Source organism: Pleurodeles waltl, chromosome 12, assembly GCF_031143425.1.
Source record: "Pleurodeles waltl isolate 20211129_DDA chromosome 12, aPleWal1.hap1.20221129, whole genome shotgun sequence".
NCBI classification, from domain to species: domain Eukaryota; kingdom Metazoa; phylum Chordata; class Amphibia; order Caudata; family Salamandridae; genus Pleurodeles; species Pleurodeles waltl.
Genome location: NC_090451.1, coordinates 352,721,309 through 353,874,741, shown reverse-complemented (window position 1 = coordinate 353,874,741; position 1,153,433 = coordinate 352,721,309). Strand labels below are relative to the sequence as shown.

At 47.2% G+C, this 1,153,433-nt stretch overlaps 1 protein-coding gene across 6 annotated transcripts; it reads right to left on the bottom strand.

Annotated features, from left to right (window-relative positions):
* Positions 1-181,967: 181,967 nt before the first annotated feature.
* Positions 181,968-1,153,068, bottom strand: SLC7A9 (solute carrier family 7 member 9). 6 transcript variants are annotated; one of them, XM_069216551.1, is made up of 15 exons: positions 1,152,831-1,153,068; positions 984,490-984,589; positions 847,905-848,001; positions 781,499-781,675; positions 690,380-690,527; positions 656,451-656,693; positions 654,355-654,480; positions 594,455-594,554; positions 579,562-579,606; positions 506,557-506,680; positions 421,926-422,029; positions 359,204-359,300; positions 245,955-246,104; positions 231,655-231,829; positions 181,968-182,200 (listed from the first exon to the last, which is right to left on the bottom strand). In XM_069216551.1, exons 4-15 carry the CDS (start codon positions 781,598-781,600, stop codon positions 182,133-182,135), a joined length of 1,482 nt encoding a protein of 493 aa, XP_069072652.1. In that variant the 5' UTR covers positions 781,601-781,675; positions 847,905-848,001; positions 984,490-984,589; positions 1,152,831-1,153,068; the 3' UTR covers positions 181,968-182,132. The 6 variants fall into 6 exon arrangements, with proteins under 6 accessions (XP_069072652.1, XP_069072658.1, XP_069072656.1 ...); XM_069216557.1 differs by lacking the exon at positions 847,905-848,001; XM_069216555.1 differs by lacking the exon at positions 984,490-984,589.
* Between the last annotated feature and the right edge of the window lie 365 nt (positions 1,153,069-1,153,433).

The following is a 1,153,433-nucleotide window of genomic DNA, read 5'->3' as shown; positions in this document are numbered from 1 at the left end:
GGATCCCAGTGACACAAGGGCAAAAACAAACATACATACAGTCAAAATGGGGGTAACATGCCCCAGGCAAGATGGTACTTTCCTACAGCCGCCCCCCACCCCATGGCCTGCGCCAGGCACAATGTATATAAAGGTTGCAATCCCCCATTAGGAAGGGCCAACAAAATGGCACAAAGAAATCTGATAGATTTCTTTTCGCTGTTTTTTCCCGTCATTTTTAACGCCTGCTCAGAGCAGGCATTAAAAGGAGGCGTCTGTTGGTTACAGTAGGCCTCTGCGTACTTTGCAGGATTAGTGTCAACATTTTTTACGCTAATCCTGCAAAGCGCTGAACTAGCGTCTAAAATTTTGACACTAGTCCCCTAACTACCGCTATGTTGCGCCATATTTTAAATACAGCACACACATGGTGGCGTTAGGGGAGCACTAAGGGGCGCAAGAAAAGTGGTGCAGCACTGTGTGCAGCACCACTTTTTTCAAATATGCCCTTAGGGGCTTATTTAAGAGTCTCTAGTGCCATTCTAACACCACCTTAGTGTAATATTTTTTAAGCTAATGTGGCGTTAGAAGGCCAAAAACGCTGTGCCATATGTACAAAGTGGCGCAATCGATGTATTGCGCCACTTTGTAACCTTTTGCACTACATTATGCTTGTGCCAGGCATAATGTATGCAAAGGGGGCATCCCCGACTTTGGTGAGGGGGGGAGGCAAAAAATGGCACAAAGAAATCTGACCGATTTTTTTGTGTCATTTTTTTCCAGCACTTTTAGTGCCTGCTCACAGCAAGCATTAAATGGAGGCTTCCATTGGTTACAATGGGCCTCTGGGTGTTTTGCAGGATTAGCGTCAAAATTTTTGATGCTAATCCTGCAAAGCTCTGGACTAGCATAAAATAATTCTGACGCTAGTCCCCAAACTACTGCCATAGTGCGCCGTAATTTAACTATGACGCACACATGGTGGCTTTGGGGGGGTGCTAAAGGGTGCAAGAAAAGTGGCGCAGTACTTTGCGCAGCGACACTTTTTAAAAAAACGCGCTATAGGGCAGTGCTTAATTTGTAAATAAAAAGGTGCCGGTGTCCAAGGCTGGCTGCTGCAATTAAATGTGTGAACACGGAATACAGAGACAGCATAATCCTGAAGCCATCTTGGGCCTCTTCAATCCATTTACAGGCACTCCCTGCCCCTTCTGCTCATTCTTGAGGATTTCTGCTTTTTCCCATTGTGACGCTTTTTCGTTTTTCTCTTCTTCCGTCTTTTCCCATATGTCTTTTTTTCGCAGTAAATGCTTGAGGCAGAAAAATAAGCACTGTCCCTCAAAAATAACTGCTGGTGCTCCGCACTGGAAACAACAAGCACTAATTAAGCACTGCCATAGGGGTATATTTAAGAGCCCCTACTGCCACTCTAACACCACATAAGTGTAATTTTCTTTTTTTACTCTAATGGGGCGTTAGAAGACCAAAAATATTTAAGAGCCCCTAGTGCCATTTTAATGCCACATTAGTGTAATTTTTTTAAGCTAATGTGGTGTTAGGAGGCCAAAATCGCTGTGCCACTTTGTAACATTTTGCACTACATTATGCCTGCGGCAGGCATAATGTATGCAAAGGGGGCTTTCCCCTGTTAGGGGGGGCCAAAAAATGGCATAAAGAAATCTGACAGATTTCTTCACGTCATTTTTTTCCAGCACTTTTAACGCCTGCTCAGCTATTCTTGCAAAGCGCCGGACTAGCTTCAGAAATTCTGACGCTAGTCCCCTAACTTCCGCCATGGTACACCGTATTTTAAATATGACGCAAACACAGTGGCGTTAGGAGAGCCCTAAGGGGTGCAAGAAAAGTGGCGCTGTACTGTGTGCAGCGCCACTTTTCTTAAATATGCCCCATAGTTCTGTTTTTTGCAGTAGGAATATTAACCCTCTATACTACTTATTGTTGAGTCAAAGCTGCCACTAGGCAAAACTCCCATCTCTCTCTCTAGCAGAAACATTAATCACAAGAGATATCTTGACATTTTAATTGTTTCTTGAATGCTAAATGCACAAGGAACTTTTCAGCAGGTGCTTTTAAATCGCAAGTTTCAGAAGTTATTGATAAACACAGCACCCCCCCTGAGGTCGGCGCCTGGTGCAGTCGCTCCGCCCAAAAGCCGGCCCTAGACTTCAGAGACCCCTCCTGATAGCTCCTTAGCTGATAAGGTAACCAGTGCCCCTCTCAGGGCTATTTAGGGTCTCTCCTGTGGGTTCTCTTCAAATTCTGCTTGCAAGTTTCCTTCAGGAATCCTCTGCAACTACTACTTCATCCTCTGACCTCGGATCAACCGCAGCCTGCTCCAAGAAACGCTGTAACTGCAACAAAGTGTCTACAAGAGACACTTTTCTTCAGCAAACTCAGATCCAAGTCAGCAACTGCAAGAGTTTCCACGGTGTGCGTGCTCTGGGGACTCCCTGTCTTCATCTTGCACCAGAAGGACCAAAGAAATCTCCAGTGGGGTGATGGTCACTCCCCTGCTCCAAGCAGGCTCCTTCCAAGGTGACGACCTGTACCCTAGGACTCCTCTCATGAGCATGCTCCTAAGGACACAGAGGGTGGACATCATCGACATAGACTGCCCTGAGGTCCTGCTGTCACAATTTGGAGGAGGTAATACCTTGCATTCCACGAGAACGACGGTACCCCTGTGTTTTGTGTCTTCTTCGCCTCCTGAGGCCTCTGTGCACTCTTTGCAAAATTCCTTCATGCACAGCCTGGCCCAGGTCCCCAGCACTCCACCCTGTGACGCTCAACTCGCTGAGTTGTTCTCCGGCAGCATGGGACCTTCTTTTGTTGTGCTGCATCAAACACGTTTTACACTTCCCTGGAACCAAGATGCTGCGGCTTCTGGGGGTGCTGCCTGGCATCCTGAGGGCTCTCTAAGGTGCTGAGAGCCCCCTCTTCCTCCTCACACAGAGTTGAGGCCCCCAGGTCCCTCCTGGGTCCATCCAGTGCCATTTTGATGAAAAACGCACTTTTGCAGTAGCCCAGGCTTATTGGCGCTTTCCAACACGAAATCTCGTCTGCAACAATCTTCATGCCGTAGGACGTCTTTTGCATCACACAGGAACCCGCTGGCATCTTCCTAGGGTGCATTTCTGCAGTCTTTAACTAACCAGGGACTCTTCTTTTGCACCCTCTTCTGGGTTGTCAGGGGCTTCTGTCCTTTCTGGAAATTCTTTCGACTTCTGGACTTGGTCCCCTTCCTTTGCAGGTCTTCAGGTCCAAGAATCCAGCAATTGTTCTTTGCAGACTTGGTTGGCTGCTGCAAAATCCCCACTACGAGGTGTAGTGTGTCCTAAGGAAACTTGCAGTACTTTACTCCTGCTTTTCTGGGCTCTGGGGTGGGGTAATTTACTTACCTTTACTGTATTCTTACTCTCCCAGCGATTCTGCAGACACTACACTTGTCTAGGGGGGAATTCGTGATTCACATTCCACTTTTTTAGTATATGGTTTGTGTTGCCCCTAGACCTATTTCCCCCCATTGCATTCTATAGGATTTCCTACTGTTTGCATTGTTCTATGACTATTTACTTGTCTAATTTTGGTGTCTAGTGTATATATTGTGTATAATACTTACCTCCAGAAGGAGTATTGTCTCTAAGATATTTTTGGTACTGTGTCACCCAAATAAATACCTTTATTTTTGGTAACAGTGAGTATTGTCTTTACTCGTGTATAAGTACTGTGTAGCTATAAGTGGTATTGCATGAGCTTTGCATGTCTCCTAGGTCAGCCTAAGCTGCTCTGCTACAGCTACCTTTATCAGCCTAAGCTGCTAGAACACTACTACATTCACTAACAATGGATAACTGGACCTGGTTTAAGGTGCAAGTACCCAAGGTACCCACTACAAACCAGGCCAGCCTCCTACAAGAGGGTAATGAAAAGCATGTGTTGCACACACACAGATAATAAAGGAAACACACACTCAGTGACTAACTCCAGACCAGTGGTAATTATATAGCAAAAATATAATTTCTTAATTTATTTCTAGAATCACAAGATTCAAGTTGCAGGTAAGTACATGAATAAATAAGTATTCAACATATGTATCAATACTACTTTGGTTAGAATTGGCAAGTTATACAGTTTTTTAATAAGTTTTTTAATGGCGGTAATCTGTTTTAAAAGTTAACAGTGCAATTTTCAGAAACTGTTCCTGGGGGGAAGAAAAGTTAGTACGATTTGAAGGTGGGTACAGGACTTACAGTTCCAGTCTCCACGGGTTGGGATGTCCACAGGTTGGGGTTTAAGTTAACCCCAAACACCCACCACCAGCAACACAGGGTTGGTCAGGCAAATTTAACGTGAGCTCCTATGGAGACTGGGGGCCCTCTGAATCGGGCCTGGCAGGTAAGTATCAGCGTCTTCGGAGGGCAGACCTGCGAGATTTATAGGGAGCACGGGGGTTGGCACAGGTCAGCACCAAACACACACCCTCTTCGTCACGGCGGTAGCCAGGTGCAGGGTGCAAACACAGCATAGAGCTCCTGATGCTTGCCTATGGGGGACCCTGGGGGCCACAAAGATGCCGCAGGTGATGTCTAGGGGGTCAGTTCTGGGAAACCAAAGGTTAGACAAGGAGGGGGGCAGCCTGCTGGAAGTTGCTACACTGAAGGTCGGATTCCCCAAGGCCGTGGGGCTGCAGGGGTAACGTTTGGCATTGGGAATCTTCATCTGGTTCTGCTGCAGTCAGGGTGGTCTGCCAGGGCCCTTGGTACCATGGGTCCTTTTACAACGGACGTAACTGCGTGCCGGGGTTTGCCAATTGTGGAAACACTGGTACAGTGTTTGGGAAAGAACACTGGTGCTTGGGCCTGTTTATCATGATCCCAGCACACAATGTCAGGTTGGCATCAATATCAGGCAAAAAGAGGGGGGGTTTAACCATGCCAACAAGGGCATTTTCCTACACCAAGCCTTCTATACAGGGTGAATTTATTGAAAACATTATACACTTCAAAAATCCTAAAAAAGGAGAGGGAACACACAGGCTAAACTATGCCTTTATTATAATATAGTTTGTTAAAACAATGAGACCTATGCACTGCACTACTCTAAAAAGGTGGTGTGACAGGTGTGACTTGAAGAACTTGTAGTAGCTAGCGTTCACAATATCTTGCCGTCATCTCATTATCCAAGTGTATTCTCACAGTGCATCACATACTCACACACAGAGGAGCGAAAATACATGCAGGTAAGACATCAGGCTCCTAGTGTTTTAGGTGGGGAGCTTGCTGGAATCAAAGGTCACACAGATCACATGGGATTGATAGCCTTATATTACTAGCAAAGAATACATCACCACAAAGTACCCAGCGGTCAAGAGGAGTACTTACTGCACCACTGCTCAGTGTGAGCTTCCCAAACTAGCTCTGTGGACCACACCTCCTGAATGTGGTGCAGTGGTTGTTTATGCGAGACCTTAAATAGGCAGTGTGTGCTCTGATGATCAGTTATACCTTGAATCTTTCAAGAAAAATGGCTCCCAGTGGACATCCTAAAATAAGTTAAAATGCTAAATGTATTCATGTTTCTATCCCTATTCATATGTCCAGACGTGGCAATAATGACTCCTGACAGATAAAGTTCATTGTCTGATACTTTCAGTCTTGACCCAGAGACAGAATCGCTAATAGGGACTCCCAAAATGCTTGTTGAGGCTAGACTGCTGTATTTGCTGGACCCACTTTAGGAGCAGCAATGTGATGGACATCTTGAAATTTTCCGGCAGACCGGTATTGATACATTTTGGAATGGACCGCCTATGTAACTCTTTTTTGCATTTGTTGCCCTGAACTGTGCCCTGAGGCCAGCAGTGGGTGTGGCAGATGCTGGAAGGTCAAATTTGCTATTGTAACTCCATTTCCTAGAATATGGGGAAGGAAGAACTTATATTAGATTTTTTATAATAGAAACAAAATTGTAACATGAGGGCATCTGATAGAGATATCTAGCTGCAGATTCCTTACCTTAGAATTCTTCCCCTGGCACCAGATTGAACCTGATAACTTTTTTTCTCAGTACCTCTGCACGTTGGTACAGGGTGTTGTGCAACTCTTTAGCTACTTCATCCACCAGATGTGATGTCGACAGAGTCCATATAATCCCTTCCCTAACATGCTGACATCAGTTCCTTCTTTTCCACACTACAACGCAGATCCGGAATTCCTCAGGCCAAGTTGACCTATCTTGACAAAGGTTCTTTTTTTGGGGGAACAGAATACCCCTTTTTTCTTCATGTCCTCAAGGTTTATAACTTGTACATTCTGTAGCAGGCAGATGTCAGCAACAGACCCGCATACGGATTGTTTGTGGTGCATCGGAGAACACCACTGCTCCGAGGATTGTCTGTCCTGTCTTTAGCTTCACCTGAGGTCGTTGTGGGAACGACATATGAAGATCTTGCCAGAGCGTTTGGTGGAGGCCCTGAACCGTCATCTGTCTCAGTCCAGATTCACGGAGTGATCACAAGTGCATTCCAGGATCCATCCCCACGTCGTACGCCCCCTTCAACATTGAAGGAGCAGACTGTTAAATTCAGTCTGGTGTTTCTGACGCCCTCTCCCAATCCCCGGTTAAGTCAACACATGAATCCATCCCACGCCTCCCTACTTTCCCCGGAGCCGGCTACTCTGGACCTGATGTGGTATTATCATATTTCCCGTCATGTCATCTTTGTGCAACAAATTTCCTCTGGTGTGCTTCCTATCCCCAAGAAGGTGTCCTATTTGAATCCACACTGACGGGTTCTTTCTCAGTGTCAATTAGGCCGTCTGGATCTGTACCGGTTCCGGTCCACAGCCCTTTGTGATTCCCACCTGTGACACCAGAGTTCAATCAGTTGCCGGTGCTAGTAGACACAAAACCTATTGCCCTATCCGACGCCAATCGGACAGCATCTGGGATGATGCCAGTAATGCCGCCCGGAGCAGATACCCTTTCTCCTTTATCTCATGATTCTCTTGCCATATTCCCTTTGGTGGCACAGTGTTTTTGGAGGTGAAGGAGAGGAGCTGGAGTTTAACAGCCTTATGGACAAGACTGTCCAGCCTCCTCTCAAAGGTAACTGATAGACTTGGGTGAGGTTAGTAGCCTTGAGTCCTCGCTGGCTTCAGACCTCCTTTCCCCTTCCACCCTTGTGAGGGAGGTGAGCTCTTTGTTCACTGAGGTGTTGAAGAGGGCTGCTGTGGTCCTAGAATTGCATTTCCCCTCAGTAGAAATTACCTCTGGCCCCTTGGTAACAGTTTTTCACCAGGGCCAAACATGAATAGAGCCTGTGCTTTCATGTAGTGAAGCACTATGTGATCTTCTCTTAGGGACCTGGGTTAAAGCCCGCTATGGGGGCCACTGTGGACTGATCCACAGCCCATAGACCCCAGCCTGCCCCCAGGGACCCAGTTTGTCTTTTCCGGCACCCGACTTGGAGAAGTTTCATGGTGCAGGCTGCTACAACCTCTTCGGACCTCAGCGTCCTCCTAAGCATTACTCCAGAAAGGGGAGTCCAGATGGCTGGAAACTTGTGGACAAAATATTTTCTCCTCAACCAGCTCGGCCCTTCGTTCGATAAATACCTCTTGTATTCTGGGCCCTCTTACCCATTGTAAAAGGCTGACCCTGTATGTAGTGTGCAATGCTGGGCACACTGTGCAGGGGATCCAGGCAACCACAAGTTGGTTTACAGAGGTAAAAACTAGATCACCTAATACTCTAATCTTACGGTAGCTTGGTCAAGATTATCAAAATTGGTTCAGTACTTTTTGAGTTATGGATTTTTGAAGTTTAAGAAAAATAGTCTTTGTGCGTAATTACAAACCATAGGAATCAGTGGAAAGTCACATTTAAAAATACATATAAAATCACACAGTTGCTTAACCAAGTTCTTCTTTTGCAGGTTGGTCGAGGTCGTCGGTGGGCACACTGTGCCAGCTGGTGAAGTTTAGGCGAATCTCGGTTCCGGCGGGAGCAGCAGTGAAAAGTCTCTTGTGCTGGTGCAAGGACACCGCGGGGGATCACTTGGAAAAGGCTTGTGCAGGTAAGTTTAGAGGTGGTTTCCTGGCGGTCCCCTTGGAGGGTTGCGGTCGCAAGGGGTGAAGGTCCCTTGAGGCACAGCAGGTTCTTTGTTGCAGGGCACAGGGTGGCCGTGTGCAGAGCGAATGGGTGAGCCAGGAACGGTGCGCAAAGATGCCCTTTGGATCTGGAGGTAAGTCACTTCAAGAGTCGTTTACAGGACAACGGGGGCACTCTGGCGGGAGGTCCAGGGTGTTCCTGAACTCCCTGGCCTGGGCTTCCTCTTGGTCCTTTTTCAGCTCTGGGTGGGCTGGTTTTCCTTTGTGCCTGACAACAGCTCACCAGTACCCAGGATATTATTACTGTGAGAAAGTAGCTTGTTTCTAGCCTTGTTACCCCCACTTTTGGCCTGTTTGTGAGTATATGTCAGGGTGTTTTCACTGTCTCACTGGGATTTTGCTAGCCAGGGCCCAGTGCTCATAGTAAAAACCCTATGTTGTCAGTATGTTTGTTATGTGTCACTGGGACCCTTCTAGCCAGGACCCCAGTGCTCATAAGTTTGTGGCCTATATGTGTTCCCTGGGTGATGCCTAACTGTCTCACTGAGGCTCTGCTAATCAGAACCTCACTAGTTATGCTCTCTCTTTACATCCAAATCTGTCACTAACAGGCTAGTGACTAAATTTACCAATTCACATTGGCATACTGGTACACCCATATAATTCCCTAGTATATGGTACTGAGGTACCCAGGGTATTGGGGTTCCAGGAGATCCCAATGGGCTGCAGCATTTATTTTGCCACCCGTAGGGAGCTCTGACAATTCTTACACAGGCCTGCCACTGCAGCCTGAGTGAAATAATGCCCACATTATTTCACAGCCATTTACCACTGCACATAAGTAACTTCTAAGTCACCTATATGTCTAACCTTCACGTGGTGACGGTTGGGTGCAAAGTTACTTAGTGTGTGGGCACCCTGGCACTAGCCAAGGTGCCCCCACATCGTTCAGGGCAAATTTCCTGGACTTTGTGAGTGCGGGGACACCATTACACGCCTGCACTATACATAGGTCACTACCTATGTATGGCGTCACAATGGTAACTCCAAACATGGCCATGTAACATGTCTAAGATCATGGAATTGTCACCCCAATACCATTCTGCCAAGCTCGCTGAGTTCTCCAGAGATGTGGGACCTTCCTTTGTTCTGCTGCGACAACTGCACACTGCACCTTCTTTGTCCCAGTGTCCTGGGACTCCAGTGGGCACTGCCTGGTCTTCTGTGGGCTCCCTACAGTGCTGAGAGCCCCTAATGTCTCCTCAGTCCAAGCTGAGACCCCAGGTCCCTCCCGGGTCCAGGCAGCTCCCTTTTGACGCAAACCACAAACTTGTGTAAACAAAGGCTTGTTGGCGGAATCCAGCAACATAAACAGCCTGCATCCAACAACTCGACATGGGGCATCTCCTGCACCACGCAGGAACCCGCAGCCATCTTCTTTGGTGCCCTTCTGTACTCTTCTTCTTACCAGAGAATTCACTTTTGCACCATCTTCTAGATTTGGCAGGGGCTCCTGTCCTTCCTGGAATCTTCTGCGACTTCTTGGTCTCCTCTCTCCACAGGTCCAAAAATCCACAGGTTGTTCATTGCAGTCTTGCTTGGTTCCTGCAAAATCTCTAACACGACTTGTAGTGTGTCCTGAGGAAACTTGCAGTACTTTCCTAGGCTCTGGGATGGGGTACATTACTTACTTTTGGTGTTTTCCTACACTCCCAGCACCCCTCCACAGATTACACTTGTCTAGGGGGGAGTCTGTGATTCGCATTCCACTTTCTTAGTACATGGTTTGTGTTGGCCCTAGGCCCATTGCATTCTGTTGTATTTTCTGCTGTTTGCACTATTCTATGACTGTTTACTTACCTGATTTTGGTTACAAGTGTATATATTGTGTATAATAATTACCTCCAGAAATACCTTTGTTTTTGGTAACACTGAGTATTGTCTTTTATTGTATATAAGTACTGTGTTACTATAGTGGTATTGCAGGAGCTTTGCATGTCTCCTAGTTCAGCCAAAACTGCTCTGCTACAGCTACCTCTAGACAGCCTAAGCTGCTAGAAAACTGCCTACATTTCACTAATAAGGGATAACTGGACCTGGTATAAGGCGTAAGTACCTTAGGTACCCACTACAATCCATGCCAGCCTCCTACTCCATCTTCAGAGAAAAAGAAAAATCCTGTGTCAACAGGTGCTAAACCCATTTAGGGTCACAAAGAATACAGAACTCCTAGACAGCGTACAACAAAAAGCTGCCATTAACAGAGAAAAATAGGAATACCTGAGAGGCAGGAACACTGTACCAGGAGCCACCAGAAGGTGGAATGGTTCAGACTGAATGAAAAAAGGGAGCATAATCTTGGCTGAACAGGAAGTATAGGACTCCACAATGGAAGGGGTCCATCTGTCATGTCACAGAATAGACATATTTACAAAACTTTTCTACCCTGGCTGTCTCTGAGGCGTTGTCAGACGGAATTGGCATGAGTGGCAAACAGACACGCGCCATCAAAGGGAATGCCTACCAAAGTGTATCGGACAGCATCCAAAAAGCCAGAGTCGGAAAGCAGGCTTGATGGCACAATGCTACAGAGTGGGCCATGGCTCGGCCAACTGAGTCCAAGGTATCCATACCACACCTTACGACAAACCAAGCTGCCTCTCGCCCATCTTGAAGTGTCTCAGCGAGTTCGCTCTGAGTAACCTCTGGAAGCGAAGGTAGGCAAACGTGCCACCAAATCCCACAACATATGGATGTGAGAAACTGGTACTTTGTTGTAGTACCTCTCCCCAACTTTTTGCCTGGCTTCTGGATGCAGCTTGGAATGAAGTGCATTAGGTTCCTGCTAACCAGGTTCCCAATGCCAGTGTTATATCCCTAAAACATTGTAACGGTAATTAGAAACACCTTTAGCTACCACTATAAGTCCCCAGTAAAAGGTACTTAGTTACCCAGGGTAAAGGGTACTAAGGATAAGGCCCTGAGGGCAGCAGCACTGATTGCGCCACCCTCTAGGGCTATGCCTCCATGTGCACCCAGCACTGCCAATGAAGGCTGAGTGTCCTGGTGCAAACCTAAAACACAAACTCGAGGTGGCACACTGCCTGTGTGCCTTGTCCACCATACACTGCATATACTATGGGTAAGACACCCCTAAGGTAGGGGCACCATACCATATGTGAGGGCATAGCTGCATGAACAATATGCCCCATCTGTGTCACTGCCAAACCTGGGACATAGTGAATGAACAGAGCAGCTGTTTTTAATACATGTGCTGGGCACTGGTCAACACGAGTTTCCTAGCTACATAATGGCCACTCTAAACCCTGGATTGTGTGCGATCAAACAACTCAGAATCATAAATCCGAACTGGTACCAGTATTGGATTTATTCCTAAATGTACCCAGGGGTCACCTTAGAGGTGGCCCCTGCAAAAGCTAACTACCCTAGCATGGTTGCTGACTGGTTCAATCCAGCCTGCCACCTCCAGGCAACCAATCTATCTCTCTGGTTTGTAGAACACAGCCCTTCCTGGGTGGAGGTGCTAACACTCCCTCCCTCAGGATTGTGTACTGCCCTGGTGGCAAGCTTCAAAAGGCTTACTGTCTTTGACACTCGACCCCCAGACCTGCTTTTAGCACCAGGCAGTCAACCCGTTTGCAAACCCCCACTTTTGGCAGGAGCAAAGACAGGAAACTACACAAAGGGTAGGAGGAGTGGTCCCACCTGGCATGCACCACCCCCAAGGTGTTGCCTGGGAGGGTGGACACTCCATTTCATCATCCTGCATCTTAGATGGAAGAAAAATAGCCAATCAAGGATAGGGAAGTGACTCGTCCAACAGAAGGTTGTCACTATAGTGCATGTAACCACCCAAAGGTAGGTGTCCCATTAGACACTAGCATGTTCCCCCTAAATTCAGTATTTAGTGGGAATCCCTTGACCAGGTACCAGGTAATCAGATTCGAAGGACACAGAGACGACCAGCACCAAGAAGATCCAAGGCATGAGAACTGTGGACCTGCTGCACACAAAAAGGCACCAAACCCTGCCTGCTGCACCCAGGGCCGACAATCCCCACTGATGAGAAGCTGGACAACTGGACTGACCTCAAAAACCCCAGAGGACCTTCAGGCTTGCCAATCGCCCAAGAATTCTCTCCAGAGTGGAGGTACCACTCTGAAACAAAGAAGAAATCAGCAACCCAATGAGGGTCACTTCACTGACCGGCTGCTAACTCCCAAACCTGAAGTCGCAGCCGGACCCGACGACACACCAACAACCACCAGAACAAACACTTCAAGTATGCTAAGTTTGATGGCACTGCGCCCTCCAGTGGTTGAAGAGTAATTGTAGGAGGCTGGCCTGGCTTGTAGTGGGTACCAGAGGTACTTACACCTTGTGCCAGGTCCAGTTATCCCTTATTAGTGTAGAAGAGGTGTTTCTAGCAGCTTAGGCTGATAGAAGGTAGCTATGGCAAAGCAGCTTAGGCTGAACTAGGAGACATGTAAAGCTCCTACTATACCACTGGTGTCATATGCACAATATCATAAGAAAACACAATACACAGAATTACTAAAAATAAAGGTACTTTATTTTTATGACAATATGCCAAAAGTATATCAGTCAGTACCCTCAGTATGAAGATAAGTTATATACACAAGATATATGTACACAAACCAAACTTAGGTAAGTAATAGCAAGAAAGTAATGCAAACAGTGTAGAATTACAATAGATTGCAATAGGAGCACATAGGTATAGGGGCAACACAAACCATATACTCCAAAAGTGGCATGCGAACCACGAATGGACCCCAAACCTATGTGAGCTTGTAGAGGGTCGCTGGGACAGTAAGAAAACAGTGAGGGTTGGAAAAATAGCCCACCCCAAGACCCTGAAAGGTAGGTGTAAAGTGCACCTACTACCCCCAGAGAGCACAGAAGTCGTGATAGGGGGATTCTGCAGGAAGAACAAACACCAGCAATGCAACAAGAGTGGATTTCCGGACCTGAGTACCTGTAAGACAAGGGGACCAAGTCCAATAGTCGCGACAGTGTTGACAGTGGGCAGGAGCACTTGAGGATGCAAGGAAGCTGCCACCGGATGGAAGAAGCTTGGAGTTCTGCAAGCAAGAAGAGAGCTAGGGACTTCTCCTTTGGAAGACGGATGTCCCACGTCGCGATGAAGCTTGCAGAGGTGTTCCCACGCAGAAAGACCGCAAACAAGCCTTGCTAGCTGCAAGGGTAGCAGTTAAGGTTTTTGGATGCTGCTGTAGCCCAGGAGGGACCAGGATGTCGCCACTTGGAGGAGGAGACAGAGGGGGCGCCCAGCAACTCAGGGAGCCCTCACAGAAGCAGGCAGCACACGCAAAAGTAGCTGAACAGGCACTTGGAAGGAAAGTGAACCAGAGTCCACGCGAAGTCACAAAAGGGAGTCCCATGACGCTGGAGGACAACTCAGAAGGTTGTGCACTGCAGGATAGTGTCGGGGACCCAGGTTTGGCTGTGCACGAAGGAAATCCTGGAAGAGTGCACAGGAGCCGGAGCAGCTGCAAATCACTCGGTACCCAGCAATGCAGTCTAGCGTGGGGAGGCAAGGACTTAACTCCACCAAACTTGGACTGAAGAATCACTGGACTGTGGGAGTCACTTGGACAGAGTTGCTGAGTTACAGGGACCACGCTCGTCAGGCTGAGAGGGGACCCAGAGGACCAGTGATGCAGTCTTTTGGCACCTGCGTTAGCAGGGGGAAGATTCCGTTGACCCACGGGAGATTTCTTCAGAGCTGCTGGTGCAGGGAGGAGGCAGGCTACCCCCAGAGCATGCACCACCTGGAAACATTCGAGAAAGCCGGCAGGATGAGGCGATAAAAGGTTGCTAGTAGTCGTCTTGCTACTTTGTCGCGGTTTTGCAGGCGTCCTGAGCAGTCAGCGGTCGATCCTTTGGCAGAAGGTGAAGAGGGAGATGCAGAGGAACTCTGGTGAGCTCTTGCATTCATTATCTGAAGAATTCCCCAAAGCAGAGACCCTAAATAGGCAGAAAAGGAGGTTTGGCTACCAGGTTAGGAGGACTGGCTACCAAGAGAGGTAAGAGCCTATCAGAAGAAGCCTCTGATGTCACCTGCTGGCACTGGCCACTCAGAGCTGTCCAGTGTGCCCCCAATACCTCTGTTTCAAAGATGGCAGAGGTCAGGGACACACTGGAGGAGCTCTGGGCACCTCCCCTGGGAGGTGCAGGTCAGGGGAGTGGTCACTCCCCTTTCCTTTGTCCAGTTTCGCGCCAGAACAGGGCTGGGGGATCCCTGAACCGGTGTAGACTGGCTTATGCAGGCCCATCAAAGCATTTCCAGAGGCTGGGGGAGGCTACTCCTCCCCAGCCTTCACACCTATTTCCAAAGGGAGAGGGTGTAACACCCTCTCTGAGAAAATCCTTTGTTCTGCCTTCCTGGGCCAGAGCTGCCTGGACTCCAAGAGGGCAGAAACCTGTCTGAGGGGTTGGCAGCAGCTGCAGTGGAGACCCTGGAAAGGCAGTTTGGCAGTACCCGGGTACTGTGCTAGAGATCCGGGGGATCATGGAATTCTCCCCCCCAATACCAGAATGGCAACCTAGAAGATGGTGCAAAAGTGAATTCTCTGGTAAGAAGAAGAGTACAGAAGAGCACCAAAGAAGATGGCTGCGGGTTCCTGCGTGGTGCAGGAGATGTCCCATGTCGAGTTGTTGGATGCAGGCTGTTTATGTCGCTGGATTCCGCCAACAAGCCTTTGTTTACGCAGGTTTGTGGTTTGCGTCAAAAGGGAGCTGTCTGGACCCGGGAGGGACCTGGGGTCTCAACTCGGACTGAGGAGACATTAGGGGCTCTCAGCACTGTAGAGAGCCCACAGAAGAGCAGGCAGTGCCCACTGGAGTCCCAGGACACTGGGACAAAGAAGGTGCAATGTGCGGTCGTCGCAGCAGAACAAAGGAAGATCCCACATCTCTGGAGAACAACTCAGCGAGTTGTGCGTTGCAGGATGGAGTACTGGGGACCAGGGCTACACCGTGCACGAAGGATTCTTGGAAGAAGTGCACCGAAGCCCAAGGAGCTGGAGATGTCGCGGTGCACAGGGGTACTGTCGTAGCACGGGGAGGCAAGCTCTTAGCTCAACCAAATTTGGAAAGCTGGACCTTACGACAGTCTCGGTCACGTCGGTCCACCACCTGTGTTCTAGGGAGCAGGCTCATCGTCAGGAGAGGAGCACCAGATTACCGGTCGTCGTCGCAGAAGGGTGCCTGCAGAAGCAGTGAAGTGACTCAGTCACTCCACAGGAGATTCCTTTGGTTCTTCTGCTGCAGGATGAAGACAGGCAGTCCTCAGAGCATGCACACCTTCAAAACTGTTGCAAGTTGCAGGTCACAGAAGTCATCCTGGATACTTGTTGCAGTTACAGTGGTTCCTGAAACAGTCTGCGGTTGATCTGACGATCAGAAGCTGAAGCAGAGGATTCCTGGAGGATTCTTGCAAACTGAATCTGAGGAAACACCTAGAGGAGATACCCTGAATAGCCCTGAGAGGGGGATGGGCTACCTACCCAGGTATGCACCTATCAGGAGAGGTCCCTGACGTCACCTGCTAACACTGGCCTCTCAGAAGCCTCCAGAGTGTCCCCACGCCTTGGAATCCAAGATGGCTAACGCCAGGGACACACTGAAGGAGCTCTGGGCACCACCCCTGGGGTGGTGATGGACAGGGGAGTGGTCACTCCCCTTTCCTTTGTCCAGTTGCGCGCCAGAGCAGGGTCTGTGGGTCCCTGAACCAGTGTAGTTTGGCTTATGCAAGTAGGACACCATCTGTGCCCTTCAAAGCATTTCCAGAGGCTCTGGGAGGCTTCCCCTCCCAAGCCTGTAACACCTATTTCCAAAGGAAGGGAGTATAACACCCTCCTCCCAAAGGAAATGCACTGTTCTGTTTTCCTGGGATTGAGCTGCTCACACCCTAGTAGGGCAGAACCCTGTCTGTAAGGTGGCAACAGCTGTAGCTGCAGTGAAAACCACAGAGAGCTGGTTTGGCAGTACTGGGGGTCCATGGTGGAGCCCCCAGGATGCATCGAACAGTCTCCCCAATATCAGATTCAGAATGGGGGGGGGACAATTCCATGTTCTTAGACACCTTACATGGCCATATTCGTAGTTAGCATTGTGAAGCCACATATAGGTATTAACCTATATGTAGTGCACTTGTGTAATGGTGTGGACAACGTGGGGGCACCTTTGCTAGGGCAAGGGTGCCCTCAGACGTAGTAACTTTGCACCTAGCCTTCAGTGAATGGAGGTTAGACATATAGGTGACTTATAAGTTACTTAAATACATTGGTGAAAATGGCTGTGAAATAGTGTGTTTACTCTTTGACGCTGGCTGCAGTGGCAGTCCTGTGAAAGGGTTTGTCTGAGCTCCTTATGGGTGACAAATGAAATGCTGGTGCCCATAAGGATCTCCTGGAACCGCAGTTCCCTGGGTACCTAGGTACCATATTCTAGGGACTTATAGGGGGGGTCCAGTGTGCCAATTGAAATTGGTAAATGAAGTCACTAGCCTATAGTGACAAATTTAAAAGAAGAGAGAGCATAAGCACTAGGTTGTGGTTAGCAGAGCCTCAGTGACTGAGTTAAGCACTACTGACAACACACACATTAGGAAACAAACTATGAGCACTGGGGTCCTGGCTAGCCGGATCCCACTGAAACAGCCAAAACACACTGACATATAGGTTTTTCACTATGAGCAATAGGGTCCTGGCTAGCAGGATCCCAGTGAGACAGTAAAAACACACTGACACACACTTACAAACAGGCCAAAAGTGGGAGTAACCATGATAGAAAGAGGCTACATTCCCACCTCCAACCCCCCGCCCCCCCAAAAAAAACGAAGGACAATAAGGCTTACCTTGGCCAGTTAAGACTTTATTGTGTAAGTGGTGATAAGTGGAGAGCAGATCTGCTATAGAGTGGTTAATCCCTTTATCATCTACTGTATGGCTACTTCCCTGTGGGGACGTAAACCACCCTGTTTGGAGATTTTTACTAAACCAACAGTGTAAGTGTAAATTCTCAGAGTTCCTATTAGTATATTTTAAAGTTGGGCAGTGGGATTGGTCCACTGGGCCTATGTCAAATGCAGAAAATGCTAGACAGGGATGCTGTCTGAACAAAACCATAGCTGGGCAAAATTATTTGTCCATATCGCTGTAAGAGAGAAGAGGGTTGCTGTTTCTCTTGAGTTGGAGCAGGGCATGGCTTCTGTCCTATAAGCTCCACACTAGGACAGGGTGCTGTCCTAAGTATCTGATAGAGACTTCTAGTTGCAGATTACTTACCTTAGAAATTTCCCCCAGGTGTCAGACTGGATGCAGAGATTTTTCTTCGAGCAATACTCTTGCACGTCGGTAGGTGGCGTCGGTCGACTCCGTAGGCATCGTGTTCGCCGTGATGAAGTCAGGTGTAGTACATAGACGCCAGTTCTTTTCTTTCGGCGCCACGCGCTGATCCGAGAGAGAGCTACCCTAGGCTATTTATTGGCCGAATTCGACCCTTTTTGTTGATCTTTTTTGGTGCGACACTTGGTGCGTCGAGGATGTCCCCAAAGACCGGGTTCAAGCCGTGCGAGGACTGCCACTGCATGATGTCGGTGACGGACCCTCATCGTGTCTGCCTGTGGTGCCTCGAGCACGACCACGACCTGAAGTCGAGCTCCGAGTGTCGGGCAATGAATCCGAAGGCTTTGAGGGAGCGGTCCCTAAAGCTGATGGCGGCCCGGCACTCGACTCCGCGTAGATCCCAATCTTGTTAGAGAGGAAGGTCTCGAGATTGGTCGCAGAGCCATTACCACTTGTCTTCTTCGAAGTCTTGGGGTCAAGATAAGAAGAAGAAGAAGTCCCATCGTTCTCCGACTTCACCCCGTTGCTCGGCTGACCCGATGCGGGACAAGCGTCCACGCACTAGGTCTCTGTCCTCGGAGCCTGCCTCTGGGTCGACCCCGCGCTTCCCCGAGTTTTCCGTAGCCGGAGCGACCCCCGCCCAACTCGAAAAGTTCTATGAGGCCATGCGCCTCATCTTTGAGCATGCCGACCCTGATACGGTGCCTTCGGGCCCCTGGGGCTTGGCTGAGGGTCCTTCGGGTTCCGCGTCGGAGCAGCGTTGGCCGACGCCATCGGATTTGGTGGGCCCTTTTCGCCCGAGGTCGGATTCTGACCCATTTTCCTATGGGTACAAATACGGGGAGGAATTGGAGGGGTCCCTGGACCCTTATGAATACCAGGAAGACCCTACTATTGACTGGGCACCGGATTTGGGCGAACCCGACGCTCCCGGCTCGACCTGCGGAAAACTAACACTTCAGGGAGGACTCCCCGGCGACTGCGAGCCTGTGAGTAGGCAGAGTTGACCCCCCTGAGCACCCACAGCGACGCCTGCAGAGGAAATCCAGAGGCTCCCCCTGACCTCGACTGCCTGCTTCAAGGAACCAGACGCCTGGAAACGACACTGCACCCACAGCCTCCAGGACCTGAAGGAACCGAACTCCAGTGCAGGAGCAACCCCCAGGCGACCCTCTGCCTAGCCCAGGTGGTGGCTACCCCGAGGAGCACCCCACGTGCCTACCTGCATCGTTGAAGAGACCCCCGGGTCTCCCCATTGATTCCTATTAGAAACCTGACACCTGTTTGCACTCTGCACCCGGCCGCCCCTGTGCCACTGAGGGTGTACTTTCGGTGCCTGCTTGTGTGTCCCCCGGTGCCCTACAAAATCCCCCTGGTCTGCCCCCCGAAGACACTGGTACTTACCTGCTGGCAGACTGGAACCGGGGCACCCCTATTTCCTTTGAAGCCTGTATGTTTTGGGCACCACTTTGACCTCTGCACCTGACCTGCCCTGAGCTGCTGGGTGGTAACTGTTGGGTTGCCTTGAACCCCCAACGGTGGGCTGCCTTGGACCCAACTTTGAACCCGGTTAGTGTTTTACTTACCTGTGAACTTAACAATTACTTACCTCCCCCAGGAACTGTTGATTTTTGCACTGTGTCCACTTTTAAAATAGCTTATTGCCATTTTTGTCAAAACTGTACGTGCAATTGTGATTTTTCAAAGTTCCCAAAATACCTGATTGAAATACCTTTCATTTAAAGTATTGTTTGTAAATCTTGAACCTGTGGTTCTTAAAATAAACTAAGAAAATATATTTTTCAATATAAAAACCTATTGGCCTGGAATTTGTCTTTGAGTGTGTGCCTCATTTATTGCCTGTGTGTGTACAACAAATGCTTAACACTACCCTCTGATAAGCCTACTGCTTGACCACACTACCACAAAATAGAACATTAGAATGATCTCTTCTTACCTCTAAGGGGAACCCTTGGACTCTGTGCACACTATTTCTTACTTTGAAATAGTATATACAGAGCCAACTTCCTACAACAGTTCCATAATGGCTACACTGAAATCTGGGAAGTTTGGTATTAAACTTCTCAGCACAATAAATGCACACTGATGCCAGTGTGGAATTTATTGTAAAATACACCCAGAGGGCATCTTAGAGATGCCCCCTAAATACCAGTTCAACTCCTAGTGCTAGGCTGACCAGTTTCTGGCAGCCTGCCACAACCAGACAGGTTTCTGGCCACATGGGGAAGAGTGCCTTTGTCACCCTGTGGCCAGGAACAAAGCCTGTACTGGGTGGAGGTGCTTCTCACCTCCCCCAGAAGGAACTGTAACACCTGGTGGTAAGCCTCAAAGGCTCATGCCTTTTGTTACAGCACCCCAGGGCATCCCAGATAGTGGAGATGCCCACCCCTCTGGCCACTGCCCCCACTTTTGGCGGCAAGGCTGGAGGAGATAATGAGAAAAACAAGGAGTCGCCGCCGACCAGTCAGGACAGCCCCTAAGGTGTCCTGAGCTAAGGTGACCCCTGCCTTTAGAAATCCTTCATCTTGAGATTGGAGGATTCCAAATCCTCCATCTTGAGATTGGAGGATTCCCCCAATAGGATTAGGGATGTGCCCACCTCCACTCAGGGAGGAGGCACAAAGAGGGTGTAGCCACCCTCCAGGACAGTAGCCATTGGCTACTGCCATCCTGACCTTAACACCCCCCTAAATTCAGTACTTAGGGTTACCCAAGAACCCAGGAAATGAGATTCCTGCAACCTCAAACAAGACCTGAAAGCCCTGCAGAGACGACAACTGCTTTGGCCCCAACCCTACCGGCCTGTCCCCTCACTCAAAGAAAACTGCACAGCGACACATCCAACAGAGACCAGTGACCTCTGAATCCTCAGAGGACTGCCCTGAAACCCGAAGGACCAAGAAACTCCTGAAAACAGCAGCACTGTTCACCCACAGCAACATCTTTGCAACAAAGAAGCAACTTTTAAAGAACTCACTCTTCCCGCCGGAAGCGTGAGACTTCACCCTCTGCACCCGACACCCCTGGCTCGAGCTGCAGAGAACCAACACTACAGGGAGTACTCCAAGGCGACAGCGACCTCGTGAGTAACCCGAGACGACCCCTCTGGAACTCCACAGCGACGCATGCAGAGAGAATCCAGAGGCTCCCTCTGACCGCGACTGCCTGTAACAAGGAACCTGACGCCTGGACCAAGCACTGCACCCGCACCCCCCAGGACCAGAAGGAACCGAACGTCAGTGCAGGAGTGACCATCAGGCGACCTTCTGCCTTTGCCCAGTTGGTGGCTGGCCCGAGAAGCACCCCCTGTGCCCTACCTGCACCGCTAGAGTGACCCCCGGGTCCCTCCATTGATTCCTATACAAAACCCGATGCCTGCTTTGCACACTGCACCTGGCCGCCCCTGTGCCACGGAGGGTGTGTTTTTTTTGTTTTGTGTTTTTGAGGGTGTGTTTAGTGCTCTACAAAACCCCACTGGTCTACCCTCCGAAGACGCAGGTACTTACCTGTGGGCAGACTGGAACCGGAGCACCCCTGTTCTTCATAGGTGCCATGTGTTTTGGGCCCTCCTTTGACCTCTGCACCGGACCAGCCCTGTGTTGCTGGTTGGGTAATTGTGGGGCTGCCGTGAACCCCCAACGGTGGGCTGCCTATGCCCAAGAACTTGAACTTGTAAGTGTCTTACTTACCTGACAATCTAACCAATACTTACCTCCCCCAGGAACTGTTGATTTTTGCACTTTGTTCACTTTTAAAATAGCTTATTGCCTTTTTAACTAAAACTGTGTATGTTACTGCTCTAATTCAAAGTGCCTTACTTACCTATGTGGAGTAACTTGTATTTTATGTATTTACTTCAAACCTTGAACTTGTGGTTCCAAAAATAAATAAATAAACAATATTTTTCTATATAAATACTATTGGCCTGGCGTTAAGTCTTTGAGTGTGTGTTCCTCATTAATTGCCTGTGTGTGAACAAGAAATACTTAACACTACCCTCTGATAAACCTACTGCTGGACCACACTACCACAAAATAGAGCATTAGAATTATCTAATTTTTCCACTATCTTACCTCTAAGGGGAACCCTTGGACTCTGTGGCCGCTATCTCTTACTTTGAGATAGTATATACAGAGCAAACTTCCTACAGTTCCCTATCTAGGGACTGGTCCTCAGGGTTTAGAAGTGTGGGATGCTTCTGAGACAGAAGTAACATGGGAATTGGTAAAAGAAGATCTTTCCCTGACTGGAGCCACCCTAGTGACCTGGCCTCTAGGTGTGAATGGAGCCCTCTAGGTGTGTGATCCCTTCCCACTCCCAGCTACACGATGGGGTTTGTTGACAGAAAGATCAGTGGAAGGACCCTCCCCAGGATTATCAGTATGCTCCTCTGAGCATACCTGGTTGGATTCTTCCTCTATCTCCCCCTCTTCCTGTTCCTGACCAGTGCTAAGTCCCTGGTCATCCTTCAGGAGGAGTTTTAGGAGGAATTCCTGTAGGAGGCTGACCTGGCTTATAGTGGGTACCTTGTGGCACTTAACCCTTGTGCCAGGTCCAGTGATACCTTATTAGTAGATTAGAAGTGTTCTAGCAGCTTAGGCTGATCGAGATAGCCGTAGCAGAGCAGTTTAGGCTGAACTAGGAGACATGCAAAGCTCCTACTATACCACTTATATCACTTAGCACTATATCACAAGAAAACACAATACTCCGAGTTACTAAAAATAAAGGTACTTTATTTTAGTGACAATATGCCAAGAGTATCTCAGAGGATATACTCCCTTGGGAGGTAAGTAATATACACAAAATATACACACAAACCAAAATCAGGTAAGTAAACAGTTAGAAAAGTAGTGCAAACACTGTAGAGCACAATAGAATGCAATAGGAGACGATAGGCCTAGGGGCAACACAAACCATATACTCCAAAAGTGGAATGCGAACCACGAATGGACCCCAGGCCTAGTGTAGTGTGTAGAGGGTCGCTGGGAGTGTAAGACAACACTAACGGTGTCCAAAAACCCTGAAAAGTAGGAGTAAAGTTACCCTACTACCCCAGAAAGACAGTAAAGTCGAGATAGGGGATTCTGCAAGGACAACAAATGACTGCAAAGCACTGAAGACGGATTCCTGGACCTGAGGACCTGTAAAGGAATGGGACCAAGTCCAAGAGTTAGGCAAGTGTCGGGGGGGGGGCAGGAGTTCACTAAACCCCAGACGAAGGTGCAAAAGGGCTGCCTCCGGGTGGAAAAAGCTGAAGATTCTGCAACAACGGAAGGTGCCAGGAACTTCTCCTTTGGTCAGAAGATGTCCCACGGCGTGCTGGAGGATGCAGAGTTGTTTCCACGCAGAAAGACCTCAAATAAGCCTTGCTAGCTGCAGGAGTTGCGGTTGAAGGTTTTGGGTGCTGCCAGGGCCCATGGAGGACCAGGAGATCGCCCCTTGGAGGAAGAGACAGAGGGTCGCTCAGCAACACGGACAGCCAACGCAGAAGCAGGCAGCACCCACAGAAGCACCTGAACAAGCGTTCAGAAGATCTGAGCACGACGGTTGGCTCAGCACGACAAAAGAGGGTCCCACGTAGTCAGAGTCCAACTCAGCGAGTTGGGCATTGCAGGACTTAGTTCTGGGGACCTGGGCTAGGCTGTGCACGATGGAAGTCTTGCAAAAGTGCACAGAAGCCCTAGCAGCTGCAGTTCACGCAGTACACAGGATTACTCTCTGGCGTGGAGAGGCAAGGACTTACCTCCACCGAATTTGTAAGAAGGCCACTGGACTATCGGGGACACTTGGATCTAGCTCCTGTGTTCTAGGGACCACGCTCGTCAGGATGAGAGGGGACCCAGAGGATGGGTGATGCAGAAGTTTGGTGCCTGAGTTGGCAGGTGGAAGATTCTGTTGACCCACAGGAGATTTCTTCTTGGCTTTCAGTGCAGGGTGAAGATAGACAGCCCCCAGAGCATGCACCACCAGGAATCAGTTGAGAAAGCCAGCAGAATGAGACACTACAATGTTGCTGGTAGTTTTCTTGCTACTTTGTTGTGGTTTTGCAGGCATCCTGGGGCAGTCAGCAGTCGATCCTTGGCAGAAGTCGAAGAGGGAAGTGCAGAGGAACTCTGGTGAGCTCTTGCATTCGTTATCTGGTGAGATGCCTATAGGAGAGACCCTAAATAGCCCTCAGAGGAGGATTGGCTACATAGAAAGGTAAGCACCTATCAGGAGGGGTCTCTGATGTCACTTGCTGGCACTGGCCACTCAGAGCTGTCCATTGTGCCCTCACACCTCTGCATCCAAGATGGTAGAGGTCTGGGACACATTGGAGGAGCTCTGGGCACCTCCCCTGGGAGGTACTGGTCAGGGGATTGGTCACTCCCCTTTCCTTTGTCCAGTTTCGCGCCAGAGCAGGGCTGGGGGGGATCCCTGAACTGGTGTAGACTGGCTTATGCAAGGAGTGCACCATCTGTGCCCTTCAAAGCATTTCCAGAGGCTACTCTTCTCAGGACCTTCACACCGATTTCCAAAGGGAGAGGGTGTAAAACCCTCTCTCAGAGGAAATCCTTTGTTCTGCATTCCCAGGCCTGGGCTGCCCAGGCCCCACGGGGGCAGAAACCTGTCTGAGGGTTGGCAGCAGCGGTAGCTGCAGAGAAAACCCCGGAAAGTTAGTTTGACAGTACCCGGGCTCTATGCTGGAGATCCGGGGATGCATGGAATTGTATTGGGGTGACAATTCCATGATCCTAGACATGTTACATGGCCATGTTCGGAGTTACCATGGTGACGTTACATATAGGTATTGACTTATATGTAGTGCACGCGTGTAATGGTGTCCCCGCACCCACAAAGTCCGGGGAAATTGCCCTGAACAATGTGGGGGCACCTTGGCTAGTGCCAGGGTGCCCTCACGCTAAGTAACTTCACACCTAACCTTCACTAAGTGAGGGTTAGACATATAGGTGACTTATAAGTTACTTAAGTGCAGTGTAAAATGGCTGTGAAATAACGTGGATGTTATTTCACTCAGGCTGCAGTGGCAGTCCTGTGTAAGAATTGTCTGAGCTCCCTATGGGTGCCAAAAGAAATGCTGCAGCCCATAGGGATCTCCTGGAACCCCAATACACTGGGTACCTAGGTACCATATACTAGGGAATTATAAGGGTGTTCCAGTGTGCCAATCAGGATTGGTAAAATTGGTCACTAGCCTGCAGTGACAATTTTAAAAGCAGAGAGAGCATAAACACTGAGGTTCTGGTTAGCAGAGCCTCAGTGATACACTTAGGCACCACACAGGGAACACATACAGACCACAAACTTATGAGCACTGGGGTCCTGGCTAACAGGATCCCAGTGACACATATCAAACATACTGACAACATAGGGTTTTCACTATGAGCACTGGGACCTGGCTAGCAGGATCCCAGTGAGACAGTAAAAACACCCTGACATATACTCACAAACAGGCCAAAAGTGGGGTTAACAAGGCTAGAAAGAGGCTACCTTCCTACAATTCCTTATTGGGGTTCTTCCCAATCCCTAAACTTCTTTCAATGCAGAGACTCCTCTAACTTTTAAAGTTTAAACTTTCATATGGTGCCTTCACAACTCTAAGGGTAGCCTCTACACCAGGCATGTTGATGGAGTTTAGGAAAAAGAGTAAAAAGTTAGACTAGTAGGCCTAACGTTTTAGAGAAAAGAAAAACTTTTCAGAAACTTTGAAAAATGTTTGCAAAGTTTTAAAGAACTTTTTAGAAAGTTAGAAATGATTTGTAGGTACAGTTATGTATCGCTATAGGTATTGGAGCAAGCTTTTCTTCTGAAAAGCACTAGTAACAAAGTAGTAAAGCAATTGCAAGTACTGATCCCACCGCTACACCACCACTGTAGGAGGCTGGCATGGTTTGTAGTGGGTACCTTGGGTATTTATACCAGGTCCAGTTATCCCTTATTAGTGAAATGTAGTAATGTTGTAGCAGCTTAGGCTGATAGAGGTAACTGTAGCAGAGCAGCTTAGGCTGAACTAGGAGACATGCGTAGCTCCTGCAGTACCACTATAGTTACAGAATATTTATACACAATAAAAGACAATACTCAGTGCTACCAAAAATAAAGGTACTTCATATCTGATAGAGACTAGTTGCAGATTCCTTGCCTTAGAATTTTCCCCCAGGGGTCAGACTGGATCCGGAGATTTTTCTTCGAGCAATACCCTTGTGCGTCAGTAGGTGGCATTGATTTACTCTGTAGGCGTCGCAGTCGCCGTGATGACGTCGGGAGTAGTACGTGACGACGGCCTTACGCAGTGACGTAAGTTCTTTACTTTCCGCGGCACGTGCTGATCTGGAGAGAGCTACCCTGGCTATTTTTTGGTTGAATTCGACTTTTGTCGAAGTTTATGTGTACAACATTGGCGCGTCAAGATGTCCTGAAGACCGGGCTCAAGCCTTCTGAGGACTGCCATCGGAGGGCGTTTGTCTGTGGTGCCTCGAGCAGGACCACGACCCAAAGTTGTGCTCCGAGTGTCGGGCCATTCACCCGAAGCTTTGAGGTAGCGGTCCCTAAAGCTATTGGCTGCCTGGGACTCAACTCCGCGTAGGTTCCGGTCTCGCTCAAGAGGAAGGTCTCGAGATCGGTCGCAGAGTCATCACCACTCATCTTCTTCAAAATCCTCGGGTCAAGGAAAGAAGAAGAAGTCGAAGTCCCATCGCTCTCCGACTTCACCCCGTCGCTCAGCCGACGCGGGACGAGCGTCCACGCACTAGGCCTCTGTCCTCGGAGCCTGCATCTGGGTCGACTCCACTCTTCCCTGAGTTTCCTGAAGCCGGAGCGACCCCTTCCCAACTTAAGGAGTTTTACAAGGCCATGAGCCTCGTCTTTGGGCGGGCCTACCCCGATAAGGTGTCTTCAGGCCCAAGGGGTTCGGCTGAAAGGCCTTTGGGTTCCGTGCCAGTGGCTTCGGCCCCGTCCACCGAGTTCACCTCCGGATCCGTGCACGAATCCACACCGACGCTGGTCGCATCTTCGAGACCTTCCCTGGCGCCGAGTTGATTTATCGACACTCCAGACGTCGGTAGTGCCCACTATCGACGTCGACCCAATTCTTATCCCCGATGACTCGACCAACGCCGCCATCGACTTCGGTGGGGCCTATTTGCCCGATGTCAGATTCGGACCCTTTTTCCTATGGGTACCTATACGGGGAGGAATTGGAGGGGTCCCTGGACCCTGATGAATACCAGGATGACCCTGCTATGGACTGGGCACAGGATTTGGACGAATCCAGTGGTCTGGATACTTCTCCTGACGCTGGCAAGCTGTCTCCTCCTACCGTGGCTACGGCAGAGGGGGCGACTTACAGTATGGTAGTCAGTAGGGCAGCTGAGGTCGTCGGCCTTGAGCTACCTACTGTAGAAGTCCGGTCTAATCTTCTGACAGAAGTGCTTCAGCCTGGGGCTTCTACTTCAGAACCCCTTTTACCATTCACTGAGGCCCTCACCGATGTCCTTTTGGGTACATGGTCCGAACCCTCCACAGTGGCTCCTGTGAACAGGACTATCGCTTGCCGCCATCGGCCCTCTCCGAACGACCCAAAATTCCTGTCCCAACACCCCACGCCTGAGAGTCTTGTTATACAGGCTTCCTCTTCTTCAGGCGCGTTCCCTTCCGCACCCCCGGATAGGGAATACAAAAGGCTGGAACAATTTGGCAAGTTGATTTCTTCCTCCAGCCTCGCACTGCGGTCTGTGAACACGGCATGTATTTTGGGCCGTTATACCCACTCCCTGTGGGATATGGTTGCGCAAGTCCTGCCGCATATACCAGAGGAGGCCCGTGCTATCGTCTCCCAAGCAGTGAGAGATGCGGCGAAGGTCCCTATCCGATGTGGGCTGGATACGACCGACTCTCTGGGCAGATCAGTAGCAACGACAGTGGCCTTACAGCGCCACGCCTGGTTACGCACTTCTGGCTTCTCGGGAGATGTCCAACAGTCACTCATGGACATGCCCTTTGATGGCACCCGTCTCATCGGAGACAAAGCGGACTTGGCCTTGGAGAGATTCAAGGATTCCCGGGCTACGGCACGGTCCCTTGGTCTTTCCTCCGCCACTCACCTACCAGAGTCCTCTTTTGGTCCCTTTTGTGGACACGGAAGTGGCGCCCTGTCGCGTCCTTTACCCAACCACCGTGCCACGCACACTGGCCAGCCTATGCGTGGCTGAGGATGCGGAATCCTACATGGTCGTGGGACAGGGAACCAGAGGTCTGTCGAGTCCACCTCTACCCCCTCTGCAGTCTCCACACCCTCCTAGTCCATCCCCTCACTCCCACCCAGTTGGTGGCAGGATCTGCCATCACCTGCCCAACTGGGAACATATCACCACGGATGGGTGGGTTTTGCAGATCATTCGGAAGGACTACTTCCTCCCTTTCGAATCTGCACCACTACACATGTCACCATCCTTCCATCATCTTCCGGAGGATCATTTGGTGCTTCTCTGCCAGGAAATCACGGCTATTGGCAAAGGAAGCTATAGAAAGGGTCCCATGCCAGAAGTAGGTCATGGTTGTTATTCCCGCTACTTTCTGATACCGAAGAAGGACAAGGGCTTATGTCCTATCCTAGACCTTCGGGACCTGAACTACTTCCTCAAGAAGGATAAATTCAAAATGCTCACCCTGGCTCAGGTTCTGTCCGCCTTAGACCCAGGAGACTGGATGGTAGCGTTGGACTTGCAGGACGCTTATTTCCACATCCCCATCCTGCCTACCCACAGACGTTACCTACGATTCGTGGTAGGTCATGAGCACTTTCAGTTTACTGTGCTCCCTTTTGGCCTTACCAGCGCCTCTCGGGTGTTTATGAAAGTGATGGCGGTGGTTGCAGCTCATCTGCGCAGGTTTTGAGTCTCAGTCTTCCCCTACCTCGATGACTGGTTGTTGAAGGTGCCTTCGCCCCAGTCATCCATCTACCTCCTTCAGACTACGACAAACCTCCTGCACAAGCTGGGGTTCACTATAAACGTGCTAAAGTCACACCTGTCTCGCTCTCAGACGCTCCCTTTCATTGGAGCTGTACTGGATATACAGTGCAAATACGGGCTTATCCTCCCGACAAGCGAGTCCAAGACATTCAGGCTGTGATTCCAATCTTTCAGCCTCGGTCTTAGGTTTCGGTGAGACTGACTCTGAGGCTGCTTGGCCTCATGGCCTCCTGCTAATATCACATGCCAGATGGCATATGCGGCTCTGCAGTGGGACCTGGAGTTTCAGTGGGCGCAGCATCAGGGAAATCTCTCCGACATGGTCCAGATCTCGGAGGGGATTGCGAAAGACCTGCAGTGGTGGCTTTCGAATCCAAATTGGGTCAATGGCAGATCCCTCTTCCTTCCCAAACCAGATCTCTCTATAGTGACTGATGCGTCAGTTCTGGGTTCGTGCGGCCACATGGGAGAGGCAGATATCAGAGGCCTCTGATCACCGGCGGAGTCAGGGCTCCACATAAATATGCTGGAGCTCCAGGCAATCAGGCTTGCGTTCAAAGCATTCCTTCCCTCTCTCAAAGGGAAAGTGGTGCAGGTGTTCACGGACAACACTATCGCCATGTGGCACTCCAACAAACAGGGTGGGGTAGGGTCCTGGACCCTTTGTCAGGAGGCACTACGCCTCTGGACATGGCTGGAACATTAGGGCATTACCCTGATGGTTCAACATCTGGTGGGCTCTCTCAACTCCAGACCAGATGAACTCAGCCACCAATGCACAGTCGATCACGAATGGCGTCTCCATCCGGAGGTGGCGCAAGGTCTCTTTCTCACTTGGGGAGAGCCTTGGTTAGACCTGTTGCTTCCGCAGAGAACTCACAATGTCAGCTGTTTTGCGCATTGGAGTTTCCAAGGCGGCACTCGCTCGGAGATGCTTTTTGTCTCGAGTGGAGCTCCGGCCTCCTTTACGCCTTCCCACCTATCCCTCTTCTGCCTAGAGTTCTCAAGAAAATCAAGTACGACTGGGCCCAAGTTATCTTGGTGGCTCCCGACTGGGCTCGAAGAGTGTGGTATCCAGAGCTCTTGAGCATGTCCATCGATCCTCCACTCAGACTGCCCCTTCTGGCGGATCTTCTGTTGCAGCAACAGGGGATGGTTCTCCACCAGAACCTGTCCAACCTCCGCCTGTAGGAAAGTACCATCTTGCCTGGCATGTTACCCCCATTTTCACTGTTTGTATGTTTGTTTTTGCCCCTGTGTCACTGGGATCCTGCTAGGCAGGACCCCAGTGCTCATAATGTATGCCCTGTATGGGTTCCCTGTGTGGTGCCTAACTGTATCACTGAGGCTCTGCTAACCAGAACCTCAGTGTTTATGCTCTCTCTGCTTTCTAAAATTGTCACTGCAGACTAGTGACTAATTTTACCAATTATCATTGGCACACTGGAACAGCCATATAATTCCCTTGTATATGGTACCTAGGTACCCAGGGCATTGAGGTTTCAGGAGATCCCTATGGGCTGCAGCATTTCTTTTGCCACCCATTGGTAGCTCAGACAATTCTTACACAGGACTGCCACTGCAGCCTGAGTGAAATAACGTCCACGTTATTTCACAGCCATTTTTCACTGCACATAAGTAACTTATAAGTCACCTATATGTCCAACCCTCACTTTTTGAAGGTTAGGTGCCAAGTTACTTAGTGTGTGGGCACCCTGGCACTAGCCAAGGTGCTCCCACATTGTTCAGGGCAAATTCCCCGAACGTTGTGAGTGCGGGGACACCATTACATGCGTGCACTACATATAGGTCACTAGCTATGTGTAGCGCCACAATGGTAACTCCAAACATGGCCATGTACCATGTCTAAGATCATGGAATTGTCACCCCAATACCATTCTGGTATTGGGGTGACAATTCCATGATCCCCCGGGTCTTCAGCACAGAACCCGGGTACAGCCAAACTGTAGGAGGCTGGACTGGCTTGTAGTGGGTACCAAGGGGTACTTGCACCTTGCACCAGGCCCAGTTATCCCTTATTAGTGTATAGGGTGTCTAGCAGCTTAGGCTGATAGATAATGGTAGCTTAGCAGAGCAGCTTAGGCTGAACTAGGAGACGTGTGAAGCTACTACAGTACCACTTAGTGTCATATGCACAATATCATAAGAAAACACAATACACAGGTATACTAAAAATAAAGGTACTTTATTTTTATGACAATATGCCAAAGTATCTTAGAGTGTACCCTCAGTGAGAGGATAGGAAATATACACAAGATATATATACACAATAGCAAAAATATGCAGTATAGTCTTAGAAAACAGTGCAAACAATGTATAGTTACAATAGGATGCAATTGGGAAACATAGGGATAGGGGCAACACAAACCATATACTCCAGAAGTGGAATGCGAACCACGAATGGACCCCAAACCTATGTGACCTTGTAGGGGGTCGCTGGGACTATTAGAAAATAGTGAGAGTTAGAAAAATAACCCTCCCCAAGACCCTGAAAAGTGAGTGCAAAGTGCACTAAAGTTCCCCTAAGGACAAAATAGTCGTGTTAGAGGGAGAATGCAAGGAAAACACAAATCAGCAATGCAACAACGATGGATTCCTGACTGAGGGTACCTGTGGAACAAGGGGACCAAGTCCAAAAGTCACAAGCAGCTCGGAGATGGGCAGATGCCCAAGAAATGCCAGCGGTTGGTGCAAAGAAGCTCTTACTAGGCTGAAGAACTGTGAATACTGCAGGAACGACAAGGGCTAGAGACTTCCCCTTTGGAGGATGGATCCCCCACGCCTTGGTGAGTCGTGCAGAAGTGTTTTCCCGCCGGATGGACGCCAACAAGCCTTGCTACACGCAAATCGTGCGTTTGGCGTTTTTGGACGCTGCTGGGGCCCAGGAGGGACCAGAAGGTCGCAAATTGGACCTGCAGAGAGAGGGGACGTCGAGCAAGACAAAGAGCCCTCACTAAAGCAGGTAGCACCCGGAGAAGTGCCAGAAACAGGCACTACGAGGATGCGTGAAACGGTGCTCGCCGAAGTTGCACAAAGGAGTCCCACGTCGCCGGAGACCAACTTAGAAAGTCGTGCAATGCAGGTTAGAGTGCCGTGGACCCAGGCTTGGCTGTGCACACAGGATTTCCGCCGGAAGTGCACAGGGGCCGGAGAAGCTTGCAAAGTCGCGGTTCCCAGCAATGCAGCCCAGCGAGGTGAGGCAAGGACTTACCTCCACCAAACTTGGGCTGAAGAGTCACTGGACTGTGGGGGTCACTTGGACGGTGTCGCTGGATTCGAGGGACCTCGCTCGTCGTGCTGAGAGGAGACCCAAGGGACCGGAGATGCAGCTTTTTGGTGCCTGCGGTTGCAGGGGGAAGATTCCGTCGACCCACGGGAGATTTCTTCGGAGCTTCTGGTGCAGAGAGGAGGCAGACTACCCCCACAGCATGCACAAGCAGGAAAACAGTCGAGAAGGCGGCAGGATCAGCGTTACAGAGTTGCAGTAGTCGTCTTTGCTACTATGTTGCAGGTTTGCAGGCTTCCAGCGCGGTCAGCGGTCGATTCCTTATCAGAAGGTGAAGAGGGAGATGCAGAGGAACTCGGCTGAGCTCATGCATTCGTTATCTAAAGTTTCCCCAGAGACAGAGACCCTAAATAGCCAGAAAAGAGGGTTTGGCTACCTAGGAGAGAGGAAAGGCTACTAACACCTGAAGGAGCCTATCAGCAGGAGTCTCTGACGTCACCTGGTGGCACTGGCCACTCAGAGCAGTCCAGTGTGCCAGCAGCACCTCTGTTTCCAAGATGGCAGAGGTCTGGAGCACACTGGAGGAGCTCTGGACACCTCCCAGGGGAGGTGCAGGTCAGGGGAGTGGTCACTCCCCTTTCCTTTGTCCAGTTTCGCGCCAGAGCAGGGGCTAAGGGGTCCCTGAACCGGTGTAGACTGGCTTATGCAGAATTGGGCACATCTGTGCCCAACAAAGCATTTCCAGAGGCTGGGGGAGGCTACTCCTCCCCTGCCTTCACACCATTTTCCAAAGGGAGAGGGTGTCACACCCTCTCTCAGAGGAAGTTCTTTGTTCTGCCATCCTGGGCCAGGCCTGGCTGGACCCCAGGAGGGCAGCTGCCTGTCTGAGGGGTTGGCAGCAGCAGCAGCTGCAGTGAAACCCCAGGAAGGGCAGTCTGGCAGTACCAGGGTCTGTGCTACAGACCACTGGGATCATGGAATTGTACCAACAATGCCAGGATGGCATAGAGGGGGCAATTCCATGATCATAGACATGTTACATGGCCATATTCGGAGTTACCATGGTGAAGCTACATATAGGTAGTGACCTATATGTAGTGCACGCATGTAATGGTGTCCCCGCACTCACAAAGTCCAGTGAATTGGCTCTGAACAATGTGGGGGCACCTTGGCTAGTGCCAGGGTGCCCTCACACTAAGTAACTTTGCACCTAACCTTTACCAGGTAAAGGTTAGACATATAGGTGACTTATAAGTTACTTAAGTGCAGTGTAAAATGGCTGTGAAATAACGTGGACGTTATTTCACTCAGGCTGCAGTGGCAGGCCTGTGTAAGAATTGTCAGAGCTCCCTATGGGTGGCAAAAGAAATGCTGCAGCCCATAGGGATCTCCTGGAACCCCAATACCCTGGGTACCTCAGTACCATATACTAGGGAATTATAAGGGTGTTCCAGTAAGCCAATGTAAATTGGTAAAATTGGTCACTAGCCTGTTAGTGACAATTTGAAAGTAATGAGAGAGCATAACCACTGAGGTTCTGGTTAGCAGAGCCTCAGTGAGACAGTTAGGCACCACACAGGGAACATATACATGCACACCTATGAGCACTGGGGCCCTGTGTGACAGGGTCCCAGTGACACATACATATAGGCCACAAACCTATGAGCACTGGGGTCCTGACCAGCAGGATCCCAGTGACACATAACAAACATACTGAAAACATAGTGTTTTCACTATGAGCACTGAGGCCTGGCTATCAGGATCCCAGTGAGACAGTGAAAACAGTGACAAACACCCTGACATACACTCACAAACAGGCCAAAAGTGGGGGTAACAAGGCTAGAAAGAGGCTACCTTCTCACACAACCCCCCCCCCAAACGAAGGACAATAAGGCTAACCTTGGCCAGTTGAGACTTTATTGTCTAAGTGGTGATAAGTAGAGAGTAGCTCTGCAATAGACTGGTTACTCCCTTTATCATCCACTATATGGTTACTTCCCTGTGGGGATGTAAACCACCCTGTTTGAAGTTTTTTAGCTAAGCAACAATGTGAAGATGTATTTTCAGAGTTTCTATCAGTAAGTTTTAGTTTAGAGCAGTGGGAATTGTCCACTGAACCTATTTGTAGTGATGGAAATGCCAGACAGGGATGCTGTCTCAGAAAAGCCATAGCTGGGCAAAAACTTTGTCCATCTGGCTGGAAGAGAGAACAGGGATGCTGTTTCTCTTGAGTTGGAGCAGGGCAGGGATGCTGTCCTATGAGCTCCACACTAGGGCAGGGATGCTGTCCTAAGTGTTGTGAGGTAGTGCAGGGTTTCTGCACTAAAGTTTCTCTGGGAGGGTTGGAGGGATGCTCCATGTTAACTAAAATGGTGCTGTTTTTCTCACCAATGTTAGTTATCCCACAGAGAGGTACTTCCACCTCAGGGAGTCCAGCTTTGCCAGCTGATGATTCCCTTGGAACAGGTGCCACCCCAGGAGAGGTTTCTCCCACCACAGGAATAGTATCCTGAATGGTAGGGTGGTTAGGGGATACTGTGATACCCTTTTTACCTGTTGATGGAGAGGGATCCTGAGTTTTCAGGCCTTCTCTCCTTTGTTTTTTCATTTCACTTGAAATGAGAGGGAACAATTCCTCAGGGATGCCCAGCATGGCTGCATGGGCATAAAACTCTACATCAGCCCAACCTGAGGCCTCTAGGTCATTACCTAAGAGACAGTCTACAGGTAAGCTAGGTGATACCACCACCTGCTTAGGGCCAGTAACTCCACCCCAACTAAACTGAATTATAGCTAAGGGAAGAAACTTAGTGGAGTTATGGACATCAATAATCTTATACTGTTGTCCAATGATGTGTTGTTCAGGAGGCACTAGGTTTTCAGTCACCAAAGTGAAACTGGCACCTGTGTCCCTGTAGGCCAAGGCCTCAACACCATTTATTGAAACTGTCTGCCTGTACTTATCCATTGTAAGGGGACAAGCAGCCAGTGTGGCAAGGCCAATGCCACTAGGTGTGACAGAAACTGTCTTGGGACTGATTACATCAGTTTCCACTATGGACCCATAAGTGAACCCAACTACACCCTTAGCTTGACTGTTGCCAGCAGTCCCACCACTAGTACCACTACTGCTAGGGGCACTAGAGCTTGATGTATTAGTGGTGGTAGGCTCAGGGGGTTTACCTGGACAGGACTTATCCCCTGGCCTATGGCCTCTGTTTTTACACACAAAGCACCAAGGCTTTTTAATGTGTGCAGGTTGGGAAGAAGAGGAAGAATTTGTTTTATCCCCACCCTCTGAAGAGTGTTTAAGATTTGAAGTGGGATCTTTGGTTTTACCCTTATCCCCATGCTTATCTTGAGATTTTTCACCATCTTTCTTCTTATTGCCATCTTTGTCACCCCCTGTATGAACTTTTCTGTTCACCCTTGTTCTGACCCATTTGTCTGCCTTCTTTCCCAATTCTTGGGGAGAGGTCAGATCAGAGTCTACCAGGTACTGGTGCAACAAATCAGACACACAATTATTAAGTATATGCTCTCTCAGGATTGTGTTATACAGGCTTTCATAATCAGTAACTTTACTGCCATGTAACCACCCCTCCAAGGCCTTCACTGAATGGTCAATGAAATCAACCCAGTCTTGTGAAGACTCCTTTTTGGTCTCTCTGAACTTTATCCTGTACTGTTCAGTGGTTAAGCCATAACCATCCAGGAGTGCATTCTTAAGAACTGTAAAATTATTGGCATCATTTTCTTTCACAGTAAGGAGCCTATCCCTACCTTTTCCACTAAATGATAGCCATAGGATAGCAGCCCACTGCCTTTGAGGGACATCCTGTACAGCACAGGCCCTCTCAAGTGCAGCAAACCACTTGTTAATGTCATCCCCCTCCTTATAAGGGGGAACTATCTTGTGCAGATTCCTGGAATCATGCTCTTTTGCAGGATGACTATGGGGAATACTGCTGCTGCCACCATGGGTATCTAAACCCAACTTCTGTCTTTCCCTCTCTATTTCTAAAGACTGTCTATCCAAATCCAGCTGTTGCTTCTTGAGCTTCAGTCTGGTTTGTTCCACTCTCAATCTATTGAGCTCCCTTTCTAACAATCTGTCATCAGGGTGGGTGGGAGGGACATTTCTAGATACAGAGGTATGATGGGAATGAACAGAAGGAGACCTGTCCCTTACAGAGGGCACCCTAACAGCTTGGCTACCAGCATAATGTGAGATCACATCATCAGTATGGTGTGATTCAACCTCTGTACCAACTATGCTAGACTGTCTAGTAATGGGCAGGCTGAGAAGTTTCTTTCCTGAACCTTTTCCTGGGGGAGTCCCTGGATCAGATTGAGAACCATTAGCTACTTTTTCTACAGATTGGGCACTTATGGCCTTATCCTGTACTCTAAGCATATTAATTAACAGTTCTAAGGAAGGATTCTTCCCTACACTCAAACCTCTCTCTATGCAGAGACTCCTTGCTCCTTTCCAGCTAAGGTGATCATATGCAAGTTTGGACAGTTCAACATTTTTTCCTGTGCCAGACATTTTTTAGAGAGAGTTAAAGTGATAGAAAAAGAGAAAAAAGTTTTCAGAACTTTTTGGAAAGACAGAAAAAAACTTTTTAAACTTTTAAGAACTTTTTGAAAGTTTAGAAGTACTTTTCAGCACTTAGAAAAGAGTGAAAAGAGGAAATGCAAAACTTTTTGGCTATGTGTATATACACTGACCTTGTTTTGTATATTTTTCTCTTATGAAAAGTACAATGACAAGGGTGGTAAGTAGTCTCAAGCACTTATCCCACCACTGCACAACCAATGTAGGAGGCTGGACTGGCTTGTAGTGGGTACCAAGGGGTACTTGCACCTTGCACCAGGCCCAGTTATCCCTTATTAGTGTATAGGGTGTCTAGCAGCTTAGGCTGATAGATAATGGTAGCTTAGCAGAGCAGCTTAGGCTGAACTAGGAGACGTGTGAAGCTACTACAGTACCACTTAGTGTCATATGCACAATATCATAAGAAAACACAATACACAGGTATACTAAAAATAAAGGTACTTTATTTTTATGACAATATGCCAAAGTATCTTAGAGTGTACCCTCAGTGAGAGGATAGGAAATATACACAAGATATATATACACAATAGCAAAAATATGCAGTATAGTCTTAGAAAACAGTGCAAACAATGTATAGTTACAATAGGATGCAATTGGGAAACATAGGGATAGGGGCAACACAAACCATATACTCCAGAAGTGGAATGCGAACCACGAATGGACCCCAAACCTATGTGACCTTGTAGGGGGTCGCTGGGACTATTAGAAAATAGTGAGAGTTAGAAAAATAACCCTCCCCAAGACCCTGAAAAGTGAGTGCAAAGTGCACTAAAGTTCCCCTAAGGACAAAATAGTCGTGTTAGAGGGAGAATGCAAGGAAAACACAAATCAGCAATGCAACAACGATGGATTCCTGACTGAGGGTACCTGTGGAACAAGGGGACCAAGTCCAAAAGTCACAAGCAGCTCGGAGATGGGCAGATGCCCAAGAAATGCCAGCGGTTGGTGCAAAGAAGCTCTTACTAGGCTGAAGAACTGTGAATACTGCAGGAACGACAAGGGCTAGAGACTTCCCCTTTGGAGGATGGATCCCCCACGCCTTGGTGAGTCGTGCAGAAGTGTTTTCCCGCCGGATGGACGCCAACAAGCCTTGCTACACGCAAATCGTGCGTTTGGCGTTTTTGGACGCTGCTGGGGCCCAGGAGGGACCAGAAGGTCGCAAATTGGACCTGCAGAGAGAGGGGACGTCGAGCAAGACAAAGAGCCCTCACTAAAGCAGGTAGCACCCGGAGAAGTGCCAGAAACAGGCACTACGAGGATGCGTGAAACGGTGCTCGCCGAAGTTGCACAAAGGAGTCCCACGTCGCCGGAGACCAACTTAGAAAGTCGTGCAATGCAGGTTAGAGTGCCGTGGACCCAGGCTTGGCTGTGCACACAGGATTTCCGCCGGAAGTGCACAGGGGCCGGAGAAGCTTGCAAAGTCGCGGTTCCCAGCAATGCAGCCCAGCGAGGTGAGGCAAGGACTTACCTCCACCAAACTTGGGCTGAAGAGTCACTGGACTGTGGGGGTCACTTGGACGGTGTCGCTGGATTCGAGGGACCTCGCTCGTCGTGCTGAGAGGAGACCCAAGGGACCGGAGATGCAGCTTTTTGGTGCCTGCGGTTGCAGGGGGAAGATTCCGTCGACCCACGGGAGATTTCTTCGGAGCTTCTGGTGCAGAGAGGAGGCAGACTACCCCCACAGCATGCACAAGCAGGAAAACAGTCGAGAAGGCGGCAGGATCAGCGTTACAGAGTTGCAGTAGTCGTCTTTGCTACTATGTTGCAGGTTTGCAGGCTTCCAGCGCGGTCAGCGGTCGATTCCTTATCAGAAGGTGAAGAGGGAGATGCAGAGGAACTCGGCTGAGCTCATGCATTCGTTATCTAAAGTTTCCCCAGAGACAGAGACCCTAAATAGCCAGAAAAGAGGGTTTGGCTACCTAGGAGAGAGGAAAGGCTACTAACACCTGAAGGAGCCTATCAGCAGGAGTCTCTGACGTCACCTGGTGGCACTGGCCACTCAGAGCAGTCCAGTGTGCCAGCAGCACCTCTGTTTCCAAGATGGCAGAGGTCTGGAGCACACTGGAGGAGCTCTGGACATCTCCCAGGGGAGGTGCAGGTCAGGGGAGTGGTCACTCCCCTTTCCTTTGTCCAGTTTCACGCCAGAGCAGGGGCTAAGGGGTCCCTGAACCGGTGTAGACTGGCTTATGCAGAATTGGGCACATCTGTGCCCAACAAAGCATTTCCAGAGGCTGGGGGAGGCTACTCCTCCCCTGCCTTCACACCATTTTCCAAAGGGAGAGGGTGTCACACCCTCTCTCAGAGGAAGTTCTTTGTTCTGCCATCCTGGGCCAGGCCTGGCTGGACCCCAGGAGGGCAGCTGCCTGTCTGAGGGGTTGGCAGCAGCAGCAGCTGCAGTGAAACCCCAGGAAGGGCAGTCTGGCAGTACCAGGGTCTGTGCTACAGACCACTGGGATCATGGAATTGTACCAACAATGCCAGGATGGCATAGAGGGGGCAATTCCATGATCATAGACATGTTACATGGCCATATTCGGAGTTACCATGGTGAAGCTACATATAGGTAGTGACCTATATGTAGTGCACGCATGTAATGGTGTCCCCGCACTCACAAAGTCCAGTGAATTGGCTCTGAACAATGTGGGGGCACCTTGGCTAGTGCCAGGGTGCCCTCACACTAAGTAACTTTGCACCTAACCTTTACCAGGTAAAGGTTAGACATATAGGTGACTTATAAGTTACTTAAGTGCAGTGTAAAATGGCTGTGAAATAACGTGGACGTTATTTCACTCAGGCTGCAGTGGCAGGCCTGTGTAAGAATTGTCAGAGCTCCCTATGGGTGGCAAAAGAAATGCTGCAGCCCATAGGGATCTCCTGGAACCCCAATACCCTGGGTACCTCAGTACCATATACTAGGGAATTATAAGGGTGTTCCAGTAAGCCAATGTAAATTGGTAAAATTGGTCACTAGCCTGTTAGTGACAATTTGAAAGTAATGAGAGAGCATAACCACTGAGGTTCTGGTTAGCAGAGCCTCAGTGAGACAGTTAGGCACCACACAGGGAACATATACATGCACACCTATGAGCACTGGGGCCCTGTGTGACAGGGTCCCAGTGACACATACATATAGGCCACAAACCTATGAGCACTGGGGTCCTGACCAGCAGGATCCCAGTGACACATAACAACCATACTGAAAACATAGTGTTTTCACTATGAGCACTGAGGCCTGGCTATCAGGATCCCAGTGAGACAGTGAAAACAGTGACAAACACCCTGACATACACTCACAAACAGGCCAAAAGTGGGGGTAACAAGGCTAGAAAGAGGCTACCTTCTCACACAAACTGCCTTTCTGGGTTTTCCACTGCAGCTGCTGCTGCTGCCAACCCTTCAGACAGGTTTCTGCCCCCCTGGGGTCTGGGCAGCCCAGGCCCAGAAGGCAGAACAAAGGATTTCCTCTGAGAGAGGGTGTTACACCCTCTACCTTTGGAAATAGGTGTGAAGGGCTGGGGAGGAGTAGCCTCCCCCAGCCTCTGGAAATGCTTTGATGGGCACAGATGGTGCCCATCTCTGCATAAGCCAGTCTACACCGGTTCAGGGATCCCCCAACCCTGCTCTGGTGCGAAACTGGACAAAGGAAAGGGGAGTGACCACTCCCCTGACCAGTACCTCTCAGGGGAGGTGCCCAGAGCTCCTCCAGTGTGTCCCAGACCTCTGCCATCTTGGATTCAGAGGTGTTGGGGCACAATCGACTGCTCTGAGTGGCCAGTGCCAGCAGGTGACGTCAGAGACCCCTCCTGATAGGTGCTTACCTCTTTCAGTAGCCAAGCCTCCTTTCTTAGTAGCCAAACCTCCTTTTCTGGCTATTTAGGGTCTCTCCTCTGGGCTATTCCTCAGATAACGAATGCAAGAGCTCAGCAGAGTTCCTCTGCACTTCCCTCTTCGACTTCTGCCAAGGATCGACCGCTGACTGCTCCAGGACGCCTGCAATACCGCAACAAAATAGCAAGACGACTATCAGCAACATTGTAGCGCCTCATCCTGCCGGCTTTCTCGACTGTTTCCTGGTGGTGCATGCTCTGAGGGCTGTCTGCCTTCACCCTGCACTGGAAGCCAAGAAGAAATCTCCCGAGGGTCGACAGAATCTTCATCCTGCCAACGCAGGCACCAAAGTTCTGCATCACCGGTCCTCAGGGCCCCCTCTCATCCTGACGAGCGTGGTCCCTGGAACACAGGAGCTGGGTCCAAGTGTCTCCCACAGTCCAGTGGCCTTTCTGTCCAAATTTGGTGGAGGTAAGCCCTCGACTTCCCACACCAGACAGCAAACCTGTATACTGCGTGATTTGCAGCTGCTCCGGCTTCTGTGCACTTCTCCAAGGATTCCTTTGTGCACAGCCTAGCCTGGGTCCCCAGCACTCCGTCCTGCATTGCCCAACTCGCTGAGTTGGACTCCGACGTCGCGCGACCCTCCTTTTGTGAATCTGAGTTCACAGATCTTCTAAGTGCCTGCTCCGGTACTTCTGCGGGTGCTGCCTGCTTCTGTGGGGGCTCTCTGATTTGCTGAGCGCCCCCTCTGTCTCCTCCTCCAAGGGGCGACATCCTGGTTTTTCCTGGTCCCCAGCAGCACCCAAAATCCTCAAGCGCAACACTTGCAGCTAGCAAGGCTTGTTTGCAGTATTTCTGGCTAGAAACACTTCTGCAACCTCCAGCATGCCGTGGGACATCTTCCATCCATAGACGTTCCTAGCCCTTTTCGTTGTTGCAGAATCTTCGGCTTCTTCCACCCAGAGGCAGCCCTTTTGCACCTTTTTCCTGGGTTTGGTGGGCACCTGCCCCCCCCCCCGGACACTATAGTGACTCTTGGACTTGGTCCCCTTCCTTTACAGGTCCTCAGGTCCAGGAATCCGTCTTCAGTGTTTTGATGGTGCTTGTGGTTCTTGCAGAATCCTCTATCACGACTATTGTGTCTTTCTGGGGTAGTAGGGTAACTTTACTCCTACTTTTCAGGGTCTGGGAGTGAGGTATTTTGGACACCCTTACTGTTTTCTCACAGTCCCAGCGACCCTCTACAGTCTCCCATAGGCCTGGGGTCCATTTGCGATTCGCATTCCACTTTTGGAGTATATGGTTTGTGTTGCCCCTAGGCCTATGTCTACCTATTGCATCCTGTTGTGATTCTACATTGTTTGCACTACGTTTCTTACTGTTAATTACTTGTTTTGGGTTTGTGTACATATAATTTGTGTATATTACTTACCTCCTAAGTGTTGGTATCCTCTGAAATACTTTTGGCATATTGTCACTAAAATAAAGTACCTTTATTTTTGATAACTCTGAGTATTGTTGTAGGAAGTTGGCTCTGTATGTACTATTTCAAAGTAAGAAATATTATGCACAGAGTCCAAGGGTTCCCCTTAGAGGTAAGATAGTGGCAAAAAGAGATAATTCTAATGCTCTATTTTGTGGTAGTGTGGTCGAGCAGTAGGCTTATCAGAGGGTAGTGTTAAGCATTTGTTGTACACACACAGGCAATAAATGAGGAACACACACTCAAAGACAATTCCACGCCAATAGGTTTTTATATAGAAAAATATATTTTCTTAGTTTATTTTAAGAACCACAGGTTCAAGATTTACAAGTAATACTTCCAATGAAAGGTATTTCACTCAGGTATCTTAGGAACTTTGAATCAACATAATAACATGTACAGTTTTGGCTAAAATGGCAATAAGCTATTTTAAAACTAGACATAGTGCAATTTTCAACAGATCCTGGTGGAAGTAAGTATTGGTTAGTTTTGCAGGTAAGTAAAACACCTACAGAGTTCAAAGTTAGTTCCAAGGTAGCCCACCATTGGGGGTTCAGGTCAACCCCAAAGTTACCACACCAGCAGCTCATGACTGGTCAGGTGCAGACGTCAAAGTGGTGCCCAAAACGCATAGGCTTCAATGGAGAAGGGGGTGCCCCGGTTCCAGTCTGCCAGCAGGTAAGTACCCGCCACTTCGGAGGGCAGACGATGGGGGTTTTGTAGGGCACCGGGGGGGACACAAGTCAGCACAAAAAGTACACCCTCAGTGGCACAGGGGACGGCCGGGTGCAAACAGGCGTCGGGTTTGCAATTAGTTCCAATGGGAGACCCAGGGGTCTCTTCAGCGAAGCATGCAGGCAAGGGGGGAGGGGCTCCTCGGGGTAGCCACCACCTGGGCAAGGGAGAGGGCCACCTGGGGGTCGCTTCTGCACTGGAGGTTAGACCCTTCAGGTCCTGGGGGCTGCGGGTGCAGTGTCTTTACCAGGCGTCGGGTTCTTGGAAGCAGGCAGTCGCGGTCAGAGGGAGCCTCTGGATTCCCTCTGCAGGCGTCGCTGTGGGGGCTTGGGGGGGTCAACTCTGGCTACTCACAGGCTCGCAGTCGCCGGGGAGTCCTCCCTGTAGTGTTGTTTCTCCGCAGGTCTAGCCGGGGGGGGGGGGGGGCGTCTGGTGCAGAGTGGAAAGTCTCACTCTTCCGGCGGAAAACGTGGACTCCTTTAAAAGTTGTTTCTTTGTTGCAAGTTTCAGTCTTTGTGGAACAGGGCCGCTGTCCTCTGGAGTTCTTGGTCCTTTTAGATGCAGGGTAGTCCTCTGAGGCTTCAGAGGTCGCTGGACCCTGGGGGACACGTCGCTGTTGCAGTTTTTCTTGAAGTGGGGAGACAGGCCGGTAGGGCTGGGGCCAAAGCAGTTGGTGTCTCCGTCTTCTCAGCAGTCCTTCTTCATCTTCAGGTTGCAGGAATCTGCTTTCCTAGGTTCTGGGGGCCCCTAAATACTCAATTTAGGGGTGTGTTTAGGTCTGGGGGTTAGTAGTCAATGGCTACTAGCCCTGAGGGTGGCTACACCCTCTTTGTGCCTCCTCCCTGAGGGGAGGAGGGCACATCCCTAATCCTATTGGGGGAATCCTCCATCTGCAAGATAGAGGTTTTCGAAAAGTCAGAGTCACCGAAGCTCAGGACACCTGAGGGGTTGTCCTGACTGGCCAGTGACTCCTCCTTGTTTTTCTCATTATCTCCTCCGGCCTTGCCGCCAAAAGTGGAGTCGTGGCTGGAGGGGACGGGCATCTCCACTAGCTGGGATGCCCTGTGGCGCTGTAACAAAGGTGGTGAGCCTTTGAGGCTCACCGCCAGGTGTTACAGTTCCTGCAGGGGGAGGTGAGAAGTACCTCCACCCAGTACAGGCCTTGTTACTAGCCACAGAGTGACAAAGGCACTCTCCCCGTGTGGCCAGCAACATGCCTGGTGTGTGGCAGGCTGGCAAAACTAGTCAGCCCACACTGGAAGTCCTGTATGTTTTCAGGGTGTATTTCACAATAAAATGTACACTGGCATCAGTGTGCATTTATTGTGCTGAGAAGTTTGATACCAAACTTCCCAGTTTTCAGTGTAGCCATTATGGTGCTGTGGAGTTCGTGTATGACAGACTCCCAGACCATATACTCTTATGGCTACCCTACACTTACAATGTCTAAGGTTTTGCTTAGACACTGTAGGGGCATAGTGCTCATGCACCTATGCCCTCACCTATGGTATAGTGCACCCTGCCTTAGGGCTGTAAGGCCTGCTAGAGGGGTGACTTATCTACGCCATGGGCAGCGTGAGGTTGGCATGGCACCCTGGGGGGAGTGCCATGTCGACTTAGTAATTTTTTCCCCACCAGCACACACAAGCTGGCAAGCAGTGTGTCTGTGCTGAGTGAGGGGTCCCCAGGGTGCATAAAACAGGTTGCAGCCCTTAGAGACCTTCCCTGGCATCAGGGCCCTTGGTACCAGGGGTACCAGTTACAAGGGACTTACCTGGATGCCAGGGTGTGCCAATTGTGGAGACAAAAGGTACAGGTTAGGGAAAGAACACTGGTGGTGGGGCCTGGTTAGCAGGCTTCAGCACACTTTCAAATCATAACTTGGCATCAGCTAAGGCACATAGTCAGGGGGTAACTATGCCAACGAGGCATTTCCTTACAATTGTGTTTTCTTATGATATTGTGCTATATGATATAAGTGGTATAGTAGGAGCTTTGCATGTCTCCTAGTTCAGCCTAAGTTGCTTCGCCATAGCTACCTCTATCAGCCTAAGCTGCTAGAAACACCTCTATTCTACTAATAAGGGATAACTGGACCTGGCACAAGGTGTAAGCACCACAATGTACCACTATAAGCCTGGCCAGCCTCCTACACCGCCTTCATGCGTGGAGATTGAGCGGCAACAGTTGACTGCATTTGCCCTTCAATCCAAAGTCTGCAGTGTTATCTTGGCAGCCAGGTGTCCATCGACTAAAACTGTATACGCCTGTTGTTGGAATAGATTTGTGGCATGGTGTACCAACAAATCTGTTGATCCCCTTTCTGCCCCTCTGTCAGAGGTCCTTCTGTTCATTCTTCCTTTAGCCCAGCAGGGCTCTGCTTTGGGCACCCTTAAAGGGTTTTTGTCTGACAATTCCACCTTTCTTAGGCTACCTAATCAGCCCTCACTCTTTAAATCTCCTTTTAGGAGTAGGTTCTTAAAAGGGCTCACCCACGTATTTCCTCCACTCCATTTACCATGCCTCAGTGGGATCTTAATCTTGTACTTACTTATTTGATGTGTACCCCTTTCGAGGAAATGCATAATTGTCTCTTGCGGCTCCTCACCTTCAAAACTGCCTTTCTGGTCGCTATCACCTCTGCTCGCAGTGTGTGTGTGAGCTTCAGGCCCTTTCTTCAAAACCTCCATACTTGTCCGTACACCCTGGCAAAGTGGTGTTACGCACCAGAGCTTCCTTCCTTCCTAAAGTGGTTACACCATTTCATGTAGGCCAGTCCATCACTTTGCCTACCTTCTACGCACCCCCACATCCTTCCCATGAGGAGGAGACTTCACCGTCTGGACCAAAAAAGAGCGTTGGCGTTCTACCTCAATCATACTAAAGATTTCCAGGTGGACGTTCAACTCTTTATTAGCTATGTGGGTGCGAAGAAAGGGAAGGCAGTGTAAAAGCGTACCATCTCTCAATGGGTGCTTCTTTGCATCAAAATGTGCTACACTAGGCTAAAAAGCAACCTCCTGAAGGCTTGTGTGCTCATTCCACCGGAGCAACTGCTGCTTCCACTGCGTTAGCACGTGGAGTTCCTGTGCTGGACATCTGTCAGGCAGCTACGTGGACGTCCCTGCACATGTTTGCTAAGCATTACTGCCTGGATAGTCAGGTCCGTTGAGATGGCTACTTTGGTTGTTTGGTCCTGCAGGACTTTCTAGTATGATCTTGGTTCGAAGCCCACCACCGAGGATGGCATTGCTTGGGTATCTGTTCTAAGGTAAGGAATCTGCAACTAGAAGTCTCTATCAGATGTACAAGTTACTTACCTTTGGTAAAGAAATATCTGGTAGAGACATATTCTAGTTGCAGATTCGTTACCGCCCACCCATCTTCCCCGCTTGCAAACTGATTTCTAGGGACAGGGATTCCCCCTTTCAGGTCCTTAGCTCTGGCGCACCAGTCTCAGTGTTCTTAGCGGCTCTGCGCTCTGGCATGGAAAGTCGTTAAAAGAAACTGACGTCACTGCCCGAGGGCGGCGTCTATGTACTACTACTGACGTCATCACGGCTACTACGACGCCTGTGTAGTCGACCAACGCCAGCTACCAATGCGTAAGGGTATTGCTCGAAGAAAAATGTCCGGATCCAGTCTAACACCTGGGGGGAAATTCTAAGGTAAGGAATCTGCAACTAGAATATGTCTCTACCAGATAGTTCGTTACTGAAGGTAAGTAACTTGTACTTTAGTGACACAAGGCCAAAAATATCTTAGAGGCAATACTCCTTCTGGAGGTAAGTATTATACACAATATACAAACAGTAGACACCAAAATCAGGTAAGTAAATTGTCATAGGATAGTGCACACAATAGAAGATACCATGGAATGCGATAGGAAGAAATAGGTCTGGTAGAACACAGACGATATACTAAGAAAGTGGAATGCGAATCACAAATTCCCCCCAAGACAAGTGTAGAGGATCGAGTGTAAGAAAACCACAAAGGTGAATAAAATACCCACCCAGAGCCCAGGAAAGTAGGAGTAAAGTACTGCAAGTTTCCTTAGAAAACACTACAAGTCGTGATTAGAGTTACTGCGAGAACCAAGCAAGACTGCAAGCAACAAATGGTGGATTCCTGGACCTGAAGACCTGTAAAGTTAGGAGACCAAGTCAAGAAGTCACAGAAGATTCCAGGAAGCACAAGAGCCCCTGCCAACCTAGAAGATGGTGCAAAAGAGGATTCTCTGGTTGGAAGAAGTCTGTAGGAGGGCACCAAAAAAGATAGCTGCGGGTTCCTGCATGATGCAAAGGATATCCCATGTGGAGATGTTGGATGCAGGCAAGTTGCAGCGCTGGATGCGTCCAACAAGCCTTGGTTTAAGCAATGTCATGGATTGCGTCCAAATGGCACTGCCTGGACCCATCATGAGGGACCTGGGGACCTCAGCTTGGACTGAGGAGTCCGGGGGGGTTCCCAACACTATAGGTAACCCACAGATGACCAGGCGGCACCCACGGAGGTCCCAGGACACTGGGACAAAGAAGACGCAAATTACAGTTGCTGCAGCACTATAAAAGAAGGTCCTCGCTGCTGGAGAACAACTCTGCGAGTTCAGCGTCGCAGGATAGAGTGCTGGGGACCTGGGCCAGGCTGTGCATGAAGGATTACATTGCAGATAGTGCACAGAGGCCTCAGGAGGTGAAGATGACGTGGTGCACAGGGGTTCTGTCGCAAATGGGGCAGGCAAGCTCTCACCTCATCCAAATTTGGACAGCAGGACCTTAGGACAGTCTGTGTCGAAGGGGTTCACCACCTGTGTTCCAAGGAGCACGCTCGTCGTCAGGAGAGGGGTCCAAGAGACCTGGTCGTTGTCTTAGAAGGTGCCTGCTGGAGCAGGTAAGTGGCTCCTCTCTCCACTGGAGATTTCTTTGGTCCTTCTGGTGCAGGGTGAAGAGAGGGAGTCCCCAGAGGGTGCACTCTGTGGAAACTGTTGCAGTTGCTGGCTGGAGCTGAAGTTGCAGAGTCGAAGTAACCCTTCTGGATACTTTGTTGCAGTTACAGCGGTTCCTGGAGCAGTCTGCGGTTGATCTGAGGTCAGAGGAGGAAGCAGTAGTTGCAGAGAATTCCTGAAGGAAACTTGCAAGCAGGATCTCAAGGGGAACCCACAGGATAGACCCTAAATAGCCCTTTGAGGGGGATTGGTTACCTACCCAGGTATGCACCTTTCAGGAGTGGTTTCTGATGTCACCTGCTGGCCACTCAGAGTCCTCCAGAGTGTCCCCACACCTTGGAAAACATGTTGGCTGATGCCTGGGACACACTGGAGGAGTTCTGGGAACCACCCCTAGGGTGGTGATGGACAGGGTAATGGTCACTCCCCTTTTCTTTGTCCAGTTTTGTGCCAGAGTGTAGGAAAGTACCATCTTTCTTGGCATGTTACCCCCATTTTTACCTGATATAAGTACGTTTTTGCCTGTCTCGCCGGGATCCTGCTGGTCAGGTCCCAAGTGCTCATAGTTTATAGCCTAATGTATGTGTTGTTTATAGTGTTTGACTGTGTCACTGAGGCTCTGCTAACCAGAAGCTCAGTGCTCATGCTATCTCTGCTTTTAAATTTGTCATTATAGGTTAGTGACTTCATTTACCAATTTCAGTTGGCACACTGGACCCCCCTTATAAGTCCCTAGTATATGGTACCTTGGTACCCAGGCATTGGGGTTCCAGAAGATCCTTATGGGCTGCAGCATTTCTTTTGCCACCCATAAGGAGCTCAGATAAGCCCTACCACAGGCCTCCCATTGCAGCCTGCTTGAAATAGTGCACACACTATTTCACAGCCATTTTCACTGCACTTAAGTAACTTATAAGTCACCTATATGTCTAACCCTCACTTGATGAAGGTTAGGTGCAAAGTTACTAATTGTGAGGGCACCCTTGCACTTACAAAGGTGCCCTCACATAGTTCAAGGCCAATTCCCAGGACTTTGTGAGTGCGAGGACACCATTACACATGAGCACTACATATAGTTGAATACCTATATGTAGCTTCGCAATGATAACTCTGAATATGGCCATGTAAGGTATCTAAGATCATGGAATTGTCCCCACATTCCGAATCTGGAATTGGGGAGCCAATTCCATGCATCCTGGGGGCTCCACTATGGACCCTCAGTACTGTCAAACCAGCTCTCTGAGCCTTGCAAGGCAGCTACAGCTGCTGCCACATCTCAAACATGGTTCTGCCCTCCTGGGGTCTGAGCAGCTCAGTCCCAGAAGGCAGAACAAAGCATTTCCTTTGGGAGCAGGGTGTTACACCCTCTCCCTTTGGAAATAAGTGTTACAGGCTGAGGAGGGGTAGCCTCCCCCAGCCTCTGGAAATGCTTTGAAGGGCACAAATGGTGCCCTCCTTGCATAAGCCAGTCTACACCGGTTCAGGGACCCCCAGTCACTGCTCTGGCACCAAACTGGACAAAGGAGGAACTGCTGTAAAAAAACAATTCTGGATCCAGTCTGGCACCTGGGGAAGAGTCTGGCTGCGGCTAGATCCTGTTTCTATGAGATAAGGCGTTACCGAAGGTAAGTAACTTGTTCATCACGCAGTATCATGAAATATGACATGATTATTATACAAGTTCATCATCCAGTACACACTCAGCTAACATTCTGCATGCAATGTACCAATGTTCAATATTCTGCAGGCAATGTTTCATTGTGGAGATCGGGAGGCAGGGGAGGAGGTATTTTCAATAATGTATAGGTAAGTCCGAAATGGGGCCCAAATGTGAGAGGGTTAGGCTGAGCGGTGGAAAGTCTCATTATGTTGTTCTGTCAGGTCTTGGCTGTGCGCTGCATCTCGGAGTCATTGTTTTGGCTGAAGTACCTGCCTTTACATCCAGAACAGTGCCACATGTCTCTTAACCAAAACAAATAGGATGGTAGCAAGCCGTCGACAGGCTGAGGGAATTTCTGAGGTGTTCCGTATTAAAGCCCCCTGGGACAAGGGTTTTGTTTCTACCTCAGTCATCTAGCGTAATCATTAATGAAACCCTGTTTATAGTTCGATGGGCCTCTGACATTGACAGAGTAGTAAGGAGTCGTAATCAGCAAAACTGCATTTTCAATTATGTCTTTTAGTTCAATCATTAAAGAGAATTGGTGTGAATTAATGTGACTTAAAGGGTTTTAATGTCAAACCTTTTAGTTATTCCTCTTTATTCAACAAATATCTACATTCTTTATTCTACAAATATCATTAAAAGTTTATATAATGAATCAATTGAAATTTGATTAGAAGGTAAATCAAAATGTTAGTCAATAATGCACGCAGTACAATAATAATGCAACACACGTGCTCCATAAAGAAACTCCCTATTCTAAATTAAATCAGGATTAAGTGCGAGAAGGCAAAAAGGTCAGTTCAGACACCCATAAAGAGTTCTATTGAGAGAAAGCAAAGCATAAGCATGAGTGTAGGAAGCTGGCTCTCTCTACACTATATCATTATGAGATATAGTGTGCACAGAGTCCGGGGATTCCCCTAGAGGCTTGACAGAGGCATTAATGGATAATACTAATGCTCTATTTCTGGTAGTGTGGTCGAGCAGTTAGGCTTATCAGAGGGTGGTGTGTAGGAAAGTACCATCTTGCTTGGCATGTTACCCCCAGTTTTACTGTATGTATGTTTGTTTTTGCCTATGTGTCACTGGGATCCTGCTAGCCAGGACCCCAGTGCTCATAAAGTATGCCCTGTATGTGTTCCCTGTGTGGTGCCTAACTGTATCACTGAGGCTCTGCTAACCAGAACCTCAGTGTTTATGCTATCTCTGCTTTTAAAATTGTCACTGCAGGCTGGTGACTAATTTTAGCAATTCTCATTGGTACACTGGAACACCCTTATAATTCCCTTGTATATGGTACCTAGGTACCCAGGATATTGGGGTTCCAGGAGATCCCTATGGGCTGCAGCATTTCTTTAGCCACCCATAGGGAGCTCAGACAATTCTTACACAGGACTGCCACTGCAGCCTGAGTGAAATAACGTCCATGTTATTTCACAGCCATTTTACACTGCACTTAGGTAACTTATAAGTCACCTATATGTCTAACCCTCAATTAATGAAGGTTAGGTGCAAAGTTACTTAGGGTGTGGGCACCCTGGCACTAGCCAAGGTGCCCCCACATTGTTCAGGGCAAATTCCCGGACTTTGTGAGTGCAGGAACACCATTACACGCGTGCACTACATATAGGTCTTTCCACTGCGATCCACTTTGGCGGGTCGGGTGCTTTGGACAAAGTGTGGGACAGTTGTGATAGCTGTAGTGCTAATGAATAGTGCTCCACCGACGGAAGTCCCATGCCCCCATGGGAGCGGCGGTTTAGGAGCTTGGCAGGTGATAGATGTGGTCGCATAGGGCCCCATACAAATGATCTGATGAGTGCATCTATGCTTCGTAGCGTGTGAAGGGACACCTGTAAGGGGAGAAGTCCCAGAATATAGGTGAAGCGGGGCACCGTGACCATCCTGACCGCCTGTACTCGACCCCACATGGAAAGTCCCAGTTGGGTCCATTTTGCAAAATCGAGTTTCGTCCATGCAATTAGGGGGTCGATGTTGTCCGCCACCATATGCGCCAGACCCGGGTTGACTAGCACTCCCAGGTATTTAAGGTGTTTCGGCATCCACCGAAATGGAAAACCTAGGAGTGCTGCTTTTGTAGTTAACCGCGAGAGGGGGAGCGCCTCACTCTTGTCCCAGTTGATGCGGTAGCCGGAGAGGGTTGCGAATCCATTGATGACCTTCAGTAGAGCTGGTATGGAGCGTTCTAGGTCCGTGAAAGGTAAGAGGATGTCATTGGCGTATAAGTAAATTTTGGATATACCTTCAGGGAGTGTAAGGCCAATTATGAGGGGGGAGGATCGAATAGCTGCAGCCAGAGGCTCCACTGCCAATAGGAACAAGAGGGGGGAAAGGGGACAGCCCTGTCGTGTATCTCTACGGATAGGGAAGGGGTCAGAGAGGAAACCCCCACAATTGACTCTTGCTACTGGCTGGTCATAAAGTAGCCACACCATTGAGATAAATTTGTCTCCCAGACCAAATCTCTCTAAGGCCGTAAATAGGTCGGGCCATTCTATGCGATCAAACGCCTTTTCGGCGTCTAAGGACAGGGCTAACACCGACTCTGGCGAGTCCCTCGAGGTCCATAGGGTATGGCATAAGGTACGCAAATGGTTCCTAGCGGTGCAGCCCGGTATAACTTTGTGCAGTCTATTTGCCAGGACACTTGCTAGAATTTTTATATCGCCGTTTAGAAGAGATATGGGCCGATAACTGCCACAGAACAGGAGGTCACTCCCGGGTTTTGGTATGATGGCTATCGTGGCGTTATTGGATATGGCACCTAGTGTCTGTGTTGAACAGGCTTCACTTAGGGCCTCGTGTAGAATATCTATCGCCTCTTTCCCTACCCATTTGTAAAATTCTGCTGGTAATCCATCCTCCCCGGGCAATTTGTGGTAGGGGAGGTCAGAGATGACTCTGTCTAATTCCTGTCAGCTTATTTCCCCTTCTAAGAGACTGCGACCCTCATCTGACAGGGATGGTAAATCAAGGCCTTCTAAAAAGGCTGTAGCCTGCGCCGGACTGGATGTTATTTCTGGCGTGTAAAGGTGCTTGTAAAACGACGCAAATTGATTTGCAATAGCTTGCGGGTGTGTTAGTATTTCCCTGGAGGAAGCGCGGATGGCCGGTATAGCAAGAGCAGCTGTTCTTTGGCAGAGCTGGGCTGCCAGCAAGCGCCCCGCTTTCTCCCTTGTTCGTAGTGTCTCCCTTGTAACCTCTGTAGGGCATATTCGGCCTGCGTAGTATATAGCTGATTAAGGGCCATTTGGGCATGCTCTAAATGTCGGCGTCTTGATAGGGAGGGGTTTGCGGTATATTGCCTAGTGAGGCGATGGATATTGAGTTCTAGTGCCGCCTGCTGTTATTTTCTGTCTCTGTTCGCCAGCGCAGCGTCCCGCATGAGTTGTCCCCTTAACAAAGCCTTGGCTGCGGCCCACATGATGCGGCTAGATTCAACAGTACCTAAATTATCTTGGGCAAAGGTGGCTGCGTGGTCTTGCAGTTGTAACTTACCTTGGGGGGATCGGTAGCGGTGGGCTGCAAATCTCCAGGGTTTGCGGCCCGGGGATACTAGGCCTAATTGGATGGCTACACTGATTGGGGAATGGTCTGAGAGGCCTCCTTCTAATATGCTGTTTTCGTTGGTGTGGGCCACGAGGCTGTGGGATAGGAGAAAGTAGTTGAGTCGGGATTTGGTGCCATATACCGGCGAGATGAAGGTAAATTCTCTTTCTGTCAGGTGGGTCAGCCTCCAGTGATCCACTAGGCCGTTGTCCGAAAGGACGTCGGTCTGTAGGGCTCTGTCTGCATTATTACTTAAGTCCAGGGGTCCCGTTCTGTCCAGTACCGCGTCTCTAGCTATGTTCCAGTCACCCATTATTGCATAGCGAGATGCTCCTATCTCAGTCAGAAGCCGATTGATTTGTAGGAAGAAGAGGTGTTTGGGACCCTTTGGTGCGTAAACAGAGCCCAAGCATAGTGAGGAGTCACTTATCTTTAGCTTGGCAAATACGTAGCGGCCCTCGGGGTCAATCAATGATTTGGTGACCGTACGAGGGAGGGTTTTACGCAGCAATAATGCCACCCCGCCTTTTCCCTGGGTGTTCTCCGTACTGGGTAAGGGTGGACTGTAGCTATATAGGACGGTACCGACCCAGTCATGTCATAGTTTATCGGATTCTAGTCTGTCCAGGTGTGTCTCTTGTAAGAGGGCAATGTCGGCCTGTTTGTTGTTAAGATAAGACAGAACTTATTTCCGTTTTATGAAGTGGGTGAGGCCGTTTACATTCCATGATATGATCCGTAGAGGTACTGCTGGTGCTTTGTTCGAATCAGACATCCTGGCTCCTTAAGGAAACCTGCCCGGGGGTGTGGGCACAAAGGGCAGGGGAGGGGAGGACGGGGAGGAGTAGAGGGGGTGGAGGGAGATAGGGACCTGACTAGGACTCTAGAAGTGGGGTAGAAGGAGGAGGGTAAGGTGGGGGGAGGAGGAAGCAATAGATATATAGGGTGAGAAGAGAAGGGAAGGAAAAGGGAAAGGTGTCTGCAGAGAAAGGAGCAAGTGAGCAAGGCTGAAAAAGAGAAGGAAGACTAGAAAAGCGAAAAAGGAAGTAAAGGAAATCAGGACTAGAGTCCCGCGTTCTCGAACTGTAACCTGCGGGTCTAAAACCCAGGCCAATTGAGCCCCAGTGCCCGCCCATGCCCCCCCTGCACTGATTCTTCCATCTGCGCGTGGGTATGGGTGACACAGGAAGGATATGAGAGATACGAGGGTGGGGGGGAATTGTGTGGGAATTGTGTAGAGGGCATATGTGGCTCCCATGGTAGCTTAGGTTCAGGAGCGTGATAATATTGTGCCTTTAGAAAGGGGGGGAGGGGGAAGGGGGAGGTGAGGGAGGGAGCGAGCGAAGTACGTGGATCCGCAAGGTTTGTAGACAATAGGATAGCCGTGGAGACGGTGTTTATTAAGTCGATCTAAAGCGCTACGCTGCTTCTGTTCGCTAGGCAGTTGCGACTATACTCTACTCTACTACCCTCAGTGGGGCTTCCGCAGCACTCATTGAAAACAAACCGAGCCAAGACGAATTGATGGGAAATCGGGACAATGGAACAGTTCTAACCGTACCGGGGGGGGGGGGTGTAACCTCAAGTTACCAGACCAGTCTGGTCGGGGGGTGTGTTACTAATAGAAGGAAGGGGGGGGTCTGAGTCTCCAGGAGAAGACAGAATAAGAAAGGATGCACAAAAACAGGTGAGAATAAGCAAAAACAATAAAAAAAAACAGTCAGAGACAACAGCAACACTAATCGGGCCCGATCAGAGATAAGGACCCGCAGTATTAGAATGTCTTATGAGTTCGCAAGATCAAGTACCCATCTCTCCGTTTGGTCTTCTCCGCCACAGGATCTCTTTGGCATGTCCGTCATAGCCCAAGGTTTATGATGACGAGGACTCCAAGGGGCACTAGTGTTCGATCGACCTCAGGTGAGGGCCACTGTGGGCTTCAGAGGGGATCGGGATTTTTCTCTGTCCGATAACTGAGTGTACATCGCCACCGCCTGAAGTACTTGGCCCCTGTCGTTGTAGCTTTTTGTGAGTCTCTCTAGGTCTCTTCCACTCGTTTGGGGATCCATGGTTGCTCTTCCCTCCGTGTCAGATACGGTTTCTGGATGGCTGGCTCCCGAGGATAGGCCCCGTGTGTCCCGGGGTGTCTGGGTTGTTGTTGTTTCCATGGATTGTGTCTGGTCCTGAAGTCTCTCTAGGAATATTCTCAGGTCCTCCGGGTTGTAAAAGGTCCTTGATTCACCGTTCTTAGTGATCCACATCCTGGGCAGTTCAAACAGAACAAATTTCACATCTAAGTGGCGGAGGCGAGGGCAGAGGGAAAGGAAAGCTCTCCTTCGATCTGCAGTCTCTTTGGAAAAATCAGCTGAGAGTCGGATTACCAGGGTGCCCAGCTGAAGTGGGCTTTGCGTTCGGGCTGCCTGCAGTAGTTGGCGAGCCTGCCCATGGCGCAGTAGACAGCTATGATTGGGCGAGGGCAGCCCTTTCCATTTTGCCTCTTTGGGCCAAGTCTGTGCACCCTTTCAAATTCCAGAGGAGGCTCAAATGTTATATCTTTTAGCTTGGATAGTGTGTCCCGGAGGTAGGAGAGTATGTCCGCGCCCTCTATGCCTTCCGGAAATCCAAGAAGGCGGATATTGTTCCTGCGGCTCCTATCCTCCGAATCAGTCAGTTTGCTAAGGAGGTGCAGGAGTTCTTGGTCTCTGTCGGTCCAGGAAGCTACTTGGGTTTCCACTGTTGTCACCCGTTGATGTAGCCCAGAGATTTGCGACTGGAAACCTGCTATCTCCAGGCGCATAGATCTTGTCTCTGCCGTCAGCGCCATCATGGCACTGTCCATACCCTCCAGTTTGCGTCCCACCGCCGATATCTCCTGCAGTATACGGTCCATTGACGCACCTTGCGTGTCCTCTGCCATGTTGCTGTTGATGTGGGGGTGGGGTGGAGGGTCCTCCGCAGGAGGATGTTTCTGTTGACGCAGGGCTTCAGAAAAGAATAGTTGGCAGGCTGGTTTACTCAATGATTTGCCTGTCGTCTTACCCCTGGGCATTGCAGGTTCCCCTGCGCTGGCATGAATCTGAAGGGTACTCATCCTTGACGTGGCAGATGTAGGTGCATGATAAGTGTTGGAAATGTAGAGGGGGGGCTCCAGGTGGTCGGCAAGTTCAAGTGGATACTTCTTTGTCTCACAGGACGACCTCAGAAGACTGACATTCGGATGCTTGGACAGTGTGTGGAACCGGGTTTTAGGTGCAGTCTCAGGTAGTCCCTGGTAATCTCTCACATTTTTAAGAGAGGGCGAAGGACAGTGTGGTAGTACATCCGGACAGACATTGATGAGAAGGCCACTTGTCGCTCATCGTCCGCAGGGAAGAAGAAGGAGTAGGAGTAGGAGTATAGGTGGGGTGCGCCCCCTAGGTCGAGTCTCCTGGGTGTTCAAATGCCCAGCTGTTGTGTTGCCCCCTTTCTTCCCTCTTTCCCTTGTTCTTTCTTTCTTCTTGACTCTTTTTTTGTTTTCTTTTTTCCTTCTTTAATTTTTTTATTTTTCCTTCTATCTTTTTTCTTGTTTTCTTCTTCCTTTCTTCTCCCAGTAGGCCTCCACTCTGAAAGAAGGTAGAGGAGCAGGTACAGCAAGGGCCACGACTCGGGTCTCTGCGATGCCGTCACTCGACTAGTTACAGCAGCGTGTGTATGTCCGGGGCCCTCAGGGTGGGGGGCTCCGTGGCTCGCAGGTGTTTCCAGGTCCGTCTCCGAAAGTCACCCCGGCCCCACCGGTGCCCCCGCGGATGAAGGAGTTTCAAGGTTCCCAGCCGGGTTGTGAGGGCAGGCGGGAATGTTCCTGGGCGCCCGCCGCCCCGGGAGTTCACAAAAGGAGGAGGCCCGCCTCCAGGACCGGATCTCCCAGCCAATCGAGGCCGTGGCTTGTCAGCTCGCCGCGGGCCTCTGGTGCTTCTTCCGCTCTCCCCCGTCACCACGGGGAGAGCGAGCGTCCTCCGGCCAGGTCCGTGGCTCCTCTGCGCCACTGTCCGCAGCGCACAGCTTGGCAGTAAGTGGGATGAGGGGGCAGAGGTGGGCGGGGAGGGTTTCCGGACGCCCAACGGCCTCAAAGTCCGCTGCTGAGGGAGGTGCACCTCCCGGGTTAGGCCCCCCTCTCACTCGAGGCCGCGGCTTACCTTCTCGCCGCAGGCCTCGATCTTGTCCTCCACTCTCCTCGGCTACTCAGGGGAGAGCATGCGTCCTCCTCTCAAACTTGTGGCTCTCCCGCGCCGCTGATCCCCTGCGCCCGGTCCAGCGATGGTTGGGAGGCCCTCGTTGCGCCCCCGGCACCGCCACCCTCGCCACGCGGCCCACCGCCTAGCGGAGCTAGTCTCTTAGGCGGCCATCGCTGATCATCTCCAGACCATGCCCAGCTCAACCGCGACTCTTGCAGCTACCAAGGCTTGTTTGCGGTCTTTCTGCGTGGAAACAACTCTGCATCCTCGAGCCCGCTGTGGGACATCTTCTGACCAAAGGAGAAGTTCCTGGCACCTTCCGTTGCAGAATCTTCGGCTTCTTCCACCCAGAGGCAGCCGTTTTGCACCTTCATCCGGGGTTTAGTGGGCTCCTGCCCCCCACCCCCGGACACTTGCGTGACTCTTGGGCTTGGTCCCCTTCCTTTACAGGTCCTCAGGTCCAGGAATCCATCTTTAGTGCTTTGCAGTCAGTTGTTATCCTTGCAGAATCCCCTATCTCGACTTTACTGTCTTTCTCAGGTAGTAGGGTAACTTTACTCCTACTTTTCAGGGCCTTGGGGTGGGGTATCTTGGACACCCTTAGTGTTTTCTTACACTCCCAGCGACCCTCTACACACTACACTAGGCCTGGGGTCCATTTGTGGTTCGCATTCCACTTTTGGATTATGGGTTGCCCCTAGGCCTATTTCTCTCCATTGCATTCTTTTATGTTTTACATTGTTTGCACTACCTTTCTAACTGTTAGTTACCTTATTTTGGTTTTGTGTATGTATATTTTGTGTATTTTACTTACCTCCTAAGGGAGAATATCCTCTGAGATACTTTTGGCATATTGTCACTAAAATAAAGTACCTTTATTTTTAGTAACTCTTGAGTATTGTGTTTTCTTATGAAATAGTGCTTAGTTATATAAGTGGTATAGTAGGAGCTTTGCATGTCTCCTAGTTCAGCCTAAGCTGCTCTGCTATAGCTACCTCTATCAGCCTAAGCTGCTAGAACACCTCTATTCTATTAATTATCGATAACTGGACCTGGCACAAGGTGTAAATACCACAAGGTACCCACTATAAGCCAGGCCAGCCTCCTACATAGTGCAAAGCATGTGTGGTACACACACAGACAGTAAGAGAAACACACACTCAATTACTTAACTCCAGACCAATAGGATTTTTATAAAGAAAAATATTCGTTCTTAATTTATTTCTAGAACCACAAGATTCAATTATCAGGTAAGTACATTAAATGAAAGGTACTTTGCATAGGTATAATCAGGACTGTGGATGGAATCAACAATATACACAGGTTTTCTTAAAATCGCAAAAAGATATTTTAAAAGTGGACACTGAGCAATTTTCAACAGTTCTGGGGGAAGAAAGTACAGTACAGTTTTGGAGATAAGTAATCGACTTCAGATTCAGTCTCCGGGGCATAGGTAGCCCAACGTTCAAGATAACCCCAAACACCCAGCAACACAGGGCCGGTTAGGTGCAGAGGTCAAACAGTAGCCAAAATAACATGGGCATCTATGGAGACAGGGGGTACTCCGGTTCCGGTCTGCTTGCAGGTAAGTACCCGCATTGTCAGAGGGCAGACCAGGGGGATTTAATGGAGCACTGGGGGCGGGGGGGGGGCAAGTAGGCACCAAACATGCACCCTCAGCGGCATGGGGCGGCCGGATGTAGGGTGCAAACAGGGCGTCGGGTTCCGAATGGAACTCAATGGGCTGACCCCGGGGGTCACTTAGGTGCTGCAGGGAGGTCACAAGGGGGCTTCTCGGGCAAGCAACCAACTGGACAGGGAGGAGGGCCGCCTGCTGGTCCTGCTGCATCCGTGGTTGGTTCCTCTTGAGTCTGGGGCCTGCGGGTGCAGTGCTTCTCCAGGCGTTGGATATCTTTGTCCTGGACAGTCGCGGTCAGGGGTCCTCTGGATTCCCTCTGCAGGCGTCGTCGTGAGGTGGTGGAGAGGTCAGCCCAGGGTGCACACTTGGTTGGAATCGCCTGGGGGTACACTCTTGCTGGTTGGTTCTTCTGGACACGGGCCAGGGGCGTCAGGTTCAGAGTAGTTTTGAACTCACGCTTCTGGAGTGAGGTGGGAGTCCCAATAAAGATGGTTACCTATTCTTCTTGTTGGACAAGTCCGCTGTCCACAGGAGTTTCTTGGTCCTCGTTGATGCAGGCAGTCCCCTGGAGGCGTTTCAGGGGTTGCTGGTCCTGTAGAACGTGTTGCTTCTTCTTTTGCAGCTTTTTGAAGCAGGAGACGGGCCGGTAGGGCTGAGGCCGAGTCAGTTGCTGTCTCCTTCTCTACTCTGCGGGGTTTTCAGCTCAGCAATCCTCCTTTTCTTGAAGTCGTCAGGAATCTGCTGAGCTGGGTTCAGGTTCGCCCCTAAATACTAAATTTAGAGGTGTGTTAGGGTCAGTAGCCAATGGCTACTGTCACTGAGCGTGGCTACACCCTCCTTGTGCCCACTCCCTCTGGGGAAGGGGCACATCCCTATCCCTATCCCTATCCCTATTGGTCCTAATCCTCCAAAGCAAGATGGAGGATTTCTCAAGGAGGGGGTCACTTCAGCTTTGGACACTTTAGGGGTGGTCCTGACTGAAGGGATGATGACTCCTTGTTTTTCCTCATTATCCCTCTGGACTTGCTGCCAAAAGTGGGGGCTTGTCCGTGGGGCGGGCATCTCCACTAGCTGGAGTGCCCTGGGCCACTGTAACACGAGTGTTGAGCCTTTGAGGCTCACCGCCAGGTGTTACAGCTCCTTCCGGGGGGAGGTGTGAAGCACCTCACCCGGGACAGGCTTTGTTTCTGAACACAGAGTGCACAAAGGTACTCACCCCACGTGGTCAGAAACTCATCTGGAAGTGGCAGGCTGGCACAGACCGGTCAGCCTTACGCTAGCAGTTGGGCTAACATACAGGGGGCATCTCTAAGATGCCCTCTGTGTGCATTTTTCAATAAATCCCACACTGGCATCAGTGTGGGTTTATTGTGCTGAGAAGTTTGATACAAAATGTTCCAGTGTTCAGTGAGGCTGTTATGGAGCTGTGGAGTTTGTGATGACAAATTCCCAGACCATATACTCAGTATGGCTGCACTGCACTTACAATGCCTAAGAATGGACTTCAACACTGTAGGGGCATATTGCTCATGCAGCTATGCCCTCACCTGTGGTATAGTGCACCCTGCATTAGGGCTGTAAGGCCTGATAGAGTGGTGACTGACCTATGCCACTGGCAGTGGTTTGTGGGAAGGGCACCTTGAGGGGAGTGCCATGTCGTCTTTCTTTCCTCCCCACCAGCACACACAAGCTGCAAGGCAGTGTGCATGTACTGAGTGGGGGGTCCCTTAGGGTGGCATAATACATGCTGCAGCCCTTAGAAACCTTCCTTGGCTACAGGGCCCTTGGTACCTAAGGTTCCTTTTACAAGGGTCTTATCTGTATGCCAGGGCTGTGCCAATTGTGGAAGCAAAGGTACAGTTTTAGGGAAAGAACACTGGTGCTGGAGCCTGGTTAGCAGGGCCCCAGCACACTTGCAATGAAATTTGGGATCAACAATAGGCAAAAAGTGGGGGTAACCATGCCAACAGTGGCATTTCCCTACAACTCCCCACTCCATATCTGACAGGGACAAGTTCTTGTCCCATAGCTGTCAGGGAGAGGGAGGTTTGCTCTGCTGGGGGAGAGGGTTTTAAGGAGCCATTGCCAAAGCCTCCATCAATGGGTCTTCATTGCCTGAGCACCCATCAGCGGGTCATCTAAGCAAGGGGCAGCGTCGCTCAGCGTCTACCAAAGGGGACCGGCTTGCCTCCAGAGAGCTGTGAAGACCCCAACAGGCCTCACCCCATCCATGCAAGATCCACAGGCAGACCAGTACAGATGTGCAGCCCCTCAAATCGGGCGCTTTGGACCTCTTCCTCAACTGCAGTAAGTCCTGATATCCTGCTTCATAGGCTGCGTGCTCTACCTCAGACCCCACACTAGCAACTCTTCATAGCCTCCTATGCTTCCACTTGCTGAGGCCCCTTTGATTTTCCGTGCAGTGGCAGGGTTGAGGGCTGTTAACAGGCTCCCGGGGGTGGGGCACTTCAGCCAATAATCCACCTGCAATCCTGTCTCGTTGTAGTGGCAGGCCTCCCCAGGCTCTCACGAAGCACCATGCCCCTCGTACATTGACCAGGCAGCCACATTACATTTGTGGTGTTGCAATTGGTGTGTACCTTCTATAGCTGCTTGAGTCTTATTCCCATTTTCAGTATTGTGCTTTATTTTTGTCAAATGTCAAACACTACACCCACTGCATGGGTGATGTCCCATGACAGGTGGGAGGTGCTACAAGGTTGTATTTCTGTTCATTTCAGTGACTGGTATTTTGTTTGCATGTGTGTACTAAGTCATCACTTAAATTCCTGTTGTGTTTTTTAACATGACAACTGATGCAGGTGAAGCCACATAATGCTACCTTGTGCTCTGTAGCGCTATTAAATGGTGAAAAGGATGCAGGTCCAGCCTGGCACATGGAGGGTATTAATAGGCTGAGCAATCTATTAGTAGGTGTACTGTATCTTTAAAAAATATCCTTATGGAAAGTTAGCAACTTTTTAATGATGAAGTTTAAAACAACTTTTTTCTATTCTTTTTATTGTGAAATAATAGCATTTGTTTTATTTTAGGTTACCAGACACATAAATGCGAAGATAAAAGGAAAAATGCATGATGCAAAAGTAGTTTTTTGCTTGGGAAATACTGTTTTTGTTGATCCATTGGTAAGTTAATTAATATGCTTAATATGTCTGATTCATTGTTTAGTCATGCGTTTTTACTTACAAAGGCTGTTGTTTTCTGGTGGTGATGGCTCTTCTAGGTCTCTTTCAATTAAATATTTTTAAACAATACATCTTGCCAAAGATTTTCAGACTGAGAAATAATACAATCAAGCAAGTTGTTTTCCTGTACTATGCCATCCGTTTTCCTTTGTCAGAGGGAGCACTTCTGGTAGGTACACTCTGTCAGAATGCATTTTGTAAACGCAATAATTTATTGAGTTTTATTAGAAATCATACTTTCTGATACAAAACAGGTATTAGTAGCTGAGGACTTCATTTATCAGCATAATGGTGTCCTTAGTTTTTTATTGAAAAAAAGATAGTTTGTAAACAACTCTTTCCCTTCCCAACTTATTGAGCCATCAACACACATCAAACAGCATCATAAACGTATTTTTCTTAAATCACTAGTGTGTGTCTGTCACCCAGTTGTATGTCTTATAGCATAGGGTCCCTGCTTTCCACATCATTTTGGGTGATTAGTATGCCTCCCACCATTTCACCTCCCCCTAAGATTGAAAATAATTTCAGCACCCTAAGCATCAATGGATTTGAGACAGGAGTGGCTCCTCCCAACAAATATTACACTAGCAGGGCCCGATAATGCTTGAAAGTCTGTATTGTTCTCAGACGTGCCACATACCAGCTTTTTGTAGGAAGCTGGCCTAGTATGTGGTGGGTACCTAAGGTACTCACACCTTATACCAGGTCCAGGTATCACCTATTAATGTAGTGTAGGCAGTGTCTAGAAGCCAGACTCTCTAGCGATAGTTGTGGATGAGCAGCCAAGGCTTATCTAGGAGACACGTAAAGCTCATGCAATACCACTTTAGTCGCACAAATGTGCACACATGAAAGAAAACAGTGTTATGAAAATATAGGGTCTTTATTACAGTAACACAGTAACAAAACACTAGATAGGCAACCCTCCAATAGGAGGTAAGTAAACACACTAATTGTGTATACTAGTTGTCAGAAATAGGCATAAAAAATGAAAAATGATAGAAAACAGTGCAAATAGACAAAGTGACCCTGGGGGAGCCCAAACCATATACTAAAAAATGGAATGCAAATGCAGGACCCCCACCTAGGTAAGTGGAATGTGTAGAGGGGGGCTGGGGGTACTAGGAAACCATACCATAGTGTAGGAGGCTGGCCCTCTATTTAGTGTGCAAACCTAGGCACACTATGCAGGGGGTCCAGCAAACCACACATTGGTTTCCAGAGGTAAAAATTAGATCACCTAATGCTCCAATTTTTATGGTAGCTGGTCAAGCAGTTAGGCTAATCCAGAAGAAGTGCTAAGTATTTGCTGTACTCACAAAGCCAATCATGCACCACACACACTCCATGAATACCTCAAGACTAGAATTTTTAAAAATACTTCAGACTTTTATATAAATTTTAAGACCAAGAGCTTTAAGATACGGTAAGTACTTTTTAGGATGTAACTTTTCAAAGTTTTGATAAAGTTAGTCTTTCGGTGAGTAATTACGTACCATAGGAATCAAATGGCAGTCACTTTTAAAAATGCATTAAAAATCGTACATTTGAGTTACCAGTCTCTTCTTTTGCAGGGTGGTCAAGGTAGTCTGTGGGCACCTTGTGCCAGCTCGAGAGCCTTGGACGGCTCGTGGTTCCGACAGGAGCAGCGTTTAAAAAACCTCTTGGCACAGGGACACCTCAAGGGGCCACTTGGAAAAAGAGCTGGTTTCAAGCTTTAAAGTTGGTGCCAGGGGGTCACCTTGGGCCCAAGAGGTTGGAGACCTGGGGACCAGAGCAATTCCCACGATGCAAGGCTGAGGGCAGCCAGGTGCAGGGTGTTTTGGAGGTCTTAGATGCTGTGCGCAAAGAGACCCTTTGGAGCTGGAGGTAAGTTGTCTTCTTAGGGTCTTGCAAGACGTCGCGGGCACTCTGGCGGGAGGTCCGGGGTATCACTGAAGTCCCTCGACTGGGGCTTTCTCCTGGTCCAGTCGCAGCTCTGGGTCAGCTGTTTTTGGGAGTGTCTGACATGCACTGACCAGTACCTGGGGTATTGGTACAACTTGGCCACAGGAGGGTGCTGTGCCACTAAACTTGGCACACTTGCAGGCTTCATCCGGGATGTCATTGGTGTGTTGTCAGGTCCGGCGGAGACTTCCGGTTGCGAACATATCGTCCGGTTGGTGAAGTGACCCTCACCGTTTTACAGGTTCCTTTGGTTACTTGAGTGGTGCCTCCACTCAGGAGGTAGATCTTGGGCTATTTGCAAAGCCTGGAGGTCCTCAGGGTATTTTGAGGTCCGTCCAGTGGTCACCTCCTCCGCAGCGGCGATTGTTAGGACTCTGGTGCAGCAAGCATGGGTCTTGGAGCCTCTTCTAGTGCAGCAGGTCCTCTGTTCTCGTCTTGGTGGGTTCTTTGGTGCTGTCTTCATTTCTTCCAGATAAATTTAAATTGTTGGTCTAAGGGAGCAGAGTAAATACTGAATTTGTGGGGCGTTTTAGGGGGAACCTTGTAGTGTCCAATGGGGCACCTACCCTTGGTGGCTACACCTACTATAGTGACCACTTCCTGTGGGAAGGGTCACTTCCCTAACCTCATTGGATATTTTCCTGCCATCCAACATGGAGGAAAATGAATTGGAGGGCCCACTTTGCCTGCAAACCCCTAGGGGTGGTGCATGCTCAGTGAGGCCACTCCTCATACCCTTTGTCTGGTTTCCCGCCTTTGCTCCTGCCAAAAGGGGTTTACAAAGGGGGAAGCCATCTGCTGCTAGCAGCAGGACTGGGGCTCGACTTTCAGGGGCAGTACCCATTTGAATCCCACCGCCAGGGTGTTGCACATTCCTGAGGGACTGGTGTAGGAGGCTGGCCTGGCTTATAGTGGGTACCAATGGTACTCACACCTTGTGCCAGGTCCAGTTATCCCTGATTAGTAGATTAGTTGTGTTCTAGCAGCTTAGGCTGATAGAGGTAACTATAGCAGAGCAGCCAAGGCTGATCTAGGAGACATGCAAAGCTCCTACTATACCACTTATATCATATAGGTACTATGTCATAAGAAAGACAATACTCGGGGTTACTATAAATAAAGGTATTTTATTGACAATGTGCCAAAAATATCTAAGACGATATACTCCCGTAGGAGGTAAGTAATATACTCCAAATATACACACAAACCAAAATCAGGTAAGTAAAACAGTCAGAAAATAGTGCAAACACCGTAGAATACAATAGGATGCAATAGGCCTACGGGCAACACAAACCATATACTAAGAAAGTGGAATAGGAAAGGGAAAGATACCCCACCCCAAGACCCTGGAAATTAGGAGTAAAGTACTACTATTTCCCCAGAAACACACCAAAGTAGTGATAAGGGATTTTGCAAAGACCACAACAGACTGCAAAGCACTGTAGACGGATTCCTGGACCTGAGGTCCTGCAAAGGAAGGGGACCAAGTCCAAGAGTCACAAAAGGGTCCTGGGGGGCAGAAGCCCACTAAACCCCGGATGAAGGTGTAAAATGGCTGTCTCTGGGTGGAAGAAGCTGAAGATTCTGCAGCAACGAAAGGTGCTAGGAACTTCTCCTTTATGCAGAAGATGTCCCACAGCGCGCTGGAGGATGCAGAGTGTTGTCTCCTTAGCAAAATACCGCAAACAAGCCTTGCTAGATGCAAGAGTCGCGGTTAGAGAAAAAGGGTGCTTCCCGGGCGCAGGAAGGACTAGGATGTCGCCACTTGGGTGAGGAGACAGAGGGAGCCCTCAGCAACATAGAGAACCCACGCACAAGCAGAAAGCATCCGAAGAAGTCCTTGAACACGGGTTCAAGATGTCTGAACACGGCGGTCGTCTCAACACAGCAGAAGGAGGTCCCATGACAGTGGAGATCAACTCTGAGAGCTGAGCATCGCAGGACAGAGTGCTGGGGACCTAGTGTAGGAGGCTGGCCTGGCTTATAGTTGGTACCTTGTGGTACTTACACTCTTTGCCAGGTCCAGTTATCCCTTATTAGTAGAATAGAGGTGTTTCTAGCAGCTTAGGCTGATAGATGGTAGCTATGGCAAAGCAGCTTAGGCTGAACTAGGAGACATGCAAAGCTTCTACTATACTACTTATAGCATATAGCACAATTTCATAAGAAAACACAATACTCAGAGTTACTAAAAATAAAGGTACTTTATTTTAGTGCCAATATGCCAAAAGTATCTCAGATCCAAGTTGGGGGGGGTCAGGAGCCCAGGAAACCCCGGATGAAGGTGCAAAAGGGCTATCTCCGGGTGGAAGAAGCCGAAGATTCTGCAACAACAAAGAGGACTAGGAACTTCTTCTTTCGATGGAAGATGTCCCACGGAGAGCTGGATGTTGCAGAAGTGTTTCCACGCAGAAATACAGCAAAGAAGCCTTGCTAGTTGCAAGGGTCACGGTAGAGGTTTTTGGGTGCTGCTGGGGACCAGGAAGGACCAGGATGTCGCCCCTTGGAGGAGGAGACTGAGGGGGAGCTCAGCAACTCAGAGAGCCCCCGCAGAAGCAGGCAGCACCCGCAGAAGTACCGGAGCAGGCACTTAGAAGATTTGTGAAACCGGAGTCCCAAAAGGAGGGTCCCACGATGTTGGAGTCCAACTCAGAGGGTTGAGCACTGCAGGCCGCAGTGCTGAGGACCCAGGCTAGGCTGTGCACAAAGGAATCCTTGGAGAAGTGCACAGCAGCCGGAGCAGCTGCAAATCATGCAGTACACAGGTTTGCTGTCTAGTGTGGGGAGGCAAGGAGTTACCTCCACCAAACTTGGACTGAAGGATCACTGGACTGTGGGGGTCACTTGGATCCAGCTCCTGTGTTCCAGGGACCACGCTCGTCAGGATGAGAGGGGACTTAGAGGACCGGTGATGCAGTCTTTTGGTGCCTGCATTAGCAGGGGGAAGATTCCGTCGACCCACAGGAGATTTCTTCTTGGCTTCCAGTGCAGCGTGAAGGCAGACAGCCCTCAGAGCATGCACCACCAGGAAACAGTTGAGAAGGCCGTCAGGATGAGGCGCTACAATGTTGCTGGTAGTCGTCTTGCTACTTTGTTGCGGTTTTGCAGGTGCCCTGGAGCAGTCAGCGGTCGATCCTTGGCAGAAGTCGAAGAGGGAAGTGCAGAGGAACTCTGGTGAGCTCTTGCATTCATTATCTGAAAAATACCCCAGAGGAGAGACCCTAAATTGCCAGAAAAGGAGGTTTGGCTACCAAGAGAGGTAAGAGCCTATCAGAGGGGGTCTCTGACGTCACCTGCTGGCACTGGCCACTCAGAGCAGTCCAGTGTGCCCCCAACACCTCTGAATCCAAGATGGCAGGGACACAATGGAGGAGCTCTGGGCACCTCCCCTGGGAGGTGCTGGTCAGGGAAGTGGTCCCTCCCCTTTCCTTTGTCCAGTTTCGCGCCAGAGCAGGGCTGACGGATCCCTGAACCGGTGTAGACTGGCTTATGCAGAGATGGGCACCATCTGTGCCCATCAAAGCATTTCCAGAGGCTGGGAGAGGCTACTCCTCCCAGCCCTTCACACCTATTTCCAAAGGGAGAGGGTGTAACACCGTCTCTCAGAGGAAATCCTTTGTTCTGCCTTCCTGGGCCGGAGCTGCCCAGACCCCAGGGGGGCAGAATCCTGTCTGAGGGGTTGGCAGCAGCTGCAGTGGAAACTCGGAAAGGCAGTTTGCAGTACCCGGGTTGGTATTGGGGTGACAATTCCATGATCTTAGATCTTACGGAGTTACCATTGTGACGCTACACATAAGTAGTGACCTATGTGCAGTGCACGCGTGCAATGGTGTCCCTGCACTCACAAAGTTTGGGGAATTTGCCCTGAACGATGCGGGGGCACATTGGCTAGTGCCAGGGTGCCCACACACTAAGTAACTTTGCACCCAACCTTCACCAAGTGAGGGTTAGACATATAGGTGACTTATAAGTTACTTATGTGCAGTGAAAAATGGCTGTGAAATAACGTGGACGTTATTTCACTCAGGCTGCAGTGGCAGGCCTGTGTAAGAATTGCCTGAGCTCCCTATGGGTGGCAAAAGAAATGCTGAAGCCCATAGGGATCTCCTGGAGCCCCAATACCCTGGGTACCTAGATACCATATACAAGGGGATTATATGGGTGTACCAGTGTGCCAATGAGAATTGGTAAATTTAGTCACTATCCTGCAGTGACAAATTTAGAAAGTAGAGAGAGCATAAACACTGAGGTTCTGGTTAGGAGAGCCTCAGTGATACAGTTAGGCACCACACAGGGAACACATACCGGGGATACACTATGAGCACTGGGGTCCTACCTAGCAGGATCCAAGTGACACAAGGGCAAAAACAAACTTACATACAGTGAAAATGGGGGTAACATGCCAGGCACGATGGTACTTTCCTACACCTGTTCAAGTGCTTCTGCGGGTGCTGCCTGCTTCTGCGTGGGCTCTCTCTGTTGCTGAGCGCCCGCTCTGTCTCCTCCTCCAAGGGGCGACCTCCTGGGCCCGGGCAGCATCCTTTATCTTTAACTGCGACTCTTGCAGCTAGCAAGGCTTGTTTGTGGTCTTTCTGTGTGGAAACAACTCTGCATCCTCCAGCACGCCTTGGGACATATTTTGACCAAAAGAGAAGTTCCTGGCACCTTCCGTTGTTGCAGAATCCTCGGCTTCTTCCACCTGGGGGCAGCCCTTTTGCACCTTCATCCGGGGTTTAGTGGGCTCCTGCCCCCAAGGACACTTGCATGACTCTTGGACTTGGTCCCCTTCCTTTGCAGGTCCTCCAGTCCAGGAATCCGTCTTCAGTGCTATGCATTCAGTTGTTGACTTTGCAGAATTCCCTATCTTGACTTTGTCTTCATGGGGTAGTAGGGTAATTTACTCCTACTTTTCAGGGTCTTGGGTTAGGGTATCTTAGACATCCTTAGTAGTTTCTTACACTCCCAGCGACCCTCTACACACCACACTAGGTGTGGGGTCCATTCGTGGTTCGCATTCCACTTTTGGAGTATATGGTTTGTGTTGCCCCTAGGCCTATTGTCTCCTATTGTATTCTATTGTGTTCTACAGTGTTTGCACTACTTTTCTACCTGTTTACTTACCTGATTTTGGTATGTGTGTATATTTTGTGTATTTTACTTACCGCCTAAGGGAGAATATCCTCTGAGATACTTTTGGCATATTGTCACTGAAACAAAGTACCTTTATTTTTAGTAACACTGAGTATTGTTTCTTATGATATAGTGCTATATGATGTAAGTGGTATAGTAGGAGCATTGCATGTCCCCTAGTTCAGCCTATGCTGCTCTGCTATAGCTACCTCTATCAGCCTAAGCTGCTAGAACACTACTAATCTACTAATAAGGGATAACTGGACCTGGCACAAAGTGTAAGTACCATCAGGTACCCACTATAAGCCAGGCCAGCCTCCTACAAGCACTGCGTCCCTTAATCTTCGGCCAGGTAGAGCCTGTTGGCTCTGTATTTACTATTTCAAAGTAAGAAATAGTGTGCACAGATTCCAAAGATTCCCCTTAGAGGTAAGATAGTGGCAAAAATAGATAATTCTAATGTTCTATTTTGTCGTAGTGTGGTCGAGCAGTAGGCTTATCAGAGGGTAGTGTTGAGCATTTGTTGTACGCACACAGGCAATAAGTGAGGAACACACACTCAAAGACTTACTCCAGGCCAGTAGGTTTTTATATTGAAAAATATATTTTCTCAGTTTATTTTAAGAACCACAGGTTCAAGATTTACATCAAACACTTTAAATGTAAGGTACTTCACTTAGATAATTTAGGAACTTTGAATGAACACAATATGATGTACAGTCTTTGTAAAAATGGCAATAAGCTATTTCAAAAGTGGATACTTAGAGCAAAAATCAACAGTTCCTGGGGGAGGTAAGTAAAGGTTAGTTTTGAAGGTAAGTAAAACACTTACAAGTCTCAAGTTTAGGGCATAGGTAGCCCACCGTTGGGGGTTCAAGGCAACCCCAAAGTTACCAGACCAGCAGCTCAGGGCCGGTCAGGTGCAGAGGTCAAGTAGGTGCCCAAAACACACAGGCTTCTATGGAGAACAGGGATGCCCCGGTTCCAGTCGGCCAGCAGGTAAGTACCTGCGTCCTCGGGGGGCAGACCAGAGGGGGTTTTGTAGGGCACCGGAGGGGACATAAGAAGGCACAGAAAATACAGCCTCAGCGGCACAGGGGCGGCTGGGTGCAGTGTGCAAACAGACGTCAGGTTTTGTATAGGAAGTAATGGAGGGACCCGGGGGTCACTTCAACGATGCAGGCAGGCACAGGGTGGGGCTCCTTGGGGCAGCCACCACCTGGGCTAGGCAGAGGGTCGCTCTTGCACTGGAGTTCGGTACCTTCAGGTCCTGGGGGCTGCGGGTGCAGTGTTGGTTCCAGGCGCCGGGTCCCTTGTTACAGGCAGTCGCGGTCAGGGGGAGCCTCTGGATTCTCTCTGCAGGCGTCGCTGTGGGGAATCAGGGGCATCATTGCTTGGTTCGCAGTCGCCGGGGAGTCCTCCCTGAGGTGTTGGTTTTCTGTAGGTCGAGCTGGGGGCGTCGGGTGCAGAGTGGGAAGTCTCACGCTTCGGGCGGGAAACGTGAAGTCTTTAAAGTTGCTTCTTTGTTGCACAGAAGTGGCAGGTTTTTGAACACAGCCGCTGTTCACTGGAGTTTCTTGGTCCTTGGGTGCAGGGCAGTCCTCTGAGGCTTCAGAGGTCGCTGGTTTCTGTTGGATGCGTCGCTGTTGCAGTTTTCTTCGAAGTTGGGAGACAGGCCGGTAGGGCTGGGGCCAAGCAAGTTGTCGTTTCCGTCTTCTCTGCAGGGCTTCAGGTCAGCAGTCCTTCTTCTTGTTAAGGTTGCAGGAATCTAGTTTCCTAGGTTCTGGGGTGCTCCTAAATACTGATGTTAGGGGTGTGTTTAGGCCTGGGAGGGCAGTAGCCAATGGCTACTGTCCTGGAGGGCGGCTACACCCTCTTTGTGCCTCCTCCCTGTGGGGAGGGGGGCACATCCCTAATCCTATTGGGGGAAACCTCTACTCTCAAGATGGAGGATTTCTAAAAGCAGGAGTCCCCTCAGCTCAGGACACCTTAGGGGCTGTCCTGACTGGTGGGTGGCTCCTCCTTGTTTTTCTAATTATCTCCTCCAGCCTTGCCGCCAAAAGTGGGGGCAGTGGCCAGAGGTGGGGGGCATCTCCACTAGCTGGGATGCCCTGTGGTGCTGTAACAAAAGGGGTGAGCCTTTAAGGCTCGCCGCCAGGTGTTACAGTTCCTGTATCGGGAGGTGAGAAGCACCTCCACCCAGTACAGGCTTTGTTCCTGGCCACAGAGTGACAAAGGCACTCTCCCCATGTGGCCAGCAATGTCTGGTGTGTGGCAGGCTGGCAGAAACTAGTCAGCCTACACTGGAAGTCGGGTTGGTATTCAGGGGGCACCTCTAAGGTGCCCTCTGGGTGTAAGTTACAATAAATTGCACACTGGCATCAGTGTGCATTTATTGTGCTGATAAGTTTGATACCAAACTTCCCAGTTTGCAGTGTAGCCACTATGGATCTGTGGAGTTTGTGTTTGACAATCTCCCAGACCATATACTCTTATGGCTACCCGGCACTTACAATGTCTAAGGTTTTGCTTAGACACTGTAGGGGCATAGTGCTCATGCACTTATGCCCTCACCTATGGTATAGTGCACCCTGCCTTAGGGCTGTAAGGCCTGCTAGAGGACCGACTTATCTATACCACAGGCAGTGTGAAGTTGGCATGGCACTCTGAGGGGAGTGCCATGTCGACTTACTCATTTTCTCCCTCCCAGCACACACAAGCTGTGAGGCAGTGTGCATGTGCTGAGTGAGGGGTCCCCAGGGTGGCATAAGACATGCTGCAGCCCTTAGAGACCTTCCCTGTCATCAGGGCCCTTGGTACCAGAGGGACCAGTTACAAGTGACTTACCTGTGTGCCAGGGTTGTGCCAATTGTGGAGACAAATGTACAGTTTAGGGAAAGAACACTGGTGCTGGGGCCTGGTTAGCAGGGTCCCAGCACACTTTCAAATCATAACTTAGCATCAGCAAAGGCAAAAAGTCAGGGGTAATCATGCCAAGGAGGCATTTCCTTACAGAGCCTGTATATAGGCAAAATTTTCTGGGTGCCTCCATCCATCCACCCACCAAAGCCTGGGTTGACATTTTACTTTCCAAGTACTTCAGATCTATTTCTCTTGCCCTTTCCTTCACCATTAATCTTAGGTTCTGTTTCGGAATTTGTTCTCCACACCACTGGTTGCTGGGTAAGCCTAAGAGGGCGCAGATCATTTCTAACCGTCCTCCCACTTGTATCGCCCAGCATAACTCGGTTGTTATTTCTTTTTTTACACAATCTCGCAATCTTACAAAGCCCCTCATCTCTTATACTTAACCAAAACTTCAGTGCCGCTTGCAATCCACGATAAGTCCATGACATCATTTGACATTCTGCTCTTATAGCTTGTATCATACTTGAAGGACACAGCAATAACATTTGCTTTACGCATATTCCTTCTTCTGTCTCCCAATTTAATTTCCCGAGAATGTTAAAACTTCTACCCCATATTGAAACTGGGGGCGTTCTATAGCATTAAAAGCAGGTATTACCGGCTGGAGGGTGGGTCCCCCATATTTACTACTAAATTGTCTCAAACCGCAGACCGATGATTGTGCTTTATTTTTTAGGGCTTCAATATTATCTTTCCATCTCAAATCTGAGTCGAACCACATGCCTAAATATTTGTTTTTTTACCTTCTGTATTTTTTCTCCTCCTAGAAGGTGAGTAAAGGCTCTCTTTTTTTCCCTATTGACATTATTTTCGTTTTATCCATATTTACAACCATTTTAAATTTTTGGCAATAGGAATAAAATACCTCCAGTTTCCTTTGTAGCCCTAGCTGCGTCATGTCCATTATCACTAGATCGTCACCGTATAATAAACAGGAAAAATGCATTCCATCCATTTTTGGGAATAGATCTTGAACCTTCAGCAGCTCTGGCAAGTTTGACAGAAATAATGTAAATAGTATTGGGGCCAGCACACAACCTTGGCGAAGTCCATTTTTTATAGGGATCTTTTTTGAGAGTGAACCACTCTTATCTAAAATTACTTGGGCCCAGTTTTGAGAATGCAGACCCTGCAGGAGAAATAATAAGTCTGAACTGATCCCTAACTGTTTTAGCATATCCCACAATAGTTTCCTATCGACCAAATCAAATGTGGCACGACAATCAACTGAACAGCAAAACAGGCTTCCTCGCATTTCAATAGATTTTTTTTTTGCTAATGACCACAGGCTAAAACAGTGGTCAATTGTCGAGTGCCCGTCTTTAAACCCCCCTTGCTCTACTGGTATCAAATCCTTTTCCTCAGCCCATTCCTTGATCAATCCCAGATATATCTTTGTAAATCCCTTTTCTCCTACATCTAATAAGCTTATCAGACATTAATTTTTTGGTTCTGTAGGGTCCTCCTTTTTATGCATCGGTCTTATCATAGCCGCCTTCCAATTCTATGGGAAAAGACTGTGATCAAGAATTTTACAAAATGTAGTGTGACAAAATTTGACCCACCAATCGATGTTTTTTTAAAATTATTATTGCTGGGGGATTGTCTGGGCCAGCCGCTTTAGTTAATTTAAGTGCTACAATAGTTTTTTTTTTTTTTTGTGGGACAAACGCTACTCTCATGTCCTCACCAATCTTCCTAGTAGCTCCATATTCTTCCTCAGCGTCTGAACCTTTATATACGGTAGACAAATATGTATACCAATCCTCTTCCCCAATCAAACACCGCAAAGTACCTAACCTTTTCCCCTCCCTTACTAACTGCCAGAAGCCCCTGATATCCCGTGTGCTTATCACCTCAATCATTGTATCACAGTTCTTCTTAATATGTGCCCGTTTCCTCTGTCTTATAATTAGTTTATAACTTTGTTTTGCCTGACAAAGCTTTTCTTCTATAGCCACAGAAGGTCTTTTCTTATTTTCTCTTCTTAATTTTCGCATCTTTTGCTTTTTTAACCTACACTCACAGTTGAACCAACTACTGCTGTTATTAATCTTATATGCTTCTCCCTTCGTCTGTCTCTCTTGCGACATTTTTAATTTAGTTTTCAAGCAGTCAACCAATCGCATAATGCACCTATTGTAGCCTTTGAATATATCATTTAGATCTCCTTCCATTCTAAAATTTGGATAGTTTACTATCAGTTCATTAAGTGCTTTCAGATTACTTTTCTGTAAGTCGGGTCGTTATCCTGTAAGGGTACTCCACCTTCGCTATCAGCGCCTTTTCCCTTTCTTTTTGGTTTTTATCGGCTGATCGAATTGTTAAGCTGAGTGGCCAATGGTCGCTACCCTCTATATATATATTCAACCCCGAAATCCAACACTTCTCCAAAAAAACAGGTATTTATGTAAGCTTAATCAATAGGGAATGCCTGATTGCCTATACAAAAGGTCTGTTTTGCCAGGCAATCCGTACTCATACGACCGTTTAGAGAGAAGATACCTAGTGAACCTTAAATTCTTACTAAGGACAAGTCACTGGCAGAACATTTTACATTAGGAAAAATGCTATTTGGGATTTGTGCCACTATCAATAGCTCCTTGTACAGCTTATCTCTACTTTTAGGATCAAGTTTCTGATTAAAATCACCCAGTCATATATCCTGCTTTACCAATACATAGTAATTCCAAATCTTCCTCAGTCAGCCCCCGCTGGATCTCATAATCATGCATATACCCCGGCTGTATATACACGTTAATTATCATAAGTTGTTTTGAACCTCCTATTGTATTGTAAAGATCTACATGGCCTGCTAATAACCAGCAGCATTTGGTTTTTATTACTGTGAGCTTATTTGCTATTCTAGTTGAGGCTAAGGTTATTAAGCCCCCGGACGGGCGGCCTAACCCTTGCTGTGTTGCTCCCCTAAATAGCCTCATAAAACCGTCTACTGGTTCTGGTTCTTCGCACAGCCAAGTTTCCTGGCGACACAATATATCATACTTTTCTAACTCTCCTTTAAATAGGTAATGTTTAAAATGTTGTTTATAACCCCCCAAGTTCCAGGAAAAAATCAAATGGCTGCGTGCAGGGCTTAATTCCTAGTCCACATCGTTCAATTCTCCCACACTGTAATTGTTGAGGGGCTCAGAACAATTCCTCCACTGTGGTTCATTACACTCAGTAACTACTGTTACGCTTAAACTGCCATTTTTTTAATCCATACATGCTAGAAAGAGGCTACTTTTTCACAGTAATTTTATGGACACAAGTGGAATCTAAACATCGAGGTGACACTCATCATCTTTACCCTGTAGGGCAACCCTCAGGTGGATCTTTTTGCCACCCGTAAGAATGCTCATTACTCAGTGTTGTGCACTCCAGTTCCATTATAGGAAGCCTTGGTCAAAACATTTAGTTTGAGATGAAGTTTTCCACTTCATTAAGTATTTCCTTTTACACCCTTGTCAAATACCCTTGATTCGTCCGGCCTTGAGGAAGATTCGCCAGGGCTGGTCTAAAGTAATTCTGATTACCCTGGACTGGTGAGAAGGGTATGGTATGCAGCTGTCCTGAGACACTCCATGTCCTCTTCTCCATCTAATTTGCCAGCTGGACCTCTTCACCTAGTTGGACGGATGGGTTCTGCATATCATTCTCCAGATCCTTTCCTTCATATCTGTAGATTTGGTGGGGATACATGTGTACCTTCCAGCTGACATCAGAGGTAGGCAAACTTATATTTTCAGCTCGCCGTCCCTTCACAAAATGGAGCTATACTGGAAGGTGGAATAGGTTTGTTGCATGGTGCGTGAAACAGAATGTAGATCCTTTCAAAGCACTCCTATTGGAGATCTCAGTTTTGTTGTCTCTAGCTCAGCAGTACTGTTAAGTGGGCAATGTGAATGGATACGTTGCTGCTCTGTCAGTATTGATCTGTCTTTCAGATCAGCCGTCCTTATTCAAGTTTCCGATCGTGATATGGTTTTTGAAAAGACTTATGCTCATGTTCCCACCAACACCAAATATTATTCCCCAGTCGGTTTTGAACCTTGTTTTACATTTTTGATGGGGGGTTTGTTTCGTTTGAGCCTCTTTACAGTTAGCAGGTAGAAATCAGAATAGATGCCAACCATTATCCATGTTATTTCCAAGGCATGCTTTGCTTTCAGAATCATTAATTCGGACCCACTCACCTCAGTCTTCATTGTGTTCTTAAGCCCTCAGTGACTAAGGCGTTGGGTAGCATTGCCATTTATACCTGTCTGTATTTTACCATCCAGTGGGTTCTGCATAGTGCCAGTTGACGCTGTAGAATAAAAACAGCACTCAATGAAAGCATTAACAAAGGTTTTTGGTCATAGCCAGGTGACTGGGCTGTTCCTCGGATGTATAATCTGCCAGGGAAGCAAAGCAAAATATTATTTATAAGAACTAAGGAGATTCAAGTTTTCTTTCAAAACCTTAAAGCATCATCACCATACCTGCGATAACAATTCAGCGTTTTTTGTGACTTCGAAATAAATGTATTTCTTTTGTGGGATATGAGTGATATTGTGTCCTTTTGATTAACCTTTCTATAACTTCTCTGCATAGATTTCTTTGCAATGTATTGCAGAAATATACATTTGTTTTACGTATGCAAATTGCTTGTGTCGATTTAGGGAGAAGTGTTTTGTTAATGATTTAAGTTTTCTCTTTTGTTCTCCGCTTTTGTTAACTCTTAGGTCCATGTCGTTAAACTTGTAGACTTGAAAACCTCTTTAAATGAGTACAATGTTAGATCTGAAATCTTGTCCACTGGGATGGGAGTTGATAATCCTGAACATCTCAAGAAGCTGAAAAAACTGTGTAGTGAAGAACAAGAGACAGCCAGCAGTAAGAGGACTGGTCCTGTGGTGTAAGTACTATGGCTTCTATATTTAGTTATTCACTGACTGACTGAATATTTTTAAATATACATTCACATTAAGAACACTTTTATTTATTTTCCTGAGCAAGAGGGGCGATATTTAAGAGCTAATTACCAGAATGGGAGGACTGCCCTAAATCTGCAGTGGTCGAGCTCTAGCTAAGTCACAGTTATTCTTCTCTCCTTGGAGTCACAGATTATATGGGTTTCCTGCTGTGGAGCCTCTGCTGGCGCTCTGTAGGAAAGTACCATCTTTCTTGGCATGTTACCTCCAATTTCTGCCTGTTTGTCAGTGTGTTTTTACTGTCTCACTGGGATCCTGCTAGTCAGGACCCCAGTACTCATAGTTTGTCGCCTATTTGTCATTATGTTTTACTGTTTTGTCAGTATGCTTGACTGTTACTGGAGTCCTGCTAATCAGAACTCCAGTGCTCATGCTCTCTCTGTTTCTAAATTTGTCACTATTGTCTAGTCCCCCCAAATTTCACTCCAAATTGTCATACTGGACGCCGATAATAAGTCCCTAGTATATGGTACCTAGGTACCCAGGGCATTTGGGTTCCAGGGGATCCCTGTGGGCTGCAGCATTTCTTTTGCCACCCATATGGAGCTCATTCAAACTCTTCTTTAGCACTGCCATTGTAGCCTGAGTGAAATAGTACATGCACCATTTCACAGTCATTTTCACTGCACCAGGTAACTTATAGGTCACCTGTATGTCTAACCTTCAGTTCCTGAATGCTAGGTGCAAAGTTACTGTATGTGAGGGCACGCCTGCACTAGCAGAGGTGCTGCCACTCTACGCTGCTCAGGACCAATTTCCCAGACTTTGTGAGTGCGGGGACACCATTATATGTGTGCACTACATATAGGTCAACACATATATCTAGCTTCACAATAGTAACCCCGAATCTGGCCATGTAAGGTGTCTAGGTTTGAGAAATTGTTTCCCCCCAATCTGATATCCAACGGTAGAAGGTGAAGCAGTGATTGGAGAAGAGTCCTGCTGGCGTCTTGCAAGCCCAATCTGAGGAGACACCCAGAGGAGAGACCCTAAATAGCCCTCAGAGGAGGATTGGCCACCTAACCAGGTAAGCACCTATCAGGAGGGGTCTCTGATGTCACCTGCTGGCACTGGCTACTCAGGGCCTCCATTGTGGCGTCACACTTCTGCTTTCAAGATGGCAGAGGTCTGGGACACACTGGAGGAGCTTTGGGCACCACCCCTGGGGTGGTGATGGACAGGGGAGTGGTCACTCCCCTTTCCTTTGTCCAGTTTCGCGCCACAGCAGGGACTGGGGGATCCCTGAACCGGTGTAGACTGGCTTATGCAAGGAGGGCACCATCTGTGCTGTTCAAAGCATTTCCAGAGGCTAGGGGATGCTACTCCTCCCCAGCTCTTGACACCTATTTCCAAAGGGAGAGGGTGTAACACCCTCTCTCAGAGGAAATTCTTTGTTCTGCCTTCCTGGGACTGGGATGCCCACACCCCAGGAGGGCAGAAGCCTGTCTGTGGGTTGGCCTATACGTAGTGCACGCGTGTAATGGTGTCCCCGCACTCACAAAGTCCGGGGAAATTGCCCTGAACTATGTGGGGGCACCTTGGCTAGTGCAAGGTGCCCTCACACTTAGTAACTTTGCACCTAACCTTCACTAAGTGAAGGTTAGACATATAGGTGACTTATAAGTTACTTAAGTGCAGTGCAAAATGGCTGTGAAATAACATGGACGTTATTTCGCTCAGGCTGCAGTGGCAGTCCTGTCTAAGAATTGTCTGAGCTCCCTATGGGTAGGAAAAGAAATGCTGCAGCCCATAGGGATCTCATGGAACCCCAATACCCTGGGCACCTAGGTACCATATAGTAGGGAATTATAAGGGTGTTCCAGTGTGCCAATCAGAATTGGTAAAAATGGTCACTAGCCTGCAGTGACAATTTTAAAGACAGAGCATAAGCACTGAGGTTCTGATTAGCAGAGCCTCAGTGACACAGTTAGGCACCACACAGGGAACACATTCAGGCCACAAACTATGAGCACTGGGGCCCTGGCTAGCAGGGTCCCAGTGAGAGATATATAACACACTGACAAATAGGTTTTTCACTATGAGCACTGGGGTCCTGGCTTGCAGGATCCCAGTGAGACAGTAAAAACACTATGACATATACTCACAAACATGCCACAAGTGGGGGTAACAATGCTAGAAAGAGGCTACCTTCCTACAAGGGGTAGCTGTTGCAGAGCAGCCAAAACTGAACTAGGAGACAACTGTCATTGTATAGTGCAAACAGAGGAAAATACAATAGATTGCAATGGGCCTAGGGGCAACACACACCTTATACTAGAATAGTGGAATGCAAATATCGTTTTCCCCCCTAGGCAAGTGTAGTGTGTAGAGGGGCGCTGGGAGTGTAAGAAAACACCAAAGGTAAGTAAAGTACCCCACCCCAGAGCCCAGGAAAGCAGGAATTAATTACTGCAAGTTTCCTCAGAACACACTACAAGTCGTGATGAAGAATTATGCAAGAACCAAGCAAGTCTGCAAGTAACCAACGGTGGATTCCTGGACCTGAAGACCTGTGGAGAGAGGAGACCAAGTCCAGAAGTCAAAGAAGAGTCCAGGAAGAACAGGAGCCCCTGCCCACCTGGAAGAAGGTGCAAAAGTGGATTCTCCGGTTGGAGGAAAAGTACAGAAATGAACCAAAGAAGATAGCTGCGGGTTCTTGCTTGGTGCAAGAGATGCCCCACGTCAAGTTGTTGGATACAGGCTGTTTGCATCGCTGGATTCCGCCAACAAGCCTTGGTTCACGTAAGTATGCGGTTTGTGTCAAAGAGGAGCTACCTGGACCCAGGAGGTACCTTCGGGTCTCAACTCGGACAGAGGGGTCTCTCAGCACTTCAGAGAGCCCACGTAAGACCAGGCAGAACCCACAGGAGTCCCAGAACACGGGGACAAAGAAGATGCAAAGTGCGGTTTTTGCAGCACTGCACTGGAGGATCCCACGCCGCCGGAGAACAACTTGAGAGCTGTGCATCGGGGAATGGAGTGCTGGGGATCTGGGATACGCTGTGTACGAGGGATTCTTGGAAGAAGTGCACAGAAGCCCAAGGAAGTGCAGAAGATGTGGTGCACAGGGGTGCTTTCGTAGCACATGGAGGCAAGCTCTTACCGCCACCAAATTTGGGCAGCAGGACCTTTGGGCAGTCTGGGTCACTTTGGTCCACCACCTGGTTCCAGGGGTCACGCTCGTTGACAGGAGAGAAGTCCCATTGTACCGGTTGTCATCGCAGAGAGGTGCCTGCTGAAGCAGGGAAGTGACTCAGACACTCCACTGGAGATTCCTTTGGTTCTTCTGGTGCAGGGTGAAGACAGGCAGTCCTCCAAGCGTGCACACCTTGGAAACTGTTGCTGTTGCTGGCTGGAGGTTAAGTTGCAAGTCACAGGAGTCTTCCTGGATACTTTGTTGCAGCGGTTCCTGGAGCAGTCTGCGGTTGATCCGACGGTCAGAAGCTGAAGCAGGGGATACAGAGGAGTCATGGAGGAATCTTGCAAACCAAATCTGAGGAAATACCCAGAGGAGAGACCCTAAATAGCCCTGAGAGGGTATTGGCTACCTACCCAGTTATGCATCTATCTGGAGGGGTCAAGGACGTTACCTGCTGGCACTGGCCACTCAGACGTCTCCAGAGGTCCCCACACCTTGGAATCCAAGATGGCTAACGCCAGGGACACTCCGGAGAAGCTCTGGGCACCACCCCTGGGGTGGTGATGGATAGAGGAGTGGTCTCTACCCTTTCCTTTGTCCAGTTTTGTGACAGAGCAGGGACTTGGGGTTCCTGGACCAGTGTAGACTGGAATTTGCAAGGAGGGCCCCGTTTTGTGCCCTTCAAAGCATTTCCTGAGGCTCTGGGAGGATATCTTTCCCATACCTGTAACACCTATTTCCAATGGAAGAGGGTCTAACACTCCTCTCCTAAAGGAGATGCAGTGTTCTGCCTTCTAAGGGAGTATGGTCTCTGAGGTATTTTTGGCATTTGGGTCACCTAGATAAAGTACCTTTATTTTTGTAACACTGAGTATTTTCTTTCATGTGTGTGAATACTGTGTGACTACAGTGGTTTTGCATGGGCTTTCCATGTCTCATAGTTCAACCTTGGCTGCTCAGCTACACCTACCCCTAGACAGCCTAAGCTGCTAGACACTGCCTTCATTTCACTAATAAGGGATAACCAGGCCAGGCTCCTACATTGGTGGTGCAGCGGTGGGATAAGTACTTGCAATTGCTTTACTACTTTGTTACTAGCGCTTTTCACAAGAAACGTGTACTCCAATACTTAGATATATCTACAATTATACCTAGCAGTCATTTTTTTCCCTTCCAAAAAGTTTTTTCCAAACTTTTTAAAAGTTTTACAAAATTCTGAAATGTTTTTCTTTTCCTCTCAAAAGTTAGGGAAAATAGTTTGCTAACTTCTAACTTTTTCTATCACTATGTGTTCAATAGGGGCTACCCCCAGGGTTGTCCAGACCACTTTTGAAAAGCTTAATTTCAAAAGTCTGAGGGGTTTCTGTTTAGAAAGAGGACTAGGGATTGGGAAGAACCACATTAAGGATTTTCTCTTGAATCTCCTCTTACAAGATGACCAGGAGCATCCTGATGGTCATGTACAATCAGAAGGGGAGGCTGAGGCAGATTCTGACCAGGTAGATTCAGGAGAGGGTCCTGAAGTTGCAGGTGAGGGTCCTTCTACAGATCTTTCCCTTAACAAACCACATAGTGGAGATGGTAGTGGGAAGGGGTCTCACACAAGTCGGGCACCCTTCACACCTGGAGGCCAGCTGACTAGAGTCACACCAGTTAGGGAGGGACCTACGTCTGCCCATTCTGACATCACCTCAGTCTCTGAAGGGTTTAATATATTCAGTCCTGAGGATAAGTCCCTAGGTAGGGAACACAGAAAGCTGAGATTAGAGGAGGCCAGTCTGAGGCTGAAACAGCAACAACTGGCCCTAGACAGGGAAGCCTTAGCTGTAGAAAGAGAAAGACATGGTTTGGGGTTAGATCCCAGTGGTGGCAGCAGCATTTAAAGTTTCAGAACTTATGAGGTCAGGAAGGACCACATTAGCTCCAGAAACTTACACAAAATTGTTCCCCCATACATGGCTGGGGAAAGATATTCAAAAGTGGTTTGCTGCATTTGAGAGGCCCTGTAAGATTCAAAGGGTCCCTCAGAAGCAGTGGGCTGCTATGCTTTGGTTGTCCTCTGACAAAGGGAGGGAGAGACTCCTCACTGTTAGGGAGGAGGATGCAGACAATTACAACATTTTAAAGAATGTACTCATTGATGTTTCGGCCTCACCACAGAGCAATACAGAATCAAGTTCAGGGAAACCAAGAAAGAATCTTAAAAAGATTGGGTTGACTTTGTGGACTGTTCTGTAAAAGCTTTAAAGGTTTGGTTACATGGCAGTAAAGTATCTGATTACCATGGCCTGTATAATTTGATTTTGAGAGAGCATATATTGAAAACTTGTGTGGCTGACTTGTTACACCATTATCTCGTGGACTCAGATCTGACCTCTCCCCAAAAACTGGGAAAGAAGGCAGTTAATGGGTCAGAACAAGGGAGAACAGAAAAGCTCATACAAGTGGTGACAAAGAAAAGAAGAAAGATGATGAAAATTCTCAGGATAAGCATGGGGATAAAAGGAAACACAAAGATCCTTCTTCTGGTCTACAACACTCATCTGGGGGTGGGGATAAATCATCGTCCTATTATTCTCACTCTACACACAATAAAGAGCCCTGGTGCTATGTGTGCAGATGTAAAGGCCATAGGCCAGGGGAAAAGTCCTGCACAGGTAAAGCCCCTGAGCCTACCACCACTAATACATGAAACTCTAGTGCCCCTACAGTAGTGGTAATAGTGATGGGACTGCTGACAATAGTCAAACTAAAGGTGTAGTTGGATTCACTTTTGGGAGCATAATAGAAAGTGGAGTAGACAGTCCCAAGACAGTTTCTGTTACACCTGGTGGCATTGGCCTTGCCACCTTGGCTGCTTGTCCCCTAAACATGTAGAAGCAGTCAATTGTAATAAATGGTGCTGAGGCCCAGGCCTACAGGGACACAGGTGCCAGTGGTGACTGACAACTTGGTGTCACCTGCACAGCACCTCATTGGACAGACGTACCAGGTTACTGATTTCAATAATTCCACTCAGTCTCTCCCCTTAGCTGTAGTGCAACTTAGTTGGGGTGAAGTTACTGCCCAAAGCAGGTGGTGGTCTCACCTAGCTTACCTGTTGTAGGAAAGTACAATCTTTCTTGGCATGTTACCCCCAATTTCTGCCTGATTGTCAATATGTTTTGCCTGTCTCAATGGGATCCTGCTAGCCAGACCCCAGTGCTTATGGGTTGTGGCCTATATGTGCTGTCAGTATGCTTGACTGTGTCACTGAAGATCTGCTAACCAGAACTCCAGTGCTTATGCTCTCTCTGTGTACCAAATGTACCAAATTTGTCACTATAGACTAATGACTCCACATCCATTTTGTCGTAGCCAAGGGTTGTTGGTGACTTCCAACACAAAATCACTTCTGCAACGATCTTCACGTTGTGGAACATCCTTTGCATCACGCAGGAACCCCCTGGCATTCCAGCAGTCTTTGACTAATCGGAGACTCTTCTTTTGCACCCTCTTCTGGGTTGGCAGGGGTTGCTATCCTTCCTGGAACTTCTTTCGACTTCTGGTCTTGGTCCACTTCCTTTGCAGGTCTTCAGGTCCAGGAATCCAGCAGTTGTTGTTTGCAGACTTGGTTGGTTCTTGCAATAATTCAAATCACGAGGTGTAGTGTGTTCTAAGGAAACTTGCAGTTCTTTACTCCTGCTTTTCTGGGGTGGGGTAATTTGCTTACCTTTACTGTACTACCTAAAAAGGTATTATGGACAGCTAGCTGTCAGAAGTCTTTTGAGGAGCTTAAGCGGTCATGTGCTCTGCACCTGTTTTGAAGAGCCCAAACTACTCCAAAAAATTAATTGTCCAAACAGATGCTTCTGAATTAGGGGTAGGGGCTGTGGTATCACAACTTAACTCAGAGGTCCAGGACCAACCTGTAGCTTTTATCAGCAGGAGAATGACCCCTAGAGAAAAGTGTTGGTCTGCCATAGAGAGGGCCGCCTTTGCTGTGGTCTGGGCCCTGAAGAAGCTGAGACCCTACTTGGGACTCACGTCATTGTTCAGACAGACCACAAACCTCTATTATGGTGTAAACAAATGAAAGGTTGTAGGAGGCTGGCCTGGTTTGTTATGGGTACCTTGGGTACTTACACCTTATACCAGGTCCAGTTTATCCCTTATTAGTGAAATGTAGTAGTGTTCTAGCAGCTTAGGCTGATAGAGGTAGCTATAGCAGAGCAGCTTAGGCTGAACTAGGAGACATGCAAAGCTCATGCAAGAACACAGTTCTTATACAGAAGTAAAGACAGTACTCAGTGTTACCAAAAATAAAGGTATTTGGGTGACACAGTACCAAAAATATCTTAGAGACCATACTTCTTCTGGAGGTAAGTACTATACACAATAAATACACTAGGTACCAAAATAATGCAAGTAATTAGACATAGGATAGTGCAAACAATAGGAAATGCTATAGAATGCAATGGGAGAAATAGGTCTAGGGGCAACACAAACCATATACTAAGAAAGTGTAATGCAAATCCCGAATTCTCCCAAAGCCCCCCCCCCCCCAGCCAAGTGTAGTGTGTGCCGAATCGCTACATACAGTAAAGGTAAGTAAATTACCCCACCCCAGAGCCCAGAAAAGCGGGAGTAAAGTACTGCAGGTTTCCTTAGGACACACTACGCCTCGTGATTGGAAGTCAAAGAGGGAAGTGCAGATGAACTCTGGTGAGCTCTTGCATTCATTATCTGAGGAATGGTCCAGAGGAGAGACCCTAAATAGCCCTCAGAGGAGGATTGGCTACTGAGAAAGGTAAGCACCTATCAGGAGGGGTCTCTGTTGTCACCTACTGGCACTGGCCACTCAGAGCTGTCAATTGTGCCCCAACACCTCTGCATGGCAGAGGTCTGGGACACACTGGAGGAGCTCTGGGCACCTCCCCTGGGAGGGGCTGGTCATGGGAGTAGTCACTCCCCTTTCCTTTGTCCAGTTTCGTGCCAGAGCAGGGCTGGGGGATCCCTGAACCGGTGTAGACTGGCTTATGCAGAGAGGGCACCATCTGTGCCCATCAAAGCATTTCCAGAGGCTGGGGGAGGCTACTCCTCCCCAGCCCTTCACACCTATTTCCAAAGGGAGAGGGTGTAACACCCTCACTCAGAGGAAATTCTTTGTTCTGTCTTCCTGGGACCAGGCTGCCCAGGCCCCAGTGGGGCAGAAACCTGTCTGAGGGGTTGGCAGCAGCAGTAGCTGCAGTGTAGACCCCGAAAAGCAAGTTTGGCAGTACCCGGGTTCTGTGCTAGAGACCCCGGGATGCATGGAATTGTCCCCCCAATACCAGAATGGTATTGGAGTGACAATTCCATGATCCTAGACATGTTACATGGCCATGTTTGGAGTTACCATGGTGACGCTACATATAGGTATTGACCTATATGTAGTGCACGCGTGTAATGGTGTCCCCGTACTCACAAAGTCTGGGGAATTTGCCCTGAACAATGTGGGGGCACCTTGGCTAGTGCCTGGGTGCCCTCACACACAGTAACTTTGCAGCTAAACTTCAGTAAATTAAGGTTAAACATATAGTTGACTTATAAGTTACCTTAGTGCAGTGAAAATGACTGTGAAATAGTGTGTGCACTATTTCACTCAGGCTGCAGTGGCAGTTCTGATGAAAGGTTTGTATGAGCTCCTTCTCTTCCAGGGGATCCTCATCAATAGTCATAAACATTGAATATTCCCGCCCTTGTGCAGGGGACCCCGGAGCATATATAAAATACACACACATTATACATGTGTAAAACAGCAATGCAGGCTATAATGTTAAAACAGGCTAAAATGCTTTATTTCTATGAAGTTTTTTTTTTTTTTTTTTTATATTATAAAATTACAATAGAGAATAAATATCTACGCAAGCCCCCAAAACTGGGCTTAGGGAAGCAAACAGCAGTAAACTCTAGAGAAAAAGAGAAAAAACTGCATTGAAAAACAATGGAGCATTCTTAGCCAATAGGCTGCATGCAGGTTAACACAGGAGAACCATAAAAACTTTGGCACCGTGCCTTGAAGACCCTGAGCACCTCCAGTATCCCACCATGCCTCAGGGGTGAAGGAAAGGTGACAGTTGGTTCACAGTTAGGTCAGTTCTTTTTTCCGGCTTCTTCTGAGAGGATCCTGGAGCATTGAGCTCTCAGTTTTTCTGAGTTTTTCTCAGAAAAATCCTTTAAAAAAGCGTTTTTTCCTTTTTCATTCGACAAATAACATCTTTGTCTGAGCTTGGCAGTTTTTTTCCTGACAGAAAAATGCCTTCACTTTTTGTCAAATGCCCTGCTTGTGGGAAGAAGAAGGCCCAGTCAGACCCACACTCTCTGTGTATAGTGTGCCTGCCTCAGAGTCACTGCCCTGACACTTGTAAGCACTGCAAGAATATGTCAAAGAGGACTCTGAAAGACAGAGAAAAGATCAGGCTGCATGGGCTTCAGGAGAGGCAGAAAACATCGTCCTCTTCACTTCCCAGACAACCAGCAGGCCATTCTCAGTAGAGAATGGCTAGGTCGACGTCAGCAGGTAGGAAAGTACCTGTTTGTTCCCCGTCGACGTCGTCGCTACCACCGTCTCACCGGCATAGGTCGACGGCGACAAACCCGATGTCGAAGGAGTCGGCGTCGAGGGAACACCATCGCAGGGGCAGGTCTCCGTCGAGGGCAGCCCGCCGATCGACGTCGAGCCATCGCCGGCGTGCCCGGTCGCCACCAAAGGCTGTGCGCCCCCCGACGTCAAGAGACACGATGTCGAAATCGCCACGACGGCATGAGAGACATCCGCCGTCGGCTTCCCACCGCTCCACGTCTAGGCACACGACGGCGAGCAGGTCGAGGTCCAAAGATCGCCGTTCGACGTCGAGACACTCAGCGTCGAAACACTCAACGTCGAGGCATGAGCAACCGGTGGGGCGCCCTTCGACGTCGACTCAGCCATTGACGTTGACACAGGTTTTACCTGTCCCGCAGGGAGTAGAACATCGCCCCACGCCAGACAAGGCCGCACCATCTCCAGTGGTCTCCATACCGAGCGACTCTTCTTGGTCAAGAGCGGCATCATCTGGGCATGTCTCGCCCATCAATCTATCTCCATGATGGCTGGAGAGCCTTAACAGACCAGCGGCCTCCCCAGATTCGCAATATTCGCGAATGTACTCGCCTACTGCCTCCCTACCAAGAACGCCATCACCGGCAGCAAGGGCAGGACGGGCTCGTTCTGCTCCTCGTCAACCGGCCGCGAGGCCTGGGCGCTCTGCTACAGCGTCTCGCAGCAGGTCTCGTTCTCAACGACGATCCAGGTCTCGTTCAAGAAGAAGATCACCCTCTTGGTCGTCTTCAGGATCATCTGTCGGGTGTTATTCACCCACCCTAACAGATTCACCACCTGCTAGGGTCTCACCGGTGGATGACATTACCACGCTTAACGAGGTGCTGCTAAGAGGAGCGCAGAAACTAAACATAGAAGTTCCAGAGCCATCTACCTCCTCGTCAGTCATCTTTGAGACTCTACAACAGAGATCAGCATCAAAAAAGCTGCTGCCTCTAGTGCCTGGTTTGTTGCAGCCAACCATGGACACTTTTCTGGCCCCAGCCTCGCTCAAATCTGCCCCGGCTAGGATTCTCAAGAAATACAAGGCTCCCGAACAGGACCCTCTGTTCCTAAGGAAGGATCCGCCACCGGACTCGGTAATATAAGCCGCAGCCCGAAAGACCCACTCGGTGGCATCATCATCCACGGTTCCCCCGGATAAAGAGAGCAGGCATCTAGACTCTCTGGGGAGAAAGATATGCGGGACGGCAGCTTCGGCAATGAAAGTCTCCAGTGCTTCTGCACTCCTGGGTAGGTATGATCGTTCTCTGTGGGACTCTCTCAATAGATTCACAGAGAAATTGCCCAGTGAGGACAGACAAGATTTCCAAGAGATCCTGCAAGAAGGATGCCTGGTATCCAAACAGGTTATCAGCGCGGCAGCAGATGGGGCGGATTTAGCTGCACATGGGTACGCGCATGGAATCTGTGCAAGGAGGTCTTCCTGGCTGAGGCTCACTGGTTTAAAGCAGGAAGCACAACAACGCATCCTGAATCTCCCGTTCGCCGGGAACTCTCTATTTGGTGCCCATGCAGACGAGGAAATGGCCTGCATGAAGACCAAGGTGGATACCATGAGGGCAGTGGGCCTGGAAAGAAAGAAAGATTTCAGGCGGAGGTACAGGCCTTATGACAGGCGCCCTTTCCAGCAGAGGGTTCAAACCCCTCACTGGTCCCAAAGGTCACAGCAACGACAGGGACGCCCTCTTTTTCAGCGAAGGAACACAAGGGAGCGAGGGTCAAGTAGACCTCAGCAGTCCACTCCGAAAGCACCCACCAAACAATGAGATCTCGCTTCCCTCGACACTGTACACCACTCTGGTGGGGGGAAGTATTACAGCTTATCTTCACGAGTGGCACTCTATCACAAGAGACAAATGGGTGCTCAATATTGTCGAACATGACTACTCTCTTCTTTTCAAACAGCCTCCACCACACTTGCCGCCAACCAAAGGCAATCCATCTCATCTCAGCCTGCTGGGCAAAGAGGCTCTCGCCCTCCTAAAAAAGAATGTCATAGAAAAGGTTCCACCTGCGCACAGAGGAAAGGGGGTTTACTTCCGTTACTTTCTGGTGGCGAAGAAGGGTCGAGAGGGCGTTTTCAGGCCAATTCTGGACCTACGGCTGCTGAACAAATATATAAGGAAACAGAAGTTCAGGATGCTGGCACTTCACCAGATTTTCCCTCAGCTACATCAGGGAGACTGGATGTGCTCCATCGACCTACAGGATGCGTATTTTCACATCCCAATAGCTCCCAAACATCGAAAATTCCTGCGCTTCCAAGTAGCGTTACAGCATTACCAGTTCAGAGTTCTACCATTTGGCCTGAAATCTGACCCACGCGTCTTCTCGAAATGTATGGCAGTGGTGGCGGCGCATCTTCGAAAACAAAAGATATTCATATATCCATACCTGGACGACTGGTTACTGAAGGCTTCTTCTCCGGAGCAGGCGAGAAGCCATCGGGACATTGTGCTCGGAGTTTGCGAGTCTCTAGGTCTTCAGGTCAATTACCAAAAGTCAACCTTGAGTCCAACATAGAACCTTCACTACCTGGGAGCTATCATAAACACAGAGCTCCAAAGAGTGTATCCTTCGGAGGAACGACTATCCTCAATAGACAGGAAGTGTCAGGACCTGTTGAGAGCCAACGCACCTACGGCACGTCAGGTGACATCGCTGCTGGGCTCCATGGCATCATGCATTTTTATTGTCCCAAATGCCAGACTCCACATGAGGCCCCTCCAAGAGGCATTGGAGAGCAACTGGAGCCAAAGGACAGGACGCTGGAGGACAGAGTGCGACTACCGGCGGTAGCACTTCAATCATTGAGATGGTGGATGTACAGAGCTCACCTGTCAGTGGGTGCTCCGTTTCACCAGGTACTTCCATCCGACACCCTAGTAAAGGATGCATCTCTTCAGGGATGGGGGGCTCATCTGGGTCCCCTTCAAGCTCAGGGCCTGTGGTCAGACAAGGAAAAGCAGTACCACATCAATCTGCTAGAACTCAGAGCGGTCCATCTGGCTCTCAAGTCTTTCATACCACTAATTCAGGGGAAAACTCTCCTTATACAAACGGACAATACAACCACGATTTATTATTTGAACAAACAGGGGGGGAACGAGATCCCTACCCCTATCTCGAGAGTCCCAAGCGATATGGCATTGGCTCCTGGCCAGAGGAATGTCACTTACAGCGGTCCACCTGCCAGGTCAGCAAAACGTGGAAGCAGATTTTCTGAGCAGACACCTAGAGGACGCTCACGATTGGGTCCTACACGGCGAAGTCACAGAATACATCTTCATGCAATGGGATACTAAATATGGGGGTGACTAATGAGTGATATGGCGCTCCTGCTTCTTTAAATATAGCAACAATTCTATTTTTAGTGCACGGTGCCAAATACTGGGGTTGCACCCTCCAACCTCCCCAAAAGAAGTAACAAAATGTCACCTATAATCAAATAAACGGTATTAGCACACATGCAATGATATAAAGAAAAATGTATGATAACCAGTAAATATCATACTAATAAATTGCAAATTTTTTACACATTCCAAATGAAATTTAATATAACAAGATTTTGTACACACTTTAGAAAATTTCATCTAACCGATATGATGCATATAAAGTTCATAATATTATTTTCATCCAATTATCATGATTTCCACATTGAAATAATATTTGTTTCCACACTGAAATGTTCTTGCTTAATGGTTGAACAAATTAATCCCAAAAGTTCATCAAATTCCAAAATAAGTACAATCCAATTAATGGTTGAACGAATTAGTCCCAAAAGTTCATCAAATTCCAAAATTAGTGCAATCCAATTCAAAGATTATCCATGAATGAGTTTCCTTCCCATCGTCCCGTTGTCAACACGTGTTTCATCCTGGGAGTACCCATGGATTTCTTCAGGACCTCCTACAACAGTATTATATATATGATCTTGTAATATTTATAATCACTTTTAATTATTGACATTTCAATCTATATAGGTGTATTGTGAGAACCCAATTGTTACCATTAAATTTCATCAAATTTCATGCTGCGTGTCTTTAATGATTATCAAAAAATTAAGTGAGCATACTCTTATAAGTGACTATAACCACTCCTGTGATCAAGCATATTTTAATTTTATAGTGCTGTCCATACATGACCATTTCCCTCCAATACCTAATATACCAATCATATGAGCTTAATCCATGCTGTGTTCATACCTTTAACTAATTGTTCCAATCGTCAAATTATTGATGTGTCCCTTGACTTCTATTCAATATAAATCGTTCCTCGAATGAAAAAATACAATTTAAAGTACTTTCTCATGTTTTCCACTTATTTGTATATCATGAAATATCTAAAATTCGGCTATACTTATCTGCTTACCGCTATCCTTCGTTAATTTTACGTTTATTTTTCATTTATTTCTCGTTTGTTAGCGTCGTCGCGCGAGTACGCCCGACCAGCTTCCCGTATCTAGCAGCCGCGGCGCCTCGGCTGCCGGCATTAAATACATCAAACGGATATAAAAATAAACAACGGACTACAGCTTAGGAGCGTTTGTGTGTTTCCCTTTGATAAAAATAGATGAGACTCCCGTACTCAGCAGGTTTACATTATATCGGTGTTCAATGTTGCTACTAAAATTAAGAGCTACCATCTTAATTTGCAAATATTATACTATAAACATCCTGAAACTAACCCTATTAATAATATTGAGTTATTTTAACTAATAGCTACCTTTAGCCCCCGATTATTATTATGTCATTATCACTTTATTATGTATGAGACCCTTTATAATCTGTGTCGCAATTTTAATAATACAATGTGTCACTAAATAGAATTAGACTTAATAGGATAATGTTATACATTATATTACTATATATTATAGTATACCCTGACCTTATTCTGATATATAGCATTATCCAACTATTCATTATGTATCACCCAGGAAGTACTCCATTTCATAATCTGTATTCAAACCCTGTTCTACAGCTCTAAGCTTCAAAATCCAATATGACTCCTTTCTCCTTAGGGATAATTCCCTATTCCCACCACGTGGGTTAACTGCACAGTGGTCAAAACCAAAAAAATTTAACATTTTGTATTTAGCCTGTGCTTGGCAGATCTTCATATGTAACGCTATGGGGTAACGTTCATCCTCTAAATTAATTGCCCTCCAGTGTTCGGCAATTCTAACTTTTAGTGGACGTATCGTACTACCTATATGATAATGACATAATAATAATCGGGGGCTAAAGGTAGCTATTAGTTAAAATAACTCAATATTATTAATAGGGTTAGTTTCAGGATGTTTATAGTATAATATTTGCAAATTAAGATGGTAGCTCTTAATTTTAGTAGCAACATTGAACACCGATATAATGTAAACCTGCTGAGTACGGGAGTCTTTCATCTATTTTTATCAAAGGGAAACACACAAACGCTCCTAAGCTGTAGTCCGTTGTTTATTTTTATATCCGTTTGATGTATTTAATGCCGGCAGCCGAGGCGCCGCGGCTGCTAGATACGGGAAGCTGGTCGGGCGTACTCGCGCGACGACGCTAACAAACGAGAAATAAATGAAAAATAAACGTAAAATTAACGAAGGATAGCGGTAAGCAGATAAGTATAGCCGAATTTTAGATATTTCATGATATACAAATAAGTGGAAAACATGAGAAAGTACTTTAAATTGTATTTTTTCATTCGAGGAACGATTTATATTGAATAGAAGTCAAGGGACACATCAATAATTTGACGATTGGAACAATTAGTTAAAGGTATGAACACAGCATGGATTAAGCTCATATGATTGGTATATTAGGTATTGGAGGGAAATGGTCATGTATGGACAGCACTATAAAATTAAAATATGCTTGATCACAGGAGTGGTTATAGTCACTTATAAGAGTATGCTCACTTAATTTTTTGATAATCATTAAAGACACGCAGCATGAAATTTGATGAAATTTAATGGTAACAATTGGGTTCTCACAATACACCTATATAGATTGAAATGTCAATAATTAAAAGTGATTATAAATATTACAAGATCATATATATAATACTGTTGTAGGAGGTCCTGAAGAAATCCATGGGTACTCCCAGGATGAAACACGTGTTGACAACGGGACGATGGGATGGAAACTCATTCATGGATAATCTTTGAATTGGATTGCACTAATTTTGGAATTTGATGAACTTTTGGGACTAATTCGTTCAACCATTAATTGGATTGTACTTATTTTGGAATTTGATGAACTTTTGGGATTAATTTGTTCAACCATTAAGCAAGAACATTTCAGTGTGGAAACAAATATTATTTCAATGTGGAAATCATGATAATTGGATGAAAATAATATTATGAACTTTATATGCATCATATCGGTTAGATGAAATTTTCATGCAATGGGGTCGGCCTCAACTGGATCTCTTCGCAGACGAAGTAAACAAGAAATGCCCAGACTTCGCATCCAGGTTCTACCGTCCGGGATCTCGAGGGAATGCCCTGTTGATCGACTGGTCAGGGATATTTCTCTACGCTTTTCCGCCGATTCCCGTCATACCGGCAGTGATCAACAAACTTTACAGATCCAGAACCAGAATGATTCTCGTAGCGCCACAATGGCCCCGTCAATTCTGGTACACAGATCTCCTCAACCTGTCGGAAAAACCTCACAGGAGGCTGCCGTGCAGACCGGATCTTCTGAGCCGAATGGAGGGCAGAATTCTACATCCCAACCTACCCTCTCTGAGCTTAACAGCATGGCTCCTGAATTCCTGCAGTATGGGCACCTAGGGCTCTCACAGGAGTGCATGAACATCTTGAAAGAGTCCAAAAGGCCTTCCACGCGGCGTTCTTACGCTTATAAGTGGAAGAGATTCTACATATGGTGCTGTCAACAAGGTCAGAATCCCATACGGGCTCAGGAGGATGTCATACTGTCCTATTTGCTTCATCTAGCAAAGTCCGGTCTGCAGGTATCCTCTATTAAGGTACATTTGTCTGCTATTACAGCCTATCGCAAGTCACCTTCTCAGGAATCCTTCTTTACGAAACCTGTAGTCAAGGATTTCTTAGAAGGTTTGAAAAAAGTTTTTCCGCCCCTTCGGAGACCTTCTCCTCCATGGGAACTGAACATAGTATTGGCAAAACTTATGGGCCCTCCTTTTGAACCTATACATAAGGCCTCTTTACAACACCTTACGTGGAAGACGGCTTTTCTAGTGGCCATTACTTCAGCGAGGAGGGTCAGCGAAATCCAGGCTTTGTCTTCCAAAGAACCGTACACGGTTTTTCATGACAATAGAGTGGTTCTGCGAACTCACCCATCTTTCCTTCCGAAGGTGGTGTCCGAATTCCATATCAATCAGACTATATCTTTACCGACTTTCTTTCCCAATCCGGAGACTCCGGCAGAGAAAGCATTGCACTCCTTAGACTTGAAAAGAGTGCTGAAATTTTATCTGGATAAGACAAAATCGATTAGACACTCTAACCGCTTGTTTGTAAATTATGGTCATTTGAGGACAGGAGAGGCAGCATCTAAACGAACGATATCAAGATGGATAGTTTCTTGTATTGTTACTACTTACCAGCTAGCTAATAAACAATTACTAGCGAGGCCTAAAGCGCATTCCACAAGGGGAAAAGCGGCTACTGCTGCCCTCCTTAACAATGTTCCAATATCTGAGATTTGTAAGGCTGCTACATGGAAGTCTGTGCATACGTTTACTAGACATTACTGTTTAGACTCAGATGCAAGAGCGGATGCCCAAGTGGGGCAGGCCTCTCTGAGAAATTTATTTGCATAATACGTATCTATTTCTGTGCTTCTATCGGACAGTCCGCAGGGTTTAGGGATGGGCTTGCTAATCTATTCAATGTTTATGACTATTGAGGATCCCCTGGAAGAGAAGGATAAGTTACTTACCTGTAAATCCTAGTTATCTTCCAGGGGTATCCTCATCAAAGAAATTGGGGGTAACATGCCAAGAAAGATGGTACTTTCCTACAGTAGTGCACGCTTATAGTGGTGGTCCCACATTCACGAAGTCCGGGTGAATTGGCCCTAGAAAACGTTTGGGCACCTTTGCTAGTGCAAGGGTGCCCTCACCCACAGTAATTTTGCACCTAGTCTTCAATAACTGAAGGTTAGACATGTAGGTGACTTATAAGTTACCTGGTACAGTAAAAAATGGATGTGAAATACTATGTCCACTATTTCACTCAGGCTGCAGTGGCAGTCCTGAAGCAGTGTTTGTATGAGCTCCGTATGGGTGGCAAAAGAAATGCTGCAGCCCAGAAGGATCTCCTGGAACCCGAATGCTCTGGGTACCTAGGTACCATATACTAGATACTTATAAGGGGGGGACCAGTGTGCCAATTATAGTTAGTTTTTTGAGTAACTAAACTATAGTGACACATTAGGTACACAGAGAGAGCAGAAGCAGTGGAGTTCTGGTTAGCAGAACTCCAGTGACAGTCAAGCATACTGACAACACATATAGGCCACAAACTATGAGCATTGTGTTCCTGGCTAGCATGATCAGTAAGACAGTGAAAACACACTGACAAAAAGGCAGAAATTGGGGGTAACATACCAAGAAAGATGATACTTTCCTACAATTGTTCCCTGCATAAAGATTTGTTATGCATGGGCAGCCTCTGGAAGGGCTGCATAGTCATTCATCCAGGGCTAAACCTGCTACCATCATGTTGCAACTCGGTGTCCCTGTCTTGGACATTTGCTACATAATTACCTATTTTGTGGGCATCTTGCCTGCTACATCCTGTAGGACTTTTTGGTTTGAGTCCATTCACAGAACCACCTCTAGATAAGTACTGCTTTGGCATCCATTCAACAGTTGAGGAATCTGTGGCTATAAGTCTCTATCAGAAGAAGAAGTTAATTACCTTTGGTAATGCGCTTTCTGTTAGTGACTGTCTATCCACAGATTCCTCAGTGACCCTCCTCTTCTGTGATTGGACTGTATTCATCAATGAGACTGCAAGTCTGGTCTCATCAGTTGGCTTTTGAGGCTTTGTGTCTAAGGGCAGACACTCTCCGAAACAACTGGTGTCAGTGTGCAAGAGTGTTGCCTATATAGGATCTTCACTTCATTTCCAGAGCGGAACGGCATCAGTGTGGAGCCGCACAGCGGCACCTATCGATGTTCAGAGGTATTATTGAAAGGTTTTCACACCCATTTGACACAATGGGAAAATTCAAAAGGTGAGAAATCTCCAGCTAGATGGCCTCTACCACAAAAAGCATTACCTAAAGTAAGTAACTTTTCCCTTGATGGTGGTGCTTTTATGAGACCCCACTCGTCACCACCAGAATGGAATGTAGCTGATGCAGAGTCCCACAGCACTACCTACTGGTTCTGAAGAGCATTGCTTTTTGAATTTCTGCATCCGGTCTGGTGCCTGGGGATAAACACATGATGAGGAATCAGACTGAGTTATATTGAGTATCCACTAGAAATAACAGTGCTGGAGGTAAGTAACTTGTTCATTTTCAGCATTGCCTTTTGAGCCTGTATGAATCTAATCTGTGAGGCTATTTCCCTTAAACCGGTCTAACTCATTGTAATTTCTTCTGCACACCCAGTCAGTGAATAAAAGGTGGCTGTCAGTGTAATTACCTGATATCATCTTCTTTGCGGACTAGCTGGTGCTGCGTACTTGGACAGTACCACTTTAGACAGAAATCATTCTTGTAGAATTATGCATCATACTTCCTGCTTTTTTTTTCTCTGCCACAACCCAGAGGAAGAGAGGCTTCACCAGTAGGGCCCATCAGAAACCTCATTTATAGAGATCAGAACTGAGGAACACCGAGTGGGCTTTTATGGTGCTAAGAAGTCCAGCGCAGTCTAGATGGATCACTCTTTGCATAAAAATGTATGATGAGTTTCCGTAGGGGCTTTAGGTTCATTCTACCAGAGCTGAAGGCAATGGCCAGTGGCATTCCATTGCTTTATGTCTGCAGGTGACTACATAGGCTTTGTGATGTGAAATCCAGTGCTTATATACTCAATGTTTTTAAGATGTACTGCATTGATGTCTGTTCAAAAGGGTGGGAATTGGCATTAGTTTTCATTGGAACAAGTTACTTACCTTTGGTAACACACTTTGTCTGGTGGATATTCTATCTAACCACAGATTCCAACCAACTTTGTGTCGTTCTGCTGACTGGACATCTAGGTAATAATACGTATCTGAGGTTCGGCACACTGCCTTGATTCTCAGTCGGTCTCTGACTCTCCACACGTGAAAGTGTGGAATATTATGTCACAGGTGTGGCAACTTTATAAGGCTCTGGTTTGTCACTTCCAGAGATGAGATGAGACGAGAATGCTGTGGATTTGGATGGCACCGCCATCTTCAGGGGCAGTTCCTTTAGGAAGCTATGATTAGATAGAGTACTAACCAGTAAGGTTACTGAAGGTAAGTTAATTGTTCTTCTTGATTGAGTTGCATACTGTTATTTATCCTGCTAATTGTGCAGACCTCCTTTTATCAACATCAGTGAAAAATCTGTTGTAGAAGAAATACAATCAACCCAATGTTTGTATTTAGATGTACGGAAACATTTTGTTAGGTCAATTTTACATCACAAGGTTCTTTTTGTTGCCTGAGTAGGCCAAAATTGAAGGTGGAAGCCAATTACTATTTGTAGCTTGTGGAAGTGATCTTAAAGTACAGATGTTTTCTTTTTCTTCTGCTGGGTAAATGTTATTTTTCAGATGTAATAGTATAGTTTTCCTTTTTCCATTAGTTAAACTATTTCAATTAAATTTTTTGTTAATTTAGAGATCATTCTTCTACATCAAGTGAGTGTCATAACTCTTCAAGTTTGAAAGAGTGTGTAGCAGTTTCCGAAATTTGTAATGAAACACAAATGGTGCAAAAGGAGAAGTATGGTAAGGACTTAAATGTGTTTTTTAAGCTCACTTGTGTCCTACACAATGACATTTACCCTTGTATCTCAACTTATTTAAATACTCGTAAAATACCCTTCACTCTGGTCTGTTGGATCGGACACTACAATTGTCTTTTTGTTATTGAAGCAAACAAAAGGGTTTTCACATATTTTTCACTATTCTCTTAATCTTTTTCTCTGTTTTTTTCTGTTATTCCTGGTAAGTGTCTTGCCATAAACAGCTCTACTCACATGTAACCAGGTCTACGTGTGAATGAGTACCCAGAAATGGCCAAGAATTACCACTGTGAGGCAAGAAGGTGTTGGTGCCATTATTCTATCAGTGCCTTGGCCAGCACTATGCTACTGGTGTGTACCAATTATCCATGAATGTCCTGTATCAAGAATGTCCATCGGGATGACAAAGCCAGAATTAACCCTAAGTAAATATCGCTGAATAACCGAATATTATATGTAACAGATTACACTGTCCTGTGTTTGGTGCACATCAAGAATGGAGGTCCATCTGAAGTTTGGAGGGGAGGGGGATTAGAACAGTTTTCATAGCAGGGGCACGGTTTAGGAATATAACCTTAACTGGGCAATTTCTATCCATTGCTGGCCAATATCTAGGGGTTTTATTTTGTAGCTGTAGGAAAGTAGCCTCCTTCTAGGATGGTTACTCCCACTTTTGGCCTGTTTCTGAGTGTGTGTCAGTGTGTTTTTACTGTGTCATTGGGATCCTGCTAGCCAGGACCCCAGTGCTCATAGATAAAAACCTATCCGTCAGGTATGTTTTTGCCTGTCTCACTGGGATCCTGCTAGCCAGGACCCCAGTGCTCATAGTTTGTGGCCTAAAATGTATACTTCTGTAGTGCCCTAAGTGTGTCACTGAGGCTCTGCTAACCAGAACCTCAGAGCTTATGCTCTCTCTGCCTTTAAATTTGTCACTGTAGGCCAGTGATTTCATTTACCAATTTCTATTGGCATACTGGACCCCACTTATAAGTCCCTAGTATATGGTACTTAGGTACCCAGGGCATTGGGGTTCCAGGAGATCCATATGGGCTGCAGCATTTCTTTTGCCACCCATAGGGAGCTCAGATAAACCCTTGCACAGGTCTGTCATTGCAGCCTGCGTGAAATAACGTGCATGTTATGTCACAGCCATTTTCACTGCACTTAAGTAAATTATAAGTCACCTATATGTTTAACCTTCACTTGCTGAAGGTTAGGTGCAAAGTTACTAAGTGCGAGGGCACCCTTGCACTAGCAAAGGTGCCCTCACATAATTCAGGGCCATTTTCCCGGACTTGTGGAGTGCGGGTACGCCATTATACGCGTGCACTACACATAGGTCAATACCTATATGTAGCTTCACAATGGTAACTCCGAATATGACCATGTAACATGTCTAAGATCATGGAATTGTCCCCCCATTCCAAATCTGGTATTGGGGAGCCAATTCCATGCATCCTGGGGGCTCCACCATGGAACCCCAGTACTGCCAAAACAGCTCTCTAAGGCTTGCACTGCAGCTGCATCTGCTGCCACCTCACAGATCGTGTTCTGCCCTCCTGGGGTCTGGGTAGCCCAGTCCCAGGAAGGCAGAACAAAGCATTTCCTCTGAGAGCAGGGTGTTACACCCTCTCCCTTTGGAAATAAGTGCTACAGGCTGGGGAGGGGTCGCCTCCCCCAGCCTGGGGAAATGCTTTGAAGGGCACAAACGGTGCCCTCCTTGCCTAAACTAGTCTACACCAGTTCAGGGAACCCGCAGTCCTGCTCTGGTGCGAAACTGGACAAAGGAAAGGGGAGTGACCACTCCCCTGTCCATCACCACCCCAGGGGTGGTGCCCAGAGCTCCTCCAGTGTGTCCCATACATCTGCCATCGTGAATCCAGAGGTGTGAGGGCACAGTGGAGGCCTCGGAGTGGCCAGTGCCAGCAGGCGATGTCAGAGACCCCTCCTGATAGGTGCTTACCTGACTAGGTGGCCAATCCTCCTCTGAGGGCTATTTAGGGTCTCTCCTGTGGGCTTTTCCTCAGATAACGAATGCAAGAGCTCACCAGAGTTCCTCTGCATCTCCCTCTTCGACTTCTGCCAAGGATCGACAGCTGACTGCTCAAGGACGCCTGCAAAACTGCAACAAAGTAGCAAGAAGACTACCAGCGACATTGTAGCACCTAATCCTGCTGGCTTTCTCGACTGTTTCCTGGTGGTGCATGCTCTGAGGGCTGTCTGCCTTCACCCTGCACTGGAAGCCAAGAAGAAATGTCTTGTGGGTTAACGGAATCTTCCCCCTGCTAACGCAGTCACCAAACTTCTGCTTCACCAGTCCTCTGAGTCCCCTCTCATTATGACAAGTGTGGTCCGTGGAACACATGAGTTTGGATCCAAGTGACCCCAACAGTCCAGAGGTCCATGTATCCAAATTTGACAGAGGAAGTCCTTACCTCCCCTCGCCAGACAGTAATCCTGTGTACTGCGTGAACTGCAGCTGCTAGGGCTTCTGTGCACTTTTGCAAGGAATCCTTCGTGCACAGCACAGCCCAGGTCCCCAGCACTCCGTCCTGCATTGCTGAACTTGCTGAGTTGGCCACCGGCTTTGTGGGACCCTCCTTTGTAGTGTTGAGACGACAGTCGTGCTCAGTTTTCTTGAACCTGTGTTCAAATACTTCTGCGGGTGCTGCCTTCTTGAGCGTGGGCTCTCTGTGTTGCTGAGGGGCCCCTCTGTCTCCTCGTTCAAGTGGCCAACTCCTGGTCCTTCCTGGGCACGGACAGCAATCTTTTTCTTCAACCGCAACCTTTGCAGCTGGAAAGGCTTGTTTGCAGTTTTTCTGTATAAAAACAACTCTGCATCCTCCAGCATTCCATAGGGCATCTTCTGTGCAAAGGAGAAGTTCCTGGCATCTTCCGCTGTTGCAGAATCTTCAGCTTCTTCCACCTGGAGGCAGCCATTTTGCACCTTCATCTGGGGTTTAGTGGGCACCCACACCCTTCCACCAGACCTCACCCCAGCACCCCCGGTCGTCCTCCCCTCCCCCTACCCCCCACAACCCCCCCCCCCCCAGCACTTATGTGATTCTTGGACTTGGCCCCCTTTCTTTACAGGTCCTCAGGTCCAGGAATCCGTCTTCCGTGCTTTGTAGTCAGTTGTGGTCTTTACAGAATCTCCTATCACGACTTTAGTGTGTTCCTGGGGAAGTAGGGTCACTTTACTCCTACTTTACAGGGTCTTGGGGTGGGGTATCTTGGACACCCTTAGTGTTTTCTTGCACTCTCAGCAATCCTCTACACACTACACTAGGCCTGGGGTCCCTAAGTGGTTCGCATTCCACTTTCCTAGTATATGGTTTGTGTTGCCCCTAGGCCTGTTGCATCCTACTGTATTCTACAGTGTTTGCACTACTTTCTGACTGTTTTACTTACTTGATTTTGGTTTGTGTGTATATTTTGTGTATTTTACTTACCTCCTGAGGGAGTATATCCTCAGAGATATTTTTGCCACATTGTCACTAAAATAAAGTACCTTTATTTTTAGTAACTCTGAGTATTGTCTTTCTTGGGATATAATACCTATATGATGTAAGTGGTGTAGTAGGAGCTTTGCATGTCTCCTAGTTCAGCCTAAGCTGCTCTACTATACCTACCTCTATCAGCCTAAGCTGCTAGAGCACTACTAATCTACTTACAAGGGATAACTGGACCTGGCACAAGGTGTAAGTACCATTGGTACCCACTATAAGTCAGGCCAGCCTCCTACAGACATCTTTTGCATTACACAGGAACCCGCTGGCATCTTCCTAGGGTGCATTTCTGCAGTCTTCTACTAACCAGGGACTCTTCTTTTGCACCCTCTTCTGGGTTGGCAGGGGCTCCTGTCCTTCCTGAAACTTCTTTCGACTTCTGGACTTGGTCCCCTTCCTTTGCAGATCTTCAGGTCCAGTAATCCAGCAGTTGTTCTTAGTAGACTTGGTTGGCTGCTGCAAAATCACAAAAATGAGGTGTAGCGTGTCCTAAGGAAACTTGCAGTACTTTACTCCTGCATTGCTGGGCTCTGAGGTGGGGTAACTTACTTACCTTTACTGTATTCTTACTCTCCCAGCACACACTACACTTGTATAGGGGCGAATTTGTGATTCACATTCCACCTTTTTAGTATATGGTTTGTGTTGCCACTAGACCTATTTTCTCCCTTTGCATTCTATAGGATTTCCTAGTGTTTGCATTGTTCTATGACTATTTACTGGTCTAATTTTGGTGTCTAGTGTATGTAGGAGGCTGGCCTGGCTTGTAGTGGGTACCAGAGGTACTTACACCTTGTGCCAGGTCCAGTTATCCCTTATTAGTGTAGAAGAGGTGTTTCTAGCAGCTTAGGCTGATAGAAGGTAGCTATGGCGAAGCAGCTTAGGCTGAACTAGGAGACATGCAAAGCTCCTACTATACCACTGGTGTCATATGCACAATATCATAAGAAAACACAATACACAGATATACTAAAAATAAAGGTACTTTATTTTTATGACAATATGCCAAAAGTATCTCAGTGAGTACCCTCAGTATGAGGATAAGAAATATACACAAGATATATGTACACAAACCAAAATTATGCAGATAATAGCAAAAGGAAGTAATGCAAGCAATGTAAAGTTACAGTAGATTGCAATAGGAGCACATAGGTATAGGGGCAACACAAACCATATACCCCAAAAGTGGAATGCGAACCATGAATGGATCCCAAACCTATGTGAGCTTGTAGAGGGTCGCTGGGACTGTAAGAAAACAGTGAGGGTTAGAAAAATAGCCCACCCCAAGACCCTGAAAGGTAGGTGTAAAGTGCACCTACTACCCCCAGAGAGCACAGAAGTCGTGATAGGGGGATTCTGCAGGAAGAACAAACACCAGCAATACAACAACAGTGGATTTCCGGACCTGAGTACCTGTAAGACAAGGGGACCAAGTCCAAGAGTCGCGACAGTGTCGAGAGTGGGCAGGAGCCCCGGAAATGCCAGCTGAGGGTGCAAGGAAGCTGCCACCTGTTGGAAGAAGCTTGGTGTTCTGCAAGAACGAAGAGGACTAGGAACTTCCCCTTTGGAGGATGGATGTCCCACGTCGTGAAGAAGCTTGTAGAGGTGTTCCCACGCAGAAAGACCTGCTAGCTGCAAGGGTCGCGGTTAGGGTTTTTGGATGCTGCTGTGGCCCAGGAGGGACCAGGATGTCGCCACTTGGATGAGGAGACAGAGGGGGCGCCCAGCAAGTCAGGGAGCCCTCACAGAAGCAGGCAGCACCCGCCAAAGTACCTGAACAGGCACTTAGAAGAAAAGTGAACCTGAGTCCTCCCGCTGTTGCAAAAGGGAGTCCCACGACGCCGGAGGACAACTCAGAAGGTTGTGCACTGCAGGTTAGAGTGTCTGGGACCCAGGCTTGGCTGTACACAAAGGAAATCCTGGAAGAGTGCACAGGAGCCGGAGCAGCTGCAAATCAAGCGGTACCCAGCAATGCAGTCTAGCGTGGGGAGGCAAGGACTTACCTCCACCAAACTTGGACTGAAGAGTCACTGGACTGTGGGAGTCACTTGGACAGAGTTGCTGAGTTCCAGGGGCCACGCTCGTCGTGCTGAGAGGGGACCCAGAGGACCAGTGATGCAGTCTTTTGCTGCCTGCGGTTGCAGGGGGAAGATTCCGTCAACCCACAGGAGATTTCTTCAGAGCTCCTGGTGCAGAGAGGAGGCAGGCTACCCCCAGAGCATGCACCACCTGGAAACAGTCGAGAAAGCTGGCAGGATGAAGCGATACAAGGTTGCTAGTAGTCGTTTTGCTACTTTGTTGCGGTTTTGCAGGCGTCCTGAGCAGTCAGCGGTCGATCCTTTGGCAGAAGGTGAAGAGGTAGATGCAGAGGAACTCTGGTGAGCTCTTGCATTCGTTATCTGGTGTGATCCCCAAAGCAGTGACCCTAAATAGCCAGAAAAGGAGGTTTGGCTACCTAGGAAGGAGGATTGGCTACCAAGAGAGGTAAGAGCCTATCAGAAGGAGCCTCTGACGTCACCTGCTGGCACTGGCCACTCAGAGCAGTCCAGTGTGCCACAAACACCTCTGTTTCCAAGATGGCAGAGGTCTGGGACACACTGGAGGAGCTCTGGGCACCTCCTCTGGGAGGTGCACGTCAGGGGAGTGGTCACTCCCCTTTCCTTTGTCCAGTTTTGCGCCAGAGCAGGGCTGGGGGATCCCTGAACCGGTGTAGACTGGCTTATGCAGAGATGGGCAGCATCTGTGCCCATCAAAGCATTTCCAGAGGCTGGGGGAGGCTACTCCTCCCCAGCCCTCACACCTATTTTCAAAGGTAGAGGGTGTTACACCTGCTCTCAGAGGAAGTCCTTTGTTCTGCCTTTCTGGGCCAGGGCTGCCTGGACCCCAGGAGGGCAGAAACCTGTCTGAGGGGTTGGCAGCAGCTGCAGTGGAGACCCCGGAAAGGCAGTTTGGTAGTACCCGGTTTCTGTGCTAGAGACCCGGGGGATCATGGCATTGTCCCCCCAATGCCAGAATGGCATTGGGGTGACCATTCCATGATCTTAGACATGTTACATGGCCATGTTTGGAGTTACCATTGTGATGCTGTACATAGGTAGTGACCTATGTACAGTGCACGCGTGTAATGGTGTTCCCACACTCACAAAGTCCGGGGAATTTGCCCTGAACGATGTGGGGGCACCCTGGCTAGTGTCAGTGTGCCCACACACTAAGTAACTTTGCACCCAACCTTCACCAGGTGAAGGTTAGACATATAGGTGACTTATAAGTTACTTAAGTGCAGTGGTAAATGGCTGTGGATGTTATTTCACTCAGGCTGCAGTGGCAGGCCTGTGTAAGAATTGTCAGAGCTCCCTATGGGTGGCAAAAGAAATGCTGCAGCCCATAGGGATCTCCTGGAACCCCAATACCCTGGGTACCTCAGTACCATATACTAGGGAATTATATGGGTGTACCAGTATGCCAATGTAAATTGGTAAATTTAGTCACTAGACTGTAAGTGACAAATTTGGAAAGCAGAGAGAGCATAACCACTGAGGTTCTGGTTAGCAGAGCCTCAGTGAGACAGTTAGGCATCACACCGGCCTGGTTTGTAGTGGGTACCAATGGTACTTACACCTTATGCCAGGTCCAGTTATCCCTTATTAGTAGAGTGTAGTAGTGTTCTAGCAGCAGTGTGTATATTTTATGTATTTTACTTACTTCCTAAGGGAGTATATCCTCTGAATTATTTTTGGCACATTGTCACTAAAATAAAGTACCTTTATTTTTAGTAACTCTGAGTATTGTGATTCTTATGATATAGGGGGTTATTCTAACTTTGGAGGAGGTGTTAATCCGTCCCAAAAGTGGCGCAAAAGTGACGGATTTACCACCAGCCGTATTACGAGTCCATTATATGCTATGGAACTCGTAATACGGCTGGTGGCATATCCGTCACTTTACCGTCACTTTTGGGACGGATTAACACTCCTCCAAAGTTAGAATAACCCCCATAGTGCTTTATGATATAAGTGGTATAGTAGAAGCTTTGCATGTCTCCTAGTTCAGCCTAAGCTGCTCTGCTATAGCTATCTCTATCAGCCTGAGCTGCTAGGACACTACAAATCTACTAATAAGGGATAACTGGACCTGGCACAAGGTGTAAGTACCATCAGGTACCCACTATAACCAGGGCACCCTCCTACACAAACACTCAGGAACAGGCCAAAAATGGGAGTAACCATGCTAGAAAGAGGCTACTTTCTCACATAATTCCCCGCCCCCCACAACCCCAATGAAGGACAATAAGGCTAACCTTGGCCAGTTGAGACTTTGTCTAAGTGGTGATAAGTTGAGAGTAGATCTGCAATAGAGTGGTTACTCCCTTTATCATCCACTACATGGCTACTTCCCTGTGGGGACGTAAACCACCCTGTTTGGAGATTTTTACCTAGAAAACAGTGTATGTTCTCAGAGACTCTATTTGTAAGTTTTAAAGTTGGGCAGTGGGATTGTTACACAGAGCCTATGTCAACACAGGTTTGCTGTCCTAAGGAAGAGAATCACAGACAGGAATGCTGTCTCAGTATAGCCATAGCTGGTCAAAAAGTTTGTCCATATGGCTGAAAGAGATAACAGGGTTGCTGTTTCTCTTGGGTTGGAGCAGGGCAGGGCTGCTGTCCTATAAGCTCCACACTAGGACAGGGCTGCTGTCCTAAATGTTCAGAGGTAGTGCAGGGCTGCTGCACTAAAGTTTCTCTAGGAGGGCTGGAGGGTTGCTCCAAATTTACTAAAACAGTGCAAGTTTACACATCTGGGTTAGTGGTTCCCCAGAGAGGTACTTTCACCTCTGGGAGCTCAGCTGTGGTAGCTGTAGGCTTCCTTGGTACAGGTTCCACCCCAGGAGATTGTTCTCCCACCACAGGCATGGTATCCTTTGTCGTAGGGTGGGGAAGGAATGATTTTATACCCTTTTTACCTGTTAGTTGAGAGGGATACTGAGATTTCAGGCCTTTTTCATTTCACCTGAAATAAGAGGAAGCAATTCCTCACGGATACCCAGAATGGATGCATGGGTCCTAAACTCTACCTCACCCGAACCTGAGGCCTCTAGGTCATTACCTAAGAGACAGTCTACAGGTAAGCTAGGTGATACCAACACTTGCTTTGGGCCATTAACTCCACCCCAACTAAGTTGCACTACAGCTAAGGAGAGAGACTGAGTGGAGTTGTTGACATCAGTTACCTGGTACTTCTGTCCAAGGAGTTGTGCAGGTGACAACAAGTTTTAGTCACCAAAGTGATACTGGCACCTGTGTCCCTGAAGGCCTTGGCCTGAACACCATTTATTACAATTGAATGCTTGTATTTGTCCATGTTACGGGGACAAGCAGCCAATGTGGCAAAGCCAATGCCAGCTGGTGTGAAAGAAACTTGTGAGTGTCTACCCCACTTTCTATGATGGACCCAAAAGTGAACCCAACTACACCCTTTGCTCGACTATTGCCAGTAGTCTTACCACTATTACCACTACTGCTAGGGGCATGAGAGCTTGATATGTTAATGGTGATAGGTTCAGGAGCTTTACCTGGGCAGAACTTATCCCCTGGCCAGTGGCCTTTACCTCTGCACACATAGCACCAAGGCGTTTTAGTGTGTGTAGAGTGAGAAGAAGAGGAAGATGATGATTTATTCCCCCCCCGAGGAGTGTTTTGGACCTGAAGAAGGATCTTTTGTGTTTACTTTTATCCCCATGCTTATCCTGAGATTTTTCACCATCTTTCTTCCTTTCTTTGTCACCCCCCTGTATGAGCTTTTCTGCTTACCCTTATAGGAGGCTGGCCTGGTTTGTAGTGGGTACATCTTACACCAGGTCCAGTTATCCCTTGTTAGTGAAATGTAGTAGTGTTCTAGCAGCTTAGGTTGATAGAGTTAGCTATAGCAGAGCAGCTTAGACTGAACTAGGAGACATGCATAGCTCCTGCAATACCACTCATAGTTACACAGTACTTATACACAAGTAAAGACAATACTCAGTGTTACCAAAAATAAAGGTATTTATTTGGGTGACACAGTACCAAAATTATCTTAGAGACAGTACTCTTTCTGGAGGTAAGTATTATACACAATATATACACTAGACACCAAAATTAGATCGATACTTAGACAAGTACTTAGACATAGGATAGTGCAAACAATAGGAAATGCTATAGAAAGCAATGGAAGCAAATAGGTCTAGGTGCAACACAAACCATATACTAAGAAAGTGGAATGTGAATCTCGAATTTCCCCTAGACAAGTGTAGTGCGAGCAGAATCGCTCGAAGAGTAAGGATACAGTAAAGGTAAGTAAATTACCCCACCCCAGAGCCCAGAAAAGCAGGAGTAAAGTACTGCAAGTTTCCTTAGGACACACAACACCTTGTGATTGGAATTATTGCAATAACCAACCAAGTCTGCATACAACAACTGCTGGATTCCTGGACCTGAAGACCTGAAAAAGAAGGGGACCAAGTCCAGAAGTCGAAAGAAGTTCCAGGAAGGACAGGAGCCCCTGCCAACCCAGAAGAGGGTTCAAAAGAAGAGTCCCCGGTTGGACGAAGACTGCAGAAATGCACCCTACGAAGATGGCAGCGGGCTCCTGCGTGATGCAAAAGATGCCTCATGACCAGAAGATGGATGCAGACATGATTTCGTGTTGGAAGGTGCAAACAAGCTTTGGTTACGACAAAGTTGCGTTTTGCGTCAAAATGGCATCAGCTGGACCCAGGATGTACGGGGGGCCTCAACTCAGTGTGATCAGGAAGAGGCCGTCTATGTAGTATACAAAAATCGAGTCCACTATACAGAGGGTCCGGGCAACCACACGTTGGTTTCCAGAGGTAAAAATTAGACCACCTAATGCTCCAATTTTTAAAGAAGCTGGTCGAGCAGTTAGGCTAATCCAGGAGATGTGGTAAGTATTTGCTGTTCTCACAAATGCAGTCATGCACCACACACACTCAATGAATAACTCAAGACCAGATATTATAAAAATAGTTCAGACTTTTATTTAAACTTTAAGACCAAGATCTTTAGAATATGTTAAGTACTTTTCAAGTTACGACTTCTTGAAGTTTTAGCAAAGTTAATCTTTCTGTGCGTAATTATGCACCATTGGAATCAATGCACAGTCACCTTTAAAAATGTAGTAAAAATCACAGGGTTGAATTACCAGTCTCTTCTCTTGCAGTGTGGCTGGAGTGGTCGGTGGGCGCACTGTGCCAACTGGAGAGCCTCCGGAAGCTCCCGGTTCTGGCAGGAGCAGTGTTGGAGAGGTTCTTGGCACAGGGCCACCTGGAGGGGCCACTTGGAAAAGGATCTGGTTTGCAGATTTAAAGATGGTGTCTGGGGGTCCCTTGGGCTGTTAAGGTCATAAGGGGTTGGGGACCCGGGGCACACAGCAGATCCTGCGATTCAAGGCCCAGGGTGGCCAGGTGCAGAGTGATCGGGAGGTCTTGAATGCTGTGTGTAGTGGAGTCCGTTGGAGGTGAGTCTCTTTGAGGGCGGCTTGCAGGACAAAGAGGGTGCTCTCTTCAGAGTTCAGGGTGTTACTGAAGTTCTTCGACTGGGGCTTCCTCCTCATCCTTTTGCAGCTCTGGGGGAGGTTGTTTTCAGCTTGTCCGACGCCAGTTGACCAGTACCCAGGGTATTGGCGTAACTCGGCCACTAGAGGGCGCAGTGCCACCAAACGTGGCAGAGTTGTGGGTCACGTACAGGCGGTCATCGGGTCCGGCTGTGGCTTCCAGTAGCAGAGATATCTGCTGGTCAGTGAAGTGACCCCCACCGGTTTGCTGCTGGCCCTTTGTAGGTTTCTTGAGTTTCTTGAGTTCCTTGAGTGGTGCCTCCACTCAGGAGGAAAATTTAGGCTGTTGCGATACTTGGAGGACCCCTGGGGCTTTTTAGAATGGTTCAGTGGTCAGCTTCTCCTCAGCGTCGATTGTTGGGACTCTAGTGCACCAAGTAGGTATCTTGGAGCCTCTTCGGGTGCCGCAGGTCCTCTTTTCTCGTCCTGGAGGGTTCATTGGTGCTGTCGTCTTTCTTCCTGTTCTATCTAATTTCTTGGTCTAGGGGAGCCCAATAAATACTGAATTTAGTGGGCGTTTTAGGGGCGCAATATAGTGACCACTTCCTTTGGGAAGGGTCACTTCCCTAAACCGAAATAGGTTATTTTCGTGACATCCAATATGGAGGAAAATGAAATAAAGGGTCCACTTTCCCTGCAAGCCCCTAGGGGAGGTGCATGCTCAGTGAGACTCCTCCTCTACCCTTTGTGTGGTTTCCTGCCTTTGCTCCCTTCAAAAGTGGGGGTTTGCTAAGGGGGAAGCCCTCTGCTGCTAGCAGCAGGCCTGGGGCTCGAGTTTGAGGGTCAGTAGTCCTTTGAAGCTCACCGCCAGGGTGATGCACATTCCTGTGGGAGGGGGTGTTAGCTCCTCCACCCAGTAAGGACGTAGTCTTACAAAGCAGAGAGCCATGGATTTCCCCCAGGTTTGTATGTTGGCAAGCTGGATGGAACCAGTCAGCAATCATGCCAGTTACGCTTAGCTTTTGCAGGGGGCCCCTCTAAGGTGACCCCTGGGTACATCTAGGGTTAGATCCAACACTGGTACCGGTTTGGATTTAATATTCTGAGTTGCTTGATACCAAAGAACCCGGGGTACAGAGTGGCCATCATGTAGCTGGGGAACCCGTGCTTGACCAGTGTCCAGTACATTAACTCAAAATGGCGTCTCTGTTCACTCACCATGTCCCGGGTTTAGCAAGGACACAGTGGGGGAATATTGCTCATGCAGGTATGCCCTCACAGATAGTATGGTACAACCTGCCTTGGGGCTGTTAGGCCTGCTAGAGGTGTGACTTACCCATAACTTATGCAGAGTAGGGTGGTCAGGGCACACAGAGGGTGTGCCATGTCGAGATTGTATTTTAGGTTTCCACCAGGGCACTCAGCCTACTATGGCAGTGGTGGGTGCAGGGCCCTTGAGGGTAGCACAATCTGTGCTGCTGCCCTCAGGGGTCTACTCTTAATATCTTATGCCCTGGGTACTGGGGTGCCCATTTACTAGGGACTTATAATGATATTTAAGAGTGTATCCAATTGTGCCAAGCATCACAACAGATTTAGGGAAAGAGCTCTGGCCCAGGGAACCTCGTTAGCAGGGGCCCTGGGCACTACCGACTGGTAGAACACATCAACATGAGGCAACAAATAGGGGCTCTAACCATGCCAAAAAGAGGCCTCCTCCCACACATGCATTTTTAAAAGTGGCTGCCTATTGATTTATATGCTGCGTAATTACGCACAGAAAGAGTGACTGTATTATAACTTTGAAAAATCATAACTCAAAAGTACTTAACGTATTTTGACCATCTTGATCCTAAATAGTTATATCAAAATTTTAAGTATTTTTATAAAATTTCTCGAGTTATTCCTTGAGTGTGTGGTGCATGATTGATGCTTTGAGTACAGCAAATGCTATGCACTTCTCCTACATTAGCCTAATTGTTCGACCACACTGCGTCAGAAATTGGAGCATTAGGTGATTGATTTTTGCATCTGGAAACTAGCGTGTGGTTCCCTGGACCCCCTGCCCAGTGTGCCTAATTTTGCACACCACATAGAGGGCCAGCCTCTTACAACTGACACCTACAGGTGTGCAGGAGTACTGCTCATGAACATTTTCTGTATCCTGTCTAATGCTATGACGTTATTCTAAGGTAAGGAATCTGCAGTCAGAGAGTGTCTCTACCCGATAAGCATTCCCGAAGGTAAGTAACTTGTTCACCTAAACATGTTATTTTAGTACCTAAAATTGTTTTCATTTTCTGCTTATCACAAATGTTAGTCTACTATTTTAATGAGATACAGTTGATTTACTTATGTCTAACTCTGATTTTACTTTATTTGTTACTAGATGAACTACATATAATTCATGAACCAAAAACGGATTCGGGGACTTCAACATTAACTCCATTTTCTGAACCTAAAAGGTAATAACTTTATCTTTGCTGTTTATTTTCAATACAGAACTACCAAAGGGCCAGTTTTAGTTTATAAAACAAGTACATGTATTTTGAAGATATTGTTGAGCTAGAAGCAGTAGGCTTTTGTAGGAGACTGGCCTGGCTTATAATGGGTACCTGATGGTACTTAAACTTTGTGCCAGGTCCAATTATCCCTTATTAGTAGATTAGTAGTGTTCTAGCAGCTTAGGCTGATAGAGGTAGCTATAGCAGAGCAGCTTAGGCTGAACTAGGAGACATGCAAAGCTCCTACTATACCACTTATATCATGTAGCACTATATCATAAGAATCACAATACTCAGAATTACTAAAAATAAAGGTGCTTTATTTTAGTGTTAATGTGCCAAAAATATCTCAGAGGATATACTCCCTTAGGCGGTAAGTAAAATACACAAAATATACACACAAACCGAAATCAGGTAAATAAACAGTTAGGAAAAAAAGTGCAAACACAGTAGAATACAACCGGATGTAATAGGCCTAGGGGCAACACAAACCATATACTAAGAAAATGGAATGCGAACCACTTAGGGACCCCAGGCCTAGTGTAGTGTGTAGAGGGTCGCTGTGAGTGTAAGAAAACACGAAGGGTGTGTAGGAAGGTAGCCTCTTTCTAGCATTGTTACCCCCCACTTTTGGCCTGTTTGTGAGTATATGTCAGGGTGTTTTTACTGTCTCACTGGGATCCTGCTAGCCAGGACACCAGTGCTCATAGTGAAGACCCTATCTGTCAGTCTGTTTTATATGTCTTACTGGGACCCTGCTAGCCAAGGCCGCAGTGCTCATAGTTTGTGGCCTATATGTGTATACCTATGTAGTGCCTATCTCTGTCACTGAGGCTCTGCTAATCAGAACCTCAGTGCTTATGCTCTCTCTGCCTTTACAATTGTCACTATAGGCTAGTGACCATTTACACCAATTCTAATTGGCACACTGAAACACCCTTATAATTCCCTAGTATATGGTACCAAGGTACCCAGTATATTGGGGTTCCAGGGGATCCCTATGGGTTGCAGCATTTCTTTTGCCACCTATAGGGAGCTCAGACAATTTTTACACAGGACTGCCACTGCAGCCTGAGTGAAATAACGTCCACGTTATTTCACAGCCATTTTACACTGCACTTAAGTAACTTATAAGTCACCTATATGTCTAACCCTTACTTGGTGAAGGTTAGGTGCAAAGTTACTAAGTGTGAGGGCACCCTGGCACTAGCTAAGGTGCCCCCACATAGTTCAGTGCCATTTCCCCGCACTTTGTAAGTACGGTGACACCATTACACGCGTGCACTACATATAGGTCAATACCTATATGTAGCTTCACAATGGTAACTCCGAATATGGCCATGTAACATGTCTAAGATCATGGAATTGTCCCCCAATGCCAAATCTGGTATTGAGGTGCCAATCCCATGCATCCCTGGGGCTCCAGCAGGGACCCGGGGTATTGCCAAACCAGCTCTCTGGTGTTTTCACTGCAGCTACCGCTGCTGCCAACCCACAGACAGGCTCCTTCCCTCCTGGGGTCTGGGCAGCCCAGTCCTAGGAAGGCAGAACAAAGACTTTCCTCTGAGAGAGGGTGTTACACCCTCTCCCTTTGGAAATAGGTGTTAAGGGCTGTGGAGGAGTAGCCTCTCCCAGCCTCTGGAAATGCTTTGAAGGGCACAGATGGACCCCTCCCGATAGGTGCTTACCTGACTAGGTGGCCAATCCTCCTTTGAGGGCTATTTAGGATCTTTCCTGTGGGCTTCTCTTCAGATAACAAACGCAAGAGCACACCAGAACTCCTCTGCTTCTCCCTCTTCGACTTCTGCCTAGGATCGACCGCTGACTGCTCCAGGACGGCTGCAAAACTGAAAAAAAGTAGCAAAAAGACTACCAGCGACATTGTAGTGCCTAATCCTGACGGCTTTCTCAACTGTTATCTGTTTGTGCATGCTCTGGGGGCTGCCTGCATCGCTGAAGAGACCCCCGGGTCTCCCCATTGAATCCTATTACAAACCCGACACCTGTTTACACTCTGCACCCGGCCGCCCCTGTGCCGCTGAGGGTGTACTTTCTGTGCCTGCTTGTTTATCCCCCTGCCCCCCGTGGTGCCCTACAAAACCCCCCTGGTCTGCCCTCCGAAGTCGCGGGTACTTACCTGCTGGCAGACTGGAACCGGGGCACCCCTATTTCCATTGAAGCCTATGTGTTTTGGGCACCACTTTGACCTCTGCACCTGACCGGACCTAACAAATACTTACCTCCCCCAGGAACTGTTGATTTTTGCACTGTGTCCACTTTTAAAATAGCTTATTGCCATTTTTGTCAAAACTGTACATGCTATTGTGTTTATTCAAAGTTCCCAGACTACCTGAGTGAAATACCTTTCATTTGAAGTATTACTTGTAAAACTTGAACCTGTGGTTCTTAAAATAAACTAAGAAAATATTTTTTTATATATATAAAAACCTATTGGCCTGGAGTAAGTCTTTGAGTATGTGTTCCTCATTTATTGCCTGTGTGTGTACAACAAATGCTTAACACTACCCTCTGATAAGCCTACTGCTCGACCACACTACCACAAAATAGAGCATTAGGATGATCTCTTTTTGCCACTATCTTACCTCTAAGAGGAACCCTTGGACTCTGTGCACACTATTTCTTACTTTGAAATAGTATATACAGAGCCAACTTCCTACACATGGAAAGACTCCCGATATCAAAAGTAGGCAGTGGTTGTTATTCCCGCTACTTTCTGATTCCCAAAGGAACAAAGGCCTTCGCCCTATCTTGGATTTAATGGACGTCAATCTCTTTCTCAAGAAGTAGAAATTCAAGATGCTCACTCTTGCTCAGGTTTTGTCTGCCCTAGACCAAGGAGACTGGATGGTAGCGTTGGATTTGCAGAATGCGTATATCCACATTCCTATTCTGTCAGCCCACAGGCGTTACCTGCGGTTCAAGGTGGGCCACGAGCACTTTCAGTTTACCGTGCTTCCTTTCGGTCTCACCAGTCCCCCTCAGGTGTTCACAAAGGTGATGGCGGTGGTGGCAGCTCATCTGCGCAGGTCAGGGATTTCAGTCTTCCCTACCTGGACGATTGGCTGTTGAAGGCTTCTACGCCCCAGGCTCTCGTCACCCACCTCCAGATGATGGCGGACGTACGCATTCACTGGGGTTCACTTTCAATGTGCCGAAGTCACACCTGACTCACTCTCAGAAGCTCACTTTCATCGGAGCTGTTCTGGACACAGTGCAGTATCGGGCTTATCCTCCCGAACAGCGGGTCCAGGATATTCAGGTTATGATACCGATGTTTCAGCCTCTATCCTGGATTTCGGTGAGACAGACTCTGAGGCTGTTGGGACTCATGGCTTCCTGCATCCTATTGGTCAAGCATGCCAGATGGTGCTTGAGGGCTTTGCAGTGGGACCTGAAGTTCCAATGGGCACAGCATCAGGGAAATCTTACTGATGTGGTTCAGATCTCTGAGGGGACTGCTAAAGATCTGCAGTGGTGGTTAGTGAACTGCGATTGGGTCAAAGGCAGACTCCTCTCCCTTCCCCAACCAGATCTAACGGTAGTGACAGAAGCGTCACTTCTGGGATGGGGCGGCCATCTGGGGTAGGTGGAGATCAGAGGTCACTGGTGTCCGGTGGAGTCTGGGCTCCACATCAACTTGCTGGAGCTTCGGGCGATCCGGCTAGCATTAAAAGCATTTCTTCCTGTTGTTAAAAGGAAGGTGGTGCAGGTGTTCACGGACAACACTACCGCAAAGTGGTACTGCAACAAGCAGGGCGGTGTGGGGTTGTGGACCCTTTGTCAAGAGGCTTTACGTCTCTGGACATGGCTGGAACAGCAGAGCATGACCCTGGTGGTTCAACACCTGGCAGGTTCTCTGAACGCCAGGGCAGACGAGCTCAGCCGAAAATGCTTAGAGGATCAAGAATGGTGTCTCCATCCGGAGGTGGCGCAAGGACTCTTTCAGCAGTGGGGAGAGCCTTGGTTGAATCTGTTCGCCTCCGTAGAGAACCCGCAATGTCAGCAGTTTTACGCGTTGGAGTTTCCAAGGGGGCAATCGCTAGGTGACCCTTTTCGTCGTGAGTGGAGTTCAGGCCTCCTGTACGCCTTTCCGTCTATACCACATCTGCCCAGAGATCTCAAGAAAATCAAGAACGACCGGGCCCAAGTAATCCTAGTGGTTCCGGATTGGGCATGGAGAGTTTGGTATCCAGAGCTTCTCAAAATGTGCATCGGTCCTCCAATCAGGCTGCCTCTTCGGGACGATATTCTGTCGCAGCAGCAGGGGAAGGTTCTTCACCCGAACCTGTCAACTCTGCGCCTTCATGCATGGAGATTGAGTGACGACAGTTGATGGTTTATGACCTCCCTCCCGAGGTCTGTGATGTCATTCTGACAGCTAGGCGTCCCTCTACTAAGTCGATCTATGCCTGCCGTTGGAAACGTTTTGTTTCATATTGTACAAAGAGGTCTATTGATCCTCTTTCTTCTTCTCTGTCTACCGTCCTTTTGTTTATACTGTCTCTCGCCCAGCAGGGTTCCTCCTTAGGGACTCTCAAAGGCTATCTTGCAGCCTTATTGGCTTTTCTTCAGTTGCCCGATCAACCATATCTGTTTAAATCACGTATAGTCCAGAGGTTTTTTAAAGGGCTTGTGCATCTTTTCCCGCCTGTGCCTTTCGTTATGCCCCAGTGGGATCTTAATCTGGTTCTTACCTTCCTTATGTTTGCTCCCTTCGAGCCCTTGCATAACTGTCCTCTCCGGCTGCTCACTATTAAAACAGCCTTTTTGGTGTCAATTACATCTTCCAGGAGAGTGAGTGAGCTGCAGACTTTATCTTCAAAGCCACAGTATCTCACAATATATCCTGACAAGGTAGTATTAAGAACTCGTGCCTCTTTCCTCCCCAAGGTGGTGACCCCTTTCCATCTTGGTCAAAATATCACCCTGCCCACCTTCTTTGCACCACTGCATCCCTCTAAGGAAGAGGAACATCTCCATCGGCTGGACCCAAAAAGAGCGTTATCGTCCTACATTGACCGCACTAAAGAGTTCCGGGTGGACGACCAACGTTGGTGCAAAGAAGGGTCAGGCGGTGCAGAAACAATCCATTTCGCGCTAGGTCGTTCTCTATATAAAGATCTGCTACGCTTTGGCAAAGAAGCAGCCTCCCGAGGGCTTGAGAGCTCATTCTACTAGGGGGAAAGCTGCTACCACTACGTTAGCAGGTGGGGTACCGGTGGTGGACATCTGTCAGGCTGCAATGTGGACTTCTTTGCACACGTTTGCAAAACACTACTGCCTGGATGGCCAGGTGAGAAGAGAGGGGCATTTTGCCCGGTCTGTTTTGCAGGACTTCCTAGTGTAAAAATCTCCTTCAGACCCACCGCCAGGGGTTATAGCTTGGGTATCTATTCTAAGGTAAGGAAGCTGCAGCTAGAAGTCTCTATCAGATGAACAAGTTACTTACCTTCGGTAACGAGGTATCTGGAAGAGACTCTATCTAGGTGCAGATTCCTTAGACCCACCCAAGCCTCCCCGCTCTGCGGAAATTTTTATACAAATATATATATAGGTTTTATATATATATATATATATATATATATATAATCTTGGCATTTTTGCCTTTCTTAAAGGCATGTAACAATTTTTACTTCAAACAGTCAAATAAAGAGATAAAATCCATATCTGTTGGTTCTTCCATGACTCTGGGCTTCTGGCGTGGAAAGTTGTGGGGAAAAAACTGACATATGCGCGCCGAGACGGCGTCTATATAGACAACTGTGACGTCATAGACTGCTCCAATGACGCTGACGATGCACGCGGAGCCGGTCGACGGACGCAGATCCGAACGACAACGCCCGACGGCGTGCGCAGGGTACTGCTCAGCAGAAAAATTCTGGAATCGAAGCTGACGCCAGGGAATTCTAAGGTAAAGATTCTGCAGTTCGTTAGAGTCTCTACCAGATACCTCGTTACCGAAGGTAAATAACTTGTTCTTCACTCCTAGAGGCCAGGTTACTAGAGTCCAGCCAGTTAGGGACAGGTCTCTCTCTCTGCCAATTCCCAGATTTCATTTGTATCTAAACATTCCCAAGCCTCCCACCCTGAGGATAACTTAATGGAAAGGGAACTCAGAAAGCTGAGGTTGGAAGAGGCCAGGCTGAAGCTTAAACAGCAGCAGCTGGCCTTAGGCAGGGAATCTCTGGATGTAGAGAGGGAAAGGCAGAGATTGGGGTTAGTTCCCCATGGTGGCAGCAGCAATGTTTTTGATAGCAATCCTGTTAGAGAGCAATATTCAAGAAACCTGCATAAGATAGTCCCCACTTACAAGTAGGGGGATGACATTAACAAGTGATTTGCTGCACTTGAGAGGGCCTGTATGCTACAGTTGGTCCCTCAAAGGCAGTGGGCTGCTATCTTGTGGCTGTCTTTCACTGGTAAGGGTAGGGATAGGCTCCTTACTGTCAGAGAAAGTGATGCTAAGTTAAGAGACACCAGAAAAGAGTCCTCTCAAGACTGGACAGACTTTGTAGACTGTTCAGTGAAGGCCTTGGAGGGTTGGTTGCTTGGCAGTAAGGTGACTGACTATGAAAGCCTGTATAATCTGATCCTGAGAGAGCATATTCTTAACAATTGTGTGTCTGATTTGTTGCACCAGTACTTGGTAGACTCAGATCTGACCTCTCCCCAAGAATTGGGAAAGAAGGCAGACAAATGGGTCAGAACAAGAGTGAACAGCAAAGTTCATACAGGGGGTGACAAGGATGGCAAGAAGAAGGATGGTAAGTCTCCTGACAAAGGTGGGGACAAAGATAAAAAAACATTCTGTGTCTTCATGAGGCCCACAAAAATCCTCTGGGGGTGGCGGGTCCAAATCCTCTTCTAAGAATCAGAAAACGCCTTGGTGTTATTTATGTAAAGTAAAAGGCCATTGGGCGAGTGATTCCACTTGTCCAAAGAAAAACACCAAACCTCCCACAACCCCAACTGCAACCTCTAGTGCCCCTAGTAATAGCGGTGGTGGTGGGAAGTCTACTACAAATAGCCAATCCAAGGGTGTAGCTGGGCTCACTATTGGCAATGTAGTTGGGGTTGGTCTTGTTAGGGAGACCACAGAGGCTGTTTTAGTCTCTGATGGTGGCATTGACTTTGCAACCTTGGTTGCTTGTCCCCTCAATATGGGTAAGCACAAGCAACTACCCCTAATCAATGGTGTTGAGGTTGAGGCCTACAGGGACACAGGAGCCAGTGTAACTATGGTGATAGAGAAACTGGTTCACCCTGATGAACACCTACTTGGTCAGCAGTACCAAGTGACTGATGCTCACAACATCACTTAGCCACCCCGTGGCTGTTGTGACTCAACTGTGGTGGGGGTGGGGGTTACTGGTCCAAATAAAGTTGTGGTAGCCACTGAATTACCTGTAGATTGCTTACTAGGCAATGATTTGGAGACATCAGCTGGGGCTGAAGTGGAGTTGGAGGCTCATGCAGCAATGCTGGGCATTCCTGGGCATATTTTTGCTTTAACCAGGGCTCAGGCCAAAAATCAAAAAGGACAGGGAACCTTGGATCCTGGAACAACGGACCAAGTACTCCCAAAAGCTAGGGTTAGAAAGGGTAAATCCCTGCCCTCTATCCCTCCCTCTCCAGATGATTTCCCTTTTGAGGAACAGGAATCCTCTCCCTCTGCAGAACCTACACCTGATGAGCTAGCAGCAGACACTGCTGAGCTTTTGGGTGCTAGGGAAGAGCTGAGTGTGGCACAGCAGACCTGTCCCACACTAAAGGGTTTGAGACAGCAAGCTGTAAAATAGCAGAATGGGGATGTCAGTGATAGCCATAAGGTGTATTGGGAAGACAACCTCTTGTATACTGAGTCAAGGGACCCTAAACCTGGAGCTGCCAGGAGATTGGTCATTCCCTTGCAATACAGAGAGTTTCTTCTTACCTTGGCACATGACATTCTTTGGCTGGGCATTTGGGCCAAAGTAAAACTTGGGACAGACTTGTTCCCCTGTTTCACTGGCCTCATATGTCAGAGGACACTAAAGAGTTTTGTCGCTCTTGTGTGACCTGCCAAACCAGTGGCAAGACTGGTGGCACTCCAAAGGCCCCCTTAATTCAACTTCCAGTGGTTGGGGTGCCCTTTGAAAGGGTAGGGGTTGACATAGTTGGCCCCCTTGACCGTCCAACAGCTTCAGGCATTAGGTTTATCCTGTTGGTAGTGGACCATGCCATTAGGTACCCTCAAGCCATCCCCTTAAGGACCACTACAGCTCCTGCAGTGGCAAAGGTGCTCCTGGGAATCTTTTCCAGAGTGGGTTTCCCTAGGAAGTGGTGTCAGACAGAGGTAGTAACTTCATGTCTGCTTACCTCAAAGCAGTTTTGAAGGAATGTGGTGTAACTTACAAGTTCACTACCCCTTATCATCCACAAACAAATGGTCTGGTTGAGAGGTTTAATAAAACTCTCAAAGGTATGATAATGGGACTCCCTGAAAAACTCAAAAGGAGATGGGATGTCCTGTTACCTTGCCTCCTTTTTGCTTACAGGGAGGTACCCCAAAAAGGAGTGGGCTTCAGCCCCTTTGAACTCCTCTGTGGGCACCCTGTGAGAGGTCCCCTTGCACTTGTTAAGGAGGGTTGGCAACAACCTTTAAAAGCTCCTAAACAGGACATTGTGGACTATGTGCTTGGTCTAAGATCAAGAATGGCTGAGTATATGAAAAAGGCCAGTACAAACCTTCAGGCCAGCCAGGAGCTGCAAAAGCAATGGCATGACCAGAAGGCTGTCCTGACTCAGTACCACCCAGGATAGAAGGTGTGGGTATTGAGCCTGTGGCCCCAAGAGCACTCCAGGACAAATGGAGTGGACCCCATCTAATTGTTGAGTAAAAGGGTGAGGTTACCTACTTGGTAGGCCTTGGCACTGCCAGGAGTCCCCTTAGGGTACTCCATGTCAATCACCTGAAACCCTACCATGACAGGGCTGATCTCACCCTGCTCATGGCAACTGATGAGGGACAGGAAGAAGAGAGTGACCCTCTCTCTGATCTCTTCTCCATCACTGAAGCTGATGGCTCAGTGGAGGGAGTAGTACTTGCAGACTGTCTTACTGCAGAGCAGAAAGATAACTGTGTAAATCTTTTATGTCCGTTTTCTGAACTCTTCTCACTTATACCAGGTACCACTACTTGGTGTAAGCATACAATTGATACTGGAGACAGTTTTTCTGTCAAAAGTAAGATTTATAGGCAGCCTGACCATGTCAGGGACTGCATAAAACAAGAGGTTCAGAAAATGTTAGACTTAGGATTGATTGAGCCTTCAGAAAGCCCATGGGCTAGCCCAGTGGTGCTGGTTGCAAAACCTCCCAGTAAGGATGGAAAAAGAGAGATGAGGTTTTGTGTTTACTATAGAGGGCTCAACCAAGTAACCAAGACAGATGCTCACTCTATACCCAGGGCAGATGAGCTCATAGATACCATGGCTTCTGCCAAGTATCTAAGCACTTTTGATCTAACAGCAGGGTATTGGCAGATTAGGTTATCAGAAGATGCAAAACCAAAAACTGCATTTATTGGAGGGTACTATCAATTTACTGTAATGCCCTTTGGTCTGAAAAATGCACCTGCCACTTTTCAAAGGTTGGTGAACACAGTCCTGCAAGGGTTGGAAGCTTTTAGTGCAGCATATCTAGATGATATAGCTGTGTTTAGCTCTACCTGGGATGATCACCAGGTCCACCTGTGGAAAGTTTTAGAGGCCCTGCAGAAGGCAGCCCTCACTATCAAGGCCTCAAAGTACCAGACAGAGCAGGGAAAAGTGGCTTATCTGGGCCACCTGGTAGGTGGGGAACAGATTGCACCACTGCAGGGGAAGATCCAAACCATTATGGAATGGGCTCCCCCTACAACTCACACCCAGGTGAGAGCCTTTTTAGGCCTCACATGGGACTATAGGAGGTTTTTTTAAAATTATGGCTCCATTGCAGCCCCTCTTAATGATCTCACTAGCAAAAAGATGCCTAAAAAGGTATTGTGGATAGCTAGCTGTCAAAAAGCTTTTGATGAGCTCAAACAGGCCATGTGCTCTGCACCTGTCCTAAAAAGTCCTTGCTACTCCAAAAAGTTCATAGTCCAGAAACATACTTCTGAGTTGGGGTTGGGGCAGTGCTATCACAGCCTAATACTGAGGGCCAGGATCAACCTGTTGCTTTTATCAGCAGGAGGTTGACCCCTAGAGAAAAGCGTTGGTCTGCCATAGAGAGGGAGGCCTTTGCTGTGGTCTGGGCACTGAAAAAGTTGAGACCATACCTGTTTGGTACTCACTTTATTGTTTAGACAGACCACAAACCTCTACTTTAGCTAATACAAATGAAAGGAGAAAACTCTAATGTAGGAAAATGCCATCTTGCCTGGCATGTTACCCCCATTTTTACTGTATGTATGTTTTTCTTTTTTGCCTATGTGTCACTGGGATCCTGCCAGGCAGGTCCCCAGTGCTCATAATGTATGCCCTGTATGTGTTCCCTGTGTGGTGCCTAACTGTATCACTGAGGCTCTGCTAACCACAACATCAGTGTTTATGCTTATGGGCTTCTGTAAACAGGACAATCGCACACTGCCATTGGCCCGCCCTGAACAACCCTAAATTCCGGTAACAGCACCCCATGCCTGAGAGCATTGTTATCCAGGCATCTTCATCCTCTGGCGCATTCCCTTCCACACTTTCGGATAGGGAAAGAAAGTGGTTGGAACAATTTGGGAAGAAGATGTTTTCTTCCTCCAGTCTAGCACTGCGATAAATGAACACCACATGCCTTTCGGGCTGTTATACTCACTCTCTGTGGGATATTGTAGGAAAGTACCATCTTGCCTGGCATGTTACCCCTATTTTCACTGTGTGTAATTTTGTTTTTGCCTATGTGCCACTGGGATCCTGCTAGTCAGGACCCCAGTGCTCATAACGTATGCCCTGTATGTGTTCCTTGTGTGGTGTCTAACTGTAACACTGAGCTCTGCTAACCAGAACCTTAGTATTTATGCTTTCTCTGCTTTCAAAATTGTCACTGCAGGCTAGTGACTCATTTTTACCAATTCTCATTGGCACACTGGAACACCCATATAATTCCCTTGTATATGGTACCTAGGTACCCAGGGTATTGGGGTTCCAGGAGATCCCTACGGGCTGCAGCATTCCTTTTGCCACCAATAGGGAGCTCAGACAATTCTTACACAGGACTGGCACTGCAGCCTGAGTGAAATAACGTATACGTTATTTCACAGCCATTTTACACTGCACTTAAGTAACTTATAAGTCACCTATATGTCTAACCCTCACTTGGTGAAGGTTAGGTGCCAAGTTACTTAGTGTGTGGGCACCCTGGCACTAGCCAAGGTGCCGCCACATTGTTCAGGACAAATTTCCAAACTTTGTGAGTGCGGGGACACCATTACACGCGTGCATTACACATAGGTCACTACCTATGTGTAGTGTCACAATGGTAACTCTGAACATGGCCATGTAACATGTCTAAGATCATGGAATTGTTACCCCATTACAATTTTGGTATTGGGGGGACAATTCCATGATCCCCCGGGTCTCTTGCACAGAACCCGGGTACTGCCAAACTGCCTTTCCGAGGTTTCCACTGCAGCTGCTGCCAACCCCTCAGACAGGTTTCTGCCCCCCCTGGGGTCTGGGCAGCCCAGGCCCAGGAAGGCAGAACAAAGGATTTCCTCTGAGAGAGGGTGTTACACCCTCTCCCTTTGAAAATAGGTGTTAAGGGCTGGGGAGGAGTAGCCTTCCCCAGCCTCTGGGAAATGCTTTGAAGGACACAGATGGTGCCCTCCTTGCAAAAGCCAGTCTACACCGGTTCCAGGATCACCCACCCCTTCTCTGGCGCGAAACTGGACAAAGGAAAGGTGAGTGACCACTCCCCTGACCAGCACCTCCCAGAGGAGGTGCCCAGAGCTCCTCCAGTGTGTCCCAGACCTCTGCCCTCTTGGATGCAGAGGTGTGAGGGCACAATGGACAGCTCTGAGTGGCAGGTGCCAGAAGGTGACGTCAGAGACCCCTCCTGATAGGTCCTTACCTTTCTCAGTACCAATCCTCCTCTGAGGGCTATTTAGGGTCTCTCCTCTGGGCTATTCCTCAGATAACGAATGCAAGAGCTCACCAGAGTTCCTCTGCACTTCCCTCTTTGACTTCTGCCAAGGATCGACCGCTGACTGCTCCAGGACGCCTGCAAAACTGCAACAAAGTAGCAAGACAACTACCAGCAACATTGTAGCGACTCATCCTGCCGGCTTTCTCGACTGTTTCCAGGTGGTGCATGCTCTGAGGGCTGTCTGCCTTTCACCCTGCACTGGAAGCCAAGAAGAAATCTCCAGCGGATCAAGGGAATCTTCCCCCTGCCAATGCAGGCACCAAACTTCTGCATCACCGGTCCTCTGTGTCCCCTCTCATCCTGATCCTGGTCCCTGGAGCACAGGAGCTGGGTCCAAGTATTTCCCACAGTCCAGTGGCCCTTCTGTCCAAATTTGGTGGAGGTAAGTCCTTGCCTCCCCACACCAGACGGCAAACCTGTGTACTGCGTGATTTGCAGCTGCTACGGCTTCGGGCACTTTTCCAGGACTTCCTTTGTGCAGAGCCTAGCCTGGGTCCCCAGCACTCCGTCCTGCATTGCCCAACTCGCTGAGTTGGACTCCGAGGTTGTGGGACCCTCCTTTGTTGCTCTGAGTCGACCGCTGTCCTCAGATATTCTAAATGCCTGTTCCGGTACTTCTGCAGGTGCTGCCTGCTTCTGTGGGGGCTCTCCGATTTGCTGAGCGCCCCTCCCCCCCCCCCGTCTCCTCCTCTAAGGGGCGACATCCTGGTCCTTCCTGGTGCCCAGCGGCACCCAAAATCCTGAACCGCGACTCTTGCAGCTAGCAAGGCTTGTTTGCAGTATTTCTGCCAGAAACACTTCTGCAACCTCCAGCATGCCGTGGGACATCTTCCATCCATAGAATTTCCTAGCCCTTTTAGTAGTTGCAGAATCTTCGGCTTCTTCCACCCGGAGGCAGCCCTTTTGCACCTTCATCCTGGGTTTAGTGGGCTCCTGCCCCCCTGGACACGTTTGTGACTCTTGGACTTGGTCCCCTTCCTTTACAGGTCCTCAGGTCCTCAGGTCCGGGAATCCGTCTTCAGTGTTTTCCTGGTGCTTGTGGTTCTTGCAGAATCCCCTATCACGACTATTGTGTCTTTCTGGGGTCGTAGGGTAACTTTACTCCTACTTTTCAGGGTCTTGGGGTGGGGTATTTTGGACACCCTTACTGTTTTCTCACAGTCCCAGCAACCCTCTACAACCTCCCATAGGTCTGGGGTCCATTTGTGATTCTCATTCCACTTTTGGAGTATATGGTTTGTGTTGCCCCTAGACCTATGTCCACCTATTGCATCCTATTGTGATTCTACATTGTTTGCACTACTTTTCTAACTGGTACTTACCTGTTTTGGGTTTGCGTACATATAATTTGTGTATATTACTTGCCTCCTAAGTGAGGGTATCCTCTGAGATACTTTTGACATATTGTCACTAAAATAAAGTACCTTTATTTTTAGTAACTCTGAGTATTGTGTTTTCTTATGATATTGTGCTATATGATATAAGTGGTATAGTAGGAGCTTTGCATGTCTCCTAGTTCAGCCTAAGCTGCTTTGCCATAGTTACCTCTATCAGCCTAAGCTGCTAGAAACACCTATTCTACTAATAAGGGATAACTGGACCTGGCACAGGGTGTAAGTACCACAAGGTACCCACTATAAGCCAGGCCAGCCTCCTACAAATATGGTCACACAAGTCTTGCCACAGATACCAGAGGAGGCCCGTGCTAGCTGTTAACGATGGGAGATACGCAGCAAAGTTCTCTATCTGATGTGGGCTGGGCTGGAGATAACCGCCTCTCTGGGTAGATCGGTTGCGCTGATGGTGGCCTTGTGATGCCACGCCTGGTTACAAGCATCTGGTTTCTCACGGGATGAGCAATAGACCCTTATGGACTTGCCCTCTGATGGCTCCCATCTCTTTGGAGACAAGGCAGACTCAGCGCTGGAGAGGTTCAAGGACTCCCAGGCTACGGTTCGGTCCCTCGGCCTTTCCACTGCGCCTCGTCCCCAGGAGGCCGCCTTTCGCCTTTCACGTGGTTGTTGGACAGGGAACCAGAGGTCTGCCAAGTTCCATCCCTACCCCTGCTGCAGCCTCCAAACCCTCCAAGTCACACATTACAGGATGCATACTTTAACATTCCAATTGCCAGAAACATTGAAAGAACATTATAAATAAAAAGTCCTGCCACATGGGCTGACGTAAATATTTGAATTTCATGGCTCTGACGGTGGCAACCAAGCTTGGTGAAAATATTAATCTACCCCCAACTTGCACAATGGATTGGTAAAAGCTTTATAATTTTTTCTTGCAACAACCTCTCTTCAGCATATCCTAGGAGGACACTTAAATCATTCTAAGGCGTCATTGACATCCGTAGCAATTCTCGTGGCAAATGAAGGAAAGGTCTATCTGTCAGCTGAGCAACTATTTTCTGTAGAAAATAAATTCTTGGATTGTTATTTCTACCAATTCTACTCTACAAGCCGTAGTACATCAGAGCAAATCCAATCTTCTTACCTAATAAAAATAGTTGCTTGTTTGCACATGTCCATCACATAATATTTCTGGCCCTTATTGTTGCTTAAGTTAAAGAAGCACCTTCGTTTCACTCACTGGCCAAAGAACTACAATTTGTGCTACGATTTTGCATGGCATTGCAGATCAGAAATCGTGGCAATTGCTAATCCAGACCTCTGTTTGACGCACATTCAAAATGGTTTTAATTAACCAAACCCATCTGCAAAATATCCTAATATGAAGCAAACCAATTTTAGTCTGTCGGGCATCTTAAACTGAGGGAAAGCCTACTCCAGCCAAGGACAAAATGACAACTGAATGTATAATAACATAAATGCTTTTGTAATTGCATGATGTGAAAGAAATACATATAATTGTAGCTCATTTTCTCTTTTAGTTTGCATCCAGAAGTGAAATGGTTCCAGAAGGAAGACTCTCTCACTTTGGCTATAAAGATTAGAAATGTTGCATACCACAATTGCACATTTTCCTCTAACAGAGTTGTATTTAGGTAAATTCGAACTTATTTTATATTTATTTTTTTAAAGTAACGTTTTTTAAAGCAAAATCATGTATGTAATGTGTATTTTGTAAATAGTGCTCTTGCAGGAGACAAATATTATGTGGCTGATTTAGAGTTGAACGGCGAAATACTGACCGATAAGTCTTTCTGCATGATAAAGAACGAAGAACCAATTATTATTCTATGCAAAACAGATACTGGAGCCTGGAATAGTCTGTTAAAGCACAAGGTAAAAACTATTACTATGACACTAATATGCTAGTGTTTTAATTTATGTGTTAACTAATATTTTTTTTTTTTTTTCTATTTAACAGAAACCAAATGTGTCCTTTGATTTTGATCATTGGGAGTATCATGAGGACAGTGACCGGTTTCCTGTTGGTAAGATGGAATTATGATTACTTAATCACAATTTACTAGGATGGTACCAGTAGGCAAATAATGTACAATGTCTCTTCTGATGGAGACTTCTATGCGCAGATTCCTCACCTTTTGAATATTCCCCTGGTGTCAGACTGGATCAGGCAACTTTTCCGCAGTACCTCTGTGTAGGAGGCTGGCCTGGCTTATAGAGGGTACCAATGGTACTTACACCTTGTGCCAGGTCCAGTTATCCCTTATTAGTATAGTAGTAGTGTTCTAGCAGCTTAGGCTGATAGAGGTAGCTATAGCTGAGCAGCCAAGGCTGAACTAGAAGACATGCAAAACTCATGCAATACCACTTGTATCATATAGGTACTATATCATGAGAAAGACAATACTCGGGGTTACTAAAAATAAAGGTACTTTATTTTAGTGACAATATGCCAAAAATATCTCAGAGGATATACTCCCTTAGGAGGTGAGTAAAATACACAAAATATACACACAAACCAAAATCAGGTAATTAAAACAGTCAGAAAGTAGTGCGAACACTGTAGAATAAAATAGGATGCAATAGGCCTAGGGGCAACACAAACCATGTCCTAAGAAAGTGGAATGCGAACCACGAATGGACCCCTAGGCTAGTGTAGAGGGTCGTTGGGACTGTAAGAAAACACTAAGGGTGTCCAAGATACCCCACCCCAAGACCCTGGAAAGTAGGAGTAAAGTACTACTATTTCCCCAGAAACACACTAAACTCGTGATAAGGGATTTTGCAAAGACCACAACAGACTGCAAAGCACTGAAGACGGATTCCTGGACCTGAGGACCTGCAAAGGAAAGGGACCAAGTCCAAGAGTCGCAAAAGTTTCCAGGGGGGGCAGGAGCCCACTAAACCCCGGATGAAGGTTCAAAAGGGATGCCTCCGGATGGAAGAAGCTGAAGATTCTGCAACAACGAAAGCTATTAGGAACTTCTCCTCTGTGCAGATGTCCCACGGCATACTGGAGGATGCAGAGTTGTTTCTTTGGCAAAATACTGCAAACAAGCCTTACTAGCTGCAAGAGTCGCGGTTAGAGAAAAAGGGTGCTGCCCTGGCCCAGGAAGGATCAGGATGTCGCCACTTGGGAGAGGAGGAAGACAGGGTTCTCAGCAACATAGAGAGGCCATGCACAAGCAGGAAGCACCCGCAGAAGTCCTTGAACACGGGTTCAAGAAGTCTGAACACGGCAGTTGTCTCAACACTGCAAAGGGAGGTCCCACGACACCGGAGATCAACTCAGGGAGCTGAGCATCGCAGGACAGAGTGCTGGGGACCTAGGCTCGGGTGTGCATGCAGGATTTCTTGGAAGTGTGCACAGAAGCCCTTGTAGCTGTAGTTCACGTGGTGCACAGGGCTACTGTCTCGCGAGGGAAGGCAAAGACTTACCTCCTCCAAATTTGGACAGTTGGACCAGTGGACAGTTTGGGTCACTTGGGTCCACCACCTGGGTTCCAGGGGCAACCCTTGTCAGGATGAGGGGTCCCAGAGTATGGGTGACGCTGAAGTTTGGTGCCTGCTGAAGCAGGGGGAACATTCTGTTGACCCACAGGAGATTTCTTTGTGGCTTCCAGTGCCCGATGAAGGCAGGCAGCCCCCAAAGCATGCACCACCAGGAGACAGTCAAGAAAGCCAGCAGGATTAGGCGCTACAATGTCTCTGGTAATCTTCTTGCTACTTTGCTGCAGTTTTGCAGGTGTCCTGGAGCAGACAGTGGTCCATCCTTGGCAGAAGTCGAAGAGAGAGCTGCAGAGGTACTCTGGTGAATTCTTGCAAGTCGTTATCTGAGGAAAAGCCCACTGGAGAGACCCTAAATAGCCCTCAGAGGAGGATTGGCCACCTAGTCAGGTAAGCACCTATCAGGAGGGCTCTCTGACACCGCCTGCTGGCACTGGCCACTCAGTGACCGCCAGAGTGCCCTCAGACCTCTGGAAACAAGATGGCAGAGGTCTGGGACACACTGGAGGAGCTCTGGGCACCACCCCTGGGGTGGTGATGGACAGGGGAGTGGTCACTCCCCTTTCCTTTGTCCAGTTTTGCACCAGAGTAGGGACTGGGGGTTCCCTAAACCGGTGTAGACTGGTTTATGCAAGGAGGGCACCATCTGTGCCCTTCAAAGCATTTCCAGAGGCTGGGAGAGGCTACCCCTCCCCAGCCTTCAACACCTATTTCCAAAGAGAGACAGTGTAGCCCTACTCTCAGAGGAAATGCTTTGTTCTGCCTTCCTGGGACTGGGCTGCCCCAGGAGAGCAGAACCCGGTCTGTGGGTTGGCAGCAGCAGTAGCTGCAGAGAAAACCCCCAGAAAGCTGGTTTGGGAGTACTGGGGGTCAATAGTGGAGCCTCCAGGATGCATGGAGGTAGCTCCCCAATACCATATTTGGAATGGGGGGACAATTCCATGATCTTAGACATGTTACATGGCAATATTCGGAAATACCATTGTGAAGCTACACATAGGTATTGACCTATATGTAGTGCACGCTTGTAATGGTGTCCCCGCACTCAAAGATTTCGGGGAAATGGCCCTGAACTATGCGGGGGTACCTTTGTTGGTGCAAGGGTGCCCTCACACTTACTTACTTTGCACCTAACCTTCAGCAAATGAAGGTTAGACATATAGGTGACTTATAAGTTACTTACGTGCAGTCAAAATGTCTGTGAAATAACGTGTGCGTTATTTCACTCAGGCTGCAATGGCACTCCTGTGAAAAGGTTTGTCTGAGCTCCCTATGGGTGGCAAAAGAAATGCTGCAGCATATGGATCTCCTGGAACCCCAATACCCTGGTTACCTTGGTACCATTTACTAGGGAATTATAAGGGTGTTCCAGTATGCCAATTGACATTGGTAAAAGTGGTCACTAGCCTATAGTAAGAAATTTAAGGGCAGAGAGAGCATGAGCACTGAGGTTCTGGTTAGCAGAACCTCAGTGACACAGTAAGCACTACAGACAACACACACATAGGCCACAAACTATGAGCACTGGATTCCTGGCTAGCAGAATCCCAGTGAGACAGTAAAAACATACTGACATACACTCACAAACAGGCCAAAAGTGGGGGTAACAATGCTAGAAAGACGCTACTTTCTCACAGTTGTTGACATCAGAAACCTGGTACTTCTTGTAGGAGGCTGGCCTGGCTTGTAGTGGGTACCAGAGATACTTACACCTTGTGCCAGATCCAGTTATCCCTTATTAGTGTAGAAGATGTGTTTCTAGCAGCTTAGGCTGATAGAAAGTAGCTATGGCAAAGGAGCTTAGGCTGAACTAGGAGGCATGTAAAGCTCCTACTATACCACTGGTGTCATATGCACAATATCATAAGAAAACACAATACTTTACTTCATTTTTATGACAATATGCCAAAAGTATCTCAGTGAGTACCCTCAGTATGAGGATAAGTTATGTACTCAAGATATATATACACAAACCAAAATTATGCAGATAATAACAAAAGGAAGCAATGTAAAGTTACAGTAGATTGCTATAGGAGCACATAGGTATAGGGGCAACACAAACCATATACTCCAAAAGTGGAATGTGAGCCACAAATGGACCCCAAACCTATTTGAGCTTGTAGAGGGTCGCTGGGACTGTAAGAAAACAGTGAGGGTTAGAAAAATAGCCCATACCAAGACCCTGAAAGGAAGGTGTAAAGTGCACCTACTACCCCCAGAGAGCACAGAAGTCGTGATAGGGGGATTCTGCAGGAAGAACAAACACCAGCAATGCAACAACAGTGGATTTCCAGACCTGAGTACCTGTAAGACAAGGGGACCAAGTCCAATAGTCGCGACAGTGTTGAGAGTGGGCAGGAGCCCAGGAAATGCCAGCTGAGGGTGCAAGGAAGCTGCCACCTGTTGGAAGAAGCTTGGTGTTCTGCAAGAAAGAAGAGGACTAGGAACTTCCCCTATGGAGGAGGGATGTCCCACGTCGTGAAGAAGCTTGCAGAGGTGTTCCCACGCAGAAAGACCGCAAACAAGCCTTGCTAGCTGCATGGGTTGGGGTTAGGGTTTTTGGGTGCTGCTGTGGCCCAGGAGGGACCAGGATGTCGCCACTTGGATGAGGAGACAGAGGGGGCTCCCAGCAACGTATGGAGCCCTCACAGAAGCAGGCAGCACCCGCAGAAGTACCTGAACAGGCACTTGGAAGAAGAGTGAACCAGAGTCCACCCGAAGTCACAAAAGGGAGTCCCACGACGCCGGAGCACAACTCAGAAGGTTGTGCACTGCAGGTTAGAGTGTCGGGACCCAGGCTTGGCTGTGCACGAAGGAAATCCCGGAAGAGTGCACAGGAGCTGGAGCAGCTGCAAATCACGCGGTACCCAGCAATGCAGTCTAGCGTGGGGTAGCAAGGACTTACCCCCACCAAACCTGGACTGAAGAGTCACTGGACTATGGGAGTCATTTGGACAGAGTTGCTGAGTTCCAGGGACCACGCTCGTGCTGAGAGGGGACCCAGAGGACCGGTGATGCAGTCTTTTGTTGCCTGCGGTTGCAGGGGGAAGATTCCGTCGACCCACTGGAGATTTCTTCAGAGCTCCTGGTGCAGAGAGGAGGCAGGCTAACCCCAGAGCATGCACCACCTGGAAACAGTTGAGAAAGCCGGCAGGATGAAGTGATACAAGGTTGCTAGTAGTCGTCTTGCTACTTTGTTGCGGTTTTGCAGGCGTCCTGAGCAGTCAGCAGTCGATCCTTTGGCAGAAGGTGAAGAGGGAGATGCAGAGGAACTCTGGTGAGCTCTTGCATTCCTTATCTGAAGAATTCCCCAAAGCAGAGACCCTATATAGCCAGAAAAGGAGGTTTGGCTACCTAGGAAGGAGGATTAGCTACCAAGAGAGGTAAGAGCCTATCAGAAGGAACCTCTGACATCACCTGCTGGCACTGGCCACTCAGAGCAGTCCAGTGTGCCACAGACACCTCTGTTTCCAAGATGTCAGAGGTCTGGGACACAATGGAGGAGCTCTGGGCACCTCCCCTGGGAGGTGCAGGTCAGGGGAGTGGTCACTCCCCTTTCCTCTGTCCAGTTTTGCGCCAGAGCAGGGCTGGGGGATCCCTGAACCGGTATAGACTGGCTTATGCAGAGATGGGCACCATCTGTGCCCATCAAAGCATTTCCAGAGGCTGGGGGAGGCTACTCCTCCCCAGCCTTCACACCTATTTCCAAAGGGAGAGGGTGTAACACCCTCTCTCAGAGGAAATCCTTTGTTCTGTCTTCCTGGGACCAGGCTGCCCAGGCCCCAGGGGGGCAGAAACCTGTCTGAGGGGTTGGCAGCAGCAGTAGCTGCAGTGGAGACCCCAGAAATTTCGTTTGGCAGTACCCAGCTCTGTGCTGGAGACCCGAGGATGCATGGAATTGTCCCCCCAATACCAGAATGGTATTGGGATGACAGTTCCGTGATCCTAGACATGTTACATGGCCATGTTTGGAGTTACCATGGTGACGCTACATATAGGTATTGACCTATATGTAGTGCACGTGTGCAATGGTGTCTCCACACTCACAAAGTCTGGGAAATTTGCCCTGAACAATGTGGCGGCACCTTGGCTAGTGCCAGGGTGCCCACACACTAAGGCCCATATTTATACTTTTTAGCGCCGTATTTGTGCCTCTTTTTGACGCAAAAGCGATGCAAAACTTACAAAATACAATTGTATTTTGTAAGTTTGCGCCGCTTTTGCGTCAAAAAATGACGCAAATGCGGCACTAAAAAAGTATAAATATGGGCCCAAGTAACTTGGCACCTAACCTTCACCAAGTGAGGGTTAGACATATAGGTGACTTATAAGTTACTTAAGTGTAGTGTAAAATGGCTGTGAAATAACGTGGACGTTATTTCACTCAGGCTGCAGTGGCAGTCCTGTGTAAGAATTGTCTGAGCTCCCTATGGGTGGCAAAAGAAATGCTGCAGCCATAGGGATCTCCTGGAACCCCAACACCCTGGATACCTAGGTACCATATACTAGAGAATAATAAGGGTGTTCCAGTGCGCCAATGAGAATAGGTAAAATTAGTCACTAGCCTATAGTGACAATTTGAAAGCAGAGAGCATAAACACTGAGGTTATGGTTAGCAGAGCCTCAGTGATACAGTTAGGCACCACACAGGGAACACATATAGGCCACGAACTTATGAGCACTGGGGTCCTGGCTAGCAGGGTCCCAGTGACACATAACAAACATACTGACAACATAGGGTTTTCACTATGAGCACTGGGCCCTGGCTAGCAGGATCCCAGTGAGACAGTAAAAACACCCTGACATATACTCACAAACAGGCCAAAGGTGGGGGTAACAAGGCTAGAAAGAGGCTACCTTCCTACACACACTACAAAAGTGGAATGTGAATCAAGAATTCCCCCCTAGACAAGTGTAGTGTGTGCAGAATCGCTGGGTGAGTAAGAATACAGTAAAGGTAAATAAATTACCCCACCCCAGAGCCCAGGAAAGCAGGAGTAAAGTATTGCAAGTTTCCTTAGGACACACTGCACCTCGTGATTGGGATTTTGCAGCAGCCAACCAAGTCTGCAAACAACAACTGCTAGATTCCTGGACCTGAAGACCTGAAAAAAAAGGGGGACCAAGTCCAGAAGTCGAAAGAAGTTCCAGAAAGGACAGGAGCCCCTGCCAACCCAGAAGAGCGTGCAAAAGAAGAGTCCCCGGTTAGTCGAAGACTTTAGGAATGCACCATAGGAAGATGCTACCGGTTTTCGGTGTAATGCAAAAGATGTCTCACGGCGTGAAGATCGTTGTAGACGAGATTACGAGTTGGAAATCACCAACAGGCCTTGGCTACGACAAAAGTGTGTTTTGCGTCAAAATGGCACTGGATGGACCCAGGAGGGACCTGGGGCCTCAACTGTGTGTGAGGAGGAAGAGGGGCCTCTCAGCACTTCAGAGAGCCCTCAGGATGCCAGCCAGCACCCCAGGAGTCGCAGGATCCGGTGACAAAGGAGGTGCAAAGCGTGGTTGATGCAGCACAACAAAAGAAGGTCCCACGCCGTCAGAGAATAACTCAGCGAGTTGGGTGTCGCAGGATGGAGTGCTGGGGACATGGGCCAGGCTGTGCACGAATAAATTTTGCAAAGAAAGCACAGAGGCCTTAGGAGGTAAAGAAGACACAGTACACAGGGGTTCTGTCGCTCTCAGGGAAGGCAAGGTCTTACCTTCTCAAAATTGCATCAGCAGGTCCTCAGGACTTTCTATGTCGATGATGTCCACCCTCTGTGTTCTTAGGAGCACTCTCATCGCTGTGAGAGGAGTCCGAGGGAACCGGTTGTCATCTTGGAAGGTGCCTGCTTGGAGCAGGGGAGTGACTCCGTCACTCCACGGGAGATTTCTTCGGCCCTTCTGGTGCAGGATGAAGGCAGGTAGTCCCCAGAGCATGCACACTGTGGAAATTCTTTCAGTTGCTGACTTGGAGCTGAGGTTGCTGAAGAAAAGTATCCTTTGTGGATACTTTGTTGCAGTTACAGCATTTCTTGGAGAAGGCTGCGGTTGGTCAGAGGAGTCTGAAGTTGTTGCAGAGGATTCCTGAAGGAAACTTGCAAGCAGACTCTGAAAAGAACAGACAAGAGAAACCCTAAATGGCCTTGTAAGGGGGATTGGCTACCTTATCAGGTATGGACCTATCAGGAGGGTCTCTGACGTCACCTGCTGGCACTGGCCACTTAGAGCCCTCCATAGAGCCCCCACACCTTGCAAACTAAGATGGCTGAAGCCTAGGACACACTGGAGGAGTGCTGGGCACCACCCCTGGGGTGGTGATGGACAGGGGTGTGGTCACTCCCCTTTCCTTTGTCCAGTTCCGCACCAGAGCAGGGGAGAAGGGGTCCATGCACCGGTGTAGACTGGTTTTAGCAAGGAGGGCACCATCTGTGCCCTTCAAAGCATTTCCAGAGGCTGGGGGAGGCTACCCTTTCCCCAGCCTGTAACACCTATTTCCAAAGGGAGACCCCAGAAGTGCAGGACCCTGCCTGTAACGTGATAGCAACTGTAGCTGCAGCGCAAGCCTCAGAGAGCTGGTTTGGCAGTACTGGGGGTCCATAGCTCCCTATGGGTGGTAAAAGAAATGCTGCAGCCCTTATGGATGTTCGGGAACCTCAATGCCCTGGGTACCTAGGTACCATTTACTAGGGACTTATAAGGGGGGTGGGGTCCAGTGTGCCAATTGAAATTGGTATATGAAGTTGTAGTAAGTTGGCTCTGTGTATACTATCTCAAAGTGAGAGATAGTGTGCACAGAGTCCAGGGGTTCCCCTTAGAGGTTGATAGTAGCAAAATTAGATAATACTAATGCTCTATTTTGTGGTAGTGTGGTCTAGCAGTAGGCTTATCAGAGGGTAGTGTTAAGCATTTGTTGTACACACACAGGCAATAAATGAGGAACACACACTCAAAGACTTAGCTCCAAGCCAATAGTTTTTATATAGAAAAATATCTTGTCTTAATTTATTTTAGAACCACAAGATTCAAGATTTGAGTAAGTACATGAAATGCAAGGTACTTCACACAGGTAAGCATAGAACGTTGATTTAAAACAGTAGTACACACAGTTTAGGTTAAAAAGGCAAAAAGCTATTTTAAAAGTGGACACAGTGCAAAAATCAACAGTTCCTGGGGGAGGTAAGTTTGGTTAAGTTTCTCAGGTAAGTAAGTAAAGCACTTACACAGTCAAGTCTCCTGGGCATAGGCAGCCCACCATTGGGGGTTCAAGGCAACCCCAAAGCCACAGCAACAGAGGGCCTGCCAGGTGCAGAGGTCTAAGGAGGGCCCAAAACACTTAGGCGCCTATGAAGAATAGGGGAGCTCCAGTTCCAGTCTGCTAGCAGGTAAGTACCTGTGTCCTCGGGGAGCAGACCAGGGGGGGGTTTTAGAGCACTGGGGGGACACAAACAAGCCCACAAAACACACCCTCAGTGGCACAGGGGCAGCCGGGTGCAGTAGGCAAAGTAGGCGTTGGGTTTGCTATAGAACAATGGAGGTACCCTGGGGTCACTCTGGCGATGCAGGCAGGGCACAGAGGGGCATCTCGGGCGAGCCACTAACTGGGCTAGGATGAGGGCCGCCTGCTGGTCACTCCTGCACTGGTAGGTGGTTCCTCTTGGTCCTGGGGGCTGCGGGTGCAGTGCTTGGTCCTGGTGTTGGGTTCCTTGTTACCAGACAGTCGCAGTCAGGGGGAGCCTCTGGAACCTCTCTGCAGGCATCGCTGTGGGGGTGCAGGGCGGGTCGGCTCAGGGTACCCACATCATCTTAGTCGCCTGGGAGTCCTCTCTGCGGTGTTGTTTGCCTGAACTCGAGCCGGGGCGTCGGGTGCAGTGTGTGAAGTCTCACGCTTCGGCGAGAAGAGAGAGTTCTTTAAAAGTTGCTTTAAAGTTGTGGCAGTGTTTGAACAGTGCCGCTGTTCTCTGGAGTTTCTTGGTCCTTTGGGTTCAGGGCAGTCCTCTGAGTCCTTAGAGGTCGCTGGTCCCTGTCAGATGTGTTGCTGTGCAGCTTCTTTGAGTCTGGAGACAGGCCGTTAGGGCTGGGGCCTAATCAGTTGTTGTCTCTGTCATCTCTACAGGGCTTTCAGGTCAACAGTCCTTCTTCTTGTTGTAGGTATCTGATTTCCTGCGTTCAGGGTTGCCCCTAAATACTCAATTTAGGGGTGTGTTTCGGTCTGGGGGGCAGTAGCCAATGGCAATTGTCCTTGAGGGTGGCTACACCTTCCTTGTGCCTCCTCCCTGAGGGGAGGGGAGCACATCCCTATTCCTATTTGGGGAATCCTCCAAAACCAATACGGAGGATTTCTAAAGCCAGGGGTCACCTCAGCTCAGGGCACCTTAGGGCCTGTCCTGACTGGTAGGTGGTGATTCCTTGTTTTTCTCATTATCTCCCCTGGACTTCCTGCCAAAAGTGGGGGCTGTGTCCAGGGGGCGGACATCTCCACTTGCTGTATTGTCCTGGGGCATTGTAACATGAAGCCTGAGCCTTTGAGGCTCACCGCTAGGTGTTACAGTTCCTGCAGGATGGAGGTGTTAAGCATCTCCACCCAGTGCAGACTTTGTTTCTGGCCCCAGAGAGCACAAAGGCGCACCCCAGGGGGTCAAAAACCTGTCTCAGTGGCAGGCTGGCACAGACCAGTCAGTCCTGCACTGATGATTTGGATAAAATACAGGGGGCATCTTCTAAGATGCCCTGTGTGTGCATGTTTTAATAAATCCAGCACAGGCATCAGTCTGGGTTTATTATTCTGAGAAGTTTGATGGCAAACTTCCCAGTATTCACTGTAACCATTATGGAGCTGTGGAGTTCGTTTTGACAAACTCCCAGACCATATACTTAATATGGCCACACTGTACTTACAATGTCTAAGAATAGACTTATACACTGTAGGGGCAAATTGCTCATGCAGCTATACCCTCACCTCTGGTATAGTGCATCCTGCCTTAGGGCTGTAAGGACTACTAGAGGGGTGACTTACCTATGGCACAGGCAGTATTTTGTGTGCATGGCATCCTGAGGGGGATGCCATGTTGACTTTGCCTTTTTATCCCCACCAACACACACAATCTGCAATGGCAGTGTGCATGTGTTAGGTGAGGGGTCCCTTAGGGTGGCACAACACATGCTGCAGCCCTTAGAGACCTTCCCTGGTCACAGGGCCCTTGGTACCACTGGTACTTTTTACAAGGGACTTATCTGTGTGCCAGGGTTGTGCCAGTTGTGGAAACAATGGTACATATTTAGTTAAAGGACATTGTGTAGGAGGCTGGCCTGGCTTATAGTGGGTACCAGTGGTACTTACACCTTGTGCCAGGTCCAGTTATCCTTTATTAGTAGATTAGTAGTGTTTTTGCAGGTTAGGCTGATAGAGGTAGCTATATCAGAGCAGCTTAGGCTGAACTAGGAGACATGCAAAGCTCCTACTATACCACTTATATCATATAGCACTATATCATAAGAAAACACAATACTCAGAGTTAAGGTACTTTATTTTATTGCCAATATGCCAAAAGTATCTCAGAGTATATGCTCCCTTAGAAGGTAAGTAATATACACAAAATATACACACAAACCAAAACCAGGTAAGTAAAACACTTAGAAAAGTAGTGCAAACACTGCAGACCACAATAGAAGGCAATAGTAGACAATAGGCCTAGGAGCAACACAAACCATATACTCCAAAAGTGGAACGTGAACCACAAATGGATCCCAGGCCTAGTGTAGTGTGTAGAGGGTCGCTGGGAGTGTAAGAAAACACTAAGGGTGTCCAAGATACCCCACCCCAAGACCCTGAAAAGTAGGAGTAAAGTTACACTACCACCCCAGAAAGACAGTAAAGTCGAGATAGGGGATTCTGCAAAGGCAACAACTGACTGCAAAGCATGGAAGATGGATTCCTGGATCTGAGGACCTGCAAAGGAAGGGGACCAAGTCCAAGAGTCACGCAAGTGTCCAGCGGGGGCAGGAGCCCACTAATCCCCCGATGAAGGTGCAAAAGGGCTGCCTCCGGGTAGAAGAAGCCGAAGATTCTGCAACAACGGATGGTGCCAGGAACTTCTCCTTTGGTCAGAAGATGTCCCAGGGCGTGCTGGAGGATGCAGAGTTGTTTTCACACAGACAGACTGCAAACAAGCCTTGCTAGCTGCAAGAGTTGCTGTTGAAGATAATGGGTGCTGCCAGGGCCCAGGAAGGACCAGGAGGCTGCCTCTTGGAGGAGGAGACAGAGGGGGCGCTCAGCAACAGAGGGCCCATGCAGAAGCAGGCAGCACCAGTAGAAGCACTTGAACAGGCGTTCAAGAAATCTGAGCACGGCGGTCGTCTCCGCACAAGAGGGTCCCACGAAGTCGGAGGTCAACTCAGCGAGTTGAGCAATGCAGGACGAAGTGCTGGGGAACCTGGGCAAGGCTGTGCACAAAGGAATCCTTGAAAAAGTGCACAGAAGCCCTAGCAGTTGCAGATCATGCAGTACACAGGATTACTGTCTGGAGTGGGGAAGCAAGGACCTACCTCCACCAAATTTGGACAGAAGGGCCACTGGACTGTCGTGGTCACTTGGATCCAGCTCCTGTGTTCCAGGGACCACGCTCGTCAAGATGAGAGGGGACCCAGAGGACCGGTGATGCAGAAATTTGGTGCCTACGTTGGCAGGGGGAAGATTCCGTTGACCCACTGGAGATTTCTTCTTGGCTTCCAGTGCATGGTGAAGGCAGACAGCCCTCAGAGTATGCACCACCACGAAATAGTCGAGAAAGCCAGCAGGATTAGGCGCTACCATGTTGCTGGTAGTCTTCTTGCTACTTTGTTGCGGTTTTGCAGGCGTCCTGGAGCAGTCAGCGGTGGATCCTTGGCAGAAGTTGAAGAGAGAGATGCAGATGATCTCTGGTGAGCTCTTGCATTCGTTATCTGAAGAGGAACCCACAGGAGAGACCCTAAATTGCCGTCAGAGGAGGATTGGCTACCTAACCAGGTAAGAGCCTATCAGGAGTGGTCTCTGGCATCACCTGCTGGCACTGGCCACTCAGAGGTCTCCATTGTGCCCTTATACCCCCACATTCAAAATGACAGAGGTCTGGGACACACTGGAGGAGCTCTGGGCACCACCCCTGGGGTGGTGATGGACCGGGGAGTTGTCACTCTCCTTTTCTTTGTCCAGTTTCACGCCACAGCAGGGGCTGGGGGCTCCCTGAACTGGTGTAGACTGGTTTATGCAAGGAGAGCACCATCTGTGCTGTTCAAAGCATTCCCAGAGGGCAGGGGAGGCTACTCCTCTCAGGCCCTTAACACCTATTTCCAAAAGAAAAGGGTGTAACACCCTCTCTCAGAGGAAATCCTTTGTTCTGCCTTCCTGGGCTGCCCAGGCCCCAGGGTGGCAGAAACCTGTCTGAGGGTTGGCAGCAGCGGAAGCTGCAGAGAAAACCCCAGAGAGTTAGTTTGGCAGTACCCAGGGTCTATGCTGGAGCCACGGGGATGCATGGGATTGTCACCCCAATACCAGATTTGGCTTGGGGGGCAATTCCATGATCTTAGACATGTTACATGGCCATGTTTGGAGTTACCATTGTGAAGCTACACATAGGTATTGACCTATATGTAGTTCATGCGTGTAATGGTGTCCCCGCACTCACAAAGTCCGGGGAAATTGCCCTGAACAATGTGGGGGCACCTTGGCTAGTGCCAGGGTGCCCACACACTTAACTAACTTTGCACCTAAGCTTCACTAAGTGAGGGCTAGACACATTGGTGACTTATAAGTTACATAAGTGCAGTGTAAAATGGCTGTGAAATAACATGGACATTATTTCACTCAGGCTGCAGTGGCAGTCCTGTGTAAGAATTGTCTGAGCCACCTATGGGCGGCAAAAGAAATGCTGCAGCCCATGGGGATCTCCTGGAACCCCAATACCCTGTGTACCTAGGTACCATATACTAGGGAATTATAAGGGTGTTCCAGTGTGCCAATCAGAATTGGTAAAATTAGTCACTAGCCTGCAGTGACAACTTTAAAAGCAGAGAGAGCATAAACACTGAGGTTCTGGTTAGCAGAGCCTCAGTGATACAGTAAGGCACCACACAGGGAACTCATAAAGGGCACAAGTTATGAGCACGGGTGTCCTGGCTAGCAGGATCCCAGTGATACAGGCAAAAACAAACATACACACAAGTAAAAATGGGGGTTACATGCCAGGCAAGATGGCACTTTCCTATACACTGGTGCAGGGGCCTAGTTAGCAGGGTCCTAGCACACTTCTCAAGCAAGTCAGTATCAATATCAGGCAAAAAGTGGGGGGTAACTGCAACAGGGAGCCATTTTCTTATAGAAGTCACTAGCCTACAGTGACCAATTTAAGAGCAGAGAGAGTATAAGCACTGAGGTTCTGGTTAGCAGAGCCTCAGTGACAGTCGAGCACTTCTGACAACACAAACATTAGGCCACACACTTTGAACACTGGGTTCCTGGCTAGCAGGATACCAATGAAACAGGCAAAACACACTGAGATATAGGGTTTCCTCTATGAGCACTGTGGTCCTGGCTAGCAGGATCCCAGTGACATAGTAAAAACACACTGACACACACAAACAGACCAAAAGTGGGGGTAACCATGCTAGAAAGAGGCTAGTTTCTCACAAGGGGAGACCCCTATCGATGGCAGGGAAGGGATTCCCCGTCACTGATAGTGCCTATCGCAGGCTGGAGATAGATACCTCAAGCCCGGCCACTGTTACCGCCATGGCGGTCGGGGAGGTACATTTGTCATAATATGGCGGTAGGTATCGCCAGCCTGTTGGCTGTACTTACCGCCATGTTACCACCGACTGCCGGGGTTATAATAACCCCCTTAGTATTCCTTACCTATCCCTTAACTTTGAAACTCCTTACAACCCTGTACTCTTACCCAATCCATTTAACCTAAACTCCATGTTTATGACACCATTATGTATCATCATTGTCTATCATGATAGTCATTTAAAATAAATATATATAATGTACATATAAACATGCCTGCGTGATAATGTTCCAAACAAAGGCTGCCGGTATTTAACAGTGTTGTAGTGGCTGCATACCTCTGGGGGCAATAAAAGCTCAACAAGGTGAATCTAGGGGTCCAGTTGAAAATGAAACTAGTTTCCCTCAAATGAATCTGTTGCCTTCCTTAACAACATGTTGCTTTGCGGTTCTGCTTACAAAGGTGGAGACACTTTTGTGAAAATGTCCGGACTACCCAATGCTAATCGTAAGAGACCAATATGCTTTTGGGAAATCCAGCGACCCTTTGATGATTGGTTTTGTGGGCGAAGGTTTTACAATATTATTTGGACACTTTGTATCGGGAACTCCACAATCTGTGCTGAATCTACAGATCTTCCCCACTGGATCTCTCTGGTAAATATTCAAATGGGATCTCTTTTGTTTAAAGGTCTGTGTTCACAACTCTCTGTTCTGTCCTGACTTAGGAGAAACAACAATAATAATGCTTTTTTGAAGGAATAACTATTCTGATTGTTTTAGGAGAACCCCTTGATTAAGAGAATGTCTACCTGTAAATATGTGGGTGTTTGGGTGCACTTTTCCTCCTCTTGTGTCAAGAATAAGTTAGTGATTAGGACAAAGACAACTGTAGTTGCATATGATGGGACTGAAATGTAGGAGGAACACTCTTCTTTCTGCTGCTCCAGTCTCACAAGTGATGGCCAAACTTCTAGCCCTATTGCATGGTGCCGCAGGCTCTGCAAGAATTCGAAATTTCCATTTGGTCAGCTCTCACTTTAAAAGCCTTAGGGCCATTTATAAACTTGCTGCTACAGGGCTGTAAACCTTGAAGTGAAGCTCTTAAGGGCTCTTGTTTGGCAAAGATGTTTGCTCAAAATGCCTTGTGGTCTCGGCTGGTTAGTTTTATTCTTGAAGAGTAAATGCGTTTTCTAATCTAATGTCATTTTTTTCCTTTTGTTAGCTACATCGTGCGCCAAAACAGTATACACAGCCTATCACGAGGAAGGGGACTCATCAGAGAAGAGCGAATCTGAAAGCGATTAATTGATGAAGATTTCAACCGATAATTTTCTTCTAATCAAAGTTTGCCACCTCAAAATAGAATGTTTGAACAATTTAATATAGCGAGTGGTAAACTGGTTCTAAGGCGTGTTTGGGACATGTCTTTTAAGAGGTCTCGCTGTTATATATAGTTAATATCACTTTGTATTAGATAGAGTTGCAGCCTCGAACCAATCCGTGATACCTGTATTGTATTGCAGCATTTATATAGCACTTTACGTTAAGGTTTTGTCCATGGAGTTTAAACTGTTACCAACTAACAATCCCAATACAGTGTCACATTCCCCATATATTTGTAACTTTTGAGCACTTTAGCTCTAGTACACAAAGCTTACCGAAAATAATCTGATTCAGTTTGGTTTAGATCAATAATGCCATTGGGTCACCCCAAAAAAACCTCCGTGAAATGAATTGGAGTTCAACACTTAAAATACTCGATATGCAACCATGATGGTAATCTCAGTAAAACGCACAGTCAGAATGTTTATGGGACGTCCATTTCTAGCATTGTAAATCTGCTACTTTTCAGGAGGGTTAAATCCACACTTCTTCAGTGGTTGCCAGATGTCATGTGTGACATCTTTTTTTCTGTCCTCTGAAGGCAACAGCACTTTGCATTCATGAGCTTGTAGTTTCGCGTTCCTGATGAACGTGTATGCTTCTCGGTAGCTTTATGACAATTACTGTTCGCTAAAAAAGCTGCGAATGGCTATGAGGAACGCTCGCTATAATTTGCACCCACACTTTCTTATACCTATCTAAACAGGACTTTCCATATTATGTGTGCAATACTCGCTTCAGAACGGTAGCCCAGGTAGAACATGCTTTTCTTGAAAGTATTAAATACTCATAAGCACATTACCGAATAATTGTCAGAGGTAAGTGGCTTAATGTGAAGCCTTGGGAAAAGCAAACCTCCTCACAAGGTGTGATAACAAAATCATAGTGCCTGAAGGTAGCAATTTGTATCAGTTCGCTCCTTGGCTTGTTATTATGCCACTTCAGTTTTGTAATTAAAGCCTTGCTTGCTTGCTTGTTTGTAAAGTACTATTGCCCCATTCTGTATATATGTAATGTCCTCTTTTGGCAGCACATTGTTAATGCTACGGCACAAGTATGTTGGCAAGTACACACACAAGGTAAAAAGAAAAAGGTAAAAACAGACTACGTATACAGTCCACTGCTGAACGCTAATGTTGCATTTTCCTGGGCATTTGGAGAATTCCAGAAACATATTTTTGGAGATTATGAAAAATATATGCTTACAGTTTTGTTTTACTATTATAATTTTGTTTGTGATAACATGGTTATAATTAACAACGGTTGTCTGGCTGACAGTGAGTTTTCCCAGTTGGAATTGGAGCTGACCCTTCCGCGTCCACTAAACTCTCCATATTTTACCTTGAATATTTTTGCCGTAAATTCTGCGTTTTGTGTTTCTCCTCTCCCCCCCTCCCCGTCTTTAAAGAATAGCGGTGCAGTGGTACTAGTGGCCCAGGGGCCTGAGGGCTTCCGGGGTCCTCTGGTTTCGTATTTATGATTGTATTATGCAACCAAACTGTCTACAGGGCTATTTTTCCTTGCTTGCATGAGGGCCCTTTGCACCATTGCAAACAAACATCTACTCTTTCATTGTATATTGGCCATCAAATCTTGAATTATATTTGATTTAAAAAAGTGAATAAAATGTTGATAAAGTGATACTAGGCAGGGTGATTTTAGCAAAATATTTAGTGGTTTCCTTTTAGGTGTGAACTTCAATTATACACAGACTCGTCATTGGCTTTGCATAGAAAGCCTGTCATCTTCACAGGAGAAGATGTAGTTTTCAGGGATCTTTTGCAGGTTGACACTCTTCTATGGCATACTTTCACAAGGGCATTGCAGGTTTTTTCGATCTTCCTTTTTCCTTTTTCCTCATTATTTGTGTGCAGTGGCACTTGCATATTTGTTTTGCATTCTTGTTTATCCTTAAAAATCATGCACTCCTCTATAGAACTGAGAAACCTTGTATCCGATTTCCTCTTTTATTGTGCAGTTTAGTGTTGCACTTAACGGATGACAAATGAAAATCGTGGGATTAGACAAGCAATTGAAACGTAGGTCTGTGTGCAGTTTGATTGAAGATTTCCAGTTTGAGGTCGCAAGGATAAGAGACTTAAAACTATTACGCTGAAGTATGTCAAGGCTCTACCACCCTTTCCCTAACAGACATTGTCAATGATGATGAGTATAACTAAAGAAGAGTCATCCACTGTAATGTGAAGTAGAAAACGTGTGTTAGATATGCTGCCCTGCACCGCTCAGTAGTGTGTGTGTGTGTGTGGGGGGGGGGGGGGTCTATGCCACAAAAGGAAAAAGGAAATTATATTGGGGTTCAAACTTTAAAATATGAATTGCCAGCTTTTACCTTAAAGGATCGTAAGGAAACGATTATCAAAATGTCACCATTTCAATGGCAAAAGCAGAAGCATGTGTCATCGTTCCGTATAGCCATTTTTAAAAATAAGGCTTGATAGTGAGGTTCTACTCTTTTTTTTTTTTTTTTCTTTTGCCGCCAGATTTTGCCATGCTGTGTAATTGAGGCACAGATGGATGAAGTGATTTGCAGATGATCACACCGTGTGGGTGTCCAGGACTAGAAGTCAGATTGACGTATAGACCATCTAAAATTGAGTCCTTATCCACATCACTTTCTGTTCTGAGTTGAGTTCAACTGAAGTGTGAAAACATGCTTATTGTGGACTTACAGTGCAGACCCTGACTAACTGATCTGGTGACATTGACACCTACAAATGGAACCTAGAACTTGGAAGACTGGAAGTTAGTGGGCACCCACAGCTTTGTAGCTGTGTGGTCATTCACAATTCTTTTCACGAACAGTTGTTTAATACCTACAGTTAATGCAAAAAAGGCTACAGTATTTATGTGAGCCGAATGTTTGAACATATCCAAAATACCCGTACATTTTGGGCGTGCATGGAAAGGTATTTCAGCAACTAAATGTTTTGTAGTACTCTGTCATTATACAAACAGGCTGTGCACCTCCACTTTACTATTCTGTCCTCAAACTCCTTGTGTACCAGTAAAATCACCAGATTCTTTGTGGCTACTGTTTGTTGCTTCTGCCTCAAGATGCCATTCCCTCAGGTCTTTCCACTAGTTTGAGATGGTATTTAGTGTCTGTGTTCCAGACTGTGGAATCCTAAAACCTAAATTCTAATAATTTCTTCTCCACTTGACCGAATTGTGTAATGTCCAGCATTAATCTTTTTTGCACACTTGACATTCGAATTGAGGTGGAAAATTAGCTTAGTGACATTGGCTTAAGTGAAGCTGTGTGTTTAGAAGGTGAATTGACAAATCAGAAAGTTGAGTATTGGCGATAGCTCTTTTTCCTGACTCCTCACTACCTCAAATTTTAACTTTTTTACCTTTGGTGAGTTAAAAGGCAACTTGAAATTGCTTCATTGGAATGCTGATTCTGGTGTCAGTTCCCTGGACCTGCGAAAGCATAAGAGGTCACATGGTGTGTCATGTAGCTAGCTACACTGCCCAAACTGAAGCACATCAAAGTGCTGCTGAAACCGCATTGAAACTAAAAAAAAGAAAAAAAATCAAGTGTTAGTGAGATCTTACAGAAGTCGAATTTTGCTAGGGGGGGGGGGAAACGGGCTAACTTTCCATCGTTCCAGGGTAGAAGCAAAGCTTCGCTGTCTCATACCTAAACACGTTTTTCTTCATCACGTCTTATTAACAGAAAATGTCAGTGTGAATAGAGTGTTCTTTGAGAATAAGTGCGCTTCTTAGGCAAAGGCTACTATTCTCTAAGGAAACAAGATAATACAGGATCAAGTCTTGTATTGCCCTGTTTTTCAGTTCGCCTATGCTAGATCTGTCTGGGCCCAAAGAGTTTATGTAAACAGTTTTGCTAAGCATTTTTCATGTCTGTGTTTGTCTGCTTGCAGAATCAGCAATCCACCTCTTCTTTTGAAAACGTTCTTCCAAAATTCTGAGAGTACAAAGTTTGGGCACACATACACCAATTATCCCACAGACTCCTCATTCATGGTAAAGGACTCAACATTCATGGCTTGACCGGTTGCCTAACAGTGGAAAAGGATTGCATTTTATAGGGCCGTCAGGCATTTATTTCAAGATGTTTAGAAACTTTACTATTACCAAGTATGTGTAGCCTTATTTTCTTATTATAATAATTTTATTGCTTAATAGTCTGTTTACATTACTGAGTCTATCCCCATCGCTGCTGAAATTTAAAAAACAAAAGTAGCTGAGTAGAGGTGTATAGGGACGGCACCATGTTCTATTATTATTCTGGTCTCATAACCGTAACAGGTTCCAGTTTTGCTGTCTGCTTTAAAAAACTTTAAAAGTAGTATTGGGCACTCAAAGGACGATGGGAGGAATGCTTGAAAATATTATAACCACTGGCAATTGCTCGGTTAGTATTCCAACCCACTGTTTTTTGCCCACTGTGCTACTCTAGAAAGAGGCCAGCATTATGTATATCAGTACTGACCCTCCTGCTCATGGGAACCACCCAAACTGTTCGAACGGTGCATTGGAATGGTACGCAGAGCAATCGCCAGTGGCTTAGACTATTTGCAAAGATTCCTCTCATCACCATTTTTTGTTTGATTTCTGGCCAAAAGTGCACCCAGGCGTGGGTCGTTTAGGTGCGTCATAGGATCCATGCTATACTTCACTGATGAGGCCTAACATGGCTGACACTGTTCTTGGTCTGCTTGTGTTCTGTTCGGTAGGTGGCCCTTCCTAGCAGTTCAGGATGGACTATTCTCATTAGAAACACGGCCAGTACTGATTGGTGTAAGATGGTCCCTGTCTAGAGTGGCATAAGCAGAAAAAACACAACAGATTAGAATACTACCTAGAGCGATTGCCAATGGTTTGGACTATTTTCAAGCATTTCTTCCATCACCTTTTGTGTGTTTGTAGTAGTAATAACAGACAAAAAGGGCTTTTTGTGTCCTAAAGTTTTTTTTTTAAATGTGTGCACCATATTATCTTGTTGATAGTAGTCACTTTGACTTGAAGATGAGCTTAGTATTATGATGGAGTGCTGCTTCAGTATAAATCAACTCATAATATTTCCAGTTTTAGTTATGGTATAAAATGCACGGTCTAGAGTTAAACATTTAAAATATTTTCAGTGGTTGCATGTTTTCCAGGAAAGTGCTGTTTTGTTTTAATGTTTGATACTATGGTTTTGAATGTTGTTACTTTACTTATGTCAGTAGCCACCCAATGAGAGAGATGAATGAAATAAAATCAATAGCAATGCTTATGTTTATGAAGGAAAATGCAGTTTTCTTCCTTGTGATTTTGCAAGTATTTTAACACATTACAGTGGCGGTGTGTGTGTGTGTACAATAGTCGCTTCGGCCAGAAGCATATACACACACTCAGGGCCGTGCACACAGTCCTTTATTAGGAGAACCAGGTTCATGCAGTGTGTTTCGGCCTGTCCGCCTTGTTCACACTAGCATGTTCAAAAACTGGGCCACCAATTAACAATGCAAACATAGTGCTAGAAAGAGACTGTGTTTGAAGCAAGTTCTAATAGTAGTGCGAAACAGACGGCCAATGTGGAATTGATTATTTACCAGGACAAGAGTTAAAGTCCAAAATGGTGATAAATTCAATTGCATAGTATGTTTCAGGTGATCTTATACAAATCAAATATTTTTGTATGCACATCGAAGTCTGTAAATGATACACTAGTGTTGAATCCAAAAGTAATGAAAGTATCCCCCATTACCTTTGGATTTATCACTAGTGTATCATTTACAGGCCTCGATATGCATATCAAAAGATTTTATTTGCTAAATGGTGGCTCCGTTTTTGAACATACTATTGTGAACAAGGACAGCAGGCTGAAACGCATCTCATGAACAGGTGTTGTTTCTCCTAATAAATGATTGTGTGCATAACCCTGAGTGTTCGTATTTGCTTCTCGCCGAAGTGACTGTGCTGGATATATTTTAGGTCCGCTCACGATTCTATGTGAAACCAGCTACTGGACAGTGCTATATATCTATATCTATATATCTATCTATCTATATATATATATATTTCTCTTATGAGCATTTGTGTTATTACATAACCATTCTATATGTTAGAATCCTCATATTTCAAGACCGCTTATGGGCATGGCACTTATATTTACCATCCATATAATTGTTATAAGTATCTAAAGAAATGTAACATTTAACATTTGGCAGCCTGGTATGAAGAAAATGTAAAGATTAGTTGGGTACTTAAAAAACCGAGTTGATGATATTGTTCTTACCTTTACACATTTGTTAGAATAACTGCCATTTAATGATTCACCCAGAACTTTGTTTTCCAATTAAGATATAAGTCCAAACCTACAAACATGTATTTTCATTTTTGTTGAATAAATAATTCAGTCACTCTGCGCCATAGTTTGCTACCTTTCATTCCAAAGAAACAAAATTGATAATTAAATATTTGCTTTTCCTGGGGTATATTATCGGTGCTCTTTGTTAATCACTTGTGTAGATATTAGTACATATTGCAAAAAAGCTGATTGTACCTGTGCTCGGGTGAAATGTTCTCGTTGCAGTGGCGGTTAATGCATATTAGCCAAAATAAAGAAACAAAAAAAATTGAAGAAAAAAGTGCAACAGCTTTAACAAAAATTATGTATTCTAAACCCTCCTAAAACCAAGACAATTTATTAGATATTCATTTCTGGATTTATTTCATGAAATATCCCCAACTTGGGTATGAATTGAAATTCAAAGGCATTCTGTCCTATTCAATTTAAGCTTAATGGCTTCGTCATTGTCACTGAAAGTTAACATCCAAGTTGTACAGAAGGTGGCGCACTCACCTTTGGCTTGAATTCTGTTTTGATGCATCAAAACGATTAAATTTTGTAAAAAAAAAAAAATTCTCGGTAGGAATGCTTTCAAGCGTACCTTAGGCGCATGCATCGAATAGCTGGCGAAGGAGCACTTAAAAAAATGTTTACTGCCCCTTTGTGCTTCCATGAGACTTCACCTTTCTGACAAGAAAAAACTATCAGCCCCTCGGAGGAAACCACGCGTCTGGCAGCTTCAGTGCCTGGTGGCTGACCTAGCGTGGAGACTTCAACAGACACGGTTCCTTTTTCAAGAGTTTGAAGGGCGACTTTCTCAATGAAGTGAAAACCCTCGCTTTCTAGGTCTTGCAGTGACACTTGAAGCACCTACTGGCACATCTGCATCAGGTTATGGTTGTTTCTTCATTAAATGAAGCAGAACAGTTGTTGATAATGGAGAAATTACAAGATTTGCATCTAAAACTGAATACACACCACCAGAGGCCCAGACCACTTCACCTCTATCAGGAAACGCCAATAGCCAGAGGGACTCGATGCTGCAATTACACGAGTCTTCTCTTTTAAATAATGGATGGGAAACCCTCCAAGCATTATCAAACAGAATTTGAATTTATCCTTTCGCACAAGAAAAATACATATTTACATAGGCTACCTAAAGCACTATATACAATACAAAAACATGTTAAAAAGTTCCAAATCATACGATTAAATACGTTAAAATGAACTAAAAGACGTTGCCTGTTTGGCCATATATGGCAGGCACTCACCCTAGAATAGTACTCATTGTAATGGAACTGTACAGGAGCAGTCTAATAAAAAGTGTTTTGTGTCTTCTAGGACACCACAGATGCAGTTAACGGAGAATTCTATATTTCTTCTGTTAAAGATTTTGTTTAGCAAAAGACAATTTCCTCTCGCCAGTGCAAAAAGTCTCCTTTCTCTATGGTTTACCAGCAGGGTTAAATATTGCTGTGCACTTGCCAAGGGATCAAAGAGACACGTCTGTAAATAATGTGGGAAAGGTTGTCCAGTGAGTCCATTCTCTGTTCCTTGATCAGATATGCAAACTGCTTAGCAGCTGTAAAGTATTTGTCTCTTTGAAATTATTTTAAGGTTATTCAGGGTTTGGGATTAAGCCAAGTAAGTCTCTTAATTTATTTTAATCTAATGGTTGCGAACGAAGATTTACTCTTCAGTTTAAAATGTTAGTCCTAAGCCTGGTCCACTAAGTTGTTTTGGCATGATTTTATTCTTTTTAGGCCATATTTCATGGGGGCCATCTGACATTATTTATCTATGGATATGGAACCCACATCTGATTCCAAGATAGTATAGCAGTTGGAAATCACTTCGGGAGGATAAGAATGGGTTTATGAATTTCCAAAATTTTCTTTTAGTGCTCCCTACAAGGTCAGTGCTCTTGTCCATGCCCCAAAGTTCGGCACCATAGGTGATTTGTCTTAGTACTTTTATTTAAAAAAAAAAGCAATGTGGTTGGAAAAGCGATGACTGTGTTTCCTGCCCAAATTTACAGTGGCATTTTCTAAAGCCTGTTTTTTCGAGGGTGAATTGTAGTTGTGTGGTCCAAATTACTTTACTGTTTATTTCAACTCACAAATATATAAGGAATTCTCCTACTTCTTATAAGATTGAACCATTTATATGGAAGACACATTTCTTTTATTAATCTTCAATGCCATGATTTTAGTTTTCCCAGTATTGACTTCTAGTTGATTTATTTATTTTACAATACATTTCAATGGCAGTCAGTTGAGCCTGCAGGCCCCTTGCTGTTTTGGTGATCAAGACTGAATCGTCAGCATATAATTAAGTTTAATTTTGAAGCCACTTATCATGCAGATATCCTAAGTGTCTGTAGGAGGCTGGACTGGCTTGTAGTGAGTACCAAGGGGTACTTGCACCAGGCCCAGTTATCCCTTATTAGTGTATAGGGTGTCTAGCAGCTTAGGCTGATAGATAATGGTAGCTTAGCAGAGCAGCTTAGGCTGAACTAGGAGACGGGAGAAGCTATTATAGTACCACTTAGTGTCATATGCACAATATCATAAGAAAACACAATACACAGTTATACTAAAAATAAAGGTACTTTATTTTTATGACAATATGCCAAAGTATCTTAGAGTGTACCCTCAGTGAGAGGATAGAAAATATACACAAGATATATATACACAATAGCAAAAATATGCAGTATAGTCTTAGAAAACAGTGCAAACAATGTATAGTTACAATAGGATGCAATGGGGAAACATAGGGATAGGGGCAACACAAACCATATACTCCAAAAGTGGAATGCGAACCACGAATGGACCCCAAACCTATGTGACCTTGTAGAGGGTCGCTGGGACTATGAGAAAATAGTGAGAGTTAGAAAAATAACCCTCCCCAAGACCCTGAAAAGTGAGTGCAAAGTGCACTAAAGTTCCCCTAAAGACAAAGAAGTCGTGTTAGAGGAATAATGCAGGAAAGACACAAACCAACAATGCAACAACGATGGATTTCCCATCTAGGGTACCTGTGGAACAAGGGGACCAAGTCCAAAAGTCACAAGCAAGTCGGAGATGGGCATATGCCCAGGAAATGCCAGCTGTGGATGCAAAGAAGCTTCTACTGAACAGAAGAAGCTGCGGTTTCTGCAGGAACGAAAAGGGCTAGAGACTTCCCCTTTGGTGGACGGATCCCTCTCGCCGTGGAGAGTCGTGCAGAAGTGTTTTCCCGCCGAAAGAACGCCAACAAGCCTTGCTAGCTGCAAATCGTGCGGTTAGCGTTTTTGGACGCTGCTGTGGCCCTGGAGGGACCAGAAGGTCGCAAATTGGACCAGGAGAGAGAGGGGACGTCGAGCAAGACAAGGAGCCCTCTCAGCAGCAGGTAGCACCCGGAGAAGTGCCAGAAACAGGCACTACAAGGATGCGTGAAACGGTGCTCACCCGAAGTCGCACAAAGGAGTCCCACGTCGCCGGAGACCAACTTAGAACGTCGTGCAATGCAGGTTAGAGTGCCGTGGACCCAGGCTTGGCTGTGCACAAAGGATTTCCGCCGGAAGTGCACAGGGGCCGGAGTAGCTGCAAAAGTCGCGGTTCCCAGCAATGCAGCCCAGCGAGGTGAGGCAAGGACTTACCTCCACCAAACTTGGACTGAAGAGTCACTGGACTGTGGGGGTCACTTGGACAGAGTCGCTGGATTCGAGGGACCTCGCTCGTCGTGCTGAGAGGAGACCCAAGGGACCGGTAATGCAGCTTTTTGGTGCCTGCGGTTGCAGGGGGAAGATTCCGTCGACCCACGGGAGATTTCTTCTGAGCTTCTGGTGCAGAGAGGAGGCAGACTACCCCCACAGCATGCACAAGCAGGAAAACAGTAGAGAAGGCGGCAGGATCAGCGTTACAGAGTTGCAGTAGTCGTCTTTGCTACTATGTTGCAGGTTTGCAGGCTTCCAGCGCGGTCAGCAGTCGATTCCTTGGCAGAAGGTGAAGAGAGAGATGCAGAGGAACTCGGATGAGCTCTTGCATTCGTTATCTAAAGTTTCCCCAGAGACAGAGACCCTAAATAGCCAGAAAAGAGGGTTTGGCTACCTAGGAGAGAGGATAGGCTACTAACACCTGAAGGAGCCTATCACAAGGAGTCTCTGACGTCACCTGGTGGCACTGGCCACTCAGAGCAGTCCAGTGTGCCAGCAGCACCTCTGTTTCCAAGATGGCAGAGGTCTGGAGCACACTGGAGGAGCTCTGGACACCTCCCAGGGGAGGTGCAGGTCAGGGGAGTGGTCACTCCCCTTTCCTTTGTCCAGTTTCGCGCCAGAGCAGGGCTAAGGGGTCCCTGAACCGGTGTAGACTGGCTTATGCAGAATTGGGCACATCTGTGCCCAAGAAAGCATTTCCAGAGGCTGGGGGAGGCTACTCCTCCCCTGCCTTCACACCATTTTCCAAAGGGAGAGGGTGTAACACCCTTTCTCAGAGGAAGTCCTTTGTTCTGCCATCCTGGGCCAGGCCTGGCTGGACCCCAGGAGGGCAGATGCCTGTCTGAGGGGTTGGCAGCAGCTGCAGTGAAACCCCAGGAAGGGCAGTTTGGCAGTACCAGGGTCTGTGCTACAGACCACTGGGATCATGGGATTGTGCCAACTATGCCAGGATGGCATAGAGGGGGCAATTCCATGATCATAGACATGTTACATGGCCATATTCGGAGTTACCTTTGTGAAGCTACATATAGGTAGTGACCTATATGTAGTGCACGCATGTAATGGTGTCCCCGCACTCACAAAGTTCAGGGAATTGGCTCTGAACAAAGTGGGGGCACCTTGGCTAGTGCCAGGGTGCCCACACACTAAGTAACTTTGCACCTAACCTTTACCAGGTAAAGGTTAGACATATAGGTGACTTATAAGTTACTTAAGTGCAGTGTAAAATGGCTGTGAAATAACGTGGACGTTATTTTACTCAGGCTGCAGTGGCAGGCCTGTGTAAGAATTGTCAGAGCTCCCTATGGGTGGCAAAAGAAATGCTGCAGCCCATAGGGATCTCCTGGAACCCCAATACCCTGGGTACCTCAGTACCATATACTAGGGAATTATAAGGGTGTTCCAGTAAGCCAATGTAAATTGGTAAAAATGGTCACTAGCCTGTTAGTGACAATTTGGAAAGAAATGAGAGAGCATAACCACTGAGGTTCTGATTAGCAGAGCCTCAGTGAGACAGTTAGGCACTACACAGGGAACACACACATATAGGCCACAAACTTATGAGCACTGGGGTCCTGACTAGCAGGGTCCCAGTGACACATAACAAACATACTGAAAACATAGGGTTTTCACTATGAGCACTGGGCCCTGGCTGGCAGGCTCCCAGTGAGACAGTGAAAACACCCTGACATACACTCACAAACAGGCCAAAAGTGGGGGTAACAAGGCTAGAAAGAGGCTACTTTCTCACACTTTAGCCTCTGCTCGTTTCTTTTTCTGCCCTTAGCCTGCCTGTTTTGCTCTTATTGTATTCATTGTTTCTTGCCTTTAGCCTCTGCTCGTTTTAATCTCTTTCTGCCTTTAGCTTTCTGCCTTTAGCTTGCCCGTTTTGCTCTTGCTGTTGGTTTCTTTCAGTGCCCTTCTCCCCCTGCCCGCCCCCCGCTCTCCTTTCCCGCCGCTGATCCCCGCTCTCCTTTCCCGCCGCTGCCCCCCCTGCGGCCCCGCCCCCATCCTCTCCCATTCGCCACCCGCCTCCCAGCTGCTGCTCCTCCCTCCCTCCACCCTTCTTAATGCAGGCCGCTGTGCGGCCGTGCCACCGGCGCACCAGCGGCAAGCCCGTCTGCGCCCGTCCGCGCCAGGACCCCTGGCCCCCGATGTTGCCAGCCCACACGACGGACTTACAACGCCGCCACCCTCAACGCACTCAAACCCGATGTGAACCCCGCCTGCTACCGAGCCACCCCGAGGCGCACCCACGGACCCTTCACCTGCCAAGCCTGCAATTTAACCTGCCTCCGGACCTGCACCGCACCTGAAAGGCCAAGCACCAGCAACAACCACCTCAAGTGCATCCTGCTCAACACCCGCTCCGTCCACAGACACGCCATCAAACTCTGGAATTTGCTCGACACAACATCACCAGACGTCGCCTTCCTCACGGAAACCTGGATGAACGCCTCCTCAGCCCCCGCCATCGCCATAGCCATCCCGGACGGATACAAGATCACCCGGAGGGACCGCGTCAACAAGACCGGAGGAGGCATCGCCATCGTCCACAGGAACACCATCCGCATCACGACCAACTCCGACGACACCCTCACCGCCGCCAAGTACCTTCACTTCCAGATACACACCGACCCCAATACCACCCTCAGAGGCACTCTCATCTACAGACCCCGGTGACCACGCACACAATTCAGCGAAGCCATCGCAGACTTCATCAGCCCCCACGCCCTCACCTCCTCTGACTACATCCTCCTAGGGGACCTCAACTTCCACCTGGAGAACAACACTGACATCAACACCACCACCCTGCTGGACAACCTCACCAACCTCGGACTCAAGCAACTGGTGAACACCCCCACCCACTACGCCAGCCATACGCTTGACCCCGTCTTCTCCAGCAAGCACATCTCCTTCAGCCACTCCACCGGACTTCATTGGACTGATCACAGCTGCGTCCACTTCAACTTCGGGAGAACCACGACCCACCACCACCCGCAACAGGCTCCCCGCTGGAGCAAGATCACTGCCGACCAGCTCACCACCTCCCTCAGCCGAAACCCTCCCGCCACCGCAACGAAGCAGCCCGCAACTTCACAAAGTGGCTCACCAACTGCGCCGACGATCTCGCACCTCTGAAGAACCCACCCAGCAGACCCGGCAGCAAGAAAGCCTCGTGGTTCACCAACAAACTCAAAACATCCAAGAAAAACTGCCGCACCCTCGAGAAAGCCTGGCGCCACAACCAGACTACAGAAAACATGACAGCCCTCAAGAACGCCACCCTCATACACCACCAGCTGATCCGCATCACCAAAAGAACAACATTCAAAGAACGACTGGACAACAACACCCACAACAGCAAGGAACTCTTCAGCATCGTCAAAGAGCTCTCCAACCCCAGCGCCGTAAACAACGACATCACACCCTCGCAAGACCTCTGCGATTCACTCGCCTCATTCTTCCACCGCAAGATCGCTGACATACACAACAGCTTCGGCGCACAGACCGCACACCAAACCACCGAACCAACGGCCCCCACCACCACCCTCTGCAACTGGACCCCGGTCAGCACCGAAGACACCACCCACACGATGAACACCATCCACTCCGGATCCCCTGCCGACCCCTGCCCCCACCACGTCTTCAACAAGGCCGACTCCATCATCGCACCCCAACTCCGAGACATCATCAACATCTCCTTCACCACCGCCACCTTCCCGGAGAGCTGGAAGCACGCCGAGCTCAACGCCCTCCTGAAGAAACCGACAGCGGACCCCACTGACCTCAAGAACTTCCGCCCCATCTCGCTCCTCCCTTTTCCTGCCAAAGTCATCAAGAAGACCGTCAACAAACAGCTCGCCGCCTTCCTCAAGACCAACGGATCCCTCGACCCCTCACAGTCCAGTTTCCGAGCCAACCACAGCACCGAGACCGCCCTCATCGCAGCCACCGACAACATCAGATCCCTGCTCGACAACGGGGAAACAGCTGCCCTCATCCTCCTGGACCTCTCTGCAGCGTTCGGCACAGTCTGCCACCGCACACTGATACAGCGCCTCAGCAACACCGGAATCCAAGAAAAGGCATTGGAATGGATCATCTCGTTCCTCGACGGAAGAACCCAGAGAGTCCGCCTCCCCCGTTCCGGTCTGCAGCCACCAAAGTCATCTGCGGCGTACCTCAAGGATCCTCGCTCAGCCCCACCCTCTTCAACGTCTACATGAGCCCCCTCGCGGCCATCGCACGCCAACACAACCTCAACATCATTTCCTACGCCGACGACACCCAGCTGATCCTCTCCCTCACCAACGACCCCGCCACCGCCAGAGCCAGCCTACACGAAGGAATGAAAGACGTCACCGAGTGGATGAAGAACAGCCGTCTGAAACTGAACTCCGACAAGACGGAAGTCCTCATCCTGGGACCATCTCCCTCCGCCTGGGACGACTCCTGGTGGCCCCCTGCCCTGGGCACCACCCCCAAGCGAACGGACCACGCACGAAACCTGGGCTTCATCCTGGACTCCTCCCTCTCGATGACCAAACAAATCAACGCCGTCTCTTCATCCTGTTTCAACACCCTGCGCATGCTCCGAAAGATCTTCCGTTGGATCCCCACCGAAACCAGGAAAACGGTCACCCAGGCGCTCGTCACCAGCCGACTGGAGTACGGGAACGCCCTCTACGCAGGAACCACAGCCAAGCTTCAGAAAGGACTCCAGCGCATACAGAACGCCTCCGCACGGCTCGTCTTGGACATCCCCCGCCACGCCCACATCTCTGCCCACCTGAGAGACCTGCACTGGCTCCCCGTCAACAAGAGAATCACGTTCAGACTCCTCACCCACGCACACAAGGCTCTCCACGACCTGGGCCCCAAGTACCTCAACAACCGCCTTACCTTCTACACGTCCACCCGCCAGCTGCGATCGACCAGCCTCGCCCTCGCCGCCGTACCACGCGTTCGCAGAACCACCGCCGGAGGAAGATCCTTCTCCTACCTGGCGGCCAAGACATGGAACTCCCTCCCCATCCACCTACGGCAGACCCAGGACCATCTCTCCTTCAGGAAGCAACTCAAGACCTGGCTTTCGACCAGTAATGGACCCCCCCCCCCCCTCCCCAGCGCCTTGAGACCCTTGCGGGTGAGTAGCGCGCTATATAAATTGTTGATTGATTGACAGGTACCTTTTACAAGGGACTTATCTGTGTGCCAGGGCTGTGCCAATTGTGGAAACAATGGTACATTTTTAGTGAAAGAATACTGGTGCTGGGGCCTGGTTAGCAGGGTCCTAGTACGCACTCAGTCAAGTCAGCATCAATATCAAGCAAAAAGTGGGGGGCTAACTGCAACAAGGAGCCATTTTCCTACACAAGCCCCCCTTCCCCAGCTTACAGGCCAGGATACTCAGCCAAAGCTGGGAGAGTCTTCCTAGTCTGTCAGGTGAGGAAGAGTAGGGGAAACAGGCTGGTTTGTTGCAGGGCCTACTCTGCCTTACATCCTCCTGTTCAGGTCATTCCCTCTGGAGAACTGACCTACTTCCACAGTGATAGGACCCAGTCTGAATTGCCTCTTGTCTGTTTTTTTTAGTGTCTTCACCCATTCTCTCTGTTTTGAGGTTAGAGGTATCCACCTCTGCTAATCTTATCTTAGCCAGGGTCACCCCTAGCTTACCCAAAGAGGTTACCCATATCTGGAGTAACCCCACCATGACCAACAGGGTCAGGGGGCCTAATGTGCTATTTGGTATAGGGTCAGACCACCATGCCAAGGACAGTGCAGCCATAACGGCTAACACCCAGCCGAGACCACTGACAGCCATCATTGCCCAGAATCACACCTTTAGCTCTTCACCAACAAGGGAAGGGGCCAAGTTACAGGCTTCTTTGGGTTCAGGGTGCCTGTCTGCTGTGTTAGAGTGGGGGGTTACTACATCTTGTAGTAAACACTCTTCTTCCAGTCTTTCATCTGTTATCTGAGGAGCCACCCACTCATGCTTAACAGTTGCCTGACTAGCCAGGACTTCTTGTGGGTCAGGTTGGACTTTACCAGTGCCACTTTTGGAGTTCTCCCCAAATGGAGCAGAATCTCCTTGGCTAAAGGTTGGCCACCTTTCCTGCACTTTTCTTTTTCTTTTGGGGCCTACTTGCAGTTACTATAGGGGCAACACATCCAGAATCCTTGGGAGAGGACTGGCACTGGACTAGTTCCTCTCTTGGGCTCTGGCCAACCTCTGGGTGGTCTTTTCCAAGGGGACAATCAAGGGGAAGGTCTGCACAGGCTACCACCCTTCTCCAGCTAAAATTCCCACCCACTTCTAAGGGCACTAAAGCCACATGCCTATTAGGGACCTTGTCTTGGCTAACCCTTTCTCTGGCAGTCTCACCTGGGATGTACTGGTTTGAGGGCACCAGCCTGTCATGCACAATAGTGTGACTGGAACAAGTGTCTCTCGGGCAGTGGCACTGGGATTCCATTCACCAGTAGGTGGTGAAAGTGTCTTCTTCCCTCTGGGACCTCCAACTCACCTGTTACGACCTTTCTCCAGTTGAAGGCTATGAGGACCTCCTCATCTGAGGAGTCATGCCCAATGGCTCAACTGGTCACCGCTGACGTTTTGATAGGGGTTTGTTTTTGGGACAAGAAGTGTCCTTGGTGTGGTGCCCTGTCTGTCTACAGGTGTGGTACCATGCCTTAGTGGCATCCCAGTCCTTACACTGGTACCCACATTTGTTTTGGGATGTGTCTTGGGGTCCACACTGGTTTTTGGGGGCCTACAGAGGACTATTTTTCTTTACTTCTAGGAGTGTCACCCAATTTTTTCCTGGGGTGGCTTTGTAACCCCTTTCTTTTGGTCACCCTCAGTGGAAGTTTTGGTTACCCTGGTCTTGACCCTGTGATCGGCCTTCTTTCCCAATTCTTGGGGAAGAATTGGACCCACGTCTACCAGATATTGATGTAACTTTTCATTGAAGCAGTTACTTAAAATGTGTTCTTTCATAAACAAATTATAAAGCCCATCATAGTCATGCGTTTCATTTCCAGTTACCCAACCATCCAGTGTTTTCACTGAGTAGTCTACATAATCAACCCAGGTCTGGCTCGAGGTTTTGTGAGCCCCCCTGAACCTAATTCTATACTCCTCAGTGGTGAATCCAAAGCCCTCAATCAGGGTAGTCTTCATGAGGTCATAGGATTCAGCATCTGCACCAGTGAGTGCGAGGAGCCTATCCCTACACTTACCAGTAAACAGTTCCCAAAGGAGAGCTCCCCAATGAGACTTTTTTTTACTTTTCTGGTTCCACAGTCCCTCTCAAAGGCTATGAACCACTTGGTGATGTCATCACCATCCTCATATTTGGGGCCAATCCCTTTAGAGTTTTTAAGGGTGTCAGAATACTCTCTGTCCCTAGTTATTTTGTTGCTGCCACCATTTATGGGTTCTAAACCCATTTCTTTTCTCTCCTTTTCTATAGCTAGGAGCTGTTTCTCCAAAGCTAATCTTTTGGCCATCCTTGCTAAAAGGATGTCCTCCTCATTGAGGCTGCCCTCAATGTTCACAGAGGAACTGGACTCCCTTGAGGAAGAGACAGGGGTCTTGGAACCCTAGTCTCCCTAGTTACGGTGGTGGGGGAGTTCTACCTCCTGATCCTCCAACTTCTTCCTCATCTGAGGGGAGGTCTTCCCCTTCAGTGGGATGGTCCCTTGTGTACTCTGCCAAGAGCTTCTGGAGCTTGTAGGGTTGGAACCAGTTTTCATTTTCTTCAGCTTACAGAGAATCCTTAACTCTGCCATCCCTAGATGGAGGTAAGGGGTGAGGTTGAGCTCCATCACCATCTCGTCTGTGCTGCTCATTATGTCTCTAAAAGTTGGGATTACTTTTTAAGAAACTAAAAACTACTTCTAGTACTTAAATCCTAACTTTTACTAAACTTTTAAACTTAAAAAAGGGATGCTACAAGGGGCTTACACAAGGCCCTAGCAGGACATTTAAAAATGTGGACAAATAGTCAAAATTCAAAAATCTATTTTCTAATGACAATTTTGGAAGTTAGTCGTGTGATCAGGTATTAGCTGAGTAGTCCAGCAAATTCAAAGTCTTAGACCCCACCGCTGATCCACCAATGTAGGAAACTGGCTCTGTACATACTATCTCAAAGTGAGAGATAGTGTGTACAGAGTCCAGTGGTTCCCCAAGAGGCTTGACAGATGCAATAATAGATAATACCAATGCTCTATTTGTGATAGTATGGTTGAACAGTTAGGCTTATCAGAGGGTGGTGTTAAGCATTTGTTGTACACACACAAACAATAAATGAGAACACACACTCAATGACTTAATTCCAGGTCAATAGGTTTATATATAGAAAAATATTATTTTCTTTATTTTAGAACCACAAAGTTTAAATTGCAGGTAAGTACATTAAATATAAGGTACTTTGCATAGGTATAGTTAGGACTTTGAACCAAAACAATAACGTACACAGTTTTTCATAAAATGGCAATAAGCTATTTTAAAAGTGGACACAGTGCAAAATTCAACAGTTCCTAGGGGAGGTAAGTACAAGTTGGTTAATATGGTAATTAAAGCACTTACAAGTTAAGTCTCCGGGGCATAGGCAGCCCACCTTTGGGGGTTGAAGTAAACCACAAACACCCAGCACCAGCAATACAGGGCCGGTCTGGTGCAGCAGTCAAAGAGGGGCCCAAATTACATAGGTGCCTATGGAGACTAGGGGTGCTCCGGTTCCAGTCAGCTAGCAGGTAAGTACCTGTGTCCTCAGGGAGCAGACCAGGGGGGCTTTGTAGCGCACTGGGGGGTCCAGAACAGGCACACAAAATACACCCTCAGTGGCACAGGGGCGGCCAGGTGCAGTGTACAAACAAGGCGTCGGGTATAGTATTTAAATCAATGGAGGGACCGGGGTGTCACTCTGATGATACAGGCAGGACACAGGAGGGCTTCTGAGGCCAGCCACCGACTGGGCAAGGGTGAGGGCCGCCTGCTGGTCACTCCTGCGCCAGTAGTTGGTTCTTCACCGGCCTGGGGGCTGTGGGTGCAGTGTTTCCTCCAGGCGTTGGGTTCTTTGTTACCGGTCAGTCACGGTCAGGGGGGGTCCTCTGGATTCCCTCTGCAGGCGTCGTCGTGGGGGTGCAGGGAGGTTGGCTCAGGGTAAACACATGGTTGGAGTCACCTGGGGGTCCTCTATGGGTTTTGGTTTCTCTGGACAGAGGTTGGAGCGTCGGGTGCAGAGTGGTGGGGACTCACGCTTCTGGAGTGAGGTAAGAGTCGCTTTAAAGATGGTTTCTTCTTGTTGCTTTGGACAGAGCCGCTGTCCATGGGAGTTTCTTGGTCCTTTGGAGTTGCAGGGCAGTCCTCTGGGTTGGCAGAGGTCGCTGGGCCTGCAGGATGCGTCACTGTTGCAGGTTCTTTGAATCAGGAGACAGGCCGGTAGGGCTGGGGCCAAAGCAGTTGTTGTCTTCCTTCTTCTCTGCGGGGTTTTCAGGTCAGCAATCCTCCTTCTTGTTAGGTCATCAGGAATCTAAAGTCTTGGGTTCAGGGTCGCCCCTAATTACTGAATTTAGGGGTGTGTTAGGGTCACAGGGCACTAGTCAATGGCTACTGTCCTTGAGGGTGGCTATACCCTCCTTGTGCTCCCTCCCTTTGGGGAGGTGAGCACATCCCTATCCCTGTTGGACTAAATCCTCCAAAACAAGATGGAGGATTTTCCAAGGAGGGGGTCACTTCATCTCTGGTCACCTTAGGTTTGGACCTGGCTGAGGGGGTGACTCCTCCTTGTCTTTCTCATTATCTAGCCAGACTTGCCACCAAAAGTGGGGGCTGTGTCCGGGGAAGGCGAGCATCTCCACTAGTTGGAGTGCCCTGGGGCATTGTAACATGAAGACTGAGTCTTTGAGGCTCACTGCTAGGTGTTACGGTTCCTGCAGGGGGAGGTGTGAAGCACCTCCACCCAATTCAGGCTTTGTTTCTGACCCCCAGACAGCATAAAGGCTCTCACCCCAGGGCGTAAGAATGGGGGTCAGAAACTCGTCTCTCAGTGGCAGGCTGCCACAGACCAGTTAGTCCTGCACTGAAGGATTGGGTAAAATACAGGGGGCATCTCTAAGATGCCCTCTGTGTGCATTTATTTTTAATAAATCCAGCACTGGCATCAGTGTGGGTTTATCATTCTGAGAAGTTTGATACCAAACTTCCCAGTGTTTAGTGTAGTCATAATTGAACTGTGGAGTTCATTTTGACAAACTCCCAGACATATACTTAATATAGCCACACTGTACTTATAGTGTCTAAGAATAGACTTAGACACTGTAGGGGCATATTGCTCTTGCAGCTATGCACTCACCTGTGGTATGGTGCACCCTGCTTTAGGGCTTTAAGGCCTGCTGGAGGGGTGACTTACCTATGCTATTTTGTGTGCATGGCATCCGGAGGGGGTTGCCATGTCGAGTTTGCCTTTTTCTCCCACCAACATACACAATCTGCAATGGCAGTGTCCATGTGTTAGGTGAGGGGTCCCTTAGGGTGGCACAACACATGCTGCAGCCCTTAGGGACCTTCCCTGGTCACAGGGCCCTTGGTACCCCTGGTACCTTTTACAAGGGACTTATCTGTGTGCCAGGGCTGTGCCAATTCTGGAAACAATGGTACATTTTTTGTGAAAGAAAACTGGTGCTGGGGCCTGGTTAGCAGGGTCCCAGCACACACTCAGTCAAGTCAGCATCAATATCAAGCAAAAAGTGTGTGGGGGGTTAACTGCAACAAGGAGCAATTTTCCTACAACAATGAACTGCTTAGGGTAGTCTGGAGCTTTGAGAACTGGCGCTGAGCACATTGCCTCTTTCAGGCCTTTTGACAACTAACTGCCCAGTTTACTTTCTTGGGCATCTTAGAGGTCAGTTCTGTGAGGGGGTCACAATGGATCCATACCTCTTCACAAACCTCCTATGATAACCAGTCAAGCCAAGGAATTCTCTGACTTGAGTATGGGTGGTAGGAGTTTCCCAGTCTAGAATTGTCAGAATCTTGGGCTGTAAGGGTTGCACTTGGCCTCCGCCTACAAGGTGGCCCAAGTATACAACTGTGCCCTGCCCTATCTGGCATCTGGACTCCTTGATAGTGAGGCCTGCAGATTGCAGAGCCTGTTAAACCTTCCCCAGGTGGACCATGTGATCCTGCCAGGAGGAGCTAAAAACAACCATATCATCTAGATATGCTGCACTGAAGGACTTCAAGCCAGCAAGGACTTGATTCACCAACCTTTGGAAGGTGGCAGGGGCATTCTTTAAACCAAAGGATGTAACAGTGAACTGATAATGCCCATCAGATTTACAGAATGCACACCTAGTGCCCTGTGAATATGCCAGTACCCAGCAGTCAAATCAAAGGTACTGAGGAACTTTGCTGCACCTAATTTGTCTATCCGCTCATTAGCCCTGGGTATGGGGAGAGCATCAGTCTTGGTGCCAGAGTGGAGACCTCTGTAGTCCACACAAAACCTCATTGTTTTCTTTCCATCCTGAGGTTGAGTCTGGGGGACTAAAACCAGTGGGCTAGCCCAGGGGCTGTAAGAGGGTTCAATAAACCCTAAGTCCGGCATCTTGTTGACTTCAACTGTGATGCTCTTCTTATCTTGGTCAGACAGCCAGTAGATCTTGGATTTGACAGGCAAGCTATCTCCAGTATCCACATCATGGGTACACAGGTGTGTCTGTCTGCTGCAAGACTTGCCTGCAGTTAGCCTGCTTTTGGGCAGAGAGGATGTCTGAGTAGACAACTCCATCAACTGACCCATCTGTACGGTTGTGAGAGAGAAGGTCATAGAGAGGTTCACTCTCGTCCTCATCAACATGGTTACATCAGCCGTGTCACAGAAAAGCTTGAGGCGGTTCACATGGGTCACCTTTTGGGTGTCCTGCTACTTGGTGCTACTTGGTGTCTACCAAGTAGGTGACCTCACTTTTCTTTTCTAGGATAGGATAAGGGCCATTCCACCTGCCTGAAGTGCCCTGGGAACCACAGGCCCCAGAACCTACACCTTTTGCCCTGATTTAAACTCCACCAGTGTAACCTTTTGGCCACACAACTCCTTCTTGAGCTGTTGGCTCACCCAAGGTTTTTGGATGCTTTTTCCATGTACTCTGCCATCCTAGAGCAGAGGCCTAGTACATAGTCCACCACTTCTTATTTAGGTTTGTGGAGCGGTCTCGCCCATCCCTCCTTCACATGTGCAAGTGGTCCCCTAACAGGGTGGCCAAACAAAAGTTCAAAGGGGAAAACCCTACTCCCTTCTGAGGTACCTCTCTGTAGGTGAAAAGCAAACATGGCTAAAGGACATCTCCTTTTGAGTTTTTCAGGGAGACCATGATCATGCCTGTCAATGTCTAGTTGAGTCTTTCAACAAGTCCACTGGTTTGTGGATGGTATGGTATGGTGAACTTGTAGGTCATCCCATACTCATTCCACATATGTTTTAGCTAAGCTGACATGAAGTTGGCACCTCTGTCAGAAACTACCTCCTTAGGAAACCCTACTCTGGTAAAGATACCAGTGAGGGTTTTGGCTATTGCAGGGGCTTTAGTAGACCTAGGGGGAATTGCTGCAGGCTACCTGGTAGTATGATCCACTACTGCCAGTATATACTGGTTTCCTGAGGCTGTGGGTGGTTCAAGTGGACCCACTATGTCCACACTAACCCTTTAAAATGGAACCCTAACCACTGGTAGTGAAATTAGGGGGGCCTTTGGGTGACCACCTGTCTTTCCACTGGCTTGGCAGTTGACACAGGAGCTGCAAAACTCCTTCACCTTTTGTGACATATCGGGCCAGTAGAAATGACTGACAAGCCTAATCCAAGTTTTGGTTTGGCCCAGATGCCCAGCTAGCGGGATGTCGTGCTAGAGTGAGGATGAATTCCCTGAACTGCTGAAGCACTACCACTTGCCTAGTGGCACCAGGTTTTGGTTCTCTGGCCTCAGTGTACAAGAGCCCCTCCTCCCATTAGATCCTGTAGGTACCACTGACATCTCCCTTTTCCTGTGCAGCAGCTTGTTGCCTCAGGCCTTCAAGAGTGGGACATGTCCTCTTTCCCTGGCACAGCTGGTCCCCAGAGAGTCCCCCTGGGTACAAGAGCGTAGCCTGATAAGGCTCAAGTTACATGGCCTCAGTTCCCTCAGGAGCTGGTAAGACTTCTTCCTGAAAAGAGGAGTATTGGGCTTTTTGCTGTACATAAGCTGGTCCCTCAGCCTTCTTAAACTTTCTCTTGGAAGGTTGGGCCATTATTCCAGGCCCCAAACCTTCTTTTTCACCCTATGCTCGGCCTTCTGCTCTTGTCTTTACACACATCATCTCAGAGATTCCCAGCATGGTTGCATGGGTTTTGAGTTCTACTTCAGCCCATGCGGAGGACTCCAGGTCATTCCCTAGCAGACATTCAACTGGGATTGCAGGAGACCATTACCTGTTACATGCCAGTAACTTCTCTCCATTCTAAGGTCACCATAGCCATGGGATGGATCTCAGTTACATTATCAGCTTTGATAACTGGATATGTATGTCCAGCCAAACACTGTTCTGGAAAAACAAGTTTTTCTTTCACCATGGTGACACTGGTGTAGGAAAGTACCATCTTGCCTGGCATGTTACCCCCATATTTCACTGTATATATGTTATTTTAGTCTATGTGTCACTGGAAACCTGCCAGACATGGCCCCAGTGCTCATAAGTGTGCCCTGTATGTGTTACCTGTGTAATGACTAACTGTCTCACTGAGGCTCTGCTAACTAGAACCTCAGTGGTTATGCTCTCTCCTCTTTCCAAATTTGTCACTAACAGGCTAGTGACTAAATTTACCAATTCACATTGGCATACTGGTACACCCATATAATTCCCTAGTATGTGGTACTGAGGTACCTAGGGTATTGGGGTTCCAGGAGATACCTATGGGCTGCAGCATTTATTTTGCCACCCATAGGGAGCTCTGACAATTCTTACACAGGCCTGCCAGTGCACCCTGCGTGAAATAACATCCACGTTATTTCACAGCCATTTACCACTGCACTTAAGTAACTTATAAGTCACCTATATGTCTAACCTTCACCTGGTGAAGGTTGGGTGCAAAGTTACTTAGTGTGTGGGCACCCTGGCACTAGCCAAGGTGCCCCCACATTGTTTAGGGAAAATGCCCTGGACTTTGTGAGTGCGGGGACACCATTACACGTGTGCACTATACATAGGTCACTACCTATGTACAGCGTCAGAATGGTAACTCCGAACATGGCCATGTAACATGTCTAAGATCATGGAATTGTCCCCCCAGTGCCATTCTGGCATTGGGTGGACAATTCCATGATCCCCCGGGTCTCTAGCATAGTACCTGGGTACTGCCAAACTGCCTTTCCGGGGTCTCCACTGCAGCTGCTGCTGCTGCCAACCCCTCAGACAGGTTTCTGCCCTCCTGGGGTCCAGCCAGGCTTGGCCCAGGAAGGCAGAACGAAGGATTTCCTCTGAGAGAGGGTGTAACACCCTCTCCCTTTGGAAAAAGGTGTCAGGGCTGGGGAGGGGTAGCCTCCCCTGCCTCTGGAAATGCTTTGATGGGCACAGATGGTGCCCATCTATGCATAAGCCAGTCTACACCGGTTCAGGGATTCCCCCAGCCCTGCTCTGGCGCGAAACTGGACAAAGGAAAGGGGAGTGACCACTCCCCTGACCTGCACCTCCCAGGGGAGGTGCCCAGAGCTCCTCCAGTGTGCTCCAGACCTCTGCCATCTTGGAAACAGCAGGTGACGTCAGAGACCCCTTCTGATAGGCTCTTACCTGTCTTGCTAGCCTATCCTCCTTCCTAAGTAGCCAAACCTCCTTTTCTGGCTATTTAGGGTCTCTGCTTGGGGAATTCTTTAGATAACGAATGCAAGAGCTCATCACAATAAGACTAGCCATGACCTGATGAGTCTTCATTGTCTATGTGGAAATATCTGGAGAGTCCATCTGCATTGGAGTGGGTACTCCCAGGTCTATGTTCCACTGTATAGTCCATTCCCTGTAGAGATATGGACCACCTCAACAATTTAGGATTTTCACCTTTCATTTGTTTTAGCCAAAGTAAAGGTTTGTGGTCTGTCTGAACAATAAAGTGAGTGCCAAACAGGTATGGCCGCAACTTTTTCAGTGCCCAGACCACAGCAAAGGCCTCCCTCTCAATGGCAGACCAAACGCTTTTCTCTAGGGTCAACCTTCTGCTGATAAAGGCAACTGGTTGATCCTGGCCCTCAGAATTCAGTTGTGATAAGACTGCCCCTACCCCTAATTCAGATGCATCAGTTTGAACAATGAATTTCTTGGAGTAACATGGGCTTTTTAGGGCAGGTGCAGAGCACATGGCCTGTTTGAGCTCCTCAAACGCTTTCTGACAGCTAGCTGTCCATAATACCTTTTTAGGCATCTTCTTACTTGTGAGATCATTAAGAGGGGCTGCTATGGAGCCATAGTTTTTATTGAATCTCCTGTAAAAACCAATTGAGGCCTAGGAAGGCTCTCACTTGGGTCTGAGTTGTAGGGGAAACCCAATCCATGATTGTCTGGATTTTCCCCTGCAGTGGTGCAATCTGTTCTCCACCTACCAGGTGTCCCAGATAAACCACCTTTCCCTGCCCTATCTGGCACTTTGAGGCCTTGATACTGAGGCCTGCCTTTTGCAGGGCCTCCCAAACTTTCCAAAGGTGGACCAGGTGCTCATCCCAGCTGGAGCTAAAGACAGCTATATAATCTAGATATGCTGCACTAAAAGCCTCCAACCCTTGCAGGACTGTGTTCACCAATCTCTGAAAAGTGGCAGGTGCATTCTTCAAACCAAAGGGCATCACTGTAAATTGGTAGTGCCCTCCTACAGTTGAAAATGCAGTTTTAGGTTTAGAATCCTCAGCCAATTTGATCTGCCAATACCCTGCAGTCAAAACAAGGGTGCTTAGATACTTGGCAGATGCCAGTGTATCTATGAGCTCATCTGCCCTGGGTATAGGGTGAGCATCAGTTTTTGTTACCTGATTGAGACCTCTGTAGTCTACACAAAACCTCATCTCCCTTTTTCCATCTTTTGAGTGAGGCTTTGGTACAAGCACCACAGGACTCGCCCATGGGCTTTCAGAAGGTTCAACCACTCCTAGATCCAGCGTTTTCTGAAGCTCTTGTTTTATGCAGTCCCTGACATGGTCAGGCTGCCTATGGATTTTACTTTTGACAGGCATGCTGTCTCCAGTATCAATTGTGTGTTCACACCAGGATGTGGTGCCTGGCACAGTTGAAAAGAGTTCAGAGAATTGTCGAAGGAGATTTATGCAGTTGTCTTTCTGTTCTGCAGTCAGACAATCTGCCAAAACTACTCCCTCCACTAAAGCATAATTTTCAGTGGTGGAAAATAGATCAGGGAGAGGGTCACTCTCTTCTTCCTGTCCCTCATCTGTTGCCATGAGCAGGGTGAGATCAGCCCTGTCATAGTAGGGTTTTAGGCGGTTGATATGAATCACCCTAAGGGGACTCCTGGCAGTGCCCAGGTCTACCAGATAGGTAACCTCACCCTTTTTCTCAACAATTAGATGGGGTCCACTCCATTTGTCTTGGAGTGCTCTTGGGGCCACAGGCTCCAATACCCACACCTTCTGTCCTGGTTGGTACTGGATCAGAACAGCCTTCTGGTCATGCCATTGCTTTTGGAGCTCTTGGCTGGCCTGAAGGTTTTTACTGGCCTTTTTCCTGTACTCAGCCATTCTGGATCTTAGGCCAAGTACATAGTCCAATATGTCCTGTTTGGGAGCTTTTAAAGGTTGTTCCCAACACTCCTTCACAAGTGTTAGTGGACCTCTTACAGGGTGTCCAAAGGGGACTCCTGGCAGTGCCCAGGTCTACCAAGTAGGTAACCTCACCCTTTTTTCTACAATTAGATGGGGTCCACTCCATTTGGCTTGAAGGTTTTTACCGGCCTTTTTCATGTGTTCAGCCATTCGTGATCTTAGGCCAAGTACATAATCCACAATGTCCTGTTTAGGAGCTTTTAAACGTTGTTCCCAACCCTCCTTAACAATAGCAAGGGGACCTCTCACAGGGTGCCCAAAGAGGAGTTCAAAGGGGCTAAAGCCCACTCCTTTCTGGGGTACCTCCCTGTAAGCAAAAAAGAGGCAAGGTAACAGGACATCCCATCTCCTCCTGAGTTTTTCAGGGAGTCCCATTATCATACCTTTGAGAGTTTTATTAAACTTCTCTACCAGTCCATTAGTCTGTGGATGATGAGTGGTGAATTTGTAGGTTACACCACATTCCTTCCACATTGCTTTAAAGTATGCAGACATAAAGTTGCTACCCCTGTCTGATACAACCTCTTTAGGGAAATATTCCCAGGAGGGCCTTTGCCACTGCAGGAGCTGTAGTGGTCCTTAGAGGAATTGCTTCAGGATATCTTGTGGCATGGTCCACAACCACCATGATAAACCTATTGCCTAAAGCAGTAGGAGGGTCAAGGGGGCCAACTATGTCAACCCCTCCCTTTCAAAGGGAATCCCAACCACAGGTAGTGGAATAAGGGGAGCCTTTGGTATGCCGCCACTGGCTTGGCAGGTCACACAAGACTTGAAAAAATCTTTAGTGTCCTCTGACATCCTAGGCCAGTGAAACAGGGGGACAAGCCTTTCCCATGTTTTGATCTGGCCCAAATGCCCGGCCAAAGGAATGTCATGTGCAAGAGTTAGGAGGAACTCTCTGTACTGCAGGGGAATGGCCAATCTCCTGGCTGCTCCAGGTTCTGGGTCCCTTGCCTCGGTGTACAAGAGGTTGTCCTCCCAGTAAACTCTCTGTGAGTCACTGACATCCCCATTTTGCTGCTTGACAGCTTGCTGTCTGAGACCCTCTAATGTGGGATAGGTTTGCTGTGCCACACTCAGCTCTTCCCTGGCAGGCCCTCTCCACCCAAAATCTCAGCAGTGTCTGCTGCCAGTTCATCTGGTGAAGGTTCTGCACAGGGAGGAAATTCTTCTTCCTCAGAAGGAGAATCATCTGTAGAGGGAGGGATAGTAGGTAGGGATTTACCCTTGCTACCCCTAGCTTTAGGGAGCACTAGGTCCATTGTTCCAGGATCCAAGTTACCCTGTCCTATTTGCTTTTTGGCCTGAGCCCTTATCAAAACAAAAATATGCCCAGGAATGCCCAGCATTGCTGCATGAGCCTCCAACTCCACTTCTGCCCAAGCTGATGTCTCTACATTGTTCCCTAGTAGACAGTCTACAGGTAAATCTGAGGCAACCACAACTTTCTTTGGACCAGTAAACCCCCCCCCCCCCCCCCCCCCCCCCCCCCCCCCCCCCAGTTGAGATTCACAACAGCCATGGGGTGGCTAAGAGTGTTGTTATGAGCGTCTGTCACTTGGTACTGCTGACCAAGTAGGTGTTGTTCAGAGTGCACCAGTTTATCTATCACCATGGTAACACTGGCACCTGTGTCCCTGTAGGCCTGAACCTCAACACCATTTATTAGGGGAAGTTGCTTATACTTATCCATATTAAGGGGACAAGCAACCAAGGTGGCCAAATCAATGGCACCTTCAGAGACTAACACAGCCTCTGTGGTCTCCCTAACAAGACTAACCCCAACTAAATTACCAAAAGTGAGCCGAGCTACTCCCTTGGATTGGCTATTAGTAGGTTTCCTCCCACCACCACTGCTATTACTAGGGGCACTAGAGGTTGCAGCAGGGGTTGTGGTAGTGGGAGGTTTGGTGCTTTTCTTGGGACAACTGGCATCTGCTTCTGTGAGGGCTCCCTATCTTGCTGGGCACCCCCTCTGTCTCCTCACGCAATTGGCGACATCCTGGTCCCTCCTGGGCCCCAGTGCTCATAAGTATGTGCCCTGTATGTGTTCCCTGTGTGATGCCTAACTGTCTCACTGAGGCTCTGCTAACCAGAACCTCAGTGGTTATGCTCTCTCTGCTTTCCAAGTTTGTCACTAACAGGCTAGTGACTAAATTTACCAATTCACAATGGCATACTGGTACACCCATATAATTCCCTAGTATATGCTATTGAGGTACCCAGGGTATTGGGGTTCCAGGAGATCCCTATGGGCTGCAGCATTTCTTATGCCACCCATAGGGAGCTCTGACAATTCTTACACAGGTCTGCCAGTGCAGCCTGCGTGAAATAACATCCACGTTATTTCACAGCCATTTACCACTGCACATAAGTAACTTATAAGTCACCTATATGTCTAACCTTCACCTGGTGAAGGTTGGGTGCAAAGTTACTTAGTGTGTGGGCACCCTGGCACTAGCCAAGGTGCCCCCACATTGTTCAGGGCAAATTCCCCGGACTTTGTGAGTGCAGGGACACCATTCCACACGTGCAGTATACATAGGTCACTACCTATGTATAGCGTCACAATGGTAACTCCGAACATGGCCATGTAACATGTCTAAGATCATGGAATTGTCACCCCAATGCCCTTCTGGCATTGGGGGGACAATTCCATGATCCCCCGGGTCTCTAGCATAGTACCCGGGTACTGCCAAACTGCCTTTCCAGGGTCTCCACTGCAGCTGCTGCTGCTGCCAACCCCTCAGACAGGTTTCTGCCCTCCTGGGGTCCAGGCAGCCCTGGCCCAGGAAGGCAGAACAAAGGACTTCCTCTGAGAGAGGGTGTAACACCCTCTCCCTTTGGAAATAGGTGTGAGGGCTGGGGAGGAGTAGCCTCCCCAGGCCTCTAGAAATGCTTTGATGGGCACAGATGGTGCTCATCTCTGCATAAGCCAGTCTACACCCGTTTAGGGATCCCCCTACCCTACTCTACTCTGGCGCGAAACTGGACAAAGGAAAGGGGAATGACCACTCCCCTGACCTGCACCTCCCAGGGGAGGTGCCCACAGCTCCTCCAGTGTGTCCCAGACCTCTGCCATCTTGGATTCAGAGGTGTTTGTAGCACACTGGACTGCTCTGAGTGGCCAGTGCCAGCAGGTGACGTCAGAGGCTCCTTCTGATAGGCTCTTACCTCTCTTGGTAGCCAATCCTCCTTTCTTGGTAGCCAAACCTCCTTTTCTTGCTATTTAGGGTCTCTGCTTTGGGGAATTCTTCAGATAACGAATGCAAGAGCTCACCAGAGTTCCTCTGCATCTCCCTCTTCACCTTCTACCAAAGGATCGACCGCTGACTGCTCAGGACGCCTGCAAAACCGCAACAAAGTAGCAAGACGACTACTAGCAACCTTGTATCGCCTCATCCTGCCGGCTTTCTCGACTGTTTCCAGGTGGTGCATGCTCTGGGGGTAGCCTGCCTCCTCCCTGCACCAGGAGCTCTGAAGAAATCTCCCGTGGGTCGATGGAATCTCCCCCCTGCAACCACAGGCACCAAAACACTGCATCACTGTTCCTCTGGGTCCCCTCTCAGCACGACGAGCGTGGTCCCTGGAACTCAGCAACTCTGTCCAAGTGACTCCCACAGTCCAGTGACTCTTCAGTCCAGGTTTGGTGGAGCTAAGTCCTTGCCTCCCCACGCTAGACTGCATTGCTGAGTACCGCGTGACTTGCAGCTGCTCCGGCTCCTGTGCACTCTACCAGGATTTCCTTTGTGCACAGCCAACCCTGGTTCCCCTACACTTCTTCCTGCAGTGCACAACCTTCTGAGTTGTCCTACGGCGTCGTGGGACTCCCTTTTGTGACTTCGGGCGGACTCCGGTTCACTTTCCTTCCAAGTGCCTGTTCAGGTACTTCTTCGGGTGCTGCCTGCTTCTGTGAGGGCTCCCTGACTTGCTGGGTGCCCCCTCTCTCTCCTCCTCCAAGTGGCGACATCCTGGTCCCTCCTGGGCCACAGCAGCACCCCAAAACCTGTACCGTGACCCTTGCAGCTAGCAAGGCTTGTTTGCGGTATTTCTGCGTGGGAACACCCCTGCAAGCTTCATCGCGACGTGGGACATCCATCCTCCAAAGGAGAAGTTCCTAGCTCTCTTCTTTCTTGAAGAACTCCAAGCTTCTTCCAACAGGTGGCAGCTTCCTTGAACCGTCAGCTGGTATTTCCTTGGCTCCTGCCCACTCGCGACACTGTTGTGACTATTGGACTTGGTCCCCTTGTCTTACAGGTACTCAGGTCCGGAAATCCACTGTTGTTGCATTGCTGGTGTTTGTTCTTCCTGCAGAATCCCCTTAGCACAACTTCTGTGCTCTCTGGGGGTAGTAGGTGCACTTTACACCTACCTTTCAGGGTCTTGGGGTGGGCTATTTTTCTAACCCTCACTGTTTTCTTACAGTCCCAGCGACCCTCTACAAGCTCACATAGGTTTGGGGTCCATTCGTGGTTCGCATTCCACTTTTGGAGTATATGGTTTGTGTTTCCCCTATACCTATGTGCGCCTATTGCAATGTACTGTAATTTTACACTGCTTGCATTACTTTTCTTGCTATTACCTGCATAATTCTGGTTTGTGTACATATATCTTGTGTATATAACTTACCTTCTTACTGAGATACTTGTGGCATATTGTCATAAAAATAAAGTACCTTTATTTTTAGTACTTCTGTGTATTGTTTTTTCTTATGATATTTTGCATATGACACCAGTGGTATAGTAGGAGTTTTACATGTCTCCTAGTTCAGGCTAAGCTGCTTTGCCATAGCTACCTTCTAGCAGACTTAGCTGCTAGAAACACCTCTTCTACACTAATAAGGGATAACTGGACCTGGCACAAGGTGTAAGTACCTCTGGTACACACTATAAGCCAGGCCAGCCTCCTACAACTGGCACCTATATCCCTCAGGGCTTCTACTATAGTCTCAATAATCAAGGGGTGCCAACTGTATTTATTCATATTAGGGGGTCAGACAGCAAGAGTGACAACATCTACCCCCACCCTCAGTAACTAAAGTATCTTCAGGGTGAACCCTGATTTGCTCTGGGCACACGTTTTTTCCACTTGGGGACGGGCCATACCAGAGCTAGCTGATGCAGTGCTAGAGGGATTCTTTTTGGGACACGTTGAGTCTCCAGTTTGGTGTCCATTCTGCCTACAGTTGAAACATTAGGCCTTTTTGGGATCAAAGGTTTTACCTTTGTACCCAGAAGAAGATTGTGTAGAGGGTCGGGCCCACCCTCCTGCACAGGTTTTTGCAGACCTTTAGAAGACTCTACTTTTATCCTTAGGTGTCTTACCACCTTTCCCTTGGGGAGGCTTTTAGGAGGCTGGCCTGGTTTATAGTGGGTACCAAAGGTACTTATACCTTATCCAAGGTCAAGTTATCCCTTATTAGTGAAATGTAGTCAGTGTCTAGAAGCCAGGCTGTCTAGAGGTAGCTGTAGGCAGAGCAGCCAAGGCTGAACTAGGGACACAAGCAAAACTCTTGCAATACCACTGTAGTCACACACTAATCACACACATGAAAGACAATACTCAGTGTTACAAAAATAAAGGTACTTTATTTTAGTCACACAATGCCAAAAATACTTTGGAGACTATACTCCCTTCGGAGGTAAGTACATTACACAATATATACACTAGTAACCAAAAACTGGTAAGTAAATAGTCAGAAAATAGTGCAAACAGTAAAAATCACAATAGGTTGCAATGAGCCTAGGGGGAACACAAACCATATACTAAAATACTGGAATGCGAAAGTCGGTTTCCCACCTAGGCAAGTGTGTGTAGAGGGGCACTGGGAGAGAAAACACTAAAGGTAAGTAAAATACCCCCCCTCCCCAGAGCCCAGGAAAGCAGGAGTAAAACACATCAAGATAATGCAAGAACCAAAAGAGACGGAAAGACACCAACGCTGGATTCCTGGACCTGAAGTCCTGTGGAAGAAGGGGACCAAGTCCAAGAAGCACTGAAGAGTCCAGGGAGAACAGGAGCCCCTGCTAACCCGAATAAAGGTGCAACAGGAGAACCTCCGGTGAGAAGACAGTCAGTATTGCACCAAAGAAGACCGGTGCGGGTTCCTGGTTGTCACAGAAGATGTCCCACTCCGGATGGATGAATGCAGTCTGGTTTGCATCGCAGGATTCCGCCAACAAGCCTTGGCTCGCGCAAAACACGCGGTTGGCTGTAAATGGCGCTGCCCAGGACCAGGAGGGACCTGGTCGCCTCTACCTAGGAGGGGGAGACAGAGGGGGCTCTAAGCAACTCAGAGAGCCCTCAGAAGACCAGGCATCGTGCACAGGAGTCCCATAGCACAGGGACAAAGGAGGTGCAAATGGAGGGCCACGCAGCACTACACAAAGGATTCCCACGCTGCCGGAGAACCACTCAGGAAGCTGTGCGTCGCAGGATGGAGTGCTGGGGGCCTAAGCTGTGCTGTGCGCTAAGAACGTCTTGGAAGGACGCACACAAGCCTTGGCAACTGCAAGTCACGCAGTGCATGGGGGTACTGTCTTGCGTGGGGAGGCAAGCTCTTACCTCCACCAAGTTTGGACAGCTGAATGTTAGATCTGTCAGAGTCATTTAAGTCCACCAACTGTGTCACTGAATTCACGCCTGTCATCTGGAGAGGGGATCCAAGCCACCGGTCCTCGCTGCTGAGAAGTGACTACTGAAGCAGGAAAGTGACTCCGTCACTCCATGGGCGATTCCTTCGGTTCTTCTGGTGCAGGCCGAAAACAGACAGTCCTCGTACGATGCATGACCTGGAAACTGTTGCAGTTGCCAGCAGCAGCTGAAGTTACAATGTTGCAGAAGTCGTCTTTGCTTCTTTATTGCAGTTTTGTAGAGTTCCTGGAGCCGTCAGCAGTTGATCCATCGGTAGAAGATGAAGTAAAGGATGCAGAGGACTCCTGCTGGAGTCTTGCAATCCGAATCTGAAGAAAGACCCAGAGGAGACACCCTAAATAGCCCTGATGGGGGGTTAGTCACCTAACCAGGTAAGCACCTGTCAGGAGAGGTCTCTGACGGGAAACAGCACTACTAACGTGGTCAGTGCAACGATATGCATTGACCACACTGCCATTACCGCACATATGCATATACTACACATATGGGTGGTAACGGTAGAGAGAGCAGTTGGCGGAAAGAAGGAAGCAAGCAGGAAGGAGCAGCGACCAGAGGAGAGAGGTAAGTGGGGCCTGGGTTGGGAGGGAGGGTTGTGGTCATTTTTAGAACAGGGTGGGGAATCGGGGTAGGTTCTAGGACAGGGTAGTTTTTGGGATTTAGGATGAAGGCACGAGTTGGGGTAGTATTTAGGACAGAGTGGGGTAGGTTTTAGAGCAGGGGTCGGGTAGTTTTTAGGACACAACGGGGTAGGTTTTAGGGCAGGATAGGTTTTAGAGTGATGGCGGGGTCGGGGTAGTTTTTAGGACAGGGTGTGGTGGGTTTTAGGACAGGGTAGGTTTTAGGATTTAGAGCGGGGTCGGTAGCAGTTAGGACAGAGGGAGGAAGGTTTTAGGACAGGAGAAGGGTAGGTTTTAGGGTTTAGGGTGGGGCGGTGGGATGGGGTAGGTTTTAGGACAGGGTAGGTTTTAGGATTTAGGGTGAAGACGGGGGTCGGGTAGTTTTTAGGACAGAACGGGGTAGGTTTTAGGGCAGGGTAGGTTTTAGGACAGGGTAGGGTAGATTTTAGGGTGAAGACGGGGGCCGGGGGCATAGTTTTTAGGATAGGGTGGGGTCGGTTTTAGGACAGGGTAGGTTTTTGGGTTTAGAGCGGGGGTCGGGTAGTTTTTAGGACAGCAGGGTAGGTTTTAAGCTATGAGAAGGGTAGGTTTTATAGTGAAGGTGGGAGGTCAGGGTAGTTTTCAGGACAGGGTGGGGTAGGTTTTAGGATTCAGGGTGGGGCGGGGGTACAGGGTAGTTTATAGGACAGGGTGGGGTAGGTTTTAGGACTAAGCAGGGTAGGTTTCAGGGCAGGTTAGGGTTTAGGGTGGGGGCGGGACAGTTTTTAGGACAGGACAGTGTAGGTTTTAGGACAGGCTTGGTTTTAGGGTGGGTCAGAGTAGTTTTTAGGACAGCATGGGGTGGGTTTTACCACAGGAGTATGGTAGGTTTTAGGGTGAAGGTGGGAGTCAGGGTAATTTTTAGGACAGGGTGGGGTAGGTTTCAGGACCGGGTTTGTTTTAGGGTTTAGGGGAGGGGGACAGGGTAGTTTTTAGGACAGGGTAGGTTTTAGGGTTTAGAGCAGGGTCGGGTAGTTTTTAGGACAGAGCGGGGTAGGTTTCAGGGTAGGGTTTAGGGTGGGAGGCAGGATAGTTTTTAGGGCATGACAGTGTATGTTTTAGGGTTTAGGACGGGGTCGAGTAGTTTTTAGGAAAGGGCAGGGTAGGTTTTAGGGTTTAGGATGTGGGTCAGAGTAGTTTTTTTAGGACAGCACGGGGTGGGTTTTATGACAGAGGTATGGTAGGATTTAGGGTGAAGGTGGGGGTCAGGGTAATTTTTAGGACATGGTGGGATAGGTTTTAGGACAGGGTATGTTTTAGGGTAGGGGGTCGGGTAGTTTTTAGGACATTTTGGGGTAGGTTTGGGTCAGGGCAAGGTAGGTTTTAGGGTTTAGGGCGAAGGCAGGGGATTGGGGTAGTTTTTAGGACCTGGTAGGGCAGGTTTAGGTATCAGGATGGGGGCTTTGGTAGTTTTTATGAAACGGACAGAGCTTTTAGGGGTTGGGGCGGGTGAGATGTAGCTTTTAAGACGGAAGATTTTAGGGTTTAGGGCAGGAGGTCGGGTAGTTTTTAGGACAGGGCGGGGTAGGTTTTGGGGTGAGGGTGGGAGTAGTTCTTAGGGCAGGGCAGGGTAGTTTTTGGGCCAGGTTAGGTTTTACAGTTTAGGGTGGGGTCGGGGTAGTTTTTAGGACAGGTGGGGTCGTTTTTAGGCCAAGGCTGGTTTTAGACTTTAGGGCAGGGTGGCGGGTCAGGCTAGTTTTTAGGAAAGATTGGGACAGGTTTTAGGACAGGGCAGGATAGGCTGGGGGGTTAGGGCTCTGGGCAGGGGTTGGACGGGGTAGTTTTAAGGGCTTGGGCAGTGGAAGTATGATGTCAGGTTTAGGGGCAGGGCGGGGGAGAATTTACCATGCATATTACTTCACCAAACATGCTTTTACAACTAAATTAGTTGTAAAGGCATGCGTGGTAAAGGCATGCATGATAAAGACGCGGTTGTTGTAAAGTCCCCATTGTAAAGGCATGCGTTATAGACGCATTCATTGTTCCATCATACATGCGTTTCTGATGTCACCTGCTGGCCACTCCGATGCTTCCAGAGTGCCTCACCACCTTGGAATCCAAGATGGCAAAACCCAGGGACACTCTGGAGGAGCTCTGGGCACCACCCCTGGGGTGGTGATGGACAAGGGAGTGGTCACTTTGTCCAGTTTTGTGACAGAGCAGAGGCTGGGGGTCCCTGAACTGGTGTAAACTGTATTATGCAAGGAGGGCACAGATTCAAAGCATTTCCAGAGGCTCTGGGAGGCTACCCCTCCCATGCCTGTAACACCTATTTCCTTTGTTCTGCCCTCCTGGGCTTGAGCTACTCAAGCAGCAGGAGGACAGAAACCTGGCTGTGAGGTGGCAGCAGCTGGGGCTGCCTGGAAAACCTAAGAAGGATGGTATGGCAGTACTGGGGGTCCACTGTGGAGCCACCCCCGAGTGGATGGGATTGTGCAGTATTGGGGTGCAATTCCCAGTTGTTAGACACCACCTTACATCGCCATATTCGGGATTACCATTGTGAAGCTGGATATAGGTATTGACCTATGTCCAGTGCATGCATAAAATGGCGTCCACACACTCACGAAGTCCGGGAAAATGGTCCTGGATGACTTGGGAGCACCTCTGCTAGTGCAGGGATGCCCTCAGACACAGGTACTTTGCACCCAGCCTTCAGAGTTGAAGACTTGACATATAGGTGACTCATAAGTGACCTGGTGGAGTTTAAATGGTGCATGCACAATTTCACACAGGCTGCATTGGCAGTCCTGTAGAAAGAAGCCTTTGCATGGGCTCCCTATGGGTGGCAAAAGTAATGCTGCAGCCCATAGGGATCCCCTGGAACCCCAATGCCCTGGGTACCTAGGTACCATATACTAGGGACGTATAAGGGGTGACCAGTATGCCAATTTGGAGTAAAATACTGGGTTACCATTATGTAGTGATAAATTTGGAAACAGACGGAGCGTAAGCACTGGGGTCCTGGTTAGAAGGACTCCAATGACACAGTCAAGCATACTTTCAAAAACAGTGAAACATAATGACAAGCAGGCCAAAAACCATAAGTACTGGGGTCCTGAGAACCAGGATCCCAGTGAAACAGTCAAAAAACACTGACATCAGGCAGAAATTGGGAGTAACATGCTACTTACTCCTAACTATGGCAACTGTTTAGTCTTAAAAGGAAATGCTAAATGGGGACTAACCAAGGCCCTAGCAGCACTAAAAATGTGGGGAAATTGTAAATTCAAAAATCTATTGAATCTAAGGCAATTTTGAAATTAGTCATGTGATCAGATGTTGGCTGAGTAGTTCAGCAAATGCAAGGTCGTAGACCCTATCACTGTAGGAAGCTGGATCTGTATATACTATACCGAAATGAAGTACAGTGTGCACAGACTCCAGTGGATCCCTCAAGGCTTAACAGAGGCTAAAGTAGAAAGTACTAATGCACTCTTTTGTGGTAGTGTGATTGAGCAGTTAGGCTTATCAGAGGATAGTGCAAAGCATTTGTTTTACACAATTAGTCAATAAATGAGGCACTCAATCAATGTTCTTATATATAAAAAAAATATATACTTTGTTACTTTTTTCTAGAACCAACATGGTCTTTGTTGAGTGTACAGTTGTAAGTTTGTATCAAGTTTATGCATCAAATGCACTTTGTTTAAGTTTTGGAGATAAAACAGTTTCCTAGTAACACCTTTCAATTTCAAAAGTAGGCACAGTGCAATTTCTCATAGGAAGCAATGCAGTTCTAGGGGAGGAAAAGTGTTAGCACAGTTTACAGGTTAAGTACTTGACTTCAGGGCACAGACCTGGGGGGTTTAGAGCAGCACCAGGGGGTGCCACAGGTCAGCACCAAACACACACACTCAGTGGCACAGGGGCAGCTGGTTGCAGGGTGCAAACAGTATTGGGCACACAGTGCTTTTCAGTGGGGACACTAGATTTAGGAGCGTTACAGGGGTCAGCGGGCAGTAGCCAATTGCTACTGTCCCTGAAGGTGGCTTCACCCTTCCTGTGCCCACTCCCTTTGGAGAAGGGGGCACATTCCTATCCCTCTTGGTCACTACTCTCCACTAAAGCAAGATGAGGATTGGACACCCTAGGAATGGTCCAAGCTGAAGTGGTCACTCCTTCTTATTCCTACTTTTTCAGCTGGACCTGTCGCCAAAAGTGGTGATTGGTCCTGGGGGCGGGCATCTCCACTAGCTGGAGTGCCCTGGGGCAGTGTAATAGGAGGCCTGAGCCTTTGAGGCTCACCGCCAAGTGTTACGGGGGAGGTGTGAAGCACCTCCACCCATATCAGGCTTTGTGCCTGACCCCAGAGAGCACAAAGGCTCTCACCCCTTGGGGTCAGAAACTTGTCTGGCACAGACCAGTCAGCCCTACACTAAATACAGGGGACATCTCTAAGATGTTCTCTGTGTGCATTTCACAGTAAATCCAGCACTGGCAATGGTGTGGGTTTATTGTGCTGAGAGGTTTGATACCAAACCTCCCAGTCTTCAGTGGAGCCATCATGGAGCTGTGGAGTTTGTAATGACAGATTCCCAGCCCATGTACTTAATATGGCCATACTGCACTTAGTGTCTAAGAATGGACTTTGAAACTCTGGGGGTATATTGCTCATACAGCTATGCCCTCACCTGTGGTATAGTGCACCCTGCCTTAGCACTGTAAGGCCTAATGGAGGGGTGACGTACCTATGCCACGGACAGTGGTTGGTAGGAAGGGCACCCAGAGAGGGATGCCATGTCAACTTTACCTTTTTCTCCGCACCAGCATACACAAGCTGAAAGGGCAGTGTGCATGTGTATGGTGAGGGGTCCCTTATGGTGGCATAATACATGCTGAAACCCTTAGGGACCCTCTTTCGCCACAGAGCCCTTGGTACCACTGGTACCTTTTATAAGGGACTTATCTGTGTGCCAGGTGCGTGCCAATTGTGAAAACAATGGTACAGTTTAGGGAAAGAACACTAGTGCTGGGGCCCGGTTATCACACTCAGTCAAGTCAGCATCAATATCAGGCAAAACGTGTGTGTGGGGGGGGGGGAGGAGGAACCATGCAAAAAGGTTCACTTTCCTACACAATTACTTCATTTTAAACCTGCGTCCGACATGGATTATATTGTGAGTAAACTACAGCTAAGAAGGTAGTTTGGGGTATCTATAAACTGCAGTTATTATAACAAGAAAGTTGACCATCTACAATGGCTTTGCTCTTTGAAATTATATATATAGGAGTAATTTGTTGACTTTAGGTATGGCTCTTTGATTTGTAACCGTTGAGGTCAAAAGGTGGTTTTCTGACAAGAGGAAAGGGTATCCTTGTTCTTGCTGTGTGTCAAAACACAGTTAATTTTCACAGTGTTAAATGGGAGCCATATGTATATCATATTAGTGAATGTTGCTCAATCGTTGAAAAGGTGTGTTGTCATTAACAGTTTACTGATCTGTTTTATACTGTCATCCCTATTTCCAAATTGAATAAATATAAGCAAATAATTAAGCATATGTTCCAGACACCTTTCCTGATTAGCTATGACACACATCAGCCTGTGGAATTTACATCCACCATCTGGGTTTTATAGTCAGAAGAGCTCAGACGTTTATATAAATAATTGATTGAATTCAAGAAAAGCTTTCTTTGTACGATTTATGTAAATTATATTCCAAAATTGTACCATGCAAACACTGGAAAACTTACTGCAAAAAATGACAACATTAAATTAGAGCTACAGAGATATCATGTTTCATACATATATAAAATAATGCAGACTGTTACTTCACACATAAATTACAAAGGGTTAGGGAAGCACACTTTCATTCCTCGAGTTCTTCTTCTGGCGGAACCACTTCCATGAGCATCTGGAGATACATAGTGATGGGTTCTGAAAGACACAAGAGACACTCTTCATTTTAAATGTACCTACATATTTATTACTATTAATTATTCAATTTTAACGGATTTAAAACTTTTCAGACCAATCAGTTATTAATTTCAATTTAAACACTGCAGATTTATGTGAAATGAGTACTTCCATTAGTTTTTTTCACTTCTAATTTCCATACTTAATATCACTGACCTGTTTTTGTGTGGGAAGGTGCTCCCCCAATTCTGTGACGCATGTTCTGATTTTTCTAGTACAAGGTCAAGCAATGGCTCTTTCAATCCCAGTACCCTTCTGTGATCAGATAGCCTGGGACCATTCCCTTCATATGTAAAACTTCTTTCCAGTATGTTTGAAGTTAGTGCTTGGCCCCAAAAAATGTATACTCCCGCTATACTCCCACATCTCCTTAAGCAATAGTCAGACATATGCATGTATATATTGTGCAAATTAAAGCGTGCATGGTTGTTGCCCACACATTACTCAAGTATGTCTAAACTTTAACGAAACGTTCATATATTTCCATTTCTCATTATTCTTTCTTTAAGCTATTGAGCTCTTGCAGCTGTTTTGTGTTAAGATCAACATTTCAAACTCTATAAAGTTTCTGTTGGTCATACTTCTGTTTATTGGACCTAGTCTTCAATCTACCATTTGATAGTGATATCGTTTTTGTTTAATTAACTTGAAAAGTATTTTTCCAGATTTTGAAGGTGGAGTACTGTTGAAACACGTGCCTAAGTGTCAACCAATTTACTTTCCCCCACATCCTAATTTTCCAGCCCATCCTGCAAGAGCGAAGTCATGGTTAAAATGTACCAGGTAAGTGGTTAAGGGAACGTAGCCCACTTCAATGGTTCTCAAACAATTTCATTTTTTCGATTGTGGCTGGAACTTTGTTGAAAAACCCGGAAGTAATATAGAAGTCTGAGTGCAGTCTTAATTGTTATTACTTCCATATACACATGTAGGTTATATCATATTGATTCCATTCGACCGCATCTGATACAATATTTCTCGTCGGATGGAAGTAGTTTGGTTCGAACAGATGGCCTACATCGTAGTGTTAATATCCTGGTAACTGATAGTTGCGTTTGCCAAATGCAAAGGCAATGCTGCAGCAGTTCTGGCCTCTGTCTACTTTACAGGATTCTTTGGGAGAAATGTGCAATTTCATTAGTTTAATTCTAAACCCGCAAACGTTTTGAACTTTGTTGTAACTACTACAGTAAGATAGGCAATGACGGAGCAAGCTGGACATTCCATAGAAGGGGGTGACTTGGTAAGTTGGTGAAGAGCCACACATACATCTGTGAGTTGGTGTACTCGACAAACTGAGCAGGTCACATTCAAAGCCCTTCGTTGCTTTGGGACCTTTACTCCTGGTAAGTTAGGAATAGATCTCTAGCAGTATCCTGGAAAACTGCAAGCAATGTAGATTTCGATGGGCGCAGGAGGGCATGGAGTCCTTTGTGAATTTTCTGTTAATCAGACATTTACTGCAAATACAGGTGTGCTTTTAGGTGAACAAAGCTCAGAGCAGGTTAACAGCATTTATTGTGAAGGTCAATCTTATTTTCCGGTTAACCATTTTTTCTAAATTTTATGGAGGAATGCTTACAAGAAAACTAAAAGTCGAGTCGATGTGGAACATTTGATAAATTCATACCTGGACCATTCAAAGGTAAAACTAAATTAGTGGCTGATCACTTTTGTAACTTACCAATTTTAAGGGAATGACTATATAGTTGATTCCAGCAAGTTTTCTTGAGCTAAGTTCCTAGGCAACATTATCTTTATAATACTGAGGTACAGATAAAAGGAATTTCCTTTTCTGGGGCATTTACATCTCTTGAATGTTTGCTTCCAATATGGGAGGTTGCCATGTGTTATCCTAACACAACATATCCATCAATCACATGACTGCAACACAATCTATAACTTTACCAATATAGGATTGCATAATTTTCATGGTGCAGGTGATTTATATACTTCACAGATTTAGGTGGCAATCATTATGTTCGTAGCATGTGTTGCTACAGATACACATCTGCATCCTCCTGCCGTCTACTTTTGGGTGCGGATGTATGCAAGTTGTTTTTCCTTTGAAAATGTTTAAAGTCAGAAAATACCCCATGACCCCTCCTTTAGCCCACAATGCCCCTAACAAATACTCCGGCACATAATGTGTTTTTTTACCATTAGTTTTGGACCTTACAGTGCCAATGAATCGAGGACATCTCTGGTAACTTTGGTGGCAGTTAAGAATGTGGCCTCTGCAAGGGAAGAACTCTATACCGAAACAGCAACTGTGATGCTACTTAGAGTGGTGTTGACATGGATTTCTCTAGAAAACTCAAATCATACTGAGGATTATTTGGTAGTGTGTGATGGAGAAAATATATTTCCAGTCCTGTCCTAAATGTAATTTGAAATATCCCTGATCTTACCAACATTGGACCTGCAATTTGTTTGTCTCCTGAGCACGTGGAGTCTACCTGCTCAGCGTGTAAAGCATTTAAGTATTAAAAGACCATCCAGTACTGTTGCAATTGCTGCTGGGCTTACCACAAGATACAGCGTCGGAACTCTGGATCCATTTGAACCTGAGGATATCATCAGTGCTGAAGGTAAGTGCCTTGGCATCCAGGTATCTAGTCAGCACAGGGACAGCAAATCCCAGAGTCTTCGTCTTCCAAAACTTCTGAGCTGACAGGAGAGGAGGGAGCAATGGCCCAGGACAAAAACTACCCTTAGAACCTTCATGCCACTATGCTTGCTCGAAGATTAAGCCCTGGGAATTGACCTCGAAAGTATGACATTGATCTTCGCGTCCAGCTTGAGTTTCTGAGACCTCTCGATCACGAGAGACCTCCTTGGATCCAGAAAAGCCTCTGGCAAAGGAAACTGAGCTATGGCATCCATCTATATCGGCTTGACCTGATCCTCCAGGAAGCCACTGTTGTTACTGAAGTCTGCTTCAAAGCTGACTTGGAGACACATTGTGAGATTGGCTCTCAAACAGGTCTCGATGCACAAGTCAGACTCTAGGAAAGACCTATTCCCCAATGAGCTCCCTGATGTTCAGTACATCAGGAAGGAAAGCATTTTCCTTCATCCCTACATAGTGAACATTATAGCTCGCCCACTCCCTAAAGATCATCTACATGCACCTTATTTACCCAAGAAGACGAAGCTCACCTTTGAGGAGTAAGTGTCTGAGGAGCTACAGGCCTTTCTCGTTCTGAAGAGTGGTAGGGACAAGGCCACCAATTCACCCCTAGAGATTCCTACACCTATGGCTCTCACACCACCATAACCTCCTTAGCCTTGCATACCTCCATCAACACAGTTCCCTGACCTTATGATACTCCAGATCTGTACCATGACCCTGTCAAACCTAAGGACCCTTGGGTGGATTACCATACTGATCCCCAAGACGATCCTGATGTAGAGCTCTACAATCAAGGCCTCCCACAGATGACACCACTGCCTAACCTGCAGTTATGGGAGGCAGAGCACCACAAAGTAAAGCTCCACTTGGTTAAGTAGGACAATGGCTTTTTGGTCAAAACCCTCTCTAAAAGTGAGTGACTGCTCTATTACCTGCTCATACTGAAAAATACAGTAGATGCAGTATGGCCACGCCAAGGACACAGTGAAAGTTAGAGTTGTCACTCTGCAAATTCCAAAAAATAAAATACAAGGCAGCCAAAAAGACCCAGTTTACATCAGGGAGCAGGCCCTGCCTTATCCTCTGGTGGTGCACACAGCCAGAAAGAGAGCCTCAGCTCGGGCAACAGTGGATGCCAGTGGCAGCAGTAATTTTAGGAGGGAGGGGGGCTGGGCGGGAAGCACACTCACACTTATTCATTCACACATGAACATCCATTCACAACACTCATCAACATTCAAACATACATGCACGCACCAAACCTTCATTTATTATTTATATATATATATATATATATACACATATCTCTCTCTCTCTCTCTCTCTCTCTCTCTCTCTCTCTCTCTCTCTCTCTCTCTCTCTCTCTCTCTCTCTCTCTCTCTCTCTCTCTCTCTCCTTCCCCCCCCCCCCCCCCCCACCACCACCACCAGGAGGGTTGGGACTGCTGCCTTCCCTCTCTGGCTGAACTTAGGTCAACCAATGAGGGAAGGCAGCAGTCCCAACTTCGTCACAGAGTGGGATGGGGTCAGTGAGACTTCTGACCTCTCCCCACTCTGGGATGAGGTGTCACTGATTGACACATGCCCTGGGCGCTTCAGGGCTTAAACGTGAAATGCCCAGGTCGCAGTCAATGGGTGACGCTCCCCCTCATCACCGAGGGGAAGGGCCTCCGGCACCTTTGCTGAGCTAAGGAGGTCACGCCCATAGGAGCTGTGACCTCTTCAGCCCAGCAAAGTTCAGCTCAGGCAGCCAGGAGTTTGCGCAAATCATGCATGTCTCGCTCCTGGCTACCTGATCTGAACATGAAGAGTGTCTGTCAGGCTGACCTTTGCTCAACCTGACAGGCACTCTTCATGAGGGGCAAACGGTGTGGGGAAGGGGGTGGTGGGGTGGCTGGTGGATTCACCTCTTCCAGAAAAGGCAAGCAAGAATATTTGTGTAGCTGGTAAGTGGCTGTTGGGACAATCCCTCAGTAGAGGATTGCCAGTTCCTCTGGACCTCTCTCCAGATATGATCAACATCACTGGTAGGCGAGGGAAGAGTTGATGAGGCACCTCACTGAAGCCAGCCTTGAGAAGAGGCATAAACTGCCCACAGATGGAAGGTCATCTCAAAGGCAAATACTTGGTGTGCATTGAACTCCCTTGACACCTCAACCAGGGAAATCAATACCAGCATACAGTTCAGACGCCATGCCTGACTAAGTCTCATGTTTCTGAACCAGCTGTACACTTCATCAGGTACACATTTACCAGCGAACATCTGTTTAGCCCTCAGGTCTACTTGATGCTTGAAAAATTTAAACAAACACAGATTGCTAAGGCCATGGGTGCACTGTAGACCTAAAGCAGATGGGAAGAGGTCCTAAGTCATCCATTTATCAGTGGCAGGAATACCACGAACAGCAGTCCTTTCAGGACACACAGAAACTCAAGTCCTTTTGGCATGGGTGGCTACCGTGGCAAGGGTAAAAGTGGCTCTAACAAGGGCTCCTTCAAGCAGTGACTTGCTTGTCTATTCTCATCACACAACCCCTGCTAGTGGAGGGTTGGGGGTTTGCCTTCTATAGTGCACAGTGGTAGGCAATGACCTTCGACAATTGGGTGCTTTCAAGGTACAGCAGGGGCAATGCCTGAGTTCCATACCACATCAAAGGTACCAACTTCTCTTCATGTAATATGTTGCGACCATCTATGGGAATTACAGAAAGAGGTATTAGCACTCTTGCCAAAGGTGCCACTGAGTTAGTTACCCCTCAACCACTGGGCCAAGGAGTCTACTCCCTGTACCTCCTGATCATCCAGAAACTCTGTGGCCTTTCCTAGACCTTATGCTACTGAAGAGTTATGTCCTGTGACAGCAATTCTGTATGATCACCCCTGAAGACGTTCACCCCACTGCTCTCTACAAGGGATCACATGGCGACATTGATGTCAAGGATGCTTTCTTACATCCCCATACATCTGGTGCATCACAGCTACATGTGCTTTGTTGTAAGTGGCCAACACTACCAATTAAGGGTTCTAACCTTTGGGGTGACAACAACCCCAAGTGTACTTGTTGTCTAGTGGTCATAGAAACGCCATTTGTGTCCTTCTACACCTAGAAGATTGGCTAATAAAAAGTGGCAGCCAAGAGCCGTACCTCACATGCCTTCATACAGCAGTGTCACTGTTAGGCTGTTAGGTTTCAGTGTCAACACTAGAACGTTGCCTCTCCTCCCAGAGTAGATCCATTTCTTCCTAAGGTCTGTGCTCAAGGAAGAAAGAGGAAGCCTACCCAAACCAAGAGAGGGTGATGGCATTCTGTAGGAGGCTGGCCTGGCTTATAGTGGGTACCAATGGTACTTAACCTTGTGCCAGGTCCAGTTATCCCTTATCAGTAGAGTGTTCTAGCAGCTTAGGCTGCTAGAGGTAGCTATAGCAGAGCAGCTTAGGCTGAACTAGGAGACATGCAAAGCTCCTACTATACCACTTATATAATATAGTTACTATATCATAAGAAAGACAATACTCAGAGTTACTAAAAATAAAGGTACTTTATTTTAGTGGCAATGTGCCAAAAATATCTCAGAGGACATACTCCCTTAGGAGGTAAGTAAAATACACAAAATATACACACAAACCAAAAGCAGGTAAGTAAAACAGTCAGAAAGTAGTGAAAACTGTAGAATACAATAGGATGCAATATGCCTAGGCGAAACACAAACCATATACTAAGAAAGTGGAATGCGAACAACAAATGGTCCCTAGGCTAGTGAAGTGTGTAGAGGGTAGCTGGGAGTGTAAGAAAACACTATGGGTGTCCAAGATACCCCACCCCAAGACCCTGGAAATTAGGAGTAAAGTACTATTTCCCCAGAAATACACGAAAGTCGTGATAAAGGATTTTGCAAAGACAGCAAAGCACTGGAGACGGATTCCTGGACCTGAGGACCTGCAAAGGAAGTGGACCAAGCCCAAGAGTCGCGAAAGTGTCCAGGGGGGGCAGGAGCCCCCTAAAGCCCGGATGAAGGTGCAAAATGGTTGCCTCCGGATGGAAGAACCTGAAGATTCTGCAACAACGAAAGGTGCTAGGAACTTCTCATTTGAGCAGAAGATGTCCTACGGAGTGCTGGAGGATGCAGAGTTGTTTCCTTGGCAAAATACTGCAAACAAGCCTTGCTAGCTGCAAGAGTCGCGGTTGAAGAAAAAGGGTGCTGCCCGGGCCCAGGAAGGACCAGGATGTCGCCACCTGGGTGAGGAGACAGAGGGGCCACTCAGCAAAGTAGAGAACCCACGTACAAGCAGGAAGCACCCACAGAAGTCCTTGAACACGGGTTCAAGAATTCTGAACACGGCAGTTGTCTCAACACTGAAAAAGGAGGTCCCACGACACCGGAGACTAACTCAGGGAGCTGAGCATCACAGGACAGAGTGCTGGGGGCCTAGGCTCGGCTGTGCATGCAGGATTTCTTGGAAATGTGCACAGAAGCCCTGGTAGCTGCAGATCACGCGGTGCACAGGATTACTGTCTGGAGAGGGGAGGCAAGGACAGTTGGACCACTGAGCAATCTGGGTCACTTGGGTCCACCACCTGTGTTCAAGGGGCCACGCTCGTCAGGATGAGAGGGGTCCCAGCGTACCGGTGAAGCTGAAGTTTGGTGCCTGCTGAAGCAGGGGGAAGATTCCGTCGACCCACGGGAGATTTCTTCATGGCTTCCAGTGCACGATGAAGGCAGGCAGCCCCCAAAGCATGCACCACCAGGAAACAGTCGAGAAAGCTGGCAGGATTAGGTGCTACAATGTCACTGGTAGTCTTCTTGCTACTTTGTTGCAGTTTTGCAGGCATCCTGGAGCAGACAACGGTCAATCCTTGTCAGAAGTCAAAGAGAGCGGTGCAGAGGAACTCATGAATTCTTGCAAGTCCTTATCTGAGGAAAAGCCCACTGGAGAGACCCTAAATAGCCCTCAGAGGAGGATTGGCAACCTAGTCAGGTAAGCACCTATCAGGAGAGGTCTCTGACGTCACCTGCTGGCACAGGCCACTTAGAGGCCTCCAGAGTGCCCTCACACCCTATGGAAACAAGATGGCAAAGGTCAGGGACACACTGGAGGAGCTCTGGGCACCACCCCTGGGGTAGTGATGGACAGGGGAGTGGTCACTCCCCTTTCCTTTGTCCAGTTCCGTGCCAGAGCAGGGACTGGGGGTTCCCTAAACCGGTGTAGACTGGCTTATGCAAGGAGGCCTTCAAAGCATTTCCAGAGGCTGGGAAAGGCTACCTCTCCCCAGCCTTTAACACCTATTTGCAAAGGGAGAGGAAATTCTTTGTTCTGCCTTCCTGTGACCGGGCTGCCCAGAACCCAGGAGGGCAGAACCCTGTCTGTGGGGTGGCAGCAGCGGTAGCTGCAGAGAAAACCCCAGAGAGCTGGTTTGGCAGTACCCGGGGTCCATAGTGGAGCCCTGGGGATCCATGGAATTGGCTCTTCAATACCAGATTTGGCATGGGGGGGGGGACAATTCTATGATCTTAGACATGTTACATGGCCATATTCAGAGTTATCATTGTGATGCTACATATACGAATTGACCTATATGTAGTGCACACGTGTAACTGTGTCCCCACACTCACAAAGTCCGGGGAAATGTCCGTGAACTATGTGGGGACACCTTTGCTAGTTCAAGGGTGCCCTCACACTTAGTAACTTTGAACCTAACCTTCAGCAAGTGAAGGTTAGACATATAGGTGACTTATAAGTTACTTAAGTGCAGTGAAAATGGCTGTGAAATAACGTGTGCGTTATTTCACTCATGCTGCAGTGGCAGTCCTGTGTAAAGGTTTGTCTGAGCTCCCTATGGGTGGCAAAAGAAATGCTGCATCCCACAGGGATCTCCTGGAACCCCAATATCCTGGGTACCTAGGTACCATATACTATGGAATTATAGGGGTGTTACAGTGTGCCAATTAAAATTGGTAAAAGTGGTCTATAGTGACAAATCTAAAGGCAGAGAGAGCATAAGCACTGAGGTTCTGATTAGCAGAGCCTCAGTGGCGCAGTTAGTCACCACACAGGTACATACATTCAGGCCACAAACTATGAGCACTGGGGACCTGGCTAGCAGGATCCCAGTGAGACAGGCAAAAACAAACTTACATATATGTTAAAATGGGGGTAACATGCCAGGCAAGATGGTACTTTCCTATAAGTGGTATTGCAGGAGCTTTGCATGCTTTGCTAGAACACTGACTACATTTCACTAATAAGGGATAACTGGACCTGGTATAAGGTGTAAGTACCTTAGGTACCCACTACAAACCAGGCCAGCCTCCTAAACATCCGTGTGAGCAGGGGCTCCTGTTCTCCCTGGACTCTTCAGTGCTTCTTGGACTTGGTCCCCTTCTTCCACAGGTCTTCAGGTCCAGGAATCCATTGTTGGGGTCTTGCAAAATCTTCTATCACATGTTCTTGTGTGTTCTATAAAAGTTAATATGATTTACTCCTGCTTTCCAAGGCTCTGGGGTGCGGTACATTACGTCGTCAGAGTCGTCTATGATGTCACAGTTGTCTATATAGATGCCGTCTCGGCGCGCGTACGTCAGTTCTTTTCCTTCCGTGACGCTTTTTTTTTTTTGGACTGTTTGGAGTCATGTCTTCGAGAAAGACAGGATTCAAGCTGTGTGGTGCGTGTCATTGCACCATGTCGGTGACGGATCCCCACTGAGTTTGTCTTTGGTGCTTGGACAAGGACCACGATTCCACCTCGTGCTCCGATTGTCGGGCCATGGCGCCGAAGGCCTTCGAGGGAGAGATCCCTTAAGCTTCTTGCGGCCCGACATTCGTCTTCGGTCGGCGCGACTCCGCGGAGGTCACGGTCCTACCGTAAGAGGAGGTCGCGGCAAAGCTCCCAGAGCCCCAAGTCCTCTTCCTCGCACTCGAGGTCATCGGAAGGTAAGAGGCACAGGAAGAAGAAGAAGTCCAAGCGGACTTTGTCTTCGCCACGTCCGTCGACCGACGAGGCGTCTAGGGAATGTCGACGTTCCAAGCGCGGTTCTGCGGAGCCGTCGCCAGGGTCGACTCCGCGTCTTCCCCCTTTCCGGGGACCGGATCGACCCCCGCTCAAATTAAAGAATTTTACGAGGCCATGCGTCTCATTTTTGAGCGGGCTGTACCCTCGGGTGGGTCTTCGGGCCCCGCGGGGTCAGCAGGGGCCCCTGCGGATTCGACGCCGGTGGCTTCGGCCTCGGCACCGTTGAGGACCTCAGGATCCGATAACGGATCTGGACCGGCGCCGGTTTCTCACAGTCGACCTCCTTCGGCGCCGGGTCCGACGTCGACGATTCCGCCACCGGCGGCAGCCCCATCCTTATTCCGGATGCTCCGGAGCCGGAGCGACGTCGTACGACGTAGACTCCGACTGAGCCGATCTGGCCCAGATCACTGTCTGAGCATTATTTGGAACAGCCAGACGCAGGAGAGGAATGGGAGGGGTCTAAGGACCCTTTAGAATCAGGATTGCAACAGGACTGGTATTTGGATCTAGGGGAGGCCAGTGGACTGGACACATCTCCAGATACTGGTATGCTCTCTCCTCCTAATGTGGGTACGGAGGAGGGGGCTTCTTTCGCTATGGTGGTGGGTAGGGCAGCTGAGGTCTTGGACCTAGATTTGCCTACGGTGCCAGTCAGGACAAATATCTTGACAGAAGTGCTTCAGCCGGGGGTGTCAACATCGGAACCGTTGTTGCCCTTCAATGAGGCTCTTACAGACGTCCTTCTGGGTACGTGGTCCAAACCCAGCACAGGGGCTCCTGTGAATAGGACGGTCAGCCGCCTCCCAGCGACCCTAGTTTCCTAACACAACACCCCACTCCTGAGAGCTTGGTTGTCCAAGCCTCTACTTCACGTGGTGCCTTCCCTTCCGCTCCCCTGGATAGGGAATCCAAGAGGTTGGATCAGCTTGGGAAGAAGATGTTTTCTTCCACCAGCCTGGCATTGAGGTCTGTAAACACCTCTTGCCTATTGGGCCGTTATTCCCATACTTTATAGGATACGGTTGCGCAAGTGCTGCCCCAGGACCCGGAGGGCGTACAGGACACTCTCACCCAGGCTGTAAAGGATGGGAGAGTTGCAGCCAAGTTTACAATCCGGTGTGGCTTGGATACGACCGACTTGCTGGGCAGAGCGATTTCATCGTCAGTGGCCCTTCGTCGCCACGTCTGGCTACGTTCTACTGGTTTTTCAGGGGATGTCCAGTCCAGCTTGATGGACATGCCCTTTGATGGCTCTCGCCTTTTTGGCAAAAAGGCAGACTCCACGCTTGAGAGGTTCAAGGATTCTCGAGCCACGGCCAGATCCTTGGGTCTTTCAACTCCCGCACGACAGCAGTCTGTTTTTCGCCCCTTCCGAGGCTTCGGGAGGGGTGTGGTGCCACGCCAGCCACAATTTAGCCACCGTCCTCAGGCTTCACAGCATTCCGGAAGAGGACGTGGTCATGGTACCATCAGACCCAGAGGGTCTGGCCAGAGGTCGACCGCCACACAGCCCCCCTCCACTGTGCCCAAGCCCTCCTAGTGTGGTTCTGCAGGATCACGTCCGTCCAGTTGGAGGGAGGATTTGTTTTCATCTCCCTCACTGGCTTTCCATCACCACGGGCAAGTGGGTCCTGCAGATCATACGGAAGGGCTACTCCCTTCCCTTCCAGTCTTTCCCTCCTTCTATCCCTCCGACAAAGGAATGGCTGATGGAGGACCATTTAGCTTTGCTCCGCGAGGACGTTTCGGCTCTTTTGGCCAAGGGAGCCATAGAAAGAGTCCCGATATCAGAAGTAGTCAGTGGTTGTTATTCCCGCTACTTTCTGATTCCCAAAAAGAAAAAAGGCCTTCACCCTATTTTGGATTTAAGGGACGTCAATCTCTTCCTCAAGAAGGAGAAATTCAAGATGCTCACTCTTGCTCAGGTTTTGTCTGCCCTAGACCAAGGAGACTGGATGGTAGCGTTGGATTTGCAGGATGCGTCTTTCCATATTCCTATCCTGCCAAGCCACAGACGTTACCTGTGGTTCAAGGTGGGCCACGAGCATTTTCAGTTTATCATGCTTCCTTTCGGTCTCATCAGTACCCCTCGGGTGTTCACAAAGATGATGGCGGTGGTGGCAGCTCATTTGCACAGGTCAGGGATTTCAGTCTTCCCCTACCTGGACGATTGGCTGTTGAAGGCTCCTACGCCCCAGGCTCTCGTCACCCACCTCCAGACGACGGCAGGCCTCCTGCATTTGCTGGGGTTTACTATAAATGTGCCGAAGTCACACCTGACTCCCTCTCAGAAGCTCTCTTTCATCGGAGCTGTTCTGGACACAGTGCAGTATCGGGCTTATCCTCCCGATCAGCGTGTTCAGGATATTCAGGTTATGATTCCGATGTTTCGGCCTCTATCCTGGATCTCAGTGAGACAGACTCTGAGGCTGCTGGGACTCATGGCTTCCTGCATCCTGTTGGTCAAGCATGCCAGATGGCGCATGAGGGCTCTGAAGTTCCAATGGGCACAGCATCAGGGAAATCTTACCGACGTAGTTCAGATCTCGGAGAGGACTGCGGAAGATCTGCAGTGGTGGCTAGTGAACTGCGAGTGGGTCGAGGGCAGACCCCTCTCCCTTCCCCAACCAGATCTAACGGTAGTGACAGATGCGTCACTTCTGGGATGGGGCGGCCATCTGGGGGAGGTGGAGATCAGAGGTCACTGGTCTCCGGTGGAATCCGGGCTCCACATCAACTTGTTGGAGCTTCGAGCGATCCGGCTAGCATTAAAAGCATTTCTTCCTGTTGTGAAAGGGAAGGTGGTGCAGTTGTTCACGGACAACACTACCGCAATGTGGTACTGCAACAAGCAGGGCGGTGTGGGGTCGTGGACCCTTTGTCAAGAGGCTTCACGCCTCTGGACATGGCTGGAACAGCAGGGCATGACCCTGGTGATTCAACACCTGGCAGGTTCTCTGAACGCCAGAGCAGACGAACTCAACCGAAAATGCTTAGAGGATCACGAATGGTGTCTCCATCCGGAGGTGGCACAAGGACTCTTTCAGCAGTGGGGAGAGCCTTGGTTAGATCTGTTCGCCTCCGCAGAGAACGCGTAATGTCAGCAGTTTTGTGCGTTGGAGTTTCCAAGGGGACTATCGCTAGGCGACGCTTTTCGTCACGAGTGGAGTACAGGCCTCCTGTACGCCTTTCCGCCTATACAACTTCTGCCCAGAGTTCTCAAGAAAATCAAGAACGACCGGGCCCAAGTAATCCTTGTGGCTCCGGATTGGGCACGGAGAGTTTGGTATCCAGAGCTTCTCAAAATGAGCATCGGTCCTCCAATCAGGCTGCCTCTTCGGGAGGATCTTCTGTTGCAGCAGCAGGGGAAGGTTCTCCACCCGAACCTGTCAACTCTGCGCCTTCATGCGTGGAGATTGAGCGGTGACAGTTGATGGTTTATGACCTCCCTCCCGAGGTCTGTGATGTCATTCTGGCAGCCAGGCGTCCCTCTACTAAGTCGATCTACGCCTGCCGTGGGAAACGTTTTGTTTCTTATTGTTCAGAGGTCTATTGATCCTCTTTCTTCTTCTCTGTCTAACCTCCTTTTGTTTATTTTGTCTCTCGCCCAGCAGGTTTCCTCCTTGGGGACTCTTAAGGGCTATCTTGCAGCTTTATCGGCTTTTCTTCAGTTGCCTGATCAACCATCTCTGTTTAAATCACCTATAGTACAGAGGTTTTTGAAAGGGCTTGTACATCTGTTCCCGCCTGTGCCTTTCGTTATGCTCCAGTGGGATCTTAATCTGGTTCTTACCTTCCTTATGTGTGCTCCTTTCGAGCCCTTGCATAACTGTCCTCTTCGGCTGCTCACTATTAAGACAGCCTTTTTGGTGGCAATTACATCTGCCAGGAGAATGAGTGAGCTGCAGGCTTTATCTTCTAAACCTCCTTATCTCATGATATATCCTGACAAGGTGGTGTTAAGAACTCGTGCCTCTTTCCTCCCCAAGGTGGTGACCCCTTTCCACCTGGGTCAAAATATCACCCTGCCCACCTTTTTTGCACCACCGCATCCCTCTAAGGAAGAGGAGCATCTCCATCGACTGGACCCAAAATGAGTGTTATCGTTCTACCTTGACCGCACTAAAGAGTTCCGGGTGGACGACCAACTCTTTGTGGGGTACGTTGGTGCAAAGAAGGGTCGGGCAGTACAGAAGCGATCCATTCCGCGCTGGGTCGTTCTCTGTATAAAAATATGCTACGCTTTGGTGAAGAAGCAGCCTCCTGAGGGCTTGAGAGCTCATTCCACTAGGGGGAAAGCTGCTACCACTGCGGTAGCACGTGGCGTACCGGTGGTGGACATTTGTCAGGCCGCAACGTGGGCTTCTTTACACACGTTTGCGAAGTACTACTGCCTGGATAGCCAGGTGAGAAGAGAGGGGCATTTTGCCCGTTCTGTCTTGCAGGACTTCCTTGTATAAAAAAAAAAAAAAAATCTCCTTCAGACCCACCACCATGGGTTATAGCTTGGGTATCTATTCTAAGGTAAGGAAGCTGCAGCTAGAAGTCTCTATCAGATGATCAAGTTACTTACCTTCGGTAACGAAGTATCTGGTAGAGACTCTATCTAGCTGCCGATTCCTTACACCCGCCAGACCCTCCCCGCTCTGGGGAAAATGTTTTCTCATGTACATATGTGTGTGTATGTATATATATATATATATATATATATATATATGTTTCATTTTGGCAACTTTTTGCCTTTCTTACAGGCATGATAGTGTTTTTCTCCAAACAGTCAAAGAGGTTAAAAGTCTATTGGTTGGTTCTTCCATGACTCTGTGCTTCTGGTGCGGGAAGTTGTGGAAAAGAACTGACGTACGCGCGCCGAGACGGCGTCTATATAGACAACCGTGACTTCATAGACGACTCCAACGACGCTGACGACGCACGCGGAGCTGGTCGACGAAAGCGGATCCAAACAACGCCGTCCGACAGCGCGCGTGCAGGGTACTGCTCACAAAAAACTCCGGATTCGAAGCTGACGCCAGGGAATTCTAAGGTAAGGAATCTGCAGCTAGATAGAGTCTCTACCAGATACTTCGTTACCGAAGGTAAGTAACTTGTTCATTACTTACGTCCTAAGACAGTATAGTTTCTATGGTATTTTTGACATTTGTGTCACCAAAATAAAGTACCTCTATGTAGGAAAATGTCCCTTGTTGCAATTACCCCTCCCCCCCCCCACACGTTTTGCCTGATATTGATGCTGACTTGACTGAGTGTGTGCTGGGACCCTGCTAACCAGGCCCCAGCACCAGTGTTGTTTCACAAAAAATGTACAATTGTTTCCACAATCGGCACACCCCTGGCACATAGGTAAGTCCCTTTTAAAAAGTACCCCTGGTACCAGGGGCCCTGGGACAAGGGAAGGTTCCTCAGGGCTGCAGCATGTGTGTGTCAACCTAAGTGACCCCTCACCCTACACATGCACACTGCCATTGCAGATTGTGTGTGTTGGTGGGGAGAAAAAGGCAAAGTCAAAAGGACATCCCCCTCAGGGTGCCATGCACACAAAACACGGCCTGTGGTATAGGTAAGTCACCCCTCTAGCAGGCCTTAAAGCCCTAAGGCAGGGTGCACTATACCACAGGTGAGGGCATAGCTGCATGAGCATTATGCCCCTACAGTATCTAAGTCCATTCTTAGACATTGTAAGTACAGTGTGGCCATATTAAGTATATGGTCTGGGAGTTTGTCAAAACGAACTCCACAGGTCCATAATGGCTACGCTGAATAGTGGGAAGTTTGGTATCAAACTTCTCAGAAAAATAAACCCACACTGATGCCAGTGTTTGAATGATTACAAAATTGCACACAGAGGGCATCTTACAGATGCCCCCTGTATTTTACCCAATCCTCTAGTGTAGGACAGACTGGTCTGTGCCACCCTGCCACTGAGAGACGAGTCTGACCCCCTGGGGTGAAAGCCTTTGTGCTCTTTCGGGCCAGAAACAAAGCCTCACCTTGGTGGAGGTGCTTCACACCTCCCCCTGCAGGAACTGTAACACCTAGCGGTGAGCCTTAACGGCTCAGGCTTCGTGTTAGAATGCTCCAGGGCACTCCAGCTAGTAGAGATGCCCAGCCCCTGGACAAAGCCCCACTTTTGGCGACAAATCCAGAGGGTAATTAGGAAAAACAAGGAGGAGTCACTAACTCAGCCAGGACCACCCATAAGGTGTCCAGGGCTGAAGTGACCCCCTCCTTGCAGAGTCCTCAATCTTGATTTGGAGGACAGGGACCAATACGGTTAGGAATGTGCCCCCTCCCCAAAGGGAGAGGGCACAGGTAGGGTGTAGCCAACTTCAGGGACAGTAGCCATTGGCTACTGCCCTCTAATCCCTAAAAACACCCCTAAATTTAGTATTTAAGGGCTCCCTGAACCAAGCCAGTCAGATTCCTGATGACCTCACAAGAAGGACTGCTTAGCTGAAACCCCAGCAGAGAAGGAAAGGAGACAACAATTGACTTGGCCCCAACCTTACCGGCTTGTTTCCTGTTTCAAAGAACCTGCAGAAGAAATGCTACGTGTCCTTCAGGTCCAGCGACCTCTGAAAAACTTACAGAGCACTACTTGCATCACAGAGCATAAAGAACTCCTATGAACAGCAGCCCTGTCCAAAGAAGAAAAGAAGAAACCTCTACTAAAGGACTCCCACCTCACTCCAGAAGCGTGAGTCCTAACCACTCTGCACCCGATGCCCACGGCCTGAGTCCAAGTGGCCCAACCGACCAGAGAGGACCCTCCCTCACGTGACGGTGACCAAGTGCCCACCCTGGGTTGACCTCTCCACGACGACGCCTGCAGAGGGAATTCCAAAGACCTCCCTGACCACGACTGCCCTGGACGAGGATAACCGACGCCAAAGGACCACTGCACCCGCAGCACCCAGGCCTTGGGGAAATCGACACCCAGTGCAGCGACAATCAACAGGCGGCCCTCTTCCCTGTCTGAATGGTGGTGTGCCTGAGACACCCCCCCGGACCTCGCCTGCAGCACCTGAGTGACCCCAGAGTTTCATTGGAAACCAGACATCCTATTTGCACCCTGCATCTGGCCTCCCGAGTGCCGCTGAGGGTGTGGTACTGGTCCCTACTTGGGGCCTCTCCAGTGCTCCTCTAATCCCCCCTGGTCTGCCCTCCAAGCCGCGAGTACTTACCTGCTGGCAAACCGAATTCCGAGTACCCTGTCTCCATAGGAGCCCACATTAAAATTACTCAACTTTGACCTCTGCACCCACCCGGCCCCATGTTGCTGGTGGTGTGTGTTTGGGGTTGACTTGAACCCCCAATCGTGGACTACCTATACCCAGAGACTGGAACTTTAAGTCGTGTACTTACCTCTAAAACTGTACATTATTTTCTTCCCCCAGGAACTGTTCTGAAAATGCACTGTGTCCACTTTTAAAATAGATATTCTGTTTTCTTAAAAACTGTTTACTTGACTATAGTGAAACAGAGTTACATTGATGTCTATGCTAAGTAGTTACCTGAAACAGTATTTACTTGTTAACTGAGTCTTGTGGTTCTAGTAATAAAGTAACAAAAATATATTTTTCTCTATATAATCCTATTGGTCTGGAGTTCAGTCATTGAGTGCCTGTTTCTTCTATTGCTTGTGTGTGTACAACAAATACTTAACACTACCCTCTGATAAGCCTAACTGCTCGACCACACTATAACAAATACAGCATTAGTATTATCGCCTCTGTCAAGCCTCCTGAGGAACCCCTGGGCTCTGTGCACACTGTATCTCATTTTGATACAGTATGTACAGAGCCAGCTTTCTACACTTTATTTTTGTAACACTGAGTATTTTATTTCATGTGTGTGAGTACGTGTGACTACAGTGGTATTGCATGAGATTTGCACGTCTCCTAGTTAGGCCTTGGCTGCTCATCCACACTACCCCTAGAGAGCCTGGCTTCTAGGCACTGACTACATTTCACTAATAAAGGGTAACTGTACCTGGTATAAGGTGTAAATACCTTTGGTACCCACTACAAACCAGGCCAGCCTCCTACAGCCCTCTTTAAATTCCCTACAAGACCAGAATTTAATAAGGTCCCCAGATAGGAGAAATTATCCACCCTGCTTATTTTCTGTTCCTGGGCTGAAATACTAGACATGTTGGTATTTCTAGTGCCAATCATCACACAATTAGATTTTTTAATATTGGTAGACAGGTCCAAGCTGTCAAGATAAACAACAGATCTAAAAGGCACTGAAGCCTTCTGGCTGTGCTGGCTATCAACAAAGTGTCATCTGCATATAAAAGAGCAGGAATCTGTCTTCCACCTGCTCTGGGGTCATCAAGACCATCACCAGATGACCCCCTCTCCAGCCACTTGATATACATAATAAAACAAAAAGACACAAGGATGCATCCCTGACGAACACCTGTTAAGTTGAAAGGCTGAGTACATTCTCCATCCATTCCATATCTTACTGTGCCTGTGCAGCTATTGTGGAGATCTTTCAAGAAGGTGATGAGGGCCGATTCAACCTCAATGAACCTCTACCCAGAGCTTATCTTTATTAAATTTGTGAAAGACTGAGCTGAGGTCATTGAAGGCCAGATGTACCAAGCCCTACGTGCCTTTGTGTATTTGGAAATTCGGAAATTTACATTCTGCTCCACAGTTCCCCAGCCAAGGTGCCCCCACATTGTTCAGGACAATTTCCTTGGACTTTGTGAGTGCGGGGAAGTTTGTGGAGGAAAGCACAAGACAGCCACCTCCGTTTTGTGAGCCTCAGCATCTTCCCTGTGTCCTAATACAGCCCAGTGTTCAAGGATTGCTAAAAGACCTAGGTCAGGAGCCCCAAGACTTTTCTGGGTAAATAGTATTATTTGTTTAAAAGTGTTTATTTCAGCTACCTGTGGACTCTCTGTGTTTCAGGCAGCTTGGCCTTTTTAAAGTGGTGATTTTTTCAAAGTTAGTTTTTGCCGTGACTGTGTGAATTACCTTGCTAGCTTGTGGCACATTACTTCATAACCCCCCACCCCCCTCTTTTTCTAAGTAAAAAAAGGCTACATACATCTTGCAGAGTGTGTTTTAGGAGACTGTTTTAATCTGTTTCTGTGATTTAAATTGTGTTTAGAAACTGTCTGCTCCCCCTGTTTTTTGCCTTAAAAAAAGCCACATTTCTGAGCGCACGACCAGCAGTATTCCAGTGTTTATTTTTAAACAATCTCTCCCTGACCTGGAAAGTAGACTCTGCTAGCTTGGAAGTGTGGATTCAGCCTGCCTGTATCCAAGGAGATTCTGAATAGAGCAGCAGCTGCATCCTCCCTGGCCACAGGGACTGGACTTCAGTTAACTTGCTCCTTATATAAGTTCCTATTAGTTGTCGCATATGTTGTTGTGATAGGTTGTTGGGAGCTGGTTTTTCCATTGGTTGCTGGCTCCAGGGCTGAGATTCTGATTGGCTGTTGGTTCTAGGGCTGTGATTGGTGGATAGGGCTGAGAATCTGATTGGCTGTTGGTTCTAGGGCTGTGATTGGTGGATAGGGCTGAGAATCTGATTGTCTGGTGGTTCTAGGGCTGTGATTGTTGGACAAGGCTGAGATTCTGATTGGCTGTTGGTTCTAGGGCTGTGATTGGTGGACAGAGCTGAGATTCTGATTGGTTGCTGGTTCTAGGTCTGGGGCTGTGATTGGTGGTCAGGATTAGGGCTATGATTGGTGATTAGGGCTGGGTCTCCCATTAGTTGTTTGAATCAGGGTTAGAAATTGGATTGGTTAGGGTTAGGACCAGGTTCCTAATGACCAGTAGGGCTATTTAAGCCTAGGACTCAGGGCGTCTCAGCCTGGGTGTCAAGGCAAAGGGCGGAGAGGACAAGGGCAGTTGCCTGTTTGGGCCTGGTAGGGACTAGGGCCAGAAATGCTGCACAATTCACTATTGTCCAGGATTGATTTCAGTCCCTACACATCCATCAACATGCAAACACATTATCTGCAAAGACATCCAACTCAAGCATCACAAAATGACTGCAGACTGATTGCAATGTCCCATCACCCAACACAATACCCATTATACAACACATGTACACATATCCTCCACAACAACAACAGTCAAACACCTGCATTCTCACAACAAACACTACTCTGTCCACTCCCACTAATGCAACCTGCCATCACCCACACAAAACAAAACCACACTATACATTTCTATCAGTCTCAGCCTTCCAGATACACACTCCCTGTTCATACTAACCAACAACACTATCCTCTGTTTGCTCCACACAGACCACCTTTCATCATAGCAATGCCCAAACCCAGCCTTCCAACACACCATCTACAAACATCCTTCCTCTCCCTTCACCAATTACACACAACCATACAATCCCCACACTTCACTCCACCACACATATTACCTCTTCCAATCATCACAACTAACACTAACTCCCCTGACACACATCCATCACCTCTTACACACCTCACACATTCATCTACAAAACACAACACCCCATTTAACACTCTAATTCCACTCACCAGCACTATGTCGCATACAAATCCCTTACCAAAAACATCAATATCCCCTCTCACTTTTCCACAAAAACAATACAGCCCACACACACCAGCACATCAAATCAACACAAACCTTCATTACGCTTATCGTCACACCCACTCCGACCCTCAGGACTACACAAAGAATACAAGCCCTGTCCTATCTTTACCCCTACTTTCTCATTCTTCACAAACACCTACCACAAGCCCCCCAACCCAGCAACTTTCATTCACTCCCCTCTCCTCCATTGCACAATTTAGAGTCTTACATTACGATCCACATGCTCCTCCACCACCCCTAAACCATACTCCATCCACACTAAACTGACGCAAACAAAATAAACAACATGCCACTCTCAACAACCTCGCATCCCCTTGTCTATTACATAATAAGACTACCCTACAAAAAACAGTACACTCTTCATGTCTCTCTCTGCCACCAAGTCCACCACCCATACACATAGACCCAACAAAATGCCTCCTTAACCTTCTGGAAGAGGAACACTATTTTGGAAAGACTATGGTGAGCCTCACACAGTTATCACTGTAGGAGGCTGGACTGGCTTGTAGTGAGTACCAAGGGGTACTTGCACCTTGCACCAGGCCCAGTTATCCCTTATTAGTGTATAGGGTGTCTAGCAGCTTAGGCTGATAGATAATGGTAGCTTAGCAGAGCAGCTCAGGCTGAACTAGGAGACGTGTGAAGCTACTACAGTACCACTTAGTGTCATATGCACAATATCATAAGAAAACACAATACACAGTTATACTAAAAATAAAGGTACTTTATTTTTATGACAATATGCCAAAGTATCTTAGAGTGTACCCTCAGTGAGAGGATAGGAAATATACACAAGATATATATACACAATAGCAAAAATATGCAGTATAGTCTTAGAAAACAGTGCAAACAATGTATAGTTACAATAGGATGCAATGGGGAAACATAGGGATAGGGGCAACACAAACCATATACTCCAGAAGTGGAATGCGAACCACGAATGGACCCCAAACCTATGTGACCTTGTAGAGGGTCGCTGGGACTATTAGAAAATAGTGAGAGTTAGCAAAATAACCCTCCCCAAGACCCTGAAAAGTGAGTGCAAAGTGCACTAAAGTTCCCCTAAGGACAAAAGAGTCGTGTTAGAGGAATAATGCAGGAAAGACACAAACCAGCAATGCAACAACTGTGGATTTCCAATCTAGGGTACCTGTGGAACAAGGGGACCAAGTCCAAAAGTCACAAGCAAGTCGGAGATGGGCAGATGCCCAGGAAATGCCAGCTGCGGGTGCAAAGAAGCTTCGACTGGACAGAAGAAGCTGAGGTTTCTGCAGGAACGAAAAGGGCTAGAGACTTCCCCTTTGGTGGACGGATCCCTCTCGCCTTGGAGAGTCATGCAGAAGTGTTTTCCCGCCGGAAGGACGCCAACAAGCCTTGCTACACGCAAATCGTGCGTTTGGCGTTTTTGGACGCTGCTGGGGCCCAGGAGGGACCAGGAGGTCGCAAATTGGACCTGCAGAGAGAGGGGACGTCGAGCAAGACAAGGAGCCCTCACTGAAGCAGGTAGCACCCGGAGAAGTGCCAGAAACAGGCACTACGAGGATGCGTGAAACGGTGCTCGCCGAAGTTGCACAAAGGAGTCCCACGTCGCCGGAGACCAACTTAGAAAGTCGTGCAATGCAGGTTAGAGTGCCGTGGACCCAGGCTTGGCTGTGCACGAAGGATTTCCGCCGGAAGTACACAGGGGCCGGAGTAGCTGCAAAGTCGCGGTTCCCAGCAATGCAGCCCAGCGAGGTGAGGCACGGACTTACCTCCACCAAACTTGGGCTGAAGAGTCACTGGACTGTGGGGGTCACTTGGACAGCGTCGCTGGATTCGAGGGACCTCGCTCGTCGTGCTGAGAGGAGACCCAAGGGACCGGTAATGCAGCTTTTTGGTGCCTGCGGTTGCAGGGGGAAGATTCCGTCGACCCACGGGAGATTTCTTCGGAGCTTCTGGTGCAGAGAGGAGGCAGACTACCCCCACAGCATGCACACGCAGGAAAACAGTCGAGAAGGCGGCAGGATCAGCGTTACAGAGTTGCAGTAGTCGTCTTTGCTACTATGTTGCAGGTTTGCAGGCTTCCAGCGCGGTCAGCGGTCGATTCCTTATCAGAAGGTGAAGAGGGAGATGCAGAGGAACTCGGCTGAGCTCATGCATTCGTTATCTAAAGTTTCCCCAGAGACAGAGATCCTAAATAGCCAGAAAAGAGGGTTTGGCTACCTAGGAGAGAGGAAAGGCTACTAACACCTGAAGGAGCCTATCAGCAGGAGTCTCTGACGTCACCTGGTGGCACTGGCCACTCAGAGCAGTCCAGTGTGCCAGCAGCACCTCTGTTTCCAAGATGGCAGAGGTCTGGAGCACACTGGAGGAGCTCTGGACACCTCCCAGGGGAGGTGCAGGTCAGGGGAGTGGTCACTCCCCTTTCCTTTGTCCAGTTTCGCGCCAGAGCAGGGGCTAAGGGGTCCCTGAACCGGTGTAGACTGGCTTATGCAGAATTGGGCACAGATAGCATTTCCAGAGGCTGGGGGAGGCTACTCCTCCCCTGCCTTCACACCATTTTCCAAAGGGAGAGGGTGTCACACCCTCTCTCAGAGGAAGTTCTTTGTTCTGCCATCCTGGGCCAGGCCTGGCTGGACCCCAGGAGGGCAGCTGCCTGTCTGAGGGGTTGGCAGCAGCAGCAGCTGCAGTGAAACCCCAGGAAGGGCAGTCTGGCAGTACCAGGGTCTGTGCTACAGACCACTGGGATCATGGAATTGTACCAACAATGCCAGGATGGCATAGAGGGGGCAATTCCATGATCATAGACATGTTACATGGCCATATTCGGAGTTACCATGGTGAAGCTACATATAGGTAGTGACCTATATGTAGTGCACGCGTGTAATGGTGTCCCCGCACTCACAAAGTTCAGTGAATTGGCTCTGAACAATGTGGGGGCACCTTGGCTAGTGCCAGGGTGCCCTCACACTAAGTAACTTTGCACCTAACCTTTACCAGGTAAAGGTTAGACATATAGGTGACTTATAAGTTACTTAAGTGCAGTGTAAAATGGCTGTGAAATAACGTGGACGTTATTTCACTCAGGCTGCAGTGGCAGGCCTGTGTAAGAATTGTCAGAGCTCCCTATGGGTGGCAAAAGAAATGCTGCAGCCCATAGGGATCTCCTGGAACCCCAATACCCTGGGTACCTCAGTACCATATACTAGGGAATTATAAGGGTGTTCCAGTAAGCCAATGTAAATTGGTAAAAATGGTCACTAGCCTGTCAGTGACAATTTGGAAGTAATGAGAGAGCATAACCACTGAGGTTCTGGTTAGCAGAGCCTCAGTGAGACAGTTAGGCACCACACAGGTAACATATACATGCACACCAATGAGCACTGGGGCCCTGTGTCACAGGGTCCCAGTGACACATACATATAGGCCACAAACTTATGAGCACTGGGGTCCTGACCAGCAGGATCCCAGTGACACATAACAAACATACTGAAAACATAGTGTTTTCACTATGAGCACTGAGGCCTGGCTATCAGGATCCCAGTGAGACAGTGAAAACAGTGACAAACACCCTGACATACACTCACAAACAGGCCAAAAGTGGGGGTAACAAGGCTAGAAAGAGGCTACCTTCTCACAATCACAACTAACAACATTCCTACTTCAAGCTCATATTATACTACTTACCCTTCTCCTAAACAAAACAACACTACCACTAACAAACCTTTTCTAAACTGCCAGCTCATAAATGCTTGATCACTCTCAACAAACAAGCACCACATCTACGACCTGCTCACAGACACGCAACCTGACTTACTATTCATAACTGAATCCTGGTTGGGAGATGACATGGCCCCAGTGTTGCACGAAGCCCTTCCCCCCCGCTTTCAAACCATCACACAAAACCGTATAGGCAAGAGAGGAGGTGGACTAGCTAGTATATTCAAACAGGCAATAAACCTCAGAAAAAAAGACAACATTTCCATACAAGGTTGTGAAGCCCTCCTCACCAGATGCCACCCTCCTCCAATTTCCTCCTGTAACTTTCTCCTCCTTTACAGACCTCCACCTAACAACTCGACATTCCCTGATGCTTTTCTAGACACAGTCTCAAACCTTATTACACAATACTCCAACCTATGCATTCTTGGGGATCTAAACATTTGGTTTGACAAACCCAATATGCCCCATTCAAAAGCTATTACCACTGGCCTAGTTGCATTGAACGTACATCAGATTGTACACAATCCCACACACATCGCTGGACACATCCTAGATGTCATTTTTGCCGAGCCTGAACTAGTTACCGTTCATAGCATCATGCCAATCACTTGGTCAGATCACCATTTGATAACTTTCCGACACAAAACTCCACAAATCAACACACCCCACAACTACTTACATATATGCACCTATCGACCATGTAGCAAACTCCATTTTGATGACTAAGAAACACAACTAACAGCCAACACAGATCTAGATACAATTAATTCTGTGTCAAAACTTTGAGTGGCTACAGGAAGCTTTTGATACCCTAATACCACTCATAAAAAACTAAACACGACAAAAGAAAACCAACACCTTGGAGAAACACAAAACTAAAAAAGATAAAGCAACAAATCGGAAAGTTGCAGCGGACCTGGCTCAAAACAAACAACAGTCAAGACAAACTGCAGCTACACAAACTTAACAGAATATACAAATCATCAATCAAAAATGCTAAAAAAAGGTACTACTCGGACAGAATTCAAAATGCTAAATCTACAACCAAGGAATTTTATGAAATTCTCGATGAATTTTGAAAACCTACATGCATGGAAGGAAGTCATCCCACTACTCAAGATTTCACAAACAAATTGTCAACTCACTACACAACCAAGGCAGACACATTGGACTCCTATTTAAAACAGAAGAAAACCATCAGCACCAACCCCTTTCCTAAAATACCCTCTCAGAATAAACCAACTCAGCCTCTACAGTCCTTCCAACAAATATCCCAAGGAGACTTTATGGATTTGGTCAAAGCAAGCAGGCCTTCCGGTTGCTCTTCTGACCCTTGCCCACTACAAATCTTCAAGAACATTCTTCTATCTACTTCTGCAGCCACACCTGTAAAAAGAATCATCAACAACTCTTTAACTACAGGAACTTTTTCCTGTATACCTGAAAAAGGTATACATACGACCGTTATTAAAGAAAACAAACCTAGACCCGCAAGACCCCAACAACTACAGACCTATCACAAATGGACCCTTCCTGGGCAAATTGATAGAAAGAGCAGCATTCGCCAAGATGTCACAATTCACTGAAGACAATTCTATACTTTCAGACTTCCAAACTGGATTCCGCCCAGGAAGAGGCACTGAGTCGGCACTCATAGCAATCTGGGATTATCTTAAAAACACAGTTGACCGCAATGGAGTTGTTGCACTACTTCTCTTGGACCTCACGGATGCCTTTGATATGGTTGACCATGACAGCCTAATTCAAAGACTCCACGACGCCGGCATACAAGGGACTGCTCTCGACTGGATTACTTCCTATCTTCAAAAAGGATCTAATATCATCTACTCGCCTCCCTTCTCGTCCAAACCCTAACTCACAAAAGCAGGGATCCCCAAGGATCAATCATCTCACCTTTGCTTTTCAACATCTACATGATATCATTACCAGAACTGATCAATGATTTCCATCTCACATGCTACAACTATGCAGATGACACACAAATACTACTTAAATTAGAATGCCCCAAAAATATTGAAAACTCAGAAATCTTCAGTTGCCTCAGAGCCATTGATCAGTGGATGACCTGGAGCCATCTCAAACTAAATACCTCCAAAACAAGAATACTCATATGTGGTGACTGGAAAAGTTATGATCCTCTGTGCGTCTGGCCTGATGATCTCGGACCACCTCCTCAATTATCCAAGGAAGTTAAAAACCTTGGAATCACCATGGATTCCAAGGTAACTATGAATGTTCAAGTGGACAAATTAGCACAAACAAGCTTCATCAACTTGAAGACTCTACAACTCATCTTCCCCCACCTCGGATTTCCACACAAGGTGCAAGCTACTATCTCGCTTGTACTATCCAAACTGGATTATGCCAATGGCCTCTACCATGAATCATCTCTATCTATTATGAGAAAACTACAACGTATTCAGAACTCCACAGCCAGGCTACTATTACATGTAAAGCCGCAAGCCCACATCTCCCCTGCCATGAGAGCACTACACTGGTTACACGTTGCCAGAAGATGCACTTTAAAGCTGCTTTGTATCACCCACAAAGCTATACGTGGAACAGGACCGCTATTTATCAGAAACAAAATAACCAAATACACCCAACAAAGAAACCTCCGCTCAAGACTGGCACCCCGCCTTAGAACACCACCATACAAGAAAAAGACTATATAAGTGGTGCATCCTTCTCCGTTCAAGCAGCCAAACTATGGAATTCATTACCCCCAACTATAAGAGCCACAGATAACTTTCTTGTCTTCAGAAAACTACTCAAGAGTTGGCTCTTTTCTTTATAACCACCATATTCAAACATCTATGGACTGCATATGCCTATGTTGATAAATATTTTTTCTGATTATGTGTCTATTTCTAGTTATGTATAGTTCTTTAGAAAATATATATCTCTACTATGTCATAACAATAAAATACACACACACTCTAAACCTGTTTGACTAAGTATATTTACCCATGGTTCTAATTATGTATTGTATGTACATGTGTGTGTATTCATGTGTGTATGTATGTGTGTGTGTATGTGTATATATATATGTATATGTATGTTGTTCTGTGCTTGGCATGTTCGTGGGTCATTGCATGGCTCCTGGATGGGTTGTTATACTAGATATCTATGAATCCCTGCTCTCATCTTATCACACTTATGTACCCATCATCATATGTCATGTCTCTATCAATCTATCCTCCATTCCCACTCTGACTCATCCCAAATCCATTCTACTACTTTCATCCCCTAAATAACTCTGCCTAAGCTCTTCCCTCCCCTTCCACATCTAACTCACCAAACCTCACTCTACTACCATGACCTCCCAAACAACCCTACTAAATTCGCCCTCATTTATCTCACCCTGCTACTATGATCTCCCTAACCCTTCCACAGACTCTTCCCTACTCATCCCCCTTTACTCATCCTAAGCATTTGGGATGAGTAAATGGGGGATATACTCCCAATTAACACTTCTGGATCTCTTTCCTCCTCCACCCCTCCATTACTCCAGTCAATCTAACTAACAAACTCTCATATCCACAGCTCAAATAAACTCATAATAATACTAAAACTGTTCTCATATTTCCCGATACTAATCCATCACTAATTCTTGTTGGGTTCGGGAATAGCGTGCTACTCGCCGAAAGGCGCTTTGACGCCTCGTCAGGGGTGGTAAACGCTATATAAATACTATTACAATTACAAGCGTGCACTACATATAGGTCAATACCTATATGTAGCTTCACAATGGTAACTCTGAATATGGCCATGTAACATGTCTAAGATCATGGAAATGCCCCCCCCATTCCAAATCTGGTATTGGGGTGCCAATCCCATGCATCCCCGGGGCTCCAGCATGGACCTCGGGTACTGCCAAACTAGCTCTCTGGGGTTTTCTCTGCAGCTACCGCTGCTGCCAACCCTCAGACAGGTTTCTGCCCTCCTAGGCAGCCCAGTCCCAGGAAAGCAGGACAAAGGATTTCCTCTGAGAGAGGATGTTACACCCTCCCCCTTTGGAAATAGGTGTGAAGGGCTGGGGAGGAGTAGCCTCCCCCAGCCTCTGGAAATGCTTTGAAGGGCAGCTGGGGTGACCCCGCTCAATTTAAAGAATTTTACGAAGTTATGCGCCTTATATTTGAGTGGGCTGCTCTCGCGGGTGGGTCTTCAGGCCCCACGGGATCAGCAGGGACCCCCATCGGGTTCAACACCAGCAGCTTTGGCCTCGGCGTTGTTGGGAACTCCGGGATCCGATATCGGATCCAGACCGATGCAGGTTCTACACAATCGGCCTCCTACGGCGTCGGTCCCGATGTTGATGCTCACCCCACCACTAGCGCCCGCCGGTGGTGCGAGCTCCATCCTCATTCCGGATGATCCGAAACGGCGACGTACGACGCTGATTCTGGTGGCTCCGACACGGCCCAGATTAGTGCCTAAGGCTTATTTTAAACAGCCAGGCACAGGTGGGGAAGGGGAGGCATCTAAGGCCCCTTAAGAGTATGGTTTGGAGCAGGACTGGTATGAGGATCTGGGGGAAGCCAGTGGACTGGATACTTCTCCAGATACTGGCATGCTCTCACCACCTCCTGTGGTTACAAAGGAGAGAGCTTCATATGCCATGGTGGTGCATACAGCAGCTGAGGTCTTGAACCTAGAGCTACCTATGGTGCCGGTCAGGACTAACATCCTGACAGAGGAGCTTCAGCCAGGGGTTGCTACATCGGAGCCAATGTTTCCCTTCAACGAAGCCCTTACTGATGTCCTGCTGGGGACATGGTCCAAACCCAGCACAGGGGCTCCTGTTAATAGGACAATTGGCCGCTGCCATCAACCAGCTCCTGCTGACCCTAATTTCCTCACCTAACACCCCATCCCGGAGAGCTTGGTGGTCCAAGCCTCCACTTCCCTTGGTGCCTTCCCTTCTGCTCCCCTGGATAGAGAGTCCAAGAGGCTGGATAAACGTGGGAAGAAGATGTTTTCTTATTCCAGTCTGGTAATGAGGTCCGTAAACGCCTCATGCCTATTGGGCCTTTGGGATACGGTGGCACAGGTGGCCCTCCAGGTCCCAGAGGACGTCCGGGACACTCTCACTCAAGCTGTCAAAGATAGGAGAGATGCAGCCAAGTTTACGACTCTGTGAGGTTTGGACACGACCGACTCACTGGGCAGGGCGATTTAATCGACAGGGGACCTTCATCGCCAGACCTGGCTTCGTACCACTGGATTTTCGGGGGATGTCCAGGCAAACCTGATTGACATGCCTTTCAATGACTCAGGCCTTTTTGGAGAAAAGGCAGACTCAGTGCTTGACCGGTTCAAAGACTATAGAGCTACAGCCAGATCCTTGGGCCTCGCCATGCCTGCTTGCCAGCAGTCTGCCTTTCGCCCCTTTCGAGGCCTCGGAACGGGCATGGTACAACGCCACCCACAGGTCAGCCATCGTCCTCCATCATCACTGCATCCAGTGCGAGGTCGTGGTATCTTCAGACCCGAAGGGTCTATCCAGAGGCCGGCCACCTCCCAGCACTCCTTTTCCACAGCACCCAAGCCCTCCTAGTATGATTCTGCAAGACCATGTTAGTCCAGTTTGAGGGAGGATTCAATTTCATACCTCTCACTGGCGGTCCATAACATCGGACAAATGGGTCTTGCAGATCATGCAGAAGGGCTATTCCCTGCCCTTCCAGTCTTTCCCCCTCCATCCCTTCATTGAAAGAACGGCTGATGGAGGATCATTTAATCTTGCTCAGATAGGAAGCTACGGCTCTCTTGGCCAAGGGAGCCATAGAAAGGGTCCCAATGTCAGTGGTTCTTATTCCCACAACTTCTGATTCCAAAAAAGAACAAGGCCCTTCGCCCTATCTTGGATTTAAGGGACATCAATCTCTTCATCAAAAGGAGAAATTCAAGATGCTCACTCTTGCTCAGGTCTTGTCTGCCCTAGACCAAGGAGAATGGATGGCAGCGTTGGACTTGCAGGATGCGTATTTTCACATCCCCAAATCTGCCCGCCCAGAGTCGTTACTTGCGGTTTGAGGTGGGCCACGGGCACTTTCATTTTACTGTGCCCCCCTTCGGTCTCACCAGTGCCTTCGGGTGGTCACCAAGGTGATGGCGGTGTGTAGGAAGCTGGCTCTGTATACACTATCTCAAAGTGAGAGATAGTGTGCACACAGTCCAAGAGTTACCCCTTAGAGGTTGATAGTGGCAATAATTGATAATACTAATGCTCTATTTGTGGTAGTGTGGTCGAGCAGTTAGGCTTATCAGAGGGTAGTGTGAAGCATTTGTTGTACGCACACAGGCAATAAATGGAAACACACACTCAGACTTAACTCCAGGCCAATAGGTTTTTATATAGAAAAATATGTTTTTCCTAATTTATTTTAGAACCACAAGATTCAGATTTCAAGTAAGTACATAAATTGTAAGGTACTTGGCATAGGTAAATATAGAACTTTGAAGTAAAACAGCAATGTACACAGTTTGGCATAAAATGGCAATAAGCTATTTTAAAAGTAGGCACTGCAAAATTCAACAGTTCTTGGGGGAGGTAAGGAAAGGTTAGTTTGTCAGGTAAGTAAAGCACTTACAAGTTCAGTCTCTGCATAGGCAGCCCACCGTTGGGAGTTCGTTAACCCCAAACACCCATCACCAGCAACACAGGGCCAGTCAGGTGCAGAGGTCAAAGAGAGGCCCAAATACCATAGGCGCCTATGGAGACTAGGGGTGCTCCGGTTCCAGTCTGCCAGCAGGTAAGTATCTGCGTCCTCGGGGAGCAGACCAGGGGGTTTTTGTAGAGCACTGGGAGGGGTCCCACCAGGCACACAAAATACACCCTCAGAGGCACAGGGGCGGCCGGGTGCAGTGTGCAAACAAGGTGTTGAGTTTTGTATAGGAATCAATGGAGGAACCCTGGGGTCACTCTGGCGATGCAGGCAGGGCACAGGGGAGCTTCTCGGACCAGCCACCGACTGGGCAAAGATGAGGGTCACCTGCTGCTCACTCCTGCACCAGTAGTTGGTTCCTCTCGGGCCTGGGCGCTGCAGGTGCAGTGCTTCTTCCAGCCATTGGGTTCTTTGTTACCGGACAGTTGCAGTCAGGGGGATCCTCTGGATTCTCTCTGCAGGTGTTGCCGTCGGGGTGCAGGGAGGTCGTATCAGGGTGGCCAGGTTGTGGGAGTTGTCTGGGTGTCCTCGCTGCAGTATTGGTTTCTCATGACATGGGCTGGGAGCGTCGGGAGCAGAGTGTCGGGGACTCACGCTTCAGGAGTGAGGTGGGAGTCCCTTTAAAGATGGTTTCTTCTTGGTTGTTTTGGACAGAGCCGCTGTCCACTGGAGTTTCTTGGTCCTTTGGGTTGCCGGGCAGTCCTCTGAGTCGGCAGAGGTCGCTGGGCCCGCTGGATGCGTCGCTGTTGCAGGTACTTTGAATCTGGAGACAGGCCTGTAGAGCTGGGGCCAAAGCAGTTGTCGTCTCCTTCTTCTCTGCTGGGTTTTCAGGTCAGCAGTCCTTCTTCTTGTTAGGTTGTCAGCAATCTGATTTCCTGGGTTCAGGGTCGCCCATAATACTAGATTTATGGGTATGTTTAGGGCTGGAGGGCAGTAGTCAATGGCTATTGTCCCTGAGAGTGGCTACACCCTCCTTCTGCCACCTCCCTTTGGGGAGGGGGGCACATTCCTAATCCTATTGGGCTAAATCCTCCAAAGCAAGGATTTTCTAAGGAAGGGGTCACCTCAACTCAGGACACCTTAGGGGCTGTCCTTGGCTGGAGGGTGACTCCTCCTTGTTTTTCTCATTAACTTGTCATGGACCTGCTGCCAAAAGTAGGGGCTGTGTCCGGGGGGCGGGCATCTCCACTAGCTGAAGTGCCCTGGGGCGTTGTAACACCAGGCTTGAGCCTTTGAGGCTCACCGCTGTAGGAGGCTGGCCTGGTTTGTAGTGGGTACCTTGGGTACTTACACCTTATACCAGGTCCAGTTGTCCCTTATTAGTGAAATGTAGTAGTGTTCTAGCAGCTTAGGCTGATAGAGGTAGCTATACCAGAGCAGTTTAGGCTGAACTAGGAGTCATGCAAACCTCATGCAATACCACTTATAGTTACACGGTACTTATACACAAGTAAAGACAATACTCAGTGTTACCAAAATTAAAGGTATTTATTTGGGTGACATAGTACCAAAAATATCTTAGTGACAAAACTCCTTCTGGAGGGAAGTATTATACACAATATATACACTAGACACCAAAATTAGATAAGTAAATAGTCACAGAACAATGCAAACAATAGGAAATGCTATAGAATGCAATGGGAGAAAATAGGTCTAGGGGCAACACAAACCATATACTAAGAAAGTGGAATGCGAATCACGAATTCCCCCCTAGACAAGTGCAGTGTGTGCAGATTCGCTGGGAGAGTAAGAATACAGGAAAGGTAAGTAAATTACCCCATCCCAGAGCCCAGAAAAGCAGGAGTAAAGTAATGCAAGTTTCCTTAGAACATGCTACACCTCGTCATTGGAATTATTGCAAGAACCAACCAAGTCCACAAACAACAAACAGTGGATTCCTGGACCTGAAGACCTGCAAAAGAAGGAGACCAAGTCCAGAAGTCAAAAGAAGTTCCAGGAAGGACAGGAGCCCCTGCCAACCCAGAAGAGGGTGCAAAAGAAGAGTCCCTGGTTGGACGAAGACTGCAGAAATGCACCCTAGGAAGATGCCAGCGGGTTCCTGCGTGATGCAAAGGATGTCCCACGTCGTGGATGCAGGCGAGTCTTGGTTCCGGCAAAGTCGCGTTTTGAGTCAACTAGCCGCTATCTGGACCCAGGAGGGACGAGGGGCTTCAACTCTGTGTGAGGAGGAATAGGGGGCCTCTCAGCACTTCAGAGAGCCCTCAGAGCACCAGATAGCACCCACAGGAGTCCCAGGACACGGGGACAAAGGAGGCGCAAAATGCGGTTGGTGGAGCACTACACAGGATGGTCCCACGTCGCCGGAGAACAACTCAGCGAGTTAAGCGTCGCAGGATAGAGTGGTGGGGACCTGGGCCAGGTTGTGCATGAAGGAAGTTTGCAAATAGTGCACAGAGGCCTCAGGAGGTCAAGAAGACGCGGTGCACAGGGGTACTGTCGTTCTGGGGGAAGGCAAGGTCTTTCCTCCTCCATATCGCAACAGCAAGACCTCAGGACAGTCTGTGTTGATGGGGTCCACCCTCTGTGTTCCAAGGAGCATGCTCGTCGCCAGGAGAGGAGTCCAAGTGATCCGGTCGTCAACTTAGAAGGTGTAGGAGGCTGGCCTGGCTTATAGTGGGTACCTTGTGGTACTTACACCTTGTGCCAGGGCCATTTATCCCTTATTAGTAGGTTAGAGGTGTTCTACCAGCTTAGGCTGATAGAGGTAGCTATAGCAGAGCAGCCAAGGCTGAACTAGGAGACATGCAAAGCTCCTACTATACAACTTATATCACTTAGCACTATATCACAAGAAAACACAATACTCAGAGTTACTAAAAATAAAGGTACTTTATTTTAGTGATAATATGCCAAAAGTATCTCAGTGAGTACCCTCAGTTAGAAGGTAAGTAATATACACAAGTTATATGTACACAAACCCAAAACAGGTAAGTAACAGTAAGAAAAGTAGTGCAAACAATGTAGAATCACAATAGGATGCAAAAGGTGAACATAGGCCTAGAAGCAACACAAACCATATACTCCAAAACTGGAACGCGAATCACAAATGGACCCCAGACCTATGGGAGCTTGTAGAGAGTCGCTGGGACTGTAAGAAAACAGCCAGGGTGTCCAAGATACCCCACCCCAAGACCCTGAAAAGTAGGAGTAAAGTTCCCCTACTATCCCAAAAGGACACAATAGTCGTGATAGGGGGATTCTGCAAGAAGCACAAACACCAGCAAAGCACTGAAGACGAATTCCTGGATCTGACGACCTGCAAGGCAAGGGGACCAAGTCCAAGATTCGCGATAGTGTGCGGGGGGAGCAGGAGCCCAGGAAACCCCGGATGAAGGTGCAAAAAGGCTGCCTCCAGGTGGAAGAAGCCGAAGATTCTGCAACAACGAGAAGGGCTAGGAACGTCTCCTTTGGCGGGAAGGTGTCCCACGGCGTGCTGGATGTTGCAGAAGTTTCCACACAGAAATACCGCAAACAAGCCTTGCTAGCTGCAAGGGTCGCAGTCGAGGTTTTTGGGTGCTGCTGGGGACCAGAAGGACCATGATGTCGCCCCTTGGAGGAGGAGACAGAGGGGGCGCTCAGCAACTCAGAGACCCCGCAGAAGCAGGCAGCACCCGCAGAAGTACCGGAGCAGGCACTTAGAAGATTGGTGTAACCGGAGTCACAAAAGGAGGGGTCCCACAATGTTGGAGTCCACATCAGAGGGTTGAGCACTGCAGGACGAAGTGCTGGGGACCCAGGCTAGGCTGTGCACGAAGGAATCCTTGGAGAAGTGCACAGAAGCCGGAGCAGCTGCAAATCACGCAGTACACAGGTTTGCAGTCTAGCGTGGGGAGGCAAGGACTTACCTCCACCAAACTTGGACTGAAGGATCACTGGACTGTGGGGATCACTTGGATCTAGCTCCTGTGTTCCAGGGACCACGCTCGTCAGGATGAGAGGGGACCCAGAGGACCGGTGATGCAGTCTTTTGGTGCCTGCGTTAGCAGGGGGAAGAATCCGTCTACATACAGGAGATTTCTTCTTGGCTTCCAATGCAGGGTGAAGGCAGACAGCCCCCAGAGCATGCACCACCACCCTAAGGGGACTCCTGGCAGTGCCCAGGTCTACCAAGTAGGTAACCTCACCCTTTTTTCTACAATTAGATGAGGTCCACTCCATTTGGCTTGAAGGTTTTTACCAGCCTTTTTCATGTGTTCAGCCATTCGTGATCTTAGGCCAAGTACATAATCCACAATGTCCTGTTTAGGAGCTTTTAAAGGTTGTTCCCAACCCTCCTTAACAATAGCAAGGGGACCTCTTACAGGGTGCCCAAAGAGGAGTTCAAAGGGGCTAAAGCCCACTCCTTTTTAGGGTACCTCCCTGTAAGCAAAAAGGAGGCACGGTAACAGGACATCCCATCTCCTTCTGAGTTTTTCAGGGAGTCCCATTATCATACCTTTGACAGTTTTATTAAACCTCTCAATCAGACCATTTGTTTGTGGATGATCAGGAGTAGTGAACATGTACGTTACACCACATTCCTTCCACATTGCTTTGAGGTATGCAGACATGAAGTTACTACCTCTGTCTGACACCACTTCCTTATGGAAGCCTACTCTGGAAAAGATTCCCAGGAGGGCCTTTGCCACTGCAGGAGCTGTAGTGGTCCTTAAGGGGATGGCTTCAGGATACCTAGTGGCATGGTCCACTACCACTAGGATAAACCTATTGCCTGAAGCTGTTGGAGGGTCAAGGGGGCCAGCTATGTCAACCCCTACCCTTTCAAAGGGCACCCCAACCACTGGCAATGGCATTAAGTGGGCCTTTGGGGTGCTACCGGTCTTGCCACTGGCTTGGCAGGTGACACAGGAGCGACAATATTCCTTTGTGTCTTCTGACATATCGGGCCAGTGAAAATGTGGAACAAGTCTGTCCCATGTTTTACTCTGGCCTAAATGCCCAACCAAGGGAATGTCATCAGCAAGAGTTAGGAGGAATTCCCTGTACTGAAGGGGGGTGACCAGTCTCCTGGTGGCACCAGGTTTAGGGTCCCTTGCTTCAGTATAAAGAAGATTGTTCTCCCAGTAAACTCTGCGGCTGTCATTGACATCCCCAATTTGCTGCTTGACCGCTTGCTGTCTGAGACCCTCCAATGTGGGACAGTTTGCTGTGCCACACTCTGCTCTTCCCTGGCAGCCCCCCCTGCACCCAAAAGCACCCAAAAGCTCAGCTGTATCAGCTTCCAGCTCCTCTGGTGTAGGTTCTGCACAGGGAGAGAATTCCTATTCCTCAAAAGGGGAATCATCTGTAGAGTGATAGTGGACAAGGGTTTGCCCTTCCTATCCCTGGTTTTTGGGAACCCTTGGTCCATGGCAACACAAACCATATACTAAAATAGAGGAATGCGAATGCCAAATTTCCCCCTAGGCAAGCGTAGTGTATATAGGGGCGCTGGGAGTGTAAGAGAACACCAAAGGTAAGTAAAATACCCCACCCCAGAGCCCAGGAAAGCAGGAGTAAAGTACAAGTTTCCTCAGAACACACCACAAGTCGTGATAAAGGATTTTGCAAGAACCAAGCAAGACTACAAGCAACAAACTATGGATTCCTGGACCTGAACACCTGTGGAGACAGGAAAACCAAGTCCAAAAGTAGAAGAAGAGTCCAAGAAGGCCATGAGCCCCTGCCAACCTAGAAGAAGGTGCAAAAGTGGATTCTCCGGTCAGAAGAAAAGTACAGAAGAGCACCAAAGAAGATGGCTGCGGGTTCCTGCTTGGTGCAGGTGATGTCCCACGTTGAGTTGTTGGATGCAGGCTGTTTGCGTCGCTGGATTCCGCCAACAAGCCTTGATTCCAGCAAGTACACGGTTTGCGTAAAAAAGGAGCTGCCTCGACCCAGGAGGGACCTGGGGTCTCAACTCAGACTGAGGAGTCACAGCAGGCTCTCAGCACTTCAGAAAGCTCTCAGAAGACCAGGCAGCACCGACGGGAGTCCCAGAACACAGGACAAAGAAGATGAAAAGTGCGGTTGTCACAGCACTACACAGGACAGTCCCACGCCACCGGAGAACAACTCAGGGAGCTGTGCGTCGCAGAATGGAGTGCTGTGGACCTGGGCTATGCTGTGCACAAAGGATTCTTGGAAGAAGTGCACAGAAGCCCAAGGAGCTGCAGAAGAGTGGTCACTCCCCTTTCCTTTGTCCAGTTTCACGCCAGAGCAGGGACTTGGGTCCCCCGAACCGGTGTAGACTGGATTATGCAAGGAGGGCACCGTTTGTGCCCTTCAAAGCATTTCCAGAGGATCTGGGAGGCTACCCCTCCCAAGCCTGTAACACATATTTCCAAAAGGAGAGGATGTAACACCGTCCTCCCAAAGGAAATGTATTGTTCTGCCTTCCTGGGACTGAGCTGCTCAGTCCCAAGGACGGCAGAGACCTGTCTGTGAGGTGGCAGCAGCTGGGCTGCAGTGGAAACCTCAGAGATCTGGTTTAGAAGTACTGGGGATCCATGGTAGAGGCCCCCAGGGTGCATGGGATTGGCCCCTCAATACCAGATTTTGATTGGGGGGGGACAATTCCATGATCTTTAAATGCCCATATTCGGAGTTACCATTGTGAAGCTACATATATGTATTGACATATATGTAGTGCATGCTTATAATGGTATCCTCACACTCACAAAGTCCTGGGAATTGGCCCTGGACAACGTGGGGGCACCTTTGCTAGTGTAAGAGTGCTCTCACACACAGTAACTTTGCACCTAGCCTTCAGTAAATGAAGGTTAGACATATAGGTGACTTATAAGTTACCTTAGTGAAAATGGCTGTGAAATAGTGTGTGCACTATTACACTCAGGCTGCAGTGGCAGTCCTGATGAAAGGGTTGTATGAGCTGCTTATGGGTGGCAAAAGAAATGCTGCAGCCCATAAGGATCTCCTGGACCTCAATGCCCTGGGTACCTAGGTACCATATACTAGGGACGTATAATGGGGGTCCAGTGTGCCAATCATAATTGGAATATGTAGTGACAAATTTGGTAAGTAAAGAGAGCATAAGCACTGGAGTCCTAGTTATCAGAACTTCAGTGACACAGTTAAGCATACTGACAACACACATAGGCCACAAACTATGAGCACTGGGGTCCTGGCTAGCAGGAGCCCAGTGAGACAGGCAAAACACACTAACAGGCAGAAATTTGGGGGTAACATGCCAAGCAAGATGGTACTTTCCTACACCCCCTCCCCCCAAAAACAAAGGACAATAAGGCTAACCTTGCCCAGATGAGTCTTCATTATCTAAGTGGAAATATCTGGAGAGTCCATCTGCACTGTAGTCGTTACTCCAACGTCTATGTTCCACTGTAAACCCCATCCCTTGCAGGGAAATGGACCACCTCAACGATTCAGAGTTTTCTCACTTCGTCTGTTTTAACCATAAGAGAGGTTTGCCGTCTGTCTGAACAATGAAGTGAGTGCCAAATAAGTATGGTCTCAACTTTTTCAGGGCCCAGACCACAGCAAAGGCCTCCCTCTCTATGGCTGGACAACACTTTTCTCTAGGGGGTCAACCTCCTACTGATAAAAGCAACAGGTGAATCCTAGCCCTCTGAGTTCAGTTGTGATAGCACTGCCCCAACCCCCAGTTCAGATGCATGTGTCTGGACAATGCATTTTTCAGAGTAATTTGGGTTTTTTAGGACAGGTGCAGTACACATAGCCTGCTTAAGCTCCTCAAAAGCTTTTTGACAGCTGGCTGTCCACAATACCTCTTTAGGCATCTTGTTAGCGGGGAGGTCATTAAAAGGAACAACAATGGAACCATAGTTCTTAATGAACCTCCTGTAATACCCAGTGAGGCCAAGAAAGGCTCTGACCCGGGTCTGAGTAGAAGGGGGAGCCAGTCTAGAAAAGACTGGATCTTCCCCTGTTGTGGTTCAATCTGTTCTCCAACTACCAGGCGGCCCAGATAAACCACTTTCCCCTGCCCTAACTGGCATTTGGAAGCCTTGATAATGAGGCCTGCCTTTTGAAGGGCCTCCAACACTTTCCACATGTGGACCAGGTGGTCATCCTAGCTGGAGCTAAATACGGCAATATCATCTAAGTATGCTGCACTAAAGGTTTCCAGACCTTGGAGGACTGTGTTTACCAGCCTCTGGAAAGTGGCAGGTGCATTTTTCAAACCAAACTGTAAACTGATAATGCCCTCCTATGGTTGAAAATGCAGTTTTTGGCTTAGCATCCTCTGATAATTTGATCTGCCAATACTCTGCAGTCAAATCAAAGGTGCTTAGATACTTGTCAGAGGCCAGTGTATCTATGAGCTCATCTGCCCTAGGTAGAGAGTGAGCATCTGTTTTAGCTACAGTATTGAACCCTCACACAATACCACATTTCTTTCTTTCCTTCCTTGCTATGATGTTTGGGGACAAGCACCACTGGGCTGGTCCAGGGGCTATCTGAGTCCTCAATAACACCTAGGTCCAACATTTACTGAACCTCAGACCTAATACAGTCTCTGACATGGCCAGGCTGCCTATACAACTTACCTTTGACAGGCAAACTGTCTCCAGTATCAATGGTATGCTCACACCAAGAAGTGGTACCAGGTGTGAGTGAAAAGAGTTCAGAAAACTAGCCTAGTAAATTCTTGCAGTCTTCCCTCTTCTCTGCTGTGAGGCAGTCTGCAAGAACAACTCCTTCCACTAAGCCATCAGCTTCAGTGTTGGAGAAGAGGTCAGCGAGAGGGTCACGCTCTTCCTCCTGCCCCTCATCTGTGGCCATGAGTAGGGTTGAATCTGCCCTATCATAGTAAGGTTTAAGGCGGTTGACATGAAGTTCCCGAAGGGGACTTCTGTCAGTGCCAAGATCTACCAAATAGGTGACCTCACCCTTTTTCTCCACAATAAGATGGGGTCCACTCCATTTGTCCTGGAGTGTTCTTGGTGCCACAGGCTCCAAACCCCACACCTTCTGTCCTGGGTGGTACTCAGTCAGGACAGCCTTCTGGTCATGCCATTGCTTTTGAAGCTCTTGGCTGGCGTGGAGGTTCTTAGTGGCCTTTTTCATATACTCAGCCATCCTTGATTTTAGGCAAAGTACACAAGCAACAATATCTTGCTTAGGGGGCTTCAATGGTTGCTCCTACCCCTCTTTCACAAGAGCAAGGGGACCCCTAACAGGGTGACCAAAGAGGAGTTCAAAGGGGCTGTAGCCCACTCCTTTCTGGGGTACCTCCCTGTAGGTATAAATGAGGCATGGCAGGAGTGCATCCAATCTCCCTCTGGGTTTTTCAGGGAGTCCAATGATCATGCCTTTGAGAGTTTTATTAAATCTCTAAACCAGTCCATTTGTTTGTGGATGACAGGGTTTTGTGATTTTGTAGGTTACACCACACTCCTTACACATAGCTTTCATGTATGCATACATGAAGTTACTAGCCCTGTCTGATACTACCTCTTTAGGAATGCCCACCCAGGAAAATATTCCCAGGAGGGCCTTTGGCACTGCAGGTGCTGTAGTGGTCCTTAAGGGGATGGCCTCTGGACATCTTGTGGCATGGTCCACTACCACCAAGATGAACCTATTACCAGAAGTAGTTGGAGGATAAAGGGGGCCAACAATGTCAACCCCTACCCTTTCAAAGGGCACCCCAACCACTGGCAGTGGGATTAAGGGGGTCTTTGGGGTGCCACCAGTCTTGCCACTGGCTTGGCAAGTCACAGAAGAGCAACACACCTCTTTTGTGCCCTCAGACATGTGAGGCCAGTGAAAGTGAGGGACCAGTCTGTCCCAAGTCTTACTTTGCCCCCAGATGTCCAGCCAGGGAAATGTAATGTGCCAGAGTTAGGAGGAATTCCCTATACTGCAAGGGAATGACCAGTCTCCTGGTAGCACCAGGTTTAGGGTCCCTTGCCTCAGTATAAAGGAGATTGTTCTCCCAGTAAGCTCTATGTGAATCGTGGATATCGTCAGCTTCTTGTTTGACAGCTTGCTGTCTTAGATCTTCTAGTGTGGGACAGGTCTGCTATGCCACACTCAGAGCCAGATTTAAAGAAAAGTGGGGCAGCGCTGTGCTGCGCCAAACTTGACAGCACTGCGCTGCGTCAATTTAGAAATGCAGGGATGCGCCGTTTTTAAGGGAATACGCCGCACCCGTGTCTGTCACCCTGCGCTGGCGCTAAATTTAGCTGCCAACGCAGGCATCCTTGCACCATCGTGCAAGGATGTCTGTGCTGAGGGGTGTGATTATTTATGTGCGGGACTGTGTGTCCCTTCCTGCACATGAAGAATCACTAATGGTGCTTTGGCACTTCTGTGTGTGCTTCACAATGCAGCACACAGAAGTGCCAAAGCATAATTTCCAAATGATTGTTTACGTGCAGGAAGGGACACCTTCCCACACATAAACAATAATTTCTGGCATTTTGCTTTTTCTATGCGTGCGGCAGAATGCAGCAAAAAACGAGGAGGAATAAAAGTATTCCTCCTTGTTGCTCCCTGCTAACACCACCCATGGGGGTGGAGTTAGATTCTGGTGCTGCATCGGGTTTACAATGCAATGGGTGCTGCTGTGGCACGCCCCTTCCACGCACAGTGATGTGTGGGAAGGGGCCGTATTTACAAGGTGGCGTTAAGCCACAAAACGTGGCTTAATGCCACCTTGTAAATACGGTGCTGTACTTAGAGCCAAAGGAGCGTCACTGAAAGTGAAGCTCCTGTGGCACTAGGGGCCTATAAATACAGCCCCTAGTTCCTGCCTGGCAGGCCCCCTTGCACCCAGGAGCACAGCTGTGTTGGCTTGAAGCTCCTCTGGTGTAGGTTCTGCACAGGGAGTTGACTCTTCCTCATAAAAAGGGGAATCTTCTGGAGAGGGAGGGTTAGTGGACAAGGGTTTGCCCTTTCTACCCCTAGTTTTTGGGAGCACTTGGTCGATTGTTCCAGGATCCATGTTTCCCTGTCCTCTTTGCTTCTTGGCCTGAGCCCTAGTAAGAGCAAAAATGTGCCCTGGAATGCCCAGCATGGCTGCATTGGCCTCCAACTCCACTTCAGCCCAAGCTGAAGTTTCCAAATCATTGCCCAATAGACACTCTACAGGTAAGTCAGTGGATACCACAACCTTTTTAGGACCAGTAACCCCACCCCTAGTTGAGATTCACAACAGCCATGGGGTGGCTAATAGTGTTGTTATGGGCATCAGTAACTTAGTACGTACTGATGACCAAGTAGGTGTTACTCAGGGGCAACCAGTTTTTCCATCACAGTAGTGATACTGCCACTTGTGTCACTGTAGGCCTCAACCTGAACACCATTTATTAGGGGTAGTTGCTTATACTTAACTATATTAAGGGGACAGGCAACTACGGTGGCAAGGTCAATGCCACCATCAGAAACTAAAACAACCTCAGTGGTCGCCCTAACTAGACCAACCCCCACTACATTACCAAAAGTGAGCCCGACTACACCCTTTGACTATTTGTAGAGTTTTTCCCACCCCCACTGCTATTACTAGGGGCACTAGTGGAAGCAGTGGGGGTTGTGTTGGTGGGAGGCTTGGTACTTCTCTTGGGACAAGTGGGGTCACTTGCCCAATGGCCTTTGTTCTTACACAAATAACACCAAGGCTTTTTCTTCTGATTTGAAGAGGATTTGGACCCACCACCCTCAGAGGATTTTTGTGAGCCTGATGAAGACTCTGACTTTTTATCTTTGTCCCCACCCTTGTCATATGACTTACCATCCATCTTCTTGCTTTCCTTGTCACCCCCGTACGAGCTTTTCTGCTCACCCTTGTTCTGACCCATTTGTCTGCCTTCTTTCCCAATTCTTGGGGAGAGGTCAGATCTGAGTCCACAAGATATTGGTGCAACAAATCAGACACACAATTGTTAAGAATATGCTCTCTCAAAATCAGATTGTATAAACTTTCATAGTCAGACACCTTGGTGCCATGCAACCAACCTTCTAAGGCCTTCACTGAACAGTCTACAAAGTCCATCCAATCCTGTGAAGACTCTTTTCTGGTTTCTCTGACCTTGATTCTATATTGTTCAATGGTGAAGCCAAACCCACCTACGAGAGCAATTTTCAGAATATTTTAGTTGTCGGAGTCATCTTCCCTAACAGTAAGGAGTCTATCTCTCCCCTTGCCAGAGAAAGACAACCACAGGATAGCAGCTCAGTGTGCCTGAGGGACCCTCTGAACTTTACAGGCCCTCTCAAGTGCAGCAAACCACATATAAATGTCATCCCCCTCCTTGTAAGGGGGGACAATCCTGTGCAGGGTTCTAGAATCAAATGTGTTTTCTCTAGCACTGGAACTTCTGAAACTACTGCTGCTGCTGCTACCATGGGGAATTAACCCCAACCCTTGCCTTTTCCTTTGCACAGCTAGGGATTCCCTATCTCAGGCCAACTGCCGCTGCTGTAGACTAAGGCCCTCATTCTGACCTTGGCGGGCGGCGGAGGCCGCCCGCCAAAGTCCCGCCGTCAGGTTACCGTTCCGCGGTCGAAAGACCGCGGCGGTAATTCTGACTTTCCCGCTGGGCTGGCGGGCGGTCTCCTTCAGACCGCCAGCCAGCCCAGCGGGAAAGAGGCTTCCACGATGAAGCCGGCTCGGAATCGAGCCGGCGGAGTGGAAGCTGTGCGACGGGTGCAGTTGCACCCGTCGCGTATTTCACTGTCTGCGCAGCAGACAGTGAAATACATTTAGGGGCCCTCTTACGGGGGCCCCTGCAATGCCCATGCCAGTGGCATGGGCACTGCAGGGGCCCCCAGGGGCCCCGCGACCCCCCCCTACCGCCATCCGGATCTCGGCGGTCCGACCGCCGGGATCTGGATGGCGGTAGGGGGGGTCAGAATCCCCGCGGCGGTGCAGCAAGCTGCGCCGCCGCGGAGGATTCAATGGGGCCGCGGTACACTGGCGGGACCCCGCCAGTGGTGCCGGTCCGACCGCGGCTTTACCGCCGCGGTCGGAATCCCCATTGAAGCACCGCCGGCTTGTCGGCGGTGCTCCCGCGGTCCTCCGCCCTGGCGGTCAAAGACCGCCAGGGTCAGAATGAGGGCCTAAGTCTGGCCTCCTCCAACCTCGGCTTTCTGAGTTCCCTGTCTAGGAATTGATCCTCAGGGTTGGATGTGTGGGACACTTCTGATACAGAAGTGACATGAGAATGAGCAAAGGTTGAACGTTCCCTAACTTGAGTTACTCTAGTGTCCTGGCCTCTAGGTGTGACGGGTGCCCTACCTGTGTGTGACTCCTTCCCACTACCAGCTGCACTAAGAGGTTTGTTAAGGGAATGATCTGTGGAAAAACCCTCCCCTGGATCTTGAGGGCCCTCTCCTGAATCTACCTGGGTGGAATCTCACTCTACCTCCCCTTCTGATTGTACCTGACCAGTAGGATGCTTCTGGTCATCTTGCAAGAAGAGATTCAAGATAAATTCCTTGTTGGTGTTCTTCCCAATCCCTAAGCTTCTTTCCAAGCAGAGACCTGTCAGACTTTTGAAATTCAGACTTTCGGTGGTTTAGCAACCCTGGGGGTAGCCTCTACAACAGACATAGTGAAAGAAAAGGTTAGGGAGAGGAGTAAAAAGTTAGTAAACTATTTTACCTAACTTTTTAGAGAAAAGAAAAACTTTTCAGAACTTTTGAAAATCTTTAGAAAGTTTGAAAGAACTTTTTGAAAGTAAAAAAATGACTGCTAGGTATGATTGTACTTAGTTCTAAGTATTGGAGTATACTTTTCTTGTGAAAAGCACCAGTAACAAAGTAGTAAAGCAATTGCAAGTACTTATCCTACCGCTGCACCGCCAATGTAGAAGGCTGGCCTGGTTTGTAGTGGGTACCTAAGGTACTTACACCTTATACCAGGACCAGCTATCCCTCATTAGTGAAATGTGGGCAGTGTTCTAGAAGCTTAGGCTATCTAGAGGCAGCTGTAGCAGAGCAGCTTAGGCTGAACTAGGACACATGCACAGCTCTTGCAATACCACTATAGTTACACAGTACCTATACAGAATAAAAGACAATGACCAAAAATAAAGGTACTTTGTTTTAGTGACTGTAGGGAAATGCCACTGTTGGCATGGTTACCCCCTTTGATTGACAGTGTGCTTGGACCCTGCTAACCAGGACCCAGCAACAGTGTTCTTTCCCTAAAACTGTATCTTTGTCCCCACAATTAGCAAAAGGTCCCCCTTGTACAGAGGGCCCTGTTGCCAGGGAAGTTCTCTAAGGGCTTCAGCATGTATTATGCCACCCCGGGGACCCCTCACTCAGCACATGCACACTGCCTTACAGCTTGTGTGTGCTGGTGGGGAGAAAAAGACTAAGTTGACATGGCACTCCCCTCAGAGTGCCATGCCCACAACCAACTGCCTGTGGCATAGGTAAGCCACCCCTCTGGCAGGCCTTAAAGCCGTAAGGCAGGGTGCACTATACCACAGGTGAGGGCATAGCTGCATGAGCACTACGCCCCTACAGTGTCCAAATCAATTCTTAAGCATTGTAAGTGCAGGGTAGCTATATTGAGTATATGGCCTGGGAGTTTGTCAGAAACAAACTCCACAGTTCCATAATGGCTACACTGAATACTGGGACGTTTGGTAGCAAATGTCTCAGCACAATAAACCCACGCTGATGCCAGTGTGGGATTTATTGAGAAATGCACACAGAGGGCATCTTAGAGATGCCCCCTGCATGCCAGCCCAACTGCCAGTGCTAGGCTGACCGGTCTCTGCCAGCCTGCCATGTCCAGACAAGTTTCTGGCCACATGGGGTGAGTGCCTTTGTGCATTCTGGACCAGGAACAAAGCCTGTCCTGGGTGGAGGTGCTTCACACCTCCGCCTGCAGGAACTGTAACACCTGGCGGTGAGCCTCAAAGGCTCGAGTCTGGTGCTACAGCACCCCAGCTAGTGGAGATGCCCGCCCCCCGGACACAGCCCCTACTTTTGGCAGCAAGTCCGGGGAGCTAATGAGAAAAACAAGAAGGAGTCACCCCCTCAACCAGGTCCACCCCTAAGGTGACGCGAGCTGAAGTGACCCTCTCCTTAGAAAATCCTCCATCTCGTTTTGGAGGATTTAGCCCAATAGGGATGTGCCCCCCCTACCCAAACGGAGGAGGCACAAGGAGAGGGTGTAGCCACCCTTAGGGACAGTAGCCATTGGCTACTGCCCTCCAGCCCTAACACACTCCTAAATTTAGTATTTAGGGATGAACCTGAAGGAAATCAGATTCCTTACTACCTACAAAGAAGGAGGACTGCTTAGCTGAAAGTCTCCATAGAGAAGGAGGACGACAACTGCTTTGGCCCCAGCCCTACCGGTCTGTCTCCAACTTCAGCAAACCTGCACCAGCGACGCATCCTGCGGGACCAGCGACCTCTGCTGACTCAGAGGACTGGCCTTCACCTAAGAAGGATCAAGAACTCCTGTGGACAGCAAACCTGTCCAATGAAGAAAGAAGAAACCATCTTTAAAGGGACTCTCACCTCACTCCAGAACCGTGAGTCCCCACCACTCTTCACCCGACGCTCCTGGCCCGTGTCCAGAGAAATCAACGACCCAGAGAGGATCCCAAGGCGACACCGACGATGTGTCTACCCTAGGCTGACCTCCCTGCATCCCCACAATGACGCCTGCAGAGGGAATCCCGAGGACCACCCTGACCACGACAGCCCAGGACAAAGATATTCGACACCTGGAGAAGCACTGCAATCGCAGCCCACAGGCCCATGAGAAACCGACCACTGGTGCAGCCGTGACCAGCAGGCAGCCCTCACCCTTGCCCAGTCTGTAGCTGGCCCGAGAAGCCCCCCTGTGCCCTGCCTGCAACGTCTGAGTGAGCCCAGGGTCCCTCCATTGAATTCTATTGCAAACCCGACACCCTGTTTGCCCACTGCACCCGTCCACCCCTGTGCCACTGAGGGTGTGTTTTGTGTGCCTACTTGGGCCCACCCCACAGTGCTCTACTAAACCTCCCTGGTCTGCTGCCTGAGGACGCGGGTACTTACCTGCCAGCCGCCCGGAACCAGAGCACACCCTGTCTCCATAGGCGCCCATGTTATTTTGGCTCCTCTTCGACCTCTGTACCTGACTGGCCCTGTGTTGCTGGTATTGGGTGTTTGGGGTTGACTTGAACCCCCAATGGTGGGCTACCTATGCCCCGGAGACTGAACTTGCAAGTGCTTTACTTACCGTATTAACCAAACTGTACTTACCTCGCCCAGGAACTGTTGAATTTTGCAGTGTCCACTTTTAAAATAGCTTATTGCCATTTTATGAGAAACTGTGTACATTACTGTTTTGGTTCAAAGTTCTACCTATATCTATGCAAAGTACCTTACATTTACTGTACTTACCTGCAATTTGAATCTTGTGGTTATAAAATAAATTAAGAAAATAATATTTTTCCATATAAAAACCTATTGGCATGGAGTTAAGTTATTGAGTGTGTGTTCTCATTTATTGCTTCAGTGTGTACAACAAATGCTTAACATTACCCTCTGATAAGCTTAGCTGCGCGACCACACTACCACAAATAGAGCATTAGTATTATCTATTATTGCCTCTGTCAAGCCTCTTGGGGAACCCCTGGACTCTGAACACTATAATCTCATTTTGATATAGTATATACAGAGTCAGCTTCCTACAGTGACACAAGGCCAAAAATATCTTAGAGGCAATACTCATTGTGGAGGTAAGCATTATACACAATATATACACTAGTAACCAAAATCAGGTAAGTAAACAGTCATAGAATAGCGCAAACATTAAAAAACACAATAAATTGCAATGGGCCTAGGGGCAACACAAACCATATACTAAAATATTGGAATGCGAATGTCAAATTCCCCCCTAGGCAAGTGTAGTGTGTAGAGGGGCACTGGAAGTGTAAGAGAACACCAAAGGTAAGTAAGGTACCCCACCCCAGAGCCCAGGAAAGCAGGAGTAAAGTACAGTAAGTTTCCTCAGAACACACTACAAGTTGTGATAAAGGATTTTGCATGAACCAAACAAGACTGCAAGCAACAAACAATGGATTTCTGCACTTGAAGACCTGTGGAGAGAGGCGACCAAGTCCAGAAGTAAAAAAAGAGTCCAGGAAGGACAGGAGCCCCTGCCAACCTAGAAGAAGGTGCAAAAGTGGGTTTTCCGGTCAGAAGAAAAGTACAGAACTGCACCAAAGAAAATGGCTGCGGGTTCCTGGTTGGTGCAGGAGATGTCCCACATTGAGTTGTTGGATGCAGGCTGTTTGCGTAGCTGGATTCCACCAGCAAGCCTTGGTTCAAGCAAGTATGCGGTTTGCGTCAGAAAGGAGCTGCCTGGGACCCGTGGGTCTCAACTCAGACTGAGGAGACAGAGGGGGCTTTCAGCACTTCAGAGAGCCCTCAAAAGACCAAGCAGCACCCATGGGAGTCCCAGAACATGGGGACAAAGAAGATGCAAAGTGCGGTCATCGCATCACTATACAGGAAGGTCCCACACCGCCGGAGAACAACTCAGGGAGCTGTGCATCGCAGGACGGAGTGCTGAGGACCTGGGCTACACTGTGCACAAAAGATTCTTGGAAGAACTGCACAGAAGCCCAAGGAGCTGCAGAAGACAAAGTGCACAGGACTACTGTCGCAGCCTGGGGAGGCAAGCTCTTACCTCCACGAAATTTGGACAGCTGGACCTTTGGACAGTCCCGGTCACTTCGGTCCACCACCTGTGTTCCAGGGAGCATGCTCGTCATCAGGAGATGAGTCCCAGAGTGGTATCACACACTATATAGTGTCTTCCTTCATCATATGACCACCTAGCCTCACCCAGGTAGGACAGTGCCACCTGGGTGGACTCAACCTCACTGTTGAAAGAACAGGAGGGAGTGTGGAAATTCAAATTATCTGGAAGTATACGGGATCCAGCTATGCTAGGGAAAATGTAAATACCTAATCAGTCACCTGTGTAATAGTACACTTTTATTCGTGGTGACTGTAGGTGAGGTTAATAACAGAGGATAGGACACTTATATGAGAGTAAAGACTCACTGGGTCACCTATCTAATAATTACTGGCCAACACATTTCTGCCCGCTGCTAAGAGCCAAAGGAGGTCTGGGGGCATTCTTCAGGGCCTGGGATCCCTCATTATCATGCATTACAAAATCAAGAGAAGGACTACTCCACTAGGAGGAGTACAGATTTTATAGAGATAAAGAGCCTACCTGTCAGGAGATACCCTATGGCCCTAATCCTGAAGGGCTCCAACTACCGCTTGTGGTCAAGGAGGGGAACGGAGTAGGTGCTGAGCGAGCAATTCCTTTGGAGTTTGTGTGACTATAAGGGGACACTCCCCCTCCTTTTGACTGGCAGGCAACATCCACGTGAAACCTTTGCTCGTTTTGGGCTTGAGGGTCCAAGAGGACCTCAAACTGAGCCAGTGCCAGGCATCTGGCTTGAGCTGTCAGTGGTTCGCCCTCCTCTTATGAAGGACAGTATGGTGCCCATTTTCTTTCTACGTTGCCGTGGGTCACAAAAGTTGCACCATGCGAGTCGCACAGGCTTTCCTGTATTATTATGCCTTAAGTGCATTGCAACATATTTTTGTGGTCTTAAAGCCTGTGATTTTGCAAATCACACACATTTCAAACTTAAAACAGTTACAGACATCTGGCCCTCTGTTACTTTGGATATCCATAATGAATAATTTTTCTTTGAAATGTTAACATTTTATACGTTATTTAACTTGATTTAGCCGCATGCATTTATATAAAATAAAATATGCTTACTTGTAATTTTCTGAGGCCATTTTATCTTGTAGTGAACAAAAGGAAAATAAAATATTAGACCACTAAAAATAAATATAACACAGTAGAGGTATTCCCACGCAGGTGAACCAACAATTGGTGCCACAACCAGGTAAATTGATATCAGGACCACAATCACAGGAATGAAAATCGGAATCTGAAAAAAGAAGTTAACATTTAGAATCAGAATGCTATTTTTCCTCTTCAGCAGGTAGAATGTTATACATATTAGTTATTTCAAATAATTATTCATTCAATTGTGTTAGTTTTAGATATTGGGTTCCAGGTTGGTAGAGGTATGTACCCTGTCCAAGCAGGAATCACAGCCTTAGTCAGGGTGAGTCAGACACACACCTTAAATTAACATTTGCTCACACTCTGGTAGCTGCGCACAGAGCAGGCACGCTTAACTTGAGAGGCAGAGTGTAAAGTATTTGTGCAACACTTCAAATCATAAAACAGTGAAAACACCACACAAAAATAATCCACACTTTGTTAGACAAATAGGGCTTAATTTAATGAACAAAACAAGACAAAAATATCAAAAATCCAATATGTAGAAGTCAAGATATGAATTCAAAACAATTATCTGCAATTGTTGTGCTTAGAAACCTAAAGTGCCAACCAGGGCTATTTAGTCACTCTAAACTGGGGTAAATCCAAACGTTCAGGCCGACCACGATGGAGTGTGGGCCAGATACAGGGACCAACCTTGTTCACTGAAATAGTACCTTGTGTGGAGGGTTGCGTCATTATTGAAGCTCCTTTGCGTGGAGCAGAGGAGAAGATTCAAAGGTGATGCGCATTGGTTCCACCCTGTGCAGTCAGGGATGCATCTTTGTCGAGCCGCGCAGTCGATGCGATGTCCTCGAGGTGCAACGTTGAATCTTTTAAGATGAAGGCAATGCATTGCCGTCGAGCTGCGCATCTAGCGATGCAAATCTGATGGGTTGCGGCCAAGGGCGATGCATCGATTCTGAGCCGGCAGTTGGTACTGTGATGTCCTTGTCTACAGTGGTGGTGTGTCGGCACCAAGAGAGATGGGGTTGTTCCAATCTGCACAGTGGAGACGATGTGTGGATTTCTGTAGAAGACGGCTGCAGAACCCACTTTCAAGACCCGGAGTGGATTGGTGCCACTTGGTAGGGTAGGACTCACAGTTGGCACAGTCCAGAAGCTGTAGCACAATTGAACGAAATCTTTGATGTCCCTTAGACTTCAGAAAAAGAGTCAAGACATCAAGCCCTTGAATCACTTTGGTTCTAGGGATCCAGGTCAGTCCTTCTCACTCCCAGGCAACAAGGGCAACAGAGAAGGCACAGCAAAGCAGGAGTCCAGCCAAGTCCAACAGAGTGGCAGCCCCTTTCAACAGCACAGCGGTCCTTCTTCCTGGCAGTATGTTCTCAGGCCCAGAAGTGTACTGATCTGGTGGTGTCTGAGGTCCAGTACTTATACCCAATTGTGCCTCTGAAGTGGGGGAGACTTCAAAGAGATGCCTTTGAAGTGTACAGAGTCCATGCTCTTTATTCCCTAACTCCAGACACACTACAGGGGTTATGCAGCCCTTTGTGAGGACTCAGGACCCAGCGTATTCAGGTGTGTCAGCTCCTCCATTCTGTCCTGCCCAGGATGGGCCATCAGCTTGTTGATGGTCCATCAGGCACACCTAAGCTCCCTTTGTGTGTAGCTGTCGGGAAAAAATGCACAAGAGCACAGCTGTCACCCACACAGACGTGTATTCAAAGACAGGATGAGGCACAGAATGGGTTAAGTAAGAAAATGCCAACTTTCTAAAAGTGGCATTTTCAGACTTGCAACTTAAAATCCAGCCTTACCATCAGTTGTGATTTTAAATTGAGTCCAGCGACACCAAATTTGAAATATCTATCTGGTCCCAATTGGAAATTACACTTATAAAATGTAATAATAAGGCAATCCCAATGTTAATCTATGGGAAAGATAGGCCCTGTAGTAGTGAAAAACAAATGTAAGAGTTTTTACTTCCTGGATATGTAAAACGTAAAAAAGTGCATGTCTAACTTTTTCAATACTCCGCATCCTGCCCTTGGGGATGTCTAGGGACTACCTTATAGCTGACGTATATGTATTAAAAAGGAAGGTTTGGACCTCACAAGAGGGTTAACTTGCCAGGTCAACATGGCAGTTTAAAACTGCACACATAAGCTCAGCAATGTTAGGCCTGAGACATGTTTAAAGGGCTACTAAAGAGGATGGCATAGTTAGTGTTATAGGCTAACTGGTAGCCACTAGTGGGCAAATGTAGTGTTCTTTTCTAGGGACTTACAAGTAGATTAAATATGCTTATTGTGGCAAGGCCAATGTTAACCATGTTTTAGGGAAAGAGCACATGCACTTTAGCACTAGTCAGCAGTGGTTAAGTGCCCAGAATCCTAAGGCCAGCAATAATGAAGTCCTCAAAACAGGAGGTCAGAAGGCAAACAAGTCAGGGGAAACCACACCAAGGATGCCCGGTCTAACAGCCAGCAAATAAAATAGTAAGAATGTATTAATAATCTTTTTTTGCACATGATTATACTTAATTCTGGAATTATGCACCCTATTCATTTATTGATCGGACCTTCAATGTACGGTAGCTCTTACTTAGTTTATGTATAGAAACCAGGTCTCATGTGTAGGAAAGTAGCATTTGTCTGGCACTTTTTGCCAAGTGTCAGTATATTTGTTCTATAGTACCCTGGGATCCTCCTAACCATGACCCCAGGGTCAGTGTTCACTCCCCTAAATTTAGTTGTATGCTAACTTTTACACCCCACAATTAGCATACTACTGCACCCATGTAAGCCCCTAGTATATGGTACTTAGCTACCCAGGGCATTGGTACCCTAAGGGTCCCCCATGGGCTGCAGCATGTATTGTGCCATCCATGGGGGCCCATGCAAACTGTGACTACAGGCCTGCCATTGCAGCCTGCATGAAACTGTGCATGCACTTTTCACTCCAGATATACGGTTTGCCTTATATCATGGGCACTGCTCTCTTACCCTGTAAGTCACCCCCTAAGGTAGGCCCTTCAGCCCAAGGGCAGGATGCATGGTTCGAAGTGTGAAGGCACCCCTGCATGATCCATGTCCTGGGTTTTGTAAGTGCGGGGAAGCCATCTTAAGGTATGTAGTGGACACTGGTCAACGCAAGTTGTCCAGCTAAATAATGGCTTCACCGAACACAGGCATGTTTAGAATCAAACATGTTGGAATCATGCAACTGCATCAATTTGAGTGCTACTTGCATGATACCATGTACTGTTGGGATTCCCTAGGAGATCCCCCAAGGTCTTCCTATACAGCCTTGCAGGGCCTGCATGCCAGCCCGTGAAGCTGCCGACCCCAAACACTCTTCTGCCGTCCAGCTGCTGAGCATATGTCAGGGAGGGGAAGGCAGGACAATGGATTTCCTGTAAAACAGAGGTGTGACCACCTCTTCTTTAGAAATAGGTGTCTTTGGGCTAGGGTGGGAGTGCCTCAGAGTGTCACCAGACTCCTTTGAAGGGCACATTTGGTACCCCCCTTGCATAAAACGGTTTACACCAGATCAGGAACCCTTAATTCCTGCTCTGGCGCAAAACCACATAAAGGAAAGGGGAGTGACTGCCCCCTGTCCAGCTCCTCCCCTGGGGAGGTGCACAGAGCTCTTCCAGGTGAGGTCCCTGATCACCTCCACTCTGAGAGGTGGGTGTGAAAAAGTATCCTCTTTCTAGCATAGCTACCCCCACCTTTGACCTGTTTGTGAGTGTGTGTCAGTGTGTTTTTACTGTGTCACTGGGATCCTGGTAGCCAGGACCCCAGTGCTCATAGTTTGTGGCCTAATGTGTATGTTGGCAGTGGTGCTTGCCTGTGTCACTGAGGCTCTTCTAACCAGAACTTCAGTGCTTATGCTCTCTCTGCTTTTAAATTTGTCATTGTAGGCTAGTGACTTAATTTACCAATTTCAATTGGCCCACTGGACCCCCCCCCCTTATAAGTCCCTAGTATATGGTTCCAGGAGATCCTTATGGGCTGCAGCATTTCTTTTGCCACCCATAAGGATAGCAGATAAGCCCTTCCACAGGCCTGCCATTGCAGCCTTCTTGAAATAGTGCACACACTATTTCACAGCCATTTTCACTGCTCTTAAGTAGCTTATAAGTCACCTATATGTCTAACCTTCACTTGCTGAAGGTTAGGTGCAAAGTTACTAATTGTGAGGAAACCCTTGCACTAGCAAAGGTGCCCCCACATAGTTCAGGGCCTTTTCCCGGTACTTTGTGAGTGGGGGGATGCAATTACACGTGTGCACTACATATAGGTCAATACCTATATGTAGCTTCACAATGGTATCTCTGAATATGGCCATGTAAGGTGTCTAAAATCATGGAATTGTCCCCTGATTCCAAATCTGGTATTGGGGACCCAATTCCATGCATCCTAGGGGCTCCACTATGGACCCCCAGTACTGCCAAACCAGCTCTCTGAGGCTTGCACTGCAGCTACTGCTGCTGCCACCTCACAGACAGGGTTCTGCCCTCCTGGGGTCTGAGCAGCTCAGTCCCAGGAACGCAGAACAAAGCATTTCCACTGAGAGCAGGGTGTTACACCCGCTCCCTTTGTAAATAGGTGTTACAGGCTAGGGAGGGGTAGCCTCCCCCAGCCTCTGGAAATGCTTTAAAGGGCACAGATGGTGCCCTCCTTGCATAAGCCAGTCTACTCCGGTTCAGGGACCCCTTGTCCCCTGCTCTGGTGTGAAACTGGACAAAGGAAAGGGGAGTGACCACTCCCCTGTCCATCGCCACCCTAGGGGTGGTGCCCAGAGCTCCTGCAGTGTGTCCCAGACTTCAGCCATCTTGCTTTGCAGGGTGTGGGGCACTCTGGAGGGCTCTCAGTGGCCACTGCCAGCAGGTGACGTCAGAGACCCCTCCTGATAAGTCCTTACCTGATAAGGTAGCCAATCCCCCTCTCAGGGCTATTTAGGATCTCTCCAGGGGGTTCTCTTCAGATTCCACTTGGAAGTTTCCCAGCAGGAATCCTCTGCAACTACTACTTCATCCTCTGACCTCAGATCAACCGCAGCCTTCTCCGGGAACCACTGTAAGAGCAACAAAGTATCCATAAGGGATACTTTTCTTCTGCAACTTCAGCTCCAGCCAGCAACTGCAACAGTTTCCACAGTGCGCACACTCTGAGGACTCCCTGTCTTCATCCTGCACCAGAACGACCAAAGAAATCTCTTGTGGGGTGATGGAGTCGCTCCCCTGCTCATGCAGGCACCTTGCAAGTCGACGAACGGTACTCCTGGACTCCTCTCACAGCAACGAGCATGCTCTTAGAAACACAGAGGGTGGACCTCATGGACACAGACTGTCCTGAGGTCCTGCTGACACAATTTGGAGGAGGTAAGACCTTGCCTTCCCTGAGAGCGACAGTACCCCTGTGCACCGCGTCTTTTTCACCTCCTGAGGCCTCTGTGCACTATTCGCAAAATTCCTTCGTACACAGCCTGGCCCAGGTCCCCAGCTCTCTATCCTGCAACACTCAACTCGCTGAGTTGACCTCCGGCGGCATGGGACCTTTCTTTGTAGTGCTGCTGCCCCCACCACCAAAAAACAGGTAGTTTTGTATTTGATAATTTTGATGTGTCCAGATAGTGTTTTGGGGCATTTCCTTTCGCGGGCACTAGGCCTACCCACACAAGAGAGGTACAATTTTTATCGGGAGACTTGGGGGAACGCTGGGTGGATAAATGTGTGGCTCCTCTCAGATTCCAGAACTTTCTGTCACCGAAATGTGAGGAAAAAGTGTTTTTGGGCCAAATTTTGAGGTTTGCAGAGGATTCTGGGTAACAGAACTTGGTGAGAATCCCATAAGTCACACCCCATCTTGGATTCCCCTAGTTGTCTAGTTTTCAAAAACGCACAGGATTGTTAGGTTTCCCTAAGTGCCAGCTTAGCTAGAGGCCAAAATCCACAGCTAGACACTTTGCAAAAAAACCAGCTCTGTTTTGGGGCATTTCCTTTCGCGGGCACTAGGCCTACCCATACAAGTGAGGTGCCATTTTTATTGGGAGACTAGAGGGAATGCTGGGTAGAAGGAAATTTGTGGCTCCTCTCAGGTTCCAAAATTTTCTGTCACAGAAATATGAGGAAAAACCTGGTGAGAGCCCCACAAATCACCCCATCTTGGATTGCTCTAGGTGTCTAGTTTTCAAAAATGCACAGGTTTGGTAGGTTTTTCCCAGGTGCCGGCCGAGCTAGAGATCAAAATCCACAGCTAGGCACTTTAAAAAAACACATCAGTTTTCAATGTAAAAATGTGATGTGTCCATGTTGTGTTTCCTGTCACGGGCATTAGGTCTACCCATGCAAGTGAGGTACCATTTTTATCAGGAGACTTGGGGGAACACAGAATAGCAGAACAAGTGTTATTGCCTCTTTCTCTACATTTTTTCCTTGCAAATGTAAGACAGTGTGTAAAAAAGACGTCTATTTGAGCAATGCCCTGTAATTCACATGCTAGTATGGGCACCCTGGAATTAAGAGATGTGCAAATAACCACTTCTTCGCAACATCTTATCTTGTGCCCCTTTTGGAAATACAAAGGTTTTCTTCATATCTATTTTTCATTCTTTATATTTCAGCAAATTAATTGCTGTATACCCGGTATAGAATGAAAACCCATTGCAAGGTGCAGCTTCTTTATTGGCTCTGGGTACCTAGGGTTCTTGATGAACCTACAAGCCCTATATATCCCCGCAACCAGTAGAATCCAGCAGACGTAACAGTATATTGCCTTAAAAAATCTGACATTGCAGGAAAAAAGTTACCGATTCAAACGTGGAGAAAAATGGCTGTTTATTCACCTCAATTTCAATATTTTTTTGTTTCAGCTGTTATTTTCTGTAGGAAACCCTTGAAAGATCTACACAAATCACCCATTGCTGAATTCAGAAGTTTGTCTATATTTCAGAAATGCTTAGCTTCCCGGGATACAGCATTGGTTTCACACCCATTTCTGTTGTTAACTGGAAGGAGGCTGAAAGCACAAAAAATAGTAAAAATGGGGTATGTCCCAGTTAAATGCCAAAACTGGGTTTGAAAAATGTGATTTTCTGATTCAAGTCTGACTGTTCCTGAAAGCTAGGAAGATGGTGATTTTAGCACCGCAAACCCTTAGTTGATGCCATTTTCAGGGGAAAAAACACAGCCCTTTTTCTGCAGATCTTTTTTCCCCATTTAAAAAAAAAAACGAGATATTCACTGTGTTTTGGCTTATTTCTTGGTCTCCTTCAGGGGGAACCCACAAACTCTGGGCAGCTCTAGAATCCCTAGGATGTTGGAAAAAAAAGGACACAAATTTGGCGTGGGTAGCTTATGTGGACAAAATGTTTTGAGGGCCTAAGTGCGAACTGCCCCAAATAGCCAAAAAAGGCCTGGCACCTGAGGGGCCTGGCAGCAAAGGGGTTAAATATACACTTTCTTAATCTGTTAATATTATTTAATTTTCTAAGCAGTGGAGGACCCTGTGAGGAGGCTTGTGGACCCCCAGGGGATTGTCTTATAAGACCCATCTCCTTTCTGAGATGTTCCCAGGCCCCTTACTTGTGACCTCTGTCTGAATCAAAGAGCACCCTTTAAGGTGTATTGGGAAACCTGGCTCTCCCGTCCCCATTGTGTACCAGTCAGCTTACAAGAAAGCACCATCTTTAAAATTTCTTTTAATGGGGGGAGGGGTGAGGATGGTGTATTCCTGTACATCCTCTCCTCATCTTCCACCGTGCAGTCCTGGGTCTCCCAAAATGAAACCCATAGTCTGCCATGTATTGGACAACTCACCAACACATATACATCATGTACATATATGTAACATGCATGTACTGCATTATCCCTGTATTGTCCCATTCACAAGCACGCATACACCCACCGCATATATACAGTGTACATACAGTGCATACATGGAACATACACATACTGAATGTTGCTGCACTGTGTCTGTATTGTTTCATTCACAAGCACACATGCACCCAGCAGATATACACAATGTTCATTCACTGCACAGTACTACAACCCTTTATGTATTGTACCACTCACAGGCACACACTGTAGGAAAGTACCATCTTGCCTGGCATGTTACACCCATTTTTACATGTATGTAAGTTTGTTTTTGCCTGTCTCACTGGGATCCTGCTAGCCAGGACCCCAGTGCTCATAGTTTGTGGCCTGAATGTGTGGATCTGTGTAGTGGTTAACTGTGTCACTGAGGCTCTGCTAATCAGAACCTCAGTGCTTATGCTCTCTCTGCCTTTAAAATTGTCATTATAGGCTAGTGACCATTTTTACTAATTCTAATTGGCACACTGGAACACCATTATAAGTCCCTAGTATATGGTACCTAGGTACCCAGAGTATTGGGGTTCCAGGAGATCCCTATGGGCTTCAGCATTTCTTTTGCCACCCATAGGGAGCTCAGACGAATCTTACACAGGACTGCCACTGCAGCCTGAGTGAAATAACGTCCACGTTATTTCACAGCCATTTACACTGCACTTAAGTAACTTATAAGCCTCCTAAATGTCTAACCTTCACTTGCTGAAGGACAGGTGCAAAGTTACTAAGTGTGAGGGCACCCTTGCACTAGCAAAGGTGCCCCCACATAGTTCAGGGCCATTTCCCCGGACTTTGTGAGTGCGGGGACATCATTTCATGCGTGCACTACATATAGGGCAATACCTATATGTAGCTTCCCAATGGTAAGTCTGAATATGGCCATGTAACATGTCTATGATCATGGAATTGTCCCCCCATGCCAAATATGGTATTGGGGTGCCAATTCCATGCATCCCCGGGGCTCCACTATGGACCCCGGGTACTGCCAAACCAGCTCTCTGGGGTTTTCTCTGCAGCTACCGCTGCCGCCACCGCACAGACAGGGTTCTGCCCTCCTGGGGTCTGGGGAGCCCAGTCCCAGGAAGGCAGAACAAAGAATTTCCTCTGAGAGAGGGTGTTACACCCTCTCCCTTTGGAAATAGGTGTGAAGGGCTGGGGAGGGGTAGCCTCTCCCAGCCTCTGGAAATGCTTTGAAATGCTCTGGCGCAAAACTGGACAAAGGAAAAGGGGAGTGACTACTCCTCTGTCCATCACCACCCCAGGGGTGGTGCCCATGGCTCTTCAAGTGTGTCCCGAACCTCTGCCATCTTGGATCCAGAGGTGTGGGGGCACTCTGGAGGCCTCTGAGTAGCCAGTGCCAGCAGGTGACGTCAGAGACCCCTCCTGAGAGGTAGCCAATCCTCCTCTGAGGGCTATTTAGGGTCTCTCCAGTGGGTTTTTCCTCAGATAACGACTTGCAAGAATTCACCAGAGTTCAACTGCACCTCTCTCTTCGACTTCTGCCAAGGATCGACCGCTGACTGCTCCAGGATGCCTGCAAAACTGCAACAAAGTAGCAAGAAGACTACCAGCGACATTGTAGCGCCTAATTCTGCCGGCTTTCTCGACTGTTTCCTGGTGGTGCATGCTTTGCGGGCTGCCTGCCTTCATCTTGCACTGGAAGCCACAAAGAAATCTCCCGTGGGTCGACGGAATCTTCCCCCTGCTTCAGCAGGCACCAAACTGCAGTGTCACCGGAACTCTGGGACCCCTCTCATCCTGACGAGTGTGGCCCCTGGAACACCATTTGGTGGACCCAAGTGACCCAGACCGTCCAGTGGTCCAACTGTCCAAATTTGGAGGAGATAAGTCCTTGCCTCCCCTCTCCAGACAGTAATCCTGTGCACCGCGTGAACTGCAGCTGCTAGGGCTCCTGTGCACATTTCCACCAAATCCTTCGTGCACTGCCAAGCCCAGGTCCCCAGCACTCTGTCCTGCATTTCTCAACTCCCTAAGTTGACCTCCGGCTTTGTGGGACCCTCTTTTGCAGTGTTGAGACGACCGATGTGTTCAGACTTCTTGAACCCTTGTTTAAGTGCTTCTGTGGGTGCTACCTTCTTGTGCGTGGGCTCTCTACTTTGCTGAGGGTCCCCTCTGTCTCCTCTCCCAAGTGGCGACATCCTTGTCCTTCCTGGGCCCGGGCAGCACCCTTTTTCTTCAACCGTGACTCTTACAGCTAGCAAGGCTTGTTTGTGGTCTTTTGCCAAAGAAACAACTCTGCATCCTCCAGCACTCCGTGGGACATCTTCTACACGAAGGAGAAGTTCCTAGCACCTTTTTTTGTTGCAGAATCTTCCGCTTCTTCCATCCCGGGGCAGCCATATTGCACCTTAATCCGGGGTTTAGTGGGCTCCTGCCCCCCTGGACACTTTCACGACTCTTGGACTTGGTCCCCTTCCTTCGCAGGTCCTCAGGTCCAGGAATCCGCCTTAAGTGCTTTGCAGTCTGTTGTGGTCTTTGAAAAATCCTCTATCACGAGTTTAGTGTGTTTCTGGGGAAATAGTAGTACTTTACTCCTACTTTCCAGGGTCTTGGGGTGGGGTATCTTGGGCACCCTTAGTGTTTCCTTACACTCCCAACGACCCTCTACACACTACACTAGCCTAGGGGTCCATTCGTGGTTTGTATTCCACTTTCATAGTATATGGTTTGTGTTGTCCCTAGGCCTATTGCATCCTGTTGTATTCTACAGTGCTTGCACTATTTTTCTAACTGTTTACTTACCTGATTTTGGTTTGTGTGTATATTTTGTGTATTTTACTTACCTCCTAAGGGAGTATATCCTCTGAGATATTTTTGGCACATTGCCACTAAAATAAAGTACCTTTATTTTTAGTAACCCTGCGTATTGATTTCTTATGATATAGAACCTATATGATACAGGTGGTATAGTAGGAGCTTTGCATGTCTCCTAGTTCAGCCTAAGCTGCTCTGCTATAGCTACCTCTATGAGCCTAAGCTGCTAGAACACTACTAATCTACTAATAAGGGATAACTGGACCTGGCATAAGGTGTAAGTACCATCAGGTACCCACTATAAGCCAGGCCAGCCTCCTACACACACACACCCAGAGCATACATAAAATATGCATGCACTGCACAGTATTATCCATGTATTGTACCACTCACAGCACACATACAGGCAGCACATGTACTCCACACGTGCTGTGCAGCACTACACACCAAAACGATGTATGCCAAGGGTGAGTTAAGTACCCAGCAGCAGGACTTTGAACACAGGTTAAAAAAGACCTGTTGACTCCTAATGACCACTATAGAGTATGCTGCCACAACCGCGCTCGTCTTGCCTAACTCCTGGTAAAGGCAGTAGCCTTTCATCACTATAAAGGTAGCACTTTGGTGCTCCTCTCAGTCGAACAAGACCGCAATCCAAGAGACATTCCTATGTCACGGCACACACGCACTGTCAGTGTTTGCCTGTGACGACAAAAATCAACATTAGGGATCCAAATATCAGTACAGATGGATAACTTTGGTATCAAACATGTCGAAATCATACCCCAATATTGTTGCCAGTATTTGTTGTATGATTCCATGCACTCGGGAGGGGCTCCTTAGAGGACCCCCAGCATTGCTCCAACCGGTCTTCTGGGGTTTTCCAGACAGCCTGCGCTGCTGCCACCCCTCAAACAGGCTTCTGCCCTCCTGCTGCTTGACCAGCTCAAGCAGAGGAAGGCAAAACAAAGTATTTCCTCTGGGAGAGGAAGGCAACACCCTCTCTCTTTGGAAATAGGTGTTACATGGCTGGGGAGGGGTAGCCTCCCCAACCCACCTGTGTGCTTTGAAGGGCACATTCGGTGCCCTTCTTGCATAAACTGGTTTGCACCAGTCCAGGAACCCCCAGTCCCTGCTCTGGCACAAAAATGGACATTGGAAAGGGGAGTGACCATTCCCCTGTCCATCACCACCCCAGGGGTGGTGGCTAGAGCTCCTCCAGGTGGCCACTTAATTCTGCCATCTTGGATCCAAGGTGGGCAGAGGCCCCTGGGAGCATCTAAGTGGCCAGGTCTGGCAGGTGACGTCACAGCCTCCTCCTGATAGGTGGTCACCCAACTATGTGACCAATCCCCCTTCCTGGGCTATTTAGGGTTTCCCTCTTGGGTGGCTCCTCAGATTCGACATGCAAGATTCCAGCAGGACTCCTCTGCATCGTTTACTTCATCTTCTGGCCACCGTAACTGCAACTGGACCCTCCAGGAACAGACAATCTGCAACTCCAGCAATGACTCAGCTGTGCAACATTTTTTCTCTGGCTCCTTCCAGCAACTGCAACAATACCCTGGCTGTGCATCCTCTGAGGGTGACAAGTCTTCAGCCTGCACAAGAAGCAAGAAGGAATCTCCCTTGGAGTGAAGGAGCCATTCCACTGCTTCCGCAGGCACCAACTGCAACGACGACCGTCTGCGTGGAACTAAACTCCTCTGAAGCTGAATGGATCCTGCATCAGAGGTCGGGGTCTTGAGTGGTCCTCTTGGAGCTGTCCAACTTGGGAGACAGTAAGCCCTTGCCTCTCCTTGCAGGACAGTACCCCCGTGCACCACGACTCTTGCAGCTACCAAGGCTTGTTTGTTCCTCCTCCAAGGGATCTTCAGGCTCCCTGTAGCTCCAGGCCCCAGCACTCAATCCTGCAAAGCACAGTCCCCTGCCTGCTGCTCCAACGATGTGGGACTCCTTTTCATGTGTGCTACGTGGACCTCACTGCAACTCCTGTGCCTGCTGCCTGTGGGAGCTGCCACCTCTTCTTGTGACTCTCACAGCTGCTGAGGGTCACCTTGGACTCCCCTCCTTGAGTCGAGTCCCCTGGGCCTTACTGGTCCTCTTCAGCCTTGCAAAACTTTCTTCTCAGATTCTTACATTTGCTAAGGCTTGTTGATGGTTTTCCAGCATCACTGACTAACTGCGTCATGATCGCTGATGTGGGGCATCCCTTGCATCACTTCTGGAGCTCCTCTTCTGCTCCTGTGCTACACTGCTGACTTCCTTAATCTACCGTCGACCTGGTCCTGCATCCAAAGAAGGGTGGGTAGTGGCTCCTTCCACAGCCAGACACTCCACCTTGAACTGGACTCGGTCCCTTTCTTTGGCAGGTCCTCTTCTGTCAGAATCCACCTTTGGTTTGTTCCAGCCTTGTCTGGGTCTTGCACAGTCCTTTTCCAAAGCTCTCCTGTGGGTTTGGGTAAAAGCCAGGTGCTTACCTCTTCTCTTCTGGTCGCTGGGGCGCAACATGGTACTTACCTTTTGGGGTTCCCCTCTACTGATTCCACTTCCTTGGGTGGGGACTGCCTTTCACATTCCTCTTACTTAGTATATGGTTTGGTCTCCCCCTAGAACCTTCACGATTTGCTTTTTTTTTTAAACTATTTGCTAATGCTTTCTATGATAATCACCGACTTCTAATGTGTACATCATAGTGTTTACTTACCTCCTAGTTGAGTATTGCCTGTACAGTATTTTAGTATTTGTGTTACTATAATAAAGTATCATTATTTGTTTATAACACTGTGTAGTTCTTTCATGTGTGTAGGTGCTGTGTCACTGTAGTGGTATTGCATAAGCTTTGCATGTCTCCTAGATAAGTCTTGGCTGCTCATCCACAACTACCTTTAGAGAGCCCTGGCTTCCTAGACACTGTCTACACCTCACTAATAGGGGATACCTGGAATAAGGTGATAACCCCATAGGTGCTCACCACACACCCAGGCCAGCTTCCTACACTGTTCACATTCTTTCATTAGAACCGATGACCATTCCCTAGAACTTCATTAGTCAATAAATTGACTGTTGAGGGGCTTGGGATGGAAGCCTATGTTGTCACAGAGGTTGAAAATGTGTGACATCACTTCTTGAATTGATAGCCATGAGGACTCCCCCAGATAGGGTGGATCTTCTCTAGCTAAGGATTTGACTAGTTGAGCTACTTGTTGACATGCAGATCACCTTTGCATCTTGTATCTCTTCAATCTGCCTCTGGACAAATTAAATCCTGAGCTTGATGCAACTGTAATATGCTATCTCAGAAGGCGAGAAAAAAAACAAAGTCCCTCACTTTTCATTCCTGATCCTAAAAGACTGGTTCCTGGAGGACTGACTTTCTACTGTGCAATCTTTGAGACCAAAACAGTCAAATTCAGGTTTTGCTAGTGGCTTTCAAGCGGAGAACACAGTTATTGGGCAAATATGGAGTAACTGTTGCTGGGATTTAAGAAATTATATCAAAGATGCAATACCTTTTATGAAAATATTTTGGGCAAGCCTGATGGCATTTTTGTAGCATACATTGTTTACAGTGCAATATTCAGTTTTTAAACAACCTTTAAAATATGCTTACCTTAATTGGTCTTTTGAGTTCTTTTCGTGTAAATCTCATAACAATGAGACCTAAAATAGCTAAGCCATAAAATATCCATACAGCGAAACTGAAGTAGTTAATGAGAGTATTAATATCAGCCGGGATGATGTAGATCATAGCAACTATGCCCTGAAAAATAAACAACGGGAAATAAATTAATGTCTGTGGGAGGCTATCTAACATTGTTAATAAATAAAATGTGTGTATCCAGCATGAGTTAAGAGAGAAACCATTTTAGCTAGTTTGAGAGTCACTTTCTAGTTATTTAAGATTAGGGCCCATATTTATACTTTTTGACGCAAAACTGCACAAACGCAGTTTTGCATTAAAAGGTTTAGCGCTGACTAGGCCATTTCTCAATGCCACCTGGTTGTCATATTTATACAATGACGCTGGGTGGCGCTAAGAATAGATTAGAGTCATTTTTCCTGATGCTAACCATTGCGCCTTGTTGTAAGGCAAAGTGACGTTAATGCAGGAAAAATTACTCTAATCCGGTTTACGACATGTAAACACGTTGCAAAACGGAAATGCGCCAATTTTTGCCTGCAATAGTGTCATAAAGTGACGCTAACGGAGCACACAGTGCAAAGGAGAGGCAAGATGGACCCACAAAGCCAGAATAGACCCCAGGGAGACCCCACACAACCAGGAACCAGCCAGGAGGACATTGACAAGACCCTGGGGAGAAACAAGAAAAAGAGGAATTGTCTTTTCAGTGAAGAGGAGCATGAAATACTGGTGAGAGAGGTGACAGAGCACCAACATCAACTCTTCAACACCTCTAAATTGCCATCTGGAAGGAGAGAGGCAATTTAGCAGCAGATAGTGGACAAGATCAACAGTGTGGCAGAGATCATGAGAACTGGCACTGAGTGCAAGAAACGCTGGCATGACTGCAAGCAGAGGACAAAGGAAAAATTAGCAGGGAACAGGAAGGCAGCACTGCAGACCGGAGGTGGGAGTCCAGCACCACAATAGGACCTGGACGAGATGGAGGAGATGGTTACAGCGGTCATCCCGGACAAAATCGTCACTGGTATCGCAGGACAGGACAGCGCAGACTACCAGGAAACAACACATATGCAGGGTAAGTAGCATGGGGGACAAATATGCCAAAATGTCAAGTGGAAGAAGAGGGAGGCACATAGCTTCTACACAATGCATGTTAGCCCTGCAAATCAGGTAGTGGAAAGGGCAAAGAGGCAGGGGCATGGGACCCCATGCACTGCCAGTGCTAGGTGCATGGTCTGTGCAGGGGCATCCAGGGGCACAGCACAACACAACACAACACCAACAACCTTTGTATGGGGGTACACCACTATGCCAAGGCTGGTGGAAATGCTGAAGCAGACCAGGAGGGTAGTGTTGAATGTAAAATTGGTCTGGTGTCACAGGATAGCTGGTATTGCCAGAATGTAAACTGCAGGAAACTGCCCAGTGCCAGGCCATTGGCCCAAGTGGCATTCTCCATTGACAACAGTTGCCTTTAACACCTGTGCTGTTGGCACTGTTATTTAGGAAATGGTAATTAGGTGCCCATAGAACAAACACACTCAAAATGGGGGGTCTGTATGACTACATAATCAATCCCCATCAATCCCTATCCAAGTGCAACTCCTGTCAACTGGTCATGTCCATAGACTCAACCATCAGGCACTGTCACATACATAATGACGTACACAGCAGTAACCTCATACCCATGCTGGCCATCCCTGGGTTTACCCCTGTGCCTGTGTCACATTAGCTGCAATGCCACCATGCAGCATCCCAGGTATCATAGTGCAAGGATGACTGCATTGAGGGGGAGGACATATGTGTGTAGGAAGGCAAACACACTTATACAGTCACAAGAGGAAATGGAACTCTGCCAGGTCCATCAGTGCAATGCAATGTAGCACACATACGCAAACATCAACATGAGGAAGTACCAGTGGTAACAAGTGCATTGTCTCTTGGCAATGCCATGCATGGGGTGGTGCTAGGTCTCAGCACCGCATAGGTGTATGTGAAACATGAAAGACTGGGACAGGGCCATATTGTCATGTGTGGTGCTGTGGCATTAGCACAGCAACTCCCATTGCAAGGCCTCACCATGCAAATGGAAGCATAGGGAGGGTTGATGAGGACAAGAAGGTGGCAAGCCACAAATTGGACAGAACCCACACATAGAAGATGTGACGCAGACAATTGCGCAAACTGCCCTTCCCTACATGTGACATGCAGGTGGGGCACAGGGCTGAGAGACTGCAAACATTAAGTACAGGAACAGTGTATGGGGACCAAGATGACAATGTGCCACCAATACGAAGTCAGTGATGTCACATTTCAACTGCCACAACACAGACACACTAATTGTACAATATCTCATTGCTGAGGGCGATGGCTCACCTGTGGATCTGCCTGTCCTGGACTACCATGATGACCAGTTGACAACCGTCAGCCAGGAAACCCTCCAAGATGTCCTGGGAACCCTCCAGACACCACCTCCAGTTGCAAGGAGGAGCATTCATGTAGCAGCCATCCCTGAGGCCCCCCCACCACCCCAATAGTAAGACCTGACAGCTCAAACACAGCTGATGACTCTGAGGACACAGGGACCCCCTTTGAGAGGACAGTAGTGGGAGTCCAGCGAGAGCTGGCCAAGGAGGTGCAAGTGGGGATGCAAAGTATGACAGCCAGCCTTGAGGGTATGAGCAGACGGCCACTGAACAGACAGCAGCCAAACAAGGCACACAATCCCCACTGCATGGAGTCCAACAGTGTGAGAGGGACCTAACTACTGGCGTGAGGGAGTTGACCCAACACCTGCCCTCCCAATCTTGCTGCTGCATGCATGACAACAAGCAGGACTCCATGCTTTGGGAACTGGCCTCCCCCAGGGCAGAAGTGGCTGCCTACCACAGGGATGTTGCTGCCATACTCAATATTCAGCAGCTCCTACTTGCTGCAGTGATGCCATATGTAGGTCCACAGATGGCAGCTGCCATGAATTTGGTGTCTCCTTCTCCAACCACTGAAGTTTGTGTTTCCCTCCTCAAACCCACCACCACAACCATCAAGGGCAGAGGAGACAACACACACATCAGAGAATGAAGATGTGGAACAGATCATCTTCACCCGTAGGAGTACGCTGTAGCACCAGCCAATGCCACATGGCCAGTGATTTCCCTTTGTCATGTGCTTGACAACATGCCAGTGTTGCTACAGTTGGTGACATGCACTCTTCACCAACACACTGTTAACTTTTCCACTATGGACTACAATTGTCTCTCACTTCTCCATTGGCAATTCATGTTCTCCTGCACTGAACACCACTTCACCCCAGCATGTCCAATGACATGTCCCTCAACCCTCGACTTGTGTTGTGTCACAATAGAACGGCTTTCACTAATGGGGTCACAGACATGGACAATGTAAATATTGCACTACAGCACTTTTAAATAAACAGCACCTACACAACCACATTGTCTCTGTGTAATGTGACACATCTACTTTGCTGTTGATTTGTGATGCGCATAACATGTCTATAGCCACAGAATGTCAGTACAAGAGTGCAGAAATATTGTGGGCACATATCTACGCACAACGTACCTACATGATGAACATCAATGCTGGCCACATCCCCTACAAGCAAGTCACTGTGTGTGAGACATTTGTTTAACACATGTATTCCTCACCCAACACACACAGTAGGAATGGCTGTGTAAGAGTGCTTGGGCAATAACGTCAGCTGGGAGTACCAGTGAAACACACTGGTGTGAAATAGTTATAGTTGACCTCATCTGAAATTGGCAGTGCTCAGTTTAGCAGTGTTGACATGAACTTCAGGCTGCAGGCAGACGTCCCACAGTGCCCAACATTCTGACACAGGACCCAAATAATGATAGCTTAAAAACCACACCTACCTGTCCAATACATGGGAACCATAATCACCTTGAGTGGTGGGTACAATGGATGGCAGATGCATTGAGAAGTATATGTGTTGTAGCTGCCAATGTAACAGCTAGTTGGAAGTGGGAATAAACATGTCAAGAGATGGATCTGGATGCAGGATGGAATCCCCAGGTCAACAGACAATTGGCACTATACACTCATATGATGACCCTGAGACCCAAGCATATGACACATGCAGTAAGGGAGTACCCAAAGTTATATTATATATGTAGAAAACTGAACTGAAAACTATGTTAAACACCTAACCTAATCTATCCTACCTAGACATTACCCACAACTGGCCCTAACTACCCTATGCTAAGCTTACTTACCACATTTAACAACACACTAAACATTGGCCCCCCACTCCCTTTATAATGAGACACACACAGGGCGACATATACTAACCTAAACATATACTATCTAATCCTAAACAAATATATATATTTTGGTATATTTTATCATATTTAAAAAAACAAACAAAAAAAACACAAATGCCCTAACATTACCCTACAAACTAACGTGTAATAATATGAAAACCCACCCCCCAAACCTACTTTTCCTATCTAAACAACTAACCTAATCTACTCTATCACTAACCACCCAGTCCTACCTGTACATTACAATACAGGGATGCACCAATTTGTGTGGAAAACTGTTGCATCACTGTGTTGTGAGAATGACGGTATGACACAGTGCCAATATACTGACACTGGTGCACTTCCAAGTCCCATGTGGGCCTACATGTTGCTACTAATCACCTTGTTCACACGCTGCTTCCTATTGCGCATGTAGGAGGCTGGCCTGGTTTGTAGTGGGTACCATGGGTACTTACACCAGGTCCAGTTATCCCTTGTTAATGAATGTAGTAGTGTTCTAGCAGCTTAGGCTAGTAGAGGTAGCTATAGCAGAGCAGCTTAGGCTGAACTAGGAGACATGCAAAGTTCATGCAATACCACTTATAGTTACACAGTACTTATACACAAGTAAAGACAATAGTCAGTGTTAACAAAAATAAAGGTGTTTATTTGGGTGGCACAGTACCAAAAATATTTTAGAGACAATACTCCTTCTGGAGGTAAGTATTATACACAATATATACACTAGACACCAAAATTAGACAAGTAAATAATCATAGAACAATGTAAACAATAGGAAATCCTATAGAATGCAATGGGAGAAAATAGGTCTAGGGGCAACACAAACCATATACTAAAAAAGTGGAATGTGAATCACGAATTCCCCCCTAGACAAGTGTAGTGTGTGCAGAATCGCTGGGAGAGCAAGAATACAGAAAAATGGTAAGTAAATAACCCCACCCCGGAGCCCAGAAAAGCAGGAGTAAAGTACTGCAAGCTTCCCTAGGACACACTACACCTCGTTTTGGGATTCTGCAGCAGCCAACCAAGTGTGCCAAGAACAACTGCTGGATTATTGGACCTGCAAAAGAAGGGGTCCAAGTCCAGAAGTCGAAAGAAGTTCCAGGAAGAACAGGAGCCACTGCCAACCCAGAAGATGGTGCAAAAGAAGAGTCCCTGGTTAGCCGAAGACTGTAGGAATGCACCATATGAAGATGCTAGCGGGTTCCTGCGTGATGAAAGGAATGTCCCATGACGTGAAGATCGTTGCGGACGTGATTTAGTGTTGGAAGTCGCCAACAAGCCTTGGTTACGACAAAAGTGCGTTTTGCGTCAAAATGGCACTGGATGGACCCAGGAGGGACCTGGGGGCCTCAACTCTGTGTGAGGAGGAAGAGGGGGCTCTCAGCACTTTAGAGAGCCCTCAGGATGCCAGCCAGCACCCCCGGGAGTCGCAGGACATGGAGACAAGGGGGGGCGCAAAACACGGATGATGCAGCACAACAAAGGAAGGTCCCACGCTGCCGGAGAACACCTCAGTGAGTTGAGTGTCGCAGGATGGAGTGCTGGGAACCTGGGCCAGGCTTTGCACAAAGGAATTCTGCAAATAGTGCACAGAGGCCTCAGGAGGTGAAGAAGACGCGGTACACAGGGGTACCATCGCTCTCTGGGAAGGCAAGGTCTTACCCCCTCCAAATTGCAACAGAAGGACCTCAGGACAGTGTATGTCGATGATGTTCACCCTCTGTGACATTAGGAGCACGCTTGTTGCTGTGTGAGGAGTCCAAGGGTACCGGCCTTCGTCTTGGAAGGTGCCTGCTGGAGCAGGGGAGTGACTCTGTCACCACCCTGGAGATTTCTTCGGTCCTTCTGGTGCAGGATGAAGATAGGGAGTCCCCAGAGCGTGCATACCGTGGAAACTGTTGCAGTTGCTGACTTGGAGTTGAGGTTCCAGAAGAAAAGTATCACTTGTGGATACTTTGTTGCTGTTACAGCGGTTCCTGGAGCAGGCTGCGGTTGATCCGAGGTCAGAGGATGATGACGTAGTTGCAGAGGATTCCTGAAGGAAACTTGCAAGCAGAATCTGAAGAGAACCCACAGGAGAGACCCTAAATAGCCCTGAGAGGGGGATTGGCTACCTTATCAGGTATGTACCTATCAGGAGGGCTCTCTGATGTCACCTGCTGGCACTGGCCGCTCAGAGCCCTCCAGAGTGCCCCCACACCTTGCAAAGCAAGATGGCTGAAGTCTGGGACACACTGGAGGAGCTCTGGACACCACCCCTGGGGTGGTGATGGACAGGGGAGTGGTCACTCCCCTTTCCTTTGTCCAGTTTCTGCCAGAGCAGGGGACAAGGGGTCCCTGAACCGCTGTAGACTGATTTATGCAAGGAAGGCACCATCTGTGCCCTTCAAAGCATTTCCAGAGGCTGGGGGAGGTTACCCATCCCAAGCCTGTAACACCTATTTCCAAAGGGAGAGGGTGTAACACCCTCCTCCCAAAGGAAATGCTTTGTTCTGCCTTCCTGGCACTGGGTTACCCAGACCCCAGGAGGGCAGAACCCGGTCTGTGAGGTGGCAGCAGCTGTAGCTGCAGTGCAAGCCTCAGAGAGCTGGTTTGGCAGTACTGGGGGTCCATGGTGGAGCCCCCAGGAAGCACAGAATTGGCTCCCCAATTCCAGATTTGAAATAGGGGGACAATTTCATGATCTTAGACATGTTACATGGCCATATTCTGAGTTACCATTGTGAAGCTACATATAGGTATTGACCTATATGTAGTGCACGCGTGTAATGCACTCACAAAGTCCAGGGAAATGGCCCTGAACTATGTGGGGGCACCTTTGCTAGTGCCCTCAAACTTAGTAACTTTGCACCTAACCTTCAGCAATTGAAGGTTAGACATATAGGTGAGTTATAAGTTACTTAAGTGGCTGTGAAATAGTGTGTGCACTATTTCACGCAGGCTGCAGTGGCAGTCCTGTGTAAAGGTTTGTCTGAGCTCCCTATGGGTGGCAAAAGAAATGCTGCAGCCCATAGGGATCTCCTGGAACCCCAATGCCCTGGGCACCTAGGTACCATATACTAGGGAATTATAAGGGGGGTCCAGTGTGCCAATTGAAATTGGTAAATGAAGTCACTGTCCTATAGTGACAAATTTAAAAGTAGAGAGAGCATAAGCACTGAAGTTTTGATTAGCAGAGCCTCAGTGACACAGTTAGGCACTACACAGGCATACATATTATGCCACAAACTGAGCACTGGGGTCCTGGCTAGTAGGATCCCAGTGAGACAGGCAAAACACACTGACATATAGGTTTTTATCTATGAGCACTGGGGTCCTGGCTAGCAGGATCCCAGTGACACAGTAAAAGCACACTGACACACACTCACAAACAGGCCAAAAATGGGGGTAACCATGCTAGAAAGAGGCAACTTTCCTACACTGTGAACATTGCTTGAGGATTGTTGGGGACAATCATGCTATCCATTGTCACAAATGTTGCCCCCCTTGTCACACAAGCTCCTTGCAGACATTGCAAGTGTTAAACTTAGTAATGTCAGGGGTCTGTTCGTACATTCCTGTACTTCTGATATTTCACATCCACTGCCTCATGTATGGAGTCCTTGTTTACCTTATGATTGGAGATGTCATAGTTCTGTGTCACGTGCTACAGTTGAACATGTTGGCAATGTGGATGTGATTCATATGTTGTGGTCCATCGATTGTGTCCTTCATTTGTGACATTCAAGTGATGAGTCCGTTTGTTATGTGTGCAATGGTTGCTGTACAATCATACGCATCACATGTGACAGTGCACCAGAAGTTGTCAGATTTCTATTTGTGACATGCTCCCAGAGGTAATACTCACATTCCTAAGGTACATGTGATGGAGAATGAAGACACCAGAGCAGGATTGTTTGATCAAGTAAGGTGTTTATTTGCATATCTTAACAAGGTGTGTAGAGTGACTATAAAGTAAAAAAGTTGTGCCCGATTTGCTGTCTGCAGTGCATTCCTACAGCTGTGTTCTGCTGTTCCTCCTCCTTTGTTGTTTCCTCTGCCAGTTGCTCATGTGCAACCGTGCACCTACACTACCGACCTTACTCCAGGGAACCTGGATAACTGCGTTGTGGAGGTGGATGTATCTGTGGAGGAAGGGCCATCTTGATGTACATATGCTGTCTCGATGGACAATTGGCTCTTTCAGTGTGTGCAGCAGTGTGCAGTTTGCATTGGTGTCACATCAATATGTGTTCAGAGCACAGTCCACCTCCTTATTGCAACCTGCAAACAGCACCCCAGGAGTGGTGTTTGATGTTGTCACTGCCTCAGTATTTCCGTGTTACCTACATCTGAGTCAGCATCACCATGCTATGTGTCTTGTGGTGTTAGATCTGCTGCAACACACATTGCACACCCACGCTACATACTGCTTGGGAGGGTGGCCGATTGACCATGTGGCCTAGAGCAATTGTAAATAGTGAATCTTCCCTGGTTTTACTTACAGTGCAGGCCTTGACATTCACTGTTTGCTTTAACATTGGTCCCTTGGTGCTCTAGAGTGGCAGCTGGCTAATGTTTGTGGCAGCCGTCAGTTGTCCAGAGGTGGTATCCCATTGTATCAGGGTGTACAACATAACTACCAGTGTCACACCTCAGTGTCACCCTGTCCACATGTCAATGTAGTGGTGTATGTCTTGTGTGTCCTACAGGGTTGTTGTCCTGTGTATATATTGCTAGGTTTGTTTACTTACCGACAAGAAGGCCATTGCCATATTGTCCATCCTGGAAGTGCTCATTGATCTTGCTGTGACAGAATATGAAGGAGTCATGGACACGCCCAGGATACTTGGCCAAGAGGTTTGTGAACAGTCCCTGGTGGTCAACTATGGCCTGCACATTGATAGAATGTGTGTGCTTTCTGTTCCTGAATAGGTGCTCTGTTGCTGCAGGTGGGACGATCCGGACATGGGTGCAGTCGATTGCACCGAGCACATGCGGGAAGCCATGGATTTGATAAAACCCCTGTTTTATCTCCTGCTTCTTCCACTGGGGGTTGGGGAAGCTGATGTGGCGGGGTGTGAGGGAGATTATGGCATCTAACACCTTGGACAGGAAAGTCGAGAATGAAGGCTGTGATACCCCAGCGACCAAGGCACCTGTTGTTTGGAAGGAGCCACTTGCCAACGTATGCAGGACAGCTAGCAGCTCTGTCACAGGTGGTATGTTGTGTGGTGTCTGCAGGATAGTGGTTAGTTGTGGCTCAATATGGCGCAGCAGCTGCTGAATGGCTTGCCAGTTGAGTTGATAGCTCAGAATTGTGTCCTGTTCCCTGAGGCCATGGAGGGTTCTCCTATTTCTGGAAGTCTCTCCTGCCTTCTGCGTTGCCTTTGTGGGCTGCGTTGGGGTGGTGGTGGTTGTTGCCGTTGGTCCCGTGCTCGGCGTTGTCTTGCAAGCTGCATCAGTAGCACCTCCATGTTGTCCTGTTGGTCTTTAATGTTGCTTGTGTGTGTTTTCCTTAGGTAGTGGTGTGTTTGCCTCATTTTAACACCTGCCCTCACCCAGGTGTTAAAATTTGACGCAAATCGGAGTTAGCATAATTTTTGGGGTCCGCGTCTCACCCGTGTGTCATTTTTTCCCTGTTGGATAAATATGACGCTAGGGGATTTGAGTCATTTTTTGGACAGGAACGCCTACCTTGCATCTCAATGACACAAAATGGTCTCACGCATCCTTAAAATGATGTTAACTCCTTATTTTTGACACTAGACGGGTCTAGCATCAAACTATAAATATGGAGCTAAGTTTGCGCTGGATTTGTGTAACAAAATGACGCAAATCCGGCACAGACAGAGTATAAATATGCCCCTAGGTGTGTACAAATGGTGAATAAACTTTGTCAGTATACGTTGAGCAAAAGAGCTAATGGTGGTGTTTTAGATGTATTGCAGTGTGGTAACAATGGTGGCTGTTGATCTCTAACAGTGGTGGGGCATAATACTTTCCCGATATCTATCCAGTTTACTCTAGGAATATAGGATGATTTGTGGGGCAGCTCCCCCTCACCCCTTTAGAAAATTTGGACAAAAATGTGGTCAGAAAGAGCATTTTAAAGCACAGTTTTCACATAAATTTGTCAAACACGTCACATGCTGAAAAGGAGGTCATTAAATAGTCAAGTACTTTCATGGTGTGCCAAGGGAGGGTGATGCTACCGATGAGTTAACCCAATATTTTCAAAAATTAGCTTTTTGTGCCCTCTTTGTTTCAAGAATTGCCTGATAGAGAATTCTAGCCACAGATTCCTTACCAATGAATTCTCTTCAGGTGTCAGACTGAATCTGGAAGATTATTTTAAGAGTACCCCAGCATGCAAGTATGTGGCGTTGATCAGCTCCATGTGGTGTTTTTTGTGCCAAAGTGGCGTCTGCTTCACCTATATAGGTGCCACCTTGGCGCGCTGACCTCAGTTCTTTTCTTTCTATGCCGGCCAGTGCAGATCAGAGAGAAGAGCTATCCCTCTCTCACTTTCTATCAGACCTTTTTATGACTTTTTATCAAAATCTTTTGGGGTTATTCTCCTGGTGTGTTAGAATTTCATAGAGGAAGACGGGTTTTAAACCTGGTGGTTCCTGTCACTGTTTCATGTCGATGACGGCCCACACATCATGTGTCTATGGTTTCTGGAGCGCAACTATGACTCTGTTGTGCTCCTGATGCCAGGCCATTGCACAGAAGGCTTTGAGGGAGTGGTCCCTAAAGCTGCTAGCGGCCAGACAGGCGAGTCCTGAGATGTCTCCGTCTCGGTCGATGGGAAGGTTCCGGGATCAGTCAAGGAGTCCTAAGTCCTCTTGTCCCATTCAAAGTCATCAGGATACTCAAGTGAGAGACACAAAATCACAAAAAGTAGAAGTGGGCCGACTCTGCGCCTTCCCAGTTTTCTGTAAGCTGGAGTGAGCCCTGTAGGAGGCTGGCCTGGCTTATAGTGGGTACCTTTTAGTACTTACACCTTGTGCTAGGTCCAGTTATCCCTTATTAGTAGTGTTCTAGCAGCTTAGGCTGATAGAGGTAGCAATAGCAGAGCAGCTTAGGCTGAATTAGGAGACATGCAAAGCTCCTACTATACCACTTATATCATATAGCACTATATCATAAGAAACACAATACTCAGTTACTAAAAATAAAGGTACTTTATTTTAGGGACAATATGCCAAAAGTATCTCAGAGCATATACTCCCTTAGGAGGTAAGTAAAATACACAAAATATACACACAAACCAAAATCAGGTAAGTAAAACACTTAGAAAAGTAGTGCAAACACTGTAGCACTCAATAGAATGCAATAGGAGACAATAGGCCTAGGGGCAACACAAACCATATACTCCAAAAGTGGAATGCAAACCACAAATGGACCCCAGGCCTAGTGTAGTGTGTAGAGGGTCGCTGGGAGTGTAAGAAAACACCCCAAGACCCTGAAAAGTAGGAGTAAAGTTACCCTACTACCCGAGAAAGACAGTAAAGTCGAGATAGGGGATTCTGTAAAGACAACAACTGACTGCAAAGCACTGAAGATGGATTCCTGGACCTGAGGACCTGTAAAGGAAGGGGACCAAGTCCAAGAGTCACGCAAGTGTCCGGTGGGGCAGAAGCCCACTAAACCCCGGATGAAGGTGCAAAAGGGCTGCCTCCGGGTGGAAGAAGCCAAAGATTCTGCAACAACGGAAGATGCCAGGAATTTCTCCTTTGGTCAGAAGATGTCCCATGGCGTGCTGGAGGATGCAGAGTTGTTTCCATGCAGAAAGACCGCAAGCATGCCTTGCTAGCTGTAAGAGTCGCAACTGAAGGTCTTGGGTGCTGCTAGGGCCCTGGAACGAACCAGGAGGTCGCCCCTCGGAGGTGGAGACAGAGGGGATGTTCAGCAACAGAGGGAGCCCACACAGAAGCAGGCAGCACTCGCAGAAACACCTGAACAGGCATTCAGGAAATCTGAGCATGGCGGTCGTCTCAGCACAACAAAAGAGGGTCCCACGCATTTGGAGGTCAACTCAGCGAGTTGGTCAATGCAGGACAGAGTGCTGGGGACCTGGGCTCTGGTGTGCACGAAGAAAGTCTTGCAAAAGTGCACAGAAGCCCTAGCAGCTGCAGATCACGCAGTACACAGGATTACTGTCTGGCATGGGGAGGTAAGGAATTACCTCCACCAAATTTGGACAGAAGGACCACTGGACTATCGGGGGTCACTTGGATCCAGGTCCTGTGTTCCAGGGACCAGGCTCGTCAAGATGAGAGGGGACCCAGAGGACCGGTGATGCAGAAGTTTGGAGCCTGGGTTAGCCGGGGGAAGATTCCGTTGACCCACGGGAGATTTCTTCTTGGCCTCCAGTGCAGGGTGAAGGCAGGCTGCCCTCAGAGCATGCACCACCAACAAACAGTCAAGAAAGCTGGCAAGATTGGGTGCAACAATGTTGCTGGTAGTCTTCTTGCTACTTTGTTGCAGTTTTGCAGGCGTGCTGGAGCAGTCAGCGGTCGATCCTTGGCAGAAGTCAAAGAGAGAAGTGCAGAGGAACTCTGGTGAGCTCTTGCATTCGTTATCTGAAGAGAAACCCACAGGAGAGAACCTAAACAGCCCTCAGAGGAGGATTGGCTACCTAACCAGGTAAGAGCCTATCAGGAGGGGTCTATGACATCACCTGCTGGCACTGGCCACTCAGAGGTCTCCATTGTGCCCTCACACCTCTGCATTCAAGATGGCAGAGGTCTGGGACACACTGGAGGAGCTCTGGGCACCACCCCTGGGTTGGTGATGGACAGGGGAGTGGTCACTCCCCTTTCCTTTGTCCAGTTTCGCGCCAGAGCAGGGGCTGGGGGATCCCTGAACCGGTGTAGACTGGTTTATGCAAGGAGGACACCATATGTGCCCTTCAAAGCATTTCCAGAGGCCAGGAGAAGCTACTCCACTCAGGACCTTCACACCTATTTCCAAAGGGAGAGGGTGTAACACCCTCTCTCAGAGAAACGCCTTTGTTCTGCCTTCCTGGGACTGGGCTGCCCAGGCCCCAGGGGGGACAGAAACCTGTCTGAAGGTTGGCAGCAGTACCTGCAGAGAAAACCCCAGAGAGCTAGTTTGTCAGTACCCAGGGTCCATGCTGGAGCCCTGGGGATGCATGGGATTGGCACCCCGATACCATCACCCAGTTCCTCACACCAGTCCATATCCTGTTTTTCTGACTGGTATTCTAAAGGGTCCAGTGACCCCCCCCCCATTCTTCCCCGAGGCCTAGCCCTTCAGAATAATGTCTGAGGCACCAACATAGCACACAAGGGTCCTGTCTGCACTGTAATCGGTGTCCGTTTATGCGGCTCCATGACGGATTTGGGGATCACAGTGGGGACGACGGCGGCGGAAGCCTCTGCATTGGGACTGGCACCAGTGAAGGTTGCAGTGGCATAACCAGCGCCAGTCCAGATCCGTGATTGGATCACGGGGCCCATCAGAACCAAAGTCGGAGTCACCGGGGCAGAACCAGATGGGGCCCCCTCCCTCCCTGTGGGGCCCAAAGACACTCCAGAGGGGTCAGTTCTCTCCAAAATTAGGTGCATTGCCTCGTAAAATTCTTTAATTTTGAGCAGGGCTTGTAGGAAAGTACCATCTTGCCTGGCATGCTACCCCCATTTTTTACTTATATGTATGTTTGTTTTTACTGTGTCACTGGGATCCTGATAGCCAGGACCCCAGTGCTCATAAGTTGTGCCATGTATGTGTTCCCTGTGTGGTGCCTAAATGTATCACTGAGGCTCTGCTAACCAGAACCTCAGTGTTTATGCTCTCTCTGCTTTTAAAACTGTCACTGCAGGCTAGTGACTAATTTTGCCAATTCTGATTGGCACACTGGAACACCCTTATAATCCCCTAGTATATGGTGCCTAGGTACCCAGGGTATTGAGGTTCCAGGAGATCCCTGTGGGCTGCAGCATTTCATTTGCCACCAATAGGGAGCTCTGACAATTCTTACACAGGCCTGTCAGTGTAGCCTGAGTGAAATAACGTCCATGTTATTTCACAGCCATTTACCACTGCACTTAAGTAACTTATAAGTCACCTATATGTCTAACCCTCACTTAGTGATGGTTAGGTGCAAAGTTACTTAGTGTGTGGGCACCCTGGCACTAGCCAAGGTGCCCTCACATAATTCAGGGCAAATTCCCCAGGCTTTGTGAGTGCGGGGACAACATTACACGCGTGCACTATACATAGGTCACTACCTATGTATAGCGTCACAATGGTAACTCCGAACATGGCCATGTAACATGTCTAAGATCATGGAATTGTCACCCCAATGCCATTCTGGCATTGGGGGGACAATTCCATGATCCCCCGGCTCTCTAGCATAGAACCCGGGTACTGCCAAACTGCCTTTCCGGGGTCTCCACTGCAGCTGCTGCTGCTGACAACCCCTCAGATGGGTTTCTGCCCTCCTGGGGTCCAGGCAGCCCTGAACCAGGAAGGCAGAACAAAGGACTTCCTCTGAGAGAGGGTGTAACACCCTCTCCCTTTGGAAATAGGTGTGAAGGCTGGGGAGGAGTAGCCTCCCCCCGCCTCTGGAAATGCTTTGATGGGCACAGATGGTGCCCATCTCTGCATAAGCCAGTCCACACCGGTTCAGGGATCCCCCAGCCCTGCTCTGGCGCGAAACTGGACAAAGGAAAGGGGAGAGACCACTCCCCTGACCTGCACCTCCCAGGGGAGGTGCCCAGTGCTCCTCCAGTGTGTCCCAGACCTCTGCCATCTTGGAAACAGAGGTGTTTGTGGCACACTGGACTACTCTGAGTGGCCAGTGCCAGCAGGTGACGTCAGAGGTTCCTTCTGATAGGCTCTTACCTCTCTTGGTAGCCAATCCTCCTTCCTAGGTAGCCAAACCTCCTTTTCTGGCTATTTAGGGTCTTTGCTTTGGGGATCTCACCAGATAACGAATGCAAGAGCTCATCAGAGTTACTCTGCATCTCCCTATTCACCTTCTGCCAAAGGATCGACTGCTGACTGCTCAGGACGCCTGCAAAACCGCAACAAAGTAGCAAGATGACTACTAACAACCTTGTATCGCTTCATCCTGCGGGCTTTCTCGACTGTTTCCAGGTGGTGCATGCTCTGGGGGTAGCCTGCCTCCTCCTTGCACCAGGAGCTCTGAAGAAATCTCCTGTGGGTCGACGGAATCTTCCCCCTGGAACCGCAGGCAACAAAAGACTGCATCACCGGTCCTCTGGGTCGCCTCTCAGCACGACGAGAGTGGTCCCTGGAACTCAGCAACTCTGTCCAAGTGACTCCCACAGTCCAGTGACTCTTCAGTCCAAGTTTGGTGGAGGTAAGTCCTTGCCTCCCCACGCTAGACTGCATTGCTGGGTACCGCGTGATTAGCAGCTGCTCCGGCTCCTGTGCACTCTTCCAGGATTTCTTTCGTGCACAGCCAAGCCTGGGTCCCTGAAACTCTAACCCGCAGTGCACAACCTTCTGAGTTGTCCCCCGGCGTTGTGGGACTCCCTTTTGTGACTTCTCGTGGACTCCGGTTCACTTTTCTTCTAAGTGCCTGTTCAGGTACTTCTGCGGGTGCTGCCTGCTTCTGTGAGGGCTCCCTGAATTGCTGGGCACCCCCTCTGTCTCCTTATCCAAGTGGCGACATCCTGGTCCCTCCTGGGCCACAGCAACATCCAAAAACCGCGACCCTTGCAGCTAGCAAGGCTTGTTTGCGGTCTTTCTGCGTGGGAACACCTCTGCAAGCTTCTTCACGACGCAGGACATCCATCCTCCAAAGGGGAAGTTCCTAGTCCTCTTCGTTCTTGCAGAACACCAAGCTTCTTCCACCCGGTGGCAGCTTCCTTGCACCCTCAGCTGGCATTTCCTGGGCTCCTGCCCACTCTCGACACTGTCGCAACTCTTGGACTTGGTTCCCTTGTCTTACAGGTACTCAGGTCCGGAAATCCACGGTTGTTGCTTTGCTGGTGTTTGTCTTCCTTGCAGAAACCCCATATCACGACTTCTGTGCTCTCTGGGGGTTGTAGGTGCACTTTACACCTACCTTACAGGGTCTTGGGGTGGGCTATTTTTCTAACCCTCACTGTTTTCTTACAGTCCCAGCGACCCTCTACAAGCTCACATAGGTTTGGGGTCCACTCGTGGTTCGCATTCCACTTTTGAAGTATATGGTTTGTGTTGCCCCTATACCTATGTCCTCCTATTGCAATCTACTGTAACTTTACATTGCTTGCATTACTTCCTTTTGCTATTACTGCATATTTTCGGTATTGTGTACATATATCTTGTTTATATTTGGCATCCTCATACTGAGGGTACTCACTGAGATACTTTTGGCATATTGTCATAAAAATAAAGTACCTTTATTTTTAGTATATCTGTGTATTGTGTTTTCTTATGATATTGTGCATATGACACCAGTGGTATAGTAGGAGCTTTACATGTCTCCTAGTTCAGCCTAAGCTGCTTTGCCATAGCTACCTTCTATCAGTCTAAGCTGCTAGAAACACCTCTTCTACACTAATAAGGGATAACTGGACCTGGCACAAGGTGTAAGTATCTCTGGTACCCACTACAAGCCAGGCCAGCCTCCTACACTGTGCCTTTTTTCTCCCCACATTTGGCATACTGGTCCCACCATGTATATGGTACCGAAGTACCTTGGGCGTTGGGGTAGCAGGGGATCCCTATGGGCTGCAGCATGTATTATGCCACCCATGGGAGCCAATGCAAAGTGTTCTGCAGGCCTGCCATTGCAGTCAGCGTGAAAGGGTGCATGCACCCGTTTTTCACTACAGGTCACAGCACCAGGTCACTGTAAGTCACCCCTGTGGCAGGCCTTCTCATCCCAGAGGGCAGGGTGCAGGTACCTGTGTGTGGGATGCTCCCACAAACTCCAGCTCCATTTTACTGGCTTCTGTGAGTGCGGGGACACCATTTTATACGTGTACTGGACATAGGTCACTACCTATGTCCAGCTACATAATGGTAACTCCGAACCGGGGCATGTTTGGTGTCAATCATGTCTGAATCATACCCCAATGCTATTGCCAGTATTGGAAGTATGATTCCATGCTCTTTGGGGACTCCTTAGAAGACCTCCAGCATTGCTACCACCAGTCTTGTATGGTTCTATGAGCAGCCCAAGCTGCTGCCACCCCACAGACAGGTTTCTGCCATCCTGCTGCTTGATCTGCTCAAGCCCAGGAAGGCAGAACAAAGGAATTTCTTTGGGAGAGGGAGGTAACACCCTCTCCCTTTGGAAATAGGTGTGTCTTGCTTGGGAGGGGTTGCCTCCCCGAGCCACTGGTATGCTTTGAAGGGCACATTTGGTGCCCTTTGTGCATAAACCAGTTCAGGGACCCCTGGTCCCTGCTCTGGCACAAAACTGGACAATGGAAAGGGGAGTGACTGCTTCCCATTCCATGCTCCCATCGACACAGACTATCCTAAGATCCTGCTGACCCAATTTGTAGGAGGTAAGACCTTGCCTTCCCTGAGAGCGACAGTACCCCTATGCACCGCGTCTTCTTCACCTCCTGAGGCCTCTGTGCACTATTTGCAAAATTCCTTCATGCACAGCCTGGCCCAGGTCCCCAGCACTCCATCCAGCGACGCTCAACTCGTTGTGTTGTTCTCCGGCGGCGTGGGACCTTCCTTTGTTGTGCTGCACCAACCACGTTTTGCACCTTCTTTGTCCCCGTGTCCTGGGACTCCTGTGGGTGTTGTCTGGCATCTTGAGGGCTCTCTAAAGTGCTGAGAGCCCCCTCTTCCTCCTCACACAGCGTTGAGGCCCCTAGGTTGTTCCTGGGTCCAGCCAGCGCCATTTTGACACAAAACACACATTTGTCGTAACCAAGGCTTGTTGGCCACTTCCAATACGAAATGACGTCTGCATCCATCTTCATGTTGTGGGACATTTTTTGCATCACGCAGGAACCCGCTGGCATCTTCCTAGGGTGCATTCCTGCAGCCTTCGTCCAACCGGGGACTCTTCTTTTGCACCCTCTTCTGGGTTGGCAGGGGCTCTTGTCCTTCCTGGAACTTCTTTCAACTTCTGGACTTGGTCCCCTTCTTTTGCAGGTCTTCAGGTCCAGGAATCCAGCAGTTGTTGTTTGCAGACTCGGTTGGTTACTGCAAAATCACGAGGTGTAGTGTGTCATAAGGAAACTTGAAGTACTTTACTCCTGCTTTTCTGGGCTCTGTGGTGGCGTAATTTACATACCTTTACTGTATTCTTACTCTCCCAGCGATTCTGCATACACTACACTTGTGAAGGGGGGAATTCGTGATTCGCATTCCATTTTCTTAGTATATGGTTTGTGTTGCCCCTAGACCTATTTTCTCCCATTGCATTCTATAGCATTTCCTATTGTTTGCATTGTTCTATGACTACTTACTTGTGTAATTTTGGTGTCTAGTGTATATACTGTGTATAATACGTACCTCCAGAAGGAGTATTGACTCTAAGATATGTTTGGTACTGTGTCACCCAAATAAATACCTCTATTTTTGGTAACACTGACTATTGTCTTTACTTGTGTATAAGTACTGTGTAACTATATGTGGTATTGATGAGCTTTGCATGTCTCCTAGTTCAGGCTAAGCTGCTCTGCTATAACTACCTCTATCAGACTAAGCTGATAGAGCAGTACTACTGCACTAAAAAGGGACAACTTGACCTGGTATAAGGTGTAAGTACCCAAGGTACCCGCTACAAACCAGGCCAGCCTCCTACAACCCTTCTTCTGTGTGCTGCGTGGGCTCCTTCTGCAAATTCTGTCTCACTGTCCTGCGGGACTCCTGTGGATACTGCCTTTGCTCCTGTGGGCTCCCTATGTCGCTGAGGGTCTCCGCTGACTCCCCCTACTGGGTTTATCTTCCTGGGATTCGCTGGTCCCCCGCGGCACCACTTTCTGCCAACTGTGATATTTGCCTTTGCCAGGGCTTGTTGGTGGAATTCCTACACCAACACCCAACTGCAATTCATCTTCCTGGGACGTCGTCTGCATCCTGTGTCCCTCAGGAACCCTTCTCCAGCTCCAGTGCTGACTTTCCTCTCATAACCATTGACCAACTCCTGCAACTACAGCTGAGTAGGTAGTAGCTCCTACTCCTCCTGGACTCCACTGTGACTCTTGGACTTGGTGCCCTCTCTCCATAGGTTGTCCTCTCCAGGAATCCCACACTGGTTTCTTGCAGTCTTGTCTGGGTGTCTTCTTCTTTTCCTTCCTTTTGGGTGGTTTGGGGAAATTCCAGTGATTCACTGCTACTTTCCTGGTCGCTGGGGGGGTACTGTGTTACTTATCTCTGTGGTTTTCTAGTACTCCCAGCTCACTTCTACGCATTCCACTTCCCTAGGTGGGGGTCCTGTGTTTGCATTCCATTTGTTTAGTATATGGTTTGGGCTCCCCCTAAGGTCACTATTGTTCATTTGCAACTGCACTGTTTTCTAACCTTTTCCATGCCTAATACTGTTTACTAGTGAATATAATTAGTGTATTACTTACCTCCTATTGGAGGGTTGCCCTTCTAGTAACTTGTGGCATTGTGTGACTATAAATAAAGTAGCTTTATTTTTGTACAACTGAGTGTTTTCTTTCATGTATGTAAGTGCTGTGTGACTACAGTGGTTTTACATGAGCTTTGCATGTCTCCTAGATAAGCCTTGGCTGCTCATCCACAGCTACTCTTAGAGAGCCTGGCTTCTACACACTGCCTACACTTCACTAATAGGGGATACCTAGACCTGGTATAAGATGTAAGTACCAGTGGTACCCACCACACACCAGGCCAGCTTCCTACAAATCTGATCTCACAGTAGTGACAGATGCGTAACACTGGGATAGGATGGCCACCTAGGAAAGGTGGCGATCAGAGGACTCTGGTCTCCTGCGGAATCAGAGCTCCACATAAACATGCTGGAGCTCTCTGCGATCCGACTGGCATTGAAAGCCTTTCTACCCTCTTATCAAGGGAAGCCTGGTGCAGGTGTCCAGGGACACCACTACTACCATGAGGTATTGCAACAAACAGGGCAAGATGGGGTTGTGAACATGGATGGAACAGTAAGGCATATCCCTGGTGGTCAACATCTGGCAAGTTCCCTGTACGCCAGAGCTGACAAACTGAGCCGTTGATGCCTAGCAGATCACAAGTGGCATCTCCACCCACAGGTGGCGCAGTCTGTTTCGGCAGTGGGGAGAGCCTTGGTTAGATCTGTTCTTCTCTGCCAAGAATGCACAGTATCAGCAGTTTTGCGAGCTGGAGTTGCCAAGGCAGCTCTCGCTCTGAGTCGTTTTTCGCCTCGAGTGGAGCTCAGGCCTCCTTTCTGTCTATATCACTCCTGCTCAGAGGTCTAAAGAAGATCAGGAATGAACAGGGCCAAGTTATCCTTGTGGCTCCGGACTAGGCATGGAGAGTCTGGTATCCCAAGCTACTAAACATGAATGTTAATCCTCTGATCACGCTGCCCCTTCAGGAGGATCTTCTGTCGGAGCAACAATCCTCTACCAAAACCAGTCATCTCTCCGCTTTCTTGCATGGAATTGACAGCTTTCAACCTTCCTCCTGAAGTCTGCATTGTTATTCTGGCATCCAGGTATCCCTCCACCAAAACGATCTAGGCCTGCCAGTGGAAGTGATTTTTATTATGTTGTACAGCAAAGTCCATTGATCCATTTTCTGCTTTCCTTTCCAATATTTTACGTGTTATTCTTACCTTTGCCCAGCAGGTCTCTGCTTTGGACACACTGAAGGGTTATCTTTCTGCTATGTCTGGCTTCTTGCAGCTGCCTGACCAACCCTGTTTATTGAAGTCCCCTATTGTAAATAGATTTTCGAAGGGCCTTTTACATATGTTTCCCCTTCTATTATTATGCCTCAGTGGGACCTTAAGCTGGATGATGTGTGCTCCTTTCAAGCCTCTCCACAATTGTCCTCTCCAACTGCTCATAATTTAAACAGCCTTCCTCATGGCCATTACGTCTGCCCGGAATGTGAGTGAGCTGCAGGCTTTATCTCCCAAGCCTTCATTCTTCTCAGTTTATCCAAACAAACTGGTGCTTCGTAGTCTAAATTTGTCTGCAGACCCACCACCGGGGATGGTATACCTTGGGTAGCTATTCATAGGTAAGGAATTTGCGGCTGTCTGGAGTGAATTCACAAATTCTCAACTGTCAATTACACCCAGTCATGTGACCTAAGGTAGGCTGCAGCACTGCACACGTTTGCCAAACACTACTGCATGCACAGTCAGGTCTGAAGGGATGGGCACTTTGCCCTTTTGATCCTGCAGGACTTCCTAGTTTAAATTTGTCTGCAGACCCACCACCGGGGATGGTATTCCCTCGGTAGCTATTCATAGGTAAGGAATTTGCGGCTGTCTGGGGTGAATTCACAAATTCTCAACTCTCAATTACACCCAGTCATGTGACCTAAGGTAGGCTGCAGGCACAGAGTGCTAAATGTGCGAAAATGCCAACTTTCTAAAAGAGCCATTTGAAACTTGTAATGATAAATTCGACTTTACCTTTCGTTGTTCTAGAATCTTCAGCTTCTTCCATCTGGAGGCAGCCATTTTGCACCTTCATCTGGGGTTTAGTGGGCTCCTGCCCCCCCAGACACTTTCGCAACTCTTGGACTTGGTCCCCTTCCTTTACAGGTCCTCAGGTCCAGGAATCTGTCTTCAGTGCTTTGCAGTCTGTTGTGGTCTTTACAAAATCCTCTATCACGACTTTAGTGTGTTTCTGGGGAAATAGTAGTACTTTACTCCTACTTTCCAGGGTCTTGGGGTGGGGTATCTTGGACACCCTCAGTGTTTTCTTACACTCCCAGTGACCCTCTACACACTACACTACCTAGGCGTCCATTCGTGGTTCGCATTCCACTTTCCTAGTATATGGTTTGTGTTGCCCCTAGGCCTATTGCATCCTATTGAGTTCTACAGTGTTTGCACTACTTTCTGACTGTTTTACTTACCTGATTTTGGTTTGTGTGTATATTTGGTTTATTTTACTTATCGCCTAAGGGAGTATATCTGGGAGGAAATGCCTCCTTGGCATGGTTACTGTAGGAGGCTGGCCTGGCTTGTAGTGGGTACCAAAGGTACTTATACCTTGTGCCAGGTCCAGTTATCCCTTATTAGGAGAAGAGGTGTTTCTAGCAGCTTAGGCCGATAGAAGGTAGCTATGACAAAGCAGCTTAGGCTGAACTAGGAGACATGCAAAGCTCCTACTATACCACTTATATCATACAGCACAATATCATAAGAAAACACAATACACAAAGTTACTAAAAATAAAGGTACTTTAATTGTATGACAATATTCCAAAAGTATCTCAGTGAGTACCCTCAGTAAGAAGGTAAGTAATATACACAAGTTATATGTACACAAACCCAAAACAGGCAAGTAAGAGTCAGAAAAGTAATGCAAACAGTGTAGAATTACAATAGGTTGCAATAGGTGAACATAGGTCTAGGGGCAACACAAACCATATACTCCAAAAGTGGAATGCGAATCATGAATAGACCCCAGACCTATGGGAGCTTGTAGAGGGTCGCTGGGACTGTAAGAAAACAGTCAGGGTGTCCAAGATACCCCACCCCAAGACCCTGAAAAGTAGGAGTAAAGTACACCTACTACCCCAAAAGGACACAATAGTCGTGATAGGGGGATTTGGGGGATTCTACAAGAACAACAAACACCAGCAGTGCACTGAAAACGGATTCCTGGACCTGAGGACCTGCAAAGCAAGGGGACCAAGTCCAATAGTCGCGACAGTGTCCAGGGGGGGCAGGAGCCCAGAAAATCCCGGATGAAGGTGCAAGGAAGCTGCCTCCGGATGGAAGAAGCTTGGAGTTCTGCAAGAAAGAAGAGGACTAGGAACTTCTCCTTTGGATGGAAGATGTCCCACGTCGCGATGAAGCTTGCAGAGGTGTTCCCACGCAGAAATACCGCAAGCAAGCCTTGCTAGCTGCAAGGGTCGCGATAGAGGTTTTTGGGTGCTGCTGAGGACCAGGATGTCGCCCCTTGGAGGAGGAGACAGAGGGGGCGCTCAGCAACTCAGAGAGCCCTCACAGAAGCAGGCAGCAACCGCAGAAGTACCTCAACAGGCACTTGGAAGATTTATGAACCGGAGTCCACGCAGTTACAAAAGAGGGTCCCACGACGTCGGAGGCCAACTCAGAGGGTTGAGCACTGCAGGACGGAGTGCTGGGGACCCAGGCTAGGCTGTGCACAAAGGAAACCCTGGAAGAGTGCACAGAAGCCAGAGCAGCTGCAAATCATGCAGCACACAGGTTTGCAGTCTAGCATGGGGAGGCAAGGACTTACCTCCACCAAACTTGGACTGAAGAGTCACTGGACTGTGGGAGTCCCTTGGATAGAGTTCCTGTGCTCGTCAGGATGAGAGGGGACCCAGACGACCGGTGATGCAGTCTTTTGGTGCCTGGGTTAGCAGGGGGAAGATTCCGTCGACCCACAGGAGATTTCTTCTGTGCTTCTGGTGCAGGGTGAAGGCAGGCTACCCCCAGAGCATGCACCACCAGGAAACAGTAGAGAAAGCCGGCAGGATGAGGTGCTACAATGTTGCTGGTAGTCGTCTTGTTACTTTGTTGCGGTTTTGCAGGCGTCCTGGAGCAGTCAGCGGTCGATCCTTTGTAGAAGTCTAAGAGCGAGATGCAGAGGAACTCTGGTGAGTAAGTTGGCTCTGTATATACTATTTCAAAGTAAGAAATATTGTGCACAGAGTCCAAGGGTTCCCCTTAGAGGTAAGATAGTGGCAAAAGTAGATCATTCTAAAGCTCTATTTTGTGGTAGTATGGTCGAGCGGTAGGCTTATCAGAGGGTAGTGTTAAGCATTTGTTGTACAGACACAGGAAATAAATGAGGAACACGCACTACAGGCCAGTAGGTTTTCATATTGAAAAATATATTTTCTTAGTTTATTTTAAGAACTACAGGTTCAAGATTTACAGTTAATACTTTAAATGTAAGGTACTTCACTTAGATACTTTAGGAACTTTGAACAAAAACAATATCATGTACAGTCTTTGTAAAAATGGCAGTAAGCTATTTTCAAAGTGGACACAGTGCAAAAATCAACAGTTCCTGGGGGAGGTAAGTAAAGGTTAGATTAGGAGGTAAGTAAAACACTTACAAGTCTCAGTCCTGGGGCATAGGCAGCCCACCGTTGGGGGTTCAAGGCAACCCCAAAGTTACCACACCAGCAGCTCAGGGCCGGTCAGGTGCAGAGGTCAAAGAGGTGCCAAAAACACATAGGCGCCTATGGAGAACAAGGGTGCTCTGGTTCCAGTCTGCCAGCAGGTAAGTACCTGCGTCCTCAGGAGGCAGACCAGGGGGGGTTTGTAGAGCACTGGGGGGGACACAAGTAGGCACACAAAACACACCCTCAGCGGCACAGGGGCGGCCGGGTGCAGTGTGCAAAGCAGTTGGCGGGTTTTGTATAGGTTTCAATGGAGGGACCCGGGGTCACTCTAGTGGTGCAGGCAGGCACAGGGGGGGCTTCTCGGGACAGCCACCACCTGGGCAAGGCAAAGGGTCGCCTGGGGGTCACTCCTGCATCGAAGTTCAGTTCCTTCAGGTCCTGGGAGCTGCGAGTGCAGTGTTGGTTCCAGGCGTCGGGTCCCTTGTTACAGGCAGTTGCGGTCAGGGGGAGCCTCTGAATTCTCTCTGCAGGCGTCACTGCGGGGACTCAGGGGGGGTCGTCTCTGGTTACTCACGGGCTCGCAGTCGCCGGAGAGTCCTCCCTGAGGTGTTGTTTTTCTGCAGGTCGAGCCGGGGGCGTCAAGTGCAGAGTGTAAAGTCTCACGCTTCCGGCGGGAAACGTGAAGTCCTTGGAAGTTGCTTCTTTGTTGCAAAGAAGTAGCTGGTTTTGAACAGGGCCGCTGTTCACAGGAGTTTCTTGGTCCTGTAATCCAGGGCAGTCCTCTGAGTCTTCAGAGGTCGCTGGTCCCTGTCGGATGCGTCGCTGGAGCAGGTTTTCAAAGTTGGAGACAGGCCGGTAGAGCTGGGGCCAAAGCAGTTGTCGTCCTCCTTCTCTGCAGGCTTGTAGGTCAGCAGTCCTTCTTTCTTCAGGTTGCAGGAATCTGATTTCCTGGGATCTGGGGAGGCCCTACATACTGAATTTAGGGGTGTGTTTAGGTCTGGGAGGGCAGTAGGCAAGGGCTACTGTCCTTGAGGGTAGCTACACCCTAATTGTGCCCCCTCCCTAATCCTATTGGGGGAATCCTCCAAACTCAAGATGGAGGATTTCTAAAGGCAGGGGTCACCTCAGGTCAGGACACTTTACTGGTGGGTGACTCCTCCTTGTTTTTCTCATTATCTCCTCCAGCCTTGCCACCAAAAGTGGGGGCATTGGCCGGAGGGGTGGGCAGCTCCACTAGCTGGGATGCCTTGGGGCGCTGTAACAAAAGGGGTGAGCCTTTGAGGCTCACCGCCAGGTGTTACAGTTCCCGCAGGGGGAGGTGAGAAGCACCTCCACCCAGTACAGGCTTTGTTCCTGGCCACAGAGTGACAAAGGCACTCTCCCCATGTGGCAAGCAACATATCTGGTGTGTGGCAGGTTGGCAGGAACTGGTCAGCCTACATTAGAAGACGGGTAGGTATTCAGGGGGCATCTCTAAGATGCCCTCTGGCTGTATGTTACAATACATTGCACACTGGCATCAGTGTGCATTTACTGTGCTGAGAAGTTTGATACCAAACTTCCCAGTTTTCAGTGTAGCCATTATGGAACTATGGAGTTTGTGTTTGACAAACTCCCAGACCATATACTCTTATGGCTACCCTGCATTCACAATGTCTAAGGTTTTGCTTAGGCACTGTAGGGGCATAGTGCTCATGCACTTATGCCATCACCTCTGGTGTAGTGCGCCCTGCTTTAGGGCTGTAAGGCCTGCTAGAGGGGTGACTTACCTATGCCACACGGCAGTGTGAGGTTGGCATGGCACTCTGAGGGGAGTGCCATGTCGACTTAGTCCTTTTCTCCCCACCAGCACACCAGTTACAAGGGACTTACCTGAGTGCCAGGGCTGTGCCAATTGTGGAGACAAAGGTACAGTTTAGGGAAAGAACACTGGTGCTAGGGCCTGGTTAGCAGGGTCCCATCACCCTTTCAAATCATACATTAGCATCAGCAAAGGCAAAAAGTTAGGGGATAACTGTAGGAAAGTACCATCTTGCCTGGCATGTTACCCCCATATTTCACTGTATGTATGTTGTTTTAGCCCTTGTGTCACTGGGATCCTGCCAGACAGGACCCCAGTGCTCATAGTATGTGCCCTGTATGTGTTCCCTGTGTGGTGCCTAACTGTATCACTGAGGCTCTGCTAACCAGAACCTCAGTGTTTATGCTCTCTCTGCTTTCCAAATTTGTCACTGCAGGCTAGTGACTAAATTTACCAATTCTCATTGGGACACTGGTACACCCTGAAGAATCTGAAGAATTCCCCAAAGCAGAGACCCTAAATAGCCAGAAAAGGATGTTTGGCTACCAATAAAGGAGGATTGGCTACTAAGACAGGTAAGAGCCTACCAGAAGGAGTCTCTGACGTCACTTGCTGGCACTGGCCACTCAGAGCAGTCCAGTGTGCCCCCAACACCTCTGAATCCAAGATGGCAGAGGTCTGGGACACAATGGAGGAGCTCTGGGCACCTCCCCTGGGAGGTACTGGTCAGGGGAGTGGTCACTCCCCTTTCCTTTGTCCAGTTTTGCGCCAGAGCAGGGCTGGGGGATCCCTGAACCGGTGTAGACTGGCTTATGCAGAGATGGGCACCATTTGTGCCCATCAAAGCATTTCCAGAGGCTGGGGGAGGCTACTCCTCCCCAGCCCTTCATACCTATTTCCAAAGGGAGAGGGTGTAACACCCTCTCTCAGACGAAATCCTTTGTTCTGCCTTCCTGGGCCAGGGCTGCCTGGACCCCAGGAGGGCAGAAACCTGTCTGATGGGCTGGCAGCTGCAGCAGCTGCAGTGGAAACCCCGGAAAGGCAGTTTGGCAGTACCCGGGTTCTGTGCTAGAGTCCCAGGGGATCATGGAATTGTCCCCCCAATTCCAGGTTGGTATTGGGGTGACAATTCCATGATCTTAGACATGTTACATGGCCAGGTTCAGAGTTACCATTGTGACGCTATACATAGGTAGTGACCTATGTATAGTGCACGCATGTAATGGTGTTCCCGCACTCACAAAGTCCTGGAATGTTCCCTGAACGATGTGAGGGCACCTTGGCTAGTGCCAGGGTGCCCACACACTAAGTAACTTGGCACCCAACCTTCACTAAGTGAAGGTTAGACATATAGGTGACTTATAAGTTACTTATGTGCAGTGGTAAATGGCTGTGAAATAACGTGGACGTTATTTCACTCAGGCTGCAGTGGCAGGCCTGTGTAAGAATTGTCAGAGCTCCCTATGGGTGGCAAAAGAAATGCTGCAGCCCATAGGGATCTCCTGGAACCCCAATACCCTGGGTACCTCAGTACCATATACAAGGGAATTATATGGGTGTACCAGTATGCCAATGTGAATTGGTAAATTTAGTCACTAGCCTGTTAGTGACAAATGTGGAAAGCAGAGAGAGCATAACCACTGAGGTTCTGATCAGCAGAGCCTCAGTGAGACAGTTAGGCGCCACACAGGGAACAGATACAGGGCACAAGGACTAAAACAACATATATACAGTGAAATATGGGGATAACATTCCAGGCAAGATGGTACTTTCCTACACCCCCCCCACCCAAACGAAGGACAATAAGACTAGCCATGACCTGATGAGCCTTCATTGTCTAAGTTGAAATATCTGGAGAGTCCATCTGTATTGGAGTGGGTACTCCCAGGTCTATGTTTCAATGTATAATCCATTCCCTGTAGAGATATGGACCACCTCAACAATTTAGGGTTTTCACCTTTCATTTGTTTTAGCCAAAGTAGAGGTTTGTGGTCTGTCTGAACAATAAAGTGAGTGCCAAAGAGGTATGGCCTCAACTTTTTCAGTGCCCAGACTACAGCAAAGGCCTCCCTCTCTATGGCAGACCAACGCTTTTCTCTAGGGGTCAACCTTCTGCTGATAAAAGCAACTGGTTGATCCTGGCCCATCAGAATTCAGTTGTGATAAGGCTGCCCCTACCCCTAATTCCGATGCATCAGTTTGAACAATGAATTTCTTGGAGTAACATGGGCTTTTTAGGACAGGTGCAGAGCACATGGCCCGTTTGAGCTCCTCAAAAGCTTTCTGACAGCTAGCTGTACATAACACATTCTTAGACATTTTCTTACTTGTGAGAGGGGCTGCTATGGAGCCATAATTTTGAATAAATCTCCTGTAATACCCTGTGAGGCCTAAAAAGGCTCTCACCTGGGTCTGAGTTGTAGGGGGAACCCAGTCCATGATTGTCTGGATTTTCCCCTGCAGTGGTGCAATCTGTTCTCCCCCTACCAGGTGTCCCAGATAAACCAACTTACCCTGCTCTATCTGGCACTTTGAGGCCTTGATAGTGAGGCCTGCCTTTTGCAGGGCCTCCAAAACTTTCCAAAGGTGGACCAGGTGCTCATCCCAGGTTGAGCTAAAGACAGCAATATCATCAAGATATACTGCACTGAAAGCCTCCAACCCTTGCTGGACTGTGTTCACCAACCTCTGAGAAGTGGCAGGTGAATTTGTCAAACCAAAGGGCATCACTGTGAATTGATAGTGCCCTCCTACAGTTGAAAATGCAGTCTTTGGTTTAGCATCTTCTGCCAATTTGATCTGCCAATACCCTGCAGTCAAATCAAAAGTGCTAAGATACTTGGCGGATGCCAGTGTATTAATGAGCTCATATGCCCTGGGTATAGGGTAAGCATCAGTTTTTGTTACCTGATTGAGACCTCTGTAGTCTACACAAAACCTCATCTCCCTTTTTCCATGTTTTGAGTGAGGCTTTGGAACAAGCACCACTGGGCTAGCCCATGGGCTTTCAGATGGCTCAATCACTCCCAGATCCAACATTTTCTGCACCTCTTGTTTAATGCAGTCTCTGACATGGTCAGGCTGCCTATAAATTTTACTTTTGACAGGCAGGCTGTCTCCAGTATCAATTGTGTGTTCACACCAGGATGTTGTACCTGGTACAATTGAAAAGAGGTCAGAAAATTGTCCAAGGAGATTGATGCAGTTGTCTTTCTGTTCTGCAGTCAGACAATCTGCCAAAACTACTCCCTCCACTCAGGCATCTGCTTCAGTGGTGGAAAAGAGATCAGGGAGAGGGTCACTCTCTTCCTCCTGTCCCTCATCTGTTGCCATGAGCAGGGTGAGATCAGCCCTGTCATAGTAGGGTTTTAGGCGGTTGATATGAATCACCCTAAGGGGACTCCTGGCAGTGCCCAGAGGTCTACCAAATAGGTAACCTCACCCTTTTTCTCAACAATCTGATGGGGTCCACCCCATTTGTCTTGGAGTGCTCTTGGGGCCACAGGCTCCAATACCCACACCTTCTGTCCTGGTTGGTACTGGATCAGAAGAGCCTTCTGTTCATGCCATTGCTTTTGCAGCTCCTGGCTGGCCTGAAGGTTTTTGCTGGCCTTTTTCATGTACTCAGCCATTCTGGATCTTAGGCCAAGTACATAATCCACTATGTCCTGTTTAGGAGCTTTTAAAGGTTGTTCCAAAACCTCCCTCACAAGAGTGAGGGGACCTCTTACAGGGTGTCCAAAGAGGAGTTCAAAGGGGCTGAAGCCCACTCCATTCTGGGGTACCTCCCTGTAAGCAAAAAGGAGGCAAGGTAACAGGACATCTCATCTCCTCCAGAGTTTTTCAGGGAGTCCCATTATCATACCTTTGAGAGTTTTATTAAACCTCTCTACCAGTCTGTTAGTCTGTGGATGGTAAGGGGTAGTGAACTTGTAGGTAACACCACACTCGTTCCACATTGCTTTCAAGTATGCAGACGTGAAGTTGCTACCCCTGTCTAATACTACCTCTTTAGTAAAACCCACCCTGGAAAAGATTCCCAGGAGGGCCTTTGCCACTGCAGGAGCTGTAGTGTTCCTTAGAGGAATTGCTTCAGGGTATGTTGTGGCATGGTCCACAACCACCAAGATAAACCTATTGCCTGAAGAAGTAGGAGGGTCAGGGGGGGCAACTATGTCAACCCCTACCCTTTCAAAGGGCACCCCAACCACTGGTAGTGGAATTCAGAGGGGCCTTAGGAGTGCCACCAGTCTTGCCACTGGCTTGGCAGGTCACACAAGACTTGCAAAAATCTTTAGTGTCCTCTGACATCCTAGGCCAGTGAAACAAGGGGACAAGTCTTCCCAAGTTTTGATCTGGCCCAAATGCCCAGCCAAAGGAATGTCATGTGCAAGAGTTAGGGGAAACACTCTGTACTGCAGGGGAATTACCAGTCTCCTGGCTGCTCCAGGTTTTGGGTCCCTTGCCTCTGTGTACAAGAGGTTATCCTCCCAGTAAACTCTATGGCTGTCACTGACATCCCCATTTTGCTGTTTGACAGCTTGCTGTCTGAGACCCTCTAATGTGGGACAGGTTGGATGTGCCACGCTCAGCTCTTCCCTGGCAGGCCCCCGCACCCAAAAGCTCAGCAGGGTCTGCTGCCAGCTCATCTGGTGAAGGTTCTGCACAGGGAGGAAATTCCTCTTCCTCAGAAGGGGAATCATCTGTAGAGGGAGGGATAGTGGGTATGGATTTACCCTTCCTACCCCTAGCTTTAGGGAGCACTTGGTCCATTGTTCCAGGATCCAAGTTACCCTGTCCTTTTTGCCTTTTGGCCTGAGCCCTGGTTAAAGCAAAAATATGCCCAGGAATGCCCAGCATTGCTGCATGAGCCTCCAACTCCACTTCTGCCCAAGTTGATGTCTCTAAATCATTCCCTAGTAGACAGTCTACAGGTAAATCTGAGGCAACCACAACTTTCTTTGGACCAGTAACCCCCCCCCCCACCTCCCCAGTTGAGATTCACAACAGCCATGGGGTGGCTAAGAGTGTTGTTATGAGCGTCTGTCACTTGGTACTGCTGACCAAGTAGGTGTTGTTCAGGGTGGACCAGTTTCTCTATGACTATAGTTACACTGGCTCCTGTGTCCCTGTAGGCCTGAACCTCAACACCATTTCTTAGGGGAAGTTGCTTGTACTTATCCATATTAAGGGGGCAAGCAACCAAGGTGGCCTACTCAATGGCAACTTCAGAGACTAAAACCGCCTCTGTGGTCTCCCTAACAAGACCAACCCCAACTACATTGCCAATAGTGAGCCCAGCTACACCCTTGGATTGGCTATTTGTAGGTTTCCCACCACCACTGCTATTACTAGGGGCACTAGAATTTGCAGCAGGGGTTGTGGTGGTGGGAGGTTTGGTGTTTTTCTTTGGACAACTGGAATCAGTTGCCCAATGGCCTTTGACTTCACACAAATAACACCAATGCCTTTTAGGTTGATTATTGGAAGAGGATTTGGACCCATCACCCCCAGAGGATTTTTGTGGGCCTGATGAAGACTCAGTATGTTTACTTTTGTCCCCACCCTTGTCAGAAGACTTACCATCCTTCTCCTTGCCATCTTTGTCACCCCCTGTATGAACTTTTCTGTTCACCCTTGTTCTGACCCACTTGTCTGCCTTCTTTCCCAATTCTTGGGGAGAGGTCAGATCCGAGTCCACTAGGTACTGGTACAACAAGTCAGACACACAGTTGTTCAGAATATGCTCTCTCAGAAGAAGATTATACAGGCTTTCATAGTCCGATACCTTACTGCCATGTAACCACCCTTCCAAGGCCTTCACTGACCAGTCCACAAAATCTGTCCAGTCTTGAGAGGACTCTTTTCTGGTGTCTTTGAACTTAATCCTGTTTTGTTCAGTGGTTAAGCCAAATCCATCCAAGAGTGCATCCTTCAATACTGTGTAATTGTTAGCTTCACTTTCTCTAACAGTAAGGAGCCTATCCCTACCCTTTCCAGTGAAAGATAGCCACAAAATAGCAGCCCACTGCCTTTGAGAGATCCTCTGACCGTACAGGCCCTCTCAAATGCAGCAAACCACTTGTTGATGTAATTCCCCTCCTTGTAAGGGATATCTTGTGCAGATTCCTGGAATCATGCTCTCTAACAGGATTACTATCAGGAATACTGCTGCTGCCACCATGGGGTCCTAACCCCAACCTCTGTCTTTCCTTCTCAATGTCTAGGGATCCCCTATCTAAGGCCAGCTGTTGCTGTTTAAGCTTCAGTCTGGTATATTCAACCCTCAACTTTTTGAGTTCCCTTTCTAACAAGTTATCCTCAGGGTGGGTGGGTTGGGAATGCTTTGAGAGAGATGACAAATTGGAAACTTCAGAGGGGGACCTGTCCCTAACTGTCAGGACCCTGGTAACCTGGCATCTAGGAATAAAGGATGCCCTACTGTGATGGGAACCTCAATTACTACCAGCAATACTAGGTGCCCTGCTAGGGGGCAGATCCTGTTCAGAACCCTCCCCACTCTTCTCAGGGAACTCCCTTGAGTCTGACTGGGATGTTTCCATATGTTCTAACCCCTCATTTGATGGGCCACCTTGGTTCTGATCATCTACAACAAGCATGTTAAACAGAAACTCTTTGGTAGGGTTCTTTCCTATAACTAAACCTCTATATAAGCAGAGACTCCTTACGCTCTTGTAATTCAAAATCTCATAAATAGCATTGACAGTTTTGGGAGCAGAATCTACCAAAGACATGACAGCAAAAGGTTTAGAGATAGGGAAAGGAAAGAAAAAGTTTTAGAACTTTTGAAAGTACAGAGAAAAAACTTTTTCTAACTTTTAGAAAACTTTTAGAAGTTTTAAGAAACTTTTCAGAACTTTGTAAAAAGTTTTAGAGAAGAAAAGCAAACTTTTTGGTTTAAGTGTACATCCACTGAACTGTTTGGTATATGATTCTCTTATGAAAAGTACAAAATTACAAAGTGGTAAGTGTAGGAGGCTGGACTGGCTTGTAGTGAGTACCAAGGGGTACTTGCACCTTGCACCAGGCCCAGTTATCCCTTATTAGTGTATAGGGTGTCTAGCAGCTTAGGCTGATAGATAATGGTAGCTTAGCAAAGCAGCTCAGGCTGAACTAGGAGACGTGTGAAGCTACCACAGTACCACTTAGTGTCATATGCACAATATCATAAGAAAACACAATACACAGTTATACTAAAAATAAAGGTACTTTATTTTTATGACAATATGCCAAAGTATCTTAGAGTGTACCCTCAGTAAGAGGATAGGAAATATACACAAGATATATATACACAATAGCAAAAATATGCAGTATAGTCTTAGAAAACAGTGCAAACAATGTATAGTTACAATAGGATGCAATGGGGAAACATAGGGATAGGGGCAACACAAACCATATACTCCAGAAGTGGAATGCGAACCACGAATGGACCCCAAACCTATGTGACCTTGTAGAGGGTCGCTGGGACTATTAGAAAATAGTGAGAGTTAGAAAAATAACCCTCCCCAAGACCCTGAAAAGTGAGTGCAAAGTGCACCAAAGTTCCCCTAAGGACAAAATAGTCGTGTTAGAGGGAGAATGCAAGGAAAACACAAATCAGCAATGCAACAACGATGGATTCCTGTCTGAAGGTACCTGTGGAACAAGGGGACCAAGTCCAAAAGTCACAAGCAGCTCGGAGATGGGCAGATGCCCAAGAAATGCCAGCGGTTGGTGCAAAGAAGCTCTTACTAGGCTGAAGAACTGTGAATACTGCAGGAACGACAAGGGCTAGAGACTTCCCCTTTGGAGGATGGATCCCCCACGCCTTGGAGAGTCGTGCAGAAGTGTTTTCCCGCCGGATGGACGCCAACAAGCCTTGCTACACGCAAATCGTGCGTTTGGCGTTTTTGGACGCTGCTGGGGCCCAGGAGGGACCAGGAGGTCGCAAATTGGACCTGCAGAGAGAGGGGACGTCGAGCAAGACAAAGAGCCCTCACTGAAGCAGGTAGCACCCGGAGAAGTGCCAGAAACAGGCACTACGAGGATGCGTGAAACGGTGCTCGCCGAAGTTGCACAAAGGAGTCCCACGTCGCCGGAGACCAACTTAGAAAGTCGTGCAATGCAGGTTAGAGTGCCGTGGACCCAGGCTTGGCTGTGCACACAGGATTTCCGCCGGAAGTGCACAGGGGCCGGAGAAGCTTGCAAAGTCGCGGTTCCCAGCAATGCAGCCCAGCGAGGTGAGGCAAGGACTTACCTCCACCAAACTTGGGCTGAAGAGTCACTGGACTGTGGGGGTCACTTGGACGGTGTCGCTGGATTCGAGGGACCTCGCTCGTCGTGCTGAGAGGAGACCCAAGGGACCGGAGATGCAGCTTTTTGGTGCCTGCGGTTGCAGGGGGAAGATTCCGTCGACCCACGGGAGATTTCTTCGGAGCTTCTGGTGCAGAGAGGAGGCAGGCTACCCCCACAGCATGCACAAGCAGGAAAACAGTCGAGAAGGCGGCAGGATCAGCGTTACAGAGTTGCAGTAGTCGTCTTTGCTACTATGTTGCAGGTTTGCAGGCTTCCAGCGCGGTCAGCGGTCGATTCCTTATCAGAAGGTGAAGAGGGAGATGCAGAGGAACTCGGCTGAGCTCATGCATTCGTTATCTAAAGTTTCCCCAGAGACAGAGACCCTAAATAGCCAGAAAAGAGGGTTTGGCTACCTAGGAGAGAGGAAAGGCTACTAACACCTGAAGGAGCCTATCAGCAGGAGTCTCTGACGTCACCTGGTGGCACTGGCCACTCAGAGCAGTCCAGTGTGCCAGCAGCACCTCTGTTTCCAAGATGGCAGAGGTCTGGAGCACACTGGAGGAGCTCTGGACACCTCCCAGGGGAGGTGCAGGTCAGGGGAGTGGTCACTCCCCTTTCCTTTGTCCAGTTTCGCGCCAGAGCAGGGGCTAAGGGGTCCCTGAACCGGTGTAGACTGGCTTATGCAGAATTGGGCACATCTGTGCCCAACAAAGCATTTCCAGAGGCTGGGGGAGGCTACTCCTCCCCTGCCTTCACACCATTTTCCAAAGGGAGAGGGTGTCACACCCTCTCTCAGAGGAAGTTCTTTGTTCTGCGATCCTGGGCCAGGCCTGGCTGGACCCCAGGAGGGCAGATGCCTGTCTGAGGGGTTGGCAGCAGCATCAGCTGCAGTGAAACCCCAGGAAGGGCAGTTTGGCAGTACCAGGGTCTGTGCTACAGACCACTGGGATCATGGGATTGTGCCAACTATGCCAGGATGGCATAGAGGGGGCAATTCCATGATCATAGACATGTTACATGGCCATATTCGGAGTTACCATGGTGAAGCTACATATAGGTAGTGACCTATATGTAGTGCACGCGTGTAATGGTGTCCCCGCACTCACAAAGTTCAGTGAATTGGCTCTGAACAATGTGGGGGCACCTTGGCTAGTGCCAGGGTGCCCTCACACTAAGTAACTTTGCACCTAACCTTTACCAGGTAAAGGTTAGACACATAGGTGACTTATAAGTTACTTAAGTGCAGTGTAAAATGGCTGTGAAATAACGTGGACGTTATTTCACTCAGGCTGCAGTGGCAGGCCTGTGTAAGAATTGTCAGAGCTCCCTATGGGTGGCAAAAGAAATGCTGCAGCCCATAGGGATCTCCTGGAACCCCAATACCCTGGGTACCTCAGTACCATATACTAGGGAATTATAAGGGTGTTCCAGTAAGCCAATGTAAATTGGTAAAAATGGTCACTAGCCTGTTAGTGACAATTTGAAAGTAATGAGAGAGCATCACCACTGAGGTTCTGGTTAGCAGAGCCTCAGTGAGACAGTTAAGCACCACACAGGGAACATATACATGCACACCTATGAGCACTGGGGCCCTGTGTGACAGGGTCCCAGTGACACATACATATAGGCCACAAACCTATGAGCACTGGGGTCCTGACTAGCAGGATCCCAGTGACACATAACAACCATACTGAAAACATGGTGTTTTCACTATGAGCACTGAGGCCTGGCTATCAGGTTCCCAGTGAGACAGTGAAAACAGTGACAAAACACCCTGACATACACTCACAAACAGGCCAAAAGTGGGGGTAACAAGGCTAGAAAGAGGCTACCTTCTCACACAACCCCCCCCCAAACGAAGGACAATAAGGCTAACCTTGGCCAGTTGAGACTTTATTGTCTAAGTGGTGATAAGTAGAGAGTAGCTCTGCAATAGACTGGTTACTCCCTTTATCATCCACTATATGGTTACTTCCCTGTGGGGATGTAAACCACCCTGTTTGAAGTTTTTTAGCTAAGCAACAATGTGAAGATATATTTTCAGAGTTTCTATCAGTAAGTTTTAGTTTAGAGCAGTGGGAATTGTCCACTGAACCTATTTGTAGTGATGGAAATGCCAGACAGGGATGCTGTCTCAGAAAAGCCATAGCTGGGCAAAAACTTTGTCCATCTGGCTGGAAGAGAGAACAGGGATGCTGTTTCTCTTGAGTTGGAGCAGGGCAGGGATGCTGTCCTATGAGCTCCACACTAGGGCAGGGATGCTGTCCTAAGTGTTGTGAGGTAGTGCAGGGTTTCTGCACTAAAGTTTCTCTGGGAGGGTTGGAGGGATGCTCCATGTTAACTAAAATGGTGCTGTTTTTCTCACCAATGTTAGTTATCCCACAGAGAGGTACTTCCACCTCAGGGAGTCCAGCTTTGCCAGCTGATGATTCCCTTGGAACAGGTGCCACCCCAGGAGAGGTTTCTCCCACCACAGGAATAGTATCCTGAATGGTAGGGTGGTTAGGGGATACTGTGATACCCTTTTTACCTGTTGATGGAGAGGGGTCCTGAGTTTTCAGGCCTTCTCTCCTTTGCTTTTTCATTTCACTTGAAATGAGAGGGAACAATTCCTCAGGGATGCCCAGCATGGCTGCATGGGCATAAAACTCTACATCAGCCCAACCTGAGGCCTCTAGGTCATTACCTAAGAGACAGTCTACAGGTAAGCTAGGTGATACCACCACCTGCTTAGGGCCAGTAACTCCACCCCAACTAAACTGAATTATAGCTAAGGGAAGAAACTTAGTGGAGTTATGGACATCAATAATCTTATACTGTTGTCCAATGATGTGTTGTTCAGGAGGCACTAGGTTTTCAGTCACCAAAGTGAAACTGGCACCTGTGTCCCTGTAGGCCAAGGCCTCAACACCATTTATTGAAACTGTCTGCCTGTACTTATCCATTGTAAGGGGACAAGCAGCCAGTGTGGCAAGGCCAATGCCACTAGGTGTGACAGAAACTGTCTTGGGACTGATTACATCAGTTTCCACTATGGACCCATAAGTGAACCCAACTACACCCTTTGCTTGACTGTTGCCAGCAGTCCCACCACTAGTACCACTACTGCTAGGGGCACTAGAGCTTGATGTATTAGTGGTGGTATGCTCAGGGGGTTTACCTGGACAGGACTTATCCCCTGGCCTATGGCCTCTGTTTTTACACACAAAGCACCAAGGCTTTTTAATGTGTGCAGGTTGGGAAGAAGAGGAAGAATTTGTTTTATCCCCACCCTCTGAAGAGTGTTTAAGATTTGAAGTGGGATCTTTGGTTTTACCCTTATCCCCATGCTTATCTTGAGATTTTTCACCATCTTTCTTCTTATTGCCATCTTTGTCACCCCCTGTATGAACTTTTCTGTTCACCCTTGTTCTGACCCATTTGTCTGCCTTCTTTCCCAATTCTTGGGGAGAGGTCAGATCAGAGTCTACCAGGTACTGGTGCAACAAATCAGACACACAATTATTAAGTATATGCTCTCTCAGGATTGTGTTATACAGGCTTTCATAATCAGTAACTTTACTGCCATGTAACCACCCCTCCAAGGCCTTCACTGCCTGGTCAATGAAATCAACCCAGTCTTGTGAAGACTCCTTTTTGGTATCTCTGAACTTTATCCTGTACTGTTCAGTGGTTAAGCCATAACCATCCAGGAGTGCATTCTTAAGAACTTGGAAATTGTTAGCATCATTTTCTTTTACAGTAAGGAGCCTATCCCTACCTTTTCCAGTAAATGATAGCCATAGGATAGCAGCCCACTGCTTTTGAGGGACATCCTGTACAGCACAGGCCCTCTCAAGTGCAGCAAACCACTTGTTAATGTCATCCCCCTCCTTATAAGGGGGAACTATCTTGTGCAGATTCCTGGAATCATACTCTTTTGCAGGATGACTATGGGGAATACTGCTGCTGCCACCATGGGTATCTAAACCCAACTTCTGTCTTTCCCTCTCTATTTCTAAAGACTGTCTATCCAAATCCAGCTGTTGCTTCTTGAGCTTCAGTCTGGTTTGTTCCACTCTCAATCTATTGAGCTCCCTTTCTAACAATCTGTCATCAGGGTGGGTGGGAGGGACATTTCTAGATACAGAGGTATGATGGGAATGAACAGAAGGAGACCTGTCCCTTACAGAGGGCACCCTAACAGCTTGGCTACCAGTATAATGTGAGAGCACATCATCAGTATGATGTGATTCAACCTCTGTACCAACTATGCTAGACTGTCTAGTAATGGGCAGGCTGAGAATTTTCTTTCCTGAACCTTTTCCTGGGGGAGTCCCTGGATCAGATTGAGAACCATTAGCTACTTTTTCTACAGATTGGGCACTTATGGCCTTATCCTGTACTCTAAGCATATTAATTAACAGTTCTAAAGAAGGATTCTTCCCTACACTCAAACCTCTCTCTATGCAGAGACTCCTTGCTCCTTTCCAGCTAAGGTGATCATATGCTAGTTTGGACAGATCAACACTTTGGCCTGTGCCAGACATTTTTTAGAGAGAGTTAAAGTGATAGAAAAAGAGAAAAAAGTTTTCAGAACTTTTTGGAAAGACAGAAAAAAAACTTTTTAAACTTTTAAGAACTTTTTGAAAGTTTAGAAGTACTTTTCAGCACTTAGAAAAGAGTGAAAAGAGGAAATGCAAAACTTTTTGGCTATGTGTATATACACTGACCTTGTTTTGTATATTTTTCTCTTATGAAAAGTACAATGACAAGAGTGGTAAGTAGTCTCAAAGCACTTATCCCACCACTGCACAACCAATGTAGGAGGCTGGACTGGCTTGTAGTGAGTACCAAGGGGTACTTGCACCTTGCACCAGGCCCAGTTATCCCTTATTAGTGTATAGGGTGTCTAGCAGCTTAGGCTGATAGATAATGGTAGCTTAGCAAAGCAGCTCAGGCTGAACTAGGAGACGTGTGAAGCTACCACAGTACCACTTAGTGTCATATGCACAATATCATAAGAAAACACAATACACAGTTATACTAAAAATAAAGGTACTTTATTTTTATGACAATATGCCAAAGTATCTTAGAGTGTACCCTCAGTAAGAGGATAGGAAATATACACAAGATATATATACACAATAGCAAAAATATGCAGTATAGTCTTAGAAAACAGTGCAAACAATGTATAGTTACAATAGGATGCAATGGGGAAACATAGGGATAGGGGCAACACAAACCATATACTCCAGAAGTGGAATGCGAACCACGAATGGACCCCAAACCTATGTGACCTTGTAGAGGGTCGCTGGGACTATTAGAAAATAGTGAGAGTTAGAAAAATAACCCTCCCCAAGACCCTGAAAAGTGAGTGCAAAGTGCACCAAAGTTCCCCTAAGGACAAAATAGTCGTGTTAGAGGGAGAATGCAAGGAAAACACAAATCAGCAATGCAACAACGATGGATTCCTGTCTGAAGGTACCTGTGGAACAAGGGGACCAAGTCCAAAAGTCACAAGCAGCTCGGAGATGGGCAGATGCCCAAGAAATGCCAGCGGTTGGTGCAAAGAAGCTCTTACTAGGCTGAAGAACTGTGAATACTGCAGGAACGACAAGGGCTAGAGACTTCCCCTTTGGAGGATGGATCCCCCACGCCTTGGAGAGTCGTGCAGAAGTGTTTTCCCGCCGGATGGACGCCAACAAGCCTTGCTACACGCAAATCGTGCGTTTGGCGTTTTTGGACGCTGCTAGGGCCCAGGAGGGACCAGGAGGTCGCAAATTGGACCTGCAGAGAGAGGGGACGTCGAGCAAGACAAAGAGCCCTCACTGAAGCAGGTAGCACCCGGAGAAGTGCCAGAAACAGGCACTACGAGGATGCGTGAAACGGTGCTCGCCGAAGTTGCACAAAGGAGTCCCACGTCGCCGGAGACCAACTTAGAAAGTCGTGCAATGCAGGTTAGAGTGCCGTGGACCCAGGCTTGGCTGTGCACACAGGATTTCCGCCGGAAGTGCACAGGGGCCGGAGAAGCTTGCAAAGTCGCGGTTCCCAGCAATGCAGCCCAGCGAGGTGAGGCAAGGACTTACCTCCACCAAACTTGGGCTGAAGAGTCACTGGACTGTGGGGGTCACTTGGACGGTGTCGCTGGATTCGAGGGACCTCGCTCGTCGTGCTGAGAGGAGACCCAAGGGACCGGAGATGCAGCTTTTTGGTGCCTGCGGTTGCAGGGGGAAGATTCCGTCGACCCACGGGAGATTTCTTCGGAGCTTCTGGTGCAGAGAGGAGGCAGGCTACCCCCACAGCATGCACAAGCAGGAAAACAGTCGAGAAGGCGGCAGGATCAGCGTTACAGAGTTGCAGTAGTCGTCTTTGCTACTATGTTGCAGGTTTGCAGGCTTCCAGCGCGGTCAGCGGTCGATTCCTTATCAGAAGGTGAAGAGGGAGATGCAGAGGAACTCGGCTGAGCTCATGCATTCGTTATCTAAAGTTTCCCCAGAGACAGAGACCCTAAATAGCCAGAAAAGAGGGTTTGGCTACCTAGGAGAGAGGAAAGGCTACTAACACCTGAAGGAGCCTATCAGCAGGAGTCTCTGACGTCACCTGGTGGCACTGGCCACTCAGAGCAGTCCAGTGTGCCAGCAGCACCTCTGTTTCCAAGATGGCAGAGGTCTGGAGCACACTGGAGGAGCTCTGGACACCTCCCAGGGGAGGTGCAGGTCAGGGGAGTGGTCACTCCCCTTTCCTTTGTCCAGTTTCGCGCCAGAGCAGGGGCTAAGGGGTCCCTGAACCGGTGTAGACTGGCTTATGCAGAATTGGGCACATCTGTGCCCAACAAAGCATTTCCAGAGGCTGGGGGAGGCTACTCCTCCCCTGCCTTCACACCATTTTCCAAAGGGAGAGGGTGTCACACCCTCTCTCAGAGGAAGTTCTTTGTTCTGCGATCCTGGGCCAGGCCTGGCTGGACCCCAGGAGGGCAGATGCCTGTCTGAGGGGTTGGCAGCAGCATCAGCTGCAGTGAAACCCCAGGAAGGGCAGTTTGGCAGTACCAGGGTCTGTGCTACAGACCACTGGGATCATGGGATTGTGCCAACTATGCCAGGATGGCATAGAGGGGGCAATTCCATGATCATAGACATGTTACATGGCCATATTCGGAGTTACCATGGTGAAGCTACATATAGGTAGTGACCTATATGTAGTGCACGCGTGTAATGGTGTCCCCGCACTCACAAAGTTCAGTGAATTGGCTCTGAACAATGTGGGGGCACCTTGGCTAGTGCCAGGGTGCCCTCACACTAAGTAACTTTGCACCTAACCTTTACCAGGTAAAGGTTAGACACATAGGTGACTTATAAGTTACTTAAGTGCAGTGTAAAATGGCTGTGAAATAACGTGGACGTTATTTCACTCAGGCTGCAGTGGCAGGCCTGTGTAAGAATTGTCAGAGCTCCCTATGGGTGGCAAAAGAAATGCTGCAGCCCATAGGGATCTCCTGGAACCCCAATACCCTGGGTACCTCAGTACCATATACTAGGGAATTATAAGGGTGTTCCAGTAAGCCAATGTAAATTGGTAAAAATGGTCACTAGCCTGTTAGTGACAATTTGAAAGTAATGAGAGAGCATCACCACTGAGGTTCTGGTTAGCAGAGCCTCAGTGAGACAGTTAGGCACCACACAGGGAACATATACATGCACACCTATGAGCACTGGGGCCCTGTGTGACAGGGTCCCAGTGACACATACATATAGGCCACAAACCTATGAGCACTGGGGTCCTGACTAGCAGGATCCCAGTGACACATAACAACCATACTGAAAACATGGTGTTTTCACTATGAGCACTGAGGCCTGGCTATCAGGTTCCCAGTGAGACAGTGAAAACAGTGACAAAACACCCTGACATACACTCACAAACAGGCCAAAAGTGGGGGTAACAAGGCTAGAAAGAGGCTACCTTCTCACAGTAAGTAGTTACAAGTACTTATCCCACCGCTGCACAACCAATGTAGGAGGCTGGCCTGGCTTGTAGTGGGTACCAAAAGTACTTACACCTTCTGCCAGGTGCAGTTATCCCTTATTAGTAGAGAAGAGGTGTTTCTAGAAGCTTAGGCTGATAGAAGGTAGCTATGGCAAAGCAGCTTAGGCTGAACTAGGAGACATGCAAAGCTCCTACTATACCACTGGTGTCATATGCACAATATCATAAGAAAACACAATACACAGATATACTCAAAATAAAGCTACTTTATTTTTTATGACAATATGCTAAAAGTATCTCAGTGAGTACCGTCAGTATAAGGATGCCAAATATACACAAGATATATGTAGTAATAGCAAAAGGGAGTAATGCAAGCAGTGTAAAGTTACAATAGATTGCAATAGGAGCACATAGGTATAGGGGCAACACAAACCATATTCTCCAAAAGTGGAATGCGAACCACGAATGGACCCCAAACCTATGTGAGCTTGTAGAGGGTCGCTGGGACTGTAAGAAAACAGTGACAGTTAGAAAAATAGCCCACCCCAAGACTCTGTAAGGTAGGTGTAAAGTGCACCTACAACCCTCAGAGAGCACACCAGCAATGCAACAACAGTGGATTTCCGGACCTGAGTACCTGTAAAACAAGGGGACCAAGTCCAAGAGTCGCAACAGTGTCGAGAGTGGGTAGGAGCTCAGGAAATGCCAGCTGAGGGTGCAAGGAAGCTGCCACCAGATAGAAGAAGCTTTGTGTTCTGCAAGAACGAAGAGGACTAGAAACTTCCCCTTTGGAGGATGGATGTCCCACGTCGTGAAGAAGCTTGCAGAGGTGTTCCCACGCAGAAAGACCGCAAACAAGCCTTGCTAGCTGCAAGGGTTGCGGTTACGGTTTTTGGATGCTGCTGTGGCCCAGGAGGGACCAGGATGTCGCCACTTGGATGAGGAGACAGAGGGGGTGGGGCAGCAAGTCAGGGAGCCCTCACAAAAGCAGGCAGCACCCACAGAAGTACCGGAACAGGCACTTGGAAGAGGAGTGAACCGGAGTCCACCCGAAGTCAGAAAAGGGAGTCCCACGACGCCAGAGGACAACTCAGAAGGTTGTGCATTACAGGTTAGAGTGTCGGGGACCCAGGCTTGGCTGTGCATGAAGGAAATCCTGGAAGAGTGCACAGGAGCCGGAGCAGCTGCAAATCACGTGGTACCCAGCAATGCAGTCTAGCGCGGGGAGGCAAGGACTTGCCTCCACCAAACTTGGACTGAAGAGTCACTGGACTGTGGGAGTCACTTGAACAGAGTTGCTGAGTTCCAGGGACCACGCTCGTCGTGCTGAGAGGGGACCCAGAGGACCGGTGATGCAGTCTTTTGTTGCCTGCGGTGGCAGGGGGCAGATTCCGTCAACCCACTGGAGATTTCTTCAGAGCTTCTGGTGCAAGAAGGAGGCAGGCTACCCCCAGAGCATGCACCACCAGGAAACAGTTGAGAAAGCCGGCAGGATGAAGCGATACAAGGTTGCAGTAGTCGTCTTTGCTACTTTGTTGTGGTTTTGCAGGCGTCCTGAGCAGTCAGAGGTTGATCCTTTGGCAGAAGGTGAAGAAGGAGATGCAGAGGAACTCTGGTGAGCTCTTGCATTCGGTATCTGAAGAATTCCCGCAAAGCAGAGACCCTAAATAGCCAGAAAAGGAGGTTTGGCTACCTAGGAAGGAGGACAGGCTAGTAAGAAAGGTAAGAGCCTATCAGGAGTCTCTGATGTCACCTGCTGGCCCTGGCCACTCAGAGCAGTCCAATGTGCCAGCACACCTCTGAATCCAAGATGACAGAGGTCTGGGGCACGCTGGAGGAGCTCTGGGCACCTCCCCTGGGAGGTGCAGGTCAGGGGTGTGGTCACTCCCCTTTCCTTTGTCCAGTTTCGGGCCAGAGCAGGGCTGGGGGATCCCAGAACCGGTGTAGACTGGCTTATGCCGAGATGGGCACCATCTGTGCCCATCAAAGCATTTCCAGAGGCTGGGGGAGGCTACTCCTCCCCAGCCCTGACACCTATTTCCAAAGGGAGAGGGTGTAACACCTTCTCTCAGAGGAAGTCCTTTGTTCTGCCTTCCTGGGCCAGGCCTGGCTGGAACCCAGGAGGGCAGAAACCTGTCTGAGGGGTTGGCAGCAGCAGCAGCTGCAGTGAAACCCCCGGAAAGGCAGTTTGGCAGTACCCGGGTTCTGTGCTAGAGACCCGGGGGATCATGGAATTGTCCCCCCAATGCCAGAATGGCATTGGGGGGACAATTCCATGATCCTAGACATATTACATGGCCATGTTCGGAGTTACCATTGTGACGCTGTACATAGGTAGAGACGTATGTACAGTGAACGCGTGTAATGGTGTCCCCGCACTCACAAAGTCTGGGGAATTTGCCCTGAACGATGTGGGGGCACCTTGGCTAGTGCCAGGGTGCCCTCACACTAAGTAACTTTGCACCCAACCTTCACCAGGCGAAGGTTAGACATATAGGTGACTTATAAGTTACTTAAGTGCAGTGGTAAATGGCTGTGAAATAACGTGGACGTTATTTCACTCAGGCTGCAGTGGCAGGCCTGTGTAAGAATTGTCAGATCTCCCTTGGGTGGCAAAAGAAATGCTGCAGCCCATAGGGATCTCCTGGAACCCCAATACCCTGGGTACCTCAGTACCATATACTAGGGAATTATAAGGGTGTTCCAGTATGCCAATGTGAATTGGTGACATTGGTCACTAGCCTGTTAGTGACAATTTGGAAAGCAGAGAGAGCATAACCACTGAGGTTCTGGTTAGCAGAGCCTCAGTGAGACAGTTAGTCATCACACAGTGAACACATACATATAGGCCATAAACTTATGAGCACTGGGGTCCTGGCTAGCAGGGTCCCAGTGACACATACCAAACATACTGACAACATAGGGTCTTCACTATGAGCAATGGGCCCTGGCTAGCAGGATCCCAGTGAGACAGTGAAAACACCCTGTCATATACTCACAAATAGGCCAAAAGTTGGGGTAACAAGGCTAGAAAGAGGCTACTTTCTCACACAACCCCCCCGCCCCCCCCCCCCCCGAGGAAGGACAATGAGGCTAACCTTGGCCAGTTGAGTCTTTATTGTCTAAGTGGTGAGTAACTCTGCAATAGACTGGTTACTCCCTTTATCATCCACTATATGGTTACTTCCCTGTGGGAATGTAAACCACCCTGTTTGAAGTGAACAATGTGAAGATATATTTTCAGAGTTCCTATCAGTAAGTTTTAGTTTAGAACAGTGGGAATTGTCCACTGGACCTATTTCTAGTGATGAGAATGCCAGACAGGGATGCTGTCTCAGTAAAGCCATAGCTGGGCAAAAACATTGTCCATATGGCTGTTAGAAGGAACAGGGGTGCTGTTTCTCTTTAGTTGGAGCAGGGCAGGGATGCTGTCCTATGAGCTCCACACTAGGGCAGGGCTGCTGTCCTAAGTACTGTGAGGCAGTGCAGGGTTTCTGCACTAAAGTTTCTCTGGGAGGGTTGGAGGGATGCTCCATGTTAACTACAATGGTGGACTTTTTCTCACCAATATTAGTTATCCCACAGAGAGGTACTTCCACCTCAGGGAGTACAGCTATGCCAGCTGATGATTCCCTTGGTACAGGTGCCACCCCAGGAGAGGTTTCATCCACCACAGGAATGATATCCTGAATGGCAGGGTGGTTAGGGGATACTGTGATACCCTTTTTACCTGTTGTTGGAGAGGGATCTTGAGTTTTCAGGCCTTTTTCTCTCCTTTGCTTTTTCATTTCAGTAGAAATGAGAGGGAACAATTCCTCAGGGAAACCCAGCATGGCTGCATGGGTATAAAACTCTACCTCAGCCCAACCTGAGGTCTCTAAGTCATTACCTAAGAGACAGTCTACAGGTAAGCTAGGTGATACTACCACCTGCTTAGGACCAGTAACTCCACCCCAACTAAGCTGAACTATAGCTAAGGGAAGAAACTTAGTGGAGTTATGGACATTAATAATCTTGTACTGTTGTCCAATGATGTATTGTTCAGGGGCCACCAGGTTTTCAGTCACCAAAGTGATACTGGCACCTGTGTCCCTGTAGGCCTGGACCTCAACACCATTTATTGAAACTGTCTGCCTGTACTTATCCATTGTAAGGGGACAAGCAGCCAGTGTGGCAAGGCCAATGCCACTAGGTGTGAAAGAAACTGTCTTGGGACTGACTACCCCATTTTCTATGATGGACCCATAAGTGAACCCAACTACACCCTTAGCTTGACTGTTGCCAGCAGTCCCACCACTATTACCACTACTGCTAGGGGCACTAGAGCTTGATGTATTAGTGGTGGTAGGCTCAGGGGGTTTACATGGACAGGACTTATCCCCTGGCCTATGGCCTTTATTTGTACACACAAAGCACCAAGGCTTTTTAATGTGTGTAGTTTGTGAAGAAGAGGAAGAATTAGTTTTATCCCCACCCCCTGAAGAGTGTTTAGGATTTGAAGAAGGATCTTTGGTTTTACCCTTATCCCCATGCTTATCCTGAGATTTCTCACCATCTTTCTTCTTGCCATCCTTGTCACCCCCTGTATGAGCATTTCTGTTCACTCTTGTTCTGACCCATTTGTCTGCCTTCTTTCCCAATTCTTGGGGAGAGGTCAGATCTGAGTCCACTAGATATTGGTGTAACAAATCAGACACACAGTTATTCAGAATATGCTCTCTCAGGATCAGATTATACAGGCTATCATAGTCAGAAACTTTACTGCCATGTAACCACCCCTCCAATGCCTTCACTGAATAGTCAACAAAGTCTACCCAGTCTTGTGAGGACTCTTTTCTGGTTTCTCTGAACTTAATCCTGTGTTGTTCAGTGGTTAAGCCAAATCCATCCAAGAGTGCATTCTTCAAAACTGTAAAATTATTGGCATCACTTTCCTTCACAGTAAGGAGCCTATCACTAGCCTTTCCACTGAAAGATAGCCATAGGATAGCAGCCCACTGCCTTTGAGGGACCCCCTGTACCATACAGGCCCTCTCAAGTGCAGCAAACCACTTGTTAGTGTCATCCCCTTCCTTGTAAGGGGGAACTATTTTATGCAGATTCCTAGAATCATGCTCTTTCACAGGATTATTATCTGGAATACTGCTGCTGCCACCATGTGGTCCTAACCCCAACCTCTGTCTCTCTTTTACTAAGTCTAGAGATTCCCTGTCTAGAGCCAGCTGTTGCTGTTTAAGCTTTAGCCTGGACTCTTCCAACCTCAATCTATTGAGTTCCCTTTCTAACAGTCTGTCTTCAGGGTGGGTGGGTTAGGAATGCTTTGACACAGAAGAATGATGTGAATGAACAGAGGGAGACCTGTCCCTAACAGTTGGCACTCTAGCAACCTGGCCTGCAGGAATAAAATTATCCCTACTGTGATGTGAACTTACATTACTACCAGCTATGCTAGGTGGTCTGCTAAGGGGCAGGTTGGGAAGGTCACCTTCTAACACTCTTACTGGGGGCTCCCCTGAGTCAGTGTGTGAACTATCTCCTAACTTCTCAATTGAAGTGCCAGTTAAGGCCTTATCATTTTCAATAAGCGTGTTAGACAACAATTCTCTAGGGGGATTCTTTCCCACTCCTAAACCTCTATCAATGCAGGGACTCCTTAAACCCTTCCAGTTAAGGTGGTCATAAGCTGAGCTGACCAAGTTAGTACAAGTTCCTACATCGAACATGATAGAAAAGGTATAAGGACAGATAAAAGAGAGAAAAAGTTTCAGGACTTTTTAAGGAAACAGAAAAAACTTTTTCAACTTTTTAGAAACTTTTGGAAAGTTTAGGAGTACTTTTCAGCACTTAACAGATAGTGTAAGAGAAGAAAAGCAAAACGTTTTGGTTAGGTGTACATACACTGAACTTGTTTTGTATATTATTCTCTTATGAAAAGTACACAATGACAAAGTGGTAAGTAGTTACAAGTACTTATCCCACCGCTGCACAACCAATGTAGGAGGCTGGCCTGGCTTGTAGTGGGTACCAAGGGGTACTTACACTCTGTACCAGGTGCAGTTATCCCTTATTAGTGTAGAAGAGGTGTTTCTAGCAGCTTAGGCTGATAGAAGGTAGCTATAGCAAAGCAGCTTAGGCTGAACTAAGAGACATGCAAAGCTCCTACTATACCACTGGTGTCATATGCACAATATCATAAGAAAACACAATACACAGATATACTAAAAATAAAGGTACTTTATTTTTATGACAATATGCCAAAAGTATCTCAGTGAGTACCCTCAGTATGAGGATGCCAAATATACACAAGATATATGTACACAATACCAAAAATATGCAGTAATAGCAAAAGGAAGTAATGCAAGCAATGTAAAGTTACAATAGATTGCAATAGGAGCACATAGGTATAGGGGCAACACAAACCATATACTCCAAAAGTGGAATGCGAACCACAAATGGACCCCAAACCTATGTGAGCTTGTAGAGGGTCACTGGGACTGTAAGAAAACAGTGAGGGTTAGAAAAGTAGCCCACCCCAAGACCCTGTAAGGTAGGTGTAAAGTGCACCTACAACCCCCAGAGAGCACAGAAGTCGTGATAGGGGGATTCTGCAAGGAAACCAACACCAGCAAAGCAACAACAGTGGATTTCCAGACCTGAGTACCTGTGAAACAAGGGGACCAAGTCCAAGAGTCACGACAGTGTCGAGAGTGGGCAGATGCCCAGGAAATGCCAGCTGAGGGTGCAAGGAAGCTGCCACCGGATTGAAGAAGCTTTGTGTTCTGCAAGAACGAAGAGGACTAGGAACTTCCCCTTTGGAGGGTGGATGTCCCGCATCGTGAAGAAGCTTGCAGAGATGTTCCCACGCAGAAAGACCGCAAACAAGCCTTGCTAGCTGCAAGGGTCGCGGTTAGGGTTTTTGGATGCTGCTGTGGCCCAGGAGGGACCAGGATGTCACCACTTGGATGAGGCGACAGAGGGGGTGCCCAGCAAGTCAGGGAGCCCTCACAGAAGCAGACAGCACCCGCAGAAGTACCGGAACAGGCATCTGGAAGAGGAGTGAACCGGAGTCCACCCGAAGTCAGAAAAGGGAGTCCCACGACGCCAGAGGACAACTCAGAAGGTTGTGCACTGCAGGTTAGAGTGTCGGGGACCCAGGCTTGGCTGTGCACGAAGGAAATCCTGGAAGAGTGCACAGGAGCCGGAGCAGCTGCAAATCACGCGGTACCCAGCAATGCAGTCTAGCGTGGGGAGGCAAGGACTTACCTCCACCAAACTTGGACGGAAGAGTCACTGGACTGTGGAAGTCACTTGGACAGAGTTGCTGAGTTCCAGGGACCACGCTTGTCGTGCTGAGAGGGGACTCAGAGGACCGGTGATGCCGTCTTTTGTTGCCTGCGGTTGCAGGGGGATGATTCCGTCGACCCACAGGAGATTTCTTCAGAGCTCCTGGTGCAAGAAGGAGGCAGGCTACCCCCAGGGCATGCACCACCAGGAAACAGGCGAGAAAGCCGTCAGGATGAAGCAATACAAGGTTGCAGTAGTCGTCTTTGCTACTTTGTTGCGGTTTTGCAGGCGTCCTGAGCAGTCAGCGGTCGATCCTTTGATGCAGAGTAACTCTGATGAGCTCTTGCATTCGGTATCTGAAGAATTCCCCAAAGCAGAGACCCTAAATAGCCAGAAAAGGAGGTTTGGCTACCAAGGAAGGAGGATAGGCTAGTAACACAGGTAAGAGCCTATCAGAAGGAGTGTCTGACTTCACCTGCTGGCCCTGGCCACTCAGAGCAGTCCAGTGTGCCAGCACACCTCTGAATCCAAGATGGCAGAGGTCTGGGGCACGCTGGAGGAGCTCTGGGCACCTCACCTGGAAGATGCAGGTCAGGGGAGTGGTCACTACCCTTTCCTTTGTCCAGTTTCGCGACAGAGTAGGGCTGGGGGATCCCTGAACCGGTGTAGACTGGCTTATGCAGAGATGGGCACCATCTGTGCCCATCAAAGCATTTCCAGAGGCTGGGGGAGGCTACTCCTCCCCAGCCCTGACACCTTTTTCCAAAGGGAGAGGGTGTAACACCCTCTCTCTGAGGAAGTCCTTTGTTCTGCCTTCCTGGGCCAGGCCTGGCTGGACCCCAGGAGGGCAGAAACCTGTCTGAGGGGTTGGCAGCAGCAGCAGCTGCAGTGAAACCCCGGGAAAGGCAGTTTGGCAGTACCCGGGTCTGTGCTAGAGACTCGGGGGATCATGGAATTGTCTCCCTAATGCCAGAATGGCACTGGGGTGACAATTCCATGATCTTAGACATGTTACATGGCCATGTTCAGAGTTACCATTGTGACGCTATACATAGGTAGTGACCTATGTATAGTGCAAGCGTGAATTGCTGTCCCCGCACTCACAAAGTCCAGGGAATTTGCCCTGAACGATGTGGGGGCACCTTGGCTAGTGCCAGGGTGCCCACACACTAAGTAACTTTCACCCAACCATCACCAGGTGAAGGTTAGACATATAGGTGACTTATAAGTTACTTATGTGCAGTGTAAAATGGCTGTGAAATAATGTGGGCATTATAAGGGTGTTCCAGTATGCCAATATGAATTGGTAAAATTGGTCACTAGCCTGTTAGTGACAATTTGTAAAGCAGATAGAGCATAACTGTGAGAAGGTAGCCTCTTTCTAGCATTGTTACCCCCACTTTTGGCCTGTTTGTGAGTGTATGTCAGGATGTTTGTCACTGTTTTCACTGTCTCACTGGGATCCTGATAGCCAGGCCTCAGTGCTCATAGTGAAAACACTATGTTTTCAGTATCTTTGTTATGTGTCACTGGGATCCTGCTGGTCAGGACCCCAGTGCTCATAGGTTTGTGGCCTATATGTATGTGTCACTGGGACCCTGTCACACAGGGCCCCAGTGCTCATAGGTGTGCATGTATATGTTCCCTGTGTGGTGCCTAACTGTCTCACTGAGGCTCTGCTAACCAGAACCTCAATGGTTATGCTCTCTCATTACTTTCAAATTGTCACTAACAGGCTAGTGACCAATTTTACCAATTTACATTGGCTTACTGGAACACCCTTATAATTCCCTAGTATATGGTACTGAGGTACCCAGGGTATTGGGGTTCCAGGAGATCCCTATGGGCTGCAGCATTTCTTTTGCCACCCATAGGGAGCTCTGACAATTCTTACACAGGCCTGCCACTGCAGCCTGAGTGAAATAACGTCCACGTTATTTCACAGCCATTTTACACTGCACTTAAGTAACTTATAAGTCACCAATATGTCTAACCTTTACCTGGTAAAGGTTAGGTGCAAAGTTACTTAGTGTGAGGGCACCCTGGCACTAGCCAAGGTGCCCCCACATTGCTCAGAGCCAATTCCCTGAACTTTTGAGTGCGGGGACACCATTACACGCGTGCACTACATATAGGTCACTACCTATATGTAGCTTCACAATGGTAACTCCGAATATGGCCATGTAACATGTCTATGATCATGGAATTGCCCCCTCTACGCCATCCTGGCATAGTTGGCACAATCCCATGATCCCAGTGGTCTGTAGCACAGACCCTGGTACTGCCAAACTGCCCTTCCTGGGGTTTCACTGCAGCTGCTGCTGCTGCCAACCCCTCAGACAGGCAGCTGCCCTCCTGGGGTCCAGCCAGGCCTGGCCCAGGATGGCAGAACAAAGAACTTCCTCTGAGAGAGGGTGTGACACCCTCTCCCTTTGGAAAATGGTGTGAAGGCAGGGGAGGAGTAGCCTCCCCCAGCCTCTGGAAATGCTTTGTTGGGCACAGATGTGCCCAATTCTGCATAAGCCAGTCTACACCGGTTCAGGGACCCCTTAGCCCCTGCTCTGGCGCGAAACTGGACAAAGGAAAGGGGAGTGACCACTCCCCTGACCTGCACCTCCCCTGGGAGGTGTCCAGAGCTCCTCCAGTGTGCTCCAGACCTCTGCCATCTTGGAAACAGAGGTGCTGCTGGCACACTGGACTGCTCTGAGTGGCCAGTGCCATCAGGTGACGTCAGAGACTCCTGCTGATAGGCTCCTTCAGGTGTTAGTAGCCTATCCTCTCTCCTAGGTAGCCAAACCCTCTTTTCTGGCTATTTAGGGTATCTGTCTCTGGGGAAACTGCAGATAACGAATGCATGAGCTCAGCCGAGTTCCTCTGCATCTCTCTCTTCACCTTCTGATAAGGAATCGACTGCTGACTGCGCTGGAAGCCTGCAACATAGTAGCAAAGACGACTACTGCAACTCTGTAACGCTGATCCTGCCGCCTTCTCAACTGTTTTCCTGCTTGTGCATGCTGTGGGGGTAGTCTGCCTCCTCTCTGCACCAGAAGCTCAGAAGAAATCTCCCGTGGGTCGACGGAATCTTCCCCCTGCAACCGCAGGCACCAAAAAGCTGCATTACCGGTCCCTTGGGTCTCCTCTCAGCACGACGAGCGAGGTCCCTCGAATCCAGCGACTCTGTCCAAGTGACCCCCACAGTCCAGTGACTCTTCAGTCCAAGTTTGGTGGAGGTAAGTCCTTGCCTCACCTCGCTGGGCTGCATTGCTGGGAACCGCGACTTTGCAGCTACTCCGGCCCTTGTGCACTTCCGGCGGAAATCCTTTGTGCACAGCCAAGCCTGGGTCCACGGCACTCTAACCTGCATTGCACGACTTTCTAAGTTGGTCTCCGGCGACGTGGGACTCCTTTGTGCAACTTCGGCGAGCACCGTTTCACGCATCCTCGTAGTGCCTGTTTCTGGCACTTCTCCAGGTGCTACCTGCTTCAGTGAGGGCTCTTTGTCTTTCTCGACGTCCCCTCTCTCTTCAGGTCCAATTTGCGACCTCCTGGTCCCTCCTGGGCCCCAGCAGCGTCCAAAAACGCCAAACGCACGATTTGCGACTAGCAAGGCTTGTTGGCGTCCTTCCGGCGGGAAAACACTTCTGCACGACTCTCCAAGGCGAGAGGGATCCGTCCACCAAAGGGGAAGTCTCTAGCCCTTTTTGTTCCTGCAGAAACCTCAGCTTCTTCTGTCCAGTCGAAGCTTCTTTGCACCCGCAGCTGGCATTTCCTGGGCATCTGCCCATCTCCGACTTGCTTGTGACTTTTGGACTTGGTCCCCTTGTTCCACAGGTACCCTAGATTGGAAATCCACAGTTGTTGCATTGCTGGTTTGTGTCTTTCCTGCATTATTCCTCTAACACGACTACTTTGTCCTTAGGGGAACTTTAGTGCACTTTGCACTCACTTTTCAGGGTCTTGGGGAGGGTTATTTTTCTAACTCTCACTATTTTCTAATAGTCCCAGCGACCCTCTACAAGGTCACCTAGGTTTGGGGTCCATTCGTGGTTCGCATTCCACTTTTGGAGTATATGGTTTGTGTTGCCCCTATCCCTATGTTTCCCCATTGCATCCTATTGTAACTATACATTGTTTGCACTGTTTTCTAAGACTATACTGCATATTTTTGCTATTGTGTATATATATCTTGTGTATATTTCCTATCCTCTCACTGAGGGTACAATCTAAGATACTTTGGCATATTGTCATAAAAATAAAGTACCTTTATTTTTAGTATAACTGTGTATTGTGTTTTCTTATGATATTGTGCATATGACACTGAGTGGTACTGTAGTAGCTTCACACGTCTCCTAGTTCAGCCTGAGCTGCTCTGCTAAGCTACCATTATCTATCAGCCTAAGCTGCTAGACACCCTATACACTAATAAGGGATAACTGGGCCTGGTGCAAGGTGCAAGTACCCCTTGGTACTCACTACAAGCCAGTCCAGCCTCCTACATTGGTTGTGCAGCGGTGGGATAAGTGCTTGAGACTACTTACCACTCTTGTCATTGTACTTTTCATAAGAGAAAAATATACAAAACAAGGTCAGTGTATATACACATAGCCAAAAAGTTTTGCATTTCCTCTTTTCACTCTTTTCTAAGTGCTGAAAAATACTTCTAAACTTTCAAAAAGTTCTTAAAAGTTTAAAAAGTTTTTTCTGTCTTTCCAAAAAGTTCTGAAAACTTTTTTCTCTTTTTCTATCACTTTAACTCTCTCTAAAAAATGTCTGGCACAGGCCAAACTGTTGATCTGTCCAAACTTGCATATGACAACCTTAGCTGGAAAAGAGCAAGGAGTCTCTGTATAGAGAGAGGTTTGAGTGTAGGGAAAAATCCTTCCTTGGAACTGTTACTTAACATGCTTAGAGAACAGGATAAGGCCATAGGTGCCCCATCTGTTGAAAAAGTACCTAATAGTTCCCAATCTGATTCAGGGACTCCCCCAGGAAAAGATTCAGGAAAGAAACTTCCTAGCCTGCCCATTACTAGACAATCTAGCATAGATGGTAATGATGATGAGCCACACCAAATAAATAGTGTTGTCTCACATCATAGCAAAAGCATTTATTCTCACCATACTGGTAGTAATGTTTCTGTAAACCAAGCTGTTAGGGTGGCTTCTGTAAGGGACAGGTCTCCTTCTGTTCATTCCCATCATAGCTCTGTTTCTAGAAATGTCCCTCCCACCAACCCCGATGACAGAATGTTAGAGAGGGAACTCAATAAGTTGAGGGTGGAACAAACCAGACTGAAGCTTAAAAAGCAACAGCTGGATTTGGATAGACAGTCTTTTGAATTAGAGAAGGAAAGACAGAAGTTGGGTTTAGATACCCATGGTGGCAGCAGCAGTATTCCCCATAGTCATCCTGCAAAAGAGCATGATTCCAGGAATCTGCACAAGATAGTTCCCCCTTATAAGGAGGGGGATGACATTAACAAGTGGTTTGCTGCACTTGAGAGGGCCTGTGTTGTACAGGATGTCCCTCAAAGGCAGTGGGCTGCTATCCTATGGCTATCATTTAGTGGAAAAGGTAGGGATAGGCTCCTTACTGTGAAAGAAAATGATGCCAATAATTTTACAGTTCTTAAGAATGCACTCCTGGATGGTTATGGCTTAACCACTGAACAGTACAGGATAAAGTTCAGAGAGACCAAAAAGGAGTCTTCACAAGACTGGGTTGATTTCATTGACCATTCAGTGAAGGCCTTGGAGGGGTGGTTACATGGCAGTAAAGTTACTGATTATGAAAGCCTGTATAACACAATCCTGAGAGAGCATATACTTAATAATTGTGTGTCTGATTTGTTGCACCAGTACCTGGTAGACTCTGATCTGACCTCTCCCCAAGAATTGGGAAAGAAGGCAGACAAATGGGTCAGAACAAGGGTGAACAGAAAAGTTCATACAGGGGGTGACAAAGATGTCAATAAGAAGAAAGATGGTGAAAAATCTCAAGATAAGCATGGGGATAAGGGTAAAACCAAAGATCCCACTTCAAATCTTAAACACTCTTCAGAGGGTGGGGATAAAACTAATTCTTCCTCTTCTTCTCAACCTGCACACATTAAAAAGCCTTGGTGCTTTGTGTGTAAAAACAGAGGCCATAGGCCAGGGGATAAGTCCTGTCCAGGTAAACCCCCTGAGCCTACCACCACTAATACATCAAGCTCTAGTGCCCCTAGCAGTAGTGGTACTAGTGGTGGGACTGCTGGCAACAGTCAAGCAAAGGGTGTAGTTGGGTTCACTTTTGGGTCCATAGTAGAAACTGGGGTAGTCACTCCCAAGACAGTTTCTGTCACACCTAGTGGCATTGGCCTTGCCACACTGGCTGCTTGTCCCCTTACAATGGATAAGTACAGGCAGACAGTTTCAATAAATTGTGTTGAGGCCTTGGCCTACAGGGACACAGGTGCCAGTTTCACTTTGGTGACTGAAAACCTAGTGCACCCTGATCAACACATCATTGGACAACAGTATAAGATTATTGATGTCCATAACTCCACTAAGTTTCTTCCCTTAGCTATAATTCAGTTTAGTTGGGGTGGAGTTACTGGCCCTAAGCAGGTGGTGGTATCACCTAGCTTACCTGTAGACTGTCTCTTAGGTAATGACCTAGAGGCCTCAGGTTGGGCTGATGTAGAGTTTTATGCCCATGCAGCCATGCTGGGCATCCCTGAGGAATTGTTCCCTCTCATTTCTACTGAAATGAAAAAGCAAAGGAGAGAAGGCCTGAAAACTCAGGATCCCTCTCCATCAACAGGTAAAAAGGGTATCACAGTATCCCCTAACCACCCTACCATTCAGGATACTATTCCTGTGGTGGGAGAAACCTCTCCTGGGGTGGCACCTGTTCCAAAGGAATCATCAGCTGCCAAAGCTGGACTCCCTGAGGTGGAAGTACCTCTCTGTGGGATAACTAACATTGGTGAGAAAAACAGCACCATTTTAGTTAACATGGAGCATCCCTCCAACCCTCCCAGAGAAACTTTAGTGCAGAAACCCTGCACTACCTCACAACACTTAGGACAGCATCCCTGCCCTAGTGTGGAGCTCATAGGACAGCATCCCTGCCCTGCTCCAACTCAAGAGAAACAGCATCCCTGTTCTCTCTTCCAGCCAGATGGACAAAGTTTTTGCCCAGCTATGGCTTTTCTGAGACAGCATCCCTGTCTGGCATTTCCATCACTACAAATAGGTTCAGTGGACAATTCCCACTGCTCTAAACTAAAACTTACTGATAGAAACTCTGAAAATACATCTTCACATTGTTGCTTAGCTAAAAAACTTCAAACAGGGTGGTTTACATCCCCACAGGGAAGTAACCATATAGTGGATGATAAAGGGAGTAACCAGTCTATTGCAGAGCTACTCTCTACTTATCACCACTTAGACAATAAAGTCTCAACTGGCCAAGGTTAGCCTTATTGTCCTTCGTTTGGGGGGGGGGGTTGTGTGAGAAGGTAGCCTCTTTCTAGCCTTGTTACCCCCACTTTTGGCCTGTTTGTGAGTGTATGTCAGGATGTTTGTCACTGTTTTCACTGTCTCACTGGGATCCTGATAGCCAGGCCTCAGTGCTCATAGTGAAAACACTATGTTTTCAGTATGTTTGTTATGTGTCACTGGGATCCTGCTGGTCAGGACCCCAGTGCTCATAGGTTTGTGGCCTATATGTATGTGTCACTGGGACCCTGTCACACAGGGCCCCAGTGCTCATAGGTGTGCATGTATATGTTCCCTGTGTGGTGCCTAACTGTCTCACTGAGGCTCTGCTAACCAGAACCTCAGTGGTTATGCTCTCTCATTACTTTCAAATTGTCACTAACAGGCTAGTGACCAATTTTACCAATTTACATTGGCTTACTGGAACACCCTTATAATTCCCTAGTATATGGTACTGAGGTACCCAGGGTATTGGGGTTCCAGGAGATCCCTATGGGCTGCAGCATTTCTTTTGCCACCCATAGGGAGCTCTGACAAATCTTACACAGGCCTGCCACTGCAGCCTGAGTGAAATAACGTCCACGTTATTTCACAGCCATTTTACACTGCACTTAAGTAACTTATAAGTCACCTATATGTCTAACCTTTACCTGGTAAAGGTTAGGTGCAAAGTTACTTAGTGTGAGGGCACCCTGGCACTAGCCAAGGTGCCCCCCACATTGTTCAGAGCCAATTCCCTGAACTTTGTGAGTGCGGGGACACCATTACACGCGTGCACTACATATAGGTCACTACCTATATGTAGCTTCACAATGGTAACTCCGAATATGGCCATGTAACATGTCTATGATCGTGGAATTGCCCCCTCTACGCCATCCTGGCATAGTTGGCACAATCCCATGATCCCAGTGGTCTGTAGCACAGACCCTGGTACTGCCAAACTGCCCTTCCTGGGGTTTCACTGCAGCTGCTGCTGCTGCCAACCCCTCAGACAGGCAGCTGCCCTCCTGGGGTCCAGCCAGGCCTGGCCCAGGATGGCAGAACAAAGAACTTCCTCTGAGAGAGGGTGTGACACCCTCTCCCTTTGGAAAATGGTGTGAAGGCAGGGGAGGAGTAGCCTCCCCCAGCCTCTGGAAATGCTTTGTTGGGCACAGATGTGCCCAATTCTGCATAAGCCAGTCTACACCGGTTCAGGGACCCCTTAGCCCCTGCTCTGGTGCGAAACTGGACAAAGGAAAGGGGAGTGACCACTCCCCTGACCTGCACCTCCCCTGGGAGGTGTCCAGAGCTCCTCCAGTGTGCTCCAGACCTCTGCCATCTTGGAAACAGAGGTGCTGCTGGCACACTGGACTGCTCTGAGTGGCCAGTGCCATCAGGTGACGTCAGAGACTCCTGCTGATAGGCTCCTTCAGGTGTTAGTAGCCTATCCTCTCTCCTAGGTAGCCAAACCCTCTTTTCTGGCTATTTAGGGTCTCTGTCTCTGGGGAAACTGCAGATAACGAATGCATGAGCTCAGCCGAGTTCCTCTGCATCTCTCTCTTCACCTTCTGATAAGGAATCGACTGCTGACCGCGCTGGAAGCCTGCAAACCTGCAACATAGTAGCAAAGACGACTACTGCAACTCTGTAACGCTGATCCTGCCGCCTTCTCAACTGTTTTCCTGCTTGTGCATGCTGTGGGGGTAGTCTGCCTCCTCTCTGCACCAGAAGCTCCGAAGAAATCTCCAGTGGGTCGACGGAATCTTCCCCCTGCAACCGCAGGCACCAAAAAGCTGCATTACCGGTCCCTTGGGTATCCTCTCAGCACGACGAGCGAGGTCCCTCGAATCCAACGACTCTGTCCAAGTGACCCCCACAGTCCAGTGACTCTTCAGTCCAAGTTTGGTGGAGGTAAGTCCTTGCCTCACCTCGCTGGGCTGCATTGCTGGGAACCGTGACTTTGCAGCTACTCCGGCCCTTGTGCACTTCCGGCGGAAATCCTTTGTGCACAGCCAAGCCTGGGTCCACGGCACTCTAACCTGCATTGCACGACTTTCTAAGTTGGTCTCCGGCGACGTGGGACTCCTTTGTGCAACTTCGGCGAGCACCGTTTCACGCATCCTCGTAGTGCCTGTTTCTGGCACTTCTCCGGGTGCTACCTGCTTCAGTGAGGGCTCTTTGTCTTGCTCGACGTCCCCTCTCTCTTCAGGTCCAATTTGCGACCTCCTGGTCCCTCCTGGGCCCCAGCAGCGTCCAAAAACGCCAAACGCACGATTTGCGACTAGCAAGGCTTGTTGGCGTCCTTCCGGCGGGAAAACACTTCTGCACGACTCTCCAAGGCGAGAGGGATCCGTCCACCAAAGGGGAAGTCTCTAGCCCTTTTTGTTCCTGCAGAAACCTCAGCTTCTTCTGTGCAGTCGAAGCTTCTTTGCACCCGCAGCTGGCATTTCCTGGGCATCTGCCCATCTCCGACTTGCTTGTGACTTTTGGACTTGGTCCCCTTGTTCCACAGGTACCCTAGATTGGAAATCCACAGTTGTTGCATTGCTGGTTTGTGTCTTTCCTGCATTATTCCTCTAACACAACTACTTTGTCCTTAGGGGAACTTTAGTGCACTTTGCACTCACTTTTCAGGGTCTTGGGGAGGGTTATTTTTCTAACTCTCACTATTTTCTAATAGTCCCAGCGACCCTCTACAAGGTCACCTAGGTTTGGGGTCCATTCGTGGTTCGCATTCCACTTTTGGAGTATATGGTTTGTGTTGCCCCTATCCCTATGTTTCCCCATTGCATCCTATTGTAACTATACATTGTTTGCACTGTTTTCTAAGACTATACTGCATATTTTTGCTATTGTGTATATATATCTTGTGTATATTTCCTATCCTCTCACTGAGGGTACACTCTAAGATACTTTGGCATATTGTCATAAAAATAAAGTACCTTTATTTTTAGTATAACTTTGTATTGTGTTTTCTTATGATATTGTGCATATGACACTGAGTGGTACTGTAGTAGCTTCACACGTCTCCTAGTTCAGCCTGAGCTGCTCTGCTAAGCTACCATTATCTATCAGCCTAAGCTGCTAGACACCCTATACACTAATATGGGATAACTGGGCCTGGTGCAAGGTGCAAGTACCCCTTGGTACTCACTACAAGCCAGTCCAGCCTCCTACAATAACCACTGAGGTTCTTGTTAGCAGAGCCTCAGTGAGACAGTTAGGCATCACACAGGGAACACATACATATAGGCCACAAACTTATGAGCACTGGGGTCTTGGCTAGCAGGGTCCCAGTGACACATAACAAACATACTGAAAACATAGGGTTTTCACTATGAGCACTGGGCCCTGGCTAGCAGGATCCTAGTGAGACAGTGAAAACACCCTGACATATACTCACAAACAGGCCAAACGTGGGGGTAACAAGGCTAGAAAGAGGCTACTTTCTCACACAACCCCCCCCCCAAACGAAGGACAATAAGGCTAACCTTGGCCAGTTGAGACTTTATTGTCTAAGTGGTGATAAGTGGAGAGTAGCTCTGCAATAGACTGGTTACTCCCTTTATCATCCACTATATGGTTACTTCCGTGTGGGGATGTAAACCACCCTGTTTGAAGTTTTTTAGCTAAGCAACAATATGAAGATATATTTTCAGAGTTTCTATCAGTACGTTTTAGTTTAGAGCAGTGGGAATTCTCCACTGGACCTATATCAAATGATGAGAATGCCAGACAGGGATGCTGTCTCAGTAAAGCCATAGCTGGGCAAAAACTTTGTCCATATGTGTGAGAAAGTAGCCTCTTTCTAACCTTGTTACCTCCACTTTTGGCCTGTTTGTGAGTATATGTCGGGATGTTTTCACTGTCTCACTGGGATCCTGCTAGCCAGGGCCCAGTGCTCATAGTGAAGACCCTATGTTGTCAGTATGTTTGGTATGTGTCACTGGGACCCTGCTTGCCAGGACCCCAGTGCTCATAAGTTTATGGCCTATATGTATGTGTTCCCTGTGTGATGCCTAACTGTCTCACTGAGGCTCTGCTAACCAGAACCTCAGTGGTTATGCTCTCTCTGCTTTCCAAATTGTCACTAACAGGCTAGTGAACAATTTCACCAATTCACATTGGCATACTGGAACACCCTTATAATTCCCTATTTAATGGTACTGAGGTACCCAGGGTATTGGGGTTCCAGGAGATCCCTATGGGCTGCAGCATTTATTTTGCCCCCCACCGGGAGATCTGACAATTCTTACACAGGCCTGCCAGTGCAGCCTGAGTGAAATAACGCCCACGTTATTTCACAGCCATTTACCACTGCACTTAAGTAACTTATAAGGCTGGTGTTGGGTGGGACAATTCCATGATCCTCCGGGTCTCCAGCACAGAACCCGGGTACTGCCAAACTGCCTTTCCGGGGTTTCCACTGCAGCTGCTGCCAACCCCTCAGACAGTTTTCTGCCCCCCTGGGGTCTGCGCAGCCCAGTCCCAGGAAGGCAGAACAAAGGATTTCCTCTGAGAGAGGGTGTTACACCCTCTCTCTTTGGAAATAGGTGTGAAGGGCTGGGGAGGAGTAGCCTCCCCTAGCCTCTGGAAATGCTTTGATGGGCACAGATAGTGCCCATCTCTGCATAAGCCAGTCTACACCGGTTCAGGGATCCCCCAGCCCTGCTCTGGCACGAAACTGGACAAAGGAAAGGGAAGTGACCACTCCCCTGACCAGTACCTCCCAGGGGAGGTGCCCAGAGCTCCTCCAGTGTGTCCCAGACCTCGGCCATCTTCGATTCAGAGGTGTTGGGGCACCATGGACTGCTCTGAGTGGCCAGTGCCAGCAGTTGACGTCAGAGACCCCACCTGATAGGTGCTTACCTCTCTTGGTAGACAAACCTTGTTTCTTGGTAGCCATACCTCCTTTTCTGGCTATTTAGGGTCTCTCCTCTGGGCTATTCCTCAGATAGTGAATGCAAGAACTCACCAGAGTTCCTCTGCACTTCCCTCTTCGACTTCTCCCAAGTATTGACCGCTGACTGCTCCAGGACGCCTGCAAAACCGCAACAAAGTAGCAAGACGACTACCAGCAACATTGTAGCGCCTCATCCTGCCGGCATTCTCGACTGTTTCCTGGTGGTGCGTGCTGTGAGGGCTGTCTGCCTTCATCCTGCACTGGAAGCCAAGAAGAAATCTCCCGTGGGTCGACGGAATCTTCCCCCTGCCAACGCAGGCACCAAACTTCTGCATCACCGGTCCTCTGGGTCCCCTCTCATCCTGACGAGCGTGGTCCCTGGAACACAGGAGCTGGGTCCAAGTGTCTCCCACAGACAAGTGGCCCTTCTGTCCAAATTTGGTGGAGGTAAGTCCTTGCCTCCCCACGCCAGCCAGCAAACCTGTGTACTGCGTGACTTGCAGCTGCTCCGGCTTCTGTGCACTTTTCCAAGGATTCCTTTGTGCGCAGCCTAGCCTGGGTCCCCAGTACTCCGTCCTGCAGTGCTCAACCCGGTGAGTTGGACTCAGACGTCGCTGGACCCTCCTTTTGTGACTCTGAGTTCACAGATCTTCTAAGTGCCTGCTCTGGTACTTCTGCTGGTGCTGCCTGCTTCTGTGGGGGCTCTCTGAGTTCCTGAGAGCCCCCTCTGTCTCCTCCTCCAAGGGGCGACATCCTGGTCCTTCCTGGTCCCCAGCAGCATCCAAAATCCTCAACCGCGACTCTTGCAGCTAGCAAGGCTTGTTTGTGGTATTTCTGCCTGGAAACACTTCTGCAACCTCCAGCACGCCGTGAGACATCTTCCATCCAAAGGATAAGTTCCTGGCCCTTGTCGTTGTTGCAGAATCTTCGGTTTCTTCCACCCGGAGGCAGCCCTTTTGCACCTTCATCCGGGGATTTGTGGGCTCCTGCCCCCCTGGACACTATCGCGACTCTTGGACTTGGTCCCCTTCCTTTACAGGTCCTCAGGTCCAGGAATCCATCTTCAGTGTTTTGCTGGTGCTTGTGGTTCTTGCAGAATCCCATATCACAACTATTGTGTCCTTTCTGGGGTAGTAGGGTAACTTTACTTCTACTTTCTAGGGTCTTGGGGTGGGGTGTCTTGGGCACCCTTACTGTTTTCCTACAGTCCCAGCGACCCTCTACAACCTCCCATCAGTCTGGGGTCCATTCGTGATTCGCATTCCACTTTTGGAGAATATGGTTTGTGTTGCCCCTAGACCTATGTTCACCTCTTGCATCTTATTGTGATCCTACATTGTTTGCACTACTTTTCTTACTGTTACTTACCTGTTTTGGGTTTGTGTACATATAATTTGTGTATATTACTATATGATATAAGTGGTATAGTAGGAGCTTTGCATGTCTCCTAGTTCAGCCTACAAGGTACCCACTATAAGCCAGGCCAGCCTCCTACAGTAGGGTAACTTTACTCCTACTTTTCAGGGTCTTGGGGTGGGGTATCTTGGACACCCTTAGTGTAGGAAAGTACCATCTTGCCTGGCATGTTACCCCCATTTTTAACTGTATATATGTTGTTTTAGTTGTATGTGTCACTGGGACCCTGTTCACCAGGGCCCCAGTGCTCATAAGTGTGCCTGAATGTGTTACCTGTGTAGTGACTAACTGTCTCACTGAGGCTCTGCTAATCAGAACCTCAGTGGTTATGCTCTCTCATTTCTTTCCAAATTGTCACTAACAGGCTAGTGACCATTTTTACCAATTTACATTGGCTTACTGGAACACCCTTATAATTCCCTAGTATATGGTACTGAGGTACCCAGGGTATTGGGGTTCCAGGAGATCCCTATGGGCTGCAGCATTTCTTTTGCCACCCATAGGGAGCTCTGACAATTCTTACACAGGCCTGCCACTGCAGCCTGAGTGAAATAACGTCCACGTTATTTCACAGCCATTTTACACTGCACTTAAGTAACTTATAAGTCACCTATATGTCTAACCTTTACCTAGTGAAGGTTAGGTGCAAAGTTACTTAGTGTGAGGGCACCCTGGCACTAGCCAAGGTGCCCCCACATTGTTCAGAGCCAATTCCCTGAACTTTGTGAGTGCGGGGACACCATTACACGCGTGCACTACATATAGGTCACTACCTATATGTAGCTTCACAATGGTAACTCCGAATATGGCCATGTAACATGTCTATGATCATGGAATTGCCCCCTCTATGCCATCCTGGCATAGTTGGCACAATCCCATGATCCCAGTGGTCTGTAGCACAGACCCTGGTACTGCCAAACTGCCCTTCCTGGGGTTTCACTGCAGCTGCTGCTGCTGCCAACCCCTCAGACAGGCATCTGCCCTCCTGGGGTCCAGCCAGGTCTGGCCCAGGATGGCAGAACAAAGAACTTCCTCTGAGAGAGGGTGTTACACCCTCTCCCTTTGGAAAATGGTGTGAAGGCAGGGGAGGAGTAGCCTCCCCCAGCCTCTGGAAATGCTTTGTTGGGCACAGATGTGCCCAATTCTGCATAAGCCAGTCTACACCGGTTCAGGGGACCCCTTAGCCCTGCTCTGGCGCGAAACTGGACAAAGGAAAGGGGAGTGACCACTCCCCTGACCTGCACCTCCCCTGGGAGGTGTCCAGAGCTCCTCCAGTGTGCCCCAGACCTCTGCCATCTTGGAAACAGAGGTGCTGCTGGCACACTGGACTGCTCTGAGTGGCCAGTGCCACCAGGTGACGTCAGAGACTCCTTCTGATAGGCTCCTTCAGGTGTTAGTAGCCTATCCTCTCTCCTAGGTAGCCAAACCCTCTTTTCTGGCTATTTAGGGTCTCTGTCTCTGGGGAAACTTTAGATAACGAATGCAAGAGCTCATCCGAGTTCCTCTGCATCTCTCTCTTCACCTTCTGCCAAGGAATCGACTGCTGACCGCGCTGGAAGCCTGCAAACCTGCAACATAGTAGCAAAGACGACTACTGCAACTCTGTAACGCTGATCCTGCCGCCTTCTCAACTGTTTTCCTGCTTGTGCATGCTGTGGGGGTAGTCTGCCTCCTCTCTGCACCAGAAGCTCCGAAGAAATCTCCCGTGGGTCGACGGAATCTTCCCCCTGCAACCGCAGGCACCAAAAAGCTGCATTACCGGTCCCTTGGGTCTCCTCTCAGCACGACGAGCGAGGTCCCTCGAATCCAGCGACTCTGTCCAAGGGACCCCCACAGTCCAGTGACTCTTCAGTCCAAGTTTGGTGGAGGTAAGTCCTTGCCTCACCTCGCTGGGCTGCATTGCTGGGAACCACGACTTTTGCAGCTACTCCGGCCCCTGTGCACTTCCGGCGGAAATCCTTTGTGCACAGCCAAGCCTGGGTCCACGGCACTCTAACCTGCATTGCACGACTTTCTAAGTTGGTCTCCGGCGACGTGGGACTCCTTTGTGTAACTTCGGGTGAGCACCGTTTCACGCATCCTCGTAGTGCCTGTTTCTGGCACTTCTCCGGGTGCTACCTGCTGCTGAGAGGGCTCCTTGTCTTGCTCGACGTCCCCTCTCTCTCCTGGTCCAATTTGCGACCTCCTGGTCCCTCCAGGGCCACAGCAGCGTCCAAAAACGCTAACCGCACGATTTGCAGCTAGCAAGGCTTGTTGGCGTTCTTTCGTCGGGAAAACACTTCTGCACGACTCTCCACGGCGAGAGGGATCCGTCCACCAAAGGGGAAGTCTCTAGCCCTTTTCGTTCCTGCAGAAACCTCAGCTTCTTCTGTCCAGTAGAAACTTCTTTGCATCCACAGCTGGCATTTCCTGGGCATATGCCCATCTCCGACTTGCTTGTGACTTTCGGACTTGGTCCCCTTGTTCCACAGGTACCCTAGATTGGAAATCCACAGTTGTTGCATTGTTGGTTTGTGTCTTTCCTGCATTATTCCTCTAACACGACTTCTTTGTCCTTAGGGGAACTTTAGTGCACTTTGCACTCACTTTTCAGGGTCTTGGGGAGGGTTATTTTTCTAACTCTCACTATTTTCTAATAGTCCCAGCGACCCTCTACAAGGTCACATAGGTTTGGGGTCCATTCGTGGTTCGCATTCCACTTTTGGAGTATATGGTTTGTGTTGCCCCTATCCCTATGTTTCCCCATTGCATCCTATTGTAACTATACATTGTTTGCACTGTTTTCTAAGGCTATACTGCATCTTTTTGCTATTGTGTATATATATCTTGTGTATATTTCCTATCCTCTCACTGAGGGTACACTCTAAGATACTTTGGCACATTGTCATAAAAATAAAGTACCTTTATTTTTAGTATAACTGTGTATTGTGTTTTCTTATGATATTGTGCATATGACACTAAGTGGTACTGTAGTAGCTTCACCCGTCTCCTAGTTCAGCCTAAGCTGCTCTGCTAAGCTACCATTATCTATCAGCCTAAGCTGCTAGACACCCTATACACTAATAAGGGATAACTGGACCTGGTGCAAGGTGCAAGTACCCCTTGGTACTCACTACAAGCCAGTCCAGCATCCTACACTTAGTGTTTTCTTACACTCCCAGCAACCCTCTACACACTACACTAGGCCTGGGGTACATTCGTGGTTCGAATTCCACTTTTGGAGTGTTTGGTTTGTGTTGCCCCTAGGCCTATAGTCTCCTATTGCATTCTATTGTGTTCTACAGTGTTTGCACTACTTTTCTAACTGTTTACTTACCTGACTTTGGTTTGTGTGTATATTTGGTGTATATTACTTACCTCCTAAGGGAGTATATCCTCTGAGGTACTTTTGGCACATTGTCACTAAAATAAAGTACCTTTATTTTTATTAACTCTGAGTATTGTGTTTTCCTATGATATAGTGCTAAGTGATATAAGTGGTATAGTAGGAGCTTTGCATGTCTCCTAGTTCAGCCTAAGCTGCTCTGCTATAGCTACCTCTATCAGACTAAGCTGCTAGAACACTTCTAATCTACTAATAAGAGATAACTGGACCTGGCACAAGGTGTAGGTACCACAAGGTACCCACTATAAGCCAGGCCAGCCTCCTACACATACTCCCACAGTTCCCTGACCATCCTGAAAACAAGATGACAGAACCCAGGGATGCTCGGGAGGAGCTCTGGGCACCACCCCTGGGGTGGTGATGGACAGGGGATTGGTCACCCCCCTTTCCTTTGTCCAGTTTCACACCAGAGCAGGGAGTGAGGGTCCCTGAACCGGTGTAGACTGGATTATGCAAGGAGGGCACCATCTGTGCCCTTCAAAGCACTTCCATAGGCTTTGAGAAGAAACCCCTTCCATGCCTGTAACACCTAGTTCCAAAGGGAGAGGAAGTAATACCCCTCTCCTAAAGGAAATGCATTGTTTTGCCTTCCTTGGACTGAGCTGCTCAAGCACCAGGAGGGCAGGGGCCTTTCTGTGAGGTAGCAGCAGCTGGGGCCGCAGTGAAAACCTCAGAAGGCTGGTATAGCAGTACTGGGAGCCCATGGTGGAGCCCCCTGGGTGCATGGAATTGCCCCCCCCAATACCAGAATCAGATTGGGGCTACAATTTCTGGTTCCTAGACACCTCACATGGCCATATTCGGAGTTGCCACTGTGAAGCTACATATGTGTATTGACCTATATGTACTGCACACTTACAATGGTGTCCCCGCACTCACGAAGTCTGGGAAAATCAGCCTGGACAACGTGGGGGCACCTCTGCTAGTGCAGGGGTGCCCTCACACACAGGTACTATGTGTAGGAGGCTGGACTGGCTTGTAGTGAGTACCAAGGGGTACTTGCACCTTGCACCAGGCCCAGTTATCCCTTATTAGTGTATAGGGTGTCTAGCAGCTTAGGCTGATAGATAATGGTAGCTTAGCAAAGCAGCTCAGGCTGAACTAGGAGACGTGTGAAGCTACTACAGTACCACTTAGTGTCATATGCACAATATCATAAGAAAACACAATACACAGTTATACTAAAAATAAAGGTACTTTATTTTTATGACAATATGCCAAAGTATCTTAGAGTGTACCCTCAGTGAGAGGATAGGAAATATACACAAGATATATATACACAATAGCAAAAATATGCAGTATAGTCTTAGAAAACAGTGCAAACAATGTATAGTTACAATAGGATGCAATGGGGAAACATAGGGATAGGGGCAACACAAACCATATACTCCAGAAGTGGAATGCGAACCACGAATGGACCCCAAACCTATGTGACCTTGTAGAGGGTCGCTGGGACTATTAGAAAATAGTGAGAGTTACCAAAATAACCCTCCCCAAGACCCTGAAAAGTGAGTGCAAAGTGCACCAAAGTTCCCCTAAGGACAAAATAGTCGTGTTAGAGGGAGAATGCAAGGAAAACACAAATCAGCAATGCAACAACGATGGATTCCTGTCTGAAGGTACCTGTGGAACAAGGGGACCAAGTCCAAAAGTCACAAGCAGCTCGGAGGTGGGCAGATGCCCAAGAAATGCCAGCGGTTGGTGCAAAGAAGCTCTTTCTAGGCTGAAGAGCTGTGAATACTGCAGGAACGACAAGGGCTAGAGACTTCCCCTTTGGAGGATGGATCCCCCACGCCTTGGAGAGTCGTGCAGAAGTGTTTTCCCGCCGGATGGACGCCAACAAGCCTTGCTACACGCAAATCGTGCGTTTGGCGTGTTTGGACGCTGCTGGGGCCCAGGAGGGACCAGGAGGTCGCAAATTGGACCTGCAGAGAGAGGGGACGTCGAGCAAGACAAGGAGCCCTCACTGAAGCAGGTAGCACCCGGAGAAGTGCCAGAAACAGGCACTACGAGGATGCGTGAAACGGTGCTCGCCGAAGTTGCACAAAGGAGTCCCACGTCGCCGGAGACCAACTTAGAAAGTCGTGCAATGCAGGTTAGAGTGCCGTGGACCCAGGCTTGGCTGTGCACGAAGGATTTCCGCCGGAAGTGCACAGGGGCCGGAGAAGCTTGCAAAGTCGCGGTTCCCAGCAATGCAGCCCAGCGAGGTGAGGCAAGGACTTACCTCCACCAAACTCGGGCTGAAGAGTCACTGGACTGTGGGAGTCACTTGGACGGTGTCGCTGGATTCGAGGGACCTCGCTCGTCGTGCTGAGAGGAGACCCAAGGGACCGGAGATGCAGCTTTTTGGTGCCTGTGGTTGCAGGGGGAAGATTCCGTCGACCCACGGGAGATTTCTTCGGAGCTTCTGGTGCAGAGAGGAGGCAGACTACCCCCACAGCATGCACAAGCAGGAAAACAGTCGAGAAGGCGGCAGGATCAGCGTTACAGAGTTGCAGTAGTCGTCTTTGCTACTATGTTGCAGGTTTGCAGGCTTCCAGCGCGGTCAGCGGTCGATTCCTTATCAGAAGGTGAAGAGGGAGATGCAGAGGAACTCGGCTGAGCTCATGCATTCGTTATCTAAAGTTTCCCCAGAGACAGAGACCCTAAATAGCCAGAAAAGAGGGTTTGGCTACCTAGGAGAGAGGAAAGGCTACTAACACCTGAAGGAGCCTATCACAAGGAGTCTCTGACGTCACCTGGTGGCACTGGCCACTCAGAGCAGTCCAGTGTGCCAGCAGCACCTCTGTTTCCAAGATGGCAGAGGTCTGGAGCACACTGGAGGAGCTCTGGACACCTCCCAGGGGAGGTGCAGGTCAGGGGAGTGGTCACTCCCCTTTCCTTTGTCCAGTTTCGCGCCAGAGCAGGGGCTAAGGGGTCCCTGAACCGGTGTAGACTGGCTTATGCAGAATTGGGCACATCTGTGCCCAACAAAGCATTTCCAGAGGCTGGGGGAGGCTACTCCTCCCCTGCCTTCACACCATTTTCCAAAGGGAGAGGGTGTCACACCCTCTCTCAGAGGAAGTTCTTTGTTCTGCCATCGTGGGCCAGGCCTGGCTGGACCCCAGGAGGGCAGCTGCCTGTCTGAGGGGTTGGCAGCAGCAGCAGCTGCAGAGAAACCCCAGGAAGGGCAGTATGGCAGTACCAGGGTCTGTGCTACAGACCACTGGGATCATGGAATTGTACCAACAATGCCAGGATGGCATAGAGGGGGCAATTCCATGATCATAGACATGTTACATGGCCATATTCGGAGTTACCATGGTGAAGCTACATATAGGTAGTGACCTATATGTAGTGCACGCGTGTAATGGTGTCCCCGCACTCACAAAGTTCAGTGAATTGGCTCTGAACAATGTGGGGGCACCTTGGCTAGTGCCAGGGTGCCCTCACACTAAGTAACTTTGCACCTAACCTTTACCAGGTAAAGGTTAGACATATAGGTGACTTATAAGTTACTTAAGTGCAGTGTAAAATGGCTGTGAAATAACGTGGACGTTATTTCACTCAGGCTGCAGTGGCAGGCCTGTGTAAGAATTGTCAGAGCTCCCTATGGGTGGCAAAAGAAATGCTGCAGCCCATAGGGATCTCCTGGAACCCTAATACCCTGGGTACCTCAGTACCATATACTAGGGAATTATAAGGGTGTTCCAGTAAGCCAATGTAAATTGGTAAAAATGGTCACTAGCCTGTCAGTGACAATTTGGAAAGAAATGAGAGAGCATAACCACTGAGGTTCTGATTAGCAGAGCCTCAGTGAGACAGTTAGTCACTACACAGGTAACACATTCAGGCACACTTATGAGCACTGGGGCCCTGGGTTACCAGGGTCCCAGTGACACATACAACTAAAACAACATATATACAGTGAAAAATGGGGGCAACATGCCAGGCAAGATGGTACTTTCCTACACAACCCCCCCCCAAACGAAGGACAATAAGACTAGCCATTACCTGATGAGTCTTCATTGTCTAAGTGGAAATATCTGGAGAATCCATCTGCATTGGAGTGGCTACTCCCAGGTCTATGTTCCACTGTATAGTCCATTCCCTGTAGGGATATGGACCACCTCAACAATTTAGGATTTTCACCTTTCATTTGTTTTAGCCAAAGTAGAGGTTTGTGGTCTGTCTGAACAATGAAGTGAGTGCCAAACAGGTATGGCCTCAACTTCTTCAGAGCCCAGACCACAGCAAAGGCCTCCCTCTCAATGGCAGACCAACGCTTTTCTCTAGGGGTCAACCTTCTACTAATAAAAGCAACAGGTTGATCCTGGCCCTCAGAATTAAGTTGTGATAGGACTGCCCCTACTCCTAATTCAGATGCATCAGTTTGGACATAGAATTTTTTAGAGTAACAAGGGCTTTTCAGGACAGGTGCAGAGCACATGGCCTGCTTCAGCTCCTCAAAAGCTTTCTGACAGTTTGCTGTCCATAATACCTTTTTAGGCATTTTCTTGGATGTGAGGTCATTAAGAGGGGCTGCAATGGAGCCATAGTTCTTAATGAACCTCCTGTAATACCCAGTGAGGCCTAGGAAGGCTCTCACCTGAGTCTGAGTGGTAGGGGGAACCCAATCAATAATAGTTTGGATTTTCCCCTGAAGTGGTGCAATCTGTTCCCCACCAACAAGGTGTCCCAGATAAACCACCTTACCCTGCCCTATCTGGCACTTTGAAGCCTTGATAGTGAGGCCTGCCTTTTGCAGGGCCTCCAAAACTTTCCAAAGGTGGACCAGGTGATCATCCCAGCTGGAGCTAAAGACAGCTATATCGTCCAAATATGCTGCACTGAAAGCTTCCAGCCCTTGCAGGACTGTGTTCACCAACCTCTGAAAAGTGGCAGGTGCATTTTTCAACCCAAAAGGCATTACAGTAAACTGGTAATGTCCTCCAATGGTAGAAAATGCAGTCTTAGGTTTAGCATCTTCTAACATTTTGATCTGCCAATACCCTGCAGTCAAATCAAAAGTGCTTAGATACTTGGCAGATGCCAGTGTATCTATTAGCTCATCTGCCCTGGGTATAGGGTGAGCATCTGTTTTGGTTACCAAGTTGAGACCTCTATAGTCTACACAAAACCTCATTTCCTTCTTTCCATCTTTAGAATTGGGTTTTGGTACCAGTACCACAGGAGAAGCCCATGGACTGTCAGAGTGCTCAACCACTCCTAGTTCCAACATTTTCTGAACCTCTTGCTTTATGCAGTCCCTGACATGGTCAGGCTGCCTATAGATCTTACTTTTGACAGGTAAACTGTCTCCAGTATCTATAGTGTGCTCACACCAAGAAGTGGTGCCTGGCACAATGGAGAAGAGTTCTGAAAATTGTCCTAGGAGATTTATGCAATTATCTTTCTGCTCAGCAGTAAGACAATCAGCCAAAACTACACCTTCCACAAGAGCATCTTGTTCTGTGGAAGAGAAGAGATCAGGTAGAGGATCACTGTCTTCTTCCTGTCCCTCATCTGTTGCCATGAGCAGGGTGAGATCAGCCCTGTCATAGTAGGGTTTCAGGCGGTTGACATGGAGCACCCTAAGGGGACTCCTGGCAGTGCCTAAGTCAACCAAGTAGGTGACTTCACCCTTCTTTTCAACAATTGTGTGGGGTCCACTCCATTTATCTTGGAGTGCTCTTGGGGCCACAGGCTCCAAGACCCACACTTTCTGCCCTGGTTGGTACTGAACCAAAACAGCCTTCTGATCATGCCATTGCTTCTGGAGCTCTTGGCTGGCCTGAAGGTTTTTACTGGCCTTTTTCATGTACTCAGCCATCCTTGATCTGAGGCCAAGTACATAATCCACAATATCCTGCTTAGGAGCTTTTAAAGGTTGTTCCCAACCCTCCTTTACAAGTGTGAGTGGACCCCTAACAGGGTGTCCAAAAAGAAGTTCAAAGGGGCTGAAGCCCACTCCTTTCTGGGGTACCTCCCTGTAGGCAAAAAGGAGGCATGGTAGAAGGATATCCCATCTCCTGCGGAGTTTTTCAGGGAGTCCCATAATCATGCCTTTGAGAGTTTTATTAAATCTCTCTACCAGTCCATTTGTTTGTGGATGATAGGGTGTTGTGAACTTGTAAGTTACATCACACTCCTTCCACATGGCCTTTAAGTATGCAGACATGAAATTACTTCCCCTGTCTGATACTACTTCCTTTGGGAAGCCCACCCTGGAAAATATTCCCAGGAGGGCCTTTGCCACTGCAGGAGCTGTAGTGGTCCTTAAAGGAATAGCTTCAGGATATCTTGTGGCATGGTCCACTACCACCAAGATAAACCTATTGCCTGAAGCAGTAGGAGGGTCAAGGGGGCCAACTATGTCAACCCCTACCCTTTCAAAGGGAACCCCAACCACAGGCAGTGGGATAAGGGGTGCCTTTGGAGTGCCACCTGTCTTGCCACTGGCTTGACAGGTTTCACAGGACTTACAAAATTATTTTGTGTCCTCAGACATCCTAGGCCAATGAAACAGTGGTACCAATCTGTCCCAAGTTTTCATTTGACCCAGGTACCCAGCTAAGGGAATGTCATGTGCCAGTGTTAGGAGGAACTTTCTGTACTCCTGAGGGATCACTAATCTCCTGGCAGCTCCAGGTTTAGGATCCCTATGCTCAGTGTACAAGAGGTTGTCCTCCCAGTAAACTCTGTGTGAGTCACTGACATCCCCATTAGCCTGTTTGACAGCTTGCTGTCTGAGACCCTCTAATGTGGGACAGGTTTGCTGTGCCACACTCAGCTCCTCTCTGGCAGGCCCCCCTTCACCCAAAAGCTCAGCAGTGTCTGCTTCCAGCTCCTCTGGTGTAGGTTCTGCACAGGGAGGGAATTCCTCTTCCTCAGAAGTAGAATCCACTGTAGAGGGAGGGATAGTAGGAAGTGGTTTGCTTCTACTAGCCCTAGCTTTAGGGAGCACTTGGTCCATTGTTCCAGGATCCAAGCTTCCCTGTCCTTTTTGCTTTTTGGCCTGAGCCCTTGTCAAAGCAAAAATATGCCCTGGGATGCCCAGCATTGCTGCATGGGCCTCCAACTCCACATCTGACCAAGCTGATGTCTCCAAATCGTTCCCTAATAGACAGTCTACAGGTAAATCTGAAGCTACCACAACTTTCTTTGGACCAGATACCCCCCCCCAGTTGAGATTTACAACAGCCATGGGGTGGCTTTGTGTTATGTTGTGAGCATCGGTTACTTGGTACTGGTGTCCAAGTATGTGTTGTTCAGGGTGCACCAGTTTCTCAATCACCATTGTGACACTGGCACCTGTGTCCCTGTAGGCCTGGACCTCAACACCATTTATTAGGGTTAGTTGCTTGTACTTCTCCAAGTTATGGGGGCAAGCAACCAAAGTGGCTAAGTCAATAGCCCCTTCAGAGACTAAAGTAGCCTCTGTGGTCTCCCTAATCAGACCAACCCCAACTAAATTACCAAAAGTGAGCCCAGCTACTCCCTTGGATTGGCTATTAGTAGGTTTGCTCCCACCACAACTGCTATTAGTAGGGACACTAGGTTTAGCAGTAGGGGTTGTAGTGGTAGGAGCTGTGGTGCCTTTCTTTGGACAACTGGGATCTGTTGTCCAATGGCCTTTTATTTTACATAAATAGCACCATGGTTTCTTTTCCTTGTTCTGATTAAAGGAGGATTTGGGCCCACCACCCCCACCAGAGTGTTTTTGTGGGCCTGATGAAGACTCATTTTTAGATTTGTCCCCACCCTTGTCAGAAGACTTACCATCCTTCTTTTTGTTGCCATCTTTGTCACCCCCTGTATGAACTTTTCTGTTCACTCTTGTTCTGACCCATTTGTCTGCCTTCTTTCCCAATTCTTGGGGAGAGGTCAGATCAGAGTCCACCAAGTACTGGTGCAACAAATCTGACACACAATTATTAAGAATATGCTCTCTCAGGATCAAGTTATACAGGCTGTCATAATCAGTAACTTTACTGCCATGTAACCACCCCTCCAAGGCCTTCACTGCCTGGTCAATGAAATCAACCCAGTCTTGTGAAGACTCCTTTTTGGTATCTCTGAACTTTATCCTGTACTGTTCAGTGGTTAAGCCATAACCATCCAGGAGTGCATTCTTAAGAACTTGGAAATTGTTAGCATCATTTTCTTTTACAGTAAGGAGCCTATCCCTACCTTTTCCAGTAAATGATAGCCATAGGATAGCAGCCCACTGCTTTTGAGGGACATCCTGTACAGCACAGGCCCTCTCAAGTGCAGCAAACCACTTGTTAATGTCATCCCCCTCCTTGTAAGGGGGAACTATCTTATGCAGATTCCTGGAATCATGCTCTTTTGCAGGATGACTATGGGGAATACTGCTGCTGCCACCATGGGTATCTAAACCCATCTTCTGTCTTTCCCTCTCTATTTCTAAAGACTGTCTATCCAAATCCAGCTGTTGCTTCTTGAGCTTCAGTCTGGTTTGCTCCACTCTCAATCTATTGAGCTCCCTTTCTAACAATCTGTCATCAGGGTGGGTGGGAGGGACATTTCTAGATACAGAGGTATGATGGGAATGAACAGAAGGAGACCTGTCCCTTACAGAGGGCACCCTAACAGCTTGGCTACCAGTGTAATGTGAGAGCACACCATCAGTATGGTGTGATTCAACTTCTGTACCAACTATGCTAGACTGTCTAGTAATGGGCAGGCTGAGAAGTTTCTTTCCTGAACCTTTTCCTGGGGGAGTCCCTGGATCAGATTGAGAACCATTAGCTACTTTTTCTACAGATTGGGCACTTATGGCCTTATCCTGTACTCTAAGCATATTAATTAACAGTTCTAAAGAAGGATTCTTCCCTACACTCAAACCTCTCTCTATGCAGAGACTCCTTGCTCCTTTCCAGCTAAGGTGATCATATGCAAGTTTGGACAGTTCAACTTTTTGGCCTGTGCCAGACATTTTTTAGAGAGAGTTAAAGTGATAGACAAAGAGAAAAAAAGTTTTCAGAACTTTTTGGAAAGACAGAAAAAACTTTTTAAACTTTTAAGAACTTTTTGAAAGTTTAGAAGTACTTTTCAGCACTTAGAAAAGAGTGAAAAGAGGAAATGCAAAACTTTTTGGCTATGTGTATATACACTGACCTTGTTTTGTATATTTTTCTCTTATGAAAAGTACAATGACAAGAGTGGTAAGTAGTCTCAAAGCACTTATCCCACCGCTGCACAACCAATGTAGGAGGCTGGACTGGCTTGTAGTGAGTACCAAGGGGTACTTGCACCTTGCACCAGGCCCAGTTATCCCTTATTAGTGTATAGGGTGTCTAGCAGCTTAGGCTGATAGATAATGGTAGCTTAGCAAAGCAGCTCAGGCTGAACTAGGAGACGTGTGAAGCTACTACAGTACCACTTAGTGTCATATGCACAATATCATAAGAAAACACAATACACAGTTATACTAAAAATAAAGGTACTTTATTTTTATGACAATATGCCAAAGTATCTTAGAGTGTACCCTCAGTGAGAGGATAGGAAATATACACAAGATATATATACACAATAGCAAAAATATGCAGTATAGTCTTAGAAAACAGTGCAAACAATGTATAGTTACAATAGGATGCAATGGGGAAACATAGGGATAGGGGCAACACAAACCATATACTCCAGAAGTGGAATGCGAACCACGAATGGACCCCAAACCTATGTGACCTTGTAGAGGGTCGCTGGGACTATTAGAAAATAGTGAGAGTTACCAAAATAACCCTCCCCAAGACCCTGAAAAGTGAGTGCAAAGTGCACCAAAGTTCCCCTAAGGACAAAATAGTCGTGTTAGAGGGAGAATGCAAGGAAAACACAAATCAGCAATGCAACAATGATGGATTCCTGTCTGAAGGTACCTGTGGAACAAGGGGACCAAGTCCAAAAGTCACAAGCAGCTCGGAGGTGGGCAGATGCCCAAGAAATGCCAGCGGTTGGTGCAAAGAAGCTCTTTCTAGGCTGAAGAGCTGTGAATACTGCAGGAACGACAAGGGCTAGAGACTTCCCCTTTGGAGGATGGATCCCCCACGCCTTGGAGAGTCGTGCAGAAGTGTTTTCCCGCCGGATGGACGCCAACAAGCCTTGCTACACGCAAATCGTGCGTTTGGCGTTTTTGGACGCTGCTGGGGCCCAGGAGGGACCAGGAGGTCGCAAATTGGACCTGCAGAGAGAGGGGACGTCGAGCAAGACAAGGAGCCCTCACTGAAGCAGGTAGCACCCGGAGAAGTGCCAGAAACAGGCACTACGAGGATGCGTGAAACGGTGCTCACCGAAGTTGCACAAAGGAGTCCCACGTCGCCGGAGACCAACTTAGAAAGTCGTGCAATGCAGGTTAGAGTGCCGTGGACCCAGGCTTGGCTGTGCACGAAGGATTTCCGCCGGAAGTGCACAGGGGCCGGAGAAGCTTGCAAAGTCGCGGTTCCCAGCAATGCAGCCCAGCGAGGTGAGGCAAGGACTTACCTCCACCAAACTCGGGCTGAAGAGTCACTGGACTGTGGGAGTCACTTGGACGGTGTCGCTGGATTCGAGGGACCTCGCTCGTCGTGCTGAGAGGAGACCCAAGGGACCGGAGATGCAGCTTTTTGCTGCCTGCGGTTGCAGGGGGAAGATTCCGTCGACCCACGGGAGATTTCTTCGGAGCTTCTGGTGCAGAGAGGAGGCAGACTACCCCCACAGCATGCACAAGCAGGAAAACAGTCGAGAAGGCGGCAGGATCAGCGTTACAGAGTTGCAGTAGTCGTCTTTGCTACTATGTTGCAGGTTTGCAGGCTTCCAGCGCGGTCAGCGGTCGATTCCTTATCAGAAGGTGAAGAGGGAGATGCAGAGGAACTCGGCTGAGCTCATGCATTCGTTATCTAAAGTTTCCCCAGAGACAGAGACCCTAAATAGCCAGAAAAGAGGGTTTGGCTACCTAGGAGAGAGGAAAGGCTACTAACACCTGAAGGAGCCTATCACAAGGAGTCTCTGACGTCACCTGGTGGCACTGGCCACTCAGAGCAGTCCAGTGTGCCAGCAGCACCTCTGTTTCCAAGATGGCAGAGGTCTGGAGCACACTGGAGGAGCTCTGGACACCTCCCAGGGGAGGTGCAGGTCAGGGGAGTGGTCACTCCCCTTTCCTTTGTCCAGTTTCGCGCCAGAGCAGGGGCTAAGGGGTCCCTGAACCGGTGTAGACTGGCTTATGCAGAATTGGGCACATCTGTGCCCAACAAAGCATTTCCAGAGGCTGGGGGAGGCTACTCCTCCCCTGCCTTCACACCATTTTCCAAAGGGAGAGGGTGTCACACCCTCTCTCAGAGGAAGTTCTTTGTTCTGCCATCCTGGGCCAGGCCTGGCTGGACCCCAGGAGGGCAGCTGCCTGTCTGAGGGGTTGGCAGCAGCAGCAGCTGCAGAGAAACCCCAGGAAGGGCAGTATGGCAGTACCAGGGTCTGTGCTACAGACCACTGGGATCATGGAATTGTACCAACAATGCCAGGATGGCATAGAGGGGGCAATTCCATGATCATAGACATGTTACATGGCCATATTCGGAGTTACCATGGTGAAGCTACATATAGGTAGTGACCTATATGTAGTGCACGCGTGTAATGGTGTCCCAGCACTCACAAAGTTCAGTGAATTGGCTCTGAACAATGTGGGGGCACCTTGGCTAGTGCCAGGGTGCCCTCACACTAAGTAACTTTGCACCTAACCTTTACCAGGTAAAGGTTAGACATATATGTGACTTATAAGTTACTTAAGTGCAGTGTAAAATGGCTGTGAAATAACGTGGACGTTATTTCACTCAGGCTGCAGTGGCAGGCCTGTGTAAGAATTGTCAGAGCTCCCTATGGGTGGCAAAAGAAATGCTGCAGCCCATAGGGATCTCCTGGAACCCTAATACCCTGGGTACCTCAGTACCATATACTAGGGAATTATAAGGGTGTTCCAGTAAGCCAATGTAAATTGGTAAAAATGGTCACTAGCCTGTCAGTGACAATTTGGAAAGAAATGAGAGAGCATAACCACTGAGGTTCTGATTAGCAGAGCCTCAGTGAGACAGTTAGTCACTACACAGGTAACACATTCAGGCACACTTATGAGCACTGGGGCCCTGGGTTACCAGGGTCCCAGTGACACATACAACTAAAACAACATATATACAGTGAAAAATGGGGGTAACATGCCAGGCAAGATGGTACTTTCCTACACTATGCACCTAGCCTTCAGGGTCTGAAGGTTAGATACTGTATATAGGTGACTTATAAGTGAGCTGGTGCAGTGAAAATGGCTGTGAAATAGTACTTACACTATTTCACTCAGGCTGCAATGGCAGTCCTGAAGAAGTGTTTGTAGGAACTCCTTATGGGTAGTAAAAGAAATTCTGCAGCCCATAAGGAGCTCCTGGAACCCCAATGCCCTGGGTACCTGGGTACCATATACTAGTGACTTAGAAGGGGGATCCAGTATGCCAATCTGGAGTGGAATACGGGGTTACCAGTATGTAAGTACAAATTTGGAATCAGTCAGATCATAAGCACTGGAGTTAAGGTTAGCAGGACTCCAGTAACACAGTCAAGCATACTAGTAACACAATAAAACATGTTGACATATAGGCCACAAACTATGAGCACAGGGTTCCTGGCTAGCAGGATCCCAGTGAGACAGTAAAAACACAATGACAAACAAGCCAAAAATGGGTGTAACCATGCTGGAGGAATGCCACCTTCCTACACTATGTCTATTGCACGTGTAAAATAGCGTACCCGCGCTCATGCAGTCTGGGAAAATGGTCCTGAATTACATCAGGGCACCTCTGCTAGTGCAGGGGTGCCCTCACACACAGGTACCCTGCACCCAGCCTTCAGGGTGGGAAAGCCTGACATATAGATGGCCTATAAGTGACCTGGTGTAGTGAAAATGGCTGTGAAAGGGTGCATGCACCATTTCCCGCAGGCTACAATGGCAGTCCTGCAGAAGCCTTTACTTGGGCTCCCTATGGGTGGCAAAAGTAATGCTGCAGCCCTTAGGGATCCCCTGGTACCCCAATGCCCTGGGTACCTAAGTATCATATACTAGGGACTTATATGGGGCACCAGTATACCAATTTGGGATGCGATACTGGGTTACCAGTACGTAGTGACAAATTTGAGAGGAGAGAGAGCAAGAGCCCAGCAGGATCCCAGTGACACAGATAAACACACTTACAAACAGGCCAAAAAAACATAAGCACTGGTGTCCTGGCTAGCAGGATCCCAGTAACACAGTCAAACACACTGACAAACAGGCCAAAAATGGAAGTAACCATGCTAGAAAGATGCTACTTTAACACACAATTGTGGGTGAAATACTGTGTTAACAGTAAGTAACAACCACATTTCATTTAAAGGAGAGAGTGCTTAATCACTGGGGTCCTGGTTAGCAGAACATGGTGGTAACCATGGCAACAAAGAGGGTACTTTCCTTCCTACACAACCCCCCCACCCCTGCAAAAACGAGGGGCAACAAGGCTAACCTTGCCCAGATTAGTCTTTATTGTCTAAGTGGAAATATCTGGAGAGTCCATCTGCATTGGAGTGGTTACTCCCAGGTCTATGTTGCACTGTATAGTCCCTACCCTGTAGGGAAATCGACCACCTCAACAAATGGGATTTCTCTTTTCATTTGCTTAAGCCATAAGAGAGGTTTGTGGTCTGTCTGATCAATGAACTGCGTACCAAAGAGGTATGGTCTCAACTTCTTCAAGACCCAGACCACAGCAAAGCCCTCCCTCTCTATAGCTGACCAATGCTTTTCTCTGGGGGTCAACCTTCTACTGATAAAAGCTACTGGTTGATTCTGGCCCTCTGTATTAAGCTGAGAAAGAACTTCCCCCACCCCTACCTCTGAAGCATGGGTCTGAACTATAAACTACTTAGAGTAGTCTTGGCTTTTTAGAGCAGGTGCAGAGCACATGGCCTGTTCAAATTCCTCATAAGCTTTTTGACAGCTCTCTGTCCATAATATCTTCTTAGGCATTTTCTTAGAGGTGAGGTCATTAAGAGGGGCACCAATGGAGCCATAATTCTTAATGAACATCCTGTAATACCCAGTGAGACCTAAGAAGGCTCCCATCTGGGTTTGAGTAGTAGGGGGAGCCCAGTCCATAATGGTCTGAATCTTCCCCTGTAGTGGTGCAAAATGTTCTCCACCTACCAGGTGGCACAGATAAACCACTTTGCCCTGCCCTATCAGGCACTTTGAAGCCTTGATAGTAAGGCCTGCTTTCTGCAGCGCCTCCAAAACTTCCCATAGGTAGATCAGGTGGTCATCCCAGGTGGAGCTAAAGACAGCTATATCTTCTAGATATGCTGCACTAAATGTTTCCAGACCTTGAAGGACTGTATTCACCAACCTCTGAAAATTGGCAGGTACATTCTTCAAACCAAAAGGCATAACAGTGAATTGATAATGCCCTCCAATGGTTGAGAATGCAGTCTTTGGTTTTGCATCCTGTGACAATTTGATCTGCCAATAACCTGCAGTCAAGTCAAAGGTGCTTAGATACTTGGCAGATGCCAGTCTGCCTATTAGCTCATCTGCCCTAGGTATAGGGTGAGCCTCAGTCTTAGTGACTGTGTTGAGCCCTCTGTAATCTACACAGAACCTCATCTCCTTTTTCCCATTTTGTGAGTGAGGTTTTGGTACTTGCACCACTGAGCTAGCCCAGAGGCTGTCAGAGTGCTAAATCACCCCTAGGTCAAGCATCTTCTGCACCTCTGCTTTGATGCAATCTCTTACATCATCAGGTTGCCTGTAAATTTTACTCTTGACAGGCAAACTGTCTCCTGTATCAATGGTGTGTTCACACCATGTAGTCTGACCAGGTGTTAGAGAAAACAGTTCAGAGAACTTGCCTAGGAGTTCCTCCAGTCTTCCTTCTGAGATTCAGTAAGGCAGTCTGCCAGGACCACTCCATCTACTGAGCCATCAGCTGCAGTATTGGAGAAGAGATCAGGGAGAAGGTCACACAGAACCACATTGCAACCCACTACTTTGGCAGGTACATGGCAACCGTGACAACACTCACTATAGTAAGACACACATAGCCCAGTTGTGTCAAACAAACTAAACCTTTTTATTGCAGAACTATAATGTTGAAATCATTGTGTACTATTGTACCAGTATGTGTCAGTGGCTCACAGCCTCCTACGACTGAGGCCACCAAGGCTCACTCCAGCTTGGTCCCCTGAGCCCTGCTGTGCACTGCTACTCCGCAACACATGTGCTTCAGTGGCAGACACACTACTCACAGTTGAGCCCTCCTCACTGTCCTGTGGGGTATCCCCTATGCCCCTTGCAGCCTGTCTGGTCTCCAGCAGATCCACCACACGGCTGATGCGGCCAAGTCCAAGTGCCACATCTCCTGCAAAATGCCCCAGTTCTACTTGCAGGCTGACAGTGCGCGCTCGACAGGCAGGTTGTGTTTGTTGCCAGGTGCCCTATGGGTGCACCAAGCTTGTCTAAACGGGCAGCAGTGTTGCACTCCCTGCGCCGTGCCTGTGCCCTGTCAGCCACCAGTTCCCTGACCAAAATGTCAATGGAGGTCGTCAGGTTACCCAGATGTGTGTTCATTGTTGTGAACTGGTTGTCCACATTTGCCAGACCATGTGTGATAGTTGTCTGCAGTCTTGAGAGGTTCCAGTTCATTAACCTCATCTGTCTATTTTGCAGGCGCTGACTCTGCAATAAGGATGCCACAAGTCCCACAAAATCTACATCTGACACATCCACATTACGCACAGACTGCAATGTGCGGCGGGGTCTACGCACTGCGCCTGATGATGCATGTGTTTGCCTTTCCATAGGCATTGGCCCTGGTGTTTCAACGGCTGCCACCACACCCAGTGCAGGATCGTCCATGGTCTCCTGTGCCAATTCCACAGGTGGTGTTGTCCTGCACTCCCCTGCGGTGTCTGTGGCTGCCTCCTCCTGTGGGTCTGTGCCATGTTCCTCTCCCTGCACAGTGGCACTGATGGGGGGGGCTTGTGGGAGACCTGTGGGACATAGGGGATACACTGTCAGTCTTGCATATATGTTTGATGCCTCAAAATAAACATTTGCCTATATTTGGACTACTGTACTACATTGCCCAGAATGCACTATTCTATAGGTTGCTAAACTGTGAATGGAGCTAGTCTGGAGGTGCCTGCTGATGTGTACTGGGATTGTGTGCATAGTGCATATGCGGGTGTGAATGCATGTATTTTGGTACTTACTTTTTGATGTTCATGGTGCCGAACTGTCTACATCTCCAATGGCCAGTACAGCCTCCGGCTCCAGAGTTGTCTCCACCATGCTTTCTATTGCTGTAGGGGGTGGAACAGTAGATGGCCCTCCTCCAGTGCCATGCATCTCCCTCATGCGCTCCGCCACCCTCTCCTTGGTCCTGGAGCGAAGGTCATACCACCTTTTGTGTATTTCATCCAGGGTGCGGTGGCTTACACCAATGGCATTGATCTTGTTCTGGATGTCCTGCCAGATCTTCTTTTTTTGGGTGTCAGGGACACTCATTGCTGTCTTGCCAAATAATTGTTCATGGTGCAGGCAGCACTCCTCCGTCAGCACCTCCAACTCCTTGTCAGAAAACTTGATTTTGCGTTTTCTGCCTCCACTGGGTGTCTCCATCTCCTGTGTAGCCATTGTTGCTGCTGCTCCTCTCACCTGGGTGTGGATCTGCAGTTTGGGCTAGGTGGGCTCCTCCCTCCTCCCTGTTCAATGTGGTTACTTCCTGGTTCTGATGTCATAACACAGAACCAGGAAGTGGGTATTTCAAAAGTTTTATTCCACCTGCAGGCAATTTGCGAGTCAGTCGCAATTTGCGACACCGGACCACAACCTTAGTGCAATTTGCGATTTCGCTTTTTGCGAGGTCGCAAAATGCGGTGCAACTCCACTGCGACTCGCTATTTGGAATATAAATTTTTACTGGAATATAGTTTTGCAAGTCGGAAATAGCGATTTGCATGGAGTCGCTATTTCAGACTCGCAAATTGTTTTGTACCTACATCTGGCCCTTAGTACCCTAGTTGGTACACTGTCAGGACAGCCTTCTGGTCATGCCATTACTTCTGCAATTCTTGGCTTGCTTGAAGGTTCTTACTGGCCTTCTTCATGTACTGAGCCATTCTGGATCTCAGGCCAAGCACATAATCCACTATATCTTGTTTAGGGGGCTTCAGGGGTTGCTCTCAACCCTCCTTGACAAGTGCTTGTGGACCCCTAACAGGGTGACCAAAGAGGAGTTCAAAGGAGCTGTATGTAGCCCACTCCTTTTTGGGGTACCTCACCGTAAGCACAGAGGAGACATAGTAACAGGGCATCCCATCTCCTCCTCCTGAGTTTTTCAGAGAGGCCCATTATCATGCCTTTGAGTGTTTAATTGAAATGCTCATCCAACCCATTTGTCTGGGGATGGTAAGGTGTAGTGAATTTATATGTTACACCACACTCTTTCCACACTGCTTTTAAGTATGCAGACATGAAGTTGCTACCCCTGTCTGATACAACCTCTTTTGGGAAACACACCCTGGAAAAGATTCCCAGTAGGGCTTTGGCCACTGCAGGTGCTGTAGTGGTCCTAAGAGCTATGGCTTCTGGATACCAGGTGGCATAGTCCACCACCACCAGAATAAATCTGTTTCTAGAAGCTGTAGGAGGGTCAAGGGGGCCAACAAAATCATCCCCTACCCTTTCAAAGAGTACCCCAACCACTGGCAGTGGAATTAAGGGGCCCTTTGGAGTGCCACCTGTCTTGCCACTGGCTTGACAAGTGACACAGGAGCGACAAAACTCCTTGGTATCTTCTGACATGTGAGGCCAGTGAAAGTGAGGGACCAGTCTGTCCCAGGTCTTGCTTTGCCCCAGATGTCCAGCAAGGGGAATATCAAGTGCCAAGGTTAACAAAAATTCTCTGTATTGCAGAGGGATGACCATTCTCTTGGTGGCACCATGTTAGGGTTCGCTTGCTTCTGAATAAAATAGATTGTTCTCCCAGTACACCCCTTGGGTGCCACTGATATCCCCTGCTTCTTCTTTGACAGCTTGCTGTCTCAAACCCTTAAGTCTGGGACAAGTCTGTTGAGCCACACTTAACTCCTCCCTGGCAGGCCCCTGCACCTAAGAGTTAAGCTGTTTCAGCTTGGAGCTCTTCAGGTGTAGGTTCTGTCCAGGGAGTTGACTCCTCCTCCTCAAAGGGGGAATCCGTAGTGGAGGGAAGGATAGTGGATAATTTCTTACCCTTTCTACTCCTGCTTTTGAGAAGGTCTTGGTCCATAATTCCAGGAGCCAAGTTTCCCTGTTCTCTTTGCTTCTTGGCCTGAGCCCTGTTTAAAGCAAAGATATGCCCAGGAATGCCCAGCATGGCTGCGTGGGCCTCCAACTTCACTTCAGCCCAAGCTAAATTCTACAAGTAATTCCCTAGTAGACACTAAAGGTAGGTCTGTGATAACTACAACTATTTTAGGACCAGTAACCCCCCACCAAGTTGAGATCAACAAGTGCCATGGGGTGACTAAGTGTTGGTAACGGCGTCAGTCACTTGGTACTGATGACCAAGTAGGTGTTGTTCAGGGGCCACCAGTTTTTCAATCACCATTGTGACACTGGCACCTGTGTCCCTGTAGGCCTCAACCTGAACACCATTCATAGGGGTTGTTGCTTGTACGTATCCATATTAAGGGGACAAGCAACAAGGGTGGCAAGGTCAATGCCACCATCAGAGACCAAAACAGCCTCAGTGGTTTCCCTAACTTAACCGTCCCTCACTACATTTCCCAGAGTGAGCCCTGCTACACCCCTGGACTGACTATTTGTAGTATTTGTTTTCCCACCACCACTGCTATTGCTAGGGGAACTAGTTGTATCAGTGGAGGTAGTGGTGGTGGGAGGTTTGGTGTTTTTCTTGGGGCAAGAGCTGTCTCCCGCCCTATGGCCTTTGTTTTTACAAATATACCACCAAGGCTTTTTATTCTGATGGTTATGAGAAGAGGGTTCAGACCCACCCCCAGAAAAGTTTTGTGGGCCCGATGAAGACTTTGTTTTTATCTTTGTCCCCACCTTTGTCATGTGACTTACCATCCTTCTTCTTGTCCTTGTCACTCACTGTATGACCTCTTCTGCTCACCCTTGTTTTGACCCATTTGCCTGCCTTCTTTCCCAATTCTTGGGGAGAGGTCAGATCTGAGTCTCAAGTATTGGTGCAACAAGTCAGACACACAGTTATTCAAAATATGCTCTCTCAATAACAGATTATACAAGCCCTCACAGTGTGACACTTTGCTGCCATGTAACCAGACTTCTAAAGCTTTGACAGAACAGTCCACGAAGACAACCCAATCCTGTGAGGCCTCTTTTCTGGTCTCCCTAAATGTGATCCTATATTGTTCAGTGGTGGGACCAACACCTTATATGAGAGCTGTTTTTAAAATACTGTAGTTGTCTGCACCCTCTTCTCTGACAGTGAGAAGTATGCCCCTCCCCTTTTCAGAGAAGGACAACCAGAGAATAGCAGTCCACTGCCTTTGAGGAACCCTCTGACCTTTAGAGGCCCTCTCATGTGCAGCAAACTACTTGTAGATGTCATCCCCCACCTTGTATGAGAGGACATTTAGGTGCAAGTTTATGGAATCAATGGAGTCCTCCTTGACTCTATAATCCCTGAAGCTATTGCTGCTGCCACCATGGGGTGCAAACCCCAACCCTTGTCTTTCCCTCTCCACGGCCAAGGCCTCCCTATCTAGGGCTAGCTGTTGCCACTGCAGCCTCAGCCTGGCCTCCTCCAGTCTCAGCTTTTTTAGCCCTCTATTTATAGAGTCATCCCCTGGAGTTGTGCAGTGTGATCTCTCAGACACTGAAGTGACAGGGGAATGGGCTGAGGTGGATCTTTCCATAGTCTTTGTGATCCTAGCTACCTGTCCTCTGGGTGCAAAGGGAGTCCTACCTGAGTGACTCCCCCTCAACTACCAGCTATATTAGTTAGTCTATTAGGTACAAGATCCTTGAAAGAACCCTCCCCTGAACCTGGAAGATTATCTTCTGAGTCAAGGGGGTTAGAGTCTCCCTCCTTCTCCTGGCTACCAGCATCTTCTTGGTCATCCTGGAGAAGAAGGCTCAAAAAGAAATTCTTATTTTGATTCTTCTCCAAGTCTAGCTTCTTCTCTGAAAACAGCCCCTTCAATTCCTTGAAGGTCATGCCCTCATAGGGAGAGTTAATGACCTCTGAGCTAGGTCTAGCTGCAGACATGGTGTGTGTGTTAGGGTGGTGTAGGGTGTACCTAACCTGTAGTCTCACAGAAAAGAAGGTAAGAGACTACATTCCTGTACTAAGTATAATGTATATTTCTAGATATAGAGTAGTCTTTCTTGCAGAAAGCACCAGATGACATAGTGATAAGGCGATTGCAAGTACTTATCCCACTGCTACCACCAATGTAGGAGGCTGGCCTGGTGTGTAGTGGGTACCTATGGTACTTACACCTTATACCAGGTCCAGTTATCCCTTATTAGTGTAGTGTAGGCTGTGTCTAGAAGCCAGACTCTCTAGAGGTAGCTGTGGTTAAGCAGCCAAGGCTTATCTAGGAGACCATGCAAAGCTCATGCAACACCACTGTAATCACACAGTACTCACACACATGAAAAAAAATACTCAGTGTTACCAAATTAAGGTTCTTTATTTTGGTGAGGCAAATAACAAACATACCATAGAGACCATCCTCCCTTAGGAGGTAAGTAATACACAAATAATATACACTAGTATGAAAAAACAGTGCAATGACTGAAAATCACAATAGTTAGAAATGGGCCTAGGGGATGCACACACCATATACTAAGAAAGTGGAATGTGAAAGTCGGTCTCCCACTTAGGCAAGTGTAGTGTGTGGAGGACTGCAGTCTGGTTTGTGTCACTGGAGTCCACAAACAAGCCTTGGCACACGCAAAGCTCGCGCGTGAGAAAGTAGCCTCTTTCTAGCATGGTTACCCTGTTTTTGGTCTGTTTGTGAGTGTTTGTCAGTGTGTTTTTACTGTCTCACTAGGATCCTGCTAGCCAAGACCCCAGTGCTCATAGTTAAAACCCTATTTGTCAGTGTGTTTTGCCTGTCTCACTGGGATCCTGCTAGCCAGGACCCCAGTGCTCATAGTTTGTGGCCTAAGTGTGTTGTCAGTATGCTTAACTGTGTCACTGAAGTTCTGCTAACCAGAACTCCAGTGCATATGCTCCCTCTACTTACCAAATTTGTCACTATAGTTTAGTGACTCCATATTGCAATTCTAATTGGCACACTGGACCCCCCTTATAAGTCCCTAGTATATGGTACCTAGCTACCCAGAGCATTGGGGTTCCAGGAGATCCTTACGGGCTGCAGCCAATACCCCTCACAGGGCTATTTAGGGTCTCTCCTCTGGGTGTTTCCTCAGATTCAGCTTGCAAGACTCCTCCAGGAATCCTCAGCTTCAGCTTCTGACCGTCGGATCAACAACAAACTGCTCCAGGAACCGCTGTAACTGCAACAAAGTATCCAGGACCACTTCTATCACTTGCAACTTCAGCTCCAGCCAGCATTTGAAACAGTTTCCAAGGTGTGCACACTCTGAGGACTGCCTGTCTTCACCCTGCAGCAGAAGAACCGAAGGAATCTTCCGTGGAGTGACAGAGTCACTTCACTGCTTCTGCAGGCACCCTTCTGCGATGACGACTGGTACTCTGGGACTCCTCTCCTGATGATGAGCATGCTCCCTGGAACACAGGTGGTGGACAGAAGTGATCCAGACTGTCGAAAGGTCCAGCTGTTCAAATTTGGTGGAGGCAAGAGCTTGCCTCCCCATGCTGCGAAAGTACTCCTGTGCACCTTATCTTCTCCAGCTCCTTGGGCTTCTGTGCACTTCTTCCAAGAATCCTTTGTGCACAGTGTAGCCCAGGTCCCCAGCACTCCATCCTGCGACGTACAGCTCCCTGAATTGTTCCTCAGTGGCATAGGACCTTCCTGTGTAGTGCTGCGATGACCGTACTTTGCATCTTCTTTGTCCCCGTGTACTGGGACTCCCGTGGGTGCTGCCTGGTCTACTGAGGGCTCTCTGAAGTGATGAGAGTCCCCTCTGTCTCTTCAGTCTGAGTTGAGACCCCCAGGTCCCTCCTGGGTCCAGACAGCTCCTTTTTGATGCAAACCGCATACTTGCTTGAACCAAGGCTTGTTGGCGGAATCCAGCGACGCAAACAGCCTGCATCCAACAACTCGACGTGGGACATCACCTGCACCAAGCAGGAATCTGCAGCCAATTTCTTTGGTGCTCTTCTGCACTTTTCTTCTTACTGGAGAATCCACTTTTGCACCATCTTCTAGGTTGGCAGGGGCTCCTGTCCTTCCTGGACTCTTCTTCGACTTCTGGACTTGGTCTCCTCTCTCCACTGGACTTCAGGGCCAGGAATCCATTGTTTCTTGCTTGCAGTCTTGCTTGGTTCTTACAAAATCTCTTATCACAACTTGTAGTGTGTCCTGAGGAAACTTGCTTTACTTTACTCCTGCTTTACTGGGCTCTGGGGTGGGGTACTTTACTTACCTTTGGTGTTTTCCTACACTCCCAGCACGCCTCTACATACTACACTTGCCTAGAGGGGTATTTGTGATTCGCATTCCACTTTCTTCGTATATGGTTTGTGTTGCAACTAGGCCTATTGCATCCTATTACATTCTATTCTATTTTCTACTGTTTGCACTATTCTGTGACTATTTACTTACCTGATTTTGGTCTCTAGTGTATGTATTGTGTATAATACTTACCTCCAGAAGGAGTATTGCCTCTAAGATATTTTTGGCCTTGTGTCACTAAAATAAAGTACCTTTATTTTTGGTAACACTGAGTATTGTATTTTATTGTGTATAAGTACTGTGTAACTACAGTGGTATTGCAGGAGCTTTGCAGGTCTCTAGTTCAGCCTAAGCTGCTCTGCTACAGCTACCTCTAGACGGCCTAAGCTGCTAGAACACAGTCTACATTTCACTAATAAGGGATAAATGGACCTGGTATAAGGTGTAAGTACCTAGGGTACCCACAACAAAACCAGGCCAGCCTCCTACATATACACTCAAAAATGCCTTTGAAATGGGGGGAACTTCATAGAGTGATTTTGAAGTGCACATATTTCCCTGTCTGCCAGGATCCCTGTGGGGGGGGGGTTATCTGTCCTTTGTGTGAAGGCAGGCCACTGGCCTTTGGACTGTAAGAGAGAGACCCTCTACCCTTCCTGCTCAGGGAAACCCATTCAGTATGCAGATGTGCCAGAGAGTCCTGTGATTATGGCTGTCTGGGTGTAATGCACAAGGGGAGCTGTCAACCAGAACAACCCAGACGTGGATTGGAGACAGGCTGTAAGGCACAGATGGCAGTAAGTGCAGAGAAATGCCCACTTTCTAAAAGTGGCTTTTCTAAAATAGTAATATTAAATCAAACTTCACTAGTAACTAGGACTTTCTATTACCATTCTGGCCTGTGAGAGGAGTAGGCCACACAGTAGTGGAAAACAAATTTGTGAGTTTTTCACTACCAGGACATGTAAAACACATAATTACATGTCCTACCTTTGACTTACATAGTACCCTGCCCAAGGGCCTACCTTAGGGGTGACTTAGTAGAGAAAAGGGAGTTTAAGTCTTGGCAATTAGGTTGAAATGACAAGTCGAAGTGGCAGTGAAACTGCACACAGGTCTTGCAGTGGAAGGCCTGAGACATGGTTAAGAGGCTACTTATGTGGGTGGCACAACCAGTGCTGCAGATCCACTAGTAGCATTTAATTTACAGGTCCTGGAGCACATCTTGTGCACTTTACTAAGGACTTACAGGTAAAATAAATATGCCAGTTGGGTAGAAGCCAATGATACCATGTTTAGGGGAGAGAGCACATGCACTTTAGCACTGGTCAGCAGTGATAAAGTGCGCAGAGTCCTAAAACCATCAAAACCAGGGTCAGAAAAACCGAAGGAGGCAGGCAAAAAGTTGGGGGAGTCCCGTCCTAAGGCTGTTAGTTCTAACACCTGCCTACGATTGTTTGTAGATTGGGATTTGTTTCATAACACATAGGTGAAAATGCCCATGCACCACGCTGCATGGAACGCCTGAGTGAAGAAGTGTAACACAAAGTTGAGCATTTCACAACTTTGCATTAATTTGGGAAACCATCCAACACAAATACTGATTAGTGCTCGATAGTACCTCCCGACCTAACACTTTGCATCAGGTTTGCTTTAAAAAAGTAATGCAAACCCTGCACAACGCACTAGGAAATTCGAGCTCAAATGCTAACGCATTTTTATTAATTCTTGGAGGGTGAGATTAGAGCCTGGGTGATTTTCTACTTCTGGCAGATTTACATAGTTTAAACCAAGGACAAAAGGCACAGATTACCTTATATGTTTGTTTTTCCGCAAAAGAAGACTTGCATGGGAGTCCCTGGATGCTGACCTGAGGCTGGGTTACAAAACTCGTTCCCCATGTTACATGGCCGCCAAGTGTAGCCACCAGGCCACATCACCTTTTATGAAAGTTCGGCTCGTTTTGGGCTTGAGGTTACAAAAATACATCAAATTAAGCCAGAGCCAGGTGTCTGGATTGACCTTTCAATTGCTCACCCACCTCTACTATTTATTCTTTATTAGTCATACTGTATTCTTTTTTCTTACCAACGACCGAGCTTGCCCCATGGCGTGCTTGTAGGAAAGTACCATCTTGCCTGGCATGTTACCCCCATATTTCACTGTATGCATGTTTGTTTTTGCCCTTGTGTCACTGGGATCCTGCTAGGCAGGACCCCAGTGCTCATAATGTAGGCCCTGTATGTGTTCCCTGTGTGGTGCCTAACTGTATCACTGAGTCTCTGCTAACCAGAACCTCAGTGTTTATACTCTCTCTGCTTTCTAAAATTGTCACTGCAGGCTAGTGACCAATTTCACCAATTCTCATTGGCACACTGGTACACCCATATAATTCCTTTGTATATGGTACCTAGGTACCCAGGGTATTGGGGTTCCAGGAGATCCCTACGGGCTGCAGCATTTCTTTTGCCACCCATAGGGAGCTCAGACAATTCTTACACAGGACTGCCACTGCAGCCTGAGTGAAATAACGTCCACGTTATTTCACAGCCATTTTTCACTGCACATAAGTGACTTAAAAAGTCACCTATATGTCTAACCTTCACTTAGTGAAGGTTGGGTGCCAAGTTACTTAGTGTGTGGGCACCCTGGCACTAGCCAAGGTGCCCCCACATCGTTCAGGGCAAATTCCCCGGACTTTGTGAGTGCGGGGATACCATTACATGTGTGCACTATACATAGGTCACTACCTATGTATAGCGTTGTGAGAAGGTAGCCTCTTTCTAGCCTTGTTACCCCCACTTTTGGCCTGTTTGTGAGTGTATGTCAGGGTGTTTTGTCACTGTTTTCACTGTCTCACTGGGAACCTGATAGCCAGGCCTCAGTGCTCATAGTGAAAACACCATGTTTTCAGTATGGTTGTTATGTGTCACTGGGATCCTGCTAGTCAGGACCCCAGTGCTCATAGGTTTGTGGCCTATATGTATGTGTCACTGGGACCCTGTCACACAGGGCCCCAGTGCTCATAGGTGTGCATGTATATGTTCCCTGTGTGGTGCCTAACTGTCTCACTGAGGCTCTGCTAACCAGAACCTCAGTGGTGATGCTCTCTCATTACTTTCAAATTGTCACTAACAGGCTAGTGACCATTTTTACCAATTTACATTGGCTTACTGGAACACCCTTATAATTCCCTAGTATATGGTACTGAGGTACCCAGGGTATTGGGGTTCCAGGAGATCCCTATGGGCTGCAGCATTTCTTTTGCCACCCATAGGGAGCTCTGACAATTCTTACACAGGCCTGCCACTGCAGCCTGAGTGAAATAACGTCCACGTTATTTCACAGCCATTTTACACTGCACTTAAGTAACTTATAAGTCACCTATATGTCTAACCTTTACCTGGTAAAGGTTAGGTGCAAAGTTACTTAGTGTGAGGGCACCCTGGCACTAGCCAAGGTGCCCCCACATTGTTCAGAGCCAATTCCCTGAACTTTGTGAGTGCGGGGACACCATTACACGCGTGCACTACATATAGGTCACTACCTATATGTAGCTTCACCATGGTAACTCCGAATATGGCCATGTAACATGTCTATGATCATGGAATTGCCCCCTCTATGCCATCCTGGCATTGTTGGTACAATTCCATGATCCCAGTGGTCTGTAGCACAGACCCTGGTACTGCCAGACTGCCCTTCCTGGGGTTTCTCTGCAGCTGCTGCTGCTGCCAACCCCTCAGACAGGCAGCTGCCCTCCTGGGGTCCAGCCAGGCCTGGCCCAGGATGGCAGAACAAAGAACTTCCTCTGAGAGAGGGTGTGACACCCTCTCCCTTTGGAAAATGGTGTGAAGGCAGGGGAGGAGTAGCCTCCCCCAGCCTCTGGAAATGCTTTGTTGGGCACAGATGTGCCCAATTCTGCATAAGCCAGTCTACACCGGTTCAGGGACCCCTTAGCCCCTGCTCTGGCGCGAAACTGGACAAAGGAAAGGGGAGTGACCACTCCCCTGACCTGCACCTCCCCTGGGAGGTGTCCAGAGCTCCTCCAGTGTGCTCCAGACCTCTGCCATCTTGGAAACAGAGGTGCTGCTGGCACACTGGACTGCTCTGAGTGGCCAGTGCCACCAGGTGACGTCAGAGACTCCTGCTGATAGGCTCCTTCAGGTGTTAGTAGCCTTTCCTCTCTCCTAGGTAGCCAAACCCTCTTTTCTGGCTATTTAGGGTCTCTGTCTCTGGGGAAACTTTAGATAACGAATGCATGAGCTCAGCCGAGTTCCTCTGCATCTCACTCTTCACCTTCTGATAAGGAATCGACCGCTGACCGCGCTGGAAGCCTGCAAACCTGCAACATAGTAGCAAAGACGACTACTGCAACTCTGTAACGCTGATCCTGCCGCCTTCTCGACTGTTTTCCTGCTTGTGCATGCTGTGGGGGTAGCCTGCCTCCTCTCTGCACCAGAAGCTCCGAAGAAATCTCCCGTGGGTCGACGGAATCGTCCCCCTGCAACCGCAGGCACCAAAAAGCTGCATCTCCGGTCCCTTGGGTCTCCTCTCAGCACGACGAGCGAGGTCCCTCGAATCCAGCGACACCGTCCAAGTGACCCCCACAGTCCAGTGACTCTTCAGCCCAAGTTTGGTGGAGGTAAGTCCTTGCCTCACCTCGCTGGGCTGCATTGCTGGGAACCGCGACTTTGCAAGCTTCTCCGGCCCCTGTGCACTTCCGGCGGAAATCCTTCGTGCACAGCCAAGCCTGGGTCCACGGCACTCTAACCTGCATTGCACGACTTTCTAAGTTGGTCTCCGGCGACGTGGGACTCCTTTGTGCAACTTCGGCGAGCACCGTTTCACGCATCCTTGTAGTGCCTGTTTCTGGCACTTCTCCGGGTGCTACCTGCTTCAGTGAGGGCTCTTTGTCTTGCTCGACGTCCCCTCTCTTTTCAGGTCCAATTTGCGACCTCCTGGTCCCTCCTGGGCCCCAGCAGCGTCCAAAAACGCCAAACGCACAATTTGCGTGTAGCAAGGCTTGTTGCCGTCCTTCCGGCGGGAAAACACTTCTGCACGACTCTCCAAGGCGAGAGGGATCCGTCCACCAAAGGGGAAGTCTCTAGCCCTTTTCGTTCCTGCAGAAATCTCAGCTTCTTCTGTCCAGTCGAAGCTTCTTTGCACCCGCAGCTGGCATTTCCTGGGCATCTGCCCATCTCCGACTTGCTTGTGACTTTTGGACTTGGTCCCCTTGTTCCACAGGTACCCTAGATTGGAAATCCACAGTTGTTGCATTGCTGGTTTGTGTCTTTCCTGCATTATTCCTCTAACACGACTCTTTTGTCCTTAGGGGAACTTTAGTGCACTTTGCACTCACTTTTCAGGGTCTTGGGGAGGGTTATTTTTCTAACTCTCACTATTTTCTAATAGTCCCAGCGACCCTCTACAAGGTCACATAGGTTTGGGGTCCATTCGTGGTTCGCATTCCACTTTTGGAGTATATGGTTTGTGTTGCCCCTATCCCTATGTTTCCCCATTGCATCCTATTGTAACTATACATTGTTTGCACTGTTTTCTAAGACTATACTGCATATTTTTGCTATTGTGTATATATATCTTGTGTATATTTCCTATCCTCTCACTGAGGGTACACTCTAAGATACTTTGGCATATTGTCATAAAAATAAAGTACCTTTATTTTTAGTATAACTGTGTATTGTGTTTTCTTATGATATTGTGCATATGACACTAAGTGGTACTGTGGTAGCTTCACACGTCTCCTAGTTCAGCCTAAGCTGCTCTGCTAAGCTACCATTATCTATCAGCCTAAGCTGCTAGACACCCTATACACTAATAAGGGATAACTGGGCCTGGTGCAAGGTGCAAGTACCCCTTGGTACTCACTACAAGCCAGTCCAGCCTCATACATTGGTTGTGCAGTGGTGGGATAAGTGCTTTGAGACTACTTACCACTCTTGTCATTGTACTTTTCATAAGAGAAAAATATACAAAACAAGGTCAGTGTATATACACATAGCCAAAAAGTTTTGCATTTCCTCTTTTCACTCTTTTCTAAGTGCTGAAAAGTACTTCTAAACTTTCAAAAAGTTCTTAAAAGTTTAAAAAGTTTTTTTCTGTCTTTCCAAAAAGTTCTGAAAACTTTTTTCTCTTTTTCTATCACTTTAACTCTCTCTAAAAAATGTCTGGCACAGGAAAAAATGTTGAACTGTCCAAACTTGCATATGATCACCTTAGCTGGAAAGGAGCAAGGAGTCTCTGCATAGAGAGAGGTTTGAGTGTAGGGAAGAATCCTTCCTTAGAACTGTTAATTAATATGCTTAGAGTACAGGATAAGGCCATAAGTGCCCAATCTGTAGAAAAAGTAGCTAATGGTTCTCAATCTGATCCAGGGACTCCCCCAGGAAAAGGTTCAGGAAAGAAACTTCTCAGCCTGCCCATTACTAGACAGTCTAGCATAGTTGGTACAGAGGTTGAATCACACCATACTGATGATGTGATCTCACATTATGCTGGTAGCCAAGCTGTTAGGGTGCCCTCTGTAAGGGACAGGTCTCCTTCTGTTCATTCCCATCATACCTCTGTATCTAGAAATGTCCCTCCCACCCACCCTGATGACAGATTGTTAGAAAGGGAGCTCAATAGATTGAGAGTGGAACAAACCAGACTGAAGCTCAAGAAGCAACAGCTGGATTTGGATAGACAGTCTTTAGAAATAGAGAGGGAAAGACAGAAGTTGGGTTTAGATACCCATGGTGGCAGCAGCAGTATTCCCCATAGTCATCCTGCAAAAGAGTATGATTCCAGGAATCTGCACAAGATAGTTCCCCCTTATAAGGAGGGGGATGACATTAACAAGTGGTTTGCTGCACTTGAGAGGGCCTGTGCTGTACAGGATGTCCCTCAAAAGCAGTGGGCTGCTATCCTATGGCTATCATTTAGTGGAAAGGGTAGGGATAGACTCCTTACTGTGAAAGAAAGTGATGCCAATAATTTTACAGTTCTTAAGAATGCACTCCTGGATGGTTATGGCTTAACCACTGAACAGTACAGGATAAAGTTCAGAGAGACCAAAAAGGAGTCTTCACAAGACTGGGTTGATTTCATTGACCAGGCAGTGAAGGCCTTGGAGGGGTGGTTACATGGCAGTAAAGTTACTGATTATGAAAGCCTGTATAACACAATCCTGAGAGAGCATATACTTAATAATTGTGTGTCTGATTTGTTGCACCAGTACCTGGTAGACTCTGATCTGACCTCTCCCCAAGAATTGGGAAAGAAGGCAGACAAATGGGTCAGAACAAGGGTGAACAGAAAAGTTCATACAGGGGGTGACAAAGATGGCAATAAGAAGAAAGATGGTGAAAAATCTCAAGATAAGCATGGGGATAAGGGTAAAACCAAAGATCCCACTTCAAATCTTAAACACTCTTCAGAGGGTGGGGATAAAACAAATTCTTCCTCTTCTTCCCAACCTGCACACATTAAAAAGCCTTGGTGCTTTGTGTGTAAAAACAGAGGCCATAGGCCAGGGGATAAGTCCTGTCCAGGTAAACCCCCTGAGCCTACCACCACTAATACATCAAGCTCTAGTGCCCCTAGCAGTAGTGGTACTAGTGGTGGGACTGCTGGCAACAGTCAAGCAAAGGGTGTAGTTGGGTTCACTTATGGGTCCATAGTGGAAACTGATGTAATCAGTCCCAAGACAGTTTCTGTCACACCTAGTGGCATTGGCCTTGCCACACTGGCTGCTTGTCCCCTTACAATGGATAAGTACAGGCAGACAGTTTCAATAAATGGTGTTGAGGCCTTGGCCTACAGGGACACAGGTGCCAGTTTCACTTTGGTGACTGAAAACCTAGTGCCTCCTGAACAACACATCATTGGACAACAGTATAAGATTATTGATGTCCATAACTCCACTAAGTTTCTTCCCTTAGCTATAATTCAGTTTAGTTGGGGTGGAGTTACTGGCCCTAAGCAGGTGGTGGTATCACCTAGCTTACCTGTAGACTGTCTCTTAGGTAATGACCTAGAGGCCTCAGGTTGGGCTGATGTAGAGTTTTATGCCCATGCAGCCATGCTGGGCATCCCTGAGGAATTGTTCCCTCTCATTTCAAGTGAAATGAAAAAGCAAAGGAGAGAAGGCCTGAAAACTCAGGACCCCTCTCCATCAACAGGTAAAAAGGGTATCACAGTATCCCCTAACCACCCTACCATTCAGGATACTATTCCTGTGGTGGGAGAAACCTCTCCTGGGGTGGCACCTGTTCCAAGGGAATCATCAGCTGGCAAAGCTGGACTCCCTGAGGTGGAAGTACCTCTCTGTGGGATAACTAACATTGGTGAGAAAAACAGCACCATTTTAGTTAACATGGAGCATCCCTCCAACCCTCCCAGAGAAACTTTAGTGCAGAAACCCTGCACTACCTCACAACACTTAGGACAGCATCCCTGCCCTAGTGTGGAGCTCATAGGACAGCATCCCTGCCCTGCTCCAACTCAAGAGAAACAGCATCCCTGTTCTCTCTTCCAGCCAGATGGACAAAGTTTTTGCCCAGCTATGGCTTTTCTGAGACAGCATCCCTGTCTGGCATTTCCATCACTACAAATAGGTTCAGTGGACAATTCCCACTGCTCTAAACTAAAACTTACTGATAGAAACTCTGAAAATATATCTTCACATTGTTGCTTAGCTAAAAAACTTCAAACAGGGTGGTTTACATCCCCACAGGGAAGTAACCATATAGTGGATGATAAAGGGAGTAACCAGTCTATTGCAGAGCTACTCTCTACTTATCACCACTTAGACAATAAAGTCTCAACTGGCCAAGGTTAGCCTTATTGTCCTTCGTTTGAGGGGGGGTTGTGTGAGAAGGTAGCCTCTTTCTAGCCTTGTTACCCCCACTTTTGGCCTGTTTGTGAGTGTATGTCAGGGTGTTTTGTCACTGTTTTCACTGTCTCACTGGGAACCTGATAGCCAGGCCTCAGTGCTCATAGTGAAAACACCATGTTTTCAGTATGGTTGTTATGTGTCACTGGGATCCTGCTAGTCAGGACCCCAGTGCTCATAGGTTTGTGGCCTATATGTATGTGTCACTGGGACCCTGTCACACAGGGCCCCAGTGCTCATAGGTGTGCATGTATATGTTCCCTGTGTGGTGCCTAACTGTCTCACTGAGGCTCTGCTAACCAGAACCTCAGTGGTGATGCTCTCTCATTACTTTCAAATTGTCACTAACAGGCTAGTGACCATTTTTACCAATTTACATTGGCTTACTGGAACACCCTTATAATTCCCTAGTATATGGTACTGAGGTACCCAGGGTATTGGGGTTCCAGGAGATCCCTATGGGCTGCAGCATTTCTTTTGCCACCCATAGGGAGCTCTGACAATTCTTACACAGGCCTGCCACTGCAGCCTGAGTGAAATAACGTCCACGTTATTTCACAGCCATTTTACACTGCACTTAAGTAACTTATAAGTCACCTATATGTCTAACCTTTACCTGGTAAAGGTTAGGTGCAAAGTTACTTAGTGTGAGGGCACCCTGGCACTAGCCAAGGTGCCCCCACATTGTTCAGAGCCAATTCCCTGAACTTTGTGAGTGCGGGGACACCATTACACGCGTGCACTACATATAGGTCACTACCTATATGTAGCTTCACCATGGTAACTCCGAATATGGCCATGTAACATGTCTATGATCATGGAATTGCCCCCTCTATGCCATCCTGGCATTGTTGGTACAATTCCATGATCCCAGTGGTCTGTAGCACAGACCCTGGTACTGCCAGACTGCCCTTCCTGGGGTTTCTCTGCAGCTGCTGCTGCTGCCAACCCCTCAGACAGGCAGCTGCCCTCCTGGGGTCCAGCCAGGCCTGGCCCAGGATGGCAGAACAAAGAACTTCCTCTGAGAGAGGGTGTGACACCCTCTCCCTTTGGAAAATGGTGTGAAGGCAGGGGAGGAGTAGCCTCCCCCAGCCTCTGGAAATGCTTTGTTGGGCACAGATGTGCCCAATTCTGCATAAGCCAGTCTACACCGGTTCAGGGACCCCTTAGCCCCTGCTCTGGCGCGAAACTGGACAAAGGAAAGGGGAGTGACCACTCCCCTGACCTGCACCTCCCCTGGGAGGTGTCCAGAGCTCCTCCAGTGTGCTCCAGACCTCTGCCATCTTGGAAACAGAGGTGCTGCTGGCACACTGGACTGCTCTGAGTGGCCAGTGCCACCAGGTGACGTCAGAGACTCCTGCTGATAGGCTCCTTCAGGTGTTAGTAGCCTTTCCTCTCTCCTAGGTAGCCAAACCCTCTTTTCTGGCTATTTAGGGTCTCTGTCTCTGGGGAAACTTTAGATAACGAATGCATGAGCTCAGCCGAGTTCCTCTGCATCTCACTCTTCACCTTCTGATAAGGAATCGACCGCTGACCGCGCTGGAAGCCTGCAAACCTGCAACATAGTAGCAAAGACGACTACTGCAACTCTGTAACGCTGATCCTGCCGCCTTCTCGACTGTTTTCCTGCTTGTGCATGCTGTGGGGGTAGCCTGCCTCCTCTCTGCACCAGAAGCTCCGAAGAAATCTCCCGTGGGTCGACGGAATCGTCCCCCTGCAACCGCAGGCACCAAAAAGCTGCATCTCCGGTCCCTTGGGTCTCCTCTCAGCACGACGAGCGAGGTCCCTCGAATCCAGCGACACCATCCAAGTGACCCCCACAGTCCAGTGACTCTTCAGCCCAAGTTTGGTGGAGGTAAGTCCTTGCCTCACCTCGCTGGGCTGCATTGCTGGGAACCGCGACTTTGCAAGCTTCTCCGGCCCCTGTGCACTTCCGGCGGAAATCCTTCGTGCACAGCCAAGCCTGGGTCCACGGCACTCTAACCTGCATTGCACGACTTTCTAAGTTGGTCTCCGGCGACGTGGGACTCCTTGGTGCAACTTCGGCGAGCACCGTTTCACGCATCCTTGTAGTGCCTGTTTCTGGCACTTCTCCGGGTGCTACCTGCTTCAGTGAGGGCTCTTTGTCTTGCTCGACGTCCCCTCTCTTTTCAGGTCCAATTTGCGACCTCCTGGTCCCTCCTGGGCCCCAGCAGCGTCCAAAAACGCCAAACGCACAATTTGCGTGTAGCAAGGCTTGTTGCCGTCCTTCCGGCGGGAAAACACTTCTGCACGACTCTCCAAGGCGAGAGGGATCCGTCCACCAAAGGGGAAGTCTCTAGCCCTTTTCGTTCCTGCAGAAATCTCAGCTTCTTCTGTCCAGTCGAAGCTTCTTTGCACCCGCAGCTGGCATTTCCTGGGCATCTGCCCATCTCCGACTTGCTTGTGACTTTTGGACTTGGTCCCCTTGTTCCACAGGTACCCTAGATTGGAAATCCACAGTTGTTGCATTGCTGGTTTGTGTCTTTCCTGCATTATTCCTCTAACACGACTCTTTTGTCCTTAGGGGAACTTTAGTGCACTTTGCACTCACTTTTCAGGGTCTTGGGGAGGGTTATTTTTCTAACTCTCACTATTTTCTAATAGTCCCAGCGACCCTCTACAAGGTCACATAGGTTTGGGGTCCATTCGTGGTTCGCATTCCACTTTTGGAGTATATGGTTTGTGTTGCCCCTATCCCTATGTTTCCCCATTGCATCCTATTGTAACTATACATTGTTTGCACTGTTTTCTAAGACTATACTGCATATTTTTGCTATTGTGTATATATATCTTGTGTATATTTCCTATCCTCTCACTGAGGGTACACTCTAAGATACTTTGGCATATTGTCATAAAAATAAAGTACCTTTATTTTTAGTATAACTGTGTATTGTGTTTTCTTATGATATTGTGCATATGACACTAAGTGGTACTGTGGTAGCTTCACACGTCTCCTAGTTCAGCCTAAGCTGCTCTGCTAAGCTACCATTATCTATCAGCCTAAGCTGCTAGACACCCTATACACTAATAAGGGATAACTGGGCCTGGTGCAAGGTGCAAGTACCCCTTGGTACTCACTACAAGCCAGTCCAGCCTCCTACAAGCGTCACAATGGTAACTCCGAACATGGCCATGTAACATATCTAAGATCATGGAATTGTCACCCCAATACCATTCTGGTATTGGGGGGACAATTCCATGATCCCCCGGGTCTCTAGCACAGAACCCGGGTACTGCCAAACTGCCTGTCCAGGGTTTCCACTGCAGCTGCTGCCAACCCCTCAGACAGGATTCTGCCCTCCTGGAAGGCAGAACAAAGGATTTCCTCTGTGAGAGGGTGTTACACCCTCTCCCTTTGGAAATAGGTGTGAAGGGCTGGGGAGGAGTAGCCTCCCCCAGCCTCTGGAAATGCTTTGAAGGTGCCCATCTCTGCATAAGCCAGTCTACACCGGTTCAGGGATCCCCCAGCCCTGCTCTGGCGCAAAACTGGACAAAGGAAAGGGGAGTGACCACTCCCCTGCACCTCCCAGGGGAGGTGCCCAGAGCTCCTCCAGTGTGTCCCAGACCTCTGCCATCTTGGATTCAGAGGTGTTGGGGCACAATGGACTGCTCTGAGTGGCTAGTGCCAGCAGTGACGTCAGAGAACCCTCCTGATAGGTTCTTACCTCTCTTGGTAGCCAAACCTCCTTTCTTGGTAGCCAAACCTCCTTTTCTGGCTATTTAGGGTCTCTCCTCTGGGCTATTCCTCAGATAACGAATGCAAGAGCTCACCAGAGTTCTTCTGCACTTCCCTCTTCCACTTCTGCCAAGGATCGACCGCAACAAAGTAGCAAGAAGACTACCAGCAACATTGTAGTGCCTCATCCTGCCGGCTTTCTCGACTGTTTCCTGGTGGTGCATGCTCTGAGGGCCGTCTGCCTTTACCCTGCACTGGAAGCCAAGAAGAAATCTCCTGTGGGTCGACCGAATCTTCCCCCTGCTAAGGCAGGCCCCAAAAGACTGCATCACTGGTCCTCTGGGTCCCCTCTCATCCTGACGAGCGTGGTCCCAGGAACACTGGAGATGGGTCAAAGTGTCTCCCACAGTCCAGTGGCCCTTCTGTCCAAATTTGGTGGAGGTAAGTCCTTGCCTCCCCACGCCAGACAGAAAACCTGTGTACTGCGTGATTTGCAGCTGCTCCGGCTTCTGTGCACTTCTCCAAGGATTAATTTGTACACAGCCTAGCCTGGGTCCCCAGCACTCCGTCCTGCAGTGCTCAACCCGCTGAGTTGGACTCCGACGTCGTGGGACCCTCCTTTTGTGATTCTGAGTTCACAGATCTTCTAAGTGCCTGCTCCGGTACTTCTGCGGGTGCTGCCTGCTTCTGCAGGGTCTCTCTGAGTTGCTGAGCACCCCCTCTGTCTCCTCCTCCAAGGGGCGACATCCTGGTCCTTCCTGATCCCCAGCAGCACCCAAAAACCTCTACCGGGACCCTTCCTGCTAGCAAGGCTTGTTTGCAGTATTTCTGCGTGGAAACACTTTTGCAACATCCAGTATGCCGTGGGACATCTTCCATCCAAAGGAGAAGTTCCTAGCCCTTTTCGTTGTTGCAGAATCCTCCGCTTCTTCCACCCGGATGCAGCCCTTTTGCACCTTCAACTGGGGTTTTCTGGGCTCCTGCCCCCCCTGGACACTATCACGACTCTTGGACTTGGTCCCCTTCGTTTTCAGGTCCGCAGGTCCAGGAATCTGACTTCAGTGTTTTGCTGGTGCTTGTGGTTCTTGCAGAATCCCCCTATCACAGCTATTATGTAGGGTAACTTTACTTTATGAAGTATTGGATCTTTCATAAATTCACATGCTTGAATCAGCCCCGTCGTCGAAGTGGGAGTCCCACGGTACATGAAATAGCAATAAATAATAAATATTTTTTTTTTGCCATAGGCTATAATGGAGCCAGCACTTGCTCACATAGCCTATCCATGTCCTTTTGTGAAAGGACCCAAACCTGCCTGCTGTCCAATCAGGCACCAGCACCCTCTAGAACCTTCTCCAGAGAAGCTCCCTTCCTCAGATTTTCTACCGCACATCGTGTGAAGGGAGTCTCCCTGAGCTCTGCTCAGTTTTTCTTCTACTTCAGAATTTTTTCTCTCAAAAGAGTTGAAAATATGTCGGATTCTTCTAGGAAAGGCCTTTTCCGCCCTTGTAAGACCTGTGGAAAGAAAAGGCTCCATGTGGATGACCCACATAAAGACTGTCTCTATTGTCTCTACCCACAACACCAGGTTAAGGACTGCAAAATATGTCGCACCTTCTCCACAAAGACCCTCAGAGACCGTGAGGGCAGGATCCTGACATGGTTACAGGCCAAATCCTGTACTTCAGGTGAGGAGAGTGGGTCAGAGAGGCCACACAAAAGGTCCAGATCTGAGGACCTAGGCCACACAGAATAATCCAGGAAGCGGCAGAAATCACATCATGGGAAGGGCTTACAGACTTCAGTCTCCTCTGAGCCTTCCTCTCCTCTTCAAAAGAAGGAGTCCTACGTCTATCTCCTTCCTCAGAGCCTTCCACTTCTGGAAAAATGACTAAAAATTAGATCGACGACGACAACACCGTCGACGACCGTGACGACGACGACGGTACCAACAACTACCGTCTCCACTACATCGTCGACGAGACCGTCGTCAGCGTTGACGACTTTAACATCGACGGTAAGGGATCCTATCCCCACTCTCAAAAGTCCGTCGACGAGTATAGCAAAAACATCGTCGGTAGCAACACCGTCGACAACTGCCCCGTCGACTATAACATCAGCGACGCCATTGTCATCGACGTAATCAAAAACAGTGACAACGAGGAAGATACTCATAGGATATGGGCGCTCACAGATAGTCCAAAGAATAAATAAACAACACATTTAGTTCATGGCACGGTGCTTCTGACAAGAGGATCTCCCTCAATCCTCCAATGTTTCCAGAGAAACGCAATAGCATACAAACAAGAGTCGTAGCACTCGTGGTATAAAGACAGAGTTAGAAGTTGTTCGTATGTTCAGTATTCTTCGTAAATTATCAACCAAACTTTTGTTTATATCACAATCCGAGTTTTATTAGTACTGTTCAACAATCCTCCACAAGAACAGCTTATTCGAATGTTCAGATATCCTCCAAAAGAACAGCCATTAGTACTGTTCAACAATCCTCCACAAGAACAGCCTATTTAAATGTTCAGATATCCTCCAAAAGAACAGCCAACACGTGTTTCATCCTCTGAGAAGTATCTCTCATTGAGGACTTCATCAGGGCTTACTGTACTTCATAAGTTCAAAACTATCATATCGTTCAGTATTCTTCGAATATTGTCTCCGTCAGAATGTCCGAATAACTTAGTAAAGGAAAAAAGGGAGGAACGCCGCGCGGTCAAATTCACCCGCAGCGTTCCCGAATCTGGTGGCTGCGATGTATCATTGTCATCGACGTTTTCGCCATCGACAAAGAAGCTACTGTCGACGCCACTACCGTCTGCACCATCCACGGCTGCATCAACTTTCACGCCATCGTCAGCACTGGTGCCTAGTAGACAAATTGAGGCCACTCCTGCCTCTTCCAGGTCTCCAGATCTCCGAGCCATGGTCAGGATCAGATCTCCACCTGCACCGAACATTTATCCATCTGACACATCTCCAAACAAGGTGTCGGCCTTAGTACCCAGTCACCTTCTTGACTGGGAGGAATCTGACGAAGGTCCTTTCGGAGATGTACATAGTCCCTCGCAGTTCCATGTCAAGTACCGAGATGTGGATGAAGAGGATGAGTATGAACAATATCAACCATACTACTCTCATCAGGAACAGTATTACGAAACACGAGAGCCTCAACACAGAGATACTGTACAAATGCCTTCCTCCTTAATCCAGGATTTACAATCCATGCTTCAGGATTATAGGAGACGGTTCCCACTGGCAGCGGAAGATCAACCACCAGCGCCAGTCTCTCCGGTAACACCAGTTAATCCTCCTCCTCCTCCAGCTACTCCAAGATTGACATCTCACTCGGTGTTAGCTGCACCCCCCAGAGATGAAGGTTCCACTTCAGGGGAAGAGGAACAGGAAGAAGGAGAAATTTCTACTCCGCAACATCCTACCGAGGAATGGGATGATTACTTGGCCCCCACTCCTTCTCCACCACCTCCTCGCCCTCTGATTCTCCGCCCGAGGACATAGGTGGTTTCCATAATCTTATGGACAGAGCCGCGGTACGTTTTCACCTGCCAACATCTGTCTCCCAGTCGGAATGTTTCCTACATGATTTCAAGGAGCAATCACGGAAGTTGGTACGGTCCATTCCGATTATTGACTTTATATGGAATGAGGGCACAAAGATTATGAAAAACCCGGCTACGGTTCCTCCAGTTCCACAAAAACTGGATAAAAAATACAAGGCAACTCAAGATTATCCGGCATGCCTTACTGGCCATCCAAAGCCTGACTCAGTCATCTCACAGGCTGCTCAAAGGCGCTCCAAAAATCCATCGAAGCCTATCTCTACTCCTCCAGACAAGGAAGGTCGCAGACTGGACAATATAGACAAGAGATTCTCCTCCATGTCTGCAATCACCGTCAGGGCAGCAAATTCTTTAGCGATTCTAGGCCGATATGACCGCCAAATGTGGTCCGACATGCAACCTTTCCTGGACCTTATCCCTGAAAATAAACAAGCAGAGGCACGAAAGATCCTACAGGAAGGTGAGCGTACGTCGGAAGAAATTATCGACTGCGCTCTTGACATAGCCTCTACTGGTTTCCGCCAACTAGCGGGTGCCGTGGTCTTACGACGGCAAGGTTGGCTCAAGGCCACATCTTTTAGACCAGAAGTGCAGTCCCGAATCCTAGACATGCCTTACGATGGCGAATCTCTGTTTGGCAAACATGTGGATGACGCACTTCAAGCCATCAAGACGGACACGGACACCGCCAAGTCCCTGGGTACCCTGCAGTACCGGAAACAGCCCTTTCGAGGGGCTAGAGGAAGAGGTTTCACCTCATTTCGAGGTTCCTTCCATAGACAATACCAGCAATCCCAGTACAGGCCTTCATACCACCAGCAGTACAGGCAATCATCGACTGCCTCCTACACCAGACAAAGAGGTAAACGAAGGCAGGGTTCGCAATCCAGAGATCAGCCCAGAAAACAATGATCTTCTACAGGTACCGGCTATGCTCCCCCAATGCCCACGACATCAGCAAATAGGAGCAAACATTTCCAACTTCATCCAAGAGTGGAAGAAGATAACATCAGACAGATGGGTGCTCGATATAGTGACAAGAGGTCATACCCTGGAATTCACACAAAAGCCACCGCCTCACCCACCAACATCAAGCAGGTCTCTCCATCTTCGTCTGCTTCAAGCGGAAGTATTCAGCCTTCTTGCCAAAGGGGCTATAGAAGCAGTTCCTCTGCAACAACGGGGTCTCGGATTCTACTCCCGTTTTTTCCTCATAAGGAAGAAGTCAGGAGAGTGCCGTCCTATACTAGACCTCAGGAAACTCCACAAGTTCCTTCGGAAACAATCCTTCTGGATGATCACACTGTCAGATATCTTGCACCTCCTGAATCCTGGAGATTTTATAACAACTCTAGATCTCCAGGACGCCTACTTCCACATTCCAATACATCAAAAGCATCGCAAATATCTCCGTTTTACAGTAGCCGGTACCCATTATCAGTTCAGAGTCCTTCCATTTGGCCATAGATCAGCTCCAAGAATCTTCATGAAATACCTTGCCCCAGTCGCAACCTCCCTCAGAAGCAAGGGTTTCCAGGTGTTCCCATACCTGGACGACTGGCTAATAAAAGCTCCGTCATCTCTACTAGCTTTCAAAGCGACAAACGCCTGCCTAAAACTATTCAACGGTTTGGGTTTAACAGTGAACCTACAGAAGTCAGTCGTGTTTCCCGCACGCAGGATAATTTTCCTGGGAGCAGAATTAGATACTATTCAAAACAAGGCATATCTTACCCTGGCAAGACAGCAGAAGCTGACCCAATTGGCTGTCACAATCTCCGCAAGAAAGTTCGTTTCAGTACGACTATTCAAATCGCTTCTGGGCATGATTTCCTCAGCCATAGTCCTAGTACAACTAGCAAGACTCAAAATGAGGCCGCTGCAAGAGGAACTCCAACTTCAGTGGACCCAGTCGCAAGGATCCTTCGACGACTTAATAACTATCACACCAAAGATTCGCCAGGCGTTAGAATGGTGGTCTCACATCAACCACCTCTCCCACGGTCTAACTTTTCTGGCACCAATAACAGATTTCGTCATCACCACGGACGCCTCCTTGGAAGGATGGGGAGGCCACTTACAGGACATGCGCATTCAAGGCAGATGGTCCAAGCTCCAAAAAGAGATGCACATAAACCTGTTAGAGCTCAAGGCGATTCATCTCACGCTCAAAGCTTTTCTGCCACGCATTGCAGGATCATCAGTGTTAGTCAGAACAGACAACACAACAAGCATGTTCTACATCAACAAGCAGGGAGGAACAAGATCCCTCTCCCTCTCAAGAGAAGCTCAGTCTCTGGAACTGGCTCACACTGAACAACGTCCGCCTCAGGGCGGAGCACCTGGCTGGCGTCAACAATGCTCTAGCGGACTCTCTCAGCAGGACGGACGACAACTGTCACGAGTGGGAACTCAACCAGACCATACTCGAGGACATCTTCCAATGATGGGGTCGGCCGATCCTAGATTTGTTCGCCACCAATCTGAACGCCAAATGCCAGTTCTACGCCAGTTGATACTCACTCCCGGGGTCGTGGGGAAATGCTCTTTTGATACGATGGTCCGGGACCTTTGCATACGCTTTTCCCCCCATTCCACTGATTCCCAGGCTCCTCAGGAAAATGAAGACCGAATGCTGCAGGATCATTCTCATAGCCCCCAAGTGGCCGAGGCAGTACTGGTACACGGAGCTCCTACTCCTGTCAGTAGCTAATCCAGTCCGCCTCCCTTGCAACCACTATCTTCTAACGAAGAATCAGGGTCTCATCTTAAATCCCGATCCAACTTCACTACACTTGCATGCTTGGCTCCTGAGTACAGAGAGTTCCAAGATATGAACATTGATCAAGAATGTAGACTTATATTATCTAAGGCACGAGCAGAGAGCACGAACAAGACATACAAACTCAAATGGAAGAGATTCTGTGTTTGGTGCTCTCAGAATAATTTTCACCCATTTCAGATTAATCCTGAGCAAATTCTTTCTTACCTGCTCTCTCTCTCCAAAGCTGGTCTTTCCCACGCATCAGTCAAGATTCACCTAGCAGCTATGGCCTCTTACAGACGATCGGCTGACACGCCATCTATCGGCTCATCCAGAGTCATCAAACAGTTTATGAAAGGGCTGTTCCGCACCTTTCCTCTGGTACGCTTACCTCCGCCAGAGTGGCATCTTAATATCGTCCTCTCCCAACTCATGAAAGCTCCTTTTGAGCCCATTCAGAGGGCGGAGCTCAAGTACATCACCTGGAAAGTGTCAACCTTGCTCGCTCTCACCTCTACCAGGAGAGTTAGTGATATACAGGCGTTCACTACTAAAGAACCCTTTTTAGTTTTCTCTGAAGACTTCGTTATGCTCCGAACCAATCCCAAATATATTCCCAAGGTTCCATCTTCGTTCCACCTCAATGAACCTGTTATTCTACAAACCTTTTTTCCAAACCCTACTACGATAGCAGAGAAAACTCTCCACTCCTTGGACATCAAACGATGCCTAAAATGTTATCTGCAAAGTACCAAACACATCAGAAAATCAGACCAACTCCTAGTATCTTATTCTCTGGGACGACAGGGAACAGGAGTAACCAAGGCTACTATAGCCCGATGGATTTCTTCGACAATCCAATTTTGTCACACCAAGGCTGGAAAACCCTTGACTAAGCGCCCGAGAGCCCACTCCACAAGAGCAGTCTCCACACCGGCTGCTTTGTTTCAAGGTATTGCCCTTGATAAAATTTGCCAGGCTGCGACATGGAAAACTACGCACTCCTTTATGCAGCACTACTGTTTGGAGTCATCACAAAGAACAGACTCTCTAGTAGGACAAGCTGTGCTACGCCATCTCTTTCATTAAGGTGAGACCTTTCCTTAGTTATAGACAAATGGTTTGAAATGCAAATAACAATGTTTTTCTATTATGCTTCCATATGAATGGGTAATGTCTATATATATATATATATATATATATAATTATATCGGCATTTACAGCATGAATTTCATTTCAGAATATATGTGCATGTACTTAAAAGTGTATATATATATATATATATATATATATACATATTCCTTCAAAGCTCACGATCAGAAATGTATGACTTAATTATTTATATTGGAGAGAGAGGGTTTTCATGCTCGCACCCTCCATCCACGCTGGATACAATGTTTATCAACCATACTGCTGTCTATTCAGATTCAAGCATGTGAATTTATGAAAGATCCAATACTGGATAAGAAAACAAGTTACTTACCTGTAACTACAGTTATCCAGTATTGGTATCTTTCATAACTTCACATGCGACCCACCCTCCTCCCCTTTGATGCTCGCATTTCCTCTCAGGTTATAATTTTTCACTCTCGTGCTGGAAAATCTGAGGAAGGGAGCTTCTCTGGAGAAGGTTCTAGAGGGTGCTGGTGCCTGATTAGACAGTAGGCAGGTTTGGGTCCTTTCACAAAAGGACATGGATAGGCTATGTGAGCAAGTGCTGGCTCCATTATAGCCTATGGCAAAAAAAAATTCTTTATTATTTATTGCTATTTTATGTACCGTGGGACTCCCACTTCGACGACTGGGATGATTCAAGCATGTGAATTTATGAAAGATACCAATACTGGATAACTGTAGTTACAGGTAAGTAACTTGTTTTCTTACTGTTTTCTCACAGTCCCAGCGACCCTCTACAATCTCCCATAGGTCTGGGGTCCATTCGTGATTCGCATTCCACTTTTGGAGTATATGGTTTGTGTTGCCCCTAGACCTATGTTTACCTATTGCATCCTATTGTTATTCTACATTGTTTGCACTACTTGTCTTACTGTTACTTACCTGTTTTGGGTTTGTGTACATATAATTTGTGGACATTACTTACCTCCTAAGTGAGGGTATCCTCTGAGATACTTTTGGCATATTGTCACTAAAATAAAGTACCTTTATTTTTAGTAACTCAGAGTATTGTGTTTTCTTTTGGTATTGTGGTATATGATATAAGTGGTATAGTAGGAGCTTTGCATGTCTCCTAGTTCAGCCTAAGCTGCTTTGCTGTAGCTACCTTCTATCAGCCTAAGCTGCTAGAAACACCTCCATTCTACTGATAAGGGATTACTTGAACCGGCACAGGGTGTAAGTACCACAAGGTACCCACTATAAGCCAGGCCAGCGTCCTACAGTGCTGCCCCTGCGTACCTTTTCCTAGGCTGCCCTTCTCAGTTATGCCTCCTGCCGCTTCCCGTCCTACATTACCTCAGGACAACTTCCTGTAAGTCATTGGTGAGCTGTATGGTCCTACTTTAACTGTTCCTGTTTTTCTCCCTGCCCAGAGGGTTGTTTCCAGTGCAAAAGTGAGGATATAACACCCCATTGATGGTCCAAATTCTGCACATTTAATGAATGTTAGGAGAGCACATGCCTTTTGTATGTACAACACTCATTTATATCGAAAGATAGGCAAAGTAAGATGAAACCTTAAAGGAAGCATGTTGAGTTGTACTGCAAGAGCTTGATGTTTAAATACATATCGGGAACAGGCAGGACAGCGTGCATTTAGTAATTAAGACCTTCTTCTCACCATCCAGTTTTATCAGAAGACAGACAAAGGAATTATTTGAATGAACTGTTGGCAAACCAGGGCTAGCTGGTGTTGTAGCTACACTGTCAATTATTAACATTTGGGTGAGTTGGGAATGTGCCAAATGTGGCAAAAGCAACCTATTGTCAGAAACTGAGACAATAATGCAGGTTTTCTAATAAACATGAATAAAAAGAGACCCTGCTGTTCTGAGGTTTGCAGAAATCTTAAAACAATATTGAAAGATATTCAAAAGTTTATACCTAAATATCTACCCACACAAAGCCAATATCACTTCAATGCGTTTGGATGTCTCTGTTTAAGATCCATGCAATTTCAATTAAATACGTTTACCCCTGATCCGGCAGCAACAGAACGATAACAGCATTACATTGGGTCGTAGAGGATGATAAAGCATCAGAGTTAGGGTCAATTTTCTGTGAGATAGTGTCACTGCTTTAGGCGATTTCAATCTTGTAGATTATATATTAGTGTCATCATTGGTCTGGACTTCCACCTTCTCCTGGCTAGACCACGAAAATATTCCTCTTTTGACCCAGTTATTTCCCACAGGTGGTGTGGGATGAGCACCCTGACCTGTGACACGTTTAGAGCAAGCATTTGCAATCCAATGGGTCTTCCGTTTGCTCGAGTTAGAGCTATTAGGGTTGTAAATTCCTAACTGGAATTTTCTTCCCACATAAATTTAAAATGAAAAGTAAAACAGTTGACATAAGCGAGCCGATTCAAAGCACCATGGCAGCCATAAGCATGAGCGCGAAGGACAGACACAAAAAGAAAAAGAGGTTTGCTTGCAGTCAAACGTATCTGCAAAAGGGGAATTATCCATTAAGAGGGTGGTGCCCAAGGCGGTAACAAAACCGCCCTAAGGAGGGACAAACATAAAGCATTTACCAATGGTATCAAAGGATTTTTGAAAGGCAAGCCCATGAACAAGTGATAGTGATGGGCGTGAGGTGGGTGTGGTTAAAAGCCCACAGCTAGAAAACAACAGGTCAAAGCACTTGCGCACTCGACCTCAAAAGTGAATTTGAAACAGGAGTTACACAAGCAGAGCATGCGTCATGCTGACTCGTAAAATGCCTGCGGTTAGAATTTTTCTCACTATTTAACCTGCCTCAATGTCAATAGAAATCAAGGGCTTTCCCAACGGGTAATCTTTTAAAATTATTTTTCTTGTCATCAGCTTTACAAAAGACAACCCCAAAAGCAATGTTTTGAAAGAGTAAACATTACAGTGTCACTTTGCAACTGATTGACTTTAATTTGCTGTTTCTTTACATTTTTGATGGTTTGTGGATTAAAATGGGACTTTCTTTTTACCTTGAAAAGATTGTAAACATCTTCCTGAATTGTCCCCTTAATAGACATTTTCTGACATGGGATGGGCAGGACCAGTTGCACATAGAGGCTTTTATTTGATCTTCTAAAGTTATTTCCTTGTGGTCAACAAAGCACAGATATTATTTTGAACGTCATACTACCTTGAAGGGGCATCGTGATAAGTTTGATACCTTAAATTAACCAGTGGCGTAGCGTGGGGGGTGCAGGGGGGGCGAGTGCTAAAATCCACGGGTTAGGGGGCGCAAATTACTTGCCTTGCCCCAGGTGCTGACAACCCACGCTACACCACTGAAATTAACAGATCACAGTAACATGCGGTAGACCGAGGCTTTGAATAGAGCAATTGGAACTTCTGAAGAACACCAGATCTAACATAAAGAGGAACATAGGAGGACAACAGTGAGCACATACTAAGAGCAGTTATTAACAATCGAAACGTTCACACCGGGAAATGTATTTTAGTCTAAAATGTTAATTGTATTCAAGCGGCGTTAACTTACATAAAATACGAGTGCAGGGGCTGGAGTCAAGCGTTTCACGCTGATGTAGGACAGGATCTTCAACATGTGGCCTTCACGACCTGCTACATAAACGAGCCTAACCAAAAGAAGACATAAATGTTAGTCAAATCAAGCTGCGTAATTCATGCAGTATAAAAGTCATGAACAAAATATAAATCTTTAGCAAATGTTCACAGGATGTTAACAATAATGAAGCTAAGGTAGGTTTCCAAGAACCTGTTCCATTATCTTAAAGTTATAATATATTAGGACTGATCAAAGAGGCAGTCCATAAAGCTAGTTATTTGCCACCGCATTACCTAGGACACGAGCCATAGTACAGGGTGTGCAAGGGAGATGATGGGACGACTCGCTAAATTGGGAACTAACCAACCAATGACAATGCTTCATTTACAATGAATAATTACTGAAATAGGTATGCTATAGGCTAATGTGTTATTCTAAAGCTGACAGTTCTTTTTCCCTGAATGCTTAGTGACAAGATGGTTATTCCTTAAACTCTCATGGTTCACAGATCCTTTTCTCGTGTCTGTAAAGATCCGTGTTAAAGCTAGCTTTAGTTGTACGCCAGGCTTGCGTAATAAAGATAATAAATAGACACAAAAAAAATAAAAATAATGTTTTTTGGTCGGCTCTCATTCACCCATTCCTTGCTTCAAGTGTCATTCACAGTGAGGATCAGCCCTCCAAATACATTGACTAGGATAGGGGGTCAGTTACCATCAGCCATTGATTTGTTGACAGTATCTGTAGGAGGCTGACCTGGCTTATAGTGGGTACCTTGTGGTACTTACACCTTCTGCCAGGTCCAGTTATCCCTCATCAGTAGATTAGAGGTGTTCTAGCAGCTTAGTCTGATAGAGGTAGCTATAGCAGAGCAGCTTAGGCTGAACTAGGAGACATGCAAAGCTCCTACTATACCACTTATATAACTTAGCACTATATCATAAGAAAACACAGTACTCAGAGTTACTAAAAATAAAGGTACTTTATTTTAGTGACAATATGCCAAAAGAATCTCAGAGGATATACTCCCTTAGGAGGTAAGTGTAGGAAAGTACCATCTTGCCTGGCATGTTACCCCCATATTTCACTGTATACATGTTGTTTTAGTTGTATGTGTCACTGGGACCCTGCCAGCCAGGGCCCCAGTGCTCATAAGTGTGCCCTGTATGTGTTACCTGTGTTATGACTAACTGTCTCACTGAGGCTCTGCTAGCCGGAACCTCAGTGGTTATGCTCTCTCATTTTCTTTCCAAATTGTCACTAACAGGCTAGTGACCAATTTCACCAATTTACATTGGCATACTGGAACACCCTTATAATTCCTTAGTATATGGTACTGAGGTACCCAGGGTATTGGAGTTCCAGGAGATCCCTATGGGCTGCATTTCTTTTGCTACCCATAGGGAGCTCTGACAATTCTTACACAGGCCTGCCCTTGCAGCCTGAGTGAAATAACGTCCACGTTATTTCACAGCCATTTACCACTGCACTTAAGTAACTTATAAGTCACCTATATGTCTAACCTTTTCCTGGTAAAGGTTGGGTGCTAAGGTACTTAGTGTGTGGGCACCCTGGCACTAGCCAAGGTGCCGCCACATTGTTAAGGGCAAATTCCCCGGACTTTGTGAGTGCGGGGACACCATTACACGCGTGCACTGAACATATGTCACGACATATGTATAGCATCACAATGGTAACTCCGAACATGGCCATGTAACATGTCTAAAATCATGGAATTGTCACACCAATGCCATTTTGGCATTGGGGAGACAATTCCATGATCCCCTGAGTCTCTAGCTCAGACCCGGGTACTGCCAAACTACCTTTCCCGGGGTTTCACTGCAGCTGCTGCTGCTGCCAACCCCTCAGACAGGTTTCTGCCCTCCTGTGGTCCAGCCAGGCTTGGCCCAGGAAGGCAGAACAAAGGACTTCCTCATAGAGAGGGTGTTACACCCTCTCCCTTTGGAAAAAGGTGTTAGGGCTGGGGAGGAGTAGCCTCCCCCAGCCTCTGGAAATGCTTTCATGGGCACAGATGATGCCCATTTCTGCATGAGCCAGTCTACACCGGTTCAGGTTATCCCCCAGCCCTGCTCTGGCGCGAAACTGGACAAAGGAAAGGGGAGTGACCACTCCCCTGACCTGCACCTCCCCTGGGAGGTGCCCAGAGCTCCTCCAGGGTGCTCCAGACCTCTGCCATCTTGGAAACAGAGGTGCTGCTGGCACACTGGACTGCTCTGAGTGGCCAGTGCCAGCAGGTGACGTCAGAGACTCCTTCTGATAGGCTCCTACAGGTGTTGCTAGCCTATCCTCTCTCCTAAATAGCCAAACCTCCTTTTCTGGCTATTTGGGGTCTCTGCTTTGGGGAATTCCTTAGATAACGAATGCAAGAGCTCATCAGAGTTCCTCTGCATCTCTCTCTTCACCTTCTGCCAAGGAATCGACCGCTGACAGCGCTGGAAGCCTGCAAAACTGCAACAAAGTAGCAAAGACGACTACTCCGACCTTGTCACGCTGATCCAGGCGCCTTCTCGACTGTTTTCCTGGTGGTGCATGCTGTGGGGGTAGTCTGCCTCCTCTCTGCACTAGAAGCTCCGAAGAAATCTCCCGTGGGTCGACGGAATCTACCCCCTGCAACCGCAGGCACCAAAAGACTGCATCACCGGTCCTCTGGGTCTCCTCTCAGCACGACGAGCGAGGTCCCTTGAACTCAGCAACTCTGTCCAAGTGACTCCCACAGTCCAGTGACTCTTCAGTCCAAGTTTGGTGGAGGTAAGTCCTTGCCTCCCCACGCTAGACTGCATTGCTGGGAACCGCGTGATTTGCAGCTGCTCCGGCTTCTGTGCACTCTTCCAGGACTTCCTTTGTGCACAGCCAAGCCTGGGTCCCCGGCTCTCTAACCTACAGTGCACGACCTCCTGAGTTGTCCTCCGGCATAGTGGGACCCTCTTTTATGACTTCAGGTGAGCTCCGGTTCACTCCACTTTGTAGTGCCTATTCCGGCACTTCTGCAGGTGCTGCTTGCTTCTGAGTGGGCTCTTTGTCTTGCTGGACGCCCCCTCTGTCTCCTCACGCAATTGGCGACATCCTGGTCCCTCCTGGGCCACAGCAGCATCCAAAAACCCTAACCGCGACCTTTGCAGCTAGCAAGGCTTGTTGGCGGTCTTTCTGCACGGAAACACCTCTGCACGACTCTTCACGATGTGGGACATCCATCCTCCAAAGGGGAAGTTTCTAGCCCTTGTCGTTCTTGCAGAATCCACAGCTTCTACCATCTGGTGGCAGCTTCTTTGCACCCACAGCTGGCATTTCCTGGGCATCTGCCCACTCCCGACTTGATCGTGACTCTTGGACTTGGTCCCCTTGTTCCACAGGTACTCTCGTCAGGAAATTCATCGTTGTCGCATTGCTGGTGTTGGTCTACCTTGCAGAATTCCCCTATCACTACTTCTGTACTCTTTGGGGAACTTAGGTGCACTTTCCACCCACTTTTCAGGGTCTTGGGGTGGGCTATTTTTCTAACCCTCACTGTTTTCTTACAGTCCCAGCGACCCTCTACAAGGTCACATAGGTTTGGGGTCCATTCGCGATTCGCATTCCACTTCTAGAGTATATGGTTTGTGTTGCCCCTATCCCTATGTGCCCCCATTGCATTCTATTGTGACTATACATTGTTTGCACTGTTTTCTATTGCTATTACTGCATATTTTGGTATTGTGTACATATATCTTGTGTATATTTGCTATCCTCATACTGAGGGTACTCACTGAGATACTTTGGCATATTGTCATAAAAATAAAGTACCTTTATTTTTAGTATATCTGTGTATTGTGTTTTCTTATGATATTGTGCAAGTGACACTAGTGGTACTGTAGGAGCTTCACTCGTCTCCTAGTTCAGCCTAAGCTGCTCTGCTAAGCTACCTTTTCTATCAGCCTAAGCTGCTAGACACCCCTCTACACTAATAAGGGATACCTGGGCCTGGTACAAGGTGTAAGTACCTCTTGGTACCCACTACAAGCCAGTCCAGCCTCCTACAGTAAGTAATTGACACAAAATATACACACAAACCAAAATCAGGTAAGTAAACAGTTAGAAAAGTAGTGCAAATACTGTAGAACACAATAGATTGCAATAGGAGACAATAGGCCTAGGGGAAACACAAACCATACACTCCAAATTGGAATACGAACCACAAATGGACCCCAGGCCTAGTGTAGTGTGTAGAGGGTTGCTAGGAGTGTAAGAAAACACTAAGGGTGTCCAAGATACCCCACCCAAAGACCCTGAAAAGTAGGAGTAAAGTTACCCTACTATCCTAGAAAGAGTAAAATCGAGATAGGGGATTCTGCAAAGACAACTACTGACTGCAAAGCACTGAAGACGAACTCCTGAACCTGAGGACCTGTAAAGGAAGGGGACCAAGTCCAAGAGGTATGCAAGTGTCCAGGGGGGGCAGGAGCCCACTAAACCCCGGATGAAGGTGCGATAGGGCTGCCTCCGGGTGGAAGAAGCCGAAGATTCTGCAACAACGGAAGGTGCCAGGAACTTCTCCTCTGCATCCTCCAGCACGCCGTGGGACATCTTCTGACCAGAGTTGTTTCCACGCAGAAAGACCGCAAACAAGCCTTGCTAGCTGCAAGAGTCGCGGTGGAGGATTTTCGGTGCTGATAGGGTCCACAAAGCACCAGGAGGTCGCCCCTTGGAGGAGGAGACAGAGGGGGTGCTCAGCAATACAGAGTGCCCACGCAGAAGCAGGCAGCACCTACCGAAGTACCGGAACAGGCACTTAGAAGATCTGAGGACGACGGTCGACTCAGAACAACAAAAGAGGGTCCCACAACGTCGGAGTCCAACTCAGCGAGTTGGGCAATGCAGTACGGAGTGCTGGGGACCTGGGCTAGGCTGTGCACAAAGGAAGTCTTGTAAAAGTGCACAGAAGCCCGAGCAGCTGCAGTTCACGCAGTATTACTGTCTGGCGTGGGGAGGCAAGGACTTACCTCCACCAAATTTGGACAGAAGGGCCACTGGACTGTCGAAGACACTTGGACCCAGCTCCTGTGTTCCAGGGACCATGCTTGTCAAGATGAGAGGGGACCCAGAGGACCGGTGAGGCAGAAGTTTGGGCCCGTATTTATACTTTTTTTGCGCCGCATTTGCGTCGTTTTTTGACGCAAAAACGGCGCAAACTTGCAAAATGCCATTGTATTTTGTAGGTTTGCGCCGTTTTGCGCCAAAAAGCGGCGCAAATGCGGCGCTAAAAAAAGTATAAATACGGGCCTTGGTGCCTGTGTTAGCAGGGGGAAGATTCAGTCGACCCAATGGAGATTTCTTCTTGGCTTCCAGTGCAGGGTGAGGGCAGACAGCCCTCAGAGCATGCACCACCAGAAAACAGTCGAGAAATCCGGCAGCATGAGGCGCTACAATGTTGCTGGTAGTCTTCTTGATACTTTGTTGCGGTTATGTAGGCGTCCTGGAACAGTCAACGGTCGATCCTTGGCAGAAGTCGAAGAGGGAAGTGCAGAGGAACTCTGGTGAGCTCTTGCATTCGTTATCTGGTGAGATACCCACAGGAGAGACCCTGAAAAGCCCACAGAGGAGGATTGGCTACAGAGAAAGGTAAGCACCTATCAGGAGGGGTCTCTGACGTTACCTGCTGGCACTGGCTACTCAGAGATGTCCATTGTGCCCTCACACCTCTGCATCCAAGATGGCAGAGGTCTGGGACACACTGGAGGAGCTCTGGGCACCTCCCCTTGGAGGTGATGGTCAGGGGAGTGGTCACTCCCCTTTCCTTTGTCCAGTTTCGTGCCAGAGCAGGGCTGGGGGATCCCTGAACCGGTGTAGACTGGCTTATGCAAGGAGGGCACCATCTGTGCCCTTCAAAGCATTTCCAGAGCCCAGCAGAGGCTACTCCTCCCAGACCTTTCACACCAATTTCCAAAGGGAGAGGGTGTAACACCCTCTCTCAGAGGAAATCCTTTGTTCTGCCTTCCTGGGACTGGACTGCCCAGGCCCCAGGAGGGCAGAAACCTGCCTGAGGGGTGGCAGCAGCAGTAGCTGCAGAGGAGACCCCGGAAAGTTAGTTGGCAGTACCTGGGCTCTATGCTGGAGACCCAGGGATGCATGGAATTTTCCCCCCAATACCAGAATGGTATTGGGGTGACAATTCCATGATCCTAGACATGTTACATGGCCATGTTCGGAGTTACCATTGTGACGCTACATATAGGTATTGACCTACATGTAGTGCACACGTGTAATGGTGTCCGCGCATTCACAAAGTCTGGGGAATTTGCCCTGAACAATGTGGAGGCACCTTGGCTAGTGCCAGGGTGCCCACACACTAAGTAACTTTGCACCTAACCTTCACCAAGGCAGGGTTGGACATATAGATGACTTATAAGTTACTTAAGTGCAGTGTAAAATGGCTGTGAAATAACGTGGACGTTATTTCACTCAGGCTGCAATGGCAGTCCTGTGTAAGTATTGTTTGAGCTCCCTATGGGTGGCAAAAGAAATGATGCAGCCCATAGGGAATTATAAGGGTGTTCCAGTGTGCCAATGAGAATTGGTAAAATTAGTCACTAGCCTGCAGTGACAATTTTAAAAGCAGAGAGAGCATGAACACTGAGGTTCTGATTAGCAGAGCCTCAGTGATACAGTTAGGCACCACACAGGGAACACATATAGGCCACAAACTTATGAGCACTGGGGTCCTGGCTAGCAGGATCCCAGTAACACATATCAAACACACTGACAACATAGGGTTTTCACTATGAGCACTGGGCCCTGGCTAGCAGGATCCCAGTGAGACAGTAAAAACATCCGGACATATACTCACAAACAGGCCAAAAGTGGGATTTACAAGGCTAGAAAGATGCTACCTTCCCACAGTATCATTCACATTTTAGAGCCCACAGGATAGCTGTTCGGTCTATGTATAGTCGGGTATAGAGAATCATTACATCTTCCCACATTGAGTCAACCTTAGGGACGGTGGGCATTGAATGCAAAGGGATCAAGACACCTGAAAGACCTTCTGCACAGCACCCTCCATGAAGCTTTTCATTATGCACGATGCTGCATGGTCGGCGGTGAGCCAGGGGCCATGAGGCACACAGCCGAAGCACAGTAACACAAATAGGCAATGCGGGTAGAAGTGCCTGATTCGCACTCCACTTCCATGAGTCACTTGGCCCGTACGGGCATCCTGAGCAGGCTTTTGGGGATTTCTAAGTCGAGTGAAAATGTGTTGTACATTACATGGCAAGTGGTGCCTTTTCTAGTTTGCCTTTGTTGCCGTGTGTCGGAATGAATTGCACCCTGAAGCAGGGGGCATCAGCGCAGCTCTCCACTGCCCTGCTGAAACACACTGCTCTATTTTCAGAAAAAAACTGGGTGAAAAAGGGCAAAGGCCCACACCCAGAGGGTGCCCCGCTACGGCATGAGAGGAGCATGCCACACAGAGAAAGGACACGCAAAGGTTCCAACAGAAAGTGGCAACCCCCACCCTTCCCTTGTTGCTAGGCTTAAGGCACGGGAAGGGAGGACAGGAGCACCAAATTCCCAAGGAAGGGCGTGAAACTAAGTGTCCAATAGTAGGTCTTGCTTTCAAATTCTCCCCTTCACACTTGGAAGGTTGTGTGGGGCATAAAAAGGGCTGCCTTGGCTGAGACCCCTACTTTCAACAGGGCCGCCAGTCTGTGAGCATCAAGAAAAAACAGCACCTACCGGAGACCAGGAGAAGCATGGAGGATTCCCTGCAATGAAGAAACAAGCAACCAGCAGTCTTCTAGCAGCCAACTGCACAGTCCACGAAGCTGGTGTAGGATCCTTCTTGCACCGTCGTGGACCCAAGAATCACTGCAGGCTAGGGCTGTTTCGCTGCCGCAAGGCACGTCCACAACTGTGCCTGGTAATCGCCCCTCAGCCTGGGAAACGAGAACTATGCTCATGGGCAGGACAAGAGGACCCCCGCTGCTCAAGATCAAGATTGTGACCTCCAGGACACCAAAAGCAACCATAGCGGCAACTGAGACATCGCCAGGTAGGAAGCACCATCACGGCCCAGGACGGGGCTGAGGAAGGCTGCGCAGCACCGCAGGTCACCAGCAGCAACCACCGCTAGGCAGGTAGCACCACCAGGGCCCAGGACCGGGCTGAAGAAGGCTGCACCGCAAACCAGGACACCGGCAGGAACCACCGGAACATCGCAGACACCGCCAGGCAGGATGTACCATGGCAGTCCAGGATAGGGCTGAAGAAGACTGTGAGGCACCCCAGGATACTGGGAGTGACACGAGGAGGCGAAGGAGGGCAGGCAGACCCCTGCAAGGCATTGGAGTCCAGGGAGCAGGTCTGTCAGCAAGCGCTCCAGAGGCAACAACACGTGTGAGGAAGGATATGCCCAGGCCATGCTCCCCTCGCCCAGGTTAACTCTTCGCAGCCAGAAGAAGCCGCAGGCACCGGAAGCAGCATTGCGGGCAGGAGCCAGTAACACTCGGCGAGCAGGTCAGTCACAAGGGGGCACACAGCCACACTAAAGCACCCCTCCCTCACCGCAGGCTTGTTAGGGCACGTTGTGGGAGGCTTGCTCAGTTTATGGTGTACACCAGTGGTGTGTGACCCTATACTGAGCCCAGGCAACCCTAAGTGATAGTGTTTTGGTGCCCAGCTAACCAAAGCTCTCTAGGGGTAGCTGCGGAGAGCAGCTCAGGCTTATCAAGGAGGGAGTTTTTTAAAGCACTTACAATATCCCAGCAGTCAGTAACTGTTACACAAGAAAGAACCACACCAAGTGTTACAAAAATAAAGTACTCTTTATTATAACACTAAAGACTATACTAACATTGATATATCTCCTCTTGCTGATATCTACACACAAAATATACACCCAGAACCAAACAGGAATAGTATAGAAATACATGGGGCCATATTTGGGGGGGGATCATATACTAAGAAAGTGGTATAAGAATGGAGGAGCTCAACCAAGGAAAGTGTGTTAGGATCCCAGGGGCTGGGAGAGTAAGAAATTACCAGAGGTGTGAGTACCAGAAATCCCACAGGCGCCCGGGTGCTGAGTTGTTATCGAGCCGGGTGTACCAAAGACCTGTTGCGGTTGGATTTTTATGGATTCAGGACCCTTCCCAGTGGACCCCGAGGAAACCAGTTGGCATAAAGAAGGTTGGGTAGTACCCCCACCCGTGGATACCCAGAAGATCGGAGAGCCAACACCAGGGAGCCCAGGTGCGTGGAGTGAAGTGACATTGCAAACCTTCGTTGGAGTCAGTAGGCGCTTTGATTGTCCAGCGCCTGCCGGGACCTGGGGACCAGGTCTGTGGAACCCAAAGGGGGGATTCCGGATGTGAAAAACCTGAAAAAAAAGAGGACAGTGTCCAGACCACTCAAAGATGTCCAGGCAGTGCAGGTAGGCAATGCCCACCCTCTTGTAGGTGACATTCCTCAAGATGGTGAAGGAAGAAGTCCAGCTGTGGAGTCCAGGTGATGCAGGGTATCCTTGGAGTCACCAACGAGCTGTTGCACGTTGGTCGCCGGATTGCAGGAGGGTCAGTGGCCCGCAGGACCACCAACAAGCCTTGGCAAATGCAAATAGTTGTTGCAAGGAAGATTGTAGGTTTTTGAGGTTCAGCAAGGTCCTAGTGACTCTACCCTTAGAGGGGAGTCAGAAAAAACCTTAAGCAGGGAGAAAATCCAGCTGGAGTCAGAGGAGCCCTCACAAGTGACCCACTGGCAGCAGACACAGGGAGTCGCAGGGAGGCCTCAGCAGCACAACAAAACAAGAGTCCCACATTGCAGGAGATGCAGAGTGGAAGGTGAACTTGGAGTTGCAGAGTGCTGGAGGCTGGGGCTTCTTGGACCCTCCTGGAGGAAGAGTCAACAAGCCTTGGCAAGAGCACTAGTCATGGTTCACAGGGATTCCATTTTAGTGGCTGCAGTAAGGGCCCACCGTCTCCCAAGTTGGTAAGAAGACAGGTTAGACCCAGAGAGGACCACAGAACCACCACTTGTGTTGCAGAGCCTTTTGATGTCTGTAGGACAGCAGGATCCACCAGCCGGTCGTTGTCATCTTGAGGTGCCTGCAGATGCACTGGAGTGACTCTTTAACTCAAAGAGAGATTTCTTTTTGCTTCTAGGATGCAAACAGAGTCCTTGTGACCGGGAAGGATGAACAACCACAGATGTTGCTGATATCTTGCAGGAGCTAGAGAAACAATGTTGCGTGGGAGCTCTCCCAAATGGATAGTCTAGTTTCAGTTCCCAAGGCAGACCAGCAGGGGTTCCAGAGGCCAGTAGAAGAAGAGTCTTGCAGAGAGTTCTTGCTCGACGAATCGGAGGACCCACCCTCGGGGAGCCCTTAAGTAGCCCTAAAAGGGGGTTGGTCACTATATGCAGTGACCCACTGTGAGAAGCTGGCCTGGTTTGTAGTGGGTACCAGAGGTACTTCCACCTTATACCAGGTCCAGTGATACACCTTAGTGAAATGTAGGCAGTGTCGAGCAGCTTAGGCTGTCTAGGGTTAGCTGTAGTAGAGCAGCCAAGGCTGAACTAGGAGACATGCAAAGCTCCTGCAATACCACTGTAGTTACATAGTACTTATACACAATAAAAGGCAATACTCAGTGTTACCAAAAATAAAGGTACTTCATTTTAGTGACACTAGGCCAAAAATATCTTAGAGGCAATACTCCTTCTGGAAGTAAGTATTATACACAATACATACACTAGAGACCAAAATCAGGTAAGTTAATAGTCACAGAATAGTGCAAACAGTAGAAAATACAATAGGATGCAATAGGCCTAGTTGCGACACAAACCATATAAGAAGAAAGTGGAATGCGAATCACGAATACCCCTCTAGGCAAGTGTAGTATGTAGAGGGGTGCTGGGAGTGCAGGAAAACACCAAAGGTAAGTAAAGTACCCCACCCCAGAGCCCAGGAAAGCAAGAGTAAAGTACAGCAAGTTTCCTCAGGACACACTACAAGTTGTGATAAGAGATTTTGTAAGAACCAAGCAGACATGCAAAGCTCTTGTAATACCACTATAGTCACACAACACTTACACACAATAAAAGACAATATTCAGTGTTACCAAAAATAAAGGTACTTTATTTTAGTAACTCAAGGCCAAAAATATCTTAGAGGCAATACTCCTATTCCCGGTAAGTATTATACACAAAATATACACTAGTAACCAAAATCATATAAGTAAACAGTCATAGAATAGTGCAAACATTGAAAAACAAAATAGATTGCAAAGGGCCTAGGGGAAACAAAAACCATATACTAAAATAGTGGAATTCAAATGTTGGTATCCCCCCTAGGTAAGTGTAGTGTGTAGAGGGGCGCTGGGAGTGTAAGAAAACACCAAAGGTAAGTAAAATACCCCACCCCAGAGCCCAGGAAAGCAGGAGTAAAGTACAACAAGCTTCCTTAGAACAAACTAGAAGTCGTAATAAAGGATTTTGCAAAGACCAAGCAAGACTGCAAGAAACCAACAATGGATTCCTGCACCTGAAGACCTGTGAAGCGAGGAGATCAAGCCCAGAAGTCAATGAAGAGTCCAGGAAGAACAGGAGCCCCTGCCAACGTGGATGAAGGTGCAAAAGTGGATTCTCAAGTTAGAAGAAAAGTACAGAAATATACCAAAGAAGACAGCTGCGGGTTCCAGCTTGGTGCAAGAGATGTCCATGTCCAGTTGTTGGATGCAGGCTGTTTTCATCACTGGATTCCACCAGCAAGCATTGGTTCAAACAAGAACGCATTTTGTGGCAAAGAAGCGCTCCCCGGGCCCAGGAGGGACCTGGGGGTCTCGACGCGAACTGGGAGACACAGGGGCTATCAGCACTTCAGAGAGCCCTCCGAAGAACAGGCAGCACCCAGAGGAGTCCCAGGACATGGGGACAAAGGAGTTGCAAAGTGCAGTCGTCGCAGCACTACACAAAGGGATCCCACGCTGCTAGAGAACAATTCAGGAAGCTGTGCATCACAGGATAGAGTGCGGGGATCCTGAACTACGCCGTGTACGAAGAACTTTTGGAAGTAGTGCACAGACGCCCAAGGAGCTGCAGAAGAAGCGGTGCACAGGTTTACTGTCTGGCACGGGGAGGCAAGCTCTTACCTCCACCAAATTTGGATGGCTGAACCTTTGGACAGTCAGGATCACTTCGGTCCACGACCTGTGTTCCAGGGATCACGCTCATTGAAAGGAGGAGTCCCAGAGTACCTGTTATCGCAGAGAGGTGCCTGCTGAAGCAGGGAAGTGACTCTGTCACTCCACAGAAGATTCCTTCAGTCTTTCTGGTTCAAAATTAAGACAGGCAGTCCTCAAAGCAGGCACAGCCTGTAAACTGCTGCAGTTGCTGGCTGGAGCTGAAGTTGCAGGGTCACAGTAGCCTTCCTGGACACTTTGTTGCAGTTACAGCAGTTCCGGGAGCAGTCAGAAGCTGAAGCAGAGGAGTCTTGGTGGAGTCTTGCAAACCGAATCTGAGGAAACACCCAGAGGAGAGACCCTAAAGAGCTCTGAGAGGGGGATTGGCTACCTACCCAGGTATACACCTACCAGGAGGGGTCTCTGAAGTCACCTGCTGGCACTGGCCACTCAGATGCTCCCAGAAAGCCCCCACACCTTAGAATCCAAGATGGCTAATGCCAGGGAGAATCAGGAGGATCTCTGGCCGCCACCCCTGGGGTGGTGATGGACAGGGGGATGGTCACTCCCCTTTCCTTTGTCTAGTTTCATGCCAGAGCAGGGACTGGGGGTCCCTGAACCAGTATAGACTGGATTATGCAAGGAGGGTACGTTTGTACCATTCAAACCATTTCCAGAGGCTCTGAGAGGCTACCCATCCCAAGCCTGTAACACCTATTTCCAAAGGGAGAGGGTGTAACACCCTCCTCCCAAAGGAAATGCTTTGTTTTGCCTTCCATGGACTGAGCTGCTAAGACCCCAGGAGGGCAGAACCCCATCTGTGAGGTGGCAGCAGCCGTAGATGCAGTGCAAGCCTCAGAGAGCTGGTTTAGCAGTACTGGGGGTCCATTGTGGAGCCGCCAGGATGCTTGAGATCGGCCCCTGTGAGGAAATGCCTCCTTGGCATGGTTACCCCCTAACCTTTTGCCTTTGCTGATGCTAAATTATGATTTGAAAGTGTGCTAGGACCCTGCTAACCAGGCCCCAGCACCAGTGTTCTTTCCCTAAACTGTACTTTTGTCAACACAATTAGCACAACCCTGGCACTCAGGTAAGTCCCTTGTAGCTGGTACCCCTGGTACCAAGGGCCCTGATGGCAGGGAAAGTCTCTAAGGGCTGCAGCATGTCTTATGCCACCCTGGGGACCCCTCACTCAGCAGATGCACACTGCCTCACAGCTTGTGTGTGCTGGTGGGGAGAAAATGACTAAGTCGACATGGCACTCCCCTCCGAGTGCCATGCCAATCTCACACTGCCTGTGGCATAGGTAAGTCACCCGTCTAGCAGGCCTTACAGCCCTAAGGCAGGGTGCACTATACCACAGGTGAGGGCATATGTGCATGAGCACTATGCCCCTACAGTGTCCAAGCAAAACCTTAGACATTGTAAGTGCAGTGTAGCCATAAGATATGGTCTGGGAGTTTGTCAAACTCAAACTCCACAGTTCCATAATGGCTACACTGAAAACTGGGAAGTTTGGTATCAAACATCTCAGCACAAAAAATGCACACTGATGTCAGAGTGCAATTTATTGTAACATACACCCAGAGGGCATCTTAGAGATGCCCCCTGAATACCTATCCAACTTCTAGTGTAGGCTGACCAGTTTCTTACAGCCTGCCACACACCAGACATATTGCTGGCCACATGGGGAAGAGTGCCTTTGTCACTCTGTGGCCAGGAACAAAGCCTGTACTGGGTGGAGGTACTTCTCGCCTCCCCCTGCAGGAACTGTAACACCTGGTGGTGAGCCTCAAAGGCTCACGCCTTTTGTTACAGCACTCCAGGGCATCCCAGCTAGCGGAGATGCCCGCCCCTCCGGCCACTGCCCCCACTTTTGGCGGCAAGGCTGGAGGAGATAATGAGAAAAACAAGGAGGATTCACCCACCAGTCAGGACAGCCCCTAAAGTGTCCTGAGCTGAGGTGACCCCTTCCTTGAGAAATCCTCCATCTTGAGTTTGGAGGATTCCCCCAACGGGATTAGGGATGTGCCCCCCTGCCCACAGGGAAGGGATGTGCCCCCCTCCCCACAGGGAAGAGGCACAAAGAGGGTGTAGCCACCCTCAAGGACCGTAGCCATTGCCTACTGCCCTCCCAGACCTAAACACACCCCTAAATTCAGTATTTAGGGGCTCCCCAGGTCCGAGGAAATCAGATTCCTGCAACCTGAAGAAATAAGAAGGACTGCTGACCTACAAGCCTGCAGAGAAGGAAGAAGACAACTGATTTGGCTCCAGCCCTACCGGCCTGTCTCCAACTTCGAAAACCTGCTCCAGCGACGCATCCGACAGGGACCAGCAACCTCTGAAGCCTCAGAGGACTGCCCTGGACTACAGGACCAAGAAACTCCTGTGAACAGCGGCCCTGTTCAAAACCAGCTACTTCTTTGCAACAAAGAAGCAACTTCCAAGGACTTCACGTTTCCCGCCGGAAGCGTGAGACTCTACACTCTGCACCCGACGCCCCCGGCTCGACCTGCAGAAAACCAACACCTCAGGGAGACTCCCCGGTGACTGCGAGCCCGTTAGTAACCAGAGACGACCCCCCTGAGCCCCCACAGCGACACCTGCATAGAGAATCCAGAGGCTCCCCCTGACCGCAACTGCTTGTAACAAGGGACCTGACGCCTGGAACCAAAACTGCACCCGCAGTCCCCAGGACCTGAAGGAATCGAACTTCGACGCAGGAGTGACCCCCATGCGCCCCTCCGCCCTGCCCAGGTGGTGTCTGTCCCGAGAAACCCCCCTGTCCCTGCCTGCACCACTAGAGTGACCCCCAGGTCCCTCCATTGAAACCTATACAAAACTCGAAGCCTGCTTTGTACACTGCACCCGGCTGCCCCTGTGCCGCTGAGGGTGTGTTTTGTGTGCCTACTTGTGCCCCCCCCAGTGCTCTACAAAACCACCCTGGTCTGCCTCCCGAGGAAGCAGGTACTTACTGCTGGCAGACTGGAACCGGAGCACCACTGTTCTCCATGGGCGCCTATTTGTTTTGGGCACCTCTTTGACCTCTGCACCTGACCGGCCCTGAGCTGCTGGTGTGGTAACTTTGGGGTTGCCTTGAACCCCCAACTGTGGGCTGCCTATGCCCCACGACTGAGATTTGTAAGTGTTTTACTTACCTCCTAATCTAACCTTTACTTACCTCCCCCAGGAACTGTTGATTTTTGCAGTGTCCACTTTGAAAATAGCTTATTGCCATTTTTACAAAGACTGTACATGATATTGTTTTCATTCAAAGTTCCTAAAGTATCTAAGTGAAGTACCTTACATTTAAAGTATTAATTGTAAATCTTGAACCTGTGGTTCTTAAAATAAACTAAGAAAATATATTTTTCAATATAAAAACCTATTGGCCTGGAGTAAGTCTTTGAGTCCGTGTTCCTCATTTATTGCCTGTGTGTGTACAACAAATGCTTAACACTACCCTTTGATAAGCCTACTGCTCGACCACACTGCCACAAAATAGAGCATTAGAATTATCTACTTTTGCCACTATCTTACCTCTAAGGGGAACCCTTGGACTCTGTGCACGCTATTTCTTACTTTGAAATAGTATATATAGAGCCAACTTCCTACAGCCCCCCAATACCAGATTTGGCCCTACCCTATCTGACACTTTGAAGCCTTCATAGCGAGGCCTGACTTTTGCAGGGCCTCAAAACCTTTCCATAGGTGGACCAGGTATGCAGCACTAAAAGCTTCCAAACCTTGGAGGACTGTATTCACCAGCCCCTGGTTAGTGGCAAGTGCATTTTTCAAATTAAAGAGCATAACTGTGAATTGAGAATGCCCTCCTATGGTAGAAAATGCTGTTTTTGCTTTAGCATCCTCTGATAACTTGATCTGCCAATATACCCTGCAGTCAGATCAAATGGTTACAGTATTAAGTCATCTATAGTCCACACAAAACGTATTTCTCTCTTTCCTTCTTTGCATGAGGTTTGGGGACAAGCACCACTGGGCTGGCCCAGGGAATATCAGAAGGCTCGATAACTTCTAGGTCTAACATTTTCTGCTCCTCAGATTTAATATAGTCTCTGACATGGTCAGGCTGCCTATAAATCTTACTTTTGATGGGCAAACGGTCTTCAGTATCAATTGTATGTTCACACCAGGTAGTTGTACCAGGTATTAGGGAACAATAGTCAGAACATTTACCTAGGAGGCTTTTGCAGCTCTCCCTCTGCTCTGCTGTGAGGCAGTCTGCAAGTACCACTCCTTCCACTAAGCCATCAGCTTCAGTGTTGGAGAAGAGGTCAGAGAGAGGGTCACTCTCTTCTTCCTGCCCCTCATCTCTGGCCATGATTAGGGTTAAATCAGCCCTATCATAGTAAGGTTTAAGGCGGTTGACATGAAGTACCCTAAGGGGGCTTCTGGCCGTGCCAAGGTCTACCAGGTAGGTGACCTCATCTTTCTTCTCTCCAATGAGATGGGGGTCCACTCCATTTGTCCTAGAGTGCTCTTGGTGCCACAGGCTCCAAAACCCACACCTTCTGTCCTGGGTGGTACTCAGTCAGGACAGCCTTCTGGTCATGCCATTGCTTTTGAAGCTCTTGACTGGCCTGAAGGTTCTTAGTGGCCTTTTTCATATACTCAGCCATCCTTAATCTTAGGCCAAGTACACAAGCAACAATATCTTGCTTAGGGGGCTTCAATGGTTGTTCCCACCCCTCTTTCACAAGAGCAAGGGGACCCCTACTAGGGTGACCAAAGAGGAGTTCAAAGGGGCTGTAGCCCACTCCTTTTTGGGGGACCTCCCTGTAGGCGAAAAGGAGGCATGGCAAGAGGACATCCCATCTCCTTCTGAGTTTTTCAGAGAGTCCCATGATCATGCCTTTGAGAGTTTTATTAAACCTCTCAACCAATCCATTTGTCTGTGGATGATAGGGGGTGGTGAATTTATATATTATACCACACTCCTTCCACATAGCTTTGAGGTATGCAGACATGCAGTTACTACCTCTGAACCTATTGCTAAAAGCTGTTGGAAGGTCAAGGGGTCCAACAATATCAACCCCTACCCTCTCAAAGGGCGCCCCAACCATGGCAGTCGAATTAAGGGGGCCTGTGGGGTGCCACCCGTCTTGCCACTGGGTTGGCACGTCACCCAGGAGTGACAAAACTCCATAGTGTCCTCTGACATATGAGGCCACTGAAAATCGGGAACACGCCTATTCCATGTTTTGCTTTGCCTCAAATGTCCAGCCACAGGAATGTCATGTGCCAGAGTTAGGAGGAATTCCCTATACTGTAAGGGGATGACCAGTCTCCCAAGGGCACCAGGTTTAGGGTCCCTTGACTCCGTATAGAGGAGATTATTTTCCCAGTAAACTCTGTGGGCATCATTGACATCCCCATTTTGCTGTTTGACAGCTTGCTGTCTGAGACCCTCTAGTGTGGGACAGGTCTGCTGTGCAACACTCAGTCTCCCCCTGCACCCAAAAGCTCAGCTGTGTCAGCTTCAAGCTCCTCTGGTATAGGTTCTGCACAGGGAGTTGACTCCTCCTCATCAAAAGGCGAATCATCTGGAGAGGGTGGGATGGTGGACAAAGGTTTACCATTCCTACCCCTTGTGTTTGGGAGCACTTGGTCCATTGTTCCAGGATCCACATTTCCCTGTCCTCTTTGCTTCTTGGCCTGAGCCCTGGTAAGAGCAAAGATGTGCCCTGGAATGCCCAGCATTGCTGCATGGGCCTCCCAACTCCACTTCAGCCTAAGCTGAAGTCTCCAAATCATTTCCTAAGAGACACTCTATAGGTAAGTCAGTGGATACCACAACTTTCTTTGGGCCAGTAAACCCCACCCCACCCAGTTGAGATTCACAACAGCCATGGGGTGGCTAACAGTGTTGTTATAGGCGTCTGGCACTTGGTACTGATGCCCAAGTAGGTGTTTCTTAGGGGCTACCAGTTTCTCCATCACAATAGTGACACTGGCACCTGTGTCCCTGTAGGCCTCAACTTGAACACCATTTATTAGGGGTAGTTGCTTGTACTTATCCATATTAAGGGGAGAAGCAACTAAGCTGGGAAGGTCAATGCCACAATCAGAGACTAAAACAGCCTCGGTGGTCTCCCTAACTGGACTAACCCCCACTACATTACCAAAGGTGAGCCCAGCTATACCCTTTGATTGGCTATTAGTAGTGTGTTTCCCACCACCACTGCTATTACTAGGAGCACTAGTGGAAGCAGTCAGGGTTGTGGTGGTGGGAGGCTTGGTGTTTCTCTTTGGACAAGTGGAATCACTTGCCCAATGACCTTTACTTTTACATAAATAACACCATGGCTTATTCTGCTGATTTGAAGACGATTTGGACCCACCTCCCCCAGAAGATTTTTGTGGCCCTGATGAAGCCTCTGAAGATTTTTTCCTCACTGTCCCCACCCTTGCCACGAGACATACCATCCTTCTTCTTGCTGTCCTTGTCACCCCCTGTATGAGCGTTTCAGCTCACTCTTGTTTTGACCCATTTGTCTGCCTTCTTTCCCAATTCTTGGGGAAAGGTTAGATCTGAGTCCACAAGATACTGGTGCAACAAATGAGACACACAATTGTTCAATATATGCTCTCTCAGAATTAAGTTAGGCTTTCATAGTCAGTTACCTTACTGCCATTTAACCAACCTTCTTGGGCCTTCATTGAACAGTCTACAAAGTCTATCCTGTCCTGTAAATACTCCTTTCTGGTCTTTCTGAACTTTATTCCATATTGCTCAGTGGTTAAGCCCAGACCATCCAATAGTGCGCTTTTGAGAATGTGGTAGTTGTCTAAGTCATCCTCCCTGACATTAAGGAGTATGTCCCTCCCCTTGCCGGTGAAAGACAACCACAGGACAGCAGCCCACTGTGCATGAGGGACCATCTGGACTTTGCAGGGCCTCTCAAGTGCAGCAAACCACTTATAAATGCCATCCCCATCCTGGTAAGAGGAAACAACCTTGTGCAGATTTCTGGAATCAAATGTAGGTTCCCTAACACTGGAGTTCCTGAAATTACTGCTGCTGCAACTACAAGGAACTAACCCCAACCCATGCCTTTCCCTTTCCACAGCCAGAGATTCCCTGCTTAAGGCCAACTGTTGCTGCTGTAGCCTCAGTCTGGCCTCCTCTAACCTCAGCTTTCTGAGTTCCCTATCAGGGACTGGTCCTCAGGGTAAGTTGTGTATGACACCTCTGAGACAGAAGTGACATGGAAATTGGCAGAGGCAGATTTTTTTCTAACTTGAGTAACCCTAGTTACCTGGCCTCTCAGAGTGAAGGCGGTCCTACTTTTGTGTGACCCCCTTCCCACTCCCAGCTACACTAGGGGGTTTGTTGATGGAAAGATTTGTGGAAGGACCCTCCCCAGGATTCTCAGAATGCTCTCCTGAGTCTGTCTGTTTGGAATCTTCCTCTTCCTCCCCCTCTGATTGTACCTGATCAGTGCTAAGTCCCTGGTCATCCTGCAGGAAGAGACTTAAGAGGAATTCCTTATTGAGGTTCTCCCCAATCCCTAAACTTCTTTCAGTGCAGAAACCCCTCAAACTTTTACAAATCAAACTTTCATTTCTTGTCTTCACAACTCTGGGGGTAGCCTCTACACCAGACTTATTGACAGAAGAAGGTTAGGGAAAAGAGTAAAAAGTTAGTAACTATTAGGCGTAACGTTTTAGAGAAAAGAAAAAAAACGTTTCAGAAACTTTTTAGACCACTGGACTGTCGGTGTCACTTGGATCCAGCTCCTGTGTTCCAGGGACCACGCTCGTCACGATGAGAGGGGACCCAGAGGACCAGTGAAGCAGAAGTTTGGTGCCTGCGTTAGCAGGGGGAAGATTCCATCGACCCACTGGAGATTTCTTCTTGGTTTCCAGTGCAGGGTGAAGGCAGACAGCCTCCAGAGCATGCACCACCAGGAAACATTTGAGAAGGCCCGCAAGATTAGGCGCTACAATGTCGCTGGTAGTCTTCTTGTTACTTTGTTGCAGTTTTGCAGGCGTCCTGGAGCAGTCAGCGGTCGATACTTGGCAGAAGTCAAAGAGGGAGATGCAGAGGAACTCTGGTGAGCTCTTGCATTCGTTATCTGAAGAAAAACCCACAGGAGAGACCCTAAATAGCCCTCAGAGGAGGATTGGCCATCTAGTCAGTTAAGCACCTATCAGGAGGGGTCTCTGACGTCACCTGCTGGCACTGGCCACTCAGAGGCCTCTATTGTGCCCTCACTCCTCTGCATTCAAGGTGGCAGAGGTCTGGGACACACTGGAGGAGCTCCGGGCACCACCCCTGTGGTGGTGATGGACAGTGGAGTGGTCACTCTCCTTTGCTTTGTCCAGTTTCACGCTAGAGCAGGGGACATATACACACAAACCAAAATCAGGTAAGTAAATAGAAAAGTAGTGCAAACACTGTAGAATACAATAGGATGCAATAAGCCTAGGGGCAACACAAACCATATACTAAGAAAGTGGAATGCAAACCACTTAGGGACCCCAAGCCTAGTGTAGTGTGTAGAGGGTCATTGGGAGTGTAAGAAAACTCCTTGCATGTCTCCTAGTTCAGCCTAAGCTGCTCTCCTATAGCTACCTCTATCAGCCTAAGCTGCTAGAACACTACTAATAAGGGATAACTGGACCTGGCACAAGGTTTAAGTACCATCAGGTACCCACTATAAGCCAGGCCAGCCTCCTACAGTGGCCCCCTTACACAGCCTCGGGCCATAGCAGCATCATCCCCCCTACCTGGGAGACCGCATGGACTGCAGAGGTGCAGCCTGCGCACCCACGTTAGGCGCTTCAGCCCCGCTTACCCTGCAATTTGAGCCTGGCAGTACCTCCAATGCTGTGGCGCAACTAATATTTAGCGGCTGCACTCCCCCCCCCCAACCTCATCGCGACAGGAGAACCACTGAGAGCCAGCTTTGTACCTGGATGGGCCAATGTTGGGGGGACACGTGGCCCACACCATCAACAGTGCTAGCACGGCTGGGAGGCCCCTAATATCAACGACCTCTCACATAAATATCACTTCATACACAGGAGAGTATGAACATTACCATTATCTCTTTTTCTTTCTCCCCTTTTTTTCTCCCTTCGTTCCCCTCCCTTCTTATCTTAACATTGAGGTAAATCGCCTGTTATCGCTGTTTACAATACTCTCATTGTCATCCTCTGTTTCTATCGATTTGACCCACAGCCTTGAGAAAGTCAATGCGACGAAACACGTGTCGGCTGTTTTAGATGTACCAGGCTGTTTTGGATGTACCATTGTTCAAACAGGAATAAACCTCAATCAACTATTAAACAGATTTTGAACTTATTTCTCCACTTTGGATTAACCTTTTGGACTACTTTGGTGTGCCCTGGTTGTAGGAGGCTGGCCTGGCTTGTAGTGAGTACCAGAGGTACTTAAACCTTGTGCCAGGTCCAGTTATCCCTTATTAGTGTAGAAGAGGTGTTTCTAGCAGCTTAGGCTGATAGAAGGTAGCTATGGCAAAGCAGCTTAGGCTGAACTAGCAGACATGTAAAGCTCCTACTATACCACTGGTGTCATATGCACAATATCATAAGAAAACACAATACACAGATATACTAAAAATAAAGGTACTTTATTTTTATGACAATATGCCAAAAGTATCTCAGTGAGTACCCTCAGTATGAGGATGCCAAATATACACAAGATATATGTACACAATACCAAAAATATGCAGTAATAGCAAAAGGAAGTAATGCAAGCAGTGTAAAGTTACAGTAGATTACAATAGGAGCGCATAGGTATAGGGGCAACACAAACCATATACTCCAAGAGTGGAATGCGAACCACGAATGGACCCCAAACCTATGTGAGCTTGTAGAGGGTCGCTGGGACTGTAAGAAAACAGTGAGGGTTAGAAAAATAGCCCACCCCAAGACCCTGAAAAGTAGGTGTAAAGTGCACCTATAACCCCCAGAGAGCACAGAAGTCGTGATAGGGGGTTTCTGCAAGGAAGACCAACACCAGCAAAGCAACAGTGGATTTCCAGACCTGAGTACCAGTGAAACAAGGGGACCAAGTCCAAGAGTTGCGACAATGTCGAGAGGGGGCAGATGCCCAGGAAATGCCAGCTGAGGGTGCAAAGAAGCTGCCACTGGATGGAAGAAGCTTTGGTTTCTGCAACAACGAAGAAGACTAGGAACTTCCCCTTTGGAGGATGGATGTCCCACGTCGTGAAGAAGCTTGCAGAGGTGTTCCCACACAGAAAGACCGCAAACAAGCCTTGCTAGCTGCAAGGGTCGTGGTTAGGGTTTTTGGATGTTGCTGTGGCCCAGGAGGGACCAGGATGTCGCTACTTGGATGAGGAGACAGAGGGGGAGCCCAGCAAGTCAGGGAGCCCTCACAGAAGTAGGCAGCACCCGCAGAAGTACCGGAACAGGCACTTGGAAGAGGAGTGAACCAGAGTCCACCCGAAGTCATAAAAGTCAGTCCCACGACGCCAGAGGACAACTCAGAAGGTTGTGCACTGCAGGTTAGAGTGTCGGGGACCCAGGCTTGGCTGTGCACAAAGGAAATCCTGGAAGAGTGCACAGGAGCCGGAGCAGCTGCACATCACACGGTACCCAGCAATGCAGTCTAGCGTGGGTAGGCAAGGACTTACATCCACCAAACTTGGACTGAAGAGTCACTGGACTGTGGGAGTCACTTGGACAGAGTTGCTGAGTTCCAGGGACCACGCTCGTCGTGCTCAGAGGGGACCCAGAGGAACTCTGATGAGCTCTTGCATTTGGTATCTGAAGAATTCCCCAAAGCAGAGACCCTAAATAGCCAGAAAAGGAGGTTTTACTACCTAGGAAGGAGGATAGGCTAGTAACACAGGTAAGAGCCTATCAGAAGGAGTCTCTGACGTCACCTGCTGGCCCTGGCCACTCAGAGCAGTCCAGTGTGCCAGCACACCTCTGAATCCAAGATAGATGGCAGAGGTCTGGGGCACGCTGGAGGCGCTATGGGCACCTCCCCTGGGAGGTGCAGGTCAGGGGAGTGGTCACTCCCCTTTCCTTTGTCCAGTTTCGCGCCAGAGCAGGGCTGGGGGATCCCTGAACCGGTGTAGACTGGCTTATGCAGAGATGGGCACCATCTGTGCCCATCAAAGCATTTCCAGAGGCTGGGGGAGGCTACTCCTCCCCAGCCCTGACACTTTTTTCCAAAGGGAGAGGGTGTAACACCCTCTCTCTGAGGAAGTCCTTTGTTCTGCCTTCCTGGGCCAGGCCTGGCTGGACCCCAGGAGGGCAGAAACCTGTCTGAGGGGTTGGCAGCAGCAGCAGCAGCTGCAGCGGAGACCCCGGAAAGGCAGTTTGGCAGTACCCGGGTTCTGTGCTAGAGACCCGGGGATCATAGAATTGTCCCATGATCTTAGATATGTTACATGGCCATGTTCGGAGTTACCATTGTGACACTATACATAGGTAGTGACCTATGTATAGTGCACAGGTGTAATGGCGTCCCCGCACTCACAAAGTCCGGGGAATTTGCCCTGAATGATGTGGGGGCACCTTGGCTAGTGCCAGGGTGCCCACACACTAAGGGGGTTATTCTAACTTTGGAGGAGTGTTAATCCGTCCCAAAAGTGACGGTAAAGTGACGGATATACCACCAGCCGTATTACGAGTTCCATAGGATATAATGGACTCGTAATACGGCTGGTGGTAAATCCGTCACTTTTCCGTCACTTTTGGGACGGATTAACACCTCCTCCAAAGTTAGAATAACCCCCTAAGTAACTTGGCACCCAACCTTCACTAAGTGAAGGTTAGACATATAGGTGACTTATAAGTTACTTATGTGCCGTTAAAAATGGGTGTGAAATAATGTGGGCATTATTTCACCCAGGCTGCAGTGGCAGGCCTGTGTAAGAATTGTCAGAGCTCCTTATGGGTGGCAAATGAAATGTTGCAGCCCATAGGGATCACCTGGAACCCCAATACCCTGGGTACCTCAGTACCATATACAAGGGAATTATATGGGTGTACCAGTATGCCAATGTGAATTGGTAAATTTAGTCACTAGCCTGTTAGTGACAAATTTGGACAGCACAGAGAGCATAACCACTGAGGTTCTGGTTAGCAGAGCCTCAGTGAGACAGTTAGGCATCACACAGGGAACACTTACAGGGCACATACTTATGAGCACTGGGGCCCTGCCTGGCAGGGTCCCAGTGACACATAAACTAAAACAACATATATACAGTGAAATATGGGGGTAACATGCCAGGCAAGATGGTACTTTCCTACAGAGGCTAAACCTTTTTTTGCCAGAGGCAGCTACCGAGGAAGGGGAGGAGGTACCCCGAGAGGGCAATTTCAGGAACAAGGGAGTTCCCGCACGCGGAGAAGGACATACAGACGATGAGTGATAAAAAAGATCTCATCCCCAGCTAAAATTTGTCCACATATTCTCCGACTATCACTGAAATAGAAGTAATGACCAAGGGACTATCTTTCGTACCACTCAAAAATCAGGACCCTGTTGAAACTAAAACAGAGGTATCTGATAGAGACTTCTAGTTTCAGATTCCTTACCTTTGAATTTCCCCAGGCGTCAGACTGGTTCCAGAGATTTTTCTTTGAGCAGTACCTCTGAGACCCGTCAGGTGGCGTCGGTCGACTCTGCGGGCGTCGTTGGTGTTATGTTAGCCGTGACGAACCGGTGCGCTGACGTTAGTTATTTTGACGGATCTGCACCTCATGTGTCTTTGGTGCCTGGTGCGCGATCAGGACCAGATGTCGTGCTCAGAGTGTCGGGACATGAACCCGAAAGCTTTGAGGGAGCGGTCCCTAAAGCTCATGGCAGCCCGACTTTCACAGTAAGGAGTCTATCCCTACCTTTTCCACTAAATGATAGCCATAGGATAGCAGCCCACTGCCTTTGAGGGACATCCTGTAAAACACAGACCCTCTCAAGTGCAGCAAACCACTTGTTAATGTCATCCCCCTCCTTATAAGGGGGAACTATCTTGTGCAGATTCCTGGAATCATGCTCTTTTGCAGGATGACTATGGGGAATACTGCTGCTGCCACCATGGGTTTCTAAAACCAACTTCTGTCTCTCCTTCTCTACTTCTAAAGTCTGTCTATCCAAATCCAGCTGTTGCTTCTTGAGCTTCAGTCTGATTTGTTCCACTCTCAATCTATTGAGCTCCCTTTCTAACAATCTGTCATCAGGGTGGGTGGGAGGGACATGCCTTGAAACAGAAGTATGGTGAGAATGGACAGAAGGAGACCTGTCCCTTACAGAAGCCACCCTAACAGCTTGGCTAACAGAAACATCACTACCAGTATGGTGAGAATAAATGCTTTTGCTATGATGTGAGACAACACTATTTATATGGTGTGGCTCATCATCATTACCAACTATGCTAGACTGTCTAGTAATGGGCAGGCTAGGAAGTTTCTTTCCTGAATCTTTTCCTGGGGGAGTCCCTGGATCAGATTGAGAACCATTAGCTACTTTTTCAACAGATGGGGCACTTCTAGCCTTATCCTGTTCTCTAAGCATGTTAAGTAACAGTTCCAAGGAAGGATTCTTCCCTACACTCAAACCTCTCTCTACACAGAGACTCCTTGCTGCTTTCCAGCTAAGGTGGTCATATGCAAGTTTGGACAGATCAACATTTTGGCCTGTGCCAGACATTTTTAGAGAGAGTTAAAGTGATAGTAAAAGATAAAAAGTTTGTCAGAGCTTTTAGAAAGACAGAGAAAAAAATATTTTTAAACTTTTTAGAACTTTTTAGAAAGTTAGGAGTACTTTTCAGCACTTAGAAAAGAGTGAAAAGAGGAAATGCAAAACTTTTTGGCTATGTGTATATACACTGACCTTGTTTTGTATATTTTTCTCTTATGAAAAGTACAATGACAAGAGTGGTAAGTAGTCTCAAAGCACTTATCCCGTCGCTGCACAACCAATGTAGGAGGCTGGACTGGCTTGTAGTGAGTACCAAGGGGTACTTGCACCTTGCACCAGGCCCAGTTATCCCTTATTAGTGTATAGGGTGTCTAGCAGCTTAGGCTGATAGATAATGGTAGCTTAGCAGAGCAGCTTAGGCTGAACTAGGAGACGTGTGAAGCTACTACAGTACCACTTAGTGTCATATGCACAATATCATAAGAAAACACAATACACAGTTATACTAAAAATAAAGGTACTTTATTTTTATGACAATATGCCACAGTATCTTAGAGTGTACCCTCAGTGAGAGGATAGGAAATATACACAAGATATATATACACAATAGCAAAAATATGCAGTATAGTCTTAGAAAACAGTGCAAACAATGTATAGTTACAATAGGATGCAATGGGGAAACATAGGGATAGGGGCAACACAAACCATATACTCCAAAAGTGGAATGCGAACCACGAATGGACCCCAAACCTATGTGACCTTGTAGAGGGTCGCTGGGACTATTAGAAAATAGTGAGAGTTAGAAAATTAGCCCTCCCCAAGACCCTGAAAAGTGAGTGCAAAGTGCACTAAAGTTCCCCAAAAGACAAAGAAGTTGTGATAGAGGAATAATGCAGGAAAGACACAAACCAACAATGCAACAACTGTGGATTTCCAATCTAGGGTACCTGTGGAACAAGGGGACCAAGTCCAAAAGTCACAAGTAAGTCGGAGATGGGCATATGCCCCGGAAATGCCAGCTGCGGGTGCAAAGAAGCTTCTACTGGACAGAAGAAGCTGAGGTTTCTGCAGGAACGAAAAGGGCTAGAGACTTCCCCTTTGGTGGACGGATCCCTCTCGCGGTGGAGAGTCGTGCAGAAGTGTTTTCCCGCCGAAAGAACGCCAACAAGCCTTGCTAGCTGCAAATCGTGCGGTTAGCGTTTTTGGACGCTGCTGTGGCCCTGGAGGGACCAGGAGGTCGCAAATTGGACCAGGAGAGAGAGGGGACATCGAGCAAGACAAGGAGCCCTCTCTGAAGCAGGTAGCACCCGGAGAAGTGCCAGAAACAGGCACTACGAGGATGCGTGAAACGGTGCTCGCCGAAGTTGCACAAAGGAGTCCCACGTCGCCGGAGACCAACTTAGAAAGTCGTGCAATGCAGGTTAGAGTGCCGTGGACCCAGGCTTGGCTGTGCACAAAGGATTTCCGCCGGAAGTGCACAGGGGCCGGAGAAGTTGCAAAAGTCGCGGTTACCAACAATGCAGTCTGGAGTGGGGAGGCAAGGACTTACCTCCACCAAACTTGGACTGAAGAGTCACTGGACTGTGGCAGTCACTTGGACAGAGTTGCTGGATTCTGGGGACCTCGCTCGTCGTGCTGAGAGGAGACCCAAGGGACAGGTAATGCAGCTTTTTGGTGCCTGAAGATTCCGTCGACCCACGGGAGATTTCTTCGGAGCTTCTGGTGCAGAGAGGAGGCAGACTACCCCCACAGCATGCACAAGCAGGAAAACAGTCGAGAAGGCGGCAGGATCAGCGTTACAGAGTTGCAGTAGTCGTCTTTGCTACTATGTTGCAGGTTTGCAGGCTTCCAGCGCGGTCAGCAGTCGATTCCTTATCAGAAGGTGAAGAGAGAGATGCAGAGGAACTCGGATGAGCTCTTGCATTCGTTATCTAAAGTTTCCCCAGAGACAGAGACCCTAAATAGCCAGAAAAGAGGGTTTGGCTACCTAGGAGAGAGGATAGGCTACTAACACCTGAAGGAGCCTATCAGAAGGAGTCTCTGACGTCACCTGGTGGCACTGGCCACTCAGAGCACTCCAGTGTGCCAGCAGCACCTCTGTTTCCAAGATGGCAGAGGTCTGGAGCACACTGGAGGAGCTCTGGACACCTCCCAGGGGAGGTGCAGGTCAGGGGAGTGGTCACTCCCCTTTCCTTTGTCCAGTTTCGCGCCAGAGCAGGGCTAAGGGGTCCCCTGAACCGGTGTAGACTGGCTTATGCAGAATTGGGCACATCTGTGCCCAACAAAGCATTTCCAGAGGCTGGGGGAGGCTACTCCTCCCCTGCCTTCACACCATTTTCCAAAGGGAGAGGGTGTCACACCCTCTCTCAGAGGAAGTTCTTTGTTCTGCCATCCTGGGCCAGGCCTGGCTGGACCCCAGGAGGGCAGATGCCTGTCTGAGGGGTTGGCAGCAGCAGCAGCTGCAGTGAAACCCCAGGAAGGGCAGTTTGGCAGTACCAGGGTCTGTGCTACAGACCACTGGGATCATGGGATTGTGCCAACTATGCCAGGATGGCATAGAGTGGGCAATTCCATGATCATAGACATGTTACATGGCCATATTCGGAGTTACCATTGTGAAGCTACATATAGGTAGTGACCTATATGTAGTGCACGCGTGTAATGGTGTCCCCGCACTCACAAAGTCCAGGGAATTGGCTCTGAACAATGTGGGGGCACCTTGGCTAGTGCCAGGGTGCCCTCACACTAAGTAACTTTGCACCTAACCTTTACCAGGTAAAGGTTAGACATATAGGTGACTTATAAGTTACTTAAGTGCAGTGTAAAATGGCTGTGAAATAACGTGGACGTTATTTCACTCAGGCTGCAGTGGCAGGCCTGTGTAAGAATTGTCAGAGCTCCCTATGGGTGGCAAAAGAAATGCTGCAGCCCAAAGGGATCTCCTGGGACCCCAATACCCTGGGTACCTCAGTACCATATACTAGGGAATTATAAGGGTGTTCCAGTAAGCCAATGTAAATTGGTAAAATTGGTCACTAGCCTGTTAGTGACAATTTGTACAGAGAGAGCATAACCACTGAGGTTCTGGTTAGCAGAGCCTCAGTGAGACAGTTAGGCACCACACAGGGAACACATACATATAGGCCACAAACTTATGAGCACTGGGGTCCTGACTAGCAGGGTCCCAGTGACACATAACAAACACACTGAAAACATAGGGTTTTCACTATGAGCACTGGGCCCTGGCTAGCAGGATCCCAGTGAGACAGTGAAAACACCCTGACATACACTCACAAACAGGCCAAAAGTGGGGGTAACAAGGCTAGAAAGAGGCTACTTTCTCACACAAGGCGCTCACGGGTCTTGTTTGAGAGGAACGTCTCGAGACAGGCCACAAAGTCACCACCACTTCTCGTCCTCCAAGTCATCAGGACAATCAGGTCACGAAAAGAAGTCAAAGAAGGACAAGCTCTCTTCGACTTCACCCTGTCGATCAGATGATGCAATGCCGGAAGAGCGTCAACGCTCTAGGCCTCCGTCAACGGAGCCTTCATCTGGGTCGGCTCCGCGCTTCCCCGACTTCCCGGGAGCCATAGCCATCCCAGCCCAACTTGAAGAATTTTTACGAGGCCATGCGCCTCATTTTTGGGCAGTCCGACCCACCTTCGGAGCATTGGGCACAGCTGAGTTGGTGGGGGCTCCCTCGGTTTCAAAGTTGTCGGCCTCGGCCACGGCTCTAGAGGGCCCCTCTGGATCCAATTGCGGATCTGTCCTGACGCCGGTCGTGCCACGGCAACCTTCCCTGGCATCGGGTCAGACGTCAACGTTCCCGACGACGGCTGGGCCCACAATCGAGGTCTATCCCATCCTCATACCTGACGATCTGGACCAGGAACGACATCGCTTGATGCCAATTCCGTTCTCTATGGGCTCTCCTGGGTCCAGGGTTGATCCAGACCCTTATTTTTGTGGGTGTGGATACAGGGAGAGTATGGAGGGGATGCTGGACCCTTTAGAATACCACCTGGACCCCCAAATGGACTGGGTGCAGCATGTGGGTGATGCCGGTGGTCTATGCACCTTCCCTGACACTGGTATGCTCTTTTCTCCTAGCGTGGCTACGGAGGAGAGTGCTTCTTATTCCATGGTGGTGGGAAGGGCGGCTGAGGTCCTGGACCTCGAGCTACCTGCTGTGGAGGTTAGGCTTAATATCCTAACCGACGTGCTTCAGCAGGGTCTTCCTCTTCTGAGCCCCTTCTTCCCTTTAATGAAGCACAGACAGACGTCCTTTTGGGTATTTGGTCCAGACCCAGCACAGGGGCTCCTGTGAATAGGACGATTGCCCGCTGCCATCGGCCTGCGCCGTCAGACCTGAAATTCCTCACCCAACACACCATGCCTGAGAGCCTTGTCATCCAGGCTTCTTTTTCTTCATCTGGTGCATTCCCTGCCGCACCCCCGGAGAGGGAATCAAAAAGACTGGATAATTTGGGGAAGAAGTTGCGGTCCGTGAACACCGCATGCCTTTTGGGCTGCTATTCCCATACGGTTGCGCAAGTGCTGCCTGCAGTTCCGAAGGAGGCCTGGACTATCCTTTCCCAAGCTTTAACAGATGGGAGGGATGCAGCGAAGTTCATGATTAATTGTGGACTGGATACAACCGACTCTCTGGGCAGATTGGATCCAGCGACGGTGGCACTGAGACACCATCCCTGGCTGAGAACATCTGTCTTTTCAGGGGATGTCCAGCAATCCTTGATGGACATGCCCTTTGATGGCACACGTCTCTTCGGAGACAAGGCGTGCTAGGAGCTTGACCGCTTTAAGGATTCCTGAGCCACAGCCCAGTCCCTTGGCCTCGGGCCCGCTCTTTGACCCCAGCAGTCCGCCTTTCGTGGCTATGGCCATCGACCCACGCATGCTGTACAGCCCCTGCGCAGCTGCGGATGCGGGATCCCACGCCCCTGGGGATCAGGGAGCCAGCGGGTTGCCCAGTCCACCCCCAGCCCCCTCTTCAGCCTCCAAGCCTTCCTAGTTCGCCGGTACATCAGGAGCCAGTGGGTGGCAGGATTCGCCATCACCTGCCCCAATGGCAATCCATTACCTCAGACAGGTGGGTCTTCCGAATTGTCCGAAGGGGCTACTCCCTCCCCTTCGAGACATTTTCTCCAGCCATGCCACCTTCTCATAATCGGATATCGGAGGATCATATGGCTCTTCTCCGTGAGGAAGTCCAAGCCCCTTTGGCCAAAGCAGCTATAGAAAGGGTTCCATTGCCAGAAGTAGGTTGTGGTTGCTATTCCCGCTACTTTCTGGTTCTGTAAAAGGACAAAGGTCTTTGTCCTATCTTAGATCTTCGTCCCTCAATCTCTTCCTCAAAAAGGAGAAGGTCAAAATATTGACATTGGCTCAGGTCCTATCTGCCATGGATCCCGGAGACTGGATGGTAGAGTTGCACTTGCAAGACGCATACTTCCACATTCCTGTCTTGCAGCCCACAGACGTTACCTATGATTCATGGTAGGTCACAAGCACTTTCAGTTTACTGTGCTTCCCTTTGGCCTTAACAGTGCCACTCGGGTGTTTACGAAAGTGACAGTAGTGGTGGCAGCTCATCTGCGCAGGTTAGGGGTCTCAGTCTCCCCCTACCTTGACGATTGGCTGTTGAAGGCGAACTCGCCCCAGACAGTCATCTCCCGCCTCCAGAGTACGGCGAACCTTTTTCATTTGCTGGGGTTCACTATCAATGTGCCGAAGTCACACCTGACTCCTTCTCAGATGATCCCTTTCATCGGAGCTGTTCTGGATTCAGTGCAGTTTCGAGCATATCCTTCCAAAAAGCGAGTCCAGGATATTCGGGCTATGATTCGATCGTTCAGCCTCTGTCCTAGATTTTGGTGAGAATGACTCTGAGGCTGCGGGTCTCATGGTTCCTTCATCGTGCTTGTTGAAAATCTCAGATGGCATATGTGGGCTCTGCAGTGGGACCTGAAGTTCCGGTGGGCACAGCATCAGGGGAATACCCCCGACAAGGTCCAGATCTCGGAAGGAACAGCAAGAGACCTGCAGTGGTGGTTAACGAATGAGGATGGGGTCAAGGGCAGATCCCTCTCCTTTCCCCAACCAGATTTTACAGTTGAGAGAGATGCGTCACTACTGGGATGGGGTGGCCACATGGGTGAGGTGGAGATCAGAGGCATCTGGTCTCTGGCAGAAACAGGGCTCCATATCAATCACCTGGAACTCTGAGCGATTCCACTAGCATTAAAAGCATTCCTTCCCTCTCTCAAGGGGAAAGCAGTGCAGGTGTTCACTGACAACACCACCGCCATGTGGTATTGCAACAACAAGGCGGAGTGGGATCGTGGGCCCTTTATCAAGAGGCCCTTTGCCTCTGGACTTGGCTGGAACATCAGGGTATTTCCCTGATGTTCAACACCTGGCAGGCTCCTTGAAAGTCAGGGCAGACAAACTCAGCAGACGATGCATGGTCAATCACAAATGGCGTCTCCATCCAGAGGTGGCGCAAGGTCTCTTCCTGCAGTGGGGAGAACCTTGGTTAGACTTGTTCGCACCTGTACAGAATGAGCAATGTCAGCTGTTTTGCGCATTGGAGTTTCCAAGGCGGCACTCACTCGGCTACGCTTTTTATCGCGAGTGGAATTCAGGCCTTCTGTATGCCTTTCCGCCTATACCACTTCTGCCCAGAGTTCTGAAGAAGTCAGGCAAGACCGGACCCAAGTAATACTGATGGCTCCGTACTGGGCACGGAGAGTCTGGTATCCCGAGCTCTTGAACATGGCCATAGTTCCTCCGATCAGACTGCCCCTTCAGGAGGATCTTCTGTCACCGCAGCAGGGGAGGGTCCTCCACCCGAACCTGTCCACTTTGCGGCTTCATGTGTGGAGATTGAGCGGCGACAGTTGACGTCTTTTGACCTGCCACCCAAAGTCTGTGACGTTATCTTGGCAGCCAGGCGTCCCTCAACCAAAACTGTATACACCTGTCGTTGGAAGAAATTTGTGGCATGGTGCATCGACAAATCTGTCGATCTTCTAGCTGCTCCTCTTTCTCAAGTCCTTCTCTTTATTCTTTCCCTTCCCCAGCAGTGTTCCATCTTGGACACTTGTAAGGGATATCTCTCTGCTTTCCTGAGGTTACCAGATCAGCCTTCCTTATTCAAATCTCCTATAGTTGGGAGGTTTCTTAAAGGCCTCACACATCTCTTTCCTCCTATCCCATTCATCATGCCCCAATGGGATCTCCACCTGGTCTTAACATACCTTATGTGTACCATGTTTGAATCGCTTCACAACTGTCCTTTACGGCTCTTAACTATCAAGACTGCCATTACTTCTGCCCGCAGAGTTAGTGAACTCCAGGCTCTGTCATCTAAGCCACCTTTTCTGACCATACATCCTGACAAAGTAGTGCTTCGCACAAGGGCTTCTTTTTTACCTAAGGTAGTGACTCCCTTCCATGTCGGACAGTCATTCACCCTGCTTACCTTTTATGCAACCCCACATCCCTCTCATGAAGTGGAGAGACTCCACCGTGTGGACCCAAAAAGAGTGTTAGCGTTCTATCTTGATCATACCAAAGACTTCCAGGTGGACGATCAACTCTTTGTAGGATATGTTAGTGCAAAGAAGAAGGCGGCGGTGCAGAAGAGGACCATTTCACAATTGGTACTTGTAGGAAGTTGGCTCTGTATATACTATCTCAAAGTGAGAGATAGTGTGCACAGAGTCCAAGGGTTCCCTTTAGAGGTTGATAGTGGCAATAATAGATAATACTAATGCTCTATTTGTGGTAGTGTGGTCGAGCAGTAGGCTTATCAGAGGGTAGTGTTAAGCATTAGTTGTACACACACAGGCAATAAATGGGGGACACACACTCAGAGACTTAACTCCAAGCCAACAGGTTTTTATATAGAAAAATATTATTTTCTTAATTTATTTTAGAACCACAAGATTCGGATATCAAGTAAATACATCAATTGTAAGGTACTTGGTATTGGTAAATATAGAACTTTGACTCAAAACAGGAATGTACACAGTTTAGCAGAAAGTAGCAATAAGCTGTTTTAAAAGTGGACACAGTGCAAAATTCTATAGTTCCTGGGGGAGGTAAGTACAAGTTAGTTTAGCAGGTAAGTAAAGCACTTTAAAGTTCAGTCTCCAGGGCGTAGGCGGCCCACCGTTGGGGGTTCAAGTCATTCTCAAACACCCAGCACCATGCAACACCGGGCCAGTCAGGTGCAGAGGTCAAAGAGGGGCCCAAATATTATAGGCCCCTATGGAGACTAGGGGTGCTCTTATTCCAGTCTGCTAGCAGGTAAGTACCTGCGTCCTCAGGGAGCAGACCAGGGGGGTTTTGTAGAGCACTGGGGGGGTCCTAAACAGGCACACAAAATACACCCTCAGTGGCACAGGGGCGGCTGGGTGCAGTGTGCAAAGTAGGTGTTGAGTTTTGTGTTGGTTTCAATGGAGAGACCCGGGGGTCACTCTGGCGATGCAGGCAGGGCACGGGGGGCTTCTTGGGCCAGTCATCGACTTGGCAAAGATGTGGGCCGCCTGCTGGTCACTCCTGCACCATTAGTTGGTTCCTCTCAGGGCTGCGGGTGCAGTGCTTCTTCCAGGCATCAGGTACTTTGTTACCTGGCAGTCGCGGTCAGGGGGAGCCTCTGGATTCTCTCTGCTGGTGTTGCTGTGGGGGTGCAGGAGGTTGTCTCATGGTGGCCACGTCTTGGGAATCACCTGGTGGTCCTTGCTGCAGTGTTGGTTTCTCTGGACACAGGCTGGGTTGTCGGGTGAAGATTGTTGGGGACTCACGCTTCAGGAGTGAGGCTGGAGTCCCTTTAAAATTGGTTTCTTCTTGGCTGTTAGGACAGAGCCGCTGTCCACAGGAGTTTCTTGGTCCTTTGGGTTGCAGGGCAGTCCTCTGACTTGGCAGAGGTCGCTGGTCCCGCTGGATGCATCGCTGTTGCAGGTTCTTTGAGGCTGGAGACAGGCCAGTAGGGCTGGGGCCAAATCAGTTGTCGTGTCCGTCTTCTCTGAGGGGTTTCAGGTCAGCAGTCCTTCGTCTTGTTCAGGTCATCAGGAATCTGATTTCCTGGGTTCAGGGTCACCCCTAAATACAAAATTTAGGGGTGTGTTTAGGGCTGGAGGGCAGTTGCCAGTGGCTACTGTCCCAGAGGGTGGCTACACCCTCCTTGTGCCTCCTCTCTTTGAGGAGGGGGTCACATCCCCAATCCTATTGGGCTAAATCCTCCAAAGCAAGATGGAGGATTTTCTAAGGAAGGGGTCACCTCAGCTCTGGACACCTTAGGAGCTGTCCTGGCTGGAGAGTGACTCCTCCTTGTTTTTCTCATTATCTCCTTCGGATTTTGCGCCAAAAGTGGGGGCAGTATCCGGTGGGCGGTCATCTCTACTAGCTGGAGTGCCCTGGTGCATTGTAACATCAGGCTTGAGCCTTTGAGGCTCATCGCCAGGTGTTACAGTTCCTGCAGGGGGTGGTGTGAGGCACCTCCACCCAGGACAGGCTTTGTTCCTGGTCGCAGAGTGCACAAAGGCACTCACCCCGTGTGGCCAGAAACTAGTCTGGAAGTGGCAGGCTGGCAGAGACCGGTCAGCCTAGAACTAGCAGTTGGGCTGGCATGCAGGGGGCATCTCTAAGATGCCCTCTAGTGCATTTTTCAATAAATCCATACTGACATCAGTGTGGATATATTATGCTGAGAAGTTTGATACCAAACCTCCCAGTATTCAATGTAGCCATTATGGAACTGTGGAGTTCGTGTTTGACAAATTCCCAGATCATATACTCTTTATGGCTACCCTACACTTATGCACTTACAAGGTCTACAAACTGGCTTAGACACTGTAGGGGCACAGTGCTCATGCAGCTATGCTCTCACCTGTGGTATAGTGCACCCTGCCTTAGGGCTGTAAGGCAGCCCTTAGAGACCTTACCTGGCCACAGTGCCCTTGGTACCAGGGGTACCATTTACAAGGGACGTATCTGTGTGCCATGGCTGTGCCAATTGTGGAGACAAAGGTACAGTTTTAGGGAAAGAACACTGGTGCTGGGGCCTGGTTAGCAATGTCCCAGCACACTTTCGATCATAGCTAGCATTAAAAAAGGCAAAAAGTTAGGGGATAACCATGCCAACAGCAGCATTTTCCTACATTACTCTTATGCATCAAAATGTGCTACGCTCTGGCTAAAAAACACCCTCCCAAAGGTTTGTGCGCTCACTCCAGCAGCGCTACTGCTGCTACCACCGCATTAGCACAGGGCATTCCAGTCCTGGACATCTGTCGGGCAGCGACGTGGGCATCTCTGCACACTTTTACCAAACACTACTGCCTAGACAATCAGTTCCAAAGGGATGGCTACTTTGGCCGTTCGGTCCTGCAGGACTTCTTGGTGTGATCTTGGTTCGCAGCCCACCACCAGGGATGGTTTTGCTCGGGTATCTATTCACAGGTAAGGAATCTGCAACTAGAAGTCTCTATCAGATGTACAAGTTACTTACCTTCTTTAATTATATATCTGGTAGAAACATATTCTAGTTGCAGATTCCTTACCGACCCGCCCATCCTCCCCGCACTGTGAACTGATTTCTAGGGACAGGAACTTTCCCTTAAGGGCCCTAGTTTTGTTGCACCACTCTGTGTTCTTCATGGCTCCGCGCTACTGGCGTGGAAAGTCTTGAAAAAAAATTGACGCCAGTGCGCCGGGGTGGCGCCTATATACGACTATGACATCATCATGACGCCAACGACACCCACAGAGTCGCCCGAAGGTAAGTAACTTGTACATTAAGGTTCCTGCGGAAAGTTAGACTTAAAGCATTTTCCCTCGATCCTCTGGCAGAGACAGAAGTGAACCATAGTGGTTTAGACCAAAATCGACTTTTTGCCCAGAAAAAAATGATTTAACCATTGAAATAGCAGTCTTTGAAGACTTAGTAGTAAGAGACATTAATAATCTTAACAATAAAAAAGTTTTTTCAGCCAGGCCAAGGCAGAAAGGGAGGCGATTTACAACTTGCCTAATAATCAGGATATTATCATCAAAACAACTGATAAAGGAGGAGGGATAGTCTTGTGGAATAAAGACAAATATGATCAAGAAGTAATGAGACAGTTAAATAACCAAGATCATTATCGAGTAATTAAGGAAGACCTTTTTCGGGACCTCTAACACAGAATAGAAACTATCACAAGTGAGGCTCTGGATAACAGATGGATATGTAAGAGAGAATTTGAATTCCTTAACAAAAATGATGGAATGCCCCTTATTTACATGCTAACAAAACTTCATAAAAATATGGAAAATCCCCCAGGGAGACATATTGTCTCCGCATGTCACTCAATTTTGGGGCAATTGGCTCAATATATAGGTACCTTCCTTAAACCTTTTGTAGCTCAAACTCAGGCATATGTCTTTGATTCGATGGACATTATTAACAAAATAGGATTACCATTTAATGAACATAATCAACTCTTAGTGACCTTCGATATTGAGGCTCTGTATACCAACATCCCTCAGGATGAGGCTATTGAACTGATCACATTGGTTATAGATACCAGATCACAACCGATTAACACCCCAACGGAATTTATAACTGCTCTTGCCACACTGTTTGAAACAAAAAAATGTAATGTACAAAGAGATTATGGCCCTCATTAGAACCCTGGCGGTTGGTGTTAAAGCGGCGGTAAGATCGCAAACAGGCCGGCGGTAAAAAAAAAATGGAATCACGACCATGGCGGAAACTGCCAACATAGACAGCCACTTTAACACACCGACTGCCACGGCGGTAGAAACAAACAGCATGGCGGTCACCGCCAACAGACAGGCGGAAGGCAATGTACCGCCCACACTATTATGAGAGGCCAATCCGCCACCTTTTTGGGGTGGAACCAACGTGAACAAAAACACAGCAGAAACAGGACTTGGAAGGGAAAACATTCACCTCTACACATTACACGAGGAACCAGGATGCCATGGAGCCAGAACTCCAAATACTCCCTGCAATAGTATTCCTGCTCCTCTACCAGGAGCAAGAACGACAACAGCGTTGACGACCACAGTGAGTACTGCACCTACAACACAGGGGATGGGGGAGGCAAGAGAGAGTGACACACACACGCAACACGCAAAACCCCCATCCCCACCCTCACCCACAACAACATACACACAAATACATGCTGCAACATTACATTTATCCCCCTTAACCCCCCCTGGAAGAACACAATGACAAAAGGAAATGAGTTGAACGACTGTAATCATGAAAAATCCATTAGTCCAAACTTTAAATACAGTATAAACAATTATGTACACCAACTATACAAGTCCGGATAGTGCACCATTCATAGTCCGTTGACTACTGGGCCCATAATGCATGGGCGAGGCCCACACTCGATACCACACTCCAAACGGAGAGAACACTGCTGGGGCATCAGATCGAAATGAAACAGGCACCTCAGGAGGAAGGGAAGGGGGGCACCTCAGCCGGATAAGTGCACAACGCCAGCTCCACGAGGGGGCTCCATGCCCATTGATGTATCCTGGGGAGTGTAAAGCCACAGTCTCTCAAGTCTCTCCAGTGGGTGGGTTGCCCACTGCTTTATCCTGGGTAGTGCAAAGCCACAGTCCCTCAAGTCTCTCCAGTGGGTGGTTTGCCCACTGCTTTATCCTGGGGAGTGCAAAGCCACAGTCTCTCAAGTCTCTCCAGTGGGTGGTTTGCCCACTGCTTTATCCTGGGGAGTGCAAAGCCACAGTCTCTCAAGTGGATGACTTTCTCCACTGGTTCTGGAGGGGGCTTGGTGCCCAGAGTGCTTCATCCTGCGAAGGACTGAGGTAGTGGATGTAGCTCTCCACTGGTTCTGGAGGGGGCTTTGTGCCCAGAGTGCTTCATCCTGCCAAGGACTGAGGTAGTGGATGTCTTTCTCCACTGGTTCTGGAGGGGGCTTTGGCCCAGAGTGCTTCATCCTGCCAAGGACTGAGGTAGTGGATGTCTTTCTCCACTGGTTCTGGAGGGGGCTTTGTGGCCAGAGTGCTTCATCCTGCCAATGACTGAGGTAGTGGATGTATCTCTCCACTGGTTCTGGAGGGGGCTTGGTGCCCAGAGTGCTTCATCCTGCCTCATCCTGCCAAGGACTAAGGTAGTGGATGTATCTCTCCACTGGTTCTGGAGGGGGCTTGGTGCCCAGAGTGCTTCATCCTGCCAAAGACTGAGGTAGTGGATGTCTTTCTCCACTGGTTCTGGAGGGGGCTTTGTGCCCAGAGTGCTTCATCCTGCCAAGGACTGAGGTAGTGGATGTATCTCTCCACTGGGTCTGGAGGAGGCTTGGTGCCTAGAGTACTTCATCCTGCCAAGGACTGAGGTGGTGGATGTCTTTCCCCACTGGTTCTGGAGGGGGCTTTGTGCCCAGAGTGCTTCATCCTGCCAAGGACTGAGGTAGTGGATGTGAATCTCCACTGGTTCTGGAGGGGGCTTGGTGCCCAGAGTGCTTCATCCTGCCAAGGACTGAGGTAGTGGATGTATCTCACCACTGGTTTTGGAGGGGGCTTTGTTCCCAGAGTGCTTCATCCTGCCAAGGACTGAGGTAGTGGATGTGACACTCCACTGACGGTGGTGCAACATGCAAGCTGCCCAGGCTCCTGGAACTGACCACCAGCCTCGGAGGGCTAACCACTGGGGATGGCAGCCATGCCTGCGGTGGTGCCACCAGCTCAGGATGTCGCGAGGCCGCTGGCGGTGGTGTCATTAGTGGCGGTGCTTGCGGCGGACTCTGTGGCATCGGTGCTGGTGGCGGGCTCTGTGGCATCGGTTCTGGCGGCGGGCTCTGTGGAATCGGTGCTGGCGGCGGGCTCTGTGGAATCGGTGCTAGCGGCGGGCTCTGTGGAATAGGTCCTGGCTGCAGTCTTTGTGGCGGCGGTTCTGGTGGCGGGCTCAGTGACTGCGGTGCTGGCGCTAGTCTTTGTGGCGGCGGTGCTGGTGGCTGGCTCACTGACTGCGGTTCTGGTGGCGGGCTCAGTGACTGCGGTGCTGGTGGCGGTCTTGTCCGCCGTGCATGTTGGCGTCGACGTGGACCTTGGATGGTGGTGCAGCTGTCTTGCCACTATCCACTTTTGTTTTGCCTGAGCCCTTGGTGGCAGGTGTTTTCGTCTTCTCCCTCTGGGATGTGGGCAACTTTTTGACTTTTGGAGGTGGCGGAATGTCCTTGCCCTCGCTCCGTGGAACACTGGCAGCCCTGTTGCTTGGCGCACTCCAAAAGCCCGCAATTGCTGGCACCACTGTGCCCGGTGATGTGGTGGCTGAGGTGCTGGGTTGGGACCTGGAAAGGCTGGCCCTAGGGGACAGACGGGGGGGGGAGGTGTAGGACAGAGGCCAACATTAGATAGGAAAAGCATTTTAGACACACTGTGATGGGTAGATGGAGGGGGTTTGGATGTAGGAGGTGTACGTTTGCTGACTTTGGGTGAAGGTGCATGGGCTGGAGGCTGTTGTGAGGTGGATGGCTGTTGGGTGGGTGTGTGGCTGCGTTTGTGTACTTTGGGAGGAGGGCTCACAGACACACTGGTAGAGGACATAGGGGATGTGTGGATGGTAGTGGGGGTGGTGAGTGCACGTGAGCGGTGTGTGGTGATGGGTGTGCTGGTGATGGAGGTAGTGGCTGATGATGTAGTGCATGCAGGTGTAAGTGGAGATGAGACAGGGAGGGAGGAGGGAGACGTGGAGGAGGAGGACACAGTGGAGGCAGTGGATGTTGGTATGTGTGCATGGGTATGATGCTTGTGTGAGTGCCTGTGGGATGTGTGGTGCTTTAGTTTGCCAGAGCCACTCTTGTGTGTTGAGGTGTGTGCATGCTGGTCTGATGGTGTGCTTGGAATAGGCTGAGGTACAGGGGATTGGGTCTGGGTGGAGGAGGTTGGAGGGGGAAGGCTGGACACAGGGACAATGGCTGCCATCAGTGCTGAGGCCAGAGCCTGAAATGCTCTCTGTTGGGCTGCCTGGCCAGAATGAATGCCCTCCAGGTATGCATTTGTTTGCTGAAACTGCCTCTCTACACCCTAGATGGCATTCAGAATGGTAGACTTCCCAACAGTGAGGGATTTCAGGAGGTCAATAGCCTCCTCACTGAGGGCAGCAGGGCCGACTGGGGCATGGCCTGAGGTGCCTGGGGCAAAGGAGATGCCCACCCTCCTGGGCGAGCGGCCACGGGACACACGCTGAGGGGCTGCTGGGAGGGCGGTGTTGGTAGGGGGGGTGACGGCTGTACCTGTTGATGCGGGGGGAACAGAGGGGCCCGCCACCGCAAGGGAGCTCCCATAAGAGGAGGAGTCGCTGTCGCTGATGTCACATCCTGTCCCCGCCGTGGAGCTCCCCTCGCCCTCGGTCCCACTGGTGGCTTCAGACTCCGTTGTCTCACCCTCCAGGGCCATGTGGGATGCAGCTCCCTCCAGCTCCGGTGGCACTGCTCCTCCACCTGATGATGCTAATGCACACAAGAACAGGGAGACCACAAAAAGTGTGGGGGTAGGGGAGATAGAAGACATGTTCAGCGCATTCAATACCGTTACCGTTGGCGGACACAGCAGCCCTCTGCACTACGCCATGCACTTAGAGTTCCCTAATTAATCTCAGGGACATGGGGTACAAGGCCTATGCACGATTGCTGCACACATGGAAGTCACAGGAGCCTGACTAGGTGTAGTTGGCTCTTACCACTGGTGGGGTTGGGGTGCCACATAGCCTGCCTCATGAAGGGACCTTGGCTACAAAACTCCCCCTGGCCTAGGGGAACCCACAACCCACCTCCCCCACCCAGACACTTCATAATGCGCGGAAAATGAGCGCCAAATGTCCAGGCTCAGTGCATGACGCTTACATTTTGAGGAATAGCAGAATCCCTTATGTGATGGGGCAACTCCAGAGGCACCGTGTGTGGCTAACAGGTGAGGACAAGGACTCTATACCCTGTGAATGATTGTCTGGGTTTGTCCTTAAGGGTTAGTGTGTGTCTAATAGTTGTCCCTCGACATTTGCGGGTGACTCTGGGTACCCCAACCTGTCATGGCTACTGACTCCAGTGAGAAATCCCAGGACAAGGGCAGAGGAACGCTACAAAGAGGCACATGGGCGAACTAGGAGAGTGATAGAAAGGACCTTCGGCCTCCTAAAGGCCAGGTTTCGGTGCCTCCATATGACAGGTGGTTCTCTCTACTACTCACCAAAGAAGGTGTGCCAGATCATCGTGGCCTGCTGTATGCTGCACAACCTGGCTTTGCGACGACAGGTGCCTTTTCTGCAGGAGGATAGTCCAGAAGGAGGTCTTGTGGCAGCTGTGGAGCCTGTGGACAGTGAAGAAGAGGAAGCAGAAGAAGAGGATATCGACAACAGAAACAACTTTATCCAGCAATACTTCCGGTGAGACACAGGTAATGAGACATCACTGCCTCCCACATCTCATACAATTGTTAGACCTATCATATGTCTGTCATTTTCACCCAGTGTATGACTTGTCACTTTGCCTTTCCATTTCACAGATGTGGGTCCCACTGTGTGACCTCTGCTATATTACCTCATGGACTAGAGCTGTGTGACATAGGTATGTTGACAATACAATTGACATTGCTATTTTCCTTAGTTATAGCAAATACACATTTGTGAAAACACAGACTAACTCCAGATTGTTTTGTGATTCAAGGGTGTTTATTTCAGTGCAAATTAGTGGAGGGGGTTGTAAAATGGTCAGGGGTGATGGTGGAGGAATGTCCATGGCAGAGTCCAGTCTATTTGTTTCACAGGTGCATTGTCCAAAGGGGCATAGGAAGTAGAGCTAGGGCAGTTTAAGGATGGACAGGGTGACGTAGTGGGACAGAAGAATGACATTCAGGGTGGTCTAATTTCTTGGCAGGGGTCTTGGCAATGTTCTCTGTCTTGTGCCTGGATCTCAGGAACCGTTTGCGGGGTGGGTCTCCATCTGCAGAGGGTGGGGTGCTGGTGTCGTGGTCCTGTGGCGGTGCCTCCTGTCCACTAGCCCCGGCGGAGGTGGTGGGCAGTTCATCATCCAGGCTAGTGTCAGGGGCCCCTTGTTGTGCCACAGTGTCCCTCCTGGTGTTGACAAGGTCCTTCAGCACCCCTACAATGGTGACCAGGGTGGTGTTGATGGACTTGAGTTCCTCCCTGATCCCCAAATAGTGTTCCTCCTGCAGCTGCTGGGTCTCCTGAAACTTGGCCAGTACCGTTTCCATCGTCTCCTGGGAATGATTGTACACTCCCATGATGTTGGAGAGAGCCTCGTGGTGAGTGGGTTCCCTGAGCCTGTCCTCCCCCTGTCGCACAGCAGTCCTCCCAGTTCCCCTGTTTTCCTGTTCCCCTGTTTTCCTGTTCCTCTGTCCCCTGAACCGTGTGCCCACTGCCACTGCCCCCAGGTCCCTCATGTTCTTGGGTTTGTGGGTGTGCCTGGGTTCCCTGTAGTGGTGGACACACTGCTGCTTGACGTGTCCTGGGGACAGAGGTATGGGCCCGCAGGGTGGGTGCTGTGCTGGTGTTTCCTGAGGGGGGAGGGTCTGTGGTGGCATGTGCCAGTGTGTGGGGAACTGTAGGAAAGTACCATGTTGCCTGGCATGTTACCCCCATATTTCACTGTATATATGTTGTTTTAGTCTATGTGTCACTGGGACCCTGCCAGGCAGGGCCCCAGTGCTCATAAGTATGTGCCCTGTATGTGTTCCCTGTCTGATGCCTAACTGTCTCACTGAGGCTCTGCTAACCAGAACCTCAGTGGTTATGCTCTCTATGGTAATTCACTAGTATATGGTACTGCGGTACCCAGGGTATTGGGGTTCCAGGAGATCCCTATGGGCTGCAGCATTTATTTTGCCACCCATAGGGAGCTCTGACAATTCTTACACAGGCCTGCCAGTGCAGCCTGAGTGAAATAACGTCCACGTTATTTCACAGCCATTCACCGCTGCACTTAAGTAACTTATAAGTCACCTATATGTCTAACCATCACCTGGTGAAGGTTGGGTGCAAAGTTACTTAGTGTGTGGGCACCCTGGCACTAGCCAAGGTGCCCCCACATCATTCAGGGCAAATTCCCGAGACTTTGTGAGTGCGGGGACACCATTACACGCGTTCACTGTACATAGGTCACTACCTATGTACAGCGTCACAATGGTAACTCCGAACATGGGCATGTAACATGTCTAAGATCATGGAATTGTCACCCCAATGCCATTCTGGCATTGGGGGGACAATTCCATGATCCCCCGAGTCTCTAGCACAGAACCCGGGTACTGCCAAACTGCCTTTCCGGGGTCTTCACTGCAGCTGCTGCTGCTCTCAACCCCTCAAACAGGTTTCTGCCCTCCTGGGGTCCAGGCAGCCCTGGCCCAGGAAGGCAGAACAAAGGACTTCTCTCTCTGAGAGAGGGTGTAACACCCTCTCCCTTTGGAAATAGGTGTGAAGGGTGGGGAGGAGTAGCCTCCCCAGCCTCTGGAAATGCTTTGATGGGCACAGATGGTGCCCATCTCTGCATAAGCCAGTCTACACCGGTTCAGGGATCTCCCAGCCCTGCTCTGGCTCGAAACTGGACAAAGGAAAGGGGAGTGACCACTCCCCTGACCTGCACCTCCCAGGGGAGGTGCCCAGAGCTCCTCCAGTGTGTCCCAGACCTCTGTCTTCTTGGAAACAGAGGTGTTTGTGGCACACTGGACTGCTCTGAGTGGCCAGTGCCAGCAGGTGACGTCAGAGGCTCCTTCTGATAGGCTCTTACCTCTCTTGGTAGCCAATCCTCCTTCCTAGGTAGCCAAACCTCCTTTTCGGGGTATTTAGGGTCTCTGCTTTGGAGATCTCACCAGATAACGAATGCAAGAGCTCACCAGAGTTCCTCTGCATCTCCCTCTTCACCTTCTGCCAAAGGATCGACCGCTGACTGCTCAGGACGCCTGCAAAACCGCAACAAAGTAGCAAGACGACTACGAGCAACCTTGTATTGCTTCATCCTGACGGCTTTCTCGACTGTTTCCAGGTGGTGCATGCACTGGGGGTAGCCTGCCTCCTCTCTGCACCAGGAGCTCTGAAGAAATCTCCCGTGGGTCGACGGAATCTTCCCCCTGCAACCGCAGGCAACAAAAGACTGCATCACTGGTCCTCTGGGTTCCCTCTCAGCACGACGAGCGTGGTCCCTGGAAATCAGCAACTCTGTCCAAGTGACTCCCACAGTCCAGTGACTCTTCAGTCCAAGTTTGGTGGAGGTAAGTCCTTGCCTCCCCACGCTAGACTGCATTGCTGGGTACAGCGTGATTTGCAGCTGCTCTGGCTCCTGTGCACTCGTCCAGGATTTCCTTCGTGCACAGCCAAGCCTGGGTCCCCGAAACTGTAACCTGCAGTGCACAACCTTCTGAGTTGTCCTCCGGCGTCATGGGACTCCCTTTTGTGACTTCGGGTGGACTCCGGTTCACTTTTCTTCTAAGTGCCTGTTCAGGTGCTTCTGCGGGTGCTGCCTGCTTCTGTGAGGGCTCCCTGACTTGCTGGGCGCCCCCTCTGTCTCCTCATCCAAGTGGCGACATCCTGGTCCCTCCTGGGCCACAGCAGCATCCAAAAACCCTAACCACGACCCTTGCAGCTAGCAAGGCTTGTTTGAGGTCTTTCTGCGTCGGAACACCTCTGCAAGCTTCTTCACGACGTGGGACATCCATCCTCCAAAGGGGAAGTTCCTAGTCCTCTTCGTTCTTGCAGGTTTGGGGTCCAGTTGTGGCTCGCAGTCAACTTTTGGAGTATATGGTTTGTGTTGCCCCTATACCTATGTGCTCCTATTGCAATCTACTATAGCTTGCATTAATTCCTTTAGCTATTACCTGCATAATTTTGGTTTGTGTACATATATCTTGTGTATATAAGATATCCTCATACTGAGGGTACTCACTGAGATACTTTTGGCATATTGTCATAAAAATAAAGTATCTTTATTTTTAGTACTTCTGTGTATTGTGTTTTCTTATGATATTGTGCATATGACACTAGAGGTATAGTAGGAGCTTTACATGTCTGCTAGTTCAGCCTAAGCTGCTTTGCCATAGCTACCTTCTATCAGCCTAAGCTGCTGGAAACACCTCTTCTACACTAATAAGGGATAACTGGACCTGGCACAAGGTGTAAGTACCTCTGGTACCCACTACAAGCCAGGCCAGCCTCCTACAGGAACCGACTGTACCGAGGTCCCAGATGGGCCGGGCTGGTCATCTAGATCCAGTTGGACAGAGCTGCTGTCATCACTGTGGGCCTGTTCTGTGGGAGGGAGTGGACATGTCTGGAACCTCCCGTCCGGTGACGTTGGGTAGGTGTCCTGGTTGGGTGTAAAGGCATGATTATTGCATCTGTGTGTGCCATTGTGTGCAATGGGTGGGTGACTCTGTACCCCAGAGCTTACATTATTGTCTAGGACCTTGTGTGATATTTGGTTTGGGGATCTGTGTGGGTATCTGTAGTGGACATGCTTTGGTGATGCGTGTCCATGCCTTGTTGTTGCATGCAGGGCTTGGTATTGGGATGTGTGGGTTGTGATAGTGAGGCATATGTGAGGTGTTGGAGTGATGGGGGTGAGGGTGAGGTATGTGATAGCATGCAGGTAGGGTGGGGGATGTAATAGTTAAGATTTGACTTACCAGAGTCCATTCCTCCTGCTACTCCTGCGAGGCCCTCAGGATGCAGAATAGCCAAGACCTGCTCCTCCGATGTTGTCAGTTGTGGGGGAGGAGGTGGGGGACCGCCGCCAGTCCTCTGAACTGCAATCTGGTGTCTTGAGACCACGGAACGCACTTTCCCCGTAGGTTTTTCCACCTCTTCCTGATGTCATCCTGTGTACTTGGGTGCTGTCCCACTACGTTGACCCTTTCTATGATTCTGTCCCATAGCTCCATCTTCCTAGCAATGGATGTGTGCTGCACCTGTGATCCGAATAGCTGTGGCTCTACCCGGATGATTTCCTCCACCATGACCCTGAGCTCCTCCTCAGAGAACCTGGGTTGTCTTTGCGGTGCCGTGGTGTGGGTGATGTGTGAGGTGGTGTGTGTTGTGATGTGTGAGGGGATGTTTGTGTGTGTTGTCTGAGGTGCATGGATGTTGTGTGAGTGATGGTGTTGTGTGCCTGTGGATGCTAGTGTTGTTTCTGGTGGTGTCTCTCTCTGGCCTTCTTTCTCGATTTTTTTCGTAGGGGTTTGTGGGTGATGTGGGTGTGTGTTTTATATTGTATTGGGTGTGTGGGAGTGGTGTGTGTATGTGTATCAGGTGTGTGTATTTCGAATTGTCCAATGTGGTTGTGTTTTGTATATGTGTGTGCATTTTGAGCGCTGCGGTGTGTACCACCAATGGTTTACCGCAGTTGAAAGACTGCTGCGTGGATTTGTGGGTCGTGATAGTGTGAGCGTATTCCTGTTGGCGTGACGGTGTCGGTTTTGTTATCCCCAGTTTATTACTGACCTTTTGTGTGGCGGACTTGTGTGGGTCTCTGGATTTTGGCAGATTCCGAGCTGTGGGACGTAATAGCTGTAGCGGAATTCCGCCGCCGCAGTGGTGTGTTGGCGGTTATCTGCACGGCAGTAAGCGGGATTTACCGCCAATGTTGCAATGAGGGCCTATGCATTTTACAGAAATGGGTCTATGACAATTTGAATCCCTTCAGAAATATTATTATTAGATGGATGGTTTAGATATATAGATGATATTTTGTTGATTTGGAAAGGAGATATGACCACCCTGGCAGGTTTTCACCAATGGTTAAACCAATGTACACTAGATTTTAAGTTTATGATGCATTGTGATGTTAAGAAAATTAATTTCTTAGAATTATGGATTAAATCTAATGAAGGGTTCTTAAAAGTGAGTTTATATAAAAACCTACTGACCGCAACACTGTTACATTTTTCTAGTGACCTAGAAACATTGAAAGAAAATTTCCCATATGGTCAGTTTCTCCATATTCGAAGGAACTGCACTAAGAAAGATGATTACTTTGAAAATGCAACTGATTTGGTGAATAAACTAGTGAGAGGAAGCTACCCTAAAAAAACTAGTAAAAGCAGCATCCAAAAGAGCGTGGTTTACACCTAGAGAAACATTATTGACTCCCAGACAACGCACAAAAGATAATTCCCTAACTTGTATCATTACATATTGGCCCTCATTACAACCCTGGCGGATGGTGGAAAAAGGACGGTAAGACCGCAAACAGGCCGGCGGTCATTACCGCCCCGTTATGACATTGACAGTCTGGCATATGCCAAACCACCAATGTCCTGCACCGCCTGCCACGGTGGTAACGACCTCCAGGCTGGAGACAACGGTCTCCAGCCCGGCGGCCATCACTAGACTGCCAGCGGTATCAGGACCCCGCATACCGCCATGGATTTCGTGGGTTTTTGAACTGCCACAAAATCCATGGCAGTATGTACCATCAGTGCCAGGGAATTTGTTCGCTGGCACTGATTGGGGTCTCCATCTCTCCCTCCCCTGCGTCCTCCCCCAACACCCACGACCCCCCTACTGCCCCCCCAAAGGTAGTAGGACCCCCTCCCCACCCTCACAGAAACCCCAACACATACTCCCCACACCCCACTACACGCACGCTCACACCACTCACACGCGCACATACATACATGTTACATTTCCATTACACACATTACACCCCGCATGCATGCATGCACTCACACAACCCCTCTACACACACACACACACCCATGCACGCACACACCACACAACACCCCCCCACCTTACCTGTTCTGGTGATCCTCCGTGAGGGAACGGGATCCATGGGGGCTGCTCCGCCGCCAGCACCCCGTCAGCAGAACACCACCACGCCGAATACTGGGTTGTATTACGGTGGCCAGTGTTCTGATGACGTGGCGGTGACGGTGGAGCTGCCTCCACTTCACCGCCGACCGGCAGTGCGGCTGCCGGCGGCTCTCCGTCCAAAAAAGGGCTAAGGGTTGCCAGCAGTCCTAATATGGTTGGCGGAAGACAGCCAACACTGGTGGTCTTCGTCCCGGCGGAACCTCTGCGGTCTTGAGTATAGACCACCGAGGTTGAAATGAGGGCCATTGTCCCAAATCGAACATAATAAGATCTATTATTGAAAGAAACTGGCAAATTTTAAGCAGATTAGATATTGAGAAACCATTGTTTGCTTTTAAAAGAGTACGGAATTTCCGTGAACATTGGGTTAAAGCAGCCTACCAGGTAGAAAAGAGAAAAGATCTTAGAACAATGTTCCAGCTTCCTCCCTTACAGGGCCATGATAAATGCAAAACTTGCATGGCATGTCGATTTACAAATGAAACAATGTTGAATTGACACATACATTACGAAACATGCTTTTCTAATTGTAAAACCAAAAATTTGATTTATTGTATTAAATGTCCATGCAAGTTAATATACATTGGACAAACATCACAGCCGGTAAAAACCAGAATCCTGCAACACAGATCAAGAATTAAATGCACAATAAGAGGGGTGCCATTGCTGGAACATTACAGTGAACCTAAACATAATCCAGATGATATCTGGTGGACAGTACTTCAAATAGTACATGCCAAATGAGATGGACAATCTATACCTACAAGTCTGGCCATAATGGAGGCCAGATTAATTGAAAAATATGGAACAGCGGGACATGGTCTAAGTGATCTGGATGAAATGTGGGCTTTGATTTAGAGTGAAATTGTTCATCAATTTAATATCTATTGGTCCTGATAATGCTTAATTGTATTTTGCATTTAATATATTGCAAATGCCTCTTATGATGTATTTCAAGAACTTTAGTTGGAACAATGCCCTATATTTGTATGATAATTATAAGAACATATATGTACAAATAAGATGCGTTTTTGAGAGTATATGTTTTTTCGAGAATATAAGGTTGGAAGGGATTGGTGGTGTAAAATTCAATAATATTAATAATATTCATAATGTAAAAGGATTGGAAGACACAAGACAATAGGATTTTTGGGGTTGGAGGCCGCGTTTAGAAGGATCATGGTTCCCAAATCAATGCACAAAGAAAATGGAGACCTTATTCATTTGTTGTAGAAAAAGGAGATTTTTTTCCTCTAAGATGGTAGCCAAAAAAAAAAGGCCAGGAAATGTATTGAAAAGTAATGAAGCTCATGAGAGGGCCCTGTGTGTTTATACCCTTCAGAAAGACGGCAAGCGGTCCAAGATGGGACGCGTTTTTGTAAAAGGAGCATAAATGTTAGCATGCATGTTTTATGATAAGTAATTCATTTCATTTCCACTTACCTGGATGGATGATTAAAGATAGCAGCAGTATTTGTGATAGGCTCTCGTAAATAAAACCTATTTCAAAATGGTGGATCCGGGTGGAATGCATAATCTTAATCAAAATGGCCACCACGTTAGATGGAGAGAGGATATTTTCACCTTTCCTAAGATGGCCGTCACCCGTAGTACACCACAGAATCGTGACCATACTTCGACATACAGGAAAACCACTCAAAGGTGTTTTGAACTCGTACTTGAAGGGTCGGAGGTTTTCCATGGAGACTAGAAACACTTGACATACTGATGCGTTTAAGCAGATCCGTTGAACTCGTACTTGAAGGGTCGGAGGTTTTCCATGGAGGCAAGAAACACTTGACATACTGATGCGTTTAAGCAGATCCGTGACGTGATGCTTGGTAGAGATGAAAGTAAGTCGTGACGAACACGGACACTTTAGTTTTTTAGCTTATGCTGAGCAACCTTCAAACGGTATTTTGTATTTGTTTTTGTCCTTTAGGAAATAAGTGTTTTCGGTCGAGTCTGACTAAAAACGACTGATCTCTGTGTCATTTTTCTAAAACTGGGATGTAAGATGCGATAGCACTATAACCGGTTTTTACATGGAATGTAATTCCCGCACAAAAGATCAGGCACCCAAGTGGCTTCCAGATTTACTAACCCACTTAGTTGAGCATGAGAATCACAAAGTTACAAATAAGGTTAGCCTGTGGTTACACTAATCTGGGTTTTTTAATCTTAATAGAATTTCCATGGTGGATGTTTCTAATGGTTTAGAGTTATTTGTATGTTTTTTTGTTTTTTTTTGTATTCACTACGTACCTTTCTCTCTGCTAGTCCTGATGAGGCCCGTACTTAAGTGGGCCGAAACGCATCAACCTTTTGTATGTTAAGCAAATTTGTTAGGAAATTACACATGTCCTATAAGGATCGTTGAACACATCTTTCTTTACATGTGGATGAAAGTAAGGAGGATATAAAGATGTGCAAGGTGATGCAACCATCTCTTTGCTGTGGATTTAGGAAACAAATACTGGCGATAACCACACTGTTTGGAACTAATGAGGAGAGGATTGAAGGACTACATGTTTTATTAACTTCATTTTTTCATTTGTTTGTTCGTAATTTTATGTATGTATAATGTTTGTTTTGTACAATTTAGAGGATATTCTTATTTTTGAATGAAATGTAATGAATTAATCCCATGTATTTAAATTGCAACCTCAATGACTGATTTATAGTTTCATTTTCTGATATTAAGAAATTTCTTTTTCCCTACTTTTTACCATTTGTTTTGAGTTCAATTTCTACCCAGGCATAGTAGGGTTAATTGGGTAGACCCTTTCATTTTTGGGTCAGTAGACCATATGTTGGCAGACAACCTGGAACCACTGCTTATCTACTCATATCGGGACTTTGAAAATGGTCCCACTTGGGTTTATCCCTGTGGAGGGGTGGGGGTGTGCTGGCGGTCCGCATGGTAACCTTGCCACGCTACAACTATGTTCTTGGAATGCTGCACCTACAGGTCCCCATCCTTTTGTTGCGAGCAGTGGACAAATGCATACGCCCCTTCGTGTGGGGGTCATTGTGCCCTCTATCCATCATAGCTTGTCGTGGTCTGGAACTACCCTCTGTAGAGCATTATGCACTGGCTCTTCACCTTTCCCAGCTCGTCTATCTGCTCCCTTGGACACCGGAACCACCGATATGGGTATCAACCAAATGCACACTGTTTAAGAGCTCCCAGGGACTTAATTTGCTTCGCGGCGCTGGGGATATCATGATCTGTCCCGCCAACCCAATGAAAGAGGCCATGTTGAAATCTTGGTGTCGGGCTCATCACCTTCTAGCAGTGGATCAACTATCATGCGCCAATCTGGGTTAATGCCAGTTTGCTAATCGGAGCTGAGACAGTGGACTGAGAGGGATGGCGATTGGTAAGCATTTTACATATAGGCCAGCTTTTGGTTAATGGGGGTCTTAAGCCCTTTATGTCCCTCCAAAACAAATTTGGCCTCTCAAGACAATAATTGTGTCAATACCTACAGCTACAGCACTGTTTTAACCGCCGCATGGGTGTTCGCCCGAGGAATCTCCAGCCTTCTCCTTTACTTTCCTACCTCAAGTCCTGGGGTAATCCCGGGAAGTAATGTCAGGCATCTACAACCTGATGAACCGCCACTTATTCGCCCTACCCCTCATAACCACCCTCCGAATGAAATGGCAGTATGAAGGTGAAATATGAGATGGGAGACTAGGCTGATTTATTAGAGGCACAAGAAAGTGGTGCACAGGAGGCTCGGATGAAATTCTGCAGTTTTAAGACTCTACATGAATGATGCTGGACACCTCAGAAACTTAGGGCTGCAGGACTCCTGTCACATGTGAACTGCTGGTGTTGCCTTCATCCACACTGTGACCTGCTCCACATCCAATGTGACTGCCCCTCCAAACAATCTTACTGGGACGCCGTGGGAAACAAGAGGTCATAACAATCCCATCCTCTCTTTCCCGGCCCCTGATCACCCTGCACGACACAGGTGAGATGCAAGACCTCTCTCTCACCCGCAAACTTGCCTATTACACACAGCACTGGGCACAGCTAAATTGTGCATCCTCCGACACTGACATGCAACCATGCCCCCCTCTCATGATGAATGGCTTATGGCACTGTATCAAACAGCCTCCCACGAACAAGGTATATACAGTCTGCAGGACAGTAGGTGGTCTTTCTCCAAACCTGTGCCCATTTCCTTCATAACACTGAGCGTTACTCGCAGCCAACTCAGTCCCCTTGGCATTCTCCTAGACCTTATCAGGCCTTTCCAATCTACTTTGTACCTTCCTTCCTTCAAGGTTGCATCCATATACATTAGGGCATTCATATATGGCCACACACTGCCACCCCCTCCCCTCTGTTTGCCCTTTCTTGCTTACTTCTCTCTCCTTTCCCCTTTCCTCCTTCCTCCACTCTTCCTCTGTCCCTTTCCTTTTTCACCTTCTTTGTACACTCCTCTTCCTAGCATTGGATGCGAGCACCTTTTGATGGGTCATGCCTTCCGCCTTACCCCCTTCCTCAGCATTGTTACTGTCACATCCCTAGTTCCCTACCCTACACCCTAGGACGCACATAGGTCTGTACCCATTACAACAGCGTAGGGGTTTCTCTTATGAGGTACGGACTTCATGCCGGCCCTCCACTTTAACCCCACCTTGAGTCAGAATTTCAGTGATGCAATGGAATATAGACTTCTTCAACTGATACCCGCTTTTGACCCCAGATACTGTTGTTGTACCGTATGACACTGTATCTGTCTATTGATATCTCTGGTTGTTGATGTAATAGAGGGTTTATTTTTCATCATTGTTTCTGTATTGTGATGCGTCAGATAATCATTAAAGAACCGCAAAAAAAAGGACTGCACTCTATATCAAAAGTATATAGTAGATGCAGATTTGAATGTGGCAACCAGCATGATGACTGAGTGCCTGCTTACGTTACATATTTTTTCATGCATTCCAAAGGCAACACTTCCCGGAAGGCAAAATGATAAAAGAAATAGCCAACAGAAAGAGGTGAGAACATAACTCTCCTCTGGGTCAGCCTGAACCCACTCTTAAGTAAATTTGAAATAATTGGTGGTAATAAGTTATACACACAGCTTTACTGTCAAGTCAGACCCAAAGAAGCATTTGTAATACCAATAGGTGAGGCTTTAACGCACTTACTGCCCTAACTTGGAAATGTGGTAAGTGAAAGCATTTCATTTCAAAATGAGAAAAGTGGGCCACAATCGTGCAGTCCTTGCAGTATCTAAGAGCAACAGTTTGCAGACTACACCCAAGATCTTTCCCTTGTTCTTTGATCCTGGGGTAAAATGTAAAAAACATAGACATTGAAGATGAGGTGCGTACTGTAGTTGTTCATGGGGAATGCATCATTTCAGCTCTTATGGGACAGGAATGTCTCCTGCATGATGTACAGTCATGGTCACTGCCAGGATTGCCCAACTGTGAGTATCTGATATTCCAAACTTGAATTTTTTGAACCATCCTCATAATAATGTATCATGGGCATGAAGACTCAGGCTTGTCTTGGACAAGAATCTTGTCTTGGACTTGCCCTGGACCTTTAGGGGCACACCAAGCATTCCCTTGGTAGTTGCAGAGAACGACTATCCCTGTCACAGGTTCATGTTTGTAGCACAGTAGTAGCAACATATTGTGTTTTGGAGAGACCATAGTGTCCTTCGACCTCCTGGTCAGCGTCTGTTGGCCTCCTCTGTGCAGCTCCATCTGTTTGCTGTTGCTGCTGCCTCAGGCAAACTGAGAGGCTGCCTGACTCTCAATTCAAGGCCCACCTCCACCCACAGGCTCCTGCCTGCTTCTCATCCCTGGTGGCCTAGTGGCCATCTGTATGTAAATATCTTCTGTTTCCCTTCACTCCTGCTTTACTTCTGTTTTTTTACCACTGTTTATTTTACTGTCTTTTTATTCCATTTTGCTTTTCTTTCTTTCCTTCTTGTCTCTTTCTCTCTCCCTTCATTCTCCCAGTGTTTTCCCGCGGTGCTGCTGCCCCTGTAGCTCCCCCTCCCCACAAATCGCTTTTCCCGCCTGTAGGAAGTTGGCCTGATGTGTGGTGAGCACCTATGTTGTTATCACCTTATACCAGGTCCAAGTAATTAATGAAGTGTAGGCAGTGTCTAGGAAGCCAGGGCTCTCTAGAGGTAGCTGTGGATGAGCAGCAAGACTTACATAGGAGACATGCAAATCTTATGCAATAGAACTATATTCACACAGCACTTACACACATGAAAGAATTCCCTAACTGGAGGTAACTAAACATGCTATTATATTATATACACATTAGCAATTAGTAAATAGCACTGACAGCAATAGGCACTGGTAAAAGCAATAGCAAATAGTGGGGCCCTAGGGGAGGGTCAATCCATATACTAAAAAAATAGAATGTGAAAGGCAGTCCCCCACCCAAGGAAGTGGAATCAGTAGAGGGGAGCTGGAGAAACTAGGAACCCTAAGAGATGAGTACCAGAGTGACCCCCAGCGACCAGGAGAGCAGAGGTAAGTACTTGGTTTTCCCCAAAACTAACAGGAGGTTTTTTCAAAAGGATTATGCAAGACCCAACCAAGACTGGAAGAACCTAAAGGTGGATACTGACAGAAGAGAACCTGCAATGGAAGGGGACCAAGTCCAGTTCAAGTTGGAGTGTCAGGAGCCACTACCCACCCTCCTGTGGATGCAGGACCAGGTCAACGGTGGACGAAGAAGGTCAGCAGTGCAGCACAGGAGCCGAAGAGGACTCCCAGAATTGATGCAGGTGATGTCCCACGTCTGCGGTTGAGATGCAGTTGGTCAGTGGTGTTGGAAAAACATCAACAAGCCTTGGCAAATGCAAGAGTCGGAGAAGAAGGTTTTGCAAGGCAGAAGCGAACCAGCAAGGTCCAGGGGTTTCTGCCCAAGGAGGGGATCTCGGGTACCCTTGCAGCTGGGAGAGCCACAAGAAGAGGAGACAGTCTGCACAGGCAACCCACTGGCAGCAGGCACAGGAGTCGCGGTGAGGCCCACTCAGCACACCTGAAGAGGAGTCCCACATCACTGGAGCAGCAGGCAGAAGACTGTGCTTTGCAGGAAGGAGTGCGGGGAGCGGGGCTACACGGACCCTGAAGATCCCTTGGAGGAGGAACAAACACACCTCGGTAGCTGGAAGAGTTGCAGTGCACAGGGGTACTGTCCTGCGAGGAGAGGCAAGGGCTTACCGTCTCCCAAGTTGGACAGCTGGTAGAAAGGACCAAGTAGACCACTCTAGGCTACCACCTGTGATGCAGGATCCACGCAGCTCCAGAGGAGAGAAGATACACGCAGCCGGTTGTCGTTTGAGTTTGTGCCTGCAGATGCAGGGGAGTGACTCCTTCACTTTAAGGGAGATTCCTTCTTACTTGCTGTGTAGGCTGAGCCCCAGAAGACTGGTAGGAGCAATGCTGGGGGTGCTCTAAGGAGCCCACAGAGTGCATGGACTCATACAACCAATACTGGCAACAGTATTGGGGTATGATTTCGACATGTTTGATAGCAAACATGCCCAGGTTCGGAGTTACCATTATGTAGCTGTGTCCAGTACATGGGTAAAACAGCTTCCCCGCACTTACGAAGACCAAAGAAATGGATCTGGAGTTCGTAGGAGGACCTCTGTTCATGAAGGGGTGCCCTCACACAGAGGTACATGCACCCTGCCCTCTGGGCTAGGAGGACCTGCCATAGGGGTGACTTATAGTGACTGCAGAAACATTTTGCATGGGCTCCCATGGGTGGCACAATACATGCTGCAGCCCAGGAGGAACCCCTGCTGCCCCAATGCCCTGGGCACCTAAGTACCATATACTAGAAACTTATATGGGGGCACCAGTATGCCAATTGTGGGTTGTGCAAAGTCCTAAGCTGCCAAATTAAGAGGGAGAGAGCACAAACACTAGGGTCCTGGTTAGCAGGATCCTAGTGAAAACAGTCCAAGCATACTGAAAGCAGGCAAAAAGTGGGGGTAACCATGCCAAAAAGAGGGTACTTTGCTACAAGAGGTCTTTGATGCAGCAACACCATCACATAGATATTGTGGAGCCACATTCCATCCAACTCAACTGCAAGGCATTACTGCCTTCTGTCAAGAGCAGCTCTCTCCAGGTCCTGTTGCACAGGACCACTATCTGGTACTGCAATGTGCAGGATGGCATGGGGCCGTGTGCCCTCTGTCTAGAGGCCCTGAGACTCTGGAATGGTTCAGCTCTATAGGTTTCAACTTGCTGATCACGAGTGGCATTGCAAGGTATCTTCACCCAGTAAGCAAACCCCAAGTAGACTATTTTGCTGCTATCTCTAACCACTCCATATCTGTCATTCTGTACTCTAGAGATTCCTTGTCTGGGTTTTCTAGGCTACGAGTTCTACCTTCGATGTGGTTTTGGTGTCCTATGCATATACCACGGCTGCTGATGCTGCAGATTGTGAAGAAAAGTGGGGTGGGGTTAAACAGAGCTGATTCGGGTGGACCTGTATTGGGCCAGGGCTGCCTTCTACTTCAGACTGCTGACCTGCAGCATATTTCCTTCTCTTCAGCTTTTTTTTTCTGAGGATCTGCTGTCCCAACAACAGGGTAGAGTACTACACTCAAACCTTCACAATGTACATCTCCAAATCTGAAGATTGGGCAGGACTAACTGAAAGTTTTTCATTGTCTTTCAGGAGTGGTGGATGTTCTTTTGGCTGTTTCCCCCATTTCAAAAATGAATTTACTCAGGCTGTTGGGCTTGTCACCTCGTGTTTGTTCAAAGCAGGATGACCCTCTACAAGCTAAGTTGCCTAATGTCCTTTTGTGTTCTCTTCGCTGTGGTCACCATTAAAGATACTTATCGGCCCTTTCAGGCTTTCTTCACATACCTCTTTATTCAAACTAACTGTCCCTAAAAAGGCATTTTACTCCTTTCCCCTTCCCCTTCATTATGCCTTAGTGGGACCACAACTTATTTCTGACATTCTTGATGTGTGGTCATTTAAAAACCTCTTCATAATAGTACTGTGAGACTGCTTATTCTGAAGTCTATATTTCACAGTGCAATCACTACTCCTTCATGTTGCTTCAGTGAGTTACAAGGTTTGTCACTTCATCATCCATATACTGCCTTCTTCCTTGAAATGCTGGTTCCTAGAAAACATGCATTCTTTCTCCAAAACATAAAGCGAGCTTTCAATGTCAGGAAGACATCATGTTTTTGCTTTCTTTTCTCTGCACCTACTATCGGAGAAGGAGAGAAGGCTACACCGGTTAGATCTTTTGGATTGGATTAAGTACAGGGTAGGTGATCAGCTGTTTGTTGGGTGCACTACTGCAAAGAAAGGAAGAGCAAACTAGAAATGGACCTTATTCAATGGCATGTCCAGATCACCAAACTGTAGTATGCCTTGACCAAATAGGAATCACTTGAGGGTTATAGGTTTCATTCCACAGGGGCTAAAGCAGTGACCACTGTGCCAGCTAGGAGTGTTCCAGTTTTGGACATCTGCCAGTCAGCCACATGGATATCTAGCCAAATTCTAACCAGGCATTCCAGAATTGATTACCTCAGCTGTGGGGTTGGGGGCAGTGTTTGGAGGGGTTAGGGAGCAGGTGTAGGAAGTTTGCCTGCTCGGTTCTGCAGGACTTTCTGCTGTAAAGTTCACTTCGCTCCTCGGACCCAGGTACTGGGCATGAAAGGGGTCACTGATTTGCCATTGATTCTTAAGATGAGGAAGTTATGGTTAGAATTGTCAGTCAGAAGAATAACTTACGTAACTACTGTAATGCTTTTTCTGGTGGATACTCTGTCTAACAGCAGAATTCCTCACTACTTGTGTGTGTTATACTGTGAACTTTCAGAAGTAATCAAGTTCATTTTTACACCCTGCCCGTTCATTCAGTCTGTCAGCCACATTCCATTTCTGAAGTGTGAAAAAGAACAATGAATAAACCAACATCAGTGCACCAGGTTCCTGTCTATATGCATCTCTGTCTTATTTCTGGATGCAGGGACGGGGAACACTGATGCCACTTGCCGGTGAACAAAAGGTAGTGCAAGAGTTTTTGGACTCAGTCTGGCACCTGTGCATGTGCACCAGGTGAGGAATCTGCATTAGAATATCAACAAGAAAATGTATTAACAAAGGGAAGTAACTTATTCATCTCTGTTATATCACCTAATTTCATTTATTTGGTTCCATTTCTCTAATTTCTAAACAACCATAATGCTACTCATAACAAGAGAGCATCTTCGCAGACCATAATAAATGCCTGGTAATTGGGTAATACTATTGTTGATTCAGCTCTTTTGGATGTATTTAAAGGCAACATTTATGATATGGCTCTTAATCTTCTGAACAGTTTCAATCCTAACTTGAGCATCTACAAAACACATAAGTGAATATACATTTTATTGTTTGATTAAGTAAAATCTTTGCATTACCAAAACATATGACAGATTGCTGTAATTGCTGACAATGTGCAAGCACTTCTAATAATTAGGCTTTATTGTTTTGACTTAAACCCCGAATAACTGATAAAATCCCCATCGAAAGGGGAACAGTCCTCATCAGTGTAAGCATTTGCACATCCTCAATTTAAAATGCCATTTAAAAAAAGAAAAGTGAATGAGAATGTGGCATTTTGTTCTGCAAAGGGTCAACACAATACGAATTTGTCATACACGGCAACAACAAGAAAAACTTGAAAAACGGGTTTAAGATTAAACTGCTTGAAGTTTGTTTTTTATGGATATCACTGAAATGTTTCTTTTTAATTTCTGTTTATTTCCATTTTGTGAATTTGGATGTGAGGTAGAGGGTAAAGAGGCGTGCTTTCAAGTTTAATCTGATTATTTTATACACTATAGAGAATCTGAGAGTATTAAAATCCTATTTCATCTTTGCTGTATAACAGCTTTTATTTATGTTTACCAGTATATAACACTGTGATGCCTATTTTAATGCATTGCTTACTAATGACCTCCTCATTTTTGTATCTTTTCATGTTCCAGATAGTCTGAGCTCCATTAGAGGTATCTAATACGATAGGCAGACTTAAGAAAACAGTATAAAAATCCCAACAACTCCCACCACTACCCCCACCCCCTGCACACAACACTTGGACATTATCTGGTCGAGTCCAAGCTTCCTTTTGGGGTCTCATCCTCACCTTCATCTATCTTGCTGAGTTATTTTAGTGGTGCTCTACATAGCCATCAACATCTGCATGGAGGTGAGGCAAATCAGGAGGGGGGGGACCAGGTCTTCTCAAATTGTTCATTGTCCTCCCTCAGATCATATGTCAGCTTTTACACTGACCTCTTGTTTTTTTGTCTCAAATATTTTATTGGCACTTCAAGAAAAATGTAAATATTCCAGTGAGGTGTACTGCTCTAAAACACAAGCTGGCAACGCGAGAAAAGCCAGCTAGATACAGGTTCAGGAAGGTATAGTAATCTGCCAACACATAGGCTCCAGCTACATCACCCCTTACTCTCAAACTCATGTACACCTATCCCCCCCAAGTTTCCTTCTTCCTGTGGAGGTTAAAGCAGACCCTCACTGCCCAACATCATTGAATTGTTTCTTGTGCATTCACCTATATTATGCCCTCTTCTATTTACTCTCCAATGGTTGTTACTATGGTGGCTCTCTGTCACCAACTCATTGAAAGAGGCCCAAAGCATTCCACAGTGGAAGAAGAGTGGTATTTGCTGCCCCTCCTGCAAGGCGCAAAAATAGCTGTTTCAATTTGGCCTCAAAACACATTCATATTCCTTGCATATTGCTTACCAATTGGTCCATGGCCATCACAGATAACAAACTACAATACCACTACCTGTGTGCTGGCCATTCATTTGTTTTCCATTTGTACACTATCGCCAGTTTTGCCACCCCAAGGCGATGGAGGCAGATGTGCCAGGTGAACACTCTTAAAGCCCACTTCTGTCGTCAGGATTGGGAATGTTACATCTTTCTGGAGCAACTTCCCACTTCTCCCTACAATGTACAGATCTTCTGGCAGTCCCACCAGGTATGGAGTGGTGTTGTCAGAGCTCCACATCCCATCCAGCAACAGGGGGAGGCATTAAGGCACATGCAGTGTAGTTTGTGGGGAGGTACTGTCCCTATTTCATCTTTTGCCAATATTCTGTGACTGGTTTGTGAAATGGCTCTTAAGAATCTTGGTCAATATGTACTATTACTGTTTTTCCCGTAGGCACTGAATGGGTAAAACCATTTGATGCATCAACCCCTTTTGCTCCCAAATCATTATTGCTAGCAGGTCAACTGGCAAGCAATCTATACTTTAAATACTGTGTGGAAGATGTAGTGACAGGAACCTGTGAAAAGTGTGTTTTCACTATGTGCATAAGACAGCGGTAAAGCTTAGCACAAGACTTTCCACACTCACCAAGGCAGCAAAACATGGTCCATTGTCATCTGTGAAACCTTCAGTTAATCCTGGGATTTTACCCAGTTGTACTTTACTGCTTAGGCCATGCTTAAACTGTTAATAGCAAAATTTCAAGTCCAGGGATGCAATGTGATGGGAAAAAGTAAGGACTGAATTAAAGTGTGTCTCTTAACTAGTTAACTCTTGGCAGGTATGAATGGCCACACAACAGCAGCACGGCTTTCATGCAATCAGGCAAAAAGCACAGAAAAGAAGTAGCAATAATGCTGAAATTATTAGGTTGCTCGTGTTTGAGAATGCAGGGCTACAAATTAAACTGGTGTAATTCTTAATTTTTCTAAAAGGTACATTTATGTTGGCAGGGTAGACCACCTCTACAGTGTGTTGCAGTATTCAATATGGACTAGGAGAATGGCCCCCAACTGTTCCCAGGACATTTTGTTTTAAAAAACAATTTGAATATAACATGTTAATACTTTCAAAATCCATTAATAGTCTTGTAAACCACAACTAGTCCAGATAGAGTGAGTGTGAGAGGAAATTAGGTGAAACTCCAATATACTCACCTTTTGTGTTTATCACAGTGTACCATATGGACATTAGACGAACGGCCATGGGAAGACACGTCATATCCTGAAGTGCATCTTTTTTAAATTAAATATGTGCATTTTAACAGTCTCTTCAAACAATGCAACATGTTTTGTAATCACTTGAAATGTTTACTTTGAGGTTAGGCAGCTAAATAAATACTGATAACCACTCATTTAAAAAAGGATGGAAAACGCAACCTAAATCCACAAAAAAATAAAAAAGTAAAGGCTACTAAATAGTAGACCAGGCAGGCTTAGCGGTGTCTTAACGCAGGCTCCCGAATCCCCTCCGGCGCGGGGGCCCCTGATCTCCAGGGGCCCCCCTCAGCACAGTATCTGGGGAAGGGGTGCCTCCATGTTCTTTGCGTGGGCTCCAGCTACGTTCTGCCACTGAGGTTTAGTTATTTTCAGCATAAAAAATTCTCACAACATGAAACCTTTACTGTATTCAGATTTTCTAAACAACACTGATCATTCAGAAGCACTATGGTCCACCTGGTCCACACAAACAAAAACTGAAATTCCCACCATCTTCTCAGGACGTGGATAAACTCTTGTGAAGCTGTCGATAATGTGAATTTACCATTATTAAAGTAGAATGAAAAAAGGACGCTGTGTCTGTATCCTAACTGTACAAAAGCTAAGCTTTAATATACTTCTGACGATAATGTCTTGAGAAATAGCCCTATTCAAGAGTAAAACAAATATAATTCAGCAGATTGAAGGTTTGAGTTATGGAATCCGCATAAGTGAGTTGTCTCATGCATGCAAAAGCATCCAAGTGTGATGTGAAAGGCAAAAGATGCTCTTGGAAATCCTTATCAGTGTCAAAAAGTGTAAGTGAAAACTATTTTGTCAAATTATTGTTTGAAACCATGATAACGGTTGTTAAAATGTATAGCCTTGCCCATTAAAGCACGCACGCACACGTTTGACTGATATGGCAAATAATTTACCTGCCAGCCGTGAAACAAGTGCCATTTGCTGCTCCGAGTGTTGAAAATGCCACAAAAAGAGGAACCACCCAGGTCGCTGGATAAAGAACCCGATCTCCAAAGGTCTGAAAGAAAAACACCAGACTTTACACTTGCAATGAAATATATACAGCATATGCGATACTTTATTTTCTTGCTTATTGTGTTCTTCGGACTAAAATACTGCAGCACAGCGAACTACAGGCGGCTCCATTATCAAGCCCTTCACCACTCCCGAAGCATTGTACTTGTGCTTTCAGAATTTGAATTTAGAAAGAAAATGAAGCCATATAATACCAAGGAGTAAAACATATTTCTTATTCGTATAAAAAAGTTCTGTCCGATTTTATTACCTTTCAAAACGTGATTTCGTTCCAAACAACTTTATACAAACCGCATTTAAATAGGCTATGTAGTGATGCAAGGAAGTGATTCACAAGAAGAGTAATGCATGCCTAGCACGAGCTTCCAACTGGGAGAGGAAAGGGAAACCAGTAAAACGCATCTATAAAAAAGCAGGACAGAAACAGAGGTCTAACACTGTAGGAAAGTACCCTCTTTTTAGCATGGTTACCCCACTGTTGCCTGATGTCAGTGTGTTTTTACTGTGTTCACTGAGATCCTACTAAGCAGGACCCCAGTGACTATGCTCTCTCCTTTTAAACTTGGTTGCTTAGATCACACACACCCCACATTTGGCATACTGGTGCCCCCTTATAGTCCCTAGTATATGGTACCCAGGGCATTGGGGCACCAGGGGTCCCCCAAGGGCTGCAACATATCTTATGCCACCCATGGGGAGCCCATGCAAAGTGTACCTGCAGGCCTGCCATTGCAGCCTGGGTGAAAGGGTGCATGCACCCTTTTCACTACAGGTCACTTTAAGTTACCCCTATGGTAGGTCCTCCTAGCCCGGAGGGCAGGGTACAGGTACATATGTGTGAGGGTATGGCACCCCTGCATGAGCAGAGGTGCCCTCATGAACTCCAGCTTCATTTGCATGGACTTTATGATTGTGGGGACACCATTTTACACGTTTAGTGGACACAGGTCACTACCTATGTTGAGCTACATAATGGTAACTCTGAACCTAGGCATGTTTGGTATCAATCATGCCAGAATTATACCTCAATACTGTTGCCAGTATTGGAAGTATGATTCCATGTACTCTTTGGGCTCCTCAGAGGACCACAGCATTGCTCCTACCAGCTTTCTGGGGTTTTCCAGGCAGCCCAAACTGCTGCCACACCTCATACAGGTTTCTGCCCTACTGCTGCTTGATAAGCTCAAGCCCAGGAAGGCAGAACAAAGGATTTCCTCTGGAAGAGGAGGTAACACCCTCTCCCTCTGGAAATAGGTGTTAGTGGACTTGGGAGGGTTAGCCTCCCCAAGCCACTGGTATGCTTTAAAGGGCACATTTGGGGTCCTCCTTGCCAAACCAGTCTCTACCAGTGCAGGTACCTCCAGTCCCTGCTCTGGAGTGAAATTAGACAATGGAAAGTGGAGTGACCACTCCCCTGTCCATCACCACCCTAGAGGTGGTGCCCAGAGCTCCTCCAGAAGTTTCCTTGCTTCTGCCATCTTGAATCCAAGGTGTGCAGAGGCCTCTAGGAGCATCTCAGTGGCCATTTCATGCAGGTGATGTCACAGCCACGGCCTGACAGGTGGTCACCTGGCTAGGAAACTAGTGCATCTCTCCAAGTTTACTAAATGAAAGTTCAGATATATCTTACCTGAATTCTTATAAGATCATGCAGAATATTCTGGTAACTATATGAGTCTCTTGGAACACTTAAATAGTAAATTAAAATATATAATTTATTGTACAAAAAATTCTGAGACAATCTCCTTATTAATCTAACCTTAGCATACTATCCCCTAAACAAACAAAACAAGCAATCGCTCCATCATTCAAACAAGACAGTGTACAAATAATACATCTCAACATAAACAGACTTTTATAGTGAGAATTGTTTTTTTTAAATAAAAATAAATGCATAAAGAATAACTATATATATATATTTATATATATATATAACCACAATAACTGTAGACAAAACAAACAATGTATACTAAAGAACTAAATATAGATTATAAACATCTCATCAATTTCATTCTGACTGACGCTGACGGATTTATATAAAAAAAAAAGCTTCCACTCAAAAAGTAATGTTAGGAATTCATAATTATATCTTTCAAATAATCCCACAGATCATTTTTGTTTTTTCAAGAGTCCACTCATTTTTATGGATCTTAGTGTCCGTTAAATTTCATTCTTATCTATATTATAAGACCCAAATTAGATAGTCCCGTGCCAATTGGCAATCCTCTCCTTATATTTCTATACCAAGATGGCAGACCTTTGTAGCTACTAGATGCTGTAGTTCTGTGCCAAGATGACAATCCTTTGTGGCTAACAGTCCCGTGCCTGTCGACAACCTTTTCCCACAATTTCTTTGCCGATTCGTGTTACGGTGGACAAAGAGACTGATTTTTATTCGACAACCACCTTCATCAGGGCAATAATTGCAATGGACTTTCAAAGAAATCTAAATGAAAACATATAAAAACTTTTAATTGTTCCCAGCAAGACTAATAAATTCTTAAATTTGATGAAGCCAGACTAGCTGGTAATATTAAAATTAGACTTAAATACTTTATAAATACATATAAAACATGTGAAGGACACCAAAAAGAGATTGGTGAATTAAAAAACAACTATTTGCCATCACATGCAAGCATCGAGCCCAAAAAGAAAAAATATATATAATGAAATGCCCAAAACGTATAAAATAAAGAAAAAAGAAAAAAATAATAAATCAAAAAAACGTTAAAAAGCATTTTACCCACGTGTCTCAGGCATATAAAGAATTTACTCATACCTACTGGTAAAACAAGGTAAAAATACATGGCTAATTGAGCTGTCCTCTGAGTAGTTAGAAATACCTAGAAAAACTAAAAGACCAAAATGATTGTATATCAGGTGCTTCAGAAATACCCTAGAAAGCGAGCTTTCGACGAGAAAAGTGCTAGAATGGCAAATACTTACTAACCGGAGCCCTTGCCTATTATTAAACCAATGTAAGAAAGAACCATCCTGGATCCACATATCAAATGTTTGCCTCTAAATTACATATGGCACTAGCCTTGTGTTCTAATTACATGATATCCGAGATTAAAGGAATGGCTCAAAACAGTTAAACAACCGTATTCTATACTTGCTATTATAACAAGGAAACTTCTTGTGTTATAGAAAAAGTACAACTGAGAAAAAAAGATGTAGAATTTACGAAAACTTACTACTAGATAATAGTCATTCAATTAATATCTTCTTAAAAGAAAAACAGACAAACTGAAGAAAGATATTCAATATTTTACCTTGGAAAAAACATATCCTTTCCTGGCTGAGAATTACTGTAAACAAGCAGGGTATACTACTTTGGAGAAACAAGATTGGACTTCAAAAAAAGTTGCTATTTTCTCAGATACATCCGATTTAGAAGGAGAAGGTAGTGACATTTTGACTCGTTTGGCAATATATGGAGTCAATCAACCCAAAGTCAAACAGACTCACGTTTGTTAGGCAACAGGAGAAGCAATTTCAGACCCAGAGTTCGGTACAATCGAGGCAACAGATTCTCAAACTCATAACCGACTCCACATTTTCTACAAACAAGACAGAACCAATATTGGTGGGATTAGAAAACATTCCTTTATTCAATTGCAGTTCTAAACCATTAGATGTTTCTGCTCAGAAATCTAGAGGATTATCTTTTGTTCCTAGCACTAACATCAATAAGTTTGAACTGTTTAGAGATCTCTTTGCGTTTTTTAGAAGGATCTGTTTGAAAAAATATTTTGCCTCACATACGTCTATGTCAGAACAGAATAATCCTTTATTCCCAATCTAGACCATCTGGGTCCTGAAGTAGCCATTTTTGAAAAATCTGTCTTTCAGAAATGGAAAACTACGTTAAGATATGTTCACAGTCCCCATTTTAACCTGAATTAGAAAGAACATTTTGCCCTAAGACATCTTAAATATTACAACAATATTACCATTAAACCATGTGACAAAGGAGGTGGCATAGCAATATTTGATGCAATTAATTATGTAAACAAAATGACTGCTATGCTACAATGCTCACAATCCTATAAGAAAGTAACAAAAAATCAAGAGGTTCAAATTAAAAAACGTATATATAACAATAGTAGTTTAACACTACAGCAAGGACTGATTTGCCAAAAAGAATTTGACTAGCTCAACCCAGACCACACACATCTGTGATCTATGGACTTCCTAAAATCCATAAAAATTCTACAGATCCTCCTTTGTGTTCAGTTGTTTCTACCATTGGCTCTGCTGTAGAACCAGTGTCTCAATATGTAGAGACATTTCTTAAACCTTTTGTTACTCTACTACCTGCCTATGTCAAGATAGATTTTCCCTGGTTGTTTTCTCCATATTTGTTCAGAGGCCCTCCATGTTCTTTCTTGCAGTCACCTGGCTAGGTGACCAATCCCCCTTCCAGGGCTATTTACGGTCTCCCTCTTGGGTGGGTCCTCAGATTCGGCTTGCAAGATTCCAACAGGATTCCTCTGCAACCTCTACTTTGACTTCTGGCCACTGGAACTGTAAGTGGACCCTCCGGGAACCGACAATCTGCATCCATGACAAAGACTCTGCTTGCAACATTGGTTCCATGGCTCATTCCAGCTTCTGCAACATTTCCTCGGCTGTGCATCTTCTGAGGGCAGTAAGTCTACAGAATGCACGAGAAGGAATCTCCCTTGGAGTGAAGGAGTCACCCCCAAGCGTCCGCAGGCACCAACTGCAACGACTACCGTCTGCGTGGATCTCCTCTCATCCTGAGCTGCATGGATCCTGCATCACAGGTGGTGGTCTGGAATGGGCTCCTTGGTCCTCTCTGCCAGCTGTCCAACTTTGGTGAAGGTAAGCCCTTGTCACGGTCTGTACATCTCTTACCGCTGTAGGCTGCAGTACTCGGAAGGACGCCTGGTTTCTTACTGGTTCTGGATTGTCCAAGATAAGGGCGACCTCTTCCAGTAGCCATGGTGCCGCTGACTAGCAAATGCCAAGGCAGACCGTACCCTCCAGAAGGAGTCCCAGAGGAAAAATCCAAGTAATGGGAAAAAACGTCTACCACAGTAACTCCTGAGGAAGACGATAAACAATGGAGAAAAAGCAAAACTAGAAGTCAAATCCACAGGGAAAAAATAAGATGAAGCAAGTAGGGTAAACTGGAGACGGGAACGAGGATCACCACCAAGACGGAAGTAATTGCAACGCAAGGAAAGAGGGAACTGCAGTGCTTATATACCTTTAAACAGGAAGTGACAAGCAGGAAGAACGCACAACACCATCTTGGATTGGGAAAAGTAAAGAAACAATGCATGCTGGGAAAGACAACCACAGACAGGAGAAGACAATAGAGCCACCCAGGAAGAAAGAAGACATGAAAAAAGAAGAAAAAAGAAGAAAAGAAAAGGACCCAAGTGAAGGTAAGTGGGAAAAGGAAAATCAGGGAGGCCGCCAGGGGCCGCAGCGTGACCCGGAGCTCAAAATTAGACTCCCGTGTGGTGGTCTGCGGCATCACAGTAGGCCCCTCTCCCCGAGCTTGTCTGGAAACAAAAGAAAAAACTGCGAATTAAGCGGGGGTATGTACTGAATATGCATCCTCCCACGAATAGTCGCTGATGGGATAATCTTTCCAGTGGATCAAGACTTGTAGATGGTTCAGGAACATGTGGGAATCACAGATCTCCTGAACCTCATATTCAGGATGGCCATCCACCGAAAGAAGAGGAGGACATTGGAATTGCCTATGATAAGGATCAGGGACAAAAGGCTTGAGTTGTGAGACATGAACAACTGGATGGACCTTCCACGTCTGAGGTAAACAAAGTCGAACAGCAACTGGACTTAATAAGTGGAGTACCCAAAAAGGTCCATATTAGCGGGGTTTGAATTTGTTCTGAGATAGACGAAAAGGCAGAAATTTGGAAGAAAGGCATACTTTGTCTCCAGGCTGGTAAGATGGTGCAGCTTAACGGCGCCCGTCAGCTACTCTTTTCATATATTGTTTTGAGGCTAAAAGAGTGGTACGAATCATGTCCTGAGTATGGCGGAGAAGCTGAGCAAATGAGGTGACCACAGGAACTGTAGACAGCTCATGAGGTATTGTAGGAAAGGTCTTGGGGTGGAAACCGTAGGTGTAAAAAAAAAGGTGTTGATCCCGTTGCACTATGAACAGTGTTGGTATAGGAAAACTCAGCCAAAGAGAGAAACTCAGACCAGTTGCTTTGTGTGGTGTTACAGTAACAAAGTAAATGCTGTTGGAGTTCCTGATTTAGGTGTTCAGTCTGACCATTAAGTCTGGGCATGAAATCCAGATGAAAGGGCGACATCTATGTGTAATGAGGTACAAAAAGCCTTCCAAAACGTAACACTTATTGGGTCCCCCGATCTGAAATGATTACTTGTGGAAGGCCATGTAGACGGAAAATATCTTGCATGAAAATATGGCTCATTTGTTTAGCAGTAGGCAATTTCTTTAAAGCTGTGAAATGCGCCATCTTGGTAAATGAGTCAACGGTTACCATAATGACATGATTCCCTGAAGAAGATGGAAAAGAACATAACAAATCTGTAGACACTGTGTGCCATGGAGCAGATGGAACAGGCAAAGGCATCAATAATCCTGCTGGCTTGGTCCGGGACGTCTTGGTTTGAGCACATACAGGGCATGATGTTACGTAGGATTCGTCATCGGTCTTAAGGGTAGGCCACCAGAAGGAACAAGGGAGCAAATTCCTGCGTCTTCTTGATTCGGGGATGTCCAGCAACAAGGGAATCATGACACATCTGTAAAGCCTTGGTGTGAACTTTCTTGATCGGGAGAAATAAAGAGTTTTGATGATAAAAGTATTCCTGGTTCTTTTGTAATTGAGGACTCAAGGTATTCCAATCTTCAAATGGAAGATATTGGTATTCTGCTTTTACACGATCAAGAAAAGACTGGGCAACTCCGATGATTTGACTTGGTTCTATTATTTTTGGAGAGGAGGTGCTAGCGCTTTGTGGATAGAGACAAGATAAGGCATCAGCCACTAGGTTCTGGGATCCAGGGATACAGGTCACCACAAATTCATATTGGCTGAAGAAGAAAGCCCACCTTGCCTGCCGGCTATTTCGACATTGGAAATTTCAATAATCTGTTCTTGCTTCAAATGGTTCCTTAGTACCCATTAGGAAATGCCTCCATTCCTTACAGGCAGCCTTGAGAGCACATAGTTCCCGTTCTAACAAAGAATAATTGCGTACGGCCTCTGTCAGTATGTGGGATAAACAAGAGACAGGATGTTTCAAGCCATCATCTTCTTGTTTCTGAAATAATACAGCTCCTATAGCTCTCTCAGATTTGTCTGCAACCACTATAAATTTCTTGGTTGTATCCGGATGCCGTAAGAGAGGAGATTGGGTAAAGGCACATTTCAGATTTTGAAAGGCCGTCTCTGTTTTCTCCTTTGATGGTCTGGGTGATTAAACTTTGTTGATGGCCAAAGTCTTGTATGAGTTGCCGATAGAAGTTGGAGAGACCTAGGAAGCATTGGGTTTCCTAATAGAAGAGGGAGAGGGCCAATCTAAAATGGCTTGTACCTTGTCTGGATCCGTGGCTATTCTGGTCTGATTGAGGCAGAAACCAAGATACTGTACTTCTGTCTTGTTAAATTCATATTTCTCGGGTTTACAGTATAGCCGGTTCTGTCTGAGTCTTTCCAAAACCTGAAGGACATGCTCAGTATGTTGTTCAGGAATGCAAGAGTATACTAAAATGTCATCCAGATATATTACCACACTTTGATTCAATAAATCAGAGAACATGGAGTCCATGAATCACTGGAATACGGAGGGAGCGTTTGTTAAACCAAAAGGCATAACTTGGTGTTCGTAATGGCCAAATGGAGTACGAAAAGCTGTTTTCCATTCATTTCCTTCCTTGACACGTAAGAGATGATAGGCACCCCTCAGATCCAATTTCGTAAATCTCTTAGCTCCTTAGTCCGCTTCAAGTATATCCTTAATAGGGGGTAAGGAATATCGATCCTTGATGGCTATCTTGTTCAGTCCACAAAAGTCAACACAGGGACACAGATCCTTGCATTTCTTCGGAACAAAAAAAAGAGGAACCCCAGCAGGAGTAGAAGAGGGGGCGATTAAATGATTCTGTTGATTATCATCTAGGTATTCGCTAAGTACCTTTTTTTCTTGCTCAGTCAATGGATAAATCTGTCCGAACTGAACCCCTTCTCCCGGAATCAAGGGAATGGCACAGTCATAAGCCCGACATGGAGGTAAAACGGGCTTTCTAGGCTTCTGGAGTATGTCAAAGTATTCTTGATAACAACTTGGTACTCCCTGAATCAAGGTAATTGTGAAACATGTATCTTTGGGAGAAAGGACTAGACCCTTAGGGGACCAATTAGAGTTTGTAGAGTAACAGTTCTGTTGACAAAACTGGGATGATACAGATAATGCCCTTGTTTCCCAATTGATGTGTGGGTTGTGCCCAGTCAGCCAGAGAATATCCAATATCATGGTATAATTAGGAGAAGATATCAGATCAAAGGTAATGGGTTTCTGATGTTTTCCAAATTGCAGACATAGGGTAGGTGTGGTATCAACCACTGGTCCTGAGGTAAGCGGGGAGCCATCAACCATGTGGACATGTTATGGCATCTCTTCTCCAGATTCCACTTACCTAGGTGAGGGTCCTGCATTCACATTTATTTTTTTTAGTATATGGTTTGGGCTCCCCCTAGGGGCACTATTGCCTATTGCGCTGTTTTCTACTCCTATTCATGTCTATTTCTGATTACTAGTGTACATATCTAGTTGTTATTTACCTCCTATTGGTGGGTTGCCTCTTTAGTACTTTTTGGTAATTGTGTCATTGAAATAAAGTACCTTTATTTTTGTAACACTGAGTGTTTTATTCTTGTGTGTAAGTGCTGTGTGACTACAGTGGTATTACATGATCTTTGCATGTCTCCTAGAAAAGCCTTGGCTGCTCATCTACAACTACCTCTAGAAAGCCTGGCTTCTAGACACTGCCTACACTACACTAATAGGGGATACATGGAATAATGTGTAAGTACCTTAGGCACCCACCACACACCAGGCCAGCCTCCTACATTGGTGGTGCAGCAGTGGGATAAGCACCTGCAATTGCTTTACCACTCTGCAACTTTGTACTTTCCACTAGAAAGACCCTTCACTAACTAGGGGTACACTCTGTACTTAGTATCAGGGATTTAATCAGCCAAGTTTGGGTAAGCAAGTGGTTTGGCACAGCCCATGCGACAAAGAGTTAGGGTAGTTAGTAACACCTATGCACTCTAACAACACAACATGTCTTCAGAGCAGAACACATCTCAGGCCATGAACTCAGAATATGTGGGCCTCACTTTCCAAGAGTTGAGGGAGATGCACTCCAATAGGAAACTGAAGAGAGGCAGGAACCCTAATAAGAGTATACTTCTAGGCCTGCTCCTCCAGGGTGACCAGGACCATGCTGGTAGCCAGAAGGAGGTGAGGAAGATGCAGACTCTAGCCCCCCACTGTTAGAAAGACAGGATCTAGACACTGAGGAGGGTCAATAGGGTCCCTTAGAAGATGAGAGAGCCCTTAGGAACCGCCCCAGCCCTGCTGGGAGCACTACTGGTAGTGGGAGGGTAAGCCGTACAAGTAGGCCCCCCTTTGTGCCCAGAAGGTGGGTCAAGAGGGTAACCAAGAATAGGGGCAGATCCTCCTCTGCTCACTCTTCTGTCTCCTCAGTATCTGAAGGGACACATTGCTCAACTTCAGGTGAGGATTCCATAGACAGGGAGTTCAGGCAACTGAGACTGGAGGAGGCCAAGCTGGGGTTGCAGCAGCAGCAGCTAGCCCTAGATAGGGAGGTCTTGGCAGTGGAGAGAGAGAGGCAGGCTTTGGGGTTAGCACCCCTTGGTGGCAGCAGTTTTTGGTTCAGGGAGCTTAGGGTCAAAGAGGACTCTTTTGACTCCAGAAACTTAAACAAGGTAGTTCCCGCCTACATCGCGGGGATGACATCTATAAGTGGTTCACTGCTTTGGAGGGTGCCTTTAAGGTACAGAGGGTCCCTCAGAAGCAGTGGGCTGCTATTTTGTGGCTCCCCATTCTCTGACAAGGGGAGGGACAGACTCCTAACTGTCAGTGAAGAGGATGCAGACAATTACTCAGTGCTCAAAACAGTACTTCTGGATGGGTTTGGTCTAACCACTGAACAATACAGGATAGAGTTCAGGGAGACCAGGAAAGAGTCCTCCCAAGATTGGGTAGATTATGTGGACTGTTCTGTGGACGGCTGGTTGCATGGGAGCAAAGTTAGTGATTATCAGGGCTTATACGACCTAATTCTGTGAGAGCATATTTTGAACAACTGTGTGTCTGATTTGTTGCATCAATACCTGGTGGAATCTAATCTGACCGCTCCCCAAAGATTGGTAAAGAAGGCAGACAAATGGGTCAGCACCAGGGTGGTCGGGATGGCTCATACAGGGGATGACCACAAGAAAAAGGAAGAAGGTAAGTATTAGGACGATGGTGGGGACAAAGACAAAAGTAAGGCGTCTTTATCAGGCTCCCAAAACTCTTCTGGGGTGTGTCTAAAAACTGTTCCTCTTCCTCCAACTTTAAAAAGCCTTGGTGCTGTATTTGTAAAAACAACGGCTATAGGCCAGGAGACAGCTCCTGTCCTAGGAAAGGCACTGAGCCTTCCACCACTACTACCCTCCCACCACTCCTAGTGCCCCTAGCAATAGCAAAAGTGGTGTGACTACTAGCAGTAGTCAGCACAAAAGTGTAGTTGGGTTCACCTTTGGGTCTGTAGTGGGGCCTGGGGTAGGTATAGAACCCTGAGACCTCTTTTGTCTCTCAGGGTGGCACTGGCCTTGCCACCCTAGCTGCATGTCCTCTTAACATAGATAAGTACAAACAGCATATACTGGTAAATGTTGTTGAGGCTGAGGCCTACAGGGACACAGGTGCCAGTGTCACCATAGTAACTAAAAAAAACAGTGTCACCTGACGCTTACTTGGTGACAAGTACAAAGTTACTGATGTGAATAACTTCACTCAGTGCCTCCCCATAGCTATGGTAGACTTTAGCTTAGGTGGGGGCACTGGCCCTAAACAGGCGGTAGTCTTATAACCTTCCTGTAGAGTGCCTCCTAGGTAATGACCTGGAGACTTCAGCTCAAGGAGTTTCAAGCCCATTCAGCCATGCTGGGCATTCCTAAGCACCTCCTTGACGTAACCTCAAAACAAACTAAAGAACAAAGAGGCAAGGAACCCTGGAACCTAGAATAATGGCTCAGAACGCTCCTAACATCAAATACAGGCAGGCTACAAAGTTACCACCTGTCCAACACTGAGGATCCCACTCCTCTCCCTGGGTGTAAACTATACCAGCTGAGCTCTTTGGGGTAAAGGTATCCCTCTGGGAGAACATAAAGGTAAAACAGCTATCCTGCACTACCTTAGAAAGGTTGGAACATCCATGCTGTCCCTCCATGGAAACTTTGGGGAAGCACCTCTGCCCCACCCCAGAGAACATAGGACAGCAACCCTGTTCCCCTTTAGAGCAGCCCCTTGTCCTGCTCCACCCACTTTAGGACAGCAACCCTGTCCTCCTTTAGAGTCCTTAGGACAGCAACCTTGCCCTGCTCTACACCTGTTAGGGCAGCGCACCTGTTCTGCTCTAAACCCCTCAGGGCAGCAACCCTGTCCTACCACAGAGACACAGGGACAGCAAACCTGTCCTGCTCTGATACCCTTTAGTTCACAACCTCCATCTAGGGACCTAGAGGACCCACAGTTTAGGCACATGTCAGGAGGAAATCTCAAACTGATAGGGTGGTCCACCTCCCCACAGGGAAGGGGCCACATAGTGGATAATATTGGGATTAACCACTCTAATGCAGGAGTACTCTCCAGATATCTCCACTCAGACAATAAAGAGGTATCTGGCTAAGGTTAGCCTTATTGCCCTCTGTTTGGGGGGGGGGGGAGGTATGTAGGAAAGTATCCTCTCTTTAGCATGGTTACCTCCACTTTTTGCATGATATCAGTGTGTTTTGACTGTGTTCAGTGGGATCCTGCTAACTAGGACCCTAGTGACTATGCTCTCTCCCTTTAAACTTGGTAGCTTGGATTACCCAAATCCCACATTTGGCATACTGGTGCACCCATATAAGTCCCTAGTATATGGTACCCAGGGCATTGGGGTCCCAGGGGTCCCCATGGGCTGCAGCATATATTATGCCACCCATGGGGAGCCCATGCAAAGTGCATCTGCAGGCCTTCCATTGCAGTCTGCGTGAAAGGGCTGATGCACCCTTTGCACTACAGGTCACTGCACCAGTAAGTCACCCCTATGGCAGGCCTTCATAGCCCAGAGGGCAGGGTAGGGTGCAGGTACCTGTGTGTGAGGGCACCCCTGCATGAGCGGAGGTGCCCCCACAAACTCCAGCTCCATTTTCATAAACTTCTTGAGTGCGGGGTGCCATTGTATGCGTGTACTGGACATAGGTCACTACCTATGTCCATCTACACAACGGTAACTCCGAACCTAGGCATGTTTGGTATCAAACAAGTCGGAATCATACCCCAATACTGTTACCAGTATTGGAAATATGATTACATGCACTTTGGGGCCCCCTTAGAGGACCTCCAGCATTGTTCCTTCCTTCCTGGTCGCTGGGGGGGGCAATATGGTACTTACATTTGGGGTTTCCTAGTTCCCCTCTACAGATTTCACTTACCTAGATGGAGGTCCTGCATTCGCATCCCATTTTTTTTTAGTATATGGTTCACTATTGTCTATTGCTATTGCACTGTTTTCTACTGCTATTAATGCCTATTTCTGACTACTAGTGTACATATCTAGTGTGTTACTTACCTCCTATTGGAGGGTTGCCACTCTAGTACTATTTGGTAATTGTGTCACTAAAATAAAGTACCTTTATTTTTGTAACACTGAGTTTTTTTAATGTGTGTAAGTGCTGTGAGTTTACAGAGGTATTGCATAAGCCTTGGATGCTCATCCATAGCTACCTCCAGAGAGCCTGGCTTCTAGACACTGCCTACACTACACTAATAGGGGATAACTGGACCTGATATAAGGTGTAAGTACATTAGGTACCCACCACACACCAGGCCAGCTTCCTAGAAAAAGTACTGAGCAAAGACTGATTTGGAGAATAAATAGTGACTATGCTGTTATGGGAGGTAAGGTGAAGAACTGAATAGATGTGTCTGGTGTGATTACCTTGCCCCTAGTTTATGCTGTGTTGTTTTCCTGGGTCTTCAGAGGCCTCCTGTCTGGAAGGCTTTATGAGCACTGGGAAACAGGGTCAGCTTGAAAGGCCATTACAACCCAAATGTATCGGAGCGCTTTATTAATTATTTCTTTGCATTTTTATATAGCAACCCGATACAAAGTTATTACGGCGCTTTGCAAGAGCACCGGTTACATTACACATGAACACATTAATTTTTGGTAGCAAGGGGAGATTAAGTGATTTGCCCAGAATCACAGGATGTTGAGCCCTCACTGTAGGAGGCTGGCCTGGCTTGTAGTGGGTACCAAGGGGTACTTACACTCTGTACCAGGTCCAGTTATCCCTTATTAGTGCAGAAGGGGTGTTTCTAGCAGCTTAGGCTGATAGAAGGTAGCTATAGCAGAGCAGCTTAGGCTGAACTAGGAGACATGCAAAGCTCCTACTATACCACTGGTGTCATATGCACAATATCATAAGAAAACGCAATACACAGATATACTAAAAATAAAGGTACTTTATTTTTATGACAATATGCCAAAAGTATCTCAGTGAATACCCTCAGTATGAGGATGCCAAATATACACAAGATATATGTACACAATACCACAAATATGCAGTAATAGCAAAAAGAAGTAATGCAAGCAATGTAAAGTTACAGTAGATTGCAATAGGAGCACATAGGTATAGGGGAAACACAAGCCATATACTCCAAAAGTGGAATGCGAACCACGAATGGACCCCAAACCTATGTGAGCTTGTAGAGGGTCGCTGGGACTGTAAGAAAACAGTGAGGGTTAGAAAAGCAGCCCACCCCAAGACCCTGAAAAGTAGGTGTAAAGTGCACCTATATTCCCCAGAGAGCAGAGAAGTCGTGATAGGGGAATTCTGCAAGGAAGACCAACACCAGCAATGCAACCAAAGTGGATGTCCGGACTAGAGTACCTGTGGATCAAGGGGACCAAGTCCAAGAGTCGCGACAAAGTCGAGAGTGGGCAGATGCCCAGGAAATGCCAGCTGAGGGTGCAAAGAAGCTACCACCGGATGGTAGAAGCTGTGGTTTCTGCAAGAACGAAGAGGGCTAGAAACTTCCCCTTTGGAGGATGGATGTCCCACGTCGTGAAGAAGCTTGCAGAGGTGTTCCCACGCAGAAAGACCGCAAACAAGCCTTGCTAGCTGCAAAGGTCGCGGTTAGGGTTTTTGGATGCTGCTGTGGCCCAGGAGGGACCAGGATGTCGCCACTTGGATGAGGAGACAGAGGGGATGCCCAGCAAGTCAGGGAGCCCTCACAGAAGCAGGCAGCACCCGCAGAAGTACCAGAACAGGCACTTGGAAGAGGAGTGAACCGGAGTCCACCCGAAGACACAAAAGGGAGTCCCACAACCCCGGAGGACAACTCAGAAGGTTGTGCACTGCAGGTTAGAGTGTCGGGGACCCAGGCTTGGCTGTGCACGAAGGAAATGCTGAAAGAGTGCACAGGAGCCGGAGCAGCTGCAAATCACGCGGTACCCAGCAATGCAGTATATCGTGGGGAGGCAAGGACTTACCTCCACCAAATTTGGACTGAAGAGTCACTGGACTGTGGGAGTCACTTGGACAGAGTTGCTGAGTTCCAGGGACCACGCTCGTCGTGCTGAGAGGGGACCCAGAGGACCGGTGATGCAGTCTTTTGTTGCCTGCAGTTGCAGGGGGAGGATTCCGTCGTCCCACGGGAGATTTCTTCAGAGCTCCTGGTGCAAGAGGGATGGAGGCTACCCCCAGAGCATGCACCACCAGGAAACAGGCGAGAAAGCGGCAGGATCAGCGATACAAGGTTGCAGTAGTCGTCTTTGCTACTTTGTTGCGGTTTTGCAGGCGGCCTGAGCAGTCAGCAGTCGATCCTTTGGGAGAAGGTGAAGAGAGAGATGCAGAGGAACTCAGATGAGCACTTGCATTCGTTATCTGAAGAATTCCCCAAAGCAGAGACCCTAAATAGCCAGGAAAGGAGGTTTGGCTACCTAGGAAGGAGGATAGGCTAGCAACACAGGTAAGAGCCTATCAGAAGGAGTCTCTGACGTCACCTGCTGGCACTGGCCACTCAGAGCAGTCCAGTGTGCCAGCAGCACCTCTGTTTCCAAGATGGCAGAGGTCTGGAGCACACTGGAGGAGCTCTGGGCACCTCCCCTGGGAGGTGCAGGTCAGGGGAGTGGTCACTCCCCTTTCCTTTGTCCAGTTTCGTGCCAGAGTAGGGCTGGGGGATCCCTGAACCGGTGTAGACTGGCTTATGCAGAGATGGGCATCATCTGTGCCCATCAAAGCATTTCCAGAGGCTGGGGGAGGCTACTCCTCCCTAGCCCTGACACCTTTTTCCAAAGGGAGAGGGTGTAAAACCCTCTCTCTGAGGAAGTCCTTTGTTCTGCCTTCCTGGGCCAAGCATGGCTGGACCCCAGGAGGGCAGAAACCTGTCTGAGGGGTTGGCAGCAGCAGCAGCTGCAGTGAAACCCCAGGAAAGGTAGTTTGGCAGTACCCGGGTCTGTGCTAGAGACTCGGGGGATCATGGAATTGTCTCCCCAATGCCAGAATGTCATTGGGGTGACAATTCCATGATCTTAGACATGTTACATGGCCAGGTTCGGAGTTACCATTGTGACGCTATACATAGGTAGTGACCTATGTATAGTGCACACGTGAAATGGTGTCCCCGCACTCACAAAGTCCGGGGAATTTGCCCTGAACGATGTGGGGGCACCTTGGCTAGTGCCAGGGTGCCCACACACTAAGTAACTTAGCACCCAACCTTCACCAGGTGAAGGTTAGACATATAGGTGACTTATAAGTTACTTAAGTGCAGTGGTAAATGGCTGTGAAATAACGTGGACGTTATTTCACTCAGGCTGCAGTGGCAGGCCTGTGTAAGAATTGTCAGAGCTCCCTATGGGTGGCAAAAGAAATGCTGCAGCCCATAGGGATCTCCTGGAACCCCAATACCCTGGGTACCTCAGTACCATATACTAGGGAATTATAAGGGTGTTCCAGTATGCCAATGTGAATTGGTAAAATTGGTCACTAACCTGTTAGTGACAATTTGTAAAGAAGAGAGAGCATAACCACTGAGGTTCTGGTTAGCAGAGCCTCAGTGAGACAGTTAGGCATCACACAGGGAACACATACATATAGGCCACAAACTTATAAGCACTGGGGTCCTGGCTAGCAGGGTCCCAGTGACATTTAACAAACATACTGAAAACATGGGGTTTTCACTATGAGCACTGGGCCATGGCTAGCAGGATCCCAGTGAGACAGTGAAAACACCCTGACATATACTCACAAACAGGCCAAAAGTGGGGGTAACAAGGCTAGAAAGAGGCTACTTTCTTACACTCACTGACACTCGAACCGTGTTCTCCAGCTCCAAATTCGGCAGCTCTAGACCTTATGCTACATACTCTCCCCTAGGGTTCTTTGTTTGGTGCATGTTGGGGCAGTCTGGGAATAACTCGTTTTTATATAGCGCTTGGTAATACAGGTGCTTCCATTTCATAGTGCTGCAAAGCAGGTGTCATTCTTAACAAATTCGCAACTTATACCAGGTCCAGGCAACCCCTATTAGTGAGTGAGACAGTGCCTAAGAAGCCAGGGCTCTGTAGTGAGCAGCCAAGACTTATCTAGGAGGAGTGTAAATCACTTGCAATACCACAGCAGTCACACAGCAACTTATCTCACATGAAGGAAGTCACATAGTGTTGCAAAAATAAAGATACTTTATTACAGTAACACTGAACTAGATTAGTTATAGGCAGTCCCCCAACTGGAAGTAAGTACACACTATATATACACAGTAAATATTAGGAATTAGCATATAAGAAACAACAAGCACTGGCAAAAAAAATAGTGAAAAATAGTTAGGGCCCAATTGGGGGGGGGGGGGGGGGATATACTAAAATAGTGGAATGCCTAGTGAGGTTCCTCACCAAAGGATGTGGAGTAGTTAGAAGGAAGGTGGGAAAACTCAGGACCCCAAGAGGTGAGTACCTAGGTGACCCCCAGCCACCAGGAGAGCAGACGTAAATTACCTGGTCTCCCAAAGACTGACAAGGGGACTTGAAAATTAAGTTTGCAAGACCAGGACTAGTACGGTGGAATCCAACCGTGGAGTTTGGAAGAAGAGGACTTGCAAAAGAAAGAGGCAGCGTCCAGTCCACAAAGGAGTGTCCAGACGGGGCAGCAGCCACTATCCACCCTTCCGAAGATGAAGATCCGGATCGACGGGGACGATAAAGATCAGCTGTGGAGCCCAGGAGCTGCAGAGAGGTCCTTAGAGCCATGGAGATGATGTTGCATGCCGTTTGCTGGTTTGCACATGGTCAGTGGTCAGGAGGACCCCCAACATGCCTTGACAAATGTAAATCTAGGCCAAAGAGGATTTGCAGAGAAGAAGAGGACCACCAAGGTCCAGGGGGCATTCACCCTTGGAAGGGAATCCAGGCTGACCCTCAGCAGTCTGGGGAGCCCGCAGAAGCAATCACAGCTCCCACAGCAGCAGGCATAGTAAGTTGCAGTGAGGACCAGTCAGCGCGCGTGGAGAGGAGTCCCACGTCGTTTGAGAAGCAGAGGAGAGATTGTCCTTGCAAGGATGAAGTGCTGGAGGCTGAGGCTACTTGGAGCCTGAAGATCCCTTGGAGCTAGAGTCAACAAGCCTTGCTTGCTGCAAGAGTTACAGTGCACGGGATATTGTCCTGCAAGGAGAGGAAAGGGCTCACCGTCTCCCAAGTTGGACAGCAGGTCGAGGGGACCAAGAGGACCACTCAGAACCACCACCTGTGTTGGAGATTCTTTCTGGAGCCGGATGGCAGAAGATCCCAGCAGCCGGTCGTCGTTGCCTTAGGTGCCTGCGGATTCAGGGGAGTGACTCCTTCACTCCAAGGGAGATTCCTTCTTACTTCTTTGGTGCAGCTGAAGTCTTGCCAACCCCTGAAGATGCCCAGCTGGGGAAATGTTGCAAATGCTGGAAGGAGCTGAAGAAACAATGTTTCAAGGCAAGGTCTCTCAGGCGTTGCAGGCTTGTTTGGTTCCTGAAGAGTCCAGCAGCGGCTCCGGAGGCCAGGAGCAGAAGAGGTCGATGCAGAGGAGTCCTGGTGGAGTCTTGCTCGCCGAATCTGGGGAGCCACCCTCAAGGGAGTCCCTAAATAGCCATAACAGGGGTCTTCGTCACTGTGCAGAGTGACCACCTACCAGGTGGGATTACTGACATCTGTCACCTGTCCTGACCAACCAGATGCTCCCAGGAACCTCTGCACATCTTGTTTCCAAGATAGCAGAATCAAGTGGCCACATGGAGGAGCTCTGGGCAGCACCCTTGGGGTGGTGATGGACAGGGAAGTGGTCACTCCCCTTCTCTTTGTATGGTTTCGGGCCAGAGCAGGGACTGTGGGTCCCTGGACTGGTGCAAACCGGACTATGCAAGGAGGGCACCAAATGTGCCCTTCAAAGCAAATCGATGGTGTGGGGAAGCCACCCCTTTCCAACCATGTAACACCTATTTCCAAGGGAGAGGGTGTTGCCTCTCTCTCTCTCACAGGAAATCCTTTGTTCTGCCTTCCCTTACTTGAGCTGGCAAGCAGCAGCAGGGCAAAGACCTGTCTGAGGCGCTGCAGCAGTGCGGGCTACCCGCAAACCCTGAAATACTGGTAGGAGCAATACTGTGGTGTCCTCTAAGGAGCCCCTAGAGTGTATGAAATCATGCCACCAATACTGGAATTAGTATTTGGGTATGATTCCATTATGTTTCATACCAAACATGCTTAGGTTCTGAGTTACCATTATGTAGATGGACCACAGATAGTGAGTGACCTGTGGCCAGTTGTTTTGCTACACTTCAGACTGAGAACAGACAAAATAAAAGGAATGCCAACAATGCAGCACTCTTAGTCTGAGTAATACATTTATTAAGGCACTTCTCAAGGTTCGTACAGGGAAAGTGTGTAGGTCAAATGCGGCAACACAAGTACTCTTCTGAAAATAATCACAGCAGTAGAATAATAATGATCATAGAAACAAACAATGAAAATACATCCGTATATTGTGATTATATATTCATGCGCAACGGAAAGCTAAAAATAAGAATTAAAAATGCATCACCAAGAGGCTTTACAGCGACATCATTTCTTTGCCAACTTCAAGTCGGGAACCCAGACGACTGCGAAAAGAGAAAACTACCTACCCTCAATAAGAATCCGGGCAAAGGCGTCCCCTTCCCAGAATGAGTTCTATCTATCCCTAGTTGTCAAGCTTCCCTCTCAAATACCTTAGAGAGGCAGGAGAGGAGAATTCTGGAAACTACCCCCTCCCATACTGTAAGTTGTTGTTCAAACGCTGGCTATACCAGTCTGTAGGAAAGTACCATCTTGCCTGGCATGTTACCCCCATTTTTCACTGTATATATGTTGTTTTAGTTGTATGTGTCACTGGGACCCTGGTAACCCAGGGCCCCAGTGCTCATAAGTGTGCCTGAATGTGTTACCTGTGTAGTGACTAACTGTCTCACTGAGGCTCTGCTAATCAGAACCTCAGTGGTTATGCTCTCTCATTTCTTTCCAAATTGTCACTAACAGGCTAGTGACTAATTTTACCAATTTACATTGGCTTACTGGAACACCCTTATAATTCCCTAGTATATGGTACTGAGGTACCCAGGGTATTGGGGTTCCAGGAGATCCCTATGGGCTGCAGCATTTCTTTTGCCACCCATAGGGAGCTCTAACAATTCTTACACAGGCCTGCCACTGCAGCCTGAGTGAAATAACGTCCACGTTATTTCACAGCCATTTTACACTGCACTTAAGTAACTTATAAGTCACCTATATGTCTAACCTTTACCTGGTAAAGGTTAGGTGCAAAGTTACTTAGTGTGAGGGCACCCTGGCACTAGCCAAGGTGCCCCCACATTGTTCAGGGCCAATTCCCCGGACTTTGTGAGTGCGGGGACACCATTACACGCGTGCACTACATATAGGTCACTACCTATATGTAGCTTCACAATGGTAACTCCGAATATGGCCATGTAACATGTCTATGATCATGGAATTGCCCCCTCTATGCCATCCTGGCATAGTTGGCACAATCCCATGATCCCAGTGGTCTGTAGCACAGACCCTGGTACTGCCAAACTGCCCTTCCTGGGGTTTCACTGCAGCTGCTGCCAACCCCTCAGACAGGCATCTGCCCTCCTGGGGTCCAGCCAGGCCTGGCCCAGGATGGCAGAACAAAGAACTTCCTCTGAGAGAGGGTGTTACACCCTCTCCCTTTGAAAAATGGTGTGAAGGCAGGGGAGGAGTAGCCTCCCCCAGCCTCTGGAGATGCTTTCTTGGGCACAGATGTGCCCAATTCTGCATAAGCCAGTCTACACCGGTTCAGGGGACCCCTTAGCCCTGCTCTGGCGTGAAACTGGACAAAGGAAAGGGGAGTGACCACTCCCCTGACCTGCACCTCCCCTGGGAGGTGTCCAGAGCTCCTCCAGTGTGCTCCAGACCTCTGCCATCTTGGAAACAGAGGTGCTGCTGGCACACTGGACTGCTCTGAGTGGCCAGTGCCACCAGGTGACGTCAGAGACTCCTTGTGATAGGCTCCTTCAGGTGTTGCTAGCCTATCCTCTCTCCTAAGTAGCCAAACCCTCTTTTCTGGCTATTTAGGGTCTCTGTCTCTGGGGAAACTTTAGATAACGAATGCAAGAGCTCATCCGAGTTCCTCTGCATCTCTCTCTTCACCTTCTGCCAAGGAATCGACTGCTGACCACGCTGGAAGCCTGCAAACCTGCAACATAGTAGCAAAGACGACTACTGCAACTCTGTAACGCTGATCCTGCCGCCTTCTCGACTGTTTTCCTGGTGGTGCATGCTGTGGGGGTAGTCTGCCTCCTCTCTGCACTAGAAGCTCCGAAGAAATCTCCCGTGGGTCGACGGAATCTTCCCCCTGCAACCGCAGGCACCAAAAAGCTGCATTACCGGTCCCTTGGGTCTCCTCTCAGCACGACGAGCGAGGTCCCTCGAATCCAGCAACTCTGTCCAAGTGACTCCCACAGTCCAGTGACTCTTCAGTCCAAGTTTGGTGGAGGTAAGTCCTTGCCTCACCTCGCTAGACTGCATTGCTGGGAACCGCGACTTTTGAAGCTACTCCGGCCTCCGTGCACTTCCGGCGGAAATCCTTTGTGCACAGTCCAGCCTGGGTCCACGGCACTCTAACCTGCATTGCACGACCTCCTAAGTTGTTCTCCGGCGACGTGGGACTTCTTTGTGCGACTTCGGGTGAGCACCGTTTCACGCATCCTCGTAGTGCCTGTTTCTGGCACTTCTCCGGGTGCTACCTGCTGCTAAGAGAGCTCCTTGTCTTGCTCGACGTCCACTCTACCTTCTGGTCCAATTTGCGACCTCCTGGTCCCTCCTGGGCCACAGCAGCATCCAAAAACGCTAACAGCACGATTTGCAGCTAGCAAGGCTTGTTGGCGTTCTTTCGGCGGGTAAACACTTCTGCACGACTCTACAAAGCGAGTGGGATCCGTCCCCCAAAGGGGAAGTCTCTAGCCCTTTGCGTTCCTGCAGAAACCGCAGCTTCTTCTGTCCAGTAGAAGCTTCTTTGCACCCGCAGCTGGCATTTCCTGGGCATCTGCCCATCTCCGACTTGCTTGTGACTTTTGGACTTGGTCCCCTTGTTCCACAGGTACCCCAGATTGGAAATCCAGCGTTGTTGCATTGTTGGTTTGTGTCTTTCCTGCATTATTCCTCTAACACGACTTCTTTATCCTTAGGGGAACTTTAGTGCACTTTGCACTAACTTTTCAGGGTCTTGGGGAGGGTTATTTTTCTAACTCTCACTATTTTCTAATAGTCCCAGCGACCCTCTACAAGGTCACATAGGTTTGGGGTCCATTTGTGGTTCGCATTCCACTTTTGGAGTATATGGTTTGTGTTGCCCCTATCCCTATGTTTCCCCATTGCATCCTATTGTAACTATACATTGTTTGCACTGTTTTCTAAGACTATACTGCATATTTTTGCTATTGTGTATATATATCTTGTGTATATTTCCTATCCTCTCACTGAGGGTACACTCTAAGATACTTTGGCATATTGTCATAAAAATAAAGTACCTTTATTTTTAGTATAACTGTGTATTGTGTTTTCTTATGATATTGTGCATATGACACTAAGTGGTACTGTAGTAGCTTCACACGTCTCCTAGTTCAGCCTAAGCTGCTCTGCTAAGCTACCATTATCTATCAGCCTAAGCTGCTTGACACCCTATACACTAATAAGGGATAACTGGGCCTGGTGCAAGGTGCAAGTACCCCTTGGTACTCACTACAAGCCAGTCCAGCCTCCTACATTGGTTGTGCAGTGGTGGGATAAGTGCTTTGAGACTACTTACCACTCTTGTCATTGTACTTTTCATAAGAGAAAAATATACAAAACAAGGTCAGTGTATATACACATAGCCAAAAAGTTTTGTATTTCCTCTTTTCACTCTTTTCTAAGTGCTGAAAAGTACTTCTAAACTTTCTAAAAAGTTCTAAAAAGTTTTAAAGGTTTTTTTCTCTGTCTTTCTAAAAGCTCTGACAAACTTTTTTCTCTTTTTCTATCACTTTAACTCTCTCTAAAAATGTCTGGCACAGGCCAAAATGTTGACCTGTCTAAGATTGCATATGATCACCTTAGCTGGAAAGGTGCAAGGAGTCTCTGCATAGAGAGAGGTTTGAGTGTAGGGAAGAATCCTTCCTTGGAACTGTTACTTAACATGCTTAGAGAACAAGATAAGGCTAAAAGTGCCCCATCTGTTGAAAAAGTAGCTAATGGTTCTCAATCTGATCCAGGGACTCCCCCAGGTAAAGGTTCAGGAAAGAAACTTCTTAGCCTTCCCATTACAAGACAGTCTAGCATAGTTGGTACTGAGGTGGAGTCACATCATACAGATGATGTGCTCTCACATTACACTGTCAGCCAAGCTGTTAGGGTGCCCTCTGTAAGGGACAGGTCTCCTTCTGTTCATTCCCATCATACCTCTGTATCTAGAAATGTCCCTCCCACCAACCCTGATGACAGATTGTTAGAAAGGGAACTCAATAAGTTGAGGGTGGAACAAACCAGACTGAAGCTTAAAAAGCAACAGCTGGATTTGGATAGACAGTCTTTAGAATTAGAGAAGGAAAGACAGAAGTTGGGTTTAGAAACCCATGGTGGCAGCAGCAGTATTCCACATAGTCATCCTGCAAAAGAGCATGATTCCAGGAATCTGCACAAGATAGTTCCCCCTTATAAGGAGGGGGATGACATTAACAAGTGGTTTGCTGCACTTGAGAGGGCCTGTGTTGTACAGGATGTCCCTCAAAGGCAGTGGGCTGCTATCCTATGGCTATCATTTAGTGGAAAAGGTAGGGATAGGCTCCTTACTGTGAAAGAAAGTGATGCCAATAATTTTATAGTACTTAAGAATGCACTCCTGGATGGTTATGGCTTAACCACTGAACAATACAGGATAAAGTTCAGAGAGACCAAAAAGGAGTCTTCACAAGACTGGGTTGATTTAATTGACCATTCAGTGAAGGCCTTGGAGGGGTGGTTACATGGCAGTAAAGTTACTGATTATGACAGCCTGTATAACTTGATCCTGAGAGAGCATATTCTTAATAATTGTGTGTCTGATTTGTTGCACCAGTACCTGGTGGACTCTGATCTGACCTCTCCCCAAGAATTGGGAAAGAAGGCAGACAAATGGGTCAGAACAAGGGTGAACAGAAAAGTTTATACAGGGGGTGACAAAGATGGCAACAAAAAGAAGGATGGTAAGTCTTCTGACAAGGGTGGGGACAAATCTAAAAATGAGTCTTCATCAGGCCCACAAAAACACTCTGGTGGGGGTGGTGGGTCCAAATCCTCCTTGAATCAAAACAAAGAAAAGAAAGCATGGTGCTATTTATGTAAAGTAAAAGGCCATTGGACAACAGATCCCAGTTGTCCAAAGAAAAGCACCAAGCCTCCTACCACTACAACCCCTACTGCTACACCTAGTATCCCTACTAATAGCAGTGGTGGTGGGAGCAAACCTACTAATAGCCAATCCAAGGGAGTAGCTGGGCTCACTATTGGTAACTTAGTTGGGGTTGGCCTTGTTAGGGAGGCCACAGAGGCTGTGTTAGTCTCTGAGGGGGCTATTGATTTAGCCACCTTAGTTGCTTGTCCCCTTAATATGGATAAGTACAAGCAGCTACCCCTAATAAATGGTGTTGAGGTTCAGGCCTACAGGGACACTGGAGCCAGTGTGACTATGGTCATAGAGAAACTGGTCCACCCTGAACAATACCTACTTGGTCACCAGTACCAAGTAACCGATGCTCACAACAACACACTTAGCCACCCCATGGCTGTTGTAAATCTCAACTGGGGGGGGGGTTACTGGTCCACAGAAAGTTGTGGTAGCCACAGATTTACCTGTAGACTGTCTACTAGGAAATGATTTGGAGACATCAGCTTGGTCAGATGTGGAGTTGGAGGCCCATGCAGCAATGCTGGGCATCCCAGGGCATATTTTTGCTTTGACAAGGGCTCAGGCCAAAAAGCAAAAAGGACAGGGAAGCTTGGATCCTGGAACAGTGGACCAAGTGCTCCCTAAAGCTAGGGATAGTAGAAGCAAACCACTTCCTACTATCCCTCCCTCTACAGTGGATTCAACTTCTGAGGAAGAAGAATTCCCCCCCTGTGCAGAACCTACACCAGAGGAGCTGGAAGCAGACACTGCTGAGCTTTTGGGTGAAGGGGGGCCTGCCAGGGAGGAGCTGAGTGTGGCACAGCAAACCTGTCCCACATTAGAGGGTCTAAGACAGCAAGCTGTCAAACAGGCTAATGGGGATGTCAGTGAATCTCACAGAGTTTACTGGGAGGACAACCTCTTGTACACTGAGTATAGGGATCCTAAACCTGGAGCTGCCAGGAGATTAGTGATTCCTCAGGAGTACAGAAAGTTCCTCCTAACTCTTGCCCACGACATTCCCCTAGCTGGGCACCTGGGTCAAATGAAAACTTGGGACAGACTTGTTCCCTTCTTTCAATGGCCTAGGATGTCTGAGGACACAAAAGATTTTTGTAAGTCCTGTGAAACCTGTCAAGCCAGTGGCAAAACAGGTGGCACACCAAAGGCACCCCTTATTCCACTGCCTGTGGTTGGGGTTCCCTTTGAAAGGGTAGGGGTTGACATAGTTGGCCCCCTTGACCCTCCTACTGCTTCAGGCAATAGGTTTATCTTGGTGGTAGTGGACCATGCCACAAGATACCCTGAAGCAATTCCTTTAAGGACCACTACAGCACCTGCAGTGGCAAAGGCCCTCCTGGGAATATTTTCTAGGGTGGGCTTCCCAAAGGAAGTAGTATCAGACAGGGGAAGCAATTTCATGTCTGCATTCTTAAAGGCCATGTGGAAGGAGTGTGGTGTAACTTACAAGTTCACAACACCCTATCATCCACAAACAAATGGACTGGTGGAGAGATTTAATAAAACTCTCAAAGGCATGATTATGGGCCTCCCTGAAAAACTCCGCAGGAGATGGGATATCCTTCTACCATGCCTCCTTTTTGCCTACAGGGAGGTACCCCAGAAAGGAGTGGGCTTCAGCCCCTTTGAACTTCTTTTTGGACACCCTGTTAGGGGTCCACTCACACTTGTAAAGGAGGGTTGGGAACAACCTTTAAAAGCTCCTAAACAGGATATTGTGGATTATGTACTTGGCCTCAGATCAAGGATGGCTGAGTACATGAAAAAGGCCAGTAAAAACCTTCAGGCCAGCCAAGAGCTCCAGAAGCAATGGCATGATCAGAAGGCTGTTTTGGTTCAGTACCAACCAGGGCAGAAAGTGTGGGTCTTGGAGCCTGTGGCCCCAAGAGCACTCCAAGATAAATGGAGTGGACCCCACACAATTGTTGAAAAGAAGGGAGAAGTCACCTATTTAGTTGACTTAGGCACTGCCAGGAGTCCCCTTAGGGTGCTCCATGTCAACCGCCTGAAACCCTACTATGACAGGGCTGATCTCACCCTGCTCATGGCAACTGATGAGGGACAGGAAGAAGACAGTGATCCTCTACCTGATCTCTTCTCTTCCACAGAACAAGATGCTCTTGTGGAAGGTGTAGTTTTGGCTGATTGTCTTACTGCTGAGCAGAAAGACCATTGCATAAATCTCCTAGATCAATTCTCTGAACTCTTCTCTACTGTGCCAGGTACCACTTCTTGGTGTGAGCACACTATAGATACTGGAGACAGTTTACCTGTCAAAAGTAAGATCTATAGGCAGCCTGACCATGTCAGGGACTGCATAAAGCAAGAGGTGCAGAAAATGTTAGAACTAGGAGTGGTTGAGCACTCTGAAAGTCCATGGGCTTCTCCTGTGGTACTTGTACCAAAACCCCATTCCAAAGATGGAAAGAAGGAAATGCGGTTTTGTGTAGACTATAGAGGTCTCAACTTGGTAACCAAAACTGATGCTCACCCTATACCCAGGGCAGATGAGCTCATAGATACACTGGCATCTGCCAAGTATCTAAGCACTTTTGATTTGACTGCAGGGTATTGGCAGATCAAATTGTCAGAAGATGCTAAACCTAAAACTGCATTTTCAACCATTGGAGGACATTACCAGTTTACTGTAATGCCTTTTGGTTTGAAAAATGCACCTGCCACTTTTCAAAGGTTGGTGAACACAGTCCTGCAAGGGCTGGAAGCTTTCAGTGCAGCATATTTGGACGATATAGCTGTCTTTAGCTCCAGCTGGGATGATCACCTGGTCCACCTATGGAAAGTTTTGGAGGCCCTGCAGAAGGCAGGCCTCACTATCAAGGCTTCAAAGTGCCAGATAGGGCAGGGGAAGGTGGTTTATCTGGGACACCTTGTTGGTGGGGAACAGATTGCACCACTTCAGGGGAAAATCCAAACAATTATTGATTGGGTTCCCCCTACCACTCAGACTCAGGTGAGAGCCTTCCTAGGCCTCACTGGGTATTACAGGAGGTTCATTAAGAACTATGGCTCCATTGCAGCCCCTCTTAATGACCTCACATCGAAGAAAATGCCTAAAAAGGTATTATGGACAGCAAACTGTCAGAAAGCTTTTGAGGAGCTGAAGCAGGCCATGTGCTCTGCACCTGTCCTGAAAAGCCCTTGTTACTCTAAAAAATTCTATGTCCAAACTGAAGCATCTGAATTAGGAGTAGGGGCAGTCCTATCACAACTTAATTCTGAGGGCCAGGATCAACCTGTTGCTTTTATTAGTAGGAGGTTGACCCCTAGAGAAAAGCGTTGGTCTGCCATAGAGAGGGAGGCCTTTGCTGTGGTCTGGGCTCTGAAGAAGTTGAGGCCATACCTGTTTGGCACTCACTTCATTGTTCAGACAGACCACAAACCTCTACTTTGGCTAAAACAAATGAAAGGTGAAAATCCTAAATTGTTGAGGTGGTCCATATCCCTACAGGGAATGGACTATACAGTGGAACATAGACCTGGGAGTAGCCACTCCAATGCAGATGGACTCTCCAGATATTTCCACTTAGACAATGAAGACTCATCAGGTCATGGCTAGTCTTATTGTCCTTCGTTTGGGGGGGGGTTGTGTAGGAAAGTACCATCTTGCCTGGCATGTTACCCCCATTTTTCACTGTATATATGTTGTTTTAGTTGTATGTGTCACTGGGACCCTGGTAACCCAGGGCCCCAGTGCTCATAAGTGTGCCTGAATGTGTTACCTGTGTAGTGACTAACTGTCTCACTGAGGCTCTGCTAATCAGAACCTCAGTGGTTATGCTCTCTCATTTCTTTCCAAATTGTCACTAACAGGCTAGTGACTAATTTTACCAATTTACATTGGCTTACTGGAACACCCTTATAATTCCCTAGTATATGGTACTGAGGTACCCAGGGTATTGGGGTTCCAGGAGATCCCTATGGGCTGCAGCATTTCTTTTGCCACCCATAGGGAGCTCTAACAATTCTTACACAGGCCTGCCACTGCAGCCTGAGTAAAATAACGTCCACGTTATTTCACAGCCATTTTACACTGCACTTAAGTAACTTATAAGTCACCTATATGTCTAACCTTTACCTGGTAAAGGTTAGGTGCAAAGTTACTTAGTGTGAGGGCACCCTGGCACTACCCAAGGTGCCCCCACATTGTTCAGGGCCAATTCCCCGGACTTTGTGAGTGCGGGGACACCATTACACGCGTGCACTACATATAGGTCACTACCTATATGTAGCTTCACAATGGTAACTCCGAATATGGCCATGTAACATGTCTATGATCATGGAATTGCCCCCTCTATGCCATCCTGGCATAGTTGGCACAATCCCATGATCCCAGTGGTCTGTAGCACAGACCCTGGTACTGCCAAACTGCCCTTCCTGGGGTTTCACTGCAGCTGCTGCTGCTGCCAACCCCTCAGACAGGCATCTGCCCTCCTGGGCTCCAGCCAGGCCTGGCCCAGGATGGCAGAACAAAGAACTTCCTCTGAGAGAGGGTGTTACACCCTCTCCCTTTGGAAAATGGTGTGAAGGCAGGGGAGGAGTAGCCTCCCCCATCCTCAGGAAATGCTTTCTTGGGCACAGATGTGCCCAATTCTGCATAAGCCAGTCTACACCGGTTCAGGGGACCCCTTAGCCCTGCTCTGGTGCGAAACTGGACAAAGGAAAGGGGAGTGACCACTCCCCTGACCTGCACCTCCCCTGGGAGGTGTCCAGAGCTCCTCCAGTGTGCTCCAGACCTCTGCCATCTTGGAAACAGAGGTGCTGCTGGCACACTGGACTGCTCTGAGTGGCCAGTGCCACCAGGTGACGTCAGAGACTCCTTGTGATAGGCTCCTTCAGGTGTTGCTAGCCTATCCTCTCCCCTAAGTAGCCAAACCCTCTTTTCTGGCTATTTAGGGTCTCTGTCTCTGGGGAAACTTTAGATAACGAATGCAAGAGCTCATCCGAGTTCCTCTGCATCTCTCTCTTCACCTTCTGCCAAGGAATCGACTGCTGACCGCGCTGGAAGCCTGCAAACCTGCAACATAGTAGCAAAGACGACTACTGCAACTCTGTAACGCTGATCCTGCCGCCTTCTCGACTGTTTTCCTGGTGGTGCATGCTGTGGGGGTAGTCTGCTTCCTCTCTGCACTAGAAGCTCCGAAGAAATCTCCCGTGGGTCGACGGAATCTTCCCCCTGCAACCGCAGGCACCAAAAAGCTGCATTACCGGTCCCTTGGGTCTCCTCTCAGCACGACGAGCGAGGTCCCTCAAATCCAGCAACTCTGTCCAAGTGACTCCCACAGTCCAGTGACTCTTCAGTCCAAGTTTGGTGGAGGTAAGTCCTTGCCTCACCTCGCTAGACTGCATTGCTGGGAACCGCGACTTTTGCAGCTACTCCGGCCTCCGTGCACTTCCGGCGGAAATCCTTTGTGCACAGTCCAGCCTGGGTCCACGGCACTTTAACCTGCATTGCACGACCTCCTAAGTTGTTCTCCGGCGACGTGGGACTTCTTTGTGCGACTTCGGGTGAGCACCGTTTCACGCATCCTCGTAGTGCCTGTTTCTGGCACTTCTCCGGGTGCTACCTGCTGCTAAGAGGGCTCCTTGTCTTGCTCGACGTCCCCTCTACCTTCTGGTCCAATTTGCGACCTCCTGGTCCCTCCTGGGCCACAGCAGCATCCAAAAACGCTAACAGCACGATTTGCAGCTAGCAAGGCTTTTTGGCATTCTTTCGGCGGGAAAACACTTCTGCACGACTCTACAAGGCGAGAGGGATCCGTCCTCCAAAGGGGAAGTCTCTAGCCCTTTGCGTTCCTGCAGAAACCGCAGCTTCTTCTGTCCAGTAGAAGCTTCTTTGCACCCGCAGCTGGCATTTCCTGGGCATCTGCCCATCTCCGACTTGCTTGTGACTTTTGGACTTGGTCCCCTTGTTCCACAGGTACCCCAGATTGGAAATCCAGCGTTGTTGCATTGTTGGTTTGTGTCTTTCCTGCATTATTCCTCTAACACGACTTCTTTATCCTTAGGGGAACTTTAGTGCACTTTGCACTCACTTTTCAGGGTCTTGGTGTAGGAGGCTGGACTGGCTTGTAGTGAGTACCAAGGGGTACTTGCACCTTGCACCAGGCCCAGTTATCCCTTATTAGTGTATAGGGTGTCTAGCAGCTTAGGCTGATAGATAATGGTAGCTTAGCAAAGCAGCTCAGGCTGAACTAGGAGACGTGTGAAGCTACTACAGTACCACTTAGTGTCATATGCACAATATCATAAGAAAACACAATACACAGTTATACTAAAAATAAAGGTACTTTATTTTTATGACAATATGCCAAAGTATCTTAGAGTGTACCCTCAGTGAGAGGATAGGAAATATACACAAGATATATATACACAATAGCAAAAATATGCAGTATAGTCTTAGAAAACAGTGCAAACAATGTATAGTTACAATAGGATGCAATAGGGAAACATAGGGATAGGGGCAACACAAACCATATACTCCAAAAGTGGAATGTGAACCACGAATGGACCCCAAACCTATGTGACCTTGTAGAGGGTCGCTGGGACTATTAGAAAATAGTGAGAGTTAGAAAAATAACCCTCCCCAAGACCCTGAAAAGTTAGTGCAAAGTGCACCAAAGTTCCCCTAAGGACAAAATAGTCGTGTTAGAGGGAGAATGCAAGGAAAACACAAATCAGCAATGCAACAACGATGGATTCCTGTCTGAAGGTACCTGTGGAACAAGGGGACCAAGTCCAAAAGTCACAAGCAGCTCGGAGATGGGCAGATGCCCAAGAAATGCCAGCGGTTGGTGCAAAGAAGCTCTTACTAGGCTGAAGAACTGTGAATACTGCAGGAACGACAAGGGCTAGAGACTTCCCCTTTGGAGGATGGATCCCCCACGCCTTGGAGAGTCGTGCAGAAGTGTTTTCCCGCCGGATGGACGCCAACAAGCCTTGCTACACGCAAATCGTGCGTTTGGCGTTTTTGGACGCTGCTGGGGCCCAGGAGGGACCAGGAGGTCGCAAATTGGACCTGCAGAGAGAGGGGACGTCGAGCAAGACAAGGAGCCCTCACTGAAGCAGGTAGCACCCGGAGAAGTGCCAGAAACAGGCACTACGAGGATGCGTGAAACGGTGCTCGCCGAAGTTGCACAAAGGAGTCCCACGTCGCCGGAGACCAACTTAGAAAGTCGTGCAATGCAGGTTAGAGTGCCGTGGACCCAGGCTTGGCTGTGCACGAAGGATTTCCGCCGGAAGTGCACAGGGGCCGGAGAAGCTTGCAAAGTCGCGGTTCCCAGCAATGCAGCCCAGCGAGGTGAGGCAAGGACTTACCTCCACCAAACTTGGGCTGAAGAGTCACTGGACTGTGGGGGTCACTTGGACGGTGTCGCTGGATTCGAGGGACCTCGCTCGTCGTGCTGAGAGGAGACCCAAGGGACCGGAAATGCAGCTTTTTGGTGCCTGCGGTTGCAGGGGGAAGATTCCGTCGACCCACGGGAGATTTCTTCGGAGCTTCTGGTGCAGAGAGGAGGCAGACTACCCCCACAGCATGCACAAGCAGGAAAACAGTCGAGAAGGCGGCAGGATCAGCGTTACAGAGTTGCAGTAGTCGTCTTTGCTACTATGTTGCAGGTTTGCAGGCTTCCAGCGCGGTCAGCGGTCGATTCCTTATCAGAAGGTGAAGAGGGAGATGCAGAGGAACTCGGCTGAGCTCATGCATTCGTTATCTAAAGTTTCCCCAGAGACAGAGACCCTAAATAGCCAGAAAAGAGGGTTTGGCTACCTAGGAGAGAGGAAAGGCTACTAACACCTGAAGGAGCCTATTACAAGGAGTCTCTGACGTCACCTGGTGGCACTGGCCACTCAGAGCAGTCCAGTGTGCCAGCAGCACCTCTGTTTCCAAGATGGCAGAGGTCTGGAGAACACTGGAGGAGCTCTGGACACCTCCCAGGGGAGGTGCAGGTCAGGGGAGTGGTCACTCCCCTTTCCTTTGTCCAGTTTCGCGCCAGAGCAGGGGCTAAGGGGTCCCTGAACCGGTGTAGACTGGCTTATGCAGAATTGGGCACATCTGTGCCCAAGAAAGCATTTCCAGAGGCTGGGGGAGGCTACTCCTCCCCTGCCTTCACACCATTTTCCAAAGGGAGAGGGTGTCACACCCTCTCTCAGAGGAAGTTCTTTGTTCTGCCATCCTGGGCCAGGCCTGGCTGGACCCCAGGAGGGCAGCTGCCTGTCTGAGGGGTTGGCAGCAGCAGCAGCTGCAGAGAAACCCCAGGAAGGGCAGTCTGGCAGTACCAGGGTCTGTGCTACAGACCACTGGGATCATGGAATTGTACCAACAATGCCAGGATGGCATAGAGGGGGCAATTCCATGATCATAGACATGTTACATGGCCATATTCGGAGTTACCATGGTGAAGCTACATATAGGTAGTGACCTATATGTAGTGCACGCGTGTAATGGTGTCCCCGCACTCACAAAGTTCAGGGAATTGGCTCTGAACAATGTGGGGGCACCTTGGCTAGTGCCAGGGTGCCCTCACACTAAGTAACTTTGCACCTAACCTTTACCAGGTAAAGGTTAGACATATAGGTGACTTATAAGTTACTTAAGTGCAGTGTAAAATGGCTGTGAAATAACGTGGACGTTATTTCACTCAGGCTGCTGTGGCAGGCCTGTGTAAGAATTGTCAGAGCTCCCTATGGGTGGCAAAAGAAATGCTGCAGCCCATAGGGATCTCCTGGAACCCCAATACCCTGGGACCTCAGTACCATATACTAGGGAATTATAAGGGTGTTCCAGTAAGCCAATGTAAATTGGTAAAATTGGTCACTAGCCTGTTAGTGACAATTTGAAAGTAATGAGAGAGCATAACCACTGAGGTTCTGGTTAGCAGAGCCTCAGTGAGACAGTTAGGCACCACACAGGGAACATATACATGCACACCTATGAGCACTGGGGCCCTGTGTGACAGGGTCCCAGTGACACATACATATAGGCCACAAACCTATGAGCACTGGGGTCCTGACCAGCAGGATCCCAGTGACACATAACAAACATACTGAAACCATAGTGTTTTCACTATGAGCACTGAGGCCTGGCTATCAGGATCCCAGTGAGACAGTGAAAACAGTGACAAACACCCTGACATACACTCACAAACAGGCCAAAAGTGGGGGTAACAAGGCTAGAAAGAGGCTACCTTCTCACACAACCCCCCCCCAAACGAAGGACAATAAGGCTAACCTTGGCCAGTTGAGACTTTATTGTCTAAGTGGTGATAAGTAGAGAGTAGCTCTGTAATAGACTGGTTACTCCCTTTATCATCCACTATATGGTTACTTCCCTGTGGGGATGTAAACCACCCTGTTTGAAGTTTTTTAGCTAAGCAACAATGTGAAGATGTATTTTCAGAGTTTCTATCAGTAAGTTTTAGTTTAGAGCAGTGGGAATTGTCCACTGAACCTATTTGTAGTGATGGAAATGCCAGACAGGGATGCTGTCTCAGAAAAGCCATAGCTGGGCAAAAACTTTGTCCATATGGCTGGAAGAGAGAACAGGGATGCTGTTTCTCTTGGGTTGGAGCAGGGCAGGGATGCTGTCCTATCAGCTCCACACTAGGGCAGGGATGCTGTCCTAAGTGTTGTGAGGCAGTGCAGAGTTTCTGCACTAAAGTTTCTCTGGGAGGGTTGGAGGGATGCTCCATGTTAACTAAAATGGTGCTCTTTTTCTCACCAATGTTAGTTATCCCACAGAGAGGTACTTCCACCTCAGGGAGTCCAGCTTTGCCAGCTGATGATTCCCTTGGAACAGGTGCCACCCTAGGAGAGGTTTCTCCCACCACAGGAATAGTATCCTGAATGGTAGGGTGGTTAGGGGATACTGTGATACCCTTTTTACCTGTTGCTGGAGAGGGATCCTGAGTTTTCAGGCCTTCTCTCCTTTGCTTTTTCATTTCACTTGAAATGAGAGGGAACAATTCCTCAGGGATGCCCAGCATGGCTGCATGGGCATAAAACTCTACATCAGCCCAACCTGAGGCCTCTAGGTCATTACCTAAGAGACAGTCTACAGGTAAGCTAGGTGATACCACCACCTGCTTAGGGCCAGTAACTCCACCCCAACTAAACTGAATTATAGCTAAGGGAAGAAACTTAGTGGAGTTATGGACATCAATAATCTTATACTGTTGTCCAATGATGTGTTGTTCAGGAGGCACTAGGTTTTCAGTCACCAAAGTGAAACTGGCACCTGTGTCCCTGTAGGCCAAGGCCTCAACACCATTTATTGAAACTGTCTGCCTGTACTTATCCATTGTAAGGGGACAAGCAGCCAGTGTGGCAAGGCCAATGCCACTAGGTGTGACAGAAACTGTCTTGGGACTGATTACATCAGTTTCCACTATGGACCCATAAGTGAACCCAACTACACCCTTTGCTTGACTGTTGCCAGCAGTCCCACCACTAGTACCACTACTGCTAGGGGCACTAGAGCTTGATGTATTAGTGGTGGTAGGCTCAGGGGGTTTACCTGGACAGGACTTATCCCCTGGCCTATGGCCTCTGTTTTTACACACAAAGCACCAAGGCTTTTTAATGTGTGCAGGTTGGGAAGAAGAGGAAGAATTTGTTTTATCCCCACCCTCTGAAGAGTGTTTAAGATTTGAAGTGGGATCTTTGGTTTTACCCTTATCCCCATGCTTATCTTGAGATTTTTCACCATCTTTCTTCTTATTGCCATCTTTGTCACCCCCTGTATGAACTTTTCTGTTCACCCTTGTTCTGACCCATTTGTCTGCCTTCTTTCCCAATTCTTGGGGAGAGGTCAGATCAGAGTCTACCAGGTACTGGTGCAACAAATCAGACACACAATTATTAAGTATATGCTCTCTCAGGATTGTGTTATACAGGCTTTCATAATCAGTAACTTTACTGCCATGTAACCACCCCTCCAAGGCCTTCACTGAATGGTCAATGAAATCAACCCAGTCTTGTGAAGACTCCTTTTTGGTCTCTCTGAACTTTATCCTGTACTGTTCAGTGGTTAAGCCATAACCATCCAGGAGTGCATTCTTAAGAACTGTAAAATTATTGGCATCATTTTCTTTCACAGTAAGGAGCCTATCCCTACCTTTTCCACTAAATGATAGCCAAAGGATAGCAGCCCACTGCCTTTGAGGGACATCCTGTACAGCACAGGCCCTCTCAAGTGCAGCAAACCACTTGTTAGTCATCCCCCTCCTTATAAGGGGGAACTATCTTGTGCAGATTCCTGGAATCATGCTCTTTTGCAGGATGACTATGGGGAATACTGCTGCTGCCACCATGGGTATCTAAACCCAACTTCTGTCTTTCCCTCTCTATTTCTAAAGACTGTCTATCCAAATCCAGCTGTTGCTTCTTGAGCTTCAGTCTGGTTTGTTCCACTCTCAATCTATTGAGCTCCCTTTCTAACAATCTGTCATCAGGGTGGGTGGGAGGGACATTTCTAGATACAGAGGTATGATGGGAATGAACAGAAGGAGACCTGTCCCTTACAGAGGGCACCCTAATAGCTTGGCTACCAGTATAATGTGATAGCACATCATCAGTATGATGTGATTCAACCTCTGTACCAACTATGCTAGACTGTCTAGTAATGGGCAGGCTGAGAAGTTTCTTTCCTGAACCTTTTCCTGGGGGAGTCCCTGGATCAGATTGAGAACCATTAGCTACTTTTTCTACAGATTGGGCACTTATGGCCTTATCCTGTACTCTAAGCATATTAATTAACAGTTCTAAGGAAGGATTCTTCCCTACACTCAAACCTCTCTCTATGCAGAGACTCCTTGCTCCTTTCCAGCTAAGGTGATCATATGCAAGTTTGGACAGTTCAACTTTTTGGCCTGTGCCAGACATTTTTAGAGAGAGTTAAAGTGATAGATAAAGAGAAAAAAAAAGTTTTCAGAACTTTTTGGAAAGACAGAAAAAAACTTTTTAAACTTTTAAGAACTTTTTGAAAGTTTAGAAGTACTTTTCAGCACTTAGAAAAGAGTGAAAAGAGGAAATGCAAAACTTTTTGGCTATGTGTATATACACTGACCTTGTTTTGTATATTTTTCTCTTATGAAAAGTACAATGACAAGAGTGGTAAGTAGTCTCAAGCACTTATCCCACCACTGCACAACCAATGTAGGAGGCTGGACTGGCTTGTAGTGAGTACCAAGGGGTACTTGCACCTTGCACCAGGCCCAGTTATCCCTTATTAGTGTATAGGGTGTCTAGCAGCTTAGGCTGATAGATAATGGTAGCTTAGCAAAGCAGCTCAGGCTGAACTAGGAGACGTGTGAAGCTACTACAGTACCACTTAGTGTCATATGCACAATATCATAAGAAAACACAATACACAGTTATACTAAAAATAAAGGTACTTTATTTTTATGACAATATGCCAAAGTATCTTAGAGTGTACCCTCAGTGAGAGGATAGGAAATATACACAAGATATATATACACAATAGCAAAAATATGCAGTATAGTCTTAGAAAACAGTGCAAACAATGTATAGTTACAATAGGATGCAATAGGGAAACATAGGGATAGGGGCAACACAAACCATATACTCCAAAAGTGGAATGTGAACCACGAATGGACCCCAAACCTATGTGACCTTGTAGAGGGTCGCTGGGACTATTAGAAAATAGTGAGAGTTAGAAAAATAACCCTCCCCAAGACCCTGAAAAGTGAGTGCAAAGTGCACCAAAGTTCCCCTAAGGACAAAATAGTCGTGTTAGAGGGAGAATGCAAGGAAAACACAAATCAGCAATGCAACAACGATGGATTCCTGTCTGAAGGTACCTGTGGAACAAGGGGACCAAGTCCAAAAGTCACAAGCAGCTCGGAGATGGGCAGATGCCCAAGAAATGCCAGCGGTTGGTGCAAAGAAGCTCTTACTAGGCTGAAGAACTGTGAATACTGCAGGAACGACAAGGGCTAGAGACTTCCCCTTTGGAGGATGGATCCCCCACGCCTTGGAGAGTCGTGCAGAAGTGTTTTCCCGCCGGATGGACGCCAACAAGCCTTGCTACACGCAAATCGTGCGTTTGGCGTTTTTGGACGCTGCTGGGGCCCAGGAGGGACCAGGAGGTCGCAAATTGGACCTGCAGAGAGAGGGGACGTCGAGCAAGACAAGGAGCCCTCACTGAAGCAGGTAGCACCCGGAGAAGTGCCAGAAACAGGCACTACGAGGATGCGTGAAACGGTGCTCGCCGAAGTTGCACAAAGGAGTCCCACGTCGCCGGAGACCAACTTAGAAAGTCGTGCAATGCAGGTTAGAGTGCCGTGGACCCAGGCTTGGCTGTGCACGAAGGATTTCCGCCGGAAGTGCACAGGGGCCGGAGAAGCTTGCAAAGTCGCGGTTCCCAGCAATGCAGCCCAGCGAGGTGAGGCAAGGACTTACCTCCACCAAACTTGGGCTGAAGAGTCACTGGACTGTGGGGGTCACTTGGACGGTGTCGCTGGATTCGAGGGACCTTGCTCGTCGTGCTGAGAGGAGACCCAAGGGACCGGAAATGCAGCTTTTTGGTGCCTGCGGTTGCAGGGGGAAGATTCCGTCGACCCACGGGAGATTTCTTCGGAGCTTCTGGTGCAGAGAGGAGGCAGACTACCCCCACAGCATGCACAAGCAGGAAAACAGTCGAGAAGGCGGCAGGATCAGCGTTACAGAGTTGCAGTAGTCGTCTTTGCTACTATGTTGCAGGTTTGCAGGCTTCCAGCGCGGTCAGCGGTCGATTCCTTATCAGAAGGTGAAGAGGGAGATGCAGAGGAACTCGGCTGAGCTCATGCATTCGTTATCTAAAGTTTCCCCAGAGACAGAGACCCTAAATAGCCAGAAAAGAGGGTTTGGCTACCTAGGAGAGAGGAAAGGCTACTAACACCTGAAGGAACCTATTACAAGGAGTCTCTGACGTCACCTGGTGGCACTGGCCACTCAGAGCAGTCCAGTGTGCCAGCAGCACCTCTGTTTCCAAGATGGCAGAGGTCTGGAGAACACTGGAGGAGCTCTGGACACCTCCCAGGGGAGGTGCAGGTCAGGGGAGTGGTCACTCCCCTTTCCTTTGTCCAGTTTCGCGCCAGAGCAGGGGCTAAGGGGTCCCTGAACCGGTGTAGACTGGCTTATGCAGAATTGGGCACATCTGTGCCCAAGAAAGCATTTCCAGAGGCTGGGGGAGGCTACTCCTCCCCTGCCTTCACACCATTTTCCAAAGGGAGAGGGTGTCACACCCTCTCTCAGAGGAAGTTCTTTGTTCTGCCATCCTGGGCCAGGCCTGGCTGGACCCCAGGAGGGCAGCTGCCTGTCTGAGGGGTTGGCAGCAGCAGCAGCTGCAGAGAAACCCCAGGAAGGGCAGTCTGGCAGTACCAGGGTCTGTGCTACAGACCACTGGGATCATGGAATTGTACCAACAATGCCAGGATGGCATAGAGGGGGCAATTCCATGATCATAGACATGTTACATGGCCATATTCGGAGTTACCATGGTGAAGCTACATATAGGTAGTGACCTATATGTAGTGCACGCGTGTAATGGTGTCCCCGCACTCACAAAGTTCAGGGAATTGGCTCTGAACAATGTGGGGGCACCTTGGCTAGTGCCAGGGTGCCCTCACACTAAGTAACTTTGCACCTAACCTTTACCAGGTAAAGGTTAGACATATAGGTGACTTATAAGTTACTTAAGTGCAGTGTAAAATGGCTGTGAAATAACGTGGACGTTATTTCACTCAGGCTGCTGTGGCAGGCCTGTGTAAGAATTGTCAGAGCTCCCTATGGGTGGCAAAAGAAATGCTGCAGCCCATAGGGATCTCCTGGAACCCCAATACCCTGGGACCTCAGTACCATATACTAGGGAATTATAAGGGTGTTCCAGTAAGCCAATGTAAATTGGTAAAATTGGTCACTAGCCTGTTAGTGACAATTTGAAAGTAATGAGAGAGCATAACCACTGAGGTTCTGGTTAGCAGAGCCTCAGTGAGACAGTTAGGCACCACACAGGGAACATATACATGCACACCTATGAGCACTGGGGCCCTGTGTGACAGGGTCCCAGTGACACATACATATAGGCCACAAACCTATGAGCACTGGGGTCCTGACCAGCAGGATCCCAGTGACACATAACAAACATACTGAAACCATAGTGTTTTCACTATGAGCACTGAGGCCTGGCTATCAGGATCCCAGTGAGACAGTGAAAACAGTGACAAACACCCTGACATACACTCACAAACAGGCCAAAAGTGGGGGTAACAAGGCTAGAAAGAGGCTACCTTCTCACACTTGGGGAGGGTTATTTTTCTAACTCTCACTATTTTCTAATAGTCCCAACGACCCTCTACAAGGTCACATAGGTTTGGGGTCCATTCGTGGTTCGCATTCCACTTTTGGAGTATATGGTTTGTGTTGCCCCTATCCCTATGTTTCCCCATTGCATCCTATTGTAACTATACATTGTTTGCACTGTTTTCTAAGACTATACTGCATATTTTTGCTATTGTGTATATATATCTTGTGTATATTTCCTATCCTCTCACTGAGGGTACACTCTAAGATACTTTGGCATATTGTCATAAAAATAAAGTACCTTTATTTTTAGTATAACTGTATTGTGTTTTCTTATGATATTGTGCATATGACACTAAGTGGTACTGTAGTAGCTTCACACGTCTCCTAGTTCAGCCTAAGCTGCTCTGCTAAGCTACCATTATCTATCAGCCTAAGCTGCTAGACACCCTATACACTAATAAGGGATAACTGGGCCTGGTGCAAGGTGCAAGTACCCCTTGGTACTCACTACAAGCCAGTCCAGCCTCCTACACAGTCTGTGTTGAAAGAACATGCTTAAAGAAGCACCATATCCCAGGGTGCGCTCCCAAGACATCCTTATCTCTCCCTCACTCCTCCGTGTTATGTCCCTGCCTTGGTGAGAAAGAAAGCAAGAAGAGCGAAAAACATGTTGCATAAGTTGTGCACATAAAAACACCTGCACCACGAATGTGACGGTGTTTGAAGTAAAGTTAAGCAGAAAATGGAGTCAGTGGTCAAGATGGAGCTGGGGTAAAATACAGATAGCATTACAGTTCCTCTGCCTGGTTTCACGTTTGATTTTAATTTGAGAGTATGAAACGCCTTTGGCCCTTATGTGTGCTCTTGGTGATTGGTAATTTGCCATCTCTGGAACTGTTTTTCAAAGCCCATAGTTTGTAGTATTTCTACATGTACATCCAATCCACTCTGTCGAATGCCTTCTCTTCATGCAACAAGAGCATGGATGAAACAGCCCTTCCATTGATTGTGTTCAATTGTGTGCAGCAGCTTATTATTATCTCCATATTTTCTACTGGAAATGAAACAGGACTGATGAGTTACTCTCGGCTCTGGAACAGGAGCCACCAATACTGCAGCTAAAATGCTCATGAACAGTTTGACGTCCACGTTAAGAAGCAATATTGGCCTGTAGGATCCTGGCAATGTGGGGCACTTGCCTGGTGTAGGAACACCACCGCTCCGGTTTCAGACACAATGTAAGTGATTACCCCTGACACACCAAAGGTGTTACATAAATTTACCAGAATGAGAGCTAGAATGCTACAGTATTGCTTTTAGAATATAGCTAGGTAACCATCTGGCCCAGGCACTTTTCCCACCTTTAGCTTATGTATGGCACAAATCACTTCCTCCTTATTGCTGGGCTCATTAAGAGCCTCATTCCAAAACTCCATTATTTTGTATCTAAGGTGCATCTGCAAGTATGGATCTACATCTGGGAGCATTATGACCCTGCTGTGTAGGTCCTGGTAAAAGACTTTGAACACTTCAGGTATTATTGTGTTGTGTGTTACACTATCTAGACCCCACCCCCTTTTATTTCCTTTACCCTATTTGTATTACCTTTATCCCTAAGTTGAGATATTAGTAGTTTGCCAGGCTTTTCACCCACTGGGTAAAATTTCTGTTCAGTATGCAGCAAGGTGTATTCCACGTTGTCCATATTAAGGCCCATTAATTGGGGTGTGACAGCCAAATCTGATGTTAAATTTTATTTGATGGCTTTTGTGTTCTCTAAGTCCAAGAATTGAGACTCCAGTTTTGTTCTTGCCCACGTTCCCCGTAGATTTGTAACTTCATATTGCCACTGAGATAAATATGCATTGCAGGACTGCCTTCACGGTGGCTCAAAAGACACAGTAACATGTGACATTATCTCTTATAAACTTAGTGATAGCCTCTTTCATTCTTCTCTAACTATTGGGTCGCGCAGTAGGTAGTCATTGGGTACTAAGTGGATAGCCATTTTGGTTGTGTCGCTGCGTGCATCATGAGTGTAATAAATGGTTTTGATTTTAGCAAGTAAGTGGCTCATTAATTGGCCTACAACACACAAACCCACACTCATTCACAATTTTCCAATGTAACTCTCATCACAGGAAAGAAAACATGGTTTACAAATAAATGTGCTGTACTGACAGCAAAGGATATAAAGCATATGGCTGAGAACAGTTCACATGTTTGTGTCGCAACATCCAGTCTTGAATGAAGTATAAAAAAAAATGATATTCAACATCGGCTGCATATTAAACTCAGCCATGGTTGGCACGCAAAGTCCTGCTTTGCCTTAAAAAATCTGAGAATATATAACATATTTGTGCTAACAATTCCATTGCACAATCCTAGATATTTTAATGTATTTCAAGACATCGCATTTGAGTTACATATACTGCAAGTTCACAAAGAAGTTAATATGCATATATCGTCATTAAGTATCCTTAAGTAATGTAACACACACTCTGTGGGTAAAAACATTTAAAGCTGTAAAAAAACGTATTAGATCGTACTGTTCACACATTCCTTACAACAGTGACAATGTATCCATTGTGGATATTTTTTTATCAGGGTGACTACACAGGTAGGAATTTGGGTTAGGTACAGCCACCAAACAGCAAGGTGAATATAGAACCCGCAAGCCTTCAATGAGGTCGGAGTTGACAAAACGGAACAACTTCGTCACAAAATTAGATCATTGTGTTTTTGCTATTACCATTGTCACCTGGGTCGTAGCTATCAAGCATTCTTGAACTATACACTAACCCTAGACTGACAGTTCTGAGGGAACCTTTTGCCTTGTGTTGTCTTTCCGATGGGTTGACAGCCTTTACATTATAACCTGCAGAGTTTTAGTTTTTGTTTAGGCACACCCCTTAGGCAATTTCTCTAAATATTTTCGGTGTCCATAAATGTATCCAGTATAGATTACATTATCAATCTTTAAACAATGAACATCTGCATAATGAAATCAGCCATGGCATTTCAGAATGTAAATTACTTTTTGTCCGATGCTTATCCAACCCATTCTCTCCTGCTTCTTTCAGCTGATGTACAGTTCCTCTTTAAACAACCTTCTAACAGATGCCATTCTCGACACCACCATCAACACTGCTGTAAACCACAGTAATATCTGTATCACGGGATACATGGAATCGGGTTTGACCCATTGAACTTCACCTAACAATATAATCTGTCTGACAAACTTAGAGGTTCTCAACTCCTACCTACTCATCCTTGGGCCAAACGCGGGATGTAATCTTCTTTGTGCCTGGATTTATCAAAGGAACAGGAAATCTACTTAATTATCACTCTGACCACGAGAATGACTTATCACATGGATAGACTTCTAGACTCCTTACTGACAATGGAGCAAGCTCAGTCTCACAGCTTTCAAATTTCATCTAACAACCTGCTCGCCACACGCCTGTCCCACCCTTCCTTTTTTAATAGAAGAGAACTGTCTCTGATTTTCTCCCGTCCTCTTTGTTCCCTCACCATTGGCAAAAGAAACCCATGCCTAAATGGAAAAATAAAGAGGCTGAAGACAGAAATCAGTACCTAGAATGCTAATAGCAGAAACCAAATTACCTGAATGAAAAATAAGACCTGAAGAATCACACCAAGTTCTACAAATCAGTCCAGAATGTAAGAAGATTTTACTATTGCCAGTAGAGCTAAAAACTAAAAAGAAATGTCCATCTACGGAATTCTAGTGGATGCTTTCAGAATTCTGCCACCTTGTTTTACACTTCTGTCTACAACAGATGAAGAGTAATGAAGCATATTCCTTCACAGACCCCTGCCTTCTTTAAACCATTCAAAATCTAATTTGAGAAATTGGTGATGGTAAGCCCTGCTAAGACTCCATCGATCATCTACCTACTGCCTTGGCCAGCCAGCAGCCAATCTATCTCCAGCAGTCTACTCTTAGGACAATTGATCGAAAAGCATACTTTGTTCAGTCCAATAACTTCGTGACCCAAAAAAAAAAAGAAATCCAGTTAACAAAACTGGCTTCCACCCGGATAGCTGCCAAACCTATCCTGATCACCATATGGGATGACTTAAAGACAGGTGTATACACAAATGAATTTGCAGAACCACTACTCATGGACCCCTCAGCCACCAATGACAGGGTTTACCTCTCTGCCCTTTTAATGAGGCCAGAGAAAATTGAGCAGACAGGGAACCGTGCTCAACTGGCTCTTCTCCTACCTTACAAGCATCATATTATTCTCCTTTCACATCATTTGCTTTTTGCAGTAGCACAAGGCATAATCACAGTTCTATGTATGTTTAATGCTTACCTCACCATGCTACAAGACCTTATTTATCAAATCATTCAGCTTAACATGCTATAACTGTGCCAATGACACAGAACTCATCCTGAAGCTGGAAACTGAAATGACCTAGGCACTCTTGATAGATCGTTGCCTTTGAGCCATTGACTGGTGGGTGTTGACAACCCACATAAAAAATTTACTCAACCAAACTCAAGATCACAAACACATAGAATAGAAAATCTACAACCACCTGACTCTAGTAACTACCTCCATTGACATCTAGTGGAAAGGAAAGATGATGAATTCCAGCCTATGACTTGCCCTTCCAGTAAATGAAGATGGCAGAAACACCCCTTCTTTTCCATGGAAACTATCTTCCCACATCTAGTTTTGTACAGATACTCCAGGCTACCGTCATCCTATTCCTATCCTGACCGGACTACACAAACTGGCTCTATTTATCCAAACACTCCAAAATGTAGTAACCAGACACATATTACTTGGATGCTGATGTCACCCCATCACCCCATCATTTATTTAAGTGAAACATCAAAAACACTTGCAGAACAGTCCTGTGCTCTCTACTGGCAACCTTGGCACTGTCCCATCCTTCAAAAAGTCACATATCAGTGGAAACTCCTCCTGAATTTTATCTCGGGCAACATCCAAGACCACTTAGAATTGAGGCAATAAAGACCTTTTTCGCCCCAATAGATTCCTCCAGTCCATATCCATCTAGGAAACATATCTAATCCCCTTCCCAAGCTTGGTCAAAATGAGCATATGCAAGCTAAACTCCTCTTTGCTGCAATTCATGCCAGTGCGCAACTACACAATCACAGTAACCTGATAAGAGCAAGCACATGGTCATCACAAATAACCCAAACGATATAGGCTATACTTGAAACCCACACCCTTCCTAACATGCTCAACAATGTTATAATAAGTTAAACAATCCTTTATGTTCCTTCTCTTCACTCCCTCCAGTGCTCAAGTGGAGCTACATGACACAGTAAGATTATCTAGCTCATCATCATACAAAACACCAATATGTCTCCTTTGTAAGCCACAAAATAAACACACATTCTTCCAAACCAGCCCAGTCTAGGAACTTAGGGGGTCATTCTGACCTCGGCGGTAAAAGGCCCTTACCGCCGGTCAGAAGTCCGCCATTCTACCGCCGCGGCCGCGGTAAACCGCCACGGTCATTCTGACCCACAACGGCGGAACCGCCAAAATCCCGACATCCAAGGAAGGCCGCCACATCAGCGGGCCGCGGAAAACTGGAGATGACCAAACCTCCACCGGCACGCCAACACAAACACGCCCATGCCATTCTGACCCACGAATCCACGCGGCGGTCTTTCAACCGCGGTATTCCATTGGAGGTACACACCGCCGCGGTCAAAATACACACACAGCTCCAAAACACAGCCACATTGGACAATTTGAAATACACACACCTGACACACATACAAATAACACTCCCACACATCCAACCAACTATAAAACACACACCCACATCACCCACAAACCCCTACGACCGAAGATCATAGACGAAGGAGAGAGAGACACATCACAGAATAGAGAGCTACATCACACAGAGGCACACTACACCATCACACACACCACATAGAAGCACAAAGCACCACACACCAACACACTCTTCACCATATACACCACCCCACACCTCATCCACACCACCCCATGGCACCCCAAAGGCACCCACGCTTTTCGGACCAAGAACTCCGGGTCATGGTGGAGGAGATCATAAGAGTCGAACCCCAGCTCTTCGGCTCACAGGTGCAGCACACCACTATAGCCAGGAAGGCGGAGCTATGGCAGCGGATCGTGGACAGGGTAAACGCGGTGGGACAGCATCCCAGAAATCGAGAGGACATCCGCAAACGTTGGAACGACTTACGGGGAAAGTACTTAACTGCAATGTTTAAATAGGTTTATACCTATTTAAACATTACCATCTTTCTAAAATAATTGGGAAAAATTCTGAGGGGGGCCCAGTGATTTTAATTTTTCAACTGGGGGGGCGCGTCATTAAAAAGTTTGAAGACCACTGCTCTAAAGGGAACCCTTGGACTCTGTGTACACCATCTCTCACTTTGAGATAGTATATACAGAGCCAACTTCCTACAGTATGTACCAATGCAAAATTGTGATACGGTAACCTGTTATTGAATCGCAATTTGGCTTTGCGTTTCAGTGTTATGAGGGGTCTGTTTAGGGCATTCCTTCCTACTACCGAATTGCAGTGGTATGTATGAATGTTTTGCAGCTGAAATGGGGTTGCAAAACATGTGCTGGTTACGACAGGTTTCAAATTGGTGGTAACCCATTTGCAAGTTGAAAGGGGTCCCCAAGGGACCCCTTTCTCTATGTGAATGTTTGTAAAAACATTTTTTAAGAGCAAGTAGTGGTCCAACGGACCACTGCCTACTCTTAAAAAAATTAAAAGAAAGCCTTTCTTTTTCCTTTGTAAACACATCAAAACATTGCTTTTTTAAAAGCAATCACAGACATGGTGGTATGATGACCCTAGGAGGCCATCATCCCTGTGATTTCTGCAATTCCCAATGGGTCACAAAGCAAGACCTACCTCATGAATAGTAATGAGGTCTTACTGGAAATTGCACATGAAACTCAGTTTTGTACATTTGATATTGCAATTTCCTAATTGCGATTTGCATGGAATCGCAATTAGGAATTTCAAACATATGTACATGTGTCCCTAAGTCTGTTACCTGTCCAACAGAAGTGCTTTGGTTTATTGTCAGGGGTTACAAATCACTAATACGTGCAACTGCATTGTATAGGAAAGTACCCTCATTCTTGGTATGGTTACCCCTATTGTCTGCCTGTTGTCAGTGTGTTCGGGTGTGTTCACTGGGATTCTGCTAATAAGGACCCCAGTGATTATGCTCTGTCCCTGCTAACTTGGTTACTTACTGTAGGAAAGTACCATCTTGCCATCCAGGGCCCCAGTGCTCATAAGTGTGCCCTGTATGTGTTCCCTGTGTGATGACTAACTGTCTCACTGAGGCTCTGCTAACCAGAACCTCAGTGGTTATGCTCTCTCTGCATTCCAAATTGTCACTAAAAGGCTAGTGACCAATTTCACCAATTCACATTGGCATACTGGAACACCCTTATAATTCCCTAGTATATGGTACTGAGGTACCCAGGGTATTGAGGTTCCAGGAGATCCCTATGGGCTGCAGCATTTCTTTTGCCACCCATAGGGAGCTCAGGCAATTCTTACACAGGCCTGCCACTGCAGCCTGAGTGAAATAACGTCCACGTTATTTCACAGCCATTTACCACTGCACTTAAGTAACTTATAAGTCACCTATAGGCCTAACCTTCACCTGGTGAAGGTTGGGTGCTAAGTTACTTAGTGTGTGGGCACCCTGGCACTAGCCAAGGTGCCCCCACATTGTTCAGGGCAAATTCCCCGGACTTTGTGAGTGCGGGGACACCATTACACGTGTGCACTATACATAGGTCACTACCTATGTATAGTGTCACAATGGTAACTCCGAACATGGCCATGTAACATGTCTAAGATCATGGAATTAATGGCATTGGGGAAACAATTCCATGATCCGCCGACTCTCTAGCACAGACCCGGGTACTGCCAAACTGCCTTTCCCGGGGTTTCACTGCAGCTGCTGCTGCTGCCAACCCCTCAGACAGGTTTCTGCCGTCCTGGGGTCCAGCCAGGCCTGGCCCAGGAAGGCAGAACAAAGGTCTTCCTCAGAGAGAGGGTGTTACACCCTCTCCCTTTGGAAAAAGGTGTCAGGGCTGGGGAGGAATAGCCTCCCCCAGCCTCTGGAAATGCTTTGATGGGCACAGATGGTGCCCATCTCTGCATAAGCCAGTCTACACCGGTTCAGGGATCCCCCAGCCCTACTCTGGCACGAAACTAGACAAAGGAAAGGGGAGTGACCACTCCCCTGACCTGCACCTCCCAGGGGAGGTGCCCAGAGCTCCTCCAGTGTGCTCCAGACCTCTGCCATCTTGGAAACAGAGGTGCTGCTGGCACACTGGACTGCTCTGAGTGGCCAGGGCCAGCAGGTGACGTCAGAGACTCCTTCTGATAGGCTCTTACCTGTGTTACTAGCCTATTCTCCTTCCTAGGTAGCCAAACCTCCTTTTCTGGCTATTTAGGGTCTCTGCTTTGGGGAATTCTTTAGATACCGAATGCAAGAGCTCACCAGAGTTCCTCTGCATCTCTCTCTTCACCTTCTGCCAAAGGATCGACCGCTGACTGCTCCGGCCGCCTGCAAAACCGCAACAAAGTAGCAAAGACGACTACTGCAACCTTGTATCGCTGATCCTGCCGCTTTCTCGCCTGTTTCCTGGTGGTGCATGCTCTGGGGGTAGCCTGCATCCCTCTTGCACCAGGAGCTCTGAAGAAATCTCCCGTGGGACGACGGAATCCTCCCCCTGCAACCGCAGGCAACAAAAGACTGCATCACCGGTCCTCTGGGTCCCCTCTCAGCACGACGAGCGTGGTCCCTGGAACTCAGCAACTCTGTCCAAGTGACTCCCACAGTCCAGTGACTCTTCAGTCCAAGTTTGGTGGAGGTAAGTCCTTGCCTCCCCACGATATACTGCATTGCTGGGTACCGCGTGATTTGCAGCTGCTCCGGCTCCTGTGCACTCTTTCAGGATTTCCTTCGTGCACAGCCAAGCCTGGGTCCCCGACACTCTAACCTGCAGTGCACAACCTTCTGAGTTGTCCTCCGGCGTCGTGGGACTCCCTTTTGTATCTTCGGGTGAGCTCCGGTTCACTCCTCTTCCAAGTGCCTGTTCCTGTACTTCTGCGGGTGCTGCCTGCTTCTGTGAGGGCTCCCTGACTTGCTGGGCGCACCCTCTGTCTCCTCATCCAAGTGGCGACATCCTGGTCCCTCCTGGGCCACAGCAGCATCCAAAAACCCTAACCGTGACCCTTGCAGCTAGCAAGGTTTGTTTGCGGTCTTTCTGCGTGGGAACACCTCTGCAAGCTTCTTCACGACGTGGGACATCCATCCTTCAAAGGGGAAGTTTCTAGTCCTCTTCGTTCTTGCAGAATCCACAGCTTCTACCATCCGGTGGTAGCTTCTTTGCATCCTCAGCTGGCATTTCCTGGGCATCTGGCCACTCTCGACTTTGTCGCGACTCTTGGACTTGGTCCCCTTGTTCCACAGGTACTCTCGTCCAGAAATCCACTTTGGTTGCATTGCTGGTGTTGGTCTTCCTTGCAAAATTCCCCTATCACAACTTCTGTGCTCTCTGGGGAATATAGGTGCACTTTACACCTACTTTTCAGGGTCTTGGGGTGGGCTATTTTTCTAACCCTCACCCCTTTCTTACAGTCCCAGAGACCCTCTACAAGCTCACATAGGTTTGGGGTCCATTCGTGGTTCGCATTCAACTTTTGGAGTATATGGTTTGTGTTGCCCCTATACCTATGTGCTCCTATTGCAATCTACTGTAACTTTACACTGCTTGCATTACTTCCTTTTGCTATTACTGCATATTTTTGGTATTGTGTACATATATCTTGTGTATATTTGGCATCCTCATACTGAGGGTACTCACTGAGATACTTTTGGCATATTTTCATAAAAATAAAGTACCTTTATTTTGAGTAATTCTGTGTATTGTGTTTTCTTATGATATTGTGCATATGACACCAGTGGTATAGTAGGAGCTTTGTATGTCTCCTAGTTCAGCCTATGCTGCTCTGCTATAGCTACCTTCTATCAGCCTAAGCTGCTAGAAACACCTCTTCTACACTAATAAGGGATAACTGGACCTGGTACAGAGTGTAAGTACCCCTTGGTACCCACTACAAGCCAGGCCAGCCTCCTACACTTACACCCCACAATTGATATACTGGTGCCCCCATGTAAGACCCTAGTATGTGGTAGCCAGGGCATTGGCGTACCAGGGGATACCCATGGGCTGCAGCATGTATTATGCCACCCATGGGGAGCCCATGCAAAGTGTATCTGCAGGCCTGCCATTGCAGCCTACGTGAAAGGGTGCATGCGCCCTTTTTCACTACAGGTCACTGCACTAGGTAACTGTAGGTCACCCCTTATGGCAGGCCCTCCTAGCCTAGAGGGCAGGGTGCAAGGACCTGTGTGTGAGGGCACCCTTGCACTAGCAGAGGTGCCCCCATGAACTCCAGTTCCACTTTCCTGGATTTCGTGAGTGAGGGGACCCCATTTAATGTATGTACTGGACATAGGACACTACCTATGTCCAGCAACATAAAGGTATCTCCAAACCTAGGCATGTTTAGTATCAACCATGTCGGAATCACACCCCAATACTGTTGCCAGTATTGGTAGTATAATTTAATGCGCTCTGGGGGCTACTTAGAGGACCTTCAGCATTGCTCCTACCAGCCTTCTGGGGTTTTCCAGGCAGCCCAAGCTGCTGCCACCACACAGACCGGTTTCTGCCCTCCTGCTGCTTGAACACCGCAATCCCAGGAAGGCAGAACAAAGGATTTCCTTTGGGAGAGGTGGGTAACACCCTCTCCCTTTGGAAATAGGTGTAACATGGCTTGTGAGGGGTAGCCTCCCCAAGCCACCGATATACTTTGAAGGGCATATTTGGTGCCCTCCGTGCATAAACCAGTCTACGCCAGTTCAGAGACCTCCAGTCCCTGCTTGGGCACAAAACTGGACATTGGAAAGGGGAGTGCCCCTTCTCTCATCCACCACCATCCCAGGGATGGTGCCCAGAGCTCCTCCAGAGGATCCATGGGTTCTGCCATCTTGAGCTCAAGCTTGGCAGGGACCTCTGGGATCATCTGAGTGGCCAGGTCAGGCAGGTGACGTCAGGGCCCACTCCTGATAGGTGGTCACCTGGCTAGGTGAGCAATCCCCCGTTCAGAGCTATTTAGGATCTCTCTCTTGGGTGGGTCCTCAGATCCGACTTGCAAGATTCCAGAAGGACTCCTCTGCAACCTCTACTTTGACTTCTAGCCACTGGAACCATGACTGGACCCTCCAGGAACGACAATCTGCATCCACGATGAAGACTCTGCTTGCAACATTGGTTCCACGGCTCCTTCCAGCTTCTGCAACATTTCCCAGGCTGTGCATCCTCTGAGGGTGGCAAGTCTTCAGTCTGCACAAGAAGGAAGAAGGAATCTCCCTTGGAGTGAAGGAGTCACTCCCCTGCATCCGCTGGCACCAACTGCAACGACAACCGGCTGCATGGATCTCTTCTCATCCTGAGCTGGGTGGTCCAGAGGTCCTCTTGGTCCTCTCTGCCAGCTGTCCAACTTTCGTGGAGGTAAGCCCTTGCCTTCCCACGCAGGACAGTACCCCTGTGCACCGAGTCTCTTGCATCTACCAGGGCTTGTTTGCATCTCCTCCAAGGGATCATCAGGCTCTGTGTAGCCCCAGCCCTCCTTCCTGCCAAGCACAGCACTCTGCGGCGTGGGACCCTTCTCCAGTTCTGCTGCGTGGGCTCCTCTGTGACTCCTGGTTCCTCGTCTAGTAGGTCTCCTGTGGGGGCTGCCTCTTCTTCTTTGGACTCTCTGCCTTGCTGAGGGTCCCCCTAGGACCCCCCCCCTGTGGGTTGAATCCTCCTGGACCTTGCTGGTCCCCGGCAGCTCCACTTTTGCTTCACCACGACTTCTGCCTTGCCAAGACTTGTTGGTGGCTTTTCCACGCCACCGACAGACTGGAATCATCCATCTGGCGTGGGATGTCGACTGCATCCTCCAGGAACTTTTCACCTGCTCCAGGGCTGCATTCCTGACCGTCTTCGTCCTACCATCAACCAACTCCTGCATCCGCAGTTGGGTTGGCAGTAGCTCCCACTCCTCCTGGACTCTTCTGTGACTTCTGGAAATGGTCCCCTTCCTCCACAGGTTTTACTCTTCAGAAAACCACTGCTGGTTTCTTGCAGTCTTCTCCAGGTGGTGCATTTTCTTCCTTTTGGGTGGTGTGCAGAAAATCCAGTAACTTACTCCTTTCTTCCTGGACGCTAGAGGGTGCTGTGGTATTTACCTTTGGGGTTTCCTAGTAGCCCCAGCTCCCCTCTACACATTCCACTTACCTAGGTGGGGGTCCTGTGTTCGCATTCCATTTTGTTAGTATATGATTTGGGCTCCTCCTAGGGTCACTATTGTCTATTTGCACTGGTTTCTATCACTTTCTATGCCTATTGCTGATAACTAGTGTACATATTTAGTGTGTTACTTACCTCCTATTTGAGGGTTGACCCTCTAGTACTTTTTGGTATTTGGTCACTAATATAAAGTATCTTTATCTTTGTAACATTGAGTGTTTTCTTTCATGTGTGTAAGTGCTGTATGACCACAGTGGTATTGCATTACCTTTACATGTCCCCTAGGTAGGCCTTGGCTGCACATCCACAGCTACCTCTAGAGAGCCTGGCTTCTAGACACTGCCTACACTACACTAATAGGGGATACCTGGACCTGGTATAAGGTGTAAGTGCCTCAGGGACCCACCACACACCAAGCCTGCTTCCTACACATTACAATTCAGTACAACTCTACAACCACTAAACTCAATAAATTCTGACCTCTTTGAAGAACCTTTCGTGTTGTAGTTGACATGTACACTTCTGCTTTTAAATTTGTCACTGTAGGCTAGTGACTTCATTTACCAATTTTAATTGGCACACTGCCCCCCCCCCCTTCCCTTATAAGTCCCTAGTATATGGTACCTAGGTACTCAGGGCATTGGCATTCCAGGAGATCCTTATGGGCTGCAGCATTTCTTTTGCCACCCATAAGGAGCTCAGACAAACCCTTACACAGGACTGCTATTGCAGCCTGCGTGAAATAGTGCACACACTATTTCACAGCCATTTTCACTGCACTTAAGTAACTTATAAGTCACCTATATGTCTAACCTTCACTTGATGAAGGTTAGGTGCACAGTTACTAAGTGTGAGGGCACCCTTGCACTAGCAAAGGTGCCCCCACATAGTTCAGGGCCATATCCTGGAACTTTGTGAGTGCCGGGACGCCATTACACACGTGCACTACATATAGGTCAATACCTATATGTAGCTTCACAATGGTAACTCCGAATATGGCATTGTAACATGTCTAATTCATGGAATTGTCCCCCCATTCCAAATCTGGTATTGGGGAGCCAATTCCATGCATCCTGGGGGCTCCACCATGGACCCCAGTATTGCCAAACCAGCTCTTTGAGACTTGCACTACAGCTACAGCTACTGCCACCTCACAGACAGGTTTCTGCCCTCCTGCGGTCTGGGCAGTCCAGTCCCAGGAAGGCAGAACAAAGCATTTCCTCTGAGAGCAGGGTGTTACACCCTCCCCTTTGGAAATAGGTGTTACAGGCTGAGGAGGGGTAGACTCCCCCAGCCTCTGGAAATGCTTGGCACAGATGGTGCCCTCCTTGCATAAACCAGTCTACACCGGATCAGGGACCCCTTGTCCCCTGCTCTGGCGCGAAACTGGACAAAGTAAAGGGGAGTGACCACTCCCCTGCCCATCACCACCCTAGGGTGGTGCCCAGAGCTCCTCCAGTGTGTCCCAGGCTCCTGTCCTTCCTAGAACTTCTTTCGACTTCTGGACTTGGCCCCCGTCCTTTGCAAGTCTTCAGGTCCAGGAATCCAGCAGTTGTTGTTCGCAGACTTAATCCGGCGGCATGGGACCTTCCTTTGTTGTGCTGCATCAACCGTGTTTTGCACCTCCTTTGTCCCTGTGTCCTGGGGCTCCCGGGGGTGCTGGCTGGCATCCTGAGGGCTCTCTAAAGTGCTGAGAGCCCCCTCTTCCTCCTCACACAGAGTTGATGCCCCCAGGTCCCTCCTGGGTCCACCCAGCGCCATTTTGAAGCAAAACGCACTTTCGCCGTAACCAAGGCTTATTGGCAACTTACAACATGAAATCACGTCTGCAACGATCTTCATGTCATGGGACATCCTTTGCATCATGCAGGAACCCGCTGGCATCTTTCTAGGGTGCATTCCTGCAGTCTTCGACTAAACGGGGACTCTTCTTTTGCACCCTCTTCAGTGTTGGCAGGGGCTCCTGTCCTTCCTGGAACTTCTTTCGACTTCTGGACTTGGTCCCCTTACTTTGCAGGTCTTCAGGTCCAGGAATACAGCAGTTGTTGTTCACAGACTTGGTTGGTTGCTGGAAAGTCCCAATCACAAGGTGTAGTGTCCTAAGGAAACTTGCAGTACTTTACTCCTGCTTTTCTGGGCTCTGGGGTGGGGTAATTTATTTACCTTTACTGTATTCTTACTCTCCCATCGATTCTGCACACACTACACTTGTCTAAGGGGGAATTCGTGATTCGCATTCCACTTTCTTAGTATATGGTTTGTGTTGCCCCTAGACCTATTTTCTCCCATTGCATTCTATAGAATTTCCTATTGTTTGCATTGTTCTATGACTATTTACTTGTCTAATTTTGGGGTCTGGTGTATATATTGTTTATAATACTTAGCTCCGGAGTATTGTCTCTAAGATATTTTTGGTACTGTGTCGCCCAAATAAATACCTTTATTTTTGGTAACACTGAGTATTGTCTTTACTTGTGTATAGATACTGTGTAACTATAAGTGGTATTACAGGAGCTTTGCATGTCTTCTAGTTCAGCCTAAGCTGCTCTGCTATAGCTACCTCTATCAGCCTAAGCTGCTAAAACACTACTACTTCACTAATAAGGGATAACTGGACCTGGTTTAAGGTATAAGTACACAAGGTACCCACAACAAACCAGGCCAGCCTCCTACAGTGACCCATTACTCTGATCTGAATACACATGCACTGTAGTTTATACGTTTATCTAAATCAAGACACAGACAGACTATGGGGGTTATTCTAACTTTGGAGGAGTGTTAATCCGTCCCAAAAGTGACGGTAAAGTGACGGATATACCACCAGCCGTATTACGAGTTCCATAGGATATAATGGACTCGTAATACGGCTGGTGGTAAATCCGTCACTTTTCCGTCACTTTTGGGACGGATTAACACCTCCTCCAAAGTTAGAATAACCCCCTATATTTTGAAATTAGATTAATGAAATATAATGAACAGCACGTTCTGCCTTCTTTTATGACAGGGACATAGGCACAAATATGGTAATAGGATCATAACAAAAGTTAGTGTTACATTTGAATAAAATAATTTATGCAATTCTGTGTGTATCCTATTTCTTATAATATAATAAAGTATGGACCAGATGTACTAAACACTGGTCACAAAATACTGGCTGCAGTTCGTGACCAGTGTGATATTTTGTGAACTGACCTATGTACTCAAGGGTCTGTTGTCAAAATAACCAATTGTCGGGGTTGCAGTTTGCCCTACCTCATGAATATTAATGCGTTACATCGGAACTTGCAATCCACTATAATTCACTGCCATCACAGAGATGGTAGCCTGCTGGGGTTAGTAGTCCACTAACTCTGTGCTGCTTTTAGATAAAGCAATTGTTTAATGCAGGCTTTGTTCTGTAAAGTAAAATGTTATGCTTTGAAAAAAAGTTTTACAAACATTTGATCTGATAGAGACTAATAGTTGCAGATTCCTTACCTTAGAATTCCCCCACAGGCATCAGACTGGATCTGGAGATTTTTCTTTGAGCAATACCCTTGCGTGTCAGTAGGTGGCGTCAGTCGCCTCCACAGGCATTGTTGCCGTTGTAGTCGCCGTGATGACGTCAGGAGTAGTGCATAGACACTGCTTCAGCGCAGTAATGTCAGTTCTTTTCTTTGCGCGCCATGCGCTGATCCTGAGAGAGCTACCCTGGTCTCTTTTTGACCGATATCGACCCTTTTGTTGTGTTTTGTGCGAGTTTTTTGGTGCGTCGAGGATGTCCCCGATGACCGGGTTCAGGTTGTACGAACACTGTCACTGCATGATGTTGGTGACGTATCCGCATCGGGTTTGTTTGTGGTGCCTGGAGCATGACCACGACCCGAAGTCGTGCTCCGAGTGCCGGGCCATGCACCTGAAGGCCTTGAAGGAGCGTTCTCTCAAGCTCATGGCGGCCCAGAGCTCGACTCCGCGTAGGTCCCAGTCTCACTCAAGAGGAAGGTCTCAAGACCGTTCACAGAGCCACCACCACTCGTCTTCCTCCAAATTTTCAGGTACAGGTAAGAAAAAGAAGTCGTCGAAGCAGTCCCATCGCTCTACAACTTCTCCCTGTCGCTCGGCTGATGTGACGCGGGAGAAGTGTCGACGCTCAAGGCCTCCGTCCTCGGAGCCTGCTTTTGGGTCCGCGATTCCCCGAGTTTCCGGGAGCCGGAGCTACCCCCGTCCAACTTAAAGAGTTTATATGAGGCCATGCGCCTTATTTTTGGATGGACCGACCCCGATACGGCGCCTTTGGGCCCCAAGGGGTTCGGTTGAGGGACCTTCGGGTTCCGCACCAGTGGCTTCGTCTCCGGCCACCAAGGTCCCCTATAGATCCGCTTGCGGATCCACACCGATGGCGGTCGCACCACTGAGACCTTCCCCGGCACTGGTTCGATTTTCGATGCTCCCGACGTCAGTAGTGCCCACTATCGACATGAACCCGATCCTTATCCCGGACGACTCTGAGTCGGAGCAGCGTCGGCCGATGCCGCCTCTGTCTTCGATGGGGCCTACTCACCCCAGGTTGGATTTGCACCCTTTTTCCTAGGGGTACTGTGAGAAAGTAGCCTCTTTCTAGCCTTGTTACCCCCACTTTTGGCCTGTTTGTGAGTGTATGTCAGGGTGTTTTCACTGTCTCACTGGGATCCTGCTAGCCAGGGCCCAGTGCTCATAGTGAAAACCCTATGTTTTCAGTATGTTTGTTATGTGTCACTGGGACCCTGCTAGTCAGGACCCCAGTGCTCATAAGTTTGTGGCCTATATGTATGTGTTCCCTGTGTGGTGCCTAACTGTCTCACTGAGGCTCTGCTAACCAGAACCTCAGTGGTTATGCTCTCTCATTTATTTCCAAATTGTCACTAACAGGCTAGTGACCAATTTTACCAATTCACATTGGCTTACTGGAACACCCTTATAATTCCCTAGTATATGGTACTGAGGTACCCAGGGTATTGGGGTTCCAGGAGATCCCTATGGGCTGCAGCATTTCTTTTGCCACCCATAGGGAGCTCTGACAATTCTTACACAGGCCTGCCACTGCAGCCTGAGTTAAATAACGTCCACGTTATTTCACAGCCATTTACCACTGCACTTAAGTAACTTATAAGTCACCTATATGTCTAACCTTTACCTGGTAAAGGTTAGGTGCAAAGTTACTTAGTGTGAGGGCACCCTGGCACTAGCCAAGGTGCCCCCACATTGTTCAGGGCAAATTCCCCGGACTTTGTGAGTGCGGGGACACCATTACACGCGTGCACTACACATAGGTCACTACCTATGTGTAGCTTCACAATGGTAACTCCGAATATGGCCATGTAACATGTCTATGATCATGGAATTGCCCCCTCTATGCCATCCTGACATAGTTGCCACAATCCCATGATCCCAGTGGTCTGTAGCACAGACCCTGGTACTGCCAAACTGCCTTTTCAGGGGTTCCACTGCAGCTGCTGCTGCTGCCAACCCCTCAGACAGGTTTCTGCCCTCCTGGGGTCCAGCCAGGCCTGGCCCAGGATGGCAGAACAAAGGACTTCCTCTGAGACAGGGTGTTACACCCTCTCCCTTTGGAAAATGGTGTGAAGGCAGGGGAGGAGTAGCCTCCCCAGCCTCTGGAAATGCTTTCATGGGCACAGATGGTGCCCATTTCTGCATAAGCCAGTCTACACCGGTTCAGGGACCCCTTAGCCCTGCTCTGGCGCGAAACTGGACAAAGGAAAGGGGAGTGACCACTCCCCTGACCTGCACCTCCTCTGGGAGGTGTCCAGAGCTCCTCCAGTGTGCTCCAGACCTCTGCCATCTTGGAAACAGAGGTGCTGCTGGCACACTGGACTGCTCTGAGTGGCCAGTGCCACCAGGTGACGTCAGAGACTCCTTCTGATAGGCTCCTTCAGGTGTTGCTAGCCTATCCTCTCTCCTAGGTAGCCAAACCCTCTTTTCTGGCTATTTAGGGTCTCTGTCTCTGGGGATTCCTTAGATAACGAATGCAAGAGCTCATCAGAGTTCCTCTGCATCTCTCTCTTCACCTTCTGCCAAGGAATCGACTGCTGACCGCGCTGGAAGCCTGCAAAACTGCAACAAAGTAGCAAAAACGACTACTGCAACCCTGTAACGCTGATCCTGCCGCCTTCTCGACTGTTTTCCTGGTGGTGCATGCTGTGGGGGTAGTCTGCCTCCTCTCTGCACTAGAAGCTCCGAAGAAATCTCCCGTGGGTCGACGGAATCTTCCCCCTGCAACCGCAGGCACCAAAGAACTGCATCACCGGTCCCCTGGGTCTCCTCTCACCACGACGAGCGAGGTCCCTTGAATCCAGCAACTGTGTCCAAGTGACTCCCACAGTCCAGTGACTCTTCAGTCCAAGTTTGGTGGAGGTAAGTCCTTGCCTCCCCACGCCAGACTGCATTGCTGGGAACCGTGACTTTTGCAGCTACTTCGGCCTCTGTGCACTTCCGGCGGAAATCCTTTGTGCACAGCCAAGCCTGGGTCCACGGCACTCTAACCTGCATTGCACAACTTTCTAAGTTGGTCTCCGGCGACGTGGGACTCCTTTGTGCAACTTCGGGTGAGCACTGTTTCACTCTTCTTCGTAGTGCCTGTTCCGGCACTTCTGTGGGTGCTGCCTGCTTCTGAGAGGGCTCCTTGTCTTGCTCGACGCCCCCTCTGTCCCCAGACGCAATTGGCGACATCCTGGTCCCTCCTGGGCCACAGCAGCATCCAAAAACGCTAACCGCACGACTTGCAGCTAGCAAGGCTTGTTGGCGGTCTTTCGGCGGGAAAACACTTCTGCACGACACTCCACGGCGTGGGGGATCCATCCTCCAAAGGGGAAGTCTCTAGCCCTTGTCGTTCCTGCAGAATCCTCAGCTTCTACTGTCCCGTAGCAGCTTCTTTGCACCCACAGCTGGCATTTCCTGGGCATCTGCCCATCTCCGACTTGCTTGTGACTTTTGGACTTGGTCCCCTTGTTCCACAGGTACCCTCGACTGGAAATCCATCGTTGTTGCATTGCTGGTTTATGTCTTTCCTGCAGAATTCCCCTATCACGACTTCTATGTCCTTTGGGGAACTTTAGTGCACTTTGCACTCACTTTTCAGGGTCTTGGGGTGGGCTAATTTTCTAACCCTCACTATTTTCTAATAGTCCCAGCGATCCTCTACAAGGTCACATAGGTTTGGGGTCCATTCGTGGTTCGCATTCCACTTTTGGAGTATATGGTTTGTGTTGCCCCTATCCCTATGTGTCCCCATTGCATCCTATTGTAACTATACATTGTTTGCACTGTTTTCTAAGACTATACTACATATTTTTGGTATTGTGTACATATATCTTGTTTATATTTGCTATCCTCATACTGAGGGTACACTCTGAGATACTTTGGCATATTGTCATAAAAATAAAGTACCTTTATTTTTAGTATATCTGTGTATTGTGTTTTCTTATGATATTGTGGAAGTGACACTAGTGGTACTGTAGGAGCTTCACTCGTCTCCTTGTTCAGCCTAAGCTGCTCTGCTAAGCTACCATTATCTATCAGCCTATGCTGCTAGACACGCTATACACTAATAAGGGATAACTGGGCCTGGTGCAAGGTGCAAGTACCCCTTGGTACTCACTACAAGCCAGTCCAGCCTCCTACATTGGTGGCAGCGGTGGGATCAGTGCTTTGAGACTACTTACCACTCTTGTCATTGTACTTTTCATAAGAGAAAAATATACAAAACAAGTTCAGTGTGTGTACACATAGCTAAAATGTTTTGCATTTCCTCTTTTCACTCTTTTCTAAGTGCTGAAAAGTACCTCTAAACTTTCTAAAAAATTCTAAAAACTTTTTTCACTTTTTCTGTCACTTAAACTCTTTCTAAAATGTCTGGCACAGGCCAAAATGTTGATCTGTCCAAACTTGCATATGATCACCTTAGCTGGAAAGGAGCAAGGAGTCTCTGCATAGAAAGAGGTTTGAGTGTAGGAAAGAATCCTTCTTTGGAATTGTTGCTTAACATGCTTAGAGAACAAGATAAGGCCAGAAGGGCCCCATCTGTTGAAAAAGTAGCTAATGGTTCCCAATCTGATCCAGGGACTCCCCTAGGAAAAGATTCAGGAAAGAAACTTCCTAGCCTGCCCATTACTAGACAGCCTAGCATAGATGGTACTGATGTAGAGTCACACCACACAGAAAGTGTTGTCTCACATCATAGCAAGAGTATTCCTTCTCACCACAGTAGAAGTGATGTTTCTGTTAACCAAGCTGTTTGGGTGCCTTCTGTAAGGGACAGGTCTCCTTCTGTCCATTCTCACCACACTTCTGTTTCAAGGCATGTCCCTCCCACCCACCTTGATGACAGAATGTTAGAAAGGGAGCTCAATAGATTGAGAGTGGAACAAACCAGACTGAAGCTCAAGAAGCAACAGCTGGATTTGGATAGACAGACCTTAGAAGTAGAGAAGGAAAGACAGAAGTTGGGTTTAGAAACCCATTGTGGCAGCAGCAGTATTCCCCATAGTCATCCTGCAAAAGAGCATGATTCCAGGAATCTGCACAAGATAGTTCCCCCTTATAAGGAGGGGGATGACATTAACAAGTGGTTTGCTGCACTTGAGAGGGCCTGTGCTGTACAGGATGTCCCTCAAAGGCAGAGGGCTGCTATCCTATGGCTATCATTTAGTGGAAAAGGTAGGGATAGGCTCCTTACTGTGAAAGAAAATGAAGCCAATGATTACAAAGTTCTTAAGAATGCACTCCTGGATGGTTATGGCTTAACCACTGAACAATACAGGATAAAGTTCAGAGAGACCAAAAAGGAGTCTTCACAAGACTGGGTTGATTTCATTGACCATTCAGTGAAGGCCTTGGAGGGGTGGTTACATGGCAGTAAAGTTACTGATTATGACAGCCTGTATAACCTGATCCTGAGAGAGCATATTCTTAATAATTGTGTGTCTGATTTGTTGCACCAGTACTTGGTGGACTCTGATCTGACCTCTCCCCAAGAATTGGGAAAGAAGGCAGACAAATGGGTCAGAACAAGGGTGAACAGAAAAGTTCATACGGGAGGTGACAAAGAGAACAATAAGAAGAAAGATGGTGAAAAATCTCAAGATAAGCATGGGGACAAGGGTAAAACCAAAGATCCCACTTCAAATCTTAAACACTCTTCAGGGGGTGGGGATAAAACAAATTCTTCCTCTTCTTCTCAACCTACACAATTTAAAAAGCCTTGGTGCTTTGTGTGTAAAAACAGAGGCCAGGGGATAAGTCCTGTCCAGGTAAACCCCCTGAGCCTACCACCACTAATACATCAAGCTCTAGTGCCCCTAGCAGTAGTGGTACTAGTGGTGGGACTGCTGGCAACAGTCAAGTTAAGGGTGTAGTTGGGTTCACTTATGGGTCCATAGTAGAAACTGGGGTAGTCAGTCCCAAGACAGTTTCTGTCACACCTAGTGGCATTGGCCTTGCCACACTGGCTGCTTGTCCCCTTACAATGGATAAGTACAGGCAGACAGTTTCAATAAATGGTGTTGAGGCCCTGGCCTACAGGGACACAGGTGCCAGTATCACTTTGGTGACTGAAAACCTAGTGCACCCTGATCAACACATCATTGGACAACAGTATAAAATTATTGATGTCCATAACTCCACTAAGTTTCTTCCCTTAGCTATAATTCAGTTTAGTTGGGGTGGAGTTACTGGCCCTAAGCAGGTGGTGGTATCACCTAGCTTACCTGTAGACTGTCTCTTAGGTAATGACCTAGAGGCCTCAGGTTGGGCTGATGTAGAGTTTTATGCCCATGCAGCCATGCTGGGCATCCCAGAGGAATTGTTCCCTCTCATTTCTACTGAAATGAAAAAGCAAAGGAGAGAAGGCCTGAAAACTAAGGATCCCTCTCCATCAACAGGTAAAAAGGGTATCACAGTATCCCCTAACCACCCTACCATTCAGGATACCATTCCTGTGGTGGGAGAAACCTCTCCTGGGGTGGCACCTGTTCCAAGGGAATCATCAGCTGGCAAAGCTAGACTCCCTGAGGTAGAAGTACCTCTCTGTGGGATAACTAACATTGGTGAGAAAAAGAGCACCATTTTAGTTAACATGGAGCATCCCTCCAACCCTCCCAGAGAATCTTTGGTGCAGAAACCCTGCACTGCCTCACAACACTTAGGACAGCATCCCTGCCCTAGTGTGGAGCTCATAGGACAGCATCCCTGCCCTGCTCCAAATCAAGAGAAACAGCATCCCTGTTCTCTCTTCCAGCCATATGGAAACAGTTTTTTCCCAGCTATGGCTTTACTGAGACAGCATCCCTGTCTGGCATTTCCATCATTACAAATAGGTTCAGTGGACAATTCCCACTGCTCTAAACTAAAACTTACTGATAGAAACTCTGAAAATACATCTTCACATTGTTGCTTAGCTAAAAAACTTCAAACAGGGTGGTACAGGGAAGTAACCATATAGTGGATGATAAAGGGAGTAACCAGTCTATTGCAGAGCTACTCTCTACTTATCACCACTTAGACAATAAAGTCTCAAATGGCCAAGGTTAGCCTTATTGTCCTTCGCTTGGGGGGGTGGGGGGTTCTGTGAGAAAGTAGCCTCTTTCTAGCCTTGTTACCCCCACTTTTGGCCTGTTTGTGAGTGTATGTCAGGGTGTTTTCACTGTCTCACTGGGATCCTGCTAGCCAGGGCCCAGTGCTCATAGTGAAAACCCTATGTTTTCAGTATGTTTGTTATGTATCACTGGGACCCTGCTAGTCAGGACCCCAGTGCTCATAAGTTTGTGGCCTATATGTATGTGTTCCCTGTGTGGTGCCTAACTGTCTCACTGATGCTCTGCTAACCAGAACCTCAGTGGTTATGCTCTCTCATTTATTTCCAAATTGTCACTAACAGGCTAGTGACCAATTTTACCAATTCACATTGGCTTACTGGAACACCCTTATAATTCCCTAGTATATGGTACTGAGGTACCCAGGGTATTGGGGTTCCAGGAGATCCCTATGGGCTGCAGCATTTCTTTTGCCACCCATAGGGAGCTCTGACAATTCTTACACAGGCCTGCCACTGCAGCCTGAGTGAAATAACATCCACGTTATTTCACAGCCATTTACCACTGCACTTAAGTAACTTATAAGTCACCTATATGTCTAACCTTTACCTGGTAAAGGTTAGGTGCAAAGTTACTTAGTGTGAGGGCACCCTGGCACTAGCCAAGGTGCCCCCACATTGTTCAGGGCAAATTCCCCGGACTTTGTGAGTGCGGGGACACCATTACACGCGTGCACTACACATAGGTCACTACCTATGTGTAGCTTCACAATGGTAACTCCGAATATAGCCATGTAACATGTCTATGATCATGGAATTGCCCCCTCTATGCCATCCTGACATAGTTGGCACAATCCCATGATCCCAGTGGTCTGTAGCACAGACCCTGGTACTGCCAAACTGCCTTTTCAGGGGTTCCACTGCAGCTGCTGCTGCCAACCCCTCAGACAGGTTTCTGCCTTCCTGGGGTCCAGCCAGGCCTGGCCCAGGATGGCAGAACAAAGGACCTCCTCTGAGAGAGGGTGTTACACCCTCTCCCTTTGGAAAATGGTGTGAAGGCAGGGGAGGAGTAGCCTCCCCCAGCCTCTGGAAATGCTTTCATGGGCACAGATGGTGCCCATTTCTGCATAAGCCAGTCTACACCAGTTCAGGGACCCCTTAGCCCTGCTCTGGTGCGAAACTGGACAAAGGAAAGGGGAGTGACCACTCCCCTGACCTGCACCTCCCCTGGGAGGTGTCCAGAGCTCCTCCAGTGTGCTCCAGACCTCTGCCATCTTGGAAACAGTGGTGCTGCTGGCACACTGGACTGCTCTGAGTGGCCAGTGCCACCAGGTGACATCAGAGACTCCTTCTGATAGGCTCCTTCAGGTGTTGCTAGCCTATCCTCTCTCCTAGGTAGCCAAACCCTCTTTTCTGGCTATTTAGGGTCTCTGTCTCTGGGGATTCCTTAGATAACGAATGCAAGAGCTCATTAGAGTTCCTCTGCATCTCTCTCTTCACCTTCTGCCAAGGAATCGACTGCTGAACGCGCTGGAAGCCTGCAAAACTGCAACAAAGTAGCAAAGACGACTACTGCAACTCTGTAACGCTGATCCTGCCGCCTTCTCGACTGTTTTCCTGGTGGTGTATGCTGTGGGGGTAGTCTGCCTCCTCTCTGCACTAGAAGCTCCGAAGAAATCTCCCGTGGGTCGACGGAATCTTCCCCCTGCAACCGCAGGCACCAAAGAACTGCATCACCGGTCCCCTGGGTCTCCTCTCACCACGACGAGCGAGGTCCCTTGAATCCAGCAACTGTGTCCAAGTGACTCCCACAGTCCAGTGACTCTTCAGTCCAAGTTTGGTGGAGGTAAGTCCTTGCCTCCCCACGCCAGACTGCATTGCTGGGAACCGCGACTTTTGAAGCTACTTCGGCTTCTGTGCACTTCCGGCGGAAATCCTTTGTGCACATAAAAAAGAGAGGGACTGGGAGAATTAAAGGTCCAGTATACGTGCTCCCTACATATAAGCCTATATAACAAAAAGTATACTGTTCCAGGAATGTCTGCCTACGTTAATCATCACGGGCAATTAGTGTCATTAGGAGTACCCTCAAGCATCAATTACGATGCTGAGCATCATCATCGGGTTGACTCCTCGCCGGACCGGCACTGCAATATCCGACGGGCCACCACTCGAAAGGTGGTAGGCTCTATGACCGAAAATGATGTTACTGATCAAGTAGAGTCAGTGAAGTGTGATAATGTATGGTGAAAAGAAACGAGAGTAAGCGGTGTATTAAAATTGGCTCTGAACACCAAATGTCTTTAATACTATATATAGGAGTCAGGCCAAGATTAAAAAATGAATCAAGGAGTCTAAAGGGGAATAATGTGCCCCACACTCCTTAGCATAAAGTAAGGAAAGGAGGAGAAATACTCGATCCTAACACTAAGGGGTCGACATGTTTCACGCCTAAATGGTCTGTAAAAGATCCAGCGGCGTTTCTTCAGGACCTTAGAAAAGATAACTTCTCCTTAAAAACAAATAACAATAAGTGCTGGAAGGTCACTTACAGTGTATGCATTAAATAGTCGCTGTCAGTCATCTATTAGGTCGCCCTGAAAAAAAGAGACACACAGACAGACGTAGAGAACAGCAAAATATGCATTGATATATACAGGTGAGTCAAAAAGCCCAGTATCAATACAATAGAAATTCAATAAAAATTCATCATCGTTCAAAAACCGTGATCAAATTCATTCAGCATGGCATAGAAGGGCTTACCATCCCATTTTGAGAAAGGGCCTCATGAGGACGCTTAAATCCCGAACAGAGACGGAACCGCTCTATCAAAGGTAAGTAAAAATAGTACAAAGTATAGACAAGGGACCATTTAAGTCATAAATATGGTAGAACAAATATAGTCATACATTTAATCTTGTCAAATAGTCAATAACCACTTTGTAAAAAATGTAGTATGAAGGTGGAGCTCGGTACATCACTCCAACCTCGAACTACAAGTGAACTCATAGCCCACACTAGTCTATAGAAACAGATAGTCGACATGAAAGCATACATCCATAGACAGAAAGTCCCGTCTATCTCAGATGTACAATGCCCGGGGAGTGAAAAAACTGTGTCGATCTTATTCTGCCGCTAAGCGAATCGTGGAATATGCTGTATCGCGTGTTTATATAAGTAAAAAGGAGTTAGCCATATACTATTACCGCGACCGCTTGTTCGCGAATCCGCGAATGAGTAGAAAAGAAAAAAAAGTCAAGAGGTAACCGCTACAGCTACCTCTTCGTCAATGACTTACTTGAGTATGGTCACTGGTCAGCACTGCACCTACCCTGGGGCGCGTCCCCGAAGACAGGAGAAACGTGAAGCCGGTGTGTTTTAAAGTTCCGTTAGTTCAATCGGAAGTGTCTCTCACGAACGACACTGAAGAGGGACTCAAAATAATATGAGCAAGTCTCATGAAAAATGGCGGCCGCCATATTGGAGTGGTTTATAAACGTTCACAGTTAACATTTCGAGCCACGCTCTAGTGCGGAGTCTATTTCACTCAACTTAAAAAAACAAAAACAAAAATGGCTCAAACAATTAAATTGTTGTATTCGGTCTGAGGGTAACAACTAGCTCTTACTAATAATTGTTCTGGAACCCATTTGTAAATAGTACCAAATTGAGTGTCTCAGGATTACTGTGACAGTACTAAATAAGGTTCCAACAAAAAAAAAATTCAACAAAAAAACTTTTTTGAACAAAAATTCTGAACGTTCGTTCTAGGTTGTCAAAGTGATTCGTACTTATAGTTATCCTGTACCCCATTAAAAGTGGTACCATATTATTTGGCTCAGGATTACTGAGACAATGGCAAACAGCTATGAACTAAAGGGACGGAAAGGTCGTGGGAACAAAACTGTACGTCATACCAAATGGTAAAAGATCTCTCAAAAAGGGGATTTAACTGTCCCAATAACAGGACATCCTTAAGTTGTCTCTTAGATAACAGGTCAGTTCAGAAAGATCATGTACAGAACTGAGTTTCTGTACCGAACTTCAGTGTCAGTCATAAGGCAGTTACGATGAAAGGGTACACCAAAGGATCTCATCATTTAGACCTATGTCAGCTGTTTTTAATTTGAAAATCCAGCGTTGTTCAGTCCTCAATAGGAATCTGGGATCACCATTGTTACGTCTGGGTACTTGTAGAACAACCCACCAAAGGTCATTAGGACCGTGATTCGCTTCTAAGAAATGTACGCTCAATTTTGTAGTGATTCTCGAGCATCTAATGTTGCTACGGTGTTCGTTAATACGTAGTTTGACTGGTCTAGTCGTCATACCCACGTATTGTAGATCACATGGACAGGTTATCAAGTAAATGCAGTTACGGGTGTTACAATTCGTATGTTGGGTCAATCGCCATGAGCCTACATGTTTCAGGTTTAAAATGTCTACCTTTTTAGTTAAGGGACAAACATTGCAGGAACCACACGGATGATGTCCGGAGACAGGAGGTAGATTCCATAAAGTGGACTGCTCATGTGGTTTGTCGTATACAAATGGTCGTGTATGGATCACCATGTCTCTGATATTCGGAGATCTTTTGAAAGAAAACAATGGTTTGTCCAGAGGGACCCCTCCGCTCTGTAGAATGGTCCACCGTTTATTAATAAGTTTTTTAAGGGTGTTGGACAGCGGGGTGTAAGTAGATACACAGGTCAATCGTGTTAGGTCATTCCGTGTAGTAGGTGCCAGTAAAGCTTCACGGTGGTTGTTGCGGGCTCTTTTATAAGCCGGCTTAATGACCTTAATGGGATAGTGTCGTTCCTGTAATTTGGTTTTTAATTCATCTGCTTGTAGTTCAAACGCTTCTATCGTAGAGCAATTCCGGCGTAGTCTCAAAAACTGGCCAAAAGGTAGGTTGTCACGTAAAGCTCTCGGATGATGGCTCTCATAAAGTAACAGGCTATTCCGATCAGTAATTTTGTTAAAGGTATCAGTGACCAGTTTACCTTCCACAATTTGAATTCTTAAATCAAGGAACGACACTTGTGTCCTGGAGACATGAGCTGTGAACTTTAGAAAAGGATCTAAAGTGTTGATCCAGTTGGTAAATGGATCAACTGCCTGTAGGGGTCCTTGCCAAATAATCAAGATGTCGTCTATGTAACAACGCCATAACTTGATGTTGTCATAAAAGGGATTGGTTGATGGTAAAATGAAGAGTTTTTCAAACTGAAACATGTATAAACATGCCAGGCTGGGAGCGAAAGTGCTGCCCATAGATGTACCTCTTATCTGATGATAGAGTGAGTCTTCGAATTGGAAGAAGTTTTGTGTCATAGCCAGGTCAGCACAGTGCATTATAAAGTGTACCGGGGTCGGGGAAGTCCAGGATTGATGGAGAAGAGCGGACTCGACCACCTGCAGAGTTGCTGCCTGGGGGATGTTTGTGTATAAAGATTCAACATCTAAAGTAATCAAAACCTCGACCCGTGTAGATAAATTGATAGTCTCTATGAGATTGAGGACATCTTTAGTGTCCCTCAGATAGGTACTGGAACTCTTCACTAGAGGTTGAAAAAATGTGTCACAAAAGGTAGAGAGTGGTTCCAGAAGTGAGCCGATGCCTGATACTCCTGATATTCTGCAGGAAAGACACAAACCAGCAATGCAACAACTGTGGATTTCCAATCTAGGGTACCTGTGGAACAAGGGGACCAAGTCCAAAAGTCACAAGCAAGTCGGAGATGGGCAAATGCCCAGGAAATGCCAGCTGCGGGTGCAAAGAAGCTTCTACTGGACAGAAGAAGCTGAGGTTTCTGCAGGAACGAAAAGGGCTAGAGACTTCCCCTTTGGTGGACGGATCCCTCTCGCCGTGGAGAGTCGTGCAGAAGTGTTTTCCCGCCGAAAGAACGCCAACAAGCCTTGCTAGCTGCAAATCGTGCGGTTAGCGTTTTTGGACGCTGCTGTGGCCCTGGAGGGACCAGGAGGTCGCAAATTGGACCAGGAGAGAGAGGGGACGTCGAGCAAAACAAGGAGCCCTCTCAGCAGCAGGTAGCACCTGCAGAAGTGCCAGAAACAGGCACTACGAGGATGCGTGAAACGGTGCTCACCCGAAGTCGCACAAAGGAGTCCCACGTCGCCGGAGACCAACTTAGAAAGTCGTGCAATGCAGGTTAGAGTGCTGTGGACCCAGGCTTGGCTGTGCACAAAGGATTTCCGCCGGAAGTGCACAGGGGCCGGAGAAGCTGCAAAAGTCGCGGTTCCCAGCAATGCAGTCTAGCGAGGTGAGGCAAGGACTTACCTCCACCAAACTTGGACTGAAGAGTCACTGGACTGTGGGGGTCACTTGGACAGAGTTGCTGGATTCGAGGGACCTCGCTCGTCGTGCTGAGAGGAGACCCAAGGGACTGGTAATGCAGCTTTTTGGTGCCTGCGGTTGCAGGGGGAAGATTCCGTCGACCCACGGGAGATTTCTTCGGAGCTTCTGGTGCAGAGAGGAGGCAGACTACCCCCACAGCATGCACAAGCAGGAAAACAGTCGAGAAGGCGGCAGGATCAGCGTTACAGAGTGCAGTAGTCGTCTTTGCTACTATGTTGCAGGTTTGCAGGCTTCCAGCGCGGTCAGCAGTCGATTCCTTATCAGAAGGTGAAGAGAGAGATGCAGAGGAACTCGGATGAGCTCTTGCATTCGTTATCTAAAGTTTCCCCAGAGACAGAGACCCTAAATAGCCAGAAAAGAGGGTTTGGCTACCTAGGAGAGAGGATAGGCTAGCAACACCTGAAGGAGCCTATCACAAGGAGTCTCTGACGTCACCTGGTGGCACTGGCCACTCAGAGCAGTCCAGTGTGCCAGCAGCACCTCTGTTTCCAAGATGGCAGAGGTCTGGAGCACACTGGAGGAGCTCTGGACACCTCCCAGGGGAGGTGCAGGTCAGGGGAGTGGTCACTCCCCTTTCCTTTGTCCAGTTTCGCGCCAGAGCAGGGCTAAGGGGTCCCCTGAACCGGTGTAGACTGGCTTATGCAGAATTGGGCACATCTGTGCCCAAGAAAGCATTTCCAGAGGCTGGGGGAGGCTACTCCTCCCCTGCCTTCACACCATTTTCCAAAGGGAGAGGGTGTCACACCCTCTCTCAGAGGAAGTTCTTTGTTCTGCCATCCTGGGCCAGGCCTGGCTGGACCCCAGGAGGACAGATGCCTGTCTGAGGGGTTGGCAGCAGCAGCAGCTGCAGTGAAACCCCAGGAAGGGCAGTTTGGCAGTACCAGGGTCTGTGCTACAGACCACTGGGATCATGGGATTGTGCCAACTATGCCAGGATGGCATAGAGGGGGCAATTCCATGATCATAGACATGTTACATGGCCATATTCGGAGTTACCATTGTGAAGCTACATATAGGTAGTGACCTATATGTAGTGCACGCGTGTAATGGTGTCCCCGCACTCACAAAGTTCAGGGAATTGGCTCTGAACAATGTGGGGGCACCTTGGCTAGTGCCAGGGTGCCCTCACACTAAGTCACTTTGCACCTAACCTTTACCAGGTAAAGGTTAGACATATAGGTGACTTATAAGTTACTTAAGTGCAGTGTAAAATGGCTGTGAAATAACGTGGACGTTATTTTACTCAGGCTGCAGTGGCAGGCTTGTGTAAGAATTGTCAGAGCTCCCTATGGGTGGCAAAAGAAATGCTGCAGCCCATAGGGATCTCCTGGAACCCTAATACCCTGGGTACCTCAGTACCATATACTAGGGAATTATAAGGGTGTTCCAGTAAGCCAATGTAAATTGGTAAAAATGGTCACTAGCCTGTTAGTGACAATTTGGAAAGAAATGAGAGAGCATAACCACTGAGGTTCTGTTTAGCAGAGCCTCAGTGAGACAGTTAGTCACTACACAGGTAACACAATCAGGCACACTTATGAGCACTGGGGCCTTGGGTTACCAGGGTCCCAGTGACACATACAACTAAAACAACATATATACAGTGAAAAATGGGGGTAACATGCCAGGCAAGATGGTACTTTCCTACACAACCCCCCCCCAAACGAAGGACAATAAGACTAGCCATGACCTGATGAGTCTTCATTGTCTAAGTGGAAATATCTGGAGAGTCCATCTGCATTGGAGTGGCTACTCCCAGGTCTATGTTCCACTGTATAGTCCATTCCCTGTAGGGATATGGACCACCTCAACAATTTAGGATTTTCACCTTTCATTTGTTTTAGCCAAAGTAGAGGTTTGTGGTCTGTCTGAACAATAAAGTGAGTGCCAAACAGGTATGGCCTCAACTTCTTCAGAGTCCAGACCACAGCAAAGGCCTCCCTCTCTATGGCAGACCAATGCTTTTCTCTAGGGGTCAACCTCCTACTAATAAAAGCAACAGGTTGATCCTGGCCCTCAAAAATTAAGTTGTGATAGGACTGCCCCTACTCCTAATTCAGATGCATCAGTTTGGACATAGAATTTCTTAGAGTAACAAGGGCTTTTCAGGACAGGTGCAGAGCACATGGCCTGCTTCAGCTCCTCAAAAGCTTTCTGACAGTTTGCTGTCCATAATAGCTTTTTAGGCATCTTTTTGGAAGTGAGGTCATTAAGAGGGGCTGCAATGGAGCCATAGTTCTTAATGAACCTCCTGTAATACCCAGTGAGGCCTAGGAAGGCTCTCACCTGAGTCTGAGTGGTAGGGGGAACCCAATCAATAATTGTTTGGATTTTCCCCTGAAGTGGTGCAATCTGTTCCCCACCAACAAGGTGTCCCAGATAAACCACCTTACCCTGCCCTATCTGGCACTTTGAAGCCTTGATAGTGAGGCCTGCCTTTTGCAGGGCCTCCAGAACTTTCCATAGGTGGACCAGGTGATCATCCCAGCTGGAGCTAAAGACAGCTATATCGTCCAAATATGCTGCACTGAAAGCTTCCAGCCCTTGCAGGACTGTGTTCACCAACCTCTGAAAAGTGGCAGGTGCATTTTTCAAACCAAAAGGCATTACAGTAAACTGGTAATGTCCTCCAATGGTTGAAAATGCAGTCTTAGGTTTAGCATCTTCTGACAATTTGATCTGCCAATACCCTGCAGTCAAGTCAAAAGTGCTTAGATACTTGGCAGATGCCAGTGTATCTATGAGCTCATCTGCCCTGGGTATAGGGTGAGCATCAGTTTTGGTTACCAAGTTGAGACCTCTATAGTCTACACAAAACCGCATTTCCTTCTTTCCATCTTTGGAATGGGGTTTTGGTACCAGTACCACAGGAGAAGCCCATGGACTGTCAGAGTGCTCAACCACTCCTAGTTCTAACATTTTCTGGACTTCTTGCTTTATGCAGTCCCTGACATGGTCAGGCTGCCTATAGATCTTACTTTTGACAGGCAAGCTGTCTCCAGTATCTATAGTGTGCTCACACCAAGAAGTGGTACCTGGCACAGTAGAGAAGAGTTCAGAGAATTGATCTAGGAGGTTTATGCAATTGTCTTTCTGCTCAGCAGTAAGACAATCAGCCAAAACTACACCTTCCACCAGAGCATCTTGTTCTGTGGAAGAGAAGAGATCAGGTAGAGGATCACTGTCTTCTTCCTGTCCCTCATCTGTTGCCATGAGCAGGGTGAGATCAGCCCTGTCATAGTAGGGTTTCAGGCGGTTTACATGGAGTACCCTAAGGGGACTCCTTGCAGTGCCTAAGTCAACTAAATAGGTGACTTCTCCCTTTTTCTCAACAATTGTGTGGGGTCCACTCCATTTATCTTGGAGTGCTCTTGGGGCCACAGGCTCCAAGACCCACACTTTCTGGCCTGGTTGGTACTGAACCAAAACAGCCTTCTGATCATGCCATTGCTTCTGGAGCTCTTGGCTGGCCTGAAGGTTTTTACTGGCCTTTTTCATGTACTCAGCCATTCTTGATCTGAGGCCAAGCACATAATCCACAATATCCTGCTTGGGAGCTTTTAAAGGTTGTTCCCAACCCTCCTTTACAAGTGTGAGTGGACCCCTAACAGGGTGTCCAAAAAGAAGTTCAAAGGGGCTGAAGCCCACTCCTTTCTGGGGTACCTCCCTGTAGGCAAAAAGGAGGCATGGTAGAAGGATATCCCATCTCCTGCGGAGTGTTTCAGGGAGACCCATAATCATGCCTTTGAGAGTTTTATTAAATCTCTCCACCAGTCCATTTGTTTGTGGATGATAGGGTGTTGTGAACTTGTACGTTACACCACACTCCTTCCACATGGCCTTTAAGTATGCAGACATGAAATTGCTTCCCCTGTCTGATACCACTTCCTTTGGGAAGCCCACCCTGGAAAATATTCCCAGGAGGGCCTTTGCCACTGCAGGAGCTGTAGTGGTCCTTAAAGGAATAGCTTCAGGATATCTTGTGGCATGGTCCACTACCACCAAGATAAATCTATTGCCTGAAGCAGTAGGAGGGTCAAGGGGGCCAACTATGTCAACCCTTACCCTTTCAAAGGGAACCCCAACCACAGGCAGTGGAATAAGGGGTGCCTTTGGGGTGCCACCTGTCTTGCCACTGGCTTGACAGGTTTCACAGGACTTACAAAATTCCTTTGTGTCCTCAGACATCCTAGGCCAATGAAACAATGGAACCAGTCTGTCCCAAGTTTTCATTTGACCCAGGTGCCCAGCTAGGGGAATGTCATGTGCCAGGGTTAGGAGGAACTTTCTGTACTCCTGAGGAATCACTAATCTCCTGGCAGCTCCAGGTTTAGGATCCCTATGCTCAGTGTACAAGAGGTTGTCCTCCCAGTAAACTCTGTGAGAGTCACTGACATCCCCATTAGCCTGTTTGACAGCTTGCTGTCTGAGACCCTCTAATGTGGGACAGGTTTGCTGTGCCACACTCAGCTCCTCTCTGGCAGGCCCCCCTTCACCCAAAAGCTCAGCAGTGTCTGCTTCCAGCTCCTCTGGTGTAGGTTCTGCACAGGGAGGGAATTCTTCTTCCTCTGAAGATGAATCCACCGTAGAGGGAGGGATAGTAGGAAGTGGTTTGCTTCTACTAGCCCTAGCTTTAGGGAGCACTTGGTCCATTGTTCCAGGATCCAAGCTTCCCTGTCCTTTTTGCTTTTTGGCCTGAGCCCTTGTCAAAGCAAAAATATGCCCTGGGATGCCCAGCATTGCTGCATGGGCCTCCAACTCCACATCTGACCAAGCTGATGTCTCCAAATCATTCCCTAATAGACAGTCTACAGGTAAATCTGAAGCTACCACAACTTTCTTTGGACCAGTAACCCCCCCCCCCAGTTGAGATTAACAACAGCCATGGGGTGGCTAAGTGTGTTGTTGTGAGCATCGGTTACTTGGTACTGTGACCAAGTAGGTGTTGTTCAGGGTGGACCAGTTTCTCTATGACCATAGTCACACTGGCTCCAGTGTCCCTGTAGGCCTGAACCTCAACACCATTTATTAGGGGTAGCTGCTTGTACTTATCCATATTAAGGGGACAAGCAACTAAGGTGGCTAAATCAATAGCCCCCTCAGAGACTAACACAGCCTGTGTGGTCTCCCTAACAAGGCCAACCCCAACTAAGTTACCAATAGTGAGCCCAGCTACTCCCTTGGATTGGCTATTAGTAGGTTTGCTCCCACCACCACTGCTATTAGTAGGGACACTAGGGGTAGCAGTAGGGGTTGTAGTGGTAGGAGAATTGGTGCTTTTCTTTGGACAACTGGGATCTGTTGTCCAATGGCCTTTTATTTTACATAAATAGCACCATGGTTTCTTTTCCTTGTTCTGATTAAAAGAGGATTTGGGCCCACCACCCCCACCAGAGTGTTTTTGTGGGCCTGATGAAGACTCATTTTTAGATTTGTCCCCACCCTTGTCAGAAGACTTACCATCCTTCTTTTTGTTGCCATCTTTGTCACCCCCTGTATGAACTTTTCTGTTCACCCTTGTTCTGACCCATTTGTCTGCCTTCTTTCCCAATTCTTGGGGAGAGGTCAGATCAGAGTCCACCAAGCACTGGTGCAACAAATCAGACACACAATTATTAAGAATATGCTCTCTCAGGATCAAGTTATACAGGCTGTCATAATCAGTAACTTTACTGCCATGTAACCACCCCTCCAAGGCCTTCACTGAATGGTCAATGAAATCAACCCAGTCTTGTGAAGACTCCTTTTTGGTCTCTCTGAACTTTATCCTGTATTGTTCAGTGGTTAAGCCATAACCATCCAGGAGTGCATTCTTAAGAACTTGGAAATTATTAGCATCATTTTCTTTCACAGTAAGGAGCCTATCCCTACCTTTTCCACTAAATGATAGCCATAGGATAGCAGCCCACTGCCTTTGAGGGACATCCTGTACAACACAGGCCCTCTCAAGTTCAGCAAACCACTTGTTAATGTCATCCCCCTCCTTATAAGGGGGAACTATCTTGTGCAGATTCCTTGAATCATGCTCTTTTGCAGGATGACTATGGGGAATACTGCTGCTGCCACCATGGGTTTCTAAACCCAACTTCTGTCTTTCCTTCTCTAGTTCAAAAGACTGTCTATCCAAATCCAGCTGTTGCTTTTTAAGCTTCAGTCTGGTTTGTTCCACCCTCAACTTATTGAGTTCCCTCTCTAACATTCTGTCATCAGGGTTGGTGGGAGGGACATTCCTAGATACAGTGGTATGATGGGAATGAACAGAAGGAGACCTGTCCCTTACAGAAGCCACCCTAACAGCTTGGCTAACAGAAACATTACTACCAGTATGGTGAGAATAAATGCTTTTGCTATGATGTGAGACAACACTATTTGTATGGTGTGGCTCATCATCATTACCAACTATGCTAGACTGTCTAGTAATGGGCAGGCTAGGAAGTTTCTTTCCTGAATCTTTTCCTGGGGGAGTCCCTGAATCAGATTGGGAACTATTAGGTACTTTTTCAACAGATGGGGCACTTATGGCCTTATCCTGTTCTCTAAGCATGTTAATTAACAGTTCCAAGGAAGGATTCTTCCCTACACTCAAACCTCTCTCTACACAGAGACTCCTTGCTCCTTTCCAGCTAAGGTGATCATATGCAAGTTTGGACAGATCAACATTTTGGCCTGTGCCAGACATTTTTAGAGAGAGTTAAAGTGATAGTAAAAGAGAAAAAAGTTTTCAGAACTTTTTAGAAAGAGAGAAAAAAAACATTTTAAACTTTTAAGAACTTTTTGAAAGTTTAGAAGTACTTTTCAGCACTTAGAAAAGAGTGAAAAGAGGAAATGCAAAACTTTTTGGCTATGTGTATATACACTGACCTTGTTTTGTATATTTTTCTCTTATGAAAAGTACAATGACAAGAGCAGTAAGCAGTCTCAAAGCACTTATCCCACCACTGCACAACCAATGTAGGAGGCTGGACTGGCTTGTAGTGAGTACCAAGGGGTACTTGCACCTTGCACCAGGCCCAGTTATCCCTTATTAGTGTATAGGGTGTCTAGCAGCTTAGGCTGATAGATAATGGTAGCTTAGCAGAGCAGCTTAGGCTGAACTAGGAGACGTGTGAAGCTACTACAGTACCACTTAGTGTCATATGCACAATATCATAAGAAAACACAATACACAGTTATACTAAAAATAAAGGTACTTTATTTTTATGACAATATGCCAAAGTATCTTAGAGTGTACCCTCAGTGAGAGGATAGGAAATATACACAAGATATATATACATAATAGCAAAAATATGCAGTATAGTCTTAGAAAACAGTGCAAACAATGTATAGTTACAATAGGATGCAATGGGGAAACATAGGGATAGGGGCAACACAAACCATATACTCCAAAAGTGGAATGCGAACCACGAATGGACCCCAAACCTATGTGACCTTGTAGAGGGTCGCTGGGACTATTAGAAAATAGTGAGAGTTAGAAAAATAACCCTCCCCAAGACCCTGAAAAGTGAGTGCAAAGTGCACTAAAGTTCCCCTAAGGACAAAGAAGTCGTGTTAGAGGAATAATGCAGGAAAGACACAAACCAACAATGCAACAACTGTGGATTTCCAATCTAGGGTACCTGTGGAACAAGGGGACCAAGTCCAAAAGTCACAAGCAAGTCGGAGATGGGCAAATACCCAGGAAATGCCAGCTGCGGGTGCAAAGAAGCTTCTACTGGACAGAAGAAGCTGAGGTTTCTGCAGGAACGAAAAGGGCTAGAGACTTCCCCTTTGGTGGACGGATCCCTCTTGCCGTGGAGAGTCGTGCAAAAGTGTTTTCCCGCCGAAAGAACGCCAACAAGCCTTGCTAGCTGCAAATCGTGCGGTTAGCGTTTTTGGATGCTGCTGTGGCCCTGGAGGGACCAGGAGGTCGCAAATTGGACCAGGAGAGAGAGGGGACGTCGAGCAAGACAAGGAGCCCTCTCAGCAGCAGGTAGCACCCGGAGAAGGGCCAGAAACAGGCACTACGAGGATGCGCAAAACGGTGCTCACCCGAAGTCGCACAAAGGAGTCCCACGTCGCCGGAGACCAACTTAGAAAGTCGTGCAATGCAGGTTAGAGTGCCGTGGACCCAGGCTTGGCTGTGCACAAAGGATTTCCGCCGGAAGTGCACAGGGGCCGGAGTAGCTGCAAAAGTCGCGGTTCCCAGCAATGCAGTCTAGCGAGGTGAGGCAAGGACTTACCTCCACCAAACTTGGACTGAAGAGTCACTGGACTGTGGGGGTCACTTGGACAGAGTTGCTGGATTCGAGGGACCTCGCTCGTCGTGCTGAGAGGAGACCCAAGGGACCGGTAATGCAGCTTTTTGGTGCCTGCGGTTGCAGGGGGAAGATTCCGTCGACCCACGGGAGATTTCTTTGGAGCTTCTGGTGCAGAGAGGAGGCAGACTACCCCCACAGCATGCACAAGCAGGAAAACAGTCGAGAAGGCGGCAGGATCAGCGTTACAGAGTGCAGTAGTCGTCTTTGCTACTATGTTGCAGGTTTGCAGGCTTCCAGCGCGGTCAGCAGTCGATTCCTTATCAGAAGGTGAAGAGAGAGATGCAGAGGAACTCGGATGAGCTCTTGCATTCGTTATCTAAAGTTTCCCCAGAGACAGAGACCCTAAATAGCCAGAAAAGAGGGTTTGGCTACCTAGGAGAGAGGATAGGCTAGCAACACCTGAAGGAGCCTATCACAAGGAGTCTCTGACGTCACCTGGTGGCACTGGCCACTCAGAGCAGTCCAGTGTGCCAGCAGCACCTCTGTTTCCAAGATGGCAGAGGTCTGGAGCACACTGGAGGAGCTCTGGACACCTCCCAGGGGAGGTGCAGGTCAGGGGAGTGGTCACTCCCCTTTCCTTTGTCCAGTTTCGCGCCAGAGCAGGGCTAAGGGGTCCCCTGAACCGGTGTAGACTGGCTTATGCAGAATTGGGCACATCTGTGCCCAAGAAAGCATTTCCAGAGGCTGGGGGAGGCTACTCCTCCCCTGCCTTCACACCATTTTCCAAAGGGAGAGGGTGTCACACCCTCTCTCAGAGGAAGTTCTTTGTTCTGCCATCCTGGGCCAGGCCTGGCTGGACCCCAGGAGGGCAGATGCCTGTCTGAGGGGTTGGCAGCAGCAGCAGCTGCAGTGAAACCCCAGGAAGGGCAGTTTGGCAGTACCAGGGTCTGTGCTACAGACCACTGGGATCATGGGATTGTGCCAACTATGCCAGGATGGCATAGAGGGGGCAATTCCATGATCATAGACATGTTACATGGCCATATTCGGAGTTACCATTGTGAAGCTACATATAGGTAGTGACCTATATGTAGTTCACGCGTGTAATGGTGTCCCCGCACTCACAAAGTTCAGGGAATTGGCTCTGAACAATGTGGGGGCACCTTGGCTAGTGCCAGGGTGCCCTCACACTAAGTAACTTTGCACCTAACCTTTACCAGGTAAAGGTTAGACATATAGGTGACTTATAAGTTACTTAAGTGCAGTGTAAAATGGCTGTGAAATAACGTGGACGTTATTTCACTCAGGCTGCAGTGGCAGGCCTGTGTAAGAATTGTCAGAGCTCCCTATGGGTGGCAAAAGAAATGCTGCAGCCCATAGGGATCTCCTGGAACCCCAATACCCTGGGTACCTCAGTACCATATACTAGGGAATTATAAGGGTGTTCCAGTAAGCCAATGTAAATTGGTAAAAATGGTCACTAGCCTGTTAGTGACAATTTGGAAAGAAATGAGAGAGCATAACCACTGAGGTTCTGTTTAGCAGAGCCTCAGTGAGACAGTTAGTCACTACACAGGTAACACAATCAGGCACACTTATGAGCACTGGGGCCCTGGGTTACCAGGGTCCCAGTGACACATACAACTAAAACAACATATATACAGTGAAAAATGGGGGTAACATGCCAGGCAAGATGGTACTTTCCTACATCGGGTGTTCACGAAGTGATGGCAGTAGTTGCAGCTCATCTGCGCAGGTTAGGGGTCTCAATCTTCCCCTACCTTGATGACTGGTTGTTGAAGGCAGACTCGCCCCAGAAAGTCGTCTTCCACCTTCAGACTATGGCGAGCCTCCTGCACACGTTGGGGTTCACTCTAAACGTGCCGAAGTCACACCTGACTCCCTCTCAGATGCTCCCTTTCATCGGAGCTGTTCTGGACACAGTGCAGTTTTGGACTTATCCTCCTGATAAGCAAGTCTAAGATATTCAGGCTATTATTCCGATCTTTCAGCCTCTGTCTTGGGTTTCAGTGAGACCGACTCTGAGGCTGCTGGGCCTCATGGACTCCTGGATCCTGCTAGTGACACATGCCAGATGGCATATGCGGGCTCTGCAGTGGGACTTGAAGTTCCAGTGGGCGTAGCATCAGGGAATCCCTCCAACATGGTCCAGATCTTGGAGGGGACGGCAAAAGACCTGCAGTGGTGGCTTTCGAATCCGCATTGGGTCCACGGCAGATCCCTCTCCCTTCCCCAACCAGATCTATCTACAGCGACAGGTGCGTTGCTCTGGGGTTTGGGCGGCCACATGGGAGAGATGGAGATCAGAGGCCTCTGGTCTCCGGCGGAGTCTGGGCTCCATATCAATCTTCTGGAGCTCCAAGCAATCAGGCTTGCGTTGAAAGCATTTCTTCCTTTTCTCAAAGAGAAGGTAGTGCAGCTGTTCACGGACAATACTACTGCCATGTGGTACTACAACAAACAGGGCGGAGTAGGGTCCTGGACCCTTTGTCAGGAGGCACTATGTCTCTGGACATGGCTGGAACATTAGGGCATTACCCTGGTGATTCAACATCTGGCTGGTTCTCTCAACGCCAGAGCGGACAAACTCAGCCGTCAATACACAGCCAATCACGAATGGCGTCTCCATCCGGAGGTGGCGCAAGGTCTCTTTCAGCAGTTGGGGAGAGCCTTGGTTACATCTGTTCGCCTCCGCAGAGAACGCGCAATGTCAGCTGTTTTGTGCGTTGGAGTTTCCAAGGCGGCACTCGCTCAGAGACGCTTTTCATCTTGATTGGAACTTCTGCCTCCTTTACGCCTTTCCGTCTATACCACTTCTTCCCAGAGTTCTCAAGAAGATCAGGAATGACCGGGCCCAAGTCATCTTGGTGGCTTCGGACTCGACACAGAGAGTATGGTATCCAGAGCTACTGAGTATGGCCATCAAGCCTCCACTCAGACTGCCTCTTCGGGCGGACTTTTGATCTTCTACCCAAAGTCTGTGAAGCTATCTTGGCAGCCAGGTGTTCCTCCACCAAAACGGTATAAGCCTGTCATTGGCATAGATTTGTGGCATAGTACACCAACAAACCTGTTGATCCCCTCTCTACCCCTCTATCTGAGGCTCTTTTGTTCAATCTTTCTTTGGCTCAGCATGGCTCTGCTTTGGGCACCCTTAATGGATACTTATCTGCCATTTCGGCCTCTCTCAGGTTACTTGATCAGCCCTCACTCTTTAAATCTCCTATTGTGAGTGGATTCCCAAAAGGTCTCACCCATGTATTTCCTCCCACTCCATTTATCATGCCTCAGCGGGACCTCAATCTTGTCCTTGCTTATTTAATGTGTACTCCCTTTGAGCCGATGCACAATTGTCCATTACGGCTCCTCACCTTCAAGACTATCTTTCTTGTTGCCATCACTTCTGCTTGCAGGGTGAATGAGCTTCAGGTCCTTTCGTCCAAACATCCATTCTTGTCTGTGCACCCTGACAAAGTGGTGTTGCGCACTAAGACTTCCCTCCTTCCCAAGGTGGTTACGCCTTTTCATGTGGCCAGCCCATTACCCTGCCTACTTTTTACAGACCCCACATCCTTCTCATTAGGAGGAGAGGCTCCACCGTCTGGACCCAAAAAGAGTATTGGCGTTTATTTTAATTGTACTAAAGATTTCCGGGTGGACGATCAACTTTTTGTCGGGTATGTGGGTGTGAAGAAAGGGAAGGCGGTGCAAAAACATCCCATCTCTAGATGGGTACTCCTTTGCATCAAGATGTACTACACTGTGGCCAAGAAGCAACCACCTGAGTGCTTGTGCGCTCATTCCACCAGAGCAACTGCTGCTTCTACTGCATAGGCCGTAGGCACGTGGATTTCCTGTCCTGGATATCTGCCAGGCAGCTACGTGGGCATCCCTGCACATGTTTGCTAAACACTACTGCCTGGACAGTCAGGTCCGTCAGGACAGCTACTTTGGTCGTTCGGTCCTGCATGACTTTCTAGTATGATCTTGGTTCGCAGCCCACCTCCCAGGATGGCATTGCTTGAGTATCTATTCTAAGTTAAAGAATCTGCATCTAGAAGTCTCTATCAGATGTACAAGTTACTTACCTCCAGTAACAAAATATCTGGTAGAGACATATTCTAGTTGCAGATTCATTACCGACCCACCCATCCTCCCTGCTTGCGAACTGATTTCTAGAGACAGGGATTCCCCCTTCAGGTTCTTAGCTCTGGTGCACCAATCTCAGTGTTCTTAGCGGCTCTGCACTTTGGCGTGGAAAGTAGTTAAAAGAAACTGCTGTCACTGTGCTGAGGTGGCGTCTATGTACTACTCCCAATGTCATCACGGCGGCTACGACCCCCGCGGAGTCCACCATGTCACCTACCGACGTGCAAGGATATTGCTCAAAGAAAAATCTCTAGATCCAGTCTGAGTCCTGGGGAAATTCTAAGATAAGGAATTTGCAACTAGAATATGTCTCTACCAGATATTTTGTACTGAAGATAAGTAACTTCTACTTTAAAACTAGACAGTGGTCATTATGACCACTGTCTACTTTTAAAATTGGTTGTACGTGCCCTTTGGGACCCCTTCCTGTTTGCAATGGCTTACTACTAAATTTGTGTAGTCAGTAACACATTAATACTTTATGACCAGGTTCCAGTCTCAAAAAACTAAGAAATGCCATTCCGAATGGGTATTCGGAAGGAACACCTTAAATACGCTACTTCCAAATACAGATTTGATATTTGGTCACAGACCCAAGCTGCAATTATGTAATGTGTGACCGAATTTCCCTTTGGGTTTGATACATGCCAAAAGGCCTTTTTGCAGTCGCAAATTACCAAATTCTGCGAATTGGACCATTTGCTAACACAAACTTCTTACATCTGGCCCTCAGTTCTTCACTGACACATGGTTATTCGTCACATAAGTAAATGTTGTTACTCTAGTCAGATATGATAACAGGCTATTTAAGCATACGTGATAACTTGGGGTCCCAAAGAATTATACATTTTCTCAATAACAGGACTACAGGCACTGGGCATGACCACCTTCCCCACATGGGACAGGATGGCTTCCGACCAAAGAGGAGTGTGGGGCTCCTCCAGATTGATCAGCTCCAGTAAGCCCCAGAGTGATACGGGTGAAGCCCCAGGCGGTGACTTCAGCCACCAGACCAAACCACCTAGCCTGCCTGGAGCAGGGCGGTATCAGATTGGGGAGGAGTCTAGGGCTCCTCCAGAGTGAACAGTTCCAGTAGTCCCCAGTGAGAGCCTAGGCTTTCGCCTTGGAGGCTGGGGGTTTCAAGCTCCATGCAGGGCCACCGTAACTACCCAGGGCAGGGTGGCGTCAGACCATGGAGGAGTCTGAGGCTCCTCTGGGCTGAACACTTCCAGTAGTCCTTAGTGAGAGAAGGGTGAAGTCATGGCTTCCATCTGCAAGGCAGATCATCGCAGGCTAGATCTCCAGCCCTCATCAAAGCCACCCAGTCTGCCCAGGCCAGTGTAGCGCTCCTCTCGCAAGGATCTATTAACTCTTTGGGATAAGGAATTAACTTCTAGCTCAGTAAGACTCATGGAAACTCTTATTACTAATTCGGAAAGAAAGGTTTCCAGTTTGCAATCACAAATTGTTTTACTTGAAGCGTAAATCAAAGAGTTAAATCTTCCTAAGGCTACCGAAAAGAACTACAAAATTCTGGATGAGATTCTGTCACAATTCCAAGAAGAAATTACACAACGTAAGGCAAGAAGAATACATTGGGATCTATTAACAGACGGTTGAGATTCACAGTACTCCAGTTTCTAAGGAACACAATAGACTTAGCGTTGAGGTAATTCTGGTATTGTTTTCTTTAATATCTTGCATACATAACAGTGGACCATTTGTTGCACAAGAGTTCGCTCTTCGATTTGAGTTGGTTGCTTTGGGACTATACTCTTTAGGGATGAAGAATCTTTGCATTTGCTACACTTTGAAGTGCATGTTTGCGTTTTAATATCACGATTTCTTATCACCAAACCAATGTAATGTGGTATTTCTTGGGAATTCCTATTCACGGATTGAGTTGAGGATACTATCTATGACTTGTCACACCGAGTTTGTGTTCATTATGATGTATATTCTTTTTATTAATTCACTATTATCCATCTCACCCTTTGGAGAACTGGTGATGGTTCTATATATTATTTTGGAATTGGATAACTGTTTATATTCACTTAATATGTTTACTGTTAATGAAATTGCAGCCCTGATGAAGTCAACGGGGTAATCCCAGGACGAAACACGTGTTGGCTGTGGGGTCAAATTGGAACAATGCGTATGGCAAGTGCCATTGAATAACGGATTATACGGTTTGGGACATTGATATTTGACTACTGGACAAACTGGAATTTTACGTATGACAACTGTCGTCAGTATTAACTGAACTGAATGTGGACAACGTCATTAAAGTACCAGGAATGTGGAACCTTACTTGAAGTTTACTTTGCATTACGATTTTGTGCGCGCCCATGAGAGGTTGCTTTACGATTTTTTGACATTTACAGTGACTCTGGCGAATACCTTTGTGTTATTTATTTAATTGTGTAGATATAACGAGTGCCTCTTGATGTTTATTGTTATGAGCTGTATGGATTGCCATACAGTTGGGGCTTAGGGGTGTGGTCCTCCAAGGGTGCACCGTGAGTTAACTGTGGTACAATTCGATTTATACCTCATAGCCTTGAGCGCCAAATTTCTCCCATTAGGTCACACCCGCATCGAGCAAAAATTCAGTGTAGCGCTCCTCTCGCAAGGGTTTACCAAGTTTCAAGACATCCACTATTTAGCTAGTCAACTTCGAAATAGCGATTTGGCTGCAACATCACTAGTGACGTTTCATTCTGAAAGACAGTCCAGTCGATGTGTAGTTACAGGTGTGCCAACTGACAGTCCTGCCCATGAACCAGGCTACCGGCCAAGCAGGCCTAATTTACATTTTGCACAGCTCTAGTTTACACAGAAAATACATCTGTAAAGTTACTAGTAGTTACTTTAAAGTTGAATCTTGAATTTTATGTCTCCACCCCTTCATGTAAGTGAGTGGAACACATACTCTTACTAATAGATGTAATTATCCTCCTGGAGTTGCTAAATTACACTTGGGTACATATTTATGCCTAGGTGTAAATCTAGTGGTGTGGAGATCGCTGGCTCCATCTTCACCTTTGTGAATCAGGTTCTATGTTTGCCTTCCATTTCCATGCAGTCACAAAAAGCTAACACTATTTCAAAAAAATTGTTATGCATGTCTTACCACTGCCACAGCCGGTGATTGTAGTAGCTCTGTCGGAGTCATCACAGCGAAATATGCAACGTTGATCATTACATAGCTAAATGTCACCACTGGAATCCCAATTATAATCGACAGAGGTAGATTTCTGAAATAATGGCAGAAAACAGTTTTTGCACTGTGATACATGAACTGAATAACAGACAAAATGCTCAACATTTGGGAGATTATTGATGACACCACGCAAGCTGAAATTCCATAGCATGCAGAAAATATACTGGAATTGGAATTACAAGTAATAGAAGAAAACAGAAACTCCAGATAAACCAGGACAAATTCGGCGGAGTCTGTAGTGGGAAATCGGAGAAACCCTACAGAAATGTGTGCATAAACATGGTTTCTTGCAGTCATTCTCAATTTTGAATGTTAGGATTTATATTCCAATGGAAATTTTGCCCCGGGGAAATACCAATTTGGTCGACTTGGTGCTGACTTTCCTGCCAAATTCATAATGAGAGAATTGGGCTCTCTTCTATACATAATTGGCCTCAGTGAACCTTTTTTCTTTTGTGTTATGTTGCATTATGTTTTAACTTTTATGGAGCATGTAGGCTGGTTAGATAAAATAGTCATACCATGCCTCATTTTGTAATAGTTGTTTCATATGTTAGATGCTTGCCTTTTTCGTCAGTGCAGGTTGGAAGGTATAGTCAACAGATTAAGCAACATTTATGTGTTATGCTTGGTCACTTAAATCTTGAACGTATTATTTGGATTGAGATGGCACAGCAAGTAGAATGTAGCAGTTGTAAATTGCAGGCGTTATTTGCTCAAAAACTGTTTGGAAGACACTCCCAATAAGACACAGACGAAACCTTCATGTAATACTATTGTCTGAAAGAGACTGCTGTCTCTAAGAAGAACAAGTAACGTAAATTCAATGCAAAGTGCAGAACACGATCTGAAAAAATAACAATGCACCATCTGGCGGCTTCAGCGGCTTATTTAAATACTCCCATGTCACACACTCTTCAGCTTTATATTTTGTAAACACTTTCTCTTTCTTCCTCCTTTTCGCATTCTATTGAACCTTTAGGGAATGGCGAAAGCAAACATATTGACTTCTCTTTCACGTCATAGTCCACTTTGTTACAAAAATATGCTATGCTTTAAAAAGAAAGTCATGACTTTCGGCTGGGGGGCCAGGTCCCCTAGCTGAGGGCTTCACCCACCGGACAAGACCGACGAGGAGTCTGAGACTCTACACGGCTATCTGTATAGTTAAATATGGCATAACTTTTTTAAGCCTCAAAAAAAGCTTGCTTGGAAGAGAAACACAGAAATCCGTGACAAGTGGTCCTTACGATCTTACCAGTTTTCGACCTCTGTTACTGACCCAGGTAATTTGACATGCACCATTTGCCACTACACGTTCTCCAATGTTTCCTGAGAGAAAAAACCCAACTCTGACCATAAAGTCACCTTTGACATCCTATGAAGATCTGACCAATGACCTTGACCCAATGTACTTTGAAAGACATGGTTTCCCCTAGAGTTCCTGAGGGAGAACCATGACACTGTCTAAGGTGGTATTTAAAAGCCTGTTAAACGTCAAGACTTGTGACTGGCAGAATATTGCTTGTTGGGAAATCTATTAACAATAACACCCCTTAATATGTGTGGCTCAAATATACCACTAAAAGTAATCTCTCTCAATAACGTCCTGTTTTCCGCATTTTATAAAGTGTTGTGTTCAGAGGAGGAAAGCTAAAAGCAAGGCATGACAACAATGAACAAGCACTGATCAAGCCAATAGGTCTTGCTATGTAAGACTTATTGGCTTTGGCAATGTGTTTTAGCCATTAAGTTCACCAGTGTGGCTGCTGTTCAGCATGGGCTAAAGGTTAGTGGCATGGTGTGGGGCAGATAGGAGTAGAGTAGACTGGGGTAGAGTGGAATGCAGTAGAATGGGGAAGAGTGGAGTAGGGTAAATTGAGTGGAGGAGATTGGGGTAGATTACAGTGGGGTAGATCGAGCGGATTGGGGTAGAATGGAGTGGGATATGTTGGGGTAGAATGGGTAGGTTGGGGAAAAAGCAGGGTGGATTGGGGTAGAAGGGGTGAATTATAGTAGGATGGAATGGAGTGGGGTAGACTGAAGTAGAATGGGGTAGACTGGTGTGGAGTGAGGTAGACTGGGGTAGTTGGAGGTAGGATGAAGTGGGGTAGACGGGAGTGGGGAAGATCGGAGTGGAGTAGAATGGGGTAGATCGAAGTAGAGTAGATTGGAATAGGGAGAGGGGTAGATTGAATTGGGGTTGTTTGGGGGTGAAGTGGAGTTGATTGGTGTAGAGTGGGGTAGATTTGTGTGGAGTGGGGTAGATTGAAATGGGGTAGAGTGGAGCGGTGTGGGGAAGTTTGGAGTGGGGAAGATTGGAGTGGAATAGATTGGGGTGGAGTAGGATATATTGGGGTAGATTGGAGTGGCGTGTGGTAGACAGGAGTGGGGTAGATTGGAGTGGGGATGGGTAGATTGGAGTGGGGCTAGGTAGACAGGAGTAGAGTGGGTTAGAGTGGAGTGGGATAAATTAGGTGGATTATAGTAGACTAGACTGGTGTGAAGTAGGGTAGACTGGTGTGGAGTGGGGTAGATTGGAGTGTTGTAGATTGCAGTGGAGCTGGATAGAGTGGTGTGTAGTTGACAGGGATGGGGTTGGTAGATTGAGTTAAATTGGGGTAGATTGGAGTGCAGTAGATTGGGATAGATTGAGTGGGGACGACTGGATGAGGTAGATTGTAGTAGGGTAGTTTGGGTGGAGTAGTTTTGGACTGCGGTGGAGTGAAGAGTGGTAGATTTAAGTGGAGTGCTGTAGATTTGAGTGGAGTGTGGTACACTGGAGTGGGTTAGATAGGAGTGAAGTGGAGTGGGGTAGAGATTAGAGTGGAGGTGGGTAGACTGGAGATGGCTAGATTGTGGTAGACTGGAGTGGGGTAGATTGTGGAAGAGTGGGGTAGATTGAAGTGGAGTGGGTTAGATTAGAGAGGAGAGGAGTTGGATAGATTGCAGTAGAGTTTGGGGTGGAGTGGTGTAAATTGGACTGAGGTAGATTGGAGTGGAGTCAGGTAGATTGGAGGGGAGTGGGGTAGACTGGAACAGAGTGGAATGAGGTTGACTAAAGTGGGGTGGAGTTCACTGGGTTACATTCTTTGTAGTGTTGCGTGGGGTAGAGTGGAGTGGTGTAGGGTGGAGTAGGGTAGATTTGGTTAGAATGGGGTAGGTAGGAGTGGGTTGGGGTAGACTGGAGTGGAATGAGTAATTTGGGGTAGATTGTAGTGGCGTAGGCGGAGGTAGATTGTAGGAAAGTGGGGTGGGGTAGACTGGCGTACACTGTGGTACAGTGGAGTGGGGTAGAGTAAAGTGGGGTAAGTAGTGTAGAGGGGAGTGGAGTGGCATATCACAGAATGGAGCGGCATGGCACAGAGTAGAGTATGCATGGTCTGGTAGCACACTGCCATTGCAAACACGTTTTCAATTTTAAAAAAAGCATTACATTTGCACTGAAATACGATTTTACTGTACCCAAAAGATGATATTGTGTGCAAATGTCATCACCCAGTGTATTGATGTGTTTTAATTATATTCAAATATTCGTTTCCACTGAACCTCAGAATTATAAAAAGAATTGTGCTTCAATTGCACTGATTCTGATATATTCCGAAACATCAGTTCAGTTAATTTGTTCTTGTTGTGTGCTAGAAAATAAAATCTACTCCATATCCCGCTACATGGATACTCAGCAGGATTGTCACATAAATTATCTCACTTGCAGTCAGAGAAAGAAAAGTAAACACCAAGCTCCCTCAGAAGAGAGAGCTTGACATTTGACCTCTTGTCTTTGAATGCACAAACAATGTGACAAGATAAGAACAAGATTTAAAGGTATATTTACAGAAAGCAAATTATTGAAAGAACATTGTGATCAAGATTTGGGCAATCTGAGGGACGAACTTAAACTGGACAGCCTAAAGCAAATGAAGCCAGCAAACAGATAGTCCAAAATTTGTGTGTTAAAAAACAAAAAGCTAGTGGTAAGTAACATGTGGAATGCATTCCTAGGTCAGCTTTCTGAATGTTCCCAAGATGTCATTAGCAAACCAAAATGAGAGTCAATAGTTGGAAAAGACAGGACCTCTTTCCTAGGAATGTACAATTTTGAGGTATAATTTTGGGTATAATTTTTTTGGGTGTGTTTAAGGGTACATCTTCTATGACGAGTAAGAAAGGAGGTTGACATTCTTTCAAAGCATGTAAGAAGAAAAGAAACCACGGCACATCACAGGTACGTAGAGCTTTAAATTTATTCCTCTATGTTATTTCGGGAAACACATCACTTTTTCAGTAAGGCAAAGATGGGCATGATGTCAAAGAGCCAATACAATTCTCATGTTCGGAAAACAACAGCCGACACGTGGTTCGTCAGAATTGACTTTTTCAAGGCTGTGGACATATACAGATGGAGTACATCAGTCACAAATATTGCTGGTATCATCACTTATGTTGAAGATTCCAACTACGTTCTGCGTGCAATCGAGATGGTAAATGGAGGACTTGTACCCCAAAGAAGGAGACATATAATGCATGCAAAAGATAGAGGCAAACATACCTCCAACTTTTGGAAATGTCAGGTTGCGTAGTTAAATTCCAATGGTCAATAATGATTACGAAATAGCATGGCATGAATTAGAATAGGGTGGCCGAAGACCATGATAAGTCTGAGCTGTAGACGGGGAAAGAAATCATGCGGAAAAAAAAGAAAAATAAAGGGAAATAAAAATGGAGTATAATTGAGACCAGACTCTGATAAACGAAAATCAGCGGATTCAAGCACGATTAAATAGCTTTAAAGAAATATATATAGGTATGTTTGCCTCTCTCTTTTGCATGCATATATGTCTCCTTCTTTGGGGCACAAGTCCTCCATTTACCATCTCAATTGCATGCGGAACGTAGTTGGAATCTTCAACATAAGTAATGAATTTTGGGGCTTTATTCGTTCCTCTCCTCTCTCTCCTTGCATTTTGGATTTATTACTCTCATTGTTTCTCTGCCTGCTAACACATATCTTTTCACATTACTATTGGCACCTTTGTAGTTAACTTTATTCACACATCAGCTATAGGTATGTTTTCACCTTCACTGGGGTCACAGAAGGGCTATATTTTTATCTGTGGTTCAAATGAGACATTGGGCCTCTTTCCATCCACTAATACTTTTCTCTACCTCAGACCACACTTGGCATTGTAGCATTTAATGATAACAGCAATATTTGTGACTGATGTACTCCATCTGTATACTGTATGTCCACAGCCTTGAAAAAGTCAATTCTGCCGAAACATGTGCCGGCTGTTGTTTTTTAAACATGAGAATTGTATTGGCTCTTTGACATCATGCCCATCTTTGCCTTACTGAAAACGTTATGTGTTTCCCGAAATACCATAGAGGAATAAACTGAAAGCTCTACGTACCTGTGATGTGCTGTGGTTTCTTTCCTTCTTACATATGGACTGTGGCCTTGTCAGGCGACAACCTACGCACCCTGTGGCTGGGTGCCAAACCGCTTGGGCACTACTTCCTTCAACATAGACTTTACTGCCATGGTTTCTCCACATATATGTTAGCTTAAACTTTGGAAGTGCGCATCTTATCCACACAGCCACTGTGTTTTTTTTTATTCTTTCAAAGCATGTTGCCTTGTTCTGGAGTATTTCTGTCAACATTTCCTTAACATAGTTAGACCAGATAACCTTAGTGATCTTCCCCCCCAACTTTCTGTCTACCTCCTCCGCTTTTCTGACCTTGTTTCTCCTGGCTTTAGGACTCTGTGCACTTTGCCTTTGCTAACCAGTGCTAAAGTGGTTGTGCTCTCTCACGCTAAACATGGTATTGTTGGCTTATCCCCAATTAGCTTATTTAATTTACTCATATGTGTAGGAAAGTACCCTCTTTCTGGCATGGTTATCTCCAGTTTTTGCCTGTTGTCAGTATGTTTTTGACTGTGTTCACTGGGATCCTGCTAACAAGGATTTCAGTGACTGTGCTCTCTCCATTTAAATGTGGTTGCTTGGGCCACACACAGCCCACATTTGGCATACTGGTGCCCCCTTATAAGTCCATAGCATATAGTACCCAGGTCATTGGGGCAGCAGAAGTCCCCCAGGGACTGCAGCATGTATTATGCCACCCATGGCAAGCCTATGCAAATTATATCTGCAGGCACCTTTTTCACTACACGTCACTGTATGTCACCCATATGGTGCGCCCTCCTAGCCCAGAGGGCAGGGTGCAGGTACCTGTGTGTGAGGGCACCCCTGCATGAGCAGAGTTGCCCTCACGAACTCCAGCTCCATTTTCATGGACTTCGTGAGTGCAGAGACACCATTTTACGTGTGTACTGGACATAGGTCACTACCTTTATCCAGCTACATAATGGTAACTCCAAACCTAGGCATTTTTGGTATCAAACATGTCAGAATCATACCCCAATACTGTTGCCAGTATTGGAAGTATGATTCCATGCACACCAGGGGCTCCTTAGAAGACCTCCTACATTGCTCTGACCAGCTTTCTGGGGGTTTCAGGGCAGCCCAAGCTGCTGCCACCCCTCAGACAGGTTTCTGCCCTCCAGCTGTTTGAACACCTCAAGCCCAGGAAGGCAGAACAAAGGATTACCTTTGGGAGAGGGGATAACACCCTCTCCGTTTGGAAATAGGTGTTACACAGCTTGGGAGGGGTAGCCTCCCCAAGCCACTGGTATGCTTTGAAGGGGACATCGGGTGCCTTCCTTGCATAAACCAGTCTGCACTGGTTCAAGGACCTCCAGTCCCTGCTCTGGTGCGAAACTGGGCAGTGGAAAAGGGAGTGACCACTCCCATGTCCATCACCACCCCAGGGGTGATGCCCAGAGCTCCTCCAGAGGGCTCCTTGATTCTGCCATCTTGAATCCAAGGTGTGCAGAGGCCTCTGGGAGCATCTGAACGGCCAGGTTAGACAGGTGACGTCAGAGACCCCTCCTGATAGGTGGTCACCTGGCTAGGTGACCGATCCCCCTTCCAGGGCTATTCAGGGTCTCCCTCTTGGGTAGATCCTCAGATTCGACTTGCAAGATTCCGAAGGACTCCTCTGCAATGTCTGCTTTGACTTCTGGCAACTGGAACTGCAACTGGAGTTCAAAGGTGTAGGATGCTGGCCCTCTATGTAGTGTGCAAACCTAGGCACACTGTGCATGGGTCCAGGCAACCACAAGTTGGTTTCCAGAGGTAACAATTAGACCACCTAATGCTCCAATGTTTATGGTAGCTGGTAAAACAGTTAGGCTACTCGAGGAGATGTGCTAAGTAGTTGCTGTACTCACTAACCCAATCATGCACCACACACACTCAATGAATAACTGGAGACCAGAATTTATAAAAATACTTCAGACTTTTATATACATTTTAAGACCAAGATCTTTAAGATATGTTAAGTACTTTTTCAGATATGACTTTTCAAATTTTTAATAAAGTTAGACTTTCTGTGCATAATTACGCACCATAGGAATCAATAGACAATCACCTTTAAAAATGAATTAAAAACATACAACTGAGTTAACAGTTTGTTCTTTTGCAGGATGGTCGAAGTAGTCCGTGGGCACACTGTGCCAGCTGGAGAGCCTCGGGCGGCTCCTAGTTTGGGCGGGAGCTGCACTGGAAAACCTCTTGGCATAGGGCTACCTGGAGGGGCCACTTGGAAAAGGAGCTGGTTTGCAGATTTGAAGATGGTGCCTTGGGGTCCCCTTGGGCTGTTGAGGTCACAAGGGGTTGGGGACCAAGGGACACACAGCAGATCCTGCGATGCAAGGCTCAGGGTGGCCAGGTGCAAGGCGAATTGAAGAACTTAGATGCTCTACGTAAAGAGATCCTTTGGAGCTGGAGGTAAGTCTTCTTCCTTGGGCTTTGCAGGATGTCGTGGGTGCTCTTGGTGGGAGGTCCAGGGTGTTACTGAAGTCCCTCACCTGGGGTTTCCTCCTGGTCCAGTTGCAGCTCTGGGTGAGTTGTTTTTGGGGTTGTCCGACATGCACTGACCAGTACCTTGTGTATAGGCACAACTTGGCCACTGGAGGGCGCTGTGCCACCAAAGTTGGCACACTTGCCGGTCTCATCCGGGCTGTCGGTGTGTCGTCAGGTCTGGCTACGACTTACGGTTGCGGAGATATCATACAGTCGGTGAAGTGACCCTCACCGGTTTGCTGGTTCCTTGCAGGTTTCTTTAGTTTCTTGAGTGGTGACTCCATTCAGGAGGGAGATCTCTGGCTATTTGCAAAGGCAGGAGGTCCTCGGGATCTTTTGAGGTCAGTCCAGTGGTCAGCTCCTCCGCAGCAGCAATTGTCGGGACTCTGGTGCGGCAAGCAGGGGTCTTGGAGCCTCTTCTGGTGCAACAGGTCCTCTGTTCTCGTCCTGTCGGGTTCTTTGGTGCTGTCTTCTTTTCTTCCAGATGAATCTAAATTCTTGGTCTAGGGGAGCCCCCTAAAATACTGAATTTAGTGGTGTTTTAGGGTGAACCTGGTAGTGTCCAAAGGACACTTACCCTTGGTTGGCTACACCCACTACAGTGACCACTTCCTGTGCGAAGGATCACTTCCCTAAACCATATTTGATATTTTTCTGCCATTCAACATGGAGGAAAATGAAATGGGAGGTCCACTTCGCCTGCAAGCCCCTAGGGGTGGTGCATGCTCAGTGAGACCCCTCCTCCTACCCTTGGTGTGGTTTCCCACCTGTGCACCTGCCAAAAGTGGGGTTCCACAAAGGTGAAAGCCATCTGCTGCTTGCAGCAGGCCTGGGAGGTCGATTTTAAAGGGCGGTAGCCCTCTGAAACTCACCGCCAGGAGAGTGCACATCGAGAGGGGGGTGTTAGCTCCTCCACCCATGACGGGCATTGATTTACAAAGCAGAGAGCCATGGCTCTCCCCCAGGTTTGTATATTGCCAGTCTGGAAGTGGCAGGCTGGATGGAACCAGTCAGCAACTATGTCAGTTAGGTTAGGTTTTGCAAGGGGCACCTCTTAGGGGACCCCTGGGTACTTTTGGGGTTAAATCCAATACTGTTACCAGTTTGGATTTATCATCCTGAGCTGTTTGATAACAAACAAACCAGGGTGCAGAGTGGCCATCATGTAGCCGGGGAACTCATGTTTGACCAGTATCCAGTACATGTATTTAAAATGACAGCCTGTTCACTCACTATGTCCGAGGTTTGACAAGGACACAGTAGGGGCATATTTCTCATGAAATTATGCCCTCACATATAGTATGGTGCACCCTGCCTTAGGGCTGTAAGGCCTACCAGAGGGGTGACTTACCCATATCATATGCAGTGTAGGGTGGACAGGGCACACAGGGAGTGTGCCATGTCGAGTTTGTCTTTTTAGGTTTGCCCCAGTACACTCAGCCTGCACTGGCGGTGCTGGGTGCATCTGGGTGCAGGACCCTAGAGAGTGGCACAATCAGTGCTGCTGCCCACAGGGGCCTACTCATACTATCCCATGCCCAGGGTACTGGGGTACCCATTTACTAGGGTCTTACAGTGATATGTAAGAGTGTATCCAATTGTGCCAAGCATCTCAACAGATTTAGGGAAAGAGCTCTGGCCCAGCGAACCTGGTTAGCAGGGGGCCTGGCACTACAACTTCTGGGACACATCAACATTAGGCAAAAAGTGGGGGCTAACCATGCCTCCTCTCACAACAGGAACCTACAATCTGCAGCTCCAGCCAGGCAACATTGTTTCACTGGCTCCTACCAGCTTCTGCAACATTTACCCGGCTGTGCATCCTCTGAGGGCGGCAAGTATTCAGTCTGTACGAGAAGGAAGAAGGAATCACCCTTGGAGTGAAGAAGTCACTCCCCTGCATAGCAAGCACCAACAGCAACGATGACTGGCTGCGTGGATCTCCTCTCAGATAAGTACTCTTTCATGGTTCTCTTCAATTGTGTTTACAATATGTGTACTTTACTTCTATTGCATTTATCCATTATTTCTTTATTGGCTTTCAATAATATTATTTACCACCGTTGGGCACTTTTACTCCTTGCCCCCCCTCCCTCCTCGGTCACCACGTTTGCGCGCTCGGTTTCCTGTAACCACTGCGCATTCTATTAACGTCTCCTACCGGCTTCAGTCAGCGCGCACGTTCTATTTCTGTCTCCTACCGGCTTCAGTCAGCGTGCAACGTTCATTCGCGCTTCTGACTTCTGCTGGAGGTTTTTTCCCTTGTTTCGTTGCCAGCAACGCTCTCCCTTTCCTCCGGCTCCCTCACAGCTGCTCGGTTGACCGAGCTGTTTCCTTTGCGGTCCAAGCTCAAGTGTTTCTCTATCCGGCTTCCTGGTACTGCTGGACCCCCGGGGAGTGGTTATCCCCGGAGAGCCTGTTGCTCAGCATTGTTAACCCTCTCCTAACCAGGAATTTCTCTTTGCTACCGTTTTAGACTATTTTCTCTGTATTTTTTTCTATATATTTTTCCACGTTTATTGGCATAAATTATTTCTTATTTATTGTCTATGGATTCTGATAGTTTTCCAGTCATGCCTGAAATAAATGAGGATGAGGAAGTTTTTAAACAGGATTTAAATATGTTTATCCAGTCATCAGTGAAACATGCTTTACAAGCATCTATGGAAAAAATGTCTAAGAACACTGAGAATACGGTAAAGTCCATGGTGTCCAATTCTCTGGCCCATTCTGCGGGGGAAGGCAGAAAATGTAAGCAGGCTTCGGCTAGACCTGCTAAAGGCGCTCAATTGGACAGTGAGGTTGCCTCACAATAAATTGAGGACTTGATTCCTCCCAGGCCTCCTGTGAAGGAGGGCAATATTACTAAGAAACTTTCTTCTTCTCATTCAAAATTTAAATTTAAATCGAAACATATTGACGTGCCAAAAAAGATTGTTTCAAAAATTTTGGACACCGATGATGTGGACATGGACGATTTGTCTCATTCTGACAATCCTGATGACATCTTTCCTTGTGAGAAAACAGGGCTGATTGCAGAGGCCCCCTAACTTTTTGCCCCCATTTTCCACTTTATGCTGGTGTTTTCCTGACTCTGATGGTGCCCTGGGTACTGCTAACCAGTCCCAGGGCCTGTGCTCTGTGTAAAATCAATATGCAAATTAGGCTAATTATAATTGGCTAAGTTAACCTACCTATAAGTCCCTAGTATATGGTAGGGCATGTAGGTTTAGGGACCACAGCATAGGTAGTGCACCCATAGGTGCACTGCTGAGGTGCCCAGTGTCATTTTAAAGGCAGGCCTGCCTTGCTGGCTGCTTTTAAATTAAAGTTATACGCAAATTCGACTTTGGAATTAAAAGTAGTTCCAAAGTCTTAAACTACCTTATTTTTACATATAAGTCACCCCTAAGGTGTGCCCTATGTGCACCTAGGGCTGGGTGCCATGTAACTATAAGCAGGGACTGTATAAAAATAGATTTATAAACCCTGGTGAGGTAAAAACAGCCAAATTCGTTTTTCACTCATTGAAGTAAATGGCCTTCATAGGCTAGAATGGGGAGACTTTGTTTTAAATTTTAAAGTCTCCTTAAAAGATGCATACCAAGAATTTGGTATCAAATTAATTGTTGTAATAAATCCCACAACTTCCAGTTGTTGGATTTAATATAACTTGTTCAGGTAAAGAGTTATAGACTTTACCTAAAAAGTTGCCAATTTCAGCCCTGCATTGTTTTTGCTGCTGTGCTCTGATTGGCCAGCCTGTAGCAGCTTAGGCAAGCTGCCTTGATGAGGTGTGAAGTGGCCTGGCTTCACACAAAGGAATGTGCTTGTGGGAGAGAATCTCCCCTCAGCAGATGGTGAGGCAGGAAGGGGGAGGGCTGCCAAACTGGTCTTCAAAGGCAGAGAAGGACATTTGGAGCAACCAGCAACACCCCCACATCCTGCAACCCCAGACAACTAGGTGCCCCCTTGATTAGATTAGGAGAGGGCAGGAGAGGGGTGTGTTTATGATTTTTAGCCACACCAGTGGGTGGGCTCAGCCAGATGTAACCTCCAAAAATCAGATTCAGCCATGTTGGATTTTTAGAGAATGTTGCCTTTTGGGATGGATTTTTGCCACACTTCCCAGGAAGTAGTCATCACAGGGGGACGACCCTGTACCTGATTGGAGAACCAGGACCCCCCTGCTTTTCACCCAGGAGCAAGGATAAAACTGGCAGACCTGCCCCCACACCTGAGATCCCCACCAGAATTTAACAAGAAAAGAACTAAAGGAGAAGAAGGACTGCCCTGCTGGACCCCTGGCCTGCACCTGGAACCTGCACTCAGAAGGACTGCACCAGCTGCACACTTGGGCTTCACCACAAGAAGGACTTTGCCTGGCTTCAACTGGTTCAAGGAGGGACTCCCTGTTTGCTACAGGTGAAAAATTGCTATCCAGAGTCCCCTGCACCAACTCTTGAAGAAAGTGACCAGCTGACCACTGTCCAGTGGCCAAAAAGGAGTTTGCGCCAGGTGCATTCTGGGAGTGGTAGTCCGCACCCCCCAAGGACCATCTCAGAACTTCTGGACCGTTGGGGTGAGCTGTGGACCCCAAAAGAACCTTAAAAGAACATCTGGGTGAAGCCCCAGAAGTTTGGAGAAGATTTGAGAATTTTTGTAAAAAAAGCTCCATAGAGGGACCGACCCGCCGCGGAAATTCTAGGCGGCTTGCCTCAACCGCGACCCGGCCTGATTTGGTGGTTCGTCCCGGTAAAGAAAAATCTCCGAAAAAGAGACTAAGTCCGAAGGTAAAAAGTTGACCGGGACCTCCCAGCCATCGTATCCGAGAAGGGCTCCATGGACGTCGGATCAAGATCCAGGTTTACCCCGGTCGAAGGATTTTCACCTCGAAAAAACGACTAAGTCCGAAGGTAAAAATCTCCACTGAGGAATCCAGCATCGCGTATCCGGAGAAGGGCTCCAGGAGGTCGGATAGGACTGGCAGGTTCGTCCCGCTGAAGAAAATCTTCAAAATAAAGACTAAGTCAGAAGGTAACTTTTTAACCGAGGCCTCCCGCGACCTGTAGCCGAGCAGGGCTCCATCGCGGTCGGCCTGAAAGTTTGACTTTGCCCCGGTCGAGGTGCAACCAGATGACCCGATTGGCGCTTTTTGTTTCTAAGCGCTAGAAAAATAATAATTCTTTAAAAATTCATATCTCCGGTTCCCTTTATCCGATTTTATTCGTTTTTGTGTCATTTTAAAGATAAAAATATAAACTATTTTTATAAATTGGTTTTGGATTTTTAAACTGTTTCCTGTGTTTTATTTAATTACTGTTTTGTGATATTTGAATGCTTTACACACTGTCTCCTAAGTTAAGCCTTGACGCTCGTTGCCAAGCTACCAAGGGTTGAGCTGGGGTTAATTTACTGAGACCTAACTGGACCTAAGTGGAGGTTAGTGGCCTGTTGCTAGGTGTAGGTACCTACCTGCCCTTACCAATAACCCATTTTCCAACATTCCTCCATTCTCGACTCTTCCAAACGCCCAAAACTTTCACTGAGTGATTCTTCTCCCAACATTGTTGATTCAGAGGGTGTTCCTATGTTTGACCCCTCCCTGATTCACCATCCAAACTCTACCGAATGGCTTCCTTCTGAGCACGTAGGAGATTACATTTCATCCCGTCTGCGTCTCCCTCTGGACAAACAGACACGTGCAAAGCTGAGATCAGAATGCCCTAGACCTTTCCTAGAATCTAATATAACCGCCACTCCTGCTATTGATCAGTCCCTCATAATCTTTTTCACAAAATTTGGCAAGGATCCCCGCAAAGGGGTTGACAAGGCCTGGACGACTTGCCAGGACAAACTTCTGGATGTGGTGGGGCCTCTGGCTCAGATTTTCGATTTAATGGAATCAGCCAGACTGCCTCTTAGTGAACGCCAACTCAGCAATCATCCATGAGAGACGGAAGGGTTTCCTGTTAAAAATGGATCCTAAGATGGCTAATCTAGCCACATTGGATCCCGACAGCCAGGCCGACGGCAAACTATTTAGCGACTCTTTTATTAAGGATCCCAGCCATTATGTGTCCACTTTTTCGTCTTTAGCTAAGGCCCAACAATCTTTAAAATAGGTTTTTAACCAATGGGTTTTTGCACGGGCCGGCAGAGGCAGGAGCCGCTTTACCGGCTGGGCGAACCAAAACCAGGGCGCAAGAGGCTCCTCCAACTCCTTCAATTCCTACGGACAGGAGTTTAAACCGCAGTTTTATCCGCAAAGGTCAAGAGGCTTCCGCAACCGTGGACACTGTTACGCCAGATCCAGCAATTCACAAGGTAAGCCAATTTTCTGGCCTTCCTGTGAGCGGCCGGTTACGTTATTTCCTTCCAAAATGGAGGTCAATTTCATCAGACTCTTGGGTTCTAAGCACTGTACGGGGTTATTACATTGAGCTCTTTTCCCATCCTTTCCAGTCCCATCTTCCCCCCACTCCAAGATTTTCTCTTTTAATGTCCTCTCTCATTACTTCAGAAATTCAATCGCTCTTAGACAAAAGCGCAATTCAACCTTGCCTCCCCGATCCTCCGGTTTCATCAGTTCCTTTTTTCTCGTTCACAAAAAGAACAAAAACCTCAGGCCGGTAATCAATCTCAAATCATTCAATCAATTTGTGGTGTACCAGCATTTCAAGATGGAAACTATACTCCATCTTAGGGATATTCTTCTTCAATACGAGTGGCTTGTCAGATTGGATTTTCAGGACGCTTATCTCAACATTCCTATTCATCATGCTCACAGGAAATTCTTGCAGTTCCAATGGAGGTCAAACACATATCAGTTTTCCTCCCTTCCTTTTGGTCTTTCTTCAGCACCCTGGTGTTTCACGAAACATTTGAAACCTGTCGTAGCTTATCTCAGATCTCTGGGTATCAGACTTATAATTTACCTCGACGACATTCTTAACATGTATCAGAACGTGTCTTTCCTTCTTTCTCATCTCCATACAGCAACTTTGCTCTTCACCGACCTAGGCTTCCTTATAAACCACGAACAATATATGGTTGTCCCTGCCCAACAAATAGAGTTTCTAGGGTTTCAAATAGACTCTGTCTCGGCCACTCTTCTCCTTCCTCCTGCCAAGGTCTCTGCAATCAAAAGAGAACTTTCTCTCACGCTTCAAAAAGACCTAATTTCTCTCAGGTCCTTCGCAAGAGTGGTAGGTCTTCTCTCTTCTTCAATTCAGGCCATTTTCCTAGGCCCGCTCCATTATCGCGCTCTGCAACGTCTGAAAATTCTTCATCTTCGCAGAGGTTTGGCCTTTTCCGACCTCGTGTCTCTAGACGAGGAATCTCGGATGGAAATTCCGTGGTGGATATCGCATTTAGATGCCTGGACGGCAGATCCATCTTCCCCTCTATGCCCGATCTTGTATTAGAATCAGATGCAAGTCTCACGGGCTGGGGCGCCCGCTGTGGTTCGATATCGACTGGCGGTATATGGTCCATAGAGGAGTCAAAATTGCATATAAACTGTTTAGAGCTTCTTGCAGGCTCCTTTGCGATCAAAAGCTTTATAAAAAACAGGGCCAGGGCTCCATCCTTCTCCATATGGACAACATATCCGCAGTGCTGTACATCAACCATCTTGGAGGCACCAGATTCAGACCCCTTGCCTTCTAGCCAAGACCCTATGGAAATTTTGTCTATCCTACAAATTCTCCCTTCTGGCCGAATACCTCCCAGGCTCCTTGAATTCCACAGCAGATTGGCATTCCCGGTATCTCAAGGATACCAGCGATTGGAAACTGCATCTGTCAGTTTTCCAACAACTCGCAAACAAATGGGGCCCCTTTCGCATAGATCTCTTTGCGTCTCAGCTCAATTCTCAACTTCCACTTTTCTTCAGCTGGTGCCACGATCCTCTGGCCATCGCCACGGACGCTTTCCTCCAAGACTGGTCCCGGTCGCTCAATTACGCTTTTCCTCCTTTCATCTTAATCAACAGAGTGCTTGCCCAGCTCAGGCATCAAAAAGCATCTCTGGTCCTTGTAGCCCCCTTCTGGCAGTCCCAGGTCTGGTTTCCTCCCCTCCTCGAGCTATCAATAGATCTTCCTATTCTCCTTCCAGTGTTCCCGTCTTTCCTTCTGATCCCATTCGGATTTCCCCACAATCTAATCCTCAGCGATTCATTAACCCTTTCAGCTTGGAAGATCTCCAGTTGCCCCAACAAGTCTTCCCAATTTCGGCAGAGGCTTCAGAATTCATTAGTAACGCCTGGGCGCCTGGTACAAGGCAAGCCTACAGATCAGCGTGGTATCTTTGGTCATGCTGGTGTGTGGGAAAATGTGCCAATCCCTTTTCAGCGGATCTATATTTAATTATTCATTTTTTAGCCGCTCAAGCTAGTGCACATAAGTCATATCGAACCATAAACCTTTATAGATCTGCTATTTCTATGCACCACTGTTATTTCAATGGAAGGCGGATGGGGGAACATCCTTTAATCTGTCGACTCTTGAAGGGAGTCAAGTTGTCGAAACCTCCGTCTTCCAAGTATTCCCATATTTGGGTTGTTTCTTTAGTTTTGAACTTTTTTCTTAATTGGCCAGACAATTCAGGTCTTTCTCTCAAAATGCTTTCTGCCAAACTAACAATGTTGTTGTGCTTGATTTCTATTAAACGCGTCTCGGATGTTAAATCTCTAGACGTTTCCGCCCGTCAGTTCATGTCTACGGGTGTCCTATTTCATATTTCCAAACGCACCAAAACCAATCTTTCCTGACAAACCAAACCTCTGTGTGGGTCTTTGTTTAAAGGAGTATGAAAAAAGAACCTGTTACCTTAGAATGTCCTCTTCTAAACAACTTTTAATTTATTTTCGTAAACCTCACAAACCAGTTCCTTCAGCCACTTTAGCCCGTTGGGTTAAATGGATCATGTCCTTAGCGGGTATTGATATTTCCACTTTTGGGGCCCATTCTTCCAGGGGAGCTATGGCTTCTAAGGCTTTCTCACTGGGTTCCAGTTTGGAGGACATTCTCAGGTCGGCTGATTGGTCTAATGATAATGTTTTTAGGACCTTTTACTGCAAACCTGTTAGAACTGCTACTTCTTTAGTTATTGACGAGCTTTAAACTTGCATAATAGAGCCTCCTGTCTTGACATAAAATGTAGATTTTCCTAGTAATTTATGACGGAAACTCTTAATTTTATTAAAGACACAGAGGCAAATATTATCCCGCCGCTGTTTTTCTACTAACACGTATTTTTTCTTTCCCTCCCAGCAACTCCAGCATTACCACCATCATCGGGATAATTCCAGTTCCTCCTTTTCCACTCCGTCAAAGCAGGACTTCAGGATTCAACTCTCCAGGCTCTTCAGGACCTCCATCCTACACAAACGTTTCCCTGGCTGGTTGCCCGTGTTCAGGACTTCTTCTCAGTATCTCTCGCCTTGGCAATTATAGGACTTATTTACCCTTTGTTCTATGACTCTGTTTGATCTGCTCGCTCAAGAAAAGAGAGCTGCTTGCAAACAAGGGTAGACTCTATGGTTTGTGGTGTCCCCTTTTTGGTCCAATGTTTGACTCTTTTTTACTCCCATTGGCTAGACTGTTGCTAGTCCCTTTGGGAGTGGTAGTTCTTGACTGCTGCTGTTTAAAATAAAGTAAGAAAAGAATGCATTATATTCGCCTCTGTGTCTTTAATAAAATTAAGACTTTCCGTCATAAATTACTAGGAAAATCTACATTTGTCACTATAGGCTAGTGACCACTTTTACCAATTTCAATTGGCATACTGGAACACACTTATAATTCCCTAGTATATGGTACCTAGGTACCAAGGGTACTGGGGTTCCAGGAGATCCCTATGGGCTGCAGCATTTCTTTTGCCACCCGTAGGGAGCTCAGACAAACCTTTACACAGGACTGCCATTGCAGCCTGAGCGAAATAACACACACGTTATTTCACAGCCATTTTCACTGCACTTAAGTAACTTATAAGTCACCTATATGTCTAACCTTCAATTGCTGAAGGTTAGGTGCAAAGTTACTAAGTGTGAGGGCAACCTTGCACTGGCAAAGGTGCCCCCACATAGTTCAGGGCCATTTCCCCAGACTTTGTGAGTGTGGGGACACCATTACACATGTGCACTACTATATGTAGCTTCACAATGGTAACTCCGAATATGGCCATGTAACATGACTAAGATCATGGAATTGTCCCCCCATTCCAAATCTGGTAGTGGGGAGTCAATTCCATGCATCCTGGGGGCTCCACTATGGACCCCCAGTACTGCCAAACCAGCTCTCTGGGGCTTTCTCTGCAGCTACAGCTGCTGCCACTCCACAGACTGGGTTCTGCCCTCCTGGGGTCTGGGCAGCCCAGTCCCAGGAAGGCAGAAAAAAAAAATTCCTCTGAGACAGGGTGTTACACCCTCTCCCTTTGGAAATAGGTGTTAAAGCCTGGGGAGGGGTAGCCTCTCCCAGCCTCTGGAAATGCTTTGAAGGGCACAGATGGTGCCCTCCTTGCATAAGCCAGTCTACACCGGTTTAGGGAACCCCAGTCCCTGCTCTGGCGCGAAAAAGGACAAAGGAAAGGGGAATGACCAGAGCTCATCCACTGTGTCCCAGACCTCTGCCATCTTGTTTCCAGAGGTCTAAGGGCACTCTGGAGGTCTTTGAGTGGCCAGTGCCCGCAGGGACGTCAGAGACCCCTCCTGATAGGTGCATACCTGACTAGGTGGCCAATCCTCCTCTGAGGGCTATTTAGGGTCTCTCCAGTGGGCTTTGCGTCAGATAACGACTTGCAGGAATTCATCAGGGTTCCTCTGCACTTCCCTCTTCGACTTCTGCCAAGGATCGACCGCTGTCTGCTTCAGGACGTTTGCAAAACTGCAACAAAGTAGCCAGAAGACTACCAGCGACATTGTAGCTTCTAATTCTGCCGGCTTGTAGGAGAGTACCATCTTGCCTGGCATGTTACCCCCATATTTCACTGTATATATGTTGTTTTAGTCTACGTGTCACTGGGACCCTGCCAGACAGGGCCCCAGTGCTCATAAGTATGTGCCCTGTATGTGTTCCCTGTGTGATGCCTAAGTGTCTCACTGAGGCTCTGCTAACCAGAACCTCAGTGGTTATGCTCTCTCTGCTTTCCAAATTTGTCACTAACAGGATAGTGACCAATTTCACCAATTCACATTGGCATACTGGTACACCCATAGTACATGGTACTGAGGTACCCAGGGTATTGGGGTTCCAGGAGATCCCTATGGGCTGCAGCATTTCTTTTGCCACCCATAGGGAGCTCTGACAATTCTTACACGGGCCTGCCAGTGCAGCCTGAGTGAAATAACGTCCACGTTATTTCACAGCCATTTACCACTGCACTTAAGTAACTTATAAGTCACCTATATGTCTAACCTTCACCTGGTGCAGGTTGGTTGCAAAGTTACTTAGTGTGAGGGCACCCTGGCACTAGCCAAGTTGCCCCCACATCGTTCAGGGCAAATTCTCCGGACTTTGTGAGTGCGGGGACACCATTACACGCGTGCACTGTACATAGGTCACTACCTATGTACAGCGTCACAATCGTAACTCCGAACATGGCCATGTAACATGTCTAAGATCATGGAATTGTCACCCCAATGCCATTCTGGCATTGGGGGGACAATTCCATGATCCCCCGGGTCTCTAGCACAGAACCCGGGTACTGCCAAACTGCCTTTCCGTGGTCTCCACTGCAGCTGCTGCCAACCCCTCAGACAGGTTTCTGCCCTCCTGGGGTCCAGGCAGCCCTGGCCCAGGAAAGCAGAACAAAGGACTTCCTCTGAGAGAGTGTGTAACACGCTCTCCCTTTGGAAAAAGGTGTCAGGGCTGGGGAGGAGTAGCCTCCCCCAGCCTCTGGAAATGCTTTGATGGGCACAGATGGTGCCCATCTCTGTATAAGCCAGTCTACACCGGTTCAGGGATCCTCCTGCCCTGCTCTGGCGCGAAACTGGACAAAGGAAAGGGGAGTGACCACCAATGTTCCCTCTAATTTTTTTCCACTGTGTGCGGTCTCTGTGCGCTGCAGCCAAGGATACGTGTGCCAAGAAATTGACAATTCACACGCATGCAGCGGATAACTAGCGAAGATCTTTGGCATTAGCCTCTCCATACCACTAAAGCAAAAAAGGGATATCATTGCTCTATGCAATAGGGCATCAAGGCAGTTTTGTGACCTGGTTGCACACCCCAAGGACATGACATGTTAGGGAAGCACGTATATCGCTCTAAAAGGCTTATTTAGGCTTAGAAAGTGATAACGCATATAAACTACCACAAAGTATAGGAATGGTGGAACATTTGATAACAGCACATTTTCTACTGTTCTGAAGCATTTCCTAGCTCATTAACCATTAATTTCCAAGACAAATATCACTTGCTCGCTTGTATGCTAAAGTACGCCAAATGATGTTTAAAACACTCCCCGCGGCATTTAAACGCTGTTTTCATTGACTTCAATCCAGATTCAAATATGAGCATTATCTGCCTTAGGGGAGCACGTATATCGCTCTAAAAGGCTTATTTAGGCTTAGAAAGTGATAACGCATATAAACTACCACAAAGTAGAGGAATGGTGGAACATTTGATAACAGCACAACGTGCGCGCTTGCCAAAAGGGCCTGCGCGATGGGGAAGGAAAGCTGCGCGTGCGCTCGCGCCTTACAGGGAACATTGGTGACCACTCCCCTGACCTGCACCTCCCAGGGGAGGTGCCCAGAGCTCCTCCAGTGTGTCCCAGACCTCTGCCATCTTGGAAACAGAGGTGTTTGTGGCACACTGGACTGCTCTGAGTGGCCAGTGCCAGCAGGTGATGTCAGAGGCTCCTTCTGATAGGCTCTTACCTCTCTTGGTAGCCAATCCTCCTTCCTAGGTAGCCAACCCTCCTTTTCTGGCTATTTAGGGTCTCTGCTTTGGGGATCTCACCAGATAATGAATGCAAGAGCTCACCAGAGTTCCTCTGCATCTCCCTCTACACCTTCTGCCAAAGGATCGACCGCTGACTGCTCAGGACGCCTGCAAAACCGCAACAAAGTAGCAAGACGACTACTAGCAACCTTGTATCGCTTCATCCTGCCGGCTTTCTCCACTGTTTCCAGGTGGTGCATGCTCTGGGGGTAGCCTGCCTCCTTCTCTGCACCAGGAACTCTGAAGAAATCTCCTGTGGGTCGACAGAATCTTCCCCCTGCAACCGCAGGCAACAAAAGACTGCATCACCGGTCCTCTGGGTCCCCTTTCAGCACGACGAGCGTGGTCCCTAGAACTCAGCAACTCTGTCCAAGTGACTCCCACAGTCCAGTGACTCTTCAGTCCAAGTTTGGTGGAGGTAAGTCCTTGCCTCCCCACGCTAGACTACATTGCTGGGTACCGCGTGATTTGCAGCTGCTCCGGCTCCTGTGCACTCTTCCAGGATTTCCTTCGTGCACAGCCAAGCCTGGGTCCCTGGCACTCTAACCTGCAGTGCACAACCTTATGAGTTGTCCTCCGGCGTTGTGGGACTCCCTTTTGTGACTTCGCGTAGACTCCGGTTCACTCTTCTTCCAAGTGCCTGTTCAGGTACTTCTGCGGGTGCTGCCTGCTTCTGTGAGGGCTCTGTGACTTGCTAGACGCCCCCTCTGTCTCCTCATCCAAATGGCGACATCCTGGTCCCTCCTGGGCCACAGCAGCATCCAAAAACCCTAACCGCGACCCTTGCAGCTAGCAAGGCTTGTTTGCGGTCTTTCTGTGTGGAAACACCTCTGCAAGCTTCTTCACGACGTGGGACATCCATCCACTAAAGGGGAAGTTCCTAGTCCTCTTCGTTCTTGCAGAACACCAAGCTTCTTCCAACCGGTGGCAGCTTCCTTGCACCCTCAGTTGGCATTTCCTGGGCTCCTGCCCACTCTCGACACTGTCGTGACTCTTGGACTTGGTCCCCTTGTCTTACAGGTACTCAGGTCCGGAAATACACTGTTGTTGCATTGCTGGTGTTTGTTCTTCCTGCAGAATCCCCCTATCATGACTTCTGTGCTCTCTGGGGATGTTGGTGCACTTTACACCTACCTTTCAGGGTTTGGGGTGGGCTCTTTTTCTAACCCTCACTGTTCCCTTACAGTCCCAGCGACCCTCTACAAGCTCACATAGGTTTGGGGTCCATTCGTGGTTTGCATTCCACTTTTGGAGTATATGGTTTGTGTTGCCCCTATACCTATGTGCTCCTATTACAATCTATTGTAACTTTACACTGCTTGCATTACTTTTCTTGCTATTACCTGCATAATTTTGGTTTGTGTACAAATATCTTGTGTATATTTCTCATCCTCATACTGAGGGTACTCACTGAGATACTTTTTGGCATACTGTCATCAAAATAAAGTACCTTTATTTTTAGTATATCTGTGTATTGTGTTTTCTCTATGATATTGTGCATATGACACCAGTGGTATAGTAGGAGCTTTACATGTCTCCTAGTTCAGCCTAAGCTGCTTTGCCATAGCTACCTTCTATCAGACTAAGCTGCTAGAAACACCTCTTCTACACTAATAAGGGATAACTGGACCTGGCACAAGGTGTAAGTACCTCTGGTACCCACTACAAGCCAGGCCAACCTCCTACATTGGTTGTGCAGCAGTGGGATAAGTACTTGTAACTACTTACCACTTTGTCATTGTGTACTTTTCATAAGAGAATAATATACAAAACAAGTTCAGTGTATGTACACTTAACCAAAAAGTTTTGCTTTTCTCCTCTTACACTTTCTACTAAGTGCTGAAAAGTGCTCTAAAACTTCTAAAAGTTTCCAACGTTTGAAAAAGGTTTTTTCTGTTCTTTAAAAAGTTCTGAAACTTTTTCTTTCTTCTCACTGTCTCTAAACCTTCTTTTATCATGTCTGCTGTAGAGTCTACTCTTAAAATGGGCAATACTACATATGACAATTTAAATTTCAAGAGCCTAAGGAGTCTCTGCTTAGATAGAGGTTTAGTGATAGGAAAGAACCCTACAAGAGAGTTTCTGTATAACATGCTCATTGTGAATGATGAGTCCCTAGCTGGCACTTCAAATGAGACGTTAATAGATAGCTTCCATTCGGACTCAGGGGAACTCCTTCAGGGAGGTGGGGAGGGTTCTGTTCCAAATCTGCCCCTTAGCAGACCACCTAGCAATGCTGGTAGTAATAGGAGCTCCCATCATAGTAGGGATGTTTTTATTCCTGGAGGCCAGGTTGTTAGAGCCCAAGCTGTTAGGGACAGATCTCCCTCTGTTGTTTCCAATTTGTCCTCAGTGTCCAAGCATTCCCAACCCACCCACCCTGAAGACAACATGTTAGAAAGGGAACTCAAAAAGTTGAGAGTGGAAGAGACCAGACTGAAGCTTAAACAGCAACAGCTGGCTCTAGACAGGGAATCCCTAGACCTGGAGAAGGAGAGACAGAGATTGGGGTTAGGACCCCATGGTGGCAGCAGCAGTATTCCTGATAGTAATCCTATTAAAGAGCATGATTCCAGGAATCTGCACAAGATAGTTCCCCCTTACAAGGAGGGGGATGACATCAACAACTGGTTTGCTGCACTTGAGAGGGCCTGTATGGTACATGGGGTCCCTCGAAGGCAGTGGGCTGCTATATTGTGGCTATCTTTCAATGGAAAGGGTAGGGATAGGCTCCTTACTGTTAGAGAAAGTGATGCTAACAATTTTGCTGTTTTGAAGGATGCACTCTTGGATGGATTTGGCTTAACCACTGAACAATACAGGATTAAGTTCAGAGACACCAGAAAAGAGTCCTCACAAGACTGGATAGACTTTGTTGACTGTTCAGTGAAGGCGTTGGAGGGGTGGTTACATGGCAGTAAAGTTTCTGACTATGAAAGCCTGTATAATCTTATTCCGAGAGAGCATATTCTGAATAACTGTGTGTCTGCCTTGTTACACCAATATCTAGTGGACTCAGATCTGACCTCTCCCCAAGAATTGGGAAAGAAGGCAGACAAATGGGTCAGAACAAGAGTGAACAGAAAAGTTCATACAGGGGGTGACAAGGATGGCAAGAAGAACGACGGTAAGTCTTCTGACAAGGGTGGGGACAAAAGTAAAACTGAGTCTTCATCAGGCCCACAAAAATCCTCTGGTGGGGGTGGTGGGTCCAAATCCTCTTCAAATCAAGTTAAAAAGCCTTGGTGGTATTTGTGTAAAGTCAAAGGCCATTGGACAACTGATGCCAGTTGTCCAAAGAAAAACACCAAACCTCCCACTACCACAACCCCCACTGCAAATTCTAGTGCCCCTAGTAATAGCAGTGGTGGTGGGAGCAAACCTACTAATAGCTAATCCAAGGGAGTAGCTGGGCTCACTTTTGGTAATTTAGTTGGGGATGGTCTTGTTAGGGAGACCACAGAGGCTGTGTTAGTCTCTGAAGGTGCCATTGATTTGGCCACCTTGGTTGCTTGTCCCCTTAACATGGATAAGTACAAGCAACGTCCCCTAATAAATGGTGTTGCAGTTCAGGCCTACAGGGACACAGGTGCCAGTGTTACCATGGTAATAGAGAAACTGGTACACCCTGAACAACACCTACTTGGTCAGCAGTACCAAGTGACAGATGCCCATAACAACACTCTTAGCCACCCCATGGCTGTTGTGAATCTCAACTGGGGGGGGTTACTGGTCCAAAGAAAGTTGTGGGTGCCTCAGATTTACCTGTAGACTGTCTATTAGGAAATGATTTAGAGACATCAGCTTGGGCAGAAGTGGAGTTGGAGGCTCATGCAGCAATGCTGGGCATTCCTGGGCATATTTTTGCTTTGACAAGGGCTCAGGCCAAAAAGAAAAAAGGACAGGGTAACTTGGATCCGGGAACAATGGACCAAGTGCTCCCTAAAGCTAGGGGTAGCAAGGGTAAATCCCTGCCCACTATCCCTCCCTATACAGATGATTCTCCTTCTGAGGAAGAAGAATGTCCTCCCTGTGCAGAACCTTCACCAGATGAGCTGGCAGCAGACACTGCTGAGCTTTTGGGTGGAGGGGGGCCTGCCAGGGAAGAGCTGAGTGTGGCACAGAAATCCTGTCCCACATTAGAGGGTCTCAGACAGCAAGCTGTCAAGCAGCAAAATGGGGATGTCAGTGACTCACATAGAGTTTACTGGGACGACAACCTCTTGTACACAGATGCAAGGGACCCAAAACCTGGAGCAGCCAGGAGATTGGTCATTCCCCTGCAGTACAGAGAGTTCCTCCTAACTCTGGCACATGGCATTCCTTTGGCTGGGCATTTGGGCCAGATCAAAACATGGGGAAGGCTTGTCCCCCTGTTTCACTGGCCTAGGATGTCAGAGGACACAAAAGATTTCTGTAAGTCTTGTGTGACCTGCCAAGCCATGGCAAGACTGGTGGCACACCAAAGGCTCCCCTTATTCCACTACCTGTGGTTGGGGTTCCCTTTGAAAGGGTAGGGGTGGACATAGTTGGCCCCCTTGACCCTCCTACTGCTTCAGGCAATAGGTCTATCTTGGTGGTTGTGGACCATGCCACAAGATATCCTGAAGCAATTCCTCTAAGGACCACTACAGCACCTGCAGTGGCAAAAGCCCTCCTGGGAATCTTTTCCAGGGTGGGTTTCCCAAAAGAGGTTGTATCAGACAGGGGTAGCAACTTTATGTCTGCATACTTGAAGGCTATATGGAAGGAATGTGGTGTAACCTACAAATTCACCACACCTTATCATCCACAGACCAATGGACTGGTAGAGAGGTTTAATAAAACTCTCAAAGGAATGATAATGGGACTCCCTGAAAAACTCAGGAGGAGATGGGATGTCCTGTTACCTTGCCTCCTTTTTGCTTACAGGGAGGTACCCCAGAAAGGAGTGGGCTTCAGCCCCTTTGAACTCCTATTTGGGCACCCTGTAAGAGGTCCACTAACACTTGTGAAGGAGGGCTGGGAACAACCTTTAAAAGCTGCCAAACAGGACATAGTGGACTATGTACTTGGCCTAAGATCCAGAATGGCTGAGTACATGAAAAAGGCCATCAAAATCCTTCAGGCCAGCCAGGAGCTACAAAAGCAATGGCATGACCAGAAGGCTCTTCTGATCCAGTACCAACCAGGACAGAAGGTGTGGGTATTGGAGCCTGTGGCCCCAAAAGCACTCCAAGACAAATGGAGTGGACACCATCTCATTGTTGAGAAAAAGGGTGAGGTCACCTACTTGGCTGACCTGGGCACTGCCAGGAGTCCCCTTAGGGTGATTCATGTCAACCGCCTAAAACCCTACTATGACAGGGCTGATCTCACCCTGCTCATGGCAACAAATGAAAGACAGGAAGAAGAGAGTGACCCTCTCCCTGATCTCTTCTCCTCCACTGAAAAGGATGCTCTAGTGGAGGGAGTAGTTTTGGCAGACTGTCTTACTGCAGAACAGAAAAACAACTGCATAAATCTCCTTGGACAGTTTTCTGAACTCTTTTCAACTGTGCCAGGCACCATATCATGGTGTGAACACACAATTGATACTGGAGACAGCATGCCTGTCAAAAGTAAAATCTATAGGCAGCCTGACCATGTCAGGGACTGCATAAAACAAGAGGTTCAGAAAATGATTGATCTAGGAGTAGTTGAACCTGCTGAAAGCCCATGGGAGAGTCCTGTGGTGCTTGTACCAAAGCCTCATTCAAAAGATGGAAAAAGGGAGATGAGGTTTTGTGTAGACTACAGAGGTCTCAATCAGGTAACAAAAACTGATGCTCACCCTATACCCAGGGCAGATGAGCTCATAGATACACTGGCATCTGCCAAGTATCTAAGCACCTTTGATTTGACTGCAGGGTATTGGCAGATCAAATTGGCTGAGGATGCTAAACCTAAAACTGCATTTTCAACTATAGGAGGGCACTACCAATTTACAGTGATGCCCTTTGGTTTGAAAAATGCACCTGCCACTTTTCAGAGGTTGGTGAACACAGTCCTGCAAGGGTTGGAGGCTTTTAGTGCAGCATATCTTGATATAGCTGTCTTTAGCTCCACCTGGGATGAGCACCTGGTCCACCTTTGGAAAGTTTTGGAGGCCCTACAAAAGGCAGGCTTCACTATCAAGCCCTCAAAGTGCCAGATAGGGCAGGGAAAGGTGGTTTGTCTGGGACACCTGGTAGGTGGAGAACAGATTGCACCACTTCAAGGGAAAATCCAAACAATCATGGATTGGGTTCCCCCTACAACACAGACCCAGGTGAGAGCCTTCCTAGGCCTCACTGGGTATTACAGGAGATTCATTAAAAACTATGGCTCCATAGCAGCCCCACTTAATGATCTCACCAGTAAAAAAGATGCCTAAAAAGGTATTGTGGACAGCTAGCTGTCAGAAAGCTTTTGAGGAGCTCAAACAGGCCATGTGCTCTGCACCTGTCCTAAAAAGCCCGTGTTAGTCCAAGAAATTCATTGTTCAAACTGATGCATCTGAATTAGGGGTAGGGGCAGTCTTATCACAACTGAATTCTGAGGGCCAGGATCAACCAGTTGCTTTTATCAGCAGAAGGTTGACCCCTAGAGAAAAGTGTTGGTCTGCCATAGAGAGGGAGGCCTTTGCTGTGGTCTGGGCACTGAAGAAGTTGAGGTCAAACCTGTTTGGCACTCACTTCATTGTTCAGACAGACAACAAACCTCTACTTTGGCTAAAACAAATGAAAGGTGAAAATCCTAAATTGTTGAGGTGGTCCATATCTCTACAGGGAATGGACTATACAGTGGAACATAGACCTGGGAGTACCCACTCCAATGCAGATGGACTCTCCAGATATTTCCACTTAGACAATGAAGACTCATCAGGTCATGGCTAGTCTTATTGTCCTTCGTTTTGGGGGGGTTGTGTAGGAAAGTACCATCTTGCCTGGCATGTTGCCCCCATATTTCACTGTATATATGTTGTTTTAGTCCATGTGTCACTAGGACCCTGCCAGGCAGGGCCCCAGTGCTCATAAGTATGTGCCCTGTATATGTTCCCTGTGTGATGCCTAACTGTCTCACTGAGGCTCTGCTAACCAGAACCTCAGTGGTGATGCTCTCTCTGCTTTCCAAATTTGTCACTAACAGGATAGTGACCAATTTCACCAATTCACATTGGCATACTGGTACACCCATATAATTCACTAGTATACGGTACTGTACTGAGGTACCCAGGGTATTGAGGTTCCAGGAGATCCCTATGGGCTGCAGCATTTCTTTTGCCACCCATAGGGAGCTCTGACAATTCTTACACAGGCCTGCCAGTGCAGCCTGAGTGAAATAACGTCCACATTATTTCACAGCCATTTACCACTGCACTTAAGTAACTTATAAGTCACCTATATGTCTAACCTTCAACTGGTGATGGTTGGGTGCAAAGTTACTTAGTGTGAGGGCACCCTGGCACTAGCCAAGGTGCCCCCACATCGTTCAGGGCAAATTCCCCGGACTTTGTGAGTGCGGGGACACCATTACACGCGTGCACTGTACATAGGTCACTACCTATGTACAGCGTCACAATGGTAACTCCAAACATGGCCATGTAACATGTCTAAGATTATGGAATTGTCACCCCAATGCCATTCTGGCATTGGGGAGACAATTCCATGATACTCCGGGTCTCTAGCAAAGAACCCGGGTACTGCCAAACTGCCTTTCCGGGGTCTCCACTGCAGCTGCTGCTGCTGCCAACCCCTCAGACAGGTTTCTGCCCTCTTGGGATCCAGACAGCCCTGGACCAGGAAGGCTGAACAAAGGACTTCCTCTGAGAGAGTGTCTAACACACTCTCCCTTTGGAAATAGGTTTGAAGGCTGGGGAGGAGTAGCCTCCCCCAGCCTCTGGAAATGCTTTGATGGGCACAGATGGTGCCCATCTCTGCATAAGCCAGTCTACACCGGTTCAGGGATCCTCCAGCCCTGCTCTAGCGCGAAACTGGACAAAGGAAAGGGGAGTGACCACTCCCGTGACCTGCACCTCCCAGGGGAGGTGCCCAGAGCTCCTCCAGTGTGTCCCAGACCTCTGCCATCTTGGAAACAGAGGTGTTTGTGGCACACTGGACTGCTCTGAGTGGCCAGTGCCAGCAGTGGACGTCAGAGGCTCCTTCTGATAGGCTCTTACATCTCTTGGTAGCCAATCCTCCTTCCTAGGTAGCCAAACCTCCTTTTCTGGCTATTTAGGGTCTCTGCTTTGGGGATCTCACCAGATAATGAATGCAAGAGCTCACCAGAGTTCCTCTGCATCTCCCTCTTCAGCTTCTGCCAAAGGATCGACCGCTGACTGCTCAGGACGCCTGCAAAACCGTAACAAAGTAGCAAGACGACTACTAGCAACCTTGTATCGCTTCATCCTGCCGGCTTTCTCGACTGTTTCCAGGTGGTGCATGCTCTGGGGGTAGCCTGCCTCCTCTCTGCACCAGGAACTCTGAAGAAATCTCCTATGGGTCGACGGAATCTTCCCCCTGCAACCGCAGGCAACAAAAGACTGTATCACCGGTCCTCTGGGTCCCCTCTCAGCACGACGAGAGTGGTCCCTGGAACTCAGCAACTCTGTCCAAGTGACTCCCACAGTCCAGTGACTCTTCAGTCCAAGTTTGGTGGAGGTAAGTCCTTGCCTCCCCACGCTAGACTACATTGCTGGGTACCGCGTGATTTGCAGCTGCTCCGGCTCTTGTGCACTCTTCCAGGATTTCCTTCGTGCACAGCCAAGCCTGGGTCCCGACACTCTAACCTGCAGTGCACAACCTTCTGAGTTGTCCTCCGGCGTCGTGGGACTCCCTTTTGTGACTTTGCGTGGACTCCGGTTCACTCTTCTTCCAAGTGCCTGTTCAGGTACTTCTGCGGGTGCTGCCTGCTTCTGTGAGGGCTCCCTGACTTGCTGGACGCCCCCTCTGTCTCCTCATCCAAGTGGCGACATCCAGGTCCCTCTTGGGCCACAGCAGTATCCAAAAACCCTAACCGCGACCCTTGCAGCGAGCAAGGCTTGTTTGCGGTCTTTCTGCGTGGGAACACCTCTGCAAGCTTCTTCACGATGTGGGACATCCATCCACCAAAGGGGAGGTTCCTAGTCCTCTTCGTTCTTGCAGAACACCAAGCTTCTTCCAACTGGTGGCAGCTTCCTTGCACCCTCAGCTGGCATTTCCTGGGTTCCTGCCCACTCTCGACACTGTTGCGACTCTTGGACTTGGTCCCCTTGTCTTACAGGTACTCAGGTCCGGAAATCCACTGTTGTTGCATTGCTGGTGTTTGTTCTTCCTGCAGAATCCCCCTATCACAACTTCTGTGCTCTCTGGGGGTAGTAGGTGCACTTTACACCTACCTTTCAGGGTCTTGGGGTGGGCTATTTTTCTAACCCTCGCTGTTTTCTTACAGTCCCAGCGACCCTCTACAAGCTCACATAGGTTTGGGGTCCATTCGTGGTTCGCATTCCACTTTTGGAGTATATGGTTTGTGTTGCTCCTATACCTATGTTCTCCTATTGCAATCTATTGTAACTTTAAACTGCTTACATTACTTTTCTTGCTATTACCTGCATAATTTTGGTTTGTGTACATATATCTTGTGTATATTTCTCATACTTAGGGTACTCACTGAGATACTTTTTTGGCATATACTAAAAATAAAGGTACTTTATTTTTATGACAATATCTGTGTATTGTGTTTTCTTATGATATTGTGCATATGACACCAGTGGTATAGTAGGAGCTTTACATGTCTCCTAGTTCACCTAAGCTGCTTTGCCATAGCTACCTTCTATCAGCCTAAGCTGCTAGAAACACCTCTTCTACACTAATAAGGGATAACTGGACCTTTGCACCACTTTCTGACTGTTTTACTTACCTGATTTGGTTAGTTGTGTATATTTTGTGTATGTTACTTACCCCCTAAGGAAGTATATCCTCTGAGATATTTTTGGCACATTGTCACTAAAATAAAGTACCTTTATTTTTAGTAACTATGACTATTGTCTTTCTTATGATATAGTACTTATATGATATAAGTGGTATTGCATGAGCTTTGCATGTCTCCTAGTATCTTGGCTGCTCTGCTATAGCTACCTCTTATCAGCCTAAGCTGCTAGAACACTACTACACTCTACTAAAAAGGGATAACTGGACCTGGCACAAAGTGTAAGTACCATTGGTACCCACTATATGCCAGGCCAGCCTCCTACAGACAGGGACACAGAAGTTCTGAAGCAGCCCACGTAGCACCACGGACGTTGCTCCCATGTCAAAGGAGGACCATGTAGAGGGCCAGGAGTTGCAAGAGGGAGTGCTGGGGGCTGAAGCTACATGTTGCCTGAAGTTCCCTGTGGAGTTGAAGCAAACAGGTCTTAGCAGCTGCAAAGCACACGGTGTACGGGGGTGCTGTCTTGCGTGGAGTGGAAAGGACTTACCACCACCAAAGTGCAACAGCTGGTAGAGAGGACCAAGGGGAACTTTCCGAACCACCACCCGTGATGCAGGATCCAAGCCACTCAGGATGAGGGGAGATCCACGCAGCCAGTCGTCGATGCAGCCAGGTACCTGCGGATGCAGGGGAGTGATGCCTTCACCCCAAGGGAGATTCCTTCTTCTTCTTGTGCAGGTTGAACAGTTGCAGTCTTCTGAGGATGCACGGCAGGGGAAATGTTGCAAAGCTGGCAGGAATTCTAGATACAATGTTGCAGAAGAGTGTTCCTTGTGGATCTGCAGCTTGTAGGTTGCTGGATGGTCCAGTCACGGTCCTGGAGGCCAGAAGTCAAAGCAGAGGTTGCAGAGGAGTCCTGTTGGAATCTTGCAAGCCGAATCTGAGGACCCACCCAGAAGACAGACCCTAAATAGCCCTGAAAGGGGGATTGGACACCTACCAGGTAAGCACCTATCAGGAGGGGGCTTTGACGTCACCTGCCTGGCCTGGCCACTCAGATGCTCCCAGAGTTCCTTGGAATCAAGATGGCAGAACACAGGGACCCTCTGGAGGAGCTCTGAGCACCACCCCTGGGGTGATGATGGATAGGGGAGTGGTCACTCCCCTTTACATTGTCTAGTTTCGCGCCAGAGCAGGGACCTGGAGTACCTGAAACGGTGTAGACTGGTTTATGCAAAGAGGGCACCAAACGTGCCCTTCAAAGCATTGCCAGTGGCCTGGGAAGGCTATCCCTCCCAAGCCTGTAACACCTATTTCCAAAGAGAGAGGGTGTAACACCCCTCTCCCAAAGGAAATCCTTTGTTATGTCTTCCTGGGCTTGAGCTTCTCAAGCAACAGGAGGGCAGAAACCTGTCTGAGGGGCGGCAGCAGCTGGGCTGCCCGGAAAACCCTGTAAGACTGGTGGTAGCAATGCTGGGGGTCCTCTAAGGAGCCCCCAGAGTACATGGAATCATACTTCCAATACTTGCAACAGTATCCGGGTCTGATTCTGACAGTTTGGTACCAAACATGCCCAGGTTCAGAGTTACCATTATGTAGCTGAACATAGGTAGTACCTATGTCGATTACACAAATAAAATGGCATGCCCGCAGAAAAATTGGTCTGGAGTTCGTGAGGGCATCTCTGCTAGTGCAGGGGTGCCCTCACATACAGGCACCTGCACCGTGCCCTCTGGGCTGAAAGGGCCTACCATAGGGGTGACTTACAGTGTCCTGGTGTAGTGACCTGTAGTGAAAACGGGTGCATGCACCCATTCACACAGGCTGCAATGGCAGCCTGCAGAACTCTTTGCATGGGCTCCCTATGGGTGACCGAATAGCTGCTGTAGCCCATAGGAATTCCCTAGGCACCATATAGTAGGGACTTACATGGGGGGACCAGTATGCCAATTGTGGGAAGAAAAAGGTACAATTTAAAGGATAGAGGAAAACTATTGGGGTCCTGGTTAGCAATAACCCTATACACACAGTCAAACACACTGACATCAGGCAGAATATGGGGGTAACCATGCCAAGAAAGAGGGCGTTTTCCTAGAATTGCCTTCGGAACCATCACTGCAATGCTTTTCCAGGCACAATTTGCCCACATCCCCCATCAAAGACAGCCTCAACAAAGAAACTCTACAGCACAGCCTTTGCGATCATTGGACCTTACGTATCATCGTGACTGCACATTGCATTCTTAACACCAGTCTTCGCATCGCAAGTCTTGGCACCTGAATCCTTGACGTTGATGCAGCAGGAACTTGCAACCTAACTCCGTCGCATCTCAGAAACGCATCACCACTGTTGCATGGAGAGAATTAATGCATCATCTCTATTGTGTGGTTCGGAACCGACACAAAGCTCTGTAAGCAGGATTTAAAGAACTTTGTTTCAGCAGGTCTAACTGGGTCCCTAGCCAGCCCACGCTCCATTACAGTCAGGCTGAATTTTTTACTTTGTCCAGGTCCGGCGCAACAAGATATCTTTGGTTAGCGCTTTCTGCTTCTAAGCACTATTTAACAGTTTATTCTTTAAGAAATCATAGCTCAAGTTCTACATATTGGATTTTTGTTGTTTTGATCTTGTTTTATTTATTAAATTCAGATCTATGTTTTTAACCTAGTGTTGGATGTTTTGTGTGGTGTTTTCACTGTTAGAGGCAATATGTTAAGTATTTGTGCCACGCTTCTAAGTTAGGCCTGATTGCTTTGTGCCAAGCTAACAGAGGGAGAGCACATGATAATTTAGAGTTTGCCTGGCACTTACCGTAACTGGGACTGTAGTTGCTCCAAACCCAAATAGTGGTCAACCAGCAACCCAGTTTCTAACATTGTTGATCAGAGGTGAGGATGGGATGTGTGCAGTGCCCTAAACTCGCCTGGTGTACACTATCATTCCACATCCACAACTAATTAGAATTTAAAATTCTCCCTAACTTGTTTTTTTTATTTTTTTCCAAAATCATGTCTCTGGCTGCTGGTTCTACAACTGATAACATGGAATTCGAGCTGGCCAACCTGGAAACCTACCCAGGGGCCCAGCTCAAAGACTTCTGCAAGGAGTTGGGGCTTCCAGCCAAGAGCTCCACAAGGAAGGTGGAGTTGCAGAAGGTGCTGAGGGCCTGGGCAGAAGCTCTTTCTGGACAGGATAACCCAGAAGAGAATGATGGATTAGGGGAGCCTGAGAATGTATTTTCTAAGGAACCACCTGCAGCGGCTGAGAGTGACATCCCTGAATTAGAGCTGCCTGTTAGGACAGAGAGCAGTGTCTCCCCCTGTGGCCTATCCCCAGAGGACCTGACAGAGAGGAGGGAGGAGACAGAATTCAAACTGCAGTTGGCTAAATTAAACATGGAGGAAAGGAAACTGACCTTGGAGGCGAAAAAGCTGAATGTGCCTTGGAATAGAGTTTTTGTTGGCTCATTAGAGGAGCCTGAAAGAGCTGGATGTCAAGGCTAGTCAGGTGGATTCCGGCAGTGATGGTGACAGCATTCCTTCAGTTCCTGAAAGAGAGAAAAGGGTTTGCATACCCAAGGATTTGATGCCCATTTATGTTGTGGGTGATGACATTGATAAGTGGTTTTTGCTTATGAAAGTGCAGTGAGGGTTCACATGTTTGCTGAGGAGCACTGCGGGCAGGGGTGGTCTGTGGAAACACATGCTTACTGTGGGGAGAGACAAACTTCTGACACTAAAGATTGGGGGCCAAAGCAGGTATACCCCTCTGAATTCCATTCTTCTTGATAAATTTGGGATGACCCCTGAGAAGTATTGCCAAAGAATCAGGGACAGCCAGCAGCTCCCCATTCAATCCATGGTTGATTTTTTGGCCTAATCCAATAAGGCACTGGATGGTTAGGTGTTAGGCAGCTAGGTGAACGATTGTTAGGATGTACAATTTAATCATGAGAGAGCACATGCTTATTGTCTGTTTTACAGAATTGTGTCACCACTTAGTTGACAGTAGGCTGGCTGACTACAGGAAGCTTGCTAAGGAGGTGGGCCTCTGGGCCAGTACCAGAGTTTCCACGAAAGTGTCTGAGGGTGAATCCCACAAAGGTGGTCAGAGTTCCAACCAGTAGAAAGAAGAGAGAGAAAAATTTGAAAGCAAGGAGTTCTCAAAAGGCCCTCAAAATCATTCTCAAGTGAGTAGTGGTAAGCAGCCCCACTCTAAGTGTAAGAAGAAGGTGTTCTCTGACAGACAGTGAGGTTTGTACCCCAATGTCCTGAGTGCTACAAGTATGGGCACTCCAAGGGTGACTCCAAATGTCCCAAGAGAGCACAGTCCCTCATCAGTGGGCAGACACCTGACTTGGCGAGTGTAGCGAACGGAGAGGAGATATTCCCAGTAAGCTTGGGGGAGGGGGCAGATCGAGGTAACCCTACTTTCCCTGTGGGATAAGGAGGCGATACCTAAAACCCATATGCCTGCAAAAACTTCAAAGTATAGGCAGTGGGTCACCATTAATTGGCAACGCGTGGAGATTCTGTGAGACACAGGGGCCAGCATGACTGTTGGGTGTCAGCTGTTGGCTGCAGAGCAGATCCTACCAAACTCATTCCACCAAGCTGAAGTGGCCGGCATTCGAGAGAGCCATTTACCATTGGCTCTGGTTCCTTTTTTTGTGGGGGGGGAGGTCTCAGGTTTTCTGAAAGCAGCTGTGAGCCCTGCCATGCCTGTATATTGTTTGCCAGCTAACGACCTGGAGCACACTGCCTGGAGGGAAGTAGAGCTCAGGACTCACTTGGAAATGTTTGGACTGCATGTGTGTGTCTGTACGACAACACAGTCCTTGGCTGCCTGGGAATAGAGTCAAGGTTGTCTAGAGCCTGGAACAATGGCCCAGACAACAACCAAGGAGAGGGGTAAGGGGGGGTGTGGGAAACAGCCTCTGAAGTTCCCACGGTGGAGGTTGATGGAGTCTCTGCGGAGGAGGCCCCCAAGCCAAATGGGCAGGACATTGCTTGTCAACAGAAGAATACCGAAGCACTCGGAGAAGTCCAATGGCACACTGTTGTGATCAATAAAGAAGTACTGTATTTCCAAAGATGTGTGGTTTTGATTTATTCTTTACACTATAATTCACGTTTCTTGCATGAAGCCCACAAATCGGCAGCTGACACGTGGTTTGTCTTCTAGACTTTTTCAAACCTGCAAGAAGGTGTACAAGGTTTCTTACACAATTTGTAACGATGACCTAGGAAAAAGAAAATTGGCTAACCTTTGAGTGACCATCATCAGATAGCACCAAAAAACACCATCCACGGTGTCAAAGAATCTCTGGATATACACCCAGTACAGGTGAGAAGCTCAAAAGACAGATGGTGATAGATCGAATGGCCATGGTAAGGTCCCAGGGGGTCCTGTGGAATTGTATCTGTTTCCATGATGTGACCAAGCATGAGGAAGTAGAAAGAAGTGGAAACATAATGAATAATAGTAATGAGTCATCCCAGAAACTGAATACGAAAAAAGATGAAAAGTTGCCCAATCGCAAGGCAAACAGAAACCCATGTAATAAGTGGTTATTAGAGGTTAAGAAAATCTTAAAAAGAATAAAGATGTGCACCTGTGCTAAGCAGAAGAGCCTGTACCTGATGTCTACAAATAATGGCAATATCTTATGTTGGAAGGCAATAACGTGGTGCCAATGACAAAGACAAAAATTAACCTATTAACAAGGCGGGGTAGTACAGACCTTAACTTAAGGTTCAGAAACAGGTTATATGTTCAGGAAAAAACAGTAAAGGGGCAACAAAAGGGAACATTAGCACCATCAATTGCAGGGGCACAGTGATACAATGTGCACATAAAATAACCCATTAAGTATTGTATTGTATTGTATTGTATTGTATTGTAATAGTATTTATATAGCGCTTACTACCTCTATACGCCCTGATGACCCTGAGCTGTGTGATTTAACGATGTCAATATAAAGGCACAGGTGAGAAAGACAAACAAGACAAAAGTGGGAGGGCAATTGTACGATCCCAACACAGGAAAAACGGGAGTGCATCAAACGACACCTCTACATATAAGTATGAAGTAGTCAAAATTCTCACCAATTAGAAACACCTTAAGTACTGGGAACATGTAAACAGGATCCATCTTGAGCTTAATGTTTAGAATCAGAAAATCTATCTCTAAAAAAAATACAGGCCATTCATAAGATTTGTAGTGCACTATCGAAACAAATTCTGCTTAAGTGTGAAAAACTGTGAAAAAAACAAGACAGGATGCCTTGCGTTGCATGCCACATCAGTCAAATACCAAATTGAACATGCCATATGTAAGGTGGCGTCAAAGAGCAAATCACAAATAGAGTTGAGGAGAAACAAGTTAACCGTGAGCCTTGATAAGCCTGTAAAAGTACACAACTGAAAGTCTAAGTAATGCTATGTACCGTCTCGCAGTCAACTGAAACAGAGTGAACTATATAAACAAAGTCAACAAGGCGCTTATTGGAACGTAATGAATGCTCCGTACACAACTGACTGTGACGTGGCAAACGGCTTGTTGTGATTGCCAAAAAAATTAAGTAGCGGGCAAAAAGTGGAAAAAGAAGACAGTTCCACCCACTAGACCTACGCGGCGGCTACGTGCTGGCTGCAGCCATCTTGGATGAAAAAATCATGAACAGGGAACTGAAAGGCAAAGAGCAAATATCGTATAATGCGAGATCTAAGTAAATAAAAATGGGAAGGCGTTTGTCATGCAGAGATGAAAAATGCTCCATATATGAGTGAATAGGGACGGGACAACCTGACTGCTTCTGGCGACTCAATCGAGTAATGGAACAGTGGATGGCCAGAATAGTTACACCAGCCTGACATAGGCTATGGTTGCACAGTAGGCGGCTGCCATTTTAGTAGAAAAATCGCAGAAAGAAGAGGTGAATGGCTAAAGGCAACGAAACGGGAAAAGAAAAGTATGAGAAAACGCCTTCAGTATTGTGAGAACTGATAATTGTGTATTAACAATACTTCATATAAAATAATATTAAGAAAATAATGTCAATAGTATGGGCACAGGTTATGTTGTCTGAGTGCTCCGTACAAACAAATATCCCAATCCAAAACATTTACCAATATTCTGCCCAGAACAATCACTGCGGGTAATATAAGGCATGTAGAACAGGTAAATATAATGAACACAGTACATATTAACTCATGATAAAATAAACAGACAAAATGCTATTCGAAGAAAAAACTGTGGCATGATAAACTACACCTGTGCAAATGAGTATGTTCTCCACAACAATAGTTATACATACATAGTAACCTTCATATTGAAGAAATTGTATATGGCATGGGACAGAGAACCATAATCAACATAGAGGTAGGTCTTGCCTCACTTGAGGCTCTCACTCAGTACAGTACTCAATGTCCCCCTCCTGGCCTGGTGAACCCTTGCCCCTGTGACATACCCTAAGTGAGTGTCCTGATTAACACAGGCATATGGGCACTCATCCAGTAATATCTAGAAAGAGCGCAGACCATTGTCATAATTGTATAAGTCCAAACAATTCTCTTGTATGTTTCATGTTACATTCTAAATGCAGAGGGATGATCAAAAAGTACCTGTCCTGTACCTAAAAACAACTGTTATTCTTCCAGAAACTCCTATCAACATTAAGACCCTCAGCTACTGCTCTGAGTCTGGTGATCCACCTCCTCTCCAGTTGCCTGAGTACTAGGGTCCTGTCCCCCACCCCTGGCCAAGGCTCTCATATCATCAATACCATGGAAACAAGTTTGAAGTATTTCCCTTTGTCCATGAACCATGTTATAGTAGACTGCAAAGGGGTAAATATTGTTGTTATTTCTTATGGTGCAAAAATGTTCCTATATGCGTTCCTTAAGGGGTCTTATAGTGCTTCCAATGTATATGAGCCCACATTCACATATAATGTAATCAACCACATAGCTGTTGTTATAATTGTTAAACTTAGTGATCCTGTATTCCTTCCTGTTATTGTATTAAAAGGTAGTAATTTGGTCCTTCGCATAACTATAGATGTTGCATTGACTACATTTATAAGAGCTCCTCACCCACGCACACAAGGCACTCCACAACACCGGACCATCATACCTGAACAACAGACTCAGCTTCTACACCCCCACCCGGCATCTCCGCTCTGCTAACCTCGCCCTCGCCTCCGTCCCCCGCATCCGACGCAAATCTTCCGGCTGCAGATTATTCTCGTACCTCGCCGCCAAGACGTGGAACACCCCCCCACCGGAACTACGACAGACCCAGGACCTTCTTTCCTTCAGAAAACTACTCAAGACTTGGCTCTTCGAGCAGTAGCAGCTCCTCCCCCAACGCCTTGAAACCCTCACGGGTATGTAGGGCCCTTTACAAATTGATTGATTGACTTGAGGCGGTGTGGGTAACTATGTCCTACAGATGCTCAAATTCATGTAACTATGGCATAGTGTTTCTCTCAACATTCTACCCAGTTTGTGTGTCAGTCCCAGCCTAGTAGAAATGTCTCTGTTGAACATTTTGTCTGCCTGTAGGTAATGCCAGTGCCTCTATAAAACCCCATAAACCTGAGAAAACTGTACAAGGTGATCAAGGAGAACTCCTGTTGGTACTATTGGTAAGAAGGGTGCGTTCATTCAACTTTCTCGATTTTGCTCCTTGCCCCCTTTAGTACACTCCTGGAGTAACCCCTAGTAATGAAGCTTTTTTCCATTTTATAGAGTCCGGCCTGAAAACTGGAATCCAGGCTGAACTTACGCCTGATCCTCATCATTTCTCCGTAGAGAATTACCTTAATTTGTGAGGGGCGATAAGAACTTGTGGTGTGTAATATAGTGTTACAAGCAGTGTATTTTCTATACACATTAGAGCACACTCGGTTTCCCTCTATGTACAAAGTAACATCCAGATAGTTAATACTAGTATTACTGTATTCATATGTGAAATTAATATTGTAGATGTGTGGTTAAGATACTGTGTAAAAAGACTTAGGGGGTCATTACAACCCTGGCGGAAGGTGGAGAACCGGCGGTAAGACCGCCAACAGGCTGGCGGTCTTACCCCAGCGTATTATGACCATGGCGGTTACCGCCATGGTCATCTGCCGGTTCTCTGTTCCGCCAGGCTGGAGACTATACCGCTGGTGGTATTCTGACCCGGCTTACGGCCGCGGTTTTCCAGCGGTCAGAACCGCCATGAAAACCATGGCGTTAAGCACTATCAGTGCCAGGGAATTCCTTCCCTGGCACTGATAGGGGTCTCCCCCACCCCCACCCCGACTCCCCCCACCACCCCCCAAAGGTGGCAGGGCCCCCCTCCCCACCCCCCAACATCACTTCACTCATACCCACACGACACGCACGCAGGCACCACCTACACACTCACACGCACACACGCCAACATACATGCCTACATACACACACACAGCGAGACGCGCACACCCATATTCAAACATACATACACACATCCATACAGACATAGCCACAGACATACACGCACTCATTCCCATACACGCAACACCCCGCAGGCATCCATGCACTCACACACCCCCTCTACATACACAGACGCACACCCCATGCACCCACACAACACCCCCCACCCCCCTCCCCTCACGGACGATCGACTTACCTGGTCTGACGATCCTCCGGGAGGGGACGGGAGCCATGGGGGCAGCTCCGCCGACACCACACCGCCAACAGAACACCGCCACGCCGAATCACAGGACGTAATTCAATGGGCGGTGTTCTGTTGACGTGGCGGTGAAGGTGGAGCAACCTCCACTTCCCTGCCGCCCGCCAGTATGGCTGTTGGTGGCTCTCCGTCGGAAAAAGGACGGAGAGCAGCCAACAGTCATAATACGCCGAGCGGCAAACTGCCACTACTGGCGGTCTTCCGCACGGCGGTCCCTCGGCGGTCTTGTAAAAAGACCGCCAAGGTTGTAATGACCCCCTTAGTGTAAGTTCCCAGGTCAAAACATGAGCACTTCATCTGTGTACCTCCCGCATTATAATTTGTGTTCCGTCAGCTCTGGCGGGCAGTGATCCCAAATGTATTTCTTCTAAAAAACATTTTTTTTAAAACATATGGAGGTTTGCAAAAGATGCAGAGAATGTCGCCCTCCCCATTGCCATCCCTTGGATCTGACACTATCACTCACCGTTGTGGATGAAAACATTGTTGTCCAAAACCACAGTGATTAAATCTATTAACATTTCAGAATGCTCTAATAGAGTGCCATCTCTGGTGTCCAGAAAATGCTGGATGGCAAAAATCCCCTCAGTTTTGGGGATACTAATATATAATGCACATACATCTCAACTAATAGATTGCCATCAGTCCAATCAAAGTCAGAAATAGTGCTTAAAAGATACTTTGTGTCCATAACATACGTAGGCAGTTTACACACAAAAGGTTGTAAGTAGAGGTCAATGTACTCTTAGAGTTTCTCCGTCAGTGACCATTAGCCTGAAATTATGGGCCTACTGGGTGGAAAAGTACCTTGTTTATGTATTTTGGGGGAGGACACAGATGCAAGGTATTCTGGGTGCTGGATTATATATATAGTGAAACTCCATGTCAGTGATATGACATTGATCTCTCCTGTATTTCAGTCTCAGCTCAGTTTTGTTATTAATATCTCATAGGGTTGTGCAATATTTTGTGATGAGCAGTATCATCTGCTAACTAACGGTCAATCTCACTGCTATTGTCCTATTTGTTCATGATAACACTATTCCCATCTTTATCTGCTTCTTTGATAATGATGTTGGATTCCCTAGAACATGTAAGAAGTGCCTGTCTTTCCTCCTTGGTGATGTTGTGTCAGATGCATTTCTGCCCTGAGGTGTAGTTATCCTCTAGCATGTATAACTCCTTAGTCATTTCCCTATAAAAAATGTCTATAACATTGTCCATGGGAAGACATGGTGTGAAAGTAGATCTAGTCTTAAGATCAATAGGGACATCCAAGTTTGAATTAACATCTAGGTACTCTAGAATCTGCATGAGTGAGGGAGTTGTCTCCGGTGTATGTCCGAGGGACAGTAAGGTCTGTATGTCCCGTATATCCCTAATAGACATGTTACACTCATTGGCTATTGACTGTGCTGGGACTGTTGGCATGTTCTTTTCTTGGAAAGATTTGTATAGTTTGAGACTGCGCACAAATGTAAACAAATATGTATGCAAATCAGTGAAATTGGGTAAAGATGTAGGAACAAAGCCAAGGCCCTTGCTCAAAATCTTCATTTGGTGAATTCAGTCGAGATCAGAGAGATTTACCGCAAAGACATAGGCCCTCATTTTGACTTTGGCGGTCTTTTTGAAAGACCGCCAAAGCCATGGGTGCCAGAAGACTGCCAGTGCTTGCGGTCTTCCGCCTACCATATTACGAGTACTGCTGGCGGGCGGAGGCGCATGGGCGGTTCCACCACTGGCCCCACCCCGCCAGAATGACTCCACCAACCATATTATGACCTGTAATACGGCCTGGCGGTTTACTGATGGAGGGGCGCTGGTGGCGGTGGAAGTGCACATTCCCTGCCGGACGACCTCCTCACCGGACAAGGTAAGACGATCGTCCGACATGGGAGGGTGTTGTGTGTGCATGTGTGAGTGGGTGTATGTCTGCATGTGTGTATGCGTGTATGTCTGCATGTGTGTATGCGTGGATGTCTGAATGTGTGTATGCATGTTTGTATGCGTGTATGCCTGCGTGTGTATGGGTGTGTGCATGCGTGGTTGAATGCGAGTATGGATGTTGAAGTAACTACGTGTATGAGTGCTGAGATGAATGCGTGTATGAGTGCTGAAGTGAATGCGTGTAGGAGTGTTGCAGTGAATGTGTGTATGGATGCGTGTGAGTGAATGCGTGTATGTAAGTGTAGGTGAATGAGTGTATGCGGGGTGCGTTTGGTTGTCTGTGTGCGTGTGTGCTGGGAGGGGGTTTGAAGTGGGTGGAGGGGGGCACTGTACCTAAAAGGGGGGTGGGGAGTGCTGTGCCTGAAGGGGGGAACTGTACCTGAAGTGGGGTGTTCTGGTATGGGGGGGGGTATTGTGCTTGCTTGAGGGGGGGGGGCTCATCTGCCGGTGACAGGGAAGAAATTACCTGTCACCGGTAGCCTTTCTGCCAGGGTTTTTGTGGCGATGCTACCGCCACGGAATCCTTGGTGGAAAGCCGGATCATAATACCGCCGGCGGTAGGGTCATCATGAGGGCTATAGTCACTAAATGTGCTGTTATCGCTTATGTCAGAAAAATGTGTCAGTTCCTCTGATTGCTTGTGGCTGATCTTGTGGTCACCTCTTCATTCTCTTTCTGTTTTTCTCACATTTCTGGCCTGCCCCCTTCTGTTTTTTTTGTTTATGTGTAGGAAGTTGGCTCTGTATATACTATCTCAAAGTGAGAGATAGTGTACACAGAGTTCAAGGGTTCCCCTTAGAGGTAAGATAGTGGCCACATTTGATTATTTATTGCTCTATTTTGTGGTAGTGTGGTAGAGCAGTAGGCTTATCAGAAGGTAGTGTTAAGCATTTGTTGTACACACACACAGGCAATAAATAAGGATCACACATTCAAAGACTTAACTCCAGGCCAATAGTCTTTATATAGAAAAATATAATTTCTTAATTTATTTTTAGAACCACAAGTTCAAGATTTGAAGTAAATACATAAAATGCAAGGTACTCCACACAGGTAAGTTAGGAACTTTGAATTAGAGCAATAACATATACAGTTTTTGTTAAAATGGCAATAAGCTATTTTAAAATTGGACACTGCAAAAATCAACAGTTCCTGGGGGAGGTAAGTAATGGTTCATTTGTCAGGTAAGTAAAGCACTTACAAGCCTCAGTTCCTGGGTATAGGCAGCCCACTGTTGGGGGTTCCAGGCAACCCCAAAGTTACCACACCAGCAGCTCAGGGCCGGTCAGGAGCAGAAGTCAAAGGGGTGCCCAAAACACATAGACGCCTATGAAGAACAGGGGTACTCCGGTTCCAGTCTGCCTATAGGTAAGTACCTGCGTCTTCGGAGGGTAGACGAGGGGGGTTTTGTAGAGCACTGGGGCGGACACAAGTAGGCACACAAAAAACACCCTCTGCGGCACGGGGCGGCCGGGTGCAGTGTGCAAAGCAGGCGTCGGGTTTTGTATAGGATTCAATGGAGGGACCCGGGGGTCGGTCTAGTGGTGCAGGCAGGGCACACGGGGGCTTCTCGGGTCAGCCACCAACTGGGCTAGGCAGAGGGTCGCCTGGGGGTCACTCCTGCACTGAAGTTCGGTTCCTTCTGGTGGTTGTGGATGCAGTGCTTGGTCCAGGCGTCGGGTTCCTTGTTACAGGCAGTCGCGGTCAGGGGGTGCCTCTGGATTCTCTCTGCATTTGTCGCTTTGGGGGTCCAGGGGGGTTGTCTCGGGCTACTCACGAGGTCGCAGCCGCCTGGGAGTCCGCCCTGTGGTGTTGGTTCTCTGGAGCTCAAGCCGGGGCGTCGGGTGCAGAGGGTGAAGTCTCACACTTCCGGCGGGAAGAGTGAAGTCTTTAGAAGTTGCAAAGTTGTTGCTTGTTGTTGAGCAGAGCCGCTGCGCACGGGAGTTTCTTGGTCCTTTGGTTCAGGGCAGTCCTCTGAGGCTTCAGAGGTTGCTGGTCCCTGTCAGATGCGTCGCTGTTGCAGTTTTTCGAGACAGGAGACAGGCCGGTATGGCTGGGGCCAAAGCAGTTGTCATCTTCTGTCGTCTCTGCAGGGCTTTCAGGTCAGCAGTCCTTCTTCTTGTTTCGGGTCGCAGAAATCTGATTTCCTGGGTTCTTGGGTGCCCCTAAATACTACATTTAGGGGTGTGTTTAGGTCTGGGGGGCAGTAGTCAATGGCTACTGTCCTAGGGGGTTGCTACACCCTCTTTGTGCCTCCTCCCTGAGGGAAGGGGGCACATCCCTAATCCTATTGGGGGAATCCTCCAATCTTAAGACGGAGGATTTCTAAAGGCAGGGGTCACCTTAGCTCAGGACACCTTAGGGGCTGTTCTTACTGGTGGGTGGCTCCTCCTTGTTTTTCTAATTATCTCCTCCAGCCTTGCCGCCAAAAGTGGGGGCAGGGGCCAGAGGGGCGGGCATCTCCACTAGCTGGGATGCCATGTGGCGCTGTAACAAAAGGGGTGAGCCTTTGAGGCTCACTGCCAGATGTTACAGTTCCTGCAGGGGGAGGTGAGAAGCACCTCCGCCCAGTACAGGCTTTGTTCCTGGCCACAGAATGACAAAGGCAATCTCCCCCAGGTGGCCAGAAACTCGTCTGGTTGTGGCAGGCTGGCAGAAACTGGTCAGCCTAGCACTAGGGGTTGGTCTGGTATTCAGGCGGCATCTCTAAGATGCCCTCTGGGTGCATTTTACAATAAATTCCACACTGGCATCAGTGTGCATTTATTGTGCTGGGAAGTTTGATACCAAACTTCCCAGATTTCAGTGTAGCCATTATGGAACTGTGGAGTTCGTGTTTGACAGACTCCCAGACCATATACTCTTATGGCTACCCTGCACTTACAATGTCTAAGGTTTTGCTTATACACTGTAGGGGCATAGTGCTCATGTACAAATGCCCTCACCTGTGGTATAGTGCACCCTGCCTTAGGGCTGTAAGGCCTACTAGAGGGCTGACTTACCTATGCCACAGGCAGTGTGAGGTTGGCATGGCACTCTGAGGGGAGTGCCATGTCGACTTAGTCATTTTCTCCCCACCAGCACACACAAGCTGTGAGGCAGTGTGCATGTGCTGAGTGAGGGGTTCCCATGGTGGCATAAGACATGCTGAAGCCCTTAGAGACCTTCCCTGGCATCAGGGCCCTTGGTACCAGGTGTACCATTTACAAGGGACTTATCTGAGTCCCAGGGCTCTGCCAATTGTGGAAGCAAAGGTACAGTTTAGGGAAAGAACACTGGTGCTGGGGCCTGGTTAGCAGGGTCTTAGCACACTTTTAATCATAACTTGGAATCAGCAAAAGGCAAAAAGTCAGGGGGTAACCATGCCAAGGAGGCATTTCCTTACAATATGTGTCCTGTATCTTGTGGGCTTGTCTGGCACATCTGCAATATCTCTCCATTTCCAATAAAAAGGAGATTCTGGAGTTGCACCCTCTTGCCCCATGTTGTGTGATGATTTAATGCTAGTCAGACTGGAAACACTAGATAGATCTAACTTGCTGGTGCTGGGTCCTAAGTTGTTGATAGCTGTGTCATGAGGTCTGTCTGACGTGTTAATTTTCACATTGTAAAATCAAATTTGCGTGCATATGGGAAAACGCTCCCATTCTTATAATCGTTATCGTCCCTCCTTAGTTGATGCATTTTCTTCTTTTTAATGTAGATTTATTATGTAAGACTTATTTAAGGGTCTTATTTATTGTTCCTGAAACTTCTGCTAAGTTGGCATCCCTGATTTCATCCTCTAACTCTTGTACCTCTTTTAGAATTTTCTCCATCTTCATGATAGCATCCCCTATTGGAATGTCCATCATGCCCAAAGAAGATGTGATTAAGAGTTGTTCCCATTCCTTGAGGAGGTCCTCACTTAGATTCTCAAAAGAAGGGAAGATGAATACACGGATACTACTGAGAATCTGTTTATTCTCTCTTTCTTTGTACGATAGTGAAGTCCAACCAGCTGGACAATTCCTGTTTTTTCAAGTGTTCCAGTCTAACAAATTTCATTTTGAGGCCCCCCCACTGAATCGTCAGGCGCAATCTGGTTGTTGTGTTCCTATTCACTCATGTATGGAGTATTTTTTATCTCTGCATGACAAACGCCTTTTCATTTTTGTTTACCTAGATCACACATTGTAGGATATTTGCCCTTTGCCTTTCAGTTACCCGTTCGTTTTTTTTCATCCAAGATGGCAGCTGCCAGCACAGTAGCCGCAGCGTAGGTCTAGTGGCAGGAACCTCTTTTCACTTTTTGCCTACTACTTCATTTGTTTAGCAATAACAAACCGCTTGGCACTTCACAGTTAATTCGCATTCGGAACATTAATTATGTTCCAACAGTAAGCACCTTGTTGACTTTGTTTATATTGTTTCACTCCGTTTCAGTTGACCACAGGACGGTACATTGCATTAGTTAGACTTTCGGTTTAGTACTTTTGCAGGCTTATCAAGGCTTAGGGTTTACTTTGTTCTCCTTAACTTTATTTGTGAGTTGGTGTGTTCAGTTTGGTATATGAAGGGGCATGCCAGCGCATTAAGCATCCTATCTCATTTTTTTCACAATTTTTCACACTTTAGGAGAACTCGTTCGGATAGTGGACTACAAATCTTATGACTGGCCTCAATTTTTTAAAGATAGTTTTTCTGACACTGAACATTAAGCTCAAGATGGATATTGTGTATACATGTTCCCAGCACTGTAGGTTTTTCTTATTGGTGAGAATTTTGACTACTTCATACTTCTATGTAGAGGTGTTGTTTGGTGCGCTCCTGTTTTTCCTATTTCGGGTCGTACAGTTGCCCTCCCCAATCCCTGTTTTGTTTGTCTTTTTCACTTGTGCCTTATATTGACATAGTTAAATCACACAGCACAGTGTCATCAGGGCATTCTTTTAAAGGGGCGTTGTATCACTTTGTGCCCCTGCAATTGATGGTGCTAATGTTCCCTTTTGTTGCCCTTTACTGTTTTTTCTTGGACATGTAGCTCGTTTCTAAACCTTAAATTAACATCTGTACTATCCGGCTTTGCTGATAATTTAATTTTTGTCTTCGCTTTTTAGCGAGGCGCCACATTAATGTCTTCTAACATGAACGAAAGATATTGTCATTATTTGTAGCCATCAGGCATGATCTCTCCTTCTTCGCACACGTGCACAACGCTATTCTTTTTAAGCTGTCCTAAGCCTCTAATAACCACTCATTACATGGGTTTCTGTTTGCCTTGCGATTGGGCAACTTTTCATCTTTTTTCATATTCATTTTCTGGGATCACTCATTACTATTATTCACAATGTTTCCACTTTTTTCTACTTCGTCCTCATCCTTGGTCACAGATACAGATACAAGGAGTGGGGGCGCTAGAGAGCCCACGGCAAGATGGCTGCACATTAGTGAAGCTTTGTTGGCCGGGGCAAACATCCGTCAATTATCTGCCTCAAGGCAGGCCATCCACTGCATGAAATGGGCGCCTAAGACTTGTGGGCCTGCCAGATTTCAATGTGTGCAACAGGGATGGCTGATTTCCCCAGAGGCGCTGAGGAAACACACTGCAGAGCCAAGTGGCCTTGGCCCTTTGCGCTGGATACCAAAATGGCCGCTCTGTTCCTCTGAGAGCGCAGGGAGAAAGTGCAACGGCACTGTGAAGACCCTCTTCCCCCCGAAGACCGAGAGGAAGCGGGTGAGTAATCGTTCCCAGATCAGCTTGGTGGTGAGGAATAGAGGCCCAGAGCTGTCAGAGGTGATTGGCTGGTGGCGACGCCCACGGCCTGCCCTCCAGGGCACACTGCGGCGGTGACCTGTTGTGGTCCTGGCGTGTGGCCTACTTGTGGCGGGCCGGTTGCTGGGTGAGGCGACTGTTGGGGTGGTGGCCAAAGGCAGACTGAGGCGGGGACCCCCCTACGCCGACGTCTAACTGGGAGTGCGGCGGAGCGCTGAGTCCATGGCCCACGAGGGCAGCCTAGCGATAGGGCCATATGTCTTGTACCTTGTTGCTTGGACTGCGCTCGGGTGGGGGGCTGTGCTAACATTTTCATTTAAGGAGCTGTAGTTTTTTGCTGCTGCAGCCCACCGGAGACACATATCGGTCCCTCCTTCTTCAGTTGCATGGGGTGGTGCCTGGGGGCCCCTGGGAGCCTGGCTGGGGGTGGGCCTTGACTGTGAACACTGCCCTCTGTGGGACAATTGTAATGCCTACATTGTAAATCCGGGACACACTGAGCAGACCAACGCATTTGGCAGGATCCACGTTTGATAACGCGTAGGAGTGTGCAAGGCACAGCCATAAGAACAGGAGACGAAAAACAGAGGGTGGCCTCTTCTGCCTCTCCCGGTTTAGGCCTGGCGCTAACGGGCCCAGGTTCAACAGTGAATATGTGAGTCAGCAGGCCAGGCACTACTAGGCTGGGTGGAGAAAAACATCTACTTGTAGTGCCAACAAGCGCTTGTGCTGCAGTGCTTCTGCCAATCCAATGGGGAAGACAGAGAGGCAACAGTCCAACCTCACATTTGATACAAAACACACAACCAAACTGCAGCAACAAGTGCTATCGGAGTCCAAGCTGGAGCTGCAGCTCCAGAATGCCACTTTGTTGGAAGCCAAGCTCCTAGCCATGCAACAGCCTCCAATAGATAGATTGGAAAATAAACACTTTTAATATAAGGATGGGAGGCATGGAGGCCAAACTCGACAAACATGCTGAAAGACTCTACACTGCGGAGCAAAGAATATCCACTACAGAAGATAACCTCCAAGCATGCACCACAAAATGTCTGAGCATGGAAAAAGTGCTGGTGATGATACAAGCGAAGAACAAAGACCAGGAGGCCCGCTCACGGCGCAATAGTGTGCACATCACATGCATTCCGGAGTCCGTTGATGCTGGTCAGCTGGAAACCTACGTGGAAAAAGGGTGCAGGACATTTTTGGGAGTGACCATTTCTCTACAGTGCTCATAGTAGAAAGAGTGCACAGATCACTAGCGATCCGACTGCCTCCTGGGGCCCCTCCGAGACGGATCATCTCCAAAATACTAGACTACTGGGACACCATTTTGCTCCATTCCAGGGAGAAAGGGTCCATAAATTACTGCAGCTACAACATTGCCTTCTACCTGGATTTCACAGTGGCAGTGCAGGCCTCCAGGTGCAAATTCATACAGGTAAAAAAGAGACTACAAGTGGCGCAAGTGACGTATTCCATTCTCTATCCTGCTCGGCTGTGAGAAGACTTCGATGGAAAGCAGAGAATATTAGCTTCAACGAAGGCGGTCATGGACTTTGCTAGATCAGTTCCTCAGCTGCAACTCTGTTCGCCGAGGTCTGAATCAACTATGGACGATGCCTAATGGAGTCCCTTCTTGTCTCATGAACCTGCAGGACCACAGTTGTGCCTGATTACAACAGCCAAGTTAATCCACAAAATAGGCACTATTAATTCTGCCTAGTGTTATAGCGTGTCCCGGGCCACCTCCGCCTACCTGGAGGGTGCTTTCGTCAGCTAGTTGCCCCACGTGGGTGCACCCCCATGATTACTGTAAGTGATCTTTTTAATGATTCTCCCTGCATTTATTGTTGTTTTGTTGGTTAATGATTGTTCATGAATATGGGAATGGCTTTAGCTTGGGAGGTTAAAGTGGAGCAGGGTTGGGAAGGTTAAGCACAGGTGCCACTTCACCAATGTAGGAAAGTACCCTCTTTCTGGCATTGTTACCCCCACCTTTTGCTTTTTGTGAGTATGTTTTTCACTGTGTTCACTTGGATCCTGCTAACCTGGAATCCAGTGACTGTGATCTCTCACTTTAAACTTGGTTGCTTGGACAACAAGCACCCCATATTTGGCATACTGGTGCTCCATTATGAGTCCCTAGTATATGGTACCCAGGTACACAGGGCATTGGGGCACCAAGGGTCCACCATAGGCTGCAGCTTGAATTATGCCACCCATGGGGAGCCCATGCAAAGTGTATCTGCAGCCTGCGTAAAAAAGGGTGCACGCAACCTTTCCACTACAGGTCACTGCACCAGGTCACTGTAAGTCACCCATATGGTACGCCCTCCTGAGCTGATCTCATTCTGAGCTGTGTGGATCCTGCATCACGGGTGGTGGTCTGGAGTGGTCCCCCTGGTCCTCTCTAATAGCTGTCCAACTTTAGTGGAGGTAAGTCCTTGCCTTCCCACACAGGACAGTACCCCCGTACACCGCGTCACTTACAGCTGCCAAGATTTGTTGGCATCTCCTCCAAGGGATCTCCAGGCTCCATGTTGCCCCAGACCCCAGCACTCTTCCTTGCAACATACAGCCCTCTGCGTGCTTCTCCTGTGACGTGGGATCTCTTCTCAGGTGTGCTGGGTGGGCCTTTTTGCGACTCCTGGGCTCCTTGCCTGTTGGTCTACTGTGGAGGCTGCCTCTTCTTCTTTGGAGTCTCTGCCCTGCTGAGGGTTGCCTGGGACTCCCCCCGTTGGTTGAGTCCCCCATGGACCTTGCTGGTCCCCGGCAGCTCCACTTTTGGTCCAACTGTGACATTTGCCTTTGCCAAGGCTTGTTTGTAGTTTTTCCACACCACAGCATGACTGCATTCCTTCATTCGGTGTGGAACTTTGACTGCATCATCCAGGAACTCTTCATCTGCTACACGGCTGCATTGCTGACCGCCTTCGACTCCCCGTTGACCAACTCCTGCATCCACAGATGGGTGGGTAGTGGCTCATGCCACTGCCAGACTCCCCAACTGGAACTGGACTTGGTCTCCTCCTTTTCTAGGTCGTCCTCTTTCAGGACCCACCTTTTGTTGCTTGTAGTCTTATCTGGGTCTTGCAATATCCTTCTCCGATGTCCTGTGGGTTGGTGTAGGTAGAACCAGTAACTTACCTCTTTCCTTATGGTCGCAGGGGGGGTGATCCAGCACTTACCTTGTACCTCCAGCTCCCCTCTACCGATTCCACTTCCTTTGATGGGGACCCGACTTTCGCATTCCACTTTCTTAGTATATGGTTTGGTCTTCCCCTAGGCCTTCAGTATTGCCTATTGCTTTTCACTGTTTTCTACACATTTTTATGCCTATTTCCTGACTGGTACTGTACATATATAGTGTGTTTTTTACCTACTGTTGGAGAATTGCCCATCTAGTATTTTAGTACTTGTGTCACTAAAATAAAGTACCTTTATTTTTGTAACACTGTGTGTTGTTTTCATGTGTGTAAGTGGTGTATGACTATAGTGGTATTGCATGAGCTTTGCATGTCTCTAAGATAAGCTTTGGCTGCTCATCCACAGCTACCTCTAGAGAACCTGGCTTCTAGACACCACCTACACTTAATTAATAAGGGGATAAATGGACATGGTATAAAGTGATAATACTATAGGTACTCACCACACACCAGGCCAGCTTCCTACACTGGTGATGCAACGGTGGGATAAGCACTTGCAATTGCCTTGCCACTCTGTCACTTAATACTTTCCACATGAAAGACCACTTACTGACTAGGGGTACACACTGTACTTCGTGTCAGAGAAAAAGTCCCCCAAGCTTGGATAAGCTAGGGGTTTGGCTTAGACCTCGCTCCAAACTTCTGTAGGGGACTAAGAGTTAGGGAAGTTAGGAACACCTGCACCACTCTAACAACACACTCTGGCCCTCATTATGACTTTGGTGGTCAAAACAGTTGACTGCCGAAGTCACGCCCGCCAGGAGACCGCCAGTGATGGCAGTCTTGAGGCCGCCATATTATGACTCCTGGCAGCTCTCCGCCATAAACTGGGCGGAGAGCTGCCAGAAGCCATACTGGCAGTCAACGGTCTACTGGAGGTTGCTCTGCTGGCATCCCCATGTCATCACAACACCGCCTGCCGTATTACAACTTTGTAATCGGCGTGGCGGTGTTGTGGTGACGGGGCGGTACCGGCCGAGCAGGCCCCATGGACCCTGTTCCCTCCTGGACGACCACCAGGTAAGGTGATCGACCGACGGGGGGGAGTGTTGAGTGTTGTGTCCATGAATGGGTGTGGGGGTGTGAATGGAGGAGGTGTTGTGTGTGTTTGTGTGCTTGCAAGTGTCTGTGTTCTTGTGTGACTGCATGTATGCGGGTGGTGGGGGGAGCGTTGTGGCCATGTGTGCATGTGTGTGGGAATGAGAGAGCGTGGATGTTTGTGTGTATGTATGTATGTGTGCGTGTATGTCTGTATGTGTGGTGTGTGCATGCATGGATCGGGGGGTCAGTACGGGGATCGGGGGTGTGGGGGTCCAGTACAGGGATCAGGGGTGGGGTGGTCAGTACAGGGATCAGGGGAGGAGGGTGTCGCTGCTTGGGATGGTGGGGGGCTCCTGATGGGGTCAGGGTGGGAGGGCTCCTACAGGGAGGTGGGTGTTGGCGAATCCTGTAGTGGCGACAGGAATTAGTATTTCTGTTGCCAGTATCCTTAATGCAAGGGATTTTGTGACAGGGCTGCCGCCACAGCATCCCTGGTTATAAGGATACTCATTATACCGTGGGCAGTCCCACCCCCCTGGCGGTACATGAGGTGAACTGGCTGCAATGCAGCCAGTTCGCTGCAATGGTCATAATTTGGTGGTCCTGCACCGCCACGCTGTTGGCAGGCTGGCCGCCACTGCCGGTGTGGCAGGACTGCCAGTCATAATGACCCCCTGTGTCTTCAGCAGAGAACACAGCTCAGGCCATGGACTCACAATATGTGGGCCTCACTTTCCAAGAGTTGAGGGAGTTGTGTTCAGATAGAAAACTGAAGGCAGGTAGGAACATTAACAAGAGTCTGCTCCTAGGCCTTCTGCTCCAGGCAGGGGGATGCAGAATCCTACCCCCCAGTGTTTGAAAGACAGTATCTAGACACTGAGGAGGGTCCCTTAGAGGATCAGAGAGCTCCTAGTAAGCTCCAGCCCAGCTGGAAGCACTACTGGTTGTGGGGGTGGAAGCCATACCTGTAGGCCCTTCTTTGTACCCAGAGCGCTGGTTGAGAGGGTGACTAAGAATAGGGACAGATCCTCCTCTGTCCACTCTCATGTCTCCTCAGTATCTGAGGGGACACACTGCTTAACTTTAGGTGAGGATTTCCTAGACAGGGAGCTCAGGCAACTGACACTGAAGGGGGCCAAGCTGAGGCTGCATTGCCAGCAGCTAGCGCTAGATAGGGAGGCCCTGGCAGTGGAGAGAGAGATAGGCAGGGTTTAGGGTTAGCACCCCATGATGGCAGCAGTTTTAGTTTCAGTGAGCCTAGGGACAGGGAATATTCTTTTGACTCCAGAAACGTAAACAAGGTGCCCCCCTACAAAGTGGGGGATGACATCTACAAGTGGTTCACTGCTTTGGAGAGGGCCTGTAAGGAACAGAGGAGCCCCCAAAGGCAGTGGGCTGCTATTTTGTGGCTCCCCTTCTCTAACAAGGGTAGGGACAGACTCCTGACTGTCAGAGAAGAGGATGCAGACAATTCAGTCAGTCAAAGAACTTTATTTCGGCTACAAGAGCCACAAAAGCACAGCAACAATAAATAATTACACAGGATTAAAACATATATATATATAAAATATATACAATACATGTGTTTGGATAAAATAATAAAATTCAATAAAAATTAAGTGCGCTCCCGGAGTGAGTCTATACATTCTTGCTAACACCATTATACAGATAAAAGTTTCCCTCTGACAATCCAATTTGCCCCAAGGAATTTGGCAACAGCAATCACTAGCATAGGCCGAGTGTCTGATCTAAGAATTCGAAGAGCTAAGTGGGACCTGCGAAATCCCAGCAGTCTACAAGCCGGGGTCAACCATTTCCTGCGTGAAGCAGTGTATGCAGGGCAGACAAATACGACGTGAGGGAGGTTTTCAATGGGTGCTTTACAAGCTGGGCAGATTGTTGTTTCGTCATGTGACCAGCGACAAGTAAATAAGCTTAGTCGCAGGGTGCCAATACGGAACTGGAAGTACAACTTCCTCTCTCTTGGCACCGTGATTAAGTCCTAGAAAGCCTCATATTTGCACGTCTCTTTTAGGTTGGTGAAGTCACGTGATAGTGTAGAATTAGTCTACTATGTGCCAATACAGTTTTTTAAGATCACTTTTTGAAGGAAAAGAAGTAGTGGTTGGGGAATCCCACAGTTCTCTGAGCCCAAGAGAGTAAAGTAGCCCCTTGATGTGTCTAAGCATGGGGATACTATGAGAATGGTCAGCTTCTAAGATGACCTGCAGGGCTGTAGTAAAGGAGGTGAGCTCTGGGGTGGTCCAAAGGCGCCACCAATACAAGAGGGGGTGTAGACGGGCTTTGTGGTCAATGTGTTTCATGCCTAGGTCTTTAAAAAGAGGAAACAGTGGAGTACTCAACGGGAGGGACATTAGATTCCATAAGAAATTATTTTTCAGACACCTTTATTTCTTGGGCTTTGGCATAGCCCCAAAGTTCAGCCCCATAGAGGGCTGAGCTTACTGCCTTGGTTTCGTATATCCGGATTGCGGGGCGTATTGGTTTGGTATTTGAAAGGTTAAAGTCATTTATTAAGCCCCCCGTTGTTTGCTTTAACTTGAGTGCTTGCTTGGCAATGTGTGAATTCCAAAGCATTTTTTCAGTTAACATTATGCCCAAGTAACTAAAAGTGTCAACCTTTTCAAGTGGAGTTCCCTCGAGAGTGAACTTTCCTCGAAATGGTCTGTTTGGATTAAGTGTCATCAGTTTCGTTTTAGAGGCATTGATTTCAAGTCCCCGTGTGGAGCAAAATTCCTCAAAACATGTGAGGAGTTTACGTAATTCACTTGGGGTATTGGATATCAGCAATGTATCGTCTGCAAAGAGCTGAACCATAATTTTCTGTGTGCCTAATGATAGTGCATCAGCCTCCAGTCTGAGTAAAGAGGGGACAATATAATTGATGTACAGGGAGAACAGGGTGGGGGCAAGGAAACACCCTTGCAGCACACCCCTTGACACCTGAATTCTGTCAGTTAACTGCCCCTATCATCCCACCTGACAAGTGCATAGTTACCCTTGTGGAGCCGGGTTAGTAAAACAAGAATGTGCTCAGGGATTCCCATTAGGGAAAGAACTTCCCACAGCTTGTTACAGGGTACTAAATCGAATGCGGATTTCAAGTCCACAAAAGCAACATACAGGTTTCCCTTTACCAATAAAAACGGTTTTCCAGTATAAGAGCAGGAACCTAAGGGCTTGCTCAATGGTAGATATTTTTTTGTGAAAACCTGCCTGGAGAGGACTAAGGATGTTGCATTTTATCATCCAGTCTTGAATCTTGCCCAGAAGGCAATGACAGAACATTTTCTGCACAGTCTATTAAGCTAATAGACCTATAATTGCTGGGGAGGCTTCTGTCATCCTTTTTAAAAATTGGGATAACAATGCCCCCCTTCCAAGACTCAGGGATTGGCGCCTCAGATGCTATTGCATTCGCTATGATGGTGATATATCTTGACCAGATTGCTATATCGGTCAAGAATAGGTCTGCTGGGACACCATCCGCTCCAGGTACCCTACAGCGCTTTAGGGAGCCTAAAGTGTATGCTATGTCCACTTCAGAAAATAGTTGCAACACTGGAGGGGTAGGTGTGAGAGTAATAGATGAGCAAGTGTCCTTCTGTCGAGCAGTAGACCTATCATAGTTGTAAAAATATAACCCACTAAAGTGGTCTACCCAGTCCTTTGGTGTGATATTAGTTGTAATGTTCAGATCACTGTTTGCAGGGCAGCACGCTGCCAGGGACCAAAATGTGCTGCAGTTCCTCTCTTGTGCAGCGTCACTAAGTACAACCCACCACTTATCATCTTGTTCACGTTTAGCTTTGTCAATAGCAGATTTGTAAGACTTTCTGGCTAAGCTAATTGCTTTTACATCCTTGTATTTGATAGTTTGGATTAAATGCTTGCTTGAGGAGCGGCACTCTTTGTTAAACCAGCGATGCCTCCCCTTGAACCTCTTACTATCAAGGGCTGTGTCAGCCGAGAAGAGGGTCGCGATACCCTTGAAACATGTAGTGTGAATTAAGCTTGTTTCCTCGTTAGTGTATGTGGAGCCCCCCCCCTAGGCCCGTCAATGTGGTCCTCAAGGTGTTGTTAGCAACGTCAATGAGTGTTGGTCGAGCCAGAACCTGGTTCCACTTTAGGTGGCGTTTTTCATTGACCAGACTGATCCACTTTGGTGCTTTAGCTGAGGTGTTGATTATGGGCAGGTAGCTGCTCAAAGCTGATAAGTGGGCTGAAAGAGGATTATGGTCACTTTCTGATCTCTCGACAACCATCATGTGAATCACTAAAGGCCATAATCTTACGTCGAATAGACAATAGTCAATTCTACTGGTATGGTTAACTTTGTTGTACGTGTGACAGCCCTTTCCATCTGATTTGGTCCTGCCATTTAGTACCCTAAGTCCAAATTCCATAGTCAATGATTTTGCTTGAACAGCAACTTGGGACCACCTTTTAATGGGCGGGAAATCAAGGGCAGGGATAGACCATACTTGATCCTCCTTGTGACTGGACCCAAGATCATCCCTGTCAAGAGGTTCAAATGTGATGTTAAAGTCACCTGCCACAATAATTTTGTAGTGCCGGGACAGTTTTGCAAAAATGCCTCCAGAATGGAGAGGGCTTTGGAAACACGACCTCTCCACCCCCCAAACTACCCTGGCATAAATGTTAAAAATAATCAAAACTGCATCAGCCCGGAATGATAGGCGAAGACCTAGCGGGTCGGGGGAATCAATAGATAGCTGTACTATGTGGCAGTTTAGTGACTTTCTAGTCCAAATGGCTAGACCCCCAGAGGGCCTTCCCCTGGTACTGCCCAGAGCAGGAATATAAAAGTTGGAGTAGCCAGTTCGAAAGAGTGGATCAGTTGACCATGTCTCTTGAAGAAGACATATGTCGTGTTCATCAATAAAGGAGGTGAAGGACGGGAGGTGAAAGATAGATCTCAGGTCTGCCACATTCCATGAGACAATTCGTACTCCATTAGTTGAATGGACAGCCCTGTCCACTGACATATTTGAGGGTTTGGTTTCCAAAAGTGGGTTTAGCAGGTGAGATTGCTTAGAAGGAGAGGGGTCATCATCACTATTCATCCAGTAAATCCAGAATTGAGTAAGGATAAGCATCTGTGGGACCTGACCTGGTCCTAGGTGCGATATTCTCATGCTTTGCTATCTGTAATGAGTGTGAGTCACGGAGGAAAGAATGTACAATGTTGTCGCGGCCATGCAATAAATCACGGGCGGTCTGGTGGGATCTGTACGGAGAAAGATTGTGAGTGCTTGCAGGGGCAATACTGGGGGCTACGGCCAGACTGTGGACAGTTGTTTCATGTAAGTCAGGGGGAAGTTCAACATGTATTTCAGATGATACTTTAAGTCGATCATTCTCGCTAAGAGCAGATGGTTTACCTGTTGGGCAGTGGATGGGGCAGGCCATACAATGTGCAGGTGAACTAGGATATTTGAACTGGATACGGGTTTGCTCTGGAGCACTTGGGCCACCAGGTTGTCCACCATAGTCCTATCCCTGAATGTCAACTATAAAATGTAAAGGTGTGTGCCAGGATATGGCCTTCTTACTGCATCAATTATATCCTTGCGTATAACAGGGTAACAGCCTCTTACGTGGCGAATCCAATGAATTGCCTTATTTCTAGTGGAATCTCCCCCTTCTCTTGGTGCCAACGGGTGTGCTTAGGAACATTTACCATTAGGACAGTCCTTGTGTATTGGAGTCGGTCAATGATGGGTTTAGCTGTGTACTTAGGGACAGTATTGCTTGTAGGTTTTGTAATTTGATAGTAGGCATCAAGTGTCTTCCCTGCGCCTAAACTAATGTGGGGGGAGAGGGGGAATGATCTGATTCCTTGATCTTGGCATTGGCTAAAGATTGGTCAGCACAACCACTTGCTTGCATTGTGGGCAATTTCATTGTTGTACCTTAGTGGTATGGTAGTGGATTGTAATAATGATTTATGGAACTCGTGGTATCTGGAGGAATTAACTGCTTGACTACTGCAATTAAGGAATTAACCATAGACGTTAGTTCTGACACCTCCCTTTTTAAGTTTTGTATGCAAAGCACATGCTGTTCATTTGACTTGACTGAGTGCTCATTTACATCTACATCTACTGGCCCACCCATCCTGGTACATAGATCTGGGTCGTCCTGAGAGTCTGGGATGTTTATTAAGGGAGTAAAGCGGTTGGTACACTGAATAGGGTCGCTGGGATTAGCTGGAAGCTTATCCGCCGATAATGGGGGAGCGTGGGTGATGACATCCCTACCCTTCCCCGGCCAGTGGTGGCTATAGCCTGTTGGCCGCGCTTTACAAATATGTCATCAATTTTCTTGTGGCCAGCGCCCTTCCTGACAGGAGAGCACGCTCCCCCAATCCCGGTGGGGCTGCTGTCCGAGGAGGAGTTTAAGATTCTTTCACATTCGTCAAGAAGGTTGACGATTCTGTCCATAATACAGTTGTTGACTACATGCTTCTGTCTTTTCCACTTATTTTACACCAGCCCTGTCCCACCCTCTATTGCTTTCCCTTTGCCCATTTGCATATAATTAATGGAAATGTTCAATGATAAACCTGCAAAAAGATACAGTAGTGGCAAGAGTCAAGGCCACCTATTAAAAGAAACAATGTTAGTGGGGTGGCCCAGCCCAGCCTCCTCCGAGCTACGACGGGCATGGACGGGCCCGGCCCGCGCCGCAAAGTGCCTCACGTGCGCTATATAGCGCTCGTTGGTGTGATCAAGTGGATGCAGGTGCTGACCAAATGGCCGCCTCCTGGGGCCACAAAGCAGTCTGGGATATGTAGTCCCTGCAGAGTTCCTTATCAATCTTACCACATCACTGACAGTCAGTAACCCAAAGTGTGCTTTATGTTGCTTGCGTCTCATTTACTTTGATTTTTTTTTATACAGCGTTTCAAACGATCTGTAACACATTTTGTCTATCCGTTACTGCTATCTGTTTGTCTCCTCCTTCATGGTCATCTATTCCTCTTCTGAGTTCTGAAAACGGCACTTCTGGATGGGTTTGGACTAACCACTGAGCAATACAGGATAAAGTTCAGAGAGGCGAGGAAAGACTCCTCCTAAGACTGGGTAGATTTTGTTGACTGTTCTGTGAAAGCTCTGGAAGGCTGGTTGCATGGATGCAAAGTCAGTGATTATCAGGGCTTGTACAACCTCATCTTGAGAGAGCATACTTTGAATAACTGTGTGTCTGATTTGTTGCATCAATACCTGGTGGATTCTGATCTGACCTCTCCCCAAGAATTGGGAAAGAAGGAAGACAAATGGGTCAACACCAGGGTGAGCAGAAAAGCCCATACAGGGGGTGACCACAAAAAGAAAGATACAGGTAAGCACCAGGAAAAGGGTGGGGACAAAGAAAAATCCAAAGAGTCTTCATCAGGCCCACAAAATTCCTCTGGGGGTGGGGGCAAATCCTCTTCCTCCAGCTTCAATAAACCTTGGTGCTATGTCTGTAAAAACAAAGGCCATAGGACAGGAGACAGCTCCTGCCCTAAGAAAGGCACTAAGCCAACCACTACTACCAACCCCACTTCTACTTCTAGTGCCCCGAGAAATAGCAGTAGTGGTGGGACTACTAACAGTAGTCAGTCTAAGGGTGTAGCTGGGCTCACTTAAGGGACTGTAGTGGAGTCTGGCTTGGTTAGAGAGACCACTGATGGGGGCACTGACTTTGACACCTTGCTGCCTATTCCCTTAACATGGGTAAGTACAGGCAGCATCCTCTGATAAATGGTGTTGAGGCTGAGGCATACAGGGACACAGGTGCCAGTGTCACTATGGTGACTGAAAAACTGGTGTCTCCTGAGCAACACCTACTTGGTCTCCAGTACGAAGTCACTGATGCTCATAACAACACTGTGTGCCACCCTATGGCAGTTGTTGATTTCAGCTGGTGGGGGGTTACTGGTCCAAAAGAAGTTCTAGTGTCCAAAGACCTACCTGTAGAGTGTCTACTTGAGGACGACTTGGAGACTTCAGCTTGGGCTGAAGTGGAGTTGGAAGCCCATGCAGCAATTTTGGGCATCCCAGGGGATATTTGCGCCCTTACAAGAGCACAGGCTAAAAAGAAGAAAGAACTGGGGAACTTGGAGCCTGGAACAATAGCCGATGAACTTCCCAAACCCAAGAGTAGGAAGGGCAAGAATGTGGCCCCTACTCCAGCCTCCAGTAAGGATTCAACTCCAGAGGAGGAAGAATCCACTCCCGTGGCAGAACCTACACCAGTGGAGCTACAGGCTGACACAGCTGAGCTCTTTGGTGTAGGGGGGCCTGCCAGGAAGGAGTTCAGTAGGGCACAAAAGACTTATCCCACACTGGAGGGCTTGAGGCAGCAAGCTGTCACTCAAGAGGCAGGAGATGTCAGTGACACCCACAAGGTGTATTGGGAAGAGAACCTCTTGTACTCAGAGCCAAGGGACCCCAATCCTAGTGCCACCAGAGGTTGGTAGTCCCTCTGCAGTACAGAGAATTTTTGTTAACCCTAGCACATGACATTCCCCTATCAGGTCACCTGGGGCAAAGCAAAACTTGGGACTGACTTGTCTGTCACTTTCACTGGCCCCATATTTCAGAAGACACAAAGGAGTTTTGTCACTCCTGTGTCACCTGTCAAGCCAGCGGCAAGACAGGTGGCATCCCAAGGGCTCCCTTAATTCCACTTCCAGTGGCTTGGAACAACCTCGCAAGCCTCCCAAGCAAGACATACTGGACTATGTGCCTGGCCTCAGTTCTACGATGGCTGAGTATATGAAGATGGCCACTACAACAATTCATGCCGGCCAGGAGCTGCAAAAGCAATGGCATGACCAGAAGGGTCTACTGACTGTATACCAGCCAGGAAAGAAAGTGGGTCCTATAGCCTGTGGCTCCTAGGGCACTCCAGGACAAGTGGAGTGGTCAACACACAATAGTGGAGAAAAAGAGTGAGGTTACCTACCTGGTAGACCTAGGCACTACCAGAAGCCCCCTCAGGGTGCTTCATATGAACCACCTAAGTCCTACTATGAGAGGTCTGATATGACTCTTCTCATGGCCACTGATGAGGGACAGGAAGAGGAAAGTGACCCCATCCCTGACCTCTTCTCCAACACTGCTGCTGATGGCTCAGATGAAGGGGTAGTCATTGCTGATTTCCTCTCAGTCACAAAAGGAAAACTGCGGGAGTCTCCTGGGACAGTTCTCAGAACTGTTATCATTGACACCTGGCCAAATCACTTGGTGTGAACACACCATTGACACAGGGGACAGTTTGCCAATTACAAGTAAAATTTACAGGCAACCCGAGCATGCCAGAGACAGCTTCAAGTCTGAAGTTCAGAAGATGCTAGACCTAGGAGTCATTGAGCCCCCAAACAGCCCCTGGGCTAGTCCAGTGGTTCTAGTCCAAAAACCTCACTCCCAAAATGGAAAGAGAGAAATGTGGTTTTGTGTTGACCATAGAGGGCTCAACACTATAACAAAACAGATGTTCATCCTATCCCTAGGGTAGATGAACTAATAGATACACTGGCATCTGCCAAGTATCTGAGTACATTTGATTTACCTGCTGGATATTGGCAGATCAAGTTATCAAATGATGCTAAACCAAAAACAGCATTTTCAACCATTGGAGAGCACTATCACTTTACAGTGATGCCCTTTGGGCTGCAAAAATGCACATGCCACATTTCGGAGGCTGGTAAATACAGTCATACAAGGGTTGTAAGCCTATAGTGCAGCTTATCTTGATGATATAGCATTTTGTAGCCCCACCGCGGAGGATCGCCTGGTCCACCTGGGGATTGTTTTGGAGGCTCTGCAGAAAGGATGCTGCACTATCAAGGCCTGTAAGTGCCAAACAGAGCAGAGGAAGGTTGTACATCTAGGCCACCTGGTAGGTTGGGGCCAGATTCAACCACTGCAGGGGAAGATTCAAACCATTTTGGATTGGGCTCCCTCTACTACTCAGACCTAGGCGAGCCTTCTTAGGCCTCATTGGGTACTACAGGAGGTTCATTAAGAATTATGGCTCCATTGTGGCCCCTCTTAATGACCTCACCTCAAAAAGGATGCCTAAAAAAGTTTTGTGGACAGCTAGCTGTCAAAAAGATTTTGAAGATCTTAAACAGGCCATGTGCTCTGCACCTATTTTAAGAAGCCCTGACTACTCCAAGCAGTTTATAGTTCAGACAGATGCTTCTGAGGTAGGGGTTGGGGCAGTTTTGTCACAACGTAATACAGAGGGCCAGACCAACCTGTATCTTTTATAAGCAGAAGGTTGACATCCAGGGAAAAGCGTTGGTCAGCCATAGAAAGGGAGGCATTTGCTGTGGTTTGGGCTTTGAAGAAACTGAAGCCATACTTGTTTGGCACTCACTTCCTTGTTCCGACAGACCACAAGCTCCTTCTATGGTTAAAACAAATGAATTGAGAAAATCCCCAACTGTTGAGCTGGTCCATATCCCTACAGGGAATGGACTATACAGTGGAACATAGACCTGGGAGTGACCACTCCAATGCAGACGGACTTTACAGGTATTTCCACTTAGACAATGAAGACTCATCTGGCCAAGGTTAGCCTTACTGTCTTTCGTTTGGGTGGGTTGTCTAGGAAAGTTCCATCTCTCTGGCATGGTTACCCCTACATTTTGCCTGTTGTCAGTTTGTTTTTAGCTGTGTTCGCTAGGATCCTGCTAACCAGGACCCCAGTGACTGTGCTCTCTCCCTTTAAAGTTGATTACTTGGACCACAACCATCCCTCCATTAGGCATACTAGTGGCCCCTTATAAGTCCCTAGTGTATGCTTGCACTGCTGAAAGGTAGTTTTCTTCCAGGACGGGGCATTGGCCAGGGTTGGCAGGTTTCCTAGTCGCATTGCCATAAGATTATGTTTTATGTGTGGTGCAAATGTTGTACCGGTTCAAGTTTGGTATAGTATTTTATGATCTTCCATACACGTGCCTGGGTGCTAAATTTAGCTTTATCCTCTATAAATGGGAGGATTTTGGTGGCCTTGGTAGCCCCGCTCTGGAGAAAGCATTATATGTTGGAGCAGCCTCCCACAAATCCTTAAGTTGTAAATCGACGATTGAGGATTGGAGATACTTATGGTAGGCTGAGTGCTGGTCACATTGCAGGGCCTGCCAGAGGGCTTTGTTCAGACTGTCTGCTGAGTGACTGATTTTATACCAGGTTTTAACTGCCTCCGCTCTTGCGGCTAGGTCTTGCCGAACAGGTCCGAATACGAGGCGGAGCTGTGCCGGTGATGGAGAATTTGGTAGTTTGACAACTTGCCTGAATACTTTGAGCTGTGCTTTATCTATCAGGGGCACGTCTTGACCGTGCATCGCCACTCTTGCATAGGTTAGGGTGGGAAGCAGTTTAGATGAAATAACTGTTAGCAGTGGACGAAGTGACGGTCCGTGTAGTCGTTTAGCCAGTAAGGAGAAGGCGTAGATAAGTGCTGGAACTCTTTGCGCTATGTATTTCTTCTGTTGGCGAAAGGAGTCGTTGGCATCTAAAATTACTCCAAGATGTTTATCATATGGCACCAACTCTAGTAAGACATTGCTTAAGGCCATCCTAGATTTGGGGGTAGGTTTGCAGCCAAGAAGCATTATTTTTGATTTTGCGACGTTGAATTCCTGATGGTTGGAATGGACGTAGTCTGAAAGGATGTTTAGAGATCTTTGTAGCCCAACTTTGGCACAGTGTGTGAGGGAACGACTGCATGAGCAGAGGTGCCCCCAAGAACATCAGCTCCATTTTCATGGAGTTCATGAGTGTGGAGATGCCATTTTACGTGTGTACTGGACATAGGTCACTACCTATGTCCAACTATATAATAGTAACTCTGAACATGGGCATGTTTGCTACCAAACATGTCGGAATCATACCCCAATATTGTTGCCAGTATTGGAAGTATGATTCCATGCATTCTGGGGGCTTCTTAGAGGACCCTCAGCATTGCTCCTACTAGCTTTCTGGGCAGCCCAAGCTACTGCCACCCCTCAGATGGGTTTCTGCCACTCCGCTGTCCAGTGCCACCCTAGGTGTGGTGCGCAGAGTTCGTCCAGAGAGCCTCTTGATTCTGCCATCTTGAATCCAAATTCGGCAAAGGCCTGTGGGAGCATCTCAGTGGCCAGATCAGGCAGGTCACGTCAGAGCCCCCTCCTGATATGTGGTCATCTGGCTAGGTGACCAATCCCCCTTTCAGGGCTATTTAGGGTCTCCCTCTTGGGTAGGTCCTCAGATTCGGTGGACAAGACTCCAGCAGGACTCCTCTGCACTGTTCACTTCGAATTCTGGCCACTGGAACCACAACTGGACTCTACAATCTGCAGCAACAGTGACAACGCTCTTCTGCAACTTTGTCTCTCCGGCTCCTTCCAGCAACTGCAACACTTCCCCAGTTGTGCATCCTCTTAGGGCAGCAAGTCTTCAGTCTTCAGCATGCAAAAGAAGCAAGAAGGAATCTCCCTTGGTATGAAGGAGTCACCCCCCTGCATCCACAGGCACCGACAGCAACGCCGACTGTCTACGTGGATCTCCTCTCATCCTGAGCTGTCTGGATCCTGCACCACAGGTGGTGGTCTGGAGTGGTCCCTCTGGTCCTCTCTGCCAGCTGTCTAACTTTGTTGGAGGTAAGCCCTTGCCTTCCTACACAGGACATTACCCCCGTTCACCACATCTCTTGCAGCTACCAAGGCTTTTTGGCATCTCCTTCAAGGGATCTTCGGGCCCCTTGTAGCACCAGCCCCCAGCACTCTTCCCTGCAACGCACAGCCCTCTACATGCTTCTCTTGCGACGTGGGACCTATTCTCAGGTGTGCTACATCAGTCTCTCTGCGACTCCTGGGATCCTTGCCTGTGGGTCTTCTGTGGAGGCTGCCTCCTCTTCTTTGGACTTTCTGCACTACTGATGGTCGCCTGGGACTCCCCACGTGGGTTGAGTCCCCCTTGGACCTTGTTGGTCCCCGGCAGCTCCACTTTTCCTCCAACTGCGACATTTGCCTTTGCCAAGGCTTGTTGGTGGTGTTTCCACACCACAGACTGACTCCAATCCTTCGTGTGGCGTGGGATGCTGACTCCATCTTTCAGGAACTCTTCATCTGCTCCAGGGCTGTATTGCTGACCATCTTCGTCTCCCCGTTGATCAAATCCTGCATCCACAGATGAGTAGGTAGTAGCTCCTGGCACCACCAGACTCCACAACTGAAACTGGACTTGGTCCCCTTCTTTTGCCAGTATTTCTCTTTCAGAATCCACCTTTTGTTGCTTGCAGTCTTTTCTGGGTCTTGCAAAATCCTTCTCCAAAGTCCTAGTGGGTTGGCTTGGGTAGAACAGGAACTACCCCAGGTCGCTGGGGGTGCTCCAGTACTTATCTCTGGAGTTTCCTACTACCTCCAGCTCCCCTCTACCGATTCCACTTTCTTGGGTGGGGGCCTGACCCTTGCATTCCACTTTTTTTAGTATATTGTTTGGTCTCCCCCAGGTCTTCAGTATTGCCTATTGCTTTCCACTGTTTTCTATTACTTTTTTATGCCTATTTCCTGGTTGGTACTGTACATTAATAGTGTGTTTACTTGCCTCCTATTGGAGAATAGCCTATCTATTTTTTTGTACTTGTGTCACTAAAATAAATACCTTTATTTTTGTAACACTTTGTGGTTCTTTCATGTTTATAAGTGCTGTGTGACTATAATGGTATTGCTTTACATCTCTTAGATAAGCCTTGACTGCATCCCACCATGTGCACACAGATGTTTCCCTGTACACAGCTCTAATGGTCCATAGTCCAGGACACGTTAACTTTTTAACATGTAATGTATGTGGTCTTAATACACATAAAGGAATTGGGCAGGTATTTGCATACTTAGATCAGTCACCAGGTGGATGTCGCACTATTGCAGGAAACCCATCTCATGCCGCTCGCAGCACGAGCACTGGAATCCAAATAGAGGGGGCACCCGAATAGCTTCCCTGCATTCGTCCTATTTTAGGGGTGTACTCATTATGATTAAGAAAGATATTCCATTTGTCATCACGCACTCTGAAACAGATAATATGGGGAGATGCAAGATTGTGCAGGGGAATTTGTGTGGCACGCCAAACACCATGGTCAGCCTCTATGGACCAAACGTGGATGACCCAACCTTCTACGTTCAGGACTGGAGGCAGCAACATGCGTTAAGCACTACTGTGATTATATTGGAGGGGGACTTAAATGTCCACTTAGACCCAATGCTAGACAGATCTGTTGGTGGATATGGGCACAGTAGGCGGACCACCAAGGTTCTCCGGGAAGGAGTGTCAGAATGTGGGCTCGTAGATATATGGAGAGAACGCCACCCTGGAGTTAGGGAAGGCACATTTGCACCATTGTTGCATTCCACATGGTCCCAACTTGACTACTAGTTAGTGATGAAGGAGGTTAGTGCATGTACTACAGAAGTCCAACACCAGCCAAAAACATTGTCAGATCATTCCCTTGTGTTACTAATGGTGAACATACCCACCCACACACCTAAACAATTTCAATGGTGCCTCCAAGCCTCAGCCCTGTTCAGTGCGGTGTTCTGCGATGGAATACGCACAGCGATAATGCAATACTTTGCTGAAAATTAAGGCACAGCAAAGGATGCGAGTACACTCTGGGAAGCCTTTAAAGCCACTGTTAGAGGAGCACGTATTGGGTTACAGGCTGGAGAGTTATTTATGATCCATTCATACTCGAGTCCAAAATATAGAGTGGACTCTGCAGACATTGAAGCAAGACTATACCCTTGACCAGAGTCTCACGACCCTGGCTGACATCAGAACATATGTCACAGAATATACTGAAACTGCTGAGCAAGAAGTGAGACTCCTGTCTTGGCGCTGGGTTGCAAGGGCTTATGGAGAGGGCTTTAGGCCCGGCCGCACCTTGGCAGCAAAGATTAAAAACTACTGGACACACTTGCACATAATGGGTATACAATCCCAAGATGGGAACACCTCACGCAACACACTGACAATAACAGCCCAATTTGTAGATTTTTACACCGGACTCTATGGAGCCCGAGCCTCGGCCATAGAAAGGGAAACAGCATCTCACCTATATGATGTGGTGTTAGCCTGGTTTTTCCCGGGGCAAAGGAAATTTGGTACAACTCATCACAGAGGAAGAAGTACGGGAAGCTATATGCCCTTCTGAACGGGAAAGCGATGGGGACCGATGGCTTGCTAAGCGAGTTCTATAAAGCGTATGCTGATCTATTGGTACTCCACTTACGAAATATTTACGTTGAAGCGTTTGGCAAACAAATATTGCCCCCAACTGTTAGGGAAACGATAATAATTACTCTTCTCAAGCCAGATAAGCCACCCAATAGATGAGACTCATACCGCTTGTTATCCCTAATCAGCACTTCAGTCAAAATTCTAAAACAAAAAAATAAAACGTGATTCGACTTCCAGCACTGGTTCTTACGGACCAGTCCAGCTTTGTTCCGTCCCTCTTCACCACACCAAATGTATGTACACTATTTGTGGTATTACATCAGCTTGACCCCTCACTCCCGGCGGCGGCAGTTCTACTTGATGCCGCAAATGCCTCTGACTCAATACAATGGCCATACATGTTCGCGGTACTACATCGTAGGGTTATGCCGCTGGTGTTCTTGCAGTGGGTGTGTCTGCTTTGCACAGATCCAGTAGCATGGGTCTGGGTTAATAGCACTGTATCAGAGACATTTAAAATCCACAGGGGGACTAGACAGGGCTGCCCACTGTCACTGATATTAATTGCCCTGGTGCTCGAACCACTGGCCTGTATAATCTGTCAGCGACATGCGGAGACCACACTGAGATTTTGGCTGCGGCCACTGTCGATATCCTTGTACGCCAATGACATGGTGTTATATGTCCTGCACCCAGAAACTAACTTGGCACTGGTCATCCGTGAATATGTTGAATACGAATGGTACTCGGATCTGAGTGTTAATGGGAGCAAATCAACCATCTTCCCCTTAACCATGAGCACCAGTCCACATCCTATGGAGTTTCCACTGGAATGGTGCACAAACCCCATTAAATACTTGGGCATGTGGGTGCATGGTAACCCAGATATAGTTATCTGGCACAATTACAGAACTGCGGTTTCAAGACTGGAGGACCAGGTGGCCCACTGGAAAAGGCTTACGTTAACATTTGCTGATAGAATAGCACTTATGAAGATGGTTGTGCTTCCCAAATTTCTGTACCTGTTTGTGAATATTCCCACTCCACTGACAAAAGCCTTTTTTAAGATGCTTAGAACCCTCATGATAAATCTAACGGGGGCAGGAAAGCAATCTAAAGTAAGCTGGAATACATTAACACAACCATATTCACACGGGGACTTTGAAGCTCTGGATTTGTACCTGCATTATCTATGTGCACAGGCCCATTTTGCCCACTACTGGTACTACCCCCCAAAATGTACACCGCATATAGCGGTAGAAAATGACGACACATACCCTGTGCAGCTTTGCGCTATCCTGCCTCACATACGAACAGCTATACCCCAAACAGAAATCAACACTATAAACAGTATGACAAAGGCCTGGCAAGCTCTAGGCAGCAAAGCGATCAAATCCCCAATATATGCGCCTGCCCTCCCACTTAAACACTATCCAGCCCTATCGGTCACACAAGAGCCTAGCATGATAGCCCTACTGGAGAAGGCAGGTATGGCCATGATGGGTGACCTTTTTCCGGGCAGTACCTTTATAGAGCTTTCAGAGTTCAGGGGTACGCATCAATAGATCCCACTACTAACCTATATTTATCAGCGCATGCGGGAGGCTATGAGAACGCACTATAGATCGTACCCAAATGAACCCTCATCATTGGAGGCACTTCAAACATTACTTACATGCAAAGATAGAACAAAACTAATCACCAAGCTATATAATGCATCTCAGAGGGATACAGCTGCCAATGATACCACTGTGCTGGATAAATGGAATAGCCTATTAGCTGACCCATTAACGCCCGCTGACTGGGGATGCTGCTGTGCACTACTGGGTAGGCTGACGCCAAGTTGCAACTTGAGGGTAATGCATTTCACAAATCTGCAACACACATACTACTTCCCACACAAGCTATATAGAACTGGACTAAGGGCAGTCCCGAAATGTAATTGTTGTCATACAATGGAAGCAGACTTCCTGCATGTGGCCTGGTCCTGCAGTCCGTTACAGATTTACTGGACACAGGTAACTGAGGCTCTGTCCATTATGACAAGCGAGGCAGTGCCCTGCACCCCCCAATTTTGTCTCCTTGGTCTAGTCAACTCACCGCAGTTAATTAACCAGAAATTAGTAGCAATAGCGTTACTAGTGACAAAGAGGAGAGTAGCGATACACTGCGGCAGTAATCGTTCACCAACGTTTAATATGTGGTTGAGGGACCTGACATACTGTAGGGATCAATTAGACTGCTATATAGAAGAGCTTCCACAGGCTTCTCGACCCAAGGACATGAGGGGACCTTGCTGTCGGCCTAATATGTAGCTTGATATGCATATTCAGAGTGACCTATGGTACGAAGTATAATGCAACCGATATTTGCGGTAATGCGATGATGTGACGCACTTGGACAGCACCTGTGATGTTTTGATGTTATGTATTTGACGGAAAAAACACTAATATAAACATATTTAAAAAAAACAGATAGAGATATAATTCCACAGCACCCCGTGGGACCTTACCATGGCCCTTCAATCTATCACTTTCTGTCTTTTGACCTTCTCACATGTACTGGGTGTATATGTAGAGATTCTTCGACACCATGGATGGTGCCTTTTGGTGCTATATGTTGATGGGCACTCAAAGATTAGCCAATTTTCTGTTCCCTCTGCCTAGGTCATCGATACAAATTGTGTAAGAATAAGGGGACATCTCCTATTTGTCCATCTTTTGCAAGTCCTGATGATGGTCTCACTGACTTCTGCTACCGAGACCGAAACATCAACGTATTACCCAACTCATTCTTAATTCTTCTAAGGAGGAATCCTCCCTCATTATTACATGAAAAATTATTGTGGACTTTCATTATGAGTAGGTTCTCGTTACATATGTATATGGACTATCAGCAATATTGACAATATCAGACCTACCATGACTCTGTAACGGCATATGTTGTTATTTATGTACCCTGCAAACCCTTTGTTAAATGATTGACATATTATTGTTTTGATTCTACACAACATATATAAAACATTTTTGTGGCTATACACCTGTGGTTTTGTTCCTTTGTGTTTGGATCACATTAAATGTTTTTTGTTTAATTCTTTATAGATGTTACTATTATTTAAACATCTTAAAATCACTTATGATATTATTTACATTTTTTGGTCTAAATAAGTCCCCTGTAGGCATCGTTACACTATATTACTCAGACCCAAGACTACAAGGGTGTACCAGGTTGTTCCTTTCTATTATTACTTTTAGAAAATTGGCATTTTCTTACTTTAGCTATTTGTTGCCTGCTGTCTGTCTCTGATCACTTGTCTGGTTGGGTTACAGCTGGGCTTTGTGTATTCCTCCTAGATAGCCACAGACAATGGGAGCTTAGGTGGGACTTGATGAGCCATCCTGGCAGGATGGGAGGGAGAAGTTGGCCACAGCCTCACTTAAACCTGAATAGGCTGTGTTCTGTCTTCACACAAAGGTCTGCATAAACCCCTGTAGTGAGTCTGGAGCCAGGGGAGGAAGGGCAGGACCCCTCTGCACTTCAAAGGTCTGTCTTTGAAGTCTCTCCCACTTCAAAGGCCCAACTGGGTATAAGTTTTGGGCATCTGAAACCACCAACTCAGTACAATTCTGGACCGATGCATATTCTGCCAGAAAGAAGGACTGCCACTCTGCTGGACTTCTGCCTGCTGTTCCCATGCCTGGGTGAGAAGGACTAGGTGTCCGGCCTTCCGATCTGAAGTCTCAGGGACATAACAGACTTCCAACCACCTTGCTCCTGCACCTGGACTCTGCCATCCATGAGTTTGCCCTGCCAAGTGGTGCCAGCCCAGCCCTGGACCCCTGGAAGTGGGCCTAAGGTGTTTGCTCCAGCGGAACCGACACATCGTTTGCTGCAGGAACAGAATCGATGCTTCACCACTGTTGCGTGAAACAGAATCAGCGCCTGGCCTTTGGAACCCCCACAGACCATTTTCCTAGTGCAATGTTCTTGCATCCCTGTTGGCGCCAGCCTTAACGATACCATCAAAACTCTGCATCCAAGCCTCTGCGCTCATTGGAACAAACACATGGCTTCGACTGCACAATGCATCCTCAACACCGGTTTTTACAGTGCACCTCCCAGCACCTGGATCCTCGACGTTGACGCAGAAATAACTTGCACCCTAAATCCGCAGCATCTCGGAACTGACGCATCACCACTGTCATGTACTCATCACCTCTATTGCATGGTTTGGAACTGATGCAGTACACCACAACCAGGATTTAAGGTGCTTTGGTTCAGCGGGCCTAATTGGTTCCCTGTGGCCGGCCTGCGCTCCTTCTCAGTCAGCCTGAATTTTGATTATGTCCCAGTCCAGCATGACCAGATATCCTTGGTTGGTGTTTCTTACTTCTCAGCAATATTTCACAATTTATTCTTTAAAAATTCATAACTCAAATTCTACTTATTGGGTTTTTGTCATTTTTGTCTTGTTTTATTCATTAAATTTAGATCTATTTCACTAACCTTGTGTGGGATCTTTTTGTGTGGTGTTTTCACTGTTTTACTGTTTAACGTTTTGCACAAATACTTTACACATTGTATCTATAATGGGCCTGACCGCTCTGTGCCAAGCTACCCAGAAGGTGATCATAGTTCAATGTAGGGTTTGCCTGACAATTACCCTGACTAGGATTGTGGTTGCTGTTCGACTAAGATTTAAACATCAGTCAACCTACAACCCAATATCTAACAATAGTGACTTAGGGTTTCAGTTCACCATAGGCCCGGCCTTGGAACGTCTGTTCTGTCTGTTGTGAAGAAAGCCTTGCAGCAGCTAATTTTCTCTCTTGTCCCATTCCCCGCTCCCCTTGGGCACTCATTTTTCACATTGCAATTGTGTGGATCTGGAGTGCATTTCGGGAGAGTTCGAGGAAGTCTGTGTGTATTCATGTTACTCCTGCAGAACAGAGATTGCTGGTAAGTCATGACAGCCTTGCTTCAAATGCAGGCCACAACACCTCGGTGATGCTTTGGTATTTAATAGGTTATATATTCTTTGTAGACATGGAAGTATCGAGCATGGAGGACCTTTGAAAGAACACCATTATTTCGAACACCAAGTATACTGAACAGGGACTATTTTCTTGAGCCAAGTATAAACCGAATTACCATTAACATGTATTGGATTTTGTTGGGCTTTCTTACCTGTAAGGGTTTCTAAGTTCTTCTGTGATATAATTGAGTTGGTTCCTTGAAAATAAAAAGCATCAGTCATAGTTTGAAATGCATTTTATAACACCTACAGAATACATTCTTACATTGTCAGAGCGCCAGTTAGTAGATCTAAAACAAGGATTAGCATTTAGCATTTTTTAATAAAGCGTTGAAAAAATGTATTTTATTCAATTTTCTTTACTTAGCCTTCATGTGTAAATAATACTATTTTTACACAAGATTGACAAAATGATGCATTTCAGTAGCCTTCCCTCCAACACAACCCCGATCTTTCCAAATAATTTACATGAACAATTAAAATAGTTGACCTCGTGGAACCAGCTTTATCATCATAGACCTTTTACTTTGGAGTAGAAAATTGTCGTTTCTCTCAAATAGCATACTGTGCAGTTTAAAATGATCAAGTTATCCTTGACTTTCTCTCAGAGTAAGGACATAATCGTAGCATCCTTTCCTTCAAATGTTATTTTAATAAGGTACTTCTAGAGGGCAGGGGTGGGTAGTACTTAATATGTAAAAGAAAGAGTGCCAGTGCCCAAAGCTCTGCTCAGAAGCCAGCAGCCGGAGCAAGCGCTTAAAATACTAAAGGTGCATATTCATGAATCCACCTCATGTCTCTTTAATCCTCTACCAGACAATTGTTGTCTCTTTACCTCACTCTTGCAGCTTCCTGTTTTATCTCTTTGTGGTGTTGTTTCTTTCTTTTCTTCCGCCTTTACCCTTTGTGTGTTTTTCCCTTTGTTGCTCTCTGGAAATGTCTGAGGTGGAAAAATTAGAGCTGGTCCGCAAAATATGAGTGTCGGTGGCCCCCACCAGCTCAAACTAAGTACTCGGAGAGGGTTTAGGAGTAAGATGAGAGAGTGTGAGTGAACTCCTCGTGCCATGTAGTGGAATTTGAGCATTGTCTCTCTCCTTTTCACATTCTACAGTACAATTTGGATAGCCAGTTAGTTAGCCATTGAAAGATCTCAGCACTGTATTTCATCTTTATTCAGTGGGTCTCCGGCAACACCAGTTTCTGAAATCTCACATAATTGCTTGAGCTGTCTTGTGCCTGGATCTAAGTGTGCTTGAGCATAAAGAGTGATAGTGTTGTGCTGTAAGCACATAAACCTGGCATTGAATGCTTTCCTGCCCTTTGAGCTTGATTAAATGCACAGCCTGGGGGAAATCAGATCATCTGCTCAAATTATGCAGAATTCCAGATTCGACTGGCAACAGAAGTCATCAGTGAAATCTGGAATTATAAGAGCTACGCAGGAATACTATCTTCCCAGTGTTTCCTATCTGAAAATTTCAGAAGCTGGAAACTGACCTAGTAATTACACAAGTGACTTTCGTTACCCTAAAATCATACTCAAATGGAGGAGTTACCACACGAATGAGGTGTGATGACACAGACGTCTGTGGTAATTCCCATTTTATAAATGTCGTTTTTAGAGTCAGATTAGGAGCACCAGACACTTATCCACAATCTTAGAAAAGTGAAACATTTTGGATCCCCCCAGCAGCTGGCCTCTCTTCCTGGAGCAGTACCAAAACAGATCATGATCTGGCCATGTATGACCTCAGAACAATCAGGATGAGATTGACTGACCCTTTTAGATTTCTGTGTGTTCTCCAAAAAGCTCATTCCATTCTGAAATCAAGACGCAGGGAGGTAGTAATAATTTGAAGAGTAACTGTACGATTTTCATCCTTTTTGGAGGATTGCACTTAGTCGCCATCCCTTCCTGATGTTCACTCATGCAGCTCCAAGTTGGAATGCAGAGTTCCACAAAGATCCCACTCTCACCAAAACTCTAACATTTATGTCAGGCAGGTAGCAACATTTTAAATGTTATGGATGCTCAGTTCTCACATATGCTGACAACACATGGCTAAACGTTTATCTCATCTAAGATACTCAAAACACATTATCCAACTTGCAGGATTTCTCATGTGAAGTTCAGAAATGGATCAATGCAGGCTTGTTAATGCGAGACAGGAATAACACTGAACTTTCTTCATTAGCAGAAACATACTTAGTTGGAAGGAATCCATATGGGTTCTGTCTCTAAGAGACCCGCTTAAACCAGCTAACAAAGTGAGATATTTAGGCTACTAATTCAAATGGCAGGTTAACATGGTGATGTTCTCTTGTTGTCATCCTGGGCAAAGAGCACTCGTTTATTCCGGCAATGACCTTTCAAGACTAAGTGATAACAGCATGCTGCAGATCTTACTTAAGTTACTGTAAAAGTCTTTATTTAGGCCTTGCTAAATCAGCTTTGTCTATACTGTGGGGTATTCAGAACTTTGTAGCTAGTGCTGCGAAAGGCTGTTGAATCACATCTGCTTTCTAGTAAGATAAAGCATCTACTTAGTTATTATGCTGATGCACAGTGCTTTGTATGGGTTGACAAATTCTCTCCTCATTTATATGTAGCAATGCTTAATTTGCAAAAGAATGAGTGCTGGTGCCCAAAAGTCTGTTTAGAAGCCCACAGACAGCACTATTAAATATGATCCCACCGAATACCAAGGCTGCATAGTTCTGAATCCACTTCAGGCCTCTTTAATCTACTACCAGACACTGCCTGCACCCTTTATCTCACTTGCAGGTTCCTGCCTTTTCATTTGGTGACAGCTTTTAAGTCTCGCTCTTCCACTTCCTTTACCCTTTGTGTGTTTACCCTCTTTTGAGAAACTGGGCTGTTGGTTGGGGGAGGGGCGGGGTGTAACTCTACTCAAGCAACAGCCACAGTCCTTGTCAGGGTGAACCACAAAAAGTCACTAAATTAACCTGTGCTTAACGTTCTGGTGACTTGGTACAAAAGCAGTCAGGCAAAGAAAAAAAATCAGAGGCAATGTGTATAGTATTTATGTAGCACTTAAATGTAATGTGTGAACCCAACAGAAGAAAAATCTCACACCAATTTAGAGAACTAGAGTTCATTAAAAACAATATTTGATACACAAACAACAAAAATCCAATCAGTAGTACCGGGGTTATGAATCTTTAAAGTGAAAAATAGCACCTAAACAATCCAAGCACCAACCACAGACATCTAGCTGCGCAATACTGGGGCAAAGATACAAGTTATGGCCTCCCACGTTAGAGCGTGGGTCAGATACATGAAGTGGATTGGGCCCGGTCTCAGCTTACCTTAGACTTAGAAAAAAGTATGGAAGAGAATGTTTGAGAAGGTAAAGTTCAGCAGGGCAAGGCAGCCGGCGGTGTCCAAGAAGGAGACCTAGTCATTGAGCCACTGGACAAAGTAGCAGTGAAGATTCATATGTTCAGATTTAGTCTCTGTTTTTGGAAGTCGAAAATCAAAAGCGGTTTGAAGCTGCAGGCTGTTGCCGAATACGGCTCCACAAGGGTGTATACCCCTTGTGAGAGGAGCCATCGAACAGGATTTGCTGCTGTGGAGAAGAACGTAGTGGGGGCTGCTGAAGTGAAGCACATAGTAGGAGCTGCTGCAAAGTCAGACTGATCGGTGATGCACCTTGAGCGGATCACCGAACAGGTAGGTGTTGCTACCCTCTCTCTGTTTTCAAAGCACTTTGAGGACGAAAATGTTCAAAGTCCCAAGTTTTGGATTTCGGCTATCTGGGCACCTTTAGCACCACTTCCAAAGGTCCAGGACTGGGGCACCACTGAAAGGGTCAGGACTCACTCAGGCTAGGTATAGGTGCGGGTTCAAGATGGTGGGAGCCTTTAATGTCCCTCCAGCTCTGATCAGGAGGCCAGGCACACAGCCCTTAAAATCACTCTGGAAATCCTGGGTTCAAAACAAGAGCAGGGTGCAAGCAGCAGGGCAGACCTCTGGGGGTTCACAGCAAGCCTTATGCTGCAGAGGAGTCCTTCTTATACAGCAAAGCAGTATTCTGAAGAACACAGCGGACAACATGCAACATGGAGTGCTCTGGGAGCTCTTCTGCAGGTCCAGGAGTGAACTTAATGGTGGGTTTGAGGGTCCTATTTTTATACCTGGTGCCACCTTTGAATTGGGCGAAACCTCTGGAGGCTTCTCCTCACAGAAGTGTCTGGAATTTCCTGCCTCTCTGCTCTGCTCCCGGTCTGCCTGCAGGCACAATAGTCTAGAGTGAAGTTCTTTATGTGAAAGCAGGGTACAGTCTTTTGAAGTGCAGGTGGGGCTATGCAGACCCCCCTTCCTGTCTGAGATGGCCCATATAACCACACCTAATCCCTATATTGTGTGCCTTTTTGGGAGTAATACACAAAGCCAACTACATCTTGTCATGTGACCCAGGAACAGACTACAAATACCAAATGGCCATGACAATAAAATGCCAACTTTCAAAAAGTGGCATTTTCAGAATTGTGACTTAAAATCCAACTTTACCTTTAAAGATAATTTTCAATTGGGAATGCTCCAGACACCAAACATGCTATACCTATCTTCTCTCTATCAAAAGTTATCACTTATTAAATGTAATAAGATAACCCAATGTTATCCATTGGGAAAGGAAGGCTTAACAGTAGTAAAAACAAATGTGTGAGTATTTTACTACCAGAACATGTAAAACTTAAATATAGATGTCCAACGTTTTATTTACAATTCACCCTTCCCTATTGGCTGTCTAGGGCCTACTTTAGTGGTGACTTATATGTAATAAAAAGAGACTTTAAGGCCTGGCAAGTGGACTGATTATTTTTTCAAGTTGAATCAGCAGTTTAAAACTGCCAACAGTCTGCAAAGGGAGACCAGGGACATGTTTCAAGGGCTACTTAAGTGGGTGGCACAATAAGTACTGGAGGCCCACTAGTAGCATTTAATTCACCAGCGCTTGGTACATGTAGTACCACTTTACTAGGGACTTAGAGGTAAATTAATTGTGCCAATTGTGTGTAAGCCAATTTTACCATGTTTAGAGGACAGAGCACTATAAGTTTAGCACTAATTAACAGTGGTAAAGTGCACAGTGTCTTAATGCCAACAAAAATTCTGAAAAACAGGATGGGTGAATGCCAACCGATTGGGGTTGACCCTGCTGGGAGGGCCAAGCCCAACACCTCTCTTGCCCTCTGGAAATGTCAGATGAGGAAAATAAATGCGCAGATCCCTAAAAATGAGTGCCAGTGGCCTGCACCGACAACCACTGACTAAGAGTATGCACTAGAGAACAGTACAGTACAACACCACTCAAACTCATAGCTCCAGTTCATGTATGCTGCTACAGACATCACCATAAAAAAGAGCTTTCTTGAGAGGCTGAGGGTATTGGGTCCCAAGCTATTGAGCCAACGCCCTCTCCACCTCTGCAGCCTTCAAAACCATCTATTCTTAAGAAAAGACATCCAAGAGGGTGTTGGGTCTCAAGCTACTGACCCAATTCCTTCTCTACACCTACACCTTAAAAAAACGTATCTTTTTAAGAAAAGCAAAAAAGATCATTCTGTTTGATGTTTTTTTTTTTCCATGTATGGAGTTCTTTGAGAATTTTAGAGCAAAGCATAAGATTCTAATATTGTATCGCCCCCAAGTAAATGGGCAGGTAGGGTAGCTAGATTTGATTTTGAATTATATTTAGTGAGCACTGAAGGATGACATTCTATGATAAGATATTTGATGAGCTTCTTTTACTACTTTCTATTTTTCCAATCTGCAAATTCCAGTTCAGCAGCTACCAGCGCAGTCAGAAGTTATGGGGCCCCACTTGTATCAATGATTGGGTTGTGGGCCTATATTCTGCAAACCCTCAAACTGGCATCCGTCTATCCCTTTTAGCACTCAGGTAGTGAAGCAGACCAATCAATGGCTGATGTCATGAGCTATGAACACAATAATGTCCAAAATAGTTCATTGACCAATCAGTGCTTTCCTTTAAAAAGGAAAAGTACTTTATTGCACACACAAATAAATATAAACATAAAATAATACATATTTAGAGGCTTGCAGGTGGGGTTAAAAGTTAGAGCCCTTCCTAAACCCCTTGTAAACAGACCTTGCAGAATAACTGGTTTGCAAACTATGTACTCTCGTATAACATAATAGGAGGCAACTAACCTGTAAATATAGTCTGATCCCATTATCTGAGTTGCTATGTCACAAGTTGCACACCACCAAACCCTAACCCTAAAAACAGACTGGTGTATTTGCTTTTACACAAAACATATATGGTGTGTCACAATCAAAAATCCCTACAGGTTTTGTCAAGATGGTCTATATTCAATGTATGAGGTCTGTAGTCTTTGTCAGTACATCATCCATTAATCAAAACACAGGTCTAGTGGAATTTACCTACATTTACCTCTCCCAATTAACAAATCAGGTCTACTGGTGTAAGGGAATACATCTTTTTGCATGATTACCCCAAAGCTTTGTACTGATGCTGCTGGTTTTTAGACTTTTGAGGGCGCACTGAGGCCTGCTAACCAGACCTCAGTGCCAGTGTTCTAACCTCTTAAAAGATGTATGTTGGATTGGCTACAACCAATTGGCATAAGGTGACTTAGTTATACATCCCTAGAATATGGTACCAGGGGTACCCAGGGCATGTAAGATAGTATCTCCCCAGAGCTGCGGCACTGGTTGTGCCACCCTGTGTGTGACAGAATACAAAATGGCTCCCAGCCTGCCACTGCAGCCTAGAAGAGCAGTTTTAAACTGCTAGTTCGACTTCAAAGTTTAAACCAAAGCCAAAGCCCCCACTTTCCTTAACAATATATGTATGTCTTCCCTAAGGAAGTCTTTTGGATCACTGAGGCAGGGAGCTGTCTATTATTAAATAGGACATATGCTTTTAGTAAGTCCTAAGACCAAACATTCCTAGTTGTTGTTTTGACTGTGGAAAGTTAGTAGTCCCATTGGATAACACAGAGTTAGCGGTTGACCTCTCAGCCAGGCTAATTTCTGAATGAGACTACTAAAATGGGTACTTTAAGGTATAAAATTGAATGTGGCATTGAAGCGACTTGATGCAAAGTCAAATTTAATGTCACTTTCAAGGAAAGGCAACTTTTAGAAAGTTGCCACTCTGTTGCCCAGTTTGTCCAAAGGCCTCACACAGTAGCTGGCCACTAGACAGCCTTCTGCCCTCCTAAAGCGTAATGTGAACAATTCCCAGGCTCAAGAACATTAGAGGCCTGCTACTGGGAAAGGTGTTAATTACCCCTTGCAGGAAGCCCCTGTAGGAAGTTGGTTCTGTATATACTATCTTAAAGTGAGAGATAGTGTGCACAGAGTCCAAGGGTTCCCCTTCAAGTTTGATAGTAGCAATAATAGATAATAATAATGCTCTATTTTGTGGTAGTGTGGGCGAGCAGCAGGCTTATCAGAGGGTAGTGTTAAGCATTTTGTTGTACACACACAAGCAATAAATGAGCACACACACTCAAAGACTTAACTCCAGGCCAATAGGTTTTTATATAGAAAATATTATTTTCTTAATTTATTTTAGAACCATCAGATTCAGAATTCAGCTAAGTACATTAATTGTAAGGTTTTTGGCATAGTTAAATATGGAACTTTGAGTTAAAACAGTAATGTACACAGTGTTGGCAAAAATGTCAATAAGCTATTTTAGAAGTGAACACTGCAAAAATCAACAGTTCCTGGGGGAGGTAAGTAATATTTAGTTTGTCAGGTAAGTAAAGCACTTACAAGTTCAGTCTCCAGGGCATAGGCAGCCCTCCGTTGGGGGTTCAAGTCAACCCCAAACAGCCAGCACCAGCAACACAGGGCCGGGCAGGTGAAGAGGTCAAAGTAGGGCCGAAATAGCATAGGTGCCTATGGAGACCAGAGGCGCTCTGGTTCCAGTCTGCTAGCAGGTAAGTACCTGCATACTCGGCGAGCAGACCAGAGGGGTTTTGTAGAGCACTGGAGGAGTCACAAACAAGCACTCAAAATACACCCTCAGCGGCACAGGGGCGACCGGGTGCTGTGTGCAAAGTAGGTGTTGGGTTTTGCGTTGAAAGCAATCACTCTGGCGATGCAGGCAGGGCACAAGGGGGCTTCTCGGCCCAGCCACCAACTGGGCAAGGATGAGGGCTGCCTGCTGGTCACTCCTGCACCGGTAGTTCGTTTCTCTTGGGCCTGGGGCTGCGGGTGCAGTGCTTCTTCCAGGCATCAGGTTCCTTGTTACCGGGCAGTCGCAGTCAGGGGGAGCCTGTGAATTCTCTCTGCAGGCGTCGCCGTGGGGGTGCAAGGAGGTCATCTCAGGGTGTCCACGTCGTTGGAGTCGCCTGGGGGTCCTCTCTGCTGTGTTGGTTCTTCTGGACACGAGCCGGGGGCGTCGGGTGCAGAGTGTTGGGGACTCACGCTTCCGGAGTGAGGCTGGAGTCCCTTTAAAGATGGTTTCTTTGTTGCTGTTTGGACAGAGCCAGTGTCCACAGGAGTTTCTTGGTCCTTTGGTTGCAGGGCAGTCCTCTGAGTCTTCAGAGGTCGCTGGTCCCGCTGGATGCGTCGCTGTGCAGGTTCTTTGAGCCTGGGCGCAGGCCGGTAGGGCTGGGGCCAAGTCATGTGTCGTCTCCATTGTCTCTGCAAGGCTTTCAGGTCAGCGGTCCTTCTTCTTGTTGTAGGTCGTCAGGAATCTGATTTCCTGGGTTCAGGGTCGCCCCTAAATACTCAATTTAGGGGTGTGTTTAGGTCTGGGGGGCAGTAGCCATGGGCTACTGTCCTTGAGGGTGGCTACACCCTCTTTGTGCCTCCTCCCTGTGGGGAGGGGGGCACATCCCTAATCCTATTGGGGTAATCCTCCAAAACAAGATGGAGGATTTCCTAAGGCAGGTGTCACCGCAGCTCAGGACACCTTAGGGGCTGTCATGGCTTTGAGGCTCACCGCCAGGTGTTACAGTTCCTGCAGGGGGAGGTGCGAAGCACCTTCACCCAGTACAGGCTTTGTTCCTGGCCACAGAGTGCACAAAGGCACTCACCCCATGTGGCCAGAAACCCGTCTGGATGTGGCAGGCTGGCAGAAACTGGTCAGCCTAGCACTAGTAGTCAGACTGGTATACAGGGGGCATCTCTAAGATGCCCTCTGTGTGCATTTCTCAATAAATACCACACTGGCATCAGTGTGTGTGGGAGGCTGGCCTGGCTTATAGTGGGTACCTTGTGCTACTTACACCCTGTGCCAGGTCCAGTTATCCCTTATTAGTAGAATAGAGGTGTTTCTAGCAGCTTAGGCAGATAGAAGGTAGCTATGGCAAAGCAGCTTAGGCTGATCTAGGAGACATGCAAAGCTCCTACTGTACCACTTATATCATATAGCACAATATCATATGAAAACAAAATACTCAGAGTTACTAAAAATAAAGGTACTTTATTTTAGTGACAATATGCCAAAAGTATGTCAGAGAATACCCTCACTTAGGAGGTAAGTAATATCCACAAGTTATATGTACACAAACCCAAAACAGGTAAGTAACAGTAAGAAAAGTAGTGAAAACAATGTAGAATCACAATAGGATGCAATAGGTGAACATAGGTCTAGGGGCAACACAAACCATATACTCCAAAAGTGGAATGCGAATCACGAATGGACCCCAGACCTATGGGAAGTTGTAGAGGGTCACTGGGGCTGTAAGAAAACAGTAAGGGTGTCCAAAATACCCCACCCCAAGACCCTAGAAAGTAGGAGTAAAGTTACCCTACTACCCCAGAAAGACACAATAGTCGTGATAGAGGGATTCTGCAAGAACCACAAGCATCAGCAAAACACTGAAGATGGATTCCTGGACCTGAGGACCTGAAAAGGAAGGGGACCAAGTCCAATAGTCGCGATAGTGTCCAGGTGGGACAGGAGCCCAGGAAACCCCAGACGAAGGTGCAGAAGGGCTGCCTCCGGGTGGAAGAAGCCGAAGAATCTGCAACAACGAAAAGGGCTAGGAACTTCTCCTTTGGATGGAAGATGTCCCACGGCGTGCTGGATGTTGCAGAAGTGTTTCCACGCACAGATACCGCAAACAGGCCTTGCTAGCTGCAAGGGTCGCAGAAGAGGTTTTTTGGTGCTGCTGGGGACCAGGAAGGACCAGGATGTTGCCCCTTGGAGGAGGAGACACGGGGGGCACTCAGCAACTCAGAGATCCCTGCAGAAGCAGGCAGCACCCGCAGAAGTCCCGGAGCAGGCACTTGGAAGTTTTGTGAACTCAGAGTCACAAAAGGAGGGTCCCATGACGTCGGAGTCCAACTCAGCGGGTTGAGCACTGCAGGACGGAGTGCTGGGACCCAGTCTAGGCTGTGCACAAAGGAATCCTTGGAGAAGTGCACAGAAGCCGGAGCAGCTGCAAATCACGCAGTACACAGGTTTGCTGTCTGGTGTGGGGAGGCAAGGATTTACCTCCACCAAATTTGGCCAGAAGGGCCACTGGACTGTGGGAGACACTTGGACCCAGCTCCTGTGTTCCAGGGACCACGCTCGTCAGGATGAGAGGGGACCCAGAGGACCGGTGATGCAGTCTTTTGGTGCCTGCGTTAGCAGGGGGAAGATTCCGTCGACTCATGGGAGATTTCTTCTTGGCTTCCAGTGCAGGGTGAAGGCAGACAGCTCTAAGAGCATGCACCACCAGGAAACAGTTGAGAAAGCCAGCAGGATGAGGCGCTACAATGTTGCTTGTAGTCGTCTTGCTACTTTGTTGCGGATTTGCAGGTGTCCTGGAGCAGTCAGCGGTCCATCCTAGGCAGAAGTCGAAGAGGGACGTGCAGAGGAACTCTGGTGAGCTCTTGCATTCATTATCTGAGGAATAGCCCAGAGGAGAGACCCTAAATAGCCAGAAAAGGAGGTTTGGCTACCAAGAAAGGAGGTTTGGCTACCAAGAGAGGTAAGAACCTATCAGGAGGGGTCTCTGATGTCACCTGCTGGCACTGGCCACTCAGAGCAGTCCAGTGTGCCCCCAACACCTCTGAATCCAAGATGGCAGAGGTTTGGGACACACTGGAGGAGCTATGGGCACCTCCCCTGGGAGGTACTGGTCAGGGGAGTGGCCACTCCCCTTTCCTTTGTCCAGTTTCCTGCCAGAGCAGGGCTGGGGGATCCCTGAACTGGTGTAGACTGGCTTATGCAGAGATGGGCACCATCTGTGCCCATCAAAGCATTTCCAGAGGCTGGGGGAGGCTACTCCTCTCCAGCCCTTCACACCTATTTCCAAAGGGATAGGGTGTAACACCCTCTCTCAGAGTAAATCCTTTGTTCTGCCTTCCTGGGCCGGGGCTGCCCAGACCCCAGGAGGGCAGAATCCTGTCTGAGGGGTTGGCAGCAGCTGCAGTGGAAACCCCGGAAAGGCAGTTTGGCAGTACCCGGGTTCTGTGCTAGAGACCCGGGGGATCATGGAATTGTCCCCCCAATACCAGAATGGTACTGGGGTGACAATTCCATGATCTTAGACATGTTACATGGCCATGTTCGGAGTTACCATTGTGACGCTACACATAGCCGTGTAATGGTGTCCCCGCAGTCACAAAGTTCGGGGAATTTGCCCTGAACGATGTGGGGGCACCTTGGCTAGTGCCAGGGTGCCCACACACTAAGTAACTTGGCACCTAACCTTCACCAAGTGAGGGTTAGACATATAGGTGACTTATAAGTTACTTATGTGCAGTGAAAAATGGCTGTGAAATAACGTGGATGTTATTTCACTCAGGCTGCCGTGGCAGTCCTGTGTAAGAATTGTCATAGCTCCCTATGGGTGGCAAAAGAAACGCTGCAGCCCATAGGGATCTCCTGGAACCCCAATACCCTGGGTACCTAGGTACCATATACAAGGGAATTATATGGGTGTTCCAGTGTGCCAATGAGAATTGGTAAAATTAGTCACTAGCCTGCAGTGACAATTTTAGAAAGCAGAGAGAGCATAAACACTGAGGTTCTGGTTAGCAGAGTCTCAGTGATACAGTTAGGCACCACACAGGGAACACATACAGGGCATACATTATGAGCACTGGGGTCCTGCCTAGCAGGATCCCAGTGACACAAGGGCAAAAACAAACATACATACAGTGAAAATGGGGGTAACATGCCAGGCAAGATGGTACTTTCCTACAGTGTGGATTTATTGTGCTGAAAAGTTTGATACCAAACTTCCCAGTATTCAGTGTAGCCATTATGGAACTGTGGAGTTCAGGTTTGACAAACTCCCAGACCATATACTCTTTATGGCTACCCTGCACTTACAATGTCTAAGAATTGGCTTAGACACTGTAGGGGCATAGTGCTCATGCAGCTATGCCCTCATCTGTGGTATAGTGCACCCTGCCTTAGGGCTGTAAGGCCTGCTAGAGGGGTGACTTACCTATGCCACAGGCAGTGGGTTGTGGGCATGGCACTCTGAGGGGAGTGCCATGTCGACTTAGTCTTTTTCTCCCCACCGGCACACACAAGCTGTGAGGCAGTGTGCATGTGCTGAGTGAGGGGTCTCCAGAGTGGTATAATACATGCTGCAGCCCTTAGAGACCTTCCCTGGGCACAGGCCCCTTGGTACCAGGGGTACCATTTACAAGGGACTTATAAGTATGCCAGGGGTGTGCCAATTGTGGAGACAAAGGTACAATTTAGGGAAAGAACACTGGTGCTGGGGCCCGGTTAGCAGGGATCCAGCACACTTTCAATCATAACTAGCATCAACAAAAGGGAAAAAGTTAGGGAGTAACCATGCCAACAGTGGCATTTTCCTACAGCCCCTCAGGAAGCTGGGCCAAAAGGCGAGCGTCAAAGGCGAAGCCACCTTTGGTGAGCAAATGGAAATCACACTCCTGAAGGGTTGCTCTTTCAGGTAGACAAGCTAGTGTTGAGAACAGGGAGGGGAAACCCGTGGCCAAACGTGTAGCCCACAGGTAGCCACACTCCCAGGGTGGGCTACCACACTCCTAACATTCAAGAAAGGGTTTAGAGAACTTGAGAGTGGGCAGCATGTACTCTGGGGTTGCTAGATGCCGCATATAGCTGGAAGTGGTCACAGAAAGGGAGGGATCCTGATAGCCCATTGGCTAAAGACCGCATCATCCTGCCAGGGCACTTTCTAGGCATAAATATGACACTCCTGGCAACCTGAACCTCAGATCATGATGGAACTGGAGAAAGGACCAAAGAAGGAATACCCTGGTGACCCGTGAATCTGGCAAGAGAGACTGCACTGATTGCTAGACTACACCTACTGCACCTTCGGCTATCAAACAGGAGACTGTGCCAGTAGCTCTTAGCTCATGGAAAAGTCGTTCCCGAGCCCCAGTCTGAAGAAGTCACTCAAAGAGCACCCAGAACATCTATCTGCATTCTCCTTATCCTGAATCCCCAGGATCAGGACCACTCCCAGTGGTCTGGATGTAAAGTGTGGAACTGGATTTGAGACTGCTTTGGTGAACAGGTAACTGTCCAAATACTCCTCAATGGATCCCATGACCTTCTCCCTGTCAAATGTATTGCCCTACTTGGGTCGAAAGAACTGAACACAACTCTTTCAAACATTTCAAAAGTTTTTAAACTTTACGGTTACCAGTGCTTGTTTACGCTTTGGACTAAAATGCTGAGATTTACGTTTTACTTAAACATCTATATCTCTGAAACGCTCCAGTGGGTCTTGCTCATCTTGGTGTCTAAAAATTCATCAAAATATATTCTATTTTTATAAATTGGTGTTTGATTTCTTTTGTGTTGTGTGACTTTCTTATTTTGTTGTTTGGTGCGTCCAAATGCTCTACTGGTTCCTTTGTTTAAGGCTTCAGCCACAGCTACCCAGAGCTGAGCTAAAGGTTTTACAAACTCTCTCCCGGAAGTCTTGGTTTTCTGAAATTTGATTTTGCCAAAGGGCATGCCACTGCTCAAGGCAAGCCTTCCCATATTTTTCTGTTATGCAGGTACTCTGGACCCTTTGGGCCACAATGCATATATTTTTGGTTTGTATGGGACGTGCTGTACCTTCTGCAGCTGCCCTAGGCTAGTCTACTTTTCTTGATAACTTGAGTCCTGCGGCTGCGTTTTGAACAGGGGTGGTGGCAGTCAACCTCTGGTTGCAGACTCTACAAACTATCTGGTGCAAGATGGGACAGGATGAAGACAGGTGTGGAAATGCCTGTCGTCCAGTTACAGACTGAATATTGCAGCACCAAATTGGACCGTTAGCCTCTAGAGGAGTGCCAGCACAGTATTGCTGACTAGTTTCCATGACTTGGACTGCATATGGCGCTTTGTTTTTTATGGTTCAGAAATATTAATTGGTTTTAAATAGGCCAGGGCAATTTACACCGGCGTACCTACGCGTAATTCTCGAAATTAGGCCATTGCGCCACAACAGAGATTTTCAAGGTGTCCAGGAAAAAACATAGTATCACAGGAGTATGTGGACAACACAAACGAACAGAATGTTAGCAGCTGTTGTTGATCTTACTTGTATTTTTTTGCAAGAAGTATGCCCTCGCCACCAAAATGGACATGAATATACAACTGGTGCTAAAATATAGAACTAAGGGCCAGATGTACAAAGCTTTTTGCATGGCGCAAACAGCAAATTTCGCTGTTTGCGACATGCAAAAAGCACATCGCGATGCTCATTCCCATTTTGCGAATCGGTAACCTGGTTACCGACTCGCAAAATGGGAATGCGACTCGTAAATAGGAAGGGGTGTTCCCCTTCCTATTTGCGATTCGCATTGCAATTCGCAGTTACCACCAGTGTCACACTGGTGGTAACCCATTCGCAAAAGGGAAGGGGTCCCCCTGCATCCGGGTTTGCAAGTCGCAAACTCTGAAGTTGCTACATCTGGCCCTAAATGCCAGATTTGGATTTTGCATTAATTTCCTAAAATTGTACATAATTACACAAAAGAAAATTATGTTAATTTTTCACACTAACTTTTAAACATTTGCATCAACAAAGATGCTTAGACAGCTAGCGCTATTTTTGAAAAAAAAAATACCTTACCATCCATCATAGGCAAAAAGTCCGTTATAGAGTGCCAAACTAAAAGACCCAACCGTAATTTTGGAGCCTTCAAAGCTATTTTCAAAGCTTTGTGTTTTTCCTGTAATAAATGGAACACACAAATGTAAGACATGCATAATCTTCAATTTTGTGTGACTTTACAAATAATTGTCTCATAGTTTTTATTGGTTTTAGTCCAATTTAAAAAAAAGAAACAGCATCAGCATTCTCAAACGTGCATACAATGAAAATGGGTATTGATAATAAATAACAATGACAAATTACAAAATGATGTTTTTAAATATTTTTTTTAAAACTGTTTTTATTGATTATTATAAACTGTAAACAAACAGTGCAGTGCCGGCATGCCCAAATAAGAAAAAGAAATGTAAATGATGGTACAACATAATAGCAAAATCAAGCATGTACCAAACATGGGCCAATCATATCCCATATACAAGTAAGAAACTCCGCCCCTCCCGACCACCACTCTTACCGCTAGGAATCCACATGAGACCAAACACAATATGCAATCTATGAGAAGTCAGGGTAAAAAGGCCGAAACCATAGTTGATCGTCTCCAAAACACTGGATTCATTATATACCATCCCCACCCTCATCCTCTGTACTGTCAGCAGAGACCACCTCCACCACACCAGAGAATCGCTCCAGCAGAGAACCCCACACCTCCAAATCAGTGACCACCTTGTCATCCTTGCGCGTGCAGCGCATGTGTTGCTCTTCAGCCACACCCCACTCCAGCAGGTCTCCTATCCATTCAGAAAGCAGTGGACTCCGGGCGCTCATCCATCCAATCGCTACCCTACGCCTAACCAGCACCAGCGCCAATTGTGCTAGCTTCTATGGAATAGTCCGACCTCGCGGCTTCTGGAACACTCCCAACAAACAAACCTGGTGTCGCCTCTATCCCCAGGCCAGTCACATCCACAACCCTTTCCACCACATCATGCTAGAACCTGCTCACCAGCCTACAAGCCCAGGCCAAATGCAAGAAAGAGGCACCGATCAAGCCACACAAAGGACACCCTGCTTTGCATCCCGGGTCAATCCTATTTAAACGACTGGGTGTGAGATACATCCTATGTAAAAAGTTAAAGTGAAGCACCTTAAATCTATTGTTACACGATACCTTAAGCACCATAGACAATGCTAAGTCCCAATCAGGATCAGACAGACGAGCCCCCAGATCCCTCTCCCAAGCCCTGCGACTCACTCCCACCACCAACGACTGGTCTTCTCGGAGCGCTTTATAAAAGCGAGTAATCAGGTGCAACTCCTCACCCCAATTAAGCAGGCCATGTAGTACCGAGGAGGCCACAGGTGCCACCAGGAACCCACTCCAAATTTCACGCGCCAAACTTTCGATCTTAGCATATTGAAGGAATTGACTGGATCCCAGACTGAACAAGTCCCTGGCCTCGGCAAAAGAGATGAACTCACCAGCTGGATAGAAATCACCCACTACTTCACAACCTCCAGTTCTCCAGGCTTCCACAGACATCAACTGTTCCATTTCCCGGAAAGCCTGAAGGTCCCATATTCTCAATTCCCGTTCAAAAGAGGCCTGTTTAAGCACATGTTTGATGGCCTGTACCCAGATCCCGGCAGTAACCCTTGCCAATCGTGGAACAATAGTGGCAGACCTTCCCCCTGCCATCAAAAGATAAACCAGTGCCTATCTATCCAGCACTCCAGCAGTCTCTTCTCCCAGCTATCAGTATCTGTCAACCACTAAGCAGCAAACTGCAAATGGGCCGCATAATAGTAGTGCCTGAGATTAGGAATCGCCAGCCCTCCGCCTTCAAGCGCACCTTGCAAAACCGACAATGCCACTCTACTATGTCGCCCAGCCCACACCAATTAAATTAAAAGGCTGTCCAACCTACGAAAGAAATGAGGGGACAATGGATACATAGAATTTTGAACCAAGTAAAGGCACCGCGGCAGATAGACCATCTTTGCTATCGCTGCTCTACCCATGACAGATAGAGGCAATTTGTTCCAAAAAGAAACTGAGCACTCCAGACCAGCGACCACTCGCCCGACATTATGTGTATTATGCGCAGCCACTGTATGCGTGACCCAAATATCCAAATAACGGAAACTCTCAGTTTCCCATCGGAGGCCGGCCTCAGGTAAGTCAGTCCAAGGGACTCCACGGAGGGAACCCAGGTGGAACAGAAGCGATTTTTTTCTGATTGACCTTCAGGCCAGACACAACCCCAAACATCTCCATCCTTTGTAACAACAACGGAACCGAGACACTAGGGTCCCGGAGATACACTAGCGCATCATCGGCATATAAAGAAACCACGTGAGTGGACTGCCCCACCCCAATCCCCCAAGGAGCCATACTCTCCTGAAGCCATATTGCAAGTGGTTCCACAGCGCGAGCAAAGAGGAGAGGTGACAGCGGACAACCCTGCCTCGTACCCCTACCAATCGCCCAGGCATCAGATAGTTTACCCGTGCAGTAGGAGCAGTGTATAATAGCCTCACCCAGGCACAGAAACCAGGACCAAACCCCATACCCTGCAATACTTCCAGCAGATACCCCCACTCAACTGAATTGAAAGCCTTCTCGATATCCAGAGACACGAATGCCATCTCAGTATTCTCACTCTCCGTCTCGTGAAGCACATGTGTCAGACGACGCAAATTGTAAGACGTGCTGCGACCAGGGATAAAACCACACTGGTCCTTGTGCACCAGTCCCAAAATCACCCCTCGGAGTCGAGAGGCTAGGACTTTGCAAAGGATCTTTACATCACTATTTGACATCGTGAGCGGGCGATATGACGATGGATCACTAGGGTCCCCTCCCAGTTTAAGCAACAAACAGATTATGCCCTGTCGCATTGAATCTGGCAACCTGCCGCACTCACGAGATTCCTCAAACACTCCCAGAAGCTTCTCCCTCAGAGTCAACAATAAAGTCTGATACAATTCAATAGAAAACCCGTCGCCACCAGGAGATTTAGATTTAGACATCACTGCAATTTTGTCACTCAGCTCCTCAACAGTAATCACCGCGTCCAGAGTCCCTCTACTCTCTGCATCCAATCTAGGAAGGCAAATCTGCTGCAAGAAACCCCCAAATCCCTCTCCCAGCAGAGCCGGTCCAGGCCTGGAAACCGCCCACAGGTGTTCTGCCAGAACCCCCAAGATGTCTGCCCGATTCATAACTGTCTCACCCTTCACAGATCGAATATGCAGTATAGGGGGGACTCCACCCCCCTCTTCAGAATCCATGCCAAAAGCTTGCCAGCCTTATCCCCTTCACGGTGTAGTCACTGCCTATAGGTTTTGAGGGTAACCCTACTCAAGGAAACCCAGCAATCATTGACCGCCTTGCATAATCTAAGCTCCTCCCGTTCCGTTTCTCTAGTGGTTGGTAACTTCCGCTGCAGGGCACCCAGTCTCTTCTCCAGCCCGGATAGCTCGCTCTCCATGCGCCTGCGCACTCCACACATCGTCCCAATACACACACCCCGCACCACCACCTTCATGGCCTCCCATTCCAGACCACTGGAAGCAACCGTGTTCCAGTTCAAGTCCATATAACCAGTAATGGCTGCACCCACGGCATCTCTGCATCCCACATCCGCAAGAAACTCTGCTGGTAGTCGCCAACTATGAGCAGTACGAGCACCCGCCACCCCCATTGCAATTGCATCAATACAGGAGCATGATCAGACAGAAACCGACCCAGATGTGTGACCTCCAAAACCTGGGATCCATGATGGCCAGCCAGGAGAAACCTATCCAACCGGGCATGAGTATGTTGCGTTCTAGAGTGACAGGTAAACTCCCTACCATCCGGATGCAACTCCCTCCAACCATCCCACAGCCCCAACTGTTGCATCACATCCGTAAGTGATCTCACAATCTGATGCTTAGTACCACACTTCGAGGGGTTACGATCCAACTCGCCATTCAGCACGCAGTTATAATCTCCTGCCCAAATAATAGGCCAGTCCACACCTTCTCCCAGAATCTCTGGAATTTTGGTATAGATGAAGAGATCATCAACATTGGGTGCATAAGTATTAAGAATGATGATAGGTAAACCATCCAGCATGCCCTCAATAAGAACATACCTCCCCTCAACATCAGCTTCACTATACGTGTGGGTAAAGGGGACCCCAGGAGCCACCCACACTGTCACACCCCTCGCATAGGAGGAGAAGGAGGAAGAAAACATTTGACCCTGCCATTCCTTAGATAACTTTTGCGCCTCCTCCTCCGTCATATGCGTCTCTTGGAGGCAGGCAATCTGCACCTTCTGCCTCTTTAAAAATGAGTGAACCCTATATCTCTTGGTATAACTCTTCAAGCCCCTGACGTTCCAAGTCATTATGTTAATTCGGCGACCCATATTAGTACTGAACTCCCATGAGGTATCCAATGCCCATCACACCATAGCACTTGCACTGTAATCCCAACAATGAACATCAATAAACTGTGCCAACTAAACCACACCAACATCCCATCCCCACCCCGGACATACAGCATAACAACTTAAACGAACCATGACACTGCAGGTCCAATCTATAAATGCTGTCAGGACTACAGCCTAATCCCCAAACCCCCATTCAAGGCCTACCACAATTGTGGAGTGATAACCCCTCCCCCCGCCAACCAAAACACCTTGCCCACCCAAGAACCTTCAATGCAAAAAGACAGTAAAAGAACAGTACTCCCGCCCCCCCCCAACAATAATGTCCGGCAGGTCCATACAAAAAAAGAGCCACCTCTGAACCCAGCGTACCATCACACAGTATCATTCTCTAGAAGCAGCCGCTCCCAGAAGATGTCAGGTTACCAGGAAGAACGCTCAACAGACAGGGAATCAGCTCTGCATGGAAGTCGACAAAGAGTCCAAGTCTGGCCCTGCACCAGTGCCAGCCACCGATTCATCAGGTACCACAGCCATTGTCTCATCTTGTTGTATCTCGATCCGAGGGGCAGGGACATCCATCACTCCTTGATCCATAGAAACTGTTGTTCGTTCTCCCTCACGATTCCGCCAATCTTATCCGTCAGCCCCACAGGCTCGATTCACCACTCCACTAGCCCCAGTCGGCCTGCCCAGTGCCGCCTTACCCCACATTTCCAGCCATCTCCAAGCCTCCTCTGGTAGCTCAAAGAAATGGGACATGCCTCCAGAAAGTACCTTTAAGCGCGCCGGATATAAAAGCATATATCTGATATTCATTGCTCGGAGCTTTGCCTCCACCTCCAAAAAACTCTTTTGCGAGTTCTGAACCTTGTTGGTGTAATCAGGATAGATGGAAATCTTCCCATTTTCAAACCCCACCTTGTCCGAGTCACAAGCCGCCCTCAGAACACAGTCCCTGTAATTCAGGAGGTGAGCAATGATGGCCCTCGGGCGTACTAGGCCGAGGCTGCGCCACAAGCGCTCTATGTGCCCTCTCAACCAAAAACACTCTGGAGTACATTCCTGATCCAGTTTTCTACAAAGGCCTTGACCATAGTCCCCTCCGATCGTTCCGGGAAACCCAGCAGTCTAATATTATTCCGTCGGGAGCAACCTTCAGCATCTTCCAGCCGCGCCTCCAATCTCCCAACCGTGGAGCCAGCCTGTGCCATTTGCTTACGTAGAGTTCCCACCTCCGCCTGTAGCTCCACAATCGAGCCCTCCACCACCTTAACCTTGTCAGAAACTTTTCTGAGGTCCGCTCTGAGCAGGTTCACCTCAACCACCACCGTTTCAATCTTACCCTCTAGCGCCACTCTCGATCCCTGAATAGCTGCGAGAATTTCTGCTTGCGACGTTCCTCCACAGGCAACAACCCACTCTGTCTGTCATCAGACCCTGCCAACCAGGTGACACGCTGCAGTGTGGGCACAACAGTGGTATATTGTTCCATGGTATTGCCCTGCGACACATCAGTCCTCCGATGTCGTCCCATCACAGGGCAGTCACCGCACAGCCTGCGTCCTCCGGGTTAAAGCCCAATATGAGAAAAGGTCACTGCAACTCACAGCATCCAAGGCCAGTGCTCACCTCCAGGGCACCCGGCACCCAAACACCCCAGCACCAACAGAGGCAGTCCGGTGCCGATAAGTGAAGGTTCAAAAGGAATGCCGCCGCAGTCCATTCACCCTCCTGGCCAGCAGAGCCAAACAGGAGATCCAAAATACTTGTGAGACCTCACCAAGTCAGGGATGAGAGCTCCCCATCCAAGTAGCCCTTTACTCCAGCCCCATACATCCAGATGACTACCAGGGAACACAGGCAACAAGCAGAAGCCCCCAGTCAGGGTCTGTGCAGGACTACAGCCTCAGTCCCAAACACCTCAGCCCAATCGCACTCCAGGCATGCCCAGAGAATCAGGCACGCTTCCTTCTCCACGTGGGGCACATGACTGCCAGTCCTCAAGGTCCGGCACCAGCACACCAGGCAGACCCAATCCGGAGAAATCCCCATCCGATCTCTGCAGCTGTGCAGGAGTTTCAGGGGGAAGGCACATCCTTGACCGGGTACGATCACGTAGCCAGGCCGGAGCCACGACCCCACGCAGTCAGCCAGCGCCGTTCTGCGCGAGGCTGAGATCACCGCTGCAGCCCGTCCCCACCAAGTGTCAGCAGCGGAGACAACCGACCGCCACCAGCAGGGAGGAGGAACCCCCCATCCGACCTCCGCGCCAGCAGGAGTTCTAGGGGGAGGGCACAACCCTCACTGCGGTCGATCGCGGCACCAGGCCGCAGCCGCGGCCTCGCAGTCATCCAGCGCCATCCTGCTCAAGGCTGTAATCACCGCCTCAGCCCGTCTCCACTGATTTTCGGCGAGCGGAGACAACTGCCCGCCACAGGAAACCAACAGACGCGACGGGGAGGGCAAAAACATCCAAGGGCACCCCAGGATCAAGGAAGGATGTCGCCGGGGAATCGGGAGGTCACTAGGAGCACGTCCCGCCGGCCATTTTGCCTGGCCACGCCCCTTGATGTTTTTAAATATTAGAAAAATCATTAAGCACCCCACCTCAATTGAGATTAAAAGTTCACCGCCCTAAAAATGCGTTTGATACTCATTGCTCCTTTTCAATGTGCATTTATGCTAACCACTCCTGATTTTCACAGAGGTGCCACAACTGTCTCTAGTTACGGAGCCATTTTCTAAGAAACAAGAAATACTATTCAGCTAAAAGCTCATTTACATGTTTAACTTTTCCCACTTTAGCATGGCATCAGCGTTGCCGTCCCTTTTATTGGCTGAAATAAGAAATGCATGACCCTCTTGCTAGCAGATTTATTGTCCTTTTACAGTTCCTGCATGGATACAGACAGTAAGGTCCAGATTAGAAAGCTGGCGGTCTGATGACCACCAGCCTCGCAGTGCCGGTTTGACTGCTGCGTCTGTGGCAGTCCGACCGCCACATTATGAGGTTGGCAGGCAGACCTGCAGACCTCCCGCTGTCCCCACCAGGATCTCAGATCCCAACGAGCTGACAGTGGTGCAGGTTGTAATCTGCCAGGGCGGCGCTGAAGTCAGCGCCACCCTGCTGATTACAACCTTGTTCTCCGTCAACCTGGTACGGCCATGAAAAGGCTTGTGGAGAACAGGTGCAGGTGGCCTCCTGCCCAGCACCTTCGAAATGCTCACTGTCTGCTGTGTCAGCTCTTTAATTGGGATTAAAAAAGTGGTGGGGCTCTAAAAGGGATGTTGCCTATGTAATTGGGGGTGTGGCCATAATGTGCCTCCCTACCAGTATTTTGGTTCTTCTCTAAGCTTTCTATAAGTGCATCCAAATATACAACAAAATCACTAAAATGCACCTAAAACCAGCTAGGACTGTCAGCTTTATCAATGGTTATTAGCTATTTAAGCTAAATGAGTAACAACAATGATTTGTGGCCTAATTTAGGTCTTGGCAGGAGGAAATAGTCACAAATGTGACTGATATCCTGTCCACATATTTCGACCCCATTTTCTCCTAAGGGGATTGTAATATGGCAGACGGGATTTCCGTGACGTTTGTGACAGAGTATTCCCTGCCCCAATACCTAAATCAGGCCCTTTTTTGTAAATAATTAATATTGAAAATGTTTCAGTTCTAAAATGTAGAGACTGAACTAAACATTTTACTGAGGCACGTGGCAGGGGTGGTGGTCTTTGGAATGTCTTGATTTTACCTTTATTTCTATTATAAAAAAACAATCATAAAAGCACACAAAAATAACAAACTTCAGTAGTCATATGATAAATAAATAACCACAAGCATTAAAAAGCCTTAAACATTAAAAACATTGTCATATCAGTGCCGTGAATTCTAAACAGATATACAATATATTATTGATCTTATTCCTGCATAATGCATTATTGAAAAAATTGGAGACTGCAAATGCAATAATGGGTTCATTCAACATTTGTAAATATATAAAAGCAGGCTGATATTGATAAAATCCTTTGGCTTTAAGAACAGGCAGGATAAATCTTCTTCTAAATGGGTCGTAATAACTAGAGAACAGCACCAAATGTTCTAAAGTCTGGGATGAAGCATTATCACAAGGACACATCCTAATCGCAGAAAGCTCATATTGTCCAGGCGGGAAACATAGATTACATCGGACAGAACCTAATCTAAACCTAGTAGGAAGAAGTCTTTCCCATGTGCTTCTGACAAAGGAAAGATAAGGTTCCAGACCAGGAGTGGTATTTAAAATCATCAAAGCCCTGGCTGAGTGTCTACCAAGGGACAAATTTACTCTGTTTTCGACAAACTGCTCAAGTAACATCTCCTTCACAATCTTTCCATCTGCCTGTTTTAGGGAGTCTGGATTATAAAATAGTTCAGGGCGGCCCAATAATAGGGCTGTAGATCTGATATACTTGAGCCATGGGGTTTTATAGCCTTTTTCACAACTTAGGCAATCCTCAATGACTTCCCTGTTAAAAGCTGTCGACTCCCCACTCCAGACTGTTATCCACAGCATCCTGGGGGCAATTTTTGCTTGGTCCTCTGCAAAATCCAAAACCAGCTCCTCATGCATTAACAAAGGTGGGCTAGCTGGACCCACCCCTAATAACTTTCTGGAGAAGCAGTTTTCTTCACGTTGAATAGACTTACAATTTGAAGACCCCTAAATTCAAACATCATATAATAGTAAAGGTAAACACTTCATCTTATAGATCTGTGGCAGCATTAAGACAGGTTTACTCCCAGCCATCTGAGCAAATCTGAAAGCACCCCACAGGACTGGTCAAAATGCAGACATCGATTTGCGAGACATTGTGTCCAAGTACATTGCTCATCAAATGTAACCCCCAAATAGGAAAAGGAGGTCACCCTTGATATCACCTGACCCTTGATTGTAACCGGTCTAAGTTTCGGATTACGCTTCCCACATTTCATAAAATGTGTTTTTGAAGTATTTACGTCCAGTTCCAGGTCACCCATAAATTCAACAAACAGATCCACCAGAGCTCTGAGGCCGTTCAACGCGCAGCAAAGAATAACAGCATCATCTGCGTATAATAATGAGGGGGCCTGGATATGTTGGACTTTCAAGACATCTTTGCCCTGAGAAACCAGGTGCGAGTTCAAGCCATTAATACATAGAAGAAAATAAAATCGGCGCCATGACACACCCCTGCCTAACATCCCTTGACAGTTTGAAAACATCAGAACATTCCCCTGCCATCCCAAATCTTACTGAAGCATTACCATCAAGATGTAGGGCCCAGAGAAAGTTTACCAAAGGTTGGGGCTACCAAAGGCCCTCCAAAATTGACCATAGGATTAATCGACTGAAGCTATCAAAAGCACAGCTAAGATGCATAAATGCCAGATATACAGCTCCCTTCTTGGCCACCACATATTAGCCCATCGATAGATTGAGGTTAAGACACTGTTCCATTGTCCCTTTGCCCTCTCTGAATCTGAACTGAGCTGGGTAAATAATATTATTTGCTTGAATCCAATCTACAATATGAAGAAGAACAATATACCCCACTATCTTGACAGTGGAATCCAGCAAAGAAACAGGGTGATAACAACCTGGGTCTTGCCTACAACATTTTTTGAAAACTTTAACTATTACTCCTGACTTCCAAAAATTAAGGATTCCAGTTTGCATGGCAGCATTGAGTACATTAGTCAGCAATAGGGCCCACATGATGACATTTTCTTTGTATAAATCCATAGGAACACTGTCTGAGCCTGGGGCTTTGTTAGAGGGGCTACCCATAATGGCATGCTGAACCTCTTTCAAATTAAAGTTTAGATCCAAAGGGAAGGAAACTACTTTGTCCACCTCCACCGGTTGTTCTGTGCTGTCCAGAGTGTAAACCCTCTCAAAATGGGCAACCCATGTTTGAGTGGATATGTTAGTCCCTACATTGTCAGAGGAAACTTGATAAGCAGGCTTGCCATTCAATGTGTTCCAAAAGGTCCTCGCATCCCCAAGCTTACATACACCCTCTAACTGCTCTCACCTCTCTTCTTTGAGGCATTGCTTTCTTTTTCTAATTGCCTCTTTATAAGCAGCGCTAGCTAAACTGATAGATTGGGGGTCGCTAGGCTTATCCTTAAAGGCTTATGCAAGAGCTTACTAGCACTTCAGCAGTTTTTATCAAACCATCCCTTTTTGGTCCCCTATAGGTCCTTGCAAATCGGACATAGTGGATCTAAGGTGTAGGAAGCTGGCTCGGTATATACTATATCAAAGTGAGATATAGTATGCACATAGATTCCATATGCCAGGGGTTCCCCAGAGGCTTAACAAAGGCTAAAGTAGATAATACTAATGCTCTTTTTGTGGTAGTGTGGTCGAGCAGTTAGGATTATCAGAGGATAGTGCAAAGCATTTGTTGTACTCATAAAGACAACAGAAGTGCAATTTTCAGAAACAGTTCCTGGGGGGAAGAAATGTTAGGTCGGTTTTCAGGTAAGTACAACACTTACAGTTTCAGTTTGGTTTTCAGGTCAGTTTTAGGAAGTCCACTGGTTGGTGTTCAAGTTAACCCCAAACACCCACCACCAGCAACACGGGCCGGCAGGGTGCAGAGGTCAAAGTTGAGCAAATTTAACTTGGGCTCCTAAGGAAACAGGTGGTGCTCAGAATCAGGCCTGTCTGCAGGTAAGTACCTGCGACTCGGAGGGCAGACCAGGGAGATTAGAAAAGCACTGGAGGGGCCACAAGTAGGCACCAAACACTGACCCTCAGTGGCACAGGGGCGGCCAGGTTCAGAGTGCAAACAGGACGTCGGGTTTCCAATGCTGGTCTATGAAGACCCACAGGGGTCACTCAGAGCCTGCAGGTGAGGTGCAAGGGGGTATCTCAGGCACACCACCGGTGGGACAGGGAGGAGAGCCGCCTGCTGAATGTTGAGGCACTGGGGTCGGCTTCTCCAAGGCCTGGGGGCCGCGGGTGCAGTACGTTCTTAGGCGTCAGATATCTTCGTCTGGAGCTTCGTGGTCCTCAGGATTCCCTTTGCAGGCGTCGACATGGAGAGGTCATCCCAGGGTCGGCACTTCCTCGCATTCGCCGAGGCACTCTCTCTTGCTGGGTGGCCCACCTGGACACGGGCATGGGCGTCAGGTGCACAGGGAGTCCCTGGTTGTACGTTTCTCAGGAGTTCTTGGTCCTCTGGGGTGCAGGGCAGTCCTCTGGAGTTGGGCAGAGGTCGTTGGTCCCGCTAGAAGCGTTGCTGGTCTTTTGCAGGTTCTTTGAAGCAGGAGACAGGCCGCTAGGGCTGGGGCCAAAGCAGTTGTCGTCGTCCTTCTTCTCTGCTGGGGTTTCAGCCTAGCAGTCCTTCTTCTTCTTGTAGGTCACCAGGAATCTGGTAAGCTGGGTTCAGGGAGGCCCTTAATTCCTAGATTTAGGGGTGCTTTAGGGGGTCAAAGGGCAGTAGCCAATGGCTACTGTCCCTGAGGGTGGCTACGCCTTCCTTGTGTCCACTCCCTTTGGGGAGGGGGCACATTCCTATCCCTATTGGTCCCTGTCCTCCAAACCAAGATGGAGGATTCTGCAGGGAGGGGTTCACCTCACCTCTGGACACCTTAGGGGTGGTCCTAGCTGGGGTGGTCACTCCTCCCTGTTTTCCCTAATTTTCTCGCCGAATTTGCCTCCAAAAGTGGGGCTTTGTTCAGGGGGCGGGCATCTTCATCAGCTGGAGTGCACTGGGGCACTATAACCCAAGGCTTGAGCCTTTGAGACATACCGCCAGGTGTTACAGTTCCTGCAGAGGGAAAGTGTGAAGCATCTCAACCCAGGACAGCTTTTGTTTCTGGCCACAGAGTGCACAGAGGCACTCACCCCATGTGGTTAGAAACTTGTCTGAAAGTGGCAGGCTGGCACAGACCGGTCAGTCCTACACTAGCAGTTTCGGTAACATACAGGGGCATCTCTAAGATGCCCTCTGAGTGCATTTTTCAATGAATCCCACACTGGCATCAGTGTGGGTTTATTGTGCTGAGAAGTTTGATACCAAACTTCCCAGTATTCAGTGAAGCCACTATGGACCTGTGGAGTTCATAGTGATAAACTCCCAGACCATATACTCAATATGGCTACACTACACTTACAATGTCTAAGAATGGACTTAGACACTGTAGGGGCATATTGCTCATGCAGCTATGCCCTCACCTGTGGTATAGTGCACCCTGCCTTAGGGCTGTAAGGCCTGTTAGAGGGGTGACTTACCTATGCCACTTTGTCTTTTTCTCCACACTAGCGCACACAAGCTGCAAGGCAGTATGCATCTGCTGAGTGAGGGGTCCCCTAGGGTGGCATAATATATGCAGCAGCCCTTACAGACCTTCCCTGGCCACAGGGCCCTTGGTACCATGGGTAACTTTTACAAGGGACTTAACTGTATGTGCCAGGGCTGTGGCAATTGTGGGAACAAAGGTACAGTTTTAGGGAAAGAAAACAGGTGCTGGGGCCTGGTGAGCAGGGTCCCAGCACACTTTCAATCAAAGTTGGCATCACCACTAGGCTAAACGTGTGTGTGTGGGGTAACCATGCCAATAGTGGCACTTTCCTACACCCCCGCAAAACAAAAGAGGATGAGGCTAACCTTTCTCAAGAGAGTCTTCATTGTCTAAGTGGAAGAACCTGAAAAGGCCATCTGCATTGGCATGGGCAGTCCCAGGTCTGTGTTCCATTATAATGTCCATTCCCTGTAGGGATATGGACTACCTCAAAAGTTTAGTGTTCTCACCTATCGTTTGCATTAGGAATCTGAGAGGTCTGTGGACAGTTAGAACAACAAAGTGAGTGTCAAACAAGTATGGCCTCTGCTTTGAGGGACCAAAGCACAGCAAAGACCTCCCCCTCAATGGCACTCCAATGCTGCTCCCTGGGGAGTAACCTCCTGCTAATGAAAGCAACAGGCTGGTCAAGGCCATCATCATTGGTTTAGGACAGGACTGCTCCTATCCCATGTTCAGAGGCTTCTGTCTGTACAATGACCTGCCTAGAATAATATGGAGCTTTAAGAACTGGTGCTGAGAACATTGCTTCTTTCAAGGTGTCAAAGGCCTTTTGACAGTCAAGGGTCCAGTTTAACTTCTTTAGCATCTTTTTTAGGTCAGTTCAGTGAGGGGAGTCACAATGGACCCATATCCCTTCACAACCCGCCTGCAGTATACAGTCAAGCTAAGGAATGCCCTGACTTGAGTCTGGGTTTTTGGAGCTTCCAGTCTAGAATTGTCTGGATCTTGGGTTGTAAAAGTTGCACTTGGCCTACACCTACAAGGTGACCCAAGTATACAACTGTGCCCTGCCCTATTTGGCATTTAGATGCTTTAATAGAGACGCCTGCTGTTTGCAAGGCCGGCAAAACATTCCCAGGTGGACCAGGAGATCCTCCAGCTGGAGCTAAAGACTGCAATATCATGTAGATGTGCTGCACTAAAGGACTCCAAACCAGCAAGGACTCGATTCACCAACCGTTGGAAGGTGGCAGGGGCATTCTTTAAGCCAAAGATGTAGGAGGCTGACCTGGCTTATAGTGGGTACCTGATGGTACTTACACCTTGTGCCAGGTCCAGTTATCCCTTATTAGTAGAGTAGTAGTGTTCTAGCAGCTTAGGCTGATAGAGGTAGCTATAGCAGAGCAGCTTAGGCTGAACTAGGAGACATGCAAAGCTCCTACTATACCACTTATACCATATCGCACTATATCATAAGAATCACAATACTCAGAGTTACTAAAAATAAAGGTACTTTATTTTAGTGACAATGTGCCAAAAAATATCTCAGAGGATATATTCCCTTAGGAGGTAAGTAAAATACACAAAATATACACACAAACCAAAATCAAGTAAGTAAACAGTTAGAAAAGTAGTGCAAACACTGTAGAACACAATAGGATGCAATAGGCCTAGGGGACAACACAAACCATATACTAAGAAAGTGGAATGCGAATCACTTAGGGACCCCAGGCCTAGTGTAGTGTGTAGAGGGTTGCTGGGAGTGTAAGAAAACACTAAGGGTGTCCAAGATACCCCACTCCAAGACCCTGAAAATTAGGATTAAAGTTACCCTACTTCCCCAGAAACACACTAAAGTTGTGATAGGAGGTTCTGCAAAGACAACAACTGACTGCAAAGCACTGAAGACGGATTCCTGGACCTGAGGACCTGTAAAGGAAAGGGACCAAGTCCAAGAGTCACAAAAGTGTCCAGGGGGGGCAGGAGCCCACTAAACCCCGGATGAAGGAGCAAAATGGCTGCCTCTGGGTGGAAGAAGCTGAAGATTCTGCAACAACGGAAGATGCCAGGAACTTCTCCTTTGCACAGAAGATGTCCCACTGCGTGCTGGGAGATACAGAGTTGTTTTCACGCAGAAAGACCACAAACAAGCCTTGCTAGTTGAAGAGAATGGGTGCTGCCTGGTCCCAGGAAGGACCAGGAGGTCGCCCCTTGGAGGAGGAGACAGAGGGGGCGCTCAGCAGCACAGAGAGCCCACGCAGAATCAGGCAGCACCCGCAGAAGCACTTGAACAGGCGTTCAAGAAATCTGAGCACGGCGGTCGTCTCAACACTACAAAGGAGGGTCCCACGAAGTCGGTGGTCAACTCAGCAAGTTGAGCAATGCAGGACGGAGTTCTGGGGACCTGGGCTATGCTGTGCAGCTGCAGTTCACGCAGTACACAAGATTACTGTCTGGTGTGGGGAGGCAAGTACTTACCTCCACCAAATTTAGACAGAAGGACCACTGGACTGTCGGGGTCACTTGGATCCAGCTCCTGTGTTCCAGGGACCACGCTCGTCAAGATGAGAGGGGTCCCAGAGGACCGATGATGCAGAAGTTTGGTGCATGCGTTAGCAGGGGGAAGGTTCTGTGGACCCATGGGACATTTCTTCTTGGTTTCCAGTGCAGGGTGAAGGCAGACAGCCCTCAGAGCATGCGCCACCAGGAAACAGTCGAAAAAGCCGGCAGGATTAGGCGCTACAATGTTGCTGGTAGTCGTCTTGCTACTTTGTTGCGGTTTAGCAGGCGTCCTGGAGCAGTCAGCAGTCGATCCTTGGCAGAAGTCAAAGAGAGAGATGCAGAGGAACTCTGGTGAGCTCTTGCATTCGTTATCTGACGACAAACCCACAGGAGAGACCCTAAATAGCCCTCAGAGGAGAATTGGCCACCTAACCAGGTAAGCACCTATCAGGAGGGGTCTCTGACGTCACCTGCTGGCACTGGCTACTCAGAGGCCTCCACTGTGCCCTCACACCTCTGCATTAAAGATGGCAGGGGTCTGGGACACACAGGAGGAGCTCTGGGCACCACCCCTGGGGTGGTGATATACAGGGGAGTGGTCTCTCCCCTTTCCTTTGTCCAGTTTTGCGCTAGAGCAGGGACTGGGGTCCCTGAACTGGTGTAGACTGGATTATGCAAGGAGGGCACCGTTTGTGCCCTTCAAAGCATTTCCAGAGGCTCTGGGAGGCTACCTCTCCCAAGCCTGTAATACCTATTTCCCAGGGGAGAGGGTGTAAAATCCTCCTCCCAAAGGAAAGGCATTGTTCTGCCTTCCTGGGATTGAGCTGCTCAGACCCCAGGAGGGCCAAAACCTGTCTGTGAGATGGCAGCAGGTGGGGCTGCAGTGGAAACCTCAGAGAGCTGGTTTAGCAGTACGGGGTCCATAGTGGAGCCCCCAGGGTGCATGGGATTGGCCCTCCAATACCAGATTTGGATTGGGGGGACAATTCCATGATCTTAGACATCTCACATGGCCATATTCGGAGTTACCATTGTGAAGCTTCATATATGTATTGACATTTATGTAGTGCACGCTTCTAATGGTATCCCCGCACTCACGAAGTAGGGGAATTGGCCCTCGACAACGTGGGGACACCTTTGCTAGTGCAAGGGTGCCCTCACACACACAGTAACTTTGCACCTAGCCTTCAGTAAGTGAAGGTTAGACATATAGGTGACTTATGAGTTACCTTAGTGCAGTGAAAATTGCTGTGAAATAGTGTGTGCACTATTTCACTCATGCTGCAGTGGCAGTCCTGATGAAAGGTTTGTATGAGCTCCTCATGGGTGCATGGAATTGGCCCCCTAATACTAGAATCAGATTGGGGTATAATTCCCAGTTGTTAGACACCTTACATGGCCATATTCGGAGTTTACCATTGTGAAGCCACATTTTTTAATTGACCTATATGTAGTGCACACTTATAATGGCGTCCCAGCACTCACAAAGTCTGGGGAAATGGGCCTGGACGACAAGGGGGCACCTCTGCTAGTGCAGGGGTGCCCTCACACACAAGTACTATGCACGTAGCCTTCAGGGTCTGAAGTTTAGATATTTAGGTGACTTATAAGTGACCTTGTGCAGTGAAAATGGCTGTGAAATAGTGCCTACACTATTTCACTCAGGCTATAATGGCAGTCTTGAAGAAGTGTTTGAGTGTTTGTATGTGTTCCTTATAGATGGCAAAAGAAATGCTGCAGCCCATAAGGATCTCCTGGAACCCCAATGCCCTGGGTACCTAGGTACCATATACTAGGGACTTACAGGGGAGGGGGTCAATGGGAGAGATGGGGGTTTACAACACTGACAAATCCAAAACAAACTGATTATTTGTTTATAAAAAAAAAAGCCTATTCCCATAGTAGACCCTGTAGGAAAGTACCCTCTTTTGCCATGGTTACCCACATTTTCTGCCTGATGTCAGTGTGTTTGACTGTGTTCACTGGGATCCTGCTAACCCAGACCCCAGTGATTATGCTCTCCCTCCTCTAAATGTGTGTACTGGTAACCCACTATTTAAATCTACAATTGGCATACTTGTGCCCCTTATAAGTCCCTAGTATATGGTACTTATGTACTGAGGGCATTTGGGTTCCAGGGGATCCCTAAGGGCTGCAGCATATCTTTTGCCACCCATAGGGAGCCCATGCAAAGGCTTCTGCAGGACTGCCATTGCTGCTTGCGTGAAAGGGTGCATGCCCCTTTCGCTGTCATTTATACTGCACCAGGTCACGTATAAGTCACCCCTATAGCAGGCCCTCCAGCCCTGAGGGTAGGGTGCGGACTACCTGTGTGTGAGGGCACCCCTGCACTAGCAGAGGTGCCTCCACGACCGCCAGGACCATTTTCCTGGACTTCGTGAGTGCGGAGATGCCATTTTACACGTTTACTGGACATAGGTCACAACCTATGTCCAGCTACATAATGGTAACTCCAAACATAGGCATGTTTGGTATCAAAATGTTGGAGGCTAACCCTCTATATAGCGTACAAAACCAAGTACTCTATGCAGATGGTCCAGATAGACACATTTTAGTTTTCAGGGGTAAAAATCAGACCACCTAATGCTCTAATTTTTAAGGTAGCTGGTCGAGCAGTTAGGCTAATCCAGGAGATGTGCTAAGTATTTGCTGTACTCACAAATCCAATCATGCACCACACACACTCAATGAATAATTTGAGACCCGAATTTATAAAAATACTTCAGACATTTATATAATTTTAAAACCAAAATCTTGAGAATAGGTTAAGTACTTTTCTTGTTATGACTTTTTAAAGTTTTATCAAAGTTAGTCTTTCTGTGCGCAATTATGCACCATAGGAATCAATAGGCAGTCACTTTTAAACATGCATTAAAAATCGAACGGTTGAGTTACCAGTCTCTTCTTTTTCAGGATGGTCGCAGAGGTCAGTGGGCAACTTGTACCTGCTGGAGAGCTTTGGGCAGCTCCCGGTTTCGGCAGGAGCAACGCTGGCAAAGTTCTTGGCACAGGCACACGGCCACCTGGATGGGCCACTTGGAAAAGGAGCTGGTTTGGAAATTCAAAGTGGTGCCTGGGGGCCCCCTTTGGCTATCAAGGTCACAACGGGTTGGGGACCTGGGGCACACAGCAGAACCCACAATGCAATGCCCAGGACGGCCAGGTGCAGGGTGTTTTGGAGGTTTTGGATGCTATGTGCAACGGTGCCCTCTGGAGATGGAGGTAAGTATCTTTGGGGGTCGCTTGCAGGACAATGGGGGCACTCTGGTCAGAGGTCTGTGGTGTTCCTGAAGTCCCTCGACTGGGGCTTCCTTTTGATCCTTTGTTAGCTCTGGGGGAGCTGGTTTTCCCCTGGTCCGATGTCAGCTGACCAGGATCCAGGGTATTGCTCTATATGGCCACCAGGGGCCGCAGCACCACCAAACTCGGTACATGTGGGGGGCACTTCTGGACTGTCATCTGTTTGTCGTTGGGTCCAGCTGTGACTTCTGGTCGTGGAGATATCGGCGATTCAGTGAAGTGTCCTTCACTGGTTTCTTGGTCTTTTGCAGTTTACTTGCTTTTCTTGAGTGATGACTTCACTCAGGAGGGAGATCTGGGGTGATCCTTGAGGCCTAAAAGGCCCCTGGGTTTCTTGGGGGTCAGTCCAGTGTTCAGCTCCTCCGCTGTTGCGATTGCCAGGACTCTGGTGCAGCAAACAGGGGTCTTGGCGTCTCTTCTGGTGCAACAGGTCCTCAGTTCTCATCCTGGGGGTTTCTCTGGTGCTGGTTTTCTTGTCTTCTTGGAATCTTCTTCAAGTCCTTTTCAAATATAATGTCTTGGTCCAGGGGAGCCCACTAAATACTGAATTTAGTGGGCCTTTTAGGGGGAAACTGGTAGTGTCCAATGGGACACTTACCCTTGGATGGCTACACCCACTATAGTGACCACTTCCTGTGGGAAGGGTCACTTCCCTAAACCTGATTGGCTATTTGTACGAAGGTAGCCTCTTTCTAGCCTTGTTACCCCCACTTTTGGCCTGTTTGTGAGTATATGTCAGGGTTTTTTTACTGTCTCACTGGGATCCTGCTAGCCAGGGCCCAGTGCTCATAGTGAAAACCCTATGTAGGAAAGCACCATCTTGCCTGGCATGTTACCCCCATTTTTCACTGTATATATGTTGTTTTAGTTGTATGTGTCACTGGGACCCTGGTAACCCAGGGCCCCAGTGCTCATAAGTGTGCCTGTATGTGTTACCTGTGTAGTGACTAACTGTCTCACTGAGGCTCTGCTAATCAGAACCTCAGTGGTTATGCTCTCTCATTTCTTTCCAAATTGTCACTGACAGGCTAGTGACCATTTTTACCAATTTACATTGGCTTACTGGAACACCCTTATAATCCCCTAGTATATGGTACTGAGGTACCCAGGGTATTGGGGTTCCAGGAGATCCCTATGGGCTGCAGCATTTCTTTTGCCACCCATAGGGAGCTCTGACAATTCTTACACAGGCCTGCCACTGCAGCCTGAGTGAAATAACGTCCACGTTATTTCACAGCCATTTTACACTGCACTTAAGTAACTTATAAGTCACCTATATGTCTAACCTTTACCTGGTAAAGGTTAGGTGCAAAGTTACTTAGTGTGAGGGCACCCTGGCACTAGCCAAGGTGCCCCCACATTGTTCAGAGCCAATTCACTGAACTTTGTGAGTGCGGGGACACCATTACACGCGTGCACTACATATAGGTCACTACCTATATGTAGCTTCACCATGGTAACTCCGAATATGGCCATGTAACATGTCTATGATCATGGAATTGCCCCCTCTATGCCATCCTGGCATGGTTGGTACAATTCCATGATCCCAGTGGTCTGTAGCACAGACCCTGGTACTGCCAGACTGCCCTTCCTGGGGTTTCTCTACAGCTGCTGCTGCTGCCAACCCCTCAGACAGGCATCTGCCCTCCTGGGGTCCAGCCAGGCCTGGCCCAGGATGGCAGAACAAAGAACTTCCTCTGAGAGAGGGTGTGACACCCTCTCCCTTTGGAAAATGGTGTGAAGGCAGGGGAGGAGTAGCCTCCCCCAGCCTCTGGAAATGCTTTGTTGGGCACAGATGTGCCCAATTCTGCATAAGCCAGTCTACACCGGTTCAGGGACCCCTTAGCCCCTGCTCTGGCGCGAAACTGGACAAAGGAAAGGGGAGTGACCACTCCCCTGACCTGCACCTCCCCTGGGAGGTGTCCAGAGCTCCTCCAGTGTGCTCCAGACCTCTGCCATCTTGGAAACAGAGGTGCTGCTGGTACACTGGACTGCTCTGAGTGGCCAGTGCCACCAGGTGACGTCAGAGACTCCTTGTGATAGGCTCCTTCAGGTGTTAGTAGCCTTTCCTCTCTCCTAGGTAGCCAAACCCTCTTTTCTGGCTATTTAGGGTCTCTGTCTCTGGGGAAACTTGAGATAACGAATGCATGAGCTCAGCCGAGTTCCTCTGCATCTCCCTCTTCACCTTCTGATAAGGAATCGACCGCTGACCGCGCTGGAAGCCTGCAAACCTGCAACATAGTAGCAAAGACGACTACTGCAACTCTGTAACGCTGATCCTGCCGCCTTCTCGACTGTTTTCCTGCTTGTGCATGCTGTGGGGGTAGTCTGCCTCCTCTCTGCACCAGAAGCTCCGAAGAAATCTCCCGTGGGTCGACGGAATCTTCCCCCTGCAACCGCAGGCACCAAAAAGCTGCATCTCCGGTCCCTTGGGTCTCCTCTCAGCACGACGAGCGAGGTCCCTCGAATCCAGCGACACCGTCCAAGTGACCCCCACAGTCCAGTGACTCTTCAGCCCAAGTTTGGTGGAGGTAAGTCCTTGCCTCACCTCGCTGGGCTGCATTGCTGGGAACCGCGACTTTGCAAGCTTCTCCGGCCCCTGTGCACTTCCGGCGGAAATCCTTCGTGCACAGCCAAGCCTGGGTCCACGGCACTCTAACCTGCATTGCACGACTTTCTAAGTTGGTCTCCGGCGACGTGGGACTCCTTTGTGCAACTTCAGCGAGCACCGTTTCACGCATCCTCGTAGTGCCTGTTTCTGGCACTTCTCCGGGTGCTACCTGCTTCAGTGAGGGCTCCTTGTCTTGCTCGACGTCCCCTCTCTCTGCAGGTCCAATTTGCGACCTCCTGGTCCCTCCTGGGCCCCAGCAGCGTCCAAAAACGCCAAACGCACGATTTGCGTGTAGCAAGGCTTGTTGGCGTCCATCCGGCGGGAAAACACTTCTGCACGACTCTCCAAGGCGTGGGGGATCCATCCTCCAAAGGGGAAGTCTCTAGCCCTTGTCGTTCCTGCAGTATTCACAGTTCTTCAGCCTAGTAAGAGCTTCTTTGCACCAACCGCTGGCATTTCTTGGGCATCTGCCCATCTCCGAGCTGCTTGTGACTTTTGGACTTGGTCCCCTTGTTCCACAGGTACCTTCAGACAGGAATCCATCGTTGTTGCATTGCTGATTTGTGTTTTCCTTGCATTCTCCCTCTAACACGACTATTTTGTCCTTAGGGGAACTTTGGTGCACTTTGCACTCACTTTTCAGGGTCTTGGGGAGGGTTATTTTTCTAACTCTCACTATTGTCTAATAGTCCCAGCGACCCTCTACAAGGTCACATAGGTTTGGGGTCCATTCGTGGTTCACATTCCACTTTTGGAGTATATGGTTTGTGTTGCCCCTATCCCTATGTTTCCCCATTGCATCCTATTGTAACTATACATTGTTTGCACTGTTTTCTAAGACTATACTGCATATTTTTGCTATTGTGTATATATATATTTTGTGTATATTTCCTATCCTCTCACTGAGGGTACACTCTAAGATACTTTGGCATATTGTCATAAAAATAAAGTACCTTTATTTTTAGTATAACTGTGTATTGTGTTTTCTTATGATATTGTGCATATGACACTAAGTGGTACTGTAGTAGCTTCACACGTCTCCTAGTTCAGCCTGAGCTGCTTTGCTAAGCTACCATTATCTATCAGCCTAAGCTGCTAGACACCCTATACACTAATAAGGGATAACTGGGCCTGGTGCAAGGTGCAAGTACCCCTTGGTACTCACTACAAGCCAGTCCAGCCTCCTACATTGGTTGTGCAGTGGTGGGATAAGTGCTTTGAGACTACTTACCACTCTTGTCATTGTACTTTTCATAAGAGAAAAATATACAAAACAAGGTCAGTGTATATACACATAGCCAAAAAGTTTTGCATTTCCTCTTTTCACTCTTTTCTAAGTGCTGAAAAGTACTTCTAAACTTTCAAAAAGTTCTTAAAAGTTTAAAAAGTTTTTTTTCTGTCTTTCCAAAAAGTTCTGAAAACTTTTTTCTCTTTGTCTATCACTTTAACTCTCTCTAAAAAATGTCTGGCACAGGCCAAAAAGTTGAACTGTCCAAACTTGCATATGATCACCTTAGCTGGAAAGGAGCAAGGAGTCTCTGCATAGAGAGAGGTTTGAGTGTAGGGAAGAATCCTTCTTTAGAACTGTTAATTAATATGCTTAGAGTACAGGATAAGGCCATAAGTGCCCAATCTGTAGAAAAAGTAGCTAATGGTTCTCAATCTGATCCAGGGACTCCCCCAGGAAAAGGTTCAGGAAAGAAACTTCTCAGCCTGCCCATTACTAGACAGTCTAGCATAGTTGGTACAGAGGTTGAATCACATCATACTGATGATGTGCTCTCACATTATACTGGTAGCCAAGCTGTTAGGGTGCCCTCTGTAAGGGACAGGTCTCCTTCTGTTCATTCCCATCATACCTCTGTATCTAGAAATGTCCCTCCCACCCACCCTGATGACAGATTGTTGGAAAGGGAGCTCAATAGATTGAGAGTGGAGCAAACCAGACTGAAGCTCAAGAAGCAACAGCTGGATTTGGATAGACAGTCTTTAGAAATAGAGAGGGAAAGACAGAAAATGGGTTTAGATACCCATGGTGGCAGCAGCAGTATTCCCCATAGTCATCCTGCAAAAGAGCATGATTCCAGGAATCTGCATAAGATAGTTCCCCCTTACAAGGAGGGGGATGACATTAACAAGTGGTTTGCTGCACTTGAGAGGGCCTGTGCTGTACAGGATGTCCCTCAAAGGCAGTGGGCTGCTATCCTATGGCTATCATTTACTGGAAAAGGTAGGGATAGGCTCCTTACTGTAAAAGAAAATGATGCTAACAATTTCCAAGTTCTTAAGAATGCACTCCTGGATGGTTATGGCTTAACCACTGAACAGTACAGGATCAAGTTCAGAGATACCAAAAAGGAGTCTTCACAAGACTGGGTTGATTTCATTGACCAGGCAGTGAAGGCCTTGGAGGGGTGGTTACATGGCAGTAAAGTTACTGATTATGACAGCCTGTATAACTTAATCCTGAGAGAGCATATTCTTAATAATTGTGTGTCTGATTTGTTGCACCAGTACTTGGTGGACTCTGATCTGACCTCTCCCCAAGAATTGGGAAAGAAGGCAGACAAATGGGTCAGAACAAGAGTGAACAGAAAAGTTCATACAGGGGGTGACAAAGATGGCAACAAAAAGAAGGATGGTAAGTCTTCTGACAAGGGTGGGGACAAATCTAAAAATGAGTCTTCATCAGGCCCACAAAAACACTCTGGTGGGGGTGGTGGGCCCAAACCCTCCTCTAATCAGAACAAGGAAAAGAAACCATGGTGCTATTTATGTAAGATAAAAGGCCATTGGACAACAGATCCCAGTTGTCCAAAGAAAGGCACCACAGCTCCTACCACTACAACCCCTACTGCTACACCTAGTGTCCCTACTAATAGCAGTGGTGGTGGGAGCAAACCTACTAATAGCCAATCCAAGGGAGTAGCTGGGCTCACTTTTGGTAATTTAGTTGGGGTTGGTCTGATTAGGGAGACCACAGAGGCTACTTTAGTCTCTGAAGGGGCTATTGACTTAGCCACTTTGGTTGCTTGCCCCCATAACTTGGAGAAGTACAAGCAACTAACCCTAATAAATGGTGTTGAGGTCCAGGCCTACAGGGACACAGGTGCCAGTGTCACAATGGTGATTGAGAAACTGGTGCACCCTGAACAACACATACTTGGACACCAGTACCAAGTAACCGATGCTCACAACATAACACAAAGCCACCCCATGGCTGTTGTAAATCTCAACTGGGGGGGGGTATCTGGTCCAAAGAAAGTTGTGGTAGCTTCAGATTTACCTGTAGACTGTCTATTAGGGAACGATTTGGAGACATCAGCTTGGTCAGATGTGGAGTTGGAGGCCCATGCAGCAATGCTGGGCATCCCAGGGCATATTTTTGCTTTGACAAGGGCTCAGGCCAAAAAGCAAAAAGGACAGGGAAGCTTGGATCCTGGAACAATGGACCAAGTGCTCCCTAAAGCTAGGGCTAGTAGAAGCAAACCACTTCCTACTATCCCTCCCTCTACAGTGGATTCTAATTCTGAGGAAGAAGAATTCCCTCCCTGTGCAGAACCTACACCAGAGGAGCTGGAAGCAGACACTGCTGAGCTTTTGGGTGAAGGGGGGCCTGCCAGAGAGGAGCTGAGTGTGGCACAGCAAACCTGTCCCACATTAGAGGGTCTCAGACAGCAAGCTGTCAAACAGGCTAATGGGGATGTCAGTGACTCACACAGAGTTTACTGGGAGGACAACCTCTTGTACACTGAGCATAGGGATCCTAAACCTGGAGCTGCCAGGAGATTAGTGATTCCTCAGGAGTACAGAAAGTTCCTCCTAACACTGGCACATGACATTCCCTTAGCTGGGCACCTGGGTCAAATGAAAACTTGGGACAGATTGGTACCACTGTTTCATTGGCCTAGGATGTCTGAGGACACAAAAGAATTTTGTAAGTCCTGTGAAACCTGTCAAGCCAGTGGCAAGACAGGTGGCACCCCAAAGGCACCCCTTATCCCACTGCCTGTGGTTGGGGTTCCCTTTGAAAGGGTAGGGGTTGACATAGTTGGCCCCCTTGACCCTCCTACTGCTTCAGGCAATAGGTTTATCTTAGTGGTAGTGGACCATGCCACAAGGTATCCTGAAGCAATTCCTTTAAGGACCACTACAGCTCCTGCAGTGGCAAAGGCCCTCCTGGGAATATTTTCCAGGGTGGGCTTCCCAAAGGAAGTAGTATCAGACAGAGGAAGCAATTTCATGTCTGCATACTTAAAGGCCATGTGGAAGGAGTGTGGTGTAACTTACAAGTTCACAACACCCTATCATCCACAAACAAATGGACTGGTGGAGAGATTTAATAAAACTCTCAAAGGCATGATTATGGGACTCCCTGAAAAACTCCGCAGGAGATGGGATATCCTTCTACCATGCCTCCTTTTTGCCTACAGGGAGGTACCCCAGAAAGGAGTGGGCTTCAGCCCCTTTGAACTTCTTTTTGGACACCCTGTTAGGGGTCCACTCACACTTGTAAAGGAGGGTTGGGAACAACCTTTAAAAGCTCCTAAGCAGGATATTGTGGACTATGTACTTGGCCTCAGATCAAGGATGGCTGAGTACATGAAAAAGGCCAGTAAAAACCTTCAGGCCAGCCAAGAGCTCCAGAAGCAATGGCATGATCAGAAGGCTGTTTTGGTTCAGTACCAACCAGGGCAGAAAGTGTGGGTCTTGGAGCCTGTGGCCCCAAGAGCACTCCAAGATAAATGGAGTGGTCCACACACAATTGTTGAAAAGAAGGGTGAAGTCACCTACTTGGTTGACTTAGGCACTGCCAGGAGTCCCCTTAGGGTGCTCCATGTCAACCGCCTGAAACCCTACTATGACAGGGCTGATCTCACCCTGCTCATGGCAACAGATGAGGGACAGGAAGAAGACAGTGATCCTCTACCTGATCTCTTCTCTTCCACAGAACAAGATGCTCTTGTGGAAGGTGTAGTTTTGGCGGATTGTCTTACTGCTGAGCAGAAAGATAATTGCATAAATCTCCTAGGACAATTTTCAGAACTCTTCTCCATTGTGCCAGGCACCACTTCTTGGTGTGAGCACACTATAGATACTGGAGACAGTTTACCTGTCAAAAGTAAGATCTATAGGCAGCCTGACCATGTCAGGGACTGCATAAAGCAAGAAGTTCAGAAGATGTTGGAACTAGGAGTGGTTGAGCACTCTGACAGTCCATGGGCTTCTCCTGTGGTACTGGTACCAAAACCCAATTCTAAAGATGGAAAGAAGGAAATGAGGTTTTGTGTAGACTATAGAGGTCTCAACTTGGTAACCAAAACAGATGCTCACCCTATACCCAGGGCAGATGAGCTAATAGATACACTGGCATCTGCCAAGTATCTTAGCACTTTTGATTTGACTGCAGGGTATTGGCAGATCAAAATGTCAGAAGATGCTAAACCTAAGACTGCATTTTCTACCATTGGAGGACATTACCAGTTTACTGTAATGCCTTTTGGTTTGAAAAATGCACCTGCCACTTTTCAGAGGTTGGTGAACACAGTCCTGCAAGGGCTGGAAGCTTTCAGTGCAGCATATTTGGATGATATAGCTGTCTTTAGCTCCAGCTGGGATGATCACCTGGTCCACCTTTGGAAAGTTTTGGAGGCCCTGCAAAAGGCAGGCCTCACTATCAAGGCTTCAAAGTGCCAGATAGGGCAGGGTAAGGTGGTTTATCTGGGACACCTTGTTGGTGGGGAACAGATTGCACCACTTCAGGGGAAAATCCAAACTATTATTGATTGGATTCCCCCTACCACTCAGACTCAGGTGAGAGCCTTCCTAGGCCTCACTGGGTATTACAGGAGGTTCATTAAGAACTATGGCTCCATTGCAGCCCCTCTTAATGACCTCACATCCAAGAAAATGCCTAAAAAGGTATTATGGACAGCAAACTGTCAGAAAGCTTTTGAGGAGCTGAAGCAGGCCATGTGCTCTGCACCTGTCCTGAAAAGCCCTTGTTACTCTAAAAAATTCTATGTCCAAACTGATGCATCTGAATTAGGAGTAGGGGCAGTCCTATCACAACTTAATTCTGAGGGCCAGGATCAACCTGTTGCTTTTATTAGTAGAAGGTTGACCCCTAGAGAAAAGCGTTGGTCTGCCATTGAGAGGGAGGCCTTTGCTGTGGTCTGGGCTCTGAAGAAGTTGAGGCCATACCTGTTTGGCACTCACTTCATTGTTCAGACAGACCACAAACCTCTACTTTGGCTAAAACAAATGAAAGGTGAAAATCCTAAATTGTTGAGGTGGTCCATATCCCTACAGGGAATGGACTATACAGTGGAACATAGACCTGGGAGTAGCCACTCCAATGCAGATGGACTCTCCAGATATTTCCACTTAGACAATGAAGACTCATCAGGTAATGGCTAGTCTTATTGTCCTTCGTTTGGGGGGGGGTTGTGTAGGAAAGCACCATCTTGCCTGGCATGTTACCCCCATTTTTCACTGTATATATGTTGTTTTAGTTGTATGTGTCACTGGGACCCTGGTAACCCAGGGCCCCAGTGCTCATAAGTGTGCCTGTATGTGTTACCTGTGTAGTGACTAACTGTCTCACTGAGGCTCTGCTAATCAGAACCTCAGTGGTTATGCTCTCTCATTTCTTTCCAAATTGTCACTGACAGGCTAGTGACCATTTTTACCAATTTACATTGGCTTACTGGAACACCCTTATAATCCCCTAGTATATGGTACTGAGGTACCCAGGGTATTGGGGTTCCAGGAGATCCCTATGGGCTGCAGCATTTCTTTTGCCACCCATAGGGAGCTCTGACAATTCTTACACAGGCCTGCCACTGCAGCCTGAGTGAAATAACGTCCACGTTATTTCACAGCCATTTTACACTGCACTTAAGTAACTTATAAGTCACCTATATGTCTAACCTTTACCTGGTAAAGGTTAGGTGCAAAGTTACTTAGTGTGAGGGCACCCTGGCACTAGCCAAGGTGCCCCCACATTGTTCAGAGCCAATTCACTGAACTTTGTGAGTGCGGGGACACCATTACACGCGTGCACTACATATAGGTCACTACCTATATGTAGCTTCACCATGGTAACTCCGAATATGGCCATGTAACATGTCTATGATCATGGAATTGCCCCCTCTATGCCATCCTGGCATGGTTGGTACAATTCCATGATCCCAGTGGTCTGTAGCACAGACCCTGGTACTGCCAGACTGCCCTTCCTGGGGTTTCTCTGCAACTGCTGCTGCTGCCAACCCCTCAGACAGGCATCTGCCCTCCTGGGGTCCAGCCAGGCCTGGCCCAGGATGGCAGAACAAAGAACTTCCTCTGAGAGAGCATGTGACACCCTCTCCCTTTGGAAAATGGTGTGAAGGCAGGGGAGGAGTAGCCTCCCCCAGCCTCTGGAAATGCTTTGTTGGGCACAGATGTGCCCAATTCTGCATAAGCCAGTCTACACCGGTTCAGGGACCCCTTAGTCCCTGCTCTGGCGCGAAACTGGACAAAGGAAAGGGGAGTGACCACTCCCCTGACCTGCACCTCCCCTGGGAGGTGTCCAGAGCTCCTCCAGTGTGCTCCAGACCTCTGCCATCTTGGAAACAGAGGTGCTGCTGGCACACTGGACTGCTCTGAGTGGCCAGTGCCACCAGGTGACGTCAGAGACTCCTTGTGATAGGCTCCTTCAGGTGTTAGTAGCCTTTCCTCTCTCCTAGGTAGCCAAACCCTCTTTTCTGGCTATTTAGGGTCTCTGTCTCTGGGGAAACTTGAGATAACGAATGCATGAGCTCAGCCGAGTTCCTCTGCATCTCCCTCTTCACCTTCTGATAAGGAATCGACCGCTGACCGCGCTGGAAGCCTGCAAACCTGCAACATAGTAGCAAAGACGACTACTGCAACTCTGTAACGCTGATCCTGCCGCCTTCTCGACTGTTTTCCTGCTTGTGCATGCTGTGGGGGTAGTCTGCCTCCTCTCTGCACCAGAAGCTCCGAAGAAATCTCCCGTGGGTCGACGGAATCTTCCCCCTGCAACCGCAGGCACCAAAAAGCTGCATCTCCGGTCCCTTGGGTCTCCTCTCAGCACGACGAGCGAGGTCCCTCGAATCCAGCGACACCGTCCAAGTGACCCCCACAGTCCAGTGACTCTTCAGCCCAAGTTTGGTGGAGGTAAGTCCTTGCCTCACCTCGCTGGGCTGCATTGCTGGGAACCGCGACTTTGCAAGCTTCTCCGGCCCCTGTGCACTTCCGGCGGAAATCCTTCGTGCACAGCCAAGCCTGGGTCCACGGCACTCTAACCTGCATTGCACGACTTTCTAAGTTGGTCTCCGGCGACGTGGGACTCCTTTGTGCAACTTCGGCGAGCACCGTTTCACGCATCCTCGTAGTGCCTGTTTCTGGCACTTCTCCGGGTGCTACCTGCTTCAGTGAGGGCTCCTTGTCTTGCTCGACGTCCCCTCTCTCTGCAGGTCCAATTTGCGACCTCCTGGTCCCTCCTGGGCCCCAGCAGCGTCCAAAAACGCCAAACGCACGATTTGCGTGTAGCAAGGCTTGTTGGCGTCCATCCGGCGGGAAAACACTTCTGCACGACTCTCCAAGGCGTGGGGGATCCATCCTCCAAAGGGGAAGTCTCTAGCCCTTGTCGTTCCTGCAGTATTCACAGTTCTTCAGCCTAGTAAGAGCTTCTTTGCACCAACCGCTGGCATTTCTTGGGCATCTGCCCATCTCCGAGCTGCTTGTGACTTTTGGACTTGGTCCCCTTGTTCCACAGGTACCTTCAGACAGGAATCCATCGTTGTTGCATTGCTGATTTGTGTTTTCCTTGCATTCTCCCTCTAACACGACTATTTTGTCCTTAGGGGAACTTTGGTGCACTTTGCACTCACTTTTCAGGGTCTTGGGGAGGGTTATTTTTCTAACTCTCACTATTGTCTAATAGTCCCAGCGACCCTCTACAAGGTCACATAGGTTTGGGGTCCATTCGTGGTTCACATTCCACTTTTGGAGTATATGGTTTGTGTTGCCCCTATCCCTATGTTTCCCCATTGCATCCTATTGTAACTATACATTGTTTGCACTGTTTTCTAAGACTATACTGCATATTTTTGCTATTGTGTATATATATATTTTGTGTATATTTCCTATCCTCTCACTGAGGGTACACTCTAAGATACTTTGGCATATTGTCATAAAAATAAAGTACCTTTATTTTTAGTATAACTGTGTATTGTGTTTTCTTATGATATTGTGCATATGACACTAAGTGGTACTGTAGTAGCTTCACACGTCTCCTAGTTCAGCCTGAGCTGCTTTGCTAAGCTACCATTATCTATCAGCCTAAGCTGCTAGACACCCTATACACTAATAAGGGATAACTGGGCCTGGTGCAAGGTGCAAGTACCCCTTGGTACTCACTACAAGCCAGTCCAGCCTCCTACACCCTATGTTGTCAGTGTGTTTGATATGTGTCACTGGGATCCTGCTAGCCAGTAGGAAAGTACCATCTTGCCTGGCATGTTACCCCCATATTTCACTGTATGTATGTTGTTTTAGTCCTTGTGTCACTGGGACCCTGCCAGGCAGGGCCCCAGTGCTCATAGTATGTGCCCTATATGTGTTCCCTGTGTGGTGCCTAACTGTATCACTGAGGCTCTGCTAACCAGAACCTCAGTGTTTATGCTCTCTCTGCTTTCTAAAATTGTCACTGCAGGCTAGTGACTAATTTGACCAATTCTCATTGGCACACTGGAACACCCATATAATTCCCTTGTATATGGTACCTAGGTACCCAGGGTATTGGGGTTCCAGGAGATCCCTATGGGCTGCAGCATTTCTTTTGCCACCAATAGGGAGCTCAGACAGTTCTTACACAGGATTGCCACTGCAGCCTGAGTGAAATAACGTCCACGTTATTTCACAGCCATTTTTCACTGCACATAAGTAACTTATAAGTCACCTATATGTCTAACCCTCACTTGGTGAAGGTTAGGTGCCACGTTACTTAGTGTGTGGGCACCCTGGCACTAGCCAAGGTACCCCCACATTGTTCGGGGCAAATTCCCCGAACTTTGTGAGTGCGGGGACACCATTACACGCGTGCACTACACATAGGTCACTACCTATGTGTAGCATCGTAATGGTAACTCCGAACATGGCCATGTAACATGTCTAAGATCATGGAATTGTCACCCCAATACCATTCTGGTATTGGGGGGACAATTCCATGATTCCCCGGGTCTCTAGCACAGAACCCGGGTACTGCCAATCTGCCTTTCCGAGATTTCCATTGCAGCTGCTGCCAACCCCTCAGACAGGTTTCTGCCCCCTGGGGTCTGGGTAGCCCAGGCCCAGGAAGGCAGAACAAAGGATTTCCTCTGAGAGAGGGTGTTACACCCTCTCCCTTTAGAAATAGGTGTGAAGGGCTGGGGAGGAGTAGCCTCCCCCAGCCTCTGGAAATGCTCTGATGGGCAGAGATGGTGCCCATCCCTGCATAAGCCAGTCTACACCGGTTCAGGGATCCCCCAGCCCTGCTCTGGCACGAAACTGGACAAAGGAAAGGGGAGTGACCACTCCCCTGACCAGTACCTCCCAGGGGAGGTGCCCAGAGCTCCTCCAGTGTGTCCCAGACCTCTGCCATCTTGGATTCAGAGGTGTTGGGGGCACACTGGACTGCTCTGAGTGGCCAGTGCCACTAGGTGATGTCAGAGACCCCTCCTGATAGGTTCTTACCTCTCTTGGTAGCCAAACCTCCTTTTTTGGTTCGCCAAACCTCCTTTTCTGGCTATTTAGGGTCTCTCCTCTGGGCTATTCCTCAGATAACGAATGCAAGAGCTCACCAGAGTTCCTCTGCACTTCCCTCTTTGACTTCTGCCAAGGATCGACCGCTGACTGCTCCAGGACACCTGCAAAACCGCAACAAAGTAGCAAGACGACTACCAGCAACATTGTAGCGCCTCATTCTGCCAGCTTTCTCGACTGTTTCCTGGTGGTGCATGCTCTGAGGGCTGTCTGCCTTCACACCCTGCACTGGAAGCCAAGAAGAAATCTCCTGTGGGTCGACGGAATCTTCCCCCTGCTAACGCAGGCACCAAAAGAATGCATCACCGGTCCTCTGGGTACCCTCTCATCCTGACGAACGTGGTCCCTGGGACACAGGAACTGGGTCCAAGTGTCTCCCACAGTCCAGTGGCCCTTCTGTCCAAATTTGGTGGAGGTAAATCCTTGCCTCCCCACGGCAGACAGCAAACCAGTGTACTGCGTGATTTTCAGCTGCTCCGGCTTCTGTGCACTTCTCCAACGATTCCCTTCTGTACAGCCTAGCCTGGGTCCCCAGCACTCCGTCCTGCAGTGCTCAACCCGCTGAGCTGGACTCCGACGTCGTGGGACCCTCCTTTTGTGACTCTGAGTTCACATAACTTCCAAGTGCCTGCTCCAGTACTTCTGCGGGTGCTGCCTGCTTCTGCGGGGGCTCTCTGAGTTGCTGAGTGCCCCCTCTGTCTCCTCCTCCAAGGGGCGACATCCTGGTCCTTCCTGGTCCCCAGCAGCATCCAAAAACCTCTACCGCGACCCTTGCAGCTAGCAAGGTTTGTTTGCGGTATTTCTGTTTGGAAACACTTCTGCAACATCCAGCACGCCGTGGGACATCTTCCATCCAAAGGAGAAGTTCCCAGCCCTTTTGCACCTTCATCCGGGGTTTTTCTGGGCTCCTGCCCCCCCTGGACACTATCGCGAATCTTGGACTTGGTCCCCTTCCTTTTCAGGTCCTCAGGTCCAGGAATCCGTCTTCAGTGTTTTGCTGGTGCTTGTGGTTCTTGCAGAATCCCCCTATCACGACTATTGTCTCTTTCCGGGGTAGTAGGGTAAATTTACTCCTACTTTCTAGGGTCTTGGGGTGGGGTATTTTGGACACCCTTACTGTTTTCTTACAGTCCCAGCGACCCTCTACAACTTCCCATAGATCTCGGGTCCATTCGTGATTCGCATTCCACTTTTGGAGTATATGGTTTGTGTTGCCCCTAGACCTATGTTCACCTATTGCATCCTATTGTGGATTCTACATCGTTTGCACTACTTTTCTTACTGTTACTTACCTGTTTTGGGTTTGTGTACATATAACTTGTGTATATTACTTACCTCCTAAGTGAGGGTATTCTCTGAGATACTTTTGGCATATTGTCACTAAAATAAAGTACCTTTATTTTTAGTAACTCTGAGTATTGTGTTTTCTTATGATATTGTGCTATATGATATAAGTGGTATAGTAGGAGCTTTGCATATCTCCTAGTTCAGCCTAAGCTGCTTTGCCATAGCTACCTTCCATCAAGCCTAAGATGCTAGAAACACCTCTATTCTACTAATAAGGGATAACTGGACCTGGCACAGGGTGTGAGCACCACAAGGTACCCACTATAAGGAGCCAGCCTCCTACACTATTTTCCTCCATTCCAAGATGGACAAAAATGGAATATAGGGTCCACTTCGCCTGCAAGCCCCTTAGGGGTGGTGCAGGCTAGCTGAGGACACTCCTCCTACCCATTGTGTGGTTTCCCACCTTTGCTCCCTCCAAGAGTGGGGGTTTGCAAAGGGGGAGGCCATTTGCTGCTAGCAACAGGCCTGGGGGTTGAGTTTCAAGTGCGGTAGCCCTTTGAAGCTCATTGCCAGGGCACTGCACATTCCTCAGGCAGGAGGAGTTAGCTCCTCCACCCAGGATGGGCTTTGTTTCACAAACCAGAGAGGCAGGGCTCTCCCCCAAGGTTTGTGGATTGGCTGTCTGGAGGCAGCAGGCTGGATGGAGCCAGTCAGCAACCATGCCAGGATAGTTAGCTTTTGCAGGGGGCACCTCTAATGTGACCTCTGGGTACATTTTAGAATAAATCTAGTACTGAGACCAGTTTGGATTTATTATTCTGAGTTGGTTGATACCAAACAACCCAGGGTTCAGAGTAGCCATTATGTAGCTGGGAAACTCGTATGGACCAGTGTCAAGCACATATGGGTTCTCTGTTCACTCACTATGTCCCAGGTTTGGCAAGGACACAGTGGGAGCATATTGCTCATGCAATTATGCCCTCACATATGGTATGGTGAACCCTGCCTTAGAGCTGGAAGGCCTGCTAGAGGGGTGACTTACCCATACCATATGCAGTGCAGGGTGGACAGAGCACACAGAGAGTGTGCCATGTCAAGTTTGTATTTTAGGTTTGCACCAGGACACTCAGCCTGCTATGGCAGTGCTGGCTGCATCTAGATGCTTAGCCCTTGAGGGTGGCACAATCAGTGCTGCTGCCCTCAGGGGCTTACCCATAGCACCCCATGCCCTGGGTACCTAAGTACCTTTTACTAGGGACTTATAGTGGTAGCTAACGGTGTATCCAAATACTTTTAACATGTTTTAGAGAAAGAACACTGGCACTGGGTACCTGGTTAGCAGGCTCCCAGTGCACCGCAGTCCAAGTTGCATTCAGAAACCAGGCAAAAGGTGGGGGGTACTGCAACAAGCAGCCAGTCTCTCACACAAACATGTAGGATCATACCTCCATGCTTTTGCAAGCATAGGCTGTATGATCCCATGCACTCTGGGAGCTCCTTAGAGGTCCCCCAGTACTGCCACTACAGCCATCGGAGGTTTAGGCAGCCCCAGCCACCTCACAGACAGGTTTCTGCTCCCCTGTTGCTTGAAAAGCTCAAGCCCAGGAAGGCAGAACAAAGGATTTCCTTTGCGAGAGGGGTGTTACACCCTCTCCCATTGGAAATAGGTGTTACAGGCATGGGAGAGGTAGCCTCCCAGAGACTCTGGAAATGCTTTGAAGGGCACAAATAGTGCCCTCCTTGCATAATCCAGTCTACACCTGTTCAGGGACCCCCAGTCCCTCCTCTGGCAGGAAACTGGACGAAGGAAAGGGGAGTGACCATTCCCCTGTCCATCACCACCCCAAAGGTGGTGGCCCAGAGCTCCTCCAGAGTGTCCCAGGCATTAGCCATCTTGGATTCCAAGGTGTGAGGGCCCTCTGGGAGCATCTGAGTGGCCAGTGCCAGCAGGTGACTTCAGAGACCCCTCCTGCTAGGTTCTTACCTGGTTAGGTGACCAATCCCCCTCTCAGGGCTATTTAGGGTCTCTCCTCTGGGTGTTTCCTCAGATTCGATTTGCAAGGCTCCACCAGGACTCTTCTGCATTCTCTGCTTCAGCTTCTGACCGTCGGATCAACCGCAGACTGCTCCAGGAACACTGTGAGTGCAACAAAGTATCCAGGAAGGCTACTGTGACCCTGCAACTTCAGCTCCAGCCAGCAACTGCAACATTTTCCAGGTTGTGCATGCTCTGAGGACTGCCTGTCTTCATTCTACACCAGAAGGACCGAAGGAATCTCCTGTGGAGTGATAAAGTCACTTCCCTGCTTCAGCAGGCACCTCTCTGCAACGACAACCGGTACTCTGGGACTCCTCTCCTGACAACGAGCGTGATCCCTGGAACACAGGTGCTGGACCAAAGTGATCCTGACTGTCCAAAGGTCCAGCGGTCCAAATTTGGTGGAGGAAAGGGCTTGCTTCCCCGTGCCAGACAGTACCCCTGTGCACCACATGTTCTGCAGCTCCTTGGGCTTCTGTGCACTTCTTCCAGAAATCCTTTGTGCACAGTGAAGCCCAGGTCCCCAGTACTTTATCCTGCAATGCTCAGCTCCCTGGGTTGTTCTCCGGAGACGTGGGATCCCTTTGTGTAGTGCTGCGACGACTGCATTCTGCAACTCCTTTGTCCCCGGGCTCTGGGACTTATGTGGGTGCTGCTTGGTCTTCTGAGGGCTCTCTAAAGCGCTGAGAGCCCCCCTGTTTTCTCAGTCTGAGTTGAGGCATCCAGGTCCCTTCTGGGCCCAGGTAGCGCCTTTTCCAGCCAACCGAGACATTTGCGTGAGCCAAGGCTTGTTGGCGGAATCCAGTGATGAAAACCAGCCTGAATCCAACAACTCGACGTGGGACATCTCTTGCACCAAGCAGGAACCCACAGCTGTCTTCTTTGGTGCATTTCTGACTTCTTCATCCAACCGGAGAATCCACTTTTGCACCTTCATCCGGGTTAGCAGGGGCTCCTGTTCTTCCTGGACTCTTCATCGACTTCTGGACTTGGTCTCCTCTCTCCGCAGGTCTTCAGGTCCAGGAATCCATTGTTGGTGTCTTGCAGTCTTGCTTGGTTTTTGCATTATCTTTTACCACGACTTGTAGTGTATTCTGAGGAAACTTGCTGAATTTACTCCTGTTTTCCTGGGCTCTCCGGTGGGGTACTTTACTTATCTTTGGTGTTTTCTTACACTCCCAGCACCCCCCTACACACTACACATGCCTATGGGGGAAACTGACATTCACATTCCAGTATTTTAGTATATGGTTTATGTTGCCCTAGGCCCACTGCAACCTATTGTGTTTTTCACTGTTTGCACTATTTTCTGACTGTGTACTTACCTGATTTTGGTTACTAGTGTATATATTGTGTATAATACTTACCTCCAGAAGGAGTATTGCCTCGAAGATATTTTTGGCCTTGTGTCACTGAAATAAAGTACCTTTATTTATGGTAACACTGAGTATTGTCTTTCTTGTGTATCAGTACTGTGTGACTATAATGGGTGACTATAGTGGTATTGGAAGAGCTTTGCGTATCTCCTAGTTTAGCCTTGGCTGCTCTGCTACAGCTACCCCTAGACCGCCTAAGCTGCTAGACTTTCACTAGGGTGTATCACTGTACCTGGTATAAGGTGTAAGTACCTCTGGTACCCACTACAAACCAGGCCAGCTTCTCAAAGGGCACAGCAGCACCATTCTCAGTTCAGCGAAGATGAGCTTGATAAGGTTCCCAAATATCTCTGGGCCTTGACGCATGTGGTTGCTCTGCATATTTCGCCACAATACGCAACCGTTTGAAGCCAGTCTGCCAGTGTTTTTTTAGTTTTTTTTAGCATTCATCCACACCATAGCCACACCATAGCCACCTGTCTCTTAGCTAGGACCAGCAATATGAACATAATATGTCTGTATGATGCAGAAATTGCTGTCGTGTCCTATAGTAAAGTAACCACGGGGGAAGGGACCTTTTCCCTGTATGCAATTTCTCCGAGTACTTGAAATACATCTAGCTAAAAGCGGGGCTCACCTATACAGTTCCATGATAAATGCAAAAAGTCAGCGTCTTCCGTAGTGCGGCGCGTGCATACACTAAGATCTACACCCCCAAATCTGACGGGGCGAGCAGGTGTGGTAATTTTGATGGAAAAATTTAAAGTGAGTCAGTTTTTGCTTATAATTGACAGGGGTGTCCTTTATCTGAGCACAGCAATAGGCCCGTGTTTTATCAGAAACTGTGCAACCGACATCGGGTCTCCAAAGCAACTTTCATAGGGCCGCCGTCAGCAGTCAAAAAGGTAACAGATGAAGGAAACGGAGCGTCCCTCGTCTTTCCACAGCGTGTACACCGTGAAGGGCTGCATTTCAACAGGTTCTGCAGAATATATAGGGAAGCCAGCCTCAGCTGCAGACTGTATTCTATGGTAGACTAGGTTCACTAAGGCAGAATTGTCTCAGTGGTTCAACACGCTACTTAAAGATAAGAAGCTGCTATTCGCGAAGAGATCTTCAAGCGAGGACAAGCTATCTTTTCGTGGCAGAGATTAACTGGCACATTCACAGGTTGAGGGCAACAGCATGTAATCACTAAGAGGAATAACCGCAGAATATGCGCACTCCAGCCCGTCTCTCCACCAGAAGCAACCATGCTGGCCATGGATTCACCAGCACAATACTCAGTTCGCGCCATATGCAGCTGAAGGGACAGTCTGGCCTCAAAATCCCTACATCTGGCAATCACCCACTTAATTTGAACATGCGTCGCAGGTAGGGCACCAGGGATCCAGTAGCACAAGTAGTGTGCCTGCACAACTAAATAATAAAGGTAAAAATCTGGAAGCTCTAGTCCCCCCTTTTGCAGCGGCCTGACAATAATCTCCCACCTCACCCTTGGTTCTTGCGCTCCCCAAACCAGCCGAATCAGAACCCGGTGCAGTTGCTTGAAGAAGCTCTGCGGGAGCAAAAATTGAATGTTAGCGAATAGATGTAAAAACTTCGACAGGATCACAATTTTCACCAAGGATATCCGCCCCACCATAGAGTGGTGCAGGCAAAGCCACCTGTGCCTGCGATTTATCTAGTTCTCCCCTCAAAATTGGCTTGTAGCAGCTCAACATGATCACACGTGACTCAGATTCCTAAATATTTAACCCCTTCCAGGTTCCACCTCAACAGGTAATTCACAGTAGGCTCCCCAGTACAGTTAGAGAGCGGAAATAGTTCTGACTTGGCCTAATCGGCATGGAGGCCGGAGTGCCCTCCAGAAAGAACAACCTCTGAGAATTGGTGACAGGTTCCTTCCCGGTTTTAAAAGTACAGGACGATATCGTCCGCATACAAGGAGATAAGGGAGCCACTGTCAAGGCACAGCCCTTGGTGAGCATGCCACTGTTTAATGCTACATGCCAAGGACTCTATTGCCAAGGCAAGTATGAGGTAGGCAACGGGCAGCCCTGGTGTGTGCCACGGGCTATCAGAATGTTGTCAAAATGAAACTCCTGAACCGTGATCCTGCTGCTAGGCCCAGTTTATGGCAAGGAGATCAGTGAAGGAAATAAGAACTGAGGCCCATTTGCCACAGTACCTCCATTGTGTATGGCCATTCCAATGTGTCAACTGCCTTTTCCGCATCAAGCAGGATGGCTACTGTTGTAGGAGGCTGGACTGGCTTGTAGTGAGTACCAAGGGGTACTTGCACCAGGCCCAGTTATCCCTTATTAGTGTATAGGGTGTCTAGCAGCTTAGGCTGATAGATAATGGTAGCTTAGCAGAGCAGCTTAGGCTGAACTAGGAGACGTGTGAAGCTACCACAGTACCACTTAGTGTCATATGCACAATATCATAAGAAAACACAATACACAGTTATACTAAAAATAAAGGTACTTTATTTTTATGACAATATGCCAAAGTATCTTAGAGTGTACCCTCAGTGAGAGGATAGGAAATATACACAAGATATATATACACAATAGCAAAAATATGCAGTATAGTCTTAGAAAACAGTGCAAACAATGTATAGTTACAATAGGATGCAATGGGGAAACATAGGGATAGGGGCAACACAAACCATATACTCCAAAAGTGGAATGCGAACCACGAATGGACCCCAAACCTATGTGAGCTTGTAGAGGGTCGCTGGGACTATTAGAAAATAGTGAGAGTTAGAAAAATAACCCTCCCCAAGACCCTGAAAAGTGAGTGCAAAGTGCACTAAAGTTCCCCTAAGGACAAAGAAGTCGTGTTAGAGGAATAATGCAGGAAAGACACAAACCAACAATGCAACAACTGTGGATTTCCAATCTAGGGTACCTGTGGAACAAGGGGACCAAGTCCAAAAGTCACAAGCAAGTCGGAGATGGGCAGATGCCCAGGAAATGCCAGCTGTGGGTGCAAAGAAGCTTCTACTAGACAGAAGAAGCTGAGGTTTCTGCAGGAACGAAAAGGGCTAGAGACTTCCCCTTTGGTGGACGGATCCCTCTCGCCTTGGAGAGTCGTGCAGAAGTGTTTTCCCGCCGAAAGAACGCCAACAAGCCTTGCTAGCTGCAAATCGTGCGTTTGGCATTTTTGGACGCTGCTGGGGCCCAGGAGGGACCAGGAGGTGGCAAATTGGACCTGAAGAGAGAGGGGACGTCGAGCAAGACAAAGAGCCCTCACTGAAGCAGGTAGCACCCGGAGAAGTGCCAGAAACAGGCACTACGAGGATGCGTGAAACGGTGCTCGCCGAAGTTGCACAAAGGAGTCCCACGTGGCCGGAGACCAACTTAGAAAGTCGTGCAATGCAGGTTAGAGTGCCGTGGACCCAGGCTTGGCTGTGCACAAAGGATTTCCGCCGGAAGTGCACAGGGGCCGGAGTAGCTGCAAAGTCGCGGTTCCCAGCAATGCAGCCCAGCGAGGTGAGGCAAGGACTTACCTCCACCAAACTTGGGCTGAAGAGTCACTGGACTGTTGGGGTCACTTGGACAGAGTCGCTGGATTCGAGGGACCTCGCTCGTCGTGCTGAGAGGAGACCCAAGGGACCGGTGATGCAGCTTTTTGGTGCCTGCGGTTGCAGGGGGAAGATTCCGTCGACCCACGGGAGATTTCTTCGGAGCTTCTGGTGCAGAGAGGAGGCAGGCTACCCCCACAGCATGCACAAGCAGGAAAACAGTCGAGAAGGCGGAAGGATCAGCGTTACAGAGTTGCAGTAGTCGTCTTTGCTACTATGTTGCAGGTTTGCAGGCTTCAAGCGCGGTCAGCGGTCGTTTCCTTATCAGAAGGTGAAGAGGGAGATGCAGAGGAACTCGGATGAGCTCTTGCATTCGTTATCTAAAGTTTCCCCAGAGACAGAGACCCTAAATAGCCAGAAAAGAGGGTTTGGCTACCTAGGAGAGAGGATAGGCTACTAACACCTGAAGGAGCCTATCAGCAGGAGTCTCTGACGTCACCTGGTGGCACTGGCCACTCAGAGCAGTCCAGTGTGCCAGCAGCACCTCTGTTTCCAAGATGGCAGAGGTCTGGAGCACACTGGAGGAGCTCTGGACACCTCCCAGGGGAGGTGCAGGTCAGGGGAGTGGTCACTCCCCTTTCCTTTGTCCAGTTTCGCGCCAGAGCAGGGGCTAAGGGGTCCCTGAACCGGTGTAGACTGGCTTATGCAGAATTGGGCACATCTGTGCCCAACAAAGCATTTCCAGAGGCTGGGGGAGGCTACTCCTCCCCTGCCTTCACACCATTTTCCAAAGGGAGAGGGTGTCACACCCTCTCTCAGAGGAAGTTCTTTGTTCTGCCATCCTGGGCCAGGCCTGGCTGGACCCCAGGAGGGCAGATGCCTGTCTGAGGGGTTGGCAGCAGCAGCAGCTGCAGTGAAACCCCAGGAAGGGCAGTTTGGCAGTACCAGGGTCTGTGCTACAGACCACTGGGATCATGGGATTGTGCCAACTATGCCAGGATGGCATAGAGGGGGCAATTCCATGATCATAGACATGTTACATGGCCATATTCGGAGTTACCATTGTGAAGCTACATATAGGTAGTGACCTATATGTAGTGCACGCGTGTAATGGTGTCCCCGCACTCACAAAGTTCAGGGAATTGGCTCTGAACAATGTGGGGGCACCTTGGCTAGTGCCAGGGTGCCCTCACACTAAGTAACTTTGCACCTAACCTTTACCAGGTAAAGGTTAGACATATAGGTGACTTATAAGTTACTTAAGTGCAGTGTAAAATGGCTGTGAAATAACGTGGACGTTATTTCACTCAGGCTGCAGTGGCAGGCCTGTGTAAGAATTGTCAGAGCTCCCTATGGGTGGCAAAAGAAATGCTGCAGCCCATAGGGATCTCCTGGAACCCCAATACCCTGGGTACCTCAGTACCATATACTAGGGAATTATAAGGGTGTTCCAGTAAGCCAATGTAAATTGGTAAAATTGGTCACTAGCCTGTTAGTGACAATTTGAAAGTAATGAGAGAGCACAACCACTGAGGTTCTGGTTAGCAGAGCCTCAGTGAGTCAGTTAGGCACCACACAGGGAACATATACATGCACACCTATGAGCACTGGGGCCCTGTGTGACAGGGTCCCAGTGACACATACATATAGGCCACAAACCTATGAGCACTGGGGTCCTGACCAGCAGGATCCCAGTGACACATAACAAACATACTGAAAACATAGTGTTTTCACTATGAGCACTGAGGCCTGGCTATCAGGATCCCAGTGAGACAGTGAAAACAGTGACAAACACCCTGACATACACTCACAAACAGGCCAAAAGTGGGGGTAACAAGGCTAGAAAGAGGCTACCTTCTCACAACTGTGGCTAAGCCAGGATCAGTCTTATGCAGTTCAGCCACCAGTGTTCGTAGAGTAAAGGCAGTGGATAAATTGTGACTGCTCCGGCAAAATTAGAAACTGCATGAAAGGCTGAAAACACTGCAATAGTGTCTTGGCCAGGATCTTACTAACCGTGCTTAACACAATAAGGGTGTGTATGAAGAGCAGAGCTCAGAGTCCCTACCAGGTTTTAATAGAACAGTTACAATGGCCTCCATGGTTAAGGGGGAGACGGCCTTTGACTATTGCGACTATTGCAGCATTGTACACATCCAGCAGTCTGGGTGCCAGCAAATCACTGTACATTTTATAGAAATCAACAGTCGGTCTACACCCGGCGCTTTACCGCTGGGCAGGACCATGATTACATCCATTAATGTAATAGGGGGGGTAAGTATTTCCCTAAGCGGGCCCTTCAGCCAGGCCAGCGCCTCCCAATTGAGATACCAAGAAGTTACCGCCACATCACTGGGGGCCTACCCAGAGTGTAGTGCCTCATAGTAAGTTTGGAACACCAACATGATCTCATTCAGGTCAGTATTAAGGGACCCATCACTCTTACGAATAGTAGTGACTTTGCCACAAGAAGGGTCACACCTAGTGACCCAGGTAAGTTTTTTTCCCAGGCCTATCACCATCCCCAAACTGCTGCACTCTGACCCTCCGGTCCAAGTACAGCACCTCTCTCTCAGTCTCTTCTCTGAACTCCCCTAGCACCACTTGAAGCTTCACCACTGTGCCCCTTTTACCTATGGTTTCTTAGTGGTTTTTGAGTCTTCGTAGCTCAGTTTCGAGATGGTCAAGCCTGCCACGGATAGACTTGAGGATTCCAATACTTTTAGCAATACACATTCTCCTACTGTATGCCTTGAATGCATCCCAGAGGGTTTCAACATTACCATCTGTGTTTTCGTTCAGTTTAAGGTGTTCCGTAATAGCTTCCCTGATTTCATTGCGAAAGACTAGATGCTGTAATTCAATGCTCTCCAAATACCAGCTTCTGAAACTCAGAGAAGGAAGCAGACAAAGTGTCATCCAGACTGGAATATGGTCCGAGAGGGTATGGAGAAGATTCTCTGCAGATCGGAACAACGGACAAAGCAAACAGGGCAAGACCCACATGTGCAGCTTAAAAGCCACATCATGCACAAGCAAGCAATAAGTGTACTGTTGGTCACTCGGGTGGAAAGTGTACCAGGAATCCACCATGTCGCACAGTTGCAATATCTGCTCAAGGGTCACACTGGCCCTTTGACTCGGGTGGGGCTTCTCTGAAGATCTGGACAACCATGTGGGCACCATCATAGTAAAGTCTACCCCCCTCCATATGGTTGGCCATTCTCTGTATTTCGAACAGAGGGTGAGTATCTCTTCAAAAACTCCAGGGAGCCCACATTAGGACCACAAATGTTGACTATTAACAAGGAGCACCTCTTCACTCTCCAATCTCTCTGCTATTACAACAAGTCTACCCATTGCATCTGTTGTTTACTATATTAAAGTCAAGCGATCTCCTTATCAATATGACAACTCCACACGTGTGTGTAGAATACAAAGAGAGGTATCTGTGCTTACCCCATGCATAGGCGAAAGTAGGGGTGCCAATGGAAGAGAGTGAGTCTCCTGCAGAAAAGCCACATCTACTCAATGTCGATCTAGATTGGCAATGACCTGCCATGCTGTGCAGAAATAATCAACAGAGATGCAAAACAGAAACCAGACATCCCCCTTCCCATATGACCCTCACCCCCACTGACCCCAGGCAGCGAATACCCTCCCCAGCACAAACCAAGATTAATGTCCATGTCGGCAGGTTTGGCAGAATGTGTGAGCTCCGCTCTTGGGGGGCCAGGGAGCACAGCCAGATCACCGGTCAAGACCTACTATGATATGCAATATGACTCTTTTAGCCAAATCCAAAGACCAAGTATCAGATGTCAGTCCGCTCCAAGCTGAGGCACAAGCCTGCCGACGTCGGCGCTGCTAAAATGCAGGCACTGAAGTCCGCTGCGGGATTGTGAGAAAGGCAAGAACAAATGTCAAAAAATGTCACCCATCACTGTGGTCTTAAATAGGCAACTACTATCAGGTCAAGAATCAGGAGAGGGTCCGGTAGGGGGAGACTTGTGAGGGGGAAAGGATCTAACCTGCTAAAGCCTACAAAAAAAACAGGGACCAAGTCCAAGCTTGAAGTAATGAGGCATATGAAAGCAAGACCCACAAGGTGCCCAGTAAGAGATCCCAAAATCATCACCAGCCAGCCAATACCTAGAGTAGCATATCAGAGGAACTCTCGCCATTTCTCAGGGATGCGCTCCTGTTCATGAAAAGGGAAAAGTACACTACACTCAAGGATCTAGGCCCCAGAGCCGCAACCAGGGGGCCCAAACCAACTGTCATAGCTATCTGGAGACAGCGAAGGATGCTTCCCTAAGAACGGAATATAATGGTAACCGGAACAGAGTATCACAGAAAACTCTCCATAAGGGACCAGCCCAGGAGTCTCAGACCAGTTGGCATCACGAAGAGTGCACTCCACCTACTGCCGAAAGCAGGCGGACACCAGCAATAAAATGCTCCCTTTCCCCCGCTCTCAGGCAATAATTGGTGCGGGATGGGGCCCGGAGGGGACCACCAGGGACAAGACTAGCTCAGATTGCCTAGTAGGAACTGGAAAGTGGGAGGACCAAATAGATTGGGACCATTGCAGAGCACTCTCACAAAACTGAGGCCCAATGTGTCCAGGACCTCGCCTCAGCCTGAGTGCCCCGAGGGGGACGGCACACCTCACACCCTAAAGCAAGAAAACTTATCACCCTTTATCCTGGGCAAGAGTACACACAAGAAAGACCAAGGCAAGAGGACCAACAGCAGAGGTCTCAGTGGAAACTCTGCCGGGGGTTCCCAGCCAGGTTATGCGCTTTGGAAACCTGGGAGGGCGCACCCTTGAGAACATTTTACAAGCCATAACTGCCTCTAGGGAAGTGATGGAAATAAAAATAGACACTCTAATTGAAGAACTGGGAATCCTGAGAGACCATCACTGCCGGTTATCAAAGCGATTCACAGCAGCAGAGAGGAATCTAGCTGAAGTAACTCCAGCCTTGACAACAGTGAATGAATGACTGGCCACCGTGGAAGCAAAAGTCTGAACGTTAGAACAGCAAGCGGAACACACCAAAAATAGGTCTCGCTAGAATAACATAAGGGTGATAGGCCTCCCTGAGAGGGTGGAAGGACAGAACATGGTGGCCAGAACATGGTGACATATCTAGAAAAATGGCTCTGAGAGGAAGTGGCAGTGGAGGGTCTCTCCTCGTTTTTTTCTCTGAAACGGGCTCACAGAGTACCAGTGAGATCGCTGCTCCCGGGGGCCCAACCGCGAAATTCAGAAGGCAGGCTGCGGTACTACAATGATCGGGTTCATATTTTGAACCAGGCCAGGCAAAGAGTGGAAATCATGGTTGAGAATAGATGAGTGCAAATCTTTCTAGACTTCTTGAGAGAAGTGCAAAGGCATCACTCCTTCTCTTTAGAAGCCAAGAAAAAACTTGGCTGTCAACCTCAGGTGGAAACTGGTTCTTCCGCATGCTCGATTGCCCAGCACCAACAACAACTGGGACCCAGCCAGGAATCCCAGAGTAAACGCCCACGAAGAGTGGGATCAAGATGTAGATCCTGCAACCCAGCTGCCCCTAACACTGCTGAGACCCAGCATGAGCACCAGAAAGCGATGACGGCTGTGGCATCATTAAGTGGCAACAGAGCAAGTACCTCCTCAACAGCAGCGGGAGGAGAAGCATGTGACTGGGATTCTGACCATGACTCTAGCACATCAGAGGAGTCTTGAGCTACCAGAGATCACGCCTGGTACCTCGGATAAAAAAGATTTGATGAAGGCCGTAGCTGAAGGCCACCCTGACTGCTACTGAGTAACAGAGTCGTTGTAGTAAAGGGGGGGGCATATATTGTTTCCTTTTTCCTTTAAGATTAGGAACATGCTACATCTTTAATTAGCTTGGTGAGGGAGCCGTGCAAGGAGCACGTCAAGGTGTTAAACCCCAAAGAAGAGCAAGTCCAGGGTGTGGGTAATTCCACAAGCAGTCTGGAGTTTAATAATATTTTGGATAGGGGTAGATGCCTTCTTGTCCTGGGGAGTGGGAGTTGGGGGCACTGTTGTTTATTGTTTAATGGGGGAAACCATGAGTCATGACATCATCAAAGCTCATTCTATGTGGGAGGTTGTATAAATGGCCCTTTCTGCAGGATTACTGCCAAACTTTTTGCCTTTCTCCTCCTCTTTTTCTGACCCTCTTTTTATGGGCTTTAAGACTCTGGGCCTACTACTGCTAAGCAATGCTAAAGTACATGTGCTCTCTCATGTCCCCAGGATGCATGGAATTGGCTCCCCAATACCAGATTTGGAATGGGGGGGACAACTCCATGATCTTAGACATGTTACATGGCCATAATCGGAGTTACCATTGTGAAGCTACATATAGGTATTGACCTATATGTAGTGCACGCGTGTAATGGCGTCCCGCACTCACAAAGTCTGGGGAAATGGCACTGAACTATGTGGGGGCACCTTTGCTAGCGCAAGGGTGCCCTCACACTTAGTAACTTTGCACCTAACCTTCAGCAAGTGAAGGTTAGACATATAGGTGACTAATAAGTTACCTAAGTGCAGTGAAAATGGCTGTGAAATAGTGTTACACTATTTCACTCAGGCTGCAATGGCAGTCCTGAAGACATGTTTGTATGAGCTCCTTATGGGTGGCAAATGAAATGCTGCAGCCCATAAGGATCTCCTGGAACCCCAATGCCCTGGGTACCTAGGTACCATATCTAGGGACTTATAAGGGGGGACCAGTATACCAATTTGGAGTGGAATACTGGGTTACCAGTATGTAAGTACAAATTTGGAACCAGAGAGAGCATAAGCACTGGGGTTCTCATTAGCAGGACTCCAGTGACAATTTAGAAAATAGTTAAAAATACTGACAAGTGGGCCACAAACTATGAGCACTGGGGTCCTGACTAGCAGGATCCCAGTGACACAGTAAAAGCACACTGACAAACAGGCAAAAATTGGGGGTAATCATGCTAGATAGAGGCTACTTTCTCATACCTTGGCTGCTCATCCACACTACCCCTGGAGAGCCTGGCTTCTAGACACTGACTGAATTTCACTAATAAGGGATAACTGGAGCTGGTATAAGGTGTAAGTACCTTAGGTACCTACTACAAACTAGGTCAGCCTACTACACTTGGCATTTCAAACTACCTGTCAAGGCCTGAACTTCCCTTTTAGTACACCTAAGTCACCCCTTAGGTAGGCCTGGGGTAGCCCTTTGGGCAGGGTGATGTGTATGTACAAGGTAGGACATATATTTTTATGTTTTACATGTCCTAGTAGTGACAAACAGCCTATTTCGATTTCTCACTACTGTGAAGGCTGCTCCTCTCACAGGTTAGCATTGGGAATTCCCTTATATAGTTTTAAGTGGTAATTTATAATCTGAAAGGATTAGTGTGGGCATGTTTGATATGTTTGGAATGTTAGTGAGAAATCCTGCTTACTGGTGTAGTTTGATTTTACATTATTATTTTAGAAAGGCCACTTTTAGTAAGTGGACATTTCTTTGTGCTTATGACTCAAATGTTTTGCAGCCTGTCTCTAATCCACGTCTAGGGCAGAGTGACAGTTATACTTTATGCATATGTTCCAGACAGTCACAACACAGGAGGGGCTGGCTGTGACAAGAGAAACATCTGCATCCATCTTCATACTGACAGTCTTCTACAACTGGGAGAGACGGAGGCAGGCGCACTTACATTTGCATAGGCTGTGTCCCTGCCTCACACAACAAGCTGATTGTGCCCCCTACTGATGTCTGGAGCCAGGGCTGGGTTGAAAGGGATTGTGTTACACTTGAAAGGGATCCTTTGAAGTCGCCCCTTGAACAGAGACATTTTGGAGTATAAGTACACGGGCTCTGACCCCATATCTTTAGAGCACTTTGGAACTTGGACTGAGCCTCTGCCAGAAGGACTTCTGAGCTGCACAAGGAACTCATCTGGACTGCTCTCTGCTACTGTCCTGCTGCCTGCTACCTTCTGGGTGGCATAAAGGACTCACTGGATTGCTTTTCTGCTTGTTGCCAGTTGGTCCCTGGCTTTGGTTTCACTAGGCACTGGTGAGCTATCAGGAGGAACCTCTGGTTACCTGTTTGGTTGTGCTGGCCAGCCTGCCTACATGTTGGAGGGACTGCCTCTTGTTAATTGCCTTTCTCTGCTGACCTGCTTCCTGCGCTCTGTCCTAATGCCCGCAAGTGTTCTCCTGGGACTTGGCCGTGGGATTCTGTAGTCCGGCCCTTGCAGCCACTTTCTTGTTAAGCAGCACGTAGGAATTGCTCTAGCGAGGGATAGCGCATGCTGGGCGCTTTGCCTGCTCAGAGCGCATTATTTTTCCTTAGCGTGTGGTCAGTGATTCCCCTCTCAAGGAACAGTGTGAGCCTACAAGGTTTAGTTGCTCCTACCCTCACCGGGGGTGTCATGCTAAGCAGTGACCGATGACTTTGTGAGGGTGCACCTGGTCGATTGAGTGCATCAAGTGAGGAGCCCACGTCTCTCCCTTCTGTCAGACTCCAGCTTCAAGTTCTTCCCGGAAGTAGCGCCGCATTACCTGGCGGCACGTTACTAGGGAGACAAGCGTGTCGATTGGGCCGGCATGCCTGCTACCCGGAGCACGGATGTCACCCTGAAAATTGCAAGGCTCCAGAGAGAACCCCCACCCCAGAGGAGCTGGCGTTGCCAAGCAAACCTGGGAAGGGGGGTACCTTCACTTACGAGGACACTGTGCCTCCAGCTCAAAGGAGCAGTGCAGCCTTGGAATAGAGACAGGTCTTGAAATCTCTAATGCTGGTGGTCCGCCTGGAACAGGTACTGGGCTAATGCAGCTGCAAGGCGCACAGCTGGGTTGGAAGAATTGGTAGCAGGGGGCTCAGCAGGGTCTCCCTGAATGCTCTTTGGGTTAGTGCCCCCGCCCCCTTCTCTGAGGAATGTACCGTTAGGGGCACTAGATTTTCGATCAGCCTGACCTATTCCACAAACACGGGAAAGCTTCATCGGAGACCCCCGAGTGCGGTGTTGAACCACTGCTAGGAACCTGCTACAGACTAACATTGCTACTAGTAGACACGTAGGTGCCCCTGTGGCCTGCATTAAACCCCCCTAATTACCATCCAGTGCACAATAGGAATGTAGGTGTGCTACACCCTATGCTTTCATAGGGATAGTGTGTGATTCCTGGATTTATGATGACATGGTGATTTATATGTTGATATTTCCTACCCTCATGCATTTCATGACCTCAGCATTTATTGATCTTTTGGCTACATATCATATCGGTTCTTATGTTATCAGGATACTGAGTTCCAATGCAATGATTGTTTCAGATGCAGTCTTTGTGTTACATGGGAATTGATAAGTGTTCTGCCATAATCTGACTGCTGTGTTTCATGCCCTGATGTTATGATGAATGGTATTTAGATTCTTGCATAACCAAGGTAATGAGTACTGACTCAGGATTTGCATAGTGCCCACAGTATGTATGAGTAATGTCGTTTTGGTCTATGTTATATACAATATACTATATTTTATATAACCTTGTATGAAGTCTCTTTTGTGGTGTATTTATTGGGTGACTGGTGTGAGTGTGTTGCACAAGCACTTTACTAATGAACACTAGGGATAAGCCCCCACTGTTCTGCTCCAAGCTACCAGGGGGTGAGCATAGGCTATCTCTGGTGTGTAACTTACTTGCCCTGACTAGAGTTGGTTCTGCCCTGGTTGAGGTGCATACCTCAGCCAACCAGAACCCCATTTCTAACAGAGGTCTGTTAAGAAGTGGCTGGAATGCTAGTAGGGAAAGGGAACGACAGACTGTGCATGCCTATGGAAGATGGCTGCCCCCTTAGCTTATAGGTGTATCTCTTGGAATATAAGAGGGAAGCATACAATATTGAAATGTTACAAAGTGTTTTCATATTTGAACGAAACGAGAATACATTTTGCACTTCTACAGGAGACACATCTGACAGCTAAGCATGGGGTGGCATTACAGTGCAGATGTAGAGGACAAGCATATTACACAAGATATTCAGCTTACGCCAGAGGCACTTTGATTGGGGTACATGCAGTGGTCCCATTCCAGCACACAGGGGAACTCATAGATCCAGAGGGCAGATATGTAACAGTGATGGACTGCCTAGATGGACTGGATGTAACAATAGTAAGCATTTACGCACCCAACGTGGAACAGGGCACTTTCCTCACCAGACTGTCGGTCCACTGGCCTATACTGGGTCCAATCAGCAGTTACAGGAGGATACTTTAACTGCGTAGCAGATCCCCATAAGGATCGATCACACACCCCACTGAGAGATTTACCAGTGCACCGAGTGGGACGCCTCTTTACAGAGTGGAAATCAAAGTGGAGACTGATAGACGCAGAGGCTCCTCCGATATGGCGGAGGAGCGTCTCCCCCCTGCCAGCAGCTGCAAAACTAGAAAAATAAAACAATAATAAACAATGTTTTTTATTGTTTTATTTTTCAATGGGGCGGCGCAATGGGGGATTACAGGCAGGGAAGGGGAGTGGTGTGCATTCCCCTCAGTGTGTATGTGGGTTTGGCCGGCTGTCTCAGTTTGGCCAAACCAACATGCGCACTAAGCTCTCTCCAACCCGAGCTCTGTTGCCAGGTTGGAGACAGAAGGGAAAGGCTCCCAGTCTGTGCAAATCGAGGGTGCTCAGGTCTATCCTGACACTGCTCTTGTGCTGCCAGCAGCATGAGAGCAGCATTAGGATTGGTCGCAGGGCAGGCTGCGAGCCTGTGCCTGACAAGCGGTGATGGGCAGGTAAGTTTTGTTTTTTGTTTTCTTTCTGTTTTGTGCCCTACTGCCCAGGACCTTCTTTGAGGGCTGTATGGCGGGATATGGTGTACAACGGATTCCTCTATATGCTGATGACCTCCTACGTTTCCTACGGGATGTGAGGAGTGCTTTGCAAGGAGCTAAATCCCTGTTGGAGAGCTTTGCGGAGGCTTCTGGGCTAAGAGTGAATGGTCCAAAACTAAACTTTTCCCGGTTGAAGAAACGGAAATCACAGAAGACTCGCCCAGGGACTTGGATTAGAACTCCATTGTTTGCCATTCCTAGGTGTAAAAATTTACTGCACCGCTCGGGATATATTTGAAGGAAACTACGGGTTTGCCCTCAGAAATTTGAAGTCAACCATTGCCTTTTGGCAGGTACTTCCTATCTTGCTAGTGAGTGTAGGAAGTTGGCCTTGGTTGTAGTGGGTACCTAAGGTACTTACACCTTATACCAGGTCCAGGTGTACCTTATTAGTGAAATGTAGTCAGTGTCTAGAAGCCAGGCTGTCTAGAGGTAGCTGTAGACAGAGCAGCCAAGGCTGAACTAGGAGACATGCAAAGCTCTTGCAATACCACTGTAGTCATACAGTACTTACACACAAGAAAGACAATACTCAGTGTTACCAAAAATTAAGGTACTTTATTTTAGTGACACAAGGCCAAAAATATCTTAGAGGCTATACTCCCTTAGGAGGTAAGTATTATACATAAAATATACACTAGTAACCAAATTCTGGTAAGTAAACAGTCATAAAATAATGCACATAGTGAAAATCACCATAGGTTACAATGGGCCTAGGGGAGAACACAAACAATATATTAAAATAGTGGAATGCGAATGTTGGTTTCCACTTAGGCAAGAGTAGTGTGTAGAGGGGTCCTGGGAGTGTAAGAAAACACCAGAGGTAAGTAAAGTACCCCACCCCAGAGCTCAGGAAAGCAGGAGTAAAGAAGCAAGTTTCTGCAGAACACACTAGAAGTCGTGATAAAGAATTAGGCAAAAACTAAGCAAGACTGCAAGATACCAACGATGGATTCCTGGACCTGAAGATCTGCCGAGAGAGGAGCCCAAGTCCAAGAACAGCTGAAGAGACCAGGAGTAACAGGAGACCCTGCTAACCCAGATGAAGGTGCAAAAGTGGATTCTCAGGTTATAAGAAAAAAAGCCAGAAATGCACCAAAGAAGACAGCTGCGGGTTCCTGCTTGGTGCAAGAGATATCCCACGTCGAGTAGATGTATGCAGGCTGGTTATCGTAATTGGATTCTGCCAACAGTCCTTGGCTCACGCAAAAGACGGGTTTGGCGGGAAAAGGCACTACCCTTCCCAGGAGGTACCTGGGGGTCTCAACTCGGACTGAGGAGACAGAGGGAGCTCTCAGCACTTCAGAGAGCCCTCAGAAGACCAGGCAGCACCCACAGGAGTCCCAGTACACGGGGACAAAGGAGTTGTAAATGGTGGTCATCGCAGCACTACACAAAGGGATCCCACGCCGGTGGAAAACAACTCAGGGAACTGAGCATTGCAGGATAGAGTGCTGGGGACTTGGGCTACACTGTGCACAAAGGATTTCTTGGAGAAGTGCAGAAGCCCTAGGAGCTGCAAAACACGTGGTACACAGGGGTACTGTCTGGCTTGGGGAGGCAAACTCTTACCTCCACCAAATTTGGACAGCTGGACGTTTGGATAGTCAGGGTCACTTCGGTCTACCACCTGTGTTCCAGGATCCATGCTCGTCGTGAGGAGAGGGGACCCAGAGTACCGGTCATCGCTGCAGTGAGGTGCCTGCTGAAGCAGAGAAGTGACTCTGTCACTCCACAGGAGGTTCCTTCAGTTCTTCTGATGCAGGATGAAGACAGGCAGTCCTCTGAGAGGGCACGACCTGGAAACTGTTGCAGTTGCTGGCAGGAGCTGAAGGTACAGAGTTGCAGTAGCCTTCTTGGATACTTTGTTGCAAGTTGTAGAGTCCCTGGAGCAGTTCTGCGGTTGGTTCCACGGTAGAAGGTGAAGAAGAGGTTGCTGAGGACTCCTGCTGGAGTCTTGCAATCCGAATCTGAGGAAGCCCCCAGAGGAGAGACCCTAAATAGCCCTGAGAGGGGGACTAGTCACCTAACCAGGTAAGCACCTACCAGGACGGGTCTCTGAAGTCACCTGCCAGTACTGGCCACTCAGATGCTCATAGAGTTCCTTGACCATCCTGAAAACAAGATGGCAGAACCCAGGGACACTCTGGAGGAGCTCTGGGCATCACCCCTGGGTTGGTGATGGACAGGGGAGTGGTCACTCCCCTTTCCTTTGTCTAGTTTCATGCCAGAGCAGGGACTGGGGGTCCCTGAAGCGGTGTAGACTGGATTATGCAAGGAGGGCACCATCTGTGTTTGTCTAAGCTCTGGGAGGATACCCTTCCCATGCCTGAAACACCTATTTCCAAAGGGAGAGGGTGTAACACCCCTCTCCTAAAGGAAATGCATTGTTTTGCCTTCCTGGGATTGAGCTGCTCAAGCGCCCAGGAGGGCAGAAGCCTGTCTGTGAGGTGGCAGCAGCCGGGCTGGAGCGGAAACCTCAGAGAGCTGGTTTGGGAGTACTGGGGGGTCCACGGTGGAGCCCTCAGGGTGCATGGAATATTCCCCCCAATACCAGAATCAGTATGGGGGTACAATTACCAGTTCTTAGGCACCTTACATGGCCATATTCGGGGTTCCCATTGTGAAGAAACATATATATAATGACCTATATGTAGTGCACACCTATAATGGCATCCCCGCACCCACGAAGTCCGGGTGGGAAAATGGGCCTGGAAGACGTGGGGTCACCTCTGCTAGTGCAGGGGTGCCCTCACACACAGGTACTATTCTCCTAGCCTTCAGGGTCTGAAGGTTAGATATGTAGGTGACTTATAAGTGACCTGGTGCAGTAATAATGGCTGTGAAATAGTGCTTACACTATTTCTCTCAGGCTGCAATGGCAGTCCTGAAGAAGTGTTTGTATGAGCTCTTAATGGGTGGCAAAATAAATGCTGCAGCCCACAAGGATCTTGTGTAACCCCAATGCCCTGGGTACCTAGGTACCATATACTAGGGTCTTATAAGGGGGGTCAAGTACGCCAATCTGGCGTGGAATACTGGGTTACCAGTATGTAAGTACAAATTTGGAATCAGAGAGAGCATAAGCACTGGAGTTCTGATTAGCAGGACTCCAGTGACACAGTTAAGCATACTGACAAAACAGTAAAACATACTGACATGTAGGCCACAAACTATGAGCACTGGAGTCCTGACTAGCAGGATCCCAGTGAGACAGTAAAAACACACTGACAAACACCGACAAACAGGCCAAAAATGGGGGTAACCATGCGAGAAAGAGGCTACTTTCTCACAAGTGGATAGACAGATGCACTGTGGTATATTGGATTGTGGAAGAAAATCACTTAACATACTCCCCTATGGCACGGTACGTGGTTGTGATATGTAGCTGCTCTAGAAAGCTTTTCCTCATGGGATGCTATAGGCATCACCCTTGTTGGAGACATATGTTCAGGTATGAACATGGCATCTTTCTGGGAACTCCAACAAACCTATGCCCTATCTAACATACAATTTCATAAATTTCTGTAGTTACACCACATGTTGATGGTACACATCTTCCAGACACCCCAGTGGCAGAATTCTGCCCCATAGAAGCTAAAGTGGTGACGGGGGCTCTGGCTAAGGGAGGGGTCTCTGAGATATACCGCTCCTTGATACTGAATGCCCTGGAAACTCTCTAGTCTCTTCGGTCCTGCTGGGAAACATGGATCGGACCCCTGGAGGATGAGGACTGGTGTAGGAAGCTGGCCTGGTGTGTACTGGGTACCTAAGGTACTTACACCTTATACCAGGTCCAGGTATCCCCTGTTACTGCAATGTAGGCAGTGTCTAGAAGCCAGGCACTCTAGAGCTAGCTGTGGATGAGCAGACAAGGATTTTCTAGTAGACATGCAAAGCACATGCAATATCACTGTAGTCACACAGCACTTATACACATGAAAGAAACCACACAGTGTTACAAAAATAGAGGTACTTTATTATGATAACACAACACCAAAAATAGTATATAGGTAATTCTCCCTTAGGAGGTAAGTAATACATAAGTTATATACACTAGTTGCCTGAAATAGGCATAAGAATAGTTAGAAAACAGTGCAAAGCAATGTAAAACACAATAGAGAATAGTGACACTAGGGGGAGCAGAAACTATATACTAAAAAAAGTTGAATGCAGGAGTCCGATCCCCACCTAGGTAAGTGGAGTGTGTAGAGGGGTGCTGGGGGTACCAGGAAAGCACCAAGTCCAGATGACACAGCAGAGTCCAGTGGGGGAAGGAGCCCCTACCCACCAAGCTGAGGATGCAGGATTTAGTTGACGGTGAGGAAGAAGAGTCAGCACTGCAGCCCTGGAGTAGGAGTCGAGTTCCTGGAGGATGCAGGTGATGTCCCACGCCAGAAGGAAGATTGCAGTCCAGTTTGCGTGTCCGGATTCCACCAACAAGCCTTGGCAAAGGCAAAACTCACGGCTGGCGGAAAGTGGTGCTGCTCGGGACCAGCAAGGCCCAGGAGGACTCAACCCAGGAGCGGGAGTCAGAGGGGGCACTCAGTGTCACAGAGAGCTCACAGAAGCCCAGGCAGCACTCACAGGAGTCTCACAGGACAAGGAAAAAGAAGGTGCAAATGGGGTCCACACAGCAGTACGAAAAGGGAACCCACGCCGCAGGAGAGCCACTCAGGGAGCTGTGCGTCACAGGAAGGAGTGCGGGGGGCTGGAGCTACACGATGCCTGAAGACCCCTTGGAGGAAGTGCCAACAAGCCTTGGCAGCTGCAAAAGACGCAGTGCACGGGGGTACTGTCCTGCATAGGAAGGCAAGGGCTTACCTCCACCGAAGTGGGACAACTGGTAGAGAGGACAAGAGGGACCACTTCCGACCACCACCTGTGTTGCAGGATCCATGCAGCTCAGCGTGAGAGGGGATCCACTCAGCCGGTGGTCATTGCTGTTGGTGACTACAGATGCAGGGGAGTGACTCCTTCACTCCAAGGGAGATTCCTTCTTCTTTCCTGGACAGACTAAAGCGGGCTGTCCTCAGAAGATGCACGACCGCGGAAATTTTGTAGAAGCTGGAAGGAGCCATGGAAACAATGTTGCAGGCAAATCCTTCATCTTTGTTGCAGATTGTCGGGTCCTGGCGAGTCCAGATGCAGTTTCTTTGGTAAGAAGTCAAATTGGAGGTTGTGGAGGAATCCTGCTGGAATCTTGCAAGCCGAACCTGAGGAACCACCCAAAAGAGAGACCCTAAATAGCCCTGAAAGGGGGTCTGATCACCCAGGCGGGTAACCACCTACCAGTATGGGGCTCTGATGTCATCTGCCTGACCTGGCCACTCAGATGCCCCCAGAGTTCCCTGCCAACCTTGGATTCAAGAAGGCAAAACGCAAGGACCCTCTGGAGGAGCTCTGGGCACCACCCTTGGGGTGGTGATGGACAGGGGAGTAGTCAGTCCCCTTTCCATTGTCCAGTTTTGCACAAGGGCAGGAACTGGAGGTCCCCTAAACCAGTGTAGACTGGTTTATGCACAGAGGGCACCAAATGTGCCCTTCAAAGCATACCAGTGTCTTTGGGATGCTACCCCTCCCAAGTCCAGTAACACCTATTTCCAAAGGGAGAGGGTGTAACACCCCTCTCCCAAAGGAAATCCTTTGTCTTGCTTTCCTGGGCTTGAGCTGCTCAAGCAACAGGAGGGCAGAAACCTGTCTGTGAGGTGGTAGCAGCTGGGGCTGCCTGGAAAACCTCAGAAGGCTGAGCAATGCTGGGGGTCCTCTAAAGAGCCCCCAGAGTGCATGGAATCAGACAACCAATACTTGGAAAAGTATTGGGGTATGATTCCGACACGTTTGATACCAAACATGCCTAGGCTCAGAGTAACCATTATGTAGCTGGACATAGGGAAGTGACCTATGTCCAGTACACACGTAACATGGCATCCTGCACTCACAAAGTCCAGTAAAGTGGGTCTGGAGTTTGAGGGGGTACCTCTGCTAGTGCAGGGGTGCCCTCGCACACAGATACATGCACCCTGCCCTCTGGGCTGAGAGGGCTTGCACAGGGGTGACTTATAGTGACATGGTGCTGGGACCTGCAGTGAAAACAGGTGCAGGGACCTACAGTGAAAACGGGTGCATGCACCTGGTTCACGCAGACTGCAATGGAAGGCCTGCAGAACCCTTTGCATGGGCTCCCTAAGGGTGGCAGAATAATTGCTGCAGCCCATAGGGATCTCCCGGAACCCCAGTGCCCTCAGTACTTAGGTACCATATACTAGGGGCTTACAAGGGAGCACCAGTTTTCCAACTGTGGGGATAAAAAGTTAGCAGCAACCAAACTTAGAGGAGAGAGCATAGTCACTAGGGTCCTGGATAGCAGGATCCAAGTTAACACAGTCAAACACACTGACAAACAGGCCAGAAATTGGGGGTAACCAAGCTAGAAAGAGGATACTTTCCTACAACTGGTAAGATGCGTTCATGGTGCCCATGGTCATCAAATCTCCTCCAAACAGTGACTGGTTCAGGTATATTACCTGCACTGTGCTTATCTTACCCCTGCCAGGCTGTTTCAAGCAGGCCTTCTGGCCAATCCGCAATGTAATCAATGCTTTTACTCACCAGCTGACTTCTTCCATATGGCCTGGTCATGCCCATTCATAACACTTTACTGGCAAATGATCCTGGATGAACTTTCCATGGTGCTGAGTCAAACCCTGGCCCTCTCCCCACTTGTGGTTCTACTGGGGGTGGATAAGTGGATTGGGGGCTCCCATGCTGATAAGGCTTTGTTGGGTACTGCCCTAATGATTGCCAAATGGTACATAACTGTGCATTGGGAGGGACCTAGCCCTCCTGTAGTCTCTAAGTGGAGCTGCGGAGTCGACTGGTGTTCACAGATGGAACAATCCATTTACATGGGAGAAGGATGCCCCTAAAAACATGCCAAAATCTGGTCCAAATGATTAGAGGATACAAGACTGGATACTAAACTGTAATAACACTGGAATGGAATATCTGATTATGGTGATACTACTTCTGTACTGCATATTATGTGTCTGTCACATTGGGTGTGTACTAACAGGAGTGGGCTGGGCTTATACTCACTGGTTCTGTAATTGTGACCTGTTTATCTGCACAAAACAATTAAAAATTGGTTATACAAAAAAAAAAGAGTATGGCCGGTGGCCATGTCATATAAAGTACACACTCAGGGTATGATATTCAGCCTCCCACCGCTCTAATTTGGTACTGGGAGCATGGCTTTGTCTCTGGCCATGCTGAGTACTCAATAACCCCACATTTCTTGTGTGTTAATCACTAACAGCGTTAATTAACTGAATCAAGCAGTGCTGTTATAAAACTGAGTCTTCCTGGTGACAAAGTGAGTTTAGTGCTCATACATACACCATTTTACAAGTACAAAACAGCTGTGAGAAGAGGCCTCTTTTTGACATGGTAAGCCCCCCACTTTTTGCCAGATGTTGATGTGTCCTAGAAATTGTTGTGCCTAGGACCCCTGCTAACCAGGTTCCCTGGGCCACAGTCCTTTCCCTAAATCTGTTGTGATGCATTGGCATAATTTGATACAATCTTAACTCCCACTATAAGTCCCTAGTAAGCGTGTACCTATGTGCCCGGGGCATGGGGTACTAAGGGTAGGCCCGTGAGGGCAGCAGCACTGATTGTGCCACCCTCTAGGGCCATTCATCCAGATGCCCCCAGCACTGCCATTGCAGGCTGAGTTTTCTGGTGCAAATCTAAAACACAAACTTGACAAGGCACACTGCCTGTGTGCCCTGTCCACTATACACTGTATTTACTATGGGTTAGGCACCCCTCCAGCAGTCCTTTCAGCCCTAAAGCAGAGTGCTCCATATTATATGTAAGGGCATAGCTGCATGAGCAATATTACCTATATAAATATTTTATCGTTGAATGCTGTCTGTTTGATCCTCTTCATGCTTTGGTTTCTTTGATAAAGTGGGTGTCACACCTGTTACTTTTGTTTTCTGTTATGTTTGGTTGCTGATTATAACCGTGTTAAGTGCACTACCAATGTGCTCACTACCTCAGTGTACACAGGCAAACCACCATATATATGTGGGATAAAGTAACCACTGCTGTACATCATAAGTATATTGCACGTCACCAAGAAGTTCCATGATCATTTAGAGGAATGTACCTGAAGGCCGAGATCCTTTATAAATCCAAGGTGACTTGCGATATCCTCATCATGTATGTCAGGGGATACTTTAAAAAAAATACATAATCACACCATCACTTTCCGACAAATCAGCTAAATCTTTGTTAGGATGAGAGCATGTTTGCAAATATGAAGAATACAATGTGTAGAAACATACAAAAAGATTCTAACTTTTTTATAATTACCTAAGGGATGCAAAACATGTTTCCGATTGTCATTGGGTAACTAGAAAAACAAATCAGAAGAAAGAAAAGCAACATTTCTTTTTCGTTATTTAAACAGCAGCTAGCTGTAAATCTGCTCTATGACTTGACCTGCCTTTCCCCTGGGCCCATGGAGCAGGCATTGAAACATCAGCACTCGACTGTAATGAGTTATAACATGCGAATTCTGATGTCATTTCTTCATGACTGGATGCATCACAAGTCACTATTATAAAAGAGCGTGGAAACCGGTTTCTACACAGGGATTTCAGAATCCCATGTAATTTAACTTTGTAAAGCACTATGATATAAATCAGTATAGCAGAACTGCCGATAAAAAGTCATGCATGTTTAAAAAGTATTTTGAAGGACGCTTGTGGTGATACTTTAAAGAATGCAATCGGAATCTCACCTTGTGCCAGATAGACAATTCCACTTATGATGATGATGATGACGATAATCATCTTAGCAGCAGCAAAGAAATTCTGAACATAGCTCCCCATCTTTACACTGAGTGCATTCACAATTGTAATTGTTACTGTAGAAAGATAACTCAACATTAGCAACGGGGAACAGATATTGATTAATGAAAAAGCTTATGGTGTCACCATATTGGTCATTTGAATAACATAGGGAATGATGAATATTTTAGATAGTTAACGTTTTTTTCACTTTTCTTAACTACAATAGTTGACATCAGCATTGCATCCGCATTGTTACATTCTGTGAGAAACATTTCGAATTATACATTGGTGTTTTTATCTGGGGTATTGCAAAATGCCAGTGTGTCTCCTCACACAGATTACACTCATTCAGGGTAATTAAAAGAACACATTGCTAAGAAACAAGTTAAGACTTGTTTAGACTACTTGAGTAGAATGAGTAGACCTGTGTCGAAACACGCCGGATACTGCTTTTCTGAATACATTTCCTGTCTTGGTCTGTAGCACTTCTTTACCTGAGAACTATTTGTATGCATTTTGGGGCCTCCTAAGCCCACTGCGGAATGCTGCCGCAAGCGGCCAGAGGGATCGGGGGCTTGTTTTTGTTTTTATATATATTCACTGAAAAAACAAAGGTTACAGAGATGTTATGGTTAGGTTCTGAATTTACTCGACAAACCATAGAAATTCAGCAGTTATAGTTAGAGTTCTTTTAAGTAACTATAACTCATGCCCTAAGGTAACTATAACTTGCACCCTTGTCATGCACAGCTTTCTTAGCAATAATTTTATTGCAAATGTTACAGTGATAATATCAAAGATGCCATACAAGATCTCATCAATGATATAATAAGTGGAGTAATTAGCTGTACATGGCGAAGATGCGAGTTATAGTTACCTTAGGGGGCGAGACAATATATAATATCTTGATAGAGGAGATTATGGCTGAGTTAGTCATCATCTTAAAGTTGCCCCATGTACATTAATAATGAGGGAATGCTGCCCAAAGGAGCTTGTTTGGAAGAAGAGGCGTGGCTACTAACAAAAGCATGGATGATTTTCTTCTCACTTATAATATTCCTACCGTACGGTTTTCTCCATTTGTTATGTCTAGACAAGCTTTGATAATGCGATCAATATTATCAGATACCGATTTTGGACTTTTGAAATGGTCTGGTGCCGAGACCACCAGCATTGCATGGACTTCTCAAATACGGTAGAGGTCTGGCTGAGGTGGATGCACTAGTTCAGTATAATATTATAGTATAAGATAATTAACCTAATTACTTTGACCACTATTCTCTCATAACACTACTGTTTGGTGATAGTTCTTTTATTCGCTCTCCGTGTGCTGAGTAAGAGGTTGTTTCTGTTTGGGTGGCGTTTAGTTTACCCAATCTTTTTGACCCAGCATTAAGTTTGGCCAAATATGTTTGGATGCTGTGGATGATAGTCCTCTTGGATCAACAATCTCACAGATCTGGTCAGTGGCCTAAACTTCCTAATACGAGGAAAAAAAAAAAAAATACATAACATAAAAATCTACACTTCTATTGAAAAAAGAATCACAATTAATTTCACAATTTTTCTTTCAACAAATGTCCTTTTCAGACATTTTTTTTTTTTTTTTTACAGTGAAAGAGTATCGGCTGTTAACCATGGCCCCATTCTATGTAACCGGCAATCAAAATGTGATATTACAGTACATAAGAAACTGGTTCTGAAACTTAATAACTGCAAATATGTACGTTTTGTTCTTTCAAAAGAGTGATACAATGTGCAAAATGTGTAATTTTCTCTTGGACTCAGATGTGTGTAGAATTTCATCAAGACAGAAACCCCCTTTTTGAACACTCACTTACACACAATAGGTGTGTGGGTGTGTGTGTGTGCTGTTAGTGCTATATTGTGATAGTTAACTGAGCTGCTCACGGGTTCCCAACTACGAAACACATTTAACATCTTAAAAATGGGTGACTTGTCCAATTTTCAAAATTTTCAAGTATTTGACTTCTACTATTGTGTAAACATTTGAAAGCAAATTGTTAGTGTAGAAGAAACTTACAGATGGCAACAGCTGCCAGGCACTTCACAGCCACCGTGGGAGGCTCACAGCCAGGATAGAATGGAGCAGACACATACTCTGCAAATCCTAGGCAAATTATAGCAAAAGCTGATGGTTTAATTACCAGCAGACTAGACCACGAGAAAAGGTAGGCAGGAATTGGACCAAAGGCCTCCAAAAGGTAAGGGTATTCTCCACCAGACTTAGTTATCATTGTGCCAAGTTCAGCAAAACAAAGAGCACCTGCAAAAAAGGGAAAAGGCACACTAGTGAATGGTCAATATCTTATTAAATGACATAACTGCCAATCTCGTAATCACTTCTGGTGTGCCAGCTAGAAATAGGTCCTGGATATCTTGTTTTTGTGTTTACAGGATACACTGCACTGATAAGCTGCACTGAAAACTGTGTACGCTTCTTAGTTTGTTCGAGTCATTTTGTGTTCTAAAACAACTTACTCCAAACACAAATAAGTGTACAATTATGACATTGGGAAAACGTTATATGCCTAAGAAAAAAAATATAAGTGTCTCTTCGCTGGAATAAGAGCAAACAATTGTCTACTCTGGTTTAAGGTTTGATTCACCAGCAAGATTGTTAGCCCAAATGAAACAAAATCTCAGCAGATATTGAGAAAACCTTGTCATATGTTGGCAATCTAAAAAGAAACACTGGTAGGTAGTCCTGTAGCTGTACTTCTGGCCTCGCACCACGTGATGTTGCATACCAATGGGATGGGCAAACGTAATTCATTAAAATGCCCACAAAATGACTTTCTAAAGAATATTGGGGGACTTTTAAAATCCCCACCTCTAACTATGCTCTAGAAAGAGATGGAATTTACTGGCATTAAAATGGCAACAGCATTCAAGTCAATTTTGCAGGAAAGGCTTTGTAATGTGATGAGTTGGGACAATCCTGAAAGTTTTCTTCCACAATATTCACTTACCAAACATGCTAGGAACGGTCCAAAAAGAACAAATATCCTCTGTATGGGTTACTTGACATTTTTCCCATTTTTAGCATTTTACACATTTCTGGTAATTTGTTGGAGCAGCAGTGATAACAGGAGACAGTCTGGTAATATTGCATGCCTCCTGGAAGTTACAGGGAAACCATTTGTTTTTAAGGGAAACCTGTGATAATGACTGCGAAAATAATGCTAATAGCAGTAATTCGCCACAAAATCTGAACATAGTTTAAATACTCTAAAAAAGGCTACCTGTAATGTTAATACCGGTTCAGGTACTTCTGCAATGTTTATGTGCAAGTTTAACATTGGGGACCAAGTCTGGCTCATCCTAATTTGAGCCCAGCTAGCTTCTTTGTCTTTGCTCAACTTAATATTTATATTCAATACCTTTAATTGAAATATTTACCATAGTGAGAAAACAAAGTCAGAAATGGGGACAGTGCGGTACATTATGTCATCACAAGTGGGAGAAAGAGCATGCTGTGCATGAAGTACATAGGGAATGCATATTGTAATCGGAGAGTACGAAGTAAAGACTTTGTATAAAACCTAGAACCCTAAAAGGATAGTTATATCAGCCTGCATGAGCTGTTGACATGGTAACTCACTACGTCACTAGAGCTGAGAGGAGAAAGAGAAGGGAGAGCAATTGAGGACAAAGAACTGTTAATGGATTCGCCTGGGTTGAATGATGTATGGGCAACGCTAGAAACGCCTGATCCGGGGTTTACGTATTACTCTCATCCACACAAAAACATGTACAACTGGATTATTTATCATATCATATCATCTACTTTATTATCACAGTTCAGTATATGGAAATATCCAAGGGTCTTTTCGGACCATAACCCTCTGAAGCTGGAAATAAATCATGTCTCTGGGATTAGATTAAGAAGCACATGGTCATTTGACAGACCACTTCTTTTAAATCTGAATTATGTCAGGCATGTGCAGAGTGACTGGTTGACTTCTTAAGTATATATAGAGGAAGCGCCTCAAATTCTGTAGTGTGGGACACAAGGATATAGATGAGGACAGATAGCAGCCCGGAAAGTATTATCAGGGTTTTCTCTGAGTTTTACAGTATGCTATATCAAGAGGAGCTGGATTCCTCAGTGGACATTATCCAATATCACATGATCAAATATATGTTGAAGCTTTAAGGGACGAAGACGGAATTGTTCTCAATTCACCAATAACGATGGATGAGTTGAGGGAAGCAGTGACCTCTTTGGCACTGGGGAAGGCAGCTGGACCAGATAAAATCCCATTAGAGTTCTATCATACTTTTTTTCCTGATTGTGTATGGCGATTTGCTTGGAATTTTCTTGGATGCGCAAAGGGGACGTTAGCCCCTGAATTGTGGTCTAATACTAATATAGTCATTTTTTAAAGAAGGGGGAACCGCCCTGAGCCCTGGCTCATGGAAGCTGATATCATTAATTAATTGTTATGCCAAAATTTACTCAAAGGTATTAGCGATTCAGAAACCAGGTTATTGCCAGAATGATCTCTCCTTGGCAGCAAGGCATGGTTTTATTCCAGGAAGAGGTACTACATATCATGCTGGGTGAGCTATAACTTTGTTTGATGTAGCAGAAACAAAGGCGACGCCAATGGCAATGATCCTGCTCAGCGCAGAAATTGTCTTTGATTGGGTTACATAGTCATATCCATGGGAATTACTATAGAGACTGAGAGTTGGACTTGGGTTCTTGTGGGTTACTCAAACTATGCATAAAAACCCCAAGCTAAAATACAATTGATTCATGTGAATTGAGCCAAGTCAGAGCTCTCCCCCCTCACAGACACCACCACCCTTGCACCATGTGAATATCCCCTCGCTTAGTGTGATGGTTCTACTAAGTATCTAGGCATCATATTGCACCGCAATAAGGAGCAGGTAATCAGTTTGAACTATGTGTAGGAGGCTGGACTGGCTTATAGTGGGTACCGCGTGGTACTTACACCTTGTGCCAGGTCCAGTTATCCCTTATTAGTAGAATAGAGGTGTTTCTAGCAGCTTAGGCTATTAGAGGTAGATATGGCAAAGCAGCTTAGGCTGAACTAGGAGACATGCAAAGCTCCTACTATACCACTTATATCATATAGCACAATATCACAAAAAAACACAATACTCAGAGTTACTAAAAATAAAGGTACTTTATTTTAGTGACTGTAGGAGGCTGGCTTGGCTTGTAGTGGGCACCAGAGGTACTTACACCTTGTGCCAGGTCCAGTTATCCCTTACTAGTGTAGAAGAGGTGTTTCTAGCAGCTTAGGCTGATAGAAGGTAGCTATGGCAAAGCAGCTTAGGCTGAACTAGGAGACATGTAAAGCTCCTACTATACCACTGGTGTCATATGCACAATATCATAAGAAAACACAATACACAGATATACTAAAAATAAAGGTACTTTATTTTTATGACAATATGCCAAAAGTATCTCAGTGAGTACCCTCAGTATGAGGATGAGAAATATACACAAGATATATGTACACAAACCAAAATTATGCAGGTAATAGCAAAAGGAAGTAATGCAAGCAATGTAAAGTTACAGTAGATTGCAATAGGAGCACATAGGTATAGGGGCAACACAAACCATATACTCCAAAAGTGGAATGCGAACCACGAACGGACCCCAAACCTATGTGAGCTCGTAGAGGGTCGCTGAGACTGTAAGAAAACAGTGAGGGTTAGAAAAATAGCCTACCCCAAGACCCTGTAAGGTAGGTGTAAAGTGCACCTACAACCCCCAGAGAGCACAGTAGTCGTGATAGGGGGATTCTGCAAGGAAAACCAACACCAGCAATGCAACAACAGTGGATTTCCGGACCTCTAAAACAAGGGGACCAAGTCCAAGAGTCGCAACAGTGTCGAGAGTGGGCAGGAGCCCAGGAAATGCCAGCTGATGGTGCAAGGAAGCTGCCACCGGATGGAAGAGCTTGGTGTTTTGCAAGAACAAAGAGGACTAGGAACTTCCCCTTTGGAGGATGGATGTCCCACGTTGTGAAGAAGCTTGCAGAGGTGTTCCCACGCAGAAAGACCGCAAACAAGCCTTGCTAGCTGCAAGGGTCGCGGTTAGGATTTTTGGATGCAGCTGTGGCCCAGGAGAGACCAGGATGTCGCCACTTGGATGAGGAGACAGAGGGGGCGCCCAGCAAGTCAGGGAGCCCTCACAGAAGCAGGCAGCACCCGCAGAAGTATCTGAACAGGCACTTGGAAGAAGAGTGAACCGGAGTCCACGCAAAGTCACAAAAGGGAGTCCCACGACGCCGGAGGACAACTCAGAAGGTTGTGCACTGCAGGTTAGAGTGTCGGGGACCCAGGCTTGGCTGTGCACGAAGGAAATCCTGGAAGAGTGCACAGGAGCCGGAGCAACTGCAAATCACGCGGTACCCAGCAATGCAGTCTAGCGTGGGGAGGCAAGGACTTACCTCCACCAAACTTGGACTGAAGAGTCACTGGACTGTGGGAGTCACTTGGACAGAGTTGCTGAGTTCCAGGGACCACGCTCGTCGTGCTGAGAGGGGACCCAGAGGACCGGTGATGCAGTCTTTTGTTGCCTGCGGTTGCAGGGGGAAGATTCCGTCGACCCACAGGAGATTTCTTCAGAGCTCCTGGTGCAGAAAGGAGGCAGGCTACCCCCAGAGCATGCACCACCTGGAAACAGTCGAGAAAGCCGGCAGGATGAAGCGATACAAGGTCGCTAGTTGTCGTCTTGCTACTTTGTTGCGGTTTTGCAGGCGTCCTGAGCAGTCAGCAGTCGATCCTTTGGCAGAAGGTGAAGAGGGAGATGCAGAGGAACTCTGGTGAGCTCTTGCATTCGTTATCTAAAGAATTCCCCAAAGCAGAGACCCTAAATAGCCAGAAAAGGAGGTTTGGCTACCAAGGAAGGAGGATTGGCTACCAAGAGAGGTAAGAGCCTATCAGAAGGGGCCTCTGACGTCACCTGCTGGCACTGGCCACTCAGAGCAGTCCAGTGTGCCAGCAACACCTCTGAATCCAAGATGGCAGAGGTCTGGGGCACACTGGAGGAGCTCTGGGCACCTCCCCTTTCCTTTGTCCAGTTGCGCGCCAGAGCAGGGCTGGGGATCCCTGAACTGGTGTAGACTGGCTTATGCAGAGATGGGCACCATCTGTGCCCATCAAAGCATTTCCAGAGGCTGAGGGAGGCTACTCCTCCCCAGCCTTCACACCTATTTCCAAAAGGAGAGGGTGTTACACCCTCTCTCAGAGGAAATCCTTGGTTCTGCCTTCCTGGGCCAGGGCTGCCTGGACCCCAGGAGGGCAGAAACCTGTCTGAGGGGTTGGCAGCAGCAGCAGCTGCAGTGGAAACCCCAGAAAGGCAGTTTGGCAGTACCCGGGTTCTGTGCTAGAGACCCGGTGGATCATGGAATTGTCCCCCCAATGCCAGAATGGCATTGGGGTGACAATTCCATGATCTTAGACATGTTACATGGCCATGTTCGGAGTTACCATTGTGAGGCTGTACATAGGTAGTGACCTATGTGCAGTGCACGCGTGTAATGGTGTCTCCGCACTCACAAAGTCCGGGGAATTTGCCCTGAACGATTTGGGGGCACCTTGGCTAGTGTCAGGGTGCCCTCACACTAAGTAACTTTGCACCCAACCTTCACCAGGTGAAGGTTAGACATATAGGTGACTTATAAGTTACTTAAGTGCAGTGGTAAATGGCTGTGAAATAACTTGGACGTTATTTCACTCAGGCTGAACTGGCAGGCCTGTGTAAGAATTGTCAGATCTCCCTATGGGTGGCAAAAGAAATGCTGCAGTCCATAGGGATCTCCTGGAACCCCAATACCCTGGGTACCTCAGTACCATATACTAGGGAATTATATGGGTGTACCAGTATGCCAATGTGAATTGGTAAAATTGGTCACTAGCCTGTTAGTGACAATTTGGAAAGCAGAGAGAGAGCACTAGCAGTGACAATTTTAAAGCAGAGAGCGAGCATAAACACTGAGGTTCTGGTTAGTAGAGCCTCGGTGATACAGTTAGGCACCACACAGGGAACACATACAGGGCATACATTATGAGTACTGGGGTCCTGCCTAGCAGGATCCCAGTGACACATAGGCAAAAACAAACATACATACAGTGAAAATGGGGGTAACATGCCAGGCAAGATGGTACTTTCCTACACTATGGTCCAGCTATAGATAGGTTAACCACAGAAATCAAAAGATGTCTTTTTCTCCCTCTTTCTGTGGCGGGTCATATCACTAACATTACAATGCTTGTACTCCCCTGATTTCTGTATATTTTTAATATACCCATCCCTCTTACTAACAACTTCTTCGAAACTCTGAAGGGCCTTTTGTTATGACTAATTTGGGTGGGCTGCAGACCCCAGATATAGTGGCGCATATTGGTGCTTCCTTATGATAGAGGGGGGTTTGGGATACCTGATTTCCAACTGCAACACCTCGCTGCACAATGCCAGTATGCATGCCGCTGGTATCATGCTGATGTGCGTCTCCCCTATGCCAGATTTGAGAAATTCACAAGGGCCAACTCCATTGCGATCCATACTCCCAATGGGCATTAAACTAGATGCCACAGACATCCAAACGCTGTCGACCACCAGCTAGGCATGGAGAAAACTCAACAGGATACTCGGAGGTGACATGTTATATTCCCGTGCGATATCATGGGCGAATAACCCCTGTCACTCAGGAAAAGATGGTTCAATGCACCCTTGAACATCATCACCTGCACACATTTGGGGACCTTTTTCTAGGTTGCTTCATACTCTCTCATGCTGACAATGCCAGATTTGCAAACGCTACATACATGGAGTATTTTGGCCTGCACAGCTTGCTGCGTGCACTAGTTCCCTCTTACAAACTGGCCCTGGAGGAGTTTCCCCCTTTACCTTTGGTAGTAACGGACACTGAGGGGAGGAGGTTGACTTCCAGGCTTTATTGTGCATGTGTGGCTAAGCTGCCAACACGAGACTGGAAGATCAGGGAGACCTGGGAATGCAATTTAGGTTGCCCACTACCTGACAAGGTATGGTACTACTGTTGCGAGAAGACCAAACTAGTGTCCCCTAACCACAACAGAAACATCTCCACTACAGATGTTTACAAAAAGCTTACACTGCGCCTGCTGAATTAGCCAATATTTACCCGGCTAGATCCTCTAGATGCCCCAAATGCCTGGGGGAGGGGTGGATTTCGTACACTGTGCTGATGTCAGATTAGCACTGCTTTCAGGAGACTCTTCAGATGAATGGGTGTTATCATTATTTGTGTAATAACTACCCATTGAGTAGGTTGTTTCTTTGTTTCTGTGAATAAGCAAAGATATAGTAAATAGAGTTTGGAAAAAAAAAATGCAATTGATGGCTTGGAATCAGAGAGTGTCAAAATACTAGGGAAACGCAACAGGGTTGTCCGTGCTCCCTTTCATTATTTGCGTTATACAACCCCTTTCTGGACAAGTTATTTAATAATATAGCCATAAGATCCGTAGTTGTTAAAGGATTGGCAACTAAAGTATTTGCGTACGTTGATGATGTGGCCATTCTAACTAAAGATCCCAATGGGGTGGTCAAAGAAGTTGAGATGGAGGCAGCCAGGAATGGGCAGATATCAGTATATATCCCTAACAGGTGAAAGACTCAAATTATTTGTAATGAAAATACTCCCATAAGTAATCATTTGAATACTGACGGCAATCTATTTGGGAGTGATCATAACTCCTATTACGTGAAATAATATTTCACTAAGCTATGACGTTTTGTTGTACAAAATTAAGAAAAACTTAGTGCAGAGGATAGGTCGATCCAGTGTAACTAAGATGACAGAACTCCCTAAAGTCCTCTGTCTATTTAGAGCCACTAGGAGTAGCTTCTGATTGGTTAAACAAAATGGACAATATATGCAGTAATATCATATGGGAAGATAAAAGAGTGATAAAGGCTCTGAAGTTCTTAGTTCTCCCACTGGACTGAAGAGGCTAGGCCATACCCTGCTTTAAGTATCCTCTCTAGGCCGCTATGTTGCAAATCATGCAGCCGATAATAACGGGCTGCAGTGGGCGGCATGATGAACTGGGGACCCTGCCGAGCATTTATGATTTAACACTAGGAAAGGATGCGAAAATATGTTTAAGAATCCTGGAGCCTAGCTACTATAAAAATATTCAGTTTAAGGTGCTCAAAGCAGCATATAGAATCCGGGTTGTCCAGAAGGGCAAACTTAGAATAGTTCGATGTAATGCTTATACTATTCTCTCGGGGTCCCCTCAGTTCCCTAATGTGTATCAAGATGAACAATATTTAGTGTGGAGGAAGGCGGGGATATGAAGTTAGGGGATCTCTTTTCAGGTGGTCAATTCAACACTCATGCGGCTCTGCAATCTCAATATGGAGTACCACAGCAGAGTTTTTTTAAATACCTAAAAATAAATGACTTTGGGCCAGATTTAGATCTTGACAGTCGCACTGCCAAGCTGCGTTGGTGGTGGACCTGAGAAGGCCGCCAAGTAGACTGTATTCCACTGGCCATATTTAGATGTATTGCAGCTGAGCCGAAGACTGTCACAATGGAGTGCTATTCCTTACCGCCAGGCAGGCGGGTTCCTGCCAGCCATATTTAGATGTTACAGTTGGACAGGCGGTACACTGGTGGTGGATTGTTGAGGAGGGAGGACATCGGTGGACTCAATGGACATTGGAAAATGGCAGTGGCCGATGCAAAGAAGTAAGTCAAACACACACTCTACCCTTCAGATATACCTCTCCCTAAATCACACACGACACAACACGCCACATGCACACCATGCCATGACACAACACAACACCTACATGCCGCAAATGCACATACATGTACATTGTTCATTCAACATACACACACTAGTGACACTGCACCCACACATGACCCAACCACAACAACCAACACACTCATCTACACAAACACATGCACACACAACCACAACTACATGTAGGAAGCTGGCCTTAAATGTGGTAAGCACCTATGGTGCTATCACCTTATACTAGGTCCGGGTATCCCCTATTAGTGAGGCGTAGTCAGTGTCTAGGAAGCCAAGGCACTCTAGTGGTACCTGTGGATGAGCAGCCAAGACTTATCCAGGAGACATGCAAAGCTTATGCAATACCACTACAGTCACACAACACTCATACACATGAAAGAACCACATAGTGTTACAAAAACAAAAGGTACTTTATTATGGTAACACAAATACTAAAGTACTTTATAGGCAATACTCCTCTAGAAGGTGAGTAAACACTATTATATACACATTAGTAGTTAGGAATTGGCATAGAAGGCAATAGAAAACAGTGAAATAACAGAAAATAATGGGGACCCTAGGGGGAGACCAAACCATATACTAAGTAAGTGGAATGCAAGCGTCAGTCCCCCACCCAAGGAAGTGGAATCTGTAGAGGGGAGCTGGAGGACAAGGAACCCCAAAAGGTAAGTACTAGGGTACCCTTCCAGCGACTAGGAGAGAAGAGGTAAGTACCTGTTTTTTCCCAAACCCACAGGTAAAATTTGTAAAAGGACTGTGCAAGACCCAAGCAAAACTGGAAGGAACAGAAGATGGCTCCTGACAGAAGAGGACTTGCAAAAGAAGGGGACCAAGTCCAGTTCGAGTTGGAGTGTCCGATTGGGGCAGGAGCCACTATCCACCCTTCTGGAGATGCAGGACAGGTCGACGGTGAAGACCAGGAGTCAGCTATGCAGCACAGGAACAGGAAAAGAGTTCCAGGAGTGATGCACTCGATGTCTCACCTCGGACGAAGAGTTGCAGTCAGTCAGTGGTGTGGAAAAACTACTAACAAGCCTTGGCAAAGGAAAGAGTCGCAGATGAAGATTTGCAGAGCAACAGAGGACCAGGAAGGTCCAGGGAGACTGTACCCACAGAGGAGAATCCCAGGTAATCATCAGCAGTGAAGAGAGTCAGAAGTCGAGGATGCAGCCCCCACAGGCAGCAGGCACAGGACTCGCAGTGAGTCCCATTCAGCACACCTGGAGAGGAGTCCCACGTCGGAGGAGCAGCAAGAGGGGAGGCTGTGCTTTGCAGGGAAGAGTGCTGGAGGCCGGGGCTACACAGAGCCTGAAGATCCCTAGGAAGAAGAGCCAACAAGCCTTGGTAGCTGCAAGAGTCGCGATGCACAGTGGTACTGTCCTGCAAGGAGAGGCAAGGGCTTACCACCTCCCAAGTTGGACAGCTCGTAGAGAGGACCACTCCAGACCATCACCTGTGTTGCAGGATCCATGCAGTTTTGCAGAAGAGAAGACCCATGCAGTGGGACGTCGTTGCAGTTGGTGCCTGCAGATGCAGGGGAGTGACTCCTTCACTCCAGGGGAGATTGCTTCTTGTGTAGGCTGAAGACTCGTCACCCTCAGAGGATGCACAGCCAGGGAAACGCTGCAGTTGCTGGAAGGAGCCAGAGAAACAATGTTGCTAATCGGAGTCTTAGCTGGAGTTGCAGATTGTCGGTTCCTGGAGGGTCCAGTTGCAGTCCTGGTGGCCAGAAGATGAAGTAAACGATGTGGAGGAGTCCTGCTGGAATCTTGCACATCAAATCTCAGGACCAACCCAAGAGGAAGACCCTAAAAAGCCCAGGAAGGGGGATTGGTCACATAGCAGGGCAACCACTTATCAGGAGGGGGCTGTGACGTCACCTACCTGACCTGGCCACTCAGATGCTCCCAGGGGCCTCTACCCACCTTGGATTCAAGATAGCAGAATCAAGTGGCCATCTGGAGGAGCTCTGGGCACCACCCCTGGGGTGGTGATGGACAGGTGAGTGGTCACTCCATTGTCCAGTTTCGCGCCAGAGCAGGGACCGGGGGTCCCAGGACTGATGCAAACCGGTTTATGTAAGGAGGGCACCAAATGTGGCCTTCAAAGCATACAAGTGGCTTGGGAACACTACCTCTCCCAAGCCATGTAACACCTATTTCCAAAGGGAGAAGTTGTTGCCTCCCACTCCCAAAGAAAATCCTTTCTTCTGCCTTCCTGGATTTGAGCTCGTCAAGCAGCAGAAGGGCAGAAACCTGCCTGTAGGATGGCAGCAGTGTGGGCTGCCTGGAAAACCCTGCACACTGGTAGGATCAAAGCTGGGGGTCCTCTAAGGAGCCCCCAGAGGGCAAGGTATCATACAACCAATACTGGCAACAGTATTGGGGTATGATTCTGACATGTTTGATACCAAACATGCCCAGGTTCGAAGTTACCATTATGTAACTGTGTCCAGTACATGGGTAAAATGGCTTCCCCGCACTTACGAAGTCCAGGAAAATTGAGCTGGAGTTTGTAGGGGCATCTCAGCTCATGCAGGGGTGCCCTCACACACAGGTACTTGCACCCCGTGCTCTGGGCTAGGACGGCCTGCCACAGAGGTGACTTACAGTAACCTGGTGCAGTGACCTGTAGTGAAAGGGTGCATGCACCTTTTCACGCAGGCTGCAATGGCAGGCCTGCAGACATATTCTGCATGGGCTCCCATGGGTGGCATAATACATGCTTCAGCCCATGGGGCACCCCTGGTGCCCCAATGCCCTGGGTACCCAGGTACAATATACTAGGGCAGTGGTTCCCAACCTGTGGGCCGGGGACCCCTCGGGGTCCGCGAAGCCTGCTCAGGGGGTCCGCGGCTGCTTAAAAAATGTAATAATATTAAGTCCCAGCTATCAGTAATGACTCCTTGGGTGTCCCCGTGTTCCAATAATGATTCGCGTTGGGGTCCCTGGGCTCCAGTATTGATAAATTGGGGGTCCACAGAAGTCAAAAGGTTGGGAACCACTGTACTAGGGACTTACATGAGAGCACCAGTATGCCAACTGTGGGGTGTACTAAATCAGGGACAACCGAATTTAGAGGGAGAGAGCTCAGCCACTGGAGTCCTGTTTAGCAGGATCCCAGTGAGCACAGACAAAACACACTGACAGCAGGCAAAATGTGGGGGTAAGCATGCCAGAAAGAGGCTACTTTCCTACATTACACACATCGCAACAGCACCTGTCACACAACATGCACCTGAGTACACAACACAACATACACAACATCCTCGCCATGTGCAAGTGGCACACATACTGACACAACCACATCACCCACTACATCTTCCTCCACATGATCTGCCTAATTGCATCGCACACACACATACCCGTTCTGACTCACACACTCAACTAACTACAACATGACAGGTACATGTCCAGTTGTAATGTGCATACATCGGCACAACCAAAGTGGGCTGCCTACTTTCGTGTCCAGTGAGTGGGGTTGTGTTTTCTCTGGGGTCCCATGGCAGCTGTGACGGAGAATCCTGTCCAGTCTGGTCCAGCAAGAAACGGAAGGAGAATTGGGAGAAAAGGTGAGCTTTCACCCCCTTTACTCCACAATCCACCAAGTCAGAAGTCGCCGGACCGCCACTTTTTGCTTGGCGATATGGAACATCCAAATCTGCTTGTCGGTAAGTGTGGCTGATCACTCTGTCCTATGACGCTGTGGCTGGCAAGTTTTCAGTTGGAAAACCAGCAGTGGGACCATTACCGCCAACATCTAAATCAGGCCCTATGTTTTAAAATTGAATAAGGAAATTATATTGTTGGATAAAATAGCAGTTGTGGAGTCTCTGGAGACTGTAGGTGGAACTAAAATTCAGACTATTTACAGGCTGCTAGTTGAATCGAATCCAGATGTTATAGCTGCCTAACACAGTATATGGGGCAGCTGATTGGGCGTTGTTCCTGAGGATTTATGCTTTCAACAAGCTCTAAACATGAGGCATTGTTTAATGCCAGGTTGAAAAGCCAGTATTTATAAGATGTTGCATAATCTATATTATATTCCTCAGAAATTGTATAACTGGGATGAAAGAATGGACTTGAAATGTCTTTTATACAGAGATAGCAATGTATATATTGTGCATGTGTTTTTCCTTGTGTGAAATTAAGCGAGTTCTGGAATAAAATCTGAACATTTGTAGATGGGATTTTAAATGCTCGGGTTATTCTTACGCCTCAGCAGGTGCCATTAGCGGTTGATATTCATTTTGTGAAGTATGGATGCATAGTTTATCCAATTTTTGTAGCTGTTGCAAGTATATTTATTGCGGCAGCATGACTGCACCCAGAACCCCTCTTTTCAGCAGTGGATTGCTAGGTTTTCTGCAATATTTTACTTAGGAGAGAGCTTATATCTCTGCAAAGGTAGGAGACCAAGAGCGAGACGAGCTGTTACCTGGTCAGCAATGAACAGGTGGTTGGATACTTGTTAGAAATGGGATCTCTCGTTGGCAGTCAATTTGCACTCTGTCCAGGCAGGGACCCTCACTCTATTCAGAGCAATGGAGATACACACTTAGATAACACCTGCTCACCCCCTTAGTAGCTTGGCACAAGCAGTCAGGCTTATCTCAAAGGCAATGTGTAAAGTATTTGTACCAAAACACACAGTAATACAGTGAAAACACTACAAAATGGACACCACACCAGTTTTGAAAAATAGCCAACATTTATCTAAATCAAACAAGACCAGAATGACAAAAATCCAACATAGACAAGTCAAGTTATGAATTAGTAAAGTAAAAAGAGTCTTACTCCATAGAAAACAAAGGAAATGTTGTTGTTACACAAAGTACCTGGTTTGCGTAAAAAATAAAGCTGGGCGAGCGTACGTCGAAAAAGTCAGTGATGCGTTGTTTTCTCACTCACAAGTAAGGCTGTGCGTTGTTTTCTGTACTGGGCACCTAAGATCCACGCAGGTTCACAATGATTTTTGACGCCTAGTGATGTGTGAGAAAGCTGGCCGCACGGTGATGGAAAACCACGCTGTTTGGGGTTTGAATCGTTTTCAGCAGCCGCAAGCGGGTGTTGTGTCGTTTCTCCAGCCGCGATACAGGTGATGCGTTGATTTCCCAGCCGCGATGCAGTTGGTGTGTTGATTTCAGCCGCGAGGAGGGTGGCGTGTTGTTTTTACAGCTGCGTTGCAGGTGGTGTGCCAATATTTTCCCCGCACGGCTGCCTGTGCATGGATTTCAGTCCTTGTTCTACCAGCTTCACCTTTTAAGGGCCCAGGGACTGGATAGGCACCACTTGGCAGGGCAGGAGTCTAAGCAGCAAGTCCAAGTGCTGGCAGAGGAAGTCTTTCATGGCCCTGAGACTTCAAAACAGCGAGAAACTGAAGGAGAATTGGGAGAAAAGGTGAGCTTTCACCCCCTTCACTCCCCAATAGAAGTCGCCGGACCGCCACGTTTTGCTTGGCGATATGGAACATCCAAATCTGCTTGTCGGTAACTGTGGCTGATCACTATGTCCTATGACGCTGTGGCGGCGGATGAGATTCCTTGGCAGAGTCGGTGGGACTTGGGCAAGCTAAAGTCAATGGGATTGCAAACATCTAAATACGGCGGGCGGACCACCAAAGTGGCTGGCAAGTTTTCAGTTGGAAAACCAGCAATGGGACCATTACCACCAACATTTAAATCAGGCCCTATGTTTTAAAATTGAATAAGGAAATTATATTGTTGGATAAAATAGCAGTTGTGGAGTCTCTGGAGACTGTAGGTGGAACTAAAATCCGGACTATATACAGGCTGCTAGTTGAATCTAATCCAGATGTTATAGCTGCCCAACAAAGTAAATGGGGCAGCTGATTGGGCCTTGTTCCTGAGGATTTATGTTTTCAACAAGCTCTAAGCAGGAGGCATTGTTTCATGCCAGGTTGAAAAGCTAGTATTTATAAGTTGTTGAATAATCTATAATATATTCCTAAGAAATTGTATAGCTGGGATGAAAGAATGGACTTGAAATGTCTGTGATACTGAGATAGCAATGAATATATTGTGCATGTGTTTTTCCTTGTGTGAAATTAAGCGAGTTCTGGAATAAAATCTGAACATTTGTAGATGGGTTATTCTTACGCATCAGCAGGCGCCTTTAGGGGTTTATATTCATTTTGTGAAGTATGGATGCATAGTTTATCCAATTTTTGTAGCTGTTGCAAGTATGTTTATTGCAGCAGCATGATTGCACCCAGAACCCCTCCTTCCAGCATTGGATTGCTAGGTTTTTTGCAATATTTTACTTAGAAGAGAGCTTATATCTCTGCAAAGGTAGGAGACCAAGAGTGAGACGAGCTGTTACCTGGTCAGCAATAACCAGGTGGTTGGATACTTGTTGGAAGTGGGATCTCTGGTTGGCAGTCAGTTTGCACTCTGTCCAGGAAGGGACCCTCACTAGTATAGGGACTCATAAGTAAATTAAATGCTGTAAATTAAATGCTACTAGTGGTCCTGCAATACTCAACGTGCCACCTACTTACGGAGCACTTTAAAAAGTGCCTCAGGTATGCCACTGTAGCCTGTAGTGCAGTTTTAAAACTGTCAATTCAACCTGGCAAAATAAACCTTTTACCAGGCCTAAACTTTCCTTTTGAAAACATATGCCACCCTTAAGCTAAGCCTTAAACAGCCCATAGGGCAGGGTGCATTGTATTTAAAAAGTAGGATATGTGTTTTTAAGTATAACATGTACTGGTAGAGAAAATCTCCTACATTTGTTTTTCACTCCTGTAAGGCACATTTCCTCATTGGATAACATTGGGTTACCTTATTACATTTAGTAAGTGCCTACTTTTGATTGGTACAGATAGGAAAGTCAAATTTTGACTCCCATGAATTGTAATTTAAAATCCTCTTTAGTAGTAAAGTCAGATTTTAAGTCACAATTCTGAAATGCCATTTTTTGAAAGAAGACATTTTCTTATCTTAACATTTGGTGCTTGCTGCCTGGGTCTTATGACTGAATAGTTTGGCAGTTGGTCTATGTGTATTCCTCCCACACAGTGAGACAAGGGGGAACTAGGTATTGTCCTAGTCACCCTTTGCATGGTTGGGGTGGAGCTGCTCCCTGTCCCACTTACATTTCAAAGGGGTGCCTCCAGCACACAAAGGAACTTAATACCAGTCTTCTGTCACCCCAGACTACTTGGAGCCATGGCAAGGGAAGAGAAAACCTTTCCATAACCAGATGTGCAGGTAGATAGGATGTCACCCCCATTTCAAGGACTGGCACCAGGTATAAATATTGAATCTCCTGAACCGCCTCTTCAGTAGACTCTTGGATCTGTGCACTACAGAAGGACTGCCCTGTTTCCCAGGGCACTAGCTTGTTTTTCAGAGGACTAACCTGCCACTACCGGAGGCCTGCCTTGTTCTCCAGAGGACTGCCTTATTGCTTGAGGTCTGCATTGTTCTCCAGAGGACTGCCCTGCTGCATTATGACTGCCTTGTTCTCCAAAGGACTGCCCTGCTCTCTGAGAAAGAAGACTTGTGCCACTCCCTCATTCCCAGGCTAACATGAGTGACTCCAAGAGACAGTTGACTGACCTCCTGTTCTAAGCTACAGGGACACACCAAGCAGCTCTGGAGGTCTCCCTGCAACTGCACATCTAACCTGCTGCATTGGACCTGCCTGAGTTATGCTGCCATTGGCTAGAGTGAGTCCCTGATGCCAAGAGGTGCATCTCCAGGCCATAAACCCTTGGCTAGCATCAGAGTGCGCTACTCTGCAAAGAAGGGTGAAATCCTGAGGTTTTGGGCTGTTTGTAACTTTGAACTGGCCCCTTTGAACCGAGTCTCTGCCGACCACAACAACCATCAACATGAAGCTCCAGTGAACCAGACTATGTGCATACCAAAGATGTAAAATCTGAGCTTCGCGCTAAAGCAACAATAGCTCGCAGTGACCACCAAAGTGAAACTCCAGCAATGACCATCTTGAACACCTAACAGGACCTCTGTGCTACAGTGATAAACATCTGCGACACTAGGCCTGCTCTTTGCTCTAGAGCAACAACCATCCGCAACATTCTCCTTGCTCCTCATGGCCTACTCCACTGCAAACGGAACTCTTCAAACCAGACTTTTGAGAAGGTGACTATTTCAGCGGGACTAACTGGGTCCCTGTATCGTGGTCATCTGGATTAACACAATCAGATGACCACAAGTGGAGCTTTGTGCTTTTTGGCATATTTCTACCCTAATCAGCCTGGCGATATCACACACTTTTGTGGATAGGGCGAATAGTTGCTCTTAAAATTACCTTACATCCGTGCATGCTTTACCTTTTCAAGGCTGTGCCCCTGCCTTTCAATAAAGAGGACACTGCCAGGATCCAAACCACTTGTATGTCATAAATCTGGGAGGGGAGCTGCCCCAGACTGGTCCTACAGACCTGTACTTAAAACCCTTGAGACAGAGGGGGATGCCCGCTCCACTTACTTCGGTCATATCAGGTGTCCCAGCTACAATATATGACCGAGTAGCACAAAAGAGAAACCAATAAACCCTGGAGTTTTACCAACCAGAGTCTAGCAAATAGAGCACTCACTAGGTGTGGTCCCGTAGGTCACCGAGGTCATGAGAGGCAGACTCCTCTATGCCTCCCCAGTCTCTACATCCACCCTGGCAGTTTGGGACTCTATCACATCTAAACAGGGGTTACTAACTTTTACTCCCCATTCATGCCCATCCTTGACAATACAGAGTCCATCCCTGGAATCACTAAATGGGCATTTCAAATCTGAAGCAAGAGGGGCTGCTTTCGCCTTTGAGACCTTTTCAAGGGAAACTGAGGGAAAACATTTGAGAAACTCAAAGCCGACCACAGGATTACTGAATTTGAGCATTTCTACTATATCCAGATCTGCCATGAGATCTCCCACACTAGCATCAGAGCGCAGGCGATGAGGGCACTTGCCCCGTTTGAAAAGTTCTTCCATCACTTAACCGCCGACTAGCACTTTGGCTCAACCACCTATGCTCTCCCTAATGCCTGTACTGCAACAACCAAAACACTATTATGGCTGCGCTGAGAGACAGACCTTCAGATTATCCTAGACTTTAAACAATGGCAAGAAGTGTTTCACTGCACCACTAACTAGGTCTGCCATGCTCAGGGCAGGGAGATTCTGTATACAATTTTATACCACTGGCACCACACACCCCCACCACTTACACAGTATAAATCCCACCCATTCCGAGGTATGCTAGCATGAATGCCCTGGCTCCCAAACCCTCATACACATCTTGTAGTCATGCCCCCACCTGGAGGCTTTTCGGGACGCAGTCGTTTCAGCAATCTCCTAGATCCTATATTCAAGGCTGTGATCCAGACAAACTTCCAGGACTTGCTATCTTAGGCAGATCTACTGGGGACCTCTACCTAGTCCACTCCACAGCAGGCAAGAGCTTTTGCCCCCTGTTTCTCTCTGCCAAACACACAATTCTTTCATTTTGGAGGAAACCCATCATCCCTTCTTAAAAACTCTGGCTTCATAAACTGTGGTAACTGCTAGGGCATGAATATATTGCATAAGATTTGGTGAATAAACCACAGCTCTTTCACAAATTATTGGACCCAGTGCTTACCTACTTGAACTCTGACTTCTGAAGCCATACATGCCTGCAGAAGCTCTGTTCACTGGGCTCACTCGACCCAAAACTAATTCCTTGCTTTGGTGCACTTTCTACTGCTGTCTGCGAGTAATCCATGATGATTTCTTATGGGAAGGTTTGGGTGTGGGACGGTAGGGGCAGAGGATGTTTTGGACAATTTTGTAGGGTTGTTTATCTTTTTCGGGTGCTGTATTGTGTTTGGTATACGTGAAAACTCTAATAAACACTACTGAAACATAAAAATGCTTCTGTTCACTTGTGACATATGGTAAAATATAAAAACACACTCAAAGGCGCATGGTGCTTGTGTGTGCTTTTGGCATATCCATGGTGGGCCAGTGATGTAGCCTGCAGGTTAGAGTAGTTGAAACCCCTAGTGCTGGGCAGGGATGGACACAGCGATTCTACCCATGCAATGGGGGAGATCGGCCTGCTGAGGCACCCCAAAAAGGAAATGCTGATGTTTTGGGGCAGCGCGCCACACACTACTCAAGATGGTGGCAGAGCAAGACCACAAGGCTCACTAACGTGGCGGCTGTCCCCGCATGACAGAAGCTGAGCGGGAGAGGGCCTGCAGTGACTACCGGAAAGTGGTGAGAGATACTCCTGGGGTGTGCCAGCGGGCTCCTGAATGGCACCGGTTGCGGGCTCATGGGTAGCAGCCCAGGCACCCAAGATGGCAGCTGCCGGATTGGGGAGAGCACAGTGAGCTGACCAGTCATGCTATCTCATGGGTGGCAGTAGCTGCACAAGACTGAGAGGGTTAGACGCACTGCAAGTGATGAAACAGCCCTCCCCCACCTGCACATACTTATGGACATTAGAGGTGAGCCCTGGCTGGAGTGCGGGCAGAGACTAAGTTAGCGCGGGCCTCAGACCTAAACACTGATGGGTGCCCGGGAGATGAGGAGCACCAGAGGAAGCGGTGCAGCCCTTTAGGCACTGTGATAGAGCAGGGAGGCTCTGGGAATGAGCCTCCCTGCTCATTCCCACAGGGCAGTACAGATCTGGTGCACTGAAACTGGCCGGGAACCAGTTGGACCACCATGAACCCACTGGGAATGGATGGGCCTATATGTTCCTAGCGGCTTCCTGTGGCAAGGAACTAGGACTACGATCCTGAGGTGGGTGCAAAACTGTAAGGGGAATTGAGCTGGGGCTCATAGACACATGTTTGCGACCACCCGCAGGAACAAGAAATCAGAAAGGAACACAAGGGTCCGTGCTGCCCTTGCAAGACTGCTCAGCATACTGATAGAGGCTCACTCATCCCTGCTTAGACACGTGCAACCGTGAGGAAGGCCACCAGGAAAAGAGACCCTGCTATTGGCCTACATACTCCAACACCATCAGCCCAAGACGTGGAGCCTGAGGAAAATACGCTGCGGGTCCTACTCTGCAAGACATATTTCAGGCTGTTACAACTACTAGGGAAGTCCTGGAAACTAAAATCAACACATTAGGTGCAGACCTGGGCCTCCCGCGAGATGATCACAGACACCTTGGCCAAATGGGTGACAACAATGGAACGGACTCTATCAGATCTGCACCCCAATGTGGCCAAGATGGAAGTTAAAATGGTGGCGATGGACGCTAAGGTGAAAGTGCTGGAGACCCGCACAGAAATGGAGAGAGCAGGTCACGTAGAAATAACATCCGAATTGTGTGCATACTGAAGCAAACAGAGGCCAGCGATCCCCTAACCTTTCTGGAGGCTTAGCTGCATGCAGAGGTGGCACCAGATGGGCTTTTGGCCTTTACGTGTTGGAGCGGGCTCACAGGGTCTTGGGCCAGCCTCCTCCACCATGGCTACTATATTACAAGGAGCGTGACCATATTCCAGCCTGTGCTCGAAAAAGGGATCTCTGCATCGACAATCAGAAGATCATGATCTTCCCGGACTTCAACAAGGCCATCCAAAAAACATGCCCCATCAGATGAGGAGGCTCGGAGGACCCAGCGAGGAGCAGTACAGGAAGTGGCAGCGATGAGTGGGAGTGGGTGGATCTCACCCTTCCTACTGACGGGAAAGGACTGTTGCCATAACAGCAACTCCAGCGTGGATAATGTACCAGAACTAACAGCCAATGATCTTCCCATGATCACATCATGCATGGCCGACAACCTCTTCTAGTACTGGTTTTAGGCGCAACAAGGGACGTCTGAGAAGAAGGGGCTTGTGAACAATGACTGCATGGCCTGCGACCCATTGCCCTCTTCGGGCACAGACTGCGTTATGCGCAGAGGAGGAAAATCTTTGAGATTTGGCACAGCACCCATCACCGTCCCTAACCAAACATGGTAGTAACAACTTAGGTGTTAAAATATGAATCAATTTCCTGATAAGACGCTTGGGATGAACGATGCAATCCTTAAAAGCAGTGGGGGGGAGGAGCTGGTGGGGCTGGCATGAGGGACTGGTGGCTTGCTCGGTTGAGCATGGGGCAAACACTCCTATTGTTGATTAACTGATTGTTTACTATTTGCTTCTTTGGATGAGAAGAGGGACCCTGCTTGTCCTGGGGTGGGAGAGTTATTGGGGGTTCTTATCGGTTGAAGTTGGGAAAGCTGTATTGTGGTGCATTCATAAACGATATCTGTACTATCATGTGGCAAAAGGGACAGACAGTGACAGAGAGTGGGCATAAGCGATGCCCGAAAACACATCACTTCCATTACTTGACACCATAACATCCTCTGTAGACTACAAAGTCATGACCTGCAATATCCGAGGGCTGTGCTCTTTGACCAAATGATATAGGCCCTAATTATGTCCTTGGCGGCAAAAAACGCCTACCGCCAAGGTGATGGCCGCCAAAAGACCGTCACCGCGGCTACCATCCGTCTGCCAGATTATGACCACAGCCGGACTTCTGCCACAAGAAGGGCGGAAATCCGGCAGTGATCATACTGGCGGATAGTGGTAAGGTGGCGCTGCTACCACCAGCACCGCGAGGACAGTAGAATGCCAGCCATATCATGACCTGTGATACAGCCTGGCGGTGTTCTGCTGGCGGGGACTACCGGCGGTAGCAGTGCCCCTTCCCGTACCCTGCCGGAAGACCACCTGGAAGACGGTAAGTTGGGCTTCCAACAGGGGAGGGGGTGGGGGGTGCTGTGTGTGGGGTTGTGTGCATGAATGTGTGAGTGTGTGTGTGAATGCGCCTATGTGTGTAGTGTTGTTTGCGTCAGTGTATGCATGTGTATGAATGCGTGTAAGAATGGTAATGTGAGTGCGTGTCTGCATGTCAGTGTGAATGTGTGCATGTATGTGTGCGAGCATGACTGGATGAATGCGTGTATGAATGCATGTATGCCAGTCTGGGTGAGTGAGTGTATGCATGGTGCGTGTCTGTGTGCGTATATGGGGGGTGTGGGATCGGAAGGGGGGAAGCGTGGATGGAGGGGGCGTCTGGGGAGTGTTTGGGGGGGTGGGTGAGCCACCTACCAGTGACTGGAAAGAAATTCCCTGTCACTGGTATGGCCTACCGCCATGGTTTTCGTGGCGCTGCTAACGCCCCGAAAACCATTTTGGTAGGCTGGCTCAAAATGCCACCAGCCTTACTGTAGCGGTTGCCGGGCTGGAGATTGATATCTCTGGCCCGGCGGCTGCTACTGCCATGGCAGTCTGAGTGGAGAAGTGGCGGGCTGGCTGCAGCCAACCCGCTGTTCTCATAATGTGGCGCTATGTACCGCCAGCCTGTTGGCGGTACTGCCGCCACATTACCACTCACCGCTGGGGTCATAATGACCCCCATAAAGTCTACTCACACTTGCACAGCAGGGGAGTGCTCAGTGCCCTCCTCCTGCTGCAGGGGGGTTAGCATTACAGTACAGGTGGAGGGGACGGCTTTTCTATATGACATACTTAGCATATGGGAGAGGTGTCCTGTTATGGGTTAGAGCAGGAGTTCTCCTTCCAGCATACCAGGCAGGTTGTGGATCGTGATGGCCAATTTGTCGTAATGTTGGGTTAGCTACGACATCGTACTGGACAGCATTTATGTCCATAATCTTGGGCAACAGGAGTTTTTCTGCGAACTCTCATGTAAACTAGCCTTGTATTTAATGAGCACAGTCCTATTGGGTGGAGATTATAATTGCGTTTCAGATACAGAGATGGACCGCACCCACCCTTATGGGAAGCCCCTGCCACATGCATTTCCCAGGCGTTTGTGAGATGGCAGCAGGACTAAGAACTGCTGGACTCCTGGAGGTTGCAGTATCCAAAGGAGAGTGGCTATTCCTTTTTCACTAACCTCCATGATTTACATGTTCGCTTGCATGCCTTCCTCTGCACTTCTGATGTGCACACTTTAGTCGCGAATACGGAGTACCTGATCTGATCATAACCCCTTATTGATGGGAAGGAACCGGAGGACCATACTGATGTGGAGATTACATCTGGACTCCCTGGATGATCAGGTCTTTAGAGACAGTATTGGGACAAGCTTATAGCAATACTTTGACGAAAATGTGGGTACAGCAGAATCACCCCTGTCTGAAAGGGACGCCTTCAAGGTGGCACTCAGGAGGAGATGCATATCGGAAACAGTTGGCATAATGCGCCCCTGCAGAGGGAGACCCTGGAAACAGAGGAGGCCCTCAGGTCATTTGAAAAGTGTCACCTCGAGGTCCAAACTGAGATCCTAAAGACGCGAGAGGCAGTGGCAGCGGATGTCGAGCACTTGCGCTGCTTCAACTACTGCAACTATATGGTACGAACCCATGCAGAACGTGACCGAGCGGGATTGCTCCTTACTTGTCTGGCAAATCCAGCTAAGCAGGGCTCGCTTATAGTGGAGCTGGCCACTGATGAAGGTGGTCGGCTCTATTGGTAGGATGGTATTAAGAAGGAATTTCATGATTACTATTCTACATTTTATAGCAAGGTTGTGAGCAACTGAATTGTTAGAGCTGTTGCACCGACAAACTCTTTCGCAAGAGGATGCAGAGGTGCTAGGAGGGGCCATTACCCCACAAGAGGTGAAGGTCCCCATAAAAACTGTGGCTATGAACAAAGTACCAGGGACAGGCAGACTGCCCATACAGCTCTATGCCGCGTATTGGGAAACATTGGTCCCTAACCTAGTAACCATGTTTAATGCAGCCAAAAGTCCACTGGAGGGGCCCTTGTTGTCCCTCTGCTGAAGCCAGGAAAAGATCTGACAAAAGAGCCTATAGACCGCTATCTATGTTGAGCACTGATTATAAAATACTAAGTAGAATCTTAGCCAAGCGCCTCTTGCCCCACATGCCAAATCTTTGTGCATTGGGACCGGGCAGGATTCATCCTGAGGAGTAACACAGCCAATAACATCAGACGACTATGCTTGGTCTTAGGAGCATCAAAGGGGGCAGTGGGGAGAACGTTGATCCTAGCAATCGACATTGAAAAGGCCTTTGATAGTCTGGAGTGGCACTTCCTATACAGTGTTCTGAAGAAGATGGGCCTGGGAGGGTGTTTCTTGGCATGGACTTGCCTATTGTACACTGGCCCAATGGCTAGAATCCGCACAGGGCGGTCAATATCAGAAGGGTGGGAGGTGAAGAGGGGGACTAGGCAAGGCTGCCCCTCTCCCTGCTACTCTTTGCATTAGCAATGGAACCCCTAGAGAATTGGGCACACCCTGGGGATAACTACAAAGGCCTGACAGTGGGAGACCGGGTACACCATATAGCGCTGTACGTGGATGATCTACTTATGTTCCTATGGGATGATCAGGAGGCCCTAGGAGGAGCCTGCGAGATGCTGGATCGCTACGGATCCCTATCGGGGCTCAGAGTAAACTGGAGCAAATCTTGTCTATTCCCAATACGTGATTTGGAACGGCCCCCAGAGAACCTAGGTGTCCGGATGTGGGAGCCTACCCCCATTCAGCACTTGGGAGTCTAAATTTATCATAAACCGGATGACCTGCTAGAAAGGAATATAGGCAGAGGGAATGGATCCCTTAAGGCCAGTATTATTGTTTTGGCCAACGCTGCCACTGTTGGTTGCGGGCCCAGTGGCATTATTAAAGATGGTATCGCTACCCTGGATGCTCTACCTATTCACAGCACTCCCAATATGGATATTTGCTTCCTATTGTTGAGATATTAACAAGAACATCACAGGCTTCATAAGGGTCAGAGCAGGCATAGAGTTGCATTAGCTACCATACAGCCCCCAGTGACAGAGGGCTGGTTAGTCGTCCCAGTCTACGAGGCCTATTAACTGGTGGCGCAGCTGCAATGGCTCACGCAGTGGGTGGCCCGCAGGCAGGGCACAGATAGACATGTATTACTGCTCACCCCAGAGGCGTCTCGACTGACACAAACTCTGCTAGGTCTAACGCTGAAGAAACACCGAGGATACCATGAAGTTCAGAGTAATACGACGGTGCTGGACCCGCAGCCTCAAAATGGCACAGATACGGGTTCCCCTCTTACTGGACATATCCCTCTGATATCTGGAGGAATTGCCTCATGGGGGACGTGGCAGAGACTAGCAGCCTGCCAAGACACTGGGATACCTACAGTAGGTGATTTCTTTGAGGAGGGAGCACTCCTTACCTTTGACCAATTATGCCTAAGATATGTTATCCCTCAAAGGCACTTCCTGTTACACAGCGCGGTCATAGCAGTTGTTCGTAAGCATGAGATCTGTGACTGAACCACCAAAAGCTGCTCACCTTCAATATATACTCACAGCAGTGGGCACATACAGGCCAGTTACTCGCCTTTACAGGCGATACCAGGGGGACCTACAGATGCAGCTACTAGTCCTGAACAATAAATGGAAGGAGGTCCCGGGGGTGGCAAATATGAGAGGGATTGGGAGACCATTCTGTATAACACAGCCAAGGCGACTAGAAATGCCAGATGTAAGCTCATTAATTTTCTATGTTTTACATAGGGCGTATCTTACCCCCGGGAGACTCAAGAGATATTTTCCACAAACAGAATATGCATGTGCGCGCTGCAGGGAAGTGGGATGGAATTCTACCATATGTTCTGGAACTGCCCTACATTTGTTACATACTTGGGGGGGGGTATCATGGAGACACTAGCTACTAGCATGGAGCACGAGGTCCCATGTGAGGCCTGACACTGCTTATTGGGATGGTTCCTCATACGGCGACGATGAAGGTCAATAGCTGATCACAGGAAATGGCAGTTGTCCTCGCCAAGAGGGAGATCGCAAGGCACTGGATAAATCCAAGAGGTCCTGGTTTACACACATGGAAGTGGGAGCTTAAAAAATGGGTAGACCTAGAGACAGAAGTTAGGCTCTGAGAAGCGAAAAGAGGGAAAGAATCCATAGAAGCAGCGCAGGCCTGGGTGGGGGCGACTGGTGGACTTCCTGAGAGACCTAGAGGAACACCTACAAGACATGGGCTGAGCACTCCCACTGACGACTTGCTAGACAGCGCAGACGCACACAGACCAGGGCTGGACGCGGGTCCTTGGGGCTGCGCACCTACACAAGCAGTGACATTTAGAGCATGCACGAGGGGACATAGAACTGAGTTACATTACAGGATATCAGGATGCACCACAGGGAGGGAAGGCAAAGGGATGTTAAGGGATTTTTAAACTCGATTTCCGGGCGGATGCTCAAGACAAGTTAGAACTGATCAACACGGCGCTCCTGATCTAATGAATGGCGCACTGAGCCATGCTCATTGCAAGACAACCTACATTAACTGTAAACAACCATAGATTATTGCATTGGTATGAGAGAGAAAATATGGAAATGTATTTAAATGCACTTGCACTGCTATTGAAATCATGTAAGAACCTCCCTGATAAAGCAATAAAAATGTGGCTTAAAAAATATATATATTTCTACTCTAATGGCAATGTTATTGAAGAGGGGGTTTGCCAGTGCCTTAATTTAGAAGTGGGCGATAATTACACGCCCACTGAGTATGGTCAGGTTTCCAAATTCATTTAATAAATGGGGAACTGCTTAGATTCTAATAGGTGAGTCTCCGCTGCCGGAAGCACTTCACGGTGGAGCAGCCGCCATTAGCACTACTGATTGCACGTCGTCAGAAGCCGGCCCAGTATAGACTCTGTGGCGGCCTTGCAAGTTAATGCTGTCATGTGCCGTAAGAAACAGCGTATTCCCCGGGGATATTGTTTTTCCTATTGGAAATAAACCCTGCTTTGGAGGGTTGTGTCCGGGGAAAAAATAGTGATCAAGCCTCAACTGTAGTTCTGTATAAAGTGCTTCTTCCCCTTTGTTGGCCGAAGCATTTTTGGTGAACATTCGGCACCAAAATTGCAGAGAACTAGGCCTCTCAGTCTATAAATAAGAACAAGGCGTAATCCCACCTTCCTACAAATTGGGTATTGCTGGGCAAATCAAATAATCTGAATGCGGCACTGTTAAGGGATCCTTTGTTGACCTGGGCAGTATTAGGCAACCAGTGCCGGCACTAGCAGCTTCAAGGCTAGAGTACTGAGCAGCGTGTATGAAACTAGCCTCTTAAAGTTACAATATAAAAGGACATTTATGTATTTTCTATTTATTTTATTTTATAGAAGGCACACCACGCACCAGAAAACATCTGCTGCACAATGTCCGAGTAAGAGGGGCCTAGGTAAACCCTTACGATTGTGATTGTTTGTCACTAGGATTTCTCTTTTTTAAATACTTTTTATTGTTGTTGCTATTTCGATTGCACAAGACCACAAAGGTAGGAAGGAGATCATAATCTTATTCTGATATAAACAAGGCCTGTGGAGCATAAAGAGTATTCATAAATTCCCTGTTTGGGCTGTGTGACCAAAGCCAGAGTCAGTTCATGTAGGTGAACCTACAGTCGAGAGTATTGTGACCTGAAGTGTTTTTATGTATGTTGAGTTATGGATACCTTTCTGGACCTGTGCATAGCCCAGCCAATAATTCACTCAGTTGTGAAACCAGCATTCCAAAGGCTTGGTGTGATTCACCTGTGGAGACATTCAGTACAGCACATTATTTTTGTACTGCTGCCGCTGAACGGCAAGTGGATTCGTTAACTGGGCCTTACATATTTTGAGGCAGGTGGGTTAGAGCATGCCTGTCTGGTTTTTCCAGTTTTGGTAGAAACTGAATAAGTAGCTGTGCTCGGACGGAATTTTGCAACTAGCCTTTCCGCAGCTTAGTAGACTTGGCTTGTAGATGTTGAGCCAAGCATGTTGTTTGTTTGGTGTAAGCTTTGAATGACAGGACTGTAGCCAGATTTGCTAAGTCAGACCGCAGCGGTGTTATAACTCTAAAGTATGCATAACTTACTGTAGGAAAGTACCATCTTGCCTAGCATGTTACTCCCATTTTTACTTGTGTGTCAGTTTGTTTTTGCCTGTCTCACTGGGATCCTGCTAGGCAGGACCCCAGTGCTCATAGTTTGTGGCCTAAATGTGTTCCCTGTGTGGTGCCTAACTGTATCACTGAGGCCCTGCTAACCAGAACCTCAGTGCTTATGCTCTCTCTGCTTTTAAAAATTGTCACTGCAGGCTAGTGACCATTTTTACCAATTCTGATTGGCACACTGGAACACCCTTATAATTCCCTAGTATATGGTACCTAGGTACCCAGGGTATTGGGGTTCCAGGAGATCCATATGGGCTGCAGCATTTCTTTTGCCACCCATAGGGAGCTCAGACAATTCTTACACAGGACTGCCACTGCAGCCTGAGTGAAATAACGTCCACGTTATTTCACAGCCATTTTACACTGCACTTAAGTAACTTATAAGTCACCTATATGTCTAACCCTCACTTAGTGAAGGTTAGGTGCAAAGTTACTAAGTGTGAGGGCACCATGGCACTAGCCAAGATGCCCCCACATTGTTCAGGGCAATTTCCCCGGACTTTGTGAGTGCGGGGACACCATTACACGCATGCACTACATATAGGTCAATACCTATATGTAGCTTCACAATGGTAACTCCAAATATAGCCATGTAACTTGTCTAAGATCATGGCATTGTCCCCCCATGCCAAAACTGGTATTGGGGTGCCAGTCCCATGCATCCCCGGGGCTCCAGCATGGACCCCGGGTACTGCCAAACTAGCTCTCTGGGGTTTTCACTGCAGCTACTGCTGCTGCCAACCCACAGACAGGCTTCTGCCCTCCTGGGGTCTGGGGAGCCCAGTCCCAGGTAGGCAGAACAAAGGATTTCCTCTGAGAGAGGGTGTTACACCCTCTCCCTTTGGAAATAGGTGTTAAGGGCTGGGGAGGAGTAGCCTCCCCCAGCCTCTAGAAATGCTTTGAAAGGCACAGATGGTGCCCTCCTTGCAAAAGCCAGTCTACACCGGTTCAGGGATCCCCCAGCCCCTGCTCTGGCGCGGAACTGAAAGGGGAGTGACCACTCCCCTGTCCATTACCACCCCAGGGGTGGTGCCCAGAGCTCCTCGAGTGTGTCCCAGACCTCTGCCATCTTGAATGCAGAGGTGTGAGGGCACAGTGGAGGCCTCTGAGTGGCCAGTGCCAGCAGGTGACGTCAGAGATCCCTCCTGATAGGTGCTTATCTGGATTAGGTGGCCAATCCTCCTTTGAGGGCTATTTAAGGTCTCTCCTGTAGGTTTCACTTCAGATAACGTACGCAAGAGCTCACCATAGTTCCTCTGCATCTCTCCCTTCAACTTCTGCCAAGGATCGACCACTGACTGCTCCAGGACGCCTACAAAACCGCAACAAAGTAGCAAGACGACTACCAGCAACATTGTAGCGCCTAATCCTGCCGGCTTTCTCGACCTTTTCCCTGTGGTGCATGCTCTGAGGGCTGTCTGCCTTCACCCTGCACTGGAAGCCAAGAAGAAATCTCCTGTGGGTCGAAAGATTTTTCCCCCTGCTAACGCAGGCACCACACTTCTGCATCACCGGTCCTCTGGGTCCCCTCTCATCTTGACGAGCGTGGTCCCTGGAACACAGGAGCTGGATCAAAGTGACCCAGACAGTCCAGTGGTCCTTCTGTCCAAATTTGGTGGAGGTAAGTCCTTGCCTCCCCACGCCAGACAGTAATCCTGTATACTGCGTGAACTGCAGCTGCTAGGGCTTCTGTGCACTTTTGCAAGGAATCCCTCATGCACAGCATAGCCCAGGTACCCAGCACTCCGTCCTGCATTGCTCAACTTGCTGAGTTGACCACGGCTTAGTGGGACCCTCCTTTGTAGTGTTGGTATGACTGCCGTGCTCAGATTTCTTGAACGCCTGTTCAAGTACTTCTGCAGGTGCTGCCTGCTTCTGCGTGGGCTCTCTGTGCTGCTGAGCGCCCCCTCTGTCTCCTCCTCCAAGGCGCGACCTCCTGGTCCTACCTGGGCCCAGGCAGCACCCATTTTCTTCAACCGCGACTCTTACAGGTAGCAAGGCTTGTTTGCAGTCTTTCTGCGTGGAAACAACTCTACATCCTGCAGCACGCCGTGGGGCATCTTCTGTGCAAAGGAGAAGTTCCTGACATCTTCCGTTGTTGCAGAATCTTCAGCTTCTTCCACCCGGAGGCAGCCCTTTTGCACCTTCATCCGGGGTTTAGTGGGCTCCTGCTCCCCCCACCCCCTGGACACTTGCGTGACTCTTGGACTTGGTCCCCTTCCTTTACAGGTCCTCAGGTCCAGGAATCCATCTGCAGTGCTTTGCAGTCAGTTGTTGTCTTTGCAGAATCTCCTATCACGACTTTAGTGTGTTTCTGGGGCAGTAGGGTCACTTTACTCCTACTTTTCAGGGTCTTGGAGTGGGGTATCTTGGACACCCTTAGTGTTTTCTTACACTCCCAGCAACCCTCTACACACTACACTAGGCCTGGGGTCCCTAAGTGATTCGCATTCCACTTTCTTAGTATATGGTTTGTGTTGCCCCTAGGCCTATTGCATCCTATTGTATTCTACAATGTTTGCACTACTTTTAACTGTTTACTTACCTGATTTTGGTTTGTGTGTATATTTTGTGTATTTTACTTACCTCCTGAGGGAGTATATCCTCTGAGATATTTTTGGCACATTGTCACTAAAATAAAGTACCTTTATTTTTAGTAACTATGAGTATTGTGATTCTTATGATATAGTGCTATATGATATAAATGGTATAGTAGGAGCTTTGCATGTCTCCTAGTTCAGCCTAAGCTGCTCTGCTATAGCTACCTATATCAGCCTAAGCTGCTAGAACACTACTAATCGACTAATAAGGGATAACTGGACCTGGCACAAGGTGTAAGTACCATCAGGTACCCACTATAAGCCAGGCCAGCCTCCTACACTTACTACACTCATTTGTGCACTGGAGCATGGGGGACAGGGGAGTGGGCTGTTGTGATTAATTTAAAGGGTATAGAGAAGGCCAGTTTCTGTCTGAGATGGTCTGGAAGATGTCAGCTAACTTTCTGCTACAGAAAACACTTGTTATGGCCAGGGAATGGTACTGTTGTGTAGCCATTTTAGTTATAGCTCCATGCACGTTGTTTTAACACACTAGGCTGCTGTGCACTTTAACCTAGATATATTTTATTCAGCTTTGCTCTATTCTTATTACAATAACCATTTTTATGGTCTTGTTTTATTATCATCTATCTAACTGTTTTTGCCTAAGCCAGCACTCTGTTCTCAAACAAGACATTCTTGATCACTCTGTGCTTCATTCAAGGCTGCAGCTCGGTACATTGCCGGTGAACGTGGTAAAAATTTAGTCTCCAACATTGTTAGAAAATACACATCCTTACATAGGGACATTTTCTCTGAACATTAGGTGTGTTATTATATAAACACTTCCTTGTCCTTTACACGTTAGAGGGAGATTCCAGCCAGGGAACCACGACTGTATGCTGATTGCTGAATGCTTCGCTACAGATGCTAACGCAGACCAAAGGCCTTTGCTCAGGTATGGGGGTTGATGTCTTCCCAGGGGAACCTGAAAGGCAGAATTAGAGCTTGACATGCTGTGCTCAAATTACAACCTAGAAAGGAAATAGTCTGTTGATCATGGTGACAATATGATAGTGTTGTTTTTATGCTTCACTCTTCTCATCACAATTTTAATACTGTCATGTTGTGACGTCCTGGTTATTGCAGCTCACGCTTTGGTATCTAAGATGCAGTCGTTTTATTAAACTCATTATTGAAACATATACTGCTTCTGTTTGTCATTTATGTTGAGACTAAATTGTAAATGAGAGAACCAGATGCGACCTGAGTGACCACGACTTCACTAGTATGTCATGCGCTCGGCTGCCCAATCATCACTATCCTTTGGTAGAGATGAGGCACTGCTAGTTAGCCGGAGCAAAACCCGGATTGAAGCGACAGGTGTCGCCCACAGTGGGTTAGACTCAGTCTCCCACACCACAGGCGATTCTGCCGCTCAAAATCCAGTAGTCTCATTAGAATAATGAGAGCCTACGCGACAGTACCACATGCACAGGAAGACTGATAATTTCCCTGTCAGGATTTAAGGCAGTCCTCTTGGTTGGAGTAAGACAGTAAGACAGTTATCATTTTTAAATTTTCCAATTTTCCACTAAATAGACCACTGTAATGCTCTGGGTATGCTGCAGCTGGGTCCTCTAATCCAATATCTACTCCACCTCAGAGATCTTCTACTTCAGGGTTCTGGATCTAGTCTTAGGGAATCTATAAACTCTCATGCATTGTTTTTGTATCGATGAATCTTGGCTGAGGTGTTCCTTCCTAGGTCACTGATCCTTTGATTAACACAAGAGAGGCCACTAGTCAGGCAGAGCAGGTGACCTTCAGAGACAGATTCCAGTAAAGGAAGGTGTCTCTTTTCGAAACTCTATTGTTCAACCAGTTTATTGGGAACAGGTTGTAATTCTTAGATCCTCAAGTCCTTTTTCACATAAATTCTGGGGTGATCTGTATTAATCAATATGGGTAATTTGGACACAAATTCTGATCTAAAAAGGCAGTCGGGTTGGGCTGCATTTTTCCTTGCAGTCTTTCCTGCAAGAGTATAATCCTTAAAGGTGGGGGTTCAAGTCTTTTCTAAATGGTACATGGCCTGTGTGGAAACAGGTGGTTGAAAACTTGGCTTCTGCCTGGGATTCACCTTTGTATAAAAAACCAAAGTCATTTGAGTCCTTACAGGATGTATTCCTTAAGCATTTCACAATAAATACGTTTTTCTTAATCTACAGCTAGGTAACTGAGAGAGCTGAGTGCCATCCAAAAACGTCTGCCAATTGTAGGATATACCTGGATTACAGAGTGTTTAAAATTGGTCTTGGTTTTGCCCTAACGTTCTTATGTCTTCTAAGCAGGATATTACTTTCCCTCCCATCTTCCTTTCCCTCTCTTTGAGGAAAAGAAGACTAGTCACTTATAATTAATGGTGGTAAAATTGATATCTCCCCAACTCTGAATTCAAATTCTTTGACTGTCTTTTTGATATTTTCAGCTGTTATATCCATTTATAGGATGGTGGCATGATGCGTTGGAGCAGGACGTGCCTTCCATACATATATTTGTAAAACAACAATTTCGATCTCTCCATTTACTTTTGATACTCAGTAGAGGTATAGGTTGGTGACAAAGGCCATGGAGTTTAAGGAAAAGGTTTTGCCAAGTGTGCACTTTACCTACGTGATGCCTAGTGTTTTGTTACTTACTTATTAAACTAGACATCGGCGTTTCATCTGTAATGTAGCATGTTTTCTGATTGGTGGGTTGATTGGGTGCAAGGCATGCTGCTTGCTTACATCTTCACAATGTTAGAGTCAAAATGTTAAAGGGTTGAAGAGGCAGCCCTGAATTACATATTTGTTAGCTACAATTACCCTTTTATCATTACAGAACCTACGGGTCACCCTCCTTTCCAAAGTTCTTCGACCTCAATCTTGATTTCTTGAGTGGCTGAGCATACCTAATTTGAATCAAATGGGGTGATTTTTATTCCACCCTTTGTTGATGGTTTTTGTAGAAAAAGTGGACGAAGGGGGACCTATAAGGAAGAAAGGGAAGAAGAAGAAAAGTAGACATTTTGTAGGAGTAAGGAAGGTCTCGGAATGTGGTGGATGACATCATAGAATGCAAGTTTTGAGACGAGGAAGAGGAAATTGGAGTACGGAGTTACCAAAATGTAATCTGGGCATTTCTACATTATTTTCCATATGATGTTTCCTTCTAGTCAAAATCAACGAGTATGATTTGCACAACAGGAGTATACTTTGAAAGACAACTGTCATAGATTGCCAGGATTGCTCAGGGGGATCTTGGTGATTTGAAAAAAGTCAGTAGCACACTTGACACAGTTTATACTGACATGAGTACATTTTTGGTTGTTGAAATCCCTGCTTTTTGGCCCGAACAGCAATGAGTAACTCAAGAGGTGACTTGTAGAGGAATCTAAACTAATGTCATAAAATTGAAATCATTTGTATTCCAGATGTTCTTCTCTGAGCCGTTTGACTCCAATCAACCTGTTCTATTTCATTAAAATGTTGAATTCTCTTTGACAAATACACAACTTATAAATAAAGTACAAGTGCAAATGGGTGTTATTTGGGATTTCTTACCTAAAGTTGATAGGACTCCACAGAATGCCCAGATGACTAAGCAGGGTCCCACAGCTCCAACATTGGACAGTACCGATTTTGGAGAAATAAAGATACCAGAACCGATAACTGTTCCCACGATCATGCTGATGCCGCCGATCAGACCCACCTTAAAATAAATGCAACAATTTATTATTATGTTAGAATTTTACCTCCTGCATGCCTGTAATCATAGTTAAACTAGATAACATATCACGAATGACAAAATATTAGACAATCTAAGCGAAAGATCATACCTCCCCAGAAATAGATGAGCTGTCCAACTAGGTGCATTTTTAAGAACATTTTTTATTGACATACTCAAAGCGCAGGCTTATACGAAGAGCAGATAACAGTCATATAGTTATATAATACATGTTCAAGGCAGTGTACGTCCGGAAAGAAGGCAGGTTAGGATGGCAGTGCGCTCTCATTGGAATGTCATTTTATTGCTTATAACCTGTTATCAATACACAAAACAGTAGGAGAAAAGAGAAGGAACTAAAGTCGACCCCTCACCCCCACAGTCCCCCAAACACTCCCCACAATAGGGTTTTCTAGTCGGGCAGCCTAAAGTGTTGGGATCAGTTACCGAATCATAGTGTCGGGTGCAGGTGGTATTATGAAACGTCAGGTCGAGGTCGCGATTGGGGGTCTGGGTGTGTGGGGGAGATAGCTTCAGGTTCATGCTGAGGAAGTCAGGGTGGTCGAGTGTCATCCCTGGTGACAGATGTGACGTCTTGAAAGATTGTGTCCCAACACGTCCCCCAGGGGGTATTTCCGTAACCCTTTCTTTTTCTCTCTACAGAGAGCTGTGCTCTCAGCATGTGCCCATCTAATGACTTCCATTTTCCAATGCAAGATGGAGGGTGGCATAGCAGTCTTTCATTCCATTGCCACCGCCCTTTGGCCAAGAGTAATCCAAGATCTGTACATTGAGAAGTGGCCTTTTCTGTTTTGGGACAGGGAAACTGACCGAGTAGGCACTGGTGTGCTATGCTGAGGAGTGTATACAGTGTACGCACGGGGGTGGTGTGAGGTGGGGGGGGGGGGTTGAGTAGGTAAGTAAGATTATGTAAGATGCAGAATTGTAAGTTTTTGAAATGGGCATTTCAAGGAATCTTGCTGGGGTACTCCTGGCTCTTTAGCCACTCCGAGTCATGGAATGGTTGCTCAAGTAGTCCTCTCATCCGGACTGCAGGCACTGTAGCGTCATTACGGGATCCCGGATGAAGGTCCAATATAGCCAGGTCACTAGGCGTCTACAGTGTCCTATGGAGTGTAATGTGTGGATTAATGGGGGTTGGGCTGGCTCGGAACCCCAGATGTCCCAGTATTGTTGTAGTGTTGAGCGGTTCGTAGGTTAGGAAAGCTTCCCCGAGCGAGCTGTGGAGGTCCTGGAGCTCTTTGAAAGTCATTGTGTTCCATCTGTGAAAAGGTCACTGAGCGTAAAGATGCTGGTATCCGCCCACATCTACAGCTGATGTCCACTGAGTATGGCCCCCAAAGAGAGTGCTCTGAGGGGTAGCAGGGAGAAGGGTCGGTGGTTCTGGCCCGTGGGAATCCCCACATAAGCACTCTCTGGCCGTACACAGAAGCAGTGGATATGGGCCACTTGTCTGATGGCCTGAGAGTAGCAAAGTTAGACTGTGGACCTCGTGGATGCCTGCCCTGTTGAGCCTCATCTCGTCCGAGTGGTGTCCCGCCAGTTAGAGGGCACCCTTTAAAGTTGGGCTGCTAGGTAGTAATGTGTGAAATTTGTGGCATCTGTCACCACTGCAGGGAGGGAACTGTAGTTTGCGTGGCGCAGCTATCTTCCTATCTGTGCCCCAGATCAGGCCTAATAATAAGGAATCTAAGTGACAGAGTGTGTCAAGGGATCGCAGCCGTGAGATTTGTGAAATAGTAGATGGGTAACCACCATTTCCGGCACAAACAATGGGAGAGGCTTCCAAGAGGAGATTAATAACCTCAAGAGTGTTCTGTGTTTTGCCTAGGTGTCCCTCCAGGGGGTCCACCTCCTTGTGATATATTTAAATCCCCAAATATATAAACGTATACAGGGCTCAGGTTAGGCTCTCTGTGCCCAGTTGAATCTGCAGTGCGGGGAGGTGTTCAGTAATTAGAAAGGCAAGAGATTAGCCTTAGTTTACTTTGAGGCCTCAGATCTCGCCAAAAGCATTTAGGATTGAAGTAAGCTGGGTTAGATCTTTGCAAACCTCACAAAGGTAGAGGATCATGTCCTCTGTATATAGGGACACAATATGCGTCTGATTTCCTAGGGGTGTGTCCCAGTCACCGGTCCCTAGTTCGTGTGCGCCATGAGAGGTTCTAGTGCCAATATAAATAATAACTGAGACAGGGGCAGCCTTGTCCGTTGCCCATAAATATTAATTAAATAGGCCTCTGATATATGGTGGCTTGTCCTGGCCTTGATGGTGGGATTGGTACAGAGAAGCTGGATTCATCAATGGATTTGGGGACAAAAGCCATAACGTTGGCGGACACAGAAAATGTGATCCCAACTTAGCGAGTAAAATGCCTGTTCCAGGTCAAGGGAAGAGCATCCAGCATTGGGCCAGGATTAGAGGGGACTGTTCCATAACCACGTACAGATGTCATATTTTTAAATGTATTATGGTAGGGGATGAAGCTGTTCTGACTGGAATAAATCAGCTGTAGCAGGATAGGAAGTATGCAATCAATGATTATTTTGCTAAGAATTTTATAATCCAACAAGAGGAGGGAGATTGGTCTGTAGGAGGAGGGTAGGGATGGATCATGGCCCAGTTTCAGGATTGGCACCACCAGGGTTTCCCACTGCATGGGCAGGAGATAACCAACTTCCCTAGCTGTTTGGAATAGTTGCAGGAGATGTGGTTCAATGGAGGCCTCATAGGTCACATATAATTTGAGAAGTATCCTATCAGGCCTGGGTGAGTGGCCTCTCACAAGGGGTCTGATTGCCTCCTTTATATCATGTTGTGTGATTGGCCCCTTTAGTATGGGCTGGTGGTCATGCTGTACCTATGATAGGTGTATGTCTTCCAGGGACTGGTACTGTCTTGGGCATCTGGAACCCTTCCCTACCATTCACCTCTGCCCACTACTACACTCAGTAAAGACTGGAGTAGTATAATTGGAAGGTTCTGTTAATACCTCTTTGTGTGCTGTGTCACACCCTTGTGGTTTCTTATAGAGTGTATGGGTGTTCTTGGATGCAAGGTGCAACTAGTCTGGCCAGTAACCTGCCCATCCTGTCAGCCTCGGCATGGGCATGGCCTATGTTTGATGTCCAATCCAGGCAGCAGAGGCACTTCATCAGTGTAGCATGAGTTCTCTATCTCCCTCCAAGCCATCTTTCAAAGTGGGATCCACCACTGGCTTTTCCTACTGCATTATCAGGGATCTCTCAATTTTTCAGAGTTGGTCATCTATGATCCGTCCGAATCCTACGACAATGCAGATACATGCCTCTCCCAAAACTGCTTTGAAGGCCTCCCACTCCACTGGGAGAGGAGGTAGAGTTTGTTTTGTGTGCAAAGTAGGAAGTGATTGCATCTTGGAAGGTGGATTTGAATATGGTGATTTTTCACTACAGGGGTTGCTGTTTCCAAGTCGGGACTGGGGTAGGTACTCTCCCCCAGTGCACGCCTGCATACAACGGAGTATAGTCAGAGAAATCTTTACCTAGGTAGTATGTACATGTGGTCACTGCGCATACTATGCTGTCCAAACGGGTATGAAGCCCGTGGGGTCTGACTAGATACATTAGTAGATACACCAAGGTGGCTCTAAATAATTAATGTCACAAATTTTACATATTGCTAATTCTACTTACATAGAAACAAGACATTTTTGATACAAATATAGATAGAAACGTTTGTTAAGCATATTTCTAAACAACCTTTCATTTCATACGGTTCATTCATTTTGAACACATTTTTGACTACAATGCAGGCGTTATCATTGCACAGAAGAGTTAATAGCACAAGTTCTCCCATAGGCAACACAGATTTGTGAATCACCTTCTTGAATCTGGCATTAGTCTTTGTTACAGTAGAAATGTTTAATCTTAGGGGATTTATTGTAAATCCTAATATCTTTTGTAGTCAATTTAGGGTGTTATGTGATGCCCCTGCATCACACACAGTCCAACTCTTGAATCCCACAGCATTCTGTTTGCCAGTTGGACTTCAGCAAGTTGGATGCTGTCGGGGGCACCATTAATCCTTGCTTCTTCTTCAGAACCTTTGTCCTGTGAGGTTATTTCATTGTGGTGACCAGTTCCTGCCTAAAGGAAGACAGGGACATCGAGCCTGTTGAATAGATTTTATAGCATTCATTACGCTAACTAGTATACGGTGGAGGCTTGATCAAGCAAAGAGGGCACTTAGAATAACTAAACTAGGCCAAGAGGTGAGCACTTTAAAGTATTAATTGAACCGGTATCTGTATGAACTATATCTGCATTACGGAGTGTGCTCTGCTCTGGCCAGCAGCGACCTGCTGTAATATCACCGCCCCTGCGCCAACTTGCATCAGCGCCTTCCTCTACAGATGTGTGCTCATTATTAAAGTACTCCGTGGAAGATCTTTCTGCGGTGTGACCGCACTCCTCGTCTGGGAGCCGCCTGATAGTGGGCGTGCATCGTGCGGCCCCTTCTGTTGTGTTTCCGTGTCTTGGCGTTCTTCAGCGTGCTGATTCTAACTTCATTATGTCTGCCGTCAAAATGTTTGCTCCAGCGATAACGTCTGGATATTTGTATGTACACGTACACTGTGACCTGGTTTTGTTCGTTTTCTCTTCCCTGTTTCATGTGCAGTATATCAGCAGGTTATTGGTAACTTAAGTGCCACCTGCTGTACTGTTTTGTTCAAGGCTGTTGTTTATGTGAAGAAGATAGTGCAAATCTATCAGTGAATTGTAGAGGCTATGGACTTAGATGTATTTATCGATTTATGTACAAAGGTGCAATGCATATCCCTTACAGCAGAGGTTCTTAATCTTTTGACTTCCGTAGACCCTCTGCCCACACTTTATCATTATTGGAATCCAGGGACCCTCAGTGAAGCATTATTGAAATCTGGGAACCCCCACTGAATCATTACTGAAAGAAGGGGACCCATGCCCAAACATTGTCAATGATTTGAACCACAACACAATACACATAAAATACAGAAACAAGTACTCCATGAACACATCCACAATCACTAACACATTTTATTTAATTTGCAAACAAATAAAATAAAAAGATACACATTTTAATTCTAATAAAAAGGTTGGAGCTTTTCTAAAGTCAATTTAAGCCATGCATCCTACAAACTATATTCTGTTTGATGTCCCTGCACTGCTCCCATAAATAAATCTGAGGGTACTAATTTAAATTTTGCCTAAATTGCTGCATTACAGTTTTAAAATGTTCAGTTGTACATTTAGTTACTTTATTTATATACACTTTATTAATCTGTTAAAATTATTTATTTTCTAAGCAGTCACAGACCCCCTGAGGAGGCTTTGTGGACAGTGTAGGAAGCTGGTTCTATATATATTATATCAAAATGTGCTATAGTGTGCACAGAGTCCAGGGGGTCCCCAGAGGCTTGAGAGAAGCAAAAATAGATAACACTAATGAGGGTAGTGTTAAGCATTTTTTGTACACATATAAGCAACAGGAGAAACACACACTCAATGACTTAACTTCAGACCAATAGGTTTTTATATAGACAAATATATTTTGTTAATTTATTTCTAGAACCCCAAGATTCAGTTTGCAGGTAAGTACATAAAATGAAAGATACTTTGCATAGTAATACTTAGAACTTTGAATGGAATCAACAACGTACATAGTTTTCTTAAAAATGACAAAAAGCTATTTTAAAAAAGGACACTGCAATTTTCATCAGTTCCAGGGGGAGGTAAGTAAAGTACAGTTTCTGAGGTAAGTAATAAACTTACAGGTTTAGTCTCCGGGGCATAGGTAGCCCACCGTTGGGAGTTCAAGGTAACCCCAAGCACACAGCACCAGCAACACAGGGCTGGTTAGGTGCAGAGGTCAAACAAGAGGCAAAATAAGGTGGGCCCCTATGGAGACAGGGGGTATTCAGGTTCCGGTCTGTTTGCACGTCAGTACCCTCGTTGTCAGAGGGCAGACCAGTACCCTCGTTGTTTAGAGGAGCACTGATGGGGCCCCAAGTAGGCACCAATCCCATGCCCTCAGCGGCACAGGGGCGGCCTGGTGCAGAGTGCAAACAGGGACTTGGGTTTCCAAATGAACTCTATAGGGGGGCCCTGGGGGACACTTAGGCGCTGCAGGCAAGGCACAGGGGGGCTTCTGAGGCAAGCCACCGACTCGCAAAGGTGGAGGGCCGCCTGCTGGTCGTAGCTGCACCATTGGTCGGGTTCTGTCGAGTCTGGGGGCTGCGGGTGCAGTGCTTCTCCAGGACAAAGATACCCAACTCCTGGGCAGTCGCGGCCAGGGGGGGCCTCGGCAAGCCATCGTCTTGATAGGGTGGAGGGCCGCCTGCTGGTCGTAGCTGCACAATTGGTTGGGTTCTCTTGAGTCTGGGGACTGCGGGTGCAGTGCTTCTCCAGGCGTTGGGTATCTTCGTCCCAGGCAGTCGCGGTCAGGGGGGTCCTCGGGATTCCCTCTGCAGGTGTCATCGTGGAAGGGTGGAGAGGTCAGTCCAGGGTGGACACTCGGTCGGAATCAACTGGGGATTCTCTCTGGCTGGTTGGGCCACCTGGACACGGGCTGTGTGCGTCGGAATCAGAGTGGTTTAGGACTCACGCTTTGGAAATAAGGTGGGAGTCCTTTAGAAGCAGTTTCTTCTTCCTTCTTTTTGGACAGGTCCGCTGTCCATGGGTTTTTCTTGGTCCTCTATGATGCAGGCAGTCCCCTGGAGGCTTTGCAGGGGTCGCTGGAGCTGCAGAACACATCACTCTTCTTTTGCAGCTTTTTTAAACAAGGGGCGGGCCAGTAGGGCTGGGGCTGAGTCAGCTGTTGTGTCCTTCTCTTCTCTGTTGGGTTTTCAGCTCAGCAGCCCTTCTTTCTTGACATCCTCAGGAATCTGGTGAGCTGAGTTCAGGTGGGCCCTTAAATTCTAAATTTAGGGGCGTGTTAGGGTTAGGGGCAGTAGCCAATGGCTACTGTCCTTGAAGGTGGCTACACCCTCCTTGTGCCCACTCCCTTTGGGGAGGGGGGCACATTCCTATTCCTATTGGTCCTAATTCTCCAAAGCAAGATGGAGGATTTCTCAAGGAGGGGGTCACTTCAGCTCTGGAAACCTTAGGGGTGGTCCTGGCTGAGGGGGTGACTCCTCCTTGTTTTTCCTAATTTTCTCTCTGTACCTGCCACCAACAGTGGGGCTGTGTCTGGGTGGCGGGTATCTTCACTATCTGGATTGCTCTGGGGCACTGTAATCCGAGGCTTGAGCCTTTGAGGCTCACCTCCAAGTGTTACAGTATCTGCAGGGGGAGGTGTGAAGCACCTCCACCCAGGACAGGCTTTGTTTCTGACCACAGAGTGCACAAAGGCACTCATCCCATGTGGTCAGAAATTCGTCTGAAAGTGGCAGGCTGGTACAGACCGGTCTGTCTTACACTAGCAGTTGGGCTAACATACAGGGCGCATCTCTAAGATGCCCTCTGTGTGCATTTTTCAATAAATCCCACACTGGCATCAGTGTGGGTTTATTGTGCTGAGAAGTTTGATACCAAACTTCCCAGTATTCAGTGAAGCCATTATGGTGCTCTGGAGTTCGTAATGACAAACTCCCAGACAATATACTTAATATGGCTACACTGCACTTACAATGTCTAAGAATGGACTTAGACACTGTACGGGCATATTGCTCATGCAGCCTGTGGTATAGTGCACCCTGCCTTGGAGCCGTAAGGCCTGCTAGAAGGGTGACTTACCTATGCCACAGATAGTGGTTTGTGTGCATGACAGGAGTGCAATGTCGACTTAGCCTTTTTCTCCCCACCAGCACACACAAGCTGCAAGACAGTATGCATATGTTGTGTGAGGGGTCCCCAGGGAGGCATAATACATGCTGCAGCCCTCAGAGACCTTCCCTGGCCACAGAGCCCTTTGTACCATGGATACATTTTACAAGAGACTTAACTGTGCCATGGCTTTGCCAATTGTGGGAACAAAGGTACAATTTTACGGAAAGAACACTGGTGCTGGGGCCTGGTTAGCAGGGTCCCAGCACGCTTTCAATCAAAGTTGGCATCACCACTAGGCAAAAGGTGGGGGAGTAACCAAGCCAACAGTGGCATTTTCCTACGGACAGATCCCCACAGGTCCCCAGACCACAAGTTGTGAACCACTGCATTACAGTGATTCACACACCATTTAAACGTTGACGAGATCAATGTCAATTAGAGAAACTCAATAGAAATGCACACAGGGGACAGTATTAAATGGGTACATATCATTACAACCTGTATGTATCTTTTAAAGGGAAACTTCATATCTACTGGTATGTGCACTGACTGTAGTGTACAGTTAGGATTCTAGCATAGTTTGTCTCTTCAAATTGTGAAAATACTAAACTTTACCCTACCAGCTCTATTTTTGCAGGCTTGAGGCTACCCACCAATTAAAAAAATTGCTGCATTACAGTTTACAATGGTAATTTAGGTGGCATACAAAATGACCGGTACAGACCTGAACCAAAGTACAATGTATTGTATTTCTATGAAGGCAGTGAGAGTCAAAATGCATTTAAACATTTACCAGCATATGTCGCTCAACACAAAGCAGATTTACACAAATATCAAATCATAATGAAATAGCTAAAGAAATGATTTGAAGGGCAGAAGGACTTAGCTGTAGATGTTACAACTTTTTCACACAAGTCCAAGGCTGTAACAAACCAGTGGATGCTTTTGCCAATGCACTTAAAGTGTTACTTGCAAGTTACAAATTTGAGGAATTTGCATCTCATCTCATAAGAAATCAGCTAGTTGTGATGTGCAATGCCAAAAAAGTACAAGAAGGAACATTGGTTTACAAAAATCCATCGAGGATAAAACATAGGATATTGCAAGAAGCATGGAGACTTCCCAAGAACATGCCAAACTCCTAGACACTAACTTGCTGCTGCACTAAATCAAGAGTAAAGAATCTGGTGTCTTTCAATAGACAAATAAAAAGTCAATCAGTTGGACTTAGACAAATTATCAGAGAGAACGTTGCAAGCACTGTGTGCTTTACTTGTGGTTCAACCACACACTTGGCCAGTTGTAGGATGTGTCCTGCACCAGGACAAACACGTTGGAAATGTGGTTGTGTTGGACACTCCAGTAGTGTGTGTGAAAAAAACACAAGGGAAGAGTAGAGGTGAGATGTGGCCAGTGAGAAAGGTGTGGATAAAAAGTTGGAATGTGATGGAATGAATGACTTAATTGTATCTGTTGAAGCTGAAGGCATTACAGACAAAATTCAGGTCAGGCCATGTGACAATCCACTAATGAAGGTGAGAACAGATGAAAAATGTTTAGATCTTCTAGCTGGTTGATGTGCTGGGATCACAATAATTTCAGTTGATAAGTCTACTGACATCACAAATGTCTTCTATTCTTAATTCTTTTGTTCTGTTTGGAATAGCTTCGCCGGCATTGTTCTCTCAAGTACTGTGATGTTTCCTGGTGCTTTATAGATGCCACTAGATAAGAACATATTTTCTACTGAAAACAATACATCAATTCTTTCCTTCAAGTACTTTTGCATCCGTGAAAGTTCATACCAGGATACCACCCACCTCCAGACCAAGTGGGCCTCTCTAGAATCCTGATGGAGTTAGAGGTGTAGGTATTATGACATTTTACTTGACCCCCCCCAAAAAACATTTTCTGGTGATCCTTGTACCTTTCTATCTTTTAGCAGAATGTACATAGCGTTTCCTGACTTGAGTTCAGGTGTTTTCTAATGATCAAATGATCAACCTAAGATTACTTTAATCTTATCATTCCTAACCAAAAATGCATTTTCTTGGTCAGCTATTGCATGGGGTAGTCCTGTACTAAAGCAGTATGAAGAATTCATAAGACAATTCACAAACATGTTTGGTGCAAAGTAGAACACAGTCGGACAATACTGCCCTACTTACATTACACCAAGTTTCTAGGGACATGATTCAGTAGGTGAGCCATTTTTTATCAATTAAGAGTTGTAGCTGGGTGGACTCATAACTCCACTGCTATGGGTGTTTACCATAGATTAGAGGAAGGGTTAAACCTTTCTCTTGTGGTGAGTAAGCCTACTATCATGAACGTCATGAGTGATTTGACTCTTCAAATAGAAGCACATCATAGAATGAGTGAGGCCAAGCAAAGCTAGTTGATGCAGTGTTTTCCAATGATACTAACTGTAGAAACCACATGAGAGGAACAGGTGAGGCCCGTCCATCCTTGTGCTTCAAACCCAGAATAGGCTTGAATACCTCTCAAGTGTTTGCATAAATCAACTCTCATTTTTATTTTATATAGCACTTAACACATTAGCGAGTCCTTGTGCACTCCCAGCTTTGATTGACTGTGAGGCATCCAGATACTTCATGTCTCTCCCTTAAACTGCTTAAATTCCAAACCAGGAAAAGAAGGTTAAAGAACCAAATTGAAAGATTTGATGGAAAGCCCTTGGTAACGGGTGGTATCTGGCCAACAATTCAGCCTGCACCAATGGCTACACCTTTTGAATGTTTAATCTTTGACCCAGCTTTTCCAGTGGCTTATGATAAACAATGCTGCCATTGACTGGAACCAGCAAACAGTTTTTATTTCTACATTGTTTTGTGTTTGACAGTTCTTTACTTGCCCTGGCATTCCCTGATTACAATTGGTGATTTATCTGACAATACAACGTGAGAAGGTGGAACATTGACCTTATCAAGCATTTAAAGCTTGATCAGCATCTTTCCATGCTTCCGCCTTGTAAGGAAATGCCTCCTTGGCATGGTTACCCCCTGACTTTTTGCCTTTTGCTGATGCCAAGTTATGATTGAAAGTGTGCTGGGACCCTGCTAACCAGGCCCCAGCACCAGTGTTCTTTCCCTAAACTGCACCTTTGCTTCCACAATTGGCACAGCCCTGGCACTCAGATAAGTCCCTTGTAAATGGTGCCCCTGGTACCAAGGGCCCTGATGCCAGGGAAGGTCTCTAAAGGCTGCAGCATGTCTTAAGCCACCCTGGGGACCCCTCACTTAGCACATGCACACTGCCTCACAGCTTGTGTGTGCGGGTGGGGAGAAAATGACTAAGTCGACGTGGCACTCCCCTCAGAGTGCCATGCCAACCTCACACTGCCTGTGGCATAGGTAAGTCACCTCTCTAGCAGGCCTTACAGCCCTAAGGCAGGGTGCACTATACCACAGGTGAGGGCATAGGTGCATGAGCACTATGCCCCCACAGTGTCTAAGCAAAACCTTAGACATTGTAAGTGCAGGGTAACCATAGGAGTATATGGTCTGGGTGTTTGTCAAACATGAACTCCACAGTTCCATAATGACTACACTGAACTCTGGGAAGTTTGGTATCAAACCTCTCAGCACAATAAATGCACACTGATGCCAGTGTGGAATTTATTGTACAAAGCACCTAGAGGGTATCTTAGAGATTCCCCCTGAATACCAATCTGACTTTTAGTGTTAGGCTGACCAGCCAACCTCACAAGCCTGTCACAACCAGATGAGTTGCTGGCCAAATGGGGACAGTGGCTTTGTCACTCTGTGGCCAGAAACAAAGCCTGTACTGGGTGGAGGTGCTTCTCACCTCCCCCGGCAGGAACTGTAACACCTAGCGGTTAGCCTCAAAGGCTCACCCCTTTTGTTACAGCACCACAGGGCATCTCAGCTAGTGGAGATGCCCGCCCCTCTGGCCACTGCCCCCACTTTTGGCGACAAGGCTGGAGGAGATAATGAGAAAAACAAGGAGGAGTCACCCACCAGTCAGGATAGCCCCTAAGGTGTCCTGAGCTGAGGTGACCCCTGCCTTTAGAATTCCTCCATCTTATGTTTGGAGGATTCCCCCAATAGGATTAGGGAGATGCCCCCCTCCCCTCAGGGAGGAGGCACAAAGAGGGTGTAGCCACCTTCCAGGACAGTAGCCATTGGCTACTGCCCCCCAGACCTAACCACACCCCTAAATTTAGTATTTAAGGGCACCCAAGAACCCAGGAAATCAGATTCCTGCAACCTGAAACAAGAAGAAGGACTGCTGACCTGAAAGCCCTCCAGAGACGACGGAAGACGACAGCTGCTTTGGCCCCAGCCCTACCGGCCTGTCTCTTGACTCGAAAAACTGCAACAGCGACGCATCCAACAGGGACCAGCGACCTCTGAAGCCTCTGAGGACTGCCCTGAACCTAAGGACCAAGAAACTCCTGTGAGCAGCGGCTCTGCTCAACAAACAGCAACAATATTGCAACTTCTCTGCAACTTTCAAAGACTTCACTTTTCCCGCCGGAAGCTTGAGACTTCACCCTCTGCACCCGACGCCCCCGGCTCGAGCTCCAGAGAACCAACACCACAGGGAGGACTCTCAGGTGACTGCGACCTCGTGAGTAGCTCGAGACGACCCTTCTGGACCCCCACAGCGACGCATGCAGAGAGAATCCAGAGGCTCGCCCTGACCGCGACTGCCTGTAACAAGGAACCTGATGCCTGGACCAAGCACTGCACCCGCAGCCCCCAGGACCAGAAGGAACCTAACCTCAGTGCAGGAGTGACCCCCAGGCGACCCTCTGCATAGCCCAGTTGGTGGCTGGCCTGAGAAGTCCCCCTGTGCCCTGCCTGCACCGCTAGAGTGACCCCTGGGTCCCTCCATTGAATCCAATACAAAACACGACGCCTGCTTTGCACACTGCACCCGGCCGCCCCTGTGCCGCTGAGGGTGTGTTTTGTATGCCACTTGTGCCCCCCCGCCAGTGTTTTACAAAATGCCCCTGGTCTGCCCTCCAAAGACGCAGGTACACCTGTAGGCAGACTGGAACCGGAGCACGCCTGTCCTTCATAGGCACCTATGTGTTTTGGGAACCTCTTTGACCTCTGCACCTGACCGGCCCTGAGCTGCTGGTGTGGTAACTTTGGGGTTGCCTTGAACCCCCAACGGTGGGCTGCCTATGCCCGGGAAATGAGACTTGTAAGTGTTATACTTACCTGACAAAATAACCATTACTTACCTCCCCCAGTAACTGTTGATTTTTGCACTGTGTCCACTTTTAAAATAGCTTATTGCCATTTTAACTAAAACTGTGTATGATACTGCTCTAATTCAAAGTTCCTAACTTACCTATGTGGAGTACCTTGCATTTTATGTATTTACTTCAAATCTTGAACTTGTGGTTCTAAGAATAAATTAAGAAAATATATTTTTCTATATAAAAACTATTGGCCTGGAGTTAAGTCTTTGAGTGTGTGTTCCTCATTTATTGCCTGCGTGTGTACAACAAATGCTTAACACTACCTCTGCTCAACCACACCACCACAAAATAGAGCATTAGAATTATCTAATTTTGCCACTATCTTACCTCTAAGGGGAACCCTTGGACTCTGTGCACACTCTCTCTCACTTTGAGATAGTATATACAGAGCCAACTTCCTACACACCTCATCATATTTATGACTCCTAAATTAGCTGTATTCCAAAATCTAACATTCCTCATGTTATACTCCATTCTTTGGCCATGGAAGATGTGTCTATACAAATTTGGGATCATGAGTTGCCTAGAATTTAGCAGGGATTCATCCAGGTAATGAATGGAAGACTGTAGTCATCATTATATATGGCAATTTTGAGCATGTGTTCACACTGTTCGGTCTTTGCAGTGCTCCTACTGCATTGCATTAACAAAATTTTCAGAGATATTTCAGATAATTATGTGGTGATATACCTTGTCGGTATCTTGATTTGTTTGTCTACATAGCAAGGTTAATGCACTCATTTGAGGGAATTGTTATCAAGCCTAAAAAATAATTTGTTGTATGCAGAAGTGGATAAATGTAATCTTGCACAAGCTTCCATTTGCTTTCTGGTATTCAAATTGAACCACTTAAAAAAAAATAACAGCTTGAGTGGCTTCTCATAGAAATATGAAAGTCATCCAGAATTTCTTTAGGTTTTTACAACTTTAAAATACATTTGCATTTTGACCCAAAATGTGAGACTGATAACTCCACTAATTAAGCAAGGCATACTGTTCAAGTGGGGGAAAGAAAAAGAGGAGGCCTTTTTGTATCTAACAAAAATAGTTAGTGCATATCCAGTCCTCCAACATCCACGTTGCAACCTACCTCTGCTTATGTATTAATTGCTGTCTGATCACAAAGGAACCCGAGACATAAGAACTTCATCTTTTTTCTCTCCTCTCCTTTAAGCTTTTCTCTTCACAGTAAAACTAAAGGATCTATGACAGAACGATTGGCCATTAAGGAGGCTTTTATTTATCCGCAGCATTATTTACAATAGACTCAACACAAGGTGACAGCGTGGACAGACCACACAAACTAAGGATATTTTAAATATACGAGAAGCAGTAATTCTAGGCATGCTTGTTGGGTACTTTTTCTCTTTTCCACTTTGAAATCTCATATCGACCTCAGAAAAAAGGCCAAAAGAATCCCCCATTCTAAAGGGAAATTTGAAGTCCAGAAGGGACCCATCCTTACACCTTAACAATCAACAACCCACACTTCTAGGTTAGTGGCGTAACAAAGGCCCCAGGTGGAAGGGGGCCCCCTCCAGGTACTTTGGAGGGGTGCCCCCTCAAGATTCATTACGCCACTGTTCAAGGTAGAGGTTTTCTTACAACAAATTAAAGAGGAGGTTTAGAGAAAAATAGGAGTGGAACAGTGGATATGGGAAGCTCAATCCCAGCGAAACATCAGTTGAGGTCTGCTTACACTACTAATAAGCTTTTGGTGGCATTGTTCTCTGGCAGCAGGTTATCCTGCGATTAGGAAGCCCCTGAGCTAGCTATAAGAAATTTTTGGTTTCCAACAGTCATGAAGGAAATAAAACAATATGTAAAGAACTGTGTGATATGTTTTCAGGCCAAATCTTATCATTACCAACCCCCTGGAACCAGGGCTGGCTTTAGCACTGGTGCCGCCCAGTGCAGCAATCTTTTTTGGCGCCCTCCCCATGACCTCCTCCTCCTCGGATTCCCTATCATCTGGCGAAAGTGCCTCTCATCCCTCCATAGCCCTTCTCGCACATACATTTCAACTGTTTTAAATTGCTGGTAAACACTGGCTTTACTAATCCACTCAGCTATCAGCATAAAATGCAGCTCTGTTCTTTGAAGCAGGCATATTAACCCTCTGCACTACTTTATTGCGAGTCAAATTTGCCACTTGACAAAACTCCTATCTCTCTCTAGCAGGAACATTAATTACAAAAACGTATCTAGACATTTTAATTGCTGTCTGAAAGTTGGACGCACAAGGAACGCTGCAGCCAGTGCTTTTAAATATTTAAGTTATGGTAAACACAGCGCCCTGCTGAGGTCAGTGCCCCCCTTCAGGTCAGCACTTGCACCGGTGGCACTCCCCTAAAGCCGGCCCTGCTTCGAACCATTGCATGTAACTTGTCAACCATCAGCCAATATCTATGGATTTTATCCTAATTCTTCTGCCTTCACAGAGATTTTTGACAATGTTACATGTAGTAGACTATTTCATCAAGTTGGTACAATTTGTACTTTTGAAACAACAGCCAACAGCCCCTGAATCCGCTTCACATTTTCTGGTCAATATTTTAAAGCTACATAGACAGTGAGATGATAAACAGAGGATTTTTATTTAATAGTAATGTTTTGGAACACCCTACTCTAGCACCGTAAAATTATAAGTCTACAATTTTTCATCCACAGAGCATATAGAGTAACATCATCAATTTCTTGAAAGGTATTTTAGCTGCTTTAATATGTGACATTAAAATGACTGGCATTCCTTAGTATTGTTAAATGACTTAGCCTACATCAGGGTGTTTTTATTTACGGTGACCAGATGTCCCGGATTTGTCCAGACAGTCCTGGTTTTCCGATAACTGTCCCAGTGTCCCAACACCTGTTTCACAATACACAAATTGTAGGAGGGTGGCCTGGTTTGTAGTGGGTACCTTGGGTACTTACACCTTACACCAGGTCCAGTTATCCCTTATTAGTGAAATGTAGTAGTGTTCTAGCAGCTTAGGCTGATAGAGGTAACTATAGCAGAGCAGCTTAGGCTGAACTAGGAGACATGCAGATCTCCTGCAATACCAATTACAGTCACACAGTACTTATACACAAGTAAAGACAATACTCAGTGTTACCAAAAATAAAGTTAGTTTATTTGGGTGACAGCACCAAAAATATCTTAGAGGCAATACTCCTTCTGGAGGTAAGTATTATACACAATATATACACTAGACACCAAAATAAGGCAAGTAATTAGACATAGGATAGTGCAAACAATAGGAAATGCTATAGAATGCAATGGGAGAAAATAGGTCTAGGGGCAACACAAACCATATACTAAGAAAGTGGAATGCGAATCACAAATTCCCCCCTAGAAAAGTGTAGTGTGTGCAGAATCGCTGGGAAAGTAAGAATACAGTAAAGGTAAGTAAATTACCCCACTCAATGCCCAGAAAAGCAGGAGTAAAGTACTGCAAGTTTCCTTAGGACACACTACAAGTTGTGATTAGAGTTATTGCAAGAACCAACCAAGTCTGCAAACAACAAATGGTGGATTCCTGGACCTGAAGATCTGCAAAAGAAGGAGACCAAGTCCATAGTCGAAAGAAGTTCCAGGAAAGAGGGTGCAAAAGAAGAGTCCCCAGTTGGACGAAGACTACAGAAATGCACCCTAGGAAGATGCCAGCGGGTTCCTGTGTGATGCAAAGGATGTCCCACGTCGTGAAGTTGGATGCAGGTGAGTTTTGGCGCTGGATTCCTCCAACAAGCCTTGGTTCCGGCAAAGTCGTGTTTTGCTTCAAGTAGGTGCTATCTGGACCCAGGAGGGACCTGGGGGCCTCAAGTCTGTGTGAGGAGGAAGAGGGAGCTTTCAGCATTTTAGAGAGCCCTCAGAGCACCAGATAGCACCCACGGGAGTCCCAGAACATGGGGACAAAGGAGGTGCAAAATGCAGTTGGTGCAGCACTACAAAGGAAGGTCCCACGCTGCTGGAGATCAACTCAGTGAGTTGAGCGTCGGAGGATAGAGTGCTGGGGACCTGGGCCAGGCTGTGCACGAAGAAATTTTGCAAATAGTGCACAGAAGATGCAGTGCACAGGGGTACTGTTGTTCTGGGGGAAGGCAAGGTCGTACCTCCTCTAAATTGCGACAGCAGGACCTCAGGATCTAAGGAGCACGCTCGGTGCCAGGAGAGGAGTCCAAGAGAACCGGTCGTCGACTTAGAAGGCTAGTGCAAGGGTGCCCTCACACTTAGTAACTTTGCACCTAGCCTTCATTAAATGAAGGTTAGATATATAGGTGACTTCTAAGTTACTTAAGTGCAGTGAAAATGGCTGTGAAATAATGTGTGCACTATTTGACGCAGGCTGCAGTGGCAGTCATGTGAAAGGGTTTGTCTGAGCTCCTTATGGGTGGCAAAAGAAATGCTGCAGCCCATAAGGATCTCCTGGAACCCCAATGCCCTGGGTACCTAGGTACCATATACTAGGGACTTATAAGGGGGGGGGGGTTCCAGTGTGCCAGTTGAAATTGGTAAAAGAAGTCACTAGCCTATAGTGACAAATTTAAAAGCAGAGGCAACACAGCAGGATTTATTTGGAGGGGGGTGCGAATAAACCCCTGTGGAGCCCATTATTCGAGGCCAGAATAACAAAGCTCCCATTGCAACACAATGGAGGCATGGCTGAGGAAGTCTTTAATTTTCATGCCACAGAGCTGTGTGTTTTGGTAGCATAAAAATTATACCTACTTGGCCATGGTGTGGTCCATATGGCTGTCCTGATACAATATATATATATATATATATATATATATATATATATATATATATATATATATATATATATATATATGCCATTGATAAAGAATTAGGACTAAATATTGGCACTGGTCAGTGCAGTGTCAACATTTAGTCCTATTTCTATGTCAATGGCTGTCCCATTTTATTGTTCTGAACATCTGGTCACCCTATTTTTACTGGGCACAAGTTTTCCATCCCATGTTATAATCAGCATCTTTTTCCTTTTCTTTCATGACCTATGATAACACATTGGTACATTCCTTACAGGCTGTACATAAATCAGCAGTTTCACATTTAACCAAGTCCAAGGCTAATTACAATAAACGTTGTAATAGTTCTAGAAGCTTTCACTATAAGTACAAATAAGGAGTCTGGTTTTGCTAAATTGCCACCAATTTGTACACCCTTTATCATATTTGCGAGTCTCTGTCATCACTCAGTTGGCGGGTTACACTGCTCTTTGTTAAGCACTATTGGAAAATCTATCCAATAGTACGTGTCTACGCTGCTGCTTCTCATGTCTTGATTGATGGCTTCCCTGACTATAAGTTTGAGGCCATTTTCGATTCTAGGATGCACAGGGGAGACTTCATAATATTTTATAGCCTGGAAGTGCTACAATGCGTCTGAACATTTTTGAGAACAGTCTGCTTTTATCTATGCCTCTTGGATCTGGCCTTTAATGCTAGCTTTACTAGTAAGCCTTTTGGAAAGGCTCTGACGGGGCTGCTGTTGGAGAGGTTATTAAGAGAATCACAATTCAGGAAAACAATACTTTAACTGCACCGAGGCTTAAGAAAACACTGTATGTATGGAACTGGTTGGAGACTGTGGAAGAAACATTCCTGGCACCTGGGGCACTCCTATCAGAGGAATGCATTAGTCACTTCCTGGTTGGGACAGGAAGTGGAAGCGCATGCTCTTTACATCCAGGTCTCCATAATTAAAGAGAAGACTTAAAAAGCAGGAGCCTGGCAACATTTCCTTGTCGTGTTGGCTTCACGCTTACCAGCACTCAGACACCTGCCTCACGTCCTACTCTAGAGTCAGGTGCCTGATATCCTTGGCATTTTGTATTGGTTTTCCGTTCAGTGTGATATCAGCTTCACGGCCTACACTTCTATTGTCTTCTTTCCCTCCTGGCTCTGGTAGAGAGCACATACGTCCTTAATGCCTGATTATTTTATTCTTTTTGGAATAGTTTTCGCTTGCCTGGTTTATTTGGGGTCCCTGGCATTTCCTGGTACTTGCTGGACTCCTCACTGCTGTTAGACTGAAATAACCAGGTAAGTACTATCTGTCTTTGTATATTACTACGTGACCTGTAATCTTTATTGGAACACATACAATGTATTTAACTTTGATGTATGTGAGAGTTTTTTTTATGGTTCGGGGATAAGTGAAATTTATAGGTGGAGAGGATTTTTAAGACTTCAGATAATGCGGAATTGAAAGGGATTTTCATAGTTCAGTAATGGGTGGAGTGTAAGAGTGGTGAGTGGTTTTAGGGTTCATGGTTGGATGGCATTTACGGGTAGAGAGAGTGTTTAGGGTTCAGGGATGGGTTAGGTTTAGGTGTGGTGAGGGTTTTTTGGGGTTTGGAGATGGGTAGAGTTAAGGGATACAAAAGGCTTTTAGGTTCCACGAATGGGTGGAGTATGAGCCTGATGAGGAGTTTTGAGGGGGTGAGGATGGACGGTGTTTTGGTGGGGTTGAGAGGGATGGATGGTATTTAGGGATGGTGAGTATTCCATGTATTAAAAGAATCCAGAATAATTGTTTGACAATGTAAAATATGTAAATCTGAATTAATGTCCTCTGAAGTAAAGCACTTAAATAACTCTGACAAAAATGTTCCTGAAAGTTAAAACTTGTAATTACACCCACCTTAATTTGCATTTGCACCTTAGAAAAGAAGGATGCTAAAGCCAATTTGGAATAATATACATTCTCTCACTTAAATGGTAAATTCCATTGATCCTGCAAATTTCCAGTTACAGATGGGTGAAATGGTTTCTCAGTAATGGTATTCCATTAAATTATTTTTTTATGAAATCATATATAACTGTTTAACTTACCATTGTCAGATCCCAGGTGTGAAGCAAGGTTCCAATTAAAATGAGTTCTTCTAGCCCGGTTCCATCCCTCTTTTTGTACACTTATTCCCATTTTTCATCAAACAAGATGTTTCCCACTTGTTTGGTACCACCAAGCTCCAGAACTGTCTTTGCATGGAATTTGTGGGATAAACATCCAAATTCATCCAGCTTCCTTAAATCCGAACTCAACTCGACCTCTGCCATGAATGGCAAGAATTCAAGTGCACTATTACAAATTATGGGTTAACTGGACCCCGACTTTAGAAACACTGCAACCAAAGCTCAATAACATATTAAGTTTTGTTATAAGTGCACAGAAAGATGTTTTGGAATATGTTATGGCTTGACGGATATAGTCTAGATGTTACAATGTATTGCATTTTATGCCATTATGCTACCTCCTTCATACATTTCTCTGGAGCAGCAATGAGCTAAATAATGCAGTTTTTATTTTCAGCCTTTGTAGTAGTCTCTCGAAATCTCCACATCCTCGTATAGTTTATAAAGTGTTTTGTCTTGCTACCACCCTGTAAAGATTGAGACTTTTGTGGCATTCTATGTACTATGTATGCCTGTTTATTGCAAAAATTGATTCTTCAGCAGATAACATTTCAGGAAACAGGGGTCATTATGCATTAGAGACGTGGCCGTCAAAAACCTAGAGTGGCAGAGACCTCACTTCTGCCAGTTCCACAACAGCTGAGAGAGAGCTAAGGCATTTTTGTCAAAATAACTCCTGTCGGAAAAAATGTAATGCCTCAAAGCAGTATTTTGTTCTAAAAATCTAATAAAGGAAGTTCCTTGCATGGTAATCATGAGCACAGAAAATGTGCATTGTAATTTTGCAGAGCTTCTCTATGCACAATGCATGGCACAGCGGGGAAAACACTAAGGTGACCATTTTGGTTTTTTTAGATGTGGGACATTCTCCATTAACTGGTGGGTACCCTGTTCCACCAAACTTTGTGGATAACTCTTTCAACAGTGTAACAAGGCTGTGGGCTGATCCACGACGAGATGCAGCCAACACATAAGCAAAAGGGTGAAGAAGGCTTATCCCGTGACCCAATGAAGCCAATGGATGATGGTGGCTGTTCCAGGCCCTTTTTGTATATTATTTGCGTGGTATTTATTTGTGACATGAGCACTTATGACTGATAAAACTATCAGGACAGACTTAATAAAATAGCAAAGCCCTAAACATAAACGCTCATGTTTAAATAACAAAATACTAAATACTGGAGGCAGTGTACTTCGGTGGACAGACAGCTATACTAAATGTTTGAGCGGTTATAAGCATCTCACGTTTGATGTGAACCACACTAAACAGGGTGACGCTAGGGATAGCATGCCAAGTATGCCAGAAGGTTAAAGAGTTTACTGGTCTCAAAGATAGGGACGGTGGAAACTGTAAGGAACTTTGTATATCATTGTAGCGACTCTGTGTAAATCCCAAAATTGCAAGTAGCAACTGCAATTTGAAAACAAAACCTGCAAAATCTTGAAAGTAAGATACTATGTCACAGACTTGAGAAGTCATGTTTTATACTTGTGAAAAACATATGCCAGAATCATTATTAGATACTACGCATGGAGTTTGTTCTCAAATTCTAAATGAGTAAATATGAAAGTATGATATGATTACTCAAGATTCACTTGTATAAGTGGGTGTGATTGAGAGTCACATTAGATAGTAATACCTAGCTGTGGCAGTAGTTGCAGCATGTTTTCTTCAAATAGAGGTACCTGTCAATAAGGATTTCTAATTTGCGAACATTCAAGGAGGCAAGTGTTATATCCTCTTGATGGCAAATAGACAAACCCTCCCACGGCTTCGGTCAAGGTTCTCTGTGGACTATCCTCTCATGAATCTCTTGTCTGAGTTGAACCTAACCATTCATAGGTTCTATGAAAGCCTGCTTATCATAGTTTCGAAACAGAACTTGAAGATAAGGTGGACATTTAGCTGCTTGTCATCAGGACACAATGTGTCTAGTCCATGACTTTTGTTTGACAATCTAATACAGTCTGGTAGATGTAATATTGGATTTTATCCATTAAGCCAATTGGGCTAGTAACAATTATTTATAGGAGAAAGTCCCAAGCCTAGAAACAAAGCATCCTGTAGTGAGGTGGAATCCTACTGAAGTAGGTGGATCTAGAAGTGAAGAGCACCCAGAAGGCACTACAGGTTTTGCCTATAGATATCTCCTCAGAGCCTTACACATACATTGAACATTGAGATGGAATATTGAACAATGTGGCACTGTACATGGGGCATAACAAACTTAGTGCCAATGCTCATCTGTCTGGCTCTGTTTCATATACTAGAACTTACCAATTGTTTGTCCTTTGTCAGGCCTTTAAAGGAGGCACATTTTATCCCTGATAGGCAATGTGGTGACATTTCCAAAAGAATTGCTGCATATTATAGAAAATGCCTCGACACGAGAGCCTACTCCTCTCGCTAGATGCTGAAAAAGCATTCTATGGTGTAGATTGGACCTGGATGCAAAAAGACCTACAGAGATTGGGGTTTGGTGCTCGCTTTTTTAACTTGGCTCTGGCTAGCTACAAAGCACTGAGAGCACAGAAGAGCATCTAACTAGTTTAACACTGAAAGAGGTACGAGACAGGGCTGTAAGCTACCTACCCCTTATATTTGCATTCGCGCATTTAAATTCACAGTGTTTGCGTACGATATTATAGTGTCGACTTGCAGTCCTGTAGAATCACTGGACCCCCTACTGGAAGAATTGGAACATTTTTAAAATAGTGGGATTCAAAATTAATATAGACAAATCTGAAGCCCTGCTACTTCTGTGCCTCCCCCCAAACCAATTGCAGAATAATCGAGACATACTATCTGCTAAACCGAGAGGAGACACAATTACTTACCTTGGAGTTAAATTACCCTATTGTATCGCTAAATTGGTAACGCTCAATAATTCTTGACTTATCAAGAAAATTAAATCGGATCTTGTGAGATGGAGTATGCAACGCTTTACTTGGTTCAGCAGGATAGCTATAATTAAGATGAAAATCCAGAACAGGATACTGTAGGAGACTGGCCTGGTGTGTGGTGGGTATCTTTGGTACTTCCACCGTATACCAGGTCCAGTTATCCCTTACTGGTGTAGAGTAGGCAGTGTCTAGAAGCCAGACTCTCTAAGGGTAGCGGTGGATGAGCAGCCAAGGCTTATTTAGGACACATGCAAAGCTCATGCAATACCACTGTAGTCACACTTAGTGCTTACACACATGAAAGAAAATACTCAGTGTTACAAAAATAAAGGTACTTTATTTTGGTGACACAAATACCAAAACTACCATAGAGACTATACTTCCTTAGGAGGTAAGTAATACACAAAATATATACACTAGTATGCAGAAATAGGCATAAAAACAGTGCAATTAGTGAAAATCACAGTAGTTAGAAATGGGCCTAGGGGGAGCACAAACCATATACTAAGAAAGTGGAATGCAAAAGTCGGTCCTTTACCTAGGCAAGTGTAGTGTGAAGAGAGGAGCTGGGAGTACTAGGAAAGCCCAAAGGTAAGTACCACAACCCACCCCAGCGACCAGAAAAACAGGAGTAAATCACAGTAAGTTTCCCAGATCACACACAGAAAAGTAAAAAACAATATTGCAAAATTCAGAAGAGACTGCAAGACACCAACAGTGGATTCCTGGACGAGAAGACCTGTGGAAAAAGGGAACCAAGTCTAAGAAGCACAGAAGAGTCCAGGAAGGGCATGAGAAACCCCGATGAAGGTGAAAAATGTGAACCACTGGTGAAGAAGAAAAGTCAACACGAAGTCGGGTTCCTGGAGGGTGCAAGTGATGTGCCAGGCCACATGGAAGATTGCAGTCGGGTTTGTGTCGTCGGAGTCCACCTACAAGCCTTGGCACACGCAATGCTCGTGGTTAGCGGAAAATGTCGCTGGTGGGGACCAGGAAAGACCCGGTGGACTCTACCCAGGAGGGAGAGCCAGAAGGGGCCCTCAGTGACTCAGAGAGCCCCCAGAAGACTAGGCAGTGCACACAGGACTCCCACAGGACAGGGCCTCGAAGGTTACAAAAGAGGCACACGCAGCACTACAAGAAAGGCTCCCACGCCGCCGGAGAACCACTCAGGAAGCTGTGCGTCACAGTATAGAGTGCTGGGCACCGGAGCTTTAAGATGCACAAATATCTTGGAGGAATGATGCCAACAAGACTTGGCAGCTGCAAAAGACGTGGTGCATGGTGGTACTGTCTTGGGCGGGGATGCAATGTCTTACCTCCGCCAAAGTTGGACAGTTGGAAGAGGGGACCGTCGGGACCACTTCAGTCCACCACCTGTGATGCAAGATCTATGCAGATCAGCAGGAAAGGGCATCCACGCAGCCGGTCGTCATCGTAGTTGGTGCCTGCAGAAGCAGGGGAGTGACTTCTTCACTCCAAGGGAGATTCCTTCTTTCTTCTGATGCAGGCTGAAAACAGGCTGTCCTCTGAGGGTGCACGACCAGGGGAAATGTTGCAGTTGCTTGAAGGAGCTGGAGATACAATGTTGCAGAAGACGTCTTGCTTCTTTGTTGCAGCTTGTAGGGTCCTCAAGAGTCCATATGCAGTTTCTTCAGAAGTCGAAGTGGAGGGTGCAGAGGATTCCTGCTGGAGTCTTGCAATCCAAATCTGAGGAACCACCCAAAGGAGAGACCCTAAATAGCCTTGAAAGGGGGTTTGGTCGCCTAACCAGGTAAGCACCTATGAGGGGAGGGCTCTGATTTCACCTGCTGACACTGGCCACTCAGATACTCCCAGAGTTCCCTGCCAACCTTGAATCCAAGATGGCAAAACCCAGTGACCCTCTGGAGGAGCTTTGACTACCACCCCTTGGGTGGCGATGGACAAGGGAGTGGTCACTCCCCTTTCCCTTGTCCAGTTTCGCGCTAGAGCAGGGACTGGGTGTCCCAGAACTGATGGAGACTGGTTTATGCAAGGAGGGAACCATCTGTGCCCTTCAAAGCATTTCCAGAGGCTGGGGAAGGCTACCCCTCACACTTTTGTAACACTTATTTCTAAAGGGAGAGGGTGTAACACCACTGTCCCAAAGGAAATCCTTTGTTCTGCCTTCCTGGGCTCAAGCTTCTCAAGCAACAGGAGGGCAGAAACTTACCTGGGAGGAGGCAGCAGCTTGGCCTGCCTGGAAACCTTCAGAAAGCTGTAATGGCAATACTGGGGGTCCTCGAAGGAGCCCCTAGAGTACATGGAATCATACAACCAATGCTTGCCAAAGCCTTGGGGTATGATTCCAACATGCTTGTTACCAAACATGCCTATGTTCGGAGTTGCCATAATGTAGCTGGAAATAGGTAATGACTTATGTCCAGTACACTGCTAGTGCAGGGGCGACCTCACACACAGTTATGTTGCACCCTGCCCTCTGGGCTACAAGGCCTACAAAAGGGGTGACTTATAAGTGACCTGGTGTAGGGAAAATTGCAGTGAAAGGGTGCTCAGCTGTCTGAGGTTTCCCCTGCTGCCACCTGACAGACAGGCTTCGGCCCTCCGTGGGATTGAGCAGCTCAATCCCAAGAAGGCAAAACAATGCATTTCCTTTAGGAGAGGGGTGTTACACCCTCTCCCATTAGAAATAGGCGTTACAGGCATGGGAGGGGTATCCTACCAGAGCCTCTGGAAATGCTTTGAAGGGCACAAACAGTGCCCTCCTTGCATAATCCAGTCTACACCGGTGCAGGGACCCCCAGGCCCTGCTCTGGCACAGAACTGGACAAAGGAAAGGGGAGTGGCCACTCTCCTGTCCATCACCACCCTAGGGGAGGTGCTCAGAACTCCTCCATAGTGTCCCTGGCATTTGCCATCTTGGATTCCAAGGTGTGGGGACCCTTTGGAGACCTCTGAGTGGCCAGTGCCAGCAGGAGACGTCAGAGACCCCTCCTGATAGGTTCATACCTAGGTAGGTAGCCAATTCCCCTCTCAGGGCTACTTAGGGTCTTCTCCTCTGGGTGTTTCCTTAGATTCGGTTTGCAAGATTCCTCCAGGACTACTATGCATCCTCTGCTTCAGCTTCTGACTGTCAGATCAACCACAGACTGATCCAGGAACCGCTGTAACTGCAACAAAGTATCCAGGATGACTCTTGTGACCTGCAACTTCAGCTTTAGCCAGCATTTGCAACAGTTTCCAAGGTGTGCACACTCTGAGGACTGCCTGTCTTCAACCTGCACCAGAAGAACCAAAGGAATCTACCGTGGAGTGGCGGAGTCACTTCCCTGCTTCAGTAGGTACCTCTCTGCGATGACAACCAGTACTCTGGGACTCCTCTCCTGTCGACGATCCCTGAAACACAGGTGGTGGACCGAAGTGACCCAGACTGTCCAAAGGTCCACCTGTTCAAATTTGGTGGAGGTAAGCGCTTGCCTCCCTGTGCTGTGACAGTACCCCTGTCCACTGCATCTTCTGCAGCTCCTTGAGCTTCTGTGCACTTCTTCCAGAACCTCTTTGTGCACAGCATAGCAGAGGTCCCCAGCACTCCATCCTGTGACGCACAGCTCTCTGAGCTGTTCTCCGGCGGCGTGGGACCCTCCAGTGTAGTGCTGCGATGACTGCACTTTGCATCTTCTTTGTCCCCATGTTCTGGGACTCCTGTGGGCGCTGCCTGGTCTTTTGAGGGCTCTCTGAAGTGCTGAGAGCCCCCTCTGTCTCCTCAGTCTGAGTTGAGACCCCCATGTCCCCCCTGGGTCCAGGCAGCTCCTCTTTGAAGCAAACCGCGTATTTGCTTGCACCAAGGCTTGTTGGCGGAATCCAATGAGACAAACAGCCTGCATTTAACAACTTGATGTGGGACATCTCTTGCACCAAGCAGGAGCCCGCAGCTATCTTCTTTGGTGCATTTCAGTACTTTTCTTCTAACCAGAGAATCCACTTTTGCACCTTCTTCCCGGTTGGCAGGGGCTCCTGTTCTTCCTGGAGTCTTCTTCGACTTCTGCACTTGGTCTCTCCCTCTCCACAGGTTTCCAGGTCTAGGAATCCACTGTTTGTTGCTTGCAGTCTTGTTTGGTTCTAGCATAATTCTTCATCACAACGTGTGTTCTGAGGAAACTTGCTGTACTTCACTCCTTCTTTCCTGGGCTCTAGGGTGGGGTACTTTACTTACCTTGGGTGTTTTCTTACAGTCCCAGTGCCCCTCTACACACTACACTTGCCTAGGGGGGAATCTGACCTTCGCATTCTACTGTTTTAGAATATGGTTTGTGTTGTCCCTATGCCCATTGCAATTTATTGTGTTTTTCACTGTTTGCATCATTCTATGACTGTTTACTTACCTGATTTTAGTTACAAGTGTATATATTGTGTATAATACTTACCTCCAGAAGGAGTATTGCCTCTAAGATATCTTGGCCTTGTGACACTAAAATAAAGTACCTTTATGTTTGGTAACACTGAGGGCCTGATTCTAACTTTGGAGGACGGTGTTAAACTGTCCCAAAAGTGGCGGATATACCACCTACCGTATTACGAGTTCCATAGGATATAATGGACTCGTAATACGGTAGGTGGTATATCCGCCACTTTTGGGACGGTTTAACACCGTCCTCCAAAGTTAGAATCAGGCCCTGAGTGTTGTCTTTTATTGTGTGTACGTATTGTATGACTATAATTGCATGTCTCCTAGTTCAGCCTTGGCTGCTCTGCTACAGCTGCCCCCAGACAGCCTAAGCTGCTAGACACTGCCTACATTTCACTAATAAGGGATAACTGGACCTTGTATAAGGTGTAAGTACCTTAGGTACCCGCTACAAACCAGGCCAGCCTCCTTCACACATATAGACCAACACACAACCGACGATACCTCACATTCAAACTAACCATTCAGCCTCCCTTTTAAGATATCTAATAGATTAGGGAAAGCTTGAAACTGACAAACACTGTTGTGGAATAGAACATTTTATATCAATCAGGAAATCCCTTGGATGTCCTAGAGACATAGGAGCTGGGGATTGTATATTCCTCCTCTATCACACGTCACGCTTGCAACTTGGGACTAAGTGGCAACCCAGCGGGGTTCGCATGATTTACCTCCCTCTTCACGCCTATCAGCTTCAACCCAGATTTTCAACCAGCCATGAACAAAAATGCATTTAGAACACAGAAAGACAGGTAATGTATAATGGTGGGGTCTTTTCAACTGTAGCCATATTGAGCAATTTAAAGAACTCAAAAGTCAATACAAAGTCACTGAAAATTAATTTTTGGCATATATGCAAGTCTGACATTGGGTTCTTTAGCCCAGCATGAAAGAGGAGGCATCTAGATATTTGGTACTCTCTGACAAATAGCTTAAAAATACACATGAACCAACACATGATATCAACCATAGATAAAAAGCTAGTAGATAGCCAGACTTTATCTAAAATGACAACATTAGTAAGATGGGAAAGGGAATTGGGTACAGAATTAATTGATGAATGGAGCAAAATGTACAATCGGCATGCATATCAGCTAAGAGCTGTGAAATAAATGAAACATTTTGCAAATTAACTTCTCACTTGTAAAGAGCGCCACAGAAACTAGCAGAGTCGGATAAGAGGCGAGATTGTAACTGCTGGCGGGGGCACCAGGTACATTGACGTACGTGTTGTGGTACTGCCCAAAAGTAGAAAGACTCTGTGAAGTCATACTTTAGGAGATACAGAAAGCCTTTGTAATATCCATAGCAAGCGGCTTAGGAGTTATTTTGTTGGGATTGCCTCCACCAGGCAGAGGATCATATGAATTATTACATGCCAAACACCTTACCATAGCTTTACCAGCAGCTGCTCAGACTATATTGACAAAATGGGGCAAGCTCTATCTGCCACCAAGAGGAGATTGGAATAATGGAATATGGAATATTCTGGTGATGGGGGGAATCTCACAATACAGGGAGTGCAGAATTATTAGGCAAGTTGTATTTTTGAGGATTAATTTTATTATTGAACAACAACCATGTTCTCAATGAACCCAAAAAACTAATTAATATCAAAGCTGAATATTTTTGGAAGTCGTTTTTAGTTTGTTTTTAGTTTTAGCTATGTTAGGGGGATATCTGTGTGTGCAGGTGACTATTACTGTGCATAATTATTAGGCAACTTAACAAAAAAAAATATATACCCATTTCAATTATTTATTATTACCAGTGAAACCAATATAACATCTCAACATTCACAAATATACATTTCTGACATTCAAAAACAAAACAAAAACAAATCAGTGACCAATATAGCCACCTTTCTTTGCAAGGACACTCAAAAGCCTGCCATCCATGGATTCTGTCAGTGTTTTGATCTGTTCACCATCAACATTGCGTGCAGCAGCAACCACAGCCTCCCAGACACTGTTCAGAGAGGTGTACTGTTTTCCCTCCTTGTAAATCTCACATTTGATGATGGACCACAGGTTCTCAATGGGGTTCAGATCAGGTGAACAAGGAGGCCATGTCATTAGATTTCCTTCTTTTATACCCTTTCTTGCCAGCCACGCTGTGGAGTACTTGGACGCGTGTGATGGAGCATTGTCCTGCATGAAAATCATGTTTTTCTTGAAGGATGCAGACTTCTTCCTGTACCACTGCTTGAAGAAGGTGTCTTCCAGGAACTGGCAGTAGGACTGGGAGTTGAGCTTGACTCCATCCTCAACCCGAAAAGGCCCCACAAGCTCATCTTTGATGATACCAGCCCAAACCAGTACTCCACCTCCACCTTGCTGGCGTCTGAGTCGGACTGGAGCTCTCTGCCCTTTACCAATCCAGCCACGGGCCCATCCATCTGGCCCATCAAGACTCACTCTCATTTCATCAGTCCATAAAACCTTAGAAAAATCAGTCTTGAGATATTTCTTGGCCCAGTCTTGACGTTTCAGCTTGTGTGTCTTGTTCAGTGGTGGTCGTCTTTCAGCCTTTCTTACCTTGGCCATGTCTCTGAGTATTGCACACCTTGTGCTTTTGGGCACTCCAGTGATGTTGCAGCTCTGAAATATGGCCAAACTGGTGGCAAGTGGCATCGTGGCAGCTGCACGCTTGACTTTTCTCAGTTCATGGGCAGTTATTTTGCGCCTTGGTTTTTCCACACGCTTCTTGCGACCCTGTTGACTATTTTGAATGAAACGCTTGATTGTTCGATGATCACGCTTCAGAAGCTTTGCAATTTTAAGAGTGCTGCATCCCTCTGCAAGATATCTCCCTATTTTTGACTTTTCTGAGCCTGTCAAGTCCTTCTTTTGACCCATTTTGCCAAAGGAAAGGAAGTTGCCTAATAATTATGCACACCCGATATAGGGTGTTGATGTCATTAGACCACACCCCTTCTCATTACAGAGATGCACATCACCTAATATGCTTAATTGGTAATAGGCTTTCGAGCCTATACAGCTTGGAGTAAGACAACATGCATAAAGAGGATGATGTGGTCAAAATACTCATTTGCCTAATAATTCTGCACTCCCTGTACAAAGACCAGAGCTATGAGACTTAAGACATAGACTCGTTGCCATGTAATGTCATTCCATCTAGCAAATACCATGAAGTAGGGCACCCACGATACCTCAGAGTACTTCATATTACACCTGATCACCATTCTTTGATGCTTCCACGAGGGAGGGAGGCAAACATTAGTAGGACATTGTATTAATTAATACAAAAGTTGAGCTATGTGTATTCTATGTCTATAGGGGTCGTTGTCACATCAAGGAAATGCTGGAAAAGGAACCGTGGCGGAGGGGATTGGTAGATAAAGAGGCTAGATGATTAAGGGGAACCACAGCAGTCATTGCACCTCACTGGACATTGCTTGTAGGCGAAGGCATGTTTCAGGAGACCATACTAAAAATATTTGACACTAAATCAGGCTGATGTGGCTCTGTCTTGTATCGGGTCAATTTGAGTGCCACACTGGGCTGAAAACCTGATTACTAGTCACGCTGAAGCTGGATGATTTTACATTTGTCTGGATTTGTAAGAGGTTTGCTGTTTTCAGACGTTTGATTCGGAAGTGTAGGTTTAACATAGTACTATAGTTGGAAGGGTCTTCACAGGCAAGTAGGGCATTCTATGTCAGGGCCGGAGGTGAGGATTATGCTCCCTTCCTTCTTTATTTTACTTGGAGCAGATCCAACATTAACAAAACTATCTTTCCCATCAACCCACGGGAAAGAACGACAAAGAAACAAACAATAGGAGTCCATTATCTCCTCAGATAATGGCGTGTTCTTCACACTCATTCCTCTTTCATTTCCTCCGTGCGAGCAGATAAGTACCCTTCCTTATTGCTCATGTTGATGTATTGTCAGCGTGTATTAGCTTTTTCCGAACGTTACATTGATTTGTACTCTGCCGCAGGGGAACACCTCGGAGCGACAACCAGCCTTGGGGTGTATGATTGCAGTGCAGCTCCCAGGCCGCTAGAGGGCATTGGGTGCGCGCTCAGATGCGATGCACGTTGGTAACAGATTTGTAAAAAATGTCACCGCAACCCGGCCTAGGTGCTCCTCTTCACACTGAGCCGCCTGGAAGCCGACACCCGTTTTTCACTGGTCTGTATTGGTCCAGCACAAGAGTGCTGTGAATACGGAACAGCGGACACCCGCCGAGTGCATTAGCCCTCCGAAGCGCGCTGCGCCGGTTTGTTGCTACCAATTGCTGTTCAAGGGGCCGGGCCCAGGTGAAAAGGCTTGCTGTCTACTCCCCAGAATACCGGGGGGGGCGGGCCCAGGTTTGCAGAAATAGCCGTTGCGCTCAGCGCAGCCCCAAAAATTCTACTGGCTTGTCCAGTGCAAAAAAAAAGGCAAAGAGATACCCCAAAAAATTGCTGCTTCTTGGCCTGCTAAGCCTAGTCCTCCGCCTGTGGCTGGGTGTCTGGCGTTGGGGTTTTCCCAGCATGTTAGCGACAGAGCATCGCTTTGCCCATAGTGTATCTGCCTTTTTTTAGTTCCAAGAAAGGTCATGACGGAATACTCAGATGAGGTATCTTTACAGCTCCTCCCCATAGATAATGAGTTTTGCGAGGTGGTGGACGTCTCTATCCACCAGGCTGTCGCTGCAGCCATAGAACCCTTAGAGCGCCACCTATTGGCATTGGCAGCAGTATGCCCTTTTCATCTTCATGTGCCACGCAACCCTCAGAAGTGCGTGCAGAAGCACAAAAGTGACACAGACCTTGACCTGGAGACCTTTGATCGCCTGAAAAAGGCCTTTTTGACTATCCCCTCCCAGACTGGGGACGTCTCTACTGCCTCAGAAGAGGCCCCCCCATCTCCTGACCCTGACGATGATGACCTTGCAGGGGATTCCCCTGACAAAGCTGGCCCCTACCGCCCATGGCACCTGTCACAAACTCGGGAGACCAGCGTGAGGACATCTCGGACGTGCTTGAACCTGAGGACCTCATTCACCCGTGCTTGTAGGAAAGTACCATCTTGCCTGGCATGTTACCCCCATTTTTCACTGTATATATGTTGTTTTAGTTGTATGTGTCACTGGGACCCTGGTAACCCAGGGCCCCAGTGCTCATAAGTGTGCCTGAATGTGTTACCTGTGTAGTGACTAACTGTCTCACTGAGGCTCTGCTAACCAGAACCTCAGTGGTTATGCTCTCTCATTTCTTTCCAAATTGTCACTGACAGGCTAGTGACCATTTTTACCAATTTACATTGGCTTACTGGAACACCCTTATAATTCCCTAGTATATGGTACTAAGGTACCCAGGGTATTTAGGTTCCAGGAGATCCCTATGGGCTGCAGCATTTCTTTGGCCACCCATAGGGAGCTCTGACAATTCTTACACAGGCCTGCCACTGCAGCCTGAGTGAAATAACGTCCACGTTATTTCACAGCCATTTTACACTGCACTTAAGTAACTTATAAGTCACCTATATGTCTAACCTTTACCTGGTAAAGGTTAGGTGCAAAGTTACTTAGTGTGAGGGCACCCTGGCACTAGCCAAGGTGCCCCCACATTGTTCAGAGCCAATTCCCTGAACTTTGTGAGTGCGGGGACACCATTACACGCGTGCACTACATATAGGTCACTACCTATATGTAGCTTCACAATGGTAACTCCGAATATGGCCATGTAACATGTCTATGATCATGGAATTGCCCACTCTATGCCATCCTGGCATAGTTGGCACAATCCCATGATCCCAGTGGTCTGTAGCACAGACCCTGGTACTGCCAAACTGCCCTTCCTGGGGTTTCACTGCAGCTGCTGCTGCTGCCAACCCCTCAGACAGGCATCTGCCCTCCTGGGGTCCAGCCAGGCCTGGCCCAGGATGGCAGAACAAAGAACTTCCTCTGAGAGAGGGTGTGACACCCTCTCCCTTTGGAAAATGGTGTGAAGGCAGGGGAGGAGTAGCCTCCCCCAGCCTCTGGAAATGCTTTCTTGGGCACAGATGTGCCCAATTCTGCATAAGCCAGTCTACACCGGTTCAGGGACCCCTTAGCCCCTGCTCTGGCGCGAAACTGGACAAAGGAAAGGGGAGTGACCACTCCCCTGACCTGCACCTCCCCTGGGAGGTGTCCAGAGCTCCTCCAGTGTGCTCCAGACCTCTGCCATCTTGGAAACAGAGGTGCTGCTGGCACACTGGACTGCTCTGAGTGGCCAGTGCCACCAGGTGACGTCAGAGACTCCTTGTGATAGGCTCCTTCAGGTGTTAGTAGCCTATCCTCTCTCCTAAGTAGCCAAACCCTCTTTTCTGGCTATTTAGGGTCTCTGTCTCTGGGGAAACTTTAGATAACGAATGCAAGAGCTCATCCGAGTTCCTCTGCATCTCTCTCTTCACCTTCTGATAAGGAAACGACTGCTGACCGCGCTGGAAGCCTGCAAACCTGCAACATAGTAGCAAAGACGACTACTGCAACTCTGTAACGCTGATCCTGCCGCCTTCTCGACTGTTTTCCTGGTTGTGCATGCTGTGGGGGTAGCCTGCCTCCTCTCTGCACCAGAAGCTCCGAAGAAATCTCCTGTGGGTCGACGGAATCTTCCCCCTGCAACCGCAGGCACCAAAAAGCTGCATTACCGGTCCCTTGGGTCTCCTCTCAGCACGACGAGCGAGGTCCCTCGAATCCAGCAACTCTGTCCAAGTGACCCCCACAGTCCAGTGACTCTTCAGTCCAAGTTTGGTGGAGGTAAGTCCTTGCCTCACCTCGCTGGGCTGCATTGCTGGGAACCGCGACTTTGCAGCTACTCCGGCCCCTGTGCACTTCCGGCGGAAATCCTTTGTGCACAGCCAAGCCTGGGTCCACGGCACTCTAACCTGCATTGCACGACTTTCTAAGTTGGTCTCCAGCGACGTGGGACTCCTTTGTGCAACTTCGGCGAGCACCGTTTCACGCATCCTCGTAGTGCCTGTTTCTGGCACTTCTCCGGGTGCTACCTGCTTCAGTGAGGGCTCTTTGTCTTGCTCGACGTCCCCTCTCTCTTCAGGTCCAATTTGCGACCTCCTGGTCCCTCCTGGGCCCCAGCAGCGTCCAAAAACACCAAACGCACGATTTGCAGCTAGCAAGGCTTGTTGGCGTTCTTTCGGCGGGAAAACACTTCTGCACGACTCTCCACGGCGAGAGGGATCCGTCCACCAAAGGGGAAGTCTCTAGCCCTTTTCGTTCCTGCAGAAACCTCAGCTTCTTCTGTCCAGTCGAAGCTTCTTTGCACCCGCAGCTGGCATTTCCTGGGCATCTGCCCATCTCCGACTTGCTTGTGACTTTTGGACTTGGTCCCCTTGTTCCACAGGTACCCTAGATTGGAAATCCACAGTTGTTGCATTGCTGGTTTGTGTCTTTCCTGCATTATTCCTCTAACACGACTACTTTGTCTTTAGGGGAACTTTAGTGCACTTTGCACTCACTTTTCAGGGTCTTGGGGAGGGTTATTTTTCTAACTCTCACTATTTTCTAATAGTCCCAGCGACCCTCTACAAGGTCACATAGGTTTGGGGTCCATTCGTGGTTCGCATTCCACTTCTGGAGTATATGGTTTGTGTTGCCCCTATCCCTATGTTTCCCCATTGCATCCTATTGTAACTATACATTGTTTGCACTGTTTTCTAAGACTATACTGCATATTTTTGCTATTGTGTATATATATCTTGTGTATATTTCCTATCCTCTCACTGAGGGTACACTCTAAGATACTTTGGCATATTGTCATAAAAATAAAGTACCTTTATTTTTAGTATAACTGTGTATTGCGTTTTCTTATGATATTGTGCATATGACACTAGGTGGTACTGTAGTAGCTTCACACGTCTCCTAGTTCAGCCTAAGCTGCTCTGCTAAGCTACCATTTTCTATCAGCCTAAGCTGCTAGACACCCTATACACTAATAAGGGATAACTGGGCCTGGTGCAAGGTGCAAGTACCCCTTGGTACTCACTACAAGCCAGTCCAGCCTCCTACAGTGCTTCACTGAATGGACCCCACAGAGAAGGTGGCAAGATATGTGGCCAGCCGGCTCAGGAAGTCCATCGATAAGGAGGTCCGTGTCCCTCCCTCCCATGAAAGGTGGCCCTTACCCCAGAACTGGACCCACGCATGGCCACCTTTTCCCCTAAAAGTGTATTTGCAATCCCAAAAAAGGGAGCGATAGGTCCTGGCACTCATGCCAGGACAAACTCTTGGACATCAGTAGGCCCCTTATGAAAATTCTTGACCTCGCAGAGGAAGCTAAATCCTACGGTACCCCGGTTTTGCCCGATATCCTCTCCGGATGGGCACAGTGGGCAGTTATCTTCTTAGGTAACGCCAACTGCGCCTTATTGGCAGAGCGACGTGACTACTTTTTGCTGAAGATGGCCCCCAAGATCGGAGACCTGGCGACCATGGAGGAGGATCCACCGGCCTTTTGTCAAGGAGCGGAGCAAATTTGTGGCCACGTTCACCTCACTCGATAAGGAACAGAGTTCTATTAAGAAGGTCTTCCATCCTAGGGTTTTCATCGGGCCAGTTGTGGTAGTGGGCACTCGACCAGCTGCTTCTACGTCCAAGCCCCCTCAAAGGGTCCCAAGAAGCCGCAGGAGCAGACCAGACTGGGACAGTTCTTTGCCTCACATAGAGGCTTCCACTGACGGTATCCCAGAGGTTCACACATAGGACACTTCCAGGCCCAAACAGGTAAGAGTCTCCCCTTCTTCCCTACTAAAAATGGGAGGCAGACTAGCTCGGTTCACCCATGTGTGAGCAAGTCTCGCATCCAATGCGTGGGTCTTACAGGCGGTCAGTGAGTTTCACATCGAGTTCTACGAAACTCCACACCAGCCTACTCGCCCAAGGTTGCTTACCTTTACAAACCATCAGACACTACTGATACACAAAGAGGCGAAGGACATCCTCCGGAAGGAAGTGATTATACCGACACAACTCCATCCAAATGGCTTTCCGAGTAACATCTCTCTTGTGGGCAGACGGGATGGTGGACAGAGGCCTGTCATCAACCTCAGAGAAATCAAAGGGTGGCTCGTCTACCGCCACTTCAAAATGGAGAGGATACGCCTCTTGAGGGACGTGTTACTTCCTAACGATTGGATGGTCCGTTTGGACCTTCAGGACGTTTATCTGTCGATTCCAATCTTTCCCCCGGATCGTAGGTTCCTCCAGTTCCAGTGGAGAGAGTAGGTTTTCAAATTCACCTCTCTACCATTCGGGCTGCCATACGTCCCCTTGTGTTTCACTAACGTCCTCAAACCGGGTGTGGAGCACCTCTAGGCCCAGGGTCTCTGGCTCATTATCTGCTTGGATCCTACTTATGGCTCAATGCCGGACCCGATTGTCAGACCAGCTTCAAATGACGATTCCTCTGCTGGAATTACTGGGTAACAACCTTTTTAGGATTCATTGTGGACATGGTCAAAAAATCTCTGAGTCCTCTCTCAAAAGATCACCAAGATTTGTCACGAACCGAGGCAGACACTTTCCAGATCTTTCACTTCTCTCAGACAGGTGGCCCAAGTGGTGGGCCTCCTTTTCTCATCCATTCAGGCGTTCTTTCCGGGCCCTCTTAACTACAGGGCCCCTCCAGCGCCTCAAGGCTTCCCACTTCCACAAAGGCCTCCAGTATTGGGAGCCAATCCCACTCTCAGACGAGGTCCGGAACGAGATGCACTGGTGAATGGCACACATGGAAGCCTGGAACGGGCGGGTCATATTTGGTTCGGTACTGGAGATCGTGATAAGAGTCCGATGCCAGCAAATCTGATTGGGGCGTCCATTGTAGGGACTCATCTACAGGTGGAAAATGGTCCACAGAGGAACAAAAGCTCCATATCAATTGTTTGGAGCTGATGGCAGGATCCTTCCCCAAAAAATGCTGGGTGAGGGACATGGTGCACTATCATGTGCTGTGGAGGATGGACAGCACATCAGCCGTCTGGTATATCAATTACCTGGGGGGGCACCAAATCCAAGGCTCTGGCAAATCTAGCCAAGGATCTATGGGAGTACTGTCTCTCCAACAGCATCTCACTCACAGTGGAGTATCTTCCAGGAACATCCAACGTGGTGGCGGATCAATACTCCAGAGAGTGGATGGATTCCAGCCTATGGCAGTTGAAACCACAGGTGTTCAGGAGACACGAAGCCCTGTGGGGTCCATTCTCTGTAGATCTCTTTGCTTCGAGGCTGGATCACCAGGCTCCCAGATACTTCAGTTGGAAACCAGATCCATTAGCAGCTGCAACGGACGCCTTCCTGCAAGATTGGACCAAGGAGCAGGGATATGCTTTTCCTCCGTTCTTGATGATCATGTTGTTATCTGCTCAAGTGAGGCGCCAAGGCGCATGACTAATCCTGATCACTCCCTGCTGGAGGCCACAAGTCTGGTTTCCAGTTCTTCTGGAACTTTCTTGGGATTCTCCAATCCCTCTACCCCATACTCCAGATCTTCTTAAAGAATCCCCTGGGCAATATCCATACCCTGACAATTCATGGACTGATGCCCCTTGTGGCCTGGCAGATTTCAGGCATTGCTGGAGAGTCTCAGGCCTTTCAGAGGAGGCTGAGCGAATGCTCTCAGCGGCATGGGCAGACAGTACCAACAAATGGTACAGTTCCGCACAGTCTCGATAGGTACGTTGGTGTATTCAGAACCATCAGGATCCCCTGGGGTGTGATGTGGCCCCCATCATTAATTTCCTAGCATCTCTGGTGGCGCACGGACTAGCCTACAGGACAATACCAATCGGCCATTTCTGCGGGCTATGTCCCACTACAGGACTCCCAGGTTGGACAGCATCTTCTAGTAGGCAGAGTGATGTGAGGAATTTGCCTGGCTCTTCCCCCTGGGCCGCGGAACTCAGTCTCATGGGACGTTAACCGGGTATTCCATCTTTTCCAATCCTGGCAAAGGAACAAATTCCTGTCCCTCAAACAGCTATCAGTGAAGTTAGCTATGCTGCTTTGTCTGGTCTCATGCCGCAGAGTCTCAGACGTCAGGGCCCCGAAAATAACGGGACGCTCTTTTACACTTGAGATGCACAAAACCGAATTTGAGGGTGGTGTCTTACCCAGCCTTCGACAAACGTCCAAAACTGTGTGTTGTGTGCTGCCGGAAGGCGTATGTGTAGAAGAATGTGGATTTTTGCCCGCCGGGGGAAAATCAGCTTTTTATCTCTCGCAGGAAAACTTTTAAAGTGGTATCTCCACCTACCATTGCCAGATGGATCAGATAGGTCATGCAGGAGGAAGGCATTGACATATCACAGTTTGGTGCTCATTCAGTTAGAGGGGCAATGGCCTATAGGGCTTTCTCCCTGGGGGCGCGTCTAGAGGACATTATTAATGCAGTAGATTGGTCCTCAGATTCTATGTTCATAAGATTTTATTTTAAACCAGTCTTAAGACATGGCCTTCCTGGTGGTGGATAAGCTTTGAACAAGCATAATCCTTGCCTCCGGCCCTGACATAGAATGAAAAGTTTCCTAGTTAACATGAAGGAAAGTCTCAGTTCCATTAAGGACGCAGAAGTGAGGTTTATTTCCACCCAGGTTTCTGAGGAGCCTCTCTCCTTTACCTTCTTCCCCTACTTAGGTTGACACTTATAGCTGAGTCTCCATAAGGTCTAAGTATGGTAACAGCAATGCTGCTTACACCTCAGTAATGTCAATGATTGTTATCTTTAACTGGTTGATGCCTTGATTTATCATGCATATTACGGGTTTGTCCTTTGTTCTCTTTCTTCCTTAGGACTTGTTAAGGAAGTTATGGATTGTTTATCTCATGTATGTCATTTGGATTCTTACAGGTTCAGACGGGAACAAAGGGGACTAACGTGAAGGAAGGGGATGAACTTCTGCCCCAGTCAAGAAAGAGGAAGACATGTGGAGAATGTGTGATTATCTGAGGAGATAATGGACTCCTATTGGTTGTTTCTTTGTAGTTCTTCCCCTTGGGTTGATTGGAAAGATAGTTTTGTTAATGTTGAATCTGCTGCAAGTAGAATAAAGAAGGAAGTGAGCAAAATCCTCGCCTCCAAGTCCTTAATAGAATTTAAACTTTTCAACTTTCCTTCATGTTAACTAGGAAATTCTTAATTCTTTGCAACTAATGTAACTATTCAGTAATGATGGGCATATGTGCACAAGGAAGATGGTAGCAATGGACTTGGTGGTGATTTACACAGTCTTCAATGAATTTTAAGAGCATAGCTACATTACGTTGACATTTGCAGCCACAGTGCTGACAATTTTATTTCAGTTTGTAGAGATCTGCTTGCAAAGAGCCTGCTCAAACAACATGTGAAAGAATTTCTGTACATGTTCACTGTATTGATAATATTTTGTCTTTTGTATATCACTAGCTGTAATTTTGCAGTTTACAGCAAATTGTCGGTGAAACCTTTACCAATTTTAATATTTTTGAGTGTTGCAGCTTTGGAGGAAATGGGGATGTTGAGTTTACTAATCAGGGTTCAAACCTGTGAGCTTTAGGCTGTGAACAGCCCTTAGCATTTTAAAGTACTACTCGCAAATATGCAAAACAAACATAATACATATCCTCAATAACTAATCTCGTGTCCTAATAGCTGAGTTTAATTGCTCACACCTCTTTCTGCAAACCACAGTTCTATCTTTTTTGGAGTATTTTTCTGCCTGTGAGCAATAGAATTAAGCATAGACTTCAACACAGTTACATTCGGTTCCCTAATTCTGTAAATATCTTCATCCCTACAACAGGCAGTTCCAGAAGTGTTCCATGAGTAGGAAGCATAACTAGCACTCCTTGTTAAACTGAAAGCATAATTCTTTTTAATTATGTCCTTCTTATTCTAAAGTTGGCATAAAACCGATTTTAGAGTCTGCCAGAGCCTGTCATCAATAAATAACAGAGGAGCTTTGGATCAACCTCTTTCAGTCATTGGTTGCTGGAATATTCATTCACATTTTTGAACAGCACACTGCAAGTGTCAGTAGGCGTAGCTGATGCTGTATTACCCTTTTACTCTTGCAGCCTTCAAATGGTGGGGATAGGTGGGCACTAACAAATGTAAAGAAGTCTGTCCAGAGCACACCAGGCTCCACTTCACACAGTCTTTCAATTAGATGTGTGGACTGTGAAGAGATCATGCCAGAGACATGAAATAGCTCCTGCATATTGTAGGAAGCTGGCCTAGCTTATAGTGGGTACCTTGTGGTACTTACACCTTGTGCCAGGTCCAGTTATCCCTTATTAGTAGATTAGTAGTGTTCTAACAGCGTTGGCTGATAGAGGTAGCTAAAGCAGAGCATTTGAGGCTGAACTAGGAGACATGCAAAGCTCCTACTATACCACTTATTTCATATAGCACTACATCATAAGAAACACAATACTCAGAGTTACTAAAAATAAAGGTACTTTATTCTAGTGACAATATGCCAAAAGTATCTCAAAGGATATACTCCCATAGGAGGTAAGTAAAATACACAAAATATACACACAAACCAAAATCAGGTCAGTAAAACACTTAGAAAAGTAGTGCAAACACTGTAGAACACAACAGAATGCAATAGGAGGCAATAGGCCTAGGGGCAACACAAACCATATACTCCAAAAGTGGAATGCGAACCACAAATGGACCCCAGGCCTAGTGTAGTGTGTAGAGGGTCGCTGGGAGTGTAAGAAAACAATAAGGGTGTCCAAGAGACCCCACCCCAAGACCCTGAAAAGTAGGAGTAAAGTTACCCTACTACCCCAGAAAGTCAATATAGTCGAGATACGGGATTCTGCAAAGACAACAACTGACTGCAAAGCACTGAAGACGGATTCCTGGACCTGAGGACCTGCAAAGGAAGGGGCCCAATTCCAAGAGTCAAGCAAGTGTCCAGTGGGGCAGGAGCCCACTAAACCCCGGATGAAGGTGCAAAAGGGCTTCCTCCGGGTGGAAGAAGCTGAAGATTCTGCAACAATGGAAGGTGCCAGGAACTTCTCCTTTGGTCAGAAGATGTCCCACGGCGTGCTGGAGGATGCAGAGTTGTTTCCACGCAGAAAGACCGCAAACAAGCCTTGCTAGCTGCAAGAGTCACAGTTGAAGATTATGGGTGCTGGCAGGGCCCAGGAAGGACCTGGAGGTTGCCCCTTGGAGGAGGAGACAGAGGGGGCGCTCAGCAACAGCAGACCACACGCAGAAGAAGGCAGCACCCGCAGAAGCACCTGAACAGGCATTCAAGAAATCTGAGCACAGCTGTCGTCTCAACACAACAAAAGAGGGTCCCACAAAGCCAGAGGTCAACTCAGCGAGTTGGGCAATGCAGGACGGAGTGCTGGGGACCTGGACTGTGCTGTACACGAAGGAAGTTTTGCAAAAGTGCACAGAAGCCCTAGCAGCTGCAGATCACACAGTACACAGGATTACTGTCTGGCGGGGGGAGGCAAGGACTTACCTCCACCAAATTTGGATATAAGGACCACTGGACTGTCGGGGTCACTTGGATCCAGCTCCTGTGTTCCAGGGACCACGCTCGTCAAGTTGAGAGCGGACCCAGAGGACCGGTGATGCAGACGTTTGGTGTCTGCGTTAGCAGGGGGAAGATTCCGTTGACCCACGGGGGGATTTCTTCTTGGCTTCCAATGCAGGGTGAAGGCAGATAGCCCTCAGAGCATGCACCACAGGGAAACAGTCGAGAAAGCCGGAAGGATTAGGCGCTACAATGTTGCAGGTAGTCGTCTTGCTACTTTGTTGCGGTTTTGCAGGCGTCCTGGAGCAGTCAGTGGTCGATCCTTGGCAGAAGTCGAAGAGAGAAGTGCAGAGGAACTCTGGTGAGCTCTTGCATTCGCTATCTGAAGAGGAACCCACAGGAGAGACCCTAAATAGCCCTCATAGGAGGATTGGCTACCTAACCAGGTAAGAGCCTGTCAGGAGGGGTCTCTGACGTCACCTGCTGGCACTGGCCACTCAGAGGTCTCCATTGTGCCCTCACACCTCTGCATTCAAGATGGGAGAGGTCTGGGGCACACTGGAGGAGCTCTGGGCACCACCCCTGGGGTGGTGATGGACAGGGGAGTGGTCACTCCCCTTTCCTTTGTCCAGTTTCGCGCCAGAGCAGGGGCTGGGGGCTCCCTGAACCGGTGTAGACTGGCTTATGCAAGGAGGGCACCATCTGTGCCCTTCAAAGCATTTCCAGAGGCTGTGGGAGGCTACTCCTCCCCAGCCCTTAACTCCTATTTCCAAAGGGAGAGGGTGTAACACCCTCTCTCGGAGGAAATCCTTTGTTCTTCCTTCTTGGGACTGGGCTGCCCAGACCCCAGGAGGGCAGAAACCTGTCTGAGGGTTGGCAGCAGCGGTAGCTGCAGAGAAAACCCCAGAGAGCTAGTTTGGCAGTACCCGGGGTCCATGCTGGAGCCCCGGGGATGCATGGGATTGGCACCTCAATACCAGATTTGGCTTGGGGGGACAATTCCATGATCTTAGACATGTTACATGAACATGTTCGGAGTTACCATTGTGAAGCTACACATAGGTATTGATCTATATGTAGTTCACACGTGTAATGGTGTCCCCGCACTCACAAAGTCTGGGGAACTTGCCCTGAACAAAGTGGGGGTACCTTGGATAGTGCCAGGGTGCCCTCACACTTAGTAACTTTGCAACTAACCTTCACCAAGTGAGGGTTAGACATATAGGTGACTTATAAGTTACTTAAGTGCAGTGTAAAATGGCTGTGAAATAACGTAGACGTTATTACACTCAGGCTGCAGTGGCAGTCCTGTATAAGAATTGTCTCAGCTCCCTATGGGTGGCAAAAGAAATGCTGCAGCCCATAGGGATCTCCTGGAACCCCAATACCCTGAGTACCTAGGTACCATATACTAGGGAATTATAAGGGTGTTCCAGTGTGCCAATCAGAATTGGCGAACATAGTCACTAGCCTGCAGTGACAATTTTAAAAGCAGAGAGAGCATAAACACTGAGGTTCTGGTTAGCAGAGCCTCGGTGATACAGTTAGGCACCACACAGGGAACACATGTTGGCCACAAACTATGAGCACTGGGGTCCTGGCTAGCAGGATCCCAGTGACACAGGCAAAAACAGACAGACACACAAGTAAAAATGGGCGTAACATGCCAGGCAAGATGGTACTTTACTACACATATGACATAAAAACATGACCCTGCACATGAAGGGTGGAAAGTGCACAATTTGCACTTGTACCCAGGGACATATTCTACCAGCTCATATGCACATCATCATGAATACAGTGCATTACAGTTTATTGTGAAGGGTCTGCTCTGTTGTTGCCCATTCCGAAGCACCCAGAGTACCTCACCTGCTATTGTTTGTCCAATGCCTCGCTGCCCTTTCAGAGAGTGGGTCTTTTCTGAAGTCAGTCCCCCACAACCCCAACATGCTACTTGTCCTGCTGATTTCATGCACTTGACATCTGTTGTCTCTGCAGAGGACAGTCTATTCAGAAGTAAAGAATGGATTCCAGTTTTTGATAAGTAGCACTTTTGTTTACATGCGCTCATTCTGCAGTGCATATGCAATGGAGAAGAACAGGCCAAATATATGGCCTCATCAGTTTTTCTGCTTGAGCAGCTGCTCCCCCACCCCCACCAGGAGGATATAGGGCATGTTCCAGCTTTATCAGTTCCTTCTGCTTATGCTGTTGTAAATTCCTTTTGGAGTTACCTTTGTTTATTGGACGATTAATATTACACAGCTTACTAGATGATTTCAATTTGATACTGTTCTGTACGAAGTTTCATATATTTAGATGCATATTAAAGCCATTTATGACTGCACACCAGTATGTCATGCTGGAATATATGTTAAGTGAGAGCTACTGTTATGCATGTGGAGCAATTTAGCTTAGTGTTAGAGTTCCATTATGCAATACATATGTGTCTTTCTAATTTACTTTCATTGCTCCTGTATGGCCTGCTTTTATAGACATTTAACTGTTATATCTCTTTGTGTATATATATTTGCAGCTTTCTCTGTCAATGCAACTTTGTCTTTGCAACCCAATCTATCGTTGCAGCCCTATCTATCTTTGCAACCATATCTATGTTTGTATATCTATCTGTCCAACCCTGTCTATCTTTGTAACCCTATCTTTTATTTAACCCTTTATATCAATGCAAACCTTTCTATGTATCTTTGCAAAACTGTCTTGGGAACCCTAGCTATCCATCTTTGTAACCTATCCTGTAGCTATCTACCTGTGCAACCCTATCTACTTTTGCAACCCATACTGTCTGTCTATCTTTGCAAACATGTCTGTGTAGGAAAACACCCTTTTTGACATGGGCAACCATCACTTTTTGCCTGGTTTCTGATGTGGCTTTGATTGTTAGTGCACTGGATTCCTGTTAACCAGGTCCCCAGTGCCAGACTTACCACTGTAAGTACCTAGTAAATAGTACCCCTTGTACCCAGTGCCTGGGGTACTAAGGGAGGTCTCTGAGTACTACAGCACCAATTGTGCCATCCTCAGGGACCTCTCTCCAAACCCACACAATGCTGCCGTTGCAGACTGTGTGTGTTGGTGAAGGCTATATTGAAAACACGACCTGACACATGCTCCTGTGTGCCACGTCCCCTATCACTGCATGTGCCAGGTGTAAGTCACCTGTAAGGCAGGGTGCATAAAGGCATAAGTGAGGGCATATACGCATGAGCAGATATTCCCCTGCTATGTCTCTGTTGATTCTGAGACATAGTAAAGTGCACAGGGAAGCCATTTTAAATTCATGTGCTCGACATTGGCCATTACGAGTTTACCAGCTACATGATGGCTTCACTGATTCCAGGGATGTTTGGTATCAAACATTTCAGAATAATAAACCCCCCCCACTGACCCCAGTGATGGATTTATTGAAAAATGCACACAGAGGGCACCTTAGAGCTGCCCCCTGAAAACCTACCAGATACTAGTGAGCTGCCTGACTAGTCCTGACCATTCAGCCACCACAAACATGTTTCTGGCCTCCCAAAGTGAGAGCCAGCACTCTTGAGGGCTTGAGACAAAGGCCAGCTCTATGCAGAGGTGTGAACTCCTCTAATAAACAGGATCGACATTCCAGGGCCGGGAACTGAAAGGCCTTGCTGCCTTTGTAATGCAACCCAGGTCTCTCCAGATGGTGGAGATGACCACCACCTGTCCTGATCCCACTTTTGGCGGCAGCACAGTGGGAAAATTAGTTAAGTTAGGAGGAGTGCCCACTTCATACCAGACCCACCCCTACAGTGGATGAACTGAAGTGGACACTACTTCTCAAATTCCTCCATCTTGCTTGGAGGAAATTAGGTCCCGGGCTTGCCCTGCAACAAGAAACTCCAAGGAAGACTCTGCAGCTGCTGGACCCCAGAAACCTGACACTAGAAGTGACTACTGCACCTGACCTCCACGACCAGAGGTGAAGCCAACGGAAGGTGCCTATGTCGGTCCCCAACTGCCCAGCTGCCCAGAGACAGAGTCCAGTGTGGTCTCAACCATCTTGGGCTCTCCTGGGATGCCTACATCCTCTGCACGCAGGCCCCCTCTCCCACAGGCTTGTGAAGAGAGAAAATCTGACAGCTACAGCAACCACTGCACCCGTAAACCCTGACCCCAGCTGAGCTGGGTCACTGATGCCAACGACATCCCCCAATTCCTAAGAGCTCTGGTCCACTCTGGGTCCACCTCTGCTGGACTTACCCATGACACCTGCAGCCTGAACACACAGGACCCCCTGACAGCGAGTGCTCCCGGATGTGAAAACCCGACACCTAAAGAAACCCCTGCATCCATCACCCCTGGGCACAGGAGAATAGGACCAAAGGTGCACCTATGTCCCCAAGCACCCCAAGTCTACTAACTGCCTATTTGTTGTCCCTGGCTGGCTTCATAGCCAGCGCCTGCAACCTGTTTGTCACTGGGTCAAACTCCCATAGGAAACCATTGGGTACCTGACTCCTTGCTGCCCGGTATGACCTGTTTGTGTGGTTCTGATCAGTGTCCAGTACTTACCTAAACTCCGAGATTGGCTTCATAACGTTGTTAACTCTGTGTTTGCTGAACATTGTTTTTCCTCCAATAGGATAACATTGAGAGAACTCTGAAAATTGCACTATTTTTGAAACTGCAAAGTATGTATTTATGCTTAAAAGGCTACTCACCTGATTACGAAATTCTTGGGTTTGAAACATATATGAAAAGAATTATTTTTCTAAATTGGTCTCTGATCTAATCATTGAGTGTGTGTCTCATGTATTGCCTCTATGAGTACAATAAATGCTTAGCACTGCCCCCTGATAATCCTAAGTGCTCGCCCACACTTCCACAAATAGAGCATTGATCCTGTCTACTTTAGCCTCTGCAATACCAATTGGGGATCCACTGGACTCTCTACACAGTGTACTTCATTTTAATGCACTATATAGAGAGCCAGCTTCCTACAATCTGTCTTTGCAATCCCTACCTATGCAACCCTGTAGGATGCTGGCCTGGCTTGTAGTGGGTACCAAGGGGTACTTACACTCTGTACCAGGTCCAGTTATCCCTTAGTGTAGAAGAGGTGTTTCTAGCAGCTTACGCTGATAGAAGGTAGCTATAGCAGAGCAGCTTGTAGTGGGTACCAAGGGGTATTTACACACTGTACCAGGTCCAGTTATCCCTTATTAGTGTAGAAGAGGTGTTTCTAGCAGCTTAGGCTGATAGAAGGTAGCTATAGCAGAGCAGCTTAGGCTGAACTAGGAGACATGCAAAGCTCCTACTATACCACTGGTGTCATATGCACAATATCATAAGAAAACACAATACACAGATATACTAAAATTAAAGGTACTTTATTTTTATGACAATATGCCAAAAGTATCTCAGTGAGTACCCTCAGTATGAGGATGCCAAATATACACAAGATATATGTACACAATACCAAAAATATGCAGTAATAGCAAAAGGAAGTAATGCAAGCAGTGTAAAGTTACAGTAGATTGCAATAGGAGCACATAGGTATAGGGGCAACACAAACTGTTAGACCTGACAGCCTGAGGGTAGTCACCCCTAACTTTTTGCCTGCCTCCCTCCACTTTTTGGACACTGTTTTTGCTGGTTTTTAGACTCTGCGCACTTTACCACTGCTAACTAGTGCTAAAGTGCATATGCTCTCTCCCTTAAAACATGGTAACCTTGAATCATACCTGATTGGACTATTAATTTACTTATAAGTCCCTAGTAAGGTGCACTTTATGTGCATAGGGCTGGTAAATTAAATGCTACTAGTGGGCCAGCAGCACTGGTTGTGCCACCCACTTAAGTAGCCCCTTTTCCTTGTCTCAGGCCTGCCATTGCAAGGCCTGTGTGTGCAGTTTCACTGCCACCTCGACTTGGCATTTAAAAGTACTTGCCAAGCCTAGAACTCCCCTTTTTCTACATATAAGTCACCCTTAATGTGTGCCCTAGGTATCCCCTAGAGCAGGGTGCTGTGTAGGTAAAAGGCAGGACATGTACCTGTGTAGTTATATGTCCTGGTAGTGTAAAACTCCTAAATTCGTTTTTACACTACTGTGAGGCCTGCTCCCTTCATAGGCTAACATTGGGGCTGCCCTCATACACTGTTGAAGTGGCAGCTGCTTATCTGAAAGGAGCAGGAAGGTCATATTTAATATGGCCAGAATAGTAATACAAAATCCTGCTGACTGGTGAAGTCGGATTTAATATTACTATTCTAGAAATGCCACTTTTAGAAAGTGAGCATTTCTTTGCACTTAAATCCTTCTATGCCTTACAATCCATGTCTGGCTGGGCTTGGTTGACAGCTCCTTGTGCATTCATTCAGACACACCCCAAACACAGGGTACTCAGCCTCACTTGCATACATCTCCATTTTGAATGGGTCTTCCTGGGCTGGGAGGGTGGAGGGCCTACTCTCACACAAAGGACTGCCACACCCCCTACTGGGACCCTGGCAGACAGGATTGAACTGAAAGGGGACCTGGTGCACTTCTTAGCCACTCTTTGAAGTCTCCCCCACTTCAAAGGCACCTTTGGGTATAAAACAGGGCCTCTGCCCTACCTCATCAGAAACTTGCTGGAGAAGAAACCTGAACCAGAAACTACATCCTGCCAAGAAGAACTGCCTGGCTGCTCAAAGGACTCACCTGTCTGCTTTCTACAAAGGACTGCTGCCTTGCTGTTAGCCTGCTGCCTTGCTGAACTCTTGCCTGGCTGTGAAAGTGCTCTGATCGACGCTGATCGACGCGATGCTCTTGGGACGACCGAAAATCCGACGCACGGCTTCGCAAGGACAACGCCGCCCGACCTCTAGAGGAGAAATCGACGCGACGCCTGCCGTGAGATCGTAATTTCGACGCGCAGCCCCGCAGAACGACGCACAGCCGGAAAACAAGCAGGAAAATCCACGCACAGACCCGGGACATCTGGTAATCCCCGCGATCCACGGAAAGAGACTGTCCGCGCGCCGGAAAACGACGCACGACTTCCCCGCGTGGAAAATAACGACGCAAGTCCGGGTGTGCTGGGGAGAAATCGACGCACACACCCTTTTTCCACGCACCTTTTCTTTTGTGGCCCTCTGAGGAGATTTTTCCACTCCAAACCAGGTACTTGTGCTTGAAAGAGACTTTGTTTATATTCTAAAGACTTAAGACACTGTATATCACTTTTCAGTGATATCCCTACAATTTCCCATTGCATACTTTATTCTTTTTGACCTACAATTATCCAGATAAATATTATATATTCTTCTAAACACTGTGTGGTGTATTTTTGTGGTGCTATATGGTGGTATTGTATGATTTATTGCACAAATACTTTACACATTGCCTTCTAAGTTAAGCCTGACTGCTCATGCCAAGCTACCAGAGGGTGGGCACAGGATAATCTTGGATTGGGTGTGACTTACCCTGACTAGAGTGAGGGCTTTTGCTTGGACAGGGGGTAACCTGACTGCCAACCAAAAACCCCATTTCTAACACAAACCATATACTCCAAAAGTGGAATGCGAACCACGAATGGACCCCAAACCTATGTGAGCTTGTAGAGGGTCGCTGGGACTGTAAGAAAACAGCGAGGGTTAGAAAAATAGCCCACCCCAGGACCCTGAAAAATAGGTGTAAAGTGCACCTATAACCCCCAGAGAGCACAGAAGTCGTGAAAAGGGGTTTCTGCAAGGAAGACCAACACCAGAAAAGCAACAACAGTGGATTTCCGGACCTGAGTACCTGTGAAACAAGGGGACCAAGACCAAGAGTCGCGACAATGTCGAGAGTGGGCAGATGCCCAGGAAATGCCAGCTGAGGGTGCAAAGAAGCTGCCACTAGATGGAAGAAGCTTTGGTTTCTGCAAGAACAAAGAGGACTAGGAACTTCCCCTTTGGAGGATGGATGTCCCACATCGTGAAGAAGCTTGCAGAGGTGTTCCCACGCAGAAAGACTGCAAACAAGCCTTGCAAGCTGCAAAGGTCGCGTTAGGGTTTTTGGATGCTGCTGTGGCCCAGGAGGGACCAGGATGTTGCCACTTGGATGAGGAGACAGAGGGGGCGCCCAGCAAGTCAGGGAGCCCTCACAGAAGCTGCCAGCACCCGCAGAAGTACCGGAACAGGCACTTAGAAGAGGAGTGAACCGGAGTCCACCCTAAGTCACAAAAGGGAGTCCCACGACGCCGGAGGACAACTCAGAAGGTTGTGCACTGTAGGTTAGAGTATCGGGGACCCAGGCTTGGCTGTGCACGAAGGAAATCCTGGAAGAGTACACAGGAGCCGGAGCAGCTGCAAATCACGCAGTACCCAGCAATGTAGTCTAGCGTGGGGAGGCAAGGACTTACCTCCACCAAACTTGGACTGAAGAGTCACTGGACTGTGGGAGTCACTTGGACAGAGTTGCTGAGGTCCAGGGACCACGCTCGTCGTGCTGAGAGGGGACCCAGAGGACCGGTGATGCAGTCTTTTGTTGCCTGCGGTTGCAGGGGGAAGATTCAGTCGACGCACAGGAGATTTCTTCAGAGCTCCTGGTGCAAGAAGGAGGCAGGCTACACCCAGAGCATGCACCACCAGGAAACAGTCGAGAAGGCGGCAGGATGAGCGATACAAGGTTGCAGTAGTTGTCTTTGCTACTTTGTTGCGGTTTTGCAGGCGTCCTGAGCAGTCAGCGGTCGATCCTTTGGCAGAAGGTGAAGAGGGAGATGCAGAGGAACTCTGATGAGCTCTTGCATTCGGTATCTAAAGTATTCCCCAAAGCAGAGACCCTAAATAGCCAGAAAAGGAGGTTTGGCTACCTAGGAAGGAGGATAGGCTAGTAACACAGGTAAGAGCCTATCAGAAGGAGTCTCTGACGTCACCTGCTGGCCCTGGCCACTCAGAGCAGTCCAGTGGGTCAGCACACCTCTGAATCCAAGATGGCAGAGGTCTGGGGCACGCTGGAGGGGCTCTGGGCACCTCCCCTGGGAGGTGCAGGTCAGGGGAGTGGGCACTCCCCTTTCCTTTGTCCAGTTTCGCGCCAGAGCAGGGCTGGGGGATCCCTGAACTGGTGTAGACTGGCTTATGCAGAGATGCGCACCATCTGTGCCCATCAAAGCATTTCCAGAGGCTGGGGGAGGCTACTTCTCCCAGCCCTGACACCTTTTTCCAAAGGGAGAGGGTGTAACACCCTCTCTCTGAGGAAGTCCTTTTTCTGCCTTCCTGGGCCAGGCCTGGCTGGATCCCAGGAGGGCAGAAACGTGTCTGAGGGGTTGGCAGCAGCAGCAGCTGCAGTGAAACCTAAGGTAATATTAATATGTAGTGTCACCGTCACTTTTTAATTAATCTTTTGTATTTGTAAGTGTTTTTTAAATGGAAGTATTGTGATTGCATTGTGAGGCAAACTTTAATGACATGTGGAGGCAGACAATAAGAGGGGCCTACCTCATGAAGCGTTAGGCCCACTCATTGAGTGAATCTTGTCTATGCACCATTCCTTGAAGATATTGGAGGAACTAGAATCTTCAGCACCGGAGTTTCCAGGAGCTATACTTTCTGGTTCTGGACTGTGCACCCTGTAATTCACTGCAACCCTGCCTGAAGTGGGCATGTGTTTGCAATAGTCTTGTTTCAGGTGGAGACATCTCAAAATCCGATGCTGAGAAAGGCATTGAGGAGCTGTAAACGTTGCAGCCCAGAACTCGTTTGTATTTAGTATAAGAGAAGAAACGCTCTGGGACAAATTTCTCTTTACTCCCAAATTACGTTGACAGCATTAGAATTGGGTGAATTATGTCTGTGGTCGTTGAACATATTTGAGTGAGGTCGGTCTTTTGATGGCGAAGCCATGTATAAAATGACACAGGACTTTTGTGTTAATTTAACTGAAAAATAGAATGTGGGTGCTTTTCTGTGAATTCTTGTTAACTCAGAGCTTCGGCTAATGGCTATATTTTGAAGTGAAATGCTGTGATCAGGCTAATAGCAGATGGAGGTATTGACTGCTAGGTGTTGTGTTTACACCCTTGCAACAACACTACCGGCTGGTCGTAGCACAACTGAATGAATGACTAAATGCTTACTGAGGCACCCGACCCCTTTTTCACATATTAGTTTCATTTGCCACCTATTTCTGAAAAATCAGCACTACTTAATTTTTTGCCAAGAAATGCAAAATTTCTGTGCAGTGTATTTCTGGATTCTGCAAACAGATTTAACTTCTAGGAGTTTCTTTTCTGTGGAAATTCAACAACTTTGAACATGTTAAAACTTTGTATGATAATTGATTGTCAAATCACTGGCTTCAACGTTTTTGAATAAACATTTTTATTGTGAGTTTATCAAGCTATCACTACTATAGCATATGCACGGCAGCGCATTTGTCATTGTTTAATATTTTTAGAGCTACTAACATTCCATGAAATAGATAGCTTTCATAAAACTCTTCTCCAACAACCTTCTAATATTAATGAGAACTCTATTTCAGTGGATACAAGCATGGGTAAAAGCCAATTGGTCTCAGCAGCACCGGCACCAAGTTACTGGCTTTGCCAATTCATTTGCTTTGCCATGAGCCCAAAAAAATCTAACATGGTCATGGAACATCAGAATGAACACCAGCTCATGGCAGCCATCTTGGAATGCCAGTTCTTTATTATATCAACAGAAGCATTCCATGATGGCAGCCAGTCTCAGCGCATATGCACACATGGACATCCATCTTGGGATGGCTTTTGACAGAAAGGAAGAGCATTCCATGATGGCTCCTTTTCTGTGAGCATGTTTTTTGCTCTTTAGAGCGGGTGATGGAGGGTGGAAAATAATGGGAGGAATCTGTGAGGGCAGGAGCGTGAAGATAGAACAATGAAAAAAGTTAAATAACGTGTTGGCTACAGGCGCCGAGATGGGTGAGGAAGAGCTATGAAAACCACATGCTGACATTGACTGTTAAAAGTTACATAAAAAAATAGTTCCTTCATGTCAGCAGTGAAAGGATAGAACTCATGCAACCAGAAACCGTGATGAAGAAATACTTCAGGGGATCGACACCCAGAAGAACAGGGAGAAATGCCATTGGCTAAGGACCAGGGAACTCAGGTAAACAAGAATGTCACCCATTCATGACGGGCTGACCCACAACTTACTCGAAGTGTATGTTAATGTAGGATATACATACGTAAAAACGTTATGTAGTGACACTGACAAAACAGATTATACTGACCAATTTTTACTTGTAATTTTTCTCAAACGATTCACCTTATCACCTGCATTCACCCACTCGCTCAGCTCGCATTTACTGACTTTTCCAGTCATATAACCATACACTATCAAATCGCCTCCCATTAGATTAACTAATAAAACGCCAGACCTGTTGCCCTTGTTTATTTTTTTATGTTTCAGCAAAGTTATTTGTATCCTCATACTCTGCTGGGAATGATTAAGTTACCATCCCAATTTCAAGGAACTTTTGCCCTTGGATGAAGTCGGACGGACACTGAGAAAGGTAATAAACTAAAGCAGTAAAGGTGATGTGTTGTGAGGGAATATGTTTATTTGAAGGTTTTGACTAGCAATTTGCAGCCAAAGTTCATAACTATGTAACTTATTATTTGTTTGGATTTCATAATAAGAAAAGCAGTGATTTGCAAATAGCACATGGTCCCGCTTTTTTCTGAAGTTGCATCTTGCATCTGACACAGTGTTTTCAAATCACTAGTATGCCTTTTATCTCATTAACTCTTATTTTTATTTTATAAAGCAGGCATTTTCTAAAGCACAGAATGGGTGCCAGAACACTGTAGAGAGAGATGCGAAGTTTTTGAAATAGCTTTACACATGTGACAAGGGGATGGCACTAGTTTTTTCAAACCTTTCATAAAATAATAACGCCATGCTGTGTCCAATGTACTCGTCAAGTGGCTCTAGTCTACTTATTAATGTAGGGCTTGGTTTAGATCATTGCTGTACCGATCCCGCCGCCGCTTTTTCCCGTCCACCGACTTGGCGGTCCACCCACTCGAGTAAGATGTTAGTAGACCCATAGGCAACAAACCGCCCGCGTCCCGCCGTCTTTGTCAAGAATCCTCATCTGCTGCAATGGCGCCATTAGAAATAGTGGCTGGCGGCGAGACTCCAACCACTCTCACCGCCAAGCCTCCACAACTCAGTTCGCAGATTGAGGAGGGGTGGAGAGAGTTGGGGGGGGGGGGGGCGGGGGTGAGGTAAAAACTTACCTTTTTTCCTCATCCGACTTCCTTTTTCGACTGGTGCCACTGTACCACGGAGGAAAGATGACCCCCCCACCCCATTGTCAGACTCAAAGGTAGGGAACCCGTATTGGCTGTGTATGTTGTAGGGCCACTTAACATTAGCTCGGGACCACTGCAGTCATATACATTACTCAGTAACTTTTTTAAATTAATAGAATATGCATATGTCAGGAACACAAGTGTGTCAGACATGGGTGGGGAAACACTGGTACATGACACATATTGCAAACATACACAACTGTCAACTATGTCCACATGTGCACACTGGAAGGGGACGTGCCTGTAATGTTGTGGTACTAGCTGTGCATGGGAGCCAGTAGGTTTGTGTGTGCGCAATTGTATTGGCTGGGTGAGGTGAAGGGAGGTGTGGTTGGTGTTGTGGTTGTGCCAGATTGTATGCCACTTGCATGTGAGCCTGCTGTTGTTGTGTATGTGTGGTTGTGTTGCTGTGTGCAACATTCAGGTGAGTGTGGTTGCTGTGTGGTAGTCGTCGTAATGTGTGTAGTTGTGATATCCTGTGCGTGTGTAGATGAGTGTGTAGTTGTGTTGGTTGTCACGATTGTGTTGTGTGTGGGTGTAGTGTCAATAGTGTATGTTTTGTCATGGATGTATGACAATGTGTGATTTCGGCAAGTATGTGTTGTGGTGGAATGGCAATGGATAATAGTGTGTATATGGTGTGTTTTGCAGTGTGTTGTGCATGGGTCACATATTGCTAAGGTACATTGTGTGTGTGTGTGTGTGTGTGTGACTTACGTTATTCCACAGCCACTGCCACTGTTCGATGTCCACTCGGTCCCAAGATGTCTTCCCCCCCGTCAGCACTCCACAGCCAATACACCGCTTGTAGAACTGTAACATCTAAATAGGGTTGGCGGCAACCTGCAAGCCTAACGGCTAGGAAGAGCTTTCCGCTGTGGTGATCGGTTGCTCAGCCACAATACATCTAAATACAGCAGGCGAACAGCTGTCTGCTTGATGGAGTACTTAGGCCTGCCGCCGCAGCAGATTGGCGGTAATACCGTCAAGATCTAAATCAGGCTCCTAGTCATGAAATATATGGGTCAAAGATGCCCAGGTCCTTCCACATCGGCTTACTGGCTCTGTCTTCAAATATCTTCAACACATTGTCACTCATCTTCCAAATCTCCTGTAAACTGTGTACCTCAGATCCATTTAATGAATCTACACCATGTGAATTGCGCTGTAACATCACAACAGTACCTGATAACAAAGGAACCTACTCGTAGCCTATGAAATCTGCGTTCTAATTTTGCTTGTAAAACTCTTGAACATTTATTACATTCTTCACCAGCAGCCTTGATTCGTAACTATCCCCACCCATCAAGGATTCTTTTTTTCTTTCAGTGACCTATACTGTTAATGGGTACCATACAAATTTAGTTTGGCTAATCACATAGAACTGAGCACATTTCAAAAGTCTATTTGATATTTCCTTTGTTCCTATTCTGATTGGCGCTTTATGTATAGCTCCCCACTTTTATGTCTGTTTTAGTAACCATGCACCTTATTGTCTTTGTGTCCTTCACAGAGAAATGGCTTTCAGTTATCACTGACAGTATAATATTCATCAACTTGAATGTACTCTACGTGTCGCTTTATCAAATCCTGAGTATGTTATGTAACAAAATTAATCATTAATATTTTATTTCCCCCATGGCGTTCTAAGTCACTGGCCTTCGAGTGCAAACTGGATGAATGAGCTGTAACACTGTCAATCTGATCAATTACGAATTCTTGGCTGTAGTCTGGTAAATATGTGTTAGTTAAGTAGCCCCTGGCTCAATACTTCAGGTATCATCTGGCACTATAATCATGTTCAATAGTCCCCATTTACCCCCCTCCAATCCCATCATCAACTACATTTAACTCACTCTATGGAACCTTCACCCCTTTTTCAATTCCTCTTTTTCAGTATTCATCTTGAAAGGCACCGCTTCTGTAAATACGACAATATTCTGCTTGCCATATTCTCAATAACTCAAAGGCTAAACAGTCTTCCTTCCCTTTCTTTACCCCATATTACTTCACTGTTCCCCACTTATAGCATGCTTCTGTTCGTAATTGATCTGCTTTGCTTTGTTATGGGAAGCCTGTTGTCTTCTGGGGAGGACTGCTGTTTTCTATGATTCCTCTCACATTCCTTAGTACTATTTATTATCTGTTCTTCTCTCTCCACAACATGATTTGCATAAGTGTATATTTATCAAGATTCAGTGTTAAGACTCATACAAAAAAATAACCTGTGACTTAAGAACAGCCAAACTATAAGTTTATGGATAGTTGCATTCCTAGCCTTTAAGTTCTGTCCTTTGAGTGTGAACATCAATACTAAGAATTTGCCAAAGCAGAATCATTGTGAAGCTGGGATGAAACCTGGAGTGCCATGCCACAGAAATAGGCTAGCACTCTATAGCTACCATATCACTCCATTCTGAATCATCTATGTGTTGCAGGGTTTAGTAGCCTGGCCTGAGGCAATTCCAACACTCTGGTCAAACATCAAGGGTATACCACACACTGAGCAAATGCCCTCTTTTGCATGGTGACACATTTTTTGCTAAATGTTTTAGCCGGTCATCAGGGCCCAGTGTATGTGCTCGGCCCACAAAAGCATGTAGAACCTGGCCAAACCCTAATTGGCATATATAACTAACCTATAATGCCATAGTATATTGTGTAGAAACTACCCCCATGGCATGAAAAGTTAAATGTCACCTGTGAACTGCAGCACTTATTGGCACTTATTGTGCCATCCACTAGTATGCCTACCATTTTAGCCTGACTGCCCAAGTTTAAACCCTCAGTCCACCCTGTCAAACATAAGCCTATGTAGGTCCTGAACCCCACATGGTAGGGTGCATGATACTTAAAAGTAGAACATGTAGAAATGTAATGTTACCATGCCCCTGCAGTGATAAGCTCCTAAAAGCTATTTTCACAACGGATATCTGTGGCTGTCCTACGAGAAGACTAGAGTACAAATAAAAATATTAATTTTGCTATCTCCAGTTTGTGACCAGCTAGAAGAAGAAAAAAAACACTATTTTAATAGTTATTAAAAGACCAATACAATGGTGAAGATAAATGTTTAATACATATTTAGGAAAAGTATTTTTAAAAAGCTACATTTTCCCTGCCTGACTCTCCTAGAGGCTAATTTGCATTACTTCTCTAGTATCTGCCTAATCTGTGATTGACCCTAATGAGGTGTAAAAACTTCTCCCAGAACAGAAACAATGGCTTGGGTGTAGGGAGGTGTTTTTCTTTCTCTTACAGGAAGACTACTTAGGGTTAGGCACTTCATTAACTTGTAAAGTGGCCTACCCTTTCACCAGCAAATGCAAGGTGAGACCTGGAGAAGGCAACCCTTTGTTCCCCCAGCTGGGTTGACTCCAAACCCAGTGATAGAGAAGCTATCTCCAGAACTGGGTTTGACTGACCACAGAAAAGGGAACTCCTCATTTCCCTGGGCACACCTCTGGGTGGATTCAAAGGCTCTGCAAGAGGGAGAAAAGATTTTACCTTCTTATATTTTATTAGGGAGGCACACTGTGGGATACTTTGCAGTAGGGTGGTCAGGAACTGCTAAAAACGTGATTAGGGTTGTCCCTGGGAACCATTACCCTGTTGAGTAGGGAGGAAAGAGGAGTCACCCTCACCCACTAACTGGTACCATTCATAAATGTGGCACCATAAGGCATCCACTTGAGAACAATTCTGGACCTTGGAAGAACAGAAGGAGAACTGACCTGCTGTTGGAGACCTGTTAGGGGACCTGAAGGGTAAAGCAGTCATCTCCAAGGGTCAGTTGGCAGATCTGTGTGACTCAGGGACACAAGAAGCTGTAAGAGGCCTTATTCTTGGCCTTATTCCTGAAGTGCCCACCTGGCTAGTTGCAATTGGACCTGGACTGGACCCTGCAGTTGGCCTCCGCTGGAGTGAGTCCTGACACTTAAGTATTGTTCCTGAGGTCCTGGGACCCTTGACAGTGTATAACTTGACTCCTCCTACAATATCTGTAAAGCTTTGGGATTTAGAAAAAAATTGATTTCCTGCCCCAGAGGGCAGCCTTTGTGGTCAAGACACATTGTTGCTGGGCTGAAATAACTGGTTTCTCCTGCTTGAAGCTTGCCTGCAGCAGCAAATCTGTTTTATTGGGCCCTCCGGAAAAGGGTATCCTGTCTTGTGTAACTCATTGTCAGATACAGCCTGCAGCCTTGTTCTCCTTGAGGATTATGAGCTTTGGAACAGAGACTAAGGGGGTCATTACGACCCTGGTGGTCTTGAGACCGCCAGGATCATGTGGCGGTCAGACTGCCGCCATTGTGGTGGTCTGACAGCCACATTACGACTGTGGCGGTACCACCATAGTCGGACGGCCAGCACCACCAGTTTTCATCCACAGGAGGGACTGGCGGTGCTGGTGGTCCTAATCCACCAGGGCAGCGCTGCACGCAGTCCCTTTTCCACCAGCGGTTACATGGCGGTAGCACTTGGCACGGACAGTGAAGGCATCCCCCTGGCCAGCCCCATCACTTTGCAGACAGTGAACATCGCAACGTATGCTGGTGCAACCTACGCACTACAGCATTGCCGCTGGCTCTTTTATAAGAAGGTGTCAATGTTGTAGGCTGTTTTCCGCAGGGCCAGCGGGCAGAAACACAGTTTCTGCCTGCTGACCCAGGGGGAAACTCTTAATGGGGCCCGCGGGAAGCCAACCGCACTGGCGGCAACCTGACCATCGAGAATTTTGTGGTCCTCTTTTAACCCCCTTATGAGTTACACTTCAATATTTCATATCCTTCCTCGAATCATTTGCTCTACCTAACTCTCCCGCTAGCAGACCCATGAACCATAATACCACAACTGTTCACACCATCCTTTCTCCCTCCTCTCTCAATCCTATACCTCTGCAGTTAAGTCTCTGTCTCCTGGATGCCTCCATTTCCTCCTTCCTGCCCCTATGCTCTACTGATCTATACTTGACTACCCAACCAGCCTCACAAGCTTCAACCTCTATACTCCATTTACTTCCCCACCCAACATCAATCTTCAAAAGTCACAACTGACACTAACCCACTCATGCCTTTCCCACTGCCAACACAGTCATATCCCATCCTTCTCCTCTCCACCCATTCTCAACTCACCCAAGATTCACCCACTAATTGTGTTTCCCGCCACCCAAGTATGGATGCAGTAACTACAGCTAATGCTCCCCATCCTTTTCACTCCCCGCTTTTTTCAGCTCAGTCCCTAATTACTCATTACCCAATTGGAACTTCTAGAAGGGCCTCTCCGAACACTGACCTATCTACTCTCAGATCTAGCTCTTCACAGATGTATCTCTTAAATGGACCCCTCTGACTGCACCTTTATGATGACAAATCATTCCAAATCACCTGCTCTTCACCATCCACATCTTCCTCTCCTGAGCGCCTATACTAAATTACTTTGTGTGAGTAACTTGACATCCTTTTCACAAGCACTCTCCCAACTCCCATCCTTGCTTTCCACATTTAACCACTGCTTTCACTGTTTTCCTCAACCTAGCCTTCATCCCTGAGGAACAACACCTGGTGTGAAAATTTACCTAAGAGTAACCATGATCTCAGATCTTACAGAATAAAAGCTGCACTGGATGATGATGATTATCATCTTCTCAGTTAACTCTACAGAATTTAGGGTAACAAACGAAGTCCAAAAAACCTACCTTAACCAATTCAGGCTACTTTCTGTGTTCCCAGAGCAATTAGAGCCACAGACCTCCCCCCCCCCACACCCCTCACCCAGGAACAAGGATTCAGTTTGACATGAAGGCCCTATTGCCTTGCTCCCATAACCACTCACTCAGCTCCCCAATGTAAGCTGGCATAACTGATGTTCCGCCTAAAGATGTCAGGCACGATTGTGAATGACAACCTTGATATCCTATTCCTTGCAGAAACTTGGCTCAGTGGAGCTTTGAACAATGTCCTAGACCTTCTCCCCCAAACCCATTATTCCATTCTCTGCTGTGATTGTGAATCCATCAAGGTGGTGGTGTGGACTAATTTACAGGAACATTCTTAGCTGCAGGTGACTTCAAACTGAATACATTTGCTCCTTCCAATGCCTGTTTCTTGAAATCTGTGTTCATGAGACTTCTAATTTCAGAATTAATATCATATACCACCCTTCCCATTCAACACTTTTTTTGAGGAATGTTTGAAGGTTATATCATCACAGCTGGTTCGCACAGAGACCCTTATCTTCCTGGGTGACTTTGGTCTCCACTGAGGTGCAGGTAATAACCTAGTTAATTTGATCTCTTTTTTTCTCCATGATAACCTTCTCCAACACAGTCAGAAATCAGCTGACTGCAAAGGTTTTGGATCACATTACGTCCAAGGGCACGCTTCTGACTACTTAGGACACCTTTACAGTGGGCTGGTCCGATCGCCTACAAATTATTTTCCGGCTATCCTTTGTCCACCAGAAAATTTTGTGTTAGTTTGAGTTACAAATCCCGGCTCTCTGATACCAAACACATTAACAGCAAAAACATTGCTAACAATGTTTGGAGTATCCTTCCATCCCCTACCTCCTAGTGGGGCATTATTGCCACTAGAAAGAATTCCGATAAATGCATGGAAAACCTCATTAATAGATGACATATGCTAAAAAACAAGAGGAAAAGTTTCTAAACCTCTTCTTCCCTGATTTGCACATGAACTATATACAAAAAGAAAACAACTGCGACTGGAGACAAGAACCTTCTCCATCCAGTCTCTCTGCTCTCAGGACTGCCAGAAGAGACAACAAATCAAACATTTTTTAAATGAAATCCATTCATATTAAATTTATACTTGCTATTGCTAAACACTGTGCAAAGGCTCTCTTTGACTTGATCAAACAATGAAACTCTCAGTCTCGACCGGTATGGCCTCCACATCACCAACTAATGTGAAGAATTTTCACCCTCCTTTGCAGAGAAAGGAAAATCTATTAAGCTATTGCTTCCACCCAGCTCCATCATACATGATGACTGTACACGGAATTGCAGAGCTCAAGGCCTTGTTCACACTTTGACATAATTTCTGAGTCTGCACTACTTGAAACATTAACTAAGGTCAAACCTTCTGATCACTTCTGTGACACATTGCTTTGCACCCTTAGAAGGGAGAATGCTAGGCTGCTGCCAACATGCTGGGCCTCCCTGGTTAACTCCTCACTCACATAAGGTGTCTTCTCGGACAGTTTGAAAATCAGCCAGGGCTCTCTCATGCTGAAAAAGCCAATTCAGGCTCCAGTGACCTGAACAACTATCACCCAGTGTTAACACTTCCCTTCTTAGCAAAGGTGCTAGAAAGAGGTGTAGCGTCTCAACTACCACTCCATATCAAGAGCACACAACCTTCTTAATGTTTTCTAATCCAGATTTAGATAATGTTGCAAAACACAACTGGCCCTTCTGAAAACTGTGGATGATTCATTCTGTTTTCCTCGACTCTGGTGACATCCTGACTTCTAGACCGTCTTGACCTCTCGGCAGCCTGTGATAAAGTCAGCTTCCCCACTCTGATTAGCAGCCTGAAGGAATGGATGGGCATCAAGCAGGCATTTCACAAGTGGTCTGAAGCCTATTTATTTAACCAGTTGCAAATGATGAATATATGGAGATCCATATTTGCTGATGTAATTCCTCCCAGATAAGAGTATTACTTTACTACTTCTAAAGTAGAGTTAAAATAAAACCACTTATACTTTTTGCCAGTTCAGCACCCTTTTAGAAAGAAGTGCATGATTTTGCTCTTATTTATACTGACCTTAAAAAATTGGGCATCAGAGTAGGAGGCCAAAACATCAAGATGCTTCTGAAGGCCTTTAGGGGTCAGTCTAACAGAATAATATCATCTGCAGAAAGCAGTGTCCCCAAAGGATAGGCACCTAATATTGGGTCATCCAGCTCAACATATCGTGCAGATCCACCATAAATAAAGGAAAAGGCAAGGGTGCCAACAGGTAACCCTGCTTCAGACCATTTCTTGTCAAGATCTTCGGGGTCATGCCCTGAATACCACCTAACATAACGTGACACCAAGGCCCTAATTTCGAGTCTGGCGGTCCTTGGACTGCTAGACTTGCGGTGGCGGTCTTAACGCCGCTGGGTCAGCAGTAAAGTCTGCCATATTATGATTTTGGCTGTTTTGCCAAAACGCCACCCGTACCGCCGGGCCAAAGGTGAGCATGTGTGGCCCGGCATTAGCCGCAACACTGCCATATGCATCATGACTCTGCAGACTGCCAGCATTTTCGTGGCGGTTGCACTGCCATGAAAATGCTGGTGGTCATGTACCCGGCGACAGGAATTTCCAATCTACATTCACACCCCCCCCACTCACCCACGTATTCACTTATAAACACCCCCACACACTCACACTCAAACACTCACTCAGATACACCCATTCACTAGCACACATGCACTCGAACATACACATCCACTCGCATGCACTCACTCATACATACACATTCACTTGCATGCATGCACTCAGACATACACATCCACTCACATGCATGCACTCAGACATACATACACATCCACTCGCATGCACACACTCATACACACACATCTACCTGCATGCACACACTCAGACATAGACCTCCTTTCCCCCCACATTCACACAAAAATATACGCACTCAAACACAGACACACAACAACCTCCTCCCACGCATTCACTTATAAACACCCCCACACCCTTGCACTCACTCAGACATACATATTCACTTGCATAAACTCATCTCAGACATACATATTCATTTGCATGCATGCACTCATACACATTCACTTGCATGCACGCAATTCAGACTTATGCCCCCTTCCCCCCGGCATTCACACAAACAAACACGCACTCACACACACAAACAACCTCCTCTGCCCCCTCGGTATACACGCTCTTACACAGACACCCCCACCCCCCTTCATTCATACACACATGCAGTCACCACTCACATTCACACCCCACCCCACCCATTTCGGACGACCAACTTACCTGCTCCAGTGAGGTGGCCTTGTGGGAGGGAATGGGTCCCTGTGCTTTCTGCCGTCACTGCACCGCCGTACAGGAAACCATCATGCCGTATTACAGGTCGTAATACGGCGGGCGGAGTTCCGTTGGCGTGGCAGTGGAAACCGCCTCTATTATGACGTCGGCCAGGCCGACTGTGTCAGATTTCTGCCTGAAATAGGGTAGAAATCAGCACAACGTCATAATATGGCGGTCTTCTGACCGCCAGCACTGGCGGTCTTTTGGCACCCGCAACTGCGGTGGTCTTACAAAAAGACCATCGAAGTCGAAATGAGCACCCAAGTGTGAAGGACGATAATAAGTTTAAACCGCCCCCCGGCCCCCCTGTAATACCCATGTCAGTCTGCTTTTTCCAGAGGGTCTACCAGTCTATGTAGTCAAAAGCTGTTGAAAAATCTATGAAGGCTAAGTAGGCAGGCATCCTCCTCCATTTCACACATTTTTCCAATAGAAATTGGATCACAGTTATATTATCCAGGGTTGAGAAACCGGCTCTAAAGCCTGCCTGCTTCAAAGGTATGATATTTTTTTCTTCCACCCATTCTAGTGGGTTAGATAAGACACATATAGTGAAGATCTTTCCTGTGGCATCGAACAAAGTAATCTGCCTGTAATTACACTGCTGATTTACAGGGCCCTTTTTATGTAACAGCAGTTTAAGACTGCCCCTCCATGAGCTAGGAATCACTCCAGCATGATAACAATAACGGAAAAGTGCTGTTAGGTAGGCTGCCCAACGATCCAGATCCAATTTTATGATGGTAACAGGTAATTGGTCTGGACCTCCAGTCCCCGCATTCCTAGCTGCTTAAATATAGGATAACACTTCCTATCTGGTAGAAGGGAGACTGAAAAATCCCCCTCAACTAAAACCCTATTTAGGATCTCAGTAATACAATTACAAGGAATCTCACTATTTAGGCATAGAGGTAAGTTATATATTCTTGCCATTCCAAACTGGTAATATTATTTATCTTTGACTCAGATAAAGAACCACTAATTTCCCCTAAAATTTTCCAAAAACGTTTGTGTTTTTGCATTTTACTGCCTGCGTAATTTGAATCCAAATACTATCACAGCTATGTCTTTATTGAATTTTTATCCATCTCCTTCTTCTTTTTAGACGCAAAATCCATTTATTTTGTTCTTTAGAATAAAAGATAAATTGCCTTCTTTGCAAATGGTTAATAAGCCTATTAAAGACAAACCTTGTATTAAAATTATTTGATTGCCTTATCGATTTTTTTTTACTAGAACTACCTTCAAGAATCGAGGTTCTTCTCACCAGTTTTCCCATATCTTTCTCAAATACATTTACCGGTAGCCAGCTAGAAGGGAAAATATTTTCGACAATTTTATCTAATTCAAGTGTGAGCAACTGTTTATCTTTCTTGACCCATAAGGCCCACCCATTAGCAACACTAAAAAACACATCATCACTATCAGGAATCTGACATGCATGAACTTCCTGAAGTTTCCCATTGATAGTAAGAACAATAATATTGTAGTCATTCCTTATGTTCTTTATTACCTTTAAATTGGATGCATAAGGAAAAATACGAACTGATAACATAATTATCTTAGCTGATTTAGCCGTAATATGGGTGAATGGGCTGGAATGTCACCCTGTAACCTCACATTGAGGACAATGAAAACACGCTTCCTACATTACCCCAGAAGCAAAACTCCTCTTTTATTAGCCCTTGAGGTAGAAGGCATCAAGCTAGCAGGAATATTAATGGCCTGCTCCAGTTCCTTGGCCACAAAAAAATGAGTGATTAGAGACAGTTGCATTCAAGTCTCCTATAACTAGAACTTTGGAGAAACCTACTTTACACATAATTGTGCTGATATAATTAAAAAACGAACTTAGCAGATAGATGTATTCTTGGCCAGGTAAGATGTACAAATTAACCAATATAAAAAGAAAAATAGAACATGGACCCCAGTTCTGCTTTGGAAATGCAATACAATGTAACAAGTTTGAATGATGAGAGTAAACTTGATATCTCCAAGTGAAATATGTGGACAAAAGAATGGCTATACCACCGCTAGCAAGACCGCTCTTTGCCTGACTAGCTGGACAATTAACTACAACAACAAAAATGTCAACCTCAAAAGCAGCCGGTGCCCATGTTTCTTGCAGACAAACTAACACAGAACTTAGTACATCCAGATTTTGAATTTCCCCCAAATTATTCCAGCAGCCGGCTATAGTCCATGATGTATTTTAATAGAACGGGACATACTACTAAACACCCTCCTTCAACAACATTGGGACAGAGTTTTTCCCAGTATTTAGCCAGCTAGCTAACCAAGCCCAATGAGATATAACTTTGTTTTTAAACATCAAGACTGATTTCTGATCAATACATAAAACTACCCTAGTGCCATCATTACAAGAAATTAAAGTTAATTTGGCATGAATAGCCCCCCCCCCCTCCGAAAAAAAACGTATTTTGAAGAGGAGCTGGAATTATATATATTCCTTGAGACATAAAAAGTCACAATTATTCAAAATTAAATTTACGATAGTAGGTGACTTAAATAAGACCCTAGTTTTCTTCTCGAAGCCAGAGTCTAATAATTCCACCAACTCCACATCACTACTCATTACCAATTTAAGTTGATCTACCTAAGCTAAAGGATTTAACAAAAATGCTCCATTCAAAGAATTTTTCATATAATGTTCTTCACTCTATTGTAAAGCACTCTGACACCTCGGTAATGTTAGTGCTATATAGAAAGCCCATCAAATAAAATAAGCGTGTGCTCAAGCTAAATTTAACATAAAGATACATCTTGCCTGATATGTAATCCAATCTAGGTCTGGCTCTATACCCATATTAAGTTTGCTTTCCAGATACACTTCTGCTGAGGCATTGCTATGTGACGTAAGGATTGGATCATCTTTTGCATCTTCCAATAGTTACTCCTTGTTACAGAAATTGATTCTTTAGTAATTATTTGTGGATTGGCCCGTTAATCACCAAACTCACTACTAACTGTTGTAGAGTTTAAATGGGCAAACTAAGGAAGATTGCAAACTCTTGTCATGAATTTAACCGCTATCACTGCTAATCAAAAGGATGAGGATTCCTCTCTAGTTCATGTTTTCACTTGCTGCACTACTGCGCTCTGTAAAGCTTCTTTACTGTTGCCTCCATTGCCCATCTCCAGGTGCAGAGGAATTGCTCATGCACCCCCTGGCTTCTATACAAGTTGTTTGCAGGAGGTATTTTCTAAAGGTTGTCATCTAAACAAAATGTGTTTGATACCAAAGTCTGCCTTTTGGAGATTTAAATACATTGATGCAAGGCGCTATTGTTTACAACCTTAGGTATCTGTGGCTCTTCAGGATGAGAGCAACTTGTGCTGAAAATTTCCCGTCAGTTTTTGTCAACTTGTTGAACTCATTCACTCTCTGGTGAAAAGCACAGACCAAGGTAGTTAGATCATTTGACCTACCCGTAGTGTAATTGATTTGAAAGTTTTATGCAATTTTAATTGATGTGTCCTTTATCTTGCGTATCCTACTTGTCAGGATACTGTTTACACAAATTAATTTGAATTTTTTTAACTGTGCTTCAGATGCAAATAATTTTTGGCAATTACACTCTGAGATTTCACACAGACGGTATGTCCCTTCCCCGTAGCCCTACCCCACAAGTGCCACTGTATTATGTTGTGGACATTGAACACCACAAAGCTTTGAGAGGCTGGCTGTTGAGTAACCACCAGTTTGTTTGGGGATGTGCTGCTATATTCTGAATTGCTAAAACACTTTGGCTTTTGCAGAAGTTTGAATGTACGCATTGATTCTCTGCCTGATATGAAACCTAAATTGATTAAATAAACACCCTTCTTCTACACTCATCCTCTGAATGTACAAGTTTTGTTTTTCTGTGATTGTCAAAAAAATATAAAATGCACATAGGATTTCTAGTACTTATTGAGCAATTTGTTTTTGACTGCTGCAACATGAATTCAAAACTACTACTATATTTCACAACCCCCACCTTAACAATATTAGATGGTTACCACTACTTGCATTAGAATGCTTTGGGAGGCTCCCAGCTAGGTCAAATAAAGGATGAGAGCCAAATTAGTTAACTAGTGCGTTGCCAGATTCTGCAATGCAGACCCATAATTTGTAAGCCCTGCCAAAGCTTATCTTTCTCAATATAGTCACCTGTAGGTTTAAGGTCCATTATGATCACAACCATTTTCCTGTCCCAAGGTTTCATAAACAGCAAGGTAAACCTAATACTGGTATGTGGGTGCAATCCTGTTTTTTGAACTCTGACTCCAGATAAGACATTGTATTAAGGTCTACTTACCAGTTCTCAATGAGGTCCATAAATATTTTCCTACAAATCTTCTCAATTGTATTGCTAAATGAAATTGAACGAGCATTTCCAATATATCCGAGGCAACTTATTTTAAAAAAAAAATATTTGCCCGATTTCTGAGAAAGGCCTGTGTTTGATACATTTTGTCTCTTATTAACACCATAAATAACAAGAAGACGCTGTGGTCCCAGATCTGTTCCCCTGGTTGATAAAAGTAAATTTAGCAATTATTCTGCCAAGCCCTGGTGGCGGGGTGGGGATATTAAATATATTGTTTACTTTTTCGAGTGTAAAAGGCTAGAGTGAGCTGCCACAATCACCTCTGACTCCAATGTCTCCATTGCTGACCTTTCTTTTATTTTACCGGCAATCTTTGTCACATTCTATTGCCTTGTTGGTACCTAGTGGCTTTCAGGAGTCCGGCGATATAGTGTTCCACTAAGCTCCTTATTTCTGGAGAACATGCTCATCTGTGGTGTAAGTTATTTTTCTGAAAGGGCCAATACTACAGTGTAAACTTTTGGAAGGGTCTTATCCATAGGCACCGAATCACATTTGATTTCCTCGCTGTTTCAGATGTTTTGCACATCTTTTCCAAAACAAGTAGACATTTTTGGTATAAGTACTAGCACGTCATGCTCCCTTTCCATATGATTTAGATGCTCAGTGATTTGTTGGTTTCTAGCCGCATTCACTAGTCCCTAATCAGACATACATGTCACTTACCAACGTGTATGTGTAGAATGCATTTTCACACTACAATATCCTCTACTCATATTTACATACATACAATGACACACAACATATTTGTAAAATACATGTTCACGCTGAGGGTTTAATGTAACCCAGCTCACTGCACCCATTTTATCAACCCAGAGAGACTAAAAGGCTGAGCAGCACTGCCACGATTTAGAACCTGATTACGACCTTGGCAGAGGAGATTTTCCCATCACAAACGTGACGGACATCCCGCCCGCCGTATTACAACTTCATTATATCCTATGGAACTTGTAATAGGGGGGGCAGGTTATCCGTCATGTTTTTGATGGAGTATTCCCCTCCCCCAAGGTCATAATCAGGCCCTTAGACTGTTGACCATGAGATTCCCACAATGGATGGACTAATCCACTGAGCCATCAAGCCCAGTGGGCATAAGAGATGTGCTAATATACAGACAAGCTGTGCTCGGTAAAGCTTGTTTTGACCTATTCTGCACCTAGACCTTGACAACCAGGCCCACAACCTTTATCCATCACAAACCTGCAAACCCCTTTCAGTAAATCATGTGGCTAATTAATTTGCTGCAGTCGTACTATGTGCTAGGACCACTAGTTGTCTCTGGGATATGCCATTCCCCAGCTTCATCATTCCCCCAAATTACATATCTCAGTAAAGTCTCAAAAGTTCAAGCAAGTTAAATATACAGAGGAAACCTGATTGCCTTTCCCTTACATGTGGTGTTCATTATACAGATGGATTCCCTGTCCTGAGGGAAAGCTAGTCTCATAGTCGAACATCATCCTAGTCTGTGTCTTTTACGAAAAGGAATTTACAGATAAATCTACTTCTGCCCACGCTGTTGGTCCTGATGGGGTGGGACCGAGGCTGTAATTGATGCGCCGGTATGTAGGAAGAGGGTCTTTGCTGGGGTTTCTTTTACTCTTCAATTATCCAAACGATGAGTGGATCCTGCCCATCATTCATTGTACTAAGGAGCGCATCTGGGTTCCTCTGTTGGAGTGTTAGTGGTTTGTCTAGACTGGGTGCTTCACCCAAGGTGCCTGTATCCGCAGGACAGGCATTGGAAGGAGCAGCATGACAATGAACCCTGTTCAGCTTGAGGTGTGTGAATGGAGCATATAAAATGCCATTCTTCGGAATCCTCTCTTTTCGTAGGTAATGTGGACTCTGGTCGAAAATGCCTGCTTAAGGCCTAGTGTCATTTATTTCGATGTTTATTTCCATAAGAGGAAGAGATCGGGGGTGCAAGCCGCCCGCAGCTTCCATGGTGGGTGGGGGCATGAAGGGTGGCTTTAGCCTCTGTTGGGTGCCACCGAAAGCAATGAACAATAGCCACCATCTAGCTACATCCTGCAGTACTCGTTCTCCCAGGTCAAAAAAAAGCAAACTTGCAAAAGAATGAAAGTGTTGTTGCTGGTGGAGGGGGTTCTTGTGAAAAGGGCCCCGCGTGTCTCTCGACGTCAGTAAGTTTGTGGGTTAAGACAGACATTCCACAGCGGTAGGAGAGAGAGAGGGAGAGAGAGAGAGAGAGAGGGGGGCGCACCCGAATGTGAAGAAAAGACGACATAAGAGGAAGTGCGCTCCACAGGACAGACACAGGCGTGTGTGGGCGTGAGAGATGAAGCGGCGACAGACAGGCGAGTCAGCTGAGCGTGAGAGAGGGAGAAAGGGGTCAATACAGGGACAGGAAGGAGAGAGAGGGAGACAAATGAAAGGCAGAGAGGGGGAGGCAGGTGAAAATGGTGATAAATCCAGACATATCCGAAAGCCAGAGCAGAGAGGGAGGTGACGAGGGCACTGGGAGAGGGCACAGACGTGTAAGAAACAGCTGAGAGGGAAAGAGGAGAGAGATCATAGAGACGGTGAGAGAGGTCATAGAGACAGTTGAGCCAAAGATGACTGAGAAAGAGAGCGGGCCAAGTGAGAGAGTGAGGTGACAAAGTGAGGAAAGGACACTTGATAAAGAGAGGGAAACAGTTGACAGCAAAGGTTGATAAGGAGCGGCAGGTGAGAAAGAGACCTGAGAGTTCGATATAGACAGACCGCTGGGAGGAGGAAAAGATCAGTGAAAGGGGTGGTAAAGAAAGAGACAAGAGCAGAGGAAGAGACAGCGGGATAGGTAAGTGAGAGACAGAAATGTGAGAGGGAGACAGCTGAGAGAAATCTGCGAAGACGTGACTGAGGTGGGAAAGTGAAAAAGAGAGAGGGGAAGACAAGCGAGATAGCTGAGATGGGTACATCTTAGAGAGGAAAAGACAGGTGGAAAGGTGAAAACGAGACACAAACTGGTGAGAAGGACGGGTATAAAGGGAAGGAGGCAGAGATAGATGATAAACGCAGACAGGTGAAAAATGAAGCCTAGAGCGTGAAAGGGTGAGACAGATGAGAGACAGAAGTGATAAAGTGACAGGTGAAATAGAAGCAGCTAAAGGGTGGCGAGGGAGAGGTAAACACTCTGCTACAACTGAGTAGGAGACAGCAGAAAAAGTTATGTGCCAGAGACAGGTGATATGGAAAAGGGTGTGAAGAAATAAAAAAAACAGGAGTCGAGGGAGGAGTTGAGAGAACGGAGGCGCAGAGTGGTAGAAAGGGGGTAAGATGAACTACCACCCCAGAGAGACCGACAGGAGGAATGTTGGGGACGAGGCGTGTGGCACAGCTTGGCATATGTAGCCTCCTAGAAGAGGGAGACAAGGATGGTATGGGGTGTGAATATGATGAGGCCCCTAAGTGTAGCCCTGACACACTTCTAAGCACTCCCAAGCATTTCTTAGGAGGATTATCTTTCATTCGTCATTTACAAAATGTACTAGTTTCCTACTAATATGTCCTAATTTGCATCTAAATCGTGTCTCACCAACGTCGGGCAAAATCTCACTCTTGTGAGGACCCTGACTTTGAAAGCAGTGTCTTGGAGGATATGTTGTGGCCTCTCCAAGCGGTGGGTTTATGTAGCCGTAATTTGAATAAGCCTTTAATATGTCCATGTGTTTTTGATGGGCAGTGACATACTTATGAGCCACCAAGTGGTTCGGTCTGTGTACATCCCGGCATGCTTCAGGGGCACTCTACTCCAATCCGGGCATCATTGTGTTCACTAACCCTTGGAGCTCTGTGGCACTTTAGATTCTCTTTGCCCATGGTAATGCCCACCGCTTGCTTAACTCGTCCAGCTTCTGTAAAATGAGTCATTTTCGGGTGCACCCAGTGTGCCTAAAAGATCTACTACAGCCACTCGGCACTTCTCATGTCAGCTGCATTTGCGGACTTGTTTCTTTCCACACTGATCCACTGGGGATGTGGTCTCTTCGTGCTTTATGTAGGCGATAATGTCTTATATTGTGGCTTCACATGCTTGCCTCTTCATATAATGGTGCTAAAGGAGTTAGAAGAACAGTGCTTAGGTGCAGAAGTAACATTTCTGGGTCTGGTGGGATGATCACTTGTTTACTATAAAGCTCTTCATCACTCTTGCGCTATTTCTAAGCACTGTAAATAGCAAGTGTTGCCATTCGCCCGTTTCCTGTCGCTTGGTTTCCCGACCCGAGGATGGAAGGCTGAGTTGGTGCTGTGAGGGCTCGCACTTGTGGCCTGCCAGTCACTGGTATATTCCAGCTTTGAGCATGCTACTTATTGAGCTCTCCCTCTGTCTGTGGCACAGCAGGCTTGTGGCAGTGGGTAGCATCTGCTCCTTTGGTAATAAATGACCTATCTCGTGTTCATTTACTAGCATCAGATGTGTTTCCTCTCTTACAAACGGCGCTCTTCAAGGGCTTTCGTTTATTTACAGTGGAGTTCAGTGTGCCGTAGTTTAGCGCAACCATCTATGGAATGCACCATTTGTGGGACCTGGAAGAGGCTTCTGGCTTGACAATATGTATATATTGTCTAGGTAATAAAATGTGGCGATAAGAATAGGAAATGTACACTTATTTATACTCTCCGTGAAGATGTTTATTTCGGTATAAAACTCGATAACTGTTGTTGTACTCCACATCAGTGGTGGCTTATGAGAAACCAATGCTAAGGGCCCAGCACGTTTGGTAAACTGTTATTCTTTTCCTTGTGTGACTTAGGAAAATCAACACAGGAACAAAAAAACAGAACTAAGACAAAGGTTATTTAAATAGAATTTACAAGATTTGCCACCTTATAACCAATTAAAAGTGCACTTCTGTAATCTACTTGTATTTAATCCTAAAATGGCAAGAAAAATTGCTTTGCCTGCTAATGACAACTATTTTTAGGCATAAAACACACCCTGTGCTTGTGGGTGATGCCAACAGGAAAAAAATACAAGCATAGGCAAAACCTTTAAGTCTCTGCAATGAAACATATTGGCTTTGCCCATGCTTTTTTGTGTTAGATGGCCGCCCGGATGTGTGTTTATTCATGTGGCCATCTTTGAATGCATTTGTAATATTTCAATAAACCATTGAAAGTTAGCTGGAGTGGTTGCACACACATATGCGGCTGGAATCTTTGCATGGATTTGTTAAAATAATACTGGCTAATTTCCAGATGGGTACATGCATGCACACTCATGGGGAGTAATCTTGAAATGGGTAAAAAAACATTTTAAGATGGACACTCCCACAATCTGAGAGGGGTCCAACCCCGAAGGGGAGGATCCAGAGCCGACGGTGGAGTATGTGTCTGCTATGGGAAATCTGCAGGAGCTAGCTGAACTGCATGCTGGAGGGGAAGTCTCTCTCAAACAGACTTCTGCCTGAAGCCGAAGGACTGCCATGCTTTAACATGTTTCATAATTTAGGTGGAAGAAGAATGCATGTTCCCTGTTTGTGTTTTCTACCTTCGCATTACCCTTAAATTCTCCTTGATGGTTCTTGGAACTAAATCATGGTGGGTCCATGCAAGCACTCACTTGCTCAGGGCCCAATTCAGAAAGAGCCTCTGTACTTGTTGAAGAGGCTCTGCAATGGTGGTGGGAACTCCACACCTGTGATGGAATCTTTGCAATGAGAAACTGCAGTGCGGAGATCCCGCTAAGACTGCGGAAACTCCACCACGAATGTGGAGGCTCCTTGTGACTCGGGCCTTTAGACTGCACTATGAGGAGATTACAACTGAGGCCTGCCCTCGGGCAGTGGAAGCGAGAGAGGGAGAGCACTGTTGGGAGGGATGAGACGCCTGTCCTCAAGTCCATGATTATGATTTTCTGCTAATACCTAAATATTATCATAGCGGCTGGGTGGTTGTCTATTTACATTGATGATTTCATTAATGTACCACATTTCTACTTTCTTTTCCTCAGTTGCACCATACTACCATTTTATTTCACCTCTTTTATATTTAGGGCCTGGTGCTCATTTGGGTGTGAGCAAGGGACTACTTTTGAACATTTGGCTATGGCCAGTCCACCTTTTCGCTTACACTTCCTCTGTGTCCATCAGATCCTTTTTCTTTGTTTGAGAGCTGTGGTTAAGGTCAGTGGTTGAGTGAAAGGTATAGCAGGACACAGTCTCTGGGAAAAAAGCAGGGGACTTAAAAAACTGACTGAAGAGTGGGCTCAGGCAAGAGCTTCAGGGACAGTCCCTGCAGGAGAGCTATAGGCCTGTTTAGTCATCATTCAGACTCCAAGGGATAGCAGGACTGGCTTAGAAATTGGGAAGCAACCAGTAACTAAACAGGTTGAGGAAGGCGGAAAAAGGAAAGTCATGCAAGAATTTGGGAGGAGCCACCGGAATTCCTTTTAGTAGAAATTTCAGGAATATTTGGAGTCACACGGATACAAACATATGTGCAGCAAAGACCAATCCTATACTACATAGCAGCCTAGATCCAGGATAGCAAAATCCCCAGTTGTCCATGAGATGATGATGCCAAGGATGCAGGGCATTGGGAAGGTGAGCAAGGCAATGTTTTCACAGAACTTAATTCCTACAGAATAGCACTGCAGAGGCTAGTGCATGCCACCTCTCAAACCGATCCTCTGTTGAAGCTCTCAAGGGAACCTGAGAGGGACAGAAGCTAATCCTCTGAGCCATAAAAAGTAAGAGAAACGCTTCTAGAGAGATAACTTATTTAGTCCCCTATGACGCGATCCATACCAGATCAACTACTGTTTGATTAGAAATAGAATAATTCCTCATGAAATCAACCAATCAAAAAACGAAACATTGGCCTCCGTTTTCCTTCTATCCAGTAGAATCAAATGCTCATAGCAAGGAGTTAGGTTATGGACCTGAAATATTGATGGACCCTTAGGCCCGCACTACAAGTTGCATGGTACTAGTGGTGTACAAACTCCACACCTGTAACTACCGGTACAATGCGGTAACACTCTGCCAGTACTGTGCAGTTACAAGTTAAACCTCATGGAATGGGGAATAACTGTGCAGTGCCAGTTGCATCAGCATAGAACTGTAAGGAATTCCCAGTTCCGTGGGGTTTTACGCTTCTCAATATCACCTGCTGTAGGAAGAGCAAGATGTATCCTGGCTGGGGGCACATTGCATGTTCCTACCTTGTGGAGATGGAAGTCACGCCAGGCCAGACGGCGAGGCCTGGCTGATACTGCAACACCACCTAAAGCAATTTTACTGTCCAGTGAGAGCTGACCCGGTGTTCCAGCACCTGAGAAAACCCTGTGCAAAAACACTCAGCCATTCGTGATTGGGCAGGACGGGACACCGAGGCGAATTCTGCTCCACCCGACTCCTAATTTTAGTGAATTCAGTTTGACCTCAGACAGCTCTGGACAACAAACCACAAAGATAAGCAAGAGATGAAACATAAATCCAAAGATAAGTTAATTTCAATAGCCTTTACAAGAGTCGAGATAAAAATTAGGAATCTGCCAAAAATGCAATAGGAAACTGTTGTTGTCCTCCTGAAGCGACAAGAGGACTCGCTTCTTGTCGACCAAATCATAAAGTATGTTTGTGTAAAAATAGAAACGTCCTCAAAACACCAATTCCTTACATAAAGAAGCTCTGTGAACAATGTGCATCGTTTAATTGCAGACTGAGTGTCTTTTATTATTCCAATCATCTTTGTTGCTCATGTTATTTTTTCAAATTGTTTAAGTGGCTCATTTCCCCACTGTAACATGATATAGAACTGCTATAAACTGCTCAGATTCGAGACTATCCTTGAGCGTCGGCGTGCAGTCCCTTTTGATGAGAAGGGGCGCAGGTAGTTTCAGTGGCTAAATACCACCAATTACACCACATTTTTATTGTTCCAACTTAGTAATCTCCTTTGACTTGGACTTTGCTTACTGATATCAAGAGGAGAATTATTTTATGCATTAAAAGGCTATCGTCACATAGAGTACTTAACATTTTTATGACGGTGACACATTTTACTGCCCAATGTCAATAAAACAAAGACGCTCTTTATCTTTAAAGCAATAACACCTGACCTTAAAATCATTGAGGAATGTTTCCAGAGCTGGGAACATCATAATCTGTGCTTTATTTACCTTAAACCTCTCATACTAAGCAACCTATCACAAGAAGTAGCACAAGGCTCTTCCAACAACAAAAAGGCATCGTTGATTAAACAAGCATTGACTTGAAATCCAATATTTCAGGGAAGAATCATACCATTTTCTTGTGAATAATACTGACCGATAAATAGTATTCTTTGAGTCTAAGTTGGCACTAGACTGAAAATTCCAGTGGTTCACTTACACAATCGTCTTTGGTACAATTTGAAGATTACACTCACAAGCGGGCAGGGCTTGAGGGAAGAGGCCCACTCTTTTATTTTAATAAGAATCTAACAGGGGAATCCAGTGCAATATTTAGTTTCTACAGTTTGACCAAAAAATGCAGAGAATCTTACTTGTGAATCCATTCTATGAAAGCATGCCACATCTTCGCATGCTCACTAATTAAGTGACGAATGGAACATAAATCACCTACGAAACACGATCAGTGGCAGGTGTCAAAAGTGCGTTGGCTCCTTTAATTCTCCTGAAATGTTTTAATTTACCTGTAGCCATGCAAAACATCCTCTAATTATCAAGTTTACTTAATTAGAAATCCTATAACGCTAATACAGTTGCAAGTAATGCAACCATATAATTCATGGAAGTCTGCCATATATGTAGAAAAATATGTCTGCCTGGTTGGTGTAGGAAAGTGCCATCTTTCTAGCATAGTTATCCTCACTTTTTGCCTGATGTCAGTGTGTTTAGGCTGTAGTTCACTGGGATCCTGCTAATGAGGACCCCAGTGACTGTGCGTTCTCCTCTAAATTAGGTTGCGGGTAAACTTCTACACCCACAATTAGTATATTGGTGCACGTATGTAAGTACCTAGTATATGGTACTTAGGTACCGAGGGCATTGGTACACCAAGGGTCCCCCGTGGGCTGCAGCATGTATTGTGCCACCCATGGGAGCCTATGCAAATTGTGTCTGCAGGCCTGCCATTGCAGCTTGCGTGAAATGGTGCATGCACCCACTACCGAACCTGGTCATTGCACTTAGACATTATAAATCACCCCTCAGACAGGCCTTTATCCCAAGGGCAGGGTGCATATCTCTACGTGTGAGGGTACCCTTGCAAGAGCAGGATGCCCCTACAGACCCCAGACCGATTCCTGGACTCAGTAGTGTGGGGAAGCCAGCTGAGTCTTATCTACTACAAGCGACACCCATCACCCTAATCCGGGTTTTGCTCCGGCTAACAAGCAGTGCCTCATCTCTACCCAAGGGCAGAGATGATTGGGCAGCCAAGCACATGGAATAATTGGTTTCTTAGGGAAATCGTGGTCACTCAGGTCTCATCCGTTTCTCCCAGTTACATTAGTCTCATATACACAATGACAAACGGAGGCAGTATATGTTACAATAAGGTTTTAATGAACCAACTGCATCTTAAAGAGCAAAGCATGTACTGCAATAACTAGGACGATACAGCATGACAAGATTAGAATTGTGACTAGGAGAGTAAAGCATAGATATAACGCTACCATATTGTCACTAGAGTCAATGGACTAATTCCTACCTAGGCTATAATAGAGCACAGCATGTTAAGCTCTAATTCTGCCCTTCAGGTTCCCCTGGGAAGACATCATCCCCCATACCTGAGCAAAGGCCTGAAGTCTGCATAAGCAGCTGTAGCTAATCATTTCAGCAATCAGCATTCAGTTGTGGTTCTCTGGCTGGAATCTCCCTCTAGCGTGTAAGGGACAAGGGTGTGTTTATATAATAAAACAGCTGATGTTCTGAGAAAATGTCCCTATGTAAGGATGTGTGTTTTTCTATGAATGTCAGAGACAAAACGTTTACCACGTTCACCGGTAACCTATCTTACTGCAGCCTTGAAAGAAGTACAGAGTAAACAAGAATGTCTTGTTTAAGAACACAGTGCTGGCCTAAGCAGGAACAGCTAGATAGAAAGAAAATAAAACAAGACCACAAAAGTGGCTATGATAAGAATAATAAAAGAAGCTGAATAAAATATATCTAGGTTAAAGTGCACAGCGGCAGGCCTAGTATGCTAAAATAACGTGCATGAGCTATAACTAAAATGGTTTCACAACAAGGTATGTAGTGGAAACTGGTCAACACAAATTGTTCAACTGCATAATGGCTTTTCCGAACCTAGGCATGTTTGGTATCAAACATGCTGGAATCATGCAAATACACCAATTCCAGTGTTAGTTGCGTGATACTATGTACTCTGGGAGTTCATTAGAGGATCCCCCAGTTCTGCCTGTGCAGCCTTACGGGGTCTAGCTGCCAGCCCACACTGCTGCTGACCCCAGACACTGTTCTGCCCTCCTGCTGGTGAGCCAGACTCAGGCCAGAGAAACAGAACAAATGATTTCTTGTAAGGGAGAGGTGTGACCATCTCACCCTGTGTATTAGGTGTCTAAGGGCTGGGGTGGGGTGGCCTCTGAGCACCACCAGACTGCTTTGAAGGACACATTTGGTGCTCCCCTTGCATAATCTGTGTTGCACCAGCTCAAGAACCGCCGGTTCTTGTTGTGACGCGAAACTACGTAAAGGACAGGTGAGTCACCACCCCCCTGTCCGGCTCCTCCCCTGGGGAGGGGCACTGACTCTGTCAAGTGGCCACTTGGTTCTGCCATCTTGAAAACAAGATGGACAGAGGCCCCTGGGAGCATCTGGTTGGTTAGGTTAGGTACGTGATGTCCCTGTCCCCCTCTGAGAGTGACCAACCCCCACTTAGGGTTACTTAAGGCCTCTCCCCTCGGTGGGTCCTCAAATTCGTTTAGCAAGACTCTCCGAGGAACTCTCTGCAAGACATCTCCTGCTTCTGGTCTCTGGAACTGCTGCTGGTCTGCTTTACAACCAAAACACGTCTGGTTCTGGTGGGAAGGCTCCCACTGCAGCATTGTTTCTCCGGATCCTGCGAGAATTCTGCTACATCCAAAGATGTGCATTCTCCAGGGTTGCAAGGACTCTGTTTGCACCTGGAAGCATTAAGGAATCTCCCTTGGAGTGAAGGAGTCACTCCCCTGCATCTGCAGGCACCTCAAGAGAATGTCAACCGGCTGGTGGGGTCTGCTGTCCCTCAGACATCTGAAGGCTCTGCTTCACAAGTGGTGAGTCTGTGGCTTCTTCTAAGTCCTGCTTGACGTCTGACCAACTTGGGAGATTGTGGGCTACTGCTTCTGCCACTAGACTGGAACCACTATGCTCCCCAACTGTTGCATTTGCCAAGGCTTGTTGACTCTTCTTCCAGGAGATCTTCAGGTGCCAAGAAGCCCTAGCCTCCAGCACTCTGCAACTTGAAGATCAGTCCCTGTCCTGCAACTCTTGCGTCACAGGACTTCTCTTTTGTCATTCTGGTAAGGCCTCCTTATGACTTCATGCGTCTGTCGCCTGTGGGTCACTCATAGAGGCTCCTTTGACTTCTGTTGGCCGTCCTGCGTGCTGAGGGCCAGACCTGACTCCCCCTCAAGGGTAGAGTCTCCTGGCCTTTGCTGGTCCCAAAATGTTTGCAAGTACTTCCTCAGGTCCTGCTTGCATTTGCCAGTGCTTGCTGGTGACCTGGCTGGTCACTGACTCTCCTACAAACTGGCAACCATTGAGGGACAGCTCGAAGATGACTCCTGGGATTTTCTGCAGCTCCTGGTTCCCGCAGCTGGACTTATTCCACCAACTTGCAGGAACGTCACCTCCCATAGGGTGGGCATTGCCACCTGCACCACCTGGGCACCTTCACAGGTGCTGGACTCTGTCTCCTTCCTTTTCAGGTCGTCCATGCCAGAATCCGTGCCTGGGGCATACCAGCCTTGTCCACAAGTCGTGACAGCAGCTGGACAATCCGAGGCATCTACTGAATTCAGAGATAGTCCCTTCTCCCCTTTGCAACCGGGTTCCCTGGTGTATGTACTCCATCTTCTGGGTATCCATTGGTGGGGAGACTCTCACACCTTCCTCTTGTCTGTTGGTTTCATCAGTGTCTACTGGGAAGGGTCCTGAATCCCACAAACTCGAACCACAACTCTCTATGTTAGCCTATGGGACAACTGGGTGAGTAACTACCTTGCACCTGGTTGCTGGGGTCACTTACAGGTACTTACCTCTGGTGTTTCTACCTATCCCCAGCCCCTAGCTAACTACCACACTTATCTTAGCTCGGTTCATTGTTTCACATTCTACTTTTTTAGTATATGGTTTGGCCCTCCTATGTGGCCCTGTATATTGTTATGCTAATTCTGTTGCTTGTTTTGTGTATATATTGTGTGTAGATATCTCCAAAGGGAGATAGATCAGTGTTATTCTAGTAGTAGTGCTGTAATAAAGTATCCTTTATTTTTGCAACACTTGTGTGGTTCTTTCTTGTGAGTGAGTTACTGTCTGACTACTGTGGTATTACAAGTGTTTTACATTCCTCAGGGATAAGCTTCAGCTTCTCGTCTCGGCTACCCCTAGAGAGCTTTTGCTATCTGAACACCTATTCACTATCCCCTTAGGGTTGCCTGGCCTCATTATAGGGTGCCACATTATAGGTGTACACCATAAACTGAACCAGCCTCCCACAGTTGTAACATCATTAGGCATATGTAATAAGAAAATGAAATAGCTACTCTACTTAAGTCAGTTAATTCAGCTGTGTTCTGTCACAAGCCTGCTGTAAGCAAACAATATGAAAGAAACGACACAGACAAACTGCAGCTGCTGTTTAGACATAGAAATACAGGTCTAGCTTTTCCGCCCTTCTGATCAAAGTTTCAGTGAAAGCCAAAAGACGTTTACTGAGAGGAGACATTTAAGACAGGATGTGTATTTACCACAGAAATCATGCTAGCTCGTGCATGCCAATGAACAAAAGATTACAGTTTTAGGCCTTGTGGGGAGGGGTAATGTCACCATTACTATGAAACTACTCTTTTCTGTACATTGAAAGGACATTGACTGTGATCTTATAAAGGAACTCTGCCTTTGGCCTCATTGCTCTGCGGTCATGGAACTCTGGTGACTTGCATTATCTTTATAATGTATGGTAGAGATGATGTGCCCACGATGGTGACCAGGCTGGCTGCACAACCATGAGATCTGTCCCACTGCCACCAGCTATCCTGTCCCATTGCCCCTCGATACCCTTCCACGGCAGTGCTGGGGTGGACCCTGTTAGTGCTTGACCTGGGGCACTTCATTTGGCCTGACCCTGGGCAGTTTTGGGAAGGCCTGAGCGTTACAGCGAGTGCAGCCTGCACAACACAGTGGAGGCTGCCATTATGAGCAGAAGAGTTGGGTGCTTAGCGACTACTTCCCAGCTTTGCGACAAGGCCAAAGAGATCCGGGGGACCCAGGTATTGCCACCGGGTGCTGCAAGTAGCCACAAAGACAGCAGGGGCACGAGAGTGAGAGCGCGACCCCTGTGCACAATGGAAAAGCAACCCTCTATCAGAGCAGTGTGAGTAGATGCCAGCAATAACACAGGGGAAGAGACTAGGAGAGCCATGGCTTTCCAGGGATTCATCCAATGCTCACGGTTGGGCTAGAGTGCTATGTTTCTCCCCTGTCAAGAATCTACCTGGGCCCCAGAGAGTGCTTCTGCTGAATCGAGCAGTGGAAGACTTTTGGACATTTCTAATCAACTGCAACTATTGGTGAAGGACGAATAGGGCTTCTGGCTTTGTGATCGCCTCTGCTTGTTTACTCACTCCCTCTCTGGAGTTGTCTTCCTCCCTCCATGGGGGAATTGGGCTACTGGCAAATTTAAGAATATGTGAGGCCAGGCTTGCGGAGTGCGAGGCCTGCAACAATATCAGGATTGATTGCATTTCAAAACAATTGTTCTCCTCCTTGTATTAAGGAACTGAATAGTGGGGGACCCTGAGGCTCATCATGGCTAAATCAAAGGCTGCCAAGATAGGAGACGGGACACCACCGACTGCGCCCAACAGTGGAGCAAGGTCTACCACATCGATCCTCTGGCTTGGAGTGGTTACTCCAATACCATAAGGAGAAATTTACGGAACTTCTGGCTGCTGTAAATAACCTTAAAACTTCTTTGGAACCCACATTGAAAACACAGATGCTAGATGTGGGGTTTCTGCAAGAGGATCACAAAACGTTAAAGGAGAGGGTGAAGAATACAGAGTTGGAGCAGGCATTTATGCGCCCTTCCATGACAGATCATCAGCTGCAGATAGAGACACTTCAGAAGGAGGCTGCTGTGCTGTGCTTCATGGTGGATGACATGGAGGGCAGCTCCTGGTGAAAAAATATTAGTGTATTGAGATTGCCTGAATGGGTTGAGGGCTAGAGTATGGACATCTACCTGGAGACTTGGCTGACAGAATATGTGCTGAAGGGCAAGATTTTGATGTTCTTTTCAGTGGAGCATGCCCACAAGGTACCTGGCAGACCCCTTATACAGGGGCACATCCACGACCGGTGGTGAGACTATTGGGTTTTAGAGACAGGGATAACATCTTACAGATTGCCAGAGCCAAGGGGCCATAGATAGTGGAAAACAACACAGTATTTCTGGACTACACAGTAGATGTTCAGAGACAGCAGGAGTCATTCCACATGCTGAAACAAAGACTTTGCCTCAGAATTTAAATATGCATTGTTGTACCTGGCAAAACTGAAGGTCCTTGTCAGTGCTGAGGCACTTTTTTTTCTTACACCGAAGGAGGCATGGAATTGGTTGGAGGTGGGAGGTGAGAAGGCATCCGCCACTTCAACAAAAACTGAAGGTGGGTGGAAGATCCAGAGGAGAAGATGGCTCTCCACAAGAAACTTCCAAAGTAGACCTACAAAAGTTCAAACTGCCACTTTGGGAGCGCAGGTGCGGGCTCCAGTGGAACAGTCAGTGATGCCAGGTCCATGTATATGCAGGACTGGGACACAGTGGTGTCACATGATCCACCTGGCATGGAGGATAATCCAGAAGAACTGAGGGGTGGTCCTCAAGTTACTCCAGTGATGGCAGAGCAGTTGATGTGCCTGGGAACTATAGGATATCCTTTATTTTTTCATTTTGGTTATGGCTTCCAAATATAACTATATACTAATCGTGTGGGGTGGTGAGACTCAGGTACCTGGCTCGCCTGGAAGGGGTGGGAATGTGTGAAGTACTGATGCAGGGGGCTGACTAATGCCTACACCACGTGGTTTGTTTGGACCCTCCCCAATTGGGGAATGATTACCAACTCATTAGGGACATTGGCTGACCGTTTGAAAGGCATGGTCTGAGAAATGGACTGTTTTTAGTTGCTGTTCCTGTCTCTCCACCACACAGACCACACTATCACACTGGTCACAATGATGTCACTACCTCCAGTATTTACATGAGGAAACAGGAATATTGTGCTCTGACATGGAATGTCAGGGGCATGGGCACTTACAGCAAACAATAGAGGATTCATGCATACCTGAAATGCCATTGTGTCAATTTTGCATGCCTTCAGGAGACACATTTAATGGAGAGGTATGTTGTATGGCACCACATTCCTGGGATATGCCTGAGAACTCCTGATATGGGTGTCCCCTTTGTTGTTGAGCATTTTCTGATAAACTCAAAAGGCTTCTACGTCATTCTGGAAAGCCACTAGATGGGGTACTGTTCACGTTGGTTGCGCTGTATGCTTCAAATGTGGGGCAATCTCTTTTCCTTGCTTCCCTGATGCCTGCACTCCTGCGCTCTGCGCTTCCCCCAGCCCTGTGGTGTGGGGACTTTAACTGTCGCCCAGAACTTGCCTAGGATTGATCAACCCTGCCTGTTCTCACAGCCCAGTCTCATACTAAAACCAAGCAACTGAAAGTGTGGACATACAGCGTGCAAGTGGTGGACATTTGGCATACCCCAAAAACCATGCATAAGGGATTACTTTCATTATTCTGAACTGCATGCTCTGCACAGCCAAACTGACATGGTGTACGGCAGCTCGACGATGGTACATAAATGTATACATGCTGAATAGCTCTGCCAAACGCTCTCTGACCACAGCCCCTTGTTGGTAGACTTCTCCTGGGGCTGACCACTCCTTGTAATGGTGCTTGCAAATCATGGTAGTAAATTATAGCCCGTTCAGGACTTATACTAGTGAACATTGATCGATAATTTCCGGACAGTGAGGGGTGTGCGTCGGATATGGTAGTGGAATGGGATGCATTTAAGGTGGTAATTAAGGGGGTGGATGTATGCTTTGCTTCTTTGTTGCAGTTTGTAGAGTTCCTGGAGGGTCCAGACGCAGTTTCTTCGGTGAGAAGTTGAATTAAAGGATGCAGAGGATTCATGCTGGAGTCTTGCGATCCGAATCTGAAGAACCACCCGAGAGAGACCCTAAATAAAGTTTGGTCAGCTAAACAGTTAAGCACCTATCATGGGAGGGCTCTGACATCACCTGCTGACACTAGCCACTCAGATGCTCCCACAATTCCCTGCCAACTTGGAATCCGAAATGGCAAAACCCAGAGGGTTCTGGAGGAGTTCTGATCACCACCCCTGGGATGGTGATGGACAGAGGAGTGGTCACTCCCCTTTCCTTTTTCCAGTTCAGTTATAGTTAATTTACCCTAGCTAGCGAGTTGACAAGACTTGTCAGAGGTGTGCGAGTTATAGTAATTGTAGAGGAGTCTCTTTTGCAGAGTGGAGTGAGCAGTGAGGGCCCAGAGTAACAAGTCCCAAGGGTACCCTATGCAGCTGAAGGCACGGAGAAGCCTCTTAGACTCAGTGCTGGTGAGCGCTATTTAAACTTCTGGTGCAACCTGCAGTGTGGGAGTGTCTTTTTCAGAGTGGAGCGAGCGGTGGGGCCGGAACTACAAGGCCCAAGTGTACCCTGTGCAGCCTCTGGCAGGGAAGGAGCTCATTAACATCAGGTTTGGCGAGCACTATTTAACCATCTGGTGCTCCTGCAACACAGGAGTTTCTTTTGCAGAGTGGAGTGAGCAGTGCGGGCCAGGTCTACAAGTCCCAAGTGTACCCTTTGCAGACCAAGGCAGGGGAGGAGCCAGTTAACATCAGTGCCGGCAAGAGCTATATGTTTCCAGCAGAGTGGGACGTGCCTGGGTGCATGCCCAGCTGAAGACTGGGCCAAGAGCGGGCTCTTGGCGTCCACTTGCACCCATCAGACCCTGGAAGAGGATGGGCTGGGCCACCCCTCTTGGTTCTTGTGTAAATCTTTTTTTTCATTACTGCTGTTGGCAACTATAAGGTTGGGGCTTGTTTTACTTTTTAGATTTTTGTTTACTGCCAATTGCTAGAGCTCCTACTTTCTCAATTGGAAACATAAGGCAAATGATTTGCTTCTGGAGAGGGGCAACAAGAAGAGAGCTAGCACTCATTGTTCTATCAGAGACATTTACACACTCAATCTTCTCATTGACCAACCTGTAGTCCCCACCAGAGCCTTCTACTCTCCCTGTCTCTTGTAATTAGCCACAATATGACATCTTTAATAAAGCACCGCAGCGCACCAAAGGAAACATGATCCCAAAAGGGGCTATCCCTTTGTCTAGGAAACTATTTATAAGAGAGGCTGTGTTTGATCATAATGCTAAAAGCTTGACAGCAAAAGGCTATGCATTTTATACAGGGGATGCAGACAGATTGTTCAATGGCGACTCCAACTTGAGAAACACTGAATCAACTTAAACCACTTTTATACTGGGTGGTATATGTGCTGGTCTTAGGGAGTGTGCTTGTGAGAGTAGTCAGCAGTGCAGATGTATTCCCAAACCCATTGAGCCCCCATGTGCAGCATAACGCATGGAAACAATTTAAATTGTGAGGCTGTGATTATTAAGCTGCAAGGCCTCAAGACCGAAATTAAAGATTTAAAACCAATGGTAGTTTTGTTAATTGAAACTATCAAGGCAGCTAACATTGATTTACCTGCATCTCTTAAGAGCTGCATAGCAGGCCAAGGTTGTAATCTTGCCTCATATAAATTGATGTTACACAATTCTGTGGAGGCAACTCAGCTGACAACAGACTCAGTGCCTGTGGGTAATAATAATGATTTAGATCCAGTGTCAGGCCCCCCTAACCATTCCTCAGTAGCAGCAAATTTGTCAGCACCTCCAGCTAATGTCCATCTGACATCTGCCAGGGACCAGAACAGCTGCCTTTTAATGCTTTTAAACCCTGTACAGATTTACCCCCTGAAGCCACCACACATATACTGGTGATTAAGAACGTTCCAAAACCGACCACGCCTGAAACCCAGGATTCCTTGAGAAATAAGATTGTACATTGGCTTGGGGCCTTTAGTGGGAATATTAACATTCTTACCACTGATATTATTATGGTTATCTGAGTCCCCTGGATTGGACACTCTTTGAAAGTCTGCGAAGCAGACTTTGTGATTATTAATTTCCATTCACCCCATCTTATGCAATTTCTGTTATCCTCTTATCATGCTAGTCCAGTCAAGTCCATTGGTTCAAAACTACTGCCCCTTGGTTATTTTTGTAAACCCCAGACTAATCTCATTTTGCCGCCTGCCTGACTGCCCATTGACTAGGAGACCTGTAACCTTGCGTACTGTTTTTGAAATCCCTCTATCCAATCCTTTTCAGCACCTAGTAAATGTGGAAGAGGAGGATTGGCAGTTGAACAAGGCTGTATTAACCTAGCAGAGGATGGAGGAGTACCTTTGGTCTTCACTTCCACGACTAAACTAAAAGCTCAGCTTGGTCATCCAGCTTTAGTACATACTGTGGGCATTAGTAATTTTTTATCTACAACCCAAGGGTCTTAGAATGTGAGAAAGCTCTTTAATCCTAAATTGTCACCATCTCTTATTGTTGACCCCAAGTCCCATGCCCGTATAGCCCTTAGTAAAGCTCCTGTCAACCCCAATATAGCCTTTCATACTACGCTAGTATCCTGGAATCTTGCAGGGATCACTACAAAATGATTCTGTCCAAATTGGTGTCAGTTCATTAACAGGTTTGATATTTGTATTTTTCAGGAGAACTGGTCCATGTTCCTCAATTTTGTTCTGGCTTTGTTAATTTTAGCCAGGCTGCTGTTTCCTCTGCGAAAGGTCGGCCATCAGGCGGGCTAAAAATAGACCACCCTGTTTTATGTGGCAAAGGTGATTGACCTGGCTCCCCAACCATAAGTTGTCTTAATCTGTGGTTTCCTACAATCCAAATCTATTTCATATATAATACTTAGTGTAGGTCAGTGGTTAATAATGTTGAGCTACTGGTCATAGAGCTGCTGAATTCTTATTTAGCAGCCTTCCCAGTAGGTTTCTACAAAATTGTTGCAGGGGACTTAAACTGTAAATATGAACCATTGGATTTTAATGGCAATGATTTTACAAGTGAGGAGGATCGGGTTTGGTTAATCCCAGTGTTTACAATCCTCACCACATTAAAGGAAGGCATTGGTTATTCATCTGAATGCATTTATTTGAAACAAAAGTTTTTGAGTCTGCAATGGGAGAACGGCCTCTGATAAAGAAGGGTCACACACGTTCAACCATATGCATAACACCAGCCTTATCAATTACATACTGTTAGATATTAGACTGTGGCTTGATTTGGTTGAAATAATTGTAATCGCCAAAAAGGACAATGACCATAATGCTCTTGATCTCACCTTAGTACCATTGAAAATCATTGTACCTAGCACCTACACCAAACTTTTTGACAGAATGCTTAGATTAACTAATAACCAGCATAAGATCAAATTAAGCTTCATTGAACAGACTCCAACTGCTTTGGGGGAGGCTTATAAAGTGGTTGTGAATCGTCTTGGAGCCACGCAGACGTTGGATGTATCTTTGGCACAATCTGATTTCATGGAGAGAGTCAGTGAAATCCATAATCACGTTTTGGTTATTAACAAACCTTTTTTTGCTGAGATCAATTGCACCATTGGTAGGAAATCCTAGCCTTCATAATACAATAAATCGTGTAGAGCTGCCAGGTAGCATTATCCAAGTCTATTCATACCCAAAATAGACCCTTGATCCAAGTAGCTAGAGGGTCATGTAAAGCAACCATTTCCGGGACCAAAAGAGATTGGGAGTATAAGTGGGAAGGTATGCTATGTGCCATCAAGAAAAAGGACCATTATTCCTTTTTGAAACATTCTTGCCATTGGTGATACTGATGACCACTGCCCGGTAGAAAATGATATCTCTGTCACCGCATGGTTCGATCACTTTTCAAAGTTGTAGTCCCCTTTGGCAGAACTGGATCTCGGCCAGAGTGATTTTGTTGGGTCTCTGGGTTTGACCCCTAGACGCAATGTAGGAGCACTGGGGTTAGGTTATCAGCAAATTGACCCACTCAAACAGCTTGTATCAAAGCAGGACACCATACATATATCCATTTCTGAAATAAGTAAAGCTATAGATTTGATTTCTTCAAATAAACCTCTGGGCTTTGATAAGGTCATTGGTGAATTATTTTGCACGGAGAATGGCATATGTTGCCCCTACTTTGATTTTTAGTTTAATGCCATCCTCAGAGGAGCTCCCTTGCCCCTACATAGGATGGGGTGGAGATTATTCCAATATTTAAAAAGGGCTTTGGGTACTTCCATCCAATTATAAGCTCATCAGCCTAATCAATAATATTCAAAAACTATTTAGCACTATTTATCCTAGATAGGCTACGTGATTGGCTCACCACCTCAGATACTCTTTCCCATTTACAAGATGGTCTTAGGGATTGCACAAGCACTCTTGACCAGGTGTTTCATCTCCAGATACTTTGCTGGAAAACTATCACTCCTGGGGGTGGCTACCTTTACGTGGCATTTATTGATCTTTGATACACCTTTTACTTGTTCCGAGAGCAACCCTGTGGCAGGTGCTAGCTTGAATTAGGGTTCCAAAGTATCTACTATCTAATAAGATTGCATTCTAACAATTTTGCCCAGGTTAGAAGCAGGGTCCAGGGTGAATTTATAGGTCCAGTTCCAGTAAACAGGGTGTACGGCAGGGGTATGTCCTTGCCTCAATCCTGTTTACCTTGTTTATTAATGATCAAGTTCCCTATCTAGAGAAGTGTGAGAATGATGTGCCAAGGCTAGCCAGTGTTAGAGTTCCAGCCCTTCGGTTTCTGATTTCAAAATCACCCAAGGGGCTTCAAAAAATATTGGATTAGTTTGACTACTTAAGAAAACAGAAGGGCCTAGAGATCAATATAGGGAAAAATACGTTTATGTTTTTCAATCCCAGTAAAGCCTCTAGAGCCAATCCCTTGCTTAATGGGGTATCATTGGGGAGAGCACATACATTCAAATATATAGGGATTACTCTTTCAGAACACTGATTGGCATCCGCACATCACAAATGCAGACTAAGACTGAAACAACAATCTGGAGGCATCACGAAGATGCAGCAAGGCGCCCATTTCCGGCCAATCTCACAGACCACGCAAATGTATAATTACCAATACGTTGGGACAGCTGAGAATGCAACAGCTTTGCTGACAGTTGAAAACCGATACTTGCATTCAATAGCTATTCTTCCTGTTAGTACTCCTCTTGTCCCAGTAAGACTAGACCTGGTTGGTGACAAGATAGGACTGCAACCTATCTTATCTTGGATTGGAGAAGACTTTCGACGACTCCAGAATTGGTATCCTATCAGCAGGGCCCAGTGGAAATATTAGGAATCCCTTGGACAAATAACATTGCCTGGTTTAGATAAATAAAATCGTGTCTACTTCAGATTGGGTGTGAGCACCTGTGGACAACCCCCATGGAGGTTACTGGGTTATCCAAAGTAATGATTAATAACATCTATTGGCAATACATACATGGATCCCTCTTAGGGCATCCTACCCCTGGTGCTCTCATAGTCTATTTTCTGGAACATAAAGACAATTATAAAGTGTATTTTCTGGAAACATAAAGACAATAATAAAGTGGAAGAGTTTTGGACGAGCTAGAACCTAAGCAAGCCAAGGTTCTCTAAATGAAATGTTGGTTTGGGATCTTGCTGCTTTATTCTTTTATGGCTAATTAGCAGTGAGATTCTAAGGAGGCAGGTTGGTGCTGTCCTTCTTGCTTCAAGGATTCTGAAACAGTGGTGCACGTTTTATTTTTTTTGGTCATCTTTTTCAGGATATAGCAGAAAATAGATTCTCTCACTATGTCGAAGTCTAGATATTAGGGATTATAGAGCGGTGCTTAGAATTCTAAAAAGTGATACCAGGCATCCTGTAGTATTTGCGGTTTCTCATTTTATGATATGTATTGTGGGGGGGTCTAGGCAAAAAAGAGTGCAGGTGTAGTTTAGCCTTTTATGATTAATATTTAACGTCTCCATTAAGTTATTGTGCCCAAAGTATTGGGAGTTTATGAGATTTATCAGGCAAATGTTGGGAGGATAGTGTGGGTATCCCATGACATCTTCTACATCCCAGTTGGTTTGTTTGCTATTGATGAATTTTTATTATACTTTTATATCAGTCAACCAATCCAAAAGTATTGTTTATATATATATCGATTACAACTATTAGATTATACAGTAAATTGAAATGAAATGGAATTGTTATTATTAGCATAATGGAATATACAGTAATTGTATCGAAGGGATTGTACATATTTTATTGATTGTTATGGTTTTATGTACTTTTATGGCTCCACAGCCAGTCGAATAAAGAATGAATGAGTAAGTAATTTTAGGTTGGGGTGTAAATTATAACTAAGTTATAACTATAAAGTTGTACCTATACCTTAGTAATTTCTAAGGTTAGCTTGTTTTTTCTATGGATAAAATAAATTGCATTTTCCTAACTACAACTAATCCTAAATCTTTGGTTTTTACATTGCGCACACACACACACACACACACACATATATCTATATCTATATCTATATATATATATATATATATATATATATATATTCATATATATATTTATATATATATATTAGAACACACGTCCTTGCTGTTTTCTTGACTTAATTAACCTCATTCTTTTGTGTTGATAACGGCCCTCGTTTCCAGGCATCTCTCCTGATACAGTATCACCAATATAAAATACCTTTGTGAAATAACGATAGCATGTTTTTTGACAAGAAATGGCCAACGTAAATGCTTCATACGCGTGGACCTTGAACATATTATGTAGAACATCGTAGTCCAGAGCCCTGAATTTGAGGTTGAACAAATGTAAATTGGCTGTGCATAACCTGCAATTTCAGGAAAATAAAAAGCACTGACCACGGTGTATTTAGTCTAGAACATGCTTTGACAGTGCACGATAGCAGGCTTTACCTCTTTTTGTAGGCTAGTAGTTTTGGGTTCTTTGCTTTGCACAGAGATTGTGTCTCCTTTTCCATGCTCTCCCTTTCTGTTTCTCAATCTTGGTTCATCCATCGTTGTCTTTACTGCTGGGTCTCAAAATACACTCATACAAAGTTATTCAGAAAGCTGGCCTTGATTTTCGGAAGTCTGTCACAAAAAGAAAAAAGTTAATTGCATTAGAAATGTATATTGATCGAAATTGGAATATTGTTTTGCATGTGGACATACAGATGTTGACAGCACATAAGAATTAGAATTAGATGATCCCACATCTCCATATACCCAACATCAAAAACAATGTATACTGGCTAGCGGCTTTCACTTTTATGCTGTGAGTGCTATTTTAAGGTTTCTGGTCCTGTTGTGCTCATCACATCTGCTTTAAGGTGGTGCTGTGCAGTTGCTAACCTCTTCGAATCACTTTTTGGTCACTTTTAAGCCTTTGTTGTAAAAATCATCACATGATTACTTGAATATTGACACCTCCCACTTTATTTGTAATCCTCTGCTCCCCCTTCACAAACTATGCATAGCAAAATCTAATAAATCTGGTTTAAATCCGGATTCCGATTGAAATCCAGATTTAAGACTTTAAACATGGTCTAAAAAGGAAATCATGTGGCCAAGTGAAACATTTCCGCTTGTTATTCTACACTCTGTGAAATCCACCGTTATCTATTTAGAGTTGTGAGTCAATGCTGGCCAAACTGCGCTGCGTCCTAGAGGGTGATTTTGCTGTAAAGCTGACATATTTGACACTTTTTTGTGATTCTGGTAGTTTGACATTTTCCTGGATAGAGAATATGTTGGTGATTGTCCTCCAGCACATTTCCGGAGGACCCTTCTCATCCCTCTTTCCCACACAGACAAATTTATGGAAGAAGGTGGGGGTAATGGCAGTAAGGGAGGGCACTCTGTGCTATTGTAGAGCACCAACCACTCAGCAAATCCCCTGTGATGTGTTTAGTCTGTAGCACCTCCTCAGATGGTCTAGGATATTGCTCACCCTACCTAGAAGATCTTTAATAGATGGCAAGAGTGGCCCTGTGATCCAAGCTTGGGATTTGTCAAAGGCAGTACAGGGTTTCTGTAGTAATTCATCAACATCTTTTTACTTCTACTTTTGAAAATTCTTAATGTTTCACTATCGCTTGACAACATCAGGCAACATCCGATATTGTGCTAATGTTCTATGTTCTGTATCTAGTGTTTTAGAAATGTGCTCTCAGTCGCAAGCTAGATTTCCCGCTGTGGGAAGGGGACTGCTGAGGGTCTCTGTCAATAAAGTAGTGTTCTTTTAACTGTATGTGGTCCTCTGCCTTTCATGTAGGGGCAGTGAGCTGCAGCATCTTACTTGCCTCAAGAGGGCCACCAACTGACCATGGAACCATTGACTACCAAAGCAAGACACACTGCTGTTGATGCGTTATCACACTTAATAAAGTCTGCAGAAGGGGAGGCAGCCCAGAAGAGTGAACAGTTTCAGCTCTGAGGACCTGCCAGAAGGCTGCTAAAAGTCCAGAATCGAAACTGCATCCTTGTAGGAAGCTGGCTCTCTATATAGTGCACAAAAATGAAGTACACTGTGCAGAGTCCAGTGGATTCCCAGATGGTATTGCACAGGCAAAACTAGATAGGACTAATGCTCTATTTGTGACAGTGTGGGTGAGCAGCTAGGCTTACCAGAGGGTAGCGCTAAGCATTTGTTGTACTCACAGAGGGATAAATAAGATACATACTCAAAGAATAATTCTGAGACTCTTCCAGTTATGGAAAACCATCAAATACCTGTCTCTTTCCATCACTATAAAATAACTATTGGCTTTCCTCCTTACATAGTGGTAAGTTGCTAAGCACAACTGCAACTCTGCTCTCACGCTCTGCTACACCACAGGTATACGATGCAATGTAGGCTACATGTAGGAAGCTGGCTCACTATATAGTGCACTAAAATGGAGTACACTGTGCAGAGAGTCCAGTGGATCCCCAATTGGTACTGCAGAGGCAAAAGTAGATAGATCTAATGCTCTATTTGTGGTAGTGTGGGCGAGCAGTTAGGCTTATCAGCAGGCAGTGCGAAGCATTTCTGTAACTCACAGAGGCAATAAATGAGGCACACACCCAAAGAATAAATCTGAGATCAATTTAGAAAAATAACATTTCTTTTTATATATATGTCAAACCCAAGAACTTTGTAATCAGGTATTCTGATTTACAAGCATAAATACTTTGCAGTTTCAAAATCAATACTTCGAATATTTTTTCTGTTCAACAATGTTAACCTATGGGAGGAAAACAAGAATGCGGTTTTGCAGGTGAGTACCTGACTTACAAATCCAGTCTTCGGGGTTTTCGGTCAACACCAGGGAAGATTCACATCAGTGCCAAGAGTGCACCCATGGTGGCACAGGGGTGGCCGGGTGCAGAGGTCAAATTTGGTGTTGGGTGCCCAATATTAACCAATGGAGACTGGGGGTGAACAAAGATGCGCTGCTTACGGGTGAGTAAAGCAGTGTCCGGGGTCGATCTCCTGGGGTTGTAAGTACAATGGGGGGGCCACAAGGCAGCACCAAAGTTACACACTCAAAGACACAGGGGCAGCCAGGTGCAAAGTGCCAATACAGCAATATACCAAAGGAGACTGGGGTAACTGAAGATGCGCTGCTCGCAGGTGAGTAAAGCGGTGTCAGGGGTCGATCTCCTGGTGTTGAGGTAAGCATGGGTGGGCACAAGGCAGCACCATACTTACACCCTCTGCAGCACGGGGCGGCCAGGTGCAGAGTGCCAACACAGCGTCGGGCACCCAATGCAAATAGATGGGGGAGATCAGTTTTAGAAAAAGGCTGCAGGCTTGGACCAGGAGGCTGGATGAAGAAAAGCCACAGCTGCCCAAGTAAGTTCTGATGGAGCTTGAGGTGGTTTCACGGTTCCTCATGGTAGAGTTATTTTCTTTTAAAGTTGGTTTCTTCTAGAATAGGTCCACTGTTCTTGGGAGATCTTGAGCTTTGTTGAAGGCAGGTAGTCCTCCCAAAGCTTTGGAGGTCACTGGGCTGCAGGACAGGTTGTCTTTTGGTGCAGGATTGTCGAGGGCTGCAGACGGGCTGGAAGGGTTGAGGCCAAGGCAGTTGGTGTCTGTAGTCTTCTCTGCTGGTTGGACTGTAGTGTCTGGCTCTTCTTAGGTCATCAGAAATCTAGGCCTTAGGGGTCAGGGGTGCTACCTAAATACTTAATTTAGGGGCGTTACAGGGAGTGTCCAGTGGTAGCTAATGGGCTACTCACCATTAGGGTGACTACACCCTTTTTATGACCACTTTCATTGGGAAGTGGACATAACTCTAACCCTCTTGGCCTAATTCCTTCCAAACAAGATGGAGGAATTTAGAAAGTAGTGTCCACTTCAGCTCCTATGCCTTAGGGGTGGGATTGGCATGAAGTGGGCACTCCTCCTAATTTAACTAATTTTCCTGCATGTGCTGCTGCCAAAAGTGGGGTCAGGACAGGAGGGTTGGTCATCTCCACCATCTGGAGAGAACTGGGTAGCATTACAAAGGTAGCAAGGCCTTTAAAGCTCCCTGCCCTGGAATGTCCATCCTCCCTGAGAGAAGTGGTTACATCTCTGCCCAGAGCACGCTTTTGTTCTGAGCCCTCAAAAGCGTTGACTCTCACCTCAAGGGGCTAGAACTCTGTCTAAGATGGCTGCACTGGTTTTGACCAGTCAGTGTCCATGCTATGAATTGGTAGGTTTTCAGGAGGCACCTTTAAGGTACCCTTTGAGTGCATGTATTAAGAAATCCATCACTGGATTCAGTGAGGGTTTCAGTGAAGCCATCATGTAGCTGGGGAACTCATAATAACCAGTGTCCAGCACATGTACTTAAAATGGCTTTTTTTTTTTTTTCACTTACTATGACTGAGAATTGACAAAGACATATCAGCCGCATATCTGCTCTTGTGGGTATGCCCTCAAATGTAGTATAATGCACCCTGTCTTTAGGGCTCATAGGCCTGCTAGAGGGGTGACTGTAGGAAGGTAGCCTCTTTCTAGCCTTGTTACCCCCACTTTTGGCCTGTTTGTGAGTATATGTCAGGGTGTTTTTACTGTCTCACTGGGATCCTGCTAGCCAGGACCCCAGTGCTCATAGTGGAAACCCTATTTGTCAGTGTGTTTGATATGTGTCACTGGGACCCTGCTAGCCAGGACCCCAGTGCTCATAGTTGTGGCCTATATGTGCCAATGTTAGAATCACCCCCTGTGTGCCATTTCGTGTTTTCATTTTAGTTGTGCACCAAGAGACACAGCCTGTGAAAGCAGCACTGTGTGCACTTAGTGAGAGGGTTCCTGAGTGGCACAATTCATGCTGCAGTCTTCAGGGGCCTTCCTTTAGTACCCCATACCCTGGGTACTAGGGGTACCATTTATTGGGGACTTACAGCGGTAGCTAAAGGATTGTAAAGTGGGTAAAACAACTGTGCAGTTATGGGGGAAAGAGATCTGGCACTAGAGACCTGTTTAGTAGAAATCAGGCAAATTGTGTGTGTGGGGTGGTGAGCAATGTCAAAATATGCACTGTCTTACAATCCTGCATATGTAATCTGCAGAAATGATCAGTTAGTGGAGTCCCTTTCAGCAGGTAATGCATCACTGGATGGGAGAGATTTGGTTGAAGTACCTGGTCTCAACATCATTTACATGATGTGCTACTGCCATGGCAGGAATTCTCATGCTTGCCTCTGCCAAGTTCTACCCAGCACAGAAATTAGATCTGATCCACTTTTCAGCTATGTTGTCTGGCAATGCGCCGTCATTACAACATCTTAGTGGCAGTTGGCAAAGGGTAACAAACCTGGAGCCTTACCAACCACTCCTCTAAGGATTCATGCTCTGAGCTTCTGCTTTGTTTAACTTCCACCAAGTTCTCTATACCTCTCGGGTGATGGGATCACAGCCACTGCTTTCAATCTTGGGGCTAAATCACAGAGCAAATCTCTCCTACACAACAAGTGTAAGTGTACAGTGGAGTACAATTTGCCTTTGTGCCCCCCACCTGCTTTTCCTACCACCACTGGGTTGAAATACTCCCAATTTCAATATGCAAAACTGCAACGAGCTTCCAGTATTTCTGCTAAACCCATGTCAACTGACATTGAAGAGGATTACTTGATCTTTTCAAAATTATTTATATATCATCTGATAGAGACTTCTAGCCACAGATTCCTTACCTTAGAATTGTCCCCAGGCGTCAGACTGGATCTGGAATTGTTTTAGTGAGGCGTACCCCTGTGCGCTGGTAAGTGGCACCGTTCAGTTCTGTGTGGGGTCATTACCTCTGCTGAAAGTGATGTTCACAGTGCCTACATAGGTACCACCCAGCTGTGCTCACATCAATTCTTTTCTTTCTGTGCCAGTAGGCACAGATCCGGAGAAGAGCTATACCTTAATCATTTTTTTACTAAACTTTTTTTGCCTTTTGTCAGTCTTTTTGAGGTTTTTCCTCCTGGTCAAGCAGGGACGACATTGCGGAAGACTAGCTTGAAGCCCTATGGCGCCTGTTCCCACTCAATGTAGATGACGGACCTGCACCTTGTGTACCTTGAGTGCAATCACGACCTGAAGGTCTACACTAATTGCCACACCATGAACCCAAAGGCCTTGAGGGAGCGATCCCTCAAACTCCTGGTGGCTTGACATGTGACGATGCGACAATCAAGGTCCCCATTGGCATTAAGGTACTGGGAGCAATTGTGGAGTCAAAAATCTTCATTGCACTCAAAGTCGTCAGGTCATTCAGGTAAGTCCCATGACCACAAGAATAAGAAGTCTTCAAAGAGATCTTCAACACATCTCATCCATTAGTAGACTGGAATGCGTTGACATTTGAGGCTTGGGTATGCAGTAGAGCCAGCGCCTGGGCAACCTCCATGCCGCCCCAAGTTTCCAGGAGCTTGAACGATCTGCGCGCAATTAAACGGCTAGCAATTGGTTGAAATCCCCTGAGGAAATCACTGATTCTCATATTTATTCCCTAGACCAAATGGGAAATCATGCAACTGCACGGTAATCTCTTAGCATGGATTACCTAGTCCTGGTACTTCGGTGTGGGAATACTGATGCAGTTTTTCCGTCAAACTTGTAATGAGGTTCAAAGATGCCAATTGAAGAAAATACTCTTTCAAATAAAAGCATGTCAAACCTCTATGGGTTTTGTCACTGCTTGGCCTTCCTGCCTGACACTGAAATGCTGTTTTAACCTGCCTCTGTGTTTTGCAGTATGAATACATTAACATTAATGATTATATATTAAGAAATAATATGCCCAGCTCTTAAAGATCAAATGGGCAGGCACATCTTGACTGAACAAGCAGTGTCAAGTCCTACCATTACGAGACAATCATTGATTTAAAGTAAGGAACAGGACCTGAAATTAAAACTATTTATGAGCCTCTGCTGTTCTTATGGACACTGCTATTGAAAACAAGCACTGACAAAGCTTGTAGGTTTGGCTTTTTTGTAAAGAAGTGTTACCAAAGAAAACAGGTCTAGCTTGTAACTGCAAGTGCAAGCCATACCTATCAGGTTAGGATGTGTTGACCATATTGCACGCTCGATCCCAATGATTATTGTTTTCATAACCTGCACCCACCAAAGACACAAGATTTTATTAAATAGAAACCATACAAAAATCACTGAACCACATTTGGTATTCACATGCCCTCAGTTTTTAAGTCTGGCTAGGCAATGCATGTGCTGTCTCCAACGTCATGCCTCATGCCTCTTCTTGTGTTTGGCCCTCCCCCAGAGCATGAACCATGTACCTGGGTCCTACTTTTTTCTATGTCTTTGAGCACTCCACATAAGTATTTGTGTCCATTTGTGTTGCCTCCTTCCCCCTTCCACCAGCTTCCATCCCAACCGTAGCGACCAGTAGGGTGACAGATGTCACAGCCAGAACGCCTTCACATCCAAACATAAAGTAGTCCAAATCTGTATAAAAGGTTAATGATTACCAGTGGCAGCTGGCTTATGTTTACAGCAGGGCAAATATTAAATAATAAAAATAAAAAGTCACTTACCTGCATGCGTCTTCCTCAAGGCATCCTCCTGCTCCTAGAAGCTCCAATGCAAGGGACCAGGAAACACCACTAACCAATCCTGATGCTGGTTGAAACCAGCGTCAGGATAGGTGGGAGCAACCTCTCAGCACTCACCAGAGCGCTGGAGGCCTGTGCTTTCTCTAACCCAGCTGTCTTAAGACAGCTGGGTTAGAGATGCTTAAACTGCACATGTCTTGCTGGCCGTCGCAAGATGGCTGGCCAAAGGGACATGCGCACTTTAAACAAGTGCACAGCTCCCTGCTGCCACTTGGCAGCAATTGCCCTGTCCTGACACTCCGTTTAGGACGGGGAAATTTACCATTTTATTTTTCAGTTTTGGGGACATTTTTTTTAGCTCCTCCGCTCACATGAAGGGGCCTCCCCTGATTTAGCTATTAATATTAGGGTGAGAAATAAACCGTCATAAACTGATCACTATGCACAGTTGGAATTACTAACACACACACACTGCAATATAAATGCATGTAACCATATATTCCGATGGATACAACCACCTGTGGATTCCTCACCTAATGAATTTTCCCTATGCACCAGCATCCAACTGAATTTTTCTTCTAGCTCTGCAAGTCGACGATGACGTCTCAATTGCCCGACTCCCACGAGACACCGTCTGACGTCATCCGGGCAATAAGAGGTCCTCGTCGGCGTGCAGACGTCAGTTCCCTTTTTTCCGTGCCTTTGAGTAACGGTTATTTCTTCGAGGCTCTAGGGAGCTACTGTTTCACTCCGACTGTTACTATGTCTCAGCCACGTAAATCGGGTTTTAAGCCCTGTAGGGAGTGCGGTGGCCAAATGTCGATGACAGACCCACACGAAAATTGCTTGTGGTGTTTGAGTTCTGACCATGAAGTCGAGGAGTGCGGTTCATGCCAGCGTATGAATCCGAAAGCACTCAAGGAGCGGGAGGCCAAGTTATTCTTGGCGAAATCAAAGAAGAAGGAGAGACATCACCATCGTACGTCTTCCTCGAAATCTTCAAAGTCCCACAGACGTCATCGAGACTCCCGGTGCCGGCATGGATCATGGCATCGGTCGAGTATGGACGATCCCACTCGAGGTTGCCATCAGCTCGACGCCGTAAGACATGGGAGGTCAGTCCGACGGTAACACCTCCGCCTCAGAAGACTCCTATTTCTCCTGCATCTCCTCTATCTGTCTATGAGGTCGATCCTCATCAGGATCTGGAGTTTTCACCGGCGCAGACGGAGATGCCCAAACTGATGCCGGTGTCACCTCAGGCGCCGACTCCACAGGGATATCTGGCATTCCCGGCATCAGGTACAGACCCTTCTGCATTTCTAAATGCGATGTTTAGCATTTTTGCCAACATGGCTCCGGGAGGAGGCCCGTCTGGACCTTCAAGTCCTTTGGCATATGAAATAGGTGCTCCGGCTACGTACAGACCAACGCCCTTCATGCCTTTTCTTCCCACGGGAAGTGCTGGCTCGGTGCCGGTACCGATGGCGTCACCTAGAAGGCCTGTGACGCCGACGTCTGCTGCCCCGGCGCCGATGAGTTCACCACAACCTCAATCAACGCTGAAGGAGCCTACGACACCAATGGATCTGGCACCGATGGATCTGGCGTCGGATGAATCAGAGGATCGACGCCGACCAAGGTCTTCGGCGTCAGCAAATGTCTTATCGACGCAGAGAATTCAGGGCAGGCTGCGCTCCAGGAGATTGGCTCTGAGGCTGCTTGAGGAGCAGGAATACAAGAGACAGTTCTTGGAACAGGGTGATATCACAGAGCCCCTGGGAGACCTACAGGGCTTGGACACTGCCAGTGGGTTGGACACTTCCCCGGAGTGGGACTTAGCATCTCTTGGGGAGTACATCGAAGAGGCTGCTTCTTTCCATTCGGTGGTGAGGAAGGTAGCGGATTTTCTTGACCTTCCTCTTCCAGCTGCTGAAATAAAAACTAACATTCTCACTGAAGTGTTGCACCCTTCTTCAGCTGTGGCGGAGCCACTTCTTCCATTCAATGAGGCACTCCTAGACCCGATAATGGAGGTGTGGAAGAAGCCTGTAACTTCGACAGCAGTGAATAGGTCTGTGGCAAGGAGGTATCCAGTGGCTCCTGGGGGTCCAGGTTTCTTGTCAAAACATCCATCTCCAGAAAGCTTGGTGGTGCAGGCCTCATGCTCCTCCCGCACAGCTGCAGGATCTTTTCCAAGGGTCCCTTCGGACAGGGAATCCAAGAGAATGGAACAATCTGCAAAAAAGGCATTCTCTTCATGCAGCATGGCCCTGAAATCAACGAATGCAACCTTTATCTTGGGCAGGTACATCTATGCCCTGATGGACAATGCCAAGACGACACCTCCTGGATTGTCTCAGGAGGTTCTGAACCTTTTGACGGACGCTCAGGCCGCGGCAACTCAGGTCATCCAATCTGGACTTGACACGTCTGATTCCCTGGCCAGAGCAATGGGCACGTCCATAGCAACAACAAGGCATGCCTGGCTACGATCTTCAGGATTCTCTCCCGATCAGGAGATTCAGGGGGTTTGGGCTTGGCTCTTCCTTTCGAGGGAGATTTCAGCAGACAGGCAAGCAGGCTGCCTCTACCCACCCCTATAGATCATATAGGGGAAGGGGAAGGGGCAGGGTTCGTACCAGAGGGGCCACCCAGCTCTGCCTCTTCCTCCGGAGGGGTGCAGCAGGAAAAGCAGCCTTAGTCCTCCATCAATCCCTTTGCATGCATCTCCTGTAGGGGGGAGATTATCTCAGTTTCTCCACATGTGGGAGTCAATAACATCAGACTCCTGGGTCACCGATATTGTGGGGAAAGGCTATACTCTTCCCTTTCAGGAGTTTCCCCCTCCCATCCCTCTCAGCCCATCCTTCTGTTCGGAAGACCATCTCCTTTTATTACAACAGGCGGTTCTAGTCCTTTTGTTGAAAGGTGCAGTAGAGTTGGTTCCAGAGCAGGAGAGGGGTCAGGGCTGTTATTCAAGATATTTCCTGATCCCCAAAAAGGATGGTCGGTTGAGGCCAATCCTGGACCTGAGGATTTTGAATTGGTTCCACAAGCAGGAAAAGTTCAAAATGCTGACCCTAGCACAGGTGCTTTTGGCGTTGAACAAAGGGGATTGGATGTTGTCTGTCGACTTACAGGATGCTTACTTTCATATCCCAATTCTCAAGTCGCACAGGAAGTATCTCCGGTTTGTGGTGGGATCGCAACACTATCAGTTTGCGGTCCTTCCGTTTGGTCTTACTTCAGCACCTCGAGTCTTCACGAAGGTGATGGAGGTGGTTGCAGCAGAGCTCAGGAGGAGGGGGATAGCAATATTCCCTTACCTGGACGATTGGTTGATCAAACCCAGTTGTTGTTCGATCTGGGCTTTTCAGTGAACATGCCCAAATCTAACCTGGAGCCCTCTCAACGCCTCCTGTTCATAGGGGCAGTACTAGACACAACATTGAATCGGGCCTTTCCTCTGCCGCTGCGGATTCAGGACATTCAGGCATTGATTCCAATGTTCCAGAATGGAGCGGTCGTTCCAGTCCTCAAGGTCCTTCGTCTGCTCGGTCTGTTCACTTCTTGCATTCTGTTGGTCACTCATGCACGCTGGCACATGAGGGTTCTTCAGTGGTGCCTCCGCAGGCAGTGGTTTCAACACAAAAGGGGATCTCGAGGAATCGATAAGGATCTCCAGAGACACTGCAGCGGATCTTCGATGGTGGGCTGCGGTCAGCAACCTTTCTCAAGGAAGGCTGTTCTCGCTGCCACCTCCAGTGGCCACAGTGATAACGGATGCTTCCACTCTAGGCTGGGGAGCTCATCTGGGGGACATGGAGGTCAAAGGTCATTGGTCTCCAGTGGAACAGATGTTTCATATCAATATGTTAGAATTGCGGGCAATACGTCTGGCTCTCAAGGCCTTCCTCCCCTCCCTTCGCGGTCAGTCGGTCCAGGTCCTGACGGACAACACTACCCCGATGTGGTATATAAAAAAGCAGGGAGGGGTGGGGTCGTACCTTCTCTGCAGAGAAGCTCTGCGACTCTGGTCCTGGGCACAGGACCATCGGATTTGCTTGGTAGCAAACCATCTGGCCGGAGTTTCGAACGTACGTGCGGACAGTCTCAGTCGGCACATCTCGACCGATCATGAGTGGGTACTTCATCCAGAACTGGTCCTTTACATCTTCCAGATGTGGGGGGTTTCCTCAGATAGACCTGTTTGCCACTCGGGAGAACGCGCACTGCCCGTTGTTCTGCAGCCTCCAGTATCCAGTGCAAGGAGCGTTGGGGGACGCGTTTCAGATGTCCTGATACGGCCAGCTGCTTTACGCGTTTACCCCCATACCTTTGATTCCTCAGGTTCTAAGGAAGATTCGCCAAGGCGGCTTTCTTACCGAAGGTTGTTACACCCTTTCATGTAGGACAGTCCATCACACTTTCCTCCTTCTATCCTCCACCTTATCCATCAAAGGAGGAAGAGAGACTACACCGACTAGATCCAAGAAGAGCATTGAGTTTCTTCATCGACAGGACGAGAAAGTTCAGACAGGAGGTTCAGCTCTTCGTCGGTTACGTGGGGAAGAGGAAAGGCAAGGCTGTCCACAAGAGGAAGCTTTCCAGGTAGGTCATTCTTTGCATCAAATTGTGTTATTCTTTAGGAAAGAAGGAACCTCCTGTTGGGATAAGAGCCCATTCCACCAGGGCTAAGACGGCCTCTTCGGCCTTAGCTAGAGGTGTTCCTGTGGTTGACATCTGCAAGGCCGCAACTTGGGCATCCCTCCACACGTTTGCTAAACATTATTGTTTGGATTCTGAAGTCCGGAGGGATAGCCATTTTGTACGGTTTGTGCTGTAGGATTTCTTGGTTTGACCATTCAGGCACCCACCACCAAGTGCGGTACTGCTTTGGGACTCTATTCAATAGGTGAGGTATCCACAGGTAGTTGTATCCATCAGAAGAACAAGTTACTTACCTTTGGTAACGCCTTTTCTGGTTGATACACTAGCTACCTGTAAATTCCTCACAGTGACACCCACCTCCCCGTTGACTGGCTGGTCTTACCAAGATTTCCTTGGGTGAGCATCTGTATGTTGTTGATATGTATATACTGATGCAATTATTCATATATGTGTACATATTTGTATATATATATTTATATGTCGAAACAAATCCCTTTCAGGGTTAGAGTGATGCATAAATTATGCAAAAAAGAAGAATAGAGAACTCTGGGTAGTTCTCAAGTTTAGGTGGAGAGCAGCTCTAATAAGGAGCACCCTGCAACACCAGCGACACCCTAGATTTGCTCACCTCAAATGTCTGTTTATCTAGCAAAGTTTTTAAGCATTGGATCAGTACAGTGCTATCCATGACGAGCTAGATAGTGACAAAGTCTTTTGCCATTCGTACAGCAAAGTCTTTAATCATAGGTTTGACACAGTGTCAACCTTGCCGAGCTGTAAAATGACAAAAAGCCATTTACCACTCCAGGCACAGTATTACAGCTTTGGACTGGTAAAATACCGTTCAAGCAAACCGGGAATGAGTAAAAGCAACCACTGACAAGTGTTTCGCTCTCATTAGAGATCATCAGAGAGGTTTAACTTTGTCCAGACACAACGGATTGCTTTTACTCGTGTCGCTGGTGTTGCAGTGTGCTCCTTATTAGAGCTGCTCTCCTCCTAAACTTGGGAACTACCCAGAGTTCTCTAGTCTTCTTTTTTGAATATATATATATATATATTTATATATTTGATATTGTGGAACTGTATACAGTATGATGTATATTTCTTCTCGATATTTTTTTCTATTGGTTGAATTAAATGATGGGATGTAAGTTTTGATTGATGTGTTCATATCAATGTTCACCTGTTCGCCTCAAAGGCATGTAAAAAATGGTGGTAACTGACGTCTGCACGCCGACGAGGACTTCTTATTGCCTGGATGATGTCAGGCAGCGTTGCGTGGGAGTCGGGCAATTGTGACGACATCGTCGACGTGCAGAGCTAGAAGAATATTTCCGGCGGATGCTGGCGCGTAGGGAAAATTCATTAGGTGTGGAATCCACAGGTAGCTAGTGTATCCACCAGAAAAGGCGTTACCAAAGGTAAGTAACTTGTTCTTCAGTTTCAAAATATTGCTTTTAAGGGTTGAGCGCCCAAGCGCTCTGGCCCCTGTCGTAATCTCTCTGTGGGCTTTTAACCACGCCCGTGTCACTCCCATGAGTTTGGTCAGTTCCTGGGCTTGCCTTTTAAAGTTTGCTTGATTTCATTTGTGAAAGGCATGCATACGTCATGCCTTTTCCGGTGTTCAGCCCTCCTCAAGAGCACCAGTAAACTACTGAAAACCTACGAGGCTCTGTGTTTTCCGCATGGCTTCTGGACTACTTTTTCTTTTTTATTTCTTACGCAGCGCGATGTCGCTGGGCAGTGGTCAAGCACATTGCATGACATTGACCCTGTTACATGGATAATTGCACTTTTGCCGATACATTTGACTGCGAGCTATCTTCTTTTTCCTTTTGTGTGTCTCCTTCACGCTCATGGTGGCCATCGGCTCGCTTATGTGAAACTGTTTTACTTTTCATTTTCAGTTTATGTGGCAAGAAAAGTCCTGTTAAGAGTTTACATCGCTAATAGTTCTAACTCGAGCAAATGCGAGACCCACTGCATTGCAAATGCTTGTTTTATTAGCTATTCCTACATTCCAACAATGCTCCTTGGCTATATGCAAAGAGCCGTGCACGCCCTCATCGAAGGTTTCCTCTACCCCCGTTTCGCCCGCCCTTTCGTTTGTGCTCTTCGATTGGCTTAAAGGGCAACGATTGCAAAAGGATGCTACAAAAGCCACCATCCTGGAACAAAAAGATTGCGGCTCTAATTAAAAGAGATCTTCAGGGAAACAAGCAACAGTTATGACTTGTTTATTGGATCGTTTCCTTCTCTTTCTCCTCATCACTTGAAACACGGCAGTGGAGGGCGCTCAGTACATCACCTGCAACCCGATCTCTCCGGCACGCAACAAACACTGGCCTCGAGTGACGGCATTCTTTAAGAAAGGGTCGTGAGCTTTCTAGCAGCCAATTTCAAAACATTCTGCCTGCAAACACACATTTTAACACCATTTATACACCAGACTGCTCGTGGCCAAGTCACGCCCAGGACACGGTTTATAACGCAGACAGGCACAGACCGTGAAATCAAACAGTACATTTTGTTGCAAGGATAGTCAGAAAGAATTGCAGTCCTACACACTGATGTCGAGAGGGAACCTCAGGGCTGAATGAGTAGATGTTCTTTTCCTACCAGGGACTGTTTCCTAGCCAGCCATGCGCAAGAAAGGCCTCATTTTCACAGAGCGTGTCAAGAATTCGCTTATCACTTTCACCTGGGGTGACCTCTGTTTGGAATTAAGTTTTCTTAGTCCGGGAATATGCTTAACACATCTTTACTTAACGAATCTGCCCATTACCTATCACACCTGATAAAATACTTCAGAAAGAGAAAGGTGATACTGGAAAAGGTGTATCCCAGTGCCAGAGAAACATCTAGGCATTCCTACTTGATCTTGTAACTGTTTTTGAAAAATGTGAAAACTTTCTAACATCCGCGTTGACAACATATTGGCTATGCCCTTCCACTCTACACACCCCACACTCCACTTACCCCACGCCACATCATTCCACTACACATAGTCTCTCTCCACACCACACAATTCTATAACAAACAGTTCCACTTCAAATCATATAATCCCACTCCACACCACATAATTGCAAGCCACAGAATATATTCCAACATCAAGCCACGTAATTCAGTACATGCCCCTCCACGCCACACAAGCCACTCCTTGGAAATACACACCATGGAACATAATTACACTCCACACAATTCCTCTCCACACCACGTCGCATATTTACACTACACATATTTCAACTCCAAACCACATACATCTATTCCACTCCATAACACATGGTAAACAACATTGATAATGCTAATAGCTCTCGACTTGCTGAGACCTATTGGGTTTGCCAATGCTTGTTAAAGGCTGCAGTCAGCACATTCCTCCTGTAACCTAGACAACTGTTAGTGGTACGTCACGCCAGGCACACAAGCATTTCTTGCAGCAAGCTCAAGGAACTTACACCGTTATGGGAAATCTATCAAGTCAGGCACAAGTCCTCTTTTAGCAGGCGGCTGTCCCTTAGGCCACTATTCCTGGTCCCTCGAGTCAGACAAAAGTGCTTTCTTTAGAAGGCAGTAGTACTGGAGGCCCTTTGAGTAAGACACAAGTCCATGGTGTAAGTAGGCTGCAATACCTTAGATCGTTACTAAAGGTGGTCTAAGTGTCAATCACTGCTTCTTTACTCTGAATTAGGAACACAGTAGATGACCTTGAATGTCTCCAGTCGTTTGAAGTGAAAATAAATAATTGTTTATACAAAAACAAATGCCCCTCGTACAACACGCAAGAACAATAAAATGTACAGAACCAGTGGAAGAAGCCATCCAGTAGAGAGACTGTGGCTTTGCACTCCCCAGGATCAAGCAGTGGGCAAACCACCCACTTGAGAGACTGTGGCTTTGCACTCCCCAGGACCAAGCAGTGGGCAAACCACCCACTTGAGAAACTGTGGCTTTGCACTCCCCGGGACCAAGCAGTGGGCAAACCACCCACTTGAGAAACTGTGGCTTTGCACTCCCCGGGACCAAGCAGTGGGCAAACCACCCACTTGAGAGACTGTGGCTTTACACTCCCCAGGACATCGCACAGGGCATGTAGCCCCCTCCAGGACCAGTGGTGTTGTACCATCTTCCGGCTGAGGCGCCCCCCCATTCCCTGTCCCCCTGAGGTGCCTGTTTATTTTCGACCTGATGCCCCAGCAGCCTTGGCATATGTGATATGGGCCTGTGGCCTACGTACATTATGGACTGGGCAGTGTCCCTTCATTTGTATATATGTAAATACTGTATATAATTTGAGGAAGTTTTTCAGGATTTAGATCTTATTACATTCACTTCAATCACTTCCTTTTGTCCTTGCATTATTTCTGATGGGTATGGGGTGGATATGTAATGTTACTGCATCTGTTTGTGTGTATGGTATTGGAGGTGGGGGTGGGGGTGGGGGTGTTGCGTGCTGTGTGTGTGTGTCACTCTCTTTTTCCTCCCACCTCCCCTGTGTGCTAGGGGCGGTACTCACTGTGGTCGTCTTCATCGGCGTTGGTATTCCTGGTGTAGGAGGAGGTAGACCAGCATGGGTAACACCTGTAGTTGAGGCTCCATGGCGTGGTGGTTGTTCCCTGGGTGTCCAGAGGTGAGTTGTTTCCCTTTTGTGTACTGCTTTTGATGGCGTTGGTACCACCCCGGAAAATGTGGCGGATTGGTGTTTCTTAATACTGTTGGCAGTACTTTGTCTTCCGCCTGGCTGTTGGTGGTTACCGCTGCGGTGCTTGTTGCTTCTGCCATGGCTGTCAGAGTGTTAAAGTGGCTGTCTGTGCTGGCAGTTTCCGCCGTGGTCATAATTCCATTATTTTTACCGCTGGCCTGTTGGCCAGGGTTGTAATGAGGCCCTCTGTCTCGGTTCACAAGCCAGTTAACATATTAACAAGTATGAAAGACAATAAAATGGCCTGATTTAGAACGCACAAAGGATTACTCCGTCACAATGGCGATGGATATCCCATCCGTCGAAATCTAAATCCCGTATCCAGTCTGCCCAAATCTAAATCCCATTATATTGAATGGAATTTAGATTATGGAGGATGTGATATCCATCGCACTTGTGACGGAGTAACCCATCCACGACTTCTAAATCAGGCCCATAGTTGTTCAAACTCCCTAGAAAGCGAACTGATAAAAGTTGAAACATTTGTATAGAGCAATAAGAGTAAGAATTGTTGGAGAGGCGTTTCATTCTGTTTGAGGGGTACACAAGGAAATGTGTCTTGAATGCAGACTAAATGTAACGAATTATACATCTAAAAGGTTTCTTTTTGTACTGATGACCATATATATACATATGGATCACAACCAAACAATTGTACTGTGGAGTTTAATAACAGATTAAATCTAGGGGGTGTGAATTTTTATTATGCAAGTGTACTCTCAATGAATTCTCTCTTAACAACCTACTTGCAATTCCTGGAGCTTCATGATTTTCCTACACTGAAAACTTTGCATAGATTTATCTTGGAAGTGCTGGTTGGGACTAGTAACTCTGTAACATTTTTTATGCAAGTGCAAGCTTTGCTTAGCTATTCCTTCCAAGTAATCCGAAACTGTCAGGTCGGTAATTTACAAGCATTTTTTTCATGAGTATAGCTTGCAAGTTACTCAACAGACATTACCATTGTCTACAAAATGCTAACGAAAGTGTTGTTTTATGCAAAATCTCAACATACTTGAAATTTGTGATATTCGTGAATTTCTCATATTTGTAGAAGAAATACATAAAATGTGCATAAAAAACTGCAGCGTTGCACACGCTTACTATTGTTTACTACCCATCTGAAGTTTACTAATTTGATCACCCTCAAAAGAATGAAAGCTTGAGTTAGCCCTTCAGCTATTTAAACATCAGTGCTGCACACTGCATGCAGGTCTTTGCAGTTGGTACATAGCCCACTGAAGTGTCTCATGAGGCTCAACATTAGTGAAATGCACATTACACCTGCACCTCAGTGGCAAATGCATTAACCCACTGAGCAGTGTCATACAATTTACACAGCTGACAGGCAAGTTACAGAAGATGCATGTTAAACCTAGCATCCTTGGTGTGGTTTCCTCCATAAGCTTTTGCCTTTAACTCTCCTGTTTTGCTGACTTTGTTTTTGCTGGCTTTAGGACTCTGCACAGTTTACCAGTAATAAAGTGCTTGTACTTGCTCCTCCAAACATGGTAGAATTGGCTTACACCCAATTGGCATATTTAATGTACTTGTAAGTCCCTAGAAAAGTGGAACTTAATGTCCCTGTAAATTAAATGCTATCAGGGATCCTGCAGCACTGATTGAGCCACCCACTTAAGTAGCATTTTAAACATGTCTCAGATCTGACATTGCAGCCGGTGTGTGACGTTTTAAACTGCCATTTTGACCTGGCAAAATAAACCCTTTGCTAGGCTCATTCTTACTTTTTAATACATAAAAGTCACCTTTAGGGTAGGCCTGGGACAGCCCAGAGGGCAGGCTGTAGTGTATTTAAAAAGTTAGACATGTACATTTTAGTTTTCCATGTCCTGGTAGTAAAAAAAAAACCTTACATTCATTTTTCACTACTGCAAGACCTACCTCTTCCATAGAATATCTTTAGAATTACAGTATTGCATTTACTAATTGATAATTTCCAAATGGGAGCAGGTAACTAGCTCATGTTTTATGTCTTTGGGATTATAATGAAAAATACTCTCTCATGGTGAAGTCAGATTTTGTTACAATTTAAAAAATGCATCTTTTAGAAAATTTAAATTTTCCTGCCTTAGCCATTGAGTGGCTCTAGCCTGTCTCTAAGTCATATGACTGGGTATATCGGACAGCTAGATCTGTATATTCCTCCTAGACGGCCACACACTATAGGGAGCTCAGGTGTGCCTGGTTGGACCATCAGTGACAGGATGGGAGGGTGGAGCGCGACACAGAGGGCTGCATACCCCTGTAGTTAGTCTGGAGCCAGGACAGGGAAGGCAGGAAGCCGGTGGACTTCAAAGGGAAACCTCTAGAAGCTTCTCCCACTTGAAAGGATGGCCCTGGCATAAATATTGTACTCCAGACAACAACTCTTCAGTATACATCTGGACGCTTGGAAACTGCCAGGAAGAAGGGCTGTTGTGCTGCTGAAAGGATTGCCACTCTGCTGGACTGCGCTCTGAAGGCCTGCTGCCTTGCTGTGCTACCCTGCTGTCCTCTTGCCTGGGTGAGGAAGAATGGACCTTCATCTGTTGAACCCAAGACCCGAAGGCTAGATGGCTGGCCTTCTGACTAGAGTGTCAGGGACAGAATGATCCAACAACCTTGAACCTAGTATCTGAACTCTGCCATCAGTGATTCCTACCCTGCCTAAGTGGTGCCACATTAGTTCTGGACCCTTGGAAACGGGTCTGAACGTGCTCTGCCAGCCCATCTATGGATCCATCACAGCCACCACATCTCCTCTGTTGCATGCCATAAGCCCGAGCAGAACCATTACATTCCTTCTGCTGGGATTCCCTCAGCACAAGGACTCTGCATCAGCCTTGCAACCTGAATTGAAACCACTGCTGTGCGAAGCTTCCCGAACACAGGCCTTCGCATCACAAATCACTTGTCGATGACAGCCTCAAAGACGATGCAGGTTCTCACATTGCAGCCTCACAGGTCTTCGGAACTGAGGCATCACCTCAACTGCATGATGCATCCGTGAAGCTGGACCTAGCATCCCAAGCCCTCTGCGATGAGATCCGCAACAATGACACAGGACCACACATCGCAGCTCCTTGGAACCGACATATCGCCTCGGCTGCTCGATGCATCTTTGACACAAGACCATGCAATGCTTCGCAACCTGGATTTAAGGTACTGTTGTTCAGTGGGTCTAACTGGGTCCCTGTAGCTGGCTCACGCTCCATCGTGGTTAACCTGAACTTGTGACTTTGTTCTGGTCCGGAGCAACCAGATATCCACAGTTGGTGCTTTGTGCTTTTTGGCACTATTTTCACTTAAATCTTTCAAAATTGCATATCCTTGTTTCTACTGATTAGAGTTTTATCATTTATTCTTGTTTTATTTATTAAAAATAACTCTATTTTCCTAAGTCGGTGTGAGATTTTCTCGTTTTTTGTTTCCACTTTAGAATTGTTTGAAGTTCCACATGAATACTTCACACATTGCCTCTAAGTTAAGCCTGACTGTTCTGTGCAAAGCTACCAGAGGTTTGTGCACAGGTTAATTTTGGCACTGGATGGATGGGTGAACAGCAGTGAAGTGAAGGATTACGAAGGGCTCTATAACTTGATTGGAAGACAGCACATGTTCAGTCTTCTTCTGCAGATCTGTGCCAACACCTTACTGATATATGACTCATTGACCAAAGGGAGCTTGCTAAGGATGTGGGCTGTTGGCTCAGCACCAGGGTCTACAAGAATATTTGAGGTGAATCACCACAAGGGTGTGCAGGGCCCCCTTCACAGGAAAGAAGGGGGGGACAAACATAAAAACAAGGACTCCCAATCCCTGCCTGAACAGAAAAAGAAATGGTTCCCTGGCAGTAACTCCTCAGGAAAAACACCCCCTAAGTGCTATGAGTGGCAACAAGTTGGGGACTACAAGGGAGATGCCAAGAGCCCCAAGTGGGCACAGCCCCCGCTGGTGAGCAGACACCAGGGCTGGTTAGTATAGCGCTTGGAGAGAGGATTGCCCCAGAAAGTATAGGGGATGGCATAGAAGTTACCCTAGTGTCCCTGGTGATGGAGAGATGGTGCAAAGGGCTTACATGCCTAGTAATACTAAGAAATACAGGCAGTGAGTCACCATCATTGGTTAGACGGAGACTCTGAGAGACACTGGAGCCAGCCCGTCAGATGTCATTTGGTGACTTCTGGGCAGGTAGTTCCTTGCATTCCACCAGGTTGTTGCTGACAACCATGAGAGTCACTATCTAATGGCTCTGGTTCCCTTTGGTGGGGGCAGGGTGTGTCTCAGGTTCCTTGAGAGTAACTGTGAGCCCATCATCTGGAATGAGGTGGAATGAGGTGGAACTCGGATCATGCCTGGAGATGTCAGGGTTGCCTCAGTGGGTGTGCCTAACCACATCACCCGTGGCTGCCCAAGTGGCTAGTCCCATGAAGTGAAAGAGCGCAACAGTGAGGTACTCTATCTGGGGGACCTCAAGAGTCCAAGGAACCTTTTAAGGGTTTTGCATGTCAATTTTCTCAAACCCGCTTCGAGATGTCTAAAGTAACCAGGCACCTGGTCACGGGTGCTGAAGTTGAGGAGGAGAGTGAACCTCACCCGACCTCCTCTCTTGCAAGGAGCAGGTTGGGTCAGTGGAGGGTATCAGCCTTTCCCCTACTCTGAACCTAGAACAACAAAGGGGCTGCCACCAGTAGTTGGAGCAGTTAGCCTCTTTCCTCTCCCCTCACCCCAGGACTCATTACATGGTGCATGTATGATTTTGATACTGGGGATAGTATGCCTGTGAAGAGTACAATCTACAGGCTATCTGATAAGGTGACAGGCAGCACAAATGAGGAAGTCTCTAAAATGCTGGAGTTATGGGTCATTGAGCCCTCAAACAGTCCTTGGTCTAGCCTAGTGGTGTTGGTTTCCAAGGCATCGCCTCCATGCAGCACCCCAGAACTTAGGTTCTACATGGATTACTGGGAGCTCAGTGCTGTTAAAAAGACTGATGCACACCTCATCTCCCGAGCTGCTGAGCTCATAGACTGGTTGGAAGCTTCTCAGTTCCTCAGCACGTTTGATTTAACACATGGGTACTGGGAGATTGTGTTCATGGAGGGATACAAAGAGAGGTCTGTGTTCTTTACCCCAGGAGCATATTTCCAGTTCAGGGTAATACCCTTCGGGTTGAAGAACACTCCTGACACCTTCCAGAGGTTGGTCAACCAGGTTCTGCCTGAACTGGAGAACGTCTGTGCTACCTATCTAGACTCCATTGTGGTCTTCAGTTCTAGCTGGAAGGGACACCTGTGCTTCAAGCTTTACGGAGGGAAGGCCTGACAATCAAGACCAGTAAAAAACAGACAGGGCAGGGCTCAATGGTTTACTTGGGACACCAAGTAGGAGGGAGCACGGTGCAGCCCTCCATGCCAAAATCCAAACCATCTTGGCTTGGGACCTCTCTATTGGATACTGCAGATGAAGGTGAGAATCCCAAAATGTTTAGGTGGTCAATCTCTCTATAGGGAATTGCCTTTACAGTGAAACACTGTCTTTGGAAAAGACCACACCAAAGCTGGTGTCTCTCTAGGTTCTTCTGCCTTAGTGATGAGAACACCTGGGATGTCTGGTACCCCCCCCTACTTTAAGCTCAGGGTTTGGGGGGGCCCATGTTAGACTTGGCCTCCTTGGTCTGGTTTTCCCACTAACGTTTTGCCTTCAATCTTTCTCTTTGCTGACTTAGTTTGTGCTGGCTTTAGGACTCTGTGCACGTAACCACAGCTAACCAGAGCTAAAGTGCTTGTGTTCTCTCCTTAAAACATGGTATAACTGACTTATACCCAATTGGCATATTTAATTTACTTGTATGTCCCTAGTAAAGTGGTCCTACCTGTGCCCAGGGCCTATAAATTAAATGCTACTAATTGGCCTGCAGCACTGATCGTGCAATCCACTTAAGTAGTACTTTAAACATGTCCCAGGTCTGCCATTGTCACTTCGACTTTTAAAAAGTTAGAGACATATTTTTTTGTTTTACATGTCCTGGTAGTGAAAAAGTCTTACATTTGTTTTTCACTACTGCAAGGCCTACCTCTCCCATAGCATAACACTGGAATTATCTTCTTAGATTTAAAACGTGATTATTTCCAAATGGGAGTAGGTGCTAGTTCATGTTTGGTGTCTTTGAAATTGTATTGAAAAATCCTGTTTCATTGTTAAGGTGGAATTTAAACTACACTTTCGAAAATGCTACTTTTAGAAACTTGACATTTTCCTGGCTTAGCTATTTAGTGCCTGCTGCTGGGTTTGTGTATTCCTTCTACACAGCCACACACTATAGGGAGCTTACCGCCAACTCTTCCGAACCGCCAATAGAACAGCCTTCAAAGAACGCATCAGCAACAACGCACACAGCCACAAGGAGCTCTTCGAAATTGTGAAGGAGCTCTCCAACCCCGGCTCCAACATCAACGACATCCCGCCATCACAAGACCTCTGCGACTCCCTAGCCACCTTCTTCCACCGCAAGATCGCAGACATTCATGACAGCTTCAGCACTCAGACCCCCTTAAACCACAGATTCAGCACACTCCAGCTTCCAGCTCTGCTGGACCCACATCAACGACAACACCACCATCGAAATCATGAACACCATCCACTCCGGCTCACCATCCAACCCCTGCCCTCACCACATCTTCAACTAAGCAAGCTCCGTCATCGCACTCCAACTCCAGAAGACCATCAACAGCTCCTCGAGTCTGCCACCTTCTTGGAGAGTTGGAAACACGCCGAGATCAACGCCCTCCTCAAGAAACCTAAGGCAGACCGAAAGGACCTCAAGAACTTCCAGCCCATCTCCCTGCTCCCCTTCCCGGCAAAAATCAGAGGAAAATTGTCAACAAACAACTGACCCATTTCCTCGAGGAAAGCAATACTCTAGACCCATCCCGTCTGATGTCGTCTACCACCGACGACATCAGAACCATACTGGACAACTGCGAAACCGTGGCCCTCATCCACCTGGACCTCTCAGCCGCGTTCGACACCGTCTGCCACCACACCCTATGCACACGCCTCAGTGACACAGGAATCCGCAACAGAGCCCTGGACTGGATCACCTCCTTTCCACCGGCAGAACTCTGAGAGTCCGCCTCCCTCCATTCCACTCTGAAGCCACCAAAATCATCTGCGGCGTACCCCAGGATTCGTCCCTCAGCCCGACCCTCTTCAACGTCTACATGGCTCCACTCGCTAACATCACCCGATCCCACAACCTCAACATCATCTCATACGCCGATGACACCCAGCTGATCCTCTCCCTCACCAAGGACACCGGCAATACCAACTACCACGAAGGAATGAAGGCCATCGCCGAATGGATGAAGAACAGCTGCCTTAAACTGAATTCCGACAAGACTGAGATCCTCATCTTCGGCTCCACATCCTCGGCATGGGACGGCTCCTGGTGGCCTGCCACACTGGGAACCGCACCGATACTCACCGACAACGCACGCAACTTGGGATTCATCCTGGACTCTTCACTATCTATGACTCAGGAAGTCAACGCCATCTCCTCCTCCTGCTTCAACACCCTTTGCATGCTTCGGAAGATCTACAAATGGATCACCACTGAAACCAGAAGAACAGTCACCCAAGCCCTCGTAAGCAGCAAACTGGACTACGGCAATGCCCTCTATGCGGGAACCACGGCCAAACTCCAGAAAAGACTGCAACGCATCCAGAACACCTTCGCACACCTCATCCTGGACATCTCCGCCACTGCCACATCACAGCCCACCTGAGAGACCTGTATTGGCTCTCCGTCAACAAGAAAATCACCTTTAAACTCCTCACCCACGCTCACAATGCACTGCTCAACACTGGACCAGAATATCTCAACAGACCGCTCGCCTTCTACACCCCGACCCGACAGCTTCGCTCTGCTGACTTTGCACTCACCACCGTCCCACGCATCTGCAGAACAACCACTGGTGGCAGATCATTCTCAACCTTGCCGCCAAGACGTGGCACACTCTTCCCACCCACCTGCATCAGACCAAGGACCTCCTTACCTTCAGGAGACATCTCAAGACTTAGCTGTTCGAGCAGTAGCAGACCCCTTCCCCCCCCCCCAGCGCCTTGAGACCCTCACGCTTGAGTAGTGCGCTTTACAAATTCCCTGATTGATTGAATGATTAGGGGTGCCTGGTTGGGCCATCAGTGGCAGGATGGAAGGGTGGATGGAGGATGGAGGGTTGCATACCCCCTGTAGTTAGTCTGGAGCCAGGACAGGGAAGGCAGAAAGCCTGGGACTTCAAAGAGAGACGTCCAGAAGCCTTTGGACTTCAAATGGAGACCTCCAGAAGCTTCTCCCGTTTCAAAGGAAGGCACAGGTATAAATATTGAACCCCAGGCACCAACTCTTCAGCAAACGTTTCTGTCAAAACTCTGCCAGGAAGAAGGACTGCTGTGTTTTTTAAAGGACTGCCACTCTGCTGGAGTTCTTCTCTGAAGCCCTGCTGCCTTGCTATGCTGGCCTGCTGCCCTCTTCCCTGGTGAGAAGGGCTGGACCTACAGCTGTTAAACCCAGGATCCCCCAGTGACTCCAGCCTCAAAGCTCTTCGGAACCGAAGCACTTTCTCGACTGCGCGACGCATTGCCTCAACTGGGCAACGCATCCTCAACACTGGACTTATTCGGGACACTACATCTTGCATGTTTTTAAGATTGCTAAAATGAGCACTGATGTGTTTAGTAAAACATCAACTCGCATCCTGCATGTAATTCTAAGAATGGTTAATCCCAAACTGATCCATTCTTGATGAAGGGTAATGCTGTTAAGCAGTTGATCACTGGATGTTTGCGGGTCATCTCAAGCTCAACACATCGAAAATTGAGATTCCTGTATGTAGCAATTGCACAAGTTCTTACTTTTCGAACATTTGGTCTCAGGAGCTAGGACCCTCACATTGTGCTCAGCTGAAATAAGAGATTTAGGGGTGATCATGGACTCTAAACCTTCCCTTTCAACACAAGTCAATCAAGTGTCCAAATAAAGCTTCCACAAGAAGAGATGTCTTCAAAATACCCAATATCTTGGGTTCCTGTAAAAGGTCATAGCTACTTGCACCCTCCAACCTTAACTATACCAATGGACTGCATAAGCATTCCTTTTTTCTATGGAAACTACAAGTATCTGGGACTCCATTACCGGACAGCTGCTCAACCTTCCCTTATGGACCCACATTATGCGTGACATTTTTTGACCTACACTGGCTCTGAATAGGTAGAAGGGTTACCTTTAAAGTAATGAGTATAGCTCAGAGAGCAGTCAATGGGACTTGACCACTCTAACTTCAACAGACACGATCACTGTGCTCAATGTTTGCCCCATTTTTATGGTACTCCATTCAGAAAGACCTTCTCTGTTGAGACAGTAAAAATGTGGAATTCATTGTCTGGCAGAATAAGCAGTATCGACAGCCTCTTCCAGTTATGGAAAACCATCAAATACCTGTCTCTTTCCATCACTATAAACTAACTATTGGCTTTCCTCCTTACATAGCGGTAAGTTACTAAGCACAACTGCAACTCTGCTCTCACGCTCTGCTACATACAGGTATATGATGCGATGTAGGCTGCATGTAGGAAGCTGGCTCACTATATAGTGCACTAAAATGAAGTACACTGTGCAGAGAGTACATTCGATCCCCAATTGGTATTACAGGGGCAAAAGTAGATAGATCTAATGCTCTACTTGTGGTAGTGTGGGTGAGCAGCTAGGCTTATCAGAGGGTAGTGCTAAACATTTTTTGTACTCACAGAGGCAATAAATAAGTCATACTCAAAAAATAAGCAGAGAACAATTTAGAAAAATAACAATTATTTTTATGTATGTTTCAAACCCAAGAACTTTGTAATCAGATAAGAAGACATTTAAGCATAAAAACTTTTCAAAAATCAACACTTAGTGCAATTTTCAGAGTTCTTCTCAATGTTATCCTAGAAAGGAAAACGATGTTCAGCAAATACAGGTTTAACAACGACTTACAGGACCAATCTAAGGGAGCAAAGGTAAGTACTGGGCACTGATCAGAAGCACACCCACAGGTCACACCAGGCAGCACTGGGGTGGCCGAGTACAGAGTTTCAGCAAGGCATTGGGTGCCCAATGGTTCACTATGGGAGTTGGACCTCGTAGCATTCAGACTGCAGACTCTGGTTAGGAAGTCAGTCAGAGACAACAAACAGGTACGTAGTAGACTCGGGTTGCTCGGGGATGTAGGTGCACCTTTGGTTTTCTTCTTCTGTGCACTGGGGCAATGGAGTTTTCATGCCCGAGAGCACTCGTGGTCAGAGGGTCCTGTGTGTTTAGGCTGCAGGAGTTGCCAAGGAGTCTAGCAGGGGTGGACCCAGAGTAGACTCAATATCTTGGGAGCTGGGGGACGTCATTGGCACTGATGAGCCAACTCAGCTGGGGTCAGGCGTCAAGGGTGCAGTGGTTGCTGGAGGAATTTGATTTTCTCTCTCTACAAGCCTGTGGGAGAGGGGGCCTACCTGCAGAGGCTGCAGGCATCTCAGGAGAGCCAAGATTGGTGAGACCACATTGGACTGAGTCTCTGATCAAATGGGGACCCACATTGGCACTGTCGGTTGGCTTCACCTCAAGTTGTGGACGTTGGGTGTAGTGGTCACTTCTGGTATTGGGTTTCCGGTGTTCCGGCAACTGCAGAGTCTGTGCTTTGGAGTTTCTTTTTGCAGGGCAGGTCCGCTGGCCATGGGAGACTTGGGTCTTTACTGAAGGCTTTAACGAGTTGGCTTCTTGTGCAGGATCCTTTGAGGTCAGCAGGCAGCCCGGAGGGGCTGGTTCCAGGTCAGCTGCTTCTTCTTTTCCTCTTCTGCATGTATAACTCTTCTTTGTCTGGGTCTTCTTAGGTTGTTGAAATCTGAGTTCTAGGGTTCAGAGTAGCTACCTAAATACTCAATTTAGGGGTGTTACAGGGAGTGACAGGTAGTAGCCAATCAGCTGGCGACCTTTAGGGTGACTACACCCTTCTTGTGACCACAGAGAAGTGGCCATAACCTTTGTGGCCTAATTCCTTCCAAGCAAGACGGAGGAGTTTGAAAAGTAGTGTCCACTTCAGCTCCTCCACCTTAAAGGTGGGACTAGCATGAAGTGGGCACTCCTCCTAATTTAACTAATTTTCCTGCCTGTGCTGCCACCAACAGTGGGGTCAGGGCAGGGGGGTTGGTCATCTCGGCCACTTGGAGAGACCTGGGTTGCATTACAAAGGCAGCAGGGTCTTGAAACTCCCCGTCCTGGAATGTCCATCCTGCCTGGGAGAGGAGGTCAGTCACACCTCTGCCAGTGCAGGCTTTTGTCTCAGGCCCTCAAGAGTACTGTCTCTCTAGGGGGGCCAGAAAAATGTCTGAGGTGGCTGAACTGGTTGCGACCAGTCAGTCAACACACTAGTAGTTGGTAGGTTTGCGTTCATCTTTTAATAAATCAATCACTGGGGTCAGTGACGGTTTATTATTCAGAGATGTTTGATACCAAACATCCCAGGATTCAGAAGATCTGTCATGTAGCTGGGGAACTCGTAATGTGCAGTGTCCAGCACATGCATTTACAATGGCTTCCCTGTTCACTTACTATGTCATCGACGGAGACATAGCAAGGGCATATCTGCTCATGCCTATATGCCCTCACATGTGCCTTGATGCACCCTACCTTAAGGGTGACTTACACCTGGCACATGCAGTGATAGGGATCCTGGCACACAGGGGTGTGTGATAGTTCATGTGTTCAATTGTGTTCAATTTAGCCTGCATCCCCAGCAATACATGCATTCTGCGATGGTAGCACTGTATGGGTTTGGTGAAGGGTGTCTGGGAGTGGTGACTGGTGTTGCCGCCTTCAGAGACCTTCTTTAGTACCCCTGGCCCTCGGTACGAAGGGTACCATTTACTAGGGAAATGCACAACCAACTCATAAAAGTTTTGAATTTTTTGGACTTGAATATATCCCCCGTGACCCAAGGGGTGGTAATAGGGAATTACGTTTACGTAGACAGGAAGCACTATGGATCATGAGACTTAGAGCTGTAGAAACTGGTTTGAATACCGATAGGGAATTGGAATTTTTTCTGGGGGACTAATTTCAGATTTTTTATGTGTATCACCATGTATTCATCAATTTCATTAATTATGTAAATCTGATACATGTGCTTGGAATGTTGTACCTGGATATAATCCTCTTTAAAATATAATAAGTTCTATCTGTTTACACGAGTTTTGTACCAAGATTCTTAAACGTCATTAACTAAAATAATATTGGGGGTCTTGTTATAACCTTTCTCTATTTTGTATGCTCCTTCTATTGTTTGGTGCGGTAATTAACAGCTTTGATCTAGTGTGAGTTTCCATGGTACATTTAAAGCTAAGAATAGTGTGACAATTTGGTACATTGGGGTCCATTTAAATGTTTACTTCACTTTCGTTCTGGATTAATATAATTATTATGTACTAGCGGTTGTTTGATATAATTTGTAATGGATGTTTTCATTAGTTATACGTATATGTAGTTGCCGAACGGATCGCGTGTCCGTTTTCTATTTTCATTCCCTTGTTACTAGACCGTTAGAAAGTAACCCGGAAGTATATATAACTTCCGGGATTAGATACGCGGCGCTAGCATACTCGCTAAGCGTCTGAATACGGAGGCACTGCTGACTATTTTTCGGCACTGATACTTAATAATAACCGGTGAGTGTGGTTATTGATTGAAATATGGGGTGTAGGCGTGTAACCTTGTTTGTTCGCAACTTACTATACTCTAATGAATACTGTTGTGGGTGACAGAGTGAGGATTAGTAATCATTATGGAACGCACGAATGCTCTTACATTTATTTGGTTATGGTACTTGTATGTACTAGGTAACTCTTAATAGAGTGAGGACATATATTATGATGAGTTGCTGTAGCTTGGGGGTTAACATGTGGTACCCCTACTTTCTAGTGATATTTACCTTTTTATTGACAGTGTTTTTGGAATTTTCATTCGGAGAAATCCCACATTATAATATGTTGGTCTTGGATTACACTGACACTACTATCTAGTGTTTTGAACGATATTGGATTTGTAAGGTACTGTGATTTAGAATGTGCATTGTCTTTTGTTTTTTTGTGGTTCTTTTTCCCCTTTTTCTTGTAGCACTATGGGTTGCATGTCTGTCGATTGAAGCAAGGGCTTAATGATTGGTCACGTATCTGTTACACATAAGTTTCCTCTATTTGTCTAAAGATTGTGGACATTGGTATGTGGATTCTTCATGAGGACTGCCTCATTCTATTCATTCTCATCTTACCAAATTTTGGGGTGCACTCTTTAATATCTACCTTCCTTTGGGCTTTTGGACACATATTTGGTGTTAATATGACGATTGAGCATATTGGTCATTACTCATGTATGTTGTTTGTAATTTCTAGCCCTGAAGAAGTCGTGTAGGGATGTTAATTATTCCCAAAGACGAAACACGTGTTGGCTTGAAATCAGAAATTGGCTTGAGGCTTGAAATCAGAAATTGGCATGAAACCTGGAATTCAATATTTTGTGGATTGCTGATTACTCATTCGCAATAAACTTTGGACTGGTCAATTTCACTGAATTCATCAATTTGAAGAGATACTGGTTGCATCATGGACTGAATTGTGCAACAATTTGTGTGTGAATTATACAACCTTTTGTTTTTTGTATTTTCTTGGGGTTACCCCATTGTGCATTTTGTTTGGATTTGAGGTTTCTGACCTCTGAGGGTTGGGTGTTTCCCCTGTGGGGCTCCCCGGCATTTACTCTATTTTATTGGTACCGTGAGCGCCATATCTCCTCATATTACACCCCGTTCTTTCATTACCATTTACTAGGGACTTACAGTGGTAGCTAAAGAGTTTGCCAATGGTGCAAAACAGCTGTGCAGTTTTGGGGAAAGAGATCTGGCACTGGGGACCTGGTTAGTGGGGACCAAGTGCACTAGCAGAAACAAGGCAAAAGTGGGGGCTAACCCTGTCAAAAAGGGTGTTTTCCTACAATGTGCTATATTTGGAGTGTAGGAAAATGGCCCTTGTTGCAGTTACCCCACAACATTTTGCCTGATACTGAAGCTGACTTGACAGAGTGTGCTGGGATCCTGCTAACCAGACCCCAGCACCAGTGTTCTTTCCCTAAAATGTACCCTTGTATCCACAATTGGCACACCTCTGGCACACAGATAAGTCCCTTGTAAAAGGCACCAGTAGTACCAAGGGCCCTGTGAACAGGGAGGGTCCCTAAGGGCTGCAGCATTTGTTATGCCACCCTAAGGGACCCATCACCAAACCCATACACACTGCCATATTATATTGAGTGTGTTGGTGGGGAGAAAAGGGCAAAGTCGACATGACATCTCTCTCAGGGAGCCATACCCACAAAACACTGCCTGTGGCATAGGTAAGCCACCCCTCTAGCAGACCTTACAGCCCTAAGGCAGAGTACACTATACCGCAGGGAGGGCATAGCTGCATGAGCAATACGCTGCTACAGTGTCTAAGTCCATTCTTTGACATTGTAAGTGCAGTGAGGCCATATTAATTATATGGTCTGGGAGTTTGTCATTACAAACTCCACAGTTCCATAATGGCTTCACTGACTACTGGGAAGTTTGGTATGAAACCTCTCAGCACAATAAACCCACAGTGATGCCAGTGTTGTATTTATTTCTAAAAAGCACAGAGAGGGCATCTTATAGATGCTCCCTGTATTTTACCCAATCCTCTAGTGTAGGACTGACTGGTCTGTGCCAGCCTGCAACTAGCAGACAGGTTTCTGACCCCATGGGGTGAGGGCCTTTGTGCTCTCGGAGGCCAGAAACAAAGCCTGCTCTGGGTGGAGGTGCTTCACACCTCCCCTCTGCAGGAACTGTCACACCTGGCAGTGAGCCTCAAAGGTTCAGGCCTCATGTTACAGTGCCCCAGGGCAATCCAGCTAGTGGAGATACCCGCCCCCCCTGATAAACCCTCACTTTTGGCTGCATGTTCTGCGGGAAACTTAAGAAAAACATAGAGGAGTGACCACTTCAGCTGGGACCACCCCTAAGGTGTCCAGAGTTGACGTGACCCCTCCCTGATGAATCCTCCATCTTGGTTTGGAGGGCAGGGACCAATAGGGTTAGGTTTGTGCCCCCCTCCCCAAAGGGAGTGGGCACAAGAAGGGTGTAGCCACCCTCAGGGACAGTAGTCATTGGCTACTGCCCTCTGACTCCTGTAACGCCCCTAACTCCTGTATTTAAGGGCTTCCCTAAACCCAACTCACCAGATTCCTGGCAACTTGACAAGAAAGAAAAAGAACTGCTAAGTTGAACCCCCAGAAGAGAAGAAGGAAGATGACAACTGATTTCATCCCATCCCTACCGGCCTGTCTCCTGCTTCAAAGAACCTGCAAAAGATAAGCAACGCATCCAGCAGGACCAGCAGCCTCTGCCAAGCTCCAGAGGACTGCCCGCACCAAAAAGGACAAAGAACTTCTGTGGACAGCAGCCCTGTATAAGAAGAAACCCACAACTAAGAACTCCAATCTCTCTCTGAATGCCTGAGTCCTGACCACTCTGCACCCGATGCCGATGGCCCGTGTCCAGGTGGCCCAACCAGCTAAAGAGGATCCCCAAGTAATTCTAAGCAAGTGCCCACCCTGGGTTCACATCTCCACCAATCCACGACGACGCCTGCAGAGGGAATCCAGAGGACTCCCCCTAACAGCAAAGTTCTGGACGAAGATATCCAACGCCTAAAGAGACACTGCACCCGCAGCCCCCAAGCCTTGGAGACCCCAACCTTGGGTGCAGCAACATTCAGCAGGCAGCTCTCCTCCTTGTCCAGCCTATGGTTTGCCGAGACGAGCCGTTGGACCTCGCCTGCAGCCTCTGAGTGATCCCCGGAGTCCCCTCAGAGAATGACTGGAGACCCGACATCTTGTTTGCACCCTGCTCCCAGCCGCCCCAGTGCCGCTGAGGGTGTACGTTTGGTGCCCACTTGTGCCCCCCCCCAGTGCTCCTCTAAACCCCCCAGCTCTGCCCTCTGAAGTCACAGTTACTTACCTGCCTACAGATCTGAAACTGAGTGCCCTCAGTCTCCATAGCAGTCCACGTTAATTTTGCCTACACTTTGACCTCTGCATCCAGCCAGCCCTGTGTTGCTGGTGGTGGGAGTTAGGTGTTAACTTGAACCCCAACCTTTGGACTTCCTAACCCCCAGAGACTGGAACTGTAAGTGTTGAACTTACCTGCAAATTGATCTAACTTTCTTTCCCCCAGGAACTGTTTCCGTAAATTGCAGTGTATCAAGTTTTAAAACAGATTATTGCCAATATTTCAAAAACTGTATAACTTATATATTTCAAACAAAGTACTGTTGATGCATGTGTGAAATACAAATCTATTGAAGTACTTACCTGCAACTTGAATCTTGTCGGTCTAAAAATACATTAGGAAAATATATTTTTGCTATATAAAAACCATTGGTCTAGAGTTAAGTCATTGAGTGTGTGCTTCTTTATTATCTGTGTGGGTACAACAAATGCTTTGCACTACTCTCTGATAAGCCTAACTGCTCGACCTCAGTACCACAAAAGAGAGCATTAGTATTATCTAGTCTAGCCTCTGTTAAGCCTCTGGGGAACCCTGGACTCTGTGCACACTATATCTCATTTTGATATAGTATATACAGAGCCAGTTTCCTACATGGAGTTTGTTTTTGAACCTTAAAGCATTTCAACCAACATTTCCAACGTAGGACGTACTACATCCAACATATTGACAACCATACACATCCAAAGGTGCGCCCAGTAACCGATGAAAATCGACACTTTGCGGCCTTGTCAGCAGTGTACACATGCTGCCGTACATTACTCTACAATATAGTGATTGAAGATCATCTGCTTATCTGTTATTTTGTCATGTGAAAGCAAAATTACTTTCTTATAGACCATGATTCCTAAATAATGGTGGAACTGTATGTTGCTTTTTGATGTTTTATATGGTGTTTCTGTGTTTACCTAATAAATTAGGACTTAAACGTCAAGGTAATCATAATATTTTTGCATTGTAGTGATTTAATGTGCCGCAGCCTAATTTTCAACTAATTCCATAACCTGCAGGAAGATGCACAGGTTTGTGTATTGCATGGGGACTTGCAGGAGAACATTAAGCTCACGGTGGGGCTCAGTCAAGCAGTTCACAATGAACACTATATAGCCCAGAACCTGCCCTGCAGAGGGGCACAGCAGCCTGTTAAGTTTTTCATATTTTTCTCTGAATGATCTGTGTGGCTAAGGATATGAATTCTGCTCTGAGAAGTGTCAGTAGCTGATCTGGCGGCCCCAAGTATACCCGTGTAGTGCATGCTGCACTCATGCAATGGGAGAGACATCTATGCTGTCTAGTATCTCTTCCTGGTAACATCATGCACATAGGGGAGGGAGATGCTTTGTGGGATCCAGAGAGAGCTGGCCTATTAAGGTGGTAGGGGGTGCGGTATCCTCCAGGGTGCCCTCTCTAACTTAATGATACAGCCGTACTTGGAGTAGACTCCTTATAGGATCAGTGTGCAACAGGATAGTGCTTAAAGACATTTCCTATAAAAGTGTTTGCCAGAAGGAGGTGCAGATCCCTTGATGGAGAGTAGGTTCAAAGTCAATCCCTATATGATGCGTTCACTGTAAATTCAAGAGACTATTGACTTCGAAAAGAAATCAGATTCTCCGCTAAGTGCTTCTGTTGTTTGCCTTTTTGCTCGGTGCGAGTACTTTGTCAGTAGCTTACTAAATATTTCAAAATGGATGATCTGATTAAAATTAAACGAAAAATTATCCATTAGAGAACGTTAGCCACCCTTTCTAGATTATGAGTGGATGAGTACAGGTATATCATATCAGACTAACTGGGCTAGGATTACCAGGTGTCTACACCCCAGTGGCCTAGCAAGGATTCCAGGGTCCCTAATGTAAGCAACCGACGTTGTGATCCTCATTCATTCCCCGATTAGCTACTGAAATACACCCATTATTAGGCTGCAGAGTCCCCCTGGACCCTGATGCCACGGCACTTACTGCATTTTTTATAGTAGTGCCCCTAAATGTCACCGGTCAAAACTATTCCAATTGTGGGTTTTGTTTAAAGAATTCACTATGCTAATGTTGATCAGTCAGTTGGTTCAATGTAACGGAAGCAAGATTCTATTTACCAGAATGCACTGATCTCTTGGCTGTAATCACTTAATTGGACGGTGTCCCGGTTATGTGAAGTCATTTTATAACCCTGCCCATGAGCGACACTGAAAGCAATCACAGTAATAAATCAATACAGTATTTACCTATAATAAACGAGGAGATACGTTTATGAGATTGTGGAAGAGCATTAAATGGAGATCATAATTCATAAAATACATATTTTGATTTAGAAATACAAATGCATTCTTAAATACTTTGAAACTAGTCATATTTTGTGCTGAAAACAGAACACAAAGTGAATTAATGGGTGGGCTTTACAACACTTGTGCTACACGAACATTAAACATAGGTTAGGAAATAAATCCACAGAACAACACAATCTGTACCTGAATCCAGCTTGAATCATAAGAAACAAATAGCAGCTGGACTCTCAGAATTTATTACGAATATTCTCTTAAAACCATAACCCATAACCATAACCATTTGCACTGAAAAGCACTACTACACCACCCGGTATGTACTCGGGGGTTCAAAAATTACTATTCACTGCTGATCTTTTATCTTCGTCGACAATATACAAGAAACGGTTAATGACTTGCCCTAACGGATGTCGATTCATCAAAGTGCGATGGCAACGGAAGTGACATTAAACGTCCGTGACCCCTGCGACATTACAGGGTGTCCTCATGTCTGATCATCGGTCAACAGCTTTTTTCTTGTTGCTGAGGTGCTAGTGGAAAAGGCTGGAAATGGAGACTGTAAACATGGTTCTTAAAGCCACTGCCTTAATGACGTATGAGACGGGGGCTAGCAAGCACTGTGCCAGAGGTGCCAAAGGATAGTTTACGGGTAGCAGCTGCTATATCTGGCTACACCCAATTGGCCTCACTGTAGTTCCATTTACAAATCTGTTAGGCCTGATTTCTAGGATTTCTGTCTGATTATAGCAAGTCATTTTGTGTGGCAGTATTGCATGAGCTTTGAACAGTCTAATGGTTTGTCGTGCTCCTATCAGTATACTATTGTAAAATGTGAGATCAGCTAATTCAATTCCAGGAATGCAAATGTGGGTGTGACCTCTCGGATAGTCATGCCAACCCTATCTGATGGAGTGAGAACCTCTGCTACAAGTACATAATGCCACTCACAGTCTTTAAACAAGCCTTGTTAAAGCCAAGGGGTCTGGCCTTTCACATAGTTACAGTAGCTCAATTAATTACTAGATGTCCTTTTCGTGGCAGAAGAAACAGTGTTACGTCTTTAACAAGACTTAAGCCCTTCAGAACTTTACTGGATGTACCTCTCAAGTGGGAAACAACTGCCTAACATGTCTGTCACAAAAGGGCCCCCGATGAGGCTTCCACCCGCGATGTCCGCTGGTGCTAAAGGGGTGGGGAGTCTCCGTTGAAGCCTCCTTCCCTCAAGCTTCTCCTGAAATGGGTGCCTGATGGAGCAGAGGCCCTTCAATGATGCTCCCACCCCCCGCTCGGGGGAACACCCGCACCTGACGAGGTTTGCATGCTGCTATTCAGCCCTTCCCGGGCCACAGCGGCGAAGCAGCACCAAAGTGGATGTCTGCCTGTGCCCCGGGGGTGCCATTCTCGGCACGCTTGACCCGGGGGGCACTTCGAGGAGCACACCAGCTCTGGCCATCGCTCCTTCATGCCCCGGGGGAATCAGGTACAGCGTGTCTCAAAATGCAGATGCACCCCTGTGACACCTCCACCCTCCCTGTGTATAGGTTGTCTGAGAAGTATGCCCAAAGCCCAGCTGTCACTCTGCCCAGACGTGAATTGGAGTCAAGCTGCAAAACACCAGAGTCGTGAGCACAGAGAAATGCTCACTTTCTAGGAGTGGCATTTCTGTAAAAGCAATAAAAAATCCACTTACACCAGCAAGCAGAATTTCTCACTACCATTACAACCATACTAAACATGCCAATGCTACCCCTCATAAATCAGACAAAACACCCTAGACATAAGGCAGGGCATTTCCAATGTAATCCTATGAGAAGGCAGCACTCACAGCAGTGAGAAACCAAATAGGCTCTTTGTCACTACCAGGACACGCCAGGCTACTAGGCACACGTCTGGCCTTTTACATACATAGCACCCTACCCACAGGGCTTGCTAGGGCCTACCTTAGGGGTGACTTACATGTAGTAAAAGGGGAGTTCTGGGCCTGGCAATTAAATTGAGATGCCAGGTCCCTGTGGCAGCAAACTGTGCACGCAGGTCCAGTGCCAGGTGGCCTGCGACAGGTTTGAAAGGCTACTTCAGTGGGTGGCGCAAGCAGCGGGCAGGCCCATTAGTAGCCTTTAATTTACAGGCCCTGGGTATAGAGATACCTCTGTACAAGGGACTTATAGGTAAATTAAATGTGCCAATTAGGTATAAGCCAATCCCACCAAGTTTACAAGGGCGAGCACATGCACATTAGCACTGATTGGCAGTGGTAAAGTGCCCAGAGTCTTAACGTCAGCCAAAAAGGGTCAGAAAAATTAGGAGAAGAAGGCAAAAAGATTGGGGAATGACCCTGTAGAAGAGCCAGTCCCAACAGTCATGTTGTTACTAAATGCCCCTCTTGAGTAAGTTGCAACTGCTTGAGATATCTTTCAAAACGTTGAGGGAGTGTGGCTTCAAGATAAAAATGGACCTTTGCTACTCTAATAAAGTGTGCCAATGCTGGTATATGCTGATATGTCTAAATAGCAATCTTAAAGAAATGTCTTGATTACTATGGAACACTTGTAAAGACTACCTAGTATACATAGGTACTGATTAAGTCAAGTGCCTTCCACTGTATTGTCGGGAAACAGTTTTTCTTTGAGTGGCACTATATTTATGTCTTAGTAAAATGCCCACATGCTATGGGCTGTAGTAGGAAGAAGCAAAATCTAAGCCTATAGATAAAGATATATGATGAAGGGCTAATATATATATATCAGGTTTGAATATCTGTATTCATATATATATCTTGCATATTACCCAGTGATGGTTGCCATTGGGTAGTTATAGTTATGTCAGCTGTTCCATAGGAAAAACGTTTTTTGTGTTACTAGTAACTTTGCCCCGTTTGACGAATGTCCACAAAAGTTTCCAAAAAGTTGCTACTTTTTGACTAGTTTGTGCAAAAAAAGTTTCAGGGTGATCTGCCAAGTAGGGACCGAGAAAAAAATGGGCATTTCAAAATGCAAAATCCCCATGCATTTTCAATTCATCTCTTTAACAAGAGCTACAGCAAAGACTACTGAACGGAATAACACCAAATTTGACAGGAAACTAGATCTTGGTCCGCAGATTGTGCTTGTTGTGATTTGGTGTAAATCCATTTAGTAGTTTTTGAGAAATGAGGTTTAAACAAAGATATAGATATATGGGTCCCCGAGCAGCTCAAGAGACTTGTGGCAGTGCCAATTTAAAAATGGAGCATTCTGATTGGCCCAGTGAACATTTTCTGCCTTGGGCCAATTCGCTACTGGGGAAGGCAGATTCCCACAAGAGTGAGCGCTCTGATTGGCTGCCAGCAACATGAGAAAAATTTAGCTGGATGCCAATTATAGGACTTAGGCCCATATATATATATATATATATATATATATATATATATATATATATATATATATATATATATATATATACTTTTTTACGCAAGCCAGCGCTGGTTTGCGTCAAAGCTTTTACCACCGGCTAACGCCATTCCTACGTGCCATGCGGGCGCCTTATTTGAGCCAGCGCAGGGGAAAATGGGGGTTGTGCGTCAAAAAATGGTGCAAGTAAGGTTTGAGGCAAAAATCATGCCTCAAACCGGACAACCCCCATTGAAATGACTCCTGTCTTAGCAAAGACAGGAGTCATGCCCCCTTGCCCAATGGCCATGGCCAAGGGACTTCTGTCCCCTGGGCATGGTCATTGGGCACAGTGGCATGTAGGGGGGCCCAAATTAGGCCCCCTATGCCGCTTTAAAAAAAAAAAAAAAAAATACTTACCTCAACTTACCTGTACTGGGTCCCCCATCCATGGGTGTCCTACAGGGGTGGGCGAGGGTGGCAGGGGGTGTCCCTGGGGGCAGGGATGGGCACCTCTGGACTCCTTCCATGGTCAGAGACCATGGAAGTGAGCCCACAGGTCCCTTAACGCCTGCCCTGACCCAGACGTTAAACAACGGCGCACATCAGGCTGTGCGCCGTTTTTCAAGGCCCGCCCCCTCCTGTGCGTCAAAATGACGCAGGAGTATAAATAAGGCGCACAGGCCTTAAAGTCATTTTTGGGAGGGAACGCCTACCTTGCATGTCATTAACGCAAGGGAGTTTGCCTCATCCAAAAAATGACGCACACAGAGGAATTTTGACGTCCGCGGGCGTCAAAGTTTAAATATGGTGCATGGTTTGCGCCGAATGTCCGTCAAAATGTTTGACGCAAATTCGGTGCAAACAGAGTAAAATATATGCCCCTTAGTTCCCTCCCCTGAAGGGTTAAATGAAAAAACTATATGGGGACAGGGTGGGGATTTGCTGCTCCCTAACAAGACAATACTCAGTGTTACCAAAAATAAAGGTACTTTATTTTAGTGACACAAGGCCAAAAATATGTTAGAGGCAATACTCCTTCTGGAGTAAAGTATTATACACAATATATACACTAGTAACCAAAATCAGGTAAGTAAACAGTCATAGAATAGTGCAAACAGTGCAAAACACAATAGATTGCAACGGGCCTAGGGGCAACACAAACCATATATTAAAATAGTGGAATGCAAAAGTCAGATTCCAACCTAGGCAAGTGCAGTGTGTAGAAGGGCACTAGGAGTGTAGGGAAAATCCCAAAGGTAAGTAAAGTACCCCACCACAGAGCCCAGGAAAACAGGAGTAAAGTACAGCAAGTTTCCTTAGAATGCACTACAAGTCGTGGTGAAGGATTATGTAAGAACTAAGCAAGACTGCAAGAAACCAACAATGGATTCCGGGACCTGAAGACCTGTGGAGAGAGAAGACCAAGTCCAGAAGTCGATGAGTCCTGGAAGAACAGGAGCCCCTGCCAACCTGGATGAAGGTGCAAAAGTGGATTCTCCAGTTGGAAGAAAAGTACAGAAATGCACCAAAGAAGAAAGCTGCAGGTTCCTGCTTGGTGCAAGAGATGTCCCACGTCAAGTCATTGGATGCAGGCTGTTTGCGTCACTGGAGTCCGCCAACAACTTTGGTTCACACAAGAACACGTTTTGAGTCAAAGAGGAGCTGCCCAGACCCAGGAAGGACCTGGGGGTCTCAACAAGGACTGAGGAGACAGAGGGGGCTCTCAGCACTTCAGAGAGCCATCAGAAGACCAGGCAGCACCCCTGTGAGCCTCAGGACACAGGAACAAAGGAGTTGCAGAGTGCGGTCGTCGCAGCACTACACAAAGGGATCCCACACCACCGGAGAACAACTCAAGGAGCTGAGTATCGCAGGATAGAGTGCTGGGGACTTGGGCTACGCTGTGCACGAAGAACTTTTGAAAGAAGTGCACAGAAGCCCGAGGAGCTGCAGAGGACACGATTGTAGGAAGCTGGCTCTGTATGTACTATTTCAAAGTAAGAAATAGCATGCACAGAGTCCAAGGGTTCCCCTTAGAGGTAAGATAGTGGCAAAAAGACATAATTCTAATGCTCTATTTTGTGGTAGTGTGGTCGAGCAGTAGGCTTATCAGAGGGTAGTGTTAAGCATTTGTTGTACACACACAAGCAATAAATAGGGAACACACACTCGAAGACAATTCCAGGCCAATAGGTTTTTATATAGAAAAATATATTTTCTTAGTTTATTTTAAGAACCACAGGTTCAAGATTTACAATCAATACTTTAAATGAAAGGTATTTCACTCAGGTATCTTAGGAACTTTGAATCATCACAATAGCATGTACAGTTTTGGCAAAAATGGCAATAAGCTATTTTAAAATTGGACAGTGCAAAATTCAACAGTTCCTGGGGGAGGTAAGTATTGGTTAGTTTTGCAGGTAAGCAAAGTACCTACAGGGTTCAAAGTTGGGTCCAAGGTAGCCCACCGTTGGGGGTTCAGGGCAACCCCAAAGTTACCACACCAGCAGCTCAGAGCTGGTCAGGTGCAGAGGTCAAAGTGGTGCCCAAAACGCATAGGCTTCAATGGAGAATGGGGTGCCCTGGTTTCAGTCTGCCAGCAGTTAAGTACCCGTGACTTTGGAGGGCAGACCAGGGGGGTTTTGTAGGGCACCGGGGGGGGGGGGGACACAAGTCAGCACAAAAAGTACACCCTCAGCGACACAGGGGCGGCCGGTTGCAGAGTGCAAACAGGCATCGGGTTTGCAATAGGTTTCAATGGGAGACCTGGGGGTCTCTTCAGCGATGCAGGCAGGCAAGGGGGGGACTCCTCGGGGTAGCCACCACCTGGGCAAGGGGGAGGGCCACCTGGGGGTCGCTCCTGCACTGGAGGTCGGATCCTTCACGTCCTGAGGGCTGCGGGTGCAGTGTGTTTCCCAGGCGTCAGGTTCTTTGAAGCAGGCAGTCGCGGTCAGGGGGAGCCTCTGGATTCCCTCTGCAGGCGTTGCTGGGGGGGACTCAGGGGGGTGAACTCTGGCTACTCACTGGGTCGCAATCGCCGGGGAGTCCTCCCTGTAGTGTTGGTTCTCCGCAGGTTGAGCCGGGGGCGTTGGGTGCAGAGTGGAAAGTCTCACGCTTCCGGCAGGAAACGTGTGGTCTTTAAAGGTTGCTTCTTTGTTGCAAAGTTGCAGTCTTTGTGGAAGAGGGCTGCTGTCCTCTGGAGTTCTTGGTCCTTTTAGATGCACTGTAGTCCTCTGAGGCTCCAGAGGTCGCTGGACCCTGAGGGACGCGTTGCTGTTGCAGTTTTTCTGTGTGGGGAGACAGGCCAGTAGGGCTGGGGCCAAAGCAGTTCGTGTCTCCGTCTTCTCTGCAGGGCTTCAGGTCAGCAGTCCTTCTTCGTCTTCAGGTTGCAGGGATCTAATTTCCTGGGTTCTTGGGTGCCCCTAAATACTAAATTTAGGGGGGTGTTTAGGTCTGGGAGGGCAGTAGCCAATGGCTACTGTCCTTGAGGGTGGCTACACCCTCTTTGTGCCTTCTTCCTGAGGGGAGGGGGGCCCATCCCTATTCCTATTGGGGGAATCCTCCAAAATCAAGATGGAGGATTTCTAAAGGCAGGGGTCACCTCAGGACACCTTAGGGGCTGTCCTGACTGGTGGGTGACTCCTCCTTGTTTTTCTCATTATCTCCCCTCGACTTGCCGCCAGAAGTGGGGGCTGTATCCAGGGGGCGGGCATCTCCACTAGCTGGAGTGCACTGGGGCATTGTAACACGAAGCCTGAGCCTTTGAGGCTCACTGCTAGGTGTTACAGTTCCTGCAGGGGGCAGGTGTGAAGCACCTCCACCCAGAGCAGGCTTTGGTTCTGGCCTCAGAGGGCACAAAGGCCCTCACCACATGGGGTCAGAAACTTGACTCTCAGCAGCAGGCTGGCACAGACCAGTCAGTCCTGTACTGAACATTTGGGTAAAATACAGGGGGCATCTCTAAGATGCCCTCTGTGTGCATTTTTTCAATAAATCCAGCACTGGCATCAGTGTGGGTTTATTATTCTGAGAAGTTTGATACCAAACTGTAGTGAATCCTAGTTCATTTTAATGGGATAACAGGAGTTAGCTTAGCTTCTGGCTTGCAGACTCGTGCCCCCGTCCCCTAGTGACTTTTAACCTATTTAGCTTGCTCTGTCTTAGCCCATTTAATTATTTATTTCCTCTAAGATGGCTGCCTTGTTTATAGATAGGCCACTTGTTATGGGTAACATTATCAGTGTCACCACGCCAAGGCGTCAAGATCAAGCACCAAAGACAAACAAACAGTAGGTGTTCACACTTAGGGATTTTCCCTCTCTATACTTTCGAGGGATTGTTTATATTAATTGCCGTCCCAAGCATGTCTGTTATCTATTGTTTAGGAACACACCTACGTCAGGGGTCCTTGTAGATCTGTGTAAATACATCACACTTTAGACAGATAATCAGAGGGATTCCGACCAAAGGGCATTGCCACCATCGCTGATACCGATACTACAGTCGTCTTGACGCTGACCCAGTCTTCATGTCCCTGCGGAGTTTGAGATAGAGACCTCATTTCCAAGGTGACAGGGGTTGGAGGCTCCTCTCATGGACATGGCCTTGTGAAGATTAGGATTAACAAACCCAGCTCTCCTTTAGGTAGGAGGTTAGGCCTTTCACATTAGGGTATTAGGGCATATTACATCTCATATATCTTTTCTACGTATTGCAAGATGGTGGGGGTCTTTGTAATAATGACTCTCGTCTTCACAATTCTGTTTCTTGCATTATTCATTATCCTAATCATTGCAGCCCATGCAACTTATCGCAAATTGCAGTTATGTTAAATAAAAACTATTGAAACTTTACTGCATCTTTGTCATTGCCTGTGTTTGTATTAGATATGATATATTTGTGAGAAAGGGGTAATCTCTGTTTAACTACGATACTCCCTGAGATATCTCATTCTCGAGTCCATGTGTAACGGCTGCCATAAATCACCTTTTACTATTATGTTTCTGGTGAGGTGCTGCTAGTGAGCGGTAAGGTTGGGACTACAGTTGCGACTTTTTGTAGGAAAGTCGTAGTCGCCTACAAACAAAAGTACTGTCATCCTTAAACCAGCAGTCTTGCTCAGAGAAAGAGTCCAAACTACGACATGGCGCCACCAACAATGGTGTTTAGGCACTAATTTACGGATACCCCGACTCTCACTGTCTCACAGACAACAGGTACCCTAAGTACCATTATACGGAGACGTCAGTGGTCTTTGGGAAAATCCTCCTTAGCTAAAAAGGTAACACCCGATTAAGCTATAGGTTGTTCGAGCTCGAACTCATAAAAGGACTTTTCTCCCCATTTTTTGGTGTTCCGTTTTTCTGAAACAAATATGGCTGATGCCACTGACATTCCTGAAAATGCTAGACAAGCACTAACACAACATTTATTAACGCATGGCCTTACAGATGAGGGCGGGGATGTTACTCTTATAATAGAAGCTACTGAAGCATACCAAACAGAAACGTTTTACTGTTGGGTCACCTTTCCTGAGGTTGACCAAAGAACGCACACATTCCACATATATGAAGTTGCAAACGTACCTTTACGGTACCAAGCATACCAGTATCATGAAATATCGCTCACATACCAAGAGCATCAGAACTGGTTCGAAGGTGCCGTACCACATGTCTTACGAAGAGTGAGGTTAGGTCCCTTAAATAATGATGGACCTACATGGCCTATGTTTGCCACATACACACCTCACCCAGGCATACAAAATATGACAATAGCAGATCTACGAGTTTTATATAATGAATTAGTGGCATTATATAGACAATTAGTCCAGTTCGTAATGCGAACACTGAACACAACACCAGCGCGTCCAGCAGCGCCAGTAGCTTGTGGTTATCAATTGGCTACTTGGATTAATCCGCAAACAGTGCATACTATTATGGGTAAAGTGCCCACGGAACGGGAAAAAGTACCGTTCTGGATTGCCCAGAAAACAAATCAGCTGGAAGCTGTGTTTCCCCATACGGGGCCACAGGAAAAACATAGGTTGTTCACTATGTGCTTGCCTTTTGGGATGGTTCCCTCTGTGGATGACTGTGCCACATGGGGTACAGTCTTCGCTGCCATATATACTACCACACATGGTACCCCGACCCTTGCCAATTTACCGGAAGTGTTAAAACAAATACAAAATGAGCATGGGGCTGCACCGGCCCTGGATTTGGGGATGAAATTAATACGTAACTTTGACGCCGTATCTTCAATAATACTGAGTAATATTAAAGGGAAAGCAGTAGCACTGGCAATTCGCCAGTGTCTCCGGGAAACTACAAACCAGGAACAAGAGAGACAGCTACCGAAAATCATTTCTGATACCTATACTAGTATAGGACGAGATAGTTTGGGAGCCAAACCTAAAAAATTGGAGTTCCAAGGTACCGCCCATAAGGAGGGTACAAAGCAGGCACAAGAGGGCTCTAAGAAGCGCTGGGACAAACAAAAAGATTTCAAAGAAAGAAGAAATAAGAGAGCTGATTCTCCACACCCGGAGAACTCCGAAAGGAGATATAATCTCAGAAATAGGGAGAACATTAAAACTCCGGACAGATATACTGATTCACGTCCCTCTCGTTCCTTTCAGGACGCACTGGATAGACATAGCGAGAGAGGGGGCCATCAAGATCGACGTCCGGAATACGTGAAAGAGAAGAAAGACTCACAACAGTCTACCATAAAAAAAGAAGAAAAGACTCCTCAGCAAAAGCCACAGTTTAAAAAGAAGAAGGTGGCAGCACTGACAGTTAAAAATGCCAGTAAAATTGAGAACACTGTTGAGGAACAAGACGTGGGCAGTGACTCTGCTAGACAGCGCAGCAGAAGTCACGATATGTCGCCAGAGTCTGAAAGATCATCTGGATGCAACAGCAACTAGCGATTACATCGCGGCTGAAACAGCGGATGGACGCGTTCTCCCCCCCGATAGGGTTTAAGATTTAAAAATTCAGATAGAGGGAGACGTGGAGCGCACTATTAGTGTGATATTTTGGGATAAACTTACTAGTGATATCCTATTGGCCGAAAGAGACTGGCCACCTGAACACATCCGCAAGCATGGGGAAGATGTCATTTTGCCTTCTTTCTCTGACATTGTTCCGGAAGCAGCAAAAGAAGCCTATGCTGCTGAATGGGCTTTAGCACAGGCACCTGCGCTATATCGTAATCATGTAGGTTGGGACAAGGAGTCTCCTTGTCATATTATTCCCGTTAGGTCTACACCTCAACCGCAGCCACAATATCCTGTCAAACATGAAGCAAAAGCTCCGGTGAAGGAGATCCTCACCCAACTTGAGTACCAGGGAGTAACTGAGTCCTGTACATCTGCAATGAATAATTTGTTCTTCCCCGTTGCAAAGCCAGACCATTCATATAGAATAGTCGTTGATTATAGACACTTAAATAGTCATACACGCACGTATGCTATACAAAATTCACACAGCACGGCACTGATAAACAATATAGTGCGTTAAAAATATAAAACAGCATTAGACTTATCTAATGGGTTCTTCTGCCAGAATTTAGCACATGAAAGTCGGGACCTGAGTACATTCTCATTTGGCTCTCAAAAACGCTTTTGTCGTTTACCTCAAGGCTATAAAAATAGCCCAGGACTATTTTCAGCCCGTGTAACATCAATATTACATGATATTGATTCCGAGGCATTGTCCTATGTGGATGACATATATCTCACAGACGACTTCCTCGACATTCATCTTGCGAGGATTGATCGGATCATTTTGGGATTTGCAGACCTTGGTTACAAATTAAATTTTAAGAAAAGCAAGATAGCCTTTCTTAGCGTATTATTCCTGGGATATGAGCTATCAAACGAGGGGAAGAGCTATCAAACGAGGGGAAGAGCCTTGCCCGCACTTTCTACAGAAGTGTGCTCAACTACAGCCTCCAAACACACTTAAGAAATTGCAGTCATTACTGGGTTTCTTCAATTTTGGCAGAACATACATTCCAGATTATGCAGAACGCATCAAGCCACTTTATGACTTAGTTCAGCCCAAATTTTCTAGCAGACACTGGACAATTGAACACACGCACATCCTTGAGGACATGCAACAAGACATGCTAGAAGCTAGACACTTACAAACACGTGACAATAAAACAAATTTGGTCATCATAATAATTGCTGGTGCCATTGGATTTACTTATGTCACCTTTAATGAGGATGACACGATACCCATAGCATATAAATCACATTTATACTCAAATGCTGAACAACATTTTGCACCTACAAAAAAGATTCTGACGGCAGTTCAGATGGCCGTCATAAAAGAGAGGCCACTTGCCCAGGGGAAACATATAATTGTTGTCTCCCCGGTGCCGGCCTTAGAGGCTGTCACCAAAGCAAGCGTTCCTAACGCAAAAGCATTACATCCGCGTTGGATTCAATGGGTGACGTCTCTGACCGCCACTGATGTTGATTATATATTCGATCCAAAACTTCAGACACAGGAATTCCTTCAGTATGAACAAGAGTACCCCGCTCCTCTAAATATCTTGCCACTAGACAGCTACCATACTGTCATATACACTGACGGTTCAGCCTAACCGGCTGTAGTTACTAAACATCAATACTCGGCAGCTTGCGCAGCCGTGAGCGGAGTGATGGAAGATGGAGTTTTCCACCCTCACAATACCTACACGCAGACCTTAGGGGACTGCACAGCCCAGTTGGCTGAGCTTAAAGCTCTTGTTCTAGCTCTCGAACATACAGAGACAGGATGCCAGACTTTGATAGTCTGTGACTCATATTACTGCGTCCAGTCATACAATGAATATCTCAATCATTGGAAACTGAACGGGTTTAGAGATTCTAAAGGGAACACCATTAAACACAAGACATTGTGGGGGAGGGTGGCTGATCTTAAGGATAAGCTACCGTGTGTCCATGTAGTCCATACATTAGGACACCAACATGTAGGAGTACACGTTACCGGTAATACACTGGCCGATGAAGCGGCAAAAACAGCAGTAGCTATGGCTTCTGTGGCTGCAGTGACTCGTTCATAAATGAGAATGGATAATGAAATATTGATTGCCATTAAAGCTTCAGCTGCAGGCAAGCCCCTTCAGAAAGGATACCCTACAAACTATACTTACCATATCAGTGCACAGAATGTTGCTTACACAATGATTCCTGGGGTTGGAGATGGAGTGGTCCCCAATGAAGACCAGAGATTACATCTAATCAAAGCAGCGCATGAGGGTGTCGCTTCTGCACATGCTGGTATACAGGCCACGATAACACTCATACAGCAATGCTTCTGGTGGCATGGTCTATGCAGACGGACAAAGCAGTATGTCCTTTGCTGTGACATTTGCCAGCAGATCAAGGGCTCTAACATCAAACGACCACCGCAGACATCCCTCTTAGTGTCTAACAAACCACTACAGTGTGTATACCTGGACCATTGTGGTCCCTTACAGCCTGATGGTGCATACAAATACATTTTAGTAGCTGTAGATTCCTGTTCTAGATTCCTCTGGGTATGGCCACAGCGGTCGGCTGATGCCCAGACTGTTATAAAAGATATGCTGATCTTTATCGGTACATATGAAGTTGCAGCATTCCATTCGGACCAGGGCCCTGCATTTGCCTCTAAGGCATTCAGGGACACCATGGGGACGATGGGTGTTGAACTCCATTACTCCTCACCATACCATTCCGAAAAAATTCAGTCGTGGAGAGGCGGAATCGTGATCTAAAGCAGTCCTTAACAGTTGGAGTATTAGGTTCAGGCTGCAGTTGGTTACACCACCTATATGGGGTCCAGAGAGCACTGAATAATCTGCCAAGACTGTCCTTGGGGGGGTGCTCTCCATATGAGGTTCTCTTTGGGATACCTATGTATGTCCCAGATCTTTATGCCCCTGGTATGGTGACAGCAGAAACACTGTTTGACATAAAAGAACGTCTCACTGTTTTACAGGAGCTTCAACAATTTTGTGATGATAAATCATCTGCAAGTGCTGCCACTTTAGGAATAAGGGATTTGGCGAAAACTTCAACTGGCTGGATTCCTAAGGTTGGGGATCTGCTTCGTGAGAAGATCGCTGTGAAGAAGGAGTTTGGTCCATCATACAGAGCACCTGTACCAGTCTTGGGAATACAAGGCACCAGGACTGTCATCTTACCGCCACTGTCTGGTTCTAAGACAAACAGATTAACCTCCATTGATGACATCAAACTACACCATGTGGCCGATCCTTCATAGTAGACCAGGAAGTCCCTTGGATGGTTCCCGATCCCCTCTTGCTATCCAACAGGACATCCATCTACATAGTAGGATGAACATCACTACTACAGACTATGCAACAATGTCAACTGCTGTTGCAGACACCTCCTCGACCATGGGGAGGGCGGAAAATAAACTCTTGTTGGTTCCAGTCACATCTTCAGTGACCACCCCGCTTCAATATTTAGCTGTATTTTACACAAACACATCACCGACTGATGACTTTGTCTACCAAGAGCCTCCACATGCAGTGGACCAGAGTACACCGGCTCCCGTGTTTGCATAGACTACCTCTGGCTATTTCATTGACATTGATGATTTTTCTGACATGTGGCCCCACATAGATAATATTAATGTGAACTATGAAAAGCTGAGTAGGCTAAAGGCGCTATTGTTTCAAAAACAGGTCGCCTTGACATCCGCAAAAGAGACGTATGCTCTCCAGATTGCGAGATCATCAGCCGAGATACAATCCCTTCTAAATACCAACTTCCCCAAGCATTTTGGAGAACTGGTATCCAGAATATTCAATGCTTCGAGCACCACTGGGATTGTTCATTTCTTTAAGGCTGTCGGGTCTGGTTTCGTGTCCATCTTCCAGACTGTCTTCGGAGTCATCCCATCAGCCATCCATTCTCTCTTTTCAAGTGTGTTTGGTGGCTTTCCGATAATTTTGACTTTGATTGGCGGACTACTACTGCTATTTCTTCTGATTTGCAGTGGTTGTTTCTTTCCAGCAACACAGAGCATTGGAGCCGCTCCCACCAACTCCACTGTGCCGTGAGCGAATGGTTCGGATCTTCGGTGCACCTTTGCTGGTGGAACTGGAGCATGACTGGTCGTTGTCATTTCGGCCCCTTCTCCGGTGCGTACAACCAGTCTTCCGCTGCATATGGTGTCTCTTTGAACATCTGCCTATGGTCTGTCTTGCTGTTGCTCCGACATTTCCTGTGGACCACGAACTGCTGATGTCCCCGATGAGGGTTCATACACGGTCATGCCCCTTGAGACTGAGGTTGCTCCGCGAGGCCACCTATGAGCCCTCCGTTTTGAGATCTACCATGGATGAGGACACTGCAACGGATAATGATACACCAGGAAATACGGCTCACTTCTGCTCTGTGGATCCGTTTGTCCGCCCAACACTCGACTTAACATCAGATGATGTTGACTAATTTTTGAGGTCCTTGGTTAGTGACTTTGATGGCATTCTTCAAGATCATGTGTACAGCAAATAATTTGATGAATTGATTTGCCATTCCCGATTCCAAATTATGCATTTAAATTGACATTTGCTTTTGCACGCTGTGCTTGTCGTAGTTGACATTAACACCTCTGTATGTGTTTTTAGCAGATTTGTTTTACTATGTCTTTTAACATATTCCAAAGATTGTTTTTAGCTTGTTTTTTGCTTTTAGCTTTTCGTTCAGAGCAAGTTTTAGCATTTGGGTTCATGTACCTTCATCATACCGGTTACGGCAATGGGGAGGGTGTAGTGAATCCTAGTTCATTTTAATGGGATAACAGGAGTTAGCTTAGTTTCTGGCTTGCAGACTCGTGCCCCCGTCACCTAGTGACTTATAACCTACTTAGCTTGCTCTGTCTTAGCCCATTTAATTATTTATTTCCTCTAAGATGGCTGCCTTGTTTATAGATAGGCCACTTGTTATGGGTAACATTATCAGTGTCACCGCGCCAAGGCGTCAAGATCAAGCACCAAAGACAAACAAACAGTAGGTGTTCACACTTAGGGATTTTCCCTCTCTATACTTTCGAGGGACTGTTTATATTAATTGCCGTCCCAAGCATGTCCGTTATCTATTGTTTAGGAACACGCCTACGTCAGGGGTCCTTGTAGATCTGTATAAATACATCACACTTTAGACAGATAATCAGAGGGATTCCGACCAGAGGGCATCGCCACCATCGCTGATACCGATGCTACAGTCATCTTGACGCTGACCCAGTCTTCGTGTCCCTGCGGAGTTTGAGATAGAGACCTCATTCCAAGGTAACGAGGGTTGGAGGCTCCTCTCATGGACATGGCCTTGGCAGATTAGGATTAACAAACCCATCTCTCCTTTAGGTAGGAGGTTAGGCCTTTCACATTAGGGTATTAGGGCATATAACATCTCATATATCTTTTCTGCATATTGCTAGATGGTGGGGGTCTTTGTAATAATGACTCTCGTCTTCACAATTCTGTTTCTTGCATTATTCATTATCCTAATCATTGCAGCCCATGCAACTTATCGCAAATTGCAGTTATGCTAAATAAAAACTATTGAAACTTTACTGCATCTTTGTCATTGCCTGTGTTTGTATGAGATGTGATATATCTGTGAGAAAGGGGTAATCTGTGTTTAACCATGATACTCCCTGAGATATCTTATTCTCGAGTCCATGTGTAACGGCTGCCATAAATCACCTTTTACTATTGTGTTTCTGGTGAGGTGCTGTTAGTGAGCCGGTAAGGTTGGGACAACAATTGCGACTTGTTGTAGGAAAGGCGTAGTCGCCTACAAACAAAAGTACTGTCATCCTTAAACCAGCAGTCTTGCTCAGAGCAAGAGTCCAAACTACGACAAAACTTCCCAGTATTCAGTGAAGCAAGTATGGAGCTGTGGAGTTCGTTTTTGACAAACTCCCAGACCATATACTTAATATGGCCACACTGTACTTACAATGTCTAAGAATAGACTTAGACACTGTAGGAGCATATTGCTCATGCAGCTATGCCCTCACCTGTGGTATAGTGCACCCTGCCTTAGGGCTGTAAGGCCTGCTAAAGGGGTGACTTACCTATGCCACAGGCAGCACTTTGGGTGCATGGCATCCTGAGGGGGATGCGATGTAGACTTTGCCTTTTTCTCCCCACCGACACACACAATCTGCAATGGCAGTGTGCATGTGTTAGGTGAAGGGTCCCTTAGGGTGGCACAACATATGCTGCAGCCCTTAGGGACCTACCCTGGTCACAGGGCCCTTGGTACCACTGGTACCTTTTACAAGGGACTTATCTGTGTGCCAGGTGTGTGCCAATTGTGGAGACAATGGTACATTTTAGGTGAAAGAACACTGGTGCTGGGGCCTGGTTAGCAGGGTCCCAGCACACTTCTCAGTCAAGTCAGCATCAGTATCAGGCAAAAAGTGTGTGGGGGGGGGGGTAATTGCAACAGGGAGCCATTTTCTTACAGCGATGCACAGGGGTACTGTCTGGCACGGGGAGGCAAGCCTTTACCTTCACCAAATTTGGACAGCTGGAACTTTGGACAGTCAGGATCACTTCAATCCACCACCTTTGTTCCAAGGATCGCGCTCGTTGACAGGAGAGGGGTCCCAGAGTACCGATCTTCATTGCAGAGAGGTGCCTGCTGAAGCAGGGAAGTGACTCTGTCGCTCCACAGGAGATTCCTTCGGTTCTTCTGGTGCAAGGTGAAGCCAGGCAGTCCTCGGAGCGTGCACAACCTGGAAACGGTTGCAGTTTCTGGCTGGAGCTGAAGCTGCAGGTCACAATAGCCTTCCTGGATACTTTGTTGCAGTCACAGCGGTTCCTGGAGCAGTCTGCAATAGATCCGACGGTCCGAAGCTGAAGCAGAGGAGTCCTGGTGGGAGTCCTGCAAACCAAATCTGAGGAAACACCCAGAGGAGAGATCCTAAATAGCCCTGAGAGGTGGATTGGCTCCCTACCCAGGTATGCACCTATCAGGAGGGGTGTCTGAGGTCACCTGCTGGCACTGGCCACTCAGATGCTCCCAAAGGGTCCCCACACCTTGGAATCCAAGATGGCTAACACCGGGGTCACTCTGGAGGAGCTCTGGGCATCACCCCTGGGGTGGTGATGGACAGGGGAGTGGTCACTTCCCTTTGTCCAGTTTTGTGCCAGAGCAGGGACTGGGGGTCCGTGAACCAGTGTAGACTGGATTATGCAAGGAGGGCACCATTTGTGCCCTTCAAAGCATTTCCAGAGGCTCTGGGAGGATACCCCTCCCATGCCTGTAACACCTATTTCCAACAGAAGAGGGTGTAACGCCCTTCTCCTAAAGGAAATGCATAGTTCTGCCTTCCTGGAATTGAGATGCTCAATCCCCAGGAGGGCAGAAACCTGTCCGTGAGGTGGCAGCAGCTGGGGCTGCAGTGGAAACCTCAGAGAGCTGGTTTGGCAGTACTGGGGGCCTATGGTGGAGCCCCCAGGGTGCATGGAATTGGCCCCCCATTACCAGATTTGGAATGGGGGTTTAATTTCACAATGTTAGACACGTCACACGGCCAAATTCGGAGTTACCATTATGAAGCTACATATATGTAGTGCATGCTTATAATGGGATCCCCGCACTCACTAAGTCCGGGAAATTGGTCCTGGTCAACGTGGGGGCACCTTTGCTATTGTAAGGGTGCCCTCACACAGTAATTTTGCACCTCACGTTCAGTAACTGAAGGTTAGACATATAGGTGACTTAAAAGTTACCAAGTGCAGTGAAAATGGCTGTGAAAAAGTGTGTGCACTATTTCACTCAAGCTGCGGTGGCAGTCCTGAAAGAGTGTTTTTATGAGCTCCTTATGGGTGGGAAAAGAAATGCTGCAGCCAATAATGATCTCCTGGAACCCAATGCCCTGGGCACCTAGGTACCATATACTAGGGAATTATAAGGGGTGGTCCAGTGTGCCAATTCGAATTGGAATATGAAGTCACTAAACTATAGTGACAAATATGGTAAACAGAGAGAGCATGAGCACTGGAGTTCTGGTCATGTTCTATGACATCACTGCTGATGACATTCATGACATCTCTGATGACATCATCCAAACTTCTTTTGTACACACTGCTGTATAAAAGGGTATAGCATTAGAGCCATGTAAGTAAATGCAAAATAGCTCAGAATAATATGAAGCATGTAGGAAGCTGGCTCTCCATATAGTGCACTAAAATTAAGTACACTGTGCAGAGAGTCAAGTGGATCCCCATTAGGTATTGCAGAGGCAAATTAGATAGGACTAATGCTCTACTTGTGGTAGTGTGGGTGAGCAGTTAGGCTTATCAGAGAGTAGTGCTAAGCATTTGTTGCGCTCACAGAGGCAATAAATGAGACACACACTCAAAGAATAAATCTGAGACCAATTTAGAAAAATAATTCTTTTTATATATGTTTCAAACCCAAGAACTTCTTAATCAGGTAAGTAGACTTTTAAGCATAAATACTTTACAGTTTCAGAAATAGACACAGTGTAATTTTCAGAGTTCTCTCAATGTTATTCTGTGGAGGAAAAAACAATTTTCAGCAAACACAGGGTTAACAACGACTTACAAAGCCAATCTCAGGGATTTAAGATAAGTACTGGGCACTAATCTGTACCATACCAACAGGTCACACCAGGTGGCACTGGGGCGATAGGGTACAGAGGTGCAGAAAGGCCCCGTGACAAACAGGCTGCAGGCTCTGGCTGGGAAGCCAGTAGGGGACAACAAACAGTTAGGTAGTAGACTTGGGAGTGTTCGGGGGCATAGTTGCACCTTTTGTCCTCTTCTCCTGTGCCCAGGGGAGACGGATGCAAGGATGTCTTTAGGCATTGGGTTTTCACATCCGGGAGCTCTCACAGTCAAGGAATCCTGTATGTTGAGGCTGCAGGCATCGTCGAGGAGTCTGGCAGGGATGGACCCAGGGTGGACTAGAGTTCTTAGGAGCCGTTGTTGGAACCAGTGACCATCTCAGCTGGAGTCGGGGGTCACAGGTGCATTGGCTGCTGTAGCTGTCGGATTTTCTCTTTCCACAAGCAGAGGTTGCAGGTATCTCGGGAGAGCCCAAGTTGGGTGAGAGAACACTGGATTCGGTCTCTGGGCAACTGGGGACCCGCATTGGCACCGTCTGTAGGCTTCACCTCGGGTCAAGGACGTCGGGCGCAGTGGTCACTTCTGGTGTCGGGTTTTCTGGGTTCCAGCATCTGGAGAGTCTTTTCGTGGGAGTTTCTTGTTGCAGGGCAAGTCTGGCCTCCATGGGAGACTTGAGCCTTTATTGAAGGCTGGAGGAGTTGGTTTCTTGTGCAGGATCCTTCAAGGTCAGCAGGCAGGCCAGAGGGGCTGGTTCCAGGTCAGCAGCTTCTCCTTTTCCTCTTCTGTGGATGCAACTCTTCTTTGTCCAAATCGTGTTAGGTTGTCGAAATCTGAGTTCTAGGGTTGAGGGGTGCTCCCTAAACACACAATTTAGGGGTGTGTTACAGGGAGTGCCAGCTGATAGCCCATGGGCTAACCACCTTTATGGTGACTACACCCTTCTTAAGACCACTTCCGCTGGGAAGTGGGCATGACCCTAACCCTAGTGGCCTAATTCCTTCCAAACAAGATGGAGGAATTTAAAAAGTAGTGTCTACTTCAGCTCGTCCATCTTAGGAGTGGGACTGGCATGAAGTGGGCACTCCTCCTAATTTAACAAATTTTCCCACCTCTGCTGTCGCCAAAAGTTGGGTCATCTGGACAACCCTGGTTTGTAATAAAAAAGCGGCAAGGCCTTTGAAGCTCCCCACCCTGGAATGTCGATCCTGCCTGGGAGAGGAGGTCACACCTCTGCCCAGAGCAGGCCTTGGTCTCAGGCCCACAAGAGCGCTGGCTCTCACATTGAGGAGCTAGAAACGTGTCTCTGGTGGCTGAACTGGCTAGGGCCAGTCAGTCAGGACATTAGTACCTGTTAGATTTTCAGGGAGCACGTCTAAGGTGCCCTCTGTGTGCATTTTTTTAATAAATCCATCACTGGGGTGAGTGAGGATAATTATTCTGGGATGTTTGATATCAAACATCCCAGGATTCAGAGAATTCATCATGTAGCTGGGGAACTCGTAACGACCAGTGTCCAGCACATGTAAAATGGCTTCCCTGCGACTTACTATGTCGCAGAATAGACAGAGACATAGCAGGGGCATATCTGCTCATGCATATATGCCCTCACATGTGTCTGTGTCTGTGTTCACACTGCCTTAGAGGTGACTTACACTTGGCATATGCAGTGATAGGGGGCTTGGCCCACAGGGGTGTGTGACAGGCTGTGTGTCCAATTTAGCCAGCACCAACACATAAAGTCTGTGATGGCAACACTGTGTGGGTTAGGTGAGGGGTCCCTGGGGCTGGCACAATGGGCTTTGCAGCCCTCCGAGACCTTCCTTAGTACCCCAGACCTGAGGTACCAGGTGTACCACTTACTAGAGACTTACAGTGGTAGCTAAAGAGTTTGCCAACTGTGCAAACATCTGTGCAGTTTTGGGGAAAAGATCTGGCATTGGAGACCTGGTTAGCAGGGACCCAGTACACTAATAGTCAAAGCCACATCAGAAACCAGGCAAAAAGAAAGTGGGGGCTAACCATGTCAAAAAGGGTGCTTTCCTAGAAAGAATCATTAATGTTATCATACATACAACTCCCATAGGTGAAGCAAGCTTGTGTTATGTGCACAATTTACCCTATACCATGCATTTCAAGGGCAGCCAAGTTCATGTTGGCTATGAACCACAGATGAAAGGGTAACCTATCCTGCACACTGTGTTCAATTTTCAGGGAAAACCAAGTTCCTCCAGATACTCACGCCCTGTTACAAAACTAATGCCCTACTATGGGCAGTCTTTACCTGTATCAAACTTCTGACAGTCACTGAACCTACACTGAGAAATTAAAAGGATAGGATTAGAAAAGTGGGTACTTTTAACACTGTTTACTCTATGGAGCGAGGTTACTCTGTACCACACAGTTTGCCGACAGTGAAACTCTCAAGTCACAGAAACACCACAGAGTATTAAACAGTATCTACTAAGAACAGTGTATATGCAAAGAGCGACTATTCACTTAAAATAACCAAGGTCTGAAGATGCTAAAGATCATACTTCCCGTAGCCTTCATATTGTGGTGAAAACTTTACAGATAAATCATATTTTAAAGCAAAACAAGCACATGTAAATTGGATAATACCTGGTGCATCTAACCTTCTATGTTATGTAGAAATTGTCATGCTGAGGCGATTCTAACTAATAGCGCAAGGCTGCTTACAATACTTAATATATGTTACATACAATCTTTGCCCCGTTGGAATTTTTTCCTGCTGAGCACAAAAACCTGTTTAGAACATGCAGAGCATTCATCTTCAACTGTCACCTGCACACAGAGTTAGGCTTAAAACAAAGATGTATAACATGTTCAATACCTTTACACACTTAAGATGCATTGGGACACATGCGTTTTGTAAACACACCCATTAGTTGGACACTGGCTGTAAAAAAATTAGGTAGAAAAGTAATATGGTAGTTATCTGCCACTAAGTAAACCATAACAAAACTAGCACACTAATTGGACAATGTCATCAGTGATGTCATAAATGATGTCATAGAACATGTCATGAGTGATGTAATATGCAATGTCATAAGCAGTGGATGGCGGGGTGCAAGTTATAGTTAGCTCTGCATATATATATTACCTAGTGTAGGACCTAGTTTCTATAGAAAAAGCGTTTTTTGTTTTGCTAATAGCTTTGCGCCGTTTGATGAATGTTCACAAAATTTTCCAAGAAAATACGATGCTCAATTCAGCTGCTCTCTGTAAAGTTTTGGGGTGATCCATGAAGCAGGGGCTGAGAAAAATAGGAGGTCCCAAAACACATTTTCCCCATTCATTTTCCTATAGGGATTTTCAACAGCGCTAGTGCCTGAAGCACTGGACGGGATTACACCAAATTTGGCATAAAGGTGGTCCTTGGTCCAGAAAAAGGGATTTTTTTATTTGGTGTAAATCCATTCAGTAGTTTTTGAGATATTAAAGAAAATCCAAATTTGTATATATAGGGACGCGAAGGCTTCGCAAACCCTCCCGATCTTGTGCAGGGATCTGATTGGCTGCCAACACTTCAACAAGGAAGTGTTGGCAGCCATCTTGGGACTCGGCTTCACCCGTGCAGGAAAACAGATGAAAACATTGCTCCCACAAGAAGAGAGCTCCTATTTAAAGAAGCTCCCTGCTTGTGGGAGCAGTGGCGGCTCCAGAAGGAAGCGGGGAGCCGGTTGGGACTTCGGGGGCCTTGAGGCTCCCACATGGTCCTGTCACTCTCTAGCTATCTTTTCCATCCTATAATGGGATTGGAGAGAAAGAGAGAGATATTGTCATTGCAATGTTATCTCCATACAATGAATAGAAAGAGTAAGACTAGCAAGATGCTTGGGACGAATGTTATAGTTACGTTTGGATGCAGATCGGAAAAGAGTCACTTCTGGCCTACAGGTCAAGGTCTTGTGCTGTCACTCAGGAGGCTGAAGGGTCAAATCCTAGTATCACTTGGCAGTGTGTTTGTTTATTTACTGGTGTTTTGACTGGTAAACCTTCCTAGTGATGACACATTCACATTTCTTTCTAATCACATGTGTGGGTTGACTGTCATAGGTATGCCTGGAACCATCACAGTAGGGAGTCACCTATGGCCTAAAGGTTACACTCGCAGATCCTCGCACTGAAAGTTGAAGGTTCTACTCGAGGTGGGTCTGTGGTCATTTTCCTTTTTTAATTTCTTTTAAATTTCAAAAGTTTAAGGTTCATACTGAAAGGTGATCTCACTCTTTTTAACTGAAAAAAATATTTTTCTATTTGTCCAGAAATATCTCATATCTCTCTCTCTCTCTTAGGGTTGAGTTGCTATGAGGTTGGCTGCAGGGACTGGCTGTAGGAAGTGGTTGGATTAATGTAATGTGATGAAAATTACTTTACATTAAAAAAACAAAGAAATTCACTGGAAAAAACAAAAGTTACAGGGATGTTAGAGTTAGGAAATAGAATAAAAAAACACAGAAATTCACTTAAAAAGCAAAGGTTACATGGATGTTCTAGTTAGCCTCACATTTTAAGCGTAGAAAACCATAGAAATTCCCCTGTTATAGTTAGAGTTATCTCATGTAACTGTAACTCATGCCCTAAGGTAACTCTCGCCATTGTCATGCACTGCTAATTACCCCACAAATTACGGCACTCATGACTTCTTTAACGAGCAGGTCGGGCCGGAGGGGGCAAAGAGTCAGCCCCCCAGGTAGCACTCTATGGTCTCACTGGTGAGGCGCATACTCTGTCTCATAGCAAGAAAGGCAGAGCATTGGAACACAGTAACAAGGAGGTTTGTCACACTAATAGGAAACGGCCAGGAGTGCAGTCTAGCTCCCGCAAAGTGGATATGGCACCTAAGGGCATACGGACCACTGGAGAAAAGGAGGCGAAAGGAGACAACATTATCGCCGATGGCCGCTCGATGAGTGGGGCTCATGAAACTCGAGCAACAAAGGACTGCAGCAGTGTTTGCCCGGTAGATAGGAGGTCTATAACAGGAGCAATTAAATCAATCTGTAAAACTGACAGTGGGGCTTTTAAAGACACTTCTAGCATGGGTAGGCGGGCTCAGATCTATCACAGAGCAAAATGCAGGCCGCAGACCGCAATAATTAACTTTTTTACGAGTGGAGGACAAGAGAACGGTAACGCAGAGCTTTCACCTACGCCTGAAGACACACTAATGTGCAGCAAGGAGAATTCGGAGCTGAAAGAGGAGCTGCCACAACTTAGTACAGTGTCCTTACGGGACAGTTTGGACTCCGACATGCCACAAACTCGGGAGGAGAAACAGCTAGACAAATTCAGGAGCTCAATTGAACGAACCGGGACAGCCACCCGGGCAACTACCAATGCAAGCATGCAGCCACAAAACTAAATTTATAAAAAAAGGCACTCAAGACATTCATGACATTGCTGATGAGCCCCTAGAATCTCACAGTAATGGAACCCGTGCCAGAAATAGTAAGCAACTAAGGCTAGAAGGCTGCCAAGCCGCAGAAGGCCAAGATGTTGGTTGAGACAAGAAAGACTGAATGAGGTGGAAAGAATATGGACAGGTCTAAGGACGGAGGAGCTAAGTTTTACTCACTAACCGAAGATTCAGAGGCCATTAGTAGTGGTTGTAATCAAAGTGAAGATGAAGAAAGCATTTTGTCATGTTCTGAGAGCCTATCATCAGCTATAGGCCCTACAGTAAAACAGCGACAGCGCAGACGCACAAAGATGAAATCTGGCTTAACAACTAGGGCGGATATCTCAGGAAGGTGTGCCGCGACCCTTAAATGGGACTATTATGGAATTAGACTCTCTAGCCAGGAGAAAGGCCCTGAGACTATCCCATCTCCTAACAGTGTTACAGGAGAGAACACTATGGATGATACTATAAGTAGTACAGGCAGCACAGATAAAACAATGCTACAATTGATATATGGCACGATAAAGGAGCTGCAAACTGAAATGTGAACGGAGAGTCAGAGAGCCCGGATGGCTACCAAACAGCTACAGGTCATGGTGCAGAAGGTAGCTAAGACTTGTGGGGAAATAGAAGAAATATTAAACACAGTGCAGAATAGAGTGTCTATAATGGAGGCAGAGGTCGAGGCATTGAAAGAGCAGGCAGAAACACAAGGAGGGCAACTAATTGATATCATGTGGAAATTGGAAGACTACGAAAATCGGCAGAGGAGAAATAACCTGCAATTTTTAGGCATAGAAGACGACGTGGAGGGCAATGATATTAGGACATTTATGATCAATCTCCTATACAAAGCCTTCCCAGAACTTACGAAATGGGACTGTGAGGTGTAACTACAAAGGGCCCGTAGATTTCCACCAATCAGGCGAGTAAGAGGACACAGCCCAGAATCCAAGCATCCAAGAGCCATATTGGTCTTCTTTGGTAATTAATTAAGACAAGCTATCTTTGAAAAGGTCCACCCAGATGTTCTCAGATGCATGGACAACCTTGCCTTTTTCACCCGACCAGACTACTGTCATGTTACTGTAGAGCGCAGATGGCCCCAGCAAGGCTGAAAACGAGATCCAAGCAAAAGAGTATCTGAATTAATTGAATTTGCAGAATCCCCTAAAACCTGAACAGAAACAGAAAGGACACTGACAATGAGAATGGGTGTTAATATATACTTTTCTCTGGTAGGGGCACGGCCCAATCGGGGGGCCTGCAGGCGGTATTCAGGGAACCATCATTCAGACCGGAGGGGGTCTGATTGCTCCAATGGTTGGGGGGGATGGGGGAGGGAAGTGAGAGAGGGAGGTCGTGGAGCGAGGAGGGAGGGCTGGGAAGGGGAAAAAGGAGGAGGAAGGAGGGTGGATTGGGGAGGGCACGCATCTACAAAAAAGGATGTTTGGGAACTGGCTATTGCAGAGGATGAAGAGGGAGGAACATATTGTAAAAGAAAAAGGGAAATAATAAGGTACAAAGAATGTTGAAGTGTGATGTATGGTGTAAGAAGTTGGTGGATAGAAATGCTGAAATGTATATGACTATACACAACTGTACGAGCCCAAGGGCAATATATGAGCGTCGATGGGCAAATGGCTAAAATGCAAATTGCATCTATAAACATATGTGGGCTAAATAATCCCCAGAAAAGGTGGAAAATCGCTGAGGATATTGAAACATTAAGGGCAGACATATACTGCCTACACGAAACACATGTTGAGTTTTACAATAGATCCATTATAGATTCCCTTGGGAATGAATGTAGTGATATATGCCAAACAGAATGTGAAGACCAAAGGGGTAGTTGTTCTAGCTGGTAGCGGGAAATGTGAGTTTACACAAAGAATAGCAGATATATATGGAAGATGGGTCATGGTAGAGTACCGATATAGTAAAGGGTGTTTTACTTTATGCTCTCTTTATGACTCAGTGATGGATGATCCTTCAGTGTTAGATTTTATATTGGTGGAATTAGTGGAGTCGCCGGCCCCGTACGTAATATGTGGAGATCTGAACTTTAACTGCTCTTGGGATGGTTTAAAAGATTCAATGTGTACCAACTCCAACAAATATCAGGGACGTAAACCCAGAGTATATAAAGTTCTCTATAGTTACAAAAAGCAATAGAACTGGTGGATATTTGGCCAGAAGTGTGTGCGCCAGACCCTGGATTCACGTATTACTCAGCTCCACATATGAAATTGGCCCGATTAGATTACTTTTTTATCCCCCCCTAATTGTTAACAGGGGCACGCATGGAATTATACCCATGGTTTATTTCAGACCATAACCCGCTAATATTAGAAATAAATGTGGAGGGCTCTAAATGTAATAGGAGGGGGTGGACCTTTGAGAGAGGGCTTTTGAAAGATCCAGAATACCACCGCCATATGAATGTATGGTTGAAGGAATTTCTTGAAATTAATAGGGGGACCACCCCAGTGGAGATTTTATGGGACACCTTAAAGGCAGGGGTACGTAGAGAAACTTTGAGTTTCAATCTTAGAAGGCAGAAGCACACCCAAAGTCAGAATAAGGAAGCATATTCAAAGCTCAAAGAGGCAGAAAATCAACTCATGCTAGCCATTGTGGGGGGCATGGAGGTGAATGTTGCCTTACAGAAGATTGCTATTGCCAAAGCAGCAATTAATGAAATCTCAGTAAAAAAAATGGCAAACAAATACCTCTTAAGGTGCACTGATTGTTATGAATATAGTGAGAAGGTGGGTCGCCTACTGGAGGTACGAGCTCGCCAAAAGGTAGCCAATGGTATTATCAGAGAAATTGAAAACCTACAGGGAAGGCTTGCTTATGATCCTGAAGATATGAGGGAAGCTTTCTGTATGTATTATGCAGAACATTATAAGGCTACCCTTCCAGTAGATGTGCAAGCAATGAATACGTTTTTAAGTACTATAGAGGTTGGCAGAATCACGGAGGGGAATCAGGAGGCACTGGGGGATAGGATCAGGATGGATGAACTTAAGGAGGCTATTTTGGGACTGCCCTCTGGGAAAATGTAGGAAAGGATGCAATCCCCATTGAATTTTATAAATATTTCAAGACTCTATTGCTGCCTGTAATGCTAGAACTGCTTATCCAGGTGCAACAAGGTGGCAAAGCTCCCCCTTCCTGGGCAACTGCTGATATAGTAGTATGTCTAGAAAAGGGGAAAAAAACAGCAAAATCCTAGCTCGTATAGGCCCATTACATTAATAAATAGTGATACTATGGTCTATTCTAAAAAAAATTGCATCACACTTATCTACTTTTATTAAGAACTTAGTCACACACAATCAACACAGGTTTTTTTCCCGGGAGGGATACCAATGACCACATTAGAAGAGTCCTTGCGCTGTTTGATGCAACCAGTGTGGCTGGAACACCTATCCCAGCGGCACAATTAGATGCGGAAAAGGTCTTCGATAGGGTGAATTGGGACTATTTGTGGAGAGTCATGGAGATGTATGGATTGGGAGATAATTTTGTGAGGGCAATAAAAGCTATTTATGGGCATCCGAATGCTCAGATACAACTAATGGGAGGGCAGTCCGACATTATATAAATTGGGCGGGGCACCAGACAGGGGTGACCATGCTCCCCATTGGTGTTAGCACTGTACATTGATCCCTTGCTGAGGCAGCTAGAAGAGAACCCAGACATCTCACCGGTCAATAGGTATGGATGGGACACCAAGATACTAGCTTATGCAGATGATACAGCTGATGTAACAGCCAACCCGGACAAAGCTCTAAGGCTGTGATACTCAAAGTACGGCCCGGGGCCGCATGCGGCCCTTCAGGCCATTGCATGCGGCCCCTTGGTCAATAGGAGCACTGAGCTGTTTTTTATCAGACTGAGCACTAACCTTAAAAAAAATGTTAACTAAACAGGCATTTATTTACAGGTTAATTGCAGTAAAAAAAAAAGGATATAACTAGGGTGTCCTGCACCCCTTAACTTTACGAATACTTTTTTAAGACATCTTGCAGTAAAAGGGTACAAATATGATAAGTCTCTTCAGAATTGAAAAAGTGTATTTTATTAACTTGCAGAACAGTTGTTTTTTTAAAAAGTGATTTTTTAAAAACATTAATCTAGAAACATTCATTCTTTCCCCACCCTGGAAACAATGGCAATAGTGGACTAAGAGGCAAGTCAGTGGTTATGTGGCCCTTTAAGTGGCCTGGTTTTGTGTTATACATGAACAACAATATTGTTTATTAAATCAGACACAGGAGAAAGTTTCATACACCACTCATCCTGAAGTCCTGTGTTTCTAGTCCTTTTATATGTGAGAATGGAGGGAAAGTGGAATGAAAAATTGCATAGGATCACACAGTTTGGTAAAGTGGGGAAGCCGAGATTAATGCCTGGTTTTCTGGTTTGACTTTGTGCACTTCAGCCACTAGATGTTTATGCTTTACTACCATAAGCCCACCTTACTTCCAACACACCCCCAACCACCACTACCGCCCTGCTCGCTTCAATGCGGCCCTCGGTCACATCACAGACCAAAATGTTGGCCCCCGGGAAAATCTTTGCGAGTACCCAGGCTCTAAGGGAAATTGAGAAGGTGGCAAGTAATTTTGGAGAGTTTTCTGGGTATTTATTGAATAGAGGAAAACCCTAGTTGTTGGTTAATAAATACCCGACTATTCACAACTCCTGTAGAGTGGACCGTGCAGTATATTTAAGTATAGACATTAGTCCCACTGTGGAACAGATAGTTAGTCTAAACCTGACGCCGATTTTAGGGAAAGCTAAACAAGATTTCAGCAGATGGAACAACTTGCACATGTCTATAATGGGGCGTTACAATATGATCAAAATGATGTTCATTCCCAAGCTGCTATATCTGTTTCGGGCAATCCCCTGGACTTTGAAAAGTCATGGTTTATAGCAATAGATCACCTAGTAACAAGATTTATCTGGGTGTATGGTAAGTGTAGAAGAGCTAGTAAATATTTGTCCCTACCTAGAGAAAAAGGGGGATGGTCCTTACCAAATTTAAAACAATATCAATTGGATGCTGCCTTTCAATATATGAGCCCGTTGATGGTAAGCAAGGGAGGCGTGGCAGGGGCAGGATAGCAGCCAAATATTTACGAGCTACTAATCGGACCGATATCTAATGGTGGATTGCTGTCACTGGTAGAGCCCAGCTACTATGATAAAGTGTGGTTTAAGGTACTAGAGGCCGCTTTTAAATGCTGGAACCCCTGGCATAACAAAGCAGGACTTGGTAGGTTTAACCGGTATACGCCAACATACAACCTCTCCCTTCCAGAGATATTTAAGGATTGCTGCTTCGCTAAATGGGGTTTGCAGGGTGTTCAGAGGCTAGGGGATTTTTAGGAGGGAACAGAGATGAGAATATTTGAGGGTCTTCGAGAAAGGTATGGGCTGGAGCAAAGGGAATTTTTTTAATACTTGCAAATAAGAGATTTTTTATATAAGAAAACTGGCGGGCCGGTGGGGTTGGCAAAAAACCCACTCATGGAGACGATAACATGTGGAGCCCGGCTGTCAATAAGCTCTTTGTATTCAATACTCATAAGAGAGCAACCTGATGATCTTGAGTAATATAGTAAGAAGTGGGAAGCTAATTTAAATAGCGGAGGCATTAAATTTTATGAATCCTTTGAACATGACTGTACTAGTTTAAGTTCATCAGCGTTGCAGGCACTGCATTATAAAACAATATATGATCTATATTTTACTCCATCTAAAATAGCCAAATGGGGGAGGACGGTGAAGACTCACTGTCCGAGATGTCAGGTATCTGGGGCAGATCTCATACATATGTTTGCTACCTGCATAAGATTGGAACCACTAAAAGGGGAAATCAAACAATTTTTAAAGGAGGTGATAAAATACGATGTGGAGCTTACACCGGTTGTTATGGTTTTAGGAGTATCAGAGGAAGTAGAAATGGTAGGACAAAAAATGTTTTTTATCTTTATGTCAATGGCTTTCTGTCGAATGTGTTTTGCAGCTGCAAGGCTAGACCCACAACCTCCATCATTTCAGCAACGTCTGGGGCGACTCCTATCTATATATCATCTGGAGATTGCACTATATCAACGTAAGGGGAGGAAGGCTAGACCAAGGGGCAGGCAATATGGGGGCTCTTTGGGGATTGCGTCAGGTCTAGGTAGTACTTTTCTGCCCTGCCTCACTCAACATATGTATGGATTAGCTAGTCTTACTGGTGAAATAGTAATGATTCAATTCTTTTTATACATGTATTAAGGCACAAAGCACTTTATTCTAAATATATTGCATTGTTGTTGCACCTTATGGGAGTTTTTTTTCCCTTCTTCCCAGTGTCTCTATGAATTGTTTCTCACGCATCCAATAAAATATATTTTAAAAAAAATGTACTTAACGATTGTCACTTAATCTAATTGTATATTGTGATATGCTTCAGTAAAATGCATTACACGAGTCATATTATAATTTAAAAAATACACTACAATGAATTTTGAAGATGCTTTATCTTATTTGTACTAGGTTTTTAGTGTACTTTGTTATGAAACATTCTTGTTAGTGAACTTTGTAATGAAACATTGTTAGTAAAGAAATATTGTGTATGTGTGTGTGTATATACATACATACTCTGGGCCAAGCAGCAGCAGACCCCTCTATACCTTCCCCCTAAAGCTTTGAAGGTCAGCACTGCTGTGATGACGCTGCAGATCGGTTGAACCATCCAAATGATAAAACAAATAGTTTTGAAGCGAGAATGGTTGATATGACTGTCACGTTTTAAAACCATTTGTTTGACATTGTTTGTGAAACATCGAAGCGCTGCAGACAGGAAAGGCTGCCAGCCTAGCCCCCAGGAACAAAGCCAGCTCCCGGCAGCATTGAAACAGACCCCCACCCTGCTAGCCCACCATGAAAACCCCTGATGCCCCTTACGGCCAGGTTGGGCCTGAATGTATGTATCCCTAATGACATGTGAGATTGGAATACATTTCTCCATACCTTTGGGGTTTCCTGCTTACGTGTGGCACAGACGCTCTTCGGATCCGTTCTTCAGTTCCCACTGTGTGGTGTGGGCAGGTACACCCGGGCTGAACAGCTGAAAGCACGGGGGAAGGAAAAGCCTTCAGTACAGAGGTCACCCACCACACAGTAATTATTAAGCAGATTCTGCACAAGGAAATGTTGTCAGGTGAAGGCCTTGTTAGCTGAAGGCTAATTACAACACATCTTTCAATTCTTTTTCACTTACATGTGCAAAAACAACCTTACGGTTAATGTTTAGAACTCCTTTAATGTGCAAATGCGCGCAGTCCTCGCCTCGTTTTAACAAAGCGCTAGTTTCTACGCAGTTAAGCATCGGCACATTTTATTTTCCATGCACAAAGGAACACTTGCAGCTTATAGTTAAAGGTTAGGAACATGTGCGTTATTTCAAGCGTGAGTCTGTTTTTCTTGCTTTGTTTTAGATTTTTGTAGTCAAAAGTAATCGATTTGCGTTTTCTGATAAACCATTGCTTGTAGTAACCATTGAGGGGACATTAATTTAGATAAGCGTTGAAGGCATTAGTCAGTAGACGGAGATAACTTTTGTGAGTGTAGGAGGCTGTCCCACTATGTAGTGTGCAAGCTAAGTACACTGTGCAGGTGATCCAGGCAACTGTTGGTTTACAGAGGGTAAAAACTAGACCACCTAATGCTCTCATTTTTAAAGTAGCTTGGGCAAGCAGTTAGGCCAATCTGGGAGAAGTATAAAGCATTTGTTGTACTCACAGTAGCAATCTTGCAACTCACACACTCAAAGGAATAACTTGAGACCAATTTATACACATATTTCAGATTTTTAAGTAATTTTTAAGATTAAGATTATCAAAATTGGTTATGTACTTTTTGAGATATGGCTTTTTGAAGTTTAATAAAAATAGTCTTTGTGCGTAATTACGCACCATAGGAATCAATGGAAAACCACCTTTAAAAATACATATAAAATCGTACAGCTGGTTTACCAAATACTTCTTTTGAAGGTTGGTCAAGGTCGTAGTTGGGCACACTTTGTCAGCTGGAGAAGTTCAGGTGGCTCCCAGTTCCGACAGAAGCAGCAGTGAAAGGTCTCTGGAGCTGGTGCAGGGCAACTGCGGGGGACCACTTGGAAAAGGACTGCACAGGTAAGTTTAGAGGTGGTTCCTTGGGGTCCCCTTGACAGCAGGTTCTTCGCTGCAGGGCACAGGGCACCGGGTACAGAGCGAATCAATGAGCCAGGAGCTGTGTGCAAAGATGCCCTTTAGAGCTGGAGGTAAGTCGGTTCAAAGGTCATTTGCTGGACAACGGGGGCACTCTGGCAGGAGGTCCGGGGTGTTCTTGAAGTACCTCGACTGGGGCTTCCTCCTAGGCCTTTTTCAGCCCCGGGGGGCTGATTTTCCTAGTGTCCGACATCAGCTGACCAATACCCAGGGTATTGGTACAGTTCTACCACTGGAGGGCATAGTGTCATCAAATTTGGCACACTTGCAGGGTTTGTCCTCGCGGTCGTTGGGGTGTTGACGGTTCCAGCTGCGACTTCTGGTTCAGGAGTTAGTGGCTGGTAAGTGAAGTGATCCTCATTGTTTTGTAGGTTTCTTCTTGTTGCAAAGTGGTACCTCCACTCTGGAGGGGGTTCTTGGACGATGTTTGAAGCCTGGAGGTCCTTTGGGCTTCTTTAGACTTTTTGAAGTTGTCCAGCAGCTCCTCAGCAGCAATTGTTGGGTCCTGGTTGCAGCAGGCAGGGTTTGGCGCCTTTCCTTTGTGCAGCAGGTCCACAGTTCTTATTCCTTGGATCTTCCTGGTGCTGGTCTTCTTTTTGTCTGTAGAATCTGATTAGCTGGTCTAGGAGTGCCCACTATATACTAAATCTAGTGGGCGTTTTAGGAGGAACCTGATAGTGTCCAATGGGACACTTACCTTTGGGTGGCTACACCCACTACAGTGACCACTTCCTGTAGGAAGGGTCAATTCCCCATCCCTGATTGGCTATTTTCCTTCCATCAAAGATGGAGGAAAATTAAATGGAGTGTCCACCTCACAGGCAACACATTAGCAGTGGTGCCACTCCTCCTACCCTTTGTGTAGTTTCCTACCTTTGCTCCCACCAAAAGGGGTTGACCATCTGCTGCTAGCAGCAGGCCTGGGGGTGGAGTTTCATAGGCGGTAAGCCCTTTGAAGCTTGCCACCACGGCAGTGCACATTCCTGAGGGGGGGGGTGTTAGCCCCTTCACCCCGTAAGGGCACTGTTCTACAAACCAGGGAGACAGATCTCTCCACCAAGGTTTGCAGATTGGATGTCTGGAGGTGGCAGGCTGGATAGAGCCAGTCAGTAGCCATGCCAGGGGGGTTAGCTTTAGCAGGGAGCACCTCTAAGGTGACCCCTGGGTACATTAGCGATAAATCCAGTACTGGTAGCAATTTGAATTTATCATTCTGAGTTATTTGATACCAAACAACCCAGTGTTCAGAGGGGCCAGCATGAAGCTTGGAAACTTGTGTTGACCAGTGTTCCGCACATGTATTAAAATTGCTGCTCTGTTCACTCACTATGTCCCAAGTTTGGCAAGGACACAGTGGGGGCATTTTGCTCATGCACCTATGCCCTCACATATGATATGGTGAACCCTGCCTTAGGGCTGTAAGGCCTTCCAGGGGGGTGTCGTACCCATTGTATATGTCATGTATGGTGGACAGGGCACAGAGGCAGTGTGCCATGTCGAGTTTGTGTTTTAGGTTTGCACCAGTACACCCAGCCTGCAATGGCAGTGCTGGGGCATCTGGATGCATGGCCCTTGAGGGTGATACAATCAGTGCTGCTGCCTTCATGGGCCTACCCATAGTACCCCATGCCCTGGGTACCTAAGTAACTTTTACTAGGGACCTATAGTAGTAGCTAAAGGAGTATCCAATTGAGCCAATGCATCACAGCAGTTTTAGGGAAAGAGCTCTGGCCTAGGGAATCTGGTTAGCAGGGGCCCTGGGCACTACAATTTCTAGGCTACATCATACATCAGGCAAAAAGTGGGGACTAACCTTGTCAAAAAGAGGCCTTTTCTCACAGTGTGTACTTGCAATGCAGGATCATTGTATTTTCCTGCTTGGTAAGTGAGCGGTAGTGATTTGGACACAATGAGCAATAAAAGCCGGTTTTGTTTTTTTCCTACTTCAGCCAAGAAATACTTTTCAGTTTGGTCTTGAAGAGTGGGAGCACAACCTATTGTGCAAGGTAAAAGTCACCCTTTGGATGTGGCCAACCTTTTGTCTTTGGCCTGACTGTTATTGAGGATGGCTGGTAACAACCATGTGTAGTAATCTCACAACTCTATTTGCTTCTGTTATGGGTAATTATGGTTGGAGATTTCCCTGTGGGTAGGAGCATCACTCTACACAAAGGTTATGTCTGGGGAGGAGCCTGGAAAGACTTGAACGTAAAACCACCCCAACCCGATTCTGAAAATAGAGACAGTGGATCCATACTCCTTGTCTGCTTCGACAGTATGACAGTGGAACCCACTACTTTTATTAGTTGCAAGTTCTGTATAATAACAAAGGAAATGCTACGCAGAGTAGTCAAGAGGACTGCTTTTCATTGAGTCTGGTTTCTGCCTGAAAGCCAGCTTCCAAGAGGTGAGGGGATATAACCTGGGAATATTCCTTGCTACAAGAGCTCATCCCCTTTCCTGTAATGCCTAGAAGCAGGAGTTGAGGTATGACTGGATAACTAAGGGCAGAGGCTCTAGGGTATAGGCAGTGATAAATATACAATAGTATAGCTTGGAGTAGAGGAGCTAAGGTGTAAGCAAGCACAGACACAGACACTAGAATATAAGTAGGAGACAGAGGTGCTAAGATCTACGTAGGTGTACAGGTACGGAGGTGGAGGTGGAGGTACTACAGTTTAGGTAGCATGAGAGGTAAAAGGGTGATAAGGGTTGGGGTACTGTAAGACCAAGCGTGCAGGCCACAGCAGAGACAGGAGCTACAGAGCCCCATCTATTGTGGTTCAGGCTGTTTGCCACTGGTGGCCTGGGTCAGTCCTACTATAAGTCTGCAACCCTGGCCAAGTACTACTCAGAGTTAACTCTCAGGTTAGTGAGGGCAAGCAGTCACAGACTTTGCATAGAGGATGTTTTAGGGACACAAGCTCTGACCTCAATGATTAATCAACAGACAAATTGACATTAATGTCCAGCCCAGCACTTGTGTGTGTTTATTTTTGTTTGAAAAAAGAAAGTACTTTTTAATCTCTCACCATTACTAAATACTATACAATTCAGTACACTATAAAAGGCAGTGATCCTGGTGATGATTTTTCCATGTGATGCTACACCATCTGGTTTCCCTATGTGCTATCACCCATCTGGGAGACCCTTGATAAGCTTCTCCCCATAGGAATTATGAAAGGGTCATGAATTAGTGCACCCCACAAGTCTCTGAATGTTTTGTGCTTCACTAGTATGTATCTGTCGTCCTGGTCTCCCCTCCCTTCCACCCAAAGGTTGGGGGCAGTGATAGCTGGAGTCAGTCCTTGGAAGCTTCAGTTAGCCAGGCTGTAGCCTGCATTGCTTCTCATGTGGTAGCCCGGTATAGTTCAGCGCCAAGTGTTGGCTCTGGCACTTGACCCAGCTGCAGCAGCCATTTCTGGCCAGTACGATGGATTCAGCCTACTTAGGCTGTCGGCATCCCAGCAGAAAGCTCCAAGACCTGAGAGACTGTGGGATCCTCTCAGCACAGGTCACTACTGGGTTCTCTCTCAGTCCATTCACACACTGGGCTTCTTCCTCTAGTTGATGAACTTGCCACCTGCAGGGGCAGACTCCTCCTCTCTCTCAGCAGGCAGGCCCTAGGTAGATCTTCAGCTCCCGCAGCAGAAATTGAAGACTTTAGGTAATGTGCCCTTACCTGTTTGAGACTAGCTGTTAGGCATCCACCACCCCTGGATATACAGCTGTCCTTCAAGTATGCTGTGGAGAACCCCCTTCTTTGGTCTTGAAAGACTTAGAAATGGAACAAAGTGGGGTGGTTTGGGCTCCGTGTTTATACACAATTTCTAGATTGGGGATGTAAATCCATTGTATCAACCTTGACAACCGGCTTGGGGTGGTTCTCTTTTCAAGGGTCCTTCACAGGCTTCTCTCCAAGCACATCCTTTGTGTAGAGTAATGCTTTAAACAACAGGTAGCACTAAGACTGTCTCCAAACAGGAGCACCCATGACACAAGTACAATGAAGTGTGAGTTATCTGCACCTGGCTATCATCAACCTCTATGAAGCAGTAATCAGGGATAGCTAAAAGGACCATCCTGACCTAGAAATGTCCTCACCTTGCAAAAAAGAAACCACAGTCCTATCCCTCACCCCTACAATCCACCACTAGGCAGTGTTCTGGAAGGACTGATTAGCAGCCCCTTGCTATCAAAAGTTTTTATGGAATTTCTGAAAGTATTCTAGCGAGTGCAATGCAGATAATTCACTCCTACTGTCTGGGGAAAGCTATCTACACCTTCCATCTTGTGCCACTCCAAACCAAGGGCAGTGAAAATTGGTCCCACTGGTTTCAGTACTAAGACTCACACTTAAAGTCCTACTTTTACACATTTGCTACATGCTGCCTATAAATGTACATGTGTCCCACATACACAAAGGATGTTAGTGCAAGGTTCTGGGGATTCACTAAACAGCAAAACATTACAAAGGACGGTTTGAAGGCTACACTCTCAGGGACACAGTTGAAAGGGTTTGGTCAACTACTTTATGTCACCAGTGCTTTACCCAGGGCATGGACAGTATGTCAGGAATACTGTAAAATCTGGGATAACTAGCAGTGCATGGCGACAGTGAGAGTTACAGTTACACTAGGGCGGGAGATATAGTTACTTGAAATAACTAACTATAACTGCTGAATTTCTATGGTTTTGTGCAAGTAAATTCCAATGCTAACTATAACATCCCTGTAACTTTTGGATTTTTCAATTCATTTCTGTGTTTTTTTTTTAATGTAAAATAATTTAATGACTATACGTTAATCATACCGCCACCTGTGGCCAGGCCAACCCCCTATAACCACCCAACCTCAAGCCATGCATGGCCTTTAGCTGTGCACAGTGGGGTTTGGCCGCAGGGTCCGACCTCCAGCCAATCCTTTTTAACTACACCAACCCCACAACACGCATGCTTTTGGCTGTGTACGCCAGGAGTTGGATGCAGGGCCTGGCCTGTGTCAAGGTACAGCAGCCAACCCCCTTTAACTATACCAACCCCACGCCCCACACAGCCTTCAGCTATTAGTGGCAGGCTTTGCTACAGGGCCTGCAGCCAACCCCGTATAACCATCTAACCTTGTGCCATGCATGGCCTTCAGCAGTGAACAGCTGGGGATGGCTGCAGACCGGGCCTAAGTCCAGGCCCTGAGGCCAACCCCCTTTTAAGCTCCAAACCATGCGCCACGCATGGCCAAAACGGTTTGGAGCTCCCACCTCCACCACCTCCCTGAGACCGCATAATAAAAAAATGAGGGGGGCTGCACAGACTCCTTGGGGACCACCATCTATAGCAGCACTACGCACGGCCATTAGCCGTGCACCGGGGGAGGGGTGGGGGGATGAGGGCAGGATTGCCGCAGGTTATGACCTGCGGCCAACCCCCTTTAACTACATCAACCCCGTGTCACGCATAGCCTATGGCCAAGGATGGCGGGGCTTGACTGAAAGTTCCAGCCTGTGGCCAGTCCCTGCAGCTAACCCCCTTTAACTACACCAATTACCAAAAAATATTTGGGTGCTGCACGGGCCTCCCTCTACGTACCCTGGGGACCACCACCTCCCCAGAGTTACATTTTAAAAATTATATGGAGGAGCCACGAAGACTGGTCCAGGGGAGCACCACTTCCCTGGGACAACATTAAAAAATATATGAGTGGCCGCATGGATCCCATCATTCCCCACAGATCACCACCTCCCTGGGGCTACATTTAAAAAAATATGACGGGGGCTATGTCGACCCCTCCTTGCCCTAAGGACCACCATCTCCCCGGAGCTATTTTTCATATTTTTAAGGGGTGCCACACAGACCCCCCTAGGTCCAGGGGACCACCAACTCCCTGGGACAACATAAAAAAAATATTTGGGCGCTGCACGGACCCCCCTCTCTGTGGCCTGGGGACTACCACCTCCCGGAGTTACATTTTAAAAACTATATGCAGAAGCAGCGCAGACCCCCCTCTCTCCAGGTCTAGGGGACCGCCACTTCCCTGGGACAACATAAAAAATATATATATGAGGGGCCGTATGGACCCCATCATTCCCCATGGATCACCACCTCCCTGGGGCTACATTAAAAAAAATATGGGGGAGATCATGTGGACCCCTCCTCACCCTAGGGACCACCATCTCCCTGGGGCTATTTGAAATATTTTTTAAGGGGGGCCGCATTGACCCCCACCGAGGCCCCGGGATCACAACCTCCCCAAAGCCAAACACATCATTTAAAAAGGGGGTCGGGGAACGTGGTCCCCCCAGGCTGTTTTTGGTCCTGAGGACCCCATCCCCTGGGGCCAGACCACGTATGTAAGAGTGCCCAACCTAGGGCACCCTTCAAATAGTTACGCAGGGGTGGGCCTCAAGACCCCAGTGGGGCACCGGCTCCAGTCTCCTGCACTAGCCAGCACTGCTTCCGCAACCAGTGAGCTGCTTTAAACAGTAGCTCCCTGCTTGCAGGAGCAATGTGTTAATCTCTTTCCCTGCACAAGGTGGCGGTCCCCTGGGCCCTCCTCCCTATTCTTCTAGAATTATATTGCCCCAGGGAGGTGGTGGTCCCTGGGGACCAGTAGGGCATTGGCCCCGCCTATTATTGACTTTAAGCCCCGGGGAGGTGGTGGTCCTTGGGGCCCAGGAACCCACCCCATATTATTATTATTGTATTTGGCCCTGGGGAGGTGGTGGACCCCAGGGGCGCGGGGGGGTGCTGTGTGCCCCCCACATACTTTATATTCATAGCCCCGGGGAGGTTGCGGTCCCCAGGGGTTTAGTAAGCTCTAGGAGCGGGCACCCTTGCAACCCCTTCTTCCAAAAATATGCCCCCAGGATCTGGCCCACCCAGGGCAAAATAAAACCAAGCACGGGAGACCACTCTTGCTTTTGTTTTAAAAAAAAAAAGACAAATCACTGCAAAATTTGCGAATAGTCGCTATTTTTGCTGCAATTTCTTTTTTTGAAAAAATGCTTTTTAGCTCTGCTCGGGCTCTCTTTGGGGCTCTTGCACCAAGACTAGGCGGGTAGAGGGGGAGACGTGGTTTGGCACCAGTGCAGTAGGGCGCAGAGGCGAGGAGTTCCGGCACCGGAATCCCCCACCCGGGACCATGCTGAGGAATTACCCCCAGGGCCACAGACGTTTTGGCCCCCCAAAGTAGCGGGGGATGGGGAGGCCCGGTGCAGAAGAGCTGGAGGCTGCGGGGCCGTCTGGGTTGGTCCGACAACAAAGAAGGGCCGGACAGGAAGAAGGCCAAGATGGCAGGTGACGCTGCTGTGGCTCTTGCGGCGAGGGGCTATGAAGGACTGTACTGTTGCCCCACTTGCCGACCAGATGGAAGAGGGGCCTAAACTAGAGCGGGCGACGCAGACTGGGCCCGCGAGGGAGACAAAGTGCAGGCACGGCATGCAGAGGGCCTGTGGATGCCTGATGACTGCGGCAACGGGCCGCCCTTCGAGGTGAGGAGTCTAGGCCGAGGGAGGATAGTGGGGGGAGCCTGACAGATAGGGGAGATCTCACCCCCTCCCGGGTCCAGGTCCTCGGCCCCGGGCCTCCCAACTGGCAGGTGTAGGAGGCGCGGATGTGCAGACCAGAGGCGACTGGATTATCCACCTCTCCACTTCAGCCATAATCTGTTACTGTTCACAGCTATGGTCATATGTAAGGATATATATACAACGTGAACTATATAAGACTCATAAGTCGTTGATCTATGACTTGATGGACAATGAAAACCATTTTTCTATGATCAGGAGATACACTGCACTATTATTTAATTAGATCATGTAGTATGTAAGAGTGTCATTGGAACTGTATATGGTTTCGCATATTGGGCATGGTTTGTTTACCGTGACATTTGAGTTTAATTTTCTTGACTCTCCATTGGTTTCTATTTTAATTTGTTGAACTACATGTCCCAGAATACCTCACTATGGGTTCACTGTGGTAGTAGTATTTAATGAATATCAGAAAAGGACTCACCAGCCATGAACACGACTCTTAGGAGTTGAAACGTGTTGGTGTTTATTGGTGTGGATTAAACACTGCTAATTTTTCAGGAGAAACGGAGTGCAGTGGTTTCTTTTCCTTGGAATTATAATTTGAGGAGGATTGGTTTACCTCCTACCACTAGCACCGGCAGCTTGTGTGCACCGTGTGATTTATGACCAATTGCTTACTATATATATATATATAAAATTCACTGTGAGTTGCTGGCTTTACTTTTTCTTCCCGTTTATATAACCTGTTGGGAGTGCGCTTTCACATGAGGACAACTTGGTTTTTGATATATATATATATATATATATATATATATATATATATGTTTATTTTTTTTGTCTCCACAAATTGCGCTGCACTCTCACTCCCAGAGGTACTACATGGCAATTCTCATTTATTTAAGATGCCATCTTATGGCAGATTTTTTTCAAAGTATTTTCTCAGATCCCACAACGAATTTCAACTTTCTTCTTCTTCAGGTGGTTCTGACCTGCATTCACACGTTATTCCAATTAGCCTGGCTTTTATAATTGCAGAGGCATCCTGATACTTGTGGTATTAGTGTCCAACACACGTAGGAATCATTATGCATAATAATAAACTTATCAATGTTCCCTATTTTTAGAGAATTGCCATATAGTACCTCTGGGAGCGCAGTGCAATTTGTGGTGAAAACGTATGAGGGTGTTTGCTCTTAACCTCATGCTGGTATCAGCAGATTGAGTGCTTCTTTATAAGACCAGCTTGTTTGGACATATAGATAGATAGATAGATAGATAGATAGATAGATAGATAGATAGATAGATAGATAGATAGATAGATAGATAGATAGATAGATAGATAGATAGATAGTGGCCTGCAACTCGAACCGCTGGACAGAATTACAGCAAATTTGGCAGAAAGGTAGATTTTAGTCCTGTCAGAAAACTCTTGTTCTCACCTATTACTTGCAGAGGAGCAGAAAGATGCTTGAACCCAATGCCCTTCTTAAAATCTAGCCCATTCTCAAGATAACAGAGACAGGAAGACTCCAATGAGGAAAGTGGATGGAGAAATAAAGAGGAGACTGCCTCACTGGCCTTCAGGTTTCTGTACCGCTCTATACAAGTCTACACCTTCCTTTCATTAATATGTGTGGTATTTATTCTATTTGAGAAGGCTCAAGAAACTATAAAGAAATACAGAAAATCTACTACACTTTTATTCACTACTTTAATATATATAGAATTCTCGGACACTCATGGATGCGTTTTCCAATTGGGTGTAAACCATCTGCAATATTAAATCTGTGTAGGAAAGTACCATCTTGCCTGGCATGTTACCCCCATATTTCACTGTATATATGTTGTTTTACTGTATGTGTCACTGGGACCCTGCCAGCCAGGGCCCCAGTGCTCATAAGTGTGCCCTGTATGTGTTCCCTGTGTGATGACTAACTGTCTCACTGAGGCTCTGCTATTCAGAACCTCAGTGGTTATGCTCCCTCTGCTTTCTAAATTGTCACTAACAGGCTAGTGACCAATTTCACCAATTCACATTGGCATACTGGAACACCCTTATAATTCCCTAGTATATGGTACTGAGGTACCCAGGGTATTGGGGTTCCAGGAGATCCCTATGGGCTGCAGCATTTATTTTGCCACCCACAGGGAGCTCTGACAATTCTTACACAGGCCTGCCACTGCAGCCTGAGTGAAATAACGTCCACGTTATTTCACAGCCATTTACCACTGCACTTAAGTAACTTATAAGTCACCTATATGTCTAACCTTCACCTGGTGAAGTTTGGGTGCAAAGTTACTTAGTGTGTGGGCACCCTGGCACTAGCCAAGGTGCCCCCACATTGTTCAGGGCAAATTCCCCGGACTTTGTGAGTGGGGGGACACCATTTCACGCATGCACTATACATAGGTCAATACCTATGTATAGCGTCACAATGGTAACTCCGAACATGGCCATGTAACATGTCTAAGATCATGGAATTGTCACCCCAATGCCATTCTGGCATTGGGGAGACAATTCCATGATCCCCCGAGTCTCTAGCACAGACTCGGGTACTGCTAAACTGCCTTTCCCGGGGTTTCACTGCAGCTGCTGCTGCTGCCAACCCCTCAGACAGGTTTCTGCCCTCCTGGGGTCCAGCCAGGCCTAGCCCAGGAAGGCAGAACAAAGGACTTCCTCAGAGAGAGGGTGTTACACCCTCTCCCTTTGGAAAAAGGTGTCAGGGCTGGGGAGGAGTAGCCTCCCCCAGCCTCTGGAAATGCTTTGATGGGCACAGATGGTGCCCATCTCTGCATAAGCCAGTCTACACCGGTTCAGGGATCCCCCAGCCCTGTTCTGGCGTGAAACTGGACAAAGGAAAGGGGAGTGACCAGTCCCCTGACCTGCACCTCCCAGTGGAGGTGCCCAGAGCTCCTCCAGCGTGCCCCAGACCTCTGCCATCTTGGATTCAGAGGTGTGCTGGCACACTGGACTGCTCTGAGTGGCCAGGGCCAGCAGGTGATGTCAGAGACTCCTTCTGATAGGCTCTTACCTGTGTTACTAGCCTATCCTCCTTCCTAGGTAGCCAAACCTCCTTTTCTGGCTATTTAGGGTCTCTGCTTTGGGGAATTCTTCAGATACCGAATGCAAGAGCTCCCCAGAGTTCCTCTGCACTTCTCTCTTCACCTTCTGCCAAAGGATCGACCACTGACTGCTCAGGACGCCTGCAAAACCACAACAAAGTAGCAAAGACGATTACTGCAACCTTGTATCGCTTCATCCTGCTGGCTTTCTCGCCTGTTTCCTGGTGGTGCATGCTCTAGGGGTAGCCTGCCTCCTTCTTGCACCAGGAGCTCTGAAGAAATCTCCCGTGGGTCGACGGAATCTTCCCCCTGCAACCGCAGGCAACAAAAGACTGCATCACCGGTCCTCTGGGTCCCCTCTCAGCACGACGAGCGTGGTCCCTGGAACTCAGCAACTCTGTCCAAGTGACTCCCACAGTCCAGTGACTCTTCAGTCCAAGTTTGGTTGAGGTAAGTCCTTGCCTCCCCCCGCTAGACTGCATTGCTGGGTACCGCGTGATTTGCAGCTACTCCGGCTCCTGTGCACTCTTCCAGGATTTCCTTCGTGCACAGCCAAGCCTGGGTCCCCGACACTCTAACCTGCAGTGTACAACTTCCTGAGTTGTCCTCTGGCGTCATGGGACTCCCTTTTCTGACTTCAGGTGGACTCCGGTTCATTCCTCTTCTAAGTGCCTGTTCCGGTACTTCTGCGGGTGCTGCCTGCTTCTGGGAAGGCTCCCTCACTTGCTGGGCGCCCCCTCTGTCTCCTCATCCAAGTGGCGACATCCTGGTCCCTCCTGGGCCACAGCAGCATCCAAAAACCCTAACCGCGACCCTTGCAGCTAGCAAGGCTTGTTTGCGGTCTTTCTGCATGGGAATACCTCTGCAAGCTTCTTCACCACGTGGGACATCCATCCTCCAAAGGGGAAGTTTCTAGCCCTCTTCGTTCTTGCAGAATCCACAGCTTCTACCATCCGGTGGCAGCTTCTTTGCCCCTCAGCTGGCATTTCCTGGGCATCTGCCCACTCTTGACATTGTCGCGACTCTTGTACTTGGTCCCCTTGTTTCACAGGTACTCAGGTCCGGAAATCCACTGTTGTTGCTTTGCTGGTGTTGGTCTTCCTTGCAGAAACACCCTATCACGACTTCTGTGCTCTCTGGGGGTTTTAGGTGCACTTCACACCTACTTTTCAGGGTCTTGGGGTGGGCTATTTTTCTAACCCTCACTGTTTTCTTACAGTCCCAGCGACCCTCTACAAGCTGACATAGGTTTAGGGTCCATTCGTGGTTCGCATTCCACTTTTGGAGTATATGGTTTGTGTTGCCCCTATACCTATGTGCTCCTATTGCAATCTACTGTAACTTTACATTGCTTGCATTACTTCCTTTTGCTATTACTGCATATTTTTGGTATTGTGTACATATATCTTGTGTATATTTGCTATCCTCATACTGAGGGTACTCACTGAGATACTTTTGGCATATTGTCATAAAAATAAAGTACCTTTATTTTTAGTATATCTGTGTATTGTGTTTTCTTATGATATTCTGCATATGACACCAGTGGTATAGTAGGAGCTTTGCATGTCTCCTAGTTCAGCCTAAGCTGCTCTGCTATAGCTACCTTCTATCAGCCTAAGCTGCTAGAAACACCTCTTCTACGCTAATAAGGGATAACTGGACCTGGTACAGAGTGTAAGTACCCCTTGGTACCCACTACAAGCCAGGCCAGCCTCCTACAATCTGCAATTGGCAAATGCATCCACGAGTGTCCGAGAATTCTTTCAAGTGAGGAGAGTGGAAGCTATATATATATATATATATATATATATATATATATATACACATATATACACATTCATTACCTTCAAGTCTCCAGAGTGTCTTCAAACAGTCTTATAAAAATGGAGAGACGCAGAGAGGTTTGTTAGTCAGATAAGTATTGAGTTTTATTGTAACTTCCTCTTTATCTTGTTTTTTCCTTCATGTTTTCTAAAACATCTCTATTTGTGATTGTGTTCTTTCTTTCTTTTGAAAGTGCTTTCTGTAGTCAGGTACTCAATATTAAAGACTACTCTCTCAGACAAGCTCAGAATTTGAAACAGTTGTTCTTTTAACTACTTCTCTTGATGGCCTTACTGAACTCTCAGTGAGTGAAACACTACTTCACAAAAACACTTGCTTGGTATCATGACACTACTCATGGTTCTTTTCTGCGGCAACCCAAAATTGTTACATTACACTTTTTACTGTTCTGGCTCTGGAAGTGTCTTGTGGAATTGTTCACAGGACCCGCAACAAACTCTAAAAACAATAGAAAATCAAGTGCCACCACCCTGACTAACTTTCAGGATGGAGCACAACGAAATGAGCTAAACATCAGATCTTTACCTCAGTGAAGTGTGCATTCATGAATTAGCGTGCACTCCACCATTCTATTCTGAGCTGCAGAAGTAAACAACTACAGTGTAGTAGAAAAGGCTGACTTAGCGGCCATCTTGAGATTTCTGAGGTACCATTTCTCTCTCAAACCATTTGTCTTTTTTTCTTGTTTTAACTGAAGTTTTTAATCATGTGAAATCACACTGATTATCTGTGTTTTGAGCTTGGGAATTCTTTGTAGGATCCTGATGGTACCCCTTTACAAAGAAGGTCCTCTTGGTCGTGGTTTTGTTGAACATTTTGATGAAAAGCTTTGGTCAACTCATCAGCATGTACATCAGTATATAACTCCCAGAATCACTTCTCTTTGAATCTAAAATTCTTTTCACTTTGAATTGTAAAACTCCTTCTAGTTGTCGTGGTTTAGGCAGAAGTGTAGTTCTTAAGTTCTGTGGTACCTTTTTTAGCAATGAGACACGGAAGACTGGATGGATCTTAACACTTTTGGGTAGTTTCAAATGAAACGTCACCGGATTTATGATTTTTTCGATGGGATAAGGCCCATCAAAACAATGTTGGAATTTCCGATCTCCTTTGAGTCTAAGGTGTCTGGAGCTGAGCCATAACTTGTCTCTGATCTGAAGGTTTGGTTCTGTTTTCCATTTCTTGTCTGCAAAGAATTTATAATGCTCTTTTGCCTGTGCTAATATTTTTACTGCAGATTGGTGCACTAATGTCAGGTGTTGGACTATATCTTTCACTGCAGGGACTGCTACATCCTTGGAATGTACTAGTCAGTTTGGATGCCTACCATTGTTCAAACAGAAAGGGGAATAACCTGTGGATACATTCTTTGCATTGTTATGAGCGAATTCAACAATACACAGACATTCTGGCCAATCTCCTTCCTGATCTACTAAAAACAACCTGAGGTACTGTTCTAAATCTTGGTTTGTCCTCTCAGTTTGCCAATCTGTTTCTGGGTGATTACTAGTGGAGTAGCTAGTTTCCATATTTAACCCACTAGTGAAAGTCTTCCAGAAATTAGAAATAAATTGAGAATCCTGGTCTGATATAACTTTTCGAATATCGTGGATTCGTATTATGTGTTGGTTTAGGTATTGTGTTAACTGTTTAGCAGTTGGTATAGCTTTTGAAGCAATGAAGTGGGCCATCTTAATAAAAGAATCTACGTACTCTAGAATAGAATGATAACCTTGGCTAAAAGGTAAGTTGACTATCAGGTCTAAAGTTAAAGTGTCAGAGGCATGGGGTGGGGTGGATAATGGTTGTAACAGACCCTTGGGGGCTTGTCTTTCCGATTTTCTCCGAGCACAAGTCTCACAGGTTCTTCCATACGATGGATATTCTTACGCATTTGTGGCCACCAAAAGTTCCGTTTTACTAGATCTTCAGTTTTAAGGATTCCTGTATGACCTGCTAAAGGACTATCATGGCATTCATATAAGGCCCTATTTTGTAATTCTTTAGTGGGAAGATATAAAGCTTCATCTTGATATGGCAACTGGTCACAAATTTCTCTTTTTGGATCTTAATGTGCCCACTCTTTCATTTCCTTTAGATTCATTAACTGAATTACTTGTTCTTCAGGTGTTCTATTGGAGGTGGCTCCTATAACCTTTGCTTTTGTATTATTTTCTGAACCTCAATCAAATTCTTTGGATTTTCAGTGTTAAGTTTTGATAAAGCATCTGCCTTACCATTTTCAATTCCAGGTCTATAAGTGATAATGACATCATCGTCAGCAAAATATAATGACCATCAAAGTTGTTGTGGAGTTAAAGTTGTAGCTGACTTCAAGAACTTCAAGTTTCTATGTTCTGTGAACATCATGACTGTGTGTTTAGCTCCCACTAAATAGTGTCTGCATTCTTTGAATGCATCTTTGATTGCAAGTAATTCTTTCTCGGGTATGGTATAGTTCACCTCAGATGGAGTCTATTTTCGGGAACGATAAGCTACAGGATGTAACTGGCCAGTTTCTTCATGTCTCTGAGACAAAACTCCTCCAATTGCCAAATCCGATGCATCAGTCTCAAAATACAAAGGTTTTGAAGGATCAGCGTGAAGCAACATAGGCTCAGTGGTGAAGCTCTCTTTCAGTGACTTAAATGCTTCCTCTACTTCTTCAGACCACTTGAAAGGTACTATTCTGGATGAACCTGAAACAAACATCTGCAAAACCAATAAAGCTGTGGACTTCTTATAACGTGGTTGGGGATTTCCATTTGGTGACTGCATTTACTTTCTGCTCATCCATAGTTATTCCTGCAGGGGAAAGCGTGAATCACAAAAATTCCACTGTCTTGACATTGAATGCGCATTTTTCTAACTTGACATACAGACTGTTCTCCCTGAGTTTTTGGCGCACCCTTCTTACTTGCTCCATGTGCTTTTCTTCTGTGATGGAATAAATTAAGATGTCATCTATGTAGACTAAGAAGCATTTATCAATACATTTACTCAAGACATCATTGATAACATGCTGGAAGGCAGCAGAGGCATTGCAAAGCCCATATGGCATCACCTGGTATTAAGAAATATATAATTTGTTCTGAAGGCTGTTTTCTGTTAGTCTCCTCTCAATCTTATTAGGTGATATGCACCTCCTAAATAAAGATTGTTGTAAATTTGTGTACCCTTCACCTGGTCTAGGAACAACGAGATAAGAGAAAATGGATGACGATTTTTTACATTTATTCGGTTGATTGCTCGATAGTCTATGCATGTTCTCAGGTCTTCTTTCTTGGTACAAAGAAGAGTGGTGAAGAGACAGGGGAATGGGATGGTCTATTGACTAGGTATTTCTAAATGTAAATCTTCTAAAGGCTCATTTTCTCTTTCTATTAATGCATATATTCTGCTACAAGGCAAGTTCAAGCCTGGTTCTGGTTCATTGGACCTATGTGGCTGGAGAGTTTCAGCTTCCACTTTGTAAACACATCCTCAAAGTCCTTGTACTCTGGGATGTTTCATTGGTTTGTATTACACAAATGGAAGCTTCACCTTCACATAATAAGGCAGCTCTGTTTTGATTCCCCGGGTTGGTTCACATTTTCCAAAACAATTTTACTTGTTGAATTCTGAGTTCATAACAATGGTTCTTGCACTCCAATCTATTGTTTGGTTTTTGTTCTGTCAACCATGGAAGTCCCAATATGACTTGGAATTGTGTAGCGTTGATTTAATTGAAATGGATGATTTCTTGATGTCCTTCTTGGGAGATTAATTTCACTGGTTCTGTATGACTTACAATAGGTCCAAAAGAAAGATTGTTTCCCTCAACTGCTCGGAGTGCTTCACTCTTTGGTTCTCTTATGGATCTCAGTCCTATCCTCTCTGCAAACGTTAAATCACAAAAATTGCCAGTGGCTCCAGAATCTATCATCACAGATATTTCGAACAGAGAAATGTGTCTAAATTTCAGGGTCATCAATAGGACAAGATGATGCAAGGATGATTGAAACATGTTAGCTAACTGATGGGTTTTTGGAGTTTATCCTTATCTGCACTCAACAGTCCAACTCCTTCTACGGATTGTGCCGCAACGTTTCCTTCTGCTCTAGTTTAGGTTTTTTTGGGAAAATCTTCACAAAATGCCCACTTGTTCCACAGTAAAAATATAAATTGTTTTGTCTTCTCTTCTCCTTCTCTTCCTTGGATAAAGGACACCTGATGGTTCCTATTTGCACTGGTTCCACACCTTGTAAGGGATTTTTGTATTCTCCATCTTAACTCTATTGAACATAGACACACTGGAATTAAATTCTCATTTCTTTTCTCCTCTCTTTTAATTTTGACAAAAAAATCTATCAAAGCTCACATTTCTGTTGGTCAGTTGGGTATTAGTGCTAGAGCATCCCTTTGACCTATCTTTTAAACCCCAATAGAAAACAAACTGCAGCTCTTTTGTTTTCTGGCCATTCAGTCTCTACTAACAATTTATTGAACTGGGCCATAGGCGCTACTAAACCTCAGTTTCCTTGTTTCAGCTCCAATAGCTCATTATCGGTGGCCTGTGATACCTTTCTTCTGTCAAAAATTCAGAGAAACTCTTTTTTGAATTCTTCAAAGTTACACAAAATCGGGTCATCTCTTGTGACCAATGGCATGGACCAGGATGCAGTGTTGCCGCTGAGGCATGATAAGATAAAGGCTACCCAGGACTGTGCATCTGGGAAAATGAAAGGATGACACACAACATTTAGGGAACATTGTGTAATAAAGATCTGAGCATTTGAGGATATGCACTAAAACTTTCAGGAGGGGCCTGAGGCATAACTGGGAATAGTGAATGAATGACTTGGGCTGGTGTTGGAGAAATGGGGTTTGCTGTTGAGCCAGAGGTTTCTGCCTCTGATGAATGAATTCTAAAATTTGTTCCTGACATTATTCCACTCCATTTTGAGGCCAAATCTGAGTTTTTTCTCCTAAAAATTACTATTTCTTTTTGTAGGCTTTTATTTTATTTTCTGTCACTAACTCCTTTTGGGATACACTCTAGGATTTCTCCCAGATTTTTAAAATCAAATCCATTCGCCATTATGCTCGAGTGCAAGATGTCAATGTGGGCACTTCACTCTGTCAGAAAACTCTTGTTCTTACCCATTACTTGCACAGGAGCAGAAAGGTGCTTGATCCCAAACCCCGTCTTAGAATCCAGCCTGTCTTCAAGATAACTGAGAGACAGGAAGGCTCCAATGGGGGGAAGGGATGGAAAAATAAATGAGACTTGCTTGCTGGTCTCCAGATTTCTGTATCACTCTATCTGAGTCTGCACCTTCATTTTATTTTATTGATATGTGTGGTACTTTTCTATTTGTGAAGGCTCGTGAAACTGTAAAGAAACACATAAAATCTATTATATATATATATATATATATATATATATATATATTAGTGTTACAATCCTATAGTTTATGAAACATTACATACCCCTTGCAGCTAAGGCTTTAGCTCCTCTTCTATGAGTTTAGAAACATTTGTCAAGGTTTGACTATTTGCTTACTGCAGAAGTTAAATGTACACAGTTCTTGTTTTTATAAAGTCTCTGTTAACCTTTTCTCCTTATATACACTGTTGAACATTTCATTATTTTTGTCTGCTTTCCTTTTAGATCTTTCAATACCTTCAAGTCTCCAGCGTCTTCAAACAGTCTTACAAAAATAGAGACGCAGAGAGGTGTGTTAGTCAGGTAAGTATTGAATTTTATTGGAACTTCCTCCTTATCTTGTTCTTTTCTTCGTGATTTCCAAAATATCTCTATGTGCGATTGTGTTCTTTCTTCCTTTTGAAACTGCTTTCTGTAGTAAGGTACTCGATATTAACCCCTTCGCTGACAGGACTTTTTACCCCTCAGGTGCCAGGCCTTATTTTGGCTATTTGGGGCAGTTCACGCTTAGGCCTTCATAACTTTTTGTCCACATAAGCTACCCACGCCAGATTTGCGTCCTTTTTTCCAACTTCCTAGGGATTCTAGAGGTACCCAGAGTTTGTGGGTTCCCCTTGAGGAGACCAAGAAATTAGCCAAAATACAGCAAAAAAATATATATATTTATTTTTTTTTAAATGGGAAAAAAGGGCTTGTGGTTTTTTCCCTGAAAATGGCATCAACAAAGTGTTTGCGGTGCTAAAATCGTTATTTTACCAGCTTTCAAGAACAGGCAGACTGGATTCTGAAAACCACATTTTTCAACACAATTTTGGCATTTTACTGGGACATACCTATTTTTACTATTTTTCGTGCTTTTAGCCACCTTCCAGTTATTGACAGTAATGGGTGTGAAACCAATGCTGGATCCCGGACAGCTAAACATTTCTGAAAAGTAGACAAAATTCTGAATTCAGCAAGGGGTCATTTGTGTAGATCCTACAAGGTTTTCCTACAGAAAATGACAGCTAAAATAAAAAAATGTATTGAAATTGAGGTAAAAAACAGCCATTTCTCTCTACGTTTTACTCTGTAACTTTTTCCTGCCATGTCAGATTTTCGAAAGTAAAATACCGTTACATCTGCTGGACTCTTTTAGTTGCGGAGATATACAGGGCTTGTAGGTTCATCAAGAACCCTAGCTACCAAGAGCCAATAAATGAGCTGCCCCTTGCAATGGGTTTTCATTCTATACCGGTTATACAGCAATTCATTTGCTGAAATATAAAGAGTGAAAAATAGGTATCAAGGAAACCTTTGTATTTCCAAAATGGGCACAAGATAAGGCGTTGAGAAGCAGTGGTTATATGCACATCTAAGAATTCCTGGGTCCCCATATTAGCATGTTAATTACAGTGCATTTCTCAAATAGATATCTTTTTTACACACTGTCTTACATTTGGAAGGAAAAAATGTTGAGAAAGACAAGGGGCAATAACACTTGTTCTTCTATTCTGGGTAACCAAAAGTCTCATAAATAAAAATGGTACCTCACTTGTGTGGGTAAGCCTAGTGCCTGCGACAGTAAACGCAACATGGACACATCACATTTTTCCATCGAAATCTGACGTGTTTTTGGCACAGTACCTAGCTGTGGATTTTGGCCTCTAGCTCAGCCGGCACCTAGGGAATCCTACCAAACCTGTGCATTTTTTTAAAACTAGACACCTAGGGGAATCCAATATGGGATGACTTGTGGGGGATCTCACCAGGTCCTGTTACCCAGAATACTTTGCAAACCTCAAAATGTGGCCCAAAAAACACTTTTCCTCACATTTCTGTGACAGAAAGTTCTGGAATCTGAGAGGAACCACAAATATCCTTCCACCCAGCGTTCCCCTAAGTCTCTCGATAAAAATGGTACCTCACTTGTGTAGGTAGGTGTAGTGCCTGCAACAAGAAACGCCCCAAAACACAACATGGACACATCACATTTTTCCAAACAAAACGGAGCTGTTTTTTTTTTTACAAAGTGCCTAGCTGTGGATTTTGGCCTCTAGCTCAGCCGGCACCTAAGGAAACCTACCAAACCTGTCAATTTTTAAAAACTAGACACCTAGGGAAATCCAAGATGGGGTGACTTGTGGGGCTCTCACCAGGTTCTGTTACCCAGAATCCTTTGCAAACCTCAATATTTGGCCCAAAAACCACTTTTCCTCACATTTCGGTGACAGAAAGTTCTGAAATCTGAGAGGAGCCACAAATTTCCTTCCACCCAGCATTCCTCCAAGTCTCTCGATAAAAACTGTACCTCACTTGTGTGGGTAGGCCTAATGCCCGCGAAAGGAAATGCCCCAAAACACTTTGTGGACACATCAAAATTATCAAATACAAAACTACCTGTTTTTGAGGGGGGGGACCTGCATTTTTTGTCCTGGGCTCAGCAGCCATATAGGGAAACCTACCAAACCCAAACATTTCTGAAAACTAGCCGAGGGAGTCCAGGGAGGTGTGACTTGTGTGGATCGCCCAGTGTTTTCTTACCCAGAATCCTCAGCAAACCTCAAACTTAGCACATTTTCCCCACATTTCTGTGTGGGATCACAGCACTGGGACAAATTTCCTACCACCCAACGTTCCGCTCTGTCTTCCGGTAAAAATGATACCTCACTTGTTTAGGTGGGCCACGTGCCTGTGACAGGGAAGAGCTAAAAACATGTTGAAATTGAGGGGGAACCAAAGCAGGTCCAAAAGGGCAGTTTAGAAAAAAACATTTTTAGGCTGACAAGTAGGGCAGAATTTTTATCGGTATAAATGCAACAATGCTGGGTGGTATGAATTTTGTGGATTCCTGCAGATTCCGGAAGGTTCCATCATAAAAATGTGGGGAAAATGTGTGATTTCCAGCAAAGTTGGAGGTTTGCAGGGCATTGTGGGTAAGAAAATGGTGCGGGTGCATGTGAAGCACACGACACCCTGGACTCACCCAGATGTTTAGTTTTCAGATGGGTCTAGGTCTTGTGGATTTTTCTACATGGCAGCGTCCCAAAATCCAAAAAGTGCAGCCCTCACCATTCCAAGTGGGACGATTTTGAGAGTTAGACAAGCTCTCATGGCGCAAATGTAAAACCAAAACCCAAAATAATCAAATGTCCTCTTGGTTGTCGTGGGATAAGATGTGTTAGTGTGTGGGGGAGAGCTGAATGACTTGTACCTCCTTCAGTTGGGGTGGGGGCATAACCATGCCCATACTGGTTGGTAGCCACCACACCACAATTTTTTTAATTTTTATTCCCTGGCATCTAGTAGGCTTTCTGCCCTCCCGGGGAGTGGATCAGGTGTAATTGCCCCATCTGCCCACCACTGGGCAGAACAACTTTGGCGCCATAAATTTGGGGTGGGGGTATGGCCATATGCCCACCCACTTTAAAAATAAAATAAAAATCTTCCCTGGTCTCTGGTGGGCTTTCTGCCCCCCACCCCCGTGGGCAGATGGGCCTTTCAAAAATAGGCTGATCTGCCCCCAACGGGGGGGAGAGGGGGCAGTTATGGCCAACAGTAATGTGCCCCCTCCTAGGGTATACTAAAGCTCCGGGGACTGCCACCTCCCAGGGCTTAAAGTTAAAAGTATGTGTGAGGCCACGCAACACCCGCCTTGCCCCTGGGACCACCACCTTCAAGGGGCACAATACGTGTAGAAAAATAGTGGGGGTCCTGTAGACCTCCCGGGCCCTGGGGACCACCACTTCCTGGAGGCAACTAAATGAAATAAGGGGTGGAGTCTGTCGTGGACACCTAGCCTGGGGACCATCACCTCCCTGGGGCAAATTTTAAACGATGGAGGGGGGCTGCAATGCCCCCCTCAGGGAGCCTTGCATGGTCCTGAAGACCGCCACCCCCCAGAGTCGGCTCCTGCTACCTCCTGAGGTGCCCACCCTCGGAAGGCAGCTGTTTGCTTTTGCTTGGCAGGAGCTGGTAGCTCCCACCAAGCAAAGCAAACATAACTCCGCTTTCAGCAAACGGGAAATGTCAAACAGCCACTTGCTAAAGGCGGAGTTTTCATCTCTTTCCCTGCAAGCTAACAGACGTGCAGGGAAAGGGATGAAAACATTGGCCCGGCAAGCACAGAGCTGCTATTTAAAGCAGCTCCCTCCTTGCAGGAGCAATGCTGACTCCTGGAGGTGATGGGAGCTCGTGAGCCTGTGTGTGGGGGGGGGGGTCCCCATAACTATTTGAACCCTTACATACGTGTCCTGGCCCTTGAGGATGAGGTCTCCACGGCCGAAACTGGCCTACGGAGGGAGGCCATGTGCCCCCTCCCTTTTTAAATTATGTGTTGGGCCCTTGGGAGGTGGTGGTCCCAGGGCCCAGGGGGGTCCATGTGACCACTTAAAAAAAATTAAAAAATAGCCCCAGGGAGGTGGCAGTCCCGGGCAATGGGGGATGTCTGCATGGCCCACCTCCCATAGTTTTTAAAATACAGCCATAAGGAGGTGTTCCCTGCCCCCCCTCCCCCATATATTTTTTATGTTGTCCCGGGGAGTTGGTGATTCCCGGGACCCAGGAGGTTGGGGGGGGGGGGGCTCTGCGCAATCCCCCCACATAGTTTTTAACATGTAGCCCTGGGATGGTAGTGGTCCATAGGGCATGGTAGGGTCTGTGCGCCCCGCCCCCCCCCCATATTTTTTTATGTTGTCCGGAAGAGTTTGTGGTCCTAGGGACCTGGGCAGCCCCCCCACGGTTTTTAAAATGTAACCCCAGGATGACGGTGGCCCTCAGGGCACAGGGGAGGGGTCTCTGTGCGATCCACCAATTTTTTTTCTCTTGTCCTGGAGAGGTGGTGATCCCGGTACCTGAGGGAGTCTGCGAGGCCCCCTCCCTAAGATTTTTTATTATGTAGTCCTAGGGAGGTGGTGGTCCCTGGGGCATGTGGAGGTATGCCTGGCCCCCCCAATTTTTTTTTTAATCATGTATGCCCGGGGAGGGGGGTCCTCAGGGTCCGGGGTGGCCTGTGCGGCTCCCCCTAAATATATATGTAATGTCGCCCCCTTTAAGCTCCAAAACCTTTTGCCCATGCTTGGTGCAGTGCTTGAAGCTTAAAGGTGGGTTGGCTTCAGGCCCTGCCGCCAACATCTGCCATGCACGGCTGAAGGACGTGCATGGGGCGGGGTTGGTGTAGTTAAAGGGGGTTGACAGCAGGACTTAACTGCAGGCCAGACCCTGCGGCCCACCCCTGCAGCAGGGTTGGGCCGCAGGGTCTGGCCTGCAGCGAAGCCCTGCTTCGGGTCTGGCCTGCAGGCGACTCTTATATGGGGTTGGCTGCAGGTCCTGGCTGCAACCCCTGCGGCCAACCCGTACCGCACACAGCCAAAGGCCATGGTATAGTTAAAGGGGGATGTTTGCAGGCCAGACTCTGTGACCAACCTCTGTGGCGCATGGCCAAAGGCCATGTGTGTTGCTGGTTTGGGTAGTTATAGTGGGTTGGCTGCAGGGCCTAGCCACAGACCAGACCTTGTGGCCCACCCCCACTGCGCACGGCAAAAGGCGGTGTGTGGCACGGGGTTGGGTGTTTATAGAGGGTTGGCTGCTGTCAACCCCTGCTGCGCACGGCCAAAGGCCTTGCGTGGCGGAGGCTGGATTAACGTATAGTAATTAAAATTACTTTACGTAAAACAAAAAAAACATAGAAATTCACTTAAGTGACCACAGATTACAGGGATGTTATAGTTAGGTTGTGAATTTACTTGCACTAAACCATAGAAATTCAACAGTTATTGTTAAAGTTATTTCAAGTAACTGTAGCTCACACGTTAGGGTAACTATAACTTGCGCCCTCGCCATGAACTGCTAATTAGTCCAGATATGACAGCATTCATGACATCTTTTATAACATAATTGATAATATCACAGTAATATTTGTCGGAAATCTATTGAGAAAACACAGTTTTTTAATAAAATATTTTACTGCAAATATTACATTACTGTCAATAGTATAAATGGCGTTTGAGACTGTATTAGCAGTCTAGTCAGATCATTGTCTTTTCCAAAAAGTCCCAAATAATATACATATATAGAGGACTTTTGATTAGTGGATGCCATCCTTGAGTGTGTTAAATTCTCACTGACATATTGGTTCCACCCACCACAGCATATGGCATGGGGCAGTAGTTCTGCCCACTTTACCCATTGGCTCCTCTCACTTTTTGAGATACTCCATAGAGCTAGTGCACATAGTTCATGTCTGCCTGAATATAGTTCCTTTCTCTTCAGGTGCCAAGCTGGTCCAAAGTATGCTTTTTATTTTATTTATTTTTAGAATAACTTTAAATTCCAGCTATTTATTTTGCATGCAGTCCTTTTAAAATGTATTGTATAATGTTTTAATGTTTTCAATTACATTGTAACACTGTAGTTGGCTAAATCTGAGAAATTTGTTAGGTGATTTATTCTTGTCTCCTTTGCGAATAATACTACTTAATGCTTGACGCCACTGAAAGGCTTGTTGTTTAGAAAACATCACTAGTAAAACAGCCACATCAGCGTTTTTGTTAATTATTTTTTATTTTATTACAAACATAAGGCAACCACATTTAGGAGAAAATGTATTTTATTTTATTTTCTTAGCACAAGCTTGCATTCCAAGGCGCTTGGGCTATTGGCTCTGCCATTGCTTGTTTTTATTTTAGTCCAGACTGTAGAGAACATGATCAGAGATGCTCGATACAAACAGCAGAAGTGAGCGATCCGTTGAAATCTGATATTTTCAGTCTGGTGTTACTTGAATCTTTCTGAATTTACTAAAACAATATATATTTATAAATAAAATTATCTTATTAACAGGGGCTTTCCGCCATCCCTTTTACCCAACTGACATTTTTATTCCGCCCACTACAGTATACAGCTTGTGGCAGTGGGTCGGTACACTTCAGCTACTGCCTAAGTTCACTGTGAGTGATGGCATTCTGCTCTTTCACTGGGAGCTGCTTTGCATACAAAGTAGTTCTCTCCAGTGCTAGGGACTATTGCAAAGTGTGTTTTTTGAGAATAAAAATATTTTTCTTTTTGTCATTTTATCTATATTGCTGGAGGTCTGGCAGCTCCACCCACAAAAAAGTTTTCAAAAACGATGCCAAAACAAAATGAGCACTGGCAAATCCAAAAGCTGGTAGCGAACACCAGACTTATGAACTTTGTAATGCATTTTGTTTACAGTAGAAGAACTAAGGTGCTTTTGACCCGTCATTTTGTATTGGAAAGTTTTTTTTGCTAAAACAAATGTTTCTGGAGGAGATCTTATCTACTTCTAAATTATGTTGGATATGACAACAGCCTTTTCATTGCAGACATGTCAAGATATAATTCATTGCAAACACAGTTTCCTGATTGCGGGCACTTTTTGAGCTCCCACTGAGTAGAGAAGTTCGTTTTTAGGTCGAAGCTTACGCAGCCCTCTGCTTGCTAAAGACATCTTGTGGGCATTTAGAAACCTTCCCTGGGAATGCATTCTGCCCTTGCTTCCCATTGTCTTTGTGGTTCGTAACTCACATTTTGTGGCTTTCTAATTGCTGGCTTAATTAGTTTTATGCCTTCCAAGTTTAGTTTGCCCCTTCCAAGGAGCCAAAGCCTTTTCACACTACCTCTCCTTGAATTCTTCCACGAGTGCTCCTTCCTGTAAACAGGCCTTTAAGTCTTGTTCTTATATTGTCACATTTGCTGTGCATTCGAAGACAGGTCAAATGTCAGGCTCTGTCTTCTAAGGGAGCTTGATGTTTAATTTCTTTATCTGACTTCAAACTGAGATAATTTTTTTGACAATCATGTTGGATACTTAAGGAAGAGAAAAGGGCAAACTGTGAAAGTATTTCAGAATATATCAGAAATAGCAAAGCCCAAATGTATAGTTTTATTAGTAAAGCTGTGTACCCATACAAAAATAACGGTCATTTCAACTGAACGTGTGTTGTCTGTAATGGCAGTGTGCTATCACACCATGCATACTCCACACTCTCTACGAACCTTCACTCTACTTTGCACCACTCCACGCCACTGAACTCTACTCTGTACCACTCTATTTTACACCATGCCACTGCACTCTATGTCACTGCACACAACACCACGTCACTCTATGCCTCTCTACTCTACACCACTCAATGCCAATACACTCTACACCTATACACTCTAACCTGTCCCACTACAATCTACTCCCCTGCACTCTATGCCAATCCACTGTACCCTAATCTACTCTTTGTCACTCCACTCTATGCCACTGCACTCTACACCCATTTATTCCATTAGTCTATGCCACTGCACTTCACCCTGCACCACTCCTCTCTGTCACTTCACTCTACTCTGAAACAATCTCCGCCACTGCTCTCAACGGCACTCCACTCTATGCCACTTTGCTCTAAACACATTGTACGCCATCCCACTGCACTCTACACCACTGTAGTCTGTGCCATTCTACAACACTCTGCTCTGCAACACTGCATTCTCTTTCACTGAACTCTACACCACTCTACTCTGCACCAATGCACTCTACAGCACTCCACGTCACTGCATTCCACTCCACTCTACACCACAGTACTCCATGCCACTCTACTCTTCTCTGCACCACTACACTCTGTGCCACTGTATTCCACGCAACTGCACTCTACTCCACACTACTGCATTCTACAATGCTGCATTGTAAGCTGCTGAATTCTAAGCTGCTGCACTTTAAGCCACTGCACTCTACACCACCCCAGTCTACTCTACGCCACTCCACTCTACTTTGTACCATTCTACACTCGGCCACTGTACTCTATGCCACTGCACTTTACACCACTGCACTCTATGCATTTTGCTCTACACCACTCCACTCAATGCCTTTGCACTTCATGACACTCCACCACTTCACCCTACAACATTCTACTCTGCAACACTGCACTCTGCACCACTGAACTCTATACTACTCTGCTCTACTGCACTTTATGCCTCTGCACTCTACATCACTCCATGCCACTGCACTTTGCAGCACTCTATGCCATTGCACTTTATGCCACTATACTCTGGCACTATACTCTACTCTGCACCTCTCCACACTACCCTAATACGCACTGCTCTATGCTACTCTGCACCACTCTACACTACTCTGCCCCACTCCATGCCAATGTACTTTATGCCACTGTTATGCATCATTGCTCTCTACACCAATCTATTCTACGCCACTACACTCTACATAACAGCACTCTACGCCACTGCACTCTACTATACACCCCCTCTAATCTATGCCACTGCATTGTATGATGCTGCATTGTACACCAATGAATTCTATGCCACTGCACTCTACGCCACTATACTCTGCAACACTTTACGTCAATGCACTCTACACCAGTCCACTCTACGCCAGTCCACTGTACACTACTGAACTCTACTTTGCACCATTCAATTCCACTGCACTTTACGCCATTGCACCCTACTCTACATCACTCCACTCATTGCCATTGACCTTTGCGACACTCTACACCACTGCACTCTGTGACACTCTATTCTGCATCACTGAACTATACGTCACTGAATTCTACCCCACTCTACTCTGTTCTACTGTATTCTATGCCAATGCACTGTATGCCACTGCACCCTGCATCTCTCCAATATGCCACTGCACTCTATGGCACTATACTCTACTCTGCACCACTCTATGCCACTCTACTCTGCACAACTTTATGACACTCTACTCTGCACCAGTATACACCACTGCACTCTGCCACTCTACTCTGCATCAGTGTAGTCTACACCACTCTATTCTATGCCACTCTACTCTGCAGCATTGCACTCTACGCCATGCATTCTACTATGCAGCACTCTGATCTATGCCACTGCTTTCTACAATGCTGCACTGAACGCTGCTGAATTCTATGCCATTGCAACCAGCCACTATACTCTGCAACACTCTATGCCAGTGCACGAGTACTCTATTCTATGCAGGTCCACTGTACTCCACTCTACGCAACTCACTCTATTCCACTCTAATACATAACACTCTATGCCACTCCGGTCTACGGCACTCTACGCCATTCAACTCTATGATACTTCACACCACTCTCCTCTACATCACTTGTAGCCATGCTGAACTGCAGCCAGGCTGGTGTACAACATGTCTATACCATATTGGCAAAGTCAACAACTCTTATATATAGGTGAGGCCTAGTGAATTTGCCAATGCTTGTTATGTGTGGCATCTTTAAAAATAAAGTTTGTGATTTTAGGTGAAGCTGAGTGCTCACCATGTACATGGGATATGTTTAGAGATATTCTGTTCATATGTGACAGATCAACAAAATAACTAAGTTGGTAAATCACACACACATAGTGAATAGCCTTCTAATGTTGTTTTTGTTTCAGAAGGTTATTATAGTCTAAGGTTTGTTCACATTGAGTTTGGTTTTAAGTTCATGTGTTTGGCAAGATGTTCACAAGGCAAAGTAAGGTAGACACTTGGTGCCAGCAGCCATTACAATAAAAAAAACACAAAAAACGCCTTATTTCACTCTGAGATGTGCTCCAGCAAACAAAATGCTCTTTTAACTGGAATGCTAGAAATTATTGCACCATGCCTGCTGATGTTGTAAATTAATACTTAGCATGCATCGGCCTAAACAATACCTAAAATGTGCAGTTTTACCAATATGTGTCTGACTAATGCATGTTAATTAGTATGTGTACATTTTTGTAAGACACTATTCTAGATCTCAAGATGTTTTTGAGACATTTTGTTGTCTGGCAGTGGGCTTGGAGGCTTCCCATTGGTTGGCTTCATTGTCACTCTCATTTGCACGCTTCTTATTGGTCAGCTGCCGACCTTCCTTTCTCTTTGTGTGCTTGTTCCTCCCCTAGAGATGGTCACATTACTTGTGTCCTTCCACCACTCAATTTTCTAGGTGCTACTTTCTTTGTGTTTAAGCACTCTACTAAGTGTCTTTTTCAGCTGACTTCCTTGTGTACTTCTCCCCCTATGTGTACCTCCCTCCCTCATTCTGGTTGCTTACCATCCCTCAGCCATTTTGGTTGTCCATGCCTGCCCTCCATCTGTGATGCTTGTCACACCTGGCTCACCCTCAGTTGTCTGCGTTGCTTGCCCCATCCATCCTCCCTCCAGCTCTCCAACGTTGTCTGTGTTTTTGTTTGCCCCGTCCACCTTATGCTGTCTATCAACTACCATTTCAACCTGGCAAAATAAACCTCATGCTGGGCCCAAACCTTCCTTTTTAATATTTATAAGTCACCCCTAGGGTAGGCCCTGGACAGAACAGAGGGCAGGCTGCAGTGTTTGTAAAACGCTGGACATGTACTTTTAAGTTTAACGTGATAGTGATACACTGAAAGTGAAAAACTAATAATAAACTGCAACTTCCAAATGGGAACAAGTAACCAGTTCCTGTTTGATGTCTTTGGAATTGTAATGAAAAATCCTCTCTTATGGTTAAGTCAGATTTTAAATTACAATATTAAAAATGCAATTTTTAAAAAGTAGGCATTTTTCTGCCTTAGCCATTTGGTGCCTGCAGCTTGCCTTGAAGTCACATGACTGGATATATGCTGATAGTTCTGCTTTGTGTACTCTTGAAGCTGCTCCCACTTCAAAGGTAGAACTGGGTATAAATATTGGACCTCAGATACCAACTCTTCGGTAAACTTCTGGACCTGTGGATACTCTGCCAGGAATAAGGGCTGCTGTGCTGCTGAACTGCTGCTCTGAAGGACTGCTGTCCCGCTGTGCTGACCTGCTGCTTGCTACCGTCCTGCCTAGGTGAGAAGGACTGAACCCACATCTGTTGAACTCAGGACCCCAAATTGACTCCTAGGGATAGTTAGTTGGCCTCCTTACTAGAGCCTCTGGGACAAAGGGGTCCAACAACCTTGAACCCAGCACCTGGACTCTCCTATCTGTGAGTCCTAACCTGCCAAGTGGTGCAACCCCAGTCCTGGAACCTCGGAAGAGGTCCAGAGGGCGCTCTGCCAACCAAACTGTGGACTGAGCAGAACCAACACATCTCCTCTGCTTTGAGACACAATTCTGAGCACAACTGATGCATCGCCTCTGCTACCAGGTTCCTCTTGGCCCAAGGAATCTACATCGACCTTGCATCACACAATGGAACTACCGCCTCAAAGCTTTCCCATCGCAGACCCTCGCATCGCAAATCTCGTCGACGGCAGCCTCGACAACACAGGTTCTCACATTCACTGCTTCTTGGAAGCAATGGATTGCCTCAACTGCACAAAGCATCCTCAATGCTGGACTTTCCTGTGCAGTCATAGCTTGTGACTTTATTACAGTCTGGAGCAACCAGATATCCACAGTTGGTGCTTAGTGCTTTCTGGCGGTATTTTTACTGAAATCTTAAAACCTGCAAATCTGTGGTTCTGCTGATTGGAGTGTTCTAATTTTGGTCTTGTTTTACTTATTCAAATCTACTCTATTTTTCTGATCTGGTGTAGGATCCTTATGTGGTGTGTTTTCACTGTGCTTCTGTTTTAAATTTTGCACAAATACTTTATAAATTGCCTCCGAGTTAAGCCTGACTGCTCTGTGCCAAGTTAACGGAGGATTGAGCACAGGTTAACTTAGGGTTTGCTGGTGACTTCACCCTGACAGGGATTGTGGTTGCTACTTGAGTAGGATTTCAAATCCCTCAACGGGTAACCCAATTTCTTAAAATAAGTAACTGGCTAATTGCAAATTCCCTCACGTTTAATGAGGATTTAACTGGGGTCCTATGGCTAGACTCCCCTTTTTGGGTTCTAAATACATCCTTTCTGTTTTTGTGAGAATTCAGCCGGCATACACTACAACTTGGGTGTATTTAGTTCCTTCCTTGTGCTGGGAAACTAGGCTTGCAGCCATCAGGAGTTCTGTGCATAATTTGGAGGTCAAAATATGACATGACAATGGAGTTGCTGACTTCTCACTTTATGGCTTGAAGGTTTGTTCACATTTGGGTGTCTACTCATACGATAGTCCTTGGTTTTTGAGTTCTTGTAGTAAGTTGCTGAAAGTGGCATACTCTTTGATGTATCTGGAGCAGTAGCTTGCCTTTGCTAGGAAGGATTGCATGTCACTGATGGCCTTGGGTGCCAATGTGTCCTTGAGGGCTTTGAGTTTTTCTGGGTCAGGTTGCATGCCCTTGTCTGAGAACATAGGCCCACATCTGAGTTGTCCTTTGTAGAATTCACATTTTTTAATGAGAGCCCTGCAATCTCTCCTTTTCCGACTGCCTTCTCCTGTTTCTTCCATCCCCCTTTGTTCTCCTGCTCTACAAACTTATTCCCACTCATTCCCCATGTGTTACCGGTCTCTGATTGGTATGTGGGCAAGGATCTGCTACAGCACTGATCAGGAGGGCCAGTATCCTGACGGGCTTCATGACACCTTCCTCTGCCTTATCTGTTACGTAAATCCCTGCTTAGTCTCAAGTATAAACTGTTGCAACTAGAATGTCACTAACATTTCCTAGTCTTTGCCTTCTGTTTCTTTGCTGCCACTAGTAACAGGTAGTAACAGTAACAGTTCCATCTCAGTATTCTGTGGGCACAGAGAAGACAATGGCAACCAAGTCGAGTTTGTGCTCTCTTCTATTGCATACTCCTTAACTCCTCAGAAGGTGGTGAATATGACTGCCTGACAGAGATCTAATTTGAGATACTCTATGGTGACACTTCCCCACTGCACTTTATCCAGTGCTGATAATACGAAGGTGTATTTTTTTGTGCTGCCACAGTTGTACGAGATTAAACACATTTGTGAAGCTGCAATGTATCCATACATCACACACCTTCAGCAGAAGGCGGACTCTAAAACAAGTAATTTCAGTAGGAGAATTTGGTCACAAAAGATGTTTTTTCTGAAGTACTCACTGGCAAAACCTTTTTTGTGATATAATTGTCACACAAATGCAGACTTCACAGAGCCTTTCTCATACAAAGAAAATATTTTGGTGGCAATTTTCATCCGCAATTATTTCTTTAAACTTTGTTAGCTTTATTAAACTTTGTCAACTTTGTGAAGTTCAATAACTTGAAGAAGTTTAAACAAAGCTCACAAATTTGGAAATAGTACGGTGTCTAATTTAAGATTGATCTGTTGTCTGGTGGCAGGATCCTAACGTAGGAAGAAGGGTATCATCCAGGGCATCCCTTGCCCTCCCAGGGAGTCCTACATTCTTAAAGGTTGCCTTAAGAATATATATGTATTCACTTTTAGCTAAATGTACACAAAGGAGTTAGTGTAATTTTGTGCACAGTAACAATCCTCGAGGTTGTGATAATAAATACTTGTAATAACGCTGGAAACACATTAATGTAACATATTATGCTTAAGATGTAACTAAGCCCCTAGTATACTTGAGTGCAAACATAGTGTACATTTTAACACCATTTCTTTATTTTATTCTAATGCAATATCAGTGTCTAGACACTGATTTGTTTCATTCTGTAACACCTAAACGTTTTTTGTTTGCTAACCTAAATTCACTAAATATTTTGTGCAAAAACGTCCGACACGTTTGCAAAACTGGACGTTATGATCGAACATCCCAGATCTAATTTGCAAATTAGGATTTGCTGATATTTCTGTGCGGCAATTGCATCCAGATATTTTTGAAGATCTACAATTTTGACTGCAGTGTAAGTGTGACCACATTGTGGGAATGAATTACCACATTTTTAATGACGTTATGAAGAACAGGAAATTGCCCTTTTTGGCAATGGTTAGGTTAGGTTACCCCCCAACTTTTTGCATGATATTAATGCTGACTTAACTGAGTGCGTGCTGGGATCTTGCTAACCAGGCCCCAACACCAGTGTTCTTTCTTAAAAATGAACCATTGCTTCCACAATTGGCACATCCTTGGCACACAGTTAAGTCCCTTGTAAAAGGTATCCATGGTACCAAGGGCCCTGTGGCCAGGGAAGGTCCCCAAGGGCTGCAGCATGTATTATGCCACCCAAGCACATGCATATTTCCATTACAGCTTGTGTGTGCTGGTGGGGAGAAAAAGAAAAAGTCGACATGGCACTCCTCTCAGGGTGCCATGCCCTCAAACCGCTGCCTGTGGCATAGGTAAGTCACCCCTCAAGCAGGCCTTACAGCCCTAAGGCAGGGTGCAATATACCACAGGTAGCAAAAATATCTATTGTTAATTTATTTCTTAAAACCACAAGATTAAAGTTGCAGGTAAGTACATGACTAAATACGTATTCAACATGTGTATCAATACCACTTTGGTTAGGATAGTCAAGTAATACAGTTTTTGAATAAATGGCAATAACCTGTTTTAAAAGTTGACACAGGGCAATTTTCAGAAACAGCTCATGGGGGAAGAAATGTAAGACGGTTTTGAAGTAAGTACTCAACTTACTGTTCCAGTCTCAAGGGGTTAGGAAGTTCACAGGTTGGGGTTCAAGTTAACCCCAAACACCCAGCACCAGTAACACGGGCCGGCCGAGCGCAGAGGTCAAATATGAGGCTAATTTAACGTGGGCTCCTATGGAGGCTGGGGGCACTCGGAATCAGGCCTGCTAGCAGGTAAATACCTGAGTCTTCAAAAGGCAGACCTGGGGTGTTTAGCGAAGCACTGGGGGGCCGCAGGTAAGCAACAAACACACACCCTCAGTGGCACTGGGGCGGCCGGGTGCAGGGTGGAAACTCAGCGTCAGGCTCCCAATGCTTTCCTAAAGGGTGATCCTGGGGGTCACTTAGATGCTGCAGGCTGGGCCCAGGGAGTCGGCTCTGGAAAACCACAGGCTGGACAAGGAGGAGGGCCGTCTGCTGGACGTTGCTGCACCAAAGTTCGAATTCCCCAAGGCCAGGGGGCTGCGGGTGCAGAGTACTGGATTGGAGGGTGAAAGGAAAGATGGAGTCTGGAATAAAGATGGAAAGGACAAGTGGCGTAGTAACTGTGTCATAGGTCCTGGAGTGAGAAAGGAAAATGGTTGACTGCAATTTCAGTAGGAAAATACAGTAATAATTAGAGTTGAGTGAGGTCCATAGATCTCTGGGCCCCAATGCCATTGCACTTGTTGCATCATTGATAACTAGGCTTCTGGAGAGAAAGCAGACGGGGCAGAAAAAGAGAAGCAAAGGGAATACAAAAGACAAAAGGAAGAAAGAGAAGGGGTCGCAAAGAAATAAAAGAAAGAAGGTATAGAAACAACGACAAAATGAAAATAAAACTAAGAGAAGAAATAGAGCAAACATGTGAGACAGAAGAAAAAGAGGGAAGGAAGCTAGCGAACAAAAGATAAAGAGGAAATAATAATGAAAGAAGTGTGAAAAGTAAGAGAAAAATTAGCATTAGAGAAAAAGAGATGGTGAGAGAAACAAGCAGCGAAAGACCCAGGGCATGTATGTACTGACACGTTTCCCACAGACAGTGATACTACCTGACCAACACTGCTAAATGTGCGTGTGTGTGTGTGTGTGTATATATATATATTTTTATTTTTTTATTTTTTTATTTTTATTATTTTATTATTATTATTTTTTTAAATTGAGGCTGCAAAATTCACAAAGTTGTCAAAGTGATGATGAAAGTCCTTGTTCATAGTAATAAACAACTGTTTTTTGGTGTGTAGATAGTCAGCATAATATACACATTTCTTTGAATTATTTTACATGAATGTATTACAGAAAGCCAGTTTAAAAAGGTAGACTCAGAATAGGTTTTGGAAGAATGAAAATCTTCTGTGAGAACGATTTGCATCTGTGTGTCATGCCGAATATAGACCCATGTGGGGCATATAAACGTTTCCTTCAGCAAATCTTTTTTAAATGTGCAAAATTCCATTAGATGTATTAAATGTGAAATGGTGCACTGAGTGGCTGCACCCACTGCTGCCCTCTCCACCTCCTCCTTGTCTGATGACGCCTTCCCGTCGCCAGGCCCATCTGTTTGGAATATTAAGACCCACGTCAGCTCCTCTGGCTCAGAACCCTGAGGAGTACAGGCAAGGAACCAGCCACCCCCTCTCTTAAACATTCTACGACAGACCGGTTCATTGGACCCTCACTAATGTAAACAAACAACAATGTCATAAAATGTGGGCAGCTTTGCACACCCTACTGCTGCAACATTTAAGACAGCACATCTAATGCTTGGAATAACCTTAACAGGAGGCAGTTAGGCCTGACAGAAGCTACTGGGAATCAATTTTCTGTAGCTAAAATGCTATTTAAACCAGGCATAGCTGAAAGCATGCACCGTATAGATAAAAGTTAGGCGCACAGCTGAAGCATGAAGCACGGTGGCCGTGAAGCAGGTGCCATGCTGAAAAAATTAAAAGTGCGCCACCTCCAAAAATTACACTCTTTACCATAAAAATTACAGCCCTCTTTAAAGAAAGCTTGAGCACTGAAAAGGGAGTCCCGAGTAATAAAAGAAAGACGGGAAATGCATACATTTTAGGCACACCTTTGTTTGTCCTTTTTAAAAGTGCCAACTTATGAACTCCAAGAAGAAAAATAATAAGGGACGATCAGGCAGCCGGAGTAGGTGAGAAATAGTACCTCAATCACACCGAGAGAAACGGATGGGCACAGAATCAACTTTAAATAATCTGTACTTAGTCGGTGTGCCATATAAGTGACCGGAAATTACGTTACATCGGACCTGGCCAATTAAGGAGGCTGTAAAGGTGACTGATGGGATGGCAACAAATAACGAGCAACAGGCGGGCTCCAAGCCCTTTACCTAACACAAGAGTGTCTCGCATACAAGACGCATGCGCAAACGCATGCACTCGCACGCTCGACCCTAAAAAGAGGAGTTTAGGCCTGGCAAAAGATTTATTTTGTGAGGTCGAATTGGCATTCAAAAACTGCACACAGGATGCTACGTCAGGCCTGAGAAATGTTTTAGAGGACTAAAATGGATGGCCCAATTAAGTGTTGCAGGCCCACTAGCAGCATTTAAATGATCCTAGGTACATTATGTCCCACTTTACTAGAGGATTGTAAGTAAATTAAATATGCCAATTCGGCGTAAGACAACTTAACCATGTTTAGAGGTGAAAGCATAATCACTTTTGCACTGGTTAGCAGTGGTACAATACACAGAGTCCAGAAAACAGAATGGGTGAAGCCAAAAAGTTTGGATGAGACCAGTGGCGTAGCGTGGGGGGTGCAGGGGGGGCCGGCCGCACCGGGTGCAACATCTTGGAAGAGACTAAATCCACGGGTTAGGGGGCGCAAATTACTTGCCTTGCCCCGGGTTAGGGGGCGCAAATTACTTGCCTTGCCCCGGGTGCTGACAACCCACGCTACGCCACTGGATGAGACCCTGCAGAGACGGCCAAGTTCAACACCATTTCTTCCTGCGATTGAACCTTTTATTTAATGTTCTTATGACAGAAGCATATTCATCAATAGCTTTGTTGCCATCTCCTTCTCGTCCAGCACCAATATGTACAACAACTGTATCTGGCAGAGGGATTTTTAAAACACTTATGCCCTCAAGTCCCTAAATTACAGAATTAAAAAGCTGCCTTCTTTTAAGCATTGAATGTTTCACCACCTATGGCTTCTAAATAAGCTTCACAACTGTCATGCCACTGTACCCTATTTAATGGTGGCATGCCAGGAACATAACAAAAGGGGTGGTGCTGCTATTCTCTCCATGGTGATGCAAAACTCAAATTATTCCAAAAATGCTCTAATATACTGAGTAATTACCTGGAACTTGCACTAGAACACATATGTGCCAATCTTAGATGTGTTTCCAACTCTGTAGTTATTCAGAAATGGAATACTGGATGAACTGCTTTTCCATGACACAAAGACAAATGTAGGAGGCTGGCTCAGTATCTAATAGGGGGGCGGAGGCGAACCATATAGTAAAATAAATGGAATGCAAAAATCACTACCAACCCAAACTACCCCGCAAGGGTCCTTAAGACTGGGGAAGCACTAAAACACCAAAGGTAATAACTAGGATTCTCCAGGCACCCGTATGCAGAGTTTTAACTCTGGGTCAATGTCCATAGGATAACATGGGGAAGTCACGAAGTTTGAGTTTTAGGACCCTTACCAGAAGACCATGAGGATACCCTTTGGGACAAGGGAAGTCAAGAGTGCCCCCACCCTGGATACCCAGAGAAGTGGAGTACCTACACTAGGGATCCTAGGTACATAGGGCTAAAGTTGTTTTGAATCCTCCCACTGAAGTCAATGGGGGACCTCCATTGTTCAGCTGTTGCCATGACCCGTGGACCAAGTCAGTGAAACCCAGTTGTGGATTCCAGAAAAAGAGGACGTAAGGAAAGAGGGGACCTGTCCTTTGTGTGGTTTCGTGCCAGAGCAGGAGCCGGGGGCTCCTGCACTGGAGTAAACCGGTTTGTGCAAGAAGGGCACCAAATGTGCCCTTCAAAGCAGTCTGGTGGTGCTCAGAGGCTCCCCCACCCCAGCCCAGAGACACCTACTTCTTAAGGGGAGGTCGTAACACCTCTCCTCTACAGGAAAACCTTTGTTCTGCCTTTCTCTGCTCGGGTTAGGCTCAGAAGCAGGAGGACGGAACAGTGTATGGGGTCAGCAGCAGCACGAGCTGGCATGCACACCCTGCAAGGCTGTACAGGCAGATATGGCGTATCCCCTAGGGAATACCCTGAGTATACGGTATGATACAACTAGCACTGGAATCAGTGGAGTTGCACGATGTCAACATGTTTGATACCAAACATGCCTAGGTTCGGTGAAGCCATTATGTAGTTGGACATTTCGTGTTGACCGGTGTCCACTACATACCTTAAGATGGCTTCCCTGCACTTACAAAGCCCAGAAAATGGAGTCTGAGGTTTGTAGGGGCACCTTTGCTCATGCAGGGTGCCCTCACACTGAGACCCATGCACCCTGTCCTTGGGCTGAAGGGCCTATGTTAAGAGTGACTTACAAGGTCAGAGTGCAGTGACCGTGATATAACATAAACTTTATATTTGGGGTGAAAGGTGCATGCACAATGGCAGGCCTGTAGTAACAGTTTGCATGGGCCCCTATGGGTGGCACAATACATGCTGCAGCCCATGGTGTACCCCTGGTGTACTACTGCTGTGGGTAGCTAAGTAACATGTACTAGGGACTTACATGGGTGCACCAGTATGCCAATTGTAAGGTGTAAAAGTTACATACCAACGAAATTTAGGGGAAAGAACACTGACACTGGGGTCCTGGTTAGCAGGATCCCAGTGTACTACAGTCTAAACATACTGACACCAGGCAAAAGTGGGAGTAACTAAGCCAGAAAGATGCTACTTTCTTAGAACTCAACACCAAAGGATGGCTGCCAACACTTTCAGTGGTTGATGAAAATGACACAACTAGCATTGGGCTGCACAAAACAGTTATAGGATGGCTGCTTACCAAGTTAATCTTATAACAAAGGAGTGCCTGTCACCGCCAAGGGAGACTCAACATGAAATCATTACAGTCAATAGGCAGGTAAATTGCTTGACTTCATTCTGGAAACACATGTTGTGATTGTTGTACAATGGAGGGCTTCCCAAACAGTTAAGATGATTGGGTCAGATGTGTGATGTTTCTAATGTTGGTTGGGGATAAATTCCATCCCAGATCTACAAAATGGGCGTGATATTCATGCTGTTGTGCATGTATTTCTATCAAAATTTGGGCTTGTTCTCAACTCACGCTGGCCCCTAAATCCCCCCCCCCCCCCTGGAGGCATATTTGAGTTTGAAAGAGGTTTGGTTTCCCCTGGAAAGGCTAAATCACCCCCCCCCCCAGGAGAAATGAAACCACTTAGAGAGCAGTGCACTCTTGAGTGGGGGTCATCCCTTTCAGCATATGGGCTGACTCCTGGTGAGGGGGGCATTTTCTTCGGCTGTGGAGAGGTCTGCTGCCCCCTGGGGGGGCATGATTTCCAAAAATATGTTAGGGGATCGACCCTCCTGACACAAGGGTGAACCCTTTTTGGGCCCATTGGCTCCCCCAACAATTAAGTTTGCATTAGCCATGACAAAAGAAGCTATGGCAAATAGGTTGTGCGATCCCTGCCAGCCTTTTGGCTTTGCAAGTGGTTCCTTACATATCTGATTTGTTAATAGGGACACTTATTGTCATGCCAAATTTAGTTTTTGGCCCTGTCTGACTTAGATATGTTTTTGTTTATTTTTTTCTCACCTACATTTTCTCTGCTGCATATCAGTGACATTTAACTGAACAGTGGCTGGAGTGGGCTCACCACTCGTACTCTGAAGTGTGCTGAGGTGTTGTGTATGTGGCAAGATAAATTAGAACTTTGTGTTTTTGTCTTTTGTTTGAGTCTTTGGAGAAGCTGCATCAAACAAATAAGTGTTTTTTACTGTCACATCATCTCACAATCACCCATCAATAAGAGATTTGACCCTTTGTCACAGACATCTCATAGTCGCACACACCTACAGATTAACATGGAGTCATACTTCTGCCCTCTACATAGTACAAACTTTTTTTGAAGGTTTTAGCCAGTCAGCAGAGATGGTGGTGTCTCTGCGGATGACTGCTGCCTAGGCCTTAACTCGGGTTATGGAGGACAGCTCTGATGCAGGATCAAATAATGAGGCAGCATCTGAGGGAGAGGAAAATGGAGCAGAATCTAGAAGTGATTTTTTCAGTTGACGGTGTTCCATCAGACAACTCATCTTCCAGTGATTCCGAGGGACATGATGATGTCCCTTTGCAAGCCGAGTCTGGGTAACGGAGCAACCGTAGGAGGTTAGATCAACTCAGGGAGCAGTCACGTGCAGCGGCAAGTACAGACCAAGTGCTTTCGTTGCAGCCCCTAATTTAGTTCAGCCCCAAATTCTGCCTTTCAGTGGCGATCTGGGATGTAAAGTCGACACAGACAATTTTTTGCCAATTGACTGTGTCCATCTCTTTTTGGCTGTCGACTTCCTTGAGCAAATTCCTTGAGCAAACAAATTTGCGTGCCGAGCAATTTCTGAGGAAGTTTGGAGGCACCCCAGGGCCCTATTCTAGGGCACACTAGAACTTCACTTAAGGGGTTGAAAATATGTTTAGGTCTTACGCTCAAAATAAGGTTAGTGCACAAAGCTTGCAGTCCTACTGATCTACTTGCACGGTTTTGGTAACCCCCATCTTCACACCGTAACTGAGCAGAGATTGTTTTTTTTCTACTGCAGCATATGCTGCATTTCAATGACAATTCTGCTGCATTTCTCATTGACCATCCAGACCATGACAGGTTGTTCAAATTTTTTACCTGCCGCAGTACATTTGCCTGCCAGGTTTCTAGAGATTTATACCCCTGGAAAGAATATGCCCATTGATGAGTACATGATCCTGTACAAAGAGTGGCTGCTGTTCAGGCAGTACATTGCAACCAAAGAGTTTACTATGGCATCATGTTGTACATACTTTGTGAGAGATCAGCTGGCTATGTGTACAGCTTGAGAGCGTATACAGGGAAAGACTTCACTTTAAACCCTGTAGGTTGCCCTCACACGTTAGGAGTCACAGGAAAGATTGTATGAGGGGTTGTCCAGCCACTCCTTCACAAAGGCTATAACATTTATGTGGATAATTTGTATACAGAAGTAGAGCTGTTCAGTGTGCTGTACAATACTGGCATTGTGGCATGCGGTACAGTTTGTTGTTGCCACAATGGATTCAACAGGAGCGTGTTTGTAAGAAGCTCAAGAAATCCGAGAGCACTCTCTGATTTTTCCGATAAGAGTGATGTGTACATGCCCAATACAGTTCATGATGAGAGCACTTCCGCCATCATGCTCTAGGGTCAGATGGCTTAAGTTCACAAGCCCACCTGTATACTTCATTACAACAAGGACATGGGTGGAGTGGATAAGAATGACAAGGTTCTTCAGCCAAACAATGTGAGTCAGAAAATTGGCACTCGGAATGAGAAACTGATTACACACCTGATCCAGATGGCAACATACATGCATATGTTGTTTATTGTCAGATCACCACAGGAAGACTCGTGTTTTTCCTTGATGTTTATTTGACTGTCACTGAAGGTCTTACTACTACAGAGGCATCAGCTTTGACTTCATTTGCTCTGAAGGATGTGGCAAGGCTGCAGCATCCTGAAACAGTTAAAAAGACTTGACCATGTCATCATTGTAGAGTCTGGTCTAAGCAAAGAAAGAGGTAGGTGAATTGTGCTTACTGTCCCCAATGCCCAGCTCAGCCAGGGCTGTGGTTTTCCTACTTGCTTTAATCTGTACCATACAAAAGTTACGTTTTGGGATATTGACTGAGGTGGAGCTACTCTGAGGTAAGGCTTTCAATGGCTCTGCATGGATACCTACCTCCCAGGGCCACCACTTCTCTAGGCAGGCAGCTGTACAATTGTTGTTCCTCTTCTTGAGGAATAAGGATTTGCTTATGACCTGCTTGACAACTTTATCCACCATCGAAACGTGGTAGGTGTTCTGTTCACTGATTGACAAATGCACTATAGTCCCAACATTGCACATAATGGTGGACAGAACATTAGTCACACTGTCACGGAGTACTCTGTGACAAAACTGTAAAGTCCTGACTAAATTCTGAATTGCTTTTTAAGACTAGGTATACAACACAAGGACCACCCTTATTGCCCATGACACTTCTACTTGCTTTGAAAGTGTGCAAACTCAAGTAGTAACCTGTATCATAACCAATGTTTTTGAAAAAGGATACAAGGCAAGTTTCTGTTTTGCTAATGATTTTAACATTTTTAGTACCAGGACGCAGTGCTTGGACATTGAAATAATATGTATACAACAACATAGAACAAGACAGTGAACACATTCCAAGGTTGCATATGAATTGATATCAAACAAGCATAAGCAGAGGTCCTGCCTGTTCCCATATGGTATCTAATGGTGAACCGTAACATGTTTTGAAAGCAACTTAGGGAGGGGAGGTTGATAATTAGATCTGTAGTTAGTCTTTGGGTCTCATCAGGACAAAAGCCATCTGACTACAGTTCCTTAGAAACAGTGAAATCTTGGGACCTTCAATAAGGCATTCTGCAAGCAATATATGCAAGAATACTTCAAGTCAGAGTCTATAATGTATATTATGCCGCTCGGTTAGTCAGACAGTTTTGGTGGGGTAAACAAATTATTCAGGAGAGGTACACCTTTGTATTGAATGGAGAATGTGGCCACACCTATACAAAGAGAAATATTCCTAGACAAAGCCAACAATGCAAAATGGGCCTCTTGGTTCCTTAGATGGTCCCGTAGAAGGTAAATAGATCACTAGGGAAAAGCATACTTTTGCATTGTAATGCCACCAACAAGATTGCAGATCATGCTGTGGCATGGCTCTTTGACTAGGTTAATCCATGGATCAGCCACAACTGCTTCTGCCTCGGTGATAGGATACCCTTGGGCGATAGTGCACTTAACAAAAAACCCCATAATATTACAAAGAACTCTGCATCCAACGCTACACCTATGGGTAAAATGTTTGTCCTGCTTGCCATGTTCATCCTCTGTCAGACCTTAGGCCCTCATTATGATATTGGCGGCAAATCCTGCTTACCACCACGGTGATGGCCGTCAACATACCGCCGCGGTGGTGAATATCCGTTCACCATATTATATCACACACACACAAAACCGACAGAATACTGCCATAAACACAAATCAGCCAGCCCAAAGGTCAGTGCTAAAGTGGCGGTACGAACACCCATACTGTTAGGCCAACAAAACACCGCCCACCACATTATGACCCACAAATCACCACGGCGGACATTCAATGGCGGTAAACCATTGGCGGTACACACCAGCGCGCTCAGAATGGCCACCATAATACAAAACAACACAACATTGGCCAGAACTAAACACACACACACACACACCTGACACTCATACACGCACCATACCCACACACCCATAGCACTATAAAACACACACCCACATCATACACCACCCTTTACGAATACCAATAAGCACCATAAGACTAACCCGAAGACCACTGAGACAACTACACACACACCACAAACACCCATATATCCATCACGCACCCCAAATCCCACACTCCACCACATCACTCAACACCCTCTGCACAACAGACACGACACAACACCCATGTCTCCACAAAGGCACCCCCGTTTCACAGATGAGGAGTTGCGGGTCATGGTCGAGGAAATAGTCAGGGTAGAGCCACAGCCGTTTGGAGCACAGGTACAGCAAATATCCATTGGTAGGAAGATGGAGCTAGGGCGGATAATCATGGACAGGGTGAACACCGTAGGACAGCATCCAAGAACAAAGGACAACATTAGGAAGAGGTGAAATGACCTTCTGGGGAAGGTACGTTCCTTCGCAGCAAGGCACCAGCTCGCCATACAGAGCACTGGCTGTGGACTCCCCCACAGCTCGCCGCATGGGAGGAGTAAGTCTTGGCAATACTGCATCCTGAGGGACACACTGGAGTAGCCGGAGGACAGGACACTGGTGAGTCAATATTTACTACTTATCACCCCCTATACCTGCATGCCATCACACCCCCTCACTCCACTCCACTCCACTCCATCCCACAAACTGCACCTACACATATGACTAACCCCAATGCCAAGCCCTGCATGCCATACCAATGCATGGACAGCCCTCCCCGCCCTGCATGGACACCCATCACCAAAGCATGCATAGCATGGAGAACTAACAAGCCCACAATCCATCACCATACACAAAGGTGGCAGGGCAACAGCAACAATAGAGGGGAAGCAAGGGTTGTACAATATGTCGCAGACATGAAGGCTAATACATCACTTACATACCCACAGGTGCCCCCAGACAATCTCAGCAGCAAGGAGGTACCACAAATAACCAGTCCCTCAACAGAAGACGCCCCCAGTGATGACAGTAACTCTGGACTTCAGGATCTGGATGAACTACCTGGCCCATCAGGGACCACTGGTCAGTCGGCGACCCTAGCCCACTCACAGTCCACCACAGAGCCACCCCCATCAGTATCCAACACCACAGCACTCACCCAACGTACCCACACCTCTGTCCCCAGGACATGTCAATCAGCAGTGTGCCCACTTGTACAGGGACCCCAGTCCACAACTCACACCCAAGACAATCAGGGACCTGGGGTCAGTGGCAGTGGACACACTGTTCAGGGGACAGAGGCACAGGGGAACAAGGACACTGGGAGGACTGCTGTGCACCAGGGGGAGGACAAGCCCAGGTAACGACTTTCCAGGAGGCACTCACCAATGTCCTGGGGGCTTACCAACAATCACAGGACAAGTTGGGCCAGATCCTAACCAACATGCAGGAGAACCAGCACCTGCAGGAGGTACACCATCAGGAGATCAGGGAGGATTTGTAGGCCCTCAACAACACCATGGTCTCCATAGCAGGGGTGCTATCAGATATAGCGAGTATCATGATGTAGGAAAGTACCATCTTGCCTGGCATGTTACCCCCATTTTTACTCATATGTCAGTTCGTTTTTGCCTGTGTCACTGGGATCCTGCTAGCCAGGACCCCAGTGCTCATAGTTTGTGGCCTATATGTGTTCCCTGTGTGGAGCCTATCTGTATCACTGAGGATCTGCTAACCAGAACCTCAGTGTTTATGCTCTCTCTGCTTTTAAAATTGTCACTGCAGGCTAGTGACAATTTTTACCAATTCTGATTGGCACACTGGAACACCCTTATAATCCCCTAGTATATGGTACCTAGGTACCCAGGGTATTAGGGTTCCAGGAGATCCCAATGGGCTGCAGCATTTCTTTTGCCACCCATAGGGAGCTCAGACAATTCTTACACAGGACTGCCACTGCAGCCTGAGTGAAATAACATCCACATTATTTCACAGCCATTTTACACTGCACTTAAGTAACTTATAAGTCACCTATATGTCTAACCCTCACTTGGTGAAGGTTAGGTGAAAAGTTACTAAGCGCGAGGACACCCTGGCACTAGTCAAGGTGCCCCCACATTGTTCAGGGCAATATTCCGGGACTTTGTGAGTGCGGGGACACCATTACACGCGTGTACTACATATAGGTCAATACCTATATGTAGCTTCACAATGGTAACTCTGAATATGGCCATGTAACCTGTCGAAGATCATGAAATTGACCCCCCATGCCAAATCTGGTATTGGGGTGCCAATCCCATGCATCCCCGGGGCTCCAGCATGGACCCCGGGAACTGCCAAACTAGCTCTCTGGGGTTTTCACTGCAGCTACCGCTGCTGCCAACCCACAGACAGGCTTCTGCCCTCCTGGGGTCTGGGCAGCCCAGTCCCAGGAAGGCAGAACAAAGGATTTCCTCTGAGAGAGGATGTTACACCCTCTCCCTTTGGAACAAGGTGTTAAGGGCTGGGGAGGAGTAGCCTCCCCCAGCCTCCGGAAATGCTTTGAAGGGCACAGATGGTGCCCTCCTTGCATAAGCCAGTCTACACCAGTTCGGGATCCCCCAGCCCCTGCTCTGGCGTGAAACTGGACAAAGGAAAGGGGAGTGACCACTCCCCTGTCCATCACCACCCCAGGGGTGGTGCCCAGAGCTCCTCTAGTGTGTCCCAGACCTCTGCCATCTTGAATGCAGAGGTGTGAGGGCACAGTGGAGGCCTCTGAGTGGCCAGTGCCAGCAGGTGACGTCAGAGACCCCTCTTTATAGGTGCTTACCTGGTTAGGTGGCCAATCCTCCTCTGAGGGCTATTTAGGGTCTCTCCTGTGGGATTCTCTTCAGATAACGAATTCAAGAGCTCACCAGAGTTCCTCTGCATCTCTCTCTTCAACTTCTGCCAAGGATCGACCGCTGACTGTTCAAGGACACCTGCAAAACCGCAACAAAGTAGCAAGATGACTACCAGCAACATTGTAGCGCCTAATCCTGCCGGCTTTCTCAGCTATTTCCTAGTGGTGCATGCTCTGAGGGCTGTCTGCCTTCACCCTGCACTGGAAGCCAAGAGGAAATCTCCTGTGGGTCGACAGAATCTTCCCCCTGCTAACGCAGGCACCAAACGTCTGTATCACCGGTCCTTCTGTCCAAATTTGGTGGAGGTAAGTGCTTGCCTCCACACGCCAGACAGTAATCATGTGTACTGCGTGAACTGCAGCTGCTAGGGATTCTGTACACTTTTGCAAGGAATCCTTCGTGCACAGCATAGCCCAGGTCCCCAGCACTCCGTCCTGCATTGCTCAACTCGCTGAGTTGACCACCGGCTTCGTAGGACCCTCTTTTGTAGTGTCGAGACGACCACTGTGCTCAGATTTCTTGAACGCCTGTTCAAGTGCTTCTGCAGTTGCTGCCTGCTTCTCCGTGGGCTCTCTGTACTGCTAAGCGCCCCCTCTGTCTCCTCCTCCAAGGGGCGACTTCCTGGTCCTTCCGGGGCCCAGGCAGCACCCATTTTCTGCAACCGCGACTCTTGCAGCTAGCAAGGCTTGTTTGCGGTATTTCTGTGTGGAAACAACTCTGCATCCTCCAGCACGCCGTGGGACATCTTCTGTGCAAAGGAGAAGTTCCTGGCATCTTGTGTTGTTGCAGAATCTTCAGCTTCTTCCACCCAGAGGCAACCCTTTTGCCCCTTCATCCGGGGTTTAGTGGGCTCCTACCCCCCTGGACACTTGCATGACGCTTGGACTTGGTCCCCTTCCTTTACAGGTCCTCAGTTCAAGGAATCCGTCTTCAGTGCTTTGCAGTCATTTGTTGTCCTTGCAGAATCCCCTATCACAACTTTACTGTGTTTCTGGGGTAGTAGGATAAATTTACTCCTGCTTTTCATGGTCTTGGGGTGGGGTATCTTGGACACCCTTAATGTTTTCTTACACTCCCAGCGACCCTCTACACACTACACTAGGCCTGGGGTCCATTCGTGGTTTGCATTCCACTTTTGGAGTATATGGTTTGTGTTGCCCCTAGGCCTATTGCATCCTATTGTATTTTACAGTGTTTGCACTACTTTTCTAACTGTGTACTTACCTGATTTTGGTTTGTGTGTATATTTTGTGTATTTTCTTACCTCCTAAGGGAGTATATCCTCTGAGATATTTTTGGCACATTGTCACTAAAATAAAGTACCTTTATTTTTAGTAACACTGAGTATTGTGATTCTTATCATATAGTGCTATATATAAGTGGTATAGTAGGAGCTTTGCATGTCTCCTAGTTCAGCCTAAGCTGCTCGGCTATAGCTACCTCTATCAGCCTAAGCTGCTAGAACACTACTAATAGGGGATAACTGGACCTGGCACAAGGTGTAAGTACCATAAGGTACCCACTATAAGCCAGGCCAGCCTCCTACATTGGTGGCAGCGATGGGATAAGTACTTGTAACTGCTTTACCACTTTGTCATTGGTGCTTTTCATAAAAAAAACATATACCAAATACTTCAGAATATACACAGTTAACCTTAACAGTTTAACTTTCTTTCTTTAAACTTTCTAAAATGTTTTAGAAAAGTTTTGAAAAGTTTTAAAAGTTTTTCTCATTTTCTCTAAAAGTTTCTAAACTATTTTCTCTCTGTCCTAAACCCTTTCTAACAGTCATGTCTGCAGTACAACTTAGTCCCACAGTTGTCCAGGCAACCTATGGTAGTTTCAACTTTAAAAGTTTGAGGGGTCTCTGCATTGAAAGAGGTTTAACTATTGGTAAGAATCCTACAAACGATCTTCTCCTTAGCCTTCTCCTAGAAAGTGACCAGAACCAGTTTGTCCCATCCCAGGATCAGGAGGTAGAGTCTAGGGGTACCCAGCAAGACTCATAGGAATCCCCTGAGGATGCAGGGGAGGGTTCTTCCAAAGACCTGCCAGCTAACAGGCCATCTAGTGACATTGGTAGTGGGAGGGGGTCACACACTAGTAGGGCACCTTTCACTCCTAAAGGCCAGGTTACTAGAGCCAACCAGTTAGGGACAGGTCTAACTCTGCCAATTCCCATATTTCTTCTGTGTCTCACAATTCCCGAGCCTCCCACCCTGAGGATAACATTATGGAAAGGGAACTCAGAAAGCTGAGGTTGGAAGAGGCCAGTCTGAAGCTAAAACAGCAGCAGCTGGCCTTAGACAGGGAATATCTGGATGTAGAAAGGGAAAGGCAGAGGTTGAGGTTAGTTCCCCATGGTGGCAGCAGCAGCGTTTTTGATAGCAATCCTGTGAGAGAACAAGATTCCAGAAACCTGCATAAGATAGTCCCCCCTTACAAGGAGGGGGATGACATTAAGAAGTGGTTTGCTGCACTTGAGAGTGCCTGTATGGTACAGTTGCCCTCAAAGGCAGTGGGCTGCTATCTTGTGGCTATCCTTCACTAGTAAGGGTAGGGATAGGCTCCTTACTGTCAGAGAAAGTGATGCTAATAACTACAAAGTTTTGAAAGATGCACTCTTGGATGGATTTGGCTTAACCACTGAACAATACAGGATTAAGTTCAGAGACACCAGAAAAGAGTCCTCTCAAGACTGGATAGACTTTGTAGACTGTCCAGTGAAGGCCTTGGAGGGTTGGTTACATTGCAGTAAGGTGACTGACTATGAAAGCCTGTATAATCTAATCCTGAGATAGCATATTTTGAACCATTGTGTGTCTGATTTGTTGCACCAGTACTTGGTAGACTCAGATCTGACCTCTCCCCAAGAAGTGGGAAAGAAGGCAGACAAATGGGTCAGAACAAGAGTGAACAGAAAAGTTCATACAGGGGGTGATAAGGATGGCAATAAGAAGGATGGTAAGTCTCCTGGCAAGGGTGGGGACAAAGATAAAAAACATTCTGAATCTTCATCGGCCCACAAAAATCCTCTGGGCGTGGCGGGTCCAAATCCTCTTCCCACAATCAGAAAAAGCCATGGTATTATTTCTGTAAAGTAAAAGGCCATTGGGCAAGTGATTCCACTTGTCCAAAGAAAAACACCAAGGCTCCCACTACCACAACCCCAACTGCAACCTCTAGTGCCCCTCGTAATAGCAGTGGTAGTGGGAAGTCTACTACAAAAAGCCAATCTAAGGGTGTAGCTGGGCTCACCATTGGTAGTGTAGTTGGGGTTGGTCTTGTTAGGGAGACCACAGAGGCTGTTTTAGTCTCTGATGGTGGCATTGACTTTGCCACCTTGGTTGCTTGTCCCCTTAATATGGGTAAGTACAAGCAACTTCCCCTAATAAATGGTGTTGAGGTTGAGGCCTACAGGGACACAGGAGCCAGTGTAACTATGGTGATAGAGAAACTGGTTCACCCTGATCAACACCTACTTGGTCAGCAGTATCAAGTGACTGATGATCACAATAACACACTTAGCCGCCCCATGGCAGTTGTGAATCTCAACTGGGGAGGGTTACTGGTCCAAAGAAAGTTGTGGTAGCCACTGAATTACCTGTAGATTGCTTACTAGGCAATGATTTGGAGACATCAGCTTAGGCTGAAGTGGAGTTGGAGGCTCATGCAGCAATGCTGGGCATTCCTGGGCATATTTTTGCTTTGACAAGGGCTCAGGCCAAAAAGCAAAAATAACAGGGAAACTTGGATCCTGGAACAATGGACCAAGTGCTCCCAAAAGCTAGGGGTAGTAAGGGTAAAACCTTGCCCACTATCCCTCCCTCTCCAGAAGATTCCCCTTTGTTTTTTTTTTTTTTTATATTTTTTTATTCATTTTATCATAATAAACATACAAGAACACAAACAGCCCCCGCGCATCATCACTGCAAAAAATATTTAAATAGCCATCATCAACAATATCAGTATACATTTCGTAAGGGGAATAAACAGACAGGCACACATTAAGCGATACAATCAAAAGTTCACTTTTTAAATTTCCCCATCTATAATCCGGTGGTAAAGTCCGTACCAAAAAACCACAAGGCAGACCTCTGGTAGCAGTGGATTGACAGTAACGTATAGCATAAGAAGGGGGCATCAACGAGAACAAACAAAAAAGGCAGGTGAAGGCACACAGCTAGACATCAGCAGCCAGTCACATTTCCTGACTTATACACCAACGGGCAGAGGAGGTAATACCACAATCTGGGCTACTTCTATTATATCACTTACTCGTTTCGGGCCGCTAAAAATTTATTCAACGGGGCCCAAATATCTTTGGGTCTAGACCCTTCAGGCATCAAGCTCCAGAAAAACATTAGCTGATCATGGCAAAAAGCAGCATCACTCAACCATTCAGAGCAGCGCGGCACTCTCGTCCCACCCCAGCACATGGCAACTCTACGCTTAGCCAGCAGCAAAAGCAGACCCACCAAGCGCCTATGCGTCGCCCGGATATCCTCCACGCACCCAAGCAGCGCAGTTCTAGGAGAGGCGGGTATCTCTAATTCAACCATTTCAGAAATTGCATTAAAAACTGCCACCCAGAAAACGTAAACATCCGCACACTCCCATGCCAAATCCAAAAAACCCGCCTCCGGCACCCGACAACGAACACAGCACGCATCTTCACGTAGCCACAAAGAATGCAACCATGCTGGGGTATAGTATAGTCTGTGCAAAAATTTAAAGTGCAACAGTCTGAACCTATAATTCAGTGACAACGCCCTCATATGCACACAGCAGTCACGCCACAAGGCCTCCGAGATGGGCTCCCTTCAGTCTGCCTCCCATGCGAGCCTAGACGATTCCCGAAAGCCACTCCTCTGCTCTTGCATAGTTATATAATTTGGTGACCAGCCTACTAGGCGACTGCGCACTACAGAGGGCTTCCAGTGCACGGAACTCCAGAGGGGCCTCAGTCGAGCCACGCAAGCGGGTCCGCAAGAAAGAACGGACTCGAATAACATACATGTGCTGTAACGCCGTGCCCTCACAACCAGCCAGCACTTCGGAGACATCAAGCAAGCGGCCATCCGCCATCCAATCTCTCAGCTCAGTCAGGCCAGCCTCTCGGAGGAACCCACGCACCCCACCATCGCAATATAACTGTCCATCGGCTATCGCCATGACAGGCAAAGAAGGAACACAAGGGACAGTGACCCCAGATCGCTGCATCAACACACCCCATGCCCGCAACGTGCATGCCACCGTATCGATCCCCTTCACTCGGGACGGAACGCGTCCACCAAATGCCCGCAGCAGGCCATCTGGCCACACAGAGTCACTCTCAGGTGCCAAGTGCGGCAGATATCGGATAGGATTCAGCCAGTAATACGCAAAATGCGCCTGAGCACAAAGATAGTATAACTCCATGTCCGGCGCAGCGAGCCCACCAAATTCAAACGCTAACGTCAACCTCTCCCAAGAAATACGCGCACGTCGCCCCACCCATACCAGACGAATCAGCACAGAGCACAGGCGTTTTAAGTAGCCTCTCGAGAGCGGAAGAGGAAGATTCACAAACAGGTACAGAAACTTCGGAAGGACCACCATCTTCGCAATAGCGATACGCCCTATCAATGATAATGGGAGGGCTCGCCAGGTCTCGACTTTCCCCTCCAGCCACGCCAGAGCAGCACCATAGTTAGCCAGCCACAACGCCTCCACATCACAACTCAGCTGTATACCCAAGTACCGCACCGGCCCCTCCGCCCATACCAGGGGGTACCGGGAATCAAACCGCGACGCCTTAGGGGTCAAAGGCAGAACCACAGATTTAGACCAATTAATAGTAATACCTGAAAAGGTTCCAAAACGTACAATCTCATCTAATAACGTGTCCAGATTCTGGTCGGGATTCCGTACATATAGTGCAATGTCATCAGCGTACAGAGATATCAAAATAGGGCGCTGCCGGAACTGTAATCCTCTATCGTTGTATTTCTGCCGAAGCCCAGCCGCCAAAGGCTCCATCGCCGCAGCGAAAAGGAGAGGGGACAACGGGCATCCCTGACGTGTGCCTCGTGCAACTAGAAACGGAGCCGACACACTTCCGTTAAGGCGCAGTCTACCAGTAGGCAATGTATACAACAGTTTAATCCATCTTAGAAAGCGCGCGCTGAGTCCCACCCGACCCAAAAGAGCGAACATATAATCCCAGGCCAAGGAATCAAACGCCTTAGCCGCGTCCAGGAAGACAGCCGCTGCATTGTCATCCTCCACCAGTGTACCCGCCACCGCGAAAAAGGTGCGCAAGTTATGACATGTAGACCTTCCCAGGACAAAACCCGACTGATCCGGTAGCACCAACCTGGGGAGGAGAGGCTGCAATCTCGCCGCGATCATTTTGGCTAAGATTTTGTTGTCAATATTAATCATGGAGAGCGGACGATACGAATCGCTTCGGGTCGGGTCGGGTCCTTTCCAGGTTTTAGGATCGTCACTATCAAAGCCTCCCGGAGCGAGGCCGGCAGCGACCGAGTCTCCAAGGCTTCCGCGTATACCTCCAACAGACGAGGAGCTAAAATATCCACATATTCTTTATAAAACGCTGGGGACAGGCCATCCACACCAGGGGACTTCTCTCCAGAAAGACCACGAATGGCCGCAGCCACCTCCTCTACCGAGAACGGTTCGTCTAAATATTTCCTATGCGCCTCATCAAACCATACTAGCGCGATGTCCTAAAAAAACACCTGTGCATCAGCCGTGCTAAAGCCCGCCGGGGCCGCATAAAGCCTCGTGTAAAATTCTGTAAACACTTGCATAACTCCACCTGATCCCGACACCCTCCCGCCCTCATCATCTATGACCTCGGAAACATAGTCACTGGCCCAAGGCCTGCGAAGCAAAGCTGCTAACGTACCTCCAGCCCTTTCGCCCTTCCCATACTGGCGGGCGGGAGCCTCTCTCCCAACAAAGCAAATTTCCCTAAGGGAGGCCTCTTCATACAGCGATACCTCACGGCGAATCTCTGCAAGAACATCACTAGACCAGTGGGAAGCTAGCCGCCCCTCTAACTCAGCAAGCCGACCCTCAATTTCAGCCATCTCTCGCCTCAAAGCCTTAACTATACCGTGTTGTTTCGAAAGGCAGACTCTGCTGATAACAACCTTAAATGCATCCCAAAGAGTGCCTGGGGACCTCACCGACCCCTGATTCTCTGCAAAATACAGTCTAATCGCCTTGCGCAGTTCTTCTCAAAAGGCCACATCCCGAAGCGCCCCCCGAGGTAGCTGCCACATAACTGACCGACGCAATTCAGTTGGTATCTCCAATTCCAGACATACCGGCGAGTGATCTGATAGCGTGCGGGGGAGATGATCAACCGCTGTAGTCCAGACCGACATATCCCTGGTACCCAGCCAGCGATCAATTCGAGACCAGCTACCATGAACATAATTCAAACATGTTCCCTCCCTCGCCTCTCTGTGCTGCTGCCGCCATAAATCCACCAGCGCGCCATTTCGCATCACAGCCTCCAAGGATTTAGCCGCCGCGACATGCTGCATCTGGGCCAAGCTCTCCCTATCCATCCTGGCATCCAGTACTACGTTAAAGTCTCCCCCCCAGAGCACCGCACCCGGCCCCTGCGACTCAACCAGACGCCACAGCTCCAGGAAGAATTCTGGATCATCAACATTCGGCCCATACACAGCAACAAGGCGACAGGCCTTGTCTAGCAACACACCACTCATCAGTACGTATCTGCCATTTGGATCCACCAAGACCTCTCTCGTGCACCACTGCAGACCCTTATGAAGTAAGATTGCAACTCCACGGGAGTAACCAGAGTACGTGGAGCAGTGCATCTCACCCACCCACCCAGTCTTCAGTCTGCACACTGTGGACCTCACCAAGTGCGTCTCCTGAAGCATACAAATATCAATTTCATGTCGCTTGACATATGCAGCCACAAGTCGAGCTTTCCGCCTATCGTTAAGCCCTCGTACATTCCAAGTCAAACACCTAACCACAGACACTTCCTCACCCCTCAGCCCCATCGGTAGTCATCCAGCATTGCACACAAAGGCAAACCGCCACCTGCCAGAAAAATAACATAAGATCAAACAGAACATCCATAGAGAAGAAGAAAAACAATTCCCCACGAGCATGGGAAATCCCCACCACCCCCCACCCACTCAGGCCCCCCAAACGGACCCTACCAGGAACCCACCCATATAGGCCCCCAACCCCTCCCCAAGAACAAAAACAGTGAATGTCAGGACTCATCCCAGGGGCTGTAACCAGCCTGGTACCTCTCTGCCCAACTAACACCGGGGAACAGGGGCCCATGGGCCAACTACGGGTTACTAAGTAGATGGGACCAGGCAAGGAGCATACCAGCGCACCCAAGCAGCTCCAGCAATGGGTACTAGGCCGACCGGAGCCAGTTAGTCATTGTCACTAAAGGCGGCGGCGTCAGCACCTCGACCCCGGTGCCCCGCGGTCTCCCGCACCTTAGGCAACTGTCTAGCAAATCTGGCCGCCTGTTTCAGATCCGTGAAGTAGAGCGCCTTGCTCTCATGACGCACCCTCAACTTAGCAGGATATAGTAGGGCAAAACTTACTCCCGCTTGATTCAACAGTCGTTTAACTGGCAGAAAAGCACGCTTCTGAGACTGCACGCCAAGGGTATAGTCTGGAAAAAAAATTATTTCCGAGTTCTTATAGAACAGCGGACGTCTCTCACTTGCTAAACGGAGTACAGTGTCTCGGTCGCGGTAGTTCAGTAGGCCTGCAATAATTGGACGTGGAGGGGTCCCCGGCGGAGGTCGGGCCCCAAGGACCTGTGCGCTCTCTCAACCACCAACATCCGAGAGAGCTCACCAGTAAACAGGTCTGATAACATCCGCTCCACAAAGTCTTCCATTCGACCCATATCGGTCGCCTCCGGCAACCCCACGATGCGAATGTTATTCCTGCGGGATCTCGCCTCCAAGTCCTCGTTCTTATTGCGTATAACTTCAAGAATTCGCTCCATTCGTGCAATCTGGTCTCTGTCACCCTGGCGTGCGTCCTCTATTTCAGAGGTGCGTGACTCTAGGGCCTCAAACCTGGAATCGTGATCGTCCACACGGGCCCTGATGCGATCAAGCTGCTCAGTTACATGGTCCAACTTGGCGTCAATGCCAGCCAGGCTGGACTTAAGTTCCAAAAACATGGACTTCACCGACACCTCAGAACTATCCTCTACATTCGTCTCCTCGCAGGGCTGCGAGCCAACAGCAGCGTTCTTTCCCCCCCCCCAAAGGTGACTTTTGCCTGGCGCCGTTCAGCTTTGCCCATTGTTCCACTCCACACCAACACCTCTAACCAGGCCCAAGCGACCGGAACGGACCAAGCGAAAACCCCAAATCCAATGTCTCTCTCCTGGCAGCGCAGATCTCACTATAGGACCCTGAACCAGCAACAGAGTCCAGCAAACAGCAGAGCCCCAGGGTACCAGCCAGTCTGCGCAGGTTCTCGCAGTCCACACCGCCAAGCAGGATAATCTCCGCACTTCGCCCTCAACGGGCCGCCACAGCCAACACCACCCTCGACTGGGCACTGCCACATGTCTCCAGCAAGCAGCCCGAGGGCCTACCCAGGCGCTCCAGGCGGCTCCCCCCCCCCGGAGACCAGGGAGAGTAACGACAAGCCTCCGAGGCCCCCCAGGAGAGGCCTCACCTTGCCAGCCCGTCCCCGCCCGGGCCAATTCCTCACCCGGCCGAACGGCCGAATCTCACATGTACCGTGGGGTCCAGCAGTGCCCCCGCAGTAGCGGCGCCGCAAAAACCAAGTGCGCCGCGGGGCCGCGACTCGACCAAGTCGCCGAGCGGCCCCCCAATTATACCGCCGCACCCGGCCACACGCCTCTGGAAACAGCCGCGGGCCTCCTCGTCCGCCCGCCCGGCACCTTGCGCGCGCGGACGAGGCCATCAGCAGGCCCGCCCGCGCTTCTCCGCATCAGCTCCGGCCACTCCCTCGCTCCCGGGTCGCCCAGGGGTTCCTCTAGGGGAGCGTGCTAGGTCCGCTCCCGACAGCACCGTCCAACGGAGAAATAGAGCGGAGAAATGGCCCCGGGCCAGGCAGAGCCTCACGCAGTGACGGCCATCTCGCCCGGCGGTCAGGCCACGCCGCCCAGAAGATTCCCCTTTTGAGAAAGAGGAATCCTCTCCCTGTGCAGAACCTACACCAGATGAGCTGGCAGCAGACACTGCTGAGCTTTTGGGTGCAGGGGGGCCTGCTAGGGAAGAGCAGAGTGTGGCACAGCAGACTTGTCCCACACTAGAGGGTTTGAGACAGCAAGCTGTCAAACAGCAGAATGGGAATGTCAGTGATAGCCATAAGGTGTACTGGGAAGACAACCTCCTGTATACTGAGTCAAGGGACCCTAAACCTGGAGCTGCAAGGAGATTGGTCATCCCTTTGCAGGATAGGGAGTTTCTTCTTACCTTGGCACATGACATTCCTTTGGCTGGGCATTTGGGCCAAAGTAAAACTTGGGATAGAGTTGTTCCATTGTTTCACTGGCCTCATATCACAGGACACCAAAGAGTTTTGTCGCTCTTGGGGTTGATGTGGTATATTAGCTGTCTATGGGAGTGATCACTGCCATGGTCATAATTTGGCAGTAAATACTGCCAGCCTGTTGGCAGTATTACCGCCAATTTATCAGTCACTGCCAATGTCATAATGGCCACCTTAGTTCTTTGTAGTTTATGACATGCTATTTAGGGAACTTAAGCAGTATTCCCCAAAATGTTTGTCTTAGTTTCAAAGGTAAATATGCTCACTCAGTTTGAGCAATGTAGGCCTCGAGAGGCATTCTCGAACACTTCCAACTTTCATTCACAAACTAGGAGTTGGATTTACCACAGTGAGTGTTCTAAAGAAGCATGTAAGATGTGTGCCTGACCCTCAAGTGGCTGTCATGCGCGCTATTAGTAAATGTTCACTAGGCATGTGTTCGATAATGTTCAGAATCAAGAAGGTTACTTGACAGGTGGTACAAATGTAGGCAAACTGTTTATTTGTGAAGGTTGTGGATGCACCAACTGTCAACATGCATGCTACAGCAGTGGTTCCCAACCTGTGGTCCTAGGCACCTTGAGGGTCCGCGACTGCTTAGAAAATTAAAGAATATTAACAGTTTAGGTTCCCAGCATTTATCAGTGACTCACTGAGGGGTCCCCATATTCCAATAATGATTCAGTGGAGGTTCCTGGGTACTAATAATGATAAAGTGGGGGTCCACAGAAGTCAAAAGGTTGGGAACCAGTGTGCTACCGGAATGGCTCAAGCCAAAGTCAATGGGAGCCCTCACCAGGTAACTCTCATTGACATTGGTTTGTCCATTTCTGTTGTGGGTGTTAGGCCTAGCCACACAAGTGGGCGTAATGCTGGGTGGTAGACATTTTGTTGATTCCTGCAGAATCTGGAGGTTTTCATCACAGAGATGTAAGGAAAAAGTGTTATTTCAAGCAAGGTTTGAGGTTTGCATAGCATTGTGGGTAAAAGAACCTTGTGGGGTCCATGCAAGGCACACCACGCTGGATTCCCCTAGTTGTCTAGTTTTAAAAAATGTCTATGGTTCATAGGTTTCCATGGGTGACGCCACAGTATTGTGCCAAATACAGCAGCTACCCCTATTCCCTACCTCTCAACCTAACACTAGGGATTTTTGTGTCGTGGCCTATTGGCCCACCCATACAAGCGGGTACCGTTCTGATCAGGAGATGTGTTGGAATTCCGGGTGGTAGGAAATTTGCGGCTCCCCAAAGATTCCAGACCTTTCTGTTACAGACATTTGAAGAAAATGTATGCTTCCTACAAAAAATTGAAATTTGCAAGGGCTTCTGGGTAACATTACCTGGTGAGAGCCATGCAAGTCATGCATCCCTGGACTTTCCTGCTCGTCTAGTTTTCCGGTTTGCTAGGTTTGCCTGGGTGCCTGCTGAGATACGGTCCAAAATCTATAGCTACCCACATTGGAAGAAAAGGGAAAGTTTGCACCGGAAAAAAGTGATGCCTTTATGCTGTGTTTTGGCCTGTTTCCTGTTGCATGCACTAGGCCTAACCACACAAGTGAGGTACCATTTTTAAAGGGAGACTTGGAGAAATGCCAGGTGTAAGAAGTTTGTGGCTCACTGCAGATTTCAGTACTTGCCATCAAAGAAATGTGAGGAAAATGTGTTTTTTTAACATCAGTGTTTGAAGTTTGCAAGGGATTCTGGGTAAATATATCTGGCAAGCAAGTCGCCCCAACCTAGATACCCCTGGATATCTAGTTTTCAAAAATTTACACATTTGCTAGGTTTCCTTAGGTGCCAGGTGTGCTAGTGTCCAAAGTCTACAGCTGGCCACATAAAAAAGGGTCAGTTTTGAGTGGAAAAATTTGATGTATCCATGTTACGTTTTGGGCCGTTTCCTGTTGTGGCCACGAGGCCTACTCAGGCAAGCAACATACCATTTTTATTGGTAAACATGGGAAAATGCCATGTGGAAGGAAGTTTGTGGCTTTCCAAAGATTCCAGAATTTTCCATCACAGAAATGTGAGGATAATGTGTTTTTTATTCAAGATTTGAGGTTAAGGGGTTATGGGTTAACAAAAAACTACTGAAAGCCATGCAGGTCACCCCACCCAAGATACTCCTAGGTGTCTAGTTTTAAAAAATGTACAGGTTTGATAGGTTTCCCTAGGTGCTGGCTGAGCTAGGGGCAAAAACCTACAGCAGCCTGCATTGGAAAAAAGGGACCGTTTTCAGTGGAAAAATGTGAAGCATCCATGTTGTGTTTTGGCCCATTTCCTGTCTCAGTCACTAGGCCTACCGACAAAGTGTGGTACCATTTTTATCGGAAGACTTGTGGGAGCATAGACTAGTAGAACATTTGTTATTACTAACTGGAGTTTGCTGCATTTGTGCCTTTCAAATGTAAGTAAGTTTATAAGAAGGAAGACATTTTATAAAATACCCTCTAAATCATATGCTAGTATGGAGACCCACAGATTCAGAGATGTACAAATAACCACTGCTCCGAAACTCCATACCATGTGCCTTTTTTAGAAATACATATGTTTCCTTCATATACATTTATCACTCTAGATATTTCACTTTATGAATTGGTCTATACTCGGTACTCAATGATAAATCATTGTACGAAGCATCTCCGTTGTTGGCTATGTGTACCTTGGGTTCTTGGAGAACCTACAAACCCTATGTATCCCAACAACCAGAAGGGTCTAGTGGATGTATTGATATATTGCTTTTTTAAATTGACCACTGTGACAAAAAGTTACAGATGAAAATGTTGTCCCAAGTGCCTTTTTTCCATACTCGTTTTCAGAATTTCTTTATTTCGACAGTGATTTCCCCTGGGAAAACCTTGAGGAATCTACACACGACCCCTTACTGAATTTGGAATTTTGTTTACTTTACAGAAATGTATAGCTTTCCTGGCTCACCCATGGGTTTCACACTGATTTTCAACACAAACTGGAAGTAGGTTGAGAGCACAAAAATATGAAAAATTGGCTACCTCTTTGAAAAATACAAAAACTGTGGTACAAAATCACGTTTTTTTGATTCAGCCCCATATTTTCTTGAAAACTGGAAAGACAGTGACTTTAGTGCAGCAAATCGTTCGTGGATACCATCTTAAGGGAAAAAACGCGACACTTTTATCCAGAGCCCTTTTGTCCTTTTTCTTAAAAAACACAAAAATGTGCTACACTTTGCTTATTTTCTCTGTCCCCTGCATGGGAATCCACAAACCCTGTGTACCATTAGAAACCCAACAATGTTAGAAAAAAGGACATCAATTTTGAATGGATACCTTATGTTGAAAAAAGCAATGGAGCATTTAGCCCAAACTACCTCAAATACCAAACAAAAGGCACAGAACTAGGGGTGGGGCGGAAGGCCCAGCAGTTGAGGAGTTAAGCATATAAGTAAACAAAGCAGCGCCATCTGCCATCCAAGGATAATGGAAATCAAGGAGTCAGCCAATCAAACTCTCCTTAAGCTTGCGATCCACAGGACCATAACTTCAGCCAATACAGGATCAGTTAGCCAGAATTATGACTAGGCCACGCCACATGCAGGGTGCTTCGGTGCTGCCAATTCATCGCCAATGAAAGGACAAAACATTGTGGGTAAGTGCTCTGCGTTATTCCTTCTGAAAGCAGAGATGGGCAGGCAGCAACTTCCGACCTCAGAATCCCCAGCTTGCTCACCAACATTCAATCCCTGGTTACCATATAATTCTATCACTGAGCATTCCAGTAAAGCAAAACCCATCACCCTACTGCACTACCACAAATTGCTGCTAGAATACTAGATTTCAACCAATGGCCTTTTTTGTAGACATCATTTTGATTGAGGGTCGGGAAATCCGTACCCCACTGCCATTAGCTGTCACTAACGTTCATGTTCCCAGTCATGGCATTGTTAGCATGGATGAGTCCCAAAATTGTACTCTCATGTGGGGAGGCACATGGGTGTAGGAAGTTTGAGGGATGTGGGGGATGTATCCCCCCCCACATTTTGGAGTGTGGGGGACATGGGGATGAGGGTGGGGGGACAAGGGGACAAAATAATTTCCCTTCTCACTTCAATGATTTGCAGGGCCTTTAGTGCAAAGTACTACTTATAATGGCCCCGCACTTGAACTGCTGACCTGCCCCCAGTTATCAGTGACCGATCTGATGGTCACAGAATGAAGATGTCTCAGGAGGACACCTACACCCTCTGCCCTTTTGATTGTCCTGTTTACAGCTGCCCCCAATATGCACCTGTGAAAACAAAGGGAGAGAGGAGGAGATAACAGTGTTTGCTGATTGCTGCCATCCTCGGCTCTGCCCCCACCTGCCGCCTTGGAGACTAGCCCTGGAGGACACTGAGGAAGAAGTAAAGAGGGATCAGAGTCCCACTCAGCCGGAAGCCTGCAGGCTAGAAAGGAGACTCTGTGAAATGCAGTATTTGCATTTGCCGAGGACCACAACATTTGGTGAAACAGGTAAGGCGAGATTGAGGCCAGATGTTAACTTTTTACACTACACAATTAAGCTAACATTTACACTTAATGTTTTTTATTGACTTAATGAAGAGATAGATTACACCGTAGGTAGCAGGGAGAAGTCACGTTTCATTTTGGGCAGTTTTGCCTAGCATTATTATCTATGTTGTTATCATTAGCATATTGAAGTATATTATCTTTTCTGTTTTTAACATTCTTGTTTTACTTGTATTATATTTTCAAATAAATAAGTTTCATGAGTACAGACAGAAACAATTGGCAAATAAAGAATAACATTTACATGGGACTACATTGGTAATAGGTTCACTGGAATTATGCGGCAAGAGGGCTAAATTATGTGAATGTTGTGACTAAATTATGCGGCAAACAGAGGCAACTAATGCAGCATGTGTTATTATTTGATTGTTTTGATTTTTTTTCACTTATTAACACTCTCTGGTCTTAGGCTACACCTCATTAGTACCAGTTTAACACCTAAATATATCAACAAGCAAAAGAAAGCTTTCCTGTCAACTTTTGCAAAGGAGCCTTCCACTGCACAGAAACTCGTGTCACTGTGTTTTTAGTAAATTTTTAACCGTTTTTTAATTAGAAGTTTTTTTTGCTTAAATCTGCAGATTATTCAGAAGATGATGGATTTTGTGGCAAATGGGGCAAATCCATAATTATGTGAAAAACACTGCAGCGCACCAACGCATAATTTCTGTGGCCCTGTTGATAGCCAACCAAGCCCTCAGCAATACAGTGTTCACATCATTGCATTAGCATAAAGCTGCACACATTTTACAATGTTACAGGAAAATACAGTGAGTGCAGACCATGCCCATAAAAGCGCATGTACTCGGCCCTAAATAGCAAGCTGAGGTTTGACTATTGCAGTGGTTAGATGGCATAATGTATTCTAGTCTGCCAGATATGCAAGTAATGGCAGCATTTCATGGGCATGGAATCTCTACTCTGATATGTGGGTTTGGCTAGAGGAGGTTGATGGTTCTACATCGTCGTCTTCAGCAGCATGGAATAAAAAAGTACCTAGCGGACCTCGAGAATCTTTGGGTCTCAAGGAAGGGAGTGGTAGTTCCACAAATATGTTAATCTGTGTTAAAGAGGGCAAGGTATCTCAGCCAGTCTTCGGACGTGTATCATAAATGATCCATAATGAATGTTCCAATTCACACAGCACCCCTCCAAATAATGTAGGGGTGGCGGACAGTGCACAGGTCCATGAGATGGAGGTATGGAGGTTCAGTGTGCAGGTTCACCCAGCTTTGCATGAGGTTATAACGTTCAATACACAGTTTTTAATATAAGGGATAAACTATCCCCTGCCGAACATTATAAGGAGTTTCATAACCATATAGAGGAACAAGGCCAATGGCTGAGTTCATTAGGTTGAAGCCTACCAGACCGCACAGCTGTCTGGTTTGCTAAAGACATTTAGGTGACATATGGAAAGCTTCCCTGGTAATGCATTCCACCAATTGCTTACCATCAGCTTTGTGGTTTGTAACTCACATTTGCTTTGTTTCTATTTGCTAGCTGTATTTGTTTTGGACTGTCCAGTTTGAGTTTGTCCCTCCCTTAGAGCATCACTTGTTTACTGTATCCTTCCACCAATGTTCAATTTCTGTAAACAGGCCTTTAAATCTTGTTCTTATCTTGTCACATTTGTTGTGAGTTCAAAGACCAAGGTCAAATGACAGGCTCTGTCTTCCCATGGAGCTTGCTGTTTATCTGTCTTTCTTTTGCTTCAAAGTGAAAGGATGTATATGATAATCATCCTGGCTACTGGGGGTGTGCTGTAGGAGGGCTGGAAAATGCTATTTCCTTCTACCACACAACAAAATTTAACTGTCTGTAAATGAAATGTGCAGATATTTAAGAATATGTGTGATGGAAACAAATATTATAATATGATCAAAACAAATCAATACACTAGGTAATGGCATTTCCACACATTAACATTTATGCGCTATATACTTTTAGGTTTAGGATCTCTTTTATTGTTTTTGAAACTTCACAACATCTCCCACCTACAACCTGAGGCCGGTGGGGAGGGAACAGAGGGAAGAAAGGAAAGAAAGGGTGTAGAACGGGAGGGGGGGGGAACACCTTATTGCAATTATATGCGGTCATCAGCCTATGGGACTACCCTTTGATCTGTGTATCTGCCCATTCGGTGTGATGGGGGCGAGTCCACCTTTCATACCGAGCATCTTCTGTTCTTGTCAGTCGTAATATACGGAGGTATGAGGGACAGGTCAGTTCCCTAAACTCTGCCGACAAATACCTAAGAGCTGCACCCCACGTTTTGTCAATAAGGGGGAGTGTTCCAGTCGCAGCAGCCGTCAGCTTCTCCATGCCCATGAGTGCCCACAATTTATGTAACCAGTCAGTGTGAGTGGGGATGGACTCTGAGCCCCACCGGGCCAGCAGGAGCTGCTTCGCGGCCCCTAGAGCCAGGGTAATAGCCCAGCCCCTAGGGGAGCGGAGTGGGTACGTCAGGGGTTTGGGGAGGCCCAACAGAATATAGCTAGAAATATAATATAATATAATATAGCTGGCCTTTCGACATTCTAGCCCTCTTACCGCTCCAAATAAGCTCCCATATAAGCGCCTGCAGTTTGTCTAGGAGATGGGGTGGCAGCTGCAGCGCCAGTGTCTGCATGAGATAGAGTATTCTAGGTAGGAGAGCATTCTTACTATATGGCCCAGCCAGGAGATACCATACGCCTTACATTTCGAAAGGCTCAGTATGGGCACAGTCTAATATCCTCATGTAGTTACCTGCTACAGTGGCTTTGGGCGTGGTGTGTATTTGCAAGCCTAGGTATGTAATGTCTTGTGCGGCCCATGAAAAGGGGAGCACCGCTTTCAGGGCTCACCTTTCCGCCTCTGGGATGGTCAAGTTCAGGACTTAATGATTTGGCGAGGTTAGTTTTAAAGCCCGATACTGCACTAAACATCGCCAATTCTGTCATGATCCCCACCAGGGAGGATTGAGGCAGAGAGAGCTGAAGTAGCACATCATCTGCGTTAAGCGCAATTTTATGTGATCTGACACCCATTGGAAGACCAGTTATGTCAAGATTATTGCGTATATGTTCAGCAAAGGGCTCCATATAGAGGGCAAAGAGTAGGGGCGAGAGGGGGCAACCCTGCCACGTGCCTCTAGAAATGGGGAACTGCTGAGACAATCTACCATTTACAGAAACCATTCCTCTGGGCTTGTCCTAGGAACAGCGTACCCAGTCGCAGAATCTAGTGCCCAACCCGGTGTACCGAAGCACCTCGTGGAGGTAGTGCCAGTGGACCCTGTCAAAAGCCTTTTCCGCATCGATAGAGAGAAGGAGGGCTGGGATTTGAGCTTGCTACACTTTGTCGAGGAGATGGCACAATCTTTTAGTGTTATCGCTACAGGAGCGTTCGGAATAAACCCGGTTTGGTCCGGGTCGATCAGGCCCTGCATATATGGTTTCAGTCTGTGAGTGAGGATTCCTGTAAAAATCTTGGCGTTCACGTTCAATAACGTGATGGGGCGATATGAGGAGCAAAGGCGCGGGTCTTTCCCTGGCCTAGGGATGACGGTCACTGCTCCTAGTTGCATCATGGGAGGTAGGGGTGCAGCCGCCCCCAGCTTGTTATATAATCGGTTCAGCATCAGCACCAGAAGGGGGCCAAAGGCTTTATAGTACTCCGCACTGAAGCCGTGAGCACCAGGTGCCTTACCCGTTGGCAGCCTCTGTATTGCTGCCTGGACCTCTGCTATAGTGATGTCTCCGTCCAGCGTTTCACTGGCCACCGAAGGGACTCTGGCCAGGGGGACAGAAGTGAGATAACTCCCCACCCCCACCGCGTCGAGCGCCTCCGCCGTGTACAGGTCTGAGTAGAAACGCTCAAACTAGGCGACGATTTGCTCCTCCCCACAGGTCCGCGTGCCATCAGGCAGTTGGAGCTCCGATACACGGCGTCCCGCTGCCTGCACCCGAAGCCGGTGAGCCAATAGGCATCCCGCCCAATCATCCCCCTTATAGTATTTCTACTTGGTCCGCAGCAGGGCATACTCCGCCCTATCGCCATCCAGGGCCCGCAGTTGTTTACAGAGAGTGGCAATCTGCCTCCGCCTCTCCAACGACCCAGACCGGCTGTGGGTGGCCTCCAGTGTCCTTATTTCGTCCTCTAGTTGTTGCCGTTTTGTCTGTCGGACCTTATTCAATCTTGCCACTATTGCTATGAATTTCCACCTAATGACTGCTTTTAAGGGTTCCCATAAAGTGGCAGCACTAACCTCAGGACTTTCATTTGCTTCTAAGTACTGGGTTATCGCAACATCACTTTCTGCTAGTATGTCTTTATAGGCTAAGAGTCTGGTATTGAGGCGCCAACATTTAGCAATTGGGGCATGCAGGGGAAAGGCAAGCGACAGCATAAGCGGGGCGTGAACCGACAGGGACACCGCTACTATCGTTTGGCGCCCAGTTGGTATCGCGCGGTGAGGTGAGGAAAAGATCAATGTGTCCATCGGTCTGGTGCACTGCAGAAAAGAATGAGTATGCCCTCTCTGTCAGGTGTTGCCTATGCCAGATATCTGTGAGTCCTGACTCCCTCACCGTCTTCGAAGTCCTTTGAGAAGGCCCCCCTCTGGCCGTGTCGCTGGGCTGATCTGTCAAGCAGGGTGTCCAATACTATGTTAAAGTCTCCCCCCACCACAATGTCCTCGTCCGGGGTCGCCATTATCCTTTCTGCTGTTCATTCGGGCCGTAAATGTTAACTACCGTCAGCCTATGTCCCCGAAGATCTATGTGAAGAGAGAGAAGTCTCCCAGGAATCTCGGCCTGCACCCCAAGGACCCAACCCTGGAAGTTGGTAGCCAACAGGATCGCCACTCCCGCCCGCCTCCCAGGACCTGAAGAATGGAATTGTCTATCGAACCACTGTGATTTCAACCCCTTCCAGTCCGCACGAGCTAAGTGAGTTTCCTGTAGAAGGTACAGATCAGCCCGTGCATCTCTAAGGTGTATCAGCAATGCCTGACGCTTTACAGCTGCATTAAGGCCTCGTACGTTTAAGCTATGGACTGTAGTCATAGGGAAGGTATGGTGTACCGCTACTGTGTCGGTGGAAGCTCCCACCCGTCCACAGGGAGTCCCTGATACATATACCCATGACTGGAGATAGGATGAGGTGTAGCCCCAACAAACACAGGGCAGAGTGATAGAGAGTAGGGAAATGGGAAACAGACAGTGAGGTATAAACTGGGAAAGCGTTCCCCTCCTGGGAACAAATGTTAAACAAACTGGGGGTGAGTCAGGTCTTCATGCTGTCCCCAGGCAATCACAACTCCGAGAGGGGTCGGAGCCCCGCCATGTGGTCGCCTCCAACAGAAGTCTCTTTACCTTCACCAGCCCGTGTTCTGTTGCTTCAACGGTCCCTAGGGCCGCAGTTCTCTGTCAGCGAGGGGTGGCGCATGGGGCCCGCGGGTCTCATTGATCCGAGTCCACGTTTGAGATACTATCTTGGCTGCGTAGACGCCTAAGCAACGCCGCTCTCTCCTGTTGGCTCTCTGCCGTTGAGGGTTTATGCTGCTTGGTTCGTCTGGCCTGGGTCTTCAAGCGCCCCCATCAGTGCGTGATCGTGGCTCTTGGTCTTTTGGAGGTGGCACTGGTTCCCAGAGGCGTGGTGGCATACCTTCCAAGGCCTGTGCCTCCTCAACTGTACGAACAGCACGAGTCTCATTCTGCCAAACGAATTGGAGGCGGAAGGGGTGGTGCCATTTATATCTGATACTGTTCTCTCTCAGAAAGTCTGTTACATGTCGGAGCGTTCTACGTCGCTGCAGTGTCAGTGTAGATAGATCCTGAAACAGGCCAACACGAAAGCCCTCAAAGTCAATTAATGGTTGATCCCGTGCCGCTGCCATTATGGTCTCTCTTTGCTTGTAATGGTGTAGACAGGTCAGTATGTCCTGGGCTTGGCCTGGTGAGTGAGCAGGCCAGCCAACCCTGTGTGTTCTGTCAAGTACCACAGTCTGATCTTTAAGGTCCGGTGCCACGTAGCGGAAGAGGCGCTCCACAAAATCCTCCAGTTTGCCGTTCACGGCCTGTGATGGAACGCCCTTGATTTGGATGTTGAAGCGCCGTGTCCTATTCTCCAAGTCCTCAATTTGGTATTGAAATTCTTGATTCTTGTCTTGCAGGGTAAGAAGCTCCCTCCTATGGCAGTCTTCCAGGGCATCCTGAGCCTGCTCCAGCGTGTCTATCCGTTGCCCCAGCTCAATGACCTCCTGTTTCATTTCCTTGACCTCTGCCGCTATTTCTTGCTTCAAGGGAGCGAAGTCTCCACGCAGGGTCCCGAATAGTTGTTCCATGAAGGACCTGGTTAGGAGTGCACCTCCGCCCCCTGCACCCCTTGGGTCACCATTTCACCATCTTCCGTCACTGAGGGCTCGTCTGGTAGTACCTTCTTGGCTTGGGTTTTGGCGAAAAGGTCCCTAAGGGAGCCCTCTTTCTTGGTGTTTCTTTGGGACGTCATCACCTCCGTACCGTGTACAGGCGCCAACTCCGTCAACGATGTGGCCCAGCCACCAAAACCCCAGTTCTTATGTTTCTCCGCACAGTCTCTAGAGCCCAGCCCGGCAGGGTGGGGTGCAGCCCACAGACAAGTCCTCACGCCCAGCAGGCTGTGCCCCACCCAGGGTCCGGGGCAGCTCCACTCTGGCTCATGTCGTAGTGAATGTGGTGGGCTCTAGATGTCCCGAGGTGGCACCACCGGCACCTGCCCCACTGTTGGTGCTCCGCGCCACCGGGCTCCCACCCGGGTTTGCTCACCTCTCTCGTCTTCTCTGCCACTTGCCCTGTCCAGGGCCTCACGAGCGCCACTGAGCCCGCACCCCAGCAGGCCCATCTAGGGCTCCCCCAGGTCACGCCACCTCAGCACCGCCGTTTCTGATGCAGTCTTTTTGGTGGGGGTCCACCAGGGCGCCGCCCGTCATCCAGGGAGGTCGCGAGGTCCCATAGCAGGCCTAGTGCCACATCCAGTCCTCCGTGGGCCGCTCCAACGCGGCAGCCTCCAGGAGCTCGGGCCCGCGGCTCCACTCAGCTGCCCCAGGCCCCAAGGGCAATCGCCAATCCAGGGAGGTCTCACCAGGGCATTCCGACACGACGTACCCTCACCTACCGGAGCCCGCACTCCCCCCTCCTCCTCGGCCAGGCGGTGTCTCAGTGGCGCCCGCAGCACCCCACTTCCAATCTACGGCCTGCAGCCCATCAGTGCTCTATCCAAGACTGCAGCCCAACACAGGGGCCCCCACAGAACCAGCGGGCACCACACAGTCCCGCTGGGGGCTCGAAGGAGGGCGCACAGGCTGGTTTACTACACAGCCCACGGCAGCGCTCCGAATAAAGACTCCTACGTGGCAGCCATCTTAGCCACGCCCCCGCTATATACTTTTAGCAGTAAAACTGTATGTCTATGCAAATGTAATGGTCATTTCAATTGAAGATGTGTTATCTGTAATGGCATTGCTCTACCACACCATGCATACTTCACTCTATGCCACTCCAATCCACTCTACACCACTCCATGTCACAACACTCTACCCAGCACCACTCCACTCTGCACCACTCCACTCTATTCTGAAACAATCAACTCTAGGCCACTGTACTCTACTTCACTCTACTCCACTCACTGCTATTCTATGCCACTGCGCTCTACACCAATGCAATCTATGCTGTACCACTCCACTCTACACCACTTTACTCTCCACCACTTTACATTATGCCACTGCAATCTACGCTATCCTACTCTAACAAATGCACACTACACCACTGCACTTTATGCCAATGCACCCTTAACCATTTTACGCAAAACCAATGCACTCTACATCACTGCACTCTATGGCAGTCTACTCTGCACTACTGCACACTTCACCACTCTACTATACACCACCCTACTCTGTGACTCTCTAATCTGCAACTCTGCACTCTCCTCCACTTAACTCTAGGCTATTCTACTCTGCCCCACTGCACTCTATGCCACTCTAATCTACTCTAAACCACCCCATTTTAGGGCACTTCACTCCACTGTGAAACCATCTACTGTACACCACTGCACTCTATGTAACTTCACTCTATGCTGCTCCACTCCAGTTGACCCTGTAACACTCCAATCTGCTTTGCAACACTCTACTCTGCACCACTCTGTGCCACAGCACTCTACATCACTATGCTCTCCTCTGCGCCACTCTACTCTTTACCACTATACTCTATGCCACTGAACTCTGTGCCACTTTATTCTACTCTGCACTACTGCATTCTATGCCCCCGCTTTGTACATCACTCTACACCACTGCACTCTATGACCCTCTACTCCGCAAAACTGCATACTAGGTACTCTATTCTGCTCAGCACCATTCTACGCAACTGCACTCTACACCAATGCATTCTATGCCACTCACACCACTGATCTTTATGACATTTTACCCTGCAACATTGCACTCTTTGCCACGAAACTCTATGCCACTTTACTCTGCACCACTGCACTCCACTCTGCACTGCTCAACTCTATGCCATTCTACTGCACTCTGCACCAGTGAACTCTATGCTACTACACTCTATTCTGCATCACTGCTTTCTTCCCCACTGTACTCTACGCCACTCTACCATGCACAGCATCACTATACGGCACAGCACTCCGCACCACTGCACTGTGTGTGTCACTGAAATCTACGCAGTGCTTCTCCACTCTGTGCCCCTCTACTCTTCACCACTCCAACCTACTGCACTCTAAACAAGTACACTCTGCATCAATGCACTCTACATCACTTTACTCAAAACCAATGCACTCTACGTCACTGCACTCTATGCCAACTACTCTGTACCACTGTACTCTACACCACCTCACTCTAGACCACTCTACTTCAATCTACAACATTACACACCTTGATACTACACTCTGACACTCTACTCAATTAAACTCTACTTCACTCTGTGCCACTGTACGACACTTTACTCCACTCTGCGACTCTCATAAACAACTCTCTCTTAGCCACTTCATGCCACTTTAATCCATTCTATTCTATGACCCACTTCTCCAATCTGTGCCACTCCACTATATGCCACTTCAATCTACAATAGTCTACTCCACTCTGCACCACTCCACTCTACAACACTTTATGTCACTTCACTATACGACAATGTCCTATGCTCAACAACACTCAACTCTCTCCACGCCACTCCATGTTACTTTACTCCATTCAACGCAACTCCACTCTTCTTTATGCCTCTCCACTCTACAACACTCTACTCACTCTGTGACACTCTACACTACACCAATCAATTACACTCCATGGCATACCATAATCTTTTATGCCTTTAACTTTTAGACATGCTGAACAGTAGCCACACTAGTGTGTACATGGCTAAAACATATTGGCAAAGCCAATAGTTCTTGCATAGGTGAGACCTATTGGCTTTGCCAATGCCTGTTTATAAGGTATGGAACTCCGAGGTGACTTGCAATATTATTATTATGAACGCCATGGGGGTACCTTATTCCATATAATACATGGTCACACCATCAACTTTCCCACAAACCACTTAAACCCTTAGTGCATAGCTTTTGTCATTGTAAGCTACTAAAATAGAGCAGAAGAAAGAAAAGCAACAGTTCATGTGTTGCTTTAAACAGCTGCCTTAATTATGCCCTGTGACCTGACCTGCTTTTCACCTTGGCTGCTGGCTCTGACAGAAGGCATTGTGACATCAGAACTCAAATGTGATATCATTATAATAGTCGAGTTCTGATGTCTTTTCATTATAATCGGTTTCTTGGTGCATTACAAGTAGCCGATTCTAACGAAATTACTGACTGCTGTTTATACAGGGATCACAGAATCCCAAGTATTATATAGCTTGTAACATCAAGAGCTTCTTTGGTGTAAATGCTCCCAGTTTTGAATGATGTGGAGCTGAGCTGCCCAAGATCACACAGAGGAGTAGAAGTGTTATCAGAACTACCGTTTCAGAGCACAGTTCACAATTGTTTTACCTGATCGCTTTTGATATCGCCAGTGCGGTGTCAGTTTGCATGAGGAGAGGGGCATGATCGGTGCGGGACACAAAGGGTTTGTTCTTCCTTTTTTTCCCTTCTACCTTTACTTTTCTTGGTGCATGAAAATGCAAGGTTACTCAACCTGTTTCTTTCACATTTGGTCTGATTACTTTGTGAATATAAACAACAATTTAACATTTTCAAACTCTGACAACAAGCCTTCCGGGCTCACCATTTCAAGTCCAAACTATAGGATTGTACACATTTATAGGAGCCTGCAGTACGTACATAACGGATCCATAGAAAAGTCCCCAAGGCTGTCCCTGTCTGTCCCGTGTTCCCCCCCTCCCAAGAAATGCATTGTCTCCTGCGCCCCCAGGGAGGCAATGCTTGCTGCAGAGCACATTGGTTCAGGTATCCTCCTGCCAGGACTTCCCTCAATTCCTGTAAACACCAGTTATCTGACAGTGCAGTGCTGGAGCTGCGGCATAGGATACAGCTCTATGACGTCATGCTGCGGCCTGACACCCCTGCGCTGTTGAATATTAATAACGTGCTGCCATGGTAATGTACTGATAAGAGTGACTGAGGCTTCACCTGTGGTAAAATGGTGTTAATTGCACAGTCCATGAAAAAGGTTTAATTGTTGAACTCGTACAGCAGTGCATTGATATTCTGGAGGTAACTATAGTACATGATTCACAGAAATGTGCCATGTATTTGTTGTAATTACTGCTATCCCATTGTCCCCATAGAAAGCGCTCCTGGGGGAACGAACGAACATGGACAGAAAATAGGCTCGGGGCCAAAATACAAGTGGCCCCTGTTAGTGAATTAGAAAGCTAAAAGGTGTTTGCAAGTTGAGGCAGTTTTGTACTGGGAAAGACACGCTGACAAGTATTTTGCAAGGTAAGGAGACAGCATGGATTTGAGCTTGCTGCTGGCACTGTTTGTGGTAATATCAGGAAATTCAACAGTAAAAACCGGGCAGCAAACCATGAAATATACCCAAACCCTGCCAAAAAACTGACCTATGAGACCAACTCGTCGGGCACTGCCAGACTGCAGTCCGACCTTGAGAACCACTGACATTTATACATGTTAACTTCGGGAAACAAAGACCTCCGTTTCCCCTGCGCTCGGTACCGTATGAAGGATGCCATGGGTCCTGGTTCAAGAAAGGAAAACGGCCCTATGACTGCTGTTGGAGGTACTAAAATACAGCAATTATTAGGGTTCAGTGGGTCCCTCGCCCCCCTGTGCCACTACATCTACTGCACTAATGGTAGTTACGCCCCTGCCTGTGAAGTTTTTTTTTTTCTTGTGGAGAGGGGGGACCGGGGTGGACAAAGCCCTTGTCCCTTCCGCTATTGTCAACATCGAAAACCCCTGCACATCTCCACCCCTTCTGGATGGAGGTTCCATTGTCCTGTGAAAGACCGAATCTGGCTCCATTTCAAGGATGAGTTTTGGGTCAGTTCGAACGACCTAAAATGGAGAAGGTTGCGTTATTGGTAAGGAAAAGAGAGGCAGCGCTCAGATGGAAGGCACCCAGGCCAGCAGGCCAGCCCTCCCGCATCAATGGTGCAGCAACCCTGCTGCATGGACTGAGGCCAAGAGTGCGGTATTACACGGAGAAGAAAGTAAAGGCTTCGGAAGCATCCTGGAGCCCTCACCAGGGGCGGGGGCAAGCATCCTGGAGCCCTCCTCTGGGGGGACGAGGTGGCAAGCATCCTGGAGCCCTCCAGGGGGGCGTGCTGCTTTTATCGTGTATGAAGAGGGGCAAAAATTATGAATTTCGAGGACTGTCACGACTGCATAAGAAAGTTCAGGCATTTCTCGCTTAGCAGACCTTCGGGGGAGAGGATGTTTTTTTATAACTTAAGTTATACTAAAAAGGATATATCTTGTATCATGACTTGCTTTGTAGTCATTTCAGTGGAGCCAACTGTGTTTATCTTAGCTATGGTAGCTAGCTACACCGATTCTGCCTTCTTGATGAATACTTCCAAGAGATTGTTTGTGTTTGACATGCTCTAATTCAGGGGCCTCCAACTTTGCGCTCAATGAAAACCATTCCGAGCTGTTAATATTAATGGAGATGCAGTAGTAACCACATCAGACAAGATTACAGTAGTTTCCAACATATGCACGATTTCCAGCAGAGAACAACTCTGTGCATCGGAGATGGCTGCCAGCAGTAATTACAAAAAAAATAAATAAATAAAAATAAACGTTGTTAATATGGATTGCCTTTATATGGTTAATACATTACAGCTATACCTACAGTCCCCCTAGCACGAAGTTAATAAGTAAGTCTTCCACACACTGTTTAATTTTTATCACTCAAATATCATTTTGAACATATTTTAGAAATTGAGCCGTTATACATAACAGCCATATAGCTTCAGTGCATCTAGCACCGAGATAATATTAGTTGACTTTTGTCACTTAAATGTCAGCTTTAAATATATTTTGGAATTTTAACCGTTTTTGTTTGAACTATGAAATCTAAAAATACACACTTTTAAATGTCACTTCAACTAAGCAAACGCTCCTAATTTATTTCACTGGCCGGCACACAGGAGAGCTACTCACACAATAGCAGGAAAGCTACTCGTTGGAGAAGACTGCTCTAATTTGTGTTAAAAAAAATCGAAACCATCATTAGATTACATTTTTGCTCTTTGCCTTATTATTTTAGGGATCCCTTCAGAAATGATCAACTCTGCACGTGGAGTTAGTAGTGCAGTTGCTTCCTGTGCTGTGCCTGTGGTCTGTTTCTGTGCTCCACCTGTGTTTTGTGCGTTACCTGTATCGCACCTGTGGTGTCTGCTGTTCCTGTGGTCTTTAGAACCGATGCTTGCATCGCGCGTGTGTGTCTGCCTGTCTCTGTCGCGGAGGGCTTCACTGCGGCTGCTTGTGCTACTCCTGTTTGTGCATGCGAAGTGAGGGAAGCTTGCTGCCGCACAGGCTCTTCTCCCGGCCTTTTCAAAGTCCGAATGAAGTATCAGGCCCAGTGCACACCTACCTATCATTATCACTCAGGCTCGTAATCATAGAGAAGATACCTTTCAAAAGAGCAGTGAGTAAGGGGCAGATGTAGTAAACAAAAATTTTGCGACTTGCAAATTGCGAGTCTGACCGACTCGCAATTTGCAACTCGCAAAATGGGATGCAGAAAGGTGTCTCAGACACCTTCTGCAACTCGCTATGGGGTCGCAAAGACCCACCTCATCAATATTCATGAGGTGGGTCGCAGTTTGCGACCCCATAGCGAGTCCCTGCACTCACAGGGATGGTGGCCTGCTGTAGTCTGTGACTGCTTTGTCAATAAAGCATTTTTTTTTTTTTGCAGCCCGTTTTCCTTAAACGAAAACGAGTTGCAATGTGAAAAAACTTCCGAAACCATTTGGTTTCGTTTTTTTTCAGAGTAGGCAGTGTTCCACAGGACCACTGCCTGCTCTGAAAAAATATTATTTTCGGCATTCACAAAGGGGAAGGGGTCCCATGGGGACCCTTCCCTTTTGCGAATGTGTTACCACAAGTGTGACACTGGTGGTAACTGCGAGTTGGTTTGGTCACAAAGCAACTCAGCATGGCGATGCGGTCGCAAATAGGAAGGGAACACCCCTTCCTATTTGCGAATCGCATCCTCATCGGTACCGACTCGCAATTTGGGGATGAGCATCACGTTCGGCCGTTTGCATGCCGCAAACTGCGTTTTTCGCAGTTTGCAACATGCAAAAGGCTTCCTACATCTGGCCCTAAGTTGGGTATTTTTGGGAATTGGGTAACTGGCTCGATCTCCGCTTCCCCAACCATATGCACACTAACAACGGCAACAAGAGGGTCGAAGCCTACATATCTTAGTGTTTCTAACTGAGAGTCTCTTCTGAAGCTTCATTCTGCGATGGCTCCCCCTCGAGATAGCCATAGCCACAAACAAAATATCGCTTTAGCACAACACAAATATTCTGGCTTCAGACTTGACAAAATCTCATAAGTGGTAGAAGCTTGGCAGGACAGAGCTTCACATGATGGAGATGACTGATGTGTAACTCGAGTTCATATGCCACTTCTATGTAATGTTTACGTTTCTCCCAGTTGTTATTTTGGGCCTTTCCCACAATGTGCATAGTGCACAACACAAGCTTGGTAATCAACAATGATTAGCGGATGCTGTTCTTGCACAACTTATTGGTGCTCAATGTATTGCCTTTGAAAAAAGCGAATTGGTGAACTATTACTAGTGCAATGGGGTGGTTCACAGTCATGGATATCAATTAGGGGTCGCCAGGCAGAGAGGCTGCTAAACCCTGGCGATGCCTCTGCTACTCGAGCTCTCAGGGGGTTGGTGCCCCTTGGCCTTCCTCCAACCCCTCAGCAGCAAGTAAGTGCTTGTAGAGGGGCTAAAAGTGGGACATTTGAGCAGTTCAGTATTTTGTTCAGTGTATAAAGGGTGTGCGCTGTCATTCCTACTACCCTGGCATTTGGTGATTTAATGTCATTGTCTACAGCATTACTGCTTATTTCACTTACTTTGGCAACCTGCTGTTTCAATTGCTAAATGAAAATATTCTATTGATCTTAAGTGAACTTTAAGTGATCTTAACTCAAAGCCAACGTGATGAGGAGGGTGGTATGTAGAGGAAACATTATGCCCCTGCCCTTGATCTACTGGCTTCTGACACATCTATAAGTAGATTTCTAGTCTGACTGATACGGGCTTCCTTATTCCCAGTTCAACATCTATTGCCAATTTCAAGCAAAAATGAATGTTATTGATTAGTACCTTGTCCACTCCTCAGAAGGCAAGTCCTTTTTTTTTGTGCTAGAATTTGAATGACATGACGAATTTGTGGAGTATTACATTTCTCAGTGTCTAATGACTGCAACTTCAGTACTTAACAGTACAATTACCAAGGATAAATTGTTTTTTTCTTTATGGTGTCAGAATTATACATATATCCACAGCATCATTGTGGCACAGCCAACACACGTTTCACCCTATCAGCCCACAACCCTGGGGCTTTCTCAAGGCTGCATAGCATAGTGTAACCTATGTAAGATTATGATAATACTTCAATATATAGTATAACTTAATCAGAGACCTGACATCTTCAAAAAATAATTATTTTCGCATCTATAAGTAGGTATATATAGCAACCCTACACACTTTATTATTGATGTGGCAGCTAACTTGGTAGACCACTAGATGGCACGAAAAGCTAGCTTGTTTTGTTCTTTCCCCAGAAGACAGAAAGAAATGTTTAGGTTGAATGTGCAAGCGCTCTGACCAGTTGTAGTATTGTGGGTTTTTGACCACACCAATCTCACACCTGTCACTTTCATTCATTCCTGGGCTTGTCTTTCAAAAATCACTTGATCTCATTGGTAAATGCTTTACATTTGTCCCACCTTGAGGCTGTTTTTGTCTTGCCTTGAAGACTGCCCCCATTACATGGATGTAGGAAAATGCCACTGTTGGCATTGTTGCCCCCCACTTTTTGCCTAGTGTTGATGCAAACTTTGTTTGAAAGTGTGCTGAGATCCTGCTAACCAGGCCCCAGCACCAGTGTTCTTTCCCTAAAAGTGTACCTTTGCTTCCACAATTGGCACAGCCCTGGCACACATTTAAGTCCCTCGTAAAAGGTACCAATGTTACCAAGGGCCCCTAGGGCTGCAGCATGTATTATGCCACTGTGGGGGACCCCTCACGCAACCCCTGCACACTGCTTTGCAGCTTGTGTGTCCTGGTGGAAAGAAAAAGGCAAGGTCGACATGGCACACCTCTCAGGGTGCCATGCCCCCAAAATCACTGCCTGTGGCATAGGTAAGTCACCCCTCTAGCAGGCCTTACACCCCTAAGGCAGGGTGCACTATAACACAGGTGAGGGCATAGCTGCATGAGCAATATGCCCCTACAGTGTCTAAGTCAATTCTTAGACATTGTAAGTGCAGTGTAGCCATATTGAGGATTTGGTCTGGGAGTTTGTCATTACGAACTCCACAGCACCATAATGGCTACACTGAATACTGGGACGTTTGGTATCAACTTCTCAGCCAAATAACCCCACACTGATTCCAGTGTGTGATTTATTGAAAAATGCACACAGAGGGCATCTTAGAGATGCCCCTTGTATGTTAGCCAACCTGGTAGTGTAGGACTGTCCGGTCTGTGACAGTCTGCCACTTCCAGACAAGTTTCTGAACACATGGGGTGAGTGCCTTTGTGTACTCTGTGGTCAGAAACAAAGCCTGCCCTTGGTGGAGGTTCACACCTCCCCCTGCAGGGTCTGTAACACCTGGCAGTGAGCCTCAAAGGCTCAAGCCTAGAGTTACAGTGCCCCAGGGCACTCCAGCTAGGCGAGATTCCCGCCCCCCGGACAAAGCCCCACTTTTGGCGGCAAGTCCGGCGGGAAACTTAGGGAAAACAGGGAGGAATGAGCACCTTAGCTAGGACCACCCCTAAGGTGTCCAGAGCTGAGGTGAGCCCCTCCCTGCAGAATCCTCCATCTTGGTTTGGAGGATCAGGGCCAATAGGAGTAAGGATGTGGCCCCCTCCCCAAAGGGAGTGGACACAAGGAGGGTGTAGCCACCCTCAGGGACAGTAGCCACTAACTACTGCCCTCTAACCCCTAAAAACGCCCCTAAATTTAGTACTTAAGGGCTCCCTGAACCAAGCTAGGCAGATTCCTGACAACCTCAAGAAAGAAGAAGGACTGATGAGCTGAAAACCCTGCAGAGAAGAAAAGGAGACAACTGACTCATCCCCAGCCCTACCGGCCCGTCTCCTGCTTCAAAGACCCTGTACAAGAAAAGCGACGCGTTCTTCAGGACCAGTGACCCCTGAAAAGTCTCCAGGGGACTGCCTGCATCACAAGGAACCAAGAAACACCTGTGGACAGCAGACCTGTCCAACAAGAAGAAGCGGAAACTACTTCCAAGGGACTCCCACCTCACTCCAGAAACGTGAGTCCAAAACCACTCTGCAACCGACACCCACGGCCCGTGTCCAGGTGGCCCAACTATCCAGAGAGGATCCCCAGGCGATTCTGACCAAGTGCCCACCCTGGACTGGCCTCTCCACCCCTCCACGATGACGCCTGCAGAGGGAATCCCAAGGACCCCCTTGACCGCGACTGCCCCAGACTTAGATAAATGACGCACGGAGAAGCACTGCACCCGCAGTCCCCAAACTCAAGAGAAACCGGTCACCAGTGCAGCAGTGACCAGCAGGCAGCCCTCCTCCCTATCCTGTCGGTGGCTTGCCCAAGGAGCCCCCCTGTGCCTTGCCTGCAGCGCCTAAGTGACCCCGGGGTCCCCCCATAGATTTCCATTGGGAACCCGACACCTTGTTTGCACGCTGCACCTGGCCGCCATGTGCCACTGAGGGTGCATGTTTGGTGCCTACTTAGGGCCCCCCAGTGCTCCTCTAAACCCCCCTGGTCTGCCCTCTGACAACGCAGGTGCGAAACCGGGGTACCCCCTGTCTCCGCAGGGGCCCACATTATTTTGGCTCCTGTTTGACCTCTGCACCTAAACAATCCTGTGTTGCTGGTGCTGGGTGTTTGGGTTATCTTGAACCGCCAATGGTGGGCTACCTAGGCCACGGAGACTGAATCTGTAAGTTACTTACTTACCTCCAAAACTGCACTGTACTTTCTTCCCCTAGGATCTGTTGAAAATTGCAGTGTCCACTTTTAAAATAGCTGTTTCCCATTTTAAGAAAAACTGTGTACATTGTTGATTCCATTCAAAGTCCTGATTATACCTATGGAAAGTACCTTTCATTTAATGTACTTACCTGCAAATTGAATCTTGTGGTTCTAGAAATAAATTAAGAAAACATATTTTTCTATATAAAATCCTATTGGTCTGGAGTTGTCACTGAGTGTGTGTTTCTTCTATTGCTTGTGTGTGTACAACAAATGCTTAACACTACCCTCTGATAAGCCTAACTGCTCGGCCACACTACCACAAATAGAGCATTAGTATTATCTATTATTGTCTCTGTCAAGCCTCTGGGGAACCCCTGGACTCTGTGCACACTATATCTTACAGTATGTACAGAGCCAGCTTCCTACAAAGGATTATTGCACAATTGCCAATATATGTCAGTGTGGATGAACTATTTTTTTTTCTTTTGTCCCTCCCCTTTGTGCTGCATGGTGGCCATGACGCTCACAGAGGGAACAGGCACAACAGCGTGAACTCGATCGGTGGTAGTGGAGTGCTGGTCACATTGTTCACAGTTACCTAATCAGAGTAATTGCTTGTGGCTCACCCCTTAAAATACTTGGAATAGGTAAATGCTTTACGTAAAAAGAAATCCTCAAAGTGAAGGCAGCTCTCCCAGCACAGCGGGAGAGCCGATACTACAATATACACTGCACTCGAAAAACTCGCCCCATAATGCTTAGCGGAGCATTACTTTTACAAAACATTTTTGCTCATAATGCAGCCTTTGTTGGTCCTAGGACAATGTGGCTACCATCAAAACGTTCACAATAACGTGCTCTTTCTGTCTACGTCATCTCTGGGTCCTCACACTAGGTTAGTGGGGACCCCAAAATAATAACCCCTTCCACCAGTGTCTTTTTAAGTGCTCTTATGGTTAGAACTTTAGTTTTGCAGCTGGGAATAGCTTATGTTTTAAGGGCCTTGGTTGTAATATCATTGTTATAGACCTGATACCCCTGAAAAAGTGTAATGCACTATGCCCTCTAGGGGCTAAATATATGGTTACACTGTTATATTTATTACCATCTTCTTTTTGTGTGGTTATGCCTCCTAGGGACTAACTATATAGTTCCATGACTATGTTTCTTACAAATGCTATTTTCATTGTGGTGTCCTCTAGGGGCTGTTCTGAGCATTGCGCTCAACATACTATAATATTTGCGGCACGAAAACTCGCCACATAATCCTTTGTAGGGCATTACTTTTACAAAACATTTTTGCTCATATCTCAGCCTGTGGTAGTCCTTGGACAATGGGGCCACCTTCAAAACACCTTTTTCGTCTACATCATCTCTGGGTCCCCACACTAGGTTAGTGGGGACGACAAAATAATAACCCCTCCCACCATTCAGTGTCTTTAGTTTTCTCATGGCTAGAACTTTTGTTTTACAGCTGGGAGAAGTTTTGTTTTAAAGGTCTTGTTTGTAATATCATTGCAGTAGACCTGCTAGCCCTAAAAACACCCTCTAGGGGTTAAGTATATGGTTACACTGCATTACTTTCTCCTGTTTTTTTTCCGTGGGATTATGCCCTCTAGGGTCCAACAGTATGGTTACATGACCATGTTTCTTACAAATTATATTTTTGTTATTGTGCCCTCTAGGGTCTGTTTTGAGCATTACAGTCTAATGCCAAAACTTTATTCCGGGTAAAGGTTTACATAATAATTGTATATGTTTAATAATCTCTCCTTATTACAATTATGACCATGATTCAGGTCAACTTAACATCCTTATTACACTATGAACAATCTTGATCTGTTTGGGTGACCCTCTAGTTTATTTCTCCTCTGTGGCTGTCTTGTGTCTTTTTGGGGAATTGTATTAGCCAGCCAGCAACTCTGATGATGAGGTGGTGAAAGTGGTATTCCAATGGAATTAGCAAGACAGATTTAAATTAGGGTACTTAATGGCAACATTTTAATTTTTTGCTTCAGATAGAGGAAGAAGGTAAATGGAAGTTCTTTAGTTATATGCAGGGCCACAGGAATTATATGGCAGGAGAGCACAACATTATGAGGCAGGGTTGATCAATTTATGCAGCAAGACAAGTCCAGTTTTGAATTTACAATGCCAATAGCTCTAACTCAACCAAATGCTAGACCTATTGCATTGCAAATGCTTGTTTATAACTTTAACCAAGAGTCTACAGGGGCCTTGCATGTTTTGACCCAGGTCTTACAAAAACCTCTCTTCCATATGAATCTCCTGGATGCGTTATCCCGGGCCGGCCATGGTTTGCCTTGCTCTTAGCTAGTTCCTTCACTTGTGTAGATATTCTGTATGTAATGACTATCATACTCACGTCTGTTCCTCTGAGGCACTCCGTTACAGGACACTTAGTCCCACATTTACGAAAAACTAAGCACAACTGCGCTTGCGCAGTTGCGCGTCAAAAAAATTCCCTGAAGCTAATGCCATTCCCTAGCACCATATTTTAAAAAAGCTGCACGACGGCGCCAAGGACTGGCTAGTGTCTGAACAAAAGACACTAGCCGGTGTAGAATGTGTTAGGGGAAAAAAGGCTCTAGTGGGCTAAAAATGACCCTAGACTGATTAGCGGCAAAAAAATCTGCAGCTAGTCAGTCTAGCGTCATTTTTGGACGCACAAGCAGTGAAAAAATGACTCCTAAGTATAGACAGGAGTCATTATCACAACCCCAATGCCCACCACAGGGGACCAGTTTCCCCAGGACAACCCCAACAGACCCAGTGCCAGCCAGGGGGCCCCATGTAAGGAGCCCTGAGTGGCACACAACACATAATACACATACACTTACCTGGGATGGGCTCCCTCCTCCAGTAGTGTCCCTGTGGTGTGGGTGTGGTTGGCATCTATGCACCCATTCCATGGCGTTTCCCCATGGAAATGGGCCTACCAGCACTTTAATGCCTGGTCTGACCAGGCATTAAATTTTGATGCTAATCAGCCTTAGCATCATTCATTAGGTCCGCCTCCTAGGTGCTTGTTGTTTTAGCGTCAGGAGGTAAATATGGTGCTGGAGCCAGCATAATTTTTAGGAAGGGAACGCCTACCCTGCATATCATCGTTGCTATTCGACACAAGGTGGGTTGGCACTTCCTAAAAATGGTGCTAACTCAGATATTTTGAAGCAAGATGGGTCTAGTGTCAAAATATAAATATGGAGTTTAGTTAGCGTTGCTTTAGCATAAAAAAATTATGCTATGGCAGCACTAACTTTCCATAAATATGGGCCTTAGTTAATAGAAGTAATGTTGTCAGTAACTGTAATTCTGTACAGCACTATGTTCAACTATAGGTTGCACTATAAAAAGCTCTTTAATGCATAGAAAATACATAAGTCAGTATTTGGCCTTGTGCATTACACATGACAGTGTCAATCTTAGGTTTGACTTTAAACCGAGGCTCTAGTATGAATTATTAACGCTCAAAATAGTGTAAATAGTTAATATAGGGGCTGCACTGTGAAACTGTACACTGCTGCAAAGACCTACCTATAGCACTTCAGCTTTAATATCAGTGCAATGCGTAGTATTTTTGAGAGCTTGCTCACGATTTTTGCAGACTGTGTAAAAGAGTGGTCAAACAACATGTATGCAAAGCTGTTAGTGAGGATATTAGCTTAAGTAATGACCTATAAACAACCATATGTGCATGTTTTGAACCTATCTTTACTCAAAAGAAAACACTCTCTGGTATATAATGCAACGTTAGGCAGCACTGGACTGGGAACCCAACGCAGCCCTTGCAATGTTGTCAGACCAGCCCCATCACGGAGGCTGGAAACAAGAGTGAATGGATTATGCCAGATTGTTGCTGTTACTGGGTGCCGATATTGCAGCACCGTTGCAAAACAAACCCCCAGTAACAAAACCAGCTCCCACCCTTCCAGCCTCCGCGGGAAAGACACATCCCCAGTACGGCCAATCCAGCCCTGATGTTAGGTATAACTCGACAAATGACAGTGCTAAAGTCAAGATTATAGGTAACAATCACTGTAGCCAAACAGCCTGGTGATTAAGCATTTTCTTTTTCTTCCAAAACAACCTTCTTCCCTATTGATCCTCCTTATATGCATTTGTATTGTGCTGCATATTTTGGGCTGTTTCATGATGGCCTTCTATTGCACAGCAAAGAACCAAGCACTTGTTTTATGCACCTGCAGAGCATAAAGTGAATCCATTTAACTCAAGTTAACCCAGAATGGTGCATAAGTTTCAGATAGTACAACAAGGATACTGGGGACAATGTTTGCTGCTTTTAGTTTTTCAACACTAACTCTGAGAAATATTGGGTTAAGTCAGTGCTTGAAAGTAGGGGGATTAGATTGCACCAGATCCCGATTCTGGCAGCTACTTCTGGGCTGGATTTGCGATCCAGCCGACCCAAGGAATATGCTGAACTTGTCGTGTGTCATTTTCTGACAACAGGAATCAGCACAGTAGCACCTTCCCCATACGTTGTCTACATTCCGTTTGGTGCAGCAACCTGTAGTCAACGATTTTCACTTCCAGTCTGGCACAGACAACGGCCTGATTGAAAGGACCATTCGCCCTTCTTTTGCTCATCCTGGCTTGTAGGTGAACATCTTGATGGCAATGTAATGGAAGGAAAAAAGGCACATAGCTTATCACTTAATGTATACTTTATAGAAACTAAGACTTCGAGGCAGATTTTTGACTTTGTTCAACCGCCCTGTGTAAGAGATGTGCGTGCACTGTAAGAATGCTAGATTTTTCTGTGTTTAGGAATAATTGCCCTAAAAATGATTTAAATGGCACACACTATTTTATTTTTTTATGTAGTTCTTTTATAGCACTACAAATCTCAGTGTAGGATATCAGAGCAATCTACATCATACACAGGGACACAACAAGTCATGCAAGTGTGTAAATCAATGTACAGGAAAGCTGCAGGAATCACATATCATCCATACTTGTAGACATTATCTGTTAAAGAGTGAATGGTCGAGAGAAACACAAAGTCAAGAAATAAAACATAATGCAGTGATTGGGGTTGTCTGTACTAACAAGGCTTTATCAATTCCCAGTGGAGCACTTCTTTGTATTATTAGAATAGCAACAGATTGAGGAACAATAACAACAAGGCTGTAAATCCATGGCTTACAGTTTGATTGCAGCTGCTTTATACCAGTAAATAGATCACTGTGCTATATTAGAAGGACTGCAGTTTATTACTTGGAAGTAACAAAATGGTCTCTGTGTCAAAAGCAGTAGCCAATTTACTTAGTTAAATAAAAATACAAATGTGTGATCTGCATGTTACATGATGTGCTTTGCAGCAGGCAGATTAACCCTGTATGCTGCTTTGAGTCAAAACTGACTGCACTAAACACAGAACTCTCCTAGAACTACATTAATCACCAGAGTTATCTTATAAAATTCCCTCGAAATTCCTGGGCACAAATATCTCTGCAGCAGGTGTCTTAACCCTCTACGATATTTTAAAATGCAGCATCTTTGAGACTAATTAAGTAAGATAAAACAGATTTGCTATCACGTTTGGCCTCGTTGACAATTTCTTTGCAGCAGATTTTTTTTTAAATAATTGTATTAGCTGACTGACTGATTTTCAAGCACTGCCCTCCCGACTCCACCCCGTTTCCTCTGCCACTCTGACCAAATTATGGGTTTCTGGAGTACATCGTTTCCTGTTCCAGCGCTCGGTTAAATGAATTAACTCTACTCCCAACAGCGGCATAAAACAGCCACTAGGCCCTGTGCTGCACCAGAAAAGCCCATCATGATACGGCCCCAGGTGTGCAAGATAGAGACACACTGGTGTATTCACGAAAAGAACCAGGATAGTCGCTACGCCGTTTCTGTTTACCAGTCAGTAATCGAGAACAATATGTGCCATTGTGCCAACCACAAAACCCTCTACTCAAAACAGAAAACTGCGCTTGAGAATCTGCACTTTTCGAGATAAAAATCGAAATATCCTGTGAGTGCAAAAGTCAAGAAATAGAATCTGTACTCACACAGAGTAGAGCTGTTCCCAAACGAAGTGCTGAGGAGTCTGAGGAAATACTGGGAATTAATTTGACAACATAATTGACCCACGTACCCTGCCATTTACGACATGGAGGAGAAACCAAGGATGATTAACGTTTAGCCTGCTGACGCTCAAGTTTCGGGCTTGAGTTTATCTGGAATGGCGACAAACAGAAAGCACGAGGTTCTGACCAAAAGGGGGCGCTTGCTCTGCATGTCAGAAACATGGCTTTATAAAGAGGCACTAGTGGTGTTTTCTGTATGTTGAAAAGGCGTTTACTAGTTAGTAATTAATGCTCAGCAGAGGTAGGCCAGGGGTTGAAATAGTGCAGGGCACACACGCGGACGCTCACGCTATGCCGTTTATGTCTTCTCCTGCCCACCCCTACCTTTGTTGTGAGTTGATGAAGCCAGGTGTACGTCGTTTCATATACCCGTAACCAAACGTACAACCACTGTCAGGAGGAGGCAGTGGCATTGCAGGGTGCAAGAGAGTGTGGGGCACACAGTTCAAGGGGGAATGAATCTCAGAATGAAAGGGGGACAGAGGCGTAACAAAGGCCCCCGCAGTAGCGCGATGCTGAGGATTATGGGGGCCCCAGGGAGCCCGTCAGCGCAATACTATGGCCTGAGAGCGCCTGACTAAGGGGTGCCTTTCATGTACATTGAAGGGGTCGGGGTGGTGTTGGGGGAGACTTTAGTTTCCTTAAGCCAATGAAGTGGGAATGAGAAGAAGGAACCCGTACAAAACAACTGCCTTCCATCGTTCATGGCAGTACTCCCAGCTCCTACTCACTGCCTTACCCAAGCAAGAAATTGGCGGGATGAAGAAATCCTGGGTCGTTTAGGTCTTGAAATTGGGGTAGGTAAAGTTCTGCATTTATGCTGTAACAGTAAAACCAACATTTCCAAAATTTGCGGGGAAGAACGGGATTAGATTAAAAACTCACGACTAATTTGGGATTGTTGGACGCTGGCCTACTATACTATGTAGTGTTCAAAACCAGGCACACAATGCAGGGGGTCCAGGCAACCACACGTTGGGTCTCAGAGGTAAAAATTAGACCACCTAATGCTCCAATTTTTATGGTAGCTGATGGAGCAGTTAGGCTAATCCAGGAGATGTGCTACGTATTTACTGTACTCACAAATCCAACCAGGCAGCACGCACACTCAATGAATAACTCGAGACCAGATTTTATAAAAATACTTCAGACTTTTATATACATTTTAAGACCAAGATCTTTGGAATACGTCAATTACTTTTCGAGTTATGTCTTTTCAAAGTTTTGGTGAAGTTAGTCTTTCTGTGCAAAATTACGCACCGTTAGAACCAATGCACAGACACCTTTGAAAATGCATTTAAAATTGTACAGCTGAGTTACCAGTTTCTGCTTTTGCAGGTCGCAGAAGTCGGTGGGCACCTTGTGCCAGCTGGAGAGCCTCGGTCAGCTCCCGGTTCCGGTGGGAGTAGCGTTGGAAACAGGGTCTCCTGGAGGGGCCACTTAGAAAAGGAGCAGGTTTCAGATTTAAAGATGGTGCCTTGGGGTCCCCTTGGGCTGTTGAGGTTGCAAAATGTTGGGGACCCAAGTCACACAGCAGACCCCAAGATGCAAGGCTCAGGGCAGCCAGGTGCAGGGCATTTTGGAGGTCTTGGATGCTGTGCGCAAAGGGACCCTTTGGAGCTGGAGGTAAGGCTTCTTCTTGAGGCCTTGCAGGATGTTGCGGGCTCTCTGGCGGGAGGTCCGGGATGTCACTGAAGTCCCTCGACTAGGACTTCATCCTGGTCCAGTTGCAACTCTGGGTGAGCTTTTTTGGGGGTCGTCCGATGTGCAGTGTCCAGTACTCGGCGCATTGGCACAACTCAGCCACGGGAGGGAGCTGTGCCACCAAAGTGGGAACACTTGAAGGTCCTGCCTGGGCTGTCATTGGTGTGTCGCCAGGTCCGGCTGCGACTTCCGGTTGCAGAGATATCGTCCGGTCAGTGAAGTGTCCCTCACCGGTTTGCAGGTTCCTTTGGTTTCTTGAGTGGTGTCTCCACGCAGGTGGGAGATCTCTGGCTATTTGCGAAGCCTGGAGGTCTTTGGGGTCTTTTGAGGACAGTCCAGTGGTCAGCTCCTCTGCAGCGGCGATTGTCGGGACTCTGGCGCAGCAAGCAGGGGTCGTGGAGCCTCTTCTGATGCAGCAGGTCCTCTATTCTCATCCGAGCGGGTTCTTTGGTGCTGTCTTCTCTTCTTCCAGATGAATCTAAAGTCTTGGTCTAGGGAAGCCCACTAAAGACTGAATTTAGAGGGTGTTTTAGGGTGAACCTGGTAGTGTCCAATGGTACACCTACCCTTGGGAGGCTACACCCACTACAGTGACCACTTCCTTTGGGAAGGGTCACTTCCCTAAACCTCAATGGCTATTTTCCTACCATCCAACATGGATGAAAATGAAATGGAGGGTACACTTTGCCTGCAAGCCCCTAGGGGTGGTGCATACTCAGTGAGGCCACTCCTCCTACCCTTTGTCTGGTTTCCTGCCTTTGCTCCCGCCAAAAGTAGGGGTTTGCAAGGGGGGAAGCCCTCTGCTGCTAGCATCAGGCCTGGAGGCTCGAGTTTCAGGGGCAGTAGACCTTTGAAGATCACATCTGTGAGGGAGAGGGTGTTAGCTCCTCCACCCAGGAAGGACATTGTTTTACAAACCAGAGAGTCATGGCTCTCCCCCAGGTTTGCATATTGGTTGTCTGGGAGTGGCATGATGGAAGGAACCAGTCAGCAACTATGCCAGTTAGGTTAGCTTTTGCAGGGGGCACCTCTAAGGTGACCCTTGGGTACATTTAGGGTTAAACCCAATACTGGCACCAGTTCTGATGTAATATTCTGAGTTGTTTGATACCAAACAACCCAGGGTGCAGAGTGGCCATCATGTAGCTGGGGAACTCATGTTTGACTTGTGTCCAGTACATGTACTTAAAATGGCTGATCTGCTCACTTACTATGTCCCAGGTTTGGCAAGGACACAGTGGGGGCATATTGCTAACCTCACAGGAGACGAAGGTTGCAACCGATTACAGCATATATGCAACTATAGCCTTGAACACCATGTGTAATAATGTAAAAGACTATATGCAATGACCCCAGGCTGTGCGTGCAGCAGTGTCCCCAAAATGCATATGCCTGAGGGATCCAAAGCAGAAAACCCATGCTGCATTGGCTGCAGACAATAATAAACATCGAATACCATAACAGCAAAGTGCATAATTGGCCACAGACATTACACGCATCCATGGCTCTTTGATAATTCTATACATCAATAATGTAATATGTATTAATGGTCCAAAGAAGTACTAGTAATGAACAGCGTGAGCAGTCCTGTGGCACCTAACTCCACTCCCACCCTCACGTGGACCCATCTGGATGTCCCCCTGTCAAGGATCATAGAGTAATCTGACAAGCAGCTCTGAGTGAGTTGGCCACAAATTACTTGGTCACATGATGTCTGGTCGGGTACCACACAGCAGAGTTAAGCTGTGAGCACAGGTGTCTGAAGTTCAATGGTGCATAGTGGACCATGGCTGGTTCAATCAGGTCCAAGCCTTTGGTTCTGTCCTACAAAATGCCGGAGTCGTTGTAGGAGGCTGGCCTGGCTTGTAGTGGGTACCAAGGGGTACTTACACTCTGTACCAGGTCCAGTTATCCCTTATCAGTGTAGAAGAGGTGTTTCTAGCAGCTTAGGCTGATAGAAGGTAGCTATAGCAGAGCAGCTTAGGCTGAACTAGGAGACATGCAAAGCTCCTACTATACCACTGGTGTCATATGCACAATATCATAAGAAAACACAATACACATATATACTAAAAATAAAGGTACTTTATTTTTATGACAATATGCCAAAAGTATCTCAGTGAGTACCCTCAGTATGAGGATGCCAAATATACACAAGATATATGTACACAATACCAAAGATATGCAGTAATAGCAAAAGGAAGTAATGCAAGCAGTGTAAAGTTACAATAGATTGCAATAGGAGCACATAGGTATAGTAGCAACACAAACCATATACTCCAAAAGTGGAATGCGAACCACAAATGGACCCCAAACCTATGTGAGCTTGTAGAGGGTCGCTGGGACTGTAAGAAAACAGTGAGGGTTAGAAAAATAGCCCACCCCAAGACCCTGTAAGGTAGGTGTAAAGTGCACCTACAACCCCCAGAGAGCACAGAAGTCGTGATAGGGGGATTCTGCAAGGGAAACCAACACCAGCAAAGCAACAACAGTGGATTTCCGGACCTGAGTACCTGTGAAACAAGGGGACCAGGTCCAAGAGTCGCGACAGTGTCGAGAGTGGGCAGATGCCCAGGAAATGCCAGCTGAGGGTGCAAAGGAGCTGCCACCGGATGGAAAAAGCTTGGTGTTTTGCAAGAACGAAGAGGACTAGGAACTTCCCCTTTGGAGGATGGATGTCCCACGTCGTGAAGAAGCTTGCTGAGGTGTTCCCACGCAGAAAGACCTCAAACAAGCCTTGATAGCTGCAACGGTCGCTGTTCGGGTTTTTGGATGCTGCTGTGGCCCAGGAGGGACCAGGATGTCGCCACTTGGATGAGGAGACAGAAGGGGGCGCCCAGCAAGTCAGGGAGCCCTCACAGAAGCAGGCAGCACCTGCAGAAGTACCGGAACAGGCACTTAGAAGAGGAGTGAACCGGAGTCCACCCGAAGTTAGAAAAGGGAGTCCCATAACGCCAGAGGACAACTCAGAAGGTTGTGCACTGCAGGTTACAGTGTTGGGGACCCAGGCTTGGCTGTGCACGAAGGAAATCCTGGAAGAGTGCACAGGAGCTGGAGCAGCTGCAAATCACGCGGTTCCCAGCAATGCAGTCTAGCGTGGGGAGGCAAGGACTTACCTCCACCAAACTTGGACTGAAGAGTCACTGGACTGTGGGAGTCACTTGGACAGAGTTGCTGAGTTCCAGGGACCACGCTCGTCGTGCTGAGAGGGGACCCAGAGGACCGATGATGCAGTCTTTTGTTGCCTGCGGTTGCAGGGGGAAGATTCCGTCGACCCACAGGAGATTTCTTCAGAGCTCCTGGTGCAAGAAGGAGGCAGGCTACCCCCAGAGCATGCACCACCAGGAAACAGGCAAGAAAGCCGGCACAATGAAGCGATACAAGGTTGCAGTAGTCGTCATTGCTACTTTGTTGCGGTTTTGCAGGTGTCCTGAGCAGTCAGCGGTCGATCCTTTGGCAGAAGGTGAAGAGGGAGATGCAGAGGAACTCTGGTGAGCTCTTGCATTCGGTATCTGAAGAATTCCCCAAAGCAGAGACCCTAAATAGCCAGAAAAGGGGGTTTGGCTACCTAGGAAGGAGGATAGGCTAGTAAGAAAGGTAAGAGCCTATCAGAAGGAGTCACTGACGTCACCTGCTGGCCCTGGCCACCCAGAGCAGTCCAGTGTGCCAGCACACCTCTGAATCCAAGATGGCAGAGGTCTGGGGCACGCTGGAGGAGCTCTGGGCACCAGGTGCAGGTCAGGGGAGTGGTCACTCCCCTTTCCTTTGTCTAGTTTCGCGCCAGAGCAGGGCTGGGGGGGTTCCTGGACCGGTGTAGACTGGCTTATGCAGAGATGGGCACCATCTGTGCCCATCAAAGCATTTCCAGAGGCTGGGGGAGGCTACTCCTCCCCAGCCCTGACACCTTTTTCCAAAGGGAGAGGGTGTAACACCCTCTCTCTGAGGAAGTTCTTTGTTCTGCCTTCCTGGGCCAGGCCTGGCTGGACCCCAGGAGGGCAGAAACCTGTCTGAGGGGTTGGCAGCAGCAGCGAAACCCCGGGAAAGGCAGTTTGGCATTACCCGGGTTCTGTGCTAGAGACCCCGGGGATCATGGAATTGTCTCCCCAATGCCAGAATGGCATTGGGGTGACAATTCCATGATCTTAGACATGTTACATGGCCATGTTCGGAGTTACCATTGTGATGCTATACATAGGTAGTGACCTATGTATAGTGCACGCCTGAAATGGTGTCCCCGTACTCACAAAGTCCGGGGAATTTGCCCTGAACAATGTGGGGGCACCTTGGCTAGTGCCAGGGTGCCCACACACTAAGTAACTTTGCACCCAACCTTCACCAGGTGAAGGTTAGACATATAGGTGACTTATAAGTTACTTAAGTGCAGTGGTAAATGGCTGTGAAATAACGTGGACGTTATTTCACTCAGGCTGCACTGGCAGGCCTGTGTAAGAATTGTCAGATCTCCCTATGGGTGGCAAAAGAAATGCTGCAGCCCATAGGGATCTCCTGGAACCCCAATACCCTGGGTACCTTAGTACCATATACTAGGGAATTATAAGGGTGTTCCAGTATGCCAATGTGAATTGGTGAAATTGGTCACTAGTCTGTTAGTGACAATTTGGAAAGCAGAGAGAGCATAACCACTGAGGTTCTGGTTAGCAGAGCCTCAGTGAGACAGTTAGTCATCACAGAGGGAACACATACAGGGCACACTTATGAGCACTGGGGCCCTGCCTGGCAGGGTCCCAGTGACACAGACTAAAACAACATATATACAGTGAAATATGGGGGTAACATGCCAGGCAAGATGGTACTTTCCTACAGTCGTACTCGGCTTGCACGTCGTTCTGTCTGAGGACATACAGCTGCATGAAGTTGCCTGCTAGAAGCTGTGCTGAAGAGGCATAGAACCATCCATAGTGCCTGGGAGAGGTGGTTAGCCTGGCTGAGATCCATTCAGGATCTTATGAACAAATTCATACATAGTCTAAAAACTTAAAGGTGAGAAGGGAGCAACAGCAGATCTGCTGTAGTTTCAACGCCATAAGATACAGCAGGTCTACTTTTGTTTAAATGCATATGCTGTCTGCCCAGAGATGTTGAAGAGAGAAGCAGCAAGCCAATTCACCCAAAAAAAAGAATTCCAGGGGATTTACATTAACAGTAATATACACATAAACAAAACACTAGACTATTGTACATGTTAATTACTGTACTACACTTTCATGTAATAAAAAAAGCATTGAGCGGGCCACCAGCTCATCCCATATCCTGTTGTGTTTTACAAGTTCCACCATGGGTTTATTATTTCAGTTACAAAATCATTATTACAAAACGGCTGCCAAATTCAGTGCTCAATTTGGGCCGGTGGGGCCCACAGGCACTCTTTTTTGGGGATAGCACTTATTTTGTTTCATCACAAATTTGCTGAGAGCAAGAGAGAGAAAATAAAAACCAAAGCGGAAAGTAGGAGGAACAGAAAGCACAAAAAAAAGCCATCACAAATGGAGAAAGCAGGTACCAGCAGACACTGGGGCAAAGAGTTTCTGATATTGGTTAAAGCTGCATGAGGTGCATTGACAACTACACAGCCTTGGTATTCAGTGTGCCAACATTTGTAGTACCAACTGTGGGCTTTTAAGCTGAGCTTTGGGCCCCAGAACTTATTCATTTATAGATTAATCACTGGCTACATCTATTTAAAGCTCTAACAACAGTGTTCTGAATCAAGAAAAACAGCAAACCAACTGAAGGTTACCACTGTTTGACACCATACGTAGGCTGTGATAAAGAGTCCCGCTGGTCGAAAGGCATTAGCCCTTTTGACTTACATGTTTTGTGTTGTATAAAATGTGTGAACACAACTGCCAATAGTGCCACCTATTCTGCTTCTAATGTATGAAAGAACCTTTACATGAACCTTTGTTATAGTTAGGGAAACTTTATTTATTCTTTCTATAAAAAAACAAACTTGAACTACATAAACATTACAATTCTAAAGTTATAGTTATAATCTAAATTTATAATTTAGACACCACCTTTAAATTACTTTTACCTTATTTTTTATATACAAACCAAACTTAAACTACACAAAAATGTAAAATGCTAAACTCTTACTTATATATTTCATTTATCTTTTCTGCAATTCCTGCAAGTTATTATAACTCACACACTTCTGTACACAGTGTATTAAACTCAGTAGCTACACTACATTAACTACAACTGGTGCCGTCTCCATGCACAGTTTATACCTTTTATATCACTAAAACAATACAAAATAATAGCATATGAAACAACATTAATGACATTACAAATCATATCAATTATGAGAACACAGTGCAAAAAAAACCTACTACTTACAGTGCTTAATTTGTGCTTGTTGTTTCCTGTGCTGAGCACCGGCACTTACTTTTGAGGGTCGGTGCTTATTCTTCTGCCTCAAACATTTTCTGCGAGCAAAAGAAACATGTGGGAAAGACGGAGGAAGAGAAAAACGAAAAACCGACACAAAGGGGGAAAGCAGAAAGCTGCAAGAGTGGCTGAAGGGGCAGGGAGTGGCTGATAATGGATTGAAGAGCCCCGAGATGGCTTCAGGATTACGCTGCCTCAGTATTCTGTGTTCGCACATTTAATTGCAGCAGCCACATGTTTAAGAGGCGGTCTTTGGGCACCAGCACATTTTTATTTACAAATTAAGCACTGACTCCTTACCTACATCTAAGGCTCTAACCCAGAACGCAGCCAAAGTGTGCTGAAACTACATGGCTGTCTTTTATGTCTTATAAAGTCAGCCATTACCAAATCATATACTGCTTTGTCATCACCATGAACCACTAAAATTAGAAATTCGAAAGTTATAGTTATACCTTAAATTTATAATTTACACACCAGCTTCAAATTACTATGACTTCCTGCGGTATAGTTCAAATCTTTTAGTTAATATTTTGTTCATATTATGTGACACTTGTCTTTCTTTAAATTCCTTTTATTGTTTTAATATTATTTGGTTGTTGGTATGTTCCGCTTCCCCCCATGCTGCTCCATACATGAGAGAGTCTGGAATGTGAGAGTTGTCAGTTGGAGATGAGTGGAGCAGCTTGGAGGTGAGGCTGGAGTTCCTGTGATGTATATCTTGAAGAATAAACTCATATATAGAACTTCTGCTGTTCCCAGAATTTTATCTTCTACATTTCAAGAAAGAGTTTACTTCACTTCCGCACCTCCAATGTGGTCAATTGCTTAGCCACACTACAATAACTGGTACTCGCATCTTTATGATGCACTGTTGATACTCTTTCATATTACATCACTTATACTATGCGAAAACAAAGCTTTCATAACAACACTTACAACATCTTCAATAAAATACTCTTGAAGGAAACTATATATATATATATATATATATATATATATATATATATATATATATATATATATATAATAGTATTCTAAAAGTCTGTCTCTAAGGGCCAGATGTAGCAAACATTTGCGAGTCGCAAATGGCCCGATTCGCTATTTGCGACCTCGCAAAATCTGAAATGGGACGCAAAAATCCAATTTCCGAAGTGCAAATAGCGATGCAAGCCATTACCGACTCGCAAAATCTGCGATCTGTTTTTGCGACCCGCAAATAGGAAGTCGCAAATTGCGAGTCGCAAACCATATGCAAAAGCCAGTCGCAAACTGAGACTAGTTGCAAAAAGCCCATTTTGCACATCCAGATTACCACTGATTCAGAGGAGGTGGTAACCAGAACCAAAGTATAAAAGGAGACCCATAAGGCATCTGGGTTACTCAAAATGGCTGAACTGTACGTGATAGCATGGAGGAGGAGAGTTCAGGCCGCCCAGCAGAGGAGGAGGAGGAGGAGGAGGCAGAGACAGGAGAGGATATACCGAACCAGGCAGACACTATTTCAACAAACTGAGGAGGAGATTTGTGACAAATATAGACTGAGCAGTGCAGCAATTTTAGAATTAATTGAACTACTTAATCCTCAGCTTGAACGACAGACAATGCGCGGCAGCGCCATCCCTACACATGTGCAAGTGCTATGCTCACTGCACCTCTTGACCTCGGGTAGCTATCAGGGGGTGATTGCCTTAGCAGGTGGGGTATCTCAGAGTTCACTCGCACGATTCTTCAGATCATTCCTAGATGCCATACTAACACACATGTCCAGATATATATACCTACCCAGGAATGAGGCAGAAATTAAGAGCACCAAATTGGACTTCTACAGAATTGCCAACTTCCCCCATGTAATAGGTTGTGTGGACGGGACACATATACAAATCTGCCCTCCTGCAAATCTGGAATATGTGTTCTGCAATAGGAAATGTACTCACTCTCTCAACATCCAGGTGGTATGTGATGCACATAATGTCATTACTGACATTGTAGCTAAATTTCCAGGGAGTACACATGACTCATACATATTCAGGCACAGTGGGATACACCAACGCCTAGAACGTGGGGAGTTTGGAGAAAGAGATCTTTTAGGTATTGATAAATACACCCTCAAGCCTTACATACAGGTCACTGTGGAAACCATTCATGCCCTGCTAAAATTGCTTAGGGGTGACAGTGCATGTGCTCTGAGACCATGGATACTTACCCCGTACCTAACACCTGGCAATGAGAACGAGAGGCGATATAACAGTGCCCATTGGCAGACCAGAACTGTCATTGAGAGGACATTTGGATTGTTAAAAGGCAAGATTCAGGTGCCTCCACAAAAGTGGAGGTGTATTCCAGTATGCACCAGAAACAGCATGCAAGATTGTCGCCGCCTGTGCAACTCTACACAACATTGCCACCAGACGTCGGCTACATCTCACCCCTGAAGACACAGACACGGAGGATGAGGAGCAAGAGCTACCACACCGACAGCCTGGGGATAGAAGCATCGCAAATCAAGGCAGACAGAGACAGAACCACATTGCAACCCAATACTTTGGCAGGTACGTGGCAACTGTCACCACACTCACTGATGTCAGACACACATAGCCCAGTTGTGTAGTGAAACAAACAAAACCTTTTTATTACTGAACTATATGGGATACGAATGCTGCTGTCTGTCACAGTCTGTAATTGTCCAAATGTACTGAAGACACATTATAAGTCATGTGCCTCATGTACAGTGCTGTATGGTGGCTCACACCCTCCTCCTTGAGCGGCCAGCACACGGGACTCACTGGCAGACATGCTACTGATGGTAGACCCCTCCTCGCTGTCCTGAGGGGTCTCCCTTGTGTCCCTTGCAGCCTGCCTACTTTCCATCAGGTCCATCACATCGCTGACGCAGCCAAGTCCACGCGCCACATCGCCAGCAAAGTGCCCAATTTCCACCTGTAGGCTGACTGTCCGTCTAGAGAGGCCTGTAGTATTGGTTGCAAGACGCCCATTGGATGCAGCCAGGTGGTCAAAACGTGCCGCTGTGTGGCGCTCCCTGTGCCTAGCATGTCCTCGGTCTGCCACTAGTTCAGTCACCAGATGGCAGATGGCCTGTGTCAAATCCCCCAAATGTTCATTCATCCTGGTGAACTGACTGTTCACATACGCCAGCCCATTGGTCATGCTGCTCTGCATCCTGTTGATTGTCTTTAATTGTCTATTTTGCAGCCGCTGACCATGGATGAGGGATGCCTCCAAGCCCGCGAAGACTGCTTCTCCAACCTCCTCCTAGGGCACCAACTGAATTCTGCACCGGCGTCTGCGCATTCGTCCAGCTGCTGGCTCGGATTGCCTCTCTGTGGGGCTGGGCCCTGGGGTTGTGTCAGCTGCCCCCATGTCCTGTGTTTGTTCCTCTATGGACCCTGGTGGTGACCTGCTGGGCCCAGCAATTTCAGCAGTAGGCTCCTGCAGTGTCTCTGGCCCATGCTCTCCTCCCTGCCTGGTGTCGCTGCTGGGGATGTCCTGTGGGAGACCTGTGGGACATAGGGGATACACTGTCAGTCTCTCACATCTGTTTTATGCCTCATAATAAACATTTGCCTATATTCTGACTACTGTACTGCATTGCCCATAAGGCACTATTCTAGAGGTTGCTAGACTGGAATGGAGCTAGTCTGGTGGTCCCTGCTGCTGTGTACTGGGAGTGTGTGTATACTGCATTTGTGGGTGTCGGAGCATATCTCATGATACTCACTTTTGGATGTCCCTGGCGCTGAACTGTCCACTTCTCCCATGCCAATGACGGCCTCTGGCTCCTGGGTCTGCTCAACCATTGCTTCCATGGCTGTGGGTGGTGGGACGGTGGATGGGCCTCCTCCAGAGCCCCTCATCTCCCTCATTTGCTCTGCAACCCTCTCCTTCGTCCTGGAACGCAGGTCATACCACCGTTTCCTGATTTCTTCAAGGGTGCGGTGGGCTCACCCCTATGGAATTTATCTTTTCCTGGATCTGCTGCCATATCATTTTTTTTTAGTGTCTGGGACACTCATGCCTGCCTTCCCAAAAAGTTAATTGTGGTGCAGGCAGCATTCTTCAGTCAGCACCTCCAGCTCTTTGTCAGAGAACTTCACCTTCCTTCTCCTGCCAGCACTGCCTGTCTCCTCCATTGTTGCAGCAGCCCCTTTCTCCTGGGTGTGGCACAGCAGTTTGGAAAGGGTGCGGTCCTCCCTCCTCCCAGGTGTATTTGATGACTTTCTGGTTCTGATGTCATCACCAAGAGCCAGGAAGTGGGTTTCCAAACTGTTGTGCAGCACCTGCAGGCAATTTGCAATTCAGTCGCAATTTGTGACACCCTTCTCGCAATTTGCGACCTCAATTTTAGCGAGGTCGCAAATTACGGTGCGATACCTATGCGACTCGCAAATTGGTATTGCAATTATTTCTTGAATTTGATTTTGCGAGTCGGAAATAGCGATTCGCATAGAGTCGCTATTTCCGATTCGCAATTTTTTTCCTACCTACATCTGGCCCCCAAGTTCTTTGTAATACATGGGAATCTGCAATCCCTGTATAAATTCACGTCTCTAATTTCTTTATAATAGGTGACTCGTAACGCACCTCAACTTACTACAGTCCAGTTCTGACATCACAATGCCTAATGCCAAAGCCAATACCTGGGAAGAGGAAAGAAAGGTCACTGAGCATAATTAAAGGAGCAGTTTACAGAACAAAAAATAGTTTTTTCTTTCTTCTGCTCTGTTTTTATAGCTCTACAGTGACAAGCTAAAAGAAGATCATTATGCCAATAAGTTTATTTCTGAACTCCTTAGGTAAATATAGAAACATTAGAATCTTTCTGCACATTTCTACACATTTTGGGCAACTGTGCCTTTTAAAAAATTTTAAAAAACAAAAACAAAAAACGGACTTGTATTAAACTGATTGTTTGCAACAAATATCTAACAGATTTTTTATGCATTTATTTTGCACTAGAAATTATATTTTTATTTTTTGTGTTTGCGGACATGCTCTCTCTTTCATATGAAAGAGTTCTACAACCAGGATATAAGGGGTTAGTGGGAAAGGTGGTGGTATGACCATGTATCATAACCTTGTTCCTCTATATGGTCATGGAACTCCTTTGTTCTTGCAATATCCTTACAATGTACCACAGCAGGTTCTTTATCCCATACATAGTAGGCACCTTTTATACAAGGGATAAGCTACCACAATTAATTACCCACTTTCTCACATAAAAGATCGAGTTAAGTACATTTACATTTTTTTAAAGTACGTAGCTGAAAAATAGTGACCCCAGTGTGCCAATGTAAATGTAGCAAAACGTATTGGGGTGTTCCCTGATATACTGCCTGCGATGTGAAAGTGGCATACTGTTTTCAGGCCCCAGGGAGTGAAGTCAAGTAAAAAGGGCTGCTCTTTGCTGTTGCAAAGTCTCTGTGGCCTGAAAGGCTGGGGCTGATTCACACACTTCACTTTTGCTAGCTTTGTGAAGGAAGTATTTTGTTGCATATGCAGCAGCAGCGGTGATCCGAATGTTAAGGATGGGTGAGGTAAGGCGTTAGAAGCAGGTGGGTAGCCACGGTTTGTGTAGGCATGTAGTGAGTACAGTGGTGTCAGAGGTCTAGGTGACAGGTGGTTAGAGAATAAGAAGTTGTCAGAGGCGTGCAGCTGGTGGGTAGTGATAGATGTGGGACCACATAGCTAGCGAGAGAGTTGGCAGAAGGCAAGGCATGACTAGCTGGGTGCAGGGGCATAGGGGGCAGGTGAGTAGTGAACGCTTTGGGCAGAGGTGTTGGTGAGTGGAACCATAGATAGGCTTTGAGGTGGTATCAGTGGTGTGAGGGGCAAGTGGGGAGTTAAGCAGGTGGGGAAGATGTGTGAGGGGAAGCCCAGTGGCTGCAGTGGGCATGCTGAGCATTGATAGTGTCCCAGATGTGCTGACATAAACTGCTTGTTAATACAGGCAGTGTTCTGGGTGGTTCTTCTACGGTATAATGTGAAACCACAAACCCAGGAACAGGGCATGGGGTAGAACAGACATCTACTGTACACGTTCCCCACATCTGTCTCCTCATCAGCTGCTGTACACATACTCGTCTGTTTTATACTCACCATCTCTATCACGCTCCTTGTCCTGACATTTCTGTTGCACCGCCGGTCCCTGTGAGTCCATCTGATCCTGTGACCTTCTGTGTTGGTCTGTCACTGCCAGTTTCAGCTGCACTCCCATTCTCGGCGATTGTCCCACTCTGCGTTATGCTTCATCCTCTCACCCTTTCCATCATTATTTTTGCAGTTCCTGGAATCACATCTGTGTGCTCTCTGCATCTTTGTCACAACCATTCGCTCTCATCATCCTCATCAATTCCACCCTCTCCATCCCAGTCGCCCTCCTAATCACTGCCATAGTCCAATTCCCTCTCAACATTCTCATGTCTGTCATTTCTATCCTTGTCACAATCCTCATCGTAGCCAGTCTCCCTGTCATTCACTCTGCCATGATCAGGGGTTTAACCCGTCACCTTCGCCGTCTAACTCATTGTCCCTTACTCACCAAATCGAGGTTACCCTTCCACTTTCTGTCACACTGCCTGATGCTGTAATATTTTCGATCCATGTGACACTCGCTGTTCCTTTCACCGTTTCCATCTCTGGGTCCTTCACAGTCCCTTTTACCCGAACAATTCCTGCCCCACTCCCAGCTCTAATCCAATTCTTACAGCACTCCTTCCCTGTCAATCGCCGAGCTCCTCTCACACGTACCATCTCTGCCACACAACCCATCCCTGCCACTCTCCTCCTCCCTAGATACTCTCAGTTACTGTCACAGTCCCATTACCTATCAGCCTTGCCATCACTTCCACCCTCCACATCTGTCACTCTCACTGCGATCCTTGCCACCTCCATTCTCCCTGCCACACTCTCAGATCCTGCTACTCTCCCTGTCCATGTCACCACCACATCCCTGTCCTATTCTAGTTCCTCGACAACGTCTTCTTCGTCACTCTTGCAGTTACTGCCACACTCATTCTGTTACTCTCTACTTCGTTGTCATGGTCTGTGTGTTTCACCCACCCCATTCCCGTCACACCCTTACCATGTCCCCCTCACATCCCTATCCCCCTCCTGGTACATGTGACACACCTCTGCCCTGGGACATTGCAGACATTTCCACACACTGGTTCTGCCAGTGGTCTGCAGCATCACACGCTATGCTCCTAGTACTTTTGGTTTCCATGAGGCTTGATGATGTGGACCTCTGACCTAACAGTGAGATACTTGCCCTTTCGTAGGAGACATAAATGTTTAGCTTTTATACCGAATAGTGTTACTAATTTTAGAGATTCCATCAGCGTTTCTCACATTTCTAACGTATACTTCAGTGAAATTTAAAGTATATGTTTCAGATTGTAACCTTCTTTTTGATTGTGTAATAGTTTTTCTGAAAAACTAGTGTATTGATTGCGTTTGTCCACATGTTGCTGTGTGATGACCATCACGTTTCCCATTGGTCCTTTCATTAAATTAAGCACAACTACAGCAGTACACCAGGTCGTTTAGTACATTCTTCAGTCCCTATGTGATACTGTGCAGTGGGGGACTTGGAAACGGGGGAGGCCTTTAGGTTGATGCTGCACTCTCTGATCCAGATGATTAATATGCACAACTACAGATGTGTATACTAGTAGCTTACTCCTTCTCCTTCGTTCCTTGCAAGGACTAGCAGTGGGCTACACCTATAGCTGGTTATCCAGTGCATTGTGTGTACGATATGGTCGTAGACTAGGATGCAGGTGCACCTATGATGGCGGCCACTAGACACTGAATCTTCGCATGTGTAGCTGTATGCTGTTTGCAGTATTGGTTTGGGTATTTTTCTGATAGGGTGTGAGCAAAGTACGGCTATAGGGCAGAGTTTTCACTCATTCTTCAAAATATAGATGGTCCCTGACCACAGGACAGCTGTTGAGAATGATGCTGGTTCTTTTGATGCTCACTTTGGTATGCATAACTAAAGGCTGTGATTATCAGGGGTTTATTCCTTGTGGTTGGTTGGGTGCTAGACTTGTTTATAAGTGAGTTTCTTTGGTTCATTCTGTAGTGCATATATGGTTCCCTACAGTGAACGGAGTGTAAAGCTGGGTTGCGCAGTGGCATTTTGGATAGATGCTAGGCAATTACAGAGTGATACTTTCTAGGCAGATTAGAAGTACACAGTGGTGATTGATGTCTTTTGGTGGTTTATTATGCAGCCTTTTTATTTAATGCGTACATGGTTCCCTGTACTGGGTTATTTGAAAAAAACTGTCTGAAGGTAAACAATTAATTTCTTTGTAATCTGTCCATATGTATATTTCTTTGAAAACTACCTTCTGCGACTATTGCATCTCTGTTACCTTTAATGGGCGCAGGACGCCGCCATTAGGTCTTATACCTTGTGTTTCTCTGTGGAATATAAATGGTGTTCTATATTGTCTCAAGACGTGCATATAAAAAGAATGTCATAGATGCTAAAATAGTGAAACAAAATGAGTGCAGTATGTGTTACACCGAATAATTTCACTTGCTTTCCTGTGTCTATTTAGAACACGCACGTATACAATGGTTTCCATACCAACGACGTTATAATGGATATCAGAATACCCTGAGCGTCATTTAAGAGAGTGGAATGGCTCCAAGGTTGTACTGTCTTTCTTTACCTTCCCTTTCAATTTAGAGCATTGCACTCTTTGTGGGTGCAATATTCTAATAGCATTTTAGCCCTTGTGCCATAGACTATTACGCTTCTTATAGGCCCCTATATCATTATAGGTTTTAGTCTGTAATCCGAGGCTATAACTCGTCTAGAGGGCTTAACCCGCCATTTAAACCGTTGGCTGCACGTTAAAATGTTATATGAGAACATATCAATGCTGAGAGCGCAACAGAACACAGCTGAAGTGACCCAGGTAATTGTGTATAATGGTAATTAAACAGCTTTAGTGGGTGTAACGTTCTTATAGCATCATAGCTCTTCTCCCTTTGGCTATAACTGCTGTTAAAGGTTCTCTCCTTTGTTGACTGCAGAAGAGAGCATTTAGCAAACATTAGTGCCTTTCAGGATGTGTTGTTTTCTTAAGATGTTTTCAAATTGCTTGACGCTGTTCTCGATTTCTACTTCGATCTGTTGTCATGATCTTACTATTTTATATGACTGAGTTTATTCCAACGTTAAATACATTCTAATTTCTTCACTATATATGCCCTTCACTGCACTGTATACATATCCCCTTCTGTGTTGTATGGTGAGGACTGTGGTGACCGTATCTCATCCCTTCTGATTTGTTAGACAGTATATTGGTCAGTAGCCCACGTATTAGTCCATTCTCCAGTGCACATATTGTGTCCTACAACGCACTGAGTTAAGGGAATAGCCAAAGCCAGGCTGTGAGTTCAGCAACAAACTCTTTGACACTGATGTTTCATATGTACAGCTGCACATGGTTTGCACTACTGGTTAATTCCTTGTGTGAAATAGGATGCAAGGGCGGGCTGTAGTTCTGGCTTTTTGGTCATTTGTCAGCGAGTACCTAGACCGCTTCTCTGTGTTCGATGGGTGGAGAGGCGCTAGAAATTGGCCTTTCAGGCTGATTCTGGATCCATTCATGCTCATACTTGACATAAATAAGTTAACAGTGTGGTGATTCCTTGTGGTTGGTTGAGCACAAATTCTGATGGATACTTCTAACATCAGGTTTCTTACCTTGTGAATATTCCACAGGTGTCAGACAGGATCTGGAAACTTCAAAGAAGTATTCGTGCAAGTGGTTAGGTGGTGTTGTGCAGATCCGTGCTGTTCTGCTCCAAAAGTGACAAGTGCACATATAAGTGCCACCCATGTGCAATGAAGTCAGTTCCTTTCTGTCCACGGCTTTAGACAGAGGTCTAGAAAGAAACCTTTTTTTCAACCACATTTTCCTGTGAGCAAGAGACCATTTTACCCCCTAATAGAACAGGGTTGAAACCCTGTAGGGACTGTTGACAACAGACGTCTGAGACTGACCCTCACAAAAAGTGTCTTTGGTGCCTGGAGTTGGAGCACGTTCCAGGGCTTGTGATATTTGCACCCAGATGAATTTGAAGGGCCAAACAGGACAGTTAGGAGAAGCTCTGTGTCACCAAACACAAGAAAACTATGTTGTGACTGGTTGAAGCAAAAGGAAGGTCCCGCTCAAAGTAATTACCGTGGCAGGTCATTATCGTGGTCAAAGTCTTGGGTATGTCCAAGAAGAAGCATAGGAAGCGGGAATTAGTCCCTTTCTGCCACTCTCTGACTCCAGTGAGGGTGCAAGGGCATCAGCAGTCTGGCTTCCGATCTCCATCAGACCAATTCCAAGTCTAGCCCGATACACCCTGAGTTTATGGGTCTCATGCAACATTGTAGCAAGTGGTGAACTTCGGACAGACAGTGCTGCACATTTTTGCCACTATATCGGTTTCTTGCGGCGCATAGTCAAACTCCAAGTATCCACAGGGGCCTCCAGTCACCTCCAGCCACCTAGAAGGCCTTCCAGTCATTTCATGGTCAAGGTTGTGACTCACAAAGACAACGTCCAGGGCATCAGGGACAACATGCAGATCACTCCTCTGCAACTCTCAACTTCTGCGGCTGCAAAATCATTTTAGTGTACTCTTTCCTGCAAACAACCACACTGCCTGAAGGGCGATCAGATATTTCTTCCAGGGATAGAAAGTCATCACGTCTCACAAGTGGGTTCTCCAAATTATACATCATGGTTAAACCCTACCATTTCTTACCACCTCACTGCACCTTCTACCATTTTTATGGCAGCTGGTGGAGAACCACTTGTCCATCTTGTAGCAGGAAGTGAAGACACTTTTGTCCAAAGGGGCCATGGAGAGAATTCCAGCATAAGAAGTAAAAACTTGGTGTTACTTCCACAATTCTCTAGTGCTGAAGAATGGAGGCCTTTGTCCTGGTTTAGATCTTTGCCCTTGTAACACCTTCCTGCTGAAGTATAAATTCTAGATGCTCATGCTAGCCCAGGATATTAGGTGGTGGCATTGGACATGCATGATTCTTATTTCCATATCCCCATTCTGCAGGCTAACTAATGCTACCTAGATTCACATGGGGCCAATAGCATTTTCAGTTCATAGTGCTCCCCTTCAGCCTCTCCAATGCCCCTCAGGTGCTCATAAAAGTGCTCAATGGCAATGACGGCAGCACTCTTTTAGAAGTCAGATGTACCAGTCTTTCCCCAAATGTCAAGAACTGGCTGCTGAATACGGACTAATCCCAGGCACTGATAAACCATTGCCAATCGACGAACATCCTTTCACCATTAAGGTTCATCACCAAAATGCAGATGTCACTCCTTCACAGATGCTTCTCTTTATCTGAGCCCTTCTGGATATGGTATGGTTTTGTGCCTTTCGGAACATTTGGAATATGATCCAGATCTTTCCGCCTCTGTCCTGAATCTCAGTGCTGATATCTCTAAGGGTGAAGGGACTGCTGACCTTCAGTCCCAGAAGGCACAGCACCAGGGGAATTTTGTGGATTGTATCAGAATTCAGAGGAGACTACAAAAGATCTGACGTGGTGGCTGCTGGGCTGCGACTGGGTCAATGGCAGACCCCTCTTTTTACCCCAACCAGATTCGACAGTGGTGATGGATGCATTACTTCTGAGCTGGGAAAGCCATATGGGAGAGATAGAGACCAGCAGCCCCCGGTGTCCAGCCAAAGCTCAACTCCACATCAATTTGCTGGAGTTGTGGGCTATTTACTTTGCGCTGACTGTCTTTCTACCCATCATTAGAGGAAGGCTGTTGCAGGTTCTCAAAGACAACCTCACCGTCATATGTAACTGCCACAAGCAGTACAGTGTCGGATCTTAGGTCCTGTGCCAGGAGGCTCTATGTTTCTAAAAGTGGCTGGACTGCTAGGGTATTTCTCTGGTGATAAACATTCTGGTGGGATCTCTAAAAGCTAGGGTGGACAAACTCACCTACTGAGCTTTAGCGGGCTATGAATAGCAGTTACACCTGGAGGGGATGTGTGTATCTTACATTAACAGGTAAAACCCTGGATCAATCTTTTTGCCATTGCCGACAATTTGCAAGTCAGCACTTTATTCACATTGGAGTTCACAAAAAGGCTCTATCACTCAGAGACACATTGCGTCTAGTGCAGCGCATGGGACTCCTGTATGACTCCCTGCCACTGCCTCTCCTGACCAGAGTTTCAGATGAGATTAAGAAAGAACAGGTCCAAGTCATCCTGGTGGCACTGGATCAGGCTAGGAGAGTGTGAGACTGGAGGAAAGTACCCTCTTTTTGGCATGTTACCCCCAATTTCTGCCTGACGTCAGTGTGTTTGACTGTGTCACTGGGATCCTGGTAATCAAGACCCCAGAGGTTTATGCTCTCTCTCCTCTTAAATTTGTCAATGCATACTGGTAACAGTATTTTATCCCAAATTGGGATACTGGTTACCCCTTATAAGTCTCTAGTATATGCTACTTAGGTACCCAGGGCATTAGGGTTCCAGGGAATCCCTATGTTCTGCAGCATTTCATTTGCCACCCATAAGGAGCCCATGCAAAGGCTTCTTCAGGACTGTCATTGCAGCCTGCATGAAATGGCGCATGCACTCTTTCACAGTCATTTTCACTACACCAGGTCATTTATAAGTCACCTATATGTCAGGCCTTCCAACTCTGAAGGCTGGATGCACTAGCAGAGGTGCCCCCATGTCATTCAGGACCATTTTCCCCGGACTGTAAGAGTGCGGGGACGCCATTTTACGCGTGCACTGGACATAGGTCAATACCTATGTCCAGCTTCACAATGGTAACTTTGAATATGGCAATGTAAGGTGTCTAACAACTGGGAATTGTACCCCAATACCGATTCTAGTATTGGCTGCACAATTCCATGCACTCTGGGGGCTCCACAGTGGACCCACAGTACTGCCATACCAGCCTTATAAGGTTTTTCAAGCAACCCCAGCTGCTGCCACCTCACAGAAAGGTTTCTGCCCTCCTGTTCCTTGAGCAGCTCATGCCCAGGAAGGCAGAACAAAGCATTTCCTTTGGGAGAAGGGTGTTACACCCTCTCCCTTTGGAAATAGGTGTTACAGGCATGGGAGGGGTAGCCTCCCAGAGCCTCTGGAAATGCTTTGAAGGGCACATTTGGTGCCCTCCTTGCATAATCCAGTCCACACCGGTTCAGGGACCCCAGTCCCTGCTCTGGCGCGAAACTGGATAAAAGAAAAGGGAGTGACCACTCCCCTGGCCACCACCACCCCAGGGGTGGTGCCCAGAGCTCCTCCAGAGGGTCCCTGGGTTTTGCCATCTTGGATTCAAGGTTGGCATGGAACTCTGGGAGCATCTGAGTGGCCAATGGCAGCAGGTGACGTCAGAGTCCCCTCCTGATAGGTGGTCACCCAGCTAGGTGATTAAGCCCCCTTTCAGGGCTATTTAGGGTCTCTCCTTTGGGTGGTTCCTCGGATTCGGATTGGAAGCCTCCAGCAGGAATCTTCTGCACCTTCCACTTCGACTTCTGACCGAAAAAACTGCATCTGGACTCTTCAGGGCCATACAAGCAGCAACAAAGAACCAAGACGCCTTCTGCAACACTGTATCCACGGCTGCTTCTAGCAACTGTAACATTTCCCCGGTCGTGCATCCTCTGAGGACAAACCTTCTTCAGCCTGCATCAGAAGGAAGAAGGAATCTCCCTTCGAGTGAAGGAGCCACTCCCCTGCCTACGCAGGCACCAACTGCAAAGACGACCGGCTGCGTGGATCCCCTCTCCTGTTAAGCTGCATGGAGTTTGGCCCTTGCCTCCGCACGCATGACAGTATCCCTGAGCACTGCGTCCTTTGCAGCTGCCAAGACTTGTTGGTGTCCTTTCCTCGAGATCTTCGGGCATCCGGAAGCTCCAGCCCCCAGCACTCCATCCTGCGACGCACAGCTCCCTGAGTGGTTCTCGGACGGCGTGGGAACCTTTTTCGTAGTGCTTCGTGGGCCTCTTCTACAACTTTCATGTCCCTGTCCTGTGGAACTCATGTGAGCGCTGCCTGATCTTCAGTGGGCTCTCTGTGTTGCTGAGGGCCCCCTCTAGCTCCCCCTCCTGGGTAGGGTCCACCTGGTCCTTCCTGATCCCAGGGAGTGCCATTTTCTGGTAACTGCGAACTTTGCGTGTGCCAAGGCTTGTAAGCAGACTCCGTTGATGCAAACCCGACTGCAATCCTCCTTCCGGAGTGGGACATCATCTGCATCCTCCAGGAACCCAACTTCATCTTCTTGGGTGCAGTGCTGACTCTTCTTCACCAGTGGTTCTCTTCTTGCATCTTCATCCTGGTGGGTAGGGGCACCTGCCCTTCCTGGACTCTGCTGTGCTTCTTGGAATTGGTCTCCTTCTTTCATAGGTTTTCATGTCCAGGAATCCACTGTTGGTGTCTTGCAGTCTCTTCTGGGTTTTGTAATATTCTTCTTTACTTCTCTGTTTTCTCGGAAACGTACTGTGATTTACTCCCATTTTCCTGGTTGCTGGGGTGGGTTGTGGTACTTACCTTTGGGCTTTCCTAGTACTCCCAGCTCCCCTCTACGCCCTACACTTGCCTAGGTGGGGGGACTGACTTCCACATTCCACTTTCTTAGGATATGGTTTGTGCTCCACCAGGCCCATTTCTCACTATTGTGATTTTCACTAATTGCACTGTTTTCTAACTTTTTTTATGCCTATTTCTGCAAACTAGTGTACATAATTTGTGTATTACTTACCTCCTAAGGGAGTAGAGTCTCTAAGGTATTTCTGGTATTTGTGTCACCAAAATAAAGTACCTTTATTTTTGCAACACTGCGTATTTTCTTTGATGTGTGTGTAAGTACTAAGGCCCTCATTATGTCCCGCGGTACAAACCACCACATCATGAGATTGGCGGGTTGGCTTAAGCCAACCTGCCAATTTACCATTCATACTGCCATGGAATGTGAATCCCCAGCCCAGCGGCCGACAGGGTACCGCCCCAGGTATTCTGAGCCAACCTACCCCCATGTTTTCCGTGGCATTAGTAACGCCACGAAAATCATGGCAGTAGGCCCTACATGTGACAGGGAATTCCTTCCATGTCACCGGTAGGTGGCTCACCCACCCCCCATCACTCACCTGACACCCCCTCCATCCAAACACCCCCCCCCATACACACACTAACCCCCCCACCCATGACAATCAGATACACCCCTCCACACCCCCCCATACAAACACCAAGCCCCCCACACTCTCTGATTCATCCACACAGCCTCTTCACCCCCACACACTCACACAGACATGCACCACGCATACACCCATTAAGTTACACTCATCCATACATGCATTCACACACACACTGGCACACATGGATTCATACACGCATTCATACACATATTCTTCCAGACATGCACACACACACACACACACATACCACGCCCCCCACCATCCCACCCCCCTCCCCTGTTGGACGATCATCTTAACTGCTCCAGGGAGGTCGTCCAGCAGGTAAGAGGTGCTGCTACCACCAGCACTGCCCCACCAACTGAACACCGCCAGGCCGTAAAATAGGTCATGATACTGCTGGCGGCTTTTAACTGGTGTGGCGGTGCTGGTGGTAGCAGCGCCAGCTTACCACTGTCCGGCAGTCAGATCCCTGCCAGATTCCTGCCCTTATTGTGGCGGAAGTCCTCAGTGCTCTTAATCTGGCGGACGGATGGTAGCCGCGGTGGCAGTATTTTGGTGCCCTTCACCGTGGCGGTAGGCGGCTTTCACCGCCAATGTCTTAATGACCACCTAAGTGTGACTACAGTGGTATTGCATGAGCTTTGCATGTCTCCTAGATAAGTCTTGGCTGCTCATCCATAGCTACCGCTAGAGAGCCTAGCTTCTAGACCCTCACTACACTAATAAGGGATACCTGGACCTGATATAAGGTGTAAGTCCCCTAGGTACCCAATACACACCAGGCCAGCCTCCTACAGACTCACCTCCAGCTCCAAAGGGCTCCATTGTGCACAGCATCGAAGACCTCCAACTCGCCCGGCACCCAACCGCCCTCAGCCCTGCATCGCGGAATCTGCTGTGTGCCCCGGGTCGCTAACTGTAGGAGGCTGGCCTGGCTTGTAGTGGGTACCAAGGGGTACTTACACTCTGTACCAGGTCCAGTTATCCCTTATTAGTGTAGAAGAGGTGTTTCTAGCAGCTTAGGCTGATAGAAGGTAGCTATAGCAGAGCAGCTTAGGCTGAACTAGGAGACATGCAAAGCTCCTACTATACCACTGATGTCATATGCACAATATCATAAGAAAACACAATACACAGATATACTAAAAATAAAGGTACTTTATTTTTATGACAATATGCCAAAAGTATCTCAGTGAGTACCCTCAGTACGAGGATGCCAAATATACATAAGATATATGTACACAATACCAAAAATATGCAGTAATAGCAAAAGGAAATAATGCAAGCAATGTAAAGTTACAGTAGATGGCAATAGGAGCACATAGGTATAGGGGCAACACAAACCATATACTCCAAAAGTGGAATGAGAACCACGAATGGACCCCAAACCTATGTGAGCTTGTAGAGGGTCACTGGGACTGTAAGAAAACAGTGAGGGTTAGAAAAATAGCCCACCCCAAGACCTTGAAAAGTAGGTGTGAAGTGCACCTATAACCTCCAGAGAGCACAGAAGTCGTGATAGGGGGTTTCTGCAAGGAAGACCAACACCAGCAAAGCAACAACTGTGGATTTCCAGACCTGAGTACCTGTGAAACAAGGGGACCAAGTCCAAGAGTCGCGACAATGTCGAGAGTGGGCAGATGCCCAGGAAATGCCAGCTGAGGGTGCAAAGAAGCTGCCACCGGATGGTAGAAGCTGTGGATTCTGCAAGAACGAAGAGGGCTAGAAACTTCCCCTTTGGAGGATGGATGTCCCACGTTGTGAAGAAGCTTGCAGAGGTGTTTTCACGCAGAAAGACCACAAACAAGCCTTGCTAGCTGCAAGGGTCGCGGTTAGGGTTTTTGGGTGCTGCTGTGGCCCAGGAGGGACCAGTATGTCGCCACTTGGATGAGGAGACAGAGGGGGCGCCCAGCAAGCCAGGGAGCCCTCACAGAAGCAGGCAGCACCCGCAGAAGTGCCGGAACAGGCACTTGGAAGAGGAGTGAACCGGAGTCCACCCGAAGACACAAAAGGGAGTCCCACGACGCCGGAGGACAACTCAGAAGGTTGTGCACTGCAGGTTAGAGTGTCGGGGACCCAGGCTTGGCTGTGCACAAAGGAAATCCTGGAAGAGTGCACAGGAGCCGGAGCAGCTGCAAATCATGCGGTACCCAGCAATGCAGTCTAGCGTGGGGAGGCAAGGACTTACCGCCACCAAACTTGGACTGAAGAGTCACTGGACTGTGGGAGTCACTTGGACAGAGTTGCTTAGTTCCAGGGACCACGCTCGTTGTGCTGAGAGGGGACCCAGAGGACCGGTGATGCAGTCTTTTGTTGCCTGCGGTTGCAGGGGGAAGATTCCGTCGTCCCACGGGAGATTTCTTCATAACTCCTGGTGCAAGAAGGAGGCAGGCTACCCCCAGAGCATGCACCACCAGGAAACAGTTGAGAAGGCGGCAGGATAAGCGATACAAGGTTGCAGTAGTCGTCTTTGCTACTTTGTTGCGGTTTTGCAGGCGTCCTGAGTAGTCAGCGGTCGATCCTTTGGCAGAAGGTGAAGAGAGAAATGCAGAGGAACTCTGATGAGCTCTTGCATTCGGTATCTGAAGAATTCCCCAAAGCAGAGACCCTAAATAGCCAGAAAAGGAGGTTTGGCTACCTAGGAAGGAGAATAGGCTAGTAATACAGGTAAGAGCCTATCAGAAGGAGTCTCTGACGTCACCTGATGGCACTGGCCACTCAGAGCAGTCCAGTGTGCCAGCAACACCTCTGTTTCCAAGATGGCAGAGGTCTGGAGCACCCTGGAGGAGCTCTGGGCACCTCCCCTGGGAGGTGCAGGTCAGGGGAGTGGTCACTCCCCTTTTTCTTTGTCCAGTTTCGCGCCAGAGCAGGGCTGGGGGATCCCTGAACCGGTGTAGACTGGCTTATGCAGAGATGGGCACCATCTGTGCCCATCAAAGCATTTCCAGAGGCTGGGGGAGGCTACTCCTCCCCAGCCGTGACACCTTTTTCCAAAGGGAGAGGGTGTAACACCCTCTCTCTGAGGAAGTCCTTTGTTCTGCCTTCCTGGGCCAAGCCTGGCTGGACCCCAGGAGGGCAGAAACCTGTCTGAGGGGTTGGCAGCAGCAGCAGCTGCAGTGAAACCCCCGGAAAGGCAGTTTGGCAGTACCCGGGTCTGTGCTAGAGACTCAGGGGATCATGGGATTGTCTCCCCAATGGCAGAATGGCATTGGGGTGACAATTCCATGATCTTAGACATGTTACATGGCCATGTTCGGAGTTACCATTGTGACGCTATACATAGGTAGTGACCTATATATAGTGCACGCGTGAAATGGTGTCCCCGCACTCACAGTCCGGGGAATTTGCCCTGAACGATGTGGGGGCACCTTGAAAGAAAGTGAAGCCAATGATTACAAAGTTCTTAAGAATGCACTCCTGGATGGTTATGGCTTAACCACTGAACAGTACAGGATGAAGTTCAGAGAGACCAAAAAGGAGCCTTCACAAGACTGGGTTGATTTTGTTGATCATTCAGTGAAGGCCTTGGAGGGGTGGTTACATGGCAGTAAAGTTACTGATTATGAAAGCCTGTATAACGTGATCCTGAGAGAGCATATACTTAATAACTGTGTGTCTGATTTGTTGCACTAGTACCTGGTGGACTCTGATCTGACCTCTCCTCAAGAATTGGGAAAGAAGGCAGACAAATGGGTCAGAACAAGGGTGAACAGAAAAGTTCATACAGGGGGTGACAAAGATGGCAACAAGAAGAAGGATGGTAAGTCTTCTGACAAGGGTGGGGACAAATCTAAAAATGAGTCTTCATCAGGCCCACAAAAACACTCTGGTGGGGGTGGTGGGCCCAAATCCTCTTCTAATCAAAACAAAGAAAAGAAACCATGGTGCTATTTATGTAAAATAAAAGGCCATTGAACAACAGATCCCAGTTGTCCAAAGAAAAGCACCAAGCCTCCTACCACTACAACCCCTACTGCTACACCTAGTGTCCCTACTAATAGCAGTGGTGGTGGGAGCAAACCTACTAATAGCCAATCCAAGGGAGTAGCTGGGCTCACTTTTGGTAACTTAGTTGGGGTTGGTCTTGTTAGGGAGACCACAGAGGCTGTGTTAGTCTCTGAGGGGGCTATTGATTTAGCCACCTTAGTTGCTTGTCCCCTTAACATGGATAAGTACAAGCAGCTACCCCTAATAAATGGTGTTGAGGTTCAAGCCTACAGGGACACTGGTGCCAGTGTTACAATGGTAATAGAGAAACTGGTCCACCCTGAACAACACCTACTTGGTCACCAGTACCAAGTAACCGATGCTCACAACAACACACTTAGCCAACCCATGGCTGTTGTAAATCTCAACTGGGGGGGGGGGTTACTGGTCCAAAGAAAGTTGTGGTAGCCTCAGATTTACCTGTAGACTGTCTACTAGGACATGATTTGGAGACATCAGCTTGGTCAGATGTGGAGTTGGAGGCCCATGCAGCAATGCTGGGCATCCCAGGGCATATTTTTGCTTTAACCAGGGCTCAGGCCAAAAAGCAAAAAGGACAGGGTGACTTGCATCCTGGAACAATGGACCAAGTGCTCCCTAAAGCTAGGGCTAGTAGAAGTAAAGCACTACCTACTATCCCTCCCTCTACAGTGGATTCTACTTCTGAGGAAGAAGAATTTCCACCCTGTGCAGAACCTACACCAGAGGAGCTGGAAGCAGACACTGCTGAGCTTTTGGGTGAAGGGGGGCCTGCCAGGGAGGAGCTGAGTGTGGCACAGCAAACCTGTCCCACACTAGAGGGTCTAAGACAGCAAGCTGTCAAACAAGCTAATGGGGATGTCAGTGACTCTCACAGAGTTTACTGGGAGGACAACCTCTTGTACACTGAAGCAAGGGATCCTAAACCTGGAACTGCCAGGAGGTTAGTGATTCCTCAGGAGTACAGAAAGTTCCTCCTAACTCTAGCCCACGACATTCCCCTAGCTGGACATTTGGGACAAATGAAAACTTGGGACAGACTTGTTCCCTTGTTTCATTGGCCTAGAATGTCAGAGGACACAAAAGAATTTTGCAAGTCCTGTGAAACCGGTCAAGGCAGTGGCAAGACAGGTGGCACTCCAAAGGCACCCCTTATTCCACTGCCTGTGGTTGGGGTTCCCTTTGAAAGGGTAGGGGTTGACATAGTTGGCCCCCTTGACCCTCCTACTGCTTCAGGCAATAGGTTTATCTTGGTGGTAGTGGACCATGCCACCAGATATCCTGAAGCAATTCCTCTAAGGACCACTACAGCACCTGCAGTGGCAAAGGCCCTCCTGGGAATATTTTCCAGGGTGGGCTTCCCAAAAGAGGTGGTATCAGACAGGGGAAGCAATTTCATGTCTGCTTACTTAAAGGCCATGTGGAAGGAGTGTGGTGTGACATACAAGTTCACTACACCCTATCATCCACAAACAAATGGACTGGTGGAGAGATTTAATAAAACTCTCAAAGGCATGATTATGGGACTCCCTGAAAAACTCCGCAGGAGATGGGATATCCTTTTACCATGCCTCCTTTTTGCTTACAGGGAGGTACCCCAAAAAGGAGTGGGCTTCAGCCCCTTTGAACTCCTCTTTGGACACCCAGTAAGAGGTCCTCTAACACTTGTTAAGGAGGGTTGGGAACAACCTTTAAAAGCTCCAAAGCAAGACATAGTGGACTATGTACTTCGCCTCAGATCAAGGATGGCTGAGTACATGAAAAAGGCCAGTAAAAACCTTCAGGCCAGCCAAGAGCTCCAAAAGCAATGGCATGACCAGAAAGCTGTTTTGGTTCAGTACCAACCAGGGCAGAAAGTGTGGGTCTTAGAGCCTGTGGCCCCAAGAGCACTCCAAGATAAATGGAGTGGACCCCACACAATTGTTGAAAAAAGGGTGAAGTCACTTACTTAGTTGACTTAGGCACTGCCAGGAGTCCCCTTAGGGTGCTCCATGTCAATCGCCTGAAACCCTACTATGACAGGGCTGATCTCACCCTGCTCATGGCAACTGATGAGGGACAGGAAGAAGAGAGTGATCCTCTCCCTGATCTCTTCTCTTCCACAGAACAAGATGCTCTAGTGGAAGGTGTAGTTTTGGCTGATTGTCTTACTGCTGAGCAGAAAGACCATTGCATAAATCTCCTGGGTCAGTTTTCTGAACTCTTCTCTACTGTGCCAGGTACCACTTCTTGGTGTGAGCACACTATAGATACTGGAGACAGCTTGCCTGTCAAAAGTAAGATCTATAGGCAGCCTGACCATGTCAGAGACTGCATAAAGCAAGAGGTGCAGAAAATGTTAGAACTGGGAGTGGTTGAGCACTCTGAAAGTCCATGGGCTTCTCCTGTGGTACTTGTACCAAAACCTCATTCCAAGGATGGAAAGAAGGAAATGCGGTTTTGTGTTGACTACAGAGGTCTCAACCAGGTAACCAAAACTGATGCTCACCCTATACCCAGGGCAGATGAGCTCATAGATACACTGGCATCTGCCAAGTATCTAAGCACTTTTGACTTGACTGCAGGGTTTTGGCAGATCAAATTATCAGAAGATGCAAAAGCAAAAACTGCATTTTCAACCATTGGAGGCCATTACCAATTCACAGTAATGCCTTTTGGATTGAAAAATGCACCTGCCACTTTTCAGAGGTTGGTGAACACAGTCCTGCAAGGGCTGGAAGCTTTTAGTGCAGCATATCTGGACGATATAGCTGTCTTTAGCTCCAGCTGGGATGACCACCTGGTCCACCTATGGAAAGTTTTAGAGGCCCTGCAAAAGGCAGGCCTCACTATCAAGGCTCCAAAGTGCCAGATAGGGCAGGGGAAGGTGGTTTATCTGGGACACCTCGTTGGTGGGGAACAGATTGCACCACTTCAGGGGAAAATCCAAACTATTATAGATTGGGTTCCCCCTACTACTCAGACTCAGGTGAGAGCCTTCCTAGGCCTCACTGGGTATTACAGGAGGTTCATTAAGAACTATGGCTCCATTGCAGCCCCTCTTAAGGACCTCAGATCCAAGAAAATGCCTAAAAAGGTATTATGGACAGCAAACTGTCAGAAAGCTTTTGAGGAGCTGAAGCAGGCCATGTGCTCTGCACCTGTCCTGAAAAGCCCTTGTTACTCTAAAAAATTCTATGTTCAAACTGATGCATCTGAATTAGGAGTAGGGGCAGTCCTATCACAACTTAATTCTGAGGGCCAGGATCAACCTGTTGCTTTTATTAGTAGGAGGTTGACCCCTAGAGAAAAGCGTTGGTCTGCCATAGAGAGGGAGGCCTTTGCGGTGGTCTGGGCACTGAAGAAGTTGAGGCCATTCCTGTTTGGCACTCACTTCATTGTTCAGACAGACCACAAACCTCTACTTTGGCTAAAACAAATGAAAGGTGAAAATCCTAAATTATTGAGGTGGTCCATATCCCTACAGGGGATGGACTATACAGTGGAACATAGACCTGGGAGTAGCCACTCCAATGCAGATGGACTCTCCAGATATTTCCACTTAGACAATGAACACTCATCAGGTCATGGCTAGTCTTATTGTCCTTCGTTTGGGGGGGGGGGGGCTGTGTAGGAAAGTACCATCTTGCCTGGCATGTTACCCCCATTTTTCACTGTATATATGTTGTTCTAGTTGTATGTGTCACTGGGACCCTGCCAGCCAGGGCCCCAGTGCTCATAAGTGTGCCTGAATATGTTACCTGTGTTATGACTAACTGTCTCACTAAGGCTCTGCTAATCAGAACCTCAGTGGTTATGCTCTCTCATTTCTTTCAAATTGTCACTAACAGGCTAGTGGCCAATTTTACCAATTTACATTGGCTTACTGGAACACCCTTATAATCCCCTAGTAAATGGTACTGAGGTACCCAGGGTATTGGGGTTCCAGGAGATCCCTATGGGCTGCAGCATTTCTTTTGCCACCCATAGGGAGCTCTGACAATTCTTACACAGGCCTGCCACTGCAGCCTGAGTGAAATAACGTCCACGTTATTTCACAGCCATTTTACACTGCACTTAAGTAACTTATAAGTCACCTATATGTCTAACCTTTACCTGGTAAAGGTTGGGTGCTAAGTTACTTAGTGTGTGGGCACCCTGGCACTAGCCAAGGTGCCCCCACATTGTTCAGGGCCAATTCCCCGGACTTTGTGAGTGCGGGGACACCATTACACGCGTGCACTACATATAGGTCACTACCTATATGTAGCTTCACAATGGTAACTCCGAATATGGCCATGTAACATGTCTATGATCATGGAATTGCCCCCTCTATGCCATCCTGACATAGTTGGCACAATCCCATGATCCCACAGGTCTGTAGCTCAGACCTGGGTACTGCCAAACTGCCTTTCCCGGGGTTTCACTGCAGCTGCTGCTGCTGCCAACCCCTCAGACAGGTTTCTGCCCTCCTGGGGTCCAGCCAGGCTTGGCCCAGGAAGGTAGAACAAAGGACTTCCTCAGAGAGAGGGTGTTACACCCTCTCCCTTTGGAAAATGGTGTTAAGGCAGGGGAGGAGTAGCCTCCCCCAGCCTCTGGAAATGCTTTCATGGGCACACATGGTGCCCATTTCTGCATAAGCCAGTCTACACCGGTTCAGGGACCCCTCAGCCCTGCTCTGGCATGAAACTGGACAAAGGAAAGGGGAGTGACCACTCCCCTGACCTGCACCTCCCCTGGGAGGTGCCCAGAGCTCCTCCAGTGTGCTCCAGACCTCTGCCATCTTGGAAACAGAGGTGCTGCTGGCACACTGGACTGCTCTGAGTGGCCAGTGCCAGCAGGTTACGTCAGAGACTCCTTCTGATAGGCCCCTTCAGGTGTTTCTAGCCTATCCTCTCTCCTAAGTAGCCAAACCCTCTTTTCTGGCTATTTAGGGTCTCTGTCTTTGGGGATTCCTTAAGAGCTCATCCGAGTTCCTCTGCATCTCTCTCTTCACCTTCTGCCAAGGAATCGACTGCTGACCGCGCTGGAAGCCTGCAAAACTGCAACAAAGTAGCAAAGACGACTACTGCAACTCTGTAACGCTGATCCTGCCGCCTTCTCGACTGCTTTCCTGGTGGTGCATGCTGTGGGGGTAGTCTGCCTCCTCTCTGCACTAGAAGCTCCGACGAAATCTCCTGTGGGTCGACGGAATCGTCCCCCTGCAACCACAGGCACCAAAGAACTGCATCACCGGTACCCTGGGTCTCCTCTCAGCACGACGAGCGAGGTCCCTTGAATCCAGCAACTCTGTCCAAGTGACTCCCACAGTCCAGTGACTCTTCAGTCCAAGTTTGGTGGAGGTAAGTCCTTCCCTCCCCACGCCAGACTGCATTGCTGGGAACCGCGACTTTTGCAGCTACTCCGGCCTCCGTGCACTTCCGGCGGAAATCCTTTGTGCACAGTCCAGCCTGGGTCCACGGCACTCTAACCTGCATTGCACGACCTCCTAAGTTGTTCTCCGGCGGCGTGGGACTCCTTTGTGCAACTTCGGGTGTGCACCGTTTCACTCCACTTCGTAGTGCCTGTTCCGGCACTTCTGCGGGTGATGCCTGCTTCTGAGAGGGCTCCTTGTCTTGCTCGAAGCCCCCTCTGTCCCCAGACGCAATTGGCGACATCCTGGTCCCTCCTGGGCCACAGCAGCATCCAAAAACCCTAACCGCACCATTTGCAGCTAGCAAGGCTTGTTGGCGGTCTTTCTTCAGGAAAACACTTCTGCACGACTCTCCACGGCGTGGGGGATCCATCCTCCAAAGGGGAAGTCTCTAGCCCTTGTCGTTCCTGCAGAATCTTCAGCTTCTACTGTCCAGTAGCAGCTTCTTTGCACTCACAGCTGGCATTTCCGGGGCATCTGCCCATCTCCGACATGCTTGTGACTTTTGGACTTGGTCCCCTTGTTCCACAGGTACCCTCGTTTGGAAATCCATCGTTGTTGCATTGCTGATTTGTGTCTTTCCTGCAGAATTCCCCTATCACGACTTCTATGTCCTTTGGGGAACTTTAGTGCACTTTGCACTCACTTTTCAGGGTCTTGGGGTGGGCTATTTTTCTAACCCTAACTGTTTTTTTACAGTCCCAGCGACCCTCTACAAGGTCACATAGGTTTGGGGTCCATTCGTGGTTCGCATTCCACTTTTGGAGTATATGGTTTGTGTTGCCCCTATCCCTATGTGTCCCCATTGCATCCTATTGTAACTATACATTGTTTGCACTGTTTTCTAATACTATTACTGCATATTTTGGTATTGTGTACATATATCTTGTGTATATTTGCTATCCTCATACTGAGGGTACTCACTGAGATACTTTTGGCATATTGTCATAAAAATAAAGTACCTTTATTTTTAGTATATCTGTGTATTGTGTTTTCTTATGATATTGTGCGTATGACACTAGTGGTACTGTAGGAGCTTCAATCGTCTCCTAGTTCAGCCTAAGCTGCTATGCTAAGCTACCATTATCTATCAGCCTAAGCTGCTAGACACCCTATACACTAATAAGGGATAACTGGGCCTGGTGCAAGGTGTAAGTACCCCTTGGTACTCACTACAAGCCAGTCCAGCCTCCTACAGTAACTTAGCACCCAACCTTCACCAGGTGAAAGTTAGACATATAGGTGACTTATAAGTTACTTAAGTGCAGTGGTAAATGGCTGTGAAATAACGTGGACGTTATTTCACTCAGGCTGCAGTGGCAGGCCTGTGTAAGAATTGTCAGAGCTCCCTATGGGTGCCAAAAGAAATGCTGCAGCCCATAGGGATCTCCTGGAACCCCAATACCCTGGGTACCTCAGTACCATATACTAGGGAATTATAAGGGTGTTCCAGTATGCCAATGTGAATTGGTGAAATTGGTCACTAGCCTGTTAGTGACAATTTAGAAAGCAGAGAGAGCATAACCACTGAGGTTCTGGTTAGCAGAGCCTCAGTGAGACAGTTAGTCATCACACAGGGAACACATACAGGGCACACTTATGAGCACTGGGGCCCTGGCTGGCAGGGTCCCAGTGACACATACACTAAAACAACATATATACAGTGAAATATGGGGGTAACATGCCAGGCAAGATGGTACTTTCCTACACAACCCCCTCCCCCCCCAAACGAAGGACAATAAGACTAGCCATGACCTGATGAGTCTTCATTGTCTAAGTGGAAATATCGGGAGAGTCCATCTGCATTGGAGTGGGTACTCCCAGGTCTATGTTCCACTGTATAGTCCATTCCCTGTAGGGATATGGACCACCTCAACAATTTAGGGTTTTCACCTTTCATTTGTTTTAGCCAAAGTAGAGGTTTGTGGTCTGTCTGAACAATGAAGTGAGTGCCAAACAGGTATGGCTTCAACTTCTTCAGTGCCCAGACCACAGCAAAGGCCTCCCTCTCTATGGCAGACCAACGCTTTTCTCTAGGGGTCAACCTCCTGCTGATAAAAGCAACAGGTTGATCCTGGCCCTCAGAATTGAGTTGCGATAAGACTGCCCCTACCCCTAATTCAGATGCATCAGTTTGAACAATTAATTTCTTGGAGTAACATGGGCTTTTTAAGATCGGTGCAGTGCACATGGCCTGTTTCAGCTCCTCAAAAGCTTTCTGACAGCTAGCTGTCCACAATACCTTTTTAGGCATTTTCTTGGAAGTGAGGTCATTAAGTGGGGCTGCAATGGAGCCATAGTTCTTAATGAACCTCCTGCAATACCCAGTGAGGCCTAACAAGGCTCTCACCTGGGTCTTAGTTGTAGGGGGAACCCAATCCATGATAGTTTGGATTTTCCCCTGAAGTGGTGCAATCTGTTCTCCACCTACCAGGTGTCCCAGATAAACCACTTTCCCCTGCCCTATCTGGCACTTTGAAGCCTTGATAGTGAGGCCTGCCTTCTGCAGGGCCTCCAAAACTTTCCATAGGTGGACCAGGTGATCATCCTAGGTGGAGCTAAAGACAGCTATATCGGCCAGATATGCTGCACTAAAAGACTCCAACCCCTGCAGGACTGTATTCACTAACCTCTGAAAAGTGTGAGGTGCATTTTTCAAACCAAAGGGCATTACTGTGAATTGGTAGTGCCCTCCAATAGTCGAAAATGCAGTTTTTGCTTTTGCATCCTCTGATAACTTGATCTGCCAATACCCTGCAGTCAAATCAAAGGTGCTTAGATACTTGGCAGATGCCAGTGTATCTATGAGCTCATCTGCCCTGGGTATAGGGTGAGCATCAGTTTTTGTTACCTGGTTGAGACCTTTGTAATCTTCACAAAACCTCATCTCTCTTTTCCCATCTTTTGATTGAGGCTTTGGTACAAGCACCACAGGAGAGGCCCATGGGCTTTCAGAATGTTCAACCACTCCTATTTCAAGCATTTTCTGAACTTCTTGTTTTATGCAGTCTCTGACATGGTCAGGCTGCCTATAGATCTTACTTTTGACAGGCATGCTGTCTCCAGTATCTATAGTGTGCTCACACCAAGAAGTGGTGCCTAGCACAGTAGAAAAGAGTTCTGAAAATTGACCTAGGAGATTTATGCAGTTGTCTTTCTGCTCAGCAGTAAGACAGTCTTCCAAAACTACACCTTCCACTAGAGCATCTTGTTCTGTGGAAGAGAAGAAATGAGGGAGAGGGTCACTCTCTTCTTCCTGTCCTTCATCTGTTGCCATGAGCAGGGTGAGATCAGCCCTGTCATAGTAGGGTTTTAGGCGATTGACATGGAGCACCCTAAGGGGACTCCTGGCAGTGCCCAGGTCAACCAAGTAGGTGACCTCTCCCTTCTTTTCAACAATGATGTGGGGTCCACTCCATTTGTCTTGGAGTACTCTTCGGGCCACAGGCTCCAATACCCACACCTTCTGTCCTGGTTCCTACTGAATCAGAACAGCCTTCTGGTCATGCCATTGCTTTTGGAGCTCTTGGCTGGCCTGAAGGTTTTTACTGGCCTTTTTCATGTACTCAGCCATTCTGGATCTTAGGCCGAGTACATAGTCCACTATGTCTTGTTTAGGAGCTTTTAAAGTTGTTCCCAACCCTCCTTCACAAGTGTTAGAGGACCTCTTACAGGGTGTCCAAAGAGGAGTTCAAAGGGGCTGAAGCCCACTCCTTTCTGGGGTACCTCCCTGTAAGCAAAAAGGAGGCAAGGTAACAGGACATCCCATCTCCTCCTGAGTTTTTCAGGGAGTCCCATTATCATTCCTTTGAGAGTTTTATTAAACCTCTCTACCAGTCCATTTGTTTGTGGATGATAAGGTGTGGTGAATTTGTATGTTACACCACATTCCTTCCACATGGCCTTCAAGTATGCAGACATAAAGTTGCTACCCCTGTCTGATACAACCTCTTTTGGGAAACCCACCCTGGAAAAGATTCCCAGGAGGGCTTTTGCAACTGCAGGAGCTGTAGTGGTCCTTAGAGGAATTGCTTCAGGATATCTTGTGGCATGGTCCACTACCACCAAGATAAACCTATTGCCTGAAGCAGTAGGAGGGTCAAGGGGGCCAACTATGTCAACCCCTACCCTTTCAAAGGGAACCCCAACCACAGGCAGTGGAATAAGGGGAGCCTTTGGAGTGCCACTAGTCTGGACACTGGCTTGGCAGGTCACGCAGGACTTACAAAAATCCTTTGTGTCCTCTGACATCCTAGGCCAGTGAAACAGGTGGACAAGCCTTTCCCATGTTTTAATCTGACCCAAATGTCCAGCCAAGGGAATGTTGTGTGCCAGAGTTAGGAGGAACACTCTGTACTGCAGGGGAATGACCAATCTCCTGGCTGCTCCAGGTTTTGGGTCCCTTGCCTCTGTGTACAAGTGGTTGTCCTCCCAGTAAACTCTATGTCAGTCACTGACATCCCCATTTTGCTGTTTGACAGCTTTCGGTCTTAGACCCTCTAATGTGGGACAGGTTTGCTGTGCCACACTCAGCTCCTCCCTGATAGGCCCCCCTCCACCCAAAAGCTCAGCAGTGTCTGCTGCCAGCTCCTCTGGTGAAGGTTCTGCACAGGGGGGAAATTCTTATCCTAAGAAGTAGAATCATCTGTAGAGGGAGGGATAGTGGGTAGGGATTTACCCTTACTAACCCTAGCTTTAGGGAGCACTTGGTCCATTGTTCCAGGATCCAAGTCACCCTGTCCTTTTTGCTTTTTGGCCTGAGCCCTTGTCAAAGCAAAAATATGCCCAGGAATGTCCATCATTGCTGCATGAGCCTCCAACTCCACTTCTGCCCAAGCTGATGTCTCTAAATCGTTTCCTAGTAGACAGTCTACAGGTAAATCTGAGGCAACCACAACTTTCTTTGGACCAGTAACCCCCCCCCCCCCCAGTTGAGATTCACAACAGCCATGGGGTGGCTAAGAGTGTTGTTATGAGTGTCTGTCACTTGGTACTGGTGACCAAGTAGGTGTTGTTCAGGGTGTACCAGTTTCTCTATTACCATGGTAACACTGGCACCTGTGTCCCTGTAGGCCTGAACCTCAACACCACTGATTAGGGGAAGTTGCTTGTACTTATCCATATTAAGGGGACAAGCAACCAAGGTGGCCAAATCAATGGCACCTTCAGAGACTAACACAGCCTCTGTGGTCTCCCTAACAAGACCAACCCCAACTAAATTACCAAAAGTGAGCCCAGCTACTCCCTTGGATTGGCTATTAGTAGGTTTGCTCCCACTACCACTGCTATTACTAGGGGCACTAGAGGTTGCATTAGGGGTTGTGGTAGTGGGAGGCTTGGTGCTTTTCTTTGGACAACTGGCATCAGTTGTCCAATGGCCTTTTACTTTACACAAATAGCACCATGGTTTCTTTACTTGATTAGAAGAGGATTTGGGCCCACCACCCCCACCAGAGTGTTTTTGTGGGCCTGATGGAGACTCATTTTTAGATTTGTCCCCACCCTTGTCTAAAAACTTACCAACCTTCTTCTTGCCATCCTTGTCACCCCCTGTATGAACATTTCTGTTCACTCCTGTTCTGACCCATTTGTCTGCCTTCTTTCCCAATTCTTGGGTAGAGGTCAGAACTGAGTCCACTAGATATTGGTGTAACAAATCAGACACACAGTTACTCAGAATATGCTCTCTCAAGATTAGATTGTACAGGTTTTCATAGTCAAAAACTTTACAGCCATGTAACCACCCCTCCAAGGCCTTCACTGAATAGTCAACAAAGTCTACCCAGTCTTGTGAGGACTCTTTTCTGGTTTCTCTGAACTTAATCCTGTATTGTTCAGTGGTTAAGCCAAATCCATCCAAGAGTGCATTCTTCAAAACTGTAAAATTATTGGCATCACTTTCTCTCACAGTAAGGAGCCTATCCCTACCCTTTCCACTGAAAGATAGCCATAGGATAGCGGCCCACTGCCTTTGAGGGACCCCCTGTACCATACAGGCCCTCTCAAGTGCAGCAAACCACTTGTTAATGTCATCCCCCTCCTTGTAAGGGGGAACTATCTTGTGCAGATTCCTAGAATCATGCTCTCTCACAGGATTCCTATCAGGAATACTGATGCTGCCACCATGGGGTCCTAACCCCAACCTCTGTCTCTCTTTTTCTAAGTCTAGGGATTCCCTGTCTAGAGCCAGCTGTTGCTGTTTAAGCTTCAGCCTGGACTCTTCCACTCTCAACTTATTGAGTTCCCTTTGTAACATCTTGTCATCAGGGTGGGTGGGTTGGGAATGTTTTGACACAGAAGAAAGATGTGAATGAGCAGAGGGAGACCTGTCCCTAACAGTTGGCACCCTAACAACCTGGCCTCCAGGAACAAAAACATCCCTACTGTGATGGGAGCTTCTATTACTACCAGCATTGCTAGGTGGTCTGCTAAGGGTCAGGTTAGGAAGGGAACCCTGTAACACTCCTTCAAGGGCTTCCCCTGAGTCAGAGTGTTAGCTATCTATCAACTTTTCAGATGAGGTGCCACCCTGGGCCTTATCATTCTCAATAAGCATATTAGACAGTAACTCTCTAGAAGGGTTCTTTCCTACCACTAAACCTCTACCAATGCAGAGACTCTTAAAGTTAAGGTGGTCATTAGTAGTATTGACCAAATTAAGAGGGGTTCCTACATCAGACATGGTAGAAAAAGGTTTAGGGACAGATAAAAGAGAGAAAAAGTTTTAGGACTTTTTAAAGCACATAATTTTTTTTTCCCAACTTTTTGAAACTTCTAGAAAGTTTAGGAGTACTTTTCAGCACTTAGCAGATAGTGTAAGAGAAGAAAAGCAAAACTTTTTGGTTAGGTGTACATACACTGAACTTGTTTTGTATATTATTCTCTTATGAAAAGTACAATTTGACAAAGTGGTAAGTAGTTACAAGTACTTATCCCACCGCTGCACAACCAATGTAGGAGGCTGGCCTGGCTTGTAGTGGGAACCAAGGGGTACTTACACTCTGTACCAGGTCCAGTTATCCCTTATTAGTGTTGAAGAGGTGTTTCTAGCAGCTTAGGCTGATAGAAGGTAGCTATAGCAGAGCAGCTTAGGCTGAACTAGGAGACATGCAAAGCTCCTACTATACCACTGGTGTCATATGCACAATATCATAAGAAAACGCAATACACAGATATACTAAAAATAAAGGTACTTTATTTTTATGACAATATGCCAAAAGTATCTCAGTGAGTACCCTCAGTACGAGGATGCCAAATATACACAAGATATATGTACACAATACCAAAAATATGAAGTAATAGCAAAAGGAAGTAATGCAAGCAATGTAAAGTTACAGTAGATTGCAATAGGAGCACATAGGTATAGGGGCAACACAAACCATATACTCCAAAAGTGGAATGCGAACCACGAATGGACCCCAAACCTATGTGAGCTTGTAGAGGGTCGCTGGGACTGTAAGAAAACAGTGATGGTTAGAAAAATAGCCCACCCAAAGACCCTGAAAAGTAGGTGTAAAGTGCACCTATAACCCCCAGAGAGCACAGAAGTCGTGATAGGGGGTTTCTGCAAGGAAGACCAACACCAGCAAGAAAACAACAGTGGATTTCCGGACCTGAGTACCTGTGAAACAAGGGGACCAAGTCCAAGAGTCGCGACAATGTTGAGTGTGGGCAGATGCCCAGGAAATGCCAGCTGAGGGTGCAAAGAAGCTGCCACCGGATGGTAGAAGCTGTGGATTCTGCAAGAACGAAGAGGGCTAGAAACTTCCCCTTTGGAGGATGGATGTCCCACATCGTGAAGAAGCTTGCAGAGGTGTTCCCACGCAGAAAGACGGCAAACAAGCCTTGCTAGCTGCAAGGGTCGTGGTTAGGGTTTTTGGATGCTGCTGTGGCCTAGGAGGGACCAGGATGTCGCCACTTGGATGAGGAGACAGAGGGGGCGCCTGTAGGAGGCTGGACTGGCTTGTAGTGAGTACCAAGGGGTACTTGCACCTTGCACCAGGCCCAGTTATCCCTTATTAGTGTATAGGGTGTCTAGCAGCTTAGGCTGATAGATAATGGTAGCTTAGCAGAGCAGCTTAGGCTGAACTAGGAGACGTGTGAAGCTACTACAGTACCACTTAGTGTCATATGCACAATATCATAAGAAAACACAATACACAGTTATACTAAAAATAAAGGTACTTTATTTTTATGACAATATGCCAAAGTATCTTAGAGTGTACCCTCAGTGAGAGGATAGGAAATATACACAAGATATATATACACAATAGCAAAAATATGCAGTATAGTCTTAGAAAACAGTGCAAACAATGTATAGTTACAATAGGATGCAATGGGGAAACATAGGGATAGGGGCAACACAAACCATATACTCCAAAAGTGGAATGCGAACCACGAATGGACCCCAAACCTATGTGACCTTGTAGAGGGTCGCTGGGACTATTAGAAAATAGTGGGAGTTAGAAAAATAACCCTCCCCAAGACCCTGAAAAGTGAGTGCAAAGTGCACCAAAGTTCCCCTAAGGACAAAAGAGTCGTGTTAGAGGAATAATGCAGGAAAGACACAAACCAGCAATGCAACAACTGTGGATTTCCAATCTAGGGTACCTGTGGAACAAGGGGACCAAGTCCAAAAGTCACAAGCAAGTCAGAGATGGGCAGATGCCCAGGAAATGCCAGCTGCGGGTGCAAAGAAGCTTCGACTGGACAGAAGAAGCTGAGGTTTCTGCAGGAACGAAAAGGGCTAGAGACTTCCCCTTTGGTGGACGGATCCCTCTCGCCTTGGAGAGTTGTGCAGAAGTGTTTTCCCGCCGGAAGGACGCCCACAAGCCTTGCTACACGCAAATCGTGCGTTTGGTGTTTTTGGACGCTGCTGGGGCCCAGGAGGGACCAGGAGGTCGCAAATTGGACCTGCAGAGAGAGGGGACGTCGAGCAAGACAAAGAGCCCTCACTGAAGCAGGTAGCACCCGGAGAAGTGCCAGAAACAGGCACTACGAGGATGCGTGAAACGGTGCTCGCCGAAGTTGCACAAAGGAGTCCCACGTCGCCGGAGACCAACTTAGAAAGTCGTGCAATGCAGGTTAGAGTGCCGTGGACCCAGGCTTGGCTGTGCACGAAGGATTTCCGCCGGAAGTGCACAGGGGCCGGAGTAGCTGCAAAGTCGCGGTTCCCAGCAATGCAGCCCAGCGAGGTGAGGCAAGGACTTACCTCCACCAAACTTGGGCTGAAGAGTCACTGGACTGTGGGGGTCACTTGGACAGCGTCGCTGGATTCGAGGGACCTCGCTCATCGTGCTGAGAGGAGACCCAAGGGACCGGTAATGCAGCTTTTTGGTGCCTGCGGTTGCAGGGGGAAGATTCCGTCGACCCACGGGAGATTTCTTCGGAGCTTCTGGTGCAGAGAGGAGGCAGGCTACCCCCACAGCATGCACAAGCAGGAAAACAGTCGAGAAGGCGGCAGGATCAGCGTTACAGAGTTGCAGTAGTCATCTTTGCTACTATGTTGCAGGTTTGCAGGCTTCCAGCGCGGTCAGCGGTCGATTCCTTATCAGAAGGTGAAGAGGGAGATGCAGAGGAACTCGGCTGAGCTCATGCATTCGTTATCTAAAGTTTCCCCAGAGACAGAGACCCTAAATAGCCAGAAAAGAGGGTTTGGCTACCTAGGAGAGAGGAAAGGCTACTAACACCTGAAGGAGCCTATCAGCAGGAGTCTCTGACGTCACCTGGTGGCACTGGCCACTCAGAGCAGTCCAGTGTGCCAGCAGCACCTCTGTTTCCAAGATGGCAGAGGTCTGGAGCACACTGGAGGAGCTCTGGACACCTCCCAGGGGAGGTGCAGGTCAGGGGAGTGGTCACTCCCCTTTCCTTTGTCCAGTTTCGCGCCAGAGCAGGGGCTAAGGGGTCCCTGAACCGGTGTAGACTGGCTTATGCAGAATTGGGCACATCTGTGCCCAACAAAGCATTTCCAGAGGCTGGGGAGGCTACTCCTCCCCTGCCTTCACACCATTTTCCAAAGGGAGAGGGTGTCACACCCTCTCTCAGAGGAAGTTCTTTGTTCTGCCATCTTGGGCCAGGCCTGGCTGGACCCCAGGAGGGCAGCTGCCTGTCTGAGGGGTTGGCAGCAGCAGCAGCTGCAGTGAAACCCCAGGAAGGGCAGTCTGGCAGTACCAGGGTCTGTGCTACAGACCACTGGGATCATGGAATTGTACCAACAATGCCAGGATGGCATAGAGGGGGCAATTCCATGATCATAGACATGTTACATGGCCATATTCGGAGTTACCATGGTGAAGCTACATATAGGTAGTGACCTATATGTAGTGCACGCGTGTAATGGTGTCCCCGCACTCACAAAGTTCAGTGAATTGGCTCTGAACAATGTGGGGGCACCTTGGCTAGTGCCAGGGTGCCCTCACACTAAGTAACTTTGCACCTAACCTTTACCAGGTAAAGGTTAGACATATAGGTGACTTATAAGTTACTTAAGTGCAGTGTAAAATGGCTGTGAAATAACGTGGACGTTATTTCACTCAGGCTGCAGTGGCAGGCCTGTGTAAGAATTGTCAGAGCTCCCTATGGGTGGCAAAAGAAATGCTGCAGCCCATAGGGATCTCCTGGAACCCCAATACCCTGGGTACCTCAGTACCATATACTAGGGAATTATAAGGGTGTTCCAGTAAGCCAATGTAAATTGGTAAAATTGGTCACTAGCCTGTTAGTGACAATTTAAAAGTAATGAGAGAGCATAACCACTGAGGTTCTGGTTAGCAGAGCCTCAGTGAGACAGTTAGGCACCACACAGGGAACACATACATGCACACCTATGAGCACTGGGGCCCTGTGTGACAGGGTCCCAGTGACACATACATATAGGCCACAAACCTATGAGCACTGGGGTCCTGACCAGCAGGATCCCAGTGACACATAACAACCATACTGAAAACATGGTGTTTTCACTATGAGCACTGAGGCCTGGCTATCAGGATCCCAGTGAGACAGTGAAAACAGTGACAAACACCCTGACATACACTCACAAACAGGCCAAAAGTGGGGGTAACAAGGCTAGAAAGAGGCTACCTTCTCACAGCGCCCAGCAAGTCAGGGAGCACTCACAGAAGCAGGCAGCACCCGCAGAAGTACCGGAACAGGCACTTGGAAGAGGAGTGAACCGGAGTCCACCCGAAGACACAAAAGGGAGCCCCACGACGCCGGAGGACAACTCAGAAGGTTGTGCACTGCAGGTTAAGGTGTCGGGGACCCAGGCTTGGCTGTGCACAAAGGAAATCCTGGAAGAGTGCACAGGAGCCAGAGCAGCTGCAAATCACGCAGTACCCAGCAATGCAGTCTAGCGTGGGGAGGCAAGGACTTACCGCCATCAAACTTGGACTGAAGAGTCACTGGACTGTGGGAGTCACTTGGACAGAGTTACTGAGTTCCAGGGACCACGCTCGTCGTGCTGAGAGGGAACCCAGAGGACCGGTGATGCAGTCTTTTGTTGCCTGCGGTTGCAGGGGGAAGATTCCGTCATCCCACGGGAGATTTCTTCAGAGCTCCTGGTGCAAGAAGGAGGCAGGCTACCCCCAGAGCATGCACCACCAGGAAACAGTCGAGAAGGCGGCAGGATAAGCGATACAAGGTTGCAGTAGTCGTCTTTGCTACTTTGTTGCGGTTTTGCAGGCATCCTGAGCAGTCAGCGGTGATCCTTTGGCAGAAGGTGAAGAGAGAAATGCAGAGGAACTCTGGTGAGCTCTTCCATTCGGTATCTCAAGAATTCCCCAAAGCAGAGACCCTAAATAGCCAGAAAAGGAGGTTTGGCTACCTAGGAAGGAGGATAGGCTAGCAACACAGGTAAGAGCCTATCAGAAGGAGTCTCTGACGTCACCTGATGGCACTGGCCACTCAGAGCAGTCCAGTGTGCCAGCAACACCTCTGTTTCCAAGATGGCAGAGGTCTGGAGCGCACTGGAGGAGCTCTGGGCACCTCCCCTGGGAGGTGCAGGTCAGGGGAGTGGTCACTCCCCTTTCCTTTGTCCAGTTTCGCGCCAGAGCAGGGCTGGGGGATTCCTGAACCGGTGTAGACTGGCTTATGCAGAGATGGGCACCATCTGTGCCCATCAAAGCATTTCCAGAGGCTGGGGGAGGCTACTCCTCCCCAGCCCTGACACCTTTTTCCAAAGGGAGAGGGTGTAACACTGAGGAAGTCCTTTTTTCTGCCTTCCTGGGCCAAGCCTGGCTGGACCCCAGGAGGGCAGAAACCTGTCTGAAGGGTTGGCAGCAGCAGCAGCTGCAGTGAAGCCCCCGGAAAGGCAGTTTGGCAGTACCCGGGTCTGTGCTAGAGACTCGGGGATCATGCAATTGTCTCCCCAATGCCAGAATGGCATTGGGGTGACAATTCCATGATCTTAGACATGTTACAGGGCCATGTTCGGAGTTACCATTGTGACGCTATACATAGGTAGTGACCTATGTATAGTGCACGCGTGAAATGGTGTCCCCGCTGTAGGAGGCTGGACTGGCTTGTAGTGAGTACCAAGGGGTACTTGCACCTTGCACCAGGCCCAGTTATCCCTTATTAGTGTATAGGGTGTCTAGCAGCTTAGGCTGATAGATAATGGTAGCTTAGCAAAGCAGCTCAGGCTGAACTAGGAGACGTGTGAAGCTACTACAGTACCACTTAGTGTCATATGCACAATATCATAAGAAAACACAATACACAGTTATACTAAAAATAAAGGTACTTTATTTTTATGACAATATGCCAAAGTATCTTAGAGTGTACCCTCAGTGAGAGGATAGGAAATATACACAAGATATATATACACAATAGCAAAAATATGCAGTATAGTCTTAGAAAACAGTGCAAACAATGTATAGTTACAATAGGATGCAATGGGGAAACATAGGGATAGGGGCAACACAAACCATATACTCCAAAAGTGGAATGTGAACCACGAATGGACCCCAAACCTATGTGACCTTGTAGAGGGTCGCTGGGACTATTAGAAAATAGTGAGAGTTAGAAAAATAACCCTCCCCAAGACCCTGAAAAGTGAGTGCAAAGTGCACCAAAGTTCCCCTAAGGACAAAATAGTCGTGTTAGAGGGAGAATGCAAGGAAAACACAAATCAGCAATGCAACAACGATGGATTCCTGTCTGAAGGTACCTGTGGAACAAGGGGACCAAGTCCAAAAGTCACAAGCAGCTCGGAGATGGGCAGATGCCCAAGAAATGCCAGCGGTTGGTGCAAAGAAGCTCTTACTAGGCTGAAGAACTGTGAATACTGCAGGAACGACAAGGGTTTGAGACTTCCCCTTTGGAGGATGGATCCCCCACGCCTTGGAGAGTCGTGCAGAAGTGTTTTCCCGCCGGATGGACGCCAACAAGCCTTGCTACACGCAAATCGTGCGTTTGGCGTTTTTGGACGCTGCTGGGGCCCAGGGGGGACCAGGAGGTCGCAAATTGTACCTGCAGAGAGAGGGGACGTCGAGCAAGACAAAGAGCCCTCACTGAAGCAGGTAGCACCCGGAGAAGTGCCAGAAACAGGCACTACGAGGATGCGTGAAACGGTGCTCGCCGAAGTTGCACAAAGGAGTCCCACGTCGCCGGAGACCAACTTAGAAAGTCGTGCAATGCAGGTTAGAGTGCCGTGGACCCAGGCTTGGCTGTGCACGAAGGATTTCCGCCGGAAGTGCACAGGGGCCGGAGAAGCTTGCAAAGTCGCGATTCCCAGCAATGCAGCCCAGCGAGGTGAGGCAAGGACTTACCTCCACCAAACTTGGGCTGAAGAGTCACTGGACTGTGGGGGTCACTTGGACGGTGTCGCTGGATTCGAGGGACCTCGCTCGTCGTGCTGAGAGGAGACCCAAGGGACCGGAGATGCAGCTTTTTGGTGCCTGCGGTTGCAGGGGGAAGATTCCGTCGACCCACGGGAGATTTCTTCGGAGCTTCTGGTGCAGAGAGGAGGCAGACTACCCCCACAGCATGCACAAGCAGGAAAACAGTCGAGAAGGCGGCAGGATCAGCGTTACAGAGTTGCAGTAGTCGTCTTTGCTACTATGTTGCAGGTTTGCAGGCTTCCAGCGCGGTCAGCGGTCGATTCCTTATCAGAAGGTGAAGAGGGAGATGCAGAGGAACTCGGCTGAGCTCATGCATTCGTTATCTAAAGTTTCCCCAGAGACAGAGACCCTAAATAGCCAGAAAAGAGGGTTTGGCTACCTAGGAGAGAGGAAAGGCTACTAACACCTGAAGGAGCCTATCACAAGGAGTCTCTGACGTCACCTGGTGGCACTGGCCACTCAGAGCAGTCCAGTGTGCCAGCAGCACCTCTGTTTCCAAGATGGCAGAGGTCTGGAGCACACTGGAGGAGCTCTGGACACCTCCCAGGGGAGGTGCAGGTCAGGGGAGTGGTCACTCCCCTTTCCTTTGTCCAGTTTCGCGCCAGAGCAGGGGCTAAGGGGTCCCTGAACCGGTGTAGACTGGCTTATGCAGAATTGGGCACATCTGTGCCCAACAAAGCATTTCCAGAGGCTGGGGGAGGCTACTCCTCCCCTGCCTTCACACCATTTTCCAAAGGGAGAGGGTGTCACACCCTCTCTCAGAGGAAGTTCTTTGTTCTGCCATCCTGGGCCAGGCCTGGCTGGACCCCAGGAGGGCAGCTGCCTGTCTGAGGGGTTGGCAGCAGCAGCAGCTGCAGAGAAACCCCAGGAAGGGCAGTCTGGCAGTACCAGGGCCTGTGCTACAGACCACTGGGATCATGGAATTGTACCAACAATGCCAGGATGGCATAGAGGGGGCAATTCCATGATCATAGACATGTTACATGGCCATATTCGGAGTTACCATGGTGAAGCTACATATAGGTAGTGACCTATATGTAGTGCACGCGTGTAATGGTGTCCCCGCACTCACAAAGTTCAGTGAATTGGCTCTGAACAATGTGGGGGCACCTTGGCTAGTGCCAGGGTGCCCTCACACTAAGTAACTTTGCACCTAACCTTTACCAGGTAAAGGTTAGACATATAGGTGACTTATAAGTTACTTAAGTGCAGTGTAAAATGGCTGTGAAATAACGTGGACGTTATTTCACTCAGGCTGCAGTGGCAGGCCTGTGTAAGAATTGTCAGAGCTCCCTATGGGTGGCAAAAGAAATGCTGCAGCCCATAGGGATCTCCTGGAACCCCAATACCCTGGGTACCTCAGTACCATATACTAGGGAATTATAAGGGTGTTCCAGTAAGCCAATGTAAATTGGTAAAATTGGTCACTAGCCTGTTAGTGACAATTTGAAAGTAATGAGAGAGCATAACCACTGAGGTTCTGGTTAGCAGAGCCTCAGTGAGACAGTTAGGCACCACACAGGGAACATATACATGCACACCTATGAGCACTGGGGCCCTGTGTGACAGGGTCCCAGTGACACATACATATAGGCCACAAACCTATGAGCACTGGGGTCCTGACCAGCAGGATCCCAGTGACACATAACAACCATACTGAAAACATAGTGTTTTCACTATGAGCACTGAGGCCTGGCTATCAGGATCCCAGTGAGACAGTGAAAACAGTGACAAACACCCTGACATACACTCACAAACAGGCCAAAAGTGGGGGTAACAAGGCTAGAAAGAGGCTACCTTCTCACACCCGCACTCACAAAGTCCGGGGAATTTGCCCTGAACGATGTGGGGGCACCTTGGCTAGTGCCACGGTGCCCACACACTAAGTAACCTAGCACCCAACCTTCACCAGGTGAAGGTTAGACATATAGGTGACTTATAAGTTACTTAAGTGCAGTGGTAAATGGCTGTGAAATAACGTGGACGTTATTTCACTCAGGCTGCAGTGGCAGGCCTGTGTAAGAATTGTCAGAGCTCCCTATGGGTGGCAAAAGAAATGCTGCAGCCCATAGGGATCTCCTGGAACCCCAATACCCTGGGAACCTCAGTACCATATACTAGGGAATTATAAGGGTGTTCCAGTATGCCAATGTGAATTGGTGAAATTGGTCACTAGCCTGTTAATGACAATTTAGAAAGCAGAGAGAGCATAACCACTGAGGTTCTGGTTAGCAGAGCCTCAGTGAGACAGTTAGTCATCACACAGGGAACACATACAGGGCACACTTATGAGCACTGGGGCCCTGGCTGGCAGGGTCCCATTGACACATACACTAAAAAAACATATATACAGTGAAACATGGGGGTAACATGCCGGCAAGATGGTACTTTCCTACACTAATCCCTTGTGACCTTGACAGCCTAAAGGGACACCAAGGCACCATCTTTAAATCTGCAAACTAGCTCCTTCTCCAAGTGGCCCTGTGCCAAGAGACGTTCCAGCTCTGCTCCCGCCAGAACCGGGAGCCGCCGGAGGCTCTCCAGCTGGCACAGCATGCCCCCGACTTCTTCGACCATCCTGCAAGAGAACAGATTGGTAACTCAACTGTACGATTTTTAATGCATTTTTAAAGGTGACTGTGCATTGAGTCCAGTAGTTCATAATTCCAAACAGAAAGACTAACTTTATTAAAACTTTGAAAAGTCATATCTCAAAAAGTACTTAAAGTATCTTAAAGATCTTGGTCTTAGAATTTATATAAACGTCTGAAATATTTTTATAAATTCTGGTCTAGAGTCATTCATTGAGTGTGTGGGGTGCATAATTGGATTTGTGAGTACAACAAATGCTTGGCACATCTCCTGGATTAGTCTAACTGCTCGACTAGCTACCTTAAAAATTTGAACATTAGGTGGTTTATTTTTTACCTCTGGAAACCAATGTGTGGTTGCCTGGACCCCCTGCACAGTGTGCCTAGTTTTGAACACTACATAGAAAGCCAGCCTCCTACACAGACCATGGGATGTCATGTTCACTCAGTCCAAATAAAATTGAGCTTAAAGAGCTTTTCAAGAAGTCTTCTGGAGATGTCTTCTCCACCCTGTATAGTTTCTAGTATTACCCATCGTATATCATCCAGAGGATGGTTAACCATGATGAAATGAGTGCTCAATTTGGTAGTTGTCCAGTGACTCCCTGATATTACTACAGTGTTCATTGATCCGGGTATTGATTGATCTTGTTGTCATGTTATCGTAACATAAACAACAAGGGTTTGAAATGTGATAGAAACAGTTTTTAATCTGACAGTTGGTATGTTTGAATAGTTCCCATTTCCTTCTCTGGCCCAGGTCGACTTCTTTTGTGATCTGTATTAGGGGGCACACACTGTAATGGCCACAGGGGAAGTGTCCTACTTTAAGAGAGTGTTTCCAGCTGGTTGTTATACTAACTGGTGTGTTAGGATGCCGTGGTCTAGTGGATATCCGGTTCTACTGATTGGATTTTTGTTGTTTGTTGTCAAAAGTATTGATTGCATTTTGCTCTATCCTTCTAACTTGATGTCCAATTTTTATTGTGTAGTGTTTTCCTTTTATTACTGTTTGAATTGCTGTACAAATACTTTACGCATTGCCTCTATGTTAAGCTTGATGGCCAAGTGCCAATCTACCAGAGGGTTGAGCACAGGTTAATTTGGGGTTTGTTTGTGACTTCATCCTGACAAGAATTGTGGTTGCTGCTTGAGTAGGGTTTAACCCCCCTCAACCAATAATCCAGTTTCTTACAACATATATTTAATCTTTTTTTTCATTATTGGTGTTCTATGATATGAAATCATCTTTAGTGTGGGTTACTGTGAGATATTCTCTGTGATGTTTTTCTGTAATCGTTTTTGGTGCTGGGTAAGCTAGTTTTTCACTTCTTTGCTAGATATTACTCTTTTCAAATTTGGCACAGATGGTTATTGGACTATATAGTCAGCATGTATTCTGTGGGTGTAGTCTTGAAGTATTGTTCCACTGGGAGCAGTGACACTTGTGAATTCCTCTTTTAAGTCTTGCATTATGTTGTAGACCTCAATTTCTGTCTTATACTGTGAGTGGTTATGCTCTGTTGAAAGGTCCCCTTGGCTATTTACAGTGATGGACCTCCGTAGCAACCATCAGAGTAATATCTATGACTGTGTCTTCATTTGACATGTCTGTTTCTGTAGTTAAATCAAAATGTAAAATATTTATTATATATATATTTTTACATGTATCTGTGTATTTAATTTGTATTATGTATTTTGCATTTTTGTTCATGGCTACTTACATCTTTAGTTGTTTTCTTTTTTTCATGTTGGTGGTTTTATAGTCTGCCCTTCGGTTCCAGTTTGGTTTGTTTGGGAATTGAATTCTTCATTTGTGCAGATCTGCAGATGTGAAAAAAAAAAATGTATAGGTTTAGTTTTATTTTGTTGATAACTTGGACAGTGTGGTAGGCTTCTCTTTTCTTTGTAGCTTCCAGCACTTACTAGTTTTAGCATTTATTTTATTCTGTATTGTTATTTAATGGTTTTCCTTTGGAATGTAAATATGTTGTTCATACTATATGTTTAAATATTTTATTTTTCGATATGTTTGTATGTTTTCATTATTAAAATAGAGGTTTCAATATTATGTATTTCTACGTTTCAAATATCGATATCGAGTTAATGTCTATTTAAATATTTGCATTTGTTGTATTCGATATATTTTATAAACTCAATTCAGAGCCGTTATTGTGGTTGTCAATATTTTTGAAGCAACATTTTTGTACCATAATATTTGTGTGGTCGATATTCAGTAGAATATTCGTAAGAATTGTGGGGAAAGACAGTAGGGTGGCACACCTTCTGAACGGCTAAAGTAGTAAGTTCGGCCTTCCCATTCCTGTCTCACCTTTTGGGTGCTCAAAAGGAAAGGACAAACAGTCGGATATGCAGAGCGAAAAAGCCAGATCCTAATCCAAAAAGGCATGATTGCCTAGCAGCACAGGGATCAGGCAGCCTCAGACCTGAAAACAACTCTCTGCCGTACAGCAGGTACCTGAATTCTGGTACTGCCAGCTGAAAAATTGACTAGTAGCAATTTTCTTTGTGATTGTGTTCATAAATTAAATGTGATTCAAGGTACTGGCATCAGAATCAGAAACTCAAGCAACACATCTATCATGTTAATGTTGTAGGCTGGGTGGGCCACTAAGCTCAGGTAAACTACCAATCACACATTTTTGAATTTACACCCAGATGGTGCAGGTCTGCGACTTGACTTTATCATGCACTCTGAAGTCCATTTGCTTGCAATACTGAAAGCCCTTTTTAGGTCGAGCATGGCAGCACGCAAGCGCTGCTCTTCTGACGTGTTGGTATCTATGTGGGCTTCTCACACCCATTACTATCACTCGTTCTTGGGCTTGCCTTTCAAAAGTCCTTCGATGACATTGGTAAATACTTTACGTTTGTCCCGCCGTAGGGCGGTTTTGTTACCGCCTTGGGGACCGACCCTGTTACATCGATAATTGCACTTTTGCCGATATGTTTGTCTACGAGCGAAATTCTTTTTCCTTTTGTCTCGCTCCTTTAGGCTCATGCTCATGGCGGCCATGGTGCTTTAAATTGACTTGCTTATGTCAACTGTTTTACTTTACATTTTTAATTTATGTGGCAAGAAAAGTCCAGCTAGGAATTTACAACGCGAGACCCATTGCATTGCAAATGGTTGTTATATTAGCTGGGGCTGCTGTGGCAACTATAGGCCAGATTTACAAGGGATTAGCACCACCTGAGCATCAATTTTTGTGACACTTTGGTAGCACTAACCACTTCTCTATATTTACAAAGAGGTGTAACACCACTTTTTGTGGCTTTATGCCTCCTTGTAAATATGGGCCCCTCCAACACAGTTTTCTGCGTCAGAAGGGCATGCAATGGGTGGTGCTGTGGGAGTTCCACTGCAACACCCATTGCTTTTGGCGCTGCCCTAAATTTACAAGAAATTGTAAATCTGAGGCATCAACAAAATCTAAGACCACACCAGGGGTGGCGTTAGCATGGCGCAACGACGAAGAATACTTTTATTCCTCCTTGTTTTTTGCTTTTTCTATATGTGCTGTATTCTGCAGCACACACAGAAGAAGCAGAATACCCTGGATGATTTCTTATGTGCAGAAAGGGACACTTTCCTGACATAAACAATCACACCCCTCAACGCAGACACCCTTGAACTATGGTGCAAGGATGCTTGCGTTGGCGCAGGCTGCTTAATTTAGCACCGGCACAGGGGGCAACGCAGGGGTGCGCCATATTCTTGTAAATAAGGTGCATCCTTGCGTTTCAAAACTGGTGCAGTGCACTGCTGTAAATCTGGCCCTATAGGTGCCGAGGATAAGAGGTCACTAATGGCCTTTATATGTATAACACTTTTCACTGTTTCTCAGCACTGGCACACAGAAAGCCAGGAACATACAAGATGCCCTACTGTCGCCATTTTCCTATGTAAAGGTTGTCTTTCATCGTTATGTTTTCTGAACAGCTAGCTAACACATTCTCCTCTCGAAACGCATACCCTCGTTCTGATTTACACAAAAGCAAAAACATACGATACGCTTCTAGATATGTGAAGAAACAGGTGCTTCTCCTTAAGAACTGAATGGCGCTATACACTTGAATGGCGTTTCATTACTGCACAGGGAAATGTAAAGGGCTGCTGAGGTGAAGTACTGAGTTTTCTTGCATAGTAGTAGGAGAAAATATCAGTACACCTGCTGCAGCTATAAGTGTAAAATGTGAAGTTCACTGGTTTCTCTAATGTTATTTCTAAGTGAAGCTTTCACCTGAGCTTCTGATTGAGGGAAGCTTGCACTTTGTGTGCCCTGTGTATGTTCTGCTTGAGGGAAGATTCCAGTATGTGCAAGTCTCGTTCCTAATAAGTAATTTCATTGTTGTAACCTGTTCCAAATATGCTCTCAAAAATTACTATGCATAATTAATTAAAATCATTGCATACAAAAAAGGCCTCGACAGAAAACATTTAGAAGAGTTATTTCATGGCGAGAGTGTTTACAGTAAAAAGCCTGCTGCTCAGAATTGAATAAATAAATGTAGGTGGGCCCAGCGTGTCCCTACTTCAGCATTTAAGACCCTTGAGTTTATGCTCCACTATGATAAAAAAAAAAAACATTATGAAGTGCAACAATTGAGTTAGTGTCTGTTGGATTGTAACAAGCAAGTATAGCATGCATACAAGACTCAATACGTCATGTTTCAAAACCTGGCATAAGCTCGCTCCTGTTCTTTAAAAATGTGGGGGCACATACAGGTCTGATGAACTATGTCCTCTTCAGCTGATTCACAAAAACGGCAATTAGTTCATTATTCCGTAACCAGGTTGGCTTGAGCAGTAGCAATGGTAAATTGGCAAAATGGAAGGTCACATTTTAAGAACATTAAATATTCAGTCCTCAGGTGTGCTTGGGGATTTAGAATTGTATAGATATTCATCACCACCCAGACATGAGACCTTTTAGCAAAGATCGCCTTGTCCTCATCTGGAAAAGTCTGCACTTTGCTGTGTTGTTTGTTTTTTAAAAGTGGAATAGGTGTTTGTAAGATCTCAGAATTATTGTACCTGATGAGATTGTGTTGCTGAGTCAAGATAGAACCTTGAGTTTCCGGGCCATTTTCTATAGTTGGCCATATTACTGGGGAGCTTCTTGATGTTCTTAATTTACAGCTGCATTCTGCACTTTGCTGTGTTGTGTGTTTTTTAAAAGTGAAATAGGTAGTTGTAAGATCTCAGAATAATTGCACCTGATGAGTGTGTTGCTGAGTCTCCGGGCCATTTTCTATAGTTGGCCATATCACTGAGGGAGCTTCTTGATGTTCTTAATTTACAGCTGCATTTGATGTAGGCTCATTGTCTAGTTATTGATTGTTTGACTATCTCAAACTCTAAAAGGATCTGTGTTGGAGATGTGTTCTTGAGTAAATTAAAAAGATACCTGTAAGTTTTTGAAATGATTGATTGAATGAATGCAGCATCCCAATGTCGTGGTGCTTCACCTGCCGTAAGTCAATGTAGGTAAGAGTTTTGCTGTAACAATTTTTATTAAAGGTGCATTTCCCTTATGTAGTATATGTTGTTTTTGGGCCAGAAAGGAATCTTTTGCATCAATTAAGACCCTGAGATATTTGTACTCATCCACATCGTCAAGTGAGTGCTGTTGCAGAACCTATATATGTACATAATGATTGAATTGATCTTAATCCCTTTAGTGCAGGTGACAACTGCACTACCCCCCCAGTGCATCTGTTGGTCATTGGCCGCTACTGGGGAAGTCCATAAATGCCCCTCTGGTGGAAAGCACTAGAGGGATTCCTTTATTATTCTCTCTCTCTAGGTGCTCTGGAAGAGCTTCCCAAGCAGTCTGTCTTTTTTTAAATTTATTTTTAATTGTAATGATGATAAGCATGCAGGGCATGCTTATGTAATTATACTAAAGTGAAAGTAAAATGAGACAATGATCTTGTTTTACTTTCAAAGCATCAGTGCTTGGTGGCATATCTCAGTCCCCCAAGCACTGATTAGTGTGAGTGGAGTATCCCTGGAGAGGGGAGAATCTCTCCTTTCCAATGATACGTCTCTGCAGAGGATCCCTGCTTGGCGATAGCCATAGGAGAACTTTCCCAAGCACCAGGGATTTTGGAGGAGTGGCCCCTTGGGCAAGGGCTTGTGTTCAGCCCATCCTCATATCAGATCAGTCTTTCTGCCCACCCCTCAGGGGAAGATAGGAGTATTTACCCTGATCATCCCACTAGACACCAGAGAGGATTTCTTAAATAATTATAGGGGGTGGGGGCTGCCCATTATGGGCATGGCTATGCCCCCATCCCCAGTTGTCCTACCACCCCTGGAGGGCATATAGGGATGATTAGCCCCAGTCTGCCCCCTGGGGGGACCGAAAGAGCACTAAACATAGGGAAATTGATTTTTTTATTTTTTTATTGTAGGGGTGCACCATACCCCCACACCAACAAAAGAGATAGTCTTTATGCCCTCCTGGGAGGTTGATGGGGGTAATTATCCCTGATCTGCCCCCGGGCGGGGAGGGGGAGCGGCAGATAGCCCACTAGACACTAGGGTCTATTTTTAAAATAAACATAGGGGTAGGGGCTGCCCACTATGCAGTATTTTTTAGTGGGGTGGAGTGGTCCAGCTAGGCATGGGCCCATGCTCGCCTCACCTTGTGGCACAATGGAATTTCTGTTCCCCGTGGGGTGGATAGGGGTATTCACCACAAGTAGCACAGCACTTTTATTGGCACAAGTGGGGTACTACAGGGTGGTAAAATATTTGTGGATTCTTGCAAATTGCGGAAGTTTCCATCACAGAGATGTAAGGAAAATGTGTGATTTCAGACAGTTTGAGGTTTGGAGGGCATTTAGGGTAAGAAAACCTCATGGAATCCACGCAAAGCATAACATCCTGGAATTTACTGGTTGTTTAGTTATCAAAAATGACTGTGGTTCCTCGGTTTCCATTGGTCGTGGCCAAGCACAGAACACCGTACAGGGACTACTAGCAGGCCTACCTGGAGTAGTCAATGTCTGTGATGACATTCTAGTGTATGGAAAGTCCGTACAATAGCACAACGCCAAACTAAGGATCTCTAATGAATTCAAGAGTCTGGGCTCACACTACATCAGGGCAAATTTGAATTTCATTTTATTGTGAATTTCTTAAGCAAAAACTCAATTTCTTTGGTTATATGTATTTAGCTGAGGACGTGTCACACAACCCTGAAATGGTGCATGACATCAAAGAAGCGCTCCCATCCTCCACCATGTCAGAGGTTCAACGCTTTTTAGGTATGGTCATTTACTGAGGCTGTTTCATTATAGACCTGATGACCTTGACTCAACCTCGACGTGACCTCACAAAGTCTGTGGTTCTCTGGACCTGGGGTGCAGATCAAGAATGTGCTTTTAAAGTGACCAAAGATGCCTTACTGGCAGACACCACTCTCATGTACTTTGATCACCAGAAAGAAACAACCACAGCAGTAGATGCCGGCCCCAAAGGCCTGGAAGGGATGCTGATGCAATGCCCTGAAGGGGGAGAATGGACATTAGTGGCATTTGCGAGCAGGTTCCTCACAGTGGCAGGGCAACAGTACTCACAAACTGAGAAGGAGGTAATAGCTATAGATTGGGGATACTGCCATTTCCACATTTACATTTATGTACACCCCTCATTCCACTCTTCAGAGGGATAGTCTCTAAAACACCCCCACAAATTGAGAAGTGGATACTTCAACTTCAAGAATTTAACTGCCAGGTAGAATTTTGTCCAGGAACTAATATCCCAGCAGATTACTGGTCGCAGCATACCCGTGCCTCCACCCCAGAGGAAGAAGAGGAGGCTGATGAAACAGAGGAATATGTAAGGTACATCGCTGACTGGCCCGCCCTCTTCCCATATCCTTGGATGCCATATGCCAAGCCACCACACAGGATGGGTGTCTCCAGAAGGCACTTGATGCTGTCAGGAGCGGTCAGTGGCATCAACTCAAAGATCACTGGGCTCAATGCACACCAGAAGTCTAGCGCATTCGTGGAAGTGTAGACCATATCCGCAATGAACTAGCTGCTGACTCTGATGGCTGCCTCCTATGAGGACATCATCTTATTATCCCCACCAGCCTCACTAACCAAGTAGTGTATCTTACCCATGCAGGGCATCAAGGGATGTTCAAGACCAAGAGCTGTCTTTGCACAAAGGTATGGTTCCCTCTCATGGATGAGCAGGTCGAGACCATGGTAATTTCATGCCCTTGGTGTCAAGCAATGGGAGGGCCCAACCCCGAGCTCCTGTGTTGACGGACAGGCAGACCCCAAGAGCAGTGGGTGTACGCCAGTCTAAAGTTTGGGAGCATTCCCATCAGAACATATGCCATGGTGATCAATGATGATTACTCCAGATACCCCAAAGTGGAAATCATCACCTCTCAAGGGGCGCACAGAGTACTGTCCAAGTTGGGAAAGATAATGGCCAGCATGGCATGCTTAAAGAACTGAGGACAGATAACAGTCTGCTGTTTCAAGGACGGGAGGTGGCGGCCTATTTGTAGTCCCTTAACATCACACACAAGAAAGTCACTCCTTGTTGGACACAAGCCAGCGAGGAAGTGGAGCATTTCATGAGGACATTAAACAAAGTTATCAGGATTGCACATGCCAATCAACTGCCCTTTGAATGGGCCATCTGAAACTTCTTGCGCAAGTATTGCCAAACCCCACATTCCACCACAAGGTAACCTCCAGGACACTTCATCATGGGACGAGTAGTCTGGGACTGCATTCCTCACCACTCCGCATGGACTCCGGAAACACTGGATAACCTGAGGGTACTAGCTAAGAGACGTGCCACCAAGAGACATGCCTCCAGTGCTCATGCTAGCCGGCGCCAGAATGCGAAGAGGTAAAGCATCGAAGTAGGTGATCTGGTGTTGGTAAAAGATTTATCTCCTGGGAGCTTGTTTAGGCTGTCATTTGAATGCCACCCCTGGAAAAAAATCCACATTCACGGTACCAAGGTGACTGCTTGTCAGGGAGAAGAGATCAGCAGGAACATTTCACAGTTCAAGCAGTTTCATCCACAGGCTCTCCTTGGAAAGGCCCTTGACGAGATGAACAACGAACCAGGCAATCTGGAAGATGCCCCAGTGAATGCAGTTCCATCTTCCTCCATTTCCGAACCTGGGAGCAAGGACAGCAATGAAATCAGCTCCCTTGTAGCCTCTGCGGATGGAGCAGACCTCACCCCACATGATAGACTGGTGAGTCAGAGCCCTAATTTTAGGTATGAGTTACGCAGCAAACCAGCACCAGAGTTTTCCATACCTATTTTTCAAAAGCTAAGTTGCTGTACCAGTTACTGCCCCAAACTGAACTGGCTTGTCAGCTATCCATAAGCATACTGTTACGTTGAGTTGTGTGTGCTCGGTTGCATTTTGTTTGTTAAACTAAAGTAGGAATGTAATGTTGTACCCGTGGTGTAACTGGTACCGTTTACACATGGACCTGGAAATCTGTGATGAGGGAGAGGGGATGTACGTAATGTTACCCGTGTGGCCTCGATATCACGTAATAAATACCGGGTTGTGCAGGCAGAGACAAAAAGAAAAGGAAGACGTCCTGCGCCACCCCTGAGACCCTCATGTACACCTGCCTCTGTGTGATTTTTTGTGTAACAGCCTTACGGCCTAGAACATGTGCACGCATTCCTCCCTGACAGTGATGGAACTCCTTGTTATCTGGAGGAGCCGACACAACATCGCTCACAATCCTCAATGGTTCCAAAAATGTCAAGTATACTGAGATTAGATGAGAAGCAAATCCAGCCCAGAAATTTTCTTATGATTCTGTAACTAGTATTTCTGCTAATTCATTCATAAAACCATGATTATAAGTATCAGAATACAAAGAAAAAATCCTGGACTGAATGAGCTACTTATTCTTTGACCTAGGGATCTTGAACGCTCGGTTGTCTGTACCTGTTTTACTTGATGTATCTGACCAGAAAAAAATTGATGATCATTCTTTAAATCATGTTTCCCATGGAGAAAACCTTTCTCTACAGCTTTGCAAATTTAGGGGTGTTACCTTATTCCCACACTACAATAATATATAATCCTGCTGTAGAATGCAGTAAAGTTCCAAATACTCAATGCAATTAATGGTTTGCAAAAAAAAAAAAAGAAAGTTGAACATGCTCACAAACTCTCCACTGCATCCCTACTGTGGAAGGCCTACGGACCATCACAAAGAATTTAGTCATGGTCAGTATTAATATTGCACACAAGCAAATTGACTTAAGAGCGCAAGTTTACTTGCAGTAAAAACTTGAGCTCAGAAAGTAAAGCCATTTCCAAGAGTAAATTGTATTTACACGCTGAAACAAATTTGTGAATCAGGTCAGCAGAATATTAGACTGATGCTGTAGCTCTCATTTTTAATTTTAAATTACGTTTGTGTTCAAGTCACCCTGTTTACTTAATTCTGATCTGTTTTCCTAACAGTGTAACTTGAAATTTCAAGAACCTCAAATATTCTGCACTTTTTAACATATGATGATGATTATTCCGATTGGGCACCAGGCCCCATAATTATGACAGCCCCTCAATATGACGTTGATGTATACTTGTTGTATCTTCTGCTACTGATGTATGCCCACTCTCCCCCATGAGGATCTATGAGTGTTTCAGGTGGTCACCAAACTGGCTAAACTAGATTGTATGATACCTTCAGTGTTGACTGCATGATTTTTGTGACAAACCAGCTACTTTTTTAATAGGCAGATTTTGAATATTTATATAATATTAAGACAGAAACCAATTATGTTGAGGTTGAAGGACCTGTCTTTTCTGACCGGGAGAAAAAATGTAAATCTTTGACAAGCTTTCTTCCTTTAGTTTCTCAATGCTAGGTGGAGGGGCTTTTATTGGAGCAGAAATCGAGCACGCTTGAATATATCTGTACTATTAATATTTTGAAAAGCCTTTCTCATGCCCCACTGCCTACAATCACTTCCTTCTTGAGTTCCTTGGTCTCTTGGGATTAGTCTCTACCAATTGGAAGATGTTAGTAGACAAGCCCACTTTGAAAAACATATTTTGAACCCTTCTGATTAGACCATTATCCTTGCTCCCTGTCTTGGCAAAAATGTAAGAAAAGATTGTTGCTCAGTAACTTAGTCGTCTTCTTGAAAGCAATCAGCAACGGTCAAATTGAGTTTAGAACCGGCCTAGTGACAGAAACTGCATAGGTCTTAGCCTTAAGCCACTTAAGATTAGGTCTTGACGTTAGAAATCTAACTTGCCTCTCACTTGAGCTTTCTGTTACATTTAAGACGGTAGACCATTTTATCTTTTCAAGAGGATTGAAGAGGTGGGAATAGGTGGCACTGGGTTGCTTCATATCCCTCCTTGAGTCAAGGTTCACTGTTAGATTATCTTGGACCAGCTCAAACACCCTTTCATCAGTATGCGCTTAGTAAAAGGGGTAAAGTTCTTTGACCTAGAGCAGAGGTCTTCATTCTGGGGGTCGCGACCCACAGGGGGGCCGTGGAGTCCTGGAAAGGGGGTCCCGCATTCCCCCAGCCGATCCTTAAAATGTCTCAGCTGAACTTTAATTTGAGTCTCCTGTGCTGCAAAAGCCTCACAGACAGCTAAGCAGACCTTCATCACAGGGTGTCTGCTTCCTGAATGAAATGCAAATGTGCTCTAAGAGCTAATCTGCAAATGTATAGGGTGCTTGGGAGCAGCTTTAAATGATCGAATCACTCAAAGCTTTGTGAGGACAAACATTTATTCTTTTAGAGGGGTAATGCAGAGTTAACAACTGTGCTATGAAGTGCACACTTTTAATTGTAATTGTATTTCTACAGCATTTCCACAGTGCTTACTTCACCTGAGGTGTTGAAGGGGCAGCTATTTAAAAAGAAAAAAAAAAAAAAAAAAAAAAAGGTATTGCATATGTTGTGATATTACTTAAATCTACATTTTGGAAGCACAGTTTTATCTCAAACCTTGTTGTAGTGGCCTATCTTATACTGTGTGTAATGCAAGTATAAAATAACACCTTACATATTCACAGTGCTTTCTGTCACAGGCTGTGACCTCATGGCACTAAAAATACACAAGTCACTATTCTCAACTGCACTAACCAAGATTTAGTTCTGTCGCTCTCTGTTTACACACAGACCTCTGCAGTGCATTAATTGAGGTTTCATAATGCACTACAGTGGAGTAACAACTTCCTTTTATTTATTTTTCATTTAAGCTGGCTGTTACTTTCTATGTAGCTACCTGATGGTGAAAGACTTTTAAAAACGTAGAGAATATTTTAGGCTTATTTATGAGAGGCTCGCGCTGCTGGAGCATCATTTTTTTTGTTTTTACGCTCCAGGGGCACAAGCCTCTCAGTCATACCTATTAGATGACGCAAAGCCACCCTGAGTGGCTTTGAATTGCCTTGTAAGTCAAAGCAGTGCAAGCCGCTGCATTGCCTTACTTTGCGTGAAGGAGGCGTTCCATGGGCGTTGTGGTGGGTGTGCCCATGCAACACAGATGGATTTTGACGCTTCCCCAGATTTACAAAATCACGTAAACTGGAGCAGTGCCAAAACCTTACGCCTCCCCAGAGCAGGCGTAATGAAGAGAAATGTTTTAATTTCTCCTTGTTTTTTCTCTTTCCATGTGTGTTGCATTCTGCTGCACATATAGAAAGAGGTACAGTGCCTCTCTGGATTGTTTTTGTGCAGGAAGGTGCCCCTTCCTGCACACATACAATCCTGCCTATTTTGACACTAGGTAACAATTGTGCGCCAGTGCAGGGGGAAAGGACAGAAATGCACTGTATTTCATAAATACGGTCGATTCCTGCCCTTTTGTATTGGCGTGGGGCAGTGTAGCAAGAAGACTTGCGGCGCTGCCCCAAGTCAATTCCTCATAAATGAGGACCATGTTTTTAGCCACACCCTTGACCACGGCCCCACACTCACTGACCTTTGGTTTGCTAAACACTGTTTAATATTATTTCCTCACAGTAAAAATGATTTGCTGTGGGAAATGGGGACGTCTATTATTGTTGATGATGAGGAGTACTACGTTCTAGAATTTTTTTATCAGGAGGGGGTCCTTACACCTAACATTTTTGAAGAGGGGGTCCCGCCATCAAAAAGTTTGAAGACCTCTGACCTAGAGGGAAGAGGCTGTGCTGTCACCTGGAGGATAGGCTACATCATGTAACAACTGTTAAACAGTGGGTGGGCAACATCAAATGTCAGACCAAAGATAATGGTAATGTGGGGAAAGGAGGGGGGATAGGACTCTAGCCATCCCTGCACCGGAAGGATCATGAGGGCAGTAGGGGGTATCGAAAACTGACAACTGGTAATGAACATCCCAACCTGTAGTCCAGACAACCAGCCTCCTACCCTCCAAGTAAGCAAGAGAAGGCTAGTGTTGGACCTGGCAGCCTTTGGGTGGTCCTCCCCTAAATATTTGGTTGCCTCCCTCCATTTTTCGGACACTGTTTTTGCTGGTTTTAGGACTCTGTGCACTTTACCACTGCTAACCAGTGCTAAAATGCATATACTCTCTCCCTTAAACATGGTAACATTGGTTCATTCCCAATTGGCATATTTGATTTACTTCTAAGTCCCTAGTAAAGTGCACTACACGTGCCCAGGGCCTGTACATTAAATGCTACTAGCAGGCCTGCATCACTGTTTGTGCCACCTACATAAGTAGCCCCTTAACCATGTCTCAGGCCTGCCATTGCAAGACCTGTGTGTAACGTTTCACTACCACTTCGACTTGACATTTAAAAGTACTTGCCAAGCCTTAAACTCCCCTTTTCCTACATATAAGTCACCCCTAAGGTATGCCCTAGGTAACCCCTAGGGCACGGCCGGGCAATGTAGGTAAAAGGCAGGACATGTACATATGTGTTTTTTATGTCCTGGTAGTGAAAAAGGTCTACATTCGTTTTCCACTACTGTGACGCCTGCTCCTTTCATAGACTAGCATTAGGTCTGCCCTCATATACTTTTTGAGTGGTAGATTATGACCTGAAAGAGGTAACCAGGTCATATTTAGTATGGCCAGAATGGTAGTGGAAAAATCCTGCTTGTTTGTGAGGTTTAATTTTATATTACTATTTTTGAAATGCCACATTCAGAAAAGGGAGCCTTTCTCTGCACTTAAAACCCCCTCTGCCTTACAACCTGTCTCCATTCAACGTCTGGCCTGTGCTGGTTGTCACCTCCCTTGTGCATTTCACCCAGACAACCATAAACACAGGACACTCAGTCACACCTGCACTCATCGGCATATTGAATGTGTCTTCCTGGGCTGGAAGGGTGGAGGGTCTGACACTTACATTTCAAAGGCCAGTGGCCTGCCCTCACACAATGGACTGCTAAACCTCCCACTGGGACCCTGGCAGACAGGGCTGAACTGAAAAGGGAAACTTGTGCACTTCAAAACCACTCTTTGAAGTCTCCCCCACTTCAAAGGCATTTTTGGGTATATAAACTGGGTCTCTGACCCCACCAAACCAGACACTTCTGGATCTACACCTGCATCCTGTCAAGAGGAACTGCTTGGCTGCCCAAAGGACTCATCTGGGCTGCTTTGCTGAGAAGGACTCTGCCTTTCCTAAAAGTTCTCTCCAAGGGCTTGAATTGAGCTTGCCTCCTGTTTTCTGGCATCTCAGGGCCGAAAAGACTTCATCTCTTCAGGAAACTCCCTGTACGTCGAAAATCGATGCACCGCCTGCCGAAATCGAAGCTTTGCGACCAAAAAATAGCTGCACAGCCGACCGGAACGACGCAGCCCTGACTTCCTGACTGGAAATTCGGCGCAGCGTCTGCCTTGCGACGGAAAATTCGACACATCGCCTACAGGATCGACGCAGCGCCCATGCCTTCTTCCAGCGTGTCAAGGATTTTTCTCCCATCGTCCCTGGGCATTAAAATATCCCCGTACCACAGTGAGGAACCAATACTGCACACTGAAAAACAATGCAAACCCCTTGCAGCGTGGAAAGAAACTACGCAACACCCTATTTTTCCACGCATCTTCTCCTCTGCGGTCTCTGTGCGTCGTTATTTTTGGCACATACCAGTTACTGGGTGCAACAGAGCCAACTGTTTATTCCTAAGGATTGAGACTCTTTTAAAACTGATATTTGAACTGTGCTTATTGGATCTTTGTTGTTTTGACCTTATTTTATCCAGATGAATATCATCTATTATTCTTGACCAATGTGGTGTATTTTTGTGGTGTTTTCACTGTGTTACTGTCTGATTTATTGCACAAATACTTTACACATTGCCTTTTAAGTTAAGCCTGACTGCTCAGTTCCAAGCCACCAGAGGGTGGGCACGCGATAATTTGGATTGTGTGTGATATCCCCTGACTAGGATTTTGAGGCCAGATGTATCAAAGCTTTTTGCATTCGCAAACAGTGCGAATGCCCGTTTACGAATGCAAAAAGCCATCTCAGAATGTATCAAAGGCATTCCGAAAGCAATTTTAAGGAATCGTTAAAATAGCGATTCTTTAAAATTGCGACCCTGTTTAGAGAGTAGCGAATTGCGACTCTCTAAATAAGTAATCGCAAATAAGGATTCCTTATTTGCGGTTTCTAAAGCACATGTAAGAAGCAATTCCTTAATGCGAATTGGGCATTAAGGAATCGCTATTTACCACCAAGGTGAACTTAGTGGTAACCATGTGCAAATTTGAAAAATGCATTTAAAATGCATTTTTAAAATGTAGATGTAAAGCACACATGCCCTTTTGGCACATGTGCACCTTACATGTCCTAAAAAACGTTTTGGCGTGCAGCAGAGGGGGCTTTAGGCCCCCCGCACCCTGGGGTTTTGCATTTCCAAAATTGCGAGTTCCAGTTAAGAAATCGCAATTTTGGAAATGCAAAAAATTAGCAAATATGGGCCTACAGGCCCAAAGGTGCGAATGGGGCCGGTATCACAATTTGTGATTCGGTAATAGCATTTGCGATTTTTAAGAAATCGTTATTACTGATTCGCAAATGTGATACATTGCATTTTGCGTATCAGAAATAGCGATTTCTTAAAAATCGCTATTTTTCGACTCGCAAAAGGCATTCTTGATACATCTGGCCCCTGGTCCCTACTTGGACAAGGGTGTATACCTCTTCCAACTAGAGACCTCATTTCTAACCGCTCATAAGTGTACTTTACAAAAGATCCAGACCTGCCCGGGCAAGACTCCAGTCAGTTTTTCAGAGGATACCTCTATATTCCCCTGGCATGGTTGGCTTCCATGATCTCGACTTGCCAATCTGGGGAACGTTTTTCCACCACTGACTCCCAGCACTGTTGTTCCGCTTGGTCCTGGGGGCTTCAACGTGTGTAGTCGAGGCATCGCTCTTCATCTTCATGTCTATTGGAGCATCATCCAACTCATCCAGAAAGGTGTCTAATGCTCAGGGATTCATGGTACTCTATTGTACGACCCAGCTGCTGCCACCTCACAGACAGGGGACTGCCCTCCTGGGGATTGAGCAGCTCAATCCCAGGAAGGCAGAACAATGCGTTTCATTTAGGAGAGGGGTGTTACACCCTCTCCCATTGGAAATAGGCGTTACAGGCATGGGAGGGGCAGCCTCCCAGAGCCTATGGAAATGCTTTGAAGGGCACAAATGGTGCCTTCCTTGCATAATCCAGTCTACACTGGTTCAGAGACCCCCCCAGTCCCTGCTCTGGTGTGAAACTGGACAAAGGAAAGGGGAGTGACCACTCCCCTGTCCATCACCACACCAGGGGTGGCGCCCAGAGCTCCTCCAAAGTATCCCTGGCATTAGCCATGTTGGATTCTAAGGTGTGGGGACCCTCTGGAGACCTCTGAGCTGCCAGTGCCAGCAGGTGACATTAGAGACCCTCCTGATCGGTGCATACCTGGGTAGGTAGCCAATTCCCCTCTCAGGGCTATTTAGGGTCTCTCCTCTGGGTGTTTCCTGAGATTTGGTTTGCAAAACTCCTTCAGGATTCCTCTGCTTCAGCTTCTGTCGGATCAACCGCAGACTGCTCCAGGAACCGCTGTAACTGCAACACAGTATCCAGGAAGGCTACTGTGACCTGCAACTTCAGCTCCAGCCAGCAACTGCATCAGTTTCCAAGGTGTGCACTCTCTGAGGATTGCCTATCTTCACCCTGAACCAGAAGAACCAAAGGAATCTCCCATGGAGTGACGGAGTCACTTCCCTGCTCCAGCAGGCACCTTTCTGTGAAACAACCGGTACTCTGGGATTCCTCTCCTGTCGATGAGCGTGATCCCTGGAACACAAGTGGTGGACTGACCAAGACTGTCCAAAGGTCCAGCTGTCCAAATTTAGTGGAGGGAAGAGCTTGTCTCCCAGTGCTGCGACAGTACCCCTGTGCACTGCGTCTTCTGCAGCTCCTTGGGCTTCTGTGCACTTCTTCCAAAAGTTCTTCATGCACAGCGTAGCCCAGGTCCCCAGCACTCCATCCAGCGACACACAGCTCTCTAAGTTGTTCTCCGGCGGCGTGGGATCCTCTTGTGTAGTGCTGCGATGACCGCACTTTGCAACTTCTTTGTCCCTGTGTCCTGGGACTCCCGTAGGTGCTGCCTGGTCTTCTGAGGGCTCTCTGAAGTACTGAGAGCCCCCTCTGTCTCCTCAGTACGAGTTGAAACCCCCAGGTCCCTCTTGGGTCAGGGCAGCCCCTCTTTGAAGCAAAGCGTGTTCTTGCGTGAACCAAGGCTTGTTGGCGGAATCCAGCGACGCAAACAGCCTGCATCCAACTAATCGACGTGGGACATCTCCTGCATCAAGCAGAAAACCACAGCTATCTTCTTTGGTGCATTTCTGTACTTTTCTTCCAACTGGAGAATCCAATTTTGCAGCTTCTTCCAGGTTGGCAGGGGGTCCTGTTCTTCCTGGACTCTTCATAGACTTCTGGACTTGGTCCCCTCTCTCCACAGGTCTTCAGGTCCTAAAATCCATTGTTGGATGCTTGCAGTCTTGCTTGGTTCTTGCATAAGTCCTGAGGAAACTTGCTGTACTTTACTCCTGTTTTCCTGGGCCCTGGGGTGGGGTACTTTACTTAACTTTGGTGTTTTCTTACACTTTCAGCGCCCCTCTACACACTACACTTGCCTAGAGGGGAATTCATTATTCACATTCCACCATTTTAGTATATGGTTTGTGTCGCCCCTAGGCCTATTGCATACTATTGTATTTTCTACTGTTTGCACTATTCTGTGACTGTTTACTTACCTGATTTTGATTACTTGTGTATACCACTAGGAGGAGTATTGCCTCTAAGATATTTTTGGCTTTGTGTCACTAAATAAAGTACCTTCATTTTTTATAACACTGAGTATTGTATTTTATTGTGTATAAGTACTATGTAACTATTGTGGTATTACAGAAGCTTTGCATGTCTTCTAGTTCAGCCTAAGATGCTTTGCTATAGCTACCTCTATCAGCCTAACCTGCTAGAACACTGCCTACATTTCACTAATAAGGGATAACTGCACCTGGTATAAGGTATAAGTACCTTAGGCACCCACTACAAACCAGGCCAACCTCCTACATGCATAAAATATTAAATGTACTGGAACACAGGCGTCAGTATCCTGACCTTTTGTTTAAATATATTTTGTTATTTCGGGGTCTAGGATGCGCATCTACACCTCTCAATAAAAGCAGTTACATTAATTATGCAGCCCATTAACATCTGTGGTTTCTTACAAGTACAACAAATATGGCATTACAAGAGGAAACATGCCCTCAGTGCGGGACCTCAGTGCTTAATCAGTTCTCGTTTAAGGAGTGGGAGGTGTTTCAAAGCGAACATGTTTAAATATGTGTTCCGATAATTGGGATTAATCTCCAAGTTCTAAGTGCCAATGAATAATTCATCAATATTGACAGGTGGGGAATCATTACTGCCAGCAGAAGGGAGTTAGCTCACAGATGGCCTCAGTTATTTCACGGCAGAAATACATATAATCTGTATCATCTCAGTAAAGAGGGGGTTGCTAACACCATTTGGACAATGTTTATTAGTCTTTTTAGCCTTCCCAGAAGCTGACGGGGGGCAGTGTCTTATCTTTTTTGAATAAATGTTATCGGTCACTGTCTATTTATTAGGTATTGAAAGGGCATACGTGACGTGTAGACTGGCTAGCTGCCTTTCCTCTGCTAGGGGGAGTAAACGATCCATACAGATAACTAAAGCACACAGTGAAACACGATCTTTGCTGAAATAGTATTGTCAGTCCTTTATCCAGATTATGACATTTGAGGGACAATCTATCAGTATTAAAGGTGACACTGCTTTTGGTCACTAATGATGGATGTTGGGGCAAAAGCCCTCAAACCACGGCTTGATTTGTGTCGGTGGTCGCTAATGAGGCGCACTCACTTTTGGGAACGGGTCTTAGAGAAGGCAGAGGAAGATCAGAGGAGAAAGCAACACAGGAAAACAGCGACAAAGGGAGAAAGAAGATATTAAAAAGAAGCTGCAAGAGTGAGGCAAACAGCCTTGAAGTGTAGAGTGGTGAAGTAAGAGATGGCATCAAGACTAAGGAGCTTGAGTATTTGGCCATATGAACTTTGAGCCAGACACAGTAAAACACAACGATTACACACACAATAAATGTCAGTGTCCAATCAGAATTATTACATATCGATATGTCAAAAGTCACAAGTCACGGTTACAGGGGCTGGTCAACTGCAGGACCACTGCACGGCCAGCATGGTCAGAATGAATATCTAATATAGGTCCAGACACTCTTTCAACCCCAGACACAAAGTCTGTTCTCAATAACATGCAGGAAGAATGCAAGGGGATCCTATGGCTGTTGACTTACAGACAGATCCCAGTCAGGCAGGCAAAGTTGTGGGTGGACAGTCAGAGCCTCCGGCATTGTTGCAGGCTAGTGGAAATGAGCAGCATGCAGTGTCAGGGACCCAAGCCAGGAAGGGCTGCAGGCTTTTGCAAGCAAGATTATAGAATTCTTCAAATTGCTGGATTTGGTTGCTGGATTAAATACATTCTGATGATGCACGGCCTGCCAGGGATGGGCACTTTATCCGAACTCACAGATGATATATCGGGGGTGGAGATGGGCCTGTCACTGTGCTGACAAGCACATATGCATAATTGTGTGCACTTTGCCCAGTTTTTAAACGACACACTGCACACAGCACATATTATGACACAAACATAGCTTGAGTTAAAGAAGATCCTAGCTAATGGGAGGTGATTTTTTTTAAGTTTTTTTTTTTTTTATATGGAGGATTCAAAATTCACCTACCGGTGGTGTAGCCGTTTAGAACCCCAAAAACTATAATCCATTTCCATCAACCAGTAACTTATTTATAAAGGGGTTAAGGTTGAATACACCCTCAAAGACACTTTCTGAGGTAGACCGAGTTTCCGCCCTCGCGGAGCAGCATTCTCAAGCTCTGCTGCAAACCACTCACTAGAGTTGGTGTCTCAGTGGGCCATTAAGATAGGAGCCACTGAGCATGCCAAATAGAGAAAGCTTCATGAAAAAGGCATACAAAGAAAATCAAGATGGGACAGTTGGTATCAAGGGATGTGGAATTCATCCTACAAGTAATCTAAAGTTGCAGGAGGCCTGGTACCAAGTACATAAAGTGAAAATTGATTGAATTCTATTTACGAATCACCACTAACAGAACGTTATTTTACCCATGGGTGATGTGATAGTAGACTCAACATCCATGGATATGTGTGTGTGTACATCTGGGAAAGTGCATGTTTGCAGAATGTACAGTGTTCAGAAGACTATAAGACTGACAATACATTTGGAGGTGTGAAAGGATGTTTGCTCAACCCAGGTACATTACTTGGGTTGCCTGCACACAATGCTGTCGGAATACACTACTGTTCAGAAGTCTCCTTCCATATCAACTATGCAGCGATCTGCCACGTGTCTGCCAGTTTCAGACCCTCTTTACCACAGTGTGTCAAATCTCATACATGTGATAGAGACATCGCAGGGATGCTGCACTAGGGGTCAGCTTCCATAGACCGGGTAGTGGTACTTACTGGTAGGTCAGGCAGCCGACTTTCTATGCCACTACTTTTTCTTCCCTTGTGTTTTGGCCCTGTGACTTCTATTTACGGTTCCCAAAAAAGAAATTGCCCAAAAAAGATGGGAAAGGGAGCAGAGCCAATCTTTTAAAGACGATGTTCAGTAGGTGGAAAAAGTGAGCACTCTCTAATAGGGTAAATCTATGAAGTATCTAATGGTGGATCTAGGGATTGCCAAACTCTCCCTTTGGTGTTATGTGACGTCACATCAGAGGGAATTGCAAAGGGGATGTACACACATACATGGGTCCAGTTGACCAGTTCTTTGTCTCATATTAAGGCAAGTCCATTGCAGGGGGTTTTCCCAGGCGATGGAAGAGGAGTGTCAGTGAGTATTTCATGTAGAGGAGGAAGGACATGGAAAGAGACAGTGTGGAGGAGTGTACCTAGGTCCATGATGAAGAGCTGAGCGGCTCCTTTTGTCTTCCACAGGGCAATGCTGAAAACCTTTACTCGTAGCAGAAAATAAATAAATATGGAGACAACATCATCATTTTGTCCCAGAAGGCAGTGGACCACATAGACCAATCAATGGAATGTTACAGACTTTACTGCGGTGCAGGTATGATTTAATGCCTATCTACATTCTGTGAATGTAGCAGTAATAATTATGTTTAGTTTTACCTCAGTCTTAGTGTCTGTGGTGCTTAGAAATTCCACAGGAGGCCTTGGAGGAAGCTGATATTGTATCTTTTTTGGTGGAGGATGATGCATGTGATGATGGGGTAGCCGATGTTGGAAACATTGGTGGTAACTGCTGTTGTTTGATTGGCTACCCTTGTATGTGCCAGAATGTATGTTGAAGAGGAATCTTTCAAAGAATTAAAATAGTTGATAGCTGGTCCAGAATAAAGAGGAAAGGTGCTGCCCATGAGCCTCAGGGCGCAGGCCTGTGAGGGCAACAATCTGCAAAGCCCAGTAAGGCAGGGGATTGTCGTGATTCATTGTGGCAGGCGCCCAGACAGGTGCAAGACCTCCAATGAAGAGGAAGACACGAATCTGAGGGACGCAAATGCTGTCTTATTTCTTCCAGGTTTTAATGTAGAATAAGAGAGACATGGAAAGTAGAAGAGCTTTGGATCATTCGGGTTTTGCACATGGAGACTGCAATACCAAGGCACATGGGAGAAGCAAATTGAAAGAACAATGTTTTATTACTACGATATAACATCAATCAATCAATCAGTTAATTTGTAAAGTGCACTACATACCCGTGAGGGTTTCAAGGTGCTGGGGGCGGGGCAGGGGGGGTTGGAGGGGTGCTGCTACTGCTTGAAGAGCCAAGTCTTGAGTAGTTTTCTGAAGGAAAGAAGGTCCTGGGTCTGTCGTAGATCCGGCAGGAGGGTGTTTCAGGTCTTGGCGGCGAGGTACCGGAATGATCTGCCGCCGGAAGATTTGCGTTGGATGCGGGAGACGGAGGCGAGGGCGAGGTTGGCGGAGCGTAGATGTTGGGTGGGGGTGTAGAAGCGGAGTCTGTTGTTCAGGTATGATGGTCCGGTGTTGTGGAGTGCCTTGTGTGCGTGGGTGAGGAGCTTGAAGGTGATTCTCTTGTTGACAGGGAGCCAGTGAAGGTCTCTTAGGTGGGGGTGATGTGGCAGTGGCGAGGGATGTTGAGGATGAGTCGGGCGGAGGCGTTTTAGATACGTTGGAGGAGTTTGGATGAGATACCGGTGTAGAGGGCGTTGCCGTAGTCGAGTCTGTTGCTGACGAAGGCCTGGGTTACTGTTTTTCTTGTTTCGGTTGGGATCCATTTGTAAATTCTGCGAAGCATGCTGAGGGTGTTGTAGCAGGAGGAGGAGATGGCGCTGACCTGCTTTGACATGGAGAGTGAGGAGTCGAGGGTGAAGCCGAGGTTTCGTGTGCTGTCGGTGGGGGACCCAGTGTGGACGGCCACCAAGAGTTGTCCCAGGCGGAGGGGTGCGCCCAAGGATGAGGACCTCTGTTTTGTCCAAGTTCAGTTTTAGCCGGCTGTCTCTCATCCAGTCGGCGATGGCTTTTAGTCCCTCGTGGAGGTTGGTTTTGGCGGTGTGCGGGTCCTTGGTGAGGGAGAGGATGAGTTGGGTGTCGTCGGCGTAGGAGATGATGTTGAGGTTGTGCTGCCGGGCCACTTGTGCGAGGGGGGCCATGTAGATGTTGAACATCGTCGGGCTGAGGGATGAGCCCTGGGGTACGCCGCAGATGATGTTGAAGTCTTTAGATTGGTACGGGGGGAGGTGGACTCTTTGGGTTCTGCCGGCGAGGAAGGATGCGGTCCATTCAAGGGCCTGGTCCGGGATTCCTATTGCGTGGAGGCGGGATTTTAGGGTGTGGTGACATACGGTGTAAAAGGCGGCTGATAGGTCTAGGAGGATGAGGGCTGATGTTTCTCCATTGTCGAGGTGGCTTCTGATGTTGTCTGTGGCGGCAAGGAGGGCACGAGGATGTTGTTGTCTTCGAGGTATCGAGTGAGCTGAGTGTTGACGATTTTCTCGATGATCTTCGCCGGGAACGGGAGCAGAGATATGGGCCGGAAGTTTTTCAGGTCCTTGGGGTCTGCCTTTGGTTTCTTGAGAAGGGTGTGGATTTCGGCATGTTTCCAGCTGTCCGGGAATCCTGCAGTTTCGAAGGAGATGTTGATGGCTTTCCGTAGGTGTGGTGCAATGGCCGTGTCTGCTTTGTTGAAGATGTGGTGTGGGCAGAGGTCTGATGGTGATCCGGAGTGGAAGGAGTTCATGGTCTTGCGGGTTTCACCGTCGCTGATGTTGGTCCAGGAGGTCAGTTGGTCGTAGCGGGTGGGGTAGGAGGGTCCGGAGTGTGAGGGGAGTTGAAGCTGTCGTGGATGTCCGTGATTTTTTCGGTGGAAGGCGGTTGCTAGGGCGTCGCAAAGTTCTTTAGAGGGAGTGATGTCGATGACGGTGGTGTTTGGGTTGAGAGTTCTTTTACGATGCTGAAGAGTTCTTGCAGTCGTGGGCGTTGTTTTCTAGGAGGGTTTTGAAGGAGGATCTTTTTGCTAGCCTGATGAGTTGGTGGTGTTTGTGTGTGACATCCTTGAGGGCCGTGTGGTTGTCTGGAGTGCGTTCGAGTAGTCATATTTGAGTTTTCGGCAGTGGCGTTTGGAGGTCGTCGGTGAACCAGGTGGCTTTTCTGTTGCTGTGGTTGTTGGAGGGTTTTCTGAGTGGAGCAAGGTGGTCGGCGCAGTCGGTGATCCATAGCTTGAGGTTGTGTGCCGCAATGTCAGGGTCGTTGGGATTGACGGGAGGTTTAAGGGCTAGGGCGTTGATTAGTTGGAGTTCGGTGATTTTGCCCCATCGGCGGCGTGGTGGTTGTTCGGTGAGGTGGTGTTCTGTCTTTTTCTTGAAGGTGAAGTGAATGCAGTGGTGGTCGGTCCAGTAGAGTTCGGTGGTGTGGTTGAAGGTGACGTGGTTGCTTGTGGAGAAGATGGGGTCATGGGTGTGACCGGCTGTGTGGGTGGGTGTGTTGATGAGCTGTGTGAAGCCAAGGTTGGCAAGGTTTTCGGTCAGGGTGGTTGAGTTGGTGTCATTGTTGTTTTCGAGGTGAAAGTTCAGGTCCTCGAGGCGGATGTAGTCTGTGGAGGCGAGTGCGTGGGGGCTGGCCAGGTCGGCGATGGCGTTGCTGAAGGGTGCCATGGGTCCTGGGGGTCTATAAATGAGAGTTTCTCTGAGCGTGGGGTCGGTGCAGATTTAGAAGTGAAGGAGTTTGGCGGCGCTGAAGGAGTTGTCCGGGGTGGTTTTGACTTCGAGGGTGGCTTTGTGGACGATGGCTATGCCTCCTCCGGTTCTGTTGGTGCGGTCTCTGCGAGCGACTTTGTATCCGTTCGGGATGGCTATGGCGATGTCGGGTGCTGAGGAGTCGTTCCACCAGGTTTCGGTTAGGAAGGCCACGTCCGGGGAGGTGGAGTCGAGCAGGTATCAGACTTCGATGGCGTGCTTGCGGGCTGAGCGGGTGTTGAGGAGTATGCAACGGAGGTGGTTGGTCTTGATCCTAGGAGGTATGTAGGCTCTGTTGCAGGTGAAGCTGCAGTTGTGGCAGGAGAAGGGTCCGTGCGTGCTCTTTGGAGAGGCCTGGAAGCAGGTGGTGAGTCGGCTGGTGTTGAGTGCGCGGAGGGTGTTGGCATCGTAACAAACGCTGGCATGGTGGCTGTTGCTGGGGCCAGGGGTTCTGGAGTTGAGTGCGGTCCAGGCACGGACGGGCACAGATGGGCTTGCCTTTGGCGCGCCAGCGGCGCATCCGCTTCGTGCGGCTGCCATAAGAGAAGGGGAGGGTGGGAGTGGCAGCTGGGAGGCGGGAGGGCCTGACCAATGAGAGGGCTGGGGGAGGGGCCGCAGGGACGCAGCGGCGGGAAAAACTTGAAACGGAGCGGTGAGAAGGAGGGGGGAGGCGGGAGGGGCTGCAGGGGACGCGGCGGCAGGAAAAACTTGAAAAGGAGCGGGAGAAGGAGGGGGGGCGGGAGGGGCCGCAGGGGACGCAGCGGCGGGAAAAACTTGAAACGGAGCAGTGAGAAGGAGGGGAGAGGCGGGAGTGGCAGCAGGGGACGCAGCGGCAGGGGGAACAGGCGATCACAGCAATGTGGAGTGGAGGTGGCGTGGGATGCGGAGCGGGGGCGACCTACCTGTAACATGGCATGTGGGAGTACAAGTGAGCCTGATTTTCACTTCTTAGACTGTACTCCTATTACAGGAAGTGTTTCGTTGTTCCTCAGCTCAGAACCAAGCCTGATGCAGAACCCAACCCACCTCTGTAGCGTTTGTTTGTAAACAGCAAGGCCTTATTGGCCCAGGGAAGGCCACAAATACTTTTTTTTCCCCATTTCTGACTTCTTAAAATAGGAGACTTGGGCCATCCAGTGCAATTTTTTGTCTGCCTCTGGAGGATCCTGTGGCAGAAAGAAGAGGTCAGGCAAGAACTTAAGTAACTTTGGGTCTAGACAAAAGAACCCGTAACTCTCCCACTACCGTAGAAAAAATAATTGCAAATGGGAAAATAATTTTTAACTTTTACATTTTTAGAGTGCAGGCATGCAGAGGCTCAAAGTAGATTTACTTGAGAAAGTTAAATGCGAGATCAAGACCCACTGGAGCTGAAAAGGGTTTTATTATGGAGTGTTTCAAACAGACTGTGACCCCTAAAAAAATGTATTGATGTTGATAATATTCTCTAGTTAGGTGAACAAATGCACATTGCAAGTGACACCACTGCACAAATTAATGCTTCGGGAACACTGACTTCATTTGCACCTGGGCTCATCCTTAACCTGATGCAGACGTGGACAGTACGCTCAGTTACACTGAAAATGCACTGTTCCTGTACGGCTGTAAACACTGACAGTTCACACCTACGACGAACAGAGCAAAATAGTGAAAAAAAAGATCCCTGTTTAAAACCATATTTCATAGGAGCAGGACCGGCCTCTGTTTTGGGGAGGTGGGTGAGAGGGTGTGGTCCTTCTGACCCCGTGGGGCCCTCCCTTGGAGGGGGGCGTTGACTGGGTGCCACCACTATGCAGCGCATAGCCAGTACACTACCGAACAGTTTCTTTGCCGCTGTGCCCCATCGACATCATTTAGGGGCTCCCATGGGTCGCAGCTACGACCCCTGGCTTGCCCTTTGCTACCCCTGGCACTGCCTTTGTGACCCCTAGCCTCAGAGGTGGCAAAATTAGTGCCAGGTGCACCGGGGCTGCTCGGTTGGTGCGCCATTCTCCTTATTTTCTGGCAATTTATTTGATTACACTGATAGTGATTCATATTACATTATTCAGAATTAGTGTGATAAAAAATGAAGCACAATTAGCTGGCATAGAGCCTTCCCTATTAGCTAAGGTAAGTAAAAATTGCTTTAAAATGCATGTTGTGTGCATGCTTGCCGGTGACAGTGTATTTGTGAGAGAGATTGTGTGTATGTGTTAATGTGTAGGAGGCTGACCTGGTTTGTACTGGGTACCACAGTTACTTCCACCTTATAACAGGTCCAGTTATTCCTTATTAGTGAAATGTAGTCGGTGTCTAGAAGCCAGGCTGTCTAGAGGTAGCTGTAGACAAAGCAGCCAAGGCTGAAGTAGGAGACATGCAAAGCTCTTGCAATACCACTGTAGTCACACAGTACTCACACACATTAAAGACAATACTCAGTTTTAACAAAAATAAAGGTACTTTATTTTAGTGACACAAGGCCAAAAATACGTTGGAGACTATACTCCCTTAGGAGGGAAGTAAATTACACAAAATATACATTAGTAACCACAAACAGGTAAGCAAACAGTCAGAAAATACTGCAAATAGTGAAAATCACCTGCAATGGGCCTAGGGGGAACACAAACCATATACTAAAATAGTGGAATGCGAAATTCAGTTCCACACCTAGGCAAGTGTAATGTGTAGAGGGGTGCTGGAAGTGTAATAAAACGCCAAAGGTAATTAAAATACCCCACCCCAGAGCCCAGGAAAGCAGGAGTAAAACACAGCAAGTTTCCTAAAACACACTAGAAGTTGTGGTAGAAGGCAGTGCAAGAACCAGAGAGAATGCAAGACACAAACAATGGATTTCTGGACCTGAAGACCTGTGGAAGAAGGGGTCAAGTCCAAGAAGCACTGAAGAGTCCAGGGAGAACAGGAGCCCGTGCTAACCCGGATGAAGGTGCAAAAGTGGAACCAACAGAGTCAGTATTGTACCAAAGAAAACAGATGCGAGTTCCTGGTTGGTGCAGAAGATGTCCCACACCGGATGGATGAATGCAGTCTGGTTTCCTTCGCTGGATTCCGCAAACATGCATTGGTAAATGCTAAACATACATTTCGTGAAAAATGGCGCAACCCAGGACCAGGTTGACTCTACCCAGGAGGGAGAGACAGAGAGGGCTCTCAGCAACTCTGAGAGCCCTAGGAAAATTAGGCAGCGCACACAGGAGTCCCACAGCATGGGATAAAGGAGTTGCAAATGGGGGTCATTGCAGCACTACACAAAGGTATCCCACACCGCCGGAGAACAACTCAGGCAGCTGAGTTTCGCAGGATAGAGTGCTGGGGATCTGGGGTAGGCTGTGCACAAAGGAATTCTTGGAAAAGCGCACAGAAACCCTAGGAGCTGCAAAAAAACACAGTGCACAGGGGTACTGTCTGGCGCAAGGAGGCAAGCTCTTACCGTCACCAAATTTGGATAGCTGCACCTTTGGACAGTCAGGGTCACTTTAGTCCACCACCTGTGTTCCAGGATCCACGCTCGGCATCAGGAGAGGACACCCAGAGTATCGGTCGTCGCTGCAGAGAGGTGCCTGCTGAAGCAGGGAGGTGACTCTGTCACTCCACAGGCGATTCCTTCAGTTCTTCTGGTGCAGGATGAAGACAGGCAGTCCTCAGAGCGTGCACAACCTGGAAACGGTTGCAGTTGCTGGCAGGAGCTGTAGTTACAAGGTCGCATAAGTTGTCTTTACTTCTTTGTTGCCAGTTGTAGAGTTCCTAGAGCAGTTCTGCGTTTGATCAGACGGTAGAAGGTGAAGCAAAGGAGGCAGAGGAGTCCTGCTGGAGTCTTGCCATTCAAATCTGAGGAAACACCCAGAGGAGAGACCCTAAATAGCACTCAGAGGGGGATTGGCTACCTAACCAGGTATGGACCTATCATGAGGGGTCTCTGATGTCACCAGCTGGCAATGGCCACTCAGATGCTCCCAGAGCTCCCTGACCATCCTGAAAACAAGATGGTAGAACCCAGGGACACTCTGGAGGAGCTCTGGGCAGCACTCCTGGGGTGGTGATGGACAGGGGAGTGGTCACTCCCCTTTCCTTTGTCCAGTTTCGTGCCTGAGCAGGGACTGGGGGTCCCTTAACCGGTTCAGACTGGATTATGCAAGGAGGACACCATCTGTGCCCTTCAAAGCATTTATAGAGGCTCAGGAAAGATACCACTCCTATGCCTGTAACACCTATTTCCAAAAGGAGAGGGTGTAACACCCCTCTCCTAAAGGAAATGCATTGTTCTGCCTTCCTGGGATTGAGCTGCTCAAGCACCAGGAGGGCAGAAGCCTCTCTGTGAGGTGGCAGCAGGTGGGGCTGCAGTGAAAACCTCAGAAGGCTGGTATGGCAGTACTGGGGGGCCATGGTGGAGCCCCCAGAGTGCATGGGATTGTGCAACCATTACTGGAATCAGTATTGGGGTACAATTCCCAGTTGTTAGACATCTCACATGGCCAAATTCGGAGTTACCACTGTGAAGCTATATATAGGTATTAACCTATATACAGTGCACAAATATAATGGCGTCCCCACACTCATGAAGTCTGGGAAAATGAGCCTGGATGAAGTGGGGATACCTCTGCTAGTGCAGGGGTGCCCTCACACAAAGATACTATGCACCTAGACTTCAGGGTCTGAAGGGTAGACATATAGGTGACTTATAAGTGACCTGGTGCAGTGAAAATGGTTGTGAAATAGTGCTTACCCTATTTCACTCAGGCTGCAATGGCAGTCCTGAAGAAGTGTTTGTATGAGCTCCTTATGGGTGGCAAAAGAAATGCTGCAGCCCATAAGGATCTCCTGGAACCCCAATGCCCTGGGTACCTAGGTACCATATACTAGGGACTTATAAGGGGGTCCAGTGTACCAATTTGGAGTGGAATACTGGGTTACCAGTATGAAAGTACAAATTTGGAATCCGAGAGAGCAAAAGCACTGGAGTTCTGGTTAGCAGGACTCCAGTGACACAGTTAAGCATACTGACAAAAACAGTGTAACAGACTGACAAGTAGGCCACAACCTATGAGCACTGGGGTCCTGACTAGCAGGATCCCAGTGAAACAGTAAAAACACACGGACAAACGGGCCAAAAACGGGGGTAACCATGCTAGAAAGAGGCCATTTTCTCACAATATGTGCGAGCATGTGTGAGTGAAAGGGTAGGCCAAAGGACGTGTGATGTCACTTTCCACTACCCCTGGAAGTTTGGTGAATTGACGTCCCTGCTGTGCCCAGGTCTCCAATATGATGTGGGAACAAAGACAAAATGTGTCCAGATCTGCATGGAGCCTCACCACCAGGGAACGCTGCATTCTAATCATGCCAGCCAAAATGAGCACCAGTGTGATTTGTTTTATAGAAGGAGACACAAAAGCATCTGTGGCCCGTTCTATAACTCCAAAATGTCCTGGGACAGAAAAAGCGAGTGTAAACGCATGTTGCATCCTGTGGCACTTTCTCTAATATGGCACGAGGTATCCTTTGGCATTGGGAACAAAAAGACTTTCCGTAATCGAGGAAAACATAACCTCAAAATTCTTTGGAATGGAGCATGAAATATAAGTAACGGTTTGTAAAATACTAACTCAAACAACAATTCCTTCATGGAAGAGTTAGGAGGTTTTGTTGGTAGTGTTCACAAATCCATGATAACTTCCATTCTGAACTATAGGAATTATATCTGTGGAGTGAAATATGCCAGTTTTACAATTACAGGCCACTGCTGACCTTTCTCCTCTTGAAAGCAAATGAGGAAATTCCCTGCACCTTGCACTTGTGGTTGACCTGGCATACAAAGAGCTAGTCTGGGGGAACAGCTCCATTCTAAAAGGGCTAACTTCTATGACAATAGCTCTCATTTAAGTTTCAGCTGTAATTGATGGACCTGCTTAGAGAGCCTGACTGCTTATATTTTCTCCTTCTCAGCCAAAGGACGTGCCATGTTTCAGAGCCAAAAGTAATCCTTGGACTATGAATTAAGGATTCCATCCCAGCTTTCTTCTTCATGTTGTTAGTGTTTTTCATAAGAATTTGTATTTTCTAGCTCCTTATGAATGGAAGGAATGCAAGAGAAATTACTCTCCATGTAAGGGCACTCGGAATAGTTGTAAAGCAGGACGTATGCCAAACAAATAGTTAAACAGCACCAAGACAGATGTCTTTTTGTTTGGGATAAAAGGCCATACTCACCACAGCTGTTTGCCATTCTGTACTATTTTCAGACTAACACCCACTACAGCATCTAATGTAAAAATGTGTGTTTTGTATTTTGACCAGTACATGAGACTAGAGCATGAAACAGGGAGAATCATGGAAGCTGTTTCAAACAACCAAATAAATATATGCTCCCATGACTCTCCAACAGTTACAGTGCGTAGGAAACTGGCTCTCTATATAGTGCACTAAAATGAAGTACACTGTGCAGAGAGTGCATTGGGTCCCCAATTGGTATTGCAGAGGCAAAAGAAGATAGGACTAATGCTTTATTTGAGATAGTCAAAGAATCGTGTTAGGCATTTGTTGTACTCAAAGAGGCAATAAATGAGACAAACACTCAATAAATCTGAGACCAATTTAGAAAAATAACATTTGCTTTTAAATATACTTTGAACCAGAAGAATGTCATTATAAGGTAAGCAGTTTTTAAAAGATAAATACTTTGCAGTTTCAAAAATCAACACACTGCAATTTTTCATTTCAGCAATGTTAACCGATGGGAGGAAAACAAGAATGCAGTTTTGCAGGTAAGTACATGACTTACAACTCCAGTCTTCAGAACTTTAGCGAAAGCAGCACTGTGTGCACTTAGTGAGAGGATCCCGGAGGGTGGCACAATTTGCGCTGCAGCCCTCAGGGGCCTTCCTTTAGTACCCTATTCCCTAAGGACCAAGGGTAAGTACCCTCTTGCTATTGTTGCAACTGCCAAAGTCCACCAGATAGGTGACTTCACCTTTCTTCTCTAGGATGGGGAAGGGTCCACTCCATTTGTCATGAAGGGCCCTGGGGGCCAAAGACTTCAAGACCCATACCTTCTGCACAGGATGGTATACAATCTGTGCAGCTTTTTGGTCAAAGCAGAGCCTCTGGAGCTCTTGGATGACTTCAAGGTTTTTACTTGCTTTTTTCTTGCACTCTGGCATCCTTGAACGAAGGCAAGCACATAATCCACTATGTCCTGCTTGGGCTCTCTGGAAGGGCTCTCCCATTCTTCCTTTATAAGACACAGTGGCCCCCTAACAGGATGCCTCAACAAAAGTTCAAATGGGGGAGAAACCCACTCCCTTCTGTGGCACTTGCCTGTAGGCAAACAGCAGGCATGGAAGTAGGACATCCCATCTCCTTCTGAAATTTCCAGGGAGCCCATCAACCATGCCTTTGAGAGTCTTGTTAAATCTCTAAACAAGACCATTGCACTGGGGCGATATGGGGTTATGAACTTATAGGTCACACCACATTCAGCCCACATGTGCTTTAGGTAGCCAGACATGAAGTTGGTACCTCTGTCTGACACAATAGGAGGCTGGCCTGGCTTATTGTGTGTACCTGATGGTACTTACACCTTGTGCCAGGTCCAGTTATCCCTTATTAGTAGATTAGTAGTGTTCTAGCAGCTTAGGCTGATAAGAGGTAGCTATAGCAGAGCAGGTTAGGCTGAACTAGGAGACATGCAAAGCTCCTACTTTACCACTTATATCATATAGCACTATATCATAGGAATCACAATACTCGGAGTTACTAAAAATAAAGGTACTTAATTTTAGTGACAATGTGTCAGAAATGTCTCAGAGGTTATACTCCCTTAGGAGGTAAGTAAAATACACAAAATATACACACAAACAAAAATCAGGTAAGTAAACAATTAGAAAAGTAGTGCTAACACTGTAGAATACAATAGGATGCAATAGGATGCAATAGGCCTAGGGGCAACACAAACCATATACTAAGAAAGTGGAATGCGAACCACTTAGGGATCCCAGGCCTAGTGTAGTGTATAGAGGGACCCTGGGAGTGTAAGAAAACACTAAGGGTGTCCAATATACCCCACCCCAAGACCCTGAAAAGTAGGAGTAAAGTTACCCTACTTCCCCAGAAACACACTAAAGTCGTGATAGGATATTCCACAAAGACCACAACTGACTGCAAAGCACTGAAGACGGATTCCTGGACCTGAGGACCTGCAAAGGAAGGGGACCAAGTCCAAGAGTCACGAAAGTGTCCGGGGAGGGCAGGAACTCACTAAACCCCGGATGAAGGTGCAAAATGGCTGCCTCCGGGTGGAATAAGCTCAGGACTCTGCAAAAACGGAAGATGCCACAAACTTCTCCTTTGCACAGAAGATGCCCCACGGCGTGCTGAAGGATGCAGAGTTCTTTCCACGCAAAGAGACCGCAAACAAGCCCTGCTAGCTGCAATGGTCGTGGCTGAAGAAAATTGGTGCTGCCTGAGCCCAGGAAGGACCAGGAGGTCGCCCCTTGGAGGAGGAGACAGAAGGGGCGCTCAGCAACACAGAGAGCCCACGCAGAAGCAGGCAGCACCCGCAGAAGTACTTGAACACGGGTTCAAGAAAACTGAGCACAGCGGTCGTCTCAACACTACAAAGGAGGGTCCCACGAAGCCGGTGGTTAACTCAGCAAGTTGAGCAATGCAGGACAGAGTGCTGGGGAACTGTGCTGTGCTGTGCACAAAGGATTCCTTGCAAAAGTGCACAGAAGCCCTAGCAGCTGCAGTTCACGCAGTACACAGGATTACTGTCTGGCGTGGGGAGGCAAGGACTTACCTCCACCAAATTTGGACAGATGGACCACTGGACTGTCGGGGTCACTTGGATCCAGCTCCTGTGTTCCAGGGACCACGCTCGTCACGATGAGAGGGGACCCAGAGGACCGGTGAAGCAGAAGTTTGGTTCCTGCGTTAGCAGGGGGAAGATTCCGTCGACCCACGGGAGATTTCTTCTTGGTTTCCAGTTCAGGGTGAAGGCAGACAGTCCCCAGAGCATACACCACCAGGAAACAGTCTAGAAAGCCGACAGGATTAGGCGCTACAATGTCGCTGGTAGTTTGCTTGCTACTTTGTTGCAGTTTTGCAGGCGTCCTGGAGCAGTCAGTGGTCGTTCCTTGGCAGAAGTCGAAGATGCAGAGGAACTCTGGTGAGCCCTTGCATTCGTTATCTGAAGAGAAGCCCACAGGAGAGACCCTAAATAGCCCTCAGAGGAGGATTGGCCACTTAGTCAGGTAAGCACCTATCAGGAAGGGTCTCTGACGTCACCTGCTGGCACTGGCCACTCAGAGGCCTCCATTGTGCCCTCACACCTCTGCATTCAAGATGGCAGAAGTCTGGGACACACTGGAGGAGCTCTGGGCACCACCCTTGGGGTGGTGATGGACAGGGGAGTGGTCACTCCCCTTTCCTTTGTCCAGTTTCACGCCAGAGCAGGAGCTGGGGGATCCCTGAACCGGTGTAGACTGGCTTATGCAAGGAGGGCGCCGTCTGTGCCCTTCAAAGCATTTCCAGAGGCTGGGGGAGGCTACTCCTCCCCAGCCCTTAACACCTATTTCCAAAGGGAGAGGATGTAACACCCTCTCCCAGAGGAAATAATTTGTTCTGCCTTCCATAAGCCTGTCTGTGGCTTGGCAGCAACAGTAGCTGCAGTGAAAAGCCCAGAGAGCTAGTTTGGCAGTACCCGGGGTCCATGCTGGAGCCCCAGGGATGCATGGGATTGGCACCCCAATACCAGATTTGGCAAGGGGGGACAATTCCATGATCTTAGACATGTTAGATGGCCATGTTCGGAGTTACCATTGTGAGGCTACACATAGGTATTGACCTATATGTAGTGCACACGTGTAATGGTGTCCCCGCACTCCCGGGTACTGCCAAACTTGCTTTCCGGGGTCTCCACTGCAGCTGCTGCTGCCAACCCCTCAGACAGGTTTCTGCCCCCCTGGGGCCTGGGCAGCCTGGTCCCAGGAATGCAGAACAAAGAATTTCCTCTGAGAGAGGGTGTTACACCCTCTCCCTTTGGAAATAGGTGTCAAGGGCTGGGGAGGAGTAGCCTCCCCTAGCCTCTGGAAATGCTTTGATGGGCACAGGTGGTGCCCTCTCTGCATAAGCCAGTCTACACCGGTTCAGGGATCACCCTGCCCTGCTCTGGCGCGAAACTGGACAAAGGAAAGGGAAGTGACCACTCCCCTGACCAGCACCTCCCAGGGGAGGTGCCCAGAGCTCCTCCAGTGTGTCCCAGACCTCTGCCATCTTGGATACAGAGGTGTTGGGGCACAATGGACAACTCTGAGTGGCCAGTGCCAGCAGGTGACGTCAGAGACCCCCCTCTGATAGGGGCTTATCTTTCTCAGTAGCCAATCCTCCTTTTTGGGCTATTTAGGGTCTCTCCTGTGGGCTATTCCTCAGATAACGAATGCAAGAGCTCACCAGAGTTCCACTGCACTTCCCTCTTCGACTTCTGCCAAGGAACAACCGCTGACTGCTCAGGACGCCTGCAAAACCGCAACAAAGTAGCAAGACAACTACCAGCAACATTGTAGCACCTCATCTTGCCGGCTTTCTCAACTGCTTCCTGGTGGTGCATGTTCTGAGGGCTGTCTGCCTTCACCCTGCACTGGAAGCCAAGAAGAAATGTCCTGTGGGTCGACGGAATCTTCCCCCTGCCCGCTTGTTTGCGGTATTTCTGCGTGGGAACACTTCTGCATCCTCCAGCATGGCGTGGGACATCTTCTGACCAAATGAGAAGTTTCTGGCACCTTCTGTTGTTGCAGAATCTTCGGCTTCTTCCACCCGGAGGCAGCCCTTTTGCAACTTCATCCGGGGTTTAGTGGGCTCCTGCCCCCCTTGGACACTTGCTTGACTCTTGGACTTGGTCCCCTTCCTTTACAGGTCCTCAGGTCCAGGAATCCGTCTTCAGTGTTTTTCTGGTGATTGTGGTTCTTACAGATATCTTGACTATGCTGTCTTTCTGGGGTAGTAGGGTAACTTTAATCCTACTTTTCAGGGTCTTGGGGTGGGGTATCTTGGAAACCCTTACTGTTTTCTCACAATCCCAGCGACCCTCTACAACCTCCCATATGCCTGGGGTCCATTTGAAATTCGCATTCCACTTTTGGAGTGTATGGTTTGTGTTGCCCCTAGGCCTATTTCTACCTATTGCATTCTATTGTGATTCTACATTGTTTGCACTAGTTTTATTTACTGTTACTTACCTGATTTTGGTTTGTGTACATATAATTTGTGTATATTACTTACCTCCTAAGTGAGGGTATCCTCTGAGACATTTCTGACACATTGTCACTAAAATAAAGTACCTTTATTTTTAGTAACTCTGAGTATTGTGATTCCTATGATATAGTGCTATATGATATAAGTGGTAAAGTAGGAGCTTTGCTAGTTCAGCCTAAGCTGCTTTGCCATAGCTACCTCTATCAGCCTAAGCTGTTAGAAACACCTCTGTTCTACTAATAAGGGATAACTGGACCTGGCACAAGGTGTAAGTACCACAAGGTACCCACTATAAGCCAGGCCAGCCTCCTACATATATGCTATGAACTAAAGAACTTCGTTATAAGGTAAGCAGTTTAAAAAATCAACGCAATGCAATTTTTCAGTTCAGCAATGTTAACCGATGGGAAGAAAACAAGAATGCAGTTTTGCAGGTAAGTACATGACTTACAACTCCAGTCTTTGAGGTTTTAGATCAACACCGGGTAAGGTTCAAATCAGTACCAAGAGTGCACCCACAGCGGCACAGGGGCAGCCAAGTGCAGAGGTTTGAGTTCGGAGTCGGGGCCCAATGTTAACCAATGGAGACTGGGGGGTGAACGAAGAGGCGCTGCTTATGGGTGAGTAAAGCGGTGTCAAGGGACGATCTCTTTGGGTTGAGGTAAGCACAGGGAGGGCCACAAAGCAGCACCAAACTTACACCGTCAGCTGCACAGTACCGGCTGTCTGCAGAGTGCTAACACAGCGTCTGGCACTTAATGCAAGTCAATGGGGGAGATCAGTTTTGGAAAAAAGATGCAGGCTAGGGCCAGGAGGCTGAACGAAGAATACCCACAGCTGCCCAGGTAAGTTCAGATGCTAGGAGACGTAGGGACACCGATGGTCAAGGGGCTCCAGTTGCAAGGGCGTCCTTTGGCATTGGGAACTTTTTACTGGTCAGGTCCCAGTCAGGGGGAGTCCTCGGTTTGAGGCTGCAGACTTTGAGGAAGAGTCCTGCAGGGGTCAGCCCACCGTGGACTCTGAATCAGTAGCGCTGGGGAACCTAAACAAGACTGGTGGGCCACTTGGTCTTGGGCCTTGGGCGTCTGGTGCAGAAGTGGGTCTAGATTTGGTTTAGCAGTTCCTCAGGGTAGAGTTATTTTTCTTTTGAAGTTGGTTTCTTCTTGAACAGGTCCACTGCTCTTGGGAGATCTTGATTTTTGGTGAAGGCAGGCAGTCCTCCTAAAGCTTTGGAAGTCGCTGGGCTTCAGGACAGGTCGTCTTTTGGCGCAGGATCGTCGAGGGCTGCAAACAGGCCGGTCGGGCTGGAGCCAAGTCAGATGGTGTCTATAGTCTTCTCTGCTGATGCGACTCTGTAGTGTCCAGCTCTTCTTAGGTCATCAGGAATCTGAGTTCTAGGATTCAGGGGTGTCACCTAAATACTCAATTCAGGGGCATTACAGGGAGTGCCAAGCGGTGGCCAATGGGCTGACCTTCTTCAGGGTGATTACACCCTTCTTATGACCACTTCCACTGGGAAGTGGGCATAACCGTAATGGCTCAATTCCTTCCAAGCAAGATGGAGGAATTTAAAAAGTAGTGTCCACTTCAGCTCGTCCATCTTAGGGATGGGACCGGCATGAAGTGGGCACTCCTAATTTAACAAATTTTCCTGTTTGTGCTGCCACCAAAAGTGGGGTCACAACTGGTGGGTTGGACGTTTCCATTTTCAGTGCTGTAAAGATAAAAATCTGATGTTTTCAACTGGGTTTGTGTAAAATCCAGAGGGTGCAGGCCTTTTTCAATTGTGAGCCCAACATTTTGGAATTCCCTTCCAGGGCAGACTAGACTTACACCCTTGTTAATCTGTGTAGGTCAGCCTTAACAGCACACCTTTTCCAAGAGCAATAGCAAGACCAGAGTCAAGGGATCTTGTACTAGGTAGCACATACCTTTTATTAACATAAAGGTAGCTGGTTTATATACAAATACCTAGTGGCAGTTTCTCTTCTAGGGCGGGGAAGAGTTGTCCCGCAAGCTGTGAGCCACGCAGGAAGAAATAGAATGGCAATGAAAAGATTTAATTGCCATTTTATTTCTTTCTATGCAGTGCGCTCCAGCCCAGAGATATGCTGGGTGTGCCCTCTGCTGCCAGAAGCCGGTTTAGCCGGTTGCTTTGTGCCAGTCAAAGTGACATGCGCACTTTGAAGCTCTCCACCCGGCTGTCTTAAGGCAGCGGGGTGGAGTCCAGGCACGGACCTCCAGGGCCTGAAGGAGCGTCCAGCCAGGTTCTCTGTCCAATCCAGATACTTCTTTAATGATGGTTAACAGCATGACAGCAGTGTCTGGATTGGTTAGGGGATCTCTTCCTCTATTGGAGAGCAGAAGCACAGGAGCAGGACGCACAGCCCGTGGGCAAGTACCTTTTTTTAAAATGTGTGCTTGTAGGAGGCTGGACTGGCTTGTAGTGAGTACCAAGGGGTACTTACACCTTGCACCAGGCCCAGTTATCCTTATTAGTGTATAGGGTGTCTAGCAGCTTAGGCTGATAGATAATGGTAGCTTAGGCTGAACTAGGAGACGAGTGAAGCTCCTACAGTACCACTAGTGTCATATGCACAATATCATAAGAAAACACAATACACAAATATACTAAAAATAAAGGTACTTTATTTTTATGACAATATGCCAAAAGTATCTCAGTGAGTACCCTCAGTAAGAGGATAGCAAATATACACAAGATATATGTACACAATACCAAAAATATGCAGTATAGTATTAGAAAACAGTGCAAACAATGTATAGTTACAATAGGATGCAATGGGGACACATAGGGATAGGGGCAACACAAACCATATACTCCAAAAGTGGAATGCGAACCACGAATGGACCCCAAACCTATGTGACCTTGTAGAGGGTCGCTGGGACTGTAAGAAAACAGTGAGGGTTAGAAATATAGCCCACCCCAAGACCCTGAAAAGTGAGTGCAAAGTGCACTAAAGTTCCCCAAAGAGCACAGAAGTCGTGATAGGGGAATTCTGCAGGAAAGACACAAACCAGCAATGCAACAACGATGGATTTCCAGTCGAGGGTACCTGTGGAACAAGGGGACCAAGTCCAAAAGTCACAAGCAAGTCGGAGATGGGCAGATGCCCAGGAAATGCCAGCTGTGGGTGCAAAGAAGCTGCTACTGGGCAATAGAAGCTGAGGATTCTGCAGGAACGACAAGGGCTAGAAGCTTCCCCTTTGGAGGATGGATCCCTCACGCCGTGGAGAGTTGTGCAGAAGTATTTTCCTGAAGAAAGACCGCAAACAAGCCTTGCTAGCTGCAAGTCGTGCGGTTAGGGTTTTTGGATGCTGCTGTGGCCCAGGAGGGACCAGTGTGTCGCCAATTGCGTCAGGGGACAGAGGGGGCGCCCAGCAAGACAAGGAGCCCTCTCAGAAGCAGGCAGCACCCGCAGAAGTGCCGGAACAGGCACTACGAAGTGGAGTGAAACGGTACTCACCCGAAGTCGCACAAAGGAGTCCCACGCCGCTGGAGGACAACTTAGGAGGTCGTGCAATGCAGGTTAGAGTGCCGTGGACCCAGGCTTGGCTGTGCACAAAGGATTTCCGCCGGAAGTGCACAGAGGCCGGAGTAGCTGCAAAAGACGCGGTTCCCAGCAATGCAGTCTGGTGTGGGGAGGCAAGGACTTACCTCCACCAAACTTGGACTGAAGAGTCACTGGACTGTGGGAGTCACTTGGACAGAGTTGCTGGATTCAAGGGACCTCGCTCGTCGTGCTGAGAGGAGACCCAGGGGACCGGTGATGCAGTTCTTTGGTGCCTGCAGTTGCAGGGGGACGATTCCGTCGACCCACGGGAGATTTCTTCGTAGCTTCTAGTGCAGAGAGGAGGCAGACTACCCCCACAGCATGCACCACCAGGAAAGCAGTTGAGAAGGCGGCAGGATCAGCGTTACAGAGTTGCAGTAGTCGTCTTCGCTACTTTGTTGCAGTTTTGCAGGCTTCCAGCGCGGTCAGCAGTCGATTCCTTGGCAGAAGGTGAAGAGAGAGATGCAGAGGAACTCGGATGAGCTCTTGCATTCGTTATCTAAGGAAATCCCCAAAGCAGAGACCCTAAATAGCCAGAAAAGAGGGTTTGGCTACTTAGGAGAGAAGATAGGCTAGCAACACCTGACGGAGCCTATCAGAAGGAGTCTCTGACGTCACCTGCTGGCCCTGGCCATGGCCACTCAGAGCAGTCCAGTGTGCCAGCAGCACCTCTGTTTCCAAGATGGCAGAGGTCTGGAGCACACTGGAGGAGCTCTGGGCACCTCCCAGGGGAGGTGCAGGTCAGGGGAGTGGTCACTCCCCTTTCCTTTGTCCAGTTTCGCGCCAGAGCAGGGCTGAGGGGTCCCTGAACCGGTGTTGACTGGCTTATGCAAAAATGGGCACCATGTGTGCCCATGAAAGCATTTCCAGAGGCTGGGGGAGGCTACTCCTCCCCTGCCTTCACACCATTTTCCAAAGGGAGAGGGTGTAACACCCTCTCTCTGAGGAAGTCCTTTGTTCTGCCTTCCTGGGCCAAGTCTGGCTGGACCCCAGGAGGGCAGAAACCTGTCTGAGGGGTTGGCAGCAGCAGCAGCTGCAGTGAAACCCCTGAAAAGGCCCTTTGGCAGTACCCGGGTCTGTGCTACAGACCCGTGGGATCATGGGATTGTGCCAACAATGCCAGGATGGCATAGAGGGGGCAATTCCATGATCATAGAAATGTTACATGGCCATATTCGGAGTTACCATTGTGAAGCTACACATAGGTAGTGACCTATATGTAGTGCACGCGTGTAATGGTGTCCCCGCACTCACAAAGTCTGGGGAATTGGCCCTGAACAATGTGGGGGCACCTCGGCTAGTGCCAGGGTGCCCACACACTAAGTAACTTAGCACCCAACCTTTACCAGGTAAAGGTTAGACATATAGGTGACTTATAAGTTACTTAAGTGCAGTATAAAATGGCTGTGAAATAACGTGGACGTTATTTCACTCAGGCTGCAGTGGCAGGCCTGTGTAAGAATTGTCAGAGCTCCCTATGGGTGGCAAAAGAAAGGCTGCAGCCTATAGGGATCTCCTGGAACCCCAATACCCTGGGTACCTCAGTACCATATACTAGGGAATTATAAGGGTGTTCCAGTATGCCAATGTAAATTGGTAAAATTGGTCACTAGCCTGTTAGTGACAATTTGTAAAGAGAGAGCATAACCACTGAGGTTCTGGTTAGCAGAGCCTCAGTGAGACAGTTAGGCATCACACAGGGAATACATACCTATAGGTCACAAACTTATGAGCACTGGGGTCCTGACTAGCAGGGTCCCAGTGACACATAACAAACATACTGAAAACATAGGGTTTTCACTATGAGCACTGGGCCCTGGCTAGCAGGATCCCAGTGAGACAGTGAAAACACCCTGACATACACTCACAAACAGGCCAAAAGTGGGGGTAACAAGGCTAGAAAGAGGCTACTTTCTCACAGTGTTGCATGTGTGTGTGTGTAATGCATGTGTGTAATGTATGTAACTGTGCTGTGCATGCGAGTGTAGTATTTGTATTTTAGATAGTGATATTTGGACTTTTGGCGGCAAGGATGGTTCACTTTAGGGTTTTGGAGGGAGGGGGTGTTTCTTTTTTTTTTTTTTGGGCGAAGTGGTGGGGTACCTCACTCGCCCCACCACTTTAAAAGGGTACAGGCCGCTGCTGCAAATACCTTTCCCGCTGGGGCTATGTTCTACTGATGGAAATCCTCAAGAAGAGCTCTCCCCTGGCAAAATATGGTTGAAAACGTCCCCCTTCTGGAGATTACCTTTCAACAACCACCATTTCAGTTCTCTGCCAAGCTTAAGGGTAACTGTAAGGATAGGAGATAACCCCCACAATACTTACCACTGTTATGCTTAGCAGTAACTACTGCTCTTTCTCGTAACTATCCTGCCCTAAATTCACTTGGGCTGGATTACTAATTTTATCATTTAAACTACTGATGATGTATTAGGAAACAGGCTCCCCCCTCTTAAATGTGGCAGGCTTAAAACCCTTACAGCTGCAAGGTGAATGTGTAGGGCTGATAGTCACCCTTGCTGTTCAATACTGTGACGAGAAAGACTACAACCAGGTCAAATTAACAGGAAAACTGTAAATAACGGGTTATGCATATCTTAAGCACCAATTGTAGGCTGTGAACACTTGCACGACTTTCGGTAAATGTAACTTTTCCAAGTCAAACATTTTAGTTCCTATCGTATTCTCAACGTTCATTGGAAGCAGTGGTCCATGGCTTGATTCAACCCATTTCCAATTACTCATTTTCATGCACAATAGGCCAGGCTCATCTGCATATAAATAGCATGGCAGAAAATGGAGACATTTCGGAGATAATTAATACAGGAAAAGAATGGGATTTGCCCCCTAGACAGATCCCTGCTGCAGGCTCTAGTTAATTGTTCTCACATCAGACAGGAATCCATTAACACAAACTCCATGCAATCAATGGTGGGATGAACTTAGCCTTTTGGCTGCTGCGTGGTTTCTCAAAGTCCACAGTTTTTTAAAACAATGACATCTATTTCAATAGAAATGTCAGTCGTCGCAAAATTCGTTATCCTATTGCAGAAGAGATAGTCAAATCCTCTTGGAGGCATTCATTGCTGAGTAGTTTTTGCATTCATTAAGCTGACTACGAAAACTGTGTTCTTAATTTTGTTATGACAACCCATTTATGAAACCTGGAAGTGTCAGACGTCCCCTTAACCTAACTATGCAGGTTCCTGCTTGAAGTATGCAAGAAATGTATCAGAAGTTTCAGGGATTTCATGCAGTCTTGAGACGGTATGCGTGCTACTTTATATGAGGGCACCGCAATGGAGAAGGTGGTAATAACAACCACACATGCAAAAAAATATATATATAAGAAAAATGCATCAAACTGTACTGAATGGGGCCTAATAATCAAAGCCAGTTGTGCTCGTGAAACTGTGCTGTAAGTACATGTGATAGATTTACACTTACAAGGAATTTGCACACGTGATATTGTAAATTCTTTTACTCCAGCGCAATATTACTCAAACAGCATCACAAAATTACAAAGGGGTAATACCATGCAAGGGATGGTAAGTAAGCTTTTGAGTACATTTCCAGGAATGCTCAGTTGCTCAAAGACATCCTCTGAATTTTGGAGGGCCATAGCATACACATATTGTGTGGGCCCTCCTTCTGGGTCAACTAGTGTTAGAAATTAAATGAATCATCTTAATGTCCTCACTGTCACCCACACATCATTTTGATCGAGCACACTTTAGGAACCCACTTCCATAAACTATATAACTACTCACCACCTTTCACCTGATTTACAGACCTAATCCCTGCAAAATAGTGAGCAAACCATTGAGAAAATCACATCCCTCGTCAGCACCTCATCCCTCATCTACTGTAGCAGTATCTTTCTCTTGGAATCCAAACTCGCAGGTAATTCCTCCAACAAAACACTGTAAGAAGTACTTAATGATTCTTCTTAAGACCATCAGCATCAATACCCCATTGCATAAACCTAGCCCAAAGTCTACCTTGTCAATATGGTCTTCACAACTATTGGTGAGACTACACCACCATCTCAATCATCATTCTGCCAACACCCACCACTGTACATCATAAACCACTAAACCATAGTATGCTCCATCATGGACTTGTACATGAAAACTCTGAAACAAGAATTCACCACTCTAGCAAACCAAAACAACTTCAAAGCTGATAGAAATCAAAGTCAAAACCAACCATCACATTGCTGTGAAGATACTCTGTATTAAACCAAATCTTTCATATACCCAAGAATGTACTGATACCAAATGAGATATCAGCCAAAAAAAATATATATATATATATATATATTTAAAATGTTCTGTACATGTGAAGGAATTTGAAATTGGAGACTACAAATTAAGGTGGTATCCTTGTCTTGAGTCATGGGAGTGCAGATATAGCAAAAGGAATCTATTATGGACTATCAGTGGCCTCAGTAAAGCACTGGTATATGCCAATAAAGAGCATGCATTTGAAGCAAAAAAGACAAAATTATTTGCTAATATATTGTTTCGTCGTTAAGAAAAACAATTAGAAACACTGAGTTTCAATTAATAGAGATTGCTTATATAGGGGCTCCTGCTATCCAGTAGTAGTTATTCAGTGGGGGTAAATAGAAAAGGTTAAAAACCATCGCTCTATGCAACATACTGAAATGGTTCTCCTTAAAATCACCTCCGTCAGACTTTGCTGGGAATATTATCACCCTTTAATCCACCACCGATGAAATGGCTCTCTCCCATCCACCACCATTAAACCCTATTACAGAGAAGTACTCACACTCCTCAACATATCCAATGAATCCCTTGTACAAGGTACTTGATGCAGTCCAAAGTGGAAAGATCCCCCAGTGCTGAAAAAACAAATCCCAACCTTGTTAGCTACAACCCCATCACAAACCTAGTATTCTTCAAAAATATAATTAAGTAAACAATTGGTATGTAGTCAGAAGATGAAGACAGCTTAAAATGCATCCAACTAAACTAATTTGGTTTCAGTCCAAGCGGCTGCACTGAACAGAGAACATCCAAGTCAAGAATGCCACCATTGTCATGATATCATAAGACACCAAAGGAAAAGTATGAAAACTTGAAGGAAATATGAAAATAAGGAAATGAAGACAGAACAAAAGATTAGATGGAAAATGGAATCACACAAGTAATAAAGTATGGGAAGGTGAACAGGAAGAAAGAGGACGAAGAAAAGAGAAAGAAGGAAGTTTGAGGTTGAAAGATGTCAGACTACAGACAATGAAAGGGGTGAAAAAACTAAAGTAAAAAGACAAAGTGGCAAGTAAGGCCACCCCCCTTGGTTTTCTCTTTCAAATTCTTTGTATATGCTTCTCACAAGAGTGTAGTGAGTGCCTTTCTCTTTTTTTCCCTGCCTTACCTATCCTACTTCCCTGGCTAAGCATGGGGAAGCGTAAGGCGCGCACCAGTCCTGATGCTGCAGGTGCTAAATCTAAAAACCTAAAACTTAATAGAGTAGCGCAAGTCCACTCAAACTGTGTCTCCAGAGAAATTGATAACTTGATTGAGGAGGTGGAATCTATTCTTAAGGAAAAGGAGAGCAAGGCCTGCAAGAGACTGAAATCGGGGACTTTACTCCCGTTCCTAACAGCAGCCCCTAACCTTTCTATTGATCCCCAGCCCTTGAATTCCCCTGTGCAAGTTTCTGTATCGCCTAGTCAGTTGGGTTTGCTTAAACCTCTGACTCCCCAGGTCTAATGGACAACTTTGATGCCACGTCTTACGATCTCATTCTCAGTGGCATCCCTTGCGCTAATCGGTTCTCTACGCTAGACCAGGCTGACTCGGTGGGTGCTAACCAACTTTCGATATCTTCAAACGTTGTCACTCCCTGTGACCCTCCAGGAGAAGACGTACTAACAATAGTCTCTAGCTTAAAACGTGAAGTCGGGGAGCTAAAGGGCATATTGTTTGAGGTTCTCAATCTCTTAAAAAAAAATGACTTACCTCCTCACCGTACTTTGATTCCTGTGCCGGTTCAATCTTCTTGTCCTTTGGGCCCGGTTGCACTGCCTGCTATTTCTTCAACAAGTGAGGACCACAATAAGGGCCCCTCTAATAAGCCAGGCCATAGGATCCAGCCGGCCACTTCAGCAGTACGTTCAGCACCCTCCTCTTTTGACTTTGGCCAAGTTGTGGCCCCTTCTACTCATGTGGCTAATTCAAATTGTATTTATTTGTGCAATGTTCCTTCTCTTACATCCCATAGTAGAGAAGATACCTCCTCCCTTGTCAACAAGGTGGCATATGGGATTCGTCATACCAGGGGCTGTGCTTCTATTATTCATTCTGACATTGTTTTTGCTTCTCGAGTACGTGGTTGTCCCGGTGGCCGTGATACCATCAAAATTAACCTCACTAACCCCAAATTAGTTAGGGGACTTTTACAGATGGAAGCCCGCAATACGTTAAGAACTGATTTTGATATACATTTCCGCGAACGCTTGCCTGCTACTGGCCACAAGATCTTGCCCGCACATCCTTTTAGGCCTAAGGGAAGCCCCTGCAGTGTTCCAGTTCCTGCTCCTAAGTCTGGCTTGTTGCCTTTCCCTGTTGATGGGGCTGCTTTGGTTCACAATCCTAAACATAGTGGTACTCATGATCCCGCTACTACAGGGGATACATCTGATGTGGACTGACTACTCTTCCCTAACTATTGCATACCCTGTGGTTCACTTGTACTGTCCCAAAGACCTTTAATCAGCCCAGGTGGCCCCAGCACAAGTGCTTCTTTCTGTACTCCTATAGTTAATTCTAAACTAATTACGGATACTGATCTTGGTACGCTCACTTGCAGCACTCCAACTTCTGAAGGGTACTTGCTGTCCTGGAAAGTGGCGGGTATTAAGAGTAAACTGCTTGATTCGGAGTGGGGGGCTTTTGTGGAATCTTACTCTATCTGCATGTTCCAGGAAACTTGGGCAATGGGTGGTATGTACAGGCAAGGTTATCGTTCTTTCATAAAAAAGGCAACTCAATCCCCCAGGGGAAGGGCGGTTGGGGGTCTATGTATCTGGGTCAAGATGTCTGAGATGGTTAGGGTCAAGGAAATTGCTGTTGATTCTTGTGATATTTTAGCCATAGTAATACAGCCTAGGTCTAGTACCCCTGTGCTGTGTATTAATATCTATAATCGTCCAGGCTCTCTTAATCAACAGTCTGATACCATTTATCGCTTGCATAATGTTCTCTCAGAATTCCATTCTAAATATCGAGTCATTATTGCTGGTGATCTTAATGCCCAAACTGAGCTTGGCTCTGAGTCCACTCACGATGAGGACGTAGTGTGGAACATTCCCCCACTCCAATTTCATCCTACGCCACTCACTCCTTCCCCTAGGGTGTCTCAGATAATAGACCTTGCACTTACCTACGGCCTCCGTTTTGGAAATGGCCGATTTCCTAATGATAACCCTGCTAGGCCCACTTTTTTCAGAGGTAATTATAGTAGTTGCTTGGATTATGTCATCTTGGATTTACGAGTTTGGCACCTCATAACTAATGTAGAGGTGGGTCTTCCCCGCACTAGTGACCATGCCCCCCTGCAAATTGCATATAACGTAGCTCTGTTTGATCTACCCGCTGGTTTGGTTGGCCGAAGTGTTCTGTCAAAACTTTCCACCAATAAGCTTGCGGTAAAGTGGCCCACATTTTTTTAATCTGACTTACTGAACCACAAGCTTGGCATTTTGATGACCTGTCACCAACTTTTTGAGGACTCCATTGCATTATCTCCTTCAGAAATTTTGTCCGCCCATGTGGGTTTTTTTGCGGAACTTAAGGAGCTTTTCACTAAACCTTCCAAATCCCAAACAAAATCTTCTGCTCCTAGGTGCAAATGGTTTGACAAAGAGTGCCGGGTGGCCAAGCATCTTCTATCTGAAGCCTTAAAGGCAAAGAACCGGGACGACATTATACATGCGAGAAAGAACTATGTGTCTACTCTCACTCTATCAAAACTCAAATATGAGGAGCATTTATGGGAGTGTCTGGCGGAGGCTGCTAGCTCTCGCGACGCCAAGCTCTTTTGGACTTTGGTTGCGCGTAGCGACCCAGGCCTGTCACCCACTACTGAATGTCATATCGACCCAGGAACCTGGCTCACTTATTTTCGTGAACTGTATGGCTTCCGAATGGAGCTTTATGATACTCCCATAGATTACGCACTGTGCCAGCCTGAAATGCCACCCTTCACCCTAAAAGAAAGAGAGATGGCAATTTGTGCTCAAAGATCTGGTAGGGCCCCTGGCCAAGATGGTATTCCTTCGGATTTGTACAAATCAGACCTATCTGTGTGGACCCGTTATATAAACAGGGTATCAAACACTGCCATGGCATCTCGATCCTATCCGCTCTCGTGGAAGATAGCGATTATTGTCCCCGTTCATAAAAAAGGAGACAAGAGCTCCCCTGGGAATTATAGGCCTATCAGTCTATTAGACAACTTGCAGAAAATCTTTTCGTACCAGTTGCTAACTAGATTAAAACAATGGATAATGAAAAATCAGGTCTTAAGCCATCTCCAGGCAGGATTTAGGGACAAGATCAGCACTATCGATCAGATCTTCCGATTTACCACCATCAAGTGGAAGTCCGTAGATGCAGATAAAGGCCACTTATTTGTGGCCTTTGTCGACTTGAAGTCTGCGTTTGACCTGGTCCCGCTGCCAAGCTTTGGGAGGTCCTTAGTACCACCGGTGTTCCGGGTTCCATGATCAATATTATCAAGGATCTTTACTCTGATAATTGTGCTAAAGTCCGTTGGGGTAACATTGGCGATTTGACCCCACCTTATGTCTCTTGTTTATTAATGCCTGTTTGCCATATCTTTTAGACTGTCAAAGTGATGCCCCTAGCCTGGGCGGGCAGAAGATCCCCTGTCTTCTGTTTGCAGATGATACCCTATTGCTATCACGTACTGCTATGGGCCTTTCTAAGCTGCTCTCCAGATTCCTGGAGTTTTGCACTGACCATGTGTTATCAATTAATTCAGCAAAAACAAAATACATGGTTTTTGGAGATATTAGAAAAAAAATTAAGAGGCCTGTATATTTAGATGATGTCACTTTGGAAAGGGTGGGTACCTTTGATTATCTAGGTATCAAAGTGGAAGATTCACATCTTTGGCATGCCCAGCGCCATAAATCTTTATTATGCCTGAAGCAGAGGGTGGGTGGAATTGTCAGATTTGCCTCTAGTTCCCCGAAATTTGCAATATCTCCTGCACTGGAAATATACAAGGCTCAAGCTAGGGGGGCCGCCTTATATGGAGCCGAACTTTGGGGCCATTGTAATCTGGCGAATCTGGCTAGGGCGGAAAACCAGTTTTTAAAAATGATGCTAAAGGTTCCAACGAGTACCCCATCCTTGCCCATTCACCTGGACCTAAATCTCTTTTCAATCTCACAGATTGCTGCTCTAAGGCCCCTGCTGTTTTGGATTCGGCTGTGGACAACTGATGCCCTAACCCCTTTTCGGTGTGGCCTCCTAAATGTGGTGGGCCGTGATTCTAGTATTAAATCTAAATGGTGTGGTTTTTTTTAACAATCTTTTTCCCGTCTGGGGTTAGGTTCCTATTGGCATGATCCTATTTCTATTCCTAAAAATGCTGCACAGCTGTTAAAGGATGCTTATTGGCATAACGTTCAGGTTGGACAATTTGCTGGTTCTATTCCATTGTCTATGTCCGACAATTTTTTACTTGTTAAATGCCATTACGAATTTGAGCCCTTTTTGGATGCAAAGTTATCTCCATTTGCTCGTGCCCTTTTTATTAGGTTTAGGATTGGGTCTCTCCCTCTGTGCTGCCTTACGTACAAATGGTCCAGCTCAACTAATAGATCTAAAGGTTGCCCGATGGGTTGCAAAAGTGAAGAAACTGTTTTACACGTTTTCTTCCACTGTCAAGCATATCACAAACAAAGAGCACTTTGGCTCATCCCGCTCTTCAAACAATTAGGAGTTAGATCCTGTCTCCATGCTGAGAGAATTTTAAAATGCGACCCGTCTGTCCAGATAGCTCTACCAGTGGCAAGTTTCCTCGAGTCTATCTGGAGGTTGAGATTAGCAAGTTTCAGGGACAAAATGGTGTAGTTACTGTTTAGTTTTATCTATGTATATTTATTTGTCTTGGATGTATTATTGTAGCTTGCTTTTTCTTGTACAGGACATGGAACTTGATTTGGTTCCTTATGGATTACTCATAGACCTACGGAACTGTTCCCTTATTTTATGTTGTGAGAATTTGAAAGCGAAAATCACCCACCCAGACAGTTTTTTAATGGGGGGAAAAAAGGGTAAAATTCTTGCATTATTTGACATCTGAGATCAGCAATTTCAAGGAGTAAGAGTGGGGAATTAATTTTTAGATTTATCTATTTATATTTATCAAATTGGATGTGTGATTGCTCCACAGTATACAGATATTGGTGTATTATATTTTTAACTAGTGCTGATTCATAGAATTATTCTCATTTTTGGGTATTGCTTTTTATTATATTAAGTGATGTTTATCTGACTGCTTATTCCTTGTTTGTTTTTAAAACTTGTCTTGTCCCTTTTAACTGTACTTTTACCTTATTTTTTTTAGTGTCTCCCTGTTTTTAGAAGTCCTCTCTTTCTTTGTTGTGTATTGTACTTTAATGGTTTGTTTTTACTCACCGAAATAAAGTAATAATGAATGAGTCAAGTAAGGGAGATACAATGTTAGAAAACTGAAGAAAGGCAATGAAGAACATGAGCATGTGGTATGAAAGATACAGATAGGGTAAGAAATTTGATTATTACTTGAGGTAAGTGCCTTCCCATCTCAAGGAACAATCAAAACCCTAGTCAGGGTTAACCCTCAAAGTCACTCAGTAAACCTGAGCGAAACCCCCTGGTAGCTTTTTGTATCAAGTTTTCATGAAGTATGTCTGACAAGTCATTAAAGCACTTGAACATATCATGTCTCCCTTTCAGAACTGCTTGTAAAATCTATGACTTTGTTAGTGAGTTATGTTGAAAATTATGTTCCCCTTCCTCTGACTGGATAGGGTAATGAGAATCTGACGTGCTAGGCTATTGATGGCCTACTGACCGTTGTCTTTGAACTTCTCTATCTCACTGTTAGAAATGTCGTTTCTGGTTGGCTAGGGTGTGCAACTAAGCCAGGCAAAAGCCACCACTCTAGTCAGGGCAAGTCAGATACACAAACTAAATTAACCTATGCTCACCCTCTGGTAGCTTAGCACAGAGCAGGCAGGCTTAACTTAGAAGGCAATGTGTAAAGTATTTGTGCAACGCAACACACACACACACACACACACACACGAGGTTTATCTGATTAAAATAAGATCAATACGATAAAAATCTAATAAGTAGTTTAGGAGTTTGATATTAAAATAAATTTGCTCCAGTCAATATTTGATCACAGCAATAAATATGGTCCTGTGATAAGTTCACACCATAATTCCAAAGACAGTTGCACAGAAGGAGGATTAAGCAGACTCCAAGTGTGCAGAGCTGTATTTAGGGCCTTTATAGTAATGTCGGGGAATGCCCTTTAGGTGGTGATTGCAAAAAGTAATTGCACTCCTAACCAACCTAGCAGGGCCCCATTGGTGGACCTGCTAAAAGAAATGCAGTATTAACTCTCAAGGCAAGGAGCGCTGGGTAATCCACCTGAGACTGCTCGGGTCCAGTCACCAAAATGTCCTCAGGGTCCCGGGCTGGGAAACTACCCGGTCGCAGGCTGGGGAAGCGGAGTCAGGCAGGAGTTTGCTGTGCTTCGCGGACAGGACTGGAATGTCATGCACATCTGTGCTTCCAGTTCTTGCAACACCGGTGCCCTCTCACACAGGGCATGCATTGCTCGCCGGACATGCTGATGTGCTGCAGGTGGGACCAGGGGGGTAATGAGTGATGTGCAGAGCTTCAAGCAAGAGCACAGCTCACCTGCTGTAATGTGCTGCCTGCCAGGTACTCCTAGCAGGGAAGGCATGGCCTTCCTCACCCCGCTAGAAATATTCACCACATCGCAAACGCTGCTGTTGTTGTTTTAGCTGGGGGCCATGCTGAACTCATGGATGCCTCCTGCTGTCACACTTCTTAAGGCGCATCTTCATGTGGAGAGGTAGTTTGCATTCCTGAGGCCTCAGAATGGCACAGGGGGGAGTCAGCCAACAGCCCCTTGGGGACACTCTGGAGTTGCTTGGACTTTTGTTTTCAGGGCAAAGGTCAGCATTTCCTGGGAACAGTCTGTCACAGCAGAGTGGCAATCCTCCTGGTGCAGCAGCCTTTACTCCAGCAGAGTTTCTACTTAGTCCAGTAGTTCACTACTTTAATGGGTTAAGAGGCCCTGTACTTACACCAGAAAGTGCCTTTGATGTGGGAGATTACTACAAAGAATACTTGTGAAGTGCAGAGTTTGTTTATGGTCAGCCTCGGCTCCAGACGGCCAGTGTGGGCTCTGGTCACTACCCTCTGAGATGTAAGTGGGAGTCCTTCCCAACTTCTTCACCAGGAAGACGTATCTGTGGGAAAGTACCCTCTTTTTGGCATGGTTACTCCCACTTTTTGCCTGTTATCAGTGTGTTTAGACTGTGTTCACTGGGATCCTGCTAACCAGGACCCCAGTGACTATGCTCTCTCTCTCTAAATTTGGTTGTTACTGACTTTACACACCCTGCAATTAGCATACTGGTGCCCCCATGTATGTCCCAAGTATATGGTACTCAGGTACCAAGGGAATTGGGACACCAGTGCTTTCCCATGGGCTGCAGCATGTATTAAGCCACCCATGTGAGCCCATGCAAAATGTGTCTGCAGGCCTGCCATTACAGCCTGCGTGAAAAGGTGCATGAAAACTTTCACTACAGGTCACTGCACCAGGTCACTATAAGTCACCCCTATGGTAGACCATCCTAGCCGAGAGGGCAAGGTGCAAGCACCTGTGTGTGAGGACACCCCTGCATGAGCAGATGTGCCCCCACAAACTGAACTCGAGCTCCATTATCCTGGACTTCTTGAGTGTGGGGAAGCCATTTTACCCATGTACTGGACATCGGTCACTACCTAGGTCCAGCTACATAATGGAAAATTCGAACCTAAACATGTTTGGTATCAAACATGTCGGAATCATACTCCAATACTGTTGCCAGTATTGGATGTATGATTCCATGCACCGTGGGGGCTCCTCAGAGGACCCCCCAGCTTTGCTCCTACCAGTTTGCAGGGTTTTCCCGGGCAGCCCATGCTGCTGCCATCCTACAGACAGGTTTCTGCCCTTCTGCTGCTTGAACAGCTCAAGCCCAGGAGGGCAGAGCAAAGGACTCCCTTGGGAGAGGGAGGCAACACCCTCTCCCTTGGGAAACAGGTGTTACATGGCTTAGGAGGGGTAGCCTCCCCAAGCTACTGATGCCCTTGTTGCATAAATCGGTTTGCACCAGTCCAGGGATACCCAGTCCCTGCTCTGGCGCGAAACTGGACAATGGAAAGAGGAGTAACCATTCCCCTGTCCATTACCACCCTAGGGGTGGTGCCCAGAGCTTCTCTAGGTGGCCACTTGATTCTGCCATCTTGAATCCAAGGTGAGCAGAGGCCCCTGGGAGCATTTGAGTGGCCAGGTCACGCAACTGATGTCACAGCCCTCTCCTGATAGGTGGTCACCCTGCTATGTGACAAATCCCCCTTTTATGGCTCTAAAGGGCCTCCCTCTTGGGTGGGTCCTCAGATTCAATGAGCAAGATTCCAGCAGGACTCCTCTGCAATGCTTACTTCGACTTCTGGCCACTGGAACCGCAACTAAACTTCACAGGAACATACAATCTGCAGCTCTAGTGACGACTTCGCTCTGCAACATTGTTTCTCTGGCTCCTCCCAGCGACTGCAACATTTCCCCAGCTGCGCATCCTCTGAGGGTGGCAACTCTTCAGCCTGCACCATAAGCAAGAAGGAATCTCCTTTGGAGTGAAGGAGTCACTCCCTTGCATCCGCAGGCACCAACTACATCAACGACCGGCCATGTGGATCCTGCAACACAAGTGGTGGTCTGGAGTGGTCCCCTATACCAGCTATCCAACTTGGGAGGTGGTGAGTCTTTGCCTCCCCTTGCAGGACAGTACCCCTGTGCACTGCGACTCTTGCAGCTACCAAGGCTTGTTGGCTCTTCTTTCAAGGGATCTTCAGGCTCAGTGTAGCCCCGGCCTCCAGCACTCTTCTCGTCAACGCGTAGTCTCCTGCCTGCTGCTCCAGCGCTGTGGGGCTTCATTCCGGGTGTGCTGAGTGGCCTTCACTGCGACTCCTGTGCCTGCTGCCTGTGGGCGTTGCATCCTCGACTTCTGCCTCTCCTCACGGCTGAATGTTGCCTGGGACTCCAATCCTTGGGTTGAGTACCCTCGGACCTTCCTGGTCCCCAGCAGCTCCTCAACTCTTTACTTTGCCAAGGCTCGTTGGTATTTTTTCCACACCACTGACGGACTGCAACTCTTCTTCAGACATGGGACATCGACTGCATTGCTTCTGGAACTCTTCTTCTGCTCCTGTGCTGCATAGCCAGCTCCTGGTCTTCACCGTCGACCGGGTCCTGCATTTTCAGAAGGGTGGGTAGTGGCTCCTGCTCCAACCGGACACTCCAATTGGAACTTGACTTTGCCCCCTTCATTTTACGGTCCTCTTCTGTCAGGAACCACCTTCTGTTTCTTACAGTCTTGCTTGGGTCTTGCACAGTCCTTTTACAAAGTTTACCTGTGTGTTTGGGAAAAAACAGGTACTTACCTCTTCTCTCCTGGTCACTGGGGGGCACTCTGGTATTTACCTTTTGAGGTTCCTAGTTCCCCCAGCTCCCCTCTACAGATTCCACTTACCTGGGTAGGAGTCTGCCTTTTGCATTCCATTTTTTTATTGAATGGTTTGGTTTCCTCATAGGGTCTCTATCGTTTACTGTTATTTCACTGTTTTCTATTGCTTTGTATGCCATTCCTGATTACTAAGGTGTATATAATAATGTGTTTACTCACCTGCTAGTACAGTATTGCCTATACAGTATTTTAGTATTAGTGTTACTAGAACAATGTGCCTTTATTTGTGTTACTCTCTGTGGTTCTTTCATGTGTGTAAGTGCTGTGGACTATAAATGGTATTGCATAAGGTTTACATGTCTCCTAGATAAGTCTTGGCTGCTCATCCTCAGCTACCTCTATAGAGCTTGGGTTCCTAGACACGGACTACACCTCTCTAATAGGGGATACCTGGACATGGTATAAGGTGATAACACCATAGGTACTTACCACACACTAGGCTAGCTTCATACACCATTAGTATGCAAATGAATGCAGATGCAGCTGAGTATCCTGTGTTGTGGGTGTCCGAAGGGAATGCACAAGTGAAAATATCACCTAGCCCAAGCCAGGTATGTACGGGAGATATCACTTTATATAAGGCACATATCTAACGCAAAGTCCATTTGGAGACAGTTTTCGTGTCTTTTATTCTTCACATCTTGACTTTCCGCTATAAGATTCAATCGTCACTTGCCAATTGCCGCCAACACGTGTTTCGTCAGGGGTGTACCCTGTGACTTCATCAGGGCTGCAATTACATGTATATGACAACTTGTCTATACAATCTTTAGAAACATGAAATCATTGAAGACATACACTTAAGTACACCTCTCATGCAAAGAATGGGATAGTAATATAATTAATGATTTATACCAACTACCACAGTAATAGCAAATTGAATAAGATTGCGCATCAAGAGACAAACCATTATGTAATTAGTAAAAGTCACAAGACAGCAGAAAGAAAAAAGGGGAAAAAAGAAAGGCATTGCGTAGAAAGTTACGTACTAAAACAATGTTAAGGTGCAGTCTATAAACTGTGTTCACTTGAAAATGATTTTACTCCTGATTAATTCCTAGTTATATTCTTATTCCAAAAAAGTATCCCAATGTGCACGCATACACCTGTGTAGTCATGACCACAATTTAGTGTGTCGTGAGTTTAAGGCTACAACAAGATTTCCCATCACCTAAATAAGATACCTGTTGATTCCTATTAAAGACTCTTCCTACTGGTTTCCCTTTACTCCTAATGCCTTTTGTTTATAATAGCTCCTGTAATTAAAACCAAATGAGCAATTTGTTACTTATTGGTGTATGGTCTGCAAGTCTGTAAATACATCTTGTGTCATAAAACTCACCCTGTCAGTATGGTCATATCTTGCAAAAGAAACTCGCACTATGAGTAGAATCATTATGACGTACACGCATAATGTGCTGTTGATGAGTTAATAACACCGTAAATCATACAAACTAAGTGTGCTGTCAAAACGCGTGACGTGCTATTAGTCTATTGAGTAGTACAATGAAAATTTAAATTTGATCTATTCTGTCTCTATATATTGTCAGCCACTCATGGAAGTAAAAATAGGACTGATTTCGATCAAGTAAGCATCGTAGTTTCAGTGAGTTATAGTCCTTTGTCTCTATTGTCTATATTATATCATCAGCCCAAAAATAAAGTAAAGAAGGCACTAATTAGAGTGTGATGAACATTGTGGTTCACGTATCTTCTAATCCTTTGTTCCTTTTATCTTTTTATGTTGTAAGACATTCATGAAAACAAAAATAGAACAAATTTTGATCGAAAGAAACATCGTAGTTCAAGTGCCTAAAAAGCCACAACAGTGTCATAATGTAAGTTCATGATATGATTCCAATTATAAGGTGAGATATGTAAATTTGCACATGTGTATACTTGCACACTAGCTCTGAAACCAATTGATATTTATAAAACATAACAACCACCATAAAGATATTCCATGATACAGGTACTGATCTACCTGGTGCTTGGCCATTATATAAACACAGCACTTGCAGCTATTTGGACGTGTAAATAAAAAATCATATTTAACAAATTAGCATTATGTTCCTAAAAAGTACTCAAGTTCAGAATCAGTGTTGAGACCTTTTTCTACCGCCCGTAATTTCATGAACCACATTGACTTTCTTCTTCTTAATTGCAGTTCTCTATTACCTTCCCTAGGGTCAGCATGTACGTGTTCAATGCCAAAGAAGTTTAGGTTCTTCTTCGCATTTGGTCTTTCACACAATTATAAATGTTTCACAATGGGGTATCCTTCGTCCTTCTGTTTGATAGCCCTCATGTTTTCCCCAATCCATGTCTAAGTCATCATGTGAGGGGAAGATTTGTGATCTGAAACCCCTTGGGATTCTATTCAATTTTTTGTACAGTTTTAGAGTTGCTTCATCCCACCATTTTGACATTTCATTCTTCTTCAATTTTTCCAATCTAATAAATTTATCCCATAAGCCCTCTCTTCGCAAATTAATCCCACTCTTTACAGCCTCCTGAATAGTGTGACCGACATTTAAGCTATTGAACAGATCTTCTGCAATTGTATATCTCTCCATCTTGTAATATCAAAATTTAGACCCTAATGTGCCACGTTTATCTCAGTGACAGAGCTGCCTACTCCACCATATAGCTTATTGTGTTGATGGGTAAACATGAGAAGTATATGGCGCTGCCTGTCAATTATCCACTTATATCCAGTAATGCTGATGGTGCACTTAAAAGAAGATTACCCTTAACTCCTTCCTTTCTATGTGCTAGTTACCCCCATCATGGAAATAGAAATAACTGGTTTACAGAACAGAGCAGGGGCTTCTTCAAATGTGTACAATGTGGGGTCTGTAATTGGGCTTGGCATGCAAAGAAGGAGTTTACTGATCATGATGGTCATCAGTTTAAAATACAATCAAATATCACATGTGTGACATTGTTTGTGATCTACGTAATACTATGCAAATGTGAGCGCATATATGTGGGGAGCACGATTTGCCCTTTGAAAGTCAGGATTGGGGAACACATGAGGGCTATCAAACAGGAGGACGAAAGATACCCCATTGTGAAACATTTAAAATTGTGTGAAAGACCAAATGCGAAGAAGAACCTAAAATTCTTTGGCATTGAACAAGTACATGCTGACCCTAGGGGAGGTAATAGAGAACTGCAATTAAGAAGAAGAGAGTCAATGTGGATCATGGAATTACGGGCGGTAGAAAAAGGTCTCAACAATGATTCAGAACTTGAGTACTTTTTAGGAACATAGGCGGTCATTCTGACCGCGGCGGTCGGCGGTCGCCGCCCGCCAAGCGGTTCCCGCCGAAAGACCGCGGCGGCCATTCCGGCTTTCCCGCTGGGCCGGCGGGCGACCGCCAGAAGACCGCCGGCCGGCCCAGCGGGAAAGCCCCTTCAACAATGAAGCCGGCTCCGAATGGAGCCGGCGGAGTTGCAGGGGTGCGATGGGTGCAGTGGCACCCGTCGCGATTTTCACTGTCTGCAAAGCAGACAGTGAAAATCTTTGTGGGGCCCTGTTAGGGGGCCCCTGCACTGCCCATGCCAGTGGCATGGGCAGTGCAGGGGCCCCCAGGGGCCCCACGGCACCCGTTCGTGCCATCCTGGTTCAGGCGGTGGACACCGCCAGAAACAGGCTGGAGGGAAGGGGGTCGGAATCCCCATGGCGGTGCTGCAAGCAGCGCCGCCATGGCGGATTCCCTGGGCCAGCGGGAAACCGGCGGGAAACCGCCGGCTGCCCTTTTCTGACCGCAGCTTTACCGCCGCGGTCAGAATCGCCCAGAAAGCACTGCCAGCCTGTTGGCGGTGCTTCCGCTGCCCTCCGCCATGGCGGTCATGGACCGCCAGGGTCAGAATGACCCCCATAATGTTAATTTGTTAAATATGATTTTTTATGTACACGTCCAAATAGCTGCAAGTGCTGTGTTTATGAACGTTATATAATGGCCAAGCACCAGGGAGATAAGTACCTGTATCATGGAATATCTTTATAGTGGTTGTTATGTTTTATAAATATCAATCGGCTTCAGAGCCAGTGTGCAAGTATACACATGTGCAAATTTACATATCTCACCTTATAATTGGAATCATATCATGAACTTACATTATGACACTGTTGTGGCTTTTTAGGCACTTGAATCACTATGATGTTTCTTTCGATCAAAATTTGTTCTATTTTTGTTTTCATGAACGTCTGGCAACATAAAAAGATAAAAGGAACAAAGGATTATAAGATACGTAAACCACGATGTTCATCACACTCTAATTAGTGCCTTCTTTACTTTATTTTTGGGCTGATGATATAATATAGACAATAGAGACAAAGGACTATAACACACTGAAACTACGATGCTTACTTGATCGAAATCAGTCCTATTTTTATTTCCATGAGTGGCTGACAATATATAGAGACAGAATAGATAACGGACTACAAGATACTAATGGAAGCGTACTCGCGGCGAATGACAAGACGCACTAATTTGGTGAGGAGACTTCGTTTTTCAAACCCAGCGCGGCGTGGCGCACATTTTATATATTCGTTAAGCATTCATGATATGGGCATTGTAGGCAACACGATAAGAACAGATTCACAGACTGGGCTGTCTATGAAAGCGCACTTGCGTCGGATGACAAGACGCATTTTTTGGTGAGAAGATTTTGTTCTTTTAATACTTAATGCGGAGTGGCGTACAAGATATAGACATGCATAAGTACATATGAGAGGGCCACTCGAGGCAACACGCTCAGAACACAATAACAGATCAGCTTGGGAGAAGCTCGCCCCCCACGTCCGCAGCCCCAACCTGCTGTCTCCTGCCTCTGACCCCCGCCCACGCTGCTGCTAGCGTGTTCGAGGCCCTCCTCCACCCACAGGCATCCTCCTGCGCCTCAACCCTGGTGTCTAGTGGGCTCTAGTAAGCTTCACTTGACCCGTGTGCCGCTCCCGCCGTCCTGTAAGTGTTTTTCTCATTTTTCAGCGCCTTGCCTCCTTGCGCTTCTGCCCCCGTCGTGCCCCTTCTGTTTGAGCCACTTTTCACCGTCCTGTAAGTGCGTTTTTACTGTTTTCAAGCGCCTCGCCTCCTGCGCATCTGCCCCCGTTGTGCCCCTCTGATTGCTGTTTCCCCGATTGTATACTGTGCCATTAGTGTATTTCTGTGACTGTTTTCAAATTGTGACTGTTTTTAAAATTGTGCCCGACTTTTTGTGCCTTGTTTTTCGTGTTTTCGCCCCTTGTGCGCTCCCCCTTGCTCTCCGCTCCCTGCCGCTGCCTCCCTGCGGCCCCGCCCCCATTCGCCGATCCCTCCCGCCTCCCGCCTCCCAGCTGCTCCTCCCTCCCCCCTCCCTTCTTAATGGCTGGCGCTGCGCGTCGCGAGTGAGTGACCTCTGACCTGTTTTAGGTCTAGAGCTCGCCCCCCACGTCCGCAGCACCAACCTGCTGTCTCCTGCCTCTGACCCCCGCCCACGCTGCTGCTAGCGTGTTCGAGGCCCTCCTCCACCCGCAGGCATCCTCCTGCGCCTCATCCCTGGTGTATAGTGGGCTCTAGTAAGCTTCACTTGACCCATGTGCCGCTTCCGCCGTCCTGTAAGTGTTTTTCTCATTTTTCAGCGCCTTGCCTCCTTGCGCTTCTGCCCCCGTCGTGCCCCTTCTGTTTGTGCCACTTTTCGCCGTCCTGTAAGTGCGTTTTTACTGTTTTCAAGCGCCTCGCCTCCTGCGCATCTGCCCCCGTTGTGCCCCTCTGATTGCTGTTTCCCCGATTGTATACTGTGCCATTAGTGTATTTCTGTGACTGTTTTCAAATTGTGACTGTTTTTAAAATTGTGCCCGACTTTTTGTGCCTTGTTTTTCGTGTTTTCGCCCCTTGTGCGCTCCCCCTTGCTCTCCGCTCCCTGCCGCTGCCTACCTGCAGCCCGCCCCCCTCGCGCCCCCATTCGCCGCTCCCTCCCGCCTCCCAGCTGCTCCTCCCTCCCCCCTCCCTTCTTAATGGCTGGCGCTGCGCGTCGCGAGTGAGCGACCTCTGACCTGTTTTAGGTCTAGAGCTCGCCCCCCACGTCCGCAGCACCAACCTGCTGTCTCCTGCCTCTGACCCCCGCCCACGCTGCTGCTAGCGTGTTCGAGGCCCTCCTCCACCCGCAGGCATCCTCCTGCGCCTCATCCCTGGTGTCTAGTGGGCTCTAGTAAGCTTCACTTGACCAGTGTGCCGCTTCCGCCGTCCTGTAAGTGATTTTCTCATTTTTCAGCGCCTTGCCTCCTTGCGCTTCTGCCCCTGTCGTGCCCCTTCTGTTTGTGCCACTTTACGCCGTCCTGTAAGTGCGTTTTTTACTGTTTTCAAGCGCATCGCCTCCAGCGCATCTGCCCCCGTTGTGAACCTCTGATTGCTGTTTCCCCGATTGTATACTGTGCCATTAGTGTATTTCTGTGACTGTTTTCAAATTGTGACTGTTTTTAAAATTGTGCCCGACTTTTTGTGCCTGGTTTTTCGTGTTTTCGCCCCTTGTGCGCTCCCCCTTGCTCTCCGCTCCCTGCCGCTGCCTCCCTGCGGCCCCGCCCCCTCGCGCCCCCATTCGTCGCTCATTCCCGCCTCCCAGCTGCTCCTCCCTCCCCCCTCCCTTTTTAATGGCTGGCGCTGCGCGTCGCGAGTGAGCGACCTCTGACCTGTTTTAGGTCTAGAGCTCGCCCCCCACGTCCGCAGCACCAACCTGCTGTCTCCTGCCTCTGACCCCCGCCCACGCTGCTGCTAGCGTGTTCGAGGCCCTCCTCCACCCGCAGGCATCCTCCTGCGCCTCATCCTTGGTGTCTAGTGGGCTCTAGTAAGCTTCACTTGACCCGTGTGCCGCTTCCGCCGTCCTGTAAGTGTTTTTCTCATTTTTCAGCGCCTTGCCTCCTTGCGCTTCTGCCCCCGTCGTGCCCCTTCTGTTTGTGCCACTTTTCGCCGTCCTGTAAGTGCGTTTTTACTGTTTTCAAGCGCCTCGCCTCCTGCGCATCTGCCCCCGTTGTGCCCCTCTGATTGCTGTTTCCCCGATTGTATACTGTGCCATTAGTGTATTTCTGTGACTGTTTTCAAATTGTGACTGTTTTTAAAATTGTGCCCGACTTTTTGTGCCTTGTTTTTCGTGTTTTCGCCCCTTGTGCGCTCCCCCTTGCTCTCCGCTCCCTGCCGCTGCCTCCCTGCGGCCCCGCCCCCCTCGCGCCCCCATTCGCCGCTCCCTCCCGCCTCCCGCCTCCCAGCTGCTCCTCCCTCCCCCCTCCCTTCTTAATGGCTGGCGCTGCGCGTCGCGAGTGAGCGACCTCTGACCTGTTTTAGGTCTAGAGCTCGCCCCCCACGTCCGCAGCACCAACCTGCTGTCTCCTGCCTCTGACCCCCGCCCACGCTGCTGCTAGCGTGTTCGAGGCCCTCCTCCACCCGCAGGCATCCTCCTGCGCCTCATCCCTGGTGTCTAGTGGGCTCTAGTAAGCTTCACTTGACCCGTGTGCCGCTTCCGCCGTCCTGTAAGTGATTTTCTCATTTTTCAGCGCCTTGCCTCCTTGCGCTTCTGCCCCCGTCGTGCCCCTTCTGTTTGTGCCACTTTTCGCCATCCTGTAAGTGCGTTTTTACTGTTTTCAAGCGCCTCGCCTCCTGCGCATCTGCCCTCGTTGTGCCCCTCTGATTGCTGTTTCCCCGATTGTATACTGTGCCATTAGTGTATTTCTGTGACTGTTTTCAAATTGTGACTGTTTTTAAAATTGTGCCCGACTTTTTGTGCCTTGTTTTTCGTGTTTTCGCCCCTTGTGCGCTCCCCCTTGCTCTCCGCTCCCTGCCGCTGCCTCCCTGCGGCCCCGCCCCCCTCGCGCCCAAATTCGCCACTCCCTCCTGCCTCCCGCCTCCCAGCTGCTCCCCCCTCCCTTCTTAATGGCTGGCGCTGCGCGTCCGCGCAGCTGGCGCGCCAGAGGCAAGCCCGTCTGCACCCGTCCGCGCCTAGACCGCGCCCAGCGCCACCCCCCCTGGTCCTCACGCCCCCCGCACCTCCTGCTTCCGATACTCGGCCAGCGAACTCCTCGCCCTCAACCCTGGCCCCTCCACAGAGTGCTTCCTGGCCACCCCGAAGCACACCAAAGGACCTTTTTCCTGCCGCACCTGCAACTTCTCCTGCAACAGAACAACGAAGCCAGCAACAACCAACACAAACCACCTGCACTGCATCCTCCTCAACACACGCTCCGCACGAAAACACGCCATCGAGCTCTGGGACTTGCTCGACACCACCGCCCCAGACGTGGCCTTCCTGACCGAAACCTGGTGGAATGACTCTTCGGCCCCTGACATCGCCATCGCCATACCTGACGGATACAAGATCACCAGAAGAGATCGCACCAACGGAATCGGCGGAGGGATAGCCATCGCCCACAAATCTACCCTCAAGATCCACACCCACACGGACGACACCCTCAAGACAGCCGAACACCTCCACTTCCAGATTCACACGGACCCCAACACTACCCTCAGAGGAACCCTCATATACCGCCCTCCAGGACCAAGAGCCCCCTTCAGCGACACCGTCTCCGACCTCGCAAGCACCCACGCCCTCGCCTCTCCAGACTACATCCTCATGGGAGATCTAAACTTCCACCTGGAAAACAACAACGACGCCAACACCGCATCACTGACCACCAACCTCCTCAACCTCGGACTCCGTCAACTGGTCAACACTCCCACCCACATCGCCGGACACACGCTTGACCCACTCTTCACCTCAAGCAACCACATCTCTTTCAGCCACACCTCCGAACTCCACTGGACCGACCATCACTGCGTCCACTTTACCTTCAAGAAAAACACCGAACACCACCGCATCCCTCTACCGCCTCACCGCCGCTGGGGAAAAGTCACCGAAGACCAACTAACCAGCACACTCGCCAAATACCCACCACCCGAACCCACCGACCCGAGCACCGCCGCCATCAACCTCCATCAATGGATCCTCAACTGCGCCAACACCTTAGCCCCACTCAAGAAACCCACCGCCAACCAAGAAAAGAAAAAACCAGCCTGGTTCACAGACGAACTGACCACCTCCAAACGCACCTGCCAGAAACTCAAGAAGAAATGGATCCTCGAGCGCACACCCGACAACCTTGCTACCCTCAAGGACGCCAAACGTGAACACCACCAACGGATCCGACTCGCCAAGCGCGCCCACTTCACAGAACGCCTCAACAACAACGCCCACGACTGCAAAGAACTCTTCTGCATCGTGAAGGAACTCTCCAACCCCAACGCCAACGTCAACGACGTCCCTCCCTCCCAGAAACTCTGCGACGATCTCTCCACCTTCTTCCACCAGAAAATCGCAGCCATCCACGACAGCTTCAACACCGCACCTCCTCCAGACCCCACCCCCGACGACTCCTCCCACGCCTGCTGCCTCACCACCTGGACCCAAGTAGACGACGCCAAAACCCTAACAACCATGAATTCCATCCACTCAGGCTCTCCCACGGACCCGTGCCCACATCACGTATTCAACAAAGCCGACGCCACCATCGCCCCCAAACTCCGCAAGATCATCAACCTCTCCTTCAACACCGCCACCTTCCCGGACAGCTGGAAGCATGCAGAAATCCAACCCCTCCTCAAGAAACCCAAGGCTGACCCCAACGATCTCAAAAACTTCCGACCGATTTCTCTCCTCCCTTTTCCAGCGAAAGTCATCGAGAAGATCATCAACGCACAGCTCGCCCACTTCCTAGAAGACAACTCCATCCTAGACCCCTCTCAATCTGGATTCAGACGAAACCACAGCACTGAGACCGCACTCCTTGCCGCCACAGATGACATCAGACAACAAATGGACAACGGCGAAACCTCAGCCCTCATCCTCCTCGACCTATCAGCCGCTTTCGACACAGTCTGCCACCGCACCCTGCTAACCCGTCTCCACGAAGCCGGCATCCAAGACAAAGCCCTCAACTGGATCTCATCCTTCCTCTCCGACAGAACCCAGAGAGTCCGACTCTCATCCTTCCGCTCCGAAGCCACCAACCTCATCTGCGGCATCCCCCAAGGCACCTCTCTTAGCCCAACGTTGTTCAACGTCTACATGGCCCCCCTCGCACAACTGGCCCGTCAACACAACCTCAGCATCATCTCCTACGCCGATGACACCCAGCTCGTCCTCTCCCTGACCAAAGATCCGCTCACTGCCAAAACCAACCTCCACGAGGGACTAAAATCCATCGCCGAGTGGATGAGCAACAGCCGCCTGAAGCTCAACTCCGACAAGACGGAAGTCCTCATCCTCGGACGCACCCCCTCGGCCTGGAACGACTCCTGGTGGCCCCCCGCCCTCGGACCCCCACCCACCCCAGCCAGCCACGCTCGAAACCTCGGCTTCGTCCTCGACTCTGCTCTCACCATGTCCAAACAGATCAACGCCGTCTCCTCTTCTTGTTTCAACACCCTCCGCATGCTCCGCAGGATCTTCAAGTGGATTCCAACAGGAACCAGGAAGACGGTGACTCAAGCCCTCGTCAGTAGCAGACTTGACTACGGCAACGCACTCTACACAGGCATCCCAACGAAAGACATCAAACGACTCCAACGCATCCAGAACGCATCTGCCCGCCTGATCCTCGACATACCCCGCCGATGTCACATCTCCCCCCACCTGAAGGACCTCCACTGGCTCCCCGTGGAAAAAAGGATCACCTTCAAACTCCTCACCCACGCACACAAGGCACTACACAACACCGGACCCACCTACCTGAACACCAGACTCAACTTCTACGTCCCCACACGTCAACTCCGCTCTGCCAACCTCGCCCTCGCCCCCAGAATCCAGCGCAAGACCTCTGGCGGCAGATCCTTCTCCTTCCTCGCCGCCAAGACCTGGAACTCTCTCCCCACCTCACTACGCCAGACCCAGGACCTCCTCACCTTCAGGAGACTCCTCAAGACATGGCTCTTCGAACGGTAGCAGCACCCCCCCCCCCTCCCCAGCGCCTCGAAACCCTGTCGGGTACATAGCGCACTTTATAAATTCACTGATTGATTGATTGATTAACCACTAGCGTTCTGCCGATCTGCCGACATGCCGGCTATAAGGGCATGTGTCGGGTTTTCGAACACGGTTTTCCAACGCGGCTTGCTTTATGTAGATGAAAGCGCCAGCAGAGTTTACATGGTTGACAACGGTTATTTTTAGATTTTCATTGTAGTACTCAATAGACTAATAGCGCGTCACGCGTTTTGACAGCACACTTAGTTCGTATGATTTACGGTGTTATTAACTCATCAACACTACATTATGCATGTCCTTCATAATGATTCTACTCATAGTGTGAGTTTCTTTTGCAAGATATGACCATACTTACTCACAACAGGGGGAGTTTTATGACACAAGATGTATTTACAGACTTACAGACCATACGCCAATAAGTAACAAATTGCTCATATTGGTTTTAATTACAGGAGCTATTATAAACAAAAGGCATTAGGAGTAAAGGGAAACCAGTAGGAAGAGTCTTTAATAGGAATCAACAGGTATCTTATTTAGGTGATGGGAAATCTTTTTGTAGCCTTAAACTCACGACACACTAAATTGTGGTCATGACTACACATGTGTATGCTTGCACATTGGGATACTTTTTTGGAATAAGAATATAACTATGAATCAATCAGGAGTAAAATCATTTTCAAGTGAACACAGTTTATAGACTGCACCTTAACACTGTTTTAGTACGTAACTTTCTACGCATTGCCTTTCTTTTTTCCCCTTTTTTCTTTTTCTGCTGTCTTGTGACTGTTACTATTTACATATTGGTTTGTCTCTTGATGCGCAATCTTATTCAATTTGCTATTACAGTGGTAGTTGGTATAAATCATTAATTATATTACTATCCCATTCTTTGCATGAGAGGTGTACTTAAGTGTATGTCTTCAATGATTTCATGTTTCTAAAGATTGTATAGACAAGTTGTCATATATATGTAATTGCAGCCCTGATGAAGTCACGGGGTACACCCGTGACGAAACACGTGTTGGCGGCAATTGGCAAGTGACGAATGAATCTTATAGCGGAAACTCAAGATGTGAAGAATAAAAGACACGAAAACTGTCTCCAAATGGACTTTGCGTTTGATGTGTGCCTTATATAAATTGATACGGTTATCAGTGATTTTGACCACTGAGCGGAAGGAGTTAAGGGTGATCTTCTTTTAAGTGCACCATCAGCATTACTGGATATAAGTGGATAATTGACAGGCAGCGCCATATACTCCTCACGTTCACCCATCAACACAATAAAGTGTACCGGAGATAGGCTGTAAGCACACAGGGCAGAGAGTGCAGAGAAATGTCCAATTTCTAAAACTAGCATTTCTAAAACAGTAACAATAAATCCAACTTTACTAGTAAAGAGGATTTATTATTATCATTCCAATGCTATGAAACATGATGCAGCTACTCCTCTCACATCTGGATTTGCAGCTTAAATATTTTATAAGGAATTCCCAATGCTGGCCTAAGAGAGGGGCAGACCTCACAGTAATGAAAAATGACTTTAGGAAATTTTCATTACTAGGACATGAAAAGCTTAAAGGGTACATGTCCTGTCTTTAGCTTACATTGCACCCTGCCCTATGGGCTACCCAGGGCCTACCTTAGGGGTGACATATGTAAGAAAAGGGGAGTTGTACAGCTTGGCAAAGGGTTTTAAATGCCAAGTCGAGGTGGCAGTGAAACTGCATACACAGACTATGAAGTGGCAGGACTGAGACAGGTTTACAGCGATGTGCAGAGCTTCAGACAAGAGAGCGTCTCACTCGTTGTAATGCGCTACCTGCCAGGAACTCCTTGCAGGGAAAGTGTGGCCTTCCTCAGCCCCCCTAGAAATATTCACCACGTCACAAACGCTATTGTTGTTTTAGCTGAGGGCCGTGCTGAACTCCTGGATGCCTCTGCTGTCACACTTCTTAAGACACTCAGCCCATGGCACTCACAGTGCTACAAACACAGGTAGGAAGGCACATCTTCATGTGGAGAGGTCGTTTGCATTCCTGAGGCCTCAGAACGGCGCAGGTGGGAGTCAGCCAACAGCCCCTTCGGGACACTCTGGAGCTGCTTGTACTTTTTTTTGCAGGGCAAAGGTCAGCAGGCAGCAGGTCAGCACAGCATTGCAGGACAGCAGTTCCTGGGAACAGTCAGTCACAGCAGAGTGGCAACCCTCCTGGTGCAGCAGCCTTTACTCCAGCAGAGTTCATTCTTAGTCCAGTAGTGTACTACTTTAATGGGTCAAGAGGCCCAGTGCTTATACCAGAAAGTGCCTTTGATGTGGGAGATTACTATAAAGTATTCTTGTGAAGTCAGAGGTCCCCATTTCAGGTCAGCCTTGGCTCCAGACAGCCAGTGTGGAGACTACCCATTTGAGATGTAAGTGGGAGTCTTTCCCAACCTCTTCCCCGGGAAGACCCATCAGTATGCAGATGTAGCTGAGCATCCTGTGTTGTGGGTGGCTGAAGGGAATGCACAAGTGAAACTGTCACCTAGCCCATGCCAGACGTGTACTGGAGATAGGCTGTAAGCACACAGGGCAGAGAAATGTCCAATTTCTAAAACTGGCATTTCTAAAACAGTAATAATAAATACAACTTTACTAGTAAAGAGGATTTATTATTACCATTCCAATGGTATGAAACATGATGGAGCTACTCCTCTCAGGTCTGGAATTGCAGCTAAAAATATTATAAGGAATTCCTTATGGACTAAGAGAGGGGCAGGCCTCATAGTAATGAAAAATGACCTTAGGAGATTTTCATTACTAGGACATGAAAAGCTTAAAGGGTACATGTCCTGCCTTTTGCTTAGATGGTACCCTGCCTTATGGGCTACTTAGGGCCTACCTTACGTGGCGACTTTTATGTAAGAAAAGGGGAGTTGTAAGCCTTGGCAAAAGGTTTTAAATGCCAAGTCGGTGGCAGTGAAATTGCACAAACAGGCTCTGCAGTGGCAGGCATGAGACAGGTTTACAGGGCTACGTAAGTGGGTGGCACAATCATTGCTGCAGGCCCACTCCTAGCATTCAGTTTATAAGCCCTAGGTATATAGTAAACTACTGTACAAGGGATTAACATGTAAATTTAATGTGCCAATTGTGGAAACACCAATGTTAGTATGTTCAGGGGAAAAGCCCATGCACTTTAGCACTGGTTGGCGTGGTAAAGTGCTCAGAGTTGTAAGGCCACCAAAAAGATACAGCAACAAAACAGGAGGTAAAGGCAAAAACGTCTGGGGTAACACCACCCTAAGGATGCAAAGTCTAACACTAACATATAGGCAGACCATCAGAAACGTAATGAGGAATGTCAAGCCAGGGGTTTGCCTCGGCCATTTGCAGAGCTGAGCAAAGTATTTGACATATAAATCAAATAAGAAACCACATGTAAAAGTATGAAAATTGTTCTTTAGAATTAAAAATATAACTGCTGACTTGTTTGCATCATCTGTTCTTTTTGCATTTGTTGCCCCAAGTGGGAAAGGTATGCCCAGACGTGGGTCCCGTGCTCACTGCGCCACTGGATTCAAGCTAGCCTAGCTGATGAAGGGTGATACCCTGAAACCCGTCCTAGGATGCTTGTTTCCGGTCCAGGGAGGACCTGGCTTGGCAGTTCGGGCTGGACTGTTCCCATGAGGAACAGGGTCAAGACTGATTTGCATATGGCTGGGTCCAACCTGGGGTGCCGTGGTGAGCAAAAAAACGATGGATTAAACCCAGATCTTTGTGACTGGGTGTAAATGTTTGATCTGCTCTGCATTCCGTCCATCATCTGTTCTTTTTGCATTTGTCGCCCCAAGTGGGAAGGGTATGCCCAGACGTGGGTCCCTTGCTCACTGTGCCACTGGATTCAAGCTGGCCTAGCTGATGAAGGGTGATACCCTGAAACCAGTCCCAGGATGCTTGTTTCCGGTCCAGGGAGGACCTGGCCTGGCAGTTCGGGGTGGACTGTTCCCACGAGGAACAGGGCCAAGACTGGTTTGCATATGGCTGTGCCCACACTGGGGTGGTATGGTGAGCAGAAGAAAAATGGATTAAACCCAGATCTGTGACTGGGGTGAGTGCCTGATAAGTTTCAGCACTCCATCCATCATCGTTTTGGATTTCATTCTTCACCCTACTTCACCCTCTCTGCACTATTTATGAAACAATGGGATTGTGTCACTGCTAACTGTTCCTGGAACAGGTTAAATAATACAAAATAAAATAAAAGGTTATAAAAACTTGTCTTTCATAGGAAATATGGATCTAAATATAAATGTTTTATTATGAACGAGGCTAGCAAAAGAGGAGAAATGAGGAGAGAAAGAGCGTGTGTGACGTCTTATTGTCTGCTTTCATCACATACACCTCGTTTAAGGTATTGGCATTTTTATTAACAATGACTATTTAATGAAAACATAGATTTGTTATGGAAAAAGGAAGATTTCTGCCATCAAGTCTTATCTGCCCTGTCAGGTGTACCCCACACCCTCCCACCCCACACACGCCCCCATTTGAATAATCTGTTCAGAAAAAAAAGCAGCTTTAGTGGAAGAAAGAGTCGAAAAACCTATTGCGTTCTCTTCTCCCGATATGACTGTTTTCCTGTGTCTGTTTCAGCTTGGCCACAGGCAGCTGAACAACATCCATGCCATTTTCTGTTCCAGTAAACGTGGCCCGTGGAGACATAGGGCAAAGCACCGCAGCACCAATTAACATTTCGTTCCAAATACCATTTAGGAAAGAAAGCAAGAACAGATGAAAACACAGCAAATTGACTGTTCCTCAGAACAGTCTGTCTTTTGATGAGACAAGAAAGAGACGCCAGAAGAGCTCTTCTTATCTCCGCTGTCGTCAATTTTCAGCCCTTTAGTTTTAAATGCCAAAGCCGGGAGTATTTCTTCTATTAATTCCATGTCAATAAGAGAGGCGTTCCTGTGTCATCATTCCAGACGCACCAGTTAGTTGTGCATTCACTCGTCTTGTACCCGATTATATAATTAATAGCGAAGACAGTTACGTAAAAAAACATCACAAGTAGAAATTGAAGGAGTAAAATCAGTTTTAACTATGGTCTGCCATCATTTTTGGAAATCGTTAGGCATGGGGAAGAAAAAGCACATTCAAATGGAGACCAGTATTGTGCAATTTTGCAAAGGAAGAGGCTGTGTAAAAAATAATAACAATGACTGTTAAATGTAAATTGCTCCACTGCTGTTGCAAATTATATTTTTGCATTGGTCCTCGGCGCACATGTCGGTACAACATTTCCAGAACTTAGTGGGCCGGACTAGGAACCAAAAGCAGCCCAGGTAATTTTCTTTTTGCAGACCAGCCCCATAATCCATGTAGTGAGTGAGCCTGACCACTGCAAGAAGTGTTTGGGAACACCCCACCCAACATTTTTTTTAAAAAATGCAAACATGGTGTATTTTACAACACGTTTTCATTATAGATCCTTTTCCAATCATTGGAAAGATAGATGGGGATTGGAGACAGGGCTATGTAGATAAATGAATGAATAGATGGATGAATTAATTTGAGAATGGATGACTATCAATAAAGACCTTTAGCTACATGGAGCAAATGGTTTTATTCCACCAACCTAGAGGGTGCTCTGGTTTTCGTTTTAGCATCTACATTAAAATATCACCCTCCCCAAACAGTACTACAACCAATACTTATGACACATGCATAGTCTGGATGTATGTAACACAGTGCATAGATTTAGCACACACTTAGACTTCAAACCCTACAAGATTACAGGGCAGAGGAGGAACATTCAAAAATATCTAAAACTCTTGAGCACTGCTGCAGTGAACTAGGCACAGTCTGGCAGGGGACAGCAGCAGGTAGGTATCTGTAAAAAAAATGCCTCTTTTTGTATGTTCATCCCCAGGTTTTATGACTGATGCTGCTGGTTTTTCGACTCTGAGAAGGCTCTGAGTGACGCTAACCTGATCTCAGTGCCCTATCCCCAAAACATGTATGTAACATTGTCTAGACCCAATTGGCATAGGCTAACTTACCAGTGAGTCCCTAGTATACGGTACCCAGGGTCTGCAAGTTAGAGAGTCAACCCCTGGGATTGCTGCACTGGTTGTGCTACCCTAGTGTGAAAAAGGTTCAAAATGAGCCTTCCAGTCTGCCATTGCCGATTAGAAGCGCAGTTTCGAACCACTAGACCTACTTTGCCATTTAAAGCAATGGCAAAGTCAAATGTCCCCCTGAAACCTGTCTAAGTCACCCCCCATGGCAGGTTTAAAGAGCCCTGAGGCAGGGCGTAGTATATTTCATGGACAGAACATGTATTTTTCGTGTTCTGGCAGCAAAAACACATTTTTTTTTATTTTTAGTGTGAAAAGACAAGGTTGCCTCGTTGGCAAGTGTATGGTTACACGCTGACCCCTCAGCTGTGCTAACTCCTGAACAATGCTACTAAGGTTGATATCAAATCAAAATTAACCCCTTCGCTGCCAGGCCTTTTTTCAGCTAATTGCGGCAGTTTGCGCTTAGGCCCTCATAACTTTTTGTTAACCTAAGCTACCCAGGCCAAATTTGCATCCTTTTTTCCAACATCCAGGGGATTCTAGAGGTACCAGACTTTGTGGGTTCCCCTGAAGGAGACCAAGAAAGTAGCCAAATTACAGTGATTTTTTTTATTTTTATAAACACATGATAAAAAGGGCTGCAGAAGAAGGCTTGTGTTTTTTCCTCTGAAAATGGCATCACCAAAGGGTTTGTGGTGCTAAAATCACCAGCTTCCAGGGACAGGTAGACTTGAATCAGAAAACCCCATTTTTCAACACAATTTTGGCATTTTACTGGAACATACCTATTTTTTTTACAATTGTTTGTGCTTTCAGCCTCCTTCCAGTTAGTGACAGAAATGTGTGTGAAACCAATGCTGGATCCCAGAAAGCTAAACATTTCTGAAATGTAGACAACATTCTGAATTCAGCAAGGGGTAACTTGTGTAGACCCTTCAAGGTTTTCCTACATAAAATAACAGCTGAAATAAACAAGAATCGAAATTGAGGTGAAAAAAAACAGCAATTTTTCTCAACATTTTACTCTGTAACTTTTTCCTGCAATGTGAGATTTTTTAAAGCAATATACCGTTATGTCTGCTGGACTCTTCTGGTTGCGGGGATATATAGGACTTGTAGGTTCATCAAGAACCCTAGGTACCCAGAGCCAATAAATGAGCTGCACCTTGCAATGGGTTTTCATTCTATACAAGGTATACAGCAATTAATTTGCTGAAATATAAAAAGTGAAAAATAGGTATCAAGAAAACCTTTGTATTTCCAAAATGATGCACAAGATAAGGTGTTGAGAAGCAGTGGTTATTTGCACATATCTGTATTGCAGGTTGCCCATACTAGCATGTGAATTACAGAGCATTTCTCAAATAGACTTCTTTTTTACACAATGTCTTACATTTGGAAGGAAAAATTTAGAGAAAGACAAGGGGCAATAACACTTGTTTTGCTATTCTGTGTTCCCCCAAGTCTCCCGATAAAAATGGTACCTCACTTGCGTGGGTAGGCCTAATGCTTGCGACAGGAAACACAACATGGACACATCACATTTTTACACTGAAATCAGACATGTTGTTTGCAAAGTGCCTAGCTGTAGATTTTGGCCTCTACCTGAGCCGCCACATAGGGAAACCTACCAAACCTGCACATTTTTCAAAACTAGACACCTAGGGCAATCCAAGATGGGGTGGCTTGTGGGGCTCGCACCTTTTTTTGTTACCCAGAATCCTTTGCAAACCTCAAAATTTGGCCAAAAAACCCACTTTTTCCCTCACATTTCGGTGACACAAAGTTCTGGAATCTGAGGGGAACCACAAATTTCCTTCCACCCAGCGTTCCCCCAAGTCTCCTGATAAAAATAGTACCTCACTTGCGTGGATAGGCCTAGCGCCTGCGAAAGGAAATACCCCAAAACACAACGTGGACACATCACATTTTCCCAAAGAAAACAGACCTGTTTAATGCAGAGTGCCTAGCTGTGGATTTTGGCCTCTAGCTTGGCGGAAACCTAGCAAACCTGTGCATATTTAGAAACTAGACACCTAGGGGAATCCAAGATGGGGTGACTTGTCTGGCTCTCACCAGGTTCTGTTACCCAGGTAACAGAACCTGGTGCACAGGGCGTAACCGTTATGTCCAGGGCACCCTAGGGGTTAATTTAACAAGTTACAGTGTGCAACATTTAGAAATTTGCCACTTTGTTGCCTTTAATCTCCTATGCCATTAACAGTTACGCGTGGAGCTTGAACTTGAAACAGTTTTCAAGTCCCTCATACACAGACATGCTAACAACTCCCAGGAAAGGATACAGCAGGAGCCGTCACTGGAGAGATGTGTTATCGCCCTGTTGCAAGAAGCCACATGGGTGTTGGCCCAAAAGTGGAGCTTCAAAGCTGAAGGCGGCTTTGAAGCGCAAATGGGGAACAATTGGCAGAGGGGCAGCCCCACTGTTTAGGCAGACTAGCTGGCACCAAGGAAGGAGAAAAGAAAATCTGCAGTCAAACTGCTTTTTTAGGGGCATGCAGCCTCTTTGGTAGTCACATCTCTGGGTTGAGCTAGAGAACTCTGGACAAAGAGAGGGATTCTACCATATTGGGAGTGAGCAGAATGGTACATCTTTGGATAGCCAATGCCACACTTTCCAGGAAGTTGTCAACAGGAGGGGGGGGAACCTAGAAGCCCATTTGCTACTATGTCTACCCTGAGTGCACTTTCTGAGCACAAACAGGCCACCCCTGGCACCCAGAACCAAGATCTCGTTTGGACTGGAAAAAGGATCGAAGATGGACTGCCGTGTTGCACCATGCAAGCGGCAAAGAAAGGCAGCACCGGCATGGACTGCACCTGCTGAATCTGGTAGCTAGCAAAGGGAGGAATCTGCCCACTGTTTCCTGCTCAATGAGAAGTCCTCTCCAGAGCCCAGCCACCATCAAGAGATTCCAAGTGTCAGTTGGCTGACCTTCCGTTCATAGCACAGGACCACAACAGATAAGAAGTCTGGTGGTGCAAGTTGGTGGTACAGAATCTTCAGAACCCCAGCAACCGTTGCCATGCAGCACCAGAGACCAAGACCTGATGCTCAAAGTTACGCCCTAGTTCACTGAGCACAGAAGAGTTGTCAAAATGCAGCTTGGGCATCCAGGAGCTGAGTTAACACCCAGGAAAGGATTTGGCTTTGACAGAGATAACAGGCAACTAGTATCCCAGTGGCATCTGGACTTCTAACAGTGCTGAGAGGACGATGAGGGATGTCGACCCTGTGACCAGGACAGTGAGAAATTAGCCTCTTTCTAGCATGGTTACCCCCATTTTTGGCCTGTTTGTCAGTGCGTTTTTACTGTCACTGTGATCCTGCTAGCCAGCACCCCAGTGCTTATGGTTTGTGGCATACTTGTCATTATGTTTCACTGTTTTTGTCAGTATACTTGACTGTGTCACTAGAGTCCTGCTAACCAGGACCCCAGTGCTTATGCTCTCTCTGTTCCCAAATTTGTCACTACATACTGTTAACCCAGTATTTCATCCCAAATTGGCATACTGGTCACCCCTTATAAGTCCCTAGTATATGGCACTTAGGTACAGAGGACATTGGTGTTCCAGAGGATCCCCTTATGGGCTGCAGCATCACTTTTGCCACAAATAGGGAACCCATGCAAAGGCTTCTGCAGGACTGCATGAAATGGTGCATGCACCCTTTCACAGCCATTTTCACTACCCAGGTCACTTTGAAGTAACCTATATGTCAAGCTTTCCAACCCTGAAGGCTGGGTTCAATGTACCTGAGTACGAGGGCACCCCTGCACTAGCAGAGGTGCCTCCATGTCATCCAGGCCGATTTTCCTAAACTTTGTGAGTGAGGGAAAGCCATTTTAAGTGTGCACTGGATATAGGATACCATTGTCCAGCTTCACAATGGTAACTCTGAATATGGCCATGTAAGGTGTCTAACAACTGGGAATTGTACCCCAATACTGATTCCAGTATTGGTTGCACAATCCCATGCACTCTGGGGGCTCCACAGTGGGCCCCAGTACTGCCATACCAACCTTCTGAGGTTTTCCAGGCAGCCCCAGCTGCTGCCACCTCACAGACAGGGTTCTGCCCTCCTGTTGCTTGAGCAGCTCAGGCCCAGGAAGGCAGAACAAAGGATTTCTTTTGGAAGAGGGGTGTTACACCCACTCACTTTGGAAATAGGTGTTACATGTACGGGTGGAGTATCCTCCCAGAGCCTCTGGAAATGCTTTGGAGGGCACAGATGGTGCCCTCCTTGCATAATCCAGTCTACACTGGTTCAGGAACCCCCCCAGTCCCTGCTCTGGTGCAAAACTGGGCAAAGGAAAGGGGAGTGACCACTCCCTTATCCATCACCACCCGAGGGGTGGTGCCCAGAGCCCCTCCGGAGTGTCCCTGGGTTTTGCCATCTTGGATTCCAAGGTGGTGGGGCACTCTGGGAGCATCGGAGTGGCCAGTGCCAGCAGGTGACATCAGAGACCCCTCCTGAGAGGTGCTTACCTGGTTAGGTTACCAATCACCCCTCTCAGGGCTGTTTGGGGTCTCTCCTCTGGGTGTTTCTTCAAATTCAGATTGCAAGACTCTAGCAGGAATCCTCTGCATCCTTTACTTCATCTTCTACCGACGGAACAGCCGCTGACTGCTCCAGGAACTCTAGACAACTGCAAGAAAAGAAGCAAAGACGACTTCTGCAAACTTTTAACTTCAGCCCCTGCCAGCAACTGCAACAGTTTCCAGGTAATGCGTCCTCCGAGGACTGCCTGTCTTTAGCCTACACCAGAAGAACCGAAGGAATCTCGAGAGGAGTGACAGAGTTACTTCCTTGCATCAGGAGACACCTCTCTGCCGTGACGACCAGAGGCTTGGGTCCCCTCTTCAGATGACAGGCGTGGATCCAGCAACACGGGTGGTGGACTAAAGTGACTCCGACAGTCCCAACGTCCAGCTGTCCAACTTTGGTGGAGGTAAGAGATTGCATCCCGACGTGAGACAGTACCCCCGTACACCGCGTGACTTGTAGTTGCCAAGGCTTGTGTGCAACCTTCTAAGAAGTTCTTCTTGCACAGCACAGCTTAGGCCCCCAGCACTCCATACTGCGACGTACAGCTTCCTGAGTGGTTATCCGGCAGCGTGGAATTCCTTTGTGTCATGATGTGTGGGCCTCTATTTGCACCTTCTTTGTCCCATGCTGTGGGACTCCTGTGTGCGCTGCCTGGTCTCCTGAGGGCTCTCTGAGTTGCTGAGAGCCCCCTCTGTGTCCCCCTCCTGGGTAGAGGCCACCAGGTGTCTCCTGGTCTCAGGCAGTGCCATTTTCCACTAACCGCGAGCTTTACGTGTGCCAAGGCTTGTTGGAGGAATCCAGCGACATAAACCAGACTGCATTCATCTATCTGGCGTGGGACATCTTCTGCCCTAACCAAGAAACCGCATCTGTCTCCTTTGGTGCAATACTGACTTTGGGGGTCATTCTGACCCTGGCGGTCCAAGACCGCCAGGGCCACGAATGACGGAAGCACCGCCAACAGGCTGGCGGTGCTTCAATCCCCATTCCGACCGCGGCAGTAAAGCCGCGGTTGGATTGCCGGGGCCAGCGGTCATCCGCCGTTTTTGCCCCGGCTTGGGGAATCCGCCAGGGCAGCGCTGCCCTGGGGATTCTGACCCCCGTACCGCCAGCCTGTTTCTGGCGGTTTCCACCGCCAGGAAGAGGCTGGCGGTAAGGGGTGTCCTGGGGCCCCTGGGGGCCCCTGCACTGCCCATGCCACTGGCCACTGGCATGGGCAGTGCAGGGGCCCCCTAACAGGGCCCCATGAAGCTTTTCACTGTCTGCCTAGCAGACAGTGAAAAGCGCGACGGGTGCAACTGCACCCGTCGCAACGCCGCAACACTGCCGGCTCCTGTGTTGCGGCCCCCATTCCCGCTGGGCCGGCGGGCGCTAACATGGTTAGCGCCCGCCGGCCCAGCGGGAATGTTGGAATGGGGGCAGCGGTATTTTGGCCGCATGGCGGCCAAATGCCGGTTCCCGCCTGGCGGGCGGCTACCGCCGCCCGCCAGAGTTGGAATGAGCCCCTTTGTCTTCTCACCGGTGACTCTTCTTTTGCACCTTCATCCGGGTTAGCAGGGGCTCCTGCTCTCCCTGTCGCGTAGGCTCTCATTATTCTAATGAAACTACTGGATTTTGAGCGGCAGAATCGCCCACGGTGTGGGAGACTAAGCCTGACCCACTGCGGGTGACACCTGTCGCTCCAGTCCGGGTGCTGCTCTGGCTAACTAGCAGTGCCTCATCTCTACCCAAGGGCAGGGATAACTGGGCAGCCAAGCGCATGACACAATTGGTGTCTCAGGGAAGCCATGGTCACTCAGGTCTCATCCGTTTCTCTCAGTTACCTTAGTCTCATATATAAATGACAAACAAAGGCAGTATATGGTTTAGTAATGATTTTAATAGAACAACTGCATCTTAGATAGCAAAGCGTGAGCTGCAGTAACCAGGACGACACAGCATAACAGTATTAAAATTGTGATGAGGAGAGTGAAGCATAGAAATAACACTATCATATTGTCACTATGGTCAATAGACTAACTCCTACCTAGGCTATGATAGAGCACAGTATGTTAAGCTCTAATTCTGCCCTTCAGGTTCCCCTGGGAAGACATCATCCCCCTTACCTGAGCAAAGGCCTGCAGTCTGCGTTAGTATCTGTAGCGAAGCATTCGGCAATCAGCATACAGTTGTGGTCCTCTGGCTGGAATCTCCTTCTTCTTGGACTTGGTCCCCTTCTTCCACAGGTCTTCAGGCCCAGGAAGACATCGTTGGTGTCTTGCAGTCTCCTCTGGTTCTTGCATAATCTTCTATCAGGACTTCTTGTGTGTTTCAGGAAACTTACTGTGATTTACTCCTGTTTTCCTGGGCTCTAGGGTGGGGTCTATATAGGAGGCTGGCCTGGCTTATAGTGGGTACCTTGTGGTACTTACACCTGGTGCCAGGTCCAGTTATCCATTATTAGTAGAATAGAGGTGTTCTAGCAGCTTAGGCTGATGGAGGTAGCTATAGCAAAGCAGCTTAGGCTGAACTAGAAGACATGCAAAGCTCCTACTATACCACGTATATCATATAGCACTATATCATAAGAAAACACAATACTCAGAGTTACTAAAAATAAAGGTACTTTATTTTAGTGACAATATGCCAAAAGTATCTCAGAGGATATACTTCCTTAGGAGGTAGGTAATATACACAAATTATAGGCACACAAACCAAAATCAGGTAAGTAACAATTAGAAAATTAGTGCAAACAATGTAGAATCACAGTAGGGAGAAATAGGCCTAGGGGAAACACAAACCATATACTCCAAAAGTGGAATGCGAACCACGAATGGACCCCAGGCCTAGTGTAGTGTGTAGAGGATCGCTGGGACTCTTAGAAAACACTAAGGGTGTCCAAGATACCCCACCCCAAGACCCTGAAAAGTAGGAGTAAAATTACCATACTACCCCCGAAGGACAGTAAAGTCGTGATAGGGGATTCTGCAAGGACAACAACTGACTGCAAAGCACTGAAGACGGATTCCTGGACCTGAGTGGGGGTAACAAGGCTAGAAAGAGGCTACCTTCCTACACAACCCCCCCCCCCCCCCCCCCCCCAAACGAAGAACAATAAGGCTAACCTGGCCACTTGAGTCTTTATTGTCTAAGTGGTGATAAGTAGAGAGTAGCTCTGTAATAGACTGGTTACTCCCTTTATCATCCACTATATGGTTATTTCCCTGTGGGGATGTAAAACACCCTGTTTGAAGTTTTTTAGCTAGCCAGCAGTGTGAAGTTATATTCTCAGAGTTCCTATTAGCATGTTTAAGTTTAGAACAGTGGGATTTGTCCACTGGACCCATGTCAAATGATGAGAATGCCAGACAGGGATGCTGTCTCAGTAGAGCCATAGCTGGGCAAAAACATTGTCCATATGGCTGTAAGAGAGAACAGGGTTGCTGTTTATCTTGAGTTGGAGCAGGGCAGGGATGCTGTCCTATGAGCTCCACACTAGGGCAGGACTGCTGTCCTAAGTGTTGTGAGGCAGTGCAGGGTTGCTGCACTAAAGTTTCTCTGCGATGGTTGGAGGGATGCTCCATGTTAACAAAAATGGTGCACTTTTTCTCACCAATATTAGTTATCCCACAGAGAGGTACTTCTACCTCAGGGAGTACAACTGTGCTAGCTCATGGTTCCCTTGGTACAGGTGCCACCCCAGGAGAGGTTTCTCCCACCACAAAAATGGTATCCTGAATGGCAGGGTGAGTAGGGAATACTTTGATGCCCTCTTTACCTGTTGTTGGGGAAGGATCCTGACTTTTCAGGCCTTTTTCTCTCCTTTGCTTTTTCATTTCAGCTGAAATGAGAGGAAGCAATTCCTCACGGATACCCAGCATGGCTGCATGGGTATTAAACTCTACCTCAGCCCAACCTGAGGCCTCTAGGTCATTACCTAAGAGACAGTCTACAGGTAAGCTAGGTGACACTACCACCTGCTTAGGGCCAGTAACTCCACCCCAACTAAACTGAATTATAGCTAAGGGAAGGAACTTAGTGGAGTTATGGACATCAATAATCTTGTACTGTTGTCCAATGATGTGTTGTGCAGGAGACACTAGGTTTTCACTCACCAAAGTAATACTGGCACCTGTGTCCCTGTAGGCCTGAGCCTCAACACCATTTATTGAAACTGTCTGCCTGTACTTATCCATTGTAAGGGGACAAGCAGCCAGTGTGGCAAGGCCAATGCCACCAGGTGTGACAGAAACTGTCTTGGGACTGACTAGCCCAGTTTCTATGATGGACCCATAAGTGAACCCAACTACACCGTTATTTTGACTGTTGCCAGCAGTCCCACCACTATTACCACTACTGCTAGGGGCACTAGAGTTTGATGTATTAGTGGTGGTAGGCTCAGGTGGCTTACCTGGGCAGGACTTATCCCCTGGCCTATGGCCTTTATTTTTACACACATAGCACCAAGGTTTTTTAATGTGTGTGGGTTGTGAAGAAGAGGAAGAACATGATTTATCCCCACCCCCTGAAGAGTGTTTAGGATTTGAAGAAGGATCCCTAGTTTTACCTCTATCCCCATGCTTATGCTGAGATTTCTCACCCTCTTTCTTCTTGCCATCCTTGTCACCTCCTGTATGAACTTTTCTGTTCACTTTTGTTCTGACCCATTTGTCTGCCTTCTTTCCCAATTCTTGGGAAGAGGTCAGATCTGAGTCTACCAAGTACTGGTGCAACAAATCAGACACACAATTGTTAAGAATATGCTCTCTCAGGATCAGATTATACAGCTTTCATAGACCTTACTGCCATGCAACCAACCCTCCAAGGCCTTCACTGAACAGTCTACAAAGTCTGTCCAGTCTTGAGATGACTCTTTTCTGGTGTCTCTGAACTTAATCCTGTATTGTTCAGTGGTTAAACCAAATCCATCCAAGAGTGTATCCTTCAAAACTTTGTAATTATTGGCATCAATTTCTCTTACAGTAAGGAGCCTATCCCTACCCTTTCCAGTGAAAGATAGTCACAAGATAGCAGCCCACTGCCTTTGAGGGACCAACTGTACCATACAGGCCCTCTCAAGTGCAGCAAACCACTTGTTAATGTCATCCCCCTCTTTGTAAGGGGGGGGGACTATCTTATGCAGGTTTCTGGAATTTTGCTCTCTAAGAGGATTACTATCTGAAACACTGCTGCTGCCACCATGGGGAACTAACCCCATTCTCTGTCTTTCCCTCTCTATATCTAGGGATTCCCTATCTAAGGCCAGCTGCTGCTGTTTAAGCTTCAGTCTGGTCTCTTCCAAACTCAGCTTTCTGAGTTCCCTTTCCATTAAGTTATCCTTAGGGGGGGGGGCTTGGAAATGTTTGGATACAGAGGAAATGTTTGAATTGGCAGAGAGAGACCTGTCCCTAACTGGCTGGACCCTAGTAACCTGGCCTTTAAGAGTGAAATATGTCCTACTAATGTGTGAACCTCTCCCACTACCAGTGTCACTAGGAGGCCTGCTAGAGGGCAGGTCTTTATAAGAACCCTCCCCAATCTCTTCAGGGAACTCTGAGTCTGACTGGGTACCTTCCCCTCCTACCCCCTCTTCTTGAGATGGGCCAGACTGGTTCTGGTCACTTTCTAAGAGCAGGTTAAAGAGAAATTCTTTTGTAGGATTCTTACCAATGCTTAAACCTCTTTCTAAGCAGAGACCCCTCAAACCTTTGTAGTTTAAACTCTCATAGAACTTTTGAAAGCACAGAGAGAAAAAACTTTTTCAAACTTTTTGAAAACTTTTAAAAGTTTTCAGAACTTTTCAGAAACTTAGTAGAACGTTTTAGAGTAGAAAAGTAAACTGTTTTGGTTCAATGTACATATATTGAAATATTTGGTATATGTTTTTCTTATGAAAAGCACCAAATGACAAAGTGGTAAAGCAGTTACAAGTACCTATCCCACCGCTGCACCACCAATTTAGGAGGCTGGCCTGGCTTATAGTGGGTACCTTGTGGTACTTACACCTTGTGTCGGGTCCAGTTATACCTTATTAGTAGAAAAGAGGTGTTCTAGCAGCTTAGACTGATAGAGGTAGCTATAGCAGAGTGGCTTAGGCTGAACTAGGAAACATGCAAAGCTCCTACCATACCACTTATATCATATAGCACAATATCATAAGAAAACACAATACTCAGAGTTACTAAAGGTACTTTATTTTAGTGACAATGGCCCTCATTACAACATTGGCGGTAAATGAAGGTTACTGCCGTGCAGAAGACCGCCAACACACCACCGCGGAATTCCGCTACAGCTATTACGACTCACAGCTCGGAATCTGCCAAAATCCAGACACCCACACAAGTCTGCCAGACCAAAGGTCAGTGATAAACTGGCGATAACAAAACCTCCACCGTCACGCCAACAGGAATACACCCACACTATCACGACCCACAAATCCACGCTCAAAATACACACACATTTACAAAACACAACCACATTGGACAAATCAAAATACACACACCTGATACACATACACACACCACTCCCACACACCCAATCCAATATAAAACACACCCCCACATCACCCACAAACCCCTAAGACCAGAATTGCGACAGAAGGCCAGAGAGAGACACCATCAACAAATTAACATCCACAGGCACTCAACACCATCACTCACACAACATCCACGCACCTCACACAACACCCAAACACATCCCCTCACACATCACAACACACACCACTTACACCACCCCATGGCACCCCAAAGACACCCCAGGTTTTCTGAGGAGGAGCTCAGGGTCATGGTGGAGGAAATCGTCCGGGAAGAGCCACAGCTATTCGGATCACAGGTGCAGCAGACATCTACTGCAAGGAAGATGGAGCTAAGGCGCAGAATCGTGGACAGGGTCAATGCAGTGGGACAGCATCCAAGAACATGGGATGACATTAGGAAGAGGTGGAATGACCTACGGGGGAAAGTGCGTTCCGTGGTCTCAAGACACCACATTGCAGTTCAGAGGACTCACGGCGGACCCCCACCTCCTCCCCCACAACTAACAACATGGGAGGAGCAGATCTTGGCTATACTGCATCCTGAGGGCCTCGCAGGAGTAGCAGGAGGAATGGACTCTGGTAAGTCAAATCTTTCACTACCATATCCCCCACCCTACCTGCATGCTATCACATACCCCCACCCTCACCCTCACCCTCACCCCCATCACACCAACTCCTCACATATGTCCCATTATCACAAACCACACATCCCAACACCAAGCCCTGCATACAACAACAAAGCATGGGCACCCATCACCAAAGCATGTCCACCACAGATACCCACACAGACCCCAAAACAATTATCACACAAGGTCCTACACAAGAATGTAAGCACTGGGGTACAGGGTCACCCACCCATTGCACACCATGGCACACACAGATGCAATAATCATGCCTTTACACCCCTGCAGGACCCCTACCCAACGTCACCGGACAGGAGGTTCCAGACATGTCCACCCCCCCCCCCATAGAAGAGGGCCACAGTGATGACAGCAGCTCTGTCCAAGTGGATCTAGATGACCAGCCGGGCCCATCTGGGACCTCGGGACAGTCGGTTCCCCTGACACAGTCACAGGCTGCCACAGAGCCTCCCTCTCAGGAAACACCAGCACAGCACCCACCCAGCGGGCCCATCCCTCTGTCCCCAGGCAAACCCACCAAACCAAGAACAGCAGGGACCTGGGGGCAGTGGCAGTGGGCACACAGTTCAGGGGACAGAGGCATAGGAAAACAGGGGAACTGGGAGGTCTGCTGTGCGACAGGGGGAGGACAGGCCCAGGGAACCCACTCTCCACGAGGCCCTCTCCAACATCATGGGAGCGTACCATCATTCCCAGGAGACGATGGCAACGGTACTGGCCAAGTTTCAGGAGACCCAGCGGCTGCAGGAGGAACAGTATTTGGACTTCAGGGAGGAACTCAAGTCCATCAATACCACCCTGGGCACCATTGTAAGGGTGCTGAAGGACCTTGTCAACACCAAGAGGGAAACTGTGGCACAACAAGGGGCCCCTGACACTAGCCTGGACGATGAACTGCCCACCACCTCCGCTGGCACTAGTGGACAAGAGGAACCGCCACAGGACCACGACACCAGCACCCCACCCCCTGCAGATGGAGAACCACCCCACAAGCGGACCCTGAGATCCAGGACAAAGTTAGAGAACAATGCCAAGTCCCCCGCCAAGAAATGAGAACACCCTGAATGTCATCATTCTGTCCCACTTCGACACCCTGTCCATCATTAAACTGCCGTAGCTCCACTTCCTATGCCCCTTTGGACAATGCGCCTGTGAGACAAATAACTGGACTCTGCCATGGACATTCCTCCACCATCACCCCTGACCATTTTACAACCCCTCCACTATTTAGCACTTAAATAAACACCCTTGAATCACAAAACAATCTGGAGTCAGTCTGTCTTTCACAAATTTGTATTTGCTATAACTGCGGAAAATAGCAATGTCCATTCTATTTTCAACATACCTATGTCACACAGCTCTAGTCCATGAGGTAACATATCAGAGGTCACTCAGTGGGACCCACATCTGTGAAATGGAAAGGCAAAGTGACAATTCAGGGTCCATACACTGGGTGAAAGTGACAGACAGATGATAGGTCTAACAATTTTATCAGATGTAGGAGGCAGTGATGTCTTTTTACCTGTGTCTCACTAGTAAGACACAGTTTCTGTTGTCTATGTCCTCTTCTTCTGCCTCCTCTTCTTCACTGTCCACAGGCTCCACAGCTGGCACAAGACCCCCTTCTGGACCATCCTCCTGCAGAAAAGGCACCTGTCATCGCAAAGCCAAGTTGTGCAGCACACAGCAGGCCACGATGATCTGGCACACCTTCTTTGGTGAGTAGTATAGGGAACCACCTGTCATATGGAGACACCGGAACCTGGCCTTCAGGAGGCCGAAGGTCCTTTCTGTCACTCTCCTAGTTCGCCCATGTGCCTCATTGTAGCGTTCCTCTGCCCTTGTCCTGGGATTTCTCACTGGGGTCAGTAGCCATGACAGGTTGGGGTAACCAGAGTCACCTGCAAAGGTCGAGGGAAATCTGTTAGACACACACTAACCCTTAGGGACAACCCCAGTCCCAGACAACTATTCCCAGGGTATAGGGTACTTGTCCTCACTTTTAGCCAGACACGGTGCCTCTGGAGTTGCCCCATCACATAAGGGATGCTGCTATTCCTCAGAATGTAAGCGTCATGCACTGAGCCAGGAAACTTGGCGTTCACATGGGAGATGTACTGGTCGACCAAACACACCAGCTGCACATTCATTGAATGGTAGCTCTTCCGGTTTCTGTACACCTGTTCACTCCTGCGGGGGGGACCAAGGCCACATGTGTCCCATCAATGGCACCTATGATGTTGGGGATATGTCCCAGGGCATAGAAGTCACCTTTCACTGTAGGCAAGTCCTCCACTTGAGGGAACATGATGTAGCTGCGCATGTGTTTCAGCAGGGCAGACAACACTCTGGACAACACTTTGAGAACATAGGCTGGGACATCCCTGATGCTATGGCCGCTGTTGTTTCAAAAGACCCACTTGCCAGGAAATGGAGTACTGACAGGACCTGCACTAGAGGGGGGATTCCTGTGGGATGGCGGATAGCTGACATCAGGTCTGGCTCCAATTGGGCACACAGTTCCTGGATTGTGGCACGATCAAGTCTGTAGGTGACTATTACATGTCTCTCTTCCATTGTCGACAGGTCCACCAGCGGTCTGTACACCGGAGGATGCCGCCATCTCCTCACCTGCCCCAGCGGACGTGCCATATGGATGAGAACAGCGAGCACAGAGTCAGCCAACAATGAGGTAGTAAAAAAACAATTTTATTACACACATTTGTCAATACGCTATGTGCCTGTCTCAGTGTATATGCCTATATATGTGTGACGCATTAAAAATTATTGCCATGTGGCCACCTGAAATGGAGGCTGCATGACCTGTAATGTGGGACAAGGGGATATGAGGTAACTGTGCTGGCGTTGTACACCGTCGCGGTAGGCGGTCAAAGACCGCAGCGCAATCCTGCATTGGTTAACATTGGGCCCTATGGGTTCCAGGAGCCAATGACGATGTACGCCGGCGGTGATGGTACGCACCGCCGCAGACGTGACTGCCATTTTTCTGTCTGTTCACTCACTTGATCTTCAACAGGAGAGGACCTACACTGCAAGTGCTGCTGTGACCTCAGTCTGGAAGCAACAATGACTCATGGGTCTGGGGAAAGGGCCCCTGCCTTCACATCGGAGGAATTGGATAAACTAGTGGATGGGGTCCTCCCCCAGTACAAGCTACTCTACGGTCCTCCAGACAAACAGGTGAGTACACTGTGAGCTTGCTGTATGGGCAATGTCTGTTTGGAGTGCGTGGATGGAAAGTATGGGGGGATGAGGCCTGCATGATCGGACGGTGAGTGTATGTGCGTCAGGGCAAGGGTGGGAACGTGGGACAATGACTGTGACGGTCCGGACAGATAAAGTTTTACATTTTCCCCTGTACTATTCCTCTAGGTCAGCGCCCACCAGAAGAAGGATATTTGGTGTGCCATCGTCAAGGACGTCCGGACCCTGGGGGTCCACCACAGACGGAGCACCCACTGCCGTAAAAGATGGGAGGACATTCGCCGCTGGAGCAAGAAGACGGCGGAGGCCCAGTTGGGGATGGCCTCCCAACGTGGGAGAGGTGCCCGTCGCACCATGACCCCCCTGATGTTCCGGATCCCGGCGGTGGCGTATCTGGAGTTGGATGGGCGCTTGAGGGCATCACAGCAGCCACAAGTGGGTGAGTACCGTCCCATCCATCAGACTCTGCGCGCATTGGAGGTGTCTGGGTGGGGGAGGTGGGCAGTGGCTTCCCCTAGGCTAGGGCGAGCTTTGTAGGCAAGGACCCTTTGTGAGGTAGGCTAAGCGGCACCCCAAACCCCCCCAGTGGTAAGAGCCATCTACACCTAGTCAGGCTCCTGTGACTTCCATGTGTGCAGCAATCGGGCATAGGCCATGTACCCCATGTCCCTGTGATTAATTAGGGAACTGTCAGTGAATAGCGTAGTGCAGAGGGCTGCTGTGTCTGTAGTGTCCGCCAACGGTAGCGGTATTGTATGTACTCAACATGTCTTTCTTCTTTCTCCCCCCCCCCTTTTTGTGGTCTCCCTGTTCTTGTGTGCATTAGCATCATCAGGCAGAGGAGTTCTGCCACCGGAGCAGGAGGGAGCAGCATCCCACATGGCCCTGGAGGGCGAGACAACAGAGTCTGAAGTCACCAGTGGGACGGAGGGCGAGGGGAGCTCCACGACGGGGACAGGAGCTGACACTAGCAACACCGACTCTTCCTCTGATGGGAGCTCTCTTGCGGTGGCGGGCCTCTCTGTGCCCGCCACATCTACAGGTACAGCCGCCACCCTCCCTACCAGCACCGCCCTCCGAGCAGCCTCTCAGCATGTGTCCTGTGGCCACTCACCCACGAGGGTGGGCATCTCCTTCACCCCAGGCACCTCAGGCCCTGCCCCAGTCAGCCCTGCTGCCCTCAGTGAGGAGGCTATTGACCTCCTGAGATCCCTCACTGTTGGGCAGTCTACCATTCTGAATTCCATCCAGGGCGTAGAGAGGCAGTTGCAACAGACCAATGCATACCTAGAGGGCATTCATTCTGGCCAGGCAGCCCAACAGCGAGCATTTCAGGCTCTGGCCTCTGCACTGATGGCAGCCATTGTTCCTGTGTCCAGCCTTCCCCCTCCAACTTCCTCCACCCAGACCCAATCCCCAGTACCTCAGCCTATCCCAAGCACAACATCAGACCAGCATGCACACACCTCAACACACAAGGGTGGCTCTGGCAAACATAAGCACCACACATCACACAAGCACTCACACCAGCATCATACCCATGCACACATGCCAACATCCACTGCCTCCACTGTGTCCCCCTCCTCCACGTCTCCCTCCTACCTCCGTCACGTCTCCACTCACACCTGCATGCACTACATCTTCAGCCACTACGTCCATCACCAGCACACCCATCACCACACCCTGCTCACATGCACTCTCCACCCCCACTACCATTCATACATCCCCTGTGTCCTCTCCCAGTGTGTCTGTGAGCCCTCCTCCCAAACTACACAAACGTAGTCACACTCCCACCCAACAGCCATCCCCCTCACGACAGCCTCCAGCCCATGCACCTTCACCCAAAGTCAGCATATGAACACCTCCTACAACCACTACCTCTTCCTCCACTCCCAAACGCCCTCCATCTCCCCGTCCAAGTGTGCCAAAAAAGCTTTTCCTCTCAAATGATGACCTCTTCCCTACACCTCCCCATCCTCCCGTCTGTCCCCTAGGGCCTGCCTTTCCAGGTCCCAACCCAGCACCTCAGCCACCACATCACCGGGCACAGTGGTGCAGCAATATCCGGATTCTGGAGTGCACCAACCAACAGGGCTGCCAGTGTCCCAAGGAGCGAATCCAAGAACATTCCCCCACCTCCAAAACATAAGAAGTTGCCCACATCCTAGAGGGAGAAGACCAAAAACCCCTGCCACCAAGGGCTCCGCCAAGACAATAGTTGGGAGTGGCAAGACAGCTGCGCCACCATCCAAGGTGGGGAAGGGCCTAAAAAAGAAAGGCAAGTCAACGTCGCCGCCAACCTGTACGGCGGACAAGGCCGCCACCGGCACCGCCACATGCACTGCCGCCACGGACACCGCCGCCAGCACCCCAGATACTGAGCCCTTCACCACCACTGCAGACACTGTGCCCTTCAGCAGCACCACAGTCAGTGAGCCCGCCACCAGCACCGCTGCTCCTGACACAGCTGCCAGCACTGCGGTCAGTGAGCCGCCACCAGAACCGCCGCTACGGACACCGCCGCCAGCACTGTGGTCAGTGAGCCAGCCACCCGCACCGCGGTCAGTGAGCCAGCCACCCGCACCGCTTTCAGTGAGCCAGCCACCCGCACCACTGTCAGTGAGCCAGCCACCCGCACCACTGTCAGTGAGCCAGCCACCTGCACCACTGTCAGTGAGCCAGCCACCTGCACCACTGTCAGTGAGCCAGCCACCTGCAACGCAGTCAGTGACGCAGCCACCTGAACCGCAGTCAGTGACGCAGCCACCTGAACCGCAGTCAGTGACGCAGCCACTTGCACCACAGTCAGTGACGCAGCCACCTGCACCGCAGTCAGTGACGCAGCCACCTGCACCGCAGTCAGTGACGCAGCCACCTGCACCGCAGTCAGTGACTTAGCCACCTGCACCGCAGTCAGTGACTTAGCCACCTGCACCGCAGTCAGTGACTCAGCTACCTGCACCGCAGTCAGTGACTCAGCTACCTGCACCGCAGTCAGTGACTCAGCTACCTGCACCGCAGTCAGTTACGCAGCCACCAGCACCGCTGCCACAATGACCGCAACAAGCACTGCCGCTACTGACCCACCGCCAGCGGCCCCGCGACATCTTGAGCCAGTGGCACCACCGCAGACATGGCTGCCATCCCCAGTGGTCATTCGTAGGAGGCTGGTGGTCAGTTCCAGGGGCCTGGGCAGCTTGCATGTTGCCCCACCGTCAGTGGAGTGTCACATCCGCTACCTCAGTCCTTGGCAGGATGAAGCACTCTGGGCACAAAGCCCCCTCCAGAACCAGTGGAGATTCACATCCACTACCTCTGTCCTTGGCAGGATGAAGCACTCTGGACACAAAGCCCCCTCCAGAACCAGTGGAGACTGTTATGCACTTGAGACTGTGGCTTTGCACTCCCAGGATAAAGCAGTGGGCAAACCACCCAGTGGAGAGACTTGAGAGACTGTGGCTTTGCACTCCCCAGGATGAAGCAGTGGGCAACCCACCACCGGAAAGACTTGAGACTGTGGCTTTGCACTCCCCAGGATGAAGCAGTGGGCAACCCACCCACTGGAGAGACTTGAGAGACTGTGGCTTTGCACTTCCCAGAATAAAGCAGTGGGCAACCCACCCACTGGAGAGACTTGAGAGACTGTGGCTCTGCACTCCCCAGGATAAAGCAGTGGGCAACCCACCCACTGGAAAGACTTGAGAAACTGTGGCTTTGCACTCCCCAGAATACATCAATGGGCATGGAGCCCCCTCGTGGAGCTGGCGTCGTGCACTCATCCGGCTGAGGTGCTCCCAATTCCCTTCCCCGAGGTGCTGTTTTATTTCGATCTGATGCCCCTGCAGTGTTCTCTCCGTTTGCAGTCTGGTATAGAGTGTGGGCCTCGCCCATGCACTTTGGGCCCAGTGGTCCACGGACTATATATGGTGCAATACCTGGACTTGAATTCTTGGTGTACCTAATTGTTTATAGTGTATATATATTTTTGGCAAATGGATTTTTCTTGATTACAATCGTTCAACTCATTTAATTTTGTCCTTGCGTTATTCAAGGGGAGTTTGGGGGGTGTAACTGTAATATTGCAGCATGTATTTGTGTGTATGGTGTTGTGGGTAGGGGTGTTGTGTGTGTGTGTGTATCACTCTCTTTTCCCTTCCCCCCTCCCCTGTGTTGTAGGTGCAGTACTCACCGTAGTCATCGCCGCCGTCAGTCGTGCTCCTGGTAGAGGAGCAGGAAGACTATCGCAGGGAGTATTTGGAATTCAGGCTCCATGGCGTCCTGGTTCCTCGTGGGGTGTGCAAAGCTGAGTGTTTTCCCTTCCAAGTCCTGTTTCCGCCGTGTTTTTGTTCGCGTTGAATCCGCCCCGGAAAAGGTGGAGCATTAGGCTGTCATAATAGTGTGGGCGGTACATTGTCTTTCGCCTGCCTGTTGGCTGTGAATGCCATGCTGTTTGTTTGTAGCGCCATGGCGGTCGGAGTGGTCATAATTCCATTTTTTTTCCGCCAGCCTGTTGGCGGTTTTACCGCCGCTTTACCACTGACCACCAGGGTTGTAATGAGGGCCAATATGCCAAAAGTATCTCAGAGGACACCCTGACTTAGGAGGTAAGATACACAAATGATATGCACACAAACCAAAATCAGGGAAGTAACAGTTAGAAAAGTAGTGCAAACAATTTAGAATCACAATAGGATGCCATAGGTAGAAAAAGGCCAAGGGGCAACACAAACCATATACTCCAAAAGTGGAATGCGAATCATGAATGGACCCCAGGCCTATGGTAGGTGGTAGAGGGTCGCTGGGACTGTAAGAAAACAGTAAGGGTTTCCAAGATACCCAACCCAAAGACCCTGAAAAGTAAGAGTAAAGTTACCCTACTACCCCAGAATGACAATATAGTCGAGACAGGGGATTCTGCAAGAACAACAACTGCCAGCAAAACACTGAAGATGTATTCCTGGACCTGAGGACCTGTAAAGGAAGGGGACCAAGTCCAAGAGACACGCAAGTGTCCAGGGGGGCAGGAGCCCACTAAACCCCGGATGAAGGTGCAAAAGGGCTGCCTCCGGGTGGGAGAAGCCGAAGATTCTGCAACAACGGAAGGTGCCAGGAACTTCTCCTTTGGTCAGAAGATGTCCCACGGCGTGCTGGAGGATGCAGAGTTGTTTCCACGCAGAAAGACCGCAAACAAGCCTTGCTAGCTGCAAGAGTCGCGGTTGAGGATTTTGGGTGCTGCTGGGGTCCAGGAAGGACCAGGAGGTTGCCCCTTGGAGGAGGAGACAGAACGGGGCGCTCAGCAACTCAGAGAGCCCCCACAGTAGCAGGCAGCACCCGCAGAAGTACTGGAAAAGACACTCAGAAGATCTGAGGACAGCGGTCAACTCAGAGTCACAAAGGAGGGTCCCACGACGTCGGAGTCCAACTCAGCGAGTTGGGCAATGCAGGATGGAGTGCTGGGGACCTGGGCTAGGCTGTGCACAAAGGAAGTCTTGGAAAAGTGCACAGAAGCCCGAGCAGCTGCAGATCACGCAGTACACAGGATTACTGTCTGACGTGGGGAGGCAAGGACTTACCTCCACCAAATTTGGCCAGAACGGTCACTGGACTGTGGGAGACACTTGGATCCAGCTCCTGTGTTCCAGGGACCATGCTCGTCAGGATGAGAAGGGACCCAGAAGACTGGTGATGCAGAAGTTTGGTGCCTCCGTTGGCAGGGGGAAGATTCCGTCGACCCACGGGAAATTTCTTCTTGGCTTCCAGTGCAAGTTGAAGGCAGACAGCCCTCAGAGCATGCACCACCAGGAAACCAGCGGGATGAGGCGCTACAATGTTGCTGGTAGTCTTCTTGCTACTTTGTTGCGGTTTTGCAGGCGTCCTGGAGCAGTCAGCGGTCGATCATTGGCAGAAGTCGAAGAGGGAAGTGCAGAGGAACTCTGGTGAGCTCTTGCATTCGTTATCTGGTGAGATGCCCACAGGAGAGACCCTTAATAGCCCACAGAGGAGGATTGGCTACTGAGAAAGGTAAGCACCTATCAGGGCGGATCTCTGACGTCACCTGCTGGCACTGGCCACTCAGAGCTGTCCATTGTGCCCTCACACCTCTGCATCCAAGATGGCAGAGGTCTGGGACACACTGGAGGAGCTCTGGGCACCTCCCCTAGGAGGTGCTGGTCAGGGGAGTGGTCACTCCCCGTTCCTTTGTCCAGTTTCGCCCCAGAGCAGGGCTGGGGGATCTCTGAACCGGTGTAGACTGGCTTATGCAGAGAGGGCACCATCTGTGCCCTTCAAAGCATTTCCAGAGGCCAGGAGAGACTACTCCTCCCAGGCCCTTCACACCTATTTCCAAAGGGAGAGGGTGTAACACCCTCTCTCAGAGGAAATCCTTTGTTCTGCCTTCCTGGGACCAGGCTGCCCAGGCCCAAGGGGGGCAGAAACCTGTCTGAGGGGTTGGCAGAAGCAGTAGCTGCAGTGGAGACCCCGGAAAGTTAGTTGGGCTGTACCCGGGCTCTATGCTGGAGACCTGGGGATGCATGGAATTGTCCCACCAATAGCAGAATGGTATTGGGGTGACAACTCCATGATCCTAGACATTTTACATGGCCATGTTCGGAGTTACCAAGGTGACTCTGTTGCTAGTGGTGAATGATTGGTCATTCATCCTGCAGCAAGAACGCTCAATACAGACAGGCAAGAGAGCCATGGAGTCAAGAGGTTATCCCAGGTTTTCTAATGCAGAGGACAAATTGACCTGAAGCTCACTCCAACAGCAATAGTAATTAGATCTGGAAGAAGGCTAATCAAAAGAAAGGGTGGGAAGGGAAGTTAATCCTGAAAACACCAATGTGGGCCTCTAGCATTCTTGCTAAGCTGAGCACACTGATAAGCCACAGGAGATGGGACCTTCTAAGCATCTCCAAATTAGGGGAAGTATGAGAGACACAAGAGATTCAATGTCTAAGGGACTAAAAAAATCAGTTTGAATTGGCAGAAAGTCAGTGCTATAAATTCCTAGAGGAAAAACACACACTGATTAAATACAAAGACCAACTCCAGGCAAGATGCTTCTGGAGTACCGAGGACTGGTGGTACCACAACACACCGCCACATTGCAAATATTTAAGACACCCATAAACAAAAGCCTGAACCTTCTGGACACCTTCCAAATAGGCGGGAGCAAGATTTTCAGATACTAGAAGAGAAAGATTGGGTTAAAGTATGCATATACCCAAGAGAGGTAGCCATCAGACCAGGGTTCCAGCTAGTCCAACTCAAAATACTGTATTGTGCATTTTACACCAGAACCAGATTGGTTTTAAAAAAAAGGTCCAACAATTATAGATGCCTTAGGGGATGTTCTCAAGCAGTTATAGTGAGCAATACATTATAGGACTGCCCGCTAATACAGCAATTCTGGCTAAAACTAGGTCTACAGATCTCAAAGGCCATATTTGAAAAAATAAGCTTAACTGCACAGCTAGTGCCCTTGGAGATATAGACAGATCAAACAAAATATACCCTCATGTTTTGTAACACTGCTTCAATGGAGACAAGGAGGGACACAGATATCCTATGAAGGAGCAAATCCACGCATTATTGGGAAAATGAGCTTTGAACATAGACTGGTGTATGCAAGCAGAAGAGACAGTATGCAAAGCACAAGGGTGCCCACAAAAATTCCTTCAGTTATGGTGCTTGTGGAAGGATGCAAGAGACAGAGTCTGATGGATGCCCAGGTCCAAAGGGGACTGTACAACACATGTAAAATAAATGGATTATGGCAAATATGATGTACTGTGGGGTGGGGTGAAGGGATAAAGTTTACACTTGGGATGTTGGCAGTGGCAGATGGCAATGTTGAACCATAACTCTGACGCCATATGGGTTTACCAACACTGAGTGAAAATTACTGATGTCTCTAGAGGCATTATTAGTGTTTCTTTTACCCTTTTAATTTAAAACCAATACAAAATATCTTACAAATACTTGGGATGAAGGGTACGGCCAAGGTATGGGATAAGAACGTTTTGAACTTTCTTATCAAGATAAATGATTTCCTAGATGGTAAAATATTCAGTTTTAATGTCAGCGGGCTTAATAGCCCATAGACACACTTGGCAGCCCCGACTTTTGGGACATATAGAGAGAAATATGTATCTGCCCGGAGACCCCCATCTCCTTAAGTAAGACTATGATGGACCTCACTCCAAACGGTTCCCTATACTATATAACTCCTTAGGGCAGCTAAAAGAAGGGAGTACTCAATCTTAAGAAAGTGAGCTTCCAGGTCATGAGCACTCCTCTGTGTGACAATAGGAGTTTTTTTTAGAGTTTGATATGGGCATTTTACGTCAGAGTCACACTGTTGACTAATGGAGCACTTTCTAGTTTAAAGTGTTACCAAATTTCTGCCTGGCTCAGGAATCAGGGGTGGATGTGTGTGAAGTTAAACTTGATGGAACAGGATCTGCAAGATCCAAAACCAAGGAAGAAGGAGATAGCATGCTGGTATGGACATCTGGTGGGGGCTGCAGATGAAAATATGAGACCCCCCCCCAACCTGGTCTGGGACGGATACTTGGTGAGTGCGTAGCTGGAAGCGTTATGGCAAGTATCTATAAGCATGCTTTATTCTGTGATAAAGTCTGCTGCATTAAGGAGAAATCACCTTTTCACTTTACACGGATTGTGTTGGACCTCAGCTAAATTGGGCAAGATGAGAGATCATGGAGGTTGTAAATGTAAGCAGTGTGGAGCTCAAGATGTGGATGATGTCCACATGTTTGCTAACTGTCATGTTCTGGTAGATTTCTGAAGGAATGTTGGTAAGACTATTTCTGATATCCTGGGATTCAATGTGGAGTTAAGCCTCACTCTTATTATGTTTGGTATGATGCAGCAAGGATCTGGTTCTGGGGCCCCTTCAAACTTTAAAGTATGTTGATATTCTATCTGATCCTCCAGGCAAGGAGGGACATATGTAAAATGTGGTGCCAACCCTCATCCTCAACTTGGCAGGGGTGGTGGAACTCTATGAGATATTTTAGGGCATCGGATGGCAAGATTAAATGGAACAGGAGCAATGCAGAACCTGGGTCACTTTGGAATTTGCTGGAAGGCCATGACGTCCGATGACTCTTTGTCAGTTCTTACCGATGCAAGGTGCTGGGTGATACCTTGTCTCACACATTGACTAATAATGGACCCTGATATAAGCATGAGGGGTACACGGATCAGGAGAGTGCTTACTTATTTGATGTGATATGAGGACTAATTAAGAAAAAAAAAAAAAAACATAAAGTCACTCTGGCAATTGTATATTTACCCAGTGGCATCCAGGACCCCTTCCTTTCTGAAGCAGATTAAAGGCAAATTGTTTTTATTCTGTTTTACAGCCTAAATGTAGGTATTTTATTAGATGAAATATCATAGATTACCTGTGTAGGGAATGATTTTGGTGTTGGTTACTGCCTCTGACAAATCCTAGGGGAAGAACATTTGCACAGTAATAATTCTTGCTTGGATCTTCTCTTATTGGTTACCAGGATCTTGTAATTAAAAGACAAATCAATAAATAATACTGCATGTGGTAATGATCCAAACCACATCAGGCAATGGCTCTCTAGCCCTGTGAATGGTGGCATTTCCCGATTACATGTGTACGTTCATCTGAAAATTAGTGTGCTTTAAGTTCAGGGCTGGTTGGACAGTCTATTGGTTTTGAATTTTCTCTTTCTCCTGAGAAAGCAGAAGACCATTATGGAATGCTGTTGTCCATAGGGCATCACTGTTTTACCATCCCAAGATGGTCAACACGTTGGTTCTAGATAGGACATCCATTTCTTTAAAACAGTAATAGACAATTTACAATACTTTTGCAAGACGACACCCACTGATAGGTTTAATTTTGGTATTGCAAACATATGCTTGATGTGTTTAGATGGCAGCATGTTTTATTTTGTTCAACTTTTACTCTTAATTTATTTTACATAACACGTGGAGTTTGTGTGCCTTTTTGTTGCAGTTGTGTCAAAAGATGAATGTAACAATGAGGCAGTGGATGAATGCACGAGTGCAAAGATGAGTCACTGAGTGCATGTTTAATGCCTAAGCCCATCAATGACACAAAATGCACTTTCATTCATACACCAGACCTATTGGTATTGCCAATGCTTGTTAGCAAATTGTGATGCTCTCTAAGCACTGTTCCATGCTCCAAAGGTAAACAAATTAGAATCCTATTTGTAATTTATGTGGGCTATTTAAACACTGAAAAATGCCTGACTGTCTCTGACTGCAGTGATGAGGTTGTTTACCCTGCAGTTTTGTTCTGGCATTCCCCCGTCATCCGGTAGACAGATGGTTCAAGTCAGCATAAGAAGGTCTTATTTAATATTTACCTAAAATAGGAATTCCACTGTGCTTTAGCCTGCTGGCTTAGATGTTATAAAATCCTTTGCCATATGCTGTTGAAAATAAACTTTAAAGAGCCCCTGCTTATTGTGCTCGAGGTTCTTGGTTTTGAGCTGGAGGAGAATTAAGTGGCAAGATGAACAGAAGGAATGCTCCTTTTCTACTGCGCATGCATACTTCTGAAAGGTATTTCGCAGACTTATCAATCCACTGTCCTAATAAAGAGCTGTGAAGAGTGTGTGAGGCTACTAGGATTACCTCTTTTTCGCATGCGTACTGAGCTGCTTAGTGCATCACCTTCAAAAGCAGAAAAAGTCTCTTTCAGTGTAAGACGTTTTATTATCTTTTGGGAAATATATCAAATATAAAAAGCAATTCTGTGTTGAACTACACTCAAAAAACTGAAATACAACTTGTGTTTCAGCAGATCTAATGTTATGGTGAATAAAGGATTAGAGCACTGAAATATGTTATCAGCTTGACTATGGGCAAAGACTTTAAAACAACTAGGCATGTATATCTCCAACACGTGGATTTGTATTTATTTGCACTTCATAAACAGAATGTCATGCTTAATGTTTCTCACTAACCTGGTCTCCTTCAGAGGCGAGAAAAGTCCAGATGCTAGTGCCTAGCTCCTCCACAGTCCCGGAGCCCTGAACGAGAAAGAAACTAAGCCAAGCCTGCGACTCCAAGGGTGGGAAAGGGTATTGCAGAGGCCACACCCCAAAAGGGGGCACTGAGGGCCAGCGCCATAAAGGCCACCTTGGACCCGCAAGGACCAGTTAGGTGGTCGGCTGGCTGCCACATCAAAGGGAAAGGGCCCCCCCAAACCATGACTTCCTCATGAAGTCAAGTGCTCAGCAGGTTTGGCACAAAGGCCTGGGGGACAAGGTGTGACCCCCCCCTAACCTGTTTTTGGCCAGGAGTCCACTTGGCTCCACCAGCCTGCCTCCGTGCCCCTGACCCCGCCGTCTGCCACTAGAAGAAGTTTGAGGCCCTCCACCACCCGCAGGCACCCACCTGCACCTCATCCCTGGTGCCTAGTGGTAGGCATATCTAGTTGTGCTCTGCATTTTTGTATTTTCGTGTATTTCGTTACTTGTAAAATCGTTTTTCGTTTTCTGCACTGTTTTTAAATGCTCCTGTGCCCTTTTTGAATCCCACCTCGTTTTGCCCTTGTTGTTTGCACCGCCCGTTTTCCAGCCAGCTCTTGCCGGTGTCCTGATCCCTGCCACTGTGTCCCCTGCGGCCTCGCCCCCCTCTTGAGCACCCATTGGTCCTTCCCTCCCATCTCCCAGCTGCTCCTCCCTCCCACCTCCCCTTCTTAATGACGGGTGCTGTGCGGCCGTGCCAGAGGCAAGCCCGTCTGCGCCCATCCACGCCTGGACCGTGCCTAGCGCCGGTCCCCCTGGCCCTCGCTGCTCCGACCCGCCCGAGGCAGCACTACTTCTCCACTAAACTCCACACCCTCAACCCAGGACAGCATCCTGCCTGCGCCCAGGCCAACCCCAAGCACACACATGGACCATTCACACGCCACTCATGCCGTTTTTCCTGCACTCACACAAACTCCAACATACACCAACCCCAGCAACCACCTTAACTGCATACTCCTTAACACCCGCTCCGTCCACAAGCACGCCATCGAGCTCTGGGACCTGATCACAACATACTCCCCTGACATCGCCTTCCTCACGGAAACATGGATGAACCCCTCATCAGAACCCGACATAGCCACAGCAATCCCATAAGGCTACAAAATCTCCCATAGAGACCGCATAAACAAGCCAGAAGAGGTATCTCCATCATACACAAAAACACCATCAAAATCTCCACCAACACCAACGATACCCTAGACAGCGCAGAACACCTACACTTTTTAATACACATCAAGGCCAACACCATCCTTAGAGGAACCCTCATTTACAGATCACCGGGACCCCGCCCCCCCATTTTGTGACGCCATCGCAGATACTATCAGCTCCCACGCCTTCACCTCCACAGACTACATACTCCTTCGTGACATCAACTTTCACCTGGAAAGCCCCCACAACCGCAACTCCACAGCCCTGCTGGACAGCCTCACAAACCTTGGCCTCAAGCAACTGGTCACCTCACCCACTCACTCAGCAGGACACACGCTTGATGCTATTTTCACCTCCAGCAGCCACGTCACCTTTACCCACACCACCGAACTCCACTGGACTGACCACCACTGCGTCCATTTCTCCTTCATGAAACCCCCCACCCACCACCGACAACACACCGCACCCTACCGAAAGTGGGACAAGATCTCCAAAGAACACCTGATCGCCAAGCTCACACAAGCTCCACCCCCCATCACCAACGACTCCAACACTGCTGTCTACAACCTCACACAATGGTTAACAACCTGCTCAGACTCCCTCACCCCATTGAAAAGAAACAACAACACCCGCACCATCAACACCACCCCCTGGTTCACCACAGAACTCCAAGCCTCCAAACGTGAATGCCGCAAAATTGAGAAAGCATGGCGCCAAGAACCCTCAATGAGCAATTTCTCCACCCTCAAAACAGCCATACGCAAACACCACCAACTCATCCGGACCACTAAATGGCCCTTGTACAAAGAACGCATAGACAATAACTCACACAACAGCAAGGAACTCTTTGCCATTGTCAAAGAGCTCACCAAACCCAAATCGAGCACCATCGAACCCCCTCACACCCAAAACCTTTGCAACTCCCTCTCCAACTACTTTCACCTCAAAATCGTAGACATACACAACAGTTTCACAGCATCAGCACCCACCATCACCACCTACACACCTGGAGCCCAATCAACGACGAAGAAACCGAAAAAAACATGAACTCCATCCACTCAGGCTATCCCACAGACCCCTGCCCCCACCACATTTTCAACAAGGCCAGCCAAATCATCGCTCCCCAGCTCTATGCCATAATCAACAGCTCCTTCAACACCGCAACCCTACCAGACATCTGGAAGTAAGCCAAAGTCAACGCGCTCATCAAAAAACCCAAAGCAAACTCGGAAGACCTCACAAACTACCGTCCTATCTCCCTTCTCCCCTTCCCCGCCAAGGTCGCTGAGAAGATAGTGAACGCCCAACTATCTCACTTTTTAGAGGAAAACAACAAACTCAACGCCTCCCAGTCTGGATTCCGCAAGAACCACAGCAATGAAACCACCCTCATAGCCCTGACATCAGAACCAGAGTGGACCAGGGCGAGACCGTCGCTCTCATCCTCCTGGACCTCTCTGCAGCGTTTGACACTGTATGCCACCAAACCCTCCATGCACGCCTTTTTGACGCAGGAATCCAACACAAGGCCCTAGACTGGCTCACCTCCTTCCTTGCCGAAAGAACCCAAAGAGTTCACCTCCTTCCCTTCCGGTCTCCAGCCACCAAGATCATCTTTGGGGTCCTCCAAGGATCCTCCCTCAGCCCCACCCTCTTCAACATATACACGGCCCCCCTCGCCAACATCTTCCGCCCCCATGGAATCACCAACATCTCCTATGCAGCTCATCATCTCCCTCACCAGGAACTCTTCCACCGCCAAGACAAACCTGCACGCCGGACTCCTCGACATCGCCAAATGGATGACAGCAAGCTACCTCAAACTTAACTCCAACAAAACAGAAATCATCATCTTCGGCCCCAACAGGACAGCATGGGACAACTCCTGGTGGCCCACTGCCCTCGGACCACCCCCAACACCCTCCACCCATGCACGCAACCTCGGCATCATTTTAGACTCATCTCTCTCCATGGCCCAGCAAATCAACACCATATCGTCCTCCTGCTTCAACACCTTTCGCAGGCTACAGGTGACTTTCAAATGGATTCCCTTAGAAACCAGAAAAACTGTCACCCATGCCCTCATCAGCAGCAGACTGGACTACGGCAACGACCTCTACGCTGGTACCACAGCCAAGCTTCAGAAAAAACTCCAGCGAATCCAGAACGCAGCTGCACGTCTCATCCTCAACCTCCCCCACCACGAACACATCTTTGCTCACCTCAGATCCCTACACTGGCTGCCCATCAGCAAAAGGATCATCTTCAAAGTCCTTATCCATGCTCACAAATCCCTCCACGACACTGGTCCAGCCTACCTTAACAAACGAGTAAACTTCCACATACCTACTCGACTTCTCCGCTCCACTGACCTCGCCCTCACCACAGTCCCCCGCATCCAACGCACCACCTCCGGCGGCAGATCCTTCTCCCACCTTGCCGCCAAGACCTGGAACTCCCTCCCCACCCAGGACCTCCTAACTTTCAGAAAGCACCTCAAGACATGGATTTTTGAGCAGTAAACAGCAACCCCCCCAGCGCCTAGAGACCCTAACATGAGTAGTGTGCTTAGTAAATTTATTGATTGATTGATTCAAACTCCCCAACAGGGGGACAGTATTCACACCACCAGAGAGACACAATGGGGGTTATAAGGCGTGCTGTCCCCACTCACTGTTGAAAATATGGGGGACAGCGTGCAACAGGAGAGCTTCTTACGTGATCAGCAAGCTGGAAGACAGCTGCAGTTGGAAGCGTCGCGACTCCTCGTCTTAGCACCTTTATTTCACCACCGGAGAGTGATTGCCAATTACAGTGGATTGCCCTCCAACACCATCGCAGCCTGGTTGCCCACAAAATCAGAGGACTGTCTCACTCAGCAACGTGACTCTGCAGAACACAATTTTGCATCACCGCAGCCCAGTGGCCCACACAATAAGCAGAGGACCACCAACGTGACTCTGTGGAGGACTGTGAGGACAGGGGTGCTGAGTGGCGACCTAGAGCCTTTGCACGGTCACCAAGATCACCTTCGGGGCCTGGGGAACCAAGGTTCAGAGGACCACTGCTTGATTAGCGAAGCGACTCTGCAGCTGACCGGCACATGTTTCGAGTTTTGGGGGTGTGGCCGGACTCAGGCTCGAAAGGTAGGAGAATGCTTATAGGGCCAGAGCTTGGTTTCCAGCGTGGGCTTCCCTGCATATCTTTTTTAATAACTTAAAGGGGAAATTTGCAGGAATACTAGCAGAGTTGCAAGGCAAGAGAAGACTTGCGCATAGGATCCCCCACCCAGGAGCCTCATCTGGTTTGGCAGATAGGATGACTTTGTTATTCAGCCTCATTTTGGCCTTTGCCCTGACTAAATTACAAGCCCTCGACTTAAAACAGAGGGGGAAGGAATCCCCTCGTCAGATTTGCTACAATTTCGCTCATTGCCACAGCTGCTTGCGAGGACTATGAGAAATTACAAGTGAGACTACGCGGGACAGGGGACAGCCGGAAAAGGAGACGTGATCCAGCCCCTTATCCATCAAAGCAGTCAGTGGTGATTGGCAACACTACCAGGCATGGAGGACCAAAGCCATGTTTAGCTGCCTGATGAGGTGGAGGAGATGCTGAGTAAGATGAGGATGGAAGCAGCGAGGCGCGGAAAAAACTGTTAGTGCCAAAAGATCGCAGAAGAGCTAGATGAATACCCCAGTGAACGTCAGGCGGGCGGACCACTAAGCACCCAAGAGGAGCCAGGAGACCCAAGCGCCCAACAAGAGAGACTGCAAAAACCAATGAAACGCCAGAGGATTGACAGCAAAGCTCCTAAGAAGAGCAGCAGCAAGAGGGGGCTAGGGCGACCAGGCCTGCCGCCTGTGGCCATCACGGCGACGGCAGGACCCAGCAGCGGGGACAGAGAAGTTATTGGATGGTGAGCATATCAGTGCATTAGTTAAAGAATGCTTAAAATCTTTTACACCCCTGCTATTCAGCAGCAGTGCAAAGGCAGGTTCCCGAGGTGGGGAGGATAGAAGAAGCGAGGCCCACTGGTGGGTGGGGGACAGAAGGGCAAATGGGTAAAGGTGCGAGCAAGCCCGATAGCAACAGGTCAGGCACCTAGGCATATGCAAGACCCTCACTGGTACACCTCTCTCAATGATCACAAAGGCTACATTGTGGGCAAGTTCAATTCTGTTAGCAGTGAAAGAAAGAATATTGAGGAAAGAGTTCATTGACATATTCACACTCTTAGAAATACAGATGGAAGGTCTAGACCTTACCCTGTGCAATAAAAAGGAAGAGGAAAGGAGGGAAAGGAAGACAGCGAGGAAGGAAAGGAACTTTGACACCTGGCTCGATGCATTTAGGGTAACGGCTTGTGTTATAGTGGAAATATTCCCCCACTAGGCAGTGGACCTCTGGCTGTACCAGTCCAGGATACACGAGGCACAGACAATTTCCAGGCAACACTTGGATTGAGTATGACAGGGGGTCCAGATTAAAAATGCAGGCTCACCCAGAGATGGAGTGGAATGAAGAGGATGTGTCTTGTTACTTACCCAAAATGATGGTAGAAGGGGGGTCAAGGCTTGAGCAGGAAAGAGTGAGAAGCCCTTTCGGGCCACTCATTTCCAAGGGAAACTGGAGAAGTATAGGTCAACACAGAGGTAAGAATCAGGCCAAAGCTGGAAAGTGCTGAGTGACAGGGAACCGCCAGCGATATGCTGGAAATATGACACGGATGAATGCACATGGGAGGCAGGATGCAAATTTAGACACGCCTGTTCCTCATGCAGGGGAGATCACCCAGCTTCAGGATGCAAGCAAAGTACTCATAGCACAGACAAGAAAGAGAAAAGAAAGAAACACTAGTGTGCGCAGGGCACAAAAGGGGGGGTCCCATGGAATGGGCAAGGTTTCAGCTAGCTAGATACCCCCACCAGCGCTCAGTTGCTCAGGAGGTTAGTCAATGGTTACAACAAGGAAGATGTGAGTTTGCTAGTAAAGGGTTATGAGGAAGGATTTGTAATACTATTTATGGGCATCACAGCAGGAAGTGGGGGTAGGAATTTCAAATCTGCAGAGGAACACCCTGAAGTAGTCTAACAAAAGATAATGAAAGAGAAAGACCCGGATCGCATATAGGGGCCACTGCCCTTACCTCTCCCCTAGGACTTAATAATCTCCCCCCTCGGGATGGTCCCCAAAAAAAAGAGCCGGGTCAATACAGACTTATTCATCACCTCTCTTTCCCAGAAGGGGCTTTGGTCAATGACTGTATTGCCCCTGAAGCATGCTCAGTGGGGTACTCCACAGTTGAGGACGCCATCAACATGGAGAAAACAGCAGGCAGAGAAGCGCTAAATGTGAAGGCAGATATCAAGTCTGCCTTCCGACTCCTCCCGGTTCATCTGGATAGCTTCCAACTACTGGTGTTTCCAACATGATGGACAGGTATACTTTGACAAAGCTATGCCCATGGGCTGCTCTATATCCTGGTCATTTCAAGCGCTTCAGCACGTTCTTAGAATAGGCACTACACAGAAGGCACCCACAGGGCATCAAACTGTACTTTCAGGATGATTCCTTGTTCGTAGGGCATGCAGGGTCAGTGCATTGTGCAAGCGCTTTGAGGGCTTTTCAAGAGCTAGCAAGGAAGGTAGGAGTCCTCCTGGTGTCTAAGAAGACGGTGGGGCCGGTCACGGCTTTAGTAATCCTGGGAATCAAGTTGGATTCTGTGGCGGAGACTTCCAGGTTACCAGAAGTCAAGGACTCAGAGTTGAGAGAGGAGATCAGGACCCTATGTGGCAAAGAAAAAGCAACCCTTAGAGAAATATAAAGAATGACTGGCAAACTTAAATTTGCAGCAAGGGTCATACCTGCAATGCGGGTGTCTGCAAGACGTTTAACCAGATTGACAGCAGGCCTACAGGAAAAACACCACGTCAGATTAGGGGGAGGAGTTAACAGAGACCTAGCCATGTGGGATTCTTCCTTGACCCACTTCAATAAGCTCCTCATCTGGAAAGAGGGATGCGTGACGTCCAAACAGATAGCCCTGTTAGCAGACGCAGCAGGCAGCCACGGTTTCAGGCCTAAACTGGGGAAAGATTGGTACGCAGGTTAGTGGCCAGACAGATGGCACAAGTTGAGCATCACAGGCAACATTAACATTCTCAAGCTAGAGCCATACTGGTAGCCCTAACAGTGTGGGAAAAGATACTGCGAGACATGAAGAGAACACTGTGGTCTGACAACCAGGGAGTGGTACTGGCCAATAATCGAGCTTCGTGCCTGAATGTATTAAGGCTCATGAGGCGCCTGGTTAGATTGCAGCTTGAGGGGAACCTTGACATTAGGGCAAGACATGTCCCAGGCATGCAGACCTCACTGGTGGATGCACTCTCTCATTCCCAGATGGACAAGTTCAGAAGGCTACACCGAAGGCCCAGCAGACAACTACACCCTTTCCAAAAGAACTATGGGAGCTGGCGGAGAAGACCTGTCCGTACTAGCTGATCAGGCACTCACACCAAGCAGGGACCCCACAGCCTCTCACTAAACTAGAGCTGCCATGAAGGGTTGGAGTCGACTCGAGGGGAAAAGAATCATACCCCATATTAATGCCAGTATTGGTGGCATGTTTCCATGCACTCTGGGGGCTCCTTAGGGGACCCCACAGTTTTGCTCCTGCCAGTCTTCCACAGTTTGCGGGCAGCCCACGCTGCTGCAGCTCCTCAGACAGGTTTCTGCCCTCCTACTGCTGGACCAGCTCAGGCAGGGGAAAGCAGAACAAAGGATTTCCTGTGGGAGGGAGGCAACACCCTCTCCCTTGGAAATAGGTGGCTGGGGGGGTAGCCTCCCCGCGCCACCAGCTTGCTTTGAAGGGCACATTTGGTGCCCTCTTTGCATAATCTGATTTGCACCAGTCCAGGGACCCTGGTCCCTGCACTGGTGCGAAAGCACACAGAGAAAAGGGGATGACCACTCCCCTGTCCATCGCCACCCTAGCGGTAGTGCCCAGAGCTCCTCTAGGTGGCCACTTGATTCTGTCATCTTGGAAACAAGATGTACAGAGACCCCTAAGGAGCATCTGGTTGGTCAGGACAGGTGACTAACATCATTGACCCCCCTCTGATAGGAGGCCACCCTGCAGAGTGACCAATCCCCCTGGTAGGACTATTTAGGGACTCCCTTGCGGGTGGGTCTCCAGAGTTGGCCTGCAAGACTCCACCAGGACTCCTCTGCAATTATCTGATCTGCTCCTGGCCACCAGCACCACTGCTGGACCTCACAGGAACCAAACAAGCCTGCAACTCCCGAGATGACCTCGCATTGCAACATTGTTTCCCTGGCTTCTTCCAGCAATTTCTACATTTGTGCACCCTCTGGGGACTGGCAAGACTTCAGCTGCACCAAAGAAGCAAGAAGGAATCTCCCTTTGAGTGAAGGAATCACTCCCCTGCATCAGCAGGCATTTAAGGCAACGACGACCGGCTGCTGGGATCTTCTGCCATTCAGCTCCAGGAATCAATTTCTCCTATCCTCAAAAGTGTGACTGAAATAGATCTATGTAGCAGTATTTCAGATTCCACTTTCAGGCTGAACAGGGTAGGCCTGAAGTCATGTTTCCTCTGCCTCTGTGGTGGATGACACAATAGGTACTAAAATCCACAAGTGACATTTAACTTTCCTCACTGTAGGTGAACTTCTGCTCCATATACTATGGATGTATTGAAAGGTTAAATGTGCCAATCAGGTTTGAATCTAATTTCGGCATAGTTTAAGAATCAGAGAAAATATACTGGGCTCTCGATAGCAGTGTCCCAGTGTTTAAATTCATGGTTACCAGCAGTCGAGTCCCAAAGAAAAATGAAAAACTGGGGGTGACTACCCAAAAAGAGGTCACGTTGTAACAACTACTTTTTATAATGTTTTTAGTGACTTAAAGTTGTAGTTAAATATGATCTTGACCTTTATATTGTTAAACCATTGAATACTCATACACTTTCGTATTACACTTTTAAGCCCTTGGTGTACCCTCCGCCACCTGCCATAATGTCTACTTCTGCTCCTGTAACTGCACCAAACCCTGGACTAATACCACAGAGCACACAAATGGTAGAGACTAGTAAGTTAAATGTCTGCTTATTTCTATATTTGTAACTGGCAAAGTAGTTATATTTGTATTGTTACACAACACCACTTTTACAGTTTGTCAATAATCATGGAACATACTTATTCATATTTATTCTGCATATGGCAGCTGGGTCAAAAGATAACTTGCCAACTATGAGGACACTGGTTCAGCTGCTAGCATCATGAAAGTCATGCAGTAATGAAACATTTGTGACCCAAGACAGTGACTGGACATTGTCGATGTATAATAATTCCATGCATTAATCAACCCTTAATTACTTGTTGTTTATGTTCTTTTGATCCTAAATGTAATTATATTTGTCTTCGGAACAAAGTCAATGAAAATACTGTGTAGAACTTTAGAAACAAAACTGTATTTGATGCATTTTAACTATTTACATCTTCTCGCAGGTACTGGGACCATTGCATCGGATAATGATGCTAAATCATCTGCAAGCGGAGGATGGCAGGCAATATAAGTAGAAAATCGAGTTGTCCTCCAAACAACTATCTAAGTCAAACATTGTTCAAGAAGAAGAGATGGAGTGTGGAGACCTGGATGAGGAGGAAGATATTCTTTCTCCTACACAGAACATCTCCAAGACCACTTCACTGCTAGGTAGCGGTATACCTCCAAAATCAGTTCTGATAACTGGCAGTCCCTGACCTTTAGCTATGCAGCCATAGGTGCTTATTTTACCTACGCAAGACTTGCCTCCACACAGTCTTAAACTAACAAGTATTTCTGTACAATCTTCAACACACTCCTCCCATGAAAGTGCATCTTCAGTATTCCCTCATTCAACTGAGAAAGAAAACACCTCTTGTGAGGAACAGGTATCCCCAATTCATCATTCCCCCCAGTCCACTACCATCCAGATGGCACCCCCCCCATGATGGGTGACCTACTGGTCATGTCATGCAACCACGCATGTGAGAGGGGGTTGGGATAGTCTAATCCTACTCTCTGGGAGGCTCTTTTTTCCAAAAAAAGTCTAATATGTGGGATGATATTAATGCAAAGGAGGCTACTTTTTATGAGATGAGCTATCTACCTCACATGACAAGTCAACGCCTTGGATAATGTTGTGAAACTTTACCGAGATATGGCGAAGATGCACCTACAACATCTTTGACGTTAGAGGGAAAAGTGAGCATGGCAACATGCCTTGACCATGAAGATGATAGAGGCAATTAGTAAATTATGTCAATGTCCTTCTTCACAGTCAGTGTATGCACAACATTTTTGCAGAGGCACGCAACCCAACCTAAAAGACAGACACTACTTGCCAACATAACTGCTCTGTCACAACCTCCTGAACAATCTCCATCTACCCCATCTCCACCGCAACCACCCAAACAACAAGCACAAGCTCAACCAATGTTTCCTCATTAGGTGGAGCAGCAGGGTAAAATCCCCCCAAAAATGTTTTTTGATTTTTTTAGATTTCATTTCCCAGACACACTTACTGAAAACCATTTTGAAAAAAAAAATACTGTATCCCTTCTTAAAATATAATTCTATTCATTAATTTTTTTAATGTTTGAAAGCTTTTATATATAAATATTCAGTTATGATTTGATATTAAAAATGATTGTGAATATACAGATGTGACTCAAAGATGAACGGGTATCTAGCCAGTCCCCGACAGGACAGGACACCTATAAAATTGGACAGGCACTCCACTGGGCCTGCTTAGCCATGCAAACAGAAGACACATCCATAGAAACTTTATACCTTAACAACATTAATTGTAAGGGCATATCATGGCTGTATAGTTACGTGCTCAACCTCAACCCCCACCCCCCAAAGAAACATGCGTATGTGAGGCTTTGGGAAAGGGAATTGAAAACAGACATTACAGGTGACAGTTCGGGTGCAATATGGCAGGGGGCTTCAACCTCCTCCATTGTTTTCTGCTACAATGATAACTCATACAAAATCCTCACATGCTGGTACCTTACACCCCTAACACTCCATAGGATGTCTGGGGCCTCAGAGCTCTGTTGGAAAGGGTGCAGGGAATGGAGCACCTTTATACATACATGGTGGTCATGCCCCATGGTTCAGATATTTTAGAACTGGGTCCATACCACGGTACATTCTATTACTAACATATCACTGCCACATGACCCGCTTGTGATACTTTTAGGTGACACACAGGGAATAGACTTTTCCACAACGACTCCAAAGTGATGGCTCTTCTCACACTTATTAACAGCATGCTTGAGTATAGTCCAAATGTGGAAGCAACCGCAAGCACCCTCACTCAACATGTGGTGGGGGAAGGTTTGGAATCTCTACGCAACTGAAAGGCTTACAGCAATCATCAGGGACAGAGTCGCCAAATTTGACGCCATGAGGTGCCCATTTACCACTTACATACAGCGACAAGAAAGAACTGGGGAAGTTAATCTAATGATGTCCAAGACGCTGAGGGCTTCAGAGCTGTGGGTGATGTCCCTCTCAGACACAGGGAGCAACCCGGCGTGAGCTATATATTTGTAAGGACTGCCGCTAACCCCAGTAGACCACGTGGAAATAGCATCAAGACAACCACTTGTGATTGCACTGTACTCTCTTATTGTGTCACATTTTGTCTAATACAATTCTATGTACAAGTAGTTATGTGCTGAATTTTATATCACTCATTCTTGCATTCCTCGAAACTTACTATGAAAATGTACTGTCATGTTTCAATATCGCAAAGTGCAAAAGAAAGTCGTTAAAGAAATTATTTGTGAATTTGCCAAATTAGATAAAACTGAGCCTTGGTTCAAGTGGAAATGCAAGCCTAAGGAGGATTGATGAATAATAAAACATACCAGGAAATGTAATGGCATGAATACTAGTCTGCATACAAAGGGCTTCATTTAAAAAATGTCCACGAACAGTCCAATAAAATCAGACCATAACAATAATTCTAAATTTAAAAATAAAAAAAGTCTGAGTTCATTATTTAAGTCCGCTGCCCAAAACAATAATAAAGTCATCCACCTAAGCTAGAGGGGGTGTGACATCAAATTCTTGGCTTGGGGCTAAAAGTGTCCATAATTACAAAAACACATTGTGCAGTGTTTACAAAACTTTTAACAAGCCACTGTTCATTTACTATTTACCCTCTGGGACCCTGCAGAGGTGGGGTTCTTAATCACAGCACCACTGGAGCACTTAAACGCAGCAATTTGACCCTGCAGTGCAGACAGTGCTTAATTTGAACCGGTGGTTGCTGCTGGGAGGCACTGGCACTTATTTTTGGGGCCGCCACTTATTTTTCTGCATCAGGCATTTACTGCCAGCAAAAGACATATGGGAAAGATGGAGGAAGAGAAAGACAGAAAAGCGTCACAAACGGAGAAAGCAGAAAGCTGCAAGAGTGAGCTGAAGGGGCAAGCAATATTCTATGCTCGCACATTTAATTGCAGCAGCCGCATGTTTCAATGGAGAGCGTTGGGCATAGATTTAATATACCACCTACATTTTAAATATGGTACTGACATGATGGTAACATCACACATCCTGTTTAAATCAGTGTCATTTAATTCCATTTTTTAAAATGGTTCAGTAGAGTACTCTTGGAGAATGGCCCCCTCTGAAGGGTCACCCCAAACATTTTGCCTTCCTCCTCCTCTTTTTCCAACCTCAATTTTGTTGGCTTTAGGACTCTGGGCACTTTACCACTGCTAACCAGAGCTACAGAACACACACTCGTTCCCTAAAACATGGTTAACACTGGCTCATATCCAATTGGCATATTTATTTTACCTGGAAATCCCTAGTAAAGTGCACTACATGTGCCCAGGGCCTGTAAATAAAATGCCACTAGTGAGCTTGCAGCACTGATTGTGCCACCCACATTAGTAGCCCCTTAACCATGTCTCGGGCTTCTCATTGCAAGACCTATGTGTGCAGTTTCACTGCCACTTTGACTCGGCATTTAAAAGTCCTTGCCAAGCCTTAAACTCTCCTTTTATTACATGCAAGTCACCCCTGAGGTAGGCCTTAGGTAGCCCACAGGGCAGGGTGCTATGTAAGTAAAGGGCAGGACATGTACTAGTGAGTTTTACATGTCCTGCTAGTGAAAAACTCCCAAAGCCATTTTTGACTACTTTGAACCCTGTCCCTCTAATAGGACAGCATTAGAAATTCCCTTATATACCTTAAAGTGGTAATTTCTGATATGGGGGACTAGCCTTGTCATGTTTGGTATGGTTGGAATGTTAGTGAGAAATCCTACTTACTGGTGATTACTATTTCAAAAATGCCACTTTTAGAAAGTAACACAAAAGGATGATGGGCGATGTGCTGAAACCTCTCAAACCCTCACCCCAGTCACAGATCTGGGTTTAATCCATTGTTCTTTTACTCACAATGCCACCCCAGTTTGGACCCAGCCATATGCAAATCAGTCTTGACCCTGTTCCCCATGGGAACATTACAGCCTGAACTGCCAGGGCAGGTCCTCCCTGGCCCCGAAACAAGCCCCTGAGACCAGTTTCAAGGTATCACCCTTCATCAGCTAGGCTAGCTTGAATCCAGTGGCACACTGAGTATGGGACCCACGTCTGGGAATACCCTTCCCACTTAGGGCAACTTTAGCAACACAAAAAGATGATGGACGGAGTGCTGAAACCTTTCAAACCCTCACCCCCAGTCACGGATCTGGGCTTAATCCATCATTCTTTTGCTCACCATGCCAGCTCAGTTTGGACCCAGCCATATGCAAATCAGTCTTGACCCTGTTTCCCCTGGGAACAGTCCAGCCCGAGCTGCCAGGCCAGGTCCTCCATGGACTGGAAACAAGCATCCTGGGACCTACAACTGGACTCTGTCAAAGGGACTGCCTGGCTTCTCAAATGACTCATCTGAACTGCTTTGCTGGAAGAACTGCTGGCCTGCTTAGTGCCCTGCTGCTTGCTGACCCTGACTCTGCTAGAAGGACTCTGCCTTCCTCCTCAAGTGCTCTCCAATGGCTTCTATTGACCATGTCTCCTATTCTGAGGTCTCAACTCTATCAAAGATTTCACCAAAGAAGAGGAAATCCAGACCATCGGAAAAACAATGCAGGGCCTGCTACGCGGCTTAAAAATCACTGCATCACCTGCTTAATCGAGGCAGCACCTGCTGCCTCTGCTCAATGCATTCTGAGTTTTTCACACATCATCCCTGGGTATCAAAATATCCCCACATCACAGTTAGGAACTGTAGGAAAGTACCATCTTGCATGGCATATTACCCCCATAATTCACTGTATATATGTTGTTTTAGTCTATGTGTCACTGGGACCCTGCCAGGCAGGGCCCCAGTGCTCATAAGTATGTGCCCTGTATGTGTTCCCTGTGTGATGCCTAACTGTCTCACTGAGGCTCTGCTAACCAGAACCTCAGTGGTTATGCTCTCTCTGCTTCCCAAATTTGTCACTAACAGGCTAATGACTAAATTTACCAATTCACATTGGCATACTGGTACACCCATATAATTCCTTTGTATATGGTACTGAGGTACCCAGGGTATTGGGGTTCCAGGAGATCCCTATGGGCTGCAGCATTTCTTTTTCCACCCACAGGGAGCTCTGACAATTCTTACACAGGCCTGCCACTGCAGCCTGCGTGAAATAACGTCCACGTTATTTCACAGCCATTTACCACTGCACTTAAGTAACTTATAAGTCACCTATATGTCTAACCTTCACCTGGTGAAGGTTAGGTGCAAAGTTACTTAGTGTGTGGGCACCCTGGCACTAGCCAAGGTGCCCCCACATCGTTCAGGGCAAATTCCCCGGACTTTGTGAGTGCGGGGACACCATTACACGCGAGCACTATACATAGGTCACTACCTATGTATAGCGTCACAATGTTAACTCCGAACATGGCCATGTAACATGTCTAAGATCATGGAATTGTCACCCCAATACCATTCTGGTGTTGGGGGGACAATTCCATGATCCCCCGGGTCTCTAGCACAGAACCTGGGTACTGCCAAACTGCCTTTCCGGGGTCTCCACTGCAGCTGCTGCTGCTACCAACCCCTCAGACAGGTTTCTGCCCTCCTGGGGTCCAGGCAGCCCTGGCCCAGGAAGGCAGAACAAAGGATGTCCTCTGAGAGAGGGTGTTACACCCTCTCCCTTTGGAAATAGGTGTGAAGGGCTGGGGAGGAGTAGCCTCCCCCAGCCTCTGGAAATGCTTTCATGGGCACAGATGGTGCCCATCTCTGCATAAGCCAGTCTACACCGGTTCAGGGATCCCCCAGCCATGCTCTGGCGCGAAACTGGACAAAGGAAAGGGGAGTGACCACTCCCCTGACCAGTACCTCCCAGGGGAGGTGCCCAGAGCTCCTCCAGTGTATCCCAGACCTCTGCCATCTTGGAAACAGAGGTGTTGGGGGCACACTGGACTGCTCTGAGTGGCCAGTGCCAGCAGGTGACGTCAGAGGCTCCTTCTGATAGGCTCTTACCTCTCTTGGTAGCCAATCCTCCTCCCTTAATAGCCAAACCTCCTTTTCTGGCTATTTAGGGTCTCTGCTTTGGGGAATTCTTCAGATACCGAATGCAAGAGCTCACCAGAGTTCCTCTGCATCTCCCTCTTCACCTTCTACCAAAGGATCGACCGCTGACTGCTCCAGGACACCTGCAAAACTGCAACAAAGTAGCAAGACGACTACCAGCACCATTGTAGCGCCTAATCCTGCCGGCTTTCTCGACTGTTTCCAGGTGGTGCATGCTCTGGGGGTAGCCTGCCTTCACCCTGCACCAAAAGCTCAGAAGAAATCTCCTGTGGGTCGACGGAATCTTCCCCCTGCTAACGCAGGCACCAAAAGACTGCATCACTGGTCCTCTGGGTCCCCTCTCATCCTGACGAGCGTGGTCCCTGGAACACAGCAACTCTGACCAAGTGACTCCCACAGTCCAGTGACTCTTCAGTACAAGTTTGGTGGAGGTAAGTCCTTGCCTTCCCACTCTAAACTGCAAAGCTGTGTACCACGTGATTTGCAGCTGCTCCGGCTCCTGTGTACTCTTCCAGGATTTCCTTCGTGCACAGCCAAGCCTGGGTCCCCAGCACTCCGTCCTGAAGTGTACAACCTTCTGAGTTGTCCTCCGGTGTCGTGGGACTCCCTTTTGTGACTTCGCGTGGACTCCGGTTCACTTTTCTTCTAAGTGCCTGTTGGGGTACTTTTGCCGGTGCTGCCTGCTTCTGTGAGGGCTCTCTGAGTTGCTGAGCGCCCCCGCTGTCTCCTCCTCCAAGTGGCGACATCCTGGTCCCTCCTGGTCCCCTGCAGCACCCAAAAACCTCTACCACCCCCCTTGCAGCTAGCAAGGCTTGTTTGTGGTCTTTCTGCGTGGGAACACCTCTGCAAGCTTCATCTCGATGTGGGACATCCGTCTTCCAAAGAAGAAGTTCCTAGTCCTCTTCTTTCTTGCAGAACTCCAAGCTTCTTCTAACCGGTGGCAGCTTCCTTGCACCTTCTGCTGCCATTTCCTGGGCTCCTGCCCCTCTCGACACTGTTGTGACTATTGGACTTGGTCCCCTTGTCTTACAGTTACTCAGGTCCGGATATCCGTTGTCAGTGCATTGCTGGTGTGTGTTCCTCCTGCAGAATCCCCCTATCACGACTTCTGTGCTCTCTGGGGGTAGCAGGTGCACTTTACTCCTACTTTTCAGGGTCTTGGGGTGGGGTATTTTTCTAACCCTCACTGTTTTCTTACAGTCCCACCGACCCTCTACAAGCTCACATAGGCCTGGGGTCCATTCATGGTTCGCATTCCACTTTTGGAGTATATGGTTTGTGTTGCCCCTATACCTATGTGCTCCTATTGCAATCTATTGTAATTCTACACTGTTTGCATTACTTTTCTTGCTATTACTTACCTAATTTTGGTTTGTGTACATATAACTTGTGTATATATATTACCTTCTTACTGAGGGTACTCACTGTGATACTTTTGGCATATTGTCATAAAAATAAAGTACCTTTATTTTTAGTAGCTCTGTGTATTGTGTTTTCTTATGATATTGTGCATATCATATAAGTGGTATAGTAGGAGCTTTACATGTCTCCTAGTTCAGCCTAAGCTGCTTTGCCATAGCTACCTTCTATCAGTCTAAGCTACTAGAAACACCTCTTCTACATTAATAAGGGATAACTGGACCTGGCACAAGGTGTAAGTACCTCTGGTACCCACTACAAGCCAGGCCAGCCTCCTACAGGAACCAAGGCTGCGCTCCTGGAAACCCAAGCATAGCCTGCCAACGTGGAAAGAAACAAAGCATCACCTTTAGCACGCTGGAAGAATCAATGCATTGCATTACTTTTCAACGCATCTTCTTCCCTGTGGCCCTTCTGCATTGTTATTTTTGATGCATCCCAGGTACTGTGTTTTAAAAAGATAAAACCACTGATTCTTAAGGATTGAGACTCATTTAAACCTTTAAAAAGTGATATCTTGACTTGTGCATATTGGAGTTTTGTCATTTCGGTCTCATTTTATTCCGATAAATATTACCTAATTTCCTAAACTGGTGTGGAGTACTTTTTGTGGTGTTTTCACTGTGCTACTGTATGAGTTGTTGCACAAATACTTTACACATTGCCTTCTAAGTTAAGCTGCCTGCTCTGTGCCAAGCTACGGCAGGGTGAGCGCTGGATAATTTAGGTTGTGTTCCAACTTACTCTGGCTAGGATTGTGGTCCCTACTTGGACAGGGTGCATACCTCTGCCAACTAGAGACCCAGTTTCTAAGAAGTACACATTGGTCTGCTGTATATTTAGCGGTTTAAGAAAGCTAAGAGTTAAATGCTTCAGTTCAGTGGTGCTGGAACAATTTTCAATGTGGGGGTGCTGGCCAGTGATGTCCACTCTCTAAAACCATGGAAGGTAAAAAAAAATCCTGTTACTGAACAAGTTAGTGTAGTAGTGGTATACACATTACCTTTCCTGTTAGCTGGAATTAGGGTATCCAAAAGGCACTTTCCGAACATGGTCTACAGCAATGCCATTGTACACACATTTTTTCCAAATATGAGGGTGAAATGTGTTATGACTGAGCCTGGTGAGCACATTCTCCATCAAAGTATTTATTGGACACTACTGGAGTTGAAGGGCTGCCTAATAGTCTCACATAGATAGGGGACAATTCTTTACTATTGTTCTCAAGTTATCACAGTTTGATAGTGACCTTGAGAATACATCCAAAGCTTCACACCATTGAGCAGTACCTAGACAGAAAACCCTCTCAGGGTCAAAAAGCATTTATATAGCCATTGCCCAGTTAGAGACTTGAACGAACTATAGAAATATGTATGTGAAGCAGCCAGGCTGTGTCACCGTCTATGTTTAGCACATTCTGGATGGGAGAGATCCCGAAGAACCTCAAACACATTTCTTGAGCTATTTGTGGCAGACAGAATGGTATTCTGCTTTTGCCCTTCTAATTTCAGTTTTATACTCCCAAAGAGCTTTTTTAAAAGCTTCTGTCTTGCCTTCGTTATACTCCCTACGCCAAATACGTTCGGATTTTCTACATATTGCTCTCAGGATTTTCAGTGAGTCATTTTACCAAGGAGTTGAAGATTTACTACTACATTTCATACTCTTGGGCAGGATAATGTTATCCAATGCCACCATAATCACCTGTTCATATGATATGCAATTATCCTCAACTGGCCTTCCGGGATCAAAGGACCTGGATAGATTAAAAATAGGACTCAATGGTGAATCATCCTGTTTAAGCTTATACAGGATATAACTTTTCTCGTACCTTTCCTATGCTGTTTGGGATGTTCACAATCTTTCACTCTCTAATCAAATGCAATCAGAGCATGGTCAAACCAAGGTAGAGGAAGAATTGTGTTCATATATATCATCCCTTCTGGAGCAGAAATCTGGTCTAGGGTATGGCCTGCCACATACATTGATATAATCCAAATATTTCACATGGGTCCTGTATCACTTTCAGGGAAGAGGGTACCCCACCTTCCACCCACAGGTTAAAATCCCCTAAAATAAAAAAGTTGGAATGTGTGAGGGCCAGAAGGTAAAAACCATGTTTTTAAGTTACCAACTGCGTAATACTAAACCCTAAAATGAGAATACAATAACATTCTTTTCATTAAAAATCTTTCCTTCCCCGCTAGTTCCCATCACACATCACTTACCCTAGGTTTGTTTACTTCTTCGTTTAGAAGTACAGATAATTGTGGGGAGGACATTGAAAGTGATTATGGATATCCAGAAAGTTCTCACTTTGTGACTATATTTTAAATGGTCAAGGACAATTCCCTAGGCACTATCCTAGGAAGGCTTGTGGAATTTCTACACACATGGTGGAAATATCACAGTTGTAATTGTAATTTGCATCCATACAAATTAATATTATTAGAATCTTTAGAAACACCAGGGGCAGACTACTATTTAGCAGTTCTGTGTAATTAGTGTTATAGTAGCTTAGTGGAATCATGTGCTTTTTACACAGGTCCAAGAATACCGTAATCTGAAAAACATCTTCAGACTGGATAACTGGATGTTAATCTAACATTGCGTAATACTAAATCTGTCTACGATGACATAGCTTAAATACGGTGGTGTTTGCAGTTGTGGTATTTTCAAATATGAAGCAGATGCTTAAACATTGAGCAAAAATACATGTAAATCAATGTGCTGTATTGGTTATGAAAGTACCCAAAATATTTGCCCCTCATCACTCCCAGCATTACAGTGCATTGCTCATATTTGTAATTCCAACACTGGTGATATATATGAAAACAATCTAAAAATTGCTAGTTTTTTTCCATTCGTTTCCAGCAGTTGTCACTAAAGTTCAGTTTATTAATTTTTCTCCACTTTTACATCCCGACACACAAACGTGCATGAAAAAATAATAAGTTTTTCTTTTCAAAAGTCAGTGTCCTTCTGGCTTTAAATGACAGAATCTTTGACTTGGAATTCAAATAAAAGACCAAGGCAAAACCGTTTAAATTACCTCGTAATTTCCCATTCCCTTGCTGAAATGTCACCAGGACGTCTGTGGGTATTCCAGCACTACTGCCTGAGTTCGCAGCAGGAGCTGCAGACAGTACAGTACTGTTTACCTACTGTCCTGTTCTTCGTATAGCTTTTGCCACCTCCGAGGCTAGGGGTCGCAAAGGCAGTGCCAATGGTCGCAAGGTGCAAGCTTGGGGTCACAGCCGAGACCCCTGGCGACCCCCTAAATGACGTCCATGAATAAAATTAAAGAGAAGAGAGGGTGTTGCCAGCCTGACTAAGAAATCAGTGCCCTCACAACATTCCCCTGTTTCGTTCTCAAATGGTCGCATACCTCATTGCTCTCAAATATCCAATGAAGTGATTGTTTGCAAAATTAGTAACACTGTTAATTCTGGAAATTTTGGTCACTGTGGATATTCAAGAGAAAATCCTAAAATTGTGCAACCAATTGTTTAAAAAAAAAAAGAATTTATAAAGAATAATTTTTGATTAACATTGGAAGACAACCATACGGATATGCTAAATCAATCATATGATTAAACCTATCTCATTTGAAAACTAATTATAATGGGGATGTGGGTAGACCTAATTTCCCCAATACTCTACCCCCTGCCCTGCGCTTGTGAGATGTCCTGGTATTGATAATGAGGAGAGAAGTCCATCTCACGAGGTCCTGGTAAATTCACCAAATCAAGAGGATTCAATTTACGGTACCATAATCTGACTGCCACCCCGTAACTTCTTGACGGACTCCTATCAGAAAAATCAAAATACTTGTGTGGCAAAGATACTTAGCACCTGCCACAAGATTGCACAAACTACATTATTGTTCTGGAGGAAGGTTTTATATTTTGTTAAAAACAAACTCACACCTGGAGAGTTTGTTTTTGAAAAATACAAAACTTTGGAAAAGTTTGACAACCAACAGAGTCATCTGTCAAACTTTTACTGTGTTACAGGAACTGCAATAATAGTGGTTCTTGCCAATGTTTAGAGATGGCTGCGAGACATCTCTACATTTTGCTGGTGAAGTAAAGGCAGGGTAGCAGATGTAATGTCCTCCACCACCCTGCCTTTACTCCGTCCACCAAACCAAAAATCAAGCCCTCTGTCAAGAGTGGAACAAGGGGCAAAAACAAATGCTACCCGAGTGATGGCCAGTGATAAGACTGTTTAGAAGCATTCGTCTCATAAACATTTGAGTGTTCGATTGCCTGCAGTATGCCTAGAAACCAGAGACTGGTGCAGTTTTCCACGCCTACTACTGCCAATGTTTGAGAATTCCAAAAAGTATTAAATTTGCATCCATTCAAGGAATACTTAGATGGGTATAGATTTACTACTGTTTTTGGTAAATCAGTCATTATATGTATTTAAGTTCCTGATTCAGAAAATGATCAGGTTAAACCTTTTAATGAAATCAGGACAATGAAAAAAACTTTCACAGATATAGCAGACCTGGCTCTAAACCCAACTGCTAAGCCAAGAATGCATTTATTTGTGGGGTGTCACACCCCAAACATTCCCCCAAAACTAGGTCCCAGGGTATGTGTGTGTTTTGTGTTGTGCTGATTCATGAGTATGTTTAGGCTACCACCCCAGATGCACAGGCACCTGTAGTGTGAGATGCTGTTACTTATCGGTGAGCCACATGTCAACAAAATCCCCAACAACCAAGCAGCATGCAAGAAATGACTTAAGGAAGATGTGGCTACAGTGTTTGGTTCTAGGAAAGGCACCATACACATCAGTGAAGCAACAATTGGCATCACTGCTAGCAAGTTGAGTGCCAGTGGCATCTGTTTTGGAAAAGGTGTGCTGGGTAGTGAGGTGGCTGAAGAACCCTAGGGAGCAGTCAATGGCACCTTCCACACGAGAAAAGTGGACACAAGCATAAAATACCTGTACCATCCATTGCCTTTTTGCTAGTGACTGTGACATGATGGCAAACATGGGTGCTCTTCTGTGGGTGCAGCTCAGTACCTTTTGTAAGCATCGACACTGCCCTGTTTGTGATGCCTACATGGGAGTTTGTTGCAGTACCAATGGTTGGCCATATGTGATGCTGGAATCTCTCCATGGCTGAGCTAGAGTACATTTACTACAGTTTTGGGCCCTTTTTGGATGTAGTAACTTCAGAAGTATAGCTTGTGAATACAAATAGGCTTATTCTTTAGTGGGTGGGTTTTTGTCCCTCCCTAAACACCTCAGTACCCTTCCCTTAACCTCTTCGTACTCCTCCCTAATCTGCTCCCGTTTAGTAGTACGTATTCAACATTTTGCATCTATTCCGTCATCCATACCACATTTACTACAAAAACCTATGAGTACGTGTGTGGAGATCTCTCAGAATGCAGAGGAGACTTTCAAATAGAAAAGATAGGAGGAGCAGAGTCAGAGATGCCATAACAGTTGAGGTTAAAGGAGGAGATAAAAGGCTAGATGTGCTAACTTCAAGAATAGCGATTTCCTAATTGAGATTATCTCCAAATAGTAATTAGGAAATTGCTATTCCCAATATATAAAACTTTTACTCTTAACATAGTGATTCCTAGGGGGTCATATATCGACCTACTTCAAAAATATTTATGAAGTAGGTTGCAATTTGTGTCCCACTAGGAATTGTCACCATCACAGCGATAGAGGCCTGCTTATGTCCGCCGACCATCATGTCTGCGCCTGCTTTTTAATAAAGCAATCTTCTTTTTTGGAAAGGCGCCCATTCAACTTAAAGGAAAACTGGAGGCATTTAAAAAAAGAAAACATTTAAGTTTCATTTTTTTTTTTAGGAGTGGGCAGTGGTCCACCTGCTCTTAAAAATATTTTGTTTAACATTATCAAAGGGAAGGGGGTCTCCTTGGGACCCCTCCCAGTTTGCGAATGGGTTACCACAAATTTAAAACTGGTGGTAATGTATTACTGTTTGTGCAACCGGAATTCAGTCCCAAAACATTAGTACATACCACTGTAATTTGGTATTTGGAATGGATGCCATAAACCCACCTATTCCAAATACTGAACCAGAATTGGGTTGCAAACGCAAACTGCGATTCAGTAACACATTACAGAATCGCAATTTGCCTTTTGTACATTGAAAATCAGGCCATCTATGACTTCAAAAAAGCTTTGTACATCTGTCCCTAGGTCCATTAGGGAGCCAAGGTAAAAGGTAAAGACGAGGTAGAACTGTCAGATATATTATTTGTGAATAGAATGAAGTTGACCTGCAGGGAATATGTACTCTGCTCCAGTTTGCTTCATGATGTCAGGTTTATGTAAAAGCGCGGAATCATGCACAGCTTCAAAGGCAAGGAAGAGTTAATAATATATGCATGCTTCTAATGCAATGTAGATATCTGTCTTTAAGCAGATCTTTCAATCTTTATAATTTTTTACTAAAACAGTCTGTTATTTGCCAGACGTTAGAAGGATCTCTTGGTTAAGGCATGTTTTATGTAAAGCATTTGGGTTTCCTTCGGGAAGATAGTTGTATTCAAAGAGTTGTTAACAATTCTGGCTTGATTGGCTACAGAGCTATTGAGGAGGACATAGTTCTGCTAGCTATGATTGTTTGCAGTATTGATGAAAACCTCTGCTGTGTAGAGGATGAAGGAGATTATCTTTACTTGTTTCTGTTTTGTTATCGGGTGCCCTGTGCTGCTCGACCTGTGGTGGAGCAGTGAAAAGGCAGGGAGGTAGACTGACACAGGTGGGTTGGAAGTAATTCAGGTGTAGCAAAGGTCACTGGTGGGGAGGTCTTTTGTTGTGTTACCAAGATGTCCTAAGGTACTACCACGTTAGATGTTATGACTGGCTGGCAGGCCCGTTGTCTCTTAACTCTACTACAGCTGTAGTTTATTGTGATATTGAGGCTCCTCATCAGGTTTACAGCCCCAGCAACAGCTTTCCTTATTCAGATTTATTTTCCCATGGTATAGACTCTTAGTCACTGTCAGCTCTCCAGGCTGCATCGCAGCTCTCCAGGACATAGGGTAGGTCTCCCTGAAGCATGGCAGACATCAGGTCTTGTAGTTCGGTAATGTTATCCACATAACATAAGATTTACAGGAGTCAAATAAACATATACAGAGTCAAAAGACCACAGACCATATTATTTAGGAAAACACAATATTGTCTGAATGTGTAAGATATGGAGCTGCCCTGCTCTTTCCTTCACGCTGGTGCACAACCAGGCTGCCCAGTGAGAGAGAAGCACATGCACTCTTTTTCTCCCTCTCTCCCTCCTTCTCTCTCTCTCTCTCACCTATCATTATGAGGACCGGCCACTGACCGTAACGCAATGTGTATTTATTATTCTAACCCATGTGCAATATGATAGTAAGGTGGGTTATAAAGCAGACTGAGGAAAATATAACTGCGCTTTTAGCTTTTTGATACCATACTTAAACACACTGTGGGGATCAGTTGTCATAACACACTGGTCCCCACAAAGACAGTGTTTGCCTGGGCCTGCCCTGGGTTACCCACACTATGAGGACCGATCCAGTACTCACAGCATGGGTTACTCATACCCACACACACTTTTGCACAATAGTGCAAAGATATTTGAGTTATGTCTAGAATAGGATTTGTACTGGAAGGGCACCATTCCAGTATAAAATACTAGTCCTAGACAAACGTTAAAACGTTTCACAATTTGGATGTGTTCTGTACAGTGCAGCACACATGCAAGTTGGACAAGTTTGGAGAAATAACATTATTTCTCCTTTTAATACCTGCCTGAAAGGGGCATATTTTTTGGTGCAAAACCCTCTCTGCTATTGTTACTCCATTGCATTGCTGTAGTAAATGTCCGTCTTGGACGGAGTTGGGTCCCCTGTTTTTCGCATTGCACATTTTACGTGTTGTACACGTTAACTACACTGTATTTTTAGCAGTATTCTTTTTTATGTACAAGCTTACACTGTATTATTCTGAGAAGGCAGGGTACATGATGCTGGTTTCTAGTAAGCTTTCTTGACACACAACCAAGAACACTTAGGGCCTGATTACAACTTTGGATGAGGTGTTAATCAGTCCCAAATGTGACGGATATACCACCAGCCGTATTACGAGTTCCATAGGATATAATGGACTTGTAATACGGCTGGTGGTATATCCGTCACTTTACCGTCACTTTTGGGACGGATTAACACCTCCTCCAAAGTTGTAATCAGGCCCTTAGTCCAATGATACATACAGAACAAGATATTCTGGGTGCCATGTTGCCAGTTTCGGTGACAACTTCTAATACCAAGGCAAAGCATCACGTCAGACCTGCATCTTCTAACCCAGTGCAGTTTTATTATATAAGGAATGCACTGACTGCAAGGGTCAGAGAGGAACTCCATCCGTGACCATCTTGGGACCACTGTTATTGACAATGCAGCTTTACTGGTGCTGATACACCTGCCTCCTGACAAGGACTGGCATTCATCATACAGGCAGCCTCCTGACACCAGTTTCAGGTATGAGGATAAGGCTAATCCCTTGGATTGGGCAGGCATAAAGGTATGCTCAAATACGCTCTCCTCAGGTTATTAAGGCCATGTAGGAATCTCTAGAATTTCTAGAACCAGCTAACAATGGTGGGAATGTTCATTGTTTTCACCCTGTTCATAATGCTGCTTATTTTGCTCTGTGTCATCTGCCCTATTATCGCAGCTCATTCTTTCGATATGAGATTAGGTTAGTTTCAATAAATGCACTGAAAACTCATCAACTATCTTTTATGTGTTTTCACCTTGGCATGTATGAATAATATGATAAAAGGGTGAGATCTGTTTCCACAGCTTCCGTGGGGGAGTCGGAGTGTCATGTTTCAGGTTGCCACAAATCACCTCCCTGTAAGGTTAGGGGTTCAAGTGAGGCGCTGCGAGCTAGCCAGGAACCGGGTCAACAGTTTCTGATGGTATGGAAGGACTCATTCCCCACATTCTGGTGTGTTGCCGTCCCACATGCGCAGCAGTCCTGTTTCATAATAGTAACCACACTACACTGGCCTTGGAATGCTCCCTTGACTCAAAATAAAGCAGACTGCTGCTTTTGTCACTTTCAGGCAACTTTGGAAAGCTGCAAAGGAAATTCCAAATAAACATTTTATGCTGTTTTGCGTCACTTCTGTGACACAAACCTGGCAAAGAATGTTAGTAAATATTCCCCTAAGACTTTTGATAAATGTCATTTAATGCAGCAATTCATTCTTGTGTTCTGAAGTGAAACACTTTCACATTTAAGAAATATTTTTTTGATTTGGAAGTCTGTTATCACATTTTTACTTGATGTTTTACATACCATTCACATGCCAGGGGGCTCGGTTAGGGTGCTCAGAAACAAGCAAGAAAATGTTATTAGGTCTGGTTTAGCACTCACTATTAATTTTCTGCTTGCCCACCTGTGTATTTTCTCTGAAAATACATTCCCCCTTTATGGTAACATCAGTCCTTCACAAGAGGGGACAGCAGGGAAGAAAGGAAAAGGCAAAAGCACACAGATTTGTTAATTTATCAATGGTCTTATGAAGACCTGTGAAATATTTTGGATGCGTGTGAGGCATGAGCCCCATCCTACAACAGCTCAAAACCTGCTTGTGTCCTGGAAGCTGAGGCTGCATATCCTGGGGGAGTGGATTTAAAGCCTGTCCAGGCCAATGGACGTTGCACGTCTCGCTCACATGTTTATTTGATGGGGATAGGAAGCACATAAAGAAGAGAGCTAGATACCCAGGTGCACTCTCATTGAATACTAAACGAAATAGAAAAAAGTAGTCTCCTAAAAGTGGGCAGTGGAAGGATACAAATTACCCATTCAAAAGGATGGGGAAGAGGGTACTTCTCAACAGAAGTGACCAAAAATGGACAAGTTAAGCAATCAAATAAGAAGCAAAGAAATAATAGTGGCAATGGAGCCAACTAGTGGAAGCAGCTAATGGGCCCCAAGTCCACAGTACATTTTTGGTATAGTCCACATTAAGTTTTTCCATGCCAGACAGCTAAAAGCGAGACCTATGTTCAGCTAAGACCTAAGTGAGAGTAATATGAAAAGTGTTCAAGAATTGCCTTAACAACAGATATACAATCATTGAACTCTTTAACAGTTTTAGGGGGAGAATTAAGCACAAACATAGTTTGCAACCATGTTTACACTAGCATCTATCAGGTGTTGATTGGAAAGTGTGTTTACGATAGCACTAATGACAATAATGTGAGCAATCTGCCCCATAATTTTACACCCAAGTGTAAATCATTTCATATTACACACAAAACCCTTAGTTCAAAGGTTTTTTTATACTTTAATAGGTCTTGCCAGCAGACAGGTTTTAGACGTTTGTTGTCGAAGACCTATTGTGGACAATACCATTCTTTTTGTGCACTGCCCAGTGGGAGTGTTTGAGGTTTCTTGCTCTCTCACTCTCTCCATTGTGTGCTGCTTCTCCCCTCACATCCCGCTCTTTCCGTTTTGCTTTCTACCTCCCTGCTTTGTTGCTTCTTTTTAAGACCTATGTTGCATGCAGACCATGTAACACACAACGGTGACTAACTTTTTTATGAGGCTGGCCTGGTTTGTATTGGGTGCCAAGGGTACTTACACCTTATATCAGGTCGAGTTATCCCTTATTATTGAAATGTTGTCAGTGACTAGAAGTCAGGCTGTCTAGGGGTAGCTGTTGCTGAGCAGCCAAGGCTGATCTAGGAGACATGCAAAGCTCTTACAATACCATTGTAGTCACACAGTACTCACACACAAAAAAGACAATGCTCAGTGTTACAAAAGTAAAGGTACTTTCTTTTTAGTGACACAAGGCCAAAACTAACTTAGAGACTACACTCCCTTAGATGGTAAGTAATATACACAGTATATACACCAGAATGCAGTAATACCTGTGAAAACAGTGCAAATAGTGAGAATCACAATGGGATGCAATGGGTCTAGGGGGAACACAACCCATATACTAAAATAGTGGAATGTGAAATTCGGGTCCCCACCTAGGCAAGTAGTGTGTAGAGGGGCGCTGGGAGTGTAAGAAAACACCAAAGGTCAGTACTAGAACCCACCCCAGAACCCAGGAAAACAGGAGTAAATCACAGTAAGTTTTCTAGAACACACAAGTCGTGATAGAAGATAATGCAAGAACCAGAAGAGACTGCAAGACACCAAAGATGGATTCCTGGATCTGAAGACCTGTGGAAGAAGGGGACTAAGTCCAAGAAGCAATGAAGAGTCCAGGGAGAAGAGGAACCCCTGCTAACCCGGATGAAGGTACAAAAGAAGAACCACCTGTGAAGAAGAACAGTCAGTACTGCACCCAAGAAGACAGACGCGGGATCCTGGTTGGTGTAGATGAAGTCCCACGCCAGATGGATGATTGCAGTATGGTTTGCGTTGCTGGAGTCCGCCAACAAACCTTGGCACATGCAAAGCTTGCCATTAGCAGAAAATGGCACTGCCCAGGACCAGGAGGGACCTGGTGGCATCTACCCAGGAGGGAAAGACAGAGGGGGCTCTCAACAACTCAGATAGCCTTCAGAAGACCAGGGGCGCACACAGGAGTCCCACAGCACAGGGACAAAGAAGGTGCAAAGGAAGGACCATGCAGCACAACACAAAGGGATCCTACGCCACTGGAGAACCACACAGGAAGCTGTGCGTTGCAAGAAGGATGTCTGGGGGCGGGAGCTGTGCTGTTCACAAAGAACTTCGTGGAAGGTCTCACACAAGCCTTGGCAACAGCAAAACATGCAGTTCACGGGGTACTGTCTTGCATGGGGAGGCAGGCTTTCACCTCCACCAAAGTTGGACAGCTGGACCTTAGGACCGTCGGAACAACTTCAGTCTACCACCCAGGTTGCTGGATCCACGCACTTTGTCAGGAGAGGGGACCCACGCCACCAGTCGTCGCTGCAGAGGGGTGCCTGCTTTTAGGAAAGTACCATCTTGCCTGGCATGTTACCCCCATTCTTACATGTATGTAAGTTTGTTTTTGCTTGTCTCACTGGGATCCTGCTAGCCAGGACCCCGTGCTCATAGTTTGTGGCCTCAATGTGTGTATCTGTGTAGTGACTAACTGTGTCACTTAGGCTCTGCTAACCAGAACCTCAGTGTTTATGCTCTCTCTGCTTTTTAAATTTGTCACTGCAGTCTAGTGACTAATTTCACCAATTCTGATTAGCACACTGGAACACCTTTATAATTCCCTTGTATATGGTATCTAGGTACCCAGGGTATTGGGGTTCCAGTCGATCCCTTTGGGCTGCAGCATTTCTTTTGCCACACATAGGGAGCTCAGACAATTCTTACACAGGACTGCCATTGCAGCCTGAGTGAAGTAACGTCCACGTTATTTCACAGCCATTTTACACTGCACATAAGTAACTTATAAGTCACATATATGTCTAACCCTCACTTACTGAAGGTTAGGTGCAAAGTTACTTAGTGTGTGGGACCTTGGCACTAGGCAAGGTGTCCCCACATTGTTCAGGACACATTCCCCGGACTTTGTGAGTGCAATATATATGTAGCGTCACAATGGTAACTCCGAACATGGCCATGTAACATATCTAGGATCATGGAATTGTCTACCATTCTGGTATTGGGGGGGACAATTACATGCATCCCCGGGTCTCTAGCATACAGCCCGGGTACTGCCAAACTAACTTTCCAGGGTCTCCTCTGCAGCTACTGCTGCTGCCAACCCCTCAGACAGGTTTCTGCCCCCCTGGGGCCTGGGCAGCCTGGTCACAGGAAGGCAGAACAAAGGATTTCCTCAGAGAAGGGGTTACACCCTCTCCCTTTGGAAATCGGTGTGAAGGGCCTGGGAAGAGTAGCCTCTCCTGGCTTCTGGAAATGCTTTGAAGGGCACAGATGGTGCCCTCCTTGCATAAGCCAGTCTACACCGGTTCAGGGATCCCCCCCAGCCCTGCTCTGGTGCGAAACTGGACAAAGAAAAGGGGAATGACCACTCCCCTGACCAGCATCTCCCAGGGAAGGTGCCCAGAGCTCCTCCAGTGTGTCCCAGACCTCTGCCATCTTGGACGCAGAGGTGTGAGGGCACAATGGACAGCTCTGAGTGGCCACTGCCAGCAGGTGACGTCAGAGACCCCTCCTGATAGGTGCTTACCTTTCTCTGTAGCCAATCCTCCTCTGTGGGCATCTCACCAGATAACGAATGCAAGAGCTCACCAGAGTTCCTCTGCACTTCCCTCTTCAACTTCTGCTAAGGATCAACCGCTGACTGCTCCAGGACCCCTGCATAACTGCAACAAAGTAGCAAGAAGACTACCAGCAACATTGTTGCGCCTCATCCTGCCAGCTTTCTCGACTGTTTCCTGGTGGTGCATGCTCTGAGGGCTGTCTGCCTTCACCCTGCACTGGAAGCCAAGAAGAAATCTCCAGTGGGTCGATGGAATCTTCACCCTGCTAAGACAGGCACCAAACTTCTGCATCACCGGTCCTCTGGATCCCCTCTCATCCTGACGAGCGTGGTCCCTGGAACACAGGAGCTGGGTCCAAGTGTCTTCGACAGTCCAGTGGCCCTTCTGTCCAAATTCGGTGGAGGTAAGTCCTTGCCTCCCCACACCAGACAGTAATCCTGTGTACTGCGTGAACTGCAGCTGCTCGGGCTTCTGTGCACTTTTGCAAGACTTCCTTTGTGCACAGCCTAGCCCAGGTCCCCAGCACATTGCCCAACTCGCTGAGTTGGACTCCAATGTCGTGGGACCCTCTTTTGTTGTTTTGTTGTTCTGAGTCGACTGTACTTCTGCGGGTGCTGCCTGCTTCTGCGTGGGCTCTCTGTGTTGCTGAGTGGCCCCTCTGTCACCTCCTCCAAGTGGAGACCTCCTGGTCCTTCCTGGGCCCTAGCACCACCCAAAATCCTCAACTGCGACTCTTGCAGCTAGCAAGGCTTGTTTGCGGCCTATCTGCGTGGAAACAACTCTGCATCCTCTAGCACGCCGTGGGACATCTTCTGACCAAAGAAGTTGTTCCTGGCACCTTCCGTTGTTGCAGAATCTTCGCCTTCTTCCACCCGGAGGCAGCCCTTTTGCACCTTCATCCGTGGTTTAGTGGGCTCCTGCCCCCCCTTGACACTTGCGTGACTCTTGGACTTGGTCCCCTTCCTTTACAGGTCCTCAGGTCCAGGAATCCATCTTCAGTGTTTTGCAGTCAGTTGTTGTCCTTACAGAATCCCCTATCTCGACTTTACTGTCTTTCTGGGGCAGTTTACTCCTACTTTTCAGGGTCTTGGGGCGGGGTATCTTGGACACCCTTAGTGTTTTCTTACAGTCCCAGCAACCCTCTACACACTACACTAGGCCTGGGGTCCATTCGTGGTACGCATTCCACTTTTGGAGTATATGGTTTGTGTTGTCCCTAGGCCTATTTCTCCCTATTGCATTATAATGTGTTCTACAGTGTTTGCACTACTTTTCTAATTGTTACTTACCTGATTTGATTTGCGTGTATATATTTTGTGTATATTACTTACCTCCTAAGGGAGTATATCCTCTGAGATACTTTTGGCATAGTGTCACTAAAATAAAGTACCTTTATTTTTAGTAACTCTGAGTATTGTGTTTTCTTATGATATTGTGCTAAGTAATATAAGTGGTATAGTAGGAGCTTTGCATGTCTCCTAGTTCAGCCTAAGCCGCTCTGCTATAGCTACCTCTATCAGCCTAAGCTGCTAGAAAACCTCTAATATACTAATAAGGGATAACTGGACCTGGCACAAGGTGTAAGTACCACAAGGTACCCACTATAAGCCAGGCGGGCCTCCTACACAAGGGGTCAGTGGAAACATCAAATTTTGCACCAGGTAGAGAGAACTTAGGAGTAACACCATTTTTATTAACTGCTGCTCTACCCATCACAGACAACGGCAACTTATTCCAGAACAAGACCGAGCGTTCCAGACCCGACATAACCCTTTCTACATTAAGCGTCTTATGAGCCACCTCGGTATGGGTGATTCAGATTCCTAGGTATTGAAAGTCCTCCAGCTCCGAACGAAGGCCCACCACTGGTAACCTATCCAGGGATCTACCACGGAGAGTACCCAAGGGGAACAAAACTGATTTGTGTACATTAAGCCGAAGGCCAAAGACAGCCCCAAACTTTGCCAAGAGCTGTATTAACAAGGGAACTGATTCGTCGGGGGATCTAAGATATACCAGTGTGTCATCCACGTAAAGTGATATTATATGGTGGATTGTTCCACCGAATCCCCCAGATGTACACCTCTCTATGAAGCACCAGGACCAATGACTCCACGTCTAAAGCAAAAATAAGTGGCAAGAGGGTACACCCCTGTCTGGTTCCCCTGGAGTACGAGAGTTCACCACTAATTCGAACACATACAATGGGTTCAGTGTAAAGTAAGCGTACCCATGTACAAAACTTGGGGCCAAACCCCATCCCCCGCAACATGGCCATCAGATATCTCCACTCAACAGTATTGTAAGCCTTTTCAAGGTCTAACGATACTAGTGTCATCTCCTGCATCATGTCTATGGTTTCATGCAGGACATGAGACAAACAACGTAAGTTAGAGGTCGTACTTTGGGCCAGTATAAAACCGCAATGGTCCTCATAAACCAAATCTCAAACAACCTCACGCAGTCTGGTGGCTAATATCTTGCAAATAATTTTGACATCCCTATTTAGCATTGTGAGTGGCCTATAAGAGGAAGGATTGCTCAAGTCACCTCCAGATTTGAGCATAGGGCAGATAAAATACCCTGCCGCATCGATTCTGGCAAGATACCCCTCTCACTGGCCTCCATGAAGACCTCCAACAGTTTCTCCCAGAGGAGGGCGGAATACGCTTGGTAGAATTCTATCCCCCCAGGGGCTTTGAACTTTTGTAACGCAGTTATAGCTGCACCCACATCCTCCAGTGTGATATCTTCTTCCAGTTCCCTCAAGCTGTTGGGATCCAACTGGGGAAGCTCTAACCACCTTAGGAACCCCTGTATAAACTCATTGGACCCCAATGGACCAGCTCAGGATACTTTTTGCAAATGTTCGACCAATACAACTTCAGCTTGTTACCAGTAATGTGCAGTAATGGGGTGCTGACTTCAGCTCATGTTTCAAAATCCATCCTAAGAACCTGCCCGACTTATCCCCCAACCTGTGGTAAGTCCTAAGTGTTAACTTGTCCAGTATCTCCCAACTTCTACCTACTTTCCTGCTTATGCAAAGGTATTCTCTACGCACCTCAGGAGTGAAGGATTCATGATGCTGCACGTCTGCCTCTTGCCCCTCCAAATCCTTGAGGTCTTGTTCGAATTGTCTGCAAATCCCACATGTGGTTCCTATACAGGTCCGCCGCACAACTACTTTCATTGACTTCCATTCGATTGCCCTGGTTGCCATGATTCCCCAATTTGTCTCCAAGTAATTAGTTTTCGAAGTAGCTAGTGTCTCGCAACAGGCACTGTCTGTCAGGAGATCTAGTGGCATATGCCAACAACTTGCCTCCCTGCTGCACAGCCCCCAACACAATGGCAGAAGTACAGGGGCATAATCAAAAAAGAATGTCCCCAAATGTGTCCCCTTTGTCACCTGATAGGAAACTGTCTAATCAACTGTATGTGTTGTATGTCTTCAAGTGGCATGTATATTCCCTGCCTTCCGGGTCTAGTCCGCTCCAGCCATCCCATAGTCCCAAACAGTTCATAACTGAGGTAAGTGAACTTGCCATTAGCGGCTTAGTACCCAGTTTCGGGGGATGACGATCCCTCTCCCCATCTATTTTGCAGTTGAAATCCTCTGGCCAAATAATGGGGGAGCCTATGCCAAATTCAAGCACCTCCAATATATTGTTATAAAAAGGAGCAATAGTCACTGTTTGGTGCATAAGTGTTTAGGATTGTGATGGGTTCCCCATCCAGTGTACCGTATGTAGGAAGGTGGCTTTCTTCTAACATGGGTACTCCCATTTTTGGTCTGTTTGTAAGTGTTTGGCAGTGTGTTTTTACTGTCTCACTGGTATCCTGCTAGTCAGGACCACAGTGCTCATAGTTTGTGGCCTATATGTGTTGTCAGAAAGCTTGAATGTGTCACTGGAGTTCTGCTAACCAGAACTCCAGTGCTTATGCTCTCGCTCTCTACCAAATTTGTCACTATAGTTTAGTGACTCTGTATTCCAATTCTAATTGGCACACTGGACCCCCCTTATAAGTCCCTAGTGTACGGTACCTAAGTACCCAGGGCATTGGGGTTCCAGGAGATACTTATGGGCTGCAGCATTTCTTTTGCCATCCATAAGGAGCTCATACAAACCTTTCTTCAGGACTGCAGCCTGAGTAAAATAGTGCACACACTATTTCACAGCCATTTTCACTGTGCTAGGTAACTTATGAGTCACCTATATGTCTAACCTTCGGTTCCTGAAGGCTAGGTGCAAGGTTACTGTGTGTGAGGGCACCCTTGCACTAGCAAAGGTGCCCCCACAGTGTCGGGGACCAATTTCCCGGACTTCGTGAGTGCGGGGACACCATTCTAAGCATGCACTTCATATAAGACAATACATATATGTAGCGTTAAAATAGTAACTCTGAATATGGCCTTGTGAGGTGTCTAAGATTGTGAAATTGAGCCCCCAATCCAAATCTGGTATTGGGGGGCCAATTTCATGCACCCTGGGGGCTCCACCATGGACCCCCAGTACTGCCAAACCAGCTCTCTGCGGTTTCCACTGCAGCCCCAGCTGCTGCCTCCTAACAGACAGGTTTCTGCCCTCCTGGGGATTGAGCAGCTCTCCCTTTGGAAATAGGTGTTACAGACTTGGGAGGGATAGCCTCCCAGAGCCTCTGGAAATGCTTTGAAGGGCACAGATGGTGCCCCCCTTGCATAAGCCAGTCTACACCGGTTCAGGGACCCCCAGTCCCTGCTCTGGTGAGAAACTGGACAAAGGAAAGGGGAGTGACCACTCCCCTGTCCTTCACCACCCCAGGGGTGGTGCCCAGAGCTCCTCCAGTGTGTCCCTGGCGTTAGCCATCTTGGATTCCAAGGTGTGAGGACCCTCTGGGAGCCTCTGAGTGGCCAGTGCCAGCAGGTGACGTCAGAGACCCCTCCTGATAGGTGCATACCTGGGTAAGTAGCCAATCCCCCTCTCAGGGCTAATTAGGGTCTCTCCTCTGTGTGTTTCCTCGGATTCAGTTTGCAAGACTTCTCCAGGATTCCTCTGCTTCAGCTTCTGACCATCGGATCAACAGCAGACTGCTCCACGAACTGCAACATAGTATCCAGGAAGGCTACTGTGACCCGCAACTTCAGTGCCAGCCAGCATTTGCAACAGTTTCCAAGGTATACACGTTCTGAGGAGTGCCTGTCTTCATCCTGCACCAGAAGAACAGAAGGAATCTCCATAACATCGGACAAATGGGTCTGGGAGATCCTACTCCTTCCCTTTCCAATCTTTCCCTCCCCCTATACTGCCAAAACAAGAACGGCTGGCGAAGGATCATCTCTCTCTCTGCTCCAAGAGGAAGTTTTAGCTCTGTTGGCCAAGAGAGATGTAGAAAGGGTTCTGATATCGTAAGTAGGCAGTGGCTGTTTTTCCCACTACTTTCTGAATTCCAAAAAGAACAAGGGTCTTCGCCCTAACTAGATCAGCAAACCATCAGTCTCTTCCTCAAGAAGGAGAAATACAAGATGCTCACTTTGGGACAACCGGTACTCTGGGACTCCTCTCCTGGTGACAAGCGTGATCCCTGGAACACAGGTGGTGGACTGAAGTGATCCCAACTGTCCAAAGGTCCAGCTGTCCAAATATGGGGGAGGTAAGTGCTTGCCTCCCTGTGCCAGACAATACCCCTGTGCATCACAACATCTGCAGCTCCTTGGGCTTCTGTCCACTTCTTCCAAAAGTCCTTCGTGCACAGCGTAGCCAAGGTCCCGAGGACTCTATCCTGCGGTGCTCAGCTCCCTGAGTTGTTCTCTGGCAGCGTGGGATCCTTTTGTGTAGTGCTGCGATGACCACACTTTGCAACTCTTTTGTCCCCGTGATCTGGGACTTCTGTGGGTGCTGCCTGGTCTTCTGTGGTCTCTCTGAAGTGCTGAGAGCCCCCTCTGTCTCCTCAGTCCGAGTTGAGACCCCCAGGTCCCTCCTGGGTCCAGGCAGCTCCATTTTGATGCAAACCGCTACTTGCATGAACCGAGGCTTGCTGGCGGAATCCAAAGACGCAAACAGCCTGCATCCAAAAACGCGATGTGGGACATCACCTGCACCAAGCAGGAACCCAAAGCCATCTTCTTTGGTACTCTTCTTCTTACTGGAGAATCCACTTTTGCACCATCTTCTAGGTTGGCAGGAGCTTCTGTCATTCCTGGACTCTTAGTCTCCTCTCTCCACAGGTCTTCAGGTTCAGGAATCCATCGTTTGTTGCTTGCAGTCTTGCTTAGTTCTTGCAAAATCTCTTATAATGACTTGTAGTGTGTTCTGAAGAAACGTGCTGTACTTTACTCCTGCTTTCCTGGGCTCTGTAGTGGTGTTTTCTTATACTCCCTGTAGGAAAGTACCATCTTGCCTGGCATGTTACCCCCATATTTCACTGTATATATGTTGTTTTAGTATATGTGTTACTGGGACCCTGCCAGCCAGGGCCCCAGTGCTCATAAGTGTGCCCTATATGTGTTCCCTGTGTGATGTTTAACTGTCTCACTGAGGCTCTGCTAACCAGAACCTCAGTGGTTATGCTCTCTCTGCGTTCCAAATAGTCACTAACAGGCTAGTGACCAATTTCACCAATTCACATTGGCATACTGGAACACCCTTATAATTCCCTAGTATGTGGTACTGAGGTAACCAGGGTATTGGAGTTCCAGGAGATCCCTATGGGCTGCAGCATTTCTTTTGCCACCTATAAGGAGCTCTGACAATTCTTACACAGGCCCGTCACTGCAGCCTGAGTGAAATAACGTCCACGTTATTTCACAGCCATTTACCACTGCACTTAAGTAACTTATAAGTCACCTATATGTCTAACCTTCACCTGGTGAAGGTTGGGTGCAAAGTTACTTAGTGTGTGGGCACCCTGGCACTAGCCAAGGTGCCCCCACATCGTTCAGGGCAAATTCCCCGGACTTTGTGAGTGCGGGGACACCATTTCACGCGTGCACTATACATAGGTCACTACCTATGTATAGCGTCACAATGGTAACTCCAAACATGGCCATGTAACATGTCTAAGACGATGGAATGGTCACCCCAATGGCATTCTGGCATTAGGGAGACAATTCCATGATCCCCAGAGTCTCTAGCACAGATCCGGGTACTGCCAAACTGCCTTTCCCGGGGTTTCACTGCAGCTGCTGCTGCTGCCAACCCCTCAGACAGGTTTCTGCCCTCCTGGGGTCCAGCCAGGCCTGGCCCAGGAAGGCAGAACAAAGGACTTCCTCAGAGAGAGGGTGGAAAAAGGTGTCAGGGCTGGGGAGGAGTAGCCTCCCCCAGCCTCTGGAAATGCTCTGATGGGCACAGATGGTGCCCATCTCTGCATAAGCCAGTCTACACCGGTTCAGGGATCCCCCAGCCCTGCTCTGGCACGAAACTGGACAAAGGAAAGTGGAGTGACCACTCCCTTGACCTGCACCTCCCAGGGGAGGTGCCCAGAGCTCCTCCAGCGTGCCCCAGACCTCTGCCATCTTGGATTCAGAGGTGTGCTGGCACACTGGACTGCTCTGAGTGGCCAGGGCCAGCAGGTGACGTCAGAGACTCTTACCTGTGTTACTAGCCTCTCCTCCTTCCTAGGTAACCAAACCTCCTTTTCTGGCTATTAGGGTCTCTGATTTGGGGAATTCTTCAGATACCGAATGCAAGAGCGCATCAGAGTTCCTCTGCATCTCCCTCTTCACCTTCTGCCAAAGGATCGACCGCTGACTGCTCAGGACGCCTGCAAAACCGCAACAAAGTAGCAAAGACGACTACTGCAACCTTGTATCGCTTCAACCTGCCGACTTTCTCGCCTGTTTCCTGGTGGTGCATGCTCTGGGGGTAGCCTGCCTCCTTCTTGCACCAGGAGCTCTGAAGAAATCTCCTGTGGGTCAACGGAATCTTCCCCCTGCAACCGCAGGCAACAAAAGACTGCATCACCGGTCCTCTGGGTCCCCTCTCAGCACGACGAGCGTGGTCCCTGGAAATCAGCAACTCTGTCCAAGTGACTCCCACAGTTCAGTGACTCTTCAGTTCAAGTTTGGTGGAGGTAAGTCCTTGCCTCCCCACGCTAGACTGCATTGCTGGGTACTGCGTGATTTGCAGCTGCTCTGGCTCCTGTGCACTCTTCCAGGATTGCCTTTGTGCACAGCCAAGCCTGGGTCCCCGACACTCTAACCTGCAGTGCACAACCTTCTGATTTGTCCTCCGGCGTCGTGGGACTCCCTTTTGTGATTTCGGGTGGACTCCGGTTCACTCCTCTTCTAAGTCCCTGTTCCGGTACTTCTGCGGGTGCTGCCTGCTTCTGCGAGGGCTCCCTGACTTGCTGGGTACCCCCTCTGTCTCCTCATCCAAGTGGTAATATCCTGGTCCCTCCTGGGCCACAGCAGCATCCGAAAACCCTAACCGATACCCTAAAAGCTAGCAAGGCTTGTTTGCGGTCTTTCTGCGTGGGAACACCTCTGCAAGCTTCTTCACAACGTGGGACATACATCCTCCGAAGGGGAAGTTCCTAGTCCTCTTCGATCGTACAAAACACCAAGCTTCTTCCATCCGGTGGCAGCTCCTTTGCACCCTCAGCTGGCATTTCCTGGGCATCTGCCCACTCTCTACACTGTCGCGACTCTTGGACTTGGTCCCCTTGTCTTACAGGTACTCAGGCCCGGAAATCCACTGTTGTTGCTTTGCTGGTGTTGGTTTTCCTTGCAGAATCCCCCTATCACGACTCCTGTACTCTTTGGGGGTTGTAGGTGCACTTTACACCTACCTTACAGGGTCTTGGGGTGGGCTATTTTTCTAACCCTCACTGTTTTCTTACAGTCCCAGCGAACCTATACAAGCTCACATAGATTTGGGGTTCATTTGTGCTTCGCATTCCACTTTTGGAGTATATAGTTTGTGTTGCCCCTATACCTATGTGCTCCTACTGCAATCTATTGTAACTTTACACTGCTTGCATTACTCCTTTTGCTATTACTGCATATTTTTGGTATTGTGTACATATATCTTGTGTATATTTGGCATCCTCATACAGAGGGTACTCACTGAGATACTTTTGGCATATTGTCATAAAAAGAAAGTACCTTTATTTTTAGTATATCTGTGTATTGTGTTTTCTTATGATATTGTGCATATGACACCAGTGGTATAGTAGGAGCTTTGCATGTCTCCTAGTTCAGCCTAAGCTGCTCTGCTATAGCTACCTTTATTTCAGCCTAAGCTGCTAGAAACACCTCTTCTACACTAATAAGGGATAACTGGACCTGGTACAGAGTGTAAGTACCCCTTGGTACCCACTACAAGCCAGGCCAGCCTCCTACATTGGTTGTGCAGCGGTGGGATAAGTACTTGCAACTACTTACCACTTTGTGATTGTGTACTTTTCATAAGAGAATAATATACAAAACAAGTTCAGTGTATGTACACCTAACCAAAAAGTGTTGCTTTTCTTCTCTTACACTATCTGCTAAGTGCTGAAAAGTACTTCAAAACTTGCTAAAAGTTTCAAAAAGTTGAAAACGTTTTTTTTTTTTCTGTTCTTTAAAAAGTCCTGAAACTTTTTCTCTCTTTTATCTGTCTCTAAACCTTCTTCTATCATGTCTGATGTAGGAACTTCTCTTAATTTGGTCAATACAACTTATGACCACCTTAACTTTAAGAGCCTAAGGAGTCTCTGCATTGATAGAGGTTTAGTGGTAGGAAAGAACCCTTCTAGAGAATTATTGTCTAACATGCTCATTGAGAATGATAAGGCCTTAGCTGGCAGTTCAATTGAGAAGTTAGGAGATAGCTCACACTCTGACTCAGGGGAGCCCCTTGAGAGAGTGGTACAGGGTTCACTTCCTAATCTGCCCCTAAGCAGACCACCTAGCATTGCTGGTAGTAATAGAAGCTCCCATCATAGTAGGGAAGGTTTTGTTCCTGAAGGCCAGGTTGTTAGAGTGCCAACTGTTAGGGACAGGTCTCCCTCTGCTCATTCCAATATTTCTTCTGTGTCAAAACATTCCCAACCCATCCACCCTGATGACAAAATGTTAGAAAGGGAACTCAATAAGTTGAGAGTGGAAGAAACCAGGCTGAAGCTTAAACAGCAACAGCTGGCTCTAGACAGGGAATCCCTAGACTTAAAGAAGGAGAGACAGAGGTTGGGGTTTGGACCCCATGGTGGCAGCAGCAGTATTCCTGATAGCAATCCTGTGAGAGAGCATGATTCCAGGAATCTGCACAAGATAGTTCCCCCTTACAAAGAGGGGGATGACATTAACAAGTGGTTTGCTGCACTTGAGAGGGCCTGTATGGTACAGGGGGTCCCTCAAAGGCAGTGGGCTGCTATCCAATGGCTATCTTTTAATGGAAAGGGTAGGGATAGGCTCCTTACTGTTAAAGAAAGTGATGCCAATAATTTTACAGTTTTGAAGGATGCACTCTTGGATGGATTTGGCTTAACCACTGAACAATACAGGATTAAGTTCAGAGACACCAGAAAAGAGTCCTCACAAGACTGGATAGACTTTGTTGACTGTTCAGTGAAGGCCTTGGAGGGGTGCTTACATGGCAGTAAAGTTTCTGACTATGAAAGCCTGTACAATCTAATCCTGAGAGAGCATATTCATAACAACTGTGTGTCTGATTTGTTACACCAGTATCTAGTGGACTCAGATCTGACCTCTCCCCAAGAATTGGGAAAGAAGGCAGACAAATGGGTCAGAACAAGAGTGAACAGAAAAGTTCATACAGGGGGTGACAAGGATGGCAAGAAGAAGGATGGTAAGTCTTCAGACAAGGGTGGGGACAAATCTAAAAATGAGTCTTCATCAGGCCCACAAAAACACTCTGGTGGGGGTGGTGGGTCCAAATCCTCTTCTAATCAAGTAAAAAAAAACATGGTGCTATTTATGTAAAGTAAAAGGCCATTGGACAACTGATGCCAGTTGTCCAAACAAAAGCACCAAGCCTCCCACTACCACAACCCCTACTGCAACCTCTATTGCCCCTAGTAATAGCAGTGGTGGTGGGAGCAAACCTACTAATAGCCAATCCAAGGGAGTAGCTGGGCTCACTTTTGGTAATTTAGTTGGGGTTGGTCTTCTTAGGGAGACCACAGAGGCTGTGTTAGTCTCTGAAGGTGCCATTGATTTGGCCACCTTGGTTGCTTGTCCCCTTAATATGGATAAGTACAAGCAACTTCCCCTAATCAATAGTGTGGAGGCTCAGGCCTACAGGGACACAGGTCCCAGTGTTACCATGGTAATAGAGAAACTGGTACACCCTGAACAACACCTACTTGGTCACCAGTACCAAGTGACAGACGCTCATAACAACACTCTTAGCCACCCCATGGCTGTTGTGACTCTCAACTGGAGGGGGGTTACTGGTCCAAAGAAAGTTGTGGTTGCCTCAGATTTACCTGTAGACTGTCTACTAGGGAATGATTTAGAGACATCAGCTTGGGCAGAAGTGGAGTTGGAGACTCATGTAGCAATGCTGGGCATTCCTGGGCATATTTTTGCTGTGACAAGGGCTCAGGCCAAAAAGCAAAAAGGACAGGGTGACTTGGATCTTGTAACAATGGACCAAGTGCTCCCTAAAGCTAGGGTTAGTAAGGGTAAGTCCCTACCCACTATCCCTCCCTCTACAGATGATTCAACTTCTGAGGAAGAAGAATTTCCACCCTGTGCAGAACCTTCACCAGAAGAGCTGGCAGCAGACACTGCTGAGCTTTTGGGTGGAGGGGGGCCTGCCAGGCGGGAGCTGAGTGTGGCACAGCAATCCTGTCCCACATTAGAAGGTCTCAGACAGAAAGCTGTCAAACAGCAAAATGGGGATGTCAGTGACTCACATAGAGTTTACTGGGAGGACAACCTCTTGTACACTGAGGCAAGGGACCCAAAACCTGGAGCAGCCAGGAGATTGGTCATTCCCCTGCAGTACAGAGACTCCCACAGTCCAGTGACTCTTCAGTCCAAGTTTGGTGGAGGTAAGTCCTTGCCTCCCCACGCTAGACTGCATTGCTGGGTACCGCATGATTTGCAGCTGCTCCGGTTCCTGTGCACTCTTCCAGGATTTCCTTTGTGCACAGCCAAGCCTTGGTCCCCGACACTCTAACCTGCAGTGCACAACCTTCTGAGTTGTCCTCCTTTTGTGACTTCGGGTGAACTCTGGTTCACTCCTCTTCTAAGTGCCTGTTCCGGTACTTCTGCGGGTGCTGCGTGCTTCTGTGAGGGCTCCCTGACTTGCTGGGTGCCCCCTCTGTCTCCTCATCCAAGTGGCGACATCCTGGTCCCTCCTGGGCCACAGCAGCATCCGAAAACCCTAACCGCGATCCTTGCAGCTAGCAAGGCTTGTTTGCAGTCTTTCTGCGTGGGAACACCTCTGCAAGCTTCTTCACGACGTGGGACATCCATCCTCCAAAGGGGAAGTTCCTAGTCCTCTTTGTTCTTGCAAAACACCAAGCTTCTTCCATCCGGTGGCAGCTCCTTTGCACCCTCAGCTGGCATTTCTTGGGCATCTGCCCACTCTCGACACTGTCACGACTCTAGGACTTGGTCCCCTTGTCTTACAGGTACTCAGGTCCGGAAATCCACTGTTGTTGCTTTGCTGGTGTTAGTTTTCCTTGCAGAATCCCCCTATCACGACTCCTGTGCTCTTTGGGGGTTGTAGGTGCACTTTACACCTACCTTACAGGGTCTTGGGGTGGGCTATTTTTCTAACCCTCACTGTTTTCTTACAGTCCCAGCGACCCTGTACAAGCTCACATAGGTTTGGGGTCCATTCGTGGTTCGCATTCCACTTTTGGAGTATATGGTTTGTGTTGCCCCTATACCGATGTGCTCCTATTGCAATCTATTGTAACTTTACACTGCTTGCATTACTCCTTTTGCTATTACTGCATATTTTTGGTATTGTGTACGTATATCTTGTGTATAATTGGCATCCTCATACTGAGGGTACTAACTGAGATACTTTTGGCATATTGTCATAAAAATAAAGTACCTTTATTTTTAGTATATCTGTGTATTGTGTTTTCTTATGATATTGTGCATATGACACCAGTGGTATAGTAGGAGCTTTGCATGCCTCCTAGTTCAGCCTAAGCTGCTCTGCTATAGCTACCTTCTATCAGCCTAAGCTGCTAGAAACACCTCTTCTACACTAATAAGGATTAACTGGACCTGGTACAGAGTATAAGTACCCCTTGGTACCCACTACAAGCCAGGCCAGCCTCCTACACTCCCAGCGCACCCTCTACACACAACACTTGCCTAGGGGAGAATTTGTGGTTCGCATTCCACTATTTTAGTATATGGTTTGTGTTGCCCCTAGGCCCATTGCAATCTATTGTATTTTCTACTGTTTGCACTATTCTATGACTGTTTACTTACCTGATTTTGGTTACCAGTGTATAATACTTACCTTCAGAAGGAGTATTGCCTCTAAGATATTTTTGGCCTTGTTTCACTAAATTAAAGTCCATTTATTTTTGGTAACACTGAGTATTGTCTTTTATTGTGTATAAGAACTATGAAACTATAGTGGTATTGCAGAAGCTTTGCATGTCTCCTAGTTCAGCCTAAGCTGCTCTGCTACAGCTACCTCTAGACAGCCTAAGCTGCTAGAACACTGCCTACATTTCACTAATAAGGGATAACTGGACCTGGTATAAGGTGTAAGTGACTTAGGTACCCACTACAAACCAGTCCAGCCTCCTACATGCTTTCTCTGACATGGTCAGACTGTCAGTAAATTTGTTTTTGACAGGCAGGCTGTTACCAGTGTTCACATCATGGGTACACCAGTTTGTCTTCCCAGGGGGGGTCAGAGAAAAGAGCCCAGCATACTGGTTGAGGACTTTCCTGCAGTCAGTCTGCTGGTGTCCTGAGAGGGTGTCTGACAAGACCACTCCATCTGCAAAACCATCTTGGGGATTGCTGGAGAGGAGATCAGGGAGAGGTTCACTCATCTTCCTGTCCTTCATCTGTAACCATGAGCATGGTCACATCAGCTCTGTCAAAAAGGTTGTAGGCGTTTGCCATGTATGATTCTTTTGAGGTTCTTGCAGCTGCCTAGTTCCACTAGATAAGTGACCTCCCCTTTTCTTTCAAGAATGGGATAGGGCCCAGACCATTTATCGTCGAGGGCCCTTGGAGCAACAGGTTCCAACGCCCAAACTTTCTCCCCTGGTTGGAACTCCACCATAGCAGCTTTTTGGTCATACCAAAGCTTTTGAAGCTCTTGTCTGGCCTGAAGATTTTTGCTGGCTTTCTCCATGTACTCTTACGGAACCCAACCATGTTAAAGATACCCAACAGGGCTTTGGCAACTGCAGGTGCCGTGACTGTCCTAAGGGGACTAGCCTCAGGATACCTAATGGCATGATCCACTACCATATAAAATGTATCTATGTCCTGATGCTGTTGGAGGGTCAAGGGGGCCAACAGTGTCAATCCTTACTCTTTCAAAGGGAACCCCAACCACAGGTAGTGGGATTAAGGGGACCTTTAAGTGTCGTCCTGCCTTGCCATTGGCCTGGCAAGAGGGACAGGACTGGAAAAAGTCTTTCACTTTTTTGTGACATGCCTGGCCAGCAGAAGTGGTTAACCAACCTCCTTCATGTCTTGTTCTGGCACAGATGCCCTGCTAGGGGGATGTCATGAGCTAAAGTGAAAAGAAGTCCCTAAACGTCTGTGGCACGACCACTGTCCTGGTTGTACCAGGCTGGAGGTCGCTGGACTCAGTGAACAGGAACCCCTCCTCCCAGTAGACTATGGGGGTGCCACTGACATTTCTTAGCTCCCCCTGAGCAGCTTCTGTCTCAGGCCTTCAAGAGTGGGACACTCCCTTTGTCCCTGGCACAGATCTTCCCTAGAGGGTCTGTTGAAGCCTACTAATTCTCAGCTCCGAAACCAAAAGCCAAAGACCAGCCTGCTCTCAGGGTAAAAAAAAAATAGTTAATTATATGTACACGGAGACTGACAACTTTAGAGGCCAGTCCGAGCAGTCTGCCAAAAGGAAGTAATACATGACATTTTATTCTAGAAAACCACAAGGCGTGTTCTCGCATTTAATTGGTTCTAGACAATGACGTACGGTCATTTCTTGAACACCTGAAGGAGGTGTCACTGTCAATTCTTCATCATGCACCATATACAGTAAGATAAAGCTTAGACGAGGTAATTACAGAATATGTCCTATGTGACTGACATTGCATAGTACATTTTTCTACAGAACTGTGAACTGCACATAAACAGGATGGTACATTTCTAAAGAAAGATTGCTTCAGCTAGCAGGCAATGGTACTTTCATGGAGTCTGTTCTGATAACAAGCCTTGCAACATAATTCGTTCCAAGCAACTAAGAAAATATCAGTAAACATAATTCATCTAGGTCATTAGTCATTCAACCAAACAGGACTTTCTTGTCTTTGGGTATCATAGGACCTAGCAGGCCCAAAATGGATTCCAGAAAGATGCGATTCCACAGGTCCCCCTGGGCCAAAGAGCTCTGGGTAGTAAGGCCCTAGCTCTTCAGGCTCAGTTCTCTCTAAGGTGGGTGACTCCTCCTCCTGAGAAGAGGGGTCCTGTCTTGGGATCTGTTTTGATGCTGGTTCTCTCGTCTTCTTGCCTTTTCTCTTGGGAGGCTGGTCCACTATTTCAGGATCCAGCTCTCCTTTTTCTCTCTGAAGTTTGCTCTGTGCCCTAGTCTTGACACAAGCCTACCCAGTGATCCCAAGCATTGTTGCATGGGTTTTTAGCTCTACCACAGCCCAGGGGGAATGTTCCAGGTCATTACCAAGTAGGAAAACTACAGGGATGGATGAGGACACAACCACTTATTTTTGCCCTGCTATTCCTCACCGTTCAAAGTTTACCATGGCCATGGGGTGGAACTTGGTCTCATTGTCAGCATTGGTGACAGGATAAGACCTCCCTACTAGGAACTGAGTTGAGGGGACCAGGTGCTGAGATACCAGATAGTGATGTAGCCCATCATTGAAAAATTACTCAACACATGCGCTTTCACAAACAAATTGTACAGCCCATCATAACTTTGTACATTGTTCCCAGCTAACCAACCACCCAGCATTTTTACTGAATAGTCCACAAAGTCAACCCAGGTCTGGCTCTGGGATTTTTGAGCTTCCCTGAACTTTATCCTGTACTCTTCGGTTGTAAATCCAAAGCCCTCGATCAGGGTACCCTTCATGAGATCATAGGATTTAGAATCTGCCTCATTCAGTGTCAGGAGCCTATCCCGACACTTTCCTGAGAATAACTCCCACATCAGTGTGCCCAAGTGTTTATTTTCAATTTCCCACCCAATACAGGCTCTTTCAAAGGCAGAAAACCATTTCACTATATCATCCCCTTCAGTAAAGGGAGGGACAACTCATTTTGGGAGTTTGATGTTGAAAGCATTTTCTTACAACAATTGTATGCTGCCACCAGAGATGGGTGCCAAGCTCAACTCTTTTCTTTGTTTTTCAATCTCCAAAAGCGGATTTTCTAAAGCCAGTCTTTCAGTCAGCCTGGCAAGTTTCACATCAATGTCTGTGGGTACTCTAGAGCTGTTGTGGGAAGAGGAGCTACCTACATCCCCCATTTCCACAGGATCTTCATCCTCCTCAGATGCATCATCATTATCAGCTGGGGATGACCTTTTTCATACTCAGGCCACCAGAAACCTAAGTTTCTCTGTTTTGGGGATTTTTCCAGTTTGAATCTTGTATAGTCTGCAGAGTCCCCTTAATTGGTCATAGGCGTATGGCTCATAAGGCTCCAGGTAGAGCTCCTGGGTTCTGGCCTCTGTGTCAGACATTTTTATCTTACTAAAGTTGGGGCACTTTTAGAATTTAGAGTTCCCCTTTTTGGATAACCAAGTAACGCAAAGACTTTTAAATGTTTTCTAAAGTTGTAGGGACCTAACAAAGGCCCAAACAATTAGTTTTAAAAAATTGTAAAACTTGGTAGTCATATAAAATAAAAAAAATATATCAAAAGACAATTTAGAGAGATATTCATGTGTTCACACAATTGAAAAAGTGGTACCAGCAAATGCAAAGTTTTTATCCCACCACTGATACACCAAATGTATGAGGCTGGCCCTCTATGTAGTGTGCAAAACTAGGCACACCCTGCAGGGGGTCCAGGCAACCACATGTTGGTGTCCAGAGGTAAGAACTAGACCACCTAATGCTCCAATTTGTAAGGTAGCTGGTTGAGCAGTTAGGCTAATCCAGGAGATGTGCTAAGTATTTGCTGTACTCACAAATCCAATCATACACCACACACACTTAATAAATAACTGGAGACCAAAATTTAGTTAAAAAAAACACTTCAGAGTTTTATATACATTTTAAGACCAAGATCTTTAAGATATGTTAAGTACTTTTTGAGATATGACTTTTCAATGTTTTAATAAAGTTAGTCTTTCTGTGCATAATTACGCACCATAGGAATCAATGGGTAGTCACTTTTAAAAATGCATTTAAAATGGTACTGTTGAGTTATCAGTCTCTTTTGCAGGATGGTCGAAGTAAGGGTGGCTCCCGGTTCCGGCAGGAGCAGAGTTGGAAAACATCTTGGAACAGGCCAGGGCCACTTGGAAAAAGAGCTGGTTTTAGATTGAAAGATGGTGCCTTGGGGTCCCCTTGGGCTGTTGAGGGCACAAGGGGTTGGGGACAGCAGATCCAGCGTTGTAAAGCTCAGGGCGGCCGGGTGCAAGGCGATTTGGACGTCCTGGATGCTGTGCACAAAGGGACCCTTTGGAACTGGAGGTAAGTCTTCTTCTGGGGGTCTTGCAGGATGTCGCGGGTGCTCTGACGGGAGGTCTGGGTGTCACTGAAGTCTCTGAACTGGGGCTTCCTCCCGGTCCAGTTGCAGCTCCGGGTGAGCTGTTTTTGGGGTTGTCTGATGTGCACTGACCAGCACCTGGTGTATTGGCACAACTTGGCCATGGGAGGGTGCAGTACCATCAAAGCTAGCACGCTTGCAGGTCTCGTCCGGGGTGTCGGTGGTGTGTCGTCAGGTCTGGCTGAGATTTCTGGTTGCGCAGATATCGACCGGCCTGTGAAGTGACCCTCACCGGTATGCTGGTTCCTTGTAGGTTTCTTGAGGCTATTTGGGAAGCCTGGAGGTCCCCGGAGCCTGTTGAGGTCGGTCCAGTGGTCAGCTCCTCCGCAGTGGCGATTGTTGGGACTCTGGAGCAGCAAGCAGGGGTCTTGGAGCCTCTTCTTGTGTAGCAGGTCCTCTGTTCTCACCCTGGCGGGTTCTTTGATGCAGTCTTTTCTTCCAGATGAATCTAATTTCTTGGTCTAGGGGAGCCTACTAAATTCTGAATTTAGCAGGCATTTTAGGAGGAACCGGGTAGTGTCCAATGGGACACTTACCCTTGGGTGGCTACACCCACTACAGCGACCACTTCCTGTGGGAATGGTCAATTCCATAAACCTCATTGGATATTTTCCTGCCATCCAACATGGAGGAAAATTAAATGGGGGTCCGCTTCGCCTGCAAGCCCATGAGGTGGTGCATGCTCAGCAAGACCTTCTCCTACCCTTTGTGTGGTTTCCCGTCTTTGCTCCTGCCAAAAGTGGGCGTTGGCAAAGGGGGAAGCCATCTGCTGCTAGCAGCAGGCCTGGGGGCTAGAGTTTCAAGGGCAGTAGCCCTTTGAAGCTCACCGCCAGGACAGTGCACATTCCTGAGGGAGGGAGTGTTAGCTCCTCCACCCAGGAAGGGCACTGTTTTACAAACCTGAGAACCATGTCTCTCCCCTAGGTTTGCATGTTGGTTGTCTGGAAGTGGCAGGCTGGATGGAACCAGTCAGCAATTATGCCAGTTAGGCTAACTTTTGCAGGGGGGACTTCTAAGGTGACCCCTGGGTACTTTTGGGGTTAAATCCAATACAGGTACCAGTTTGGATTTAACATCCTGACCTGTTTCATATAAAACAACCCAGGGTGCAGAGTGGGCATCATGTAGCTGGGGAACTCGTGTTTGACCAGTGTCCAGTACATGCACTTAAAATGGCTGCTCTGTTCACTCACTATGTCCCAAGTTTGGCAAGGACCCAGTGGGGGCATACTGCTCATGCAATTACGTCCTCTAATTATAGTATGGTGAACCCTGCCTTAGGGATGTAAGGCCTACCGGAGGGGTGACACCCATATCATATGCAGTGTAGGGTGGACAGGGCACAAAAAGTGTGCCCAGTCGAATTTGCCCTTTTAGGTTTGCCTCAGTACACTCAGCCTGCACTGGCAGTGCTATGTGCAGGGCCCTAGAGGGTGGCACAATCAGTGCCACTGCCCTCAGGGGCCTACTCATACTATCCCATGTCCTTGGTACTGGGGTACCCATTTACTAGGGTCTTACAGTGATATTTAAGAGGGTATCCAATTGTGCCAAACATAACAACAGATTTAGGGAAATTGCTCTGGCCCAGGGAACCCGGTTAGCAGGGGCCCTGGACACTACCAACTTCTTGGACACGTGAACATCAGGCAAAAGCTGGGGGACTAACCAAGCAAAAAGAGCACTCCTCTCACACGGAGAGCCTTGGTTAGATCTGCTCGCCTCTGTTGAGAACGTGCACTGTCAGCAGTTTGGCGCGTTGGAGTTTCCAAGGCTGCTATCGCTCAGAGGTGCTTTTTGTCACGAGAGGAGTTCAGCCCTCCTGTATGCCTTTGCGCCCATACCACTTCTGCCCAGACTTCTCAAGAAGATCAAGAACGACCAGACCAAACAAATCCTTGTGGCTCTGGACTGGGCATGGAGTGTCTGTTATCTCAAGATTTTGAAAATGAGCATTGATCCTCCGATCAGGCTGCCCCTTTATGAGGATCTTCTGTTGCAGTAGCATGGGAGGGTCCTCCACCTCAACCTGTCAACCCTACGCCTTCATAAGCTGCAATAGTAGACAGCCTTTGACCTTCCTTCCGAAGTCTGTAATGTTATTTTGGCAGCCAGGCTTTCCTCCACCAAAATGGTATATTCCTGCTGTTGGCAAACATTTGTAAAATATTACACAGAGAAGTGAATCGATCTTCTTTCTACTTTTCTATGTGATGTTCTTCTTTTCATTCTGTATCTTGCCCAACAGGGCTCTGCTCTGGGCACTCTTAAGGGCTATCTGTCTGCTCTTTCAATTTTTCTGCAGCTGCCTGACCAACCCTCTTTAAGTGCCCTATTGTAAATAGGTTTCTAAATGGACTTGTACTTATGTTTCCACCTTCCCACTTCATTATGACTCAGTGGGACTTGAACCTGGTTCTTACATTTCTGATGTGTGCTCATTTTGAGCCACTTCATAATGGTCCACTCAGGGTACTCACTATCAAAATAGGATTTCTCGTGGCCATAATAACTGCCCGGAGGGTGAGTGAACTAAAGACTCGGTCGTCCAAACCTCCATATCTCAGTGTTTACTGATAAGGTGGTGCTTTGCACCCATGCCTCTTTCCTTCCACAAGTGGTGACTCCATTTTTTTTTGGTGCAGAATGTCACCCAGCCCACCTTCTTTGCTCCCCTGCATCTTTCCAAGGAAGAGAAGCACCTCCACCGACTGGACCCAAAAAGTGCGCCATCATTCTATCTTGACAGCACAAGAGTTCCGGCTGGACGACCAACTTTTTTGTCGGAAATGTGAGAGCAAAGAAAGATCAGGCAGTACAGAAACGAAACATTTTGCGCTGGGTTGTTCTCTTTATAAAAATCTGCCACACTGTCCAAAAAGCAGCCTCCTGAGGGCTTGAGGGCCCGTTCTACTACAGGGGTAAAGCTATGACTCCAGCATTGGCACACAGTGTTCTAGTCCTGGACATTTGTCAGGCACCAACGTGGGCATCACTGCACACATTTGCAGAACATTACTGCCTAGACATTCAGGTCCGCAGAGATGGGCATTTTGCCGGTTTGGTCCTGCAGGACTTGTTAGAGTAGGAAAATGTGTCCACAGCTAGGATGGTATGGTTTGAGTATCTTTTAATAGGTAAGGAATCTGCTGCTAAAAGTCTCTATCAGTTGAACAAGTTACTTACCTTTGGTAACGCATTATCTAGGAGCGACTCTAGCTGCAGATTCCTTACACCCACCCATACCTCCCCACTCTGCAGACTCATTTGCTAGGGTTAGGGATGATCTATTTCAGGGTCCTAGTTTGGACACAGTCATCAGTTCATTTAATGGCTCTGAGCTCCTGGCGTGGAAAGTTGTGAAAAAAGGAACTGATGTCCGCACGGCTGGGTGGCGTCTATATAGGTGACCGCGACGTCCCATCCGGTGCCGATGGGGCCAAGCGGAACCAAATGAAGCCACCTGACGGTGCAAGCAGAGGTACTGCTCAAGCAAACCTTTCTGGATTCAGTCTGACATCTGGAAAATTCAAAGGTAAGGAATCAAGGAATCTGCAGCTAGATAGTCTCTACCAGATAATGTGTTACCGAAGACAAGTAACTTGTTCTTCGGGCTGTTTGTGATTCCATTCAAGGAGTTGGTCCTGCACGAGGCCCTCTTCCCACTCAGTCTTCTGGTAAGGCAAAGACACGCAAGAAGCTCATGCAGGACTCTAACCAATCCTGACACTCAAAATCAGGTAAGACAGCGCCAGAGCATCAAATTCCAGTTCGATCCCGCAGTTGGTCCTGGCACACATTCAAATTTCCAAAGCAATCTGTGACCATGAAGCAAGGTGGGGTTTTCAAGCACGCTATGCTGCAGCTCTATAAGATGCCTTTGGGCCCCATCGACCACGATAAGCTCCAGCTGCACTTCCACTGGCTCTTCCTTGGTGCCAACTGATCACAAAGGATCACTGCCCGGGCTGTTGAGGTCATGGTTCATGCTTTGACTTTGGCCTCTAGGGCCAATGCCAGTCCCTTCTGTAACAGTGCAGACTCTGCCAGGCCAAGCACTGATCCTGGCACCATTATCCAATCTGAGCCGTTAGCAACTCGCTTCAGGTCTATGTTGTGCTACTAGACTACAAAGGTCCACCCAGTCACTTTGTAACTGAACGCTAATGATCGATCTGTACCTAGAAGCCAGTACTATCAGGGGCTAGAAGCCTTATTTGGATCCAACTCGCACCCAGTGCAAGATCTGTATAATGCTCATGAACTGATGAGGCAGACAATGCTCCCCCACCCTGCGCTGGTGATGGGCTATACCTGGGTTTACAAAATGCCAGTTAGCTAGATACATCCCCAGGAGCGGAGCTAGACTCACCACCTGGACGACCAATGAAAGAAAGTGCCTCTTTCACAATAGTTGTGAAAAGGACAACAGAGGTGCTTGATTTACATTTGCCTACTGCTGAAACGAAGGCAAACTTTTAACTAAGGTTCTTCAACCAATTCCAACATCTTCTGAACCATTATTGCAATTCAACAAGGCTCTTATGGACACCCTCATGGCTACTTGGTCAAAACCCTGCCTGGGCCCTCTGGTCAGTTCACTTGTTGCCAGGTGACATAACCAGCCCCGGTAACTCCATTTTTGTGACAAGGGACCCTGTTGGTACAGGCGTTGACATGTAAACTCATCTAAGTGCCTTTCCCATGGATAGTCTCAAAACATATTGAGGTCTTAAGAAGACTGCTGCTCTCTTTTGCCAGTTTGTTTCAGTCTAGGAAAGAGTTGAAGACTCACTTGTTTAAAGAACATTACATCTCAGTGCACTAACTGTCCACAACCCGTCTTCTATCACTCATTTGCTTTATGCCTACCTTGGACCCTGTACAGAACTCTACTGACTTTTGGCTGGTTACATATTATAAGAATAACATGTACATACATACAGTGCACTCTGTTCAGATGTTCTGCTAACGGACATATGCAAGGCTTTGAAATTGACATCCTGCCATATCCTCTCTCCACCACTACTGACTGTAGGTTTACTTCAGATTGAAGTATACAGTAGCACAAGCAGTGCTACATAGTATTTCATTAAGTTGAGCTTCATACCCACTGTCTACTTTATATTCTGGCACTGCTTGTTAGTTATGATTTAAGCATGTGAGTCTATATACATTCAATGTGAGGAGAAAAAGAGTTACTTTCCTGGAGCTACAATTCTTCAGCATTTGTATCTTTTATACACTCACACGTGGCCCTCAAATTTCCCCTTTTCATCAAGCTTTTGTGGTTACCTTTCACTGTTAATACTAACTAAATCTGTGCTATTGATGTCTGTAGGTGACAGAAGAGCTCATTGCCTCACCATCATATTTACTATGTCAAAGTTCATACATTGTGGTAAAGAGGCTTTAACAGTTTCTTTTTTTTAACTGAGTTCATTTTGAAACTGCATGTCTAATAGATATTTTTAACCGCAGATTCTTCACCTTGTCAATATCCACTGGCATCAGAGTGGATTCAAATAATTTTCTCAGCAATTTCCTTGTGTATTGGTAGGTGGCACAATGTGGCTCCATGTTGGACCTGTCCAGCCCCAGCCCAGAAGTGCCACTGGGGATACTACATAGCGGCCTTCTGCCCACCAACATTAGTTCCTTTCTTCCTGCATCTTCGAACCGGGATCCTGAACTTGCTCCCTCAATTTCTGTCAGGCCTGACAGACTAAGGCCCTGATTTATAATTTCTCACACAAAACTGCGCTAACGCAGTTTTTCGTGAAAAAGTATACTGCCAGGTTAGAGCCATCCCAAGATGCCGGCCGGGCGTCATATTTATGGAATGACGGTAGCCGGCGGTAAGGCTCTGCTTGCGTCATGAATAAGTGTGCTAGCTGGGTGGGGGAGGCGTAGGGGGAACAGGAGGTTGTGCGTGAAAGGATGATGCTAGTCTGGTACGAGGCATAAAAATGCCTCTAATCATCCTTTGATGCACAACCCCCATGGACATGACTCCTGCCTTAGTAAAGACAGGAGTCATGCCCACCACCCCAGTGCCATGTAGGGGGGCCCAAGTTAGCCCCCTCATGGCACTTTAAAAAAAAAAGAAAAATCGAAATACTCATCTGAGCATACCTGTCTGACATGGGATAGAGTCCCCCCCATCCACTGGCGTCCCTCTGGTGTGGGTGGGGGTGTCCCTGGGGCTAGTGAAGGGCACCTGTGGGCCTAATTCCATGGTCTCTGACCATGGAAATAGGCCCACAGGTCCCCTAACGCCTGCCCTGACCCAGGCGTTAAATAATGGCACTCTGCAAGCTTAGCTCCATTATTTAAGGCCTCCTTCCCCCCCTGCTTGATTTCAGCACAGGGGGATAAATATGGCGTTAGGGCCATATCGTCATTTTTTTGCAAGGGAATGCCTATCTTCCATCTCATTGATGCAAGGTAGTTTCCCCCCAAGCAAAAAATGACTAACTCCATAACTTTGGCGCTAGACGGGTCTAGCGCCAAAGTATACGTATGGAGCTAGGTTTGCGCCGAATTTACGTAAAAAAAAAAAAAATGACTCAAATTCGGCGCAAACAGAATATAAATCTGGGCCCAAATGTTTTCAAATGTTTCCAGTGTGCAGTGGACGTGTCCACCCCGTCTAAATCAACAGGGTTCAAACCTTGAAAGAACTGCTATAAACAAATGTCTGTGACAGACCTTCACAAGGTCTCTCTCTGGTGTTTGGGCTAGTGACATGCTTGAGCATTGTGCAACAAATGCGCTCGGATGAAACCGAAGGCCATCCAGGACCACAAGATCATGCCCTACATTGCAGAGCATCATCAAAAGGCCCAATCCCGCTCAAAGTAAAGGACACTGACACATTCTCGTTTCTGAAGTTGGTCTCACAAATACTTTTCTAGATTGAAGAAATCAGGTAAGTGGGAAAAAAAAAGTATAAGAAGTCAAAGCACAACTCCCTCTCACCTTGCGACTCCCATCAGAAAAAGTTGAATGGCCCTAAGAAAACCTTCAACTCACTTTTGCATTCTCCGGCCATAGAACCTATCCCGGTTCTGATCCTGAGTTCCAGGTCTACTGGAGATGCTGCCGCAGGTCCAAGCTTTAAGACGCCATGCTGTGTACTTTTGGTATTCTACTGGATCCCTCTGGAGTGCCTTTGGGCCCTATTAATCTGAGAAGGCCTCAAGATGGGTATATTTGTGACCGATGTCAACTGTGCCTCTTGACCCCAACCCAGGCCATCTCAAACTCCGAGACTGATGCCGACCTCAATCCTACGCCCAGCACAACAACCAGTGCAGGTAATCTGGCAGTCAGTCAATGCCAGAGGAGGAGAAGATCGTCCTTTTGGATTGCACTCACCTCCATGCTTAGCTTAGCTTACTCAAACACTTCCTTTAGATTATAGATTCCCTGACCAAGATGATGATGCCAAACACACTTCCGAACTATGCAGTGAAGAAAATGTCTTTTTGGACCCACAGGAGGTCAGTGGCCTTGATACTTAACCGGACATCGGTCTCCTCGCCCCACTAGTAAAGAGGCTGCCTCCTTTGCAGTGGTCATAAGGAACAGCAGCAGAGGTTTTAGACCTACTACCTCCTACTATGGAGGTCAAGACGACCATCCTAACGGAGGTCCTGCAGCCAGGGCAGGCCCCACAGGAACCGCTCCTGCCTTTTAACAAAGCCCTAATCAACTACCTGCTGGGCACAAACCCAAAGCCGGGTTTGTGCCCACCAGTCAGTAGGCAAATAGCCAAGAGGCCTAGGCCTGCCACAGGAGACCCAGCTTTCCTCCTGCAGCACTGAACATAGGAGAGCCTGCTAGTCCATGCCTTAACCAGCAGGCTTAGCACTAAAGTGTTCCTGACCACACCACCAGACAGAGTCTAAACACATGGAGGCATTTGCCAAATGCATTTTCTCTTCCGTTAGCCTCACTCTTAGGTCTGTTAACTCCATTTGTCTCCTGAGGTGATAACTGAAGCTTTGTAGGACATGTTGGATGACATCTTACCAGCAGTCCCAGATAACCTTTGAACTGATCTACAACAGATTATACACGATGGTCAGGATGCAGAGAAATACATAATACTTTCGGGCCGTGCCAAGCAGTGGCCATCTATAGTCGTCAAATAAGGGTGCCATTAGCATTAATGCCCCTAGTTGGTATCATAATTGGGGTGTAGTGGGCTTCTCATACCCCTCAGCCACATTGCCACTGCACATTTGCACTAATAGCAGCTATGCCCCTAGGCATCTGCATACTAAGCTTGTGCAGGGGAAGCTACCAAGTGTCAGGTTGCGCTAACCTTTTGTGCAGGAGTCAACGGGAGCAATTGTTTTTACGGTCTCACCGCCACCAAACCAGTAACCACATGCACAGGAATATGGGTGCCCGTGGTAGGTGGGGGAAGGGAAATGTGATTACAGAGAAAACTGAGATGATTGGATTCACTCTAATGGGTTTTCCAATGGTGTCCAACAATACCCAAAGGACATCACTTTGGCTGGTCAAAGAGGTCTGCGCAATGTAGTGACAAATATATATTTAATTGACTTGTCATTTAGCGTACTAATGGGGGTGAGGGGGGTGCTAGAGAAAGAGATGGCTGGACCTTACTGCTTAATGCCCAGGGCCCATTATCCGAATTATTTCATGTCATCCTTCCAACTACAAAAAAAAAAAAAAAAAAAAGAAGAGGATATGGATGACAATGTAGATTTTCCTAGTATACTATGAAGGTAAGTCTTAATATTATTAAAGACATGGAGGCGAGTATTATGCATTCTTTTCATGCTTTATTAAAATAGCAGCAGTTAAGAACTACACTTCCCAAAAGGCTTAACAACAGGCTAGCCAACGGGAACAAAAACGTAGGCATATACTGCAACAATAGTATAACACCAAGGACCATAGAGTACCCACTTGATTGCAAGCAGCCCTCCTTTCTTGAGTGAGCAGTTCAAATAGAGTTATGAAACAAAGGGAAGATTGATCCAATAATAGCCGTAGCGAGGATGAAAGATAGAAAGTCTTGGCAACAGGAGACAATCCAGGCATAACTTGGAGAAAACCGAAGGTTGCGAACGAAAAGGATCCGAGATCTCTCCGATCCAGAAATGGAAGGCGTAGGCGAAGAATATCTGGCTTCATCCAGATGTAGGAGGCAATGCTGGAGTCACTTGGAGGGAAAAAAGGAAACATGTTAATAGAGACAGCGGTGGGATAATACTCGCCTCTGTGTCTTTAATAAAATTAAGACTTTCCTTCATAGTTTACTAGGAAATTCTACATTTTATGTCAAGACCGGAGGCTCCTATTATGCTAGTTAAAAGCATATCAATCACCAACGTTGTTGCAGTTTTAACAGGTTTACAATTGAAAGTTCTGAAAACATTATCATTAGACCAATAGGCCGACCTCAGAATGTCCTCTAAGCTAGAACCTATTGAAAAGGCTTTGGAAGCCATGGCACCCCTGGAAGAATGGGCCCCAAATGGGGAAATATCTATTCCCTCTAAGGACATGACCCATTTCACCCAACGAGCTAACGCAGCAGAGGAAACTGGCTTGTGGGGTTTGCGGAACGAAATTAGAAGTTGATGAAGGGAGGACATTCTGAGGTTGAGAGTTCTCTTTTCATATTCTTTTAAGCAGAGTCCCACAAAGAGTTTTGGTTTGTTAAGGAAGAAAGGATAGAATACTGTATGAAGTTGGTTTTTGTGCGTTTAGAAATGTCAAATAAAACACCTGTAGGCATAAATTGGCGAGAGGAAACCTCTAAAGATTTAACATCTGAGACACGTTTAATGGAAATAAGGCACAGCAGCATGGTCAACTTAGCTGAAAGCATTTTTAGAGAAAGATCTGGATTCTCGGGCCATGAGGGGAAAAATTTAGAACTAGAGATACGTCCCACAGATAAGTGTATTTGGATGTAGGAGGCTTAGAAAGTTTTACTCCCTTCAATAGGCGACAGACTAGGGGGTGTTCTCCAACAGATTTGCCGTTGATATGTTGATGATGCATGGAGATAGCTGATCTATACAGATTTATTGTTCTGTAAGACTTACCTGAACTGGCTTCGGCAGCCAAGAAGTTAATGATAAGATTTATATCTGCTGAAAAGGGATTGATACATTTTCCCACACACCAGCCTGTCCAAAGAGACCAAGCTGATTTATAGGCTTTCTTTGTGCCGGGGGCCCAGGCATTGTTAATGAGTTCTGAAGCTTCTGCAGAAATAAGAGTGACTTGCTGGGACATCCCGAGACCCTCCAAGCTGAGAGAGTTAGGGAATTGTTGCGAATTAGATTGTGGGGAGATCCAGACGGATCTAGTAGAAGAGATAGGAAAAGCGGGAGAAGGAGAGGAAAGTCTGTTGATAATTCGAGAAGAGGAAGAAACCAAACCTGGGACTGACAGAAGGGTGTTACAATGACTAATGAGCTTTCTGGAGTCTGACTTGGGCTAAAACTCGGTTGATTAAAATGAACGGAGGGAAAGCATAGTTGAACGTTCAGGACCAATCCTGTAGGAACGCATCTGTTGCCATCGCCAAAGGATCTGGACGCCAACTGAAAAAGAGTGAAAGTTGAGAATTTAGCCGAGAGACGAAGAGATCTATATGGAAAGGATCCCATTTGCTCAGAAGCATTTGAATAACGGATGGATGGAGTTTCCAGTCGCTGGTATCCTTGAGACGACAGGAGTGCCAATCCACTATGGAATTCTGGGAACCTGGAAGATTCTCTGCTAGAACATAACATTTGAGGGATAGGCAGAACTCCCAGAGGCATTTTGCTAATAGAGCCAAAGGTTTTGATCTGGTTCCTCCAAGGTGATTTATTTATTGGACTACCAATACGTTGTCCATGAGAAGAAGGATAGAACACTGTGCTTTGTTTTTTGCGAAGCTTTTGATCACAAAGGATCCTGCAAGCATCTCTAAACAGTTTATGTGCAATTTGGACTCCTCTGCGGACCATGTACCACCAGTCAATATTTGTCTACAGTGGGCACCCCAGCCCGTGAGGCTTGCATCTGATTCTAACACAAGATCGGGCGCAGAGGGGAAGATAGTTCTGCAGTTCCAGGCATCCAAATGGTATAGCCACCATTGAATCTTTAGCAAAGATTCTGTGTCTAGAGTTATAAGATCGGAAAAAGGCGAGACCTTTGCGAAGGTGGAGAATTTTTAGGCGTGTAGGGCTCAGTAGTGAAGCAGTCCTGGAAAAATGGCCTGATTAGAGAAAGAGAGAACACCTACCACACTTGCAAGGGACCTTAGCGAGATTAGATCTTTTGAAGAGTGTGAGTAAGCTCTTTTTTGATCGAAGAAACCTTTGAAGGAGGAAGATGGAGAGTGGCTGTGGTGGAGTCTATTAGAAAACCCCAAAATTCTATTTGTTGAGTAGGCACCACAGTAGACTTTCCTGGATTTATGAGAAAACCGAGATCCGAAAGGAGTGAGCTCATGAGATGAAGGTGGGAATAAAGAGACCGTACATCTTGATGCATAAGGAGAATATCGTCTAGATAAATTATGAGCCTGATACCCAGAGATCTGAGGTGGGCCACGATTGGTTTCATCACCTTTGCAAAACACCAGGTGGCTGACGAAAGCCCGAAAGGAAGGAAGGAAAACTGATAAGTTTTTGAAAGCCATTGAAATTGTAAAAAAATTCTAAGATGGGTGAATAGGAATAGTCAGGTAGGCATCCTGAAGGTCGAGTCTTACCAGCCAGTCGTTTTGAAGTAAAATGTCTCTGAGATGAATTATAGTTTCCATTTTGAAATGGCGATAAATTACGAATTGGTTGAATAATTTGAGATTGATCACTGGTCTTAGCTTTTTGTTTTTCTTCTGGACGAGGAACAGAGAACTCATGAATCCCGATGGATCGGGGAGGGAAGGTTCAATAGCGTTTTTCTCTTTGAGAGACTGGACTTCCGTAGTAATGAGAGAAGACATTTGTAGAGAAAATATTGGAGGAGGTGGGAAAACGGATTGAAACGGAGGTGAGTATAGCTCGATGCGATGATCCTGAACTGTGTCTAACACCCAAGGGTCTGAAGTAATCGAATGCCATTTTGGATTGAAATATTTTAGTCGCCCTCCCACGGGAAGGCCAGAAAACAGGCTTACCTTGGGAAATATTAGACCTGGAGTATCGTTGTCCGTGGCCGCGGACATCTCTGGACCTCTGGGGATAGAACTGAGGCTTGTAGTCTTGGACGTTGTAGGAAGAGTTGAAGGAGCCTCTTGTACCTTGATTTTGGTAGGTCCGGCCGGTAAAGCGGCTCCTGCCTCTACCGGCCCATGCAAAAACACGCTGATTGAAAATGTTTTTCAAAGATTGTTGTGCCTTGTCAATAGAGGAAAAAGTCGTAACATAACGGCTTAATGAAGAAATCTCCAAAAAGGTTGCCGTCCGCTTGGATGCCGGGATCAAGGGAAGCAATATTTGCCAGTTTTGGGTCCAGTTTTAAGAGTAAGCCTTTCCTTCTCTCATGAATAATAGCCAAATTGGCGTTTACCAGAAGGCAAAAAGCTCTCTGGATCCAAAGAGAGAGATCTGTAGGATTAATGGTTGAATCGTCCACTCTGACTGTTTCGGCTAAGTCATATATACGGGCTAGAGGGCCAACCACATCGAGAAGTTCGCCCTGGCAGGTTGTCCAGGATTTATCAAACCCTTTACGGGGATCCTTACCGAATTTTGTAAAGAAGGTTATTAAAGATTGGTCTATGGAGGGGGTAGGTGTTATATTGGATGGTAAGGATGGTCTAGGGCACTCAGATTTCAATTCTGCGCAAGTTTGTTTGTCCAGGGCAAGGCGCAGACGGGAAGAAATCTAATCCCCAAGATGGGAAGAAGGTAACCATGCAGTGGAATTGGGGTGATGGATAAGAGTGAGGTCGAACATAGGGACACCTTCAGTATCCACAATGGAAAAAGAAGCATCGGAAATGGAAACTTTGTTTCTCTTAGCAAGAGAAGGGGAAGAGGAAGAAAAACTGTCACCAGGCACATGGGTTTGATATAAATCATCCATATCATCATCATCAGTGTCCAATACGTGTGAAATGCCAATCTTTTTTGGCGCTGCATCAGTATTTTCTTTATTTAGATTTACATTTGGAATGTAGGGAGGGAGAGTTGTTAGCAGTTTTTGAGATATTCCCCTCCTTACACGGAGGCAACTAAGGGAGGAACTAAGTCCTCAATCTGATGTGAGGAAACCTCACTAGTCATTTCAGCACCTTTAGACAAAATTTTCTTTATAGATAACTTGCGTTTTCTGCTTTCCCCCACGCAGAACAGGCCAGGGTATTGGACACCATGTTTTTGACAGTGTTTTCAATATTTTTTTACATTTTGTCCATAGAAGCTTGTAAAGCTTGACCGAAGATTGAATACAAATATTCATGTCTTGTTTAAAGACTTCCTGTAAGGAAATGCCTCCTTGGCATGGTTACCCCCTGACTTTTTGCTTTTGCTGATGCCAACTTATGATTTGAAAGTGTGCTGAGGCCTGCTATCCAGGCCCCAGCACTAGTGTTCTTTCCCTAAAACTGTACCTTTGTTTCCACAATTGGCACACCCTGGCATCCAGGTAAGTCCCTTGTAACTGGTACCCCTGGTACAAAGGGCCCTGGTGCCAGGGGAGGTGTCTAAGGGCTGCAGCATGTCTTATGCCACCCTGGGGACCACTCACCCAGCACAGACACACTGCTTGCCAGCTTGTGTGTGCTGGTGGGGAGAAAATTACTAAGTCGACATGGCACTCCCCTCAGGGTGCCATGCCAACCTCACACTGCCTATGGCATAGATATGTCACCCCTCTAGCAGGCCTTACAGCCTTAAGGCAGGGTGCACTATACCATAGGTGAGGGCATAGGTGCATGAGCACTATGCCCCTATAGTGTCTAAGCAAAACCTTAGACATTGTAAGTGCAGGGTAGCCATAAGAGTATATGGTCTGGGAGTCTGTCATACACAAACTCCACAGCACCATAATGGCTACACTGAAAACTGGGAAGTTTGGTATCAAACTTCTCAGCACAATAAATGCACACTGATGCCAGTGTACATTTTATTGTGGAATACACCCCAGAGGGCATCTGGCATCTTAGAGATGCCCCCTGAAAACATACCCGACTTCCAGTGTGGGCTGACTAGTTTTGCCAGCCTGCCACACACCCGACATGTTGCTGGACACATGGGGAGAATGCCTTTGTCACTCTGTGGCTAGTTACAAAGCCTGTACTGGGTGGAGGTGCTTCTCACCTCCCCCTGCAGGAACTGTAACACCTGGCGGTGAGCCTCAAAGGCTCACCCCCTTTGTTACAGCGCCACAGGGCATTCCAGCTAGTGGAGATGCCCGCTCCTCCGGCCACGGCCCCACTTTTGGCGGCAAGGCCGGAGGAGATAATGAGAAAAACAAGGAGGAGTCACTGGCCGGTCAGGACAACCCCTAAGGTGTCCTGAGCTGAGGTGACTGACTTTTAGAAATCCTCCATCTTGCAGATGGAGGATTCCCCCAATAGGATTAGGGATGTGTCCCCCTCCCCTCAGGGAGGAGGCACAAAGAGGGTGTAGCCACCCTCAGGGCTATTAGCCATTGGCTACTAACCCCCAGACCTAAACACACCCCTAAATTGAGTATGTAGGGGCCCCCAGAACCAAGCAAGAGAGATTCCTGCAACCTGAAGACGAAGAAGGACTACTGACCTGAAAGCCCTGCAGAGAAGACAGAGACACCAACTGCTTTGGCCCCAGCCCTACAGGCCTGTCTCCCCACTTCAAGACAAACTGCAACAGCGACGCGTTCCCCAGGGTCCAGCGACCTCTGAAGCCTCAGAGGACTACCCTGCATCTAAAAGGACCAAGAACTCCAGAGGACAGCGGCTCTGCTCCAAAGAAGAAACAACTTTGCAACAAAGAAACAACTTTTAAAGGACTGCACGTTTCCCACCGGAAGCGTGAGACTTTCCACTCTGCACCCGACGCCCGCGGCTCGACCCGCAGAGAAACAACTCTACAGGGAGGACTCCCCGGCGACTGCGACCCTGTGAGTAGCCAGAGTTGACCCCCCTGAGTCCCACCAGCGACACCTACAGAGGGAATCCAGAGGCTCCCCCTGACCGAGACTTCCTGCTTCTAAGAACCCGACGCCTGGTAAAGACCCTACACCGGCAGCCCCCAGGACCTGAAGGATCCGACCTCCAGTGCAGAAGCGACCCCCAGGTGCCCTCTCCCTTGCCCAGGTGGTGGCTACCCCGAGGAGCCCCCCCCTTGCCTGCTTCGCTAAAGAGACCCCCGGGTCTCCCATTGAACTCCATTGCAAACCTGACGCCTGTTTGCACTCTGCACCCCCGTGCCGTTGAGGGTGTACTTTTTGTGCTGACTTGTGTCCCCCCCGGTGCCCTACAAAACCCCCCTGGTCTGCCCTCCGAAGTCGCGGGTACCTACCTGCTGGCAGACTGGAACCGGGGCACCCCCTTCTCCACTGAAGCCTATGTGTTTTGGGCACCACTTTGACCTCTGCACCTGTCCGGCCCTGAGCTGCTGGTGTGGTAACTTTGAGGTTGCCCTGAACCCCCAACGGTGGGCTACCTTGGACCCATCTATGAACCCTGTAGGTGGTTTACTTACCTGCAAAACTAACAAACACTTACCTCCCCCAGGAACTGTTGAATTTGTAGTGTCTAGTTTTAAAATAGCTTATTGCCATTTTTGCCAAAACTGTACACGCTATTTTGCTGATTCAAAGTTCCTATGATATCTAAGTGAAGTACCTTTCATTTGAAGTATTGATTGTAAATCTTGAACCTGTGGTTCTTAAAATAAACTAAGAAAATATATTTTTCTATACAAAAACCTATTGGCCTGGAATTGTCTTTGAGTGTGTGTTGCTCATTTATTGCCTGTGTGTATGTACAACAAATGCTTAACACTACCCTCTGATAAGCCTACTGTTCGACCACACTACCACAAAATAGAGCATTAGAATTATCTCTTTTTGCCACTATCTTACATCTAAGGGGAACCCTTGGACTCTTTGCATGCTATTTCTTACTTTGAAATAGTACATACAGAGCCAACTTCCTACACTTCCTCATCATCATTTATGTCAGGCATCAAAGGAGAACTATCTGACTCCTTGCTAAAAAAGAGAGCCTGTGAGGTAAACAGTCAACAAACATTTAAATGAAGCAAAGCACTTGGAATGAAAACGAGCAAAGCAAAACACTACCCTGAGGCGTGGAGACGCTGGGGAAATATCCAGTCAGAGCAGGAGGCGGAGATTAGGGCTGCGCCCCCTAGAGGGAAAGAGTTGTCGAGGCGAGAGGACGTCGGAAGGAAGCGTCCGGGGAAGACAAAGTCGGGTTAGGCAGCAGGAGAGCGTCCGAAGAAGATGAGGCTGGTGTAACCCCGGCCCGCAGGCAAATTAGGTCGCCGTGAGCAGGAACGAGGAGTGGGGGTTCAGTATAGGAACTAACACCGGTATTTTTTTTAAAATTAAAGCAGAAGGGTGCTTATCAAAACTGTAATATAAACAGAGAATTACCATATAGAGAAACAATGTAAAATTGAAGAGGTAAAAGGAAGAGTACGCATCTTGACTGCGAGCAGCAAGAAAAGAGGGCTGCTTGCAGTCAAGTGGGTATTCTATGGTCCTTGGTGTTATACTATTGGTGCAGTATATGCCTACGTTTTTGTTCCCAGTGGCTAGCCTGTTGCTAAGCCTTTTGGGAAGTGTAGTTCTTGACTGCTGCTATTTTAATAAAGCATGAAAAGAATGCATAATAGGAGCCTCCATTATTGACATAAAATGCATTTCAGTGTTTACCAATATTGTCCTACTGTTAATCAAAATTCAGTGTGTGCGGGGGGTATCACCTCCTGATTCTGGGTGTACCAAGACATAAAGAAGCAGCACTGTCCCTGTCTGGGAACAGTGTCCCCTTTATGTACTCTAAAAGCTCATCCACGAGAAGAATGAGTCCGTATTCAACAACTATGCTTATGGTCTTTTGGCATGGACTACTGAACCACACTTCATGATTTTTAAGAAATTAAAACGTGTGTGCCTTCAACAGGTTTGATTATTTGATTTATTTTTCTGTTGTCTTTAGGTTCAATTGATCTTACATACTATCATTCGATATATGATAAGTCTGTCACGGTTTCGGGCAGGGCTGATCAGGACTTTGGTTGGGACACCCCTTGAGGTCACCGAATATCCTACAGAGGTAGTGTACTGTGGCAGAAGAGCAGCTAAAGGCATACACGGAAAGGACAGCTATGGATAGGCACAGGAAACAGGAAAGCAAAAGCAGAGCAACCCTTGTGTGAACAAACAGGAAACGGATTACCAGTGGACAAACACGCTGGGGTTGTACACAGAGTAAGGCGCAGAACCTCCCACAGTGACAGGGAATCTCAATGCCTCTGTGCAGTTTGCTCTTACAGATAGTCACCCTGCCAGCCCCATAGAAAGGAGGCAGCAGAAGTGATTCTTTCTCTGGACCCTAGAGCACAAACAAGGAAAGTACTTACATACACAAGACACGCTCTTGAGGGTCCAGCTGGAAACACAGTGGCGATTCCTGAGAAAACAGCAATAGCACACTGTCACTGTTAGGCACGAAATACAACGTATAACACTGGACAAGGATGGGGGCTGGAATTGCCTCCTGGAAACCAGGAGCCAACCCCAGTACATAGGAGGACACGTATACACTGGTGAAGACTGATAGAACACTTACCAGACACAAAGAACCAAGAAGAAACAGAAACAGAAGGGAACAATAAAGAGGCAGAGGCAAGAACTAGGAACAGGCTCAGGCTGAAGCAAAGGCGGGACTAGGACTTGAAAACAGGGCGCAAACTTCTGGCTGGGACAAACAGAGACAGGACTGGGAAACTGAGAGCAGGTTCAGACTGAAACAAGGCAGGAGCAGGGCAGAGAAACAGGGAGCAGGCTCTGGAAGAAACAAACAGGTACAAGGCTAAGAAGTAGGGATCAGACTCTGGCTGGAACAATCAGGAGCAGGGCAGAGAAACAGGAAACAGGATCAAGCTGGAACAGAACAGGAACAAAACTGGAACACCATCTGACAAAGGGTCTGTAATACAAAGGAATCGAAGTCCGATGCACGACAGGGAGCTTAAGGAAATGGCTGCTTATAAGCAGTTCCAAGCTGGGCTGCACAGGAGAGGTTTCAGGTGTGTGTGGTTTCGGACACTTGCAAGTCCTGGAGGAGAGGATCCAGTGAAAAGGAGCAACTGGACTTCTCCCATTGAAAACAATGGGAAACAGAATCCGGGTTTTCCTGACTACCAAGCTGTGCATTATGGGATTTGCAGTCCCAAGAAGCAAATGTAGTCCTACACAAGTGTACCATGGAGAAAAGAGAAACAAACAGGAGTCAGCAAGGGACTCTAGATAGGTGTTCAAGGTGATTCCCAGGCTTCCGACAGTCCCCTTACAGCGCCCCCTGGAAATGGGACGACCGAGTCGTAACAGTATACCCCCTCCCACCAGTCTGCTCAAGAAGAGAAGGTGATCCTTTGGCTGAAAAAAGTTGAAGAGGAAAAGCCACAGCAAGAAAATCCAACACCAACCTTGGTTGATAAGTTTACAGTCCTGCCATAGGTGAATATTCCAATGAGCAAGGCATGTACTAATACCGATATGGGCTCTGATGTCTTTCCTCTTTATTGTTCGATCGATACGGGAGGAGTGCATGGAGTTGGTTTCTGGTGAAGTGGATTCAGGAGCAAGGAGATCTGGAATGGCATTATGGGCAGTATTCTTTAGGACATTAGTTCCCTGTTCAGTACTGTCTTCTTTGGAGGAGCTGATTGGTGTATTAGTAACTGTTAGGTCTGTAACACCTTCTGACAAGCAGGATTTGTCTGTTTCTGCAGCTGTATTTACATTGATTGTGGTCTGAGGCTTGCAAAGCAAAGAGACTTGGGAGACATGGGTAACTGGTGTTCTCAAGGTAAACATGAAAAAGTCAGAATTGTCTTTCATCTTGGATGACATTGGAGTATCAAATTCAGGAGCAACAGGGGTTTTCATGTCTTTAGAGACTGGATTAACATATGAAAATGTAGAAGTTCCACAAACTAATTCTTTAGGGTGATCTTCTGACAAGACTGAGATTTCTTCATTGCAAGTGCTCTGTGGTGTATTTGTGGTATCAGAAATGGTTTCTTTGCAAGGCGTTTCTACTACAGATAGTTGATCTTCAACTCTGTTTACACTGAAAGGTTGTTCTTTGGAAAGAAGTAGAACTGGAGTCTCTTCAGAAATCACCTTTACACTGCTACCTACATTTTCAGCTCTAGCCTTTGAATTGATGATGGTTTCTTGCAATAAAACACTAAGAACAGTACTTATCATCAGATCTTCGAATACAAGATTCAAATTCAAGTCTTTAGTTTCAGTGGGAAATATTACATCTTTCAGTACTTGAGCTTCGTTTTCAGTTTGCTGGTTTTTAGGAGTCTTTAGTTTCAGGGACACAGCAGGTGACATTGGTGTGGCTGGTTTCACATCAAGATCAGATACCGGTAGCTCAGAGATCTTGTCTTCACTAATCGTGGAGCTGGAAACAGGATACACATTGGCAGGGATCAGCAGGTCAGGATCAGTGGTTGAGGCTGCAACTGTGTCCAGTTCTAGGAGAAGGCTCTCATTTCTTATGACAGGCTGTTTAGTTTCAGATTGCTGGCTTTCTTCCTTGTCTGAATTCTCCACAGTTTGCTTTGACACAGAAGAGATTTTTAAACTTTCTGAGAAGTCCATTACATTCTTAGTAATTGCGGGTATTTCTTCACGGTTAGAAAAATCCATTAGTTCACTTGAAACAGGAACTGTCTCTTCATTATCTGAAAATTCTATGATATTGTTTGAAAGGGCAGGAGTCTCCCCACAATCTGAAAATTTTGGTATGTGCGCCATTTGAACAGCACTATCTGCAGGCTTGTTCACGGCAAGGCAGGAACCACTGTCATCACTAGATTCAGATTCTTCAACACTGTTGCACAACTTGCCATAAATCTCCAGTAAAGTCATATCTTGGTTTCTTAAGGTGCAGCTATTGGAGTCTGCATCAGAACTCTCTTCTTCCTTTGGCTTTATTTGTTCTGATAGAGGGGCTGAGACACTTCCTTCTGAAGACTCTGATCTATCCTTTGAATCAAGAGGTGTCAAATCTCTCAGAGATGTCAGAGATTCAGTCAACTGCACAGGGATATTCTCTGGAAAACTACAAGCTGAGAGAGAGTCTGAAGAAGAGGCTGATATATTTATAACTGGAGCAGTCTCTTGACATTCATTCATAGCAGGGAAAATCTGCTCTATAGAAGTCTTTGGAGAGGCGCACAAAGTAGCATACTGTTCTTTAAGCCAAAGCTGGTGATCATTTTCTTTTTTCAGGTTTTCAAATTGCCTTGCAGTAGTTTCCATCAGCTGCTCTGTTACTTCTTCTACCTTACAGATAAACAGAATGTCTGGTTCTGGCAACAGTGAAATATGCATTGATGAAAAGAGCCCACGGGCAAGATTTCTAGTGTATGTTATAACATATTCATCATAGAAGTCCAATATCTGCCTTTTTATCTGCCAAAACTGCTCTTTTAGTGTGTGTATGTCCATATTGTTATCAAACCCACTCAGAATAGAAAAGGGTTTAGCAGAGCTTTTAGGGATTGAGACTGGTGTATTATCATCTAGTTTGGGAAGAGCACAAGCCTTATGAGTGGAACTAAGGAATCCCACAGTCTTTACTGATCCATTTGATACAGGGTCTAGCCTGCTGACTTGAAAGCTCTGAGGGACTGAAAGGTCTTTATAAGAGTCAGCACTGCACTTTGAATTCTGAGAAACTGGCCTAGATGGGCTGAAGCACTCAACAGAAAACAAGGGAATCCCTAGTGTGGCTTCTTGAACAGTGTCAGGGTTCTTTGTTTTGGCAGAGTGCTGGAAGTGAATTTGGGATGCGCTAGCATGAGGCAAGGAATTAACCAGTTTTTCTTGAGTGTGAGTGTCTTGTGCAGAGGTAGCAAAAGCACTTCCACGGTTACGAACATTCTTACTGGCTTCAGCTAATAGATATTGCAAAAACTCATTACGTCCTTGTAATTCTTCTACAGACAGGGACTGGGGGTCATAGCCACAAATAACATAATAGTCTATCATTGAAAGATTAGCAAGCCACTCAGTATAGTACTGAACTTGCAAGTTATGGTTTTCTTTAACAAGTCTATCCTTTAAACTAAGGTCTTTTTTAGAGGATTTCAGAGAATGTTTAGGCTTAGAAAGGGGTGTCTTAACATGATAGGAAAGCCCTTTAGGTTTGTGAGTGCCTTTACTGCCAGGGGAGCTTGAAATGTTTGGGTCGTGCATTCTGTCACGGTTTCGGGCAGGGCTGATCAGGACTTTGGTTGGGACACCCCTTGAGGTCACCGAATATCCTACAGAGGTAGTGTACTGTGGCAGAAGAGCAGCTAAAGGCATACACGGAAAGGACAGCTATGGATAGGCACAGGAAACAGGAAAGTAAAAGCAGAGCAACCCTTGTGTGAACAAACAGGAAACGGATTACCAGTGGACAAACACGCTGGGGTTGTACACAGAGTAAGGCGCAGAACCTCCCACAGTGACAGGGAATCTCAATGCCTCTGTGCAGTTTGCTCTTACAGATAGTCACCCTGCCAGCCCCATAGAAAGGAGGCAGCAGAAGTGATTCTGTCTCTGGACCCTAGAGCACAAACAAGGAAAGTACTTACATACACAAGACACGCTCTTGAGGGTCCAGCTGGAAACACAGTGGCGATTCCTGAGAAAACAGCAATAGCACACTGTCACTGTTAGGCACGAAATACAACGTATAACACTGGACAAGGATGGGGGCTGGAATTGCCTCCTGGAAACCAGGAGCCAACCCCAGTACATAGGAGGACACGTATACACTGGTGAAGACTGATAGAACACTTACCAGACACAAAGAACCAAGAAGAAACAGAAACAGAAGGGAACAACAAAGAGGTAGAGGCAAGAACTAGGAACAGGCTCAGGCTGAAGCAAAGGCGGGACTAGGACTTGAAAACAGGGCGCAAACTTCTGGCTGGGACAAACAGAGACAGGACTGGGAAACTGAGAGCAGGTTCAGACTGAAACAAGGCAGGAGCAGGGCAGAGAAACAGGGAGCAGGCTCTGGAAGAAACAAACAGGTACAAGGCTAAGAAGTAGGGAGCAGACTCTGGCTGGAACAATCAGGAGCAGGGCAGAGAAACAGGAAACAGGATCAAGCTGGAACAGAACAGGAACAGGAACAAAACTGGAACACCATCTGACAAAGGGTCTGTAATACAAAGGAATCGAAGTCCGATGCACGACAGGGAGCTTAAGGAAATGGCTGCTTATAAGCAGTTCCAAGCTGGGCTGCACAGGAGAGGTTTCAGGTGTGTGTGGTTTCGGACACTTGCAAGTCCTGGAGGAGAGGATCCAGTGAAAAGGAGCAACTGGACTTCTCCCATTGAAAACAATGGGAAACAGAATCCGGGTTTTCCTGACTACCAAGCTGTGCATTATGGGATTTGCAGTCCCAAGAAGCAAATGTAGTCCTACACAAGTGTACCATGGAGAAAAGAGAAACAAACAGGAGTCAGCAAGGGACTCTAGATAGGTGTTCAAGGTGATTCCCAGGCTTCCGACAGTCCCCTTACAGCGCCCCCTGGAAATGGGACGACCGAGTCGTAACAAAGTCCCACTGCATTTCAGGCCAGATGAGCTCTTCATAAGGGGATATTAAATCTAAAAAACCATAAATGTGCAATTTTAACCCTTCAACAAAGCAGACAAAGAATCGAGATTATTGTCACTTACAAAGAAAATACATCTTATATTACTATGGTCATGATTGCCATCAGTGCTTGAAATGAAAAAATAGAAGTGCAGAACTCTGTATCAGAGTACGTGATTGTTTCCGAGAAGTGCCGGTACTCGCCAATGAAAAGTATTACGTTTTTCTTGAGAAGTGCAGGTACTCTCCCTTTCAAAATAAAAAAGTGCCGGTGCTCAGTACTGTCCCATCTAAAGCACTGATTGCCATGATAACTGCCACAGTGAATAGACTGGGTGTGTTGCTGTGAAAATCTAAATTCGAAATGTGGGTGTTATAAGGATAAAACCCTGTCTTCAATCATATGTGTAAACATATAACTCACAAATGTAGGCGTTGTAGGGACAAAACCGTGTCTTTAATTGCACATGGAAATCACTTGTGTCCTGTGTATGGGAAGGTTTATGAGAATAGCAAAATAAATGTGTTTCCATATAAAAATGTTGATTACTCAATGTTGTCGTGTAAGTTAATTGCCAACCAAATAATGGAGTAGCAATCTTTTACTTAGGCAGGATCAAACTGCCAACATATTGAAAGAGTTAGAAATGTTTATCCGTGAAAACCTCTACTCAGGGTCTCAGAGGTGTATTAACAGCTGCACAATACATTCTTATATCATTTTCCCCAGTGGGCAAAATATAAAGGAATGGAAATGTTTTACCTATGCAGCCTTAAACCCCCGCCATATTGGAACGGTTCAAAGTGTTCCTCCATGAAAACCACTTATGTAGGCTGCATGGTCTTAAGGGTGTGTTAACAGTCAAATGGTATCCCTGTGGTGTGTATCCTAATAATGGGAAAATATATTGACTGACAATCTAGTTGTTCAAACCCGTTCGGGCAAATTGCAACTGGTGTATACATCTATACAGAGACCACATGTGAACATGCCAAAACTGTGCTAGTCTACGAAATTGCATAGTATACGAAAACATACAAACTAACGCCCTATCATTCAAACTCCTTGGTGTGTTTACGCGGGTTTTTAATTAATGGCAAAATGGTAAACCCGTCTATAAAGAGAGACCACATGTAATTGTGCCACTGTCATCTTGCGGTGCGCTGGTTGTCAAGCTCCCAAACGAAATGTCCAATCATGCGTGTGAGAATAGAGATTGTTTAACTTTACTAATCCAACTAGCCGCACATTCCCCTAACAGTCCTCATAACCATAAAACTCTAAAGCGAGGCAGGGTGGTAACTTACCGAATAAACACGACGAGAGACCGTGTGGGTGATATTCTCGGCGTCTTTCAAAGATCACCATTTTTGTGTTGCTGTACGTCCTCTCAACCAAGAACAGGGAAATAGGACTATAAAATTAGAAACGTGGATCAGATGCTGTTAAACTACAAGAACTCAAAGTGTGTTTCCGGTTTGGGAAATTGTACCTTAACAAATAAACTGAGAATTAAGTGCTGTGTGCACAATGTTGTATCTGGGTTCCTGATTGTCACCCAAAGCCAAAGGAGTATGACAACATGAGTGATGAACTCAGTGACCATTGTGGCACGGCTGCGATCTTGGTGTGTCAGTGTTCCGATGATGTTGGACTGTAAAAAATAATAAGCGAATTGCTGTCACTAAATGTATGAAATTAAATCCGTGAGAAACCTCAGTCATATTTTGAGATTTTAAAAAAAATCCTTTCTAAATCACTTATTTCTTTGGTGGAATGACCGAATTGGTATAAAACTTGCGAGATGTGAATTTTGTGAGTGCAAATTACTCTAAAGTGAGAAAAATATAAAGTGAATTCCACCTAAAATAGAAAGAGGTGCATTCCACCTAAACTGAAAACATCACACC

What these genes read in the sequence shown, in the direction of transcription:
- SLC7A9 (XM_069216551.1), bottom strand. Translation starts at nt 781,600, where the DNA reads ATGGATGAACCAAGATTGAGAAACAGAAAGGGAGAGCATGGAAAAGGA. An exon ending in CTACTAGCCTACAAAAAGAG is followed by an intron (nt 690,528 to 781,498) that starts GTAAAGCCTGCT and finishes ATTTATTTTAAG; the next exon opens with GTGGGTCTGATCGGCGGCAT. An exon ending in CCCCTGCACTCGTATTTTAT is followed by an intron (nt 246,105 to 359,203) that starts GTAAGTTAACGC and finishes TTTATTTTTCAG; the next exon opens with GGCATAGTTGCTATGATCTA.